The sequence below is a fragment of the Delphinus delphis genome, chromosome 8, assembly GCF_949987515.2.
Source record: "Delphinus delphis chromosome 8, mDelDel1.2, whole genome shotgun sequence".
Classification (NCBI taxonomy): domain Eukaryota; kingdom Metazoa; phylum Chordata; class Mammalia; order Artiodactyla; family Delphinidae; genus Delphinus; species Delphinus delphis.
The window spans coordinates 45,014,477-46,167,909 of NC_082690.1; the positions used below are offsets into that span (position 1 = coordinate 45,014,477).

The 1,153,433-nt window shown below is 38.7% G+C and overlaps 3 protein-coding genes, 2 long non-coding RNA genes, 1 other non-coding gene and 1 pseudogene across 12 annotated transcripts; 4 read left to right on the forward strand and 3 right to left on the reverse strand.

Annotated features, from left to right (window-relative positions):
* Positions 1 to 44,530: 44,530 nt before the first annotated feature.
* GRM5 (glutamate metabotropic receptor 5) lies at positions 44,531 to 580,337 on the forward strand. Of its 5 annotated transcripts, XM_060018126.1 has the most exons (10): positions 44,531 to 45,188; positions 236,389 to 236,638; positions 437,050 to 437,285; positions 488,930 to 489,176; positions 496,694 to 496,862; positions 501,554 to 501,680; positions 523,134 to 524,073; positions 563,741 to 563,836; positions 579,449 to 579,563; positions 580,146 to 580,337. In XM_060018126.1, the coding sequence occupies exons 1-10, from the start codon at positions 44,531 to 44,533 to the stop codon at positions 580,335 to 580,337; spliced, it is 3,030 nt and encodes a 1,009-aa protein (XP_059874109.1). The 5 variants fall into 5 exon arrangements, with proteins under 5 accessions (XP_059874109.1, XP_059874105.1, XP_059874110.1 ...); XM_060018122.1 differs by having other exon boundaries at positions 579,449 to 580,337; XM_060018127.1 differs by lacking the exon at positions 579,449 to 579,563 and having other exon boundaries at positions 563,741 to 563,787; positions 580,186 to 580,337.
* On the reverse strand, positions 80,656 to 80,728 carry TRNAK-UUU (transfer RNA lysine (anticodon UUU)). Its single transcript has one exon. It is a non-coding gene; the product is annotated as a tRNA-Lys (tRNA).
* On the reverse strand, positions 314,667 to 580,065 carry LOC132429612 (uncharacterized). Of its 2 annotated transcripts, XR_009520374.1 has the most exons (9): positions 579,990 to 580,065; positions 572,641 to 572,691; positions 560,581 to 560,688; positions 465,069 to 465,167; positions 433,891 to 433,956; positions 432,784 to 432,845; positions 359,359 to 359,433; positions 335,357 to 335,420; positions 314,667 to 315,250 (listed from the first exon to the last, which is right to left on the reverse strand). It is a non-coding gene; the product is annotated as an uncharacterized lncRNA (long non-coding RNA). The 2 variants fall into 2 exon arrangements; XR_009520375.1 differs by lacking the exon at positions 465,069 to 465,167.
* Positions 580,338 to 714,371: 134,034 nt separating the features above from the next.
* On the reverse strand, positions 714,372 to 751,772 carry LOC138414150 (uncharacterized). The gene is made up of 3 exons (XR_011246570.1): positions 751,597 to 751,772; positions 715,654 to 715,752; positions 714,372 to 714,383 (listed from the first exon to the last, which is right to left on the reverse strand). It is a non-coding gene; the product is annotated as an uncharacterized lncRNA (long non-coding RNA).
* A 177-nt stretch (positions 751,773 to 751,949) lies between these two features.
* CTSC (cathepsin C) lies at positions 751,950 to 793,574 on the forward strand. Of its 2 annotated transcripts, XM_060018128.1 has the most exons (7): positions 751,950 to 752,182; positions 754,627 to 754,772; positions 772,307 to 772,473; positions 775,474 to 775,629; positions 777,855 to 777,970; positions 784,517 to 784,648; positions 791,885 to 793,574. In XM_060018128.1, the coding sequence occupies exons 1-7, from the start codon at positions 752,011 to 752,013 to the stop codon at positions 792,385 to 792,387; spliced, it is 1,392 nt and encodes a 463-aa protein (XP_059874111.1). In that variant the 5' UTR covers positions 751,950 to 752,010; the 3' UTR covers positions 792,388 to 793,574. The 2 variants fall into 2 exon arrangements, with proteins under 2 accessions (XP_059874111.1, XP_059874112.1); XM_060018129.1 differs by lacking the exons at positions 772,307 to 772,473; positions 775,474 to 775,629; positions 777,855 to 777,970; positions 784,517 to 784,648; positions 791,885 to 793,574 and adding exons at positions 759,735 to 759,819; positions 761,481 to 764,272.
* Positions 793,575 to 882,029: 88,455 nt separating this feature from the next.
* Positions 882,030 to 954,317, forward strand: RAB38 (RAB38, member RAS oncogene family). The gene is made up of 3 exons (XM_060017241.1): positions 882,030 to 882,323; positions 905,444 to 905,724; positions 950,918 to 954,317. The coding sequence occupies exons 1-3, from the start codon at positions 882,122 to 882,124 to the stop codon at positions 951,068 to 951,070; spliced, it is 636 nt and encodes a 211-aa protein (XP_059873224.1). The 5' UTR covers positions 882,030 to 882,121; the 3' UTR covers positions 951,071 to 954,317.
* Positions 954,318 to 1,053,605: 99,288 nt separating this feature from the next.
* On the forward strand, positions 1,053,606 to 1,054,200 carry LOC132430238 (protein Wnt-9a pseudogene; annotated as a pseudogene).
* The last annotated feature ends 99,233 nt before the right edge of the window (positions 1,054,201 to 1,153,433 follow it).

Genomic DNA, 1,153,433 nt, shown 5'->3' on the forward strand with positions numbered 1-1,153,433 from the left:
GATGAATCAGAACTTCCCAGCCAAGCTGTAACAGTTTTTACCTGGTCATCAAAGAAACATGCAGTCTTGCGTTATCCTGATGGAAGATTATGCATTTTCTGTTGATTAATTCCAGACGCTTTTCATCAAGTGCTGCTTTCAGTTGGTCTAACTGGGAGCAGTACTTGTTGGAATTAATCATTTGGTTTTCCAGAAGGAACTCATAACAGAGGACTCTCTTCCAATCCTACCATATACACAACATCACCTTCTCTGGACGAAGACTTGCCTTTGGTGTGGTTGGTGGTGGTTCATTTCGCTTGCCCCATGATCTCTTCCGTTCCACATTATTCTACAGTATCCACTTTTCAATGCCCATCACAATTTGTTTTAAAATGGAATATTTTCATTCCATTTAAGTAGAGAATAGCATGAGGAAATAAGGTCAAGAAGTTTTTTTTCGCTAAACTTTTGTGGAACCCAAACATCAAAGCAATGAACGTAACCAAGCTGGTGCAAATGATTTTCAATGCTTGATTTGGATATTTTGAGTATGTCGGCTACCTCCAGCGTGGTGAAATGTTGACTATTCTCAGTTAATGTCTCAATTTGATTGCTATCAACTTCAACTGGTCTACCCGACTGTGGAGCATCACTCAGTGAGAAATCTCCAGCATGAAGCTTCGCAAACCACTTTTGACACGTTCGATCAGTCACAGCACCTTCTCCACACACTGTACAAATCTTTTCTTGCATTTCAGTTGCGTTTTTACCTTTCTTGAAAAAATAAAATAAAATATGCTGAAAATGTTGTTTTTCTTCCATCTCCAATATTAAAATGGCTACATAAAAACTCACCAATTTTGATAAGTTTTTTTTTTAAATGCACGCTGATATGACAGCTGTCACAGTACAATCTAACAAAATTGTTCTGAATGAAGTTAAAGACAACTAAGTGCTACCAGAGCCATTTTACGGAAAAAACTGAAAGAACATTTTGGCCAGCCCAATATATATTTTCTTTATCCATTCATTCATTGATGGATAATGCTGTAATGTACATGGATGTGCCAATATCTCTTTGAGATTTTTTTTATTATTATTCTTTTGGATAAATACCCAGAAGTGGGATTGCTGGATTATATGGTTATTCTATTTTTAAATTTTAAAGAAATCTCCATACTGGTTCCCAAAGCAGCTGCACCATTTTACATTCCCATCAACAAGGGTTCCTTTTTCTCCACATCCTCACCAACACTTATTGTTTTTTTGATAGTGGCCATCCAAACTGGCATGAGGTGATACCTCACTAGGGTTTTGATTTGCATTTCTCTGATGATTAGTGATGTTGAGCATTAAAAAAAAATGTTTTTAATGTCTTTCGTCCCACTGGGGGTCCAGTACTCTTTTGGCACCAAAGGCCAAATCCCTGACTCTGGTGCCACCTCTGTGGCTGCCCCCGCCCCAGCTCCTCCCGGCATCTTTAGTGTATTTAATGGCCATTTTTATATCTTCTTTGGAAAAATATCTACTTAAATCCTTCTTACTTTCTCCTAGGGATGTTCTTATCCAGCTGATCTCTCAAAAAATTCTTAGAGGGGGGACCACAGACACCTAAGGGGACGGGAGGAACCGCCAGCAACCCGGTAGGACGTGGGGCCTGGGGGGAGTTAAGGGGGAGGAGAAGTGGAAGCGGGACGGGACTGACGCCCCTGAGAGGCGGCTGGGGGAGGGGGAGGGATCCCACACCCGAAGGGGGAAATTGGGGGACCATTGAGAGGTCAGAGGATCAAAGGGGAGCGTGGCCAGGTTTCCCCTGCCCCTTTGGGCCCCCGGGAGCCTACTGAGATCCCGGGCCTGATCCTCTGCCCACCGAGGCCCCCTCCAGCCGGGCGGGTCCTGAGGGAGTGGGAGGGAGGGAAGGGGGAGCAAAAATAAAAATAAAGACCAGACCTCCGGGACCGGCACCCCTGAGGGGGCGCTGGGGGAGGGGAGGAGTTCGGGCACCCAGTGGGACCCACGCACCGTTAGGGGTCCAGTGGGGCAAGGGAACACCCTGGGGGAGATGGTGGGGGGGGGGGGAAGGAGGAACAGAAAGGAACGCGGCCAGTGCTTTCCCTGTCCTCTTAGGCACCAGGGAGCCTGCTGGGCTCCCGGGCCTACTCCTCTGCCCTCGGAGCCTCCCTCCCGCTGCACAGAGCCCAAGCCCCGCCCCTACACCCCCACCCAGGGCCCTACCTCTACACTCGGAGACCCCCTCCGAGACCCCCTCCAATGCACTGGGCCTAAACCCCACCCCCACACCCTCACCCACGGCCCTACCTCCAAACTCCGGAACTCCACACTCTGGAGGCGCTCCTTTCCACGTGCTGCCTCTCCCCTTCTGCACAGGTCCTAAGCAGAGGCCCCGTCCCACGCTTGAACGTCGCCCCACCTAGGCCCCGCCCCCAGGGCCTTATCCAGCTATGTGGGTCCTGAGCCTAGGCCCTGCCCCATGCTCAAACGTCACCCCCACTGCCTAGGTCCTGCCCCACCTAAACCCTGCCCCTGCCTAAGTTCCACCCCCACATAAACTCCACCCCCGTAGCCAGAGCTTTGTTTCTTTTTTTTCCCCCTCTTTTACATTAAGGTTCTGTTTTAACTTGTTGATTCATTGCTGCTGATTTTTTTATATGTTTATTTTTCCTAATAAATCTTTTATTTTTCTAATTTTATTTTATTCTTTATACTTTGTTAGTGATTTCTCCTTTTGGCTTGTTCCCCAACCCCTCTATTTTTTTTTTCTATTACTGTTGTGATTTTATTTTACCTTGTTGCTGTTGTTTCAATTATAGTTTTATTTTTCCTAATATATTTTTTATCTTTCTAACTTTACTTTGTCTTCAGTTCTTTGATATTGTACTGCTCCTTTTTCTCTTTCTTTCTTCCTTTTTTTTTTTTTTAACTGCACCACGAAGCTTGCAGGATCTTGGTTCCCAGGCCAGAGGTCGGGCCTGAACTGCTATGGTGGGAACTCCAAATCCAAACTGCTGGACTAACAGAGAACCTCAGACACCAGAGAATATCAATCAGAGTGAGGCCTCCCGGAGGTCCTCATCTCAGCACCAAGACAGCTCTATCCAACTGCCTGAAAACTCCAGTGCTCAGCATCTCAGGCCAAACAACCAGTAAGACAGGGATACAGCACCACCCATCAAAAAAAAAAAAAAAAAAAAAAGAAAGAAATGACAAAAAATATATGTTACAGATGAAGGAGCAAGGTAAAAACCTACCAGACCAAATAAATGAAGATGAAATAGACAACCTGCCTGAAAAAGAATTCAGAGTAATGATAGTAAAGATGATCCAAACTCTTGGAAACAGAATGGAGAAAATACAAGAAACATCTCACAAGGATCTAGAAGAACTAAAGAGCAAACAAACAATGACAAACAACACAATTACTGAAATTAAAAATACTCTAGAAGGAATCAATAACAGAATAACTGAAGCAGAAGAATGGATAAGTGAGCTGGAAGATAAAATGGGGGAAATAACTGCCAGGGAGCAGAATAAAGAAAAAAGAATGAAAAGAATTGAGGACAGTCTCAGAGACCTCTGGGACAACATTAAACGCAACAACATTCGAATTATAGGGGTCCCAGAAGAAGAAGAGAAAAAGAACGGGCCTGAGAAAATATGTGAAGAGATTATAGATGAAAACTTCCCTAACATGGGAAAGGAAATAGTCAATCAAGTCCAGGAAGCTCAGAGAGTCCCAAACAGGATAAACCCAAAGGGAAACACACCGGGACACATATTAATCAAACTGTCAAAAATTAAATACAAAGAAAACATATTAAAAGCAGCAAGGGAAAAACAACAAATAACATACAAGGGAATCCCCATTAAGGTTAACAGCTGCTTTTTCAGCAGAAACTCTGCAAGCCAGAAGGGAGTGGCAGGACATATTTAAAGTGAGGAAATGGAAAAAACCTACAACCAAGATTACTCTACCCAGCAAGGATATCATTCAGAATCGAAGGAGAAATTAAAACCTTTACAGGTAAGCAAGAGTTAAGAGTTCAACACCACAAAACAAGCTTTACAACAAATGCTAAAGGAACTTCTCTAGGTAGGAAACACAAGAGAAGGAAAAGACCTACAAAAACAAACCCAAAACAATTAAGAAAATGGTAATAGGAACATACATATCAATAATTACCTTAAATGTAAATGGATTAAGTGCTCCAACCAAAAGATATAGACTGGCTGAATGGATACAAAAACAAGACTCATACATATGCTGTCTACAAGAGACCCACTTCAGACCTAGGGACGCATACAGACTGAAAGTAAGGGGATGGAAAAAGATATTCCATGCAAATGGAAATCAAAAGAACGCTGGCGTAGCAATTCTCATATCAGACAGAATAAACTTTAAAATAAAGGCAAGAGACAAAGAAGTACACTACATAATGATCAAGGGATCAGTCCAAGAAGAAGATATAACAATTGTAAATATTTATGCATCCAACATAGGAGCACCTCAATACATAAGGCAAATGCTAACAGCCATAAAAGGGGAAATTGACAGTAACACAATCATAGTAGGGGACTTTAACACCCCATTTTCACCAATGGACAGATCATACAAAATGAAAATAAATAAGGAAACAAAAGCTTTAAATGATACATTAAACAAGATGGACTTAATTGATATTTATAGGACATTCCATCCAAAAACAACAGAATACGCTTTCTCCTTAAGTGCTCATGGAACATTCTCCAGGATAGATCATATCTTGGGTCACAACTCAAACCTTGGTAAACTTAAGAAAATTGAAATTTTATCAAGTATCTTTTCTGACCATAATGCTATGAGACTAGATATCAATTACAGGAAAAAAAATTGTTAAAACTACAAACACATGGAGGCTAAACAATACACTACTAAATAACCAAGAGATCACTGAGGAAATCAAAATTGCCCAGAAACAAATGACAATGAAAACACAACTCAAACCTATGGGATGCAGCAAAAGCAGTTCTAGGAGAGAAGTTTATAGCAATACAATCCTACCTCAAGAAACAAGAAACATCTCAAATAAACAACCTAAACTTACACCTAAAGCAATTAGAGGAAGAAGAATAAAAAAACCCCAAAGTTAGCAGAAGGAAAGAAATCATAAAGATCAGATCAGAAATAAATGAAAAAGAAATGAAGGAAACAATAGCAAAGATCAATAAAACTAAAAGCTGGTTCTTTGAGAAGATAAACAAAATTCATAAACCATTAGGCAGACTCATCAAGAAAAAAAGGGAGAAGACTCAAATCAACAGATTTAGAAATGAAAAAGGAGAAGTAACAACTGACATTGCAGAAATACAAAGGATCATGAGAGATTACTACAAGCAACTATATGTCAATAACATGGACAATCTGGAAGAAATGGACAAATTCTTAGAAAAGCACATCCTTCCAAGACTGAACCAGGAAGAAATAGAAAATATAAACAGACCAATCACAAGCACTGAAATTGAAACTCTGATTAAAAATCTTCCAACTAACAAATGCCCAGGACCAGATGAATTCACAGGCGAATTCTACCAAACATTTAGAAAAGAGCTAACACATATCCTTCTCAAACTCTTCCAAAATTTAACAGAGAGAAGAACACTTCCAAACTCATTCTATGAGGCCACCATCACCCTGATACAAAACCAGACAAAGATGTCACAAAAAAAACAATACTACAGGCCAATACCTGTGATGAACATAGATGCAAAAATCCTCAACAAAATACGAGCAAACAGAACCAACAGCACATTAAAAGGATCATACACCATGGCCAAGTGGGGTTTATCCCAGGAATGCAAGGATTCTTCAAGATACACAGATCAATGTGATACACCATATTAACAAATTGAAGGATAAAAACCATTTGATAATCTCGATACATGCAGAAAAAGCTTTAGACAAAATTCAACACCCATTTATGATAAAAATAACTCTCCAGAAAGTAGGCATAGAAGGAACCTACCTCAACATAATAAAGGCCACATATGACAAACCTACTGCCAACATCATTCTCAATGGTGAAAAACTGAAACCATTTCCTCCAAGATCAGGAACAAGACAAGGTTGCCCACTCTCACCAATATTACCGAACATACTTTTGGAAGTTTTAGCCACAGCAATCGAGAAGAAATAGAAATAAAAGGAATCTACATTGGAAAAGAAGAAGTAAAACTGTCACTGTTTATAGATGACATGATACTATACATAGAGAATCCTAAAGATGCTATCAGAAAACTACTAGAGCTAATCAATGAATTTGGTAAAGTAGCAAGATACAAACTTAGTGCACAGAAATCTCTTGCATTCCTATACACTAATGATGAAACATCTGAAAGACAAATTAAGGAAACACTCCCATTTACCACTGCAACAAAAAGAATAAAATACCTAGGAATAAACCTACCTAAGGAGACAAAAGACCTGTATGCAGAAAACTATAAGACACTGATGAAAGAAATTAAAGGTGATACCAACAGATGGAGAGATATACCATGTTCTTGGATTGGAAGAACCAACATTGGAAATATGACCATACTACCCAAAGCAATCTGCAGATTCAGTGCAATCCCTATCGAACTACCAATGGCATTTTTCACAGAACTAGAACAAAAACTTTCACAATTTGTATGGAAATACAAAAGACCCTGAATAGCCAAACAATATTTAGAAAGAAAAACAGAAGTGGAGGAATCAGGTCCCTGGCTTCAGACTATACTACAAGGCTACAGTAATCAAAACAGTATGGTACTGGCACAAAAATAGAAATATAGATCAATGGAACAGGAGAGAAAGCCCAGAGATAAACCCATGCACATATGGTCACCTTATCTTTGATAAAGGAGGCAAGAGTATACAGTGGAGAAAAGACAGCCTCTTCAATAAATGGTGCTGGGAAAACTGGACAGCTACATGTAAAGGAATGAAATTAGAATACTTCCTAATACCACACACAAAAATTAACTCAAAATGGATTAAATATCTAAATGTAAGGCCACTCTAAAACTCTTAGAGGAAAACATAGGCAGAACACTCTGACATAAATTACAGCAAGATCCTATTTGACCCACCTCCTAGAGAAATGAAAATAAAAACAAAAATAAATAAATTGGACCTAATGAAACTTAAAAGCTTTTGCGCAGCAAAGGAAACCATAAACAAGATGAAAAGACAACCCTCAGAATGGGAGAAAATATTTGCAAATGAAGCAACTGACAAAGGATTAATCTCCAAAATTTACAAGTAGTTCATGCAGCTCAATATCAAAAAAACAAACAACCAAATCCATAAATGGGCAGAAGACCTAAATAGACATTTCTCCAAAGACAATATACAGATTGCAACAAACACATGAAAAGATGTTCAACATCACAAATCATTAGAGAAATGCTAATGAAAACTACAATGAGATATCACCTCACACAGGTCCGAATGTCCGTCATCAAAAAATCTACAAACAGTAAATGCTGGAGAGGGTGTGGAGAAAAGGTAACCCTCTTGCACTGTTCGTGGGAATGTAAATTGTTACAGCCACTATGGAGAACAGTATGGAGGTTCCTTAAAAAACTAAAAATAGAACTACCATATGACCCAGCAATCCCACTACTGGGCATATACCCTGAAAAAACCATAATTCAAAAGAGTCATGTACCACAATGTTCACTGCAGCACTATTTACAATATCCAGGACATGGAAGCAATGTAAGTGTTCATCAACAGATGAATGGATAAAGAAGATGTGGCACATATATACAATGGAATATTACTCAGCCATAAAAAGAAACAAAATTGAGTTATTTGTAATGAGGTCTATGGACCTAGAGACTGTCATACAGAGTGAAGTATGTCAGAAAGAGAAAAACACATACAGTATGCTAACACATATATATGGAATCTAAAAAAAAATGGTTCTGATGAACTTAGGGGCAGGACAGGTATAAAGACACAGAGGCACAGAATGTACTTGAGGACACGGGGAGGGGGAAGGGCAAGTTGGGACGAAGTGAGAGAGTGGCATTGAGATATATACACTACCAAATGTAAAATAGCTAGCTAGTGGGAGCAGCCGCATAGCACAGAGAGATCAGCTGGGTGCTTTGTGACCACCTAGACGGGTGGTTTAGAGAGGGTGGGAGGGAGACGAAAGAGGGAGCGGATATTGGGATATAGGTATGCACATAACTGATTCACTTTGTTATACAGCAGAAACTAACACAACATTGTAAAGCAATTACACTTCAATAAAGATTTTTTAAAAAAGGAGTTCTTAGACAAAATTTTCTCTCTGGAGACCACAAGGTAGAAGCGACCTTGCTGTCTTGTTGGCTTCATAAATATCTGCGTTCATGCTGTGTGTGCACTGATTTAGAGCTTTTAGACACCTACAGTTCTATGCCAAAAATAAGATGAAATCATCGTTTCCTAGGCAACAATTTCATGGAAAATACATAGTTTTCCTCTGAAGGTGTCTTAAATGGTAAAATTTACTATTTACTTTTTTAATGTGTTCACTTTTTAAAGGAACACTCTGTAAACCAAATGCTTTAGCATGCATGGATTGTTAAATTAGGCAACTAGACTCTGACCAAGTTCTAACTTGTGCAAAAGGAGGGCTAGATATACTTTTTTGTGTAAACTCTACGTGGAAGATAAAAATGGGGCAGGGTGTTAGGACAGAAGAAAGGATGGAAGAAAAGAAGGAAAGAGACAAGGAGGGAGGGAAGGAGGAAGAATTTACTAATGAATACCCATGGGATTGTTTTGAAATTTAAAACAAAATGCTCTTCATGGTGCTAGTCACTTAGTACATGCTCAGTAAATGGTAACATTATTTTTTTATTTTGTTAAACTAAAAACAATTATTTCTGTGTCAAAAACTTAGGCAAGCACTCAAGCATTAATTGTATCCAGAGACATGTTCTGGAGTGTGCCTGAGATGGTATATTTTGGACTGTGACATCAATGATGGTAAGGCATTGATAAACTGGCACAGACACATCTGTCCTTTGTTGACCTAAATTGATATTAAGATGTAGAAATGTGCAGTCTGGATGAATTTCACCCCAATTCCTCCAACTATGTAGCACCTCCTGTCTAGAAGGCTTTATATGAAGTATTTTGTATGCCTTAACTTTTTAAATTCTGACACCCCTAGAGAAGAAAGATATCATTGTTAATACTTTAAAGGTATGAAACAGATCCTCAAAGGTTTTAAGTGATCAGATCAAGCTTGCAAGAGCTGTTTAAGTCTAGGATCCAGAATTCAAACTCAGGTTAGCTCCTTGATGTCCATCTGCACACTAATCTAGAGGTCCTTTATTTTCTCCTTTCCCCAGGGAAATTGGTGTGGCATTTCCGTAAAAGCAAAAGTAGCTAAATAATATTTGAGAAAAAGGCGCTAGACAAATCAGGTATGGCTTATCTAGTAGACCGAGGAGTCAGTACTACCTAATACTCCAGGCTGTGAGTAGTACACAAATCAAAATTATAAATTATTTTAGTAGTACTTTCCCACCAGAGATATTTCTTTAGAGCTAGGTTAATAATACAATAAGTATATTTCACAGTAATTCATGGTGTTATTATTTCAAACCTGAAACCTCCCTGGGGTCATACAGATGCCTCAGAAACACAATTGCTACAGAACAGGTTCATGGCAAACCCTAGCGCAGAACCATATCCCGTCCCCTTTTTTCTTCCCTCATCTTAAGTCACTTGAAAAATAAAACTCAGAAAAGAATGCGCTGAAATAAGACATGAATGAAGCTATTCAATGAACTGGCACCCAGCCTTCAGCTAGTTTCATAAACTGCAAAATTATTTCATTTAGTTTGCATTAGATTTTCTTACTTTGATACACTTATACTCACATATTTTAGAGGGAATAGCTTACAACAAACTTCAGGGAAGTCTTCTTGATGTATTTTTCAAACTATCAAAACATAAATGTTCTTGTCAGTTAAAAACATATTTTCCTCTATGTTTTCCAGAGATGAGTGCAATCCTGCTATAGGCTGATGAAATTGCACGTGTTATCATTTAAGGACTGGCTTGGACAGAGACATTCAACTGGTTCAACGTTTCCAGCTCTCTCCCTTGGACAATAGATGAAAATGTTTGTTTCCCTTGTCCATTTGGGTCCATCCTATTTGTGCTATATTGCCAAATAAGATGCTCTGAGAGGTGTCAGTGGATTGGGCTCTGAAACTGAATATGCTTTTGCTGAAAATGGATCAAACATTTATATACCCTTTTAACAGTGTTTTAACCATGTTACCTTGGGTGAGGTATGGTGAGGTTAGCCACAGATCAAGAGAGAGAAATCAGAAAGAGTTTTACCATTTTGTTACTCACAGTTCCCTGGGAAGAACACAGCATGACACACAGTGCCATTCAGGGGAAGCCCCAGAGTTGGCCATGAGGCAAAAGGAAAGAGGGGAGTTGTGGATAGTGTCTTTGTTGTGGTTTCCATGGGTAAGCAAGTTTAGGATTAGCTACTTTGAATAATTTCAGCAGGCTTTAGGACACAGGAGCTGCCCCTGGTTGACTGGTATCTGGTCTTGGGACAATTAGGACAAGTGTATAGTGGCCAGGATTATGAGAACTCGATATGGGAGCAGGTTGGGAGTGTGGACTTAGTTGTCTACTGAAGCGGAACTGACTGGCCTCTCCTCAGGACCTGAAAATGGAGTCAAGACAGTGTTTTGAAAAATATATCAAGAACGGACATAGGAAAGAAGTTAAGGTATGTACCTTATTTGTTGTTGTTGTTTGTTTGTTTAGTTATTGCCTCTTAGATCCTTCGCTTCTCTTGTGGGTTAGATGATAAAGTTTCCCTGCCAGGTGTTCTACCACTCATTTCATTTTCCTCCTGGGTATAAAGGAAGATTATGTTCTTCCAACTTCCCTTATAATTAAGTTGGTCCATTTGACTTAACTCTGGTGACCAGAATGTGGGTAGAATTGATACCACTCCACTCCCTAGATAATTGGGAATTATGTATTAAAAATAAGTGTTACAAGATGGAATTTACTTGGGTCCTATATTAATATTCAGCAGAAAAGACACCGTTTCCTGCACCTCAGTCCCCAACTGCTTTGCTGTCCCTGCTAACGTGAGCAACCGGTAAGTCTTTTTGAGGTTTAAGGACTTATCTGTTACAGGAGCTGGGCTTAGTCATGCTAATGATAATTAACTTGTCTATGGGTTCTTGTTTTTTTTTTCAGAGCAATGACATTGTTAGATAGGAAAAGTTACAGTTCAAATCTCATAGGGTAGAAGTTATGATGCTAGTAACATATGACACCAGCACTGTAACATTCCTACGTAGTACAATGAAAACAGTATTTTTCTCAGCAAGTTTAGAGAGCTTCCTTTTTCTCCCTTGTTACTATTCTGTAATTCCTTAGTTTTGCAAAAGTCACTTTGAGATAGGAATTCTTGAGACACAAGAAAGGTTTTCCTAGGCCTTCGATTAGGAGATTCTAGAAGGAAGAAACTTTTCTTTCCTTTTTTTATTTTTCTCTCTCTCTTTTTCTTTATACGCTGTATGCCAACCCAGTCTTTCTCTAACCCACAAACACACTGGTCAGCATGGAGTCATGTATATAGTAGTTTTGTATTATATAGTTGTGGATTTAATTTTCTGGACACTTTGTTATTGTTGTTTGAGCCATTTATAGGTCTGTTTTATATTTTAGCTAGCCTGACAAGCATACTTGTGGAAAACACTACAAAGCATCACCTGCTAGATTTTAAAGCATGAGGCTATAGGAAGCCCCCATTACACATCCTCTGTCATCTGTGGGGCCTATCATTACTCCCCATGGTCACCTTTTAGATTATATTAAAAAAACCCTGTTGGGCTTCCCTGGTGGCACAGTGGTTGAGAATCCGCCTGCCAATGCAGGGGACACAGGTTCGTGCCCCGGTCCGGGAAGATCCCACGTGCCGTGGAGCGGCTGGGCCCGTGAGCCATGGCCACTGAGCCTGCATGTCCAGAGCCTGTACTCCACAACGGGAGAGGCCACAACAGTGAGAGGCCCGCGTACCGAAAAAAACAAAAACAAAAACAAAACAAATCAAAACACCCTGCTTCCAGGAACTATGCTTATAGTTATAATTGATTGATCTGGTAAAGCTAGGCAAAGCCTGAAAACGTTGATGATAGCTTCTCAAGTCTAGGTTTCCCATTACTCAAAGGTTCTGAGAAGCAAAGGAACCCTTGAGAGATTATATAATATGCTCATTCCCCAGATTTTAAGACAGTTTATGTGTGTTTGTGTTATATCTGATATATCTTATGTATATAATAAAATCAGTTTTCTTCGTTTATATTTAAATTCTCTAGAGCTCCTTCTCCATTCTTGTTAGAAATGACACGTATTGTTGAAGGAACAAAGCTGGCTAACCCCATTTCTCATTTTTCCTACTGGGGAGACTGAGCCAGCCAAACCAATACCCTTTCCATCTGCCTCAAAGAACCTGTTATTTCCTCGCTTGCACACATACCATGATCACTCTGTCCTTTCCAAGTCACATTTCCTTGCTCCTTCAGAAGGTAAAAGTATTTTCCAAAAAATATCATATCACTCTGGTATATTAATTGGATCTGTAATTTATATCTTTGTACCATTTGGCTGCTTCTGCATGTTTCACAGTACTGAGGTGGAAGTGTTGTTCAGAGTAAATGTGTAATGAAAGTTTATTGAGTGGTTATTGAATCTACTTCACAGGAATGTCCCCTGCATCCCTGATCACGAATACTACACGGTAAAAACTGTGTCTGTGTGACTTGTCTCTTACCACTGCCTCAGTCCAGGACTTTGTGGATGATCGATACTTCACTTATTTAATTTCCGTACTGGATTCTGGAACATTAATGATATACTAATAATATGTAAAACTAATAGTATACTATATAATAATATATAATATATATCATCATGTATTAACCAGAATCACACTATTTGTATGAGTCGCAAATAAATAAATAACAATACAAAGCTTATTTAGTTTCTATTGTAAAAAGCCTTTTAAAAGTAATGAATAGAGTATACAGGAGTACATAACACGGGGGCCTCGCCTGGCCTGAAGAGTTATGAATGGTTTCCCTGTTGAAGTAGTACTTTAAGCTGAGACCTGAAGGATGAATAGGCCCAAGTCAGTAATTATTTTGCCTGACTTCAATATGATTCACCAAATCCCTAAATGTTATTTTAATTATTTACTGTCATTTACATTGTTTTTATTGGGCAAACATATCTGGGGCATCAGATAGTTTTTAAATTAAAAAGGTGACTCAAGGATGAAAAGTAGAATGCTGTGCAGGAACATAATGTAAGAATTCTAAATTCCTGATTCTTTCCAAAGAACTTTCAACGAAACACTACATGTAATTATATATTTAGTCTATTTCTAGTGAATATAAAGGAATTTTAGGAACATAGCAATGTCCATGTTAGTGCAGCACTTATGGCTGTGCTATGTTTGTCTTCAAGTTAAGTCGATAAATTCAGTTTTTTTAAAGCAACTAGTTAAGAAAAGATTTGTTTTTATTGCACGTTATCCAAATATGACCATATGCACTGCAATCAGTTACATCACATGTACAACAATGAACCACTGTTTATAACAGGCATCCCACATGTACTTCAGGGACTGTTTTGAGATTCAAATAAGAAAATAAATGTGTAAGAGACATGAAAAGGATAAAATTCTAGGCAAAGGACATATGCTATATTTGTGACATTCTTTTCCACTCTTCTGGTTACTTCGATGTACAAATACGAGAATTTAGGAATGATTCATAAGTTTAAAGGATCAAAGTTAATGAAAAGAAAAGAAAGGAAACAAAAAGGAAAGAAGAAAAACATCCACATAAATTTTTTTTAAATTAGCAATAGATAATTTCAAGGACTACATCAAAATTAGGAGTAGTAGGATTAAAGTGATTGTATAGCACAAAAATGGGAATATACTTAATGCCAATGAATTTTAAAGTGGTTAAAATAATACATTTTATGTGCATTTATCACAATATAAAAATGATTATATAGTTGATACTATAATAGTTTAAAGTGTTTGATCAAATACAATATGGTATTGATACAAAAATTTTAAATAAAAGATTAATAAGGGGCTTCCCTGGTGGCACAGTGGTTGAGAGTCTGCCTGCCGATGCAGGGGACAGGGGTTCGTGCCCCGGTCCGGGAAGATCCCACATGCCGTGGAGCGGCTGGGCCCGTGAGCCATGGCCGCTGAGCCTGCGCGTCCGGAGCCTGTGCTCCACAACAGGAGAGGCCACAACAGTGAGAGGTCCGTGTACCGCAAAAAAAAAAAAAAAAAAAAAAAGATTAATAAATAGAATCTAACAGAATAATTAAAGTATAATAAACCATTACCAAATGAAACCTAGTCCAGAAGGAAAGAATGTTTTATTGTTGGGTAACCTGTTACCTAATTTTACCAAGAGTGACAAATCACAAATAATCTCCAAAAATGTTATAAAAATTATCAGAATTAACCATCTGTTTTTGATAAAGTAGCAATAGATAGAGATGTACCATGTTTATTAGAAAACAGTTTTCTCATTAAAACCATAAACAAAATAAGGCTACCCTTTATTGCCACTATTTTGTAGCATCATTTGTGAGTTATTGGACAATGCAGTTGGACAAAGGAAGGAAAAAGAGTCATACAAATTAGAAAGGATATAAATCTCTTATTCTCTATAGATCATATAATTGTTTACTATAAAAACAAATAATTTTTCCAGAAATTTTTAAAGCCAAATAAAGGTATTTACAAAGGATAAGAGAATGTATTAAGCTGAAAGTTAATTTACAATAACCAATTAGTTTAAAACAAAGTACATTAAGAAAATATAATAAAAGTAAGATTCCTATTTCACGTAAAAATTAAAAGAAAGTAAATTTTATATTTTATATATTTATTTATGTCATTGAAGTATATTTGATTTTCAAAATTGTGTTAGTTTCAGGTATGCAGCAAAGTGATTCAGATATATACATATATAATTTTTAATATTCATTTCTATTACAGATTATTACAAGATATTGAATATAGTTCCCTGTGCTATACAGTAAAGCCTTGTTGTTTACCTGATTTATATATGGTAGTGTGTATCTGTTAATCCCATACTCCTAATTTATCCCTCCCCTGCCCGTCCCTTTGATAACCATAAGTTTGTCTTCTATGTCTGTGAGTCTGTTTCTGCTTTGTAAATAAATTCATTTGTACTCTTTTTTAGATTCCACATGTAAATGCTATCATATAATATTTGTCTTTCTCTGTCTGACTTACTGCACTTAGTGTGGTACTCTTTAAGCCATTTTGAGTTTATTTTTGTGTATGGTATGAGGATGTGTTCTAACTTCATTGATTTACATGGATTCTTTTCTCCATTGTATATTCTTGCCTCATTTGCTGAAGATTAATTGACTGTAGGTGTGTGTGTTTATTTCTGGGCTCTCTAGTCTGTTCCATTGATCTATATGTCTGTTTTTATGCCAATACCATGCTGTTTTGATTACTGTAGCTTTGTAGTATAAAATGATTTTATGTTTTATACTTGCTATTTGAAAATAAATATTGAGGCAGACATCATGGGGATAAATAAGAACAATGTAGGACTTTTTGCCCTGTTTTAACAAGTAACAAGGTAGTTACTTGTTTTATTTTGAGTATTATATGAGTGTGTACATTAATCATTTGATTCTTTGGGGGCCTCTTACTTCATCCTGGAATAAACCTGTCCCAGTGTCCAGTATCCCTGGATGGCACTCTTTCCCTCCACCTTTATGTCATATTAACCGTATAGTATCCACACTGAAGTTTCTTCCTAGGGTTGAATCTTCTGAACCTCAGCACACTTGTCTTACAATGAAAATTGTATGACCTTGGCCTGATAATTTCCACTGGAGGCATACAGGATGTTTGCTTCTCTTAGAGCCCTAGCAGATCAACTGGAACTAAAATGTGTCCATCTACCTGACTTCAAGGATCATCAGCCACTTCCACGTCCTTGTGTATATATCAGACTGCTTGCCTCTAGATGGTGATGCACACCCAAACCCAGTACAGCTTTGCCACCCTTCTTTGGTCATTGTGGATAGAGAGTCTAGTTGTATTTACTCCTTGAAGCAAGATCTACAATGTGGTCATTTTCCGTAGTATCCATGAGTTTGCATCTTGGCTGAGAATCCCAGTTAGCATAAGAAAGGAATCAAGAAAGAGACAAAGCAGAGAGGATAAGCAGAATAACTAGAAGAGGTATTCATTCATTTATTCTAAAAATACTTTTTGATTGCTCAGTGTAAGTCACTGTACTATGTTAGAAACATTGAGAGGAATAAAGCCTGGTTGCTGTTCCCAGGCACTCAGATATTATTAAAGCAACTTTCGTCAAAATTGTTTCCAAATTTTCATAGAAAGCGCCAGAGGCTTCATAACTGATGCTTTCATGCATTTTTAAAAATTCCTCAATGGCTATGTTGTATTAGTCTAGGTGTTGCTACTTGGTGTGCCCCTTTGATATCCACTGTAAGTAATTTCTGCAGGATTACTTTGATATCATGAACCAAAGGTCCATGAGGCACTTTAAGGAAGAGAATGTGCTGTTTCAAAACCCCTGAAATGATTTTGTCATGATCCTCTTTTGTGATACTGCTTTTGCTTCCCAGTTTTCTGTATTTAACTTTTAGTATAAGTAATTATGTGTAACAGTAGCTTTCTGACATTTGATCACAACATCTTACATTTGTTCTCCTGGATGCCTTTGGGTAGCAGCTTTACATTGTTCTATCCTGGCGCTCATCTGACCACATTGTCCCTGTTTTCTCCCTCATGTTGCCTACTAGACTGTGAGATTCCCAGAACAAAGGGTAGTTTGAATATATGGCTTAAAATTAAAATTGCCAGATTTATTAAATAAAAATATAGGACACCTGATTAAATTTGAATTTCAGAAAAAAAATGTAGCTTGTGTCCCATGAAATATTTGGGACATACTTAGATGAAAAAAAATGATTTATTAATCTGAAATTCAAATTTAACTCAGCTTCCTGTATTTTGTTTAGCAACTCTACTTTAAAAATGTCTTAAAATCTGAAGAGCCTATAATTCTGTTTTTAAATATTATTTAATAATAAAGGATATAATTTAATCAGTAACGATGGGAATTTTATAAATTACATGAATCTTATTATCGAATACTGTATTCTGGGACATATAAGTATATAAAACATGGGAACAAGTCTTTACAGGCAGACAGATAGGCTTTCACATACATTGGCTTTTAGAACACTGGGCTTAGTGCACCATAAAGTAGCCTGTAGAAACACTAATGTTACGGGTCTGTTAAACAATTCAAGATGTATCACACATTGGGTTTAAGTCCATTCGCTGAAAAAACACTGTGCCAAAATTTTCTTTCATATAGCTATAGATTTTATATTACAGGGTCTGTTTTTTAACCATAGTATTAATAGGTATTAATTTCAGTTTCTTCATGAATTCATCATTTATCAAAGTCAATGAAAATCAATACATGTATTCATTTCAGTAAAGATTTGTTAAGCTGCTAAAATGTGCCAGTCCTAACCTAAGCAAAGTCGTAACCAAACATGGTGGCATAAGAGTGAGAAGAAAATGAGCATTCATAGAACTAAAATTAGCCATATGTTCATAGAAATAACATCAGATGATCCAAACAATAAACAGTTAATACCTATATTGTGGAATTCTGTGATTATAAAAATTTGTGGAACTTTGGGAACAAAATAGGAGGTCCACTAAGTACTTCAGAGTAGGAAAGTGGTCAAGTGATATGATTGAGGTGGGGATACCAAGGTTACATAAGAAAGCCTTTAGTTTTTCCTATTATTCACATCTAAATTCAATGTATTATTTACCAGTTTCCAATTGGTAATTGATTCTTTATAATAAAATATACAGAATTATTAAATTAAAAACATCAGATTAAAATATTGAACTATTATGAATCCAAAAAAAATTGAGATCTTAAATTTAGATAGAACATGTTTATAGTAGAAAATACCAAAGTTTCTAGGGGACTTTCTTAATTGTATTTTGCATATTATTTGATGCAGGAGAGCCATATTCACAATGTTTTAAATTAAAAAGTTGATTATAGGTTATTAACTTTATCCTCCTGAAGCACAGCTTATGCCCTCAATATAGTTTTGTTTCCTCACTGGCTCTTTACTGTACTTCCTATGTTTCTGTGGAAGAAGGACATCTAAGCTTAAATGCACTTCATGAGAGAAAGAAACACAAGGCTACTCTACTCTATCTGTCTACTGTCTATTTAACTAAAAATTTAACTTGTAGAGCTCCTTACCTCTTGTTTACTTCTCTTTCTCACACCTTTTTTTTTTAATGAGATGATAATGTATTACCTAAGTTAAGGGCATTTAAGTTAAAGACAATCTTCTTTGGGATGCCAAGAAGGGAAGAAAGATTTTAATTCTAAGATTCTGAAAATAAGTGATGAGAGAAGATAGATTTTTCTTATTGTTTAAAAGACTCATGAAAATAGTCACCATGGAAACCAGACATGAGTCCATGGAACATCAAGAGATCAGAAGACAGGTCTTGAGCTGAGACTCTGAGTCTTAAATTTGGAATGCTGACATAGATTTTAACCCTTATTTGAGGATAAATTCTTCATAAACTGTGTGATTTATTTTAGATTACACAGTCTTGGAATTTGATTTGTGTGTGTGTGTGTGAAATTCTACTCTGTGCTATTTTCTTTCTCTTTTTATTTCTCCTTCCCTCTCTCTTTCTCCCTTCCTTTTTTCTTCTCTCCCTATATCACTCTTCCTCCCTTCCTCCCTCCCCTTCTTCCTTTCTTCCTCCCTCCTCTTCTTCCTTTCTTCCTTCCTTCCTTTCTTTTCTTTCTTTCTTCATTCATTCTTTTTTCTGTTCTTTCCCCTCCTCCTCCATCTGTTTCTTCTTTTCTTCTTCATCTTCTTCATTTTTTGATTAATGACCTATGGTGGGACATGTGAAAAGAAAGAAGATGAGAGAAAACTGTGGAAAGTAGTACAACATATTAAAATCTAAAATGAGAGCAATACTTGGAAAATATATCACTTAAATATTCTGACCTAGTGAATATTCTAGCTAGCTCAGAGTGAACTCGTAAATTTTTTTAAAATGTTCAACTTTGTTTTTTGAGGATCTTCTTATATAATTACATATGAATAAAAAATAATATGTAGTGAAAAATAATCATCAGTCAGCATATTTATAAATACAGGAAATTGTTTAGAAAACAATCTCAAGTAAAACAATCAAAATACAATTTACATACATGTACAATATAAATGTAACTAGACTTTCAGAATGTTGAGGTTATTGCACTTTGTAACCTCTGTACTTAGTGCAAGAACTGATATGTAACAGCTGCTCAGTTAATATTTGCTTAAGAAGTCTACAGATACATCAAAATACACACACACACACACACACACACACACAAACACACACGTGTATAATTTTAAGAAGTTGAAAATAAAATGCAAAAAAAAATAAAATAAAAGCTACTTTATTTCAAGTTACTGGACAATAAGAATATTTTTCTTCATTTTTTGTTTTTACTTAGGACATTGAATCAATGATCCTGCAATATTTTGAACACTGTTATTCCTGAACATATTTTCATAAAATGTATTGTTAATATGACTTTATTTTGTTTTCTTTCACTTTCCCAGAAATGAAATGATACCTATTTAGTTGAGATTTTATACTAAACCTATTTTATTCTAGAATGCAGGAACTTAGTACGTCAATATTTAAAATATATACAATTTATATGTCAAAAGGTAGTGGTGTTTACAGGGATAAAAGGCAGCATAAGATAATGGAAATAGCATGTTTTGGGTTTCAGGATGTTATTTTACTTTTTAGAGTTGCTATTTTAAACTTGTGTGATAGGGCGAAACTACTTCACCTCTCTGGGTTTTACCATCTACTTCCCACGATTGATATAAGGAATATTTGGAGATGATATGTGTGTTTCTGATTTAAAGTATGCCTTTAAAGTGTTTATAAATGTGAAATGTGGGAGTTCATTTTAAAAGATTCCAATACTCCAAAGAAGCTAAAAGGGCATTGATCTCATAAAAGTCATTTTATTTTCTTGTGGTCAAATTATGCTTTGCTTAATAACATGGCACCTACACTCTTATTTGATATAATTTATGCCAAGTTAGTTTAAAATAAACGCAAAGGGTTTAACTAGACTGGCAGTTGTTCTGAATATTAGCTGCACATTAGAATCATCTGTGAAGCTCTCTAAAAATCTAATTCCCTGGCTCTCCACCTGATACCAATTAAGTCAGTGATTTTTTTTTTTTTTTTTAAAGCTAGAGATGATTCTAATGTTTATCCAAAGTTCAGAACCCCTAAACTAGAAAGTCTACAGATCTGAACTCATTTTAACTTACTTTAGAATCTAGCTTATGAGAATCTGGATTGATTGATAGAATGTATTCATTAATTTATTCATTAACTATATGTCTGGTAACCACTGCATGCCAGGCACAATTCTAGGTATAGGGAATGTTTAAATATATGGTGCCTACCCCCAAAATGTTTGCATTTTCTCAGAGAAGGTGGGGACCTAAGTGAGTAATTATGATTTAATATTATATATGTTATGCTAGGGCTTTAAAGCAAAGTTGTATGGTAGCACAAAGAAATGGTGAGTAGTCCTTCAAGAGGATCAGGCAGTGTTTCATTGGAGCTGATTTTGAAGCATTGGTATGCATTCATTAGGAAAAGAGGAGGATAAAAATTAGAGCCTTTTAAAAGTATTTTTTACAAAGTCATGATAAAAATACATACTGTGCTAGGGAACGACAAGCCAGTTATGAAGAGATTAAAAAAAGAGGATGGGGCCAAACAAGGAGGAGACCCAGGTGCTGTGCTTCAGAATTTGAACTCTATCCCATGGGCATTGTAGAAATGAGCGTACACAGCAGTTTATAAAAAAAAATTGGATTAGTAAGACCTTCTATTCTTTCTGAGTGTCCTGAAGATACCCATTCTAATACAAAATTTAGAAAGCCCAGTGTTTCATAGTTCCTTGGATTACAAATTGCAATATAATTATAGGAAGCTTTTTCAGTTGAATGATGACTGGATCTAAAGTACTTACTAAATTATTATATGCTAATAATAGCTAATATTGCATGATAACTGTGTGCAAAGCCCTGCTCTAAAGACTTAACAGTACTTAACTCCTTTAATACTAACAAAGACCTTATGAAGTAGTTGCCATTGCCCTCTGTTTACTTATAAATAAGGAAACTAAGGCACAGAAAGGTTAACTGGTTCACACACACCTGGTAAGCAATACAAGCGTCAAATCCACGTTGATTGGCTTCAGAGAGCATGCTCTTATGTAGTATACTGCTTCTCATCTATAATAATTATAACTAACAGTGTTTCAAATGCTTACTGTGTACCAAGCTCTGTGCTTTACAAGTGTAACTTATTTAGTCTTCACAATTAACTTATGGAACTAGGATTTTCCCCGTTTTACAGATAATTAGGTTAAGGAACAGAATTGAATGCTGTATTACTTCAACTGTAGCACGTGCTCTTGGTTCATCAGTCAGGATTCTTGATGGATCCATGTGTCTAGCACAGCTCAACATCCCTGCTAAATCATAAAGAAATGTAAAAAATGAATATTTAGTAACATAATTTTAATTTTGTAATATTACGAAACAAATTTTTAGTAACATAATTTACTTTCATTGTAAACATCAATTATCAAGTTTCTGTCATTGCCATGATTACTACCTAACTTTAAATCATTTACTTTAGCTCAATAAGCTACTTCTAAGAAAATGAAACATTGAAAACAACAGAAATCTCCTAAATCACTACAGTGAATGTTAGGTATAGTGTTGGGTTTCAGGTGATTAAGATTCTTTATAATTAAACATATGAATAGATGCAACAGCTGTGTGTATACCATTGCGAGCATAATTGTCTCATGTATACAGTGTGAAGTTTCCAAGGATTCTATTAAGCAATGATTCCAAGGCTCTGTTTTGAAGAATAAAATCCTCTGTATAACCTTACTTGGTCATTTAAATGCAAAACAATGTTGCTGCCATTAAGTTTAATCTATTTTTAATTGTAGATGAAAAAAATCACTGCCTTTGCCAAAAGTATTGACTAAGAATACCACGAGACTTTGCCCTGCAATTTATATGTGTTAACAAAGAGATGAACTCTAGTAGACTGGAAGGTGTTTTTCAAATTCCCAAGTGTCTCAGAGAATAGACCTCAAGTCCCAAGCTACATGTCGAGTGCCTTGTCCAGTCTAATGTATTGATGTAAATAGCTGGAAATTTAAATAAACTAATCCTCATTCGCATCATTATCATCACCAAATATCATGCACCTGCCACATTTCAGGGGCTAGACAATTGCTTCACATCCATTATCGCTTATCTTAGCAGCAAACCCACTACATAGATACTATTCCTTATGTTTTAGAGAAGGAAAATAAGACATTTCTGGCCAATTTGAAAACAAAATTGAGAGGAATTTACTTTTGCTATTTATGACCCTAATAATCCAACACCATTATCAAAATTCTTGCCTCCACGTAGTACGGGAACAACAGAACCAGATTGTGAGGGAATGTAAGAGAAAAGAAACCATGATTCACCTGAGAAAAAAGAACCATGATTCACCTGAGATCTCTATAACACTGCTTTAGCTGACAAAGTGTTTATATATAACCAAGAGAAATAGGCATTTTTAAAATTATACTTTCCATTTTCAGGTAAGGAAATTAGGTTTTGAGACTCAATAGATTGGCCAAGTCCCCTAGTCAAGTAAGAGCCAGAACTAGTTTTCAAATGCCCATCTGTTAGGCTTGAAATCCAGTAAGGCACTATGATACACCCTTCGGGTTGGGGCTCAAAATCTCAGTGGATCTGGCTAGTCATTCTGGGCTATCAGGGAAGTGCTTTGCCTATTGTAATGACAGTTAAGCACGGCCAAGGATCATAGAGTGAAAATGAGGATCTGTGTTTGCCATGCGTATGCACTGGTTGGACAAGGGCTTTATCCTGGAAAACTGACTGAAGTAGTTTCCTAAGTATTAAGAGAAAAAAAGCTCTTTTATTATTGTATTTTAACGCAGTATCAAGACAAACTAAAAAATTCCCAGGGTGATATTCTGAATTTGTCCTGCCTGGAGAATAGAGACATAAGTGACACTGGACTTATGGGTAACAACTTCTTTGAGTTAAATTTCCATGTTATGCCTGGAATTTAGTTTAGATTGAAGTTTTATATAAGATAATGTAACATGAAAAAGGTTTTCATTTTTGCTGTAAAATCTTCACTGAAGGCATTGAGTTTTTAAGGGTCATTTATGTAAGGGTCTATGTAATAATATTAGCATTTAGAGACAGCAAGAACAATACAATTCTTTTTCTAATAATGGACGCTTTTTCTTATATTAGATAATGATAATTAGTTAAGACATTTTCCCTTTTCTTTTTGTTTGCTAGTGAACTCACCACTAAATATTTTCTGTAGACCACAGATACTACATTAGTTAAAACCAATTGGGTGTTCGTCAGCTCCTCTTTCTGCATGGTTTTCATTTTATATTTCTAATGACTTTTCTATATAGTTCTTTCACATTTAGAAAGTAGGCAGATTAAAAGTATTGAATAAACTCAGATAAAATAACAAGCTCCATTTGCAGTTGAGCAAACTGAGATATACTGAAGATTGTCCAAGCTCTACTTCATTGACACCAATGTCTTTTCGGTTTTCAAAACATGGCAAGTGTTCTATTGCCTCAGAAGTTCCAATTGTCGTTCCCTATGCCTGTAAACACCCTTCCTTTCTTCCTTTGCTCTGGTCAACCATACCTCCCCACCACCAACCCACATAAACACAAGCACACACACAACATTCTCTGCATAGTTGCCTCTAATGGATCTTTACCTGTTATTAAGGCCTCAGAGAGAATTTTTTTTTTAATGTTCTATACAGACAAGATACCCAGGCCGCTCATCATGCCATACTATTCTTTATAACTTACCTTGTCCAATTCTTCATTGCCTTCCACCCACAAGTTGCAAGACAAATTAGTTAGTTAGTGTGTTCCTAACTTGACTTTAAGCTCCATGAGGACAGGGACTAATTCTATTTCAATCATCATTGCATCCCCAATATCTAGCTATGACTGGCACATAGTAGTTTAATAAATACCTAATCAATGGCATGAACAAACCAATAAACATATAAATGCTCATATGCACATACCTAATAACTATAGGTTTTCTAAAGTTAAGACAGTATTTACTTATTCGGTTCATCATTCTATTACAGTCCCTTGTATAGTAACTGAAAAGAAAAAGAAAAGAAAAAGTCTTGATAAATATTCATTAAATGAATGAAAATAAAATTCCCTCAAATAAATTATTTTAGGAAGCCACTTATAATCTGTTATTTGGTGGCTGCAGATAAACATAGTTGCAAGATCTTTAGAATTGTAATAACCCCTTTGGAGTCTAGAACATAAGCTGGTTAGGTCTAGGAAGCACAAATGCAAAAACAGAATGCAAAAGGTGGGAAAGTGTGCCCACGCTGGAAAAAAGTGCTGTCACTTAGTAGTATTGCAGACCTCCTACAAACATGATTTACTGTCAGTGATGTCAGCTGGGAAAATGAAGGGCAGCATGTAACACGTATACCTCTATTTTCATAAATATTCATTTAAACATACTTATTGAGTGGCTTCTAGGTGCTAGAATTATCTTCTGAGTGTTTGGAATACATCAGTCAAACAAACAAATAAACAACGATTCCTTCCTTGAGGAGTCTACATTCTAATGGAAGGGAAGGGAAGACACAGACAATAAACAATAATCATAACATTGAGTACATTATATAGTACATTGCACTGTATTAAGAGATAATGGGGGAAAATAGAGCTGGGTAAAAGGGATTAGGGGAGCTGAGGTTGAAGGGAAAGTAGTTTACAGTATTAAATATGCTAGTCTGGGAAGGCTTCATTAGGAAGGTAAGATTTTAGCAAAGATTTGAAGGAGAGGAGTTAGCACAATGATTACTTGAGAAAGACCATTTCATGCAGAAGAAACAGCTAATGCAAAGACCACTATGTTGGAGCGTGTCAGGCTTGTTTTAAGAAATAGCAAGGGAGTCCTGGTGGCTGGAGTGGAATGAGCAAAGAGGATGATAACTAGGAAATGAGGTCAGAAAGGTACTGGAGTGGGGACAGATTCTGTAGGGTAATGGTAAAGACTTGGGCTTTGACTCTGAGAGACATGGAAAGTTACTGGAGGATTTTGAGTTAAGCTAACTTCTTAAAAAGAACACTCTGGCTGCTGTGTTGAATATTAGCCTGTAGAGAAAAAGTGAAGAAGCTGAAAGACCAGTTTGGAAGCTACTGCTGTACCCAGATAAAAGATGATGGTGGCTTGATTCAACGTGGTATCTGTGAAGGTGGTTAGAAGTTGAAGGATTCTGGATATATTTTGAAGGTAGAGCCAACAGGATTTCCTGACAGATTGTCATGTGTGAGAAAATGAAAGGAATCAATGGAGACTCCAAGTTTTGAACTTAATTGTAAGTATAAATAGCTTTTTCACTCTTTTTTACTATTCTACATAAGAATTAAAATATTTTGATTACTAATCGCTCATCCTAAGGCAAAAGTCTTACCCTTGAGCAATTTATAATCAGAATTTGCTTTTGGGACTGAAAACAATGCTCCTTTTAATTTTAATTTTTACCTAATTCAGCACTTTACAATTATGAGGTAAAGCTGTATCGTAAAAGTCATTGAACAATTTAAGATCATATAATATTGTTTTCCTTCTCACCTGAAAATATCATTGTTGTTCAACGTGGGGAATATTCTTTGCATTCTAGCTTTTAGAGCATAGGACATGGATATGTCTTGATAAACTATATAATACATTTATGGAGTGCTTTATCATTTCTGACATGCTTTGAAGTATCTTTTTGCATCTCATCCTCTCCATAACCCTGGGAGACAGCCAGGCCGGAAATATGTGTAGGAAATTGAAGAATTTAAGTGACTTGAGTAGCCACCATGAGAACCCCTTCTTACCTAGGCTCAGCCCACTCTTGTGTGCTTTGAGCTAGTTCCAAATGATGAAAAAAGATGGGGAACTTATTGTGTTCCATGCTCATTCAAAGCTAAGTTGTCCACCCAAGGATCAAATCTATGATCATGTCTTTATCGCCAATGCCTCAGTCAATTGGGCTAACAAATCATTTTACACATCAGACTTAATCACATTTCCAGAATCATCTAGTCATTAGTTCCCCTTTATATTCCTAGCCTTGTATTTTCTCATCTATACCATCTTTCTCATCTTTCTTATTCAGGAAGGTCAACCAGAGCTTTACTGGCCCCTCTACAAAGTACTAAAGCTTGCTTTGCGGATTGCAATCAAAGAATATCAAAAATGAACAATGCCACCATCAGAGTACACATGAAAACGGGGAGAAGAAAGATGCCATTGTAAAGATCAACGAGGTGTGTTAGATGCATGTCTTTTTCTTGTTGAATCCTGAAGCTATCAAAGAACAACTTGCCTTGCTTTCAAGGGTCTTGCGGGAAACCTACATTAGCAATGAATACATTATAACCAACCTCCTAACTTCAATGTCCTCCTCTTTTAACCTTTCACCCAACTGCTGCAAGCACATGGCTAGGGAAATATAATGAGAAAGAATAATAATTATATTGTGCAATGTCTTTTTCTTTAAATTAAGTCATGCGATTAATTTATACCAATCTTTTTTCAGAGGCAGAAAGGAAGTCTGATTTTGGAATTTAAAGATAACCTCAGCATTTTTTTACAATCTTGGTCAGTTACGGGGGTAGTGGGGGAAGAGATGCAAAGTCATTTAAGGAAGTAAAAAGATATTTAATTGCTACGGAGGAAGAAATTTTAATAGACGTAGAAAGACTCGTTTGTAAGAAATGGAGACAAATGCAAAATGGCTTAATTAATAAGTAATGCCATTAAAGAGACCGTTCTTCCTAACCACTCACACCTCTGAATAATCTTGGGGTTCCCTGATTTCCTGGTTCTCTCTACCCTCCAGCAGTGACGCCCCTTCTCCCAATCACTGTCAGGGGTTTAAGTGCCATCGTCAGAGAGAAGCTTATTATCTACCTGCTCCCCCAGCTTCTCTATGAGTGACACGCTACCCACGCCTCTCCGCACAGCTCTTCTCCTTCCGCGGCTCCCGGAGGGAAGCCGAGGAGCTGCAGAGGGAGCCCGAGGCTACCCTCGCTCGAACCCCACGACTACGAGCCTTCAAGACCCTCGTCACCCAGTGTGTGCGCGCTTGGTCGCTCTCCCGCCCCCGCCGCGCGCTGCAGGAGTAGGAGCCGGCCCGGCGCAGCGCTTCCAGCTGCGTCTACCTAAGCGCAGCACGCGCTCCCCGCGCTGGCGCGAGAGCGCGAGCGCCAACGCCGCGGGCCGCGGACGGAGCCGCTCCGCTTGCTGCCGCCGCTGCCTCCATCGTCGCCACTAGCGCCCCAGCTGCAGCCCAGGCCGCTCCGCGAGCGCGGGGAGCCCGAGAGGAGCGGCTGGCTCGGGGCGCCAGGCTCCGGGCGCGCACCTGGTAAGCACCGCGCGTTTTTCTTTCTTTCGGCTCTTGGGTCGCCGCGGCAGTAGGAGCCCTCCGGAGCCCCTCCCCCAGCGCGGGGATGGAGAGCAGTCAGACAAGGGGCGGGAGCTTGGGCGAAGGGACCCCGGTGGGGGGGGGGGGGGGCAGGTGGTGGGCAGGTGGAGAAGTGGTGGAGCCACGGACGCTACGAGGTCCTGCAAGTTTAGGAAAGTCACCCCACAAGGACGTGTGCTGTGTGAATCAGACATGAATCTCTAGTCGGGAGCCCAGGCTACCGCGGCGTCGCTCCAATGAGAGGTTTATGAATATCATTTTGCTTGTATTTGCATAAGTGAGGAATTTAAGTGGGCTCGTTTCCATAGAAAATGAACTAAAAAAAAAAAAATCAGAGGAGAAAAAATAGAGCTCTGAGCCAAAGGGAGCGTTTGGACACCACTCTTCCTCTCTCTCTCTTTTCTTGCATACTGATACATGTGCACAAAGGGGTGCATTTACCAAAGGAGGAGGGCTTCTCTATTTATGAAGCCATTAGGTGTTGGTGGGAGGCTAGTAAGAGCATTTGCTGGTGCTTCACCCTGAAAAGAGACAGCAAAAGAGGGACCTGGTTGGGTGTAAATGCCAGTGTTCCATTTCTAAAATGACACTTCCATGACTACACTACCGAGGAGAGGTTTTTGAGAACAGGGGCCATTTTAAGGGGCTACACCTGCAACTCTGCACCTTTAAGCTCAAGTTTATGTACTCCAGTTGGGGCTAGGAAGATGGCCTTACCCTAGGTTCCTTTATGGGACCTTGGCAAAGGATGGGGTCAGAGAGGGGGATATGGAGGGAGAGGGAAGAGAAGAGAGCTAAATATGACTGAATGGGCTGTGTAAGGTGGTAGAAAGAGCAGGAGCCTGGAAGTCAGGTTTGGCATAATGTGCTCGTTTAGTATCACCCTGGGTAGTCTCTGGGCTGTCTCTAGGAAAGTGTGTGACCTTGAACAAGTCCCTTAACCTCTGTGTACTGTGTTTCTCCATCTGCAAAATGTAGAGGCTCTTCTGTGTTTTGGGTCACTAAGGTCCCATGCAGTAGCAGTGTCTATGATTTTATGGGTTTGAGGATCTGCCTACAAGGAAGGAAGAGTGCCCAGAAAATCTGGATAAAGGAAGCTTCAAGGTATTTTCCCTCAAAATATCAAAGGCATTTGCAAGCTCTTGGCTTTGCTGTTGGTGTAATGTGTGCTAAGAGGTCTGTAGAAATGGGTGAGAAGGACAGTCAGACACCTAGCTTGTAGCCTGGAGTCCTGGAGTCCTGAGTGCTGTCTGGAGAGGTTTGGATGCACAGAGTCTAAAGTCACATGCTTTTCTAAAGGTAGCAATTAAAGAAGGGGGTTTGGTGGCAAGCTGTGATGTTCTTTGAATGAGGGTTTGGTAAAGAATCTGGAATTGATTCTAGCACAAGGAAAATGAATGGCATCGTACTTTAAAGGTTGGGCACTCAGGATGGCAGGACAGCTAAGAGCGATATTTGAGAATACTGTAATCTGGACAGAAGGGTTAGGAGAGAGAAGGAAACATATTCTTCCTGAGACAAGGGTTCCTAGACTCCTAGGAGGCTACTGGCATCTGCCCAGTGTCCTTGACACCTCTGCCACTTGTCTGAAGGAGGCACAGGTACACATTCCCCCTCAATACAAGCTCATTCTTAGAATTTACGGATCTGAATCCCAGCCATTGAGATGAGAAAGTTCACATGGGAAAACTCAAGTCCGAGGGGATGTCCCCCGACCCTCCCACCATGTGAGCATCTGGCTGTGAAGTTGGCTTACCCATCCAGATTCGACCCGAAGTCTGTGTTCCTAAAGGAGCTCACTGTGCCACTTGGTGGCACCAAAAAGTTGCGCTGAGAACTCTGTTCTCTATAAATACAAACTACCACCCCTCCCTCCTCCGCGCTCTCCCCTTCCCCCCTTCTCCCCTTTCTCAGTAGCAGGGAGAATTGCTGCACACGCCGCCCTCAGCTCTGCTGTTCTGCGCTCACGGAGCGCAGGCGATGAGCTTAAGATCATCTCGCGCGGGGGGGAGCCCGGGACTGGAGAGGCCGGCTCTGCCCCGCTGATCCGCGCGGCCCAACTTTATGGGGGGCTAGCTAGACCGCGCCTCACTGCCTGCTGCGCCGCCAACAGGGGGGTAAGCTTGCTAAGTGCCTGTTTACCCAGTGTCCTCGGGCCCGGGAAGAATGTATGAGCTATACGCTTGCTGGGAGCTTACAGTTTGGTTTGGGGGAGGGTGACGAGGGTGGAGCAGCGGGGGTGGCCAGAACCTCAAGGATGAAGTCCGCTCCATTCGCGGATGGCTTCAGTTAAACCTGCTGGGGAGAAAGGGCGAGAGCAATGGGGTAAATGAGGGAATGGCCGCAAGGGTTGAGAAGGGGATTCTGCATGCCTTCGGATGCGAGTTCCCGCTCCCTGAGGGCCAGGTGCGTGCTTTTAGAATTCAGACTGCGCTCCTCCAAACCGCCCGAGGGCTCAGAATTCAGAGAAGCGAAGGTGCAGAGGAAGAGGAAGGAGAATCGCTTCCCAGTAGATCGGTTAGCTGCGGTGACCAGGCGCCTGCTGCGGGAAGAGGGGGGACAGCGGGTGGTGCTGAAAGCACAGCGCTTTCACTCAGGCTAGCGTGCTTCTCTCTGAACCCCAGTCTGCGCCCTCCCGCTCTTTCGTCTCCCGTGGATGTAGCTTTCCCTTCCGACACAAAGCCTGCTAGTTACCCCGGAGTGGCAGCATGAGCGGCATGCCAAGGAGAGAGCCCTGGCTACAGCGACTTGGGGAAAGAAGCCGGGGCAGGCCCACTAGCTAGCCGGGTGACCAGAGTCTACCCTGCACTTGGACTTCGAAGAGGGAAGTGAGGAATCAGCCTGGGGGGCTCTGGAACTGGTGCTGGATTTCCACCTGCCCGCATTTCCCTCCGGAGCGGGCGCTGTGGGGAAGAGAAATTGAGGAGAGGTTAACAAGTGCCTGTGCTTATTCAGGCACTATCTTGATGCGCCTCAGCTGAATCGAAAGCTTGAGTGGCCAAGCAGGTAGATTCTCCCACACTTTACTTTCCGCTAAGAAACTGACACAGGTCAGTGGGAAGGCAGTGGCTTCCTTCCACTTTCTTCATTCTCTACATATTGTTTCATTGTTCTACGTCCCTTGAGACTGATCTAGGGCTCATCTGTATCCTTCATGCTAACTGCTGGCCTTTTGAGGCAGCCAGGGAAGCACTGCTTTGTGCTATGTGCAGCCCCCCACCCTAGCTGCCGTGGGGCGAAGCTTAGGTTTTCTGTAGAATCCTCTTAGTTATACAACATTCTAGACATCCTTTTGAGTTTTGGAGTGTTCAGGTGTGCTACGTCTTGTTAGGTGTGCTTTGTGATCCTTATTCCTCTCATGGAGCACAGGACATTTCCTCCTTTAATTTCTCTCTTATATCCATGCAGTTACACATTTAAGAATCAGTTGTGACTATTTTTGTCCTTTATGGATGTCAGTTTCTGTTTCAAAGGATCTTTGGTTGGGACTTGAAAATACTGCTTTGTGAACTCATCAGGTTAATGCACAACCCAGCCTCCAGCCTTCTCCACTGGAAACCTTTTCAGCACTCCGGACAGATCCTACAAGGTTTGGGGTTTTTTGTTTGTTTTTGAAGAATGTGAATAGAATATAGTACTTTCTACATAATTTCTTTACTGCTTCTTTAAGAGAAAAGCTTTCCCTGGTCATTTAGAATCTGCTTGACAAAATATATAATTTAGGTATTTTCACTGCACCCCCTAGATCTTTGCTATCCCATGGTAATATTTTTGCTGTAGGCTACATTCAAAAACAAACCAAACTCTTGTTTGTTTGTTTTTTTGTCCTTGAACTTTTTATTCAACATTGTACTGGAAGTCTATGATGGACAGATTCTAAGGTAGTTTCCACGGTCACCACCTCCTGATATCCTTGCCCTTGCATTATCCCCTTCCCCTTCAGTGTGCACAGGACCTGTGATTCGCTTTTATGTTTATTATTTTTTTGCATTTTATTTTATTTTTTAATACAGCAGCTTCTTATTAGTTACCTATTTTATACACATTAGTGTATATATGTCAATCCCAATCTCCCAATTCATCCAAGAAACCAAACTCTTTAATGTTCATTTATTAAAGGGCATATTGAGATTATTTGGAGGAGAGGAGTGGTATTTGAATATTCAAGTACTTGCCCAGTTCTTCACTTTACTTTCATAGGTAGACATAAGCCTCTGCCATCACATCATGGTACACATTATGGACATGATGACAAATGCCAAAGTGAAAGCTGAAAAATTCACTCATAGGTAGTATGCCCAACCAGTACAAAGTATACAGACTTTGAGAATATTTAAGCAGCTACATAATATCTTCAGGTTATACTCTGCTTGTTGACATTTTTTTGTTCCCTATTCAATAATTTATCTCATTAAACATGTTTACTTTCATGACTAAAAGATTTTACTAATTCTAAGTTTTTTTACATTTCTTCAAAACATGTTGAAGATTTTATAGGAGTCGTATTACATTGTCTCTTATGGAATTGTCAGAGCATTTTATATAGAAAAACTAAATTAAGTGCCAATGAAACGTAGGTGAAATTACAGGTAGAAAAAATATAAGATAAAGTTAATTGTGAAAAATATTGCACTTATTTGTGTACCATTTTCTCCCAGGATTTCTGTCCTCATGAGATGAAGAGACACATCCAACTATTCCTCCTTATACTTTTTGCTGTTATTTTGGTAGATGGAGTTTAAACTAACTTCATAAAATAGTGAAGACTACCTCCCTTTGATATATGTTGGGATATGCTAAAGCTGATCAGTTTGGCATTTGGATAAACTGAAGGTGTATTACTACAAAGCAGGACCATTCTACAATTGAGAAATATGTGTTACTTTTAATATTCACAGAAATGTTAATCCTAGACCCGAGGCATCATTTAGTCATCACTTTCATTGCGTGGAGTTTGGAGAATATAAGAATATAGGAGCCTCAAAAGAAATATTTTTTAGTTTATGATGTGCTTGTATAACCCAGGAAAATTTAAATTGTGAGTTTGCATTTCAACTATCTGTAACTGAGAAAATATTTTCTTGATATTCCTTTCTCTCAGTTGGTTGAAACGTAGTTCTAAAAAACATTATGCCATAAGCTCGCTCCCATTTTCTTTAAATTCTCAAACAAGAGAAAAAATATCGAGATTTTATCAGTTCTAATCTCATTTGAATTGTATGTACCTTTAGTCGTGTATGTACCTTTGCTTGGGAAACAAGGAAAGGTCTCGGTGCAAGGCTCATCTCTGCTCTAATAACTATCATTTATTGAGCACATCAGGCACCGTGCCAAGCATTATATATCTTATTTAATACTCATAACAATCATACAGGGCAGTGATTTTTCTGTTGTTAAAATTGAGGGTTGTTTCTTTCCACTGTCATGTAACAGGGAAATGGAAAAATAAAATTATATGTATATATAATTTTATACACACACACACATATGTCTGATTTGTTTGGAACTCAGACTTATCCTTTTTCCATTATATTAGATAACTTTTCCATTTTATTAGATAAACACCATGGAATTGTTTCATTGTGGTTTCCAGTGACTTGTGATGTGGTTGGGAGTACAGACCCTTGCACAAGATTGCCTGAGTTTGAATCCCAGCTTTGTGGCTCATTAGCTATGTAACCTTGGGCAAGTTACTTAACATTGCTCTGCCTCTCTTCCTCATTTTTAAAATGGAGAACAGGTTGTAACACTATTAGCCTCATTGAGTGATTATGGTAAATTAGTTACACAAATATAAGTCAAGTGCCAGACCCAGAGTGAAAAGTACAGAACCGGTCGTTATGACTATTAATCCCATCTAGGCCTTTGAATATCAGATGTTTCCTAGGTTTCCTATGTTATTGAGTTTAATCTTCTCAACAACCATATGGTTGATACATAATTGCTGTTTCAAATAGCTTCTTTTATTTTAGTCAAACTATTCAGGAAATTTAAAGGAAAAAGTTAGATGCAAGAAAATGTATTTTATGTTGATGTGATTCTGTTGGTCTTATAAAGGCCTAAGAATAATTCCCTAATGATTATTTTTTACAACTCTAGGTATAGGCCACTGACTTTAAACTTCTGAGCATGAATGTTCTGAGGAAAATTAGAAGTTCATAGTCATAATGGCACTAATGGGCCCTGTAATAATAATGTAGCCTGTTGCATCATAATATTTTGCAGAAGAATAATTTTAAAATATTAAAAATCAATTTGTTTTCATACAAAGTATTACACAATACAGGTAATGTAGTAGAATCCTTTAAAGACCCAGAAGAAAGGTAAATAATATTATATTACTTTTTTAAAAATAAGATATTCAAAAACCAACGTGAAAATTACTATATAAAGTTATTATTCTTTATCTTTAAAAAATTATAATGAACTTTGTATTTCACATAGCCTTTGAAATGGTGACAGGTACCATAGGATACTCTTCTCACATTTATTTTTTGTAATTTGTGAATATTCAGAACTATGCTTAGTTCATGTAAGGCAATGTCTTCTTTGACTCTGACAGTTTAATCTGTATTTCTCAAGTTGAAATTCCAAGCTCCAAAACAAGATGATGGAGCCGGAAACAAGTGGCAATGTAAAGAAGGAGTAAGGCAAATCTACTTGCCTACTACTCTCCAAACTACTCTCCTTAGAATTATTAGGACATTTCAGAAAAATGCTCTGTGGGACGGACACATCCAGATGACTCTTAGTCATCTTCTTTTTTGATGATTACATAGACCTTGACAAGGATGAGTTTTCAGTAAATCAGCAGTTTTCAATTGGGAATGACTTTGACCTGCAAGGAACATTTGACAGTGTCTGGGGACATTTTTATTCATCACAACTAGAGGAGGTGTGTGCTGTTGGCATCTGCAGATCAGGGATACTGCTAAACATCCTGCAATGCACAAGATGGCAGCCCCCCCAAACCAAAAATTTGTTTAGTCCAAAATATCAACAGGTCTAAGCTTGAGAAGCCCTGATCTAAATGATTCCATGAGACAGAGTTACCTATATTTATTTGGTTGGTTTGTACAGCTTCCGAATGAAGCTGATCGACATTACATAAGAATTTAGTGGAAAGCAGTCTCCAGAATGTTTTGCAGCCAGTGCATAAGGTTTAACTAACCCACCCATTTGGTCGGATGGGAAACAGTATCATCTGATTATGTTGAGTGTGAGCTTTGGAGCCGGAGAGAAATTGGATTCATGTCCTGACTCTGCCATTTATTATATGTATGAGACTTCTGGCAAGATTCTTCACCTCTAAACCTCAATTTCGAGAGATATTTAATGTAGGTAGTAATCATACCTACCCCTCAGGGTTGTTGTGAAACTTACATTAAATTATGCTTATATATTATTTAGCACAAAGTAGGCACTCAATAAATATCAGCTATTAATAAGTAACTAGAGATTGAGTTAAAAATGCAAAACCACATTTTCAAGCACCTGATGATAGGCAATATAATATGCACCATAATGCCTTACAGTCTTGGGAGGTATGCCATAAATAAAAAGAAAGCAGCTGAAGGCTGCAAAATGGGAAGAAATTTAGAATCCCTGCATGATAATTAAATTGAGACTAGTTAACGGTGGATTACATCATTTTTATTGCTTTGCTGTGGAAGGCTGTTTTAGGTCTTCATGGACTACTAAACCAATCGTGTAATGATTTACAATGATTTAGTGAGCTTTATTCTACTGCCAGCACCTTTTAATTAACGCACAAAATTACAGATTTCACTTTTGTACAATGTTATTTTATGGCCCCTTTTTGCTTTAAGGGGGTTTCAGTTAAAATATGGCATATTTTTTGTCCTGGGCTAAATGGAGGGGGTGCTGGACTTTCTTGTTTACAGGGTCACAGATGAGTGCTTGAGATAGATACAACAGTGGAGCTCGGACTATAACGCTCTCGGTATCATTATACCTCAGAGTGTCTCTTATCTTTCGGATGCACTGGTTTTCAGGGAAATGTATCAAAGCCATCCATGGTATATTGACACCCCTATATGTGATGAGGCTGTTGCTCAGGCAGAAGGAATCATTTTAGTGTTGATGTCCTGAGCTGTATGATTTGCTTGTGTGGGGATTAAGTTATATAAGAGAAATTTGTGCCAGAAAGATGGTCAGTGTTTGAGAAGATTGTTGAAAATAAGACAATGCAAGCTGTGAATCTGATTACTATGTAAGTTGTCATTTATGGTAAATTCTACCCACCAATACTACTTCTTCTTATTCATTTAGGATCCAGTATGGGACTGTATGATTACCTGAGGCCCAATACTTTCATGCATATTAAATATATATTATTTTTTTATAATGGGGTAGTGATTAATTTTATTATGCTATGAACCCAAAGTATATGATATAGAACATTGTAAAGTAGCCTAGTGCTTCTGAAAATAGGACCCTAAATCAAAATAACATATAAGTTATACTATTTATATAAACTCCTATCACTTACTACTTTTGATTGAATTAAAGTACTCCATATTTTTAGATCATAGATCTATAACATTTTGAAAGCTTTTAAAAGTTATTGTATTAATTTCTTCCCATTATCTATATAAGAATATACGTGTATAGAATATATATATTCACCTATATATGATGAATTAAAAAACATAGCTACCAACCTCTAACACCTACCACATCAGAGTTATAACCTAAAGCAAATAATTTATTATCTTGGAGACTCTATTTTCTGATATATGAAATGGGGATAATCAGACTTTCTTAGTGGTAATTTTGTTTTAGTTTGAAATAGAAGTAAATGGGAAAAGGCTCCGTACACTGAAAATAAAATAATATGGTTTTACTATTCCCCCTTCTTTTTTTATTTCTACCAGACTTTTGTTAAATGAATGAATGAACCTCCTGGTGAGATATCTAAGGAGAAATGGCCTCACTCATGAACTTGTATACAAGCAAGAGAAAGCAGGTTCTTATGGAAAGAACATTGTGTGGTACCCAGAATTGACAAGCTTAAGGAGAAGGGACTGAGAGTGAAGTTAATGCCACCTTTTACAATCTAAATTAATAGATTGTAAAATGTGGGAAGATTCATGCCAGCAATATCATGCATTTGTCCTATAGAAATAGTTTTAAAACTAATTAAAGTGCAACGTTGTTGATGATAGTAGTAAAATCTACAATCTAAATATCCAAAAATAGGGAGTAATTAAATAAATTTTTATGCACTCATATAATTGAATACTATGCAACTGTTAAAAAGAAATAGAAGCTCTAAGTGTGAATCTTGGCTCTGCTACTCACTTGCTTTAGAATCTTAGCCAAACTGTTCTCTCTCTCTGAGTCCCAGATACTTCAAGCATAAAATATACATAACATGATCTATCTTACAGTTTTTTAAAATGATAGTTAAATGATGTTTCGTGTGAAACGCTAAGCACAGTGCCTAGAACATAGTAAGCTCTCTGTGAATTTTAATTATTGTTATCCCCATCATCAAAATGAACTAATCTCAGAAGGTATTTATAATACATTATGTAGAGAATAAAAGTATATTGCAATATAGATTTCATACTAATATTCCATTTAAATAATAAATCTATGTATTAAAGGTTATATGCTTAGAAAATTGTAGAAGAACAGACACCAAGTTGCAGGGTGTGATTAAATCTGGGTTTTGAGACGATATTTTCTCGGTTCTGGTCCTATGCCTGCTAAAAATCATTTATTCTCCGTGGGTCTCAGTTAAACTGAATCATCTATAGGACTCTTTCTAGTTCTATGATGCTATTTTCCTTAATATATCAAAAAGCCATGGGGAACACCAAAGGTTTCTCCCTCCTACTTTGTTAGTCCGTACTTCTCTTTTTGATGTCCCCTGTTGCCTGGACCCATTTGAGTTTCAATATCCATTTTCCAGTTTTCCACAGTGAGGCAGGGGGCACTATCTTTACACCTCAATCAAGTAACTGACCAGAAAGCGAAGTGCAGGCAACTCCCTTTACTTATTTGTTCATTCAGCAGGATTTATTGAATATCTGTTAATACTAGGTGTTGCGTATGGCACAGATTTAATATTTAAAGAGTTTGAAGTCTATTGGAAGACAAAACATGTATAAATAGCTATAATATTAGCTTAATAAATAACATTAAAATGTATGGACAAAAATGCCACTTGCATTTAGAATACAGCGCGTACTGCAAAGTGAGGGACCTGGGAAGCTTTTATAAAGGGCCTATTGAAAAATATTACTTCATTCAATCCTCATTAAAACTCTTTGAGGTAGGTACTAGTCTCATTCCAGTTAGGCTCAGAGAAGCTAGGTGATCAAGGGCACACAGCCAACAGATGGCAGTGCCAGGATTCAAACCCGAGTCTACTTGACTCCAAGCCCATGCTCTTAAAAACTCTGCCTTAAGGCCATGAAACAAGAGCATATCAGGGCTAAGAAGCAGCGTGAACAGAACCACTGGGGCAAAGGGGTTCAAGATACATTCAGAATACCTAAAGGAGACCCAAATTTAACTTGACTAGCAGACTTCCAAGGAGGGGCAGATTGAGAGGAGATGACCATAAGAGAGACTGGGGCAGAAATTTAGAAAGTAGATCCCTCAATCCCACATTTAAAAAAACATCACAAATAACAAATAGCTTTGCTAGTAGAAATTCAGAAACTTAGAAAGCACAGATAAAAGCAAAGAAGAAATTAAAAATTATGCATATTCCCATCACCCAGAGGACATCTCATTAATGTCACTGTGTATGTTTCCCGACCGTGCATACACACACACTCATAATATTTCTTGTGAAAACACAGCCACATCTGTTTTTATTTTTGCTTTAATAGAACTTGAATACTTCACATTTCATCCCCCTCCCCACCACACATACACTTTACAAGATAAGGTTTCTGTTCAAAAATTTTTTCAGTCTCCTTTGCTGGTTTTTCCTTGTCTCTGGGTCTTTGGGAGTTTAAACATTGAAATTCCCCGGGCCTCAGTCTCAGAACTAGTTTTTCTCTTTCCAATTCCTAGGTGATTTCATCCAGTTTTATGTTTTACAAAAAAGAACATCTACATACTGATGCCTCCTCCATTTATATCTCCTATGCAGACCTCTCTCCAGAATTTCCACCTCTTATATCAGATGCTTATTAAATATCTCTTCTTGAATTTCTAACAAGAATTAAAAATTGGTGTATCAAAACTGAATTTCGGTTATCTCCACCCAGATCTGCTCCTCCACAGTTTTCTCCGCCTCAGTCAACATGGTACCATCTTTTATTTGCTCAGACTGAAAACCTTAGTGTCCTCATTGATCCTTCTCTTTCCTTCACAGTCCAAGTCAGATCTGACAGCAAACCCTTTCACTCTATCTTCAAGATATATTCAGAATCCTACTAGTTCTCACTACCTATACTACCATCTTCCTGATCCAGGCCTCTGTCATCTCTCTCACCTGAATTATTGCAGTAGTTTCCTAATTGCTTTTTTGGTTCTGCCTCTGTGCCCTTATTCTTGTTGAAAAGTTGGTCATTGTGTGTCCCTCCCCTATTGAAAACGCTTCCAGAAAATCACTCTCACACAATGTTAAAGCCAAAGTCTTTCAAAGTCCAAAAAGGCTTTGATCATCATACTAGCTCTCAAACCTCCCTTCTTCCTCTCTCCCCACTTTTACTTCACTGCAGTCACCCTGGCCTCCTTGCTGTTTCTCAACACACTAAGCATAAACCTGCCTCAGGGACTTAGCATTTACTTTTTTTTTTAACCTGGAGTGTTCATTCCCTTGTTATTTGCATGAGTCATTCTCTTACTTCTTTTAGTTATTTACCCAATTTTACTTTTACAGTTTAAACTTCTTTGGCTACATTATTAAAATTTTTTTCCATATCCCTGATACTTTCTATCTTCCTTCCCTGGCTTATTGTTTCTCTTTAACACTTATTACTGTATAGCATACAATATTTTATTTCCTTATCTTATTTATAGTCTGACAAACCACCTTGGATTACAGGCTCCATGAGGGCATGAATTTGTGTCTGCCTTGCCCATAATTGAATCCTCAGGGACTAGAAGAGTGCTTAGTACAGCACAGTTACTTAATAAAGACTTACTGAACAAATGAGCGATGCTGATAGAGCTAGGGTATACTCTGTTGGTCTATTTAGAATTTATGCTGTATCGATTTCTTGTATTTTGGGAGCACGTGGGATGACTTGTTGTTTAACCTTATAATAATCTGAGTTGTAGCACAATTCTGTCAAATTTCTAAGTCATAATTTCAGAATATACTTTCCAGGTATCTGAGCTTCATAGCTAGTATCAATAAAATATAGTCACTGTGTGTATTCAAGGCAGATTATGAAATAATCATTGATTTATAATGTGGCAGGTCATAATCTAGTAGGGGATGCCAGGGCAATAAAAATATATTTGTGCCAGATAGTCATACACATTTGTACCTTCTAGGTGTGAATCATCTCTTTTCCTGAAATGTTCATCACTATTTTTTAAGCAAACTCCTGTTAGATTCTAGCTCCCTTGGAAGTTCAAACTGTGTTTGGGTGGCCCCTCTCAGTTTTCATGGACTTTGGAAATACCTCTCTTGGCAGAAGGGGTGGTAAGGTGACAAAAGATGATAATAAGAGTATGTTATGGAGTCACTAGGCATAGACATGAATTCTAGCTCCATCATCCCATGATTGGCTTGTTTTTAAGTTATTAAAACCCGTTACATCATTAGGAAAATAGAATAAAATAATACCTACATCTCAGGGTTGTTATAAGGATTATTGACACACACATACCACACATACAGACATACCCACATACAGACGCAGATACACAATGCACATAGAATATAATATCTTCTGGGGGAACGAGAAGCATGAAAGCCTTGCATATGTCTGCAACTATAAAGTGCCCAGGACATTCTCTTTTGGCATCTCTGATATCACATGTTCTTGCTTTCTCTCCTTACTTTCTGAGCTGCCTCTGTTTCCTTAGCTGGCTTTCCCACAGCCTTACCTCTCTGTGGGGCTTACTTTTCAGCCCCACCTTTTCTTTATTTATACTTGCTCTCTAGGTAATTTTATTCATTTCAAAGGGTTTATATATTGGTGACCCCCGGTTTACATCTTTAAGCCAAAAAACTCCTCTCGGTCCACGCTTACATATCTTCCTTCCTCTTTGACAGCTATACCTGGATGCTTCCAAAGCATCTCAAATTTAACATGTTCAAAAGAAAGTCATTGTTTTCCCTTGAGCCCATCTGTTTCTGTTCCAGTCAGTCCCATCCCTTTTAATGATACCAGAATATACTAGTTTGTTAGACTCAAAACCTAGGAGTAGACACTGATTCCTCTCTACCTTACCCACATCCAGTCCGTCAGCAAGTCCAGTCGATTCTACTTGCAAAAGATATCTGACTGTGTCCACTTCTCTCCATATCCACTGTCACCAATCATAGCCAAGCCACTATCATCTCTTACCTAGAGTATTATAAGAGTCTCAGATTTCTCAAGTCCATTATCCGGAACAATGAGGAGCTAGGAGAATCTTTTCTAAGATTGGATTGTGCCAGTCATTTGTTTACACTTCCTCAGTGGCTTTCTGTTGCACTTAAGTTCCAAATTCCTTAAGAGCCTACAAGATCCTACATGGTCTGGCCGTTCCGTATCTTTCCAACCTCATTTTGTACCATAATTGCGCTTATTATTTATGCTCTAGCCACACTTTTCGCATGACTGACTCCATTCTTCATTTTATTGTCCTTTGCACTCATCAGGTTCCAGTTCAAGTCACCTTTTAGAGCGGGGATCCCCAACCCCTGGGCGTTGGACTGGTACCAGACCGTCCTGTTAGGAACCAGGCCTCACGGCAAGAGGTGAGCGGCGAGCAAGTGCAACTTCATTGCCGCTCCCCATTGCTCTCCGTTGTTTGCGTTACCGCCTGAATCATCATCCTCCCCCATCCCCCTCCCACTTCCGTGGAAAAATTGTCTTCCGGGAAACCGGTCTCTGGTACCAAAAAGGCTGGGGACCGCTGTTTTAGAGTACTGATTTGTAAGCCCCATAAGTATAGGGAGCATGTACACCCTGTTTTCTCTTGAATGTTTGATTCCCAGGAGAGAGTCATAGCATAGGCAGGCCATAAATATATGATTAATGAGTTAGTGAATAAACGCCTGGTGTATGATGGGCGCTCAATGAAAGATAATGATGGTAATTATCGATGTACATCACTGTACTTCTTTGTTATATTAGTCTTTGCCACTCTGTAGTTAATAGGTATTTGTTGAATGAGTTAAGTAATTAATTTAGCCTATCATAGGAAGTTACATATATATATATATGTGTGTGTGTGTGTATCAATATATATTCTCAGTACATGGGGCTTGCTGGAAATAACTCTAACATAAAATGCATGAGATCGATATTTTAGGTTCATCAGTTTGATGGGCCACTTCTAGTCTCTCATGTCGCTTTGATGCTCTTACATAATAAAAATGAGTCCTGTTTTGTTACTGGATTTGCTTACTAACATTCTGGATTTAATGAGAAATTGTGATTCCTTTTACTTCAGATTTTTTTTTGTCTGAAGTAGAATTCACATGACCATGATAATAAGCATTGGTCCCCAAGTCTTTGGTCTAAGTAAAGTGAAGGGAAAGCTTGAGAATATTCAGATAATTTCCCAACGAGAAAATTAATATGTCTTTGTTTCCTTCCCCCTTGTCTACAATGCCAACTTCCATACCAAAGCTGATTTTTCTCCTAAATATTGCTAAAAATCTAGTTACTCTGGAGCGTGTAGCTATTTGATGAGGGGTGTGTGTGTGTGTGTGTGTGTGTGCGCGCGCGCATGTGCGTGTGTGTTTTAGTGTTTGGCACTGTACAGAGGGAGCATTTCTCTGTTGCCATTGGAAACAGTGGAAGGAAATGGTGAAAATGAGGGTGAGAGTGATTAGAAATGTGATTCAGGTTATATTCATTATGTGTCTGGACTAGAATTTTTGCAGATCTGATGAGTCTTGAAAACCATTGGTATTCTTGAAGAAACATCATCATAATTGCATAAACTCCTGAAGCAACATCACCTGTCTTTGAAAGGTGATGCTTAGGGAGTCACTTTAAAACAACTTGAGATCTTTGGCTGGCAGAGCTAATAACTTACAAAATAAGTCTCTTAAACAATCCTTTAAATAACCCAGATCACTAATTTGTCAGTTCTCTTTTATAAATCATGCTAGAATTTGCTGTAGGCAACCTGGGACAAAATTTTCTTCTTCCCCAGGAGTTTAAACTAAAATAGATGACTATATTCATAGCTATACTAAGTTTCTACTTGGAAGTATAGTTCCAAATATGCATCCCTCCAGCCCTTTGAATCTTCATGATGTGGAAATTTTTCCTGGATCGGGGTAAAGGACTGATTACTGTCAATTTTATTACAAGACTCTGTAATTACTTTGAAGACTCTGGAGAACTGAGTGTGTTGCCAGAGAATTTTCTGTCCTCACCACCTAGCCACAGAAGGCCCTTGGAAATTTAATAACAGAAAAAAATCATGTCTTGAATATATATATCCGTTTTCAATATACAAAACATTTGCACAGTTGGTATCTTATATTGATTCCCATAAGGGCAGCCTAGCACATATGATCCCCATTTTTCAGATGACAAAATTCTGGTGCTGAGAGGTTAAATAATTTAGTAGTAGTTCTTTGTAGCAGAACTGGAATTTGAACCTGAATATTCTTTTCTGCAAAAATTGGTACCAGTGCACTATGCCTTTGTATGCCTTTGGGGGCATTTTACTTTGTAATCTTCCAACCCTCTTCTATCCTATAGTTCATTTAACGTGAAAATACTGATCTGACCTCATTTGTCTTTGGTCTATATTGTATGGAAACTAAGCTCAATACTTGTTGGGAATGTTATTCAACTTGCTTTACATTGCATTTGAAGATGGGGTTTGTAGGCTTTTTTTAAAGTAACTTTATTTTTTAATTGCATAATCAGTACATGCTTAATGCTGAAAATTTGGAAGGACACAAAGAGCATTTCTAAAACAAACAAACAAAAATACCGTCGTTATTATTGGGATCACCAATGTCTAATATTTTGGGTTTTTTTGAAGATTTCTGTTCATGGCATACTTCTTTTAGGTGCTTTCCCTCACCTTTGTGTCAGAGTATAGCTGGGCCTCCCACACATGAGATTTGGTTTTGCGTACTCCAGATGAGCAAATGAAAAAAATATTAACCTAAGCCAGGTAGGATCAAGAAGCTGTATCAGCTGCTTTTATCAAATCACAGAATCACAAAGGAGACAGACGAAGAAGAGTCAGAAAGATTTTTGGATTCTTTTTCTCAAGTTACCTACATCAGAAAGACCTCTCTTTCTCTATTAGCATAGACTGTTCGAGCTTCCCAATCCGGTTGCACTTACGTTGCTAAATCCCCATTCTATTTTTTTTCCCCAGGTTTTGAAGATCGTGATCACATATGGATGCATCTAACTAAATGGTCCCTGGGGACATGGTGGTCCTTTAGAGAGCACATCTAAATCACTGGCTGATTTTTTGGTTTGCGGCTCACCATAGGACATCACCGGATTCTCTCTCTCAGAACTCGCCTAAATTTTCCCCACCATGCTGTCTTTATTAGCTTGAACTCCTTTCCTAAAATGGTCCTTCTGTTGATCCTGTCAGTCCTGCTTTTGAAAGATGTCCGTGGGAGCGCACAGTCCAGTGAGAGGAGGGTGGTGGCTCACATGCCTGGTGACATCATTATCGGGGCTCTCTTTTCTGTCCACCACCAGCCCACTGTGGACAAAGTTCATGAGCGGAAGTGTGGGGCAGTTCGTGAACAGTATGGCATTCAGAGGGTGGAGGCCATGCTGCACACCCTGGAAAGGATCAACTCAGACCCCACGCTCTTGCCCAACATCACCCTGGGCTGCGAGATCAGGGACTCCTGCTGGCATTCGGCCGTGGCCCTAGAGCAGAGCATTGAGTTTATAAGGGACTCCCTCATTTCTTCCGAAGAAGAAGAAGGCTTGGTGCGCTGTGTGGATGGCTCTTCCTCTTCCTTCCGCTCCAAGAAGCCCATAGTCGGGGTCATCGGGCCTGGCTCCAGTTCTGTGGCCATTCAGGTCCAGAACTTGCTCCAGCTTTTCAACATACCTCAAATTGCTTACTCGGCAACAAGCATGGATCTGAGCGACAAAACTCTGTTCAAGTACTTCATGAGGGTCGTGCCTTCAGATGCCCAGCAGGCACGGGCCATGGTGGACATAGTGAAGAGGTACAACTGGACCTATGTGTCAGCGGTGCACACAGAAGGTAAGTTTTCTTTACACCGAGTATGTCTTGTGCACCTGATAGCTTCCCAGTTAAACTTGCAAGTTTTGGAGGGCTAAAATTGTCCTAATTATTTGAGATCTTTTGAGTGGCTCAGTTATACCACTTATATAAGAAGGGACGGGATGACAGATGTCTAGAGCAAAATAGATATAAGCTAACATGAGTGATTATGCGACCATCAGTTGGCAAAATGGATACTTTTTTTTGGTTTACGTGTTACATTATTTGTACATCTTCTATAACAATGCTAGGGATTTTTAAGATTTCTAGATCTCCTTTGAACTCCTTACATTTTAACACTGTAAGTTTGCTCTGAGTACCTGAGAGTTTCTGATAGTTAAAGGGAGGTACACATACATACACATAAGGCCTGCAGGCAGCCAATTCTGGCCCAGGTATGTTGTAATAGAAAATTACCAAACGGTTTAGTCTTACAACTATTTTTCAATAGAGTGTATCGTTAAATCTGAAATGGAGATGTGTATGAATTAGTTCTATCCTTGTATAGAACATTCTCAGGAAGTATAAGTTTTAATAATTCAGCATTAGTTTGCTTTGAAATTTATTGCTTCTTTATGTGGAAATCATAGTGAGGAAGGAAAATATGACTGAGGTTCTATACCAGATAATAATAGTATCAGCCCTGATTATTGTTGATGGTGCTTTTCAAATGCGTTTGTATACATTATTTGTTAGTTCTCAACCAACGCTGTTTGGGATAGGTTTGATTTCACCTACAGAAGTTAAGATACCCAAATTGTGAGGCTTACTCATTATGTAGCACTCTTTCTAGGACAGCATACTGCCTATGCTAAACACTACAGTATACCAAAGAAGGTACACAAGACTTTGTATAGCTCATTAGATCATTGTTAAGATTAGTTGAGATTTTTACTTTATCTTTTTAATTAATTAATTTTTTTCTGTTTTTTAAAATTTTTTATTTCTTAAAATAAAATCAAATCATAATATATTCAGATCATTTAATCTCTTGTGTAAGTATATTTCATCCAGTATAGCCAATATGGACACATTGTTACATTATACAAAGTCATTTCTGTTGGATCAATAGACCTGAGAATAACATTGAAAGTTAATTATAGCTATCAACTACTGAGGCACTATGAAAAGGTTTTTTTCATATATATATTCTATAAAGATATTTATTGATAGTACTCAAACAAACCTATGAGATAGATTATGTTTTGATCCCCACTTTACAAATGAGGGAACTGAAGCATAGAAAATGTAAGCCACATGCCTAATGTCAAGAATTAAGTGAAAGAGCTGAGATTCGAATGTTCCTGAGGTTCAAATCTCAGTTGAGATTTTTAAATTCTGCAATAATACTGTCACTGTGTTCCAAACAATCTAATCTTGTAAAAGTGGGATTGAGTTATTGCGAAATTAATGAAATGACCAGAGTAAGACTACTTCAGAGATTGGGAGCCTGTCACCAATTAGATATAGCAAACTTTTCATTATCAAGTGACATAACATGGATTTCACTGTATGGCCACTCTTAACAATATTCAGAGCTGCACAAACATAAAATGGCCTTCTATACTGGATTGATACTTCTATGCCTCTGGAAATTTTCATACATAAGTTTATGGTTTACGTACAAAGATGTTGATATATAGAGATTTTGATCAATGGATAGGTCATTGGACTAGGAGACCTTTGATTTTTTTTCCTAATGCTGAGAGTTTTCTTATAAAACCACTATTTCATTTGATTCTCACAACAAGCAGTGATTTAGATAGTCCAGATATTTTATTCCATTTTTAAAATACGAATGTTTTAAGAGTTTATATACTTCATCCAATAACTACCTGATAGCAACTTCAGAGGTAGGAGGAGGGCTCACAGCTACTAACTGCTAATTCAGTGCCCTATTCTAATTCAGCAGAATCCAATAGAATCACACCCAGAGGATATATATTTATGCAGCACATATTTATTAAGTCAAAATATACAAAAGTCTCTAATAGTCCTGTGAAGGACAGCCCTATGTTTTGTACATTACCACCCTCAATGGGCAAGCAGTCTGGCAAAGGAGATGGAGCACGCACTAATACTTCCATAACCATAATTCAAGATGACACGGAGTTACAAATGTTTCTCAAGTAAATTGAAGGAGAAAAAAATCACATCCTGCTCTATGGTGATGGAGGCCATGGTGGAAGTCTTAGAGAAGGAAATGAATTTGACAGTGGAATTTTAATAGGAAGAATACTGACAACTGGTGAAAATTAAGAAGGCATGGGTTTCCAGTAAAGGGCATGAGGAAATATGAGAAGGTGAGAAAGTAAAAAAACATGTTTGCAAGAGACCAAGGATGAAGCTATGTTTGGTTTACCTCAGATCAATCATAAATTTCATTAGGAACTTCCATCTAGCTTCAGAAGAGTAGGCCTTGATCAGTCTGTAGGAGATGCTAATCCAAGATTGTGTTCAAAGAGAAACTCGTCATCATGCCTTTGACTCTTACTAATTTAATGTTTTTTCCAACCTAATTATATCCCTATACTGAGTGATACAATAAAATAAATTATAATGCATCCGTAAAGTATATTATTAGGTAGCTATTAAAATGAATGAGACACTCTGTAGGTAATGAGATCATAATGATCTCCAAGATCATTTTAAGTGAAAAAAGCAAAGCACAGTTCTATGTAAATGGTATGTTATTTGTATAAAATGGAGTTTGTAAAAATCATTTGATTGAATATTCATAGAATTGTTCTCAGAGAAGAGCAAAACTGATAACAGTTGCTCCTTCTGGGTAGGAATTCTAAGGAGTTAAGGAATAGGGTGGAATGGAAGAGACTTTCTTTTATATAATTTCTACATGCAAACATTTGAAGTTGTATATTAGAAGCATAGACTACCTATTGCAACATAATAATTAATAATTAATTAAATAATTAATAATAATTAAACTGTAGTGTTTAGCATAGGCAACATAATAATTAAGAGAAAATATTCTATTTGTGGGCAAGAAAAGTCAATAAAAACTTATTGCCAAATTCAGGCAAATTTAATTATTTTTTCAAAAATAGGCCAATAGAAATTTTGTTGACAAATTTGGGCAAAATATTTGGAAGATACCACCAGAATTTAGGAGAGAACAAACTTTGAATACAAACATTGAAGACTGGAAGAAATGCTTTTTGGTTTATTGTTTTATGTGGTTTAATCAAGGGGTATTTATATTGCTTGGATCCTCAGCGAGTAAGTGGCTAGTGAGGTTACATGGTATTATGTCTTAAAATTTATCGGCATAGGAGCAGTGGAGTAGGAAGTTTTACAAGGTAAAATTTACCTCCAGGATCAGAAAAGTGCTTGAGTAACAAGGTACAGCTCTGCTGGGTACTGCGGAAGTCCCCAAGGTGATGCCTGGGTTTCTGTTGTCTGGCCCTTCAGGAAGCCCCTGCGGGACTTCCCATGAAATGACAATACCAGTTCTCACCTGAGCCTCTTTCTATGGCTGGATTGGGACAGTTCTCTTTAGCCCTAGATCATCCTACCTGAGTATCTCAAACTTACACCCATGTCTGTATAATTACCTTTTTTCACTCAGTTGATATTCTTCTTTCTTGAAGAGTATGGAAATTTCCAAATGCTTTCACACAGGCATTGAGGTCTATAAAAAGACATTGTCTTATTTTCAAAAAAGCTTTTTGTTCCCCCATGTTGCCCATTTACATTATACCTAAACGTGCAGTACTTTGTCTCTCAGTCCTCTTGGCAGCTAACACAAGATGTTCCTTTGAGAACGTGTGTGGCATCGCAGAATTTCAGAGGAGAGCACAAGCACAAGAAGCCTTGGGTTTCAGCTTCAAGGTTAATCTCCTCCACTTGCATTTCCTTGGTTTATGTTTTTCCGTAGGCTACAGGACTATATATTTATGGTGGCTTGTTATATTATGCACACATATTGTCCAGGCCTTCAAGGCAAGGAGATTAAATGTATGAAAACAAAAAAAGAAAAAAATACAAACCACTCTAGCTCTGCAGCTGTGAGAGGAGCGTGCAGTAACTGAGAAGAAAAAATTGTATTCTTTGTAAAGGAGACAGTCCAGTTGCCACTGTCTCTGCTCTAAGAAAATTTAAGGGGTCCTTTGCCTCCATACATTGGGAAACCTTGGTACATGTGCCCATGATAGTACAGAGTCTATGGTGCTTGCCTGTTTAGGGGTGTGGCAGATCCATTGCTTTGGCTCTGAGGATTTCCATTGATGACCCCTTTGCTTTGTAACTTAATAGTTCCCTTCCACTCTCATGCGGCACTAGCCATGTGACTGCTTTGGTCAATAGAACTTGGTGGAAATGAAGACTTTTTTCCTAGTCTGTCTATCTTAGAACCCTGTCATCACCTTGTGAAGGATGAGTGCTGCCAGGTTTTCCAGATGAGGCCGTCTTAGACCACTTGACCTCAACTATGTGAGAGCACCCAGTGAAGAGCCACACAGTTGCCTTCCTGACCCACAGTCAATTTCAATCATACAATATATCCTAACTGAAACTATAAACGTTACCTACCTAACCATAAATTCATGTGCAATAATAAATACCTTCAAGGTAGAGTCCAGGATAAGCGTTTTCATCCCAATGACTAAACTTGAACTGCCCCTCCCAAATAGGATACTACGACAATGTTTAAACTTCAAAATCAAAACAAGATAAATGTATTAACGTGCATTAATATTATTGAGATTTCAATGGAATAATTGCTGTGGGCAAGAAAGAACATTTAAAATGCTTTACCCATACTTCTGGTTCAAAGCTAGAGGTTTGATAACTTCCTGAAAGTTTGGATGCTTTAAGTAGTCAGACACTTGCATATATTCCATTATTACATGCTTCCTCTTGATACAGCTCAGTTTCATTGAGGAAAGGAATTACCAGTTGGCACAAACCATACATACTGCGCTTTATGGATGACGTACAGGATTTTCACACTTCACAGTTTGTGCTGGCTTTAGTTGAAACTCCACTATACCTGCCCAGGGCCTGTCAGAGTGCCTAGCACATAGTAGGGGCTCAAAGACTATTTGGTGAATGAGTGTATTTGTGTTAAAGTAGTATCCAGCTCACACTTAATGAATATATAGCATGTGGATCAGTAGCAGGCACTTGTAATTTTTCACAGTTTTGCCTCTTTATAAAAATGAGGTGCCAAAATGCCTCCCTTGATTAATTGTAAAATGCTTTTCACACCCAACTCCCTTTTGTGTTTGCACTGGTTCTTGAATTTGTTACTTCCACCTAATGATAAAGGAATGCTAATTTTTTCTAGCCAAAAAAACATCTCAGTGATGCTCTGGGGGAAAAATGTACCAGTAAGTGGTACTAGTAATGTGACATCATTAAAATATCGTCTAACTTTCAGGTTATGATACGGTTTTTCCATCAGTTATTTAAAAAGTTGATAACAAGCTTTGGTTGAAAGACCTTGAATGTGATTCATAGTCTATGTGTTAATTTACCTTCTAAAAAGTGGGAACACACTTTTTCCATCACACCTTTTCTACTAACTGTGATTATATCAAGATAACAATTTAGTTTGGAAAGATGAGAAATGTCAGTATGGGCACTACTGAGTACTTTTTAAGGGGATTTCATTTTGTTTCTTCAGGGGTTGAATAGTGTTGAGAGTTGAGATGACTTTTCAGATGGTCATGATGATAATTCAGACACAAAAACTACTGTTAGCTCTATAGAATGTTAACACTGTGTTAACAGTGTGAAGTATCTTAGGTAAGCATTTAATAACTCCTTTATCTTACATTCGAGGAAACAGTATGGACAAGTAATTTGGCCTTACTTGTACATGATTGTTAACAAAGTTGGGTCTCACAACTCAAGATTCCTGTCCAAAATTTTGTTTCCACATTCAGTGAAAGAATTGCCTCTCTTAGGAGGTAGTGAGTTAAATTCTTGGTAACTCCTGTGCACAAGCCTGGTATACATAACCACGTGGAGGGGATCTGGAAAAATGAACTAAACCTCAGCTGGGAGATGAGGGAGTTGGATTATTTGTCCTTTTGGTAACTCCCTTTCCTGACAACCAAATGTTGTTTAATTGAGATTCTATTATTCTGTGTGTTAAAACATGGTCGTTTATACTATATGTCATTAATTTTCTACTTGATTCATTTATCCCATAACACAGTCTGATAAAGTTACCATTTTTTAAGTTAGAGAACAGGTATGGAAAGAGAAAGTGATTTTTTTTGCATAATACTGTAGCTACTTAGTGACAGAGCAAAAATTGAACCCAAGGCCAGCTCTTTTTAATTAAAAGTCCAAACTCCCTTCCTGTGTACTGGGGTAGTTGTGGCTTCAAGGAGAAGTAGAATGCACATCTATTGATTCTCTTCCCTCCATAGGAAATAAGAAGACACTATTCGTTTCCCTTCTGAGAATATCTTTTGAGCATATTTCATGTGTCTTTTTATCTGGCTTTGAAAGCAACACCATTCCTTGTTCCCATGGAAAGATTTAATTACAGTAAAAAGAAAATAAATTAAGGAGGAGGCATGTGGCAACAAGTTAACCTCATAGAAGACCTTTTTGTGAGCCTGTTGATGAGTACAGACTGTAGGTTGTTTCTATTCTCATCTCCATTGCAGACGCCACAATCCGTCCTTCAGATGCCAATTATGGGAGGAAGCCGTATGGTACCAAGTTTTTAAGAGCAGGAAGACATATTGTTAAATGCTGTAGCCTTATGTATAAAAAACTTCTTTGGAATTCGTCAGAACTAGGAGTTATAAAATCTCATCTTGGCACATTTGCAAATACTCCAGAAAGACTTCTCAATTTAACCAAATGTTGAATTGAGGATACTTTTTGGCAAGAGATATGATAGTCAGATATGTTTATCTTAGAGGACTTTAAAACCAGAGATCGTGCCCCAGGTATGCATTTTATGCATCATTTTTCACACATACACAAAGGATCTTTTAAAATGAGAGAATATCTAGTCAGTGTTGCTTCAAAAATCACATCACAACCCATGAATTAATTGTGAAACCAATTTAGTGGCCTGAGACCAGCAGTTAGTATACAGTAGAATAAAATAGGATAGAGTAGAATATAAATATCAGTATATTACATGATAGTAAGAGTAGATATTGCTCTGTAAATTTTTATTTTAGTTGCATATAGCCATATGTGTACTACGGTTACCATTTACAGTGTTTTTCTTACTATGTCTTACAGCTAAAAAATAAGCTTAAAAGCAACTTACTCTACTTTTCTCTTTAACATTGTTCCTTTTTTTTATTTGCTAGAGAAATGCAAGTCACATACAAAGGTTTATGCTTCTGTGACAATGTCATTTGGTTTGTCTCTCCTAGATGGGTGGATCTTAAGCCTTGTTATTAAGAACAAGCAAGAATTCCAAAGTATCCATGGTGGGAAATGGTAGAGACTTTGAGCAAAATAAAAATAATTCATATATGGTTAATGATAAATGGCCTAAGCATCAATATAGGACAGTGTCGAGGACACTAGTACAGGAGGTTGAAGGCAAGTTCTCAGCCTTAGTTTTTATCAGAGATCAAGACAAGCATAGGGACATTTTATTTTTTGAGTATCCCAATCCAGTATATTAAGAAATAAATGCCGAAAGGTATTATATAATTTTGGTATTAAAAGTTTATATATAACACATTAGCACATCTAACCTCCTCCAACACATGCATACACATAAACACATTAAAATACAATGTGATGTAGTTACGCTATTTATAAGGTGATTCCTTGGTTATATAGAATAAGTCATGATGCACCATGTGATGTGGTGTGTAATAAAGCACAAGCTTAAACATATAAAGTAACAGTCTTATGTCAGTTTTCTGAGTTTCCAATGATTATATGTCTTTTCATTTGATAATATAATCAAGTCTAAATTTAAGGTCTCTTTAGAACGCGCAGATCAGGCCAAATACCATTAGTAAAATAAAGTGAGGTAAGACGTGAGACAGCGCTTTTAGAAGTAAAAGTTGTTTCACAAAATAGGCAAGCTACAGTGGAGTCATGACCTTAAATTCAGTTTGTTGCAAAGACATGGACATCTCAGGAATTTAGTTTCTTAACCCTTTGGAATCACTTTAAGTAGTAGTATGAACACAGGCAGGTTTGAATGAAAATCCTCATTAATATCCTTGCTAGTTAGAGGGACTTTGCACAAGTAAGTTAATATAATTTCATCCTTATTAAACTGAGATAATAATACCTGCCCCATAAGACAGTTGTAAAAAGTAAATACAAAGCAGTTATTGTTAAGTTTGGCACAAAGTGTTCAATAAGTACCTTCTAAATTAGCCTGCCAAGGACGTGCCTTGCCTTATCTTGGACATGAAGAAAAACCCATCGGTAATGTTTCAGTTTGGCTTTGCTTATTTAAAATTGATTATTGAATGAAATGCAAAACTAGCCAGGAAAGTGACCAGTAAACGTAGTGAGTTTTAGATTCTTCCCAATTTTCCTTTTGAAAATTGAGTCTGTGATCATATATTACAACATAGGATGCTTAGTGCTTTGGAACAATTATAACTAGATCCCACCACCTCTCCTCCAGCTGCTGAGATGCATTATGGTGTAGTAAAATGAACAAGGTCTGGAAAGTCCCAGAGCTGCTAGACTGTTAACACCATAATCTTCAGTGTGTGTCAGGAGGGGAAGGGGGTGTGGAAACAGGAGGTTGAAGATGGAAAATTAGTGCTGTACTTTAAGCACTTCTGAATTGTCACTTTTATAAAAAGCATGAATATCTTTTGTAGTAAAAAAATAATTTTGCCCAATGGTTATGTAACTTCTTTGTAAATTTCAAATTGGACATGCTCCAGCCCCTTCACTAGTCAGTAACTGCAACTTTGTTAATGCAAGCAAAGTTGGAGCACATTGAGGCATTCCATAGGCTTGAGTTTAAAGACAAAAGGATATAATATGGACCTTGGAAATAAACCAGTCTATATTTAATAACTATACTAGTTTGAAAACAAAACTGATGCTCTCTTACACATCATTATAGCTCAGATATAACAATGACAGTAATAATAACTTATTCATCAATTATTTAATGTGTTATCAGAAATTATCTGTTTTTTATAATCTATGAAGTGGTATCAAGATATAGATGTTTATGCTATCATTAGTGTATTATTATTAATATTATCTGAAAGTCAGCCCTACCCATAGCTACAATGAAAAGTAGATAGAATATAAATAGAGTAAAAAGGGTATGTCTTTGGTCCTTTTCTCAAGGACTCTAAAAACAAGTATTTGTGTCTTTGACAATTTCTTCATAAACCTTCTTCATATTTCTTTGGTTATATAACTTCTTTTCCAAAGTTCTATATCTGCTTTTCACCAGATGTGGGTTAGGATTTCAAGCCTTGATTCTCCTTTATGAGAGTAGAGAGAGTACAGTTTTTAAGGAAAACTGTATTATTGCGTTGTCATATAGTGGCTTTTTATCCCTTAGAGAAGCTGGAGAAATATATAAGTAAGACATATTGAAGTATCGTGTTAGTTTAATTTCAATTTCATGGAATTTGAAAATTTTTAAATTAAAAATGAAGCTGATAATATGTTTTATTGAAGTAAATTGAGAAAAGAGAGGAAAAACTATATCAAGACACTGAAAAAAATTAAACAAGCTATCTGGCTGTATTATTTGTAAGCAAATTTAATTTGATTGTTTTCAGTTCCCAAGTTAGTACACTCATCCCTTATTACATGAGCATAATTAATTCTCACTTTTTGTTCAGAGTGAGAATATAAACAATAATTAATTTTCCTTACATTTAATGTTGAAACTTTAGGTTTTATTAAAAAATATATGCTGAAGAATCAAGCTGGCAATATTAATTACATAAATTTATATTTATATATAATTGATTACAGTAAACTGTTATTCATAACTAATAAAATGAGAAAATTCCAAATTATTTGGCGGTTTGGAAGTACTTTCATTTGCTGAATTGCATGAAATTATAAAAATAATTGAAAACTGGTAGCAACATTTTTGATGATTTGAGAGAAACTTTTACACAAAATATATTATAGACTTTTGACAAAGTGCAATATGTTTCAATACAACTATGTAGTATATAAAAGCATACCTAATAGGACTTGAGGTCCATATGATGCTACAACAAGTAAATTAATTTACTCATTAGTTTAAACATATTTATTGGGAATATGTTACGTGCTAGACTCTGTTGTACACACTATGAAAAAAGTAAGATGGAAGCACTTGTCAGCACATGGCTTTTCTCAGATGCATACCAAGCCCTGGTCTCGTACTAATATAAAATGTACCTTTATAGAAAGAATAGGGTTATGTGTAAGCAGGAACCCATAAAGTGACACCTGTATGGCAAGGGATGACTGTATTAAGCAACTAGATTGAAAGAAAGAAGTCTTTATTAAGTGTAATTTGGAAAATTATAGAGAGTTTAAAGATTTTTTTCTGAAAACAATCTCCACTTACCAGTCCTTACCAAATAATACAAGTGAGATATGTGCTCCTAGAAGCAGGATGTTTACATAAGGTGAATAGGGATGGATATCTCTGTTGGAAGAAAAAAACGAAAAGAAAGAAGCAGTGTGTCATCCTTTTGTTTAACACAATATGGTTTTATACTTGCTTTGTGCTTAATATTCTGGAATTGAGGGGAGCCGTGTGAAGCATCATAGGTGACCTAGTTATGCTTTTGTTTATACTGTTTAATGCTCCCTGATCTAGTATGAAGTTTCTGTTCCATTCAAGATAGGAAGCCTGGTTTAGGTGCCAATAAAATATTTTTTCTATGAAAAGGAAAGATTTTAATCTCCCTCACTAATGGATATAGCAGGCAACCTCAAACAATAAATTATAAAATACATTGTCACTAGTAATTAAGACATTCTCTGGCTTGTTTAACAAAATTGAGATAATTTCTTTTTTTGAATTTTAGACTTCTGAAAATTACCTAATTATTTATGTGGAACCCTAGGAAAACTTAAAACACTTTTTCTCCCTTTTAATCATACTACATTTTTCTTGGTACAAACTTAACATTCTTTGGTTGAAATTATTTATAATCTCAAACCTATCTCTGGTTTTGATGTTACTTGGTATCTGCTTCTTTCTTGAAATTCTCAAACCTCTCCCTCTTCTCTGAGTCTTTTCTGAGTCTTAAACTCTTCTAAAATGTTTCGAGTTCTTTTGAGGAATCAGTAGAATTAATGATTGTACTGAATTGGTTTCACTTACTTGGAAAACGCCTTCCTTGAAGGAGGCTGTGTTACTTTATGACTATAGGGAATAGTGATTTGGGTTTACTTGTCAGGAAATTTCTCTCCTAGCCTCAAAGTCTCTTACGTGCCTTTGGGCAAATTATTGCATCTGATTAGAAGGTTTCAAGAGGCTGGGGAGAGTGTAACATTTGTTCCATCAGTAGAAAGAAAGAATATCATTTAGAAACATGAAGAAGAAAAATAAGCTCTCAAGTTTTTAATATACAATAAAGTGGCCATGAGTATACTTTCAGAAATTGTACAAATTTCTGATGAAAGGCAACTGAAATAAGACTTACCCATTCCTGAAGAAGAGCAGAAACTCATGCTGAAGTGACTGAATTTGAATATGGAAAACTTGACTTTTGATCCAGGTAGAGCATCGAAGAATTGGTTTTGAGATCAGTGGAAAGAGCATTAATCTTGGAATTAATCCAGAGACCATATTTGATTTCCCACTTTGGGATGACCTTGGACGGTTCATTGAACCTTTCTGAATACACGAATCCTCATTTGCAAGATGTCAGAAGGCTATATCTGCCCTTTCTCTACTCATGTTTTGTTATGATGGTCAATTGAATAATCAGTTAATGCACTTTGTAAATCTAAAGCTGCCTGATATATTAATTAATTAAATATTAATTGAACACTCACCGTGTGCCAAGATCTATATGCTTGAACTATGCTTTTACAAAATATTGAGTACAGTACTGTGAAAATTAGATGCTAATCAAAGACTTCATTAATGATATTTTCACCACGATAAAAACAGTAACATTAACTGTAACAATAACAGTTCAAAAAATCTTGGCTGTTGTTATTTTGCGTTCTTTTTTCAACGTCAGTTTTTGAAAAGAGAAACTCAGGTTTTAGAAATTTAAGTAACTCGTCTAAGGTCTCAGAGCTCCTGGTGCCAGGACACCAATTGGAAAGTAAGCTTAATATTCAGAGAATTTTAATTTTAAAGACACTCAGTTTTACAAGCAGCTGTCTTTTCATTACAATTGAAAGTTTATTTATTTACTGCTTTTATCATTGAGTTTAAGGGCTTAGGCTCTGTGGTTAAAGGGACCAAAATTTGAGAAAGTTACTTAACCTCTGTAAATCTCAGCTTCATCAATTGTTCAATGATTGCCGATATTGACGGTGATGATGATGATAGAGAACAGTTGCAGGGCATTCACCAGGTGTCCAGGCACTTTTCTGAGTATTTGTACGTACATGGATTCATTTAATACATCAATCTTATGAAGTAGTACCATTATTATCTCAGTTTTATAGATGAGGAAACTGAGTCACAGAAAATGAGAATAATGGTTGACCTACATCAACTATCTATTGTGTAAATTATATGAGCCTTTTAAAATATATAAAACACTTATTTATGGTGTGTAGTTCATAGTAGGCAGTCAATAAATATCATCTGTTAATACTAATTTTGTTATTATAATAATTTTTTATTTTGGCCTAGTGATGGGTTCAAATGTAACTCCTTGGGTTACATTTGCACTTTGAAGTATGCCCATCCTCTCATTCTGGTGTCTAAAAACAACCTAAATGACACTAAGTGAAAATAAGGAGGGCACAAATGATATATTTAAAAACATACATTATTTCCAAATACAAAAGTAATACATAGATATTATTTAACATTTGGAAAAGAAAAAAATAATTTGAAAGATCATTAACAATGCAACAGAAATAAAACATTTTTATTTGTTTTTATCTTTCTCATGCACAGTGTTAATAACTAGTTATAACCAATTTTAAAACTAGTTATACATAATTTTGTATTTTTTTGTTTACATTTTTTAACTTAGCATTGTAAAGAGAACATTTTCCCATATTTTCCATGCCCTTTATGAATGTTATTAACCATGGTTATCTAATATCCTTTTTTCCACAAATTACAGATTTGGGGGCCCTTAGACTATTTTTATTTATTTATTTATTTATTTTTGACATGTGGACTTTTATTCTTTTATTTTTATTTTTTCCCGAAATTAATGTTTTTATCACTATTATTTTTAATTTGATATCTTTTATTTTTTTCTTTTTTAATTAATTTAATATATTTTAATTAATTTATTAATAATTTAATAAATTATTTAATTTATTTATTCTTTTATTTGACAGTCTTTTTTTTTTACATCTGGAGTATAATTGCTTTACAATGTTGGAGTATAACAATGTTGGAGTATAATTATTACAATGTTGGAATATAATTATAATTATTGGAGTATAATTGCTTTACAAAGGTGTGTTAGTTTCTGCTTTATAACAAAGTGAATCAGATATACATATACATATGTTCCCATATCTCTTCCCTCTTGCGTCTCCCTTCCTCCCACCCTCCCTATCCCACCCCTCCAGGCGGACACAAAGCACCGAGCTGATCTCCCTGTGCTATGCAGCTGCTTCCCACTAGCTATCTACCTTACGTTTGGTAGTGTATATATGTCCATGCCTCTCTCTCGCTTTGTCACAGCTAACCCTTCCCCCTCCCCATATCCTCAAGTCCATTCTCTAGTAGGTCTGTGTCTTTATTCTTGTCTTACCCCTAGGTTCTTCATGACATTTTTTCCCTTAAATTCCATATATATGTGTTAGCATACGGTATTTGTTTTTCTCTTTCTGACTTACTTCACTCTGTATGACAGACTCTAGGTCTATCCACCTCATTACAAATGGCTCAATTTCGTTTCTTTTTATGGCTGAGTAATATTCCATTGTATATATGTGCCACATCTTCTTTATCCATTCATCTGATGATGGACACTTAGGTTGTTTCCATATCCGGGCTATTGTAAATAGAGCTGCAGTGAACATTTTGGTACATGACTCTTTTTGAATTATGGTTTTCTCAGGGTATATGCCCAGTAGTGGGATTGCTGGGTCATATGGTAGTTCTATTTGTAGTTTTTTAAGGAACCTCCATACTGTTCTCCACAGTGGCTGTATCAATTTACATTCCCACCAGCAGTGCAAGAGGGTTCCCTTTTCTCCACACCCTCTCCAGCATTTATTGTTTCTAGATTTTTTGATGATGGCCATTCTGACTGGTGTGAGATGATATCTCATTGTAGTTTTGATTCGCATTTCTCTAATGATTAATGAAGTTGAGCATTCTTTCATGTGTTTGTTAGCAGTCTGTATATCTTCTTTGGAGAAATGTCTATTTAGGGCTTCTGCCCATTTTTGCATTGGGTTGTTTGTTTTTTTGTTGTTGAGCTGCTTATAAATTTTGGAGATTAATCCTTTGTCAGTTGCTTCATTTGCAAATATTTTCTCCCATTCTGAGGGTTGTCTTTTGGTCATGTTTATGGTTTCCTTTGCTGTGCAAAAGGTTTGAAGTTTCATTAGGTCCCATTTGTTTATTTTTGCTTTTATTTCCATTTCTCTAGGAGGTGGGTCAAAAAGGATCTTGCTGTGATTTATATCATAGAGTGTTCTGCCTATGTTTTCCTCTAAGAGTTTGATAGTGTCTGGCCTTACATTTAGGTCTTTAATCCATTTTGAGCTTATTTTTGTGTATGGTGTTAGGGAGTGATCTAATCTCATACTTTTACATGTACCTGTCCAGTTTTCCCAGCACCACTTATTGAAGAGGCTGTCTTTTCTCTACTGTACATTCCTGCCTCCTTTATCAAAGATTAGGTGACCATATGTGCGTGGGTTTATCTCTGGGCTTTCTATCCTGTTCCATTGATCTATCTTTCTGTTTTTGTGCCAGTACCATACTGTCTTGATTCCTGTAGCTTTGTAGTATAGTCTGAAGTCAGGGAGCCTGATTCCTCCAGCTCTGTTTTTCGTTCTCAAGATTGCTTTGGCTATTCGGGGTCTTTTGTGTTTCCATACAGTTTGTGAAATTTTCTGTTCTAGGTCTGTGAAAAATGCTAGTAGTAGTTTGACAGGGATTGCATTGAATTTGTAGATTGCTTTGGGTAGTAGAGTCATTTTCACATTGTTGATTCTTCCAATCAAAGAACATGGTATATCTCTCCATCTATTTGTATCATCTTTAATTTCAAAATAGGAGCACCTCAATGCATACGGCAAATACTGACAGCCATAAAAGGGAAATCGACAGTAACACATTCATAGTTGGGGATTTTAACACCCCACTTTCTCCAATGGACCGATCATCCAAAATGAAAATAAATAAGGAAACACAAGCTTTAAATGATACATTAAACAAGATGGACTTAATTGATATTTATAGGACATTCCATCCAAAAACAACAGAATACACATTTTTCTCAAGTGCTCATGGAACATTCTCCAGGATAGATCATATCTTGGGTCACAAGTCAAGCCTTGGTAAATTTAAGAAAATTGAAATCATATCAAGTATCTTTTCCGACCACAATGCTATGAGGCTAGATATCAATTACAGGAAAAGATCTGTAAAAAATACAAACACATGGAGGCTAAACAATACACTACTTAATAACGAAGTGATCACTGAAGAAATCAAAGAGGAAATCAAAAACTACCTAGAAACAAATGACGATGGAGACACAACGACCCAAAATCTATGGGATGCAGCAAAAGTGGTTCTAAGAGGGAAGTTTATAGCAATACAATCCTACCTTAAGAAACAGGAAACATCTCAAATAAGCAACCTAACCTTGCACCTAAAGCAATTAGAGAAAGAAGAACAAAAAAAACCCAAAGTTAGCAGAAGGAAAGAAATCATAAAAATCAGATCAGAAATAAATGTTTTTACTTTTTACAATTATAAAAGCATATAAATGAACATTTTATGTGGTGTTTACCTTAGTGTTTAAAAAAATTTTCTTAGCTAAATTAATAAAAACAACTACAAAGACCACAAGTAAGAAGGAAGATTACATTCCTGTATTAACTTGAAAGGATATGAACAATTTTTAAGGTTCAATATTTATGACTCTTTAAATGTATAATACAGCAAGAATATAAATTTTTTAAATAAATAATTGCTGGCATAAAAGTTCAGGTAATATAAGTATATTTAACTAACCACTAGCTTTCTTAGGAAGCAAGGCATTGCATTTCTCCCTGCCCATGTATAATCCTATCAAAGTTGCATTCAAAGTAAAGTTTTTGGTACAGTAAAATAAATTTTGAAGATTTAAATATATAAAGTGTTCATACACCAAGTATGAGCTTGTTATTAAACTATGATAGAGACCTTACCTCTACAGTCAGTCATCCTTTAATCTTCCTTCATAAGTCCCACTCTTAACCATACACATACATATTATTAAAACTCCTAGAAGAAAACATAGGCAAAACACTCTTTGAAATAAATTATAGCAATTTTGTTTGGTTCTGCCTCCTACGGCAAAAGATATAAAAGCAAAAATAAACAAATGGAACCTAATTAAAGTTAAAGCCTTTTGCACAGCAAAGGAAACTATTTACAAAATGAAAAGACAACCTACTGAATGAGAGAAAATATTTGCAAATGATATGATCAGTAAGGGATTAATTTTCAAACTGTATAAACAGTTCGTACAACTCAATATCAAATAGACAAACAACTGGATTACAAAAATGGGCAGAAGACTTGAATAAACATTTTTCCAAAGAAGACATTCAGATGGCCAATAGGCTCATAAAAGTTGCTCAACATTGCTAATCATCAGAAAAATGTGAATTGAAACCACAACTAGTTATCACCTCACACCTGTCAGAGTGCTATCATCAAAATGAACACAAATAATAAATGTTGGTGGGGATATGGAGAAAAGGGAACCCTTGTACTTTGTTGGTGGAAATGTAAACTGGTGCAGCCACTGTGGAAAAAAGTATCGAGGTTCCTCAAAAAACTAAAAGTAGGACTACCATAAGATCCAGCAATTCCACTCCTGGGTATATATGGAAAGGAAAGGAAAACAGTAATTGAGAAAGATACATGCACCCCAGTGTTCATATATGTATATATATGGACCAGGGCTCGAACCCATGGCCCCTGCATTGGCAGGTGGATTCTTAACCACTGCACCACCAGGGAAGTCCTTTAGTAGTGCTTTTACCAAATAATTCTTAGCTCTTTCTTCCTCATTAACTTCTTAGTTTTATTCCTGTCATAAATTCTATAATGTTTTGATCAGAAAAAAACTCCATTAGAGATGTACCAGGGCACTTTTTCTCTTTAACACCTGACATTATGTTGTGCGTTTATTAATGCCACTAAATACTTTGGTCATTGATATATAAGCTAAAAAGTATGGTAGTTCAATTCTGGTATTTGAATTGTTAAAAATTCTATTGGAGTAAAGTGTTATATAGATGTTAATTGTAATTAATGAGAGTGGAATCTTCTTTCGGTAAAGGATGACAAATTTCTTTGATATCTTTCATTGCATTTGTCACAGTTCTGAGTGTATGATGTTGAATGAATACTTGTTGAGTTTCATTTATTCAAAGTTGAATTTAATCACCATATAGTCTAATAAATATGCTAAATAATATAGAATTTTTTTCCTTTTAGGACCTAATTTGGCAACTAATTTATGAAAGCCTGGTCTGTATTGCAACCTCAGGGTTTTGGGTTTCTTACCAGTATGAAAATCTCAAACTTTGTCATAAGCTAATTTTATCTAATAAAGCAACTGTTCTTGGCTTTCTTCGTTGCAGTAGCCTGTTGGGCACTATAACTCGGTTACTAATTGCTACTAGGCTTTGAGATAGTTGAGTGAGTGGCCAGATGTGGTATAGAACAATTAAGTATTTCCAGGCATGGCTAGTGAGCAATCATCCATTATGAAAGAGAAAGTAGAGGTTGAGGGGTGAGAGTAAGCTGGTCCCTGCCCCTTGAAGGAGTATTTTCCTTTTATCCATTGTACAATCATTTGACCATTCTTTACTTCAAGACTTCTACTTTGTCCTGTGGGTTACTTGCAACATATGGCTTCAGTAGTATATGAAATATTGTAAGAATACTTATGACATTTAACTAGTCATAAAAACTCATTTGCCCAGATGACCTTGCATGCTACCTTGTGGATTTCTTTTTTTCTTAAATTGTATTTGATTCACAGGGAAAAAAGAATGATTATTCTACTGTATTCTTCTTCCTTTCTTCCAAAAGGGACTGAGGATATGACAAATAATAATAGATCACACATTGAATGACAATCATGTGTATAGTCTTTCATATGTATGATCTCATTTGATATTCCTATTGACTTGTAATGCACATACAATGATTGTCATTTTAAGGAGCCAAGGAAACTAAAGTATAGAGAAAACAAATAATTTTATAAGGTTACAGTATGGCTGAGGCAAAATTTCATTTTTAGGCATTTCTGATTCCCAAGACTCTTTTCATTACCTCACGCTATATTTAGTGTTCCAAATTAAAAAGCTACAGAAGTGTAAAGTATATCTATGAAACCCTGACCCTCCAATTCCACTCACAGAGGTAACTACGATTGACTGTTTTGTGAGTAATTTTCCAGCTTTTCTTTATAACTTTTCAAAATCAATTTCTTTTTCTCCTTCTCTCTTTTTCTCTAAACTTTGTTAAGTAATATTTAAAAATTCAACTCTGTTTACCTTTTTTTGTAGCTTAATTTTTAAAGCAACAACAATATATTATGGACACATTTTCAAATCATTTGCTGCATCTTTTAAGTGTAAACCACTTCCAGGTCACTGTCCAGGCGCTATTGCATTGCTCCTTTGTAATTTTATTGACTACATTCTTTATGTCTGTATTACCTGTCTCATAGTTTCACTATTTTTTTCTTGGTTTTTTTGTTTGTTTGTGTGTTTTTTAACATCTTTATTGGAGTATAATTGCTTTACAATGGTGTGTTAGTTTCTGCTTTATAACAAAGTGAATCAGCTATACATATGCATATACATATATTCCCATATCCCCTTCCTTTTGCGTCTCCCTCCCTCCTTCCCTATCCCACCCCTCTAGGTGGTCACAAAGCACCGAGCTGATCTCTCTGTGCTATGTGGCTGCTTCCCACTAGCTAGCTATTTGACATTTGGTAGTGTGTATATGTCCATGCCACTCTATCACTTCGTCCCAACTTACCCTTCCCCCTCCCCGTGTCCTCAAGTCCATATATATGGAATCTAAAAAAAAAAAAAAGGTCATGTTTTCACTTTTGATGAAATCCTTAGCATTTTACCTACACTTTCCTTTCCACTATGTTTCTTGTTGCCATCCTCAGCAACTTCTAAACTTATGTTTGTGTCCATCTCAGGTACTGAGCTAACAATTCATCTTTAGCCAACAAAGTATTATCACTTGAGCAGACTACATTTTTTTCCCTGGCAGTCAGGGACACAAACAGAGGTTTACCCTTCAGAACAGGAAAGCATTGTTCATGTTCCTTTTTCCCATAGCCCGCTACTCTACACATCCTCACATCCGAAGATGCAGAAGGATAAATGGAAGCCTATATAACATAAATAAGACTTTCTAGATATATTCTCACTATACTTGAATTTCAGCTTTCAGTGACTCCTGCCAATGTCTTATAGATTTCTGGCTAAAGAAAGACATCAAGAGGAGAGAAATTAATCTTTCTTGGTGGAGGATTTGCCTAATCATGGTGTAGAATTGATTTGATTACTTGTCATTTGAAATAGTCATCCATAGAACAGCCAGTTCTGGTTATTTAGGGGATCTACTATAAAGCAGTGCTGGGCCAAGGTGTAGAAGATAATTTATAAGTGAGTGTTAGGGCCCAATATTAGGTTTTAAGGCTTGATTCATAAATTTCAAGCTTATAGATAGCCCAGGCTATTTGATTTGTTCTTTCCAGTTATACAAACAACAATTGAAAATCTGTCATTAAAAATCTGAACAAAGTAGAACACATTGTTTTTCTAATATTGTTGGCCATAGTATATTAAAATAGAATAGAAATCCTTTGTTATTTTGATTTTCAGATCTTTGAACTAAAACAGCAATATGGTGATGGGAGTGAACATGTCTGCTGGTATTTTGTGTTTAGTAAGTTCTGTATCAATTGAAAAACAAAATACTCTTATTGGAACAGTTAAATCAAATAACTAATTTAATGCTGAAACAGGCTGCATCTTTAATTGGTAGAATATCATAATTATTTGTGATCTATGAATTCTGAAATCAGAGACAGACTGGGGGATATTGTAAAGTAGTGATGGTGCTGTCAGGGGCCCATTCAGCATATCCCTCCCCCAATATCTCTAGCATGGCAGGACTAGCTGCCTGAGTCTTTATTTGTATAATGTTTCAATGAGTATCATCGGTTTAAGAGGAAAGACATTGTGTATGAGAGGGGCAACTTCAAGAGTAAGATGAATATTTAAAAGTTTATTAAGGAACCCACCCTAGGGAAGCATCAGGGAACTGATGGAACATATATGGCTGGTCAAGGAAAGACCCTGATGTGTCTGGGACTGGAGTTCCAAACTAGGCTGTGTCACCTTGAGACTAGAGAGTTTCTAATGACCTCAGTGGCTCTTGATCCCAATATAACAGCAATATTCTATTTCTTTAATGTTATGGTAGGTAGTATGAGTCTGGGAAGTAGACGGAAGAGGGCAGAAGAGGAGTTGATAGGTCCATGTTGTATATAATGGAAAACAGAGAGATAGGAAAGGGGTAACATTTTCCCCTAGTAGTGTAGTATGGACCATTCTCCAACTTTATTCCAATATTCTGCATCTACCCACATAATGAAAACACACACACACATGACCCCACATATCTCTTACATCCCTTTTGTTCATGCCCCATGATAGAACAGGGGGGATGCAATGACATCAGCCTGGGATACCACACATCACTGTTTGGGAGAAATACCTGGAGACTTTCATGAGAATCACCTGGCAACTTGTCAGAAATACACATTCTTGGGCCCTACCCCAGACTTAGTGAATCAGAAACTTTAGGTATGGGGGCCAGGAATCTGTGTTTTAAACATTCCAATGAAGGCTCATGTTTGAGAAGTACTGAATTAAGCTTTTGGGAATTTCATTTTAAACATAATTCTGAGAAGCATTTGCTCCTATATTTTCATTTTTAAATCTTTCCAGACCCAGTTCGAAACTCACTTCTTCCTTCAACCTTCCTGGAACTCCATTACAGGAAGAGCTCTTCTTCCTCTTGATATACTGAGAGCATTTCATACCACACTAAAAGACCTCATAAGGCACTGTCTTGTGTTAGAGTTCTGTTTGCACATATTTCGTATCCCTAGCCAGACTAATGAGTGCAACTTTATCTTACTTACTGTGTTTTTTTTTTAATCTTGTATACCTCCCGGCCTTTGATGGATCATATTAAATAGTTGATGAATGGTGATTATGGAGTCAAGGTTCTGTAATACCAGTATGCTTGAATTTTCAGTTAGCCTGTATAGTGTACATTGAATTTTTTAGGCCATGGAAACCAGCTTTCACAAGTATAGAAAGAAAATTCATGAAGTGAGCTCCTATTGGGAGCCAGGCACAAATTCATTTAAAATTTATACTGAATAACTGCTACAAACCAGGCCTTATGTGACATACTGGGGAAAATTACAATATGGCATCTGCCCTTAAGAAACATACAGCCTGTCTTTACTTATAGCTCTCATGGAGCTTTCTCAATACCACTCCATCCATCCATGCCAGGCCACACCCAATCTAACCAAACCCTCAAGACACTATCTACCACCTAACCTTGTTTTACTTTCTTAAGAACATTTACCATTATCTCAAAATTTCATGTGGTTTTTGTTGTTCTTTTATTTATTGTCTACCCCTCTACCAACTTCATCAGAGTAGAGACTTTGCCCAGTATATTCACAGCTGTATCCCCAATGCCTAAAAGAGGACCTGGTCCATAATAGCCATTCATTAAATTTTTTTTTGTTGTTTTGTTTTTGGGTTTTTTTTTTTGCGGTACGCGGGCCTCTCACTGTTGTGGCCTCTCCCGTTGTGGAGCACAGGCTCCGGATGCACAGGCTCAGGCCCAGCCGCTCCGCGGCATGTGGGATCTTCCTGGACCGGGGCACGAACGCGCGTCCCCTGCAACGACAGGCGGACTCTCAACCACTACGCCACCAGGGAAGCCCCATTAAATATTTTTGAATGGATGAATGGCTTACAGGGTGAACAGAATTGTGAGGAAGACATCATAACTCCCATCACAGGTAAGGAAGCTGAGGCTTCAAGAATTTAAATGATGTCGAGCCTAGAATTCAAGTTAAATTGTTTCTGATTCAAAAGCTTATGTTCCTTACTCGCACCATCTGTCTCCACATGATTTTCTCCTTTAGTGTCTGTCTCTCTGTTTTCAAGGGTGCACAGGAATTGGAGCTGTGGCTCTCATTACTGATTGCCTATGCCTGAGAACTCTCTGCTCAAAGTGTTAGAGAGCTTTGCAAGTAAGCATTTCTATGAATTAAAGTACTACCTAGGAATGCCACGACCTTGCATAGAATCAGTTCTTCCAGTAGTTTTGGTATATCTGCATTCCCAGCTTGTGGAAGCTTCCTTGAACTGAATCAAGGAAGCAGAAAGATGGGATTAAGGAATCAGCTAGCCAGCGTATTGCCAGTCCAGTGAACTGACAGCAGGAGCCTTGGATATGGGGTTGTTTTTAAAGAGGGTTGTGTAGGTGATGGGGTGACCTTCTTGGTGGTGATAATATTTTCCCTTTTTCTGAATAGCTTGCTTTCTGTTCATGATATTGAGAGAAGAAGGCTCATGAAGAGCTTTAGGAATGTTTTTTAATAGGACTTCAAATATCCATTGAATATCATTCATTTTTGTCCTTTTATAGTAGAATAGGCTTTATTTTTTTAATTTAATTAATTTTTTTGGCTGCACTGGATCTTCGTTGCTATGCATGGGCTTTCTCTAGTTGTGGCGAGTGGGGGCTACTCTTCATTGCAGTACGTGGGCTTCTCATTACGGTGGCTTCTCTTGTCGCAGAGGATGGGCTCTAGGCACGCGGGCTTCAGTAGTTGCAGCACGTGGGCCCTAGAGCGCATGGGCTTCAGTAGTTGTGGTGTATGGGCTCTAGAGCGCAGGCTCAGTAGTTGTGGCGCATGGGCTTAGTTGCTCCTCGGCACGTGGGATCTTTCCGGACGAGGGCTCGAACCGTGTCACCTGCATCGGCAGGCGGATTCTTAACCACTGCACCACCAGGGAAGTCCCTATAGTATAGGCTTTCAATCTGACCTTTTTCTTCATACCTTCAAAATATTGAGTATCAGGTTGTTGTAATAACAGATTCACTGATTATAAACTGATGAGGTTGTGTAAAGATAACTACGACAGGGAAGTCAGGTGGTGAAATGAGGCAATTCCTTCTCCACGGAACTCTCACAGTGCTTTGGGCAGGGAATAGGCTTAGTAGGAAAATGTCCTGGATTTGAATCCTAGTTCTGCCACCATCGGAAAGCCGTTATCCTCACTAAGCCTTAGTTTTTCTGTCAACTGAGATTCACCATGATTATATGGCAGGGATATTTGAGAATTAAGTGAAATAATGATTGTGAAGGCCCTTAGGACCATGCTTGACACATAGTAGTTATGGCATAAAGGTGTGTTGGACTTATTATTTTAACATAGGATAGTATGTAATGAATGAGCTCCCAGGTATAACGGATTGGTAATCCTTCAACCTACACTGGGGCCCAGAGCTGGAATTGATGCTATGTGCAGTTCTGTGTCAAGGTCATGTAGACCAAATTACCTTCAGGTCCTTAAAAAGGCTACCTCCTAGTCTAATTGAATGAGGATCATCATGGCCATACTTTGGTTTGCTTTCACTTTTCTAGATAATTGGATTTTTCTGTTAACATCCGCTAATCTTTCGTAATTCCAAGAGTCTATCGCTAAACTGTGCTCTGGTTTGCATTCTCGATATGAACCTCTATTATTTTTCTCCACTCACAGGAAAGGTGAAGGCTTAGCTTAAGAATGTTTTTTACAAGTGAGCATGCTGCACAATTTCTAGGGTGGTAAAAAGAATGGAATAAATATATTATTATTATTAAAGTTAGGTCTTTGCTTAAAATATGTTTTGGTGCTAAAAACGTGGGACTGGGACTCCAAACACCTGGGTTCTGCCACTTGCCATCTGGTATGATCTGAGACTTGCACTACTTTGCTATAAAATAAGTCCAGTAATGCCTACTCCACAAGGTTATTATGTAGGTTAAATTAAATAAGATAATGTATATTCATCATCCTAAAAGTGAGAAATTAACAACTTAATGCTTTTGCTTACCTCCTTCCACAAACCATGGATAGCTGCACACCACCCTCTCTATGCACAGATTTTGCACTGATGAGATTATGAGGCACGTCCTAAGGATGCTGCAGCTGCAGCCCATAAAACAGAGCTCTGTGTCTGTGTGAAGAAAATTGTAATAAGAGGGGCTTCCAGAGTCACGTCACTTCTTTCAGGCAATGCACCATCTTCCATTAAATCATACGAATAGTTAACCAAAGGTTGCCAATTCATCACTCTATTTTATGGCAGAAAAATTTCTGCAGATTCCAGCATCAGTTAATTCTCCCACTTGGAAATTTGGGAAGTATCGGGGAATGTTTTTAAGATGGCATTTTCCTCTGTGCTAAGCCCATATAGTATGAAATGGTGGAAGAGAGTAACTTTACAGTGGGGAAACCTAACAAACACTGCTTCAGCCAGGTGATCAAGTTTAACATAAAAAGTCATAAATCGTGTTGATAATATGTTCCCTTGATATGATGCAGTGAGAATGGCAGTTTCTTCTGTGGTCTTCCCAAAACACATAACCCCAGTGTAATCATTAGAAAAACAGTAGAAGAATCTCAATTGAAAGGCATTCTACAAAATACCTGATTAGTACCCCTCAAAAATGTCACGGTACTAAAACGAAGAAAAATCTGAGAATCAATCAGTCATGAGGAGCCTAAGAAGACATAGCAACTAAAAATAATGTGGTATCCTGGGTGGGATCCTAGAAAACGAAAAGGAAACTAGGTAAAAACTAAGGAAATCTGAGGAAAGTATGGACTTTGGTTAATAATAATGTATCAAATTTGTGACAAATGAACCATACTAAAGATGTTAACAATAGGAGAAACTGGCTGTGGGACATATGGGGCTTCTCTGTACCATCTTCACAATAATTCTATAAATCTAAAACTATTCTAAAAATCATCATTATTCTAACTTATCCTTCAAAGTTCAGGTCACTCCTTTAGGAAACCTTCCTTTTAAGTAATCCTGTAATCTCACATCTTCCCCCTCTCCCTTACCACCATGGTTTTATGAGCCTCTCCTGTCTATTCTGTATTACATTGTATTATAATTGTTTCACAGGACTAAATGCTCCTTAAAGACAGGAATTTGGTCTTTTATCTCCATATTCTAGTGCTTTCCACAGTATTTGGGATACATGAAAGACAAATGCTCAGTAAGTGGTAGAATAGATGAAAAAAATTAAACAAATCAATGTTAAAATAAATAGATGAGTTTTTAAAGTGAACGAAAAACTGAAGGGGCAGGGACGGTAGAGCCAGTAGATGCCATGAACTGTGATGTGCTGAGATGATGCTGGAGAAGGACAGTGACTGACAGTCCTGGTCACAGCACATTTCACATATTATTATATCAATGATATGTCATTACTAACAAGTGGTTCATTTCTGAGGGGCAAGGCTTCAGTCTAGGGATTGGAAATGGTACACAGATGCCTGTGGGTACTAAGCACAGGTGTTTCATCTATAGATACTCTGTGTGTCCTGCCTATGGGTTTCATTCATTAATTTCACACATTCATTCAACGTATGTGTAATGACAAAGACAACACTACTAACTAGCATTTATTGAATACTTACTATGTAAATATGTACAGCCATATACTGTGTTAGTTGCTGTAGTGGAAGAGCTGATTTTATCCACACAACAACTTTGGGATATAGATTAATACTATTAATCCTATTTTATACATGAGGAAATTGAGGCAGAGAAGATAAATAACTTTGTCTCAGGGTACATATGAAGAATCTACTATGTTCCAAGCACTGGATATACAACTGGAAGAGTGGGAGGGAGGCAATGGGGAGAGGGGTGGTAAGAAGCAGAAACAAAGTGCTACTGATAGACATACTGACCTGGACTTCCACCTGAAAATTTGGATCACTTATGCCCTTTCTTCGAAGGAACTGAGAAACCAGACCTTCTGTAGATTTTCTTCTCAAGCTTTTCTTTTCCTTCTTCAATAGAAATTCAGTATTAAGTACTCAACAAATACCAAGTAACAACTATGCATCTGACAGTGCTTGCAGGAGAAAGCTCATTGTTATTTACAGGGTTCAAGCTAGAGTCAGATCATCAGACTAGTAACCAGAGTCTGCAAATAATAGCTTTGTTACCTTGGCCAGTCAGCTTCCGCCTCCTCTTTGTAAGTGGAAATTCTCATTCTTCTCTTGCAAGGTTAGTGGGAGGATTAGAGATACATGTCAAACACTGGGTGTATGGTAGGTATTTAATAAATGGTAAAATGGATTTTTATTATACATAGGGAGATAAGAAAAGCACAGTGGCTGGTGGGAGGAGGAGTTGTGCTGAAAGCCAACTTTCAATTTCCACATGTTTTGCTAGGCCTTGTTTGAATTTTAATTTTATTGAATGAGCCTGCCCCTACATTCTCAGTAGGGTTTATTTTGTAAGGAGAAAGTAGTATTAACAGACATGTCAACTTATCTTTTTTTTTTTTTAATATTTATTTATTTATTTATTTTTGACAGTGTTGGGTCTTCGTTTCTGTGCGAGGGCTTTCTCTAGTTGCGGCAAGAGGGGGCCGCTCTTCATCGCGGGGCGCGGGCCTCTCACCATCGCGGCCTCTCTTGTTGTGGAGCACAGGCTCCAGACGCACAGGCTCAGTAGTTGTGGCTCACGGGCCCAGTCGCTCCGCGGTATGTGGGATCTTCCCAGACCAGGGCTCGAACCCGTGTCCCCTGCATTGAAAGGCAGATTCTCAACCACTGCACCCCCAGGGAAGCCCCTCAACTTATCTTTTATTCACTGTACATTGTTTGCAGATGAGAGCCATGGTCATGTCCAGAAGTCCAGTAGTTCAGCATAGATGATCTGAGGGTCATACTAGAACCAGGATGTACTGATGAATTCTTTATTGTCAATAGAGTCAAACACAGGCTTACTCTTACATATGGTCTATTCTGTAGTGACGGAATATTAAAGGTGGAAGGGATCTGATTGCTCATCAAGTTCATTCTCCTTATATCCACCTCTGTGTAGTCATCCATATGAGAATATGAATGACGTCTTGGTGTTCATTGATAGTGCCAGTCTTGCTACTTATATCTGGTAGTAAAAATATGTAGCTTTGCTCTCTATCAGCAATTTTAAATACCCTAATTTTATAATCTCATCAGAAAGTTTATCTGCAGATGGCTATTATCCAGTTCCTGTTTGCCTGTGAAAAACTGAGTGGAAGCAATACTTACTTTAGGATGGTATGTTCAAGACTATTTTATCCTTCTATCCCTCTAGTAGAACTTGGTACCAAATCTCTATATGTTCCTCACTGGCTTGGCCTCTCAAAAGAAGCATGTTTACTGAATTATGTCCAGATATATGGAAACAGCCACATGATAATGGCTTTATATTCCACCAGCTCATTGACTATAAGCTAAATGCTGGTTTCTTCCTTTCTAGAAGGGGAGAAGACAGTATCTACTTTTCAGAGCTATTTAAATGACTATAGAGTATATGTAAAGGACTACACATTGGCCAGCAAATGTCATGCCCTCAAAGTATTGAAATTTTTGTTAATAATTTCTTCCTATAAGACTATATTTAAAGACAATATAAATCTTGTTGTTCAAAGTTTCATATAAAGGAACATCAGTATGAAAAACTTTTGACTGGAACAAATTTTATGAAAATATGTCTATGTGGAAAAACCAATATTTTTCAAAGCACATAACATATAAATATATGTATAACAAATATATATAATAAATGCAACATATATGTTATCTATTATTATGTTCTATATACATGGTGTATGTTATATATAAGTATATAAATATAGCATACAACTTATAAATAATGGTGATAGAGAGTTAAAGAGAGATTTTTTTTCTTTTTACCTGAACTTGCAGGGAACTCAGTGCTAAAATAAATTTTTAAACACACTATTATTTTTCCCTTAGATGATTGATGCCTTTAATTCTTTTTCCTTCTAGCTGAATTTTGATTGTTCAATTTCAGCAATCTGCTCCTTTTATTATAAATCACATTTGATCACTTTTAGAAGCAGGAAGACCTCAGCTGCAAAAATGTCATACCTTATATTTCAAGGTAAAAAATGAAAGCAGTGAGGTTAAATGACATGCTTCTTAAATCCCATTGTTAGCTAATGGTGGATTCAAGGTGAGAATAGCCAGGTGCTGCCTGGTGTTCTTCCAAACTAGTCTGTGTAGTCACACTCAGAGTTTTACTGAAAGCTCATGAAGCTATTTTCAATCAAATAACTGTTATCCAGTCAGGAAGCTATTCTAATGGAAAGTTCAATGAACATCCTCCAAAGTACTTAATGCATATACTAGGAAATGGCAGTCAGTGCTATCTGTGCTTTTAAAAAATATGCAGAAGAAAGTATTTGCCTATGTTCTATTTAATAGCTTCAGAAACAGAAAAATAAAAGAACTGATAGTTGCCTGATGCAGAATTAGGCTCTGAGATATCCACATGAGGGCAGACTCATATCCAGAAAAATTTCTGTTTGCCCATGAGTAGCTACCTCTAAATATCACCTATAGTATATGCCTCTGAATCCTGCCAGTGGACCCCCATTGATTCCTTTTCAGTCATGAGCACTGAGTGGCAGGAAGAAGCACAATAAAATAAACAGCCAACACATTCCCTCAGAGCTGGCACCAAAGCGCTACATGAGTTATCTCACAGTGAAGGGAAACAAAGGTAATGAGATATCTGTCTATAAATTTCATCTTGTGCTCTTCATTATGAATTATGTCCCCAGGCTTATCATCAGTGCTGTTAGCTGAGTTTTTTCTGAAGTATCTATCCTTTTTTTTAAAAAATTTTATTGAAGTATAGTTGATTTACAATGTTGTGTTAATTTCTGCTGTACAGCAAAGTGACTCAGTTATACATATATATATATTCTTTTTCGTATTCTTTTCCATTATGCTTTGTCACAGGATATTGAATACAGTTCCCTGTGCTATACAGTAAGACGTTGTTGTTTATCCATCCTATATATAATAATTTACATCTGCTAATCCCAAACTCTCATTCCTTCCTTCCACTCCACTGCCCCTTGGCAACCACATATCTGTTCTCTGTATCTGTGAGTCTGGTTTTGTTTCGTAAGTGATATCATATGGTATTTGTCTTTTGTCTATAAATTTTAAATTGTATGATCTGATATCACTGACTTTTATATAATGAAGTTTACAAAATTGTATAATGTAGCAATCTCATGAAGTGGATTTATGGAATTTTAGAATGGTGTTCACTTAACCAGTAAGGAATTTGAGTTTTAGACAAGCTAAGTGGCCAATCCAAGTTCAAATAAATATTAAGTTATGAAATGTTATTAAAACCCAGATCTTATGACACCTAGTTCTGTGCTTTCTTTTCTTTTTTTTTTTTGCTATTAGCTCATTTTTTTAAAAAAAATTATAGTAATCTTTATTTTCTAATTTTATACAATTTTTAAAGGTATACTCCATTTACAGTTATTACAAAATAGTGGTTTATATTCCCCGTGTTGTACAGTAGATCCTTGTAGCCTCTCTTACACCCAATAGTTTCTCCCACTCCCCCACCCCTATATCGCGCCTCCCTCCCTCACTGGTAACCACTAATTTGTTCTCTATATCTGTGAGTCGCCTTTTTTGTTATATTCACTAGTTTGTTGTAATTTTTAGATTCCACTTATAAGTGATATTACATAGCATTTGTGTTTCCCTGTCTAACTTATTTCACTTAGCATAATGCCTTTCAAGTCCATCCATGTTGCTGCAAATGGCAAAGTTCATTCTTTTTTATGGCTGAGTAGCATTCCTTTGTACATACACACACACACACACACACACACACACACACCCCTTCTTTATCCACGCATCTGCCAGTGGACACTTAGGTTGCTTCCATATCTTGGCCATTGTAAATAATGCCGCTATGAACATTGGGGTGCATGTATCTTTTCGAATTAGCATTTTCGTTTTTTTCTGATATATACCCAGGAGTGGAATTGCTGGATCATGTGGTAGTTCTATTTTCAGTTTTTTGAGGAACCTCCATACTGTTTTCCACAGTGGCTGCACCAATTTACAATCCCACCAACAGTGTAGGAGGGTTCCCTTGTCTCCACATCCTCGCTGAACCATGTTATATTATGTTTTGTGTGATTCAGCTGATTGACATGAGCAACAAGCTATGGTTCTTAACAAGGTACTGGCCATGCTGTGAAGCAACCTTGGTGAAAGATGAATGGGTGCAGGTTACCTGAGTGAGCGCCCGCAGTGGCCACTCTGCTCACAAAAAGTTAGCCGCGCCAGGACCAGATATTCAAGAGTAATTGAAGCAAAGAGGAAGAAGCAGCCCCATTTCCAGGAAAAATTAATTCAGGCAACAACTTCTAAGCCACGTTCCTATCAGCTTAGCAAACTTTCTTTGTGCTCTTATGATGCGCCATCATTGCTGGCCAGGGGTACAAATCGTTTTCTATACCAGGTGCTGTGATACTGTATCACAGAAATGGTCCATGACCTTTGCAGTTTTGTTTCCTTAAGCAGGCTAAACTTTTGATTAAAAAATAGAGGTTGAGTTACTAGCAGCTGTTGTGAAATGATACGGAAAGATGTCTGTGGTGCTGTGTGTGGATATATGTGCGTGAGTGTATGCACGTATACATATGCGCTCATGTGCATGTATATGCACGTGGTATGAGTGACTATGCTAGCAATTGTCTCCAGTAGAAAGCCTGATTTATTAACGTTGGCCACTGTATCTTTCCTGAACTAGAATAAAATATATATATAGCCTTACGAATTCAAATCAGTTCATACCTTTCACATATAATGTACTTTGTAAGGACTGAGAGATCCCTCAGATATCTATCACATCACCTCTCCTCACTAGACATACTCATTCTAGTCACTGACCAAAGCACATACTCAGATAATTTCAATGATCATCTGGCAGGTTGTTATAAGTGCTATAAAAGGGTTACAATTGCCGAAGGATCACGGAAGAAGGACATTAGATTTAGACTTGGGTGTAAAAACCATTTCTCAGTAGAAATGACATTTGGCTAAACCTTAATTGTGAGAAAGATGTTGACATGGGATGATGAGCCGCCTTCACAGTTTATAGCTATTGATGCAACCAGAAGCCGGAGGAATCCTGCGTGAAAGTAGCGTGGGGCTAGTTGTGCCCTCATAGAGCAAAGATTCGCCAGCATTTCAAAATATTTTGAGTTGTTGGGGGATTAGGGTGGGGTTTTGGTACCTGATTTTTATTACTCTCTTCTCCACTAGTATCTTGACCAAAATATAATGCCCATAAAGTTCAATGCAGAGATCCAGAAATCAGCTTTATTCAAGCATCACATGGAGGGTTCTACCCTCCCCACTCTGGTGCTATTTTAAAAAATAAAAGATGAATTAGAGACAAATATAGATATTTCCTTCTAATATCCCCCAGAAGACAGAAGTATTCGTGGACGTTTTGTTCCCCTTGGGCCAAGGCAGGAACCTGGGTGAGGAGAGCCTAAATATTTTTGCCTAAAATAGCTATTGACAAATATAGAAAAATAACCCTGTTTTACTTCTTATGTTTTCCATTTATCTTACCGCATTTACAAAACTCTCACATAAGGCAAGTTGACATGTTATCCTAAAGACTAATCTAATCTGAAATGAAAAGGGAAATAAAACTGCACGTATCAACTTGGTCCATAGGCACTTAGAGTCAGTGAAATATGGAAATGGATCATATTACATTTGTAATGATGCAGCTAATGACTAATGAACGTTCTGATGCTATCTTTGGGTAATCATCCGCAAACATATGTTTTTTCTTTTCAGGACTTCAAGAGATGTTGATTTTATGCAAACTAGAAATTCTCCACCATCTGTAGTGGCAAACAAGTGCTCAGTGCTTTGGCTAATAGTAGATAGAGCACCAAGTGAATGTATGAAATTATTCAAACAGTATGGAATGACTTCTTTAAGTTGTTCCTCAGCATTGCTTTCTAGCTCTTCGACCATTTGGGCTGCACTGAAAACTTAAAAAAAAATTTAATGTTTGGTCTATGTAGGGTCTTCAGATTTTGTTCAATATTGTGTATGCTTTGGGTGCATGTCTCCTGCACGTTTCCTTCTTTTTAATATTAAGGTGTGGGTTGTCAGAAGCTTCTGTGCAGCAGTAGCTCTTGTTTCTTTTAGTAGACTTGGCCCTACTGGAGATAGAATTCTATATGCACTCAAGGTAGAATTATAAGGAACTTACATCTTTCCACTTACCATGGATTGTACCAAATAGGCCCCAATTTGCAATGAGCCGGATAACCAGATTCTCTTAGCATGCTAGGTTAAATGGTCCAGACTCTGCTCATGGTAATTTGATGACAGAGCTCATTGGATTGGATCGGAATGCTCTGACCCGGAGAATGTGAGCCAGTTTGTTAAATTCTTGCTACCCCTACAGTTAGTCACTTGCAAATATTATTTGCAGGCATATTTGCCTTCTTTTGCCCAAAACTCCATTGCAACAAAAGTCTGACTCGGCTCTTTATCTGCAATTTCTTCTCCTTTGATCATAGATTTCCCACTTTACTTACTTTAAATTTATGATAATCTATCCCCCTTCCTTCCTTCCTTCCTCCCTTCCTCCCTCCCTCCCTCCCTCCCTCCCTCCCTCCCTTTCTTCCTTCCGTCCATCCATCCATCCATCTTTTTTAATCAATATGGAAAATACATTAGTTAACCTATGCATTATTGCTATCAGGTAAGTAGTGTGGAAGACACAATAACTTGGTGATTAATAGAACTAACTTTGGAATCAAAGTAATTTGGAGTCTAATCCAGACTCTATTCCTTACTAGTTATGTAAGAAGGTTAAAGGATTACTAGTTATGTAATCATTTAACCTCACTAAATGCAAGTTTCTTCATCTATGAAAATATCTATGAAATGGTAGTGCTATTATATACATGTTACTAGGAGTGATAGCATATATGTAATAGCAATGTCATGAATATGATATGGAATAAGGTATGCAATACATTTAGCAGAGTGGCTCACAGTAAAATCTCAGTTAGTGGTTAAGATGCTGTGACTACTATTGCTGCTCTGGTAGTAGTGTTGGTGATAGTGGTGGTGGTAATGATGGCAAAGATGGCAAATTGTGCTATTTCAAGTGTATCATACCTAGTACCCTTTGAAAGTACATTGCAGAGTTCAAGTCATCAGCGTTGGGATGCCATCATGACTGAAAAGATGAGTTAGGATTAATTTTTTACATGTGGACAAGCTGAACCATTCTCCAGCAGCTCCTGCCAGTTTCTTTGCAATTCAGAAATACTCAACTAGACACCACTGAGCTGATAATGGAGATGTCATCTCGTCTTGAAGTTGTTCCTGTAAAATCTATAACTGTGTTAGCCTGAAAACCTTAATGGATATCTCCATTTTAAAAAAATTGCTTTTTCCATCCTCTACCATCAAAAACCAACATCCAACTTAACACTGCACTATAAAATAAGATAAGAAACCTGACTGTGAATTACTGAAAGTAAAGCTAATGAAGGATTACAGGAGCTGTAAAGTGGGAAAAGAAGACTAATCCATTAGGAAAATGAAGCAGAGACACTGTGAATATTAATTACAGCTCACTGAGGTTTTGTTTACTGAGGTTAGCAGGTTCTAAGTCATTGAGTTTTCTTAGAAAATGGCCACAGTTAGCCTTGCACCATAATTTATAAAGCAGAAGATATTGTTTCTCTCTACAAATTGAACCACGTGAAATTGAACACAGATTTTCTTATTAGTCTCTTGAAAAGCAAAGGAAGGAAGGACCAAGAGTCCCTCCATGATCCTTAACACCACTGAGTCTTCTCACTTTCTCATATCTGCGTGCCATCCTATGCAGATACCACCTTAAATTTTGCAAACTCATGTTGTGGGGTATTACATGTGGCCCTATGATATGGGAAAGAGTATTGAAATAGGAAGGAAAAGACCTGTGTTCTAGTACTGTGCTTCCACTGTCCAGCTGTTCAGCCCCCCATAGTCACTTTAGTTCTCTCTGCTTCCAATTTTTCATCTATAAAAAAAGTTGTTTGTTTTTTAATCACTAGTTCTTAAACATTTTCAAAGAAAACCCCCTTTGAGAGTACCATGGAATCTATGAATTTTCATGCCAAAAATGTAGAAATTTTACAAAATATATCTATATAGAGTTTCAATAGTTCTGTGCCACCCTAAAGCTTTTACAACTGCATGGACCTTGGGCTAAGAACCCTTACTCTAGGTGATTGCTGTTGTCCATCATAACTTCATAATTCTGTGATCATTGGGCATTTAAATTTTTTCCCTCAAATAACTTATGCTCTTTAGGGTCTGGTGGAAAAATGTTTGTAAAAGGCTCCAGCGGAGAATTTTGAGACTTGGGTATGTCTATTTTGTACTTCCTCTAGCTTTGGATTTACTGTGAGATTTGGGCAAGTTACGCAGTTTCTCTGGGTTGTCTTCATGGGATGATATAGTTGTGGAAAAATCTTGGACTTCAGAATCAGACAGATCTCAGTCCAAATTCCGGTTCCTTCACATATTCACTCTGCAGCTTTAAGAGAGAGTACTCTGTGGGCATGTTTTCACTGTATATAAATCTGTCTAATAGTTTGTGGTCTTGAGGCTTAAAAAAATTCTCACTTAAAAACTATTTGCCCAATATTTTCTCAATCCCTTGCAACTGATCCCCTCTCAAATCTAAGAAGGTACTTACAATAGTTAGCCCTGCATCTACTTTTCCTCCTCTTTGTTTGTATCTCTAATCCCAGTCCTCTGGCAACTCATCACAAGTCATCCTCAAGTCACCACCTTCTATTTTGTTTTTTTGTTTGCGGGGGGGGGGGTTGGCCTCTCGGCTTGTGAATCTTAGTTCCCTGACCAGGGATTGAACCTGGGCCCTCGGTGGTAAAAGCGCGGAGTCCTAACCACTGGACTGCCAGGGAATTCTCGGATCACTTTCTATTTTGGATCAAGGTGTAGACTGTGATATGGTGTGCTTGCAGTAGCTCTGAAATTTTAGATAGGAGTAATAATATACATCAAAGCCATCTTAAGACATTTGTAAGCCTTGGGCATCCTTACATGTAGAACTGCTTTTCTCAAAATAATATTCATAGTATAATACATTTACAGTCAACATTTTAAAAAGTTTTCTGTTTCTAAAAATGTGGGAGTATTTTTATATTTTATAATTCTGAGGTTTGAGTTTTAAAAATTTATTTTTTTGTTGCCTTAATATGTGCACGCATATAAGTGTATACAGATATATGTAATTTGTGTGTGTTTGTGCAGAGAGAGAGAGAGTTGTAGCTAATTACTTGGTGTATGTTTCAATTTGCAGATATTTCATGAAAATCATAAGCTTTTGCTTTCATATTTTTGTTTTATGGCTTAGAGATGGTAGTTGTTTTTGTTTAGGTCTTATGCACTTTTAGTAGTCTCTACAATTTTGTATGTGTTTTATTGTTACCTAATGGATACAATGGCTATGTTTTTTTTCCGGCTTTATTGAAGTATAATTGACACTTAAAATTATAAGAGATTTGAAGTGTACATCATGATGATTTGATATACATATACGATGTGAAAGGATTCCTTTGATCTAGTTAATTAACAAATACATCACCTCACATACAATGACTATGGTTTGAGTCCTAGTTTTGTTTATCTATTAAGTTAGTTGATCTTGGGTAAATTCTTGCATTTCTCTGAGCTTTAGCTTTCTTAAAGGCTGCTCTTTGTCATTCAAGGAAGCTTAGGTTTATTAGTGATTAAAATGAAGCTGAATATAATGATCTAATTCTTGACTCTTCAGTTTTTTTTTCAAAATTAAAATTAGTTCATTCAACTTGAGAAGTCAAATATCAAAGAAGGAAAAGAGTTAAGAATAAAGCCTGTAATTATTTGATTTACAATTTAGTGTCTTCCATCTGTGTATGCTAACATGTCAGTTTACCTTTCTCTTGATGAATTAATTCATTTTAGAAGCTTGAAGTCAACTTACTAACACTGAGAGTATCCTATAAATTTTAGCTTTGTTCGTATTTTGGTTTTGGTTGGGGAATGCAAAGGAGGAAGAGATACATAAGGGGGATTAGACATAGACAGTGTCTTTTATATGGTGTTTAAAATGATAGGGCTAAAGACAGTTTAGACTCTTCATTACTGATAAGTACAGAGGTATCCTTTGTCAGTTACTTATAAAAAATCATGCCAGTGCCTTTAATTGGGAAACACACTAAAGAAATAACAGAGGCAAATGAAAGTGTAGGGGTTTTAACCTGTGCACATTTATTCCTTCTATCCTGTAAATGTACCTTCTCTTGATTGCTTTTACTGAAACCCTTACTTATGTCTGACCAGTTGGAAATCATAACTTATTGTATAATGTGAAGAAACAAAATTTGTCTTGAGTTTGAATCAGAAAAAAAGTGAGACATCTTTAAACTTAAACCAGGAAATATAAGAGAGTGGAGAACATCAAACTAGTTTTCTCCAGCCTCAGAAGCTACAATGAAATTTTATACTGCCTGAAACTAGAGAACTTAAGTTTAGAATGAAAACAATAACAACAACAAAACTATTGTGTTTTTTGACTTCAGTTACTACTGAAAAGACTAACAATTGGTGAATTATCATGTCTACTCCAGCTGTAGTTTTGAGTATATGCTATTATCAAAAACAAATCTTTAACAACCTTGATGTCTATACAATCATAGCCATGAAGAATAGCATTTAGATGTTTGAATACAGACTGTGTAGTAAAACAGTTTTACAGGAAAACAGTTCTTGTTTATTCACATATAATGGAGAGACATAACGAGATAGAAAATGTGTTACTTATGATAGAAATCCTAGCATAGTCAAATTTAATTTTACTTGAAACATTTGCATAATTATCCAGCTAACCATAGCTCTTATTTTAGTTAGTAAAATCAGCAGTTTAAGTAGTAAATATTTGCTTACTTCTCAGCACTGGATAAGGGTTTTTTGCAACATAGGATCTCAAAGAATAAATTTTGATCCAAAGAGATTTCCTCTTCTCCATGCAGTACTATTTTTCTACAGATTCCTTTTTAATCAAGACTCAACAAAAATATAATTTTATTCCATAGCTAATAGCAAAGATAGGTATTTTCTGAGTATATAGTAATCATACTAAAGTTTGGAATTCTGTTTTCTGAATGTTCCCGGAACTGCTTTTCCTTACTTGAAGTTATACATGCTTTCATATTGTAAGTAATAGCACAATTAATGAATGAAAGATCGTCACTTTAACCATCCAAGTGTAGTTACTAATGACACAGCAGTTAATCCAGGGTGATTGGAGAATTGAAAAACTCAGGACCCACAGCCCTAGTTCAGCACCTTCTTTCACTTCTCACTTTGATTCTGTAGTAGACTTCTAACTGGCCTCCCTTCCTTCCCTTTGTCCTTCCAACCAGCTTTGTACTCTGAAACCAGGAAGTTCTTAAACATTGATCTGCTCACAACACTCTTCTGCTTTAACCCCTTAACTGCTTCCTCTTATACACCTGGATAAAACTCATATTACTTAGCAAGGCATACAAGATGCTGCATTATCTGTTCCCTTCCTACTTCCCCAAGCATTATTTTTCCTCCTTCATTGACTCGCATCTGTGCTTTATTTATAAAAAACCTAAACATGAAATAACAGCAGAAAAATAATAGTAACAGAACCCACACCCATTGATTCATTACCAACAATGTGATCAGTCACTGGATTTGGAGTTTTCATTTATTCATCCAATCAAAAAATACTTCCTGAATGCCTATCATATACTTGGCCTTATACTTAGCACAGATCCATTGACAAGCAAGGAACACTAGTTATACAGGTCAAACAACAGCATGTACATTCCCTGCCCTCCTGGAGTTGCAGTCTGAGGGGGTGGGGTCAGGGAGAGAATGTTATCACAGAAGCAAATGCAAAGTTTCATTTCTGTTGGGTGCAAGTCCTGGGAGATTCAATGATGGGGCATGTGACTAACCAGAAAGGATGGGGAAGATACATTTGATACAAAAGTTGAAGAATGACTAGAAATTATGTAGGCAGAGTGGGAGGTACAGGAGTGCAGTGTAGAGGTAATATGCAAAATACAGAGTAGGAGAGGGAATAGATATGTGTGAACTGAAAGAAGGCCAGAATGGCTAGAACACGGAGAATGGGGAAAGGCGGGACATGAAAGTGATTTTAGGGAGACAGGGGACAAATCATGCAGAGCCAGTAACCCCCTCATTAATAATTTGGTTCGGGGGGCAATGGGAGGTCATTTGGGGCTTTTAAATGGAAGTGCAACTTTATCTGGTATTTATTTTGAAAGACCCCTCTGCCTGTGTGGTTAATAGGTGAGAAGCAGGGGTCTGGTTGGATGCAGGAGAGAGTTAGAGATAATGGCTAGAGTCCAACAGAGAGAATGTCAGCTTATACTTATGCTAGTTTGGAAAAGATGAGTGTAAAAAGAAACAGATGTTTCTGGAGTAAAATATACGATCTCATTTAAGCCTGACAACAATGCTATGAAGTAGATCTTATAAAGCCCATTTTACAGGTCAGTTGAGGCTTAACGGTGTTATATAAATTTACTTTAGTCCCATAGGGATGTGTGGCATAGTCAGGGCACAGAAACCAGGTCTCTTAATTCTAAATCATATTCTTTTTCATCCATGCCGTTCTTTTTCCATATTTTGCCATGCTGGGCTTCTCACATTGCTATAACTCCTAATTTACTGTTTTCTCAAATTGTAATGCCCTTCCTTTTAATGAATTCCTGGAAGTCTTCCCCAACCACTTGCTCCTTCATACTCCCAGTCTCTGTTAATGTCTGTCCTTCATGATTTCATAGCATGTTTTGTTTCCCTGCTGTTTCCTTATTTCTTTCCCTAATAGTTTATAAGCTCCTAAAGACAGGGAGTAGAGCTTTTCTTTTTATAGCCCTAATTCCTAGCAAGATGCCAAGTGTATAGTGGGTGAGCAAAAACATTTAAATGAAAGGAATGCTCATGATAATCATCCTAGATCAAGCACTCAAACACCTGGTGGATCCTCTGTGCAACATTCCTGCCAAATGGGCACTAAAGACATCTGCCGTTACCCTTGATAATACATTATTCAGCACTTTCTAAGTCTCAAGCACAAAACTAGACACTTAGTACATTATATTTAATACTCACAAAGTCTTTATGAAACACTAGCTATGATTACATCCATGTTACAGATAAGGAAACTGAATAACTTATCTAAGGTCACCAGCTCCAGAATTCAAACTTAAATGGCTCTGAATTCAAAGATCCTTGACCTAGATTACAATGCATCCATTCCTATTATACTTGTTTGGTCTTTTTTAGCTATCCAGTGCTAGATGGGATATAACACCTTGACCTCCCTGACCCTAGTTTCACAAATTACATATCTTCTTCATGCCAAACACACCTGATAGAAACACGGGGTTCTTTCTGACCCCTGTCATTTTTGCTCTTTCCAGCTCCTTCCACTTTTGGAATGGATAGCTTGCTTTTGGTATACAATGACATGCGTTCAACTTCTGCTGAAATGATGGGAAATCTTTCAATAAGCTCTGGGCAACAGCTGTTATAAATCTCTGCCTTTTATAAATGCATTTAAAAATATAAGACATAGTAAAATATTTAAGAAACCAATTGTGGAATCTTACTTGTCAGCGTAAATCTAAAGATTGATTTCACCTATGTAAAAGTTTTGCTAAATGTTGGCCCTGCTTCCAGCACATGAAATCCTGCGGTCATAGAAGGAGTACAGTGTCCTAAACCCAGAAGCAGTCTAGTCTGCCAGAGCGTGTTTCAGTTTCAGAGGTGGAATCATTGAGTTCTCAACTGCATGTAACCCACATATTCTGTCTCCAGGATTAAGAGCTTTCTGGTGGGACTGAGGAACCGGGCAGAGCTCTGTTTGAAAGACAGCATCTCTCTACGAAAGGGAACAGGCTTCTAGTCTCAAAACATGAGTTTTGCACCCAGTGTATCAAGGCATTGTAGATTTGGAGTGGATCTTAAAATTCACATAATCAAACTCCTTTTTTCAGCAACCTTATAAATGGCTTCCTTGGCCATGTTTTATAGAGGTGGAAAATGATTCCTAGAAAGATAAGTAACTTGCCCAAGTTGCAAAACTGGATTTCAAAGGTAGGTCTGAATGATTCCAGAACCTAAGCTTTTAAACATTAAGACTTTATCCTATATGTGCTTTTTCCTTCAATATCTTAGGACTATGATGTTTTCCCTTTTGGTTTCAGGTTAAATATTGCCATATCCTATCAGTTTTCCTTACCTGATGTGTCTTTATTCTGTACTCACCAGTGGTCCCCAATCCTGGTTAACTAAGGGGGGAAAAAAACGATAGCCCTCCAACCTGAGTGCAGAGATTTTTAAGAGAAACAATCAAAACTATAAATATAAAATAATGGAGAAATCCAATTTTATTTAAATTGCAGAATGTAAATGTCAATATTAGAGACTTTTTTAGGCTTCTTTGCATTTAATAATCTATCCCTGATAAAATCATATATCAAAATATTGCAAACCATATTTTCTTCCTGAGTGAAGTGAGAAATCTACCTTAGAAATCTCTCTTGCAATTTAGCATAAAGGGTAATAGATCATTTGGTCCAACCTCTGGCCTTTAGGAGAAAATTGTGGTATATTCATTCATAAAAAATAGCATTTATCACCTACTAATTTGTCAGGACGTCTGATACTTTCTGTCTTTCTAGTTGTATTCCTCTAGTACTCCCAACTCCAATAATTCTTTGGTTCCATGAGGACCTACGACTCATGACCTTACTTACCTTTTAACGTCCATTATCCTTCTCAAGTCCTCATTTCCATCTTATTTAACCTATATTTCAAGTTCAACTTTATAACCACTCATTGGCAGATCTTTATTTTCCCTTGTACATTATTCCTAGCACCATACTTGACTGACATGACTCCAGCCTTGGTTAATCCTGATTTCTCCTGTTTAACACCTGCACCCGAAACTCTGAACAGGGCTGCAGAAAACACACAATGATACTGACTGGTTTCACTTTAACTTATGATCATAAACCTTATGTGGCCTCAATTTACTGCCTGTCAATCCTGCAACTACATTTTGTTAGTCAATTCACTCTCCCACTGTCCTAGGTTACCATTTCGCACCTGTTCCTCTCTTCTGGAATCTGTACTATTTCTCTTACTCCTTATTCTCAATAGTGACCTTGATTCTTATTTCACTGAGGAAGTGGGGAAAATCAGGAGAAATCTTAATTCACTCACCAACACATCCATCAGGCCCTCTGGAATTCTACGCATGGATTTTGCTTTCCTTTCTGTTATGATAGATGAACAGTGCATAAGGTCCTAAGGATTATGTTCTTAGAGATAGGAGTCCTCTCCTCATGGAATGTACCAGCTAATGCGGATGGTAGGTATTAAACAGGTGACTGTGCCTGACTTGATGTCAGAGAAGTTGGGCAAAGATTGTACATCTATCATCAACTAGCTGTGTAACTTTGGAAGTAGGTAAAAGTAAATCCTTTAAACCTCGGTTCCTTGTCTTTTAAGAGGCAGCGATATCTATTGCCCATATTATAAGATTTAATGAAATAACAAGTGTGAATGTGTTTCGTAAATCATGGAACATATAGGCATAAAAAGCAGTACTGCTTTGTCAGAACGAGGGCTCCGTGGTCAGCTGCATGGGCTGTGCCCTGCAGGAATCAGGTGGAGAGTGGGGAAAGAGGCTTTCACATAGAGTTCAATATGATGCCGCTGCTTAGACATGTGCTGCCCTGACTAATCCATTCAAATAACAAGTTGTTTAAATGTTCAAGGAGAGCGTCTCAGCAGCTTCCCTTTGCAGCTCATTCTAGCTTTACAGTTTGCAGAGCACTGGTAAAAATGTGTCATTAATCCTTTAAGGCCCAGTTCAAGTGTTACTCTTAGAGCTGCCCATGCCATCTACACAATCCTTCCTCCATACTCCAAGAATCCCCATTTTTTTTGCATTCCTATTAATGCACGCAATGTTGTCTTGTGTTTTTTTCAATTTTCCCTCTCTCTCTCTCTCTCTCTCTCTATCTCCCCCATTACACAGTAGACAGTTTGATCCCTAAGGGTAAGGGTTTTAAGGGCTATGTTGTGTTCTGTTTGTGTTTATATCCCAGGATTTAGCAAGACGAAGAAGTCTTGCACTATAGCACATGTTGGACTGAAGTACTGCAGCTGTCTCTCTGTTTTCAATACCCTCCCCTCACCCAACTCCGGCTACTCTTCCACCATAAGAACCATGAGGGCAAAGGCTGTGTCAAGCACGTAGTTGCTTCTAAGGCTAGTATGATGCCAGGAACATCATAAATACTAAGCAAATATTTGTGGAAATATAATGAGGCAAGAAAAACATAAGTTCTTCCATTTCACACATTTTTTCAAGGACGTGATCTGTTCCTAGTTATGAAAAAACTACTGAAGATAGAGCAGTGAACAAAAACATATAAAAATGCCTGTTTTTTGGAGCTTATATGCTAGTGGTGAAGATGGACAATAAAGGTAATATATGAACGCTGAAGTGTATTAGAGTGGGATAGGTCGGATCAAATGTTAGACAAGGTTCCCAGGGCAGGCCTAGCTGGGAAGAGGGCTTTGGAATTTAGTTCAAGGAGGAGAGGGAGTGAGGTATGTGGCTATCTGGGGAAGAGCATTCTGAAAAGTGGGGATAAGTGCAGAATCCTTGGTAGAGATGGGAAGCCTTTGGAGGGTTTTAAACAGAAGACTGAGATTATCCAATTTATGCTAAAATACATATTTATACATATATACATATGTACATTTATATATATACATATATATAAATGAAAATACAGGAAAGTACATTGATTGTAAAAATGTACAGTGGTTTTTATTAAATACCAATTTCTGTTGCTTCTGTGTATTTTACTGATGCTGTACACATGCAAAACAAGGTTGCTTTTGTTGCAAATAATATATTTGGTGAATACATTCACCAAATACATTCATCATATAATTGATGAATAAAGGAGCTAATGAACTTGAGTGAGAGGCTGTCAAAGGGATGATCTACCAGGATTCATTGCAAAAGAGTTCTGTCTTTATGTAAGGATCAGAGGCAACAAATCTCATTATTAACATTAGCAGCTTCTCATTTTTCAGTATCTTTTAGGAAGTAAGGACTCCAGATCAGGATTTTCTGCATACTTTATGTAATGTTCTTAAATGGCAAGATCAATGCACATCCGATTGGCTAAATATATCCACCAGCTCTCTCCTTGATGCAAATAACTTACACATTTTCATAAAATCCCTCAGCTCCTTGTTATGACTTTATATAAAGTATAATCTTTTGGAATTCTTAATTGTCCCTACTTTGGCATCTTACATTTTTCTTAACCTAAATCCAGTTTTTTAAAAAAACAAGCCCAAAGTAGATACATTTGAAATAGAAGGCAATGCATTGAAGCCAAGAGGTTTAGAAGACTATGCATGCCAGACACTTGCTTTACGTCCACATGCCTTTTAAAATGTTATCACCATATTTCCAGAACTCTCCTGGGGGAGAATATACCTCCAGTTCCAAGAAATATAGGTGCTTCTTGTTTTAATATAAGTAAAAGGCTCACTGAAGTGAGAACATGAAGAACAAATAGATGTGGCATTTTTGTTTTAATAACGACAGTCTTCCTAAAATATATACTGTGTTTTGTTGACATTATTATGATTAATGTGTTGTTATTAATGTGTTGTTATTTAATCTTTGCATGATTTATTTTTAATAAAGCAGATGCTGATGTTAGGGACTTTGTAATATAAACTTTTAACTCTGGGATAATTGCAGACTCTCATGCAGTTGTGAGAAATAAACAGAGAAATCTTCCATACTCTTTACGCGGTTTCCTCCAACGGTGATGTTTTGCAAATATCACCAGAATAGTGATATTAATGCAGTCAAGATATAGTGAAGTTCCACCACCACAAAAATCTCTCATGTTTTTTTTTCTAGCAGCATCTACCTTCCCACTTTCACCTCCTGGCCCCTGGCAACCGCTAGTCCATTCTCCACTTCTGTAATTTTGTCTTTTCAAGAATGTTATATAAATAGAACCATACAGTATGTGATCCTTTGGGTTTGGCTGTTTTTTTTCACTTAGCATAATTCTCTAGGGATTTACATAGGCTGTTGGATGTGTCATAGAGTGTTCCTTTCTATTGATGGCAGGATTCCATGGTATAGGTATATCAAGTTCCTTTAACTGTTCACCCATTGAAGGACATCTGATCTGATTCCAGTTTTGGGCCATGACTAGTAAAACTGCTACAAACATTCCAGTACAGATTTTTGTGTCAACATAAGTTTTCATTTCTCTAGGATAAACGCCCAGAGGTGCAATTGCTGGTTTGTATGATAATGGAAAGTTTAGTTTAGTCTTTTTTTTCCCCCAAGAAACCTCCAAACTGTTTTCCAGAGTGGCTGTACCATTTTACATTCCCGCCAGTAACATATAAATAATTAATGTCACTATTCATTTTTTTCCATTTTAGCCACTCTGTGAAGTGTAGTGTCTTAATGTTTAATAAGCATTTCCCTGATGGCTGTTGATGTTGCATATCTTTTCATATACTTATTATCAGTATACCCTCTTCAGTGAAATGCCTCAGCAGGACTTTTACCCATATTCTAACTGGAATATTTAGTTATTTATTTAGACTGTTGAGTTTAGAGAGTTCTTTATATCTTCTAGATAGTATTCTTTTGTTGGCTGTGTGGTTTACAAATATTTTCTCCAGCCTATAGCTGTCCTTTTTAAAAAACCCTTTTAGGAGGGTCTTGTGAAGAGAAGAGTTTTTAATTTGATGAAGTCCCATTTAGCAATGTTTCCTTTAATGCTTTCCGTTTCAAATTTAAGCACTTTTTGCCTAATACTAGGCATGAAAAATTTTTCCTATTTTTTTTTTCTAAAATGTTTGTAGTTTCAGGTTTTACTTTATTTATTTATTTATTATTATTGTTTTTTGCGGTACACAGGCCTCTCACTGTTGTGGCCTCTCCCGTTGCGGAGCACACGCTCCGGACGGGAGCGGCCATGGCTCACGGGCCCAGCCACTCCGCGGCATGTGGGATCTTCCCGGACCGGGGCACGAACCCGCATCCCCTGCATCGGCAGGCGGACTCTCAACCACTGCGCCACCAGGGAAGCCCTCAGGTTTTACTTTAACTTCATGATCCATCTAGAATTATTTTTGTGCGAGGTGTGGGGTTTAGGTGGAAGTTCTTCCTCTTGCCCCTCCTCCTCCTTCTTTTTGACCTATGGGTGATGACTTACTCCAGCATCATTTGTTGAAAAAGCTCTATTTCCTTCATTTAATTGCTCTACTCCTTTCTCACAAATCAGTTGGCATATTTGTGTTTGTGTGGGTTTATTTCTGAGTTCTCTTTTCTGTTCCATTGATCTATGGGTTTATCCCTCTGCCAGTACCAAACGTTGTTGATTACTGTAACTGTATAAAAGATCTTGAAACCAGGTAGACTGACTTTATTCTTCCTCTCCAAAATTGTTTTAGCTATTCTAGTTCCTTTACTTTTCAATATAAATTTTAGAATTATCTTGCCTGCATCTACAAAAATTTGTACGTTTTGTTAGATATATACCTAAGTACATCATTTTTTGAGCGATTATAAATGATGTAGAATTTTTACTTTTTGTATCCACATGTTCGTTGCTAGTATATAAAAATCCAATTGATTTTTTATGTTTATCTTATATCCTGTAGCCTTGCTAAACGCTCTTAATAGTTTAGGCGTATGCTTTTAGATTCCTTGGGATTTTCTATTTAGACAATCGTCATCTTCAAATAGGAATAATTTTATTTATTCCTTTTCAATCTTTCTACCTTTTATTTACTTTTTATTGCCTATTGCATTGGTTAGAGCATCTAACTCTATGTTGAGTAAGAATGGGAAGATTGGACATTTTACTTTGTGCCCAATCTTAGAAGAAAGCATTCAGTCTTTCACCATTAAGTATAACATTAGCTGTTATATCTTTATCAAGATGAGGAAATTCCCCTGTATTCCAGAGAGTATTTTTTTTTTAATGAATTGATGTTGAATTTTGCCAAATGATCTTTCTGCATTGATTGATATGATCATGTCAAATGGCATATTACATTGATTGATTTTCAAATACTGTACCAGCTTTGCATCCCTGGAATAAACACCATTTGGTCATGATCTTTCATTCTTTTTATATATTGCTGAACTCTATATGCTAATATTTTGTTTAAACATTTTTTTGTGTATATTTATGAGGGATATTAGTCTTTAGTGGTTTTTTTTTCTTTTCTTTTTAATTTCGGCACTGGTTTTGGTATCAGAGGAATACTTTCTCTGGCTTGGGTATCACAGATTCATAGATTACCAGATTCATAAAGCAAATTGGGAAGGGTTTCCTCCTCGTCTCTTTTCTGGAAGAAATTGTGTAGACTGTGGTTTTTTTTGTTTGTTTGTTTGTTTTCCCTTGCGGTACGCGGGCCTCTCACTGTTGTGGCCTCTCCCGTTGCGGAGCACAGGCTCCAGACGCGCAGACTCAGCGGTCATGGCTCACAGGCCTAGCCGCTCTGCGGCATGTGGGATCTTCCCGGACCAGGGCACGAACCCATGTCCCCTGCATCGGCAGGCGGACTCTCAACCACTGCGCCACCAGGGAAGCCCTAGACTGTGTTTTAATTCTTCCTTAAATGTTTGGTAGAATTCTTTAATGAAACCATCTGAACCTGGAGATTTCTTTTTTTGAAATTTTAAATTATGTCTTCAGTGTCTTTAATAGAGTATTCGAATTATCTACCTCCAGTTGGTTGAGTTGTGGTTTTTTTGTGTTTTTTGAGGAATTGATTCATCTAAGTTGTTAAATTTATGTTTAAAAAGTTGTTCATAGTATTCCTTTATGACCCGGACCGGGTGTATAAAATATTATATGTGTATAAAATATTATATATAATATAAATGTATAAAATATTATATACTTTTAAAAGTGTATAAAGTGTATAAAGTGTATAAAATATTATATACTTTTAAGTATTTTTCTATCAATTGTAACTCAAGAAAGCTGTTAAAAGTGTATAAAAGTGTATAAAATATTATATACTTTTAAGTATTTTTCTATCAATTGTAACTCAAGAAAGCTGTTAAAATGGCATATACACTGGATATCTATCATCACCCCTAAATCTGCACATCTTAAGGCTTAACCAAACATTTCTTTTTATTAAAAACATGTTTCTTTTCCTGATTCCAACTTTAATGTCAAAGATACCCCTTTATCCCTGCCATCAAAACTTGAAATATCAGTCAGAACTAATTCTACGCTCTCCCTCAGCTTTTGTACCTCATTACCAACCAAGTTTTGCAGATTCTTTCTTCATGATGCTCTGTCATCATTGTTTTCCCTTACCATCCTACTTCTGTCAATCAGTGTAACCCAGGTCCCTAATCTTTTGTTCCTGCAATACTATAATTGCCTAATGGGTCTTTCTGTCTCATTGCTCTATCAGTCCACCCACATGAAATTGCCACATGTATCTTATAAACACAAAAATTTTCATATGATTTCCCTGAAAATAACTGTTAATGCCTTGTTATTACCCACAAGATTGAGTTCAGCATGCTTTAACGTGGAATTCTGTGGCCTTTTAAATGTAATTCCAATTCATCCTTCCTTGCTTCTCTTTGAAACTTCTTAGACAAACATGCATATATACCTAAAGTGGAAAGAGTCCCAGAAGACAGTCAGTTTGAGTTTTAAATACAGCTCTGCTATACAGTTCTGTCCATGAGAACTTGGACAATAGACTTCATTTGGTAACTTTTTTTTCATCTGTCAAATCAAGGCTGTAATTAGAAAATCCCTAAGGCCAATTTTAAATTTTACATTCTAAAAGAATATACAAATATAATAATATATCCTTCATCTACTGTATTTCTTCTTTTTCCTCTAGAAAACCACGTTTCTTTCCTACATTTGGATATTCAATTTGCTTTTATTTCTTTTAGCCAGTGGATATGCTAGGTGAAGCCCATTAGTGGGTTTGGAAACTATTTTGTGAACAAAACCAGAATTTTTTAATGAACCAAAAAAGTATAGAATAGAACAGCATAGAAATATCAGAGTTCATTAAATGGAGTAAAAATAAATATATTTCATAATTTTTTGTTCTAAATACACACACACACCATGGACACGTGTGCACACACACAAACACACCATGGACATGATGTAAAATATGTTTCTTACATGGGTCAATGAAGTTGCAAGTCACAACTTTAAGCCATACACCACTCATTCATAAATGCAGTGTTTAAACCATAGCAACTCTACTGGACAGTTCCACTAGATTCTAACACTTACCCTTCTTCCCATTGTCCTGTGCTTCCATCTCAATAGCATTTGTTTCCTTCATCCTGGCCCTGACTCTTGGCTTCAGACCCCAGCTTTAATATCTGTCTCTGGCACCCTTTGGTTTGATACCATGTGGATTCTTTCCTGGCTTCTAGCATCGTTACTTTCTTGTGTAGCCTGTGACCACTCTCTCAGTTTTTGACATTCCACATATCCCAGTATAGCCCCTGTCCTGATACAGCTTCTGTTACGTGTCGGACACGCCCCAGATAGCTTGAAATAGACAAATAGAGCAAGTGAGGAGAGATAAGGGGGAAGATTCAGATTTTTGAAAAAGGTTGAGGTTTCCTTTTATTATTTTTGTCTTTAAGTGCAAAGAGAAATAGAGAGTTAGCACCTGTTTATGGCATTTTGAATCCATTACCATTCACATTTGTTCAGTAATTAGTTCCAGTCTCACGAGATGTTTGAGCGTATGTGTCTATGTGTGTTTCTGTGTGTGAAGGGTGTGTCGTTTCAACTTGAGCTATCCTGAATGGTTTCTGAAGCCCAGGTGCACCAAGTACCATCATTTTGTCTCTTCAGAGGCGCTCAAAAGAGTCCTTTGGAAGTTCATCAGCATTTTTCTTTTTGTTTTTGAAGATGAATATTTTTTCCAAATGGAGATAGCTTTTCTCTTGGACTTCAGAGACAAAGACATAGCTGTAATCAAATTTTGTGCATAGAAAATAGGCCATTTTGTAGTAAGACTCTCCCACAGGGTTTTTCATGCTGAATTGAGCTGTGAAGCTAATAAATTGAATGATAATTAAAATTTCCCTGGAAAATGTGAGGCTATAAGTTCTCAACAAGTGTATGTTTACTCTAACAACTACATATGATTGTCCCTCTGATCTGTGAGGTTTGTTTTTGTTTTCTCTGTCTTTGGTTTTAAAGACCATGTCTGAGGTAGATGTCAATTTCTAGAATGTCTCTGGATGAAGAAATTCAGGTGAAGACAGCAATCATATATTTTCTCCCAATTCCATGCCCAAGGCTCCAGTTTATGATAACTCGTGCATTTGTACATGTTTTATCATTTGCAATTTCAAAATCTAGGACTTGCTGGGTACCCTTCCCATATTGGTACAGCTTATAAACTCTTCTTCAATCATATTATTAGAAATGAGAACTGTGTTTAGAAAATGCCAAATGATTTGCACCCTGTTTATCTTGATATTTCAGTAGCCATCATAGTTTTAAACGAAGCCAGTCCTGAGGTTAAATCGTCTCTGTCTGAACTATGTCCTACAATAGTAATGCATTAAACATCTTTTACAACATGTAGCCTACACACCCCTTCCATACTTTGCACTATATACTTCCCTGGCCTTATTTTAAGTCACATGTCCATACATAGCCTTTGCTCTGTCCAACCATTTCTTGGTTCTCCTGTTTTAGGTCCTTTCCCATGTAGGTGTCAGTTGTTTCCTATTCTCTCTGCTTAAAGGCCTGTCATTCCACTCTCACTCTCAAATCTCTCCAAGTTTTGAAAATCTTGATTGTAGTGTCATCATTTTTCTGGGAAATTTTGACTGTCCTCATACCCACAAATCTCAAAGTTTAGGTGCTCTACATCTAGACAGGATTAGTTTTGTTCATTTCTGTATCTCCATAGTCTGGCAAATTATAGATACATAATAAACATCCTTTAAATGATTTAATTTTAATAATGGTTATGGGAATAAATGAAAAACTAGGTCAATGTTCTGAGTATTATTAAGAGGCAAGTTATTGGTGAAGCATTTCCCAGGATAATTAAGATAACTTAAGTCATAACTCATTGCAGCTGGGAAGCTTCATGGCTCTCAGTTGAACACTACCTTGCCAGTCCTTTTATCTTGCTCCTATGGAACCTAATGTACACCTGGAACACTGGAGTAATAAACAAAGCCTTATGACATAACGTAAATTCAAATTCTAATCCTAATCAAATCCTAATCACACCAAGAACACCAGCAGAGTGCTTTCTTGTTTTATATAATTTCCTATTTTATATAATGGTCATGGACACCTGGAGGGGTCCTGACAACCCTTTCAGAGGATGTACAATGTCAAAATTATTTTTCTAGCAACACTTAGACATTATAAAAATATATAATAGTGACAGTAATTTAAAAGTAACAATAGAAATTAATAGTAATATAATTGAATTTTTGTGTCAGGCATCTTACAGGCACTTTAAGTATTTTCTCTCATTTACTTACGCAGCAAATCTATAAAGTAAGGATAATAGTCCTTTTTTCTAATAGAAGAAGAAATGGCGGCTCAGAGACAAGTGTCATACCTCAGGTGACAGAGTTAAAATATGTGTGAAGGAGAAACTCAAACCTAGGTGTATTTTAATCCAGAGCCTATGCTTTTCCCCCTATACTATTTAACTGCTTCATCACAGTTTTGTGGAGAAGTAAACCATGGTAACAAATCATTAGTCATGTAAGAGTATAGTATTGTTTCTGTGTAAGGTAAAGAAGCTAAAGAGTCATCAGCACTGCTGTGAACATGGTCAAGGACTAATTTATGAAAAAGATTTTGTCTGAGCTGGGTGTTTAAAGGTAACTAGGTTTCATCAAGTGTAAAGAACAAGAAGAACAGAAGATCACTCTTGACAGAGTGACTAGTCTGTATAAAGGCATAAAAGGGTTGACCCAGCAAAACACATTTGAGGAACTGCAAGGCATTCTGTACTGATAAAGGTTCAAGGGCAGCAAACCAACTGCTGGAGATGACTTTGGAAGGGAGACAGGTGCTAAATCACAGAGTACCTTGTATGCCTAGATAAAATACTTAGTATTTGACTAGAAACAATGGGTAGGGGACAACTCTTTTTTATTTTTAATTAATTTTTATTGGTGTATAGTTGATTTACAATATTGTGCTAATTTCTGCTGTATAGCAAAGTGAATTGGTTATACATATACATATATCCACTCTTTTTTAGATTCTTTTCCCATATAGGTCATTAGAGAGTTCCCTGTGCTGTACAGTAGGTTCTTACTAGTTATCTATTTTATGTGTAGTAGTTTGTATACATCAATCCCAATCTCCCAATTTATCCCTCCCCCTCTTTCCTCCTTGGTAACCATAAGTTTGTTTTCTAAATCTGTGACTCTATTTCTCTTTTGCAAATAGGTTCATTTGTACCATCTTTTTTAGATCCACATATAAGCGATGTCATATGATATTTGTCTTTCTCTGTCTGACATACTTCACTCGGTATGACAATCTCTAGGTCCATCCATGTCACTGCAAATGGAATTATTTCATTCATTTTTTATGGCTGAGTAATATTCCATTGTATATATGTACCACATCTTCTTTATCCATTCCTCCATTGATGGACTTTACGTTGCTTCCATGTCCTGGCTATTGTAAATAGTGCTGTAGTGAACATTGGGGTACATGTATCGTTTCAAATTATGGTTTTCTCTGAATATTTACCCAGGAGTGGGATTGCTGGATCATATAGTAGCTCTATTTTTAGTTTTTTAAGGACTTTCCGTACTGTTCTTCATAGTGGCTGTACCAATTTACATTCCCACCAACAGTGTAAGAGGGTTCCCTGTCCTCCACACCCTCTCCAGAATTTATTGTTTGTAGATTTTTTGATGATGGCCATTCTGACCAGTGTGAGGTGATACCTCATTGCACTTTTGATTTGCATTTCTCTAATAATTAGTGATGTTGAGCATCTTTTCATGTGTTTCTTGACCATCTGTATGTCTTCTTTGTAGAAATGTTTATTTAGGTCTTCTGCCCATTTTTTGATTGGTTTGTTTGTTTTTTTGATATTGAGCTGCATGAGCTGTTTGTATATTTTAGAGATTAATCCCTTGTTGGTTGCTTCATTTGCAAATATTTTCCCCCATTCTGTGGGTGGTCTTTTCATTTTGTTTATGGTTTCCATTGCTGTGCAAAAGCTTTTAAGTTTAATTAGGTCCCATTTGTTTATGTTTGTTTTTATTGGCATTACTCTAGGAGGTGAATCAAAAAAAGCTTGCTGTGATTTATGTCAAAGAGTTTTCTGCCTATGTTTTCCCCTAAGAGTTTTATAGTATCCAGTCTTACATTTAGGTCTTTAATCCATTTTGAGTTTACTTTTGTGTATGGTGTTAGAGAATGTTCTGATTTCATTCTTTTGCATGTAGCTGTCCAATTTTCCCAGTACCACTTATTGAAGAAACTGTCTTTTCTCCATTGTATATTCTTGCCTCCTTTGTCATAGACTAGGTGACCATAGGTCTGTGGGTTTATCTCTGGACTTTCTATCCTGCTCCATTGATCTATATTTCTGTTTTTGTGCCAGTACCATACTGTTTTCATTACTGTAGCTTTGTAGTATAGTCTGAAGGGCACCTGATTCCTCCAGCTCCATTTTTCTTTCTCAAGATTGCTTTAGATATTTGTGATTAAAAAAAACTCTCCAGAAAATGGGCATAGAGGGAACATACCTCAATATAATAAAGGTTGTATATGACAAACCCACAGCAAACATTGTTCCCAATGGTGAAAATCTGAAAGCATTTTCTCTAAGATCAGGAACAAGACAAAGATGTCTACTCTCTCCACTTTTATTCAACATAGTTTCAGAAGTCCTAGCCATGGTAATCAAAGAAAAATAAATGGAATCCACATTGGAAAAGAAAAAGTAAAACTGTCACTGTTTGCAGATGATATGATATTATATATAGAAAATCCTAAAGATGCTACCAGAAAACTAATAGAGCTCATAATGAATTTGGTAAAGTTGCAGGATACAAAATTAATACACAGAAATCTCTTGCATTCCCATACACTAACAGTGAAATATCAGAAAGAGAAGTTAAGGAAACAATCTCATTTACTATCATGTCAAAAAGAATGAAATATCTAGGAATAAACCTACCTAAGGAGGCAAAAGTCCTGTACTCAGAAAACTATAAGATATTGATGAAAGAAATCAAAGATGACACAAACAGATGGAGAGATATACCATGTTCTTGGATCGGAAGAATCAATATTGTCAAAATGACTCTACTACCCAAGGCAATCTACAGATTCAGTGCAATCCCCATCATATTACCAACGCATTTTTCACAGAATTTGAATAAAAAAATTTACAATTTGTATGGAAACACAGAAGACCCCAAATAGGGGACAACTCTTAACCATAGATTTTTTTTTTTTTTTTTTGCGGTACACGGGCCTCTTACTGTTGTGGCCTCTCCCGTAGCGTAGCACAGGCTCCAGACGCTCAGGCTCAGCGGCCATGGCTCACGGGCCTAGCCGCTCCATGGCATGTGGGATCTTCCCGGACCGGGGCACGAACCCGTGTCCCCTGCATTGGCAGGCGGACTCTCAACCACTGCGCCACCAGGGAATCCCAAACCATAGATTTTTGTTAAAATCTTTTTGGGGGATAATTTTAATTTTGTAGAACTGATGCAAAGATGGTTCCCACATACCCTTTACCCAGCCTCCCCTAATGTTAACATTTTACATATTCCTGATACATTTGTCAAAAGTAAGAAATTTACTTGGGTTTAATATTGTTAACTAAATGACAGTCTTTATTTGGATTGCAACTGTTTTTCCACAAATGCCCTTTCTTTTCCCCATTTGAGGATCCAATTCAGGATATTATGTTGCATTTACTAGGGTTTAGGAGTGTTGATACCTCCTGTGTTTGATGTTTCTCAGTATTTCCTTGTTTTTATGACCTTGCCATATTTTTGAAGAGTATTACTTTCCCATAGATTTTAAAAATTAAACTCTTTATTTTGTGATAAATATTAATTCACATGTCATTGTAAAAAATAATACAAACAAAAATCCTGTATCCTTTCCACCATTTCCACCAATGGTTACATCTTGCAAAGCTATCGTTTCAAATTCCCACTAGCAATGTATGAATGATTGGGGTTGTTATTTTTTATTTTAGACATCCTGATAGTTGTGTAGTGATAACACATTATGGTTTGAATTTACATTTCCCTGTAACTAATGGTACTGAGCACCTTTTCATCTGCATATGCTCTTCAGTGAAATTCCTTTGCCCATTTTCTAATTGCATTAGTATTATTATTTTTTACCATTCAGTTTTGAAAATTCTGTATGTATTATAGATACTAGTGCTTTGTCAGGTATGGTTTGCAAATACTTTCTCCCAGTCTATAGATTTTCTCTTTATTTCCTTCACATGGACTTTTACAAAACCAAAGCTTTTCATTTTGATGAAATCCTATTTATCAATTTTCATTTTATGGATCATTTGTTTGGTGTCAAGTCTAAGAGCTCTTTGTCTAGCCCTAGATAATGAAGGTTTTCTCCTATGTTTGTGGTTTGTTGCCTAAAAGTTTTATAGTTTTGTGTTTCGCATGTAAGCCTCTTATCTATTGAATTAGTTTCTGAATAAGGAATGAGGTTTAGGTTGAGGTTCATTTTTATGCTTATGGATGTCTACTTACTCCAGCATCATTTGTCAAAAAGACCATCCTTCCTCCATTGAATTGCCTTTGCATTTCTGTCAAAAATTTGTTGGACGTATTTGTGTAGCTCTGTTTCTGAGTATTCTGTTTCATTGACCTATGCGTCTATCCCTCCACCAATACCACTCTGTCTTGCTTACTGTAGATAAAGAGAAGATCTTAATATCATTAGCCATAGATTTTTAAAGAGATAAAGCACAAACTATCTTTATATTCTTCATTGTGTATTATGAATTCACACCAAAGGCAAATGATTTTTACTAATTCTATAAATCTAAAATTAGACAACAAGTTTTCTATAATGAAAGGATACAAATGGCAGCTTCTAAAAGGTTAGTTGCAATATAGCATCTGATAGGCACAGCAATGAAAGTTTTGTGCTCTTTGACATGAAATCCATTGGCCAGTTTTGTACTTTGAATGAATATTTATCCTTGAGTGCTTTTGTAACTCCATCCATTCATCATTTGGAAAATATTTGTTTACTGAGTTGTGGAGATTTTCCAAGTGTTGACATATTTTGTTATATATGTTCAAATATCTCATTTGTTAATATCACCATTGATCTCATTAGAATAGTATTTAAGTATTGAGAAATTGTTAAGTTCTTAGCAGTGGATGAAAGTTTTCCAAATTTATTTTTTTCTTTTAATCTCAAGTTTTATTATTGGCATAAAATATGGTCAGTTATTTTCTTTGAAATGATGGAGTCACTTTGTTAAACTTGGAGAAAATACCAGCTAAATATCCAAGTCTGAATAACCATCATTTGTATATTGGTCATTCTTTCAAATAAAGTTGCACTGCCATGAAAAATGTGGCTAGTTTATCTCACAATTCAATCTCACAGGTGCTGTTCCCAGAGATAACTACCCTACTTTGGTATGCAGCAAAGTGCCTTATGAGTACCTGCCATTTCATTATACAGAATATTTAAAAGATGTGTTTTGAAAAGGAGGGTTGATATGAATAAAACTGGAATTTTCTTTAAAATTTTTATTACAAGTATATGGTGGCAGAAAAACCAGACTTTTCCAGTTTCTTCTACTGTCTTGATTCATATTAATGCCCTAGCAGTTTTACCAACCACTGCTTTTGTACCATCAGTGCCAGTGTCCATATAGTGGAAAAACACTTAGTAATATTATGAAAATAATTTCAATATTGTGGATCCTCTGAAAGAGTCTTCAGGACCCCCCAGGGGTCCATGGCCATTCTTTGAAAACTGCTGAATTAAAGCACTATACAAAGCAGGAGAACACTCTGTTGGTGTTCTTAGTATGATTAGAATTTGATTAAGGTTAGAATTTGAATTTACTTTGTATCAGATGGCTTTGTTTATTAAAACCATTGTCCCAAGTGTGCATTTGTTTCCTTGAGATCCGGATCCAAGGGCTGGTGAGGTAGGGTTTGACTGAGAGCTATAAAGCTCCCCTGATAAAATGAGTTACAGCTTTAATTATCTTAGTTATCTTAGAGAACTGCCTTAGTTTATGCTTTGGACATTCACCTATTATTTTACCCACTCCCACAATCATTACTAAAATGAAATAATTTAGAGGATGTTTATTATGTACTTACAATTTGCCAGACCCTGGGGATACACAAATAAATAAAATGAGTCCTGTCTTGCTGTGGTGACATGAGATGGGGCACTTAACCTTTGAAAGCTGTGGGCGTGTGAATAGTCAGAAAGTAATTTCCAGAAAAATGATGACACAGCAACCAGGTCTTAAAAACATGTGAGGCTAAGAGAATTGAGGGTGAGAGCAGAATAGCAGATCTTCCTGGAGGGAAGTGTTTATGACTCTTTGTGTACTTAATCCTAGGGCCTAGTGTCAAAAGCACTCAATAATTAAGTTGAATTGAGTCAAATTGAATACCAGATGTTAAGTTACAAATAATCATGCAATCAGAAAGAAAATGAGTCAAATTGTTAAAATGGCAGTTTGACAGAAAATCTTAGATATAAATAAAAAATTTTCTTTTCATGATAACATCAGGCAGGTGCCTGATTTAAAGAAATAAAATGGAATGTTTCTTTGAGATGTTATGCCCTGAAGCGCCTAGAGGCTGTCTTTAGGTTTTTCCAGTAGTACTGCAATTCAGATCTTAGCCTTCCTTTCCCTTAGTGCTTTCAATAAACAGTCTTGGTATTACATAGATTTTAGACTCTTTACATTAAAAAAAAGTCTTTCTTACAAGTGTAAAGTGAACTTCATTTAGTCGGGTTTTGTGAACTTTGTTTAAGTTTAGGGAAGTAACTCTCTTACGGTTAAGAGAATGAAGATATTGCTAATTTGTTGCATAATATACATATAGTTGCTATGCACCTGGAAACTTTAGATGCTAATTAAGATAAATTGAGGAAACAACCGAGGAGGAAGTAGAGTTTTAATTGTGTGTCAGTTTAAAGCAGGCAGAGAATTGCTTTCAGGAAGAAAAGTTTATAGTTAATCCAAAAGTTATTATGCTCACAGTGCAAGATTCATCTGTTACTATTATAGCATACACTTAAAAATGTAAATGTGAATGCCTTGCAAAAGAATTGAAAAACCAGGCTATACCATGGTTGTGAAGGTTAGCTAAAGTTTTAATTTCTTTGGAAGAAGAAATCAGCAGAGAAAGATGTAGGAGAACTATGTCCTTTGACTAAAGCTAAAACAGTGTGGATTAACTTGGACTCTACTATAAATTGTTCATTCATTCAAGACTTATTTATTGAGTACCTACTATGTGCTAGGCATTATTCAAGGGATATAAAAGCAAGTAAGTTGGATTCAGTTTCTAGCCTCAGGGTCCTTCTCCTATTGGCTCATGAATCTTTACTCTTCCAAATTGCCCCAGAATTTGTTTACTTAAAACCAACATACTGCACCAACCTAACACTATCTCATTTGTCTTCAAACTCTTGGTCACATATACCCTAAAAGAATTACATACACTCACACACACACGATACATACATGCACATCTTTGAACACTTTTATGTTGTTCTCTGAAATATTTAATTATAAGTTTGAATAGTTACAAAGGATGTAATTTCTGTTATATTTTATTTATATTTTAAAATAAACCAGAACATCATTGTTTTAAATGTTAAGCAGTGAAATCTAAAAACTATAGTGATTTGATATACAGCGTTGAGGCATTTAAAAATACAAGTACAAATTTTTATTAATATCCATAAAGTTAACATTGCTCCATTTCTTCTTGAGTTTGTATTTCCATTCTACATCTTTCACAAAATTTTATCTTAATGTAGTATATTTTTATTTTTAATCTATTTTATGTCTCTAAAACAACAAAAAATGCAGATTGTGTTTTTTTCTGTGATTAAAAATTATCCAGGTTTGAGTTATTCTTATAAATATTTTAGTACTAAATTTATCAGAACATCATAAATATATTATAAATTATGAAAGATAATTATTACACATATAAAAGAATAATTTATTGGAAATGTTAATTTTTTGTAAGATGGATGAAGTTTTTTTCCCCTTATTATCATGAGCCCGAGGCTAAATATTACTAAATGTTAGGATTGAGATATACGTTAGCAAAATATTTATGTATCACTTTTTTTCCTATTTTTAAATTTTAGAAATATAAGGACTATGAAATACTGTTTACATAAATAAAGAGATGGGCTAGCAGTTCTGTTATTACAATGACAGTAAATTCTTTGAACTCATTCTGAATTATTTGCCAAAAACCACGTGATGAACATAAGAAAGTAGTTTTAATGGCCCACTGATCTGATAAATCCTTCTTCAGTTTTGATAAAAGCAGAGAATTGTAATCCATTTGAGTTGCAAAAATATTGGTTCCCCGACACCAACGCCATGATTTTGAAATGCCATTTTGCTTTCCCCAAGGTCTTTACACCTTGGGGCAATACATCATGGTAAATTTAGGAAAGAAAATGCTATGTATCTTGCATTGTAGGAATACTAAGGGGAAGAAGAAACCAGCATGACTGATCAATATCAGAATCTAGCTCAGGTGCAAACTTAATTCAGCCTCCCAGATGCCAATTTCTCCCTAAACATTTCACGTGTGTGTTCTCATTTACCCCCCCATATCCATTTAAGATTCAAGATCTTATCCTAATTCTACAAATGAAGAGAGTGAGGCCTACAGAAGGTAACTGTCTGTTACAAATTAAGGGCAGAGCCCAGGTTTGAACTCAGCTCTTTTCACTTAAACATGTTGCCAGTTACCACTTTCAACTCTATAATCTTAAAATAAGAACCTGATGAGTGTATGGTGGCACAGTGACTTGAGAAAGCTTTTAGTTCTACATACTATTTGAGAATAATAAATGTCTAAATCATCCAGAACAAATGACTGTCTTGGTTCATTGTTTGGATAGCAGTCCTTTGATAATTCATTCCAGTGTTATATGCGTAAATGGTAAAAGATCATTATTATCTAGAATAATCTTTCATACAAAATATATGCCATTTAAAAAATTCAACTTTAAGGTGTACTGGTTCATCACCATTTCAAGATGGATAGTTTCGAATCTAGGATTTGAAGTTCACACAGACTTGCACATGTTAATGCTTTATTGAATATATGAGGCACTGAGCAAGTTACCTAATCTCTCTGAGCCTTAGTTTCCTTATCTGTAAAATGTAGCTAATAATAAGGCTCATGTAAATTTTTTAATGAGATGACATATCTAAAATGTCAACAAAGTGAAGGGCATAGAATCCGCACCTGCATGTATTGACGAGGAGACAAGGGCAATCAGGCACTGATGGGAGATGGGGCTGAAAAGGCAGCAGAAGCTGGATCCCAGAGTACCTTGTAGTCCTAAACAAAAGGCTTAATCTTTGAGTACACAATATGGGTAAGGAATAGTTCCTACTCATAGATTAAAAAAAAAATTATTTGGGAATAATTTTAGATTTATAGAAAAGTTGCAAAGATAGTGCATACGGTTCTGGTATACCTTTCACCCATTTTCCCCTAATATTAACATCTTACATTTGTCAAAACAATGAAAGAACATGGTACAATACTATTGACTAAACTACTACTGGTCATATCATTTTTATAATGTAGGAACTACTAGGAAAGGCAAGAATCCTTTACTTTTATCAACATAACTCTTTTGGGATGTGTTTGTTAGACCTTCATTTTTCACCAACATCCGGTGGCCATTTCAGCTGACTATGTCAGGACTCTTCTGCCCTGATCAATGCTCAGAAAGCAAATTCAGTAAGAATCCTCTTCATTATATTAAAAATTGTCTAAATCTAATTTAGGTCTTGTTAGTTAATCAGGCAATATTTATCTAAATTTAAATCCTTGCTTTAAACTATTTCAGTTGAGTGGGCAATTGAGATATTATATTTGTCATTAATGTTTCCAATGTCTTTAGTTTTGTTTTAATATAAAGCTAGGAGGTAATTATCAAAATGTGCACAGAAGATTTAGTCAGTGGATAGAATAGTAAGTGTGCAGGATTCATACTTCTGCACAGGAAAAGCCTCTTGTTTTCACTTCCCACATTCATATCTCCAGAATCTCCCAAATCTCTTTACCCAACATTTAAAATTTCATCGTTCTTTATCAACCAAATAACCTATACAATAGAATGCCTTTGATTTCTGAGCTTTTTGCCATGGTTAGGCCAATGTGGCTCCACACTAAGCGGTTGGATTGGAAAAATACGTTCATGTTTGTTACAGAACTCCATGTGTCTGCTTAGTTACCCATCAATTTCAGCCCAAACCCCTATCAGGAAGTGAGTTTTCCCACAAAAGAAGTTTAAAATGGCTCCTCTATACTGTAGTGCAGGAGAGCAACAGATGGGAATACACAAGAACCATCAGAGTTGAGCCCAAAAATGGCGAAGCAGAGTGTTTAACAGATGAACTAAAAGACAACTTTGAGCAAAGCTGAAGGCCTTTCTGAAAATAGTAGGCAAGTCCCTGAGACAGTAGAAATGGCATGGGGACCTCAAGAGATGACTGGCAATAATCAGACATGTATAAAAATTAATGTCAACCCAAAGAAAACTTTATCCTAGCAAGGATTATTGTTTTTCAGATATCTGTAAGGAAATGATTTGGAAATTTATATCAGACTCACAAAACATTTATGTTTGGTATGTGTATTTATATTTAAGTTAAAGAATAAATATTTAGCTCCTTATTCCAGTACATGGTTGGTCCCTGTGTCTCAAAAAATCATTTGGTTTATTTTTTGAAATCAAGAGTTAGATTCTCCAGGTGCTATGAAAGCATGATGGTGAGTCTAGTTTGACCCTCCATGATGTCAGAGGCTTCTGTTGCTTTAACAGACTGTTTGCTCTCAGGGTGAGAAAAGTAGTCATCACAGAGCTCCAGGGCCCTTATTGTCTTGTCACCTGCCCATGATTCCTGCCACCACGGAAAGTCATTCGTTAGGTTTAGATTGCTTAAGAGTTCCTAGCAGCATCAGGAATGAAATTGCACTGCTGAACAAAAAAATGAATTTCTTTCGGGTCTTTGTGAAATGGATTTTTATTAGAACTGGGACTGTTTTAGAGAAAGTAGGAGGTATTTGAAGGAGCTTGAGACACCCTATTGTGGTGATGCCTTCTCTAACACAATAAAAAGCTTGCAATTTTAAAGGCCTATAAGTTGAAGTTAGGAATCACGCATTGAATCTCAGGTCTTCCACTCACTTGGGTTGGTGTCTTTTCGACAAGTTGCTTACTCTCTCTGAGCCTCAGTTTCCTCATCAGTAAAATGGAGATAATATACTCCTAATAGAGAATGTGAGGATTCTAAGACATAAAAGATCTGCAGCTCCTTGTATGGTAACTGACACATATAATGAACTCAAAGCATTAGCTATCCTCTTCCTCTCTGCACCATCAAGCTTTTCGAGTAGACTAATTGTGAGGAAGATTGATCTGCTACAAGTGAAGGAACTTTACTACAAATGAAAATGTGCAGAATTTTCTATACAGTGGTAAATAAAGCAGATGATCTAAATTATTATAAATCTAAGAATTTATAAACAGAAATAATAAATGTCGGGAAATTACAAACTCTGTGCAAGATTTCTATGAGATTGAATGTCTTGGCAGTGGAGTTATGTTGATGGGCGAAAGAAGGCAAATCTTCTGTCTCTTCCAGGGCATTTTGAAGTCAAATAACACTCCCATCAAATACTGATACAGAGCCTAAGGGTTTTGAGGGAATTCTATGCATATTAAATGTCTTCCTGTGCAAGATTTCCCTCCATAGCAAATGACCGCTCCTTAAACTCTGAAAGTGACACAGTGTGATAGTTTAAATTAAAATCTCAATCTTGTAACTGCAAGAAAGTGTTCTTCTTTCCTGCTGTGGTCATTTACTAGAGCTAGTCTCAACCTAGCATATGACACTACTTCAGATATGCAAGATCTTCATATCTGATAACAAGTAGATAAGACCCTTGAAATGGAAACTTGTGCATTCTGAGTGGAACTTATTTTTTAAAAATGGAGCCCAGTTTTTTAAAGACTTTAGCTCTCAATAATTATCAGATATTTAAAGATGTCTTACTTATATTTAAAGCATCTGGGGTGAATTTCTCCAGTTCATTTAAAACCCTCCTTCATTTAGCAAAGGGACTTTTTAATATTTTCAAAGGTATCTATTGTTTGAAAATACAGTTTTGTTGGACTCTCATTCTAGGCACACCAGAAATAATATTTCATTCAATCTATAAGAAAATTATAAAACAAAGAGTGCTCCAATACTGACTAGTTTACTAGAGGTAAAATTATTCATTTACTCTTTCCAAGCAGGATTATTTAGGGCTAATATGCTAAGCCTAGAGGAAAAAATCAGCATACCTAAGTATTTTTAGTGTATTTATAGGAAAACTTTAGTGGGAGTACGTCTTCACTAGCAGTTCACTAAAAGAACTTCCATTTTTATCTCTGAAAAAAGAGAAGTTTATGTTTGGATTTACTGCTAAATTGCACTGGTACAATATAAAAACTTTCTCTGAATTAAGATTCAGCAAACAATTATTGTGTTGCTTCCATGTATAATAGAGTGGTACTAATAAAGAATGTAGTGTTGAAAAACTTAGCATCATCAATTTCTTCACAGATCTATTGTGGGTGAAATTTACATAATCACAGCTATTATTGATTCCTTTTGTGCCAAGCCCTGTGTTCAGCACTTGGATTTTTAAGTGTATTTCTTATAACAACCCAATTCATTAGATGTTATTATCCCCACTTATTAGATAAAGAAACCAAGTCTTTGGAAAATAAAATTCAGGCTACCAAAGTCCTATTTAAGAAATTAGAGTTTAAAAAAGGAGAGGTAATAGTAGATTCACAAGACTCATAAGACTGAATTACATTTCAGTAAGAATTTAGAGTTTATTTAGGGGTTATTGTGATCATTACAGGTTATATATAAGAAGTATGTGACATATAACTGGGGCTCAACAAATGATATTATACTTTCATTGTTACTGTTATTATGTCTTATATTTTTATCATTGTTATTGTTGTTATTATGTCTAATTTTTTAATGTCTAAGATCTCAAAGATTTGAATCTTTTCAAATTTCATCTGTATTCTATCTCTGCTAATATCCAAATCAATAACGCAAATGTCCAGCAGGACATGGCTGAGATTAGAGTTCATGGTGTACAACTAGATAACTTACAAGTTGTCCTAGATTATTTAATCTAAAGTAGTATCTCACATGTATTGATTCTTAGTAAAATCCAGAACAAATGTGTTACAACTGTTTGGCATAGTAAGGAGGGCAGTTATGATTCTGGATACGGAACCCAACTCCTAACCTCTACAGACTCTCGATGTCTATTACCACTAGCAAACAACTTATGAATTTACCTGATTCTTCCATCTCACATTTTGACATCTTAGATGTGAGAATATTATATCTTGTTAAATGCCCTGCCAAAATCCAGGTATATTTTGCCTACAGATACTCATAACGTTGTATTTCTAAATGTTCTATTAGACATAGAATAACAACAATGAAAGTATAATATCATTTGTTGAATCCCAATTATGTGTCACATACTTCTTATATATTACCTGTAATCATCACAATAACCCAGAAGGGTAAACATTATTGTCCTCCTTTTATATATGAAGGACTTGAGGCACAGAGAGGTCAAGGAACTGACCTCCAATCACACAGCCAGTTCATAGCCGTCCTGGGGAACAAAGGCCCGGGTGTGTTTCACACCAAAGCTCAGATCTTTCTGTTACATTCTGCTGCCCCAATGAGATGACATTTTATAGATATAAATAAAAAAATTTTATTTTAGGTTAAAACATACTATGCTTGAATATGAATAGAATAAGTTATCTGTGGCTTCCTAAAGCTCTCATTAAAAAATCATAAAGACTTTAATTCAGTGTAAATTAAACCTGAATTAATAATATGGTGGTAATTTCCTGATAACCACAGAAGGCTCTAGGGATGATAAAAGATGTACTCTGTAAAGGATCTGTCTACCTTAGGCCTGGGTTCATGGGAGAAAATAAATGGTAGTGATGATGATGCTGATAATGATGATGATGGTTCTTTACACTGAGCAGCCAGTGTAATTGTATTTCGTTTTGAGTTCAGGGGCTCTTATTTAAAAAGGACCCAAACAAATTGGTAATGTCTCAGAGAAGAGTAACTGGACAGGTTTCAATACTATGCCTCTTAAATAAGGTTGAAGAAACTAGGGATATTTGGCTTAAAAAAGAGTTGATTAATGGGTGTCATGATAGAGCTGTGAGAGAGACTGACTCCCAAACATCAGTAGGCTAACTTCAGTTTAAGATTAGAAAGAAAATTTGTGGAATTAGAATATACTGTCTCATTCTGGAAACATTCAAGCAGATATTAGATAGCTATCAAAAATACGAGAAGGTTGAGAGTAAATAAACATTGCAGAGATGGCCCTACTTCATGTTACTTTCTCTCTGAAAATTTATACACATTTATCTACAGTATTTACATTACACACATGTATACTCATATATGTATACACACACATACTAGAAGTATGTATAGAATAAAATTATACTGTTTGACCAGTTTAAGGCCATGGGGGAAAGCAGTGAATTATTAAAATGTAAATTTTGTGCAGCAGTACCTTCTGTATCTTTAAAACTAAAAGATAATTCACTTTGAATTCCTGGTAAACCTCCTATATCATTTCAAACCTTCAGCTGGCTCAATGATAATCTAATACTGTGAAGTTTACACACAATTGATTAAAGAGCATGAATGCATTTATCACTGGAACAAAAGAGACAATGCATACTATAAGCAGTGGCTGCGAATGAACCTTGTAAAACACAGAAATAATTTTAGGAAACCTCCTAGATTTAATTTGATGAGTGTAATATCCTTGAATCGAACAGCATTGACTCAATAAATTGTTCTTCAGAGAGATCATCAGTAATCTTGTAATCTGCCCCTGCCTTAAGCGATGGCAGGCTTCGCCTACAGGCGCTTGAGCATTTTTGTAATATTATCTATATCCACGGTTCCTTCAAGCAATATAAAATTTGAGGGGGGCAAGTGAAGGCAAACAACCACTGAGTTAGGGTCAGCTTTGCTTAACTTTCCTTCTAGTACTTTTGCTAACTCCCTTACCTCATGAGACCCTGAAGCTTGTCAACCCATGAGATCTAGAATGAGCCAGATCTCCCAGGTCTTGGGTGCTTTCTCTGATGTGACCCCCTTGCAGGATTACACTTGGGATTGTCATCAGAACTATATTCCTTAGCTGGCCTCCCATTTTGGCTTCTGCTACACAGTCTTCCAGACTACTAGGGCAAAGCTTGTCCTACCCCTGTCCTTTTACTATCTTTAACTCAGCCTGTGGTCATCTTTTGTGTTTTTTACCCAATTATGGGAACCTTCAGAGAAACAGTATTTAGATATAAACCATCAGGATCTTTGAGCAGGTAAAAATGACAAGACATGGAATAAGATACCTTTAGGGCAATAACACTTGAAGTATTTAAGCAGAATCTGAATGATCATCTGACAAGAATAAAATAGAAAATGAGACAATCTAAAAATTCCCTTTCAATTTTATAAGGCCAAAATAGCATGGTGTTTCCAGCAGTACCATTCCTTCTAAGCCCAGTCCAACTGTATTCCTCTCTGACTGTTCCTTATTAGACAACAGGAAGTCAGGGTAGGTGACTCAAGAGGCAATTCTCTCATCATTGCCTGGTAATGTGCTGATCTATCCTGGTAATGTATTCAGTGCCATAAATGCGTTAATTAATGTAGCAGAGAGTTGTTTAACTTTGGTGGGGTGTTTTGCATAATAAGTTTTGCTTTGATGATAGTAGTAGGCAAAAAGCTTGTAACCATATTTGACTAATTCCTCAGGGATAAGAGGTTCAAAGTACACCTTTAGGGGGCTAACTAGAGCTAAGATTGAGATGTTATTGCAGTTGTTTTTCACTGTGTAAATTAAAGGTTCATTTCTATAGAAACAGATGGTATGTTAGAGATGTGGGGGACTATGGAGTTCATCACAGCCCAGTGCTTTCATTTAGGGTTAGGAAACTGAACACAGAGAAGCTCAAAGTCAGACTGCAGAAGCAGAATTAGAAAGCAATTTTTAAAATTAAATATTAAATTTAAGTCTGTAGTCTTCTGAAATTAATTGAATACTTGTATTTCCTATTTCATGAAATCCATTTTAACTGGTGAAATCCCATCTCTTAAGTCTTGGAAGGACTTGCACATTTATTGAGGAGTGAATGTGCTGTTTGGGGCTTGGATGCCATTTTTTAAAAATAATGATTGATTCAATTACTCTGTGATTTGTGAGCCAACAAGAATTTCCTAACCCCCTACTTTATGTCAAGTGTCATAGTGTTATTTCCAGATATTAAATCGTTCTTAAAATATGGTTGTTTTTTGAGGCAATTGATGTAAAAAGTGAAGGCTAAAAGCATCAGGAGGGGGAAAGTCCTATGGATTGCTTCTTCAAGAAACAGTCAAAATATACAAAGTTTTAAGAGTTATCAATTGTCATGATCACTTCAAAGAAAACCAATTGTTGAGGGTTTGTATTAGTTTTCTATTACTGTGTAACAAATTGCCCCAGATTTTGCAACTTAAAACAAAATTATTTTCTCACAGTTTCTCTAGGTGAGGAGTCTGGGAGCAGCTCAGTTGGCTGATTCTGGCCCAGGGGTCTCTCATGAGTCTCATATGAAGGCTTGGTTGGGGGAGCAGTCACTCTCAAGCTCACCCATGTGTTTCTTGGAAGGTCTCAATTCCTCAGTGACTGATGTCTGGAGATTTCAGTTCCCTACCACATGGGCCTCTCCATAGGCTTCCTTAATACCCTCACAAGTGTCAGCTAGTTTCTGGGAGACATAATGTGCCCAAGATGGAAGCTTCAGTCTTTTTATATCTTAATAATGGAAGTGACAGATCATCACTTCTGCTGCATTCTACTTGTTAGTTATGAGTCAGTCAACATTCAAGCAGAGGGTAACTAAGCTCCATTTATTGAAGGGAGGAGTATCAAAGAATTTGTTGACATATTTTAAACCAGCACATGGACATCTTTGGGGAGAAACATTTGTAGACCAATATGGCTTAGTTAGGGCAGCTAATTCCAGCTTTGGGAGAAACAGCCTGGTATATAGGAAAAAGCACTGCTCAGAACATAGTTTCTTGTTCTGATATTAATTCAGTGTACAATCTAAGTTAATGCTTCTCGAATTTTAGTGTGAACACGAATTACCTTGAAGCATTGGTAGAACGTGCATTTCCAGGTCCCATGCCCAGATATTCTAATTCGGTGGGTCTTAAGTAAGGCCAGAGAGTTTGGATTTCTAAGAAGGTCTCAGATCACACTGATGTTGCCATTCTGGGACCAACTTTATATCTCAAGACTCTAATGAACTAGCTTCCTCAAAATGTGGCCCATGGGCCAGCAACATCAGCATTACCTGATAGCTGGCTGGAAATGTGAAATCTTATACCCTAGCCTAGATCTACTGAATCAGAAACAGCAGTTTAACATTATCCCCAGGTGATTCATATGGGCATTAAAGTTTGACAAGCACTCGGTCGAGAAGGTAGGGCTCAGCATATCAGGACCTCAGTTTTATCATCTGTTGAAGTGGCAGTATTGATCTTATTTTGAATCCAACCTACTGTGGGGTGAAAAATTAGGACTTGAAGCCAGACACACAGGAGTGAATTGATCTTCCACTAGCCTTAGTTTCCGCATGGATAAAATGGAAATTTATAATAGCATCCTCTCTTGGTTATGGTAAATAATGAAGTAACCCTATGACTGTAATGTGCCTAGCTTCCATTTAAACAGTCTGACATTCAGTTTTACATGAATATTCAGGACGCAGCTATCACAGAACTGTTTGTGAAATTGCTTGTTTGTTATGTTGGTTCCACCTACTTGATTAGTTAATCTGGTAAATTTAATGATGCTTTAAGTGAAATGATTCCAGTTAATGATTATTGATTTGAACCTCAAGAAGAGGGAAATAAATTGATTCCTAGGTAATTACAACTTAAAATACATACATTGAGTGTGTGCAGATGCTGGCTGATTAAAGATAATGAATATTTAAAAACTGATATAAAATTGGGGCCAAGTTGGAGGGAGGCAGATTGTGACTCAGAGAGTAATTAAAACAAAAATGCGAGATGACTGACCAAAAATTAAATGGGTTCGCCTGTCAAGTGGGGTGTTCTTCAAGCTGAGATTAGATGCCCTGAGAATGTATACGGTAGAGGGTATCTTACTTTGAGAGAAAGTTTAAAATAGATGATTTCCAAGGTCCCTGAAATTCTAAATTCTAATTTGTAGCCTCTGCACTTCTTTCTCCTGCTTATGCCCTTTCCCCTCATATTCAGGGAAGTGCATATTTTGATCTATAATTATTGTCTTCTGAGAGTTATTAATGAGGTCCCAATACAAATAGCAGGTTGTATTGTTGAGTAATTAAGAGTACATGATCAAGAGCCAGTCAGGCCAGAGTTAGAATCAAAGCTCTGCCACTTAAGCTATGTAACATGGGCAAGTTATTATATACCTGTCAGCATCAATTTCCTCATCTGTTCATAGGTGTGAGAATAGTACTTGAGTCAAAGGATGCTCTGAAGGCCATATAAAATAAGCCATAGGAGGGATTTAACAAAGTGTGACACATGGTCAACTTTTAATAAATTCTAGCTATTCTTATCTGAAATAGTTATCTGGGATATATATCTCTTTTCAACTTTCAGAACCCTCACTTCTCTTACTGATCATGATAAGGAAAACTCATGCGTTAGAAGCTAAGTCTTTTCCTGCATTACATTCTGACCCTGCAGATTTCACCGTGGCATTATTCTGCTGTGTCCTCATTTAATATAGCCAGGTACCCAGAAATAAAAGTTCACATTCAGCGGAACCCACAAATTTATTTCCAGTGATGAATTTTATTTGATTTGGAGATTTTTTAGTTAGTTTGCAAGAGGATATACTTGAGCAAACACGCTAAACTGAATTTTGGCACATACGCCCTTTCTCTTCCCAAGGCATCTCCTCATTTCCGCTCCCACAAAATAGCGCCCGTTCTCTTTTTTTCTCATATCATGCACCATTGTTCCAACTAATGTATTTCATAATCAAATCTGTTACCATATGTTACATCTTATCCTCCCATTCAAACGTAAAATCATGTAAATTCCTTTTTAGAGTTTATATAACTCCTTCACGTATTTTCAGCTGACATTTCATGCGCAAATATCATCAATGGTTTCCAAATTTCAGATCCAAGGCCTCTTTTTGATCCTCAACCTCCAACATCCTTGTACCATTTGAGTGGTTAAGAATCCCTAAGCTCTTTCTTCTTGTGGCATTCATGGCCTCCTTCTGTTTCAGTGTTCCCTCCTTTGTTCAAGTGGCAATGGCTGGTGGACTCTCAACTCTATCTCTAACCAAGGACAAATAACATAGTTTCTGGCTTCTTTTCCCTTACTTGTAAAACTGAGACAGTGACGGTAATCTTGTACAGTATATAAAAGATATGGACCTAAATCTAGCATCACGGTGCTTTTCATATAGTAGTAATGGCGGCTCTTGTTATTATTTCCTTATAATTTCTCCTTCAGTTCTGTACCTGCCGTTAGGGTTTGTGAATCTTCAGGGTTTTATTAAAAATTTTTTTCTTCACACTTTTCATGGTTTCTTTATCTTCTCTGTTCAGAAGCATCAACTATCACTTACCTGCAAAAGAATAGCAAATTTATATCTCATGTTCAAACTTCTCTTAGTTTAAGACCCAAATGTCTAATTCTTAACTATCTGTTTGTAGAAGGATGTCCCACAAGCAAATCAAACTTCTTCTGCCTAAACATCACTCATCAATTTTACATAATCTGTTTCTTATCAATTAATCTCTTTTCCTGTGTTTGGTATTCCCATCCACTTAGTTATCAAGGACAGGATCTTCAGAATATTTACTGAGTACCTTATTAATCACTTCTTATACTTAACTATTTACCAGGATTTGCCTTTCCCATTTTCCCTCTCCTTTAATGGGGTGAGAGACAAGACATTGAAGAAATGAGAGCTAAGACAGTATTTCAACAATTCAGGAAAGAATTTAATATGGTTTCATCTGTACCATAACAGCGGGCACAAAAAGTGAATCCATAGACAAACTGTCGTGATACAATATAGAACTTAACGTAACAAAAGGTAGATGATAGCATAGGTGTAAAAGTATTCTGAAATATCAATGCTTTTAACATGATTCTGCATTGGGAACTATGTTCTAATGAAGCTGATATTTGTTTACATGGTTAACATGATCTCAGATTCATTAATCTATTCATTCACATATTCTTTCATACATGCATGAATTAATTCTGTAAGCATTTACTGAGCACATATTTAAGGCATGTGGCAGGGTCTTTAAATACAGATATAAATATGTTCAAGGAGCTAACAATCTAGAAGGGGAGATAGGCAACTACATGTAAGATACATGGTTTATTAGCCAACTCAACAGACATTTTCAATGTTTTTCTCCATTGTGATATCCACTCAAGAAGCTGGGAAAGTGAATGCTCACCTCCACAGACTCTCTTCAGCTAGATACAGTTCTAGCTACTGAAATTGCAACAGAAGTTTTCTGGGGATAGCTAGAAAACTTCTGCTTTTCTGATCAAAAGAATAGACTCAACTGGGATGATGCCCTTTCCTCTTTCGCCACACTGCTGATCTTGAAGACCAATATGATATCTGTAGGTATTACAGCCACCTTATAAAGAGGAAGTAAAGAGCTTTTGGATAAAGGCCAAGATTCCAAGGATGAAACAGTAGAAATTTAGGAGTCTGAATCTCTCTAGATTTTTTTTATCTTCTTCAATTTTCATATTACTTGAGTAATAGCTCTTAAGCTTCACCAATTTAATCTTCTAATTTTTAAAGTTCTTTATTTTAAAGCCATTTCAAATTTATTAAAAGTTGAAAAGATAAAGAGGTCTTGTGTATCTTTTACCCAGGTATGTTTGTTAATATTTCTCTTACTCTGAAAAAGTTGAGAACAAGTTTCAGATATGATGCCTGTTACCACTTGTGGGGTGGTTGCCTGTGGGTACCATAACAAATCACCGCAAACTTGGTGGCTTAAAACAACAGAAGTTTATTCTTCCACAGTTCTGGAGGCCAGAAGTCCAAAATGAGAAGTACTGTGCTGACATCAAGATGTCAGGAGAATAGCGGCTGCTTTAGAGGCTCTAGGGGAGATCTGTTCCTTGCTTCCTCCAGCTACTGCGGCTGCTAGCTTCCCTTGGCTTGTGTCCACATTGCTCCAGTAAATGTCTCTGTCTTCACATTGTCTTATCCTCTTCTGTCTATGTCAAATTTTTCCCCTTTCCTCTCTGTTATAAGAAAACTTGTAATGTCATTTTAGGGCTCACCTGGATAATCCAAAATAATCTCCCCATCTCAAGATAATTAATTTAGTCACATCGGCAAAGACCCCTTTCTGTTATAAGGTGATACTTACAAGTTGTAGGTATTAGTACCTAACTCCTGTAGAAGATCATAATTCTGTCTACCATACCCTTTGATTCTCTAATATGTTTCCTATGGATAAGAACATTTTCTCATGTAGGCACAAAATATCCATAAAAAGGAGAAAATATACATTGACTCAATATTATTATTTAGTCCAAAGACCCTGTTCAGTTTTTTATATTATTTTTAAAATTTTTATTTTATTTTATTATTTTAACACCTTTATTGGATTATAAATGCTTTACAATGGAGTGTTAGTTTATGCTGTATAACAAAGTGAATCAGCTCTACATATATCCCCATATCCCTTCCCTCTTGCGTCTCCCGCCCACCCTCCCTATCCCACCCCTCTAGGTGGTCACACAGCACTGAGCTGATCTCCCTGTTCTGTGCGGCTGCTTCCCACTAGCTATCTATTTTACATTTGGTAGTGTATATATGTCCATGCCACTCTCTCACTTCATCCCAGTTTACCCTTCCCCCTCCCCGTATCCTCAAGTGCAGTCTCTATATCTGCATGTTTACTCCTGTCGTGCCCCTAGGTTCTTCAGAACCTTTTTTTTTTTTTTTTTAGATTTCATATATATGTGTTAGCATGTGGTATTTTTTTTCTCTTTCTTACTTAACTCTGTATGACAGTCTCTAGGTCCATCTACCTCACTACAAATAACTCAATTTTGTTTCTTTTCTTGGCTGAGTAATATTCCATTGTATATATGTGCCACATCTTCTTTATCCATTCATCTGTCAATGGACACTTAGGTTGCTTCCATGTCCTGGGTATTGTAAATAGAGCTGCAATGAACATTGTGGTACATGACTCATTTTGAATTACGGTTTTCTCAGGGTATATGCCCAGTAGTGGGATTGCTGGGTTGTACGGTAGTTCTGTTTTTAGTTTTTTGAGGAACCTCCATACTGTTCTCGATAGTGGCTGTATCAATTTATATTCCCACCAACAGTGCAAGAGTGTTCCCTTTTCTCCACACTCTCTCCAGCACTTACTGTTTGTAGATTTTGATGATGCACATTCTGACCAGTGTGAGGTGATACTTCATTGTAGTTTTGATTTGCATTTCACTAATGATTAGTGATGTTGAGCATCCTTTCATGTGTTTTTTGGCAATCTGTATATCTTCTTTGGAGAAATGTCTATTTAGGTCTTCTGCCCATTTTTGGATTGGGTTGTTTGTTGTTTTGATATTGAGCTGCATGAGCTGTTTGTATATTTTGGACATTAATCCTTTGTCTGTTGATTCATTTGCAAATATTTCCTCCCATTCTAAGGGTTGTCTTTTTGTCTTGTTTATTGTTTCCTTTGCTGTACAAAGGCTTTTAAGTTTCATTAGGTCCCTTTTGTTTATTTCTCTAGGAGGTGGGTCAGAAAGGATCTTGCTGTGATTTATGTCATAGAGTGTTCTGTCTATGTTTTCCTCTAACAGTTTTATAGTATCTGGCCTTACACTTAGGTCTTTAATCCATTGTGAGTTTATTTTTGTGTATGGTGTTAGGAAGTGTTCTAACTTCATTCTTTTACATGTAGCTGTCCAGTTTTCCCAGCACCACTTATTGAAGAGGCTGTCTTTTCTCCATTGTTAATTGTTGCCTCCTTTATCAAAGACAAGGTGACCATATGTGCATGGGTTTATCTCTGGGCTTTCTATCCTGTTCCATTGATCTATATTTCTGTTTTTGTGCCAGTACCATACTGTCTTGATTGCTGTAGCTTTGCAGTATAGTCTGAAGTCAGGGACCTGATTCCTCCAGCTCTGTTTCCTTTTCTCAAGATCGCTTAGGCTATTCTGGGTCTTTTGTGTTTCTATACAAATTGTGAAATTTCTTATTCTAGTTCTGGGAAAAATGTTTGTATCATCTTTAATTTCTTTCATCAGTGTCAAATTTTTTTCTGCACACAGGTCTTCTGTCTCCTTAGGTAGGTTCATTCCTAGGTATTTTATTCTTTTCATTGCAGTGGTAAATGGGAGAGTTTCCTTAATTTCACTTTCAGATTTTTCATCATTAGTATATAGGAATGCAAGAGATTTATGTGCATTAATTTTGTATCCTGCTACTTTACCAAATTCATTGATTAGCTCTAGTAGTTTTCTGGTAGCATCTTAAGGATTCTCTGTGTGTAGTATCATGTCATCTGCAAACAGTGACAGCTTTACTTCTTTTCCCATTTAGATTCCTTTTATTTTTTTTCTTCTCTGATTGCTGTGGCTAAACAGCTTTTCACATTGAGAACGATGTTGGCTGTGGGTTTGTCATATATGGTCTTTATTACGTTGAGGAAAGTTCCCTCTGTGCCTACTTTCTGGAGGGTTTTTATCATAAATTGGTGTTGAGTTCTGTCGAAAGCTTTTTCTGTGTCTATTGAGATGAACATATGATTTTTCTCCTTCAATTTGTTAATTTGTTAATATGGTTTATCACATTGATTGATTTGCATACATTGAAGAATCCTTGCATTCCTGGAATAAACCCCACTTGATCACGGTGTATGATCCTTCTAATGTGCTGTTTGATTCTGTTTGCTAGTATTTTGTTGAGGATTTTTGCATCTATGTTCATCAGTGATATTGGCCTGTAGTTTTCTTTCTTTGTGACATCTTTTTCTGGTTTTGGTATCAGGGTGATGGTGGCCTCGTAAAATGAGTTTGAGAGTGTTCCTCCCTCTGCTGTATTTTGGAAGACTTTGAGAAGGGTAGGTGTTAGCTCTTCTCTAAATGTTTGATAGAATTCGCCTGTGAACTCACCTGGCCCTGGGCTTTTGTTTGTTGGAAGATTTTTAATCACAGTTTTGATTTCCGTGTTTGTGATTGGTCTGTATATATTTTCCCTTTCTTCCTGGTTCAGTCCCGGAAGGTTGTACATTTCTAAGAATTTGTCCATTTCTTCCAGGTTGTCCATTTTATTGACATATAGTTGCTTGTAGTAATCTCTCATGATCCTTTGTATTTCTGTAGTGTCACTTGTTACTTCTCCTTTTTCATTTCTAATTCTATTGATTTGAGATTTCTCGCTTTTTTCTTGATGAGTCTGGCTAATGTTTTGTCAATTATTTTCATCTTCTCAAAGAACCAGCTTTTAGTTTTATTGATCTTCACTATCGTTTCCTTTATTTCTTTTTCATTTATTTCTGATCTGATCTGATCTTTATGATTTTTTTCCTCCTCTAACTTTGGCGTTTTTTTGTTGTTCCTTTCTAATTTCTTTAGGTGTAAGGTTAGGTTGTTTATTTGAGACGTATCTTGTTTTTGAGGTAGGATTGTATTGCTCTAAACTTCCCTCTTAGAACGCTGTTGCTTCATCCCATAGGTTATGGGTTGTTGTGTTTTCATTGTCATTTGTTTCTAGGTAATTTTTGATTTCCTCTTTGATTCTTCAGTGGTCTCTTGGTTATTTAGTGGCATATTGTTTAGCCTCCATTTGTTTGTATTTTTTACAGATTTTTTTCTGTAATCGATATCTAGTCTCATAGCGTTGTGGTCGGAAAAGTTACTTGGCATGATTTCAATTTTCTAAAATTTACCCAGGCTTGATTTGTGACCCAAGATATGATCTATCCTGGAGAATGTTCCATGAGCACTTGAGAAGAGGGTGTACCTGCTGTTTTGGGGTGGAATGTCCTATAATTATAAATTAAGTTCATCTTGTTTATTGTATCACTTAAAGTTTGTGTTTCCTTATTTATTTTCAATTTGGATGATTTGTCCATTGGTGAAAGTGGTGTGTTAAAGTCCCCACTATGATTGTGTTACTATCAATTTCCCCTTTTATGGCTGTTAGTATTTGCCTATGTATTGAGGTGCTCCTAGGTTGGGTGTGTAAATATTTACAATTGTTATATCTTCTTCTTGGATTGATCCCTTGATCATTATGCAGTGTCCTTCTTTGTCTCTTATAATAATCTTTACTTTAAAGTCTATTTTTTCTGATATGAGAATTGTACTGCAGCTTTCTTTTGATTTCTGTTATGCATGGAATATCTTTTTCCATCCCCTTACTTTAAGTCTGTATGTGTCCCTAGGTCTGAAGTGGGTCTCTTGTAGACAGCATATATATGGGTCTTGTTTTTGTATCCATTCATCCAGTCTGTGTCTTTTGGTTGGAACATTTAATCCATTTACATTTAAGGTAATTATTGATATGTATGTTCCTGTTACCATTTTCTTAGTTGTTTTGGGTCTGTTTTTGGAGGTCTTTTCCTTCTCTTGTGTTTCCTGCCTAGAGAAGTTCCTTTAGCATTTGTTATAAAGCTAGTTTGGTGGTGCCTGGATTCTCTTAAGTTTTGCTTGCCTGTAAAGTTTTTAATTTCTGCATCAAATCTGAGTGAGATCCCAGCTGGATAGAGTAATCTTGGTTGTAGATTTTTGCCTTTCATCACTTTACATATGTCGTTCCACTCCATTCTGGCTTGCAGAGTTTCTGCTGAAAGATCAGCTGTTAATCTTATAGGGATTCTCTTGTATGTTATTTGTTGTTTTACCCTCGCTGCTACTAATATTTTTTCTTTGTATTTAATTTTTGATAGTTTGATTAATATGTGTCTTGGCATGTTTCTCCTTGGATTCATCCTGTATGGGACTCTCCGTGCTTCCTGGACTTGATTTAGTATTTCCTTACCCATATTAGGGAACTTTTCAACTATAATGTCTTCAAATATTTTCTCAGTCCCTTTTTTTTTCTCTTCTTCTTCTGGGACCCCTGTAATTCGGATGTTGGTGCGTTTAATGTTGTCCCAGAGGTTTCTGAGACTGTCCTCAGTTCTTTTCATTCTTTTCTCTTTATTCTGCTCTATAGTAGTTATTTCCACTATTTTATCTTCCTGGTCACTTATCCATTCTTCTGTCTCAGTTATTCTGCTATTGATTCCTTCTAGAGAATCTTTAATTTCATTTATTGTGTTGTTCATCATTGTTTGTTTGCTCTTTAGTTCTTCTAGGTCCTTGTTAAACATTTCTTGTATTTTCTCCATTCTACTTCCAAGATTCTGGATCATCTTTACTGTCAGTACTCTGAATTCTTTTCCGGGTAGACTGCCTATTTCCTCTTCATTTGTTTGGTCTGGTGGGATTTTACCTTGCTCCTTCATCTGCTGTGTATTTCTCTGTCTTCTCATTTTGCTTAATTTACTGTGTTTGGGGTCTCCTTCTCAGAGGCTGCAGGTAGAGAGTTCCTGTTGTTTCTGGTGTGTGCTCCTAGTGGGTAAAGTTGGTTCAGTGGGTTGTGTAGGCTTCCTGGTGGAGGGGAATGGTACCTGTGTTCTGGTGGATGAGGCTGGATCTTGTCTTTCTGGTGAGCAGGACTACGTCCGGTGGTGTGTTTGGGGTGTCTGTGACCTTATTATGATTTTAGGCAGCCTCTCTGCTAATGGGTGGGGGTGTGTTCCTGTCTTGCTGGTTGTTTGGCTTGGGGTGTCCAGCACTGTAGCTTGCTGGTCATTGAGTGGAGCTGGGTGTTAGCGTTGAGATGGAGATCTCTGGCAGATCTTTTGCTGTTTGATATTACGTGGGGCTGGGAGGTCTCTGGTAGACCCATGTCCTGAACTCGGCTCTCCCACCTCAGAGGCTCAGGTCTGACACCCGGCCAGAGCACCAAGACCCTGTCAGCTACACTGCTCAGAAGAAAAGGGAGGAAAACAGAGAAAGAAAGAAGAAAAAAAATAAATAAAATAAAGTTATTAAAATGGAAAAAATTATTAATAATTAAAAAGTCAACCAATAAACAAATCCACCAGTGATAACAAGTGCTAAGAACGATACTAAAATAAAGGAAAAAAAACCACAGACAATCAGAACCCTAGGACAAATGGCAAAAGCAAAGGTATACAGAGAAAAATCACACAAAGAAGCATACACACTGAAAAAAGAGAAAAAGGAAAAAAATATATATATATAAAAAGGAAGAGAGCAACCCAATCAATAAATCTACCAGTGATAATAAGCTCTAAATACTAAACTAAGATAAACATAAAACCAGAAACAAATTAGAGGCAGAAAGCAAACCCCAAGTCTACAGTTGCTCCCGAAGTCCACTGCCTCAATTTTGGGATGATTCGTTGTCTACTCAGGTATTCCACAGATGCAGGGTACATCAAGTTGACTGTGAAGATTTAATCAGCTGCTCCTGAGGCTGCATGGAGAGATTTCCCTTTCTCTTCTTTGTTCACACAGCTCCTGGGTTCAGCTTTCGATTTGGCCCCTCCTCTGAGTGTAGGTCGCCTGAGGGCGTCTGTTCCAGGCCAGACAGAATGGAGTTAAAGGAGCGGCTGATTTGGGGGCTGTGGCTCACTGAGGCCCAGGGGAGGGAGGGGTACAGAATGCGGAGCGAGTCTTTGGCGGCAGAGGGCAGTGTGACGTTGCAACAGCCTGAGGCGCACCGTATGTTTTCCCAGGGAAGTTGTCCCTAGATCACTGGACCCTGGCAATGGCGGGCTGCACAGGCTCCCGGGAAGGGAAGTGTGGCTAGTGACCTGTGCTCGCACACAGGCTTCTTGGTGGCTGCAGCAGCAGCCTTAGCATCTCATGCCCATCTCTGGTGTCCACGCTGATAGCTGTGGCTCGTGCCCATCTCTGGAGCTCGTTTAGGCGGTGCTCTGAATCCCCTCTCCTCACACATCCCGAAACAATGGCCTCTTCCCTCTCTGGCAGCTCCTGACTTTTTCCCAGACTTCCTCCCGGCTAGCTGTGGCACACTAGCCCCGTTCAGGCTGTGTTCACGCAGCCAACCCCAGTCCTCTCTCTGGGATCTGACCTCCGAAGCCCGAGCCTCAGCTCTCAGCCCCAACTCGCCCCAGCGGATGAACAGACAAGCCTCTCGGGCTGGTGAGAGCTGCTCGGCACTGATCCTCTGTGCAGGAATCTCTCCGCTTTGCCCTCTGCACCCCTGTTGCTGCGATCTCCTCCGTGGCTCCAAAGCTTCCCCCCCCACCCCCCATCTGCACCAGTGAAGGGGCTTCCTAGCATGTGGAAACTTTTCCTCCTTCATAGCTCCCTCCCTGAGGTGCATGTCCCTTCCCTATTCTTTTGTCTCTGTTTTTCCTTTTTCTGTTGCCCTACCCAGCTATGTGGGGAGTTTCTTGCATTTTGGGAATTCTGAGATCTTCTGCCAGCATTCAGTAAGTGTTCTGTAGGAGTTGTTCCACATGTAGATGTAGTTTTGATGTATCTGTGGGGAGGAAGGTGATCTCCACATCTTACTCCTCTGCCATCTTGAAGGTGCCCCCTCCAGATTTTTATAATAATACCGAATATATGCTTTTTAAAGTCTATTACCCAATCCAGGATGAAGTATTCCATTTATTGTCATATCTCTTTAATGTCCTTCAATTTGGAATAGTTCCTTGGTCTTTTCTTGTCTTTCATGTTCTTAACATTTTTGAAGCATATAGCCCAGTTACTGTGTAGGATGTCCTCCCATTTGGGTTTGTCTGATGTTTGTTATGATGAAAGAATTTGTATATTCTGGGTGAGATTACCACAAAAGTGATGCTGAGCTCTTCTCAGTGTATCTTATCAGGAGGCACACAATGTTGATATGTGCCATTATTGATCATGTTAACATTTATCACATTATTAATGGTGTCTGTCAAGTTTTCTCACTAGGAAATTCATTAATAAGTTTGTGACATTTATTAATTAATAAATAACCCAAATGTATCATATAAGAGTTACTTTGAAAGCACATGAATGTCCTCTCATATCAATCTTTCACACACCAGATTTAGCATCCATTGATAATATTTGTCCAAATCAGTTATCACTATGATTGTTAAATGGTGATCTTCTAATTCCATAATTCATTTATATTTATTAGTTGGCATAGAAGCATTCCATTCTCTCCCATTTATATGTGTGCCCATTTATGTTTTTATATTAATCTAGTTTCATGGATTCTTATTTTACTCAAAAGATTGCAACCTATCATCATCATTATTTATTTGATGTTCAAATTGTCCCAAACTTGGCCACCGGGAGTTGTGACAAGTTGATCCCTGTGTGCTTTTGACATGCCCCTTGAGTATTTCTGGCACAATAAGATGGTCTCAGATTATCTTGTATTTTTCCTGCTTCAGCCCTGGGGTCAGTTATATATCTTCAGGAAGCTCCTCATCCTTCACATTTAGAAACAAATACTTGGACACTGTGTATGGTCTTTGTGACTGGGATGTCATTGTATTCATGCCTTTTCAACAGAGTGAGATAAGGAAAAATTGTAAGTAAGTTATATGTGTGTATGCATATATCTGTATGTTTCTATACCTTACCTTAATTTTAACTGGGGCTATACCATATTGGATCATATTTCACATTGATACTTCCAGTTGCTTTCCAACATCATCTCTTTTCCATATTCATAAACCCCATTTTCAATAGTGAGAAACTTGTCTTCCATTATCCTTAATGGATTTATTCCTTTGTTCAGTCCTGTCTCTATGTTACCAAACTCCTCACCATGACAGCAGAAAGCTTGGTCTTGGGCTCGCTGCCTTCCCCACAGGGTATGTTGGCTGCCCTAATTTCGGTCCTCATTGTCTCCCACTTGGGCTAACCAACTATCTTGCCTTTCCAATTGTCTTATGCTCTCTACACGGATGCTAGAGTTTTCTTTTTAAAAATCTAATCTGACTGTTCCTACCTCTAAAAACCCCAACAGTGGCTACCCATACCCTATAGAAGAAATTCAGTATTTCTTGGCATAGCATATAAGCCCTTTGATTACATGCCTCTTGCCTACTTATTTTTTAATTTATTTTTTAAGTGTATAATTCAGTGGTTTTTGGTTTATTCACAAAGCTGTGCAACCATTACCACTATCTACTTCCAGAACATTTCCATCACTCCAAAAAGAAACCTTGAACCCATTAGCAGTCAGCCCTCCTGGCCTCTGGAAGCCACTAGTTTATTTTCTTTCTCAATTCTGGACATTGCATAGGATTCCATACCATATGTCCCTGCCTGCTTTTAAACTCCCTTTCTTTTATACCCCATCTCTCATACCCTTCTTTCCATCTATGCAATTCTAATTGTAACACACCATATCAATTTAGGTTAAGTACTGGGTAAGACATTCAAAATTAACAATGGCTTTAACAGGATATATGTATATTTCCTTTGCTCATAAAAGACTGGGCTGAGCTTTTTCACATAAAAGCCTCCATTAAATTGTCAGGGGCCCAGGTTCTTTCTATCCTGTTGCTCTACCATCAAAGGTGGCTTCCCATCACATCCAAATTCCAACTCAAAGGAAAGGCAAGACCCAAATATCCCTTTCATGTATATTTGTTGGTCATTCATTTAATGCTTTAAGCTGCATTCCTTTTTTCCCTGTTCTGCTATGTAATCTGGTAGATGACCTTGGCAGATAGGGTAGTTCTCCCCTCCCTGTCTGCCTTGAGTGGCATTCATACTGCTGCACTTCCTCTCATCCCTGGTCTCATACTGATGGCCCAGACCCCATAACTCAGTACTCACTCCCATTTCTCTTGGTTCTCTCAGTTCCCAAGCAGCCATCAACAGGGAGCTTTAGTTTCTGGACTCCTCCAGTTATCCATTTATCCCTATGAGTTGTTGTGGTGTCCGTTTATTGATAATATTTAATAGAAATAGGACTATTCAGCTTATCTGTATCTCCTTTAGCGAGTTTGGATAGTTTGTGATTTTTAAGGAATCAGTTGTGTTTGGCTTCACAGGTCTTCTGTCGCTGTGTAACAAATTCATTCTACGAAATACTTTCTGATTGAAACATGTAGACTGGTCTCTGTTATAATAGCTGAGCTATCCCTGATAGCATGACATTGAATTCTACACATCAGTTTTGCACTTCTGTTGGCTTAGCTGCATGGCCGCAGCTAGCTTTAAAAGATGGTGGGGAATACAGTTTTTATTTTGGATGGCCATGCACACAACTACAAATCAAGGATCTTATTCTGAGAGAAGAAGACACTGAAAATTTAAGGGCAACCAGCATTACCTGCCATGGTGCGTTCCTTGGTAACCCAAATGTGTTTGTGCACACTTCCTCCCACTTAGAGAACATATCCATCTTACATCCAGGAGAGACAGCCTCAAAGTCTCATCCAGTTATTGCACCTGGCTTAAAGTTTATGATCTCTAGGTTATGTGTGCTCACCTACAACAGGTCTAGCTATGGTTCTTCATGATCCAGTGACCTGTAACATACCAAAAATGCAACACTGGAATAGGAACAGAATAGCCACAAACTCTGATCTAACTTGTCAAATTTATGGATGCTAAGTTGCTCAGTTTTCCCTTATTATACTTTTAATGTCTGAGGGTATATAATAATATCCCTTATTTTATTCCTAATATGTGTCCTTTCTCTTTTTTGGTTACCAGTCTGACTAGATTTTATCAATTTAAATTTTTTTTCAAATATTCTGCTTTTGGTTAAATTGATTTTTTTTCTGTTACTTTTCTGGTTTCAAGTTCAGTGATTTCTGCTTATAACTTTATTATTTCCTTCTTTCTTCTTATCTTGAGTTTAATTGTGTCTTCTTACTCTAGTTTCTCAAGTTGAAACTTAAATTACTGATTTAAGATCTTTATTCTTTTATAAGGTAAGCATTTAATGCTATAACTTTCACTCTAAGAATTTTTTTAGCCTCATCTTGCAAATTGATATGCCTTATTTACATATTCATTCAGTTATTTTTTTCCTTAAGACTTCCTCTTTGGCCTTTGTCAAAGTGTGTTATTTAGAAGTGTGTTGTTTAATTTTCAAATATTTGAAGAGTCCCCATATATCTCTGCTATTTATTTCTAATTAAATTCAATTATGGTCTAAGAACATACTTTATATGACTTTTCCTTTTGTAAATTTAAGGTTTATTGAATTTATAATCTATATTGGTGAAAGCTCTGTGTGTACCTTTGAACAACATGTACTCTCCTGTTTGGTCTTTTTTTAATCCTCTATAAGTCCTGTCCATCCCACTCTCTCTTAAAATAGTACAGCTGTCTTGGACTCATCTGAAATAATGGTTTGGATGGGAAAATAATTCCCTTAATTGGACTTTTACTACTGTAGTGGCTCCAGTGTCACATTTTTTCATTAAAAAGATTTGGTGCCATATTCTTTTCTCCACTAAGGTGTTTTTGAAGCTTCCTAATATGACTTTCAATCTAAGATAAAGAAATCAATTCAGCTTTCCAATCCATAAGGCCACAAATTACCAGATTCTCTATCAAACTAGATTGCAAGCTGCATGAACAGAATGGCTCACTTAGCATATCTGTATAGTCTTCAATCTGTGCAAACTGTTTAGCTCCATCTCAGTGTCATCCACCTCTCCTGGGCCTTTAGTAAAATATTAAAGAAGAAACTGATACCAGTATTCTGAATACTTCCAATCATTTCCTTTTAAGCATGGACTCTCAGAAAGTGGTCTTCTTTTTAGGTACTGGGGCAAATTTCACCAAATATTTTACCACAGCATGCTGAGAGTTACCAGCTTTCCAGAATGTATTATCTGTGCCTTCACAGCCTGTTCGACTACCTCAAAGACAGTGCCACACATTTTATATTCTGTTAGAGAACCATCTCATTATAGGGTACCAAAGGATAAATTATTTAGAATATAGGTTCACATACCTTTAAAAAATCTGCATTACAAGATTTTGTAATGTAAATAATGTCAAGATTTTGTAATGTAAAGATTTTTGTAATTGTAAATTACAAGCGGCATAAGGCAAAAGCCTAAGCTAGAAGATGTTCAAAAGCACAAAGTCATCAGGGGCCCTGGATTTTTCTATCCTATTACTCTGTCATCTCTAGCAGATTGCTTTTATCTGCTTGATCCAGGATGGTTCAATAGTACAATGGTATTCCAGCCAAAAGGAATACAAAAGAGAAGGATATGATTCTCTCCATTTAACACATAATATAGATATTGCATACATCACTTCTGTTCACATTCAATTATCAAAATTTATATAAGTGGCAGTATTTAACTGCAAGAGAGGCTAGAAAATGTAAATTTGCTTTTATGTAACTATTTGCATAGCTTTCATATTTCCCATTGCCTGAAATGATCGTTTCTCTTGTTTTCAAACTTGTCAACTCATATTTCTTTTGAAACTGCATTTGTATATCACTTACTTTGAGAAATTTTTTATTAAACCACCTCTTCTCTCCATACAACATAGTTGTTTTCTCCTCTGCCACCCAGTACATTTTCTAGATTCTTTAAATTAGAGCAGAGACTATGTCTTACTCATTCTGGCATTCTATGTGTCTAGCAAAGATATGCTACAAATAAAGAGCTTAATAAGGGTAATGCATGAATGTATTTTTAATTAATAGATGATTATGTGAGTGTATCATGTGAGTGAATGAATAAACAGATTAGAAATAGGGAAATTAATGCATGAATGGGTGACTGAATAAATGGACAGATTTGCAAGAGGTTCAATATACAGATGAGTGGTCGAATTAATGAGTGAGTTAGGGAATAATTAGAGGGGTGAGCAGTTCAATGAATTAATGGATTGTTTAGTGTGTGCATAAATGGTTAGATGAAAGGATGGGTTAGATGAATGGATGGGTGAGTGAATGGATGACAGGGTGAGTGGATGCATGAATAGATGAATGGATGGATGTCTGGATAGAAGGGAAGGTGGGTGAATGGGTGAATCATTAAATTGATGGATAAATGGACACAAGTGTATTGGTGAGTGAATGGTGAATGGATCATAGCTATAGTTATAGCTACAGCTATACATATATCTAAATTGACACTTCTGCCATGTTGGATCAGTTTGGGAGATAGAAAAATCTGGCTGGATTTTGATCACACCTCTGCCACTTTCTCTCTGATTTTCCCAAGTTACTTAAACTTACACATCTTAATCTGTTCATCTCTGAAATGAAATTATAATGGATACCTTGAAAGTTTTTTGTGAAGGGAAAATAAGGCATTATATAATGTGACTGGTACAAAGCATATGTTCCATAAACAGTAATTGCTATTGCAGTCATCATTATCATCATCAACTACTTTAACTCTTGTTTCCCACGTAGCATTTGACTGATCCCTGGACATATGTGGACATGTGTATGTAATCTTGGCTCGTCCTTCTAGGATCTCCCAGTTACTTTGGGTAGATAGGACATATGCATTAAAGGATAACCACCGTTAAAATGAAGGGAATGCTCAGTGCCAGATGACAGATTTATGAGGAACTGAAAAAAGAGAAAGATCATAACATTCCAAGACTTGCTTGACTTTTTATGTTGGAGTTTGGAAGGTAGAGAGAAGGAGGATTAAATTAGCGGGGAGCAGATGATAATATCTTGCCCATATTTCTCATTATATTGCAACTTATCTCAAGAATCTAAGAGTAAAAATGAATAAGTTGCAGGAGTTTCATTTAACTGTGAAAAGAAAAAATGAGGTCTCAAAACAGTTGAATGAATAGCCCAAGGACAGACAGTGACTTTGACCCTGGCACAGTTGCAAATGGCAGCCTCAATTCTTGGCTGCTGTGTCACTTTGGATTTGCCAGTTTTCTTAAAATAAGCAAAATATTTTTTTAATGCTGTCACATTTCTCAGAGGATAACTTGGCTGAATTGTTTTGACTTAAAAAAAAAGTAAATCACTGAGAACAGCTGAGGTGCTTATACATTGTACCCATTTCTTTACCTACCTGTCTAGATGCTAAGAACAATATTCTAAAACAGTGAATTCAGATATGCTGCCTAGTCTCAGTGTTCTCCTTTTATTCCACCTGGTTCTGGTTAAGCCTCCTAGATTATCTTGACTTAATTTATTTACTTAGGTTATTCCTGAAAAATTTCTCACCCAGAGATCCTGAGGCTCCTGAACAACTATAAATCAAATTGAGCAGTTATTTTAGGCCCTGAAGTCTAACCCAAATGGGTTCAAATCCAAACTCTGTAAGTTGTTACCTGTGTGTCCTTTAGTATATACTGCCTAAGCTCTCTGAGCCTTATTGGTATCCTTATAAGTATCACAGAAATGCCAGTATCTGTTGACTCACTTATTTACTCTGATGGGTCTAGAATATTTTTTTTCATACACTAATGGAATCAGAAGTAAAAGGTAACTACCTGAATCCACTCTGGGTTTATCATTTATACTAACTACAGTCTGTAGGCTCACTTGGTTTTAGATCTGGGCTCTAATTCTCCTGGATTCCTTTACTGCTGTTTTTGTCCTGCACCATCTATCAAATGCAACTAACTCTATTAGGCCACCAGCAATGATAAAGAATCCAGGATAAATAAGTCTCACAGTTCCCCAATTATCCCAAAATTCTTGGATATTGTTTACCAAATTTTCTTCCTGCTTCCACATTTGTTCTGCTATTGTCTAGTCTCAGCATACAGTGTGTTGCTTTTATATTAGAAATTAGTTCTGTTGCATTGAAACATTAATCAGAAATCAACTTTAGTTAGCAGTGGGTGTTCCTTCCTGGAAAACTTCATCTAGCCGTTTAAAGGTGGTTTAGAAAGGCAATCTTGAGAACCCTATAAAGCTCTTTTTAATATTTAACAATATTCTTTTTTAACAAAAATTGTGTATATTTAAGATGTACATGATGATTTTCTGTGTGTATATATATATAAATGATTACTAAAGTCCAGGTAATTAACAAATCTCCTCACATAGTTACCTCTTTTATTGTGATAGGAGCACCTGAACTCTACTCTCTTACCAAACAAAGTTGCAGTTATTTATCAATATTGTTATTGTGTCTACTTCCTAAGGTTGTTGTGAGAATTAGATAAGCTTATATAAAGTACTTGGAATAGTGCCTGACACACAGTAATTGTTATATGTGTTAATTATTGATAATCTCTCTGCTCTGTTTATAATCTTTCAGAATTTGCCAAACTCATTCTGAGTAAATGTAAATCAACCCACATTCTGATCCCTTCTACTTCTCTGACCTCATGCCCTCACTCCACTCATTCACCCATTTAGTCAGATTAGTCTACTTGGTCTTCCTGAAAAACTCCAAGCACAGGTCTGCCTCAGGTCCTTTGCAAATGAAGTTTCCTTTGCCTACAACATGCTTTCTTCCAAATAGTCTGCTTGGCTTCCTCTCTTCCCTCCTTCAGATGTTTACTCACATGTCATCAATGAAAGCCTTGGTTGAACTCTGTTTTTTAAGTTGAGTTGAAGATGTTCTATGGAAAATAAGAGAAGAAAATCTTTCCAAGTTCCAACTGTATTTTTTTTTCTGGTCAGGAAGACTTCATTTGCTTTTATGATTTATTCCACCACATCTCTTCTAGGCATAGAAGTCAGTACTATGATTAATAGCAATCCACTGACCTCTTATCACATTTCCTTCTTCTTGGCTGGGCAATGGTTCTAGCCCAGAGCTCTATGTCTCTGGCTGACTCAACCAAGGTCAATATCTCAACACTCTCCCAAATAAGAGGTAAAACTTTGTGTGTGTGTATGTGTTTTCTGGGTGTGCATGTATGGGAGGAGTGTAGCCTCTTGATCCATTACCAAAATAAGAATATCTCAAAACTGCTGTAAAAGAACTGCAGTTTTGAAATGAGTGTCTGTTTTTCAATTCATACCTGTAAAACTGTGTTTTCTCTGAGACCTAACATTTTAAAATTGAAATTTAAAATGCATGTGAAATTATTTCTAAAAATTACATGTATTCATGTACATTAAAGGTAATTAAAAATTTTATATTGAGTATCTGAACATTAAAAATTATATAAGCTGAATAACTATTATTGGTAAAATTTTATATAATTTTATCAGTCTTAGTCATATCTGTCTTTAATAGAGTCACTGATATTTTTCTGAGTATATTTATTTATTTCAATGTGATGTCACTGTTTTAAATTTTTCTGTAAAATTGCTACAGTCATCTCAAAATTGCATTTTCGGTTACTAACGTTTAAATTGTTGATACCTTCAATTGACTTTTCCATGAAGAGCAACAATTACCAAAATGTGGTCCAAAAACTTCTGGGGAGTCTCAACAATCCTTTCACAGGGTCCATGAGATCAAACCACACACATACACACCCATATATATATCATTACCTTTTTTGTTTTCATTCCCTCATGAATACATGATAGAGTTTTCTACAGGCTTCTTGACATGTTATTACAATAGACTGAATCAGAAGCAAATATGAGAATCCAACTATCTTCTGTAAATCAGATACGTTACAAAAATTGAAAAATGTAAAAAGAAGCCACTCTTCTTACTAAAAAGTCTTCTATAGAAAATGCCAATCTTTATCAAAATATTTATGGTAACATGTAATGGTTTTATTATTATTTTAAGTAAGCTAATAAGTAAATGTTTTGTTTAAATTTCTAATTTGGTAAATATCAATACATATCACCCACATAAACACAAGCCCTTCTTGGTACTCAATAGTGGTCCTGGTAGACATCAGAACAAATTCTGCTAAATGAAGGACGTGTTCAGTTATATTATATTGTAATGTGTACATATTTAAGCCCAAATAGTCTTAGAGGTATGGTCTTTTCCCTTTCTTAAGAATATTTTCTTCAAAAAATATTTTTATAAGACAAACTCATCAAACAAGTTCTTTCTATGATTCTTTTAGCAATTTTAGATTCTGAAAAACTCTGTATCTTCTCAATTTCAATCCTTCGTGTTAATAAGATATAAATTTCTGAAATTAAAATAGGAATCCTTAAAAATATTCTCCCCACAATTTGAGATAGGACAAAACACAATTATATAATTTAAAAATTAGAACACTATTTATAGTTTGAGCTTTCTTTCTCATCTTTTTTGCTTTGGTAGGATAAATTTAAATACTTTTTTTGGTAAGTTCATTGTCATTTGCAGTTCTACTAAAAATTTTAAAAGTCAATATTTTTGGTTTTCCAGTAATTGAATCACAAATTCTAAACTGGTGTTGAACAAAATGTAAAGAAAATTTATATAAGTCATTAATAAAATTCATTCAGTATCAAGGGAGGAAATGGAGATTTATGTAAAATTAGTTCTTTAAAAGTTGAAATATTTCCAAGTCTGATTGACGATGGGCAGCAAAAAGACAAAGGACATTCTGCAATATGTTGAAATGTTTAGAATTCAATATCAGCTACAATTACAAATATTTTGAAGTTCAGTTACCCTTTGAATATGTGGTTGTGCTAGTGACCACTGTAGATTGTATTGAATTGTTTTCATGCTCGTATAATTTATGTGTATATCACAACAACTTGCAAGTATATTACTGATACTTACTTTTCTTTATATAGCATGGTTTTTCCATGGTACTGTGCTCCATCAAAATTTATATTTTCATTAGCATCATAGAAACAAGCCATTTTATCTTCAAATGCTTATCTTTTAAACTGAATTTATATCACTCACAGTACTGCCAGATGTGTCACATTCAGTGGAAAGAACTTTGAAAAGTTTATTCCATGAAGTGGAAAAAAAAAAATAAGAAGCCTCTGATGATTCTTCTGTGAACTGCATCATTTAACTCTTGCAGTTAACCTATTTACCACTTCCATTTTATTTTTCTTATCTACACAACTTGAAATGAAAATGGGCAAAATTAATATTGAACACAGTTATTTGATCTAACTGAAAAGTCATGCACCTTCTGCATCTATATGTAGGTTGCATTATTAGCTCAGGCATAGTGTTCTTAAATTAATGACTAACTTGGGAAGCAGGTGCTGGCTTCTTCAGAAGGTTTGTGTCATCAGGTTTTCATCTGGTCAGTGATAATGACTGACTGTCATGTCAGGTGGTAAACGTTCAAAAAAAGTTTAAGTAAGTTTATATTATACACCAGTTTCTATAGAAATGGAAACCCAGTAACTTTTCAGTAAACATGCCCTTCTATTTTTTTAGGTCATTGCTGCTGGAACAGTTTATTTACAAAATAAAAAAGCATTACAATATAAATAAGTGCATGCATAGTTGTACATTGATCCCATTCACAAATGACCAAACCACTGCAGAAAAAGAGTTCAAATTGCTGTCTTACACTCATCAGCAAGACTGCTTGACCTCTGTTTACTGAACATATTCCACATACACTTATTCATTTTCTACTTTTCCGCGATGCAGCTGACTGGCACAACAGATATCAGACAGCATCAAACATATCCCCTACAGCCACCCCAGACCAGAAAAAGTTATCTATCCCTAGCCACTCATGTCAAAATATGCTGTGTGTTGTCAGCCAGGGTCCTGCATGCTACCCTTGAAAGAAAAGTTAATTAGTTATATTGAGTCTGAAAAGTCAGCAGAGGAGAGACGAACTGTTTTCTTTCCTATTTAACCACCTGTTAAAGTGGAAACTGTTAACTGCATGTTTTTTTAAACACTTTACTAGATGAGATCATGGACAAAGGTAGAAGTACAAAATAGAGATCTGTCAGAACCATCCCAACTCCTTGAATATAGGTTTGTGGGTTTTTTTTTTCAAATGAGAAAGATGTTTTGTTTTTTCTCATGCAGGTAAGAAAGATATTCAAAGGTTGATAGGCAGTTTGGAGCAAGTAGGTGTCTCTGCCTCGTGAGATTCCTGGGGGACATAGGCTGCATCTTTCTGGCTGCCCTCCGGTCTCTGAGGGTGTTGCCTCTATCTCGCGGTTGAAGCTGGCCGATGATCACCATCCGCATTTAAGCCTGCAGGAAGGGAAAAGAAAGAAAGTGCAGGACGAGCAATTTCCTTCTAAGGAGGTAATACCGAAGCTCTGCACCGCTTTTCTGCGTACGTTCCATCTGAAGGAATATGGTCGTGGACCCCTGTAGCTGCAAGTAGGCTTAACAAATATAGGCTGGGAAATGTTACGGGGAAATCAAAAGGAAGGAAGGAGGCTTCCCTGGTGGCGCAGTGGTTGAGAGTACGCTTGCCGATGCAGGGGACACGGGTTCGTGCCCCGGTCCGGGAAGATCCCACATGCCGCGGAGCGGCTGGGCCCGTGAACCATGGCCGCTGAGCCTGCGCGTCCGGAGCCTGTGCTCCGCAACGGGAGAGGCCACAACAGTGAGAGGCCCGCGTACCGCAAAAAAAAAAAAAAAGAAGGAGGAAGGAGAATTCTCACCAGCCAGGCCTCAGAACCATATTAAATTAAATATCTTACTTTATGTATAAATATGCACAAGGGCCTCTATAATATTTTCCTTGAGGTTTAATGCAATCATTAAAATAATACTTTATTAAAAAATGAAAAATCCAAAGGAAATACTAAACCAAGGACACCAGGGTAACAAGTATGTACTGGGACAGTTTTGGGGAAACTGGGATAGCGTTCTCTGTATAATGGATGATGGTAGAAAAGGGACTTAAATTTATATAGCACCTAATACATGGCTGGACTATGCCAGTTACTTTAAATCTGCAGGTTACTTTGGCCCTTTAGCCATCTAAGTGTGTCAATATTATTATCCTCAATTTCTATATGAATGAACAGGAAGGGTAGGTGACCTCCTCAAAGGTCATGTAATCACTAACATATTCAAGTCTCCAAATCATGCACTTTCCACTAGACCAAACTCTCTCAATTCTTTTTTTTTTTTTTTTTTTTTTTTTTTTTTTGTGGTACGCGGGCCTCTCACTGTTGTGGCCTCTCCCGTTGCGGAGCACAGCCTCCGGACGCGCAGGCTCAGCGGCCATGGCTCACGGGCCCAGCCACTCTGCGGCATGTGGGATCTTCCTGGACCGGGGCACGAACCCGTGTCCCCTGCATCGGCAGGCGGACTCTCAACCACTGCGCCACCAGGGAAGGCCTCAATTCTTAAACAGATTCTAAATAAGTGCTTATCAGAAAACTGAAGAGTATTACGGGATTAGATAATGCTTTAAAAGATTTCCCCCATGGGGACGATATTTTTATTTTTTATTTTTATTTTGAGTAATCTTAGTATTTTGTTACTTTCAATATTTAAGTCCTGGTAACCCAGAAAATATGTCTTATTTTTTGTGTATACTACTTGAGAAAATTCTCATGCAGCAGCATAGTAACCTAACCCATCTTATTGCAGTAAGTTCTCCCCACTGTTTCTAATGTGATCTAGTTAGGTCCCAAGCAATGATTGAAATATACTATTTATGATTAGTAATTGCCATTCAAGCATTTGTATGTCCATTTTCATTACAGTAAATGGGTGAAAAATAGCTCATTTGAGGAATATACTTTCTTCCCATGTGTTACTATGGTGATGTCTCAACCGCTGTTACCATGATTCCATCATTTGACTCTTCCTCAACCATGTAATCTATAACTAAATTTGAAGTTTTATCATAAATGGCCTGGCGTCATTGAAGTAACCTCCTAACTTATTTTCGCATTTAAAACTTCAGCTCTCTAAAGTGTATTTTGTAAACTGTAGCCATACTGATCTTTGTGAAATGGAAATCTGTTCACAGCCCTCCTCTTCTGAATGTTTCTTGGATCCCTTTACCATGTTCTACAGTTCCTTCTCCATATGCCTTCTGCTCCAGCTCTCCTGTGCTGTTTACAGATCTCTGAATATATTCTCCTGTGTATGTTTCCTTAATGGAAAACAGCCATCCCTTTTCCAGTGATGTCACCTGGAAAATTCCTACTCATCTTTCAAGTCTTAATTTCAACATTGCTCCCTCTGAGAAGGCTTCTTCCACTCAGTCTGACAGAATGAGGTCCTTGTGCTTTCACTTTTGCATAGCAGACTCTGTATTCCTTGGTCATAGCACTTTTCACCTTGAATTGGAATTATTATTACTAATAATTACAGAGAACTTGTTAAATTCCAAACAATGAACTAAGTATTGTATGTATTTATGTACTTTGGCTTATTTAATCCTCACAGTAACCCAATGAGGGTTATTCTTTTAGTATCCCTCATTCTAATAGATGAAGAAATAGGCTCAAGAAGCAAAGGGAGTTGCCCAAAATTAAATGATTAGTTGATCAAGCCAGGAAAGAAATGGAAGTCAGTGTACTTGAAGTTGTGTTCTGAACTATTATGTGATTCTGCCTCCCTACCAGATTTTGAGTTCTTGAGAACGGGACAATGTAAATATTTTGTTGAGCCGTTTTTTAAAGATTTTTCTCCATCCCTCCTATTCTTCAAAAATTATGATATTGCACCCCTGTGGCTATGTCCCTGAACAAGTTCTCTTATCTCAGCTTTCGTTTACATCTGTAGGAAAACAATACAAAGTTGCTTGTTTGCTGGCTTTTTTTGTTACTATTGTTGTTGTTAATGTACAATTAAAATGTGGGGAAGGCCATAAATCATTAAAAAATTTGTCCACATCATTTTTCAGAAGCTTGGTGAATGGAAGAGGCGTACAATTTTACTTCAAGCGCTCGATAGCCACTGGTATTGGACAGCTCAGATTTATAGAACATTTCCATCATTGTAGAAAGTTCTATTGGACAGTGTTAGACTCTAATAACATTAGGCCTGCCTGCAGTACCAAGAAATAATCATTCATCAATTATCTATTCTCTCTGGGCATCATTTCTCTTTATATAAAATTATGATAAAATAATAACACTGGCTTTCCTTACCTGAGGGAGAATACAAAGACATATTAGCTAAAAACCCTTTTAAACATTATATTAAAAATCACTATAAAGTGTCAGGTATCACTGCATCATTTGGGGGGGACTCATGAGTTTGATGGTGGTTTTTGAGTCCTGCATGGATTTCCTTTCAGCTCTGCATCATTACATCTTAAATGGAACATTTTTGGTACAGGTAATATGAAAGGTACCAACACGATTTGCTATTGTGCTTTTTTCACTCTTCAACTGGGAAGGGAAAGCATTGTAGCTAAACTACGGATTCATATTTAACTTTGAATAAAACTGCTGGAAGATGGCTGACATGTGAGCCTACCCTAACAAAGTGGAACAGCATGTTGATAACCATGCTTTGAATAGTAACTTTGTGTACACCATTCATGACCACAAAGACTGAATTAACATGAAACAGAATGTGTTTCTTGCAGTGGTATTTACAGAAGCCTTTGCTCTATGGCATGTGCATTTAGGTGAAACACTCTTGAAACCTCGCAAGGCAGGATGCCACCTTAAGGTCGTATGCAAATGGTCTCTGAAATACCTTTAGTAGCCTGAAACGTCCAATTTTATAATTTTCTGCCTCGCTGTGAATTCATACCTTTTTCTTTCTCCATCAAATGGCATTTTGTATTTTTTTCCCATAAGTGATATGATTAAGCAGCATAGATTTGGGATCAAATTGCCAAGTTAGGCAACGTTGATACTGTGGATACTGAGGATTCTGTGACTATTGTGCTTGCTTGCTGGAGGCTGGCTGACAGTGTTTATTCAGGGGCTAGAGCATCCCATGGAGCCCCGTAGTAATGCCCACAACAAGGGGGGGATGGGAAGCAAGTGAGGGCGCAGGCTCATATGGCCTTATGGCTTATAAGGGATCAGGATATGTGACTTTAAGGAACCATCAGAATATATAAATTCAGGTTATATTTCTGCTTAGCACACCTTTATTTATTTATTTATTTATTATTATTATTTTTGCGGTACGCGGGCCTCTCACCGTTGTGGCCTCTCCCACTGCGGAGCACAGGCTCCGGACGCGCAGGCTCAGCGGCCATGGCTCACGGGCCCAGCCGCTCCGCGGCATGTGGGATCTTCCCGGACCGGGGCACGAACCCGTGTCCCCTGCATCGGCAGGCGGACTCTCAAGGCCCAGCACACCTTCTTGTAATCCTTTAAAATAGTCTATTAATGAAGAAAATATGATACAATAGGCTTTTGCAATTTAAAAAACAGGTTAGTTCTTCTTAAGTTGTCATTCTGAGAACTTATTTCCTGCCCAGTTTTAAGCTAGGAGCTTTTGATCCACTTGCAGAGATGCGTGAGTGCATGCACACCTGTGTGTGTGTATACATCACAGTGAATGAATAAAATTAGTTTAGAAACTGGAGTGTTGATGGTCATGTCTTGATCCTTCCTCTTTTCTCATAGCCTTCAATCAGTAGACATGGGACTCTTACAAACTGCAAGGTGCTGTAATGGGCTACAGCGAATTTTATCTAAATATAACATCCAGGGGTTTTGTTTCATTTTCTTTGTAGCAGTGGAAATGGTAATTCAGAAACCTGGGTGCTTTCTGTACTTTCTATTCATTTTATCTGTTACTATAAAGACAATATAAGATTATAAGAAGTTAGGAGAACCTAAGGAAAAAAGCTTATCCATAGTCCTGGCACTGAGATACAGTGACCATTACAATTTTACTTTTCTTTCCATCTTCTCTCTATTCACGTTAGGAGATATTTTATAGATAAAAACAGTCATGGGATAACGGATGGAAATAGATATATATTCCTCTGTTTTGTTTTTATTCTCATGTAAGAAATGGAAACAGATGCCCAAGGCTGAAGAGGAATTTTTCTGATTTATTTTTTTTGAAGAGATACCTATTATCTGATTTTCCTCTAGACACATACATTGATAAGATAGAGAAATTCTTACAGCCCCTGAGCCGCTATGACTTTCCAGGTTAGAACTGCTGGTGAAAAGAGCTCTCTTTCCCCAGTGGTCCTTTTCCCACTTACTATGGAATTTAGAGGAGGTAGTTGACTGAGAAGTTGATGATAGAAGTTTTTCTCCGCGTTCTGGAACAGAAATTGTGCATTAGAATGTTAATTTATTTGTTCAGCCATTCAACCAATATTCACTGAGTGCATACCACATACCATTTACCGGAAGAATTCACTGGCAATAAGATGGTGGGAGAGGGAGAAAAATCTCTGCGCTTGTCTAGCCTCCAGGCTTGTGTATGAGACGTACAATTAAACAGGCAATTACAATCCAGTGCAACCAATGCTACTGCAGAGACAATAGAAGTCCAGGAGCTATATGGGCCCCTTAAGGAATTTAGGAGGTCAGAAAAGCCTTCAGCGAAGAAACCTGAAAAATGAACAAGAGATTTTCAGAGAAGGAGCAGAGATTGGTGTTCCAGGAAGAGAAGATAGTGTGAGTGAGCTCAAAGGAAAAGCAGAGAGCATGGTGCATTATACTGGTGTGTGTGTGTGTGTGTGTGTGTGTGTGTGTGTGTGTGTTGGAGAGGTAGACTTTGTTGAGAGCTAACATTGGAGACACTGGCAGGGCATAACCCAAAGGCCCTCCCATGAAGCTCTATCACCTTATTAAAAAAGCATGCAAAGGAAGTTGGGAAAGTTTAGTGAGTTCTAAGGAGGGGAGTGGCAGGAAGAGAATTGCATTTTAGAAAGATCATTTTGCCAGAAGTGTCTTCTGTTATTTCTAGACAGTGATAGGAAAAGTTAATACAGAGCAGTCAAATCTGAATAGACTGAATGAAGCCGCCATGTTTGGAAGATGAGGTAATACATAGTCTGTTTAATGATGCATAAATACATACACACAATGCAGACATAGATCTAGGTCAGAATTAGTCATCATAACGGCACTTAGTTATTGAGCATTTAATATGTGTACCAACAAATACAAATAGAATACCTTTAGCCTCTCCAAATCCCTGCAGTATAGATATCACTGTTTATAATTCAGAGAAAACTGAAGCTCGGAGGGCCTCTTGCCTGGGCCTCTCTATTAAATGAACGATACAAAAACGCATATTGTGTCAACCGTACCATGGTCGTTCTCTATTTAAGTGTTGACCCAAGAGAACCAATATGAACCATTGTTGAGATTTGATAGATTGGAAAAGCAAACACAACATGAGAGTAAAGAGAGAGATCAACCAGCTAAGGGGCAGAGACATGCTGTCCAATCCAGGGAGGCCTGAGCTTCTGAGGAAGGTAAAAGTTCTTTCCCTTTAGCTTCTCAAAATCTGTTTTTTCAATACCCTGATTAGTCCAAAGATAATTTCCTTATATTCCAACCTTAGCTCTTACCTCACAGTTCTTGAAAGCTGAGGCAGTTCTGGAAATGGAATTGAGCCTGGAAATGTTAACCACTCTCTTTCTGGTTTGGATTCAACACAGTTTGCCTGCAAAGGAGAAAAGAAATAGATATAAATCTCTATTCACTGGTTTAAAAAATGAGGCCGGGCTTCCCTGGTGGTGCAGTGGTTGAGAGCCCGCCTGCCGATGCAGGGGACACAGGTTTGTGCCCCGGTCCGGGAAGATCCCACATGCCACGGAGCGGCTGGGCCTGTGACCCATGGCCACTGAGCCTGTGCGTCTGGAGCCTGTGCTCCGCAACGGGAGAGGCCACAACAGTGAGAGGCCTGCGTACCGCAAAAAACAAAAAAAAAAAAACAAAACAAACAAAAAAAAATGAGGCAAACTCATTCTCTGTCTCTCATTCTCTCTCTCTCTCTCTTTCTCTCTCACACACACACACTCACACACACACACACACACACACACACACACACACGCTTGCCATTTGAGGAAGAGAAATTGTGAAGCAAAAATCCCAAGACCAATTTTCTGTAGTAAAGAAATTCATTTTCTGGTTTCAGTCCTGGCCCTTGGTCAACAATGATGATATGAAATAGCTGGAATATCATTCGTGGGTGCATTTGTACACTTAGACATTTCCAACTTCTCTCACAAGTAACATCTCCTTTGATCCTAACAATAAACCTGTGAATTGAATGTGAGTTAGACCTGTGAGGTGAAAATTCTCCTCAGTGATCACAGTAGAACTGGGTTTGCTACAAAATAGCTTTTTAGCTAGTACTCAGAAAAGAATGCCAAAAGAAGAGTTTTCTTGTAATAGGACAGGATGGTATTTTGGACTATATTGTGAAATCTGCAATAGCTTTTCTTAATATTTTTCTAATATCTCAGTCTTGCTCTTCTTTTGGCCATTCTAACAAAAGACTGTCCCATGTCAAAGGATAGCACCTTATAAACAGTAGTGTTGTTTTCAAGGGTTGTAACTCATTATCTGACTCTTTATTTTTTCCTTAAAATTAATGTATTCATTGCAGAAAATTTATAAGGTATTTCTGATTAAAATAATAAAACAAAATAAAATTTCCCCAGGGATAATTTTGCTACTGTGTCTTTCTTTTTGACTTTCTTTCTCTCTCTCTCCCTCTCTCTGTCTGTCTCTGTCTCTCTGTGTCTCCATGCATATTATATACACACACACACACCTCTCATACATACATAGCTCTATATGCACACACATGCATATATCACATACATATGTCTTTTGATAGGCTCTTTTTATCAATTTTTTTATCTATATTTTTTAATCAACAGCACTACATAGATTGAAGTGAGCTACAACTATGTGCCAGGAGTTTTGCTGAACAGTTATAGAATTGTAATTGAGAAAAAGTAGTTGTTCTAAGGGAGTCCAATAGATAACAAACAGAAGACATACTGAATCATAAGTGATACATATATCATTTTAGGCTTCTAAAATATTGCTTCTGATGATTATGTACTATCGTATGGGTATATGCATTGGAGATATATATATATATATATATATATATATATATATATACATTGCTATTTTTTAAATGTTTTAATGAATATCCTTATAGATAACTCTTTAACACATCCACAGTTATTTTAAAAATAATATATTTCAAAGGTTTCCTTAAGGTTAGCCTTAACTTTCTTTAAACTAAAAGTCTGTTATTTTTATATCTGGTATCTTATAATAACTAACTGGTACTTCATGTATTGCCCATGTTACAGGGCCTCAGGCTCAACCATTGATCTGATCAATTGCTTGAAATAGTTCTTCAAATAGAATAATATTTCGTGATTATACTTTCTATGGTAAAATTTGTTCATCTAACAAATGTTTATTCAGTACACCTACTACAGTTCAAAAACTGGGATACACACTGGAGGTGTAATGAAAATCAACTAGAACAAAATATTTCCCTCATAGATTTTATGATAATGGAAGAGACATAGTAAACCAGCAGTGACAACAGTGTGATGATTGTATTGATGGAAGAAATTCAGAGCTGAAGGAGCACACAGGTAGAAAAGGACAACAGTGAAGGGAGAACAATTGGAAGAGTGTGAGCTCATACATGAAAGAAGGCAAGTTCACTCTGAATAGCACTCAGATTTAAATTGGGTTCTGGTGCCTTATCCGTTGTAGTTTTATTCTAAAACCCTAACCATAGTGGCCAGAGATTGCTCATACATCTTAGGAGGGTAGCTTCAAGGGACAGCCAGGAAATCGGGTATCTGCACATCAGATCAAGGGGTGAAGAAAGCTGATTCTGGGCTTGATATTTAGTTGGGCACAACGTGATGTCATTCCAGCTATAAAATGGGAAGGCAGCCATGTTTCATTTCACATCACTTGCCCCAATGGAAAGCAGTCATTCTTTTTCACTCCCTTTTCACTTTATTTGCACTTTGCCTTTATTGCTCTTCTTTCTTTTTTGTATTATATTACTTAGGTTAAATCTTATTTCCCCTTTTATTCTGCTCTTTGAATGATTTACCTGATTAACTCCCATCTTTTTGAGATGTGTTATTTTGCACATAATAGGAGACCAATAAGTATTTCTTGAATTCGTGTTGTCTTTTGGAAATTAGCCTGTTCCTAATGATAATAAAAAAGGGGTGTGTTCATATTAGTGGACAGGGTATAGGGGTGAATAATAGTCTTGAAAAAAAATGTTTGCTTCATGTCATAGAGACTCAAAACTTCTGGGAACTTTGTGAGATCTTTGAGACTTGGATTCTGAGTCCAGCCAGGTTATACCTAAGTTAACCAAGAAAAATAATGCTTTTCTCTGTCAGGTGAATTTCATTAATGTGTAAACGAAGGAAAGAATTACTAAGGTTTCATTTTTTTTTTTACTGTTATGGGTAAAATTTTGTTTCTTGTCATTGGAAAATTGTGTAAACTGGAAGCAGCATGTCATCCTTAACTGAGGCTCTGAAACTGTAGCCATCTGTCTCTTGTGAACCACACTGGGAGCTTAATTAAAGAAACCTGCACCTGACTCAAATTGCTTTGAATACCAATTCCTGATTCATTAATTGGGGAATGAAGTTCCTAATGCTTTGAACCACTCGAGTGGGAAGTCAGAATGTTAATACCGTAATTAAAAAAAAAAAATCAGCAGTTTTTTCCTTTTCTTTCTTTTTAGAAAGGGAATCTTATACAGAATGTCAATATGTAAAACAGATAAAAGTGGGACTTCTCTGCTGAGACAGAATTGGTCTGTCCCAAGGCCCCCTCCTTTGTCCTCTACCCATCCTTTTTGGCCTCCCTCCTCCTTCCAGTCTCCCAGTCACCTCTGAGCATTTCCATGGAATCAGGCTTTTTTCTGATCACATTTGAAAGCCAAGGGCTGCACAATCTAATTTTTTGGTTCTGAGTCCAGAGTTTAGCCCTTAAAATTGTAGTAATTTCCAAGGGACGTCTTCACGCTCACACAAATTATTGATATTATCATTGGTAGTTTTTGGATAGAAGCGGGGTGATTTGTAACAGTAGACTATTTATTTACTGCTTTTTTTTTTTTTTTTTTTTTTTTTTTTTTTTTTTTGCGGTACGTGGGCCTCTCACTGTTGTGTCCTCTCCCGTTGCGGAGCACAGGCTCCGGACGTGCAGCCTCAGCGGCCATGGCTCACGGGCCCAGCCGCTCCACGACATGTGGGATCCTCCCGGACTGGGGCACGAACCCGTGTCCCCTGCATCGGCAGGCGGACTCTCAACCACTGCGCCACCAGGGAAGCCCTACTGCTTTTTCCTTAGCTCTGAACAAGGTTGTTAAGAAAGAAGAGATGAGCCCTGGTGTCCCCACCCCACTCCCCTCACGCAGTAAAAGCAGGTCTTCTCCTGTGTTGCTGATGGATGATATTGATCTGTCAACCCACCAGAACTACACCAACAGCAGAATGGGTAGTCAAATTAAAAACAAGAGATGATGTTTGAAAGTTAAAGCAGAGACTTAAATGATGATTTCACCCAGTGAAGAGTGTGGAAGAGATACTAGGAAAAGGGAGTACCAGTTGCAAGGGCACAAAGGTAAAAATAACATATTATATGTGGCTAAAACTCCATGGTGTGCATGTGCGTTGGTAAGTACAGGAGTTCAGTCAGGAGGTAAGGCCTGTGAGTGACTTTACTGTCCTAATGATAAGTTTGCATTTACCTCTGTATGGGAGGCACTGACATGTGAGTAAATATGATTTTTTGGAGAACATTGCTGAATGTTAACTCAGCAAACATTTTCTACAAAAGGAACAGACATGCTCAAAATAGAGATTTCTATCAACTTTAACTTGCAAGAACATCAAAATGTTAATGTAGGAGGTAGGATGAAATGGAAAAGCTGTATATTCAAGTCACACATGAGGCTTCACAAGTGATACAATCAAAGGGAATCACTTCAGAATTCTAGTTATAATCTCTCATTTAGTCATCCTATTAAAATCTTGTTAATAATGCTTTCTGTTTCTTTGCTTAAAAAATTCAGTATGTTCGATCCATTTTTAAAGCCAAAGAGCATTTTACTGATGGAGTTGTAAGATTTTTCAGTGAGTCTACCTGTGCAGAGACTTTTCCCATAGGTAAACATTCTCTCTCCTATTAAGGCACAAGAAGTAATAAAGCAGTTAGATTAAGAATGCTCCAGGTGATAACATTTCATTGATTGGCATTCCGTCAGCAGCGTGAATGCCATCCTGCTCTCATCTGCTCCCGGAACCCTGTAGAGGAGCCAGATTGAATAACTAACCCAAAACAATGATAATAGTATTTTTTTAAAAGGTCACGACAGATCGGTCCCTAAGATAATTGATTACTTTGTTTGCATGTACAAAACCATAATAGATGACAGAGAAAATTTAAGGAAGCCATTGCACATATATTTGGTGTTTGTATTTAGTTACCTGATAATTTACAAATTCTAAGCATCCTCATGAGTTGCAGTCTTTGTTTTTTGGTTCTTTATAATCCAGTGCATCTTCTATCTGGAATTTGAGTCAAAATGGCTAACAAGAATTATAAAATTGTTAGAATAGAAATGTAGCTACAAGCCACACACAGCTGTCTTCTTTTAGAAAGTAAAGGAATAAACAATTTGTTCTCCCGCTCTGATCCAACACACGTACACATACACAGACACGCACACACACAGATGTACACAATTTGACCATGCTCCTTTCCCGCGTATAAACCTTCAATGGTTCTCTGTCATCCAAAATCCTGAGTTTGTCATAGAAGATCCTTTATAACCTGGCCTCTCCCTGTCTTTCCAGCTTCAAGTTTAGCTTCTGTGTCCCTGCCTCCTTTGCACCTATCAAAGTAAACTCGTTGCTCACCCTGTCACAAGATAAGCCTGTAAGGCTGGAACACTCCCCTCCTAAAGAGCCTTTTCCTGAGGTCACAGCAATGATCAATTTAACCTTCACCTGTATCTTGCTTCAGGTCACACAGCTTTAGGAACATCTGTTCTCTGCCCAACACTCTCAAAGTGCCAAGCGTTTGACACTGATTATTCATAGTTATGATTCACAACAACATCTTGACGTAAGGTTTGTCATGTCCATTTTAGAAAAGAGAAATCTGAGGCCCAAAACAAGTAAGGGTGTGGACTCGGTTCAAGATGCAGCCAGAATTTGAATGCATATCTATTGACATGATTCTAGATCTATCAATACCTACTGTTTTGCTATTTCCGCTACACTAAGCTTCTTCCCATAATGGGTGAGAGAGAAAGAGAGGGCATCAAGAGTTCTCACTTGGAATCCTGGTGAAACATCATTCACCGATAAAGAAATCACAGGACAAAGAGCATTTCTGTGGGAAGAAAATAATCTTTGTGTTTATTTTGAAATGTTTTCAGCGAGTAATAGCAATATTGCATACTATTGTTGAGACGGATACAGACAATAGAAAATTGGCCATATCCAGTCAGACATCAGCTTTCAAATTTCAGAATTAGTAGCCTTTATGCATGTACGTGGTGGAAGAAATGGCTGAGATTATCCGATTGCCGCTAACTCTGAGGGTAATGTGGAGAAGAGAGACCCAGATCCATTTCGTGATGATGTCTAGTTGTCTGGATAAATATTCACCGTATGGAATTTTCACAAATGGAAGTTAGGTTGGATCAAATGACTACTATAAATTTTAAAACTGTACAGAATCAAAGTTATTACCTAATATATGACAGGAGAGATCATATTGGTCATAGAGTTCGAGTTCTTTACTAATGACACCTATGAGAAGCCGTGTCAGACTACTTAATCGCTCTAAACCTCAAAGTAATGACAGTTATTAATAACAACAGATACAGTGTGCTCACATGATACCACTTGCCCCTTCCTAGGAGGTTGTAAGGATTCAAGAAATGGTGCCGTTTAATAGAGCAATTGGAGATGCTTACCTGATGCATCTAAAATTTTTGACTTAGGCCTCTACTTTGCACCCTGCAATTTATTAGAACAAAAAATGAGAGACCTGGGATGACAACGATGTTGAAACCTATTTGTTGAGATCCTAAACAAGCGAGTGGCATATTATGAAAATCAGTTAAACTCAAAACATCAAAGTACTTTCAAAGTTCAGCAGTGTCATGTTATGTTTTTGAATTTCAGTACTGTCATTTTAAAGGAAAAATGAGATATCTAGGTCATCAGATCTTCAAACGGAAGATCTTGTATGCTGTGTTAAGCTTAAAAGTTGTCCAGTGGGGCAACTGAAGTCCTGAAAGTGTTTTAAATAGGTCAGTGACATGTTCAGATTTAATTTATGAATATATAATTCTGAGAGAACCTTTGAGGGACATAAGAAACTGGTGATGGGGGAGACAAGCAACCAGCCCCTAGTGCAGTTCTCTTTCGAGAAGGAAATAGATGACAAACATATACTCTGGGATTTAGGATGGACTGTGATTGCCCAAATATGGTCTCTAACTTGTTTTTTTTTTTTTTCATTTTGAAAATTATCAAACTAAAAAAAGTTGAAAGAGTGGTACAATGTATACTCACATATCTCTCACCAAATTCACCATCTGTTAACCTCTTGCCCTGCGATCCCCTTTTGCCAAATCATTTGAAAATATCTACAGATGTCGTAACATTTCACCCATAAGTACTTCAGTGTGCATATTTCAAGAATGGGTAACTTCAGCTAACCTCAGCACCCTATAACACCTGAGAAAGTCAACATTAATTCAGTAACGTCACCAGTACACAGACCATACATATTTCCCCAACCATCTAAAAAATGTTCTTTATGGCTATATTTGGTTTTGTTTTTATATTCTTGTTGTTTATTTTTGTCTTTATTTATACTACCCCATCAAGTTTCATATATTCACATTATTTCTCATCAGTCTCTCTTGATCAAGCAACAGTCTCCTTCAGTTGCATCATTTCTCCTATCATTGAATTACTGAAAAAGTCCAGGCCAGTGGTCCTGCCGAATATCTTGTAGTCTAGATACGTCTGACTGTCTCCTCATAAGTAAACTTAAGGCAGACGTTTCAGGCAAGAGCACTAATGGTGACGTTGCATGTCTCTCACAGCATGACATCACATGCACAAGATGCACTGCTATTTGGTTAAGATGAAGACCATTAGCTGTCTCCATTGCAAAGGTGGTTTTCCACTTTGTAGAATTAAAATTGATATTGTGTTCCCCAGCAATATTTCAGCCTGTGGTTTAGTGATCTTGTCTAAAGTAATTATTACTACATTGGTTCCACATTTATAGTTGGCATGTTTCTGTAAAGGAACTTCATTCTCTTCCCTTCCCATCTCTTTTCTCTTCTCTCTCTCTGTCTGCCTGTCTCTCAGTCATTGCTATGTACACATGATTTCTTTCTTTTTTCATTCAAATATGTTATATTCCATTATCATCATTATTCTTTTTGACGTTCAGTTTGTTCCAGTTTTATTAGTGGAATCTCCTTTAAACTGGCTTCCATGTCCTCTGTAATGTCCCCATTAGACTTTGAGCAGCTCCTAATTTTCTGGCACAACAAGGTGTTCCAGGCTCATATTGTACTTTTCCTGCCCCAGAGTGGGATCAGCCATTTCTCCAAGAAGCTCTGGTTTTATTATTAGAAAATGCTGATTAGAAACAAAGATCTAAGTTCTGGATGTTTATTTCCTCTGGTGTGTCATTGCTTTTTGGCCCTTGCAAGGGTTTAGTTAGGGAACAAATGTGTGTGCACACGTGTGCGTGTGAGCACACACGTGAATGTGTTTATACTGATAGTTTATGCTGAAATCCAGTACCACAGGGTTCTTTTTCCCCTGCCTCTGTTTTATGTTTGTGTTTCTCCCCTACAGTTAATACTATCGCTCCCCAAAATATCCATATCTAGTTATATTTTTAATCCCACAATGTGCCCAAAATAGATTCAAAATTAGACCACCAAGACCAGTATAATGAATTATCTAAATAAAGTTTAAAAGGTTGTTTTTCAGTCCTTTTTATTCTTCTATTTCACATAGGTTTCACAGTCAAATTACTGTGATCATAAGTTACTTAAATTAATTTTTTCCTGTGTGAATATTTCATCAATTTTGCCTGGAATTAGAATTACCTATTTCTATTTGCTTTTGGAGTTTGTTTGCATTTCATTTTATATTTACTGTATTTTTGAACAATTAAGCCATTTCCATTGTTCAAAAGTTACAACTATGTAAAATGATAAACTCAGGGAACTCTTTTTCCCATCCTTGTTCCAATCAAAAACATCTCCTTTTTCCCAAGGAAATGAAGTAAAAAATAATTCCTGACTCTCCCTGGAGAGAGCCTTGGAAGCTGAAATGCTTTTAAAATTTCTTCCAAAAAGACAGAAACCTGGGATGAGATCACACTATATGGGGTGATTTTAGATCAGGAAAAAAAGGGCCATCCAAATAATGCTGCAGATTGAAGCTAAAGCACAAGAAGAAAGAAAATTACAATCAGTTTATTTTGGAGAATTTTGGAGTGTGTCAGCTAAGGCCTGAGCCACTAACAGGGCCTGTTCTGGTATATCCAGACAGGCTTTTTAAATTTTGTGTTAAGAAGTTCCAAGTTTACAACTAAGGCACCCAGGTCTGAGAGAAATGATTAAACCTCACTGAATGGTATTGGACCAAGTCAACACAAAATATACCACCTTCTACAATCTGGTTCATTCTATTTCTGCATTTCAGCTCATGTTATCTTACTGCTCTTTCCACTAAGCCACTCCAACTTATGTTCTGGTACTTGCACACACTCTTTTATTTCTCATTTCTCTGCTTCTATCCATTGCTTAGAATGCCCCTCCTCTGACTTATATTTTCAACTGGGAGGCTAGTACTTTTAAGTTCAACTATTAATTAGGCATCAGATATTTTGTTTCCTTCCTATCTCTCAATATTTATTTACCCAGTGGCTATTAAATGACAGGTGTGTTCATTTTATTTCAGTGAACACACGCAAACTCACAATTACTGTAATTTGTTTTTTTAATATTTATTATTTATTTATTTATTTATTTATTTTGGCTGTGCTGGGTCTTAGTTGCGGCACGCGGGATCTTTAGTTGCAGCATGCATGCGGGATCTAGTTTCCCGACCAGGGATCAGACCCGGCACCCCTGCTTTAGGAGCACAGAGTCTTACTCACTGGACCACCAGGGAAGTCCCTGTAATTTGGTTTTGTGTTTATTTATCTGTCCTAAACTATGAACTCCTTGAGGGCAGGCCTTAAGGGCCTAGCATAATGCCTAAAACATGGGGGTGTCCAATAAATATTTGTTAAAAGACCAAGTGAAAATTGCCAAAGAGAAATGACCATGATTTCTGCCTTTGGATCCTGCATGTGGAGATAAAGTACACGAATTACAAGTTTCAAAAGTCCTTAGCTTCAATTGTCCTTTGATCATTTTTGGTCTTTCTTTTCTCTAGTGCTATCCCCATGAGCCATGATAGTATAATATTGGTATAGTCTTGTTTGAGCTTCATGAAAATACAATCAATGGGGGCAAACTTGGCTATTTGATGTGAAAATTAATTGTTTGTATTCTAAAGATACTATTTTAAAGTAGGTGCACCTGGCACCAAAGTTCTGATGATTCAACACAAAACAAAATACAATTGTGTAAACACTTCAGACCTTAGCAGTGGCATTGGGGAATGAAGTTGGAATATATGTTGTGGTGATCTCAAGAGAAGAGAAATTATTTCAGATGTGCCAGAATAAAAAGGAATTCTTGAGTCATCCACAGATGAATTAGTCATCAACTAAAAATACAGAATATGCAAGGAAAATTATTGCAGAAGATGAAAACTAGAGCAATTGTGAATTTAAAATATAGTGCAATCAAGCGCTTTTTAGGCAAATATCAGTAGGGTAGCAAACAGTACAAACTCACAGTTATGGGGATAAAAGGGAATATGGACTAGAATCCATGCTGGAAAGTGTTGATGGGGATGGTTTGTTTTCAAGATGCAAAGCTACTATAACTTAGAAATCTAGGGGCTTCCCTGGTGGCGCAGTGGTTGAGAGTCTGCCTGCCGATGCAGGGGATGCAGGTTTGTGCCCCGGTCCGTAAGGATCCCGCGTGCCGCGGAGCGGCTGGGCCCGTGAGCCATGGCCGTCGAGCCTGCGCGTCTGGAGCCTGTGCTCCACAACAGGAGAGGCCACAACAGTGAGAGGCCCGCATATAGAAGAAAAAAAAAAAAGAAATCTAAAACAAATTTAAACTATATATTTGATGCCAACATGCAGATGTAAAAATATAACCAAGTTTAATGTTGGTTAATAAATGCCATTCACATGACCACACTGTTTTGTTGCAGGTGGCATAAGAAACAGTAAATACTGAATGTTTTGTACAGAAGTATTTGAGAATCAGAAAGACCGGATTTGGTTCTACCACTTACTGAATTAGACAAATTACTTCTCTGAGGCATAGTTTTTTCTTTTAAAAAAAAAAGGAATAATAAAAATTCTCTCACAAGATTATTGTATGAATTAAATTAGAAAATTTGTGAAAAGCATTTGTATAAGACTTGTAATACCTAATACATGCCCAGTAATGATCATTTTATTTTCTTGTTGACGATCAGCCTCTTTCTTTTAGGTAAATTTTCTAAATAAAGGATGTTCAAACCTTCAAAGACCAAAAATATTTTTCACCATTAAAATAATAATCTATTTTTTAAAACACAAAATACCTTATTGCAAACTTGCCTGTCTTCCTAAAATGAGTAAAAAAAACAAAGGTTAAAATCTTATTCGTAAGGCTCCTTGCTATGATTATTTGGAATCACTTTTTTTCTTGACATCTTTATTGGAGTCTAATTGCTTTACAATGCTGTCTTATTTCTGCTTTATAACAAAGTGAATCAGCTATACATATACATATATCACCTATCTCCTCCCTCTTGCATCTCCCTCCCACCCTCCCTATCCTACCCCTCTAAGTAGTCACAAAGCACCGAGATGATCTCCCTGTGCTATGTGACTATGTGGCTGCTTCCCACTACCTATCTATTTTACATTTGGTAGTGCATATATGTCCATGCCACTCTCTCACTTCGACCCAGTTTACCCTTCCCCCTCCCCTTGTCTTCAAGTCCGTTCGCTACTTCTGTGTCTTTATTCCTGTCCTGCCCTAGGTTTTTCAGAACCTTTTTTTTTTTTTTTTAGATTCCATATATATATGTTAGCATACAGTATTTGTTTTCTCTTTCTGACTTACTTCACTCTATGACAGACCCTAAGTCCATCCACCTCACTACAAATAACTCAATTTCGTTTCTTTTTATGGCCGAGTAATATTCCATTGTATATATGTGCCAAATCTTCTTTATCAATTCGTCTGTCAATGGACACTTATGTTGCTTCCATGTCCTGGCTACTGTAAATAGTGCTGCAATAAACACTGTGGTACATGACTCTTTTTGAATTATGGTTTTCTCAGCATATATGCCAGGAGTGGGATTGCTGGGGAGTATGGTAGTTCTATTTTTAGTTTTTTAAGGAACCTCCATACTGTTCTCGATAGTGGCTGTATCAATATATATTCCCACCAACAGTGCAAGAGGATTCCCTTCTCTCCACATCCTCTCCAGCATTTATTATTTGTAGATTTTTTGATGATGGCCATTCTGACTGGTGTGAGGTGATACCTCACTGTGGTTTTGATTTGCATTTCTCTAATGATTAGTGATGCTGAGCATCCTTTCACGTGTTTGTTGGCAATCTGTATATCTTCTTTGGAGAAATGTCTATTTAGGACTTCTGCCATATTTGGATTGGGTTGTTTGTTTTTTTGATATTGAGCTGCATGAGCTGCTTGTAAATTTTGGAGATTAATCCTTTGTCAGTTGCTTCATTTGCAAATATTTTCTCCCATTCTGAGGGTTGTCTGTTCATCTTGTTTATAGTTTCCTTCTTTTAAGTTTCATTAGGTGCCATTTGTATATTTTTGTTTTTAATTCCATTTCTCTAGGAGGTGGGTCAAAAAGGATCTTGCTGTGATTTATATCATAGAGCATTCTGCCTATGTTTTCCTCTAAGAGTTTTAGAGTGTCTGGCCTTACATTTAGGTCTAATCCATTTTGGATTTATTTTTGTGTATGGTGTTAGGGAGTGTTCTAATTTCATTCTTTTAAATGTAGCTGTCCAGTTTTCCCAGCACAACTTATTGAAGAGGCTGTCTTTCCTCCATTGTATATTGTTGCCCCCTTTATCAAAGATAAGGTGACCATATGTGTGTGGGTTTATCTCTGGACTTTCTATCCTGTTCCACTGATCTATATTTATGTTTTTGTGCCAAAACCATACTGTCTTGATTCGTGTAGCTTTGTAGTATCGTCTGAAGGCCAGGAGCCTGATTCTTCCAGCTCCATTTTTCTTTCCCAAGATTGCTTTGGCTTTCTATCCTGTTCCATTGATCTATATTTCTGTTTTTGTGCCAGTACCATATTGTCATGATGACTGTAGCTTTGTAGTATAGTCTGAAATCCGGGAGCCTGATTCCTCCAGCTCCGTTTTTCTTTCTCAAGATTACTTTGGCTATTCGGGGTCTTTTGTGTTTCCATACAAATTGTGAAATTTTTTGTTCTAGTTCTGTGAAAAATGCCATTGGTAGTTTGATAGGGATTGCAATATTTCTGTAGATTGCTTTGGGTAGTATAGTCATTTTCCCAATGTTAATTCTTCCAATCCAAAAGCATGGTATATCTCTCCATCTGTTTCTATCATCTTTAATTTCTTTCATCAGTGTCTCATAGTTTTCGCATACAGTTCTTTTGTCTCCTTAGGTAGGTTTATTCCTAGATATTTTATTCTTTTTGTTGCAGTGGTAAATGGGAGTGTTTCCTTAATTTCTCTTTCAGATTTTTCATCATTAGTGTATAAGAATGCAACAGATTTCTGTGCATTAATTTTGTATCCTGCTACTTTACCAAATTTGTTGATTAGCTCTAGTAGTTTTCTGGTAGCATCTTTAGGATCTCTATGTATAGTATCATGTCATCTGTAAACAGTGACAGCTTTACTTCTTCTTTTCCGATTTGGATTCCTTTTATTTCTTTTTCTTTGTTGATTGCTATGGCTAAAACTTCCAAAACTATGTTGAATAATAGTAGTGAGAGTGGCCAACCTTGTCTAGTTCCTGATCTTAGTGGAAATCTTCGTTTTTCACCATTGAGAATGATGTTGGCTGTGGTTTTGTCATATATGGCCTTTATTATGTTGAGGTAAAATCCCTCTATGCCTACTTTCTGCAGGGTTTTTTATCATAAATTGGTGTTGAATTTTGTCAAAAGCTTTTTCTGCATCTATTAAGATGATCATATGGTTTTTATCCTTCAATTTGTTGATATGGTTTATCACATTGATTGATTTGAGTGTATTGAGGAATCCTTGCATTCCTGGGATAAACCCCACTTGATCATGGTGTATGACCTTTTAATGTGCTGTTGGATTCGGTTTGCTAGTATTTTGTTGAGGATTTTTGCCTCTATGCTCATCAGTGATATTGGCCTGTTGTTTTCTTTCTTCATGACATCTTTGTCTGGTTTCAGTATCAGGGTGATGGTGGCCTTGTACAATGAGTTGGGAGTGTCCTATTCCTGCTATATTTTGGAAGACTTTGAGAAGGATAGGTGTTACTTCTTCTCTAAATGTTTGATAGAATTTACCTGTGAAACCATCTGGTCCTGGGCTTTTGTTTGTTGGAAGATTTTTAATCACAGTTTCAATTTCAGTGCTTGTGATCAGTCTGTTCATATTTTGTATTTCTTCCTGGTTCGGCCTCAGCACGTTGTGCATTTCTAAGAATTTGTCCATTTCTTCCAGGTTTTCCCTTTTATTGGCATAGAGTTGCTTGTAGTAATCTCTCTTGATCCATTGTATTTCTGCAGCGTCAGTTGTTACTTCTCCTTTTTCATTTCTAATTCTACTGATTTGAGTCTTCTTCCTTCTTTTCTTGATGAGTCTGGCTAATGGTTTATCAATTTTGTTTATCTTCTCAAAGAACCAGCTTTTAGTTTTATTGATCTTTACTATTGTTTCCTTCATTTCTTTTTCATTTATTTCTGATCTGACCTTTATGATTTCTTTCCTTCTGCTAACTTTGGGGGTTTTTTGTTCTTCTTTCTCTAATTTCTTTAGGTGTAAGTTTAGGGGGTTTTTTTTGAGATGTTTCTTGTTTCTTGAGGTAGGATTGTATTGCTATAAACTTCCCTCTTAGAACTTTTTTAGAACCTATCCCATAGGTTTTGGGTCGTCGTGTTTTCATTGTCATTTGTTTCTAGGTATTTTTTGATTTCCTCTTTGATTTCTTCAGTGATCTCTTGGTTATTAAGTAGTGTATTGTTTAGCCTCCATGTGTTTGTATTTTTTACATTTTTTTTCCTGTAATTGATATCTAGTCTCATAGCATTGTGGTTGGAAAAGATACTTGATACGATTTCAATTTTCTTAAATTTACCAAGGCTTGGTTTGTGACCCAAGATATGTTCTATCCTGGAGAATGTTCCATGAGCACTTGTGAAGAAAGTGTATTCTGTTATTTTTGGATGGAATGCCCTGTAAATATCAATTAATCCATCTTGTTTAATATGTTATTTAAAGCTTGTGTTTCCTTATTTATTTTCATTTTGGATGATCTGTCTATTGGTGAAAGTGGGGTGTTAAAGTCCTCTACTCTGATTGTGTTACTGTTGATTTCCCCTTTTGTGGCTGTTAACATTTGCCTTATGTATTGAGGTGCTCATAAGTTGGGTGCATAAATATTTACAATTGTTATATTTTCTTCTTGGACTGATCCCTTAATCATTATGTAGTGTCCTTCTTTGTCTCTTGTAATAGTCTTTGTTTTAAAGTCTATTTTGTCTGATATGAGAATTGCTACTCCAGCTTTCTTTTGATTTCCATTTGCATGGAATATCTTTTTCCATCCGCTCAGTCTCAGTCTATATGTGTCTGAAGTGGGTCTCTTGTTGACAGCAGATATACAGGTCTTGTTTTTGTATCCATTCAGCCAATCTGTGTCTTTTGGTTGGAGCATTTAATCCATTTACATTTAAGGTAGTTATCAATATGTATGTTCCTATTACCATTCTTAATTATTTGGGGTTTGTTATTGTAGGTCTTTTCCTTCTCTTGTGTTTCCTGCCTAGAGAAGTTCCTTTAGCATTTGTTGTAAAGCTGGTTTGGTGGTGCTGAATTCTCTTAGCTTTTACTTGTCTGTAAATATTTTAGTTTTCCGTCGAATCTGAATGAGATCCTTGCTGTGTAGAGTAATCTTGGTTTTAGGTTTTTCCCTTTCATCGCTTTCATTATATCATGCCACTCCCTTCTGGCTTGTAGAGTTTCTGCTGAAAGATCAGCTGTTAACCTTATGGGGATTCCCTTGTATGTTATTTGTTGTTTTTCCCTTGCTGCTTTTAACGTTTTTTCTTTGTATTTAATTTGTGATAGTTTGATTAACATGTGTCTTGGCGTGTTTCTCCTTGGATTTATCCTGTATGGGACTCTCTGTGCTTCCTGGGCTTGATTGACTATTTCCTTTCCCGTATTAGGGAAGTTTTCAACTATAATGTCTTCAAATATTTTCTCAGTCCCTTTTTTTTCCTCTTCTTCTGGGACCCCTATAATTCAAATGTTGGTTCATTTAATGTTGTCCCTGAGGTGTCTGAGACTGTCCTTCATTCTTTTCATTCTTTTTTCTTTATTCTGCTCTGCCTTAGTGTTTTCCACTATTTTATCTTCCTGGTCACTTATCTGTTCTTCTGCCTCAGTTATTCTGTTATTGATTCCTTCTAGAGAATTTTTAATTTCATTTGTTGTGTTGTTCATCATTGTTTTTTTGCTCTTTTGTTCTTCTAGGTCCTTGTTAAGTGTTTCTTGCATTTTCTCTATTCTATTTCCCAAGATTTTGGATCATCTTTACTATTATTGCTCTGAATTCTTTTTCAGGGAGGTTACCTATTTCCTCTTCATTTATTTGGTCTGGTGTGTTTTGGCCTTGCTCGTTTATCTGCTGTGTGTTTCTCTGTCTTCTCATTTTGCTTAACTTACCGTGTTTGGGGTCTCCTTTTCACAGGCTGCAGGTAAATAGTTCCTCTTGTTTCTGGTGTCTGCTCCTAGTGGGTAAGGTTGGTTCAGTGGGTTGTGTAGGCTTCCTGGTGGAGGGGACTGGTACCTCTGTTCTGGTGGATGAGGCTGGATCTTGTCTTTCTGGTGGGCAGGACCACTCCGGTGGTGTGTTTTGGGGTGTCTGTGACCTTATTATGATTTTAGGCAGCCTCTGTGCTAATGGGTGGGGTTGTGTTCCTGTCTTGGTAGTTGTTTGGCGTAGGGTGTCCAGCACTGTAGCTTGCTGGTCATCGAGTGGAGCTGGGTCTTGGCGTTGAGATGGAGATCTCTATGAGGGCTTTTGCTGTTTGATATTACGTGGACCCAGGTGGTCTTTGGTGGAACAGTGTCCTGAACTCGGCTTTCCCACCTCAGAAGCACAGGCCTGACACCCAGCCAGAGCAACGAGACCGTGTCAGCCACATCGCTCAGAAGAAAAGGGAGAAAGAAAGAAAGTAAGAAACAAAGAGACAGAGAGAGAGAGGGAGGGAGGGAGGGAGGGATGGGAGAGAGAGAGAGAGAGAGAGAGAGAGAGAGAGAGAGAAGGAAAGAAAGAAAAAGTTATTAAAATAAAAAATAAAAGAATATTTAAAATAAAAAACATTGAAAAGTAAAAAAAGAAAGAAGAAAGAAAGAAGGGAGCAACCAAGCCAAAAAACAAATCCACCAATGATAACAAGCACTAAAAATTTATACCTTAAAACAAACAAACAAACAAACAAAAAAAACAAACAGGCAGAACCCTAGGACAGATGGTAAAAGCAAAGCTACACAGACATAATCACACAAAGTCCATCGCCTCAATTTTGGGATGATTCGTTGTCTTTTCAGTTATTCCAGAGATGAAGGGCACATCATGTTGATTGTGGAGATTTACTCTGCTGCTCCTGAGGCTCATGGGAGAGATTTCCTTTTCTCTTCTTTGTTCGCACAGCTCCCGGGACTCAGCTTTGGATTTGGCCCCGCCTCTGCATGTAGGTCGCCAGAGGGTGTCTGTTCTTCGCTCAGACAGGACGGGGTTAAAGGAGCCGCTGATTCGGGGGCTCAGGCTCACTCAGGCCTTGGGGAGGGAGGGGTACGGAATGCGGGTCGAGCCTGCGGCGGCAGAGGCCAGCGTGATGTTGCATCAGCCTGAGCCATGCCATGCGTTCTCCCAGGGAAGTTTTCCCTGGATCATGGAACCCTGGCAGTGGCAGGCTGCACAGGCTGCCAGGAGGGGAGGTGTGGATAGTGACCTGTGCTTGCACACAGGCTCCTTGGTCTGTGCTGATAGCCGTGACTCATTCCCGTCGCTGGAGCTCTGAATACGGCGGTGCTCTGAATCCCCTCTCCTCACGCACCAGGAAACAATGGTCTCTTGCCTCTTCGGCAGCTCCAGACCGTTTCCCGGACTCCCTCCCGGCTAGCTGTGGTGCACTAGCCCCCTTCAGGCTGTGTTCACACAGCTAACTGCAGTCCTCTCCCTGGGATCTGACCTCCGAAGCTGGGGCCTCAGCTCCCAGCCCCCGCCCGCCCCGGCGGTTGAGCAGAGAAGCCTCTCGGGCTGGTGAGTGCCGGTCGGCCCCAATCCTCTGTGCGGGAACCTCTCCACTTTGCCCTCTGCACCCCTGTGGCTGCGCTCTCCTCCGTGGCTCCGAAGCTTCCCCCCTCCGCCACCCGCAGTCTCCACCCACGAAGGGGCTTCCCAGTGTGTGGAAACTTTTCCTCCTTCACAGCTCCCTCCCAGAGGCGCTGGTCCCGTCCGTATGCTTTTGTCTCTGTTTTTCCTTTTTTCTTTTGCCCTACCGAGTTACAAATCATGTTTTTTTTTGTTGCAACTACACTGTGTAAATTTTTCGAGTCATTGCAGCTGTTTGCCCCTTTTGTAAATGACACTGATTGTATGTCATATAGATTTATTCATTACTCCCCATTTGGTCCACATATTCATTTCCTTTGCTTATAAATACAGTGTGTGACTCAAACAACCATCCCTTCTAATTTTCTGCTTCTATCCCACAGTGTGCTTGGGTTGGATTTGCTTTAAAATCTGTTTATAAAATAAGAGGACATGTACTTAATGTGAGTCTGGAAGTACTCTCCAAAGAGATGTGCAGAGTTGAAGGATTTTGTGGCACAGAATTTGTTTAGAAATATTTTTTTCTTTTAGCTACTGAGAGTCTATTTCCTTTGATTTAGTGTTTGAGACATACTGGTGCTAGATAAAAGAAGCATTACTATGAAGATTTTCATTTGGTTCATTTATTATATTCCTGTTCATTTATTATATACTGATAAATGGTGATATACAAATTCATATCAGAAATAAAGAAAGCTCTGTTGTCATTGTTTGTTTTGAACATGATAGATCTATCAATTAGATTTCCAAGTCATTGTAAATGATGAAAGGAGAGAACTGTTAGGAACAGCAAGTGTAAATATTGCTTTATCAGATACTCAGATTACTTTCATGTTGTCTTTGTTCTACTCAGAGAATATTATGATAATGTCACTTACTGTTTGATATTAAGCACCTTAAAGGCAAGCATATATGATAAGTACCATGTTTGGTACAAGAAATTATGAGGACATCTCCATGCATGAAGGTTGAAGCAACTTGGTTCCTCTGTGCTCAAATTAGCTCAGTACTTACCTTCTTTCTTAGAGATTTCGTGTCCAAATAAACATTCTTCTTTTTAGATGACTTTGAGAATTGGGTGTGTGTGTGTGTTTGTGTGTGTTTAACCACTCATACCAATGTCATTTATTTATTATCTTCTATAATAAATTAGAAATTATAGTATGGCCAAGATTGGACCTACTCTTTCCTTCTTTAATAATGTTGCTGATTCGAACTTCTCCAACTCCCCCTACTTGTACTTCAAATTCTAGAAGAGTTAAGTATACCATTAATGCTCAAACTGACTAATATTTAATAAATTGTGTCTGAGCTACCTCCTTCTCTCAATGGTAGGTTTAAATTTTAATAGTCCAGTTGGTTCAAATAAAACGAACTGACTGAATGAAGTGATTGAGCTCTTTAGGTGCCTATGGCTTGTTAATTGTTTGTGAACAAATGGATTAATGATATTTCTATTACCATTCATAAGTATGATTTAAAATTAGTAAGTTAAAATATTACAGGTAGGGATCTTTACTTCTGACTTTAATATCCATAAAAGCTAAAAATATATGTTTTCATCCTTTGTGTAAAGTACTTGTTCTTACCACGTGTCTCGTCTAGTTATGTCAGCTTTCCTTGGTTGTATGTTAAACACCATTTTATTTCACATTGTTTTTCATGTTTTCACAACTTTCGTTTCTTTCTTTGACATGATAGTAAACAGAAGAAAGTGTGAGAGACGATAATGAGAAAGAGCTGGTTGACTCAGATGTGTCTTACTGCTACTGGCCTTGATAGCCAAGCCTCTGTTGCCTTCCACAAGGGCTTTTGTTCATTAAGTTTTGACTTATGCTTAAAATAATGGTCTCCTGACCAATAACAACAGTCATTATATATTGACTTCTTGCCAATCCCAGGCACTTGGTTAAATACTTTACATATGTCATATTTAATTTCTGCACTCACCTTGCAAGGATGGTGCTATCTGGTTGAGGAACTTAGATCTTAGGGAGTTTAAATAACCTAATCAAGTCACAGAGCTCCTAGGTAGCTGAGATGGGATTTGAACACTGGTCTTTCTGACCGTTTCCACAACTGCCTACAGTCTTGCTGCTTGTATCCATTAATAATCAGCAGTTCCTCCTAACTGCCAGTAGTCAGAAAAAGGGAATGTGGGATTTATTTTGAGGAGGAAGATGTAACAAAACCTTAAAATAGATGTAATCATTATGTCATCTAAATATTGCCAAAAGAGATCAGGATTAGTTGGAGTTTATTTTTATTTTTAATTATCCCTATCCCAAATATATGTTATACTAATCAGCCAACCCTGTCTTTCCAGGAATCATAGAATGTATGCATTTTTTTTTGTATGTCAGGCTCTTCACTTTTATTTTTTTCTTAACATTTTTATTGAAGTATAATTGCTTTACAGTGGTGTGTTAGTGTGAATCAGTTATACATATACATATATCCCCATATCTCTTCCCTCTTGTGTCTCCTTCCCTCCCACCCTCCCTATCCCACCCTTCTAGCTGGTCACAAAAAACCGAGCTGATCTCCCTGTGCTATGCGACTGCTTCCCACTAGCTATCTATTTTACATTTGGTAGTGTATATATGTCCATATATACACTACCACTCTCTCACTTTGTCCCAGCTTACCCTTCCCCCTCCCCGTGTCCTCAAGTCCATTCTCTAGTAGGTCTGTGTCTTTATTCCCATCTTGCCCCTAGGTTCTTCATGACCTTTTTTTTTTTTTTAGATTCCACATATATGTGTTAAAATACGGTATTTGTTTTTCTCTTTCTGACTTGCTTCACTCTGTATGACAGACTCTATGTCCATCCACCTCACTACAAATAACTCAGTTTTGTTTCTTTTTATGGCTAAGTAATATTCCATTGTATATATTCCATTGTATATATGTGATCCATTCATCTATCGATGGACACTTAGGTTGTTTCCATGTCCTGGCTATTGTAAATAGAGCTGCAATGAACATTGTGGTACATGACTCTTTTTGAATTATGGTTTTCTCAGGGTATACGCCCAGTAGTGGGAATGCTTGGTCATATGGTAGTTCTATTTTTAGTTTTTTAAGGACCCTCCATAGTGTTCTCCGTAGTGACTGTATCAATTTACAGAATGTATGTTTTTTGGTTTTGGGTTTTTTTTTGCGGTACGCGGGCCTCTCACTGTTGTGACCTCTCCCGTTGTGGAGCACAGGCTCCGGACATGCAGGCTCAGTGGCCATGGCTCACGGGCCTAGCCGCTCCGTGGCATGTGAGATGTTCCCGGACCGGGGTGCGAACCCGTGTCCCCTGCATCAGCAGGTGGACTCTCAACCAGTGTGCCACCAGGGAAGCCCAGAATGTATGTTTTTAAAAAAACTTTTTAGGAAAAGTATAACAGAAAATAGCATATGAGAAACATGAAATATTTAGTTTACATATAAAGGTTATTCATCCTATAAAATTTCTATTTCCTTGAATGTTTTTGATTAGAGCATCTCCCTTTCCATTAATCCAGTGAAAGAGTGAGACTTGAAATGAGAGCCATCTACTTTTTGCTCTTGGGGAGGGGCATCTGCCCATCACACTTTAGTAATGGGAGAACTTAACACCTAAACCCCATTGACAGCTTGCAGGAATCCCTTCCTATTTATTTGGAAGCATGTTTACTCATAATAACTAGAGTACCACTTTAGAGCTAGATCAGCATGATTAATAACTCCTACTTTACGTCTTAGAACCATATAGCTTTTTCAGCCTTGTTTCCTTATTTGCAAAATGGGAAGTCATTACAAGGATTGGATGAGTGATCATTATATATATATATATATATATATTTTTTTTTTTCTTATCATCATCCATGTCATCTTCTCTCTCCACTATTCTATTCACACTTGTCATCTTATACACTTATTTTTGGCACCCTCTAACCTGAAAATTGACAGCCAGAATAGTTCCTTTGGAGTAAAACATGGGCTTGTAGAAAAAAAAAAATCAGAGTTTGAATCTCAGCTCTGTCTTTTCCAAGGTTGGGACCTTGGTGAAGTCACTATACTATACTATCGTATAGTATAGAATTGGAGTTCTATACTCCAATTTCCTCTTTGGTCACATGGGAAGATTAATAGTTGCAGATTTATGGTGTGGATGTGAATGTTAAATGAAGTTGTTAATTACAGTAGAAGTTAGCACAGTGTTTGGCACATAGTAGGCCTATAGTAGGCAATTGACATATGTTAATTTGCCTCTTCCCCTTCCTTCACCAGAGCTTTAAATTGTAGAGTTTGGCAAAACATCTTGCATATTGGTGGTCTGTTTCTGTAGCCCAGTGTTTTTCAGACTTAATGTTCAACTCCTTTAAAAGGAAAAGCATTCACCTGGGACCTTACCACTGACTTAAATTTTTAAAACTTATAATAATATTTAAAATATAAAAGCAGTCTACTATGAATTAAATACTAATGTTTATAATGCCTATTCAATTATAAGTAGAGATTTTCAAATAAAGCTTCAGTGAGATTAACAGCCAATAAAATTTAAATAAAATCATTTATTGTGATTGATGATGCTATTTTTCTGAAATTAAACCATGGTGTGCTACATGAGTATAATACCGGATATAATTTTGCATTTAGCCTGATTCTATCTCATTGTTTTATGTGATAACTTGAGTCTCCTGTTACTTTAATTATCCAAATTCTTTATTTGGGCATTAGGTCCTAGTATGACAAATTTGTAGACTTTATTGTGAACCCTATTAGCATAGAATAGCAGATCACTGTTTGAAAATCCTTCCTTATTCAAAGACCAATGCAAGAATAAAAAATAAAGCCTCTCGTAATTGTTTTGATAAGATAGGAAAAACTAGACAAGCAGCAAGCTGTGGGGCAGTGTAAAGTGAAGGGCTTTTTGTTTGTTTGTTTTCTTTTGGTTTATTTTTTTTAGTCATGCTAAAGGAAACATGACTTTTATTATGTTAAGCCCCTTTTTAACAGAAGAAAAAGAAAATTATCAGTAAGATAAAAACCAATCTTATTACCCTAGACCTGAAAAGCCCTTTCCTTTTTTGCTAGTATCTCAGGGTACATTTTTATTTTAATAGGTCCAGGTCTGGTGCACTTTTATATTCCCTTTAATGCCTAGCACATGTAATAGATGTTCCAAGCCACTTACTGAAAGAAGTAGTGATTTTAATCTCTGAAGAATATTTTAAAAGAGGTTTTATTCTTATCTCCCTGGAGCAGTTTAGGCAGCCTATATATAAGGAAATGAATGAATTAAATAATGTTTTTACACATGTATGATTTCTAGGTTTTGTGATTTGGATCCAATGCAAGAGTGAGTAATGAATAGGATTAGGAAAAATGTCAAGTTTGACTGAGGCCATTGTGTGGTGTTAGACTGATTTTAAAACTCAAACTAAATAGATCCAACAAGTGAAACTGAGTGGAATACATGACATGGGATGATACATGAGAACATTAATGAAAGTATTTAAAATTTTAAAAGTGAGGGGAAATGTCCAAAGAATAGCATGTTCATGGATTTTGAGAAATGAGAAAGTACAAACAGTTGAAAAGGAAGTTTGGCAATGAACAGTGAGACAGGAGAGTCACAGATAAGGTAGCAAAGACATTTGACAAATAGAAAAACATCAGCTTGTGGACTTTCACTTCACCATTCATGGCTGTTATTTAATTTTTTATTCTTGAGCCCCGCATTTAGTTAGATGTTAGTTGAGGGAAAAAAGACACATTTCTTTTCCACTGGCAAATCGAAGCATGTGTTTAGCAAAAAGAATGGCCCACAACATTTGAATTTCAGAGGTGAGGTATTTTCTGAAAACCTCTCAATTTTTCTAGTTTATTAAAAGATAGGAAGTAATAAGTAAAGTTTAAATGTTAATTACCTATGAATGACCTTTCTGAATTGCCCATTTGGGAGGCTTGTATCTGAGACAACTTAAAGGAATCTCAAAGAGTATGTTTTTCCAAATAAAATTGATTTGTAAAAAGGTCATCTACATGATTTAGAGACACATGAGTCAAGGCAAGTAGGTAAGTAATTGCAAATTAAATGTTAACAGTTTAGGCGGTCTTTAAGAAGAGCCTACCTGGCATTTTGGCAACATCAGGTTTTAAAAGACTTTTTATCTAAAGAATCAACAGGGCACTGAAACTTCCATGAAACACTGCTTTTTCTAGAGTGGATTTCAATTTGAAGTGAGCCAACGTGATTTAAAAATATCAGTAACCTTAGAAAATATCTAGAGAGTACCAGCTATTTATAAAACAAAGAATGATTTTTAAATCACTGTAATATCATGACATAAATATAACAACACCTAACATGTTATTTATATGGCTGTTTATCTCTCTATGGTCATCCTGTATATACAGATATAAAACTTGCTTATTATTTATATATTTTACATTTTGCTACTAATAGAATGATAACAATAGCTAAGCAAGATCAAATGGTCACTATGCGAGGAACTCTAATAAGCATCATTTACACATATCATGAACATTTCCATGTCACTAATTATAGGTATATACATTGTAATTTAATATCTGCATAGTAGTGTGTCAGTATGGTACAGATGACCCTAACACAACTATCTCTAGGCATTTATTTTATTTCTAAATATTCTGTGATATATATATATCATATATATGTATATAAGATGATTTTTTGCAGTCAAATCTTCATGCATCTTAAATCATTACTTGGGATAAGTTGTTAGAAGCATAACTGAATCAAAACACATATTCCATTGAAACATCATTTTATTGTTGTGTCAGAAAGGTATAAAAATAGTGAGGTTTTGATATGATTGATGAATTATCATCCAATAATCTCATGCCAGTTTACACTCACCTTAGTAGTTTGTGATAATTCTTTCCCTACATCCTTGCTGACGCTGGTATTATCATGTGTTTCAATCTTTGGTGAGGCTGGTCAGCCTTGAAGCCCATCCAGGTGGATATGTTTTGGAGGCACTGAATTATTACTCTTTCTCCTAATAGATGGGTGTATATATTAGGACATTTTCATAGATGGAATAAGTAGTGGGCTCTCACAACATACACAGTGTTGTGTATCTGGTGACAGAAGGGAAGATTTAAACAGTATTACCAATTTAGTTCAAATGTGAACCATGAAAAAAGGCTCAAGAATTTTTCAGCATACTTTTTGTATAAACACAAATAACAAATGACAATAGAAGTAAGATATAAGGGTATTTATTCCTCAGATGGGGTATGATGTTATACACAATACAATTCTCAGGTTATAATATCGAGCTAGTACAGGGGAAAAAAACAACAGCAATAACAACTGCAACTTATGTCTTCAAGAGCCCAGATGAGGGCTAAGAATGTGCGCCTTTCTGTCTTTGCTCACGCTGTTTCCTCACCTTGGTTTTCCAGGCCTGCTCTAGGTTCCTTCCTTGTCTATTTACATTCTACTTATCAAGGGGACCTAGATTAAATACCAGTGTCTGCTTTGGTGCTTTCTTCATCTTCCTAATTAGCACTGTTTTTTTCCCTTTTGATTTACTGATAATATTTTTCTGTCTGTTTGCTTTAGTTTTAATTTTGTATGGTTCATTGTTAACAAGGTCATTTCTCTTACTTTGATGAAGATTCCTTGACAATAGGATCTATCTCATTCACCTTTGCAGTATAACCAGAACTTTGCCTGCAAAGCACATACTTAAAAATATTTAAGAAACATATATATATATATATAAAATATATTAAAATATATAAGAAACAGAAACAGACTCACAGACAGAGAGAACAGACTTGTGGTTGCCAAGGGAGAGGAGTGATGGGGGAGGAATGATTGGGAGGTTGGGATGAGCAGATGCAAATTATTATATATAGAATGGATAAACAAGACAGGGAACTAGACTCAATATCCTGTGGTAAACCATAATGGAAAAGAATATGAAAAAGAATGTATATATATGTATAACCGGATCACTTTGCTGTACAGTAGAAATTAACACAACATTGTAAATCAACCATACTTCCATAAAATAAATTTTAAATGAGTTATTAAATGAATAAAATATATTCAATCACATTTGTTTATAATGCTTATTTTTACAGTGCCTCTTATATTCTAAAGTTCTTGGATTTTTCTTAACTGAATTATTTTCGGGAAACGTTTTCAATTTGTTCTTTGACTACTTTCAAGAAGGGTCTTCTGTAGCATTATAGCACATCTATACATCTGTTGTATATATAATAGCATTTTTCTCCTTCTTTCATTAGAACAATATCCTAAATGTACTTGGCCTAAATTTTCACAGCTAGAAATAATTAAATCAGAAATCACACTCTTTAACCTTTTTTTCAAAAAAAAAAAATAACCTACCACCATTTCATTTCATCTATAATTGAAATGGCTTTTATGTCTACTTGTCTACTTTCTTTTGTTCTCTACCTTCAAAGAGTTAAGAATATGACATGAAATCATACTTGAGGGCTAAATAATCCAGGCTGTGTTTCTTTTCCTTTGTGTACTGTACCCGATTATAATTTAATCATCATTTCTCTTTCCCTGAGTTAACACAGCCAATCCTTCTTTGGCATGTCTCATTTGGGGAGGTCTTGACAAACATGGACAGCAGTAAAGTTTGGAGAGATGATAGCCTCTTTTTTGTGTCTAACAACTTTACTCAACTATTTATATATAATTTATTTATTTGAAATACAACTCTGACCCAATTATCTTATTTTAAGGAAAACTCATGTAATAAAACAAACTAAGATTCTGGGTGTGTTTAAACATAACAGAAGTGGGTGAGAATAATGCATGTATCACTTATACATATAATGAATCAGTCCAGATGAACTGGGGAAATTTGTTCTCATTTTTTATTCTTTTTTATTCTCTTGATCAGATTATTTATATTTAATTAGAAGACATTTATAGCACTAGCAAATGATAAATATAGTTAATTTGTAATCATTTGTAACCTATTTAAAAATAAGAACTTGTGAAGTCTCGTTGATAAATATAGGCTAACTTTACCAGGTCATAAAATACTTACTGATAAAGAGACAAGATGTCAATGTCACAAAAAGAAACATTTATAAACCCAAATTATGTTGCCAGGCTCTTTAGTAGCTTTAAGTAGACCATTAGCCTGAACAAAAGTTTTTCATGATAAATTAGAATGACTTCAAAATTTTGATCTTGCTTTTGGTATACATAGGAAAATTTGAGTCTGAATAAATGAATTTCCTAATTAAATTTGTGTAATACCAGTATTTTTTTTAACATCTTTAGTGTAGTATAACTGCTTTACAATGTTGTGTTAGTTTCTGCTGTATAACAAAGTGAATGAGCTGTACCTATACATATATCCCCACATCTCCTCCCTCTTGCATCTCCTTCCCACCCTCCCTATCCCACCCCTCTAGGTGGTCACACAGCAGCGAGCTGATCTCCCTGTGTGATGTAGCTGCTTCCCACTAGCTATCTATTTTACATTTGGTGTAATACCAGTATTTAGTTCATGTTTAACAATGGTTAAAGATGAGTGGTAAAGGAAATTGTACATGGTTGTTTGTTTTCTTTAAGTCTTGCTTTAGAAATCATCTTTTTCATTATTGGGTTTTATTAATATGAGTAATTAGCTAGTTACAATTTCATTTTAAAAGGATAATTGAGTATAAGAACTTACTTGTGTCTTAGTTGGGTACGTATATCCATGGAAGTAGAGATTGAACCAATAATCCAGAACAAAGGACCTATTAGAGGTAGGCTGTAGAGTCTAATTTTTGAGCAACTACTATGCCATGATTTGGTTATTATCATCTCAGTTTCACATGATGAAACTGAAATTAGAAATGTTTATTTACTTAGTCATTTTTTTGGCTAGGAAAAGAGCTAGGGTGTAAACTTAGGTTTGTCTGACACTCAATCTTGTATTCAGCAACCAAAGTACCTAAGAAATAAACTCTTGAATGTACATAACATAGTTACACACCTCTAGATAACATTAAGGGAAAAAAAAATTTCCATCTACAACTCCTAATATCCTTTTACTGCAATCAACAAAATCACATGCTAGCAAATGGTCTAAAATTTAGAGTCATATCAATGTATGTTAAACAGAAACTTTAAATTTAAACCCCCAAATTATAGGTCTTACATTTGGAATATTTAGTTAAATGTTTGAACATCATGCTTATTGAGCTGTACATAGCTTAGGGGTTATCTGGGCTAGCTCTTCCAGTATGTTTTGTCGGAGCCCTCACTTAGCTGTCATTTTTTTTTTCAGTATTTGTTGATTCAGAAAACATGTAGTGATCAAAAACTAGACTGAATCGAGGGATGCTTTTAAATGTTTCTGTATTTTGTTAATTGCAGTACAGTCACCATTCATTAGAAACATGTATGTGTGAGATCAATTGTCAATCCATAAATGGAGCTTGGTGCACATGTGGATTCAAACACTCACAACTCCTCTTTTTGGTGCTACAGTTGATTGTAGCCCACAGCATGGAATCACTGTTGCAGCCTGTTATTCTCATTTCAGATGAAGTAACTGTGGCCCAGAAGGGAAGTGATTTTTCACATTTACATCACTTGTGAGCACCCTACTACAATTACAATCCACAATTGCTAAATTTTGGTCTTACATGCTTTTATCCACACTAAAGTGTCTCATCATTTTTGCTCACGGCTCTTTTAAGAGTTTGATGGACTGTTAGCCCAGGAAAATGTACATGTGCCCATCCACGTGACGTGCTGCACGTAATCCTGAGAGAAGTCACAGACCTCTTAGAAGACAGTCGCAAGCCCAGGTAGTAACCCTCATCAAAACTACATCTTCATTTCTGAGTCAAAAACCAAGTAGTCTGGGAGGCAGAGTGAGAGTGGGCTCCTGGAACCTGGGTCTGAAATGAAATCCCAATGACTGAGGGAAGTTTTTAGATCGTATTTTTAAGTATATTTTTCCCTCGATTTTAACAGGAAGCACTTGATATAATGTGCATTTATTAGAGACTTCATTTGAACTATAAGTAGTGTCTTGGAGAATGTTTTTAAGAAATTTAAATCTCACTCTCATTTCATTAAAGTCTATTGAACACACACACGTCAACAAAATCAACAAAGAAAACAAGAGAAAATAAAGAGTGAAAATCCTTCCTGACTATGTTGGTGGCTTAACTTTGTGGTGTTTTCGATAATAATGCCAGCCTTTAGCTGGAGGAAAGATGGAGGAGTTAACACTGTAGCTTGTAAATATTGAGGAGCATGAACTTCCTCCAGAGACAGTGCCTACCAATTCGTGTGGATTCTGGTTGCCAAGAGACAAGGTTTGGCCCATTTAAATTAAGTTCAGTGGCCTGAAAAATGCCAGATTTATGATAAAATGCTAAGTCTTTTGTGGTAGAAAAATTTCTATTTAAAACATTTAGGCCTTTTAAAATATAATCTTTCTAAATGATGACAAGTATGGGCAGCTTTCAAACTGAGCGTTTTTTTTTTTCCTTTTCTGTCTTTTTTTGGGTTAGCATTCACATTGCAAATTCTAAATAATGATGCCTTCTCCCAGATAGTCAAAACAACCTAACACTGAGGTCTTACTTCTAGAATACATTCCTGCTGCCAAAAATTCTGAAAGCTTGACTTTTCAATCCTGGGGTATTTGGCTTTGTGCAAAGAACTAGTAGAACTGGGGGAGGGCCAAGTGGAGGACAGAGCTTCCTGGACCACTATCCTGACTTCCTTCCTTTTGGTACTTCCTCTGTCCTGGTGGACTCAGCTAAGCTCTTCCAAACCACTGAGGGATAAAGAGGGCTTTCTTTATTCAAGACACCATGAGCCTGAAAACGAATTAATATGGTATGCCTTAAGGTTCTAGCCTTCTGAAAAGAAAGGCTAAAAGAAAGGCTACAGGAAATAGGAAAGCGATAGTTCATAGCATTTTAGTGTAAATGGTTTAAATATGTAAACAGTTCCATCATTATATTTAACTGTTAATTAAATATTAAGTAGTTGAAATATAAGTGCTAAATATCTGATTATTTCAAGCAGAGAGGCCAGATTTACTTATTCATTGTACAGTATTTGCTGAGGTGAAGAGCCATTCTAGGCTTGGGATCAACAGCGAACAGACCGTGGAGCTGCCCTCATGGAACTTATGTTTTTGTGGGTTCAAGATTGAGGTCCTGTAAGGAGTGGATTGCTCTACGATGTGTGTGCACACCCACAACCTGAGGTTATTTTAGAGAAATTTACAGGGCACTTTGGAGAATTGCTTCAGAGGATAGCTGTTGATATTTCTTCTCTTCTTCCTCCTTCTCCTCTGCTGCTGCTTCTTTTACATTTCTTTTGCTCTCAACATAATTTGAGATTAAGATCTTTTATTCTATCAAGAGGAGGCGGTGCTAGCCATACCCGATGTTGTAAATATTATAATTATCAATTATTCTATCCTCTGAAAAATGTGGACATTCTCGTTTTCTTAAAAGCTGATTTTTGAAAAGCCATTATAAATCTTATTGAGGAAACTTTGATTATCTGAATATTTTCTTACTCTTACCTGAACACTGAGACCAATTAAAGATGATAATCTTTTTATTTCATTTTCGACAATTTTCAATGACTAATTTAATAAAAGGTTTTTCATTTGCCTTGTATTTTTAATTTTGTCATGGCCCCTAGGCAGCCAGTTATAATTTCACTTTCTTATGTTTGGGAAGAGAACAAGTAATACATATTGCTAAGCAAAAGGAACATTATTTTCCTTGTCCTTCTGAAGTGGGCATTATTGACCTTTAATCAAAGTATTCATACCTTGTTTGAAGTAAACAAGTGAAGTGCAGATGGGGTACAGATCCTACTTTAGGATTGAGTGGAACGAGGCAATAGAGTCGGTAAGATGGGTTCTGAGGCCCAGAACTAGCCTTAGCAACCCTGCTGCCATTACCTTGGTCTGAGCTGCCATGACCTTGGTCTGAGCTGCCATGACCTTTCACCTGGATTTTTCTAACTGTTCTTCCTGCTTCTGCCCCTGGCTTCTGGCAGTCTGTTCTCAATACAGCAGCCCGAATGATTCTTCTGAATTATGTCAGTCATATCATTCAGCTGCTCAGAGGCCTCTGGTTTATTATGTCACTCCTCACAAGAATATAAGCTCCATTAGGATAAGTGAATTTTATGTGCTTCGTCATTACTATATCCCCAGCTTTTGGAAGAATGCTTGGCATATAATAACTGTTTCTTCATATTTGTTTAAATGAATGAATTCTGGAAACAATTTGTCCCAAAGATAGAGATTTGAGTATTATCAGCCTACAGATGGTGATTGAAAACATGGAAGGAGACAGGTCAGCTACTGAGTGAATCAAAGAAAGTCAACTTTAGCCTTCCAGAGAAATTTCCAAAAACATATGTGAACTGGTTACATTAATTGATGCATGGTGTCTTCATGCCATATGGTTTATCATTTTGGGTCTTGGCAGAATTTACCTCATAAGGTTGAAATGAAAATACTTTAATGAGGGGACTACATAGTGATGTGTGATCAGGGTTAAGGGACCAGTAACAACTGCAAACCAGTACCACCCACTAGAGCTGATGGAACAAGGAGAGGACTAGTAATACAAGCCCAGTGAGATATGGAGCTGTGGAAGAGGGACCAACCAGTGGGAAGTCTACTCAAGAAGGGATGCAGCTTCTATTAGAGGTGCAGCTCTGAAATGGGAAAGGAGGAGAAAGAAATATCCTACACTCTCTCTTCTACACCCCCGTCCCCTATTGCCTCCCATTAGCCAAGCCCAACTAGAAGCCAAGCAAGAAGGGATCCCAGTCACTGCCCCCTTCAGGGGTCAGCCTTCTTGGTCACAGAGCAGGGGTATAGAGACTGGAACTGGAGTGGAGGGACAGGGAGACCCAGCGGATATCCACCATGGAACGTAATTCTGCTTCTAATTTTCTCATTGATCAAACCACACCTGGGACACTCTGCTTAATTCTGACTACCACTTTCCTACATGGTCATTGACAAACGAACACAAGCTATTTAGTTCGAGTCATTGTGAATGTAGGAACTGGGGTTATTGAGTTTGAGAATACATAATTTAAGAGAATATACAGAACTAGCTATGTAATTTGCAAGGCCCACTGCCAAATAAAGTTGTGGGATCATTGTTCAGAAATCATTAAGACTATCAGGACAGTGACAGCAGAGAATTAAACCAAGCATATTGCCATTCTAAGTCACACTCCCAGATTGTATGCCCACGTAGGCAGCCCTGGGAACACTTTAGCCTCCATCTAACATTTGAAGGAATGGCATGTGGATGATGGGGTCAGTGGGTAAAGCTTAGTGTGTGTCTTAAGATGGTATGACCCAGATCCAAGGAAGGGCATTTTATCAAATATTCTTTGTTTGCTTGTTGTTGTTGTTGTTTTTCGTTTTTGAAAACAAGTTGATCTGTTTAACAGCAGAATATCCTTCCTATAAGCTGGAATTGTCTGTTCTGAATTTAGCTATGACCTGTGAGGGGTGCTATGGAAAGGATTTTGTGTTAAGCAAGGTGTTGGACATAATGAACAACATGGATGTTTCCAACTCTAAGGATTATAAATCTAACATATTCACGTGATGAAAATATTATCAGGAGATGATGTGTTATCCTACTTAGAGACAGACTAACTTGAGATTGTTATAGACAGATAGATAGATAGATAGATAGATAGATAGATATCAGCAATGAAGTATGCTTTTGTCGTCTTATTCCTATGGAGAGGTCTTGTAGGTCTTTTTCTTATATAGTCATGATGCCAACATTTTAGACATTTGCTGTCACATTATTGTTGTTCTAATTTATTATATTCATATAATTAAGCCATGGCAAAAAGTGACAATGTACAGAAATATAGAATAAATGCTTAGAGGGGGAATGCCAGCCTTTGACTGTAAAGTTAGTTTAGGGACCCAAGACCAGAGTCAGAGGATCTTGATTTCCAGCCTAAAGTTATTTCCACAAAATATAAGGGAGCAAAGAAGTTCCTCAGGATAAGCCAGACCCTTTTTGAAAATAATAAACATGGATTTGTTTGATGACGGTAAATTGTCCATATAGCATTATCATTACTTTAATTATACTAAAGTAAATTTATAATTTAATGTGTTACCTTGATGCAAAAAACAAACAAAGAAAACTATTGAAGAACAGAATTGTGACTTGTACTCCACAATCTCAACTTTTGAGCACTCTGCAACTCTTCGTTTTTGTCCTTTTAGGAAGTTACGTAGACACACGATCCTCTGAATCTCACTTTGCACACTTACAGCACGGCACTTATCACTGCTCATCAGCACCCCCAACTGGTAGATGCTGTCAGTTTAGCTGGTTTATATTAAGTGAATTAGAGAAGTTTATACTTGGATAACAAATAATTTATTATTGCTAAATAGTTCATATTTATAGGTTCTCCTCTACTACCTCCAGTAAGAGAGCTTTTTCTTCTCCTTAAACAAAATTGTGCCCAGACTCCAAAAGCACAGGATAAATAAAAGTAAAACCACTGTGTCTGAAGTAAAGATAAGAAGCCCACAGCCCCCACCAATTTACCAACCCCTCACATCTAATTTTAACTTCTGAGATAACCCAACGTTTAAACCAACAATCTAGTTCAAGCTCCTCAGTTTACAAATAAGGAAACACAGCCCAGAGTGATGTTGGTGGCTCATTCAGCATCACAGAGCTAATTAGAAACATAACCAGGATAAAAACCAAGGCTGTGAACCTCAGTGCATGCCTTCTAATTTGTTTGTGTTAATTTCACTTGGCTTATTTTTTCAGTAGGACATGAGAGGAAACAGAATAGATAAATAAATAAAGGTACAGACATCCACACAAGCTCTGCAGTTACAGTACTTCACCTACAGAGTAGGTGAAGGACTTGTTAAAAATGAATCTTTTTTTATGAGTCGCCAGGGAGTTCATCCACTTATCCCTGTACCTGAAATCGAGTTGTGCCCACAATGGGGACCAGTCCCTTTTCATTGTTATTAGACTCTATATTGTGGATTTTAATCTTTTTCATCTCTTCGGGAGCAGGTGTGTCACATGGAAAAATCAAGTGGCTGGGGAAAAAATGTGTTCCTATTTATAAGGAAACCGTTTTGTTCCAAATATTACATGAGGTGTTTACTTGTTTAGGGTGTGTGCTCATTCTGGTAGAAAATTTAATCCTTAAGAGTCAGGAAGACTTTGAATTTTTCTTTCCCTCACCATCCCCTAGCCATCAAAAAGGACAGAAACCAGGAATTCCAAAGCATTTCTTAGATTTCAGGTTGCATGGGATTTAGGACTTTTATTTGAAACTGAAATAAAATACGTTCTGCCACTTATCTATATCTATATTTATATCTATAACTGTAACTATCTATATCTGTATACACACTTCTGTGCATGGGTATTTCAGCTACTGGGTTCCTGGTTAAAATAGGTCTCGAATACCTCTGCTGGTTTGTCATGTCTTTGCTTATAACTGCCACTGACTCAAATGTCATAGGTGGCAATATTTCACTTTGTCTAACTGCTTGACAATTTTAGACATATATATGAGGAATTGCTTCAAGCTTTCGTTTAATTCATCCCCACCTCACAATCTCAATTAAAGGAAAAGCCAATCTAAATTACACCCACCACAATGTAAAATGGTGCAGCTGCTGTGGAAATCATTTGGTGGTACCTCAAAAAGTTAAACGTAGAGTTTCCATATGACCCAAATATTCCACTTTTAGGTATGTATCCAAAAGTAAAGAAGGGACTCAAAACGATACTTGTACACCAATATTTGTAAAAGCATTATTTTACAACAGCTAAAAGGTGTACATAACTCGAGTGTCTATCAGCAAATGAGTGGAGAAGCAAAATGTGGTATTCCGTTGAATGGAATATTATTCAGCCATAAAAAATGGAGTTTCGATACATGCTATAACATGGCTGAACCTTGAAAACATTATATTAAGAGAAATAGGCTAGACACAAAAAAATCAAATGTGTGATTCTATATGAAATATCTAGAATAGGTATATTGATAGAGACAGAAAGTAGATTAGTGGTTACCAGGGACAGGGGAAGGGGGAATGGGAAATTATTGCTTTATGAGTAAAGAGTATCTGTTTGGGGTAAAAAGATTTTGGAGTTAGTGATGATGGCTGTACAACACTGTGGATGTAATTAATGCCACTGAATTTGACACTTAAAAATACCACAATTTAAAAGAAAGATTGAAGTACACCCACAATCCCTAGAGCGAAAAGAAACAAAAACACCAAGGAAAATCTTATTTGCCCTCAAAATGACTATGATTGAAATATCTGGGGCTGCCCACTGCAGAGCTCTGGGTGCCTGACATCACATGAAAATGTATTTATTTGTGTTCCTTATCTATGTGAGGCATTGCTAATGGGGACTCTAGATGCAGAGGTGAATAAGACACACCTTCTGCCCTCTTGGAACTTATGTACCAGTGGGGAAAGCTGAGAAACATCAAGCAGACAGACACAAAAAGAGAAAAATGTAAGTTGCAGTAATTGCCATGAAGGAAAGAAGTGGGGGACTGAAATAGAGCATGTATGTGCGTACACGTGTGTGCTGGTGAGGCCGGGGGTAGAGGAGAATTCTCTTTCTAAAGAAACATAGGATTCAGAGTGAAACGAAAAATCAGAGAAAACACAAAGTCAGAGGAAATAGGAAAGGCAAGTCGGTATAGCCATTCAGCTACATGGTAGTGGCAGGTAAAATAGAAAGAATAGTAGGAACCGACCTTGGGACCCAGTGTACCTCACACATCAGCCACATTGAGGGAGGAGGTAGGTGAACAAGAGCAAGATGCCAGCTTCAGTAACATGTTAAGTGTAAGAAGAGTTAGATTTCCATTAAATAGTATTTGGCCAGAGGAACCCAGGATCGCTAGAACCAAGTCTTATAAATAATCTATTTCCCTTGAGGCTTCCAAGGCAATTATATACTCCATGAACAATGACAAATGAGAAATCAACGTTCCACTTTAATTTTACTTAAGCTAGTGCATATAACTGCCAATTAAATTTGTTGGAAAAGCTGGATTGGAGTATGGGAGTTGGTCTCAGTATTCCCAAGTTAAGCTTCCTACCTCAAAGTCCAAATCTTACCAAGCCAAATCTGGCTGCCAAGTTCAAAGTGATTAGAGTTCCTGAGCCCCAAGGTAGTGAGAAAAGGCAAAGAAAGCTAAGGTGATGGGCTTCCTTGGGGAGTGGAGAGAAGCAAGAACCACATGCTTTGGGGTGACCTTACTCTTTGTTGATGTGACCCATTTGGTGGGTATCCTGAAATCTAACTTATGAGTTTAGAATCTACTCTTTGATGGTATGTTAGGTTAATCTGAGATACGAAAAGGATTTTCACAGGCAAATAAAAGGAGAAGGATAGTGCATACCAGTCAGAGGGAGAAAATGACCAAAGGTATGGGGATATATATCTAGAAAATAAAATATGGTAGTAAAAGAAAGTATAGTAAGATAAAAAGCTGAAAATGGGATTTAAATCCATATTACTTTTGAAAAATAGGCCAAAAAATTAGCCTCCTTGTCTTTATGCTTTGGGCAATCAATTTCAAGTTCAGAGGAAAATAGTTACCTGACCTGGGGGTTATATGTGAAAGAGGGATTGCAGAGGAACAAGAATACGATAGGAAGGGTAGTAAGGACGTGGTCACTGTTGACCAGACCTGAAAGGATCATTGTTATTCATATTACTAGGAAAGAGTCTAATAATTTGCTTTCTCTTTCATCATGTAAGAAAAGATGGTGAATCACGATCATTATTTTCAAAAACCTATCGTGCAGTCCTAGGCTTTTCAGGAGAAATCCCTCCTGTTGCAGGTGCCAGACAGAAGGCAGGGAGCAGCAAGTTTACTCGACTCTGAATAGCACTGCAAAATGGGCAGTGTTCACATGGGACCCTATTCACAATCATTTGTATTGCATATGCCGTTTGCTCAAATATTGAAGAGACAGCATTTGTAGAAAGATGACAAAACGTGGAAAAGTATAAATAAGAAACATTGCCCCAAGTTTTGTCTCATTTTGATAACCACACTTAGTATTTTAGGGCATATTCTATTTTGTGTGTGTGTGTGTGTGTGTGTGTGTGTGTGTGTGTGTGTGGTATTGTTTTGTGATACAGTTTTACCAGTAGTGGTCTTATTTCGCTTTTACCTCAGATAATATTGTTTCTGGTAGTGATGGGATCATGTGTAAATGGTACCAGTCACAACAGGCAGAGCGTGTGAAATACTTCCGAAGCTGTGAGGACCACCACAGCCAAATTTTCTGCTATCAGATTCCATAAGTATGTATAGGTACCCATACAAGTTTCTTTATATCTTTAACAGTTCCATGAGGAACACTTCATAATTACTACTCTCCAAATGAAGACACGGGGGCATAGAGAAGTTAAGCGAAATTGCCCAGATTACACAGGGAGTAAATGGCAGAACTAGGATTTAATCCATATCTGCTAGATTCCAGAGCTCTAGTAAAACCTAAATGGTAAAACCGAATACAAAGACTCCATGTAATTATAATGATGTCAAATATATGGATGAACGAAAACAGCTGCAGAGAAGTTGTGACATTTTCAAGTCCTACAAACATTTAGTGATAAGATAGAGCACTAGAGGCCAGGTCTTGAGCTGTGGGCTGGCACTCTGCCTTCTATGGTGATGCAATAGCATGTTTTCTATTTCCACCATTGTCTCTCTCTCTCTCTCTCTCAGTCTTCTCTCTCCCGGTCTCTCTCTATGTCCGTGCATGGCATGAGCAGCAGGTCTGGACAGAATTGGAGCCCAGAAGGCCAGAGGAGGTCCCTGTGGGGCTTTTGTGGGAGGCTGCACTGTGATCAACTGTGACCTTCCGGTGGTTAGCAGGGTTTCAGCCTAGTTCTACCATGGCTACTACTAGCTGACATTAATGGGGCTGGCACCGTATGCCGGACAAGCCTCTAAGCACGTTATGTGTAGTTGCTTAATTCTCGTAAACATCCCCATTATACAGATGAGGACACTGTAGTACAGAGAAGCCAAATAACCTGTGCAAGGTCTCACAGCTGGAGAGATGGAACAGCCTGTACGTGAACTCTGGTATTTGCTTCCAAGCCAGCATTCTCCACCCATTAGCCGAACTACCTCAACTCCTCAAAGTAATTCTTAAATTACTAGAACAGCCAGACAAAATAAAGGTTCTAACTGGCAGTTATAAGTGTTCAAAATAGTAACGAGCACCTGGAATTACTTACTGCTTCTTTTTATGAATAATAAGTAACTGATTATCTCCTACCTTAACCTCATCTGGTGCGATTCCTTTCAACTTGCAAATGTGACAGTGTGTTTGAATCAGTCTAACTGTGCCATGCTAATTCACCCAGTTTTGAGCAGAGGAAGACGATGTTTAAGCAGGATTAAGTGATTTGCACAAGGTCACATAGCTAATATGTGACAAAGCTCAAAATTTATGCCACATTTCCTAACTCCAAGTCAGATGTTATAATCATTATACCCTGATTGTGGTCATTTTTTTGTGTGTGTGGTCATTTTTAACAAAGGTAATTTCCAGTATTTGGCATATATTTATTTTTCAAAAATTTACTGACATCTGTTTCTCATTAGGAATGTGGGTTTGCCTCTGCCTAGAAGGTGAAATGAAAACAGACAAAAAGAGCTTTTACAAAGGTTTTTCTCCCAAATGGAAAGCATTGTTTCTATAATGCTACTTATACCCCAGCGAGATATCCAGTGAGATAATCTCTTGATAATAACCCTTGGATTTATGTATAAATATCCTCAAAATTTGGAGATAGCAAATAAAGTAATAAAGTATGTCTCACCTGCTAGAAAAATCACCTGAGAGACACTCAAGTTTCAACTGCCCTATCTGTTGTGTCTTTCATCAAAATGGCCCAGTGTAAATGCTGGAAACTCCAATGTCAGAGGCAAGAGGAGCTGAAATTAACAAGCTAGTAATCTTAAATGTCTTTGATTTGTCAATAAATATCAGTTATTTTATCTGCTTTACAGAGGTGCTTTCAAATTAATTCATGTTTAGCAAACGTGGAGGGCCAATATAATTCAATATCTATTTTTATATATTAAGTAGATTTAAGGGTACTTCAGAATTTTGAATGTATTTTTAAAGTTCCTTAGCAGTCTTTAGATAATGCTCTTTGTTTCTACCTTCCGTTCTTTTTATTTTCTGAGAAAATTATAATATACTAAGATTTGAATGTAATGAATGTGTATGTTTCTCACCGAGACCCCACCACCGCCTTCAGCCCTGCCTACTCCATGCTTTATTATGTTCCCTTGGAGACAAGGACTCTGTTGTGTTCGTTTGTTCATCTCAGTATCTGGCATTTAGTAGGTGTCTAATAAAAGCCTTTTGGAATGAGCTTTTGAGAGACAGTAAAAGAGCCCTGCACTCAAAGACAGATATCACTAAGACAGTCCTCCAGGAGAACCAACCTAAGAGATCCCGACGTCTCTAATACCGATACATTAACTTTGTGGTTCTCTGGCATGTCTTCTGCTCTCTGGCAACCTCTGCTCTCAGGCTCCTTATACATAAATATTGCCCTATCGTTGGGAATATATACCCAGTCATACTTTTTCTACTCTTTCCTACCTTCTAATCTTCCTCCAACTGAGAATCGTTTATCTGCAAGGGTAACATTTTCTTTTCCTCACAGAGTTTTTGTCAGATCAACAGATAAGACATATAAACACAACAGGCCTGAATCTTCTTATTGGATGCAGATGTGTGATACGTTCATTGTCCCAGTGGAACCCGTGTTTCAGCCACATAATCATGTACCAATAAAAGATGACGACATTATTAATATAACAGTCCTAGATGCTTAACAGGTAATGCAGCCTGGTAGCTCTCCTTTGCAATCCACTTTCCTAATATATATATTGGGAGATATATATATATTAGATCTATCTATCTATATCTATATATCTATAAATATATATATATATATCTCTATATATATATATCTGTAGGAGTTGAGTGGTGATACCCAAAAGATATATCCACATCCTAATCCCCAGAACCTGTGAATGTTACCTTATTTGGAAGCATTATATGCACAATATGCACATATGTTCCAGAGATACAATGTATACATACTACATACATGTGATTTAATAAGATATATAATGCATTACACAAGACACAGGTATATATATATTTGCAGGCTTACATGCGTATTGAGTCTCAAACCTATGGTTCGTAGATTCCTAGGATTCCACCGAAGAAGTAAAGGGAGTGTAAAGTTATTTCAATATTTAAAAGAACCCATGAGATAGCATATGATACTTGTGATTAGGTAACACAGGTTGATGACAATCGGAGATTCATTTGCTCTTGTTTGGATTTGCTCTTGGCTAGAATGGTGATTCTGGGAGGGGGTGACATTTGTTTGCTCCCAACAATCAGAAGTTCAGATTGATGGTTACTTACAGCTTTGGTGAATAAAATATGGTAGCATGAATTAATTGTAAATTCTTTTTGGTGAATAAAATGTTTTAAAGTATGGGCTCCAAGAGGAAGATAAAATAAATGGTCAAAGGTTCTCTAGGTGTGCAGGCTTGATATCTAAACCCAGACATGCATACATACACTCACAATCTTGCACTGATCACAGTGACTTTGTCTTAATTTTCCTTTACACAGATTCAGTCTAGTTTTACTGTTTCATTCGTCAATTCATCACCCTTTCCTGAACTTCATCTCTTTCAGTGCATCCTTTTTATCAGCTGGCTACCAGACACTTGATTGTCTATCTGAAGCTGCCCTTCTTCCCAATTATTTATTTTATTCTCAATTGAAGCATCATCAGTTCATGTCATAATCTTATTCCAGACTCCGAGTAGCTCTCCATCTCAGTCAGAATGAAATCCATAGTTCTTACCTGGCCAACAAGCCCGAAAGGTCTGCCACACTATCATGCTTACCCTCTCCTTCTAGCATACCCCACCTAAACTTCCCTCCCGTCACTCTCCTTCTACCAGGTGCAGAATTGTATCAGGTGCAGGAGCTAATCAGGTTAATAAAAACTCTTCTCTGCTTTTAGACAGCCTATAGCTTTAGGAGAGAAAGAGAAAGCAGCATGTAATATAATAGGATGAGGGTTACAACAGAGGTAACATGGGGCCCCTTTGGGAGCTTCTCAGAGGATCATCTGAATCACACAGAATAAAGAGAATTTAGCCATGTAAAAAATGGGCAAAAGGATGGGACCACTCCCAGAAGTGGGCAGAGCCTGTGTAACTCCAGAGTTGTGGGAAAACATGACTCATTTGTAGAATATATTTTGGCTGTCTTCATAGAGGTGGGGTAACAAATTGAAGCATTCAGCTTGTTTAGCCCTAGATTTAAGATGCATTCAGAAGAGGAGGTTTCAAAAATGTTAAGTAATTAAAAATAAATAACCCAGAAGAGATAAAAAGAAAATATCAGAAGCTATGGGAAGATCTCTGATGAGAGCAGTCAAACTGATGATCACTTTTCATAGGCCAAGGAGAAGATGGACCTCCCTCCTAATTAGTATACTGGGGAATATTGCTGAAAAGTTAATGCAAAGACTTGATGGCAAAATTCCCTACCATTTCCAGAGCTCGTTCACAAGGATGCATGTACCTGACAGGGCTCAGCCTGGATCCTTGGTTACCACTGGCTTTGCTGTATTGCCAGTACAGTAATTAAGAGAACATTCCGGGATGGCTCAGAGATCAAAAAACATTAAGGTTAGGAACTACCTCAGGAGATGTCTAAGAGATTTGAGTCAGGAAGAACTAGATTGGAATTCTACTTCTGTCCATTCTGAATTTGGGGATTTTATGTAGCTTACAGTCATCTCAGATTTCTTGAATATAAAAAGAGAAAGAAAGATATCCACTTTATAGGTTTGATGAGAGAAGTGAATTAATGTGTGTGAAGGACTTAACAACATTGAAATTACACAATAAAAATAGCTGTTATTTTGTTATTATCCAGCCCAAACCATTTATTTCACTGATAAGGAAACAGATAAGGGAAAAATGACTTGACTAAAAGCTCACTAAGTTCACACATGGAACTCATTAATTACCTGGTCCACCAACCTCTCCATCTCACCCTCCCCCCAAATGGCTTTAGGTTCATTAAGGATCTTATATATGATCTAAATTTCTATTTGATTTTCAGCCTGTGTTTAGCATCCTCACAATATCATGGACTTGCTTCATCTTCAAGTAAGTCTTCAGACATCACTTCAACTATGAAGGCCGGGTGTGGTTGGCAATACTAGAATGACTCTAAAGTAACAGAATCTGTTTCATAAAGTGGCTCTGGCAGCACTATTTGTCCCAGAAAGCCATCCTGAACCAGACTAAGCTAAATATCCCTTCTCTGTACTGCAGGACAGGTGCTTACCTCCATGTTACTATTTGTCCAGAGAGTAGGTTGTTGTACATTTACCAGAATATCACTGTATATAAGATTCTTAATCCACTATAATTTGTGTAGTTTTCTGTTTAACGTTTTATCTATCTAAGGTAAAAGCTATGTCTAGTTTTCTGGCTCCACCTCATTCTTTATACCACCTAGATGCCCATAAATAATTCCCAGCAGAGTTTTTTGCATATATAGCAGGCACCCATAAAATAAACAATGAATTAATATGGAAACAGTCTCCGTATTACCTTGCTCTTTTCCTAATATATCTTTTAAAGTCTCTTAGGTTTATTAAATAGCAGTCGGGAGGATCAGCTTTGTGAGTGGATCAAATTCAAAGTTCAGTGAACTGGACAAAAAAACTTCGTGGAACTAGAAAACAGTGATATTGCTAAAAGTGCAGATAAATTTAATTAGCTGACCAAACCTTTTCTTGGCCTTGTTTATTTGGACCAGAAAATGTGGAGTTAAGGTGGTTCTTTGGATGTTTTTGGAAAATATAAAACTGAGATTGCTTTACACCCCTTTACATAGGAAAGGGGTGAGGTTTTCCTCCCTTAACTTCAGATTTGTAAGCAGGATAATACAAGATTATTTCAGGCTATTCCAGCATTATGGATAATTGATTCATGTCCCTAAATGAAGCCTGGATTTTGAACTGCAGGTCATTATTATAAAGCAATCTTTATTGAAAAATCAGTCCATTTCCTCTGTCGTTACTACAAGAATATGGGTGTGTTTTAAAATTCTATTACAATGCTGTTCTCAGTCCTTTTACTCATAAATAATCAGTGAACCTAATAGATTTTTCTTCCAAATATAGTAAATGGGAAAGAAATAATTTTTATTGCAAAATGTAAATTGGTTGCGTATCTCCACCATCTCAGAGAGTGTGAGATAGCATTTAACTGTGATTGATAGACGTCTGAATTAAAACCAGCAACACTACTGATGAGATTTCTCCCCATACACCCTCCCACATAGAGTGTTGATGTCTTTGAAGATGAATTAACCTGAGAGAACAATGAATTATTTTGGCAGATATTCTAAAAGGAAACTCCTGGGAAACTGCAGTGGATACTATTAGGATTTTAAATATCCAAGCTCATAGAAGAGTGAAAAGATCTGAAGGTCTCAATCAGTTAACTAGGAAACTAAGTAGTGAAGAGAAAAGAGTATAAACAAAGAAATAACAAAGGAAAACATGTATATTCCTAAGATTACTTTGATACTACCTAAACTTTGACCCACCAAGAGAAATTGAGGTTGAAATGGGATAATTTTGGTAAAGCATAGGCATGTTTCATCTATCCATCCATTTGTTCATTCCTCCTTCTATTTAATCAATAAATCCTTAGTAAGTAGACTAAGTTTTGTATTGGGTATCTAAAAATTACTCTGACAGTCTCTAAGCTCAAAAATAGTAGCACGCTAGACAGACAAATAGATATGCAGTTTCAGTATAATGTAATACATGGAAATAAAATTGCATCATGCTTTATGTGAACATCAAGGAGATATAAATCTGGGAGAAATGTAAATGAAAGGGAAAATTATATATATTTGAGCACCTGTGATACACCAACTGCTATGCTAGTTGGTTTTCTATAGCTTATTTCTTTGACTCTTCTCAGTAATACTGCAGACAGTACTATTTGCATTTTACAGATGAAGAAACTGAAGCTTAGGGAAATTAACTAAGTTCATGTTTGTGGGTTGAATTGTGTCCTTTCCAAAAGATGTGTTGAAGTCCTAACCCCAAGTGTCTCAGACTGTGACCTTATGGAAATAGTCTTTACAGAGGTAATCAAGTTAAACATAGGCTATTAGGGTGGGTCCTAATTCAATATGACTGATGCTCTTATAAATGGGAGAGATTTGGATACAGAGACAAGCATGCACAGAAGGGAGACAATGTGAAGACATACATGTAAGATGGAGGATTGGAGTAATACATTTATAAGAAAAGGAAACGCCAAAGATTGCTGTGAGACCACCAGAAGCTAGAAATAGGCAAGGAAGGATTTCCCTGCAGATTTCAGCAGATCATGGCCCTGACATTTTGGACTTCTAGTCTATTGTGAGACAATAACTTTCTGTTATACTAAGCTGCTCAGTTTGTGATACTTTGTTATGGCAACCTAGGAAACTAATAAAGTTGGGCAAAAAGCATAAGGCTAGTAAGTAATGACTCACAGTCATCCTTTACTGGCTCCAAAGCCCACATGTTTCCTCCTACACAGAGGAAGTGATTTCTACCCAAATCTTTAAGGATGAGTTTAAGGTGGAAAAGTAAAGAAAGTGCTTTCCTCTATTAGAAAATTCTGTGAGTTCAGGCTACTAAAGGCCTTGAAGAATGACCCAACTATGAAATCAGTTCTGTCTTAAGGAGTCTTTGAAGATCTCAGTTTAATTTGAACAAGTTGTTAACATGGCTGTTAGTCCCTAGAGTTGTCATTTTGTTTTGTTTTTAAATTTATGAAGATAGGGGCTCAGTTGACTGGTATGTAGGATGGTAAAGCTTAAAAACAAGATATTTTCTGACCATTCCAGGCAATCATAGATAGCTACCTGACCCTCAGCACTCAAGTACTTACTGTCTAAATGCCACAGTTTTGACAACAGCATCCTACCTTGTAACTGTTCTGAAAATGAATGTATCTGGCTTCCTATCCATGTTTTACTGAGCACCTATCAAATGTTTCCAGACTGTACTTATATATTTCATTTTCCTATTGAGAGTCCAACTAGTGAAATTTAAAACCCAGGTTGATTGCGTGGCAACTAGTCTAGCAAATTTTTATCATCAGTGCACTTGGTGTTCAGTGTCCTGAAATATGTATAGGATTCATTGTTCTGAGGAAGGGAAGAATTTCTTCCCCTTTATTCCTATTGATAATTGATTGATAATTTCTTCCCCTTTATTCCTATTGATAATTGATAATTTCTTCGCCTTTATTCCTATTGATAATTGATAAAGCCAAATGCTTCTATTCAGCTTTATATCCAAAAATAGAAGAAATTTTAAAATCATACATGAATGAAGACTTAAAAAAACTTATGCGAGACCACATGAAGGAAATATACAATAATTATGTATAAAAATATATAGGCACAATTTTAGGATTCCCATTGTACTAATAATATGCTTTACATAGAAAACAAAATACCAAAACACATATGCTTTTGGTATTTTGATTTATTTTTTAAATCTTTCTTTAAAATGCAAATATTTAGCAATATTCATGCTTAATTAACATAGAAATAAATTTATAAATGAGGAAATTATCACAGACTCTACTTTTACTACCCTAGCGGGTATTGTTCTTTTAAGATGGCAAAATATTTCTTAATATCTTAAGCTGCAGAAAAAAAAAGACATCTTAATTATATTTAGTTTTCATCAATATTTGGAAAATACACTCAAGTTTTATCTTTATATTTTCTTTCTCTTCTATAGAAAAAATCACAGTTTTTTAATAATAATCTTTATTATATTTTTGACCATTTAATAAGATGTTTCACAGCTTGTTCTGGTCATTACAATAGCAATATGACCAATTAGAACATACGTTTTTATTTTTTTTCTTTCTGTCATCTCTTTGGTTCTCTGCAACCATTGCAAAGGTTCTCCACTTTTAAGGACTCATGTGATTTGACTGAGATGACCTGAATAGTCCAGGATAATCCCCCATCTAAAGGTCCTTAACCTTAATCACATCTGCAAAGTCTCTTTCCCCAAGTAAGGTAACATATTTCTGAGGATTAGGGCATGGACATATTTGAGGGCCATTATTCTGCGTTTCACAGGCAGAAAACAAGTTTAAATGCCAACTCAAATACAGAGGTGAAAGAAGCATTTTATAATTTCTCAAGATTTGAGTTGTGAAACCTCAAACAACAAACAAAAGTTGAAGTGAAATAATATTTATTTGAAAAGCAAATAAATGAGGACAATAATGTTAACTTGGGAGGAAATTTTCTATGTCTTATGGGAATTAAGTTAATATAAATCTGAAGTCGGTTTTGACGTGTTAAGTTTATATTGTAAGTCTTACAGGAACCACTAAAAAACAAACAAACAAAACTCACAAAAAATAAGGGAAAACTGAGTTGTTTTATTCTTTTTAGATCCCAATGATTTTAGATTGGGGAAATTTATATCACAGAATTACATAACAAACTCTGTGATGTACTTTCATCATCTGTAAAGTGGAGATAATCCTGAAAACCACTTCTCAGCTAGGTTGCAGGGGTGATGAACTTGAATGAGCTTTGGCAATAGGCAGACTGGTATTTTGAATCCCAGTCTGCAGCTTTGTGACCTTGAACATATCATTTAACTTCAGGATGGCTGTTTCTTTCATTGTAAAAGGGGATAAAAACCATACCCATCTCTTACTTATACCATGAAGATTAAATAAAATAATACATTAAAGAATTTTGCACAGATAACAATACACTTTGACTATCATAATTGGGTTGTAAAAATATTTTTGAGCTATAAAGAGTATGAATATTGCTATTCACCATTATTATTTTTCCACAAGCTACTTTGCCTATTATTCAGGCAAAAATGGACAGAGACAAATCTGAGGAACAACGTATAGTTATTACTTGGTTTCTTGGCATCTGTGCTAATCTTTAATTAATAACAATGTCAGCATTCTGAACTATTAGAAATTATCCCTGCTGTGAAAATATTTGCTGCTCAATGGCATGTACTACGCAGTAATATATATCTCACATCTATTATAGAAACCATGTGTAGGAGGTCTGCGTGATCAGATGTAATTCAACAATATTTTTTGCATCTGCTATGTGTCAGGCACTATGCTAGATTCTGAGGATGTAGAAGTAAAAACGGTATGCCCCTATCCATAGCCTTGTGAAGGAAACAGCACTAAAATTGCAAAATATTAGGATAGCATTAGAATTTGACTTGAAGGATGAATTGGAATAAGCAGAGGCATTCTAAAATGTATTACCAGCTGCCTATTGGAGAGTACCTACAATGTACTGGGAGTATTGTACATAATATATCACTTAGACAATGACTACTCCAGTTTTCATAGATGAAGAAATAAGAGTTCCGAGAGTTTAAGGAATTTGGTCAGGTAACTACAGCTAGTAGATGGTGAGCCGAGGTTAAAATCTAAGCTTGCCCGTCTCCAACATGTGTACATTGAACCACTGGCATACCTACAGGAATAAGGCAATTCTCAAAGAAGTATTTTAAACCTCCCCGAATATTCTAAAAGGAAAAGAGCATCACATCACGGAGACTCTGAGTTCCAGTGCACCATGCTGCAGTCAACTGAACTAACCAACTAGTGTTACTGAAATCTAAGATACTGACATCAGTTCAATCATGGTGGCTAAAGCTAAACAGTTCTTCCTTAAGTGATTACCTTCATGTCTGGAAGGAAGCAGCCTTACCAAAATGACAAAGTTAAGGAGCTACAAAAGGAACTTCAAACTTCTCCTAAATACAAGCAAGAAAAAAACATGCAGTTTAACAAATTAACACTTAAAAATGTTTAAAATTTTAAAACAAAGGGTTTTCAGTCCTTTTCTTCCACCTAGAACTTCTAGCTGGAAGTCAGTACTTAACAGGAAAGCCCATGACTTTCCCTCCTGGGCCCATAGCAGATATGATTAACTGATAATAAAATCTTTCCCCACTAGTCTGTAAAAAGTCTAATAATCCTTTTTAGTACCATATGTCAGGCAACTACTACTTATCAGGTAAGATGACAGATGAAATAAATTTTTCTTGCAATACTGTTACCAAGTGAACATCAGCTGTTGCTTTAGGGCAGTGGTTCTCAATGGGGAGTCCTTGCTCTCCTATGGTTATTTGTCAACTGGAGACATTTGTGGTAGCTGAAAGGGGTGCTACTGACATCTATTGCGTTGAAGTCAGGGATGATGTTAAACATGCTACAATGCACAGGAGAGACCCCCATAACAAAAAAAAAATTATCTGGCCCAAAATATCAATAGTGTCAAGGTTGAGAGACTGAATTTATGGACAGTTCATTAAAGAAAAACATCATGCGATCCTATTAAGTTAATTTGTTGAAATACAGAAAGAGGTTTTGTTCTTAAAGGGCTGTGACAAGAATTACAGTGGTAACTGGAATACATAAAAATGAAGACACAGATGAGAGCTGAATTTCACAGCATCATTGTCCTACCAGCTGGGACCAAGACTCTCTTTCCCAGTACTAGTGACCTGACTGATTTTTTTTTTTTTTTTTTTTTTTGCGGTATGCGGGCCTCTCACTGTTGTGGCCTCTCCCGTCGCGGAGCACAGGCTCCGGAAGCACAGGCTCAGCGGCCATGGCTCACGGGCCCAGCCGCTCCGCGGCATGTGGGATCTTCCCGGACCCGGGCACGAATCCGCGTCCCCTGCATCAGCAGGCGGACTCTCAACCACTGCACCACCAGGGAAGCCCCTGACTGATTTTTATAAAAGCAGACACTCCCAGTTCCTGACAGCAGTATATCAAAAACAGCACCCCTTGTCAGCTATTGCAGAGTCAGCCCAGTGATTTTTTGTCCACTCCAGAGCCCACGAAGCAGTTGCCTGGATAAGTGGCTGCCATTCATTTCTTCACCTAGAGAAGCTGACATATAACAAGTGCCTTTTTGTACTCACTTTACAAACTAAATGAGTTTTTGTGTGTCCTGCAGCAGACAGTACATTAGAATTTGCATGTATCATAAATACGATGCATATTCACTGAGTTACACACAGCTTTCTGAATTATTCTGAATCTACAAAAGTTTTCCACAATGTGTTCAAATGCACTCTTTAATTTCTAAGCAAGTAAAAGGGGAACATATAGGTTAGCTCACCAGATAAAATTAGGTTGATTAATAAGTAATTTGATGAACAGTCCTTTGGAGGAGTTTTGTTGGGCCCGGGAAGCTTATGTTTTAAAAAGCGTACAAATCTCAACAGTAGGTGAGCCTGCTTCTGCTTTGACCAGAGCCAAGGCAAGGAAAGAGTTGTATAAACTTCAGTCAATCCACATTCAGTGAAGATCTACCAAGTATCCCAAATCTTTTTCTAAATAAATTTTTTATCAAAATACTGACCCTTAACATACTTCATACCAAGGGAATAACTCCATTTTTTATTATGTTAAATATCTCCAGTAAAACTTGATTATTCATCATTACTGACATCCACAAATTCTAAGATTTTGGTGCATCCATATTTATACTAAATGTTTATTTTAAGGGTCCCATTTTTACCTATATATTAAAATATTGTCTGACATAGGCGTGATAATGTAATCTCAAAATGTAATGAATTTGCTTTTTTCCAAGAAATATTGGAAGAATATCATCTGAATTTTTTTAATATGCAGATTTTGTTTCAGTTACATTGTAATATTTTACCTTTAAATGTCCCAAACCAGTTTTTTAAATGTATAGGTAATAAAGTTTGATAATTTCCTTTCAGTTAAATATAATTCTTTAATGATGAGTTTTCCTCCATGACAAATTTAATCTGACTTAAAAAAAATATGGTACTCTGCTTGGGGTAATTGCCCACTTATAGATACATACATTTACCTCTGCATGTTTGCATTCACATCTTTTATATTCCTGAAAATGCTATGCATTACGTTAATGTACCCCAAATCTTATTATTCAAAAGTGAATAATAAAGCCCAACATTGTTCTCGAAGAACTTAAATTCTCTGACAACACAGAAGTCTTTAATGACCATTTCTCCTTTCTTTTTTTAAAAGCCAAAGTTGTACTTTAAAAAAAAAATACTTTAGCCCCTGTTCAACCATACATTTTTTACTGAACATCATTACATGCAAGGAACTCTGCCAAGTCCTGTGCATACATCTGGGGGAATAAAATTATAAGATTAGATCCTTTCCTTCAGAAAGTGTGTTCTACTTGAGATGACAAGAGATAACAAATGTTGGCAAGGATGTAGAGAAAACTGAACTCTTGTGCACTGTTGGTGGGAATGTAAATTGGTGTAGCCACTATGAAAAACAGTATGGAGGTTTTTCAAAAAAATTAAAATAGAACTACCATGTGATCCAGCAGTTTCACTTCTGGGTATATACCCAAATGAAATGAAAACAGGATATCAAAGAGATATATGTATTCCTATGTTTATTGCAGCATTATTTACAATAGCCAAGATATACAGAGAATCTAAGTGTACTTCAGTGGGTGAATGGATAAAGATGTGATATATATACACCCCCCCCACACACACACAAAATATTATTCAGCCATGAGAAAGAAATCTATTACATGCCTATAAATACAGATAAAGCTAACACTAATTTTTAAAGTGGAATTACTAGTACAAAGATATAAAATATATTAAAAATCTTGAAAAATATTTCCAAATTTATTAAAGAAAAGTCTTGACCAATTTGAAAAGGAAAAACATGTCTCAGTATTGCTTTAATTTTATATTTGTTAGATAGTCAATAAAACTGCATTTTTCTTACATTTACTCATTACTCTCAACTTATCTTTAGTAATTTGTTATTTTCCATTTCCACTTTTCTAGTGCTATGGCCATGTTTTTTCTTATGAATTAATGTATCCATTTCTAAGTTAAAGAATTAAACTCTTTTTGGTATGTCTATTCAAAATTTTTGCCAATTAAAAAAATTGATTTGTTTTCTTATTGTTGCTTTAGAAAATACTTTCTATATCCTGGATACAAGTCTTTTGTCACATTTATAGTTACTCAGATACTTTCTCCAAGTCTGTGTTATTTGTAACATGGGAACTTTTTACATTTTGATCCATTTAAATCTATTCATGATCATTTTTATTGTGCTTATATTTAGAGTCCTTCTCTGTTAAATATTTAGGGGAAAATTCCCTCCCTTTTCATGTTTTTATTTGTATTTTACATTGTACTCCTTATCCCATTACTGGCTTCTAAATTTATACCCAGTAAAATGTATTCATTTTGATAAAATCATTCTTTATAAGTTTTGACAAATGCACAGATTTATCACCAGAATCAAAGCACAGAAAAGTTTCTTCACTCCTTAAAAATTGCCTCCTGTGACTCGTGACCATCTGCTTTCCTTGTCCCTCACAAGCACTGATCTGATTTCTCTCCTCATAGTTTTACCTTTTCCAGAAAGTCATAAATGGAATCACATATGAACAATTTTGAATCTGATTTCTTTCACTTAGCATACTACATTTGAGATTAATCCAAATCATTCCATGTATTCATAGTTTGATCCGTTTATAAATGATTGGTCTTCCACTGTATGGAGGCACCACAGTTTGTGAATGTATTCACATGTTAAAGAATATTTGTGCTACTGGCGATTATATGTACTTGGTGTAAATAAACATTGCATAAATTTTCTATGAACATAAATTAGCAATTATCTTGGACAAATAGAGTGGAATTGCTGGGCTGTACGGTATGTTTCTTTCTTTTTTTTTTTTTTTGCGGTATGTGGGCCTCTCACTGTTGTGGCCTCTCCCGTTGCGGAGCACAGGCTCCAGACGTGCAGGCTCAGTGGCCATGGCTCACGGGCCCAGCCACTCCATGGCATGTGGGATCTTCCCAGACCGGGGCACAAACCTGCGTCCCCTACCTCGGCAGGCAGACTCTCAACCACTGCGCCACCAGGGAGCCCTGTTTCTTAATGATAAACTGACAAACCTCTGTCCAGAGTGGCCATACCATTTTTGTATTCCCACCAGCAATGTATAAGAGTTCTTGTTGCTTCACATTTTTGTCAGCACTTATTATTGTTATTTTGTTTGACTTTAGCTTTTCTAATATTTGCATGAAATTATCTCTGTTCCTAATTGAATTCCTCTAATGACTAATAATGTTGAACACCTTTTCACGTGCTAATTTACCATTCATATATCTTCTTTGATAAATTATAAATTAAATTATTTTGCCTAATTAGAAAATGGAATTATTTGTTTTCTTATTGTTGAGTCTTGAGAGTATTTTCCATATTTCAATACAAGTCCTTTGTCAGACTTATGGTTAGCAAATAATTTATTCCTATCAGTGGCTTGTCTTAAAATTCTGAGAATATCTTTCATAGATCAAAGGTATTTCCTTTTGATGAAATCCAGTATATCAATGTTGCTTTAATTTTATGAATCACATCCTGATATGATATGTAAGAATCACTTACCTACTTGTGGTCACAAAGATACGCTCCTATTTTCTTTAAGAAGATTTATAGTTGGGCTTCCCTGGTGGTGCAGTGGTTGAGAGTCTGCTTGCCAATGCAGGGGACACGGGTTCATGCCGCAGTCCAGGAAGATCCCACATGCCACGGACTGGCTGGGCCCGTGAGCCATCGCCGCTGAGCCTGTGCATCCAGAGCCTGTGCTCCGCAATGGGAGAGGCCACAACAGTGAGAGGCCTGCGTACAGCAAAAAAAAAAATGATTTATAGTTTTAGGTTTTATATTTATGTCTATGACCTGTTTGAGTTAATTTTTAATAAGGTACAAATTTGGGGTAGAGGTCCATTTCTTTACATAAGGATGCCCAATTATTCCAGCACCATTTGTTAAAAAGACTATCCTTTCTCCTTTATGCCTTTGCAGCTAAGTCAAACACCAATTTACCATATATCTTAGGGTCTATTTCTAGACTCTCTTCTCTATTCCATTGATCTGTGTATCTATACTTTTACCAGTACTATTTGATCAGTGTGACTTTATAGTAAGCCTTGATATCAGGCAGTGTGAGTACTCCATTATAAAAAGATGTTTGGGCTATTCCAGGTCCATTGCTTTGCCACATAAATTTAAAAATGAATTTGTCACCATCTACAAAAAAAAATTTCTGCTGGAATTTTGATGGGAATTGTGTTGAATCTATGGATAAAGTTGGGAGAAAATGACATCTTAACAATATTGAGTTTTCCAATTCATAAACATGTATCTCTCTAAGTATATCTCCATTTGTTTAACTCTAGTAATCTTTTCATCCATGTTTTGTAGTTTCAGTTTGCAGATCCTACACTATTTTGTTCAGATATAATTTATATCTAAGTGTTTAATTTATGTGGGGTTCTATTGTAAATGCTATTTTTTGAAACTGTGAATTCTAGTTATTCATTGCTAATACTTAGAAATATGATTTCTTTTGTATACTGATCTCGTATCCTGTGACCCTGCTAAACTCACGTATTAATCTAGGAGCTTCTTTGTAGACTCCCTAGGATGTTTTACCTAGACAATTATGTGAAACAATGTCTGTGAAAGGAGATATTTTTATTTTTTAATTTCCAATCTAAATTTATCTTATTTATTTTCCTGCCTTATTGGACTGGTTAGGACTTTCCAGTATAATGTTGAATCATAATGATAAGAAGGGATATACTTTCACTGTTCTTGATCTAGAGGGAATGTATTCAGTCTTTTACATGAAACATGGTATTATCTGCATGTTTTTGGTAAATGTCCTTTATCATGTTGATGAAGTTCCATTCTATTCCTGATATGCTGAGAGGCTTTTTTATGAGTGGATGTTGAATCTTATCTAAAGTTTTTTTCTGCAAATATTGAGAGGATCATATTACTTTTCTTCTTTATTTTGTTAATATGGTGAATTATATTATTTGATTTTTGAATGTTGAGCTAGTCTTGCATTCCTAGAATAAGCTACAGTCTATTGTGACATATTGTCTCTTTTATATATTGCTGGAGTTTATTCATTAACATTTTATTGAGAATTTTTCTTTTCCATGTTCATTAAGAGGATAGGTCTATAGTTTTCTTGTAATATGTTTTTCAGACTTTGGTTTAGGACAATTCTGGCTTTATAAAATGAATTGGCTATTGCTTTCTCTTATCCTATTTTCTGGAAGATATTGTGTAAAAATTGTATTATATCCCCCTTAAATGTTCAGAAGGTTTCAGTAGTGAAATGGTCTGAGCCTGGAGCTTTCTTTTTGGAAGAATTTTAAATATTTACTTAATATTTTACCAGATATAGAACTATTCCAATTATCCATTTTTTTTCTTGTGAGAGTATTGGTAGGTAGATGTGTCTTTGAAAGAATTGTTCCATTTCCCCGAAGTTGTCAAATTTTTGTTCAGAGTTGTTAGTAGTATCCTTAAGTATACTTGTAATACATGTACACTATGTAGTGATGTCCTGGTTTCATTCCTGATTATTTGCGTCATCTCCCTTTTAATCATGGTCAGTATGGCTAGTGGTTCAGTTTTAGGTTTCATTAATTTTTTCAATTGTTCTTCTGTTTTATTTTATCAATATCAGTTCTTATATATACTATTTCCTTCCATCTGTTTGCGTTTAATTTGCTCTTTCTTATTCTAGTTTATTAAGGTTGAAGCTTAGGTTATTGATTTAAGATTTCTTTTCATTTCAAATTTAAGCATTTAATACTGTCAATTTCCTTCTAAGTGTTGGCTCACTGTGTTCCACAATTTTGGTACGTTCCATATCATTTTTGCCTAACCATATTCATGAATACAATGAATTCTACCTGTAGACCCTTTGAGACCATGGAGACCAGGTGAGAAACCCTGTAAATGTGGAGTAGACCAAGAAATGCAAATAAAACAACTCTTTTTCTCTGAATGGCCCATGTAAGAATAAATGACAATTGGCTATCAGGGCAAAAGTTTCTCAGACCAATTGGCTTTGGGCTAATTTACTCAAAACACACTCAGAATCCTCTATAATTTGCCTTTAAGTTCTGTTTTCAGCCCAGTGAACTTCTCTTATACTATTGGATTATTCCACTTTAAGCCAAACTAGATTATACAATATTAACTAAAAATGATCTTATACACTCTCATCTTGCGTCTCTCTCTCCCTTCATTTGAAATGCCTTCCTTTTAAAAAAATTTTTAAAACTTTTTATTTTGAAATAATTTTAAACTTACAAAAGAGTTGCAAGAACAGTACAAAGAATTCTCATGTACCCTTCACCAGATTCACCAATTCTTAACAGTTAATTATATTTGCTGTCACTCTTCCACATTCTCTTTATTTTTTTAAATGTCTTTATTGGAGTATAATTGCTTTACAATGTTGTGTTAGGTTCTGCTGTACAACAAAGAATCAGCTATACGTATACATATATCCCCATATCCCCTCCCTCATGAACCTCCCTCCCACCTTCCCTAACTCACCCCTCTGGGTCGTCACAAAGTATAGAGCTGATCTCCCTGTGCTATGCAGCAGGTTCCCACTAGCCATCCATTTTACATTTGGTAGTGTATATATGTCAGTGCTACTCTCTCACTTCGTCCCAGCTTCTCCTTCCACCACTGGTCCTCAAGTCCATTCTCTATGTCTGAGTCTATATTCCTTCCCTGCCACTAGGTTCATCAGTACTGTTTTTATAGATTCCTTATATGTGCATTAGCGTATGGTATTTGTTTTTCTCTTTCTGACTTACTTCACTATGTATGACAGACTCTAGGTCCATCCACCTCATTAAAAATAACTCAATTTCGTTCCTTTTATGTCTGAGTAATATTCCATTGTATATATGTGCCACATCTTCTTTATCCATTCATCTGTCAGTGGACATTTAGGTTGGTTCCATGTCCTGGCTATTGTAAATAGTGCTGCAGTGAACATTGTGGTACATGTCTCTTTTTGAATTATGGTTCTCTCAGGGTATATGTCCAGTATGTGGGATTGCTGGGTTATATGGTAGTTCTATTTTTAGTTTTTTAAGGAACCTCCATACTGTTCTCCATAGTGGCTGTATCAATTTACATTCCCACCAACAGTGCAAGAGGGTTCTCTTTTCTCCACACCCCCTCCAGCATTTACTGTTTGTAGATTTTTTGATGATGGTCATTCTGACCAGTGTGAGGTGATATCTCATTGTAGTTTTGATTTGCATTTCTCTAATGATTAGTGATGTTGAGCATCTTTTCATGTGTTTCCATTTTTGGATTGGGTTGTTTCTTTTTTTGATATTGAGCTGCATGAGCTGCTTGTAAATTTTGGAGATTAATCCTTTGTCAGTTGCTTCATTTGCAAATAATTTCTCCCATTCTGAGGGGTGTCTTTTCATCTTGTTTATGGTTTCCTTTGCTGTGCAAAAGCTTTTAGTCCCATTTGTTTATTTTTGACTTTACTTCCATTACTCTAGGAGGTGGGTCAAAAAGGATCTTGCTGTGATTTATGTCATAGAGTGTTCTGCCTATGTTTTCCTCTAAGAGTTTTAGAGTGTCTGGCCTTACATTTAGGTCTTTAATCCATTGTGAGTTTATTTTTGTGTATGGTGTTAGGAAGTGTTCTAACTTCATTCTTTTACATGTAGCTGTCCAGTTTTCCCAGCACCACTTATTGAAGAGACTTTCTTTTCTCCATTGTATATTCTTGCCTCCTTTATCAAAAATAAGGCGACCATATGTGCGTGGGTTTATCTCTGGGCTTTCTATGCTGTTCCATTGATCTATATTTCTGTTTCTGTGCCAGTACCATACTGTCTTGATTGATGTTGCTTTATAGTATAGTCTGAAGTCAGGGTACCTGATTCCTCCAGCTCTGTTTTTCTTTCTCAAGATTGCTTTTGCTATGTCTTTTGTGTTTCCATACAAATTGTAAAGTTTTTTGTTCTAATTCTGTGAAAAATGCCATTGGTAATTTGATAAGGATTGTATTGAATCTGTAGATTGCATTGGGTAGTATAGTCATTTCCACAATGTTGATTCTTCCAATCCAAGATCATAGTATATCTTTCCATCTGTTTACATAGTCTTTGATTACTTTCATCAGTGCCTTATAGTTTTCTGCATACAGGTCTTTTGCCTTCTTAGGTAGGTTTATTTCTAGGTATTTTATTTTTTGTGTTGCAGTGGTAAATGGGAGTGTTCCCTTAACTTCTGTTTCTGATTTTTCGTTGTTAGTGTATAGGAATGCAAGAGGCTTCTGTGCATTAATTTTGTATCCTGCTACTTTACCAAATTCATTGATTAGCTCTAGTAGTTTTCTGGTAGCATCTTTAGGATTTTCTATGTATAGTAATGTGTCATTGGCAAACAATGACAGTTTTACTTCTTTTCCAATTTGGATTCCTTTTATTTCTTTTTCTTCTCTGATGGCTGGTGGCTAAAACTTCCAAAACTATGTTGAATAATAGTGGTGAGAGTGGGCACCCTTGACTTGTCCTGATCTTAGAGGAAATGGTTTCAGTTTTTCATCATTGAGAATGATGTTGGCTGTGGGTTTGTCATATATGGCTTTTATTATGTTGAGGTGGGTTCCCTCTATGCTCACTCTCTGGAGAGTTTTTATCATAAATTGGTATGGAATTATGTCAAAAGCTTTTTCTGCATTTATTGAGATTATCATATTGCTTTTATCCTTCAGTTTGTTTATATGGTGTATCACATTAATTGATTTGTGTATATTGAAGAATCCTTGAATTCCTGGGATAAACTGCACTTGTATGATCCTTTAACGTGCTGTTGGATTCTGTTTGCTAGCATTTTGTTGAGGATTTTTGCGTCTCTGTTCATCAGTGATATTAGCCTATAAGTTTCTTTTTTTGTTACATCTTTTTCTGGTTTTGGTGTCAGCGTGATGATGGCCTCATAAAATGAGTTTGGGAGTGTTCCTCCCTCTGGTATATTTTGGAGGACTTTGAGAAGGATAGATATTAGCTCTGCTCTAAATGTTTGATCGAATTCTCCTGTGAAGCCATCTGACCCTGAGCTTTTGCTTGTTAGAAGATTTTTAATCACAGTTTCAATCTCAGTTCTTGTGATTGGTCTGTTCATATTTTGTATTTCTTCCTGGATCAGTCTTGGAATGTTGTACTTTTCTTAAGTATTTGTCCATTTCTTCCAGGTTGTCCATTTTATTGGCATATAGTTGCTTGTAGTAGTCTCTCATGATCCTTTGTATTTCTGCAGTGTCAGTTGCTACTTCTCCTTTTTCATTTCTAATTCTGTTGATTTGAGTCTTCTCCCTTTTTTCCTGATGAATCTGGCTAATGGTTTATCAATTTTGTTTATCTTCTCAAAGAACCAGCTTTTAGTTTTATTGATCTTTGCTCTTGTTTCCTTCATTTCTTTTTCATTTATTTCTGATCTAATCTTTGTGATTTCTTTCCTTCTGCTAACTTTGGGGTTGTTTTGTTCTCCTTTCTCTAATTGCTTTAGACACAAGGTTAGGTTCTTTATTTGTTTTTCTTGAGATAGCATTGTATTGCTATAAACTTCCCTCTTAGAACTGCTTTTGCTGCATCCCATAGGTTTTGGGTCGTCGTGTTTTCATTGTCATTTGTTTCTAAGTATTTGATTTCTTCAATGATCTCTTGGGTGTTTAGTAGTGTATTGTTTAGCCTCAATGTGTTTGTATTTTTTACATTTTTTTCCCTGTAATTGATATCTAGTCTCATAGTATTGTGGTAGGAAAAAATGCTTGATACGATTTCAATTTACTTAACTTTACAGAAGCTTGATTTGTGACTCAAGGTGTGATCTATCCTGGAGAATGTTCCATGTGCACTTGAGAAGAAAGTGTATTCTATTTTTGGATGGAATGTCCTTTAAATATCAATTAAGTCCATCTGGCCTAATGTGTCATTTAAAGCTTTTGTTTTCTTATTTATTTTTGTTTGGATGATCTGTCAATCAATGTCAATCAGTCTGTGTTAAAGTTGCCTACTATTACTGTGTTACTGTCGATTGCCCCTTTTATGGCTGTTAGCATTTGCCTTATGTATTGAGGTGCTCCTGTGTTGGATGCATAGATATTTATAATTGTTATATCTTCTTCTTGGGTGATCCCTTGATCATTATGTAGTGTCCTTCCTGGTCTCTTATAATAGTCTTTATTTTGATGTCTATTTTGTCTGATATGAGTATTGCTACTCCAGCTTTCTTTTCATTTCCATTTTCATGGAATATCTTTTTCCATCCCCTCATTTTCAGTCTGTATGTGTCCCTAGGTCTGAAGTGGGTCTATTGTAGACAGCATATATAGGGGTCTTGTTTTTGCATCCATTCAGCCAGTCTGTGTCTTTTGGTTGAGGCATTTAATCCGTTTACATTTAAGGTAATTATTCATATGTATGTTCCTATTACCATTTTCTTAACTGTTTTGGGTTTGTTTTTCTAGGTCTTTTCCTTCTCTTGTGTTTCCTGCCTAGAGAAGTTCCTTTAGCATTTGTTGTAAAGCTGGTTTGGTCCTGCTGAATTCTCTTAACTTTTGCTTGTACGTAAAGCTTTTAAATTCTCTCTCGAATCTAAATGAGATCCTTGCTGGGTAGAATAATCTTGGTTGTAGGTTTTTCCCTTGCATCACTTTCATTATGTCGTGCCACTCCCTTCTGGCTTGTAGAGTTTCTGCTGCAAGAACAGCTGTTAACCTTATGGGGATTCCCTTGTATGTTAGTTGTTGCTTTTCCCTAGCTACTTTTAATATTTTTTCTTTGTGTTTAATTTTTTGTTAGTTTGATTAATATGTGTCTTGGTGTGTTTCTCCTTGGGTTTATCCCCTATGGGACTCTCTGTTTTTCCTGAACTTGATGGACTATATCCTTTCCCCTGTTGGGGAGGTTTTCAACTATAATCTCTTCAAATATTTTCTCAGACCCTTTCTTTTTTTTTTTTTCTTCTGGGACACCTATAATTTGAATGTTGGTGTGCTTAATGTTGTCCCAGTGGTCTCTGAGACTGCCTTCCTTTCTCTTCATTCTTTTTTCTGTTCTGCAGCAGTTATTTCCAGCATTCTGTCTTCCAGCTCACTTATCCGTTCTTCTGCTCCATTATTCTGCTATTGATTCCTCCTGAATTTTTATTTCAGTTATTGTGTTGTTCATTACTGTTTGTTTGCTCTTTAGTTCTTCTAGGTTCTTTTTAAACATTCCTTGTATTTTCTCTATTCTATTTCCAAGATTTTGGATCATCTTTACTATCATTACTCTGAATTCTTTTTCAGGTAGTTTGCCTATTTCCTCTTCATTTATTTTGTCTTGTGGGTTTTTATCTTGCTCCTTTACCTGCAAGATATTTCTCTGTCCTCTCATTTTGTCTAGTTTACAGTGTTTGAGTTCTCCTTTCCGCAGGCTGCAGGGTCGTAGTTCCTGTTGTGTCTTTTCTCTGCCTCCAGTGGGGGAGGTTGGTCTAGTGGCTTGTGTAGGCTTACTGATGGGAGGGACTGGTGCCTTCGTTCTGGTGGCTGAAGCTGAGTCTTTTCCCTCTGATGAGCAGGGCCATGTCATGTGGTGTTTTGGGTCGTCTTCGAGCTTAGTATGACTTTAGGGAGTCTGTGTGCTGATGGATGGGTTTGTGTTCCTGTCTTGTTTGCTGTTTGGTGTGAGGCATCCAGCTCTGGAAGCTGCTGGCAGTTGGGTGGAGCCGGGTCTTGGATTCAGATAGAGGCCTCCACGAGCGCTCTCGGCAATTAGCCTTCCCTGGGGCCAGGTATTCTCTCGTGGTCCAGCATCCTGGACTCTGTGTTCCCACCCCAGAGCCTCAGGCCCGACTGCTGGTTGAGGGACCAAGACCCTGCAAGTTGCTTGTGTCAGCAATAAAGGAGATTTAAAGAAAAAAAAAAGACTAAAAAACCCCAGACAAATGGTAAAAAGTAAAATCAAACAAATGGAAACAGTAATAAGGAAACACTCACACAAAAGAAACAAAAACAGGACCAAATAAATCAAAAAGCAAGAGAACAACCAGACAAACAAAAGAACCCAAGAATAATATGTATAACTGATTCACTTAGTCATAAAGCAGAAACTAACACACCATTGTAAAGCAATTATACTCCAATAAAGATGTTAAAAAAAAAGAAGGGCTTCCCTGGTGGCGCAGTGTTTGAGAGTCCGCCTGCCAATGCAGGGGCCATGGGTTCGTGCCCTGGTCCGGGAAGATCCCACATGCTGCGGAGTGGCTAGGCCCATGAGCCATGGCTGCTGAGCCTGTGTGTCCGGAGCCTGTGCTCTGCAACGGGACAGGCCACAACAGTGAGAGGCCCACGTACCGCAAAAAAAAAAAAAAAAAAAGAGCCCAAGAATGAAATCAAACAATTAAAAAGAAAACTGACAAAAACACAAAAACAAAACCAAAGCAAAGTGCCAACCGAAGAATGAAACAAAACAAACTGACAAAAATGATAACAAAGAAAAAGAGAAAGGTGAAAGAAGACAGACAACAGAAAAGCAACATAGAAATAGAAAAAAAATAGAAAATATATTAAAGGAAAAAAAAAAAGAAGACAAAACCCCAGAGAAAGGGTAGAAACAAAATCGAACAAGCAAAAACAGAAACAAGGAAACACACACATGTAAAAGAAACTAAAACAGAGCCAAATAAAACAAAAAGCAAGAGAACAACCAAATAGAAGAACTCAAAAATGAAATCAAACAATTAGGATTAAAACTAACAAAAACAGATGCCCTGAAAACAAAACCAAAGCAGTGTGCCAACTGAAGAATAAAGCAAGGAAACAGAACAAACAAATAAAAATGATTTAAAAAATAATAAAATAAAAAGGGAAAAATACAGGACAACAGAAAAGCAAAGTAGAAATGAAAATATTAAAAGAAAGAAAAATATATTAAAGAGAAAGAAAAAACATAAGGGAAGAGAACAAGAACAACAGAGAAGCAAAGTAAAAATAGAAATATATAAAAAAATAGAAAATATGTTATAAAACACAGAGATCCCAAAAGACTAAAAAAAAAAAAACACTAAAACAACAACAAGCAAACAAAAAAAATGGAAAAAGAAGTCAGAACCAACAACAAAATGAATCAAAACATAATAAAATTCATAGTAATAATTATGTTTCCCTGGAGTCTCCACTATAAGTGTCCTTGCACATGCCGTGAGCCACAGCCCACCTCCGCCACCCCCCCTCGCCCCCCACAAGAAGCTCTTCTCTGCCTCTGGGCTGGTTTCTGGACCTGCTGTGGGCCCTGTTTGGACCACTCAGGCTCTGATCTGGCCCAGTTCCTGCATGTGCTTGTCCCCAAAGTCCACAGCTGCCAGACCTAGACGGTTTTCATTTGTGGGAACACTCATTGTCTGCTTAGATATTCCATAGATGCAGTGTCTACCTAGCTGATTGTGGGAATTTAATCTGCAGCTTGTACAGTTGATGGAAAGATTTTCGATCTTCTTCCTTAGTCACCCCATCCCTGGGGTTCAGCTTTGGTTTTATCCCCACCTTTGCGTGTGGTTCACCCACAGGAGTCTGGTCCTGAGGCTGTCTTGGAGCTCTTGGGTCGCCCCTGTGAGAACTGGGCGCACAGATGGTATGACTGCTTGGATTGCAGGAGCCCCAGCAGCACCAAATGCACAGGGAAGCCAGTGGCACAGGAGCAAGAGATTTGGCCCTAGTGATGGCCTTTTCTGGCACCTGGCATAAGGCACGTGAGGGCCAGCTCTGAGGGGGCTTTTCTTATTGCTCAACAGCCAGTGTGCAAGAGAGCCAGCCCTGAGCAGGCTTCTTTTATTGTCGTTGGCAGACACTGGAGTGTGGGGAAAGAATGGTTACAGTAGTGGCTCCACCCCCTGTGTGTGACTCAGCAGTAGTGCCCTGCTTCCATGGCAGTCCTGTCTTCCTCCATAGGCATTCCCTGCTGCGGATTTCCTCCCTCCCATCCCCTCAGTCCGTCTCCCCACAGCCAGCAGCATTTCTTGCTCTGGGCCCGTTCTCCAATCCCCCTGCACCAGCTCCCAGCCCCCTTGCACACCTGTGAACACATGTCCCGGTCTGGGGCACATAGGGCCACAGTACGGACCGTCGTGTATTTCTCACTCTGTCCTGTCGGCTGCTTCACCCTCTTCTGACAGCGTCAGATGCTTCCCTTCTGTCCCAATCGATTTCCCCATCGCAGAGGGGTTTCCCCAAATTGGGGAATCTCTACTCTGCTCCAGCAACCTGGCCCCAGGGTTCAGGTCCCATCCCACTTCCTATCATCCTCCTCCCTTCTTTTTTCCATCCTACACAGTTATGCAGGGATCTTTGTAGTCCTTTCTGGTGTTCAAGGTCTTCTGGTAGTTTTCAGCCCATGTTCTGTGAGAATTGCTGCATCTATAGATGTATTCCTGATGCATCTCTGTAGAGAGATGAACTCCACATCCACCTACTCCTCTGCCATCTTGAATCCCCCCACCTTCTTTTTTGAACTTCAAGTTTTATGAAATAGTAGCCAAATTCCAGTCTGTTTCTTTTACCATATATTGTATTGAATTATTCTTTCCATTTTTTAAAACATTTTTATTGGAGTACAATTGCTTTACAATGGTGTGTTCGTTACTGCTTTATAACAAAGTGAATCAGTTATACATATACATATGTTCCCATATCTCTTCCCTCCTGCGTCTCCCTCCCTCCCACCCTCCCTATCCCACCCCTCTAGGTGGTCAGAAAGCACCGAGCTGATATCCCTGTGCTGTGCAGCTGCTTCCCACTAGCTATCTACCTTACGTTTGGTAGTGTATATATGTCCATGACACTCTCTCACTTTGGCACAGCTTACCCTTCCCCCTCCCATATCCTCAAGTCATTTCTCTGATAGGTCTGTGTCTTTATTCCCATCATACCCCTAGGTTCTTCATGACCTTTATTTTTTTTCTTAGATTCCATATATATCTTTTAGCATACGGTATTTGTTTTTCTCTTTCTGACTTACATCACTCTGTATGACAGAAACTAGGTTCATCCACCTCACTACAAATAACTCAATTTTGTTTCTTTTTATGGCTGAGTAGTATTCCATTGTATATATGTGCCACATCTTCTTTATCCATTCATCCATCTGTTGATGGACACTTAGGTTGCTTCCATGTCCTGGCTATTGTAAATAGAGCTGCAGTGAACATTTTGGTACATGACTCTTTTTGAATTATGGTTTTCTCAGGGTATGTGCCCAGTAGTGGGATTGCTGGGTCGTGTGGTAATTCTATTTTTAGTTTTTTAAGGAACCTCCATACTGTTTTCCATAGTGGCTGTATCAATTTACATTCCCACCAACAGTGCAAGAGGGTTCCCTTTTCTCCACACCCTCTCCAGCATTTATTGTTTCTAGATTTTTTGATGATGGCCATTCTGACTGGTGTGAGATGATATCTCATTGTAGTTTTGATTCACATTTCTCTAATGATTAATGATGTTGAGCCTTCTTTAATGTGTTTGTTGGCAGTCTGTATATCTTCTTTGGAGAAATGTCTATTTAGGTCTTCTGCCCATTTTTGGATTGGGTTGTTTGTTTTTTTGATATTGAGCTGCATGAGCTGCTTGTAAATTTTGGAGATTAACCTTTGTCAGTTGCTTCATTTGCAAATATTTTCTCCCATTCTGAGAGGTGTCTTTTGGTCTTGTTTATGGTCTTGTTTATGCAAAAGCTTTTAAGTTTCATTAGGTCCCATTTGTTTATTTCTGTTTTTATTTCCATTCCTCTCGGAGGTGGGTGAAAAAGGATCTTGCTGTAATTTATGTCATAGAGTGTTCTGCCTATGTTTGCCTCTAAGAATTGGATAGTGTCTGGCCTTACATTTAGGTCTTTAATCCATTTTGAGTTTATTTTTGTGTATGGTGTTATGGAGTGTTCTAATTTCATACTTTTACATGTCCCTGTCCAGTTTTCCCAGCACCACTTATTGAAGAGGCTATCTTTTTTCAGCTGTATATTCGTGCCCCCTTTATCAAAGATAAGGTAACCATATGTGCGTGGGTTTATCTCTGGGCTTTCTATCCTGTTCCATTGATCTATATTTCTCTTTTTGTGCCAGTACCATACTGTCTTGATTACTGTAGCCTTGTAGTATAGTCTGAAGTCAGGGAGCATGATTCCTCCAGCTCCATTTTTTGTTCTCCTGATTGCTTTGGCTATTCGGGATTTTTTGTGTTTCCATACAAATTGTGAAATTTTTTGTTCTAGTTCTGTAAAAATTGCCAGTGGTAGTTTGATAGGGATTGCATTGAATCTGTAGATTACTTTGGGTCGTAGAGTCTTTTTCATCATGTTGATTTTTCCAATCCAAGAACATGGTATATCTCTCCATCTATTTGTATCATCTTTAATCTCTTTCATCAGTGTCTTATAATTTTCTGCATACAGGTCTTTTGTCTCCTTAGGTATGTTTATTCCTAGGTATTTTATTTGTTTTGTTGCAATGGTAAATGGGAGTGTTTCCTTAATTTCTCTTTCAGATTTTTCATCATTAGTGGATAGGAATGCCAGAGATTTCTGTGCATTAATTTTGTATCCTGCTACTTTACCTAATTCATTGATTAGCTCTAGTAGTTTTCTGGTAGCATCTTTAGGATTCTTTCTGTAGAGTATCATGTCATCTGCAAACAGTGACAGCTTTACTTCTTCTTTTCCAGTTTGGATTCCTTTTATTTCTTTTTCTTCCCTGATTGCTGTGGCTAAAACTTCCAAAACTATGTTGAATAATAGTGGTGAGAGTGGGCAACCTTTTCTTGTTCCTGATCTTAGTGGAAATAGTTTCAGTTTTTCACCATTGAGGATGACGTTGGTTGTCAGTTTGTCATATATGGCCTTCATTATGTTGAGGTAAGTTCCCTCTGTGCCTACTTTCTGCAGGGTGTTTATCATAAATGGGTGTTGAATTTTGTCGAAAGGTTTCCCTGCATCTATTGAGATGATCATATGGTTTTTCTCCTTCAATTTGTTAATATGGTGTATCACATTGATTTATTTGGGTATATTGAAAAATCCTTGCATACCTATAATAAACCCCAATGAATTATGGTGTATGATCCTTTTAATGTGCTGTTGGATTCTGTTTGCTAGTATTTTGTTGAGGATTTTTGCATCTATGTTCATCAGTGATATTGGCCTGTAGTTTTCTTTCTTTGTGACGTCCTTGTCTGGTTCTCGTATCAGGGTGATGGTGGCCTTGTAGAATGAGTTTGGGAGTGTTCCTCCCTCTGCTATATTTTGGAAGGGTTTGAGAAGGATAGGTGTTAGACCTTCTTTAACTGTTTGATGGAATTTGCCTGTGAAGCCATCTGGTCCTTGGATTTTGTTTGTTGGAAGATTTTTAATCACAGTTTCAATTTCAGTGCTTGTTTTAGGTCTCTTCATATTTTCTATTTCTTCCTGGTTCAGTCTCGGCATGTTGTGCGTTTCTAGGAATGTGTCCATTTCTTCCAGGTTGTCCCTTTTATTGGCATAGAGTTGCTTGTAGTAATCTCTCATGATCCTTTGTATTTCTGCAGTGTCAGTTGTTACTTCTCATTTTTCTTTTCTAATTCTATTGATTTGAGTCTTCTCCCTTTTTTTCTTGATGAGTCTGGCTAATGGTTTATCAATTTTGTTTATCTTTCCAAAGAACCAGACTTTAGTTTTATTGATCTTTGCTATCATTTCCTTCATTTCTTTTTCATTTATTTCTGATCTGATCTTTATGATTTTTTGCCTTCTGCTAACTTTGTGTTTTCTCTGTTCTTCTTTCTCTAATTGCTTTAAGTGCAAGGTTAGGTTGTTTATTTGAGACGTTTCCTGTTTCTAAAGGTAGGATTGTATTGCTATAAACTTCCCTCTTAGAACTGCTTTTGCTGCATCCCATAGGTTTTGGGTCATTGTATTTTCATTGTCATTTGTTTCTAGGTATTTTTTGATTTCCTCTTTGATTTCTTCAGTGATCTCTTGGTTATTAAGTAGTGTATTCTTTAGCCGCCATGTGTTTGTATTTTTCACAGATGTTTTCCTATAATTGATATGTAGTTTTATAGCGTTGTGGTCGGAAAAGATACTGGATATGATTTCAGTTTTCTTAAATTTACCAAGGCTTGATTTGTGGCCCAAGATATGATATCCTGGAGAATGTTCCATGAGCAGTTGAGAAAAATGTGTATTCTGTTGTTTTTGGATGGAATTTCCTATAAATATCAATTAAGTCCATCTTGTTTAATGTATCATTTAAAGGTTGTGTTTACTTATTTATTTTCATTTTGGATGATCTGTCCATTGGTGAAAGTGGGGTGTTAAAGTCCCCTCCTATGATTGTGTTACTGTCTATTTCCCCTGTTATGGCTGTTAGTCTTTGCCTTATGTATTGAGGTGCTCCTATGTTGGGTGCATAAACATTTACAATTTTTATATCTTCTTCTTGGATCGATCCCTTGATCATTATGTAGTGTCCTTCTGTGTCTCTTGTAATAGTCTTTATTTTAAAGTCTATTTTGTCTGATATGAGAATTGCTACTCCATCTTTCTTTTGGTTTCCATTTGCATAGAATATCTTTTTCCATCCCCTCACTTTCAGTCTGTATGTGTCCCTACCTCTGAAGTGGGTCTCTTGTAGACAGCATACATACGGGTCTTGTTTTTGTGCCCATTCAGCCAGTCTGTGTCTTTTGGTGGGAGCATTTAATCCATTTACATTTAAGGTAATTATCGATATGTATGTTCCTATTCCCATTTTCTTAATTGTTTTGGGTTTGTTATTGTAGGTCTTTTCCTTCTCTTGTGTTTCTTGCCTAGAGAAGTTCCTTTAGCATTTGTTGTAAAGCTGGTTTGGTGATGCTGAACTCTCTCAGCTTTTGCTTGTCTGCAAAGGTTTTCATTTCTCCATCAAATCTGAATGAGATCCTTTAGGTAGAGTAATCTTGGTTGTTGATTTTTCTCCGTCATCACTTTAAATATGTACTGCCACTCCCTTGTGGCTTGCAGAGTTTCTGCTGAAAGATCAGCCTTTAACCTATGGGGATTCCCTTGTGTATTATTTGTTGTTTTTCCCTTACTGCCTTTAATATGTTTTCTTTGTATTTAATTTTTGATAGTTTGATTAATAATGGTCTTGTCATGTTTCTCCTTGGATTTATCCTGTATGGGACTCTCTGTGCTTTCTGGTCTTGATTAACTATTTCCTTTCCCATATTAGGGAAGTTTTCAACTATAATCTCTTCAAATATTTTCTCAGTCCCTTTCTTTTTCTCTTCTTCTTCTGGGATCCTTATAATTCGAATGTTGGTGCATTTAATATTGTCCCAGAGGTCTCTGAGTCTTTCCTCAGTTCTCTTCATTCTTTTTTCTTTATTCTCTGCAGTAGTTATTTCCACTATTTTATCTTCCAGGTCACTTATCCATTCTTATGCTTCAGTTATTCTGCTATTGATCCCTTCTAGAGTATTTTTAATTTCATTTATTGTTTTGTTCATCATTGCTTGTTTCATCTTTAGTTCTTCTAGGTCCTTGTTAAGTGTTTCTTTCATTTTGTCTATTCTCTTTCCACAATTTTGGATCATCTTTACTATCATTATTGTGAATACTTTTTCAGGTAGACTGCCTATTTCCTCTTCATTTGTTAAGTCTGGTGGGTTTGTACCTTGCTCCTTCATCTGCTGTGTGTTTTTCTGTCTTCTCATTTTGCTTATCTTACTGTATTTGGTCACAGGCTGGAGGTTCGTAGTTCCCATTGTTTTTGTTGTCTATCCCCAGTGGCTAAGGTTGGTTCAGTGGGTTGTGCAGGCTTCCTGGTGGAGGGGACTATTGCCTGTGTTCTGGTGGATGAGGCAGGATCTTGTCTTTCTGGTGGGCAGGACCGCATTTGGTGGTGGGTTTTGGGGTATCTGTGACCTTATTATGATTTTAGGCAGCCTCTCTGCTAATGAATGGGGCTGTGTTCCTGTTTTGCTAGTTGTTTGGCGTAGGGTGTCCAGCACTGTAGCTTGTTGGTCATTGAGTGAAGCTGGGTGCTGGTGTTGAGATGGAGATATCTGGGAGATTTTCACCATTTGATATTACGTGGAGCTGGGAGGTCTCTGGTGTGCCAATGTCCTGAACTTGGCTCTCCCACCTCAGTGGCACAGCCCTGATGCGTGGCCAGAGCACCAAAAGCCTGTCCTCCACATGGCTCAGAATAAAAGGGAGAAGAAATAAGAAAGCAAGCAAGCAAGAAAGAAAGAAAGGATACAATAAAATAAAATAAAGTTATTAAAATAAAAAATAATTATTATGAAAAAAACTGGTGGCGCAGTGGTTGGGAGTCCGCCTGCTGATGCATGGGACATGGGTTCGTGCCCCGGGCCCGGAGGATCCCACATGCTGCGGAGTGGCTGGGCCCATGAGCCGTGGCCGCTGAGCCTGTGCATCCGGAGCCTGTGCTCTGCAATGGGAGACGCCACATCAGTGAGAGGCCAAAAAAAGAAAAAAAGAAAGAAAAGAAACAAAGAACGGGTGGTGGATAGAATCCTAAGACAATGGTGAAAGCAAAGCTATACAGACAAAATCTCACACAGAAGCATACACATACACACTCACAAAAAGAGGAAAAGGGGAAAATATAATAAATCTTGCTCTCAAGTCCACCTCCTTAATTTGGGATGATTCATTGTCTATTCATGTATTCCACAGATGCAGGGTACATCAAGTTGATTGTGGGGCTTTAATCCACTGCTTCTGAGGCTGCTGGGAGAGATTTCCCTTTCTCTTCTTTGTTCGCACAGCTCCCAGGGGCTCAGCTTTGGATTTGGCCCCGCCTCTGCGTGTAGGTCGCCTGAGGGTGTCTGTTCCCGCCCAGACAGGACGGGGTTAAAGGAGCAGCTGCTTCGAGGGCTCTGGCTCGCTCAGGCCGGGTGGAGGGAGGTGTACGGATGCGTGGTGAGCCTGTGGCAGAGGCCAACATGATGTTGTACCAGCCTCACACGCGTCCTGTTTTCTCCCGGGATAGTTGTCCCTGGATCACTGGACCTTGGCAGTGGTGGGCTGCACAGGCTCCCCGGAAGGGGGTGTGGATAGTGACCTGTGCTCGCACACAGGCTTCTTGGTGGCCGCAGCAACAGCCTTAGCGTCTCATGCCCGTCTTTGGGGTCCGCGCTGTTAGCCGCGGCTTGCGCCCGTCTCTGGAGCTCCTTTAAGCAGCACTCTTAATCCCCTCTCCTCGCGCACCAGGAAACAAAGAGGGAAGGAAAAGTCTTTTGCCTCTTCTGCAGGTCCAGACTTTTCCCCGGACTCCCTCCCGGCTAGCCGTGGTGCACTAACCCCTTCAGGCTGTGTTCAGGCTGCCAACCCCAGTCCTCTCCCTGGGATCTGACCGAAGCCCGAGCCTCAGCTTCCAGCCCACACCCGCCCCGGTGGGTGAGCAGACAAGCTGCTCAGGCTGGTGAGTGTTGGTCGGCCCTGATCCTCTGTGCGAGAATCTCTCCACTTTGCCCTCCGCACCCCTGTTGCTGTGCTCTCCTCCGTAGCTCCGAAGCTTCCCCCTTCCGCCTCCCGCAGTCTCCGCCCACGAAGGGCCTTCCTAGTGTGTGGAAACCCTTCCTCCTTCACAGCTTCCTCCCACTGGTGCAGGTCCCATCCCTATTCTTTTGTCTCTGTTTTTTCTTTTGCCCTACCCAGGTACGTGGGGAGTTTCTTGCCTTTTGGGAGGTCTGATGTCTTCTGCCAGCATTCATTAGGTGTTCTGTAGGAGCAGTTCCACATGTAGATGTATTTCTGATGTATCTGTGGAGAGGAAGGTGATCTCCGCATCTTACTCTTCCACCATCTTCTCCTACCTCCCTATTATTTCCATTTTTAAGTGAGCTTTTCTTTCTTTCTTTTTTTACTTTAATGTAGACTTCTCATAGTCATGGGCTGTCTCAACTTTCTGTATATGCATCTCAGTGCCCAGGGCCTCCCAATATAAATGCTCAGTAAATACTTACTGTTTAATTTCTGATCTGTCCATCTTTCAGCTTACTGTCATTTAATGGAAGGTTTTTAGATTAAAGCACTGGGGCTTCCCTGGTGGCGCAGTGGTTGAGAGTCCGCCTGCCGATGCAGGGGACACGGGTTCGTGCCCCGGTCCGGGAAGATCCCCATGCCGCAGAGCGGCTGGGCCCGTGAGCCATGGCCGCTGAGCCTGCGCGTCCGGAGCCTGTGCTCCGCAACAGGAGAGGCCACAACAGTGAGAGGCCCGCGTACTGCAAAAACAACAACAACAACAAAAGATTAAAACACTGTAATAGCATGCCTTGTCCTATAAAGATAGATCTGATTATCTTAAAATATTTTATATGGTCTATTTTGCTTTCATTAATATTCAGAATATAATTAACATATGAAATTATTTTGTTCTATTCTAAAAGATTTCCCATTTAAAATATAGAGGTGCTTTTTTTCTTTCATTTTAAATTGAAGTATAGTTGATATAAAAATATTAGTGTCAGGTGTATAACATAGTGACTTAACATTACATCTTCATCACCACAATAAGTCTAGTAACTATCCGTCACCATAGAAAGTTATTACAAATTACTGACTGTATTCCCTATACTATACCTTATATCCCCATGGCTTATTTATTTTATAACTGGAAGTCTGTACCTCTTAATCTCCTTCACCTATTTTGCCCAACATCCCACTGCCTCCCCTCTGGCAACCACTAGTTTTTCTCTATATCTATTAGTCTGTTTCTCCCTTGTTTTGTTTGTTCATTTGTTTTGCATTTTAGATTCCACATGTACATGAAGTCATGGTATTTGTCTTTCTCTGCCTGATTTATTTCACTTAGACCTCTAGGTCTATCCATGTTGTTGCAAATGGCAATTTTTCTTTCCTTTTTATGGCGAGTAGTATTTCAGCATGTATGCATGCGTGTGTGTGTGTAGGGGTGTGTGTGTGTGTGTGTGTGTGTGTGGGTATATCTTCTTCTTTATCCATTCATCTATAGATGGACACTTAGATTGCTTCTATATCTTGGCTATTGTAAAGAATGCTGCAAAAAATATAGAGATGCATGTATCTTTTTGAATTTTTTTTGTTGTTTTCTTCAGATAAATACTTAGAAGTGGAAGTGGAATTGCTAGATGATCTGGTAGTTCTGTTTTTAATTTTCTGAGGAACCTCCATATGGTTTTCCATAGTGGCTACAGGAATTTACAGTCCCACCAACGGTGTACGAGGGTTCCCTTGTCTCCACACCCTTGCCAACACTTGTTATTTGTTGTCTTTTTGATAGTAGCCATTCTGATGGGTGTGAGGTGATTATCTCATTATGGTTTTGATTTTCATTTCCCTGATGATGAGTGAGGCTGAGCATCTTTTCATGTGTCTGTTGGCCATCTACATATCTTCCTTAGAAAAATGTCTGTTCTGGTCCTTTGCCCATTTTTTAATCTGATTGTTTTTTTTATATTGAATTATGTGAGTTTTTGATATAATTTAGATATTAACCCCTTAATGGATATATCATTTGCAAATAAATTCTCCCATTCAATAGGCAGCCTTTTTGTTTTGTAGATAGTTTCCATCACTGTGCAAAATCTATTTAGTTTGATGAAGTTTCATTTGTTTATTTTTGCTTTTGTTTTCCTTGTGTGAAGAAACAGATCCAAAAAAAATATTGCTAAGACTAATGTCTAAGAGCATACTGCCTGTGTTTTCTTCTAGGAATTTTATGGTTTCTGGTCTTATAAAATACAGAGGTTTGTTTTTTTTTTAATTATTATTATTATTTGGCCACTCTGCATAGCATGTGGGATCTTAGTTCCCCAACCAGGGATTGAACCTGCACCCCTTGCATTGGAAGCACAGAGTCTTATCCACTGGACCACCAGAGAACTCCTAAAATATAGAGGTTTTGAAGGAGAAAAACACTGCAGCTTCACCTAAAGTTATCATGAATTTACCATTTAGAAGACTCAGTTTGATAAAATGCAAATTTTAAATTATCCCTGATTTCTATAATTTCTCTGTATTATAATTCTTGGATGACTGAATTTATCTCATCATATTGTTTGTGCATTGTTTCCCATATCTTGACATACTTTTCTTCCTTGGCTATTAATTTTATTTCTCATTATTCTTTGCATATATGATAATACACTATCTTCTAGAACATGTAGCTCTCATTAGTCTCACAAAGATTTCCAGGAATACCCTGACAATGCTAAATAAAGTTAATTTCTTCCTTTCTGTCCTTCTCATTTTTCTTCTAAGTGATAATGTAGGTATTCCTAATAGCAAAATGGTAATTGGATTTATAAGTTTCTGTGTGGTGAAATGGAAGTAGTGTAGATAGGTTCCAGAATCCTAATTTCGATTCCTAATATTTATTAGTTTTGTGATCTTCAGCAAATTATTGAAGTCTTCTGAACTTCAGTTTATGTGTATATTGGATGTAATCATCCTCATTCTCCCATGGTTATTATGGAGTTACAATATGTTTAACTGCCAGTAAAATGCAGGTGAAGTCATTTAGTTTAAAATTATAACCATTGGTTTAATCTCTGTACATTCTTTTTAGTAAATAGCATTTTATATTACGCTGACGAATGAAAATATCACACGGATGAAAGCTTCCCTAATATGCTAGTGTTGAGTTACCTAATTTAGATTGGTTACCTCCTACTTCAACCCCGTATACTAGAATTTTCAGTCTGTAAAGGCTCTCTGTACCTCCTATTCCTCATCTTAGCTTTGTTTTGTATTGTTTTGTTTTGTTTTTGCGGTACACGGGCCTCTCACTGTTGTGGCCTCTCCCATTGCGGAGCACAGGCTCCGGACGCGCAGGCTCAGTGGCCATGGCTCACGGGCCCAGCCGCTCCGCGGCACGTGGGATCTTCCCGGACCGGGGCACGAACCCGTGTCCCCTGCATTGGCAGGCGGACTCTCAACCACTGCGCCACCAGGGAAGCCCTCACCTTACTTTTGCACTCTGGAGTCTAATCTGTGCTCCACCACCCTCTATGATGCCAAACACTGTTCTCTTCTTAGAAGTGCCTTGTTCTTCTTCATTTCTGCTGCCTGTGTCCTATTTCAGGCCCTTGTCATCTCACAGTTGATTTCTTCAGTAACTTCTTATGAGATCTCTCACTATTCTCACCTCCAATCATCACTACATACCTCTTCCAGGACAAAAAAAAATAATAATTTAATACAATTTTTATTCTGGAACTTTCCTGCTTGATATGTAAAATGGTTTTGCTGTCTGCTGCATTAGCTTGAAACCTTTCTGTATTTTAGGGCTTTATCCCATTGTTAACCCATATAGACCCCTGTGATTCAGAAAAACCTGATGACAACTACAAACATTATTCATCTCCATTATCCCTCCCTTCAACTCCATATAAGGTTCTGTTTCATATGTGGAATTCTCTATAATCTGCTAAACTATTGACTGTCTCTACCCTTCCTTTGTGGCTTAACTAACGTTCTAATAACTCTGTGAAATCATTTATTCCTTTATCTTATACTTGTTCCTTACTTTGATTAGAATACCAGTTAGGACACTATCATTATAAACAGATTGGAATTGAAGTCAAACTAGCTTAACCAATAATGGGAATTTATTTAAGTAATGGTGAAAGCCAGGAATGTAGTAGGAGAAACTAACAAATACAACCAGGAGCCCAATATAGACAGATCCGTTCCCTTCACCTCTTAATTCCTCTCCTTTTCATGGGGGCATTGTTCTTTCTTTTCATTTTTTCATGAGTCTAGAACCATAGGTGCTGACTACTCTTGGCTCACATTTTTGCAGAGAATAAAGAGATTCCCTGTATTAGCTTGAATTAAAAAAAAAATACAACCAAAAAAAAAAAACAGTTTAGGTAACATTTCACCCCTTTAGGCTAATCACCGAGGCCAGGGGGCTGAAGAGCTGTAAGTATAAAGTAGACTGTATACTTATCTCAAATAAACAGAGAGGCAGGGGAATCTATTGCCAGGAAAAGGGACTATGCACAGACATGGCACTAAGGCGCTTCTTGGAAGCTGGACAGATACCATGTTTGTAGCAACAAGATTAGGTTCTTATTAAACTTAAAACATGACCATGGTCATTTCCTTTTCTTCATAGCTGGCCTACAATTCCATGAGTTCATGACCCAACATAGTCATGAATCCTAGGATTATTTCTAAAACTGACTCACTTTTTCAATGAAACATTAGGAATAGAAAGGACTCCCCTATCAGGGATTTTTCTCAGCCAGAAATGCTGCCTGGAGGCCTGGGAAGTTTCAAAGTTATCTTGAGGGACAGAGAGGAAATAAGCCACGCTGGCGGCCTCTATATGCTTCAGAGAGTAATTTGCTATTCCTGTGTGTTAGGTATTCCCAAATGGTTTACTACACTGTAGTATCCCAAAGGTATGATTAAAGGATTAGAGTGTGGGGAAAAGAGCAGACATTAGTGCAACTGAGTGAAAGAAGCCAACACTTTGGTACTATCCTGGGATTTCATTAGCAGCAAAATGAGGACAAGAGAATTGGACCATGAGTGATTTTATTAAAACACTGGGTAAATCCAGTCGAGATGCTTTAGCTATTAAGTTCCCTGTTGACTGTTCTAATTTGCTCTTTGAGGTGCCTACATGGGCAATAGGGATTATGTTCTTAAGAAACATTAAAATGTTACTTTGTAGCAGTACTACTGAACACTCAGTGTACCACCCTATCTAACGAGCAGCTTTAGTTTTACATTTCTTGGAAGAATGCTTGGCAATAGTTGAATGAACATTTTCCAGGTATCTAACTGGGGGTATAAATTGGGAGCCGTAAGTGTTAGCTGAAGAATTGAGAATAGAGGCAACAACACAGGGAGAGTTTCTATTAAGAGGAGCTGGTCATAGACAGTGATGGCAAATACTAGCATGTAAAAAAACAGAACTTATAGAAAAAGAACTTATAAAACTGTGTATGATTAATAATAGCAATACTTGTTGAGGCTTTTTTTTTTTTTTTTTGGTACGCGGGCCTCTCACTGTTGTGGCCTCTCCCGTTGCGGAGCACAGGCTCCGGATGTGCAGGCTCAGCGGCCATGGCTCATGGGCCCAGCCGCTCCGCGGCATGTGGGATCTTCCCGGACTGGGGCACGAACCCGTGTACCCTGCATCGGCAGGCAGATTCTCAACCACTGCGCCACCAGGGGAGCCCTTGTTGAGGTTTTTTTATGTGCCAAACTTTGTTCTTAGAATTTCACATGCAAAATCACATTTAATCCTTATAACCACTGTATAAGAATTTTATAGATAAGTTAACAAAGGCTTAGAAAGACTAAGCAACTTGCCCAAGTACTGAAATAAATGAGAGACGGAGCCAGGATTTGAGCCAGGTTTGATTAATTCAAATGGGACTTAAACTTAATCTAACTTTAGTGCCATTTTCTTAAGGCCTGTTTTGTGACTGCCTATTAGGAACAAAAAACAAACAAACAAAAACAAAAAAACTAAGAAAGAGCTAGGACAGGAAGTAACTTTTGTTGAGTACCTATTTTTGGGCCAGACATTGGGCTGGTGGTTGTCCTACCACATCTGATGTGACTTTAAAAACTGAAGCTCAGAGAAACAGCAAGTCTAAATAGAACAAGGGTCATAGAGGAAATAAAGAAGTTTAAAAGTTCCACTACAGAAAAGTACCAGGCCAGATAATTTCACAGGGGAATGCTAACCAACTTTTAAAGATCAGAAAACCTCAATGTTACTTTAATTATTCCAGAGCATAGAAAAAGAAGGAAATCTTTGCTATGCTCTGGGCTCATATGCTCTGAGTTGTCTGGGCTCATCTATCCAGGAATCTGCAGATGCAAGATTCAAATTCCATCTATATTGCAAAGGCCAGTGTCTTTTCCAGATACTATGATGCTTCTGACAACAAAATTATAGTCATTTTTATCTTGCCTAAGAATTTGGGTACCTTTCATGACTGGAAGTTTTGATAAGCTTCAGAGGGCTGTATTAATTTGCTAGGACAACCACAACAAAGAACCATAAACTGGGTGGCTTAAATAACAGAAATTTATTTCCTCAGAGTTCTGGAGACTAGAAATCTAAGATCAGTGTGTTAGCAGGGTTGGTTCCTTCTTAGGACCTTACTCCTTGGCTTGTGGATGCCTGTCTTCTCCCCATGTCCTCACATGTTCTTCCCTCTGTGCATGTCTATGTCCTGATCTCCTCTTCTTAAAAGAATACTGGTCATAATGGATTTGGGACCATCCATCCACATGACCTCATTTTACCTTAATTGCCTCTTCAAAGGTCCTATCTCCAAATGCAGTAACATTCTGAGGCACTGGGGGTTAGAATTTCAACATATAAACTTTGGGAAGCCACAATTCGACCCATAACAAGGGCAAACAGTGCTCTGGGATCATGACCAAAACTGAACAGTCCGTGTAGGATGTAATGTCCACCGCCACCACTTTCAAGTTACCATCGTTTCTCACCTGGACTGCCTCATTAACCTCCAAACTAAGCTTCCTGCTTTCTCTCTTATCTAATCTCACATGAAGTAATAATGTGTCAGTGTTTTGTCTTAAAGACCACAAGCATAATTCCAAAGACCATCATTCACTTTGTGTTCCATGTGAATGTCAATACTCTCTGAGCAATATTACCGAGTGGCCCTGCATACTATCATGTCTTTGCTTCCATTGTCCCTATCCTAATTCAGTCCCTTATTACTACTAAATTTGTAATTATAAAACTCTGTTGTTTCTCTCTGGCCCATCACGCCACTCTCGTCTCATTATTGCTAGAATACTCTTTCTTAAGTGCAGTTCACGTAATGTCACTACTTTCACAAACCCCTTCTAATGTACCTCTTTATCTGATAAAATAGGGTCTTCCCCATTGCGATCCTAGCCTACTTCTGGTCCTCCCTTCTTATAGCCTCCGCAGTGGGAAGACTGGATCTTCACCACACATTTACCCACCTCAGCCTGCCTGTGTCATTCTGTGTGCTCCATCTGGAATGCCATCTCCTGACTGCCAAAATCCACTCCTTTTGCAAGGCCAAACTTAAAATTCTGCTTTATGCACAGGCATTCTCCTGACATATTCAGTCAGAAGTGATATAATCTTCTTCTCTCCACCATCAGACTTTCACCTTTATTGTACTGGATCTTTTTACAAAGGAAGTCTCTATTATTGCCACTGTAAGCACAGTGGCCCTTTAAAAGCCCTAGAGCAACTGAAAATATGACGGATATTGGCTAGCAGAATCTTAGGAGATTCTATTGGCATAGTCCAGTGTTGGTGCTGGCAATAACTTGTGGAAATATGCACAAGAGAATTGTTAAATTTGCAGTAGCCTTTTGTTAAGCATGGCCATTATTAAACATTAAGTTATATTACATAAATTATTTTAAAGAAGTAAAATATCAGAAAATTCTAATTAAAAACATTATTACTAATGATTTGACCACATTTTACTGTCTTCTGTACTCTTTAAGCTATTTACAGCCATAGTATTTATATGGTCAATAGGCTATATATTGGTAAGCCATTGTGCATCTTTTTCCAGCTCCATGTTCAGTCACCTACCATTGGTAGCTTGAAATTAGTCATAGTGGGAATATTTACACCATGGAAATGGGCACGCTGAAAATCAAGACTTGATTTTTATTGTCTAGACTTAAGAAAGTGATGAAGAAAATGTTAATTCAGATTAAACGTAGAAGTGTGTCATGTCTGTAACCATCTTGGGAATAGCACAATATAAGAATATAAAGGAATATTCTAGTTTTTGAAACTATTTTCCAATTTAGCAAAGGAGTTACTTGTATCATTGATTGGTGAGCCAAGTTCTGACATACAACTTATTTGGTTTCACTTTCATCAAACATCTTAACATATATAAAAATTTCAGTCACCATTCATGTCAGAAATACACTGATTAGTCAATTGTAACCATACATTGGCTACTGACAGAAGATTTTGGCAAAATTCAGTGAAGGCATTTTATAATAAAGAGGATTGTATATTTTGTTATTTCTAAATTGTAAGCTACTTTATTTTATAATCAGTAAAATTTGTAACACACAGACACAGACACACACACACACACACACACACACCCTCTCCAGAGAGGTAGTCGTTAAACATTTACCACCAGATGTCCTTCATATCATGGGAGTCAAGTAAACTCCTTGTCAAAAGCTAAGAAACAGAGGCATTTGCAAATAGTTTAAATAACACCAGTGTTTTCCCTCTCCTGTATCAGATATCACTTAAGATATCACTTCACATCTTGACTTCGCTGATTTCTAGGTCTTTGTTCTTTGTTTTACTCTCGGCCAATGATGCAGTGACCAACTTTACGTGGACTTGAAATAATTGCACATGGGTGCAGCTCAGTAGTGCCTTGCCTCCTGTCTGCTGTACCCACCTCTGACTATCTCCTGAGGAGCTACCTTGCTAAGGCAGCGTGGAGCCAATTCATGATAGGAAAGAATATGGGAAATAATGCCCTGTGGAGGCAGTCTTTAACCATTGGCAAGTAAGAGACTGAGGACATATTCTTCTCCCTTCCTCCTGAACACAGCCTTGAGAATCAGTCTTTATGACCTCTGAAAGATGGTCCCATGAAATGAGCAAACAGCCTCAGTGACCCACTCTTGTATTAGCTTCCTCTCCTTCCCTCTCACTCTTGCGTTATGCAGGACTGAGGCTAAGATACTTCTCATAATCATGTGGGGCAGGTGGAGAAAAGCTTGATAACATCTACTTCACTTGACTAAACTAGCTCTTTGAAATAGGGCATAACTAAGCTATTTGCCATTCAAATATAAAAATTAAAATTACCCAGACATCATTGAAGAGGGAAACAGAAGGTGTAAAAGAATGTGTAGTATGTAGGTCTCATCACCTGTGTCCAATTAGAAGCAATTTTTCCTTCCTTTGAACTCTAACACCTATGTCCAACCAGTACTTTGTACCTTTATTATGTTATATACATATATATGTATACATATGTACGTGTGTGTGTATATCATATATGGATATGAATATCTCATACAGATACAAACATATATAAAAATGCCTATCATTATATATATACAGACATTCTTCTATCAGCCCCCTCTATATGCTTATTAATATTATATTAACTGACATATTTATTTATGTACCTGCCCCCTCCTCCAGCCTTATATAGTTTTTATTTTTTTATTCATTTCAATAAATTCTTGGACATTGAGTGGGATTCCTCTTAAAGGTATTGAATCTGGGATCAATGGAAACTGCCTAAGATTAGGAAACTAGTAAACTGGTCAATCTTCCTCCAAGTACCCCCTTTTTTCGTCAGATTAAGCAAGAGTTTTAGTAGCATTTATCAGTATATAAAACCCTGGAGTCAACATACAAATGCTTGAAATTGGGCTTCTTTCTAGAAGAGAGCTAAAATCACAACCCTTGTGGACCCAGGCCAGGAGATTTTTGCCCTTGCTTTAGAACACATACTCCTTGGGAATTTTTGGTATTTTAAAAAAAAAAAAAAAGCAAACAAACAAAACAAAACAATAATTGGTGACTCTAATTAACAAGGAAGTGTACATTTCTTCCCCACAGGGTTCCAATTATTATCAGTAAAATTTTTCATTCTTTTAGAAATATATTTAGTGAGTTTTGTTCTCTTTGGCTTGATACATATGGTCAAAATGCATGTCTTGTGTCTGGTGGAAAGTTATTGCCATTATTGCAGTCTTTTAACAAATGGACATGAGTAACTGGAGGAGGAAAATAAAATCTTGATCAGAATAAGCAGATCTTACAAAGGGTGGAATATCTCAAAAGACCAGCTGATACTTAATATAATGTCTGAGAAATTAGGTGGAACAGATGACTGAATGAGGAATAGTTACATAAGTAGCAGAATTTCCCACTTTAGTGACGACTAGTTTTCATAATGTTACCTAACACCTTTCCAGTAACTCTGCATTAAGTAGAATTTCTGACTCTTGAAACATATTTAATTTTACAAAGAAAACTTAGCTTGGGAATTATCCACAAGGTTCAGTGATGAAATTTGGAATAGAATGTATATTGAGAAATGGAAAATGGAATTTGAAATGGAGTATATATTGAGAAACAGAAAGTTGAAATTTGAGCAAGCACCTGTAAGAAAAATGAATAAAATGGCTAAAACTCTATAATTATTACAACTTAATAAAACAATGTAGGAGGCAGATCTAAAATCCCACTTTGTGGATCCTGTGTATATTATATTATAGATAAAGAGACAAATTCACAGAGACCATGCAGGTGATAAGTTGAAGAACAAGATTTCAAACACTATCTCCTCACTCTGTCCAAGGCACAGGTTACTAAACTGTGCTGCCCTTCCTCAGGTCTTATCTAAGTCCAGTTCTAGCCCTTTTGGGTCACAATGAATGCAGAGTAGCTTCCATACCAGAGCTTCTTTGCACAGCTATTCATAGTCACTGCTCAATAATAATTTATGAATGACAAGTCAATGAACCTTGAGGGCTATGCTAAGTGAAATAAGTCAAGCAGAAAAACACAAATACATATGATCTCACTTCTTTGTGGAATAAAAAAGCCAAGCTTATAGACACAAAGAGTAAATTGGGGAGTTGCCCAGGGCTGGGAATGTGGGGAAAATGGGGAGTTGTTGGTCAAAACATACAAACTTCATCTTATAAGATTAATAAGTTCTAAGAATATCATATACAACACAATGACTGTAGTTAACAGTACTGTATCGTACACATGAAAGTTGCTACGAGAGTAGATCATAAATATTCTCACCAAAAATAAACAGGTAACTATGTGAAGTGACGGATAGGTTTGCTAACCTCACTGTGGTAATAATTTCACAATAAATATGTATATCAAATCATCACATTTGCACCTTAAATTTACACAATGTTATATGTCAATTATATCTTTATAAAGCTGGTGGAAAAAGTCAGTACTCATCTTCTAAAGTGCATTTATTCAACAAATACTTAGGCCACCAAGGCTCTGGAGAAAAAAGGGTAATTCATTAAGATGTGACCCCTTTTGTTGATTAGCTCACAGCCTCATAGAAAGTCAAACTAATAAATAATTACAATAAAACATGAAAAATCTTGTGACGTTGAAGTGAGGGTTGGCAATGAGAGAACAGTAGAGGATATCTACTTTGAATTAGGGCGCTAGAGAATTCTGTCACTTTTCCTCTGAGTCTCGAAGTATGAGCAGGAATTAAACAGAAGAACATCTCAAGAACAAGGAGTGTTGTGAAATTTAGAGATGTGAAAAAGCATGGTGTATTTGGTGGACTGTATATTCTTTGGTATGGCTGAAGAATGTGCCATGTATTCAATACATAAAGAAAAGACAAGCAGTGAGGCTGGAGAAAGAGCCTAGATGATAGATAATAAAAGTCCTGGATGTCATAGAGTGTCCTAAGAAGTTTACATTCTACCCTGAAATGTATAGGATATATATCTTCTCTTTATATGTATAATTCAGTACTCTCTAATAAAGATATAATTCTAGCCATGTGTGTGATTTTAAGAAAGGGTAAAAAGAAAGAAGTGAAATTAATTTTTAAACCACATTTTATTTACCCCAGTACATCCAAAACTTTGTCATTTCAAAATATAATCAATATTATCAAATATTAATGGGATATTTTACATTGTTTTTTTCATACTGTCTTTGAAATCTATTTTGTTTTTATGCCGACAGTGTCTCAGTTTGAATTAGCTACATGTCAAATGCTTATTTGCCACATATGGCCAGTGGCTGCCATAGTGGACAGCAGAGGTCTTATCTACAGATGACAGTCACTAAGGCCATAATCCTAGAACACAGCATGGATGACCCCCTCCTGAATGGAGCTCAGAATTTGGCAACAGTAACAACAGCACAGCCATTACACTACACTTCAGTTCCTTCTACTCATTTCTGAATCCTCCAGTGAATGATGGTCCAGACAGATATTTCCAAAATGAGTTCCTCCTCTCAGTACTGTGGTAGTCACTGAGTTCTTCCAGAGGGATTCTAGCAACCACAGAACGCACACAGTGCAGATCTCAACTGGAGAAGGTTGTGGCAGAGGCCCCGAGCTGCTGTCAAAGAAGTTACTTCTTTTGAGCAAAGGCTGTCAAGTGTGAGCGGTTTTGGCTGTGCGGCAAAGGATTTTCTGCTTTCAGCTGGTGATGAGTGAATTTCTGTGTTGTCATTAGATCCAGTTAGAATCGAGGATCAGAGGTGACTAGTGAGATAAAACAGAGGCGCAGTGAAAAACTCACCAACCTACCCGACCCGTTGACACACAGTTCCGTACAGAGATTTGTCCTTTCTGTGGAAATGGAATCTCTCTTAATGAGACATGCACTGCAGCAGGTTTCAGCTCTGAAGTTGACAGCTTACAAAGAAAGCAGAGGAAGTTGAATCCTGGAAGGTTAGAGTGGGAATTTGGGTCATAGCTTCTGTCTCAACTTTTTATTTTCCTTTAGGAAGAATAGCCAGAAAGAATCAAGTCAAAAACACCATTTTTTTTAGAAGATTAATAAAGTGATATGTTTTCACTTTGCAGATCTCAATTTAAGCTATAGTAACAAGTATTTTAATAATTAAAATACTGTATAATTTTAAATATAAAAATCAAGTTTTTCCATTCCCGCTGTCCCTCTGAAGTCCTTCCTCCCTCCACAGCGAAGATTTAGGTAATTAGTAACAGGTGTATGGCGTGTCTGTTTCCGAAAGCCTCCTCTCATTTTACAGGTCTTTGTCTATAGATAAACTACAGTTAAGCATTGTATATTTTGTAGGAAGACTCTGATGTTTAAATGTCAGTTCTCAGTAATGATATGGATTGGATCATTTAGTGCTAAACCACACATGTCTATAATATTTCTAGTAATTGGGCAAAAAACTTATTTGTTAAATACTATGTTTGCTTAGATGAATTCAATTTGGTAGTATCTGGCATTGGATTCAAATGAAATACTTAGTGGTGGGTGAGCACCTTTGGAAGAACCACAGAACTAAATTGGGCAATTCTCTCTCAGTGCTTCAAAGGTAATAATCTACTGTAGGAAAAGAGCATGGGCTTTGAAATTTAACAGATGAAAGATGAAATTTCAGCTCTTCTGCTCACTAGCTATCAATTATTTGGCAAATTCTCTCAGCATAAACTCTCTGTTTATAAATGTGGAAAATATTAGCTACCTCATAGGATTGGTTGGTTTAAATAATAATAGTAAGAGTTACTATTATGACTATTTTTATTTGAAGTGACTAGTACAGTACTTGGTACATATTATTAACCTTTTACCAGTTAATTCCACAAGATCTAGATAAATGTTGTTGATGATGATGATGGTGATTAAAACTATCAGGTACTGTGAGTGCTTACTCTGCCCCATGTTCTGGTCTAAGCACTTTCCCTAAGGTACCCCTCTCTAGAAATAAGCAAACAAAATCCCTCCTTTGATTTCCACATTCTCTTCCAATTACCATCATACTTCTTGGCTCTTCTTCACTGCCAAACAACTCTCAAAAAAAGTTGTACAAATCTACTGTCTTCACTCTCTGACTCCTATTACACACAGCCTACTCCTTTATGGCTTTGACTGTGTTGCCAAAATCAGTGGATTTTTTAATAGTCACACTGTTTGTGTCCAAAAGAAAGTAAAAGCACGTTGTTATTTTCGTTCCCATAACAATACGTTCTCTTGGTTTCTTCTTCTCCATTGTCTTTGTCAGCTTTGCCTTCTCAATTAATGCATAAATATTTGAATTCTTTAGGGTATAATCAGAGCTCTCTTCTTTCACATCCTACACTTTGATCTATTACTGTTGCTATCCGTATTCTGATGATCCCAAATAGTTCCAATTTTAACTTCTATTTTCTGAGCCAGAATGTCCTTATTCAATTTCCGATTTGGCATTTCTACTTGGCAGAAATTTAAAAGTAAATTAAAAATAAATTCTAAAACTTGATTTTTTCTCAAAACTTGATTCTCTTTCAGTTTTGTCTATCTCAGTTCAACCCAATTGTATGAACTAGAGTTATTGGAGGGACTAGATATCACAACTTTTGATTCCAAGGTTCAGCAACCTACATTACAGAACCAAAGATGACACTCATACTTGCTGTAATCGACATGGGTGACAGTTATAACTCTCATATATTTTTATTTCATTGATTTGATTTCATGTTATCTGCCATGTATGAATTTGAATGGTCAACTTGTACCTTTGCTCTGAAGATCAGACTTCTTTTTCTAGCTCCATTCCTGGTAGCCAAAAGAAAAATTCAGCAACATAGTATACCACTCAGTAATGCACTTGGCGCTTACTTTTCTGGCAATATCTTATATCCCCGGTTAGTATTCCCATAAATAATATTTTTATATGTAGTCCAAAATCTAAGTTACTAAGTTATGTTCTACTAGCTTTATTTTTCTGAATTCACTATTGGAGTGTTGATTGAATGTTGCTTACATACTCCATGCCTGGTGTAATGCCTAAAGTGAATTCGCTAAATGAAATCCTTCTAGTACTTCCAATAATAAAACACCCCGGATGAGATTCAATAATGTCCTGCCTCACACTGAGTACTCTGCTATGTGGGTCATGTCATAGAAAAACTCAAGGGTAAGATTTGGGGAAAAAAAAAAAAAAAGGAACCAAAACTTGGAAATCTGTTTGTTAGCAAAGATTTTCATGGCAAAGGCATTTGCCATAATTTGTGGAGTCTTGATGAGAGTATATGATATATTTATATATAGTTTTGTTGTGAGGATAGAAACACCTACATTGAAGAACTTTGTTGTCTAGTGCCAGGAAGTAAATGTAAACAAATGAATACAATATAGAGTTTGAAATTGCCATACTCATTGTACATGTGGCTATATTGGGAAAAGACATACATTTTTGAAAAGGGAAACATCTTTGTAAAGAGATAGTAATAAAATAAGAAGAGGTGTTTATCTCTCTGGGTTTTCTCCCTCCTGGCTGTTTAACTAACCACTAGATCGACTAAGACACAGCACACTCAATATGGGCAGTTTTGGCTAAGATCCCTTGATGAACGTTTATGGCCCCATGAAAGGATGGGAAATGGTGATTACACTGACTGATTAATCCTGCCCACACATATTTTAGGGGGATGGTATCATGCCAGGCAGTAACTCCAATGAGAAATGGCAGCATTTTTCTTCACTAGTAGTTGTCAACAAAATACACTGTTTATAATAGCAACAGGATATTAGAAGTAAAAGCCATTTGGAATGTATTTATAAATTATTATTTATATTGAGAATCTTAATCTCCTTTTTGAAAAAAAAAGACAGTTTGGGTCAAATAAAAGGGAAAAAAGCTCTAATATGGAAGGCCAAGCTCAATAGCTTTTTTTTAAGGGAATTAAATTTCCTAAAGTGAATACTTTCTGAAAGAGTAGTTTTTACATTTTTTTAGCATCCACTTGATGATTGTATTTGAACAAATAAATTAACTCTTCCAAAATTTTACTCTTATCTTTCTGTACCATATTTTCTATTCAAGAAATCCCTGAATAACTATTATGTGATGATACATAATTAAATAAGTGCATCTGGTACTCTCAAGGGGCTTACAGTTTTGGAAAATAGCATATACAAATATATCCGAAATATAATAAATAAATATATAAAGCAAGTAACATAAATATATGTACAGAATATAGAATACAGAATTTATATTTCAAATTAAGTCTAATACATTATCATACTTAGCACCATAACTCATTATCTGACTCGGAAATCTCCTTAGAAGTCCCCTAATGAAACACATTATATGAAGTGGATTATGTTTTCCTAAGGAAAAAAAATATTAATATCATGGGTTATAGTTTTAATCAAATTCTCAATATCAAATAAATCATTAGTATGATCAGCCTTGTCATAAAGGTGAAGGAGGGACTTCCCTGGCAGCCCGGTGGTTAAGAGGTTAAGACTCTGCGCTTCCACTGCAGGGGGCGTGGGTTTGATCCCTGGTGGAGGAACTAAGATCCTGCATGGTTAAAAAAAAAAAAAAAAAGTGAAGGAACTACAATTATAAACTTTTCTAGCAATTATAAGTAACAAAAATTATGCTCTTCAGTATTATAAAATAGATCAGTAGGCTAAAATGTGTAAATATCTAGAGTCTACTACGTATCATACCTGTACGTAATTAATTAATGATACTACAGTATCATACCTGTACGTAATTAATTAATCCTTGTAAAGCATGGTGGAGTATGTCAGTTTAGTTCCACAAGCATCGCTAGGTGGCGCTATGGAGAAGATGTGGTCTATATCCTAAGTAAGTTACATACAGTCTGGGCAATTGAGTTGAACCAGGAAGAATGGGTAAGATTTCAACATAAAGAAATGGGAAAAGGGTATTCCAAGTAGAAAGAACATCATGAATAAAAGTAAATAAGTGGGGACATGTGAGCCATCTGAGCTACACATGAAAGAGCATGATAAGAAGTAAGACCCCCCCCCTCAAAATGAGACATAGGAGATGATAAGAGGTATGTTCCCAAGTAAGTTTCTATGAAGGGAATAATGAGGGTCTGATTATGGTGGGAGAAGTAAGAGTACAATGGAAAAAAGGAAACGAATGTCAGAGAAAGGAAAATTATTTGTTATCTTTTTAGTATGATTCTATTAATTTAATTTTTATTCTTACAATCAGTTTCTTCAACACACATATTTATAAATTTGAGCCATATCTCCAATGGATATTTTGCAAGAAAAATACCTCATTTACCAGATGTAGCCTATCTATGTTGCCATTCTTTATTATCTTTATCCAGAAGTATGTTTAAGCCACAGTAGCACAGTATCTACTGAAAGTGAAGTGGTACCACCTGAAATAGCAGTGGTCTGTGGTTATGCATTGCATACTAAAGGATTGTTCCATGCCTGTGCCTTTAAACATAAAGTGCAAAGAATCTCTCTTAGGTTAGAAGAAAGATTTAAAGCTATTCTTTAGCAAGTCTTGTTTGCATTGTGTACTTTGTAGGCACAAATGGAGTCAGATGCTTCCAGATCCCAGCTGACATAATACAGGTCAAATAGTACTAGTGAAAGCAACTAGCTTTAAATAGCATTTGAGGTTAAAATATTAGAATCTCTTATTATCCAGGGGAACACTGAAGCCATTGGGAAAAAATCTAGATGTTCTGACTGTTTTGACTATTGTATAATTCTGTCCTTCAGATTTTAAGTGGAATAATATTACATAATCACTCAATAGAGTGATACATTCTAGACACAAATGTTGCAATTCTGATGAGAGGTAGGATAATTAATTGCACAAATATTTTCATCTGGCAAATTCCCACTTGGTGCTGATTACTTTGTACCACTCATTCATTCACTTATTTTTTTACTCAACTTGTGTTAGTTATCTTCTAGGCCCCTTTGAGGAATTAAGAATACACAAGAGATTATTGTTTTACTCAATTTGTGTTAGTTATCTTCTAGGCCCCTTTGAGGAATTAAGAATACACAAGAGAATAAAATTTATGTCCCAAAGGTATACAGTCTTAAAGGAGCAGACACAAGTAAAGACAATTTTCTATTGTAAGATCAAATGAGGAACATAGGAAGGGATACATAAGTTGGGCAGACTTTGCAGAGGAATTCCTTGAGCTTGATTTTAAAGGAACAGTAAGTAGAAGGTGATTTGACAGGAGGAAGGAAAATTAACTGGACTTTTCTATTTTAATTTAGATGTGACATCTTGTTGAAAACCATCTCAACTGTAAAGTCTTTCTGGCATACTAGAAATGACTAATATGATTTTAAGTAGAGCATCTGCTCTTAGAATAAATGTGAATTAAGCATTCTGCCATGGCTTCAGGTTTGGTATCTTTCATGATATAAGAAAAAAAATAACCTTGATCCTATTTTACATTTTTATCCATTAGGTTCTCATTCTGTGGTTGAAATGGAAAATAAAATGCGTACAATGTAGCCAAATCTAACTGATGTGATAGAAACATAGAACCAAAACAAAGTGATAGCTAAGCAATTGTTTGAGATAAAATTTGATTCTGATCAATTTTGCTCTATAATAATTCTATTTACAAAATTAGCTACCCCCAAGTTCTCAAGTTATTTTCATTATAGAGATTGTATTTTAATAATTGCATGTGAGTATATCCCACCAGAAATATACGAAGGTATCTAAAAGTTATAAATTAATATTTACTCTTACATTTGATTTAAGGAAATTACAGGAAAATTTTATCCTCACTATCAGCATGCTGAATTTCTTTTTTCAGTAATGTTCACTTGGCATTCCATTTTAAATGTTCCATATCTCTCTGCAATTTCAATAAGTTTTAAGTCTGTTATTTAAATTTTTTTCATCAAACTTGTACTTTAATATTTTTCAAAATCATGTCATTCAGAATGGCTTAAAGTAAGAAAGAGCACTTTACGATTTTCTTTTCTGGTTTTCACTTTCATATTTCTAAGTAGTATGAATATATGCTTACTTTTTTTTTTTTTTTTTGCGGTACATAGGCCTCTCACTGTTGTGGCCTCTCCCGTTGCGGAGCACAGGCTCCGGACGCGCAGGCTCAGCGGCCATGGCTCACGGGCCCAGCCGCTCCGCGGCACGTGGGATCTTCCCGGACCGGGGCACGAACCTGTGTCCCCTGCCTCGGCAGGTGGACTCTCAACCACTGTGCCACCAGGGAAGCCCCTACACTTACTTTTTTAATGCCTACTTTTTAATTTATGGAAAGTAGACATCTCTTAATTCACATATATTCTTATTTCTTCTCAATATAATTGTATTATTAGATTAATCTCGTTTTTTTTCAGATTCAAATAATTCTGTTAATCATCTCTCTCTTGCTTTCTGTATATCTTAACTTCCAAATAGTGAGTGGAGTATTTTAATAACCTTCCCTTTCTCATCAACTCTCCCTGCTTCCACATCTCAACCTAAAATCTTCCTCTGTTGTAATTTTCATTGGAAAGGTTGGTAACATATATTTTCTATTGCATAATAAGTTTTCTACCTTGCCTATATGTGGACTTATACAGTTGAAAATTAATAATTGACATTTGCATCATTACAATTATAAATAGTGTGAGCTAATAGTCAAGTCGGACTACGATTACATTTTCTTCTCATAATTCCAAGCCACAGACCCTCTGCTACTTAAAGAAGAATGTCTAATAGAGTCCTTCTTACTTTTGCCAGATGCTTAGTTGAAGCCACAGACTAGTTTCATATTTTACACCATATCTTCCTTTTTCTATCACCTTTGTTTCCTTGTTGGAAAAATAAATCTTTGCTTCCTCACCTTTTTTCTCATTCTATACAGTGCTTGAAATCTATTTCATTTTCTTCAAGAAGCCTATGAAATTTTTATAGTTTCTCCTTTATTTATTTATTTATTTATTTTCCGCTATGTGGGCCTCTCACTGTTGTGGCCTCTCCCGTTGCAGAGCACAGGCTCTGGACGCGCAGGCTCAGCGGCCATGGCTCACGGGCCCAGCCGCTCCGCGGCATGTGGGTTCTTCCTGGACCGGGGCACGAACCCGTGTCCCCTGCATCGGCAGGCGGACTCTCAACCACTGCACCACCAGGGAAGCCCTCTCCTTTATTTTTAAATATACAATTCTAAAATGTAGTCATTATATTAACTACTGAAAATCTAAACACTACAAGCTTCCCAATTTTATTGGAATACATGTTCCCATTTTTAATTCCCAACTTAGAATGGGTTTCTTTTATTAACTCAAAATTAGTATTCTGCAGAAATTTTTATGTTACACATATATTGCAACTGTTTCCTGTTTTAATTTTAAAGAATAATTCTTGGGCTTTGCTCTAACAAAATCATATTTCCCCCACTAGTTTAAGCTTATTTTTTAGTCTATTCAGTATTAATGCCATTTGCTCCATGATTTGTTTTAGTTGCTCCAAGACAGGGCATCTTAACTTTGTCTAGAATATTCTTTATAACCCCAATATGTGCAGTTAATTAGGTTCAGGCTATCTATAAGATATTTTACATACATAAAATATAATATACAAAATACCCATATATTAGGCAGTGTTATCTGTGATTTTCAGGTGATAAAGCTGAGATTTAACATTAGAGCTCAGATCTCTCTAATAACAAAGTTCTCTATTGCAAGGTGCTTCTATATATAACTTACTGTATAAACAAAAAAAAATGTTAAAACAAGGCTGTTGGGGAGGTGCTAAAGATTATAAATCTGTCAGGTATTTCTTGTTGTTTAACTATGAATATACTGAGAATTTTCATTATTGCCATCACAATCACTATGCACCTCATATCAAATTATTTATCCAAATGCCCCAGCGTTAATTAAAGCATCAAGTGCAGGGTAGTCAATTGAAAAATAGAGTTGGCTAAAAGTAATCAGAAAATAATAGATTACTCAGGTTAGTGTAAGACTAATAATTTAGGCCCCTTTGCACATTTTTCAGGAAGAGCCCTTTAACCTTTGTTAATTGCAAAATAACTACATCGCCTACCTGCCATCATCATAGAGGTTTCTTTTTGCTTTAATTCTGGAGAAGAGGGAAAGATGCAGCTGGGCCTACCAGTGTTTTTGGCTGGGACTCAAGCTGGCCTGTTCTGCTTTGCCCTTTACAGTTTGTTCATGAGGATAAACTTACACAAAAACCCACCCTCAAAGTCTGAGGCTCTCATTTGCAACAAGGCACCCCTGCTAAGATGGAGCACACACAGGGCCAGGAGGGAGAGGATAGATTTTCAAATCAAGACTCTGCCATCTGCTTGTTAAATGTGAACTTCAGTTTTATCAGCTGCGAAGGGAAGATAATAGTACCTTTATCACAGAGCTGGTGTAAGTAGCATGAGCTCATATATATGAACTAACTTTCCAAACATCAAAATGTTACATGAGTATAGTTATTTATAAGTTATCTCTATTATCATCGTACAGTGAAATGTATGCAATCGAATGACTTGTACTTGCTTGTTCATTTGAGATTAACTCCTCCTGATGAAATGCCATTTCCTAGGTCTAGTTGATTGCTAGGCCACTTACATCCCACAGCTTGGCTGTCTTGTAATAGTCTCTTGTAATTCTCAAATCAGTCGCCCTTACCCACCTAATCTTTTGAAAACTCAGAAAATGAACTTGTCATAATTCATAGGGCCTCAGAAGGCTCCCAAAATATCTAAACTTGAAGCATCATGACCTTTAAATAGGAAAGAGAAACACAGATATAATTGGGCTTCTGAGTCTCGTAAAAGTCAGCCGTAGAAGAATGGAGGGAGCAGAATCTGCACTCTTAGGCAGATCTGTGAATGGAATGGAACTTTCCACCTACTGGGGATATTAACTCTGGGCCATTGTAAACCTAACTGCCTCATCTGTTTTCTTATCTGTAGAAGGAGGTCATAATATATTTCTCAATATATTCTTCTGAGAGTTAAATGAGGTCACATATATAATAATCTTGACACACTTCCTGGCCTATAAGTGATTGTCAATATTGATCCCCATGTTCCATAATTTTAAAAGACCACCATCAGTCCTTAACCCCAAAACTTTGCAAAATACTTTGGAATTATTCCCCCATATATCGGTAATTTTTCAATGGTTATATATAATAAAACTTTAAATGTTTTAAATGAGCTAATACATTTATCTGTGACAAGACTAAAATCTCAATCAAGGATCTGGAATTTTCACTTGGGTTAAAACCACAAACTCTCATGATTATTTATGAAATATATGGATAATATTCTATAAAATAAAATACTCTAAGACTTGTACATCTATACTATATAAAGTATATGTATTGCATCTGTGTATAATGTCTTTAAACACAAAAATCTGAATCGGTGGGGTAAGAAGATCATATAATGAGAAACAAAATGAAGTGATACAGAATGAAAAGATAGCAGATAAATATTTTCCATCATCTCACATTAGAATATGAGTTTTTTTGAGTCAAAGGGGGAGCCCAATTGCTTGTATTTTTGTAATATTCTCTCTGAGTGAAAAAGTTTTAAAAGATCAATGCATATATGTATCTTGTAGTTTCATTGTAAACTGCCCAGATATGCAAGTCAGTGAAAAAGCAAAACCTCACTCAGATCTTCAGGTTCCAAATCCAACACTACCAGGTGACCTTCATGCTCCCAGCACTTCTGTGTTCCAACTCTACCCAATGAATCCAACATTCTCCCCTCTGCTTATCTGTTTCCACACAGGCAACTATGGAGAAAGTGGGATGGAAGCGTTCAAAGATATGTCAGCCAAGGAAGGGATTTGCATCGCTCACTCTTACAAAATCTATAGCAACGCGGGGGAGCAGAGCTTCGATAAACTGCTGAAGAAGCTCAGGAGTCACCTGCCCAAGGCCCGGGTGGTGGCCTGCTTCTGCGAGGGCATGACGGTGAGAGGTCTGCTGATGGCCATGAGGCGCCTGGGGCTGGCAGGAGAATTTCTGCTTCTGGGCAGGTAAGTGACAAGGAGAAAATTCACATGGAAGTAAAGTCAGGAATTTGGGAAAATCAAAGGGTATCTTTTGGTGCCTAAAGACAGATGCTTTGGAAGCTTAATCTGTGTAGTGGAAGTAGAGCTTAAAAATCATAAAACACCAGAGCCTGAAAATAATCATGGAAAATAAGTAGATATGCCATGTGCTGATTACTGATAATAACAAGAATCAACATATGAAAATGATGAGTCCTTCAGTCCTCAAAAACTAATTGTAAGGAAATGAGAAGGATTTTTAAATTCTTGCATAATTCCCTTGGAGGTAAACACATTTCAAACTTTATGCTGTTGCTTCTGAAATTGATTCTGAGAATGGCTATGTAAGCTTGTTTTATAAGACAGAATCTTAGACTTTGGGGATGGAACGTGAGGAATTGCTTCTAGAACTAATTGTAAAAGCATTCGTAATTTGGCTCATTATTTTCTATTGCAAAAGTGTTATCACGTCGCCTGATCACTCACATTGTTACCAGACCAGTTTCTAAAAGATTAACTTCTGCAGGGACTGACTTTCATTATCTGGATAATGCACTTGATTGGCACAGCTCAGCTCATTTCTTCCTGATCCTGTTGAGTCAGCGTATTAGTTAGGGTTCTGCAAAGAAATAGAAACAGTAATGTATGTCTATGGAGAGAGATACCCGGGAGAGTCAGTGTTACAGCTGTGGTCTGAAAGCTGGCAGGCTTGAGACCCAAGAAAAGCCAATGTTTCAGTTCAAGTCTGAAGGCCAGAAAAGACTAATATCTCAACACAAGCAAGTCATGAAGGAGTTTTCCTCAGCCTTTTTCAGGACTTCAATTGATTGGATGAGCCCACCCAATTTAGGGAGAATAAACGTCATTACTCAGTCTACCCATACTAATGTTAATCTCATCCAGAAACACCCTCATAGACAGAATAATGTTTGGCCAAACGTTTTGTCACCCTGTGGCCCAATCAAGATGTCACATAAAATTAATCATCACAGTCAAGTCAACACCATAGTTTTAACAGGAATGCAGTTCACCATTTCATACCTTTAAAAAGTTACCATGTTATCACATATCTTTTCTCAATAGGTAGCCAACTTAAAGAACAGAGAAAACCTTCAGAACCATTGCATCTTTCTCAGTATTACTGTCCAAAATAAAAGGCCAACTCACTTGTTATTAACTTTTGATGGCTCATTATAGAAAACATGCTTCCTTTATTTGTGAACATGTGTAACTGACCTTCTGTGATCAGACTTCGCTCCTACTCGGCTACATTTTATGACAGCCAGTTTATGTACCTAAGTCTTTTCTGTCTGAGCTTATGGCAATAGATTGATGGGACTGTTTTATATGAGGCCAACCATCCTTCATAAAAATGATACTGAGATTCCTTTCTCATCGATGCCATACATTTTGTCTAAAATCGTCCCTAGTTGGCAAGAGTGATGCATCAGTTCATTTCATGTAATCCAAGAACATTCTCACTGCCAATATTCTGAAAGTCCAAAGTGCAGTGTTACCAGTGGGATAGAAAGAACAAGAAAGGAAGACGCTGGCTTGAAACAGTCCTGTTTTCCCTTGGGGGGTGGGGAATGGGGGATAAGGGATTCTGTAGCTCCTATTTGCCGCTTTGCCAACATTAATAAACAAGTCAGCAGCACTTGTTTTTCAGCCATATGTTATGTCACAAACAAATGCTTTTTGATCGCATGTACCCAAGAAAAATAGGTTGGTATCTACTGTATTTGCCATTTTCCATCTACATTTTTTGCCAGCAGCATCACAAGGCCAAAATTCAGTATTTTGTATATTTAAAATTTTATTCTGTATATGCTGTTTGTAAGAAGTTCTTTTCAAATCATTTCATCCATGAAATAATAGATTTATAACCTTTAATTATATTTCCTAATTCTCTCATTTATTGGCCAATAATAATTCAACATTTGCTTGAGCACCAGTTCATCTTTGAGCAATGTTGTTAGAAAAATCCTCCTTTCTCTGAATTTTAAAAATGTCTCTCTGTAGTTTCCACATCTTGGATCATATTATTTTCTTTGCAGGTGACATGTGATACTCTTTACAGTATTTGGAAACAACATTATGGTCCTTAGTCTCCTTCACCTTCTCATGAAATTCCCACTTCTTCCATTCCTACTTCTTCATAGTGAAAAGGCACTGTGGGTATTAATAAAACCATTTATCAGGACCATTTATAGGATCATTTATTAACTGCTGTGTGCCAATTACTGCACTAACCACTTTACATGCATTGTTTCATTTAATTATTCATTTGACAAATATTGAGTGGCTAGTATCTGTTAAGATGCTTGGAATACATCAGTGAACAAAATAGACAGTAATCACTACCCTTATGGACCTTACAGATGATAAGTTAGATAGAAGGAAATAAGTGCTGTGAAAAAAATCTAAGAACAGCTTGCATGATGAGTACTATTATCATCTCCATTTTATACACAAGGACTCTTAAGACTCAATAAATGCTGAGAAATAATAATATGATATATAGACGTATGCCATGAAGACAAAATTTTAAATGTCTATGTAAGTCTAGAAACTGAGCAGTTAGCACTACGTTCTGCTGCTTCTTAGTAAGTTTAAAATATTCCTGTTAGTAAAAGTGGAGATCTAGGACACTGAGCAGAAAAGCAGAACTTCATAGTTGTAAGAGAATTTAGAACATCTATCCACTCTCATTTTACAAATGAGGAAACTGATACCACAAACATTTGAATGACATGGTCAAGGTCACACAAAAGCCCAATTACCATGATTCAAAATCTTGTGCTTTTCTCTACTAACCTGTCTCCTATAGAATAGAAACAGGGGAGAAGTTATTATCTGACAGCAAATCCCTGGTTCTTCATAGACCCTCAGTGGAGAAAAAAGAAACTATCCTAGATAATTCCAATTGAAGTTAGCATTTTTATATTAATGTTCCCTCCTAAAAACTCTTATTCAACTCACCCTATACTCCTCCTAGAATTTTAGGATAATTTTGTTTGCATACACTCCCCAATCTCTCTTTCTGCTCCTTCCTTCCCCTACCCCCAACTCAAACTTGGGTGGATAGTTCTTATAAACTAGAAGTCAAAGCTAAGAGAAAGACCCTATATTCAGAATGTCCTAGAGGTTTCCACATTTAACAGCTATAGTTACTTAAAAATCTATCCAGCTGCCTTGGGACAGGCATGTTTAATGGAGTCATTCAACTAAAATGTTAGGCAGGTCTAAGAACTCTGCTGCCAAGACAACCTCATCTATCAACATACCTCACCATCTGTGTTGCACATCTGTAGAATGTTAGAGTGACATAGACCTGGCCACTGGGTCTTCTCATTTGAACTCTGGTTAATCTGTTGTCTTACTGACAATAAAAATGTCCTCTCCAGGTCCCGGAAATAGTCTTGCTAAACACTTTAGCCCTGGCGGCAGGATGAGATCAATAATCTGAATGGTAATGACATTTCTAAAGGGGCTTATTTTTCTAGAATGGATACAGTGTTTTAGATCTTGACTTGGGAAAATATTATTTGAGATGTATTATTCACAAGTTGTAAGCCTAAAAATGTGGAAACAAGGACCAATTTTTAGCAAATTAACAATGTAAAGATCGTTTTATCTTATCTGTGATTAACTAAAACTATTTAGCTATTTGAATTAAGAATTTCTGTCCTTCAATGTTATGATAGTTACCAGGACGCAAGAAAAAATGTACTTAAATTTCAAAACGAATTGGGAATTATTACCAGTGTTTCTTTTCTTTATGCACAGGTTACTGATTTCAAGACACATTTTTTTTTTTAGCTTTTAAAATGTTTTCTTAAATTGAAGTATAGTTGATTTACAATGTTGCATTAATTTCTTCTGTACAGCAAAGTTATTCAGTTATACATATATATATATATTTTTTCATATTCTTTTCCTTTATGGTTTAATCTCAGGATATAGAATATAGTTCCCTGTGCTACAGAGTAAGACCTTGTCGTTTATCCATTCTACATATACTAGTTTGCATCTGCTAACCCCAAACTCCCATTCCATCCCTCTCCCATCACCCCCCCTTACCCTTGACAACCATGAGTCTGTTCTCTATGTCTGCGAGTCTGTTTCTGTTTCGTAGATAAGTTGATTTGTGTCATATTTTAGATTCCACATGTAAGAGATATAATATGGTTTTCATCTTTCTTTTTCTGACTTACTTTGCTTAGTATGATAATCTCTAGGTCCATCCATGTTGCTGCAAATGGCATTATTTCATTCTTTCTTATGGCTGAGTAATATTCCATTATATTGATATATATGTACCACATCTTCTTTAACCATTCATCTGTTGATAGACATATAGGTTGTTTCCATGTCTTAGCTATTGTGAATAGTACTGCTGTGAACGTAAGGATGCATGTATCTTTTTGAATTATAGTTTTCTCTGGACATATGCCCAGGAGTGTGATTGCTGGATCATATGGCAACTCTATTTTTAATTTTCTGAGGAACCTCCGTACAGTTTGCCATAGTTGCTGTACTATTTCACCCCTCTAGTTGGTCACAAAGCACCAAACTGAGCTCCCTGTGCTATGCAGCTGCTTCCCATTAGCTATCTGTTTTACATTTCATAGTGTATATATGTCAATGCTACTCTCTCACTTCGTCCCAGCTTCCTCTTATCTCTCCCTGTGTCCTAAAGTCCGTTCTCTATGTCTGTGTCTTTATTCCTGTCCTATCCCTAGGTTCATTAGAACCTTTTTTTTTTTTAGATTCCATATATATATATATGTTAGCATATGGTACTTGTTTTTCCCTTTGTGACTTATTTCACTCTGTATGACAGACTCTATGTCCATCCACCTCACTACAAATAACTCAACTTCGTTTCTTTTTATGGCTGAGTAATATACCATGGTATATATGTGCCACATCTTCTTTATCCATACATCTGTCAATGGACATTTAGGTTGCTTCCACGTCCTGGCTATTGTAAATAGTGCTGCAGTGAACATTGTAGTACATGTCTCTTTTTGAATTACGGTTTTCTTACGGTATATGTCCAGTAGTGGGATTGCTGGGTCCTATGGTAGTTCTACTTTTAGTGTTTTAGAGAACCTCTATACTGTTCTCCGTAATGGCTCTATCAATTTACATTCCCACCAACAGTGCAAGAGGTTCCCTTTTCTCCACACCCCCTCCAGCATTTATTGTTTGTAGATTTTTTGATGATGGCCATACTGACCGGTGTGAGGTGATACCTCACTGTGGTTTTGATTTGCATTTCTCTAATGATTAGTGATGTTGGGCATCCTTTCATGTGTTTTTGGCAATCTGTATGTCTTCTTTGGAGAAATGTCTGTTTAGGTCTTCCGCCCATTTTTGGATTGGGTTGTTTGTTTTTTTTATATTGAGCTGCATGAGCTGCTTGTAAATTTTGGAGATTAATCCTTTGTCAGTTGCTTCATTTGCAAATATTTTCTCCCATTCTGAGGAGTGTCTTTTGGTCTTGTTTAAGGTTTCCTTTGCTCTGCAAAAGCTTTGAAGTTTCATTAGGTCCCATTTCTTTATTTTTTTTTTTATTTCCATTTCTCTAGGAGGTGGGTCAAAAAGGATCTTGCTGTGATTTATGTCAGAGAGTGTTCTGCCTATGTTTTCCTCTAAGAGTTTGATAGTGTCTGGCCTTATATTGAGGTCTTTAATCCATTTTGAGTTTATGCTGGTGTATGGTGTTAGGAAGTGTTCTAATTTCATTTTTTTACATGTAGCTGTCCAGTTTTCCCAGCACCACTTATTGAAGAGTCTGTCTTTTCCCATTGTATATTCTTGCCTGTTTTGTCAATGATAACATGACAGTATGTGCGTGGATTTATCTCTGGGCTTTTGATCCTATTCCATTGATCTATATTTCTGTTGTTGTGCCAGTACAATACTGTCTTCATTCCTGTAGCTTTGTAGTATAGTCTGAAATCAGGGACCTGATTCCTCCAGCTCCATTTTATTTTCTCAAGATTGCTTTGGCTATTCGGGGTCTTTTGTGTTTCCATACAAATTGTAAAATATTTTGTTCTAATTCTGTGAAAAATGCCATTGGTAGTTTGATAGGGATTGCACTGAATCTGTGGATTGCTTTAGGCAGTATAGTCATTTTCACAATGTTGATTTTTCCAATCCGAGAACATAGTATATCTCTCCATCTGTTTGTATCGTCTTTAATTTGTTTCAGCAGTGTCTTATAGTTTTCTGCATACAGGTCTTTTGTCTCCTTAGGTAGGTTTATTCCTAGGTATTTTATTCTTTTTGTTGCAACGGTAAATGTGAGTGTTTCCTTAATTTCTCTTTCAGATATTTCGTTGTTAGTGCATAGGAATGCAAGAGATTTCTGTGCATTAATTTTGTATCCTGCTACTTTACCAAATTCACTGATTAGCTCTAGGAGTTTTCTGTAGCATCTTTAGGATTCCCTATGTATAGTAACCTGTCAACTGCAAACAGTGACAGCTTTATTTCTTCTTTTCCGATTTGGATTCCTTTTATTTCTTTTTCTTCTCTGATGGCCGTGGCTAAAACTTCCAAAACTATGTTGAATAATAGTGGTGAGAGTGGGCAACCTTGTCTTTTTTCTGATCTTAGAGGAAATGGTTTCAGTTTTTCACCATTGAGGACAATGTTGGCTTTGGGTTTGTCATATATGGCCTTTATTATGTTGAGGTAAGTTCCCTCTATTCCTACTTTCTGGAGAGTATTTATCATAAATCGGTGTTGAATTTTCTCAAAAGCTTTTTCTGCATCTATTGAGATTATCATATGGTTTTTCTCCTTCAATTTGTTAATAAGGTGTATCATATTGATTGATTTGCATATACTGAAGAATCCTTGCATTCCTGGGATAAAACCCACTTGATCATGGTGTATGATTCTTTTAATGTGCTCTTGGGTTCTGTTTGCTAGTATTTTGTTGAGGAGTTTTGCATCTATGTTCATCAGTGATATTGGTCTATAATTTTCCTTTTTTGTGACATCTTTTTCTGGTTTTGGTATCAGGGTGATGGTGGCCTTGTAGAATGAGTTTGGGAGTGTTCCTCCCTCTGCTATATTTTGGAGGACTTTGAGAAGAATAGGTGTTAGCTCTGCTCTAAATGTTTGATAGAATTCTCCTGTGAAGCCATCTGGCCCTGGGCTTTTGATTGTTGGAAGATTTTTAATCACAGTTTCAATTTCAGTGCTTGTGATTGGTCTGCTCATATGTTCTGTTTCTTTCTGGTTCAGTCTTGGCAGGTTGTACTTTTCTAAGAATTTGTCCATTTCTTCCAGATTGTCCATTTTATTGGCATATAGTTGCTTGTAGTAATCTCTCATGATCCTTTATATTTCTGCGGTGTCAGTTGTTACTTCTACTTTTTCACTTGTAATTCTGTTGATTTGAGTCTTCTCCCTTTTTTTCTTGATGAGTCTGGCTAATGGTTTATCAATTTTGTTTATCTTCTCAAAGAACCAGCTTATAGTTTTATTGATCTTTGCTCTCATTTCCTTCATTTCTTTTTTATTTATTTCTGATCTGATCTTTATGATTTCTTTCCTTCTGCTAACTTTGGGGTTTTTTGTTCGTCTTTCTCTAATTGCTTAGGTGTAAGGTTAGGTTGTTTATTTGAGATGTTTCTTAAGGTAGGATTGTATTGCTATAAACTTCCTTCTGAGAACTGCTTTTGCTGTATCCCATAGGTTTTGGGTTGTCGTGTTTTCATTGTCATTTGTTTCTAGGTAGTTTTTGATTTCCTCTTTGATTTCTTCAGTGATCTCTTGGATACTGAGTAGTGTATTGTTTAGCATCCATGTGTTTGTATATTTTACAGTTTTTTTCCTGTAATTAATATCTAGTTTCATAGTGTTATGGTTGGAAAAGATACTTGATACGATTTCAATTTTCTGAAATTTACCAAGACTTGTTTTTTTACCCAAGATATGATCTATCCTGGAGAATGTTCCATGAACATTTGAGAAGAAGGTGTATTCTGTTGTTTTGGGGTAGAATGTCCTATAAATATCAATTAAGTGCATCTGGTTTAATGTGTCATTTAAAGCTTGTGTTTCCTTATTTATTTTCATTTTGGATGACCTGTCCATTTGTGAAAGGGGGGTGTTACAGTCCCCTATTATTATTGTGTTACTGTCGATTTCCCCTTTTATGGCTGTTAGCATTTGCTTTATGTATTGAGGTGCTCCTATGTTGGGTGCATGGATATTTACAACTGTTATATCTTCTTGTTGGATTGATCCCTTGATCATTACATAGTGTCCTTCTTTGTCTCTTGTAATAGCCTTTATTTTAAAGTCTATTTTGTCTGATATGAGTATTGCTACTCCAGCTTTCTTTTGATTTCCATTTACATGGAATATCTTTTTCCATCCCCTCATTTTCAGTCTGTATGTGTCCCTAGGTTGGAAGTGGGTCTCTTGTAGACAGCATATATTGGGGTCTTGTTTTTGTATGCATTCAGCCAGTCTGTGTCTTTTGGTTGGGGCATTTAATCCATATACATTTAAGGTAATTATTGATATGTATGTTCCCTATTCCCATTTTCTTAATTGTTTTGGGTTTGTTTTTGTAGGTCTTTTCCTTCTCTTGTGTTTCCTGCCTAGAGAAGTTCCTTTAGCATGTTGTAAAGCTGGTCTGGTTGTGCTGAATTCTCTTAACTTTTGCTTGTCTGTAAAGGTTTTAATTTCTCCATCAAATCTGAATGAGATCCATGCTGTGTAGAGTAATCGTGGTTATAGGCTTTTCCCTTTCATACTTTAAGTATGTCCTGCCACTCCCTTCTGGCTTGTAGAGTTTCTGCTGAAAGGTCAGCTGTTAACCTTATGGGCGATCCCTTGTATGTTATTTGTTGTGTTTCCCTTGCTGCTTTTAATATTTTTTCTTTGTATTTAATTTTTGCTTGTTTGAGTAATATTGTCTTGGATTTATCCTGTGTAGGACTCTCTGCTTCCTGGATATGACTGACTATTGCCTTTCCCATATTAGGGAAGTTTTCAACTATAATCTCTTCAAATATTTTCTCTGACCCTTTCTTTTTCTCTTCTTCCTCTGGGCCCCCTATAATTCAAGTGTTGGTGCATTTAATGTTGTACCAGAGATCTCTGAGACTGTCCTCAATTCTTTTCACTCTTTTTTCTTTATTCTGCTCTGCAGCAGTTATTTCCACTGTTTCATCTTCCAGGTCACTTACCCGTTCTTCTGCCTCAGTTATTCTGCTATTGATTCCTTCTAGAGTATTTTTAATTTCAGTTTTTGTGTTGTTCGTCACTGTTTGTTTGCTCTTTAGTTCTTCTAGGTCCTTTTTAAACCTTTCTTGTTTTTTCTCCATTCTATTTCCAAGATTTTGGATCATCTTTACTACCATTACTCTGAATTCTTTTTCAGGTAGACTGCCTATTTCTTCTTCATTTGTTTGGTTTGGTGGGCCTTTACCTGCTCCTTCATCTGCTGCATATTTCTCTGTCTTCTCATTTTGTTTAACTTACTGTGTTTGGGGTCTCCTTTTCGCAGGTTGCAGGTTCGTAGTTCCCTTTGTTTTTAGTCTGGTCCCAGTGGGTGAGGTTGATTCAGTGGCTTGTGTAAGCTTCCTGGTGGACGTGCCTGTGTTCTAGTTGGTGAGGCTGGATCTTGTCCTTCTGTTGGGCAGGGCCATGTCTGGTGGTGTGTTTTGTGGTGTCTGTGAACTTAGTATGACTTTAGGCAGCCTCTTTGCTAATGGATGTGGTTGTGTTCCTGTCTTGCTAGTTGTTTGGCATGGGGCATCCAGTACTAGAGCTTCTGGCCATTGGGTGGAGCTGGGTCCTAGTGTTGAGGTGGAGATCTCTGGGAGAGCTCTCGCTGATTGATATTATGTGGGGCTGAGAGGTCTATGCTGGTGGTCCAAAGTCCTGGACTTGGCTCTCCCACCTTGGATCGTCAGGCCTGACACCTGGCTGGAGCACCAAGAGCCTGCCAGCCACATGGCTCAGAAGCAAAGAAAGAAAAAAAAAAGGAAATAAAACCAAAAACAGACAGAACCCCAAACCAAATGGTAAAAGCAAATATAAACAGACAAAAGCACACAAAGAAACACACACACACATACTCATAAAAAATATAGAAACAAACAACCAACAACAGCAACAAAAAAACAAACAGTGAGAACCCTAGGACAAATGGTAAAAGCAAACGTAAACAGATAAAATCACACAAAGAAACATCCACATACACACTCACAAAAAGAGAAAAAAGAAAAAATATATATAAATAAAATTTAAAAAATAAAATAAAAAAAGAGACCAACCAAACCAATAAATAAATCCACCAATGATAACAAACACTAAAAACTAAACTAAGATAAAGAGAAAAATCAGAAACAAATAGATGCAGAAGTCAAACTGCAAGTCTACAGTTTCTCCCAACATCCACCGCCTCAATTTTGGGAATATTCATTGTCTGTTCAAGTATTCCATAGATGCAGGGTTCATCAAGTTGACTGTGGGTATTTAATCTGCTGCTCCTGAGGCTGTATGGAGAAATTTCCCTTTCTCTTCTTTTTTTTCAGAGTTCCTGGGGTTCAGCTTTGGTTTTGGCTCCGCCTCTGCATGTAGGTTGCCCTCAGGTGTCTGTTCCCCGCCCAGACAGGAGGGAGTTAAGGCAGCGGCTGACTAGGGCTCTCTTGCTCACTCAGTCTGGGGAGAGGGAAGGTTACAGTAGTCATAACTGGTATGTAGGCCGAGCCTGCGGTGGCAGAGACTGGTGTGATGTTGCAGCAGCCTGAGGCCACTGTGTGTTCTTCCGGGGAAGTTGTCCCTGGATCTCGGGACCCTGGCAGTGGCGGTGTGCACAGGCTCCCTGGGGTGTGTGGGTAGTGACCTGTGCTTGCACATAGGATTCTTGGTGGCAGTGGTGGCAGTGTTAGCGTTACATGCCCATCTCTGGAGTCTGAGCTGATAGCCGAGGCTCACACCCATCTCTGGAGGTCATTTAGGTGGTGCTCTGCCTTCTGTGGGCGCACAGAGCAGGAATCCCCTCTCCTCGTGCACCCAGAAACAATGGTCTCTTGCCTCTTAGGCAGCTCCAGACTTTTTCCTGGTCTCCCTCCCGGCTAGCCGTGGTGCACTAACCCCTTCAGGCTGTGTTCACACAGCTAACTGCAGTCCTCTCCCTGGGATCTGACCGAAGCCCGAGCCTCAGCTTCCAGCCCGCACCCGCCCCAGAGGGTGAGCAGACAAGCTGCTCAGGCTGGTGAGTGTCGGTCGGCCCTGATCCTCTGTGCGGGAATCTCTCCACTTTGCCTTCTGCACCCCTGTTGCTGTGCTCTCCTCTGTGGCTCTGAAGCTTCCCCCCTGCCCACCCCCCACCCCCGCCAGTGAAGGGGCTCCCTAGTGTGTGGAAACTTTTCCTCCTTCAACAGCTCCCTCCCAGAGGTGCAGATCCCATCCCTATTCTTCTTTTGTTTGTTTGTTTTGGGGTTTTTAAAATATTATTTATTTATTTTCGGCTGTGTTGGGTCTTCATTGCTGCGCTCAGGCTTTCTCTAGTTGCAGCGAGTGGGGGCTACTCTTCGTTGCAGTGTGTGGGCTTCTTATTGCAGCGGCTTCTCTTGTGTGGAGCACGGGCTCTAGGTGTGCAGGCTTCAGTAGTTGTGGCACATGGGCTCAGTAGTTGTGGCTTGCAGGCTCTAGAGTGCAGCCTTAGTAGTTGTGGCGTATGGGCTTAGTTGCTTCATGGCATGTGGGATCTTCCCGGACCAGGGCTCAAACCCGTGTCCCCTGCATTGGGAGGTGGATTCTTAACCACTGCGCCACCAGGGAAGCCCCCTGTCCCTATTCTTTTGTCTCTGTTTTTTCTTTTGCCCTACCCAGGCATGTGGGGATTTTCTTGCCTTTTGAGAAGTCTCAGGTCTTCTGCCAGCGTTCAGTAGGTGCTCTGTAGGAGTTGTTCCACATGTAGGTGTATTTTTGACGTATTTGTGGGGAGGAAGGTGAGATCCACATCTTACTCCTCCGCCATCTTGAAGGTCTCCCATTCGGTGTAATTTAATTGTAATGTGAAAAAAAAGTTGTTTTTTGTAAGATATTTATAATTTACTTACAATTCCCCCCAGTCCAATGCAGTGTACCAGTCAGAGGTCATTTTTATCAAAGGCAGTAATGCTGGGAAACAGTTGACATTCTACTTTTATCAAGTTGCCAGGAGTACAGTGCCGAACAGTTAGGCAGAAGTTAAATACTCATGCAGAAGGGTTAAAGGTCTTGGCTAACACTTTACCACAAAATTTGTCACAGTTTATTTAGCCAGCCCCCATCTCCATGGACCTTTTGGTTGTTTCCAGTCTTTTATTACTGTAAATTATGTTGTAATATATAACCACAGGCATGTGCTTTTTCATATTTATAGAGATGAATCTTCATGGTAGATTCTTGGAAGTGGGATCGGCTAGATCAAAAGAGAAATGCAGATGTACTTTTGTCAGATAGTGTCAAATTCCCCACCATAAGGGTTGAACAATTGTGTTTTCCCTTCAGTAATATGTGGAAAGTAGCTCTTTCCCTTCAGCTTTTCTGACAGGATATGTGTCAAGCTTTTCATTTATGAATCTGATATTTGAAAAATGGTATATCAGGGGAATATAATTTGTATTTATTTTGTTATGCACAAGGTTATACCTTGTTTTCTGATGCTAAAGTTTAATGAACCATCTATATACATCTTTTGTCCATCTTTTTTTTTTTTTTTTTTTTTTTGTGGTACGTGGGCCTCTCACTGTTGTGGCCTCTCCCGTTGTGGAGCACAGGCTCTGGACGTGCAGGCTCAGCGGCCATGGCTCACGGGCCCAGCCGCTCCGTGGCATGTGGGATCCTCCCGGACTGGGGCACGAACCCGTGTTCCCTGCATCGGCAGGCAGACTCTCAACCACTGCGCCACCAGGGAAGCCCTGTCCATCTTTTATTAGGTTAAAAAAAAGTAATTTTCATTGAGTTCCCATTATGTGTTAGAGGACAAGTAGAGTGGGAAAGAGAGGAGGGGAGCAGGAGAGGAAAGGAGATGATGAGAGGAAAGAGAGAGAGAGGGGGAAATTTAATGTTTTAAGTAATATGGGATGTGTCAAGTTTTAGATGCCTTTAAGTTTGCTAATAATATCCCCACTTTATAGGGGAGAAAATTGAGACTCAAAGTGGTTAAATGACTGGACAAGATCACACTAGTTTCTTATCCTAGTGGCCATTCTAAGTATCACAAAGAGAGAAGTCTTTTAGCAACATCAATGTTTGTACATTTATGATAGCGTCAATTTAATTTTGATTCAGTTTTGTTTTTGTTGTTTTAGGTTATCCTTTGAAAATTAAATAAACCTAGTAAAATGACTTAAAATTTGTTGGAAGTTTTGTGATAAATTTGTAATGTAAATAAAGCCAGCTAAACTATGTCCCACTTTGCCTGGAGTTGTTTTACTCCTTTTCTTCATTTGAGTTGGGAAGACCAGACTAATTGCATAATGTTCAGTCTATAAACAGCCTGTTCGTTGTTTAGATGCATCTGCCTCAGACCATATGCAAAACTCTCTAAACCATATGGGTTGAGAACAGAGAATAAGGGAAGCATGTGTGAAGAAATTTGGAGAGGAACCTAGGAGACAGTATTTTCAGCCTTGTAGCATTTTAATATTTATTTCATCATTGGAGAAAGCTTTTTTGTGGGTATGAGAATATAACAGGTGTGATTTTCCAAAAGATAATCCTGGGCTATGGCTTATGGATTAGAAGAGGTGAGATGGATATAGGGGAACCAGTGTCCCTAACAAAAATTATACTGTGATAGACTAAGGCAGTGTGGATGATGAAATGGAGGGCAGACCATGATCTACTTAGTAATTAAAATACGATTATTACCTTGTTTGTGATGATGGTATCGGGGTATATATGTATGTCCAAACTCATCAAAATGTATTCATTAAATATGTGCAACTTTTTGTACATTATGTACAACTTAACAAAGTTGAAAAAAATCTGTAGGAGCTGCTGATGTGTTTATATTAAGGAGTGTAGGGAAGATATCAAGGGTGATTACCTAGATTCTTGCATTGTATAACAAAATAGATGATGGTACCTTTATTGAGATGAAGACAATTGGACAAGAACCAGGTATGAGGCAGAGAGCAGATCGTGAGCTTGGTTTTAAGTAAGTTGACCTAAGGTGCATTTTGAACATAAAAATAGCCAAGAAAGCAGGAAAAGATGTAAGTCTGGAGCTCAAAAGAGATACATAGGCTGTAAATAAAAACGAGCAAATCATCTGAATAATTTAGCTTTATTAATGGAAGACATGGCTGTGTATAATTAAAAGAGGAAGTCTAAGAACTTAGCTTTGAGGGACCTCAAAATTGAATGATTAGAAAAAAGATGAACTTGGCAAAGGAGGTAGAGAAAAAGCAAATTCAGAGATCGGGGAGGAAAACCCAGAGAGTGCTGTGACCAATAGAAGAGCATGTATAAAGAAGAGACCACTATCCAGTGGTTAAGACTTGGTGCTTTCACTGCCGTGGCCCCAGGTTCAGTCCCTGGTCTGGGAACTAAGATTCTACAAGCCATGCAGTGAAAGGAAGGAAGGGAGGGAGGGAGGGAGGAAGGAGGAGAGGAAGAAAGGAAGGAATAAGAGACTACCGTGTCAAATGATTCTAGGAAATCAAATGCAAATAATTTTGAGAGGGCCTTTTGGATCTATTGCAGTAGAAGTAATTGATGATTTAGCAAGAGTTGGCTAAATGGAGAAATAAAAACAGAGTCAGAATGAAGTGGCTAAGGAGTAGGAAGTAAGAAAATGAACGCAGGGCATATAATCCCTTTGGGGATTATATTATCACTGCTTTGGGAAGTGAAACTAATAAGGAAAGAAGAATGATAAAACTCTATATTGAGAGAAAATGAGGTAGACAAAGGTTTTTAACATAATATTTTAATTATTTTCCAAAAAGGTAATTTATGATCATGAAAAATAATTTAAACCGTGAACAAAGCTATACAGTAAAAAGCACGTATTTCCACATCTATATCAACACAGGGTACTATTTAATTTTTTGGTGTTTGCTAATGTTATAGGTGAAAATTGGCATCGTAATGTTTAATTTGTAGTTCTTTAATTATGAGTGAGATCGTACATCTTTCATATTTCAATCAATAAGTGATATATATTTATATTTTCTGCAAACTATCTAATCATGCACTTAGTTGATTTGTTTCTGTGTATTTTTCCCTACTGATCTATATAGAAGTGCTTTTATAAATTAAGGAAAACAGATAATTGACAATTTGTAGCAAATATTTTATCTCTTGTCATTTAATTTTACTTTATTTATTGCATTTTGGACAATGCCAAACTTATTTTTTTAGGTATTTTCTTCACATTTTTCTTTTCTGATTCTTGGGATTTGTATATTGCATACAGAGGCCAGTCACAGAGGGTTTTGTTTAATTGGTTGTTTAATTTTAGGATCCAGGTAGAATAGGAGGATTTAATAAATGAAGGGGGGGAACAATTTATAGTATAAATCCCTAAACATGTGAAAATGAGTGACATTTAAAGCGTAGGTGGAGGGAGCAAGTTGAGAAGGTCAACTCCAGAACTGGAACAGAAATAAAAAATTGTGTCAGGGCAAATGTAGGGTTTAAAATTTTGAAAAGAGGAAATACATTTAGTAACTCCCCTTTCTTTGTAAATTTGGAGGCAAGAAGGGAGTGTGTGTGTGTATGTGGGTTTTGCTGAGGGCGGTGCCAGTGGTCTTAAAAGGTATCAGTAGAGATTAGAGAACCAGGAAAACTATACTGTTAATAAGTGGTTTTACATATCATCTTTATTTTATATTACTCCATCTGTTATAAACAATGGGGAGAGGAAGAAGATTTGGCTATACTGTAATAAAGAAATGTTCTTGAAATAACAGCAAATTTAACATTTGTACACGTACTGTCACATCAAGTATTGTAATGAATTCTGTCTGTTAGGGTTTTAAAGTTTGATTAAAACAACAGCCTTGATTCCAAATTAAAAACCAACAGGAATGAGTCATAGAGATTAGTGTATCTTAGCTAATTAGAGACCAAGTCTTAGGTCTGTGACCAAATGGACCTCCTAACACTGCCCTGAAACCTCAGAGTCACAGGCAGTCCTGGACAGTGCAGAACTTTCCTGCTTTAAAATATGGCCTTAAGAATGACAATAGGAAAACTCTTAGGTTCAGAGCAGCAGACGGCTTCAAAAAAGAGGAGGCAGAGTCCCACGTGCTCAACTCTTTCTCCAGTCTCCTCGGACAGATGTCAGTCATTCCCCTGAGCCGAAGAGAGGGCGATGGAGGAGAAAAGCTGTGTGGTTTCCTTCCATGCTTTTTTCTCTCCTAGAGAGTGGGAAAGCCCTCTGAAGTACTGCTTTCTGAAATGTGAAGAGTGAGATATATTCTTCTCCTTCTGAAGCAGATACATAATATTAACTTCACTTTTAGATGAAGACTCTGACGCTCAGAGACATCACTTGTCTCATCAATGTCATCATCTGAAGTTTACATGAAACCAGTTGCTTTATAAGGTGCTGTATGGATCTGACAATGGGAAATGCCCAGAAGGAGAACAGAAGGTCTTGATATTATTGGACAGAGAAGGATTCCTGTGTAAGAGATGAAACTAACTGATATCTTAAAGGCTCTTTCAGTACTTGGGCTTGTGCTTTAGAGGCAGCTGGTAGATTTAAGGCTGATTGCACTTCTAAAATTTTGTTTAGATGAATTTTTTTAATTATTGGATGGTAATAATAGCTCTTTATGGAGTGCTCTTTGTGTCGCAATCGCTGTTTTAAGGGGTTGGTTTTCATGTATTTATTTATTGACTTTTCGTAACAATCCGATTTGAAAGCTGTTGTTATTAACATCATTTTATTGCTGAAGTAACTGAGGCACAGAGAGACAATGAATTTTCTCAAGATCGCACAGGCAGGATGTGGCAGAGAGGGCATTGGACGATAGTCTGTATCCTTAATCACTGTGGTAAACTATCTGGTTCTTTTATAATCTTCAATCTCAGTATAAATTTGATCTGTATGGTATAGAATATTTTATTTTTCTCCATCTTTATTAAAGAAATAATAGTAATTAAAGGTGATTCTGAAAGAAAGATTTCTGTTTTTAAGTAAGATAAAGTCTGGAGCAATCCAACCTTCTGTAAACTGGAAAACTTCAGTGATTAGATGGCCTGTTCAATCTGCATTACTGTTTTTCCATGCACAACTTATTAGGAAAGCACTCTGGTAAAATTTAGCTTACAGGAAAGAGAAAAGTTTAAAGTTGTTTATAAGAATGATCAAACATCTGTGAAGAAACAAAGGCAAACAAAATGTTAGTCTGTGGTGAAACCAGGTGAAATTCATTTGTTCTTCCACTGTTTTCCAGAAGACTAATCTGCTTTGGTAGAGTGTCTTGTGTACATGTTTCTTTTGGTTGGAGGACACTGTGATATATCATTCTAAAGCAGTGGCTCCAAACTAAGGCCCATGGGTCAAATCCAACTCTCCTCATATTTTTGTGAATAAAGTTTTATTGAAAAACTGCCACACTCATTTACACAATGTCTATGGCTGTTTTGGGGCTACAATAGTACAGTTGAGTAATTGTAACAGAGACTGTATGTGTCATAAAGCCTAAAATATTTACTGTCTGGCCCTTTGCAAAAACCGTTTATTGACCCTTGATCTAGAGGGTTTTTTTTCATCTGTGAATCCGGCTCTCCTTACTTACACAACTCATCAGGACTTAGGCTTTGAATATTTATTCAGCAGTACTCATGATGTGCACATAATTTCCACTTTCTTTTCAATTCTTCTTGAGGTTTAAAGGTGCCTACTGGGACTTCTCTGGCGGTCCAGTGGTTAAGACTCTGCGTTTCCACTGCAGGGGGGGTCAGGGGTTGGATCCCTGGTCGGGGAATGAAGACCCCGCAGGCCGCGCAGCGCGGCCATAAATAAATAAATACAGTTTTAAAATTAAAAAAAAATAAAGGCACCTGCTGGGTCATGGGATCAGATAATTCTAGGAGTATTGGTCAAGTCAGGGGTACAGGTCTGAGAACTGTGTTTAACAATGGAGAGGAGACCTCGAACAAAGGAGCTTTTTTTGATTCAGCATCCTGAAATATAATGTCCAAAGCAATTGGAACATACAGTGCATAGGAAATACCTCCTTTGAATACCTATTCAATCCTGAGTGATTTAATTTTATCTAAAATAAAAGAATGTGCTAAATTTAATAAGGAATGTACTGTTTAGGTATAAATGTTAGTCTTTGTAATAAAGTTATTCTTACTCATTTGCTGACATGGACTGATGACATGGATTAAAAATTCATCCTTCTACCTCTATCCATCTTACCCATTTTCCCAAGAGTTATTTTTCTCAAAAACAATTTAATTCTGTAATCCTCCTGCATAATCATCTTAGTTGACTCTCCTTTTCTTTCATATTCAAATCCCTAATCTGGCATCCATGGCCCTTTAAAATATGGCCCAATCTGCCAATTATTACCCATTGTACTCAGAGATGATATTAAAATATTTAACAGTAAGACATGGGTCCAATTAGAACAGGTGAAAATCATGAGCAGTGGGTAAATCCATGCCGATGCATGTCACCTAAGTATCAAAACTGATACAGATCTACATATCCTTCCCACCACTACCAAATCTTCACCTCCCCTACATCAAAAGTCTTATAATTCCCCAAATATACCAGGCTGACAGTATCACCTACACTGTCTTCTCCCTGGAATGACCCCCTTGTCTTTTACCAGTGAAATTCAAGTTTATCATGTAAGATATTCCCCAGCAGTTTTGAAGACTTCCTGAACTCTACTGGGACTTCCACTGACCCCTGAAAATCCCTGTGACTTTTCATTTCTAGTTTTCTGTTTTCCTCCTCCTCTTCTGCACTGGCATGTGAGATCCTTGAAGTGTGAGCAAAAGTTTATTGATCTTTGTTCTTCTAGTACCTAATAAATTATATATATTTGAGGATGGCTGTGGCTGCAAAGGACAACCATGTGTAGCAGTTATGTAGAGGTAGGAAAAGGTTCTCTCCAACTCCAGTCAGCCTAAGTAAAAGGCAGGTTTCTTGGGCTCTAACAGAGTAGGAAGGCAGAATGAACGCATGCCACTCTACAAGGAAGCCAACTGAAAGTGCATGGTAGAGGGCAGAGGTAAATCCCTAGGACACACTCCCTATGATTTTATGAAAGAGTTCTGTTTCAGAGGTTTTAGTACTAGAGTGGTGAGCTTCTGGCCTTCACAAAACACATCAGAGAAAAATGAGGGACTTTCCAAGAGTCTAAAACACCAATAACCAATCAATCACTTGCAGTGGGAAAAGTCAAATTACTAGTAAAATGGTGAGACAAGGAATACCATGAACATGTTTGAACACATGTCTGTACTGTTTCAAAGGAAGGCTTCCAAGGTTTGAGTTCCATTCAAGGGGAAACAAAGTTTTAGTTCCTTCAGTACTGTGAACTTGGTTTAGCCTAGCCAACTAAGCAGGTGAATATTGATTAAAAATGGTTCAATTCTGTGTTCAGAACATTTTAAAACTTTATTGTCTTCTACTGTCTTTCAAGACATAAATGCAAATCTTTATTTTTCAAGATGATTTATAGAGATTCTCTCAGGTTAACATTCTTAGGCCGCTAAATCTGTTTTCTTATTTTTTTTTTAAGTTATTTTAACGGACTGTTTTGAAAGCAGTTTTAGGTTCATAGCAAAATTGAGAGGAAGAGATTTTCCATGTTCTCTCTGCCCACATACATTGGTGAGGGGGCATCATTATCAACATCCCCACCCAAGTGGTACATTTGCTACAGTTGATGAACCTACATTGATACATCATTATCACCCAGAGTCCATAGTTTACAGTAGGGCTCACTGTTTGTGTTGTACATGCTATGGGTGTGGACAAATGTATAATAATCTGTATCACCCATTACAGTGTCATACAGAGTATTTTCATTGCCCTAAAAATCCTATGTGCTCTGCCTATTCATCCCCGTCTCCCCAGTAACCCTTAGCAACCAATGATATTTTTACTGTCTCCATAGTTTTGCCTTTTCCAGAATGTCATATGGTTGGAATCATACAGTAGGCAGCCTTTTCAGATTGTCTTCTTTCACTTAGTAGTATGCATTTGTTTCCTCATGTCATTTTGCAGCTTGAGAGGTCATTTCTTTTTAGTGCTGAATAATGCTCTATTGTCTGGATGTACTACCATTTATTTATCCATTCACCTACTAAAGGACATCTTGCTTGCCTCCAAGTTTCAACAATTATGAATAAAACTGCTATAAACATCCATGTGCACAAGTTTTCAGTTCATTTGAGTAAATACCAGGGAGCATGATTGCTGGTTTGTATGGTACGAGTACGTTTAGTTTTGTAAGAAACTACCAGACAGTCTTCCAAAGTGACTGTACGTTTTGTATTCCTATCAGGAATAAGTGAGAGTTTCTGTTGCTCCACAGTCTTGCATTGGGTCTTGTCAGTTTCTAGATTTTGTATTTGTTTATTTTAATATGTTTTTACAGATACTGTGTAGATGTAACAGAACGTCAAGAAGAATATTTCTAAAATCCAATCTCAAAATCAAATACTTCTTTTCATTTCATTTGCCTTTTCAAATTTAAGGCTTTGAAATGTGCCCATTCATCGTTCTAATGTGTAGTAGTAATATAAGTAGACATTAGGCTAATGCATATTTCCCCATTTTTCCAGTATTTCTTTTTTTTTTTTTCCTTACATCTTCCTTCTCACTCTCTCTCTCTCTCCCTTCCTTTCCTTCTCCCCAAGTAGCCAATATGAATAACTTGGCTCTTTTCTTATCACATTTCTTCTTGGTCTTATAATCATTGACATACATATTTCCTTCCAATTTTGGAGGGTTTTGACTATGATTATGTTAAATTTTGTCATCTTTTTGTGTATGTAATCAAATATGGTTCTTTTATAGCTTCTGGATTTCCTTCTTTGATCAAAAAGATTTCTCTGAAACCAGGAGAGTATTGTTTGTTTTTTACCTTTATTCATTTAATCCAACCAGCAGTTTTAAATTAAATCTATAGAGCGAGAAAGCCAACATTATTTTCTTTAAGATAGATGTGCCGGCATGATTTATTAGATAAATAGTCCTTTCACACTGAAATAATAGTATTTCATATATTAAATTTTACATCTTAAAAAGTATATATTTTCTGTATACTAGTATATAATTTTAGATTCTCTCTTTGGTACCATTGTTTTATTTGTCTTTTCTAATGCTGGTAGCATAGTGTTTTTTTATACTTTCTTTCTAGTATACTTTAATAACTAGTAAGGTATACCACCCTAATTATTCTTATTTCCACAATTTTATTATTTTTATTAAATATTTTTTGTCTATAAACACTTTAAGATTACTTTTCTAATTATAAGAATAGGTTTCTAAATATTAATTTTGGAGAATTGAAATTTGAATGATATAAAATGTTCTAATCCAAAAATAGGGAATGAGTTTTATTCAGATTTTTGCATCTTTCCATAAAGATAGATTGCTTTATAAAGATTTTGTATTTTTTGATTTATTACTGTGCTTTATACCTTTTCTTAGCATGTTTTTTTTTTATTTCAAGCTAGTTATTGCTGGTATAGAGAAAAGCAACTTGATGTTTGTATAATTCAAGTTCCTTTTTTATTATTTGTAGGTTTTCCAGAAGTTTCCAGATTTTCTAGATATGCAATAATTTTATCAAGGCAAACTAACTGAGTCACTTCTTCATTACTTATTATGCCATTTCCTGAACTTATTGCATTCACTAAAATCTCTAAAACGTTGGTGTATAATTATAGTGATAACTATCCTTTTCTGTACTTGATTTTAATGGGATTAGTTTATTATTTTACTATTTAGAATGAAATATTATATTTTTGTCCTTAGCATATTTACTCATTTTTTTCTTCTTACATTGTTGTCTTAGTCATCCTGGATGCTCACATCTTCAGATCCGAATACGCACGTTAAAGAAAATACACACACACACACAAACTCAAACAAGAATAAATAAAACTGGATGGAACTTAGGCGCCTAAGTGGTGAATTTATAATTTGCTGTATCACAAGGAATACTTTTAAAAATTATATTTGATTCTGGTTTAAGATGGCAACCTAAATACACAAGTTTACCCTTGCTCCTGCTTCAAAAATCCATTGAACTGACTTGCCATTTCATTTAAAGTAAAAGCTAGTCTTCACAATATTTTACTAGACTCCCAAATATGTATCTTCCCCCTCCCCACCCATGTCCTATTGCCCTTCTCCTCTTTCACTCCAGTCTAACCACAATGGTCTTCTTGCTGTTGCTCAAAAAATCCTAGTCCCATTTCCACCTCAGGGCCTGTGCATTTACTATTCCCTTTGCCTGAAACAATCTTCCTCCAGATACCTCATCACTGGATTCTTTATCTGAAGTCTTCACTCACATGTGACCTTCTCAGTGAAACTTCCCTGAGCACTGTATTTAAACTTGAATCATACACTCCTACCCACACTTCCCATTTTCTACCCACTTTATATTTGTCAGTGGCACTTACTACCCTCTAATATGCTGTGTAATTTTCTTATTCACTCAGTTTACTGTCACTGTAGTCTGTGCTAAGAAGATAAGCTCCAGGAGGGCGGAGATTTTCATCTGTTTTATTCGTTGCTCTATCCTCTGTCCCTGGAAAAATACCTGGTACATAATAAGCACCTAATAAAATCATCTTAAACAAGCTGGAGAATCCTTAACCCATATTTTGACAGGTAGAATTTTTAACAGAATTTCCTGATTAAAACCCTGAATGAGCTGAGATCAGAGATAGGAGAAGAAGCAAGTTTCACATCACCAGACAAGTGTGTAGTTTTATGATCTCAGAACAGCTGAGCTAGTTCTCTTTTTCTCACCAGCCTCATCTCACCCGAACTCTCTTTGACCAGCTGACTCTTTGTCCCCAGACAAGCTTTGGATAGGAGGAGAGGGCTAATATATTAGGAGAAAATTAAAAGCTAAGAGGCCTAGAGATCTCCATGAAATATGAAGATGTGTGTGGGGATGAGTCGTGTGAGTCCCATAAAGATGAGATGTCCTTGAAGATTAGGGTATGAAAATGCAACAGTGCTGGTGTGGAGCAGTGCCCAGGTCATGGCCCAACAGGTGGCACTAGGAGAGAGTGACTGAATTAATGTAGAGGTGAAAGATATTGCCGTTAGGTCACTGATTAAGTTTTTTGCATTAATGTTGAATTTGCTAGGGGTCTCTGTGTTTGTAGTGTTCAGATGTCCTCATATTTCAAACAAAAAGACGTTTGTCATGTGTACAAATCACTTAGCCTGAGAAGAGAGCATTATTTTTTTAAAAACCCATTACAAACAAACCTTTGTTCCCTACAATAGAATCTTAGTTCAGATGACATGCCCCAAAACTTTTAAAGATGTATTTACGTTTACTATGGTAGTCTCAAGAGATGGTTATAGCTTGACAATGCCATTTTTACATTTTTGCAGCTATAGCAGGCTAGATTATGTGGCAAAACTATTGAAAAAGGCAGTGGTGAAAACTCCTGTGGGGAAATTTCATTTCTAAAAGTGCTACATAATCTTGATTTCTAAGTACACAAGGAGGATATTTTTTTAGCTTAGAATTTACTACTGTGCATTTTGAGGCAATACCATAACCATAGCAGTGCTAATACCTTGTACTTCTGTTGTGCGCTACAGATTACAAATGATTTTATATGTATTATACCATTTAATCCTCCTTGTCCAGTAAATGCATGATAGTCATCAGTAAAAATACGTCCAGATGGCTGAAAATGGACGTCAGCCACCCAAATAAACACTAGACTAGTGGCTACCAAATACAGGCCTAAGGGCCTTAGAAAGCTTTAATGAAAGTTTTAAAGGTCCAAAATGAAATTAAATGAATAGATAAATAAATACATAAACAAACAGTTATATGTACATGCATCCGGGAATGTGTGTATGGTTTCTGTCTGCCCTTATTTTAAAAAAAGGTATTTTTCATTTATTTATTTCTTCAACGAGTATTTATTTGGTACTATATTACAGACATCATACACTGAATATAATATAGCAAAAATGACCAACGTAACACTGTCCTTCTGCAGCTTAAGGTCTAAGTAAACAATAAATAGGAACCAAATATTTAATTTTAATTCTATGGTTTTTAGCTTTATCGAGGTATAACTGATATACGAAAAATTGCACAAATTTAATGTATACATCTTAATGCGTTTGGACATATACCTAACCTGTGATACCATCACCACAGCCACGGTACTAAACATCTATCACCTGCAAGAATTTCTTTTTCTTCTTGTGTGTGTGTTTTGGTAAGAGCACTGCCCTTTTAACATATTTTAAAGTGCACAATATTGTATTGTTAACTGTAGGTACTGTGCTGTACAGCAGATCTCTAGAACTTACTCATCTTGCATAACTGAAACTTTATACCCGTTGAAAAATAATTCCCCATTTCTCTGTACCCTAGGCCCTGGCAACCACCATTTTATCTCTCCATCTACGACTTTGAATGGAATTATGTAGTATCTGTACTTCGGTGACTGGCTTATTTCACTTAGCATAAAGTTCTCTAGGTTCATCCATGTTGTCATAAATGGCAGGGTTTCCTTCTTTTTTTTTTTTTTTTTTTTGCGGTATGCGGCCCTCTCACTCTTGTGGCCTCTCCCGTTGCGGAGCACAGGCTCCGGACGCGCAGGCTCAGCGGCCATGGCTCACGGGCCCAGCCGCTCCGCGGCATGTGGGATCTTCCCGGACCGGGGCACGAACCCGTGTCCCCTGCACCGGCAGGCAGACTCTCAACCACTGCGCCACCAGGGAAGCCCTCCTTCTTTTTTAAGGCTGAATAATATTGCATTGAATGTATATACCACATTTTCTTTATCTATTCATCTGTCAATGCACATTGAGTTTTTTCCATATCTTGATTATTGTGAACAATGCTTCAGTGAACATGCGGGTGCAGATATCTCTTCAAGATCCTGATTTCAATAAGCTTGGACATACACTCAGAAGTGGGGTTGCTGGGTCATATGGTACTTCTATTTTTATTTTTTTGAGAAGCCTCCGTACTGTTTTCCCTTGTGGCTGCATCAATTTACATTCCTACCAACAATGTACAGCGTTCCAGTTCCTCCACATCCTCGCCAATATTTATTATCCTTTATTTTTTATAATAACCATCCTAACAGGTGTGAGGTGATATCTAATTTTGGGTTTGATCTTCATTTCCCTAATGATTAGTGATGTTGAGCACCTTATCATATACCTGTTATCCATTTGTATGTTTTGTTTGGAGAAATGGCTATTCAAGTCCTTTGCCCATGTTTTAATTGGGTAATTTGGATTTTTTGCTACTGAGTTGTATGAGTTCCTTATATACTTTGGATATTAACCCTTTATCAAATAGATGACTTGCAGATATTTTCTCCCATTCCGTATGATGCCTTTTCAATACATTGTTTTTTTTTTTGCTGTGCAGAAACAAAGTTTAATAAGTACAGTGAAGAAATCTTTTTTTTTGGAAATAAAATATCCTTTTTTATATTAAGTAATGATGATAATTAATAGTAATTTGTTTTGCTAAAATTTTTTTCAAAATACAATATTGAATTGCCAATGTTCTCTTGACTCTAAAATAATTTGTAACCATAATGGTATTTGTAAACCACCATTCAAGGCTGCCAGTGATGTGCATGTACCTTTAAAGATACTATTTCAGAGGGAGAATGATGAGTTAAGAACCAGCTCAACACCTACAGTGAGACTTGTCCTTTTGTTTTACATAAATATAATTACTTCTTCCTAAATAATGCAGTAACTATCTAAAAAATATGATATATTTGTGTTCTAAATTAGAATGCAGAGCATGGTTAACATTTATAATAGTGCTTCAGTAATACAGTGTTAAAGGTGAAATAAAGTTAGGATAAATGAAAATATCAAAGAAACCACGTAGTATCACTCACACTAAAACCCAAGCTGCCTTAGTTTCTTTTAGTGTTCCTTCAGATATATATAGATGGTGATAATCTTTCTTATGACTAGAGCTAGTATTTGCCCTAATTAATTTTAATTCCAAAAGCTTTAATCATTCCAGTCCAGCTTGTCTTTTCTCGTTCATATTTTAAGTGATTTATTCATATTTAAAACACATAGCAGCTTTTTCAGATGTCTAGCATTCATTGCATCCTGCTTGTGATGTATGTGGTCAGTCTCATTTTATAAGGATTGTTGAGGTATTATGAGAGAGACCCACAGCTGTATGTCAAATGATATCTAGCCCTTCATCTTGAAAAAAGTCATAGGACAGGTTTATTTGCTGATTTAAGACATAACTTATTTCTAAATTAACATAATTATGATGACAGAGTGGTAAATAAAGCAAGTAAGACTGCCTCTAGTATCCCTTAAGGGATTGGGCTAGTGCTAATGTAATGCCGCTGGACGCTGAAGGCAACTGATAACACAGAGGAAGTGTCGAAAACCTTTTGACCTCATTTGGGTGGCATTCACCTTGTTATCACTGGCACAAACAGTGTAAATCAAGGAAGAAGAAACTCAGCAACAATTAAGAAAAGAACACACCTTAACTCAAACAAAGGATTAAAGATCCAGCTTAGTTGATCTTTATCCTATTAATTGAAGGTATGGATAATCCTCACCTGAAGGTAAATTGAATAACCAACAGAGAGGTAAAAAAATTAAAACCTGCAGATGAAAATATAAGGAAAAAACAAACGAACACATCAGACTAAGGCACTAAGAATTGTGTAGGATACAAAGTTTCAGATTGCACTCATGGTCAGAAGTGGTAGTTTTCACATGAACTCATAAGTATTAACTCATGTGTTTATATATCAAAGATTAAAACATATAAAACATAGGTTTACATATATGGTTCTGCATGCAAGACCTGTAACTGAGACACAAGAAATATATATGACTCCTGAAGGATAATGTTAGTTAAGGATGTTCAGTTCAACGTAATACATACATATATGCAGAAGCTGGTTAATGATTTAGAGCTTTCAAATAAACCATAGTGTTTCTCTATGGGCTGGTGGGAGGAAGGGCAATGCACACAGAGGTTCAAAGAGATGAAAGGATCCCTTCATATAATCTAGCCCTGTAGTTCTTGATGCTTTCATCAAATATTAAATCACTATGCTGTACATCTGAAACTAAAATAATATTGTATGTCAGTTATAATTCAATTTTTTAAAAAACTCTATCATCTGCAGCCCTAGACAGGCTCAGACACAGTGTCTCCAACCTTTTTTTTTAATGTCCCACCACTAAATATGAAAAGACCGTTGTACAACCCTGGATATCTGAGAAAAGCCTCTAACGTGGAAGACAGAGCACAGACCCAAACAACACAAAAGGTTGTTTGGAGGAAATAGGAGGTCTTCAGGGAGATGACAAGTTCAAATAAAGAACTGACCATAGTATCTCAAAGACATGGTAAGATATTGCATCCTTGAAAACAGAGGAAAATACTGCACAAAGGAATAGAATAAGAAAAAGACCTAGAAATAAAAAGCGTATGTACTAATAGAAATAAAACATTTAATAGAAGGGCATGAATAAACAAATTGAGGAACTATATGAAAATGTAAAACAAAAGGGCAAAGGAATGATAATATAAGAGAGAAAATACAAGAAAACTAGATAACTGACCCAGGATGCTCCAACATTTAAATAAGAAGAGTTTGAGAAAGAAAAGACAAAAAGGGAATACACCATTAAAACTATTTTTGAAGAAAATTTCCCAGAACTAAAGAACAGGAATCTCAAGATTGAAATGGCCCTATGAATAGCTCAATGGGTGGAAATCCGTCCCCCCTCTCCTGATATTGAGGTATGTTTTTGTCAAATTTCAGATAACTGGAAAAAATGAGAAGATATATCAAGTTTCCAGAGAAAGAAGGTGAGAGAGTGGAGGGGGTTGGACAGAAGAGAGAGAGAGAGAGAGAGATAAATAATTTAAAGAATTACGAATTAGGAATCACTGAGAAACATTGAAAAATACTTCAAGAAATGAGAAGGTATACCACAATCAGGGATTGGAAGAATCAATATTGTTAGAATGGCAGTTCTACTCCAGCTCTGTCTGCTGCCATACTTTCTCACCATGGACCAGCTGAGCTATAATTGTTTGAGTTCTTAAAATATACCAGGCCTTTCTCTGCCTCAGAGTGTTTGCATATGCTATTCTTTCAATTTGAATGCTCTCTCACAGTTTTTAGCTCAGCTAGTTCCTAATTATCCATCAAATATCAGTGCAGATGTCACTCCGTCAATGAATTTTTACATTTTTACTTACAATAACTTCACTCCTGTTGCATGATCTCATATTATCCTGTAGTTTTTAATCATTGCATTTATATAATTTGTAATTATATATGAATTGGCATTTTTATCTTCAATTTTATTTACAAGATTATAAGCTCCACTAAACCTAAACCATGGCTAGGATCACCTATCAAATTATGGTCCCCTATCAAATTATGAGTCATCCTATGCTGAAATTACCTATTTTTGTAATCCTTTTTCCAAATGAGACACAAATTCCATGAGGCATCGATTATGTCTGTTTTGTTTACTGTTGCATTCTCAGTGTCTGGCATTTAGTAGTTGCTCAGAGAATATATGTTATATGAAGTCACTTAAATATTTGATCCAAACAAAAGTCTGAGAGAAAAACTATCAAAAGATATTTGAGTAACAACTTCCACTGAAATTATTTCCCATGAAAAAGGCATCAAAAAGGCAAGCTTCTCCGTAAAGCATTGGGCACAAGCTGCTTCATAATAAAATTTGTGTATCAAATAAAGGGAATCTATTATTCACTAGTTCATTCAGCACCAAGCATTTCTTTTTTTAAATTATAGTTGACTTAACAATGTTGTGTTAGTTTCAGGTGAACAGCACAGTGAATATATATGTATTCTTTTTCAAAATTTTTTCTCTTATAGGTTATTACAAAATATTGAGTATAGCTCCCTGTGCTATACAGTAACTGGTCCTTATTGGTTATCTATTTTATATATAGTAGTGTATATGTTAATCCCATCTTCCTAATTCATCCCTCCCCCCTCCTCCTTCCCCTTTGGTAACCATAAGTGTGTTTTCTATGTCTGTGGGTCAGTTTCTGTTTTATAAATAAGTTCATTTGTATCTTTTTTTTAAAGATTCTACATATAAGTGATATCATATGATACCTGTCTTTCTCTGGTTTACTTCACTTAGTATGATAATCTCTAGGTCCATCCATGTTGCCATAAATGGCATTATTTCATTCTTTTTTATGGATGAGTAAATATTCCATTGTATATATATAACACATCTTCTTTACCCATTCATCTGTCAGTGGCCATCTATTTCTTATAGACCTACCATGTGTCAGGTCCAAGAGGGACAGATGAGTTCATGGTGGAAAAGAGGTGAGGTATGTGAGTAAACGCTATGGTCATTTCAGGCAGACTGCACCTCTCTGTCTACTGCCTTCAGAGTCATATCTGAACTTCCTTCATGTCCTGGAATTTTCTCACAAGTCATCTTGGTTTATCTAGTCCCTCTCTCCTTCAGAGTCACCCTAAGGGTCTAAATCTTCTCATGTCAAGCTCACTATCTCTCCTGAGACAGGGGGTTTTGTTGCTCATTTTTGCTTCCATTACTGTTTTCACTGGGAACACTAGCACCTTTGCTCCTCTCCATAATACCTACCAGTTTTTAAAGAGACTGCCTCTTCAAGTCCAGATTCCCTATGGCTGGAGAAGATTCTGGAAACATATACTAAGTTCAAAATTAGAGTTCATTTTTTCCCCAGGTGACTTCATCCTGAGGGCAGTGGACTTATGGAACATTTTAAGCAGGGGAAATACAGGAGCAGATTTGGTATCTTAAGGATCATTCCAGCAGTAAAACGGAAGTGGATCAGAAGGAGAGCCAGACTACAGATGGGGACAGTCAGCTGGGATACCATTGCAATAATTCAGGATCTGCTAAGGGTCTGAGGTATAGTAGTAATAAGGGAAGAGCAGAGAAACCAAGGATCGTGGCTGTACAGCATGGAGGAAGGTGGCAGTGAAAACTGAGCTTCTATCCATCTGGGGCTGGTCCGGGAACTGAGGGCTACCTGCTCAGGTGGTAAACATTTTAGACCTATGCCCACCCTCCCCTTGCCTTATTCCTCCCTTTCTTTTTGGCTCCTCAGGAGAATTCCCAAAGATGCAAACAACTCCAAAGTTTTATGAGCATCTTTTTTTCAATAGGAAACGGGAAGCCAGCGAATTTAAGGAGCCCAAACTCTGTGCTTTCACTTCTCTCTTTTTGATGCTTTTTCTCTTTTGTGCTTTCACTTACTCTCAGAAACTTAGAACAGCCCTTTTCAAATGGATTCTCAGGACACATGCTTAATTATCTTGTGATTTATGGCCATTTTAGCATTGATGGAGAGACCTTTCGGGAACTCAGCTGAGGCCATCAGATCATTACCTTTGCTGACAAACTTCCTGACTTCAATGATGCGTGTCTGCAGGCAGTGCCCTCTATTTGTATATATTTCTAAAATGAGATCCTACATGTCTGAATAAAGAGAATTTTGCCTTTCCTGTATGAGGCTAAATTGTCTAGTGCCCCAAGGAAAAGGCCTGTTGACAAAACCAATTTGGGTGCTTTTGTTGGCTTATGCAAATTTTAGAAAAGTCGTTCTCTTAGTATTCACTGTATTTCCTAGTCAGAGCCAGGTTCAAATCATAGTTTTTCAAACTCCAAAGTTCTTTTCCTAATATCTAACTGCAGATGAGTCAATTGACCAGTGAATGTCTCATTTTCAAAAGGTATGTAGTTGAGAGAGAAGGACACAATTAATAGGAACATTAATTTTGCTGATTATATTTATATTGGCTTATTTTCAAAAATTTGACTTTGGGCCCTGGAAAAAGGGATTATATGATATACAGGAGTCACATGGATTCACTAAGAATGACTTAAGCAAAAGTAATGGATTTTTTCTTTACATTTTTAATGGTATTGCCATTAACAACATGTATTCTTTCGATCATTCTTTCAAAAAATGGCAATTGAGATACTGAATTTAGCAAGATATCTGGTAAATATCTGTACAGATATTATTCATGATATAAAAATATGCATTTAGGTGAGTTGATACATAAATGTGAGTTTAGATGAATTCATTACTTAAATAATGTTTATACATTAATATCAACTAAAAGATGTCTTCAGTGATATATCTACTGTATGATATGAACACCATCTGTACATTTATATAGTCATTTGCAGTTGATGAGGTATTTTCATATTTTTCTCACATTATCTCTGTTTCAGAGGAAAAAGCTATGACTCACAATGTTATACATTTTACCCAAGGTCACAAGCTCAGAAATTATGGCATCAAGCCTCAAACCTAGTTATTTTGATTCCAAGATCTATGTTCTTTCCTCCCTACTTAGACAGTCTTTCTTTCCTTGGAAACATTTATATTAGTGATTTGTATGAAGTCATGGAAGTGTTGCTTATCAAATTTGTCCTTCACACAGAGCTGCAAGTTTCAACTAATGTGACTAATGAGAAAATCAAAATCTGAAGGAAGAAAACCTTCCTGACTGAAAAGTTGAACTTAAACTAGAAAGCTGAAACTCAGTAAAGATAAATATAAACTCTAGTAATTAGGTTCAATTAATGGATTCAGCCACCTTGGAGGTCCTGTCCAACTATAAGAATTTTTTGAGTCCACAAAATAGTTAATGCTTTCTTTTTATTTCCTTTCCTACTTTATAGAATTGAAATCTATATTTACCTTTGATATAAACTGTGCTGCTTTTATTTAATATTTATATAAGAAACCATGATTTAGAGAGATATTATATGATTATTAGCTTTGTTCTGCAAATGAACTGATTGATTATAGCTACTTTGAGGAGGACAATGAACTGAATGATTATAGCTACTTAGAGAACTTGATGTAGAATGACTGAGGGTTGAATAATGCCTACTACATACATACAAATTGAATATGTCATTCTGTTACAGTTCGTGAAACAGTAATTCCTATGTAATGAACGTTTAACAGCAATGAGAAAATTGTATGAATATCAAAGCAGTGATACATTTATAAGTCTACTCTTGTTACCAAAAAGGGCATGACTTAACCACATTTGAAAGACACATTCATCATTCATGAACATACTTTAAAAATATAGGTTGACCATACTTATGCACAGAATAGAGGCATTTATAGAATGTCAAAGGCTGATTTTTTTCCCTGTTAATATCTTGAATACAACCTATTACTGAATAAAGCCAGAGATAATGGTGGCAGGTAAACTAAATATGCTATTCCAGTTTAGATGTGCAGGATTCTATCTGTCTTCCAAAGCATCATCAAGATGAGACTACTACAGATCCTTTAGACTATTCATTTTCATTTTTTAAATATTTTATAATGGAGGTGGCTTTGTTGTTTTGTATGTTTATATTTCATAAGCTATCTTACTTTTCTTTTCTTTAAAAAAATTTATTTATCTATCTATCTCTCTCTCTATCTATCTGGCTGTGCTGGGTCTTAGTTGAGGCATGCGGGATCTATTTTTTAGTTGCGGCATGTGAACTCTTAATTGTGGCATGCGTGTGGGATCTAGTTCCCTGACCGGGGACCAAACCCGGGCCCCCTGCATTGGGAGCACAGAGTCTTAGCCACTGGACCACCAGGGAAGTCCCTATCTTACTTTTCAAAGCGAAGAGGAATTGAGGTTTTGATCTATTTAAATAGTGGAAATGTCAGTGTACCACTTGTTCATTATTATAATAAGTATTCTGTGAGTGTTTACTACTTCTAAGTTACCATGAAAGGTGAAACTATAGAAATGAAAGAAATGGACTTAGGGAAGTGCTGTAGCATGATGGCTGAAAACACAGACTTCAAAGTAGAACAATGCTGATTTCAGTTCTTAGCTCGTGGATTACTAGTGAGTTCTCAGGCAAGTTATTTAATTTATCTGAACCTCATTTTTCCCATGTTTAAGTATGATTATCAGTTAATCTTATATTTTTTTGTAATAAATAGAGCCAAAAACACATAAAGAACTTAACACAAGGCCTGCCACAAAATAGACACTCAATAAATTGATAAATAACTGAATATTATTATTTTTCCCTCAAGGAGCTTACAGTTTGTTTCCTCACACATTCAGACTGATTTTTTGCTTTTGTTGGTTGGTCGGTAGGTGGATGATAAAAATATCCTTACTTAACTGATATTATTTTTTAAAGCCATTAGAGAAATTAGAACCCAATGTAAAAATTTAAATATGGTAAAATATTAGTACTTTTTGAGTTGATATAATATAATGACACCAAACTGGAAATTAATTCTTCAGTGTTTGGGAATTGTTTTAAGTACAGCTGAAAACTGGGTAGGTCACAAGTTTAAGGCCATCTAGCAAGAAAGAACATGGATAAAAAAGGAAGAAAGAATTGCTTAATACTGTCCAATATTAAACTTTCTTAAATCAAAGGGATATTTTGTACATTGGTTACACTTCAGTGGCAGAACTAAGAAAACATATCCAAAATTATTTGAATTATTTGTGGGAAATTCCCATCTGTGTTTCTGCTGTAAACTTCCAACCCAATTCGAGGACATTTTAAGACCAATCAACTATATGAACCACAACTGCAGAGCATTACAGAGCCAAATTTTGTCTTGATAATTTGTTGTTTAGCTTGTTGTTATATTTCGTAGGCATCAATTTATTTTTTGTACATACATGTATATGTTTCCTGGTAATATTTTGTTAATGGTTTTATTAAGGTATAATTGGCATAGAATTAACTGTACATTTTAAAATATACAAATGAGCATATCTGTAATCCAGTCTATGTGCCCTTAATTTCTTTTTCTTATCTTATTTTATTGGCTAGAACCTCTACTATAATGTTGAATCGGTATGTGGACAGCAGACATCCTTTTCTTCTTCCTGATCTTAGGAGGAGAGCATTCAGTCTTTCACTAATAAATATATTAGCTTTAATTGTCTTGTAGATGCCCTTTATCAAGATCCCTTCTATTCCTAGTTTACTGAGAGAATTTATCGAGAATGGATCTGGATTCTGTCAAATGCCTTTACTGTGTCTATTTAAACAATTATATTATTTTTATTTTTCAGTGTGTTAATATACACTGTTAAATGGGTTGATTTTTGTATGGTAAACCAATCTCAAGTTACTGTAATAAACTCCAGCCGTGAAGCAATGAGCTGTTTTTTGTTTGTTTACTTAAAAAGTTTTAAATTACAAATTCATTTTTTAAATCACTACATCTACTTGAGTTAATCTATTTCTTCTTGAATGAGTTGTGAAGGAATTTTTCCATTTCATCTATTTTGTTAACATTATTAGAATAAAGTTATTAATAATGCTCCTTTATTATTTTTTAATATCTGTAGAATCCATAAAAATGTCACCTCTCTTATAACTCATATTGGTAATTTGTGTCTTTTCTTGCTCTTGTTTTTCCTTGATTAATCTGGCTAAAGATTTATCAATTTTATTGATCTCTTATAAATAGCTTTTGTTTCATTGATTTTCTCGGGAGTTTTTCTCTGTTCTCTTATTGATTTCTGCTTTGATTTTTATTATTTTCTTTTTTCTTATTTACTTTTAATTTCATTCATTCTTCTAATTTCTTAAGGTGGAAGACAAGGCTTTTGATTTGTGACCTTTCCTCTTTTCTAATACAGGCATATAATGCCCTAAATTTCCCCTTAAGTAGTAGATCTCTATTGATATCTGCAAATTTGATATGCTGTGTTCTTATTTTCATTTATTTCAAAATACCTTCTAATTTCTATTATTTCTTCTCTGATGTGTTATTTTAAGTGTGTTATTTAGTTTACAAATAAAGAGGGATTTTCTCAATATCTTTCTGTATTGATTTCTAATTTAATACAGTTTTAGTCAAAAGTGTATACTTTGCATGACTTAAATTGTTTAAAATTAATTTATCGAGTTTTAAAATTTTTAATTTTTTACACAGTTTTAAAGGTTACACTCCGTTTCCAGTTATTACAGAATACTGGCTATATTCCCCATGTTGTATAATACATCCTTGTAGCCTATCTTTCCATATATATACACATACACACACATATATATTTTTTATTTGTTCTATTTTATTTGTTGTATTTGTTGTTATTTAGGAATAAAGTTCAGTTAGTTGGAAGCAGCTTGGTCCTTACTGGTCTTGTTTTATAAATTTGTTAGGCAGGGCTATAGCTGCGTTTAGTCTGCAGGTAAATATTCACCACTACAGAGGCATGAACTTTCTGAGTATTCTTCTCAATGGCTGTGAATTATGAGTTTTTCCATTTGGCTTATGGGAACAGTCACTATTCCAGGCCCTGTATGTTCACTGGGTACTGTTCAATCTAATACTTTTGGATGGTACATTCCACAGCCTTTACTAGATAGCTAATTTGCATGGACTGATCAATACCCTGCTAAATACTTGAGTCCGACCCTCTGTAGATCTCCAGGGTCCTCTTCTCCAGTCCTCTGTCTTGTAATTCTGAGCAGCCTTTATCTCCCCAGACTCCTTGTGCAATGGCCTGGAAATTCCCTCAAGGCAGTAGGCTGGGGAAATTATAGGGCCTATCTTGCTTCTTTCCCATCTCTCATGGATCACTGTCATTTATTGTTTGATACACAGTTTACTGAAAAATTTTTTTTTTAATATTTTGTCCAGTTTTTTGCTATTTCAGATGGGATTGTATATCTGATCTCTGTTAGATTTTGGTCAGAACCAGAGTCTAATGGCACTGATTTCTGGATAATTTACTAGTTGAAAATACTATTTCATCCTAGAAGCAACTTGAATTTAGAAAACCAAATCTTGCTTTTCTTTATCTTTTGGATTAATGGGTAAATGAGAAAGTAAATGTTATTATAAAGATTCAATGTGAGATACAGAGGTAGAGTCAATTGAAATGGAATACAGCATATTTCTTTACTAAATATTTTTCAGCTACTTTATTGAGCATTGTACATTCTTGCTCAAGCATGGAATTATCTAGATAATCGAACATTTTACATGAGTCGTGTATTGTATATGGAAATATGTATGCACAATTTGTGTATCTGCTTTGCTTAATTTCTAAGGACACTATGAATTAATTCAAAAGGTTCATAGTCTATTTCACTTTATCATGAAGCAGTTGTATTATAAAATCATGACTTGTCAAGATATATTCAGAAAACTTACACTGGAAAGAGATGAGGAAACTAGAAGACATTCTACCAATGTGAGCCTCAAAATGGTTTTAGTGTAAGGCAGACTTTTCTTTGACATTTAAAAAAAATTAGTTGTAGAAAATTAAAGTGAAGTAGATAATAGTAGAAAACAATTAGACTGGAGCTGGTTGTAAAGGGGTACCTGAAGTGCACTGATTAGAAGATAGCAAACTCAGAAAGCCCAGCCTGGGGTGCTGTCCTTCGTGCTGTCTCATTAATCATTCATGCACTTAGCAGGCTGTCTGTAGTAGCCCCTATCTGCAAGTCACAGGAGACACAAACATGAATAAAATGTCAGTGACTTATTGGAGGACTGAAAGACAATGTTTAACACATTATGAGTGATGCAAACCTGCTAAAAATCAATCTCTTGGGCAAGAAATTCAGGATTTTGTAAGATATTAGAATGCTAAAGCAATGTACTGGAAAAAGAAGAAAAGATAATATTAAAGTGAGATAAACATAAAGTCTTATACTGGGGTTAAAACAAAAATCAAATATAAATATATTAAATTGTGGATAAGGATAAGGATGTGGGACAGGAAAGCAGGGCTTTACCAGCATTTAGGTAAGTAAGGATATAATGCATGGACTGAGATTCAGAAACCCTGGATTCAAGTCATTTCTAGATGTGAAAACATGTCCAAACATTTAAAATATTAGTGTTTCCATTTCCCCATATGTAAAACTGGGTGTGTATTGTTCTATTCTAGCTTCAAAAGGAGTATTTTAATTTCTAGAGTTCAAAGCCTTCTGTGTTAAAACCTAGGTTTGAGGGAAAAAATGGAATTTTGACTTTTATTATTGAAAGTGTTTTTTAGGGTTTTTTTTTTTTGCATCTTCTTATAAATATCTTCAAGGTATAGACACAGCATCATCTGTATTTGTATTAATAATAATAGTTTATTGCTGGAAAGAACTTAAGTCAAAAGAGCTGGTTCTGGACCATCTCCTCCACTTATTGGACAACCCTAAAGAAATAATCTCTAGGTATCAGTTGTCTTATCTCTCCCAACAGCGCATTAGAAATGATCCTCTTCAACTAGAGCATTCTAAAATTCTAAGATTCTTATTCATTTATAATTGAGCAGCTCTCACCAATATGCTTTTGGTAGTTGATGTATCACATGTAATTATCTCAAGTTTGTGGGGATTCCTCAGAGCTTCATCACTTAAATGGCTTTTCCTGCTGATCTAACGACAATATATATGAATATTGGGACAATTTCTCGGCTATTTATGGAATTACTATTGAAATATAGTGTTTCTTTTAGCAGAAAAATAGTTAATATTGTATGTAGCTTATCATTATAATATTGCACCATTCAGACTTATAAAACATATAACTTCTGAAGCAAGGGAAATTAACTTAACCTTCCTCTTGTTACCACTTAGCAGTATCACCTAGATATTGCCTAGAAGTGGCTTAGAGTGTGCTCATTTCATGTTGAGTCTTATATAACTGACCTAATTCTCCCTCTACACTCTGGAATAAAAGACTGTCTTCAGAGAAAGAATCATGTCATTCCTGGCCAGTATCTCTGAAAGTGTCGTAAATTTGTACCACCGGGCGCTGGTATTTTGGGTATGTTGTACTCTTGGAAGGGGACAGGCATTGGGCCTGAAAGGGTAGATTTGATGATTTGATTGGAGAAGGGAGGAAATCACCATTTATTGTGTGCCTGTGGTATGCTTTGTGTAAGATAGCTCGCTTAATGATTACACAGTATATATATATATATATATATATATATATATATAGTATTATTACTTCCTCAACTTGTCAAACCTGTATTTTGTTCTATAGGTATTAAATTACAGATGTCAATGTCTCTAATTCTGAAAAATCCATTCTACTTTCACTATTCAAGACAGAGTAGGCCCATTCAATCTGCAGAAGTGCACCAGGGCTGATGTCAGACAAAACCATTTTCTTCTCTGCTTCTCAGGGAGGCCTCCAGGAATCCTGTCTTCCCTCTGTGTCTGGAAGGACCAAGACTCAGAGTTTTTGTATGCATACAGAATACTAGAGAATACAGTGCATTCCATAAAAGGTCTTTTTTTAATAAAATATTCATAACTGAGTTTATGATTCCTTTTTCAGTTTTACCAAAGTCCTTGCTTCTTTATATTTTACATTTCATTTTAAGCCTCTTATTCTCACTATCCTCTTTCTTCAGTCTGTCATAAAGTCTACTACAAGTTATGAATGTTTTTCAGAAAAAATCTTTCATTGCTTGTCCTTAATGAGAGCAGTTTAGTCCATGTCCTGCTGGAGACACATTTGGATGACTGAATTATTGGCCTTCTAAGTGTCTAACTTCTAAATTATCCTTCTAATCTCTCAGAGAATCATAGTATGGAAAGAACGGTAGAGGCATTTCTAGATCCATGGCATTTTCAAGTTAGGAAACCTAGAATATTAGAGCTAAGATAATTTTTGCTCAAACCGTATCCAATTTAGTCTTCATGATCTTTCTCGAAGTAATCTTATTCCCATTTTGCAGGTGAATAAACTCTGTTAACATGTTAGCTGCAGAGTCAGGTTTCCAGACTCTAGTTCTTTTTCTCTCAAATACTGAGATAATTTTGAAAACTCTTCAAGGGCAAGGAGACCATCTACCAGTATTGACTTCCTTCTTGGACATGGCTGGCTGGTTGGTGACAAACAGATTAGGAAAAACTCATATACAACAATCCTGGGTAACACTGATTATCTCTTTATTTTACAGTGAATTTCATCATGAGTATTCTATCTGACAACATAGAAAATTATTGACACACATATAAGCTCTCAATGAAAGTTGTTTCTTTTCTTCCTAATTAGTCTCTTTGTTGGAGAAATAGGGAAGATTCATTTTGTCAGTTGATGCCTGCTGCAGCCTGCTGACTCTAGCAAGCCCCCTAGCTGATCTTCAGAATCTTCTTTCCTGACTCAATCCCTGGTTTCCAAAAGCCTCGCTCTAACTTGCTTATTATTTACGGGCACTTATGCTCACCTTAGCTGTTTCTTCCTACAGTACAGAGCTACAGAGGATATTAGTACAGCACTGATGTTTAAACTCAGTCTCATATTTTGATTTTTGCTAATGCTGCCAGGGAGAGACTGATCCTGCTTTATATCTCTTCAGATTCCTAAATCCTACTCATTGTTCACGTTTCTGCCCAAGTTCTTTTCATCAAAGCCTTTCTCGATACCCGAGCCTCATAATTACTGGCTTTCTTGGATCCTGATGGGACCTACCACAGTACTCTTCCGTTAACTCACGCTTACTGGTCTAGACTTCAGTTCTATCCAAATAGTTTGATCCAACTATTTTGCTCTGAAATCTTGTGCATACTTGGGGCCTCATCCCTAAGACTGAGGGTCATCATTACAGAAATCTAACCCAAACATAGAAATCCTATTATATAAGCTTCTCCGGTGGTTTCTATCCTCAGTAGCAAAGGCCTCTCTAACCTTTATTTCTTGTAGGTGAAGTTCCCTGAATAGGGATGTCAAATAAAATGATACCCACTTAAATTTGAATGTCAGATTTTAAAAAAAGAAATATTTATTTAGTATAAACTATGCCAAAGAGTGCATGGGAAACACTTATGTTAAAAAAAATCATTACTTTAATGATTCAAATTTAACTGGTAATTCTATATTTTTATTTGCTAAATCTGGCAACTCTATCCCTGAGGAATCCTCCCAACTTTTTTTTTTTTTGCGGGCCTCTCACTGTTGTGGCCTCTCCCGTTGCGGAGCACAGGCTCCAGACGCATAGGCCCAGCGGCCATGGCTCATGGGCCCAGCCGCTCCGCGGCATGTGGGATCCTCGCGGACCGGGACACGAACCCGTGTCCCCTGCATCGGCAGGCGGACTCTCAACCACTGCACCACCAAGGAAGCCCCCAACTTTTTTGACATATTAATTGCATGATACCTGGTCTCAATCAATCTTGATTTAGTGACCTTATGTGATGCAGTATCTTACATCTCAGTAATGTTGCATTGTTTTCAAAGCACATTTATTAACTTATTTGTTCCTCAGAGTTGCCCAAGTGTATGGTTACTATCTTTACCACTTATTAACTTGCTTGCTTAATATCTCATGGTTTTAATTTTCTAGGTTATATCACAGAGTTAATTACACCTACTTTGATGAATGGTTACAAAGAATAAATGGGATGAACTACATAAAACAAATTCCATGACAGATAAAAGAAAACAAATGATAAAATGAATCTATATAACCTCCACACTCCTCTGTCATCACCCTAATTAGCTTACTTAAGATCACAGAGCCAAGAAAAAAAAAAAAAAGATCACAGAGCCAATACATGGGGAAGCTGGGGCTTAAACTTGAGTGAGCTGGTTACAGTTAAAGACTTTTTGTAATATGCTCCACAGTGAGTAAGAAAGTCCGACATGAAGGTTAAGAAAATACACATACTCATCACCTTCCTTCTTTCCCTGGGATATTCCCCTATCTTCATGATGAGACTATTTTCCACTTAACTTCTCAATTATAAGAAATATATGAGGGCTTCCCTGGTGGCGCAGTGGTTGGGAGTCCGCCTGCTGATGAAAGGGGCACGGGTTCATGCCTCGGTCCGGGAGGATCCCACGTGCCGCGGAGCAGCTGGTCCCGTGAGCCATGGCCGCTGGGCCTGCATGTCTGGAGCCTGTGCTCCGCAGCAGGAGAGGCCACAACAGTGAGAGGCCCACGTACTGAAAAAAAAAAAAGAAAGAAATATAAGAAATAGTGTTCTTAATTTGAAACAGTGTCTTTTCAATGACTTGAGAAATTTTTTTAAAAATGTTTTTAAGGAGTCTTGGGTTAACTAATTGACAATCTCTACACAGGAACAAACAGGTTATTCAAAGGTAAAGGAAGTGGATTGTAAATCTGTCTGATTCCTGCAGTAATACACAAGAATGTTAATTAGTAAAACACTGATGCCAACAAATGCAAAGAACTGTCTCTCATAAATCTTTGTGAAATGTGAAAAATAAAAATATATCCTGGGGAGCAGAATGAATTCATGTTCAAAGATCATATTTCAAGGTACTTTGTTAGTTCATGAACAGGGCATGAGCAGAATTCAGAAATTTATGCCAGGCCCGCAGTTCATCTAGGAAGATTGAGAGATTGAGAAGAGGAGCTGTCAAAATAGCTAATTTTGATGCCATTACTATTAGTAGTATTCCTGCAGTGATATTTTAGATTCCAACATATCTTGCTGATGCCTAGGAGTGTCATTTTCTACAGTCACTGTGTTGAAATGTGTTTTGAGAAGTTGGTCACTTCTTAATAAAGTCTAGGGAGACTAACTTTCCTACTTCACAAAAGCTATTTTTCACAATGCCAGCCATTTGACTTTAAAGATCCATGCCATTCTCTGCTTTTCTCTCCCTTTTAATGTGGAGAAATTAAAATAATGCAAATACAACTTATACTTTTAGTATGTTTTCTGTTCAGTTCTTTGTGTACCTGCATATTCTTTCCAAAAGCAGTTTGTGCAGTAAATAGACACTCTACGTATTGCATCTAAAATTCTATGACTGTAAAGTATATATATACAGTGTCTAATAGATTTTCTTATATGTTGCTAATTTTTTAGAGTGGTATGATTAGAAATTAGAAAATAATGTCATTCCAAAATTTATTTTCTGGCAGAAAATTCAAATATAAGATATTAGGTAACAAGGCTTTAATACATATATACAAGTGCATTCCATGTTTATATATATACTATGTAAATATGTCTATGCTATACATAATTGCCAGTATATATACCATAATAACCAATATGGTTAAATAATAGATATTATACAGTGTTATTTGTATATATGCATATTATAGAATAAATAACCCTCAACTAGAAATTCATAACTGAATATTTTACTAAATATTTTACCAAAATATATAAAATGTCCAATGTGCTTTTTTTGGATTAAAATTAGCACTCAACAAATGATAACAAATACTAAGAAATAAATGTTCTAAAGTGTTAGAAAAACTGCATGGCAAGTGAGATATGGCTTATAAATTGGATAGTAGATACAATTCAACTTTTTAGCACAGTATACTCAAATAATATAGAAGGTCTTAATTGAAAGTTACATTTCCTAACTTTGGAATTCGTAAAACTTAAGAGAAACTTCCTGCTTACTCTCTAATTATTTTGGGAAACACTAAGTGCAGTTTGCATATCAGATCTCTCTGGGCAACAGACTTGCTTAACAGCCTGATGGCCAATAATGACTTACGGTTTTGTAGGTTTCTCAAAAGATGACAGACATCAATCACTCCTGACTCAGGGGCTCAGCAGTGAGCGCTTACCAGAGTGGTGGCATTCTCTGGTCGCGAGTGATTGATGGTAAATGTCACATTAGCCCTTAGCAGAGCAGGGAGGTGTTTCATATAACAATAGCAGAACAGTATCATCCTAAGTACCTGGGAAATGTAGGTCCTCGTCTTACTGTCCTAGAGCACTAGCCCAGCCTTAATTGCCTCCCATTTGAGCAAAAGTCCCCTAAACAGTCTCCTTTTCCTGTCTCCTCAGATTTCAGAATAGCATCCTCACTGTAAACAGGACAATCTTTCTAAAATAAAATACCGTGACAAGATTTTATTGAGTGAATATTAGGACCTAAGGTCCAAATATTAGGACCTAAAGCAGTGTTCAATGCTTGAAAGGGATCGCTACTTTTTTTTTTTTTTTTTTTTTTGCGGTACGCGGGCCTCTCACTGTTGTGGCCTCTCCCGTTGCGGAGCGCGGGCTCCGGACGCGCAGTCTCAGCGGCCATGGCTCACGGGCCCAGCTGCTCCGCGGCATGTGGGATCTTCCCGCACCCGGGCACGAACCGGTGTCCCCTGCATCGGCAGGCGGAGTCTCAACCGCTGTGCCACCAGGGAAGCCCGGGATCGCTTCTTTAATCCTTACAGTAACTAAAAAAGCAGATTATGAACTGGCTCTCAGAGTGTTTAAGTAACTTGCTTCAGGTGACTCTAATAAGTAGCAGAGCTGCTATTTGAATTTAGGTTTGTCTTATGTGAGAGGCTTTTCTCTTTCTGATAATGTCATTTCCCCTGATGAGAAATCAAGTGGTTTCCCATTGATGCAAGAGGACAGAGTTCAAACAGTTGCACACCCTCAAAGCTGTACATGATCTGCCTCCATCCTATACCTTTTCAAAGTTTTCTCCCACCAGTGGAAATACGTATGAACCCCACACATGTTTTACTCCCCTCCTTGCTTTTGTATATGTATCCTCTCTACTTGGGACACCCTTACCAACTCTCTGCTTATTCAAATACTATATTATTTAAAGATCCAATTCAAAGTTCATTCTTTCTGTGATTCCTTTCTTGATCACTTTCTCCAAATCATTGTAGAACTTTCTTTGTACCTGAATTACAACATTATATTACTATTATTCATTTATGTGTTTTATCCTTCCCGCTAGACCATAAATTACTTGAGGGGAGAAGCTACTTCAGACTCATCTCTGCATCTAACAGTGTCTGTCTTGAATGGGACTGCGGACGCAGTTGGCCTGACTAAATAAAGGCATGAGTGAATGGATGCTATGTCTTTACCTAAACAATCTATCCATTCGATGATACAATTTTTTTCTTTCAGAAAAGGTAGAGTACAAATTTACCAATTTGTTCAATTGTGAGGGGATTTTTAAAGTTCCCTTTTAAAGGGTGCCTGAAGTATTATGAAAGTTTGTAAAAGTTGTCTGAAATTCTCATTTTATCCATTCAGTCATTTGTTCAACCAGCAATTTTTGAATGCTGACTCTATTCAGGAATTATGATTGGCAATGCAGATACAGAGATAAAAAGGCAATGTCTTTACCATGGAGAGATTTATAGTGTAGTGAGAAATCCATGTCAGCAGATAATCAGTGCAACACGTAAAATGCAGAGGCATCTAAGGGGAAATAGAACTTTGATTTGCTTAGCCAAGTCAGGGAAGACTTCACTGAAGTAACATTTGAATAAAGTCTTGAAGGAAGAGGATTGATGTATTGAAGTTCTTTTAAAATTTACAGTTAGGGCACAGTTTAGGGTAGGGAAGGAAGAGGTGGAGAGGGAACAGTATTAGACATTAGTGACCCTGCAGAACAGTTGATTTATTAGGACTATAACATATTAAACCAATACAGGTACAAAAATTTGTGGGTAAGCGTCATAGTATGCCAAAAAGGTAGCCCGAGATACTGCATTTCCTTGTGGAAACTCAGGACAAGGGTGTTGAAGGTAAGAAACGGCACCAAAGTTGATGGATTTGATCCACACCATACGTAGGTATAAATCCAGCTCCATCTAAAGTGACCTGAGGGCTTCCCTGGTGGCGCAGTGGTTGAGAGTCCGCCTGCCAATGCAGGGGGCACGGCTTCGTGCCCCGGTCCGGGAAGATCCCACATGCCGCGGAGCGGCTCGGCCCGTGACCCATGGCCGCTGAGCCTGCGTGTCCGGAGCCTGTGCTCTGCAACGGGAGAGGCCACAACAGTGAGAGGCCTGCGTACCGCAAAAAAAATAAAAAATAAAGTGACCTGAGTAGTACTAGCCACAGAGCTATAGTCTCTCCATCATCAGTCAATTCTCAGAAGCTAATTAGTGTTCACAGTGGAAGCCAACTGCAGTGGAGAGTGTACTTTGTGTATTGCTTCCTTGGCTCCAGAATTTGATTAGCAAGAGGCAGAGACCAAAGGAGTTAGAACTCATGTGTTAATAATTAAATTGACCATTAAAATTTATGATTAATAGGATAATTAAAATTAATGGTTAGATTAATGTTGAAACAGCCAGTGCATTCCCTCCGGAGGATTTAGAATAATACAGAGTACACCATTCCTGTTTAATGAATTCTTGTCAAATACATGATAGAGAATTCTGAAAGTTCAAGGATTTCCAACTTATGTTTGAAAGAAATTTATGGATCATCTTAGAAACACTGATGTTTATCCTGCCTCCCTCTCCTCAGGCCTCCTGAATCAGAATCTCTGTGGAAGGACCTGGGCTTGTGTATGTTAATAGAATCCCACAGGTGATTTCAATGTGCCTTCCTGGTTAAGAACCACCGTTAAAGTTCATTCTCTATATTGCACAGATGAGGAAACTGAGATCCAGAGGGATTAGGTACATTGTTCAAGCCCATACAGTTAGTAAATGACAGAGCTGTGATTTGAATTGTTATTTTCCTTTCCCGTATTCTTGGCAGTACTCCATAGCTGCCTCTGAAGGACTTGACCACTAGAGACATGGGGAAGAACTAGCAAATGAAAGCTAATTACAGAATAGAAACCCTGATCAGAAATTTAAAATGGCAGTGTCAATGAAGCAGGAAAGCAAAGAGAAAAGACTACTCCCAAAAGATCAAAGAACCCTTAACTAGAACAAAAGAAGGTGGAGAGATGGATTCCCTCATTGAACAAACATTATTGAGCATTTATTATGTGCTAATTCCTGAGAACAAGAGAAAGGAGAAGGCAAATGACAAAGCCTAGGCTTTACTCTCTGGGGTTTTAGAGTTCTTTTAAAAATAAAAGTATTTTTGACTACAAGGGTGAAGATTCATAGATCAATAATGTTCGATTTGCCTTGAAGTCTCTTTTGCATGAGTAAAGCTATGCAGATGGTTAACGTGCCCTATTTTTCTGGAAACCAACACTGAGTGTACTAAGCAGCAGCATTTTCTGTTTTCTATCATTATACAGAGAAATGCCAGCACTCATGAGCTGATACATGTGAAAGCTTATGAAATACAGGACAACTTCAGGCTCCGGCTCCTTAATAAGCCACCTACTAATGGGTGCAATGGTCCGCATTAGGTCTCCACTCCATGCATTTATAGGGAAGACACCTGGACAAAAAAAAAAAAAACACTGAATTTATTACATTTGAGCTTTTGGCATCAACTTCTATTTGGAATGTCTGTTTTTTTTTTTTTTTTTTTTTTTGCGGTATGCGGGCCTCTCACTGTTGTGGCCTCTCCCGTTGCGGAGCACAGGCTCCAGACGCGCAGGCTCCGGACGCGCAGGTTCAGCGACCATGGCTCATGGGCCAAGCCGCTCCGCGGCATGTGGGATCCTCCCGGACCGGGGCACGAACCCACGTCCCCTGCATCGGCAGGCGGACTCTCAACCACTGCGCCACCAGGGAAGCCCCTGGAATGTCTGTTTTTTATGAGCTGAGCTGGAAGTCATAGAGCCTTAAAGCCTAGACCAAATGCAGAAGAAACGTTACTCTTGGTCCTTTGTCCTCTATGTCCTTAGTCCTAAATCTCGATCCATGATCTCTTATCACTCTCTTTGCAAGAGCTGAAAAACAAACAAACACATAAATTCAAGGAAACCAGGAAAGGGGTGAGAATTTGTCTCCCTGAAGGTTAGAAGATTTATCGTCAAGCATCCTTCCACTTTTCCTTTCCCCACACTTGTCCTTGCTTGGCCAACCAAGGGAAGAGGTTTTCTGCAGCCTGGGAATATTCCTGGCCCTTACTGAATCACACATATGGAAGCAACCAAGGAAGAGTTTAACCGCTGCTCAGAATACCAAAATCTCTGGCTCCTGTCAGCATGGCCTATATGAGCTTTTCTCCTCATTCAGGTTATGAAATTTAACTGAGACTGTATATCTAGTAAATGGCAGGACCCGTATTTAAATCCAAAGTTAGGAAGGTCTGTCTCCATAGCCAATGTGCCTTCTATTTCACTACACTTACTCTCTGTGTGAAAGAAATCTAATTTTCCTATGATACGGGTTTCTTGCCTATGCTTTACTTTCCCTGCATTGTCCTCTTGCTACATGCCTTTGGTGCTTCAGAGAAAACTAATGAGGCTTTAGAGATCAATTCACAGAATTTAGGTTGGTTGGTATACTTAGAGAGTCCTAATTTTTCTTCTAATAGGACTTGGATGGGTAATTACTTACAATAGATTTATTTGCTCCAAAGAACTACATTGGTCTCTGTAGTTACAGCAGGATGTTGATGTTCTTGAATTTAGCTTTTGCAATGTCGCCTATGAAAAAGAGAACCCAGAAGCCTGTGATATGGAGTAGTTTACTGCTGTACTGAGACACAAACAGGAATGTCCAATCCAGAGTTATATAGGAACAGGTCCTTTGGCGAGTTGCCAAGTACCTGCATGGCAACATCCTTTCTTATCCTCCATTTGCAATTATTTATGCATTTTAGGAAAAAATATTTCTGGAATTTAAAGCCTTTCACGTTTATGGGAATCCCAAAATCTGTGGATGTATCACTCTCAAATGTCAGAGGTTGACTGATATGCCTCTGAACAGTCATTCTCTCAGGACTATATAACCTATGACTTTGGATTTTTCAGCAGGGCACACTTGAGACATAGGTCATATACCAGTAGGAATAGTTCTAAATGTTGCATTTTGTATAATGGCGTGCCCTGTAAAAGCCAGACCACGCTTAAAAGCCCTCTGCCTATACCCACATCCCTTCCATTCATGTAACAGTTTGCTATTAATAAAACTATTTTTAATTTCAGATGTTTCACATTTGCTCCTCATGACCAAACTGGGAGGTAGAATAGCAGGTATCATTTCTTCAGGTTTATTGATGAGGAATATGTTGCTCAGGGCACTTAGGAGTCTTGCCTCTAATCTTGCACTTAGGGAGTGATCCAGATGAGACTTAAATCCAGGGCTCTTAACTATCAGAGCCAACTCTTTCCATCATTTCATGACATCCCTTGGTTAATGCATCAGGAGTTTCTCTCATCACCAGCTATAATAGAAAAAAATCATTTATTCATTTATGAAATATTTACTGAGTGCTTGCTATATTCTGAACAATGTAAGTGGCACTGGGGATTTGAGGTGAATAAAATATGATTCTTATCCTCAAGGAACACATAATTTGCTATGGGAGATAAATAAATAAATAAATAAATAAAGTGATTGTGTTTTGCAAGTAATCTAACAAAGGTTTAAAAAAGAGTACCACATAACCACAAAGTATTACATAACTCTGCCTGGGATGATCCAAAAAGGATTTGATAGGACATAATCTCCTGTTGTCCAGAGAATTACATGGCCCACAGAAAGAGTAGTGTTTCAGCTTAGGAGTCCTAGGTAAGAACTGTACTAATTTGGCGATCAGGAGGTTTGATTTTGTCACAGAGTCACAGAGTGACTTTGGCAATTTTTTCCCCCTTTTGGGCCTCAATTTCTTCATCTGTGAAATGAAAGGATTAAGCTAAATGATAGGTAAGTTCCTTTCCTGCCCCAAGGCTTTATTTTATTTTATTTCTTTTGCTTTTCTCACAGATGTGCATAAATTCCCTGTAGGGCTGTTTTCAGAAATTGCTTCTTAGATTTTTTTCAAGTAGAAACTCATTCATGATGTCAGTGTCTCTTTTCACTGGGAGGTTGGCTCTAATTCCCATTGTCTATCGGCCCACAGAGCCTGTTGTTTGCCAGGAAGTCTGGGACCAAAGCCCAGACTGTTTCAGTTGGAATTACTGATATGTGCTTCACTGCATTATTCAGTATTTGGTTTGAGCTGGGCACTTTCTAAATTGTTCTTGCCATTCTCATTTCTGTAGGTAAAGGATAAGAAAATGTGGATTGAGAGATCTTTTGACTTCTATTATCCTAGAACTGCTGTGACCATAGGTAAACAAAAAAGCCAACATTGCTCCTGAGAAACCCAAGGCAGGTGGCCATGTATGTCCACATGCAAAATTAGACTGAAATCATATCTGCTTTCCATTAAAGGTGCTGAGGGTCGTATTTTATGTTTGGAATGTCTTTATGGTACGCACTTCTAATTACTTATATTATTCATTTCATTGTCTATCCATATTATCTATAACCTCACTCCCTCAAAAGAAATAGGACTAATAATTTGGACCTTATCCTTCAAAACTCTCCATGTACCTACCTATGAATATCACAATTTATCATATATATAATAATGTATAATTCTCTTGAAATACACATTTGCATAGGCTTTTATGAAAATGAGATCACACTACATATACTGCTCTGTAGTCCCTAATTATTGCGGATGAGTTTCTAAATGGTTAGTTTTAAATGTTCACTTTTAATCTTCACAAGCAATTTAGAAAGTCAATAATAAAGATTTAGGTTGGATCAAATGTATACTATTATAAACAGAAATGCAATGAAAATTCTCATATGAAAAGATGCAGACAGTTTTCTTTAAGACCAATTTCTAACAGCAAACTGAATTAAAGGCTACTCACTTTTTAGAACTCATATGCACATTACCAATTTGCCCTCAAATAAAGGACATGAGAGTCTCTGCTTTCATATCTTTGTCAACACTGGATACGAAGTAGCAATTAATTTTAGGAAAACAAAAGCCTACTTTTTTTTCCCAATATATACCTTTCTCACTTAATTTACATGTAGAGCTATCTTAGAACAAGTGTCAAGGTTGCACCTTTGACTCCTCTTGAGTCTTCTCTAGTTTTTCATATAGCCTAGGTTCCACATTGTACTTTTTCATGCTTTTAGAAGATTAATAGAGCACAGCAACACAACTTTGACTGAAAAGCCAGGATTTTAAATCCCAACTCTTTCCCAAACATCCCTATCTATAAAATAATTATGACCATCTTAATAATTTTGTACAGCACCATATACTTTTCAAAAACTTCCCGTATTTATTCTCTCATTTATTTTCTATACCAGTGTTGTTAAAACTGCAGAAAAGATCTGAACTTTTAAAGATTAAAAGTTCACTTTTGTTGAACAGAGAATTATGAATTTAATGATGTGAGATGAAGACTGTTGTTCTCTGTCCTGCCCAATTACCCGACAGTGACCAACTTTCCATTTAAGATTTTTCTTTAAAGTGAGCTACATTTTAAAATGTCTTAGACTTATTGCAAGTTCCCACTCATTCATACCACAGAACTATTTTCTATGTAATATACCAAACTTAGAGTCAAGATTCCTAGCTCCAAATACAGTGCCTCGTACATACTAAATGTTCAATAAAGTCTTTGGAATGAGTGGATGAAAAATAGTAAGGCATAGTACCTACCCTCAAATGATTTTTCTGACAAATGGAGAGGACAGAAGGAAAAAAGTTAATTAAATGATGTTGTCATATTCAATGGTAAGATCGAGAGCAGAGTTGAATGCCACCTAACACTGATTTAGGTGGGAGGAAAGCATTTAGCGTCAGAAAAAATTTCCGTCAGAAATTGATATTGACCTGGGACTTAAGGCCTGAATAGGAGTTTGTTACTTGCTAAGTGAGAGAGGAAAGACCAGGCAAGAAAGGTAATGGGATTTCAGCGAGTGAGAAAAGTACAGGGTAAAAAAGTATTATAAAATGCATAGATGGAAAAAACAGCATGGTATTGTATCCTACACTACAGTATTTTAGATTTATTAATTTGTATGCTTATGTCATATCTCCAATTAAGTTTATTATTTTGTATGCTTATGTCTGAATCAGGCATGTATAATGCAGGACCCATGGCAGATATAGTTGATTCCTCTTTAGTGACCTCTCATGCACAATGGAAATCAGGCATGAAAAACATCCTGGCACTTAAAAAATAATTACATTCCTTACTATTTATTACCTGACTGTTTTTATCATCATGAATTTCTACAGAAGTGACAATATGGAATTGAAGCCATATGTGATTTTCTGATCCAGTTCTCTATCGCATGAAACTGCATTAATTCACTAAATTATGTAGTGAGTGTCATGTATGTCTTTTAAATTGTGTCTTCCATAAAACTTGGAAGAAAATCTTATTTTTTGTAAAATCAAATTCATTTATTCAACATATATTTATTTATTTAGTTTTTGGGTTTTTTTTCGGAACGCGGGCCTCTCACTGTTGTGGTCTCTCGCGTGGCGGAGCACAGGCTCCGGACGCGCAGGCTCAGCGACCATGGCTCACGGGCCCAGCCGCTCCGCGGCATGTGGGATGTTCCCAGGCCAGGGCACGAACCCGTGTCCCCTGCATTGGCAGGCGGACTCTCAACCACTGCACCACCAGGGAAGCCCTCGAGATATACTTATTAAACATCTTTTGTACCAGCAACAAATGATGGTAGCTGCCCTAAACAAAACAAAACAAAACAAAACACCCTTAGAGTTTGATGATTATTTTAAATGGGTGATTCCTAAGAACTAAAATATATAGCAGGAAACCCAAATGCTGGAAACAGCTCAAATACTGACCTTGCTTTGCTTTCATTAGCTGACCACAGGACTGATTCCTTAAACCACATTTTGCTCATGGATCTTGTCTTTCCCACCACTTATTTTTAATTATGCTGGAAATGCAATCAGTCCTGAAGATCAGGAATAGTGTTTATGCTAGCAGTAATAGTACACTAGGCAATTTAATTATATCCTTGAGATGATTTTCTGGACCAATTAGTTGAACCCGTTTTCTCTAAGTAATTCATTGTAGTCCATTTCAAATTACTAATACATGTCATTAACTAAGTAATAATCCAGAAGATTGGCTAATTGTTTTTGCTCTTTTACCAAGAAAGCTTCTGAAATGTCTCTCTAGGGCCCTTCTATGCAGTAGGGACATACGTAACTATGAAATATTTTGTCTTCTCAGGCTAAGAGACCCACCATGGTATGCATGTTGGCAATGTAGCAAAATGGCTAAAAACAGGGACGGAGTTCCAAGTCTCAGTACATGCACTTACTAGAGAAATTATTTGGGGCAAGTTACATAATCTCTTTAAGCCTTCGTTTACTCATTTGTAAAATGAGTAATAATAATAGGATCTAACTGATAAGGTTGCTGTAAAGATAGAGTAATATCCAGGCTAAGAATGTATCACAAAGCCTTGCACGAAATAAGTGTACAATACTGTAGATACCATTATTATTATTACCAATAATTAGTTATTTCGAATGACTTCACAGATGTCTTCAAGCAGTAATGTCATGAAAAATAATTCTTTATTTACCTTTCCCTATTAGATAATCCATCTTAATAGACTATATTCATGGTCAAGTTACTTGCCCTTCTTTTCCAGCTGCATGGTCCGGTTCAAGCCTTACCTCTGTGGTGTCCCTGTGGGAATCACAACACTGCTGCTTGAACTTGAATAGCTCCTGTTATGTAGTATGGAGGGCATTGGGATGTGCATCAGATTGGATCAAATACAGTCAGCAGCTGTCTAACCTTGGTCAAGTCACTTCCTCCTCTCTGGGATGCTGCTTTCTCTTGTGAAATAAAGGCCCCTTCAGTTCCAACCTGCTGTCATCTCTCTCGTGAAATTCTACCAGTGAGAATCTCCATTCCTTTCAACTCATTCTCATATTCCTCTAACAGGGGTCCTACCATCTTTCCACATGTTCCAGCTCTGAGTATTCAAATACTCTTGCTTATCCTAATCTGAAATTTTTGTCAATTCTACTCATTTCAGTTTGGTCTTTGGTCATTATAGCCACATAGCCAAAGTTAGCGCTCATGTAATGCACCTTGGAGGATGGTAATCAGGCCCTATCAGAGTTCTCTGGGTTTTACATCCACAGTTGTCTTAGCTATTTCTCATATCAACTGGGTTCCAGACTCATGGAGGATATGGACCCTTCATGTAGTCCATCCACGAGGCAGATCCATGAGGATAAGAATGTACTTTGGGGCCTATATATTTATGCAACTTGGCAAGGCACAATGACCCTCCAGTGACAGGATGGGACTCCTCACCTTAATACCCTCCCTTAATAGTACCTTCATCCGCTTCATTGTTCAGCCTTGAATCTCCTGGAATATGCATATATTTTATTTTCAAGTTTGGTTGAATTTACCTCCGTGATGTTTCTCACATCCATTCCCACTGATTCCCTTTACTTCAAGTTCTTATCTCAATTGTCATAAATTTTTCACTGGTCACTTTGCTCATAGTGTCTTCACCTTGGTTCATCTTCTAAAGTTCTAGCAGAATATTCCTCTCAAAATATCATTCATACAAATGTCTGTGATCTGACCCCAACCCGATTCTCCAGACTCACCACTCTATCCCAGACCTGCCAGAGAATTTTAAGCCATGGCCAATAATTTTGACTTAATAAAAGCAACAAGTACCTACAGAAGAGTTTTTCAGAAGGGAATGAAATAACATTATTAGAAAGGTTGTTTTACTTTCAGTGCAAAGAATGGATTGAATATGGGTAATAGGTAATATGAGAGTCAGATAAAACATTTGGGAGGTTGTTGCATCAGTCCACGTGAGAGATGCTTGTGCCTTAAAGAAGGGTAACACAGATGGGAATACATAAAAATGGGCATGCTCCAGACATGGTGAGGATTCCAAGACCAATATTAATTATTCCTCCTTGTCTGTCCTTTCCCACCTGTTCCTGTTCCCACCAGTCCCTTCCTTTTTGCCTCAGTGCCTGAAAGTGTCTGTATTCCAATGTAAGCAAATATGATTGGCCCTCCTGGTAGGTTTGTCCTGGCTCTAGTTCTACAATATTAGACAATGACTATATAATAAAATAGAAAGAGATTCTAAGCTTTACTCAGAAATACATTGTAATTTTTTTGTTTTGTTTTGTTTTGCGGTACGCGGGCCTCTCCCTGTTGTGGCCTCTCCCGTTGCGGAGCATAGGCTCTGGACACGCAGGCTCAGCGGCCATGGCTCACGGGCCCAGCCGCTCCGCGGCATGTGGGATCTTCCCGGACTGGGGCACCAACCCGTGTCCCCTGCATCGGCAGGCGGACTCCCAACCACTGCACCACCAGGGAAGCCCAATACATTGTAATTTTTATCTCCATATCATGTTTGGCACTTTGTAATTTTTAAGGAATTTTTAAAATGCATGCGTATATTCTTGAATCTATGAGAATATTTTTAATTCTATGAGAATAGGGAGTGGTATGATTCCTTATAAGACCACTAAGAAACTTTGTTTCAAGACAGTACTATTAGATGGCAGTAGTTTAGGATCAAAGCCATGTCTTATACTTTTCTTACCTTTCCTAAAGTACCAAAATATATCATGTGGAACAGGCTAAATATTGGGTACCAACTAAGTAATGATTGAGTTGTTGATAGAAATTCCTGACTATAAAATTTCCTTCTTAAAACAGAGATGTAAGTTGGAGTTTTAATTAGTCTTATCTCTAAAAATTCCCCTTATTTTCAATGTCACTGTCATCTGTACCAGAAATCAGAGAAGTCCTGTCATAGACATGTTTTGCTTTTTTGAATGCAGTATGTTAACGGCAAGTCATAAAAAGAGCAGTTTCCCTGTTCACCACATTTGTTTAGTTTTCTCCTACTTCGAGATTTGCCACCAATTGTGCTCATTCTGGCCCATAAATTGCTCAAATTAGAATAATGGAACAAATATCTCGAGTTCCCCATGACTGATTTTGCCCAGGTAACATTCATACATGCAGACTCATCTAAGCATGAGATGGACTATTTCTGGAGCATAAATATCTGTGAGATTTGTCAGGTCCCCACTAAGTAAACAGTGCTATTGGTTTGATTGTAGGACTCAACGCTCTAATGCTTCCACAAAAACAAGAGAAAAATCACAGTTTGGGTAATAAAATTGGGTGCTGAGATGAAGCAGCCTAAATGTTGTCTTGTTCCTGGGATTCTACATTCTATCCCACTTGATCTCCCAGCTTTCTTTGATTTCCACAGATGTCCTTCTGCCTAGTTTGCATATGATCAGGTAATGGATGCCTTCAAATCCATTTTACTCTTCTTTCAGCTAAGCTAAAATGGGATGTTACGAATAATTGAATAGGAAATAAGGGACATGAAAGCCCCCGAGAAAAACAAATGAATTTACAGAGCACAAGGTAAACACTAATTAAATGAAGGAATGCAAACTTCTGTCCAAAGATTAAACCTGAATTAGCGTCAGCTCCATTTCTGACTGTGCCACAAAATTGTAAGCTTTTAAAAGATTGATATAATGCCTTAAAATAATTTAAACCTCCTTTATTTAATAGTACTGTGTCCCCATATACTTCAGCATATATTATAATGATGATGATTTATTATGTATCGATATTCCATAATTCTGAGATAATAGGAAAAACCCAGCTGTACAACTTATCTATGGTATGTCCATTTATTGAGCCGCTACTCTGTAACAGGAGATTTACATCTGTTACCTATCTAATCAAGAGAACTTGGAGGTAGCTCAAAATTAATGGAAGCAGCTTAACATTTGTTGAAGAAGGTTCCAGGCTTTAGGTTTTAAATAAAGAATACAGAGAAAATAAGACAAAGTTACTCTTATTAAGCATCTTATTATGTTTCCCCACATTTATGTTTTCAACCCACAATTCTCTCCTGAGATCTTCACCCACATATGCAATTTTCAATTCACTTTTCATAGGCACCTCAAACTTAGCTAGAATGAAGCAAAGTTATTATCTTAATATCTAAAGCTCCACCTGCCTTCTTCTTTGGAAGTTTCAATCTTGAAAAATGAGAGTCATTGTAGAAACTTTTTTAAAAACCTTAACCCTAAAGTCTAATTCATTCCTGTATGTTCATTCCTCTGCATTTACACCACCGCTGCTTTCAGACCTTCATTACCTCTGGCCATTGCTATGGTTTCGTATTTGGTCTTCCTGCATTCCCTCCACCATCCTTGCAATTCATCTTCTTTACTGCTGCCAGAGTGATCTTTCTAAAATTTAATTCTACTGTTCCAATTTCCAGAGGCTCCCCCATTGCCAAAAAGATCAAGTTCAAATTATCTATCACTGCATTTAGAGCTCTTCATAGTCTAGCCCTTGCCATCCTCTCTAAACCTATCTTTTGCTGTGTTCACTCTTGCTGTTACATGCTCCAGCTTCACTTTTTCAAAGTATATCACGTTATTTCCTACATCCAGATCATTAGCTCTGTTGCCTAAAATGACCTTTCCCCTTATCTTTATTCTTCATTTTTACTTCATGATTTTGCTCTATCTTCCATCTTAGGCATCCTGTCCTCTCATACTATCCTAAAAGTCTATTTCCATGTCATAGACATTTAAACCCATATATTTGTTTTTAAAATGACTTGCTACACCTTATCTCCCAGTGATTTTTTATATTTCAAAAGAGAAAGTTTTGTGCTTCATCTAAAGTTATAAATCTGATAGGGTGAGGTTTTTCGCAGAGTGAATATTGCTGATCAATATGGCTGTTACACAATAATAATATATAAAAGTATTTCATGCGTAGGTTTTTTGTTTATTTGCTTATTCAATAAAGATGAGTAAGACAGAATCTAGGTACTCAACAAATTTAGAGTTTGATGGTAAAAACAGTCACATAAATCGGTAAGTACAGTACAGTGTGGTATTGTGTACAAATTATATGAATCATGAGTGAATTAATGGGTAGATAGATGGGAAAATAAAATATAGTGCAAAAACTACATAGAAGGTCTGGAAGAACACCTAGAAGTTGCCTGGCACATAATAAATGATCAATAAATAATTGTGAGATGAATAGGTTTTAGACATTAGTTAGTGATTTTTTTTTTTTTTTTTTTTTTTTTGGCGGTACACGGGCCTCTCACTATTGTGGCCTCTCCCATTGTGGAGCACAGGCTCCGGATGCGCAGGCTCAGCGGCCATGGCTCATGGGCCTAGCCGCTCCGTGGCATGTGGAATCTTCCCGGACTGGGGCACGAACCCGTGTCCGCTAGCATTGGCAGGTGGACTCTCAACCACTGCGCCACCAGGGAAGCCCTAGTTAGTGATTTTAATAGCATCAAGGAAGACTTTATTTGGTATGTAGTACTAACTAAACCTTGAAGAATATGCAAGGTTTGTGTAGAAATACAAGGAAAGGAAGTATGGTGTAGGCCAGAGGAGTGGTATGTGCAAAAACATGAGGGCATAAAAAAGAGCATGGGAAGCAGCAAGTACTTTGACATCATTACAGCACAGAACTTACTGTAGGAAGAAGTGGAATAAAGATCTCTGGAACTGGTGAACTTTTAATTTTGTCTAATAGCTATTCCATCGACTAGGGAATGCCAGAATGTGGTTTGAAGACTTAGAAGTTTTCCCTTGAGTTTTTAATATGGTACCAGAAGGAGGTAGTGAAGAGGTTTCTGTCACTCCAAAAGATAGGCCTCGTGACGAGATTTTTAAAATGTTTACAAGTTCTCTTGTATATTAAAAAATCTTTAAAAGTGGCTAAATATAATAAACTTGAATAATAAATGTTGTTTCAATTTATGACACAAAATGAAAAGTATTCTATATGGCAGATAGCTTTAACTGACAGATAGGCTTTACCTAAATGACTCATTCTTAAATTTTCACTTACAGAAGATTTTGTTTTTTGGCTTCTGTGCTACTTAAACTGAACATTGTCTCTAAACCCTGACAGTTTATCTCACTACCCACAATTTCCTTCTTATTAAGCATATTATCCTTCTTTACTTCCTGGGTTGCCATTCATCTGTCAGTCATAGATTATTACAGCTAGAAGGGACTTTGGCAATTATTTGTCCTATATTCCTCCTTATCCGGATGTTGTAACTGAGGACCAGAGAGGAGAACTAACTTTACTGATTTCACATCTGGGCCTGGTTTGGAGCATGGTTCTAATTCTTGGTCCGGTGATCTTTCCTTTAATGATGTTATTAATCCAAGAAGACCCTGGCTTTTCTTCTAAGTTAATCACCCTCTTTATCAATACACTCCCCGAGAGGCCAATAAGATGGATGCCCACACAAGTACTGATCATTTATGGTAAACGTGCCATAGAATCTCCATCAAAATATCAATTTTGATATTTTTCAACAATAAAGAAAAACAAACAGCCCAATCAAAAAATGGACAGAGGGCTTCCCCGGTGGCGCAGTGGTTGAGAGTCCGCCTGCCGATGTAGGGGACACGGGTTCGTGCCCCGGTCCGGGAGGATCCCACATGCCGCGGAGCGGCTGGGCCCGTGAGCCATGGCCGCTGAGTCTGCGCATCCGGAGCCTGTGCTCCGCAACGGGAGAGGCCACAACAGTGAGAGGCCCACGTACCGCAAAAAAACAAAACAAAACAACAATGAGATACCATCTCACACCCGTTAGAATGGCCGTTATCAAAAAGGCAAGAAATAACAAGTGTTGGAGAGGGTGTGGGGAAAAGGAAACCTTTGTGCACTGTTGGCGGGAATGTAAATTGGTGCAGCCATTATGGAGAACAGTATGGAGGTTCCTCAAAATATTAAGAATAGAACTACCAGATGATGCAGCTATTCGACTTCTGGGTATTTATCCGAATAATACAAAAACACTAATGCAAAAAGATATATGTGCCTCCAAATTCATGGCAGCATTATTTACAATAAGCGAGATAAGGAAGCAACCTAAGTGCCCACCGAAGGATGAATGGATAAAGATGTGGTATATACACCTCCTCCCGCCACAAACACAGACACACTGGAATACACTCAGCCATGAATAAAGAAGGAAATCTTGTCACTTGTGGCAACATGGATGGAACTTGAAGGTATTATGTAAGCGAAATATGTCAAATGGAGAAAGGCAAATACTATATGATTTCACTCATGTGGAATATAAAACAAGACAAAAAACCAAAATAAACAAACAAACCAAACCAAACAAAAACAAACACATAGATACAGAGAGAAGAGTAGGGATTACCAGAGGGTTGGAGGTGTGGGAGGACGAAATGGGTAAAGGGGTCTGACACATGGAAACTAAACTTTTGGTGATGAGCATGCTATAGAGTATACAGAAGTCAAAATACAATGTTGTACACGTGAAACTTACATAATATTATAAGTCAGTGTTACCTCAGTTATATATGAGTTTTCATTCTCCCCTTAGGCTATTATGCATTTTATTGTCTCTGAAAAGTTATATCTAACTGCTTACATCTCCACTTGTATTTTGTAATATAGCTTTCCATATACAATTTAATAACCCCTTTTCCAGTTTCCCTAGCAACTGACCAAACTGGAAAACAACATAGTTGCTTTAAACAGAACTGGAAATTAGGGAAAAAATTATAACCTGTTCCTATCATAGTCACATTTTCTGAAATCTCAGATAATTTAAACATATTTTTAAACATTTGCTCTCACTACTTTTATAGCCAAGGACGACCATGTCTCTCTTTGTTCATAATTAGAAGAGATGTCACGTGAAACACAGATCCTGTGGAACACAATATAAAACCATCATTTCAGTATTTTTGGTAATGGAATTATTAGATAAATATGATTTATTTATTCATAAAAGTCCTTTCCACCACCCCAACGTTTTCATATACTTTACCATCTCACATTGTCCCTGGCCTCTCCCCACTCTATTCTTACTCTTTTCTGTTCTTCCAATTTAAAATTCTTCGTATTTTCTTTCTTTTTGTAAAATATTTATTTATTTATTTTGGCTGCATATTTTCTTAACATACAATTTTACCCCTATGTTTGATCTGCTTTCTTTCTTCTAAAAACTTACCATCAGGTTTATCTGTCATATCCAAAGGGCCCATCAGGTTTATTTTACAAAACAAAGAAAAATCTTTTAAAAAAGTTACTCTGATCTAAGGAGTAAAGAAGAGTAAGGAGATGTTTCTTTCAAACCTAATGTTCAGCAACCTCAGCTACTAAGACAGCAGGATGTAAAGAGAATAGTATTTGCAGCAACATATAAAACACCCACTTTGTCAGAAAGATGAATAAACTGTCTCCCCTTGAGAAATGCACAGCTTAATGGTGAAGGCGGGCATAGTTGGAACCTATATATCCACCTACCTACTTAACTTGGATATTACACAGGCCTTTCAAACTTAAAATGTCAAAAAAAGAAACTAGATTTCCATCCCTTTCCCCCTAATTAGGTCAGACTCCCCATTTCAGCAAATAACATTATTACATTACAAGGCCAGAAAATGGAAAGTTATCTCTTTTCTTCAGCTCTCAAATCCAATCCACCAGCAACATCTGTTAATTTATCTTTAGAGTAGGTCTTAAATATACTTACTTCTCACCATTTTTTCTGTTATCCTTCTAACCCAAACCGTTGGATCGCACCTAGGCTGCTCTAGGAGCCTTCTAACTATTATCCTAGCTCCATCCTTGCAACGGTCCCATTTAGTCACCACATAGAATCCAGAAGACTTATTTTAAAATTAATAAGAGATTATACCATTTCCTTAATCAAAACCAATTAACACCTTCTAAAAAGTCCTCACATAAATCCCAATGCCTTATCATGTCTCCTAAAGCCCTGCCTGATGTAGCCTCTACCAAAGCATTACTCATCCCACTGTCATCCATCCCTATCCTTTTCAGTTGTCCTGGCAAGTAAAAAAAAATTTCCAAGCCTTTCCTCCTTAGACGCTTATACTTGCCCCATCCCTTGTTTTGATTGCTACCGATCCCTGCTCACCAGCTCTATAAATTAGTGTTCCATCTTAGACATTAGATCTCAGGCAAAATATCATCTCCCCCAAGAGAGATGACTGCCCTAAATAAAACACACACATGGCTTCCCTGCTGGCGCAGTGGTTGAGAATCCGCCTGCCAACGCAGGGGCCACGGGTTCGAGCCCTGGTCTGGGAAGATCCCACATGCCGCGGAGCAGTTGGGCCCGTGAGCCACAATTACTGAGCCTGCGTGTCTGGAGCCTGTACTCCGCAACAAGAGAGGCCGTGACAGTGAGAGGCCCGCACACCGCAATGAAGAGTGGTCCCCGCTTGCCACAACTAGAGAAAGCCCTCGCACAGAAACGAAGGCCCAACACAGCCAAAAATAAATAAATAATTAAATATATATATAGTGTGCCAACAATAGAAATATATTTTAAAAAAACACACACACACAATATTTTAATGTAAAGAACTCTTTATTTCCCTTATTGTATTAATTACAATCTGTAATTAATATGTTTTTATTTATTCTTCTGTACGTTGTCAGTCTTTTCCATCTAAAGGTCATCTCTAACGGGCATGTGAAATATTGTAAGGGCTTCATATGTATTTTCAATAAATAACTACATGATTTTAGTTTTAACTTATCCTATAAACATTTATAGAGTACGTCCCAGAAACTCTTCTTGGCCCATGGAGATCCAGCAATGAGCAAAACAAAGAAAAGTCCCTGACTCCATGGAGCTTACATTCTCCTTTATGGTAAATAAAATTATTGGATAAAAATATGATATACTTATCCATAAAAGTCCTCTCCATCACCCCAACTAACAGTAGGGAGGGGAGGTAGACGGTAAACACAAAAAAGTAAAGTATGTAATGTAAGTAAAATGAAACAGGAAAAGAACAGTTGGAAAGTGCATGTGAAGGTGGTATTTTTAACAAGGCGGTCAGGAATGACTTTACTGAGAGGGTGATATTTCAGAAGACTTGATGGATGGGTGGGAGGGAGCTATGCTGGTATCTGTGGGAAGAGCTGTCCAGGCTGAGGGCACGAGAACAAAGGCCCAGAAGTAGAGATGGTCCATATTATTTCAGGAGCAGTGAGAAGCCCAGGGTGGCTGACACGGCATGAATGATCAGAAGAGTTGAAGGAGAAAAGTACAGAACCCCAAAGGGAGTGGACTGAATAATGAAAGAATTGTGACCACTTCGGCTTTTACTTTAATAACATGGGAAGCCCTTAGAGAATTTTGTGGTGGTACCTAATTATACCAAATCATGGCAGTGCAATACATTAAGCATCTGCGAGCTCAAAGGTATCACCTCTGATTCGTTCTGGGTGGTGCAGGGAGGGCAGAGTCAGCAAAGAATTCTTGGAGGAAATGATAGCTGAGATGACTTTCATTTACCTATCAAACTCCTACCCATCATTCAAAACGCATCCCAAGTGTTACCTCCTCATGTTGCCCCTGTATCTTATGCATACTTCCATTTCATTATGCCACATGTTTATAATCTGTTTCTCTCCTAGGCCATGAGCTTCTTGGTGCCAGGGACCAAGTTACATTCCTGTCTGCATATTCAAAACCTGGCGCAGTGCATGGCAAACACTTGATGTCTCACAGACAAATAGGCATAAGAGTGGAGGTTAGAAAATGTGTGCTTCCTATTGGTGCTTCTGAATTAGCAGGATTTCAAAGTAATTGATTGGGCATCTCATCTGATGTTTCAATATATGATTAGATGATACTGCATTATCTTTGAACCTGAGGCAAGCATGAGAGCGCCGACAATAAAAGCACAGGATTAGCCTGTTTCCTTTCCAGTAGTTACTTTTCACCCTGCCTGCAGCCAAATGGTTCGCAGCCGCTATCACTGTTGCTAGCCATGTCAAAAAAGACAAAATATAGATACAGTAAGTCCCCTGCATACGAACCTTCAAGTTGTGAACTTTCAAAAATGCGAACGTGCGTTCACATGTCCAATCACGTAAGTTAGTTCACGTGTCTGGCGTACATTGTCACGTGTGTGCATCCTCTACAAGTGGTTGTGCTTTTGTGTACTTTACAGTACTGCATAGAGTACAGTAGTACAGTATCTTTATTTCAAGCCCAGATGTCCAGAAGCAAGCTTAAAAAGTGTGGTGACGTATCTGGTAGTACTTTACTTTTCAAAGTACTGTACCGTAAGATTAAAAATGTTTTCTTTATTTTTTGTGTGTTTGTTTGTTTTTTATGTATTATTAATGTGAAAAGTATTATAAACCTATTACAGTACAGTACTATATAGCTGATTGTGTTAGTTGGGTACCTAGCCTTGCTTCGTTGGACTTACGAACAAATTGGACCTACAAATGCACTCTTGGAATGGAACTCGTTCATATATATAGGGGACTTACTTTACTCTTTTCTTGCTGATTTCTTTAACGCTAAAATTATCAATAAAAATTTGAGGCTTCGTTTCATCAGTTATAGTAAGCCTTTCCTAGACATTTATTATTTGCAAATATCTTTAGTAAAAGTGACTAATTGGGTCAAGCAACCGGATGCTTTGACTGCATACTATTGTGTATGAGGATTATATATCATTTACCAAAATGTGTTTTTAATAACATAACTACACACACGATATTCTTAGATACGATTGCTCAGCCGCCTTAAGTGCCCAGTGGTTTTTCTTAACATGTAGATGTTTTGAAGTCACAAGGAATATGACAGTACAAATCTTCATTCCATCCTTCTCACTTCATTTCTTAAAAAATTTTTAGTCCATTTCCTTTTGCTCTGTTCATCTCCACACTGAGCTTTAGCATAAGCTAACCTTTCTTCTTCAGAATGTAGAAAAGCATTTGGAGATCATGCTCTCTACATTTAGAAACTGAGTGAAATAACTACCAATACAGAAAGAGTAAAATTCTGGTGAAGTATGTAATTTGTTCACAGAACTATTTATTTGAAGGTCGTTAATTATAAGGGAACATAATTGCAATTTTAATGTTACTAAGTAACCAGATGCTTACCATGGAATCATTTCAGTTGAGATAGAAAGATAATCCCATACACACTACCTCCACTGACAATCCTCTGCATAATATATTTGGAATCTTTTAAGAGCTCTGTCTAATGCTAGTAATCAAAATGTTCTGCTTTTTTAGTGCATTAGTTACCATAGTGTGATAAATTGAATATAGAATTTTACATCTGAAGATCTCTTGAGAATGGTTTCAACATGTTAGCTTCGGTTGGGTCTTGTTAATTATATGTCATAGAGGGAGCTGTAAAAATATTTCAAGATAAAATTGCCAGAAGGGATTATATGATGGAGGTAACAGTTAAATATTTGCAGCATATGACCTTTATCTGCTAATCGGGTTTATGGACTTGCCTTGTATTTTGGATAATTCTGAAAGGAGAAATGCATTCTGCATTTACTGAATCATTTTTTTTTAACTTTCATTTCCTAATGCCTCTGTTATCTTCACTCGTAAGGTGAGTAACATCTGCCCATGTCAACACAGTTTTGATTCAGCAGAATGGGAGAGGATATAATATAGTGATAAAAAGTACAGGCTCTGGAGTCTCACAACCTGTGTTCTAGCCAGTCAACTTCTGTGATATTGGGTTATTCACTTAGTCTCTCTGAACTTCATTTTCCTCCTCTGTATTTAGTGGAGGGCAATATCTACCACACAAAATTACTGTCATAATTAAACGTGATTTGCACTCAAAGCACTCAGCACAAAATCTGGCAACTAAGTAAGAGTGGGCTCAGTGGAAAGAGAGTGATGATCAAGTACTCCTCCACTGGGCACAAGAATGGAGAGGAGAAGTGTGCTCCCATGGGTGGTTGTGAACAAGCAGATTTTTTTTTGTCCTTTTTTTTTTTACATCTTTATTGGAGTATAATTGTTTTATGATGTTGTGTTAGTTTCTGCTGTATAACAAACTGAATCAGCTATATGTATACATATATCCCCATAACCCCTCCGTCTTGAGCCTCCCTTCCACCCTCCCTATCCCACCCCTATAGGTAGACACAAATCATCGAGCTGATCTCCCTGTGCTATGCGGCTGCTTCCCAGTACCTATCTATTTTATATTTGGTAGTGTATATATGTCAGTGCCACTCTCTCACCTCGTCCCAGCTTCCCCCTCCCCCCACCCCATGTCCTCTCAAGTCCATTCTCTACGTCTGTGTCTTTATTCCTGTCCTGCCCCTAGGTTCATCAGAACCTTTTTTTTTTAGATTCCATATATATGTGTTAGCATACGGTATTTGTTTTTCTCTTTCTGACTTACTTCACTCTGTATGACAGTCTTTAGGTCTATCCAGTATCTACAAATGACCCAGTTTCATTCCTTTTCATGGCTGAGTAATATTCCATTGTATGTATGTGCAGCATCTTCTTTATCCATTTGTCTGTTGATGGACACTTAGGTAGCTTCCATGTCCTGGCTATTGTAAATAGTGCTGCAATGAACATTGTGGTACATGACTCTTTTTGAGTTATGGTTTTCTCAGGGTATATGCCCAGTAGTGGGATTGCTGGGTCATATGGTAGTTCTATTTTTAGTTTTTTAAGGAACCTCCATACTGTTCTCCATGGTGGCTGTATCAATTTACATTCCCACCAACAGTGCAGGAGAGTTCCCTTTTCACCACACCCTCTCCAGCATTTATTGTTTGTAGATTTTCTGATAATGGCCATTCTGACTGGTGTGAGGTGATCCCTCATTGTGGTTTTGATTTGCATTTGTCTAATGATTAGTGATGTTGAGCATCCTTTCATGTGTTTGTTGGCAATCTGTATATCTTCTTTGGGGAAATGTCTATTTAGGTCTTCCACCCAGTTTTGGACTGGTGGTTTGTTTTTTGGATATTGAGCTGTATGAGCTGGAACAAGGAGATTTTTATACTAAGTGGCCGGGAATCGTGTCTAATGGATTGGTATATGATTAGGTGACACTGCCTTATCTTTGACACCTAAGCAGGGCATGAGATTGCTGTGGACCCAAACAGGATATCTGCTTATTTGCTTTCCAGTCGTTGCTTTCCACCCTGCCTGCTGCTGTAAGATTTCCTAGACAGAAGAATATGGAAGGTAAAGTGTGTGTTGTACTGGTGCATGTGTAGCAAATGGATCTCTGGCAGAAAAACAGGGAATGGGGAGGTGACATGGAGGGAGCTTGGTTTATAACATTATGAGAACTTGGGAAGAAATGTGCATCAAAGTGGGTTCCTGTAAACTGGCATGAGGCTGGCACAGCACTTCACTGATTATGGGGAATTATTTTTTCTTTTGTGTATAGAAGGATTCACTGCTAGCAGATTTATGGGATCAAAAGATGGAATGTAAAAGTAATCACTAGTGTTTCCTATGTGCCAGCATGTAAGGTGCTTTGCAAGCACTAACCCATCTAATCCTCCCAAAACCCTGTAAAATGGGTGTTTTATACATTTTAGAGATAAGAGAATGAAAGTTAAGGTATTTTCTAAGTGCAAATGAAAAGGACTAGAAATGCTCCTTCGATTCTGTCATAATATGTCAGCTGCTGCCTCAGTCATAAGGATGTTCTAGCATTCAAGATGAATATGGGTAGAGTTGTCCTACTTACCCAGAGAGAGGAAAAGAAAAAATCATTAGTGTCAGAAGTCAGGCTTCCGCAAAGTCACGGTTATTGTATAGTAGACCTAACTCTGGGATACACACACTGCTCAAACTACTGCCTCTGCTTCGTTGCTTCCTTTGTCTTTGCTTTTACTCTGATTTCTGCTCAGACACACCTGCCTACCTGCATTCTTTTCTTTTCCTTCTTATTGCAGTGTTCTAGAGCCTGCAGAATTTTAAATAGTCAACTTGTATTGACAAACAGACAACATCTGGGGTGACAAACTATTATGTAATGGAAGCTCAGTCATAATGTATATGCACAATGAGGAAATGACCCAATACTTAATACTGGATTGTTTACAGGATCCTAAAGACTCAGGGATGATTCTAATGAGCAAATCACTTGAACTAAGTCTATCACGTTGCGTTTAATTTGAAGATAGTTCCAAATTACTGTAAAAGGATGGTTAAACTTCACTAAATCTAAGAGACAGCATCCTCATCTCTAACTATATGTAAAGATGCCTTCACTCTATTTTGGAAAGTGTGGAAACAAACACAATGTTTAGAAAATAATTAATTTGGGCGTGACTCGGCTGGATTTAGAGTCCAGCCTTTGGAGTCAGGAAGATTTTAGTTTCAGTCCTGGCTCTACCACAGTCTAGCATGGTGATCCCAGGCAAATGGCTTAATCTTCAAACCTCAGTTGTCATCTGTAAAATGGAAACAATATTAATTTTTAACTAATGAATTTGTTGCAAAGATAAAAGCCAACAATGTCTGTAAAGGGCTCAGCACTCTGCCTCGCATACTTAATGAGTGGTCCATGAGTGTGTGCTGCCATTATCACTACTGATGTTTCCTCGGAAACCTGTTGGGACCACAGTTGATCAGTCTTGAACCATTTGAATCGACATTTTAACTATTTGGGCATCACGGTAATAAAGACAATTTTTCCCCCATAACACGGTGAAACCTAACATTTTCCAGTACCCAGAGCATACAGAGCTATAGCCTCATTTACAATAAGGACAATCTTAAATGAGCCAATACATGTAAAATTACAGGGTAGTGTCTGGCAAAAAATATGTACTTAGTAAAAGTTAGCCATTGCTATTACTGCTACTACTACTACTACAAGTATAATTGATGTTTTCTTATTAAAAATTCAATTTTTTCTTAGTTTTTGAAAACATTAGACCTAACATATTTTCATAATTATCATGTGATACAAGGAGAAAAATCTGTAAAAACCTAAATAAATACAAATTATAATTTGGTGAATCACAATATTCTGTCAGTGCATAAACGCAAAATTTTTATCCAAGAGGGATAGCATATGAAGAAGCCTTGGAAATGACGTGTGTAAATCCAGTACCGTGTCAGTGAGATTCTCAGGCTCCTGCTGTCTTGCAGCCACGTTGCTGGCAGCTAGAAGTGTCCCTGATTCCTCTGCACAGCATGGGATCTCAGCTCTGTTGGCCTGTCAGTTTCAACAGGTGTCACTGAGCTCAGAGGTGATTAGACCCAGGATGCTAGTTCCCCTGTGAGGCCAGAATGCCATGCCTGGGTTGTTGTATGGTCAGCACCTTGAAGGTTCCTTTCTATGTTCACACTTAGCAGGAATCCAAGGACCCTTCTGAAAGTCACTGGGCAGCAGAACAAGCTCACTATTTGCCTGACAAATGGGCCTGGTTGGAAGCAACCAGGGGACCATCTGTGAGAATCAAACGAAGTTACAATGACTGGAATCACGGCCAGGAAAATCCAACCTGCGTGGAAATTCCAAGCAAAGGGCTGTACACCTTTGCTTCACTTAACTGTATATACAACATTATATGTGTGCAAAAGTGTGGATAGAGCGGTTTGAGTTCTGCATATATCCGTGAACAAATGAAAGACACGTGCCTACACAATAAGGACTCATATATATCTTGTGAGGTCCATCTCTGTTTATGTAGTGTTTTCAGTTTTCGGAGTCAGATGTAAAGAGTGCTGATAATCAGAGAGACAGGTCTTAAAAATGTTGAATCTTCTCTTCCCCTTCATGCTTTCTTTCTTAGCTACTCCTATGCCCCACATACTCTTCAAAATAAGCCTTGCAACGAAAGATTACATCAAAAGAAAATACAGAACACAGTAGCTTGATTGCTTCTCTACTGTCCCATTAATTTGTTTTTCCAGCTCTAAATGCCATATGTACAGCTTCTCAAAAGACTAGGATCAGCCTCAAGTGATTTTCAAGAAGTTTTAAGATTTCCTAGTGAAAAAAATCTCCATGTTTTAATGACTACAGAAATGAGGTGTGTGAGTAGCTCAAAGAACGATGCAAATGTGTCTCACTCTTGAGATCTGCTTCCATTGGTAATGGTAGTTTATTTTTGAGAGGTTGTCATATTTTCTCTGTTTCTAAGAACTCACCTGAGATATATTTATATATCTCCTAAATATATAGATAGTCCGAAAATTCAAACTAATATTTGATAACATTCATGGACATTATGTATGTACCCTCAAATATATTACCTGAATTCACTCTCTTCACTCTAAAATAGATTCAGTGGTATTATTGTCCCCATTTTCCAGATGAGCAAACTGATCCACAAAGAAGTTAAGACACTTTCCCAGTATTATATGACTGGAAAGTAGCTTGGTCAACCCTATCTAGACAGGCTAAGAAAAGGAGTCTAAAACCATAACTAGTCTAAACCATGCTCACAACCATCTGTAGTGGGAGTTAAAAAAATAAAAAAAAAAAACCAACCACTTAGTACTTTTACTAGTATTTTGGAAATTTTCAAAGATGGAAGTAATAGAGGAAACACTTGATTAGAAAAAGCAGCACAGTATAGTGGAGAAACAGCCTGGCATGATATTTAAGAACGTTCCAGCAGGGAAGGCAAGTACTAAAATATCACTGCACAATTAATTGTTATCATTGTAAGTGCTACAGGGAAAACACACAGGATACCATAAGAGCCAATTCAAAGAGGACTTTCCTAATCTCCCTTATTTCTGCAGGAAAGGATTCTGCAGAAGAATTGAAACTTGGAGAATGGGTTAGACTTTGCTAGAGAAAGGAGGTATAGGGAGAACATTCCAGGCATAGGGAGTAGCATCTCATTTTCTAGGGATGAAAAACCCAGAGTGGCTAGAACATGGAGAGCCAGAGGGAGAAGCACCAGTTGCACTAGTCCAGGAAGAGGTGATGAGGGCCACGACGAGGGTGGTCCTCATGCTCAAGAGGGACAGCATGCAAGAGACATCATGGAGTTGGTGTTCATGGGCAGTGTTGACCTGTGTGGCGAAGAGGGTTGAGGTGAAGCTGCAGCTGTTGGTGAGCTGTGGCAGATGAGCTGTGGCTTTTGCTTTTTGGTGACTAAGAACCCAAATAAGGAAAGCTTTTAGTTGCAATATAGAAGTTAGGAGGAAGAGCAGTTTCAAGGGTGAAGAACCCCTTCCAGAGCTGTATGTCTAGGCAGGCATGAATGTGGGTGTGTGAGGATATTAATTTCTTTAATTCTGAAATTAGAAAGCTCTGATGTCATTTCCTCTTTCTCCTGAAAGAGCATAGAACAAAATGCTATTATTGAAACCTTCAGATAATTGGGGGTTTTCTAAATAGCAGGAAAGTTGAACACCAATCCAAACTCAAAACAGTGTTCTGTTTCCTTAGCCTCCGTGGCAGTGTGATCCTTTATCCCCAGCACAACCCAATACATTTAAGACACCGGAGAACAAAACGTGGTACGCTTGTTTTCTTCAGAGCAAATGCCACCCTGGCTAGATTCAGCCAGATGAAGAATTGAAGGGATCTCAACTTGTCTGCTGCTCCCAAATAGCTGTGAAAGGCTAAATTATCCTTTTAGGGCTCCTATTTACAGCTCCAGCAGCTTAGCTAGACACTTCTGCATGTATCTGGGAGGTAGTTGAGAACAGTGGATAGAACACAACTTGAGACTGAACACCCCACCGTTTAAATACCCTGTCCACCATTTTCTCACTAATATGGTTACTTCAGTGGCTCTCTGAGTATCAGATTCTTCACCCATCAAGGATTTTGGTGAGAATTAAACTCCATAAATTCTGCAAGTTATTTATTATACAAAACGCAGCCCTGGTCTAGATAGAGTAAGCACTCAATAAATGGTAGCTTCTTTTATTTAACCCAGAAGAGAAGCAGGCAAGATCCTGCCTCCGTAGGGAGCAGTGAATGTGTTACATAAAATATATTTAAACTCCACGAAACCTAACTGAAACTATCCTAAATGACACATAATTTGAAACAACTCCTCTCCCCATTTTAACAGAGAAACATCTTTGCTTAAAAATACACAGATTAACTAAGAACAGAACCTGGAATTGATCATATAAATTCTGCGGCCACAGTGATACAAAAAAACAAACAAGCTGTCCAACAGAGCCACACGTATAATTTTAAATTTTCTAATGGCAACATTATAAAAGTGAAAGGAGCAGGTGAAAATTTTAATATTATATTTAATTTAATATATCTAAAATATTACCATTTCAACATGTAACTAATATAAAAATTATTGAACTATTTTTCTTTCTCTTTTTTGGTACTAAGTCTTCAAAATCATAAGTGTGTTTTACACCTTCAGCACATCTTAATTCAGACCACCAGTCACATCAAATGGCTAGTGGCTACCATACTGAACAGCTCAGGGCTAGATGATCTCTAAAAATCTCTCATCCTACAGTATTAACTACATATGTAGCCATTTGTTTTTCTTTTCTTATTGAATGTTATTTTTCATGAGCACATGGGTTTACAGTGGAGTGAGGGATGAAATTCTGATTTAACTGAGTTAAAAATGAGAAAAGGACATTTAACTTGCTTAGCAACTGCTGAGTGGCAATATGGTCATATCTGTCCAGGAATCCATTCTGAGGCTAAGTGACAAATGTCCCTCTGTTATTCTTTTTAGAACTGAATAGATTATAAAATAATTATATTTAAATTAACACTCCACCAAATTCTACTAATACATGCGTTGTAAATGATTTAAATCATTAGATGCCCCAGAATTGTAGCCCTTATCAATTTCTGTCAAGAATACATTCTTTGCTGGAAGCATATTCTTGTTACTCCTTTCATGTGATAAAATTCTGTTCAGTTTTAGTGACACACACTATCAATCATAAAGTAATAAAACAAATGTATAACCAAGCCAACACAATTTCTGATTTCCTTGTTAAAACAGAAACTATTTGGAATTTTCATCTATTAGGTTAAAAGCAAGGAGTTTTTTTCAATAGATTTCTTTATGAATAGACTATTTTTTAGAAGTTTTAGATTTATAGAAAAATTGAGCAAATGGTTCCCTATTACCTCTGAAACACACACATAAACAATTCCCCCTATTAACATCTTTAATACACTAATTGTAAAGAAATATGGTACATTTGTTTAATTAAAACGTTGATACATCATTATTAAGTCCATATATTAAGTCCATATATTAAGTCCATATATTAAGATTTATAAAGTCCATATATTAAGATTTCCTTAGTTTTTACTGAATGTCCTTTTCCTGTGCTCAAATCCCATCCAAGATACCACATTGCATTTAATCATCATGTCTCCTTAGGCTCCTCATGGCTGCGATGGTTTCTCATACTTTCCTTGTTTTCTATGACTTTGAGAATTTTAATGAGTACTGGTGAGGTCTTTTGTAAAATATTCCCAAATTGAGATTTGATTGATATTTTTCTCATGGTTAACTGGGGTTATAGATTTTTGGAAGGGAGAGCATAGAGGCAAAGTACCATTTTAATCACATCATATCAAGGATGCAAACTGTCAACATGATTCGATTTATGACTGTTGATGTTGATCTTGATGACCTGGCTGAAGGAGTGTTTATCAGGTTTCCCCACTTGTAAAGTTCCTCTCCCCTCCCGCTTCCACACTTTACTCTTTGGAAGAAAGTCACTACACATACTCTCACTTTAAGATTATAGAGTTTTGCTCCCTCTCCTTTATGGTGGAATACTTACATAATTTATTTGGAATTCTTCCATAGAGGAGATTTGTCGATTCTCTCTCATTTATTAATTTAATCAACTATTTATTTACAATGTATCAGTGTGAACTTGTGTCTATTTATTTTATACTTTACATTATAATCTAATAATACTTTTTTGTTGCCCAAATTGTCCTGCTTTGTCCATTGGGAGTCCTTTCAGTTGGCTCTTGTGCCCCTTCGATATTCCCCCATCAATTTGTATGTGTGTGTGTGTGTCTGTGAGCACTTCCTTACTTCATCATGGTACTACAGTATGTTCCAAGCTCATCTTTAAATATTATCTGCACCTAGAATCAGCCATGTCTCCAAGCAGCCCTTGTTACTTGTGTTGGAGAATGGTAATAGAAATCAAGATCTGGATACTAGGTGTGCTCATTACTACTAGGCTGTTTCGGCCATGAAAGCAAAGAAATGTATGTGTGTATACTACGCTGTGTATATACATATCTATAGACAGTTCTACATGTAATTATCTGTATGTCTATTAAATTAAACATGAGTTCTTATTGATGTCTCCAGTTCTAATCTATTACATATGGATCATTATAGCCTCCTCACCTTGCTGATCTGTAAAATCCCACCCCAACAGTGAGAAACCAGGCTTCCATCATCTGCTATCCATTTACTTAATTCTTCAATTGAGGAATACTTATATATCAGTATCATCATACTTAAGTCATATTCCCACAGTCAACAGCTTCACTGACTTCAGCACAGTATTTCCGTGCAATTCCTTTTGCCTTATAGGCTCCATTTATTTCCAAATATACTTGGGCCAGTACCTCCTTCAGTGAGGTTGTTTCATATGCTTTTAATAAAGTTAGATACTCTTGTTACAGTCTGCATTCTTTCCTCGTATCCCCAAAATCCTAAATGGCTTTTTATTAAATTGTTTGCATTAAGATTCACTTTTGTTTTATCAATTTCTATAGATTTTTGACAAAGGCGTAAAGGCATATATCTACCAATATAGCAGGGGTCCCCAAGCCCTGGGCCACAGACTGTGTCATTCCACACCCTGTTTAGGAACCAGGTTGCACAGCCGGAGGTGAGCACCAGGCAAGTGAGCGAAGATTCATCTGCCGCTCCCGATCGCTCACATTACCGCCTGAACCATCCCCCCGTCGCCCGTGGAAAAATTGTCTTCCACGAAACCGGTCTTTGGTGCCAAAAAGGCTGGGGACCACTGCAATATAGGATCATACAAAACAGTTTCACTGCCCTGATAATCCCTTGTGTTTTATATATTCATTCCTCCTCCCTTCCCAAACCCTTAGCAACCGCTTTACTTTTGGGTGTCTCTATGGTTTTGCCTTTTCCGTAATGTAATATAGTTGAAATAACTTAGTATTTAGCATTTAAGACTGCTCTGTTCATTGGCAAGTCACTTAATGTTTTTCCATGTCTTTTCATGGCTTGATAGCTTATATCTGTTTATCACTGAATAATACTCCATCGTATGGATGTACCACAGTGTATTCATTCTCCTGTTGCAGAATATCACAGTCACTTCTTATTTGGGGCAATTATGAGTAAAGTTGCTGTAAATATTTAGCTGCTGGTTTTTATGTGAATTAAGTTCCCAACTCAATTGGGAATAAACCTAGGAATACAATTGGATCATATGGTAGCTTTGTAAGAAACTGCCAGTCTTCCGAAGTTTACTATTTTACATTCCCATCAGAAATGAATAAGAATTTCTGTTGCTCTGTATCCTCACAAGCAGTTGGTACTGTCAGGTTTTTTTTTGTTTTTTGTTTTTAATTTTAACCATTCTAATAGGTATGTAGGGGTATCTCGTTATAATTTACAATTCCCTGCTGACAAATGACGTTGAATATCTTTTCATATATTTATTTGCCATCTGTGTACCTTCTTTGGTGAAGTGTCTGTTCAGGTCTTTTTCCAGTTTTTAATTTGGATTGTTTATTTTCTTATTGTTGAGTTTTAAGAGTTCTTTGTATATCTTGGATACAAATTCTTTTTCAGGTATGTCTTTCAAATATTTTCTCCCAGTATGTGGTTTGTTTCTTCGTGCTCTTAAGAATGTTGTTCAGAGAGCAGAGTTTTAAATTTAATGAAGTTGAATTTATCTTTTTTTGTCCATGGATTATGTTTTTTTGGCGTTGTAACTAAAAACCCAGTGCAAAGCCCAAGATCACCTAGATTTTCTCCTATACTATCTTCTAGAAGTTTTATATTTTTGCATTTTACATTTATGTTTATGATCCATTGTGAGTTAATTTTTTTGAAAAGTGTTAAGGTCTGTGTCTACATTCATTTTTTAAATGGGTGTCCAGTTGTTGCAGCACCATTTATTGAAAAGATAATCTTCTCTCCATTGAATTTCCTTTGTTCTTTTTCATAGTAAGTTGTCTCTATTTGTGTGGGTCTATTTTGGGTTCTCTGTTTTACTTCATTTATCTGTGTGTCTATTCTTTCACCAATACTATGCTGTTTTTATTACTGTAGCTTTATAAGAAGTCTTGAAGATGGGTAATGTCTGTCCTCCAACTTTTTTCTTATTCTTCACTATTGTGTTGGCTCTTCTGGGTCTTTTGCTTTTCCATACAAAATTTAGTATCAAATTTTTGATATCCACAAATATCTTGCATACAGAGGCTAAAACTGAAGGGACAGAAAAAAATATTCCACGTAAATGGTAACCAAAAGTGAGCAGGATTGGCTACACTTATGTCAGATATAATAGAATTTAAGTGAGAAGCTGTCACAAGAGACAGTGAAAGTTACCATGTAATAATAAAAGGGTCAATTAATCAGGAAGACATAACAATTATACTTTAAAACAACTATATGTGTGTTTTTTCTGCATCAACTGATATGATGATATGGTTTTTCTTCCTTAGCCTGTTGATGTGATGGATTATAGCACTTGATTTTCAAATGTTGAACCAGCCTTGCATACATGAAAATCATCTGGCTGGGTAACTTCTTTTCCAGGGGAAGGTTATTAATTATTGATTCCATTTCCTTAGTAGTCAAAAACCCATTCAGAAATACTTCTCCTTGCATAAGCTTGTGTGAATTTTGGTAGTTTGTATCTTTCAAGTAATTGGTCCAGTTCACCTAAGTTATAAGATTTGTGGGCATAGAGGTGTTCATAATACTCCTTTATTATCTTTTAATATCGAGGGTATCAGCAGTTATCATCCTGTTTCATTTCTGATATTAGCAAGTTGTGTCTTCTCTATTTTTTATTGGTTAGCTTGAATAGATGTTTATAATGTTTAATAGTCTTTTCTAAGAACCAGCTTTTAGTTTCATTTATTTTCTCTATTGAGTCTTGCTTTCAATTTCATTGAGGTGTGCTAAAATTTTATTACCTCTTTTCTTCTGCTTTCTTTAGATTTAAATTCTCTTCTTTCTTTGGTTTTGAAGGTAAAAGTTTAGGCTATTGATTTTAGATACTTTTTCCTTTCTAGTATGTGCATTCAATGCTACTAATTTCACTCTAAGGTCTGCTTTTACTGCCTCCTACAAATTTTGATATTTCATTTTCAAAATATTCTTTTATTTCCCTAAGACTTCTTCTTCGACATATGTATGGGAAACATTTGACACTGTACTCTAGCATGTATCTACACTCTTGGAAAGAGTTGGGGTTTTTTTTGTTTGTTTTTTTGTGTGTGGTATGCGGGCCTCTCACTGTTGTGGCCTCTCCCGTTGAGGAGCACAGGCTCCGGACGTGCAGCCTCAGCGGCCATGGCTCACGGGCCCAGCCGCTCTGCGGCATGTGGGATCCTCCCAGACCGGGGCACGAACCCGTGTCCCCTGCATCGGCAGGCAGACTCTCAACCACTGCGCCACCAGGGAAGCCCTTGGAAAGAGTTTTGATGTCTTAACTTTTCATTATCAAGAAATGGGTTGCCAGTTTAGGGGCCTATGGTTTCAATGAGAAACAGAACGTGAATACAGATGGGATTTTCTCATTAAAAATATTAAAGAGGGTATCTTGCTTATAGAATCACAGTGTTACACTGATGGTACATTTAGTATGTACCATCACTTTAATCTCTAAATTTCAAAAAATGTATAACATTTAAAAAATTTTTGCTTCAATTGGATAATCTCTCTACCTAAAAATTCCAGGGAAAATATAAGTTCTAAAGTGTGTGATTAACAAAGTTTGCATTTTCCTGGCTAGATTTCTTGACTTCATTATCACTTTAAAATTTTTATATTGGCAACAGCAACTGTAATTCTCCTTCATTCTCAAATGCTCACATGCTATATATTTTCTCTGCTTACAATTAGCTTTGATGTGTGAATGTACAGAAAATGGTTATTCTAGCCATATAACAAGAGATCAGGAGTTCTGGAAACTTACTGTAAAGTGCATATAATAAGACTACTTATCTCAAAGAGTTTTTAAGAATTAGAGGAAATAACACCTGAGTTGAGGTGTTTGTTGGGACATGCTAAAGAGGACAAAGAGGAGTGGAGGGAATCTGAGGATTAGGAAACTCACTGCAAAGGCTGGAAGCAAGGAGGGCAATAATGGTCAACATTTATTGAGTGCTTACTGTATACTAGTCTCTCAGCAAAGGGTCATTTCTTCTAATTCTCAAACAACTCTTTGAGATAAGTAGTCTTATTATATTCATTTTACAAATGAAGGAACTGAGACACAGAGAGGCTAGAAAAATTGTCCAAAGTCACATAGGTAGTAAATGGAGAAACCAAAACTTGTTTAACCTAAGCTCATGCCAGAGACTTACCATTTGATTATTTTGTCTCCATAGAAAATGAAGATCAAAGGTTAAATGAAATGCTAGAACCAAGGAAGCAATCTAGAACAAGTGTTCATACAGGAGTGTATGTCAAAAACAGAAAGTCAAATCACAGTGGTTACTTAGAACTTTGGAACATTAATTCAGAAAACAGAGAATAAAGCAAGGTGGGTGATCATAGGTCATCCAGGAAACAAGTCAGGAAGCTGTTTTCTATCCCAGACATAAGTAATCAAAGAAGCTTCTCAGTGAAGTGTCCCTGTCTGGCTAACCCTGGCCACATTAGTGATAATTCCTCATCTTACCGTACCAGAGACATCCTGACTACACTTCACAATGAAAACTGGTTTTACCAACTTTTGAATATCAAATAAGTATTACATAATATTAATAAATGATTCTTAATACTTTACTAGGTGTGATTATGATATTATAAAATATATCTTTTTAAATATCTATTAGAAATAACTAATAATGTATTGCAGGTAAAGTGCCTTGATGTAAAGGATTTGCTTTAAAATACTAGAGCAAGAGAGAGAGAGAGTTTAGGTGAGACAAGATGACTGGCAACATTTTGAAGAGTAATGAAGCCAGTGATGGATAAATGGGGATTCATTATATGATCCTGTCTCTCTTTGTATATGTCTGAAACTTTCTATAAGTAAAAGGTTAAAAAGAAAAGTGGTTTCATTTCAAGATTTTATGCTTATTGGTGATGGAGTTGGGTAATTTTATCTCAAACAGTAGGTGTCTGTTCGACAGATTTCAAATCAGCAAGGTAACTTGAAATGAAGTCTTATTTAACATATATTAAAACCCATTAAGCATATCAAACTTTGTAGCTAAGAATACCCATTTTTGATCAAGGCAAGAAAAATACAATTACTTTTATGATATTTGAATATTTTTAAGATCAAATTATACAGATTTTTATATGCAAGACTAAAAAGAGGAAAAGGAACATTTTTGAAAGATATTATTTCCTCCTAATAGTCTGCTTCTAATCCCAGTGGGAAACCAAAATAAGGAGAACTTAAAATTTCAGATCACTTAATTCAAGGAAGTTTCCCTTCAAGCTTGTTTCTCAAAATGAATTTGATTTTATTCTGATTTTAAATCTGTACCTAAATTTTATTACTCCTTGCCCTTGGACCACTGATTGGTGTCATTAAGTACTTGTCTACTTATAGTTTTCCATTTTGGTCTCATTAGCAGAGGAAGATCTATCTGCTGCTTCTCTATTTTGAAGAGTTTTCTTAATTTCTGTTGCCTTCCCCAGGGACCAAGGCTCACTGTCACCGGCTCTTCCTCTAGACTGGATTCTGGGTTGTGCAGTACCTGCAAAGGAGAAAATCAGTTGAGAGAAATGTGGTATGAGAGAGATGAGGAAATGAGATAAATAAAGGTTACAAAACTTTTTAAACAGAATCATTTGGGAGATCCAGTCAGTTGAAGTCAGTTGGCTCCTGTTTCCATCTATCCTACAAAGGTTGGGATGTTTATAGACAAAGTTGGGTCCCAGGTCAACTGGATATTATCAGACCCTTATGGTTTATCCATGAACCACTTCCTCTAGACCTTGTAAGTGTGCTTCCCTCTTGAAGGCCTCAGGAGGTTCTGAGCATGTGAAGAAACTAACTAAAAAAAAAAGCCAGGGTTGAGGGTGGATGCTGGGAACCCTTTGCCCAGAGCTTGCCTATAGCAGCCCTTTGCCACCAGTATCACTACTGATATGGGCTGTGTCAGCAGTATGTGCAGTACCATCCTTGATGTTGAGGAGAATATGAAGAGGTATCCAAGCTTGCCATCTTCTTGGGGACACAGGGCTGGCACAGAGCAAAAATCATTGGAAAGGTTTATATAACAGGATATATAACAAGGTCAAGGTCCACATGAATTATTCAGACTGAGAATGTTATGGGAATTCAGTGGAGATTTAGGGAATGTCAAGAGATCTGAGCAGTAGAGAAGCAAAAACAGGGCCTTTGGAGCCTATAGACCTGGGTATTAAATCTGGCTTTGCCACTTCTTGAGCATGTAACCTTGTGAAAGTCACTTAACCACTCTGCAATGCATTGATGTTTTTATCTGCAAGGTTGATAATGGTTATACTATCAGGTATTAATAAAAATAAATTGCTATTATTATAGAGCCAAGCATATAGTTGGTGTTCAGTCAGTGGGGGCCAGCATTATTAATCAGTGTACTCTAGTGGACTTGCTTAGTTCTAAATTGGCATGTAGATATATGACTATCCTGGGATATTTTGAACTTACCCTGTCTTAAAACCCAACGGTCATCAAATGCTTGCATATTATTTTGAGATTTTAGAAAGTGTCTCTGATAGAATTGTTATGGGTTGATTTCTGGGTCAAGAATAAACAAATTCCTGAGACTGGAGTCCAGGCTTAGCACTGGCACTGGTTCATCAAATGGACCAGCCATGATTCCATTCCTGCAGGACAGCATGGAGTGACAGGATGAGCTCTGCCACTTTTCTGAAGCCTTAGTTTTCTCTCGTGTCCTGGGACAGTGACACCTGCCTTTCAAGGATTATATGGGGATTGAATGAGTGGGGTCTGGGAAAAGCATAGCAATGTGTATTTTTCCACGATAGATACTTAATAACTGTTAGTTTCTTCCCTCCTCTTCCATTCCCTATTTCTGGGCTTCAGTTGAAGAAGCTGTAAAATGAAGAGGATGGATTTTGTAACTTTTAAGGTCTCCACCAGCCTATAACTCAATGGTTGCTGCGTATCTACTTACAGCAAAGGTGACCTTGTCATAAATAATGGTTTGCTGCACAGAATGTCTGGCTGTTAATGTCTCTCTGTCTGTTTGTAATGCATTGCTATTAAGTCTCAGTATCATTTTTTCTTGTCCTGCCTTTTTTTTTTCCCTCTAGCCTTTCATTAGTATTATTCAGTTGGGAATATTTAATGTAAATCAAATTGCTTTCATTGCACCTTCTACTAGGCTGCGGTGCAAATTTATTTATCTAACTATGGTCCTAGATTTATAAATTCACACCTTAGTAAATGGAGGCTGCATGATTATTCTCCTTTTGTAATTATGATATAGAAGAGAATCTTACTAGCACGTTTCTCATACTAATGTTCATTTGACAGACCTGCAAATAGCTCCGTAGTTCACCAGCTTTCAGTATCATTTCAATCTTTTCTTGAAACAGCTTTGAATTTTGCTCCTCATTTCTGCCTAACTAGTCAATATAAGCTTCATTACCATTGACAATTAACTGCAGTTCCTTCCAGCATGTATAGTCAAATCACTGTGTGTGGTCAGTCATCTAGAACAAATTAGAAGTATCTGCTGCTTTGGGGGCTACAGTCTGCAATTTGTGGTTAGTGATTAACTGTGGAAAATTGTTGTTACATTTCTGATGTGATGCAATGTGATTTTACATGCCTTACATCTCTTCCAGACAGGCTGTTTGGTTTACTGATAATTTGCATCCTGGCAAAATGGCCCAGAGCCTATACTAAGGCTTTACAGTCATATGCCTTTCACTGTCACTAAATCCTGCAAGCCTGCTCAGACTGGGGGAGACCCCAAAATGAAAGAGACAATGTCCTCGAAGAGGTCACCATTGAGGGTCATTTTGGGAAAGGCCCAGGCTTTGTCATTTCCAATCAACCTGAGTGTATCCAGCAGTGGAGAGGCAAACTGTGTGGCATAGGAGGTAAAGTGTGCAGATCCCAGATGTCTGAAAATGAAGGTGGGGTAAAGATCTAACAAACTCAGGTTATCAAATTATCATCTGCCCACTACTCTCCGTTATCCCCCAGAATCCTATGTGCCTCTAAAAAACTCCTGTTGTTTTAATCATGACCTCTAATGTGTACCCAGATTATGTGCCCAAATTCTGTGCCAAACAGTGACAGCTTGGGTGATTATTCTCTGTTGGGGTTCTCCTCAGAGCTTTGCACATTTACTTACCTATCAGAGTCCTTTGGGGAGGGTGAGATGTTTCCTCAACCTCTTCCCAGAAAACCTTGGATCTGATGTCATAGCCCACGTAAGGGCAGATATGGAGTTTATATAAAAGTATGGTGTGATGGGTGGCAATCTCATTAGAAGCAGAGCCAAGGAGAGTTTTCTTTCTTTTCTTTTCTTTTAACATCTTTAATGGAGTATAACTGCTTTAAATGGTGTGTTAGTTTATGCTTTCTAACAAAGTGAATCAGTTATACATACACATATGTCCTCATATCTCTTCCCTCTTGCATCTCCCTCCCTCCCACCCTCCCTATCCCACCCCTCTAGGTGGTCACAAAGCACCGAGCTGATCTCCCTGTGCTATGCGGCTGCCTCCCACTAGCTATCTATTTTACATTTGGTAGTGTATATATGTCCATGCCACTCTCTCACTTTGTCCAAGCTTACCCTTCCCCCTCCCCATATCCTCAAGTCCATTCTCTAGTAGGTCTGCATCTTTATTCCCGTCTCGCCCCTATGTTTTTCATGACCTTTTTTTTTTTTTTTGGATTCCATATATATTTGTTAGCAGACGGTATTTGTATTTCTGACTTACTTCACTCTGTATGAGAGTCTCTAGGTCCATCCACCTCACTACAAATAACTCAGTTTCGTTCCTTTTCATGGCTGAGTAATATTCCATTGTATATATGTGCCACATCTTCTTTATCCCTTCATCTGTCAATGGACATTTAGGTTGCTTCCGTGTCCTGGCTATTGTAAATAGAGCTGCAGTGAACATTGTGGTACATGACTCTTTTTGAGTTATGGTTTTCTCAGGGTATATGCCCAGTAGTGGGATTGCTGGGTCATATGGTAGTTCTATTTTTAGTTTTTTAAGGAACCTCCATACTGTTCTCCGTGGTGGCTGTACCAATTTACATTCCCACCAACAGTGCAAGAGGGTTCCCTTTTCTCCACATCCTCTCCAGCATTTATTGTTTGTAGATTTTTTGATGATGGCCAATCTGACCGGTGTGAGATGATATCTCATTGTAGTTTTGATTTGCATTTCTCTAACAATTAGTGATGCTGAGCATCCTTTCATGTGTTTGTTGGCAATCTGTATATCTTCTTTGGAGAAATGTCTACTTAGGTCTTCTGCCCATTTTTGGATTGGGTTGTTTGCTTTTTTGATATTGAGCTGCATGAGCTGCTTGCAAATTTTGGAGATTAAGCCTCTGTCAGTTGCTTCATTTGCAAATATTTTCTCCCATTCTGAGGGTTATCTTTTCATCTTGTTTATGGTTTCCTTTGCTGTGCAAAAGCTTTTAAGGTTCATTAGGTCCAATTTGTTAATTTTTGTTTTTATTTCCATTTCGCTAGGAGGTGGGTCAAAAAGTATCCTGCTGGGGCTTCCTTGGTGGTGCAGTGGTTGAGAGTCCACCTGCTGATGCAGGGGACACGGGTTCGTGCCCCGGTTCGGGAATATCCCACATGCCGCGGAGCAGCTGGGCCCGTGAGCCATGGCCACTGAGCCTGCGTGTCCAGAGCCTGTGCTCTGCAACAGGAGAGGCCACAACAGTGAGAGGCCCACGTACCACCAAAAAAAAAAAAAAGTATCCTGCTGTGATTTATGTCATAGAGTGTTCTGCCTATGTTTTCCTCTAAGAGTTTGATGGTGTCTGGCCTTACATATAGGTCTTTAATCCATTTTGAGTTTATTTTTGTGTATGGTGTTAGGGAGTGTTCTAATTTCATTCTTTTACATGTAGCTCTCCAGTTTTCCCAGCACTACTTATTGAAGAGGCTGTCTTTTCTCCACTGTATATTCTTGCCTCCTTTATCAAACATAAGTGACCATATGTGTGTGGGTTTATCTCTGGGCTCTATCCTGTTCCATTGATCTATATTTCTGTTTTTGTGCCAGTACCATACTGTCTTGATTACTGTAGCTTTGTAGTATAATCTGAAGTCAGGGAGCCTGATTCCTCCAGCTCCGTTTTTCTTTCTCAACATTGCTTTGGCTATTTGGGGTCTTTTGTGTCTCCATACAAATTGTGAAATTTTTTGTTCTAGTTTTGTGAAAAATGCCAGTGGTAGTGGATAGGGATTGCATTGAATCTGTAGATTGCTTGGGTAGTAGAGTCATTTTCACAATGTTGATTCTTCCAATCCAATTACATAGTATATCTCTCCATCTATTTGTATCATCTTTAATTTCTTTCATCAGTGTCTTATAATTTTCTGCATACAGGTCTTTTGTCTCCTTAGGTAGGTTTATTCCTAGATATTTTATTCTTCTTGTTGCAGTGGTAAATGGAGTGTTTTCTTAATTTCACTTTCAGATTTTTCATCATTAGTGTATAGGAATGCCAGAGATTTCTGTGCATTAATTTTGTATCCTGCCACTTTATCAAATTCACTGATTAGCTCTAGCAGTTTTCTCGTAGCAACTTTAGGATTCTCTATATATAGTATCATGTCATCTGCAAACAGTGACAACTTTACTTCTTTTTTTCCGATTTGGATTGCTTTTATTTCTTTTTCTTCTCTGATTGCTGTGGCTAAAACTTCCAAAACTATGTTGAATAATAGTGGTGAGAGTGGGCAACCTTGTCTTGTTCCTGATCTTAGTGGAAATGGTTTCAGATTTTCACCATTGAGGATGATGTTGGCTGTGGCTTTGTCATACATGGCCTTTATTATGTTGAGGAAAGTTCCCTCTATGCCTACTTTCTGGAGGATTTTTATCATAAATGGGTGTTGAATTTTGTCGAAAGCCTTCTCTGCATCTATTGAGATGATCATATGGTTTTTCTCCTTCAATTTGTTAATACGGTGTATCACGTTGATTGATTTGCATATATTGAAGAATCCTTGCATTTCTGGGATAAACCCCATTTGATCATAGTGTACGATCCTTTTAATGTGCTCTTGGATTCTGTTTGCTAGTATTTTGTTGAGGATTTTTGCATCTATGTTCATCAGTGATATAGGCCTGTAGTTTTCTTTCTTTGTGACATCTTTGTCTGGTTTTGGTATCAGAGTGATGGTGGCCTGGTAGAATGAGTTTGGGAGTGTTCCTCCCTCTGCTATATTTTGGAAGAGTTTGAGAAGGATAGGTGTTACCTCTTCTCTAAATGTTTGATAGATTTCACCTGTGAAGCCATCTGGTCCTGGGCTTTTGTTTGTTGGCAGAATTTTAATCACAGTTTCAATTTCAGTGTTTGTTTTAGGTCTCTTCATATTTTCTGTTTCTTCCTGGTTCAGTCTCAGAAGGTTGTACATTTCTAAGAATTTGTCCATTTCTTCCAGGTTGTCCATTTTATTGGCATATAGTTGCTTGTAGTAATCTGTCATGATCTTTTGTATTTCTACAGTGTCAGTTGTTACTTCCCCTTTTTTCATTTCTAATTCTATTGATTTGAGTCTTCTCCCGTTTTTTCTTGATAAATCTGGTTAATAGTTTATCAATTTTGTTTATCTTCTCAAAGAACCAGCTTTTAGTTTTATTGATCTTTGCTATCATTTCCTTCAATTCTTTTTCATTTATTTCTGATCTCATGTTTATGATTTCTTTCCTTCTGCTAACTTTGGGTTTTTTTTGTTCTTTCTCTAATTGCTTTTGGTGTAAGGTTAGGTTGTTTATTTGAGATGTTTCTTGTTTCTTAATGTAAGATTGTATTGCTATATACTTCCCTCTTAGAACTGCTTTTGCTGCATCCCATAGGTTTTGGGTCGTTGTATTTTCATTGTCATTTGTGTCTAGGTATTTTTTGATTTTCTCTTTGATTTCTTCAGTGATCTCTTGGTTACTAAGTAGTGCGTTGTTTAGCCTCCATGTGTTTGTATTTCTTACAGATTTTGCCTGTAATTGATATCTAGTTTCATAGTGTTGTGGTCAGAAAAGATACTTGATATGATTTCAATTTTCTTAAATTTACCAAGGCTTGATTTGTGATGCAAGATATGATCTATCCTGGAAAATGTTCCATGAGCACTTGAGAAGAAAGTGTATTCTGTTGTTTTTGGATGGAATGTCCTATAAATACCAATTAAGTCTATCTTGTTTAATGTATCATTTAAAGCTTGTGTTTACTTATTTATTTTCATTTTGAATGATCTTTCCATTGGTGAAAGTGGGATGTTAAAGTCCCCTACTATGATTGTGTTACTGTCAATTTCCCCTTTTATGGCTGTTAGCATTTGCCTTATGTACTGAGGTGCTCCCATGTTGGGTGCATAAATATTTACAATTGTTTTATCTTCTTCTTGGATTGCTTCCTTGATCATTATGTACTGTCCTCTTTGTCTCTTGTAATAGTCTTTGTTTTAAAGTCTATTTTGTCTGATACGAGAATTGCTACTTCAGCTTTCTTTTGATTTCCATTTGCATGGAATATCTTTTTCCATCCTCTCACTTTCAGTCTGTATGTGCCCCCAGGTCTGAAGTGGGTCTCTTGTAGACAGCATACATACAGGTCTTGTTTTTGAATCCATTCAGCCAATCTATGTCTTTTGGTTGGAGCATTTAATCCATTTACATTTAAGGTAATTATTGATATGTACGTTCCTGTTACCATTTTCTTAATTGTTTTGGGTTTGTTATTGTAGGTCTTTTCCTTCTCTTGTGTTTCTTGCCTAGAGAAGTTTCTTTAGCATTTGTTGTAAAGCTGGTTTGGTGGTGCTGAATTCTCTTAGCTCTTGCTTGTCTGCAAAGGTTTTAAATTCTCTGTCAAATCTGAATGAGATCCTTGCTGGGTAGAGTAATCTTGGTTGTAGGTTTTTCTCCTTCATCACTTTAAATATGTCCTGCCACTCCCTTCTGGCTTGCAGAGTTTCTGCTGAAAGATCAGCTGTTAAACTTATGGGGATTCTTTTATGTGTTATTTGTTGTTTTTCCCTTGCTGCTTTTAATACTTTTTTCTTTGTATTTAATTTTTGATAGTTTGATTAATATTTGTCTTGGCATGTTTCTCCTTGGATTTATCCTATATGGCACTCTCTGTGCTTCCTGGACTTGAAAAACTATTTCCTTTCCCATATTAGGGAAGTCTTCAACTATAATCTCTTCAAATATTTTCTCAGTCCCTTTCTTTTTCTCTTCTTCTCCTGGGACCCCTATAATTCAAATGTTGGTGCATTTATCGTTGTCCCAGAGGTCTCTGAGACTGTCCTCAAGTCTTTTCATTCTTTTTTTCTTTATTCTGCTCTGCAGTAGTTATTTCCACTATTTTATCTTCCAGGTCACTTATCCATTTTTCTGCCTCAGTTATTCTGCTATTGATCCCTTCTAGAGAATTTTTAATTTCATTTATTGTGTTGTTCATTGTTGCTTGTTTCATCTTTAGTTCTTCTAGGTTCTTGTTAAATGTTTCTTGCATTTTCTCTATTCTATTTCCAAGATTTTGCATCATCTCTACTATCATTATTCTGAATTCTTTTTCAGGTAGACTGCCTATTCCTGTTCATTTGTTAGGTCTGTTGGGTTTTTGCCTTGCTCCTTCATCTGCTGTGTGTTTCTCTGTCTTCTCATTTTGCTTATCTTTCTGTGTTTGGGGTCTCCTTTTCACCGGCTGCAGGTTTGTAGTTCCCATTGTTTTTGGTGTCTGTCCCCAGTGGCTAAGGTTGTTTCAGTGGGTTGTGTAGGCTTCCTGGTAGAGGCGACTAGTGCCTGTGTTCTGGTGGTTGAGGCTGGATCTTGTCTTTCTGTTGGGCAGGTCCACATCTGGTGGTGTGTTTTGGGGTGTCTGTGGCCTTATTATGATTTTAGGCAGCCTCTGTGCTAATGGGTGGGGGTGTGTTCCTGTATTGCTAGTTGTTTGGCATAGGATGTTCAGCACTGTAGCTTGCTGGTCATTGAGTGGAGCTGGGTCTTGGCGCTGAGATGGAGATATCTGGGAGATTTTTGCCATTTGATATTACGTGGAGCTGGGAGGTCTCTTGTGGACCACTGTCCTGAACTTGGCTTTCCCATCAGTGGCACAGCCCTGACACCTGGCTGGAGCAGAAGCCTGTCCAAGGAGAGTTTTCTTGAAGCAACATTTGCATAGCAAGCTTCCTGTTTTTATATGTCTTTTCAAGAGTTGAAAACAGAATATCGAAAAGATACCTGCATTCCCATGTTTATTGCAGCATTATTCACAATAGCCAAGCTATGGAAACAACCTAAGTGTCTATTAACTGATGAATGGATAAAGAAAATGTTATATATATATATATGTATGTATACACACACACACACACAATGGAATATTATTCAGCCACAAGAAGGAAGGAAATCCTGCCATTTGTGACAACATGGATGGAGCATGAGGGAATTATGCTAAATGAGATGTCAGACAGAGAAAGAAAACACTGTATGATGTCACTTACATGTGGAATCAAAAAAAGTTTTACTCTTAGAAATAGAGTAGAATGGTGGTTACTGGGGGCTGGGAGATGAGGGAATTGGGGAGATGTCAGGCAAAGGGTACAGACTTGAAGTTAGAAGATAAATAAGTTCTGGAGATCTAATGTACAGCATTGTGATTACAGTTAACCATCATGAGTTATATACTTTGACATTGCTAAGAAACTAGATATTAAATGTTCTCAGCACAAAAAAATGGTAATTATGTGACTTGATAGAGGTGTTAGCTAATGCTATGATGGTAATCATATTACAGTATATAAATGCATCAAATTACCATGTTATACACCTTAAACTTACACAATGTTATATGCCAGTTACATCTCAAAAATTTTTAAAAGAGGCAAAAGAAAAGGGTTGATGGAATTTGTGGAAGAGCTAAGGCGTCTCCGGTAGAAACTGAGTACTTCCTCCTCACCTTTCTTCTGCTTCATCTATTCTGATTGGGGGGAGGGGTTTTATGATGACAGATCTTCCAAATCTTTGTAGAAGCAGTTCTCAAATTTCAGTGTGCATCAAAATTCCCAGATCGGCTTGTTAAAAATGCATTCCTCACACCTCCAGATTCTCAATTAGAAAGCCTGAAGTAAGGAGAAGAGTGTGTCTTTTTCAAAAATTCTTCAGGAGATGCTCAGAGGGGGGTTCCAGAGGGGTCACACTTTGAAAGCCTTTCTCTGTATGATGCTACTACTCTCTCTCCTCATAAGCTTTCCATAGAGAGGAGAAGGTAGATAGATAGGGAGTTGCTAAAAGAATATCAGAGTCTCCATTTCAAAGTATAAGTGCTCCTTGGTTAAATGGCAAATTGAAGGTTTTGTTATATGGAGAGAATGCTGGATGAGACGTTAAGAAACCTTTATGCCAGACTTGGCTCTACTTCCTAACTTTTTCTTCTCTAACCATTAAGTTTTCTGGCTCCTTTAGTTTCCTCTTCTGGGAAAGAAGGATTTTAATGGTATCGTTTCTGCTTATCTCACAAAATTGTTGTGAAGATCAAAAGAGATAATAATGGTTACGAAAATGCTTTATAAAGTATTATGCAAATGTAAATAATTATTATTATACCTTGTCTAGAATTAGAAATGACCAGAGATTGAACTCCATGACCGCCTAGATCTTTTGCAGCTCTAATCCCTGTTATTAGGGAAGGGGTTACACAAATGTCATTCAGTGCCATGTTTTACAGCTATTAAAGGGTCTGTAAATATCTCTGCACAGCTTAACCTTCCTTCCACTTCACCATAGCTGAACATGCTCATCAGAGATGGCAGTGGGGGTGGCTTGATGATGTTCTTTCACGGAGGTAGTCATCTTGCTTGCTGGGCCACTTCATTTTTTTTAATGTCTTTGCATTTATAACAAGTGTGTGCTTCTGTGGGTGCTTGTCTCAATTTCTCAGGCTCGATTATCCTCACAGATGGATCTGTTTCCTCCATGAAATCTTCTCTTAACCCTCCTACCCAGACACACCACCACAATTTTGAGTCTCTATTCCCTCCTATGTGCACTCTGTGTTTATTACTGGAGCACTGCCTCACTAGAATATGAATTTTTTGAGGGTGTAGATCACGTCTTGATCATGGTCTATTCCCTGCATTTATGCATGGCTCACTGTAGGCACTTGATATAGAGTGAATGCATGAATGTAAGAAAAAATGAATGAAAGAGCCCCATCTATAGGTTCAACTATATCCAGTTCTTGAGTCATTTCCTGGCAGATTCAATAAGAAACTCAGCAGTCTCAGCCCCACCAAAAGAAGTTTAGTGTGAAGTCTGATCACCCCAAGCCAAACTCTGGCTGTGAAATTACTGTGCCATGACACCTACCAGAAACAGGTGCCTTGAAGGTTTTGTGGTTTCCAAGTCACAGTGTTCCTTTTTCTCCTCCTGTGCTGGCCCAGGTGTGGGACTGAAATTTTGTTTTCATTCTCTACTCTCTAGTGTGCCTAATTGCTTGCCTGATATTCCAGACCATTGATCTCACCTAGTCTTGACTAGCCCTATTTCTAGACTTGGATATTAAGTCTTTTCATCATAAATATCATTGAATTACTTATCACTGAACTCCTCTTAAGTGTAAGTGGTTGCTGCCTAGTTTCCCAATTCTCAGTCTGCCTTCTAGATTTAACTCATTAACTGCCACAGGTGTAGCCATTCTCACACTCCGCACCCAGGTACACACTCCTGATCAGTTACAGCAATGAGCCTCGTTAAGACAGCACAGCAGGAAGATACTACCAGTAGAAAATATATGGGACATGATGAGACCATCCCCTGTTGTATCTCTGATTGCTTTACCATTCTTGCTAGGATCTGCCTGTACAGCCAGATTTTCATCCTCCAACTTGCCAAGTCCCTCACCCTGTGAGCAAATTCTGCCTCTTGGTCCCATGATACTGAGATCCTAGCAGGCCTTATGCACTTACTGATCTTGGCTACAGACATGTGAATGACAGGAGAGAGAAAAAGAAAATTCCTCCTGATTCTCACCAAGCCTTATTAGAGGAAATGTAGTATTTTGGTTAAAAGCATGGGCTCTGGAGCCAGACTGCTGAGGTTCTAATCCTAACTCTGAATGACTTGGGCAAGTTATATAAGTTCCCTGTGCCTCAATTTCCTCATCTTTAAATATTACGTACCTCATAGGGTTACTTTGAAGATTAATGAGTTGAAATGTATGGGACATTCAGAAGAGTACCCATCTGAATCCTAACCATATAGTCTCTAAAAATATATGTGTTGCTTCAACATATATTTAATTCTATTAGAAATTTTAAGTGGAAAATATTCATGAATAAATAGTAGAATTAAATAATTGAATATGAGTAAATGAGGGATGAGGGGGAAAGATACTCCTCATGGTAGAATTTGAATTAGTGAGTGTTGAAAGAGTGATGAAAATAGAAAAAAAATCATCATCTGGTAAACATCATAGTAATAATTGTTTCAGGCAAGTATCATCAGTGGATGCTAAAATTTGTGTGTTAAAATAATGAGAAATAGGATATTTTCATATTCTGAAAGCATCTCTCTACAATGTACTTAGCTGTTACCAAGGAGAAAACAGTAACTTGATATCAGAGAGGCCAGACAAAAATCATCTTAACCAAGTGATGAACATCAAAATGAACATCATTAATAACGAGACATATCAATATCATGTGCCTCTTGATATGATTCCCTAGGAGGGCTCAAAATAACTTCTGTGGTATTCTTACCAAAAGTATGCAATCTAAATTTAATCAGGAAGAAATGTAGACAAACCCAAATTGAGCAATATTCTACAAAATAACTGGCCAGTATTCTTCAAAAGTGACAGCCATCAAACATAAAAGAAGACTGAAGATGTCTTAAAGGAAACTTAAGGTGACACGACAACTAAATGCTGTATACGATCCTAGATTGGATCCTTGTCCAGAGAAAGGTCTTTAGTGGGGAATTGAAGAACGTTGAAAAAACTCAGTAGATTAGTTATCAGTTTAGAACTGAAGTCAATTCCCTGGTCTTGAATATTATACTTGCTTATGTAACCTGTTACCACTTGGGGAGTCTGGGGGAAGGTTACATGAGAATTATTTGTACTACTAGGGGGATTTTTATAAGTCAACTTATTTACCATATGCCAAGAAGGGTACTAGTTCTACTTCTGTCATAGTTACATAAAGCAAACATAGGGGTTTATACTCCAGGAATGAATAGTCTAGTAAAAGATATAAAATGACAATGTAAAAGGTGCTAAATGCTATGAAATGTTTAACTCTAGGTGAAGGTTAGAAATCAAGAAATCTTTTCTAACGGGAATAAAAATACTTCATGAACAAGGCAGCATTTTAGCTGCACTTTGAATGATATCTGGAATCAAAACACGTAAATTTAGGGGAAGAAGGGAAGTCTCGGGGTAACAAGGGCATTACCAAAGAGCCCAGAGCAGGTAATTTCAGTGAGAGGTTCATTGTGGCGCATGAGGAATTTGTAGGAGATAAGTGGGAGGTGGGTATTAAAGTTTCATTGAAAAGGGTCTTGAAAACAGTGACAAAATGTAATTTCATCCAGTTGTCAGTAAGGAGCCATGGAAGGATTTTGGACAGGATGATGTCAATATCATTAAGTAGAGAGGTACAAGGTACTGTAAGTAGAGAGGTACATTAAGTAGAGAGGTACTGTATTATGAGGTGGAAGTGAAGGTTGTGGCATAAAACACTGGCTACTTTATGTTATTTATTTATTTATTTTGCATTTAAAAATTTATTTTTTATTGAAATATAGTTGATTTATCAGTACAACTTTGTGTTAGTTTCAGGTGTACAGCAAAGCAAATACACCTTACAAAATATTGAGTATACAAAATATTGAGTATAGTTCCCTGTGCTATACAGTAGGTCCTTGTTGTTTATTTTATATTAATATATAGTAGTATGTATACGTTAGTCCCAAATTCCTAAGTTTTCTCTCGCACCCCCCCCCACCTTTCCCCTTTGGTAACCATAAGTTTGTTTTCTATGTCTATGAGTCTGTTTCTGTTTTGTAAATAAGTTCATTTGTATCATGTTTTTAGATTCCACATATAAGTGATATCATATGATATTTGTCTTTCTCTGTCTGACTTACTTCACTTAGTATGGTATTCTCTAGGTCCATCCATGTTGCTGCAAATGGCATTACTTCATTCCTTTTTATAGCTGAGTAATTTTCCATCGTATATATGTATCAATACCACATCTTCTTTATCTATTCATCTGTCGATGGACATTTAGGTTGCTTCCATGTCCTGGCTCTTATAAGTAGTGCTTCAGTGAACATGGGAGTGCGTGATATATGCCCAGGAGTGGAACTGCAGGATCATATGGTACAACATTCAGAGAAGGAAAAGTAGTCTGCAGGTATGAGCATTGCTTTCTTAACTGTGAAATAGTTGCTCATGTTTAAATTGACCAATCAAGAATAGTGAACTCAGAGATCTTCACATTTGCAGAGGCAGATGGTGGAAGTGAAAAAGAGTCCTCTTATGAGCAGCTCTATCACTAATACATTTGCTACTCATCTATCCCAAACAATATATGGGGCAGTTTTAAGTAAAGGCTTGGAAGTGGATGAATATTTTATTATAATGCAAATTTAGGGAAGGCAGCCCATGAAATGCAATTCAGGAACCAGAGGACACCATATTACTGAGGTTCTGACCATTGATTTCTCTATAACATATCTTAAATACCCATTTATTGCACAAATGTTGAAACATAATACTTAGGTTACCAGCTTTACATGATATAATAAGTCTTTTTATACTCTATTCTTATGTTTTATATTCAGAAGAGATTTTATAATTATGCTAAAATACAAATAATAAAACGATAATACTATAAAAATACAGAAACATGAGTTTAAACATTTCAAAAATGCCCTATGATTTCAAATGTTAGTAATAGCTTACAGTGTTTTGCTTCAAAACTACTCTTTGAATAACTGAATTTTTAAAAATCTATTTTCACTAGATAAAATTTCCAACTTTCTTCATTCTAGTTCATTTTCATATGCATGTTTCAAAAATATTATAATTATGAATTCTGCATACCACTTTTTATCACTTTAACATTTTTAAGATTTTTCTGTGTGTTATGGTTTTTCTTATGTATTGGTTTCAGTGACAGCAAAATATTACTGTAGCTAAACCTATTTACATTAATCATTTTACTGTCACTGGAGATATAGGTTATTTTTACTAACTGTTATAAGCAGTGCTAGAACAAATACCCTTGTGCATGTAAATAGTTTTTTCCTAAATTAAAAAATATTAAGTATTTAGAAGTATCCACTTCTAAAGTGATATATGTTCTAGTTCCTAAAAGTAAAGTGGGTTTATTTAACTGATCAAAAAATATATGGGGGCTTCCCTGGTGGCGCAGTGGTTGAGAGTCCGCCTTCCAATGCAGGGGACACGGGTTCGTGCCCCGGTCCAGGAAGATCCCACATGCCGCGGAGCAGCTGGGCCCATGAGCCATGGCCGCTGAGCCTGCGCATCCAGAGCCTGTGCTCCGCAAAAGGAGAGGCCACAACAGTGAGAGGCCCGCGTACCGCAAAAAAAAAAAAAAAAGAAAGGGCAAGTAAATTGCCAAAGGGCATGTCAATAGTCAAGATTCAAACCTAAGTTCATGATTCCAAATTCTCTTTTATTATTGAAAAACCAGCAGTGTTGTGACTTGTGTAATTTTTTTAAATTGAGGTCTAATTGACATATAACATTATATTAGTTTCACATGTATAACGGAATGATTCAATGTTTGTATACATTGAAAAATGATCACCACAATAATTCTAGTTAACGCCTGTCACCTTACATAGTTAAAATTTTTTTTTCTTATGATGAGAACTTTTAAGGTCTGCTTTCTTAGCAACTTTCAAATGTGCAATACAGTATTGTTAACTAGAGCCATGACACTGTGCAGTATATCCCCATGACTTGCTTCTTTTATAACTGGAAGTTTGTACCTTTTGACCCCCTTCACCCATTTCTCCCAACTCCACCCTCTGCCTGTGGCAACTACCAATCTGTTCTCTGTATCTATGAGCTTGGTTTGAAAACTAGCATTGTTGATTAGAGTATTATAACTCCCCAAATAAACTTTGAAATATAGGTCCCTAATTCCTTAGAGTTTCTCGGGGAAAGTAACAAATCCATTACATTTCTCCTGTGCCCTTTTTTTTTGCAATTGGGCCATAGTTTTTCTTTGCCTAGCCCTGCACTGTCCAGTTGGTGCGTCAACCATATTAATGCCGTAGCACATTGAGAAAAATGGTAATGTTTACCCGGCATAATGCATACACAGATGGCTGGAAGTGTCTGGCTCATGCTCTGCCCAAGGCTGAGAGGATCCGTATCTCAAGATGAGCCAGCCAGCACACCTTAGGGTGACCACTTTCACTTCTGAAAGTGCTATTAGTAATTATGCCAGGACAACAGGCTTAAATTCAGTCATGCTGAGCAAACCAAGACTGTGGAGACACTAATTATGCAACAGCAGTTAGAACTTCTGGTCTGTATTGTTTGTTATTAGTAGAAGGAAAACAAAAGTTTCCAATGAAAATACTCCTGTGTCAAAAGCAAACACTAGAAATTCTCCGTGAATTAAAACCAGTGTCTCTGGTAGTAGCTCATTTGTATAGTTACCTTTGTTTGAAAGGTTCATGGATATAGTAACTAACTGTGCAATTTGGGGATTACATAACTGCTGCTCCCCTTTATAAAGCTCCCAGATATAACTTCATAACATTAAAACTATTTTCAAGCTGAATTTCATTTAGTCTTTTAAAATCTGTTAAAAAGGAACATGTATCCTGTAGTACAGCTTGATGTTAAAGAAGATTAGAGACTAAAATCATGACAAGATGCCCCCCACCTTTTAGTTTCCACAGACCTGGAATAAAATACCACAAGACGTTCTGTACAAGTCTCTCATGTAGCTTTCCTCTTGTTGACATGCCTCGTATGATATGCCTCAATACTCCCATATCAGTATAGAAGACAGATCACTACACGTGGAATTAAAAAACAGTAATTCTTGCTTTACCAGTTATAGGCATTGTGAAATATCTGAGGCTCAGTCTTTTCGTGAAAAAAGAAAAGATGTGAAAGAACTTAACATACATTAAACCTCTTCTATATGTTACATGCCCCTAAATTTCATCAGGTTTCATCAACATTTAAGTATTTGTTAAATACCTCCTGGATGTAAGACACTGGGGCTTCCCGAGAAAGACACCATTCCTTACTTCAACTTAGTTCTGGAGGTTGGACCTGCAGGGTCTATTCAACTCTTAACTCTGCCTGTGACAAGGCTGAGACCTAAATGTGCACCCTAATGGTACTGAACTGTCTGAAGGAGCCATCCATAACGAAATCTGTAACTGAACATAAGAAGCAGCATTTTATAGAACTGACTCTTCTCTTAGCAGACGTGAATTTTTTTCACAACTTGAACTTGAAATTGCAGGCTCATATCCAGACATAATATCTGGGATTCATATTCTCTCCTTCTCTAGTGGCTTTCTCTTTTTAAAATCCTGGATTCCACAATCAATTTGTTTAGGTAGCTTAATGGGCCAGAATTTAGTTTGATCTCTCCGGTGCATTTATTTCCTAGATGAACAGACAGAGTTGGAGGCTACACGACACGACTGCACAGCCTCAACATGCATGGGAGCCTTGGGAAAGGGGCCAGAGGTTTTCCAGTACTCTTGTTAAACTGTGCTGCCTCATTCTCGGTATATTGATGATAAATAATTTTGCATCCCGACGGAATGACTACTGATACCATGAAAACTCCAGTTTTGCCGTGGTGTATTATATTGTTGCCATGCAAGGGGATTTAATGACAGAGGGTCAGAAAATTATACAGTTTCCCCATCCATTGTTATCCTGCAGAGAAACATGCCTGAGTGGGCCAACTGAAGGCACCACAAAAAATGCTGGCAAAGCAGGACCCTGCGTTCTTCACACTCACATATTTGTAAGAAAATTGGAAAGGAAAGCAGGGAACATCAACTCCACTATGTAATAACAGAGGCTTCTTGGTTGAGGAAACAGCCTTGTTGGAAAGGGGACCTTTAGAGTGGAGCTCCAGGAATCAGCTTGTTCTGTCTTTGAGCTGATCAGACCTGTACATCTAGCTTCTTGCAAAGCGATGCCAAGCAAGAGGCAGAGAGCAAATAAGTCTCCAGGGCCATCAGAACTTATCTTTCTTCACCTGTGTAAGGTCAGGTAGACATAAAATCAGTCTGCACGTGAAAACACAAAATCCCTGGAAAAGTTAGTCTATGAATCCAACATTAAAGCCAACTTCATATTATTACTCGGGATGGGCAGATTTCAGGAAAGTTTTGTTTTGGTTTTCAGAATTCCTTGTTTATTTTTCTATATACTTGAGGTGGGCTTTATTTCTTGTAGAATGTTAGAACTGTAAGGATCTTTAGAAATCATAGTGTTCAGTCCCTTTGATTGTGGCTTAAGAGAGGTGAAGAGGTTTTTCTAAGGACATAAATAGAGTGACCACAATTTGTTGTCTAAATCAGTACAACTTTGAGAGTGCTCAAACGTATTATCACTCTGGGAGAACGGGCACGAAGGGAAATATCACAGGAAAACTAGGCCGCATGGTCACTCTAGGCGTAAAAGTAATTAATAGTTGTGTCTTTTGAATTTGGTTATCAAACAGTTTAGCAAGTGTACCCCCCTCTGGACTGTGGGTTAGAGCCTGTGGCTGGCTGTGCGTATCGTGTGTCAGTAGGATGGAGAATGGCATTACCCCAGGCTATATCACCTGCACAGTCTGACATTTTGACATTATGACTTTGCAGATTTGAGAATAGGGTGAAAAAATGATGAACTGTTTTCCAGCTATAAACTAGGGGAAAGACAGAAGCACACACAGATGGGTGTTCGTGGTAGTGTGAAGCTGCAGCTCAGTGTACACCCAGGGGCTGCCTCCATACCCAGGATATTGGGCGTGGGGAGAGCAGACACATTTCAGACCTTGTTTACCTGTCAAAGGCAAGGAGGCCCCAAGCTACTTCCAGATTCTTCTTGACTCAGGGTCCAGAGAACTAAGACAGGACTAAGAATAGCCTCTGGACAGGCTACTATTACGGACTGCTGTGTGGAAATAAAGCTGGCAGGGATGAATAGAGACAGGTAAGAAGTGACAGGGAACAAAATGAAAGTTTTACCCGTGCGAAATCAAACAAGTTAATGGACACGGAAAATGTTTATCCTGAGCACTTGTTTTATTTCATTTTCCGGCAAAATGAAATGCTGGCAAAACTACATTTTCAGGCTAAGTTTACTGCCACTGCCCATAGAGAGCCGGGGAAGCTGAGAGATTTCATTTCACTGTTAAAGTAACAGTTATTTTTAGGCAAATGCAGGAAAAGCCCATGAGACAAGGGTGAGAATGTGGTGAACATCAACATTTTAAAAAAATGTGACTAAATTTAATATATTTCTTAGCGTTATATAATGAGATGATTTCATTAGAGTGAATAACTCGTGTTATAAAAGCAGTGATAGATTAAGATAGGTTTACTTTGAATGTGCACATTGAATGTAGAATCTCAAAAATATGACACCAGTTTATGAGTATATTATAGAATTCATTTATTTTCATATATTGTTATCTTATTAAATGTTAATTTAGGGAACCTAGACTCCACCTACGATGTCACTCTCTGATCATCCAGCACATACATCTGGTTCCCAAACGCTATCAATTACAACTCTGGAATCTGTTTCCAATTTTCTATACACATCATCAGTCACAGGCTCTTTTTTTTTTTTTTTTTTTTTTTTTTTGCGGTACGCGGGCCTCTCACTGCTGTGGCCTCTCCCGTTGCGGAGCACAGGCTCCGGACGCGCAGGCTCAGCGGCCATGGCTCACGGGCCCAGCCGCTCCGCGACACGTGGGATCTTCCCGGACCGGGGCACGAACCCATGTCCCCTGCATCGGCAGGTGGACTCTCAACCAGTGCGTCACCAGGGAAGCCCCACAGGCTCTTTAAAAATGCCTAACTTGCTGCCTTTATTTAGCACCTACTATACCAAGTGTTGTGGGTTTTTTAAGAAAAATAATACAGAAAACTTTCGTTTTATGTTTCTAGCCTTAAAAGAAATGATCCAAATAGTCTCAAATTTAAATCAGGTTCACATGCTGAGGAAATGCAACTGTGGGAGCCTTTTATTTCACAAGGAAGTTGGGAGATAAAGACTACTTTGGTCAACTTATTCTGTAACCTAGTGTTTCTTAAATGTCAGTCACGATTATTTCATTTATCAGAAATAGTTTTTCATATCCATGAAAAACTACCTATACTAGAAGTTTCTTTGTTGTTTCTGAATCAATCACTTCTATACTGAAATAAGCTTTTTAGAAGGAGAATTTGCTTTACTTCTATAAATAGAAGAATGCAGTAATTTTAATAAACATAACAAGCATAAAACAATGCATGGCTGTTGAAATAAAAATATCCATCAGTAAGTACCTAAAATCATCTTGTATATTCCCAGTGGTCTTCACACCACATTTTAGTAAACATTATTCACTCACCGTCTTAGAAATGCAGAGCACACAGGCTTCAGGAGACTTGGCTGATTTAGAATGTGCAGGAAACCTGTAAGGTAGGGGTAGGGTTGGTTATAGGCACTCTTTTTTCTGTACTTTTCTTCACTACTGCATTTTGTTCTTACAGAAGCCACTTGCCTTCTCTAAAACTTATTAATTCCCTTGAGCTTCTACAGAACCATGAACATTTGCAATAGTAAAATCTACTCGGGTTCCTGAGAAGCTTCTCTGCTATTATGTAACACAGACAAGCAGAGAAAACATCTGCAGTCCTTTGGGGTCAACTCCCAGAAATCTTAATATCTAACCATAAAAGCTTTGCTACTTCCAGCTTTTTAATTTTCACTTGTTAATGTGTCTAAAACTACCATAGTATATAGATGTCAGCATAGCTCATTTCTCTGAAGAGAGAAAAATCTCACAGTTAGAAATTTGCTGGGCTCTCCAGGTATGCCATGTATGACAACACCTAGCCTCCAAGATGCTTAAATTGCATACAGAGAGGACCGAGAGTCAGAAAATGTGGGGTCCAGCCCTCACAGTATATGGAATCTCAGTTTCTACACATACACACACATACACACACACACTGTGTGTGTATGTGTGTGTAATGGGAAAAAGTATTCCTTATCTCAAAGTGTATAATTTTATGAGGCTTTCCAGAACCTTCAGGAACAGGTGGGAGACATATATATGTTTTCATTATTCAATGACAGACTTTTATTTATACCTGTTATGTTTAAGATATTGTTCCAGATGCTGGGGATGCACAGCTAAGAAGAATGTGGTTCCTGCTTTCAAAGAGCTTACGATATAATGAGGAAAATAATATATAAATACCCAGAGAAATGACTCACTATAATACAAAGTTTGCTTGATCCTATAGAAACTAAAAATTTTTCATCTGCCATTACATCTATTATTGCTAAGTAGTTTTATTGGGCCATCCCTATGAAATCTATTTGGCAAGATCAGTAAATTGTACTAAAATTAAAATGTTCAGGAAATTCAGAAAAAAAAAAGAGAGAGAGAAAATGCACTTAAGTAATCACAGCTTTGAAAGGATTTTTTGACAAGGATCCTAATCTAAGGCATCTCTGATGTCACCCAGTCCTAGCAAACTATCACCAGGACAGGCCTTCCAGGTTCTCTGGGGTGGAGTGAGTTCTATCTGCTTAGATACAGAGAGATGGTCAGGGACAGTCAAGGCGATAGAATGAGACTTTGTGTTCTGAGGCCAACAAAGTTGTGCATGGGGAGGAACACTTTTGACCCTTAATCGGAAATCCCTTCATCTTTCTCCATGGATTCTCTCCCATTCTGAATATTTTTCTCTTCAAATAATAATCTCTCAATAGCAGGAAAAGGAACTTTGGTGTCAGACATTTCTTAAATGTATCACCCCATTCTCTGAATTCATGTTTCCTCATCTGAAAAATAAGGTGATTGTATCTACTTTGACAGACTATTATAAAGATGAAACAACGTAATACTGACAAAGTGCTTAGAACCCAGCATGGTACATAGTAGACATTCAGTAAATGTCAGTTCTTCCCCAGAGCCAGTGTTGGAGATTACATTGTATTTTGCAAATAGTGTGGATTTCTTTCTTTTTATATATTTGTAACACCTATTCATAACTACACTCTACTTATTCTTATTGTACATATGGTCATTGGTTCATTCATTTGAAAAGTATTGATTGATGTGTGCATGGAATAGATTCTTGGGATTTAGAGATTAATGGAACAGAGCCCTGCCCTCAGCGAGCTTGCAGTCAAACAGGAGAGACGTACGTTTCAACAAGTGGTTTGACTACAACTCGGTAAGTGCTGTTACGGCAGCGTGTACAGTGTGTGGTAGAGCGCAGAGGAAGGAGCGCTCACATTTGGTGGCGGGCGGGGATGTCTCAGAGAGTGAATGGATGAGTACTGATTGTGTCAGTCAGTGAAGGAAGAACTAGGATGCTATCCAAGAGAACCTGGACAAATCTTACTTTTGGTCTCATTTTTGTGAGATGGCTAACAACAGAGGCCTTGATTCAGTGGTCCTAGGTCAGTTTAGACTGAAGCTGGGACATAATGGGACATATCACCCCGTTCACAGTCTAGAAGATATACATGCTGGCAGCTGTTGGGGAAGTCAGCAAAGTCATACACACACACACACATACACACACACACACACACACACACACACACACACACACTTTATTTATTTACATTGAAGTATAGTTAATTTACAGTGTTGTGTTTGTTAGTTTCAGGTGTACAGCAAAGTGATTCAGATATACATATACATATGTTCTTTTTCAGATTCTTTTCCATTATATGTGATTACAGGATATTGAATATAGCTCCCTGTGCTATACAGTAGGCCCTTGTTGTTTATCTCTTTTATATATAGTAGTGTGTATATGTTAATCCCAAACTCCTAATATAAGCCCTTAAATTATCAAGGATGAACAAAAAGGAGGCTGTAATGATTTCAATAGAAAACTCGAGTAAATCTGGCCTTGCTTAATACTGTTTGGCATTGATCATTCAGTTAATCTCAGTAAACTTAGGTCAGGTGGCTATTCCATGCCAGGCACTGAAGACAGAGCAGTGAACAAGACAGTTTCGTCACTGATGTCACTCCCAATCTCAAGGGAAGATAAGAAGATAAATATTCCAGTGATGTTGGTGTAATTTGGTAAAGGATATTCAGTCTCATTTGTTAAATATTTGTCGAACGTTTGCACCATGATATAGGGCTACGCAGAGTGATACGGCAGCACAGAGATACACCTAGCCTCAGCTGGGAGTTCCTAGAAGGCTTCCTGGGGAAGATGACACCCAAGTTGTATCAAGAAGAAGGACAGGTGATTTGCCATGCAGTGAGGCTCTTTCAAGCAGTAAAAGAAGACTGAGCAATGTCACAAGGCTATAAAACCACACAGTGCCTGTGAGGAATAGCAAGCAGTGCAGTCCAGCATTACTGGATCATCACATATAAGGCAGGTGATGAGGCTGGAGAAGTAGCATGAGTGAGGTAACGAAGAACCTTGTACATGTGGCCACGTGTGTCTGATAAAGGACTTTGTCAGCTTTCTGGAGCCATTTAAAAGATGGCAATTTTTCTGGATAACAGAAGTTTCCGTTTTCAGTAGTACACTGATGAAGAAAGATTTTCTTTTTAATTTATAGTTACTATCTGGAAGTGTAATATTTATATCAATAGGTTTGTTATCCATTCATTTACTCAATAGATATTTATTGGTTCCCTGCAATGCCCAATTACTGCGACAGCTTCTGAGAATAAAGCAGTGAGTAAAATACATGCAATCCTACCCTTCTGAGACATACTGTCTAGAGAGGAAGATGAATTCAAATAGATTACTATGAAATAACAGTTATGAGACATACTGTGAAGAGGAAGTATGGGGTATTAGGAAGCCAGTAACTTTAGAGCCTAATGTGAGCAGAGTGCCAGGGAAGGTTCCCTGGGAAAAGGTCAGTTTGGTGGAGACCTGAAGAATGAATATGATTTCAGTAGGTGAAGACGGAGTGAAGGGGCAGAGAGGTGAATGAGTAGAGCACGGAGGATGTTTAGGGCAGTGAAACTATTCTGGTAAGATACTATAATGGTGGATACATGTCATGATACACTTGTCAAAACTCATAGAATATACAATACAAAGCCTGAAGTTTAATGTAAACTTTAGTGGACTTTAGTCAATAATAATATATCAATACTGGTTCATCAATTGTAACAAATACACTACACTCATGCAATATGTTAATAATAAGGGAAACCAGGGGTGCAGGGAGGGGGATATATGGGAACTCTGTACCTTCTGATACATTTTTCCATAAACCTGAAACGGCTCTAAAAAAAAGTCTATTCATTTAAAAATAGAAATAAATAATGGCATAGCCACAAAATTCTAGAAAGCCCAAACTAAACAATTTTGTCGTACGGCAAACAATGGGCAATTTCTGGCTTTTTGCCCAGGGATCTCCCTTGTCTCAGTGCAGAGAGATTCATTGTGCCTGTTCCTCCCAGACAAACGTGAGAGATTTAGGAAGTAGAAGCAGCTGCACTGAGAGTTCTGCATGTTATGGTCTCTGAAAAATTCAAAAGCTACCATGAAGTGATTCCTCACACTTCTGGGTTTTCCTTCTCCTCAACACTTAGAGATGTGACCAAAAGACGGTCACAGCAAGGGCCCGAAGCAGGATGGAGCAGTGTCAGAAAGCTCGGCAGGTTCCCCAGGAAGCTATAAGTGTTGCAGGTAGATGCTACGTCAGGCCATCAGGGCCCTCTGTGGTAGTACCAACTCAAATGATCGCAATTTTACAGGAGCGGCTTATTAATAGCATTCTGCTATTCCATATCTCTCCCTGCCAAAAAAGGCCAAAACCAGAGAAAGGTATAAACTCGATGTCAAATATGGTTACAAGCTAAATGCACAGGTGCTAATTGTTAGGGATTCTCAGGCATGCCACCTAATCTTGACTAAATGTGGACCAAGAGAATAGTCAGTTATTTGATGTTTTCTTCTAATTGCTTTGCTAACTGATTCAGAAATGTGAATTGACCCAATACTCAGTGACAGGCCATGTGTTCAGCTTGTGCTAATTAGGTATCACCAGTCATGCAGTCACACCTTACATCCCCAGTCTGTTTTCCTGGAAAGAAATTAGGAAGCAATGAGGTGTGTCTTCATAAAAGTGAACAGTCTTTCAAATTTGCATCTACTATTGTGAAGAACAAAAGTTGTATTTTCCTATGTCAATTTCTTTTCACATATTTGATAATCTTGGTACAATAGGGCAGTCTCGTCTGCATTAACCTCAAAAGCATAAAATTTTCATTACAGAGAGAGACTTCATAGGCGCTCTGCATTCATTTCCAGCAAACTGTCAGTGGCTGGATGTCAGTCACAAACTGTTCAGTTACTTAGATGGCCCATGATAAAGCTGGGTATGTGCATGTGTAACAGTATGATTCTCGTTTGGAATAATTGCTAATATTTATCTTAAAAGTATAAGTATACATGATTAACGCCAATTACAATGAAAGATAATGCCACAGCTATGTTAAACTATGTTCTTATAGTTGCTGATTTGCACTAAACATGTTTTTCTGAGTTAGGAAGAGAGCTCCCACTTTGGAACAGTTCCTAGTTCTATATTCTTCAGTTAATAAAATCAAGAAAATATGAAACAATGCATTATTATGTTCAGATTCCCAAATGTTGCTGAGGTTGCTGTAATGATCAGAAAGGTCCGTGGACCTGTCTCAACCCCATGTTCACACCAAAAAAAGTTCAATTCCTAGAAAGAAGGCAAGTTAGTTGCTCTTTCCATGATAGAAATACTATTACAGCTAACTGTTGCTGAGTTCGCTTCTGTGTTGCGGGGCATGATGCTGAATGTCTTACATGTATTCTCTCATTTAACCTTCCACAATCCTATATTCAAGTTCTATTATTACCAAATTTATAGCTGAGGAGAAAAAGTTTCTAAAAGGCTAAATAACGTACTTAAGGTCAGGCAGGAAGTAAAATGGCAATGCCAGGATTTGAACCCACATATTAAAATGCTACATCATGGCTATCCTTATATTAACCACTGTGTATTTGTTCTGCCTTATGGAAAAACACATCTGAGGTTTCATAGACATTACTGAAAATTTGTCACTCTTGATAGGGACTGGTTCTGAGCCAAGAATGATTTTAAGCTCAACATGGAACATCCCACCACCAACCACACACACACACACACACACACACACCCTAGTAATAACTGTCCTACAGAAACTGCATGAGCCTGAGTCCATAGAATGGTCTTCAGATAGGCCTTCAAAACAGTTTTTCAGAGAGGTTAAACAGAAAGATGCTCTCCAACATTCTTTTTAACTTTTTCTAAAATGTGTTGACTTCATTTTGGATACACTGGATATGTCTCATTACAGAGAAAAGAATGCCCAGTGGTCTTTTATAGCAGCCAGTCTGGTTTTATGAACTAAAAACGGGAAAGGTCTGAGCAAGCAATAGGTCATGTTAGCTTCGTATTGTCAAAAGGGAAGAAGGGGGTCAGCGAATGTTCTAAAACAAATGTATCTTTTGTTATTGCTCCCAGTCTGTTGCCCAGGCTGTCAAGTCAGTAAGGTACCTCAGCTAGTTACCTCAGGGTCTGTTTCTCATTCCCTTTATCCTGGTGGACTGCAGGGAGGAAGCCTAGTGCTCTAAAAGGGGCTTTGTTGAGATCGTACCCTGTCTAGGATGGGTATCTGGTTATACCTGTGTTAAGTATATTTCAAGCTAAAACTCTTTTGGCCAGGATTCCTGGGGTATGACTTTACAGCCTTCTTCACCCAGCTGATTGTGTGAGAGGCAGGGTCTAAGCAATTTTTTAAGGTGAAGTTTTAAGGCTGTTGGGCAGATGTTCCCTCAGGTACCTTGTATGAGAGGCCTGGGAGTGGCCTCTTAGTAGGTCATCTACATTTTTGTTTGTTTGTTTGTTGTTTTTTGTGGGTTGTTTTGCGGTACGCGGGCCTCTCACTGTTGTGGCCTTTCCCGTTGCGGAGCACAGGCTCCGGACGCTCAGGCTCAGTGGCCGTGGCTCACAGGCCCAGCTGCTCCGCAGCATGTGGGATCTTCCCAGACCGGGGCACGAACAGGCGGACTCTCTACCACTGCGCCACCAGGGAAGCCCCAGGTCATCTACATTTAATGAAAGGATGCTCACCCTTCCCTTTACTTAATTGTCCGCTAGGGACAGCTAAGATTCTGATGAGGTCTGCACTCATCCGTCAATATAAAATACTCCCACTCAGACCTCTTTCCAGGGTAGTATCTTGAGTTCACTGCCACTCATTGGTTGTCAAAACAATATTCAAGAAAAAGGCTTAGATTTGGTACAGCAGAGCCATGCTACTCTTCCCACCTCCTGTGCATCTCTCCATAATTTTGTACATGGCATTCATTTATTCCACAAATATCAACTGGATACCTCCTGTACACCAGGGCCTGTTGTAGGCTCTAGGGATATAGCAGGGAATAAAACAGACTTGTATCTCAGTCTTCGTACAGCTGATATCGTGGTAAGGAGAGACAAGCAATAAAGAGATAAGTAATGCGTATACTAGGTTAGATAGTAATAAGTACTAAGGAGAAGAATATAACAGGGAAGGGACAGAGACTGATGGACAAAAGATGGTATGAGGCCATTTTAAACAGGATGGCCAGGCATGCTTTACTGCCTAGGGGCATTGGAATAACAACTAGAAGCAAATGACTTTAGTCAAATGTCACCTTCTGGGTGAGGTCTTTTCCAGAGTCTGTGAGTTACCTGAGAAAGGAGTCCTGTGCGTGTTCAGTCATTACAGGACGTACACTGTGAGTTAGGTCTTTAGAGTAAAATGTCAAGCAGACCTTGTGCTCTCCGTCACATAAGAGCATGGAAAACAGTCATAAGTAAATAATTGCAATGCACTGAAATATGTAGAGATAGAGGCAAAAAAAAAAAAAAAAAAAAAGCTAAACGGAAAACAGGAAGGTAGAGAAGCAAACTGGGCCCAGGGGAAATACTGATACAAGAAGGCTTTAGGAAAGAGGTGATATTTGAACAGAGGCTTAAAAGATAACACCCAATAATAACAACTAATCTTTTCCTTTCTGTCAGAGAAAATTTCAACAAAACATCTTTTCTCCTCTTTCTATTTCAAATTACCTAGGTAGTATATGAATACACTTCCACTGTCAAACTTCCAAACAGAAACACATAGAGTAAATGTGAAAGCTACACTCCACTCTTCCAGTTCCACTGGCTTTAAAGCCTGGACCTAACCACTTTGTTATGCTGAAAATGGAGGGAGGAGTAGGTAAAAGAAGCCCTTTTATTTACTCAAAAATATGTATTGAAGGCTTACTGCATAGTAAGTACTGTGCTGGGTAATTGAATACCAGTCTTAAGACAACATGACCCTTGCCCTCAAAATGGTTATGCATTAGTGATTCCAGACAAAGGGAACCACAGGTACAGGCATTGACTTAGGAAGAAATGTGGCACCCTCAAGTGGTTTGATAAAACCAGAGAGTAGAATACATCTCAGAGAGAGTTTTAGGGATTAAGTCTTGAAAGATACCCAGGGACTAGATTATAAATCTGGAAAGAAGATAGCCAAGGTCTAGGTTATAAAGGATCTTGTACGGTATCTAAGGCATTTGGATTTTAAAAATACTTTCTGTGAGGAGCCTTTAGAAATTATAAGTAAAAGAGTGATACTACTGCATGTTCATTGTTCTTTTGCCTAAATAAAAGCCTTCTCAATATTTTGATAAATTTCCTTATAATCTTCCTAATACTTTAATAGATTTTATTTTAATTAGTAACATATAATTATCCTTCCAACTATAAATAGTTATTATAGAAATTATGGAAAAACACAGAGAAGTATTGGGCAGAACACAAAATACATCTGTAATTCAACCACACAGACAAAAATGCTAACACATGATGTATTTCCTTCAAACATACGTTTTCCTAAATGTTTACATGTTTTTCTATGTGTCATATGAACTTACTACTGTACCATGGACGTTTTCTCACATCTTTAAATAGTCTTCGAAAACACAATTTAATGACTACAGCAGTGCTCCCCAACCACTTTTTTGGCACCAGGGACCGGTTTCGTGGGAGACAATTTTTCCACATAAGTGGGGGCGGGAATGTTTCAGGTGGTAATGCGAGGAATGAGGAGCGATGGGGAGCGGCAGATGAAGCTTCACTTGCTCACCCGCCGCTCGCCTCCTGCTGTGCAGCCCCGTTCCTGTGTGGACTGCTACCGGTCTGCAGCCCAGGGGTTGGGGACCCTTGGACTAGAGAATAATATTCTGTTGTATGGAAAGATCTATTTTATTTACTTGGAAATAATTTAGGGTGGAGTTTAAAAACATGGGCTGAGGAGTCAAACAGAAGTTAGCTTGAGTCCTTGCCCTGAACTTGCCCACTGGACGTCTCAAGGAACTCAATTTCTATAAACCTCCATTTCCTCATCAATAAAATGGGGATCACAAAGGGATCTAGTTTATAGTCTTCTTATGAAGATTGAATAAATTGTGGAAAAATGTTTCAAAGCATAGTGACTGGAGATAGTAAACATTCAATAAATACATGTTAACTACTATCATGGTTAACAATATTAACAAATGTAATTATTATATGTAATAAAATAGTAACAACTGTTTTCCTGATGTTTCGATAAAGCAATCTTAACATACACAAAGACTAACAGATGTTCTTTATTAGTATATTAAAATACTCAATAGCCATTAATATTGGCTTTCTGTGATAAAGAGAACTGATTCCTATGTAAGTGGCTTAGTCTATGGTACAGAAGGCCGTTTTTGTACTGAGTTCTCTTTCTCTAAAGAAAGGAAGCAGTTGCATTGTGTAGCTTTGCTAGTAAGGCACAGACACACGTGATGATTTACTACTTTTCTAAATAGGAAACATACAAGCAACTGGACGGGCTTAGTTTTCATAATTAGTCTAAGTCACTCCAAGTTAGACTAACCTGAACAAACAGTCTAGGGAATCTACCTCTGGCCTCAGCCACTCAGGATTTGGGCTGGTGCTGGCCCAAGTTGCCCATGACTTTCCAAATCAAACTCTCCTCCTTACCAACAATTCTCATCCTTTTTGCCCTGGTGTTCCTTCTTAGAGCAATGCTCTGCTGGCAGAAACATACATCTTTTCATGACTATTTTTGTAAGACGCTTTTAGAGTAACAGAAAATCACAGACTTCTAAAGCTTGGAAGGGATTTTAATGTGCATCTAATTCAGTGCTTCCTAAATGCGGCTGTGAATCATTATGATCTAGGGCTATGATCAAAACAGAAATTCTCAGACCCAATCCCAGAGAGCCTAATTCTGCATTTTTAATATGCTCCATGGGTTATTCTTATATACAGCCAGGTTTAGAAAACACTGATTTGATCCATCTTCCCACCTAAAATAGAGCTGTAAGCTAATTCAGGCAGGAATGGTATCTTTCCTCCATTATGTCCCTGATCCCTAATACCACATACCCAATGCAGAAATCCAGACTTGGCACCTAAAAAATACCAGTTAAAATGAATATGAAACCACAGCATATCCTCAGAATTACTTATCTGTTTATTGCGTTTACTCATCCTTGTTTCAGAAAGGATTTAAGGCAGCTTACAAATATTCATATAAAATCTCTCTCCATTCTGAATCAAGAAAGGATTCAATTGTAGAAAAATCCAGGAGGGATCAGCAGCTCTGTCTGCTTCCTAGATAAATTCTAATTCTCAATTCGTAACATCTACCTTTCTGAGAATTGTATACATATTTTTTCTTTCATGAAAATTGTCATCATGGAGAGGTATTATGACATAGTTGAAAACTCATGTGTCATGCAGTCGGATAAACCTACATTCACATCTTCCTCTGTGCACCATGTCTAGCCCATGGTAGCTCTGAAATACATTTAACTGTTCTTTACTACTGTTTCTTCAAACATGAGATTTAACTCAAATCATTTTTATCTCACAAATATTTATTGAGCATCTAGTACGTGAGGTACTATATTAAGCACCTGGGGGACAAAACAGACAACGACCAGTACCCTCATGGTGCTTTTATTCTACAAGATATAATTATGCCTATTTCAGAGAAATATTACGAGGGTGAAATGTACATAAAGGTTTTGTATATTCACAAGCATTCCATTAATGTTAATTCTCTTCCCCACCTTTGATTCCCTTCCAGTGATACACACACCTCAAAATACCACTGAGAAAATAATTCTCCCTAATATCCCTTTTCCAAAAAACTTCTAATTCTGAAGAAAAGTCAGACAGAGGCTGGAGTCCAAAAAAAAAGTCCCTTGACCTGTATGTGGGCCCTTTCTTCCATGCAGAACTAGTGGAATTTACAGCCACGTTTGGAATTTTTCAACTTGACCGGTGCCAGGGGAAGAGCAGGCAAGTAGTCACATCTTTACAGAGTTCTAAATGCAGCTGCACTATAGATGCATTCAGTATACATCAACAGAAAACACGCATCCAGACTCACTCTCGTGCTCATGAAGCTGCATTTCACAAGGTAATTTATGAAGTGACCGCAGATGCACCTGCAAGCAGCAGAGGCAAACTGATTACCATCGAGATAATGATCAAGCTGCAACTATTGATACATCTCAAAGACGGGAACATAGCGATTTGTAAAACTGCCTGGCTCTTCAATGTTACATGGCCATATCTGTGAGTTATAAGACATGCTCTAGATTTCCGTCACTGTTTCCCAGAATGTCTCCAACAAAATAACTTTCTTCCATTTTCACCCTGAATGAATACAATGCTTCTAAAGTCAGTGATGTTTACGTCACATTTTGAAGCTGACTTGCTAGCTGACACTCCCACTCCAGCACCTCCATGCATGCCTAACATTAGGCATGCCTTTCCTACTCTTTGAGAAATCTTCGTACCCCTCCCCTCCTACCCACCACTGTTCTAACTGTCCCCAAAGCCTAGTTCATGGCCCACATCCTTTAGAAAACCTTCCACAGCCCCCTGCAACCCATGATAGCTCCTTCACCTTCTAAATGTCTCCAAAATTTATGCTCTGTGCTACTCCTTCACTAGTTAACTGGAGCTATAAAACAAAACCCTTAGATCTATATCAAATTAGGAACCATGACTGAAAGAGGTAAAAACTAAACTCCGTGTTCTTTGCACAAAAAAATGCACCTATTTGAAATCTAAAAAAAAAAATCTTTGATAAGTTAATTATAGCCCTTAAGATTCATAAATCTTAAGATTTCACAGTGTCAATCTTGTTCTTATATTGTCTTTGAAAATGTACTGTTTTCAACGGAAAGAAAAAAATACTGTTTGTTAAAGTTTTATGGAGAACCATCAACAATTTTGGGGATTTTTAGAAATAATTGGGAGTGTTTGTCTCCTATAGCATTTTAAACATTTAGGCCCCCAAATCAGTTTAAGTCTCCAAAGATGGCCCTGAGTGCCTGAGCCAAGTTTCACACGCCTGCAGAGACGAAGCTGCGTACTTCCTACTGGAGAAAAAAACTGCTTCTCTTCCTTCCATGGAACATAATACAGCATCACATTCATGACTCTGACACTGGAAGCTTTGGTACACAGCAAAACGTGTCTGTACCCCAGGATAGAAAAAGAAGATAGGTAAAGATTCTCTAGATGACCACACCACCTCTGTCCTGTCACTATGTAGCACATGTCATGGTAAGATCTGTTTCTGTATGTGCCTTTCCTAATAAAAATTTTAAAAGCCATCATTACCTGAGCACTTATTATGTGACAGACACTGTGCTCGAGCTTTATAATTATCAACCTCTTTCATCTTCACAGCAACCTTAAGGGGTAGATACAATTATTATCCCATGACATGGGATATGGCATGACAAAAACAGATGCTTGGAGAGAAAGGATCTGGTTATTTACCCAAAGGTCTTACTCTTAATTGCTGCACTAGACTGTAATAAACCATGAATTCCCTTGGGAAAGAGGACATTTTTATTAATACTTATTTAGAGCTCAGCTGGCTAACAGCAAGTGGCTCTTAATACATGCTTAGTAAATATTTGTTGGTTTGAGTAAATGTTCAAAGTGAATTAGAGGCACAGTGTGGCACTCTGCTTTCTGGAATGCAATTGCAAACTCTGAGTGTTCCCAAATTTTGCTACTATCTGCTAAGATCTGCCCAAATCTAGGAGGGAATGGAAGGCAGGCATTTCTTTTTCTACACTAGGGACCTTTCTATATCCAAAAACAAACCTAGATGAATAGCAAAGGCACCAAATAGGAAAAACAATGTATAACTGTCAAGTTTTTACAAATAGAAAGATAACAACGTTTGGCTTTTGCATTGGTCTTCATATTACTTACAGCATGCTCACAGATAAAATTGCATCTTATTCTAATGCCGTTACTGAGATGGTGGCAAAGCAAGTTATTATTTTCATTTTATAATTTAGTGAAATTGCCCTGTCCAACCATCAATGATATGGCTAAATTCTTCTAACTCCTCGTCTGTTTTTTCCTTATGGATTTATTGACATCAAACTATGAATAGGATTCATTCTAAGACCATTCTAAGATCTCGGATCACTAAGTAACCTGTTATCATTTAAGATGCCTATCTTACTCCCATGCAAGTAAGACATTAAATCACAACTCTGGTTCTACTCTTGCAGCCTTCAGTTTCCCAGAGAAGCTCCAGGCTGTCTACACACTCAATGCCAGATGAAATGAATAAAACTCCAATGAGACCACTGAAAGATACTTTGAATGATGCATCATTCCTCTACCAAACAATAACAAAAACCCTATAGACTGCAGAGAATGTTGACTCTAGTGAGTTCCCTACAAGCTATAGAGCATCTCTACTTCCTGTATATACATGGGATGGGGAAGGGGAAGGGGAGGGGCTTCAGAAATGGTGACTCAAATATTTCAACCAAAGTAATGGCCCTCAGAGCAGGCATACAATATGTCAGTTGTTTACAATTTATTACTAAATCTCAGTACCTTCTTGAAGAAGCCAAGTTACATTTTGTTATTTATAGCATTATTTATACAGGATAAGAGAAAAGGAATTTAGGCTTTCAAGGGATGCTCTCCTCTCCTCCAGTAATTACTTCTGTACTTTCTGTCACAGTGCTTTATATACTTATCCATCAAACATTTACAGAGCAAACATTGTGTACTATCATGGGTTCTTGAATGCAAAATAATCCTTGCTGTCAGGAAGTGACAATCTTGTGGGAAGGGAGGGTGACAAGCAAACGTGTAGATCACCATTGTTAGAGTTGGCATGCTGTAGTGGAATCTCTACCCCTCAGTTCTGTCATTGACTAGTTGTGTAATTTTTCGAAAAGTCTCTAAACTTCGCTTTTTTTTTTTTTGCGGTACTCGGGCCTCTCACTGTTGGGGCCCCTCCCGTTGCGGAGCACAGGCTCCGGACGCGCAGGCTCGGCGGCCATGGCTCACGGGCCCAGCTGCTCTGCGGCATGTGGGATCCTCCCGGACCGGGGCACGAACCCGTGTCCCCTGCATCGGCGGGCGGACTCTCAACCACTGCGCCACCAGGGAAGCTCTAGAGTTCGCTTCTTCATTCTTTGAAATATCAATAATATGAATCAGGAGAGTCAGCATTTTTGTAATGCCTACTATTTTCCAGACACTGCTCTAAATGTTTTAATGTATTATTGAATTTAATCCTTTCACTAGTCCTAATCAAAAGTTACTATTATTAGTTCTATTTTATAGATGAGGAAACTGAGAGATTAAATAACTTGGCCATGGTCTAACAAGTGGTAGGTCCAGGTTGTGAACCCAAGCAATCAGAATCCAAAGCCTCTGTACTGGAGGACTGCACGCCAACATGAGGACCCTGGGAACTAAAAGGCAAAGGTTTCTAAGCCCAGAAGCTTCCATTGCTGTTAAAAACGTATTCCTTTATCGGGAACACCCCTTCCATTTGTCACTCAGATTCACAGTTGCCTCTTCTCCGCCCCACCCAATGCCCTGAAAGCTGACACACACGACTGCATCATGGGCTTTTTCGCCTTCCGCTGCAGAAGGATTCAGCCAGTGGGAGGGACCAGCAAGAAGTTGGAGGAAAGAAGGAGAAAGAAGTCAGGTTGTTTGAGCCTCTGGTGGACTCTCTTTCTGTGAGGTTATTTTGAACTGGCTGCATCCTTTCCCAACATCTCCTTCCAGGGGCCCTCTTTACTCAGACCTCTCAATCCCTGGGTCTCTGTAAGGTCACAACTCCCTCCCCTCACTCCTTTGCTTTAGAGCTGGTAACGAGGCTCCACTATTACTAGGATCTGGGTATTGCAGTGTCCCTAATGAATTCACCACACCCTGCTTATACCTTCATTAACAGCACCTTTATTAATCTTCCTCAAACTTTCCTAATTATCCAAATCTGAGTGTCCCATCTGTTCCCTTCTGAGATGCAGACAAATACACTGGGTTTATAAGGCACTAAATGATCAGCATCTCTTGCCCCAGCTCACCCTTAACACTGTAATTTTTCTATCTCAATTTTCAGTGCTCCTGTAACATGGGCCTTTTCAAATCCTCAAACTTGCCTGGGCCTTCTTTTTGCAGGGACTTTGCATACCCTGCTCCCTCTACATGGAATGCCCCCTTTTTAATACTACCGCCTCTCCTCCCCCAACCCGCCGCCACACACACTCATACCTAATTACATAAGCCTACCTGTTACATAGAATTTCTTTTTTTCCCCACGAATTGTGGTTAAGAAGTGTCATATCCTTTTTTCAAAAAAATTATTTTATATTTATTTTATATATTTTATATTAAATTTATTTTATATTTTATTTTATAGTTGGTTAACAATGTTGTGTTAGTTTCAGGGGTATAGCAGAGTGGTTCAGTTATACATATACATGTATCTATTCTTTTTCAAGTTCTTTTCCCATTTACGTTATTACAGAATATTGAGCAGAGTTCCCCGTGCTATACAGTAGGTCTTTGTCAGTTATCCATTTAAAATATAGCAGTGTGTACATGTCAATCCCACACTCCCAGTCTATCCTCCCCCCGCCACCCTTCCCCCTGGTGACCATAAGTTCATTCTCTAAGTCTGTGAGTCTGTTTCTGTTTTGTAAATAAGTTCATTTGTATCATTTTTTTAGATTCTGCATATAAGTGATATATGATATTTGTCTTTCTCTGTCTGACTTCCTTCACTTAGTTTGATAATCTCCAGGTCCATCCATGTTGCTGCAAATGACATTATTTCCTTCTTTTTAATCGCTGAGTGATATTCCATTGTATATAGGTACCACATCTTCTTTATCCATTCATCTGTCGATGGACATTTAGGTTGCTTCCATGTTTTGGCTATTATAAACAGCACTGCAATGAATACTGGGGTGCATGTATCCTTTTGAAGCATGTTTTTTTCTCCAGGTGTATGCCCAGGAGTGGGATTGCTGGATCACATGGTAGTTCTATTTTTAGTTTTTTAAGGAACCTCCATACTGTTCTCCATAGTGGCTGTACCAATTTACATTCCCACCAACAGGGCAAGAGGATTCCCTTTTCTGCACACCCTCTTCAGCATTTATTGTTTGTAAACTTTTTGATGATAGTCATTCTGACTGGTGTGAAGTGATATCTCATTGTAGTTTTGATTTGCATTTCTCTAATAATTAGTGATGTTGAGCATCTTTTCATGTGCCTCTTGGTCATCTGTATATCTTCTTTCTAGAAATGTCTATTTAGGTCTTCTGCCCATTTTTTGATTGGGTTTTTTTTTTTAATATTGAGCTGCATGAGCTGTTTGTAAATTTTGGAGATTAATCCCTTGTCAGTGGCATCGTTTGCAAATATTTTCTCCCATTCTGTGGGTTGTCTTTTTGTTTTGTTTATGGTTTCCTCGGCTGTGAGAAAGCTTTTGAGTTTAATTAGGTCCCATTTGTTTATTTTTGTTTTTATTTCCATTATTCTAGGAGACAGATCGAAAAATATATTGCTATGATTTATGACAAAGAGTGTTCTCCCTACATTTTCCTCTAAGAGTTTTATAGTATCCAGTCTTACATTTAGGTCTTTAATCCATTTTAAGTTTGTTTTTGTGTATAGTGTTAAAGAATCTTCTAATTACATTTTTTTACAGTTATCCCAACACCATTTATTGAAGAGACTGTCTTTTCTCCATTGTTTAGTCTTGGCTGCTTTGTCATAGATTAACTGACCATAGGTGTGTGGGTTTATTTCTGGGCTTTCTATCCTGTTATATTGATCTACATTTCTGTTTTTGTGTTGATACCATACTGTTTTGATAACTGTAGCTTTGCAGTGTAGTCTGAAGTCAGGGAGCCTGATTCCTCCAGCTCCGTTTTTTCCTCAAGATTGCTTTGGCTATTCCAGGTCTTTTGTGTCTCCATAAAAATTTAAGTTTTTTTTGTTTTGGTTCTGTGAAAAATTCCATTGGTAACTTCATAGGGAGTTATGAAGGAGTTATGAGTTATGCACTGAATCTGTAGATTGCCTTGGGTAGTATAGTCATTTTGACAATATTGATTCTTTCAATCCAAAAACAGTATATCTCTCAATCTGCTTATGTCATCTTTGATTTCTTTCATCAGTATCTTATAGTTTTCTGAGTACAGGTCTTTTCCCTCCTTAGGTAGGTTTATTCCTAGGTATTTTATTCTTTTTGATACAATGGTAAATGGGATTGTTTCCATAATTTCTCTGATCTTTCCATGTTAGTGTATAGGAATGCAAGCAATTTCTATGTATTAATTTTGTATCCTGCAACTTTACCAAATTCATTGATGAGCGCTATTAGTTTTCTGGTAGCATCTTTAAGATTTTCTATGTATGGTATCATGTCATCTGCAAAAAGTGACAGTTTTACTTCTTCTTTTCCAATTTGAATTCCTTTTATTTCTTTTCTTCTCTGATTGCCAAAGCTAGGAATTCCAAAACTGTGTTGAATAAAATTGGCGAAAGTGAACATCCTGGTCATGTTCCTAATCTTACAGGAGCTTCAGCTTTTCCCCATTGAATGTGATGCTAGCTGTAGGTTGTCATATATGTCCTTAATTTTGTTGAGGTATGTTCCCTCTATGCCTACTTTCTGGAGAGTTTTTATCATAAATGGGTGTTGGATTTTTTCAAAAGATTTTTCTGCATTTATTGAGATGATCATATAGTTTTTATTCTTCAATTTGTTGATGTGGTGTATCACACTGATTAATTTGTGGATATTGAAAAATCCTTCTATCCCTGGGATAAATCCCACTTGATCATGGTATATGATCATTTTAATGTATTGTTGGATTTGGTTTGCTAGCATTTTATTGAGTATTTTTGTGTCTATGTTCATCAGTGATATTGGTGTGTAATTTTTTTTGTGTGGTATCTTTGTCTGGTTTTTGTATCAGGATGATGGTGGCCTCGTAGAAGAGATTGGGAGTGTTCCTTCCTCTGCAACTTTTTGAATAGTTTCACAAGGATAGGTGTTAACTCTTCTCTAAATGTTTGATAGAATGCCTATGAAGCCATCTGGTCCTGGACTTTTGTTTGTTGGAAGATTTTAAATCACAGTTTCAATTTCAGTACTTTGTGATTGGCCTGTTCATATATTCTTTGTGATTGGCCTGTTCTACATTCTATTTCTTCCTCGTTCAGTCTTGGAAGGTTGTACCTTTCTAAGAATTTGTCCATTTCTTCTAGGTTGTCCATTTTATTGGCATATAGTTGCTTGTAGTAGTCTCTTATGATCCTTTGTATTTCTGTGGTGTCATTTGTAACTTCTTATTTCTAGTTTAACTGATTTGAACCCTCTCCCTTTTTTTCTTGACGAGTTTGCCTAAATGTTTATCAATTCTGTTTATCTTTTCAAAGAACCTGCTTTTAGTGTCATTGATATTTTCTATTGTTTTCTTCACCTCTATTTTATTTATTTCTGCTCTGATCTTATGATTTCTTTCCTTCTACTAACTTTGGGTTTTGTTTGTTCTTCTTTCTCTAGTTGCTTTAGGTATAAGGTTAGGTTGTTTCATTTGAGATTTTTCTTGTTTCCTGAGGTAAGACTGTATTGCTATAAATTTCCCTTTTAGAACTGCTTTTGCTGAATCCCATAGGTTTTGAATTGTTGTGCTTTCATTTTCATTTGTCTCTAGGTATTTTTTGATTTCCTCTTTGATTTCTTCAGTGATCCATTGGTTGTTTAGTAGCATACTGTTTAGCCACCACGTGTTTGTTTGTGTTTTTTACATTTTTTTTCTTGTAGTTGATTTCTAATCTCATAGTATTGTGGTCAGAAAAGATGATTGATATGCTTTAAATTCTCTTAAATTTACTGAGGCTTGCTTTGTGGCCCAGCATATGATCAATCCTGGAGAATGTTCCATGTGCACATGAGAAGAATGTGTATTCTACTGCTTTGGGATGGAATGCTCTATAAATATCAATTAAGTTCATCTTATCTAATGTGCCATTTAAAGCCTTTGTTTCCTTATTAATTTTCTGTCTGGATAATCTGTCCCTTGATAAAAGTGGGGTGTTAGAGTCCCTCACTATTATTTCCCTATTATTGTCTATTTCTCCTTTTATGGCTGTTAGCATTTGCCTTATACACTGAGGTGCTCCTATGTTGGGTGCATATATATTCACAATTGTTATATCTTCTTGGTTTGATCACTTGATCATTATTAGTGTCTTTCTTTGTCTCTTGTAACAGTCTTTATTTTAAGTCTATTTTTTTTTCTGATATGAGTATTCCTACTCTAGCTTTCTTTTGATTTCCATTTGCATCAAATATCTTTTTTCATCCCCTCACTTTCAGTCTGTATGCTTCCCTAGATCTGTAGTGGGTCTCCTGTAGACAGCATATAGAGAGGTCTTGTTTTTGTATCCATTCAGCTTGTCTATGTCTTTTGGTTGGAGCATTTAACCCATTTATGTTTAAGGTAATTATCAGTAAGTATATTCTTACTGCCATATTGTTAATTGTTTTGGATTTGTTTTTGTAGGTCTTTTTTCTTCCCTTCCTCTTTTGTTCTCTTGTTATTTGATCACTAACAGTGTTGTGTTTGGATTGCATTTTCTTTTTTGTGTGTGTATCTATTGTAGATTTTTGGTTTGCCATTACCATGAGGTTTTGATAAAGCAGTCTATACATAAACAAGATTATTTTAAGTGGCTGGTGTTTTAATTTCAAGTGCATTTCCAATATCCTGCATTTGTACTCTCCTCTTCTCACAATTGCTGGGTTTGATATCATATTTGTGTATGGATGATTTCCTACCTTTACTGTATGTTTGACTTTACCAGTGAGCTTTTCCATTTTTAACTTTCTTGTTTCTGGTTGTGGCCTGTTCTTTTCCACCTAGAGAAGTTCCTCTAGCATTTGTTGCAAAGTTGGTCTGGTGGTGCTGGATTCTCTTAGCTTTTGCTTGTCTATAAAGCTTTTGATCTGTCGAATCTGAACGAGAGCCTTGCTGGGCAGAGTGTTCTTGGTTGTAGGCTCTTCCCTTTCATCACTTTAAATATATCATGCCACTCCCTTCTGGCCTGGAGAATTTCTGCTGAGAAATCAGCTGATAACCTTATGGGAATTCCATTGTATGTTATTTGTTGCTTTTCTCTTGTTGCTTTTAATACCTTTTCTTTGTCTTTAATTTTTGTCAGTTTTATTACTATGTGTCTTGGCATGTTCCTCCTTGGGTTCATCCTGTATAGGACTCTGCACTTCCTGGACTTGGCTGACTGTTTCCTTTCCCATATTAGGGAAGTTTTCAGCTATTATCTCTCTCAGGTCCTTTCTCTCTCTCTTCTCCTTCTTGGACCCCTATAATGTGAATGTTGGTGTGTTTAATGTTGTCCCAGAGGTCTCTTAGGCTGTCCTCATTTCATTCTTTTTACTTTATTCTGTTCCATGGTAGTTATTCCCACCATTCTTCCAGATCATTTATCCCTTTTACTGCCTCAGTTATTCTGGTATTGATTCCTTCTAGTGTATTTTTTATTTCAATTATTGTATTGTTAATCTCTGTTTGTCCTTTAGTTCTTCTAGGTCTTTGTTAAACATTTCTTGTATCTTCTCAATCTGTGCCTCCATTCTTTGTCTGAGATATTGGATCATCTTTACTATCATTACTCTGAATACTGTTCCATGTAGTTTGCCTATCTCCACTTCACTTAGTTGTTCTTCTGGGGTTTTATCTTGTTCCCTCGTCTAGGACATATTCCTCTGCCATTTCATTTTGTCTGATTTTCTGTGATTTTGGTTTCCATTCCATAAGCTGCAGGGTTGTAGTTCTTCTTGCTTCTGCTATCTGCCCCCTAGTGGATGAGACTATCTAAGAGGCTTATGCAGGCTTCCTGGTGGAAGGGACTGGTTCCTGCCCACTAGTGGGTGGAGCTGAGTCTTGTCCATCTGATGGGCAGGGCCGTGTCAAGGGTTGTGTTTACCCATCAGCTGTGTGCTCAGGAAGACTTTAAGTGGCCTATCTGCTGATGGATGGGGCTGTGTTTCTGCCCTGTTGGTTGTTTGGCCTGGCTTCCAGCATTGGAGCCTATAGGCTGTTGGGTGGGGCTAGGTCTTGGTGAGAAAATGGTGGCCTCCAGGAGGGCTCATGCCAATGATTACTCCCCAGAACTACCACTGCCAGTGTCTTTGTCCCTGCAGTGAGCCACAGCTTCCCCCTGCCTCTGCAGGAGACCCTCCAATACCCTCCAGCAGGCCTAGGCTCTTATGAGATCACTGCTTTTTTTCCTGGGTCCTGGTGTGTACGAGACCTTATGTGCACCCTCCAAGAGTGGAGTTTCTGTTTCTTCCAGTCCTGTGGAATTCCTGTGGTCAAACCCCACTGGCCTTCAAAGCCAGATTCTCTGGGGGTTCCTCCTCCCATTGCCAGACCCCCAGGCTGGGGAAACTGATTTGTGGCTCAGAACTTCAATCCTATGGGAGAATTTCTGTGGTATAAATCTTCTGGTTTGTGGCGCATCCACCCAGCTGGTATGGGATTTGATTTTATTGCAGTTGTGCCCCTCCTACCAAAGTGTTGTGGTTTCTTCTTTATCTTTGGTTGTAGGATATCTCTTTTGGTAGGTTCCAGCGTTTTGTTGTGTTCTGTTTTTTTCTTTTTTTTTTTTTCGATGGTTGTTCAGCAGTTAGTTGTGATTTTGGTGTTTTTGTAAGAAGGGTGTGAGCTCACATCCTTCTACTCTGCCATCTAGTCTCCGTCCAGCAAATATAATTTCAATGATATTTTTGAATTAATTAATGGACTAGGGGCCAAAAAAAGACTGCTTTCTTCAAGTTTTTAGCAAATAACTTTGATCCTTTAGAGTCAAATACCTCATTATACTTTGCAAAGCGATTTATAATAATATGCTGTATTTTCATCCACACTTATTCTGTGAGGGCAGAGAAAATGAATTCTGAGGCTCTTTAGTGACTAGTCTAGGATGCTACAAGTAGTAAGTGACAGAGCCATGATTTGATCCCAGGTTGTTGGGAATTCATGTCCTGCTATTACTGCTTCCCTGGGCTCTTGAGGAATCCAGTCCCAGGCAACATGGTCAGTTGCTCAGCAAAGTTTCTTTCAGGCCCTAAAAATAAAAGGGCTTCAATAAAATTTTCTTAGGGATGTGCTGGAAACTCTTCTTCTCCAGACCTTTCTTTTTTTTTCTATTTTTTTGCCAATATGTTCTTCCCAGCCACCATTTTTATGAAACCAAACAACACTTTCTGTGGTGAACACTTTGCAAGTGCTTTATTTTTGAACAGATGAAGGAACAATGCCTGTCTTTAGGGAATCTTGTTTGAAACCTCTTGACTGAGGAGTGCCACAATGCTGAGAAACATTAGCTGAGGTAATTCAACTCCTGGGGCAGTTTAATTTGAAATGTTTGGAGTTGTGAATGCGAGTATGCAGCACTTTCCCTCTGGTTGGTAGAGGAGAGAGAACCGAAGGGGCCTTTAGCGAGAAGCTGGAAGAGGCAGCTTGGTAGGCAGCAGACTTGTTACTTGCTTTCTTTCGAACTTCGTCCTGCCAACGCCAGTGGCACAGTTGTTTCCTATTTGAGAGCAGATGCCATTTGTACAGTGCATGTTTGAAGAGAGAGATTTTCAGACACTCAGATATAACGGGGCATTCACACATTCAAAGCCCCTTTAAATTTCCCCCCAGGGCATATGGCGATGCTGCCAGGAGCACACACTTGCTTAGAAGTGGTCATGGAAATATAGCCTCTGTTGACTTAGGTTGGTTAGGCAAATAACCCAGCACATGCTGGTTTCTACTCTGACCAGTCAGCATGACACTTAGGTAGCTTCCTTTCCAGAACACTTCCTTGGTAACCTCACCCCAGACAACTGGGTTTGAATTCCATTTCCAAGAACGCCCTTCCTCATTCTGGTCCTTACTGTCACTGCCTACTTTCTTTCAGGCCAGCAGTCCAGGGAAATCTATCAATATTTGCAAATCCAAGCTTGTCAGACCCTGCTTAAAAGATTCCTTATTGCTCATCAGATAAAGTCCAGATCAATTAACCTGACTCTATATGACCTGATCTCCAACTAACCATTAACCTCATGATCAATTCCTTCTTCATTCTCCCCCATGCTACTGCTACACAGAACACTTCACGGGGCCCTGAACATGATTACTAATCTGATTGTGTCTTTGCACATGCCACTCTCTTCCTTGCTTTCTCCTTCCTTAGTCCACTCACTTATCCCTCCCTTCTCCTTTGGGAAGCTTTCTCTGATGTCTAATCTCTCCTACCCTTCCCAGAGCAGCCTAGACTTATTTCCAAAACAGTATTTACCATGTTTATCATGTACAAGGTGCTATCAAATGTAAGTCACATTTCACAAAAATGTAAAAAAAAAAATCATGGAAACTAGAATTGATAAAATATGGTACCATAATTTTCTGTTTACTTGCCTCTCCCATTAGACATTTTGAGGGCAACTATTCTATCATTCATTTGCATAAAGCAGCTCCTACCATTGTATCTGCTTCATATTGGGACCTTGGTAAATGTTTTCTGTTTTTTAATAAGCAAGTGAGATTTTATGCGTGGTTAACCAGGTGATGTCTCTAAAGTGTCCAGGTGTGATACACAGTAGAGCCAGGAAAGCCAGTCTCTATCACTCCTAAAATTTGGGAGCTAAAGTCACTTTTCCCATGAAACTCTTTAAATAACTTTAGAAAGAATAAGTCATTTACTCAGCCCTGAACATCCTCAGTGTACAAGGCTATGTGTGGGAGGATCTTTCACATACATTGTCTAATGTGATGGTCACTAATCCTTGTGGTGGAGGTGGTCTTACACATTTACAGATGAAGACAAGCTCAGAAAAGAAAAACAATTTGAAAGATCACATGTTAAATAGCAGAGACAGAGTTAAAATCCAATACTCACATCTCAAAGTCTTTAGTGTTTACACCATTTCTTTGCCTCCTTCCCCCATCCAACCTTTCCCCAAACGTGAGATGTCTACAAGAGATTGATACAAAGAAAAATCATTAAATAGGTCTGAATCTCATGCTATTCCCTTTCTCATTCAATCTTTTAGATCATATCAAGGAGATGCTCTCACTTTGCTCCACATGTGGGTAAGCAGTTGTGCCCAGTTACGCTACTTCCTTTGCATTGATCCACCATAGCTTAATGCTCTTCGGCCTCCTCTTACCAACTCAGTAAAGGAGTACAGTTTCAAATATATATGGAGGTTGTTTGAAGGCACAAAGAATGTTCAAATCCCCTACTGACAAACGTTCTTCCTCTCCAAAGAATGCTGAAGACTTACACACAAAGAAGAAAAGTACCATGTTATATTAATTGGGTCATGGCCCATAGCATGACTGATGTACAGCTGGAGTTTGAGACCTAAATGTCCTCCTTATTCCTCAGCTTGAATCAAAACCTCATGACTGCATCACCAACCAGAGGCCCCACACTATAGAAATGTGAAGTAATAGCCAGCATTCTCATCCAGATGCAGAGGGAAAGACATGGGTAGGTGTCCTATATGAGGGAAGCCAAGTAGTTGGGGGTGGGCAGGTTGGTTGGCTTAGCCAACTAGTACCCTCTAATATGATAGAGAAATGAACAGGGCCTCACACATGTGCATGGCCTTTATAGTCGCAAGGACACTGCCCATTTATCTACATATACTTATATATAACCTACCAAATGGCAGGCACTGATCTAAGTGTTTTGAGATATTAACATAATAACTATACGAGGTAGGTACTACTAATATTTTATAGATGAGGAAACTCAGGCACATTAAATAATTTTCCCAAGATTACACAGCTAACAGGTAGCAGAACTAGGAGTCAACCCCAGACATTCAAGTACCAGTGACCATATTATGAATGACTAAGCTAGGACCAGTCAGATTATCCACTGGTGTTCCCGTCGAGGGACTCAGAAAAGAGGTACACAGAGAGATGCAGAATTATTCCTTGGATGTCATCTAGCAGGAATAAGAGAGAGAGAGGGTTCAACTTCATTAATCGTCAAACACTGCAATCTGTATACCAAGTCAATCAGCAATTATCTTTACTGTAAGATCACCAATTTCATGAGCTTTCTCTTAACAACACCAATGATTTGTCACCACTAACTAAATAGCATGTCCTTTAATGAGACACCAATTCTATAAATGACTACTAAATTTTGATTTAAACTTAGCTATTAGAAAAAGTATAGGGACTTCCCTGGTAGTCCAGTGGTTAAGACTCCTGGCTTCCATTGTATAGGGAGTGGGTTCAATCCCTGTTTGGGGAAGATCCCGAATGCCTCACAGTGAGGCAAAAAAAAAAGGTAGGTCAGAAAAAATATAGATGTTGTAGAATTAAAAGCATTTGTACCTTCGAGAATTGGTACAACCTTTCTTGCAAAATAAAAGGATTTACTTGAAGGTAGATCAATTTCGGTATTCTGTCTGAGAGAATTTGACATTAAGACATAGGGGAAATTACCTTAGCAGTTTTAAAAATAAGGTAACTATACATCCAGGTTTATACCTGCTAATCCCTGGACAGCTGTTAATAGTGCCCCATTTCACCCTCAAAAATGTCCTGGGTTGGATGATAAATTATATGGCTACTCTACAAAAACACCCCCTGTCAGGACTTTAGTCTCCACTGTGGTGGATGATAGCAATACACAGATGGAAGACACCTCCCCTGCCCTCCAGGATTTCACAAATTGTATTTCACTCCACTTTGAGGGAGATACATAAAAATTACACTATAGTACAATAAATGCCAGGATAGAGATGTTGAGACCGGTGCCTGGATAGCAGCAGAGAGGTACTAAGGCAGAGTGAAGTGTGAGGGCTTAGAGACTGTTTCTAAAAGAGAAAACACTTTAGCTGAATCTTAAAGGTTCAAAGATATTAATCAATATCTGATGATCTTGTGAAAGATGAACTTTCAAAACAGAACAACAAATGAACTTTAATAAAAAATGTGAGAGAGGTAATAACATAGTGGTCACGAAGTGCAGAATTTGGGCTCAAAGCATCAGAGTTTGAATCCCAAGTCCATGAAATTCAAGCTGTTTGACTTTAGGAGGTTACTGAACCTCTCTGAGTCTTGGTTTCTTCGTGGATAAAATGGAGAACAATGGTATCTAACTAACTCAGAGGGTTGTTGTGAGTCTTTAATCAATTAATGTATGTAAAAACCTTTAGTTTAGACATGTAGTAAGTGCTATAAAAGACTGGTTATTACTGGTTTAATACGACTGAAATATGTAGAGTGTATGCATGTGAATGTAAGTTGGGAGACGAAGGCAGTTTCTTGTGTGACATACCCCAGGAGTTTGCACTTCATCCTGAGGAAAACAGCAATTATTGAAGGGGAGTGACATACAGAGGGGTGATATGATCAGATTGGACTGTGAAAGATTAATCTTTCTTGGCAGTGTACAGAGGATGGATTGGAGCTGAGATTAGCAGGAGGAAGAGAGAAAAGCTACTGCAGTAGATGATGAGTGGCAGCAAGGAGGAGAAAAATACCCCTGCTCTCTTTAGGCAGCATCACCTAACTCCACGTCAAAACCTTCACTACACTGGGGGCAAATCCTCACCACAAAAGCTGATTAACCAAATTAGGGGTGTGGAGATGAAATCTGAGCCTGCCACACAGTAATACTTTTAGCATCTTTTTTTATAAAGGTTACATTTAGGGGTGACTGAGTGTTAAAACGATAAAGGACCAAAAGAAATCCTCCAGTCCAGTGGTTGTCTACACTGACTACCATTAAAATCCCCTGGGGAAATTTCACAAACTACCAATCCCCAGGTCCCACACTTGATCAATTAAGGAAGCATCCCTGGGAGTGGGGCTCAAGCTCTGATGTGTCTTCAGACCTTCCCAGGTGATTGTGATGGGCAGCCAGGAGAGACAACAACCATTGATCTCATCCAAACCCTACTCTGGACACATGTGGAAGGTGAGCCCCAGACTTCTTTTAGGATGTGGGTGGCAATCGTGTTATCTGTCTTACCTATAATATATATATATAGTTTCTTAGGTATTTATAACAAGATTCGAGCCTCTTGGACATTGGATATGGAATCATATTTTGTAATAAATGTATGCTGATGCTAGAAATTGGGAGAATAAATAAGGCCTGAAAAGAAAATGTGAAAATAAGAAAACAAAGAGAGGAAGAGATTTATGTAAACAAAAGGAAGTGAGACCACATATGCATTCCACTGACCTAGGGTATACAGGGTTTACTAAATTATAAATAATTGGTTTCTTCCTTTGGTAGGTTGAGAAAAAGTAATTAGGAGAGAATAGAAAAAGCAGAGATAAGAAGAAAAAAAGTCCTACGAAAGCAAGGGGTTGTGTCTGTCTTGTTCACTTTTGCATCCCCAGCTTCAAGAGCAGCACTTTGCAAATACACTAGTTCCATGCCTTTGCTACAGACTAAATAAGGGCAAGAAAGGAAGGAATGGAAGGAGAACAAAAGGGTCAGGCAGAGTCATGCATTCACTTTTTCTCGTAGGCCTATTAAATCTTTCCGAACAGCCTCAGGGATGAGAAAATAATTTTCAAAATGTTCAATTCCTCTTATACTCTGGGCTTCTCTTTCTACCAGAAGCAGCTTTCTTTGGGAGAGGAATATGTGATGGTCCCTGTCCTGGGTCTGATGCTCTATGTAGAGAAGACATTTATTGATGCTCTGTGTATAAAAGTGTAGGCTCGGTAGAGAATAAGTTCTGAATTTAAAATCAGGCCCCTTGCTTATCATGTGACCTGAGGCCAGGTCCTTAAGTGCTTTTACCAACAGTTTCCTTAAAATGGATATTTCTATGGGCTGAATGCTTGTGTGCCCTGCCCCACACACACACCCACAATCCAAATTCATATGCTGAGGTCCCGATATGGTAGTATTTGGAGGTGGGGCCTTTGGGAAGTACTTAAAATGAGATTATGTCATGAAGGTAGATTCCCCATCATGGGATTAGTGCCCTTCTAAAAGAGTGCCCTTCCTCTCCCTCACCCCCATCTCCCTCCCCCCTCCCCCTCCCTCTTTCTGTGCACGCACTACGGAACAGCCATGTAAGGGCATAAGAAGACAGCCGTCTAGACACCAGGAAACAGCCCCTCACCAGATACAGAATCTGCTGGCGACTTGATCTTGGACTTCCCAGGCTCCAGGCCATGAGAAATAAATGTTTGTTGTTTAAGCCACTCAGTCCATGGTATTTTGGAATAGCAGCCCAAAGGGGCTGACTGGTATACTCAGATTATTATAAAGGTTAATGAGGTGATATATAGGAAGTTATTAGGACCTTAGCCAGAACATAGTAAGAGTTCATAAATGTTAGATGTTGTATTACTGGACTCTAATTGTTGTATTGTTATTTTAATGATAATTATTATTAATTATTATCCCATTTCTTACGGGAGAAAGCAAAGAACCAGGATGTGAGAAACTACAGCTATGAAAAGGGGCTCATAGGGGTAGCTGCAACTTTACTGTCCTTTGCCCAGCCTTTTACTTTGGACTCAAAACTCCTAACTGGGCTTGGTTTGGCCTGCCTGTAGTCCCACTGTGACCACAGATTGGGGATCAGGCATTTTAAGGTAATACTAGGTGTTCCTATCCCATTATTCAGGTGTCCAATCCTATACACAAGGTTTCTTGGAAAGAGATTGCAATTCTTATTCTTTAGAATATAATTCAAAAAGTAGGGAATATTAGGACGGAGAAGAGGCTTCTTTCTCTCTCTAAATATTTGCTTTAGGGATCTTGATTATTCCAAGTGAGGTAACAACACATGCCAGGGAATGGTTATCTGGTGGGACCCAGACCCTTCTCCTGGATAGTGACATCTACTAATGATTTAGAGTTTATATACAGCAAGATTTTAGACTGAATTCTCCATTTTGAGTTGGCCATCTTGAGAAAATATTTGCTTATTAAATCAAATAGGATCTGCAATCCTCTCATTTAAAACATCCCTGCATGTATTAGTTTGCTAGAGTGGCCATAACAAAATACCACAAACTGGGCCTTTAAACAACAGAAAGGATTGTTCTGGAGGCTGGAATTCCAAGATCAAGATGCTACAGGGTTGGTTTCCTCTGAGGCCTCTCTCCTTGGCTGGCAGCTGGCCACCCTCTTGTTGCCTCTTCACATGGTCATCCCTCTGTGCATGCAAACCCCAGGTGTCTCTCTGTGTGTCCTAATCTCTTCTTCTTATAAGGCCATGACTCCAATTGGATTAAGCACCCCCCAGGACTTCATTTAACCTTAATTACCTCTTTAAAGACCTTATCTCCAAATATGTTTATATCCTTAGATACTGGCGGTTGAGACATCAACATATAAATTTGGAAGGGACATAATTCAGCCAATAACACCTTAGTAATGAGTCTTAATTCAATGAATCATATAGTTTTGACCCTAAGAAATGGTTCCAAAGCACCTTTTAAGTTACCCTCAAGTACACGTCACCTTCCCATAAAGTCAAGTAAACACCAAATACGTAATTCAGATTAGCTGAATTTCCTTCGGGGATTGTAACACAATGTCATAGGCTGGGTCTCCAGGATACAGACACCAAAAATCTGAGGATTTTGTAGGAGCTTTACTGTAGGGTATTCTTGGTAACAACACCTGTGAAGGATGAGCAAAGGAGAACTGGACAGAAAGAGAAGCTAAACTGTGAGGCAGGTGGAACAGGACACTTTCTCTGATCCTTCAGTACTCTTGAGCTTGGTAACCTTTCCCCTTTTGAAGCAAGTTGTCTCCCTTTGTACCTCTGAATCGCATAACTGTGCCTATGGATGAGGTGTACCTTGGACAAAGCAGCTTCCCTGTATCCACCACAGTCTATTCCCTGTACCGTTTGGATCTAGTTGCTTCATATACTGAGTTGACCAGAAATAGCTGTCCCAAGATTTTGATTGGTCTACTGTCCCGGGGAAACAAACCAAAGGGAGGTTGGTGGAACAAATGATAGGCCCCACCTCTGATGTTGACCTTGAATCCTTAGCTGACTCAATCTTCCTCAATCCTCTGTCCTTCTTCTACTACCCATTTTAGATTTCCCTCTTGGCCAGCACCCTTGGCTATGCTTGTCCTAAAGGCTTACCTACTGATGGTGATCCAGAGCTTCATCCCTGAGGGATCTGAGCTCCGGAGCATCATGTCCTTCATAATCCATGCACTTGATAATTTTCTGTCAAGCTGGAACACGGAGGTACCAGAAGACACTCCAGTGATTCACCCAAGTGGCAGTCATACTGTTCCCTGTCATGATGGCCATTGTGTATTGGCAGCTCTTCCTCTTCTTGGTGATTGGGTCGATTATCCAGGCCAGGATGGTGGTTCCTTTCCTTGCTTGCGGATCTCTTCACCCAAGAAGCCTAAAGTGACTAAGTGGCAGCTAAAGCTAAACGTTTATTAGGATACTTGCTTGTCCCCAGCTGGAAGCATCCCTCTTGGGGAGCCAGGACCTCTAGAGTCACAGAACCTAGATGTCTAGGGTGGCAAAATACAAATACCCCAAGCGAGACACTTGGAGTGATGGTAAGTGGTACCTCTCAGAGTTCCAATGCTTGGTTGATGAACCAATGTATTCTATCTACTAGAGACAGAGCACCACTTCATACATCAAAGATGTCCACTAAATCTTAGAGAATGATATCCCATCCTTGCAGGGCACTGTACCCAAGCTAATACCTCAGTTGTACCTTCAGGATGCTATCCCATTACTCTATAAGGTGGGCAGCTTCTGGGAGGTGCAGTACATGATAGGACCAGTGAATCTAATGGATATTTGACCACTGCCATACCTCTTTGGCTGATCAGTGAATCCCTTGTTCTAGTGCAAAATTATGCAGGATCCCATGTTGGTGGATCAGACATTTTGTGAACTGTCACTTAGTGATGCTGGCTGAGGTCCTGTGGGCAGGAAAGGTAAATCCATAAATGGATTATGTGTTGATATCAGTGAAAATAAATCACTGCCCATTTCAAGATGGAAGACGTACAACACAGACAACATGCCGTCAAGTGGCTGGTGGGTGTCCTTGAGCAATATTGCCACACTGGGGACTTGAACGTGGTCTCTGTTGCTTATAGGTTAAACCTTGGACACTGCCAGTAGCTAGATCAGTCTTAGAGGATGAGAGCCCATGCTGTTAGACACATGCATAATCAGTAGGTACCCTTCTTTTGAGCCCCTTGTGCTCTGTCACAGAGAATGGCTGCTCTCAAGTGGTTGTTTGGTGCCTCCTCTGTGGTGGATGCTCTCTGATTAACATACAACACAAAGCTCTTCACACTCTGGCCACTCTCCTAGGTCCATACACATGTCTTTTACCCACACCTCCTTGCTGCTGATTTCCTTTTTTTGTCCCTTGCAGGTCCCTGATTAACCAGACATTCAACACTGTCCAGTAATCCATATATATTCTACTTTATGCCACTTTTCACATATGTGAATATCCATCAAACTTCTGCCCATTGGGAGGATTTTCTCTCACCACTTTTTCAGGGCCACCCTAAGGAGGTCTGTGGCGTAGCAACAGCCCAGTTTTGCCTTGTACCCATACACCAGTTCATCCATTAAGCAAGCTTAGCTTTTTTTCTCTTCTGTCATTGAGAGAGTCCCCATGCAGACATAGGTATTGGCTTTGGGAGAATTACTGATTTAATAGTAGTGGATGACATGGAATCTGGAGTATCTACTTATCTGGCACACGAGTGCTTGCTGGCCTTGCTCCTGCCTGATCCAAAATGTACCACTTTTTCATCTTACAGTGGATTGCTATTTCACCCCTCAGAGTTGTCCCCAGTTTGAGTAACAGGGTCTGCCTTTGTACCTCCACATCTACCGGTCACTGGAAGCAGGGTGCTCCCATGGTTGTTGAGTGCCTGGTGTGAGGCAGCTTCCTAGCTCCTTAGTTGAGGTAACTGGTGGGAGAGGGGCTCAGTTGGGAGTCGTCAACAGTCAACACTCCTGGCAGCTGAGAAAATGAATCCCTTGGTCCTGGAAAGCGATCTTCATGGCACCCCACCGCAACCACTGCACATATTTTAAAGGATAATACTGACAGAGATAAGGCCTAGAAAATGAGGGAAGTTTGGTAACTCTAAACCTTGCATGGGGTCTGATTCCACAATCAGTTTTTTATTTATATACTTGAAAAAAAGAAGCTTCAGTAAACAGTCAGATCCAGAGCTTCATTTTCTTTTTTTTTTTTTTTGCTTTTAAGCCTTTCATATTTATTTTCAGTGTGCTAATTCCAATTGTGTGCTCAATTTTCTACTTATTCTTGTTTTTTAAAATCTTTATGAGAGTATAATTGCTTTACAATGGTGTGTCAGTTTCTGCTTTATAACAGTGAATCAGTTATACATACACATATGTCCCTATATCTCTTCCCTCTTGCATCTCCCTCCCTCCCACCCTCCCTATCCCACCCCTCTAGGTGGTCACAAAGCACCGAGCTGATCTCCCTGTGCTATGTGGCTGCTTCCCACTAGCTATCTATTTTACATTTGGTAGTGTATATATGTCCATGCTACTCTCTCACTTTGTCACACCTTACCCTTCCCCCTCTCCATGTCCTCAAGTCCATTCTCTAGTAGGTCTGCATTTTTTTTTCACACACACACACTGTATTTTATTTTTATAAGAGATAAATAAACTGACACCAAGCATTGTAAATGCATGACGACAAGAAAAGCAACAATGATTGCAATTACCAAACATGAAACACACTCAAACTATGTCATAATATTGACATTCAGTCCAGTAATCCTCCACTGTAACAGCTCCTTTACTTTGCAGTGAAAATTGATTTGTATATTTTTTGCCTCTGAGTCCTTGTGGGATTTTTTTTTTTTATTCAAACAGAAAGTCACAAACATTATAATCATCCTCATCAGTTCACTCAGTCCCATGTAATTAATTTTTTTTCATCTTGATCTTTTGTTAGCACTTTTATGAATTCATCAGTTTTCCATTAGAGTTCTGAAAATGCTTATTCATTCACTTCAGCAGTATAGTCAGTTACTAGAAACCTGTACTTGTCAGTCTTTTCCATGAATTCCTTGAAGATGAAATGCTTTTATAGGAACATTTTTGCAAAAGCATCAGAGAACACCCGGTACTGTCCGTAAATGACAAAAGACTTAAAAATGACCACGGTTAAAGATTTGATGAAAGTTCATAATAATGCAATTCACAAGGAAATTTAGTTATTTCTGAGATATACATTATAATAACTAGAATCATGACTTATAACATTATACCAGAATATATAAGATTTTTAGAAATTTCATGTAATGTCTGAAACATTTATATTAACATATTTCCATACAAATAATCCAAAGAAAGTTTAGTATTAGTTATTTTTTTTGTTGATTGGTTGGTTTTTTTATACTGCAGGTTCTTATTAGTCATCAATTTTATACACATCAGTGTATACATGTCAATCCCAATCGCCCAATTGAGCACACCACCATACCCATCTCACCGCAGTTTTCCCCACTTGGTGTCCATACATTTCTTCTCTACATCTGTGTCTCAACTCCTGACCTGCGAACCGGTTCATCTGTACCATTTTTCTAGGTTCCACATACATGTGTTAATATACGATATTTGTTTTTCTCTTTCTGACTTACGTCACTCTGTACGACAGTCTCTAGATACATCCACATCTCAACAAGTGACACAATTTCATTCTTTTTTATGGCTGAGTAATATTCCATTGTATATATGTACCACATCTGCTTTATCCATTCGTATGTCAATGGGCATTTAGGTTACTTCACCTGACCTGGCTATTGTAAATAGTGCTGCAATGAACATTGGGGTGCATGTGTCTTTTAGAATTATGGTTTTCTCTGGGTATATGCCCAGTAGTGGGATTGCTGGGTCATATGGTAATTCTATTTTTAGTTTTTTAAGGAACCTCCATACTGTTCTCCATAGTGGCTGTATCAATTTACATTCCCACCAACAGCGCAAGAGGGTACTCTTTTCTCCACATCCTCTCCAGCATTTGTTGTTTGTAGATTTTCTGATGATGCCCATTCTAACTGGTGTGAGGTGATACCTCATTGTAGTTTTGATTTGCATTTCTCTAATAATTAGTGACGTTGAGCAGCTTTTCATGTGCTACTTGGCCATCTGTATGTCTTCTTTGGAGAAATGTCTATTTAGATCTTCTTCCCATTTTTAGATTGGGTTGTTTGTTTCTTTAATATTCAGCTGCATGAGCTGTTTATATATTTTGGACATTAATCCTTTGTCCATTGATTCATTTGCAAATATTTTCTCCCATTCTAAGGGTTGCCTTTTCGTCTTGTTTATGGTTTCCTTTGCTGTGCAAAAGCTTTGAAGTTTCATTAGGTCCCATTTGTTTATTTTTTTTTTATTTCCATGACTCTAGGAGGTGGATCAAAAAAGATCTTGCTGTGATTTACGTCAAAGAGTGTTCTTCCTATGTTTTCCTCTAAGAGTGTCCAGTCTTACATTTAGGTCTCTAATCCATTTTGAGTTTATTTTTGTGAATGCTGTTAGGGAGTGTTCTAATTTCATTCTTTTACATGTAGCTGTCCAGTTTTCCCAGCACCACTTATTGAGGAGACTGTCTTTTCTCCATTGTATACCTTTGCCTCCTCTGTCATAGATTAGTTGACCATAGGTGCGTGGGTTTATCTCTGGGCTTTCTATCTTGTTCCATTGATCTGTTTCTGTTTTTGTGCCAGTACCATATTGTCTTGATTACTGTACCTTTGTAGTAGAGTCTGAAGTCAGGGAGCCTGATTCCTCCAGCTCCGTTTTTTTCCCTCAAGACTGCTTTGGCTATTCGGGGGTTTTTGTGTCTCCATACAAATGTTAAGATGATTTGTTCTAGTTCTGTAAAAACTGCCATTGGTAATTTGATAGGGATTGTATTGGATCTGTAGATTGCTTTGGGTAGTATAGACATTTTCACCATATTGATTCTTCCAATCTAAGAACATGGTATATCTCTCCATCTATTTGTATCATCTTTAATTTCTTTCATCAGTGTCTTAGAGTTTTCTGCATACAGCTCTTTTGTCTCCCTAGGTATGTTTATTCCTAGGTATTTTATTCTTTTTGTTGCAGTGGTAAATGGGGGTGTTTCCATAATTTCTGTTTCAGATTTTTCATCATTAGTGTATAGGAAGGCAAGAGATTTCTGTGCATTAATTTTGTATCCTGAAACTTTACCAAATTCATTGATTAGCTCTAGTAGTTTTCTGGTGGCATTTTTAGTATTCTCTATGTATAGTATCGTGTCATCTGCAAACAGTGACAGTTTTACTTCTTTTCCAATTTGTATTCCTTTTATTTCTTTTTCTTCTCTGATTGCCGTGGCTAGGACTTCCAAAACTATGTTGAATAATAGTGGTGAGACTGGACATCCTTGTCTCATTCCTGATCTTAGAGGAAATGCTTTCAGTTTTTCACCATTGAGAATGATGTTTGCTGTGGGTTTGTCATATATGGCCTTTATTATGTTGAGGTAGGTTCCCTCTATGCCCACTTTCTGGAGCATTTTTATCATAAATGGGTGCTGCATTTTGTCAAAAGCTTTTCCTGTATCTATTGAGATGATCATATGACTTTTATTCTTCAATTTGTTAATATGATGTATCACATTGATTGTTTTGGGTATATTGAAGGATCCTTGATTCCCTCAGATAAATCCCACTTGATTGTGGTGTATGATCCTTTTAATGTGTTGTTGGATTCTATTTGCTAGTATTTTGTTGAGGATTTCTGCATCTATATTCATCAGTGATATCGGTCTGTAATTTTCTTTTTTTGTAGTATCTTTGTCCGGTTTTGGTATCAGGGTGATGGTGGCCTCATAGAATAAGTTTGGGAGTGTTCCTTCCTCTGCAATTTTTTGGAAGAGTTTGAAAAGGATGGGTGTTAGCTCTTCTCTAAATGTTTGATAGAATTCACCCGTGAAGCCATCTGGTCCTGGACTTTTGTTTGTTGGAAGATTTTTAATCACATTTTCAATTTCATTACTTGTGTTTGCTCTGTTCATATTTTCTGTTTCTTCCTGGTTCCGTCTTGGAAGGTTATACCTTTCTAAGAATTTGTCCATTTCTTGCAGGTTGTCCATTTTATCAGAATAGAGTTGCCTGTAGTAGTGTCTTAGGATGCTTTGTATTTCTACTGTGTCTGTTGTAACTTCTTTTTCATTTCTACTTTTATTGGTTTGAGTCCTCTCTCTCTTTTTCTCAATGAGTCTGACTAATGGTTTATCAATTTTGTTTATCTTCTCAAAGAACCAGCTTTTAATTTTATTGATCTTTGCTATTGTTTTCCTTGTTTCTATTTCATTTATTTCTGCTCTGATCTTTATGATTTCTTTCCTTCTGCTAACTCTGGGTTTTCTTTGTTCTTCTTTCTCTAGTTCCTTTAGGTATAAGGTTAGATTGTTTACTTCAGATTTTTCCTGTTTCTTGAGGTAGGCTTGTATAGCTATAAACTTCCCTCTTAGAAATGTTTTTGCTGCATCTTATAGGTTTTGGATCGTCGTGTTTTCATTGTCATTTGTCTCTAGGTATTTTTTGATTTCCACTTTGATTTCTTCAGTGATCTCTTCGCTATTTAGTAATGTATTGTTTAGCCTCCATGTGTTTGTGTTTTTTATGTTTTTTTCCCTGTAATTGATTTCTAATCTCATAGCGTTGTGGTCAGAAAAGATGCTTAATATTATTTCAATTTTCTTAAATTTACTGAGGCTTGATTTGTGACCCAAGATGTGATCTATCCTGGAGAATGTTCCATGTGCACTTGAAAAGAAAGTGTAGTCTGCTGTTTTTGGATGGAATGTCCTATAAATATCAATTAAATCTGTCTGGTCTGTTGTGTCATTTAAAGCTTCTGTTTCCTTATTTATTTTCATTTTGGATGATCTGTCCATTGGTGTAAGTGAGGTGTTAAAGTCCCCCACTATTATTGTGTTACTGTCGATTTCATCTTTTATAGCTATTAGCAGTTGCCTTGTGTATTGAGGTGCTCCTATGTTGGGTGCATATATATTTATAGTTGTTATATCTTCTTCTTGGATTGATCCCTTCAACATTATGTAGTGTCCTTCCTGGTCTCTTGTAACATTCTTTATTTTAAAGTCTATATTATCTGATATGAGTATAGCTACTCCAGCTTTCTTTTGATTTCCATTTGCATGGAATATCTTTTTCCATCCCCTCACTTTCAGTCTGTATGTGTCCCTAGGTCTGAAGTGGGTCTCTTGTAGACAGCATATATGGGTCTTGTTTTTGTATCCATTCAGCAAGCCTGTGTCTTTTGGTTGGAGCATTTAATCCATTCACGTTTAAGGTAATTATCGATATGTATGTTCCTATGACCATTTTCTTCTTTTGGGTTTGCTTTTGTAGGTCCTTTTCTTCTCTTGTGTTTCCCACTTAGAGAAGTTTCTTTAGCATTTCTTGTAGATGCGGTTTGGTGGTGCTGAATTCTCTTAGCTTTTGCTTGTCTGTAAAGCTTTTGATTTCTCCATTGAATCTGAATGAGATCCTTGATGGGTAGAGTAATCTTGTTCGTAGGTTCTTCCCTTTCACCACTTTAAGTATATCATGCCACTCCCTTCTGGCTTGTAGAGTTACTGCTGAGAAATTAGCTGTTAACATTATGGGAGTTCCCTTGTATGTTGTTGTTTTTCCCTTGCTGCTTTCAATAATTTTTCTTTGTCTTTAATTTTTGCCAATTTGATTACTATGTGTCTCAGTGTGTTTCTCCTTGGGTTTATCCTGTATGGGACTCTCTGTGCTTGCTGGACTTGGGTGGCTATTTCCTTTCACATGTTAGGGAAGTTTTCGACTATAATCTCTTCAAATATTTTCTCTGGTCCTTTCTCTCTCTCTTCTCCTTCTGGGACCCCTATAATGTGAATGTTGTTGCGTTTAATGGTGTCCCAGTGGTCTCTTAGGCTGTCTTCATTTCTTTTCATTCTTTTTTCTTTAGTCTGTTCCACAGCAGTGAATTCCACCATTCTGTCTTCCAGGTCACATATCCGTTCTTCTGCCTCAGTTATTCTACTATTGATTCCTTCTAGTGTAGTTTTCATTTCAGTTATTGTATTGTTCATCTCTGTTTGTTTTTTAATTCTTCTAGGTCTTTGTTAAGCATTTCTTGCATCTCTGCCTCCAGTCTTTTTCTGAGGTCCTGGATCATCTTCACTATAATTATTCTGAATTCTTTTTCTGGAAGGTTGCCTATCTCCACTTCATTTAGTTGTTTTTCTGGGGTTTTATCTTGTTCCTTCATCTGGTACGTAGCCCTGTGCCTTTTCATATTGTCTGTCTTTCTGTGAATGTGATTTTTGTTCCACAGGATTGTAGTTCTTCTTGCTTCTGCTGTCTGCTTCTAGTGGATGAGGCTATCTAAGAGGCTTGATGGGAGGGACTGGTGGTGGGTAGAGCTGCCTGTTGCTCTGGTGGGCAGAGCTCAGTAAAACTTTAATCCACTTGACTGTTGATGGGTGGGGCTGGGTTCCCTCCCTGTTGGTTGTTTGGGTGAGGCAACCTGACACTGGAGCCTACCTGGGCTCTTTGGTGGGGCTAATGACAGACTCTGGGAGGGCTCATGCCAAGGAGTACTTCCCAGAACTGCTGCTGCCAGTGTCCTTGTCCCCACGATGAGCCACAGTCCCACCCCCCGCCTCTGCAGGAGACCCTCCGACACTAGTAGGTAGGTCTGGTTCAGTCTCCCCTGGGGTCACTGCTCCTTCCCTGGGTCCCAGTGCACACACTACTCTTTGTGTGCCCTCCAAGAGTGGAGTCTCTGTTTCCCCCAGTCCTGTTGAAGTCCTGCAATCAATTCCCACTAGGCTTCAAAATCTGATTCTCTAGGAATTCCTCCTCCCGTAGCCGGACACCCAGGTTGGGAAGCCTGACGTGGGGCTCAGAACCTTCACTCCAGTGGGTGGACGTCTGTGGTATAAGTGTTCTCCTGTCTGTGAGTCACCCACCCACCAGTTATGGGATTTAATTTTACTGTGATTGCATCCCTCCTACTGTCTCATTGTGGCTTCTCCTTTGTCTTTGGATGTGGGGTATCTTTTCTGGTGAATTCCAGTGTCTTCCTGTCGATGACTGTCCAGCAGCTAGTTGTGATTCTGGTGTTCTCGCAAGAAGGAGAGAGAGCATGCCCTTCTACTCCGCCATCTTGCTTCAGGTCTGCATCTTTATTCCCATCTTGCCACTAGGTTCTTCTGAACATTTTTTTTTCTTATATATTTGTTTTAGATTCCACATATATGTGTTAGCATACGGTATTTGTTTTCCTCTTTCTGACTTACTTGACTCTGTATGACAGTCTCTAGGTCCACCCACCTCACTACAAATAACTCACTTTTGTTCCTTTTTATGGCTAATATTCCATTGTACACATGTGCCACATCTTCTTTGTCCATTCATCTGTTGATGGGCACTTAGGTTGCTTCCATGTCCTGGCTATTGTAAATAGAGCTGCAGTGAAAATTTTGGTACATGACTCTTTTTGAATTATGGTTTTCTCAGGGTACATGTGGGCCCAGTAGTGGGATTGCTGGGTGGTATGGTAGTTCTATTTTTAGTTTTTTAAGAAACCAGCATACTGTTCACCCTAGTGGCTGTATCAATTTACATTCCCACCAACAGTGCAAGAGAGTTCCCTTTTCTCCACACTCTCTCTAACATTTACTGTTTGTAGGTTTTTTTTTTTTTAACATCTTTATTGGGGTATAATTGCTTTACAATGCTGTGTTAGTTTCTGCTTTATAACAAAGTGAATCAGTTATACATATTCATATGTTCCCATATCTCTTGCACCTCCCTCCCTACATCCTCCCTATCCCACCCCCGCAGGCGGTCACAAAGCACTGTGCTGATCTCCCTGTGCTATGCGGCTGCTTCCCACTAGCTCTTTACCTTACGTTTGGTAGTGTATATATGTCCATGCCTCTCTTGCGCTTTGTCACAGCTCACCCTTCCCCCCCCATATCCTCAAGTCCGTTCTCCAGTAGGTCTGTGTCTTTATTCCTGTCTTACCCCTATGTTCTTCATGACATTTTTTTCTTAAATTCCATATATATGTCTTAGCATATGGTATTTTTCTTTCTCTTTCTGACTTATTTCACTCTGTATGACAGACTCTAGGTCTATGCACCTCATTAAAAATAGCTCAGTTTCGTTTCTTTTTATGGCTGAGTAATATTCCATTGTATATATGTGCCACATCTTCTTTATCCATTCATCTGATGATGGGCACTTAGGTTGTTTCCATCTTTGGGCTATTGTAAATAGAGCTGCAATGAACATTTTGGTACATGACTCTTTTTGAATTATGGTTTTCTGAGTATATGCCCAGTAATGGGATTGCTGGGTCATATGGTAGTTCTATTTGTAGTTCTTTAAGAAACCTCCATACTGTTCTCCATAGTGGCTGTACCAATTCACATTCCCACTAGCAGTGCAGGAGTGTTCCCTTTTCACCACACCCTCTCCAGCATTTATTGTTTCTAGATTTTTTGATGATGGCCATTCTGACTGGTGTGAGATGATAGCTCACTGTAGTTTTGATTTGCATTTCCCTAATGATTAATGATGTTGAGCATTCTTTCATGTGTTTGTTGGCAGTCTGTATATCTTCTTTGGAGAAATGTCTATTTAGGTCTTCTGCCCATTTTTGGATTGGGTTGTTTGTTTTTTTGTTATTGAGCTGCATGAGCTGCTTGTAAATTTTGGAAATTAATCCGTTGTCAGTTGCTTCATTTGCACATATTTTCTCCCATTCTGAGGGTGGTCTTTTGGTCTAGTTTATGGTTTCCTTTGCTGTGCAAAAGCTTTTAAGTTTCATTAGGTGCCATTTGTTTATTTTTGTTTTTATTTCCATTTCTCTAGGAGGTGGGTCAAAAAGGATCTTGCTGTGATTTATGTCATAGAGTGTTCTGCCTATGTTTTCCTCTAACAGTTTGATAGTTTCTGGCCTTACATTTAGGTCTTTAATCCATTTTGAGCTTATTTTTGTGTATGGTGTTAGGGAGTGATGTAATCTCATACTTTTAAATGTACCTGTCCAGTTTTCCCAGCACCACTTATTGAAGAGGCTGTCCTTTCTCCACCGTACATTCCTGCCTCCTTTATCAAAGATAAGGTGACCATATGTGCGTGGGTCTATCTCTGGGCTTTCTATCCTGTTCCATTGATCTATCTTTCTGTTTTTGTGCCAGTACTATACTGTCTTGATTACTGTAGCTTTGTAGTATAGTCTGAAGTCAGGGAGCCTGATTCCTCCAGCTCCGTTTTTCGTTCTCAAGATTGCTTTGGCTATTCGGGGTCTTTTGTGTTTCCATACAAATTGTGAAAATTTTTGTTCTAGTTCTGTGAAAAATTCCAGTGGCAGTTTGATAGGGATTGCATTGAATCTGTAGATTGCTTTGGGTAGTAGAGTCATTTTCACAATGTTGATTCTTCCAGTCCAAGAACATGGTATATCTCTCCATCTATTTGTATCATCTTTAATTTCATTCATCAGTGTCTTATAATTTTCTGCATACAGGTCTTTTGTCTCCTTAGGTAGGTTTATTCCTAGATATTTTATTCTTTTTGTTGCAGTGGTAAATGGCAGTGTTTTCTTAATTTCACTTTTAGATTTTTCATCATTAGTGCATAGGAAAGCAAGAGATTTCTGTGCATTAATTTTGTATCCTGTTACTTTACCAAATTCATTGATTAGCTCTAGTAGTTTTCTGGTAGCATATTTAGGATTCTCTATGTATAGTATCATGTCATCTGCAAACAGTGACAACTTTACTTCTTTTCCGATTTGGATTCCTTTTATTTCCTTTTCTTCTCTGATTGCTGTGGCTAAAACTTCCAAAACTATATTGAAGAAGAGTGGTGAGAGTGGGCAACCTTCTCTTGTTCCTGATCTTAGCGGAAATGCTTTCAGTTTTTCACCATTGAGGATGATGTTGCTGTGGGTTTGTCATATATGGCCTTTATCATGTTGAGGAAAGTTCCCTCTATGCCTACTTTCTGCAGGGTTTTCATCATAAATGGGTGTTGAATTTTGTCAAAAGCTTTCTCTGCATCTATTGAGATGATCATATGGTTTTTATCCTTCAATTTGTTAATATGGTGTATCATGTTGATTGATTTCCATATATTGAAGAATCCTTGCATTCCTGTAATAAACCCCACTTGATCATGGTGTATGATCCTTTTAATGTGCTGTTGGATTCTGTTTACTAGTATTTTGTGGAGGATTTTTGCATCTATGTTCATCAGTGATATTGGCCTGTAGTTTTCTTACTTTGTAATATCCTTGTCTGGTTTTGGTATCAGGGTGATGGTGGCCTCGTAGAATGAGTTTGGGAGTATTCCTCCCTCTGCTGTTTTGCAAGAGTTTGAGAAGGATTGGTGTTAGCTCTTCTCTAAATGTTTGATAGAATTTGCCTGTGAAGCCATCTGGTCCTTGGCTTTTGTTTGTTCGAAGATTTTTAATCACAGTTTCAATTTCAGTGCTTGTGATTGGTCTGTTCATACTTTCTATTTCTTCCTGATTCAGTCTTGGCAGGCTGTGCATTTCTAAGAATTTGTCCATTTCTTCCAGGTTGTCCATTTTATTGGCATAGAGTTGCTTGTTGTAATGTCTCATGATCTTCTGTATTTCTGCATTGTCAGTTGTTACTTCTCCTTCTTCATTTCTAATTCTATTGATTTGAGTCTTCTCCCTTTTTTTCTTGATGAGTCTGGCTAATGGTTTATCTATTTTGTTTATCTTCTCAAAGAGCCAGCTTTTAGTTTTATTGATCTTTGCTATTGTTTCCTTCATTTCTTTTTCATTTATTTCTGATCTGATTTTTATCATTTCTTTCCTTCTGCTAACTTTGAGGTTTTTTTGTTCTTCTTTCTCTAATTGCTTTAGGTGCAAGGTTAGGTTGTTTTTTCAAGATGTTTCCTGTTTCTTAAGGTGGGCTTGTATTTCTATAAACTTACCTCTTAGAACTGCTTTTGCTGCATTCCGTAGGTTTTGGGTCATTGTGTTTTCATTGTCATTTGTTTCTAGGTATTTTTTTTATTTCCTCTTTGATTTCTTCAGTGATCACTTCGTTATTAAGTAGTGTATTGTTTAGCCTCCATGTGTTTGTATTTTTTACAGATCTTTTCCTGTAATTGATATCTAGTCTCATGGCGTTGTGGTCGGAAAAGGTACTTGATACAATTTCAATTTTCTTAAATTTACCAAGGCTTGATTTGTGACCCAAGATATGATCTATCCTGGAGAATGTTCCATGAGCACTTGAGAAAAATGTGTATTCTGTTGTTTTTGGATGGATTGTCCTATAAATATCAATTAAGTCCATCTTGTTTAATGTATCATTTAAAGCTTGTGTTTCCTTATTTATTTTCATTTTGGATGCTCTGTCCATTGGTGAAAGTGGGGTGTTAAAGTCCCCTACTATGAATGTGTTACTGTCGATTTCCCCTTTTATGGCTGTTAGTATTTGCCTTATGTATTGATGTGTTCCTATGTTGGGTGCATAAATATTTACAATTGTTATATCTTCTTCTTGGATCGATCCCTTGATCATTATGTAGTGTCCTTCTTTGTCTCTTCTAATAGTCTTTGTTTTAAAGTCTATTTTGTCTGATATGAGAATTGCTACTCCAGCTTTCTTTTGGTTTCCATTTGCATGGAATATCTTTTGCCATCCCCTTACTTTCAGTATGTATGTGTCCCTAGGTCTGAAGTGGGTCTCTTGTAGACAGCATATATATGGGTTTTGATTTTGTATCCATTTAGCCAGTGTGTGTCTTTTGGTGGGAGCATTTAGTCCATTTACATTTAAGGTAATTATCGATATGTATGTTCCTATTCCCATTTTCTAAATTGTTTTGGGTTCGTTATTGTAGGTCTTTTCCTCCTCTTGTGTTTCTTGCCTAGAGAAGTTCCTTTAGCATTTGTTGTAAAGCTGGTTTGGTGGTGCTGAACTCTCAGCTTTTGCTTGTCTGTAAAGGTTTTAATTTCTCCATCAAATCTGAATGAGATCCTTGCTGGGTAGAGTAATCTTGGTTGCAGGTTTTTCTCCTTCATCACTTTCAGTATGTCCTGCCACTCCCTTCTGGCTTGCAGAGTTTCTGCTGAAAGATCAGCTGTTAACCTTATGGGGATTCCCTTTTGTGTTATTTGTTGTTTTTCCCTTGCTGCTTTTAATATGTTTTCTTTGTATTTAATTTTTGACAGTTTGAATAATATGTGTCTTGGTGTATTTCTCCTTGGATTTATCCTGTATGGGACTCTCTGTGCTTCCTGGACTTGATTAACTATTTCCTTTCCCATATTAGGGATGTTTTCAACTATAATCTCTTTAAATATTTTCTCAGTCCCCTTCTTTTTCTCTTCTTCTTCTGGAACCCCTGTAATTCGAATGTTGGTGCGTTTAATGTCCCAGAGGTCTCTGAGACTGTCCTCAGTTCTTTTTATTCTTTATTCTGCTCTGCAGTAGTTATTTCCACTATTTTATCTTCCAGATCACTTATCTGTTCTTCTGCCTCAGTTATTCTGCTATTGATCCCATCTAGAGTATTTTTCATTTCATTTATTGTGTTGTTCATCATTGTTTGTTTCATCTTTAGTTCTTCTAGGTCCTTGTTAAATGTTTCTTGCATTTTGTCTATTCTATTTCCAAGATCTATCATTATTCTGAATTCTTTTTCAGGTAGACTGCCTATTTCCTCTTCATTTGTTAGGTCTGGTGCGTTTTTATCTTGCTCCTGCATCTGCTGTGTGTTTTTCTGTCTTCTCATTTTGCTTATCTTACTGTGTTTGGGGTCTCCTTTTTGCAGGCTGCAGGTTCGTAGTTCCCATTGTTTTTGATGTCTGTCCCCAGTGGCTAAGGTTGGTTCAGTGGGTGTGTAGGCTTCCTGGTGGAGGGGACTAGTGCCTGTGTTCTGGTGGATGAGGCTGGATCTTGTCTTTCTGGTGGGCAGGTCCACGTCTGGTGTTGTGTTTTGGGGTGTCTGTGGACTTATTATGATTTTAGGCAGCCTCTCTGCTAATGGGTGGGGTTGTATTCCTGTTTTGCTAGTTGTTTGGCGTAGGTTGTCCAGCACTGTAGCTTGCTGGTCGTTGAGTGAAGCTGGGTGCTTGTGTTGAGATGGAGATCTCTGGGAGATTTTCGCCATTTGATATTATGTGGAGCTGGGAGGTCTCTTGTTGACCAGTGTTCTGAAGTTGGCTCTCCTACCTCAGAGGCACAGTACTGACTCCTGGCTGCAGCACCAAGAGCCTTTCATCCACACGGCTCAGAATAAAAGGGCGAAAAAGTAGAGAGAAAGAATTAGTAGAAGTAGGAAGAAAGAAAGAAAGAAAGCCAGAAAGAAAGAAAGGAGGGAAGGAAGGAAGGAGGGAAGGAAGGAAGGAAGAAAGAAAGAAAGATAGCCAGAAAGAAAGAAAGGAGGGAAGGAAGGAAGGAGGGAAGGAAGGAAGGAAGAAAGAAAGAAAGGAGGGAGGGAGGGTCGGTGGGAAGAAGGAAGGAAGGACGGAAGGAAGGAAAAAAGAAAGCTAGAAGATAAAGTAAAATAAAATAAAGTAAAATGTAATAAAGTTATTAATTTAAAAAATAATTATTAAGAAACAAAAATTTTAAAAATGGACGGATAGAACCTTAGGAAAAATGGTGGAAGCAAAGCTATACAGACAAAATCTCACACAGAAGCATACACATACACACTCACAAAAAGAGGAAAAGGGGAAAAAATCATAAATCTTGCTCTCAAAGTCCACCTCCTCAATTTGGGATGATTCATTGTCTAAAGGAGAGAAGGAAGGAAAGAAAGAAAGAAAGAAGGAAAGAAAGAAGATAAATTAAAATAAAGTTATTAAAATTAATTATTAAGAAAAAAAAAATTTTAAAAAACCAAAAATGGACAGACAGAACCCTAGGACAAATGGTGGAAGCAAAGCTATACAGACAAAATCTCACACAGAAGCATACACATACACACTCACAAAAAGAGGAAAAGGGGAAAAAATCATAAATCTTGCTCTCAAAGTCCACCTCCTCAATTTGGGATGATTCATTGTCTAAAGGAGGGAAGGAAGGAAAGAAAGAAAGAAAGAAAGAAGGAAAGAAAGAAGATAAATTAAAATAAAGTGAAGTTATTAAAATTAATTATTAAGAAAAAAATTTTTTTAAAAACCAAAAATGGACAGACAGAACCCTAGGACAAATGGTGGAAGCAAAGCTATACAGACAAAATCTCACACAGAAGCATACACATACACACTCACAAAAAGAGGAAACGGGGAAAAAAATCATAAATCTTGCTCTCGAACTCCACCTCCTCAATTTGGGATGATTCGTTGTCTATTCTTGTATTCCACCGATGCAGGGTACATCAGGTTGATTGTGGAGCTTTAATCCGCTGCTTCTGAGGCTGCTGGGAGAGATTTCCCTTTCTCTTCTTTGTTCTCACAGCTCCCAGGGGCTCAGCTTTGGATTTGGCCCCACCTCTCTGTGTAGGTCGCCTGAGGGAGCCTGTTCTTCGCTCAGACAGGACGTGGTTAAAGGAGCCGGTGATTCGGGGGCTCTGGCTCACTCAGGCCGGGGGGAGGGAGGAGTGCGGAATGCGGGGCAAGCCTGCGGCAGCAGAGGCCAGCATGATGTTGCACCAGCCTGAGGCTCGCCGTGCGTTCTCCCGGGGAAGTTGTCCCTGGATCCTGGGAACCTGGCAGTGGCGGGCTGCACAGGCTCCCCGGAAGGGGGTGTGTGGATAGTGACTTGTGCTCGCACACAGGCTTCTTGGTGGTGGCAGCAGCAGCCGTAGCGTCGCCCACCCGTCTCTGGGGTCTGCACTTTTAGCCGCGGCTCGCGCCCATCTCTGTAGATTTTTTGATGATGGCCATTCTGACTGGTGTGAGATGATATGTCATTGTAGGTTTTGGGTTTTTTTTTTTTTTTTTGCGGTACGTGGGCCTCTCCCTGTTGTGGCCTCTCCCATTGCAGAGCACAGGCTCTGGACGCCCAGGCTCAGTGGCCATGGCTCACGGGCCCAGCCACTCTGCGGCATGTGCGATCTTCCCGGACAGGGGCATGAATCTGTATCCCCTGCATCAGCAGGCCGACTCTCAACCACTGCGCCGCCAGGGAAGCCCTCATTGTAGTTTTGATTTGAATTTCTCTAAAGATTAATGATGTTGAGCATTCTTTCGTGCGTTTGTTGGCAATCTGTATATCTTCTTTGGAGAAATGTCTATTTAGGTCTTCTGCCCATTTTTGGATTGGGTTGTTTGTTTTTTTGATATTGAGCTGCATGAGTTGCTTGTATGTTTTAGAGATTAATCCTCTGTCAGTTGCTTCATGAGCAAATATTTTCTCCCATTTTGAGGGTTGTCTTTTGGTCTTGTTTATGGTTTCCTTTGCTGTGCAAAAGCTTTTAAGTTTCATTACGTCTCAGTTGTTTATTTTTGTTTTTATTTCCATTTCTCTAGGAGGTGGGTCAAAAAGGATCTTGCTGTGATTTATGTCATAGAGTGTTCTGCCTTTGTTTTCCTCTAAGAGTTTGATGGTGTCTGGCCTTACATTTAGGTCTTTAATCCATTTTGAGTTTATTTCTGTGTATGGTGTTAGGGAGTGTTCTAAGTTCATTCTTTTACATGTAGATGCTACCAGAAAACTACTAGAGCTAATCAATGAATTTCGTAAAGTAGCAGGATACAAAATTAATGCACAGAAATCTCTTGCATTCCTATACACTAATGATGAAAAATCTGAAAGTGCAATTAAGAAAACACTCCCATTTACCATTGCAACAAAAAGGATAAAGCATCTATGGATAAACCTACCTAAGGAGACAAAAGACCTGTATGCAGAAAATTATGACACTGATGAAAGAAATTAAAGACGATACAAATAGATGGAGAGATATACCACGTTCTTGGATTGGAATAATCAACACTGTGAAAATGACTCTACTACCCAAAGCAATCTACAGATTCAATGCAATCCCTATCAAACTACCACTGGCATTTTTCACAGAACTAGAGCAAAAAATTTCACAATTTGTATGGAAACACAAAAGACCCCGAATAGCCAAAGCAGTCTTGAGAAAGAAAAATGGAGCTGGAGGAATCAGGCTCCCTGACTTCAGACTATACTACAAAGCTACGGTAATCAAGACAGTATGGTACTGGCACAAAAACAGAAAGATAGATCAATGGAACAGGATAGAAAGCCCAGAGCTAAACCCATGCACATATGGTCACCTTATCTTTGATAAAGGAGGCAAGAATATACAGTGGAGAAAAGACAGCCTCTTCAATAAGTGGCGCTGAGATCCAGAGCTTCTATTCTTCTGTTTCTGTCTACAGGTTTAAGTCTCTATCCCAAATGACCTACTGAATGTAGATAACAGACTATCTCAAGCTACAAAAGCTTTCATCCCAAAAGCTTTTAGACAACATAACCAAGAATGATCCTTATAGAGTAACTAATCCAACTCTTTTATTTGTAAGAATAGGATACTAACACATAGGAGGAATGGTTTATCTGTTTGTTGTTACTAAGCCTCAGTTTTGTGTGTCTGTAAACTTGAAATAACAATAGTTCCTACTCATGGGTTGCAACCACTTCTAGAACACAGAGAGTCAGAGGGACCCAAGACCACATAGCTAGAAAGTGAATGGAGAGGGCATTTGATCTTAGGGAAGATGGTTGGAAATCTTTCAGTTTGTTCAATCCACTACATAGCTATAATTTCTACTTCTAAAAACCTTACAGTTCAACAGAAGAGACCACCCATTCATTCACTCAGCAAATACTTATTGATGCCTCCTCTGTACCAGGCAGAATGCCAAGCCATGGAAATTCAACAATAAAGAGTACTTGCGGGGGGAGCTTGGGAGCCGCGGAGGAGAGCACAGCAACGGGTGCGGAGGGCAAAGCGGACAGATTCCAGCGCAGAGGATCGGGCCGACCGGCACTCACCAGCCGAGAGGCTTGTCTGCTCGCCCGCCGGGGCGGGCGGGACTGGGAGCTGAGGCTCCGGCTTTTGTCGGAGCGCCGGGAGAGGACTGAGGTTGGCGGCGTGAACACAGCCTGCAGGGCGTTGGTGCGCCGCGGCTGGCCGGGAGAGAGTCCGGGGTGGGGTCTGGACCTGCCGAAGAGGCAAGAGACTTTTACGTCCCTCTTTGTTTCCTGGTGCACGAGGAGAGGGGATTAAGAACGCTGCTTGAGGGAGCTCCAGGGACGGGCGCGAGCCTCGGCTAAGAGTGCGGAGCCCAGAGACGGACATGGGACGCTAAGGCCGCTGCTGCCGCCGCCAGGAGGCCTGTGTGCGAACACAGGTCACTAGCCACACGCCCTTCCGGGGAGCCTGTGCAGCCCGCCACTGCCAGGGTCCCGGGATCCAGGGACGGCTCCCCGGGAGAGCGCACGGCGCGCCTCAGGCTGCAGCGTCACGCCGGCCTCTGCTGCTGCAGGCCTGCCCCGCACTCCGTGACCCTCCCTACCCCCCGGCCTGGGTGAGCCAGAGCCTCCGAATCAGCGGCTCCTTTAACCTCGTCCTGTCTGAGCAAAGAACAGACGCCCTCCGGCGACCTACACGCACAGGCGGGGCCAAATCCAAAGCTGAACCCCTGGGAACTGTCAGAACAAAGAAGAAAAAGGGAAATCTCTCCCAGCAGCCTCAGAAGCAGCGGATTAAAGCTCCACAATCAACTTGATATACCCTGCATCTGTGGAATACCTGAATAGACAACGAATCATCCCAAATTAAGGAGCCCTGTGGAAGAAAGGCTCTTGGTGCTGCAGCCAGGACTCAGTGCTGTGCCTCTGAGGTGGGAGAGCCAACTTCAGGACACTGGTCCACAAGAGGCCTCCCAGCTGCACATAATATCAAACAGCAAAAATCTCCCAGAGATCTCCATCTCAACGCCAGCACCCAGCTTCACTCAACGACCAGCAAGCTACAGTGCTGGACATCCTATGCCAAACAACTAGCAAGACAGGAACACAACCCCACCCATTAGCAGAGAGGCTGCCCAAAATCATAGTAAGTCTACAGACACCCCAAAACACACCACCAGACGTGGACCTGCCCACCAGAAAGACAAGATCCAGCCTCATACACCAGAACACAGGCACTAGTACCCTCCACCAGGAAGCCTACACAACCCACTGAACCAACCTTAGCCACTGGGGACAGACACAAAAAAACAACAGGAACTACGAACCTTCAGCCTGCAAAAAGGAGACCCCAAACACAGTAAGATAAGCAAAATGAAAAGACAGAAAAACACACAGCAGATGAAGGAGCAAGATAAAAACCCTCCAGACCTAACAAATGAAGAGGAAATAGGCAGTCTACCTGAAAAAGAATTCAGAATAATGATAGTAAGGTTGATCCGAAATCTTGGAGATAGAATGGACAATGGAATGGAAAAATTGCAAGAATCAGTTAACAAGGACCTAGAAGAACTAAAGATGAAGCAAGCAACGATGAACAACACAATAAATGAAATTAAAAGTACTCTAGATGGGATCAATAGCAGAATAACTGAGGCAGAAGAACGGATAAGTGACCTGGAAGATAAAATAGTGGAAATAACTACTGCAGAGCAGAATAAAGAAAAAAGAATGAAAAGAACTGAGGACAGTCTCAGAGGCCTCTGGGACAACATTAAACGCACCAACATTCGAATTATAGGGGTTCCAGAAGAAGAAGAGAAAAAGAAAGGGACTGAGAAAATATTTGAAGAGATTATAGTTGAAAACTTCCCTAATATGGGAAAAGAAATCGTTAATCAAGTCCAGGAAGCACAGAGAGTCCCATACAGGATAAATCCAAGGAGAAATACACCAAGACACATATTAATCAAATTGTCAAAAATTAAATACAAAGAAAACATATTAAAAGCAGCAAGGGAAAAACAACAAATAACACACAAGGGAATCCCCATAAGGTTAACAGCTGATCTTTCAGCAGAAACTCTGCAAGCCAGAAGGGAGTGGCAGGACATATTGAAAGTGTTGAAGGAGAAAAACCTGCAACCAAGATTACGCTACCCAGCAAGGATCTCATTCAGATTTGATGGAGAAATTAAAACCTTTACAGACAAGCAAAAGCTGAGAGAGTTCAGCACCACCAAACCAGCTCTACAACAACTGCTAAAGGAACTTCTCTAGGCAAGAAACACAAAAGAAGGAAAGGACCTACAATAACGAACCCAAAACAATTAAGAAAATGGGAATAGGAACACACATATCGATAATTACCTTAAATGTAAATGGACTAAATGCTCCCACCAAAAGACACAGATTGGCTGAATGGATACAAAAACAAGACCCATATATTTGCTGTCTACAAGAGACCCACTTCAGACCTAGAGACACATACAGACTGAAAGTAAGGGGATGGAAAAGGTATTTCATGCAAATGGAAACCAAAAGAAAGCTGGAGTAGCAATTCTCATATCAGACAAAATAGACTTTAAAACAAAGACTATTAGAAGAGACAAAGAAGGACACTACATAATGATCAAGGGATCGATCCAAGAGGAAGATATAACAATTGTAAATATTTATGCACCCAACATAGGTGCACCTCAATACATAAGGCAAATACTGACAACCATAAAAGGGGAAATCAACAGTAACACATTCATAGTAGAGGACTTTAACACCCCACTTTCACCAATGGACAGATCATCCAAAATGAAAATAAATAAGGAAACACAAGCTTTAAATGATACATTAAACGAGATGGAGTTAATTGATATTTATAGGACATTCCATCCAAAAACAACAGAATACACATTTTTCTCAAGTGCTCATGGAACATTCTCCAGGATAGATCATATCTTGGGTCACAAATCAAGCCTTGGTAAATTTAAGAAAATTGAAATTGTATCAAGTATCTTTTCTGACCACAACGCCATGAGACTAGATATCAATTACAGGAAAAGATCTGTAAAAAATACAAACACATGGAGGCTAAACAATACACTACTTAATAATGAAGTGATCACTGAAGAAATCAAAGAGGAAATCAAAAAATACCTAGAAACAAATGACAATGGAGACACAACGACCCAAAACCTGTGGGATGCAGCAAAAGCAGTTCTAAGGGGGAAGTTTATAGCAATACAAGCCCACCTGAAGAAGCAGGAAACATCTCGAATAAACAACCTAACCTTGCACCTCAAGCAATTAGAGAAAGAAGAACAAAAAAACCCCAAAGCTAGCAGAAGGAAAGAAATCATAAAAATCAGATCAGAAATAAATGAAAAAGAAATGAAGGAAACAATAGCAAAGATCAATAAAACTAAAAGCTGGTTCTTTGAGAAGATAAACAAAATAGATAAACCACTAGCCAGACTCATTAAGAAAAAAAGGGAGAAGACTCAAATCAATAGAATTAGAAATGAAAAAGGAGAGGTAACAACTGACACTGCAGAAATAAAAGAGATCATGAGAGATTACTACAAGCAACTCTATGCTAATAAAATGGACAATCTGGAAGAAATGGACAAATTCTTAGAAATGCACAACCTGCCAAGACTGAATCAGGAAGAAATAGAAAATATGAACAGACCAATCACAAGCACTGAAATTGAAACTGTGATTAAAAATCTTCCAACAAGCAAAAGCCCAGGACCAGATGGCTTCACAGGCGAATTCTATCAAACATTTAGAGAAGAGCTAACACCTATCCTTCTCAAACTCTTCCAAAATATAGCGGAGGGAGGAACACTCCCAAACTCCTTCTACGAGGCCACCATCACCTTGATACCAAAACCAGACAAGGATGTCACAAAGAAAGAAAACTACAGGCCAATATCACTGATGAACATAGATGCAGAAATCCTCAACAAAATACTAGCAAATAGAATCCAACAGCACATTAAAAGGATCATACACCATGATCAAGTGGGGTTTATTCCAGGAATGCAAGGATTCTTCAATATACGCAAATCTATCAATGTGATAAACCATATTAACAAACTGAAGGAGAAAAACCATATGATCATCTCAATAGATGCAGAGAAAGCTTTTGACAAAATTCAACACCCATTTATGATAAAAACCCTGCAGAAAGTAGGCATAGAGGGAACTTTCCTCAACATAATAAAGGCCATATATGACAAGCCCACAGCAAACATCATCCTCAATGGTGAAAAACTGAAAGCATTTCCACTAAGATCAGGAACAAGACAAGGTTGCCCACTCTCACCACTCTTATTCAACATAGTTTTGGAAGTTTTAGCCACAGCAATCAGAGAAGAAAAGGAAATAAAAGGAATCCAAATCGGAAAAGAATTAGTAAAGCTGTCACTGTTTGCAGATGACATGATCCTATACATAGAGAACCCTAAAGATGCTACCAGAAAACTACTAGAGCTAATCAATGAATTTGGTAAAGTGGCAGGATACAAAATTAATGCACAGAAATCTCTGGCATTCCTATACACCAATGATGAAAAATCTGAAAGTGAAATCAAGAAAACACTCCCATTTACCATTGCAACAAAAAGAATAAAATATCTAGGAATAAACCTACCTAAGGAGACAAAAGATCTGTATGCAGAAAATTATAAGACACTGATGAAAGAAATTAAAGATGATACAAATAGATGGAGAGATATACCATGTTCTTGGATTGGAAGAATCAACATTGTGAAAATGACTCTACTACCGAAAGCAATCTATAGATTCAATGCAATCCCTATCAAACTACCACTGGCATTTTTCACAGAACTAGAACAAAAAATTTTGCAATTTGTATGGAAACACAAAAGACCCCGAATAGCCAAAGCAATCTTGAGAACGAAAGAAGGAACTGGAGGAATCAGGCTCCCTGACTTCAGACTATACTACAAAGCTACAGTTATCAAAACGGTATGGTACTGGCACAAAAACAGAAAGATAGATCAATGGAACAGGATAGAAAGCCCAGAGATAAACCCACGCACATATGGTCACCTTATCTTTGACAAAGGAGGCAGAAATGTACTGTGGAGAAAGGACAGCCTATTCAATAAGTGGTGCTGGGAAAACTGGACAGCTACATGTAAAAGTATGAAGTTAGATCACTCCCTAACACCATACACAAAAATAAGCTCAAAATGGATTAAAGACCTAAATGTAAGGCCAGAAACTATCAAACTCTTAGAGGAAAACATAGGCAGAACACTCTATGACATAAATCACAGCAAGATTCTTTCTGACCCACCTCCTAGAGTAATGGAAATAAAAACAAGAGTAAACAAATGGGACCTAATGAAACTTAAAAGCTTTTGCGCAGCAAAGGAAACCATAAAGAAGACCAAAAGACAACCCTCAGAATGGGAGAAAATATTTGCAAAGGAAGCAACTGACAAAGGATTGATCTCCAAAATTTATAAGCAGCTCATGCAGCTCAATAACAAAAAAACAAACAACCCAATCCAAAAATGGGCAGAAGACCTAAATAGACATTTCTTCAAAGAAGATATACAGAGTGCCAACAAACACATGAAAGAATGCTCAACATCACTAATCATGGGAGAAATGCAAATCAAAACTACAATGAGATATCATCTCACACCAGTCAGAATGGCTATCATCAAAAAATCTAGAAACAATAAATGCTGGAGACGGTGTGGAGAAAAGGGAACCCTCTTACACTGCTGGTGGGAATGTAAATTGATACAGCCACTGTGGAGAACAGTATGGAGGTTCCTTAAAAAGCTACAAATAGAACTACCATATGACCCAGCAATCCCACTACTGGGCATATACCCTGAGAAAACCATAATTCAAAAAGAGTCATGTACCAAAATGTTCATTGCAGCTCTATTTACAATAGCCCAGAGATGGAAACAACCTAAGTGTCCATCATCGGATGAATGGATAAAGATGTGGCACATATATACAATGGAATATTACTCAGCCATAAAAAGAGACGAAATTGAGCTATTTGTAATGAGGTGGATAGACCTAGAGTCTGTCATACAGAGTGAAGTAAGTCAGAAAGAGAGAGACAAATACCGTATGCTAACACATATATATGGAATTTAAAAAAAAAAAATGTCATGAAAAACCTAGGGGTGAAACAGGAATAAAGACACAGACTTACTAGAGAATGGACTTGAGGCTATGTGGAGGGGGAAGTGTAAACGGTGACAAAGCGATAAAGAGGCATGGACATATATACACTACCAAACGTAAGGTAGATAGCTAGTGGGAAGCAGCCGCATAGCACAGGGAGATCAGCTCGGTGCTTTGTGACCGCCTGGAGGGGTGGGATAGGGAGGGTGGGAGGGAGGGAGACGCAAGCGGGAAGAGATATGGGAATATATGTATATATATAACTGATTCATTTTGTTGTGAAGCTGAAACTAACACACCATTGTAAAGCAATTATACTCCAATAAAGATGTTAAAAAAAAAAAAAAAGAAAGAAACCAGAGTGGCTAAACTGCCATGATAGGCCTGGCTAACCTAAAAAAAAAAAAAAAAAAAGAAAAAAAAAAAAAGAGTACTTGCTTTCATGAAGCCTAGAGTCTAATTGGAAGGATTCACATTTATCAAAAAATCACAAAGTAAATAAAAACTTACAGTTGTGATAAGTGCTCTGAAATAGAGAAGTGTGGTTCCATGAATGTGTGTATAGTGGAATGGACCTAATCATGGGGGTCATGGAAGATTTTGCTAAGGTAATGTCTACTGCATGTAGAAATGAAGCATTAATAAAATTGACTGGATGAACAAAATAAAAAGGAGTATTCAAGGCAGAGGGAACAATATGTGCTGAGGCCCTTTGGCAAAAGAGGACATGACACATATGAAGGATTAAAAGAAGGTTATTCTGGCTGGAGTATGCAGCATAGCAGGACTGCTGGGGTAAGCAAGGGCCACGCCATACATGGTCATGTTTAGGACTTTCGTCTTTCCCTGAGAGAACTTATTACTAAATCATCTTAATCAGGGAAGGAGGTTATCAAATTTGCACGTTTAAAAGGTCCCCTAACCGCCCTGTGGAGAATGGATTGGCAGAGGACAAGACTGTATGATGACAGAGAGTTATGGGGCTATTGCGGCTGTTCTGATGAAAGATGATGGTAGCATAGACAAGGCTCAGCTGGTAGAGCTGGAGAAAAGTGAATGGGTTTGAAAAGTATTTAATCAGTAAACTCAATGGCACTTGATGCTAGATTACATATGGGAGAGATGATGCCTAGAATGACTTTCTAGGTTTTTGGTTATCATAACTGACTGGAAATGGTACCAAGGTATACACATATAAACATTTTCAGGCAAAATGTGATTAAATATTTAATGAGTTGACTTGCATGCAAAGAGAATTCTATGAATTTAGCACCTTAGTCTTGAATATGGTCCTTAATATTTGAATTGTGGATTCTATAAGAAATTGATGAAAGTTATGAAACCTCTGTCCAGACAAAAGCACTTTCCCATTGACTCACAATTTTGCACTTATGTTGTGGTCAGCTTCATCCATGTAGATTTAAATTCACGTGGCATGGGACTTCCCTGGTGGCGCGGTGGTTAAGAATCTGCCTGCCAATGCAGGGGACACAGGTTCAATCCCTGGTCTGGGAAGATCCCACGTGCCGCGGAGCAACTAAGCCCGTGTGCCACACCTACTGAGCCTGCGTGCCACAACTACTGAAGTCCGCGCTCCTAGAGCCCAGGCTCCACAACAAGAGAAGCCACCTCAATGAGAAGCCCGCGCAACACAATGAAGAGTAGCCCCCGTTCGCCGCAACTAGAGAAAGCCCACGTGCAGCAACAAAGACCCAACGCAGCCAAAAAAATTAATTACTTAATTTAAAAAATAAAATAAAGTAAAATAACTTCACATGCCATTTATGCAGTCCATGAATCTGAGGCCAAGAATACTCTACTAAATCTTTACTCTGTAACATGTGCCCTGTCGTGTCACTTGTACACTGCACCACCCAAAGTTGAAAGATAGGGAACATTGGCTTTGCACGGCTGGGCTGCTACAGTTATCCGTTTATTGTATTTTACTATTGCTTAACAAATGAGTATTGAATGGGCACTTTCAAAGTGCTATTCTAATCCTCCCAGGGAACCACAAAGCATAAATGCTTCTCTGGGAACCCATACACAAGTACATCGATCCTTAATGACAGAACCAAACACAAGGGTCACTCCAGCACCACTGTCAGGAAAAAGCAGCTCTCCCTGAGATAAAAACTGCCTTCTGTCAGCTCCTCTTCATTTGCCTGGCTTCTTGTGGCCTTGGAGGGAAAATAAAATATTTCCTTCCCCAGGGAAAGACTCATTTGGATGCAGCTGCATGTGAAAGAGAATTGCTGACTTAGGATCTGATTCCATGATGAGCATTTTATAAACATACTATATATAACAGTTATATACACTACATACTGAATACACACGAGACGCAAATTATATGCTAAATCAGCTCCTGTGCCAATCTGGAAATAATGGGGAAAAAAATAAGGGCTTCAATTGCAGCTGGCAGGCTTGGAAGGGAAAACATTTTAAAGGAAAATCACACACAAAGGTACACTATCACCTTGTCCAGAAAACCTTTTAAAATTACACAATCGTCTGATGTGAAATTTAACCGTAATCTTCTCTGGAGTTTAGGGATAAGTTTGATGAATTTCAAAGATTTCTTCTACTTCTCTCCTTCAAAGGGATTAACTCCAAATACATATTGAGGGCTTACTGCATGGCAAATACTGTGCCATACATTATCCCATTCAATCCTCACAATCATTCTGTGAGGTAGGTACCATTTTAAAACCCATTGTACCAAGGAAAACACTGAAGCTTAGGAATGTTACATAATTCTCCCAGTGGGACTCCAGTATCAAATATCAAATGCCACAGTCAAATCCAGGTGTGTCTGACTTGGACCCAAGCATGGTCTTCTAAATGACCAGTTCACCTAAACCACACATCCCCCCCAAGGGGAAATAATGATGAGTAGTTTAATATCCAAATCATCTGTCATTCTTAACCATTACTGTAACACAACTACCAAAAACATGTGTTGATTCCTTGATATTTGTAATAAATTACAAATATTCCTTTAGGACCACTGTAATTGAAGGACACACAAAAACCCCACCAGGAAACATTCAAATATTAAAAGCAAGTGTAGTCTAAGTCACTATGTTAGAATCCTATCAATGCTTCTTTGGGAATGGGAAAGGTAGAATTACTTGGGATCTAGAATTCCTCAAAAAAGAAGTCCCCGTTATTTCCTAAAAATACTGACCTGGGGCCTTTCAAAGTAGCAACATGATCACACAAAGTCAAAATAATCTCTTGTTTGAAAAGTTTCTTCTTAGTGAATCTCAGTATTTTGTCTTAGAAAGCAAGTGGGACATCTGCACTCTAGAAGTAATGGAAGTACATCTTTGGAACTAAGAACTGTACATTTTTAAAAGATAAACTCATTCCTACACATTACATAATCATTTCTAAAGGCTGTTAAGTTGCAATCAGACAAGTCCCTTCAGCCTCCTTCTAAAACTATATTTGATGGAAATTAAGAGGCATGCAAACTCTGTTATCTTCTTTCTCCTTATCAGATGTCACACCTCGATGGCTGCAAATAATCCCTCCCGATTATTCTATAGCCATTGATCCAGACACATAACTTACCTCTCTGAACTCAGCCATTAAACTGACACAAAGCCGAGGTTTTACATGGTTAAGTTCAGAGCTCATTTAAGAGCAGGTACTTCATCGGGAAGCGTAAAATCATTTCCATTTGAAGATCTCAGTTTGTCACTTAGTCTTCTAAAAATAATCTGTGTGACAGATGCCCTTTGGCATTCTAACATATTCATATACCAGAGAAATAGTTCATCTTCCCCTAAGAGTCACAGGTAATCAATAGCCTAAGATGATTCTGTAGCTATAAACATTTATATTTATATAATAAAATAAAAATACTCATAACATTGCTTTCTAAAAGACCAAGAAAGTGTACTCCCGACTAACCTTCAGCTGTGAGGTCATAATGGTCTTCTGAACGTTTAATCACGCATTTACAGGCATTTAGGGCCCTGACGCACTGCAGATCCCCTTTGCTGGTTTGGTTTAAAGCTTGTTCAGGCTCGTTAGCCTGGTCCCATCGAAAAAGTTAGAAGGTCTGAGAAGGGTGGAACTGAAAATGAAATTTTGCCCAGTGTTCTTTCCACCCTCATGCCCCTTGGCAGTCTTCATTTACATGCACACCACTTCACCTCAACTGTGTCACATCCTTGCTCTGACCTCGACACTTTTTTGGTGCTATTCATCATACCTGCTGTGCTTGTGGTGTTCTTCTCCCCTGCTCCACAAATTCAAACCAGAGTCTTCCTATACGCTACAGAAATATAGTGGATTAAATGTGTTTAATGGGTCCAGTTCACTTCGAGAAAACCCAATACACGGGAAATTGATCTCACCAAGCTGATATATTAGGAAGAAACAGATATTTAATAAAACTCAAAATCCCAAAGTCACTTTGTGGAGAAAGTTGTCCAGTTACTTAACATAACCCCAGAGTCCAGTCACTATGGCGGTTGACATAATCACAGCTATTTATTGAGTTCAGTGAAATGGGTACTATTATCTCCAACTCGAAGACGAGGAAACCAAGGGTCAGAGAATGTAGGTGACTTCTTTACATCAAGAAAAAAATTAGGATCAGTCATTACATTATTCCACCTGCTCAGAGCTTGCTTACAAAGTTCACGTTCAGCTGTTCCCCTCCCCAGTCTTCCATCACTCAGATCCTATCATATGTTGGGAATGTTTCTTCCCTACTCCTACGATTTTCTTCCTCAGAGGGAGCTTAATGAGTGTGGCTCTGGGCTTCTCTCTGAGGAGGTAGGGTGACTTCTCTGATTGGTAAGTTTGGGAAGAATAACTAGGATCAGCTCCTCTTTACCTTCCTTCATAGGGAGTGATCTTTTTTTTTAGGGCAAGGGCTGTCCTGGGTTCCTAAATCTTACCTGGCACCCTGTCCATGTGGAGAGGTGTGCCCAGTCCAGCACTACCATGGTAGGCAGATAAGTCTGCCTAATTCCAGGGAACAGTTTCACCAACCCCACCTGGCTCTTCACTAGACGAGTCTCCCAACTAGATTCTATACTCCCTGCAAAGCTTTTCTCAAACCCCAAATCAGAAATCACCTTTCCCTTTCTCTTCCCACAATACTTTATATTTCCATATAGCCATTATAACAAGTTCATTTCTATTAGTGACACATTCTACTACTACTTATGTGAACGTGCAGAGGCTTGGACCTATTTCCCATCCATTCATCGATGTTCCTTCCACAGCACTGAATGTAGTGTTCTATATAGAGAGTAGGACCTCAAAAAGAGGTTTGTTGAATTGGCTTGAATTGCTTTTAATGCCATGTCATCTTTGTATGTAGCTTTAAACTGTTTTTTAAAATGTGCACTTTCCTTAATTCCCTAGTTGGTTAAAAACGGTGAGAAATACAAACTCCCTTTTCCCTCCTCTGCATTGGACCACTCATTGCAGTGATTCAGGTCCAGTAAAGAAACTGTAAAACTGCCAGCCTGCTGGACTGTTTCCATTAGGAGAACTGCCTGTTTGCCTCTTTCTCCCATTCACTCTGATTACTCATCCTGCGCCCTAGAGTTAAGAGAAGGGACTTTGTGTCTCAGAAGTGGTAACATTCCCATGTTTGAAGCTGAGGCATCTTCAGGCATAGCTGGGAACCAGCTGCCATTATGTCTATTTCAGGCAACAGGGGACCTAGCATTTTTAATTGAAAATGGAGTATAATTGCCTATCCTATAGTTTTATTCCAAATGAATATGAGCGTGACAGTGTTTCTAAAGCAATGAATTGAACACCTAGCATTTTAAGGGCTTGCACTTACTGCTTAAGCACTAATTAAGGTTTACAGATGAGAGACTAAGTGACTCACTAGAGGTCACAGAGAACTTCAGTAACGGGGCCTTTAGAATGTCATGAGGACCTTGTGTGAAGGTTGGATTCTGTTCATTCAGCATTATTTTTTACTTGAAGTTCGCTCTGCAACTAATCATAATCTAGGTCATTCATTTACTCACTCATTCATCCATTCATGTGTCCATGCCCTAACACAAAGAGCCCTTACTGGGCACTTGTACTATGCAAAACCCAACAGGAGGTGCTAAAGACAGAGAAAAACAAATCATCACTCCTGCCCTTAAGGAGCCCTTAGGGAAGGACAGATGAGAAAAGGAAGTATTAGAGCACACTGGCTATGAGATAAAGGTGCTAAAGGAGGATGAAAGAGAGTCTCTAACCTGTCTGGGGTCTAGGAAAATTTTCTAAAGGAGATCAGGTTTGAGCTAACACTGAGGGTTTTCACAAGAGTTTTCCAGAGACAAGAGAAAATGGTGCAGAGGTTCCAGTGTTTCCAGAGCAGATTATCCCTCTGAGAAGAGCTAGAGCAGATAAGGACTGAGTAAGAGATGGGGCCAGATTAGGAAGAGCAGCATAGGACACGTTAAGCCAGTAATTTAGACTTTGTCCTGCTGCTCCTAGGGAGCTGCCTTAAGCAGGAGGATGATGTCATCAATTACATCATAAAAATTTCATTGTAGAACCATGTGACTAGATCGTAGGGTGTTGTAGTATTCCTGTCTAATCGGAATCAACAGGATGGAGAAGAGCCTTGTCTGAGGGACATATATGATAGAATGACAGGACTTGGTTCTGATTAAATGCCTATTTTATTGGAAGTTCATAGGAAAGGTCATAGGAAAGACAATAGAAGAGGAGGTGGGAACTGTGAATAACTCCTAAAATTCTGGCTTAAATACCTTGGTGGGTGGTAGCATCTGTGAACAGTATTACGAAACACAAGATGACAAGTAAGTTTGGGAAAACAAATGGTAAGTCCAGGTGTTGAGATTGCAGTGTCTGTGAAATAGCCAAGTTGCAGTGGGCAGACATAGTAGACAGCAGCTGAGGAGTGTGGTCAGGAAGTATAAAATAGCCATCTATATAGAGATAGTGGTGACTAGCAGATGGATGTAGGTGGGATCTATTCTATGGGCAACCATATTTCTAATTGCTTTGACTGCATACATAATGCTTCTTACTTTTAAAAGTATAATAAGCAGGTCACTCTTGGGTCTTCCTACATGGCTGAGCAAAGTAACTATTATTCTTTAGAAAAACCAAACACCAGAATTATGACAGATCTACACATTATTCACAGGAATATAGGAAAATGACTACATGGATCAGGACAATAAGTAAAATACGTTAAATGTGATCCTTTCTCTGCTAATAGAGAAAAAAATAAAACCATGGTTATAGTAGAAGAAGTATTTGACTCAACCCCCTATTTGACTTTATTAGAGATATAATATCCTCTCCTACACCACTCTTTCACCGCTCTCCTTATCCCTCTCCAGTCGCATCCTATCACCGTATGAAATTTGCAGAACTGCACTGCAGGTGTAGCCCTCTCTTCAAGTGTTTGTGGCAACTTATTTAAAGAAGAACCAAAAGGGCAGGGGCCTCTTTGCTTTCCACAACCTTCACACATCAGGTTAGGTAAACTTGTCCATATGCTGGTTTTAAATTGGTTCTCTTTTGCACAGCAAAGAAAACCATAAGCGAGACGAAAAGACAACCCTCAGAATGGGAGAAAATATTTGCAAACAAAGCAACTGACAGAGGATTAATCTCCAAAATATACAAACAGCTCATGCAGCTCAACATCAAAAAAAACAAAAAACCCAATCAAAATATGGGCAGAAGACCTCAATAGACATTTCTCCAAAGAAGATATACAGATGGCCAAGAGGCACATGAAATGATGCTCAACATCACTAATTATTAGAGAAATGCAGATCAAAACTACAATGAGGTATCACCTCACACTGGTCACAATGGCCATCATCCAAAAATCTATAAACAATAAACGCTGGAGAGGGGGTGGAGAAAAGGAACGCTCTTCCATTGTTCGTGGGAATGTAAATTGATACAGCCACTATGAAGAACAGTATGGAGGTTCCTTAAAAAACTAAAAAATAGAGCTACCATATATCCAGCAATCCTACTACTGGGCATATACCCTGAGAAAACCATAATTCAAGAAGACACATGCACCCCAATGTTCATTGTTGCACTGTTTACAATAGCCAGGACATGGAAGCAACCTAAATGTCCATCAACAGATGAATGGATAAAGAAGATGTGGTATACACACACACACACACACACACACACACAGACAATGGAATATTACTCAGCCATAAAAAGGAACAAAACTGGGTCATTTGTAGAGACGTGGATGGACCTAGAGTCTGTCATACAGAGTGAACTAAGTCAGAAAGAGAAAAAAAACATTGTATATTAATGCATATATGTGGAATTGAGAAAAATTGTACAGATGAACCTATCTGCACAGCAGGAATAGAGACGCAGACGTAGAGAACGGATTGTGGACACGGCGTAGGGTGGGGAAGGGAGGTGGGATGAACCGGGAGATTGGGATTTACATATATACACTACCATGTGTAAAACAGATAACTAGTGGGAACCTGCTGTATAACACAAGGAGCTCAGCTCAGTGCTCTGTGGTGACCTAGATGGGTGGGATGGGGAGGGAGGAAGGAGGTCCAAGAAGGAGGGGATATATGTATACACATAGCTGATTCACTGCGTTGTGCAGCGGAAACTAACACAACATTGTAAAGCAACTATACCCCAATTAAAAAAATGGTTCTCTTCCAAACTCCACATATGCAAGTTCCATCTATAAAGCTAACCCAAACCACTGAACAAAGAGATGAATAAAGATGTGAGATCAAAACTGAATGTGGGTTCAGTGACTGTAGAATTTGCTTTCAAGGCTCAATTCAGATTAGTCCTCTGGCCCAGAAAACCTGCTATGACTCCTCTCATTCTCAGCCCCAGCATGATTTAGAAGAGCCCTTTACCATACCACACCAGAAAAACTTGTATCTCTGTGACTAGACTGACAGCTCCTTGAGGACAGGGACCATGCCATCCATTTTAGTTCCATCAGCACCTTGTGTGGCATCGAATACAAAATAGGAATTTAGTTATTCGTCTACCAATGCGAAATGGTGACAAGTCATGTGAATTAGGAACTATTTCTTTTACATAAATTGGAATTCATTCCAGAATTCATCTTTTTGTGGGTTTTTTTGTTTGTTTGTTTGTTTTTTGCGGTACGCGGGCCTCTCACTGTTGTGGCCTCTCCCGTTGCGGAGCACAGGCTCCGGACGCTCAGGCTCAGCGGCCATGGCTCACGGGCCCAGCCGCTCCGCGGCATGTGGGATCTTCCTGGACCGGGGCACGAACCCGTGTCCCCTGCATCGGCAGGCGGACTCTAACCACTGTGCCACCAGGGAAGCCCCAGAATTCATCTTTTTAAAAAGATAAATCAATATGAATAAAGCCGTCATTGGCGAATTGCATACAATATCCTATTTTAATGAATGAATGTATTTCATTATGTCAGTTTCCTTGTTCAAGGTTTATAATATGCTTTCTCACAATGACGGAGTTTCTCTTCTCCCCGTGCCCGCCCCCCAGTAAAAGACTGAGTTCTGTTCAAAGAAATAAAATGTAAGCTATTAAGTTAGAATAAAATATTCTGAATCATTTATCTGAAATTCAGGGTCAAGAAAATTGCTTATATTCTAAAATTATTTCTGTAATATAAGAGGGTTGATTTAGCCATAAATAAACAGAAAATAACAATACCGTGATGCCTGATACACACATCTGTGTTACATTTACTCAAAGGACTCTTATTTATCTGCATTAGTAAACTGACTGCTAGATAAGAATCATCTCTGTGTTACTAGACCTTTACATAGATTTTCATCAGAGCCTCTCTTGCTGTGCTATCCATTTGTTTTCATGTCATTTACCCAGCTGGATAACGAGCTCCTGAAGGACAGGTTGTTCTGATTCCCCAGCATCTAGGACGGTGTCTGGTAAAAAGAAGGAACTTCAAACATATCTCCTCAATTAATAAAAAAACAAAAAGACTCCTAGATTAAGGACATCAGGACCACTTTTACCTCCCCAGCTTCGTCTTGGATGGTGTCTGGTGATCAAGTATATCACCAGGCTCCACAGCCGAGCCGCTGTCTTCATGCCAAGAGCACAGGAAGGAAGCCAGAGAAGGGTCATGAACTGATGTCAGACACCAGCAGGAATAGACACAAACTCAAAGCTGAGCAGGTGGAAGACAAACAGAGCTGGGGATCGGAAAGTGATCTGCTAAAGCTCAGTCCAGATGCAAGTGAGAACAGTAGTGCCTGAGGGATCCAGAGAGGTTAGTGGGATAAAAACTGAGGAAAATCAGCAAGTATATCTGCAGTGTATAATTTCCTCACTGTAGCCATAAAGACCCATAATGAGCAGGCTTTCTCTAGTGTTTACATTGTTCCCTCCACCTATAATATGCTTTCATCACCCCAGTTCTTCCACCATTTTTGTACAGGCTCATGCATCTCAGTCATTCTCTGAGAAGTCTTAACGAACTCCTCAAAACTAGGTTGGCTGCTTCCTATAAGTTCATGTTATTCTTTGTGCTACTGAACTCATCACAGTGTGTGGAAATTGCCTATTCAGGCATCTGTTTTACTAACTTGTCTGAAAGTTGCACGTATTCACTATACCCAGAGCCTAACACAATGCCTAATACAGAGCAGGCATTTGATACATATTTGTTGAATGAAATAAGGATGAGTGTTTTGTTTTTACATGTGGAGAACTGTCGAAACACTGGGTTGTCTTTTCAGTATGGCAGTGGGCAGTTTCTAGTATTCATTCATTCAACAAATATTTCCCAAGTGCCTATTAGGGGCCAGGTACTGTTCTAGATACTGTGAACATTATGGTATGAATTTTTATCCTATCTACACAATGACCCTTTCATGTAGTGTCTGTTTTGTATGGTGCTTTTTGTATTTTAACACTAATTAATAACTGTGTAGAGGCAGTGCTTTTGTCTCACATTTTGCAAATGATGAAAGTGAGTTTCATGGAAGTTAACTAACTGCTCAAGATCTAATCTTCTAAAAAGTTGAGGAGGCGGCTGGAATCAAACTCAGCTCTGTCTGATTCAAAGTCAATTCCTTTTCTACTACGCATCTATGAGTATTTATTATAATTAATATAATTCCCTTACTTGGTGAGCAGATAAATTATAGAGATTGTGTCCCTCTTTGATATCTTTGGGACAAGTGAATAAAATATTTGGGTAATCGTTTTTTCCTTTAGAATTTGTCTATATAACAAAGAATAGTCTCAGGATAATTGGAAAGTTTTCTAAGTGGATATTTCTGTGTGCCTTAAAAATGGACTTTCACTAGGCAATATTTCATTATGAAATAAAATAAACTTTGTTAAAATATAAGACATCCCACTCTTGGTCAGTATTTTATGAATGTTCTTGAGGTCCGTACTGAAATTTGGAGAATATAGTTCTGAGTTAGTTCTTTTCCGGGCCTCCTGTAGTCTGAGCATCAGAAAATACCTTGTTCGTTGTCCACCTGCACCTTAATTATAGCGACTGGGAATACAATGATTTAAAATTAAATACAATTAAGGAAAATTGAAAGAGATTATGTAACAATGAGGTGTTAAGATGTAAACTTTATTTTATCCACTATTTAGTGCCTTTGGGACATTCATTTAATTACCCAGTGATCTGATCCTCAGAGTTTAAGTCTTTAGTATTTGAGTCCAGTACTGAAGGTAGATCTTTATAGTGCTTCACTTTACAGGTCTGTAATCATACCTATCATACTGCCCTTCTCACTTCTCATCCAACACTTTTCCAGATGGTCCAGCCTGTTTGACCACTTAATGTAAATGAGTACGTATATACAAATGCCTGTGAATGTGTGTATGTAAATACACCTAGTGAAAGGAAGATTAAAAATTAAGTCAAGGCTAAAATGAAACATTTGGGGCTCCTGAATAAGCTGTTAGAGTGGAAGGAAGATTGCAATCACAGGGACTTATGGATCTGACTCTCAGTACTGTCACTATCTTGCAATTTAGATAGATTTTTTTTTGTTTTTGTGGTACGCGAGCCTCTTACTGCTGTGGCCTCTCCCGTTGCGGAGCACAGGCTCCGGACGCGCAGGCTCAGCGGCCATGGCTCACGGGCCCAGCCGCTCCGCGGCATGTGGGATCTTCCCGGACCGGGGCACGAACCGGTGCCCCCTGCATCGGCAGGCGGACTCTCAACCACTGCGCCACCAGGGAAGCCCTAGATAGAATTTTTAAAGGCTCCTAACGTTTACTTTTCTCATACGTAGTAGTATAATAATACTAATAGTTAATTAGCATGAGAACTCTAATGAGTTAATTAAATAATGTTGGTGAAGGGACTTTTCTAAATTTAAAGCACCATATAGATATACATATTGAATTGAAAATTCCCATTTTTCCTAGTGAAACTATATAGAAATACATTTAGATGCAAAGTATGTATAATTCGTTTTCCACCATCATGTGTAGATAGGTGTGAAATACATATTTTTTAATGATGGACATCTGATTTGGCTTTCGTTTCCTGGGAGAACCTAAGTCTGGAGTTATGTCAGAGCCTCATTTAGATTGGGAGGCTAGGGAAGGTTTGGGGGAGGAAAGACCCTGCCCAATGAACACATGTAGGCTAGATAAAATGCTGGGGGAAGAGCAGGGCTTGGGAAAGGAATTAACATTTCCAGGCAAACTGATCAGAAAGTCCAGAAGCTTCCAGGTGGGACTCTTGTCTGAGGGTCTCATAAAGGAGATAAAGATAAAACATAACTGTAATAGAAAGCAAAATCTAGTCAGTGCTGTGAGAGTGCCCTGAGATGGTAATTTGAAGGGAGTCTGGAGAAGGACCACTTCCAGCTGAGCAATCAGGGAGGAGGGTGTACGGGTCTGGGAGGGTGGGGAGAAGGAGGGGAGGAAGGAAGAAGGAGGGAGGCTTTGTGAAAAGCAGAGTACAGCCGTCCTATGCTCTTTGCTTCATATTCTCATTTTTCCTATGGTTTTGAAGGCCATCTCTCTTGCTGCTGATTCTGAAATTTATCATCTCCAGGCTGGAACTCTCCCTTTGAGCTCCAGACTCGTCTATTCAGCTGCCTTCTCAACAACTTAACTTGAATGTCTAATAGGCATTTTATATTTAGCATATTAATATAGGTAACTTGATCTGTGCCTCTAAGCCTTGCTCCACCCCCAGACATCTCCACTTTAATTCTGTTTCTACCATGCATTGTACAAGCCAAAACCTTTGGGCTCCCCCTTTACTGCTCTCTATTTATCACTCCTCATATTCAATCCAACAACAAATTGTACTATGTTTAAGCTTCAAAGTATATATCCAGTGCAATAATTGGTATCACCAACATTTGTACCTCTCAGTTCCAAGTCTTCATCATTCCTTACCTGGACTACTACAAATGAACTCTAATTACATTCTTGATTCCCTGTAGTACAGTCTCCACAGAGTATCTGGAATAGTCCTTAAACATAAATCAGACATGTAACTCCTCTGCTTAAAACATCCAAAAGGTTTCACATCACATTTAGAATAACAATGGCCTACAGGTTCAATGTGATGGGATCCCTGGCTGCATCTTCAGAGGAATCTCTAACCCACTCTCCCTTTGTTCATTATGCTTTAGCTACATTGTTCTTCATTCTATTCTTAGAAGAGAATGCTTATTTCTGCATCAGAGCCCTTGCATTTTCTCTGCCCAGAATATTCTTTTCCCAGACTTCTGTGTGACTGCTCCCTTTTCATTAGTCAGGTCTGAGTTCAAATATCATAAACTCAGAACACTCTTTCCTGATCACTCTAACGGAAATACCACTATCCCCTCCACGATATTATTTAATCCACTGCACTTTTATTAGAGCAAATATTGCTATCTAAAGTTATTATATACGTGTGTGTCTGTATTTGTTTTTTCTGCCAGTCCCCCTTTAATGCACTTCATAAGAGAAGCCACCCTTCTTATCCCTTTACTCCCCTGATTTGCCAGTGCCTAGGTCAGTGCTTGGCACATAATAGGGCTCATTAAATATTGTTTTAGCTGTTGAATGATTTTTTCCTATGTAATCGGTTTTCATTTATCCAAAGTAGTTAACTGAATCTTGCATGAGAGCACAAAGACTTCTTTTTAAACTACCAATCATAAATTAATTTATATGGAAAACTAATTTACAAATAATAAAACTTATGAAGATATTTTGAGTGGGTATTCAAGAATTTGAGGACAATGCCAACTGACAGACTCCATTCTGATAATTCCATGCATAGCTTATCACATTATAACTAGGAAATCATTAACATGTTTTAGTCTAGCAGAAGAAAAATAAATAAGTAAATAAATAAAATCAACAGGCACAATATACAATGCTTAGGTAATATAAGATGATTGTGTGCATAGCTACATGATCTGCCATTAGTCACTGTTTTTCCTGTTGACAGCTTAGTGGGAAGGACTTCTTGGTAAAGGACTAGAGTGCAAGTCGAGTAATCAGGAAACATCAGAGATTCAGAAACACTCATACCTCATGAGGGTATTGACAATACCATTAATAAACCACAGTGTGAAATTAATGCACTGCCTTGTGGCAACAGTGATCCCCTGAGACCCACCTGTGGTGGCATCGTTGCTATGACTCATTGTCAGAAATTGTTAGGAGGAAAAAAACCTTGAAAATTGGACTAAAACTTTATGAATAACATAATGTTTACATGAGTTGGGAGAGAAGTATTTTGCTTTTGTTTCAGAGTGGAGAAATTAACTACTGAAGTTAGTAATGAAACTGACATCATTGAAAATGCTTGACACAAATGGTTGCCTAATATGTCAGCCGATTAATAAGACTATTCAGTTTAAACACCAGTAAGCTATTGAGCAGCTATAATGAACCAGACATGGGGAAAATACGAAGAAAGAAAGAAGACTGAAGGGAGGGAGAAAGGGAGCAAGGAAGGAGAGGAGAGAAAAAAGGAAAGATTGAAGGAAGGAAGCCTCCTTTAAATCATGGAGATCACAACTTAGCGATAGTATACACAAGTCAACACCTGACTATACCCTGTCCAACTCTAATTAGAAGTAACTGCATTAATAGGCATACAAACGAAACCTCACAAGCAGTTGTATGAAAAACTGATTCATTATTGAGACAGAAGGGAGGACTGGATGAAGTGTCAGGAAGTAATTAATACCAGAATGGGTCCTTGAAGAATAAGTAGGATTTAAAGAGAAAAAAGAGATGGTACACAAACATTTCTTTTTAGTGTCTGAATAACTGATAGATATTATGGTGGTAGTTTCCGTAGAGCTAAATAGAGAGGTAGTCCACAGTCCCATATATTATTGCAACACATGATTATATATAACGCCATACCTGATTATAATCAGTGTTTACTTTTTACTGATTTGAGTTGTAAGCTCAGTATTTTTATTAAAATAATTATCCTCCAAGGAAAGACTGTTGCTAAATTTTTATATTATATTCACAAGAAAGTTGTATGATGTTGCTTGCATCTTTCAGGCTCTGCCTCTTTACTTCAGCCAACTTGCCAGTAGCCCCGTAGACGTGTACCTATACACAGGGAAATAAGTTACCTATTCTGCACCCTGACTCCTAGTTTAAAATCAGTTTGTTGGATTTAAATCATACAGTGACCATAAATTTTAAATTGCACTAAAAATATTGGTAATCTTGTTCTATGTGAACACTAGATTTTTCATGGGTAAATATGTGACAGGCAGTTGGTGGCTACAATTTGGATAATTCAATAAGTAGGACAAGCAATTATCATGAGATTGGTAAGACTTCTCAAGAGAAAGAACATGTGATATGATTAACAAGAAGCGAGATGCTCAACTCTAGAGTGTGTGGACAAGAGGGGAAATATAATCCAGAAATGTAAAGGAAGAAAAGGAGTAGAAAAGTAACTCCAGGTCAAGTAGCACTGGATCGTGAGACGAAAGAGAGGAACGAGTTTCAAGTAGAAAGGGCTCCAGAGAGTCAAAGGGAAAAAGGACAAAAATTGCAAAGAAAAAAGTCAATATTTATGTACTTTGACAAAGCAGTTTTTGGAGGAAGAGTAGAAAGGAAGATGACTTTTAAAAAGTAAGGAATTGGTGAAAAAGTGAAAGTATAAATTGTGCTTCATAATGGATATTTGAAAGTGAATAAAAAGGAATAAATATGATGTAACGGGCAGGGACAGGAGCAAATCAAGACGGTTATATTTTTTAAGATGTTAAAACCTCTGCAAATTTGAAGATCCAGGAAAGAAGGGGATACAAAGAGAAAAACTGAAATGCTGACAAGGATTCTGAGAGCAAGTCCACTCAAGCGTCCTGAAGAGGAGGGTCTAAGATGCAATGAAGGACACTGAATATGAGACTTAGAATTAGTCATGAGGATGTCTTACAAAAGCCACAGAATCTTGCAAAATTCTAGTTGTAATCTCATCTATAATTCTCAACTACCTTCTTCACATAGTATTTGACACCATGATGAATTTCCAATTTCCAACTTTGTTCCAACATACTCTCTTCCTTTAGTTAAGTGATGTAGGCCTCTTCATTAAAGGGGTCTCTCAATCCAGCTGTAGATTAGAAAAAAAAATCTTATGTGGAAAGAAATAGCCTCTTAGGGACTTCCCTGGTGGTCCAGTGGTAAAGAATCCACCTTCCAATACAGGGGATGCAGGTTCGATCCCTGGTCGGGGAACTGAGATCCCACATGTCACGGGGCAACTAAGCCCACGTGCCACAACTACTGAGCCTGGGCACCTCAACTAGAGAGCCCTCGGGCCGCAAACTACAAAGGCCACGTGCTCTGGAGCCCACGCGCCACAACTACAGAGCCCACGTGCTCTGGAGCCCGAGCGCCACAACCAGAGAGAAGCCCGCGCTGCAACGAAGAGGCTGCAACGAAGAGCCCTCATGCCACAGCAAAAGATCCTGCATGCCTCAACGAAGATCCCACCTGCCGCAAATAAGACCTGACACAGCCAAAACAATAAAAATTAATTAATTAATTATTTTAAAAAAGAAGTAGCCTCTTCAAGGACCTCCTAAGAGTTAAGTGGGACATTTATATTATGAGGTACTCCTGATGGAGTGGACCCATATCATCATTCCTCCTTCACCATATTTCTTACACACTTCTTTCTTAGTGCTTTTCACAACATCAGGAAGGCTCAAGAAGGAAAATGAGGGTGATGTGACAGAAGTGAGATGTAAGATGATGAAAGATCAAGAAGGTGTGAAATTTTGGTTTAATGCTGAGAGTGTCACTGAAGTGACTGTTCATAGAACACCGGCACAGCATCTGCAGAAGCCAGGAGAAAGGTAATAGGCTTGGTTTGTGTAAGTAAATCAGTGGTTTAATCATTGAAACTGTAGCAATTCTCAGGACTTTGGGGGTTTTGTTTCTTATTAAATGGATGAATAAAAAGTGTAGAGTAAGGAAGGTGCCATGAAACATAGGGCTGAGGGAGTGAGTTCCAAGTTTAAGAACTCAAAAGCAGAAAACTGCCTTACTTAAAATGCGTTTGTCCAGCCTGTGGTCGAGCTTGTGTGTTACTGAATTTAATTAATACAAATCAAGTATGGTGAAGTCAAGTGGCATCAACAGAGTTGTTCCTCGGCATAATGTCACTTGTTCGACTTACCTTCCACATAGTTTTCAAACCAATTTAATACAACTTCCCTCCCAACTTCTAAATTAAAGGAGTTAATAAAATATTTTGAGCCCTAGGTTATTGTGATAATGTGAAGCCAACTCTATGAGTGGACTTCTCAGTAATGTAAGGCAACAGAATTCAGACAGATGGATAGATACTTAGGCAGGCAGGCAGATAGATAGAATAGTTAGGATACATACATACATACATGTACTTACACAGTTAGATGGTATTTGGTTTCTTTTATAACCTGAAAGTCTAGAATCCTCATTCTCAGATTCATGTCTCCAATGCAAAAATCTCTGGAATCCCATACTAGCATATTTAACATCTCTCCTTGTATATTAGAAAGTCACCATATTTAAAACAGAATTCTTCTCCCCCAAACTGATATTCTCTGTGGACCTTCTCTCAATGAATGCTACAAATAGCCCTCCAGTTGTTTAAGCAGGAGATCTGAAAGTCATATAATCCTGTTTCTCTCCATATAGCCAACAAGTCTGAAAATCCCACGATTCCATGCTTCATTATCTCTCAAATTTCTTCACTGTTTTCCATCTCCACTACTATCATCCAAACTACAGTGACCTGTCTCCTGAATCAGTGCAACTGCATCTTCATTTGCAACTGCATCTTCTACTTTTGCCTCTCATCACTAATTTTTTCATATTTTAACTAGTATATAAAGTGATGCTTCTAAAATGCAAATCTGATTGTGTCATTGCTTACTTGAAACTCTTCGGTGACTTTCCTTGTCTTTAGGACAAAGGCTAAAATCTTTAAAGTGGCCTGTGAGATTCCTATGATATGGCTTTTGGCATGCTGTGCCATTCTCCCTCTCCCTCTCTGCCCTGGCCGTCTTTCATTTCTGTAAATGAGCCATGCTCCTTCCTATCTTAAGGACTTCAAATAATGGCTTCCAATAGGCTACTTCTTCCTAGGATACTGCTTTACCTGTTTAATTATTACTGGCATATTTCATTACTTGGTTAATTATCACTCATCTTTTGAGCTCAGATTAAACACTGGCTTCAGAGAAGTCTTCTTGGTCCCCAGACAAGGTGAAGTCAGCTTCTCATATTTCTTCATTGTACTTCTTTCCCTTGTTGTAATCAATTTGTAAGTAAAAATTATTACGCGATCTTGATGTTAATACTTGTATTTACTGTTATGACCTCAAATATATCTTTTTTGTTATATTGGGTGTTTTGTACATAAGTTCATTGCATAGCATTTAGGAGCTACTAAATAAATATATAGAATGAATGAATTAATAAACAAATGAGAAAATTATAGAGAGGGAGGAATTAGCCAATTGCTGAAATATGTTAAAAGCTTGGAAATGAGTGCTGACGGCCAGCAGACTAAAGAAGCAACAATTTGGATGGTGTGGTTCAGATAATGGACAAGTGAGGAAAGGTTCAGGGTGGGCTAGACTAATTAAAAATCCATCATGTTTGTAACATTAAGTCCACATTCTTCTGTGTGTTGTGATTTTTAATTAGTAAGGATCACAAGTTCATTATCAATACTACATATTAATTCTAATATTTTGAAACATATACAGCATAATTGTCAGTAACTGATTATCTGGAAGTAGTAATAACACTCCATGTATAGTGATAATATGCAACATTAATCTAAAAACTTGCCAACTTTTAGTATTCAATAAAATGAAAGTCTCTTTCTTCCAGTTGAACATTTACTGTAGCAAATCAAGCACAAATACACAGCCTTATGATCAATGATGAATTAACAGCCACATTTCAATTTAACACCGACTTATAACATTTAATGTTTTTGTTTTTGATACAAATAGCACATAATTCAACATAGACTGGTTTCAGCATTCAAGAGGATTGATTATTTTGTGTAATTAAAAAGTCCAAGGTGGTCAGGACAGGGTTTGGTATGGTGTGACCAGGACTCTGACTCCATTTCTTAGTGACCCTTTGTGTTTCAGCTCCACACTCAGGACGGTTTCTCTCTCGTGGTGGAAGAATAACATTCAGCAGCTTTACAATCTCATGTGACATTGTCCAAATGGACAAAGAGAATATATGCATCCCACATTCCCAGCAAAGGTTCTGACTAGGTCAGGATAAATATAAAGTCTACTTACATTGACTAAGGTTATCTAAATCAATAACTGTGGCAACAAGAGAGATTACCCTGATTGACTGAAACCAATCAGCCCACAGCTTTGGAGTTAAAGCATGTGTTTAATACAGGAGAGGACAAGAGTGAATATTGACAGGAAAACACTACCTACTATAAGTCAGGGCTTCTGGATAATGTTGCAAATGTACAATTAAAAAGAGAAAAAACATACACACACACACACACACACACACACACACACACATACACATGCCTTCTAATCACATAAATGCATATAGTAAATTAACATTATTGGACATTATCATAAATAAAAATATGAAATTACAGGTTGTCCACAAATGAAATACTTTTAAAAATTATTCATTAATTTATACAGCAACTTGTTATCATCTCGTTACTCTAACTGCGTTTCCACAGATTTCAAGTATGTTTTAAAGCAGTTAGGTAATCAGATTATTTTCATTTCTCAAATATATATTGCTTTTATATAATTTCAGATGAATAATCACTGAGTTCTTTCAACAAAAATGACCATGTCTTGGTCACCATTTGACCACAAACATTAAGTGCTTTGCCTAGCACACAGTAGGTTCTAAATAAATAAATAGGTGTTGATTAAATTAATGTATTTCCATTTTAAAAATAACCACTTTTATTATCTAGCAGCTTGATGGTGATGGAGTACTTGAGTTGAGGATTTCACTGTGTCTAATTCACTTACTTATTCTAAAATTTATCAACTAAATTGAAAATCTGCTCTCTGAAATACACTATTCTAGGTAATAGGCAATAAAGTAAGTAATATTGATACAAAAGTAATAAAAAGTCATTATTTTTATATTTCTTATAGCATTCTGTGCATATAAATGCAATCACAGCATTTATAATGTTTAATTTGTCATCTATTAATTCAATAAATATTTATACACTGTTTACTATTTGCCAAGTACTGGGATATAAATATAACAAAGATACAATACCTGTCCCCAAGGAACTTAAGTGTGGGTGGGATGGGGATGAAGGTGGATAAAGAATATGTTATTTGTCATTGTAACTCAAATGATAGCATAGATATATAGTAGGTGCCTAATAAACACTTGTTAGGTTTACATTATAATCATTGAAGACTGAATTAATAATGTCCTTTGGAGAATTTTACAACTCACTCACTTCTTCTGGAAGGGATTAGAGTGGAACTCCAGTCAATCACGATTCTAAAGCCAATCAAGTAGGAATTAGGGGGATAAAACACTGAATTAGACAGACTGAAGTTTATGAGAGTGTTAAAAATAAAATTCAGGACATTAAGTTTTATGGAATGCTGGTAAATTCCCTAAAGGATAACATAGTTTGACTTTCCTAACGATCCCGGTTGCCAAGTTCTTTGTTATAATTAACCTCAGGGCTTTAATCAAGGGTTCATGAAAACAGAACTGCAGTTCCCAGAACCTGATGTTTCTCTCTCCAAACACTGTTTGATCCTCTTGCATGTGAGGATGTCCAGACCCTCAGTTATGACCAGCTATTCTTTCTGCATTTCCAAACTCAATCCATCCATCCCTGTGTTTAACCTTCACATGGTCACACTGGACTCCCAATTCTTCTGTTGATTCTACAAACATTTATAGAAAGCCTATTATGTGCCAAAACCATTACCTGACTCTGTGAGGGATGTGTGAGAATAATTCCAAGCTCTGACATCTGGGTGACTTGAAAGAAGTCTAGACAGAGCAACTGACTAGCGAAGAAAGAAGATGAGTTTAAGTCTAGACTTTCAGATGACGATGGGACACCTAGATAGAACTACCAGGAAAATAGTTATAATTGTGGGACAGAATCCTTGGAGAGAATTTGGATCTCCATAAATGCAATAGTTAAGATGGCATTCTTAACCAACATTCACACATGCCATAAAAATCTCCATCCTTATACCTGATGGTCCCTTTGCCTGAAAAATCCTTTTTTTCTCAACCTATACAAAACCTATGGATATATCAAAACTTAGTTCAAGTCCTTTCTTTTCTTTAGAGCCTGCTCTGCCTATCCTTATTCCTGTAAATATTCCCTATTGCTAAACTTCTCTTCTAATGTGTATCATAACACTTGTCATTTGCTTACAGATAGCCTTAGGTTGTTCTAAATTAACTTGTGTACCAAAAGTTTATCAACCAAGAAGACTTTAATTTTCTTGAAGACAGAAAATATTACTTCCCCTCTGAAACCGCCACAGGCCTTAAACCTCAGCCTGTCTTCCAAAATCATTATCCATTTAAATTGCTAGCATATGTCTTTTTTGCTTGTCACAACAAAGTCCTTCTTCTTTAACAGGTGCCACACTCCTTCCTTTTATCCAATACTACGGAGTCCCTGTTTTACTGAAAAACAATGGGTTATGTGCTGGGGCTATAGAACTAAATCACCATCCTTAAGAAGTTCACTATTTCTTGAAGAAAAGAAGCATATAGGGAATTCCCTGGTGAACCACTGGTTAGGACTCTGCGCTTCCACTGCAGGGGGCATGGGTTCGATCCCTGGTAGGGGAACTAAGATCCCACAAGCCACACGACATGGCCAAAATATATATATATATATATATATATATATATATATATATATATATATATATATATACACACACACACACACACACACACACACACACACAATTGAAATGCAATGCAATGTATGCTAAATTGGAATTAAACACTGGGAGTTTTAAGGTACAAAAATGAATATCTCTTTCAGACTGATCAATCACAAAAGGCTTAGAAGAGAAGGCTCTGAAATGAGGTTAGAAAAACAGGTAGAAGTTAATAAAATGAAGGGAAGAAGAGTGTGACTAAGTAATCATGAGTGATTATTAAAACTGGCAGTTGGGAGGATTAATAAGAAACCATGATGTCTTCTAGGAACTTAATCAAGGCACACAAAAAGAACAGGAGAATGATGAGACATAATATTGAGCAAGAGCAATATCATGAAAGATCGTATGTGATGTTAAGGAGTTTGGACTTTATTTAAAGGCAAAGAGAGCCAAAGAAAATGTTTACACAGAGATGTAGTATTATTAAGTTTGTGTTTTATAAATCGCACTGATAATAACAAAGGAAGACCTGCACACCTATTCCAAGTGAGAGAGGATGAATTTCTAAATGAACTCATCATGGGAAAAGGAATAGGTTCCCAAGATAATAACGACAGGGAATCACCATGGCTTTGTTTCTGGAAGGAGAAGATCCCTGGTAAGGAAGAGTGACACTGCCCCTCCCTCCCCTAAGGCTCTGATTTAAACAATTAGTGGAATAATGGTAGACTCCATCTAGGGATGTACAGTAGAAAAGGCAACCATTTTCTGTATGAGGATTGTAGTTTGGGACAAACAGTACTGGAGGTACCCTTGGGTTGAGCTGTCTCGTAGGTGTTGAATACTCTGATTTAGAGCTTGGGAAGAATAACAAGGCTGGATGTAGATATTTAGAAGTCATTAGAAAAAAATAGCAGTTGAAGTTGTAGCATGAAATGTAAATGAGAGAGTATATAAAAGTACAGGTAAAGAATACCAAAACAAAAGAAAATGAGGTGTATATATATGCACAATGGAATATTAGTCAGCTATAAAAAAAGAATGAGATCTTGCCATTTGCAACAACATGGATGAACCTTGAGGGCGTTATGCTAAGTGAAATAAGTTAGACAGAGAAAGATAAATACCATATGACCTCACTTAAATGTGGAATCTAAAAAAAAAATTCATAGATACAAAGAACAGACTGGTGGTTACCAGACTGGGGGATGGGGGGGCAAAATGGGTAAACGGAGTCAAAAGGTACAAACTTCCAGCTATAAAGTAAATAGGTCATGGGGGTATAATGTATAGCATGTTGACCATAGTTATAACACTGTATTGCATATTTGAAAGTTGCTAAGAGAGTAGATCTTGAAAGTTCCCATCACACACACACAAAATTCTGTAACTATGTATAGTGATGGATATGACTAGACTTATTGTGGTGATTTCACAAGGTATATAAATATTGAAGCATTATGTTGTACAGCTGAAACTAATATAATGTTGTATGTCAATTATATCTCAATTAAAAAAATAAAAAAGACAAAACCCCAGTGAACACTTAATACCTAAGGCGCAGGTGTAAGAAGAGAGGCTTGCCCAGAGGATGGAGAAAGCAGGGGGCAGTGAGAAGAGTGCCAGGAAGAGGATGGTACCACAGAAGCCACAGGATAAGAGATTTTCAAGGAGAAAGTGATCAAACATCTAAAATGAAGCAGAGGTCAGTGACCCTCAACACCCCTTCCCCAGCCAAATGTAGCACAGAATGAGTCTCCACTACACTCTAATACTTCCTACATCCACCATGTAAATGATACCCCCCTCATACTTCTCTGAATCTTCTCAATGCTTCCTTATAAGGCTATGTGCCTTGTCTTCACATCTGCTTGTTTCAAATGCTGCAACACAGTCCCACATAGATGCTTGATAATTATTTTTTTTTAATACTGTAGTATTTCCTGGTCTGAAATTACAGATATTAAACTATGAACCATTTGGCCCTGTCTGCCTCTTCTCTGTTCTTCTCTTGTTGTCTGGGTCATATTTTATACTAAAGATAAAATATACTTCCCTTAATACCTTGTTCTCCCTTTCTACTTCTGAAACATGACTTTTGCTCTAACTGGATATTCAGGCACACACAGCTAGTATATTTAAACCATTTAGGGACAGTAGCAAACTAGAAAAATGATTTCATTGGCCTAAAAAACATCTATAATAAATGAATTTGGTAAGATGAGGAAGAAATGAGTCTATTTCTCAGAAATAAATTACTCTTAACTTGCCAGGCTTCTCTAGGGTGACTTTAATAATAGACATGGGTCCAGAGAAGAATGACTGAACTGCCTCAATTCACAGTGTTATTTTGTTGTTGTTGTTGTTGACCCTTCTGTATTGAATTCTGACTAAAATCTTGTACCCCTCATTGCCAGTAATTTTACAACTGCGGATCATCATATTGTCCCAACTCTGTGGAACAAACGATTTTCTGTCTGCCCCTTTCCAAAATATCCTATAAGGAATAATGTCTCAAATGAGGTGAAAATAACAGGTTCTGTTTTTCTTGTGCAAATGTATTTGCATCCGTGTGTGTGTGCATGCATACAAGTGTGTCTGCATGTGTTAGTGTGTATATTGACGTATGTGCATGTGTGTGATTGTTTGTGTAAAATCCCAACTGCTCTACAGGACAGATACTATTCAGTGCTTTTCTGGTTAGCAGAAAAGACAAGAGGGTCATGTAGCAGGTTAGATAAAATAGTCTGTCCATCAGATGAACATTACACTGTGTTAAAACAACTCAACAAATAAACCACAAGTAATGATGATAACAAACAAAATTACCTCATTATTAAAATGTTCACTGATGTCTGTTCAAGTAAAATTTCTTTACTTTAATCTAACATGGTAATCTATGGGTGCTTAAAAATAATTTGTTGAAATGCAATTTAATTGAAAAGAATAGTGCTGCATGATAGATAAGGAAAATAAACATCCAATCTATGCTGTCATGTGCATTACGGCACGTCCTCAATTCTTCCATCACCTAGAAATCGTAAATCCACTATCCTTCCTTCTGAATAAGCACCCTTTTTTCAGCTCTTAATTTCACTTTTACCATCTAGTTTTTGCTTTTACTGTCTCTCATTTTCACTGCTCCTTCATATGCCCTTGCTCTCATAGAATGCCCTTGTTTTATAATTTTTCCATTTCCCCCCAATATCTCAGCTCTTTCCAGGCCAGCCAGACTTTGTTCGTGATCCTACACCATAGTTAATTATTCAAACCACTTCCTCAGCAAAACCCTCAAATCTCTCATAAACCTGATCATTTAGCAAAATCCATTCCATACTCCATCTTCTGCACTCCTATTTCTAAACCATTTACTAGAGTAAAACATACAACACGATTATGTCGTGATCCACATCAGCTCTGTCTTCTTCCTCACTTCTCCTTCAATCCTTCCTCCACTAAAATCTGGCTTCTGTCCTTACCTGTCCACCAAAACTCCCAGTCATGCTGCCGGCTCCTAAAAACTGTTTTAAGTCCTGTGCTCTCTGCTGGATCAGACATTGTCGGCTATATTGTTCCTTTTGAAGCTCTTGCCTTTCTTGGCTTTGTGGTAGCACTCCAATCCCCATCACTACTCCCCATAGGTATTCTCTTCCCTCTATACCTTTTCTTTATCAAGTTCCTAAAAAAATATCTTCTTCTCCATGTATTCCTTAAGTATTGGTATTATCTGGACTTCTACATTTATCCCTTGCTCATATAATGCAAAACAGTGTCATTGGGTGATCATATTTCTTCTAATAGTTCTACCAAGTATTGATTTGTTGACATTTAAATTAAATATCTCAGACCAGATTTCTCTAAGTTTCAGATTACATGTGTAACTATATTCTTGACATAATCCACTTGAGTGTCTCACAAATCTTTCAAAGTCAACATACCTAAAACAGAACTCCCCTAACACACATTTCTCATTAGTACATGGTACTGATCACTCAAGTAAGAAAATTCGGTCATTCTAGACTCCTTTTCCTACCTCACACTCCAAAGAATATTGATCAACAACACTGTCTCTTTGAACCTCTAAAAATAGTGTTTCTTACTTTAGTTCATTACTTTTCATCCTATGATGACTTCTCTTTATCAAACCCTCATCAGTCCTCACCTGAGTTACTGCAGTAACCTACTAGTAAGTATACCTGCCTTTCTTTCTTCAAATTTATTTGTATAGAAGAACCATCTAGCAAAACTGTAAATTGAACGCGTCATGTTCATGTTTAAAATTTCTATAGAAACTAAGCTGCTGGCCAGAGTGTCACCATCAGGATGGAGACACAGGCAGTTCCATACTTCAGTTGTGCTCCAAGAAATCCAACTAGCAACTATCCATAGACAAGACACCAGTGTGAAAATCTCAGAACCTAGGAGAGAGGCTAAAGCCCTCCCTCTTCTCCCAGAGCACAGAGAGTGAGAAGGACCCCAACAGAAGGTTAAGAGGAGCAGCTACACTCTGACTGCACCACCCCTTCCCCAGGCAGGCACCGTACCACAGTGAGGGGGCTTCCCTGAGCCTATAGCTTCTCCAGTGGGAAAAAAAGAGCCGAAGGTGGACATCGTGCTCCCCCAGTGTTACAGGATACTTTCCAGCAGGTACACTTGGGTCCTGCCTCACAGAGATCATTGGGAAATCTGTGGGACTTGACCACTGAGGATCAGACAGAAACAGAGAAGGACAATGGGGAAGCAACTAGTGCTCAGATCTTGGCAGACCACATTCCTCCTTGCATCTGTGCCCCAGTGGAGAACCCAGCCAGTGACTCTGCCCATCTGCAGAGCTGAGCCGGTTGCCCTGTCTGGTCAGGGGTCCAGTGGGCAGTTCTGCCTGGCTTGGGTCCAGGGAGCTGTGCTGCCCTTGGAACTTGTTCTACAGCCCCACTCCAGCAGGAAAACGGATGTGAAGCCCTGCCTTCACAGAGTCCAGTCAGTGGCACCATCTGGTTGAGGATCACAGCCTGAGACTCTACTCGACCAGGAGCAATTGCTGAGCCAAGCCCACAGCACTGCCCAATCTAGAAATCCAACCAGTGGCACTGCACTGCCAGGGATCAGAACCAGCGACCTCACCTGACCAGAGGTGGAAACTGTCAACCAAGAATACTATACTAAGCAAACCTGTCCTGCAGAAATGAAGGAGAGATAAAGACTTTCCAAAACAAACAGAAACTAAGGAAGTTCACCACTAGACTTGCCTTATAAGGAATTCTAAAGCGTGTTCTTCAAGTGGAAGCCAAAGAACGCTAATTAACATTTCAAAACATATGAATGTGTAAAATTCACTGGTAATGTCAATACATAGTCAGATTCTCTAATATTGTAATGATGGTGTATAGTTCACTTACAACTCTAGATTAAAAGCTTTTTTAAAAAACAACATATTAAAAATATGCAGAAATGCAAAGCATCCTAAGAGACTACTACAAGCAACTCTATGCCAATAAAATGGACAACCTGGAAGAAATGGACAAATTCTTAGAAAGGTATAACCTTCCAAGACTGAACCAGGAAGAAACAGAAAATATAAATGGAGCAATCACAAGTAATGAAATTGAAACTGTGATTAAAAATCTTCCAACAAACAAAAGTCCAGGACCAGAGAGCTTCACAGGTGAATTCTATCAAACATTTAGAGAAGAGCTAACACCCATCCTTCTCAAACTCTTCCAAAAAATTGCAGAGGAAGGAACACTCCCAAACTCATTCTATGAGGCCACCATCACCCTGATTTGAAAACCAGACAAAGATACTACAAAAAAAGAAAATTACAGACCAATATCACTGATGAATATAGATGCAAAAATCCTCAACAAAATACTAGCAGAAAGAATCTAACACCACATTAAAAGGATCATACACCACGATCAAGTGGGATTTATCCCAAGGATGCAAGGATTCTTCAATATACACAAATCAATCAATGTGATACACCATATTAACAAATTGAAGAAGAAAAACCATATGATCATCTCAATAGATGCAGAAAAAGCTTTTGACAAAATGCAACACCCATTTATGATAAAAACTCTCCAGAAAGTAGGCATAGAGGGAACCTACCTCAGCACAATAAAGGCCATATACGACAAACGCACATCAAACATCATTCTCAATGGTGAAAAACTGAAAACATTTCCTCTAAGATCAGGAATGAGACAAGGATGTCAGCTCTCACCACTATTATTCAGCATAGTTTTGGAAGTCCTAGCCACGGCAATCAGAGAAGAAAAAGAAATACAAGGAATACAAATTGGAAAAGAAGAAGTAAAACTGTCACTGTTTGCAGATGACATGATACTATACATAGAGAATCCTAAAAACGCTGCCAGAAAACTACTAGAGCTAATCAATGAATTTGGTAAAGTTGCAGGATACAAAATTAATGCACAGAAATCTCTTGCATTCCTATACACTAATGATGAAAAATCTGAAAGAGAAATTATGGAAACACTCCCATTTACCACTGCAACAAAGAGAAGAAAATGCCTAGGAATAAACCTACCTAGGGAGACAAAAGAGCTGTATGCAGAAAACTCTAAGACACTGATGAAAGAAATTAAAGATGATACAAACAGATGGAGAGATATACCATGTTCTTGGATTGGAAGAATCAATATAGTGAAAATGACTATACTACCTAAAGCAATCTACAGATTCAATGCAATCCCTATCAAATTACCAATGGCATTTTTTAAGGAACTAGAAAAAATCATCTTAAAATTTGTATGAAGACACAAAAGACCCCAAATAGCCAAAGCAGTCTTGAAGGAAAAAAACAGAGCTTGAGGAATCAGACTCCCTGACTTCAGACTATACTACAAAGCTACAGTAATCAAGACAATATGGTACTGGCACAAAAACAGAAACACAGATCAATTGAACAAGATAGAAAGCCCAGAGATAAACCCACTCACCTATGGTCAACTAATCTATGACAAAGGAGGCAAAGATATACAATGAAGAAAAGACAGTCTCTTCAATAAGTGGTGCTGGGAAAACTGGACAGCTACATGTAAAAGAATGAAACTAGAACACTCCCTAACACCATACACAAAAATAAACTCAAAATGGATTAGAGACCTAAATGTAAGACTGGACACTATAAAACTCTTAGAAGAAAACATAGGAAGAACACTCTTTGACATAAATCACAGTAAGATCTTTTTTGATTCACCTCCTAGAGTCATGGAAATAAAAAAAAAATAAATAAACAAATGGGACCTAATGAAACTTCAAAGCTTTTGCACAGCAAAGGAAACAATAAACAAGACAAAAAGACAACCCTCAGAATGGAAGAAAATATTTGCAAATGAAGCAACTGACAAAGGATTAATCTCCAAAATATATACACAGCTCATGCAGCTGAATATTAAAGAAACAAACAACCCAATCCAAAAGTGGGCAGAAGACCTAAATAGACATTTCTCCAAAGAAGACATACAGATGGACAAGAAGCACATGAAAAGCTGCTCAACATCACTAATTATTAGAGAAATGCAAATCAAAACTACAATGAGGTATCACCTCACACCAGTTAGAATGGGCGTCATCAGAAAATCTACAAACAACAAATGCTGGAGAGGGTGTGGAGAAAAGGGAACCCTCTTGCACTGTTGGTGGGAATGTAAATTGATACAGCCACTATGGAGAACAGTATGGAGGTTCCTTAAAAAACTAAAAAGAGAATTACTGTATGATCCATCAATCCCACCACTGGGCATATATGCAGAGAAAACCATAATTCAAAAAGACACATGCACCCCAATGTTCACTGCAGCACTATTTACAATAGCCAGGTCATGGAAGCAACCTAAATGCCCATCGACTGATGAATGGATAAAGAAGTTGTGGTACATATATACAATGGAATATTACTCAGGCATAAAAGGAACGAAATTGAGTTATTTGTTGAGACATGGATGGACCTAGAGACTCTCATACAGAGTGACGTAAGTCAGAAAGAGAAAAACAAATATCGTATATTAATGCATGTATGTGGAACCTAGAAAAATGGTACAGATGAACCGGTTTGCAGGGCAGAAGCTGAGACACAGATGTAGAGAACAAACGTATGGACACCAAGGGGGGAAAACCACGGTGGGTTGAGGATGGTGGTGTGCTGAATTGGGCGATTGGGATTGACATGTATACACTGATATATAAAAAATTGATGACTAATAAGAACCTGCAGTATAAAAAAACTAACAAACAAAAAAAACAACTAATACTAAAATTTCTTTGGGTTATTTGTATGGAAATATGTTAATATAAATGTTTCAGACATTACATGAAATTTCTAAAAATCTTATATGTTCTGGTATAATGTTATAAGTCAAAATTCTAGTTATTACTTTAAAATGTATATCTCAGAAATAACTAAATTTCCTTGTCAATTGCATTATTATGAACTTTCATCAAATCTTTATCCGTGGTCATTTTTAAGTCTTTTGTCATTTCCAGACAGTTCTGGGTGTACTGTGACGCTTTTGCAAATATGTTCCTATAAAAGGGTTTCATCTTCAAGGAATTCATGGAAAAGACTCTAACAAGTACAGGTTTCTGGTAACTGACTATACTGCTGAACTGAATGAATAAGCATTTTCAGAACTCTAATGGAAAACTGATGAATTCATAAAAGTGCTAACAAAAGATCAAGATGAAAAAAAAATTAATTACATGGGACTGAGTGAACTGATGAGGATGATTATAATGTTTGTGACTTTCTGTTTGAATAATAATAAAAAAAAAATCCCACAAGGACTCAGAGGCAAAAAATATACAAATCAGTTTTCACTGCAAAGTAAAGGAACTGTTACAGTGGAGGATTACTGGACTGAATGTCAATATTATGACATAGTATGAGTGTGTTTCATGTTTGGTAGTTGCAGTCATTGTTGCTTTTGTTGTGGTCAACCATTTACAGTGCTTGGTGTCAGTTTATCTCTTGTAAAAATAAAATGCAGTATGTGTGTGTGGAAAAATAATAATAAAAAAATAAAGAACTGCTACTTAACAGAAAAAAAAAGCCGTAACTACAATGATTTGACATTGGATACATAATATACGAATATGGAAATTGTAACATCAATAACCTAAAATATGAAGGGAAAGAAGTAAAAGTCTAAAATTTCTGTATGCTGTTGAAGGTAAGTTGTTATCAGCTTAAAATAGGGTGTTACAAATGTAAGATATTTTATGTAAGTCTCATGGTAGCCACCGAGGAAAAACCTGTAGTAGATACACAAAAGATTATGGTAAAGGAGTCAAAGCATATCACTACAAAAGGTGATCAAATGACAAAGGAACATAGCAAGAGAAGAAGCAAGGAACAGAGATCCAATGATACGCTGCCTATAAAGGACTCACTTTTGCTTTAAGAACATGCATAAACTGAGAGTGAAGGAATGGAAAAAGGTATTTCAAGCAAATGGTAACCAAAAGAAAGCGGGCACAGCTGTAGTTATATCAGACAAGATAGACTCTAAGTTAAAAAAGGACAAAGAAGGGCCTTATATAATTTTAAAAAAAAAGATCAATCAATCAGGAAGATATAAAAATTTTAAATATTTATGCACCCAACATGTATTATGCACCTAAATAGATAAAGCAAAGACTAACTGAACTCATAGAAAAAATAAACATCAAAACATTAACAGTTGGGGACTTTAATACCCCACTCTTAACAATGACTAGGTCATCCAGATAGAAAATCAGTCAGGAAACAGAGGATGTGAACAACACTATAGATCAAATGGTCCTACCAGACACATATAGAACATTCCTTCCAACAGCTGCATATTAGACATTTTTCTCTAGTGTACACAGAACATTTTCTAGGATAGGTCATAGGTTAGGGCACAAAAAAGTCTCAACAAATTCAAGAGAGTAGAAGTCATATCAAGTATCTTCACATACGGCAATGAAACGAAACAAGAAATCCATAACAGTAAGAAAGCTGGAACACATTCATCAAAAGGAACCAATATCTTAACTTCTAACACTATAGTTTAGTATTGTCCTCTTTTAACTTTATATAAATGGAATAAGTTTTTCTCCTTTGTTTATATTTTTCACTCAATCTTATGCTTATGTGTTTTACTTCACGTAGCAGTAGTTTGTACATTTTCATTGCTATCTAGTATTGCATTATAAGAATAAATCACAACTTATCCTTTTTGCTGGTGATGAGCATTTCTGTTGTTTATAATATAGGCCTATTGCAGATAGTACTAACATAAACATTCTTCTACATGCCTTTAGTGCAGCGGTTCCCAACCTTTATGGCACCAGGGACCGGTTTCATGGTAGACAATTTTTCCACAGACGGGGGTGGGGGATGGTTCAGGCGATAATGCGAGCGATGGGGAGTGGCAGATGAAGCTCTGCTCGCTCACCCGCCGCTCACCTCCTGCTGTGCGGCCCAGTTCCTAACAGGCCGTGGACCACTACCGGTTAGGGGTTAGGGACCCCTGCTTTACTGTATCTGTGATAGCATTTCTACTGGGGACATATCTAAGGGTGGAATTGCTCCATCATAGTGTCTGCTTATATTCACTTGTCATAGACACTGCCAAATAGTAGGTTACACCAGGCTATACATGTCTATCAATGTTTGAGAATTGCAGTTGCTCCAGCTTTTATTCTATACTGTGTCAGTCTTTTTGACTTTAGCCATTCTTGTTTGTGTGTAATGCTATTCATAGTGGTTTTACTTTGTGTTGCTGTAATGAATAAAGTTGAGCATTCTTTTTTATCTATTGGCCATTTCAATTCTATTTTGCAAAGTGTAAAGTGTTCCAACTTCTTGACCCTTTTTCTCTATAGGGCTTCTTTTTAATATTAATTCATAGAAATTCTTCATATATTCTAGATATGAATCCTTTCCAAATTATCTATCTACCTACCTACCTACCTACCTATCCATCTATCATCTGTATATCCACCTACACACACACACACACACACACACGTGCGCGCACACACACACACCATGTAGAGATCTCCTAAGTAGTGGTGTCTTCTGATAAAAATAAGTTATCGATTTTATTATAAATACATTTAACAATCTTGATTTTTATGATTAGTCCTTCATACGTCCTGTTTGAGAAATCTTTCTTATCCTAAGATAATGAAGATATTCTCCCTTCTGCTATATCTAGAAGCTTTTTGTTATCATCTAAAAGCTTTATTGTATAATCAGCAACATTTAGATCTACAGTCTACCTAGAATTGATTTTTATGAGTGTTGTGGATTAAGTATCAATGTATTTTTCCAAAAAATATAAATTTACCCAGAATCATTTTTTTTCAGAATCATTTATTTAATAGAACTGTTTTCCCTACTTCTTTGCAGTGTCGCTTTTATCAAAAATCAAGTCTCTATATATCCACGTAGGATTCCATTCCATTAGTCTATTTATCTCTACAAATTGTATATCATTGTAACTTCATAATGTCTTACTATCTAATACTGTATTTCCCCAGCTTTGTTCTTTACCAGTATTATCTGGGCTATACTTGGTCCTTTACATTTCCATACAAATTTTATAATTTTGTTTATAAATATCCTCCACACCTCACCCTCCACCCCCCACAAAAAAAACCTGCTGGAATTTTGATTCAGATTACCTTGAATCTATAGATCAATTTCAGGAAAATTAACAACTTTACATTATTGACTCCTCCAGTTTATGAGTGTGGTACTTCCTTTATTAATTTAAGTCTTCCATAATTCCTCTTACATGCATGGAGAAATCTTACATATCTTCCTTAGATTTATTTCTAACTATTAGGGGGTTTTTAAATAGTATATTTAAAATACTGTTTTCTAATTGTTTGTTCCAGATATATAGAAATTAATTTATTTATGTAGGCTGAACTAGTGTCCACCAAACTTACTAAATTCATTTACTACTGATTGTAATAATCTGTATTTTAGATATAATTTCAGATTTGCTATGTAAACAATCAAATTGTCCTTGAATAATGATAATTTACTCCTTCTATTTCCTTATTGAATTGGTTAGAACATTCAGTAAAATACTGAAGAAAAGTGGTCAGAGAAGATATCCTTTGCTTGTGGAAGAAACCTTTCAACATTTCATTGTTGTGTATGATCTTTACTATAAAACTCTTGCACAGATTAAGAAAGTTCTCTTTCTTAGCTAGTTTGCTATGGACTTTTTATCAGAATGATGTTGAGTTTGTCATATTTTCCTCCATTATTCTGATAATGTGGTAAACTGGTTGATTTTAGAATATTAAACTTCGTATTTTCTTTATCCATTCATCTATTGATGGACATTAACGGATGTTGTTTTCACATTGTGGCTTTTGTAAATAATACTATAATGAACATGGGGGTACATATCTCTCTCTGACAACCTGATTTTAATTATTTTGGATAAATACCCAGAAGTGGGATTGCTGGATCATATGGTAATATATTTTAATTATTTTAGGAAACTCCAAGCTATTTTCAATGGTAGTTGCACCATATTGCCATATATGACAACATGGATGAACTTTGAAAACATTATGCTAAGTGAAATAAACCAATCACAGAAGGAAAATGCTGCATGATTCCATTTATATGAAGTGTCTAAAACAGTCAAATTCATAGAAGTGGAAAGAAAGATGGTTAATTGCCAGGGGCTGAGGAAAGGGAAAAATGGGGAGTTACTGCTCAATAGGTACAAAGATTCAGTTATGAAAGAATAAGTTCTTGAGCCTCATGTGCTGCTTTTGATCCAACTTCTTAGCCTTGCATCCTTGACTTTCAGTGAATTTGTCACATACATCAAGGGAAAGTCTTACCTCAGTATATTTTTTTTTTCTCCCCAGGATCTTGGCCACTTGAGTCCCAGCTGCCTAGATAGCATTCTGATAGCTTAAATAGATTTTTTTTAAGTTTATCCAGCCCTTCTAGTTGTCTTCAGAGGAAGGTTTGTCTAATCTATCATAGCTAGAAATGGAAGTAGCTGTTCAGTTTCTAATATGTGATTTACAGTTTCAGTCTATTTGGATTAATTACTGGGCATGTCACAACTAAATTTTTCAGGCTTTCAGGAGTCTTACATAATGACTATTTCTAAAACTTAATCTCACACCCTGAACAATTTTTGATTATTTACTGGTCTTCTACAGCTTGTAAGTGTTCATTTGTAAACCATATCTGATAGATGTGAGAAGTTAACAATAGACTTGGTTTCAGTGGGTGTCATGGGGATAATTTGTCAAGGAAGAACAAGTTGCCTCAAAGTGAAATGTGAAGAGAGTTCATTCTGTGTTTATGTACATATTTCAAGGTCTCTTGAGCATCTTCTAATAGCTCTTTATCTTGTCAGTAGAGAGACTTGTAATAACTTGGCCAGTGTATTCTAACACTACAAAGATGGGCATTTATCAGAAGATGAATGCAATGGTTTAAGACAATTCTTTGTTTATAGTCTCAGAAAGGAAAAAAAAGAAAATAATTTGAAGGGGTGTGTGCATGTGTGTGTGTATGTGTATGTGTGTAACGGAAATTAAAGTAACTCTTCTCTCTGCAGTTTCATGGACAAAGTCAAATAAGTTTGGACACGGATTTGGATCAAAGACCACAATGATAGGTTGCACTGGTTCAGTTTTGGTTTCTAGATTTAGGTAGACTGAGTTTGAGTACTGTTTAACTCAGGGCTATTTCCTACTTTTCAAGCTGAAGATTCCTAAAGTGAAATGTGAAAATGTTAAAAAAATATAGATAGATAGATAGATGTGGATATAAATATATATACACATATATATTGGCAGAGAGTAAGCGTGTGTATGTGTGTGTGTGTGTGTGTGTATATATGTATATACACACACAGTGCCTAGAACAATGCCTGGCAGACAGCAACCCTAAATACATGATCACCGTTATCACTCTAAGTTTTCATTTGCCCGACTCTAATGTGGGTAGAGAATGCCAGTTTTTCTTCTCCTTATTGCTCATATGCAGTACTCTGTAGGGAAATCGGCATGTACAGTGTCAGCCACTAGATTTGGCTAAATGAAAGAAAAGTATCAAATACTGGAGAACATTGAGGAAAGTATAAGAAAAACGTAATAGATCTGAAATTATGAACTCCCTGGTGACCTGTTATAAGGGGTAAGGGAAGAAAACAGATTGGACACTGGGAGTTATATTCACTAACATCATCATAAAGTCTGCCTTACTGCTTGGAATTTAATAGACTAAATAAATTATTGATTGATTATAATAAATAATAAATAATGATTGACTATTTGGCTGAACATTGTGCTCAGTTTAACAGCATAAAAGAAGAAATTAGTGCAATTCAGCGGGAAGGAGTTTGCAGACTGAAAACTAGAAGGTTATCCTAAGTAAGAAAGCTTCCAGAGAAAACATAAAAAAGGTTATGTAAAGCGGTGGATACAATAGCTTACTCATAACACGCTTTCTCTATTTAACTGAATCATTTCGCTCACTATATTGCACATTTTACACAATTGCCACAATTTCTGCATCTCTCCAAATGTCTATAATATGACAAGAGAAACAACAGATTGTGTAATTCTCAAAATAATCTATTTACGGGCTTCCCTGGTGGCGCAGTAGTTGAGAATCTGCCTGCCAACGCAGGGGACACGGGTTCGAGCCCTGGTGTGGGAAGATCCCACATGCCGCGGAGCAACTGGGCCCGTGAGCCACAACTACTGAGCCTGCGCGTCTGGAGCTTATGCTCCGCAACAAGAGAGGTCGCGATAGTGAGAGGCCCGCGCACCGCGATGAAGAGTAGCCCCCGCTTGCCGCAACTAGAGAAAGCCCTCGCACAGAAACGAAGACCCAACACAGCCAAAAATAAATAAATAAATTTATTAAAAAAAATAATCTATTTACCATGATTTTTCTCAGCTTCTTTCTCTGTGAAGGATGTGTTTGGTAAGGAAGCATCCCTGGAGGGACAAGACTTTAAACCAGAGGGGGAAATGACTACCTCAATTTAAAGCCTAAATTGAGACAGGATGGACGTTCCAAGTATTCTAATATGTGTAATACTCTCCGTTATTTTCTGTGATCCCAAAGTCTTTGGAAGTTTGTCTGCTCTGACCAAACCCTGAATTAGGTCAGACCCCCTAAGATTATATCACTTCTCTTCTGATATTAACATGCTTTGGCCTTCCAAGTGAGGAAATGTAGAAAAGAGGTGGCGAGTGAATAATAACTTTCTATTGCTGTGTAACAAATTACCACAAATTTAGCAACTTAAAACAATATTCGTTTCTGGAGGTCAGGAGTCCATGTATATAGCATAACTGGGTTCTCCACTCAGGGTTAAACAGGCTGAAATCAAGGTGTATTCCTTTCTGGAGGCTTTGTGAAAGAATCTGCTTCCAAGCTCATTCAAGTTTTGGTGGCATTCAGTTCCTTTTAGATGTAGGCCTGAGTCCCCATTTCCTTGCTGGTATCACCCAGGGGCACACTCAGCTCCTCCAGGCCACCTGCACTCCTTACTGTACAGCCCCCTCCATCTTCAAAGCCAGCAATGGAGCGTCTCCTCCAGCCCTCTCATGCCAAATCCTTCTCACATTTGAATCTCTTTTGTCAGGAAGAGGTGGTCACTTTTCAGGGACTCACCTGATTAGGTCAGACCCATTACGAATTATCTCCCTATTTCAAGGTCAGTTTCCTTGGGATCTTAATTATAGTTTCAAAATCCCTTCCCAGCAGTCCTGATCTAGATTAGCGTTTGATTTAAAAAGTAGGTAAGGTGAAAATATACCAGAGCAAGAGAATCTTGCCCACATACTCCCGGCCCGACATGCTGCCCCCTGTCCTCCAACACACGCCTCTTAAATAAGATCCCCTTAACAAACATTTCTCACTGCTGTCATCACTGTATGTCATTATTTTGGAGGCTCCATGAAGTATGGAAAGTACTGGAGTGTTGGAGCTGGAAAGATCTGGGTTGAAATCCCCTCTGTGCTAGCTGTGGGATTTTGAGTAGGTTATTTAATTCCTCAGAGCCTCAATTTCCTCAATGGTAGAAACTAGGGCTAATAATAATCATCTCTAAGGCCTGTAGAGAATCAGGAAAGCAATATAATGGAAATCACCTGACTTACACAAGATGGTAAACTTTAGATTCCTGACTTTTCTTCCTTCTTTTCAATGTTCTGATATAGCTCCTCCAATTCACACCTACTTATCCTCAGACATGGGAAAAATTAAGATTTACAAGCCCTGGAGATAAAGTGATTTTCAGTAAATAACCTAACAATGTTCTCAAAAATTCTACATTGTATTTCATTTTGGAATTAATTCATTAGTGTTGACTGGTGTACATTCATAAGAACTTTTATTTAAAAGCTCAATATTCTTCTTTGTTTTCACTATTTTTTTTAGAGATTCTAAGACCTTCTACTCCCCCAGGGGAGGAAAAAAAAGGAATATTATATGAAGACAGCCAAGCAGTCAGTAGACAGACTCCCACTATTAGGAAAAAAAATCCCAAAATACCTGTTAGAATGCTACTGGTAAGAGATTTGGCAGGGTGATGATTATGATTACATGTGAGTAGAACAGCAGTTTCAATAATAATTGTGTGGGCTGTGAACATATTTTGAAAAAAAAAAATGCTGGGATGCAGCCTAATGAATGTATTCATTAACCTTAATAGCATCAGGTAGAGAAGGGAGAGGACCATTTTGGAGGGGGGGAATGAATTCAGCCTTTCAGAGTCATTCTATAAGGCACATCAAACAGTGCTGCTTTCTCAATTAAAAATGAATATATGCAGTTGGGACTTCCCTGGTGGCGCAGTGGTTAAGAATCCGTTTGCCAGTGCAGGGGACATGGGTTCGAGCCCTGGTCCGGGAAGATCCCACAGGCCACGGAGCAACTAAGCCTGTGCACCACAATTACTGAGCCCACGTGCCGCAACAAGAGAAGCCACCGCAGTGAGTAGCCCACGCATGGCAAAGAAGAGTAGCCCCTGCTTGCCGCAATGAGAGAAAACCTGTGTGCAGCAACAAAAACCCAACACAGCCCAAAAATAAATTTTAAAAAAAGAATATATGCAGTTATCGGAAAAGAATTCTCTAAGATTTGAAATTTGCCTTTTAAAGTCTAATTTTCTAATAAGTTATATTAAACATTTAAGTCCTTAGTATGTTCAAGGCATTATAATAAACATAAGGATGAGATGTCCAAAACATAAAATTTACAGACAATTTAGGGAAAATAAATGTACTTAACTTTAATATGATGACAAATGCAAAACTAAAAGCATCAAAATGTTACCTCTATGAGAGCAGAAATCTTGTCTTCTTGTTCACCACTCTACTCCCACATAACTATCAAGTTATTAGTTACCCAATACTTGTTCAGTGAAAAAGAAATAAATGTCATGTATTTGAGGAATGAGAATCAAGTGCAGCGTCTCCAGTACACAACATATGTGTGATAGTCTTAGCAGTACCAATACCATCAGGCTAAGTGGGACTAAAGATTTCAGTGATCAAGAATAATTGTATGTGCCTGGCATACCCACGTCCCCCGCCCGTACCTCCCCAATGCATAAACTCACACCTCCTGACACAAATTTAACGACTACTAACTGCTAGGAATAGTCATTCTGATGTCTACATTTTTGGTCTGGTATTGCTCCTTTTGAAGCAGACTGAGATGATTTATTTATGTTGTTTGCCCCCAGCAGACGCCTCCCCAAGAACTCTGCAGAGTTATGCTAAGTAATCATGTTGCCATTTGAGAATTCAGCTAATGAAACCCGTATCCACTGTATGTGATTAGCGTTCCATGTAAATAAATCAAGGGACTGTAAATGTAAGAACTAAGAGTGTGGAAACACCCAGGATACTAATTGAGGGGATGGGGGAATAATCTCAGGAAGGCAGGACAGGATTGTGATTTTCACAAGTGATGATTCAGTGACTGGGAACCTAATGAATTGTACTATTAAGGGGAAGACTGAATAAAAAGAAAAGAGGATGTTCAGTCTGGAGAATAAATGAGGAAACTTCCAGGGGGCTGGAAGTCAGCAATGCGCATTCAGGCAGGTCATACCTAATGGACTGCTGAGGACATGTGCTGGGACCCACCACAATGCCTGTGCAGTTTGCCTGCACAGAATATGCATTCAAAATGCTTACTGTATTAATGCATTAGAATGAAAAGAACATGGAGACTGTTACAGAGGATCACCCGATGCAACTTTCTGTGCAACATGAATTTTTTCGTTTTCCATAGCAATAACTTAAAACGAGGACAGGAAGGAAAGAGTATATTGTCTGCATTGTACAGATTTAGATTTTGATAACAGAGACAAATTTTTAAATTACTGAGCATCTCTATTCTAACATTTGATAATTACTAAACTTTTTCTTCAGAATTTTCCAAGAATTTTTTATGCCCGTTACCATGTATCTTTAGGGGCTTCTACGTTCCAGAAATATATTCTGACATTAAATCTACTGATTGTAAACCCTACAGTAATCATGTTATAACCATAACAATTGGTCTGCTTCAAATATCTATGTTAATACAAAAATAATAAAAATAATAATTCTAAAGTTAAAATGTTTATAAGGATATAATTGTATAGAGAGCATCAGATCTTTAGAGCTCTATAATTTTCATTATTTCTGTCTTTTTTTTTTTGAGTGCCAACAGCTATTGCTCAGCATACAAAACCCTAAACATAATAGAATAGGGTGGGTTAATATGGTACTGGACCACGTAAGAAAATTGTTCACTTGTATTTTTTTTTAACACTCAAATTAATTTTTTATGTAGAGAACAGACAGAAATCCAGGAGAAACAAAGTGCTAGAGAGCATATAAAGGGAAATCTGATCATTGTAGATCCCTACTTGTATTCATTTTCTTCCTTTTTCACCCCAAACCTATTTTCCTATAGTTTACAACCTAGGACATGGAGCTACAATGTCACTTACAATATCACTTACAATATCACTAATGTCTCCCACAAACCAAAAACATCCTCCTTTACCCACTATTCTCCACGTATCTAGTCCTAGGGACTCTGAGAATTCCTTACAAATAGGCTCTTCATTCCCATTCCTTTAATACAAACATCCATTCGATCCCTTAACCACTGTAACAACTTTTCTAACTTGATCCTCTAACACTCATCCACAACCTTTCTTATCTGTCACTCGCACTGCTACCACAGTTTATCCAGTTCTCATCGTCTCTTCGTAGCACTTCCCACTTTAAAAGCCACCACTGGCTCCCCTTCACCTGAATGATAAAACTCAAAGCGTTTGGAATGGCCCAGAAGACCATTCATAATTGGTCTTCCTCAGCATACTTTTCATTAGTCACTATCCGGTGCACTCCATATAGCTGCAATGCTTAATATTTACTATTCCCTGATTCACAAATACCTACTTGTTGGGCTTCTCTGGTGGCGCAGTGGTTGAGAATCCGCCTGCCAACGCAGGGGACACGGGTTCGAGCCCTGGTCTGGGAAGATCCCACATGCCGCGGAGCAACTAGGCCCGTGTACCACAACTACTGAGCCTGCAGGTCTGGAGCCTGTGCTCCGCAACAAGAGAAGCCGCGATAGTGAGAGGCCCGCGCACGGTGATAGAGAGTGGCCTCCACTTGCCGCAACTAGAGAAAGCCCTCGCAAAGAAATGAAGACCCAACACAGCTAAAAATAAATAAATTAATTAATTAATAAACAAATACCTACTTGTTGTCTAAAAAATAACTCAAAATACAGTTATCACTCCATTACCCATATTTTCCAAACTCAATTCAAATCTTACCTTTCTACGAAGAGTTGGTCAATTATTTACTGATCTTCTCTCTCGTTGTGTTCATTTCATGCCTATAACAATATTCGTTTGTATGTGGTCATTTATTTACATGTCTCTCCTCCTCTCCCATATATATATATATATATATAATTAAGTGGATCCACTTAATTATTGTTATTCACAGTAGGTATGTTCTATAAACAGGCACCAAACACTGAATTAGTGAATACTGACCATTACTCCTAGGGGAAATATAGGTTTAAATTGTCGTGAGCCTCTAGTCACATTTTCATCAACTAGTCGTTACATAACCTTGCTTTATGGTGTTCTGGTCTAAAGACACTTTATTTAATATTTAATATCTAATATTGTTGATGAATTAATATTGAATTCATAGAAAACAGGACTTTACTCATGCCTAAATGCAGCTGCCTTTTTTTTTTTTTTTTTTTTACTTTTTAAGAGTATATGTATTATCAACCTATATTTAAAAAAATCTATTTATTGGGCTCCCCTGGTGGCGCAGTGGTTGAGAGTCCGCCTGCCGATGCAGGGGACACGGGTTCGTGCCCCAGTCCGGGAAGATCCCACATGCCGTGGAGCGGCTGGGCCCGTGAGCCATGGCTGCTGAGCCTGCGCGTCGGGAGCCTGTGCTCCGCAACGGGAGAGGCCACAACAGTGAGAGGCCCACGTACCGCAAAAAAATATTTATTTATTTATTTATCTATCTATCTATCTATCTATCTATTTATTTATTTAGCTGCACCGGGCCTTAGTTGCAGTACGCGGGATCTTCGTTCCCACATGCGGGATCTTAGTCGCGGCACACCGGATCTTGTTCCCTGACCAGGGATCGAACCTGTGCCCCCTGCATTGGGAGCGTGGAGTCCTAACCACTGGACCACCAGGGGCAGCTGGTTTTCTATGTAAGGTATAGCACAGCCTTCTTGCACTTGGGAATTCTAAATAATGTATCAGTACGATACTTGGGGATATTTTAAACAGCAAAACCCATTTAAAAAAAAACACAAAAATGCAAAAACTTGGCACTTAATAGACCATGAAAAGGGCACTTCTTTATAGTATCAAAGCTGAAACAAGAAAGCAGAGTTTCACCTTGTGCAGCCTCAGCCGGGTATATGCACACCAGAAGAATCAACTTTTTCGCCACTCTCTGTATATCTGAAAATGACCATAAAAGTGCCATGAGTATCAGTATGGGGGTTGCAAATAAATTTTAGCAAGCAGGTGAAGTTACAAATACAGATTCTGCAAATAATGGGAAACGACTCTAAATCAAAGCATTGGGAAGGAAATAACGAAATGGATTATAAGGAGAGGGGTAAAATGCCCATCAATGAGAAGAAATTGGATGGATGGATGGATGGATGGATGGATGGATGAAGAGATAGACAGATAGATAGATAGATAGATACTAAATCTAGAAACTTGACTGAAATGTGGTACATTTGCAGTTTCTTTCCTTATCTTCCTTCCCCCTTTTCCCTGATTTGGTAAAATATATGTCACCCAAAAGCATTAAAGTAGTGCCAGACTCTTGACAGTCCACTCTAACAATGCAATGGAAAGCGCTGGATAGTAGAAAGGTAAGCTCAAGTTTTCTTGGCTCTTCACTTATGAATTTATTATTCCTTACTTAGACATACCCTATCATCTTAATGCAAATCTTAGAAGCACATTTTTATGAAAATGTTAATATTTAATAAGCTAAAGTCAATATAGCACCATCTAACTTAGCCAATATGGATTGAACTTTCTTGAGACTTACACAGCAGATATTCCCCTGTAAGCTTAAATAGAATAACCATTTTTTGCCACACAGACACTGGAATTTTCTGTTTATATACGAACTCTTTTATGGTTTTTATTTTGCTGTTGAATGGAAATATCTGGAACAAAACTGTTTTAAAAATCACCACTCTAACCGATAGACTACTAAAAAACACCACCTTTTGCTAAATTAAATGTAGAGATTTATACATGGAAAAAAAAAGCTAAAGAACATGATGAGAGATGAGTAAATTAACACACTATGGTCCTAACATTTTTTTTTTTTTAATGGAAATATCACCTCCAAAAAAGTTTATCAAGACAGGCTTTTTACAATCCCCATTAAATTCAGTGAATGAATTGTGAAGGGTAAATTGGACCCATTATGATCTTACATTTCTTATGTAATAGTCATAATCACAGCGTTACATAAGAGCAAGCGCGCATGAATAAAAGGAGCAATTTAAATTCCCACTTCCTTGGAGAACGGGGCTCTGCTTGACAAACAGGTTTCCGGTCCCATTTGCAGCACGCCCATGCATCTCCTCGAGTGCCAATGAGACCCACACTCTCCTATCAGTGATATAATAAACCCTCCAAAACAGAGCAAGAAAATGAAGCAAACAAGCCCACTTCATTTCAACTTGTCAGCTTTAAATAAAATCTGTGCAGCTGAAATGAGAAACTTCAGGGAAGATAATGTGTGAAGTAACCACATTCAACATTGGGACAAAACGTATTGCATTAGTTTTTTTTTTTTTTTTCCTGATTTGCCACAAAAGTTTTTGAAATTTCAACATAGATCATTTTCAATGAAATCTCTTCTTGTCAAGGAGGACTTGGAGGAAGAAATGCTTTATTTTTTTCGTTTGTTTATTTTATTCTCCTCCTCCACCCACGGATGCCTCAGGAATATCTCAAGCCCCTATGATATCTTACTGAATAATATATGACCTTTGGAACAACTCTCATTATCAATTTTTAAGTCAGAGCATACTGAAGAAAGTACATGCATTTTTTTTACTTATTCTAATTAATTCCTTACATAATACTTTCCCTGGCACAGATTTATGCAAAATATTGGAGGATTCTCTCTGCCTCCCCCCCCCCCAAAAAAGTATAAAGGACAAAAATGCATTGGAAGGAAGATAAAAAGAAATTTAAAAAAAAAGAAATTAACATTCCAATAAATAGAAATATCTGAATATTAATGAAATAAACAATGATTGTTTATGTAAATCCTTTCGCTCACACTTTCCCCAGTACCCACTCCCTTTCACTCAGCTAATCTCCAAAACCTTTCCTGCCTTGTGTTCAGGAGGCTCCATTCTGTTCTTCCCTTCAACTGTCTCCGTATCTTCTCCTCCCTCTTTGTTGTTACTTTTTTTTTCCATTGTTACATTTCCCTTGACTTTCTTTACTTCTCCTGAAAGAGCACTTGCACCTCTTCAAAGGAAGGATAGTACCACTGGGTCCCAGCAGATGCATACCACAAGTTGCATATTCCAAATGACAGAGAGGGTGGGGAAAGTCAGAGACACTTTTTTCCTAAATGCCCTAAGGTGTGTCCAGATTTGATATAAACACCTTTTCTTGTCTTTTATTTCCAATGTTGTGTCTCATGTATTTTCCAAATAAGCTTAGAATATTTTTCCTTATTCTGTTATACTCAGGAACTCTCTGATTTCAAACTCTTTTATTTTAAAATTCCTACATTACTTTGAGTGATCAGTGCATAGAATGATATTGATATTGAGGAGTATGATCCCTGTCACCATCTTTGATGGCCTATTGCTAAGAAGTTCTTTCAATCACTCTAATGTAAAACATGATTTCATATGTGTATTTTAAATGTGTTAGAGAAGTACCATGGGATAGGAAAGAGGAATATGGACTATAAGGACTTCAGTTTGAGGCTCTGATGAATCAATATTTAATAGAATGACCATAATCAGAAAGTTTTTCTTTTTTAACCTCTTTATCATCACTTGTAAACATGGAAACAAGTGAATATCCTGTCATAGGATGGTTAAATTAACATAAGGTATATTTTAGAAATATTTTTCATTTTTACTTTATGATAACTCTAATGATTATTATTAAGTAAAGGAAAAGAATGTATTTAAAGTTAACTTGACCTAGCTATTAAACATTCAGTAAATAGTGTGAATGGTGATATTATGCAGCTTCCATGCATATACTGTATTCTACAACCAGTAAAATTCTGTCAAAAGCATAAGGTTATTCTCTGCAGTTCAAGGTAAGTGAGACAGGTACCTTCCAGCAGTCTTAGACCCAAAGTTTCCATTGTGTTTTGCACTTTTTATCCTAGAAAGTTGCTATCTCAAGAATCACGTAGTATAATATAAGACCAAAGTGTGGCCTGAGTGCCATTTAATGACTAATGTTTTCAAGATGACAGCAAGTAGAATAATTTTCTTAGAAGATATCTGTTCTAAGCTGAGGGTTTTTTTGTTTCCCCAGTGACGGCTGGGCTGACAGATATGATGTGACAGATGGATATCAGCGAGAAGCTGTTGGTGGAATCACAATCAAGCTCCAATCTCCTGATGTCAAGTGGTTTGATGATTATTATCTGAAGCTCCGGCCGGAAACAAACCTCCGAAACCCGTGGTTTCAAGAATTTTGGCAGCATCGTTTTCAGTGCCGGCTGGAAGGGTTTGCACAGGAGAACAGCAAATACAACAAGACTTGCAATAGTAAGCAGATTTATTATTTCATTTAAAGCGGATAGGGCTAAGGCTCCAATGTAAGTAAACTGTGTCATGGGGATAGTGGCTGTAATCTGTTAGAGAGGAGGACTCTTACATAAAGTGGGTATTGCTCCTTAGAGTGGTAAGAACAACATATGAGGGTAAATGTTCACTCTATTAAGATTTCAGACAATTTATTTATATTTATATCATTCAGGAAATTGGTACTGTGCTTAAAGATAATGTGAGCTCCAGAAAGCACTCTTCTTGACATCCTTGAAGGCAAGAACTACATTCTGGTCATTTTGATTAGCAGTTAGCACAGTGTAAGGCACATAGCAAGGGTTGCATGTAATGTGTCTGAAGAATGAATGAGTGAATGTTGAAGGACAGAGCCAATTCCTACTTCCATCAAAATACTATAAAATAGTAGCAAGGATTTGCTATGTATAATTATGATGTTTCAGGAGACATAACCTAAGCAGAGCCATTCACTCAGTTATTCATCAAATACAAGGATTCACAACGTGCCACACATCGCTTTACTTGTAAGGGTATCAAGAAGAGGAAAATAGATCCTGCCCTCGAGGGGTTTAGTGTCTAGTTAGGGAGATCGTCAAGCAAACAAAACTTGTGATTCAGTGTTGTAAGCAACATAATATGGGTTTTAAACAAAGGGTTCGGTTAGTTTTATTTGTAGCACATCCAAAGGGTATCTTGACTCTAAGAACCAGGAAGGGTCAATGCTGATTTGTAAGTCAAAGTGTAAAGGTTAAGGTTTGTTAAAACCAATAAGGGATTTGTTGAGACTGACATCCCACATTGTGTAACAAGCACCTCATATGCATTTGCCAAGGAGTAAAATGTTTTAGTTGGTGGTATAATGTCTTTATCATCATTTTGCTGGCACAGAAGAGTGCACTGGGGCAGTGAGGTTGAAATCCTGGCCCACGAATGAATTCCAGTCCACAGAGAAGTGGACTCACCAAAACGAGGAAAATAGGAACAATGTAGTGAATTGTTTATAATGCATTTCCTCCCTGAGTTCACATCCATACTATGTTTTTTCTATCAGTTCATTCTTTTGTGAAAATGAATGAGGTTGTAAGTGGTGATTTGTAATTATCTTTCAATGTCAGTACAAGTAAAACGAGAACTTGGCAACCTTGTGTCAGTTCCTAATTCGGCAGTGGTGGAGGAGAGAGATGCTGGAGTGTGGCGTGGTACTGCCCAATGAAATCCAGAAATCATAGAAGCCTGGTGTGAGACTTCATTTGCCTCTCTCTTGCTTTAGATACTGCTGACTCTTGTCCAAAATCTTCAAATGCGCATTCATTTCCTTTGTTTATGCTTTCATGAAAATATGTGTGTGAATACACAGGATTGTGACTTGTGTTTCACAATTTCAATGTTTATAGCCAATTTTATATTTTTCACAGGTCTATCCAGTTTCTGAAGGACACAAACTTCTTTCTTCTCTTGAGATTTGGGGAGTATGTGGTCTCTGTGTACCGATTCTATGATTGTGTAGCGATTACTCTATGTAGCTACACTGGAGGAGTTTTAGAGGGTCAGCAGTAGGTCCAGTCTCCTCTCCAGTTTCTCTTTACTAAGGAGTTAGTGACAACCCCTAACCAGTGTGACTAAGTGAATTTTTCCACCCTCTTTTGTACTAATGTTCTTCCTTCCTCACTCCTTTTTGTGTGAAATGTCTTCTCCTTGAAATAATTCTTTGTTTCTCTTACTTTTTTTTTTCTATTGGAGGTCTTATTGAGATATAGTCTTGAAAAAGACTCTTTGACTGATTTCCATAGAAACGTTATTTCTATGGAAATTGTTCTATAAAATTCTCCATTTGAACTTGTTGCTATAGCTCTCTGTCTTTCACATGAGCACCATGATGTGACTTCTCTGCACAGGATCTGTTCCTTACTCTAGTTCTGGAAAGCATTCTTTAGTCCCGCCCCCTTGGAATCTTATCTGTCAACAGATGTCATTTTGTACATAAAAATAAACAGTTATATGTAATATCTCTGTTATTCTTCTCAATGAGGGAAATAATATTATTATCCTTACTTTAAAATAACAAAACTAAGATTTGGAGAGACAAAACAACTTGCTCAGGAAAACATTAGAACTTAGAATTGAGCTCGGATTTGTCTAAAGTTTAACCAATATGCTATTCTAAAGAGAGAGAATATTATAGTTTTAAAAATCACTATCAAATTTGCATTCTATAATAGTTAACATATAGGTCAAAGATACAAAAAAGAAAAATAAATCTTAAAATTATTTGGGTACAACTATGGAATGCGATAATAGATACCTTGATATTCCTACTCTCTACTTTTGACCATATTTCCTTATTTACTCAAATGTCCTTTCAGCATCCCACTCCATATCTTCAAAAAGACCCCAGGTAGTTTATTCTTATCTGTAACACTACTGAATATGAGTAGTGTTTTCCTAAATATAATGTACTTTCATCAAGCAGTGTGCATAAGACAACCACTTTTGAGTTGGAGTGGTTAAGTTGGAGCTTATAATTCATTGATGGCAGGCAAGAAATCTTCACCTTATTCATTGTCTACAGTACCTAAAACCTAATAGATAGTTCAGTAAGTAAAATGGCTTGACACAAAGAGTGGAAATACCCATAGCTGAATTACTGCTTATTTTTCTTAGAAGCTTCTTGAAAGGCAAAGTATAAAAGCTAGGAGAGGTACCTGAATCTGGTAGTCCAGAATTAGCAGTAGCCTTATACAGAATGAGGTATAGAAAAGCTCAGAGTAACCAGAAAGTTAAAGGAAAACTCTTAATATTGAATAAGGAACAGAGCCATTCTGGAAATAGACCAACTCCTAGAAATTAATTCCGAATAGATTAGAGCTAAGTGATTATAGGTGATTCACTTTGTTGTACAGCAGACACTAACAACATTGTAAAGCAACTATACTCCAAAAAAAAAAAAATCCGTAGATTTTTTGATGATGGCCATTCTGACTGGTGTGAGCTAATATCTCATTGTAGTTTTGATTTGCATTTCTCTAATGATTAATGATGTTGAGCATCCTTTCATGTGTTTGTTGGCAATCTGTATACCTTCTTTGTATAAATGTCTATTTAGGTCTTCTGCCCACTTTTGGATTGGGTTGTTTGTTTTTTAAATATTGAGCTGCATGAGCTGCTTGTAAATTTTGGAGATTAATCCTTTTCCAGTTTCTTCATGTGCAAATACTTTCTCCCATTCTGAGGGTTGTCTTTTCGTCCTGTTTATGGTTTCCTTTGCTGTGCAAAAGCTTTTAAGTTTCATTAGGTCCCATTTGTTAATTTTTGTTTTTATTTCCATTTCTCTAGAAGGTGGGTCAAAAAGGATCTTGCTGTGATTTATGTCATAGAGTGTTCTGCCTATGTTTTCCTCTAAGAGTTTGATGGTGTCTGGCCTTACCTTTAGGTCTTTAATCCATTTTGAGTTTATTTTTGTGTATGGTGTTAGGGAGTGTTCTAATTTCATTCTTTTACGTGTAGCTGTCCAGGTTTCCAGCACCATTTATTGAAGAGGCTGTCTTTTCTCCATTGTATATTCTTGCCTCCTTTATCAAAAATAATGTGACCATATGTGGGTGGGTTTATCTCTGGGCATTCTATCCTGTTCCATTGATCTATAGTTCTGTTTTTGTGCCAGTACCATACAGTCTTGATTACTGTGCAATAAATGCTGGAGAGAGTGTGGTGAAAAGGGAACCCCCTTGCACTGTTGGTGCGAATGTAAATTGATACAGCCACTATGGAAAACAGTAATGGAGGTTCCTTAAAAAACTAAAAATAGAACTACCATATGGCCCAGCAATCCCACTACTGGGCATATACACTGAGAAAAAACCATTAATTCAAAAAGAATCATGTACCACAATGTTCACTGCAGCTCTGTTTACAATAGCCAGGACATGGAAGCAACCTAAGTGTTCATTGACAGATGAATGGATAAAGAAGATGTGGCACATATATACAATGGAATATTACTCAGCCATAAAACGAAACAAAATTGAGTTATTTGTAGTGAGGTGGATAGACCTAGAGTCTGTCATACAGAGTGAAGTAAGTCAGAAAGAAAAAAACAAATACCGTATGCTAACACATATATATGGAATCTAAGGGAAAAAAATGGTCATGAAGAACCTAGGGGCAGGATGGGAATAAAGACGCAGACCTACTAGAGAATGGACTTGAGGACACAGGGAGGGGGAAGGGTAAGCTGGGACAAAGTGAGAGTGGCATGGACATATATCTACTACCAAATGTAAAACCGATAGCTAGTGGGAAGCAGCCGCATAGCCCAGGGAGATCAGCTTGGTGCTTTGTGACCACCTAGAGGGGTGGGATAGGGAGGGTGGGAGGGAGGGAGATGCAAGAGGGAAGAGATATGGGGATATTTGTATATGTATAACTGATTCACTTTGTTATAAAGCAGAAACTAACATACCATTGTAAAGCAATTATACTCCAATAAAGATGTTAAAAAAAAATACTACAAACAAAACACTTGGAAGACAAGTGCTTAGGTACAACCTACAAAATAAAATCAGTTATTTGTGAAGTATTGCCATGCATCTACACACGTCTTAAATACAACTATTTTGTATTCTGCAATAAAGTCTTTTTAATTTTGTTAAAAAAAAAATCTGGATGGAAAACCAATGTGACTAATAACAGCACATTGTTAATGGCAAAACCACTAATACTACCTTAGTATAATTTTCCAAGTACAGTTTATTTTTCTTTAGACTAATGATTTATTGTAACACCTGGACAGCAGTCTTTCATATAGCCTCTTCCAATTCCTCACTAAAGTACTGATGAATACATCAGTAACAAAAACAAAACAAAACTAATGTAACAATGATCTTAACTAAGAACGTCAGCCATCAGAATGCCAGTGCCTGGAGAACTTCCACTAAATAGCCATAACGCCTATGAAGTCAGATGTTGGTGCAAATGGCTAACTACTGAGAAAAAATGTTGGTGCAGCCTCATGTCACAACGTGTATACATGTGAATACATACACACTCGTATACATACACATACATCCAGATGAGTAAAATAGTTAAGTGTGAAAAAGAAAACTAGAGACAAAAGAAGCTACGGTAGGGGGATGAGGAAGGTTTTACTCAGAAAACAAATGATAGAGCATATGAGATTGGGAATATTTGGTAGTTTTAATTAAATAAAAATTTTAAAGTCCTTGTGTTAAAAGGGAAAAAAAGGCCAATATGGCAGTCTAAATATTGATTTTCTTACAAGAAAAACTCATCCAACTTTAAAATATAAATATTAAAAAACAGATAAATGTACAATGGATATATTGTACTTCATAGAACAATTAGAAATGAGTAATAAACATAAGAAAACATTCACTCCCATTGTTAATCATAAAAATACAAATGTTCTTCTTTTTTATCTTTCTATATTTTTGAAACATTCTAAAATGAGAAAAAGTTATTTCTTATCCAAAACGCAAAAGAAAAAATAACATTTTCAAATTATCATTTTAGGATGCTTTCTCCACCCCACATACACACATTTTTAAGGAAGGCACCTTCCTTTATATGTGTGTGGTGTGTGTGTGGTATGTTGTAGAATAATGTATATATAATGTACATAAAACACAAAAATCTTATGTGAATTTAAGCTTTATACATTTTTACATATATATATATGTGTATATATATATATATATATATATATATATATATATATATATATATCTGTAACTACCATCCAAAGCAACAATATCAGAAAGTTCTCTCATACCCAATCCCAATCAATATCATGCTCCATTAATATAAATTTTTTCAATGCCCATCAGTTTTGCCTACCCTGTACATCATATAAATGGAATCTTACATTATTTACTTGTTGTGTCTGGTCCTTTCCCCTCAAGAGAGTGTTGTGGGATTCATCCCCATTATGTGTATCAGTAGTTTATTCTTTATTGCTGTGTAGTGTTCCTTTGTATGAATACACCAGAATTTATCTATCAGTTCTCCGATAGATGGAAATTTGGATTATTCACAGTTTTAAGTATTATAAATAAAGCTTCTATGAACACTCTTGTACATATCATCTGGCAAACATATATCCTAATTCCTGTTAGATATATACCTGGTAATGGAATTGTGAGGTCATAAGCTAAGCATATATTTAGCTTTCATAGATATTGCCAAGCAGTTTTCATAAGTAACTGAACTAACAAACTTCCACTGAAATGCATGAGAGTTCAAGTTGCTGTGCACCCTTAACAACAGTTGGCATTATCTTTTTTACTTTAAACATTCTGTCAGTGTTGGGTTATCATATTGTGATTTTGATTGGCTTTTCCATCATACATTATGAAGCTAAGTTCCTTTTCAAATGCTTATTGGAAATTTGGGCATCCTCTTTTGTAAAGTGTCTGTTCCAGTCTTGTGCACATTTGATTACTTTTTAATATCTATTTTAAGAGTTCCTCATATACTATGGATATGAGTTTTTTATTAGATATATGTATCATGAAAATTACCCAATTGGGAGTGTAGCTTATTACTATTTCCTATTTCTCTCATTTGCTACTTGTTTTTTTGCTACTTGTTATTTTTCCAATTTATTCTTTATTTTTAAAATATCTACCCACCTATCTATCTATTTATCTATTGGGCTACACCAGGTCTTTATCTGTGGCATGCAGGATCTTTGCTGCTGCATGCAGAATCTTCACTGCAGCATGCAGCATCTTTTAGTGGCGGCATGCGGAATCTAGTTCCCTGAACAGGGATCAAACCCAGGCCCCGGCCCCCGGCATTGCGACCATGGAGTGTTAACCACTGGACCACCAGGGAAATCCCTATTCTTTAATTTTTTAATTCTTCCTTCCTATTGTCTTCTTCTGGATTAATCAATATTTTTTATTATCCTATGTTGTCACCACTATGAACATTTTTGTTTCATCTCAGTATAATTCATTTAGAGTTTTCAATAAAAATTCCTAAATGAATCCTTAATAATACAAACTACTTTATTTTTTTTTAAATTTTTTTTAAGGATTTATTTTTTTTAATTTTTTTTTACATCTTTATTGGAGTATAATTGCTTCACAATGGTGTGTTAGTTTCTGGTTTATAACAAAGTGAATCAGTTACACATATACATGTGTTCCCATATCTCTTCCCACTTGTGTCTCCCTCCCTCCCACCCTCCCCATCCCACCCCTCCAGGCGGTCACAAAGCACCGAGCTGATCTCCCTGTGCTATGCGGCTGCTTCCCACTAGCTATCTACCTTATGTTTGGTAGTGTATATATGTCCATGCCTCTCTCTCACTTTGTCACAGCTTCCCCTTCCCCTTCCCCATATCCTCAAGTCCAAGTAGGTCTGTGTCTTTATTCCCGTCTTACCCCTAGGTTTTTCATGACATTCTTTTTTTCTTAAATTCCATATATATGTGTTAGGATACGGTATTTGTCTTTCTCTTTCTGACTTAATTCGCTCTGTATGACAGATAGGTCTATCCACCTCATTACAAATAGTTCAATTTCGTTTCTTTTTATGGCTGAGTAATATTCCATTGTATATATGTGCCACATCTTCTTTATCCATTGATCCGATGATGGACACTTAGGTTGTTTCCATCTCTGGGCTACTGTCAATAGAGCTGCAATGAACATTGTGGTACATGACTCTTTTTGAATTAATGGTTTTTTCTCAGTGTATATGCCCAGTAGTGGGATAGCTGGGCCATATGTTAGTTCTATTTGTAGTTTTTTAAGGAACCTCCATACTGTTTTTCCATAGTGGCTGTACCAATTCACATTCCCACCAGCAGTGCAAGAGGGTTCCCTTTTCACCACACCCTCTCCAGCATTTATTGTTTCTAGATTTTTTGATGATGGCCATTCTGACTGGTGTGAGATGATATCTCATTGTAGTTTTGATTTGCATTTCTCTAATGATTAATGAACTTGAGCATTGTTTCATGTGTTTGTTGGCAGTCTGTATATCTTCTTTTCAGAAATGTCTATTTAGGTCTTCTGCCCACTTTTGGATTGGGTTGTTTGTTTTTTGTTATTGAGCTGCATAAGCTGCTTATAAATTTTGGAGATTAATCCTTTGTCAGTTGCTTCATTTGCAAATATTTTCTCCCATTCTGAGGGGTGTCTTTTCGCCCTCTTTATGGTTTCCTTTGCTGTGCAAAAGCTTTGAAGTTTCATTAGGTCCCATTTGTTTATTTTTGTTTTTATTTCCATTTCTCTAGGAGGTGGGTCAAAAAGGATCTTACTGTGATTTATGTCACAGAGTGTTCTGCCTATGTTTTCCTCTAAGAGTTTGATAGTGTCTGGCCTTACAGTTAGGTCTTTAATCCATTTTGAGCTTATTTTTGTGTATGGTGTTAGGGAGTGATCTAATCTAATACTTTTACATGTACCTGTCCAGTTTTCCCAGCACCACTTATTGAAGAGGCTGTCCTTTCTCCACTGTACATTCCTGCTTCCTTTATCAAAGATAAGGTGACCATATGTGCATGGGTTTAGCTCTGGGCTTTCTATCCTGTTCCATTGATCTATATTTCTGTTTTTGTGCCAGTACCATACTGTCTTGATTACTGTAGCTTTGTAGTATAGTCTGAAGTCAGGGAGCCTGATTCCTCCAGCTCCGTTTTTCGTTCTCAAGATTGCTTTGGCTATTCGGGGTCTTTTGTGTTTCCATACAAATTGTGAAATTTTTTGTTCTAGTTCTGTGAAAAATACCAGTGGTGGTTTGATAGGGATTGCACTGAATCTGTAGATTGCTTTGGGTAGTAGAGTCATTTTTACAATGTTGATTCTTCCAATCCAAGAATGTGGTATATCTCTCCTTCTATTTGTATCATCTTTAATTTCTTTCATCAGTGTCTTATAATTTTCTGCATACAGGTCTTTTGTCTTCTTAGGTAGGTTTATTCCTAGATATTTTATTCTTTTTGTTGCAATGGTAAATGGGAGTGTTTTCTTGATTTCAATTTCAGATTTTTCATCATTAGTGTATAGGAATGCCAGAGATTTCTGTGCATTAATTTTGTATCCTGCTACTTTACCAAATTCATTGATTAGCTCTAGTAGTTTTCTGGTAGCAACTTTAGGATTCTCTATGTATAGTATCATGTCATCTGCAAAACAGTGACAGCTTTACTTCTTCTTTTCCGATTTGGATTCCTTTTATTTCCTTTTCTTCTCTGATTGCTGTGGCTAAAACTTCCAAAACTATGTTGAGTAAGAGTGGTGAGAGTAGGCAACCTTGTCTTGTTCCTGATCTTAGTGGAAATGCTTTCAGTTTTTCACCATTGAGGATGATGTTGGCTGTGGGTTTGTCATATATGGCCTTTATTATGTTGAGGAAAGTTCCCTCTATGCCTACTTTCTGCAGGGTTTTTATCAAAAATGGGTGTTGAATTTTGTCAAAAGCTTTCTCTGCATCTATTGAGATGATCTTATGGTTTTTCTCCTTCTATTTGTTAATATGGTGTATCACATTGATTGTCTTGCATATATTGAAGAATCCTTGCATTCCTGGAATAAACCCCATGTGATCATGGTGTATGATCTTTTTAATGTGCTGTTGGATTCTGTTTGCTAGTATTTTGTTGAGGATTTCTGCATCTATGTTCATCAGTGATATTGGCCTGTAGTTTTCTTTCTTTGTGACGTCCTTGTCTGGTTTTGGTATCAAGGTGATGGTGGCCTCCTAGAATGAGTTTGGGAGTGTTCCTCCCTCTGCTATATTTTGGAAGAGTTAATACAAACTACTTTAAGTTGGCTCTTGTTTATATTCAAGAATCTTACAAATATTTAAGTCTATTTATCCCCTTTCACTGTTTTCTGCTATTGCCATATAATTTGCTTTTATATGTATTATATACACTACTTTGTTTTGATTTGATTTGTTATAATTGTTGCTCTGAATGGTCAATAGTCTTATATTTACCCATGCTAGTGTTCTTCATTCCTTCTGCTACTTCCTTGCTTTCATCTCTGATTCTTTCAAGCTGAAGAATTTCCTTTAGTGTTTCTTATAATGTAGGCTACTGCCAACAAATTATATCAGCTTTTTTTCTCAGAATGTTTTTATTTTCCCTTTATTTTTTCAGTTTCATTGAGATATCATTGACATACAGCACTGCATACGTTTAAGGTGTACAACATAATGATTTGAATAACATATATCATGAAATGGTTACTGCAATAGCTTAGCAAGCGTCCATCAGGTCACACAGATACAACATTAAAGAAATAGAAAAAAAAGTTTTTTCTTTGTGATGAGAACTCTTAGGATTTACTCTCCCAGCAACTTTCATTTATAATGTACACCAGTGCTAATTATATTTATCATGTTGTACATTACATCCCTAGTACTTATTTATCTTACAACTGGAAGTTTGTACCTTTTGACCATGTTCATCTTAACCCCTGTCCTCCCTCCTCCCACCTCTGGTAGCCACAAATATGATCTCTTTTTCTATGAGTGAGTTTGTTTTGAAGCATAATTGACCTATAACACTATGTTAGTTCCTGGCACATAACATAGTGATTTGATATTTCTATACATTTTGAAATATATTGTTTTTGAAGTATATATTTACTGAGTATAGTATTCTATATTGGCAGGTTTTCTTTTGTTTTGTTTTGTTTTTTAAGTTATGTAGAGTTTATTGTGATGAACTTTATAATTTATTTATTTATTTTTTGGCTGTGTCGGGTCTTAGTTGTGGCACGCAGGATCTTTCGTTGCGGCACGCAGGCCGTTTGTTGCCGTGTGTGGGCTTCTCTCTAGTTGTGGCACACATGCTCCAGAGCACGCGGGCTCCAGAGCACATGGTTGTGGTGTGCAGGCTTAGTTGCCCTGCGGCATGTGGGATCTTAGTTCCCTGACCAGAGATCAAACCGGTGTCCCCTGCATTGCAAGATGGATTCTCAACCACTGGACCACCAGGGAAGTCCCTGGAAGGTTTTCTTTTGTTTAGTATTTTTCTCAGTTTTTTTTCCCCTTTAAAAACAACATTCTATTTGTTTTCCTGAAATCCATGATTTCATTGAGAAGTCAATCGTAATTCTTAATGTTGTCCCACTGTTGGCAATATGTCTTTTTTTTCTAGGCTTTTAAGATAGCTTTTTTTTTTAAGTTTTTGTTGACTATGATGCAAGTAGGTGTGATTTCCACTGCATATTTCTTTTATAGGGTTTCCAGAGCTTCTTAAAACCATGGATTAAAGACTTGGATCTGTGTAGAAAAAATTCCATACGTTATTTCTCAATACAGCCCTTCTGCCACATTTCTCTCTCTGCTCCTTCCAGTACCCAGTTACACCTGTGTTACATCATTTGACTATGTCTCACATGTGATATTTTCTCTAGGCTCACTTTCTTCCTTTCTTTCTTTTCTTTTCTTTCTCTCTTTTTCTTTCTTTCTTTTCTTTCTTTCCTTCTTTCATATCTCTCTTTCTCTCTGTGCTTCAGTTTGACTTTTTTCTACTATTCTTTCTTCAATCTCACTAATTGTGTCTTCTCCTATGTCCAGTCTGCTGTTAACCATAATAAAAAGTTCTTAATTTCAGATATGGCATTTTACAATCCTAGAATGCCCATTTAATTCTTTTTATAGTTTCCAATTTTCTGTTGAAGTTCTCCTTCTCATCCATTTTTTCAACACTTCATTTGCTTGAAAATATTGATTATAGTTATTTTAAGGTCCTTTTTTTCAAATTCTAACACCCAAGATCTTCCATCAGTCTACTTCTATTGACTTATTTTTCTTAGTTACTAGTCACATTTTATGCTTCTTGATACATATGAAATATGTTTTCTTTTATGCCAGACATTGAGTATAAAGTAACCATAAGGACTGAATTTTACATTTTTTCCCCCAGTGGTTTGGCTTTTCGAGATTCAAAGCAAATGAGATGGGGTAGGTTGCAGCAGAAGGTAGAAGCATTCAATCTCTGGTTAAGAATATCTTTACAGGACAGTTGGCATGGAATTTTAATTGAGAGTCTTGGCTAGTGTATCCCCTGCCCTGGATTACTGACTCAATCAGATTTTTACATTTTTGAGTTTTGCCCTCTAGCCTCTTGCACCATACTGTTTCTAAATTGGGCATGAGAAAAAAACTAATTGACTAATCGAAGTTTGAGCAGTTTTCATTCCTCAAGTGGTGCTTTTCTGCCAAATATTATGAAACAGTGGGAGATTTCAGTCTTCTTCAAAATCATGAGCCTCTCATGAAGCTTCCAGAATCAGGAAGTGAAGCATGAGGTCAAATGGCTATCATACATTTAGGGTTCCTGGAGTTTACAAACTGACATGCCAGATCATTTCAATATCCAAACGTTTTTCCGGTTTCTCTTTTCTCCAGCAGTGTCATATACTAGGTGGAATTACATCTCCCCCTCCCGAAGTCCCAATTCATATCCTTTCCCAGAACCTCAGAATGTGACTTCATTTAGAAATAGTGTCATTGCAGATGTAATTAGTTAGAATGAGGACATACTGAAGTTGGATGGGTTCATAATCCAATATGACAGGTGTCTTTATAAAAAGAAGAGAAGGGACACAAAGATAGAGAGACACACAGGGAAAATGGCATGGGAAGACACAGCAGGAGCCTGAGTGATGCAGCAGAAAGCCAAGGAATGCCAATGATTAACAGCCACCACCAGAAACTAGAAGAGGAAAGGAAGATTCTACCCAGCGTCTCAGGTGGAGTATGGCCGTGCTGACAACTTGATTTCGAACTTTTAGCATCCAGAACCAGGAGAGAATAAATTTCTGTTGTTTTCAGCCACCTAGTTTGTGGTACTTTGTTATGGCAGCCCTAGGAAACTAATGTCCCTTCATCTAGACCAAGCTGGATCATCAGCCTGTGTCCCTAATCTGCAGATACTCTCAGACAATAAAGCAACTGGTGATACCTGTCCACTTTTGCAAGTTTCCTCTCTGTTAGTTGATTTTGTCTTTGTTGCTTCCACACATCTTCACTGCCTTTAAATTTTTTGGTTTTTGCATTTCTTTGACGTTTTAAAGTTATACAGTAAAAGAATTTTCATTTGCTTTCTTCTCCATTCTAACACCAGAAGTTCCTCCTTTACCCTTTATTCTTAATTGCCACAACCGTGCAATGCCAATTTTGATGTATAGATAAAGCCTGCAATTTATAATGTCTAAAATGTTGAGACTTTTGTTAATTTTTGTTTTATTTTTAAGCATTTAAAAACTTAAATCAAAATATAGCTATATCCCTTAAGTGTTTTAACTATGTGGTACTGTTACAACACACATTTTATCTAGTATTAATAGTGAGCCTGATTTCAGTAAATTTTACTTGAAATGCACAATTATTTTAGACTTACATTATAAATTAATGAATAATAATAGAAGTATTAAGAATATAATTTAATTATTCTAATTGTTCATTTAAATAACCCAGTAATAAAAGCTACAGAGAATTAAAATAAAACTATCTTCTAGTAACTGTATGCTATTCTATTTTGGAACCAATTTAAGGACCCATTTGCTTTACAGTTATACTCTGTCACCCACTGACATTCATTTACCATCTCTTTTCTAAGATTTCTCTCTGTCATCTCCAGTAACTTCTAGAGGTGTCATTTATGACACTAACACAATTATTCTCACCTCCATGTCCTGAGGGCACCTCAAACTTATATATCTAAAACTAACCTCATTATAACTGCTCCAACCACAGCCCCAAACTTTGAGTTCCTTCTTTTTTGCATCTTCAGTTTAAGTAAATGATACACTCATCCACCCTGTCTCCCAAGATGTGGGACTAAGGGATCCTCTTGTGTCCCCTTCTCTCATCCTCACAGCCAACTGGTGACCAAATACTGTTAATTCTAGTGTTTGAACATCTTCCACATCTGTTCCCTCCTTTACATGGCTGCCTGAATTCAAACCTTTATACTACTGCTGTGGTTTAGATCATCATCTCTTACCTCAGGTATTAAAATAATCTCCATATTGAATCTTCTTTTTGACACCGGTTTCTTCCTGCTCCATTTTATGCTGAAAACTAGTCCCTAAACTGTCCATCTAAAGAACAGGTCTCATCATGTTACTCACATTCTTAAAGATCTTTGGTTCTCCAGTGTCTACAGAAAGGAATCCCAACTCCTTTGCTCCAGTCAAAAATCTTCAAATTCATCATTTACATTTTTCAAATCTCATCTTTCATTTCTTAAACCCATGGAATCTATGCTCCAGCCACTTCCTGATTGTGTTCCTCCATTTTTAAGTGGCATGCCCCCCTTAAGACCCTGTGCTTTTGCACATGCTCAGTCTTGCTCTGTGAAAAGCCTACCTCAAGCTATTTGTCAATTCCACTGAGCTCACATTCTCCTGGTTTCTAATAACGCCAGCTGCCCATCCTCAAAGAAACTCTGTCTCCCTCACATTGCACTTCCTGTGCCTTTTGTCTTCTTTTTGTCACATGCAATCCAGATACTGAACATAGATCTTCCACTTCCTTTAGCTTTATGCCACCAAGTAACCACTCACACAGGCATCTATGTGTGTGGCAAACTACTATCAACAAAATGAGGATGAGATAAATGGTTTCAGAGCAACATAAAAGTACTTTGGCCCCGAGGGCATTTCTGGGGCTCTAATAATGTTCTATTGCTTGAGCCAGGATGTATTTGTTTTAAGAAAAATTAATGTATGGTTATGATTTTTACCCTTTTCTGTGTGAATGTTTTAATTTAATAAGAGTTTACCTTAACCAACCCCCATCCAGATAAAAGTCCTCAGGCCACTATATCCAGTCTAACATTTCTTCCAGTCCACATTCTACCACAGTACTCTCCCACACACACTCCCACTCCCTCACCAGCTTTCTGCCACCATGTTGATTGATTCTTACCCCTTCCTTTCTCTGTAATCCTTACTTCCTTTCTTAATATTTCTACACACCAAAATAAATAAGTTACTTTGCCCCACAGAAGGCCAATTTACTCCAGAGAAAAAAACAATGCCATCCCCATAGGGGATAAAGCAGCTACAGCAATGTAATTTTTTCCACTGTATTACACCAACATACAAACAGAAATTTCACATTGTTACACCAGCATGTAAACATGTTATGTTCCTCTTTCTCCATCAAATTATAAAGTTCTAGAGAAGAGAAAATGTCTTACTCATCTCTGCTTTCCAAATTCCTAGCACAATGCCTTGTATATGGCAAGCATTTGATAAATATTGCTAAATAAATGTGACTTTATTTCTCTTAGACCTAGGTAGGGTTACAATGGCTATAGAACCTAGAAGAATGGTTCCCAATCTGTGGGCTGCAAGTCCCAGGGGTCACTGTTGATTTGTTAACTGGGTCTAGAATTCTTAGGTGGTTGAGCACTGTCAGTAGACCGAACTTTGTCTTGCGTATCCTTGTGTGAACATATGTGTGTTTATACATGCATGCACCTTATTTTTATGCACAAGCTGTTGCAGTTAACAAATTATAAATTAGTTTTTAAATTACTGAAATCATAGTAATTTCTTTCTACTATGTGTTTTCTACAACACATACCTTTCTATACTAAAGGTACAAATAACATTTATGGAGTGTCTGTAATATTTTGACATTAAAACAATTTCCTTTATTTAAAAAGGCTGGTTCAGGGCTTCCCTGGTGGCTCAGTGGTTGAGAGTCCGCCTGCCGATACAGGGGACACGGGTTCCTGCCCCGGTCCGGGAAGATCCCACATGCCGCGGAGCGGCTGGGCCCGTGAGCCATGGCCGCTGAGCCTGCGCGTCCGGAACCTGTGCTCCGCAACGGGAGAGGCCACGACAGTGAGAGGCCCGCGTACCGCAAAAAAAAAAAAAAAAAAAAAAAAGGCTGGTTCCACTAGCGTGGCAGTGTTTCTTTTCCCTTTCTGTTGCAGTAAATTTCCAGATGGAGGTGTCCACATTTTCTCTAATAAAAATGTCTCATGAGGGACTTAAGGTGGGTTAGTTACAGGTTACCTCCTTATCAGAATTTTTTTCCTGCCATCTTGTGTGCTTTTAAAATGCTTTTTAGTAGTTTAGACATTACTCAAAACACTTCAGCATCTCTCCGTATTGAAAACATGGCTGGAAAAGCCAAAACAGTGCATTGAGAGGAAAGAATTGTCTGGTAAGAGTAGCTGGACTATAGGAGAACTTTCACAAGGGCTAAACAAAATTAACTGAGTGTCACAGCTACCCCCAAATTAGAGGTTTCTTGTCATAATGTACACCAACCTGTTGAAAAAGGACAAATTTTGTGTAAAAAAAAAATTAAGTATCTTTCTTTAATCTAGCATCTCCTTTTCTGTTTGTTTTACTATGTATGAACTCATCTTTTTATGTAATGCTGATTATTAGCACATACTTCAGGAAAAGACTACACTAGAACAATATTAATAACCATATATTTAAGAAGAAATTTCATCACATTATATTAGTGTATATGGTGAAAACTGCTGAACAGAAGCCCCTGTCTTTCTATTGGCCAAAGAATTAAGTTAGAATTTGACATGACAGTTTTGGCTTAATATAATTCTTGGATTTTTTACACTTTGATACTTCTCATTGCCAGGGGAATAAAAATTTCTCTATCTTGGAGTCTACTTTAAGGAAATGGAACATAGAGCCAGATCAAGGCCTCAGATACTAACGTATCAAAGCTTTGAGAAACATAAGTTGTAACATTTCTTGTTTCAATTCCAGAATTTAAGAAATGAGGGTAATTATCCATCCAAGTAAGTGTTAGTGCATGTAATTTTCCATGATGAAACTCCACCATCAAAATTACTCAAAGAGGGCTTCCCTGGTGGTACAGTAGTAAAGAATCCACCTGCCAATGCAGAGGACACGGGTTTGAGCCCTGGTCCAGGAATATCCCACATGCCATGGAGCAACTAAGCCCATGTGCCACAACCACTGACCCTGCGCTCTAGAGCCCATGAGCCACAACTACTGAGCCCATGTGCCACAACTACTGAAACCCACATGCCTAGATCCTACGCTCCACAACAAGATAAGCCACCACAATGAGAAGTCTGCACACCGCAAAGAAGAGTAGCCTCCGGTTTCCGCAACTAGAGAAAAAAGTCCCGTGCACAACAACAAAGATCCAATGCAGCCAAAAACAACAACAAAAAAATGTACTCAAAGAAATCCCCAGAAGAAAGCCACTTGAATTAGAAACTGCAAAGGCTTCCAAACTCTTAATACACTGGAACTGAAACCCAAGATGTATTAAAAATATTTAAAAGAAACCAAAGAGAGACCTGAGAAGCTTGCTGAATCAGTCACTTGAGGCACTGGATTTAGACCCAGAAGATCTATATAAAAAAACTTAACCTGTAGCTGATACTAGGTCTCCGTGAGTCTCAGTCTTCTCCTGTGTGAGATGGGGATGATTATTAAAAACAACACCTAACTCACAGGACTCTAGAGAGGCTTAAATAGGATGATGTATGGGAAGAAAATGCCTGCTTCCAACAAAGATGAAATAATAGATACTGGATTTATTCTCCTGCTTGAAATAACAACAACAAAATAAGACAAAGTATATAAAACAATAGTTTTCAAGACACTGGACATCAAGCAGTGAAGGAAAGTTATTCTTAAGAGACAGAAAATAAATGAGGTGAGCGCTCTGAGCTGAGAAGATGGAACTGTGAGTTCAGAGAGACCAAGGAAGCTAGAGTTTGCAGAGCACAGGAACAAAGAGGAGAGAAGCGGCATGAAAAGAGAACTCTGGGGATCTGCAGAGGCTCCTTCCTGAGTATTCAACTGAGTGTTGATCACTACATGCATGGGAGGATAATACTTGAGACCCGGGAAAGAACCACCCCAAAGGATTAGAGAGAACAGTGCTCCTGGCACCCACATGGGACAATGAACAGTGTCTGTCCCCAGCAGTTAGACTGGAAAAATTTACAATTCTTTGGGCTAAAACAATACTTAGGGGAAACTGTATAGCATTAACTAGATATATTAGAAAAGAAGAATATTTCAACTCAATGACCACAGATCCACCTTAAGAAATTTGGAAAAGAAGAACAAATTAAACTCAGAGTAGAAGAATGAAAGTAATAGATCAGAGTGAAAAATCAATGAAATCTAAAACAGAAATACAATAGAGCAAATCAATGGAACTAAAGCTTGGTTCTTTGAAAAGATCAATAAAATTGAAAAAATAGACTGATCAGGAAAAGAGAGAAAACACAAATTACTAATGTCAGAGATGAGAGAGGTAACACCACTACAGAGTCTACAGATACGAAAAGGAAAATAAGGAAATATTTTTTAAAACACCTTTACCCAATAAACATCAACTTAGATAAAGCAGAGAAATCCCTTGAAATTCACAAACTATGTATGAGAGTTCACAGAAGACAGCCAGAATAGTCTTATATACAGTAAAGAAATTAAATTTGTAGCTAAAAACTTTACCACACACAAAACAACCATCTAGGCTATACTGTTTCACTGGTGAATTGCCACCAAATATTTAAGGAGGAACTGCTACAAATTCTACATAAACTCTACCAGAAAATTAAAGAGGCAAGAATACTTCCCAATTCAATTAATGAGGTCAGTGTTACCTTGATACCCAAATCAGACCAAGATGATCACAAGAAAAAAAAACTACAAACCAATATACTTCATAAATATTGGTATAAATATTCCAAACAAAACTTTAGCAAATTATACCCAACAAATGTAAAAAGTATACTATATCATGACCAAGTAGGATTTATCCCCAAATGTAAGGTTGATTAAATATGCAATTATTGATAAATGTAATTTATTTTATTAAAAACCTAAAAAATTGTAAAATGTGTGAAAACCTAATATTGATTTCTGATAAAATTCTCAGCAAACCAGGACTAGACAGAAACTTCCTCAAGCTAATAAGTTTTTCCCCTATGATCAGGCAAAGAGATTAGCTCTGACCACCAGAGATGACAGTCAGTGAAATATACATCAACTAAAGAAATTAAAGGCAGCCAGATTTGAAAAATAAAACTGTCTTTATTAACAAATTGCATGATTTCTTGCCTAGAAAATCCAATGGTGTCTGCAAAAAGTTCTAGTGAGTTTATTAAGTTTGCATTTTGCAAGATTAATACACAGAAGTTCTATACAATAACAGTAAACAGAAAGTGAAATTAAAAATTAGTACTACTTAGGGAGATTGGTTCAAGATGGTGAAGTAGACGGACATGCTCTCACTCCCTCTTGCGAGAGGACCAGAATCACAACTAACTGCTGAGCAATCATTAACAGGTAGACACTGGAACTCACCAGAAAAGATACCCCACGTCCAAAGACAAAGGAGAAGCCACAATGAGAGGGTAGGAGGGGCACAATCACAATAAAATCAAATCCCATAAATGCTGGATGGGTGACTCACAAACTGGAGAACACTAATACCACAGAAGTCCACCCACTGCAGTGAAGGTTTTGAGCCCCATGTCAGGCTTCCCAACATGGGGGTCCAGCAATGGGAGGAGAAATTCCTAGAGAATCAGACTTTGAAGGCTAGCAGGATTTGACTGCAGGACTTCGACAGGACTGAGGGACATAGAGACTCCACTCTTGGAGGGCACACACAAAGTAGTGTGTGCATCGGAACCCAGGAGAAGGAGCAGTGACCCGGCAGAATATTGAACCAGACCTATATGCTAGTGTTGGAGGGTCTCCTGAGAGGCGGGGGTGGCTGTGTCTCACTGTGAGGACAAGGACACTGGCAGCAGCAGTTCTGGGAAGTACTCCTTGGCGTGAGCCCTCTCAGAGTCTGCCATTAGCCCCAACAAAGTGCCTGGGAAGGCTCCAGTGTTGGGTTGCCTCAGGCCAAACAACCAACAGGGAGGGAACCCAGACCACACATCAGCAGCCAAGTGGATTAAAGTTTTACTGAGATCTGCCCACTAGAGCTACAGCCAGCTCTACCCACAACCAGTCCTTCCAATCAGGAAACTTGCACAAGCCTCTTACATAGCCTCATCCACCAGAGGGCAGACAGCAGAAGCAAGAAGAACTACAATCCTGCAGCCTGTGAAACAAAAACCACATTCACAGAAAGATAGGCAATATGGAAAGGCAGAGGGCTATGTACCAGATGAAGGAACAAGATAAAACCCCAGAAAAACAACTAAATGAAGTGGAGATAGGCAACCTTCCATAAAAAGAATTCAGAATAATGATAGTGAAGATGATCCAGGACCTCAGAAAAAGACTGGAGGCAGAGATTGAGAAGATGCAAGAAATGTTTAACAAAGACCTAGAAGAATTAAAGAACAAACAAACAGAGATGAACAATACAATAACTGAAATGAAAACTACACTAGAAGGAATCAATAGCATAATAACTGAGGCAGAAGAATGGATATGTGACCTGGAAGACAGAATGGTGGAATTCACTGCTGCGGAACAGGCTAAAGAAAAAAGAATGAAAAGAAATGAAGACAGCCTAAGAGACCTCTGGGACAACATTAAATGCAACAACATTCGCATTATAGGGGTCCCAGAAGAAGAGAGAGAGAAAGGACCAGAGAAAATATTTGAAGAGATTATAGTCGAAAACTTCCCTAACATGGGAAAGAAAATAGCCACCCAAGTCCAGGAAGCACACAGAGTCACATACAGGATAAACCCAAGGAGAAACATGCCGAGACACACAGGAAAGCAAGTTGGCAAAAATTAAAGACAAAGAAAAATTATTGAAAGCAGCAAAGGAAAAACGACAAAAAACATACAAGGGAACTCCCATAAGGTCAACAGCTGATTTCTCAGCAGAAACTCTACAAGCCAGAAGGGAGTGCCATGATATATTTAAAGTGATGAAAGAGAAGAAACTACAAGGAGGACTACTCTACCCGGCAAGGATCTCATTCAGATTCGATGGAGAAATCAAAAGCTTTACAGACAAGCAAAAGCTAAGTGAATTCAGCACCACCAAACCAGCTTTACAACAAATGCTAAAGGAACTTCTCTAAGTGGGAAACACAAAAGAAAAGGACCTACAAAAACAAACCCATAACAATTAAGAAAATGGTAACAGGAACATATATATCGATAATTACCTTAAACGTGAATGTATTAAATGCTCCAACCAAAAGACACAGGCTCTCTGAATGGATACAAAAAGAAGACCCATATATATGCTGTCTACAAGAGACCCAATTCAGACCTAGGGACACATACTGACTGAAAGAGAGGGGATGGAAAAAGATATTCCATGCAAATGGAAATCAAAAGAAAGCTGGAGTAGCAATACTCAGATAAAATAGACTTTAAAATAAAGAATGTTACAAGAGACCAGGAAGGACACTACATAATGTTCAAGGGATCAATCCAAGAAGAAGATATAACAATTATGAATATATATGCACCCAACATAGGAGCACCTCAATACATAAGGCAACTGCTAACATCTATAAAAGAGGAAATTGACAGTAACACAATAATAGTGGGGGACTTTAACACCTCACTTACACCAATGGACAGATCATCCAAACAGAAAATTAATAATGAAACAGAAGCTTTAAATGACACAGTAGACCAGATAGATTTAATTGATATTTATAGGACATTCCATCCAAAAACAGCAGATTACACTTTCTTCTCAAGTGCACATGGAACATTCTCCAGGATAGATCACATCTTGGGTCACAAATCAAGCCTCAGTAAATTTAAGAAAATTGAAATAATATTAAGCATCTTTTCTGACCACAACGCTATGAGATTAGAAATCAATTACAGGGAAAAAAACATAAAAAACACAAACACATGGAGGCTAAACAATACATTACTAAATAACGAAGAGATCACTGAAAAAATCAAAGAGGAAATCAAAAAATACCTAGAGAAAAACAACAATGAAAACTCGACGATCCGAAACCTATGGGATGCAGCAAAAGCAGTTCTAAGAGGGAAGTGTATAGCTATACAAGCCTACCTCAAGAAACAAGAAAAATCTCAAATAAACAATCTAACCCTACACCTAAAGGAACTAGAGAAAGAAGAAAAAACAAAACCCAGAGTTAGCAGAAGGAAAGAAATCATAAAGATCAGAGCAGAAATAAGTGAAATAGAAACAAAGAAATAATAGCAAAGGTCAATAAAACTAAAAGCTGGCTCTTTGAGAAGATAAACAATATTGATAAACCATTAGCCAAACTCATCAAGAAGAAGAGGGAGAGGACTCAAACCAATAAAATTAGAAATGAAAAAGAAGAAGTTACAACAAACACCGCAGTAATACAAAGCACCCTAAGAGACTGCAAATCTATGCCAATAAAATGGACAACCCAGAAGAAATGAACAAATTCTTACAAAGGTATAACATTCCAAGACTGAAACAAGAAAAAACAGAAAATATGAACAGACCAATCCCAAGTAATGAAATTGAAACTGTGATTAAAAATATTCCAACAAACAGAAGTCCAGGACCAGATGGCTTCACAGGTGAATTCTATCAAACATTTAGAGAAGAGCTAACACCCATCCTACTCAAACTCTTCCAAACACTTGCAGAGGAAGGAACACTCCCAAACTCACTCTGTGAGGACACCATCAACCTGATACCAAAACCAGACAAAGATATCACAAAAGAGGAAAGTTACAGACCAATATCACTGATGAATATAGATGTAAAAATCCTCAACAAAATACTAGCAAACAGAATCCAACACCACATTAAAAGGATCATACACCACGATCAAGTGGGATTTATCTGAGGGATGCAAGGATTCTTCAATATATGCAAATCAATCAATGTGATACACCATGTTAACACATTGAAGGACAAAAACCATATGATCATCTCAATAGATGCAGAAAAAGCTTTTGACAAAATTTAACAGCCATTTATGATCAATACTCTCCAGAAAGTGGGTATAGAGAGAACCTACCTCAACATAATAAAGGCTATATATGGCAAACCCACAGCAAACATCATTCTCAGTTGTGAAAAACTGAAAGCATTTCCTCTAAGATCAGGAATGAGACAAGGATGTCCACTCTCACCACTATTATTCAACACAGTTTTGGAAGTCCTAGCCACAGCAATCAGAGAAGAAAAAGAAATAAAAGGAATACAAATTGGAAAAGAAGAAGTAAAACTGTCACTGTTTGCAGATGACATGATACTATACATACAGAATCCTAAAGATGCCAACAGAAAACCACTAGAGCTAATCAATGAGTTTGGTAAAGTTGAAGGATACAAAATTAATTAACAGCAATCTCCTGTATTCCTATACACTAATGATGAAAAATCTGAAGAGAAATTAAGGAAACGCTCCCATTTGCTATTGCAACAAAAAGCATAAAATACCCAGGAATAAACCTACCTAGGGAGACAAAAGACCTGTATGCAGAAAGCTATAAGACACTGATGAAAGAAATTAAAGATGATACAAACAGATGGCGAGATATACCATGTTCTTGGATTGGAAAAATCAACATTGTGAAAATGACTATATTACCCAAAGCAATCTACAGATTCAATGCAATCCCTATCAAATTACCAATGGCATTTTTTACAGAACTAGAATAAAAATATCTTAAAATTTGTATGGAGACACAAGAACCCCGGATAGCCAAAGCAGTCTTGAAGGAAAATAATGGAGCTGGAGGAATCAGACTCCCTGACTTCAGACTATACTACAAAGCTACAGTAATCAGGACAATATGGTACTGGCACAAAAACAGAAATATAGATCAATGGAAGAGGATAGAAAGCCCAGAGAGAAACCCACGCACCTGTGGTCACCTGTCTACGACAAAGGAGGCAAGGATATACAATGCAGAAAAGACAGTATCTTCATTAAGTGGTGCTGGGAAAACTGGACAGCTACATGTAAAAGAATGAAACTAGAACACTCCCTAACACCATACACAAAAATAAACTCAAAATGGATTAGAGAACTAAATGTAAGACTGGACACTATAAAACTCTTAGAGGAAAACATAGGAAGAACACTCTTTGACATAAATCACAGCAAGATCTTTTTTGATCCACCTCCTAGAGTCATGGAAATAAAAACAAAAATAAAAAATTGGGATCTAATGAAACTTAAATGCTTTTGCAAAGCAAAGGAAACTACAAACAAGACAAAAAAGACAACCCTCAGAATGGGAGAAAATATTTGCCAACGAATCAATAGACAAAGGTTAACCTCCAAAATATATAAACAGCTCACGCAGCTCAATATTAAAAGAACAAACAACCCAATCCAAAAATGGGCAGAAGACCTAAATAGACATTTCTCCTAAGAAGACATACAAATGGCCAAGAAGCACATGAAAAACTGCTCAACATCACTAATTATTAGAGAAATGCAAATCAAAACTACAATGTGGTATCACCTCACACCAGTTAGAATGGGCATCATCAGAAAATCTACAAACAACAAATGCTGGAAAGGGTGTGGAGAAAAGGGAACCCTCTTGCACTGTTGGTGGGAATGTAAATTGATACAGCCACTATGGAGAACAGTATGGAGGTTCCTTAAAAAACTAAAAATAGCATTACCATATGACCCAGCAATCCCACTACAGGGCATATACCCAGAGAAAATCATAATTCAGAAAGACACATGCACCCCAACCTTCATTGCAACACTATTTACAATAGCCAGGTCATGGAAGCAACCTAAATGCCCATTGACAGACGAATGGATAAAGCAGATGTGGTACATATATACAATGGAATATTACTCAGCCATAAAAAGGAATGAAATTGGGTCATTTGTAGAGATGTGGATGAATCTAGAGACTGTCATACAGAGTGAAGTAAGTCTGAAAGAGAAAACCAAATATCGTATATTAACACATATATGTGGAACCTAGAAAAATGGTACAGATGAACCAATTTCAGGGCAGAAATTGAGACACAGATCTAGAGAACAAACTTATGGACACCAATGGGGGAAAGCGGTGGCAGGGTTGGTGGTGGTGTGATGAATTGGGAGACTGGGATTGACAGGTATACACTAATATGTATAAAATAGATAACTAATAAGAACCTGCTGTATAAAAAATTTTTTTTAAGTTAGTACTATTTAAAATAATATTAAAAATGTGAAATACTGAGGGGTATATCTGGCAATAGACATGCAAGTCTTTATGCTGAAAACTACAAAGCATCACTCAGAAAACTGATGATGATTTAAATAAATTTTTTTAAAAAGAGATACACTGTGTGTACATATCAGGAAACTCAATAACGTTAAGATGTCAATTCTCCCAAATTTATCTATGGATTTGAAGAATTCCAATTAAACTCTTAGTAGTCTTTTTTAAACAGAAACTGACAAACCAATTAAATATATTTTATGGAAATGCAAAGGAACTAGAATACTGAAAACAACTCTCAAAAAAAAAAAGAAGAAAGTTGGTGGATTAACACTACCTGACTTCAAGACTCAGTCTAAAAATAGAGTAATCAAAACGGTGTGGTAACAGCATAAAGATAGAAAAATAGATCAACAGAACAGAATAGGGAATTCAGAAAAAGACTCACATGTATATGGAAAACTGGTTTGACAAAGGTATACAAGCAATTCAGAGAAATGATGGCACTGGAAAATTTGGATGGCCATTAGTCCAATGGAATATTACTCAAATCAACAGAAAGCAGTAAACCATGGATACACCTAGAAATGTAGCAAATCTCAAAATAATTATGCTGAATGAAAGAAACCAGGAAAAGGAAGATAAACACTGGATGAGTCAACTTCTATGAAACTTTATAAAAATACAAAGTAATCTATGGTGACAGAACACAGATCAGTGGTTGCCTGGGGATGGGAGGCATTAAGAAGTCCATGAGGAAAATCTTGGAGGTGACGGATACATTCATTATCTTGTTTGCCGTAATGATTTCACAAAAGGACACATAAATGAAAACTTACCAAGTTGCTCACTTTCAATATGTGCAGTTCACTGTATGTCAATTTTATTTTAATAAAGCTTTTAAGAGGTATTTAAGTATATATATAGTATATAAATTATATAATAGTATATATTTTATACAAATTATATAATAATATATAATATTAGAATATGTATAACATATGTATTATATAATTTTTTTTTTTACAGATTTAGTCTCAGGCTTCAGAGAATTCCAGCAAATAACTGAATTCTTCCTCTCTTATATCTTTTGTAATTTTGATGCCCATAGTGAAATAGACATTTATTTTATAGAAGGAATTTTTCCTCTTGCTTTTAATACCTAAGCTCATCCCTTTTGAGATGCCCAGTGCAGCATTCTCTCCTGGAGCTGACTCAGGAAGCGATACTGAGTGACAGAAGAGCTTCGGAGTGAGGACCTGTGCTAAATTCAGTTCCACCACTCACTCACTCTGTAACCTTGGGCTAGTTACTTAGCCTTGCCTTCTTTATTTATACAATTTAGATAATACTTATACTTTAGATTCATTATGAAGATAAAACAAGATGGTATATGTAAAGATTCTATAAAAGGATCTCTAGAAATGTTCTATTGTACCTTATGCTTATAAAGTTATCACAATAGAGTGTGCTTTAGAAAATACTGGCATTTACATTACTGTGAAAAAGAACTGCACCATGTGGTATTAGTAAATATATTTTCCAATAATCTCATGGCTAGAAGTGATGATTAACAGCATATTATTAGCATACAACATAAAAAAAAACCCACAAATGTTTCCTCTGCCTCTTGGTGGCCCTAGTCTTCATATTAATATAGGTGTTTTAGTCTAGTATACCTGTCTTATAACCAATGCCATTCCCTGAGGCACTGTATAGAGCTAATCTTAACTCTAATCTTATGGCTCAGTGTCAGATGCTATATAGAGTTTACCCACATCACCACAGCAACTGTGTGGGATGGTTGTCGCCACAACCCACATGGTTGGCCTGGAGTTTTGACATTTCAGTAATTGCCAATGTCACAACCTTTAAAAATTGTAGGCAACTGCCACCCAGGCCATATGGCTACTAAATAAAGAAGCTATTGTCCCCTAAAGCTGTGACGGGCATTGAGGTGACAAGAGAGCTTCTGTCAAAGACATGGTCACTGAGAAAATGATGTGAAGAGCTTGACTATTAAAAGATGATGTGTATTAGCAAGTTATCGTTGAACCCTTACAACATGCTGGGGTGGAAACCAGAGGAAGCATATGATCTGGTACTTGACTTCAAGGTATCAATATAAAAGAATAAAGGATGTACTATTAAAACTAGATAACTTATTTATCTCTTCAGCAAATACTTACTAAATGCCTATTATGTGCCCCTCATTATTTTTTTTAGGTGCTGGAGCTATAGCTGTAAACAAAACAGACAAAAATACCTGCCTTAATGGAGCTTACATTCCTGTTAGAGGAAGATATAGTAAAACAAAATAAGTAAGTTACACTATATTAGATGATGATAATTGCTAAGAGGAAGATAAATTAGGGAAGCAGGATTTAGAACATTAGAAAGAGCACAATTTAAATAGGGTAGTCAGGGACTTCCCTGGTGGTCCAGTGGTAAAGAATCTACCTTCCAACGTGGGCGAGGCAGGTTCGATCACTGGTCAGGGGACTAAGATCCCACACGCCACAGGGCAACTAAGCCCGCGCACCACAACTACTGAGCTCGCGCGCCTCAACGAGAGAGCCCGCATGCCGTAAATTACAGAGCCCATGCGCCCTGGAGCCTGCGCACCACGACTAGAGAGAGGAAACACACTTACCACAACTAGAGAGAAGCCCACATGCCACAACGAAGAGACCATGCTGCAGTGAAAGATCCGGAATGCCTCAACGAAGACCCCACATGCCACAACTAAGACCTGACGCAGGCCAAAAAAAAAAAAAGAAAAAGAAAAAGAAAATAAATAAATAAATATTTTAAAAATAAATAAATAGGGTAGTCAGGGACAATCTTACTGAGAAAGTGACTTGTATAAATCTCAGGAGGAGATGAGGGAGTAACATAGGGGCAACAGGTAGACACAAGGGAAGATGATTCCAGGAGTAGGAAACCACAGGTACAAAGTCCAGAGAGGGTCATGAGCTGCCATATTTTAGAAAGTAGTTGGAAGGCCAGTATGGCTGGAGCAAAGTAAGTTCAGGAAAAATAGTAGATGATGGCAGAGGTAACAGAGGGTGAGATCTTGTAGAGTCTTATTGGCATTGCATTGACCGTGGCTTTTACTCGAGAAACATGAAACCATTAGAGGATTTGGGCAAAGGAAGGACTTGTACTGGCTTTTTTTAAAGATCACTTTGGCTATCGTGAATAAATGGTAGGCGTGGGCAAAAAAGCAATCAAGGAGACAATTAGAAGGCTATCATGGGACTTCCCTGGTGGCACAGTCGTTAAGAATCCGCCTGCCAATGCAGGGGAACACGGGTTCGATCCCTGGTCTGGGAAGATCCCACATGCCACAGAGCAACTAAGCCCATGCACCACAACTACTGAGCCTGCACTCTAGAGCCCGCAAGCCACAACTACTGAGCCCACGTGCCACAACTACTGAAGCCCGTGCACCTAGAGCCCGTGCTCTGCAACAAGAGAAGTCACCGCGATGAGACACCCGCACACCGCAAAGAAGAGTAGCCCCCACTCACCGCAACTAGAGAAAGCCCGCACGCAGCAATGAAGACCCAATGCAGCCAAAAATAAATAAATTAAAAAAGAAAAAAAAAGAAGGTCATCGCAGCAATAAGATGACAGATGACGCCTTGGATCCACACAGTAGCAGTGGAAGCAGTGGGTATTTTTAATTAGTGAAAGTCAAGGAAAGGGAACCTCCATTTACTGAGTGCTTCTCTATGCCAGGCCCTTGAATTGCAGGGCAATTCAAGTACAGTTCTATCATTTATTCTTCGTATACTTCTTTGGGAAGTAGTAGCGTATTTTGTTGAGTAGGAAACTAAGGCTTGGGGAGGTTCACTAGTTTTTCCAAGACAGGTTGCACCACAAGTACTGAATTCAGTCTGACTCCAGAGTCCACACTCTGCTCACTCTGCCACAAGGCCTCTTAGGTTTAAAGCATTGGGGGAAAGTGTGACTCAATTAGTAAGAGTCATGGTAGTCTATGGATAGGAGAAATCAGTGCAGATCAGGGTATCCAAGGATAACTGGAAGGGACAGCTTGGATGTGATACGGGTAAGTGGAGAGGAGGGGTCTAGCCAAAAGAATAGCCTGAGCAAATGAGAAAGCAGTGCTGGAGTAGAAAAGTCCATTATGAAGAGGGCTTCTGCTTGTTTAGGGACAATAATGAGTCCTTAGAGGATGCATCTGTTTCCATGGTGACTCCCACTAAGCTGTTGCTTCCAAAATATTTACTGATTAATTCAAGGCTTCATGACTCTCAGAGCAGTTATTACATATGACCTAAGTGGCACATGATTTCTTTTCAAGAAATAAAGTATTGATACAAATTCAGGGCATTTGTTAAACTCCTATTACAGCTTCTTTATTAAATTATCATTTTTTTGAACCTCCATCAAGCAAGATCATGAGCTAGTTCAAGGGTTGTAAGAGAGGATGCAAAGATTAGCTAGTGGTTGATCTCTTCCTTCAGGTATATTATAATTTATCTGGGGATACCTTTAAAATAAGGTTATATATGTTAAGTAGAAAATGATGAAATGGGTCTTAAGAGCTCTAGGCATTAGAGAAGGTAGAGAATACTTGTGTCTGGGGACATTAGGGCTTAATGATATGGTTAGCATTTGAGTTGAGTCCTGAAGTTTGGTTGGGCTGTGAGAGGGAGAGTTTGAGGCAGAGTATTCCAAGCTTAGAAGACTAGAAAAATTGCAGAATGGAGTTAAGAAAATACAAGGCCTGTTCAGGCGATGGAGGGTATACTTTTCAACCAGGGTGGAAGTGTCATAATGTCACAACAGATAAGCCTGGAAATGAAAGTGGGGAAAGATTTCTTAAGGATCGCATATGCTAGGCAATGTCATGGGGAATTTTCTTCTACATATTAAGTAATTTACGAAAAATTTTGAGGCAGAAAATTATATAATCAAAAATCACGTTTAGAAAGGTTAATCTGACAGTATCATTTGTAGTTTATTGGATGAAATAGAGGTTAGTACTGGATGTGAGCAAGGAATAAACTTTTATTGCATTAAGCTACTGGGAATCTGAGGGTGTAACAGCATCTACTGTCGGATGACAGAAGAGTGGCATAACCTTGGTGATCCTCTGCAGGGTTAAGGCAGGGAGAGGAGTCAAGGGTGACTTCAAGATTTCAATTATAGGTTATTGAGAAATTTCGTTAATAGGGAAAATAGAAAAGGGGGACAGAGTGGGTAAAGAAGATGAGTTTCACGCAAAATATTTCAAGTTTGAAGTTACACAGGTAGAAATATGTAAAGACAAATAAGAGAAGTGGAACTGGTACCTTAGTGACGTGCAGTGCTAATGAAGAACACCTGGGGCAAAATTACTAAGTCAATAGAAGACTAGAAACCTGGATGAAAGCACGAGGAACTCAAAGCTAGAAGCCAATGACAACTGTCCTTAATATCTATGTTTCAGACAGTAACTACAGGAAGAGCAGGGACCATGAGAGACCTAAAAAAGTTTCACAAAGAAATATGAGGTAAATTTATATATTGATGACTGTGACAAATGTGCTTAAAATGATTCTTGAGTGGTGGATTTACATAAATGGAAAGTTAAGACAGCACAGTAGGGGGGCAAGCTTTGGCATTTGACAGGCTAGATTTATATCCTGCCTCTGCCACTTAATAGCTTTGCTACACAAGTTGCTGAAACTCTCCTTCCACACTTTCTTCGGATGTAAGTTTGGGGTGATATTAAATGCCTACTTGATAGAGGCCTTATGAGAAGAACATCGACTAGTACCTAGGAAGCACTTAACAGTGTCTTGGTCAGTTCAGGCTACCGTAACAAAATAGAGTAGACTGGGATATTTAAGCCCAACCAAGATCAGGGTGCCAGTATGGTTGGGTTGTGGTGAGGACCTCTTCCTGGCTTGCAGAGAGCCACCTCCTCACATGGCAGAGAGAAGGAGAGCAAGCTCTCTGGTATCTCTTCTTATAAGGACTCTAATCCCATGATGAGGGCCCCACCCTCGCATCTCATAGGCCCCATCCCAAATACGCCCCAAAGGCCCTATCCTAAATATCAATACACTGGCAGCTGGGACTTCAACATGTGAATTTTGAGGGACACAATTCAGTCCATAGCACTTAGTCTCCAGCATTCAGTAAAATTCAATAAACCATATCATTATTAGCATTTTTCTTCTGCACAATATTTTTCTCTAGCAATTTCGTAGAGCTAAGAATCTCAACACTTCAGAATAAATAAAAGAATGTGATTCTAAAAAAGAATTCAGCCAAAATTCACACTGTATGAAAAATGCAACTCAAACAATTCTAAGTCACAAACCTCTACAGGGCACAGTAGAGAGAAACACAAGAGGTTTGTGCATTTATAAACCATGTGCAAACTCGTGCTTCCACAAATGTTAAAATGTTTTCCACATTCTGCTTGAATTGGCATATGTTCTATCTGGGAAATTCTAGCAAAATATAAAAACAATATTCAAGGGTGCTTTATGGTTAGGACATTTTAACTAACATATAGTAAATTGCTTCAAAGTGGGGGGGGGGATGTTTTTTAAACCCTGGATAACTAGCTGTAATTGGACACCATGTGGGAGATTTGGACAACAAAATTGGTGTTTGAACTGACCGTCTCAGAAGCACATGGCAAATTTTCTTTCCTAGGAGTTCCCTTGATGCCTGAAATTTTCAGTTTCCAATTGCACTTTCTCTGTTGTTATTTTTCCTTCCTTCCAAGTCTCTCAGTTTCTTTGGATAAGGTAAAGAAGTAGGCATGGACCAGGGTTTCCTTTTATGCTCTAAGGCCGTATTTAATTAAACCTCAACTAGTGATGAGAGAGAAGAAAATTCATCTGGTGATTCTTTCTCTAAACTGAATTAGCTGGTTCAAATGGTCACAGGTAACTGGAGAACGTTCTCCATTGTGAAATCAGCTTCCACAGTGCAAGGCATCTGCTATCCTGGTGAGGAATTGTGAATTAAATTTGATGTCTGCATTCTCTTTGTCAAATAATTCAGCTCTGGAAGTCTTTTGGTCCATGGTTCTACTTCAAAATAAAATTAAATAATTTGCCTCTGTTGGACTGTAGGCACCCATATAAACCCATAGAATACTGGATAAAGTTAAACCAGTAATTATCATAAAAATTAACAGTAGAATTGGAATTCAAATAATTAGTAAGTAGTTGCCCAGCTGGTAACAGGTTGCTTTTCCAAACAAGCATTTGACTCATGTCAGGATCTGGGTTGTAATCACTGGAAACCAATGTTAGCTTGGCTCTCTTAAGTAAAATAAATAAATATAATTATAAATAAATACTATTACTTGGAAGAATATTGTGGCCTCCCAGGATCTACTGGTAGCTGGAGGACTAAGTTTGGAAACTTGGACCAGCTCCCAAGGGCCATGAAACAAGAAGCTCAGCTTTTAGCAATTTGGCCAGAGTATAACTGCACTTGGACCCACTCCGCTCACTTCATTGTAAATAAATACTGGCCATCCTTTGATTTACTTCACTTTCTCCAGATTCCTGGGAGGGCGCTTCCAATTCACTGAGCCTGGGTCGCATTCCTTTTACCTGGCAACCAGGGCACGGAGAATGCAAGAGGATAAGGCTACTTTAATTTCCCTAATGAAAGGAATATACAGCCTTCTAGAATCTAAGTACAATGAGGAGTTCATCAATATTAGGAAGGGATTTGGATTCTAGGCAGCCAAATAGTGAAGATTACTATAGCTTAATTCAATAACAGGAAATGATATAAGTGGTCTCATTACCATCATCATAATTAGCATTTAATAAGCAGTTATTTGCTTATTAAATTTGCTAGGTTCTATCTCATTTTATGCTCCCAATAATCTTATGAGACAGCTTAGTGTCCTTTTATTGAAAATGGAAGAAAAAATACTTAGTGAGGTTAAATCACTTGCCCAAGATTACACACCTAGTAAGTAGCAAAGCAGTCTCAAACTTGAGGCTGTGTAACTCCAAATAAACGAAACCATGTGCACACACATGGAATTGACTTCCCTGCTGTCACTAGGCAATTTTATAGATCATTAAATACACTAAGTGCTTAACAAATACTTGCTGAAAAGTCGGCTAGAACAACTCTGATATATAGCTGGTGCTCAGTAAATACCTGCTGAATGAATAAAGGAATGTACTTTACATGTTTACTAAAAGACCAGGTGTCAAGAGACAGGTGTCCCCTCCCTTCCATAGTTCCCCGCCAGCATGCAGCTCTGAGCCTTGTGCTGACTTGGCGATCCCGTGAACCAAAGGGACTGAAGTCCAGGTTATAATGAAATCAAGGCATATTCATAATGGTAAGGTAAACTGTATTTAAGCAGTTGCTTATCTTTATTACTTCTAATACATGATAATATTTTAGAAAATGGCTTTTTTAGATAAGAGATTGTATACAGTTGAAATGTCTTTGTGAATCCTTTAATGTTTTAACTCCATGGTTTTCCACTCTGCTTTTAAAAAAAATGGATCAATCCTGGAGACTAAGCAGAGAAGAATATTTCAGACACTGTGCAGAGACATCTATGGATGGGCCGCAGTTAACATATCCAAGGACAGGTCCCACCTTGACCTCCAGCAATAATTAGACTTAAGAAGCAGGATTTCTTTTCAAAGGACAATAAAGTCTCAGTTCTGAATTGCTTCACTGGAGATAGTTATCAGGCCAGAATGAGCCAGCTCAGAGATTTCTTTGGAGAACTGGTATAACTTGTTCTCAGATCTGTAGATTATAAAATAATAACACTAACTTATTAGAATTGTAAAACAGTTCAAGGTTTCCTCTTGCTCTTTCGTTCACTTGCTCTCTCTTGATCCTCAGATATTATTATTGTTGTTGTTATTTTACAGATGAGCAAACTGAGGCTCAAAGAGATTTCCTGGCTTGCCCAGGCAAGGACATATAACTGACAAATAAAGAGCTAAAATTTGAATCTATGTTCTTTTAATTATATTGTGCTGCCTTCTGTAAATGCAAAACAAACCCATGGGACATGGGTTTAGAGTCTAGAAGATAAGAAAGTTAATACTTCAAAGAATGGTTTCTTATATTATACCCCTCCATGATTCTCTATGTTAATACAGTGCTAAAGTGTTTGAAAAATGTTCAATCCAGATACTAGCAGTGCTCTACAATTTGATGTGTTTTCAATCTATTAGTCCTTAGAAAAATTGTTTCATGTCTGCGAACCTCAGTTTCCTTAAAAAAAAAAAAAAAAGAGAGACTAGTTAACTAACGTTAACATATCCAAGTACTAGCTACTTACAGAGCTTTTGTAATGGCTAAATTAGAACAACAGTAATTTCTCACTAAATATTGCCCATTACTATTAATCAGAATCTTTTACCTATAACTTCTCATTTATTTGCTCAAGTGCTATCCTCAGAAGTTAGTAAGGATGATTACTCTCATTTTCAAGGGAAGGAAACTGACATTTACAAAAGTAACCTTGTTGTGTTTACAAAAATGGGAGATACTGGTGCAGAAAGGTCAGTCTGTAGAGACAGATCAAACTGAGTTTGAAATCCTGCTTTACTCAGTTTTAGCTTTCTGTTACTGGGCATTTTATTTTAACTCTCTGAGCCCAAATTTTCTCATCTAAACAAAGGCAGAAATTAATGCTTGGCTTTTAGGTTTGCTGCAAGGGTTAAATAAGGTAATGAATGTCAAGCACATAGCATCTAGCATGTGTGGGATACCTTCTTCTCCCATCTCTTCTCCTCTAATGACTGCCTTTGAATAATTCAAAATAAAGTGGTTTATAGAAAATAATCATTGTCATGGTCGAAAGCGATATTATTGTGATTCTAAAGTAACATCTATAATAAAGAAGCTAGTACAAGTGGCACAGTAACTAGCACAGTCTGAAGAAGGTGCTTCATGAATACCTTTTGATAAAAATGATCCAATGTCTCATTTTATACAAATCCTTCTACCCTAATCAAGTCTCTTGTATTAGACATGATAATTAATCTTCCATGTGTACAATTTGCAAACCCTGCATTTTGTAGCTGAATTATTTGCAGGTTTCTACACTGCAATGTAATTCTGTTTTTTCAATTTTCTACTTCACTTCAATTATAGTGCTTACTATATGAGATAGGGTTTTCATTTAGCATGCTTGTTAGTTTTAATTAGAAGTAAAAGTTTTAATGGAACTTAAATTTTTAGCATCACTTATTTTCAGAAGCATAAACTCTGGAACATTTTGTGAATAAAGCATACAGTAATTCTCAAATTTTCAAAGGTACGAAGTGCTAATTTTACAAATATCTTAGACTAATCTAGTGACTTCTTGTATTAAATTGTACTAGGTGTACAACAACGGCAATAGTGTCCTGTGTAGCACCGTCATGGAGTCTTGACTTCTACATGTATCGTCTCTAATTGTCACAACTCTAAAAGAAGGTATTATTTTCTTTATTTCCCAAATGAGGAAGCCCTGGAAAAAGAATTATCAGATTCTACCTGAGAAACTCTAGCAAGGCTTCACAGTAAAGTGACCATTAAACCATGTTTTAAAATACGATAGGAAGCTCATCATATAGAGATGGGAAAGCCAAGTCTCCAGGAAATATTATGAAACACGATTAAAAGGAAAAAGAATAGCGGTGAAGATGGACCAATGGGTAGAGCCAAATAAGAAAGGTCTGGCCTAGGAGTTTGGTCTTAGTATAGTAAGGAGAGTGGAATGCTATGGCTTTTTGCCACATACCCTTTTTTAATAATATCATTACCACCAACCTTCATATCCCTGTGGCATTCTTCCTTCATTTACATACCATATGGAAGTTCCTCAAAATACTGTAATGTGAATGAAAGAGATATGCTATCTGAAATAACATATCCATCAGAGGGGCTGCCAACCGGCTGTTCATGGTGAATCATTTAAATTTAAAATTTGGTGTTCTGCACATAGAAGTGTACAATCTCTGTTGAGTTTCTGTAACTCCCTGAAGACACGTCTTCTTTCTGCAGATGCTGCCTTCATTTGCATTTCAATATGAGCATTTAGGGGTCAACTGCCTCTATTTCAGGCGCAGTTTCAAGTGGAGTAGCTACGGATATTACAAACTGGTGTCTCTCTAGGCTTATGGCTACAGCTCTGGGTTCCCGGTGTTGACATGCTTCCTGACACAGAAAAGCCCACATACAGTGTTGGGGAAAAGGCTGAATGATTTATATGATGTCATCAGTTTCTTTAATCCTTTTGTAGGCTGTTCCTTCCAGCTTGACATCACTAGTCTCTGTCCAAGCCCTACGTCACCTAACCAGTTTTTTATTTTACTAATCTTAACCTATGCTCCCAAGAAGCTACCTGCAACTGCATCTTCATTATAACATGCATTTCTCTGTCTGGATCACTATACAGTAAGTCTATTCGTATTTATCCATAATTCACATGACCCACCAATGTATTAGTGACAATATGGACCACTGTTCTGGGTGCTGGAAATACAATATATGCAAGATCAATGTGGGCCCAATCTGCATGAAGCTGATGGTCTATTCTGAAGTAATCCCTGAATCTCATGATATGTTTAGAGGCTTTTGCAGAAAAGAGGTGCTTAGTAAATGTTAAATGAAGGAATGGATTGCTCCCTCGATGCCACTGTGTTAGCAACTGTGGAGGATACAGTATAAACAAGACAGTTTTGGTCTTCAGGATGCTTTTACTCTGCGGTGGGCACAGATAAGCACATAGATAATTCTACTGCATGGCAGAAAGCATTACATGTCAGAGGTATAAGCACATTTCTGCATAAGCCACGTAATGGCAGAAAATTAATTCTGGCTTGGGGGATACTCTGCCCTTCTGTCACAGCAGGAAACAAATTATTGTCTTATCCACTGAGCATACATGGAATCCGTCTTTCAGATGCATGAGGAATGAGTAGATATGAAAAATAAATGAGTGGGGAGAATTTGTTTCACGGCAGTTTTTTTCATTGCCGTGTTACAATATGTTATCCAATGGACTCTTGTAGATTTATAATCTCCTTCCCTTGAATCTCTTCCCTTACATCCTCCTTCCCTTTACTATCTTTCCCCTACTGGTGGGTAGAAAGGAAGTAATGAAGACAATCCCAAAGTATTTCAGTATCTAGTATAAGGGCTAACACAGAGAACTAACTTGGGATTTTTTTTTTTAATAAATTGTTGCTGCTTTCATTGCTCTGTGGTCATAAGTTCATTTGCTGAAAACAATGTTAAATCATGGTTTCCTTTGCCTCCCGTATGAAAACAGCACTAGTCCAAGAGTTTGGACGCCAAGGGTCTGGGGCCGGCTGCCACTAACCAAACGTACGACTTCAGGGAAGTACTTTTCCCTCTCTTGGCCTTATTTTCCTCCATTGAGTTTATTGGACCAGATTATGAGGTCCCAATCTCCAATGAGTACAGAGCCAAAGAAATGATGTAAAAGACAGAAGTAGTTCAGCATTTGCCATGTGAGAGTCTGAAGCCAGTACTGTGATATCTTCTGATCTTTCCAAGAGAGCCTAAAAAGCTAGATTTTTATGTGAAATTTCCATAAAATGGCACTTAGGCCAAACAAAACATAACTAAAGGCCAAATTCAGCCCAAGAGATTGCTTTCTGCAGCTTCTAGAACTAGATGCTTTCTAAAGTCCCTTGTATCTCAGACATTCTCTGATTCTGCATTAAGACAGTCTGATTTCCCTTTGTTTAACAGCTACTTCAAAGTTCTGGCTCCCCAGATGAATTAAAGAACATGTTTTGAGTGCTGTAAAATTAAATTGTAATCACATATTGAAGGATTTCAGTTTCTGCTTATCCCTTTGGAGCCCTCTGATATGATTAAACAATAGTAAAATTAGGATTGAATGTTAAGTGTTCTAAATCAGGGAATCCAGTTTTGAGGAAAGAAACAAAGAGGGAACAGCCATCCTTCCCTGCTTCCATTTCCTCTCTCCAGGCTGCTGTGGGGCAGATCCAGCCTCAGAGCAGCTGGCAAGTTTGGCCTGGCGCAAATCCCCGTGCCTACAGTGGGCCTGGCCTTTAGTAGACGCTAAAAAATAATCCTTGAACACAGTAAATAACTGCTAAATGAAGTCTAGTTCTTTTGTGCATTAACATGCCAAAGAATTAACATGTCCTCTCTTTCCTACGACTTAGTAGCTGAGAAAAGAGGAATGGATAAAATGATCCGTTTCAATATGTGCACTCAGGACTTCAAAACTTGCCTAAAAGGTGAAACTCCTTGGGCCCATCACAGACTTCTATCACTGAGCCAGTCCCTTATAGGCTGAGTGTTTCTGAGGATAGAGATACCATGTTACTCATGTTGGTATTACCAACATCCAGCAGAATGTCTGACATACAGTAAGGACTCAATAAATATCTGTTTAATCAGTAACTTAATTCATCTCTGAATGAGTCAACAAATAAATTACCTAATGAGCCAGAATTTCTCTCTAGGGCCTAAGCAGCAAGAACAAAGGAACTGAATGTAATTCTGAGTTCTATTAAGACAGCTAAAGAAAGGCTGTGGCAACCAAAGGAGAGCAGACAGATTGGAAATGTAGGCAGAAGATCGGTAAAAGGTGGTGGAACTCTTACAGCACCCCCAAGTAATCAAAGACAGTCCCTTTACTCCAGGTGTCCTCTTATGATTATAGATATTTCAAATATAATGTTACCTTATAGAGAACATTGATCCTTAAAAAACGGGAAATCAGCCTGGTTCGCTTTAGGCTACAAGTTCATACCTGCCTTCTGTGGGCTGTGGTTCCATTGTCAGTGCAGTTCTCAAAGCCTCTGCGGTTCTATCAGAGTTTACTGCACGTGTGCCCCCCACTGAGTGGTAAGTCCTGGACTTAGGCAGTGTTCTATCCTGTAGTTCACTTCTGAAAACTCTGGTGTGCTAAGTAGGGTCAAATCCATGGCTGCACAATTCAATGGGGAGCCCAGGAGTTCATACTCAATTTTATGTGATCATTTTCTTGAGCTCCCCCCTCTCCATGGTCTCCCTGACACTTTTCAGCTCCTAGCCTCTCCCATCCCCTTCTTGGTCCTCTGGGCAAAAATCTAGGCTTTAGTTTCTACCTCTGCCTCACACATCCTATTCCCCAACTAGACTGCCGTGGGGGCCAAGTGGGGGGAGGCTAGAAAGAGGAAAAAAGCAATAGGGAGTTTCCCCATACTTTTGGGACAGTTCCTTTGGTCATAGACAAGGGTTTCCACCCTGAATTATAGGTGCTTGCACAGCCACCATGGTCTTTGCCACACCATCTCTGCAGGGCTGCCCGGGGGCTTGCATAAGAAAACGAACAAATAAAAAACACAAATGGAATTTCCCTCACTCTCTCTGACTTGTAGGGTGCCCCTTTCCAGTCTTCAGACCAGAAAGGAGAGCATCTCATAGAGCTCTTTCTGTCTGGTGCACAGTTCCAAGTTTTGGGCTGCCTTCGAGTCTAGGCCTGGAGACTCTGGCGGAAAAGATCCAAGAATCTCACGCATGGCTCGGTGGTATTTTCAATTCTGGTTTCCTTCCCCAGTCCACTTGGTACCACTTTTCAGAATCCTCAGAAGGCTGTTCCAATCATTCCACTCGGGGTTTTCAGCTGCATTCCGCGGGAGAAACACGGTGGAGAGTGCTTACTTCATCTTGATTAGACCAGAATTTTTCACATGAAGTTTGATTAGATGGTGGAAGCATAGAGGATTGCTTAATGGGATTGTATGGGCCACCTGGCAGATTCTGTTGTAAACTGGTATTGCTGTTTAGTTTTATTTAGTGCCATTCTACAAAGCAATGATTGCTCTAATAAACTGATTTGACAATCTGAAGACCAGACCTGGTATTTGGTGACACCCTTTGAGACATCCTGTCATGCATCAGGCCTCATTCATATTCTTGGTATATATTAAGAGTGCCAATTATGTGTCAGATGCCCTGGAAGGCACAAGGGCTACCTCTGTGAATGGCACAGAATCTTTGTCCTCAGGGAGCCCACAGTATACTAGAAATCAGCCATGGGTCGCCATCAGTGCTACAAGAGGACAAAGCAGAACCTGAAGTCTAGATTAGGGACAGAGGTGTAAACAGGCAATGTCTTTATAGGGTGCTTAGTATATGATAAACATCAGCACCAGTGCTATAGGAGAACAGAGAAAAACCTTAATTCTGAACTGGAGGAGGGTCATGAACGACTTCTGAGTGGAGGTGAGTCCTAGACACACACAAATTAATAAGTAGAAAATCTAAAAGAAAGTATGGTCCAGATATATGGCGGGAAATGCACAGATGCCCAGATACAGGAGAGAAGAGTGTATTACGTGGCTGCCAGAAGTTCCAAATAGCTGGTGCATAGAGTATGATGGATCAGAACAGAGAGGCAAATAGAGGGCAAGACAGGAAAAGGTCTTGAAGGTCAGGACAAGGTATTTAGGGTATAATTTGGTTATCAATTGAATGGTTTTAATAGAAGACTAACAAAATCAGTATTGTGCTTAAGAAAGACCGCTCACTGTATATCTACACTGGAAATACAAAGATTTGAGCAGGGCAAGATTGGAGGCAGTCAGATCTGTTAGGAGACTGTTGTAGTAACCCAAGCAAGAAATTGCAAGACATTCTGAAACCAGTAAAAATATATCCATACAAGGGAACACTATACAGCCAGTAAAATTAGTCTAGCATCTCTACATATTTTGAAAGAGTGATCAGGAGCTCAAAAAGAAGTCTGATATCTGCAACACATCCAATCAGTCAGCGGGTCATGTCAGTTCTATTTTCCAAGCATGTCCTGAATCTGAACACTTCTCACTGTCTTGACTGCTATCACCCTAATCTAAGCCACGAATATCTCTTGCCTGGTCAATTGCTTTGGACGCTGACTGATCTCCCCGTTTAACATGTCAAACAGCACTTCTGATTCCACACCCACACCAACCGATTTCTCACACTCAATGTCATTCTAATCCATCTAGTTGCTTAAAAATGAAAACTTGAACTAATCCTTGATTCTTCTTTTTCCTTAACACCTCACATCCAATCCACTAACATATCCTACTCTCCCTGCTTTCTATATATAATTAGACTCCTACCCTGGACTAAGCCACCATCAGCTCTTAGCATCCTATTTCATTATTCCTTAGGTTTTCCCACTCTCATTCTATTTTCCATCCTCAATGTAAAATTTTTTAAATGAAAACATGATCTTTCTCTGATAAAAACACTCCAAAGCCCTATATCATACAGCCCTGTCTAGTTGTCTTACCTCGCATCCTGCTTCTGTCCCCCTTACTCACTGTTTCACCCTTTCTTTTATTCTCAAAGAAACAGTAGTTAATGTCTCTGCTTGGCAACATACTTCTTCCAGATCTTTATATTTTGAACCGAAAGAAACAAACCAGATCATTAGTAACAGAACTTGGGTCAGGGACCAAGTAACACAGATCAATTTATTTAATCAAATGCTTAATAAGTATAAACTCATTTAATCCTTGTATAAATCTATTAGTAAGTTACTATTATTAAACCCATTTTTTCAGGCACAGAGAGGCTAACGACCTTGGCCAAAGTCACACAGCTGGTAAGTAGCAGAGCTGTGACTCTAACCTGCTGCCTTGTTTCAGAATCTGTACTCTTATCCTCTTTGCTCTGCTGCTCTTAGTAGTTGACGTGCACCCTCTAACACAAAGTAAGACAGCATCTTGCAGATTCACCCCCTTCAGATGTGTGATTTAGGGAGGGGGTGGAGACAGACAGAGATCTAAGTCTAAAGAGATAGGAGGCACAAGAATTCCCTAAGTAGCCAGTATCTCCCCCATAGCTACAAATATTGAGTCTATTGCATAAATTGCTTTCAAGTGTGGGTACCAGACCCTGCATCCACAAAAAGATAAGCTTGTCAGTTACTGACAGTCATCTTGATTTCCTTAGTTTCTTCATCGTTAGTGGAAATAGCTCCTAGCTCATTGAGTTTTATGATATTTAAGTGTTTTGTAAAGTATTTATTTTGTTAGCACACATTTTAACAGAGCTCTCTTAGCTACCTGAAGGTCACAGCCCATCCATGAGCTGCTTCTTCTAATGGAGGAAAAAGACTGAAAAGTAGATGAAATGGTGTAAGCAGAATTCAAACTTGAATTTCACTGAATTGACCCCTGTTGCATCCTGAATGCTACATCAGATTAAGATACCTTTCTTTAAAAACACATGCAAAAATACTGAATCACTATGTTGCACACCTGAAACTAACATAATATTATAAATTAACTATACTTCATAAAAATAGATAGATGATAGATAGATAGATAGATAAAATCAGTGAAGGGGGGAAAAACCACCTGCATCAAAATGACTTAAGGAGAAATTACAAAGGTTAAACTTCCATCACTTTTCTTCTGGCAGATTTTTTTCTTTTTTTTGTTTTTGAATTTGCAATCATTTGGAATGTTTGGGTGACAAGGGAAAATAGTCACCAGGAACTTCCTCAAGACCCTAATGCTGCCCAAAGAGGCCAATTGTTCCCAGATGCCCAAACAACACCAAAGGACTCGGCAGGTTGTGCACAAACGCGTGTGTCCTTTGGTTTTCAAGCTCTTGCTCTCAGTCAGCTTCTGGGCCCAGGTCTTAAGCAGAGCTAGTGGGCATTATTTAAGGAAACAAAAACAGCACTTTCCAGGAAAGATCTAATCTTGTTACTGGTTTGTTTTCCCTAACTTTACGTCTTAATCAGAGTATTTTTAAAACGTGATACAGTAATATTGTGCATATTTCTAGTGAAAAGCAATATAGTAGCAAAAAGGACATTGATCTTGGTGTTAGAAATTCTTGTCTACTTCTGATTTTTATTATCTCTGTGACCTTGGAAAACATACTTGACCTGTCTACAACTCCACTTCTTTATCTCTACAGTGTGGATAGGGTATTGATGCACATAACTGATATATGCAGAAGTTATTTTTTAAAGTGTCATACAAATGCAAATTTTCATACTTGCCCCCATCCAATTCAACAAGCAGTACAGTAACCAGGCCCCAAGCCCTGTGATTTGATTTACAAATGAATAAGGCTCAGTTGGCCTTTGTGCCAATCGCTGTCTGTTGTCCACAAGGCATAAAGAAAAGTCAGGAAGGGAGCCTGAAAGATGATGGCCAGAGAGCTCTCCTGGGCATCACATGAGGAGAGACCTCTGGCTTGCTTTCATTCTCCAAAGTCTTAACCACAAAACACAGTGGCTAAAGGTTATTATGATTTACATTTTGGTTCAGTTACTATTTATGAAGCATCTACCTTGTGCCAGGCTCTGTGCAAGGTATGGATGGCTTTTCTGTAACATTTCATTCTCACATCCCCTTTGCAAGATAAAGGTCACCATTTAAAGGTGATTAAACTGGAATTTTAGAGATTTAAGTAACTTGTCCAAGTCCCAAAGCTAGGAAGACATCAAGCAGGAATTTAAACCTAGATCTCTCTCTTCTGCTCATTAGAGGAAAAACAAAAGAATGAGAATCAAACTACCTACTATCTTTTAATAGCCACGAAAGCACCTACTGCTGAACCTTGATAGTTGGTTGGGAGGCTGAGTTGCAGTACCTGGCTTAGGCTCAAGGTCAAACCTCTAAGCATGGCCTCAAAGGCTACTGCTGCCCAGTGAGTTTTCTGGAAATAGAATCATTCAGGTAGAGTAAGTCTGCCTCCATTTAGGGAGTTACATGGAGGAAGGTAGAGATGGACTGACTTGGGAACAGGATGTTTCAAATTCTCCTTCCCCTAAGTATGCCCACATTTCTATAATAGAGTGTGTAGGGTACCTGACAGAGGTACAGGCATACCTATGAGATACTGCAAAGTTGGTTCCAGACAAACACAATAAAGCAAATACTGCAGTAAAGCAAGTCACACAAACTTTTAGGTTTCCCAGTGCATATAAAAGTTATGTTTATACACAATACTGTAGTCTATTAAGTGTACAATAGCATTATGTCTTAAAAAAGGTGTACATACCATAATTTAAAAATTCTGTATTGCTAAAACATGGTAACCATCATCTGATCTTTCAGTGAGTCACAGTAGTAGCAGCAAAGAACACTGATCACAGATCACCATACCAAATATAATAATAATGAAAAAAGTGTGAAATTAGGATTACCTAATTAGGATTACCAAATGTGACAGAGACATGAAGTGAGCGAATGCTATTGGGAAACTGGTGTCTATAGACTTGCTCAACACAGGGTTGTGAAAGACTTACAATGTGTGAAAAACACGATATTCACAAAGAGCAATAAAACAAGGTATGCTTGTATAGAGAAAGTGATAGAGAGTTTGGAAGAGAAAGCTTAATTTTAGTATCGCAACCATGGTGGACTTCATGAAGGAAGTGCTCCTGGGGCCCTGAAACATGGATAGGATTAGTGTTAGTAGGGTTGGGGAGGAAAAGAAAACAGAAGGGATAGTCTAAATTAGAGGGGACAGTTCTTTAATTCATTCAACAAATATTTGTTGAGGACCTACTATGTGCCAGGCATTGTTCTAGGAACTGTTCTAGATGGTGGTAAGGAAAAAATGTCGGGAAAGGAAATAGGGAGTGCGTTGGGGGAGTGGAATGGAGATGAGATTTAGACAGGATATCAGAGAAATCTCACAGAGAGGATGATATTAGAGGAAAGACCTGAATTGGGGAGGGAATAGCTCTACACATCTCTGAGGCAGATATTCCAGGTAGAAGGAACAGCAAGTACAAGGGCCCAGAGGCAGGAGCATGCCTGGAATGCTTGAGGATCAGGGAGGGGGTCGGTGTAGCTAGAGAGGAATTATTTATTTATTTATTTAACGATCCATTTTTATTAAAATACAGCTGAATACAATATTATGTTAGTTTCAGGTGTACTACCTAGTGATTCAACATTTATGTACATCAGGAAATGATCACCACAATAAGTTTAGTAACATCTATCCCTATACAAAGTTATTACAATATTACTGGCCATATCCCTTATACTGTATATTATATCCTCGTGGCTTATTTATCTTATATAACTGGAGGTCTGTACCTCTTAATCCCCTCTACCTATTTTGCCCAATGCCCCCACCTCTACCCTTCCCTCTGGCAACCACCCATTTGTTCTCTGTATGTATTTTGTTTTGTTTTGTTCATTTGTTTGTTTGTTTTTAGATTCTACATATAAGTGAGATCATACGGCATTTGTCTTTCTAACTTATTTCACTTAGCATGATACCCTCTACATCCGTCCGTGTTGTCGCAAATAGTAAGATTTCTTTTTTTTATGATTCAGTAATATTTCACTGTGTATACATACATCTTCTTTATCCATTTATCTATTGATGGACATTTAGGCTGCTTCCATGTCTTGGCTATTATAAATAATGCTGTAATGAACACTGGGGTGCATATATCTTTTCAAGTTAGTGTTTTTGTTTTCTTTGGGTAAGTACCCAGAAGTGAAATCGCTGAATGCATGATAGTTCTATTTTTACTTTTTTGAAGACCCTCCATACTGCTTTCCACAGTGACTGCACCAATTTACAAGCCTGCCAACAATGCACAAGAGTTCCCTTTTCTCTACATCCTTGCCACCACTTGTTATTTGATACTAGCCATTCTGACAGGTGTGAGGTGGTATCTCGTGGTTTTGATTTGCATCTCCTTGATGATTAGTGATGTTGATTATTTTTTCATGTGTCTGTTGACACTCTATCTGTATTCTTTGGGAAAATGTCCATTGAGGTCCTCCACTGACTTTTAAATTTCACTGTTTGTTTTCTTGATGTTAAGTTGTATCAGTTCTTTATACATTTTGGATAGTAACCACTCATCAGATATATTGCTTGAAAGTATCTTCTCCCATTCATTTTTTCATTTTGTTACTGTTTTCCTTTTCTGTGCAAAAGCTTTTTAGTTTGATGTAGTCCCATTTATTTATTTTTGCTTTTGTTTCCCTTGCCTGAGGTGACAGATCCAATAAACATTGCTAAGACTGATGTCAAAGAGCATACTGCCTATGTTTTCTTCTAGGGGTTTTATATTTTCAGGTCTTACATTTAAGTCTTTAATCCATTTTGAGTTTATGTTTGCATACTGTATATGAAAGTGATCCAGTTTCAATTTTTTGCAAGTAGCTGCCCAGTTTTCTCAACACCATTTATTGAAGAGAGTATCTTTCTCCATTGTATATCCCTGCCTCCTTTGTCATAGATTTTCCATGTAAGTGTAGGTTTATTTCTGAGCTCTCTTTTCTGTTTCATTGATCCATGTGTCTGTTTTTGTGCCAATAGCATACTGTTTTGATTACTGTAGGTTTGTATGATCATTTGAAATCAGAGAGTGGGATACCTCCAGCTTTGTTCTTCTTTCTCAAGATTGCCTTAGCTATTCAGGATCTTTTGTGGTTCCATACAAATTTTAGGATTATTTGTTCTAGTTTTGTGAAAAATACTATTGGTATTTTGATAGAGATTACATTGAATTTGTAGATTTCCTTCAGTAGTATGGTCATTTTAACAATATTAATTCTTCCAATCCCTGAGGAGGGTATATCTTTCCTTTGGTTTGTGTCATCTTCAGTTTCTTTCATCAATGTCTTATAGTTTTCTGAGTACAAATCTTTTACCACTTTGGTTAGATTTCTTCCTAGTATTTTATTCTTTATGATGTGATTTTAAATGGGCTTGTTTTCTTAATTTCTTTTTCTGATAATTTGTTGTTAATATATACAAATGCAACAGATTTCTGAATACTAATTTTGTATCCTACAACTTTAATGAATTCATTGAATACTTCTAATAGATTTTTTTTTTTTGGTGGAGTCTTTGGGGTTTTCTTTGTATAGTATTATGTCATCTGCAAACAGTGAAAGTTTTACTTTTCCCTTTCCAGTTTGGATTCCTTTTATTTCTTTTTCTTATCTGATTGCTGTGGCTAGGATTTGCAACTTGATATGGAATTAAAGTGGCAAGAGTGGGCATCCTTGTCCTTTTCCTGATCTTAGAAGAAATGCTTTCAGCTTTTCACTGTTGAGTATGATGTTGGCTATGGGTTTGTCATATGTGGCCTTTATTATGTTGAGATACATTCCCTCTACATCACTTTGTGGAGGGTTTAATGGACGTTGCCTTTTGTCAAAAGCTTTTTCTGCATCTATGGAGACAATCATATGACTTTTATTCTTCAATTTGTTAATGTGGTGTAGCACATTCATTGCTTTGTGAGTACTGAACCATCTTTGCATCTGTAGGATAAACCCCACTGGATCATGGTGTATGATCCCTTTAATGTACTATTGAATTCAACTTACTAATGTTCTGTTGAGGATTTTTGCATCTATGTTCATGAGTGATATTGGTCTGCAATTTTTTGTGTGCGATGTCTTTATTTTTGTTATCAGGGTGATGCTGCCCTCGTAGAATGAGTTCAGAAGTGTTCCTTCTTCTTAAATTTTTTGGAATACTCTGAGAAGAATAGGTTAACTCTCCTTTAAATGTTTTGTAGAATTCACCTGTGAAGTCATCTGATCCTGGACTTTTGTTTGTTGGGAGGTTTTGTTTGTTTGTTTGTTTTTTTAACAACTGACTTAATTTCATTTCTAGTAATTGATCTGTTCATATTTTCTACTTAGTCCTGATTTGGTCTTGGGAGACTGTATGTTTCTAGGAATTTATCCATTTCTTCTAGTTTGTCCGTTTTATTGCCATATAATTGTTCATAGTAATCTCTTATGGTCCTTTGTATTTCTGTGGTGTCAGTCGTAACTTCTACTCATTCATATTTTATTTTATTTATTTGGGCCATTTCTCTTTTGTTTTGATAAGTCTGGCTAAAGGTTTACCAATTTTGTTTATTTTTTTCAAAAACCAGCTCTTAGTTTCATTGATCTTTCTTATTTTTTTTTAGTCTCTATTTAACTTATTTTCATTCTGATCTTCAATATCTTCAACTAATTTTGGGTTTCATTTGTTCTTTTTATTTTCTAGTTCCTTTAGGTGTGAGCTTAGGTTGTTTGATATTTTTCCTATTTCCTGTTGTAGGCCCATATCACTATAAAGTTTCTTCTTAGAACTGCTTTCGCTGTGTTCCTTAGATTTTGGATCATTGTGTTAACATTTTCACTTATTTCCAGGTATTTTTTTGACTTCTTCAGTGACCCATTGGTTGTTTAGTACCATAATCTTTAGTCTCCAAGTGTTTGTATTTTTTGTAGTTTTTTTCTTGTAGTCAGTTTCTAGTCTCATACTGATATAGTCAGAATTTTATTTATTTAATAAATATTAAATTTATTATGGCTTGTTTTATGGCCTAGCCTGTGTTCTATCCTGGAGAATGTTCTATGTGCACTTGAAAAGAATGCATATTCTGTTGCTTTTGGGTGGAATATTCCATATATATCTATCTATTAAATCCGTTTGGTCTAATATGTCATCTAAGGCCAGTAATTCCTTATAGATTTTCTGTCTGGGTGATCTGTCCATTGATTTAAGTGTTAAAGCCCTCTTCTACTATTTATTGTATTACTGTCAATTTCTCCTTTTATGTTTGTTAGTACTTGCTTCATATATTTAGGTCCTCCTACTTTGTGTGCATATATATTTACAATTGTTATATCTTCCTCTTGGATTGATCCCTTTATCATTAGGTAATGTCCTTCTTTGTCCCTTTTTACAGACTTTGTTTTAAAGTCTATTTTGTCTGATATAAGTATTGCTACCCCAGCTTTCTTTTTGTTTTCATTTTCATGGAATATCTTTTTCCATCCCCTCACTTTCACTCCATGTGTGTCTTTAGATATAAAGTGAGTATCTTATAGGCAGTGTATAGATAGGTCTTGTATTTCTGTCCATTCAGTCACTCTATGTCTTTTGACTGGAGCATTTAGTCCATTTACATTTAAAGTAATTGATAGGTATTCACTTATTGCCTTTTTGTTCTTTGTCTTGGAGTTGTTTTGTAGTTCTTTTTTGTTCCTTTTTACTTTTTTTCTCTCTTGTCTTATAATTTTATGACTGTTGTTAGTGGTATGTTTGGATTCCTTTCTCTTTTTTGGTGTGTATCTATTATAGGTTTTTGGTTTGTGGTTACCATGAGATTCATATATAACAACCTATATTTATAGATGACTATTTTAAGTTGGTGATCTCATAAGTTTGAATGCATTCTAACAACCTTATGCTTTTACTACCACTACCCCCCAACTACTTTATGTTTCTGATGTCACATTTTACATCTTTTAATTTTGTGTATCCCTTAACTACATGGCAGGGAATTTGGGTTTTACTTTCGGTAACAACGGAGCCACTAGAAAGTTTGATCAGAGGAGTATCATAATCTAACTCTTTTTTAAAGAGAATTTTTATGGCTATTGAATTAAAAATTGGCTGGAGTGGGTGGAGAATAGTTTAAGGCAGAAAGAAAGAGTCCAGTTAAAAGACTATCACTGTAATCCAGACAGATGATATATCTTAAACCTAGTAGAAGTAGATTTGTGTGAAACAGTTTAATTCTGGATATTCTGAAGACAGACCAAATAAGAGTAAACAGGGAATGAAGGAAAGAAAAAAGTCAAAAGTGACTCCCAAGTATTTGACATAACACCCGGAAGAATGGAGTTTCTAGTGGTATGAGGTGAAATGTAGAAGTGTGAATAGAGTCTGTGTAGAAAAGGAAATTGTAAGATTTGGTTGGAAAGTGGCCTAGGGCCAGTGTCTAGTCCTGAGATGGAAACAAAATTTCCCATGTTATACTTATGCTGGTTTCCCCAGGAGCCTCTATGCCTCTACAATTTGAAACTCATAAAAATCCTGTCATCTTTGAAGAGTTCCTATTTCTCTCTCTTTAAAAAACTTCTCCCCAAATGGCATGCTCTTTCCTTAGCTCAGCTGTTACCCTTACCTTATACCCATGCTCTTCCTGTATGTTTCAGTCCTCTCCATTCCTCAATCACCAGGCCTAGCAGTAGATTCCATCTCCTAAACACTTCTGTCCATAATCTTGGCCTCTACCCTCAGCAAAGCCATTTTCACCTATCGCTGGGATCACTGCATTACCACTTGATGGGTCTTCATAATTCTACTCCTATAGCCCTTTAAATCTTTCTCCAGTGTACCCAGATTGATCTTTCTAAAACAGAAATCTGATCATGTTCCTTCCTATTTTAAGCACTATAAAGGATCCCAGTGCTTATGATAAAGTACAGTGATCTTAATCTGGGCAATGCAATCCTGCCTTCCTCTACTACTTCAGTTCTCCCCATTCTCCTGCCTCCTACCCCATCTTGCAAACATTCCAACCTTCTTAAAGTTTCCCAAACATAGTTTGCTCTACCTCATCTATGAACCTTCAAACATGCTTTCCTCCACTCTTCATCCAGCTGATACTCAACTAAAATGCTCAGCTTCAGTGAGTTTCTTGGTCTAGTGCCCCTCCCTATTCAGTCCTGCCCTAGCACTTAGCCTGCTTAAATGCCCTTCTGCCCTCTAGACTCTAAGTAAACAAGAGCAATAATCATGTCTATCTTATTCTACATTATGTTCCACACTTCCAGCAAGTTCTGAGCAGTCAGAACTAACAGGCACTCATTCCATATTTGTTTAATCAGTAACTCATACCAAATGTTAGTTCTTTAATGAAACATTCCCAAGAGCCCTTCACTGGAAGAGATGGCTTCCTCTCTGGGCCTCCACTGATAGGGATCACTCCGTCTTTGGGCCTCTATAGATTTTAACTCCACATCTATTACAGATTTATCACCTTCTACCTTTAATGTAGCTACATAATTTCTCTCTATTACTGAACATGTTTCCTCTTAAGTGCAGAATCCATGTCCAGTTCACGTTTGTATTTTCCCTAGATCATCATACACAGAGCTTTATGTATACTCAGACTCCAATAAATTTTATTTAATTAATGAATGAATGAATAGGGCTTAAATATTATATTTCAGAATTTCCAAATAGGTCAGTTTATAGGGCACATATGCTTTGAGGTAGGAAATGATGGGTGATAAATCCCAATAGGTAAGTTGAGGCAAGATGGTAGGGGATATACTTTGCTCAACTAAGACTTAATAATTTGGAAACTGGAGTTTTTTATTTTTTTTTGGAAACTGGAGATTTTTGGAGGATATCTAAACCAAGGAGGTATATTATCACAGCTGAATACTTGGGAGATTAATCTGTCCTTAAGATAAATCTTGTGGTACAGAAATGGAGTGCTATCCTGCATTTATCCCTAGAGTGTGGTAATAGAGGAAGTGAATCTTGGTACTAGTGAGGATTCAGCTCTGTCTTTTAGTCTTGGGGAAAAAAATTGGGTATAGAAGACAATTATTAGGCATACTATTTTTGCACCTGTTCTTAGTATTTCCTCTGGTTTTAACTCTGATAAATTGTTCCAGTGCACTCTCAAATTATTCAGAATCCATAGAGATAGCTATAGTAGAAATAAATTTCAAAGTTAATCCCTAATTTGTTTTCCAACAGGTTCTCTGACTCTGAGAACACATCATGTTCAAGACTCCAAAATGGGATTTGTGATCAATGCGATCTATTCCATGGCCTATGGGCTCCACAACATGCAGATGTCCCTCTGTCCAGGATATGCGGGCCTCTGTGATGCCATGAAGCCAATCGATGGACGGAAACTTTTGGACTCCCTGATGAAAACCAATTTTACTGGGGTTTCTGGAGACATGATCCTATTTGATGAGAATGGAGACTCTCCAGGAAGGTATTGTTACAATTCACCCCTAGACAATAGAGCCTGGTCGAGCTATCTCTTGATCCTCAGAAACCTGTTTCTCTCCCTTGTGGTTATCTAGGCTTCCTGGCCATGTCTGGCTAGTTCTGATATCACAAAGTGAGTAAAGACAGAGAGGGGAAGCCCCATTTCCTGTGGCCAGGAAAAAATATTAATGCGGATGTCTAAAACGTGCTCTTGGAATCATCACCACATTTCAGAGACTGAAACTTAGAGGCAGGAGCCTCACATTATCATAGATAATTAAAAGCCGGCTCTATGGTTTCCCTGTACATGTTTGCTATGTTATTCCATGTATTCTGATCTCTTCTTAGGCCACAGAACTATTCTGAAACAGGAACAATTCCATTTCTGGTAATCCAGAAATAGGGCTGAGGTGTTATTATATTGTTTGCTGTACCTACAGTAAGTTACAAGTCATTTTATTTTAGTATCCTCCAGCTGGAACACTTTCTCCCTTCTTGAGGACTAAATTGCCTTTCTCTCTGAAATTTTACCTTTCATTATTTATAGAGAGGAACCTGAGAAACATGAACTTACTCATAATTATAGGTCAGCCTCCAGGGAAGTCATTAAGTACCTAGAACTTACCAGTATTCACATCTATCTCAGACTCTAAATTCTTTTTTTTTTTTTTTGCCTTCTTTGTGTGTTTATCGGCACGTGTTTCCTATCACAGTCCTTTCGAATAATAAGAGCTAATGTTTGTCTGACACTGCTTATGTGATAGACCCTATTCCAGCTAGTCTAAAAGTATTAACTCATATCATCCTCACAACAAATCCTTGAGGCAGGCGCTTCCCTGGTCCCCATTTGATGGCCAAGGAGACAGATGCTTTGGAGAGGAAGGATCTTGACTGAGGAAGTCACTGCATCTTTGGCAACAGCTGTGATGTGTTCAACACCAAAGTCCAGACTCTAAATTCTTAAGTGACTCTTCACATGAGACTTTTAATCCATGAGGGATAATGTCATTGAAATGATATTCTGACTTGTAGCAGGGCTGGGTCTTTAATCCGCCCTGCATTAGGACAATCAGGGTCCTTTGGTCGCCTGCTGTAAAATCCCTGGTATTTTTCCAGCAACAGCTTTTGCTTGACAGGTGAGCTTGGAGAGGGTGTGTTTACACTCTTTTTGCAGCTGATCCTGCCAAGAGAAGGTCCCATGAGTCCCTCCCATGACTCACATACCATGTGCCCACACATTGTACCAGCCACCTTGGTCTAGCTTGTTTCCATATTCCTGATGTGAACTGGAGCTTGTCCCTGATGCAGCTGTTACTGTCTCACGAGCCAAACTTTTTAAGTGACAGCAGTTCCAAGTCATGCAGCCAAGAGGAAAGGTGGATATTTTCTCTATTTTAGAGAGTTGAAGAGTATTGCTCCAAGCAAGCTGTTTGTCAAGATAAGATGTTTCAAATATTGTTTTCTACTTTTTGGCTATTCAGTACATTCATGGGAGTGGGGGCAGGAATGCAAGCATTTTTCCAGGGCCATAGGGCACTTCACATTTGTTGTAAGGCTTCTTAGGGCAGGTCAATGAATGAGCTCAGTCTTTAGGCTCAGGTCAAAGCCTAGGCTCTGATATCTTCACATGGATTTATTCTTCCTGTGTGCACCCCTAGATCACTGACATCACCTTGGGATTTTTTCATAGACTCTGTTGACTGCAGTTCCATCGGTTCAAACAGTTTTCATGTCATGTACCCAAGCCAGTTCCACAAACCAGACAGTGAAGAAATGGCTCAGCTCTATTCCTCTATTAAGGGAAACCTTAATAGATCAGAACGTCACTATCTCATTCACAATCCTCCATATATGCTGGAATGGGGTACATTTAAGACACTGGTTCTCAACCATTGGGGGAACATGAATCTCTTTAAGTTAAATGAAATTTATATATATTCCCTCAAGGACAATATCCATAAAATTCTGCAAACAATTTCTGGAAACTCATAGTTGTTTAGAGACTTTTCATGCATAACTAAGGTTGGGTATTACATTAACCCACTAATAAATGATCAGAATCTGCCTCTGAGGGCATAAGCCAAACTCAGGAAAAGGTGCTTTGCAACTTTTCTGTTTTTCCAATTAAGCCAGTTATAGGTACAAAATAATTATAACTAATATTTGCCATGTGTTTTCTTAGCCAAGTACTTAGCTAAATCCTCTATATTTTAATCCTATGAGGTAAGTAATATTATCATGTTCTTTTCTAGCCGAAGGCTCATAACTGAGGATTACAAAGATTAAATGACATGCCCAAAGACAGTCTAATACATGAAAGAGTCAAGATGCTAACTCAATCTTGTGGGCTTCAATTCCTGACCCTGTACAACAGCCTGCCAATTACAGTATCAAAATCAAAACAGCACTATTCTCCTAGAAATGTATTTGTAGACACTATGTTGTTATTTCTCTGGAGTAGAAGTTGCTGCTCAGATGGATCAAAGACATTCCAACCTGGGCAATGAACCAGAGGAGACGAGGGTGATTAGGGGTTCCCCTAAAATGCCAGAGTCACAAGAGGAAGATCCTAAAGAGAGGAAGCTGGGAGAGGTGACAACTCACTCTGGCACACATACCTATGGATAGTTAGAGAGTCAAATTTAATCACTGTTTTTAAGCCTCACATAATCAGACTACTATCAGTACATACATCTTTAACGAAACCCTTGGGTCAAGTGTATTACAGAATTCTGAATTTTTTTTTTTTTTTTTTTTTTTTACTGTAATGAGCTTTTTGTTTTTTAACATCTTTATTGGAGTATAATTGCTTTACAATGGTGTGTTAGTTTCTGCTTTATAACAAAGTGAATCAGCTATATGCATACATATATATCGATATCCCCTCCCTCTTGCATCTCCCTCCCACCCTCCCTATCCCACCCCTCTAGGTGGTCACAAAGCACCAAGCTGATCTCCCTGTGCTATGCGGCTGCTTCCCACTAGCTATCTATTATACATTTGGTAGTGTATATATGTCCATGCCACTCTCTCACTTCGTCCCAGCTTACCCTTCCCCCTCCCCGTGTCCTCAAGTCCATTCTCTACGTCTGCATCTTTATTCCTGTCCTGCCCCTAGGTTCTTCAGAACCTTTTTTTTTTTTTTTTTAGATTCCATATATATAGTGTTAGCATACGGTATTTGTTTTTCTCTTTCTGACTTACTTCACTGTGTATGACAGACTCTAGGTCCATCCACCTCACTACAAATAACTCAATTTCGTTTCTTTTTATGGCGAATAATATTCCATTGTATGTATGTGCCACATCTTCTTTATCCATTCATCTGTCGATGGACACTTAGGTGGCTTCCGTGTCCTGGCTATTGTAAATAGAGCTGCAATTCTGAATTTTTGATTTTACAGAAGTCACATAATGCCTCCTGCATACCGTGGAGCACACTTTTTAAACAACGCATTAATATTTCTACAGCAAAACATGTGAATATTCATAGGAAGTGTGATAAATAAAGTATAAATAGTCTCATGACAGTGTGGATCAAGTTCTGTCACTAGATAAGGTGAGAATGGGTCATGTTTTGCTGCCAAGTGAGTTATGAAAAAACTTATGGTTTTCAGAGCTCCAAGGATTTCAGGAATTATAGATAAGAAATATGGACCTTTACTGTTTGCCATCAAGGGGACAGACCACAGGTTGGCAAGCTATGGTCTCCAGGCCAAATCGGGTCTGCTATCTGTTTTGGTAAATAAGGTTTTATGGAACACAGTCTCTCTCATTTATTTAGAGACTATCTGTAGCTATTTCATGCTACACTAACAGTGTTGAGTAGTTTCAACAGAGGCCTAAAATATTTACTGTCTGTCCCTTTATAGCAAAAGTTTTCTGACCCCCAACAGATATACAGAGAGTCCACTGACGACTAAGGTTTAACAAGCCTAGCTGTTGCCTAGGACTGACCATAAATGGGCAGAGGAAACATGGAGAGTCAACGTCAGCCTAAGTACAACTGACTATTTAAGGCAAAAATGTTAACATTATATTGTGGGGTTTTTAACTATGGGGATGTAAAACATTTGACAATGTGGCATAAAGGAATGGGGTATAAAAGTGTACAGGGGCACGTTTCTTATATTTTACATTAAGTGACACAACATTACTTTAAGTAGAATAAGTTAAAGTAAGAATGCCTATTAAATCCCTTGGGCAGTTAAAATTTTAATACAAGAGAAATAACTAAAAAACCAAGAGAAAAATGCTTTAAAAAAATTGGTTAATACAAAATAAGGCAGGAAAAGAAGAAAAGATGGACAAAAACAGATATGACAAGTAGAAAATAAGGCTGGAACACTAGAAATTTGCAGATACTGACCTGGTTTGCACACAGATTCTTAATATGTGGCTCTGTCCACGGAAGGACTTAAAAAAGCACCTTAGCCTCAGAACTGTAGACTGAGAGGACCTTAAGGGTCATATAAATCTAGTATTCTCCATAGTCCCTTCCCCCAACTGATGTTTCAGTTTCCCTGACAACAACCTTACTTCAGCCCCTTGGGTAAAGAGAACCTCACTATCTTCTGAAGAAGCCTGCTCTAATTTTCAGAGTTATAACCACTTAGAAAGTTCTTTATTTCTGTTCAACTGAACCCTGCCTTCCTCTAGTTTCTATTTTGTGCTTTTTTTTTTTTAAACATCTTTACTGGAGTATAATTGCTTTACAATGGTGTGTTAGTTTCTGCTTTATAACAAAGTGAATCAGCTATACATATACATATATCCCCATATCTCCTCCCTCTTGCATCTCCCTCCCACCCTCTCTATCCCACCCCTCTAGGTGGTCACCTAAATAGACATTTCTCCAAAGAAGATATACAGATAGCCAACAAATACATGAAAGAATGCTCAACATCACTAATCATTATTTTGTGCTTTTAACTGAACTTTTTTCTTTTTGGTTGCAATACATTTTATCTGTTTCTTTGTTTGGTTTTTTTTTTTTGAACACTTGAGGAAATTCATTTGGACAAATTTTTAGTGTATTTCAACTCTAAACTGTGGCCGGTTAAGGAAGAGACAGACGTGGGGAACCAGAGAGAAAGGGGAAAGAAGGAAGAAGTATTAAAGAAGACAGATTACACAAACCCACACTCAGTGATGAGACAGAAGGTTCAGGAGCAGAGATGGAGAAACCAGGGGGCCCAGTGAGAGAGGGCGAGACAACAAGAGTGAGAATGAGAGAGAATTAAACAATGGGTTACAATGGCAGAAAGCCATTATGTACTTTAATTCTTATCTAAAATTTAAGTAAGAGTATTTTTCAAACACTCACTCTCACTTTTGATGAAGAATAAAATCTATATCCTATCTCTGAAAACCAAAAGAATTCATATTAATTGACAAGAGAAGGGAGGAGGGGTCTTCTTTTACAGAGAATTATTCTTAGCTATTTCTTTTTTTCATGCACTGCTACCAAAGATTTTTACAATCATGTTGTATTTTCACAGCTATAACCACTAGTGATAATATCTCTGTGGTTGTCTGATAAGAAATAATTACCACAAATCTAAGGGCTAATTCCAAAGGGAGGATTCAGTATCTGTAATAAATTTAAAGTAGGTTGATTGGTTTGAACCAAAATTACGGTTTAACTTTTCTCAAAATCACTTCCCTGTCAAATATGACATTTTCCATTCTATAGAGTTATCGTGTTTATTTTTCAAAAATTGGATCCCTTGACTTTTTACCATTTCTCCAATATAAAACAGATTTCTACAACAGTTAAGCAATGGAAGTTGATCTTTTAGCTCTATTGAGTTTATTTGCAGTAGTCTAATGGAAAAGAACCAACAGCAGACTTGAAGTATTAAGAGTGAGTATAGACTTGCATTCTCTCCAATCTGGTATCACTCATTACCTCACCAAGTTTCAGGTCCATTATCTGTACAATTGACAGTTTGGACTAGACCTCGTCAAAGTTAAGTTAACAACTGATAGAAATGGGTTGATGGCTCATTTGGGGGTGAGCAATGAAACTCTCTTCGTATCTCTTCAAATCAGTAGCAGCAAAGAAAAAAAATCTTCCTGACACTAACATTTCTTTCTTTCTCCCAGCCTAGAACGTTCAAAGGTCATTTGCTCACAGGCAGTCAGTCACCTTTTGAAGCCTTAGAGGCCCATGTGGCCAATTCGAAGCAGCCAATGCCATAATGTATGAGTTCTTTTTACCTCAGTGCTCTGTGTTCGAATATCTCAACTCACTGCATGCTTAGTAGCCACTGCATAACTGTGACAGAGTGGAAATGTGTAAGACTCAGCTCTGTATCCTACAGATTGGTACTTTTAGAGGTGGAAATTAGACAGTTGCTCAAAATTGTTACTGACTGCAAATAAAACACTGTAGGATAACACTGAACAGCTAATCAAACTTAAGAATAAGTTAACATTCTGAAAAAAACACTACAGTAAAAAATGTGATTGGGAGTGAAAACAGAATAGTATCATTTTCAACATAGGTCCAAACAGATTGATGTCAGCTTTGTTCTTAGCATTTCTGTACTGAGCATTGGTAATCTGGTCACTTGAACCCAAAAGCTAGAAAGTTTTCCATACGTATCAATTTTCAGATAGCTCAATATGCTAAGCATGGAGGTTGAAGGAAGCATTTAGAAGAACCTGTCTACCAATCCTAAAAGTCCTGGAAAATAAAAGCACAGAGTACTATGTGAAGACACTGTACACCTAAGACATACCTACAGATATGTCTACAGGAACTGACAGTGGTGGTATTGCTCATCCAGTGTCCTCAGATTGGAAAATTATTTCAGAAAGCTTCTCTGGAAATGTGTGTGTGTGTGTGTGTGTGTGTGTGTGTGTGTAAAATCTTATAAATAATCACATTAACTTTCCCTCTTTACATCTCTATCCCCATATAAAGTCTGAGAATTCACGAGGTTCTAGTATCTTCCAGCATTTTTACATTGCATGAGGTGCTTTAGAAGCTATCGATTTTCCGAATTATTTTAAACATCATTCCTGAAAGTATCTTTATACAATGAGTTTAGCCATTGATAAAGGGTAAAATGAGAAAGGTAAAATCAGGTCGTATCCAAATTACCTCCTCATTCCCTAAAGCTGAAGACAAGATTAAAGATTTACCAAAATTCTCCCTTGGTTATTAGCAAAGGAGTGGAGATGAAAACCTTGTTATCTTTTTAAGAAGCCTAAAAGTAGTACTTGTTTAAACTTCTTGAAGTTATTCCTTTCATCATGCTGAGGTCAAGTCACCTTCTCACATGGGATTATTTTCTATTTCAGGTATAAGCTTGAAAGTTTTTTTTAAAAAAAGGTCTCTGAAGAGAAAGTGAAACAGACAGGCTTTTTGTTATTCTAAAGTGTACTGTCATGGAAAATTCCAGTGTCACCATTATGACAATAGGTACATTTTGGAGGACAGAAATCTATTGCTTCTTCATAGCTGAATATTTATATTTTTAGCTGAATAATTATTATATTCTTGTTCCTAAGGTATGAAATAATGAATTTCAAGGAAATGGGAAAAGATTATTTTGATTATATCAATGTTGGAAGCTGGGACAACGGAGAATTAAAAATGGATGATGATGAAGTATGGTCCAAGAAAAGCCACATCATCAGATCCGTGTGCAGTGAACCATGTGAGAAAGGCCAGATAAAGGTAAAATGGAGTCTGTGTTTCTTTAATTTTTGTTGTAAATTCAAAAGTATTCATTAGCATTGACTTTAACAAGTTTAGATATTTGTTTTGCCTTTTCCACTGTAAGCTTCTAATTTTTAGAAGAAATTTGTTTTTAATTCTTTTCCCATTAATTCCTTATGATATCTAGTAAACCCCACAATAATCTTAGTAGTTGGACTGGCTGAACCAATTGAAGAGTCATGCCCACACCCTTTCTACTCATGTAAGCCTTTAAAGACATGCTTCCTGGGAATAAATAGTTCACAGCTGGAAACTACATCAATTTCTAATTAACTTAAATATTTACCCAACTCCTACTAATGTAATAGTTTACATTACAAAACTATTTGTTTACATGACAAAACTATTTGTTACTTAGTTTACAAAAATAAGTCAGACACATTTACTCTTAGAAGATTTATAGCGTAGATGAGGAAAAATATGGGCACAGATAAGTAATGTCATGTAAAATGTGATGACTTCATTAAGAAAGAAAGAAAAGGGAGCTAAATAATTTCATACAAAAGAAAGGGACAGGGACTTCCCTGGTGGTGCAGTGGTTAATAAGATGCCACACTCTCAATACAGGGGCCCTGAGTTTGATCCCTAGTCAGGGAACTAGATCTCACATGCATGCCGCAACTAAGTGTTTGCATGCCATATCTAAGGAACCTGCATGCCACAACTAAGGAGCCTACCTGCCACAACTAAGACCCAGCACAACCAAATAAATAAATATATATTTTTAAAAATGAGTTACTATATGTCAAACAGTACAGTGCTGTGTACATGGTGCAGTAAAGGTGCGATAAAATTTTTTTTTAAAAAGGGACAGATTTCTTCTGAATAAAATGTGTGACATTGAACCATGAAAAATGGATATGACTTCAGAGAGAGATGTAGGGAAATGATCGTTTATGTAGAGGGAATAATAACAGGAAAGGTACAGAAGTAGTCAGACTGTTCTGGAATAACACTGAATAACCTAGGGGGCGTTGCTCTAAACGGTTATTGTAAAAGAGACAGTTGCGATGATAGATTGAAGCCACATTTGCAGAGAGTTTTGGATGCCGTACTAAACAGGCTGAACTTAATTTTTTATTAACCAGGAGTCTGAGAATAATTTTGACCAAGATGCTGACATATAATAGGTGAAGATACATGGGTGGAGTTATGAAACATAAATAAAGAAAGAAGAGACAAGTTAGAAGGACACTGTGATAGTGGTGACAAGCTCCCTGAATTATGGAAGAAACAGTGAGAATAGAAAGGGGGTAGGGGAGGTATTTGAAAGAAACATTATAGAGGTAGCCTCAATCAGCTCTGGCTATCAACCACAAAGCCTAAAATATTTACTGTCCGGTCCTCTGCAGAAAAAGGTTGCCGACTCTTAACATTCAGTGATGGTCTGCATCTTGGCCAATCATCTTGCAGTTAAATACTTCATGTGAAATTCTTTTTAGACTCACTTAGAATCAATTGCTCATAATTTCCAGTTCTTCCCAGAGAAAGATTAGTCTGTATAAATTACTACATGGAAGTTGTCTCTGTTTTGACCCTTCTCAGCAATATAGTTTGAACCTGTAACTTCAAAATATTGAATGTTGGGCTTCCCTGGTGGCGCAGTGGTTGAGAGTCCGCCTGCCGATGCAGGGGACACGGGTTCGTGCCCCGGTCCGGGAAGATCCCACATGCCGCGGAGCGGCTAGGCCCATGAGCCATGGCCACTGAGCCTGCGCGTCCAGAGCCTGTGCTCCGCAATGGGAGAGGTCACAATAGTGAGAGGCCCACGTACCACAAAAAAAAAAAAAATATATATATATATATATATATATATATATATATAGAATGTCTGTTTCAAGAGATTTCTTTATATATACTTTTCTACTCCCTTCTCCTGGGAATAACTTACCCAGTGGAAGAATCTGACTCCCTATTATCATATTTTCAATACTAGTTAGTTTGTTATAATAGTTATAGAGTCTTTTTTTAATCCCAAATTCTATTCTCCTAACCAGATCTCATTTTCACTCCATTAAATATACAATTGACTACATTTTCTTGATATGGTTTAATAAGGTCACTGAACAACTTCACTAATGATATCAACACATCACAGAATTGTTCAGATTTGTTAACACAATGCCCACGAAAGGACACTTAGTCTAGCAAAGGTTCAAATATATAACATACTGTTATTCCTAAAGAAAGCATCACTACTTCCAGGGTGCTTTTTTACACTTTTTTTTAAAATTTTTATTTATTTATTTTTGGCTGCTTTGGGTCTTCATTGCTGCGCGCAGGCTTTCTCTGGCTGCAGCAAACATGGGCTGCTCTTTGTTGCAGTGCGCAGGCTTCACGTTGTGGTGGCTTCTCTTGTTGCAGAGCACAGGCTCTAGGCGTGTGGGCTTCAGTAATTGTGGCTCGTGGGCTCTAGAGCACAGGCTCAGTAGTTGTGGCGCATGGGCTTACCTGCTCCATGGCATGTGGGATCTTCCCAGACCAGGGCTCAAACCCGTGTCCCCTGCACTGGCAGGCGGATTCTTAACCAGTGCGCCACCAGTGGAAAAAAATGGAAATTAGTCTGAAAGAGAACTGTCACCACCTCCCGTATTCAAAATGAGTGTGAAACAGAACATAAATAACAAACGAAAAAAAAGGAAAACAAATCAGTTCTGAAGGATCAGAAGAAGACAGTAAGTTGTCACTATTTATTCAAAAAAAGATTGTAATATTGGAATTAATCTTGGAAAAGGGCATGAGCTTACTCTGGTAAAAAAACTGAAATTTACAAAGCAATGCAAATTGAATCACAGAAAGTTAGCAGATTTCTAAGAGGAAAAACGTAACTGCTTTTGTTTGCCAGGCTACTAAGAAAGAATCCTTCAAGCATTTGAAGAATTTGAAATGTGCCTCCTTGCATTACAAAATCTAGTAACTGTCCAATGATAGTTTTACCAAGTGTGGCTGAAGTAACCCTGAAAATGAAATTCATGTCTCTATATGGATACTTATATGTGTATTACTAATAAAACAGTTAATATTTTTAAAGTGTTCTACAGTTTCCAAATCATTGTGATATTCTATTTAATCCTCAGGAAACTCTATAAAGGCAGGTATTATTTTAAAAGCATTAGTCTCGGTTGGATGAAACAGGATCAGCTGGGAGACTGCTCAAGGCTGTACATTATTTAGTGGCTATGAGTAAGACTAGAACCTTGGTGCCCCTTGATTCTCAAGCCAGTATTCTTTCCTCTGCATATTTCAAAATATCACGAACTCTATCTTTATACAGACCAATAAGGCTCAATATTTATAAGCATGACCACAAAGTCCAACAGGCATTATTTGATCCCTCATTCACCCACAAGTTGTGTGAAATCACCACGCCTTAGTTTTCGCCCCTAAAAAAATGAATAAAATAAAACCAACCACCTTATACAGAGCTGTTCCAATGTTTCAATGAGATGACATGACATGGCATGCATTAAATCACCAGCAAACAGTCAACATTCTTATGAAGAATGCTTTCAATAGATTAAGCAGGTCTAATTAGTAATTTTACCTAATTGATCTGGTTATTTTAGGGAAAGGATGTTTCAGGCCCTTTTGTCATCATTTCCTACTTGTATTGTTGCGATATCAAGAGTCAGCACAAGGGACAGTACAAAACAGAAGAAAGGCGTGCCAGCCTACAACTGTATTTGGCTATAGATATCTAGACATTATTATCAAAGGTCATTAATAGAGTCAGCATCTAAGACAAGGATATGAAGTGTAACCACTCCTGCGTCTGGTTATTAATCAGAGTTTTAATTATTTATAGGAATGTTTAATGAATGCTGTCTCTATTCCACAGAGGCTATTCATGCACCAGTGGTGGAAAAAAAATAAAAGACATCCATTTCTAAAGAATAATATCTAGGACTCTTTCAACTGCTCAATTATTTCAATTATTTTCCATTGCCTTAAAAAAATTAAACACATGAAGAGGTATATAATAGTCTCAGTGACCTTAACCATCGTTATCCCAAGCAAATCAAAACTACTAGAATAGGAAGGAATGGGCTGAATTATTGAACCAGATTTTTAGTAGAAACAGTCTAAGAGGTGATCTCCAGAAAAAAACTTCATCGTCTGCCTCTTAATACAAAATAAATTCCTAATTGTTTTTTATCAATATGGATATATTTTTGAACTTTAGCAGGTATACAATGTGGGTTTTTTGGCTAACAATTATTCAACTAGTGGAGGGAAGCCAAGGTAAATCCAGAGAGCAAGAGTTCTTAATTTGAAGCAAAGAAAGGGCACGAACTCTGGGAAAAATGCAGTTACATACACACATACAGAAATGTGTATATATTTACGTGTGAGCACAAACACAGACGCTTAATACAGGTATCTAAAGCTAGTTACCAAAGATTTGCAGTTAATTTCATTCTTGAGCCTGTCACCAACAAATTTAATGATGTGGGACTGGTTGCCTAAACTCACCCTGTTTCTTTAATTACAAAACGAGAATATTAATACTTACACTGCCCATCCGAAAACATTTGAAATAACTTACGTGAAAGCCCCCTTCTGCTTTGTAAAGCAGTACATTTGAATAAAGGATTGCTGGATTTTTATCTATGTGAAAAACTCATCAAAATTTTAAATATCTGCCTTAGGTGATCCGGAAGGGAGAAGTCAGCTGCTGTTGGACCTGCACACCTTGTAAAGAGAACGAGTATGTCTTTGATGAGTACACCTGCAAGGCATGCCAGCTGGGGTCCTGGCCCACGGATGACCTTACAGGTACATGTAGCACAATGTCGGCACAGGTACATCCCCCAAAATCAACTCAAAAAGGACACAGACGTGGGAGGAGGGGGGTGACGTCTCCAAGCGTTTCTCATCTTGGTGGAATTGTTTATGCAACAAAGAATTTCCTTAGGAACAGATGCCTTCCCAACACCTGGGCTCATCATGAAAATCTTTAGATCGTTCGGAGAAATCGGCCTATATTCCTGCCCTCGCCCCCAAACTGGATCAGAATCCTTAGGTGTTCTACTGGGCATTTTTAGTCCATCTTCAGGATATTCCCAGAAGTTCCCAAGCAGGGCCCCAGTTAACTGCGATTTGAGGTGTAGAGAGCCGGAAGAGACTAAAATATGCTATGACATATCCAAGACAAAAAGGTAGCACAGAATTAGGTAGAATTTGGTCTAAAACTCTTTGTTTCTCTTATTGCTTTTCCTTAATCTAAACCAGAAACTTCCAACTAATGAGTTTTCAAATAATGTCAACACAGGGTAAGGCTCATCTCTGCCTGGTTTGGGGGGAGTTTGGGGAGGGGGGTTACTTTTTGTTTTTGTTTGTGTGATGTTTTGGTTTAGGAGTTTTTTCCTCCAAAAATGTGAAGGAATTATTGTCATTGTGTTCTCAATATGGTATTTCATAGCTATTTCTAATCTTTACATTATGAAAACAGGATACCTTCCATCTTTCCTTCCAATTCCTTCAATAAACATTTAGCAAATGCTTATTAGATGCCTATTTGCCTACCACCGATATAAAGATGTAAAAATGAAGATATGCCCTCTATCGTCAAGAAGTTAATGAGGGAGGTAAACAGTCAAAATGTGATTACAATAAATGACACAGGTGTGTGGACATGGAGTATGAGGAGGGGACCTGTGAAACTAAGTTTTCCAGGGAAATAAGAGAAAAAGACATTCCAGGCAGAGGGCCCACCACGTGGTATGTCAGGTCACCTAGTGGTTTTACAGTTGAGGTGGATTAAGCACAAACTCCTAGAGGTTAGAGAATTATAACATCGTCAGTGTTAGAATCGACCCCTCATAGGACAAGAGATTATCCATGGTAGTTGTATTAGCTTATTCCAAAAACCTGGTTCTAAAAATCCTGTGATTCTGGGCCTTTTGAGGCCAGCTCACATTAAGACTTGTTTTCAGTGATTGGTATTTATGCAGAAGATATTCCTTTTCTTAAAAAAAAAATTTAAAAATTCTGATTTAATAAAACACCCAAGTACCTTGTGATAGCATTTGTGTCCTGTTTTCACCGTCAGATGATAAGCTTTCTGATACTCATACATCCTGCTATCCCCAGAGCCAAGTCAGTGCTGAACACAAAGTCTTTAATAAATTTAGTTTACAGATAAACTAAAGCACACACACGCACACACGCATGCACACACACACACATACAGTAAAAATGTAAGACAGAAAAAAATATGATTGGTTCTCTTGTGAGGGAAATGAAGAGCAGTTTTGGTGATCTTTTCCTTTATACTATTTGTTTACTTTTTTCTAATTTCTGATTTCAATATGGATTATCATTAAACTGAAAAACTATTTCACAGATTCAACTATCCACGTGGCTAAGCACCTTGAACGTGAACATGCAGATGTAATTTTTTGTCCTATGTTTTGTAAGACTATCACAATGAACATGGTCTGCTTTTTCATTCATTCAACAGAAAAGTATTTTATTATTACTATTTGCACTATAATAATAGGTGCTGGAGAAATTGGGGTTAAAAATAGACATGGTTCTTATATCACTTACCATCTTGTTGGGAGAGAGACATTTCTTTCTCTCTCTCTCTCTCTCTCACACACACACACACACACACACACTCAGACACATACAGACAGGCATGGACAAATTGTGTTAAGTAGTATGAAGTAAAAGAACAAGAGTAAAAAAAAAAAGAAAATATTAGGGGAGACATAATTTAAATTTGTGGTCATAAAAGATCTCTGAAGAAGTGAAGATTAGCTGAGACCTAAATGATAAATACAGAAATAGCTATCAAAACATGATGAGAAGGGCATTTCTTACTGAGGCAAAAGCACATGTGAAAGTCTGTTTATGGATAAGCCAATGGAAAAGCAATGTCAGAAGAGATCAGAAAGGTAGCAGGGGCTAGATCATATACTGTATAGCCTTGTAGAACAGGTTCAGGATTTGAGTGTTTAATACCAAGTACAATGAGAAACCTTTGCAGGGACTGTAGTAGAAGAAGAATACATGATTGGATGTATAATTTTAAAACATTACTCTGGTTGCTGTGAGGGAGAATAATTTGGATAGGGATGGAAAGTGGAACCAGGGAGATAGGCAGGATGGTCACTGCAGGTTGCCATTGCAGGCACCAAGAGCTCTTGGTATCTTGGGCTAAACAGTGCATTGGAAGATTTCAGGTATACTGTGGAGTAGAACCAACAGGATATACAGATGAATTGGTTGCAACAGATATTACGTAAGGCTACCAAATGTTCTGCCTTGAGGAAAATTTGCACTCTTTGATAAGGATCAATAGTTTGGTTTTAGACAAGATCAGCTTGAGATGTCTGAGATTTTCAAGTACGAATTAATTAATTTAACAAATTAAGGCCTTAGTTTGTGCCAGAAATGTAATAGAAACTGGAAATGTAAAATTTAGTCTGAGTTTCCAAGAAACTTATAATCTAGTGGGAGAAAAGCATATAAATAAGTAACCATGCAGTAGACCAAGTGCTGTAGGTGAGAAATGAGCAAAGTATTACGGAAAAATGGAGAAGGGCACACCTAACCCTGGAGAAATTAGATAAGGTTTAGTCTTGAGGCATAATCTTTAAGCTCATTTTAAAAAAAGGTAAGAAGATCCTACTGGGAAAAGTGTGCAGCGCTGGGGCTACGAATGGCACCATCATCCTCCTAATTTCTCCAAACAAAAAGAAGTGAGTCATCCGAACTCTTCTCTCTTCTTGGCAACCCGTATCCAGTCACTTAGCAAGTCTGCCTATTTGCATTGCTAAATATTCTTCTCCCTCCTTCCTCTCCATCTATTGGTACAACTCTTCCCTTGACTAAGTTATCATCTCACATTTGACTATTGCAGTAATTTCCCAGTTTATTTCCCTACTCCCAAATTTATGCCACATGCCTCCAAGTTTGTTTTTCATCTTGCTACAAAAGACAGATGTGTCCCTTTCATTTCACTGCTCAACACTGACCAGTGTTTTCATATCTCTATGGGATATGTCCAAGTTTTTCAACATGGCATACAAAATTCCCTCTCTCCCTCACCCTCCTATGATCTTTCTAATTTCAATCACCTTGACACTCTAGTATCAAGGGCTGCATATAATTCTCATCCACACACAATGCTATTCGACTCCTCTATGTCCGTACAGGTGTTACCTTCCTTGCCTGGAATGCACTTACTCCACTTTGTTCACCTTCACCTTACTCCACTCCTGCTCACCTTCCTTCCTCAGCCCAGATGTCACCTTCTCTATGATACCTTCTTTGTGGTACTTAGACTAGTAAGTCCTCTATTCTGTATTTCTTAAGCAAATTCTGCTTCCCTCGTTACATCATTTTCAAACTGGATTTTAATGGCCTATATCCTTGTCTGCATTCCCTACTGAATCCTTAGTTTCTCAAGGACATAACCATATCTCAATCACCTTTGCATTCCTAGCATCTAACACAATGCCTGACACAGAGTAGGCGCTCAGCAAATGAGTGTCGATCTGCAGTAAATGATGGGGAGTGTTACAAATGAAGATGGAAGTAAGTATTAGGGCCATGCTCTGAAGACAGCCTTGAACTAAGGAGTCTGGACTTTATCCCATAGACAAGTGTGAGGCCAGTGAAGATTTTCAAACAGAAGAATGAAATGATTTTCCTCTGGCTACATGCATACATGTGAGTGTGTGTGTATATGTGGGAGGGGAAAGAAAGTGGGAGGGGAGAAGGGAGAATAAGTACCAAACCTGAAAAGGTCTCCACATTGATAGTATGTGAGATTTAACCTTTCATTAAGATCTCCAGCACTTTTCCAAAGAGCCTATAGCTGTTTGCTGCCCATCTCATTGACTCTGATTCAAAGTAACTTGGCACTTGGCACTGCTAGCTAAGCCAGAAGACTGCTCTGATGGCTTCAGCTATTCCAAAGCCTGCCACAGAGATGCTTGGGGCTGGCTTCAGAGGATACTGTAAGTCTTTCTTCTACCCAACTGGCTTACAGTTACCCCACTTCAGCCTATAACGTGACAGCTCGGGTCACTTTGGGTCAGTGCCCCCATTGTGATAATGGCAACTAACACATACATGTTTCCTGTGTGCCAGGAACTCGTTGAAGCATCTTACAAATGTTAATTCACTTAATCCCAGCACAGCTCTATAAGATTGTTAGCACAGTTAGAAATCTTAGAATTGAATAATTGTTTAGAAAAACAACTAGGAGTGGCAATCAACTGACATTAATATCTATATTATATTTAGCCATTTACTCATATATTCATAGGAAGATGTCTGAAATGAACATTACCTTAAGAAAAAATGTTTATGAGTGGTGAGATTGCGAGTTACTTTTTTGCACACACACATACACACACACATATGTGCGTATAATATTGAGTTACATTAAGAGTATGTATTTTCATCAATATATCCATTAAAATAAATTTTAAGCTAGCCATATTTTTAATAGCCATCATAAATTGGCAGGAACCAGGAATTAAGAAGAGAAAGAAAGAAAACCAGGCATGAAAACCAGGAAGAAAATAAAGAAAGATTTTAAATGGAGGATGAGGGCAGAACCTAACAATATTCCTAATTCAAATTATTTTCATTAAGTACAACAAGTAGTTATTCTTTCCCTAACAATCTTCAGGTATCCATGTTAGCAGTGAATAGGATAAACAGGACCCCTGCCCTCAAAGTGATTATCATCCTAAATATTGACAAGTAATAATAAGATGCTGAGCGTTAACAGAGAAGACCAGAATGGTGTAGGAGCGTGTATCAGTGGAAGCTACTTAGATGAGGTTTCAAGTTGCCTCTTCAAGGAACTGTGTACATGCAAGAATTAAAGTAAAGTTGGAAGTAGGCCAGATTCAAATGAAAGAGAAGAGTGTTTTGGACACAGAATACAGAAACTGAGGAGGAACTGGGAGCACGGGGGCATGGGGGAGGGAGGCAAGCCAAGCAAAGGCCAACTCTTGCAGGCCTTCGTAAGCCATGGTAACTATTTTAAAGTTTATTCTAAGGGAAATTAAAAGACATTATTTATTCATTCAGCTATCTATCTAGTCATTCACTCAACAAATATATAACTAGCACTTCCTCTGTTCCCGACAATGTTCTAAGTGCTGAAAATATTTCTCTGACCAAATCATAAAATTCTCTGCCCTTATGATGTTTACATTCCCGAGAACAGTTTTAAACAGGGCAATTATTAACTCCAGGAATATCCAACAATTGAAATAAGAAAGGAAATGCAATCATGATGGACTGCTTTATAAATATTATGCACACAGTCAAAATGCAAAGTGTAAATATTGTTTAAAAACATGAGTAGAAAGGATACTGATTTCAGAATGATGGTTTCATCTGGAGAGAGATGGGAGGGAGTCGGGTAGGATTTACAAGAGAGGTTTCAGTTATATCTGTAAGCTGTGTGTATATGCAATTTGAAACAAATATGACAAAATATCAACATTTGTTAAATCTGGATTTTTACGTTTGTTCTGCACTTCCCTGCATATTTAAAATTTTTGTAATTTAAAATACTTCATATGATTTGAGCTATTTAAATACTGAATACTAGAAGATAAAATTTTTAAATAAAGACTAAATTGGGGACTTTAAAAGAAGGAAGAGAGAAAACCACAGTAAGGAAATTTTGCAAGTCACAATGTGAATCTGTTGGTGGTTTGGACTGTGATGATGTAGTGGGAATAAAGGGCAATGAAGAGATCAGAAATTTAAATTAACAGGAGGAGGTCACTGTTTCGCTGAGAGAAGAAGATAACTGCAATGGGGTCTGGTTTGAAAGAGGAAGGAGGAAAAAATAGTGGAAGGCGACAATTTGGCTAGGCACTCAGAGCATTCCCTACAAGCTTCTGCCAAGCAGATCTTGCTGCCCACCAGATGCGTGCAGAAAGTGTCCTAGAAAGAATCTTTAATTTGTTTTCTCTCAAAGAATTTGGGATGGTATATAAGTAGCAGATCTTTAGCTGCCCAGTCCAAAGCTACAGCCATGGAAACCCTTTCAGGTGGGTTTGCCAACTCTGGCAACCTTCCAACAAACCCAAGTAAAAGGAAAAAAGCAAAAACAACACGGCTTTCAAAAAGTAACTCAGTGGGAAGCTTTATGACAGAAAGTTAGAATGATTTCCTGCTTCTCACACGCAAAGAAATGTATCTTATTTATTTTAAGTGCAAAGCTGTAAACTGGAAGGAGGGCAGTGCCTATCAACCTTTTAACGTCAATAGGAACATTCTCTAGGAAGTTCCTTTCGTTCCCTAAGTTACCTAATTGCTTTGGAGGTTGGAACCTTTGTATCTTCACTTCAGGGTCAAAAACAGAACAGAGTCAAACAAAAGGGAGTTGGTGGGAAGCTGGGAGGGAGTGGAGGATGAGCTCCAAGGAGGCAGAACCACTGACAAGTTTTACAACTCCAGCATTTGAGTTACTCTCTTCCTATAAATACTTCCTTCATTTGTGTTCCTCAGTTTGTCCTGCTTTTCTTGGGACATTTTTTTTTACCTTTTAATAAATAAGTAAATAAAAACGTGGGGAGAAGTGCTTTTCATCACCAATATTTTTTTAACATCTTTACTGGAGTATAATTGTTTACAATGGTGTGTTAGTTTCTGCTGTATAACAAAGTGAATCAGCTATACATATACATATATCTCCCATCCCCTCCCTCTTGCATCTCCATCCCACCCTCCCTACCCCACCCCTCTAGGTGGTCACAAAGCACCGAGCTGATCTCCCTGTGTTGTGTCGTCACCAGTATTTTTAACTATCTTATGCATTATCCTTTTGAATCCTATGAGGTAGACTTTACTGTTTTACAGCTGAATTAATTAAGACCCAGGAGGATTCTATAAGTTGCTCAAGGTCACAAAACTAGTGGAAAATCAAGCCCAGGCACTGTGATTCCCCCATTTGCTGCTACACCACATGCCTTTCTTCATAATCACTTTTTGGAGCCCCACATTTCCAGGAAATTACAGAAAGAGAAAAAATTCAGCTTTCAAGCTGGTCACATGTTAATTATCTCCAGGTTGCTATGATATTTTTCATTTCAAATGTGTGTAAAAAGTGCTGCCCATTTGATTACTACAATTCAATTTGGATGAGGAAAGGGTAAAAAAACCCTTTCCGTTTATTATGTGTTTCTGATTCTTTAGGGGAAATCTGTTATGAATTTAGATGAGAAATATGTGGTTTTTATTATTATAATTTTAATAAATAGTTCCTGTTAATATTTTGAAAGGAACAGGTTTTCATAATGGCAACCTCTAATTTCTTGGCTTATCTAGGTTACATAATAATCTTAATAGGAACACATGCTCTACAAGCTGGTTATCCTATCATTCATTCAGCAGAAGTCATTTTTTAATCAAGTTTCTACACTGTTTTCAACACTGTGCTAGGTTCTGTTGATAAAGATACAAATGGAAGGTGTCTGACCTTCCATTTCCAGGCCATCAAATGTCCACAGTAGAAGAAGACTGACTTACATAATTGCATTAAGAGTATAACATATGATACATACGATAACTGAATTGTGCATCGGTGGCATGAGAGATAGAAGTACTCATTAGCAAATAGCTCCAACTTGGTTCAAACAAAGCACTGGGCACTGGACACATAGTGATCATGGAGCCACAATTCCTACCCTCGAGTATCCCAGAGGCTGGCAGACACACACACAAATAAAGAGCAATTTCAATAAATTAAGTATGCCAGGCATATAGGAGAAACTGATTTAATGTTTGTCCAATAAATAATAAGAGAGAGAGGAGGAATAAGGGAAAGAATGAATGAATGAACAGACCAAGAAAGGAACGAAGGTGGAAGAAAATAAAGTGCTAGCCTGAGAGTAAAAACTAATTACACTGAGGAGAGAAAATTAACCAGGTCTTGGAAGTTCAGTGGTACCTTCTGGGAGGAGATGGAAATAATGCATGTGAAAATGAGAAGTTAACCAGGTAAAAGGGAGAAGAATTTTCAAGGAGAAAGAAAAACCCTAACGAATATATCTAAGGAATGTGTATTCAAAAATATTTTTTCCAACATAACCAAGCTATTTTGAGGCAAGTGAATCACTATTTCACATTCACTTTTCCTATCAAAGCCTATTTATGGAAACCATGCTTTTCTAAAGACCAAGCATCATAACAGTGACCAGCTGCTGTAAAAGGAAGTGACTACTTTGCTTAACAATAGAATCCCCCCCAGGTCCCTAAGCACTTTCTAGATTTTCCTTACATTCGTTACATAGACTCACCAATACTATCTAAGGAAGGTGAAATTTATAACAAACGTTGTATTAAAAACTACAGCTGAAATTTTTGGCTGCGTGTGAGACATGTCCGGAACAATTCTTCTTTATTATCTTCCAGTAACATAGAGGTTTAAATCTCAAAAGGGTTGGAATTAGACACATCCATGTTGAAATCCACACTCCACCAATGACTCACTGTGTGACTTGAAGCAAAAATAAATTTCCTTCTCTGAGCTCCTCTTACATAAAAATGGAGGTAACAGTAGTAACTAGTTCACAGAAGTATTGGAGAGATTAAATAGCACACAAATAGTTTGGTACCTGTTAACAGTTCAGTTATATTAACGATTATCACTCTACTGTTAATTAAGTTTAAAAGATATAGTGATGAGAAATGAATATAGAGATTGATTGATTTAAAGATAAATGAGAAAATTTGGAGAAAGTTCCAACCTCTACTGAAAGTCTTCCCCATTTGAAAGTAAGATCCTCTAAGTCAATGATTGTCTAGCCCAGTAAATGGCACAGAACAGGCAATGAATTTGCATTTGTTGAACTAGCTTACTATTATAACTATCTCTTTTAATGTCACTTACTTTACCTTCTTAGCTTTCTGATTCCAAATGAATGGGTTACACAAGGTTAACGTTATTTGGAAACTCCAGAAAGATAGTCATGAGCCACAACAATACTAAAAGGCATCTGGCATGTTTCTTTTTTTTTTTTGTCTTCTTGTTTCCCATTTATTTCTTTTAGGTTCTAGAGTGCTGATAAATTCAACTACAGTGCCCACTCTTTACTGTTTTTCTTTAGATTAATATATTTTGCTATTTTGTTATCAATGCATGCATGACAAGAAGTACATTAATCACTGCTTGTACATTAACAACTGGAAGCATAAACTAACCACATTTGTTATTTTCTGTTAATGTTGGTTGTTTCCAGTTTGCCGAAGTACATTAAGAACATATTATGTGAACACTAAAGTAAACACAGTTTAATACAGTCACCTGTTTTTGTCTTCCATTCTAAACTGAAATCTATTACTAAGACCGATGTTTTATTCCTCTTATGCTTGAAATTGAATTCTTTTTCTTTTCCTGCCATCTTTTTTTTAATCACTCTCCCTGATCAAAAGTTTTTCTGGTTTCAGTGGATAATAATGGCATCATTATCCACTTTTCCTGTTTTCCTCAATGACAAGAAAAAAAATTAACCTTCTCGGATGAATCTAGCATCTATTGCCTTTAGTGTTTTTACATTTATATCTAACTCTGTGTTTGAAATAAAAGTAAGAATAGAGTTTTGGAGTGTCCCAGGGCTCAGTCTTCATCCTCTTTTCTATCTACATTTGTTTCACCGGTGATCCTACCCAGTCTCTTGTTCTCAGTTATACACTGAAGATTTCTGAATTTAAATATGTAGCCCAGACTTCTCATCCGATCTCCAGACTTGAATATTCAACCGCCTACTTGACATATTTATTTTAATGTGCGATAGATATATCAAATTCTACATTTCCAAAACTGAAATCCAGGTCTTTACCTTCCTGATCCCCAAGGCTGCTCTATCCTTAGCATTCTGTATTTCACCTGATGGCAAACCCATTCTTTCAGTAGCTCAGGCCAACAACTTTGGAATCATCTTTTGCGTTTTCTCATATCCTTTGGTCAATTGGTCAGGAAATTCCACTGACTCTTCCTTCAAATACAGAAGTCTACCACTTCCCATTACCTCCACTGTAAGATCCTGGTCCTGGTAATAACTGTTAATCATCTTTACTAGTGAAATAACCTCCTAATTTATCTTCCTGATTCTCCCCCTGCCTCTACCTACAGCCACTTCTCAATAGCCCGGGCAGAGATACCTTTTTAAAAAGTAAGCCAGATCATGTTATTCCATTGTCTAAGAACCTACAATAGTTTGCTCTCATTCAAAGTCAAATTTATGTTCTATATGACCTAGACCTTTGTTATGTATCTGGACTGTTTTCCTCTTTATTACATCTCCCTCTATCCCCCAACACATTGGTCCTTTTGTTCTTCTGTTAAGATATCTGGAAGCTTGTTCTCCTAGGGTCACTGCCCAGCTGTTCTCTCTGCCTGGAATGCTCCACCCCAGATACACATACTGCTGTTATCCTTGCCTCCTTCAAGTCCTTGCTCAAATGTCTACCTTGACCAACGTGTTTAGTACTACAAACTGTCCCCCTTTCCCCTCTCTTCTACCCCTTACTTTCCCCACTTCATAGATAACCTTTTATTCCATTATATTGTTAATGTATTAACTTATTTTTGCTGATCATATATTGTCAGTCTCCCCAGTTGGAACACAAGCTAAAGGGTAGGGGGTTTCTGCTTGTTTTGGACACTTGGGAATAACAAGCTCCTAGAACACAGTAGACACTCAATAAATATCTGAGTCACAAAATCAGAAAGGACATTTGGATGGAAGACCAGCCACAGGAGGAAAATGCTTTTTACTATGCAGATTATTTGCAAAAAAAAAAAAAAAAAAAATGACTGACTAAAACCAGAGGAAAGGGAGCCTGAAAAGAGTCTAGGAAACCAGGAAATTAATGTAAAACACTCATTATAGCTCAAATCATGTGTGTAAAATTTCCTTGATCCTCTCTTGGTTTTAAAGTGATGACTTTAATGTTTTATTCTAGTAAAGTACAAAAATGGTTTTAAGCATTTTATTTTCTCAGTCCTGAGAAATTGCTTCACTGCTCTTTTTCAGGTAATCGGTCTTTAATTTCTCATATGCAATTTCTTCTACAAGGGTTTCTCCAGATTAAAACCCTCATTATAGGGAAGGGAGTTCTGTATTTCCATTTTATGTATAGAAAAATGGATGGAGACACAACTAAAACATGCAAAGGACAGACAGTTCAAATATAAAGAGATCCTTGGTAATCCAGTCATCCACGGGCAGAAAGCAGGCTGAAGAAGCTACCTGGTTGTAAAATGTGCCCTCTCTCATAAAAATGGAAAAAGACTCAGATGGAAGGACCCCCATCCAATGAAAATATCTCTGAATGCTCATTGTTACTAAATAAATTCCAAAAAAGTAAAAACAAATGGAGACACAAATAAATAGAGAAAGCGTCTCGTATTCACCAGAAATATTTGTGTGCAAGCTGAAAATGAAATGCGTGTCTCCTGATTCAACTGTTCTCTCCTCCATTAACATAATCATTCATTCATTCAACCTGTTTAAGTGCGTGTTGTGTACTGGCTACTGGCTTGGCACAGCAGAGCAAAAGGCAAACAGTCCCCTGCTCTCAATTTGCTCTCTGTCTACTACATGAAACAGACAAGCAAGTTCACTATGAGCATAAGAGTTGTGCTATTATGTGCAAAAAAATATTGTGCAAGCGCTGTGATAGACACCGGCACAGGGAACTGCTTGACCACATGGGAGGAACCTGTCACTCCAGGAATCAGAAAAGCCATCCTCAAAGAAGAGCTGGAAAATGAAAGAGGAATGAGTTAGATAGTGAGGGGAGAGGGGAAAGGTAAAAGTGGAGCAAAGTATTCCAGTCAGCACATTTTATTATTTAAATTCATATGCTGTGTTTTTCCTCTCTTATTCATCCGCAGTATGACCGGAAGTCATATTTTTCCAAAGCTGGTCCCTACAAACGTGCATCTGTGATAATCCGTCCCCTCAGCACTCTGCAGAACTATTAAATCATTCTTTATGCCTAATTCTGAAATTAATCTTTGCATACAATTTCAAATTCCCCTATAAAATGTAACAAATAAAAAAATATAAAAGCTAAATAAAAACTATAGCCCTGAGTTGTCAGCTCTCTGAGGGAATTTTATTAAGGGAATCTAAAACAAAAAATATGCAATAAACCTTGAAGGGCGTGAAATAGGCTGGGTCCGATGATAAATGGGTGGCTGTGAGTCCTCTATGTGGCAATGTTAGGAATGGCCTACAATCAATCCTTGTTCTCGTGTGCTGTGGGTACTTGGTGCTCATTCCACACTAGAAAACTTTAGGGACACAAAAGTAAAAATTTACCAATCAGTGTCTGGCTAGCAACCCTCAGGACATATAAGCCAGGATGAGAACCTCGCTGAAGAATTTGAACCAATGAGATTTCTCAGGAGGGAGAATGGATCTACGTCAAATATCAAATACTTATGCCACCACTAGCCCCTCCTTGCACATGGCAGACATTGCCAATTATTCACGATTCTGCTTCCTACTAAGTAACCTCAGGGCCCCTTTGAAAGGAACACTGATCAGTTTGTCTCTCCTGATGTAACATAAGTCAGTCAGTTAATCAATCCATCAAAATGTTCACAGGGTTTTAATCTCAGCCCCAATGCATCAGATTAAACCTCATATCCTTCCTCTGTAAAACAGAGTTAATAATACCTACCTCACTTGTTTATTGTGAAGATTACCTAAAATATCTAGGATAACACCTGACATTTAGTAGGCATTCAATACATGTTAGTTTCTGCCCTTTTTTTTAATGCTGGCATAAACAGGAATAAAGTGGCTTCCCATTGAGGCAGCTTCCATAAAACCTACCAAACATTTTGGATAGAGACTAAATTTTCATTTGAGGGAGGAATCATGGTTATGTTTTATTTCATGCTAAGGTAATGGTAAAATCAATCAACTCTAGAAAATGCCTTTTTGGGAATGCCTTTTTTTTTTTTTTTTTTGAGAGAGAACAACTCCAAATTATCTTTTATTTATACAAAAAGGGCATCTTTAGCAAAAGACACACTGAGAAAAGAGTCGCCATGGTCTAGGAGACAGAGCAGGGAGGCGACAGGCCTTCTGAGGCCCTGCTGGGGAGAAAGGGTCCAGGAAAAGTGGTGAGAAGTCTTGGGTAAGTGCTGAGTGGTGGGGGCCACAGAAAGGAGAGAGCTCCAGTTGGATCAACACTGTTGGCAGGTCATGGGTGGGATTCACAGTGACCTTGCTGCTAACTCTTCTGGGGGTTTCCAGTTAGTGCTGCCGACTGGAGTGAGAGCCGCCCACTGGTTCCTAGAGGGCACCCACCAAAGGACACCAAAGGACAGAGGCTTCCCTGGTGGTGCATTGGTTAAGAATCCACCTGCCAATGCAAGGGACACGGGTTCGAGGCCTGGTCCGGGAAGATCCCACATGCTGCGGAGCAACTGAGCCCGCGTGCCACAACTACTGAAGCCTTTTTGGGAACGGTGTATCTGAACTTTATACTAAACGACACTTGTTAAAGAATGACTTAGGTCACTGCCTCCCTCTTTCTTCTATTCATAATTCCCAGATCCAATGAATTACTCAAAATTAGATTAATCACAAACACTGATCACTGCCAAGTTAGTACCAGGAATATTTCTAATGTGAGACTTGTCACACCCCTAGGCAGAAGGAAGCCTTTGAGGTGCTTCCTTAGTTTTATCCTCTCTGATTCAGAACCCTGACTCTAAAATTCAGGTGTAATGCACTGAATTTAGATTTCTATCTATAACAGTACATAACAGTTCTGCAACTTGGACTTCCTAAAGGCCACAAAAAGGTTTGCTGAGAATGATTTGGTCCATACACCAGAATGAGAATTTGATTATACTTTGATTATATAGTAGATATATTAATTTGTAAATTGCTGTGCTAACCATACGAGTGAGGCACCATGCTCAGTACCATGGTTCCATTCATGAGCAAAAGACGCAAAGTCTCTGACATCAGGGTGCTTTTAGTGAAGTAGGGAGGACAGACTTAAACAATATGACGTCTCTCTCAACCTCTCTCTCTCTCTCTCTCTCTCTCTCTCTCTAACACGTGCACATATACACACACAAAATAGATTAAAATTATAGTAAGTGCTACAAAGAAAAATAAGGTACCTAAATATAACACGCACACACACACATCACTTCCAGTTCTTCTGAAATATGGAAGTAATGAAAAACTTTAGCTTAGGCTAAGTGAAGAGAAAATATTAAATGAGCAGGGCTATGAACAAGGCAGAAAGAATTCTGAGTCTGCATCACTCTGCTGTCTCAAACCAACACCCTAGAGATCCAGATCCAGACAGGTAGAGAAGGGAGGAAAGGCAGACAAATGGTCTATCGATGGAGCAGACTGCCAGCAGGCGTGATGTTGTTAGTCCCCAGTCAACACCCTGTACTCTGGGCAGATCTATTGTTCACGTATGAGAGGAGAGCTCCACAACAGCCCCGAATGAGTTTCGTATACCTGAAATGGCCTGACCAGCAGCGGACAACACGTACATCTGATGCTCAAAGATTCTCAGCAGCAACTTCCTTTCCTCCAAAATTATACAGGAAATAAGGAGCTTGTTAAGGAGTTCCTGCCTAGTCAACTTACAGAACATCAGGCACCTGTCCCAGGATCTTTGACTCCTCTTTCCTTCTGCCTGAACAGACACCTGGAAGAGGGTTTGAGAATGCAACAGTCTAGGAACTATTAACCACAGGAATATTACTCCTGCAAGACTAATACCCAAACAGTAAGCATGAGTACCAGTTATTGCTAAGCAGTCATATCATTTTTAGGTGTCCAGGAAATCAGTGAGCCGTCCATCTCCCGTTAGATGTATGGGAAGCACAGTAGTGGAATCATAGGATAATGTGGATAATACAGTTTTGGCAGCTCTCCTTCCCTTTAAAAAATATTGTTGTATTTTCTGCTGGAGAGGGTGTGGAGAAAAGGAAACCCTCCTACACTGTTGGTGAGAATGTAAACTGGTGCAGCCACTATGGAGAACAATATGGAGGTTCCTTAAAAAACTAAACATAGAGCTACCATATGATGCAGCAGTCCCACTCCTGGGCGTACATCCAGAGAAAACTCTAATTCAAAAAGGTACATACACCCCAGTGTTCACAGCAGCACTATTTACAATAGCCAAGACATGGAAGTAACCTAGATGTCCATCGACAGATGAATAGATAAAAGAAGCTGTGATATATATATACACACATATGTGTGTGTGTGTGTGTGATGGAATATTACTCAGCCATTAAAATGAATAAAATAATGCCATTTGCAGCAACACTGATGGACCTAGAGATTATCATACTAAGTGAAGTAAGTCAAACAGAGAAAAACATATATCATAGGACATCACTTATATGGAATCTAAAAAACGATACAAATGAACTTATTTACAAAACAGAAAGACTCGCAGACCAACTTATAGCTACCAAAGGGGGAAGGGGGTGGGGGAGGGATAAATTAGGAGTTTGGGATTAGCAGATACAAACTACTATGTATGAAATAGATAAACAAGAAAGTCCTACATATAGCACAGGGAACTATATTCAATACCTTGTAATAAACTATAATGGAAAAGAAAAAAACTGTTGTTTTCAATATATGTCACCTCAAGCTATGAAAGGATGAATTATACTGGAGAATCACAGAATACGGATCAAGCATGAAAGGGGAGGAAAGTGAGAAGTGGATAGCCACCTAAAGAGATGTCATCAGAAAACAGGTCGTGATTTTATAATTTATGCCTCACATGCATTTCTAGAAAGGAATGTAATAATATCGTGCATCTTCTAAGAAACTCTAATATGCTTGTTAGGAGGGAACTTCACCAATATGATCAAGATCCTTTCATCTAAAATATAAAAAGCATACGCTAAACTGATTATAGTAAAACTATAAAATATATAGTCTACAGATTCTTAGTTAACTTCTACATACCCTTCCAGTGATAACTTACCAGTACACTGAGTACTTCCAATACTGAGTACTTACCATTACACTAAGAATGAAACTGGGATAAAAAAGAAAACCATTAATGCAGAAAAGGCCCTAATTCACAGAAGAAAATAAGGAAGAGATTTAGGAAGAATAACAGTGTATTCAGATGTTTGTAAACCAATGCAAAGTAGGCATAGCGATTAATGAGAATCTAAACTTATATCATAATAAGGTTAGCAGTATCTCAATATTCTGAGATTTGATAGAACTTCTTCATGATACCACCCCCTGTTCAGAGGAAACAGAACTAAAAGTAGTAAAGGGGGGAAATATAAGAGAGTGATATGCCACAAGGAGAGATATCTGGAAAACTGAAGCTCAAAGCTTTGTGAAAGCTCTTTGGGTAAGGATTTTTAAAAAGAAAGAAAGAAAGAAAGAAAAACTGAAGTGACATTGTTAGAGGAGGATACGGTGCACCAACCACTTAACCACTTTCCTTTGGCTTCTGACACCCTTCCTTCCTTCTAGATGATCTAGCTTATATCTTCCCTGACATATCCTCTTCCTCTGCCCTTCCTTAAGTTCGGTGTCATACCAGGCTTCCAGACTCTGCTCTCATCTATATATATCCATGAATTTCCTTATTGATTACATTTACTTCCATGTCTCTTATTTCCACCTATACACAGATGATTCCTAAAGCTGTAACTTCTACCCTGATAGCTCTTCTAAGCTTCTGCTCCCATCTGCTCTGCTTGTCATAAACATTTCAAACACAACATGTCCAAACTGGAACTAGATATCATTCCTATAAAATGTGATGCTTTTCTTCCAACAGCCTGCATCTTGGTTAACAGCACTGCCATCAGCTTGGTCAGAAGCCTCTCTCCTGACTCTGCTGTCTGTCTACCTCATCATTTCTTTCAGTCCTAGTTCTGAAATGTCTTTACCAGCTGAATGTTCTCAGGACAGTGGCTTTTAATTATTGCCCTAACATCCCTTGCCTGTCCTATTGTGATAGCCTTCTAACCATTTCATTCACCTCCCGTCTCTACCTGCCATCCAGACCTCCTGTCTTTCCAGTCTATCTTCCCCCACTATTAATCCTGGCCTTGAGACAACATAGCTCATGGAAAGCCTTAGGTAGGGTTAGGGTGATTGCATCCTATCCCTACTTCTCATCCCTGGATGAGAAGTCAGCCTGATAATCTCTAAGGCTGGGCTGCCAACCAAGGACCAGTTGTATAGTCACTGAGCTTGCTGATTCAAAACAAAATTCTTTTGTCCCACCCCAAATGTACTGATTCGAAATCTCCTGAGTTTAGACTCCTGAATTGTATTTTTGTAGACTCTCCAAGTGATTGTGATGCACATCCATTCTTGGAAACTCTAAGATCTTATCCAATTTATAACATTCAATGATTATAACACTATCATCAGAATCCAATATCTTCTATTCCAAGAGAATAGTTTCAAAAGTATTTTGTGCAATGGCGGCATCATTAAAGCCTTTGCAGTGGTTCACGTTAAATGAAAAAAACATTCATTTGAATATATAAATTCTGACAACTTTGAGAAAATAACCACAACACATTAGAGGCATCCCTTATACACATTTCTTCCAACACATATATCTAATGGAGATTTCTAAGTTTCACACATGATGTTAACAGGTTGCACATGAAGAGTTCAAGAATATATTTGACATAAAAACAGTGATGAATGTTATCCCAGAGAAACCATTCAGTAATTAGGGTGCTAATGACGTTTAGATAAAAGCAGTTAAGATTTAGCAGAACAACAGGGGGAAAAAAAGGAGTAAAGTGAAAGCCCTTAAATATTTATATATTTTTTCAGGTGATTCTCTTTAGCTATTGAAAGGATTCCTGCTTCATGTACCACATAACATCTCTCCTGTATCAGTAAATTACTATGGACATGTAGTAGCTCATGACCTAGCAGGGGAAACAGACCCCTATAGAATTAACTACAGTAGATAATGAATTTCATTGTCATATCAGTGTTATAAATAAGCTGTTATGGAAGAATAAAGATAGGAATGATGAGTCTCTATTTTCTTGTTGTAAAACAGTCTCTATGAAGAACAAATTTGTAAATATGAACCTAAACCCTATGGTATCCTAAAGTCTCAGAAGTTGATATCCTACATAATAAGTCACACACGTGAACACAAGTGCCTAAAAATACAGATACAGGTATATTCATTAGCAATGAGATATGCATTTATTTATATCCTATACACCATATAAAATAACTGTCATATTTAGTCTGGGCTATCCACATACACATTTTTTAAAGTTAAAAGCACAGGTTTTTAAACTAAGCATACATTTTCCCACAGAAACTATTTTGTAAAGTGTGCTGAGGACCCTAGGCTAACTCACACATCCTATTAAACCCGTATTGCATCTTACTATAAACTGATAGTTTGAAACCTAAGATCTTGAAGCAAAAGACTGGCAAGGCAGAAATAAGAGAGAGAAGAAAGAATGTTTTCGTTTCTTTCTACAACAGAGCTGCCTCAGACATGTTTTGAAAGAACCCCACGCTTCTTTGTCATTGTCAGGGAGGAAGAAATTTCCCTCTACCCTTCTAGGTGCTTCTGGCTGACATCAAGAGAATGAAATTGACATGAGACATTAAGAAGAGAAATCAAAGAGTTTTACAACCTGTAGACATGGGAGAGACTCAGGAAAAATGAGTAACTCACCAAAATGGCCAAAGCCCTCATCTTAAGTACTGTCCTCAGCTAAAGACAATAGAGACATTGAGGGTGGGGACAGTCAGCTAGGGGAGGAAAAGCACAGTAAGGGTAAAGGTTTTTATGCAGATTCAAGTCTTTGCCTTCTCCACTGATAAGAATTTCTAGAGATTTGGACATCCTCCTCTACTGTACAGTGAGGGTGCCACCCTTCCAAATGGAAATTTCCCTCATGAATGCAAATGTTTCTTACAAAAGTGTGTCTCTCCTAGTGGAGTTTTCAGTTTTCTTCCCCCGTCTGCCGTTTCTTAGAAAATAACCAGCTGAAAGTAATTAATATCGCAAAGAGACATACTTGGGGATGGCAAATTCTGCTCCCCTACGCCATCATTACATACTGTGACTGTTGTCTCCCTTACCTCCTAGTAGCCATTGATATTCAAAGCCACTTACTACAATACCCTTGACCAGGAGATACAGGAAGTTACAGCTATATCAGTTAGGATTTGGTGTGGCTGCATATATAAGGGAAATAAAAGTTGTTTAAACAAGGTAAATATGATATACACAGTCCAGAGCTAGTCAGTGATTCCACGGTTAACAGGGACTCAGGCTCCCTGCATTTTTCTCTTCCAAATCCCAAAACATGTTTTCTGACCTTAATGTTACCTTATAGCCCAAGATAACTGCTGGAGCTCTAGCCATCATGTGTATAGTCCAGTCGACAGAAGGAGAAAGCCAGGAAGGGCAAAAAAGGTACTTTCCAAGATGAGTCATTTTCCTTGAAGGAGTTCTCTGCTTACATCTTTCTGGCTAAAACCTATCACATGGCACACCTGACTGCAAAGGTTGCTGGCAAATGTAGCGTTTTAGCTGCATCCTTTACCACCCCAAAGGAAACGGAGATCTGTTGCTGAGGATAAAGGGGAGGATGGCTATTTGCAGGCAGTGAATGATCTCTGCCACATTGCTGAAGTGTCCAGTGCTCCAGATTACTGACTCCTCTCCTACTCACTCAGTAAAGCTATCTCAATTCCATTTTAAAAATCTAATTGACAAGAATGATCCTTTGAGAGCAGTGGTTCTCAACTCTGGCTGCAAGTTTAGAAGCACTTAGAGTGCCTTTTAAAAATCCTGATACCCAGGCCAATGAAATCAGAAACTCTGGCACTGAAACCCAGGCTGCAGTACTTTTTTAAAATATCTAAGTGATTCCAGTGTGTAGCCAAGTTTGAGAATCACTGCCCTAAAGAAATTTAAAAGGAAGGCACATAACCCAAACGACGCCAAATTGTCATGTTTTTTCTTTTTGTTTTTTTTTTCTAATTTTTTTTAAATTATGCTTTATTATTTGACCTACATGCTATTTATGATTGCATTGATTAATTTTAAATTCTTTTTTTTTTTTAACCCCACATTTGTTTATTTATTTATTTTTCTGGCTGTGTTGGGTCTTCGTTTCTGTGCGAGGGCTGTCTCTAGTTGTGGCAAGCGGGGGCCACTCTTCATCGCGGTGCGCGGGCCTCTCACTATCACGGCCTCTCTTGTTGCAGAACACAGGATCCAGACGCGCAGGCTCAGTAGTTGTGGCTCACGGGCACAGTTGCTCCGCGGCATGTGGGATCTTCCCAGCCCAGGGCTCGAACCCATGTCCCCTGCATTAGCAGGCAGATTCTCAACCACTGCGCCACCAGGGAAGCCCTGTCATGTTTTTTTGCAGTGGATTCAAGCACCAGTGTTGGTCATCCTTGATGCCTTTGTCTTTCACATATCCCCACATGCATTTAAACAGCCTATATTGCTTCCAATATTTCTCAAACCCCTCTACACCTTTACCTCATCCAAAATCCACACGGCAACCAAAATAATGTTTACAACACACGCACACAAACCTGACCATGTGATTCCTCTTACTCTACATAGATCCCTCCAATGACTTCCCATTGATCTAAGACCCTCTGCCCTGCAAGATCCCCTCCTGCCTACGTTCCAGACTTATCTTCGGCTGCTCATCACATTACTGTATGGAACCTCCTTTCATGCCTCCAATGCCCCCTAGCTCTTTCCTTACAATTAATTTCTATTTGCTAAACCTACCAAATCCACAAATTCAGCCAAACCACGACACTTGCATTTGCTAATTCCTGTTGAAGGAGATTTTACTGTTCCCACAGACTGAGTCAGGGTTCATGCTCTACTTCTTCATGGTCCTTATCCCACCTGTAGGTAATTCTATAAAAGTCCCCCTAACCCCCACCAATTTTTTTTTTTTGGAGGGCGGGGAATTTGTTCTTCATGATTTTGCTTTCAGAACCTAGAACAGCTCCTGTCACAGAGTATGTATTTGATAATCTAAAGATAAATATTTTATGACTGAATATATGAAGAAAGGAGTCGTATGGGATACTGAGCTTAGAAGGGTAGACTGGAGACAAGCTCTAAGGATCATAGGCACCTGCTTACAACTTAGGCACAAGTGACCCAAGTCAATATTTCTTCCTTCTTTTTCAATATGTGTCTGTGTCTCTGCAGGTTGTGATTTGATCCCAGTACAGTATCTTCGCTGGGGTGACCCTGAGCCCATTGCAGCTGTGGTGTTTGCCTGCCTCGGCCTGCTAGCCACCCTGTTCGTCACCGCAGTCTTCATCATTTACCGTGATACACCAGTAGTCAAGTCCTCCAGCAGGGAACTCTGCTACATTATCCTTGCTGGCATCTGCCTGGGCTACTTATGTACCTTCTGCCTCATTGCAAAGCCCAAACAGATTTACTGCTACCTTCAGAGAATAGGCATCGGTCTCTCCCCAGCCATGAGCTATTCAGCCCTTGTAACCAAGACCAATCGTATTGCAAGGATCCTGGCTGGCAGCAAGAAGAAGATCTGTACCAAAAAGCCCAGATTCATGAGTGCCTGTGCCCAGCTAGTGATTGCTTTCATTCTCATATGCATCCAGCTGGGCATCATCATCGCCCTCTTTATAATGGAGCCTCCCGACATAATGCACGACTACCCAAGCATTCGAGAAGTCTACCTGATTTGTAACACCACCAACCTAGGAGTTGTCACTCCTCTTGGATACAATGGATTGCTGATTTTGAGCTGTACCTTCTATGCTTTCAAGACCAGAAATGTTCCAGCCAACTTCAACGAGGCCAAGTATATCGCCTTCACAATGTACACCACCTGCATTATATGGCTGGCCTTTGTGCCCATCTACTTCGGCAGCAACTACAAAATCATCACCATGTGTTTCTCAGTCAGCCTCAGCGCCACAGTGGCTCTCGGCTGCATGTTTGTGCCGAAGGTATACATCATCCTGGCCAAACCAGAGAGGAACGTGCGCAGCGCCTTCACCACGTCCACGGTGGTGCGCATGCACGTGGGGGATGGCAAGTCCTCCTCGGCAGCCAGCAGATCCAGCAGCCTGGTCAACCTGTGGAAGAGGAGGGGCTCCTCTGGGGAAACCCTAAGGTAAAAGTTTTGCAGGTGCCTTAGAGCACTGGCCCCTAGGGCGGAATCAGTGGCATTTGTTTCCCAGGCCTTTGAGATGCGAAATACCTGAGTAACTGAAACTAGGGGAGGCAGGGTGCTGGGAAAGGGCTTTGGACGTTTGCACTGAATGGTTTTTATGGAGTTAATTGGGTATGGGCCTGGTGACTTAACCTAAGGCCAGAAACATAAAAGTTGAGATAGAGAAAAAAAAGCAAAGACTTACAACAAAAGGGAAGTGAGGTCAGAAGAACAGGGAGAGCACAGCTAAATCACTGAGGCAAGGCAAGGACCTCGGGGTCCTGAGGGGACAGAGATACACCGTGGACTAAATTCTAATTCACCCGCATAGAACAGAGAAAATTAGTGTTAACAAAGATTATGCTGAGAGCAGAGCACCAAGAGCCTTACACATCTGACTGCACTTACATGTGCCTGAACCTCTCTCAAGCCCAGAAGGACCCTTGACTGCCCATCCCCACAGAGGCACAAGAAATATATAATTTATACTTTCATTCTTTTTTTTTTTTTTGTGGTACAAGGGCCTCTCACTGCTGTGGCCTCTCCCGTTGCGGAGCACAGGCTCCGGACGCGTAGGCTCAGTGGCCATGGCTCACGGGCCCAGCTGCTCCACGGCATGTGGGATCTTCCCGGACCGGGGCACGAACCTGTGTCCCCTGCATCGGCAGGCGGACTCTCAACCACTGCGCCACCAGGGAAGTCCTATACTTTCATTCTTAATGGGCAACTTGAACTCTTTGGGACATGTCTAAGTAGCTGAAAGGGGCAAAACAACAAAGGGGCTTTGCATATAACCTTGCTAAACAACCAGCCAGTTTCCCACTTTCTCTGTTGTCCATAGTCTCATCCCATCCAGCAGGGCCAGCGTCCCAGGTAGTAGTTATCGGCCAATTGCCATCTGAAAAGAATTTGAAGCCAACAGCCAATGATATCCCTCCATGTGGAGGACCTTCTTATGTGATAAATGCCCCCTAAGGCACTTCAAAAGGCAATGAGATCATCTTATCAGTGGCTTGAGAACAAATTTGGAGGTATTAAAAAGGCTACATAGATTGTTACTGGGAATAATATTTAAGAAAACACATCAAAAGAGCTAGTCAGAGCATCAGTCTGCAAACTCTATAGAGATTTGAGAATTTTCCTAAAATCTAGACAAATAAGTGGAAGATAAGCGTTTTTCAAATGGAAGATAAATAGCTAAATACTAATCCTTGAACAATTCTCTTATACCATCATTTAGCCTTCCTGAAAAATCCTACTTTCCTATCAGCCCTGATTCTTCAAAGCCTGAATTATGGGTGATGGTAAAGGTACTGTGTCTGCTGAGGACTAAAAAGGACTCATAGGATACTTGGGAGTTTATCCGCATGACCCAATTCATTTGCATTATTAACATGTATCCTTGCCTCTCTCAATTCTTTTCTGATTCCTATATGCCTCTCATCTCTTTCCACGTACACTGTGCAAGGTATTCAACTAAACTGTAAACCCTGGGAAAAATAACCCCTTCTACTTCCTCAATAAATCCTGGGTATGTCATGGCCTATACATAGAAGACCTTCCATATATCTAACTGCTGGCATATTTTCCATCTGCCTTCGTGACTTCTAAAACATTCTTTTTCTGCAACTTCTGCAAGATAAGCCTTTTATTTTATCCAAGAAAATTTATTTTTTCCAAACTTTTATTTTATCAGCCTCTCTTTAAACTCTCTCTTCAAATAAAATCTTCCAGGGAATCCTGATAGAGAAAACAAACCGGTTGCTGGAGGGACGGAATTGTGAGACTGTGCCTAAACACCCCAAAAACTCACCAGGGCAGGCTCCATGGAGAGAACATGCAGCAATGGTGAAGAGCACTGGCCTTGTAGCCAGCTTGTCCTGAGTTTGAGCACCGGCACTACCATTTCTTGTCTCTGAGCCTTGCTTCCTTCATCTGCCAAATTGAGATCATATCGCCTACCGCATAGGATTGTCAAGAGTGAAAGAAATAGTGTGTGCAAAGGCCAAGCACACAATAGACACTTTATTGGAGGTAGCAGAGTGCAGAGCTGGGCAGCACTGGGATTAAACATCCCAGTTAGCTGGACAGCATCACTTACTAGCTGTATAACCACAGGCAAATCACTTAACGTCTCTATGCCTCCATTTCCTCCTCTGATGAATGGAGTTAATGAAATACATATTACATACAGTGGTTGTAAGACTAAATAAGTAAATACATGTAAGCGTATGCCACACAATAAGTACTTCTTAAGTGTTTGCTGTTATTATTAACTAAGTTAACAGCTGTCAGTCTTTGTCCATACCTGAATGTCTCTGTGTCAGGTGTGCAATGAGGAGGATCTTCATAACAAAGAGAGCATCATATAAGGCAGAACAAACCTATACATACATTGATTGTATAGCCTGGGCTTTCTAGAGCATCTCCATTTTTACATTGTCTAGCTTCTAGCCAGACTGTAGAACATACCCTTTGTCCCAATCTAAGCAGGATAAGCTTGGGAGTGGAGGCCTTGTCTACCTTGTTCATCACTGTGCCTCCAGGGCCTAGAAGTACTGAGAAGGGTGCTTGACACACAGAAGACACTCAATAATCATTCATCGGTATGTCTGTTGAATGAATGGACTGGAGAATGTAGTAATGTGGTAGCTACTTTTTGCTTGTCTTCAAGTGTGCACACTACTTCCCCCTAGTGGTTCTACTAACTTCCATAAGATTAAGCCTACAATGATCAGTTGTTTTTGTTTTAATTCATTTTTAGTGGAGTATAGTTGCTTTACAATGTTGTGTTATTTTCTGCTGTACAGCAAAGTGAATCAGTTATACGTATACATATATCCACTCTTTTTTACATTTCCTTCCCATTTAGGTCACCACAGAGCACTGAGTAGAGTTCCCTGTGCTATACAGTTGGTTCTCATTAGTTATTTTTTTTATACATAGTAGTGTATATATGTCAGTCCCAATCTCCCAATTCATCCCACCTCCCCTTTCCCCCTTGGTAACCATAAATTTGTTCTCTACATCTGTAACTCTATTTCTGCTTTGCAAATAAGTTCACCATTTTTTCTAGATTCCACATATAAGCGATATTACACGATATTTGTTTTTCTCTTTCTGACTTACGTCACTCTGTATGACAATCTCTAGGTCCACCTTCGTCTCTGCAAATGGCACTATTTTGTTCCTTTTTATGGCTGAGTAATATTCCCTTGTATATATATGTACCACATCTACTTTATCCATTCCTCTGCTGATGGACATTGAGGTTGCTTCCATGTTCTTAGCTATCATAAATAGTGCTGCAATGAACATCAGCATGCATGCATGAATCCTTTCAAATTATGGTTTTCTCAGGGTATATGCCTAGGAGTGGGATTGCTGGGTCATATGGTAGCTCTGTTTTTAGTTTTTTAAGGAACCTCCATACTGTTCTCCACTGTGGCTGTAACAATTTACATTCCCACCAACAGTGTAGGAGGGTTCCCTCTTCTCCACACCCTCCCCAGCATTTATTGTTTGTAGATCTTTTGATAATGGCCATTCTGACCGGTGTGAGGTGATACCTCATTGTAGTTTTGATTTGCATTTCTCTAATAGTTAGTGACGTTGAGCATCTTTTCATGTGTTTGTCGGCCATACGTACGTCTTCTTTGGTGAAGTGTGTATTTAGGTCTTCTGCCCATTTTTTGATTGGGTTGTTTGTTTTTATGATATTGAGCTGCATGAGCTGTTTGTATATCTGGGAGATTAATCCCTTGTCAGTTGCTTCGTCTGCAAATATTTTTTCTGATTCTGAGGGTTGTCTTTTGTATGGCAACACAAAAGACCCCGAATAGCCAAAGCAATCTTGAGAAAGTAGAGCTGGAGGAATCAGGCTCCCTGACTTCAGACTATGCTACAAAGCTACAGTAATCAAAACAGTATGGCACTGGCACAAAAACAGAAATAGAGATCAATTGAACCGTATAGAAAGTCTAGAGATAAACCCACCACCTATCGCCACCTAATCTATGACAAAGGAGGCAAGAATATACAATGGAGAAAAGACAGTCTCTTCAGTAAGTTGTGATGGGAAAACTGAACAGCTACATGTAAAAGAATGAAATTAGAACACTCCCTAACACCATACACAAAAATAAACTCAAAATGGATTAGAGACCTAAATGTAAGACTGGACACTATAAAACTCTTAGAGGAAAATATAGGCAGAACACTCTTTGACATAAATCACAGCAAGATCTTTTTCAATCCACCACCTAGAGTAATGAAAATAAAAACAAAAATAAACACATGGGACCTAATTAAACTTACAAGCTTTTGCACAGCAAAGGAAACCATAAACAAAGCCTGCTGTGATCTGTATTACAAATATCCCTTGCACTCCTGTGGTCATCAGTTTCTGCTCAAGATTCCCACCCACTGATCTCATGTTTTGCTATAATTCTAACATTCCTCTAATAACATTAGATTACTATTTTTAACTACTTCATTTCTAATTTAGTAAATAAAAGGGCAGCATAAGCAACAAAATTCACTGGTAATGCCAATAGAAACAGGAGTTCTTAGGATTTGGGGTCCTATTTTAACTTGTTTTCCCTACAGGGTCATGTAGTTGTTTTTTTTGTTTGTTTTTTAGGGGTTTTTTTGGAAGTTCTTAAACAGAGGGCTTTATTTTTATTTTTTTTTAATACAGCAGGTTCTTATTAGTTATCTATTTTATACATATCAGTGTATACATGTCAATCCCAATCTCCCAATTCATCACACACACCCCGCCGCCACTTTCCCCCCTTGGTGTCCATACGTTTGTTCTCTACATCTGTGTCTCTATTTCTGCCCTGCAAACCAGTTCAACTGTACCATTTTTCTAGGTTCCACATACATGAGTTAATATATGATATTTGTTTTTCTCTTTCTGACTTACTTCACTCTGTATGACAGTCTCTAGACCCATCCATGTCTCTAGGGTCATGTAGTTCTTAATGATTGGATTCTGTAGTCAGCACATCTGGGTATTAGAATATGAAAGAAGGTACAGAGGCACCTTTGGCAATTGTTGGCTTTTCTGTATGAGGTCTTGGCAAATGCTGGTCTGTCTATATGATTATGGCTGAGACAGGCTATCCTCTGATTATACAGAGACTTCTTTTTGCCATTAACCAGGATATTCACGCTGGGACCTGCTTCTGATATAGAGAAGAAGAAAGGCTCGAGAAAGCTATAATACCCTTTCATCACATACATCCCATAGCTGCTCCCTGCTTTGAAGCTATAATTCTAAGAAATAAAGTTAGATCCAAACTAAAATTCCTCTATACCTCCCATGAGCTCTCAAACTAGGTATTCCTTCTCTGTGATCCAAAATCAAGATGTTCGGAACATTGTAGATATAACTGCTTATGTATGGATTTATCTCACCTTTTAGTTTATAGTTTTATAAAGGCCAGTAGGTATCACATTGCCTTTCACACTGGGGCTTAATTAATGGGGAACAAGTGAACTTGAGTGCTCCTAATATTTTCACATTTTAGTCTAAATCACTTTCATTAGTTGTGCTTCTCAGGCTTGAATTCTGTAATATGCCAATAAGCCTATCTGTTGGGATCTAGAGTGACATTAAATATGTAACCTAGATCTTCGGATGTAGGTCTTTGGGGAGAAGCAGCTGCTCTGCTCAGCCCAGCCTGGTTCTGCTTCCATCTAGTGTATGGTGAAGTAGGCTGCTATAAATTCAGATTGGGTTTGGGTCCTGTTTCCGAAAAGGCTTATATATGTCCCTTCCACGTCTCCTGGCAGACGGTGAGGGCTCCATTTTAGAGAGGACACTAATTGCCTAATTTAGAGTGAAAAAGATAATAATAACTTCTGAGGTTATAGTAACTATATTTCCAAAAGTTAGTGCACACTCTGCGTGAATTTGAACAAGGTGCTTCAGTCTGTTTCCTCACCTGTGAAATGGTACATAATAACCCCTGTGGTAAGGAGTAAGTGAATTGATATGTATTAAATGCTTTCTATCAGCACATAGAAAGCACTCAATAAATGGTAGGTAAATCTTTAGAAGTGTGTTCAGCTGCAAGTCAACCTGCTTGTCAGAGATTTACATGACTTGTTTGCCTTTCATTTTCCTCGTGTTACAAGAAATATGCAGATAGCCTGCTCCTGGCGTTCCTCCAGGGCTCAGTGATGCCAGAGCCAACATCTCCGCTATTCTCTAGGCCTTTTACTGATGAATGCACAAGAGCTCCATGCATTGTACCCCTTTATGAGGGAAAACAATAATCTTCTCAGAGTCCCCTATGAATTTGCCTTTATGTCTTATTGGCCCAAACTGTCTCAATATAGCTACCCCTAGCTGCAAGAGAGTATTGGAAAGCATGCATTTAGCTTTTACATCTTCTGAAATGGAGACTGAAAGGAAGCTGTCAAGTGCTTGTTGGATACACCAGTGAATAGTGTCTACCATGGAAAGTGAAGTACCTAGTAGCATTAGTGGCAGTAGTAATATTAACAGAATTGTCTAGTGGTCACAAAATACTGAAAGTAGAAGCAATAATCATTCCCATTTTTCAAATGAGGGGTCTGTCGTCCAGTATGGTTAGAACACCTGTCCATGGTCTCATGACTAGTTAAGTTATGCAGCAGTTTTTAACTCAGGCCTTAGCTTTTTGGCATCAGAGTGGAGCATCTCCCAGAATGTTTTCTTTGGAAAGTGAGTCTGACAAAATTGCTCCTTGAAAAAAAGTGTATTTGGTCAAACAAGCTTGAAGAGACTCTGACTATTCTTTTACTGGAGATAAAAACTGAAAAGTCTTGCAGTGTATAAACCAATCACTCATGTGTTAATCCTTTTCCATCTTCCCCCAAGCTTACTGAACACAACACTACTTTTTCAAGTAACTCCCTTAACCTGCTGGAGAATTGATACTACAAGGGTGATTCTCTTTGGAAACCATCATCATAGCCAAAAGAGAAGAAAGGTTTCTGGGGGCCTGAAGAATAGTTCATATCTTCAGTGAGAAGGGGGCTAGAAAGAGCCAGTTCCACCTCCGATCTTGGAGAGAGAATCACTTCTGTTCTCTGAGCACCTAACGGAAGAATAGAGCTAATTCGAACAGGTCTGAGCAGTTTTCTGAGAAGTTAAATAGGCTCACCCTAGAGCACAAAAAAGGAAAGTGCCCGGAGTCAGTCACTCAATTCACTGAAATAGCAAGGGGAGATTTTTATTTAAGAGGGAGTGAGTCACTATAGATTTTTTTATAGAGAAACATACTATTTATGCCATCAATGTATAGAGGTCCCTGTGATTCACATTTTGGTTTTAGACACTAATCTTCCAGCACGACATCGTGCAGCATCAAATCACTGTCAGGCAGATAGCCATGCTTCCGTTTAGGGCCTTCACTTCAGCTGCAAATTGACAAATGAACACAAAACCAGTTCTGACCTAAATAAAGCATTGAATTTGATGAGTCTAAAGTTCTGGCTCTACAACATTCAGAGTTTCCAGGGTCATGGAGCTGAGGTTCTGAGAAGCAGTGGACCTTTTTTTTTTTTTTTTTTTTTTTTGCGGTATGCAGGCCTCTCACTGTTGTGGCCTCTCCCGTTGCGGAGCACAGGCTCCGGATGCGCAGGCTCAGCAGCCATGGCTCACGGGCCCAGCAGCTCCGCGGCATGTGGGATCTTCCCAGACCGGGGCACGAACCCGTGTCCCCTGCATCGGCAGGCGGACTCTCAACCACTGCGCCACCAGGGAAGCCCAGCAGTGGACCTTTCATGGCTAAATTAATGACAGAGGCCTATAGCCCTAAATTATAAATTTTATCAGAAGGTAAAACCCTCCCCAGGGTTTCTAGGCAGGTGGCAGAAACATTAGCATTGTCTCCACCGTAATTTTAGAAACTATCATTTGCTACTTTTGTTTTAATTAACTAATTAACTTGGCTTTAATTAACATTGTCGTGAAGGCCCACTTAGGCTATTTGCTAAAGCAACTGCTAGTCCTTTCACATACACCGTCCAAATTACAATTTGCCTGGAATTGGCTCTCTTATGTGAATTCCAACATACCCAACTATTATCAGAGCTTTCATGATTTCCAGTTGCTTAGATTTCATTAAGTGGTGATTAGTCTCTATGAAGTGATGTTCATGCTATTTCTCCCTCTTTAGAATCCTCTGCCTCTTTCTTCTGTCTCTCCAGATCTTTTTTCTCTTCCAAGGCCCAGGTTCCTCAATGAAACCCTATGAGATTAAACTATCTCACAGACTTTCCCTCAACTGGACTCAGAACATTTAGCAGACATTCCTCACACCTTCTTCCATGATTATTTATTCACAAACATTTACTGAGAACTGAGCATTCCCAGACACATCCTGGGGATGTGAGGGTTGTTCTGTGGATGTATGCAGTAGTTTCACAACTATCTAATGAGATCTTAAAAGTATTTGGATTAACAAATACACACGACCATATATAAAACAGATAACCAACAAGGACCTACTGTATAGCACAGGTAACTCTACTCAATATTTCATAATAACCTATAAGGGAAAAGGATATGAAAAGGAACACACACACACACATATAACTGGATCACTGTGCTGTACACCTGAAACTAACACGATATTGTAAATCAACTATACTTCAATTTAAATAACATCTCCCTCAATGCCGAGCACAGTGCGGACCCACAGCAGTGCTCGTGGATGGATTAGGAATCTGGTGGGCATCAGCTCTTAGGGACCACACGGCCCCCGTGAAAAAGACCACTCAGTTCACTGACTTGAATGCCTAGATTTCAGCTGATAACGCTTTGCTCTAGACATATAAGAAGAAATACATTTTCCTAAAATCAAACCCTGTTTTTGAATCAAGCCTCCGTGAAGAGCCTGCTCTGTGCCAAGCACTGTTATAGGTTCTGTGGATACAGAGATAAATAAAACATAGTCTTTGAGGTGCTTTCGGTCTCCTGAGACAGAATTAAAAACAGGTAAGTTTAATAAAGGGCTATAATAGGAGTTCAATAATAGGAGTCTACAGGGAAACAGCGGGGCCTAAAAGTAGCAGCAGTAAATTCCACATGCTGGGAATTAGCAAAACTTTCCAAGGGACCCCGTTCAAATGATAGAAACTATCTAAACATTTTCATCTCTGCTAAGATGTCCTCAGGGCTTCTCTACTGGCTAACACAGGATACAGCCAAGCTCTCATTACCTGGCAGGAAAGGCCCCTGGTGGTATAACAACTCCTTTCCTGGCCAGACTTGCATCTAGTCACTCCCTGCTTGACTTTCCATACTGACCCACTCACAATTTTCTTGCTTTCAGGCCTCTATCAAGGTGGCTACTTTGGTATAAAATATACCTGCCCCACTCACCTGCAACTCTCACTTGGCCAACTCCTACCCAACTTCAGTATCACTTCTACTGGAAAGCTTGTCCTGACCAGCTGGAACTGCATTAGGTCCCTCTCTTCATGGGACCTAATGAGCATGTGCTTCTCCGTGTAGAGCACTTATCAAGTTTGTTAAAATTACCTGCTTAACTGTAAGTCTCCCTTACCCACGCACGTAAGCGCACGTGTGTACACACACACACACACACAATACCGTGAATTTACTAGGCACAGGGCCATGTCTTACTCATTTTCTGTGCCATTGGCACCCAACACAGTACCAGACACATAGTCAGCACTCAAAAATACTTGTTAAATTAATGCATGGACAGATGGATAGATATACAAATAATGACGTGTGAGCAATTGATACCCTCGCATTTGACAATGAACAAAGAAGGACTAAAGACAGTGAATAATTATATTTACTGAGCATTTGCTATGGGCCAGGCACTGCTTAAACCCCTTACAAGTATTAACTCTTTTAATCCTCATTTTATAGATGAGGAAACGGAGGCAAGCAGTGGAGAATTTACTTGCTCGAGTCCATACAGAGTAAGTAAAAGACACAGGATTAGAAGAAAGGCAGGCTGGTTTCAGAGCCCGAGCCGGTAACCATTAAACGGATGTTCCCCATTCCAGTTCTTATACATTGTGGCCTGAACTGAGAAAAACTGAGATTGAATGAGTGTGGAGACCGACTCTCCTCCAAGGAGTTTCCCTGAAAACGTCTCCCTGGTTCTTTACTGTACTGTACTTTCTCGACATGGTCTTACCTTCAGCTGAGCCTGATATGACTTATTTTTATGCTGTATATGAATAATGTACACAGAAGCCTCTGAGATAAAACTTGAACTTTACGGGCTGCCTGAAATCTTTTCTTTGAGTGGCGATATTTAAGTATCTGTATAGATGTTGCTTGTAAGGGGAAAAAAAAAAATCTGACTGACCCACTTTTACTACTTATTATAACTGGGAATTATAAAGATTTACACTACTTTCCTGTATAATAATAATTCTTCTCCTCCCACCCCCCTCCCCCCTCCTTTGTTCTTCTTCCTGTCTAATCTCATATACAACCTCATGAAACAGGCAAGGAATTCTGATGCTTCCCACCTTGGTCCAGTCCAGTTTAATTCCAACCAGAGGTTCTAAAGTAATCCCTTTACACTGGGAGCACTGCTGAATTCTAGGAATATAAAGATAAATAAGACAAAAACCCTGCCCTTAGGAGCAGCTCACAGAAGAGTGGGGAAGACCGACCCATACACAAATCATTAATTTTTATACTGTATGAAGTAATAAAGGAAAGAATGCACAGAGGAGGCAGAGGTCACTAAAAAGGGCCCTCTGTCCAATCCGGAAGTTTCAGGAAGGCTTCCTGGAAGGATGACACCAGGGTTGAATCCCAAAGGCTGGAAGATAAGTGAACGACATGAAAACCGAGGGGTACACTGTTCTGGGGAAGAATATGAATGACAGCCCAGAGGTATGATCCAACTGCTGTGTGCAGGGAATTAGAGTGTGTAAAATGTGGGTCAACAGACGACAGGAAATGGGCTGGAGAGGCTGATAGGCAAGAGGTTTAGCCTGAGGACTGTCTGCTGACTCCCTCCCGCTCTCTCGATTCCCTTTCAGTAACCTCTTTGTTTAACACCCACTTTAGATGTCTAATTTCCTCACACTCACAGCCACCGCCCAACAGCAACTTGATGCCTCCCCACCCATCCCCAAGCAAAACTTAGGTGTCCTCAACCCTTTCTCCCTGCTAGAGAACAGATTCATCTGCGCTTTTAACAATAACAATTATTAGTGACCTGCTCCATCCTTTATGTAGTAAACACTTATTGTGCAACTACCTTGTTACAGAGACTGTGCCAGGTACTCTGATATACATCATCTCATTGGATCACCACACAATATTGTATAATGAAAAGCGTTACCCACATCCACAGGTAAGAAACAATAATAAGTGAGACGTGTAGAGGTTAAGCCACTTTAATTTAGTGCATACTTAATGAGTAGTAAGTTTCAGATTCAAACCCACGTCCACAGGTTCTCATAGCTTTTTTTCACTCTAATATTGCCTTCCCGCAGATTCATTTTCTCAACCATGTATCTCATTTTATAGTTGTTGTTCATAAATAAGGTCACTGTGAATGTACTTCTGCCGCATAAAATATTCATATTTTGATTCTGATTTTACACTCAGGGAAATGATCCCAAAGGTGACCTTTTTTTTTGGTACACAGACAGACCAGTCGAGGTGACATCACAGAACAAGGTAGCCTGTCAGCGCCGATTACGTTCCACGTCAGCAGAAGTAGCGCGGTATGGGGAAGTGAGCCCGGTCGGCAAGGACGTGGATTCCAGTCCTGGCTGTGCCCCGTCCAAGCTGGGGTCTTAGACAAAGCACGTAACTCTCAGAGCCTCTGGCCGGTGAGGACAATAATACACAGCACGCTCTGCCTTATGCTCACAGGGTCACCGTGAGTAGAACACAGAGTCTGTCCCACAGTGCAGGTTCATGAGCTGTGATCCGTAATCATGGGGTCATCTCAGCTCCTGCTGACCCCATACACAGCTCTGGGGGCATAATATGAGGAGGTTCCATAACGTCATTCTTCAGGAAAATTACTGAAATAAAAATATTTGACCTTGGAAATCTGGCCTGAATTACTAGTAAATTACTAGTAAATCACCGCTCTATCCTGGGACCACTTGCCTTCCAAATTTCCATCGTATTCTTAGGTGGTGGGTTAAGAAGTTCCCCTTAAACTAGTTTTCTACAGGGTAGGCTTTCCTCAGAGTTGAAAGGTGATTTGTGGTTTAGCCATTTTTCTCATTCCCCTCGTGGTTTTGGTAGTGCATTTATATTTCTTCACGAAAAAACTTTTTGACTTTTAACTTGACCTAGAATATACGGCTCCATTTCACCTGATGTGTAGAAAGGAGATGGCGAATCACTGTGGTAATATTTATACAGAATGTAACACGAAGCTCTCTTTGGTGAGGCAAGTGTGTGCTCACGTTGTTCACTTACGTTTAACCAAAAAAAAAAAAAGGAATAGATGGAAAGAATCACACCATCCCTCACGTGCACAAGCTTGCTGCCCCGCCTGGCTCTGAGGCAACACAACGGATACCCAGCATGGTGGGAGCTGCCAGAGAACCGTGACTCTCTCTGTTGAGTTAAAATGGCACAGCCAAAAATGCAAACGAATAACACTGTTTTCTCTAATTTGTTATTCATGTGGCTTTTTTAGTTGGAGAGGAAAAGAGAGACCATGACTTGGTAAACAAACAGATCTGTCACTGACCTTGCTCTTCCGCGAAACAAACAATAACTGAAAACAAAGCGTGGTAAACCTAATGAGGCTCTCAGGGAGGATAAGGAAAATTACAACCCACATTTGTTAAGCAGGTCCCAACTACCTGTGACAGGTAATATTCATATTGATGTATGTGCTGCCGACACGGGCCTCACACTTTGAGAACCGCAAATTTCCATATTCTAAGCTCACAACAACCATGTGAATTAGATATTCTTCTTCTTCTCTGCTTCAAAAGTGAGACAACTGAAGAACAGAGAGGTTAACTGATCTGTCCAAGACTGCACAGCTGTTAAGGGAAACAGGTGGGGTTCAAACCCAAGGTCCTCTGAGTCTAAACACCGTGTTTTTTCCATAACAGCATGACTGATAAGCTCTAAAGGGGATATATCAAGTGGCTGATGGTCCCTCCTTCCTGTTTGCCCCATATTAGGACTTCGGCTCCGTGGGCTCATTAAACTCTAGGGCATGGCCTGCCCATTATCTTACCTAGGGATAAGATAATAACACTGCTATTACAGGAGGCTTGCTGTTGGTTGGATTATTAAGCATACTTTCCACTCTCTGCGCACCTAGTGTCGGAGATGACTCTAAAATGTTCTTCCACCCTCTTCCCTTTCGGCTGTGGGGCATACACATCTGCCTCCCTGAAGCCAACATCCAATCAGATCAGCCACCATTCCTCTGCACTCAGGTCCAAATACACAACTGCATCAGTGCCAAATGGGAGGGCGTGGTTAACTCACAGGAGATGTGAAAAGGCCTTGGGATATGAATTGGCCAGAATTTCAGAATGTGGTCCTCACATAAAATTGCCATAAGAACAAAAGCAAGAGCAACCAAGCAAAGACACTTTCTTTAGTCTTAGACGGCATGGGTAGAACAAAGGAGGTAATGGAGTGGTACAGTATCAGCATGGATGTCCCCTGTGGTGCGCAGAATAATGACTCCCCAGCATGGTAACATCCCACTTGCTGGAACCTATGAGGATGTTCCCTTCCATGACAAAGGGACTTTGAGGATGTGCCTATGTTAGGGATCTTGAGAAGAGATTATCCTGGATTATTTAAGTCGGCCCAGCGGAATCACAAGGGCCCTTATAAGAAGGAGGCAGGGATATCAGTCAGAGAGATCTGAGGATGCTGTTCTGCTGACTTAGAAGATAGAGGGAAGGTCTAGAGGTCCAGGCAGCCGCTGGGAGTTAGAAAAGGCAAGGAAATGGACTGTCCCCTAGAGCTTCAGAAGGTATGAGGCCCTGCTAACACCATGATCTTAGCCCAGGGAAAGCCATGTTGGACTCCTGATCTACAGAACTGTGAAATGATAAATTTGTATTGTTTTAAGTCACTGAGTTTGTGGTCACTCATTACAGGAGCAGTGGAAAACAAACACCCTCGGTAAGATCTGGAGAACAAATACTGACCACAGCACTCCCAAAAAGATATCTTGCCTCAGGCAGAAAGAGAGGAGACTTTGGCTTTCTCCACACAAAACTCCTGTGAGGTTCCATGACATTCTCAGAGGTTTTACTCTGGTCAAATGTGACTCACTCTCTCTCTCTCTCTCTCACTCACATACACACACACACACGCACGCTCGCACGCACGCACTCTACCAGAGATCACTGAGGCAAGAACATTTCTTTATTCATCCCGAGGCTGCATCCGAGCAGGAACTCAGGAAACTGTTCTTGTGGTCGCACAGGAGAGAAAAAGGAGATCAAGCCCTACTGAGGCCCTACTTTCGCTCCTCAAAGTATAAAAGGGCCCCACTGTGCTACACCATCCAACTCAGCTTCTCCCTAGGTTACGTCCTGTCCACTTCACTCTGGATCCCACCAGAGTCCTGGTCAGAAACTGAGGGAAGCTGGGCCCACTTGACTCACTGGCGAGAGTCTGGCACACCGGAGAGCGTGTTCTGACTCAGACAGACACATTGGGACATTGTGGGAGTTGGGGGACGGGGGTGGGGAGGAAGGAGCATCTGAGGGAAATGAGAGAGAACCTGAGTTCAAAGTGAACTGCGGACACGTCTCTCAGGGGCCATCCAGCCACTGGGCACAGCCAAGTGTGAGGCCAATCGCTGAAGAATGGTCCAGGGCAAGAGGAGGCTTTTCTCCTCCAGGCACAGAGCTAGTGGCTGCCAGCACAGCACAACGAGAACCAAATGCTCCGGTCCAAATGGACTGGCAAGCACTGTTCTCTTTCGATAGTTAACTAATGAAAATATAAGAAAAAATCGATTTCAACCTCCACTCACAACAGGAGTCTAACTTTAGGACTTGCTTTAACCTAAAGGATGTTGGAAATATCTGATGATACTTGAGAAAAACTGAGCAAACTGACTTCAGTGAAGAACTTGCAAAGACACATCAGCAGAATGTTAATGTGCCGAATGGGAGCTCAGCAGATGCAGACTTCTGATGTCTTGCCTGTCTCTTTCACTTGCAAACTCCAAATCCCTGCATCAAAGCACATGTTATCTAATTTCCCCTTGGATATTTCCAGAGGCTTTCATTTAATTGTAGTCACTGTGCAGATACTGCATTGTGACTGCTTCTCTGGGGAGGATGGTGCCAGACAGAGAGCGACCTGTGGGCTGAAAGGACCAGACAGCCTTTCAACTCCAGGGCATTTCTAACCATCCTCAGTGATGCTAGTGAAGGCCCAGACTCTCCCCTTCTTTCCTCCTTTCCTTGTCCCACAACCCTCGTCCCCACCCCCCAGCAGTCAGCGGACTAGGTCCCTCTCCTGCCACCAGGTGGCAGGCGGGGGTCTCTAGGCATCTCCGGTGGTAGATAGACAGCGTTTCGGTTCTAGATGCCCTCAGCTTGTGTAGCAGTGAGAGAGAACTGCCACTGTGGGCCTGTACAGAACTTGATGCGCGCAGCCGGAGGCAAACTTCTGCAGAAGCAGCGCTAACAGTAGATGCACTGATTCCCAGCTGTACCAACTGAATGAGACTCCTAATACAAACTTGTTGGTTTTCTCAAGGTTGTTGAGCTCACATTTGCACTCCTATAAAAATGGTACGGCATATAAAAGCTGAGAAAAAGCAGTATTATTCCCTAGAGTGTGGATGCTAGATTTTTGTAACATACATCTTATTCTCATACATCATAGAGGAGCCTTGCCTAAATATTCTCCCACCACTCACTTTTGCCACCAGAAATGCCTTTCAAATCCAATAGGTCATGTTCCCAGTGTTCAGTCTTCAGGAATCAAACTGACTACTATCAAGATCTTCCATTTCCTGAGGATACACCAAGTGTCCATGAGTGCTATTTATTTAAGCCAATTCCTTTCTTCCAACAACCCTGTTCAAAAGTGTCATTGTGCCCCTTATACTGATGAGGATTAGAGAGATGAAGACACTTGCCCAAAGTGGTGAGTGGCTAACCGAGGGTTTGAACTCAACTGTTGCAGTTAAGAACTTTAGCCTTAAAACGCACTAAAACTTAAGGCTTTCTCTAAAGCTTGACCTTCGGAATCAGAAGCCAGTCTTCCCTGTCACATGCTTAGTCACATCATTTCTGGAGAGGAACAAAGCATGATAACGGGGCAGGTAGCCTTTCACTTCAGTGAAAATTAATGAGTTAGATTCCGCAGCATTTTATATCTGGGGCTCAGTGCAAGTGAGGTGGGGCTGGGGTCTGCTGGTGGGAGGGGGATGAGAAAGGACACCGAGGATGGGGTCAGGCAGTCACTGCTTCTGGATTTAAAATCAAGCTTGTAGGCACTCCCGCCAAAAGTTTAAACAGGCAGAACCTAAAAAAGAGAAGGTGAAATACAGGGTGTAGGAAAAGGATAACCCCAGGGATGATGCTGCTGACGACAGCTTACTTTTATTGAACATTTACAGTGTTTCAGGCACTATTATCAGCGCCTCATAAACATTCACTGAATCCTTAAGACAACCCTGTGAAGTAGGTAACATTAGCAGCGTCATGTCATAAATGAGGGAATTGAGAGACAGCGCGGTAAAGCCAATTGCCCAAGGACAGATACCTGGAAAGGATCTGGACCTTGAATCCTAATCCAAGCAGTCCACGGCCTTCACTGTCAGAAATTATAAGCACTATGACTGTATTTGAAAGGGTAGTAAAGAGTTTGTATGTAGGAATCAACAAAAGGTCAGGACTGAGAAAGACTTGAGAAAGTGTCATCATCACTGTAATTTGATTTAGGCTGGATGTCTTCCTGTTTAACTTCCTCGACAAACGAAATGATTATTCGTTGCCCCATTTTCTTTTGTTAACCGCTTCCCTTACTACTTTCTCTTTCTGTGAGCCTTAGAGCCACTGTCTGCCACACCCCACTGAGTTATAATCCAGTTACGGCCCAAAGCCAATCTGGCTTGGTCATCAGAACAAGAAAACATAAGAAGGACATTTCAGTTTCTTGGCTAAAACGTCTGCATAAGGCAGACAGCACTGACTTGAACTAAACTGCTCCAGGAATGGGATATGTCTCGTAAAGGCAGATTCAGATTGAATATATGGTTTCATTTTTCTCAGTTATGATTTATTTTTTATGATTTCTTTTTATTCCCTTTCTTCAAATGCAGACTATTTCTAAAGTCGCCAATTTAAAACTGCTTGAGATGGCGAAGGTTTCTTTTAAAAGTGATTAGATACAGTTAAAATTCACCAGACATTTCTTAAGCACCTACTTTACGCAAATATTCAAGTCAAATTTTTAGAATTAAATGTATTTGACATCCTGGATAATTACAACATCTAAGAGACAGAAGTCATCAGAGGAAAGTATTATTTTGACCAAGAAATTAAATAATGATTTCATCATCACTTGTGAAAGTGCTAAGTGAAAGAACTTGTCAGAAACTATGTACAATTCTCATTGCCTTAAAAATGGGTCTGTTGTACTATCTCAGAGTATATATTTCTGCAACTTAAGACTTGGTCCTAGTTTTAATACTTCATACTTATTGCCCCAACAGCAAGTTTGGAATTACCTTGCATATAAAACAAAAAAATCAACGTTGAATATAATGAAAACTTCTCAAAAAAAAAAAAAGAAGTTATCATTGAAGGCTCTTCTTCCTCTGATATTTCCTCTCTGGATAAAAGCTACACCTTCAACCTACTTGCCCAACCCTGTGTCATTCCTGACTCTTCACTTTCCTCAACCATTTTCTCTACTTATTTTACCTTATCTTTTGCATTCTCAATGATAGTACCCTGGATCAGGACCCCATCACCTATTGTCTGAACTACTGACAAAATGTCCTAAATCTCTATTATTGATGTACACCCTGTCCCAACAGCTGCCAGAGTGATCTTCCTAAAGTTCAAATTTGATCGCGCTACCCAGCCTTCAACTTAGTAGGTATACATGCCTTAAAATATAAAAATCATAAACTCTTTCACATGGCTCACAAAGCCCTTTAAGACCTGGCTCTTGAAGACTTGACCTTCTCAACCTGAGGCCTGGCCACCAATCCGCTCCACCAATCCGCCAACGTTCCCCCCTGACATATTACGTACGCTAGCGATGCCAGCCTGCACATAGTTCCCCAAATATTCCACGCCTCAGCCATTTCCTTGTTTGTCATACTCCTGCTGTATATATTCTATTCTTTCTGCCTCTACTAATATCTGCATTTATCTGTCATCCTTTTACCTAGAAAACACCTTCTTACCCTCCAATTCCTAACCCAAATATAACACCTCTTTTATAAACTGTATTTCCCCTGGACTTTCTGGATCTCCTGACAGAACTCCATATAGAACTGTTCAAGTTGTATGACAGTGTCAGTTTGTGTCTTTCTCCCTGGTAGACCGTAAGTTTCTTGTAGGCATTACCTTCTATGTCTCCATCACCAGCAACTAACACAGTGCCTTTTTAAAGAAGCTCTCCAGTAAATATGTGTTGCGTGAGCAGCAAAAATTCACTTCTCTAGTCTCTGGTGAAGACCTAGTCCCTTCCCTAATGGTGAATCAGCACTCAATGGTAGTTCATTCTCCAAGAGAATAAGTCAACTTTTCAAGTCTTGCTCTACCACTGCCTAACAATATACCATTTAAATGTATTTCTGAAAAGAAAAAATGTATTTCTGTCTCTCACTGGGCATGTAGAAAGCAAATGCTAAGAAGATTTAGATCTGGTGGGTTATAGTATTACGAATGGTATGTTTCAGGTGTTTAATTTTGGGGAAGAGAAATGCTTTGAAATGATTAATTAGTTTGGCTCTGCAATAATTGAAGTATATTTGTGGAACTATAAAAGGCTATGTCTGGATGATTTTGATGAATTGAATCTAAAACACTCCCTTTGTATAATGAACTGATATTCTTGAATGCTGCGATTACAGTGAATTTTAATTTGCATGTGATGTTAGTGGTCTCATTTGTCACTACTTGAATTTAAATGTTTTTGATTAACTGATATAAATTGTTGGAGGGTGGGGTAAACTAAGCATTTTTTTTCAAAGTTCTGTTTCCAGAAATGTTCCTTTTATTTGCATTAGCCCTGCTTGGCCTAGCTACACCATATCTGGGGCATGCGAGTCATATCTCTTGCAGAACATACCAGAAAAGAGTATGGCTCAGGCATAATTCTGTGAGTTAACTATTCCTTCTCCTCCCTCAAATCTAGTAATCTAGTTTCCCTTAGTAAAGATGGAATATCCTTTTCTCTAATTTCTTGGCTAAAATAAGTTCTCTACCTTTCCTGAGTCATTTGCCCTGCCCCCATTTGTCTGGCATTCCTCCCAAAAACTCCTAACACATACCACATCCAAGAAGAGAACAAGCTCCTTCAATGTGCTCTTTGATCTTACGTGTAATGTGTTATTTAATTTGTACAGATTCTGAGAGATGAAATAATTTTTCTAAGATTGTATACTTCGCTTGGGACTGAGCTGATCTGAGCCCATGACTCCGGGCGACTCCTCATGCCCGCTGCACTCTGCCCTGTTATATCCTCCATTACTCCTTGGCTGGAAAAAAATTCCTGTCGGTCTGCAAAGGGAGAATCAGTTATAGAATTTCAACTCTCAGTGATATACTAAAGAAACTCACAAAGGAGGTAACATTGAAAAGAAAGATAAGTAGGAGTGTTTGAGTTGCTTAGGTGGGGGAAGAGGTTCCAGCAAGAGATAACAGACACAGAGGTTCAGAGTTCAGGGCCACTTCCTGTCTCCTAGCTGTCTGCGTTCACTAAGGTCAATCCATGGTCTCTGGCTCCTTTCTCCTTGTGTTCTCTTCTTTGGAGAACTCAGCCGTCATTGTACTTTCAAGTCTCAAATATTCTTCCTTGAGTTCTAGTTTTGACTATCCAAATGACAATCCGATAGTTCCACCTTCACACCTGGCATCCTCTCAATATCAACACATCCAAAAATCACTCTTTTATAGATTCTTCTATAATGGTTTGTTTTCTCTGTGTTTCTGTTAAATGTAACAAGTGCTACTTCCCACCGTCAAAAAGTTAGCCGTGCTTAATTTGTCCTTGTCCTTAACTTGGACGTATTGAATTAGAGATTAGATGCTATTGAGACATTACATGCTATTTTAAATGTTTTTTAAAACATTTTTATCCTCATTTTTATTTCCACGACTGCTATACAATCCAATACCTTATCTCTGTACGCCTGAATTATTGCAATAGTGATAAACCCAATACATTTGACCAGCTCACAACCAGTCGGCACCTCCTCAGTTCCCACACGTTGAAAAATACACTCCTGACGATTCAAAGCTCTTCAGAATGTCTTCAGGTTATCTTTCTTACCTTTTCAACCTTACTTCGTTCTCCTGAGCTTTAATTTTCTGCATAGATCAAGCTGCTTCACACATGGACCCCAAACACTCCTTGTACACTGCTGCTTCTACAGATTATTTACTGACCATGAAATTAATTCGTCCTCACTCTTCTTACCTGATCCACCTTATGCCATTTAGAAAGCCATTATTCACCATCTAGTCCACAGAAGCTCTAAACATATATAGCCCATTATTAATGACTTCACCATTCACTTAGATGGAGATATGTATGTGTTTGAGTGTGTGTGTCTGTGTGTGTATATGTGTATATATATATGAGATAGAGACCCTTTAAGTTATTATAATGTGTGTGATTTCTTAGCTCTGTAATAAAAATTTTTAATTTCTTCCATACCTCAATCTTTATGAATTCCCCACAGTACACAGAAAAATTCTGTCTAGTTTTGAATGCTATCGTTTTTATACAGACATCTTTCTAAAAGGAAGAAAGTTTTATTTAGACAAATTACCACCAAACTGCATTACGTTAACTATGCTACTGCAATAAAAAAGTACTAATACATAATACATTATATATATTTCATATATACATATATATATATGTATGGTCCCATTGAAAATAAAGCAAAAGTTATGTGACAGACGACTTGGAATACATTTCAATACCCTAACTTTGTTCACCACTACACCCAGCAATTATTCACTGAGAATGTGCTGTGTACCAGGATCTGTTCTCTCTCTGAGGATAAAGTGGTAATGAAAACAAAATCTCAACCCTCACAGAACTTCAACTGCAGTCAGAAAGAATGACAATAAAAAGTAAACAAATGCATAATACAACTCCATATAGGTATAACTGCTATTAAAATAACGAAGAAAGGTGAAGAACTAGAGTGGGCTGGATAGGGAGTGATTTTAGACATTTTTAGTTACGGTCTCATGACAGCCTCCCTGAAGAAGTTGAACAGAGAGCAGAATGAAGAGAGAAAATAAGATACGTAAAGATCGGAGAGGTGGAGGGTAAGTGTTCCAGGCAGAGGGAACAGCAAGCGAAAAGATTTTGAGGAGGGAATCAGATTGTCATTTTAGGGGACAAGCAAAGTCCACTGTGCATGGAATAAAATAAGGTGAGAGGATGGTAAGAGAACATTGTAGATGGGCACTTGGAGATCCGATGAGGTGAGGTACAGATTTTGTACTTTGTCCTGAATATGATGGGAAGCTTTGGCAGCTTCGAGAAGTTACATGATGAGATTAATATGTTAAAGAGATCCCTCTGGTTTACACAGATAGAATAGAACATGGAGTGGAAAGAAGAGAAGGGAGAAATCAGCTAGAAGACCACGGGGATGGGTTAGGTAAGAGATTATGATGGTTTCAAGTAGAAAGTTTAATGATAGGACTTAATCATTGTTATGTTGTATGTGAAGGAAAGAGAAAAACTAAAGATAAAGATGAACCCTAGGTTTTTGGCCCGTATAAATGGGAGAATTGGGACCTGTGTAATTCAGACTCAGGGAGGAGAAGCTTGAAGGATAAAATCAAGTGTGAAGTTTTGGAGATGTTAATACTATGCCCCATGAAATCAGCGAAGAAGTCCAGGAGAGACATTAAAATAAAAGGGCTGCGGGAGCCATTCGCATTTGACGATAATCAGACTAAATGAGCAGAAATTTGGGACCAAAGATGGTAAGGGAAAGGAGAGAAAGTCTGAAGAAAAATGAGCTCCGTTTTGGAATTGTTAAACATGAAAATCCTAAGAGACATCTAAGTGAACAAATCCAAGAAGCTGCTAGAAAAACTGGCCTGCAAATCCAAAGAGTTTGGTGGTTGAAGTACAGTTTGGAAAAGCAAAGGGCAGAGGCCACGGACTAGAGAAAGGAAAGTCTGATTAATAGACAAAGAATTCCTGAATATTAGTATTAAGTACATCTGAGACCTAGATACAAGTGATAACACAAAAGAAAAAAGAATGACCCATACGTGAAGGAGTGATCAATAGTTCCGATGTTAGAGAGAAGTCAAATTAGATAAAGTTAAGAGTCATCACCACTGGACATGGTAACCAGATATTGGTTTGGGCTTTAACAAAAAAAAAAAAAAAAAAAAAAACCAGTGAGGCCCCAACTCTTCTTTTTTATAAAAAAAAAATTTATTTATTTGTTTATTTGGCTTCATTAGGTCTTCGTTGCTGCGCACAGGCTTTCTCTAGTTGCAGCGAGCGGGGGCTATGCTTTGGTGTGGTGCACGGGCTTCTCATTGCAGTTCCTTCACTTGTTGCGGAGCACAGGCTCTAGGCATGCAGGCTTCAGTAGTTGTGGCACGCAGGCTCAGTAGTTGTGGTGTATGGGCTTAGTTGCTTCACGGCATGTGGGATCTTCCCAGACCAGGGCTCGAACCCGTGTCCCCTGCACTGGCAGGCAGATTCTTAACCACTGCGCCACCAGAGAAGTCCGAGGCCCCAACTCTTTGAGGAAGTTCGTTATATCACAGAGGCCCAAGCAAAGATGGAAATCATCCTTCATTTATCAGGTAGAACACTCTCATTAGTCGGATGCTGGATTCCATAGAATAAACTTTGACATAATATGCAAACTAGCAAAATGCAGGTGGGATACTCACAACTGAGGATCCTCTCGGTACCAAAAGCACTGATATCCCATGGCAACCTCCTCAAAACCTCCACTTGTGGTGGGTTTCAGTTCTTGCCAGCCTCCTTGCTTGCTTATGCCCCAGGTTCATATTCCTAAACCCATTATACTAGACAGCCACAAGTTTATAAACTGGGGGCTGCACGAGCAGGCATAGGAGCCTTGGGGGTTGGCAGCCCTGCCATAAGCCCAGCAATCCCAACCAAAGTCTGTGCTGCCAAGCGCCGATCAAACTGGGTCCCGAGAAGTATGTGATGAACAAGGCCCCCTAGAGGGCAGCAGAGACCCGCAGGAGGGGGCAGAAATGCCAAAAAGGGGTTCCGGGGCAGTTTCACTAAAGGAGACACAAGGGAGCAATACACACTTTTATGGAGAATAGAATCAAAATTAAACGTAGTGAATGAAAGGGAGTCGGTAATACAAGAGGTAGAAAGATGTAAGCTGTATACAGACAAGATAAACAAGCTAGAAAGAGCAAAGTTGGGCAGACGTGAGTCATAGGAAAGCAAGGTTCTCTACTCAGTGATGTTTATTATCCAAACAACAATAATAATTAGGTACTCTTTGCTGAGAATCTATTATTCATCATGTTGTCTGCTAAGCTAGTTGATATTTTAGGCACTAGAGATATAAAGATGAATACAATACCTTCCTTCCCCTAGATAACTCCCCTCCTCTTAGTAGAGCCAGAGATGTAAGGAAATAATGTCAGTAGAGAGTTGCAGGAGGTTTAAGTCTTTGTAGGGGGGTCTGCAGGGGCACAGAAAAGGAAATAGTTACATAAGAGGGGAAGGGAAAGGCCTCAAAGAAAGGATAACATGATGGTGTGGATCCTGGCTGTCATGTTTCTTTCTGTAGGTCTTCCCGGAAATAATCCATCTTTTTTTCTCATTCATTTATTCTTTCATTCAGCACATTTCTTCATTGAGCCCCACCAGGCTCCAGTCACTGTTGTGGGCATTGAGACACAGATGTAGTCTCTGCCCTGGCATTAAGTGGCAAGGCAGTAAGCTTGCCCCTCTTGGTTTCGCCCTCCTCCCCTCTCTGCACCCTGCCCTCTCTCTAGGGATGAAAGAGAAAGCTAAGCCCTTCAGTTCTAATAGGTCCTGTGTGAGGAGGAAAGGTAACAGAAAAAGAACTATGTCTTTTCACTTAACTAACTCTGCTCATCCCTTATGCATTCAACAAATAGCGACTGTGCACAAGGTACCAAGCTTCAGTCTCGCAGGCCAGGTGAGGTTCAAGGTCCGCCACGACACCTGCCATTGTAGTCCTAGGATCTTTCCATTCTAGCCACCCACACAATAGGTGGTGTTGCCTTCACCATGAATGTAGCGTTCTCTTCTTGTTTACAGCACCCATGTTTGTCATCCCCATTAGATTCTAAGCTCCTTGAGCTCAGAGGCTGTGAAATGTATTTTTCTTAAAGCCAACTACAGAACCAAGCACTATGCTACAAATCTGGATGCACAATATGTGCCTGAGTATATGATTTATAATCAGAAGGACCTAGATTGCATTGCAACATCAACATGCATCAGCTATGTGAACTACAGTTCTCGTTTTAAAAACGTCATCTCTACCCCTTCCCAGGGCTGTAAGGATGTTTTGAGACAATGTATAAAAACTCCTAACAGTGCCTGGCACATATGCTTCCTCTTTCTCCTTTTCCTATTCTTTGGCTTCTCCTTGATTTTTTTAAATTGTTTTATTTTCTCTTTTAGTCATCCCTTTGGCAATTTCGGTTATTTTCTTTAATCTAACGTTCTAGAGTACAAGTGTCAGAGTTCAATAGCCCAGGTATGTGTCTGACTTTGCCCCCTCTGACCATGTGAGTTTGAGCAAGTCATTTAACCACTCTGTGAGTCAGTTTCTTTATCTGTAAAATGGGGATGATAACAGTACCGACCTCATAATGTCTTTGTGAAAATAAATGCTAAAATCCATGTAACACATCAGTGTTGTGAGTTAAGTAGCACTGCTCTCATTATCCAGAGATGAAATTTAAGAAAAGTTATATAAGTTACCCAAAATCACACAGTGAGTAAGCGGTATTGCTAGGAATCAAACCCATGTTGCTTCACGCCAAAGCCAGTACACTCAATTACCATGATGTACTGCCTATCTCAAGCAAACTAAAGCCCAATGCATTTAGAAAAACTTGGAGAATTACTGTATATCTATCTATATGTGTGTATTTGTATATGATTATATAGAGATAGGTGTGGTATTTTGTGTGTGTATATGTGTAGTATGTATATACATGCAATATATATGATGCTGTATAACTGTATACATTATTTTATTACATTCTATTATTATCAACTCCTGAATTTCTATATCACCATGCAACTACTAGTTCAGTATCTGGTACATAATAAGTACTTAAGAAACACAAGAGACTAAACACTGAAGATAAGAACTTATAGCATCATTTTTATGTAATGTTTCTTTGGTTATCTACCATTATGAAATTAAATCTCACTTCAGATTTATTGTGATAGACACTGAACGATGAGGAATCTGCTTAGAAATGGCAAAATTAGTAAATACATCTGTTGTAATTATATGTGATTATAATAAACCATAGGACATTATCCTAAGACCAGGAAGAATATAATTTCCTCTATTAAAATGATACTATTAAAACAATGGGATGAAGAATAGAAGGAAAGTGGACAGGCGGTCCCTAGCCATAGACCTGTGATTAATACCTTGTGTCCAGTATAATGGAGTGGAGATGGTTCTCCTGAAGCTCATGTAAGAGCACAATCTGGCAGACCCAGGACTTGCTGAGACTGCTTCCCTCTCTTTGGGTGCCATTCCCACTCTTAGGCAACTGTTAACCGTCCCAGTAAGCATGCCCTCGCCCAGCCCTCACCCCTCACATACATACAGGGACCAGGAACTCCCCAACCTCCCTCGACTACCACTACCTCATCTTGGTCTTATCAAAGTCAAGTGATTTTAAAAGCTGAGAGAAATGGGAACTAAGATTTTTTGCAATATTTGGAAACACTTTGTGCGTTCCTCAGTAGCCTAAGAGACAGAGGAATAGAAAAAAGAAGGAAAAGTTTTGTGTGTGGATGTGAGATGGGAACAACCAAGGTGAAGGAAGAGGACTAGAAGAAGAAAGGAGGGTGACAAACAAAACAATTATGTTGAGAAAAGAAGAACTGGTGAATGACCATCTGTGTACAACAGAAGGGGAGAGCCGGTTTAGTTGGAGTCAGGTTTGCATAAATATTACTGCCTCACCTTTGATAAATGTTCTTGCTTTTACCATCTTCGTGGCTGCACGCATGCAGAAAAGCATTTGTTGAGTTGCTGCTATATGCCAGGCCCCATGCTAGGTGTTTGTGAAAAGAACAGACGTGACCCTGCTCCCATGAAGTTTACAGGCTAATGAGCAGGACAGATCATAAACTAGTAAGCCAGCTAATATCTAGTTATAATTTGAAATGAGGGTATGAAGGAAGAGAATAGGGTTCTATTTGAGATTAACAGGGGCGACAGGCTGAGATAAAATGAAAAGAACATCACCTGTCTCCAGATCATTTTCAAATCCAGTCTAATTCACAGCAGCCTAAGTTAGGGCATGTGGGAGCATGTAAGCCAGGTCTGGACGGTGCTAAAAATCCAAGATTCATTAACCCACAGGATTTAACGGAGAAGATACAGGTCATATCCCGTAGGAGGACTCACAGTTTCATAAGTATTAGGGGACATGGAGAGAAAACAGGACAAAAAATTTTGTATCAGAACTGTTTGGGGAAAACCTTGCCGGGACATAGAAGTTATTAGAATGACAGGTAGGAAAATAACAGTAATAGGCACCTACTAAGATCAAGCATTTTTCATAAATTACCTCACCGATCCCCAGCATTTCCACTTTGCAGATAGGGGGATTGTAACTCAGAAAGCGTCAGCAAGTCTCCTAATGTAACACAGCTAGTTTATGATATCCTTATGAGATGGAGGCAAACTCTGGGAAGCAGGGGTAGATTCAAGTTTTGTGAGACTTAAAGTTCATGCAGTTGGGGTCGGCAGGGGGGCTCTATTTAAGGGAAAGGTTGAAAAATGTGAATACGAAACTGGGAACAGGGCCTTGCAAGGGACTACTGTGAATGAGGGGCCCTGATTCCCCATTAGCTACAGAGCAAATCTGCTTCCATAGAGAAGCACGGAGGTGTGGGCTCCAATGTCTCTCAGATGGAGAAAACCAAGTTGCTAAGGGCAAACCGTAATCGAGGTCAACACTGAAGAGGGATCAGGTTTCCAATCTTCTAGGGTAGTAAGGGTCAAAAAAAAGCAAAGGCAGCGGCTCAAGCCAGGAGATCAGGAAAAAGATGAAAAGATTTGAAAAACAGCACACTTGCCTGTGTCCCTTAAGCCATTTAAAATTTAAAGACAGAATAGCCCAACAAATGGCCCAGTTAGTGTTTATAACCAGCATTTTAGTGATAATATGCATCATAGTTAACCAATCCAGTAACCTTGGGCAAGTTCCTTAACCTCCCCGTGTCCTAGTTCTTCCTCATTTGTAAAATAGGGATAATAGAAGTACCTAGTTCAAAGGGCTGTTGCAATGATTAAATCAGTACACTTTGGTATAGAATGTGTCTGGTCTATTCCAAGGGTTCAGTAAATATTGGCTCTCACTGTCATTATTACCCAGCTTGGTCTGACTCCAAAGCTTTTCCAGTTTCCATGCACAAGGAAATTTAGGAAAAATTCCTGCTGGAAAACTACTCATCAGTCTTTAGGAAGAATAAATTATTTTGTCTGAAAACTCCTCAACCCTAAGATAGCAACCAGCAATGTTAAATTAATGCTACTGCAATGTTTCTTTCGGCTGGTCCTGTTCTCATATGGAGACCCTCCTTCTGGTCAACATTCTGCTCCTCCCTGAAAAGTTTTCCCTATTGAGGATGTTGTGTAAGCTTGTAAAGCACCTTGGAATTAGTTTTCAAATCTGTATCTTCCTGAGTTTCTACTGATTGTGAAACAAATAGCAATGTCAAAGGAAAGTACACAATGAAAAGGCAATGACTTAAAGATGATTCATATCTGAAAACAAGTTCTTATCCTAAGTGAGATTAAAATACAACCTTTGGGAGTTCTCTGGAAGCTAAATGAAAGGGTTTACTCAATACAAAATTTAACACTTTTCCATAATATTGCTATGCTGTAATTTATTAAACTATTCTCCAGTGGTTTGTTTTTTCTTGTTTTGTATAGTTTTTGCCATTTTATATATCACTGAAGGGAAAAATCTTTGCAAAGAAGCCTTCAAGCTTCTGTTGAATTATTTCTTTAGGATAAACTCCTCTGAATAGAATTACTGGGTCAGTATAGCTGATTCTTTACATTTGAATTGGTTATTTGCATCACTTCTTCAACTGTCAACTTCTACCTTCCTTTTATTTTATAAAGGACAGAGTACTATGTTCCCTGGCAGCTTCTCAAATACTTTTGCAACTTATATTCATTTCTGACATGATTTTCTGGGCCTATTGATCGTGCTCAGTTTTTGTTTTTAATATGAAATCTCTGAATGAATCAAATTGACATTTCAAGTCTGGGCAAATGCTGTTTTTCTGTACATGGAGACCACAAGATCTGCCAGAACATGTAGTAAACCACTCTAATATGTTTACTTATGTATGGGCACAGAGAGGGCAGAAGGATGAGACTGAAGTGGGGAATTCCTTTGCAATATTTTTTTTTTTCTTTTTTGGCGGAACGCGGGCCTCTCACCGCTGTGGCCTCTCCCGTTGCGGAGCACAGGCTCCGGACACGCAGGCTCAGCGGCCATGGCTCACGGGCCCAGCCGCTCCGCGGCATGCGGGATCTTCCCAGACCGGGGCACGAACCCGTGTCCCCTGCATCGGCAGGTGGACTCTCAACCACTGCGCCACCAGGGAAGCCCCCTCTGGGAAGCTTTCTGAGCCATAGATTCCGTATCTGAATAATAATTACATTACTTAGTTTGTTGAGAAAATTAAATGATATAAGAAAAGCTTTCTGCAATATTTTAAATGCTATTCAAATATATTTCATAGTTTCTCTCCTTACTTTATCACTGTCAGGATCAAAAAGTAGGATGATCCTAAGGGTAATGTGTCAATAAATCTGAAAAATAAAATGTAGTGTGTGCACTCTGCCTCATACATCTTAAAATTAGAAACTGTGTTTCTGGGTGATCGCTAAAGATATCACCTAGGGTAGGTGTTCGATGCGAACTTTGCCTGGAGACCAAAGGTCTAGCCTGGTGTTTGAGTAAACCAACACGGGAACGAGGTTGAATGTGCCCAGAGCTGTTATAAAGGTTGTACTGGTACAGAAGGAAAGTGGGGGCAATGACTGGACCGAAGTGAAGATTGAAAACTAAAGGCAGAAACATCCTGTCCAAAGCCAGGGAGGCAAAGGGAAAGGGAGAACTGAGAAACAAAAACTGTCTCCTAAATTTGCTATAATCGGCTCAAATAGGATGGCGCCTGGAAGAGAATTCCAAAATCGTCACTGAGTAAAGCCAGGACCACTTTTATGTGGATATATAACTGACTAGGTAACGGATAAGTACATAGAGACACTAAGCTTTGTTTTCTTCATTTGTCTCTTCTTTGTTTTTCCTGATGTTTTCCTAGTCTAGTGACATGAAAGGTAATTGAGGGAAATATGTAGCAAATCTATGCCGGCCAATACCAATTCTGCAAACACATGCAACCAAAAACTTTATCTAAGTCCTTGTAAGTGCTTGGACTTGTGATAGTTCCCGCTAGTTAATCAGTCTGAGAACGCAACACTGAACAGATAATAACTGGTTATTTTGGGTTCCTGGACTCAGCTCCAATTATGGGAGGGTTCTCCCCACACCAACAAGCAATTCTTTGAACACCAACTAGGTGTCTTGACAATTCAACTCAATTGTGACACTACCTACCCAAAGACAACATCAGATTCCACAGGTTAAGGGTTCAGTCCCACAAGTCTGCCCTCCCCTACAGCTGTCACCAACCAGCTACAGATTGGAGGTTCCCACGACCCCTACCTTGGAAGTCAGAGCCAGTCCCAAGTCCAAGTTGTATTTCTGATTTACTGGCGATAAATCAGAGGTTCCCATAATCCCCTCCTCAGCTTGGATAAACTTGCTATAGTGGCTCACAGAACTCAGAGAAACACCGTACTTACTAGATCACCGATTTATTGTAAAAGGATAGAACTCAGAACAAGATGGAAGAGATGAACAGGGCAAAGTATGTAGGAAGAGACACAGAGCTTCCAGGCCCTCTCCAGGCACTGCACTCTGAACATCTCTACAAGTCACCAACCTGGAAGTTTTCAAACCTGTCCTTCGGGTTTTTATGGAGGCTTCCTTACATAGGTATGATTGATTAAATCACTGATCATTGGCAACTGAAATCAATCTCCAGCCCCTTCCCCTTCCCTGGAGGTCAAAAGGGTGGGATTGAAAGTTCTAACCCTCTAATCACATGGTTCGGTCCACTGGCAACCAGGCCCCATCCTTAGCTGAGTTCCAAAAGTCACCTCATTAATATCACAGAAGACACTTTTATCACTCTCAATACTTAGGAAATTTCAAGAGTTTTTAGAGCTGTGAGCCGGGAACGGTGGAGAAAGACCAAATGTATATGAAAAATATATTTTGGTCATCTGAAATCTTATAAATCACAATACTGCACTAGTTGTGACTACAGTTACCATAGCTTTTGAGAAGTGAACAGTAGTGTTTGTACCATGGTTATAAGGGCCAACTGTTTAGGCATTCTCTAAATGTGGATTATTGAGAACATAATACTGTGCTTTACCCCGTCTATCTCCCTCCTTTTTTTCCTATACAAATCTAACTCTATGAAGACTCTCACACTTTTTATATTCAATAATATGTATAAAAAAGGAACACTATTTAAAAGAATACAAATGGTTAGGTAAGATAAAGTATTTGGTAGTAACTTGCTTCTTTAGGGTTTTCATAAACACACACACACACACACACACACACACACACACACACTTATAAATACCTAAGCATAAGTAAATGTTATAAACAACTTAGAAATTCTTGGACTCAGCCTTGGTAGAGAAAGTAATGAAGCAAGGTAAGAGGTAGGAGGATGCTGGCATTAGAGAATCTAAAATCTAATTCACAGTGGCTTACATTATAAAGAAACCAATCTCACATAAAAAAGAAGTTCTGGGCTTCCCTGGTGGCACAGTGGTTGAGAGTCCGCCTGCCGATGCAGGCGACACGGGTTCGTGCCCCAGTCTGGGAAGATCCCACATGCCGCGGAGCGGCTGGGCCCGTGAGCCATGGCTGCTGAGCCTGCGCGTCCGGAGCCTGTGCTCCGCAATGGGAGAGGCCACAACAGTGAGAGGCCCGCGTACCGCTAAAAAAAAAAAAAAAAAAAAAAAGAGGCTAATTCAGTGGCTCAGAGACATTGCCTAGGACCTATGTTCTTTTAATCTTCCATGCCACCATTTTTTGCAATGTTGCCTTAACTTCTCTCATGCCTGCTGCATGGTTGTAACATTGTCAGGTATCACATCCAAACAACTGTCCACAGCAAAAAGGGACCATGTTTTCCAGTGCTTTCTTGATAAGACTAAAAAAATCATTAGAAATGTCCAGAATACCCTCTCCCATGATCATTGGCTGAAACGGAGAGTAAAATGGGTCACCATCATCATCTTAGTCTAATCAGCATCTAACTCCTCAATGTCAGAATGGGATAGCTTGGTATGAAGAATGGGGCTATATGAAAGAGAGGCAAATACTTTTTTTAAAATGAGGATCTTTTGTACAACCTACTGTGTTTTACCTGCCAATCATTTTCCTTATATTTTTTGCTTATTCCATAAGCTTCCTGCCCATAGTGGCTATTTCACTTTTCTACCCATACTTTCACAAACCTCAAATTCCACCCCTTCTCCTCTCACTGATTATCATTCCAACTTTGAGAGATCTCACGTCGTTTCTCATGAGCTTGCTCATCTTTCCTCCTCCCCACCTGAATATTTTCCCATAACATGGTTCTCCTTTTATTCATTCATTTATGCATATATTCATTCAACAAATATCATCACCCGTAATAAGCTTGGCAATGTCATAGGCACTGGAAAGATGGCAGTGAAGAAAACAGTCTAATATGCTTCATAGAGCTCACATTTTTTTTGAAGGTTCTACTGGGAAAAAAGACAGTAAATAAAACAAATAAGTAGAATATAAATTATGGTGGATAAGATAAAAGCAGGAAATGGTAGGAAGAGTGAGGTCACAGTTGCATTTTTAAACAGGGTGGTCATGGCAGGCTATATTGAGAAAGGAACATTTGAGAAAAGATTTAAAGGAGGTAATCTCTCAAGATATTTTGTGGGGAAGCACTGAAGGCAGAGGAAATGACCAAAGCAAATGGCACTTTGGTGGGAGGATGCCTGGTGTCTTCAAGCAGAACAAAGTGGGGAAGGGGGAAAAAAGTAAGTTATGGGATCAGAGAAACAGTAGAGGGAGAAGATTATACAGGACTTTGTAAACCGTTATAAGAAATTTAGATTTACTCAGGGAGATGGGTTGAGCAGAGAAGCGATAAAAAAGATGTTTGTATTGACGGGATTATCCTGGTTGCTGTCTGAAGACTGCATATGGTTAGGCGGGGTTGGGTGGTGGGGAGGGTTTTCGTAAGGACAGAAGCAGGGCCAGTTTGGGAAGCCAGTGTAATTTTCATAGTAAAAGATGATCAGTGGCTTGGACCAGGTAGTAAATAGAGGGGGTGGTAAGAAATGGTCAGATTCCGGGTATGGTGTGAAGATGAAGCCTGCAGTATACGCCAACTGGTTAATTATGAAGTATAAGTGAAAAAAGTGTGTTCTTTCCTTTTATTCTGTAATTGTTTTATCTCAAAACTCTACACTAGGTATTCCCTTTCCCCAAACATTTTTAATTTTTTTCCTCTCTTCCTTGGTCTCTTGACCTAAGTCTACAAAGTTGCTTCAGTTTCCACTTCATAAAAACAAAACAAAACCAAGCAAAACAAACAACAATAATAACAACAAAGCCCTTTGGAGATTTGATAACCCCCCCAAGTTACCTTTCCATTTTATTCATTTATTCATCCACATATTCATTCACAAGTTTTATTCACTCATCATCTTTTTGTAATTCTCTAGTTTTCTAGGTTTATGCTTAATCTTAGCCTCAAAACTCTGCCTTCTTGACAGAAATTTTGGTGTGAAAATCACTTACTGGGTTTTCTGTGACGAAGTGATTTGTTCTATAACTCCTTCAATAATTTTTATTTTTGAGGAAAAGACTCTTTCCTTCCATATCATTTATCTCTGCTCATACCATACTTCTATTCTGAATAACAGAATGCAGTTGAAGAAAAGAGGATTTAAGTTTACTTCGTAAATGGGATGCATTCATAATGGTTTAAATGAGAAATTTCCTTTAAAAACACCCTCCTACACACTAACTCCCCAATCCTCCTCTCCTGCCCTATTGGTGACCATTCCATATTGAATTTACACAGAAAACATACATGAAATTTCCAACATTTTCCATCTTCCTTTCATTGACCTCTAATAGAGACCACTGTTGGGGTTTTTTTTTTCCCTCTAAATATTTTAAAGGAGGATGGAATAAAGTAAAATGTGTGTACGGTGGTTTCTACACATAGGAGAAAATGTCTCCCTGTGGTTTGCACTAAACTGAATGATACTTAGTGTGGGAGCAGAAAATGAGCTGGGCATCGTTCAGAGTTCAGAAGAATTAGCTCAACGCTCCTTCAAAGAGTGGAGTATGCGGCATAGTGGGAGTCAGTGTGGGAGAGAAGATGGGAAAGAGAAAACTATTTCTCAAGATAATTTTAGCCACTGGAAGGAACAACACTTTGGGCAGGACAAGGCCTTGACTAAATTATGGAGTCAGAGAAATGTGCCTCTGGCACCTTCAGCTTTCTCCTCTTCTGTCCCTTTTTTCCCTCTACTCCTGAGACCTCCAGGATCTCAATGCCGTTTTCCCCCTCTCATCTCAACCACATACTCAGAGAGTCTGCAATATGTATCAGAAAACATGGGATAGCTACTCACAACAGCACTTGCTTCATGGGCCTCCTCACTCGTGGATGATGGAAAATCTTTGCACTTGACATTAAGGGAAGGTGAGAGAATTTACCATGGAATCTTCCTAGCATCTCAGAAACAGTATCGTGTTGGGAAATTCCAATTACACATATTGGTCTTTGTTTCACCCACTGGACTTTTCCCTTCTAAACCATTTGAAGGCTCTGTCTGTAATCCCTATTTCTTGATAAAGACCCTCCTTCAATTTCAACCTCTTCATTAAACACTCCATTTACTGTATTTTCTTTACCTTAAAACCTGGTTCTCTCCTAAGGACATTCCTTCCCCTGTAGGCCTTTCATAGGTTACTTATCCTTCCACATCACATATTCCTCAGGGCACAGAGCTGGGGGTCAGCAACTCCATGCTACTTCCAGACATATGTCACACAGAAATGTAAAAGTGAAAAACCGCCTTCACTGAGACTCTTGACATCTAGTTATCCCTCTATCTTGCAACTTTCTTTAAAATTACTATTTACTACCAACTTCTAGGTAAAGAATTTCTGTCCACCCCAAGCTCTGCTATCGTTCTGGGTTACTTTAGTGTCTATATAATAAAGAGGAAACCATCACCATGGGCTCATTTCTCAATTGTAATGATTAAATTCTAATGCAATTAGAATTATCGTTTTAGCCATCCTACCTCTAGTAAACATATTACCTGAATCTCCCTCCCATAAGGAGTCCTTATGTCTTAATATCAAACTCTCCCTTTTCTTTCTAGCTTCAGGCATCATCCCCACAATACCTGCTATTTCACCTAATACACACATTCTTCTTTGAATTTATTCATTTTATTCTGGTCTTTCACCTCATTCTGGACTCATTTATCCATTCTGGACCACATAGCCTATATAGAAATTTCAGTAATCCAGTGTCTAGTAGATATTGGGAGAGACAGGGGAAAGGGAGTAAAGAAATGGAATTTTTTATTCAAATCATTATGGAGAAATTACATTTACTATCCAATCCTTAGTGATTACCCCCATATCTTTTAAATTCACCAGATGAACATGGGCTCTTGTAGAATTGAGTAAAGAGGAACTAGAGCTTCCTGGACAAAGGAGGTACAAAAGGAATCAAAAAAAAAAAAAAAAAACTTCATAGACGGCAACTAAAGCTAATTTCAGAACAAATCATTCTTAAATCTCTTAAACCTATTGTGACAGATTTTCACGCTAAGATTATGGCCCAGAAACCAAAGTGTCAAAGCTATATTGAGCACAGATCTACAAGTCTGGAGACTGTAAAGGGAAAAAAATAGCAGATTGAAGAACCCTGAATTCAGTATCTAGCATATAGCAGGTACTCAGAAAACATTTAGAGGGAATGCTTCCACTAACAGTGTTAGAGGAGTTTCTGAACAGGTAGAATGAGCAAGTCTGTAAACCTTCCCTCCACCACCCCATAGTTTACCTGCTCTCTGTGGGCACTTTCAACCGTTCTCGCGGTATTTGCAGTCATCTGTATGCTAATGGCTCCCAAGTACATAATAGTCCCCTAACTTCTGGATTCTTAAACCCATGTGCCTACTGAATTTGTCCAATTGTATGTTCCACCAGCATCTCAAACCCAATATTCCAAAATGAAGCTTTTTATTTCTTCCTCCAAATATACTCCTTCTCCTATATTTTCTTAACTTAGTTAAGTGCACCACCCAAGGCAATAACCGAGGTAGCATTCTGCACTTCTCTCTCTTAAACTCATCGATGATCCTACTCATTCTACCTCCTAAATATTTTTGAAACTGTTCTCTCATTTTCCTCCTATTATCACTACCCCAAGGAATTATCTCAACATCTCTCACATGAACTATTACAATAGAATGAGTCGCTCTATCTCTAGTTCCATTCCCTCAAGTCCGTAGTACTTTATCTAAATGTCAACTCTGACCACATTTTTTTCTTAGCCTCTCCATCCACACCATGCATTTTACCTTGTGTTATTTACCCTAGGTTACAGTAAAAAACACCAAGCACTGTTTCCCCGTGCACACCATGCTGTTTGCTCTTGATGTCTCTTCTGCCTGCGTACCCATCTTTTCATACTGCATTCCTACTCATCTTTCAAGATTTACCCTGGGATCATATCTCACTGAAGTTTTTCCTGACATTCTAGTATGGGTTAGGAGTCCTTCTTGCATCCGTTTCTATAATAAAACTTCTCACGTTGTTTGAAAATTATCTGCTTACCTTTCATCCTCCCACTCCAGGCTATGAACTTATCAATGGCATAGAGTTATCCACGTGCTCCTTATCACAGTGCCTTGCACATGGGGTATTCAGTAAATGGTTTGAATGCTGTAAATTAAACATATGTAGTGAGTGCATCTATAGGAACCCAAATGAGGGAACACGATGTAAAGTCCTACACTAGCTCCTCCACTAGCCATCCTTATTAACTCTGCTACTTATTTGCAAAATGGGGCCTAGAAAAGGTAAATAATAAGTCTTCATAGTTTTGTTTCGAAAATTACTGACATTGTTACTTATACGGAAGATGAATGGAAATAAGATGAGCGTTGGAGTCATTTTCTAATACTGGGTTCCCCATTCATAAACCTTGTAAGCTTGGGCTTACGGACCCTGATCCTCAAGGCCTGCCTCTTTGGAGTAAGGAAAATAGCACCTACTCTGTAGGGTAGTTTTAAGAATTGAAGATAATATACCAAAAAGAACCTGGAACATTCAATATTCTGTTAGCATTATTATTTCTATTATGACCTTGAATATAATCACAAAGCATTTTATTTGAAAACTGAGTTAATATTTGTAAAGCACGTAAAACAGTACCTCAAAAGTATGTGTGCACATGTGTGTGTAACTGTGTGTATATCTCTGCTTTAGTAAGTGCCTAAAAGATATATGAATTTATTATATAAGAGAAGTAATTTTCACTGATATTTTATTAGCTATAAACTCTGAAAAGCTTTAACTATTTTAATTGACAGTTCTAGAGTTCTGCAATAAGCCCAAATGGAAAGAATTATACACCTGCAGCAGAGACTATAGAAGCATTATTAGCTACTTTAAACAGTACATTATGGTGAATGGAATAATAAGTGAATGAATGAAAATGTGGTTTATTTAAGTATCTGGTAAACATAGTTAAGCTGTAATTATAGTTATAGACAGGAAGAAGTGTCCCATCCAAAAGCAAAGATAAGCTTCCCAATCTGTAAATGACATTTTCACCTTGGATACAAGAACTATTTGAAACTTCTAAATAAGTCTAATGTATCTCTTGCTTTATTGGAATAAGTTGGGATTTGTATTTTTTATTCTGTTTTGTAAAATCTTTTACCAAAAGAGAGTGGGTTATGAGAGAATAAGATGTTTCACAAGCAGGGGCACCTGGCAGAGTGTGTGCATATGTGTGTGTGTACATGAGAGAGAGAGACAGACAGAGCGACATAGATAGAGACAGAAAGAAGAGCTTTGGGGCATGAAGAGTGTAGATGTCCTAAATTAGCTATGAAAAAATTTAAATTAACTGGAAATTAGCCTAACAGAAGATATTCAAAAATACTTTAAGGAACCATGAATACTTCTATTATTCTATTAATATTCTTTTAATTTAAGCTCTAGAGCAGCATTCTGGCTATGCAACCCAATTCACAAATAAACACAAAATATTTTCTATTGAAATGTGGAATGTCCTTCGATGATTGGTACTTCACGAGGGATCCTCTTCCAAGGTGTTTTCTTTGGTGAAATAAAAGCTGCTCAATCTGGTTTGGTCTGATGCTTTACCTTCTCAAAGAAAGTCTTTTAAGTTCTTTTCCTCTCTTCTTTATGGCTTAGACCTAGGGTTACTGTGTACATACTGTCTTCTCCCCTTCCTTCTCCCATGAGACTGTGAGCTCTATGAGGCAGGACCTGAAGATTATTTATCTCTCTATCCCTAGGACAAAGCCCATTGCCTAGAATTTAATAGATGCTCAACTAATGTTCACTGAAGAAGGTAATCCATTTTGCTTGACTTAACGAGCCATTTCACTTTCACTCAAATACTAAATACTTTTCACATCTAAGAAGAGAAAAAAGTTATGAGCAAGCCCTTTATCCCAGGACAAATAATGATTTTAATTTTGTTGCCTTTTGTTTTATTTAACATGAATTCTGAGACAGCAGAAAAAGAAAACTTTTTTTAAAAGTGACTATATCAAGAGTAAACAGGTCTTCTGATAGCCACTTTATCACTACCTGCTGAATAACAGGAACGTGGACGAAGTGGCACCAGATCAGGCTCCAGATTTAGAAGGGAAAATGTAATAAAGATAATAATAAACCTTAAGAGCCTTGGACGCTTGCAAGCTCTACTGACTATTACTCTCTCCTCACTAGGCTTGTGATTTTGGTCAAGTCAGTTAAGTAAGTCTCAGTTTCCTCATTTGGCAAATGGGGATAACAATGCCTCTTTAATTATCCCACGGGCTTAAACTGATGAATTAAAAAAAGAGATTATTTCTGTGAAAGCATGTTGGCTCTGAAAACTGTCATACAAGTATAAGGGTTCATCCTGATGCACCATGTAGCAGACAAATGTTGGAAATCTCTTAACTTATTTTAGATGAAATTTCTAGTACCTTCCAGATGTGGTGAATTGTTAACTCTGATATAAAAGCTGTTTAAGCCACTCACCACAATGCAAGCAGCCCAATACTGACTGTCACACTTCAGCTTAATGGTTATGTAAACCTCTCACATCCAAGGAACGTCTCTTTTCTCTTTTGGCATCACCAGTCTCTAGTATCACGCTCAGACACAGTACCACTCATGGAAGGTTCATTAATGATAAGAATGACTTTTTAAACTAGAAGGCAAACACATTATAATGGCTAAAAGTGTAGGTTCTGAACTTAGATTCCTGTGTCCAAAATCCTGGATCAATCTACTTAATCCTTATAATCTTAAGTTTCTGCTTCAGTAAAATGGATACAATAATAGCAGAGGCTCTGCCACAAGTTGTTGCCAGGACTACATTTGGGTCAAGTTCCAGCACCAGGTCTGGCATATGGTAAACACTAAATTCTAATGTACTGATATTCATCTTTTTCTTAGAGGCTATGAATTACATCCTTTTTACCACTGACTATTAAATATGATCAACAGGCAATGTAAAAGGGTAGATCACATGTGGTTCAACCAAGGAGTAACAAAATTACCCACCAGTGTTATCGATATACCATCACAACCATCTATAGCATCACAGGTCAGCCACCGCAGTGAAAGCAGGAGCCCTGTTCGGGCGAGGGGCCACCCTCTGCAGCCCCAGCTCTTCCTCAGCCCGGCCAGGGAAGCACACAATCACATCTCTCTGTTTGCTCCTGTCCCTGTTCGTGCTCACCAGGTACAAAGACAGGAGACTGGCCCAGCACAAGTCGGAAATAGAGTGTTTCACCCCCAAAGGGAGTATGGGGAATGGTGGGAGAGCAACAATGAGCAGGTAAGCAAAGTGTGAGTGGCCTGAGGTGGTGTGAACTAAATGTACGCAAGCTACAGGAACAGGTGGCTCCCTGGTCTGGGTCCTCACTCCACCGTGCCTCCCGTGCAGTGTGTCCAACCTGGGCCACCACTGGGTTTCTACGTGCGTTTGATTTGCAAAAACCCACGCCACCCACGTGTGAAGTGATGGGAGCCTCCTGTCCCGGACGCTGCTGTTCCCCAGGGTTGTGCGCTTTGCATGTCTGAAGCCTTAGCTCACAGTCAGTGTCCCTGTGGGTTTTAAATTACTGGTTACATGCTTCTGTGGAGTTTGCAAAGTGGAAGAGATTGGAGGAAATACACATTTCAGGACGATCCAATTGCTTAACAAAAACAAATGCAAAAGCCTAGGACTGGTTTTGAGGGAAGGACTGCAATGGAGGGGAGACTCCAGCCCTGATCCCACAAGCCTGGGAATTCATCTGACTTACTTTGAATGAAATGTCATCTCACAGCCAAGGGCAAATGCCAGGCCAAATGAGTGAACTGTAGAGGCCAGAGGCTTTTCGTGAACTGAAATCAGGAAAGCTAGTCCTCCTCTAGCTACCGTAGCTTTGCAGCTCCCTTCCTTCTCTGTGTTTGGTGGTGAACACACCCTGTCGCTGCGCTGTGCATGTTCCGTCATACCAGGCCCTCCCAACCAAGCTGTGCCCAGGAAACTGGGGTAGCTGGAACTATAAGCATCGACTAAGCTTTGTCTGCATGAAATAAACGTGCTTTATTGCATGGGACTGGGTTTCAAGAAAAAGGCTCTGGAGATAAAGAAGGCTGGAGGAGCCCTGAGTTGGGAAATTGTCCCCCATGAACTAACTCCCCACCCCTAATTTGTTGTGGCTTTTCCCAATCCATCTGTGGTACTGAAGTGTGGGAGGGAAGCTCTCGCAAATCAGCCTGGATTAAAGGAAAGGGGAAGTGCAGAAGATACAGTGTGTACATATGTGTGCCCATGTGCTGAGAGCAGAGCTTGAGATCCCGCTGCAGAGCAAGAAGAGAATCTAATCCCGTGAACTTTCACCTCCAAACGTTGTTCGATTCCACAGTAGTGGGTGCCTTCTGGTTTTCAAAATAATGTCTAACTTTCTACAAGGACACTGCACAACTTCTGGGGGCCGTTCACATCACAGTCTGTGAAAATGATGCCCTGAACTGTGCAGTGTACAGCCTGAGCCATCATTCACAGCAGCCCTGGTCAAGAGCTTGGCTGACTTCGTTCACGGCTCCCAGAAACAAGGCAGTGAGAGCACGTGTACACGTGCAGGCACATATGTGTGCACACTGGTGTATCTGATAGTCTTATACCCACAATCCCTTTATACAGCTTTCTTTGGATCTCAGTGTGTCTGGAAGATAAGCCTCAGTGGATCATTTTGTGGCGGGTAACTCAACAGACTGCTACCGGGGCTCCTAGTTTCCTTCTATTCAGATATAACTAAGTGGCACAATTCCTCTACTTGAAAATCATTCAGACAGCATCAGAGTTGACAGGACACGGTGAAAATGACTGCATCAAATGAGCGCAGGGGCTCTGTCCAAAGTGACTTGTAATTTGAGGCACTGTCTCGGACTGGAGTTCCCAAGCGTAGCAAACTTGGCTGCCTATCAAACATCCTAAGGCAAAGTCTTGGTCAGCACAACCTAGGAATCTGTAGTGTAACAAGTTTCCAAGGTCATTCAGATTTAGTCAGTCCATAAACCGATATTCTGAAATAATCCACTTGTGTAGGAGATGAAGCTATTCATGGTAAACATAAGGTCTCAATTCCGTCAAGCGGTATTCTTGAGAGAGTTTAGTCAGTGCTTGGAACTCAGATCTGATCAGCCTAGCGATTAGATTTGCTCAAGGCTGTCTTGTTTGAGAATGGGGGTGGGGGGGGAGGAGGGAGACGGAAGACAGCAAGGGGATCCCAGCTTCCTTGGGTCAGGTCCAGATCTACAAAGGTAGCCACTCAATGTGTTACACTGTAATGGTCTAAATTTCCCTACAACAGTAAGATACCATTCAGCATTTGTTTGAATATAGCCAAGGCAATGGCAAGGCTTATTACACTGATATGTTCTGCTAGGCAGAGGGGAGCAGTGTATGCTGCAGTTAAGAGAGTTCTGATGGAGCAAACACCTCAGCCTCACAGATAAGCATAGTTTAGTAGAAACAAATGATCTTCCCCTCCTACTTTTTCTTTCCATTTCTTTAACATCAAGTAAAAACTGACAGAGAGAAAGCATATATGGGAGGAGTCCTATTTGTTTATATGAATACACACAAAAAATATTTATCCAAAAGAGATAAGTTTAAAATGAATATTAAGAGAAAGATATTAAGATATCAGAGAGGAGACAACTGCAATGTATACTATTTCTAAATAAGGGGTTAGAGTAGTTAATCCCAATTTGCTTGTTCTGGAATAGAATGGAAGGGCTGGAAAAAGCATAACTGTATGAAACTTTCATAGATACTTTTAGTACCAGCTGATAAGGTCCTCTTTCTTATCCATTCCCACTCCTCCCCCCAGTTGCTTCCCAGAGTCACAGTCAAGCATCCTATTTACTCTGCAAACATCTGGGCTGATTCTGCAGCCATTACCAAACAACCAGTCCCAGGGAGGGACCGAGGGAAGCTCCAACAACCACAGAAAACCAGGAGTGTCGCCCGGCATCTCATTTGCCTATGTTTTCTATGATGACACTACAGAATGGACCGGACCCTATGAAGTCATGCCTGGGGAGATCCTTGCAGAGCCATGTTGCCGGGCAGGAGAGAAGGAGTTTTACAAGGCGTGCAGTCATAGCACTGCACAACAGCATGACCTTATCTGCAACACTGGCAGGGCCTTAGAGACACCCCCTCACATCTCCCCCCTCGCCCCCCCCACTTGGAAAGGAAAAGGAACACTGTATGTATCCCTAACACTCTAGCTTCCTGAAATACTATGTCGCCGTTTTCCCTTTATGTGAACATTCTTTTTCTTTCTGACTATAGCATAACTTGTCACCTTTTCATATTTTCACAGTGGACAGTCTAAGTGTGTTTCAGAGCAGTCTTCCTGATTGCAGGAGAAGTGAAAGAGAGTCCTAAACAGGGAGGTGCTCTAAGAACCAGAAATTCTCTAAGCACTGTTACGTGGGAGTTCATACGGAGATGGTCCGCTCTCGGGATTGGCTAAATCCTCAACAATGAATGTTACTATTGCCTGTCTCAGCAGGGGGATTCCACCTCAGTGCTCCCTGGAATCTGCATTCTGATGTGCTCGTGTTATACCCCATGAAGGAGAGGCACAGATATTGAGTCTCCCAGTCTCTCTTTGAGAAAGGGACCCCTTAATCAAATGATACAGATCTAAAGCCCTCATTCAGTGCCTGAAGGAAGGAGGGTGGTAGGGGGTTCTTTTTACTGTTGCTACGTCATGATATCAGTTATGTGAAAGATCAACCCCTAGTCAGCTGAGTAACTGCTTTTCACCTAGTAGATGCGGCATCTAATTTTAGTGGGTATAATTGTTCAATAACACCTTAGGGAATCTAGTAACAGCAATGTAATAATAGTCATTATTAAATGAGTAAGGAACTCAGATTTGAAAGTAAGCCCAAAATGTGATACCTGTGTTAGGATTTTTTTGCCTCTCATCCCTTCAATTATTTCTTCCTCCATGTAATGATCATTTACTAAGCATCTACTATAAGCCAAGCACTGACAAGACTCTGGAGATAAATGGATGACCAAGTCAAGACTAATGCCCTTGAAAATCAATTGTCTATCGGGAAACAGAGTCAGAAAAAGAGATCACTGCAGTGCAAATATGGAACCCCTCTCCCATAGAACAATTGTTTATCATATTAACTCCTCATTTAATATCATAAACAATAACCAATGCCAGTGCAAATAGAATTAAGAGTAATAGAAACTAAATAATAATAAAATAAACCTGAATCGAGTGTTCAGAAACAGCTAGGCACACAGTTATATACAATTCAGAGTCCATAAAATGCTCAATCTAAAGACAGAGTGGCAGATCGGATAAAAATACAAGAGCCTACAATATGCTGCCTACAAGAGACCCACTTCAGGGCAAAGGACACACACAGACTGAAAGCAAAGGGATGGGAAAAAGACATGTCATGCAAACAGAAATGACAAAAAAGCAGGGTCCCAACACTCGTATCAGACAAAATAGACCTTAAAACAAAGGCCATAAAGAAAGATAAAGAAGGACACTGTATAATGATAAAAATTCAGAGTCCACAGAAGAGAAAGAGGCTGCCTTTGCAGAGGCCAGCTGGGTGCTGAGCCATAGGCTAGGATGGCTACAGTAGTCTTCTCTTCACTCCTCCCCAAAGTCAACTTCAAATTAATGCTATAACTTATATTTAGAGATGTTCTAAAACGAGTAAGACTAATAATAACAATTGCTTCCATTACTGTAATTACTATGCATCAGATACTGGGGTAGTCCCTTCACAAATGTTATACATTAAGTTCTCACAAGAACATTATAAGCAAGATATTTTTCCTTTCCATGGCATATATGAGATCATACAGTATTTGTCTTTATCTGCCTTATTTAACTTAATATAATGCCCTCAAGTTTCATTCACGTTGTCACAAATAGCAGGATTTCCTTCTATTTCAAGGCTGAATAATATTTTCTTTATGCACATTTTCTTTATCCATTTGTCCATCAATGGACTCAAGTTGCTTCCGTATCTTGGCTATTGTAAATAATGCTGCAACGAACATTAGGGTACAGATATCTTTTCAAGATATTGATTTCATTTCTTTGGATAAACACCCAGCGTTGGAATTGCTGGGTTCACATGGCAGTGTGATTTTTAACTTTTTGAGGAACCTCCAAACTGTCTTCCACAGTGGCTGCACCAATTTATATTCCCACCAAAGTGTGCAAGGGTCCCCTTTTCTCCACATCCTTGCAAACGCTTGTTATTTCTTCTCTTTTGGATAAGAGCCATTCTAACAGGTCTGATGTGATATCTCATTGGGGTTTGGATGCGCATTTCCCTGATGATTAGTGATGTTGAGCAGCTTTCCATGTACCCGATGGCCATCTGTATGGCTTCTTTGGAAAAACGTCTCTTCAGAAGCGACACATTTTCTTTATCCATTTATCCACCAATGGACATTTAGGTTGTTAGGCTACTATGAATAATGCAACAATGAACATGGGGGTGCTAATACCTCTTTTGAGATCCTGATTTCAATTTTTTGGATATATACCCAGCAGTGGGATTGCTGGATCAGGTGGCAGTCTGTTTTCAATTTTTTAAGGAACTTCCATACTGTTTTCCCCAGATGTTGCAACATTTTGCATTTTGCACAAAGGTTCCAATTTCTCCACATCCTCACCAACACTTGTTATCCTTTGTGAGTTTTTTTGATTAAGTTATCCTAACAGGTGTGAAGTGATAATACCGTAATGTACACTAAAAAATTTAAGAGGGTAGGTCTCATTTTAAGTGTCTTACCATAATACAAGGAAGGAAGGAAGGAGGGAGGGAGGAAAGGAATGAAAAGATACATCATGAAGCACGTGAAGCAACCCAAAGGGAATGGAACTGGAATCGACTTAGTGCCTCACATCTGTGGCATGGCCCATTTTATGCAATAAGCAAAAATAATCCAAAAAATTGCTTTCTTAAATGAGGAGCTTTTTATACATAATAAGCATGTTAGTGGTAGATGTCCAACCAGGATTCAAAGCCTCGAAATCAGAGTACTCTTCATACATCAGATTTCAGTTACATGCATTAGCTGAGGTGCTTTAACTAAGGTCAAAAGGAATATTTTGTCTAAACAGAAATCATGTTTTCAGCAACCACTGTAGAATTCCGGGGACATTCTCTTATCCTACAGTCCCTCCGGAGTCATCTCTGCAATGTTCAGGTGAATGTTGACACAGAGCTTTGGAATTTATTATCAGGTCATTTTATGGACACAAACTTGGGTGTTGGCATTTCCCTTGCTGCTCCACAAAGGTATGTCTTGTCAGCCCTTTGGTTCAGTGTGTATCTTGGCCCTCAGCACAGAGACAATATTGCGTGGTGGCAGTGATCTGGATTTAGGGTCATATTTGAGGCACTGTTCTGCCTTTTGAGTTAGACAACTTAGTTAAGTTCTATAAACCGCAGTTTTTGCATCTATAATACAGGTTAATAATACCTGTCTATACCAAGCACTCAAGGTGAAAGAATTTACTTCATTTGCTTGACACTCCCAGCCTACCTACTCTGCATCAGGTACCATATTAAACACAGGAGATGCATGTAGTGGCTGCCCTTGGAGTGTTCCAAGTTTTGTGCAGGAACAGACCTATAAATACATCATTAGAAGCGCTATGTCAAACAGCTGTTGTGAAAGGCAAATATAATAACACAGGTGAAAACACCTTGTGAAGTAGAAAGTTCTATTCAAACGGGAGTTACTATCATTCCAAGACTCTCCTTTGCCATCAATCCCAATCCCATGTTTTATTCAAGGTTTAAATCAAGCTGGATTCTTCCACAAAGTCTTCCTGGAAGCTTCAGCCCACAGGCACGAAACAGCTGTGTCTTCTTTTTTTTTTTTTTTTTAATTTATGTATATTTTTATTTTTTTGGCTGTGTTGGGTCTTCGTTTCTGTGCAAGGGCTTTCTCTAGTTGTGGCAAGCGGGGGCCACTCTTCATCGTGGTGTGCGGGCCTCTCACTATCGTGGCCTCTTGTTGCGGAGCACAGGCTCCAGAAGCGCAGGCTCAGTAGTTGTGGCTCACGGGCCCAGTTGCTCCGCGGCATGTGGGATCTTCCCAGACCAGGGCTCGAACCCGTGTTCCCTGCATTGGCAGGCAGATTCTCAACCACTGCACCACCAGGGAAGCCCAGCTGTGTCTTCTTTTGTTCTTTCTTACTCACTTGCAATCTGGGCATTATAGTGATGGCTGAGGGAAAAAAATCATTTCCTGTTTTGGAGAAAAAAAATCATTTCCTATTTTGGAAAAAAAAAATCTTCTAATCTTAGTTGAAGCACCTCAACTAAACCTAGAACTTATATCTCAGTATGAGGAGTTTAGTTTTGAGTCTTACTGAATTATGGATCGAAAGAAATAGCTTAATTTGAGAAAGAAAACTCGGTGATGATCCAACAAACTGCCTCTGCTTGGCACACGCTCCTGCATGCCCTGCGTTAGATGCTTCCTCTTTATAAGAACTTGGGGGAAGTAGCAGCAATCCTAGACCACCAGGCACTTTAATAACCCACCCTGATTGGCCATGGAACATTCTGAAAAGGGCTCCGCTGCTGTTAGACCAGAGGTAAGTTAAAATAGGGCTGAATGGTTCTCCTCCCGCTAGGATTTTATTAGGGACTAAATGCCTACTAAGAGATGTCCTCTGAGGGAATTATCTTAGAAGCATGCAGCCACTACTCCCGCTCCAGCTACTTAAAAGAGAGGTGAAAGTCCACCACCGGGTTGTTGGAAGGGTTTCACAGGGTTAAACACATGGCATTAGTTTCTTGGCCGTATATGCGAGATGTATATTAACTGGATCTTGTTTATCCATGTTATGTTAACATTCCCCAGGCTTTAAGGCCTCGGTAAGCTCCACTTTATTTGCAAATCCTTCCCTGAAACTTCTTTCCCCCATGAGCAATCCTTGCTCTGAATTCCTCTAATACCAACAAGAAAAACCCAAAGCGCAAGGACAAATGTCTTTTTTTCACAATGGTTTTCATAGCAATATGTTCCTTTCCATCCTCATTTTGGCCACAACTGTTAGCATCTTACACTGTATCCCTGCACTATTAAAACAAGCTCTTAAATCTACTCTGGGTACCACTATTGCTTGTGTCAAATCTTCTTGGTTCCTCATTGCCTGAAGGACTAATTAACGTAAATATTAATTAGGCTTGAACGTCTTCCTGAAGTAGGACCAGGACTGGGGCCAGACAAGGAATAAGGTCAATGGATGAAGCTGTGGTGAAGGTTTAAAGAAGATTATGGCATATATGGTTCCTGAGTTCAACTGTTTTTGTTGGGCTCGAGAAAGATGATCAAATACATAAAATATTAAATAGCAACAGAGAATTCTTACAGTTGAAGAACAACAGAGAAAAATGATGGGTACTTCTTGATATATTCATTTATTGATTGATCAAGCATGTAGATGACATATGTATCTAATAATCAGAGCATCTTTCTGGTCTAACATATTAGACCACCCATTTATTCCAGACACTAATAAGAAGTCCAAGGCTGATTACTAATGAGTTATTAAAATAGCAAAAGAAAGTATTGGGTTGGCCAAAAAGTTCGTCCGGGTTTTCCTGTGCGATGTTTCAGAAAACCTGAACGAACTTTTTGGCCAATCCAATAGAAGAAAGAAGACTCTTGTAGGTCAGGGGTGGCCAGGAAGAATTTTTACAGCAGACAAAAAAGTCTAAACTCTACCTTCTGATGCTTTAACTTCTTACTCTATACCTACACAGTCAAACTGGACTACTGGTTATTTCCTGGAAAATTCTTTGTGGATTCCTGGACTTCTGTCACTGCTATCCTTCCTGGAGAGCAATTCTTAGCACTCTCTTTTTGGATTTTGCCATAACCTACTAATTATTCAAGGCCTAGGTGCAATCTGCTCCTGTAGGCAGGCAACATTCCCTGGCCAACCCCCTCCCACTAGAAATGATTTCTTCTTGTGAAGGTTTGAATTCCTTGTGATCCGTCCCCTCTAAGAACTCAATGAACTGACTGCTTGTTCCCATGCTCCACCATCCCTCACTCACCTCATGTTTAGCATCCTTCCTCCTGGCCATCTGCTTCCTCATTTCAAGGTCCTAGGTAAAAGGAAAACAACCTCTATCAGAATACTGTAATTCATATTGCTAGCCTTCTTCTGTATGTTCTCTTGAAATCAATTATACCCTCTTTGAGGGAAGTCTCTTACATCAGTAAATCTCAGCCGCAATATCAAAAAGCACCGATGAATCAAAATCATTGGCAAAGGTACCACAAATCACTTACTACCAATATTAGATGAAATACCAAAATTTTCAAAATAGTGCAGATTTAAGATTATCCCTGAAATTACACCACTCTCATTTACTGGTATTCCAAAATAAGTCAGAGAGAAAATAAGTGTGCTATACACAGGACAACTGTCTTCTGTTGAATCACAACATGAAAAAAAAAGGCTGAAACTGCCTTATCATATTAATGTATATGGCTGTAAGCTTCAAGGGCCTTCATCATAAAGGCATCCAGTCATCATCCTTGACAAATATAGGTGCTCAATCAACTTGTGCTATTTGAATTAGCAACCAAAGAGAGATGCAGGGTGTTTTCTTGAGACTGCAAAATATATTGCAGTGTCAAGATTAAGAAGTAAAGCAGGGCTTCCCTGGTGGCGCAGTGGTTGGGAGTCCGCCTGCCGATGCAGGGGACACGGGTTCGTGCCCCGGTCCGGGAGGATCCCACGTGCCACGGAGCGGCTGGGCCCGTGAGCCACGGCCGCTGAGCCTGCGCGTCCGGAGCCTGCGCTCCGCACCGCAGCGGGAGAGGCCACAACAGTGAGAGGCCCGCGTACCGCAAAAAAAAAAAAAAAAAAAAAAGAAGTAAAGCAATACAGGGTAAGAGAGAATATAAATCAAATTACTACTAACTTATCTACTTAAACACACATAGCATCACAGGTTACATCTGAGGCTCTCTGCCATGGAATAAGGAGAGCTCACTTCAAAAAACAAATATGAACAGGGTACTGTCATGGAAAATGGAATTGAAAATCATGACATGGTATTAGTCCCCGCTTTGTCATTTTCTGTGTAACCCTGGGTAAATCACCTATTCTGAGTCTCGGTTTTCTCATTTTTGGAAGGAGGATAAACACTTTGATCCTATCAACCTCTGATAATCAGTGTTCCTAAAAGTGCTTTATAAAGCACTATGAAAACAGGTGGTATTGCTTTGATTATTATGCCTCTATCAGGTAATTTAGTCCTTGACTTCATTTCCATTTACCCAAGTGTTTTTCTCTATATGTGCATCTCTAATGCATATATCATCCTGGCCATTTAAATTGTTTTTGACAGCAGAATAGCTATTTACATCCATTTATGCTATAAGTGGGTAAATTTATATAGATGATTCTGCCATTTTCTTATATATTACGGTGTGTTTTTCAGTGTAATTGTCAAAATCAAGATGTCAGGTTTTAGGCAAGGCTCAGAAAGAAATTCTCCCACATAATTTAGAATGCCTGAATATAAACAATATCAGATTCCTCAGTATTTTTTAAAACTATATTTCTATATTTTGTAGTTCAAAACAAATTACTGAAAGTAAAATAGACTGATTTATAAAAGTTTAAGATAAAGCAGAAACTAACACACCCCTGTAAAACAATTATACTCCAATAAAGATGTTAAAAAATTTTTAAAAATTAAAAATAAAAGTTTAAGAAAATGTGCAGAAAATGGAACTGCAATTGCAAATTTTCTGCTTATAATATTCTTACTTCATAAAATTATTTTATTGACCTAATATTGTCTGATGTCATTCCAAAGACATATTTGCTAATGATGTTACAAGGTTTTTGTATTTTTTAAATACATTTTTGTATTAGCAAGCTCATAACCTTACTATACCTCTCTCCTGGCTACCCCTTAACTCAAAAATCACAAAAAAAGAGAGGTTTAGTAATGAAGATAATTTTTTCATAAAAATAATTTTTTGATTTTCAGAGGATACATTTGATTTTTCTTATGCCCTGAAACTATGCAACTTAGGAAAGTATTAATAAACAATGTAATGTAACAAAAGGAGGATAAGGGCCTAGTTTTTTTTTTAATTCAGTGAAATATTCTGAGAATCTTAATTGCTTATATGCCATTAATAAAACCCTAAATGAGTTCTGAGGGGAAAAAATCACACAGATCATTCAACAGCCATTTAAAATGAACACAAAAATTCTAAATCCCTGGAGTTTTTTGACAGTCAAACTCTCTCTTTACTAACATTTGCTTCCTAACGACGGTGCGCCATGGCAGTATGCTCTAATGCCTGCAGGTTTGGGGGATGAGTAGAGAAATTGGGAGAGGTCATTGAGCTGACATTTGGAGCCTGCTTGAAATGAATAAGTTAGTTAAGTGTCCCACATGGAAGAGAAGAGGGGGAACAAACTTCTGAGAATAAAGGGAGAAGGTGTCATTTTGGCAAACCCAAAATCTAAACAAAAAGCAAACAAACAAAAAAGCCTAACCTTCTAATAACCCTCTTTCTTACTGAAAGGCTGAATTTTGTGGGTTTTGTTTTTCCAGAAATAAAGAGCAAATCATCATAAAAATGAGAACACTAGACTACATAGTATTATATATGGCAAAAGGGCTGATTGGTGCCTGCAAAGACCAAGGTTTTTGTGTTGTTTTCTTCTCTTTTGTTTGGCCAGTTTGTCCTCCTTCCCAGATGTAGCAGACCATTGGTTCTGTCTCTCCCTGCAATCTTCTTTCCTCTTCCTCCTTTTCTAATGCCCAAAATATTAGCTGGGGAAGATGAAGTGCTGTAGACAGGTAAGGAAAAGTTTGTTCCTTTTTCTTACCTCAGGCCCTAGGACAAATGTATAATCCTGATGTTTAAAAAAAAAAAAAAATTATCAGCCTAAATACTAATAAACAACATTTTACCTCCATTGAATGGCAAGTTTGATGGCGATAACCCCTTGCAGAGGTGCTATGCTTTATAAAACACCCTAATGTATATTACTCTTTTGGTTCCTCCCAGAAATCACGTGAGGTCAGAAAGGGTGGTTCACTTCTATTTTTTACCAATAAGCAAAGAGGTTCAAAGGTATTAAGTGACTTGCCCAACATCAGTCATGGCCAGATCTTGGAGCCACATTCTGGGTCCCCTGCTGGTAACTGCCTCAAAAAACTGTCACCACTGAGACGTTTCACTAAAACAGATATATATGAACTACAAAAAAGAAATCAACACTTCCTTTGTGATTTTCATGATAGATATCAAGATCTGTCTTGTTGTACTTAGTTTATGAAATACCTTTTCATACATCCTTTTCAGTACACACTGAGTACTAATGATTAATTGAGTTATATAAGAAGTAGATGGATCCTCAAGACAAAAGAATTTCATTAATATTGAATGATTTTTAAAACTTAATTCTAACAAAAGTAATTAGTATGAATTTTTAAAAATGGAATGCATTTATCCACTCAATTATTAGCCAAAAAATATTATTGAGCAGGCAATGCACTGGGTATTGTGGATATAACAGGAAATGAAGAACCTTCTGTCTCTGCCTTCAAAACACTCCATCCAGCAGATGAGATGGACATACAACAAAGAGTTATTCAGTGCCTACGGCAGGGACAATGGGAATCTAACCCAGTCAGGAGTGGGGTCAGGAAAGCTTCCTTCAAGAAAAAGCAATTAAGGAAAAGTCAAAAAAAAAAAAAAAAGATAGGAAGTACTTAGGTAAAAAAGAAGGAAAAGGCAGAGGAGGCAACTCAATGAAAGATCAGGAAGAAGTAAACTTTGGAAGTGGAATAATGTTAAATTTAGTGGAGGAGAGGTGGTCACCCAAGGTGACAGCATAGGGTGAGAAAAGACACGCCGCAGATAAAACCCCCTGTAACTCCAAAGCTGGGTACAATCCACAGAATGCAAAAAATAACATCTTAGATACCTTCTCCTTACCAGAACCTTTCACTTTCATTGTCTCATTTCATCTCCTCACAACAATCTTCACCAAATGATATACTATCTGCTTTTTTTTTTACTGAGGCTTAAGGAGATTATTATTTTCCAAGCGTCCAGAATGGCAGATCCAGAATTAGAATACAGATTTTAGGATCCTTCGTCCATTGCACTTTCCATATACCACACAACAGCCCTGTTGCCTTAAGAATCCTATTCATCCATCAAACGCTCATTAAGATCTCGCTGTGTGCCAGTGAACAAGGTAGATAAGGTCCCTGTCTTCATAGAAACTACATTCTATTGATAAACAGATTAACATCTCGTGTAGGTCAGTTTTCTCTTAAGAATCTCCATTTGCTTTGGAGAAAAAAATATTCCATGACCCAAGAAATGAAATGAAGTGCTCAGATTTGGACTCCATATCTCTGGTGTGTCCTCTGTCCATTTCCATTGTTATCCAGATTGTCCGGTGCACTCTCTCCCAAGTGGCCACAGACCCTGTGACACTGTGAGCAAAGACATGGCCAGGAAAGATGGCAGTACTTTGTACAGATTGCTTGGTTAGGACAGTTTCCTTATCCCACATTGAAAACCCAAAGGTTTTTTAATCTGCTCTCATGTTTTGGAGCCCGGCTACATGTGATTCCAATGACTGTCACTGTTAAAGTTATGTTCCATCAAAACCTCTCTGTGCTGGGAGCAAAAACTTTCCTAGAGCTTGGTAGAATGAATCCAGTTATACTTCTAGTTTCTAGCCCATGCTTTGTGTCAAAAGTGGCCTCAGCTACCTGAAAAACTAATTGTCCCTCCGTACATGTCTGTTTCTTATCTTGCCAGTAGGAGAGAAATGGGGTTGTTGGCAACCATCCTCCCAATCAAATCCCATAAATCATCTGGCCCATTTCTTCTGTGCCATGTTCCAGAAGTTAGTGGACACTTGGGAAAAAGAAAAGTAATGCACTGAAAACATAAAGGGTGGCAGGTCAGGTTAATGCAAAAACATAAAAACAAACCCTGAAACTCTCTGGGAAGGAAGTTAACAGGTTGGCAGGGTCCCTTCTGCTGTGCTGAGAATGCACAGCAACCTCCAAACCTGGAAATAATTTGTTCATTATTTGCAGGAAAAGGGGTGAGGGTGGAGGACATTTCACATTCAAGAATTCTGAAGGACACCAGGTTGCAATACACTGGGTATATTAAATGGAATGAGATTTCAGTGCAAGGAGCAAAGAAAGGAAGACCACAAAGTGGAAAGGGACAGATGAAGACATGGGGAGCAGTGTGGGAAAGAGGCAGGAAGCATGTTGTTATAGGGGCTGCAGAAACAGTGGTCCTTTATCAAGGGAGTGGACATCTCAAGCAAAAGAGAATCTCGAAGTTGCAGTTGGCAGTCCCAAGGCAGGTGGGCTCCAAACACAATTCAGTCCCTTGTCTGATAAAGGCGGGTCAGCCCTCCAGCAAGGAGGCCAAGGGAGCAATGGGAAGCCAGGGAGAAAGGATAACTTCTTGTTAGAACTTCTCAGTTTGTGAAACACCTGCTGCAGAATCACTTTAGGGAGCAGGGGGCTGAGTGCCTGTAAAATGCATAGATCCGTGGAACCCAATCTGGACAATCAGAATCTCCTGGGGTTCACCAGGGTATTTGACAAATACCCCAGGTGAGTCCTATGCACAATTAAGTTTAATAGCCACCAGCTGAGATGATAAAATTGGGTGGTCAAAGCCTTTGTTCAGAGACTGCCCAAGGCTATCTCTTGGTCACAGCACCTGGAACAGAGCTGTCTGGATGTAGCAGAGCCCCTAGTTACAGAGATCTTGTATTCCTTTGTGGGAAATCACCCCAGGATCTCTCCATATAAGATCCCTGAAGGTCAGAGCACATCACCTGACCATAGGTGAGGCTCTCGATAGTTTGTGGTTCCAGGTAAGGAAGGCACAGTCAGGCTCTGAGGCTGAGGTATCAGCCGCATTAGATTCTTTCTTCACCAGAGCAGATTTCAGTTCCCAGAGTAGAGACGAAAAAGGACTACTTGGGGAAAAGAAGAGGGAGAAAGGTCCTAAGAAACCAAGTCAGTCAGACAACACTCATCGAGACCCTAATTCGAAACTATAAGCTAGGTGCCAAAGGCAATAACACTGCACGCTCCCTCACAGAATTGTTATTCAAGTTTGAGGCCTTAAAATAAATGCGTGAGGAAATTTCTACCAAGTAGAAGAGTTCTAATTAATTACAAATTAGTGTATGTGTTCACTGAATTTGTATCTTCCACCAGATAAGCCAGACTAAGTACAAAAATGTTCAAAGTCAGGAGTTCTTACAGAAATCCCTAGTTAAATGCACCAACCATGGGCGTGCAGAATAAAAACTGAATTGGAAACACTATCTACTTCCTGGTAACCCCTGACTCCTACCCCTTCCCTGCCCTCTGATCACTGGGTTGAGCTGAGGTCCTAGTTCTGTTTCCTTTCAGAGGCTGCCCACTTTGGGAAGCCCGTGCCCTGTCCCCGGAACGTCTGCACACAACCACAATACTGCAAGCCCTAGCTTCTAGGTCTGCAGCCTAACCAGCTGTTGCACTCACGAGTGGTCTCAGAACTACTGCAGAATCCCCATACACAGCCCTTTATCCACACTAATATCCCCTTTGACACACTTCCGTGGTCATGATGAACGGAAGACCAGATACAAGAAAGCAGCCTTTCACTCAAGCAAGCAAAAGCCACGTCCAAGATCTCTTTCCCTGGTGTCCTTTGATGCCCTATTTCCTGAGAAAACAAGAAAAGCCCTCCCCAGTCCGAGTCCCACGGCCGCCCACCACCGGGGAAGCCCTCCCGTCCGGGGCCTCGCGGAGTCACCTCTTGTCTCTCTTCTCTCCGCAGCTCCAATGGAAAATCTGTCACGTGGGCGCAGAACGAGAAGAGTAGCCGGGGGCAGCACCTGTGGCAGCGGCTGTCCATCCACATCAACAAGAAAGAGAACCCCAACCAAACTGCCGTCATCAAGCCCTTCCCCAAGAGCACGGAGAGCCGCGGCCTGTGCGCGGGCGGCGCGGGCAGCGGCGCGGGCGCGGGCGGCGCAGGCGCGGGCGGAGGCGGGCCCGAGCCCCCGGACGCCGGCCCCAAGGCTTTGTACGACGTGGTGGAGGCCGAGGAGCACTTCCCCGCGCCCGCGCGCCCGCGCTCGCCGTCGCCCATCAGCACGCTGAGCCAGCGCGCGGGCTCGGCCGGCCGCACGGACGACGACTTGCCGTCGCTGCACTCGGAGCCCGCGGCGCGCAGCAGCTCGTCTCAGGGCTCGCTCATGGAGCAGATCAGCAGCGTGGTGACCCGCTTCACTGCCAACATCAGCGAGCTCAACTCCATGATGCTGTCCACCGCCGCTCCCGGCCCCGGCGCGGGCGCCCCGCTCTGTTCGTCCTACCTGATCCCCAAAGAGATCCAGCTGCCCACCACCATGACCACGTTCGCCGAGATCCAGCCGCTGCCCGCCATTGAGATCACCGGTGGCGCGCAGCCCGCGGCCGCGGCCCCGCCGGCTGGGGGCGCTGCCCGGGAGCCCCCGGCGGCCGGGCCCGAGGCTGCGGCCGGCAAGCCGGACCTGGAGGAGTTGGTGGCTCTCACCCCGCCGTCCCCCTTCAGAGACTCGGTGGACTCGGGGAGTACCACTCCCAACTCGCCAGTGTCCGAGTCGGCCCTCTGTATCCCATCGTCTCCCAAATACGACACACTTATCATAAGAGATTACACTCAGAGCTCCTCGTCCTTGTGAATGTCCTTGGAAACCACGCTGGGTTCCCAAACGGAGCCGAGACCTCCGGTGTTCCCACAGACACAGTCGCCTGATTAAAACCCGAGGTGGAAGACGCCAAGTACACCTGTAATGGAAACAAGAGATTAATAGTGCTATTCAACATCAACCGACGAAGACACCAACTACAAATCTTTTGGCAGATCTTCTTCTAGTGGCCTTAGAAAACATGGGCTTTTAAGAAACACTGCTTCTGTTTTTGAGGGCTGACAAGGAGTCTGTTGAAACAGTTACATACTAAGTGCTTTGCTCTAGGGAAGCAATGAGTGTGAAACAGCGTAATGGAGGGGAAAAGGCATAGTTAATAAGCAACTGTAAAAAAATATGTTTTGTTTGTTTACGTTAATTCTTTTCCCAGAAGATTCTTTGATTCACCAAACATGAATGTACATTTTCTAACAAACTCAAAATCTGGGACCAAAACGTCAACTTTTCTCTTCCTTTTTTTTTTTTTTTTTTCCGTTTTTTCTTTCCTTTAAAGACCTTGGAAAGCAGTACTTGGGCCCAGTATTTACTGAGGCCTTGACGTGAGTGTGTCCCATACACAACACACAACTGTATGAAGAGGGCTGCGCTGATGTATGTAGGGCTTTTACCAGACTTTCCTCTCCAATTTGGTTGTGACATCCTCTTCCAAAAGCCTGCATCTTGGATTCCACCTAGTTATTTCCATTCACCTCCATTAACTAAGAAAACCAGTGGAAGATTTCTTGACTATTTCACCATGTTGCCAATCAATACTGGAGTAGCAAAAAATATTTTCTGGAATACTGTTTTGTAATTCCCTCACTGGGGTGCGTTGTGTAGCTGGAAATTCTCTTTATAATAATAATAATTCTTGAGCTCCAGCTTGGCTATCTCTTTCATGAAATGTGGCCACTCCTCATTATGAATGCATTGCCAGCTAAAATATTTAAAGTACGCATTTGGGCTTCTTCATTCCTTTCTTTTGAAAACCTGATGCACAAAGAGCTCCTCTGTTCTTTTCAAGTCCCACCACTGGAAGAACGGTCCATAGACCCAATGAAGACATTGTCATGATTGGAGGGACTGTTCAAAAAATTAACACAATCTTAATACACTGGAAATTTTAAACTGTGTCAAGTCGGCGTAGCAGAGATTTAGCTATGCCAGTGAGCAGTGATTTTAACTTTTCTTGGCTGCTTAAACAGGGCAGCTATGAACTATGACAAATGTAGATTTTTCAAAGCAATACAGAAAACTTAAACAGAGGAACCTTAAAGAATATAAACCACACAATCTTTCTTAGCCATTCCAAAAAGAGGCAAAGCAATTATCAATATTTTCCTTTTTAAAATAATTATTAATATAATTTTGTGCACTTCATACTGTCACTTTTTAAAAACTGCAGAAAAGAGATTTAAAGTTATAATAGAAATACCTGTGCTTTGCTAGGCTCATACAGGTAGAATTCATAGCTCAAGACCTGCATCCACTGTCATCTCTTTCTTCCTCCCATTACAGCTATCCTCAGGTGCCAAATGTTTTTGATTTTTAAATAAGGATAGTAATAAAAGGAGGAGGTGTCCTATAAATTTAAAGTTCAGTTGACCCAGCCTTATACTAAAGATAGCCTTATGAAAAAGATTTGCTATGAGGCAGAAGTATATTTTTAGCAGAGAGAAAGATAAATAAAAACCTTTTTCCTTTAGCTCAATATCCTTATTTTGGTAAGTATTTTTTATCTCACATCTACTTAAAAAAAGGAATTGAGAAATGGAAATATATCCATTAACGTAATTTATCATTCCCCACTTTTACAAGTTATAATAAATATACTGCTCCACTTTACTTTCCTGATAACTGTTCTTATATTAAATTATATTAAATCAAATCTCCCAATAGAAAACATTAAAAGCTAACATTAATTTACTAAAATATAAAGTTTTTTAAATCAGACCTCCAATGACAATTTAAAAATAGCATCATCAGAGCCCCTCGATCCCAAATATTATAATGACTCTTGAAACAGTGAATCTAGCTAAGTTTTATGGTTTCATTGAAAGCGAATGTCTGCCTCTACTTTAAAAACAAATGTAAATATTTTGAGTATTAATATCCCTGGATTCTCATCAAAAGGGTGGCATTCACCTGGGGATTACTGTCTTGATTTAAGTATCAAAACCTTTCTAAGTATGCTCTATCTGAGTTTTAAAATTTTGTTTCATAAAACACTTACGTTGGTTTCCATTGTATTCTTAAGTACAAGTTTCACTGTGTTGACCAATAGAAGAACATTTTTAAAACTTTCTCCATGATCAAATTCCTTTCTAATTTTTTAGTAACATATTTCTTTTAAAAGTACACTACCTTGTGAGAAAATCCGTTAGAAATTAAAATTTAATGCGAATAAATTGCCATCTGATAATTCCATATGAGCTAATAGTCAATTGTAATAAGAAAAATAATTTATTCAATTAGAGGAGAACAAGATGTATTTTTCAGTGTATTTATATAACCCTTTGCCACTTCATTCAATACATTGTATAATATATAATATTATTAGTAATGCATTCTTGGGATCTTTTATTTTGGAATGATGCTAACTCTGTCTCTTTGCCAATTCTAATACCAGGTTCCAAGTAATAAGTCTACAATACAAAGAGAACTGAATATTCATTCTAGGGCTAGGATATGAACTTCACAATTCATTTGAGTACCTATTTTCATTGAATTTCCTTGAAAACAGTCTGTTCCTGGTGCCCAGTGATAATTCAGTCAGGACCAGCATGACTAAAAGGAAGGGGAAAGTACAGTGGAATGCTAAGTTTCAGAAAAGTGACCCTAAAGGACAGTTTGGTCCCAGAATGAATAAAAGAAGATCTGGTTTGATCAAATTATACGGACTATCTAAGAAGTCCACCCTTCTTCTATTGTGGGAAAGAGTGGTGGCAGCCTGAGAAGACTGTATCTGCATTGGAAAGAACCAGAACCAACTCTCTGGGGTAGGGGTGGGGAGCAGAAGGGGAGTGTGGAAAGGAAAACGGTATGAGATTTGATTGAAGCAAAGAAAAAAAAGAAACCCCCCCAATGTGCCAATCCTTGTTGGTAACAGTCTTTCCCAAGTTTCTGCTGTTACCAGCATGTGATCAGGTAGACTAGGCACTATTTCTGACTGTCCATGAATTGTATAATGGCTCTGCTGCAGTTCTGTGACTTCCAAACCAGGAATTAAACACTTTTTAAGGAAAAAACATTTCCTGTGCTAGTCTCCCGGCAAAATGTACATGTTTTGGAGACTTCAAAGATATTACCTGAGTTCACATTTAGCCACAGCTTATTAATAACCCTCAAGCTGTCAGAATCTCTATAGTTACCATTTACAATTTTATACTGTGAAAAAATACAGATCAGTGAAAAGCATAAAGATAAGTCGGAATTCACTTTAAAGAGGGTCTGAGGCCTGGCAGATGCTCTACTATCTGTTGAAGAACGAAGCATGTATAAAATAGTTGGCTGAATTTCACTGATCTTCCCAATGTGAACAAATATACTATGTATATTGTGTGTATTTCTAGAATTCAATGGCAGCTGCTGGTGGTGTTGTAATTAGAAATCTATATAGAATATAGATGTTTTAGAGAGATGGTGCCAATCCTAAAAGATTTGTGTGGGCTACAAGTGCTTGTACTTACTTTTTTCTGCACTTTAACTGATTTGGTTTTAAAATGATGTGCACATATCTGTCTTTTTTTCTGTTGTTGCAGCTTGTGCTATTAAAACGATAGAGAATGTTAAATTATTTTGATGTGAATTGCAAATGATTTTTTTTCATAAAGTTTAACATTTTTATCAGCATTGTTTTGCTTTGTACTTGTATAAATGTATTTTATTTTAGTATTTTAAAATACACTTGCCTGTTTCTCAGTTGTCTAAATCATGTTAGAGCTGGTGTTTGTGAAGTCAGTTACTTTTTGAAATATATTAAAAAAAGAAACTATGATATGACTTTAAGATTCTTCCCCTTAAATGTTTAGATTGTTGTCTTAATAGTGTTTTCTATGACCCAAAGAGCCATACTATTAATTCATCTTAAACTCTGAATGATCTACACATTCGAGTTATGGGGTTTACAAAGCAGCATGTGGACAATAGATTAAAATGAAAATATAAACCAACCACAAACCAACCAGAGATGCTGTCCCCAGAGGCACCTATAAATACCTTTTAAGACATAAATAAATAGTTATATTAAAACAAGGAAGCATTAAAACAAGGAATATAAGTTCTTTTTGTGTCTGGAAATACCAATACAAATTATAGGTATAGTTCCACAATTATCTGTGTTGATAGATGTAACATCACAAAAATAATATAGATTATGCACATGTGTGTATATATATGTATGTATGTGTGTGTATATATATACATATGTGTCTGTATATGTATATAAACACACACATCAATATAGATATTTTACTTTGAGTCCATCTGTATATGTTTATATGCGTATGTATGTATGTATGTTTGTGTGTGTATGTGTGGGCATGTCTATATAATTTTGCCAGAAAAGAAAATTACTTGTCAAATCACTTTTTACTTTCATAGATTCTTAAGCAAATTTACACCCCCTGAAAACAACTTGGCTAAAACCTAAAAGCATAATGTAGACTATATGAATGATGTATGGAAGAGAAAATGTAAATTTTAAAATATAGCCTCTCTCTGCTTCCCTACATTGTATTATTTGTACACATTTAATATATATATACATATATTCTTATATAAGTTGATACAAACTATGTTTGAACTTTAAAAAGAAAGCCATTTTTTGGTCAAACTCTCTAATTCAGTGTCTTCTATTCTGAAGTAATCCAAATGGGCATATGTTTATATAAACTTGAGATTGAGGTAAGATATCTAGACTACATACATTATCTCCTAAAGATCAAAAGAGTTGTGTAAGACTCCATAGAACCAATGGAGGCCAGATAAAACCAGCTGATGCAATAGAAATTTAATTTAAAATTTAATTTAATTTAAAATTAAATATTTTAAATTAACTTTTACTCCAGACCCAACACATTTGGTCTTGTCATGACATCTAAGTCTTTTTGTATGAACATTTATACAAATAGGCTAGTTATGTGGTATATATATCAGGCACATTTGGCTTTTTTATATATAACTTGTATTTTTACTCATTGACATAAAACAAGGCCTTACATAACTAGCATGTTTCTATAACAGGATAAATGTTATATAATAAATTATATGACTGATATGTTCATGAAAATTGCAATTTAATATAGTAAATTGTCTTTTCTGAACTGCTGAACAGTAATAAGTGTTTCACAAAATAGAAGTTTTAGATTTTTAAAAGTTTGGAAATCATAGTAACTCCAGGTTGGATGGCTGCCTTCATCTCAGAACTTGCTACTCTTCTTTAAATATGCTAATATGCATTAACCCTGGAAGTTGTTTTGTTTTTTTTCTTATAAGTAGTCTCCTCAGAGTAGAACTTCATAGTATGAGTTTTAGAAATGCTATGATATAAAATTTATAATTTGTAGACACTTTTTCCTTTAGTCTTGAAAATTAATTGCTATTTCCATGATGATCTCCTAAGGATTTTGGAGAAGAAAACATGGATTGATATCATCAATCATTTTCAGAGCCATTCTACTGAATCATGGAAAGCCTTGCTACATTTTATTATCCATTTTCCTCCTATTTTCTGATTTCTCAGAGCTCTACCAGCACATTAACTTTACTCCCGGGGGTCAAGCTGAGGATTTTCTTTTTCTTTTTCTTTTTCTCAATCGACATGTTGGATGCTTTCCTTAACTCCCAACAGCCTCAAATGAAGCAATATGTGAGATAGTAGCATTAGTTGATGTTAAGTAGCCAGTGAACTATATTCCAAGGGCAGTAGAAAGCTATTGGAGTATCATGCAGAAGTTATTTTAGAAACTTTTTTCACGTGTTTTCTAATTTACCTAAGTAATCAAAATTACACGGCCGCATCTAACACATGTACCATACTAATGCATTTCTACTCCTGCATGTTCAAAATAATGATTTCTACCTTTTACCTCCCTGTATGTTGTGGTACTCTCTGTCATATGCTTTCTGTCTCTAAAGAGCTCAAATCACATCATTAGCCCTAGTGCATTAGCCCATTCTTCAAGGAGGCATGAAACACTCTAAATGTATGCAGAGAGAAAAGGTCTTATTCCGGGAATACAAATACCCACTCTAATAATACAGGACAAATCAGCAACAAAATCAGGGGAATATCCTGACTAGTTCTATCCTGTCCGTATGAGAGCAAGAAGGCTTTCTTCTTCTTGGCATGGTAACAAAAAGCCCCAAATTCAATTTTTTAAATATAAGAGAAGCCTGAGATACAACCATTTCGAACTGACTAAGTTGGGGTCAGGAACCCAAGAAAAATGCAAGTAATAGTGACTAGGCTAATAAACAGATAAAAAGCCTGAATAAATTAAAGAAAGCTGAGAGGCCCTAAAAAAGAATAATGCAATTGTGTTACTGAGTGATGTTATTTGCTGAACCAGCACCATCAGTTAACCCAGCAAAACACTGAGAGAGGAAAAGGCAAAATAAACAAAGGTGGGTATAGGAATATTAATGTCTGGCAAGAAGTAATTCAAAATTAAATTTATTAAAAGGGCCAAAAGGGATATTTTAAATTGATAAACATCTACTCAGAAGATAGAACAGTCGTGAACCAATATGTGCTTTAAAATATGGTTTTAAAGCATACAGAGTAAAGATTAATAGAAACACACACACACACACACACACACACACACACACACACAAATTCCACAATCACAACAGACCTCTTTAATATATTTAAATCACAAATACATCAAAAAGCCAAAAAAATAATAGAGGAAACGAGTAACAAAACCATGAATAATCAAATTTATTTAGAACTTTGTTGGTATTAAACAGAGAATAGACATTATTTTCATCATCCATGAAACATTTATAAACATTAACCTTGAATTTGACCACGAAAGAGACCTTAACACATTTCAAAAGGCAAAAATCATACAGGCTACATTCACTGTCTAAAAGTCATAAAATTTTGAAATTAAAAAAAAAAAGATATCCAAAAGAAATCCTGGAGATATCTCATCTAAGAGCATTTTTGGACTGAAGAGGAAAACTTAACTAAAATTATATCCTACATAGAAATGAACTTAGAGAAAACCCTGCATACAGTACTCTAAAGAAAATGTTTTACTCTAAATGTATACATCAAAAAATAGACTAAAAGGGCTTCCCTGGTGACTCAGTAGTTGAGAGTCCGCCTGCCGATGCAGGGGACACGGGTTCGTGCCCCGGTCCAGGAAGATCCCACATGCCGCGGAGCTGCTGGGCCCGTGAGCCATGGCCGCTGAGCCTGCGCGTCCGGAGCCTGTGCTCCGCAACGGCAGAGGCCGCAACAGTGAGAGGCCTGCGTACCGAAAAAAAAAAAAAAAAAAAAAAAAGACTAAAATTAAATTAACTAAAATTTCAGTTGAAGATGTTGAAAAATAAACAATAAAAAAAGAAAATATAAATAACATTGATTAAATCGAAATTAATACAAGAAAAAAAATCTACTGAAAAATTTAAAGTGATCATTAAAACAAAAGTCTTTTAATTTGAAAAGACCAACACATTGACAAACGTTTGTCACGCTTAATCAAGTAAAAGAGAAACCACAATTAATACTGTGAGAAAAGAGTCATAGCTACATATATACAAGATATATAAAAGAAAGCACTAGGTAAAACTTTGAACTAATAAATTTGAAAATATAGGTGACATGATATTCTAGGAAAATATAAATCATCAAATTGAAACAAATACAACTTGAAAACACAGATAAACCAATAATGATAGAATATCATGAAAGGGAATTTAAAAATATTTAACTCTAAGTGGCATATGCCTAATCATTTTAGGAGAATTTCATCATGGTATAGAACACAGAAGTACATGGAAATATCTATAGCTCATTTTATGAGGATTTTATAACTTTGGTACACAGATCAGATAAGGAGGGACATAAATAGAGTTATAAGCTATTCCCATAAACATCGATTTTAAAATCCCAGATAAACTATTCACACATCAAATTGTGAAATGTAATAAACTAATAGTACTTCATGACTAAATATAGTCTACCATAGGATTTTAAGTATTGTTCAATATTAGGAAATAAAAAATGTAGTTTACTACATTAACATATTAAAAGAAAAATGTAATCTATATAATAGATAAGAGAAACATTTGATAAAAGTAAACACCAATTCCTGATTAAAATAAAATAAAACAAATTAACAACTAAAAATAAAAGGAAAATTTCTTAAGGTGAAAAACTTCTATTAAAAACCTATTGCCAACATACTAATAGAAAAATATCAGAAGAGTTCCCGTTACATCAGGAATGAAAGATGTATTCCATACATGCACAATTCTAAAGTGACAATGAAATTTTGTCTCAAACAACACATTTTCTGAGAGTTAAATAAAGTGCAAGCATCAGTTGTATTGAGACAGTGGATTTACTTGGAACAACTGCTTATACCTTCACTGTCCTGAGCAAACCAGGACACAGCCCCACTCTAAATCACTACTATTTAATATGGTATTTGATGTCCTAGAGAAAACTCTAAGTCAAGAAAAAGAAAGTAGATATTAATATTTTGAAGAAACAAATCTACTATCAGCAGATTCATCAGCCTATAAAATCTAAAGCAATCAAAAAATAAAATATTAAGATTAAAAATAAAATGTTAAATGTAATGATATGAACAGGCAAAAATAACTAGATGAGCTACATGACTTTGGGCAAGCAATTTCTTGTCATGGCTTGTTCAAGAGCATCATAAAATCTGCTAAACTAGTAGGAAAAGTTAAAGTTATAAAGAATAATTTTTTAATTGTGAAAAATACTGTAAAGTGTGCTTGACAAAGAGGAAGTAAAGAGGAAGAACGTAGGTGAGAACAATATCTTGGAACACTTCCCTAAAAGATTTCCAAAGAACAGAATTTTAAAGGATCAGTAGATGCTGACCAGATGGACACAAGAGAGGAAAACATTCAGGCACAGGGAACAGCCCATCCACTGACACAAGATAGTGCATGGAGTGTTCAGGGAAGTAGCATTAGTTTAATAACTAGAGCTCTTCGGGAGGCTTAAACAAGATAATGTACATTACGTGCACAGTGTTGTGCACATGGAGTATGTTCCTTCGAGGCTATAGCTGCTTTAGTAGCAGTACTGACAGTGCTAGATATTTAGATGTAATAGAATACTATATAAAATACATGTAATCACGCATCTATGTAAAATTGGTTATTCTACTTTTATTCCTGAGCATATATGCATCATTCTCTAACAACACAAATAAATTCAACCATTCAGAACTCAGAAGGATCCTAATCTCTCATGATCACACACATGCATGCAATTGTTTGCTGTAGCAAATATCAGAACTAAATGTAAGAAAGAACTTGATATCAACATTTACAATCAAATTAGATGAAATGAAAAAGTGAATTAGTAAATCACCTATGCTTCATAATTCATAAAAGTAAAAAAGTAATATTCGATAACAACAAAAAATACAGAGAATGTAACAAAGACAAGGCATTTGAATCAAGATATTTAAAACTGTGAAGGAAAAAAAAGAAAGGACTTTAGAAATAGATAAACTACATTGTGTATGACTTTAGTCAAGCGCCTCCTTCAGTTCTGCAGCCTCCTCCACTCAGATAAACGCCCTTCTTTAGATCTTCTTTTTTCTTCTATAAGCTGAAACAGTTGTCTTAGATCAAGCTTTCCAAGGTTTTCAAAGTTATTCTAGGGCCTTCATGCAGTATAATCATCCATTTTAATCTCTCTGTCTCTTTTTTTTTTTTTTTTACTGTGGTGATAACACTTATCATCAGATCCACCCTCTTAAAAAAATTTTAAGTCTACAATACAAGATTGTTAACTGTAGGCAGCAACTTTGTACAGCAGATCTCTAGAACTTACTCATGTTGTATAACTGAAACTTTATAACCATTGAATAGCAACTCCCCATTCCCCCCTAACTCCTGTCCCTGGCAATCACCATCCTACTCTCTGCTTCTATGAGTTAGACTATTTGAGATACCTCATATGAGTGGAATCATGCAGTATTTGTCCTTCTGTGACTGGCGTATTTCACTAAGCATAATGTCTTCAAGGTTTATCCAGTCTGTTGCATATGGCAGGATTTCCTTATTTTTTAGGCTGAATAATGTTCCACCATATTTATCCACCACATTTTCCTTTTCCATTCATCCACTGATGGACATGTAGGTTGTCCATGTAGGACATCTTGGCCTTTGTGAATAACTAAAAAAGAACGGAATATTCAAAACCATGTTGCCCAAGACCCTCCTAGAGAGTACCTTTTTTATTGTTTGTTTTTAGGGAAGTCTGTGACTTTACTTGAAGGGGATGAAAGGAAAGGAGTGGGTGACCCTGATGTCAAGCCAACCTGTGGTCCATGGGCCTGTAGGTGATGGAGTACTCGCTCAGGTAGCAGTGGAACATCTCAGGCTTGATTTCCAACTGGTTGAATGTCTCACGCTATGGACACCTACCGTGCCACCCACTGCCTCGCACAGAATGATCACGCCCTGCAGGTGCACCTTCACCACCTCTGGCTTCTCCGCGGGGGCCTTGTGCAGGCCCGTAGACAGGAAGTGCTACCTCCCCTGCAGGTTCCATGCAGCAGGCACCATTGGCTGCTGATAGGACATGTCCAGCAGCTGGTCAAGATCCCTACCACGTAGGTCAACCTGAGGAAGGTCCACTCCTTCTTCTGCTCCACTTCCACCATCCCGTCAGTTGTACAGAAAGATTGTTTTGTTTTCACTGCATTTATTAGTAACATAAAGAAGATATTGAAACCAAAAAAAGAAAAAAATTCATTCTCAGTTCTCCAAATGGCTCTCCTCCCTCCTTCTTGCCCATACAAACTCTGAACCCATTTCCTCAGGGCCAGTTCAAAACTGGACCTGTTTACTGTCATTTTCACAGAAAACAACCAATGCAGAGAGCAGCAGTACTGTCTAGATTCCACCCAAATGTAGGCTGGGGGAGAGTTACAGAATTCAGATGAAAGGGCTGGTGACCCCACAGTGATGTAGTCTAACTAAAATGGGCTGGACAGGAGATAGAGTAAGCCTATCAGGGGCCTTACAGAACATCTCATGGGCCTGAGCCAAACCCAGATTAACAGACACCAGGAGAAGGATGTGAGGACCAGGGGTGCAATTTTCTTGTGGAAAGTTTCACAACTCTCCACTGTTGGGAGGTGGGGAAAGTCCAGAGGGCACCAAGAGCCTCATTTGTTTTGGCAGAAAAACTTACTCTAGTAAGTCTAGTAAGTTGGGAAGTCACAAAAATGCCACAGATTCTGAGAAAGGCTAGGAGGGGATTCACAGCTAAGAATGAGATGTGTGGCTTCATTACACCTTCATTCAGGCTACTAAACACTATTAGGTATTGAGTTGCTTTTGACTATTTTTCAGCTTAACATTGGTTTAAACATAAACGTGTCTGGCTTAATTTAGAAACAAATCATGAACATTAGAAATATAAGCAATTTGATTTTTTAAACTCCAAATATACTTCCTAACATCAAATCATGAAAGCAAGTTGTTTTTGCCATAATATGTAGTGTCATTTCAACCTACCTCTAAATTACATTCAATATCTAAACTACACATGGAATAACCCAAGTCTTATTTTATCACCAAAACATGATTTTTCTTGCAAATATAATTTACAGTAAATTTTAAGAAGCTTTTTGATAAATGAAACAATTTGAAATTTGCCTTTATATACAATTTATTCAAACAACAAATACTTAATGGGTGTCTGCTATGTGCCAGGGCACTTTTCTAGATTCTGGGGATCCAGCAATGAACAAAACAAAAATTATGTTTACATGGATCTTACTTTTTATTATGTGCATGAATATGTGTGTGTTGGTGGAAGAGACAAAAACCACAAAAGTTAAAAAGGAAACTCTAGTATATATTATAAAATGATAAGTGCTATGGAGAAAAATATGGTGGATAAAGGAGACATAAATTCAGGAAAGGGGAGTAATTTTAAATATGTTTATCAGGAAAGATTTTACTTCTAATCTGAACAAAGACTTGAAGAAGGTGCAGAAGCAAATCATGAACATATCATGAAAGAATATGCCAGCCAGAGGAAAGAGTAAATGCAAAGATCCTGAAGAAAGAGTAAGTCTAGAAGTGTTAGGAACTGCAACAAGTATAGTATGGCTGAAAGAGAATGAGCCTTGAGTAGGATAGTAGGAGCTGATTTCAGTAAGCGCAGAGTCAACTCATAAAGAGCCTTGGAAGATAATATAAGGAATCTGGCTTTTATGCTGAAGGTTTTGAGTGAAGGAAAAACATCTGGTTTATTTTCAGAGGAGCAGTCTGGAAGCCCTGGAATAAATTGTTAGGAGGCAAAGTTAGAGGCAGGGAGGCTGGTAAGAAGCTCTTGCAATAAACAGACAAAATGATAGTGACTTATAGACCATGGTGGTGGCAGTGGAGGTCATGAGAAGTGGTCATAATTGTCTATGTGTATAAGATAGACTCATCAAGATTTGCTGATGGACTGGATGTGGGACTTTAAAGAAAGAAGAGTAGAGAATGGTGAAGGTTTTTTGGCCAGGATGGAGTTGCCTTTAACTGAGTTAGAAAAGGCTGCATGCACTTAGAGCAGATTTTGGAGGAAGGATGAAGACATGTTGAGTCTGAGATGTCTTTTAAGGAAGATAGTTGGGTATCAGAGTTTAGAACTCAAGGAAGAAGTCTAGACTGGAGCTGTAAAACATATATTAATTACTGAAGATAATAAGAAAATTGAAGATAAGAGCAAATCCTACTATTTATATAAAATTATTGTATAATACATAAAGATCAAGATTAAATTATCTAACTTAAAGCTACTTCTTAATCATTTACCACCTAAAAATTATGATTTTTTAATTCTAAGGGATATTGTGAGATTCCATATCACTGTGAAAGTGATGGTACTTCATCCAACAGAACAGTGCACCTTGCCCTAGGATATGCCATCACCTGAAGCATAGGGGCCACTGGAACCCTTAAGACACTCCCAAACAAGTTGCAGAGGTTGTGGTTATCTGGGAAATTTCCCTGGAGAAGGTAATGCTGGAGGTAGGACTTGAAAGACTGTTATGCAAAGGATATTCTTGGCAAAGGAAACAGCACGTACAAGTGCATGAGTGTGAAGTTCAACCATCTATGATAAACATGAAGGGACTTGGTAGTACTCAATATAGAGTGCATGAGAAAGGATCAGGAAAATGGCTAAGAAGGTAAAAAAAAAAAAAGAGAGAGAAAGAAAGGAAGAAATAAAGAAAGGAAGGGAAGGAGGGAAGGAGGGAGGAAGGACAGAAGGGAGGGAGGGAGGGAGGGAGACAAAGAAAGATGGGCTTACATGCTTTGTTAAGGAGTTTAAACTTTAAGGTGATAAGCCATTGAAGGTTTTATAGAGTAGTTGGTATGGACAATTTTTTTTTTTTGTAATATATGATTCTGAGAAGAGAAAACAATGGAAAATAAATGGGGAAGGAGAGCTAGAGACAGATGGATCCATAGGGAGGCAATCTACTTGACAAATAATGAGAACAGGAACTGTGCAGATGGTGAAGAAGTGGTAAATTTAGGAAATCTTATGAAGGAGAATTGATATAAATTAGTGACTGGCTGGATGAAGTGAGATGGAGAGGACAAGAATGACACCTGAGTGTCTGGGGTGGTAATTAATAGAAAGCGGCATCTATTACTGAGCCAGGCAACACATCAGGAAGAGCAGGTTTGTGATGAGTGCTGTTTGGGAGTTGAGATGACTGTGAAACTACAGTCAACATGTCCAGTAAGTAGTGTACAATACAGGTAGAGCTCAGGAAAGAGAAAAAGTTAGGATCTCAGCCAATAACAGGTGACCAATGCAAAAAGGTAATTGAAAAGGTGTTACTAAAGGAAATATTTACAAAGGTATGAGCAGGGCTAGGCAACTAACTAGGGATTTGCAGGGACTGGTAACAGTAGGAAGTGGCCATGACCCCTAGGACTGAGGGGGTAAGAAGGGAAAGGGTTTATTGAATGGGTAAGACCTGCAGCTGTAGGAGAGGGTCACCTGAAAGGCGCTGTGGTCTTTGGGATCTGGGTGATGCCACATTCCCCCTATTTAAAACTGCCCACGCATCTCAGATGGGCTGCCTAGAACTATGGCAGTTGACTGTATGAGATACACTTACTCAGGAGAGGGTAGTCAGTCAACTCTAGTAGCTGGTCCTTTGCAACAGCCTAGGTAGACTGCCCATTAACAACACTTGAACCAATTGTCCTTGCATTAAGATGGCATTACATTTCCAAGTAACACTGGATAACTGTTCATCTATATAATCCTAACTGCCTGATAACCAGTGCAAATAGCTAAACCTCTAAATCATTAAAATTAGAAGGGACAATAGAGACCACCTGCTGAAGTTTATTATTACCACATCTCCGGATGTGCATGCTGTCTAGGAACTAACACGTAAAGGGAATACATAGAACCAGAAAATAAACACAACTACAAGGCATTCATTTTATAATAAAACAATTACACATACACTGTAGGACAGAATGCAACTAAATCCACATGAATTTTAAAGATAAAACAGAAGACCTGAAACAATTCCAAGTGTTCATGTTCTTCTTCCACGAGGAAGAATTTGAGAAGCATTATTTCCACTTTTCTCATTGGCCTTGATATTGGAGAGCCCACAGACCCAACTTTGTCAATTTAAAGTTTCCATGACTTTGGGCAAATTATTAAAATTCTCAGAGCCTTGGATGTCTCATTTGTCTCATGATGATAACCTAAACACAAGTGTTGGTATAAGGATGAAATGAAATAATTTATGTTAAACACCCAGCATAGTGCTCGGCAACATAGTGTCTAAATGTGCACTCTTTCCATGGTCAGCAATTCTTCCACTAGAAATGTGGTTGCAGAGTGTTGCTGATGTGTCCAACACCACAATTAATTCATGAACGAAGACCAAGAAAGGGAAAGATGGAGCATCTGCTATGTGACTGTAACTGGACATGGAACACACTTAATGGCATTTAATCCATACAAATGCCCTTGTGAATTAGACTGGGACCCACTCCCTAGCTCCCTTTCCAGAGGCTTTCTGCTCCAGCATGCTGATTCCCTTTGGTTTGGATCCTCTACTGATTCAGTATGTAATTGCATTAACTTCCAATGACAGAGAAGCCCACAAAGACATTCACATCTAATTTGCCCTCTCACTGCAGCCTCTCTCCTGCTTACCATGGTGACAGGTGGCTTGAAAATCATAAGTGGATGGGATTCTGGAGAAGCAGAACAGAGCAGCTGGCAGGCCAAGGTCATAAAGGCACTCCGATTCAAATGATTTTAGAATATTGGAATCGGATTTGAAAATCTTTCTTCTTCCAGCTTCTTCCCTAGAGCGAATAATTTAGGATGGTCCCAGATGACTTCTCACTTTTCTCAACTAGAGAATATCATATGCTTACGCAATTGCTAACTTGGAAAACACTCACATCAAAGGGGTGTATATACATGGTATATAGCAGTATTTCCCTCAGCATACTCCAGAGATGCATCTGACACACTTCTGGCTCAGATGCCCTGGCCAAGGGATTGTAGCCCCTGCTAACATCATCCATTTGTGGACAATAGGCTAAAAATTTGTTCTGCCAACAGATGGCAAGGCTGCATGGGATAGCATCTGTACACTAAGGGAAAATGGTCCTCTTTCAAGATTATTCAGTTATACCCCATCTTGCCCTCCCAAGACTACTGTGATTAATTTAAGTCAGTTTTGCCAACACTGCTGCTCAGGAAGGACATGCAGAGCATCAAGAGGGACATTCAGAGTGCTGAGGAACATGCAACTATCTGAACCAGGCAAAGACCTCAATATAAACTCACCTCGCCAGGTGTCTGGCCCTGACTGAAGTGACAAATTGTGTCTGGACAAAGAATGGGAAGAAAGGAAGAAAAGGGAACGGATAAAGCTTAGCAAGTTTTTAGCTAACATTTTTATTTTAGAGTTTTCAATAGATCAAGAGTTCATGAACTGTAGCCAAAATTCTTGCAAATGAAAGAAATAGAAGGTTGGCCTAAATTTTTCAGAGGACTAAGTATGACAAGCTTTCTACAAAGAGCAATGTCTCAACATGTCCTCAGCTCTGTTTACTAACATTGTTTACTAACAGTCTCATAATTCTCATCAGTGAGATATCCTCCTTTGAAGGATTAGTGGCAGCTAAAGCAAAATAATGTTTGCGATCAAGGTCATTCATGAGTTGTTAGTTATTATTATTAATTTTAATAATATACAATCCCATTCTAAATAAGACTTGTATCAGCTTTTTGACAGGAACGTGATCAGACAGCTAATATGCTAAAATGCTAAAACCTGAACTAGGTCTTCTAATTTCAATCTGGATGTAAGGGCTACCTCTGTGACACCCATTCCCTCCTCTTTCTAACTGAACTCTTGCTATATCACAGCAATTTGCAAAAGAAGTTGCACTTTCAGGTCACAGATGTACATAGCTAACTGTGTCAATTTCTTAGAGAAGCAGAGTCACGCAGTTAAGCCTTTCTCTCTCTCACCTTTCCCCTTATGTCTGCATCTCCCCAGAATGGCATTAGCTGTCACCTGCTTTGGTTCCGTAGGTTGGAGTATGAGAAAACAGTGTGCAAGCAGAAGTACTTTTAGTCTGAGTAAACACTGGATACACAGCAAATTGAAAGGCAAACAGACAGACTGTGACCTGGATTGGGGTCCAACAGACCTGGGTTAAATTTCGACTCTCATCACCAACTAGCTGTAAGATCTTAGGCCAAGTAATTTAATTTCCCTGAGCCATGTTTTATTTTCTGTAAAATAGGAAAAATAATAGCGCCAGGCCTATCTCAAGGTTGCTTGGATGATAAAATAATATAATAATATATACAAATGCCCTTGTCATTATAAAGAACTATAAAATGATTAGCCGTTAGCTGTTATAGTAGGCATTAAAATGCTAAAATGTTTCTGCTCAATCTGCTATCAACTCCATTCTTCTAATTGCTCAGCCAAAAACTGCACCCTTGACTCCTCTCTTCCCTTCCTTCCTTCCTTCTTAACTTTTTCATACCGTCATAACTGTCATTTGATCTACATTCAAAATACATACAGAATCAGAACACTTCACACCAATCTACTTCCATAACCTCTTGTCTGAATTTCAGCAGTAGCATTCCGACAGGTCTCTGCTTCCACCTTTGCCTCTCTTCCTCCCCTTCCTTCCCTCCCCCCACCCCAATTTTTTCAGCACACTAGCCAGAGCTATTCCTTTCAATACAAGTCATGACACTCTATTGCTCAAAACCTTCTGGGATCTTCCCACATTACTGGGAATAGAACCTGAAATACCTACAATAGGCTTCAAGGTCTTTTTATTCCTTTAAGGCTATCTTGCTAATGAATCAGAACATATATGTCAACACAATTTGTGGTCTCTGAAGACTAACTAAGAGGCAATGAAACCATTCACCTCCAGCTTTAACCTTCCATGGGGCTGGGACAGGTCTCAAGCCAGTTTCCTATCTGTTATTATTTCTTTGCTAGTTGACAAGATGCGGCTTTGCACGAGGCTCTCAAAGTCCTAGAAACCAACCTTTCAACATAGGCGACATCTGGCACCCACATGGAATCCTCCAAAGCTCAGGGGAATCACTTTACAGTCAAGTCAAGAGAAGGGAGAGTTGACCTCTGGTCCAAGCCCCAAAGAGACCATGCTACACTGTCAGGCCTCTGTGTCTAGGTGTGTGGTGTTCTCTTGGCCTGGACTGCTATTTCTCGTTCGTCACTTGTCAAAATCCCACCCACTAGCCAAGGCTGACCTTATATAACACTGCCTTCCTGGGTCCTTACCTAATCTGTCCAGGCAAGAGCGGTTGTTCCTTCCTCTGCCCCAACCAAAATTTCTCCTTCTCAGTTAGTTTATAAATAATTTTCCCCATCTTAAACTACTGAGTAAGTCTGCTAAGTACTGATAGATTGTCACTTCCTTGAAGACAAAATTAGTAACAGTAGCTCATTATAACATTAATTCTCAAGGCGAGTAGGGAAAAGCTCCTTCAGAATTTCATAGTGGGGATTAAAGGATGATAAGAGAAGACCACACTTTCCTGCAGGGTACAATATCCTCTCAAAAAGACCTTTGCTCTCCTCTCCCCCACAAAAGTCTCTCTTCAATTTATTGACTCAATTAGGATGTTGAAGGCTGTAAACTAGACCAGCAATTCCCAAAAGCAGGTCAGGGATAACTGTACAGCAGAATCATCTGGGGTAAATTTTAAATACCTGGATTCCTGAGCTACTTCTCTAGAAGTCCCTAGAAATTCAGATTAAGTATAAATTAAGATTAAGATTAGTTAAGATTAAGGTCCTGAGCCAGGACCTAGGTATAATATTCAGCATCAAATGATCAGCAAAGTTTGGCAATAACTAATATAGGGGTGAATTTTAATAGATTTTTAAGGGAAAGGGAAGACTATAAATGATAGAAGAAAAATAAATAAAAGGAAAAAGTAGATGTAGAAAGTCATCAGTGTGACCCAGCATGGCACGAGAGAGAAGGTGACCTAGGTAGAGGATGCAATTTTCCAACTGAAGCTGATTTTTTCTTTGTCTTGCAGGTGGGGATAAATTTGGTTTAGGCTTAGGTCACCACAGGGAATAAACATGTGGACACAAGATTATGGTGTTCTTTCCTTTGGAGGTTATATTTCTCAGTGTACATTAATAAATTGACAACTTAGTAACTATACGTTAGTCTATGCGGGATTGTTTACTGTCTGTTCTAAGAGACAAAATTAGGTTTCTGAATCTGCAAACCTCCAGGCCTTGAAAAAGAGGACCAGGCAGAGATTCACCCCATTAAAAACCCATACATTGGCACATGAAAAGCTGCTCGACATCGCTAATTATTAGAGAAATGCAAATCAAAACTACAATGAGGTATCAACTCACACGGGTTAGAATAGGTATCATCAGAAAATCTACAAACAACAAATGCTGGAGAGGGTGTGGAGAAAAGGGAGCCCTCTTGCACTGCTGGTGGGAATGTGAACTGGTACAGCCACTATGGAGAACAGTATGGGGGTTCCTTAAAAAACTAAAAATAGAATTACCGTATGACCCAGTAATCCCACTGCTGGGCATATACCCAGAGAAAACCGTAATTCAAAAAGACACACGCATCCCAATGTTCATTGCAGCACTATTTACAATAGCCTGGTAACAGAAGTAACCTAAATGTCCATCAACAGACGAATGGATAAAGAAGATGTGGTACATATATACAATGGAATATTACTCAGCCATAAAAAGAAATGAAATTGAGCTATTTGTAATGAGGTGGATAGACCTAGAGTCTGTCATACAGAGTGAAGTAAGTCAGAAAGAGAAAGCCAAATACCGTATGCTAACACATATATATGGAATTTAAGAAAAAAAAATTTCATGAAGAACCTAGGGGTAAGACAGGAATAAAGACACAGACCTACTAGAGAACGGACTTAAGGATATGGGGAGGGGGAAGGGTGAGCTGTGACAAAGTGAGAGAGAGACATGGACATATATACACTACCAAACGTAAGGTAGATAGCTAGTGGGAAGCAGCAGCATAGCACAGGGAGATCAGCTGGGTGCTTTGTGACCACCTGGAGGGGTGGGATAGGGAGGGTGGGAGGGAGGGAGATGCAAGAGGGAAGAGATATGGGAACATATGTATATGTATAACTGATTCACTTTGTTATAAATCAGAAACTAACACACCATTGTAAAGCAATTATACCCCAATAAAGATGTTAAAAAAAAAAAAGATGTGGTACATATATACAGTGGAATATTACTCAACCATAAAAAGGAATGAAATTGGGTCATTTGTAGAGATGTGGATGGACCTAGAGACTGTCATACAGAGTGAAGTAAGTCAGAAAGAGAAAAACAAATATTGTACATTAACGCATATATGTGGAATCTAGAAAAACAGTATAGATGAACTGGTTTGCAAGGCAGAAATAGAGACACAGATGTAGAGAACAAACGTATGGACACCAAGAGGGGAAAGTGGGGTGGGTGGGGGAGGGTGGGATGAATTGGGAGATTGGGATTGACATATATACGGTAATTTGTATAAAATAGATAACTAATAAGAACCTGCTGTATATAAAAGAAGTACATTAGTAACTGGTGGAAACCCCTAAGTACCCTAACATGTTTTACTCATTAATGTATAATTAATACATGAGAAATGAATAATAGGAAAGATCTGGAAATCTAAATACAGGTCTTGACTCTGTGACCAACTTGCTTTGTAATATTGGTCACTAGTAAGTACCACTTATATACTCAACTCCTATGTCCCAGATATTTAATTATCCCACCAACCCTACAAAAGAGTTATGTGGCATATACCACCAGATTCCTACACCTTAGCAATTCTCTCCTTTGTACTTTGTACTAGAGAGTCCCAATTTGATTTCAGGTTCTTGATGCATAGAATGTACACAAAATGACTGGAACTCTAGCAGCTGTCTTGCACTATAAGATGACTTTAAGGATGGAAGCCACTTGCTAAGGATTCAGAACAGAAATAACCTGAGTTGCTGATACTAGAAGACACTATACATTCCCTGGATGATCTCCCTCTGTAACTCTTTTACAAAAGAAAGAAATAAACCACTGTAATTTTAGATTTTCTTTTTATGCTGCCAAACATAATCCAAAGTGCTACAGAATTGGATTCTCAGTTTAGATTTAGGAAACCAGATACAGAGAGGTGATGTAATTTACCTGACATTACACAGCTAGTGAGTATTGAATAGAAATTATTCACCTGGCAATATGTTTCTAAGGCCAATTTTCTTGAATCTATGCTATAGGATCTCCAAAAAAAAAAAAAAGATATTTTGTCTTTTGTTTAGTATAGAAGAAGCAAACTAATATCTATTGACACTGTTTATGTGCCAGGCATTATGCTAGTATTGTCAGATATATTATCTTGTTTGCCTTTAAGCTTGGCTTTCTCTATATCTAAAAATTAAGTGATTTAGTTAAATTATCTCTTCATTTCATCTCTATAAACCAAAACCAAAGACCTTTCCTACAGTCTAGCAGGGAACACTTGCCAATCTATAACCAATGTTTTCTCCAAGTCAGGCAGCTCCACAGGAGAAAATGATCTCTTCATCTTTGATAAACACTCATACATGAGAAGCAAACAAGCCAAACTTGTTCTTTTCCTCGCTTTCCTTTCAAAGTCACTCTCACACTGGAGAAGTGGTATTAGAACCTTAAGACCCATTGGAAAGAGGATGAAAGATAATAGAAATAAACAGCTCTCCTGCCAGAGGAAAGAGATGAAAAACGAAAGGGAAAGGCTCTTTCTCCAAAGCAGCAACTTCACATTACAAGGTTAAATAAAGAAGAAATGCACACACACACACGCACACGCACACGCACACACACACGTGTACATACCACATAAAAATAGAGCAAGTAAAAATTGAAACTAGAGAATTATGAAACCACCAAACACCATTCTATATTTAAGTACAATTAAAGTGTTAAATGTAAATATAATTAATTAATTGAAATTTTACAAAAGAAAAAAATGATTAAGCTTGAGATAAAAACGGACTTGCTAAGCTTAGAAGCAAGGAAGAGATCACAAAGGTGGGAAAATCAATATATTTGATTATTTTTAAAAATTAAAGGAAATACAAATGACAAATGGGAAAGAGTTGAATTTTATGTGAAATAAAAGAATTGCCCATTACAATGATAAATAATAATTTGTAACACATTAAGCAAACATATTTAAATGATAAATCTTAATGTTAGGCAAAAGATAATTAAACAGGTCTCACTGAGGATGGGGAAATAAAATATATAGCATCTGTAAAAAGAATTTTGGCAATCACTGACTATTTACCCAAGAAATCAGACCAAATTTTCTATTATAAATATTTTCATTTTTTCAAATATTTTATCAAGTATGAACTTGGACTCTTTCTTTAAATAAAAAGCACTCTTAAATTATAAATATTTACTTCCACTGAAGATATTTATCTAACAAAATGCACAACAAGCTCTATAGACTTCCAGAAATGATGGTAATGCTAGATTTATAATAAGAAGCATGAAGTCTCCCAAGGGGGCTACCTGGAAGTGTTCCAGGTAGCCCCCTTGGGAAAGGATTTATCTACAGGATAAATCCTTTAGAATGTGACTGTTTTAGTATGATGGCTAGCACAAGAGTCTTACCCATTCATTCACCATCCATTCAACTAATTGTTTTTGATTATCTACTATGTATGAAGTATGGTGCTAGGCACTATGGATGTGATGGTGAACAGAAAACATGTCAGTTGCCACCCTTGTGTATCATCTAGTGCAGTGATACAGATAAATTAATCAAATTATTACACAAACTAATGGGAAAACTGCAACTGTAGAGATGTCCATGTCTTCAACAAAACTGCATGGTACTCAGAGAACAGATACTAGAGAAATGAGGCAATGACAAACTCTTATTTTGTTGTAAGTGTAATAGAAACTTTACATTCACAAATTTGACGGTCTTGATTTCAGCTATTCCCTGACACACTTGAAGGTCTCTGTTATTTAGCTAATGAATAAGCCTTCCTCACTGTGGCTTTGCTGTTCTCTCTTCAAGGCTTTGGAAATTTGTGAAAATATCTGAATTCATCCCTTATGAATCACAGGGTCTATCCTACAGCTAGTATTTCTCCCAGGATTGGAGCTATCTTGAAATTAAGGCATTAAAGGACCTACTGACTTTAATGAAATCAGGATCTGTCTTATTCACAGCTGTATCCTCCCTCTACGCCTAGTGCCTACCATATACATAATACATGATTCTTTGTTGATGAGCTATTGGGATGGCTGATTTAAAAGAGCCATAAGAAGGTTCTGAAAAAGTGACTTGCAACACTGTCTATTAGTCAGAATTAGCTGGTGGACTTAAAAAAGAAAGAAAAAAGAAACCATGTCCACGTGTACTAACTCCTACAAATATGGAACCAGGATCTCGAGGCATGGAACTCAAAAGTCTGTATTTGTTACAGAACCCAGGTGATTCTGATGCAGTCCATTGGAAAACTGTATAAAGGAACATTTTGGGGGGTTTAAGGATTACTGAGTATTACTCTCCTTTTATTTTATTTTATTTTTTTTACTGACCTTAGCACTGTGACAAAATTGATGGGATACCATTAAATATGACACTAATGATGTAACAAGGTAGAAGAGTGCCCCATGTGAATGGCCAGAAATGTATAGAAAAAGAAATAGAAAGGAATCTATTTGTCTACAAGAAAGGCTAGATATAATTCATTTTTCAAAAATAGAAAGGTAGTTATTGTCAAACTCCACATGCCATTTATTTCCCCAATAATCAAGTCATAAAGTATATATTGAGTGCCAATGAGGTTTCCTGAACCTGCCTGTGCTGGGAGTGGGAAATCTGATTTTATAATATTTGTACCTCACATCCTGAGGGCATTTAAATAGGGATATGGATACTTATGTAAATCCACGACTGAGAAAATAATATATGATGGGAAAGGGGGACAGTAGAAAAGGTCTTAGATTCTTTGAGCATTAGGTATAATGCTGGGGTTTGATGATATTGAGTAATCTACAAATATCTCATTTAAGGATTTGATAATAATCACTTTAGAGATGAGGAATCTGAGCTCTTAAAGTGAACTGAGATCGAGATGGTGGAGGAGTAGGACATGGAGCTCACCTTCTCCCCACAGATACATCAAAAATACATCTACATGTGGAACAGTTCTCACAGAACATTTACTGAATGTTAGCAGAAGACCTCTGACTTCCAAAAGGGCAAAAAAAAAGTCTCCACATAACTGCGTAGGGCAAAAGAAAAAAGAAAAAGAGAGAGAGAGAGAAACTGGGATGGGACCTGCACCTCTGGGAGGGAGCTGTGAAGGAGGAAACTTTCTGCACACAGGGAAGTCCCCTCACTGGTGGGGACAGGGTGAGGGTGAGATTTGGAGCCTCGGAGGAGAAGGTAGTGGCAGGTGTGTGGAGGGCAAAGCAGAGAGTAACCAACACAGAGGGTTGGTGCTGACCAGCACTCCCCAGCCTGAGACGCTTGCCCGCTTGCCCTCTAGGGTGGATGGGGGCTGGGTGCTGAGGCTCAGACTTTGGAGGTCAGACCCTTGTGAGAGGACTGGGGTTGGCTGTGTGAAGACAGCCTAAGGAGGCTAGGGTGTAGTGCACCAGAACTGAGGGAGTCCGGGAAGAGCCTGAGCCCACAAGAGAGGAGAGGGACCATTGTTGGGGGCTACACAAGGAGAGAGGCGAGCTCACCATAGGAGCTTCTTTGTTCAGTCACAGGCAGCAGGGCACTGCCTACATGAGCTCCAGGGGTGGGTGTGAGCTGTGGCTGCTATCTCGGACCCCAGAGCTGGGCGTGGACCACTATTGCTGCCACCGCTGCCACAGAAGGCCCTGTGAGCAAGCTCGGGTCACTGCCCACACCTTCCCAGGAGCCTGCACAGCCCACCACTGCTGAGGGTCCCGAGACCCAAGGATCCCACGATCCGGGGCTAACTTCCCTGGGAGAATACATGACGCATCCCAGTCTGTTGCAACTTCCTGCTTGCCTCTGCAGCCACAGACACTTTGTGCACGTCCCAGTTGTGCCCATCTTATCCCTACCTGGCCTGAACGAGTACGTGTACCCCAATCAGCCTCTGCTTTTGCCCCCTCTCGCCTGGGCGGGGAACAGACACCTGAGGATGGCCCACATGTAGGGGTGGGGAAAAAACAAAGCTGAGCCCAAGGGAAGGTGCAACTAAGGAAGAGGAATGGAAATCTCTCCTTGCAGCTGCTAAAGGCACAAATTAAATCCCTGCAATCAGACTGGTAAACACTGCACCTGTGGAATATCTGAATGGACCATGAGTGTTCCCACAACTGAGACCAGTCTAGCCTTAAAAGCTGTGGACTTTGGGGGCAAGTACACATGGGAGTTGGGCCAGGTCAGAGTCTGATCTGCTCCCACAGTGCCCACAGCAGGTCCAGAGACCTACCCAGAGGTATTGGAGGGCCTCCTGGGGAGGTGGGGGTTGGCTATGGCTCACTGGGGGGACAAGGACACTGACAACTGAGGCCCCAGGAATATATTATTATTACTCTTATCTTTTTGTTTCATTTTGTTCTGTTGTTGTTTTTTATTATTTTTTAATTTTTTATTTTTTCTTTTACTTCTTAATTTTTAATATACTTTCTATTTTTACTTTACTTTTTCACTGTTTTGTGTTTTTTCCCTGTTTTTCTTCTTCATTTTTTATCTTTTAAAATATATTGTTAATTTTTCTATTTTTACTTTACTTTTTCATTGTGTTGGGTTTTTTCCTGGCTTTAGTTTTTTTTTCACTTGTTTTGTTTGTATCTTTTTTCTTTTTGGTCATTTTTGTGTGTTCATTTTATGTTTTCTTTCCTTTTTTTATTTTCTTATTTTTATTTTTACATTTTTTAATACTAAATTTTGAAACTCGGTATGTATTTTATTTTATTTTTCAAATTTATTTTTGGCTGCATTGGGTCTACATTCGCTGCTGCACGTGGGCTTTCTCTAGTTGTGGCAAGTGGTGGCTACTCTTCGTTGTGGTGCACAGGCTTCTCATTGCAGTGGCTTCTCTTGTTGTGGAGCACAGGCTCTAGAGCACAGGCTCAGTAGTTGTGGTGCAAGGGGCCTAGTTGCTCTGTGGCATGTGCAATCTTCCCAGACCAGGGGTCGAACCCATGTCTCCTGTATTGGCAGGCAGATTCCAAACCACTGTGCCATGAGGGTAGTTTCTGCTTCTTTAAAATTACTTTCTGCTTTGGTTTTTGTTTTTGTTAGTTTTGTTTTTATTGTTTGCTTTTGTTTCTCTGTTCTTGTGTTGCTTTGGTTCTGTTGTTTTTTGTTTTCTCTGGTTTTTTTTTCTTTTCTTTTTCTGTGTGTGTTCGTTTTGGTTTTGGTTTTTTGGTTTTGCTTTTACTATTTGTCTTGGGTTTTGCTTGTTTGCTTGTTTTCTTTTCCTTTTTTAAATTGTGTTGTTGCTGTTTGTTTGCTTTTGTCTTTGCTCTTTGTCTTGGGTTTTCTTTGTCTGTTTGTTTAATTCTCCCCATTTTTTTCCCATGCTGTGTGGGTTGTGGGGTTTTGGTTCCCCAGCCAAGGGTTGGACCTGAGCCTCCAGGATGGGAGCACCATGTCCAGGATGCTGTACCACCAGAGAATCCCTGGCCCCAGGAAATATTAATTGGCGAGAGCTCTCCCAGAACTCTCCATCTTGACACCAAGACCCAGCTCCACCCAACTGCCTGCAGGATCCAGTGCTGGAAGCCTCACTCCAAACAACTAGCAACACAGGAACAAAACCCCACCCATCAGCAGACAGGCTGCCTAAAGTTTTACTAAGTTCACAGACACCCAAAAACACACCACCTGATGCAACCCTGCCCATCAGAGGGACAAGACTCAGCTCCACATACAAGAGCACAGACACAAGTCCCTCCCACCAGGAAGCCTACACAAGCCCGGACCAACCTCACCCACCAGGGGCCAGACACCAGAAGCAAGAGGAACAACAAACCTGCAGCCTGCAGAAAGGAACCTCAAGCACAATAAGTTAAGCAAAACGAGATGACAGAGAAATATGTTGCACATGAGGGAGCAAGGTAAAAACCCACCAGATCAAATAAGTGAAGAGGAAATAGGCAATCTACGTGAAAAACAACTCAGATTAATGATAGTAAAGATGAACCAAGATCTCAGAAATAGAATGGAGGCATAGATCGAGAAAATACAAGAAATGTTTAACAAGGACCTAGAACTAAAGAACAAATAGTGATGAACAACACAATAGCTGAAATGAAAAATACACTAGAAGGAATCAATAGCAGAATAACTGAGGTAGAAGAACAGATAAGTGAGCTGGAAGATAGAATGGTGGAAGTAACTGTCATGGAGCAGAATAAAGAAAAAAGAATGAAAAGAAATGAGGACAGCCTCAGAGACCTCTGGAGCAATATTAAATGCACCAACATTCAAATTATAGCAGTCCCAGAAGAAGAAGAGAAAGAAAGTTTCTGAGAAAATACTGGAAGAGATTATAGTCAAAAATTTCCCTAACATGGGAAAGGAAACAGCCACACAAGTCCAGGAGCACAGAGAGTCCCATACAGGAAAACTCCAAGGAGAAACATGCCAAGACACATATTAAACAAACTAACAAAAATTAAATACAAAGACAAAATATTAAAAGCAGAAGGAAAAAGCAACAAATAACATACAAGGGAATTCCCATAAGGTAATCAGCTGATTTTTCAGCAGAAACTCTGCAGGTCCGAAGGGAGTGGCAGGATATATTTAAAGTGATGAAAGGGAAAAACCTAAAACCAAGATAGTTCTACCGAGCAAGGATATCATTATTCATCATCAAGATTCAACAGAGAAATCAAAAGCTTTACAGACTAGCAGAAGCTAAGAGAATTCAGCACCACAAAACTGGCTTTACAACAAATGCTAAAGGAACTTCTCTAGGTGGGAAACACAAGAGAAAAAAAAGACCTAAGAAAAAGAAATGCTAAACAATTAAGGAAATGGTAATAGGAACATACATATTGATAATCACTTTAATGTAAATGGATTAAATGCTCCAACCAAAGGACACAGACTGGCTGAATGGATACAAAAGCAAGACCCATACATATGCTGTCTACAAGAGACCCACTTCAGACCTAGGATACATACATACTGGAAGTGAGGGGATGGAAAAAGATATTCCATGCAAATGGAAATCAAAAGAAAATTGGAGTAGCAATACTCATATCAGACAAAATAGACTTTAAAATAAAGACTGTTACAAGAGACAAGGAAGGACACTACATAATGATCAAGGAATCAATCCAAGAAGAAGATATAATGATTGTAAATGTTTATGCACCCAACATAGGAACATCCCAATACATAAGGCAAATGCTAACAGCAATAAAACGAGAAATCAATAGTAACACAATAGTAGTGGGGACTTACACCCCGCTTACACCAATGGACAGATCATCCAGACAGAAAGTTAATAAGAAAACAAAAACCTTAAATGACACATTAGACCAGAAAAACTTAACTGATATTTATAGAACATTCCATCTGAAAGCAACAGAGTACGTTTTTTTCTCAAGTGTACACAGAACATTCTTCAATAGATCACATCTTGGGCCAAAAATCAAGCCTCAGTAATTTTAAGAAAATTGAAATTCTATCAAACATCTTTTCTGACCACAACGCTATGAGGTTAGAAATCAATTACAGGAAAAAAAAAAAAACTGTAAAAAGCACAAACACATGGAGGCTAAAATATATGCCACTATGAGACTGATGTGCTACCTACTGCGCTAACAAGGCACGTTAGAAGAATAAAATACCTAGGAATAAACCTAAGGAGGCAAAAGACCTGTATGCAGAAAACTATAAGACACTGATGAAAGAAACCAAAGACGACACAAACAGATGGAGAGATATACCATGTTCTTGGACTGGAAGAATCAATATTGTGAAAATGACTATACTACCCAAAGCAATCTACAGGTTCAATGCAATCTCTATCAAATTACCAATGGCATTTTTCACAGAACTACAACAAAAAATTTCACAGTTTGTATGGACACATAAAAGACCCCAAATAGCCAAAGCAATTTTGAGAAAGAAAAATGGAGCTGGAGGAATCAGGCTCCTGGACTTCAGACTATACTACAAAGCTACAGTAATCAAGATAGTATGGTACTGGCACAAAAACAGAAATATAGATCAATGGAACAGGATAGAAAACCCAGCAATAAACCCACACACCTATGGTCACCTAATCTATGACAAAGGAAGCCAGAACATACAATGGAGCAAAGATAGCCTCTTCAATAAGTAGTGCTGGGAAAACTGGACAACTACATGTAAAAGAATGAAATTAGAACACTCCCTAACACCATACACAAAAATAAACTCAAAATGGATTAAAGACCTAAATGTAAGGCCAGACACTATAAAACTCTTAGAGGAAAACATAGGCAGAACACTCTAAGACATAAATCACAGCAAGATCCTTTTTGACCCACCCCCTAGAGAAATGGAAATAAAAATAAACAAATGGGACCTAATGAAACTTAAAAGCTTTTGCACAGCAAAGGAAACCATAAACAAGACAAAAAGACAACCCTCAGAATGGGAGAAAATATTTGCAAATGAAGCAACCGACAAAGGATCAATCTCCAAAATATACAAGCAGTTCATGCAGCTCAATATCAAAAAAACAAACAACCCAATCCAAAACTGGGCAGAAGACCTGAATAGACATTTCTCTACAGAAGATATACAGATAGCCAACAAACACCTGAAAGAATGCTCAACATCATTAACCTTTAGAGAAATGCAAATCAAAACTACAATGAGGTATCACCTCACACCAGTCAGAATGGCCATCATCAAAAATTTTTCAAGCAATAAATGCTGGAGAGGATGCGGAGAAAAGGGTACCCTCCTGTACTATTGGTGGGAATGTAAACTGATACAGCCACTGTGGAGAACAGTATGGAGGCTCCTTAGAAAACTGAAAATAGAACTACCATATGACCCAGCAATCCCACTACTGGGCATATACAGTGAGAAAACCATAATTCAAAAGGCACATGTACTCCAATGTTCATTGCAGCACTATTTACAATAGCCAGGACATGGAAGCAACCTAAGTGTCCATTGACAGATGAATGAGTAAAGATGTGGTACATATATACAATGGAATATTACTCAGCCATATAAAGGAACAAAATTGGGTCATTTGTAGAGATGTAGATGGGCCTAGAAACTGTCATACAGAGTGAAGTAAGTCAGAAAGAGAAAAACAAATATTATATATTAACGCGTATATGCGGAATGTAGAAAAATGGTACAGATGAACCTATTTGCAAAGCAGAAATATAAACACAGATGTAGAGAACAAATGTGTGGACACTAGGGGGTGCGGAAGAAGGGGGGTGAGATGAACTGGGAGATTGGGATTAACATACATGCACCACAATTTATCTATTGTAAAATAGATAACTAATGAGGACCTGCTCTATAGCATAGGGAACTCTACTCGGTGTTCTGTGGCGACCTAAATGGGAAGGAAATCCAAAAAGAAAGGGATATGTGTATACATATGGCTGGTTCACTTCACCGTGCAGCAGGAGCTAGCACAACATTGTAATGCAGCTATACCCCAATTATCAATCAATCAATCAATCAAATACCAAAAAAAGAGAAAAGAATTGAATCACAAGACTATTTCATTCCTGAGTCTATGCTGTTTCCTCAAGGAGACACAAAACTAAGATGACACTTCCTGTTTTTCCTTGGGACAGTCCCATTTTATGCCTATTGTCTCAACATATCTTTGACAGCATCCACTTTCACTCTCAAAAATATCCCAATTTAGTTGATAATTATGTGGTCTCTACATATGCTTAAATATTAGATATAATAGACTACAGATGTCAAAAATGGGCAAGATTTGGTGGACCTCTATGAGACATACTTGGAGTCAGACAAATCTACATTCTAATCCTTGCTCTTCCACTTAGTGGTAGTACCATGTGTTAGACAGTTAGTTGAAGTGGAATCTTGGGCCGGTGACTTCACCTCCCTAATACTCAGTTTCATCAACTACAAAACGGAAATAATAATGCCCCCTTCCTCATAGGACTGTGGTGAGAATTGAAATTTTAGGAATAACGTTTACATGACACAAACTAAAGGGTAGATAAAGAAAATAGTTCCTCTCCAAGACATAACAAGGACAGTTTCCCAACTGTCTGTTGACTTTAAGTAATGGAATGAGACCCATACTCTTGAAAAGGGGCAGGGATAATCATTCAAACATGACATGCTTAATGCCTTGTGGGAAAGCATTTTCACTTCAAATCACTATTTTGTTCAACATGTCTGGAATGTGGCTTCTTTCCAGAGAACTAACATTTGACCTGAAAATGACACATGCACAAGGCCTTCTCTTTTTATCTGGTAGAAAATAACATGGTTTAAACTGTCCAGTGTTTATCTCTTTTCAACCTTCTTCTGTGATTTGTTTTGGGATTAAAAAAATATCAAGTTCCTCAGTTGTAGCCTTTCAGCAGCATGTTGGTTCATATTACCTGAGAGATGAAGTCTACCCATCTAATGTCTGCAAGTTTTCTTGCCTACCAGTGCTCATATAGAAGCCAGCAAAAGAATGACAAGTGTTAGGGACTGTTTTTCTCTCTCTGAATGATTGCCACTTTAGATATTACTGAATCCGGCATATGAGAAATGTCACCTTAGGTCTCAGCCTTCCATACTTTTTACCTCTCCCAACTGGCCTTTTTGTTGATCTGAGTTTAACCCCATTCTACCCTAAATGCTTGGTCTTGAGGCAATCATTGAAATGACTGTAATCCCATTCCCAGTCCAGTCAAGGCTTGAGGAATGGGTGTGAGACACTAATCAAGCCTATGAGATCCTTAAACATCTTTCCGTACAATGTCGTCATCCCCCTGCCATAGTTCTCTATCCCTTTGTCCATTAGGATACTGCCGGATGCAAATATTAGCACATGTCAACTCCACATGGCTTACACTAGAAAGAAACACGTGATCTTAACTAACAAAGTATCCAGAGTGAACCTTGGTACCAGGATTGTGACTCTGGTTCTCTGAGATGCCATCTTCCTCTCTGAGAATTTTATCCTTGGATAAGTAGTAAGATGGCTTCAGCAGTGCTAGGTGTGACATCCAAATATGCCAATGCCCAAAGAAAGAAAGAGAATGTGTCCTCCTAGATCACCCTCTTACCAGCAGATAAGCCTTTCCCGGAGCCCGTAGCTGACTTCCTTTATAGCTCATGGGTTTGAATTTTTCTGATATCAGTTCCTCAGACCTTGACTGTCATGGGAATGGAATTATATAGTTATTTTCTTATTGCCTCAAGACAAAGCACTTAGAGTAGAATGGAGTTAAAAATCTACCGCATGACCACTACTATCCTCTTACTTTCATTCTATAACACTGTCAAAGTTTGTTGTTTGTGTGTTGATTTGTCTGTCATTTTATCACTGAAATTTTAGACTCTCCCACATAGTTGGCACACAATAAATATTTGTTGAATGATTATTTTGATATTATCTGCAATAAAGGTCACTTCCTAATTGAAAGAACTTTTATAACATTTTACATTCAGATGAGTACCATTACACTTAGCTTGCAGCAAGTTAAGAAAATGAGGCCATAAATGCATAAAAAAATAGGAAACAGTAGGATGACACATGATCAACCCCATGCTGAGGAATGTAATGCAGACTTCCCACAGTCTAGCCTTCCGAGAAAGTAGCTCTCTCTAAGGACAAGGACGCTCTTTTTTCTGGAGGTCGTTCAATTTGAGTCCAAACTTATTTATTGGCAAATGAGAGGCAGTGAGCAGAGAGAAAAGAATCTGTGTCTTACAGTGAGACTTGGCCTATAGGTCTGCTTAACACTCTCTCTCAGTGATTTTGGTCCTTCCTCTAGCATTCACTCTGAACCTCAGTTTCATTATCTATAAAGTAGGAAAACCATACAAAGTTTGCACACCTCATGGGTCTACCCACAGTCAGTTGTGATCAACTAGGGTCACTATAAAATGAATTTTTCCTGCGAGTTATGTAGATTCTAGGTAATTGACTTTACTTACCCGCACCTTTTCCTCAGTTTTTTCCCCTGTGTTTGCTTCTGAGTCTTCTGATTTTGCGTCCATCTAATTTTTTTAAATTCACTGATTAATTTTTCCTAGCCTTTGACCTAAGGTGTACTTGTGAATTCTACTTTGACTCTCCCCTCTTTGGTTTGTGATGATATAGACTGGCTTCTGGAAACCACTACCTGTATCAAAATAACCCCTGACACTTACTTTCTGTCCTCTGCCCTCCCAGGTAAGTTAGCTTAACCTGATATTGGGGCTAGGCTCAGGCAAAGTCATATATGGAAATAGTGTTTGTGGCAGCTGTTATAACACTATATAGCAGTAGCTGTCAAACTTGAGTGGGCATCAGACTCTCCTGGAGGACTTGTCAAAACATTAATTGTTATATCTTGTCCCCAGAGTTCCTGTTTCAGTAGGTCTGGCATAAGGCTTGAGAATTTACAACTCTAATCAGTAATGTATCAGGTGACACTGATACTGCTTACTGGGAGACTTCGGGAACCACTACTCTAAGGACCTTACAAATGTTCATCGTAGCTGGAGAGGGAGCAGCAAAGTAGACCTAGAGAGGATCTTTCCCCTCAAGTTCAGTTACATCAGCAAACAGAGAGAGGTAACTATGTGCCAGGTATTAAGCTAAGTATAGGTTTACTAAGGTGAAAATACAGTTCCTGCCCTTAGGGAGCTTATAATTTAGAGAAGTGAACATGTGAACAGATGTTGTCCAGAACACACAAAAAAGCCTGTGCTATAACTATGCACAGGGTACTATGGGAGAGTGAATGAGGGAGATAACATAGAAGGGGTGTCAAGGAAGGCTTCCTGAAGGAGAGGATGGCTTAGCTGTCTCATTAAGCTTACAGTATAGCTTAATGGTGGAGAGAGGTGTATGGAAGTAACCACTGTGCCAACAGAATTAAAAAAGGACATGATGAGGGTTTATGAGAGGTGGATGCACAGCGGAAGGATCATCTGTCAGCCTGGGACATTCTGAAAGGCTTCTTGGAAAATAAAGTTTGTGATTCAGCCTTAGGGAATGAATAGGATTATTACAGGCAGAAGAGATTCCAGAGGGAACAAGTTATCAAGATACAGAAGGTCTATCAAGACACAGATTTAAGGAAAGTAAATAATCAGTCCAGTGAAGGTAGAGTGTAAGTGATGTCAAGTATGCATTGGAAAATGAGAACTGAATGCTGCACAGGGGCCTGATCATAAAGGACTTCAGACTCTAGATTAATAAGTTTGGACACTCTTCTCTACCTGGAGATTCTGGGGAATAGGAGAGTGCAATCATCACCTGTTACTCAGATATGGCAGATCAGCCCCATTCTACAATGCTGTTCTGTGCCTACAGTTACCTGCTCTGGAACCAGTGTAAAAGACAGATAGACACAGATCTGCAGTCTAACAAGCCTTGTGATGAAATGAGCCTATGTGGAGGAGGACAGTAGCAAAGCATCACAATGCTAGAATCAGTAGGACTTAGTGACTGATTAGATTTGGAAAATTAAAGAAAAAGAGAAGGCAGATGATTCTGATTTTCAAGTTGGATTGTTTGGAAGGTGATGATGTTCGAAGCCACTTCAGTGGCTGGCCATTTTGACCTGGCATAAGCTCCAAAGGGGAATTTATTATAAGAGAGTAACACCTATCAGTCATTGAGCATTTACAGTGCCAGGCACTACTCTCAAAGCATTTTAGTCATCTCATTTCCTTCCCAAAATAGTATTGATGAGCTAGGACGATCTTCATCCCCATTTTACAGATGAGGAAAGTGACACCAGAGCTTTTAACCAAGGTCATATAGCCAGTGAGTTGTAGAGGTAAGATCTGAATCCAAACAGCCCAGGCCAGAGTCTGTGCTCTTAATCACTAGTCAACGTTTCTTTGCCACAGCTAATCTTTGTCTCTCAGAATACTCCCCTTCCCCAAAGGAATAGTGCCAGCTCTCAGGAAGGGCTGAAAATAGAGATGGGAAACTACTGGCAAAAACGTGGTACTCATCTTTTATAGCCACCGGGTGTAGTATGGTGATACTGCAGGAACATGGCTGCCCGTAGTTCCCAAGTTTACACGGCCGAGTTTTAGCCACAGTGGGTCTCTGGCTCTTTCTCTCTCAATTTTATTCGTATTTTTACTCTCTCTTTCTAGACTCCAAACTCCTAGCAAAAGAATTCTGACTGAACTATGATTACATGCCCAACTGTGGTTTAGTCATTGGGGGCTGGGAGGGCTACTAACACAGCTGCTTGAGGGACCATCTCTATGTGAAAGAGGTATTTTATTCCTTGACAATCACTGTAAATTGTATAGAGAGTTCCAAAATTTTCTATTATCAAGCATCCTTGGACTTGAAATTTAAAAGGCCTGATTTTAGATCTGTTTCATACAAAAGCCATTAACAACAAGTTGTTTACTCTCTCTGGGTCTTCATTTCCTCAAAATTAAGTATCCATAATCATCCTTGCCCAGCCTACCGCACAGGGTGATTGTGAGGACCAAATAGAATAACTCCTCCTCCTAGTACAGCCAAGGCGAGTAAAGTACTTATCATACAGAAGCACTATTTTAAGTCCTTTACATATTATTGACTTAACTCTCTCATTAATCCTATGAGATAGGGGCTGATTTATTCTCATTTCAAAAATGGAGAAACTGAGAAACAGAGAAAAGAAAAACCTGCTCAGGTATACAGCTACAAGCAATGGAATATAGCTTTTGAGGCCATGTTTCAACAACTCCTATCATGGATGTGAAAACACTTAGTAATCTATAAAGCACGACTCAGACATGAGAGACTGTTACTACTCTTAAGCACCACATTTTAATACCAGAAAACAGTGTTATGGTCAGAGGATCAAACAAATGAAATGTGACTGAGCATTTGGATCTTTGTTTATACAAGTTTTTCACACGCTGGTGTTGTCCTATTTTGGTAGTAGTAGGAAAGAAATGTTTTCAATTTTGGCTCAAATTATTCCATGGAAGTCTTTCGGGAAACATTGTGTTTGGCTTTTGTGACAAATATTTTGATGCCTCCATCAGAAATTTTGGGTTCATTCAGTTTCATGGCTTATAAAATTTGCATAATTTATTGCTGTTTGGGGACCTCTGTCTCACTCAGTTCTAGTTACAGAGTAAGGTCCCATGGCAAAAGAAAAGGAAAGTGTGAGAAAAATACTAACAGTGACTGAGTCAAGGAGCAAAGAGCCACAGGACCATGGCAGGGAGCCAGGGAGGTGTGGAGAATCTCTACCACTTCCCAAAGGAACATGCTCTCTTGAAAAAGATTAATCAAGATGCTTTTTATTTATAGGAGAGTTACCAAATTAAGAGAAAAGGGCGAGGGTGTTGTCAGGATACAGTGGGGCTCAAAGAATGATGTATAGGCCGTGTGGGACCACTGGGCACCTGGAAGCTGGGCTGGAGTTCCGAGGAAAGGGCAGGAGTGTTGACCAGAACGCCCACCGCTGATGTGATTGTGGGCACAATTTGCCTTTCTTTTCTGTGTTTAACTAATTTAGTTCATCAATAAGGATGAACCAAATTTAAACTACAGCTTATCTTTTTGCAGCAGTTTGGATGGCCAAACTTTGATCCAGGCTTTCACCCGGGACTAATCAGCTGTTTCCCAAGTGGATATTCAAGGTGTGCCCAGTGTTCGCTCAGCCAGAACTGTGGGCAAAGGATATTCTAGTAGGAAAGGTTGTGGCTCGGTAAACACACTAAACTATCCAACACCATTCCCTAGCCCTGACTAATTGTACCTTTATGTAAAGGTGGAAAGATAGCACAAGGCAGATCATTTTTCTTCACAAAACTTGAGCTTTCTTTTGAAAGATCAGAGTATCTAAAACAATAAAACAGAATTAAAAGAGAAATTGATGACTATGAAACACTTTATGGTGCAGTAAAGACAGCAGATGCCATAAAAATTTGGAGAAAATGAATCCAAAAGAGAGGGCTTCCTAGGAGAGCTTGGACATGCCCTAGGCCTGGAAGGACTGCTGTGTTTGGAAAGAGATATGAAAAGGCCATTCCATGTAGGAAAGAGTGGGAAAGGGGAGGTTTCTTTGATTCGTAGATTCATTTATGCAACAGGTATTCACTGAACTTCTCTTATGAGGCAGATCCTGTGCTGGAATGTGCAGATGTGAAAGGGTGCTCCATACATTCTTTATGAATGGATCGATGGAGAATCTGCATAAATTGGAGAGATATGTTAGAGAAAGTAGAAGATGCAAATTTGAGATGAGGCCAAGTAATATAGAGAGGCTTGAAAGCCAAGCAATGGACTTTTAGGAAACAGAAACCTATTAAAGATGCCTAACTTAAGAAATGTCAGGATGCAACCGGCATTTAAAGAAGATGAATTGAGCTGAGATGTACATGCAGGAGGTAGAGAAACCAGCCAGAAGAATACGGCCACAGACTAGGTATGAATTATTGAGAACCTGGTCCAGAGCACAGAGAGAGGAAAAGACTGACATGAATGATATTCTAATGGAAGAAGACAGGAGAAGATAAATCAGTGATCTTCTGAGGTCTTCCTGCCATAACTGGAGGTGGTAGACAGGTTACAGACTGAGGAATTGGGAGGAAGGGTGTGTTTGGGCATCTTCCTAAATGTGATGTAATACTAACAGAAAATAGTAAACACTTAAAGCCCCGATTATAACTCTGTTAATGACATGGTCAGGGTGTTTCTTTTCTTGTTCCTTTCTATTTTTTCCTAACTCATTTCTGGCACCTGATTTCCAGTGGATGCAGAGAAAAGAAACAGGTCTAACATCAGGCCTCTTCACATCTTTCGTGAATGATAAGACTGCACTTAGAAGTCCTTGTGAAGAGGATGGCTGTCCCCAAGTTGCAAAGTGTTCCTATGTGGTGTGGAACAGCTGGCTGTTTCCTCTAGAATACACAGTTCTTTCATTGGCTCGTTTCAGCAGAGGCCATCACACTGAGTTAAGGTCTTTGAGCAGGTGAGAGGGTGGGGGACAATGCCCAGTTACCTAGGATGAATGCCAGCCTTATGTCACCCCACCTCAAAGGAAACATTTGTTTGTTACTCACCCACAGAGAAAGGTGTGCTCCAAGAATACAGCACCAAGGACGTATATCCAGATTAGAGCAGAAAAGTTCATTTGAGCCAACTTACTAGAAAAAAATAAAATTAAAAGTGTATTACTAACTACCAGAATACTACCTTTCTTGCCCCTAAATGTTTCCAATTCTTAAGCCTCTTTCTTTGGCCAAAGTAGAAGACTGCCATGCCATGTTCCTTCTGATCTCTATTGCAAAACTCTTGTTTTCCAACAGAAAGTAAGTCAAGCATCTTCATAGAGAGCCTAACCCAGAAACTCTGTCTCAGAGGCAGTGTCTGGGGACAACAAGTGCTGTGTGTTGGGATCCCCCAAAGTCCACCGTCAGTAGAATTTCAGTTTTTGAACAGAATAATTTTAACCCAAACAGAACTGGGAAACCATGACAGCTAGGCTGTGGATGGCACCAAAGAAATCTGGTTGAAATAAAGACAATTCAATCCCGCTGATGTCAAATTTTTGGAACATGTCTCTCAAGTGAGCTTTTGAGTCCATATGGTCAGGGCAGCTTGGGGAATGATTATATGTTTCACTTTACAGTAAATCCTTACTCAACCTCATTCTTAGAGTGAGATAAGTATCTCTATCCATTGCGGTCTCTCCATCTTCAGGTGTTTCCCAATCTTAATCCATCTTGAGTGCGTCCATTAACTGTAACTCTGCTAGCAGCTCATCAAGGCCAAAAACACAAAGTCTGAACTTTACAGCTTGATGCCCTTCACAGCCCAACCCAAATCTTTACTCTTCATCTGTCTTCCCAACACAGGCTGTGTCTCACCACTTCTCTCCACTTCCTCATCACGTTCTTCCTGCTGCCTGGAAAATACTCGCGTCTGATTCCAAATATTTACATGAAATCTTTATTTCAAAATTCAAAGTGTGGAGATGGGGGAAAGGGGGAGAATCGTCATTAACTACCTGCCAGACACTATGCTGTGTACTTTATATAATGATCTCATGTAATCCCCCCAACACCACCATGCTAGTATTCCCATTTTAGAAAAGATATAAATGAGGCTCGTTGAGCTAGAGTTATTTTTCCTGATATCACAGTTAAGATTCTAAATCAATTTGTCCAAAGCTTGAGCCCTCATTCTCTTTGATGCTGTTTCTTTGACTTTTATTAGCCTGTGCCTGGGATCAGCCCAATTCACTCTCTAACCTGGCCCTGCTGGTAGTCACTGACCGCATCCTCACTATCCCCTTCAGCACTGAATTGTCTTGCCCACTGACAGCTCCTTGAACAAAGAGCCTCTGAAGAAGGCGCCTTTATGCTCATACTCCCTATAGGTGTTTCAGAATCCTCTCTTTTTGACCAGTACCCACAAGGACCCAAATGAGTCCATCCTTACTTGATTCTTAAGGTTGTGCTGTTTCGAAGGTCAACCCAAGGGAGGCCCCAAACTAAAACACATCTGACCATATTTAAACAAATTAATAGCCAATGAGTGTCAGCTTTGTGGTTTCAAGAACAAGGATTTCTAGAATTTTTTTTATTATTTATGTACTGATATATTTAGGTATTTATAATAAATACATAAGACAGTACATATCAGAAGTGTAGGCTGAACACACAGATGTGTAACCATCACGCTAGAAGCCCACCTCATGCTTCCTTTTAGTCTCTGCCTCCCCTAAATATTAACACTCTCTTGACTTCTCATATTCTAGATTTCCTCTTTCTGTAACTTACATACATTGAATAATACACTTTGTACTATTTGTGTCTGACTTCTGTCAATTAACAATGTATCTGTGATATTCATTCATGTGGTTGGAACATTTGTAGGTCATTCTTATTGCTCTTTGGTTTAGCACTCTCTTGATTTGCTTAGTTTTCTACTCTTAGAAGTGATGATAATGCTTTACTTCCAAAGGTTAGAAGAATCCCATATATCAAATGTGCAATATTTAATACATAATTATATTTTCTAATTTTTTAATTATACTGCTTTTTGATCCAGCTTTATTGAGGTATACTTGACACATAAGAACTGTATATATTTAAGGTATACAATGTGGTGTTTTGATATATGTAAAACATTGTGAAATGATTGCCAAAATCAAGCTAGTTAACATATCCACCACCTCACATAGTTATGACTTTGTGTGTGTGTGGTGAGAACACTTGAGATCAAATCTCTCGGCATATTTCAAGTATGCAAGATGGTATTAACTATAGTCATCATGCTGTACGTTAGATATCCAGAACTCTCTCTCTTATTCCTCTCTAATACATCTCTTATTCAAACTAAACCTTTGTGCCCTTGGATCAACATCACCTGATATCTCTCACACCCCTACCCCTGGCAACCATCATTATACTTTCTCCTTTTAGGAGTTCAACTCTTTTAGATTCCACATATAAGTGAGATCATGCAGTATTTAATTTTCTGTGTCTGCTTATTTCACTTAGCATATTGTCCTCCAGGTTCATCCATTTTGCTGCAAATGTTGTTGCAGGGTTTCTTTCTTTTATAAGGTTGAATGTTTCATTGTATATACACACACACACACACACACCACACACATTTTTGGTTAGTGGACTATATAGTTAGAAATTGATTAATAAAATCATAACATCTAAATATTCATTTGCTTGTTCAAATATCGTTAATCAAAAGCTTCCTCTGTGCTGGAGAAATAGTAAATATTTTTGTCCCACTATTATAATCTTGTTACTTTGCCCTCCCTATTATGTCCCTCAGAGTACTTCAATTCTGTTAATGAGTACAAACATTTAAATGAGAATTATACAAGTACCAATAAATTCTTGATAAGAAATTACTTTAATAATTCCATTAACCCAAATTAATTTCTTTTTCTTAATTGGAGTATAATTGCTTTACAAGGTTGTGTTAGTGTCTGCTGTACAACGAAGTGAATCAGCTATATGTATACATATATACTCTCCCCCTTGGACCTCTCTCCCATCCTCCTCCATCCTGCCATTCTAGGTCATCACAGAGCACCGAGTTGAGCTCCCTGTGCTATACCACATGTTCCCATTAGCTACCTATTTTACACATGGTAGTGTATTTACATCAGACCTAATCTCCCAGTTCATCCCACCCTCCCCATTACCCCCTGTGTTCACACATCCATTCTCTACATCTGCGTCTCTATTCCTACCCTGGAAATAGGTTCATCTGTACTATTTTTCTAGATTTCACATATATGCGTTAATATATGATATTTGTTTTTGACTTACTTCACTCTGTATGATAGACTCTAGGTCCACCCACATCTCTACAAATGACCCAATTTCATTCCTTTTTATGGCTGATTAATATTCCATTGTATATATGTACCACATCTTCTTTACCCATTCATCTGTCAATGGACATTTAGGTTGTTTCCATGACCTGGCTATTGTAAATAGTGCTGCAATGAACATTGGAGTACATGTGCCTTTTGAATTATGGTTTTCTCACTGTATATGCCCAGTAGTGGGATTGCTGGGTCATATGGTAGTTCTATTTTTAGTTTTTTAAGGAACCTCCATACTGTGCTCCACAGTGGCTGTATCAGTTTACATTCCCACCAATAGTGCAGGAGGCTTCCCTTTTCTCCACATCCTCTCCAGCATTTATTGTTTGTAGATTTTTTGATGATGGCCATTCTGACCAGTGTGAGGTGATAACTCATTGTACTTTTGATTTGCATTTCTCTAATAATTAGTGGTGTTGAGCATCTTTTCATGTGTTTGTTGGCAATCTGCATGTCTTCTTTGGAGAAATGTCTGTTTAGGTCTTCTGCCCATTTTCTGATTGGGTTGCTTGTATTTTTGATATTGAGCTGCATGTGCTATCTGTATATTTCAGAGATTAATCCTTTGTCCATTGCTTTGTTTGCAAATATTTTCTCTCATTCTGCACATTGTGTTTTTGTTTTATTTATGGTTTCCTTTGCTGTGCAAAAGCTTTTAAGTTTCATTACGTCCCATTTGTTTATTTTTGCTTTAATTTTCATTACTCTAGGAGGTGGCTCAAAAAAGATCTTGCTGTGATTTATGTCATAGAGTGTTCTGCCTATGTTTTCCTCTAAGAGTTTTATAGTGTCCAGTCTTACATTTAGGTCTTTAATCGATTTTGAGTTTATTTTTGTGTATGGTGTTAGGGAGTGTTCTAATTTCATTCTTTCACATGTAGCTGTCCAGTTTTCATAGCACCACTTATTGAGGAGGGTTTCTTTTCTCCATTGTATATTCTTGCCTCCTTTGTCATAGATTAGGTGACCAAAAGGTGTGTGGGTTTATCTCTGGGCTTTCTATCCTGTTCCATTGATCTATATTTCTGTTTTTGTGCCAGTACCATACTGTCTTGATTACTGTAGCTCTGTAGTATAGTCTGAAGTCAGGGAACCTGATGCCTCCAGCTCCATTTTTTTTTTTCTCAAGATTGTTTTGGCTATTTGGGGTCTTTTGTATTTCCATACAAATTGTAAAATTTTTTGTAGTTCTGTGAAAAATGCCATTGGTAATTTTATAGGGATTGCACTGAATCTGTAGATTGCTTTCGGTAGTATAGTCATTTTCACCAGGAAGAATTAGAAAATATAAACAGACCAATCACAAGAAATGAAATTGAAACTGATTAAAAATCTTCCAGCAAACAAAAGTCCAGGACCAGATGGCTTCACAGGCAAATTCTATCAAACATTTAGAGAAGAGCTAATGCCTATCCTTCTTAAACTCTTCCAAAAAATTTGAGAGAGGAACACCCCCAAACTCATTCTACTAAGCCACCACTACTGTGACACCAACACCAGACAAAGATGTCACAAAACAACAAAATTACATACCAATATCACTGATGAACATAGATGCAAAAATCCTCAACAAAATACTAGCATACAGAATCCAACAACACATTAAAAGGATCATACACCACGATCAAGTGGGATTTATCCCAGGGATGCAAGGATTCTTCAATATATGCAAATCAACCAATGTGATACACCATATTAACAAATTAAAGAATAAGAACCATATGATCATCTCAGTAGATGCAGAAAAAGGTTTTGACAAAATTCAACACCCACTTATGATAAAAACTCTCCAGAAAGTGGACATAGAGGGAACCTACCTCAACATAATAAAGGCTATCTACACCAAACCCACAGCAAACATCATTCTTAATGGTGAAAAACTGAAAACATTTCCTCTAAGGTCAGGAACAAGACAAAGATGTCCACTCTCACCACTATTATACAACATAGTTTTGGAATTCCTAGCCATGGCAATCAGAGAAGAAAAAGAAACAAAAGGAATCCAAAACTTAAAAAAGAAGAAGTAAAACTGTCAGTGTTTGCAGATGACATGATACTATACATAGAAAATACTAAAGGTGCCACCAGAAAATGACTAGAGTTAATCAATGATTCTGGTAAAGTGGCAGGCTACAAAATTAATACACAGAAATCTCTTGCATTCCTATACACTAACAATGAAAGATCGAAGGAGAGATTAAGGAAACAATCCCATTTACCACTGCAACAAAATTAATTTCTTGATCAGTTTTCTATATAGTACACTTACAATATTTCCAATTTTTTCATGTGAATAAAAATATTGAAATTAAAAGAAAAAAGTTAGAAGAATCTCACATGAACATTATCTTAAGGGAAAAGAAGCCTAAAAGTTTAGAGATTGTGAGGATGTATGGACCATTGGACCCAATATTTTTCAAACATTTTTGCATCCAACTAACACTTAGTGATGGTGTGCCCATGGGCAAGTCAACTGACCTTATCTATAAAGTGGAGATGATTTCTATCTCAGAGAGTTGCAAACCAGATTACAAATTATGATGTTTGTGCAAATTCCAAGTAGTATGCTTGACATATAGTAGAGACTCAAGTTTAAATATATTGAGTTAGCCAAAATGTTCATTCGTTTTTTTCCATAAGATGGCTCTAGTAGCACTTAGTTGCCTTTAACTTTATTCAAAACAATTTTGTTAGATTGTATATGACAGCTGTCATATCAGTGTGTATTAAAAAAAAGACATCAAAATTAGTGAATTTTTGTGTAGCCATTTTAATATTGAAGATGGAAGGAAAAAAGCAACATATTTCAAGAAAGGTAAAAACACAACTGAAACGCAAAAATAGATTTGTGCAGTGTATGGAGAAGGTGCTGTGACTGATCAAACGTGTCAAAAGCGGTTTGCAAAGTTTCATGCTGGAGATTTCTCGCTGGACGATGCTCCACAGTCAGGTAGACCGTTGAAGTTGATAGCAATCAAATCGAGACATTAACTGAGAACAATCAATGTTATACCATGTGGGAGATAGCCGACATATTCAAAATATCCAAATCAACCATTGAAAATCATTTGCACCAGCTTGGTTATGTTCATCGCTTTGATGTTTGGGTTCCACATAAGTTCAGCGAAAAAAGCCTTCTTGCCCGTATTTCTACATGCAATTCTCTACTTAAAGGTAATGAAAAACTTCCATTTTTAAACAAATTGTGATAGGCGATGAAAAGTGGATACTTTAGAATGGAAAAGATCGTGAGGCAAGTGAAATGAACCACCACCAACCACACCAAAGGCCGGTCTTCATCCAAAGAAGGTGGTTATGTATATGGTGGGATTGGAAGGGAGTCCTCTATTATGAATTCCTCTGGGAAAACCAAACGATTAATTCCAACAAGTACTGCTCCCAATTAGACCAAATGTAAGCAGCACTAGACGAAAATCGTCCAGAACTGGTCAACAGACAACTCATAATCCTCCATCAGGATAATGCAAGACCACATGTTTCTTTGATGACCAGGTAAAAACTGTTACAGCATGGCTGGGAAGTTCTGATTCATCCACTGTATTCACCAGACATTGCACCTTCAGATTTCCATTTATTTCAGTCTTTACAAAATGCTCTTAATGGGAAAATTTTCAATTCCCTTGAAGGCTGTAAAGGGCACCTGGAACAGTTCTTTGCTCAAAAAGATAAAATGTTTTGGGAAGATGGAATTATGAAGTTGCCTGAAAAATGGCAGAAGGTAGTGGAACAGAAGAGTGAACATGTTCAATAAAGTTCTTGGTGAAAATGAAAAATGTGTCTTTTATTTTTGCTTAAAAACCGAAGGCACTTTTTGGCCAACCCAATATTTCAAATATAACTGGGTAATTGTGCTTGTCTGGTCAACCTCACTTAACACTTGTGGCCATCAGTATAAATTACCAGTTGAAAGCAGGGAGGCAGTATGGATGTGCTATAAAGAAAATTTGTCTTCATTTCTGAACACCTGAATTTTATTACTAACTTCCCCTCTTCCTACCTAAGGCTTAACATTTTGAGCCTCTATATTATTATCTGTTAAATGGGGATACCTTGCATATATACCTCACAGATTTATTGTAGTAACATTTGCATGCAGAGGTCCTCTGTAAAATAAAATGCTTTTAAAATCCAAATGATTCACTTACTATAGAAAGGACTACAGAGAAATACTGTGGCATCAACACTTAGGGGAGAAGCCACAGTGGTTTTAATTAGATTCTTAATAGCTACACCTTCTAGAGAATCTACAGTATGCCAGTCACTGTTAAGAACTTTATAAAAACATTCACTGATTCACTTAATCCTCACAGCAATCAGGATTTAGCATTTCTCCCATTTTCACATGAAGAAATTGAGGCTCAAAGAAGTTAAGCATCTTATCCAAGGCCACTTGGCAATGAGTAGGACCAAGGCACAAGTCCAGGTCTGTCTGGCTCCAAGGTCCATGCTCTCTGTACCACGTGGCGCGACTACAGCAATGTGAAATAACAGATGCTGCCCAAATTAAAATTACGTAGAGTTATGGTAAGAAGATTGGCATGGGCTATGCAAGGTGAGTGGGACAGATGCTAAGACTGCGCAGAAGTATGTGTACTGTCTGAGGGAACCAGGACAAACAATCAAAGAACGTGCTTATGAAAAAAATATCTGGTGCTCTCAAAATGTTAAAACATTTGGTTTGAATAGAATCCTCATTTCCCTGTAATGAGGAGCAGTCAGAGATTCAGTGAAATACAGTGAGGCAATCAGGAATGCTGTTGAAAGTTACAGTGTGCCTGGTCTCAGATAAACCCCCTAAGTAGAGAGTGACCTTTAAATGAGCCTCATTTACATGTGACCCTGCCATCCATTAATGTCTCCTTTGCTAGCATTTTTAAATTGCTTGGAAAAATGTCACACAACTATTTAAAAGAAACATGGAGGAGATTTTCAACCCTCTGGCTAATACAGTCACAGAATACCTCAGGAATAAAAGATGTTTTATTGGAAATAGCACTCTTTTTTAAAAAATTAATTAATTAATTTTGGCTGCTTTGGGTCTTCGTTGCTGCGGGTGGGCTTTCTCTAGTTGTGGCGAGTGGGGGCTACTCTTCATTATGGTGCACCAGCTTCTCATTGCTCCTCTTGTTGCAGAGCACAGGCTCTAGGCATTCGGGCTTCAGTAGTTGTGGCTTGCAGGCTCTACAGCACAGAGCTTTGTTGCTCTGTGGCATGTGGGATCTTCCTGGACCAGGGCTCAAACCCGTGTCCCTTGCATTGGCAGGCGGATTCTTAACCACTGTGCCACCAGGGAAGCCCACTCTTTCTTTTTTAATTGTGAGTAAAGGTACTAAAGTAAATTCATTAATTTAGCTAAAGTTGAATTTTAAAGGAGCAAAGAAACTACTCAATTCTGTCTATACTACCTGGTTGAACAGTTCTTCCTGAAAATATCATAAAATGGAAACTTTAAAAAGGAAACAAAATGATAGGGATTCTCTAGGAAAATCTTTGTTGTATCTTCCAAGCAAACTTTTAGAGGAAGTCATTTCTTTTTCTTTTCTAAATATCGTTTTGCCCCTTTTGTGTTTTTACTGACCATAAACAATAATGCATTCTTGCTGTAAATATTGTAAGTGATACCAAGATTATACAGAAAAATGTCATCATCTAAACATAAACATTGTTAGCATTTTGATGAACATTCCTCTGTACACACGTATCTTCTCTGTCTCTCTCAGCACGTGCTCTCACACACACGCACATATATACACATAATCCTATATAAATGGAATTAAACACATGTAACACATTTTATTGACCTTCTTTGCAAGTGTCCATGGATATCTTTCCAAGTTTTTATTATCATGTTTATTGTATGCTTAGCATTTCATTATATGTAGATGAGGCTTATGAATAGTACTGATTAAATATGCTGAAATCAGAGTCCACAGTTTCTATCAATTCATAACAAGTCCCTTTCTCTCATACCATTTTAAGGTCTTTACCCATAAAATAAGGAATTTGAAGTAAGTGACGTACCTAATGCTGATATTCCACACTTCTGGCACATAATGCCTTGAATTTCTCTTTCCACTTTTATGTGCCCCATCTTCCCTCACCTCCCAGAATGAGACAGAGAGCAAGAGACAGAAAGAGAAGATGGGGAGATAACTTCATTTGGGAATCAAGAGCTTCCCATAGAGAGCTTTAAAAAATACCATGACTTTGGAGAACTGGTAGGACTGAGCATGTGGCAGGATGCGGATAAAGGCATTTGAAAAGCAGGCAACAGCACAAATATGGGCACTGAGGCAGGATAGAGCATACTGGTAAAACTGACATAAAGGCTACTTAGAGGAAAGTAACAATGAGGAGGCTGGGATCATCTTATGGAGAAAATTTGTAAATTGGGGGAATTGTGAGAGTGGGAAAGAGAGGGATAGGTGATGAAAGTTTTGAGGATTTTAAGTGGAAGGAAGATAAAATAACAAGGTCAAAAGAATTTCTATTGCCCCCGTTCCCTCATCTTTTTCAAGTGGTTCAGGAGAAGAGAGTTACTAGATTCAGAAAGACCAGTTGGGAGATTGCAGAACCTGATGGTATTAGCAGTGCTGGGATGGGCAGGCAGCGGAGGTGCCCCATAGCGCAGTCAGTCTTTAAGAGCATGGCTTCTTTTGAAAAACAAGGATAATACTATCGTCTACCTTCATGAGAGTCTCATGAGGATTAAATGTGGTAATGTTTGTGGGTAGCAAGCACTATATGTGTTTGGCAGAAATCATATAAAGAAGTGAAGAATGAAAGAGACATTTCAGAAATAGAGTAGGTTGGGCATTTAGGGGAAATTTTTGATGCAATGAGATAAGGAAAGTAAAGATGACTCCAACATTTCTAGTTACGGTTACTGAGAAAGAAAGAAAGCTAGGAACAAGGGAAACCAGGTTTGTAGAGGGAGGCCATGAATGATGTCTGATTCATGGTAGGTGAATTATAAGGTATGCAAAAGATATTCACATGAAATATGCAGCTAGAGACTTAAAACAGATTATGGGACTCAGAAAACCAAGGAGAGGTGCAGATTTTGGAGTCATAAGCTTCATGTATCATTAGGAGTGATTTTCAGCTTGGGATGTGATCGGTAGAAAATTATATGTGTAAAGAGATAGAATGCATGCATCCATCCAATAAATAAATATTACAGGTATCTAAGATGTGCATGGTAGGAATATAATTTTAACACTGGTCCTGAATAACAAGGATCCATTTGACACACAACTTAAAATAGTCTGTTATACCCTCCAAGAAACATGAATGATACTGTGTTTATGACACTCGACTAGCCTGTAATTTCCAAATGATGATTTTCTGACTGGACTGCATAAAACAACAGCAAATTCTCTACTTAATGGGCCTCAATGCAATCAAACCATAGACACATCAGAAAATTCTATTGCACTATCATCAGAGAAAAAATAAACAAAACTGCACTGTGATGATTAAATGAACTTGATAAATCAATTAAAAGTTAATTTCCAGGAAATTCCCTGGTGGTGCAGTGGATAAGAATCTGCCTGCCAAGATTGGTACAAGATGGTGGAGTAGAAGGACGTGTTCTCACTCCCTCTTGCAAGAGCACTGGAATCACAGATACCTGCTGAACAATCATCGACAGAAAGACACTGGAACTCACCAAAAAAAGATACTCCACATCCAAAGACAAAGGAGAAGCCACAGAGAGATGGTAGGAGGGGTGCAATCACAATAAAATCAAATCCCATAACTGCTGGGTGGGTGACTCACAGACAGGAGAACACTTATACCACAGAAGTCCACCCACTGGAGTGAAGGTTCTGAGCCCCACGTCAGGCTTCCCAACGTGGGGGTCTGCCAATGTGAGGAGGAATTCCTAGAGAATCAGACATTGAAGGCTAGTGGGATTTGATTACAGGATGTCAACAGGACTAGGGGAAACAGAGACTCCACTCTTGGAGGGCACATACAAAGTAGTGTGTGCATCAGGACCAGGGGCAGGAGCAGTGACCCCATAGGAGACTGAAAAGACTTACCTGCTAGTGTTGGAGGCTCTCCTGCAAAGACAGGGTGTGGCTGTGGCTCACCGTGGGGACAAGAACACTGGCAGCAACAGTTCTGGGAAGTATTCAATGGCATGAGCCCTCCAGGAGTCCACCATTAGCCCCACCAAAGAGCACAGGCAGGCTCCACTGTTAGGTCACTTCAGGCCAAACAACCAACAAGGAGGGAAGACAGCCCCACCCATCAGCAGCCAAGATGATTAAAGTTTTACTGAGCTCTGCCCACCAAAGCAACAGCCAGCTCTACCCACCACCAGTCCCTCCCATCAGGAAGCTTGCACAAGCCTCTTAGATAGCCTCATCCACTAGAGGGCAGACAGCAGAAGCAAGAAGTACTACAATCCTGCAGCCTGCAGAATGAAAACCACAATCACAGCAAGTAGATAAAATGAAAAGGCAAAGGAATATGTCCCATATGAAGGAACAAGATAAAACCCCAGAAAAACAACTAAATGAAGTGGAGCTATGCAACCTTCCAGAAAAAGAATTCAGAATAATGATACTGAAGATGATCCAAGACCTCAGAAAAGGAATGGCAACAAAGATCGAGAAGATGCAAGAAACGTTTAACAAAGACCTAGAAGAATTAAAGAACAAACAAACAGAGATGAACAATACAATAACTGAAATGAAAAATACACTATAAGGAATCAATAGTAGAATAACTGAGGCAGAAAAACGGAGAAGTGACCTGGAAGACAGAATGGTGGAATTCACTGCTGCAGAATGGGAACAGAATAAAGAATGAAGACAAAAGAATGAAAAGAAATGAAGACAGACTAAGAGCCCTCTGGGACAACATTAAGCGCAACAAAATTCACATTAGAGGGGTCCCAGATGGAGAAGAGAGAGAGAAAGGACCCGAGAAAATATTTGAAGAGATAATAGTCAAAAACTCCCCTAACATGGGAAAGGAAACAGCTACCCAAGTCCAGGGAGCGCAGAGAGTCCCAGGCAGGATAAACCCAAGAAGAAACATGCCAAGACACATAGTAATCAAATTGGCAAAAATTAAAGACATAGAAAAATTACTGAAAGCAGCAGGGAAAAACAACAAATAACATACAAGGGAATTTCCATAAGGTTAACAGCTGATTTCTCAGCAGGAACTCTACAAACCAGAAGGGAGTGGCATGACATATTTAAAGTGATGAAAGGGAAGAACCTACAACCAGGATTACTCTACCCGGCAAGGATCTCATTCAGACTCAATGGAGAAATCAAAAGCTTTACAGATAAGCAAAAGCTAAGAGAATTCAGCACCACCAAACCAGCTCTACAACAAATGCTAAAGGAATTTCTTGAAGTGGGAAACACAAGAGAAGAAAAGGACCTACCAAAACAAGTGCAAAACAATTAAGAAAATGGTCATAGGAACATACATACCAATAATTACTTTAAACATGAATGGATTAAATGCTCCAAACAAAAGACACAGGCTCACTGAATGGATACAAAAACAAGACCCATATATATGCTATCTAAAAGAGACCCACTTCAGACCTAGGGACACACTCAGACTGAAAGTGAGGGGATGGAAAAAGGTATTCCATGCAAATAGAAACCAAAAGAAAGCTGGAGTAGCAATACTCATATCAGATTAAATAGACTTTAAAATAAAGAAGTCACAAGAGACAAGGAAGGACACTACATAATGATCCAGGGATCAATCCAAGAAGAAGACATAACAATTATGAATATATATGCACCCAACATAGGAGCACCTCAATACATAAGGCAACTGCTAACAGCTATAAAAGAGGAAATTGACAGTAACACAATAATAGTGGGGACTTTAACACCTCTCTGACATCAATGGACAGATCATCCAAACAGAAAATTAATAAGGAAACAGAGGCTTTAAATAACACAATAGACCAGATAGATTTAATTTATATTTATAGGACAATCCAACCAAAAACAGCAGATTGCACTTTCTTCTCAAGTGCGCACAGAAAATTCTCCAGGATAGATCACATCTTCGGTCACAAATCAAGCCTCGATAAATTTGAGAAAACTGAAATCATATCAAGCATGTTTTATGACCACAATGTTACGAGATTAGGAATTAATTACAGAGGAAAAAACGTAAAAAACACAAACACATGGAGGCTAAACAATACGGTACAAAGTAACCAAGAGATCACTGAAGAAATCAAAGAGGAAATGAAAAATACCTAGAGACAAACGACAATGAAAACATGACGATCCAAAATCTATGGGATACAGCAAAAGCAGTTCTAAGAGATAAGTTTATAGCTATACAAACCTACCTCAAGAAACAAGAAAAATCTCAAAAAATCTAAACTTACACCTAAAGGAACTAGAGAAAGAAGAACAGACAAAACCCAAAGTTAGCAGAAGGAAAGAAATCATAAAGATGAAAGCAGAGATAAATGAAATACAAACAAAGAAAACAATAGCAAAGATCAATAAAACTAAAAGCTGGTTATTTGAGAAGATAAACAAAATTGATAAACCATTAGCCAAACTCATCAAGAAAAAGAGGGAGAGGACTGAAATCAATAAAATTAGAAATGAAAAGGGAGAAGTTACAACAGACACTGCAGAAATACAAAGCATCCTAAGAGACTAATACTACAAGCAACTCTGTGCCAATAAAATAGACAAAATGTAAGAAATGGACAAATTCTTAGAAAGGTATAACCTTCCAAGACTGAACCGGGAAGAAATAGAAAATATGAACAGACCAATCACAAGCAATGAAATTGAAACTGTGATTAAAAACTTCCAACAAGCAGCCGCATAGCACAGGGAGATCAGCTCGGTGCTTTGTGACTGCCAGGAGGGGTGGGATAGGGAGGGTGGGAGGGAGGGAGACACAAGAAGGAAGAGATATGGGAACATATGTATATGTATAACTGATTCACTTTGCTATAAAGGAGAAACTAACACACCATTGTAAAGCAATTATACCTCAATAAAGATGTTAAAAAAAAAAAAACCTTCCAACAAACAAAAGTCCAGGACCAGATGGCTTCACAGGTGAATTCTATCAAACATTTCGAGAAGAGCTAACACCTATCCTTCTCAAACTCTTCCAAAATGTAGCAGAGGGAGGAACACTCCCAAATTCATTCTATGAGGCCACCATCACCCTGATACCAGAACCAGACAAATATATTACAAGAAAAGAAAATTATAGACCAATATCACTGATGAATATACATGCAAAAATCCTCAACAAAATACTAGTAAACAGAATCCAACAACACATTAAAAGGATCATACACCATGATCAGGTGGTATTTATCACAGTGATGCAAGGATTCTTCAATATACAAAAATCAATCAATGTGATACACCATACTAACATATTGAAGAATAAAAACCATATGACCATCTCAATAGATGCAGAAAAATCTTTTGACAAAATTCAACACCGATTTATGATCAAAACTCTCCAGAAAGTGGGCATAGAGGGAACCTACCACAACATAATAAAGGCTATATATGACAAACCCACAGCAAACATCATTCTCAATGGTGAAAAACTGAAAGCATTTCCTCTAAGGTCAGGAACAAGACAAGGATGTCCACTCTCACCACTATTATTCAACATAGTTTTGGAAGTCCTAGCCACGGCAGTCGGAGAAGAAAAAGAAATAAAAGGAATACAAATTGGAAAAGAAGAAGTAAAACTGTCAGTGTTTGCAGATGACATGATACTATACATAGAGAGTCCTAAAAGTGCCACCAGAAAATTACTAGAGCTCAAGAATGAAGTTGGTAAACCAGCAGGATACAGAATTAATGCACAGAAAACTCTTGCATTCCTAAACACTAATGATGAAAAGTCTGAAAGAGAAATTAAGGAAACACTCCCATTTACCAATGCAAAAAATAAATAAATAAAATACCTAGGAATAAACCTACCAAGGGAGACAAAAGACCTGTATGCAGAAAACTATAAATAGACACTGCTGAAAGAAATTAAAGATGATACAAACAGATGGAGAGACATACCATGTTCTTGGATTGGAAGAATCAATATTGTGAGAATGACTATACTTCCCCAAGCAATCTACAGATTCGATGCAATCCTTTTCAAATTACCAATGACATTTTTTACAGAACTATAACAAAAACTCTAAAAATTGGTATGGAGACACAAAAGACCCCAAATAGCCAAAGAAGTCTTGAGGGAAAAAACGGAGCTGGAGGATTCAGGCTGCCTGACTTCAGACTATACTACAAAGCTACAGTAATCAAGACAATATGGTATTGTCACAAAAACAGAAATACAGATCAATGGAACAGGATACAAAGCCCAGAGATAAACCCACACACCACCGGTTCATCTGTAACATTTTTCTAGGTTCCATATATATGTGTTAGCATACGGTATTTGTTTTACACTTTCTGACTTACTTCACTCTGTATGACAGATTGTAGGTCCATCCACCTCATTACAAGTACCTCAATTTCATTTCTTTTTATGGCTGAGTAATATTCCATTTTATATATGTGCCACATCTTCTTTATCCATTCGTCTGTCCATGGACACTTAGGTTGCTTCCATGTTCTGTCTATTGTAAACAGAGCTGCAATGAACATTATGCTACATGACTCTCTTTTGCATTATGGTTTTCTCAGAGTATATGCCCAGTAGTGGGATTGCTGGGTCATATTGTAGTTCTATTTTTAGTTTTTTAAGGAACCTCCATACTGTTCTCTACAGTGGCTGTATCAATTTACATTCCCACCAATAGTGTAAGAGAGTTCCCTTTTCTCCACACCCTCTCCAGCATTTATTGATTTTTTGATGATGGCCATCCTATCTGGTGTGAGGTGATCCCTCATTATAATTTTGATTTTCACTTCTCTAATGATTAATGATGTCGAGCATTCTTTCATGTGTTTGTTGGCAATCTGTATATCTTCATTGGAGAAATGTCTACTTAGGTTTTCTGCCCTTTTTTTTTTTTTTTTTTTTTTGCGGTATGCGGGCCTCTCTCTGTTGTAACCTCTCCCATTGAGGAGCACAGGTTCTGGACGTGCAGGCTCAGCGGCCATGGCTCACGGGCCTAGCTGTCCGCGGCATGTGGGATCTTCTTGGACCGGGACATGAACCCATGCCCCTGCATTGATAGGCGGACTCTCAACCACTGCACCACCAGGGAAGCCCTCTGCCCATTTTTAGATTGGGTTGTTTGTTTTTTTAATATTGAGCTGCATGAGCTGCTTATAAATTTTGGAGATTAATCCTTTGTCAGTTGCTTCACTGAAAAAATTTTCTCCCATTCTGAGGGCTGTCTTTTTGTCTTGTTCATGGTTTCCTTTGCTGTGCAAAAGCTTTTAAGTTTAATTATGTCCAATTTGTTTATTTTTGTTTTTATTTCCATTTCTCTAGGAGGTGGGTCAAAAAAGATCTTGCTGTGATTTATGTCATAGAGTGTTCTGCCTATGTTTTCCTCTAAGAGTTTTATAGTGTCTTGCCTTACATTTAGGTCTTTAATGCACTTTAAGTTTATTTTTGTGTATGGTGTTATGGAGCATTCTAATTTCATTCTTTTACATGTAGCTGTCCAGTTTTCCCAGCACCACTTATTGAAGAGGCTGTCTTTCCTCCACTGTATATTCTTGCCGCCTTTATCAAAAATAAGGTGACCATATGTGCGTGGGTTTATCTCTGGGTTTTCTATCCTGTTCTGTCGATCTATATTTCTGTTTTTGTGCCAGTACCATACTGTCTTGATTACTGTAGCTTTGTAGTATAGTCTGAAGTCATGGAGCCTGATTCCTCCAACTCCATTTTTCTTTCTCAAGATTTCTTTGGCTATGCAGGGTCTTTTCTGTTTCCATACAAATTGTGAAATTTTTTGTTCTAGTTCTGTGAAAAATGCCATTTGTTGTTTGATAGGGATTTCATGGAATCTGTAGACTGCTTTGGGTAGTAGAGTCATTGTCACAATGTTGATTCTTCCAATCCAAGAACATGGTATATCTTTCCTTCTGTTTGTATCATCTTTCATTTCTTTCATCAGTGTCTTACAGTTTTGTGCATACTCCTTAGGTCGTTTTATTCCTAGGTTTTTTATTCTTTTTGTTGCAATGGTAAATGGGAGTGTTCCTTAATTTCTCATTCAGATTTTTCATCATTAGTGTATAGGAATACAAGAGATTTCTGTGCATTAATTTTGTATCCTGATAGTTTACCAAATTCAATGATTAGCTCTAGTAGTTTTCCAGTAGCATCTTTAGGCTTCTCTATGTATAGTATCATGTCATCTAAAAACAGTGACAGCTTAACTTCTTCTTTTCCAATTTGGATTCCTTTTATTTCTTTTTCTTCTCTTATTGCTGTAGCTAAAACTTCCCAAACTTTTTGTAATAAGAGTGGTGAGAGTGGGCAACCTTGCCTTGTTGCTGATCTTAGTGGAAATGGTTTCAATTTTTCACCATTGAGAATGATGTTGACTGTGGGTTTCTCATATATGGCCTTTATTATGTTGAGGTAAGTTCCCTCTATGCCTACTTTCTGGAGGGTTTTTATCATAAATATGTGTTGAATTTTCTCGAAAGCATCATCTGTATCTACTGAGATGATCATATGGATTTTATCCATCAATTTATTAATATGGTGTGTCACATTGATTGATTTTCATATATAGAAGAATCCTTGCATTCCTGGGATAAACCACACTTGATCACAGTATAAGATCTTTTTAGTGTGCTGTTGGATTCTCTTTGCTAGTATTTTGTTGAGGATTTTTGCATCTATGTCCATCAGTGATATTGGCCTGTAGTTTTCTTTCTTTGTGACATCTTTGTCTGGTTTTGGTATCAGGGTGATGGTGGCCTCATAGAAGGAGTTTGGGAGTGTTCTTCCCTCTGCTATATTTTGGAAGAGTTCAAGAAGGATAGGTGTTAGCTTTCTCTAAATGTTTGATAGAATTCGCCTGTGAAGCCATCTGGTCCTGGGCCTTTGTTTTTTGGAAGATTTTAAATCACAGTCTCAATTTCAGTGCTTCTGATTGGTCTATTTATATTTTCTATTTCTTCCTGGTTTAGTCTCAGTAGGTTGTGCTTTTCTAAGAATATGTCCATTTCTTCAAGGTTGTCCATTTTATTGGAACAGAGTTGCTTGTAATAATCTCTCATGATCCTTTGTATTTCTGCAGTGTCAGTTGCTACTTCTCCTTTTTCATTTCTAATTCTATTGATTTGAGTCTTCTCCCTTTTTTTCTTGATGAGTTTGGCTAATGGTTTATCAATTTGTTTATCGTATCAAAGAACCAACTTTTAGTTTTATTGTTCTTTGCTATTGTTTCCTTCATTTCTTTTTCATTTATATCTGATCTGATCTTCATGATTTCTTTCCTTCTGCTAACTTTGGGGCTTTTTTGTTCTTCTTTCTCTAATTGCTTCAGTTGTAAGGTTAGGTTTTTTATTTGAGATGTTTCTTGTTTCTTGAGGTAGGATTGTATTGCTATAAACTTCCCTCTTAGAACTGCTTTTACTGCAGCCCATAGGTTTTGGGTCATCGTGTTTTCAATATCATTTGTTTCTACGTATTTTTTTATTTCCTCTTTGATTTCTTCAGCTATCTCATGGCTATTAATTAGTGTATTGTTTAGCCACCATGTGTTTGTAATTTTTACAGATTTTTCCCTGTAATTGGCATCTAGTCTCAGAGCATTGTAGTAGGAAAAGATATTTGATACAATTTCAATTTTCTTAAATTTACCAATTCTTGATTTGTGACCCAAGATATGATGTAACCTGGAGAATATTCCATGAGCACTTGAGAAGAAAGTGTATTCTGTTGTTTTTGGATGGAATGTCTTATAAATATCAATGAAGTCCATCTTGTTTAATGTATCACGTAAAGCTTGTGTTTCCTTGTTTATTTTCATTTGGATGATCTGTGCATTGGTGAAAATGGGGTGTTAAAGTCCCTACTATGATTATGTTACTGTTGAGTTCCCCTTTTATGGCTGTTAGAATTTGCCTTATGTACTGAGGTGCTCCTATGTTGGGTGCATAAATATTTACAATTGTTATATTTTCTTGGATTGATCCCTTGATCATTATGTAGAGTCCATCTTTCACTCTTGCAATAGTCTTTATTTTAAAGTCTATTTTGTTTGATATGAGAATTGCTACTCCAGCTTTCTTTTCATTTCCATTATGCATGCAATATCCTTTTCAATCCCCCTACTTTCAATCTTAATGTGTCCCTAGGTCTGAAGTAGGTGTGTTGTAGACAGCATATAAACGGGTCTTGTTTTTGTATCCATTCAGCCAGTCTATGTCTTTTGGTAGGAGCATTTAATCCATTTACATTTAAGGTAATTATTGATATGTACGTTCCTATTACCATTTTCTTAATTGTTTTGGGTTTGTTACTTTAGGTCTTTTCCTTCCCTTGTGTTTCCTGCCTAGAGAAGTTCCTTCAGCATTTGTTGTAAAGCTGGTTTGGTGGTGCTGAATTCCATTAGCTTTTGCTTGTCTGTAAAGGTTTTAATTTCTCCCTCAAATCTGAATGAGATCCTTGCTGAGTAGAGCAATCTTGGTTGTAGATTTTTCATCCCTTTAAATATGTCCTGCCACTGCCTTCTGGCTTGCAGCGTTTCGGCTGAAAGATCAGCTGTTAACCTTATGGGGATTACCTTGTATGTTATTTGTTGTTTTTCCCTTGCTGCTTTTACTATGTTTTCTTTGTATTTAATTTTTGATAGTTTGATTAATATGTGTCTTGGCATGTTTCTCCTTGGATTTATCCTGTATGGGATTCTCTGTCCTTCCTGGATATGATTAACTATTTCCTTTCCCATAACAGGGAAATTTTCAACTGTAATGTCTTCAAATATTTTCTCAGTCCCTTTCTTTTTCTCTTCTTCTTCTGAGACCCCTATAATTCGAATGTCGGTGTGTTTAATGTTGCCTGAGTGGTCTCTGAGACTGTCCTAATTTCTTTCCATTCTTTTTTTCTTTATTCTGCTCTGCAGTAGTTATTCCACTATTTTATCTTCCAGGTCACTTATCCATTCTTCTGCCTCATTTATTCTGCTATTGATTCCTTCTAGAGAATCTTTAATTTCATTTATTGTGTTGTTCATATTGTTTGTTTGCTCTTTAGTTCTTCTAGGTCCTTGCTAAAGCTTTCTTTATTTTCTCCATTCTATTTCCAAGGTTTTGGATCATCTTTACTGTCATTACTCTGAATTCTTCTTCAGGTACACTGCCTATTTACTCTTCTTTTGTTTGTTCTGCTGGGTTTTTACCTTGCTCCTGCATCTGCTCTGTGTTTCTCTGTCTTCTCATTTTTCTTAACTTACTGTGTATGGGGTCTCCTTTTCACAGGCTGCAGGTTCATAGTTCCCATTGTTTTTGGTGTCTGCCCCCAGTGGCTAAGGTTGGTTCAGTGGGTTGTGTAGGCCTCCTGGTGGAGGGGACTGGTGCCTGTCTTCTGGTGGATGAGGCTGCATCTTGTCTTTCTGGTGGGCTGGACCATGTCCGTTGGTGTGTTTTGGGGTGTCTGTGTCTTATTATGATTTTAGGCAGCCTCTCTGCTAATTGGTGGGTTTGTGTTCATGTCTTGCTAGTTGTTTGGCATATGGTGTCCAGCACTGTAGCTTGCTGGTCATTGAGTGGAGCTGTGTCTTAGTGTTGAGATGGAAATCTCTGGGATAGCTTTTGCCATTTGATATTATGTGGAATCAGGAGTTCTCTGGTGGACCAAGGTCCTGAACTCAGCTCTCCCACCTCAGAGGCACAGGCTTGACACCTGGCCGGAGAACCAAAACCCTGTCAGCCACATTGCTCAGAAGAAAAGGGAGAAAAAAAGAAAGAAAGAAAGAAAAAATAAAATAAAGTTATTAAGATAAAAAATAATTATTAAAAATTAAAAACATTAAAAATAATAAAAAAGAGAAAAATAAAGAAGAGAGCAACCAAGCCAAAAAAGAAATCCACCAATGATAACAAGCCCTAAAAACCATACTAAAAATAATAAAATAAAATAAAATAAAAGCAGACAGACAGATCCATAGGACAAATGGTAAAAGCAAGCTATACAGACAAAACCACACAAAGAAGCATACACATTCACACTCACAAAAAGAGAATAAGTTAAAAGATATATATATTGTTGCTCCCAAAGTCCATCGTCTCAATTTTGGGATGATTCTTGTCTATTCAGGTATTCCACAGATGCAGGGTACATCAAGTTGATTGTGGAGATTTAATCAACTGCTACTGAGGCTGCTCGGAGAAATTTCCCTTTCTCTTCTTTGTTCGCACAGCTCCAAATGTTCAGCTTTGTATTTGGCCCCAGCTCTGTGTGTAGGTCACCTGAGGGCGTCTGTTCTTCTCTCAGACAGGTTGGGGTTAAAGGAGCAACTGATTATGGGGCTCTGGCTTACTCAGGCTGAGGGGAAGGAGTGGTACAGAATGCAGGGCGAGCCTGCGGCGGCAGAGGCTGGCGTGACGTTGCACCAGTCTGAGGCACCCCGTGTGTTCTCCTGGGGAAGTTGTCCCTGGATCACGGGACCTTGGCAGTGGCGGGCTGCACAGGCTCCTGGGAGGGGAGCTGTAGATAGTGACCTGTGCTTGCACACAGGCTTCTTGGTGGCTGCAGCAGCAGCTTTAGCATTTCATGCCCATCTCTGGGGTCCACGCTGATAGCCATGGCTCGTGCCCAACTCTGGAGCTTGTTTAGGTGGTTCTCTGAACTCCCTCTCCTCGCGCACCCAGAAACAATGGCCTCTTGCCTCTTAGGCAGGTCCAGACTTTTTCCCAGACTCCCTCCTGGCTAGCTGTGGTGCACTAACCCCCTTCAGTCTTTGTTCACGCAGCCAACCCCAGTTCTCTACCTGGGATCTGACCTCCAACGCCCAAGCCTCAGCTCCCAGCCCCCACTCTCCCCGGTGGGTGAGCAGACAAGCCTCTCGGGCTGGTGAGTGCTGGTCAGCAGCGATCCTCTGTTCAGGAATCTCTTCACTTTGCCCTCTGCACCCCTGTTGCTGCACTCTCCTCCATGGCTCCTAAGCTTCCCCCCCCGCCACCCCCCCATCTCTGCCAGTGAAGCGACTTCCTAGTGTGTGCAAACTTTTCCTCCTTCACAGCTCCCTCCCAGAGGTGCAGGTCCGATGCCTATTTTTTTGTCTCTGTTTTTTCTTTTTTCTTTTGCCCTACCCAGGTATGTGGGGAATTTCTGGCCTTTTGGGAAGTCTTCTGCCAGCGTTCAGTAGGTGTTCTGTAGGAGTTGTTCCACAGGTAGATGTGTTTCTGATGTATTTGTGGGGAGGAAGGTAATCTCCACATCTTACTCTTCTGCCATCTTGAAGGTCTCCGGAATTATGTATATTTTAAAGTTAGATCTTAGCTACGAATCCATCTAGTCCTATCGTTTGTTAAAATGATGCATCTTAGTTACATCTCTTCTTGGAAACTAGTTGATTCAAGTGACATAGGAGGCGGTCATTTTTGTAGCATATATTGTTTGGAAATTATGTATTTCTTCTAGATTTGAAAGTTTGAGTTTTGGGCCAAAGAGTTCCACGTAATATTTTTATATATGGTTTCCTCATTTTCAAAAAAAAAATTTTTTACTACCTTTCAGACTACCTGAGATTTTAATACATTCAATCTCTTTACTTTTTACTAAGTGAAAAAAATCATTTATTAGATTATGTTAAGGGATGCAGATTATTAGAATATCATATTTAAATTAGTTGCCTCAATTTTATTAAAATTATATTTTACTACTAATTCAGAGTTTTACAGATATCATTGAGCCAACTTCCAGAACTCAATAAATTAAATAAATTAAAAGAAATACAAAATGTTGTTATGCCTTTCATGTTTCATCTTATAAACACATTTTCATATTAAGCAACATAAGCCTCTAGGAATTGTTACTTTGTTTTGTTTCAAATGGTATGTAATGTTTCTTCATTTCTAGAGTTTCACTTCTCCTTCATGGATTCTTTGTGTTGATTTATACATTCAATCACTTTAACTGTTTATTGAATTAATCTTTGAGGTTTATTACTGATATGTCTCTTTTTGGTAAAGAGAAAAAAATGAGCACATTTGTGAAAATAGCATTTAGAAAAGCCAAATTTAGCTTAAAATTTATTTTTCAAATTTTTAATGACTTCCATTTCATAATTTTCAGCAAATTGAATATCCAAGGGCTGATACCATTTCTAAACCACTTCTCCAGCTACAGCAAAAGGAGCTGTCAATTTGGCTTACATATATATTCTTCCAATTTCCGATTTCTAGACCCTCAGACATATTATTTAATCCTCCTTGATGTTTATGTTTTGACTAGGAATAAATATAAAGTTTATTGAAAAAGATGATTGAAATGATTTACCTAATTATTGTGTGATCTAGAGATACTTTTATTTGGAGATAGTGCCAACTAAAACATCTGGAAAATTTCAGAATCTTGGCTGAAACTCCCATCTCTCTCTTTAGCATATACTGCACAAAGATTTAATACTGTTTTCAAAGTTCTAAATAATCTCATTTTTCTGTCATAAATAATTAGATATATTATTTCAGATAATGTCCTTTCCAGTCCACAGCACTAACATAAACCATAAAAATCACTTCAAAGTTATGAATTTTATGTTTTAAGTAAATTTTTAAAACAAGTGAAACATGAAATATTGTTGATGGTGACTAACTTTTTAAAAGCATTTCTGAAGTATAACAAACACACGTAAGGAAGTGCATGCATTATGAGTTCACAGCTCTGTAAATTATCACAAAAGAATGATGGTTACTGACTGTTTTTTGGAAGCCTTCCCTGATTATCCCGTATGAAAAAGAAACTACAAACTCAATGTCTCCCAGAACCCCTGCTTCCTTTTCTCTCTATAACACTTACTGCCATCTCACGTAGAATGTATTTCCTATTTTATTTGCCTGGACTCTTAAAATAGCCGCCTATTATACTTCCACCCTTATACTGTCTTGGTTTTTAAGTTCTCAAAAATTCATTTTACTATTTCAGTACTGAAATGGCCACACTGTTTAGTTTTGTTTTTGATTGAAATTTGTTCATATCACTTGGTAACTAATGTAATAGTACTTGTGGTACACAGCAAGGTTAATTAATAATAAACATTATGACTTCATGGGTTTACGCTGATCATCTTAGGATGCCAGAGACTGCTTGCGGATTGGATTCCCATCATGGTGGCATCTGTGAAATACTCAACACTGCCTTCCATTTGGCCTAAATCATGATTAGTTGCAAGGCTGCTCCAAAGATTGTTTATGAAACACTTTGTGTGTTAAGTAAAGCACCAATTCATCATTATCCTTGAATTATGCTGTGAATAATACTTCTGAGTTTAGATGAATCCTCTGAATGTATAGGAGAAAAAAAAAGACATTAATAATGAAACTAGTCTAGACATTTATCTGATATTGTGCAAAACTTAGAAAAGCCTTGAATATCTTTTGATGATGTGGAAGTTAGTAAAAAATAAAGACAAATTAATTTGTATTTGGGGGAAGAAAAACTAATTTATTATTTTAACCAAAAATATGAGTGACTTATAATTGCTAGTAACATAAAGGTTGGATACAAATGACACTCAAAAGTTTTATCATTAATAATTGAAAGTGCTAAGCATTTATTATTTCTCTCAGGATGCCACTCATGTTCTGTTTAAAATTTATGGTTCAGATAAGGAATATGTACAATTATCAATGAGGAAATTTTCTTTAAAAGAACATGAATCAGGGCTTCCCTGGCGGCGCAGTGGTTGAGAGTCTGCCTGCCAATGCAGGGGACGCGGGTTCGTGCCCCGGTCCAGGAGGATCCCATGTGCCGCGGAGCGGCTGGCTCCATGAGCCATGGCCACTGAGCCTGTGCGTCTGGAGCCTGTGCTCCGCAACGGGAGAGGCCACAACAGTGAGAGGCCCGCATACCGCAAAAAAAAAAAAGAACATGAATCAGTTTCACATAATAAAGCAGTCAAAAAACAAAAACTTGGGAAAAATTCTTAACCACAGGTGGTCTACAAACCCTATTGGAGACGATCTTCAAAGCACCTTCTTTCAGATGAATTTTTGTCTGTCTGAAAGGCTCTATAAAACATCACCTTACATATTTTTGGTGTCTTAACAAAGGACCTCACAGCCCTACCCTAATTTTGATCTTTGACTGGAACCCATTTCTTAAATTCAGAATTTTTCAACATCTGGAGAAGTTGGGAATGAGATGCAGTTATATTTTTGAACCCAGCAAGTCCTGATTCCTTTAGATTTAACTTTTTTTCCCCCCTTTAACTCAACTGTTTCCCCTCACATTTATTATGGCAGTGAGAGAAAAACAGGTGGCACTTTCAATACGCTTCTTGGAAACCTCTGTGACTACATCATAGAGTTCATTAGGTATGTATCTTATTTTCCACATTGATGCAGGTGACAGTGTTGCCAAACTCTCCACTACTAAGTAACAAGGGTCACCTTTCCTCCAACTACCAATAAATGTTACTCACTTTCCTTCAAGCCGTCACTGATGGCCTCCTCAAAACTCTTGACTTCACTAAAACTCTTTTTTTGAGTCCCTCTGACTCTCACTCACTGCATAGTTCCGAAGTTAATGATCTCTGTTTTAGGTTTGTTATAGTAGTATTCAACTTCTGGTACCCAAATCTCTTCTAGTTACTCTTTTGCTGCACAACAACCCCAAATCTAATGACATAAAGCAACTACCATCTTATTATAGTCATTGATGCTGTGGGTCAGGAATTCAGAATTGCTACTGCAGGAACAGGTTGTTTCTATTCTATATGTCTAGGGCCTCAGATGGGAAGGCTCAATGATTAGGACTGACTCAGCAAGTGAGATCTGGAGTCATCTGAATGATTACTCACACGGGTAGTGGATTTTGCTATCAGCTGGGACCTCATACCTATGTATAAACACCTGAAGTGACCACTCTGTATGGCTGATTAGGCTTTCTCATGACTGGTGACTGAGTTCCAGGACGGAAAGTCCCAAGAGAATAAGGAAAAAGCTGTGTCACATTTTCTGACCTAGCTTCAGAGGTCATACACATCACTCAGCTGTCACAAACCCAGCCAGTGTCAAGAGGAGAGAACATAAGTCTCACCTACCTATGGGAGGAATGTCACATTGTAGGAAGAGCATGTATGATGGGAAGATTTTTGTGGCTGATTTTGGAAAATACAGTCAGCAACAAGAGTATTTCAAACCAAATACACCATAATTTCAAGAGCTGAATCAGAGAGGAATCCAGCAGAGATGGCATATATAAATTATAAATTTTGAGAAGAGTTTACAAGGGACTATTTGCAAATGTGCAAGTAGGGTATACTAAAATTTCAAGGAATAGTGTACTCTCCAAGGCAGGGCACTGTTACCACCCTTAAGTTGGAAACGGCATACCTAGTTTTGAATTATGCTATCTGCATTATTTCATGTATTGCTCCTTTTTATTTTTCAGCAGTATATTTGTAAGATTCATTCACGTTCTTGCATGTAGCTCAAGTTTATTTTTCTAACTGTATAGAATTTTCTTTTATGAATACAGTACAACTTGTCCATCCTCCTGTTGATGGCCTTTTATTTTTCTAGTTTTGGCCATTGTGAACCAGGCTGCTCTAAATATTCTTAAACATGTATCCTGGTGCACATATGCATGGATTTTTTTAGGATATATACCATGAGTGGAATGACTGCATCATAGATCATGTGCATCTTCACCTTTACTATTAAAATGCCAAACCATTTTCTTGTGCAATTGGGTCAATTTACAATACAAATAAGACGTTATCGTGAATAAGTGAATAAGATTATCTTTTGGTTGACATCCTTGATAACACTTAGTATTCTCAGAATTTTCTATTTTTGTTTACCACTCCGGTGTAGTGGTGTGGTTTAATTTTTCTTTCCTGAGTACTGATACAATTGTGTTCTTTTTTAATGTGTATTGACCATTTGGATTTCCTACTTATAGAAGGAAATAACAGTTCAAGTCTTCAGCTTAATATTCTGTTGAGTTTCCTGTCTTACTCATACTGTTTTTTCAGATGATTTAAATACTCTCAGACAAGCCCTTTACCAGGTATATGTGTTGCACATAACTTTTTTCTTTTTCACTTTCCTTAATATGATAATCTTTCATCATATGTTTTTTTTTTTCTCTTTTGTTTTGCTTAAGCAAATTTTCCTTAATACTAGGTGGTGATATTTTCTCATGTGATCTTCAGAAAGCATTATAGTTTTTCCATTTTTATTTAGGTCTACAAACTATCTGAAGGAAACACTTTTGTTTCATGTGTGGGAAGCATCCAATTTTATTTATTTCCCTATGAATACTCAATTGTCCAAAGCACTTATTGAAAAAGATGTCTTTTCCCCATTGCTCTATATTTCAATAAGAGAAGAGTCATCTCACATTTGCTTACATTTGCTTACATCTTACATTTGTAACAAGTGATACACTTGGTTTTATTCCCTGCATTTTACTCTGTGTTCATTACATAAGTTTTTCTTTTTATTCATTAAAAACAAATTTAGTTTGGTTTTGTTAAATATTCCTAACAGCGAATCTTCTAGTTATTGCATCGGTTGCAATCTGGATAGGCTGAGAATGTTCCAAATCATGAAGTCCTTGTTCCTTTTTTGCTTAACAGTTCTTCCCTCAATCTCTCTTCCTTCTCTTATTTTACTAAGCAACAAGAAGGAACCAGGTCATGCCATCAATCCTTGGCTTGAAAAGGTACCTGGGTAAATATCCAATTTCATTGTTTACAGGTTCTGCTTTCTGCATAGCTGTAGGATACAATTCAGCTAAGCTTTCTGCCACTATATAACAAGACGCTTCTTTCCTCCAGTTTCCAATAACATGATCCCCAGTTTCTCCCGATCCTTCCTCAGCAATATCTTTAATGCTCCTATTTCCACCAACAGTCCCTTTATAATTATTTAAGTGTTCACTAAGACAATATAGGTTTCCTTTTCCATGATTTTCAGTTTATTCTGAGTGCTCACTAGAAGAGTCGTAATGTCCACATTTATACTAACAGTCTGTTCAAGGCAATGTAGGCTTTTTTCTATCATGTGTCTCAAAAGTCTTTCATCTGCTGCCTACTGCCCAATTCCAAAACTACTTCCACATTTTTAGGTATTTACCTAGCAGCACCCCACTTCCAGGTACCAAAACCTGTGTTAGCTTCCTATTGCTGCTATAACAAAATGTCACAAACAATGACCTAAAACAATACAAATTTATTATCTTATAGTTCTGGATGTCAGAAATCTGAAATAGATTTCATTTGATTAAAATCATGGTGTTGGCAGGGCTGAATCCCCCTGGAGACTAGGGGAGAATCTGTCTCTTCGCCTTTCACAGATTCTAGGGGCCTCCTGAATACCCTGGCTGATTACCCCTTCCTCCATCTTCAAAGTCAGCCAGGTAGCATCTTCAACTTCTAACTCTGCCACTCCTTCCCCCCTTGTGATTATACTGGACATACTAGATGATCCAGGGTAATCTTTCCATCACAAGATCCTTAACTTAATCACCAAGTTCCTTTTGCTTTCTCAGCTCAGGTAACATAGTGTATTATTGAGGATTCTCCAGAGAGGGAGAGAACCAGTAAGATACACACACAGAGAGACACGCACACACACACACACGTGTGTGTATATATATACACACACACATATATGTGTGTATGTGTGTGTGTATATATATAATTTTTTTCTTCACTGGTGAACATCAGTTTTGTTTTCTATTAAGGCCTACTCACATTATAGAGAATAATCAAAGTCTACTGATTTAAATGCCAATCTCATGTAAAAAAATACCCTTATGTATGTAAAATAATATTTGACCAAATAGCTGGCCTAGTTGACGCATAAAATTAACCATCACACATACAGTCTAACTTCATTTTATTGCACTTTGCTTTATTGTACTTCGCAGACACTGTGTTTCTTACAAAATGAAGGCTGGCAACCCTGCGTTTCTCAGGTGATGGTTAGCATTTCTTAGCAATAAAGAATTTTTAAACTAAGGTATGTACCTTTATTAGACGTAATGCTGTAAGACACAATAGACTACAGTATAGTGTAAACATAACTTTTATATGCACTGGGAAACCAAAAAATTTGTATGACTCACTTTATTAGGATATTCACTTTACTGCGGTGGTTTGGAATGGAATCCACAGTATCTCCAGGGTATGCCTGTAGTAATAGGTTTCAGGGATTAGTAGTTGAAAATCTTTGGAGGGCCATTATTCTGCCTACCACAGTGATGATTTTAAAATGTGAAGAATGAAAGAAGTGAAATAAGAAGACAAAAGTGACAGGGAGGTGAGCACAGGTATAAATAGAGTTGTAAAAGAGCATTTCAGACAGATAAAATGTGATTTGAAACAGTGTGGAGGTGTGGGGGGATAGATGGGAATGTGGATGTCAGAAAAAGTGACAAGAAACAAAGCTGTCTGTAGAGGTGGCCATGGGCCAGCTTATAGACATAAAGGGTTTGTCTTCATACAGGGTTTTGATTTTTACCCTGAAGTGAATGAATCACTGGGTGTGGAGAGTGGGACTATCCATTTTGAATCACTAAAGAGTTTGAAGTAGGGAATGATGAGATCATAACTGTGTTTAAGGAAGACCACTCTGGTACCAGTGTGAAGGCCTGCCTTCCAGGGAGAACCATTGGGGGTAAAGGAAAAATGAACAGTGACTGAAAAAACACTTTAACAATGGCACCGAAGGGGAAGGATCACAAGGCATGATCAGTAAGACTTGGTGATGGATGAGTTCGAGATGATCAATCAGGAAAAATATGCCTGCCAAGCATTTTAAATATTATGTTCCTATCTGAGACAGAAATGTGATTATAAAGACAATTGATTACATTATTAGAAGACAATGTAGGCAAATGGCAATGTTTTGTTAGAGTGATGATATTTGATTACATTCTAGGAAAATGTCATGGTCGATTGGTAGGAAATGATGGGGGCTTATCATTACCAGAGACTCTCAAGGGAATTTCAAAGAGTCTGCAGTTAAGATTGCTTTTTTGGTAGTCCCAAGGTGAGAGGAGAAAAGGAGGGTTTGTTGAGGATCCTAAGAATGAAGTGGAAGCAATGGAAGTCTTCCACCTTGTAAGACAGATAAAATGAGGAAAAGACTCACAGACATTTAGTACCTATTTGTGATGCACTGTCACAGGCAAATTATATATACTATTTTAAATCTTACTAATAATGACTCATCTTTTATTGAGCATGGTGTCAGGCTTCAGCAAAAAAGTTTGCATGCACTTATCATTTAATATTTACGTATACCTGGTATGGTGTATATGTACTGTTAGTATTACCATTGAAGCTTAGAAAGCTACAGCATATTACCCGGAGTCACATAGTGGAGAAACAAGAATTCAAACCGAGACCTCTCAGACTCTAATAGCTGTTTGTTTGGTTTTTGTTTAAGGAAAGAAAGGCAGGTTCCATCTTTCTTTACTGACAAGGTCTCACTTGATCTAAACAATGGGCCAAATAGCAGCTATGGTGTAATGTACAAAAAGCATAACCAATAGCCTCAGGGTTGCATCTACAAATAGACAGTGGCTAGCTGTGCAACCTTGAGCAAGTCTTTACTCTCTGTGTCCCATTTTCCTCATCTGAAAATTAAGTCTGTTTTCCAGCCCACTGATCCACTGACCAGTACAGCAAATTGTTTACTCTTTTGGGACTATTCCTCTCACCATTCTTCTCTGTGCGAATGAAGCTCAGATTTCCCTTCTTCCTGACACATACTCTATATTCCACTTAGTGGATGGTGACCATCGAGTCTGCAGTATGATTTGGTTTGCCAAATATCGGACAATGGATCCTTGAAAGTCCCTTCCAGATCATAAAGCCTAGTAAGGTGATGTAGCTGACAATGTTTGCTTTTTTGTAAAAACTGTAAATGTATTCAGCTGTGAAAGAGAAATACTATTTACTGAGACTCTTCTGAAGGTGCATTTCATTTTGTGCAAAGGAGAAAGCCCACCAGAAGAAAAAAATAAGGCTGGGGGAATTTTTTTCTCTATGGGAGAGATTATAGAAATGCTAAAGTGCATCAAGGACAATGGAATGTAGACAATATAGATTCGCTCCAGAACTTTGAGATGTCTTCATACTCTGGAATTAATTACAGAGAGTGGATAAAAAGAAATGAAGGCTTCCTGGAGTGAACCCAGAAAAAGTAATTTGACATTTGCAAAACTCTTTGGGCCTGGATCCCCCAAAGATGAACTGTTTATTTTACTTAGAAATTTAATTTAATTTAACCAAAGCTGCCAGTGACATGGAAGTAGCAGGTGGGCTTTTAAAGGTAAACACTGAAGTACAGAAAGCTATTATACCAAGGGAATCACAATCTGTGACAAGCTGAAAAGCAGTATCTTCCTTCAGTAGAAGTGTGTGACAGGGTTTGGGGCTGTTAAACCATTGAAGTTCCTTGTAATTGGGAAATTGCCTCTTTCACACTGTCTCTCAGACACTCACTTGGCTGTTTTTAATGGAATATGCCAATGGAAAGCCACAAAGGTGGCAGTGGGGTGATGTTCCCTTTAATGCCATCCCCAAACAGACAAAAGTTTGAGCTTTCCAAGGGGTGGCATCACTGGGCTGGAAACAGGCAGGATTATAGGGCAGAACCTGACAGTGCAGGAGAGAGTTCTACAGCCCAGTGACTTAGGGATGGGGCTCAGTGGGTAAGTTGTGTCATTGCTGCTTGTAGATGGATTTTGTGTCCCTCTTCCAATACATCTCCAACTCTACCTACTCCCTGGAGAAAGAATGCAGAATATTGAAGCAACGTGTACTTCTGTTTGAGAACTTACGTAAATGAAATTAAGGAGTGGAAAGAAAAACACAAGTCCACGTGTACCGGCATGAAAAGTGGATTAGAGCACAGAGGAACAACTCTTTTTGTGGCCTCTCACAACGTGACCTCCATTTTGTTATTAATGAGAGAATTGCCTTAGATGATGTCAAAGTCAGCCCTAAAAGTTTATTTCTGTGGATTAATAATTGCTTGTTTATTTTAGTTGGGGAGAGGAATTTGAGGGATAAAACAAGAGTAAGTATGTAGGAATTGGGAGGTCCTTTTAAGAAATGAAAGAGAAAATTGACCTAAGTTGATTATGGTGGCTGGTGATAACATAACATTGTACCTACTGACTGACTCTTGAATCCGCTTCCCTGTCTCCTTTGATCAGCTACCCACCACTATTCATCATCTCAACCATTACAAACTTCCCCATGGATTTTCCTGCCTCTCTCTATTCTCAACATCTTCCAATTTGTTTCTATACTGCAACTGCTACCGAGTCCAAGCTCATACTGCTCGCTGCACAACAGGCCAATAAACTGAGAGATGAGGTATTGGGGCAAGGAATAGTGACTTTATTGGGAAAGCCGGCAGACCAAGAAGATGGCGGACTAGTGTTCCAAAGAACCATCTTACTTGAGTTAGAATTCAGGCTTCTTTTATACTAAAGGGGGAGGAAAGGGGTGGCTGTTTGTTTAAAACTTCTTGGTGCAGGAATCCTTTGTTCTTATAGCTAGCCACCAGTGGTCTGGTCACAATGTTACTGTAAATCTCCAACAAGACAAATGTTACTCTCTGTCCTGCAACTTTTTATGTCTATATGAAAGGAAAAGTGTTATACCTTTAAAGGTCAGAGTCTGGAGAATGGACTACCATGTACCTTTCAGGCTACAGGCAACATTCTTTCAGTCATTCTTAGCCAGTATGACTAAACACAGGCAACAGAGAACAAGGGTTAGAGCTAAAGGAATAGGTCCAGTATGGAGTCAGGTTTGTTCTTTGCTGTTACATAACCAGAGAGATACTTCCCAAAATGCAAATCTCCCCATGTCACTCTTTGGCTTACAAATCTTAAAATGTTCACCATTAGCTTCAAAATAAAATCCAAACTCCTTAGCATGTTGCACAAAGCCTTTTGTGATATGGCCTCTAGGAAGGGCCACCAGTGGCAGGGCTAAGGACAAAAGCCTGCAAGGACTGTGAGTTGTACTTATCTGAAGTACTCTCAGAAATGTTCTGGGGAGAGGGAACAGGAGTCATGTACAAAAGGAAGTGCATAGAAGCTAGCAAAAATGCCTAGCATCAAATTTGAAGGGTTGAGGGGAAAACGCATGAGCCCAAATTAGAAAGAACTGAAGCAGAACATACAGAACTGGTACAAAGAATGGGTAGCAAGGAAGCTGCTGGACAGTTCTGTAAGGTGAAGGTGGAGCTCTTCACTTACATGCTATCACCTGTCTGTTGTGGGACAGAGTGAGAATGTAAGGGGGGGCAGGAAGGTCTCCACACAGCATCCCTTTCCAGCCTTAATTCCTGCTGCTTGCCTCATCTATGCTCTCCTCCTTCAGTGAAAGAGGATGCTGAAAAATACTCTGCTCTCTCGCACGACTTTGCTCATGCCGTCCTCACTCTGGAATAGACTTTGTTTTGTTTTGTTTTCTTCTGCCTAACAAACTATTTTTCAACCTTCAAGACATAGCATAGATTTCAAAAACGGAGTGAACCCTTCTACAGGCCCTGACACAGTTAATTGTTCCTTCTCTGTGCCTCAATAGGACTTGTACATACCTAAGAGATATCACTCATCACATACTATTATTATTTGTTAATGTAGCTGTGTCCACACTAGAATGTAAGTTTCTAGTAAGGATATGACTTATTCAATATACTAAATGTAGAAGAGAGTATTCAATATACTAAGTGTAGGAGAGGAGAGAGAAAGGCATTCTCCTTTCTCATTGATTGAACCCAAAGGACTAAAATCGAGTTCTATATTAAATATTTTAATTTTTCTGACTTCAAATAACCTCAGGGAATGTTTTCTTCTGATTTAAAAACAGCTATACCAAAAATGTTCTTTTCCTCTACCCATTAGAGGGAGACCTGCATACAAGAAAAGGTTAAGGAAGCTAAAGGGCTTTAGATAAAAATTCTAAAGATATGGGGTAGATTCCAACTTGAATCTGGTACCGCATTGAATTAAAGAAATGGTTTTAAACTACCTCCCAGAGAAAGATGACTTAGACTGCCTTGGGTGGGTGGTGAGTACATAGTAAAGGGAGCTGGAGTTGGATCTAGTACTGCTCATATCTCAATAATACCTCCCTTGGGATAAGAGGCTACATATCTAGAAAGCTGGATTTGGGGAGAGAAGGCACCTCAAAAGACATGAATATCAAAAATCTTAGATTGATAGTTTTTTCATTGCTCTATTATCTTTCTGGGTTGCGGAGAATATTCACTGTGAAGAAGGATTCATTAAAAATTTTTTTTAATTATTTTTAAAATATTTATTTATTTTTGGCTGTGTTGGGTCTTTGTTGCTGCACCCAGGCTTTCTCTAGTTGTGGCTAGTGGGGGCCACTCCTCATTGTGGTACACAGTCTTCTCACTGCAGTGGCTTCTCTTGTCGCGGAGCATGGGCTGTAGGCGTGCAGGTTTCAGTAGCTGTGGCCCGTGGGCTCAGTTGCTCCGCGGCAAAAGGGATCTTTCCAGACGAGGGCTCGAACCCGTGTCTCCTGCATTGGCAGGTGGATTCTTAACCACTGAGCCACCAGGGAAGCCCCAAGAAGGATTCATTTTAAGTAAATTCAATTCTGCATCTATTTATTAGGTTTCTACTGGGATAAAAATTACTGTACTAAGTTGGAATTATAAAGGATAGATGGAGTCATGTTTGAATGAATGAATGAGGCAGTACAGAAGAATGAGTAAATGCTTTCACTTTGGAGCCAGATAGATGTGGGCTCACAAGTCAAGTCTTCCATTACTCTGTATAATATATTTTGGTGTTATAAGCAAAATTAAAAGACTAAGCTATGTGGATTGGTTAAGGTGATTCCAGCGGAAAGTAACAGACTACCTATCTAAAAGTGGCTTAGGGCTTCCCTGGTGGCGCAGTGGTTGAGAGTCCGCCTGCCGATGCAGGGGACACGGGGTTCGTGCCCTGGTCCGGGAGGATCCCACATGCCGCGGAGCGGCTGGGCCCGTGAGCCATGGCCGCTGAGCCTGCGTGTCCGGAGCCTCTGTTCCACAACAGGAGAGGCCACAACAGTGAGAGGCCCGCGTACTGAAAAAAAAAAAAAAAAAAAAAAAAGGTGGCTTAAACCATACGGTAACAAAATGTCTCACACAACAGAGAAATCAAGAGAAAAGGTGGTGCTAAGATTAGTGCTATGACCTATTGACATTAACAAGGACCATATCATCCCACTGCGTTGTGGGTTAAGTTGTGTTTCTGAAAAATGGTATGCTGAAGACCTCTCCTCCAGTGCCCAAGAATGTGACCTTATTTGGAAACAGGGTCTTAATAGAGGTAGTCGAGATAAAGTGGGCCCCAATAAAATATGACTAGTGTCCTCATAAAAAGGGGAAATTTGGACACAGAGATGGACATTCACAGAGGGAAAAGGTGGTTAACAAACACAGGGAGAACACCATGTCAAGACAAAGGACTGGAGTGATGTATCTACAAGGCAGGGAAAGCCAAAGGTTGCCAACAAATCATCAGAAGTTAGGAGCAAGCTAGGAAGGATTCCTGTACAGGTTTCAGAGGAAGCATGGCTCTGCTGATACCTTGATTTCAGACTTCTAGCCTCTAGAATTGGCTAGAAGTAAAGAAGTCTGGATTATTTTGCCCAAGATGGATGGGCAGGATAAAAGAAAAGGCACATTGATTTTTTTCTTTTATTCCACTTTTTAAAATTTATGATTGTATCCCAAATCTTCTTGATGCAAAAAAAAGTATTCACCTTGTAGAAATACTTTTTTCTTACATGATAAAATGTTAGAGATGCTTGCATAATTTAGAGATATGAGACATATCTAATATTTAAATAGATATTATTTACTATTCTATAAATAGTAAATTTATTCCCACTTAGATAACTTAATACTCTTTTAAAAAGTTTATATAATGGGACTATAAATCCCACGTTTTATAAACTCTTTGAGATATTCAGTGGCTCAGTAGTCTTTTGTTATTGACTCTCAGTTTTACGTTAAAATAAATTATCTCAACAAATACTAATGATCATTTTTTAAGCATAAACCCTATGCTTAGCATTAGGAAAGAAAGACAGCAAAGTTCCTGCTTTCAAAGAACTCATAATCTAGGATGGGATACACATATAAATAAAATTAATCATAATATACTGAGTTAAGTACAGTAATAGGACAGGACTGCAGAGGTGTGATTATTTTATTGATGTTTCTTTTTTAATGAATTTTTATCCCTATGTCTTAGTTTTCTTTCCTGCCATAAAAAAATATAAGAAACTTAGTGACTTAACACAATACCCATTTGTTATATCAGAGTTCTGTAGATCAAAAGTCTGGGTGAATTTGAATGACTCCTCCATTTAGGGTCACATGAGACAGAATTGAGGTGTCTGTAAGAGGCTATTTATCTGGAGGCCCTGGCGAAGAATCCACTTCCAAGATCATTCAGATTGTTGGCAGATGCAGTTCCTTGAGGCCATAGGACTAAGGTCCCTGCTTCTTTCCTGACTATCAGCTAGAGATCACTCTTGGCTGCTAAAGACTAGTCCTCTACACTGGCAATTCACAACATGGTCGTTTGCTTTCTTCCATACAAGCAGAGCCTGTCTCTCTGACTTTGCCTTCTGACCTTGCTCCATTTTTAAGGGTTCATGTGGTTATGCTGGATCCACCTGGATAATCCAGGATAAACTCTCTATTTTAAGTTCAATTGATTCTATTTTTAATCTCTTTGCCTTTCCTGTGGGTGATTTTATTAACTTTATCTTCCAAACATTTTTCTTTTACTTTGAATACTATATTTTAATTTCTGGGAACTCCTTCTTACTTTCCGATTGTTCAGTTTTAAAGTTGCCTGATCACTTCTCATGGATACAATGTCTTTCCTTATCTCTGCAAGTATTAATTTTAATCTCTTACAAATTTTCTTCTACTCCTTTCATAGTCTCTGTTTCTTCTAAGTATCCATCACCTTTCTTGTTTATTTTTTGTTTTGATTTCTCTCTTTTATTTTGGAAGTACTGTGTACATATTCAGGGCTTCCTGACTGATATATATCACTCTAAACTAACTGGAAAGTATTCTAGACTTTATGTTTGGCTTCCCCAAATTTCAATATATGTTGGTCTTTTTTCTGTGTCAGTTAATATTTTTTTCCTCTAGAGAAGAATCTTCCAGTCTTCCATCAGGGATATATAAGCTTAGCTACTTTTTTTGTTTGTTTGTTTTGTTTCGTTGGTTTTTTCTTTTGCGGTACACAGGCCTCTCACTGTTGTGGCCTCTCCCGTTGTGGAGCACAGGCTCCGGACGCGCAGGCTCAGCGGCCATGGCTCATGGGCCCAGCTGCTCCGCGGCATGTGGGATCTTCCCGGACCGGGGCATGAACCCGTGTCCCCTGCATCGGCAGGCGGACTCTCAACCACTGCGCCACCAGGGAAGCCCTTAGCTACTTTTGAAGCTAGATGGACAAAGGGGACTAGGATGGGAAAGCTTACCTTCTGTATGTAGACTTTAATTTAATCACTCTGTTTTAAGTTCAGAGCCTCACCTCTTTGCTGAGTGTCCCCAAATCCATAGCTTCTCTATTTTAATTTTTCAAGAAAATATACCTCCAATGTGCTTCACTGGTGGAGAAAGGGACCTAGGTGGACTAAGTTCTTTTTCGCAGGCTTCCAAACAGTCCTCTTGTTGTTAGCCCAGCCATAAATCTCAATATTTTTTTTAACTTGGGAAAGAAAAAGAATACAATTATTAACCCAGTCCCTATTACATCTCTGACAGTGTTGCCACTATATTTACATTGTCTCATTTAATCCTCTCTACTACCTTATGAGATACATTATCCTTATTTTACAGAAGAAGAAGCTGAACACAAAGAGGCTGATTAAGTTTCCCAGTGTCATACAGCTAGTACATGTTGGGAAATCAATTTAACTTCTTATTGGAGTTCTTTATTCTTCTATCAAAGTTTGTGCAAAGATTCCCACATAGGGCGCCACAGTATTAGGAATGTCCCTCTTGTTTTTCTTTATCAGCCCATACTGATGACTTCTGAGATGCTCCTTGACCTAAAACTCATGATCCCACCCGCCTGATTCCCTGGGGCATAGACATCTTTTCTAATTTGGGTAATGACAATGGTTGCTATCCATGCTCTTCAGGTGCACTACACAGGCATTCCCTCTGTGATCTGGGGAACTTCCTGGAGGGTGGTCATTAGTTGGACATGAGACAATGGACCATGAGAACAAAGAAGAACCATAGCTTCTGTTTCCCAATTTAGAAAAAAATTTATGAGGAAATGAACTAGCTTGAACATTTTTTTTGAAATGGGAAATGCAGAAATAAGAAGTGAACAAATTAATAGTTTGATAAATTATTCTGCCACACACTACTACTTTAGAAAAATCTGGTCACTTCAGCACTCTAAACAATGCCACTGATTTTTAAAATTATGTCCTGTTGTTCTTCACTGAGGCGACTTGCAACTGTACAATGTGAATTGCTTCTTTGGAGAGCTTTGCAATCTTTCTAGTAGACTTCCCTTCCAGATGTTTCATGATGCTGTGTCATGACTTTTTTTTCTCTGAACCTCTTGAAATCTACTTCTTGAAGCAAACTTCAGACTGCTGTCTTCCTTTCTCTGGCTATGAGATCAACTAACAAACCTGGCATCTTCTACCCAAAGGCCAATCTCTTTCTTTTCCCTATATGTTGAGGCCCCAAATATCAGTTCCCCGAGACACTTTATCTTCTTCTCCAGAATGAAATTATCTAAAAGTCAGTAAAGAATTTGTCAGAAATTCTTCTTTGAGCCAACGGAGTGTTTTGACAAATGTTACACATTGGCTTTGTGTCCTTTCTTGGCCAAGATGTGTTGTTCATTTCTGTAGCTGGTTCCTCATGCTTATAATGGGCACCCACTGTGATACACCTCTGTTTCTCTCCTGCCATCCTCATGAAAATGGACTCTAAAATCTAATGGGCAGATTTCCACAGTGTATACACTCTTGATACACAGAACTCCAAATCCCAGCATTAAAAAAAAATAATAATAAGGCTCACACTTAAGTCACCATATTCCAATCTTGAGTTTCAACCCAGCAAGTCTCAGTAATCCTTATAAGATTAATATTTATTATCCAAGGTAATAATCTCCATTTCATAATTTAATATATAGGTTTTATCCTGTTTATTACTTTTTTTTTTAATGAGCAGATACTTGATATATTTTCCTTTCTTCACTTTATCTCAATGTATTTTCACTCACTCTCTCCCTGGTTTGGTGCTGTTTAATTGACAGATAAACTATCTAGTAGACCATAAATTCTCAAAGCTCACAGTACATAACGAGCGCCTGTAGAATGAATTTAGAGTTGCAAATTCAATGACTTCCAATCCCCTTTTCCCAATGGGCTCAGTAGGTCTATGGTAGGACCCAGGAATTGGTATTCTAGGCAATAATTCTGATGCAGACTACCCTTTGAGAAGCACTATTCCAGACAAACAAATGTTCCCCCTTTAGTGAGACAAGCTACATTATCCAAGAGGCCATTATTCCAGTAACTTAAGCTACTGTCCAGAAATCCAAATGATTGCCAATACCATCTGTGTAGCCAAATGTTCAACTTCAAGACAGTTTTTCTCTTCTAAAATCTTATGGATAGAAAAATACGTTGAAAATACCTCCTAGGATCTGTAGTCCCTTTACTTCCTTTAACTTCTTACTCAACACTTCCGAAAGAATTCTATTTTCAGATGTCTTTAATCCCAATATAAGTCAGCAAGAGTGAGAAATGGTTAGCCATCTTGCTAAAGCTATCCTTCATATCCTTCCCTTATACGATACATGCTTTGGAAAAAACAAGACATCTCCTAAATGATAAAGATGTTTACATTCACCTGCATCTAAATGAGTCAGCAGAAAGTTACCAACAGCCATGCCAACTTATCCATGCCTCCTGTGATCAACGTCAAGCTTTCCTTTTCCCAACAGTGATTGAAAATCATACTTATTGGATCATGTCTTTTCCAAAAGATCTGAAATCTCTAAGTCAGTGGTTCTAAACCAAGTGCAATTTTGGACCAGGGGACATTTGGCAATGTCTAGAGACATCTGTGATCGTCACGAATGCAGCTAGGAGTGCTACTGGCATCTAATGAGTAGAGTCCCTGAGTAAACATCTTACAATGCACAGATAATAAATATAAATTGTACTGATACTGAGAAACTCTGCTCTATATAAAAGAAGCCTCACACCTGCCATGAATACACAATAACTATCATATGCTCTTTAACAATTTTTGTTGCTTATTAAGTATATACAGCCCATTAGATCAGTATTATAGCTTCTCAAATTTCATTCTCATGTCAACTGAAGCAAAATGCACAACCTGATTATGTTTTATTCAGCGAACTTGCTGAGGACTTAAGCCCAGAGGACAGCCTCTCAGATAGCATTGAGGGACTGCTCCAAAGAGGTAAGGGAGGAGCCAGGATACACAGGAGTTCAAACAAACAAAAAAAACCAGGTAGTTGAACATCAAAAGATTACTGCTAATTAAAGAAAACCAGACATCTCAAGTAAATGAATTTAGTGCTTTTCTGTGTATGGGAAGATGCAAGAGTCTGGGCTCCTTGAAATCATTCCTTTGATATGCACCCTAACCATCTGGGGCCAGTATCCTGGTTTTCTTCATCCTGAATCCCCTCAAGGTGCACAATTGGGGGTGGCTGCACGGCTGATGGCTTGATGGCCTCAACATCCTTTGTTTACTGATGTGGCAGGTGGCATTTTTTTGGTCCACACTTGTAACTCAGCTTTTGGCTTCCTTATACAATCTTTTAATTCCATACATGCCTCTTTTTCTTCACCTGTCTATATTAGAAACATGATTGTGGACATCTGTGTTTTTGTATGTCCAGCAACTCTTCCTTTGGAAGAACAATATCTCGCCTGCTTCATCTATGTGATTTTTACAAGTCTGACATTCATGTAGTTCCCTGCTCTCTTGAACACATGGGTGATCATGGGGCCCAAAGCTAGGGCAATCTCTCTTTTTCTACTGGGAATGACACACTTACACACTTGTGTGAAGACACACAAGAGCACAAGATAGTTGTAACTGATTTATCCAGTAGCAGCACTAAAAAGAGGAGGGTCATACATTGCTGCTGTTACAAGCTGAACTGATTCCTCTATCTGTGAACTATTCAGAATCCTTCCACTAAATACCCTTTCCTAATTTAAAATCGTTAGAGACCCACACTGCTGCTAAAAGCCAAAGAACCTACAGTGAAACACTATATGGTCCTCCCCACCCCCTACCACGTCCTCAGCCTGCCTTTTGTCTGTAGAAAAACTTGAGCCAAAAAATAAGTTTAATCAGAGAGGTGAGAAAATGCAAAAAACAAAGGAAACCAGTCAAACAAGACAAAATAATAATAGTTTGGTCGTTAAGCAAAGTCAAGGACCTTTAGTTCCTCCTCAGAGGTTATAGATGATATTCTGAGCTGTATCCTTGAGCTGTTTTGTAGATACTGAAACCCGCACCAGGTGGAAGAAGTTAACTACGTGATGCCCAGACTGCAGCCATGACATAAGCTGCCACAATTCCGAGAACTGGCCTCAAAAAATGGAAATAAACTGACCCTGGAACTGAAGATTAACTGTACTTAAAACAATCAAGATGAAGCTGATCAGACCACCGAATGAACAATTCCAAGATGACTGTCAGAGCTGACCATGCTATTTCTGCATGTAGCCCCCTCCCTCCACCTATACACCTCTAAACTCCCCTTTAAAAGCTGTTGCCCACTGGTCGTCAGGGGAGGAGTTGGCCTTCGGACGTGAATCCGCCCTCCCCGCCCCCTGCCTCTTCACTGGCTTTAGAGCAGCAAGCAACCCCGACCCCACTTTCGGTAACAATAGGATACACTTTTCTTTATCACCGATCTGCTGATACAAAGAAGAAATATTCTCCCAACTGCCTGCTTCACCTCTTCTTTTGGAAAGAAACCAGCTTGAATTAGTTGACAGTTAGAACTTACCTCTGATGAGGAGAAAAGCTTCATAGGCATCCCTCAGAGCTCTGAAGTGTTTGTCTCAATGTCCACTCAGGGAACAGAGTATTTCAGAGGTGCTACTCAAAAGCTGGTCTGCCTTCCAAGGCCATCAGCTACACCTGTGGCTTGTTAGAAATGCAAATAAGGAGCTGACTGCAGTGGTTCTCAAATTTCAACATGCTGAAAAGTCACCTGGGAAGCTTGTTGAGGATCCCCGGGTGCACCCCAGAGATTTAGTAGGTCTGGGATGAAGCCCAAGAATTTGCTTTTTCTAACAAGTTCCAGGGTGGTGCTACTATTGCCCTTATTCTTTAGACCACATTAGAGCAGAACAGGGAGACTTCGTCACTTCTTCTGCTTCTAACCTGTATCTTATCTGACATAAAGCTCAGCTGCTTTCAGTGGCAAATAACAAAGGGAATTTATTTCCTCATACAAATTGTAGTTTAGAGGTTTAAGGGCTTCAGCTGTAGCCCAATTATGTTGCCAGCTACCTGGTTCTTTCCAAGTAAATGACCTCTTTTTGAATGTAACTGAAAACTGTGAAGCTGCCAGGTGTGGACGTACTTACCAACTAACCACCATTCCTCAAATTTACCTTCAATTCTACTCACAGAGCATTTTTTGCACATTTTAGGGCCTCAAAAAAAGTAAATGTTAATCTGTCCTTCCTCCTCCTTTAAGGATGTCTATCTATTATTTCTGCTCCAAACAATTTATTTTTTCCACTTCCACATCCTTTTGCTGTACCAGAAAAATTCCTATGCACAGAGAGTGGAGAACAAACGGACATGGTCCTTCTTTATATATTTATTTATTTGCGGTACCCGGGCCTCTCACTGCTGTGGCCTCTCCCGCCGCGAAGCACAGGCTCCGGACACGCAGGCTCAGCGGCCATGGCTCACGGGCCCAGCCACTCTGCGGCATGTGGGATCTTCCCGGATCGGGGCACGAACCTGTGTCCCCTGCATCGGCAGGCGGACTCCCAACCACTGCGCCACCAGGGAAGTCTGGTCCTTCTTTAAAAAGCTTTAAAGTCCAGCTCAGATGACTTCCTAAGCTTTCTTCACCCTCTCCCCAAACCAGCTTAGGAATCCTTGCTACTCAAATCTTTCCTCTTATACAATGTATCACATTTTACTATGTATATATAATAAATGCTGTGTATATAGAAAAATATGAATAAGTATAAATTAGGCTCAATTATGTAGAAATGTTACCTGAAAACTGGGTTAGCCTCTTGGTGGTGTCGCCAAAAGACACAACCAAGCCAGATTGCTGGAGAAGGACTTATTACTTGCTGCAAGTAAGGAGAATACCAGGGATTTTTCCCAAAGAAGTGGCTCTCTGAACAGCGAAACTGGGGAAGTTTAAGCTATCGGTACATGCATATTCATGAAGGGGTTTGGATGATAGAGTCCAAGCTCAAGTTGATTGAAGTCATGAGGGTCAGAAAAGGTCACTGTCATCATCCCTTAGATTCCAATTGATCCGGTTGTTGAGATTTAAATTCTGCAAAACAGCCAAGACAGAGCTTTAGGTTAGTCTTTACCATTGAAAGAGAACTGGGAGTCTTTACAACTGACATATTAGCTTTGCTCTTGTTATTTCTCTCGCCTGATAACAGTCCTTTGTTTCTGAATTCTTTTGTCCCCTTAAGATCATTTATTACTGAGACCTGTTCAAAGTCAAGCATTATGGCCAGGCTTAGATCACCAAATGGCTTAGGCCTAAAATGGCTTCTCTTATGTCAAGAAAGCCATGCTTGGTTCTCTTTCTCCAAGAACCCCCCTACGCTATCTGCCTACAGAAAGAGATAACTGGGGGAAAATGACAATGTGGCTATAAAGGCCATGGGTTTTTGTAACTTGGATCAGGATCCGTCCAGTTGATCTTAGTGGGATACTCTCACTTTGAAATATGAAACGCACAAGGGTGATAAAGATTGGTAAAACATAAAAATCCCATAAAAGAAATCATATTATGTTTTATTAAATCCAAATCTTAAAATATCTGATGGTGTCTTGAGAAATCAATAACATTGTATTCTTTTTTAACAATACTCTTCTGCCTTGGGATACTTAACTATATTAACTGTTATTTCTCCATGTAAGCAAAAAGGAAAGAAAAAGCTATAAGGTCCTTAATTGGATATGTCCTCAGTTGAATAAATGCTCTGAAGAGTACAGAGTCGATTTATAACTCCACTTGAGCCATTTGCTTTACTGATGGTCTTTTCTTCTTCCATCCAGCCTGGTAAAGCCCTGTCAAAGAAAACAAACGACTTAGACTCAGTGTGTCCTGTCAGTGTCTACTTTATCTGGAGGCCTTCATGTTCTACTCTTGTGCATGTCTAACAGTCACCTCTCAAGGTAAAGGAGAGAGTGAGCACACATGGCTGAGCAAATGAGAAATAAAACGACCCAAGTTTTCGAAGAAAGTGCTGAAAAGGAGAAGCTGTCTCACCCCCCAACTCACATTGCCTTTAGGTTTCTCCTTTTTGACCTTTTCTTCTCTCAGCTCATTAACTCAGGCATTGGCATAGCAAAGGTGACTTTTTTCTTTTAACATCTTTATTGGAGTATAATTGCTTTACAATGGTGTGTTAGTTTCTGCTTTATAACAAAGTGAATCAGCTATATGCATGCATATATACCTATATCCCCTCCCTCTAGCGTCTCCCTCCCACCCTCCCTATCCCACCCCTCTAATGGTCACAAAGCACCAAACTAATCTCCCTGCGCTATGCGGCTGCTTCCCACTAGCTATCTATTTTACATTTGGTAGTGTATATATGTCCACGCCACTCCCTCACTTTGTCCCAGCTTACCCTCCCCCCACTCGTGTCCTTAAGTCTATTCTCTATGTCTGTGTCTTTTTTTTTTTCAAAGAACTGCTTTATTATAATTATTTATTTATTTATTTTTGGCTGTGTTGGGTCTTCGTTTCTGTACGAGGGCTTTCTCTAGTTGCGGCAAGCGGGGGCCACTCTTCATCGTGGTGCGTGGGCCTCTCACTAACGCGGCCTCTCTTGTTGTGGAGCACAAGCTCCAGACGCGCAGGTTCAGTAGTTGTGGTTCACGGGCCTAGTTGCTCCGCGGCATGTGGGATCTTCCCAGACCAGGGCTTGAACCCGTGTCCCCTGCACTGGCAGGCGGATTCTCAACCACTGCGCCACCAGGGAAGCCCCGTCTGTGTCTTTATTACTGTCCTGCCCCTAGTTTCTTCAAGACCTTTTTTTTTTTTAGGTTCCATATATATGTGTTAGCATACGGTATTTGTTTTTCTATTTCTGATTTACATCACTCTGTATGACAGACTCAAGGTCCATCCACGTCACTAAAAATAACTCAATTTCATTTCCTTTTATGGCTGAGTAATATTCCATTGTATATATATATACCATATCTTCTTTATCCATTCATCTCTCGATGGAAACTTAGGTTGCGTCCATGTCCTGGCTATTGTAAATAGTGCTGCAATGAACATTGTGGTTGATGACTTTTTTTTTTTTTTTGTGGTACACGGCCCTCTCACTGTTGTGGCCTCTCCCGTTGTGGAACACAGGCTCCAGACGTGCAGGCTCAGTGGCCATGGCTCACGCACCCAGCCACTCCACGGCATGTGGGATCTTCCCAGGCTGGGGCACAAATCCGTGTCCCCTGCATCAGCAGGTGGACTCTCAACCACTGCGCCACCAGGGAAGCCCCATGACTCTTTTTGAATTATGCTTTTCTCAGGGTATATGCCCAGGAGTGGGATTGCTGGGTCATATGGTAGTTCTATTTTTAGTTTCTTAAGGAACCTCCATACTGTTCTCCACAGTGGCTGTATCAATTTCATTCCCACCATCAGTGAAAGAGGTTCCCTTTTCTCCACACTTTGACCAGCATTTATTGTTTGTAGATTTTTAGATGACGGCCATTCTGAGCAGTGTGAGATGATACCTCTTTGTAGTTTTGATTTGCATTCCTCTAATGATTAGTGATGTTGAGCATTCTTTCATGTGTTTGTTGGCTGTCTGTATATCTTCTTTGGAGAAATGTCTTTTTAGGTCTCCTGCCCATTTTTGGATTGGGTTGTTTGTATTTTTGATATTGAGCTGCATGAGCTGCTTGTAAATTTTGGAGACTAATCTTTTGTCAGTTGCTTCATTTGCAAATATTTTCTCCCATTCTGAGGGTTGTCTTTTCGTCTTGTTTATGGTTTCCTTTGCTGTGCAAAAGCTTTGAAGTTTCATTAGGTCCCATTTGCTTATTTTTGTTTTTATTTCCATTTCTCTAGGAGGTGGGTCAAAAAGGATCTTGCTGTGATTTATGTCATAGAGTGTTCTGCCTATGTTTTCCTCTAAGAGTTTTATACTGTCTGGCCTTACATTTAGGTCTTTAATCCATTTTGAGTTTATTTTTGTGTATGGTGTTAGGGAGTGTTCTGATTTCGTTCTTTTCCATGTAGCTGTCCCGATTTCCCAGCACCACTTATTGAAGAGGCTGTCTTTTCTCCATTGTATATTCTTGCCTCCTTTATCAAAAATTAAGTGACCATATGTACATGGGTTTATCTCTGGACTTTCTATCCTGATCTATTGATCTATATTTCTGTTTTTGTCCCTGTACCATAATGTCTTGATTACAGTAGCTTTGTAGTATAGTCTGAAGTCAGGGAGCCTGATTCCTCCAGCTCCGTTTTTTTGTTCTCAAGATTGCTTTGGCTATTTGGGGTCTTTTGTGTTTCCATACAAATTGTGAAAGTTTTTGTTCTAGTTCTGTGAAAAATGCCATTGGTAGATTGATAGGGATTGCATTGAATCTGTAGATTGCTTTGGGTAGTATAGTCATTTTCACAATGTTGATTACTCCATTCCAACAACATTTTATATCTCTCCATCTGTTTGTATCATCTTTAATATCTTTCATCAGTGTCTTACAGTTTTGTGCATAGAGGTCTTTTGTCTCATTAGGTAGGTTTATTCCTAGGTATTTCATTCTTTTCATTGCAATGGTAAATGGGAGTGCTTCCTTAATATCTCTTTCAGATTTTTCATCATTAGTGTATAGCAATGCAAGAGATTTCTGTGCATTAATTTTGTATCCTGCAACTTTACCATATTCATTGATTAGCTCTAGTAGTTTTCTGATAGCATCTTTAGGAATCTCTTGTATAGTTTCATGTCATATGCAAACAGTGACAGCTTTATTTCTTCTTTTCTGATTTGGATTCCTTTTATTTCTTCTTCTTCTCTGATTGCTGTGGCTAAAACTTCCAAAACTCTGTTGAATAATAGTGGTGAGAGTCGACAACCTTGCCTTGTTCCTGACCTTAGAGAAAATGGTTTCAATTTTTCACCATTGAGAATGATGTTGGCTGTGGGTTTGTCATATATGGCCTTTATTATGTAGAGGTAAGTTCCCTCTATGCCTACTTTCTGGAGGGTTTTTTTATCATAAATGCATGTTGAATTTTGTCAAAAGCTTTTTCTGCATCGATTGAGATGATCATAAGATTTTTCTCCTTCAGTTTGTTAATATGGTTTATCACATTGATTGATTTGCATATACTGAAGAATCCTTGCATTCCTGGGATAGACCCCACTTGATCATGGTGTATGATCCTTTTAATGCGCTGTTGGATTCTTTTTGCTACTATTATGTTGAGGATTTTTTTTTTTTTTTTTTTTTGTGGTACACGGGCCTCTCACTCTTGTGGCCTCTCCTGTTGCAGAGCACAGGCTCCGTATGCGCAGGCTCAGTGGCCATGGCTCATGGGCCCAGCTGCTCCACGGCATGTGGGAACTTCCCGGACCGGGGCACGAACCCGTGTCCCCTGCATCGGCAGGGGGACTCTCAACCACTGTGCCACCAGGGAAGCCCTGATTTCCCCTTTTATGGCTGCTAGCATCTGCCTTATGTATTGAGGTGCTCCTATGTTGGGTGCATAAATATTTACAATTGTTATATCTTGTTCTTGGATAGATCCCTTGATCATTATGTAGTGTCCTTCTTTGTCTCTTGTAATAGTCTTTCTTTTAAAGTCTATTTTGTCTGATATGAGAATTGCTACTCCAGCTTTCTTTTGATTTCCATTTTCATGGAATATCTTTTTCGTTCCCCTTACTTTCAGTCTATATGTGTCCCTAGGTCTGAAGTTGGTCTCTTGTAGACAGCATATATACAGGTCTTGTTTTTGTATCCATTCAGCCAGTCTATGTCTTTTGGTAGGAGCATTTTATCCATTTACATTTAAGGTAATTATTGATATGTATGTTCCTATTATCATTTTCTTAATTGTTTTGGGTTTGTTATTGTAGGTCTTTTCCTCCTCTTGTGTTTCCTGCTTAGAGAAGTTCCTTCAGCATTTGTTGTAAAGTTGGTTTGGTGGTGCTGAATTCTCTTAGCTTTTGCTTGTCTGCAAAGTTTTATGTTTTCTGTGAATCTGAATGAGGTCCTTACTGGGTAGAGTAATCTTGGTTGTAGGTTGTTCCCTTTCATCACTTTAAATATGTCCTGCCGCTCCATTCTGTCTTGCAGATTTTCTGCAAAAAGACCAGCTGTTAAACTTATGGGGATTCCCTTGTGTGTTATTTGTTGTTTTCCCCTTGCTGCTATTCATATTTTTTCTTTGTATTTAATTTTTGCTACTTTGATTATATGTGTATTGGCACGTTTCTCCTTGGATTTATTCTACATGGGACTGTCTGCTCTTCCTTAACTTGATTGACAATTTACTTTCCCACATTAGGGAAGTTTTCAAGTATAAGCTCTTCAAATATTTTCTCATTCCCTTTCTTTTCCTCTTTTCTGGGAACCCTTTAATTTGAATGTTGGTGCATTTAATATTTTCCCAGAAGTCTCTGAGTCTGTCCTCATATTCTTTCCATTCTTTATTCTGCTCTGCGGTAGTTATTTCCACTATTTTATCTTCCAGGTCACTTATCCATTCTTCTGCCTCAGTTATTCTGCTATTGACCCTTCAAGAGAATTTTTAATTTCATTTATTGTGTTGTTCCTCATCGTTTCTTTGCTCTTTAGTTCTTCTAGGTCCTTGTTAAACATTTCTTGTATTTTCTCCATTCTATTTCCAAGATTTTGCATCATCTTTACTATCATTTTTATCAGCTTTACTTTACTTTACATTTTTATCATCTTTACTATCATTACTCTGAATTCTTTTTCAGGTAGACTGCCTATTTCCTCTTTATTTGTTTGGTCTGCTGGGTTTTTACCTTGCTCCTTTATCTGTTGTGTGTTCCTCTGTCTTCTCATTTTGTTTAAATTACTGTGTTTGGGGTCTCCTTTTCACAGGGTGCAGGTTCATAGTTCCAATTGTTTTTGGTGTCTGCCCCTGGTGGGTGAGATTGGTTCGGTGGGTTGTGTAGGTTTCCTGGTGGAGGGGATTGGTGCCTGTGTTCTGGTGGTTGAGGCTGGATCTTGTCTTTCTGGTGGGCAGGACCACATCCGGTGCTGTGTTTTGGTTTGTCTGTGACCTTATTATGATTCCTGGCAGCCTCTCTGCTAATGGGTGGGGGTGTGTTCCTGTCTTGCTAGTTGTTTGGCATAGGTTGTCCAGCACTGTAGCTTGCTGGTCTTTGAGTGGAGTTGGATCTTAGCGCTGAGATGGAGATCTCCAGGAAAGCTTTCGCCATTTAATATTACATGGAGCTGGGAGGTCTCTTGTGGACCAATGTCCTGAACTGTGCTCTCCCACCTCAGAGGCACAGGCCTGACACCTGGCCGGAGCACCAAGACACTGTCAGCCACAGGACTCAGAAGAAAAGGGAGAAGAAAAGAAAGAAAGAGAGAAAAAAATTTTAAAAAGTAAAATAGTTATTAAAACAAAAAAATTAAAAAATTATTAAACATTAAAAAAATTAAAAGTAGTAAAAAAGAAAGAAAGAGGGCAACAAAACTGAAAAAGAAATCCAACAGCGATAACAAGTGCTAAAAACTATCCAAAAAAAAAAAAATAAAAGACAGGTGGAAACCTAGGACAAATGGTAAAAGCCAAGCTATACAGACAAAATCACACAAAGAAGCATAAACATACACACTCTCAAAAAGATAAAAAGGAAAAAAATATGTATATCTATATATAAAAAAAAAGGAAGAGAGCAACCAAATCAATAAACAAATCTACCAATGATAATAAACTCTAAATACTAAACTAGGATAAATATAAAACCAGAAACAAATTAGATGCAGAAAGCAAACCCCAAGTCTACAGTTGCTCCCAAAGTCCAGCGCCTCAATTTTGGGTTGATTCGTTGTCTATTCAGGTATTCCACAGATGCAGGTACATCAAGTTGATTGTGGAGATTTAATCCACTGCTCCTGAGGCTGCTGGGAGAGACTTCCCTTTCTCTTCTTTGTTCTCACAGCTCCTGGGGTTCAGCTTTGGATTTGGTCCCACCTCTGCATGTAGGTTGCCTGAGGGTGTCTGTTCTTTGCTCAGAAAGGACGGGGTTAATGTAGCAGCTGATTAGGGGGCTCTGGCTCACTCAGGCCAGGGGGAGGGAGGGATATGGGATGCGGGGCAAGCCTAAAGCTGCAGAGGCCAGCATGACATTGCAACAGCCTGAGGCACGCTGTGTGTTGTCCTGGGGAAGCTGTCCCTGGATCACGGGATGCTGGCAGTGGTGGGCTGCACAGGCTCCTGGGAGGGGATGTGTGGTTAATGACCTGTGCTTGCACATAGGCTTCTTGGTGGCTGCAGCAACACCCTTAGCATTTCATGCCTGTCTCTTGTGTCCACGTTGATAGCCATGGCTCACGCCCGTCTCTGGAGCTCATTTAGGTGGTGCTCTGAATCCCCTGTCCTCGCACACCCTGAAACACTTGTCTCTTGCCTCTTAGGCAGGTCCAGACTTTTTCCCGGACTCCCTCCCGGCTAGCTGTGGTGCACTAGCCCCCTTCAGGCTGTGTTCACACAGCCAACCCCAGTCCTCTCCCTGGGGTCTGACCTCCGAAGCCCGAGCCTCAGTTCCCAGCCCCCGCCTGCCCCGTCGGGTGAGCAGACAAGCCTCTCGGGCTGGTAAGCGCTGGTCAGCAGCGATCCTCTGTGCTGGAATCTCTCCCCTTTGCCCTCTGCACCCATCTTGCTGTGCTCTTCTCTGTGTGTCCGAAGCTTCTCCCCCACGACCCCTCGTCTCTGCCAGTGAAAGGTCTTCCTAGTGTGTGGAAACTTTTCCTCCTTCACAGCTCCCTCCCAGAGGTGCAGGTTCTGTCCCTATTCTTTTGTCTTTGTTTTTTCTTTTTTCTTTTGCCCTACCCAGGTACATAGGAAGTTTCTTGCCTTTTGGGAGGTCTGAGGTCTTCTGCCAGCGTTCAGTAGGTGTTCTGTTGAAGTTGTTCCACATGTAGATGTATTTCTGATGTATCTGTGGGGAGGAAGGTGATCTCCACGTCTTAGTCCTCCGCCATCTTGAAGGTCTCTCCAAGATGACGTTTAATGGTTGCATTTTAATCTGTTGCTGTTAACAGTAATGACGGAGATTGTGGTCTGGTGAATTGGACAAGAGCCAAGAAAGTGCCAAGACTTTACAGTGAGAAACAAAGACTGTCCTTCTATTGTTTGGGTCATTCACCCTGGACAGATGGGCAAACCACAACTAAAGCAAAGTAGTGAGACACCTGCCTGCTATTTATATAGGAGAGGATCAATATTTTGTGGGATCAAAAGCTCTTATAATTTGGGGAACCTAAGAAAAAAGGACACAAAATAACAAATTAAAAAGTGGGTAACAAAGGGTTTAGAAAATGGCAAAATATGGAAAATTACAAACGTAAAAGGGCTGACAGACACTATAACCATCACAAAATCCAGAAAAATAACACAATATTCTTATTAACAGGCTGTCTCTTCCACCAGTATAATGGTTCCCCGCTCCATATGTATGTTCAATTCCTTGTGCCATATATGGAGCACTTTTACATTGCAATAACTCTGGCCCAGCAGGTTCTAGAGTTAAAAGACACAATCGACTTAACTGATGTGGTTAAAATGTATTATGACTGCAACTTTTACAAGGCATATCAACATATTAATAGTGCTCCTAGAAGATGACCTGGAATGGGCCTGCTATAGACTGAATGTTTATGTCTCCCCAAAATTCATATGTTAAATCCTAACTCCCAATATAATTGTGTTAAGAGGTGGTGCTTTTGGAAGGTAGTTAGGTCATTAAGGAGCCTGCATGAATGGGACTAGTGTCTTTATAAAAGAGACCCCAGAGAGTTCTCTTCTCCCTGCCACATGTGAGGACACAGTGAAAAGACAGCTGTGAACCAGGAGGCAGGATCTTAGCAGACATCAAACCTGCTGGCACCTTAATCTCAGACTTTTTAGCGTCCAGAACTATGAGACATTTCTGTTGTTTATAAGTCACCCAGTCTAGGGTAGTTTGTTATAGCAACCTGAACAGGCTAAGACAGGGTTCAAGCAAGAGAGGGGCCCTGATATTTTAGGTTCATTATCTTTCATCCCATGTGCTAAGTGTACTTTGCTAGGAACTTGACTGTTAAAATTCAGTGACTATTTTGAGATCCTGTAGTAGAAAAACTGGAGAGATTTATGAGGCACATGACAATGTGGAAGGTATCCTAATGATTTCTTTACTTTCATCTTAGAATTCTGATCTATGTGAATGCATTGCATATTCAAAAATTAAGTAAATCATTTTTAAGTAAAAATTTTAAAAGAAACCTATAAGACATGGTTCTACTCTCACCCTTGATAAGCTTCTTCAAATTTTGCTGGGGTGGTAGAAGAGAAGAAAAAAACTGAGAAGTTTGAGAACTCTCAGGAATCTAACAGGGATACAGACTCTAGTTCCTGTGAGCTAACAGGAGAGAAAGGTAGTCAAGAGGGGCCACTGTGGCCTCAGGAGATCAGTCCATTCACAAAAGTCCATTCATAAAATCTGGTTTAGAGTGAGAATAAAGGCCCAGACAAGACACTTGGTGCTAAACAGGGGTTCTGTAACTGGAAGGTCATGCAAGGCCCAGTTGAACGGGCTAGACCAAGGTAACCAGAGGAGGAAGTTTGCCTCCAAGAAGACTCTTGCCGCTGGCTTGCCCCATGCACACTACACAGATCAAGTGGTCCACCACAAGACAGATTCTACACTCAACAGGAGATAGCCTTAGGCCACAGATGTGTGACAGGGTTCCTCATCACTCCTGTATGAGCTCTTGACCTACACAATCTGTAAACAAAATAAAATAATTGTCATTTTAAGCCACTACCTTTGGGGCAGTTTCTTATATAGCATAGTAACCAGAACACTTTTCTCCATCCATTTATTTCTGAAGCAAGGTACTTGGTAGGCATTTTGAACATAAATTATTTTTAACATGTTGTTAGGTGAGTACGCTGAGAAGCAGTGTAAGACCAGCAGTTGCCCTAATTCCAGAGGCAGAATGCATTTCGGTGCTGCTGTACAAGCGCATTCCAGGAGTGCTGAACTCCCACCCACTACCTCTCCAACCCCGCTGTGTTCTTGTTTCTCTCTGTCCTATGTGCACGCCATTACTTTCACCAGGAATACTCTCCCCTGTATTTCATTCCTTCCATTTTGTTCCTCCCTTCCATCACCACCTTCTTTATCCAACTCCCTACAGTATGTGATCCTCTTCTGATTGCACAGACCCCTGCTTTCGTCATTGTGAGTGACCAGCACACTGCATAATAACTGCCTTTTTGCATATCTCTCATATGATTATGAAATTGTGAAAGAATTTCAATCCAAAATGGAACCAGATGATATGAAATGGAGAATCTCATACATCTACCCTCAGAAGACTGGAACTTAAGAACTGAGACTGATTTCTGTATATGTCTGATTTACTGAAAACCAAGACATCTCCTGACCAATGATCATTTGCTAAGAATCTGTCCCACCCTCAAGCCAGTGAACTTACTGCCTGAACTCTGGCTGGACTTCTCCCTCTTCACACTGTTGCCCATAAATGTAGCCTGCCCCAAATCCTCATGGACTCACCTGTAAGTTGCTGCAGCGCACGTTTCCTGAATTGCAGTTCCTCTGCTATTTTCAAATAAACTCAATTTCTGGTAACTTGAGCTTGCTCCAGTTTACCTCTTTATTTATGGTTGACAAAATCCTTAAAAGGTGTGGAAAAATTCCTGTTCATTGTCATACTTCTAAAGCTCTAACATGCACATAAAATTTGGTATATAGTAAGTCCTTATTATTTACTCGCTAAAAGGATTAATGAACTATAATATGTCCATTACTGCAGGGATTCAGTTAGATGACTCCTTACCCCAATATAGTTTTTCTTAGCATGTGTTGTCCAAGTGGAACTGAACCTTCATTCAATTCTCAGAGAAGAGCAGGAACCATTCTGTGAACCAATATGAAGACGTGGGCTGGTAAAAGCCACTGGATCAAGAATAAAATACCTAGGAATAAATCTACCTAAGGAGACAAAAGACCTGTATGCAGAAAATTATAAGACACTGATGAAACAAATTAAAGATGATACAAATAGATGGAGAGATATACCATGTTCTTGGATTGGAAGAATCAACATTGTGAAAATGACTCTACTACCCAAAGCACTCTACAGATTCAATGCAATCCTGATTAAACTACCAATGGCATTTTTCACAGAACTAGAACAAAAAATTTCACAATTTGTATGGAAACACAAAAGACCCCGAATAGCCAAAGCAATCTTGAGAACAAAAAACGGAGCTGGAGGAATCAAGCTCCCGGACTTCAGACTATACTACAAAGCTACAGTAATCAAGACAGTAGGGTACTGGCACAAAAACATAAATATAGATCAATGGAACAGGATAGAAAGCCCAGAGATAAACCCACGCACATATGGTCACCTTATCTTTGATAAAGGAGGCAGGAATGTACAGTGGAGAAAGGACAGCCTCTTCAATAAGTGGTGCTGGGAAAACTGAACAGGTACATGTAAAAGTATGAAATTAGAACACTCCCTAACACCATACACAAAAATAAGCTCAAAATGGATTAAAGACCTAAATGTAAGGCCAGAAACTATCAAACTCTTAGAGGGAAACATAGGCAGAACACTCTATGACATAACTCACAGCAAGATCCTTTTTGACCCACCTCCTAGAGAAATGGAAATAAAAACAAAAATAAACAAATGGGACCTAATGAAACTTCAAAGCTTTTGCACAGCAAACGAAACCATAAACAAGACGAAAAGACAACCCTCAGAATGGTAGAAAATATTTGTAAATGAAGCAACTGACAAAGGACTAATTTCCAAAATTTACAAGCAGCTCATGCAGCTCAATAACAAAAAAACAAACAACCCAACGCAAAAATGGGCAGAAGACCTAAATAGACATTTCTCCAAAGAAAATGTACAGACTGCCAACAAACACATGAAAGAATGCTCAACATCATTAATCACTAGAGAAATGCAAATCAAAACTACAATGAGATATCATATCACACCAGTCAGAAAGGCCATCATCAAAAAATCTAGAAACAATAAATGCTGGAGAGAGTGTGGAGAAAAGGGAACACTCTTGCACTGCTGGTGGGAATGTGAATTGGTTCAGCCACTATGGAGAACAGTACGGAGGTTCCTTAAAAAACTACAAATAGAACTACCATAGGACCCAGCAATCCCACTACTGGGCATATGCCCTGAGAAAACCAAAATTCAAAAAGAGTCATATACCAAAATGTTCATTGCAGCTCTATTTACAATAGCCCGGAGATGGAAACAACCTAAGTGCCCATCATCAGATGAATGGATAAAGAAGATGTGGCACGTATATACAATGGAATATTACTCAGCCATAAAAAGACACGAAATTGAGCTATCTGTAATGAGGTGGATAGACCTAGAGTCTGTCATACAGAGTGAAGTAAGTCAGAAAGAGAAAGACAAATACCGTATGCTAACACATATATATGGAATTTAAGAACAAAAATGTCATGAAGAACATAGGGCTAAGACAGGAATAAAGACACAGACCTACTGGAGAACGGACTTGACGATATGAGGAGGGGGAAGGGTGAGCTGTGACAAAGCGAGAGAGGCATGGACATATATATACTAACAAATATAAGGTAGATAGCTAGTGGGAAGCAGCCGCATAGCACAGGGATATCAGCTCGGTGCTTTGTGACTGCCTGGAGGGGTGGGATAGGGAGGGTGGGAGGGAGGGAGACGCACGAGGGAAGAGATATGGGAACATATGTTTATGTATAACTGACTCACTTTGTTATAAAGCAGAAACTAACACACCATTGTAAAGCAATTATACTCCAATAAAGATGTTAAAAAAAAAAGAATATATTGACTAATATATTGAATTTTTGTAATACATAAAAATATTTTGGTAGTTGGAAAAATCAGTGTAGAAAGTTGTACATGATAATTTAGAAGAATGTAAAACAAGTAGCCAGGTTTTAAAAGGAGTAATTAGTAGAAGAATGTATGTAAGGGATATTCACCAAATGTAACAATGATGTGAGGGGTATTTACTTAAAGTAATCCTTGCTTATTGATTTAATCTGTAATCACCCTTGTATTTTGTGGTTCAAGTTAAAGTTTAAAAGGTGAAAAAAAAAAAGCCACTAGATCGATTGATCTGGTTATATAAAGCCACTGGTCAAATTGACCTGGCTCCTTACATTCTGTGACCTCCCTATAATGGCCCAATATGAAGGGAAACCCAGCAATCCTGTTGGAAATAATGAGGGCACCCCTCATTAGCCCTAGGAAGGATTGGTTCCAGGACCCCCACTGATACCAAAATTCACGGACGCTCCAGTCCCTTATATAAAATACCATACAGAGACCCTCAAGATGGCAGAAGTGAGACATCAAGATCGCCTTCCTCCCCACAAATACATCAGAAATACACCCACGTGTGGAACAACTCCTACAGAACACCTACTGAACGCTGACAGAAGACCTCAGACCTCCCAAAAGGCAAGAAACTCCCCACATACCTGGGTAGGGCAAAAGATAAAAGAAAAAACAGAGACAAAAGTATAGGGACAGGACCTGCACCACTGGGAGGGAGCAATGAAGGAGGAAAGGTTTCCACACACTAGGAAGCCCCTTCACTGTGGACTGGCGGAGACTGCAGGTGGCGGAGGGGGGGATGTTTCAGAGCCACGGAGGAAAGCACAGCAAGAGGGGTGCAGAGGGTAAAGTGGAGAGATTCCTGCACAGAGGATCAGTGCCGACCAGCACTCACCAGTCTGAGAGGCTTGTCTGCTCACCCGCCGGGACGGGCGGGGGCTGGGGGCTGAGGCTTGGGCTTCGGAGATCAGATCCCAGGGAGAGGACTGGGGTTGGCTGCGTGAACACAGCCTGAAGGGGGCTAGTGTGCTACAGGCAAACAGGAGGGAGTCCAGGAAAAAGTATGGACCTGCCTAAGAGGCAAGATACAAGTGTTTCAGGGCGCGCAAGGAGAGGGGATTCAGAGCGCTGCCTAAACGAGTTCCAGAGACGGGCGCAAGCCACGGCTATCAGCGCAGACACCAGAGACGGGCATGAGATGCTAAAGGCTGCTGCTGCAGCCACGAAGAAGGCTGTGTGCAAGCACAGGTCACTATCCATACCTCCCCTCCTGGGAAACTGTGCAGCCCCCCACTGCCAAGGTCCCGAGATCCGGCGACAGCTTCCCCAAGAGAACACACGGCACAACTCAGGCTGGTGCAATGTCATGCCAGCCTCTGCTGCCACAGGCTCGCCCCACATCCGCACCCCTCCCTCCCCACTCCCACCCCCGCCTGAGTGAGGCAGAGCCCCCTAATCAGTTGATACTTTAACCCCATCCTGTATGAGCGGAAAAACTCAGGCAACCTACACGCAGAGGCGGGGCCAAATCCAAAGCCAAACCCCAGGAGCTGTGCGAACAAATAAGAGAAAGGGAAATCTCTCCCAGCAGCCTCAGGAGCAGCGGATTAAATCTCCACAATCAACTTGATGTACCTGCATCCATGGAATACCTGAATTGACGATGGATCATCACAGAATTGAGGTGGTAGACTTTGGCAGCAATGATATATATATTATTTTCTTTTTCTCTTTTTGTGAGTGTGTATGTTTAAGCTTCTTTGTGTGATTTTGTCTGTATAACTTTGCTTTTACCTTTTGTCATAGGGTTCTGTCTGCCCGTTTTTTTGTTTTTTTCTTTTATTAAGTACACTTTTTAGTGCTTGTTTTCATTGGAGGATTTGTTCTTTGGTTTGGTTGCTCTCTTCTTTCTTTTTTTTTTTAATAAATATATTTTATTTTAATAACTTTATTTCCTTCCTTCCTTCCTTTCTTCCTTCCTTTCTTTCTTTCTTTCTTTTTCTTTTTATTTTCTTTCTCTTTCTCTCCCTTTTCTTCTGGGCTGTGTGGTTGACAGGGTCTTGGTCCTCCAGCAGGTATCAGGCCTGTGCATTTGAGGTGGGAGAGGCGAGTTCAGGAAACTGGTCCACTAGAGACCACCAGGCCACATGTAATATTAAACAGCAAAAACTCTCCCAGAGGTCTCCATCTCAAAGCTAAGACCCAGCTCTACTCAACAACCAGCAAGCTACAGTGCTGGACACCCTATGCCAAACAACTAGCAAGACAGGAAAACAACCCCACCCATTAGCAGAGAGGCTGCCTAAAATCATAATAAGATCCCAGACACCCCAAAACACACCACCAAATGCGGTCCTGCCCACCAGAAAGACAAGATCCAGCTTCATTCACCAGAACACAGACACCAGTCCCCTCCACCAGGAAGCCTACACACCCACTGAACCAACTTTAGTCACTGGGGACAGACACCAAAAACAACAGGACCTACGAACCTGCAGCCGGTGAAAAGGAGACCCCATACACAGTAAGTTAAGCAAAATGAGAAGACAGAGAAACAGCAGATGAAGGAGCAAGGTCAAACCCCACCAGACCAAACAAATGAAGAGGAAATAGGCAATCTACCTGAAAAAGAATTCAGAGTAATGATAGTAAATATGTTCAAAATCTTGGAAATTCAATGGAGACAATACAAGAAACGTTTAAAAAGGACCTAGAAGAACTAAAGAGTAAACAAACAATATGAACAACACATTAAATGAAATTAAAAATTCTCTAGAAGGAATCAGTAGCAGAATAACTGAAGTGGAAGAATGGATAAGTGACCTGGAAGATAAAATAGTGGAAATAACTACCACAGAGTAGATAAAGAAAAAAGAATGGAAAGAATTGAGGACAGTCTCAGAAACCTCAGGGACAACATTAAACGCACCAACATATAGGGGTCCCAGAAGAAGAGAAAAAGAAAGGGACTGAGGAAATATTTGAAGAGATTATAGTTGAAAACTTCCCTAATGTGGTAAAGGAAATAGTTAATCAAGTCCAGGAAGCACAGAGAGTCCCATACAGGAAATATCCAAGGAGAAACACACCAAGACACATATTAATCAAACTATCAAAAATTAAATACAAAGAAAAAATATTAAAAGCAGCAAGAGAAAAACAACCAGTAACATACAAGGGAATTCCCATAAGGTTAACAGCTGATCTTTCAGCAGAAACTCTGCAAGCCAGAAGGGGGTGGCAGGACATATTTAAAGTGATGAAAGGGAACAACCTACAACCAACATTGCTCTACCAAGCAAGGATATCATTCAGATTACACAGAGAAATTAAAACCTTTACAGACAATCGAAAGCTAAGAGAATCCAGCACCACCAAACCAGCTTTACAAAAAATGCTAAAGGAACTTGTCTAAGCAGGAAACACAAGAGAAGGAAAAGACCTACAATAACAAACCCAAAACAATTAAGGAAATGGTAATAGGAACATACATATCAATAATTAACTTAAATGTAAATGGTTTAAATGCTCCAACCAAAAGACATAGACTGGCTGAATGGATACAAAAAGAAGACCCATATATATGCTGTCTACAAGAGACCCACTTCAGACCTAGGGACACATTAAGATTGAAAGTAAGGGGCTTGAAAAGGATATTGCATCCATAATGGAAATCAAAAGAAAGCTGGAGGAGTAATTCTCATATCAGACAAAACAGACTTTAAAATAAAGACTGTTACAAGAGAGAACGATGGACTCTACATAATGATCAAGGGATAAATCCAGGAAGAAGATACAACAATTGTAAATATTTATGAACCCAACATGGGAGCACCTCAGTACATAAGGCAAATGCTAGCAGCCATAAAAGGGGAAATCGACAGGAACATAATCATAGTAGGGGACTTTACACCCCACTTTCACCAATGCACAGATCATCTAAAATGAAAATAAACAAGGAAACACAAGCTTTAAATGATACATTAAACAAGACGGACTTAATTCATATTTATAGAACATTCCATCCAAAAACAACAGAATACACTTTCTTCTCAAGAGCTCATGGAACATTCTCCAGGATACATCATATCTTGGGTCACAAATCAAGCCTTGGTAAATTTAAGAAAATTGATATCGTATCAAATATCTTTTCCAACCACAACGCTATGAGACTAGATATCAATTACAGGGGAAAATCTGTAAAATACAAACATATGGAGGCTAAACAATAGAGTACTTAATAAGCAAGAGATCACTGAAGAAATCAAAGAGGAAATCAACAAATACCTAGAAACAAATGACAATGAAAACACGATGACCCAAAACATATGGGGTGCAGCAAAAGCAGTTCTAAGAGGGAAGTTTATAGCAACACAATCCTACCTCAAGAAACAAGAAACACCTCAAATAAACAACCTAAACTTACATCTAAAGCAATTAGAGGAATAAGAACAAAAAACCCCAAAGTTAGCAGAAGGAAAGAAATCATAAAGATCAGATCAGAAATAAATGAAAAAGAAATGAAGGAAACGATAGCAAAGATCAATAAAACTAAAAGCTGGTTCTTTGAGAAGAAAAACAAAATTGATAAACCATTAGGCAGACTCATTGAGAAAAAAATGGAGAAGACTAAAATCAATAGAATTAGAAATGAAAAAGGAGAAGTAACAACTGACACTGCAGAAATACAAAGGCTCATGAGAGATTACTACAAGCAACTCTATGCCAATAAAATGGACAACCTAGAAGAAATGGACAAATTCTTGGAAATGCACAACCTTCCAAGACTGAACCAGGAAGAAACAGAAAATATAAACAGGCCAATAACAAGCACTGAAATTGAGACTGTGATTAAAAATCTTCCAACAAACAAAAGCTCAGGACCAGACGGCTTCCCAGGTGAATTCTATCAAACATTTAGAAAGAGCTAACACCCATCCTTCTCACAGTCTTCCAAAATACAGCAGAGGGAGGAACACTCCCAAACTCATTCTACCAGGCCACCATCACCCTGATACCAAAACCAGACAAAGAGGTCACAAAGAAAGAAAACTACAGGCCAATATCACTGATGAACATAGATGTAAAAATCCTCAACAAAATACTAGCAAACAGAATCCAATGGCACATTAAAAGGACCATACACCATGATCAACTGGGGTTTATCCCAGGAATGCAAGGATTCTTCAATATACGCAAATCAATCAATGTTATACACCATATTAACAAATGGAAGGAAAAAAACCATATGATCGCCTCAATGGATTCAGAAAAAGTTTTTGACAAAATTCAACACCCATTTATGATAAAAACCCTCCAGAAAGTAGGCATAGAGGGAACTTACCTCAACATAATAAAGGCCATATATGACAAACCCACAGCCAACATCATTCTCAATGGTGAAAAACTGAAACCATTTCCACTAAGATCAGGAACAATACAAGGTTGCCCACTCTCAGTACTATTACTCAACATAGATTTGGAAGTTTTAGCCACAGCAATCAGAGAAGAAAAAGAAATAAAAGGAATCCAGATCGGAAAAGAAGAAGTAAAGCTGTCATTATTTGCAGATGACATGGTACTATACATAGAGAATCCTAAAGATGCTAGCAGAAAAGTACTAGAGCTAATCAATTAATTTGCTAAAGTAGCAGGATACAAAATTAATGCACAGAAATCTCTTGCATTCCTATACACTAATGATGAAAATCTGAAAGAGAAATTAAGGAAACACTCCCATTTACCGTTGCAGCAAAAAGAATAAAATACCTAGGAATAAACCTACCTAAGGAGACAAAAGACCTGTATGCACAAAACTATAAGACACTGATGAAAGAAATTAAAGAAGATATAAACAGATGGTGAGATATACAATGTTGTTGGATTGGAAAGATCAACATTGTGAAAATAACTATAGTACCCAAAGCAATCTACAGATTCAGTGCAATCCCTATCAAACTACCAGTGGCATTTTTCACAGAACCAGAACAAAAAATTTCACAATTTGTATGGAAACACAAAAGGCCTCAAGTAGCCAAAGCACTCTTGTGGAAGAAAAACAGAGCTGGAGGAATCAGGCTCCCATACTTCAGACTATACTACAAAGATACATTAAGCAAGACATTATGGTACTGACATAAAAACAGAAATACAGATCAATGGAACAGGATAGAAAGCCCAGAGATAAACCCATGCACATATGGTCACCTTATTTTTGATAAATTAGGCAAGAATATACAATGGCGAAAAGACAGCCTCTTCAAGAAGTGGTGCTTGGAAATTGGGACAGCTACATGTTAAAGAATTAAATCAGAACACTCCCTAACACCATACACAAAAATAAACTCAAAATGGATTAAAGACCTAAATGTAAGGCCAGACACTATAAAACTCTTAAAGGAAAACATAGGCAGAACACTCTATGATATAAATCACAGCAAGATCCTTTTTGACCCACCTACTAGAAAAATGGAAGTAACACCAAAAATAAACAAATGAGACCTAATTAAACTTAAAAGCTTTTGCACAGCAAAGGAAAGCATAAACAAAACAAAAAGACAGCCCTCAGAATGGGAGAAAATATTTGCAAATGTAGCAACTGACAAAGGGTTAATCGCCATAATTTATAAGCAGCTCAGGCAGCTCAATATCAAAAAAACAAACAACCCAATCCAAAAATCGGCAGAAGTCCTAAATAGACATTTCTCCAAAGAAGGTATATAGACTGCCAACAAACACATGATAGAATGCTTAACATCACTAATCATTAGAGGAATGCAAATCAAAACTACAGTGAGGTATCCCCTCACACTGGTCAGAATGGCCATCATCAAAAATCTACAAACAATAAATGCTGGAGAGGGTGTGGAGAAAAGGGAACCCTCTTGCACTGTTGGTGGGAATGTAAATTGATGCAGCCACTGTGGAGAACAGTATGAAGGTTCCTTAAAAATCTCAAAATAGAACTACCATATGACCCAGCAATCCCACTCCTGGGCATATACCCTGAGCAAACCATAATTCAAAAAGAGTCATGTACCACAATGTTCATTGCAGCACTATTTACAATAGCCAGGACATGGAAGCAGCCTAAATGTCCATCGACAAATGAATGGATAAAGAAGATGTGGCACATATATACAATGGAATATTACTCAGCCATAAAAGGAAACGAAATTGAGTTATTTGTAGTGAGGTGGATAGACCTAGAGTCTGTCATACAGTGTGAAGTAAATCAGAAATGGAAAAATAAATACCGTATGCTAACCCATATATATGGAATCTAAAAACCAAAAATTGGTTTTGAAGAACCTAGGGGCAGGACAGGAATAAAGACGCAGATGCAGAGCATGGACTTAAGGACACAAGGAGCGGGGAGGGTAAGCTGGGATGAAGTGAGAAAGTGGCATGGACATATATACACTACCAAATGTAAAATAGATAGCTAGCGGGAAGCAGCTGCATAGCACAGGGAGATCAGCTCGGTCCTTTGTGACCACCTAGAGGGGTGGAATAGGGAAGGTGGGAGGGAGACACAAGAGTGAGGAGATATGGGGATATATGGATATGCATAGCTGATTCACTTTGTTATAAAGCAGAAACTAACACACAATTGTAAAGCAGTTATACTCCAATAAAGATGTAAAAAAAAAAAATAATAGCGTATTACCATGAAGACAGTCAGCTCTCCATATCTGTGGATGTAAAACCCGCAGAAACAGATGGCCGCCTGTACAACTTGAGAAAGATCTGTGCACTCTCTCCTTTAGGCAGCTCTTATATTAAGCCTGGGCCAGTATGGGCCATGCCCCTGCCCTGGTGCCATAACTTAGACCTTTTGGTAGCCGAGGTGAAGGGAAAGGTCTGGCTCTACAAAGGCCCTGAAAACCCCAAGCTGACCTTGAATGAGATTGGGCAAGGGCGTTCAGTGGCCTCAGGTAGAGAGAAATCTATAATCAAATCACCTGACCCAACACTGGCTCTGCCACATACCTCCTATGGAATGTGGGGAGTCAAACTCATTGATAAAATGAGGTAAATAGTAATAGCAACATCACAAAAGTCTTTTTGACATTAATGAGCTGATGAATGGGTAAAATGTTAATCCTTTTACAAATGTTAATTATTGTTGCAAGCAAAATGGTAGGTAAAACATAGTAAAAACATCAGCAAAAGATGGATTACTATCTCTGTCTATACAGCAAATAAATGGCTCTAAGATTTACCGAAGGCCTTGGGCAGGTCCCTTAATTTCTGCTCAGATACAAAATGAGGATAAAAGTTGCATTTACCTACAATGTTAATACATGTAAAATGTTTAACCTAGCACCTGACATACACTAAATTCTTATCATAGATTCATGAAACATGACTATGTACTCTTAAATCCTCTTTGGAAGTTTAGGAGTGGGAAATATATATATATAAATATATATATATATACACACACAAATATATATATATTTTTTAAATTTATTTTTTGGTTTGTTAGAATTAGAGGAGGCTTCATGATGAAGGAAGTATGTTGACTGTGTTTTGAAACATAGGTATCTTTTGACATAGAGAAAGCTCCGAGAATTTGCTTCTAACCCAGAGATGTAAAGAGGTACATTTTGCCAGCTAGCTGTCTTTCTCAAAAAGGTAGTATGATATTCTAACCTTTCACTATAAAATATGACAGGAAAGAAGCAATGGGGGGAGGAGGGGAGGGGAGGGGAGGTAATCTGAGGATTTCTAGTCTGTCCAGCCCTTAGCATTTCACAAACTGGGACCGTGAGAGGCAATGTAGGAAATGGACCCAAAGACTTTGTTCCAGGGAAATTTCAAATAGAGGATCAAAATTTAATTTCAAAATTGTTCAGTGAATCGCCAACTCTGCTTTGAACAATTGGAAATATGATAATTAACTTTTCCTACATCAGGGTTAGACAGACAGACAGACACACACACACATACAGTTTTACCTGCTCATCAGTGCAGGAATCCATCTCTGACTGGCTTTCTTACTCTACCACCCACCCTCCCTTAGGCAATTTCAGCCACTCCCAGAAAAAGATCTAGCTAACAGAAGTGTAGCCCAAACAAATACTTTACAAAAAAAATGAAAGAAAAGGCAAGAGAAATGTTATTGTATATCCCTGTGGACCTAACCAAAATTAAAACTCTAAAGTAAGCTTTATTCTATTTCATAGGCAACAATTCTATTTTTAAAAGGAAATCTGTTAAGGGTAAGGGATTAGGAAAATGGTAATAAACCGAAAGAAAAAATAAAAGTCCTCGAGGGAGTGTTTCACAAAAGAGAGAGTTGCCTGCTGAGGAGTAAAGGAAATTGCTGGCTTCTCCGAGCCACTTTGGAGGATGGGGCAAGGGAGATCAAGGTAGATACTCGTGCCTGGCTAACAGTGAACTCCTTTAGGACTTGCTGGCAAGAGGAAGCTGTGGGCGAGGTGTTTGCTAGGCAAGTCTTCTCAGTAAAGTGACTCCTTAAGTCTTCAGGTTCCTTCCTGGAGGTCATGTGACAGGTTATTTCCTGGTGTCCAATCTGAAGACTCTGGGGCCAAAAACAGCTGTCACCCCACCTCCACCCCCCACTGCCACCTTGTTATATTTCCTGTGCTTGGGGCTTTTTTTTTTTTTGAATTTTTTTTTTTTTTTTTTTTTTGGCTGCACTGGGTCTTTGTTGCTGCGTGCAGGCTTTCTCTAGTTGCGGCGAGCGGGGGCTACTCTTCATTGTGGTGCGCGGGCTTCTCATTGCAGTGGCTTCTCTTGTTGCGGAGCATGGGCTCTAGGCGCGCCGGCTTCAGTAGTTGTGGCACAGGGGCTTCAGTAGTTGTGGCCCTCGGGCTCTAGAGCGCAAGTTCAGTAGTTGTGGCACACGGGCTTATTTGCTCCGCAGCATGTGGGATCTTCCCTGACCAGGGCTTGAACCCGTGTCCCGTGCATTGGCAGGCGGATTCTTAACCCCTGCACCACGAGGGAAGTCCCACTTTGGGGCTTTTTGACTAAGAAAGAATTTTCACTTGAGTTAAAAGAAATAAACACATGAAGACACCACCCTCCCAAATCCCAAATATACTTTAATGTAGGGCTACAGCGTGGCAATCCTTTTGAAATTCAGAGGAGGCCTCACTGAAAAAAAAAAAAAAAGCATTCCTCTGATTTTTACCTATGGCTTTCTCTGCTGGTTCAGTTTAAATCCTCTGTTACCCTATTGCACAAAACTCGCTCTTCTAGGTTTCTCTAACTTTCTGCAAAAGTTCCAAATAATTGTTATTTTCAGACCTCCTGGTCCATGAAATCTAAATGTACAAGTGGCAAGAACCTTAGGGATTACCTGAGGTTGTCCAACCCCTTCAGACCTAACCAGAGGTTTGATTTTCCCAAGCAGCAGAGCTCAGAAAGCCCTTCAGAGAAAAGATGCTGTGACCCTCTCTGGGCATGATTTCAGGGGGCAGATGTCAGTGCTTCAGATCTCTGTTCCCAGGCTCTTTGCATTCTACCTCAAAGCCTCCCTGTGTTCCTGACTCCTTGTATTAGGGCTTCTCTTGACCCTGCCCACATCCAGCCCACTAGCAGGAAGGCTGAGATCACTTACCACTTGGTTTGGATTTCAATACCAATATTCACTCTGTTTATGGAAGAAGATTTGTCCCTTACTTGGAGGATTTTTAGGCATTTCCCATGAATATGATCAGAAAGAGGGGTTTAAGAGAAAGCCTCAAAATCACACAAGGAAAGCATTTACTCACTTGCTGCAAACATAAAGCAGAACTTGGATGAGGTAAAACATGGGCCAAACTGAGTTTGGGAATTTATTCCTCCCTGTACCCACGTGCCTCCTTAGCATGGACAGTCAAGCTGTTTCTAACTGCCAACAAACTTGTCCTGACATCCTGTTCTCACACACTCAGGTTCTTTGCTTTCTCTTTTAATTCCTGTCTTTATGCCAGCTGGAAATTCTGCTGTTACAAAAAGTAAACATGACTCAAAAAGAAACCCACAGAAAAGCAAAACAAAAAAACCCAACTCCTTCTCTCCCTTCCCAAGTCACATCTCTGCAAAGCCTGTTCTTTGACTACCCATGTGACCACAGTTGCTCATCTGGTCTTGTCTGCCATTAAGGCTGAGGTGGTCTTCCCCTGGAGTCTCCCACAGGCTCATTGCTGTTTTCCATCTCTCCACAGCTTCATTCTGGGCCAGAGGGCAACATTTTCTAACCCCGACTGGGCTTGCAGGAGTGAGGCCTAAGCCAAATTATAAAATCTTCCAAGGTCTTTGGGTCTTGGCCTTCCCATGCTCTTTTTTTTTTTTTTTTTTTTTTGCGGTACGCGGGCCTCTCACTGCTGTGGCCTCTCCCGTTGCGGAGCACAGGCTCCGGACGCGCAGGCTCAGCGGCCATGGCTCACGGGCCCAGCCGCTCCGCGGCATGTGGGATCCTCCCGGACCGGGGCACGAACCCGTGTCCCCTGCATCGGCAGGTGGACTCTCAACCACTGTGCCACCAGGGAAGCCCACCCCATGCTCTTTGATACTCTTTTTCCAGTTGGAAAATCAGGCAGGTGTATTATGTAAACACCTAAGTATACTCTCTTATATGAGTTGTAGTGTTACTAAGTTAGCAATACAGTATGACATAGGCAGAATGGGAAATAAGCCTTAAACATTTCTTAATTATCTCTAAAATATTTCTCTCCATTCTCACTATGTTGTTCTGGTCCAGACCTTTATCATCTTTTACTTGGACACTAGCATCCTGAGAAATCTGCATGTTTCCTGTCTGTCTCTAGCCTCTTTATTCTATGCATTTCACACTGCCACCACTGTAATCTATAGAAAATGAAGGTCTGCCTATATTGAATCCTCTGCTTAAATACCTCTGTACTTAAAAGATAAAAGGTAAGTTCCAAAAGATAAAAGCTAAGACCCATAGCATGGCATTCAATTCCCATCTCCTGGTCCAACCCAAGGCACACTTCAGGTGACAGGAACTGCACACATAATATTGTTTCTTGACCACTCCATGCTCTACACACCCTGGGTCTTTCTCCTGGAATGTCATTCCCTAAGTTCTTTCCTAAAGAACTTTTTATCCCTCTAAGCTAAGCACAGAGATCCTACCCAGGCATCATTTAATTCAGAAACATCCACTCGCATAACATCCTGTGAATAACTTATTCATAGCACTTGACACTTTATATTTTTCTTAAAATGTGTTGGGCTACTTTACTATCAATATTTATAAAATGTATTTATTGCAGATGATTTGGAAAATACAGGAAAATATGAAAAGAAAGCCAAATGAAAGCATCTAGAGATAGTCTACTAACGGTTTGAGGTATATTTTCCAATCTTTGGCTCTATGCATAGATTCATATTTTCTTCTCTCTTGTTCCTTCTCACACAGCACACACATATACACAAAAACACCCACTCGCCTATCTAACATATTTTGTAATCACTTTTATTTTCCACTTAAAAATACATTATGAGCTTTGTTACAAATCCTTAAGTGTCCAGAGAGTAAGCTCCATGAGGGATTGGAATGTGTGTGTACAAAACAAATACGGAGAGACATTTAGATGAGTGAATAGCATAGGCTCTCAAGGATTATTTGTTGAACTAATTTAATAAAGAAAATGATGAAAGGAGAGAGCAAAAAGAATATGAGAAGAACTAGAGCACATGGAAGGTAGAGAGACAAAGAGAAGAAAGTCAGAAATCATTTGAGCAGGGTGTTTACGACTTTTAAAGTTTTTATATACTTTATAGTTGATTACCACTATAGCCTTCTGAAGTAGCTATAATAGTTATTTACAAATCAGGAAAAGGAAACTCAGAAAGGTTAAGTGACTTGCCCTAGCTTGTGCACTTAATAAGTGGCAGAGCTGGTTGCGGGAATCCATAAACTGTATTTATCTTACTCCACATGACTTCTGAAAAAGAAAAAGCAGCAACAAGATCCCTGCTGAGGTCTGGGAGCTCAGAGCGGTGTTCCTGCCACCTGTTGTGGCGCCTGGCACGTAGCTGGTGCTAAGTAAGTGACTTGTGAACTGACTGAGGAGAAGGGGTGAAAAAGAACAAACAAGCAGATGATGGTCAGTATCTGGGTTTAGGCATCCTCAGTCCACTTTTCTCCCTCTTCACCATGCTTGCCTGATCTGACAAAGCAGGAGATGCTAAATGCCTGCTTCCAGTCTACACCAGCTTCATAGTTCTCCATAAACGCAAACTGATTATGTTAAATATCCTGGTTTCCTTTGCTCTTGGAAAATGTTCAAAATATTCTCCCAGCTTAAAAGGCTCCTCATAATAGGACCCGCAGCGCCCCTGTCTTTATGTCTCATTTCTGTTCTCTTCTTCATTCCAAACACCTCTATATCCCTGAAAGTACTGGCACATTCTTCCCCTGCTCTTCTTTAGTAACTATTACTTTGATCCTTTCTTTACTGACTCTATTAGTTTTCTATTGATGTGTAGCAAATTACCACACAGGGAGCAGCTTTATACAAACCTCACTGCTTCTCTGGGTCAGATGCCTGGCATGGTGTGGCTGAGTTCTTTTCTTAAGGTCTCACTGGTCTAAAATCAAGGTATTGGCCAGGGCTGGGGTTCTCCTCTGCAACTGAGGTTGCTCTTCCAAACTTCCTGGTTATTGGCAGAGTTCATTTCCTGGTAGTTACAGAACAGGGGTTGACATCTCCTTGTTACATTGTTCCCTTCCTCTTCAAACCAACAACAGTGCAGCAGATCTTTCTGGTGCTTTGAACCTCTCTGGTTTCTGCATCTGCCTCTCTCTTCTGTTTTAAGGGTTCATGTGATTACATTACACACACTTGGATAATCAAGGCTAACCTCACTATCTTAAGGTCGTCTAATTCATTTTTATTTATTTATTTTGGCTGCTCCATGAGGCTTGAGGGATCTTAGTTCCCCCAACCAGGGACTGAACCTGGGCCCCCGACAGTGAAGGTGTCGAGTCCTAACAACTAGACCTCCAGGGAATTCCTGGTCGTCTAGTTTATAAACCCAGTTAGATCTGCAAAGTCCCTTTACCATGTAACATAACGTATTCACGGGCATAACACCAGAGGGTGAAGGTCATGGTGGTCAAATTTCTGCCTACCCCACTGATCACTCCAAAGTTGGCTTAGTGTCCTTAGAGGACCCATGCCCATTCATTTCTGGACTGTAAGCTTCATGAGGGCAGCGACTGAATCTATTTCACAAGTCAGTGATGTGTTGGAGCCAGCTTGTACCAACTAACAAGTGCCTATCAGTAAATATTCAGACATTTTGCAATCCAGCTGTTAAACATAGATATTATCAAGAAACAAAAGTTTGTAATCAAATAAATTTTATTTTCTAAAGGGAATAAATAATCAGACTTATCACTTCTTATTTATTGTACTCCTGTTTACTCTTATCTTTTCTCTTGAGGTTATCTTCATTGATTGTGTCTCTGTGGTGGAAACACTATTTATTGATGTGCACATCTCTTCCTAACGCCCTGTTCAGTGATGTCGCATTGGTAGCTTGAAATTGGCCATAGTGGTTGTATTTATACCGTGGAAGTCAGAAAACACTAGCTGACGGCTTGATTTATTGTTTACTTCTCTATTTTTTTTTTTTTTTTGGCCGCATCGAGCAGCTTGCGGCAACTTAGCTCCCCGACCAGGGATTGAACCTGGGCCCTCGGCAGTGAGATTGCAGAGTCCTAACCACTGGATCACCAGGGAGTTCCCTAGTGTTTATTTCTTTTGTCATAGGTGAAGAAACTAGGTAGGAAGGGTAATAAGTTTGTCCAGATTCAATCAGCTAATATAAGGTAGAAGCCAACGTGGTCCGAACCCACAGCCTGGACTCTGAACAACTACACTGAAATTGAAGCAAGAACAAGGCTGTGAGTAGGTAGAGTTTAAAGCCTTGCCCCTGGCAGTGTGTTCAAAGGGCCGGAAGAGGCAGCACCTGGGAACTTGTTAGAACGTTGACGTTCGAGTCCCACCCCAGATTTACAAAGACAAAATGTGTCTTTTTAAAATGCTTTTACAATATACCCTAGAAATTCCAATGCACCTTAAATTAGAAAACCACTGTTTTGGGAGGCAGATGTACCAACAGGTGACTACACTACGGATTGTCATTAGAGCTAAAGAGGTAGAGAAACACTGTCGGGGTTTTTGCAAAATTGAGGTGGGTGCTTCCTCTATCCTGTGGCACATTACAATCACCTACAGAGCTTTATATAATACCAGGGCCTTGGCCATTTAAAAGTAATTCCAATATATAGCCAGGATGGAGAACTTGTCAGAAGTGCCTTGTTACTTACACCAGGCTTAGATGGATACAGTCGTCCCCAGTTATCAAAACAAACAACCAAACCAATGTCTGTGGCTCTGACCCTGGATCTTAGAGGCGCCAACCATCTCCTGCCCAGGGCTGTAATTGCCCCTCTCCCCCAGAGTGGTTTCCTGGCCTTGCTCTCCACGCAAACAGCCTTGCCTTCCCACCCCAAACAGACCCTCTGGCTCCTAGGATTTCACGTCATATGCCCCTCACCTAACACATCCTCTTTTCTCCTTGCCGCTAAGCCATGTCCTTTCCTTTTTTTTTCTTTTAGCTCACATGACATCACCTCTGTCACCAGGATCAAATTTTACCACAGATCCTTGAAAACAAACCGTACAAAATAAACAGAAGGATTTAAGGGAGGCTACATAATTGTTTGTTCAAATCAAGCATTCTCCTTTTTTAAAAAAGCTAGATTCCTTTTGTCTGGGTCCTCTGTTGTGTGGTAACAATCCAAGGCCCACAAAAGAGCTCCGAGCTCCCTCCCACACGTACTGCTTTTTCTCCAGTACCAGGCCGTGCTCTGGTCAACCGCAAGGCAACAGTACTCGACTCCTGCTGGGCAGCTTTCAAAACAGGTCTCAGAAGAAGCCAGGAACAAACTGATGCTTCTCGTTTTCTCCCAACAATCCCTCCCCAGGGTTCAGATTTACACAGCGACTCCTGTTATCAACTTTGATCTCTTTAAAGAGGTCCCTTGTCTCTGTCTGAGCGATACAGAACCTCCGTGAGAACAGCAGTAAGAAAGCTTATGATCTTCCTCTCACATGATCAACAGACTGATTGCGTCTTCTGGTTTAGTAACTTCCTCTTTATTCACGCCAGCTGCTGAACAAGTTGCCAGTAACCCTGATTGGGGATGTAATTGGTTCTTTGGATTCTGTTCCATTCCTAACCATGTTTCAAGCTTGTAATTAGGTAGTGGGTTATGTAGACTGAAAAAAATGGTTCAGCTGAGTGCAAGAGAAAGTCTTTCCGGGTTACTCTTTCATCCTAAAAATTCATGAAGACATGCAAACCAACTTCACTTATTTCCTCTTTTGTTTCTCAGAGAAAAGGTTTTTTTTTGTTATTGGCGTTTTTTTTTGGGGGGGATGGGTGTTAGAGGTGATGGGTGGTGGCTTACAGAAATTCTAGTAAAAAGACATGGAAATGAATTATATTTAAAACAAGCAAACTGAAACAGTCTCTAAGAAGTCCAGCAAAACTCCTTTGACAATTGAAAAGTTTCAGCTTGATATGAGCCCTCACTTGAACTTTGTTATTTAAAATTTCCTATATTTAAATTATAAATTCTAGGAACATAGATATTTATTTATTTATGCATACATACATTTAAGCATGAATTCATTCATTTGTACAATAGATATTTACTGAATGTTTGATACAAACAATAGGTTCAGAGTAAACAGAAATAAGTAAGACACATTCTCTGCCCTCAAGCAGCTCATAATCTAAAGGGACAGAAAAGTGTAAAGGTATAAATTCTCTAATATCTTACGTGTGCTAAAGTGGACATTTCTAGAGAGTACAATGGGATCCCAAGAATCAACTCTATAATGGTGGCAGTAGCTGGGTGGGAAATTTTCTTAATAAAGCAAAAGAAATAAAGAGGAGGAAATTTCTAGAAAAAAAAAACCTTTAAGATCACCTTTCTATAATAAAAACTGAGGTGCTCAGATATTACGTCTAGCTTGCCTCATTTTTTCTGCAGATGACAGCACAGTCCTGACCAGGATCAAACTGTACCACAAATCCTCAGAAACAAATTTGTACAAAATAAACAGAAGAATTAAAGGGATGGTATATAGTTCTGTTTGTTCAAATCAAGTATTCTCCTTTTCTTTTAAAAAAAAAAAGCCTGTCTAGTGCTGTCTTTTACATGATACCCATACATCAACTGGGGTAACCCTACTCCCTGAACTAAGAATACTCAGAAGTCCCATGCCACAGTCAAAGCCGTTTCTAAGAGTTATCCCCGGAGGACTTAGGTTTCCATTGTCACTTCTAGCTCTGAGTTCCTGCTCCCACAAATCAGCGCTATTTAAGCATTATTTCACCTTCCTTGCAAAATGCCCCCGATTTACATCACTTTGGCTCAAGTATAGAATTTCAAATCTCTTCCTTGATCTTAAAAAGCACCACCAACAAAATCATGTTGGTAGGGTTCTCATACTTGTAACAACAGTGTAAGGAGCAAAGAACCAAATCCCTGTGAGAACCCATGACCCATTTGAACCAGTCCACCTTTGTCTTTTGGCCACCAGGACACAGTGGTGTCACCTGCTTATTCTTCATCTTGGTGGTGTCCATCCGCCTTTCCCACTCTCTTCTCCTTCCAGGTGGGCCTCCTGGCTTGCTCCTAGGAACTGCAAATTCTTTTTACACTGTTCAGTATAATATGGTACTCTCCAGTCCCACTCCCAAAATTCAGCTCGAGATTACTTTTGCTTATTCAAAATCCTACAGGGTCTGAGTAACCCTGGGATGGTGCTTTTGTTCTCAGGAGAAATTACACCTCTAATACAATCTGCTTTTCTTAGAAGGTACTTACAGTTTTATATAGCAATCTCCTCCTACATTACACCCGGCACTCTTCACATTTGAGGATGACATTACCATTCATCAAACTCTGCCTTCTTTTCTTCTTCTTTTTGTTCTGGTTTTCTTTGGAACTGGTTTGCAAGAAATCCAGTTCTGTTACCGTACAGCCATGCCTCACTATGAACTCCAAACATAGTCAGATCATGATTTTGTTGAATTTGGATGCCTTAACTCTCTAGACACCCAAAACACTCAGGAGCAAGTATTATCCACCAGTCGTGATATTTAAAATGTGCCTCTATCTCTGGATTCATTTACTTGTTCTATAAACTTGAATCATGCACCATACTTTAAATTAATCTTTGTTCTGTTCTAGACGAGTTCACAGTCTGACCAAATATAAATCCCAAAATGCTTTAATGAAAGGGACCATCTTTGGAATTAGTGCAAAGCCTCTCAAGGGGGTGGCTTTAAAGGGACAATCTTCTTTTGTAGCCTATTTTCCAGTTCATTAGTTAGAACATTAATTCCACGCTTTGCAGTTGTGCCTCGTACTACACACTCTACCTCCTGGGATAGCACGGTGGAATACCCTTTGAAAAGAAAAGAAGAGTTGTAGAAATGGGAGTTTAAGATTCTTCCCCCACCCCCAGTTGTGACTTAGAAAATCCTCTGCAATGTTTTTATAGCGCCTGAAGCATTATAAATATTACTCTATATTATAATCATGCAATTACTTGTCTGTCTCCTCTCCTAGACATGAATCTCTGCAGGGCAGGGTTAGGGTTCACTAAAACTCAGTTCCTAGCATAGGAGACTGAAACTGGCAGTGTACTCACAGGAGCTTTATGGAAGAAAAGGGAGGGGAGAGAAGAGAGGGAGGAAAGAAGCTATTATGACTATGCTTTGCGGGAGGGAGATTATTCTACACAATTGCTTCGATTTGGCATCTGGGAAAATCTCCCTTCAGGGGTGTGGTCAATCTTATAGTTTGTGGATGGCTTAGTACCAGGATGTCAGTTCTCAGCTACCCCAAGCTGGGTAGAGTCTAGGCACTGGGATTAAGTATCTTTTGTAAGATGGGCAAATAATATTAAAGTCTTGTAGATATTTAAAAACAATTTTTTTGGCCATGTGACATGTGGGATCTTAGTTTCCCGACCAGGGCTCCAACATGCACCCCATGACGTGGAAGCTCGGAGTCTTAACCAGTGGACCGCCAGGGAAGTCCCAAAGTCTTATAGATATTTTATGCCAAACTCTACTACATCATACTCCATGAACATCACTGCTGCTGGTGACCAAAATGGGATTCTAACCCTAAGTTTTATTTTGTTAAAATGCTTTCAATTTGTCATATCTTAGTCTTATCGGCTGAACTTTGTCCCACTCCCCAACTGATATGTTGAAGCTGTTACCCCCAGTACCTCAAAATGTGACTGTATGTGGAGATAGGACCTTTAAAGAACTGATTAAGGTAAAGAGAGGCTTTCAGGGTGGGTCATAATCCAGCTGACTGTTGTCCTTATAAGAAAAGAAACCAGGACACACAAAGAGACATCAGGGGCACACATGCACAGAGGAAAGACCATGTGAGGACACACACACAAACAACCATCTGCACGCCAAGGAGAGGGGCTTCAGAAGAAACCAATCCTGCCAACAGCTTGAGGACTTCCAACCTCCACAACTATCAGAGAATGAATTTCTGCTTAAGTCACCCAGTCTGTGTGGTATTTTGTTATAGCAGCTCCAGAAAAGTAACACACTTAGAAATATCACTGATCTCTAGCAAAAATCATTAAGGTTAATCTTGATTCTTCCATTAACCAGAAAATATTCACTTTTTAAAATTTAACTTTAAAAATTGAATGAATGGAGTGAGTTACAAAGTACAAGGATCTAGAAAAATATTTCCAAGTTAAAATTAAAAAGAAACCTACCTGGATGCTCCCAGATAAATCTCTTATCTTTGGAAAATCTCAGTTTTCTCATTTCTGAAATAAGACTGTTGGAAAGATAACATTTTATCCCTTAACTTTAAGAGTCTGTAATTTACTGCTAAGTATATCATTGGTAATGCTGGTTCTGATGGTGGTGGTAAATAGTAAAGGGATTCAAGCCAGGATTTCACCAGCCACAAGTATAAGAAGATTTTATAATCAACATATGGCATGTGTTTGCATTGACTTGAAGACTATCATTAGAAACTAACTTTTTCAGAAGACTAGGAATCTATCATGTGATTATATTTTATTACAATCGGCTAGATTATGCTTCAGTAACAACCAAACTCTGAATCTCCATGGCTTAACAGCTGACTTATTTCTCTTTTCACTGTACATTTCCAGTGCCTGTCAGCACTGTTCATACCAGTCACTCAGGGGCCCACACTGATGAGGGTTTAATCTTCAACAATTACTCTGGCAGGGAATAAGATGGGGCAAATTGAGCATGGCTCTTAAAATTTCTGCTCAGAAGTGGCCATATGCCACTTTCATTCAGATTTCATTGGGAAAAGTAAATCACATGGCTATGCCCAATATTAAAGTAGGTTAGGAGTATAATTTTTCTATATGACAGAAAGAACAAGAAATGAAATATTTGTGAATAGCTTGGAGATGATGATAACCAAAATGCTAAAGGATACTCCCCAAATCTGATTGTATTCATGGGTAAACATGATTCAGAAATTTTAAGCTATCAGCTCTAGGAAATGCTGCTTTAAGCTTGAGAGTTAGTTTTACTACAAGAAGTAGAAAAAGAGGGAGGGGGAAGAGGGGGAAGAGGAAGAAGAGGAGGAAGAAGAAGAGAAGACGTATTCCACATACTAGGAAGCAAGCTTCTGAAAGTCATTACTTCAAGAGGTGGTATAGACTGAAAAATGGCTTCAGAAAAAGTCTAAATTAGTACATGGAGTTGAATCCATGCCAACCAGTAATGAGAAAAAAATTTATGATATCCCAATGTCCCCCGTCATTGAATCACTCAGTTTTGTTTTGTTTTGTTTTAAGCTGGGAGTTAACACATTAATATCCAATGTACTAATAATAATTCAGTAGTAACAGCACTTCTGGGTGCTCATAGAAACAAATATAATGTCTTGAAATTTGAATTTTCTGTCAGCTCATGTTTTATTTATTCAGTCAGTGAAGGGGGACAATCAATTTCATAGCATAAAATACAGCAGTGCCCAAAAATCTAGGACAGCAGCTCTCAAAATTGTTTATTATGTAAATTGTTCTGAATACACAGTGGATGTAGTCTCTCTGCTAGGCACTTCACACATAGTATAATGTTCACTCTTCTCCTCAACCTGGAGCTGCAACGTGCATGACCCTGAGCTGTTCCTAGAGGCCTGTAGGGCCAAGACTGATGGACACTTGACATGAAACCATCCTCCTTTTTTGGGAAAACTTTGGGTTTGATCAATTGTCATGAGTGGGAATAATCTAGGGTACAGTATCAAAAAAGCCATCGCCCCAAAATTACTTAGATAATTAACAAGGAAAGAAAATTATGTCCATGAATTATCAACTGGGCAGACTTTAGTCCCCAGTCCCTAACTTAAGATAAGAAGAATATCATTTCAATACACCTTTGAAAAAAAATAAAGAATTCTCACCAGAGGAGGGCCAAGAAACAAACATAAGAGGTATCTGAAAAGATTCCTTTGATGATATACATCTCTTGAAATTCCAGATTTTACACTGTTTTGTAAAAAGAAGAAATTAGTTAGCTAATTAGCCTGGCAAAAGAAAGAGTCTGTTCTGATCATTGACCAAGACTCTCCGAAAAATGTTATTGGTTCTATTTTACAGATGAAGAAACTGAGGCTCAAAAAGGTCAAATCATCAGTTCAAAATCCAAAGTTGACCTTCTTTATTTACCTCCTTCACTTTCTGAGCCCTTTTTACTTCTTCCTTTCTACCTCAAATGCCTTTCTTTTTCTGCTCGCTGCTAGAATTTCAAAATCTGGGATCAGAGAAGACCCCAGTGGGCTGCATTCTCAAGAAACAATGACACACATCACTCCAGCTTTTCCCCAGGCCCTTTATTTGCTTCCTAAGAGATTCAGACAGAATTTTACTTTTTAATCCTTATACCGGGATTTGCATTTCAAAACCAAGTTTGAGATATTGATTGATTTTTGATGAAAGAAGGAATCCTTCATGGTGAGATTATGAACTTCAGGGAGAGAGAAATGTCAGTGACGGCTTTCCTGGTATCCTTGAAATCACACCACCACAGCATCAGCCTACATAGAGGGATGGCCTTGCTCTGATTCTTCCAATCCAGGCACCAGAAATCTGCTAGGCAAAGATGGTCATTCTTGAGTAGGGCCCATGAATCAAGAAATTTAATCCCTCCCGCAAAAAAAAGCTTTCAAAAAATATAGGGCATGAGGGAGATGATTTCAGACACCTAATCCAACCACAATGTTTAAAAAGTGGGAAAATCCACAAGCATCCGTGTTCTCATCTGCTCAGAGGTGAGTCATCCACTCTTTTAGCCTTTTCAGTCATTCACTCAGCCTCTGATTCTCCTCTTATTAAAACATCTGGTTACTCCTACAGATGTTTCCAGACTGACTAGTGCACCCTGTCTTCACAGCTGGCTGGATCCCCATCTTGTAAAAGACTCTGATCTCTTTCAGTTGGGGCTCAGGAGCATTTCAACACAGGACTAGCATAAGGATAATTTGAACTAATCAGAGGTCTGCAAAGGAAACAGCTATGTACCAAAATTTGTGCTATAATCCAGTCAAAGAAAGACAGGGACATGAATAGAGGGGCTACTTGCCAGAAACCTCTGATCCTGCCCTGCTTTTCCCAGAGCTATTTGGCAAACCAGCAAGCACTTGAGTGTAATTTCTTCTTTGGTACTTGTCTCCTTTTTTTCCCCAGTGATGCAACTTGCTTACTCACCAAAGTCTCAACAACCTACTTAAGCAAGCAGAAATGGGAATTTCCATGGAACATATTTCTAGAGAACTTCTGGTGTTGGCCATTGAACTGGAAGCAGCTGTGTTATCTAATGTACACAAAATGCTAACTAACCCCTTTTGCTACCGTCACTCCTCCACTCCAATATTTTAATGTTCAACCAGAGAGACTAAATTTAGAATATGCCTCTTTTCTGGGAGCTCTAAGTACATCTAAAGAGCTAAATCTGAGAAATAAAATCAGAAACTGAGAAGTGACCTGGAAACAGGATTTTTCTGGGGCTCCTCATTAGATGTCTCAGCTCAGGGTACTTTCAGTTGACTCACAGCTCAGCAAACTCCTATGGAAATCTACTATGAGCTGCTAAAATAGTAACATGGATACAAAGAGAAAAAGACCAGTCCCGGACTAATGTTTTTCACAGTCTGATGGAGAAGATAAGTAAAATAATTCGTATCTAAAAACTAGATGATTCTAGAAGGCGGACACTGCCAACTGGTGTTAAAAATCATCTTCAGAGAAGAGCTCTAAGCTCCTCAGTCCATGATGCTGGTGACGTTGTGTTTCTTGATGTCAGCATGCTCAGTTTGTGTAGCTACATGCATTTTTCTGTATGAATTTTTTATGTATATCTTTATTCTATATGTACTATTTTAATTCAAAAATCTTTAAAAACCCGTTCGACTAATTACATAAATTTGGCTCTAAATCCCCAGCATTGTTTCTAATAATCATCCTAATAATATTTAACATTTGACCAACTTAAATACCTTTGTCCAACAAGGAGGGATAAACACAAGTAAGCAAAAACAACAATGACAACAAAAATGGCTTCTTTGATTAAATATGACAGTGTGCCAGGCACCGGACCAGGCACAGGAGATCAAAAGTCACAGTGCAGGGGAGAAGTCTCTTAGCGATCAGAGGTCTCAAACGGAGACTTAGACTGCCTGTGCTGTTTTCAAGCATACAGTTCAAAGGGGGGAGGTGGGAAGACAAAGAAGTATTTGAAGATTTTGGGGTAAAGCACACTCTTTCTGGTTAATTGCTAACCACATGACTAGCTAGTGGCATGTGCCCACCTGCTTCATACACTTATGCCCACTTGCAGGGCCCCAACCTGTTCTAGGCTCTTCTATTCTCAGGGTTGCCATCTGCAATTCTAATTCTCATGTCAGCATCAAGCTCTATGAGGAATCACTGAGCAACCTGTAAGATCTTCAAGCAGCAATTGTGCAGTTAACACAGATCTATAGGCCGGGCTTGGTAGTGACCACACCAATAAAACAAAAATCAACCATCCCCTTCATAGGTGGTGTGGAAAGTCCAGTGAATCTCTCATTAACCTTCTAAGTAGCTACGGTCATACAGTCAGCACTAACCATCCTCATAAAATGAAGGAGTAAAAGTAAAAATCATAACCGATCTTTACTGTTGTTTTTTTTTTTTTAAGTGGTGGACTTATTTGTATCTCAGGATATTGTAAAATGTTTTCTCTTGCCCTTGTCTTTTTCATTTTGTCTCCATCCTGGCTTCCCTCCCCGAGCCATTGCTTCTGCTCCAGTTGCCTTGTTGCTGTTTATAAAGCTGTGGCCACCCAGCCTGTGAGGTGGAAGATGGCAGTAATTTTATCTTCCCCATTTTGTATGCCCACTGCCTAAAACACTGTTCAAATATCAAGCAGCCACTCAATAAATGTGGATTAAATGAGGAAGAAAATACAAAGAGCAATCAAATTATGTGAGACTAAATAGGCATGGGGACTTAAAACATAAGAATCCATTTAATCTGCTAGAAAATTCTAGCCCTCAATAAAATGTTAGAATTGGAAAGGATCTGATATATCATTTGGTCCAATATCCTTATTTAAAAAATGAGGGTCATGTGCACATAAGTCACAGAGCCAGCCAGGGCGCAGCAGGCACAGACCTCCCTCCAGGAGGGAGGTAAATTTCTTGTAAATTTCTTCACCTCAAGAGTAGTCTTTTCTGATTAACCTCCTATTCTCATCACTTGTATCTCTGGTATTGTCTCAGTCAGCCATCCAAAATGGTCTCATGATTTTTCTCCCGATTTGTTTCATTGTCAGTTAATGCGGCTTTGTTTTTTAATGAGTCACACTCTTCTCACTAACTATAGTGACCTTTTCTCAACCTTCCACTACTTCTCTTTTGTTTTAAATATTCTCTAAGTTGCCTAAATTTTCACCATCCTTTTCAAGTTTAAGGGGAAAAGAAAATCATGCATAGTGGAAGGGGGTTTGGAAATTCTATTGTCAAAAACGATGTGAATTGATTGGGGGTGGGGTTGGCAGTGGGGGGAGGTACAGCGTCCCAGACTGGTGAGGAAATACCAGAGCCTAGAAAACGCCAAGCCAGACGGGATAGGGCACACCTTCGAGATCTGGCGAAGAGGTCCCAAAGGACACTTTTTGCAAAGGAATAAAAATAAGTGGATGAGAAAGCTCACCTGGGATATCTTTCCAAAAAAGTAAGCAATGTAAAAATAAAACAAAGTCCACAGTTGGTAGATTCATTCAAATATTCATTTATTCAACTGACATTTAGACGGCACGTTCTTTTGTACTTAACCTCATACCAGATGACTGGGCTATAGTGGAAAGAAACAAACCCTTCCTCAAGGAGTCCAGGTTCAAGAGACAAAGGAATGTTAAAGGAAAGTTCTCAGATGCATTGATTTTGAGCAAAGGTCTAGGTTTATTTGAAACTTGCCACATGGGTACTAACTTCAAAGAAAGCCTGTTCAAATCTTGCTTCCACAAAGAGAATCTTTATATTGATAGAAATAAAACAAAACAAAAACACTGTCTTGATGAGATTGTTAGTCTAGATGCTAGAAAGGAATTCTAAAAAAAGTTTATTGATCTAGTCCCAAGATTGTTTAAAGGGTTTAAATTTGTAAAACTATCATACGTATATCCATTTTTGTAGGCTAAACTCTAATTTCACTGACCTGGGAATTAATCAGATATACTACCAATTAGTAATGAAAGATTGCTCAAGTATGTTAATCAAAAAGTAATTATGCTTTTCCTCAGGTTTGAGGCACTTCATTTCTTTTTCAATTCCTAAAATTTATCCTCAGAAAAAGGTGAGACAATATAAAATGAACATAATAATGTTTACTCTATCATGAATAAGGATAGTGACAGAAGTTTTTTGTGACTAATAAGAATTATTAACAAAAACAAAAAAATAATAGTATTAAATATTCAATGTCTATTGCTACAAGTTATGAAGACACATGATCAGTCCCTACTAGGAGAACTTCAGTGGTTTTCTATCCTCTACCACACCCTAGATGGAATGTTCTATCAAGTAACAAATTCTCTTCAATCTGACTCTCATTCACCAAATAGTCTTACCAGTATTTGACTGTCAGTAAAAAGTACTTTGTGGGCAGGGAGACCTGGTTTGAATATCTGCCCCACCAATTAACCAGGTTTGAAGGTTAGAAAAGTTATTTAAACCTTTGAACATTAGTTTCCTCATTGCTAAAATGGAAATAGTTTCTCACTTAATAGAGTAGTTATGGTTACATAAAATAATGCATGTGAAAGTATTCGGCACAAAGTAAACATCCAATAAATTATAATCATTTTAGTTAAATCGCCATCATCATCACCACTTTTTTTTCCAGGCAGTGTGGGTACACCCTGCCCATTGCATGGGGTAGAAATCAAAGCATTAGATTTGAAACTAAGCTCCAAAACTTGTTAGCTATGAGATCAAGGTAGATCGTTTAAAGTTTCTCATTTAAATTCTTCATTTATAAAACTGGGATGAAGTAAGAACTACATCACAGAGTTGTGGTGACAAGTAATTGAAGTAATACAAGGAAGTGCCCATTAATGGGTGGTTCTTCACTAAATGATATTCCCTTTACTCAGCATGTCCAGATCTGGCATTCTGGCTAATGGAGAGGCATTCCTATGCTATAAATGAATAAATTACCATTTAATTTGTCGGTTCAGTAGTTAAGTATTTTTACTTTTTTTTTTTTTTGCAGTACGCGGGCCTCTCACCGCTGTGGCCTCTCCCGTTGCGGAGCACAGGCTCCGGACGCACAGGCTCAGCGGCCACGGGTCACGGGGCCCAGCCGCTCCTCGGCATGTGGGATCCTCCCGGACCGGGGCGTGAACCTGCGTCCCCTGCATCAGCAAGCGGACTCTCAACCACTGCGCCACCAGGGAAGCCCAGTAGTTAAGTATTTTTAGTGTGAGGTTTGTCCTCTAGAGCCTCTAGGGCCTGCTCATCCCTGGAGAAGGTGATCAAATCACATTAAAGAACCTGCAGAATTGTGGACAAAATCAGTTATATTACCAATCCTTGTCCACATAAGTCCTGCCCCATGAAATCATCTGTCCTCTGGTTTAAAAGGAGTATAAGCATATTAAAAAGAAATGAAAAACAGAGTACTGAGTTCCATATTGTATATCTTAGAGGGAAAAAAATGGTTGGAAAATTCCTGTGGGTAAAGTCCAGGAGACTGAGTGCAATTTGGGGTTCAGTTGGTTGCTAGGCATGAGAGTAGTTTCTCAGGAAGTCGCACCGTCTGTTGTTACACCCCACGCTCATCCCTGGGCCCCAGGCATTGACCTCTGCTGCATGCTCCAGCCATTCTGAGCTACCTGCTATTCTCTGATGATTTTGTGATTCCTCATTTCAATGCCTTTGTACCATCTAGTCCCTCTAGTAGAAATGGCTCGGTGCCCCTTTCCCTTACCTTTCTTCTGCATCTGCATATCTTTATGACTCAGCTCAAGTGTCACTTCCTCTGGAAAGACTTGCTTCTATCACACCGTCAATACCCTTTGTCTGTGTTTCTTTGGACTCTGTCTTGACTCTCACTACAGTCACCCAGGGAATATCTTTTTAGTCCCTGTCTTCTTTAAAGCACTGAATGTAGGTACCATGTCTATTCCCCACCCCACCCCCACCCCTTTTTTTTACCTCAAGCCTAGCCCACAGTAAGTTCTCACTAATACTTAACTGGAGACTGACTGGTCAAAAATAGAAATAAAAATATGGTCAAAGTTCCAAGCAGAGGTAAAAATAAGCAGCTTTATCTTTAATTGGAGGGTGGAGGGCAAGTGTTGGGATCTTCCAGTATGTTATTCTTAGCAAGTTTTCTGTTATCTGTTTCATTTTGGTTTTACTATGGGGCACATGTTTTTTAATCACTAGAAGGGGAATAATAATTACCGTTCAAGATGACTGTAAGATTTGAAAAAGATAACATATGTGAATGTGCATAGTGTGGTACCTGAACCAAGGTAAGGGGTCAAGAGATGTTGTTATTCTAACCAAATTATCAGCAGTCTTTTTTTAAAAAAAAAAAAAAAACTTACACACAATAACTAGTAACTGACACAGACCTTACTGAAGGTTTCAAGGGAAAAATAGAGAAAAATGTTTACGTGTCACTCCACACCACAAACCACAGAAAATCCACAGTGGAAGACCTCTTTTTGGCTATAATACTATTGGAGATTTCCTCTTGGACCTCTGAGTAACTACCCAGGAGTAGAATTTCTGGATTATATGATAGATGAACTTTTAAAAACATTGCCAAACAGCTTTACAAAGTGATTGTACCATTCTACATTCCCACGAAGAGTATATGAGAGTTCCAGTTTTTCCACATCTTTGTCAACTTTTGGTTTAGTTGGTCTTTTAAAATCTTAGCCATTTTATACCTAATATCCATAATGGTCTTATATCTCTAATACATAAAGAACTGCTTAAGTTAACATGAAAAAACAAAAATGGTTATGAGTCTTGAATAAGCACTTAACTAAAGATGAGACAGCTAATTCATCTGCTGAGAGTAGGAGCAGGAAAATCCTAAGGAGAAAGATGAAACTTTAAATTAAGCCATGAAAGGAATGAGAACAGTTCATGACCAGTAGAACACAGAAGGATTCCATGGCAACACTGGGAGCCCTGTTGAGGCATTATTCAACAAGGCTGTGCAATTTCTCCAACACTGTTCAGTCTGTTGGGAATAGCAGTGGACAATCAGGGTCCAAGTCAGAGATAATGATCATCACAAATTATTCAGCCCGGCATATCAGGGTGGGATAACTGCTGAAAGAAACAATCCCCAAATTCCAGTGACTTACCTCAAAATAGAGTTTGTTTCTCACTAGACATTGAAGTGCAGGTCAATGGATGGTCTCTGCTCCACACAGTCACGAAGGTACCCAAGATCCTTTTATCTTGTCTCTCCTGCAGGCCTTTGAAGTTCTCTTCATTCATCCAATGGATGCAGTAAAAATGCTAGGATTAGACATGGAAGGATTTAATGAGCCAGGCCTGGAAGTACTGCTCATCGCTTCCACTCAAACTTCACTGGCCAGAACTTTATCATTGGTTTTAATCTAATTGCCAGGGGAAGCGAATAAAGAAGTTGTATGTCCTGGAGATGAGGATAATAAAGCTACTGGTGACCATTTTCAGTCTCTGACACACAAGGCAAAAGTCAGGTACCAGAATATTTTTGAATATAAGATAAAAAGAGAGATATGGGAATTTTTCAAGATCAGTTCATATAATGACATCTCTCATTTCTCCTCCTGAAAGTCGGTTCATGCCCCCACCTTCTTAATTTCCTTCACACTTAGTGCCCAGTCTTCCTTTTTGTCTTATTCTTGGCATAATTCTCAGTTGTACACTAGCGTTCATGTTCCCCCATCAACTCTCAGCTCTGTGCCAAGAACTCCCCTTTATGCTTGAGTTCACTCCCTCTGCTGAGATCCATTCCAGCTGCCTGTGGTCTTATTTACACTTGTGCTCAGGTAGTTGGTTTCCTCTGACATTTTCTTTGCCTATTCAAAATCCTATTCACTCTTCAAGGCTCAGCTTGGTTCAAAGGACACTTCTCTGGGAAGCTTTTCCATAATAACCAAATACCTGGGCCGTAGACATGCTTTTTGATTCTAGATCTTCCATTTATTGATTTTAATCTTAGATTGTGAACTCAAGAACTTTGAGGACCTTTTTCATTCATTGTCAAAATGGAAATAAGAGTTGTTTTACATAATAATGGTAACTATTCAAACTTAGTATATAAAAGTGCAAAGTATCTAATGTATAATAGATACTCAAGAATCCTAAATGATAACATCTATTCTGCTCAGAACTTCTTTGGCATTTTTATTTTATCAATCCTTTCACATATTACCACATTTCCCTTTTATTGTGGGTGTCTATGCACTTGTCCTCTCTTTGTATTGAATTCTGGATCAGGAGCAGATGTTTTTTCTTAAGAGAGAGAGAGTGTGTGTGTGTGTGTGTGTGTGTGTGCGCGCGAATTCTTAATTGTACTGAGCACATGTATTCATGGCACAGATCCAATAAATGTGTTCTTATCAGAAAAGTTCTGAGATTCTCATCCCAAAAGGAGATGGTGAAAAGACTTCAGCTAATGTGTAGAAACACACAGAAATTCTTTTTTAACGAGAAAGAATCCTGTATAAGCAAGCACAAAATACATCTCAGTAAATATGGAAGTACTATATGAACTCCATCATGTTACACAAATACAAAGGATTATTATTACAAAGTAGAATAAAATTGAAGTTAAAATTTTGTGTGTTTTCCAGTTACCATTAAGAGCCCAGTTCATAACTCCTTTTTTGTTTTATAGCTTTCCTTCCCAGGAAGTGAGGCAGAATGATTCCCAGTTGAGAGAAATTAAACTTGTTGGTCATTTTCCACCAAAACATTGCTTGATAGAGCCAAATACAATTCTGTAAGCATTCCTCTTTCCTAAATACTGCAGGAAAGCCCCATGGACATCTGGTTTAAGCAAATAGAGAGAAACATGTGGCCAATTATGCACGTAAGCAGGAGGGAAACTTGACCAAAGATTCAGAAATTGAGGGTCCACAGCAAATTAAGTGGTCTTTACCATGTTTTGTGTATTTCAGATACATAGATTTTTTTTCATCATACATGAAGCTGAAAAAAATAAATATACCAAACTCTTGCATTGTATGTAATGTTCATCTTTGTATAGATCTTGTTTCCAAATTTGCTTTTCAGGAAGTGGATTTACAGCTTTGAAGTTTCTGCTCCTTACATGTTTCTAAGAAGCTAAAAGTTACCAAGTTAGCACATGGAATTAAAATCTGGAGCTCAAATAAAGAATAAAGACAACTAAAAATATTTCATGCCCTCATTTTTTTGAAGCTTTGAAGCGCTTTTTTTTTTTTTACGAGTTAATGTTATGGCCCTAGTTGAAAGTACTTCTATCATTGTCATTTTATTCTGTACAGCGTTACACTAACATGGAATCTAGGTTGCTTCTGATTAAATAAAGATTGGAGGAGACAGAGCCTTTTCAGGTTTCAAGGTCTCCTGCCTACTCTAGGGACTTTTGTAGTTAAACAAAATGCAAGGGTATCAAAAATGTTTATATAACTTAATTAAATTAAAATAGATTCTGATAATTAACAGTAACACCTATAGGGCAAAATGCGTCTGCAGAGTGCTCAGTCTTTTACATGTATGCACTGGCATTCCTTCCATAACAACGATATATTAAGCACCTACTATATGTGAGGCATGGTAAGAGTTGCCTTGCAGATTACACATATTGGCCAGAGTGCAATCCCTCACCCTCTCCACCACTCACCAGAGCACAGACACTTCCATAAAAGAAATTCTAGAACCAGTCATCTTGGGAAAAGATATGGCCAGCTAAATCTATCACCCTGTTTTTCTTAGTCATGTCCCAAGATTTAAGGCTCTCTGCTCATCTGCCCTTTTAGGTACTCAGTCACTCTTATCCATCCAGCCATCCTTCCACCCATTCAAAATGATTCAAACGTATGCATTGACTTAGTGTGAGTTAGGCATTTCTTTAAGGGATGCAAAACAGATATGGTTCCTATTCCCACAGTACTTTAGTAGAAGAGATAGTAATTAAATACCTAAGTAGTTATGTACTAAAATAAGAGCTATGGTAGAAAGATATAATATGCTATGAGAGAGAATAACAGTGAGGTCTAATTTAGTTTGGGGACTTAGAAAAAAACAAAACTTTAAGAAAGGAGCATTTAAACACATATATATGGAATCTAAAAAAAATTAAAAATTGGTTCTGAAGAACCTAGGGGCAGGACAGGAATAAAGACGCGCAGACGTAGAGAATGGACTTGAGGACACAGGGAGGGGGAAGGGTAAGTTGGGACGAAGTGAGAGAGTGGCATGGACATATATACACTACCAAATGTAAAATAGATAGCTAGTGGGAAGCAGCCGCATAGCACAGGGAAATCAGCTCGGTGCTCTGTGACCACCTAGAGGGGTGGGATGGGAGGGTGGGAGGGAGCCACAAGAGGAAGGGGATATGGGGATATATGTATACGTATAGCGGATTCACTTTGTTATACAGCAGCAACTAACACAATTGTAAAGCAATTATACTCCAATAAAGATGTTAAAAAAATAAAAAATAAATTGGGTTAATATAATAAAGGCCAGGTGTGAGGGATTTGTTCTGCTGATGTGACTCACAGCAGAGCAGAGAGGTTACAGAATTGGCTGTAGCAGCATCTTCTTGATTCAACAGGAAGATTCCTGATCATGATGGCAGCAGCAGCATGTAGAGGTACAGTTTTGGGGGTTTTTTTTTGCATGTGGGATATTAGTTCCCCAACCAGCGATCGAACCCATGCCCCCTGCAGTGGAAGCGTGGAGCCCTAACCACTGGACTACCAGGGAAGTCCTGAGGCACAGTTCTATGCTGAAGCTTTGGGAGTCATTGTTAAAAGTTCAGCCTAAAGTCTGTTACATAATTTATTCCCAGATTTCTGTAAGTCATTTAACACACATTAGTAAATTTCTTTCTCTTTGCATTAGCTACAGTGGATTCAGTACTATGCAACCAAAAAGACACAGTATTGATTTATAAAAGGAAAACATGCCCTAGGAAGAGTTGTGAAAATAGTCGAAGTCAAAAGTTCCCAAACTGATCTGAAAATGTTAGTGATCTGAGAGATGTTTAAATAGGTATTTAAGAATAATGGATTTCTTTTCCATAGGACTTCTCAAGAACTTTGAAATTGTTAATTTGTGCTGTAAATCACACTGTGCATCATTTCCCCAATGCATTTTACCAAGAAATTATTCATTTCAGGGGAAACCTATTATCAGCTTGACAAACACAGACAGAGTTTGTGAAACATTGGTCTAAATAAAATACCCAGCAGTCTGAGCCAACAACCTTTGCTTTTGTTCCAAACAATCTGTTTTCAGACTATTTGTTTCCATATATCTTGTTGTCATGCTATAGTAGGCAGTTTTCTGGATAGGGATATCAATATCCAAACAGTATAAAAAGTATATACTCATTTTGTAAGTTGGCAGCATTATTTATTTGGACAAAGTAATTTCATTTCAGCTTGCCTAGAGTAGTGAAAACCAGATACAAAAGGAAGCCCAGCTTATTTTATGATCCCAAAGAAATCAAAGTGAAACACTAACATAAATATATTTTGTCTTTATTTCTCAGCTTACTTGTGGTTCCAGAAGAGTTCGATGGGGATAAGAATTTTACAAGAGGCAGAAGGTACTGAGTGTTTTTGTGGTGAGATAGTATTTGAATACTACATTTGAATACTAGAGCTTGTAAATGTATAGGCTTGGGATCAGCCTTAGCTTTGCAAAATTAAGGTCATTCTAGTGCAATGTCATAAACACTATCATTTTCTAGAATAAAGGGAAAAATTAATTCAGCCTAGAGTGATAAGGAAAGACCTCCTCACAGAAGGTGTGATGTTTAATACCTAGAAGGCTTGTTAGAGCTTGTGTTGTATAGGGTAGAGTGGAATGTAAATAAGATGACTGAGGGTGGGTCAGTGTGATTATGGACTCTGAATGTAATTTCTGCATGTCTAATGGATTCTGAAAATCACAATCAAGGCTTACACCTTGGCCATATAGCATCATGTGAATTAAGTGATTAGAAAAGGATCATAACGTAGAATGTCATTACTATGATTAATTATTGTGAATAAACTTCATGCCTCTGTCTTAGGCAGGCCCTATATGCCTGGCCTTGGAGCCACAATTTTTCAGCATTCCTGCTCCCCTCCATGTTTTTTTTTTTTTTTCTATCAGTGTCAACTCTTGGACAGGAAAGAGTTTCCTACCCATCTCCCAGTAGTAGCTGAACTCTGCTTTGTATCAGTCCAGGAGCCAGGGTCCAGGAGTTTTTCTTTCACCTTTCTCAGAGGCAGATCCCCTTCTCCCAGAAGGAGAGGATATTTTTTCCTGGGTTCCAGGGATAGGAGAATTTCCTAATTTTCCTCGGGAAAAAGAGCTTTTACATCATCACTTTCACGTAAGTAGAGGACATTTCCCTGGGCCCTATGCGTCGGAAGGGGTACTGCCCCTCCCCCGGTGGGTTAGAACTGTGTTTTATGTGAGACATGTTTCCAAGGAAATGAGTGCAAAATTTGCAACTTTGCCCCAATGACAACCAATCACTAACTGAACACCTGCACACTAGTTTCACCAAGGGGTCTCTTGTGCTGCCTTCAGCCCTGCAACCAGTCTTACAGAGGAACACCTCTGGAGACCTGTGGAATAGAACTTGTGAGTCAGCGTGAACTCTCCTTGTGTCTAGGTTCTCGCACTCATTCTAAACTGATAAGCTCTCCTACACATTGATTTTAAGTATTTGGTAGCTGATTTCCTCTTTACCTGCTGTGATGACAGCAATACCTTCCTCTAATGTTCTGTTAGAAATGAAATCTTTCTTTAGATTCATCTCTTCTCAGAGCCGTATGCCATGCATTGGAATTCAGCTGGTTTACCTTGCAGTCTCAGCTCTCCTATGGTTTCAAGAAAATTTATGATTTTATCAATTACCTAACATTTTCTCATTGTTAAGACAGTAGTGACATTTACTTGCCACTTTCTACATCCTAAGCTGACTTGGAAATCCTCATCCACTAGTTTTAGCATCAATTGACAATTCTTGCCTGAAATTGTTACTACTATTGTGTTCATAAATTTTTCTAATTTCATCATCCCTTTCTCATTTATTAATTGACATTTGAGAGCTTGTGTTTTGGGAAAAAAACAAGTGGGAAAGGGTTGTCGAGTGTCAATGAGTAACAAGGAGGGCACCCACATTATGTTTCCACATTATATGAACTATGAAGAAAAAATAATGACTGCTGTCAGTAAGATCTAGGAATCCTGGAAACACCACTGACTACTGGTCAGTTTCTGTTAACCTCTCTTTATTTATTTAATTAATTAATTAATAACATTTTTATTGGAGTATAATTGCTTTACAATGGTGTGTTAGTTTCTGCTTTATAACAAAGTGAATCAGCTATACGTACACATATATCCCTATATCTCTTCTGTCTTGCATCTCCCTCCCTCCCACCCTTCCTATCCCACCCCTCTAGGTGGTCAAAAAGCACCAAGCTGATCTCCCTTTGCTATGCGGCTGCTTCCCACTAGCTATCTATTTTACATTTGGTAGTGTATATATGTCCATGCCACTCTCTCACTTCATCCCAGCTTACCCTTCCCCCTCCCTGTGTTCTCAAGTCCATTCCCTACGTCGGCATCTTTATTCCTGTCCTGCCCCTAGGTCATTCAGAACTTCTTTTTTTTAATTTAGATTCCATATATATGTGTTAGCATACGGTATTTGTTTTTCTCTTTCTGACTTACTTCACTCTGTATGACAGACTTTAAGTCTATCCACATCACTACAAATAACTCAATTTCGTTTCTTTTACTGGCTAATATTCCATTGTATATATGTGCAACATCTTCTTTACCCATTCATCTGCTGATGGACACTTAGGTTGCTTCCATGTCCTGGCTATTGTAAATAGAGCTGCAATGAACATTGTCGTACATGACTCTTTTTGAATTACGGTTTTCTCAGGGTATATGCCCAGTACTGGGATTGCTGGGTTGTATGGTAGTTCTATTTTTAGTATTTTAAGGAACCTCCATACTGTTCTCCATAGTGGCTATATCAATTTACATTCCCACCATCAGTGCAAGAGGGTTCCCTTTTCTCCACACCCTCTCCAGCATTTATTGTTTGTAGATTTTTTTGATGATGGCTATTCTGACTGGTGTGAGGTGATACCTCATTGTGGTTTTGATTTGCATTTCTCTAATGATTAGTGATGTTGAACATTCTTTCATGTGTTTGCTGGCCATCTGTATATCTTCTTTGGAGAAATGTCTATTTAGGTCTTCTGCCCATTTTTGGATTGGGTTGTTTTTTTGATATTGAGCTGCATGAGCTGCTTGTAAATTTTAGGGATTAATGCTTTGTCAGTTGCTTCATTTGCAAATATTTTCTCCCATTCTGAGGGTTGTCTTTTGGTCTTGTTTATGGTTTCCTTTGCTGTGCAAAAGCTTTTAAGTTTCAGTAGGTCCCATTTGTTTATTTTTGTTTTTATTTCCATTTCTCTAGGAGGTGGGTCAAAAAGGATCTTGCTGTGATTTATGTCATAGAGTGTTCTGCCTATGTTTTCCTCTAAGAGTTTTATACTGTCTGGCCTTACATTTAGGTCTTTAATCTATTTTGAGTTTATTTTTGTGTATGGTGTCAGGGAGTATTCTAATTTCATTCTTTTACATGTAGCTGTCCAGTTTTCCCAGCACTACTTATTGAAGAGGCTGTCTTTTCTCCATTGTATATTCTTGCCTCCTTTATCAAAGATAAGGTGACCATTTGTGCGTGGTTTATCTCTGGGCTTTCTATCCTGTTCCATTGATCTATATTTCTGTTTTTTGTGCCAGTACCATACTGTCTTGATTACTGTAGCTTTGTAGTATAGTCAGAAATCTGGGAGCCTGATTCCTCCAGCTCCGTTTGTCTTTCTCAAGATTGCTTTGACTATTTGGGGTCTTTTGTGTTTCCATACAAATTGTGAAATTTTTGTTCTAGTTCTGTGAAAAATGCCACTGGTAGTTTGAAAGGGATTGCATTGAATCTGTAGATTGCTTTGGGTAGTATCGTCATTTTTACAATGTTTATTCTTCCAATCCAAGAACATGGTATATCTATCTCCCCATTGTTAACCTCTAGTTTTTCATCTGAAAAATGGGGAAATAGTACCTATATAATTAAGTGATTAAAACAAAATACAGAGTATTTTAAAAAATCTAGTATTATGTCTGACAGAATAATAACTCAATTAACCCTTAGTTTCCTTTCCATTTCTCCTTCCATCAAGGATCTTGATTTAGGGCAAGTGAAATACGTATAAGTGTAGCAGTGCTATGACAAGAGATGTACAAAGGGCTATCCTAACACAGGGGAATTATTTCTTCCCAACCGGGGAGAAGGTTAGAGAAAGATACACAGGGCAAATGAGCCTGCAGTGCTGGAAAATGCATGGCCTAATCTGTCTACTTGAAATGAATGATAATAATCACATTCTAACGCTGACTTCCTCTCAATCTTCTCAAAATACTTCACTCACATTAGGAGATGGAGCTGCTCTATAAGCCTTGATGACAGTTTTAGAAAGCATTAGACCCTCGAAACAAAACTTTTTTCATGAACAAACTCTTGTTGGTCCTGACTCTGGACTCCGCTGTCTATGGTTAATACAGAGAAGACCACTCTTAAGTCCACTCCAATTGTCCACTCTTAAGAAACTAATAGATGGGATCCCTGTCCCCTTTAGGTCTTCTATGCCCTGCAAAACATCTCAAAGTCTATTGCCTATCTTCCTCTTCTGTACAGTTTATTTTTTCTAGCAGCATTCACTGTTGTATCAGATGCTAAAAAAGGCGTTGGGAATACAGGAGCAAGTGCAAGTGTATATCCTACTCTGGAGGAGTGTACAGATTAGAGAGAAGTCAGACAAATGAACAGACAGTCTTTCATAGTGCTATAGATTCCAGGACCTTCTTTCTCCATGTTTCCATCTCTAAACAAACACCACCAGTAAAACATGAGCAAACTTCGTTTCAGTCACATTTGATAATGTGTATAAAATTCTTGGAACTTTAAAAAAAAATAGGACATTACAGTGAAATTATGTCTCTCTTATCTGGCACTAAGATCTCCATAGCTCTGGTTCAGGAAAAAGCTACAGAACCGGAAAAGCAAATGTGACTAATCCTGCAGAAAAAGAGACAGAACTTGGAGGCAGGAGAGAGCAAAGCTGACTGGTTCAGAATCACTTTAGATGACAAGATAAACCATTTGATATAATCTGAACCTAAGGCCAACAATATTTCCTGTTGTCATGATTATATGAAGTATCTTCCCTAGTGGAGATGAGATTATTGTTTTTGTTTTTGTTTTTGTTTTTTCGGTACGCGGGCCTCTCACTGTTGTGGCCTCTCCCGTTGCGGAGCACAGGCTCCGGATGTGCAGGCTCAGCGGCCATGGCTCACGGGCCCAGCCACTCCGCGGCATGTGGGATCTTCCCGGACCGGGGCACAAACTCGTGTCCCCTGCACCGGCAGGCGGACTCTCAACCACTGTGCCACCAGGGAAGCCCTGTTTTGTTTTTTTAGGCACTCCTATGACTCTGCTGACTGAATCCCTAAAGAAGTGACATCAATCAGCTGGATTCCTTAAGCAGTGGCTGTTAGTGTAATTTCAATGAATTCAGTGGAATTACTTCAATAATGCTTGACCCAGTCACACTCTTTTCATTCCCAGTTTGTTGACTGCACTGTACTCAAAGAGAGATGGAAATATCTTGGCACATAATTTCCTACTGGTGAGAGAGAAAGTCAGGAAGGAAGGCTCTTCCTCACTTTGAATATTCTACGTCTCTCCCTCATGAAGATTAGACAACTGATCCACTATCAATGGTTTTCCTATTTTGCACGCTTGTGACCAAATACTCACATTTATTAGATGGCCAGCCAAGGTTAGCAGTTCATTGTGACCACAGATTTGTTTTTCTCTCTATGCATAACAAAGGAACTTCTGAAAACACCAAACCTTGAAAACATCATGTCTTTACTGAACAAGATCATAATTAACTAGCCCAGACCCCTGAACTACATAGTTATTTTATCACTACAGGTTTGAAATCAGGAATGATGTAAGTCCCCCAATTTTCCCAAAATTTTCCCAATTTTCCCCCAATTTTCCTAAAGTTTTGTGTCAGAGGGAAGGTACTGACACTTTAAGGGGAAGACCATGATTGAATCAGCTTTTTCAAGACTTCTTTTCAAGTCGTCTCAGAAGAAATAGGTAGGCTTCGTAACCCATGCCTCCTTGGACCTAAGAGCCAAAGGGAGAAGATCATACTTATTACTTAGAATTATGCGAAGCTTGTACAAGAAGGAGAGACCAGAGTTATAGCTTCAACAAAACAGACTTCTGAAGACACCAACTGGAGAAAAACTTAAAAGCTAATTTTAGGATTTTAATTTAAAAATGAATGGAAATAAATGTCTTTGTCATGATGTATGTATGTACAGTGTTAGGCAAATACTGAAGTACTAGGCTATAAGGTTTATTCTCTTCATCTCCAAGAGTGGTTATAGGAAATAATACGCATTGATTTCTTCACAATTCCTTGTTTGGAGAGATTGCAAGTAAACATGATAAACATGATAAATGTACACCCAACCCCTGACTAAACTAAAGTTTTACTAAATAGTTTCACTTTGGAACTCTGTGGACCTTTGAAGCCCCATCCCAATTATTTCATCAGTCTCATGCATGGCTCATTAAAAGTCACATTAAGTCATTTTATTCAAGAAAAATATATGAAATAAGTACCTTGTAAAAGGCATTATACAAGACCTCATTTGGGAGAGAAATACAGAGATAAATTACATATATATGTATATATATACATGTGTGTATATATATGTACCAGGTACAGATACAGATAAAGGAAATGATGGAGAGGAAGAAATCATTGCTGCTAGTGGAGCTAGATAAGGAAGAACCTTAGGATTTGAATTGGCTCTTGAAGGATAGGAGGATTTGAACATGGAGAGAGAGAATAGGACATTCTGAATAGAGAAAAGAATATGAGTGGCTCATGCATGGCTCTTGGGGGCTGAGACATATATTAGAAAGAAAATATTTAGCGACATGTTTGGAAAGGAAGATTGGGGTCCAAGAATACTGAGCAAAGGCCAGGAATTTCACCAACAGTGAGAATTGGGGTTATGCTCATATAAAACAACTTGACTCTATAAAACATACTGTCTCCTTTTCATTCAGGATCTACTTTTTTGAGTTTATTCCCTTTGTCTGAAATTCTCCCCCATCTTCTTGATGAAATAAAAATTCATATTTTAAGGTAAGACAAGAAAAATTTAAACATGAAGTTTTCTCTGCCTATCTGGACCTCCTCCCTCTCCTCTAGAGTACATTGCGCATCTGCATGAAGCATTAACCAGACCTCCTCTATGGCAGAAATACCTGCTTAACCATAAAGATCAGTTTTCCTTCTTCTGGCACCAGCCATGTAACTCCTTAGAAGGTAACATTTCTTTCTCAATCCTGTAAGTAGTCACAATGATCCATCATTTACCTTGTATGTGCAAACATCTTTGGTGAACTTTCTGTACAGTGCCAATAGATCGTTTCCCTTGAAGACAGCAACTGGTGCAGGACAGACTGGTCAGACAACCTGGGAAAACACCGGGCTGCACCTAATGAAAGTTCTTAGCTTAAATACTTACTCATGACCTTATTTATGTTACTAGCTATATTACTTGTATTCTGCCTATTTTATAAGATTATTGTTTCTTGCATTACCAAATATGTGACTGACCCTCAGATAAAATTAATGATGACTGGGTACTTCAAACGATTGATCAAATATATAATTCTATAACATCAATAATTGTAATAGTGTAACTCTAAGATACAGGAAGAAGCAACAAGAGGGAGCCATTTCCTGGACCATAACAGACTAGTTAGACAGGCGGTCCAGAGGCTTTTGATTACTGTTCAGGGCCTAGTCCAATAATAGCACATCGAGTGGCCTATCAATGAAATCCTCTCCTGACCTAGGGATGAGCATTCTTAGCACTGGGGAAAAACTGGTCATGAAATGCTTCCCAAATCTTGGTCAAAATTAAGACTGAAAGGGAGAGGATTATAAAATAAAGAATGTTGCCACCATCCAGTTCTACAAGAATCAAGTCATTAGCCACTGCAGTCGCTGGAATTCAGTGCGAAATCAGGATGAGACACTTTGTGCTCTGGGAAACTGACAGAGCTGGACCTCAGACAGTTGGATGTTTTCAGGAGAAAATTTATGAACCCAGTTTCTTGTATCTTCCCATATTTAGAAAAAGCACTAAAACCATTAATTAAGATATCTGTTCCATGTGAATAGCGGTAACCTTCTACCAAGATGAGTGCTTGACTGCACGTACCCCTTTGCCAAAATCACATATATACTGGCCTCCCACTTCACCTCTTTGGTGTAACAGTCCTCAGAGCTTTATGAAAGACTGCCTCTCAAGTTATAATCCTCAGGTTGGTGCAAATAAAATTGTCCGTTTCTTTCTTAGGTGCTATTGATTAAATTTTCATCAACATTTTCATTCTCCCACCTCTCTCAATATCCCTGACCGTTTTTTTCTACCTAATTCATATCCATTCTTTGGGTGTCAGTCTAAATATCACTTCCTCAAGGAAATGTTCCTTAGCTCATCTGATAAAGTTAGAGTCCCTTTTTGTAAGCAGTCATAACACCCTGCTTCTACATAGCAGATATCAAATTTTAATTACATAATCTTTACTTAATGTTTATTTGTTCTGCTATATTCTAAAGCTTCATGAGGGCAGGAATAATATTTGTTTTATTTCTGTATATCTAGGACCTAGTAAACTGTCTTGTTCATAATGGAGGTTCAATAAACAGTTCTGTAACAAATGAACAAATTAAATGAAGATATAAAGACAAGCAATGTGATAAGCTAAAAGCAGAGAAGATAAAAACTTTTAGGATTCATAAAAGCATAGATATATATATATATAGAGATATATATATATATATATATATATATACACACACATACATATATAATGTGATAGTACAGTTTTCAGCCAGGGCTTAGGTGATAGATAGGTCTTTAAACTATGTGCTATAAGGAATTCACTAATTTGAGCAAAATCAATTAAACACCAAATCTATAATATACATTTGAGAAGGTACTAAGAGTATAAGAAACAAAATAATAGTTTCATATATCAAGAGCTTACTGCTTATCAGGTTATCCATGCATTACCTTATACAGAGATGAATAAGACGTGATACCAGCCTGAGGAACACATCATTGAGAGGAGAAATGGTAATGGGTAATGCAAATAATTACCTCTAAATTAATGTGTAAACATTATCTCTAATTTAGGATAGAAGTAATTACAGTGAGTTTTAGAAAACAGAGAGCATGGGAGAGATTAGTTCTGTCTGGTAGGAACAAGGAGAGATTCAAAGAGGTGGTATTAAGCTAGGCCTTGAGTTCAGAGGGTAGATAAGACAGAGAGTATATAGTTAAGGGTATTTTTGAGAAAAGTTGCCTGAAAAAAGGCACGAAGGTTTGAGAGTGGTTGGCATATTTCAGGAACAAATGAGTAGTCTGTTGCAAAAGGGACGAGAATGGGGAAATATTACAAGATAAAGGAGGAAAAATAAAATTGGGGTCAGATTATGGAAGTCTTAGCATATGCTGCTAAAGAGTATGGACTTAGGGCTTCCCTGGTGGCACAGTGGTTAAGAATCCGCCTGCCAATGCAGGGGACATGGCTTCAAGCCCTGGTCCTGGAAGAGCCCACATGCCACAGAGCAACTAAGCCCATGAGCCACAACTACTGAGCCCACGCGCCTAGAGCCCAGCTCTGCAACAAGAGAAGCCACTGCAATGAGAAGCCCGTGCACCACAATGAAAAGTAGCCCCCGCTCGCCGCAACTAGAGAAAGCCCACGCACAGCAAGGAAGACCCAACACAGCCAAAAATAAATAAATAAATAATAAAAATAAATTAAAAAAAAAAAGAGTACGGACTTGACAATATTCCATAAACTGTGTGGAGACTTCTAAAGTTTCTTTAAGTGAAAGACAGAGTGAGATCAAATTTATGTTTTAGAAAGAGCTTCCCCTTTGATCCAAGTCCTTGTGATAACCAAAAGCTTAAGAGGAGATCCCAATCAGAAAAAGGCTGGAATTGGTTAGGAACCACCATGGGTTTATATGCAGGATAAATATCACATGATTTTGGCATTCGAAGACAGCTGATTCCACACTAATCTTTCACTCACATATCTGCACAAAGATCACAACTACCCTCAACAATACTATCTCCACAAATCAAGAGTAAATATACTGTCATATATCCTCTCCCTTTCTCATATTGAAGAAGTCAGTATTCCAAGGTTTACAACTGTTAATAAATGTATTATTTTTCATGTCTATATTCCCTATAGAATTATAAAATCTTAAAAGATAGAATACAAATTTTGCATAATTTGAGCACATAAAATGAAATTAATATTTTCTCCTTAGATTTTTTTCTTTTTAAAGAAGAAAACATGTTTTTAAAATATTCAAGCAACCCGTTAGTTGCTTACCCCACTCGCCATTGAAAAGTAACAATGACACTTGCTTTAATGTATTATCATAATTTTTATGCATAGACAAACATACCCACATATTTTCTTTGAGAAGTAAGTTTGCCAGACCATGCATATTTTTAGCAATCTAACTATTTTTTAATTCAACAGACTATCATGGATAGTCAAGTTAATATTTGCAAATCTGACACATACTTTTATAAATAACTATAAAATTATACAGTTTGAACATATAAATATACTATATAAATATAAACAAACTATTTTTAAATTAATGGATATTGAACTCGGTTTCTAACTATTAACTCAAAAATTACACTGCAATAAATATTATTTGACTATATTTGCACACTTTCAAGTATTCATTCACATGCTTATAATCACTACTCTTAGCATTGTGTCTGCCTTTTAAATTTTGATTTTTCCAAATCACTCTTCAAAACAGGTATATGGGGCTTCCCTGGTGGCGCAGTGGTTGAGAGTCTGCCTGCCGATGCAGGGGACATGGGTTCGTGCCCCGGTCCGGGAAGATCCCACATGCCGCGGAACGGCTGGGCCCGTGGGCCGTGGCCGCTGAGCCTGCGCGTCTGGAGCCTGTGCTCCGCAATGGGAGCGGCCACAGCAGTGAGAGGCCCACATACCACAAAACAACAACAACAACAACAAAAAAAACAGGTATATGAATTTATACTACCACAAAAGGTTTAATGGACTGCCCATGTTGCTACCTGTGCTGTCCCACATGGGAGCCACTAGCCACATGTAGTTGCTTAAATTTAAATTAAATAGAATTAAAACTTCAATTCTAAGTCACACTAGCCATTTTAAGTGATCAATAACCACTTGTGGTAATTGGCTGCCATATCGGACTTCACAGATATAGACCATTTCAATCATCACAGAAGGTTCGACAGTGCCACTCAAAACAGCTAACACTGGATATTATAGATCTTTATATTTTGGGCAATATAATAAATTTAATAAGGTCTCATTTTAAATTTTATGTTTTTATTCAAATTATAAGCATTTAAAATGTGTTAATGATTATATTTCTTTTAGTGAGTGGCTGTTCATAGTCTTTCTCCATTTTTCTATAGGATTGTTTGACTTTTATTATTAATATTCAAGACAGTTATTAAATGACAATATATCAGAGCAAGAATAATTTAAATAATATTACAGTGACATTATTTGACCCATCAAAAGGTTTTTGCTTCATAATAAGTGATAAATTATATATCTATTCATCAAAATAATTTTCTAAAGATCTTACATCGACTTGATTAATAAACTTGTGATTATAAATAGAAACAAAACTGCTTTTCTTAAAGGATTAAATACATCTTAAATAAGCTTAACTTTATTTCCAGTTTTCCATAACTAAGAAGGCTTTATTGAATTGAAAGACAAAGAGGCTATATAAGTCCTCAAATACCTGGAAAAGGACCCTACAATAAAGATGATGTTGTACAACCCTCTCCCTCAAAATATAAGTAAATGTGTACCTCTGTCTGGTGTAGATGTAGAAGTGTAGAAAAAAATCAAAACATGAATAGGATTTTAATGCTTTAGTTTTGTTTTTGTTTGTTTGTTTTTTTGGCTGTGCCATGAGGCATGTGGGATCTTAGTTCCCCGACCAGGGATCAAATCCGCGCCCCCTGTGTTGGAAGCGCAGAGTCAACCACTGGACCGCCAGGGAAGTCCCAATGCTTTAGTTTTTTTCTTTTTTTAAATTTTCCTCTTACTATATTTATTTTTTTATTAAAAAATTTTATTTATATTTTTATTGCATATATATAATATACAACATTTATGTTATATATTTATAGTGTATATATATATAACACAAAATTTACTGTTTTAACCAGTTTTAAGTGTACAGTTTTGTGGCATTAGGTACCAATGCTTTAGTTTTAATAATCAGAATTTTGTGCTAAGAGTTACTAACAGCTGGGTGGAAAACAAACAATAACAATTTCAACATTTCTACAGTACTTTATAATTTTCAAAGAATTTCGCATAAATCACTCGAGCCAGAATAGACTAAAGACAACAATTAAAGTTTTGGGAAAGCTTGAAAGTGCAGAGTTAGAAGGTTGAAAATTTAAGTTACAGAAAACAGAAGAGACTTTCTTGGAATCTTATCCTGGCCAACATGCAAGAAACAGAGGCTTGTTCTGATTGGTCCTGATAGCACTCAACAGAGGCACTGCCATCCAGGATGTCAAAGAGCAACTGAGTCTTCTAGTTCTGAAGCCTAGAAAAGCACCAGAAGCACTGGGGGCACTCCCAAGGAAGTCAGGGGAGATGAGAAACGAGTCACAGTTTAAAAGAAAAGTTCAAGCCTGGGATCAGAAAGAATGGACCGTATAACCCAACATGGAAGCTATAAAAGTTTTTAGACCTGTAAAATAATAATGATGGTGATGATGATAATGATGATGATGACAGCCCCCTATGCTAGGTAGCCACACTTAATATTCACAACAATTTTATGAAAAATATAATAGCTTTGTCATTTTACAGAACTAGCTCAGAGGTGTAACACATCGCCAAAATCTAATCAGGAGCAGACCAGTGATTGTAATTAAGATCTTTTAACTTGAAGTTCTATGCCCATCACCACCACTCTCCTGCCTCTGGAGGAGTAAAGTAGGTTGGCATAACTTAATATTAACTTAATATCCTTAGGCACAACTGAAATGAGTGACAAGCCTGTCCTTTAATAAGTGAATATGCACAGTTTGAGCTCCAACATTCCAGACGCTGTTGGGAAGCAGTTTGAACCCTCTTCGGTGGACGTAAAAAAAACCTCATAGGTGCTGCAGGAGAGAAGGAGAAAGACCACACAGTCTAGGCTGTGGCCTCTGGTGGGGAGAAACCTGTTCTTCATTTAGGTGTTTTTCAGAGGCAGAATGTGTGGCGCTTTGTGTAAGGAATGGAAGCTTCTATTTAGGGGTGATCTCAGCCTCTCCATTAAGCTCATGCCTCCTCTTTGCCTTTGCTCCCCTCACATCAAGCACCTCATCAGTGTCTGGTCCTGTGTTCTTTTCATCCTTCTTGTTTCCACCAAAATGTAAAGGGAAACCTGGGGACATATGAGGGAAGAAGAATAACTTGATCCTACCTAAGGAGAACCAACTGAGGATGTCCAGGGTTGCGGTAACAACCATCAAGGAAAACTTGTAACACAGGGTTCATCCCCACTTGACTTCCGCACTTGGGTGGGGATGCATCTACTATCACAGTGAGACGGCATCACTCACTAGTGTTGCTTGACACCCTTGCTAACAGCCTGTCAACTGAGTCCCGGATGCGAACCTAAGGCTTTATTCTCTCTGAATTTCCTCAACTATAAATTTGAGATATGTATCTAGCTGGAGCTTTTGGAGGATTAAACATAATGATTATGTAATCATTAATCAAGTTCCTGAATTGAAAGAGGCAATTTAGAGTTGTTGTTTTTTTTTAAAGTAGTAGTGAATCATATCCTCCTTACAAAATCTCTCTGAACTTACCTTTCTCGTTGGTAATATAAGGATACTAATACTGTAGTGTTATTGTGAGAATGAAAGTAGGTGTATATGCACAGTGCTTGGTTAGTAGGAGATACACAGGAAGTAAAAGGTATCCATGTAACTGATTCCCTTCTAGAGTAGACCATTCACTGAGAAAGGGTACATATACCCTAAATGCTCACCTATAGGGCAATAATTATGTCCATTTTGGGACTTCTTTTTGATGGAATATTCAAAATAATAATTATTAACTTAGGTAATAAAATATGTTGGGAAAAATAATAGCAGGTATGAGCTCTATGGAAGAGTGAAGAAAAACATGTGTGCACACAGTCTGTTAGCTCCCTGAGAGCAGAGATGTGTGTGTGTGTGTGTGTGTGTGTGTGTAAGCAGAGATGTGTGTATTTGCATATATACTGTAGTTGTTTGGCAAAGTTCATGGCATAGATAAAGTATTCAAATAATATATGTGGGGGGAATAAAGAAACATAGAGAAATTTTAAAAATTACTTTAAATGCATTAAGGTTGAAATTTTGCTTTAAACGTTTTCTTTGAGCTTACCATATAAAAATTCGGGTGATAAAACCCATCGCCTCATAGAATATTAGAGATAGTCCTTACTTAGAAGATTCCGGTGCATGCATCTCAGCTTCCCCTACCCTCCACCTCAAAGCAACGATTGTTAAGAGCTTTCTGGTTATCTCAGACAGACAACTTATTTCTTTGTATATACAAACCTGAAATTACACATATTATTTTATCAGGTAACTTTTCACATCATGCATTATATCCACCTTTCCATGTCTATATGTAAAGCTCTATCTTATTCTTTTTTGAACAGCTCCACAAATGTCCGTAGTACCCATTTTCCTTAATTTACTTAACCACTCTTCTATTACTCACCATTTCACTATTATAAGCAATGCTCTAATGAACCCACAACCCATGGAAGTGCAGTGTCAAAGCACTACATGTACTTAAAATTTTTATGAGTATCGTCAATTGCTCTTAAGAAAGGCTATATCTATTGCTGTGCCCATCAATAATGCAGCAAGGTACCTATTTTCCAACATCTTAACCCAAAGTGGATATGATCAGTCTCTTTATTACAATTTTATCACCTTTATAAGCAAAAATTGATATCTCATTTTAATATGCATTTTGAATTAATTGGTAAAAATTTAACTATTTTGATTTCACTTAAACTGCTTATTCATATCCGTGGTTCATTTTTCTATTGGATTTTCTTTCATTATTAATGAAGAATATATATCTGTTCAAAAGGAAGATTGAAATGAAATCACTAAAGAGCCCTGTTAAATGTAAGTCTTTTCCCGGGAGAAATAAATCATTTACAGCTGGGGAGTAAAGAAAAGTCCAAACGGGAGCAGAAAAGATTCAATTTGACAATTATAGCAAGAGCTAGCTTTGCGCTTATTCCTTCCCTAAAAGCACAGAAACCCTCCTGTGCTTGAAAACAAGCAGAAAGTTGAGGATTGGACTGGGCTCTCAGTTTTCTACTGGGTAAGGAAGCTTCTACCAATGTTTCAGGTACTTCAGGTTGAAGAGATGTCAGTTCATCCACTCATTAGGTAATTGCTAGTTAATAGGGATACTACAGGACAAAACAGCTGTGACAGTCCTCAAAAGCTGGGGAGAAAGATAATTAGAATTCTTCTTTCCGTTTTTCCTTTTCTTCAGTAGAGGCTGGGGCATAAGGGCAGGTGGATGAATGAAGAGCAAAGGTGGACAGGGCTAAACATACAGACTGATAAATTTTGGGAAACTTGTCAGAGTGGCGAGAGACAAGATGCAGAGCTGGTGAACATGTTTGGGTTATTAGCAAACATATCAATGGTAAAATAGTTCCTAAACTATAATTCTTATATCTAGTTTTTTGTTGTTGGTGGTGGTTTTTTGTTTGTTTGTTTGTTTGTTTGCGGTACGCGGGCCTCTCACTGTTGTGGCCTCTCCCATTGCGGAGCACAGGCTCCAGACGCGCAGGCTCAGCGGCCATGCCTCACGGGCCCAGCCACTCCGCGGCATGTGGGATCTTCCCGGACCGGGGCACGAACCCGTGTGCCCTGCATCGGCAGGCGGACTCTCAACCACTGTGCCACCAGGGAAGCCCGGCATGTATATTTTGATTGGGCATGTGAGAGTTTTGTCAGCATCTAGAGAAACCATTTCCTCTTTTCTTAAAGCCACTCCAGTGTCAGTTTACTCTTCCCCTGGATCGCTACCCCACCTTCCAGAGCTACTCAGCCCCTCTCACAGCCTCAGTTCACCCCTGTGAGCTTATGGGATCTACTGGGGTGGTATTTGCTCTCATTTCACAACAAAGAAAGTTAAAAAGGACTCCACTCACCAAAAGGTGAGAGATCTTGCAGTGTTGGGAGCACTGCAAGACTGATTTTGAAGTTTTCCCTATGAAAGTGGTACTTGTTAAATAACAGAAATATTTCTTAAACTGTTACAGATTCTCAAGGGATAATATGCAGAGAAATAGAAGCTCACAATAATGTTAGATAATGTTCGATTTTTCAGGTCTTGGAGGATAGGAAAGTTTAATTTCATTTTTATACAATAAAAATTTGCGTGCATAAGGCATGTGGTATAATGAAAGAGCAGGAGAATTGGACACTGACCTGGATTGAATGCTTACCACTACCTACAAGCTGCGGGCTGTCTGCAAGGTGGTAATGTGTACATTGTTACACTTATTTGAGGGTTTTATGAGGACTGCATCTTTCAAAAATTAATACAAAACATCTGAATTAGCAGGTACTATCCTATTTGTGCTAAGACTCAAATAACAAAATTTTAAATGGCTGGAATTTTGTTAAGTCTTTATACAGGGAATTATCATTGCTAAATCTAATTCAGAGACTTTCATGATTACAAAATACTCTTTCCTGATTATCCTAAGCCACATTTGACTCACACAGAACAGTTAAGTCAAGGCAGACCCAGTGAGGCAGGGTGACTTAGCCAAGATCGCCAGCTAGATAGTAGTTAAGTTGGGCCTGAAATCTGGTGTTCCTCACTCCTGAGCAGAGAATACCAAAAGCTGCTTCTCAAAGATGGTACGTAATAGTCCTTTCCACCTTTTCAAATATAAAATAACCACTTTAAATACTTTTTAAAATGTCACTGACAACCTCCATTTCACCTCTATCTTATTAGCCGTACCTTTAGAGTTAGTTGCTAAAGAACATACATTTTGGGACTTCCCTGGTGGTGCAGTGGTTAAGAATCCACCTTCCAGTGCAGGGGACGTGGGTTTGAGCCCTGGTCCAGGAAGATCCCACATGCCACGGAGCAACTAAGCCTGTGCGCCACAACTACTGAGCCTGCGCTCTAGAGCCCGCAAGCCACAACTACTGAAGCCCGTGCGCCCTAGAACCCGTGTGCCGCAACTACTGAGCCCACGTACCTAGAGCCTGTGTTCCGCAACAAGAGAAGCCACCACAATGAGAAGCCCGCGCACCGCAACAAAGAGTAGCCCCCGCTTGCCGCAACTAGAGAAAGCCCACAGCAATGAAGACCCAACGCAGCCAAAAAAAAAAAAAAAAATTTTTTTGACTAAACATTTCTATAAATTGCCTCACAAATTTGTATCTTATTAATCACAACAGGATCTATTAATACACACATATGAAAAAGAGCCATGCATATGAATGTGACATATTACCTATTCACATACATATTGACGCATTTTTCTCCCTACATCCCATCAAATAACTTCATATGATTTGTATTTGGAAATTACGGTAATACAGTTCTTCTTCTTTTATTTTTTTTTTAAAGAACATGAGTTTGTTGAAGGCATGGAGGGCAGATTCTTGGAATAAATATGAGGAAGGTCGATTTTGTTTATTTTGCTCCATTTCCCCTTTCCTTCTGTCTAGCTCTCAGGAAACCTCCCACACTTGAGGGCTCTCCTGCTATGATGCTCTCTCTGCACTTTACCCAACTCTGAATCCCCATTTCATCCCTTTTCCTAGTATCACTAAGGGGTTGTATAGGAAAAATAATCTTAGTCAACAGTGAAATTAGAAGTGATTTAAAAATTTTTTTTGGTGGAGAGATTATGATTTAGGCATGTTTTGTTGTAGTTTTCAGAAATGTTTGCATATTAACCAGGGGCAGTTCAATTCAATAACCCTTTATTAAAACCTAGTCCAAGCCTGTATAGTACTAGTTATGGGTGTCCCTCCCCACATATGGAATAATAACATGACAGAATTTAAAGTAGACTAGAGATTAGATAGTTGACTAGTCTTGAACTGTCATTTAATAGAAACCGGAGCCCAGAGAAGTTGTTACAACTAATTAGTGGCAGAAACTTCCCTAGATTGGCTAACACTTATGGGTCTCTATGTAGCCAACTTTCCATTTTTCACACTACTATGAGTATTATGTGCTTGTTATAATAATCTTTGCTGAAACAACACTAAGAGTTATTATCAGTTAAAACGATAAAAATAATGAAAATAACGGCTTTGAGGAGACAATTCTCCATGGTATTTCTATACCTCTTGTGATAGATTACCTTTTCAAGATTATTCTCTTGGCAAAAAGCCTTGGAAGCTAGAAATACTGTCTCCCTAGAGGCCGAAGAACAGACTTGTTTGCTGGCCAGGACAGTCAAGATGAGACGATTTCCTCTTCTTCCTGGAGACATTCCAGGCAATAAAGACAATATCTTTCTTTGGAGGAGAGGTGAAGCTGATTTGCCAGTAACCCTACAAAAGATCAGGATATTCTCCTCATCTGAGAGTTCCTCAGCTGTGATCCAGATCCACGGCGTGAGCAGTATTTACCTGGACCCACCCCTGCCCTGCCCCTGCTTTAGTACTATAAAATAAATTATAACAATTTTTAAAATATTATTACAAACTCTTCATAAACAGACTTTTATTAGCTGTATGTATTTCCTAATAGCACACACAATATTTCTGCTCATCCTGTATAGGCATTTTTCCCCTGATTTTCCTGTTACAGATGCACTTTAGTATCTTTGTTCTTAAATTTTTTCTGTATTTTCTAAGATTTTCGGCAGGATAGATATCCAGATATGAAACTGTTGAATCAAAGGCTAGAAATATTTTTTGAGATTCTTATTTCATGTTACCAAAACACTTTCCAAAATGTTTGAATCAATTTACATTCTTACTAGCCATGTCACACTGTGTTTTCATAACTACGTATCTTTCACTTCTTCCCCATCACTCATCATGATAGCTATTCTGAACTTTTCATACTTCCTCAAATTCTTCCTGCCTTTCTATATGATTTCCCTACGACACAGAAAGTTGCTGACATATAGAACTCTTACCCTGGAGATCTCAGCTCATGTGTCATTTTCTCAGAGAATTCTTTCCTGACTCCCAAACTACCATGTTACTACCGTTACATCTGATACTTCCCTTTGTGATATGTATCCACATGTAGCTGTTTAATTTTTTTTTTCTTGGCTTGAATTTAAGCTCCAGGAAAGCAGCAATCTCATTTGTCATGTTCTCTACTGAAGCCCTGGTGTTAGAACAGAGCTTGACACACAGTAAACACATAATAAATATTTCCTGAATCAATCTACTCAAATTTCATAACAATCCAGTGAAGTTTCAAGGGAAGAATCACAGGGATAGTTTGAATTGATCTCCTCAAGATCACCACGTGAGGGGCTTCCTTGGTGGCGCAGCGGTTAAGAATCTGCCTGCCAATGCAGCAGATATGGGTTCAAGCCCTGGTCCAGGAAGATCAAACATGCCACGGAGCAACTAAGCCTGTGTGCCACAACTACTGGGCCTGTGCTCTAGAGCCCGTGTGCCACAACTACTGAGCCCATGTGCCACAACTACTGAAGCCCACGTGCTTAGAGCCTGTGTCCGCAAGAGAAGCCACCACAATGAGAAGCCTGAGCACCACAACGAAGAGTAGCCCCCACTCGCCACAACTAGAGAAAGCCCGCACGCAGCAACAAAGACCCAATACAGCCAAAAATAAAATAAATAAATTTATTTTTTAAAAAAAAGATCACCACGTGAGTTAGTGACACAGATATAATTATAACCCAGCTTTCCTGGCTTCTGGCAGACACAGGAAATACGATCAATGCTTCAGGAAATTTTTGAATATTTTTATCATTAAAAATAACAATATCTCATGCAAATTGAGATCTTAATTAGAGATAATCATAGAGATTCTCTAAATATATTACTGTCTCTGTAGAGAGGTATCATACTACCTCTGAATCAATTATTTCCCTATTAATGGATTCAGCTGAACCAAAGCAGGAATTACATATAGAGGGAAAAATTGTTTTCCTGGTCTTCTAGGGAACCAGAATGTTGAACTTAACATTGTATAGGAAATGAAATTATACTTTCTTTTTGACTTTGAGACATGTCATGTGAATGATGTGCAAATAACCTTTTTTTTATTAGCTCTTGCAATTATGCAACAGGTCTGCTGTCTACAGCCTAAGTTTTTCAAAGAAAAATCAATAAAGAAATTCAAACATGGCACAAGAATTCCTGTTTATTCCTACTTATTCAGGTTCTAAGCAACTAGAAAGTTCAAGCTGTGCTAATGCATCTACTTCCTTTTATAAGGATATGCAAATGATAGCTTGACATGAGAAATTTATTTATATTTTATTTTTTTTCACATCTTTATTGGAGTATAATTGCTTGACAATGGTGTGTTAGTTTCTGCTTTATAACAAAGTGAATCACTTATACATATATATATGTTCCCATATCTCTTCCCTCTTGCATCTCCCTCCCTCCCACCCTCCCTATCCCACCCCTCTAGGTGGTCACAAAGCACCGAGCTGATCTCCCTGTGCTATGCAGCTGCTTCCCACTACCTACTTTACGTTTGGTAGTGTATATATGTCCATGCCACTCTCTCACTTTGTCACAGCTTACCCCTCCCCCTCCCCATATTCTCAAGTCCATTCTCTAGTAGGTCTGTGTCTTTATTCCTGTTTTACCCCTAGGTTCTTCATAACATTTTTTTTCTTAGATTCCATATATATGTGTTAGCATACGGTATTTGTCTTTCTCTTTCTAATTTGCTTCACTCTGTATGACAGACTCTAGGTCCATCCATCTCACTACAAATAACTCAATTTCGTTCCTTTTAATGGCTGAGTAATATTCCACTGTATATATGTGCCACATCTTCTTTATCCATTCATCCGATGATGGACACTTAGGTTGTCTCCATCTCCTGGCTATTGTAAATAGAGCTGCAATGAACATTTTGGTACATGACTCTTTTTGAATTATGGTTTTCGCAGGGTATATGCCCAGTAGTGGGATTGCTGGTCATATGGTAGTTTTATTTGTAGTTTTTTTAAGGAACCTCCATACTGTTCTCCATAGTGGTTGTACCAATTCACATTCCCACCAGCAGTGCAAGAGTGTTCCCTTTTCTCCACACCCTCTCCAGCATTTATTGTTTCTAGATTTTTTGATGATGGCCATTCTGACCAGTGTGAGATGATATCTCATTGTAATTTTGATTTGCATTTCTCTAATGATTAATGATGTTGAGCATTCTTTCATGTGTTTGTTGGCAATCTGTATATCTTCTTTAGAGAAATGTCTATTTAGGTCTTCTGCCCATTTTTGGATTGGGTTGTTTGTTTTTTTGTTATTGAGCTGCATGAGCTGCTTGTAAATTTTGGAGATTAATCCTTTGTCAGTTGGTTCATTTGCAAATATTTTCTCCCATTCTGAAGGGTGCCTTTTGGTCTTGTTTATGGTTTCCTTTGCTGTGCAAAAGCTTTTAAGTTTCATTAGGTCCCATTTGTTTTTGTTTTTATTTCCATTTCTCTAGGAGGTGGGTCAAAAAGGATCTTGCTGTAATTTATGTCATAGAGTGTTTTGCCTATGTTTTCCTCTAAGAGTCTGAGAGTTTCTGGCCTTACAGTTAGGTCTTTAATCCATTTTGAGCTTATTTTTGTGTATGGTGTTAGGGAGTGTTCTAATCATGAACATGTATCTGTCCACTTATCCCAGCACCACTTATTGAAGAGGCTGTCCTTTCTCCACTGTACATTCCTGCCTCCTTTATCAAAGATAAGGTGACCATATGTGCGTGGGTTTATCTCTGGGCTTTCTATCCTGTTCCATTGATATATTTCTGTTTTTGTGCCAGTACCATACTGTCTTAATTACTGTAGCTTTGTAGTATAGTCTGAAGTCAGGGAGCCTGATTCCTCCAGCTCCATTTTTCCTTCTCAAGACTGCTTTGGCTATTCGGGGTCTTTTGTGTTTCCATACAAATTGTGAAATTTTTTGTTCTAGTTCTGTGAAAAATGCCATTGGTAGTTTAATCAGGATTGCATTGAATCTGTAGAGTGCTTTGGGTAGTAGAGTCATTTTGACAATGTTGATTCTTCCAATCCAAGAACATGGTATATCTCTCCATCTATTTGTATCATCTTTAATTTGTTTCATCAGTGTCTTATAATTTTCTGCATACAGGTCTTTTGTCTCCTTAGGTAGGTTTATTCAGTTTATTCAGTTTTTCAACATTGAGGACGATGTTGGCTGTGGGTTTGTCATATATGGCCTTTATTATGTTGAGGAAAGTTCCCTCTATGCCTACTTTCTGGAGGGTTTTTATCATAAATGGGTGTTGAATTTTGTCAAAAGCTTTCTCTGCATCTATTGAGATGACCATATGATTTTTCTCCTTCAATCTGTTATTATGGTGTATCACGTCAATTGATTTCTGTATATTGAAGAATCCTTGCATTCCTGGTATAAACCCCACTTGATCATGGTGTATGATCCTTTTAATGCGCTGTTGGATTCTGTTTCCTAGTATTTTGTTGAGGAGTTTTGCATCTATGTTCATCAGTGATATTAGCCTGTAGTTTTCTTTCTTTGTGACATCCTTGTCTGGTTTTGGTATCAGGGTGATGGTGGCCTGGTAGAATGAGTTTGGGAGTGTTCCTCCCTCTGCTATATTTTGGAGGAGTCTGAGAAGGATAGGTGTTAGCTCTTCTCTAAATGTTTGATAGAATTCACCTGTGAAGCCATCTGGTCCTGGGCTTTTGTTTGTTGGAAGATTTTTAATCACAGTTTCAATTTCAGTGCTTGTGAGTGGTCTGTTCATATTTTCTATTTCTTCCTGATTCAGTCTTGGCAGGTTGTGCATTTCTAAGAATTTGTCCATTTCTTCCAGGTTGTCCATTTTATTGGCATAGAGTTGCCTGTAGTAATCTCTCATGATCTTTTGTATTTCTGCAGTGTCAGTTGTTACTTCTCCTTTTTCATTTCTAATTCTATTGAGTCTTCTCCCTTTTTTTCTTGATGAGTCTCGCTAATGGTTTATCAATTTGTTTATCTTCTAAAAGAAACAGCTTTTAGTTTTTTTGATCTTTGCTATCGTTTCCTTCATTTCTTATCTGATCTTTATGATTTCTTTTCTTTTGCTAATTTTGGGGTTATTTTTGTTATTCTTTCTCTAATTGCTTTAGGTGCAAGGTTAGGTTGTTTATTCGAGATGTTTCCTGTTTCTTAAGGTAGAATTGTATTGCTATAAACTTCCCTCTTAGAACTGCTTTTGCTGCATCCCATAGGTTTTGGGTCGTCGTGTCTCCATTGTCATTTGTTTCTAGGTATTTGTTGATTTCCTCTTTGATTTCTTCAGTGATCACTTTGTTATTAAGTAGTGTATTGTTTACCCTCCATGTGTTTGTATTTTTTACAGGTCTTCTCCTGTAATTGATATCTAGTCTCATGGTGTTGTGGTCGGAAAAGATACTTGATACGATATCAATTTTCTTAAATTTACCAAGGCTTGATTTGTGACCCAAGATATGATCTATCCTGGAGAATGTTCCATGAGCACTTGAGAAAAATGTGTATTCTGTTGTTTTTGGATGGAATGTCCTATAAATATCAATTATGTCCATCTTGTTTAATGTATCATTTAAAGCTTGTGTTTCCTTATTTATTTTCATTTTGGATGATCTTTCCATTGGTGAAAGTGGTGTGTTAAAGTCCCCTACTATGACTGTGTTACTGTTGATTTCCCCTTTTATGGCTGTTAGTATTTGCCTTATGTATTGAGGTGCTCCTATGTTGGGTGCATAAATATTTACAATTGTTATATCTTCTTCTTGGATAGATCCCTTGATCATTATGTAGTGTCCTTCTTTGTCTCTTCTAATAGTCTTTATTTTATCTTTCTTTCTTTCTTTCTTTCTTTTTTTTTTTGCAGTACGTGGGCCTCTCACTGCTGCAGCCCCTCACGCTGCAGAGCACAGGCTCCAGACACGCAGGCCCAGCGGCCATGGCCCACGCACCCAGCCGCTCCGCAGCACGTGGGATCCTCCCAGACCAGGGCACGAACCCATGCCCCCTGCATCGGCAGTCGGACTCCCAACTGCTGCGTCACCACGGAAGCCCTAATAGTCTTTATTTTAAAGTCTATTTTGTCTGATATGAGAATTGCTACTCCAGCTTTCTTTTGGTTTCCATTTGCATGAAATATCTTTTTCCATGCCCTCACTTTGTCTGTATGTGACTCTAGGTCTGAAGTGGGTCTCTTGTAGACAGCATATATATGGGTCTTGTTTTTATATCCATTCAGCCAGTCTGTATCTTTTGGTGGGAGAATTTAATCCATTTACATTTAAGGTAATTATAGATATGTATGTTCCTATTCCCATTTTCTTAATTGTTTTGGGTTTGTTATTGTAGCTCTTTTCCTTCTCTAGTGTTCCTTGCCTAGAGAAGATCCTTTAGCATTTGTTGTAAAGCTGGTTTGGTGGTGCTGAACTCTCTCAGCATTTGCTTGTCTGTAAAGGTTTTAATTTCTCCATCAAATCTGAATGAGGGCTTCCCTGGTGGCGCAGTGGTTGAGAGTCCGCCTGCTGAGGCACGGGACACGGGGTTCGTACCCCGGACCAGGAAGATCCCACTTGCCACGGAGTGGCTAGGTCTGTGAGCCATGGCTGCTGAGCCTGCACATCCGGAGCCTGTGCCCCGCAACGGGAGAGGCCACAACAGTGAGAGGCCTGCGTACCACAAAAATAAAAACGAAAAAAAATCTAAATGAGATCCTTACTGGGTAGCGTAATCTTGGTTGTAGGTTTTTCTCCTTCATCAATCTAAATATGTCCTGCCAGTCCCTTCTGGCTTGCAGAGTTTCTGCTGAAAGATCAGCTGTTAACCTTACGGGGATTCGCTTGTGTGTTATTTGTTTTTTTTTTCCCTTGCTGCTTTTAATATGTTTTCTTTGTATGTAATTTTTGACAGTTTGATTAATATGTGTCTTGTCATGTTTCTCCTTGGATTTATCCTGTATGGGACTCTCTGTGCTTCCTGGACTTGATTAACTATTTCCTTTCCCATATTAGGGAAGTTTTCAACTATAATCTCTTCAAATATTTTCTCAGTCCCTTTCTTTTTCTCTTCTTCTTCTGGAACCCCTATAATTCAAATGTTGGTGCATTTAATGTTGTCGCAGAGGTCTCTGAGACTGTCCTCAGTTCTTTTCATTCTTTTTCCTTTATTCTGCTCTGCAGTAGTTATTTCCACTATTTTATCTTCCAGGTCACTTATCCGTTCTTCTGCCTCAGTTATTCTGCTACTGATCCCTTCTAGAGTATTTTTAACTTCATTTATTTTGTTGTTCATTGTTGCTTGTTTCATCTTTAGTTCTTCTAGGTCCTTGTTAAATATTTCTTGCATTTTCTCTATTGTTTCCAAGATTTTGGATCATCTTTACTATCATTATTCTGAAGTCTTCTTCAGGTAGACTGCCTATTTCCTCTTCATTTGTTAGGTCTGGTGGGTTTTTATCTTGCTTCTTCATCTGCTGTGTGTTTTTCTGTCTTCTCATTTTGCTTATCTTACTGTGTTTGGGGTCTCCTTTTCGCAGGCTCCAGGTTCATCGTTCCCGTTGTTTTTGGTGTCTGTCACCAGTGGCTAAGGTTGGTTCAGTGGGTTGTGTAGGCTTCCTGGTGGAGGGGACTAGTGCCTGTGTTCTGGTGGATGAGGCTGGATCTTGTCTTTCTGGTGGGCAGGTCCAGGTCTGGTGGTGTGTTTTGGGGTGTCTGTGGACTTATGATTCTATGCAGCCTATCTGTTAATGGGTGGGGTTGTGTTCCTGTCCTGCTAGTTGTTTGGCATAGGGTGTCCAGCACTGTAGCTTGCTGGTCATTGAGTGAAGCTGGGTGTTGGTGTTGAGATGGAGATCTCTGGGAGATTTTCACTGTTTGATATTATGTGGAGCTGGGAGGTGTCTTGTGGACCAGTGTCCTTAAGTTGGCTCTCCCAACTCAGAGGCACAGCTCTGACTCCTGGCTGCAGCACCAAGAGCCTTTCATCCACACGGCTCAGAATAAAAGGGAGAAAAAATAGAAAGAAAGAGGATAAAATAAAATAAATAAAGATAAAATAAAGTTATGAAAATCAAAAATAATTATTAAGAAAAAAAATTTTTTTACAAGTACAAAAATAAAAAACGGATGGATAGAACCCTAGGGCAAACGGTGAAAGCAAAGCTATGTAGACAAAATCTCACACAGAAACATACACATACACACTCACAAAAAAGAGGAAAAGGGGAAAAAATAATGAATCTTGCTCTCAAAGTCCACCTCCTCAATTTGGGATGATTCGTTGTCTGTTCAGGTATTCCACAGATGCAGGGTACATCAAGTTGATTGTGGAGCTTTAATCCGCTGCTCTTGAGGCTGCTGGGAGAGATTTCCCTTTCTCTTCTTTGTTCACACAGCTCCCGGGGCTCAGCTTTGGATTTGGACCCGCCTCTGCATGTAGGTCGCCAGAGGGCGTCTGTTCTTCATTCAGACAGGACGGGGTTAACGGAGCCGCTGATTCTGGGGCTCTGGCTCACTCAGGCCCGGGGGGGAGAGAGGGGTACAGAGTGCAGGCGAGCCTGTGGCGGCAGAGGCCGGCGTAACATTGCACCAGCCTGAGGTGTGCCATGCGTTCTTCCGGGGTAGTTGTCGCTGGATCCTGGGACCCTGGCAGTGGCAGGCTGCACAGGCTCCCCGGAAGCGGGGTGTGGATAGTGACCTGTGCTTGCACACAGGCTTCTTGGTGGCGGCAGCAGCAGCCTTAGCGTCTCATGCCCGGCTCTGTGGTCCGCGCTTTTAGCTGCGGCTCGCGGCCTGTCTCTGGAGCTCCTTTAAGCAGCTTTCTTAATCCCCTCTCCTCATGCAGCAGGAAACAAAGAGGGAAGAAAAAGTCTCTTGCCTCTTCGGCAGGTTCCGACCTTTCCCCGGACTCCCTCCTGGGTAGCCGTGGTGCACTAACCCCCTGCAGGCTGTGTTCACGCCAACCCCAGTCCGCTCGAGAAATTTATTTTTTAAGGCAACTCTCAGCATGTGCCACATTGTGGTATACTGGTGTAATGGAATAGGACAGGTTCAAGATGCTATTCAATCTATATCTTAGAACCACAAAATATGAGCCAATTTTTGTAGTAATATCCATCAGGAATGGCCATGCTGCAGTCTCAGGTAGCTCTCAGTTCTCTAGAGGATTTCAGGACTGTCAACTCCAGGTTTCTGATCAGTTTTGCAAAGAGCTGGGGTCTCTGCCCTGAACCCAAGAAACAGAACACCAATTTGGCATGTGGTCCTGGAAGTAGAAGCTAAAATTGGTTCTGACTTGGGGATGGTTGAAACAAAAACTCATTCTTCAAATTTTAGACACTCAAAATTTCCTCTTCCTTGCTTTCAACATAGTATTAACTTCTTCGTCCTCCTTCTGATTCTCTTAACTTTTCCTTCATGAACTCCTGTTCTTTAGCTTAGCCGTTACATTTTTGCTGATTGTTAAGCTGTCTTCAACCTCTTTCCTCCACTTTCCCCTGTGTTTTATGGGCTTGCTTTGGGTGACCTCTACTCCCAGGTCAACTCTCATTTATTTGGTGAGGACTAATAAACATTGTATTCACCCAATACCTGAAGTAGTCTGAATACCCTTGCAGCTATTCTCAATGCCTGTCTATGCCCTGAATAGAGTAGATGCTCAATAAATATCTGTTTTATTGATCTGAATGACTGAATGACCCCTTCCCAGAGTAAGCAATATTTCCAGCTTATTACTAGATATCTCCATTCTGACATCCCACAGCTACTTGAAATACATGTCTCCATGTGTCTTTACTTTCTTCCCAAAACACCTACTCTACCATCATTTCCTCTTACTTTGTGGCTGCAACATTAGTACCATGTTGAATATATATTTATTAAATAAATACAGTTTCTATAGTTAAGGAAATATTATGGTTTTTATTTATGGACAACTATTTATTCAGAATATCCCCTTAAGTCTGCATATAAGTAAGGTAGTGTGGTACAGTGGGAAGAACTGGGCACTGGGACTCAGACAGACTTTGGGAATCAGCCAAGCTTTCTAGCTCAGCCACTTAAGAAGTATGATATTTACCACGATACTTAATCTCTCTTTTCTAAATACTTTTTCATTTCTAAATTGAAGTGAATAATACCTACCTTATGTGCAGCTGTAGGGAAAAGTGTGCACATGTACATAGTGCCTACACATAGCAGACATTCAATAAATGGTAACTGTTATCGTAACAAGTAATTACATCTGCACATTTTGCCTCTCTCCATGTCCTCACTTTTCATTTAATATATCTGTTCTTCTTAGTTCACTACTAATACTCGTCAGTATTCTGTATTCTACACTGTTGAGAAGGCCTGTTAAAATCATAAAAATCAGGGAGGAAAAAATATATTAAATGAAAAGCCTGAAACACCTAATAGCAGTGTGAATTTGCATTTCAAACATTCTCTCCCTCTAAACTTAATCTTAACTAGGTCTTGAAACAAGACAACACCCAGAGAGGCAAGTAGGAAAAGGTACTTTTGAGGTTGCAGGCCTAAGTAGAATTTCTAAGAGGAGAGGGCTATTGTGGGACGCCTATGAATAGGCAAAAAGCATAGGTTTCAAAGTAGATAAAATACGCTTACATGGAAATGTACCAAATAACAATGCAATTAAAATACTAAGAACAAAAGAGATAAATGAGAAGTTTATTAGAATAAATTTACCTTGAGATATTTCAATTGATCTTTTAGAATTGAAACATGTAATAGACAAAAAATTAAGCATGGTCATAGAGTGACTTAATCACTTTGAGTGTATATCAAAGTTCTTTTGAGTAGAGAAAATGTAATTTTTAAATGTTTCTTTAACTCAGCCATACATTAAGCCAGAAAGACATTATTAATAAAATTTTAAATGCTGATATTATACATGCCATATTCTTCAAACATAATCTAATAAAAAGAAGAAAACAAACTAATATAACTAGGTAAAATAAGAAATGAACTCCTAAATAACCTATGTAATCGACTGGAAATCAAACCTAAATTATAAACTCTTTAAATTACAAGGATAAAAAAAGTATGTCAAGTAATAACTTGTGGGATACAGTTAAAACTTGCCTCAGAAGAAAACTGTGAGGCTAATACACCTTTATTATTAAAGGAAAAGACTGAAAATTAGGTGCTAAGGACTCATACTAACAAAATTAAGAAAAGAAAAATACAATGAACCAGATAAAGTAGGAACAAAAAAGTTTTCCAAATAAAAGATGAAATCGGTTAAACAATAAACAAAGATGTTCAGATGGATGAATATATCCAAAACTGGTTACTTGAAAGTAATATCCCAAATTTAATTTCAATGAATGTTCCATTCAGTTAAAAAAACAGTAGAGAGGCGATTGGTTCAAGATGTCAGAGTAGAAGGACGTGCACTCACTCCTTCTTGCAAGAGAACTGGAATCACAAATAACTGCTGAACAATCATCAACAGGAAGACACTGAAACTCACCAAAAAAAGATACCCCACATCCAAAGCCAAAGGAGAAGCTGCAATGTGATGGCGGAAGGGGCAAAATCACGATAAAATCAAATCCTATAACTTCTGGGTGGGTGACTCACAACCTGGAGAAAACTTACACCACAGAAGTCTACCCACTGGAGTGAAGGTATTGAGCCCCACGTCAGGCTTCCCAACTAGGGGGTCTGGCAATGGGAGGAGGAATCCCCAGAGAATCAGACTTTGAAGGCCAGCAGGATTTGATTGTGAACTTCGACAGGACTGGGGGAAACTGAGATTCTACTCTTGGAGGGCACACACAAAATCTTGTGTGCACCAGGACCCAGAGGGAAGAAACAGTGCTGCATAGGAGAGTGAACCAGACCTACCTGCCAGTGTTGGAGGGTCTCCTGCAGAGGCGGGGGGGTGGCTGTGGCTCACCGCGGGGACAAGGACACGGGCAGCAGCAGTTCTGGGAAGTATTCCTTGGCGTGAGCCCTCTTAGAGTCTGGCATTAGCCCCACCAAAGAGCCTGTAGGCTGCAGTGCTGGGTCACGTCAGGCTAAACAACCAACAAGGAGGGAAGACAGCCCCATCCATCAGCAGACAAGACGATTAAAGTTTTACTGAGCTCTGCCCACCAGAGAAATACCCACCAATCCCTCCCATCAGGAAGCTTGTACAACCCTCTTAGATAGCCTCAACCACCAGAGGGCAGACAGCAGAAGCAAGAAGTACTACAATCCTGCAGCCTGCAGCATAAAAACCACAATCACAGAAAGATAGACAAAATGAAAAGGCAGACGATTATGTCCCACATGAAGGAACAAGATAAAACCCCAGAAAAACAACTAAATGAAGTGGAGATAGGCAACTTTCCAGAAAAAGATTTCAGAATAATGACAGTGAAGATGATCCAGGACCTTGGAAAAAGAATGGAGGAAAAGATCAAGAAGATGCAAGAAATGTTTAACAAAGACCTAGAAGAATTAAAGAACAAACAAACAGAGATGAACAATACAATAACTGAAATGAAAACTACACTAGAAGGAATCAATAGCAGAATAACTGAGGCAGAAGAACGGATAAGTGACCTGGAAGACAGAATGGTGGAAATCGCTGCCGCAGAACAGAATAAAGAAAAAAGAATGAAAAGAAATGAAGACAGTCTCAGAGACCTCTGGGACAAAACTAAACGCAACAACATTCGCATTCTAGGAGTCCCAGAAGGAGAAGAGAGAGAGAAAGGACCCAAGAAAATATATGAAGAGATTATAGTCAAAAACTTCCCTAACATGGGAAACGAAACAGCCACCCAAGTCCAGGAAGCACAGAGAGTCCCAAGCAGGTTAAACCCAAGGAGAAACACACCAAGACACATAGTAATCAAATTGACAAACATTAAAGACAAAGAAAAATTATTGAAAGCAACAAGGGAAAAATGACAAATAACATACAAGGGAACCCCCATAAGGTTAACAGCTGATCTTTCAGCAGAAACTCTGCAAGCCAGAAGGGCGTGGCATGATATATTTAAAGTGATGAAAGGGAAGAACCTGCAACCAAGAATACTCTACTCTACCCAGCAAGGCTCTCATTCAGATTTAACAGAGAAATGAAAAGTTTTACAGACAAGCAAAAGCTAAGCGAATTCAGCACTAGCAGACCAGCTTTGCAACAAATGCTAAAGGAACTCCTCTAGGAAGGAAAGAGACTTAGCAACTGAAAACAACCCTGTACATATATAGATTGCTATATTGAAACCACATGGGAACAGCAAACCCCAAAACTACAATAGATACAAACACAAAAAAGAAAAAGCAACCCAAACACAACACTAAAGATGGTCATCAAACCACAAGAGAAGAGAACAAAAGAGGAAGGAAAGAAAAAAGATCTACCAAAAAACCCCAAAACAATTAAGAAAATTGCAATAGGAACACACATATTGATAATTACCTTAAATGTAAGTGGATTAAATGAGCCAACCAAAAGACACAGACTGGCTGAACGGATATGAAGACAAGACCCGTATATATGCTGTCTATAAGAAACCCACCTCAGACCTAGGGACACATACAAACTGAAAGTGAGGGGATGGAAGAAGGTATTCCATGCAAATGGAAATCAAAAGAAAGCTGGAGTAGCAACAGTCATATCAGAAAAAACAGACTTAAAAATAAAGATTGTTACAAGAGACAAAGAAGGACACTACATAATAATCAAGGGACCAATCCAAGCAGAAGATATAACAATTGTAAACATAATATGCACCCAACATAGGAGCACCTCAATACATAAGGCAAACACTAACAGGCATAAAGGGAGAAATCTACAGTAACACAATGATAGTGGGGGACTTTAACACCCCACTTTCATCAATGGACAGATCATCCAGACAGAAAATCAATAAGGAAACACAGGTCTTAGATGACACATTAGACCAGATGGATTTAATTGATATTTATAGAGCACTCCATCCAAAAGCAGAACACACATTCTTCTCAAGTACACATGGAATGTTCTCCATGACTGACCACATCCTGGGCCACAAAGCGAGCCTCAGTAAATTTAAGAAAATTGAAATAGTATCAAGCATCTTTTCCAACCACAATGCTATGAGATGAGAAATAAACTACAAGGAAAAAAATGTAAAAAACACAAACAAGCGAAGGGTAAACAATATGCTACTAAATAACCAATGGATCACTGAAGAAATCAAAGAGGAAGTCAAAAAATACCTGGAGACAAATGAAAATGAAAGCACAACAATCCAAAACCTATGTAATACAGCAAAAGCAGTTCTAAGAGGAAAGTTTATAGCAATACAATCTTACCTCAGGAAACAAGAAAAACCTCAAATAAACAACCTAACCTTACACCTAAAGCAACTAGAGAACAAAGAACAAACAAAAACTAAAGTTAGTAGAAGGAAAGAAATCATAAAGATCAGAGCAGAAATAAATGAAACAGAGACAAAGAAGACAATAGCAAAGATCAATGAAACTAAAAGCTGGTTCTTTGAAAAGATAAATAAAATTGATAAACCTTTAACCAGAATCATCAAAAAAAAAAGGGAGAGGACTCAAATCAATAAAATTAGAAATGAAAAAGGAGAAGTTACAACTGACATCACAGAAATACAAAGGATCATAAGAGACTACTATATGCAACTGTATGCCAATAAAATGGACAACCTGAAAGAAAAGGACATGTTCTTAGAAAGGTACAGTCTCCTAAGACTGAACCAGGAAGAATTAGAAAATATGAAGAGACCAATCACAAGCACTGAAATTGAAACTTAAATTTAAAAACTCCCAACAAACAGAAGTCCAGGTCATGATGGCTTCACAGGTGAATTCTATCAAACATTTAGAGAAGAGCTAACACCCATCCTTCTGAAACTGTTCCAAATTTCCAGAGGAAGGAAAACTCCCAAACTCATTCTATGAGGCCACCATCATCCTGATACAAAAACCAGACAATACCATAAAAAAAAATTACGGACCAGTATCACTGATGAACACAGACACAAAAATCCTCAACAAAATACTAGCAACTCAAATCCAATAATTCATTAAAAGGATCATACACCATGATCAACTGGGATTTATCCCAGAGATGCAGGGATTTTTCAATATCTGCAAATCAATCAGTGCGATATATCACATCAACAACTTGAAGAATAAAAACCATATGCTCATCTCAATAGATGCAGAAAAAGCTTTTGACAAAATTCAACACCCATTTACGATAAAAACTCTCCAGAAAGTGGGCACAGATGGAACCTACCTCAACATAATAAAGTTCATATATGACAAACCTACAGCTAGCATCATACTCAACAGCGAAAAGTTGAAGGCATTTCCTCCAAGATCAGGAACAGGACAAGGATGCCCACTCCCACCACTTTTATTCAACATACTTTTGGAAGTCCTAGCTATGGCAATCAGAGAAGAAAAAGAAATAAAATGAATCCAAATTGGAAAAGAAGTAAAACTGTCACTGTTTGCAGATGACATGATACTATACATCGAAAATTGTAAAGACACTACCAGAAAACTACTAGAGCTCATCAATGGATTTCGTAAAGTTGTAGGCTACAAAACTAATACACAGAAATCTGTTGCATTACTATACACTAACAATGAAAGATCAGAAAGAGAAATTCAAGAAACAATCCCATTTACCACTGCATCAAAAAGAATAAAATACCTAGGAATAAACCTACCTAAGGAGACAAAAGACCTGTACTCCGAAAAGTATAAGACACTGATGAAAGAAACTGAAGACACAAACAGATGGAAATATATACCATGTTCTTGAATTGGAAGAATAAATATTGTCAAAATGACTATACTACCCAAGGCAATCTACAGATTCAATGCAATTCCTATCAAATTACTAATGGTATTTTTCACAGAAGTAGAACAAAAAATCTTAAATTTGTATGGAGACACAAAAGACCCCGAATATCCAAAGCAATCTGGTGAAAGAAAAATGGACCTAGAGGAATCAGGCTCCCTGACTTCAGACTATAGTACAAAGCTATAGTCATCAAAAGAGTATGGTACTGGCACAAAAACAGAACTATAGGTCAATGGAACAGGATAGAAAGCCCAGAAATAAACCCACATACCAATGGTCAATTAATCTACGACAAAGTATGCAAGACTATACAATGGTGGAAAGATAGTCTCTTCAACAAATGGTGCTAGGAAAACTAGACAGCTACATGTAAAAAAATGAAATTAGATCATTCTTTAACACCACACACAAAAATAAGCTCAAAATGGATTAAAGACCTTAAATGTGAGACCAGACACTAAAAAACTCCTAGAGGAAAACACAGGTAGAACACTCTCTGACATAAATTGCAGCAATATCTTTTCCAATCTGTCTCTCAGAGTAATGGAAATAAAAACAAAAATAAACAAATGGAACCTAATTAAACTCAAAAGCTTTTGCACAGCAAAGGAAACTATAAACAAAATGAAAAGACAACCCACAAACTGGGAGAAAATATTTGCAAATGATGTGACCGATAAGGGATTAGTCTCCAAATTTTACAAACAGCTCAGGAGGGTTAATATCATCAAAAGAAACAACCCAATCAAGCAATGAGTAGAAGACCTAAACAGACATTTTTCCAAGGAAGACATAAGAATGGCCAAGAGGCACATGAAGAGATATTCAACATTGCTAATGATTAGAGAAATGCAAATCAAAACTACAATGAGATATCACCTCACACCAGTCAAAATGGCTATCATCAAAAAATCCACAAACAATAAATGCTGGAGAGGGTGTGGAGAGAAGGGAACCCTCCTACACTGTTGGTGGGAATGTAAATTGGTACAGTCACTATGGAGAACAGTATGGAGGTTCCTTAAAAAACTAAAAATAGAGCTATCACATGACGCTGCAATCCCACTCCTGGGCATATGTCTGGAGAAAAACATGGTCTGAAAAGATACATGCACCCCAATATTCATTGCAGCACTGTTTACAATAGGCAAGACATGGAAGCAACCTAAATGTCTGTCAACAGAGGAATGGATAAAGAAGATGTGGTACAGATATACAATGGTATATTACTCAGCCATAACAAAAGAATGAAATAATGCCATTTGCAGCAACATGGGTGGACCTAGAGACTGTCATACTGAGTGAAGTAAGTCAGACAGAGAAAGAGAAATATATGATATCGCTTATATGTGGAATCTTTAATGATACAAATGAACGTATTTACAAAACAGAAATGGACTCACATACTTAGAGAATGGACTTATGATTACCAGGGGGGCAAGAGTAGAGAAAAGGGATAGTTAGGGAGTTTAGGACTGACATGTATACCCTGCTATATTTAAAAAGGATAACCAACAAGGACCTACTGTATAGCACAGGGAACTCTCCTCAATGTTATGTGGCAGCCTGGATAGGAGGGGAGTCTAGGGGAGAATGGACACATGTATATGTATGGTTGAGTTACTTTGCTGTGCACCTGAAACTATCAAAACATTGTTAATCGGCTATACTCCAATATAAAATAAAAAGTTAAAAGAAATAGTAGAGGGGTAGCCAAAACATACAATTCTAAATTGATACAGAGTGGGAGCTGAGAAAAATATGTAAAAGAGAACAGGAAGTGAACTTACTTTAAAATCAATCAGTAAAACAAAACAAAATATTCCAGTACTTACAGGAACTGAATATATTCAAATTTGGTGTTTAAATTTAGAGGGAAAATAAGGTTTATTTTATAAACGGCACTGCTACGACTGCCTAAATAAAAAGACCTGTATGATACCATATACAAAAGCAGACCTTAGGTGCTTCCAAGATACAAATTTAAAATTAAATGACAGTTATTTAAAACATTTCAACCAATTTAAAACAACTTAAAATATCAAAATTTACAACAATTTAAAAGATTTAAAACAACTCAGGAAAGAAAGTAAGCTTATAAGGAAGGGACATGGTTGTCACTTTCCTATGGAAAGAAAAGCAGCTGTAGAAAGGATGTATACTCAAAAATTCTTACTGCAATATTGTTTGCAATGGCAAAAAATAATAATGCTAAAATACCTGGAAACAACCCAAATGCCCATTTAATAATACTTAGATTTGTTACATGCCTTAAGTATTGCTTAAAAACAAAATTCAACCTGTTAGGGAACTGTTAACAGAAACCACCTGCCTTGGCCAGGTCTGCTTGCCTGAGTTGTCTCAGGATAGGAGGTCCGGATAAGGAACACAGTGCTGCCGCTGAAAACTAATGGGAGAATTTGGGAGGGGCCAAAAGAGGGAGGAGATGAGCAACCTCCCAGAGTCCTTCTCACTGGAATCCGTCTTGGCTGAAAGATGCACATGCCACCAGGCAGGACCCTGAGTCAAGCCAAATATAGGCAAAGCAAGATGACTGGCCAGAGACAACCCGGAAACTAACCCCATTACCATAACATCTGAGTTCGAGTCATGTAGCAGAGCAGTTCTCCTGGGTTTCCTTATCCTGCTGCTGTGCAACAAGCCCCTTTCCAATGAAGTCTCTTGCTTTGTCAGCACGTCTGTATCTTTGGACAATTCATTTCCCAGTGTTAGACAAGAGCCCACTCTTGAGCTCTGGAAGCAGTCCCCCTTCCTGCAACAAACTGAGTAGATTTGAAGACCCGATTGGCTTTATTTAAGGATTCATGAATCTGGCAGCATCACATCTAGTAAACAGAAGAGAGCTCTGGGAAGTGGCACAAAATGGAAGGCTTTTATAGAAAGGAGGGTGGGGCAAGAAAGTCACTAGCAAAAAAACACACAAAAAAAGGTTCTTTTGGGCCAGGACATCTTCTTTGAAGGGCAGGGACTGGCAAGGGTTTTATCATGCAGATTGCCTGTTCTTCCTCTGAGGAGTAGGCTAGAGATGGCTGAGATTACCTCATTGGTTCTAACCAGAAAATTCCAAACTGGTTGATTAAGATTACATTTGGGGGAAAATCAAAACCGCAATTAAGTTAGGTATTAAATCTATGTTTTGGTATCATGGGCTTTTAGCACATGTGATGCCATTTTGGACCTGTGGTGTTTTTTTTAGCAGTGCCATGCAGCTATTTTCCTTAAAATGAATTCAATTTCTTGATGTGAAGAAACCTCTGTTATGTGTTTTTAAGAACGAATTTCATTAAGAATGAAATAAGGTTGACAAGAATGAAAGAATGGAAACTAAGTGACAGCACTGTTCTAAGTATTTCATATTTTAACTCAGTCAAAACTTCACTACAACCCTATGAGGTAGGTACTATTATTATCCCAGTTTTGCTAACATGGAAACTTGAGTCAGAGAAAATAAATAGCTTTTCTAAAGTCACACAGGCGGTAAGAAGTGGTATCAGGATTCAAACCATGGCATTCTGGATCTAGACATTATGTGTCCTGCTCCTTATGCATATTTTAAGTGGCTGGGGAATTTTAGTAAAAAATTTGTAAGTATACACACCAAGGAGGGAACATAGGTTGCCTTGCCTGGCAGGGTATAGATGGAAAGAAAAAGGGGGGGCAGGGGGAAAAATCTGTAGCACAATGGCAAAATATATTTAATGTAATTTATTGAATATTATTATCTCATCATATAATAAAAACATAAATACGTCCTTTTAGAAAAAGGACTAGGAACAAATGAAAATGATGATAAATTTGAAGGCTCTTTTACTCAATTCGTTACCTTAATTGTATATGAACTAAAGTTATTCATTTATATATTGAACTATTTTTAAATTCTAAGAGTTGTTTAAAAAATGAGAGAAATGCATAAATCAGTGTGATCTTGTCAATTAAATAAGTAAAAAGTAATAATAAATAGTAAGTCAGCTTATGTTCAACTTATTAAAATGAAATATTTTAAATATTCCCATACCATTACCTGGGTAAGTAATGTGATTCTTGGAAAAGGAATGCCCTTTCTCACCTTGGAGAAACTGATAGTCTTGACCTTTAAATAGGTCACCCTGTTCTGGTTTTGTTCTCTTCATGCCAAGACTCTCTACAGTTTGCTATTCTAGACTTTACCTCGTTTGACTTCATATTTCCCTTTCAGCAATAACCTAGAGAAAGAAGGGAAGTCAAATTGAACCGCAAAACTTTGAAACTAAAATGCTAAGATACGGTTTAGCTTTCCTTTGTCCAACATGTGTTTATAACTTGACTTCCTGATAGCATACGAAGTAGTTTTAGGTCAACTTCGACAACTTACAAACTAATCCACACAGGCATATAAACTTAAAATTCCAGATGTTGCTGGGGCTGAAAAGTTGGTCCCTATACTAGTTGAATATCTCTGCAAGTGAACAGTATGAGATGAGAAATATAAAATTTATCTAGTGACTTAACATTTGCCCCATGAAAATTTGCTTCCAATAAATCTGATTCCTAAAGTTGGAGAGTAAGGAGTTTCAATCAACATTTAATAAATATTTATTGAGCATCTACTATGTCCTGGTAATACAGTGGTGAACAAGACAGACAAGGCCCAAACCTCATGGAGCTTCTGTTCCAGTGTGGCAGATACATAATAAACAAGAAAGTGCAATAATTACAGGTATTTATAATTTTTACATAGAAATAAACAGAGTACTAATAAAATGAATAGCTAGAGAGGGCCACTTCAGATAGCATGGCTAGAGGAGATAAAATCTTTTTCAGTGAGAATGTCATACAGTGAGAATGAGCAGTCATGGGAAAAACAGCAAATGATTTCAGGCAAAGAGACTAGCGAAGTGCAAAGGTAATGGAGACAGAAGGAATCTAGCGGGTTTGAGGACCAACAGAAGGCAAGGGTTTCTGGGACAACTGGGAGGATGAAGGGATAAGTTGGGCATATTGTACAGGGTCTTGCAGAATTTTACTCAAAGATGATACAACCTATTGGGAAGTATTCCACTTGTCAATATTGGGAGTATCATGATATGGTTTACATTTAAATAAAAAATAACAATGGTGAGAGTAGACTCAGTATGATACATTGGCTGATCAACTTGGGGTGGGGGGGGCCGGGGGAAGGAAGAGTCAAGGATGACACTTAGGTTCCTGGCTTTTACATTGAATTCAACAAAAAGTGGATGAAATTAGAAGGTAATTTTGGTTGACTAGCAAGAAATGATAGCTTATTGGACCAGAGTGGTGGTGGTGAAAAAAGAGCAAAATAGAGACATTCATTAAGTTCACTGGCTCTTTAGGGTTGCTCTTACTCTGTGTGACCTATAGGATAATCCTGGTGTATCAGTAAAAAGTAATGCTTCTCAAAATTTTCATTTCAAAAACATGGTTTATTTATTTTTTATTTTTTAAATACACATTTCTTCTTTTATTTTTTTATTTATTTAATTTTATTTTTGGCTGCACTGGGTCTTCATCGCTGCGTGCAGGCTTTCTCTAGTTGTGGAGAGTGGGGGCTACTCTTTGTTGCAGTGTGTGGGCTTCTGTTGTTGTGGAGCACAGGCTCTAGGTGCGTGGGCTTCAGTAGTTGCAGCACACGGGCTCAGTAGTTGCGGCACGTGGGCCCTAGAGCATGTGGGCTTCGGTAGTTGTGGCACGTGGGCTCAGTAGTTGCAGTGCGCGGGCTCTATGGCATGCAGGCTTCAGTAGTTGTGGCACGTGGGCTCAGTAGCTGTGGCGTGCAGGCTCCAGAGCACAGGCTCAGTAGTTGTGGTGCGAGGGCTTAGTTGCTCCGTGGCATGTGGGATCTTCCCGGACCAGGGATCAAACCCATGTCCCCTGCATTGGCAGGCAGATTCTTAACCACTGTGCCACCAGAGAAGTCCTCATGGTTCATTTAACAGAAGGAAATAATGAAATGAGAAAGGGATCAAATAGTAGAGATTATCTCAGTAATTCCTAGTTTCACAGCTGCCTCAACATGTATCTTCTGTAGAACTTTTCTTTCTCTTAATTTTATATCTGACTCTATCAAGAAGCAGATAAAGCTTCACTTGCTTAATTCCGTTCTAACAATCTAACTTAAAAACAGAAGCCTTTTTTGGTTATCCGATCTATACTTACTAGCAGTTTGACCATGGAAGAATCACTTATCCTTTCTGAGCTCCAGTTTTCTTATCTGTAAAATGGGAGTAATACTATCTGGGAGATTACTATCAAATGGACATAATATGTGAATGTACTGTGCAAATGACGATGAGCTTCCTTCCCACTCATCTTCCCGCCTTCCTTCCTTTCTTTCATAAATTTTATTGAGAGGATGAATGAGTAAATATTGGCTATTGTCCAACTCTGACAAAAACCTTGAGGTACAAAAATAATATAGTCCTGCTGTCAAGAAGCATGGACTCTAGTGGAAAAGGCAGTCAATCAAATAATTACTGTGAATTGTGAACTCAGGAACATGAGGTCACAGAAGAGAGAGTTTTGACATGTGCCTAGGAGATCAGAAGGACAGAAACAAAGTACAGTACTTACGGCATCACAAGACCTGAACAAGTGGTGCTCTCTTTCTCACACAATTGTGTAATAATTAAATGAGATGATATATGTGAATTACCTTGGTAAAATGTAAAGTCCTAAATAAATGACATTATTATGGTTGTTATTCTGACTACCAATGACAGAGGTGTATACAATACCAAATGGCATTCTACATTGATATGTCAAATTTTTTTTCTATTTCTTTGATCCTTCTTTGTTTTGATATACGTTCCTGAACAGTGGCTTTCAAACTTATTCACAAGGCAGGGGATATGGGAATCATGATGCTCTTTGCCAAACACCATGAAATACAGAAGTATTTATGTCCATGATACTATTCGTTCATTCAACGGATATATGAGAACTTACTGTGTGCCAGAAATTATTCAGGGTGCTAGGATTACAAAGGAGAACAGGATTTGGAATCTACTGTCTAACTAATAAGGATAGTTTTCTAGTAGAAAGATACACTATAATAAATGTAGTCAGTTCTCTGTAGAATCTGTATGAACTCATTTAGTCTTCTCAAAACTGGAGGTAGCCATAGGTCTATAACAATTATGCGCATGTTATAGATGAGAAAACCAAGGCACAAAAAGAAGTAAAATAACTTCCTCCAAATCAAATAGCTGGTGAGTAGCAAAGCCATGCTTCAAACTTAGGCAGTGTGATGCAAGTCCTTGCTGTTCATCTCCAAGCCAGTGATACTCAAGCTGTATCTGTGTCAGGATCCTCTGAAAGGGGATTGTTAAAACATAGATTGCAGGGACCTGATTCAGTAGGTATGGGGTGGGGGTCAGGAATTTGCATTTCTAGCAAATTCCAAGGAGATGCATATGCTGCTGGTCATTTTGGTCCTGGGACCACAGTTTGAGAACGACTGCTAAGCAATGCTCCTTCTCTATAAACCTGCTTATAATGATCTGAGACTAGTACCAAAATCTGGTTTGTATATAAACTGACTTTTATATCATTTTAAATATATCAAATTTTTAGGAATGCAACTTCTAGATAAATCAACAGGAAGGTACTTTGTTCTGCTGGGAACTTGACCAAGAGTTTTCTAGCATGAATAATGGAGGTATGATATTTGAATGACCATCTGATAAGGCAACTGTGACATTCATCAAGTTATTATTATCTCTGGATCTTCATTTCCCAATAGTAAAAGGAATCTATTAGATTAAGAGGCCTCCAAAATCCTTTTCGCTTATATTTATTAACTGAATAGAGATGTTTTCAACTTTCTTCACAATTGTTTGTGCTACTTTGATCATGCCATCAAAGAAATTTCCAACTTGACTGTTCAGCTCTTCAAAATTGATGATCTAGTGAAAGTTTTAACGTTTTAACAACCAATGACGCATTTTCCCAGAGATGAGGAAGGCAATGTTACTCTGTCAGTTTATCTCTAAACAGTAAGTGTGCTAGTTTAATTATATGCTTCAGCTTTTCATCCTAAGTAACGGGGAATAAAACCTAGAAGCAGGGTGTTGGCTCCACCCTTGCCTTTGCAGTTTGTGACTACATTAGAGAGTATTTTCATTTATGAGCTTTCAAGGGAAACTCCTTTTGCCAAATCAAAATTGGCTTTCCGGCCTGGAAACCAAGATAAGGCTATTAAGTACATTTATTTTAACACCCCAGGACACTTCCTAAGTATTTTCAAGCCAGAATTTGGAAGACAAAGGTGAATAATGTCGACTTGCTCCCTTTGAATGCTTACAATCTGGTGGAGAAGGTGGACATCCAAGTATTTATTTGTAACCAGTGCTTTGAGGGCAAAATGCACGTGCCCTAGAGGGCAGGGGCACAGAAAAGTCTGTCTTGTTCATCACTTGTCCTTGATGTTGCACAGGGCCTGACACCTAAAAGGCTCTGTGCACAAAAGGAGCCCCAACTTCCAACAACAGCCAGGAAAGGCAGAGGAGCTCTCACAGAAAAGGATGATAATTAAACTGAACGAGGAGGCACCTGGAAATAGTGCTACCTTATAATTACTGGCGATGAGACTGACACCCTGGAACCTGCTCCTAAGACCAGCATTCTCCCACCAGCTCCCTTCCTCACCCTGGGCGACTTGCTTCCCCTCTGGGCCACCCGCTTTTCAGCTGCAAAACAAGGGCGTTAGTGCCTGTGCGTGTTTGCGTGCGCGCAACTAAATCCTATAACGTTAGCGGGCGGAAGAAAATCCTAATACACAAAACTGCAAGTTTGCACCACAACTGAATTCCCCAGTGGATAATAGGCAAACAACATTAACAGGAAACCGACAAAACCCAGCAAACAAAAGGAAGTGAAAGTTTTGGAAAACGGAAGGAAGAGCAGTTCTCAAACAGCTGGGCTGGCTTGGGGTCGCACGTAAAATAGTTCTGAGGATAAAAGTTAACTGAATGAGGACGAAGTGGGAAAGACAAGCGAGTAAAAGAAAGCTCCACTAGTTAGGTCGCTCTTTCTCTGGGCCTTTTTCCTACCTTCGGTACCCCCGCCGCCTCCCTCACCGCGCTTCTCTCAGTCTCTGACATTTAGCCTCCCCTCCCCCTCACCTCTCTGTCTCTCCGTCTCTCTCTCTCTTCCTCTCTTTTTCTCTTAGTCTCTCTCTCTCTCTGTTACTTCTCAAGGAGCGAAAGAGCGCAGTCTGGGGCGCGCACAGACCAGCTGTGGCTCTGCAGTCCTCTTTGGAGGTGTCCCTTGGCAACTGAACCTGGTGCTGGGCTCTCTGGGCCTGAGGTCCGACGGCCGCCAGGTGACGGGCGCGCTCTCCAGAAGCCCCTACCTAAGGGGCGGTGCCACTGGCAGGCGCCCAGCCCCCGCGGCCCCGAGACCCCGCCCCCCTCCGGGTTGCCGGTTTCCAGCACCTCTATTTTAAGGCACTATAGCACAGCAGCTGTGGCCTCAGTCCCCGCCTTCAGTGCTGTGGCTCGCGTGCCTTCCTCACTTCTCCTAAGGGCCTTGCCAGCATGGGTCCCTGGCCCGGCTCGCCGCTCGCCGCCCTCCTGCTGCTCCTCTTCAGCGCTAGCAACGTGCACTGCGACACTCCTGCCAACTGCACCTACCCTGACCTGCTGGGCACCTGGGTCTTCCACGTGGGCCGCAGCGGTTCTCAGCGCGAGGTCAACTGCTCGGTTATGGGTAAGCCGCCGGCGCCCTTGCACCCGCTTCCTTCCTGTCCCTACCCGGGGCTCCTTCCCTTTGGTCCCTGAGCCCTTCCCTGCAGCGCCCCCGCTAGGGGGAGGCCAGGAGGTCCTGGCTGGACTTGGGGTCCATGGGGGGCGTGCCCTCTACCGCTCCAGGGCAGCGACGTCAACGTGGAGCTGCTGAGAACGTCTCACTTCGCTCGGTCTTGGTTATTCCCGGGCCCCCAACACTTTTTGCAAGAACTTCCCCCCCCCCCCATGGTTTCCGTTTCTTGTTTTTGGGTTTGTTTGGTTTGTTAAAGAGTTGAGACCGTGCAATCTTATCTCCTCATCCCATCTGCAGTATTTTATTGTGCCAGTGAAAAATGAGCTCAAAGACTCTTGAGAATATAGCTTTTAGTTTCCTTTTATTAGGTTGTGGGAAAGAGCCCTTAAGCCCAGAGATTTTTTTTTTTTTTTTGCGGTACGCGGGCCTCTCACTGTTGTGGCCTCTCCCATTGCGGAGCACAGGCTCCGGACGCGTAGGCTCAGCGGCCGTGGCTCACTGGCCCAGCCGCTCCGCGGCATGTGGGATCTTCCCGGACCAGGGCACGAACCCTTGTCCCCTGCATCGGCAGGCGGACTCTCAACCACTGCGCCACCAGGGAAGCCCAAGCCCAGAGATATTGATGTGGACCTGAGAAAGCTTCTGGTACCACTACAGTTTCATGTATTGCAGGGGGGGTAGTGATACCCACCAGGGTTCTTGGCCTTCGCCAATCAGAAATTGACTACAGGCCAGACAAGAAATTCAGGCAAGGCTTTATTGGGCCCCTGCTGCAGCAGGGCTAGTGAGAACAAGTAACAAGCTTGTTCCTTATATGGGGAGAGGGTATGGGCTGTGTCCAGTGGGGGGGGCGGGGGGGGGAGGGATGGCTTGGGTGGTTTGCCCACCCCTCTGGGGGTGTTGAGTGCAGGGGGCATGCGCAATACCCAGTGTTTGCTCCGGACACCCAGTTTTTGCACAGGGCTCTTCAGAAGTGGCAGTTAAGTTTTTTGCTTTTTTGTATCTCTTTGTCCATAATGGGGCCCAATCGTGCATGCACGCAGTTATTTTTAGTCCCGTATAGTTTCTTTGTATTTTATTGCTGGAGGAGGTTTGTCCAGGTGCAAGCATTGCAGCACTTCAGCAAAGGGTCCCAGGTCCCAGCCTGTCCCAGTAGTATATAAAAGTTTTGTGTTTTTTTATACCTCTTTGGCAAATAATTATATTTTGAAATGCCCAGAGCCAAGCACAGTGCCAGGGATCATGGAAGGCTCTCAATAAATATCTAGTGTTTGAACACCCTGGAACATTCCATATGCCCTCAGATAACATGGCTATCCCAAGGACAAAGAACTTAGTGAAGGGAGAAGAAAAAACACACAGTCTTGGGTCAGGAAAGGCACTCTCGTTCTGCCCAAACCTTTACCACACTGTGGCTTGTGCAGAATGAGTGAAGCTCTCAACTGCAGTTTCCTTGTTAACGGAACAGAGATTGCCAGGTCATCTGTCACTAAACAGACTTACTCAACTGTCCAACTCCAAATGACTGTGTGGCATTTCATAGTACTGGGCATTATAAGCATTTTCTCTTTTAAAAGTTGAACTTGGAGATCCAAAGCAGAAAGGAGATCAGGATTTGCAGTGTTCTGTCACATGGAATCCCCTATTTCTGAGCATTAATCTGAAACATGGAAAAATTGTCCAAAGTGTGGAAACCTCCAGATTGGACACAGCAGAACCCTTTTCAGGCAGCCTCTCTGCCTATATTCCATACCTTTGACCTTAATCTAATCAATTAAAGACACCCACAGATCTGAGTCCCCATTTTCTGAAGGTTAAAAGTTTAGTTCCATTCGGCACAAATTAGCTGTATAGGATAAAAACCTTGAGTTTGCTGAATACTTTGAAAGGATTCAGATTCTGAGGTTCTGAACTGTACAGCCATTTAGAAGAAAGATATCCATCCCATTTCTTCTCTGAAGAGATCATTTCCTTTGTTCTTATGATCTGGTAGCAAGTCTTTTTATATTTCCACTTTTTGATTACCATTTTGTCTTCTCATTTCTGCTGGTCATTTTCAACATACCCCATTTCTCCTTTTCCTCAGTGGAAAAATTTCTTCAGTGTTTGGATGCTCTGGGAAGGTAGTGGCTGTACTTTTTGGGGTCTCTCTGCCTGCTGGGCTACTTGACGTACTTTTGAGCCTTTGCTTCACATTCTTGCCTGAGACCCCTCTGGGATTATACAGAGGGAGGCAACAAAACGGGGACTCTGATACATTCACAAGCCAGATCCACCCACATTCAGTAGCATGAAAGGAAAGCAGCTTAAAAATAATGGAAATTATAGAGGAGCTTTGACCTCCCATTGAAGTCCACATAATTTTCCTTTGTTGTGCATTTTCTTTTCTTTAGGACCACCAGAAAAAGAAGTAGTGGTGCACCTTAAGAAGTTGGATACGGCATATGATAACTTTGGCAATTCTGGCCATTTCACCATCATTTACAATCAAGGCTTTGAGATTGTGTTGAATGACTACAAGTGGTTTGCCTTTTTTAAGGTTAGTTTTGTTGGAATATACATTCATATTTTCAATGATTTGATAACTGAAGCTTCTTCTAATGAGGAGACCCTCAGTATTTTAATTTTAGATTAAGAAGATAACCAGAATGGATACCAATTTTCTGAAGAGAAATTAGATGGTGTCATTTTGCCACTTTATTTAAAATTATAACTTCAGTAGGTTTAAAAAAAATACATGATCTATATTTGAGTATGTATGATCCATCTCTATTTAAATTTACATTTTGGTAAGTATGACTAAATTCTTTATTTTCTTTATAACTACATCTTTATTTCTAATTGTTGCCTTAGTCACTTGGCTTTGTACTGAATCTGTTGGAAAGATAGGGTTTTTTTTATTATCTTGAGGTTATTATACTGTCCCTCTTATCATCGTTTGTTAGCTTTGAGAAATTGACCTAAACGACTCATTGAACTAGTATAATGTACTAAATATATTAATGTGAATAATTTATTTGACTAAAGTGGGACAGAGATGGAGAGCCTTGGAGTTACTCCTTGGGCTAATGAAAGCAGAAGGTAGCCTGGCCAGCCCAGCTTGTTTTCTTCTCTCACTAGGGAAGAACTGTTGTCCATTCTTATGGTCTTACACATTGCTTCTAATTGCAGACACACTCTAAGGTAAAATACTTGAGCACAAATTGCAGTCCATCCCAGATATCCTTCTGAAGTTGGAACGTTTCCTATTAGCAGGGTATTAAATGGTTTAACTAAATTGAATATGCAAACCTGAGACTAGCTGTTTCTTATTCTAAATAAAGTATAAGTAAAGACAGTTTTTCATGGGTTAGTGTCGGTAGCCTTTAAAACATCTAGTAAGAGTTGGCCAATTACAGGAATTTGTGGGAAGGTGAGGGAATGATTCTGTTAAAGATGATGAAAGACAAAGCACCAGGAAAAGACTAATTTCTAAATTTATTGTGATCGTTCATGTGGGTTGTGGCTTAATCACTAACTAGGATATGTTGTTAACATCTGAGCCAACCAAATTTCTAAGAATAGTAATGCCCAATTTTTTTTTTTTTTTTTTTTTTTAACTACGAGGACCCCTTCTTAATTGAAAAAAGAAAAGAGAGATGGGAAAAGTTGTCTCCCTCACCTGGATTGGCTGTCTGATATTCAGCTGGTGGGAACCAGTCCATCCATGCTGGCCATTGAGGGCCAGCAGTCTGTTTTATTAGTTGAAGCCCATGCTTGACCAGTTATTAAATATTTTTAAATATCACCCCTAGATACTATGTATTTTTAAAAATCATAGCAGTATCTGTATGAGTTTTAAAAATTGTAGTGTGTATGCAATAAATGTGATTCCATCTGAATATAATTCTTGGTCTGCATATTGACGAGGCTAGGGCTTTGTAGACCTTTGTAGGTACTCTGTTACAGTCCTTCAAAAGTTCTTTGCCTTCAGGTGGGGAGTGAATTGCCTATGGAATTGAGGCACAAGGAAAGAAATATTCAAGACAGTTGTTACCATGTACCTTCCTCCTTCCTCCACTTCTTCCTCTTGCCCCTCCTTTTTCCCACCTCTCCCTCCTCTTCTCCTTTTGTTGATACAAAATAGGTAATCGATATTTATTTAACACATGAAAATGAAGTAGAATTCAGTTGAGAAATACGTTGCATAAATTACTTAAGTACAAGATAGGGTGTAGTATATAAATAGATGTGTGAATAGTTTTACCCATTTGGCTTAGAAGACTTTTCATTCTTCAGTTCTGTAGAATTGGAGAAACTGGTGGTGGAACTTCTAATGACACCATTACTTACCTGAGACATAATCAGAAACAGGCAAGGGCAGTTTCCCTCCGGTAATATTTTCCCATCAGTCTGTCTGCTCTCAGCTTGAATAGGAGTCCGGAGATGGTGGGGACAGAGGGAATGGCTGGTAGCTGAATGAGGAATCGGAACACTTCTTTGTACAGTTGACCCTTGAACAACACAGGTTTGAACTGCGTAGGTCCACTTATACAGAGATTTTCTTTTCAATAATAAATACTATAGTAAATATATATACAATCCGAGGTTAGTTGAATCTGCAAATGGTGATCCAGGGTTGGTTGATTCCTTAGTTGTGGAAACCCGTATATTGAGGGCTGGCTATAAGTTATAGGTGGGTTTTCAACTACTTGGAGGGTTGGTGCCCCAAACCCTGCATTGTTCCTTTGTTCAAGGGTCAACTCTATTTCTCTTTAAGTCACAGTATAAGCAAATTTGGTATTTTTCTGTAGCCTCAGAACATTAGTTGCAGATCAATAAAGGCTTTTTAAAGCCAAATGAAGTTGTAAGTGTTCTCAACCATATGTGGGAAGAGTCAGTGTATACACTGTTGTAGGGTAGAACCCTACCTGATCATATGCTTCTGGACAGCATTCTCTTATTAGGAATAAAAGTAGAAGAGTGTTCTTCTGCTACTGATTTCAGTGTATTTTTTAAAGTGTTCATTTGACCAGAACCATTATCAGGACCATGTTTTCTTTTCCTCCTAACAAATCAGCCACTCTGGTCCGTAGTTAGATCATGTGATAAGGATCATAATTTCAATAAGCAGAGCAGAACGTACACAAGATACTTGATTTTAAACTTTCTCTTAACACAATCAAGTAGTTCCAGATAAACATATTTTGCAGAGTGATAAAGTGCCACGTTCTTTTAGCAAATCCAACTGAAAAAGTAATGGGGAGTAGCAGAATTTAACAAATTTAAGAAAAATGATACAGTGGAGTTGACTTTACATAATAGGGCGGTCAAACACTTTTGGAATGATACTTGTTAACATAAAAGGCTTGCTGGATTTTACCGTAAGCCTCGGGGTATTTCCTACAGTGGTGCTGGGGAATCCACGCTGGGTGTGTAACTCAAGAAAGCTCACCTATTTAATGAATAAAGCATGTGAGATTTTTTTCCTACAGATTTTAGAAGTATCTTTTAAATGAAAAATAATTTATTTTTAAAAAAGAACAATTATCAAGATATAAGCAGTGTTTACTATTCAAGTTTAGGTGCCTTATGTAAACTACACCATAATCCACTCAACCTACTGCTATTGCAGAAATATCTGACAAATTTTTGCCATTTAGACCCTCCACTGTTATTCTACAAATCAGTTGGATTTCCAGGAGTCTTCCTTAACTCATAGCAGACCCCACCACTTGTTTCCTTTTGCCCTCTTCAGATATGCTTTCATGAGGTTGTTTCTTAGAGTTGTTCCTGCTAGTTTGCTGAGCGGGTGTTACATGCAAGGTATTCTATTAGGTTCCCGCTCCGCCTTCTGTCCCTCTGTTCCCCCAGATCAGCCTGCAGCTCAACAGAACAGACAGCTTCCGCATCATTCTCCCTGCATGCCAACTTTGGAGCGGTTGTGACACCACTTTTATTGCTAGGAACTTGCTTTTATTAAGTTCTACTTATTCAGGCCTCACCTGGAAAATAAGCAGAATTTTTCATGAATTGAGGTTCTTCGACCTTTTTTCCCTTGGTTTTAACTGCTTAAGAAATTGGGAGTGGAGTGGGGATGATTTTTTTTTTTTTTTTTTTTTTTTTACATAGGACTTCAAGCTAGATAAAAGCTTGGAAGGAAATCTTGACACTGGAAATTTATACATAGTTTGAGTTAGGCAGGAAGCACTAGGTGTATATTTTTGAAAGACACTTTTTTTCTACTCAACTTCTAGCATAGATTCAGTTATCAGAAACCTTTGGCGGGGTTACAAACTCACATGAATTTAGGGCTCACCCAGGCAAATACCTAAGCATTTAAAACAACTTTTGTAAAACAGTAAGGAGTTATTCAACCTATGGCAAAATGGAAACTTTCCTAGAGACATTCAGATTCAGTTTTCCTTTAAAATAATGCGCTGGCCAAAATAAAAGACCATCTGCACAAGCCAGTTTCTAAGACTGTCAAATTTTAATAGCATTACCATTTGATTATAATTGGCACACTCCAATAAATTTGCACCCTTTAAAAGTACCTGCAGATGAAAAACAACCAACCTCTTATATAGAAACACGCAATGTAACAAAACAATGTAAAGGATGTTTGATTACGGCTGACTTTGTGATGGGTGGGTAAGCAATTGTTTTTTTCTTCTTTACACTTCTGTGGAATTTGTTCATTTTTTACCATGAGCATGTATAAAGCTCCTCTACACCGTCCTCTACCGAATTGCCAAGGAAGGAAGTGGTATGAAACAAACACAGCTTCAAAGAATACCCTCAAGTTGCATAAGCTTTCTAACCTTTTACTGTTTCTCACTTTACTTTCTCTGAGGCTGTAAAAGGGGGCAGTAGCGAATGAACTCAGATTTTATTTTGAACATTAAGCTACTCAAGGGCTGAAGAAGATGCATAGAAGGGAAACTAGACTCATTAGGCTGAAAACTGAATTTGGGGATAGTTAAGCAGACTTCACTGATTTCTAATTGAGTTTTTGTTTGGGACCTACCAGTCTTTGTAGAACTATAAGCTAAAAACACGACCGTGAGTATTTCTAAAGCAGGTTGGTACTCAAAACAAGAACAGTATGTTGGGAAATCCATACCAGAGGATTTATTTACCCATTTTGTGTGCTAGTGACTTACAAATTTCAAGCCTGTCACAACAGTTAGAAATGTGAATCATGTGTTCCTACAGTAAAGGATTTGGGAGTCTCTCGCAATTTTTCTGTTGTGCCTTCTGGGTTCATTTTTAAGATATAACAAACTTTCAGAATATTTGTTATTGGGATAGATTTACCTGTTTTGATACAGATTCAACACACCAAGATGAGTTTGTCTTTTTTAAAAAAAATAACTTGATGTTTACTTTTAAAGGTGTTTAAATTGAGGAAAAGAATCAGAAGTTAAGCACTTAACACATGTCTGGGTATTTGTTTTCTTTCATGATGTTGCTTAATCTCAACGTAATGACTCAGTTTTCCATTGTAAACCCTTCGTAGGATGTCACTGATTTTATCAGTCAGTTTTTCATGCAACTGGGAACTGTGGGGATATATGATATGCCACACCTGAGGAACAAACTGGGTGAGCTCCATTGAAATATTTTTAACTTTCTTACTAAAAGCAAGCTTCCCTCCTCCTTGGTGGCTTATAAAAATTAATGCTTCTTTACTCATCAGGGAGAGGAAGATGGAGAACAGAGAGATTATGGTTTTCTTATAGATTTCTTGCTTGAGCCTGCTTATTTGCTACTTCTTATGTGCCTTCACTATGTATTTTCATGTTAGTATGTTCTGTTTGCACACATCAGATTAGCTTTCTCAAGCATGATGCTTATAACGTAAGTGGACATGAAACCAAAAAGATAAAGACCCAGTTGAGGAAAGGTTGGTTCAAATTCAGTTCACATCCTTGAAGTAGCTATGCTGCCTGAGGTTGCTCATTCTTTTCTAAAAAGACTCGAGAGAGACCCATGTGAACCATGGCATTTTAGTTGTCTTCCAGTAGAGAAGGTGGCTCTGCCAGAGAAATTGACGTACCTGTTAGTCATCCCTTTGAGACATCACCTATCATTTTTTAAACTGGTTCCTTCTCAGAACAGACTGTTGACTAGGGAGAAGAGGATCTTTTTCACTCTGTACATTCTCCTCACACTTCCAGAATAGATGTTTTAATCATTGCTGTCTCTGGATCCATAAATTGAGATGTCTAAAATTTTGATGGAAAAATGGGTGGTTAGAGAGAAAAAGTTAATAGGGACTTACCCTCCCTTACATTTCATATAACAGATTTTCCCCTTTCCCTTCCTCTTTTACTTAGCTCTTAAGTAAGGAAGTGAGATATGAAAAAGGGAACTGGGGCAAGTGTTGAAAGCACCAGAGCCTTATCCTGTATCAGCGTTTTTCAAACTGTTTAATGGGCCAGCGGTGGCCCACACATGTGCCAGGAAGGGATTACTCATAAGTTGTATCGCTTCATCTTGTTAAGCTTTAAAGGTTGTTCTAGGCAGCCACTAATAAAACATCAAAGTGAAAATTAGAGCTGAAACCAATAAGCTCTTCCTTCTGAATTTATTTCTGGTAATTGAGTAAGTGTAGACTGCCTTAAATAGTTTTCTTTCAGAACTTCTCACAATCTTTAATATACTGTATGGTGATAGCTGAGAAGGGAGATATGATAGGAAGGTTTTCTAAAGTAAGTTTACCATTATTTCCTCACAAAAATTTAAGGTATTCTCAGAATGCAGTTTACAAAATTCTGTCTTAAAACTTTCATTCTTTCTCCTTATTAGGGAGATGCTTCTACCAGCAGAAAAGGTTGACCCTAGTATTTGATCCGTAAATGGGATAAATAGCCTTGTACCTAGAAACATTGATCCAAGTAGCATTAAGCCTGCATTTAGAATTTGTAAGGCGTATATGTTATTATGTCTCGGTTGCTAGATTAGCCTCTTTCTTAACTACATTTCAAAACTATATTAGGCTTATTTGGTAGCATTTAACTTAAAATGCATCTGCATGTGCTTCTTGAGCATGTTGGCTGCGTGCACGATATGTATTGCTTAAGCATTCAGCTGTTGAGAATGGCGGCTTTTTGTGAATGTCTTAAATAGCATGAAAAAATACCTGCATCTGAAATACTAAATACTAGTATTTTTTTTCACTTAAAGAAATTAATATGTTTAAATTTTTAAGAGACAGTATGATCCTTGTTGGCTTGTAACTCTAGTTTTTATTGTCTTTTAGTTATTAAATAGAGCATCCGTTGAGGGGCTTTTTTAAAACCACAGCCAAAAACAGACTTTGGGGCTAAGAGGCAAGAGGCAGAGCAGCATGCGGCAGTGGACCTACCTACCTCTAACAGCTAGCAGAGGCCTCTAGCAGCTACAGTCCCTTCTGGAGTCTTTATGTGCATGTAACATACAAAGGAGTCCTGGTAACCTACCTCCAAGGCAGCTGCCCTCCTGAACACTTCCTTGGAAAGCAGCAACTGCCATTCTGGAATGTGAACAACCAAAGAACAAGCAGGAAAAAGAAAAAAAATCTGGAAGTCTTAGGTGGCTTCGCCCTTCAGCCTTTGAATAAAAGGAACAATATGCAACATACATTTCTTTCTTATTTTCTCTTTTGAAAACTCTTCTGTTGAAATGATTTTTTCAGACTGCTTTTAGGACTTGACTTATTTGTTTGATTTTGTTAACAGTGCAAATTTTACTCACAGTTAAATGAACTTCCCAAGTGCCTTCTCTTTCTCTAATTACCTTGAGGAGCCCCGACACCTATTATAAGAATAAAATTAGGCTTCAGAATATCTTGAGATGTACAGATACATCATGGGTGGGAAGATGGTCCCAGGGGGACATGTTTGGGGGAGGAGGCTTTCTGAGATAAACCAAACGGCTGAAGGGTCTCTTTTTATAGATCATAGATCTGCAGTACCCCTGCCCAGAAAGATGATATGATTAATACATATTTTTGGTGTTTTTTAAAATTAGGTGCCAGCCTTGTGCTAAGAACTTGACATGCTTTATGTTACAAAAATCCCATGAAGTAGCTATTACTAGCTTCAATTTTCAGATAGGGAAAATTAGTCTCATACAGTGCTTAAACTCACACAGCTTCTAACTGTAGAATGATATGGGCTATTTGTCAAGTTTGTTTCACAAACAAGTATTGGTACTTGAAGTCACATTTTGGGCAGGTTTTCTGGTGAATCATAGTCTGTAAGCATCACAAATGTTAGTTCAGTGCACTGTATTGGCTCTTGTTGAAATTTTAGGAGAAGAATTGGCTTGAACCTTAGATTTCCTTACCAAATGAGGCTACTGACTTTCTTTCCTAAGCCCAGGTCCCTTATTCAAGACAAAAATTTACTTTTTCCTTCTCTTTATGGTTCTCCAAATTGAAGGAGAGTTTTGTAACCTTCAAGTTAAGTACCCTTGCTAAGTTTACTTTTCTTTTTTTTTTTTGCGGTACGCGGGCCTGTCACTGTTGTGGCCTCTCCCGTTGCGGAGCACAGGCTCCGGACACGCAGGCTCAGAGGTCATGGCTCACGGGCCCAGCCGCTCTGCGGCATGTGGGATCCTCCCGGACCAGGGCACGAACCCGTGTCCCCTGCATCGGCAGGGGGACTCTCAACCACTGCGCCACCAGGGAAGCCCAAGTTTTCTTTTCTTAATTACACTATTGTTCAAACTGATTGCTGTCTTTTAGGTCTTTCCTGTTAATAAACAATGGACTAGTTTCCTCCTCATTTGTTTAGAGCTGATTAAACATCAGCCTTGGCAAACCAAAAATGTGGGGCTACACCTAATTCTTATTGTCTGGGAGGACTTTTCTGCATCCCTTGAATTGCTTCTTGAGTGGAAGAGTCTTTCTCTAGATAGTAGGTTGTCATTACTTTATTGGTTCAGATAATTATTTATATCATTTGAGAGGCACTGGTCTGCTGTTCTGGGAAGGTTATATCTTATAAAAACTAAATAAGAGTACATCCAACTGCCACCTGGATACTTTCTTCTCTCCTGATGATTCTTTTTTTTTTTGCGGTACGCGGGCCTCTCACTGTTGTGGCCTCTCCTGTTGCGGAGCACAGGCTCCGGATGCGCAGGCTCGACGGCCATGGCTCGTGGGCCCAGCCGGTGAGCGGCATGTGGGATCTTCCCGGCCCGGGGCACGAGCCCGCGTCCCCTGTATCGGCAGGCGGACTCTCAACCACTGCGCCACCAGGGAAGCCCTATCCTGATGATTCTTTGTCACTCAGGATCTTGATGCCACCTCTGTGAAATTCCCCAGCTTTCTCCCTTACTGGGAGGAATGCTCTTATTTTGGTTCCAATTGTACTTCGCAGGTATCTCTGCCCTGGTAGTACTAACTCTGCTGTAAAAGGAATGACTTGATAGCGTGTCATCTTCTTCCAGACTGAAGATCTGTGTATCTTCAGCACCTAATGCATGTAGAACTTTATCTTGGAACTTTAGTTTGGAAAATTATCCACATTTCTCTCGTCTTTTCAAAGACTTCAAAAGTAATACCAGCTTACAAAGAATTAATTCTATAGGGTTCTAGAAGCCCAAATCAGGAACGGTGCTATGTTTATATTTTTGGTCCTCTGTTCTAAAAAAAATATGAGGTTACATACTTACAGCGTTCTGTAAGAGTTGTGTATTTTCAAACTGATTGTCCGGATGTAAATACTGACAAAGCAACCAATGTGTATAAGAATATATTTAGCAAGGCATCTAAAATCACCCCTACTAAAGTGTTTTTTTTTTCCCGTTTCTTTGAGTATCTTTGCATCTAAATGTTTGGTTTGATTATGAAAGAGAAAACTTGGGTACAAAATTGCAGGTATTTGTGTTAGTAGGCCCCATAATAGATTACTGTTTAGCATTCTCTGTTGTAATTGCCTGTTTGTCCTTTCCTCTGGCCTTTAAACTCCTTGAGGGCAATGATCAACGTTGTATTAATGACCATTTTATTCCTTATGTATAGTTCAATATGTGATAAATAATAGGGCTTCAATAAATATTTGTAAGAGAAAGAAAATTGAATAATATACCATTGTGTTGTTCTGTTGTTTTATTGTTGTGTTTCTGAAAGTATTTTTACTTTGTCTCCTTAGAGGCTATGGTAGACCCTCAGGCCATAGTTTTTGAATGACTTTGTAGAAAACAGATGAGACTTTAACATTTTATTCTGCTTATATATTATATTTTAATTTTTTGTGTGAGACTGTAGGGGCTAAGATAAACCTCAGAGTTAAAAATAGTAAAGTTCTAACTTTCAGAATTACTAAAAAGTAAATTAGCTGTCATGGGGAAATAGTGAGCTTTATCTGTGACTGCAGTGGTTCCCCAAAGCCTGGATAACCAAGGACTCAAACTAGCCTAGGGTGCTGTGGGCTGTGCCCCCACCCCCTCCTTAAGAAGCACCAGCTAAAGGTTAGAGTCGATGAACTCTAAAATTTCTAACAACCTTACAGTTTAAGAGATTATGAGCAAATAAGTGAGGAATGAGCCAAGGGACTTTGTCTACCTTGCTGGGTTTCAAATTGCTGTTTTCTGAACTAGTTCTGGAACATATGTTTTGGTTTAAATGGAACATCTTTTCAGCCCTGGAAATAAATTTATGGTCCGCCATTTTCATATGTAAATCTGATTGCCAGTTCCTTCAGTAAAATGCTGGAGGTTATTTGGTTGCGACCACCGCAGCAATTTCCTGGCAGTCTCACAATTCATTAAAATTCAACTTTTTAAATAAATGGTTAAGTCCGGTTAGTGGGCAGAAAACGGAAGCTAATCCTTGAAACTGCCAGGGAAGTTTGTTTCTGAGGTAAGATGTGACACTCTTGGTTGGGTTGGAAAAATATCAATTTAGCAAAAGATGCCTTCTTCTCCTTTGTTGCCATCTAATGGCTTCATTCACACTCCAGACCTGACAGCAGATAGAAGCAGTTAATCTGCGCTTACGTAGACATGTACGGTAAACAAATGGCAAAAAATTGAATAAACACTCTTTGTTCTTCAGTATTGCTGGAATGTAATCTCTCTATATGTGTGGTGTATCATCAAACCATTTAACTTCATGCAAGGTGTTCTTTTCTGAAATGGTGAATGATATTGATGGATTAGACCTAGATGTCCAAATTTTTAATAGGTATTCCATAGTATGTATACATACATTTAAAAAATTATATACATGCACTACTATACTAACATGTTTGCTATCAAACATGAAATAATATTAAATGATTAAATATTTGATTTATTTATTGTCACAAAAACATGTCCTGCCAAAATATATCTCATTATGATATTCTTTGGAAACAATGTAAAACTATGTTTCATTATCATGATTTTGTTGCCAAAAGCAATGTAAGGATTTCTGTTACCCGTCATTTTTATTACTGCCAATTTTCAACATTTGGAAACAATTTTCTAGTTAAAATGTTTCAAGTAAAGAATTTTAATTTTGACACATTTTGTTAAAAGTATGAAAGTGTCACTGGTAGAGTTTAGAAGAATTACTGTTTGGTATTTAAATGATGTTTGGTGTTAAATGATGATAATTTAATGGGCAAATTTTAAAACGGAGACATTTGCTTTATTGATAAAACAGATTAAAAAGTGAATACCGCAACGCTGGAACCATTTCAAAACATGTTTTCAAAAACTCATACCAGGAATAGGGCAAATGTAAGCTTTGTTGTTTTCTTATATTTACATCATTAGTGTTTGCAAATCCTGGTTTCTTTGCAAGTATTATTTTAAGCCACATGTTCATTTTGTGCGAGTTAGCTTAATTACATCAGATGTACGTGAGTTTAAGCACGCACATGTAAAAGGGAATGTGCTGTGTCCTGACCATCTTTAGGCAGCATACTGCACATAACAGGTGAACATCTGACATTGGAACTGAGTGGGGTTATCAGTGTTGCTTTGTATATTAAATAATAGTGGAGGTTGGTTTTCAATTTTATTTCTATGCTACAAATAGAAATCGAAATTATAAGATTTTTCTTTCTGATATTTTAATGGATTGTCTTCTCATTTTGGAAAATCACTGGTTGACGGGATAAAACCCGTATCACCTGCTCAGTTGACAGTTTGGGCTAGAGTATCAGTTCTTTGACAGCATGAGTAAAGTCTTAAATGGCTTTGTATCCCATGTGGTAACAGTTGGTAGTGTTTATATTGTTACTTGTTCGGTGTTTTAGAACTTTTTAAACTCTTCAAACTTCAGTGTCATCCTTATTCTCAATAGGAATCCAGTGAAGTAGAGATCATTCCCATTATCAGCTGAAGAAACTGAGGCTCCTTAGTTGCGACTTGCTCAAGGTTACATAAATAAGTGGCAGAACAGGGATTTAAAGGGCAGAGTCCTTTTTCATTAAAGTACATTTTTCTCATAGCTAATGCATTACATAAAGGAAGTATTCAAATATTTGCTAATTGTAATCAGGAAAACAGTGGAACAAAAGGTATAAGTCATTTCCCCCCCCCCCCCCAGTGTCAAAAAGCAGTTGAGAAAGAGAGCTGGGATAAATAACTTAAGTTCTAAAATATCCCAACCTTTTCTTTTTCAGTTGGTTAACATTAGTAGGTAATTGGATGGAATTGGAGAATTGATAAAGTGAATGGGAAATTGAAGACAGGTGGTTTCAAGAATGTTTGGCAACCCAACGTTAACCTTGAAGAAGCAAATGGAGAGTTACTGAATCCTAGTAGTTTTCTAAACCCAAGTGCTAGGGTTTGGAATTCCTTCAGATTTTATGCAATTATCTATTTGTTGCAATAGAAATTGGCATAAATGAATAGAAACTTAAACTATGCCATCTGTGCAAGGCAGTATTCAGAGACTGATGTTTATATAAATAAAGTAAATGAAAACCCTTAGAAAAAAAATTAAGCTACATTTCAAGCTGGATAGTGTGGCCAAAACTTCAACTTCTTAATTAGTAATAATGTCAGAAATCACAAAAGATGTATTTTACAATAGCAGGAAAAATGACAAACATTGAGAACATTCAAATCAAGAAAATAACGGGGGCACAGTGTGTGGTCCTCTCAAATTAAGGTACTGAGTACTTGGCTTCTTGGGGGGTTAAATATCTCTTTTCTACTAAGTTGTAGCTGTCCTGCACAGTGGCATCACAGTCCTGTCCTACCTTTCATAAGGTAATTTCAGGTTCTAAAAGAAGACCAAATTATTTTCGACTGGGAAAACTACAGAATAAAATAAAATAAAAATTTTAAATGGAAAATAATTCCATCAATTTAATGTATAAGAAGTGGTACATAAATGGATAGCATCTCTTGGTAATTTGCTAAGTAAAAACAGTTGTAGTGTTTTAGGATTATTTAGGGTTACTTAGAATGTATAAATATTCTATGTAAGTAAGGAGTATGTCTAAATTATTTACCTGGCTTTGTGAATAATAAATAAGAAATCCACAGATGTAAGGACTGTGTAGTTAGGAAACTTGAAGGGATATTTTGGAACTTTCAGGTCAACTTAAATTTACAAGTAGGGAAGCTGAGGTTTGGGGAGGAAAACTGACATTTCTGAAGTAATAGGCAAAGTCAGAAGTTGGGTCTCTGTGACCCACTTCTTTTAATTATAAATTTCTTTTAATTATAAAAGTGTCACTCTTCTTTTAATTATAAATTTTTCTAAGTTTCTTGTGTTATTGTTTAAATAGGACCTGGCATTTGTTGTTCTTTCTGTTATTCATTTTTTTATTCACTCATTCAGTAACTAATTGCTTTCTAGTGCCAGTGTCCTAGTTAATGAATAAACAAAAAAATCCTCTTCTCACAGTGGTTACGTGGAAAGAACAACCCTCACAGGCTGTTAGGAAAATTAAATGGGTTAGTATATATAAAATGCAACCTATGAGGTTGAGTCTGTTATCATCATCCTGATTTTATAGATGAGGACATTGAAAGTACAGAGAGGGTAAGTAACTTGTTCAGAATCACACAGCCAGTAAGTGGCAGAGCTGGATCCAGTCCAGGTAGTCGAGCCTGCAGACCAAGTCCTTTACCTCTGCCCTGTATCAAAAACCCTTGACAGAAAGGGTAAAAAGACTGGACTAGCCAGGACAACATAGACACCTGAATAGTGGGAAATCACCATTAGGGCTACTGGAGAATTTAAGTGACCCCTAAAAAGGGTCTTGGGCAACAGTTTGGATCTGACTCATGAGAGCCAATTAATTTCCAGCTTTGTTTTTTAAAGGAAATAATGAATAAAGCAATGATTCTTGTAACCTTTAAACTCATATTTTAATTCTCTCTTCTCTAACTTTGCAAAGTCACTTTTTTTTTTCCCATGAAAAACATAATGCCTATTATCCCAAAAGATCATTGTGAGGCTCACATGATAATAGATGAAAACCCTTTGCAAATTGCTTAAGCATTTCCTGCATGGTTTCTAGGTATCTCCTCTCCGTGTTTTTGGCAATTGACCTGTATGTTTATTTCTCTAGCACTTTGTGAGAAGACAAAGTGTATGAAGAAATGTTGCATGGTATTTGGGAAGAATGCTTGGTTATAAATTCTAGTTCAACCATCTCTTTTAGGTCTCTTCTTTTGTCCCCCGAGACTGTATTATCTTTATGTTCTCTTGAACCTCTAAGATTTCTGAGTAATCTGTAAAATGTTTATAAAGTATGATGTGATAGGTAAATGTTAAGGTCCTGTAGTTCTGTAACATTGATGGTGAAGGGTATAGAGTTGTTGAACAAATATGAACGGTAAGGATCTTTAGCACAATCGGTCATGCTTCAGTGATATTTTTCCCCCTCCAATCAAAATAACAAATCAGCCTTTTCCTCACAGGGGAAGTTCATTTGGTGTTAGCCATCATGCTTGTAAGTTGTGCCAACTAGGTGAACAAAAAGCACACTGATGAGAAACATGGGGCCCATTTCTTCTAACTTGAATGCCCCTGACTCTTTTGGTACATTGAGAAAGTCATTTCAGCTGTGATCTAAATTTTCTGCTTAGGTGGGGAAATTTCCCAGGCTTTTTCAAGCATGGTTAACTTGCTGGACCACATGATCTGGGTTCAAATAAATAACCACGTTATTTACATGTCTGTTTATTTCGTTGAATACCCAGCGTCTTAAGGTCTGGGGCTGCATCAATACATACGTGCATGTGTGCCTAGCGTCTAGCACCTAACATGATGCCTGGGAAATATTATGTGACCAATAAGCATTTGATAAATAAGTGAAAGAACTTAGCAAAATACAAAATAGGTTATACAAATCATGTTTTTTTTCAGGAAGTGTAATCATAATCCTAGACAGGTCAGAGTTAGTCTCTAGCAACATCTGAACCATCCTTCGTAGGTGTCCTCTTCTAGGGCTTTGTAGGCTATGTTTCTTATCCTTAGGAAATTCATCACCTTTTTAAAGTGATGAATTTCACGAAATGTATATAACTATCTTCGTTTTGTAAATAACCAAGAAAATCCCACCCAAAGATCATTTTCACCTTTCATTTTCTAAAAATAGTATTTCATAAAAATTTTACTTATTTGCACTCCACTTAAGTACTATCTTGTAGTTTTTTCCTCTTAATACATCATAGGTTATTTTTCTTTCTTTTTTTTGGCTGCACCGCACAGCTTGTGGGATTTTAGTTCTCCAAACAGGGATCGAACCTGGGCCCTTAGCTGTGAGAGCGTGGAGTCCTAACCACTGGACCACCAGGGAATTCCCAGGTTTTCTTTTTTTTTTTTATGGTTCTATACAGAGAGGTCAGCAAACTTTTTCTTAACGGGGTCAGATAGTAAATGTTTTAGGCTTTGTGAACCTTATGGTCTCTGTGGGAGCTCCCCAGTCCTGCTGCTGTAGCACCAAAGCAGCCAGAGATAAGATATTCAATACTATAAACAAGTGGGTCTGGCTGTGTTCCAATAACACTATTTATAAAAGCAAGCAGCCTTCCCTAGCCTCTTCTACTGTAATGAACATCTTCCTGTGTTTAGCCTTTTTTTTTCATTTATGTGTATTTGACAATTTCTACAAGGTAGCTCTGAAAAACTCTTAAAGCCTTGTCAGACTGCTTTCTAATAACAGCACTGGTGGGGGTGAGCAGTGGCCTACCCCCGGCTGGCCTGTCTGCATCATAGGAGGTTGCCAATATCGAACAGTTTTTGATTATAAAAATAGTAGTTGCAGATAGTTCAGCATAATAAATATAAACTTTATTAACCTTTTCACGCAACATACCCTCCAGTGTTGCAGCCTGGTCGTGTCCTAGGCCTTTATTTCAGTGTTCCTGTATCCCGAGTTGGGGCTTTAGCAGGGAAATGAGGAGTGGTGAGCCAAACTCATGCTAGTGGAGATATTCTTAGCCAGAGGTAGGGAGACTGGCTTCACAGTGTTAGGAACCACCAAGGAAGAAGCAAAATGTACATATGAATAGCCCGAAGTAACTTATCTTGTGTGGCAAGAATCCCAGGATTCAGACCTAGCTCTTTTGAATTCTAAGGCCATACGTTTTTAACTCTATGCCTCAATATGATTTGAATTCAGAGTCAGATGCAGTAAGGTAGTTTTACCTTTAAGAGTAGTTTAGCCTACACATTCCTTTAAACTTGGGGTTTGCAAACTATAAGTCTGTTTTTGTAAATGAAGTTTTATTGGAACACCATGTAGTTCATTCACTTATGCATTTCCTGTGTACCTTTCACACTGCAGTGGTAGAGTTGAGTGATGATGACAGAGGACTGATAACCTGCATTTATTGTTTGGCCCTTAAAAAGAAGTTTGCCACCCCCTCAGCATAGGTAAAGTAGCATCCATTATATTAGATTCAGTCCACAAACTACATCCTGAGGGCCAAAATCAACCGTGTACTTTTGTAAAGAAAAGCATTGAAACACAGCTGCTTGCCGTGCTGATTTGTTTGTGTTGCCTTTGAACTGCTTTTGTGCTTCTGTTCCATTCAATTAAGTCAGTGCCTGAAATTGTCTATATCCAAGTCCCTTCAGAAAGAAATTTAGCGTGCATTATTTTCCTTTCTTCCTCCCATGCTCTCCGCTCTCATTCTGGATTATATGTCCTTTCCTCCATGAGGAGGTGTGATAACACAGGGTTTTCAGGCTGTGGAGCCAAAGCATCTGAGTTCAGATCCTAGATCTATCACTATATACAGCTGACCCTAGAACAACATGGGTTTGAACTACGTGGGTCCACTTATATGCAGATTTTTTTCCCATAAAGACGTACTTCAGTACTACATGAGCCGAGGCTGGTTGATTCCTTGGAAGCAGGGCCCAGGATAGGAATGGCTGACTATAAAGTAATATGTGGATTTTTGACTGCGGAGAGTCAGTGCCCCTGTGTTGTTCAAGGGTCAACTGCAGTTATTTTTCAGCGTTAACATCGACATAAGACAACGGGCCATATTAGTGGGCCAAATAAAGTGGAGAGAATATTTAATAATCAGGTTACTTTAACTCCCTCATGATTAGAATATGCTAATAAATTGGGAGGTTAACAGGAGAAAAAATTTTAATATTTTGGAACATTTTCACCATATGTTCTTGTATTTTTCTGGAATATATCTTCTCTGAGTGGAAAAGTAGTCTGACAAACTGAGCAGAATTTTGTTTCTGCCACTTTACAGCTCTGTTACCTTAGGTAGGGGCTGCTTACCCTCTCTGCGCTGAACCTCCACTTACTCACTGGTAAAATGGGATTATTGGTGTCTGTCTCCTCATAGGCTTAATGAGGTAACTTTTGTAAAATGCCTGGAATGGGGCAGATGCTCTAAAAATGTTAGTTTCTTTCCGTGCCTTTCGTTCCCCAGAAGTGTTTGTTGTGTAAATTTTGCTTGGTAATCAGTGATGCTAATCGTAGAAAAGTTTATTTCTCTTCCTTTTCTAGAATAGGTCGCAAACTGAAACCTCCCAGTTTTTGTTTTGGTTGGCAGTGGCTGGTCCCTAAGATGAAACGAAAAAGGGGCATCTTTACTGTGAATGGGAGACAAGGAAACAGACCTGAGAGAGGAACACAGATTCACTTGGCTTTTCCTTTTCTTATTTGATTGCAGTATAAAGAAGAGGGCGGCAAGGTAACTAGTTACTGCCATGAAACCATGACTGGCTGGGTGCATGACGTGCTGGGCAGGAACTGGGCTTGTTTCACAGGAAAGAAGGAGGGAAATACCTTTGAGAATGTGAACGTGAACATAGCACACCTTGAGAATCTCCAGGAAAAGTGAGTTGTCGTAAATGAAAGTTACATATAGTTTTTTATAATATGTATGTCTGTCTTAATTCTTGGAAAATTTAATTTGATTATATAAAATGTATTTGACTTAGAAACATAAGCCATGTTATGTACAACTTTCCTGGAAAAATACATTGAGTGATAGAGAAGAAAGTAGTTTTTCAAAGTACTTCAAAAGTAATGGACCAATGATAGCTTTAAAGAATAGTTATATAAAGGACCACAGAATTGCAGTGACTTATACAGAAAAGTCATTTTATTATTGCCATGTAATAATATGTTGCATAATACTTGTAGATACGTATGTTTGTGTTGCAACAAATATAGGTGATGCTAATTGAACGTAAGTTTTAAACAAGGAAATAAATAACTGCAATTAAAGTTCTTAGTATTTATGTAGCGTATTAGTTTCCTGGGGCTGCCATAACAGAGTACCACCGACTGAACGGTTTAAGCAACAGAAACTTATTTTCTCACAATTCTGGAGGCTATAAGTCCAAGATAAGGTGTCAGCAGGTTTAGTTTCTTCTGAGGCCTCTGTCCCTGGCTTGCAGATGGCTGCTCACTGTTGTTCTACATGGTCATCCTGTCTGTGTCCTAATCTCCATTTCTCAAAAGTACACCAGTCATATTGGATTAGGGCCCACCCATATGGCCTCATTTAACCTTAATGTCCTCTTTAAAGGCCCTGTCTCTGAATACAGTCACATTCTGATGTACTGGAGGTTGGAACTTGAACACATGAATTTGAGGAGGACACAATTCAGTGTATAACTTTCAGTTAAAGTTTTTGTTGAGTTAGGTCCAGTTTAAGTAACTATGAACCACACAAGAGATTTCAGACTTTTATTAGTTTGGAAGGAAAAGATAAATATTAGCAGTAGCAAATTTTCTGTTTTGTTTGGTTGTGAAATCCACTGAAAGTGTACATGAACAAATCATCCAGAGCCAGACCACACTGGCAGTGAATAACTCTGCAGCAGAGAAGGTGGGGGGACATGAGTTCAAAGAGGACAAATCGCACTTGTCTGGGGAAGTACTCCCCAAGATTTAGACTAATTCATCACCTCCATTTTGAACTTAGCTTTTAAATTGCTTTGTTTGGAGTGATCCTTGAGCAACACCTTTCCTATGAAGCTGTTCACTTTTCACCCTACTACTTTGTACTTTTCTGACATTTCAAACATTGCCTCATTTAGTGAAGAAGCTACTAACCGGAGTGCTCAGAATCTATGTTGCCTCACTTGTAAAGTAAGCATTTAGGACTAAATTACCATCAAGGTCTCTTTCAGCTCTTAATGATCTGATTTCAAGATAGACATTTACAACTTAAAATATATTCCTGTGTCTTAAGAAACAACAACTGTAACTGGCTTTTGTTGTGTGTTAGTGTTGTCAGAAATAGAATACAGGCAGTTTTATAATCTATTTAATAAAGGTACCTCTCTGGTTTCACATTTTGCAACAAATGGGAAAGGATTTTGATAAAAACATTAACACATTATCAATGTGGTTGCACATTTTTCTTATTATTTTCAGTGCTCCCAGGATTTTTGACTATATCAAAATACTCTCTCTGCGAACATCTAAATTAAAAGAGAAAGAAAAGTTCAAAATATGCCTAACATGTTACTCAGGTTACGTATATCTTGCTTTGCATAATTGAATGTTAATGAAAGTCTTGGGTAGTGAGTCACACTTAAGTTACAGAATGTTATGTATGTATGTGTTTATGTATGTATGTATGTACGGCTGCATTGGGTCTTTGTTACTGTGCGTGGGCTTTCTCTAGTTGTGGTGAGCGGGGGCTACTCTTCGTTGCGGTGCGTGGGCTTCTCATTGTGGGGGCTTCTCTTGCTGCGGAGCACGGGCTCTAGGCGCACGGGCTTCAGTAGTTGTGGCTCATGGGCTCTAGAGCACAGGCTCAGTAGTTGTGGCTCATGGGCTTAGCTGCTCCGGGGCCAGAATCTTTTTTAGTAGAAATAACATGGTGAATTCTGTTCATTCCTAGCACCTGGCACATACGTGAGATCCATGTTTAAGTTAAATGAATAATCAACTCCCTCAGTTCTCTTGCTTTGTAAACATGCTCTTTGTGTGTTAGACTTGTTTACATCTATATCCAAGCATTTGGCATCAGGTAAACCAGTGCCTTTCAGATTTTAATGTTGCTGTGAATCATCTGGGGATCTTGTTAAAAATGTAGATTCTGATTCAGGTGGCCTGGGTTGGATACTCAGAGTCTGCATTTCTAGCAAGCTTCCAGGTGCTTCTGCTGATACTGGCTCAAGAACCAAATTTGAGTAACAAGGATATAAACCACATGGAACCATTTTTTTTTCCATCATGTGGTTATAATGCTTGCCATGCTATATATATATTGTATACAGTTTTGCTGTCCTCCCCCCACCGCCTTTATTTTTTATTATTACAAAGTTTAAAAGGTACATTGTAGAAATTGTAGAGGGTGGGGGAAAGGTGATGATCCTACGTCACCACTCAGAGATAACCATGGTTGTATGTACTTAGAGTATAAATATAAATGTTCACTTTCACAAAAATTGATTAATTCTATATAAACTTCTTTGATATTCTGCTTTTTTGTTTAATATAGTGTGAAGTCTTCCATATCACTAAATAATCTTCCAGATATTTTTACTGAATAAACTATATAGCAAATGAAGTACCATTGTTTATTTAATCCATCCTTTACCTTAGAATATTTATGTTTATAATCTATCACTGGTATAAAAATGTTTCACTGAACATCCTTATACATACATCTTAGTTCACTTGAACTTTTATTTTCATAGGACACATTCCAATTCTAGGCTATTGATAGAGATATAGAGATTGACATATCCAGTTGCCTTCCTGAAAGATTATACCACTTTCCACTCAGGCCCACAGTGTAAGAGTGCCTATTTTAACGGGATCTATTTACATCAGTAAAGAGTGTATCTGAAGCTGTCTTACTTTTGCTGGCAGGTATTCTAATAGGCTCTACAAATATAACCACAACTTTGTGAAAGCTATCAATGCCATTCAGAAGTCTTGGACTGCGACTGCATACATGGAATATGAGACTCTTACACTGAAAGAGATGATTAGGAGAGGTGGTGGCCACAGCCGGAGAATTCCAAGGTAATAAAGCACATCTCTTTATCACTAGTAAAGATATTTGTATCAATTGATCTCCTCCTCCCTGGGCTGTTCATCATTTTATTGGTCATCGTAACTTAGACTTTTTATGTTATCTTTTCCCTGACCATCTCCCTTTCCTATTCATACAGACTCGGATGTTCTCCAAGCCCTATTTATGGGTTTTGCTTTCACAGCATCTGCCATTTCCTTTACTCTCTTTCCAATTTCTACACTTTGGCTTAGGGCTTTGTCACCTCTATCCTGTATAATGGATCAGCTTCCTGCCTTCTCTCTCTTTGGTTTCTACCCCTCCCTGTCCCCACTCTTAGCCATTCTATGAAATACTGCCTGTTACATCTTACACCCAGCTATGGTTGAGTCACTACCTATTGTCTAATGAATAAATTTAGCCTGGTAATCAAAGCCACCTAAATTTGCCCATAACTGTATTGACTACCTTGACCTGCTTTCAAATAATATGACAGAAAATTCCTGAAAACTTTCACCTACCTCCATTCATGACACTCCCTTTGCCTCAGATACCCCTGAACTTACCTATAGAAACTGTCAAATTTGCCACCTGTAAAAATCTCAAAATCCTTTCTCTGTTTTTAGGTCCAGCAAAAAATATTCCATATTTATCAATATACCTCTGCTACCTTCAGCCAGAGTGGCATTTCCCTCCCATCTTTAGTTTATATACCCCATGGTGTATTTCTTATGGAAAATTATACCGTTCTTTGAATTTATACAGTCAGGAATTTGGTAGATTTATTCCCTCAAAACTGTAGCTGGATTTAGCAGACTATGTAGTTTCTCTCACAGTTCTACCCATATCTGAAAAGAATCTTACACAGTGTTTCTCAAAGTGTATTCTGAGGAATGACTAGTGTGTGAGATGCTCTGGTTAGTCGAAATTGGGAATGGGAGCATACCGTATTCCTTCTCAGATTCACTAAAGTGAAAGAGCCATCCTGTATCTGTGTGAGACGAGAAGTTGAGACCTGTTCAGTAACAAGCCAAAGGAGAACCCAGAGGAGGTGGGGTCAGCACTGGAGCCCAGGGAGACTGGGACTCCTGTCTGGAAGATTGAGCCTCAGCCCCAGCTGCTTTGCCATGTGTCAGGTGCCATGTTTCTGAAGAACTCTTGTTGAAAAACGTATTGTTTATGGACATCTGAGTCCAGAGCTCTCTGCAGATTCTTAAAAGAATCTGGACCCAAATGATTGAAAGCCAATAATGTATAGTGTGCCTGTGATGTTTGTAATTCTCACTTCTCCATCTCCCTGATTTCTCTTTCACTGTCTTCATTTTCACACCACTGAGCTTTGTTGTCACATTGCTTTTGTTTTATCTGTGTGTGCATTGATGGGCAAACACTCTGCCTTTATAGGATGTTAGGAAGAAGGAAGTTAACAATTGCCTGTTTTGTGCTAGATAGTCACCTAAATGTATCAGCAGCAATTTAGTCTTAATGACATGGAGGACGATGATGGTGGTGGTGATCATCCTAATAGCTTAATAATTTAGTAAGGACTTATCAGAGACAAGGCCATGTTTTAAGCACTTGTTAATCATTATTACATTGAATTTTCATAACAATCCTTTGCGGTAGGCATGATTGTACCCATCTTAATAGGAGGTGATCATAGTTTTGTGATGTTAAGGTCTTTGACGAATGTTACACAGCTAGTAAGTGGTAAAGCCATTTGTGGCCATCTTTGTGTCTTACTTTCATCTGTTTATGGAGCTAGACTGCCTGCTTCTACTTAGATCTCTTATATACAGGCCTTCACTTCTTTTACAGCTACCATCACCACCATCTCCAGAGTCAAACATCAGTCATTCCTCTATTTTCTCTAAACCCTTTGTAGGCCATCTTCAATTTCTCACATCTGCTTTCTTGGTCAAAATCTATTAAAAGTAAGAGAATGCAGCTATTTAGGCATACTAGAATTAGCAATGGCAATATACGAAACCAACATGATTTCACCGGGGAAAATTACTAGATCCTGAAAAAGAAATGGGTAATTTATACAACTTAGTTGTATAATTGACACATTGTATAGTAGACACATGTTTGTATAATAGACACATTGAAACACTGCTAGACAAGTGCTCTTTGGATCTGAATCTACATTCTAGCCAGCCAGGTGGTTGAAATCATGGAATCATCCTCAAAGGAAAGAATATATATTGACATCAAATGTCTATTTCCATCCTAGGCCCAAACCTGCACCAATAACTGCTGAAATACAGAAAAAGATTTTGCATTTGCCAGCATCCTGGGACTGGAGAAATGTTCATGGTACCAATTTTGTTACTCCTGTTCGAAACCAAGGTAAAAAAAAAGTCTGATTTTTTTTTCATTAATTCATTCTGAAATATTTATTAAACATTTACTATGTGCCAGGCTCTCAGATTTTGGGGATACAGAGGTGAATAGGTTATGATCCACTTTAGTAAAGAAATGGAAAATATATAACTAATGAATACTCACTTCTTTTTGTGTCCATGACAGACTTTGGTAGTAGATAATCTCTCCAGCAGAGCTCAGCATTTCTTCAGTATCCTTCTCAGTGTGTTCCAGGTAGCTAATGAAATTAGAGTGATACGTAAGCCAACCTCATTTGCCCTCCTAGTCACAGAGACTTGTGTAGAAACAAAGAATTGCATGCAGCCAAAATTGGTCTTCCTTCTGCAAGTGGTTTGCTGGAATCTTTTTTTTTTTTTAATTGAAGTATAATAGATTTACAATGTTGTTTTAGTTTCAGGTGTACAGCAAAGTGACTCAGTTTATATATATGTATTCCTTTTCAGATTCTTTTCCATTATAGTTTATTAAAAGACATTGAATATAGTTCCCTGTGCTATACAGTAAGTCCTTGTTGTTTATCTATTTTATATATAGTAGTGTGTATCTGTTAATCCCAAACTCCTGATTTATCCCTCCCCTTTCCCCTTTGGTAACCAGTTTTTTTCTATGTCTGTGAGTCTGTTTCTGTTTTGTAAATAAGTTCATCTGTATTACTTTTTAGATTCTACATGTAAGTGATATATGATATTTGTCTTTGATTTACTTAGTATGATAATCTCTAGGATCATCATGTTGCTGAAAATGGCAATATTTCATTCTTTTTTATGGCTGAGTAATATTCCATTGTGTATATATACCACATCTTCTTTATGCTGGAATCCTTCTTTACTACCTGTCTGCCCACTCTACCCCTTTTTCCTCCCCCCATCATTTAGTCTTTAATTACTTTAGGAGCCCAGAAAATGAATCCTTAAATTTTTTTCTGGTAAAGTAGATTTTTTGAGCTGTGTAAAGACCTTTCAATTAACTTTACCCCAGGATAAGACATATAATGGTAAGTATTAACTCAGCTTCCTGAATGGTGGGCTGGAGGCAGAGCCCAGGTTTATCAGAATTATCACTGTAATTGCATTTTATGTTATTTTTGGAAATTGGATACAGGATGAGTAGATTTAATAACGTTTCCTCTCATAGCACTTGAGAGCAAATTATTTTATCCTAAATTTTAGCCAACAATGATTGGAGAATCATTTATATAATACTCAGGTTTATTACTTCTAAGCTCATTTTGAAGATAATTACAGTACACATGACTGCTTTGTTACTATAAAATGGGCGTAGTGTTTACTGTCTGGAAACATTCTGATTAGTGTCTCCTGAGAGAGGATTATAAATTTATGACACCCAAAGATAAATTGTCCTTCCCCTTTCCTAAAATTCAATGCTAATCAGCCTCTCCCACTTCTCAACATTCACCACCAACCCTTCAGTTCATCCTGACTGAATTCTTGCAAAGTGTTCTGAATATATGGAGCTTTGAGCAGGTCTTACAGCAGCAGTGTTCCTGTCCTTCATCTGACACCAGAGATCTCATCTCTTTGTCTTTCCTTTGTATCAGTTATTCTGAGACTCTTTGGCTCTAGAGAAAGTGTGGGTCCTGAAATCCATCCCTACCTTTTCTGGGGATAGCTTCCTTGGAAAGGAGGGATTGGAAATGAGAGAAATTTGAAGGTAATTGAGAAATGAATGGGAAGTCGATTAAAGGTTTGATATTAAGAGAGGATTAAAATTTATTCTGTCATCAAACAGGTTTCCTATCCTTATTGGAGAGGATTAAGTAAATACTGCATGTCAAGTGTTGGTTACTGAGGGCTTGGCACATGGTTGTTTCCACTGTGTTGCAGTGTTTATAGAGTATCTAATATGTTAGGAGGTTTTTTTTTGGCTGCGTTGGGTCTTTGCTGCTGTGCGTGGACTTTCTTTAGTTGTGATGAGCGGGGCTACTCTTCGTTGCAGTGTGCAGGCTTTTCATTGCGGTGGCTCGTCTTGTTGTGAAGCACCAGCTCTAGGCACGTGGGCTTCAGTAGTTGCAGCACACAGGCTCAGTAGTTACGGCACGCAGGCTCAGTAGTTACGGCACGCAGGCCCTAGAGCGTGCGGGCTCAGTAGTTGTGGCGCACGGGCTTAGTTGCTCTGCACATGTGGGATCTTCCCGGACCAGGGATTGAACCCCTATCCCCTGCTTCTTAACCACTGCGCCACCAGGGAAGTCCAGTAATTTTTGTTTAATGGCTGAGGATATAAAGACCAATATGACATGGTCCTCATCCTAGAAACTACAGTTTAGCAAGACCTGCAAGCAAAACATTAAAATACAGTATAATAACTGCTTTAATAGGGCGTTCTTAAAATTCTTTAGGGAAAGGTTGAAAGAAATATTTAGTTCCACTCACTTCACAAAATATATGATTGACTACTGATGAGATAATTATTCAGGGGAAGGAAATTAGACTTTCTAAAGCTATATCCTTTGACAATGATTTTCTTGTGGCTTGGTAAAAGGTATTGTCATCTCTAATATTCCATATTCTTTGAGTGTTATAAATATGGTTTGTACAGACATGGGCAATTTAAAAACAGAGGGCTTTGACAGATTAATTGCTTTTAAACTGATCCCTCATCTGTAGTATCTTGTTAGGTGTCTGAGAAAATAATGTACTTAGTTGTTCCTCTTTTGATTTCTTTTTGGTTTTCTGTACTTTAGGTTGGGAAAAAGTTATTTTCTATTCCTACTAACCGGGCTACTTGGAAATTTCCACTAACTTAAATACACCAGTGTTCTATATAACCTAGAATTCAAAATTACCCACAGTTAAGGGAATTCACAACTTTTCTCTATTTGGAGAGCAAATCAAGATTAATGAAAAAAAAATATGGCGGGGATGGGGGCAAATTCTTACCTTTACACGTGTTAACATCTCTAAGCACTAGCCATGTAGCCAGGATTTACTTTGATGTGTGAGAGGGAAGAGAGCTAGGAAGTTGCAAGAGGTGGGACTTTCTTTGTTCTTCTCCCAGCTGTGCTGCCTTTTTTTATTATTGCATCTTCAAGAGAGAAGGGGAGTGTCTTTCAGGTCACATTAATTAGGAAATGCAGAGGGTTTTCCTAACTTTAAAATCTAGTTTGTTTAAGTCTTGTTCTAACTACTGTTTATATTAAAACTGGAAGGCAGGGGCCTTAAACTGCTCCACCCTATTCCTTTTACACACAAGATAAACAGAAATGCCAGAAAGGTCAAGTGACTTGCCCAGAGTCACACAGCTGAGTGACGGGGTGGGAGGGAAGGGAAAAAGAATCCTGGCTCCTTACTCCCAGTTCAGTGTTCTCTCCACTGTTAGAAGTTACAGCTGAATATAGTTAAACCATCTGACAATCACATACCCGTTTGAGATTGTGGAAATATGATTACCATAGAGCTCTGTCTGGATCGTCTCCCCATCTTCTTCTTTATTGCCCTGTAGTCTTCTTAAGAGAAAATGGTCCTTTTATTTATTTTTGTTATTTATTTATTTACTATTTGTTTATTGAAGTATAGTTGATTTACAGAATCTAGACTCTGGCCTGACTTCTGAAGAGGCATTACTTACATTGGCAGCTGACCTTCTGGGAACATCAAGGGCTTGAGGAAGGTTATCTCCATTCCTCATTCCTGTGATCTCTCTGTTAACAGAGCACATTCTGAGCCCTTGAATGTACATGTGGCCTGTCCCTCCCACAATGCTGGATGGTCAGATGATGAGGATTTAATAGTTAATACCAAGAGAGATTATTTCTGTGGCTGCCCTGGGCCAAGAATGCTAAATGGCCAAATTGGGGCCATTTCTAGACTCTTGTGATGTTATTTATTGAAAGATCCTGATGTCTCAAGAAAGGAACACTGGCCTTGGCCATTTACTGTCACTCATCTAGTTCTTTGACATTCTGTCATTTGAAAGAGGAGTCCTAAGGATAGTATTATTTGGATGGTTTTGAAAACAAAATGTGCACGTTAATTTCATTCTATCTAGTAACTAGAAGACAGGGAAAGGAAATTTGAAAATTCTTTAAAGTAGATACTGATCTATAAATGGAAAAAGACAGTACTCTGCATTAGGAGACATGTAGATGCTAGCACCTGCCACCCTTTAGTTTTGTGACTTTGGACAGGTCAGTGCTTCTTTTTGAATCTCAGTGTATGTATTGTTGAGTAGGTTGCACACTAGATGAATCCCAAGGCCCCTTTCCAAATGTTTCTCTTCTAATCTTCATAATTTAGGTGATCCCTCAGTGGCAAAAGCAGTATGGATAAATCTGAGATGTTTACGGGGAGAATTTTGGGGACCATCAGAATGGTAGCAGTTACAGGGTGATAGGGCTCTAATGGACTAAAAGTAAATATTAACTGTTTCCATTGAAATAACCTTCTTTCCTGGATATAAATATGTATCCACTTATTCATAATTTGACTTTTCTTTCTACAAAGATGCACTGAGTTCCTTCATTGCCTCAGGCATCAAGGTGAAGAAACAGATTTCCTGTAAATACTCAAAGAAATTCACAATTTAGTTTGAGGAAAACGGTATTAAGTAGTTCAAGTAGGCTTAAGAATGTTAGAGGCTGAGCATAGAGTATCCTGGCTTTCCTTTGTACTCAGGGAGGGACATGAATGAACAGTTACCAGGAGAAGAGAAAAACAGTGCCCCTCATATTTTTAATGGACAGTGTTCTTCTTAATACTTTTTGGAGGAAGACATTCACTAACTAAATTCAGACTTATTAAAGAGAACAAAGGCAGCATTCTCTTTATGTAGAATGAGTGTTTTGAATTGTAATATTGTCTGTTCGTTCATCTTACTTTACGTGCACAAGGGAGTGCTTACCATTCAAGTAATTTGGTAACTAATTAATATTAGTAACTTGAGTAACATGTCAACTTCATTTAATACCAGTGTCTCAGGTTTGGTACAAGCATATCTCCATGTAGAATTTGTATCAGTGGCAGATGTGAAAGAGGCTGTATCATAATGGGGATATTAAGTTATGCTCATTTCTTTCTAGAATTGTAACAAGTGGAAATCCCAGTTTTGTTACATACATTCCATATTTTATTCTGTGTATTTCTTCTACTCACACATATTGAAGAAACAGATAAAAATATTTTTATATAAATTACCTCATAATACAATATTTTTCTTCTCTTGAAGCAGCAACTATATTCCTAGCATATGCTTCTTAAGTAAATTTATTTTGTCTTGCCAGAACATTTACATATTAAATAAAGCTGTTTTCCTTTCCCTTCTCCCCTACCTCCATACAGCTACATTTCAACTCATTTTCCATTTCACTACCTCCATCTGCTTTATATCTTTACTTCCTTACTGGCCACCTTAAATACCATATCTATCATTGTAATTACTCTCTTACCTCCTTGGACTTTGTTGTATTTTGCCTCCTTGACCCTGGTTGAATCCCACTCTCTACTATAATACACCCATACCTGAGCCATTATTAGGGTTAATTCCACCCAACAAGGGCTTTAGAAAATGCCTCTCTGGAGATATTTAAAAGCTTAGCTTATATGTATCCCTCCATTATTTTCTCTCAATTTGATGGCTCAGAATGTTGCAAATGTAAATCATTTCTGCATTAAGAATACTGCCAAATGGAAGCAACCTAAGTGTCCATCAACAGATGAATGGATAAAGAAGATGTGGCACATATATACAGTGGAATATTACTTGGCCATAAAAAGAAACGAAATTGAGTTATTTGTAGTGAGGTGGATGGACCTAGAGACTGTCATACAAAGTGAAGTAAGTCAGAAAGAGAAAAATAAATACTGTATGGTAATACATATATATATGGAATATAAAAAAAAGGATCTGAAGAACCTAGGGGCAGGACAGGAATAAAGACGCGCAGACGTAGAGAATGGACTTGAGGACACAGAGAGGGGGAAGGGTAAGCTGGGACGAAGTGAGAGAGTGGCATGGACACATATACACTACCAAATGTAAAATAGATAGCCGGTGGGAAGCAGCCGCATAGCACAGGGAGATCAGCTGGGTGCTTTGTGACCACCTAGAGGGGTGGGATAGGGAGGGTGGGAGGGAGACACAAGAGGGAGGAGATATGGGGATATATGTATATGTATAGCTGATTCACTTTGTTATAAAGCAGAAACTAACACACCATTGTAAAGCAATTATATGCCAATAAAGATGTTAAAAAAAAAAAGAATATTGTCAAATGCTTTGCAGAAGTTAGGTTTTTTTCTCCCAAAATATTTTCAAGGAAAGCCCCATATAGTAATGATTGCCTTTTGGTGAAAAACTAAAATCTTAATGTTTGCCTATAAGGTCAGTAGCATTCTTTGATTGAATCTTCTTTATTATGCTGATCCTTATGAACAAAAAACGCAACACTCAATATAAATATATTAATGTATGTCATGCACTTAAGGTTTCTATGATTCTTTTTGAGTGCGTCAAAGGTCTCTTGGGTTATATATCCTTCTTTTCTATCACCAGGGTCTTGTGGAAGCTGCTACTCATTTGCTTCTATGGGGATGATGGAAGCAAGAATCCGTATACTAACCAACAATACCCAGACCCCAATCTTGAGTCCTCAGGAGGTTGTGTCTTGCAGCCAGTATGCTCAAGGTATGTGTTGTATTTCAGGCACTGTTTACCTGTGTGTAGTTTGCCATTGTTGGCAAAGGCAAAAGGATGGGATAGTAGAGAGATCATAATGTCTTCTGTCAGAAAACCTGGGTGCGATTCACAGAAAGATAGACAACATGAAAAGGCAGAGGGCTATCTATGTACCAGATGAAGGAACAAGATAAAACCCCAGAAAAACAACTAAATGAAGTGGAGATAGGCAACCTTCCAGAAAAGGATTCAGAATAATGAGGGCGAAGATGATCCAGGACCTTGGAAAAAGAGTGGAGACAAAGATCGAGAAGATGCAAGAAATGTTTATAAAACACCTAGAAGGATTAAAGAACAAACAAACAGAGATGAACAATACAATAACTGAAATGAAAACTACGCTAGAAGGAATCAATAGCAGAATAACTGAAGCAGAAGAACGGATAAGTGACCTGGAAAACAGAATGGTGGAATTCACCGCTGCAGAACAGAATAAAGAAAAAAGAATGAAAAGAAGACAGCCTAAGAGACCGTGGGGACAACATTAAATGCAACAACATTCGCATTACAGGGGTCCCAGAAGGAGAAGGGAGAGAGGACCCGAGAAAATATTTGAAGAGTCAAAAACTTCCCTAACATGGGAAAGGAAACAGCCACCCAAGTCCAGGAAGCACAGAGAGTCCAATACAGGATAAACCCAAGGAGAAACACACTGAGACACATAGTAATCAAACTGGCAAAAATTAAAGACAAAGAAAAATTATTGAAAGCAGCAAGGGAAGAATGACAAATAACACACAAGGGAACTCCCATAAGGTTAACAGATGATTTCTCAGCAGAAACTCTACAAGCCAGAAGGGAGTGGCATGATATACTTAAAGTGATGAAAGGGAAGAACCTTACAACCAAGATTACTCTACCTGGCAAGGATCTCATTCAGACTCGATGGAGAAATCAAAAGCTTTCCAGACAAGCAAAAGCTAAGAGATATCAGCACCACCAAACCAGCTCTACAAGAAATGCTAAAGGAACTTCTCTAAGTGGGAAATGCAAGCGAAGATAAGGACCTACAAAAACAAACCCAAAACAATTAAGAAAATGGTCATAGTAACATACATATCGATAATTACCTTAAACGTGAATGGATTAAATGCTCCAACCAAAAGACACAGGCTTGCTGAATGGATACAAAAACAAGACCCGTATATATGCTGTCTACAAGAGACCCACTTTAGACCTAGGGACACATACAGACTGAAAGTGAGGAGATGGAAAAAGATATTCCATACAAATGGAAATCAAAAGAAAAGTGCAGTAGCAATACCCATATCAGATAAAATAGACTTTAAAATAAAGAATGTTACAAGAGACAAGGAAGGACACTACATAATGACCAAGGGATCAATCCAAGAAGAAGATATAACAATTATAAATATATATGCACCCAACATAGAAGCACCTCAATACATAAGGCAACTGCTAACAACTATAAAAGAGGAAATCGACAGTAACACAATAATAGTGGGGGACTTTAACACCTCACTTACACCAATGGATGGATCATCAAAACAGAAAATTAATAAGGAAACAGAAGCTTTAAATGACACAATAGACCAGATAGATTTAATTGATATTTATAGGACATTCCATCCAAAAACAGCAGGTTACACTTTCTTCTCAAGTGTGCATGGAACATTCTCCAGGATAGATCACATCTTGGGTCACAAATCAAGCCTAAGTGAATTTAAGAAAATTGAAATCGTATCAAGCATCTTTTCTGACCACAATGCTATGAGATTAGAAATGAATTACAGGGAAAAAAACGTAAAAAACACAAACACATGGAGGCAAAACAATGAGTTTAGACAAAGAGATCACTGAAGAAATCAAAGAGGAAATCAAAAAATACCTAGAGACAAATGAAAATGAAACGACTATCCAAAACTGCAGCAAAAGCAGTTCTAAGAGGGAAGTTTATAGCTATACAAGCCTACCTCAAGAAACAGGAAAAATCTCAAATAAACAATCTTACCTTACACCTAAAGGAGCTAGAGAAAGAAGAACAAACAAAACCCAAAGTTAGCAGAAGGAAAGAAATCATAAAGATCAGAGCAGAAATAAATGAAATAGAAACAAAGAAAACAATAGCAAAGATCAATAAAACTAAAAGCTGGTTCTTTGAGAAGATAAACCATATTGATAAACCATTAGCCAGACTCATCAAGAAAAAGAGGGAGAGGACTCAAATCAATAAAATTAGAAATGAAAAAGGAGAAGTTGCAACAGACACCGCAGAAATACAGAGCATCCTAAGAGACTACTACAAGCAACTCTATGCCAATAAAATGGACAATCTGGAAGAAATGGACAAATTCTTAGAAAGGTATGACCTTCCAAGACTGAACCAGGAAGAAATAGAAAATATGAACAGACCAATCACAAGTAATGAAACTGTGATTAAAAATCTTCCAACAAACAAAAGTCCAGGACCAGATGGCTTCACAGGTGAATTCTATCAAACATTTAGAGAAGAGCAAACACCTATCCTTCTCAAACTCTTCCAAAATGTTGCAAAGGAAGGAACACCCCCAAACTCATTCTATGAGGCCACCAGCACCCTGATACCAAAACTGGACAAAGATGCTACAACAAAAGAAAATTACAGTGCTTCCCTGGTGGCGCAGTGGTTGAGAGTCCGCCTGCTGATGCAGGGGACACGGTTTTGTGCCCCAGTCTGGGAAGATCCCATATGCCACGGAGCAGCTAGGCCCGTGAACCATGGCCACTGAGCCTGCGTATCCAGAGCCTGTGCTCCGCAATGGGAGAGGCCACAACAGTGCGAGGCCGCATACTGCAAAAAAAAAAAAAAGAAAGAAAATTACAGACCAATATCACTGATGAATATAGATGCAAAAATCCTCAACAAAATACTAGCAAACAGAATCCAACAACACATTAAAAGGATCATACACCATGATCAACTGGGATTTATCCCAGGGATGCAAGGATTCTTCAATATATGCAAATCAATCAATGTGATACACTATATTAACAAATTGAAGAATAAAAAACATATGATCATCTCAATAGATTCAGAAAAAGCTTTTGAAAAAATTCAATACCCATTTATGATCAAAATTCTCCAGAAAGCGGGCATAGAGGGAACCTACCTCAACATAATAAAGGCTATATATGACAGACCCACAGCAAACATCATTCTCAATGGTGAAAAGCTGAAAGCATTTCCTCTAAGATCATGAAGAAGACAAGGTTGCCCACTCTCACCACTATTATTCAACATAGTTTTCGAAGTTTTAGCCACAGCAATCAGAGAAGAAAAAGAAATAAAAGGAATCCTGATCTGGAAAGAAGAAGTAAAACTGTCAGTGTTTGCAGATGACATGATACGATACATAGAGAATCCTAAAGATGCTACCAGAAAACTACCAGAGCTAATCAATGAATTTGGTAAAGTTGCAGGATACAAAATTAATGCACAGAAATCTCTTGCATTCCTATATACTAATGATGAAAAATCTGAAAGAGAAATTAAGGAAACACTCCCTTTTACCATTGCAACAAAAAGAGTAAAATACCTAGGAATAAACCTACTTAGGGAGAGAAAAGACCTGTAAGCAGAAAACTCTAAGACACTGATGAAAGAAATTAAAGATGATACCAACAGATGGAGAGAGATACCATGTTCTGGGATTGGAAGAATCAATATTGTAAAAATGACTATACTACCCAAAGCAATCTACAGACTCAATGCAATCCCTATCAAATTACCAATGGCATTTTTCACAGAACTAGAACAAAATACCTTAAAATTTGTATGGAGACACAAAAGACCCTGAATACCCAAAGCAGTCTTGAGGGAAAAAAGCAGAGCTGGAGGAATCAGACTCCCTGACTTCAGACTATACAAAAAGCTACAGTAATCAAGACAATATGGTACTGCCACAAAATAGAAATATAGATCAATGGAACAAGATAGAAAGCCCAGAGATAAACCCACGCACTTATGGTCAATTAAGCTATGACAAAGGAGGCAAGGATATACAATGGAGAAAAGACAGTCTCTTCAATAAGTGGTGCTGGGAAAAGTGGACAGCTACGTGTAAAAGAATGAAATTAGAACACTCCCTAACACCATACACAAAAGTAAAGTCAAAATGGATTAGAGACCTAAATGTAAGACTGGACACTATAAAACTCTTAGAGGAAAACATAGGAAGAACACTCTTTGACATACATCACAGCAAGATCTGTTTTGATCCACCTCCTAGAGTAATAGAAATAAAAACAAACATCAACAAATGGGACCTAATGAAACTTAAAAGCTTTTGCACAGCAAAGGAAACCATAAACAAGACGAAAAGATAATCCTCAGAATGGGCGAAAATATTTGCAAATGAATCAATGGACAAAGGATTAATCTCTAAAATATATAGATTATAAAAAAATAATCTCTAAAATATATATTAATCTCTAAAATTAATCTCTAAAATATGCAGCTGAATGTTAAAAAACTAAATAACCCAGTCAAAAAATGGGCAGAAGACCTAAATAGACATTTCTCCGAAGAAGACATACAGATGGCCAAGAGGCACATGAAAAGCTGCTCAACATCACTAATTATTAGAGAAATGCAAATCAAAACCACAATGATGTATCACCTCACACCAGTTAGAATGGGCATCATCAGAAAATCTACAAACAACAAATGCTGGAGAGGGTGTGGAGAAAAGGGAACCCTCTTGCACTGTTGGTGGGAATGTAAATTGATACAGCCACTATGGAGAACAGTATGAAGGTTCCTTAAAAAACTAAAAATAGAACTACCATATGACCCAGCAATCCCACTACCGGGCATATACCCAGAGAAAGCCATAATTCAAAAAGATACATGCACCCCAATGTTCTTTGCAGCACTATTTACAATAGCCAGGTCATGGAAGCAACCTAAATGCCCATTGACAGACGAATGGATAAAGAAGATGTGGTACATATATACAATGGAATATTACTCAGCCATAAAAAGGAACGAAATTGGGTCATTTGTTGAGACGTGGGTGGATCTAGAGACTGTCATACAGAGTGAAGTCAGAAAGAGAAAAATTAATGTGTATTAATGCATATATTTGGAACCTAGAAAAATGGTACAGATGAACTGGTTTGCAGGGCAGAAATTGAGACACAGATGTAGAGAACAAACTTATGGACACCAAGGTGGGAAAGTGGTGGGGGAGGTGGGGGTGGTGGTGTGATGAATTGGGCGATTGGGATTGGCATGTATACACTGATGTGTATAAAACTGATGACTAATAAGAACCTGCTGTATACAAAAATAAATAAAATAAAATTCAAAAATTCAGAAAAAAAAACAATCCTGGGTGCAACTTCTGGCCGTATCACTTATTATTGAGTGGTTTCTCATGGAATTCACTGTACCATCCAGCAACATGTCAATAATTGCTATATTTTGAGTAAGCACTGGCTCTTAGGAGCCTCTTACATGCATTACCCAACAGTGCTCAAACCCTGAAAGAGTAGCTGTTATCCTATTTATAGACAAGGAACAGACATGAAGTTGTTCTATAGTATTTTGAAGGCCACTCAGCTTCTAAGCATGAATCTCAGTCCCAAATAAGGTCTCATTCTGAAACCTAATTCTTATTGAAATCATACAAAACTGGTTTCTCTCCAGAAGGATTTAAAAATTGTGTACGTAGGCTTCTAGAACAGGCTATACGTAAGGTGTGTAGAAAGCCCGGCTGCCGTTGATTCAGGGAGAAACATGCTCATTTTAAAGTTTTCTGCTGTCAACCCCAGGTTTGGCTACTAGAGACTTTCTCAGTCCACCAGTGAAACTGCTGGTGAATGATTGTCAGTGAGCCTTTCCTTCTTTCTGAAATACTTATTAAACTCTGACATTGTGACTTTTGGGCCCTGGGGACTCTGAAGTATCAAGAGAGTCCTTACCCTCATGAAGACAGTTACATGAGGAAAATAGAAATTAAATAATTATAAGAACAATGAAGAAAAAGGGTTCTGGGTGTGTATACAGGCATACCTCATTTTATTGTGCTTCTCAGATACAGCATGGTTTTTTGTTTTTTACAAATTGAAGGTTCGTGGCAACCCTGCATCGAGCAGGTCTGTCAGTGCCATTTTTGCAACAGGGTTTGCTCACTTCATGTCTCTTCATCACATTTTGGTAATTCTTTTTTTTTTTTTTATTTTGCGGTACGCGGGCCTCTCACTGTTGGGGCCTCTCACTGTTGTGGCCTCTCCCGTTGCGGAGCACAGGCTCCGGACGCGCAGGCTCAGCGGCCATAGCTCACGGGCCCAGCGGCTCCGCGGCATGTGGGATCTTCCCGGACCGGGGCACGAACCCGTGTCCCCTGCATCGTCAGGCGGACTCTCAACCACTGCGCCACCAGGGAAGCCCTTTGGTAATTCTTGAAATATTTCCAACCCTCTGCCAGCAAAACGATTATAACTCATTGAATGCTCTGGTGATGGTTAGCGGTTTTTTTTTTTAGCAATAAAGCATTTTAAAATTAAGGTGTGTGTACTGTTTTTTAGACAAAATGCACACTTAATAGACTACAGTAGACTGTAAACATAACTTTTATATGCACTAGGAAACCAAAACGTTTGTGTGACTTTATTGTGATATTTGCTTTATTGTGGTAGTCTGGAACTGAACCTGCAGTGTCTCTGAGATATGCTTGTAATAGGGCCAGGACTGGAGGAAGGATATGGGGACCTAATTTAGACTTTTCTGCAAGAGGCGGTCAGAGAAGCCTTCCTTGAGGAAGTGTCTGGCTATTTAATAATGACAATAATAGCGAACTTTTATTGCTTTTACATGAAGTAATTCATTTAATCCTACAAGGAAGGTGCTATTGCTATCTATATTTTACAGATAAGTAAACAGAGGTACAGAGAAACTATCAATTCTTAACCCAGTTTTGGATTGAGCCTCTATAGTCAGGCTTCAGAGCCTCCCACTTAACCACGAAGCTACCTTCCATAGGAGGTGCCGAATAAATGTCTGTCAAATAGATGGCTGATGGATGGATGCATGAAGTGGTATTTAAGCTAAGAAACAACTTCTAGGGGCGACATAAAGAAAAATTAATGGCGTAGAAAAGAAAAAATATGAAATGGGACAGTTTGTTTTGTACCCCTTTCTAATAGAGGGTAATAATAACTCTGTGTGTTCTTCATCCTCAGGCTGTGAAGGTGGCTTCCCATACCTCATCGCAGGAAAGTATGCCCAAGATTTTGGGCTGGTGGAAGAGGCCTGCTTCCCCTACACAGGCACAGATTCTCCATGCAAACTGAAAGAGGACTGCTTCCGTTACTACTCCTCCGAGTACCACTATGTGGGAGGTTTCTATGGGGGCTGCAACGAAGCCCTGATGAAGCTTGAGCTGGTCCATCATGGGCCCATGGCAGTTGCGTTTGAAGTCTACGATGACTTCTTCCACTACCACAAGGGGATCTACCACCACACTGGTCTGAGAGACCCTTTCAACCCTTTTGAGCTGACCAATCACGCTGTCCTGCTGGTGGGCTATGGCACCGACTTGGCCTCTGGACTGGATTACTGGATTGTTAAAAACAGCTGGGGCCCTGGCTGGGGTGAGGGTGGTTACTTCCGGATCCGCAGAGGAACCGATGAGTGTGCAATTGAAAGTATAGCACTGGCGGCCACACCAATTCCTAAATTGTAGGGTGTACCTCCCAGCGTTTCAGACTGATCACCACCAGTCATGAAAGGAAACTGACTTATTCACAGACTAGAGACTTTTACCGTATTGCTACTGCAATGTCAAAAGGTTACAAATAGATCCCTATGAAGATTTGTGCCTTTAAAATTAAAACTGCCCTTGACCGTAATATACTTTCCCATTGAACACCAGCCTGCTTTTTCCTAAATATTCAGTGAAATGAGGTTTTTATGGATGATGGTAAACTATGAAGTAATGGATTTTGCTAATCATTTGTGATTCAAACAGATGCTGTATTTTTAAAAGTCTGTGTGAATGCACAGGCTTATTTTTTAATTGTACAAATCATGAGAAAATATGGCAATGATTATTAAATTTAAAAAGTTTTTGTAAATATTCAGGTGATATGTATTATGAAATTTATGTATGTGCTTAAGAGAATTTTTAATCTTGACTCCTTCAGTCGTATTTACTTCTCTCACTTATGTAAATACTTTAAAAAGGAAAATCAGGGTATTTCAACTAAAAACAACAAAATTATGAACGTTTACAATAGGGGGTATACTCGGTTAATGTCTAGTGAACCCTGAAGTTATCTTCTGGAGATTTGATGAGACAGAGATTATAAAGAAAAGATACAGGAGTTTTGATAAGAATCTGGTTATTGGTTAAACCTTCTTATGGTGTATCTTGCATTTGGAAGTATTGGTTAGCCTTCATTGGCTGAGCAGTAATAGCCTAATTCGTGGAATATTAGCAGTTTATATTTGGTCAGATCTTTGGGATCTCCAAGGGATATTTCACAGTGCTATGAAATCTCCACACTGAGTAAACAGATAGGATCCATTAGAAATAATAGATTAGGCAAAATTAGGCAAATTAGAGCTCTAAACCATAAACAAGAACGACAAGGCTTTTAGAGCTGAAAGGGACCTTGAAGATGGTTCAGTGTAACTTCCTCTTAACCAGAAAAAGGCACTGAGGCTTATACAGAGGGCAAGTGACTCATCCAAGGTCACACAGCTGGTAAATGATGAGTCTAGATTAGAACCTAGATTTTCTAAGTCTGGTTCTCCTTGAGTGACGTAGACACTGAATCTCTGTGCTTTCCACCAGAGTATCCAAAATCACCAGGGATACTAGATGCATAGTTAGAAATTTCACATTGACATGTTAAGTCTCAGTTTTGTCTTAAACCTCATGTACTTTTTGTATTGCAATTCACTACAATGACTTTTTTCTTTTTTTTTTTTCTTTTTTTTTTTGTGGTACGCGGGCCTCTCAACTGTTGTGGCCTCTCCCATTGCAGAGCACAGGCTCCGGACGCGCAGGCTCAGCGGCCATGGCTCACGGGCCCAGCCGCTCCGCGGCATGTGGGATCTACCTGGACTGGGGCACGAACCCGTGTACCCTGCATCAGCAGGCGGACTCTCAACCACTGTGCCACCAGGGAAGCCCTACAATGACATTTTTACTCTTCTTAAACTGAAGGGTTATTCGAGGAGTTTGCCTCGTATTTAAAGTGTGGCTTCTTGGGCCTCCTGGTACATGGCCGCATACCTTTGACCTTTTTACCACATGGTGACAAAGAAGCAGACACTCTGAATGGCAGGCATAGCCAGAGTTCTTATTATCTGGAAGGCCTCCAAGGAGGTATATTTTCCTTGTTACTGTTACTGGTGGAATGTAATAATTATAATCCTAATTTATGCCTAGCCTTGTTGCTACATGAAAGTGTAAATAGACTTTGAAATCAAGCAGGAATTTATTTTTCACTAAAATTTATAAAGATATACTACCTGTCAGCTTAATAGCTAAGATTTTCTTTAACCCATTAAGTGTGAGCTCATCCTCTGGTGTTTACTTGGACAGCAGTCAGTTGACACATGTGAGAGCACGTCCTGAAGGTGAAGAGCACCCATGCTTTTGCACAATTTCACGGGGGCCCTGGCTGAGCTCTGAAGGAAAATCGTTGCTCGTATCATTCTTTAAATAATCTAGGAAATATTGAAGGACTAAGGACTATAGTTGTGAACTTAACTGGCAATGGGAAGCAGGTCTCATAAGCATGATTAGTTGAGGACAAGCAATGGTTTGAAAAGGGCCTAAGTTTTCAGAGGTGCACGCAGGATTGCCCAGAGAGCTCAAGTTACACTGCCCTTCAACTTGCATTTTCTGCTGTGGAAGGTCTGCTTTTCCTATTGCTCTACAAGAGAAAGATCACCATTTCATCCACAGTGGTGGAATTCATTCAAGACGTTGACTAAATCATGGTTCCTTAAGCCATGTAATTAAACTGTTAAGCTATACAAAAAGCAAGTTTCATTGTCTGAAACTTGTTTGTATTGGTGCTAACAGAACATATCATCAAAGTCTGTTGAGCAAATGAGCTCTGGAAAAAAATGGGTTGGGAACTCTGGCTAACCTCCCCAAACACATGCCCAGAAAAGCTACAGTAGTGATGTGCGTGGATGACACCATTGGCCACAAAGCAAAAAATAAGTTTAGCTGGGCCATCTAGCACAAGCCTGGTCCTGACCCTCGTGCCTTAGTGCCTGGGTAAGATTGCTTGCTCTGCCACACGAGCCATGAGAACTTGGACAGTTTACTTAACCTACCAGTGCTTCTGTTTCCTCATCTGTAAACTGGGGATAATGGGATAAATATCTATCACTGTCTGAACTCTCCCTAACCTCTTGCTATTATAATAAAGGAACCAAAAGGGTTTACACTTTTGAATGACATTTATTTGATTTAAGGTCAGGACTTACCCCATCCCAAGTGGGTAAACTAATGTAAATTCAGATAATGAAGTTTCCCTGGCCATTCAAACTTGCTCACTGAACTCTGACTTCTAAACACTGACCTCAGGAACCAAATAGATTTGCATAGTAAGGGATATGTGTATCCACTTCACAGGGCTCTGAAGGGTTAAACGCCTTCATATATGGAAAGTCGGTACACCAGTGCTTGGGACGTAGTAAGGGTATATAAATATTAGTTACTGTTCAAGTCATCTTTTTCCCAATTCAAATTGTAATCTTTTGCTATGAGGAAGCAGCTCACATGTATTCTATTAATAAACAAGCTCTACTCTGAGAGGGTACAGGAGGGGCTTCGGATATTTTTTTTAAAGGGAGAAAAAAACAACAGAGGAACATGGCACAAAGAAACCCACGGAGAAAAATCTTCGAAAACGTTATGAATTAGGGAGTTGATTTTGATTTTCTGGTACAGAAGTTTTTACAACCCGCACCACATCATTGCCTCTGCTGCTGCCTGTGTGGAAAGAATAAGTGTGAGAGGCGATCAGGTTTAGATTGCTACAGCAGAGATGAAAATCAAGACCCAGCTGACAGCAAGTAACTTTGAAGCAAAAAAAACCCCAAAAACTAAAGGTTAAGCTAACGTTGTAACAATTTGATTTTCCTAATCAGGATTTTCCTATCAGGATAAGCATAGCAGATTCACATAACAATAGAGCTGGAAGGTCATCTAGTCCATCTCTGTCATTAAAATAAAAATGGGTTCAGTGAGGTGAAATAACATGCCTGGGGTTCCAGCTAATAAAGATAAATCTAGACCCCAGTGCGTCAAGAACTTTCTACTGTACCTGCTGCCTCCCAATTAAGAAAAATGGAGAAAGAAATATAAATGTTATGAGACAACCTGACCTTATACTGTAAAATCATTTCTAAGATCCTTTCCAGTTCTCAGAAATCCTATTCTGAACTCTTGATGGCAAGTGCTCTCGTTTCAGAGGTTTAATCTAACAGTTTTCCTCTAAATATAGTGATGTTAATATTTATATTTCTTAACTGTAATAAAGATTTATTTTTGGCCTAAAGTTAAGTAGAGACTTCCTGACCAAGACAGGAGAGCTTTAGACATAACAAATTCTTCAGCTCTGATGGGAAGTGCATGGACTGGAAATTGTACGTTGGTTGTGCATTAGTTAGCCATTAGGTCTTAATTTCATTAGCTGTAAAATACTGACTTCATTGAATTGTAGTTCTGATTCAAAGTGGATTTGCCTAAAATCGCCTGGACTGTAAAATAATTGAATCCTCAGCAGACATTAGGGCTGCCCTGCACAATGTCCTCTTGATGACAGCAAACCAAAATTGCAGGAGATAAACTAGCCCTTGGACAGAACATGCAACACGTGCCTTTGTTGGTGTCTTCATTTCTCCTTTCAGAAGTCCATTTATCAAGATCCCTTTTCCCCACATGCCTTTGAGGAGCTAGCAGAAGTAAGAAACTTAACCTATCCTTCTCCGATTTTGAGGATGTGACGCTGATACAATTTGATTTTGAACTTTTGGTCCTAAAAGGCAATTTATAGAATTCAAATTCAATTCTATAGGTAGTTAAATAAGGAAAGACTGTGATAAACTCCAAACCCCCCAAGTTGAGGGGAAAGAAAGCAGACTTGTTTCTTCCTCTAATACAAAAGGTCTAAAGAGATTGAAATCCTAGCAAATCAATTGAATAGAAATAACTTGGAGAAATAGCCTTCCCCTGGGGAAATGAGGGGAATGCCAGGAAGCTAGGGCTGTGCATTAAAGTAATCATTGAGATGATTTGTTTTTTTCTTGTAATGTATTTTCTGCAGCTTCAAAAGTATTGAATAGTTTCAAGTGAAGTATAAGATAAATGATAGAAAATGAATACTTTTAGTATCAGATTTTTATACCCCCCATTCTCTCATTTTTGGGGTTTCTGGAGAGCTAACAGAAAAGCCTGTTTTCCCTGTAGATAACTATTCCTATGCCACCATAAGAAATGCACAGTATTCCCAAGAGACACAATCCCAGTTCTGTAGACTAAAATTCAGTGGAGTAACAAGATGGGTCTATGGAGAGAAAGTAAACAAAACAGCGCTGAAGATATCATGAACTCAGATAGTTTTGATCCTCCAGGGTTTGTCATTTAGACCTTAGTCTAAACATAGTCTGAACATAGATCTCTAGTCTTCAGTGTTCACTTGTTAAAAGGTGATGCCAAGGGCAGCGTGGCCAAAGCCAGGGCTGGAGACACGGACACGGCCAGAGCGGGGTGCCCGTGTTGGGAGGCGAGTGGTGGCCGACGTCTGTCTACGGATTTTGAGCATCTGAGGGTGACCTCTGAATTTAAGCATTCCTTGCTGCTCCCTCACCCTTAAGAAAACAAAAAAGTTTCAAAGAAGCCGTGAGTGATTATATATTACCTGCCTTGTAAAAAAAAGGTTTACAATGGTAAAGGTGCAGTACAAAATAAGTTAGAAATAAGTGAGCAAACTGAAGCAAAAAGAAGAAAAAGGTAAAAAAATAGGATGTGGCCATGAATAGAGTCTGCACAGAGCCTAGCACATTACCTGATACATGAGGATCATGCTTCAACAGCGGGTCTGAACCAGAAGTGATTTTTGTCCCTCATGGGACATCCGGCGATGTTTGTAGACATTTGGGTTGTCACACTGGGGGAGGAGACGCACTCCACAATGAAGAATTATCCAGCACCAAATGTCAACAGTGCCAAGGTGGAGAAAGTCTGCACTACGACATGCCAACTCCTTTATGCTTTCTTCCCCACCACCAAATGAATGTGATGGGCTTTGGAGGAGGGAGAGAATTCTGAGGGTATCTCAGAAGCTTCCAGAACTTGAGCTGAACTTTGAAGAATCAAAAGGAGTAGTAAAAGGCAGGGAAGGCCCAGGGAGTGGGGGCACATTGAAGTTGTGAGACAAGGTAAGAGCACTGACCCTCAGTTTCAAGACAATAGGCTGAGCCCATTGTGTACTAGCCCCACCCAACAGGAACCCAGTGATAAGTTCCAATAGGAACTTGTTAAATATATAGTCTTAACTTACAATAAGAATGGGGCTCATTGATGGATCAGAAATTGGATGAATTCTTGTTTCAAAAAAGGAGGAGGGCAGCAAATGGGAAGGTAGGATCCTAATTGGAGGCCCATGTGAGTGAGAAAATTCTGCCATAGAAGATGAACACACCATCTCAACCCACCAAACATTTGATCGAGATAAGGATAAAAAGAAGAGAGGTTGTAGTATTTTTGCTTACAAAGAGCATTTACTTGGGATTTGAACCCAGGTCTCTACGTTGTAGAACCACAGCTCTTAACTGCTCTATACTTCCTCCCTCAAGATGTCCTTCCTGTGTTTCTCCTTGTGGTGTGTTCATTTTTCAGGCCCTGGTCCATTTTATTCTTCTTTGTCATTTTGTAGGTAAATATTATACTTGCTCAAGCCCTGAGAGATGCCTTCCTCTTAAATCAGGATGAATAAATGAAGGGTGGTCTCAGAGATAGAGGTTAAGTCAAGAGAGGAATGGTGAGAAAGGAATGACACACTCTATCTTAAACATGTTGCATTTCAGCTGACCACTGCAAAAGCAGGGAAAACTTTTCTTTCAACAAGTGTCTCACCAGAAATGTGATAGCTATTCTCAGGAAGGATCTGGCAAACCTAATATTTAGCAGATTTGCAACAATAACTCTAAGCTCAAATGGAAGGTATCTTCTGGCAGTGCATCCAGCCCTCCAAGGGAGGGTGGATTATTTTACTTGGAGTCATATGGCAAGGAAGGTATTAAGGACAGTAACTTCTTTCCAGTATAAAATTAATTAATTAATTAAAGAAGAAAGATGACTGAGGCCTTCTCTGCTGTATTCCACGTGTACCTCAGGGTGTTGGTAGAAAAGGTATCAATGCAGGATGGGTTCACAGAACACATCTTGGTTCACAGAAAGTTTAAAGTCCATCTGGGCACTCAAGGATTTCTTTCTATATATTTGAACTGCCTGCCTGTTGGGATTTTAAAGTTTGGGATAATAAAAAATAAATTAAAAAAGAAATGGCTCCTGCAATTTTTGCATACATTTTTACTGAATTCAGCTCAGAGTCCTTCAGCATGAAGAGTGCTGGCTTTGGCAATCATCCAGAAAACACCTCTTAGGAGGAGCCTCTCTGTTTTTGTTTTGTAGCAACTTTGCACAATTAATGACAGCATTATTTACAGTTATAAGAAGTTGGAAACAACCTAGTGGTCCAAGAAATAGGAAATATGTCATTTATAGTACACAAGCTTGACAATATATTATACAGTAGTAAAAATAACTGTGCCTCCAATGTAACAACATTAAGAAATGTTTATGTTATAATACATAGAAAAATGATACCGTGTTTTGTTACATAAAAAGCAAATGGACGTGTAAGCATCTTCAAAAGGGCAGGAAGTTTATGAATGGATAAAGTTATTTCCTTTATTGGTTTTGTTATAACAGCTATGTTACATATAACAGAAAATGTAATCAAAATTTGCACAGCCAAGAAGCCCTCATCACATAAATATGCTCAGGTCTCTCTCCCCTCATAAAAAGCCACCAACTTTTCATCCTACAGCAAATATCACATTACTTTTTCCTTCTTTCAACAGCTAAGCTTCTTCAAGGAAGCTTTTTTTTTTTACCTTCTCTCTTTGTGTTTTCTCCTTAATGTCATGAAATCTGCCTTCCACCAGGTCACTTCATTGAAGTTGTTCACATCAAGGTAAGCAAAAAAACACCTTGTTACTTAAAGCAGTTTTCAGTCTTTTTCTCAGCATTTGATATTTGGTCATGCCTTCCTTAACCTTGCACCTCCCAGCTTTCAGATCTCTATTTCTTTGCAGTTCCCTTTTCAGACTCCTGGTCCCCCACCTATTCCCTAATTTTACTATTCCTCCAGCTTCTATACAATCCTCTTTCCCCATCACTGTATATTATCTCAAGTTGAGCTTTTTCACAGTCAGTATATATTATCTATGTGCTGGTGAATCCCACATCTAGCCTCCATCTCCAGAGCTCATGTATTAGTTATCTAATTGTGGCATAACCCAATACCCAAAGACCCAGTGGTTTAAACTAACACAAATTTGTTATCTTATCATTGATGTGGGTCTGGAATCCAGGTGCAGTTTCACTGGATTCTGCGCTTCATGGGCCTCTCACAAGGCTGCAATCAGCCTATGGTCTTCAGTCTCATCTGAAGGTTCACCTGGGGAAGGCTCACCCAGAAATTGTAGGCAGTATTCAGTTCCTTGCAGATTCTTAGATTAAAGGCCTCAGTTTCTTGCTGGCTGCTGACCAGAGGCTACCCTCAGTGCCTTGGGCCTCTCCAATATGAGAGCTTGTTCACCTAAGTGTGCAAGCTATGATAGCAATAGAGGGAGTGTACTAACAAGGTAGGATTCAAAATCTTTGTAACCTAATCATGGAAGAGATATTCCGTGAGACATCCTCAATGTTCCCACATTCTATTGGTCAGAAGCAAATTACTCAAGGACAGAGTATTACAGAAAGCCTGAATACCAAGAGATGGAGATCATTGGGGCCAAGATAATGGTACTTACCATAACTTTAAACCAGATATCTCCCTTCCTACTTGTACCTAGATTTACGAGTCCCATTAGCCAGTGCAAAATGCACAAATCTGAGTACATCATCTTTGTCCCATCCCTGAAGCAAGCTCCTTTCCATTCTTTTAGTTATTGGCACCCTCATTCACCCAGTTTCCAAAATCAGAAACCTAGGTATTTCATTGATTTATTCCTCTTCCTCACCCACGCGATGTTCAATTGGTCGTGACCTCCTACCAATTCTAATTTCTAAATACCTGTTAAATCTGCCTCTCCACACATCTGCCTTAAACTATTCTGCCTTAGACTATCATGATCTGTAAATTGTGTCACTGGTATACCCTCCTAACATACCTTTCTACTTCCAGCCTTGCTCTCTCCAAACCTCACCACAGCAAAGTTGACGATGTCACATCTCTGTTTAAAATCTTTAATGGCTTCCCATAGCTCAGGAATATTTCAAGGTGGACAGGCCAGTAACCTAAAAATGGACATTCAATAAACCTGTGGTTTTCATAATGCGGACTTCAGAAATTTAAACTCAGCAAAATCTTCTTGGCTGGTAGGGATACACAGAAGTTGAGTGACAAATATTATGAGGAAAATAGTTTTCTATTTGAAACTCCTAAGTAGGATGCAAGTGGTTTAGTGTGGTATATCAAATATGGGAGATGTAAGGTCAAAACAGTTGTATCTGTCTGTAGTAACTGCCATCAGATTTTCTTTAAAATGTTATCTTTTTGGAAGCCAGAATTCCTTGAAGATATTTTCTATCAAATAACAAAAGTTCAATCATATAACTTTCCAGGTATTTTCATTTATTAAAAGTTTCATAACAGTTCTCAGAAACTCAGACCTATTTATTCCAACATTTTAATCTCTCAGAGTCTTTGCTAGCTCACAGGATGACAATATAAGAACAGGAAAATGTTCCTGTACAGTCTTGGCAAAGGCAAGGACCTGCACATACAAGATCAGAAGTCTAATTCCTCCCCAGACCATATTCGATTACAGTTGCTTGGAATTCAGCAATATTGTTGTCTGCTTTTAGTAAACCTCCCTCTTTTTCTACTCTGGCCATGCGGCTGGGATGACTAAGAGTGAAAATGGCATTTCCTAATCAGTTATAACATGACTGGTTGTTAAATATTTTCCTAATTGTTGTCCCCAGGAGGCACTGATGCCAGTTCTGGAATGTTTGTCTCGGAGTTGTCTATGCAGAAGCAGACCTGATGTGCCAGCTATAAACTGGAGGCCAAACACCTGCGCTTATTTTAATCTGTGCTGTCCCTATCCCCGAGACATAACTCACGGGGTTCCCTAAAAGACTCCTCAACCTTAAATTCAGTTGAACTGCATCAATTTCCCAGGCCTGGAAAACAGCTGATACTTGTATTCCTGACAGCCCCATTCAAAAATGAGATAAGAAAAATAACATTTTCATAGAGACACATAGGAAAGAACTTGGTTTGGCAGAAATATTTTCCCATGCAAAAATGAGTAGTGTTTCGGGCACTTGCTGTAGTACTTTGTAGCTGGCAGCTGAATTATCTTGGTCTCTGCTCAAAACTCTGGTCTCAAAAGCTGATCTTCAACTCTCCTGTGTTAAAAAGGATTTAGAACACTTAATGACCATTTACATGTCAAAACTGAAACATTACGTTGACCTGATTATGAGTCACTGTGCCTGTCCAAGTGGCCATAATAACAGACAAAATAATTACCTTTTGAATGGAAGTATACTGTTTATATTGTTCTTCAAATAATCTCTGAGATAGACAGGAAACGTTTTAACAGTCCATTTTACAGATATAAAACTGAGGTTCTGTGAGACCAAAAGTCTGGCTCACAGTATTTGTAAGAACCAGTACTTGAGCCCATAGCTTCAGACTTAAGCCTACTCTCTATCTTGCCCCATTCTTTTCAATGTTTATTTTCTGAAATGCAATGTATCAGGCATTAAGTTAGTAATTCTTCCTTTAACTGTACCTGACAGAAAATTATACACCACTCTTAGTCAATAATGACTTGGAGAATTATTTATGCTTTCCTTAGCATTAGTACTTTTACGCTATTTTTGAAGGTAATTATCCTACCTGTGACTGGTGTATTATTATAAAACAAGTGTGGGCTTAGTTGTCTACAAATGTACCCATAAATAAGTATGTCCTGTTGCCAAAATTAGGATCACCCATGTTCTTTTTTCCTAGAAAATTTATTTTAACCAGGATTCCCTGCCTCTGTAAATTAACCATCCTCTAACCCATATCCTCGTATCATTTAATGCTTTGGGACCTCCAAATGGGGTGTTTGTTACGAGACAAGGACATAGCCTATCTCCCCTACAGTAAAAGCCAACAGAAGAGAAAGAGATACATCACATGATATCGCTTACATGCGGAATCTAAAAAGAAATGATACAAATGAACGTATTTACAAAACAGAAACAGACTCACAGACTTAGAGAATGAGCTATGGTTACCAGAGGGGGAAGGGTGGAGGGAAGGGATAGTTACGGAGTTTGGGAAAAGGAAAAAAAAAAGCATTAATTCACTGTCTTCCAATTTGATAATTGAAATTCTGGCTTATTTCTATCTTGTGCCTATTGCTTCTTATCACCCTCTGTTCTTTTTCTTGGGGAAGGAAGATTAGAAGTTGATGAGGGAAGAGTCAAAGGGAACAGTGTGATAAACCTATGCTTGTAAAGCAATCTAGGACCTCAGAGGTGGGTTGGTGTGAAATAAAGGGAAACAAGAGTCCAATATATAAATTCCAATGAAACACGGTGATGTGATCTAGGCAGCATTGATATTTAAGGGGACATCCTAAACAGTTGATGGAACATGGTGGCAGGAGCCTCCTGGGCACAAATGGGAGCAGTAACATGGTTTAAATTTTGGCAAAAGATTCCCAGTTAGTGCCTGGATGCAGTAGATAGGCATAGTGTCAGGACCCAATAAAATAATAGATAAGCAGGATATCTGGACCCAGGAAAATGAGCCAGAGCTCCAGGAGGGAGGTGGGGGGGAGGGGAGGGCTGGAGTACAATCTAGGAGAGTGTTCAAAGGATCTGGAGAGGAAGAAAGCCTGCAGCTTTGGGCCTGGGTTTCATTCCACATACGCTGGGTCTTAATACTAAATAGACCCACCTGCTGGTGAGGATAGGGTCAGTGGGGAAAAACATTTTGAGCAGGGAAAGAATATAATTAGATCTTTACTTTGATAATATTTTTACCTGTTGTTAAGGAAAGGTGGAGAGGAAGGAAAAACTAGAAACAAGGAGACCAATTAGAGGGCCGTGGATATCTTCAAATAATGATCTGCCTCACCTTCATCTTTGCCAGACTTCTTTTTCCAAATATCTGTACCTTACCAAATCATCTAACACTTATTATCTATTTCTGTATTATGAGGTTGTGAACTTTGAGGTATTTGATGAATTTAGATGTTTCATAGCGTTACGTTTATAACAAACAATCAGAAAAATACATGGGTACTGTTCAGTGAAAAATAGAAAGTGTGGCAAATAAAGCATGGTATGAGCAGAGAAAAGGAGGTTTAAGATGTTTTATTCAGGGATACAGATATGTCAAAAGGGAAAGGTTGATTGATTCTTACAGCAACATGTTATCAGGTGGGCAAACATTTTGCAACACAATTCAACTTCATTATGTTTGAAGAATATATTATTTTATATATTTTTCATTTAACTTGTTTGTGTTTTTATGTGTTACTTGTAAACAATATATAGTTGGGTCATTTTATTACTTTTCTTAAAAATCTTTATCAGAGTATAACTGCTTTACAATGGTGTGTTAGTTTCTGTTCTATAACAAAGGGAATCAGCTATACATATACATATATCCCTATATCTCCTCCCTCCTGTGCCTCCCTCCCACCCTCCCTATCCCACCCCTCTAGGTGGTCACAAAGCACCCAGCTGATCTCCCTGTGCTCTGTGGCTGCTTCCCACTAGCTATCTATTTCACATTTGGTAGTATATATCAGTCCATGACACTCTCTCACTTCGTTCCAGCTTACCATTCCCCCTCCCCATGTCCTCAGGTCCATTCTCTACACCTGCGTCTTTATTCCTGTCCTGCCCCTAGGTTCTTCATACATTTTTTTTTTTTTTTTAGATTCCAGATATAGGTGTTAGCATACGGTATTTGCTTTTCTCTTTCTGACTTAATTCACTCTGCGTGACAGACTCCAAGTCCATCCACCTCACCACAAATAACTCAATTTTGTATATTTTAATGGCTGAGTAATATTCCACTGCATATATGTGCCACATCTTCTTTATCCATACATCTGTTAATGGACATTTAGGTTGCTTCCATGTCCTGGGTATTGTAAAGAGAGCTGCAATGAACATTGTGGTACATGACTTTTTGAATTATGGTTTCTCAGGGTATATGCCCAGTAGTGGGATTGCTGGGTCATATAGTAGTTCTATTCTTAGATTTTAAGGAACCTCCATACTGTTCTCCATAGTGGCTGTATCAATTTACATTCCCACCATCAGTGCAAGAGGGTTCCCTTTTCTCCACACCCTCTCCAGCATTTTTTGTTTATAGATTTTCTGATGATGCCCATTCTAACTGGTGTGAGGTGATACCTCAATGTAGTTTTATTTGCATTTCTCTAATAATTAGTGATGTTGAGGAGCTTTTCATGTGCTTCTTGGCCATCTGTATGTCCTCTTTGGAAAAGTGTCTATTCAGGTCTTCTGCCCATTTTGGGATTGAGTTGTTTGTTTTTTTGATATTGAGCTGCATGAACTGCTTGTATATTTTGGAGATTGATCCTTTGTTGGTTGCTTCATTTGCAAATATTTTCTCCCGTTCTGAGGGTTGTCTTTTCATCTTGTTTATGGTTTCCTTTGCAGTACAAAAGCTTTTAAGTTTCATTAGACCCATTTGTTTATTTTTGTTTTTATTTCTATTTCTCTAGTAGGTGGGTCAAAAAGGATCTTGCTGTGATTTATGTCATAGAGTGTTCTGTCTATCATTTCCTCTAAGAGTTTTATAGTGTCTTTTAATTAGGTCTTTAATCCATTTTGAGTTTACTTTTGTGCATGGTGATAAGGAGTGTTCTAATTTCATTCTTTTAGGTCTTTAATCCATTTTGAGTTTACTTTTGTGCATGGTGATAAGGAGTGTTCTAATTTCATTCTTTTACATGTAGCTGTCCAGTTTTCCCAGCACCACTTATTGAAGAGGCTGTCTTTTCTCCATTGTATATTCTTGCCTCCTTTATCAAAAATAAGGTGACCATATGTGTGTGGGTTTATCTCTGGGCTTTCTATCCTGTTCCATTGATCCATATTTCTCTTTTTGTGCCAGTACCATACTGTCTTGATTACTGTAGCTTTGTAGTATAGTGTGAAGTCAGGGAGCCTGATTCCTCCAGCTCCGTTTTTCTTTCTCAAGATTGCTTTGGCTACTCGGGGTCTGTGTTTCCACACAAATTGAGAAATTTTTTGCTCTAGGCCTCTGAAAAATGCCATTGGTATTTAGATAGGGAATTGGATTGAATCTGTAGATAGCTTTGGGTAGTATAGTTATTTTCACAATGTTGAGCTTTCCAATCCAAGAACATTGTATATCTCTCCATCTGTTTATATCTTCTTTAATTTCTTTCATCAGTGTCTTATAGTTTTGTGCATACAGGTCTTTTCTCTCCTTAGGTATGTTTATTCCTAGGTATTTTATTTGTTTTGTTGCAATGGTAAATGGGAGTGTTTCCTTAATTTCTCTTTCAGATTTTTCATCATTAGTGGATAGGAATGCCAGAGATTTCTGTGCATTAATTTTGTATCCTGGTACTTTACCAAATTCATTGATTAGCTCTAGTAGTTTTCTGATAGCATCTTCAGGATTCTCTATGTATAGTATCATGTCATCTGCAAACAGTGACAGCTTTACTTCTTCTTTTCCAATTTGGATTCCTTCTATTTCTTTTTCTTCTCTGTTTGCTGTGGCTAAAACTTCCAAAATTATGTTGAATAAGAGTGGTGAGAGTGGGCAACCTTGTCTTGTTCCTGATCTTAGAGGAAATGGTTTCAGTTTTACACCATTGAGAATGATGTTGGCTGTGGGTTTGTCATAAATGGCCTTTATTATGTTGAGGTAAGTTCCCTCTATGACTACTTTCTGGAGGGTTTCTATCATAAATGGGTGTTGAATTTTGTCAAAAGCTCTTTCTGCATCTAGTGAGATGATCATATGGTTTTTATCCTTCAATTTTTTATTATGGTGTATCACATTGATTGATTTGCATGTATTGAAGAATCCTTGCATTCCTGGGATAAACCCCACTTGATCATGGTGTATGATCCTTTTAATGTGCTGTTGGATTCTGTTTGCTAGTATTTTGTTGAGGATTTTTGCATCTATGCTCATCAGTGATACTGGGCTGTAGTTTTCTTTCTTTGTGACATCTTTGTCTGGTTTTGGTATCAGGGTGATGGTGGCCTGGTAGAATGAGATGGGGAGTGTCCCTCCCTCTGCTATATTTTGGAAGAGTTTGAGAAGAATAGGTGTTAGCTCTTCTCTAAATGTTTGATAGAATTCGCCTGTGAAGCCATCTGATCCTGGACTTTTGTTTGTTGGAAGTTTTTTTTTTTTTTTTTGGCGGTATGCGGCCTGTCACTCTTGTGGCCTCTCCTGTTGCGGAGCACAGGCTCAGGATGCGCAGGCTCAGCGGCCATGGCTCACGGGCCTAGCAGCTCCATGGCATGTGGGATCTTCCCGGACCGGGGCACGAACCCGTGGTCCCCTGAATCGGCAAGCGGACTCTCAACCACTGTGCCACCAGGGAAGCCCTGTTGGAAGATTTTTAATCACAGTCTCAATTTCAGTGCTTCTGATTCATCTGTTAATATTTTCTATTTCTTCCTGGTTCAGTCTCAGAGGGTTGTGCTTTTCTAAGAATTTGTCCATTTCTTCCAGGTTGCCCATTTTATTGGCATTTCGTTGCTTGTAGTAATCTCTCATGATCCTTTGTATTTCTGCAGTGTCAGTTGTTACTTCTCCTTTTTCATTTCTAATTCTATTGAGCTGAGTCTTCTCCCTTTTTTTCTTGATGAGTATGGCTAATGGTTTATCAATTTTGTTTATCTTCTCAAAGAACCAGCTTTTAGTTTTATTGGTCTTTGCTATTGTTTCCTTCATTTCTTTTTCATTTATTTCTGATCTGATATTTATGATTTCTTTCCTTCTGCTGACTTAGGGGTTTTTTTGTTCTTCGTTCTCTAATTGCCTTAGGTGTAAGGTTAGGTTGTTTATTTGAGATGGTTCTTGTTTCTTGAGGTAGGATTGTATTGCTATACACCTCCCTCTTAGAACTGCTTTTGTTGCATCCCATAGGTTTTGGATCATTGTGTTTTCATTGTCATTTGTTTCTAGGTATTTTTTGATTACCTCTTTGATTTCTTCAGTGACCTCTTGGGTATTAAGTAGTGTAGTGTTTAGCATCCATGTATTTGTATTTTTTACTGATTTTTTTCCTGGAATTGATATCTAGTCTCATAGCAGTGTGGTTGGAAAAGATACTTGATACGATTTCAATTTTCTTAAATTTCCCGAGGCTTGATATGTGACCCAAGATATGATGTATCCTGCAGAATGTTCCATGAGCACTTGAGAAGAAAGTGTATTCTGTTCTTTTTGGATGAAATGTCCTATAAATATCAATTAAGTCCATCTTGTTTAATGTATCATTTAAAGCTTCTGTTTCCTTACTTATTTTCATTTTGGAGGATCTGTCTATTGGTGGAAGTGAGGTTTTAAAGTCCCCTACTGTGATTGTGTTACTTTCAATTTCCCCTTTTAAGGCTGCTAGCATTTGCCTTATGTATTGAGGTGTTCCTGTGTTGGGTGCATAACTATTTACAATTATATCTTGTTCTTGGATTGATCCTTTGATCATTACGTAGTGTCCTTCTTTGTCTCTATAATAATCTTTATTTTAAAGTCTATTTTGTCTGATGTGAGAATTGCTACTCCAGCTTTCTTTTGATTTCCATTTTGCATGGAATATCTTCTTCCATCCCCTCACATTCAGTCTGGTGTGTCCCTAGGTCTGAAGTGGGTTTCTTGTAGACAGCATATATATGAGTCTTGTTTTTGTATCCATTCAGCCAGTCTGTGTCTTTTGGTTGGAGCATTTAATCCATTTACATTCAAGGTAGTTTTCGATATGTATGTTCCTATTACCATTTTCTTAATTGTTTTGAGTTTGTTATTTTAGGTCTTTTCCTTCTCTTGTGTTTCCTGCCTAGAGAAGTTCCTTTAGCATTTGTTGTAAAGCTGGTTGGGTGGTGCTGAATTCTCTTAGCTTTTGCTTGTCTGTAAGGGTTTTAATTTCTCCGTTGAATCTGAGTGAGATCCTTGCTGGGTAGAGTAATCTTCATTGTAGGTTCTTCCCTTTCATCACTTTAAATATGTCCTGCAACTCCATTCTGGCTTGCAGAGTTTCTGCTGAAAGATCAGCCGTTAACCTTATGGGGATTCCCTTGTGTGTTGTTTGTTGTTTTTCCCTTGCTGACTTTAATATATTTTCTTTGTATTTAATTTTTGATAGTTTGATTAAGATGTGTCTTGGCCTGTTTCTCCTTCGATTTATCCTGTATAGGACTCTCTGTGCTTCCTGGACTTGATTAACTATTTCCTTTCCCATATTAGGGATGTTTTCAACTATAATCTCTTCAAATATTTTTCAGTCCCTTTCTTCTTCTCTTCTTCTTCTGGTACCCCTATAATTCGAATGTTGGTGTGTTTTATGTTGTGCCAGAGGTCTCTGAGACTGTCCTCTGTTCTTTTCAGTCTTTTTTCTTTACTCTGCTCTGCAGTAGTTATTTCCACTTTTTTATCTTCCTGGTCACTTATCCATTCTTCTGCCTCAGTTATTCTGCTATTGATCCCTTCTAGAGTATTTTTAATTTCATTTATTGTGTAGTTCATTGTTGCTTGTTTCCTCTTTAGTTCTTCTAGGTCCTTGTTAAATGTTTCTTGCATTTTCTCTGTTCTATTTCCAAGATTTTGGATCATGTTTACTATCATTATTCTGAATTCTTTTTCAGGTAGACTGCCTATTTCCTCTTCATTTGTTTGGTCTGCTGGGTTTTTACCTTGCTCCTTCATCTGCTATGTGTTTTTCTGTCTTCTCATTTTGCTTATCTTACTGTGTTTGGTGTCTCCTTTTTGCAGGCTGCGGGTTCATAGTTCCCGTTGTTTTTGGTGTCTGTCCCCTGTGGCTAAAGTTGGTTCAGTGGGTTGTGTAGGCTTCCTGATGGAGGGGACTAGTGCCTGTGTTCTGGTGGATGAGGCTGGATCTTGTCTTTCTGGTGGGCAGGACCACATCTGGTGGTGTGTGTTGGAGTGTCTGTAACCTTATTATGATTTTAGGCGGCCTTTCTGCTAATGGGTGGGGTTGTGTTCCTGTCTTTCTAGTTGTTTGGCATAGGGTATCCAGCACTGTAGCTTGCTGGTCGTTGAGTGGAGCTGGGTCTTAGCGTTGAGATGGAGATCTCTGGGAGAGCTTTTGCCATTTAATATTATGTGGAGCCAGGAGGTCTCTGTTGGACCAATGTCCTGAACTTGGCTCTCCCACCTCAGAGAAACAGGCCTGACACCCAGCCGGAGCAACAAGACTCTGTCAGCCACATGGCTCAGAAGAAAAGGGAGAAAAAAAGAAAGGAAGAAACAAAAGAAGGAAAGATAGAAAGGAAGGAAGGAAGGATAAAAAAATAAAGTTATTAAAATAAAAACTGAAAAATAATTATTAAAAATTATAAAAATTAAAAAGTAATTAAAAATACAAAAGAAAACAAACAGAAAAAAATGGACAGACAAAACCCTAGAACAAATGGTAAAAGCAAAACTATACAGACAAAATCACACAAAGAAGTATACATATAGACACTCACAAAAAGAGAAAAAGGAAAAGATATATATATATCTTTGCTCCCAAAGTCCACCATCTCAATTTTGGGATGATTTGTTGTCTATCCAGGTATTCCATGGATGCAGGGTACATCAAGTTGATTGTGGGGATTTAATCTGCTGCTCCTGAGGCTGCTGGGAGAAATTTCCCTTTCTCTTCTCTGTTCACACAGCTCCTAGGGTTCAGCTTTGGATTTCGCCCCGCCTCTGCGTGTAGGTCACCTGAGGGCGTCTGTTCTTCGCTCAGACAGGATGGGGTTAAAGGAGCAGCTGATTAGGGGGCTCTGGCTCACTCAGGCCAGGGAGAGGGAGGGGTATGGAACGCAGGGCGAGCCTGCGTCGGTAGAGGCCAGCGTGATGTTTCAACAGCGTGAGGTGCACCATGTGTTGTCCTGGAGAAGTTGTCCCTGGATCACGGGACCCTGGCAGTGGCAGGCTGAACAGGCTCCCGGGAGGGGAGGTGTGGAGAGTGACCTGTGTTTGCACACAGGCTTCTTGTTGGCTGTAGCAGCAGCCTCAGCGTCTCATGCCCGTCTCTGGGGTCGGTGCTGATAGCCACGGCTCGCGCCCACCTCTGGAACTCGTTTCGGCAGTGCTCTGAATCCCCTCTCCTCCCGCACCCTGAAACAATGGTTTCTTGCCTCTTAGGCAGTTCCAGTCTCTTTCCCGGACTCCCTCCCAGCTAGCTGTGACGCACTAGCTCCCCTCAGGCTGTGTTCATGCAGCCAACCGCAGTCCTCTCCCTGGGATGTGACCTCCAAAGCCCATGCCTCAGCTCCCAGCCCCCATCCGCCCCGGCCGGCCGGTGTGCAGACAACCCTCTCAGGCTGGTGAGTGCTGGTCATTACCAATCCTCTATGCGTGAATCTCTCTGCTTTGCCCTCTGCACCCCTGTTGCTGCTCTCTCCTCCGTAGCTCCGAAGCTTCCCCCGCACCCGCCACTCCTGTCTCCACTATTGAAGGAGCTTCCTACTGTGTGGAAACTTTTCCTCCTTCCCAGCTCCCTCCCAGAGGTGCAGGTCCCGTCCCTATTCTTTTGTCTCTGTTTTTTCTTTTGCCCTACCCAGGTATGTGGGGAGTTTCTTGCCTTTTGGGAAGTCTGAGGTCTTCTGTCAGCATTCAGTAGGTGTCCTGTAGGAGTGGTTCCACATGTAGATGTATTTTTGATGTATTTGTGGATTTGTGGGGAGAAAGGTGATCTCCATGTCTCACTCCTCCGCCATCTTGAAGGTCTCTCTCAGTTGGGTCATTTTAAAATCCAGACTGACAGTCCTTGCATTTTTGTTAGTGTGTTGAATCCATTTACACGTAATATAGTTATTGAAATGGTTGGATTTAAGTCTCCCAAGTCTACTATCTTGTTTAGTTTCTGTTTGTCCCATCTGCTGTATATCCCCCTGTTCCTTCTTAGCTGCCTCCTTTGGGTGATCTAGGTTTTATTATTGCTTTAGTTATATTATAAGCACTACAGTCTTCAAATTCCACAGGAGTAGAGTAATGTTCCCTCATAATTACTGTAAAGCCTGGCATGCTGGACAGTTTCTGGCTCTTCTCCTGTAAACTTAGGTATACCCTATGTACCTCACTCTTAGGAGGGGTGAACTCTTGCAGAATTCTTGCAGTCCTTCCTCCAGTGATAGAATGTCACATCCCAGATCTCAGTGCCTGGGATGCAGAAGGCTTCCCTCAAGTGTCTTTCTTCACCCTCAGACCTATGTAGCCATGCACACTTGCACCACAGAGAGTCTCTTTTATATCCTCTTCTCTGTCCCCAGTGTTTCTTGTGAGCTCTCAGTGAAGTCCTGAGAGAAAGAGCCGGTGGGTGGATGTAGAGATCTTTGTGCCTCTGCATTTAAAAAATAATTAAAATTCCATCTACCTTCTTCTTACCCCTACCTATGGCAGCTTCCTCTCCCTCTCACTGCCCTGCCAAAGGCTACTGCTTTCTCTCATCAGAGAGGCTTGTCACCTTTTGCATTTCAGTTCAAGGCTAACTTGTCCCCTCAGTTCTCTAATAGACTAAAAAACTTTTATGGTTTTGTATGTTATCCAGCTAGGTTTCATTATTAGAGTGGAAGCAACATTCTCCCCAACTTTCTACATCCTAAGAAAATGTAGAAGTCAGATGATACATTTTCCATACTTAACGCAATGGTTGGCACATAATTGGTGCTCAAAAATATTTGTTGGTTGAATAATATGAATAGTTTCATCTACTAATTATATGTCTTCAAATTATTGTTTAATTTCACCTGTGCTTAAATCCAAATATTGTTTTGGAGAGAAACAGTGAAAGAAACTAAAAAATCACTCTGTCATATCATGTCCTTGAATATGAAGGGGAAACAGAATTCTTTTGCTGTGCCGGCTATTAGTAGATAAGGGCAAAGAAGGAGCACCTTCTACATGGCAGGTCTTTATGATAATCAAAGATACTCTGGGATGATTTGTTCCAAATATGACTATGAAATCTAATAAAGAGCAAAAATGCTAGTATCTCCATAGTTCCTTTGTTGTGGGTAATACATCTCTCCACCTTGCCTCATGTACACACACATAAAGTGCCTTAGTCATGCTTTATTTCTGGGTCTTAGTAGTGAATCTGTGGGGAATAATTGCTGTGTTACCTTATGTTGAGCTCTGATAACTACACAGACATTCCAAAGTATGAAGGTTTGGGATATATTTAGAGGTCATCTAGAGGTTATGTAATATTCTACATAATAACATCTGGAAGTGTAGTCAGGGGAAGTGATCAGATCACAGCCCTACCTCTGAAAAATAGGCTGGTTGCCAAGAGGGAGAAGATGGACTTCTTTTGTCTTGTGACCAGAACAACAATGCCTTCATGTCCTATAAAAGCAAAGACAGCCTGAAACATTATGAAATACACCTGGATTACTAGAAATAAAAAGGCTATTATTTCTTATTGTTCTGAATCTACTACTTAATAGAGGTAGATCCTGAGCGGACTTACACAGTATATCAAAGGAAAATCACTAAAGTATGCATGTATGTGTTTAGATATATGCACATGTGTATATGTACATGTATGTATATACACATGTGTGTATGTGTGTGTGTGAGAAAGAGAGAGAAGAGAAATTGAGAAGTAAAGGTCAATTGCCAAGAGAAATTTGAAGTTTTTATCATCCACTTACAAACGGAAACTGGGGCTGTGCCTGATAGGAAGATGAAACGTTTCGAGTTGATGAGGTTTTCCTCCAGTTACCATTGTTAGGGTGTTAGAATTTGCAGCACGTGGATCCTTCCTTTGCATGCCTATGCTTTGGAGATATTTACATCAGTCCTCATGCATCCTGCTGGAGCTCCCTCACAATCTGATCCTGGAAATGCCGGACACCTGACCGATCTTTTCGTGAGTCTGAAGCTGTTTTATCTCAAGGCTTGAAATGCCGTCTGTAACTCAAAACTTCTTAGTCCTGCCATTTGAAAAATCGACATGTAGGCTGACATTGATCTGAACTCTTTAAAATCATCAAATGGTTTCAGGGCTGTTGTATATTCATCTGGGTTATTTTGAGCCTCATCTATTTCTATTATTTATTTATTTTGCACAGTAAAGTTTATTCTTTACTAGCAATACGAAGAGCTAAACTTTGTATCATGAAGTATTTATTTTACCGAGTGACCCTTATAAAAACCAAATCTGTCTCAAATTGTTTCTAAAATTGCATTGGTTAAAACCATCACAAGATGACCACTATCTTTGGGTTAAAATTCAAGCTGAGAGTTAGCGTAATAGAGGTTAAGAGCCCAAACCCTCACGTCAGACTGGCTAGCTTCAATTCTAGGTTCTACATACTTACTCACCTGTCTGTATTTCAGTTTCCTCATCTGGAAAATGAGGATAATGATAGCATCCACCTCATACATTTGTCAAGAGTATTAAAGAAGCTAATTTACCTAAATCTGTTCAAAAAGTGCCTGGCACACAAGACGTGTTTAATGAATGGTAACTAATTTTAACACTGACACAGAACAAAATGTGGTTGGATCCTTACTTGACTTTTACTTTAGTATGTGTCAGGGACTGTTCCGGATTTCCCCATACATAATTTTGTCCAATATTCATAAACAATGATGAAGTAGGTACTTCATCATCATAAACATCATCATTATCATCATAATCCTATTCTTCTTAATCATGTATTATCCCAATTCTATAGAGCAAGTAATCCCTTCACATGAACTTGATAATGTAAACACAGGACATCAAGCTGGAGAGAGAAAGAAAGAGAGAGAGAATGAGAATGAGGATATCTGTTAATAGGAGTTGAGATAAGAGACAGGCCATTTAGTTTTCTAATCTTGGTTTCAATATCTTCTAGAGACACAGCAGTACTAAAATTTCTCTTAATTTACCCTGTGTCCTTGTAATGTATTCCCTCTTTGTTTAAAGTAACTTTTTCCACGTACATTACAAAGTCCTAACTGCTACTGCAGTTAGAATGGGCCAATTCAGAGGAGTAAAGTCTCAGAGTTGGTGTGACAGATGGTCTTTGAACAAGGAATTAGTTTTGTTGTGGGGAAGACGAGACAGATGCCAGCTCTGCATACCAAAGGGTACTTAAAGGGACAGCCTATTTGAACCTCAAGAGATGCTATTCATCTTTCATCACTTAATTCAACGGATGATAGAGGTCTGATCACTTTATATTTACACATCTAGCAGTTGCTACTGAAAAAAATTCTACCCATAATAGTGAAAACTTACTCCAAGTGGACTTGCAGCCTCCACTTCTAGACATGAAGTTTTATTTCTATCTCCCCGGAATATTTTGCTGCATGACTAATTCACATGCCTATTAGGTGGGCCACATGCTGTTGAGATAGATAAATGCTGAGATGAATACACAGAATTGATAAGGTCTCAGAGAGAATCATACTAATGCTTGAAGAAGCCCAGGGTACCCAGGGCACTGAGGCCATTCTCCAGGTTGGCTGGGATAATGAGTGTTGTAACTGTAAATGTTCTGTCCGTATTTACCAAACTCACATTCCTCACCCAGTAATTCCCATTATAAACCCTTGTTCTGCTTGGTCCTGTACAAAGTATTCTCAAATTTTATGTCAGGGAAAGAATCAAGATCTACACTTCTGTATGGAAAGTCATACTCTAAACTGGATACTAGTTTCTTCAATAATTTTTGGTGGCTCAAAACGAAGTCATACTCTTTTGACCTTTCCCTTTTCTCTCATGCCACCCGTTTTATCTCTTCCCTTTTTCTAGTTTTCTTTTCTTTGCATATATATGTAAAACTCCAAATGAACAAAATTGATTCAATGTGAGTTTTGAATTCTGAATGTAAAAAGTCTTACTCTTAAACTCTGTGATACGGAAAAATGTGAGGTTATTTAGTCATATAGATACAAATAGGCTAACAGAGTCAGTTAAGAAAACAATGTAAGCTTATTTTTTAATGCAGCACACACATATATAGTTTGCATTAAAAATACATAGATAAAAACATAGATAAAAAGTGCAACACAACGGCTTCATCCCCAGCTATAATCCCTTCATACATAAAACTATGCATAGATACTATCAAGCATCTCAGATCTCAGGAAATATAAAATCTATGAGTTATTATTGTAAAAAAAAAAGAATCTACTTGATAATGAGATCTAGAGTATCTACAGCTGTTTTTTAAATAAAACTCTCAGAAATGAAAAAAATGGGGTAAAAAGGCTAGCACTGAATTATTTAAATACAGAACTAAAGTTAAACATCTGTAGCAGCTATTGTTATAGGACAGAATTTATATACTATAAACATAACATATTTTAAACATAATGATATAGGTATCAAATGGGGCAGAAGAAAGAAAGAAGGAATAATATATAATTGTACTAATTTCTCACCTATCACAGATGGTAATTAATAGAAATTCTGAAGTTGAAAAAATACTTCAAAAACCATGACTCTAACATCTCAACTTTAAGGGTACATGTAATAAATAGAAATATATTTTAGGAAATATCTCTCATGATATAAAAAGACTTTTAAAGTACAATAATTCCCTTGGTGCACTTCATTTTTAAAAATAACCTTTTCCCTTTAGAATAGCTATAGATTTACAGAAAAATAGTGAAGAGAAGGCAGAGAGTTCTCATCTACCCACACAGCCAATTTCCCCTATTATTATCATCTTATATTGGTATGGTTCATTTGTCAATATTGATAACTGTTATTAACTAAAGTTCATACTTTGATTCCTGAGTTAAAATTCCTTAACTTTCACCCAATGTCTTATTTTACTACAGGATATCACGTTACATTTAGTGAGCATGTCTCCTTAGGCCCGCCTTGGTTCTGACAGTTTCTCAGGCTTCCCTCGTTTTTGATGACCTTGACAGTTTTGATGAGTACAGGTCAGGTATTTCATAGAATGTCCCTCAGCTGGGATCTATTTAATGTATTTTCATGGCTGGACTGGGGTTATGGGTTTTGGGGTGGAAGATCACAAGGGTAAAGTGTCATTTTCATCACATTGTATCAAGGGTCCATATTGTCAACATGATTTATCACTGTTAACTTTAATCACCTGGCTGAGGTCATGGTTGTCAGGTTTCTCCACTGTAAAGTTATTATTTTTACCACTTCTCATACTTTACTCTTCAAAGGGGAGAGCAAACATAAGAGTTGGGAGTTATGTTTCACCTTTTTGAGGGTGAAGTATCTACGTCAATTATTTAGAATTCTTCTGCAGAGATTTCTTTGTTCTCCTTATCTATCTATCTAGCTGTCATCTATTTCTCTATGTAAATCAGCATGGTGAATGGTATTTATTTTACAGTTTGGGTTATAATCCAATACAACTTTACTTATTTTGTTGCTTAAATCATTTCAGCTTTGGCCACTGGAACTCCTTCAGTTGGCTAATGTATCCCTTGGATATACCCCCATCATTGTGGGGGTTTTGGGGGGGGGAACACTTTCTTACTTTCTGGCACTACAAAATGCTCCTGGATCATCTTGGATATTTCCTGCCCTGGACCTAAAATCGGTCATTTCTCTAAAGAGCTGTGGTTCCTTTTATTAGAGAATGGCTTTAGAAACCAAGATCTGGACATGAGCTTGTTGCAACTGTAACATCTTTGCTTCTAGGCCTTCTCAGCTGACCAGCACAAGGAAATACTTGTGTGTATACTAAGCATTTTGCCTTATTTCATTTTTTCTGTTAAAGTAAAAATAAATTTAATATATTAAATTAAGGAAAATATGCATAACTCAACCCACATACCTTAGCATTTTAAATTTATCTTTATTGATCCCTTTATCTGTACATATGTATACAGATAATTCTGGAATGGTATACTCCTAATATTACTGATCATTATTTTTGAGTGATAAGATGTTGTGTTTTATTTTACTTTCTTCTTTATAATTTTATATATGCATTAAATTTTTAATGATGTGATGATATTAAAAATAAAGTCACTTTTTAAAAAAGGAAGAAGGAAGGAAGGAGAGAGGGAGGCAAGGAAGGAGGGAAAGAAAAGAAAGGAAGGAAAAAGAAAAGAAAGTTTAGAAAGATTTCTGACACTGAAGTCACAGTCATTCACACATGTGACCTGATCAGACCTATCTCTCCAAGCTTTCACTATTTCATTACCTGCCCTGAAAGAGTTGAAAAATCTACTACTTTTTATTTATTGACCTGCATATGACAGGAAAGTGTTAACATTCATAATAACTGTTTTTTTCAATACTGATTCCTACTGGAATATTTTTGAAGACGTATTTAGTAACAATTAGGGTTCCAAATTTTAAAGTTGAAATTTAACCCATGGTATAGTGCAAGTGACTAAACTTAAATAAGTGTCAGATAAAAAGTTACCTCCTGTCACACACACTTCAACTCAGAAGTCACAATTTCAACTCAGATCTTTTTTCTCCAAGAGAGTTCAATCTGTGTACCTATAGACATGGACAGCTATGTTACAAATTAGGCAAGCCCTTTGGCTTTCATTTTGAGAAGTGTCTTGATCTCAGAAACATTAAAATGTGGAGAAGGAATAAGGTGAATCTTAGAATCAAGACACTGTGGTATTTATTGTTTTCAGCCAAACATAGAACTAAATTATAAACTAGGGACAGCTGTATAGATTGGAGACTTCTGCCTATGCAGCAAAGACAAACAGACAAAACACTTTTTTCCCCTTAGCATAGTGTTCTAATAGCCGATACTTTCTATTTATTCATTCCCTGTATCTATAATTCATTGATCATCTAAATTCTTCATAGTGAATTAAAAGCAACCTAATAAAAACCCTATGGGATGTATCTTGAGAGAAAAATTTATCAATTTACTGTTAATATAAGCTTTTGTATTTTAGTTACTTAAAAATTGACAATTTATATGAACCACATTTGGAAAAATCCCCTCAAAAAAAGAGTAATCAAAGAAATTGAAGAAAGAAAGTCTTGAAATCAAATAAGTTAGAGTTCTGCCTAAATATTCATACTTCCATTTCTCAAGATAAAGCAACTAAGACTTCAAGAATAATTTTCTACATTCATGGTAAAGTCAGACCTGAAATCCACATTTCCTGTCTCTCCTAATGTCTTAATCTCACACTTCCTATGTCATCCTAACACAGTGCATCTTATTCCTTGACCTATAACAGATGACTAAAACTCCACAGTAAATAACTCAGCCTGTTATTGAGAGCAGACATTCATACAGTTGGTCAAGAACAGCTTATCATCCGTAGGATAACACATGAGACATCCAATTTGCCAATAGGCCCCATGATCCCTGCCCCATCCTTCCTGGCTTGTCTCTGAACCTGTTCCCCCCTTAGAGCTACTTCTATGTATACGTGTGGACTGGGAAATAGAATAAATTTTCTGGTTTAATTAAAACAACAACATTGTACGTATTATCAAGAAAAAATATTATTTTGACCTAAAAGTTTCCTTCTGGGAGCCCGGGAGAGACGATTATGGAATGTTCTGCATTCTAAAGGCTATGTTTGTTTTCAGTACATTTTAAGTGGAATATTTTTCACCCTTCTGAGTAGGGCAGACAAAGGCTTTAACTAAACAAATGTCACATGGGAACTCTTGCCCCCAAAGCCTTTATTGGCCCTAATTAGCAGATACAGCTGTAGACTCTATCAATATTAGATGGTCTGTTTATTGTGTCCATTTATATCACACTCATCAGGGAGCATGTGGAAAGCACCCAGGAATTATCAGCTTTAATTAAAACTAGTTCAGTTGGTGGAGAAAATATGCCATGCAAAAATGGGTCAGGTAAAAGAGGAAGATTTTTAAAAAAAAAGGAAGAAACAGTCGTAGCATACAGGGACTATTATTACCAAGGCTTCTTTAAAAAAACTAGAGGAGGATATTTGATGAGCTGAGTCTCAGCAACTGCCTGAGAGAAGCATAGTCATTTCAGGCCAGGCTGAATTACACAGACAGGGGACCCTGAGTCAGGATGTTTCCTTCCCCTGCCCAGGGTCCCTGAGTAACTGCCAAGGCTCCACTAGGTTTCTTTCTAAGAAACCTAGAAAGAAAGGAAGGAAGGAGGAGTGGCACATTCATTTAGCCGTATTCACTGAATTCATCATTGAAGGAATTATATAACGCTAGATCTAGAATCTCCTCGAAGGTTATTTGATGTATCTCAAATACAATATTTAACAAAATTACTATTACTTATTCAATTTCTGCTGTGCATTTATATTTTATTCTTATCCTAACAACTCAGCACTGGTATTTTGAATTTTCCAGATAAAATATCTGAGGTGCAATAATATTAAGTCCTTTCCAAATGTCATAGAGTTAGTACGCAATAGAACCAGGATCTAAACATCCGTCTGATCCCAAAGCTGAGGTACCTTTCTCTATATTATAGGACTTCTATATCAGTCAAAAGAATTTAATATTTTGGCCAATAGCTTATTTACATGGGTAAATGAGCTGTAGCTTTGAAGACCAGCAAAGTTGAGTTTAAACTCTTTCCCATTTTCTTAACTTCTCTAAGCCTCAGTTTCTTCATTCATCAGATCAGGATAGTAAATACTTCTTGAAAACTGGATTACAGGGTATAAACTTTGTGAAAAGATTTTTGGCTTGTGGAAAATGCTTGATAAATACTTTTTCCCATCTTATTCTCACTTACATTCCACCATGATCCTATTTTGGAAGACACTTTGAGACAGAGGGTTCTTCCTATCATTTTGGAGTGTCACTGGGCTTGCTAACATGCAGCCCCTTTGAAGAATAAGATATATTGTCATTCACTTTTAGTGCTCTACAGAAATAATAAGCCTTCTTTATTCGCTCTATTTCCCAAGGAAACAATAGGTAGAGGTGTGTCTCTTCAGTATAAAAATTGTGAAATTTGAAAGAATGATCGGCCAATAATGGGAAAACTGTAAAGGTTTAGAGTAGGCTTCTCAAACTTCCAGTGAAGCCCCCTTAAAAGCGTGGCAGAATGACCTTGTATCTCTATGTGGATTGAATGCTCTAATATAGATTTAAATGCTTCTTTACATCTTATTTAAAGGATATTGTTTTATCTTTAAAATAGTACAGTTTTGTCATCCTTAATATATATGCTTTTTTTTTTTTTTCGGTACGCGGGCCTCTCACTGTTGTGGCCTCTCCCGCTGCGGAGCACAGGCTCTGGACGCGCAGGCTCAGCGGCCATGGCTCACGGGCCCAGCCGCTCTGTGGCATGTGGGATCTTCCCGGACCGGGGCACGAACCCGTGTCACCTGCATCGGCAGGCGGACTCCCAACCACTGCGCCACCAGGGAAGCCCAATATATATGCTTTTTTAATTGAAAAAAATCATAAAATTAGTAAGTCTGCTCCCCTCCCTGTCACCTTTTCAAGTCATCCAATCACATCCATGCTCCATAAGATGTGTCACCTTTATCTTGTGCCTCTTCATGCTTCATGGAAACATCCCTAAGAAGTTCAGGGGAAATTTGATATTCAGTCTAAGAAGTTCAAGTTTAGAAATTATTTCAACCAAGGTAGAAATAAACAAAATAAGAATTTTTGCCTTCTAGGAACTATTTCTGAGGTGATTGTCATGAGAATAAGTTCCTTTTTGGCATTAGACCTAACAGTCTGATAGTAGTCCCTGAGGGGCCAATTATTCCTGGATGAGGACAGCAGAGAAGCAAGAGAAAAATAATTCAGGTTCTACACCAATGATGTATTTTTCTATGAAGTTCATTGTTTATATACAAGAATACTAAACATTAACTGCCTCACCTAACTTACTTTTCAAGTGGAAGCAAGATTTAATGAGCAATAATGACAAGTCATAGTTTGGGATCTTCCAGTGTTATAGCCTGTTCCATTTCCAGGTTTACTTTTAAAGGTGGATCCTGTGGTCTGTTACTTAGATCCCTTGATTCAGGCCTGAAGCCCTCAGTCCCCCAGTTTCCCCAGCTGCAGTGAGTGTTGCCTGGTTAGGGTGATCATTTAAGTTCCTCTCCAGAAATTCCCCTCTAAGGGTACCACCTGGCCCAAAGTCAGGCCTGATTCCCTTGCCTCTATCCAGAATATCCCTGAAGGGCCATCTCAACTCCCCAGCTCCCAGGCAGACGTTCTATTACTGATGCAACACAAGTCAACTTTTCTTCTTATCCAGTCCAACTTCCCTCATCCCTTTGCTGGTGTCATTCTTACAAACAAGTCTTTACGCTAGAGTCTGTGTACAGAGGAACCCAGCCTACGACAGCCTCTCACACTAGCAAGTTAACTGCCTTCAATTCTCCGTACACGGTGATTTCCCAAGTTTCATTAGACACCATCTCTGAATTTAAATGTGCAAGTAAAATAACTCCGTGAATCTGAAACATCTCTGGCATGCGGATATGTAACTGTAGTCAACAATGTGATTATCTCTAATTCTACTAGTTTTAGTGAGAGCAACTATCATGCTTCAGGCACTAAATTGTTCGAATGTACGTATTTGGTTTCATTTGATTTTCACAACCACCATAGGGTGTAAGTATTATTCTATCTATTTAGGAAATGAAGAACTGAAATTTATCCCCTTGGTTAAAGTCATAGTGTTAGTACATCTTGAAGTCACAATTTCAACTCAGGTCTTCTTTCTCCAAGTCTACCTGCAACCAGTCTACCTGCGACCCTTTGTGCTGTTCACAAATATTTCCAGCTCTCTATCTTCTGAACACGAGGCAGAATAGACTTCCCTGCCCTCCTGACGTTAGGCTTGCCCATGCCACTTGCTTTGGCTAATGAAATGGGAGCAGAAGAGCTGGTGGCTTTTTGCTTTACTTCCCTCTCCTGCCACAGGGAGCAGTGACATTCCAGATGGTAGTGGCTCTGCCACTTTGTGTCCCTGAGTGAAGACACCACGGAACAGAACCCCCAGCACAACTCGAGATGAGCACGGAACATAAGTGAACAGGAATCTGCGTTGTCACGTCTCCCCAGGGGCTGTTCGCTATCATGGCATAACCTACCTTATGTGATTAATTCATAAATGATGACTAAGGAACAGATTAAATTTTAACTTAAGAAGTATTAGTAGTAGGGAATCGCCATTTTTGCTAGAACTGAAATATCCTCGACACTAGAATTTATTTTATAATGTAATATAATTGGAAGAGTTTGGGTTTTGCAACCACATAGATGTATAATTTAATTTGAATCTCTGATCTAACCCATACTTGTTTAGTGACCTTGAGTTTTCATTTCTTTTTCAGGCCCCATTTACTCATCTATAAAATGAGGCTAGTAATATTTTCTGTTACGGCATTGACGTGATGGTTTGATAAAATAAGTCCTATAAAGCCTTTAGCAAATTGTCTGACACATAGATGATATCAAATAAGTGTTTTACAGGAAGTGTACCTTTTTGTAACTCCCTGCACCTGAAAGTCATTATTATACATACAGATTCCTGAGGCCCATACCAGACCTATTGAATTAGAATCTCAGGTGTGATCTACATTTTTAACAAACCCCTTTAGCAATTCTCTCCTGAGATTTGAAAACAATCATACTAAAAAAATGTTAAATATTTCTGCCCTATGTATTTATCTCAGAGAGCCAAAAAGCCTCCAGTGAGAATCCTGAAATGATCTTAGAACCATCGACAGAAGTATCACCCACTGCACTGCAGATGAATCAAAGCGAGCTCAACAGAGGATTTGGGGGAATGCGATATACACTTCAAAGTAGTAACATCTAAAAGAAAACCCTTTGTGAACTCTTTGTGTCTCTAAGTATCATATGAATGGTAAAGTCTGACTAAAGTAATCTTCGCTGATGAGGAGCAGGGTTAGGGGGCCAGGCTGGGACTGAAAGACTGGCTGAAATCAGATACCTGTGAAATGAGAGTGACAGCCAGTGAAATCAGTGCAAGGACTATTTTATCAGAAACCCAAATGAGTAAACAGTTATAACTCCTGAAACTTTCTGGTGGAATTCTAGGATGGAAATTTTACTTCTGTTGCTTTTAACCCACTGGATGCCTTTGATACCTGCTGGTGCTGTTTAGTAGTGGTGAGTAACTTTGGAGCTGTGTGTTATCCTTCCGACCCCCTTGTCACCAATTCACTTTCCCTACTTCTCCTCTCTTCCTGAGTTTATGTTGATATATATGCTTACTGATAGGCAAAACAAAAAGGGAAGTTGAAAATAACCAAGGAAGAAGAGGCTGCTCTAGTTCCAGTGAAGCAATTAGGCTTTCTTGTCCAAAAACAGGAGAGTAAAGAGGACTTCTGACTTTGAGTCTGTGGACTGGGGGTGGGGATGGGAAACTCATAGCCAGTAGGATCTTGGAGAAAAGGGCAGGAGGGATGCAGGTCAGTTCTGGGCATTGTGACCTAAGACCGCTGTGTGAAGAAGCACTGGGGCTCAGTTTAGCTTTGAGGTCCTGGAGTCCCCAAAGAGCGGCCCTCCTGGGCAGAGAGCTGGACAAGGACACTCGGCTACTGCTGCATCAGAAGAGGAAGGGGGTCCAGTACTCCTTCAAGGCATCACACAGCTGCAAGGGGCAAGAACAGCAGAGACAGGCATACAGCGATCTTGCTTTTCCCTGCTCAAGATTGTGATGCCTGGGAGACACCATTTCAGATCCGTATAAGCCCTCCCTCCCACCTGCCCTGCTGGTGTTCTTATATCATACAAGGGAAGAGAGAAAGGGACCCACACCAACAGCCCTCCAAATAACTGATATTGGATTTCCTATGAATCTGGGTAGGTGGGGAAGTCTTTAGTAGACCTTAAATAAAACAGAAACATTTAAACAAATGTGATGTTACTTCCACTTTGAATACTGAGAAGTTGGGACTTCTAAACTTCTAGACCCATCACGCTTGCCTGAATGATACTGGGGTCAGCTGGCAGACCCCCATGCTTTGATTTCTGCCAGACATTGAACTGGAATGTTATATAAAGCAAGGTTGTAGCCTGGTGATTTAGCATTGCTTGGGGGAATAAGTTGCTACAGTCATCATTTCACTCTTCAGGTGAGATGTGCTTAAGGCCAGAGCTCTTCCTATGTTTGAGTTTTCCTATCTTTGTTTTGTTTTGTTTTTCACAGATAGGTGTTGCATTTATATCTGCTGGTTTAAATTCTGTCATATTTCACTTTTAGGCTTTTAGTGTGGCAAATTATGCTTTACTTTCAATTAGGCATTGGTAATGGAGTATCTGGTAAGAACTAGGAAATAATTCCGTAATTGAGTTTCGTACTCACTACATACGGATCATTCCTCATGTGTAACGTGCCCCAAATGCAGCTTCATTTTCTAGATACCCTGATACAGAATAAAGTTTTTCATCATTCGGTGTGGGAAAAAAAAATCGCAATGCGGAGAAGTGGAAATCAGTAGCAGATTTGCTTTTACTTCCTTCTTTCTGGTGTCTTTTGGAGAGACAGATCCAGAACCACAGAGAAGAGTCTAGCATGGCTTCTACCATTCTGGGTGAACTGGATTATCCTTTAGAATGATGTCTAGTCATTATAAGCATGTGAGAGTATCAGTTGTGCTTTACTTTTTCATGACCCACCTCCTATACCAAATGGAGTTGGTTGCCCCATTCATCACCCTCACCCCTCTCTGGCACTCCCCTATCAAATACATGCCTACACAGTTCTACTGAAAACCCTTGTGATTCCCACCTGAAAGCATTCTCTAGGTTCCAGACCCTAATAGCCGGAAGCGCCATGAGATGATGACCAGGGAATAGCCGTCAGCCAAAGAGAGATGGGAATGAGAGGATAAATGTACCTCTTCTTTGCCCATGGGGACGGGAGGTGAATAACTCTGTGCCATGCCCTTCATTGTCTCCCTGAGTTCCCACTGGGATTAAGCCCTCGTTGCCCTCAACATTTACTTGCTTGATATTGTAAACTTTACTGGCTTTCTTCCACTTCCTGGCTCCCGTCCCCACTTTTCTACTGGTGCTTCCTGGGACCACCTCCCCAATATATTATTTGTCCCAGAGACTACTTCAGGGGGTATCCAACCAAAGACAACTCCTTGGGATAGAAACGGGAGGTAATGAATAGTTCATGAGTGACTAATATGGAAACTAAAACTAAAAAATATTCAATATCTAACCTAGCCATAAAGTGATGTTGGGTTGTTCTATCAAAGAAGGCTGTCAGCTAGCCTCTAAAAACCTCTCTCACTAGGGGACACTTATTGCCTTGGTGAATTTTCCCCAATCTGAGGCCTTGCTGACCTTGTCAGCGCAAAGAGCAGATTCATCTCTTGGGTAGGGTCGTATCGAGTAAGCTCATAGAACAGAGGGATAAAACTTAAATACCAACTGATGAATTTACTACAAGAAATAATGGCCACAGGGACTGGAATACTCAACCTCCAAGTGAACACTGCATACTGTTGTCAGAGGCTGACCTATATGGGATTCCAAATAAGCATCAGAGGTTGCATGAAGGCATGGAATCAGGACAAAGTGAGCCAGGGGCACCCAAGGTCTAAAGGCATTAGTCTCAGATACCCTGATACCCACATCTGCAAGTAAGGATGACAGTGCCTGTGAAAACAGGAATCTCAGACTCCTTGGCAGAAAATCCCTCCAACCTTTCCACATTGGGGATCCCCTCATGAACAGGACATGGAGATTACTGGCTAAATGCAAAATTCCTCTGGAAAATGTTTACAAGTGGAATGCCTCTGAGATTCTCAACTCCCCCTTCTGAGCCTCACATTCTTTCTTTAAATGTTAATAAATTCAATCAGACACGACCAGTTCTGCTGGACTGTAAATTATTCAGACTTGTTCAATGATGTTGCATATGTCAGCCCCAATGTTAATTTCCAAGGGGCAATCTCGCTTCTGTCGTATTTGGTTTTGAGAGGACTAACAAAGTCCCCGCTTACTAATACCACCTGCCATATCCAGGCTGTATTTCATTTGTTCTCACGTCCAGCCTTTGAAGTCACTGTTCATTATCCTTATTTTATTCACAAGCAAGTGGAAGTTCAGGTCAAGTTCCTTGGCCCAGGGATGGAACTGGAATTCAAGCCCCGGTTTAAGTTTCGAACTCCTGCTCTTTCTGCATCCCACCCAGAAGTTACAGTATCAAGCTTCTATTTAAGAGTTGATTTTAAAAAAGGCTTTCAATGCTAGAACAAAGTTTGACAACTCCTAAGGGTCCATTGAGCTCTAAGAGTGTATGATTCTTTACTGCACCTGGCTTTGTTACACCTCAGAATTGAGACATCTTTCTAAATAATTCTGACAAAAATTATTGCTCCTGGTTATTCAGGGACAAGAAACTGTGACTGAATTGTCTTTCTAGATGTCTCAGTTTTTCACTCCACTGACCTTGGGGTCATGTTATTCATCCACGTTACTCACCACAGCTCCTTCCTAATGCACATTGCATCTGATATTGATGATTCACAAGGAATGAGAGTAACTTTCTAAAGATTGTAAAAGATCTAATTACCCATATTGACCCTGCCCAGAAGCGACCACAAACAATGCTGTAATTAACTGAGTTTGTCTATAAATGGGAGACATATGGGTGATTTTTTATTACACAAGAAAAAAGGCAAGCTCATTTAGCATGCTGAAACATGTGCAACGCTTCTATATCTACCTTTATATCCTTCTTCATTCCTTGCTTCCACTCTCTCTTCCACTTTTCCTTATTTAAAAAAATGTTTATTTTTCCCATTAAGAAATTAAATCATCAAAGAACATTTTTGAAATTACAGGAATATGGAAAGATTAAAAAATTAGCCATTGTTACTATTTAGAAATGACTAAAGATAACCTTGTAATGTGTCTTTCCTTTTTGGGGTGGGTGTGTGTGTGTGTGTGTGTGTGTGTGTGTGTGTGTGTGTGTACACACGTAATACAAATGACTTTTTGTTTGTTTGTATGTTTTAAAGAATATCAGTGTAGATGCTGTTACCCATATCAGCCTCTATGAGCTAAAGGATCTTTGCCTTGATTTATCTTTGTGTTTGTTTCAAAACCACCTGGTATTTGACAGAGATGTTTCGCAGCTGTTCTTTAAGAGATATGCAGTGGTCATCCGCCCTGACCTGGCTCTGGCTTGACCATAGGAATGCACCTGCTCAGATGAGGCCTGGAGGTGTCTGCAAGTTACCTTTGCCTGACTACCATGCTAAGATCTCCGCTCAAGGCGGGTTTTTGTATTCTGTTAGGCACAATTCGTGCTGTGTGCAAAGAAGACTGGAAGACTGCGCTTGCCCCAGCTGCCCCAGGCTGCTCCTGAAAATCTCCGCCCCTTTCCTAGAGCCCTGATGACAAGGCTATGTCCTACCCCTTTAAAATTCCCTTTCTCCCCTCCCTTTGGGAACAAAGTGTTTTTAGAGCAGAGCTCTCCGTTCTCCATTCCCTGTTCAATGAGTAAAGTTTCTGCTCTGCCATAAGGAGCCCAGTTTTGTTTGGCTGGCATTTGCAACTTCGGGCAAAGGACCCATTGAGGGGTCACCTACCCCTTGGGGATCAGTAAGAATGCCCTTTGGAGATTCCAACTATCCCACAGTCTCCTTTTCCCTGAAGAGGTGAGTTTAGAACTGGCCAAGAGGAGACAACCAGGCCAAGAAAGATAAGCATTCAATCAAAGGCTATGAGGAGTGTGAACACAGGGCACCCAGGAGAAAGCAAGCAGTGCAGTAGGGCTGGGGTACCAGATGCTGGAAAAGGACTGGTCAGGAGATGAGCATGGCCCAGATAAACATGAACCCTGAGAGCCATACTAAGGGATGTAAACTCCAACAGGAAGGCCATGGGTAGGAGTTTAGTAACATGATCAGAGGTCTAGAACAGTGCCTGGCATGTAGCCAGAGCTCAGTACACATCCATCCAATGAATAGATGGAGGACTACATGGCAGTTGTATAGAGGTTGGGAGGCAATAAACTAAGCTAGAGGTAGGGAAGCCAGTTAGGAAACTGATTTCCTTAACTACTAAGGGTCTGAACAGAGGTTCTGGAAATGGAGATAACAAAGATAAAATGGATTACAGGGAAATTAAATAAGGTTCTTCCCTCTCACCAAGGGTCCCCCCTTGTCAGATGGGTAGAATACCTTGGCTTGGCGCCCCAGGCTAACTCTTCACAGGCCTCTATTATCCCACTTCTCACATTGAATTGAAACTTTCGGTTTAATTAACTAGTAGAAGAATTAGTGATTAAATTAACATGCAGAGGGGCGTCCCTGGTGGCGCAGTGGTTGGGAGTCCGCCTGCTCAGGCAGGGGACACGGCTTCGTGCCCCGGTCCGGGAGGATCCCACATGCCACAGAGCGGCTGGGCCCGTGAGCCATGGCCGCTGAGCCTGAGCATCCGGAGCCTGTGCTCCGCAACAGGAGAGGCCACAACAGTGAGAGGCCCACGTACCGCAAAAAAGAAAAAAAAAGAAAAAAGAAAAAAATTAACATGCAGAGCATGTTGGTGGCTTTAAATGCACGTGCACATGAGATAAACTTTTACGCCCCAGGCATCTACTCTATTAAATTCCTATAGATGTGAGTTATCTGCCAAATCCTTGTTTGAACTAGAAACATTCCTATACAGAAGAATTTTGAAATTCTCAGGGCGCAAAAACTTACTCCTTGTGTAATAGAGATTTTAAATTGATATTATACACTCCAGGACGTAAGGTTATGTTACTTCCTGTGATTGTTTTAAATGCAGTTAATGAGAGAATTGAGAACAAGGCGTCAGGCTACAAGCATTTGCAGGAAGAAGCTTGCAAGGCAAAAATGCTTTAAGCCATTAGGTGGTACACACCTTTTTTGGGGGGTGGGGCGTTCTCTATTATTATGTTTAAGACAAAATATTTATACTCATATGTATTAGAGAAAATTTAACCAGCATGACAAACTTGTGATTTCATGGATGATAAGGCTAAGTAACAACCAACTTAATCAATTAAGAAAATAATAGTACAGACAATACTGAGATATGGCAAAGATTACCAACGTGATTCATGAATGTTAGGAAACGATCAGCTCTCAAATGCAAGGAGTAGGACTGACCCTTCCTATATTTTTTAGTAAATTCCAGTTAATTTTCTGCAGTGAGTCAAGGTTAATTTGTTACTACTATTATTATTATTACTTTTTAACTCAGGCAATTGGAGTTTTCACCACTAGGATTTAGGTGTGTGCAACCTTCCCAGTCTCCTCCCCCTTCAGGGCTCCACTCTACCAAGTACCTCCTATAAAGGAGGTAAGGGTAACGGAGTCATGGGGGGCAGGGCAGGACGCTCTGAGAAGGAGGCATTTGAGCAGACACCTCACGAAGTTAAGGTCAGAACCATCATGATATCTGGGGGAAGAGGGTTCTAAGCAAAGGTAACAGCAAATGCAAAGGTCCTGAAGTAGAAGTGTGCTTGGCATGTTTAAGGAACAGCAAGGAGACCAGTGTGGCTAAACTGAGGGAACTAGTGGTAGAAAATGATTCTGGAGAGGAGGCCAGATCATGTAGACGTTGTAGGATATGACGCAAGTTTTGGACTTTACTCCAAGTGGCATTAAAAGCCAGTCAGAGTTCTAAGCAGAAAAATTCCATGATAAGATTTACATTTAAAAGATCACACTAATGTGATGCACTGTTTGAATATACCTGCCAAAATCAGGGGTCTGCAGACTTCTCCAGTAAAGGATAAATCAGTAAATATTTTAGGCCTTGCAGGCCACACAGTCTCTGTCACAACTCTTCAACTCTGCCACAGTAGGGCAAAAGCAGCCAGACAATTTGTAAACAAATGGGCGTGGCTGTGTTCCAATAAAAATTTATTTATAAAAACAGGAGATCAGGTCAGAGTTTACCAACTTGGCTCCAGACCTAATTTCGGGTTTACGGGAAATACAGGCACATGGGAACAAAGTAAAAAGCACCTAATAGGAGTGTGCGACTTTCTCTAAGAGAGCTAACCTGGCTCATAAAAAAAAAAAAAAAAAAAATCAATGTCCTGGAAGGAAAAAAAAGACAAAAGGGCTGAGTTGGATTAAAATAGGCCAAAGAGACAACACATATCTTGAATGAATCCTGGTTTGAAACATAGCATTTTGAGGACAACTGGGTACATTCAAGTATGGCGTGGATACGGAGAGGATATTAGTCAATCTGGAGTGTAAACGATCATCTCAGGTGTGATAATGACGCCATGATTCTGTAGGCGAGAATCCTTATCTTAGGAAACGGCTGCTGAAGTGTTAGTGAGGAAAGTGTAGAAAGTATGAACAGAAATTCAAGAGTCAGCATAAAATACAGCCAGATGAGGCAAACACGGCAGATGCTGAGTTGCTGTACAGGGGATCTGGACGTCATTCATTATGCTATTATTTCAAGTTTTCTGTAGTCTGAAACAAGGTGGTGGGAGTAGAGGAATCTCTCTAGCTGCCCTGGGGAGCACCATCGGTGGAAGGCAGGAGAGGCTACTGGGAGCCCAGTGAGCAGGCCGCTGCATCATCTAGGCAAGGACCTGTCACCAGCGTGGCCTCTGGACCACCAGCGTGGTCCTCCATCCCCACCCCAACTCCCTACCTCTCCCCAGGCTCAGAAGCAGCCTACTGCGTCAGGCCTATGTGGGGCAGGGCAGAGAGGACAGCCAAGAGAGCAGAATGGCCTCTCTCTTGCTGGATTTCTGGCTCACACCTCCCCTTGGGTAAAGGTCAGAAATCTGGAGTTTGGTCTCAGATCAGACCCAGGGGTAGATTTCTCTCCAGTGGCAGAGGAGTTGCCCTACCCCCCCTACCCCCCCCCCCCCCCCCGCAAGTCTTAGGAAAGGGATTCTTCTCCACACTGAAGGGCATGGTATCTTACTATAATGGAAACCAGAGCAGGTCTCGTCCCTATTAAAAAGCTTTGCCGGCTCCCCACTGCTCCTTTTCCAGGCTTGCAAGCTGTGTGCCAGGTACTGCTGAATCCAGGATTTCCTGTTGATTACCTCCCTGAATCTTTTAGCAATCCTGTGACAAACCCCAGTTGATTCATGGTTTGCCAAGCCCCGTGGAGATCTCCATCTAGAATCCAGGCCCTGGCTGAGCTCTCCAGTTTCAAGGCTTCCACTTCCCCTCTTCCAAGATTCCTGGCCCTTTCATTCATTGGTGATGCAGAACCCTCTGTGGTCCTGGGAAGATGAGCTCTCTCAATTCTTGGGCTTTGAATATGCTGGTCCCTTTTCCCGGAGTCACTTTCTCTTTCCTATCTCTGTGGTCAACTCCCACCCACTCTTCAAAACTCAGCCCAACGCCCAGGTCCTATGCACTTACAGGTCTCAGTTTGCTTTCACTGGCAGTCCACGTTTTGGCCCCCAGTTTTCAGCTGAGTAACACCTAGCTAGCTTGAGATGGTAATTCTGTTTCCCTTGGTGGGGCAAGTATATTTTCAACCTTAGGAAGGTAGGTAACCATAATTACAGTATAGATTGTGGCAACACATTTTGTGATATTGTTTTGTATATGGTCTAGAAATGTATTGTTCAAGAGGGCAGCCACTAGCCTTATGTGGCTGTTTAAATGTAAATTAATAAAATAAAATAAAAATTCCATTTCTCAGTCATACTAGCCACATTTCAAATGCTCCACAAGCACATGTGACTAGTGGATACCCTTTTAGACACCACGGATATTAAACATTACTATAATGGTAGAAAGTTCTCTTGGATGGCACTGTTTTAGGGTTCTCCAGCAGGTCAGATGAATCCTCATCTCACAGACAAGCTAAAGGAGTGTTTCTCAAAGTCAGGTCCAAAGGGACAAAGTGGGGAAAAAATATTCACCACTCATTACAAAGGGTTAAGCTCCTTAATATATAAAGAGCTTTCAAAAATAAATAAGAAAAAGACCAACTACCTAATAGAAAAATAGACAAAGGATATGAACAGACAGTATAGAAACTGATATGGCCTTTGAACATATGAAAAGACACTCAAACTCAGCCACAGAAAGAAAAGCCAAAACTACCCTGAGGTGCCATTTCCCACTGATCAGATTGGTAAAAAAATCCAACATTTGAAAACAAGGCTGTGAGAACGCTCTTAGACATGGCCTAATAGAGCCATTGCTCAAAATTACAAATGCATATTCCCTGTGACCCAGAAATCCTACATCTAAGAATTCATCTTACAGATTTACTTGCACATATGTCAAATGAAATAAGCACAAGGTATTGGGTTGGGCAAAAAGCTCATTTGGTTTTTCCATAAGATGGCTCTAGTAGTGCTTAGTTGTCTTTAATGTCATTTGAAACAATTTTGTTAGATTGTATTGTGACAGCTGTCACATCAGCATGCATTTTTAAAAATACTTATCAAAATTGGTGAATTTTTGTGTGGCCATTTTAATATTGAAGATGGAAGGAAAAAAGCAACATTTTTGGCATATCATGCTTTATTATTTCAAGAAAGGTAAAAACGCAACTGAAACACAAAAAAAGATTTTTGCAGCATATGGAGAACGTGCTGTGACTGACAGAACATGTCAAAAGTGGTTTGCAAAGTTTCGTGCTGGAGATTTCTTGCTGGACGACGCTCCACGCAAGGTCGGGTACACAAGTTGAAGTTGATAGCAATCAAATCGAGACATTAATTGAAAACAATCAAAGTTATACCAGGCGGGAGATAGCCGACAAACTCAAAATATCCATATCAAGAGCTGAAAATCATTTGCACCAGCTTGGTTATGTTAATCACTTTGATGTTTGGGTTCCACATAAGTTAAGCGGAAAAAAAACCTTCTCGACCGTATTTCCACACGCTATTCTCTACTGAAATGTAATGAAAACATTCTGTTTTTAGAACAAGCTGTGAGAACGGAAGAGATCATGGGGCAAGCGAAATGAACCACCACCAACCACACCAAAGGCCAGTCTTCATCCAAAGAAGGTGGTTATGTATATGGTGGGATTGGAAGGGAGTCCTCTATTATGAGCTTCTTCTGGAAAACCAAACGATTAATTACAACAAGTACTGCTCCCAATTAGACCAACTGAAAGCAGCACTTGAAGAAAAGCATCTGGAACGAGTCAACAGAAAACGCATAATCTTTCATCAGGATACCACAAGACCACATGTTTCTTTGATGATCAGGCAAAAACTGTTACAGCTTGGCTGGGAAGTTCTGATTCATCCGCCATATTCACCAGACATAACAACACCTTCGGATTTCTGTTTATTTTGGTCTTTATAAAATTCTCTTAATGTAAAAAATTTCAATTCCCTGGAAGACTGTAAAAGGCACCTGCAATAGTTCTTTGCTCAAAAAGATAAATTTGGGGAAGATGGAATTATGAAGTTGACTGAAAAATGGCAGAAGGCAGTGGAACAAAATAGTGAATATGTTGTTCAGTAAAATAATTGGTGAAAATGAAAAATGTGTCTTTAATTTTTACTTAAAAACCAAAGGTACTTTTTGGCCAACCCAATACTTCACTGTGGCATTGTTTGGAAACAACTCCAGTCACCATTAATAAAGAACTGCTAAACAAACTTAGGGGCATACATGTGCAGCTATTAAAAAAAAAAAATGTAGCAGCAGTTCTCTATATATGGAAACAGAAAGATTCCTCTAGATAACTTAAGTGAAAAAAGCAAGCTCAGAACAGTTTGCATACAATGCCACCTTTTGTGTAAAAAGATAAAACAAGGAGAGTAGAACCCAAAAGGATCTGAATGGATCTGTCCATGTGTGAAGAAGCTCTTCCCAGACACAGAAGAACAGCAGTTAACTCGGGGGTGAGAGCATACGAGGCAGAAAGGAGAGCAAAGCTTTCACCAGACACTGCCTCTTACAATTTGTTTTGACCTAAGTGATTCAACATCATCTCTTCTAATTATTAAATAATCTTTTAAAAACTGATTCTCTGGGCAACCTGTCTCAAAAATCAATGAAGATGCTCATTAAAAATGCAGCCCCCTGACCCTCCGCAGATCTCCAGACAGGCAGAGGCCCAGCCCCAGTACTGTCAACAAGCTCCGCCCAGGATTCCCACGAACCCGCCCGTCTGAGGACGCAGAACCGGGTCAGTGGACTGAGAAGCCCTGCTCTTCCCAGCTCGCGGAAGGGCTGAGACGGTAAACTCCTAATCTGTCCGTCTGCGCCCCTTCTCACACTGGGCTTGGAAGCTCTCAAAGGGCGTCCTCGAGGAGGCCCAGACTCACCTCCCTCTGGCGAGTCCACGTGGATGGTCCTCTTGCTGACTGTGGTCCACTGCAGGCAGCGTATGACAAAAGGGTTGGGCACCGTCTCCTGGTCTTCATCAGGGACTTTCTGCGACAAAGAAGTTGTTGAGAGGGGGCAGGGCCTGGTCGGGGGCTCCGGCGCTCCTTCCATCCAGCGAGGAGCCGTCACTCCAGGTCTTTATGGATTCACTGCGCTCGTGGAAACAACCTTCTTTCACGACAGACACCTAGTCCACGGTGGCAGTGGGACATGTTGTCACCTAGCTTGGGGCAGCTCAGGGCCGCCGGACCTGCAGAAGGCTTGGTGGAGAGAGCACAGTCTGTCGCCCGAGGCTGCCCAGAATACACGGCTGGGATCTACTCCCGCCGGCACCGCTACCGTCACCCTGCGCTCGCTCCAGCTCTTCGTGTTTCCAGACGCACTGCCCCCTCCTGTCCAGGCCCCGGGCTCCAGCACCTTCTTAACACCATAACGTAGAAATAAGTAGACTGGACTTCCTATTCTCATTGTGGATGAAGAAACAGAATTTTCTCAGGAAAATTACAGAGACTTGCCCAAGATCACAGGCTAATTTAAAGCAGAATTTTGCTTGAGAATTTAAGGCAGGATTCTTCTGAGAAGCAGAATCCAGGATTGCTAGTTTCTGACGCTGTGAGGCTTTCCTGTGCACTAAGCAACCTGCAGTCTTCCCGTACTTCAGTTAGGGCGGGGCTGCAGACTCCGCTGGAGCAGCCAACCCAGATGTATCCACAGCGAAGAACAGGACAGAGGGTTTGCGCATGCGCCACCCCAGGCTCCAGAGTAGATTTCTGGTTGGCGGGATTTCAAACATCTTACCTACCGTTGATGTATACCCTTTCATTTATTCATCCGTTCATCCATTCATCATCATCATCATCATCATCATCATCCTCGCTACTAATATTGAACATCTATGTTGTGCTGGGATATGAAGTTATAAAGTCAGCCAAGAGTTTCTGCTTTTAAGGATCTCAGAGTACAAAGGAAGAGATATATAAACAAATATTTGTATTATAAAATGGGGGATCTACTGGGATTCTGAAAGTACTGGGCCTTAAAGATGGACACCGTGCAGAGTTTGTATTGCCCCCCACCCCAACCCTCCCTGCCCCCAGCCAGCGATGCCAGACACGGAGACAACAGTCTTTTGCAGGGAGAAAAAGTCTTCATTGCAGGGCGGCCACGCAAGGAGACAGGAAGCAGAACTCTGAAATCTGTCTCCCAGATGGCAAGGTGAGGTGGATATTTAAAGATTGGGCTCTGGGGCCGTGAAGAAAAAGGGAGGGTGCTGTGCTTACAAAGGCCAAGGAAGTGCCAAGTTCCTATGCACAGGCCCAAGCAGGCTTCCTGCCTCTGCATGTGCAGACGCCAGGGAGTTGGTATGAAGCAAGAGGTGGCAATTTGGGCTGTGATATTGTTACTGATCAGGGTTCTTGGCCTCCTTAATCAATAGAAATTGATCAGACGCCAGACAAGAAATTCAGGCAAGACTTTATTGGGGCCCCTGCGGCAGCAGGGGGGAGGGAGAGCAAACAACAGGTTCCCGCACTTGCTTACCTGCTTGTGGTGGGGGGAGGGGAGGGCCGAGAGCTGGTTCCTTATATGGGGTTAGGGTAGGGGTGTGTTCAGGGGTCGGGCTGGAGGGGTGGCGTAGGTGTTTTGCCCACCTCTTAGGTGGTATTTTGTGCTTCGGGCACTCTCAGTACCCTGCTTTTGCTCCCGACCCCCTGCTTTTGCTCCCTGCTCTTCAGAAGTGGCTGTTGGTGTTTTTTGGTCTTTTTGTATCTTGTTGTCCATAATTTGGCCCAGCTGCACATGCACAAAGGATATAATTATTATTGTCTCACATGCTTGGTGAGACAAAGCTTAGTAATACTAGGAACTAAAACATTCTCATAATTAGAACTTGCTCATCAAGTTTAGTCCCTTATAGTTTCTTTGTATTTTGTTGCTTGAGGAGACGCTTGTCCAGGTGCAAGCACAGCTGCACAGTGTCCCACGTCCCAGGCCCTAGGTCCCAGCCTGTCTCAATATCAAAGGGTCACCAATCGGACAAGCAGGTTTATTCTGCCCAAAGTTTGATCAGCCATCTTGGCTCCAGCTGGTTTCAGCCAGTCTTGTTGTGTTAGACGCAGAGGGGATTTCAACAAGTTGTTTCTTTATCTGCTGTTCTGTAAGACAAGCTCAAGAATTTGTGTTCGTTACCAATTTTTTTCTTTTAAGCCTATGGGGCAGGCTCTCACTTGTGGGGAGGGTGAGTGTGATGTAGGGAAGGCTTTAAGGGGGAGAGGTCACCTGAAGAATATGTAATTTGGGATGAGGAAGAAGAAAGGATTTTTCAGAGGGGAGGCATGTAGGAAGGCACAGAGTTACTGAACATGCTGGTGTATTTGGAAAAATGCATGTGCATCCAAATGGCTGGAATATAAAGTGTGAGGAAAGAAGTGTAGATGTCGAATTATATATAGGATAAACAACAAGGTCCTACTGTATAGCACAGGGAACAATATTCAATATATTGTGATAAACCATAATGGAAAAGAATATGAAAAAGTGTCTGTATGTGTATAACTGAGTCATTTTGCTGCACAGAGGTTGGCACAGCATTGTAAATCAACTATAACTCAATTTAAAAAAAAAAAAGAAGTGTAGAAGTCGAGGTGGAGAAGGGTAGGGGAGAGATAGTTCACTGCCAGAACAGATCTCATAGCAAGAGGGAACCCAGGAGGAGGAGAGCTGATTTTAGAAAGTAGGAAATATGGCAATATTTCTGTGTGTGCGTGTGTGTGTGTGTGTGTGTGTGTGTGAGATGTTAGAGCACTAGATTCTGAGAACGGAAATAGAGGGAAGAAAAAAGGGTCTCAGACTTACCTGGAGTAGAAAGATAAGTTGCTGGGTTTTTCAAGATTCTTAGATCCTTTTACACTAACTGCTCTCCTGTCTCTTTAATGCTCTTCCTTTAAAGAAAGTTTTAAAGCAATGTCACTCCATAGGGAAAACGAAACAAGGGAAAGAAGTATATATGTCACTGCCACTGATCAGTACACGTCACTGATGATCTTGTTCTATGATTACTTTTCAGGTAACAAGTTTGTGTATTTTTTTTCCTTTCTTGTTTTTATATCTGTTGCTAGAAAATTCAAAGCGAGAGAAAAGAATCCTCAATAATCTACCACTATGAGAGCAACTAATCACTTGCTTCCAAAAAAAAAAAAAAAAACAGGGAAAGAGGTAGGGTACAGAGGACCTAGAAGAAATCAGTGGGATCAACCGCTCACCCTTCTGTTTGTCCACTCTCTGTCTCATTGTGGGTCTTCTCAAGGTCCTTTAGAGTGGATATAACTCATAATGGGTGTGATATTACTATTAATTTTTAGGCAATGATTTTACCATATGGAACTCCCTTCTCTACTTGACGTTCTTAAAGGAGAAGCTAACTGGTCAGATTTCAGTGAATCCTTTAAATAAGCAGGGGGTGCACTGCAGCAGTGCTGCCTCTCCAGGGTTCACCTTCCACCTTGTCATCACAGGTAGGGGGGCCTGCTCTTCACCGGCTTAGGTCCCCATGTAGGGACATCAGAAACCCAGGCTTTATTCTTATAAGCTTCATTACTTCTAAAACCTACTTATCAAAACAAGGCTATAATTATTATTGTCTCACATGCTTGGTGAGACAAAGCTTAGTAATACTAGGAACTAAAACATTCTTATAATTAGAACTTGCTGATCAGAATGAGTTTATTATGTTTACCTTCTTATTCTAGTATATGCCATGCATCAAAAACTTGACATTAGGGCTTCCCTGGTGGCGCAGTGGTTGAGAGTCCGCCTGCCAATGCAGGGGACACGGGTTCGTGCCCCGGTCCGGGAAGATCCCACATGCTGCGGAGTGGCTGGGCCCGTGAGCCATGGCCGCTGAGCCTGCGCGTCCAGAGCCTGTTCTCCGCAATGGGAGAGGCCACAACAGTGAGAGGCCTGCGTACCGCAAAAAAAAAAAAAACCCAGAAAACAAAAAAGAAACTTGACTTCGTTCTCTTTTCTTTATCTCTGAAATGGAAATATATACAAGAAATTTTCAAAAGGAATTAGTATAGATTTATATCATACTTAAAGAAGTTATTATACAATAAGCATTTTTCATGCTTTTATCTATAAAGAAATAGGGGATTATATATATATATATATATATTTGTTTATTTATATATATATCCCTTCATAATTTACTCTATTTACTATTGTTTTCCACTATATGTACTTTATTTGGCTTTTAACTTTTCACTATTATAAATAAACCTTTATATGCAAGTAGCTTTTTCCATAGTTAATTTTCTTAGCTTTGAGTCCAAGGAAACAAATAATGAACCTAAGTATGTAGTAGTTAGGAGCACAGGTTTTGGAGCCAAACAGACCAAATGCCAAATTCCAACTCTGACATTTACCTGTGACACAATTTATTTTTATTGTTGCCTTGGCATTTTCTTCTGAAATATTGGGGTAATGCTACTTAACTCACAAATTTGGTTGTGATAAGCAAAATAATGCTTCTCTATAGCAGTTGAAACAGTGCCTGGAATAAGTAAGTGCTTTGTTATTGTCTACATTTTAATTATTGTCTACTAGATTACAAAAATGTTTCTCAAATGTTTTTAGTAATATGGAGTGACACTAACGAAGTGTGAGAGCACCAACCTGCTTTGCATATTTTTCTCTCTGTAAATGTTATAGGAAGTTTCTAATTTACTTTTTACTTTCAATTTACAAATCTAAGAAATGAAGATACCAGAGCCTAATTAATCCTTACATTTGGAGGTATGAAGCATCTCTAATTAGAGTAACTATTACACATTATGTGTAACTATTTAACTGACACAAAAGCTTTCTGTCGGAAGACCTGATCTCTTCCGTTATAGAGATAAAAAGATATTCTCACTTTCGTTTTTCTTTAATTGTAAACATATCAGAGAGGAATGAAGCAGCATAGAAATAGCAACCTTTTTTTTAACACTGCTGTGTATATGCCAGAATTTTTGCTAGACATTTGAATCATATTTTTCCTAATGTCATGATGATCCCTATTGTATTATTTACATTTCTCAGATCACTGTATGTAATTGTGATTTATTTGCCACGTTCCCTTCTAGGACAAAGGCATGATAGAATGAGAACAACTGTGGAAAAAGGGATAGGACTGAAGGGGCAGAGAAGCTACCAGTGATAACCTGTGATGATCAGTTCTGTCCTGTAATCATCTTATCCCAAAGCCCCATAACTTCTTGTTCTGATTGTGCCCATTAGGCAAAGCAGCCATTTTCCCCCATGGAAACAGTGGGCAGGAAACTTGCCTCTGAGACCACACAGTCTGTCATTGGAAAAGCTACAGGCAGTCCTTTCCACTCACTCTGCCCAAACTCCTTCCCAGAGTTGAGGCAGAACAGTGACATAAGGTCCCTTAAATTATCCAGTAGGAAGAAGCCTAGATACCTTTGTTCTAATGCACACTGTTGCAGGCACTGACTATGAAGCTCACTTCCTTTGGCTAAAAGTATGTGACTCTGGAGCACAAGCTAATTAGTGTTATGCCAATATTGCTTTTCTTTGCCACTGAGGAGATTGATTAGGTATGTATCCTGTTTTTATTTAAGCTGTACAGCTTTTCCATTCATAACTCTAGGGGAAAACCATTGCTGTAGCAAATGCAAAGACCCAAGGCAATGCAGACTCTGGGTGCTGATTTGGGGTTTCTACTGCTGTTACCAGCCAGAGCCAGAACCGAGCTCAAGGTCAGCTGCTCATCGCTCAAAAGTCAATGTTTGAGAGACAAGGGTTGGTGGAAAAAGAAAGATGCTTTCTTCAGGAAGCCGCCAACCTGGGATGATGGCAGACTGTTGTCGCCCAAAGCATCTCCCTCTTGTTGGTTAGAGGGAAAGGGTTGTATAGGGAAAAGCCAGGAAGTTTCAGGGGTGTGCAGGCAGGGGCCATGTGCAGAACAGCACAGTCAGCTCCGACAGTCATTTTGAAACTGGTCATGTGGTGGTCTGGTCAGCGTCATCTTGATTGTTTAAAGCACAGTTAGTCTTCAACTCCAGGGTCTCCTTGTTCCCATTTCCTTGAGGCCAGTTCCTGGAATTGTGCAAGTCATAGATTCAGTACTGCTCAAGATGCAGCAGCTTACATTATGGCTATAGTCTGGTCATCTGGCCAGCTTTTTCCCTCTGGTGGTGGTTATAGTATCTGCAGAACAACTCAGGAATGTGTATTGGACACTGTTATCTATGTCCTTCAGGGAGGAACTACAGATTCTGTGACTCCTAACCATTAATTGCTTGAGCCTTTTGTGACTCGGGATGCCTGGGAGGCTGCAGCTTTTCTACAAACGAGAGGCAGGGAACACAGAAGGGCTTTCGTAACTGGGAGGACCTCACAGGGTTCTGCTCGCTTTCACTAATGTGAATGTGTGACCTAGGTTGGTTCTTTCCCTGATTGGCTCCCAGATTCCTCCTCTGTGAAAATGAAGGGGTTGGTTCCTTGCTTTCCTTGGTCCATTCCAGTATAAGCATCCTATGGACTAAAGTGTTTAGTAATGGGCAGGAGATGACCATAGATTTTATGGGGCTCCACCTAGTGGCTTTGCCCCATATTGCAGCTCTAAGTTCTACCCGGTTTTCTTAGGCCTTCAGTGAAGTGCCTCAGATAGTTCTGCTTTGCCCATCACACAGTATGTTCGTAATTAGTAGAACAGGGGAGAATGGAGCAGAGTGGTAAGAAGGGGAGAAGGAAAAATACTTATTTTGACTCTCACATTTAGTAAAACCTCAAATTTAGATCAAATTTAGACTTTGTTATTATCTGTAATTGAGATAATATAGACAGCTATTGAGTCTGTGAATGCATATGTTTAAGCATTCATTAATTAAATGTAAACATTAAAATGTGATTCAATTTTTGAAGCCATGTATCAGTATCATCATTTAAAATAATTAGAACTGCAGCCTCAAATAATGGAAGAAGTTTAAACTATTCTTACTTCCAAGAAATTTCATATGTAGAGAACACAGTCACTGCATGCCAAGCAAAGTTCTGCTGTGGTAGATTCCTTGAGAGAAAAGTTCTTAGGGGAGGTAAGAAATGCATGTAAAAATAATTAGTCCTATAAAATAATGAAGATGTTTTCACTGAGCACCTCCTCTGTCATTATGTTGAACACGGGGCCTAGAAAAATGCAGGAGACATGGTTCCTAATACCCTCAAGAGATTGATAGTTCATTAGGAGAGGCAGATGTTTATAAACATATTCACAATATTATATATAAGTATATAAGCTATAATAGAGAGTTTTTTTGTTTTTTTTTTTTAGTAACTACGGTGGTAATACAACAGAGACATCTATTTTGTTGGGAGAGTTAAGGAATGCTTCATGGAATCAGAGGCACAGAATATTGTAGAAGAATAGAATAGAAAAAATCCTTCACAGAATAGAAGCTGCTGCTTAAAGGATAATTCAGTATTTTCAAATAGGATGGGAGGAGCTCTTCAGAGAAATTGAAGAGCATATAATGGTGCATGTTAAGTGGAAAATGATTCACAGCACTGATGTCAAATGTGTAAGTGTTTAGAGACTGAGGAAAGCAAATTTATCTTTTTCCTGTTCTATTTGCTTGGACAGAAGCCCTGCCCCTACATGCATTTTTTTTTTTTTTTTCTTCTGAAAGGACTGAAATCAGCATAGTCATGACTACAATGTATGTTTGAAATGAGTGTTGACATGGTTGTAAAGAACATAGGCTTCTGAGGCTACAGACCTTGCTTTGAGTCCTAGCTCTGTGCCTTCTAGCTAATTAAACACGGGCAGCTGCTTAGCTCTTTGAGATTTCTTTACTCCTTAGAAAACGTGAGAAATAATAATAATCACCACATAGAATTGTTATGAAGATTAAATGTGAGTAAAAATAATATCAGGAACGAAAGTGAGACATTATTATCAGAGATGAGAGAAATTAAAATGACAGAATAATGAAAGACATTTGCTAACAAATAGTGAAATTTTGATAAAATGAGTAAGTTATTTTATTTATTTTTTAAAGTTTTATTTATTTATTTATTATTTATTTGGTTGCCCCAGGTCTTAGTTTGTGGCAGGCTGGCTCCTTAGTCACAGCTTGCCAGCTCCTTAGTTGTGGCACATGAACTCTTAGTTGCAGCATGCACATGGGATCTAGTTCCCTGACCAGGGCTGAAACCCGGGCCCCCTGCACTGGAAGCTTGGAGTCTTAACTGCTGTGCCACCAGGGAAGTCCCAAGAGTAAGTTACTTTAAAATGCAATTTATTGTAACATACACAGATGTATTATAAAAATTGAATAGTCCTATATCTAGTAAAGAAATGTGTCTCAAAATAAAAACCATCCCACAAAGGAAACTCCAGGCACAGATAAGTTTAGTGGTGAATTATTCCAAACATTTAAGCAAAAAAATAACACCAACCTCTGCTAAATTTTATTAGAGAATAGAAAAAAAGGGAACACTTCCAATTTTACTAGGCCAGTATAATCTTGATAACAAAACCTGATACAGACATTATAAGAAAGAAATATTACAGGTTAATATCGCTCATAAACATAGATGCAAAAATCCTAAATTGTATTAGCTGATAACTGAATCAAGTGAGATTAAGGTGGGTTTATTTCAGATTGTTTCAATATTCAAAAATCAATATAATTCACTATATTTAGAAAATAAAGGAGAAAATTATATGATAATCTCAATAGTTGCAGAAAAAAGCATGGATACCTCTCAACAACCATTCATGTTATAAACTTGTAGCATACTAGAAATAGAAAGAAACTTCTTTAATATGTTAAAGAACATCTACCAAACCTTCACTGTATACTTCACAATTAATGGTAAAATCTTTGAAGTTTGCACCATGAGATCAGGAACAAGATTAAGATGCCCACTATCACCTTTTTTAACAATATACTGGAGATCCAGTTAGAACAAATGGTGTGACTATTGGAAAGGAAGAAATAACTGTCATTATTTGTGGATAGCACGATTATAGATGTGGAAAATCCGAAAGGATCTCCAGATAATCTATAAGAATTAGCAAGTGAATTTAGTAAATTCAGCATACAAATATCAATTTGCATTTTATATACCAGCAAAAGTGATTAGAAAAAAATTTTTTAACTACATAGCTAATGAATGATGTACAAAGTCTCCCTCTACACAGAACACTATGAAACATTATTGAGAGATTTTAAACATACTCGGCTGGATCCAGATGAAAAACAAAAACATTCAAAATTGCCCATAAAATGTTAGCACTAATTGCACACAAGCCCCCATTAGGAGACAACCTATTAATTGCTCATCATAGGATGGTTTTAAAAAAAGTTCTGTGAAAACTGTCATTGATTTCAAAGCTTTGTTCATGTCTGGCAGGAAAGGTTGTGGTATGTCTTATGAGTGTCTGGAACATCAGAGGAGCTAAAGAAGGTAATGTTACTAGTGATCTTCAAACTGCAGCTGAGTGAGGGTGAAGAAAATGGAGTGGGCTGGTGGAATAAATTAATTTTTATGCATGTAAAGCTACCATGAGGATCCAAAGGCAAGCAGCAAGTCACCTGACTTAGTTTTTCAGCTGCAACCAAGGCGTTGTAAATATTAACAATAATTTCTGTCTTTTGATTCAAGATTAATGTGTACCCCAATCTAGCTTTTTTTGTAAAAGTCATTTATAGTCTCTCCTCTAACTGGTGACACTAAGGCCACATGGTGAGAAATATTAGGACAATGGTATTCAAAGCATGGATAAATTTTTTGTACCTACTGTTAGGCTTGTAGATTTATTGAGCACATACTATGTTCAAGTGCTTTAGAAGAGTTTTACACATATAATAGCTGTTACATATTTTGGTACCTTTCTTAAAGATAAGGGAATGAGACTAAGGGAATGAGACTCAAAGAGGATATGCAACTTGTTCAAGGCACCCAGATAGTTAAGAGTCAAAAGTCAGTTTTGAACTCAAACTTACCTGACCCTAAAAACATGAGCTCTTTTCTTTATACCATGATGCCTGCAAACTTGATGTGTGATAAATTGTTTAGCCCAGTATCTGATACATCATTAGTATTCAATAAGTTCTATTATTATTATTATTGTTATTAAAATATGACTAAGTCTCATAAGGAGCCCCTCTTTTTTTTTTTTAATGAATCGCTATCCAATCAATGATTGCTTCTTCTTGGCGGCACACATTATGAAAAACTATAGGAATGATAATGCAAAACATGGTAGAGATAGATCTCTCTAAGCTTTTCTCTCAGGAAGTGACAGTTATGATAGTAAGTGAAGGAAGCTAGGATTTAACAAAATCTGTACGGTGGGCTATTTTCCCTCTACTATATTCCCTTGGTAACAAACCCTTAAAAGTCTGTGACACTCTTCAAAGAGAAAAAAGGTTTGATCCAGAGCTCTGAGGACTGGTCTATCCCTGCGGTGTATTAGTCAGCGGATAAAACCTTAATTTATTTCATAGATAGCAATCCTGAAAGCACCATAAATAAACTGCTAGTACATAAATTAGTTCTTCCATCTTGAATGGGTTAGATTCTTGTGGCCAATGGCTTTGCAATAAAGGAATCTCTTTCTGCCTTTTGAGTGGGTGACAGATTAGAAAAATCCAAGATAAAATTCCCCGTACACACTAGTGTGAACTTCAGAATTACACCTGAGTAGGTGTATTTCAAACAGTAGGATGATTATGGAAAGTTACAACTACTTGTCTTAAAATTTTTATATAAGCTAGACTGCTTAATATGGTTAAATAAAAAATCAAAAGGAAGAGGGACCATCTACGTTCTTTGATATTTAGTTAATGCAACATATCAAAATTATACATTAGCTTTGTGCAAACAAGAACAATAAAATCTTGAAATTTAACTCTTTATAATTACTCAGATTTTCAGGCAATGTTTCCTCCTCCTCACTTCTCAGTTCTACCTGTACGGATCTTAAATATCTGCATGGCTTAGTGCTGCGCCCTTAGCCCACTTGAAGATTTTTTTCCCATAAGGCCTGTTATGTGGTCACTTGTACGCACAGTTTCTGTATAAATATCTTTCTTCCTCACTGAGATACACAGGCTTTAAAGACAGTGATTGTTTTTAAATTTAGTTTTGTAATCCCGAGAGCCTACCAGAAGGCCTTCCATCTAGTAGGTGCTTGACAAATGTTTGGTTGTTGAATAAATAGCAGAAAGATTACTTTGACAAAAATGCAATAGAAATTAGAAACTGAAAAGAGAAGGTAGGCTTAAACTCTCCATGGGAAAGGACTATTTTTCTTTTTGCTATTCTGAAAAAAAAAAAAAGTCCAATAGAAACGCAAGAAGCTGTTTAAAGTGTTTGCATGATAACAAGTAGGAATGAATAACAACATTTCTAATTCACCAGTTATTTTCAAGGAGAGAGAAAGGTAACTTTTTATTTAAAAATACAATTAAAAAATATTACCCACATGTGAACCCACATTGTGGATTGTCTGTGACAAATACTTCATCTTCAGCAATCTTTTTATTCATGACAATAGGTATTCCAGGTAAGAGACAATGCCTATCAGAGCCCATTTCTCTCTAGGAAGTGCAAACTCTTTTTTTATTTGAAGGTAACAGTTACTATTTCTCTGATCATTCCTTCCTGGATTCATTTCATGCCCCACAACATAACAGCCACTAGTGTTGCCACTTTACATCTCTTTCTCACAAATCTCATCCACTGTTACGAACTCAATTAGCACATTATATAGGTGGCTGTTGTTTCAATGCTCACTTTTATCCCAAGCTCCAGTCATACATCTGTAAATTCATCAGGCAGTGCCATTTGAATGCCCCATGACAACCCCAAAATCAGATTCAGATTAAATAGACTCTATTTTTTAAATTTTATTGAAGTATAGTTCATTTACAGGGTTGTGTTAATTTCTGCTGTACAGCAAAGTGACTCAGTTATACATGTATATAATATATTCTTTTCCATTATGGTTAGTCACAGGCTATTGAATATAGTCCCCTGTGCTATGCAGTAGGACCTTGTTGTTTATTAAACTGACTTTAAATACCAAGTATTTGCTAGGCACTGTCTAGACATGCTTATCTCTGTCATCTAACTGCAAAATAAAAAAGATCTTAAATTTATATGCATAGTCTTCTTTCACCCCATACAATGTTGCACTATTATAAGAGCTACTGTGTATTGAGCCACCTAGTGTGCTCTATGTACTGTATACGTTACCCCTTATACCAGAGATCTTTTGAATTAAAAAATAAATAAAGGTAGGTGGTATTATTTTCATTAAAAAATATTTAGACTCAGAAAGTTTCATATGCCCAAGACTTCATATAGCAGAGAAAGGATTCAAGCAACAATTATTATGATTTCAAAGGTAAAACTCTTTCCACTACCTCACCACCTCCAGCATTCACTGTCTTATTCTTAAAGCACAGTATAGTGGTTAAGAGCATTTACTAGGGTCACCTACTTGAGTCTGAATTCTGGATGCTAAACTTGCTATGCTTATGACTTGAAGTCAAGTTACTTTACTTTCCTCCGCCTCAATTTTCTCATCTATAAAATGGAACTAATAAAAGTCCATACCTCACTGAATTATAAGAATTAAATGAAATATAAACAACCTAGTACAGTAACTGGCACATGGTAAGCTCTCAATATATTTTCCCTGGGAATCATCTAAAAGTCAGTTATGCTATCTTATTAATCCTTTATTCAAAATTCTCCTGTATCCCTTTTCATCTTTTTTCCCCTTAATGTCCATGGTCCAAATATAGGAAGCTATCATGTTGAATGGCTCGTCCATTTTCTATCCTAGCAACACACTCATCCTGTATCTGCAACCATTCTGGTGCTGCACTTCCCTCCAGAATACCCGCTCTGTTCTTCTTTGTCTAATCAGATCCTACCCACCTCTCCAGGCCAAGCTCAAATTGGTGCTTAACCAAATTCTTCTCTGGTTAATCCAACCAGAAGTCTTAATTTCTTCTTCCCACTGAGAAACCAGGAGTTAACCTTGTTTTAGGATTGAGGCAGGGGATAGATGGGCCCCTGGGGAAAATGGTTCGAGTTCCTTCCTTGTGGACCGATACTCCGAGATGGGAATAACAGGATAATTGAGAGAGGAGGCTGGGCCCTGCCCAGATAGAAGATAAGACACCACATATTTCTCACTCTCGAAGTCAGGAGGCCTCCCCGACTACACATGTGCAGAAAGGCTCCTTGGATGTCAAAAGGGGAGGGATGCTAACTGATGCCAACTGATGCTCACTACCCATAGGCCTCTTCGGTAGAATCCATCTTGGCTAAGAGATGCGCACGCACACATGGGAAAATCCCGAGATATACCAAATATGGACTTTGAGCCAGGCAAATTAAAATGATTGGCCAAAGGAAACCAGGAAGAAATGCCCCGTATAAGTGATTTAAACTGTCACGAGGGCATGACTCTCTGAGCCACCCCGTGTGTCTATCCACACATACTGTACTCTTTTTTCCCTAATAAATACTTTACTTGTTTCACTACTTTCCGTCTTTGTGGGAATTCTCTTTCTGCAAAGCCATAGGGCCAGGGCCTTGTCACTGACCACTGGTGTAGTGGCTAGGATTCAGTGTGCTCACCGCCGCGACACGACCTCAATCACTGGCCAGGAACTGAAACCCTGCTTCAAGCCGCTACAGGCCAAGGCCACCAGAGATCAGGATTGGATAGGGTTTAGAATTCTCAGGTGGTCTTAACCATTCCTGTGGACCTCAGATTCACAAGTACTACTCCTCTCTTCACACAACAGCCTTATGACATAGTTAAAACCCCGTCCACTAAAGGACAGATTTCTGTGAGTCGCATCTGGCTTTAGGGAGAGAGCCTCTTGGATACTTGGTTCTCTACAGAAATCATTCTCTACTTACTGTTACCATTCACTTATTAATCACAATCAGTTGTGAATACGATGCATATAATTGCTGATATTATCAAAATTTTGTGGCAAGAGAATTAGGCTGTGTATTCATCAGGGTAATTCATTCTAGCTGCTGAGGAAAACAAACTCAAATCAGTGGATTAAACAAAAATTAAAGTTTATTTTTTGCTCATATTACAGTCTGCCTAGGGTCAGGTGGTTTGCTGGAGATCTTGGGGTAGTGCTGGCTTCCAAGCAGTGACTCAGGGACATTGATTTCCCATCACACAGCATGATTTCCCTCATGTATGGTCTCCCTCATTTCTAGGCATAGGTCAGGAGAAAATTAGACTGGGAATCACTGGAGTGGTTTATAGCTAGGGCTATATAATAGTGTACCTCCATTCACATTTTACTGGCGAGATCCCAGTCCCATGACCCCAACCCAGCTACAACAGAAGCTGAGAATTACTTTTCTTGTGTTCCCTGGAAGAGGAAATGGAATTGATCAGCAACCGGCTTGTCTGTGACAAGTCAACAGTCTCCCCTTGACTGATAGCAATTCGTACAACTCCTCTGAAGCTGTTTCTTACCTGCTCCACCTGAAAACCAGATCATGTCTTAAGACTATTCCAGTCACTCCCAGATAATAAAGTATCACTTTAGTTCCCAGAACAATCTCAGTCTAGTAATTGAAATGTCCAGTCTGAAAAAATAAAACTATGAAATGCGTTTGAAACTAAAGTTTCCTCTTTCCATCCTGCATCTCCATCGTGGTGAGAAGCCAGTTATGGGATAGGAAGCATGATGGGCTTCTTTTCACTAGCTGCGATTCTCGAGACTAAGATAGGCATAGGGAAAGAACAAAGAGATCACATTCAGAAAATATCAGGCTTTAATTGTAAGGTTGTAATCTGGAGCTAGTGCTCTCTGGGCATGGTAGATATTCAGTGATTTTTTTTTCCCCCTCATGAAGCACATTTGTGAGTTCTTTGGAGATTTCCCAATCAGGGACATCTGATTTCCACACCCTGGATGTCTGCAATGTCTTCACCTTGGTTGTCTACTAATGATCCCTACCCTTTTCTTTATGAATCTAATAAACACTTGCATAATGAAGCTGACTCTTGGACCGTTTATGCTTCAGACTGGCTCCCTACTATGCAATCTTTGTTGGATCCTTGACAAATATACATCTCTCCCTGACATCAGTGGAAACTAAGCTGTTGCCCAATGTAGATACTGCTTTTCATTCTGGCACTAGGACAATAGTCACAGCCTATTCATTTTAGATTTCTCAAATGGTGATTTCTTGAAACCTTTCTCAGTGTGTCTGAAGTAAGGAGAAGCACACCTTTTCCTTTATCAAAGAGCAAGTGGTGAGGAAAAAAATATTATAACATTCTCAACTACTTTCCTTCAGTATTTCTCTCAGTATTGAACCTCAACTCAGGAGGTGGCTTTCTGGTCACATTGTTTGAGAAAATCTGCATAGGTAGTTTGAATCCCTTTGAAATTTTGGGGGAGTGAGTATTGTCATATATTGCTTTGTTTCTCTGTCCTCAACCAATAGTGAGAAAATTACCAATTTAACATACTATTAGCTTAATAATAAGTAAAATTTACAAGGAATCATTTGCTTTTAAAAAATAAATCAGAATGGATTTATGACATGTCTCATTCATTTGCATTCTGATTGGGAAAGAAAGAGGAACAATTAGAACAGTGCACTGGGCATCATATTGAGATTTTTTTCCCCAGCACTATATATTAATAAACCTTATGTTTCCCTTAGTTTTTTTTATTGATTTATAATTAACATACAATATTATATTAGTTCCCAGTGTATAGAATAGTGTTTCAACATTTTTATATGTTATGAAATGATCACCGCAATAAGACCAGTTACCATCTGTCACCATACAAAATTCTTCCAATATTATTGACTGTATTCCCTATGTGTACATTACATCCCCATGACTACTTATTTTATAGCTATAAGTTTGTACCTCTTAATCCCCTTCACCTATTTCTTCCAACTCCCCAACTCCCTCCCCTCTGGCAACCACCAGTTTGTTCTCTAGGAGTCTGTTCCTATTTTGTTTTATGTGTTTGTATTTTTTTTTAAATTCCACATATAAGTGAAATCATACTCTATTAGTTTTTCTCTGTCTGATTTAGTTCACTTAAGCACAATACCCTCCAGATCCATCCATGTTGTTGCAAATGGCAATATTTCATTCTTTTTAATGTCTGAGTAATATTCTGTTGTGTGTGTGTGTATATATATATATATATATATATATATATATATATATATATATATATATACCACATCTTCATTACCCATTCCTCTATGGATAGACAATTTAGGTTGCTTCCATATCTTGGCTATTGTAAATAGTGCTGCAATGAATAGGGGTATATACATCCTTTTAGAATAGTGTTTCATTTTCTTCAGATAAATACCCAGAAGTAGAATTGCTGGATCATATGGTAGTTCTATTTTTAGTTTATTTGAGGAAACTCCATACTGTTTTCCATAGTGGCTGCACCTATTTACATTCCTACCAACAGTGTATGAGGGTTCTCTTTTCTCCAAATCATCAACAACACTTGTTATTTCTTGTCTTTTTGGTAATAGCCATTCTGATAGGTATGAGATGGTATCTCATTGTGATTTTGATTTGCATGTCCCTGATGATTAGTGATGGTAAGCACTTTTTCATGTGCCTATTGGCTATCTGTATGTCTTCTTTGGAAAATGTCTTTTCAGGTCCTCTAACCGTTTTTAGTTGGGTTGTTTGTTTGTTTGATGTTAAGGTGGTCAGGGGACTGAGCGCTTAACCTGTGGAATCTGATGCTATCTCCTGGTAGATAGAGTCAGAATTGAGTTGAATTGTAGGACACCCAGCTGGTGTCAGAGAATTGTTGATGATGTGGGAAACCTTCCCCAAACCCTGGGAATTGGGAGCAGGATCACTGCAGCCTTTGAGGTCCCTCAAGTTTCCAATTTGTTTTACACCAGCCCTGCGTGATTGCTGAAAGCTTTGTGATTTCTCTTTACCCAGAAAAGGCCATAGGCTTGGGCCAAACCCAGTCCTCAGCCTGCTGTTGGAATGGGCAAATGTCCTTAGTGGGGAAAATGACTGGAGATCATCAGCTCACTTACCCAGGGCAATCCCTTCTCTGAAATTTTAACCTGGTTCCTGTTGTTCCCACAGAATCTTGCTACCATTCTGAAGTTAATCTTTCTGTCTTCTGAATAATTTCCTGATATATATATATATATATATATATATATATATATATATATATACACACACACACACACGTATATGGCACATATATGTATATATACATATTTTACAATTTTTGTCATACTGTTCTACAATTTATTTATGTCTATTTCTCTTAGTGATTATTCATGGGGATATATTATATCATTTCATTTTCACAACACCTAGCATAGTGACTGCTCTCAGTACATAATTAATAAATTTTGTTGAATTGAAATATGTTTGGTTTATGGACTAATCTGCCACTTCCTTAATCCTGACTAATTTTGGAATGTATTTTCTTAAGTTAACACATATTTTTAAAATAAGATAGAATATAAGACAGTGATGAATCAGATATGAAAACTTCCTTAAGACACTTAAAGTCTAGGGTAGAACAAAAGGCGTAATGACACCTCTGAAGTGTCTCCATTCACAGAGGGTTTTTTATTAATTGTCTGAGAGGTGAGGAGTTTCTGGGTGGTACATTTCCATTTCATAACTCTCTTCTACCTCTTTCTCCTGGATTCCATTTCTTCTGGTATTTTTCCCATCAGGCTTGAGAATTTCAGAAATGTAGAGCAAGCCCTCTAGCTACACGTTTACTTAAGAAAAAGTTCTATATAAGATTGTTTCTCAAACTTGACTAAAATATAAACCTCCCTTAAAAGGAAAATATTTTCATGGATTTCTAGTGTTGTCTTAACTTGTTTTTATTATAACGTTAATAAAATATGTTTAAGAATAAAAGTAGGTATAAACTCACTAGCTCTTTTAGAACTAAAACACCAAAACACATTTATAGATTATATACATAAATGTAGGACTTATTTTATTAGAATTAAAATATTAATTAAATGTGATAGATGATGTCATTTTTGAAATTTAAATGCCAATTTTGAATTTAATAGCACAAATATGCATTTGCTCGTTTTACATTTTACTTTTTTTCTTTTCTATTTATTTTATTATTGAAGTATAGTTGATTTACAATGTCATGTTAGTTTCAGGTGTACAGCACATTGATTCAGTTTATATATATATATATATATATATATATTATTTTTCAGACTCTTTTCCCTTATAGGTTATGACAAAATATTGAGTATAGTTCCCTGTGCTGTGCTATACAGTAGGTCCTTATTGGTTATCTATATGTTTTACTTTCTGTTTACTTGATTTTATTCTTTTGAACGGCTCAGACTAATTTTTGGATATTTTCCCTATCCCTATCATTTTAATTTCATTTTTAATAGGAACATGTTTGTAACTACCAAAACATTATTTTAGTGGGCCAATTAAATTAATGTTGCATTGTAAAGTGTAATACTGGAAAAATCAAAGGACCATTTAAAAAATTCTCTGCATTTTATATTTACTACTATACATAGTGCCAATGAATTTGTATAAGTTGGTATGTAGAAACAAATGATCTGCCCAATATATTTGCTTGCAACTTGGTTTGACTGTTTGGGCACAGATCACAACAGGATCTATTAACGTGATGCTATGACAATTTTCAGTTGTCACAGCACCAAACTGATTATAAATCCAAAAGAAAACCAGGGCACAGAATTAATTTTTAATTTGGTTCTCTAGATGATCAGTTTTCTCCTGTGTTTGGTTTCCCAGATTTAATGAGACTTCACTGCTGCATCTTAGAAGTGTCTAGGAAACCTGCTTGAGTACTATATCCATCAAGACATTTTCTCACTCTTGGTCATTGCTGGAATTAACACACTACATGCTGAAGAAATCACTTTATTTCTTGTCTTGAGAAAAGGAAAGATGGTATAGTAGCATTTGTCACCTAAGTACTTTCCACTCAAAATATAACGCTTGCTGGAACTCTTTCTCCTTTTACCAGCTTTTCCTGTGTTGGCCAAAAGAATTCCCTGTCTCCATTTAGTCCCACAAGAGTCTCGACACACAGTCCTCCAATCCTTGGCTCTCTCTGTGTTGCATCCCTGACTTGTTACATGCATGCAATTAATTATAATTAAAGCTAATTCTCTCTCTAAGAGATTTTTATAAGATATAATTGTATAAGATTTCAGATAAGTGAGATTCCTTTCATTTAGGATATCTGAAAAGATATATTGAAATATAACGAATGATAGCCGTACTAACAATCACATCATTGAGGTTGTCGTAGTAGTCATTTTCTTGTTCCCCTGATCCCTAGCTAGCATTCGGTTCTATTCCCGTTTCCTACTAGAGTCTCTCTGCTTGATCACAAAGATCAGGGTCTACACAAGGCCGTGTGGCAGCTTTGTGCAAATAAAAGAAAGGTGCCCCCTTCTCCAGGTGAATGCAGCCCAGCACCAAATTGCACCGTTTGATAAACAGGGCACATGCTGGCTTTGAGCCCCCATTTCTTCCCTTGGTTGAGTGCCCCTGTTCAAGGTGTAACACGCACAATTGTCTATGGTGGCCTCGACCATCATTCACTTAGATATTGTAACATGAATCAGTTTAGACTAATAAAATACTAGGATACATTAATGGAGGCTTTGGGAAATACAATTATTTTTCTTCTATGGAAGCTATTAAAAAAGACACTGGGTCCCACTGGACATGAATAAGAAAGATATAGCCTTAGTTAATGCAGGTTACTGTCATATGACCATAAGATCTTGGGACCAGCCCCAATAGGAAGCTATATTGGTATGCAACATACAAACACACAGAAATGTCTCAAATACAATACAGTTGGTTCCTAAGTTATATCAAGTCTAAGTTTGTTTGTTTGTTTGTTTGTTTGTTTGCAGTACGCGGGCCTCTCACTGTTGTGGCCTCTCCCGTTGCGGAGCACAGGCTCCGGACACGCAGGCTCACGGGCCCAGCCGCTCCGCGGCACGTGGGATCCTCCCGGACCGGGGCATGAACCCGTGTCCCCTGCATCGGCAGGCAGACTCTCAACCACTGCGCCCCCAGGGAAGCCCAAGTCTAAGTTTTTTATTGCTGACATCCAGTCAAAAGTTGCCAGCACCCAACATGTTCTCTGTGTCCCTATAAACATTGTTGAGCTTTGCTCTGGGATGATGTTATGTTAGAAACAGTTTTATCCTTTTGGGATTTACTTTTGATATTTGTTTGGAAGAACTAGAGAGCATTTAGTTTTGAGCTAATTTAGTCCTACTGCTGAGACAAGAACCTTCTGAAAACTCTACCTAATACCCCATGAATTATGAGATTTTTCAGCCTAGCTGGTGAGAAGACACACTAATTTCAGCCCTGTGTGAGCTCCAGGTACTGTGCCTTCTAGAACATTCTTTTTCCAGGCCCAAATAGTTTCCTTACACTTGCTGATCAGTACTTTGCTGAACACTCAAGGGGTTCCCTCTGCATATCTCCCAAGGTCTTTCTCTTTGGGCAGCTCTGCCCTTTATAGTACTTTATCCTGTGAACTCTAGCTGCCTTGGTCCCCCCAGACTTCCATCCTCCTCTAGACAGTGTGCTGGGCCCTGCCTGAAGTCTCACTGCCTGAGCCATGTCCCAGAACCTCTCTCTCAATGGTTGTAGGGGCTTGCCTTACTTACAGTTTCTCAGTGATCACTGTTCTTCACTGCCTGATGTCTATGACCAATGCCTTGAAAACCATTGTTTCAAATATTTTGTCCAATTTATTGATTGTTTCAGGAAGGAGGGTAAATCTAGTCTCTTAACTTCATCCCAGTTAGAAGCGGAAGTGCCCAAGCTCCTTACATCTCGTGGCTCCTCCATTCTCAGTATAAAGCTTGCAAGATCTCTGTGCTCTTTTCCATCAAGCCATGGAAAGAGAAAGAGCATGGAGGATCACATGCAAGTAATTTTTATGAGTCACGTCTGAAAGGGGTTGCTCATGTCTGTGCCATCCCCCTGGCCAGACGTGGATCACATGGCCAAACTGAAAAAGGAAATGGTTTTCGGTGAACGGCAAGCCAGTTTCTGCCACATTGCACTTTTATGGGCACCACATACCTATTTTACTCTTCCTTCCACATAATAGAAGACACTTATTCTGTGTCAAGGGAGATAGCCATCCAGGTATTTATGATCTTTAGATAATGCTCTTTATTCTCCATTGAGTCTGAATATACCTCTAATTATCTTGCAGCATATGAAACAACAAATTAAATTATTTGCTCCCCCATGCCCACCCAATATAAAATATTGGAGCAGAGATGGGTTAGCTACAGCTCAAACTTCCGTTCAGACCAAGAGAAGAGTGGGATTCTACTGAAGTCAGTGGCCCATAGCAATGGTGAACATTCTGTCAGGCAGGCTTGAGGAGGCCCCTTTCCCCTAACAAATGGGGGAGGTTCCTTGGCTAGATTTTATTCTTCTTTCTGAAAAGAACTTTTTCAGCTATTGTTTCCTGCAGGCGCTGAGTCCTCCTTCTGGGAGGTAGTTCCCTAGTAATTGTCCTCCCTGACCTTTTATGGTGACAGCTGAAATTAGTCTGGGAGCAGTCCTTGCTCAGGGGTTGCATAGATTTCATACTTCTTTTCTGTTCTTGAGATTTTGGAGCCTGTTTGTGTTGGAGGCACGTGTGGTCAAGATATCTTTAGTATTAGTTCATGACTTCTTCTGTGTGTAGACCATGCATGATTCTGCATGCTTTCTCCTTCCACAAGCTATTATATTTTTGCTACTTCTTCTTGGCCAGAACTCAGTCCCATGGCCAAACCTAACTGTGAGGAAGGCTAGGAAATCATACAGTCCACTTGCATCATCGGGAGAAAGAGCTAAAAACTTTGGTGAACAGCTAACCAGTTTCTGCACAGACATCAATGCTGTGGAAGGTAGAGTAGGAAGATTGGAAGAATGGAATCCTTGATCTCCTTGAGCTACTCAATCAAGTGTCACTGTATCACCAGATTTTTCAGTGATGTTAGCTAACATTCTTTTTATTGCTGAAGAGTTTTAGTTGTATTTTCTACTACTTGCCATGCCAAATATTGTAAATAATACAGACACCAGTTGAATTTTCCATTAACATCATCTAACAAACATCCCCTGATGACTTCCTGTTATCTATTTGTGTAAAGCACAGTCAGAATGTTTAATGCTTGGGTTTCCAATAAAGTATCTGATGTATCAGGCTTGCATCCTGGGAGATTCAGTTTGGTCCAAGGGATGCGGCTTCAAAATACATAAGACAGGAGTTTGGGGGCAGGCTAATTCCAGGTTTGAGAGTTAATCTTGTAGTAGAAATGTGGTATAGGATGTTCCACTAGGGTCTCAGAATCTATAACCACATCTTTGAACTTCCCTAGAGCAGAAGAAAATCTACAGATTAGTCTCTGGTGCAAACTTGACTTCAGTTTTTTGTCTGTTTGCTTTTTCCAGCTGAGAGATCAGCTGAGTCCTAATCACACTTCTTGGTGATACCCAATCTGAACTCATGTCTTAAACTAATTTCAGACAACCTTACTTTCCAAGGCCAAAATAGAGCTAAGCATAGTTTCACTTTCTGGTGTCTGCCTCCCTTTGTTTCCTTTATAAGAAGAGAAGCTCATTTTCCCATTTCCTTTTTCTGCTTTTGGGAATCATTCATTCATTCGACAAATGTTTACTGAATGTCTACTGTGTATCAGACTCAGCAACGTAGAGAAAAGCCAGATTGAGCAACTTCCATAAATCAGGAAGCAGAAAAGCTCATAGAGCATTCGGGCAATATCTAGAATGGTACAGTGATATTAAGGGAAAAACAATATAGGCTTTGAAGTCAGATACTATTGAGTTTAATCTCCAATTTGATTACTTACAAACTGTGTTAATTATGAAATTAAGCTATCCTTTTCTGTGCTTCAATTTCTTCATTGTAAAAATGTGGATAATACCGTTATTTCAAGGTTAGATTAACAGCTAAATGGTACAGATTTAGTGAAAATGCTTGGCACAGAGTAGGAGTATAATGAACCCTCCCTTTTTTCCTCTTTCTTTTCTTTCTTCTCTCTCACCTTCCCTCTATTTTCTTTTACCTTCTCTTCCTAATTTTCTGTTTTCCTTCCTTCTTTTCCAACACCCTAATTTCCTAACTACCTTTTGCAGGTAAACATGCTAATGGCAAAATTTCCACTCTCCAAGATTAAACTGAAATCCCAACAGATACTCCTCAGCACAAATACTCTGGATTATATGCCCTTTAAATATCTAATCAAGACTATAAATAAAAATATCCCTTATGAAATCTGTACTTCCTTTCCTTCCTAGACTACTGCATGGATAGTTTTTTCTTTTGACTCTAAAAGTAACACACCACTGGCCAAATGGGATGATGTCTATTGCTACTTCCCAGACATATCATGGGAGGGTTACTGTAGAGAGCAAACAGACATCCAAAATAATAATCACAAAGGGCTAAAAACTAAAAAAAATGGCAATGCAAAACATTTTATTGGAAGACAGAAAAGCATGAGGATTTAGCAAAGTTTCTAAAGCTGTTTATTTATCTAATTGACCACACTTGATAAAAAAATTACTATTTGGATCTATTTCGTTTTAACAAATAATTATAATAGGTGAATAATGAAAATAAATAGCTTTGATTCTATTTGCTGTATCTTCATCTTGAAATACAGTATTCATTTTAGTGCTCTAGAAATTGAGTATATCATATATTATCATATATTACATGTAGCATTTTATAAAGGATATTTTTGTGTAATTTATTTGTTGAATATCACCCCAAATTCAATCTTTAACTAAAAAAAACTTTTAGTCTTTATTAAAATGTGTGAAATGCTTTGATGCATTCAAGATAAAGAGTGCTAAGTACTAAGTATAATTAGATGTAGAAAATTTGCATGTGCTAAAAATTATGTTCAAACACCACATTGATTTTTTGTAAAATTCACATTTTGGATGAACTCCGAAAATATATGAAAGATAATTTATATAGCTCAAGAAGACTATTTTTATGACTCCCTATTTAATTTTGAAAAAAAAAGCAGAGGTTTTATTATCTTTTGAAAACAAAATGATATTTCCTTAACATGTCATTTCCTGTGATACATCACTTCCTACGTAATATGTTAAAAATAAGAAAAAACCTCATTAAGACTGTAGTGATGTTATATTTAACAAGCTCTATTTTGGTTGAAAAGTGATAATTTGCTAAGCTTCAACTTAGATACACTTTTAAGGGACAGTGATCTGATTGTTTGGAAAAAATGTATTTCATAAAGTTTGAAATGAAGGAAATCACCATTATGTAAACAAGTAGAATTAAGAAATCAAGGTATATATATAGTATTGTTATAACTGTATTTATATATCTACATATTACATATACATTCCAAAAATAGAAATTAATAATAAAATAACATGCAATATAATGTTGGCAGTGATTGTGTTAGATGATGAAATTATGGCTGATTTATTTTTTCTACTTTCTATATTTGCCAAACTTCCTAAAAAATGCACCTATATGAATGTATAATAGAAAAAGAAAAATAGCTACTATTTGTCTCAGAGAGTGGTGAATGAAAATTCAACGTTTAATATATGTATTAGCAGAAGCATTTATGATTTGCTAGTAACTCTCCAAAAATAAATTTTCTTTTTGGTAATTATATTTTGTTCCTTCAAAAGGTGGACAGTAGTATGTTACAGATTTGTAAAGAGAAGTTCAGAAAATTATTACTATTAAGCAATAATAGTTCATATTTTTTGAGCACCTACTACTTTAATGCATTAAAGTAGTACTCAGAACAACCATATAAACTAGCACTATTTTTATCTCCATTTTACAGGGTAAGAAACTGAGGCACAGAGAAGTTAAGTGTCTTGCCCATGGTCACACAGCTAATAAACGGCAGCAGCAGAATGAACCCAGGTGGTTTGGCTCCCGGGTCAAACTGAACCAGTATCCTCTGCCTGCACGTACCAAATGTCTGCTCTGTGCTCTGAAGTTTTGATTTTGCATCATTGCTTGATGGAAAGGATGAATACTTCAGATCTAGACGGTTCTGGGTTTAAATCCCAGTTCAAGTATTTACATGTACTATATTTTTGGAAAAGGGATCTAGCCTCTCAAACTGGGTTTCTTCATAAATAAATGGCAATAATGGTACTAGTCAGCCATAAAAAAGAATGGGCTTGAATTACATACTGGATACAGACATGAAAAAATCTCCAAGACACATTGTTAAGTGACTTCCCCACGATTATACAGGTAGCGAGTGGTAGAGCCACAGTTCAAACTTAGGTCTGCTTGAGGCAAAAGCAGCATGTGTTTTAGACTTACAGAGGGGCTGGGGAATCAATTCTAGTTGGCAGAGTTCAGTGATGCTTTCTTAGAGGAAGTTGAATTCTTTTTGTCCTTTAGGTTTACAGTGTGAGCTATAGAGTTCTTTTAGCCCTATGGCGTAAGCGTTATATTTAGTTTTACAGTAGAGTATTGGTATGCAGTCTTATAACAGAGTTCTTTTCCTCTTATAGTATGGGCAATAGGAGTACCAAGAAGTTATATCTTACTTTTGTATAGAGATCTCTTCAATTTCCTAAACGATTGCTTAGTCATTTATCTGATTTGATTTTTACAGCCAGGGAGGATGATAATATTCATCACATTGTACTGCTAAAGAATCTGAGGCTCGGAGAGATCCAATGATAGCTCAAGGTCACACTTCAAGTGAGTTATAGAGCTGAGACTAGACCCAGTAATTTGTCTTTTTCAGTGGAATTTGAAGAAACATGAATGCAAAGTTGAGTTACCACTGGCCTCCCAACTTAGTATGCCCCAGGGATCTGTTATGTATGTTTCTTCTTTCAGCCAAAATGACCATTACTTTCCTTGCTGGGACCCATAAATATAACCTTTTTAATAATGCTTGTCAGCCCAGTGTTCCAAATCTTGTTTTCCCTAGTTCTGCTAACTTGTCTGTATAATAAATGCCAGGCAGCGCTAGCTAATTAGCAGACAATGCACATTGATACATAACTCTTATTCTTCCAAGGCCCCTATTTACTGCCAGTGACTTGTGACCTCACTGTGAACCCAGATGCCATAAAGCTACCACTGTGACTGGGGTTAGAATACATGTAATCTTCTTAGCCTTAGTTGAAACTGTGAAAATCCCTTTCATCTTCAATTATTATTTATTTGGCCCATTACTCTAGAGGGCAAGGGGCTGTCTAATCCCCCAGGCTAAGCCTTAGGAGTCGGTTTTAGTAGGAAAGAATGCCAGCCTTGCATACCAGGAGCTTGGAAGACTGGGCCATGGAGCAGAGAGGCCACGACTCCCATGGGGCAGGAGATGGGGAAGCTTCAGGGCTTTGCTTGTCTGATGGATATTTTCCAAGGGAGCTCCTTTAAAAATGACTCAAGAAAAGCTCCTAGCAATGTAAAATTTTCCTAAGTGGAAGAGAATTAACAAAATGTAAAACCTTTTATTAAAATAACAAATAATAAACTGAGGTGCTAAGAGTGACCAAGGAGGCACTGGTTCAGGGGATTCAGCTGATTGAAATACTGCCTTCCCAAAAGATCTCAAGCCGGCAAAGCCAAGGTGTGCTCGTTGAAGATGCACAGACTCTATCCCAGAACAGCTGAGAATGTTGGAAGATGTGTTTAGCAAGACCATATGCCCAGATTGAATTACCTCAGAGGAACTCAGCTTTAATGAGTCAGTGGTAAAGGCTTGGCTGAAGTACTGTTTCATCAAATGGAGGAAGCCGCAGCTTCCTCGCAGCTCGACCTCGCAGCCGCAGGGGCCTGGAGTTTTAGATGTATATGGCCCTGATCTTCCTGAGACTTCTGGAGGTCCTCGTGCCATTTTATTTTTGGAATTTATCATGGAATTATCAGCTTCAAGAAATCTAACAGGCAAGTCTGGGGGGCCTCTGATCTTCCTTGTGTCTCTGTTCCCTATAGCATAAGCCAATTTGTGCAACAGTATGCCTTACCTGGCGAAGATAATCCCAGCTGTCTAGATAAGCATCTCGTCTCCGAGGCTCACTGGCTGAAGGAGGCTGCCACCAGTCCGTATGACTTCTGACTCAGGAAAACTGCTGCTGACAAAGATCTGGAATTCAGACGCTGATCAACAGAAAGATATTTCCAAACAACTCTACTGGTTAGACTTAGTCTAAACAGACCAAAGCTAAGAGTTTTTTGTTGTTGTTGTTTTTTTTGGTAAGAACAACAAAAACAAACTCCCACCTTTCCTCATTGTCACATTTTCTGTATTTCCTTTGAGTTCTTCCTAACCCGACTTTCTGAAATAAAGATGGTCATTTGATGTGGAGTGGGGGAGCAAGGGATTATTGGGGAGCAGCAGAAACAAGTCACTTTTTCCTGCCTCCCAGCTTTCCCCAAGTTAAGTTTACCTCAACGAAAGGGTCTTCCCACAATAATACAATTTAAGAATTCCTGCTCCCCACAGGCCATCTATTACCTGTTTCACAAAACACCTAGGTTACTGCTGAGGCCTGGGCATGTTAGGGCTTGCACGTCTATATGCAACCTACAATTCCAGTGCTGTTTAAACACTTCCAATGTGGTGCACTGGTGGGTGGGAAGTGCTGGGTAGTAAATTTTCCAATAATTCTCAGGAAGCTGCCATGAGATTGTTACGAGAAATCAACTTAATTGGTCAAGCTGTATATTTATGTTTTAGGAAGCTGTCACATTTCTTAAAAAAGTAGATAAATAGATCTAAACATCTCCTGGAAATCGACTAATAAAATACTCTCAATGGAAGACTTGGAAAAACAAGCTGAGGAAATCTTCCAGAAAGCAGAATAATGAGACAAAAAGAACAAAACAGTAATTGTAAAAAGTCTTAATAATAGTAACAATGCTTCTGGAAAATCACATGCATGAGTATCTAGGTGTCAGAAATTACTTAGTGACTTAAACAAATATATTATGTAAAATTTCAAAATGCCAAAAGTAAATAAAAATAAATAGTAAATCCTAAAATATTTCCAAAATAATTATACATTAATTTTCACCAATTTTTAAGTCAGTATATGTATATTGTAGAGAATTTAGAAAAGCATAAAGAACAAAAATCACCAATAAGTCTATCATTCATATTCCCTTAAGTTTCCTTCCAGCTATATGTATACTCATGCACATATGTTAGCAAAATAGGGATGAATATATATATATATGTATATATACATATTTGTTTCATACGTAATTTTATACTTTGCTTTTTCCAAAATAATGTTATATTCTAAACGTTACATGGCTCTAAATATTCTTTATAAACATGATGTTTAATGGCTGTAAATATTAAATTTTATGGATATGACATTGTCTTTTAACCAATTTTCTATTCATGGGTACTCAGATTGCTGCTAAAAATAGTGCCGCTTTAAATAGCTAGTGCATAAACCTTTGAAAGACTGTCTGATTATTTCTTTAGGATGGATTCTTACAAGCAGAGTAACTGTTTAAATGGCATTAACTATGCGTTGGATAATTATGTCTATATTTAGGACTCAATGCATATGGCCAGGTTATCTTGGAGAAGGTCTAAACAATTTAGAGAAGATATTCAAAGGGGGTTGCAGGGGTGTGAGGTGAAGTGACCAGGTTGACTTGGGAGTTAGTAGCAGAATCACAAATGGAACACAGTCCTTAAAACTTCCAGTCCAGCAGACTTTAGACCCCCCCACCCCCTTCCCATTGCTTTCTGTAGAAGCTGGCAGCAATGCTCAAGTTCCTTGTAGAAAAAGACAGGCAGCATATAGCACCCAGGACTCAGAGTGTTTGGCAGTAATATAAGACATGGTTTCACATCATTCGTATTTTCCATTCTCATTAAAACATTTACTGACAGTCTGTGCCAGTCAGGTTGTAAATGAAAGTGGGGTCCGGCTGCTCGCCGCTCAAAAGCCAATGAAGAGGACAGGTTGGTTGACTCCTGAGGAGGACCTTCAAGATGGTGGAGGAGTAAGACATGGAGATCACCTTCCTCCCCACAAATACATTAGAAATACATCTACATGTGGAAAAACTCCTACAGACACCTACTGAATGCTGGCAGAAGACCTCAGACCTCCCAAAAGGCAAGAAACTCCCCCACGTACATGGGTAGGCAAAAGAAAAAAGAAGAAACAGAGACAAAAGAATAATGATGGGAACTGCACCTCTGGGAGGGAGCTGTGAAGGAGGAAAAGTTTCCACACACTAAGAAGCCCCTTCACTGGCAGAGACGGGGTGTGTGTGGGGGGGGAAGATTCAAGCCACGGAGAAGAGTGCAGCAACAGGGGTGCAGAGGGCAAAGCAGAGAGATGCCCACACAGAGGATCAGTGCCGACCAGCACTCACCAGCCCAAGAGGCTTGTCTGCTCACCCGCCAGGGCACGTGGAGCTGGGAGCTGAGGCTGGGGCTTTGGAGGTCAGATCCCAGGGAAAGGACTGGGGTTGGCTGTGTGAACACAGCCTGAAGGGGGCTAATGCACCACAGCTAGCTGGGAGGGAGTCCAGGAAAAACTCTGGAACTGCCTAAGAGGCAAGAGACAAGTGTTTCGGGGTGCCTGAGGAGAGGAGATTCAGAACACTGCCTAAATGAGCTTCAGAGATGGGGCGCGAGCCATGGCTATCAGCGCGGACACCAGAAACGGGCATGAAATGCTAAGGATGGTCCTGCAGCCACCAAGAGTCCTGTGTGCAAGCACTGGTCACTATCCACACCTGCTGTCCCAGGAGCCTGTGCAGTCCGCCACTGCCAGAGTCCCGTGATCCAGGGATGACTTCCCCAGGAGAACACACGGTGCGCCTCAGGCTGTTGCAATGTCATGCCAGCCTCTGCTGCCACAGGCTCACCCTGCATTCCGTACCCCTCCCTCCCACCAGCCTGAGTGAGCCAGAGCCCCTTAATCAGCTGCTTTTTTAACCCCCTTCTGTCTGGGCTAAGAACAGACACCATAGGGCGACCTACATGCAGAGGCGGGGTCAAATCCAAAGCTGAACCCCGGGAGCTGTGCGAACAAAGAAGAGAGAAAGGGAAATTTCTCCGTGCAGCCTAAGGAGCAACTGATTAAATCTCCACAATCACCTAGAGGTACCCTGCATCAGTGGAATATGTGAATACACAACGGATCATCCCAAAATTGAGGCTGTGGACTTTCGAAGCAACTGTAGACTTGGGGTTTGCTGAATGCGACAGACTAGTTTCTGATTTTTATGTTTATCTTAGTATAGTTTTTAGCACTTGTTATCATAGGTGGATTTGTTTATTGGTTTGGTTGCTCTCTTCTTTTTTTTTTTAAATTACTTTAGTTTTTTATTTTAATAACTTTTATTTTATTCCTTTTTTTCCCTCCCTTTTCTTCTGAGCCGTGTGGCTGACAGGCTCTTCCTCCTCTGGCCAGGTGTCGGGCCTGAGCTTCTGAGGTGGGAGGGCTGAGTTAAGGACATTGCACCACCAGAGACCTCCCAGCTACACGTAATATCAATCGATGAGAGCTCTTCCAGAGATCTCCATCTCAATGGTAAGACCGAGCTCCACTTAACGACCAGCAAGCTCCAGTGCTGGACAGCCTATGCCAAACAACTAGCAGGACAGGAACACAACCCCACGCATTAGCAGAGAGGCTGCCTAAAATCATAATAAGTTCACAGACACGCCAAAACACACCACCAGACGTGGTCCTGCCCACCAAAATGACAAGATCCAGCCTCATCCACCAGAACACAGGCACCAGTCCACTCCTCCAGGAGGCCTACACAACCCACTGAACCAACCTTACCCACTTGGGGCAGACACCAAACACAAAGGGAACTATGAACCTGCAGCCCAAGGAAAGGAGACTGCAAACAGAAAGTTAAGCAAAATGAGAAGATAGAGAAATACACAGCAGATGAAGGAGCAAAGTAAAAAACCCACCAGATGAAACAAATGAAGTGGAAATAAGCAGTTTACCTGATAAATAATTCAGAGTAATGATAGTAAAGATCATCCAAAATCTTGGAAATAGAATAGAGAAAATACAAGAAACGTTTAACAAAGACCTAGAAGAACTAAAGAGCAAATGAACAATGATGAACGACACAATAAATGAAATTTAAAATTCTCTAGAAGGAATCAATAGCAGAATAACTGAGGCAGAAGAAAAGATAAGTGACCTCAAAGATAAAATAGTGGAAATAACTACTGCAGAGCAGGATAAAGAGAAAAGAATGAAAACAATTGAGAACAGTCTCAGAGACCTGTGGGACAACATTAAATGCACCAATATTTGACTTATAGGGGTCCCAGAAGAAGAAGAGAGAAAGAAAGGGACTGAGAAAATATTTAAAGACATTACAGTTGAAAACTTCCCTTATATGGGAAAGGAAATAGTTAATCAAGTCCAAGAAGCACAGAGAGTCCCATACAGGATAAATCCAAGGAGAAATACACCAAGACACATATTAATCAAACTATCAAAAAGTAAATACAAAGAAAAAATATTAAAAGCAGCAAGGGAAAAGCAACAAATAGCATACAAGGGAATCCCCATAAGGTTAACAGCTGATCTTTCAGCAGAAACTCTACAAGCCAGAAGGGAGTGGCAGGACATATTTAAAGTGATGAAAGGGAAAAACCTACAACCAAGATTACTCTACCCAGCAAGGATCTCATTCAGATTGATGGAGAAATTAAAACCTTTACAGATAAGCAAAAGCTAAGAGAATTCAGCAGAACCAAACCAGCTTTACAACAAATGCTAAAGGAACTTACTAAGACAGGAAACACAAAGAAGGAAAAGACCTACAATAACAAACCCAAAACAATTAAGAAAATGGTAATAGGAACATACATATCGATAATTACCTTAACTGTAAATGGATTAAATGCTCCAACCAAAAGACATAGACTGGTTGAATGGATACAAAAATAGCACCCATACATATGCTGTCTACAAGAGACCCACTTCAGACCTACAGACACATGCAGAGTGAAAGTGAGGGGATGGAAAAAGATATTCCATGCAAATGGAAATCAAAAGAAAGTTGGAGTAGCAATTCTCATATCAGACCAAATGGACTTTAAAAGAAAGACCATTACAAGAGACAAAGAGGGACACTACAAGGGATCAATCCAAGAAGAAGATATAACAATTGTAAATATTTATGCGCCCAACATAGGAGCACCCCAATACATAAGGCAAATGCTAACAGCCATAAAAGGGGAAATTGACAGTAACACAATAATAGTAGGGTGCTACTATTAACACCCCAATTTCACCAATGGACAGGTCATCCAAAATGAAAATAAATAAGGAAACACAAGCTTTAAATGACACATTAGACCAGATGGACTTAATTGACATTTATAGGACACTCTATCCAAAAACAACAGAATACACTTTCTTCTCAAGTGGTCATGGAACATTCTCCAGGATAGATCATATCATGGATCACAAATCAACCCTTGGTAAATTTAAGAAAATTGAAATCATATCAAGTATCTTTTCTGAGCACAATGCTATGAGACTAGATATCAATTACAGGAAAAATCTGTTAAAAATTAAAAACACATGGAGGCTAAACAATACACTACTAAATAACCAAGAGATCACTGAAGAAATCAGAGGTAATCAAAAAAATACCTAGAAACAAATGAAAACACGATAACCCAAAACCTATGGGATGCAGCAAAAGCAGTTCTAAGAGGGAAGATTACAGCAATACAATCCTACCTCAAGAAACAAGAAACATCTCAAATAAACAACCTAACCTTACACCTAAAGCAATTAGAGAAAGAAGAACAAAAGAACCCCAAAGTTAGCAGAAATCATAAAAATCTGTTCATAAATAAATGAAAAAGAAATGAAGGACACAATATCAAAGATCAATAAAACTGAAAGTGGTTCTTTGAGAAGATAAACAAAATTGATAAACCATTTGCTAGAATAATCATGAGAAAAACGGAAAGGATTCAAATCAACAGAATTAGAAATGAAAAAGGAGAAGTAACAACTGACACTGCAGAAATACAAAGGCTCATGAGAGATTACTACAAGCAACTCTATGCCAATAAAATGGACAACCTGGAGGAAATGGACACATTTCTTAGAAAAGCACAACCTTCTGAGACTGAACCAGGAAGAAATAGAAAATATAAACAGACCAATCACAAGCACTGAAATTGAGACTGTGATTAAAAATCTTCCAACAAACAAAAGCCCAAGACCAGATGGCTTCACAGGTGAATTCTATTAAACATTTAGAGAAGAGCTAACACCTATCCTCCTCAAACTCTTCCAAAATATAGCAGAGGGAGGAACACTCCCCAAGTCATTCTATGAGGCCACCATCACCCTGATACCAAAACCAGACAAAGATGTCACAAAGAAAGAAAACTACAGGCCAATATCACTGATGAACATAGATGCAAAAATCCTCAACCAAATACTAGCAAACAGAATCCAACAGCACATTAAAAGGATCGTACACCATGATCAAGTGGGTTTTATACCAGGAATGCAAGAATTCATCAATACATGCAAATCAATCAATGTGATACACCATATTAACAAACTGAAGGAGAAAAACCATATGATCATCTCAATAGATGCAGAGAACGCTTTTGACAAAATTCAACACCATTTATGATAAAAACCCTCCAGAAAGTAGGCATAGAGGGAACTTACCTCAACATAATAAAGGCCATATATGACAAACACACAGCCAACATTGTTCTCAATGGTGAAAAACTGAAACCATTTCCTCTAAGATCAGGAACAAGACAAGGTTGCCCACTCTCACCACTATTATTCAACATAGTTTTGGAAGTTTTAGCTACAGCAGTCAGAGAAGAAAAAGAAATAAAAGGAATCCAAATCAGAAAAGAAGACGTAAAACAGTCACTGTTTGCAGATGACATGATACTATACATGGAGAATCCTAAAGATGCTATCAGAAAACTACTAGAGCTAATCAATGAATTTGGTAAAGTAGCAGGATACAAAATTAATGCATAGAAATCTCTGGCATTCCTATACACTAATGATGAAAAATCTGAAAGAGAAATTAAGGAAACATTCCCATTTACCATTTCAACAAAAAGAATAAAATACCTAGTAATAAACCTACCTAATGAGAAAAAAGACCTCTATGCACAAAACTCTAAGACACTGATGAAAGAAATTAAAGATGATACGAACAGATGGAGAGATATACCATGTTCTTGGATTGGAAGAGTCAACATTGTGAAAATGACTCTACTACCCAAAGCAATCTACAGATTCAATGCAATCCCTATCAAACTACCAATTGCATCTTTCACAGAACTAGAACAAAAAATTTGACAGTTTGTATGGAAACACAAACTACCCTGAATTGCCAAAGCAATCTTGAGAAAGAAAAATGGAGCTGGAGGTATCAGGCTTCCTGACTTCACACTATACTACAAAGCTACAGTAATCAAGACAGTAGGGTACTGGCACAAAAAGAGAACTATAGATCAATGGAACAGGATAGAAAGCCCAGAGATAAACCCACGCACATATGGTCACCTTATTTTTGATAAAGGAGGCAAGAATGTACAATGGAAAAAGACAGTCTCTTCAATAAGTGGTGCTGGGAAAACTGGACAGCTACATGTAAAAGAATGAAATTAGAACACTCCCTACCACCATACACAAAAATAAACTCAAAATGGATTAGAGACCTAAATATAAGGCCAGACACTATAAAACTCTTAGAGGAAAACATAGGCAGAACACTCTATGACATAAATCTCAGCAAGATCCTTTTTGACCCACCTCCTAGAGAAATGGATATATTAAAAAATAAGGAAAGAAAGAAATGGGACCTAATGAAACTTAAAGCTTTTGCACAGCAAAGGAAACCATAATGGGATGAAAATGCAACCCTCAGAATGGGAGAAAATATTTGCAAATGAAGCAACTGACACAGGATTAATCTCCAAAATTTATTAGCAGGTCATGCAGCTCAATATCAAAAAACAAACAACCCAATCCAAAAATGGTCAGAAGACCTAAATAAACATTTCTCCAAAGAAGATATTACAGATTGCCAACAAACACATGAATGGATGCTTAATATCACTAACCATTTGAGCAATGCAAATTAAAACTACAGTGAGGTATCACCTGACACTGGTCATCATCAAAAAATATACAAACAATAAATGCTGGCGAGGGTGTGGAGAAAAGGGAACCGTCTTGCACTGTTGGTGGGGATGTAAATTGATACAGCCACTATGGAGAACACTGTGGAATTTCCTTAAAAAACTAAAAATAGAACTACCATATGACCCAGCAATCCCACTACTGGGCATATACCCTGACAAAACCATAATTCAAAAAGAGTCATGTACCACACTGTTCATTGCAGCACTATTTACAATAGTCAGGACATGGAAGCAACCTAAGTGTCCATTGACAGATGAATGGATAAAGATGTGGCACATATATACAATGGAATATTACTCAGCCATTAAAAGAAACGAAACTGAGTTTTTTGTAGTGAGGTCTACGGACCTAGAGTCTGTCATACGGAGTGAAGTAAGTCAGAAAGAGAAAAACAAATACCGTATGCTAACACATATATATGGACCCCCCCCCCCAAAAAAAATGGTACTGACGAACCTAGGGGCAGGACAGGAATAAAGACACAGATGTCGAGAATGGACTTGAGGACACGGGGAGGGGGAAGTGTAAGCTGGGACGAAGTGAGAGAGTGGCATGGACATATATACACTACCAAACGTAAAATAGACAGCTAGTGGGAAGCAGCCGCATAGCACAGGGAGATCAGCTCGGTGCTTTGTGACCACCTAGTTTGCTTTATTTTGGATGCCAGCAACCGTCGGAGAGGGTGGACGCCTGTCCAAAGGCCAATTCCACCCCCCCCCCCCCGTTGACAATCAGGGGGCAAGAGCTTTTATAGACAGAGGGAGGAGGCTACATGCAGAAACAACACAGTCAGCTCAGATGGTCATCTTGAAACTGGTCGTCAGTGGTCTGACCAGCGTCATCTTGATTGTTTTAGGTACAGTTAATATTCAGTTCCAGGGTCGGTATGTTTCCATTTTTCTGAGGGCAGTTCTCGGAATTGTGGCAGCTTATGTCATGGCTACAGCCTGGTCATCACGTAATTAACTTCTTCCACTTGCTGGGGGTTTCCGTGTCTGTAAGACAGCTCACAGGATATGGCTCAGAATATTACCTATAGCACTTAAGGAGGAACTAAAGGTCCTTGACTTTGCTTAATGACTGAACTATTTTTATTTGGTCTCCTTTGGCTGTTTTCCTTCGTTTCTGCATTTTCTCACTTCTCTGATTAAACTTATTCTTTGGTTAAAGTTTTTCCACAAAAGCAGGCTGAGGACTTGGGGTGGGGGGGAAGGACCATAGGGTCCTGCTCTGTTTCAAGGACATTCAATGCAGCCTAGCCTGAATGACAGAATATGTCTTGAGCCCACAGGTGGGGCATGGCAGGGGCTGTGCCAGGTGCTGGTAAGGAATCGCATTGGAAGGATATAGACTGGGAAGAAATCTACAAAAAGAGTGCATACAGGACATAGACAGTGAGAGGGCATATATATAAACTGCTATTACATAGGTGTACTTGGGAGGGAGATGACGTCTTCCTGTCTGACTCAAGGAGATTTATCATTTAGCATTTGCTTTGGCTGCATAGAACAGAAAATGCAACTCACCGAAGGGTTATACCTCATTGTAGTTTTGATTTGCATTTCTCTAATAATTAGTGATGTAGAGCATTTTTTCATGTGCTTTTTGTCCATCTGTCTGTCTTCTTTGGAGAAATGTCTATTTAGGTCTTCTGCCCATTTTTTGATTAGGTTGTTTGTTTTTTGGATATTGAGCTGCATGGGCTGTTTGTATATTTTGGAGATTAATCCCTTGTCGGTCACTTTGTTTGTAAATATTTTCTCCCATTTTGTTGGTTGTCTTTTCGTTTGTTTGTGGTTTCCTATTCTGTGCAAAAGCTTTTGAGTTTGATTAGGTCCCATTTGTTTATTTTTGTTTTTATTTTCATTACTCTAGGAGGTGGGTCGAAAAAGATATTACTGTGATTTATGTCAGAGAGTGTTCTGCCTATGTTTTCCTCTAGGAGTTTTATATCCAGGCTTACGTTTAGGTCTTTAATCCACTTTGAGTTTATTTTGGGGTATGGTGTTAGGGAGTTTTCTAATTTCACTCTTTTACATGTAGCTGTCCAGTTTTCCCAGTACCACTTATTGAAGAGACTGTCTTTTCTCCATTGCATATTCTTGCCTCCTTTGTCATAGACTAGTTGACCATAGGTGTGTGGGTTTATCTCTGGGCGTTCTATCCTGTTCCATTGATCTATTTCTGCTTTTGTGCCAGTACCGTATTCAGAATGGCCATCATCAAAAAATCTGCAAACAACAAATGCTGAAGAGGGTACGGAAAAAAGGGAACCCTCCTACAGTGTTGGTGGGAATGTAAATTGATACAGCAACTATGCAGAACATTATGGAAGTTCCTTAAAAAACTAAAAATAGAACTATCATGTGATCCAGGAATCCCACTCCTGGGCATATACCCTGAGTAAATCATAATTCGAAAATATACATGCACCCCAATGTTCATTGCAGCACTATTTACAATAGCCAAGACAAGGAAGCAACTTAAGTGTCCATCGACAGAGGAATGGATAAAGACGTGGTACGTATATATGATGTAATATTACTCGCCATGAAAAAGAATGAAATAATGCCATTTGCAGCAACATGGATGGACCTAGAGATTATCATACTAAGTGAAGTAAGTCTGACAAAAAAGGACAAATATCATATGATATCGCTTATATGTGGAATCTAAAAAAAGGTACAAGTGAACTTATTTACAAAAAGAAATAGAGTTACAGATGTAGAAAACAATCTTATGGTTACTGGGGGGAAAAGGGGGAGTGGGATGAATTGGGAGATTGGGATTGACATATACACACTACTATATATAAAATAGATAACTAAGAAGGACCTACTGTATAGCACAGGGAACTCTACTCAATACTCTGTAATGGCCTGTATAAGAAAAGAATCTAAAAAAGAGTGGATATATGTATATGTGTAACTGATTCACTTTGCTGTACAGCAGAAAGTAACATAACAGTGTAAATCAAGTATACTCCAATAAAAATTTTAAAAGAAAGAAACAAGGGGTTAAATAAGATAGAATGTATTCCTCTCACACATAAAATAAGTTCAGAGGTTGTGAGTGGAGGAGTGCCCCACTGAAGTACTTTAGTTTTAATGACGATTGAGCTGGGAATGGTGACAGGTCCAAATAGGGAAGATAGAGTGAGGGAGATATCCTTAGGAAACAGCTACTTGATGAGATGTCAAGAAGGACTGAAATGAACAGGACAGGATGAATGCAAGAGATTCTGGAGAGAAGAATCAGATAATTGGTGTCTGAGTGGAAAAGTAGGGCACAAGCAGGAAGGGGAAAAAATGACATCAAGGTTTGGGAGGGCTGCATCTTTGGGGGAAGATAAGTTTCCTTTCAGGCATATGGACCTTGTGGGGAAGGCTTCGATCAGTTTCTTGAGAGCTAAGCCTGGGCTGCTGTGGCAGTCACTCCAGGACAGTGTAGGGACCTTGTGTGAGGTTCTGAAGTGTCAGCCTGATTATGCCGTCCGTGAAGTGGCGCTTTGGTTCTTTCGGGAAGGCACACCTCTCAGCACTGATAAGATAAGTGGAATCAGGATGAGAAAAGTTTGGCTGGAAAATTACTGAAACCTAAAACACACTCTGTATCAACTGGAGAGACCTAGAAAAAAATCGTTATGATGATTGCTGGGAATCCTCCTCTAAGAACCCTTCAGTGCACATTCTTTTTTTTTTTTTTTTAGTTTTGTTTTCTTCTTTTGAAAACAATAATGTTACCTGTAAAAATAAAATGTGAAATATAGAAAGGTAGGAAAATATATAATAAAACAAAGCAGTAACTTTATCATCCAGAGATCATCTCTGATAACATATTTCTATATCTTTATGTGTGTGTGTGTATGTTTGTATAATGGAAATTATGTATTTTATGCCATAATGGGTATATATTTTGTAATTTTTTTTCCAATTTTAAAATGCTGTGAAAAAACATTATGAATATCTTTCCAGGTAACTCAATATTTTTCTTAAACATCATTTATATAGGTTGTATAATATGCCATCACATATTTAAAACATTATAATATTTAACCTGATACATATTTAGAAAGTGCCTGTTGTTTTCCAATGATAAGCAACGTTCATGAAGTTAAAGTTTTATAAATCTCTCTCTCTGTAATGATTGATTATCATAAATTCCTACAGATAGAATTTTTAGGTCAAGGGGCACATACATTTTTAAGGTTTTTCATACATATAACCAAATTTCTCTCTAACAGCTTTTTCTTAAATTATAATCCCACCAGGATCATGATAGTGTCCATTTCTTCGCACCCTCATCGATATTGGATATTTTTAGTATTAAAACATATTTGTCAGTTTGAAAAGTGAAAAATGTCTCATTATTGTTTAACTCTTCTACTTCTGTTACTGTGAAAAATATTGTTTAAATAATAAAATATTATTATTGGCTTTTTGTGTGGTCATTTATTTGTATCCCTGTTCCTTTATCTATTTGGATATTTTAAAATATTTTACAAGAGCTTTTTTTATATATATATATAGTGTATTCTATTTCTGCCTGTCTTAAATGTCAGACATTTAAGCAGACAAAAATCTTCCCCATTTTGCATTTGCTATTTGTCTTGCTTCTGGTGATTTTATATATATATGAGTGTGTGTGTGTGTGTGTGTGTGTGTGTGTGTGTGTGTGTGTATCTAAAATTCTTTTCCTTTTTATGATTTCTTCCTTTTGCATAATGCTTAAAAATCCTTTGCCCACAATAATATTGAATGGATATTCACCTCTATCTTCTAATAGTACTTTTAGGGAGTAGAAGAAATGCACTAAGGGATCTGAGATAGAATCAGAAGACTCAGGCTGCTGGGATGTGTGGCAATAAGGAGGCAGGAGTCAAGTATGACTGAGTTTCCAGGCTTGGTAGACTTTGGGGAGGGTGGGACCAATGACTAAAACCAGGAATACAGGAAAAGGAACAAGTCTGTTAGGGTAGATAATGACTTCAGCTTTGCACATGTTACATTTGAGATGTCCTCCAGAAAGCCTGGTAGAAATGCCCAAAAGGCAGCTGGAACAAGGGTGTGAAATGCATGAGCGAGGCTGGGGTCTTAAGTACAAATATAGAAATCATCAGCAGACACTTGATAGTAGAATAGCATTTTCTTTTCAGTGCATATCCTGGGCCAAACACTATGCCGAGCACTTCACTGCATTACTTCCTTTAGGCTTCTGACAACTTTAGGAGGTAGAAATTACTATCCTCATTTTATACACGAGGGGACAGGCTTACAGAAGTTAGATTACTTTACTAAGGTATTACGCCTGGTTAGTGGTGGGCCTCAAATGTGAAATCAAATAAGATGGTCTGATTGCTGAGTTTAATCTCTAGCCCGGTTTTCTCTCCTGTCACGGGAGTGGATGAACTCAAGCAGGCAAAGTCGGAGTCCCAACGGTGGAGAATTGCCCTCTGGAGTGGTGGGCAGCAAGGAAGGGGAGAAGCCAATGAAGGAATCTGAGAGGGAGATGGAGAGATGGAGGGCCAGGTGTGCACGTGCTGACTGACAGTCTAAGCAGAATGCCCACAGTTTGATGACAGGGGCTTATATTTTATGTATTCCTGTAGATAAATCAGACCCCAGTCCTGACCCTGACCCTCAAAAAAATCTGTCACAGTGCTTTATGCCGAAAATATTTCTTGATTGGACCCTGATGGTGTGTCAGTAACTTTCCTGAGTTATCCTCCGAGCGAGAGACCGTACCAGTCGCTGTGTCCCCACTTGTTATGAATGAGGGGCTCATTCCCAGGAGAATCTCAGTATTATTAAGCGATTGACTTCTCTGAGAGTAACAGCGGTAGACTCCTAGGTTTATACCCTCTGCACAGGCTGGGTAAGATCACTCCCACGAACGAATAGCATGCCACTTTTTACTGGTGCTGCCCTTTTGCCTGAGTTGTTGAATGACTGTGAGATATATCCTTGTAACTTTGAATCATACATTTTTCTTTTCCTCCTTTATTAGATATTTCCCTACATACTTAGGACTTTGTAAAATATACAGTCAACCCCTTTTCCTTACAGCCTGAATATTTTTAGCAGTTTAGCAGAAACAAAGCTGGAGTAGAAGTCTGGGCCTGGAATTTATCACATGCAAAAGGAATGTGTTAGAGTAGGAAAAGCATAGATTTAGGAATTAGGAGTTATAATTTTCATTCTGTCACTTTTGGGCAAATTATTTAAACTCGTTGAGCCCCATTTCCTTTATTATAAAGCGGGGATTTATACTAACAGAGTGATTGTGAGGTTTAAATAAATTAGCCAAGATAAGTGGCTTGGCACCCAATACAAGGAAACTGAAATTCTGAGTTCATACAGAATCATTTTGCTCCATGTTCTTCTCAAATGCTTGCCTTTTGCCCATTCCATAGCTCATTTCCACTCATTCGTGTTAGGTGGGTTAGAAGGAAAATGAGTCCTAACTCACCATGTCTGTCCAATGCAAATCTAATGTGTGCAGCTACGGTACATAATTTTAGTCGTTGATAAATCCATTGCTGGCAATGATTTAGGGCATAGTCTGGTTTTCTTGGTTCAGACTAATGGAGGGTTCAGAAACTCCCTTGCAACCATTTTCTGATGAGAATCAATAAATATCCTATTACAGCTTTTCTTTCTGGTGAAAAAGTCCAACATCAAAATTCTTGTAGACTGAAATGTACTCATTTCAAGCACTTCCCATACAGAATCCATCTTGGCCTCTTTCCAAATAATCTAAAAAGTGTTGTGTACTTCCAGACAACAGCTGCACCTCTGAATCAATACTGGATGTAACGCCCATGGCAAGTTAGCACGGGTTTTAGACAAGCCTACTAGATGAAAGGGGAACTCTTTGAAGATAAGAGAGAAATGAGCGTCCGCCTTAACTTGGCAGGAACTATTTATTAAAATAGTGATTTAGGAGAGTTTTCAAATGCCACTCTTAGTTGTAGATCTCACTTGAGAACTCTCACCCTCTGCTTCAGGTATGAACATTCTTTAGGACAGCCCTGGCTTGTTCCTGTGGTTTGGTGTAATTATTAATAGTGCCCCCATTCACTTTAAAGAATCTTGGTTTTGATGATAAAAATTTACGGTCTCCTCTCACAGGCCTTTTCAGAGTAAAGTCCATCTTTTTGAAGACTGCATTCATCTAAAAAAAATTACCTTACCTGTCCTACAACAGAGTATTTGGCACTCTGTCTTACAGTCATGTAAGTATTTCTTCAGAACAATAATTAAGAACTACAAAAGCTAATGAATAACTCCTTATGGCTCTCATTGCTGAAAGCAAATAAGGGAACTTCCTAGGGGCTCACCTTACACAGCTGGTCTGGGAGGGAAGCATGAGGATTTCAAGTTTATGTTTGCAAAGCCATTTCCAATGATTTAAGTTAGTTTTTCCACTTCATATGTGTGAGTATGTGTCCCCACACTGGACAAAAAGGAAACGGAGTCTTAGAGAAATCCGACTCTGTGCTGTCTGGAATACCATTCATCCTTGAATTCTGAGCCTTTGTGGTCTCATTCCCCCTTTAGAGACTCGGATCACCTGCCTTCCTGTTCTTCAGGAGAGCGTGTGCTGTGGTTTAGCAATCTGAGGGTAGTAAGATTGTCAAAACATCCCCGGAAATGCTTTTAGAGTTACTGCGGAAAGCAGGTTTCCACGGTGCAGGGCGGCTGCTGGGAGGAGTAGCCACATGGCACAAGCCCAGGTCCTTTCTCTCTGGAGAGAAGGAGGGCCGGCTTGTCAGGATAAAGCCGGGCATCCTTGCGGACAGTCTGAGGCAGATGGAGTCGCAGGCTGAGACAAATGGGTTATGAAGCCTCATAATCTGGGAGTACACGGAGGATAGAAAGACGAGGATGGTCTACCTGTTAGCTAATGCCCTTTTCATCTAAAGAAGCTCTAGCCTGAACCTAGTTTATATTCTATTCCCACCTACCTGCCTTCCTGTTTGCAACCTAGTTCTGAGTAAAGGAAATAAGTTCAAAGCAAAGCAAGGGAGCACAGAAAGGTTTGCCCTCCAAAAACATGAGCTTGGAGAGCCCTTATCTTGGGGGGAAAATATACAGCAGCTGAGGAGAGAAGAGAGCCATGAAAACAGAAAGGAACTATGGCATGATGTTTGCTTTGCAATGGCCCTTCCACAGCCTTTCTCCCAAATCTCCTTAAGTGGGGCTGGTGGGGGGATGGAGTGCAGGATAGAAAACTCCACCTCTCGGGTAATGGTGCCATGGTGGAGGTAGTTAGAAGGCTGGGGTATCACTCTTGCCGGAAGATGTCTAGAAGACCCAGAATTCTGAAATTTTTTTTTTTTTTTTTTTTTTTTTTTTTTGCGGTACGCGGGCCTCTCACTGTTGCGGCCTCTCCCGTTGCAGAGCACAGGCTCCGGATGCGCAGGCTCAGCGGCCATGGCTCACGGGCCCAGCCGCTCCGCGGCATGTGGGATCTTCTCGGACCGGGGCACGAACCTGCGTCCCCTGCATCGGCAGGCGGACTCTCAACCACTGCGCCACCAGGGAAACCCTGAAATTTTAAAGTCAGAAGTACTCCCCAGAGATCTTGCAACCCAACTCCCTCATTTTACTTAGGGTCTTTCAGGATTTTACTGAACTGCTAGCCTGTGGTACTCACCAAGCTGCTTCAGTCTATAACATTTAAGAATTATAAACCGAGAGTCATTTCTTCCCACTGTGAAGCATGGTCATGAGACCTAAATGAGTGACTCTGGAAACGAACTGCAGTACTTCCTGCCTAGCCAGGGAGCTCACTCACCATGCTTGGCGACTGTCCCCTGAGAGGCAGTGAAGGAAAGCTGAAACTTTAGGACCCGGTCCTTAATTTTGCATTCTTTTGCTTAAAGAGTCCCCTCCCCTCAAGTGTATAAGCTTCAGGTCCCAGAAAATCTGAATTTTGGTCTGCCTGCCCCACACAGTAAATCTAAACATCTGATGCTCCAACAGGCTCCTGATCAGAAGACGAGACCAGGTGAGTGAGGATGACTCAGCTGGATTGGCTGGGAAAACATGCTGGGGCCTGTGAAGAGGTTGGATCAGGCATAGCATTGAGAGCTGGCTCACATGATGTCTCAAACTTCCACCCCCTCCTTGCTTCGACCACCATTAGCTTCTTTGCTTTCCTTTCTTTGTTTCTTTTTTTTTGTTAACTTGTGAAAGCTTTACTGTTTTAAATTAATTTTTAAAAACAGACCCAATCTCTAATCAACGTACAATGAATGATCTAGTTTTCCCATTTTGGGGGGGTCAATTTTGTTCATTGTGTTTTTCAAGGAATTTGCCCCATGTTGCTTAAATTTCCAAATTTATTCACAGAAAGCTGTTCATAATATATTTTCATTATTTTTTTTATGTCTATAAGAACTGATACTGACAATTTGTGTTTTCTCAAATTCTTGATCAGTAGTACTAGGTGTTTGTCAATTTGTTTTTTTTTTTTACAAGGAACCACCTTTTGGCTTTGATGATTTTCTTTTTTATATTTGCTTTTAATGCCATTGTTTTGTACTCTCATCTTTATTTTTTTATTTTATTCTACTGTTAAAAATATTAGCTTCTTGCCCAGACCAAACTTGTCTTTCAGATCTACAGAACCAGAATTTTGGATCTGGTGGGGTCTTATTTTGCCATCACCCCTAATTTTTTGCAGGCTCTCAAAATGGCTTAGGCACCTCAGGTTTCCTGATCCACCCACCTGCTCCCACTCATGAAGCCTCAGTGTTGGCCAATGCTCTAAGTAGACAGACTACGTGGTCCGCTTATTAGATATAACCTGCCTGGTGTGTCCCTGTGTGGGTAGAAATCAACTAATATATTACAAATTGTGTTTATTTTTCAGTTGTCTTGTCTGTCTCTACTCACGAGAAGGTAAAGCTTTTGAGACTAGGAATCTCTGTCTGTGTTATTCCTTATCATCCCAAGCACGAATATATATCTGTTAAAAGAATAAATGGGAAAAAAAAAAAAAACAAAACTCTTTCATACTGAAAGATTTAAGTCTGAATCTGGCTTTCTCCTCACTGGCTGTTTGACCCTAGGTACATTACTTAAAATGTCTAGGCCTTGGTTTCCTCGTTTGTAAAATGGGAAGAATAATGGTATCTGTGTTTTTTGTTTTTTGTTTTTTTTTGCGGTACGCGCGCCTCTCACTGTTGTGGTTTCTCCCGTTGCGCAGCACAGGCTCCGGACGCGCAGGCTCAGCGGCCATGGCGCGCAGGCCCAGCCGCTCCGCGGCACGTGGGAGCCTCCCGGACCGGGGCACGAACCCGCGTTTCCCGCATCAGCAGGCAGACTCTCAACCACTGCGCCACCAGGGAAGCCCACAATGGTATCTATTTTTAAGACTGCTGGGTCGATTAGGTGACATATGTATAAAACCTGGCACATAGCAAGTGCTGGATAGATGCTTGCTAGTATTATTACCACGTAAAATAATCTGACTAGTTGTTTAAATTGTCTTTCAATGCTGCTCAGAGCTTTTAGGATAGGAGAGGTGGAGGCTAAAAGCATGGATGCCCTCAGCATTTACAGCCCAATTATCCTCCTGGTTAGACGATTACTAGTTGAATAGGTGTGAACGTGCTCAGTGTTCACACCCGCAGGCTGCTGACAGGTCAGGATTACCACTACCGGATCGCCAAGGAAGAAAGGAGGCAGGGGCAGGTGAAATGACTTGCACAAGGTCACTCACCTCGAAAACCAGGGCGTGCCGGACCCAAATCCAGCTCTTATGCCTCTTGAAATTGTATTACCTGCTGCCTTGCCTCCACGCTCTCTCTGCCATATGGGATGGTGGCGGGGCCCGTGACCTCAAGAGCCCTGTGTTCAGCCTGGCTTTTTACTACCGTCTCGGCAATTCACTTAATTTTTTTGACGCTCTCGCTTGCAAAACTTGGAAAATAAAAACCACACCTCCAAGCTTTGTGGCCAAGATCACAGGCGAGAAAAGCACTTCGGAAAGATCACAGGCGAGAAAAGCACTTCGTAAACTGTAAAGTGCTGTACGAATAACCTCTGCAAAAGGCATTTGCCTTGAGGCCCCCTAACTTATCGGCCCGGGAGTCGCTCGGGTCTCCACCCCTCTCCAAGGCCGCGCGGCGCGGGGTAGGAAGGAGGATTAACCCCTGGGCTCCTGTCTGGGCGTTTCTCCAGGCGGCCGCGGAGGAGTTCCGCCCCTCGCCCCGTCCAGTCCCGCCCCGCCGCCTCCGCTCTCTCTCGCCCGCACTCGCGCTCCGCTAGTCTCTCCCGCCCAAGGCCCGGCTGCGCTTCCCCGGCCCGCACTGCAAAGCAAGGCGCGGCTGGCGGGCCGCCAGGATGCAGGTCCCGCACAAGGAGCACCTGTACAAGCTGTTGGTGATCGGCGACCTGGGCGTGGGCAAGACCAGCATCATCAAGCGCTACGTGCACCAGAACTTCTCCTCACACTACCGGGCCACCATCGGCGTGGACTTTGCGCTCAAGGTGCTCCACTGGGACCCGGAGACCGTGGTTCGCCTGCAGCTCTGGGACATCGCAGGTGAGCAGCGGGGGAGGGGATCGGGGGCGGGAGCGCTTCGCAGCGGTCTCCAGTCGCTGGGCAGCGGCTTGCGGCCAAGTGGGAGACCCAGATCTCCTGGGCGCTGCGCCGCAAGAGACTTTTCCCGGTGGGCTGGAAACTTGGTGTCAAAGAAAACAGTTTCTCTCTCGCGCGCAGAAATTTCAAGTGCATTCACTGGAGCTTTGGGGCTGTTGCTTTATCTCCCTCCCACAGCCTCCCCTGGGATCTCTCGCCCCAGCACGGGCCTCCCGGGGGACCCAGAGGGAGAATACCCGGAGTTGCATTCAATTCTTGGTCTCCAGCTCATTTTCCGGGCACGGGCAGTCCCGCCGGTGGCGCGGCCCTGAGTGCCCTGCCCGCCCTTCTGTGCTTGGGCCATCGACGGGAAGCCCCTAGACCGGTTCACAGCGGGAACCAGGAGAGTTCCAGGCTAGAGGAGTTTCCCAATTCCAGTTTCCAATCTCTCACTGCATTCCAACTTTTGCTACCCCCCTTTTCTACCCTTCAATCAAGCAAGTTGGACGTTCTCTGCTTTGAGAAAGCCGAGGAACTTTCTGTGTATGTATTGGGGGTAAAGTATTATTTCTCTCTCTCTTTCTTTCTGTCTCTCACTGTCTTTTTGTCTGTCTGTCTGTCCCTCTCTCTCTCTCTGGCTCTCTGTCATCTATGAAAAGGAGACTGAGTATTATTTTAGGGCCATTTTTGTCTAAGGGTCTATGACATTAGCCACAGATTTCTTGATTTGTCCCTAAAGTTTTCACTGAGAGGTCTGGAAAATGAGAAGCATCTTTACAATGTTTGAAATCAGAATTTGATTCCTAGGGTTTGTACCAGAAGTTAGGCCTTCAGTCTAAGCTTGGGGTATAAAGAGTGAGTCCTTGGACGGAGGCTGTTGGCAACTTGGGCACGTCTAACCCCTCATTACAGTTACTGGCCCTGCCACTCACTTAACCTGCTCAGTGGCTCCAGAGAAGTCCCTTCAGCTCAGCTGCATCCCTGTTAAGTTGGAGAGTGGTTGGACAATGACATCTTAGGACCCTTCCTGCTCAGAAGTTTTAAGGTCCTCTGGGATTCCCTGTGAACCCCTTCAAATAGTCCGCTTCACTTCTGCCTATTTCATAGTCTGTGGCACTAGGAACCTTTATAAGTGCTGGACCCAAACTGGCCGCTTCTCTTGCAGAAAACAGGTTCATTTTAGCTGGTGCGTTTGACTGGAAACTCTTTATCATGGCCTGAAGCGAGAACAAATGTGGAAAATTTTCAAAAAGGCGTTTCTGGTTCTGGGGACTCCAGTGCCTCTTTAATCATGAGCTTCCAGGTCTTATGATAAAACTCTTGGCATCTGAACAGATTCATGCCTTTGGTGTCATTTTTAGCAGCTCTAGTAGCACAGGGGTTATCAGAGACCAGAAGGTGTCATTGGCCACTATTTGATTGGGCTTTATACCTAGAAAATCCTCTATGAGTCTGTGCACTTCGTTGCTGCTTGTTTCAGTGTCTGACAACTCTTCCGGCTGCATCAAAGTCTCTAGGACCGAAGTTTAGAATTAGCTTACTGTTTGAAGGGGATGTAGCTGTAATTTAGATTTTTATGTGAAAAGCAAATAATGATGTGACCTCAGACGTGTTACATAATGTCTGTGGGTCTCAGTGTCATCACCTAACAGGGACAATAGTAGGGTATAAAGATGAAGAGCCTAAATTCCAGAGTCGAACTGCTCCTGTCTGGATCCCTGTTTTACCCCATATGTCCTGGGTGATTTTAGGCAAGTTCCCTAATTTCCTGGTCTCAGTTCCCTTGTCTGTAAATAGATAGAATGCTTTCTCACAACAAAGGAGCAAACGAGAGATGAACAACCAGCAAATGCTAGCTAAACCCATTAGTACTTACTACCTAGGAGAGCTGCATGGACTGTTGTTACCCTAGCTACCAATTTTTTTGAACATGCATAAACGCTAGGCAAGAAGGACATGATGTAAATGTGCTAATTAAACCTTGTTAAATGATAATTCCTGGTAAACAATGGGCACATATAATGTATTCCAAACATCCAGCACTATTTTCCAGCTTTGTCCATATTACCACATGCTGTCTTGAGCAATTTCATTCCCAAGCTTCGAAATACCTCCTGAGCCATGAGTCAGTTCTGAAGTTGCCGTGGAGGCTATAGTCGCAGAAGTCTGTATAAGTAAGAAATCTGAGGAGCCGTGGAAAGTTAGTCCTATAGATACAGTGGTGTGCACCATCTCTGTAGGGAAGCTTCCTTTTCCCGGAGCTCTGATGTTTAGTGCTAACCTGTCTTTGGCAGCCTCCAGCCCAAAGGCCCTGTGGGCTGAGTTAGAAGTTGGGCAGCAGGCAAAGCTGGTTGGGGGGAAGTTGGGCCATTGCGGGAAAGGGTGACTGGAGCGCAGTACTGACATGTTTCAAGCTGCATAGCTGGTCCTGTGAGGAGTGAGTTCATATGGAATCCAGCCTCAACTTCCCAGCCAGACTTCAGTCAGCTAAGTGTATCTTATAGCATCTTCAGGTCAGCATGTCTGTCCACCCTTGAGGAATGCTCCTCTGTCTCCTTTGTGCTCACTTCTGGTGTGTGTCTGAAAAGAACAGGTCATGAAAGCTGGGGGACTTGCGTTGAGATTGCTGGGGGTGTGGATGAGGTAGAGGGGACATGCCCTGTCTGGATAGGGTATCACATCCATCTGCTAGAGAGGGAATTTTTGCTCAATTAGACTTTTAATATCCGTTTGGTTAAATGCCAAGTAGGGTCCTATTTGTTCAGCTAATTCCCATGATGTGTGTCTTGTGGTCACTTAGACGGGCCAGTCTGCTCCTGAAAAGAACTCCAAGAAGTACATTTCAGGGCTTGTGAAGACCTTTTTTTTTTTTTTTTAACATCTTTATTGAAGTATAATTGCTTTACAATGGTGTTTAGTTTCTGCTTTATAACAAAGTAAATCAGCTATACATATACATATATCCCCATATCTCTTCCCTCTTGCGTCTCCCTCCCACCCTCCCTATCCCACCCCTCTACTTGGGCATAAGTACCGAGCTGATCTCCCTGTGCTATGCGGCTGCTTCCCACTAGCTATCTGTTTTACATTTGGTAGTATATATAAGCCCATGCCACTCTCTCACTTCATCCAAGCTTACCCTTCCCCCTCCCCAAGGACTTGTGAAGTAGACCTTTAAACCAGCGTGATGAATCCCACAGACCCCATAGGGGACAGCAGCTGCCCTGTATCCCAGTGATTCTGCCGTAGAGGAGCAGCTGAGTTAGCTCTGGGTTCAGAAACTCTTGATAGAGTCAGAGAAGTTAAGTCACTTTGCCCAAGGCCACCCAGCTAATAAGTGGAAGAGCTGGCTTTGAAGCAGGTCTGTCTGATTTGGAATCAAGCCATGCTCTTTATAACCAAAGGCCTGTGAGCGCCTGGTGCAGAGGTGGCCCACTGGGGTGAGGCTTCCTTCCTTTTTAATGGCACTGCTTCTTTAGTAGATAGATTATTCTTGCCTTCTCTCTCCTATTTCTAACATGTTTTTGGATGTTAATCAGTACCGCTGTGCAGAGAGTGGAAGGAACTGGTATGAAAATCTATTTCTGAAAATTTGATTCTTGGTTATAGGGTTTTTTCACTTTATAGAATTATCAAAAAAAAAGAAAAAAAGAAAGAAAGAAAAGTTCACACTTGAGACTCTCCTTTCCTACTCCTCTCCAAATCCTGATGCTGTGATGACTCCATTATCACTTTCAAAGAGAACTATACAATTTTGTCTAGAACTCTTGATGTGATTTGGGAACTGGCAACAGGAATTAGGACAGTGATAGTAATAGTTGCTAACATCTTTTAAGCATTTATTCTTACAATTGTCTGTGCATATTTAATTTTTAATTTTCCAGTAAAATAGTTGGTTAAATGATAGTGCTGGAATTTAAAACGTGGCCATTGAATCCCGCACCCAGGTTCCTAACAGCTTTGCTCTACTTCCCACAATTTAAAAATAGAATATTTTAGAATACTAATTAGAATACTAATAAACATACTATTACTTATTCTATCCATAAATTGTGGATATTCTAAAACTGTAATACTTGACATTGGGCAAGTCATGAAACCCTGCTGGATCTGAGTTGCTCCATCTTTAAAATGGCAACTGTTTCATTTTCCTGTGATATCACATATTCATGCTGTGTTATCTCTTGCAGTCTCTGTCAGCTTTAATATAGTCTTACTGTGCCCAGTTAGTACGTGGCAGCTTATTCCAACTTCTTTACTTACTAGCTTTGTGACTTGTGCAGGTTACTTAACTTCTATTCCTTGGTTTCCTGTCAAAAAACTGGGGACAACAGCAGAATCTGTATCTTAGCGTTACAAGAATGAAATGAGTTAATTCATATAAAGCTGTACCCGACACATTCGGAACGTTAGCTATTACTCTTGTTGTTTTAATCGCTATTACAAACTACTTTCACATACATTTTCCTGCTTGATCTTCCCAACGTTGCTGAGGATATTGACAGAGCGGATAGTGTTAGGCCTATTTTATATGAGATCAAGAATCAGAGACCCAAGGTCACAAGAGCTCACACGTGGCGGAGGAGAATAGGAACAGCAGGTCTGTTTAACTTCATCTTTTATGCATATATATGAGAGAAATGACCAGGTCTGTTGGTCATCAGAAAACCTGATGCTAGACTTAACAAATACAGTAGAAGATAAATTAAGTTGGCAGGTAATTTAGAGAATGCTTCTTCCCCATGTGAAAGTTTCACTGCAAGACTCTCCTAAATAATAAATTCCCCTATGTAGCTAAAACAAGATCCAGAAAAACATTTCCCTGCAGGGCACATCTATACTAACTTTCCCCACCTAAGCTGTGTGCCAAAGAAGCATTGGAGGACATTAATTATCCAACAGGCAGAGTGACAGCGGCGGGTAGCCCCGGTCTAGAGTCAGGAGCCTGGAAACGCTGACTGCCCACACCAGTGGCCGTGAGATTCATCTGGCTCACACTGGTGTGTTGTTTTAGTGTCTGTAAAGTGCTTCCACGTTGTGAAATTCAACTGAGGGAAGGGATTGGACTTGAGCATCTCTTCAATATCTGTGTCTAAAAGACTAATTCTCCAGGAAGTTTTAGAAGAAGGGTTTTAAATATCCACGTAATTAGATCTAAAAATGTAGAAAGAGCTAAATTTGGCAACCACTGTGTCAGACCAAAAAGTAAAAATGCATGGCAAGTCTGGGCCACTTTCTGGTGGGCACTTTATTGCCTTGTTTCTAGCCTGGCTAATTATAGATTTTCTAAATACCGTGTGGATTAACATGCTATGTGCTTACAAGTAAATAGTATGTACACTGAACAAAACAGTGAACTTTCAAAGTGAGGTGAATGATGGGTGGGCAACACACCTCAGGGCTTCTCGCAGGGAGGTCATTAGAATCTCCATGTGTCACAGACACATGGGCATTAGGCCTGTGGGACAAGTCCCCTCATCTAGGCTTTAGAGGACTAGTTCCTCTAGACAAGAGGGCACATAGCAGCCTGACCAAGGAACGCTAAGTCATTTGAGAGAAGGAGGGAGTGCAGGGAACACCTCCTATGTGTGTGGTTGGTTTCTTGAGCAGATGTGTATATTAAATGCCTGGTATGTGTTAGGCACTGTGCTAGGTGAGGGGAAAACAGAGAAGGCTAAAGAACTGAACAAGACTTGATTCCTGACCTCAAAAAGTTCATGGTTTAGTGGGCACGACAGCACAGAAGCAAATCATTGTAACGGTGAGTAAAGTGTACTGATATAGGTAACTCCAAAATACTCTGGAGATGCAGACAGGGTCCTGTCCACACCACATCCATCCATTCTCTGAGCAGGCTGAACAAAACCTCTAGCTAGTGTGATATTTCCTGTGTTCTTACCTAGCACCAGTTACTCCCTGTAAGGGACTTCAGGGCCACACGACGTGAGACAGAAGTTCATCCTCCGGCCCTTTTTAATTCCGTCTCCTTCTTCTGGGGAGCTCATGCATTCCCGAGGCTTTAAACTCTATGCTTATAACTACAAAACTGTGCCTATAACCTTGCCTTCTCACAAGCTTCAGGCCTACAATTTCGTCTTCCTGCTGGACATTGTCTTTATGATATCTCATATATATTGCAAGATCAATATGTCATAGCCAAGTTGCATAAAAAAAACAAGATGGTTGGTTTTTTCTCTTAATAAAGTAATATATGCTCAATGTAGCAAAAATGCAAAGTGCAAAACAAAACAACAGTACAACAACAAAGGAACACAAGCAGAGAATATCTACCATCACACCATCACCCCCTTTTTGTTTTATTTTTGCGGTACGCGGGCCTCTCACTGTTGTGGCCTCTCCCGTTGTGGAACACAGGCTCCGGACACGCAGGCTCAGTGGCCATGGCTCACGGGCCCAGCCGCTCTGCGGCACGTGGGATCCTCCCGGACCAGGGCATGAACCCGTGTCCCCTGCATCGGCAGGCGGACTCTCAACCACTGCGCCACCAGGAAAGCCCCCATCACCCCTTTTAATGAAAGTAGTAAAGGATGCTATTTGTAAACCTCAACTAGACATATCTCTCCACATACTGGTCTTCCTAGTTTATGTGAACTATACTACTTTTTACCCAGTCACTAAGACTTGAAACCTCTGCCATCTTTTCTCCTTCTCTTTTGAGCCACACATGCTATCAATCTCCATGTCAGTTAGTGATTATGCCTCTCCTGTCACGGCCTTAGACCAGGGACAGCACTATTATTATGTACCTGTCTTGCTGTCATAGCCACCTGGCTAGCTCTAGTCTCTTCCTCCAACAGTTCTTATGTGTGTTAAGGTCAAGTTTATCTTCCCAGAACATCACTTTGGTGGTTCCCCATTGCCAATAGATTATAAACATCATGGTGGAAAGAATTAAAGTGGTTGGGATGAGGTGATTGGAGGGATGGTGACTAGAAGGAAGACAGATTCTAAGTTGTAGAGCTATAGAGGGAGGAGTTCATGGGCTCCTAGAAAGAAGGAGTAAGTGGAGCCCTTGAGGCCCACCCAGGTCAAAAGGAAACCCAGGATCTGTTTCATTCTGGCTTTGTCAGAACACAGGTACTCTCACTGAGGGTCAAAATGGTACTTAAATATTTTGTTCTATTTTACTGCATTTCATTTAAAAGTCTTTTTATTTTTAATTTATTTTAATTTTTTAATTTTTATAACATCTTTATTGGAGTATAATTGCTTTACAATGGTATGCTAGTTTCTGCTGTATAACAAAGTGAATCAGCTATATGTATACATATATCCCTATATCCCCTCCCTCTTGTGTCTCCCTCCCACCCTCCCTATCCCACCCCTCTAGGTGGCCACAAAGCACCGAACTGACCTCCCTGTGAGATGCAGCTGCTTCCCACTAGCTATCTATTTTACATTTGGTAGTGTATATATGTCCATGCCACTCTCTCACTTTGTCCCAGCTTACCCTTCCCCCTCCCCGTGTCCTCAAGTCCATTCTCTATGTCTTGCGTCTTTATTCCTGTCCTGGCCCTAGGTTCTTCAGAACCTTTTTTTTTAGATTCCATATATATGTGTTAGCATACGGTATTTGTTTTTCTCTTTCTGACTTACTTCACTCTGTATGACAGACTCTAAGTCCATCCACCTCACTATAAATAACTCAGTTTCGTTTATTTTATGGCTGAGTAATATTCCGTTGTATATATGTGCCACATCTTCTTTATCCATTCATCTGTTGATGGACACTTAGGTTGCTTCCATGTCCTGGCTATTGTAAATAGAGCTGCAATGAACACTGTGGTACATGACTCTTTTGAATTATGCTTTTCTCAGGGTATATGCCCAGTAGTGGGATTGCTGGGTCATATGGTAATTCTATTTTTAGTTTTTTAAGGAACCTCCATACTGGTTTCCAAAGTGGCTGTATCCATTTGCATTCCCACCAACAGTGCAAGAGGGTTCCCTTTTCGCCACACCCTCTCCAGCATTTATTGTTTCTAGATTTTTTGATGATGGCCATTCTGACTGGTGTGAGGTGATACTTCATTGTAGTTTTGATTTGCATTTCTCTAATGATTAGTGATGTTGAGCATTCTTTCATGTGTTTGTTGGCAATCTGTAATATCTTCTTTGGAGAAATGTTTATTTAGGTCTTCTGCCCATTTTTGGATTGGGTTGTTTGTTTTTTTGATATTGAACTGCATGAGCTGCTTGTGTAGTTTGGAGATTAATCCTTTGTCAGTTGGTTCGTTTGCAAATATTTTCTCCCCTTCTTAGGGTTGTCTGAAAGTCATTTTAAAACCTCAGGTTTGAGAGTTGTAAGATCTTGCCTGGGAAAATTTATTCATTCACTTGATAAGCATCGGGTTTCAGGGGGGAATGAAATGGACATTGGTATGGAATCTGATATTCTGGTGGAGCATAAAGATATTTAAAGATAATCATGGAGATAATTATTGACTGTTTTAATAAGTGCCCTGAGGGAGAAATGTCAGGTGCTAAAGAAGGTCAAAACGTGGCATCTGCCATAACCATGGTGTGGAGGTGAGGGGACGTGGTGAGGGCTGTGGGTCGTCCGGCACTGCCGGAGATTACAATGTAAGGAGGGAGGTGGTGAGAGGGACCGGCAGTCAAATTAGGAGAGGATGTATTTGCTAAGCCAATGGTTAAGAGTGATAGTTCCTTACATTAATCAATTTATCAAAGTGAACTTTGCAGTTTAAACAGCACAATGATCCTGCCAAATGGGTCATATTATTTCCAGTTTTATAGGTGAGGAAACTGGGCCAAGGGTAAGTAGAACATGGTGCCTGGCACATTATAGTTGCTCAGTAAAAGTGGTTTGGTGTTAAATAGCCAGTGGGGTTGGACCTTAGAGTCATTGCTCACCTGAAAGCATTTTGAAGAGAGTTGTCTTGTGGTAGGTTTAGAGCCTGATTGCTCCCTCTTCTGAGAATTCGCTTTGGGAAGCCCTGCTTTCAAACCATTGAGAACGCTTTTTATTATTTTACTCTCTTTGATTCTGGGAGGGATATTCCCAGATGGCTATGGTGGCTCCTGGGGTGGAATTCGGGTTTATTCTATCAAGGAAAGATCCTCACCTTCTAGGTGGGTGTACTAGAGTAGTCTCCATCAACTTGGCAAAGTCAAGTCTGAGACTCTAGCCTGGGGTTCCAAATTATTGAGTTCCACTATTTTTTTTCAGCTGTTCAAGAGCTTCGTTGAGAAGTTATGTTATCTTAAACTATTCATTGAAAATAACTCAGTTTTTTTTTTTTTTTTTTTCGGTACGCGGGCCTCTCACTGTTGTGGCCTCTCCCGTTGCAGAGCACAGGCTCTGGACGCGCAGGCTCAGCGGCCATGGCTCATGGGCCCAGCCGCTCCGCGGCATGTGGGATCTTCCCGGACCGGGGCACGAACCCGTGTCCCCTGCATCGGCAGGCGAACTCTCAACCACTGCGCCACCAGGGAAGCCCTAACTCAGGTTTTAAATTTCACCATTCCCCACTCCCTTTAGTTTTCCATTCTCACATATTAATCAAATCCTGTCTTTTCTACCTTGACAAATAACTCTATCTTATCCCTCCTTTCAGTAGCCATGTCTTCTTCACAACTTATCTGAACTACTGTAGCATCATCCTGATGCCCATCCCTTCCTCAGGCTTTCCCACCCATCAGCTTGTCATCTACAGAGGTAGATGGCATCATTAGCATGGCATCATTCTCTAGTTAGGTGTTCTCCAGTTTGGCATCCTTCAGTGGATCCTCATCACTTTCGGAATGAAAGACTAAACATTTCAGCATGAAATTCACGGCCTTTCATGATCCTGCCTGTCACCCATTCCAGTCTCATCTCTCATATGTATGATTCTTGACCATTCTGGATATCCTATAATGCCCTCAGTTCAACCACCTTTCCCTTTATACTGTGGCTCATACAATTGCCTCTGGCTAACTACACTTTCCCTCTTCTTTACTTAGATAGCTTCTATGGGTCCTCTGTCACTTACCCATCTCATCTCCTTCAGGAAGTCTCTTTTGAGTCCCTGTGACTGAGGGAGATACTGTTTATCTCCTCTCATAATATACCATGCTTACTTCAGATTAGAAGTCTTCTACTACTGCATTGGAATGCTTTTTCCTTCCAGCTGTAACCCTAGTACTTGGTACTAGTGGGTGCTTAATGAGTATTTGTTCAATAAAAATTTTCAGTCAACTATTTCATCATTGCTCTAAAAATTTCTTTAATAAACAAAATAAACTTTTTGTTTATGAACAAAATACAAGTTTTTTCATGCTTGAAAGACTTCGTAATTTTATGAACATTGACATGAAAAATGCATACATTTTAGAATCGATAAATATGGTGATCACTTTTCTTAAGTTGGCATTCATTTTATTTTTCACCATAAAAACTGGAGAGTGACCTTAAAGACCATTCTTAAAAACTGTGCTTCTTCATTTAACAAAATCTTCATAATTCGGAGGAAAATGTCATTCATTTGGAGGTCAAATGACAAAACTGTTTTTATTTATGTTTTTGGATAGATTAGATGAAGCAATATAGGTAATTTTCACAGAGTTAAAACCTTGAGGGTTCATCAAACCAAATCCTTCATTTTACAGATGAGGAAGCTATGCTCTGAAAGGGGGTTCGTATTAGTTTCTCAGGCTCAGAGAGCTAGTTAGTGGTAGAACTAGAACCAGAATACAGGCTTCTCTGGTTTATTAATGATGGGATTTGAAGAATTAAAAACTTCTTTTTAACACCAGATGTCTTGCTGTTGTCTCAAGTACTGGTGCACAAAAAAAATGAACTTAGCATTCATCCAGCTATGGGAGTTCATGCCATAAAGAAGAGAGGATGGAGCTTCCCTGGTGGCGCAGTGGTTGAGAGTCCGCCTGCCGATGCAGGAGACACGGGTTCGTGCCCCGGTCTGGGAAGATCCCGCATGCTGCGGAGCGGCTGGGCCCATGAGCCATGGCCGCTGAGCCTGCACATCCGGAGCCTGTGCTCCGCAAAGGGAGAGGCCACAACAGTGAGAGGCCCACATACCGCAAAAGAAGAGAGGATGGTGGTATGGAATTGGGGTGAACCAAAGTCACCCACAGTTTGGCTTCAAATGACATGCCTAATATAGTTTCCCCCAGTGCTCCCTTATGAGGCTTCCAATGTGGCCATTTGGACTCCTTGCTCTTCCTTACTCACACCCCGTGTTTGTTGCTTCTGTGCCTTTGCTCCTGCCCTTCTTGCTAGTTCACATGCCCTTCCATTTATTTCAACGTATCCAAAACCTACTTGATGTTTAAGACCCACCTGAAAGGACAACTCCTCTACAAAGATTTCCTGAATTCTCTCCTTCCAGTGGTAACCTCTTCCTCCCTTGAATCCGACACGACTCTACTCCCTTCTGGCACGTCTCCCTTTAGCAATTCATTAGAGTTATGTTGTACTTCTCCAGATATCCTTTCCGATTTTTAGCAGAGCTTGACACAATTACTTGTTACATAATTTAATGAAATGACTGTGGAGTTAGCAAAGAAGTAGAAAAGGAGAAAGTACTATGGAGGAGGAGAACGAAGCAAAAGCAGGTTTTGGATGCAAAGGGAAGAGAGTTCAGGAAGAGGATAGTCAATCATTTCAAATGTCTGGGAGAAATCGGAATTATTACTCTTTGCCCCAAGTCGCTATTTTTTGTAGTCTGTGTTATCCTGATACATGATTTAACCTTTCTTCCTCATCTGCCTTACATACATCTGCTCTCTCAGGAAGAACAATGGAAAACTTAGCTTCTTGTGAACTCCTCAGCCTATTGGAGACCAAGAAATTATCTACAGTGTGAGGGATTCAAACACATTTCAATCTAATTTGTAGGGTGAAGTTGAAAACAAATTGATTTAAATTACTTGTTGGGAGGACTGTTTTCCCCCTGCATTTATTGGGTGTTAGGCATGGTGCCGTGCATTTTTATGTGTCATTTTATTTACTGCTCACAAGGAACTGATCTGTAGGTACTGTTACTAACCCTATCATAAAGAGGAGAGAGCTATGCTTATACAGGCTAGAAAACAGATAAACGCTCAGAATTTTTCAAAAGTCACACAGAAGGTAAGAGATGATGCTAGGATATGCACTGAGATTTGTCTAGTTACAAATTCTATTTTGTAACCGCTCCACTCTACTATTTCCTATCGTGTAATATAACAATGCAATTGGTTTCACATATCATGGATTAAGTTGCATTTTGAAGATGTACATTATTTATTTTAAAGGAATATTTATTATTGTTTTTAGCCTTTCTACTTTGGACAGGGCTAAGAGTTGGATGAGCTGAGTTCTTTGCACACGTCATTGCTTAGACTATGTCGTTGGTTTGGCTTAATAAGAACCATACTAACATACTACTTGAGACAGGAAAACCACAGTGCCTAAGGGACACAGTCTCTTGTTTGAGAATTAAAGATAAGAATGGCTATGATGCTTGATGTTATTGGAATAAAAATTAAGTCTTGTACGGTGTGTGTGTGTGTGTGTGTGTGTGTGTGTGTGTGTGTGTCTGTGTGTTTTAAACTTAAAGAAAACAATCCTCCAGGCTAGGCTTGGGAGAGGTTCTCAAAGTTCCACAGTTCACAGAACCTTTGGCGTCAAAGTAATTTTTTCATGGTACCTCTAAGACAATAGAAATACCTAAAAGCTCTGTTTGTTAAATAGTTAGCACCGAACAATTTAATAAGTATTATAGTTTAATAATTAATAGGCCTTTGGAAAAAATGGAAGACATAAATTAAAAGAAAATGATTTTTATTTCACTTTTAATAACTATATTTATTATTGGCATATGTATTGCTTTGGGCCATAGAATAGTATCTCAAAACTTTGAGTCAGAGTGGACACCACCACCCTCATTTCCTGTTTCTCATTGATTTTCACATGACTCTTGCTTTTTATCCCACAAACTGCAAAAACTCCAGCTTCAAAAAGATATGATCACATCAAAGGGAATGTAGTACAACCTAATGTTAAAATTGTGAACTGCCTCTAGCTAGTAGCTCCTGAGGTGTCTAATTGATCTTGAGCACCACTGTGCTTGCCTTAAAATTATCTTGTTGCAACCCTGTGAGTTCACTGAGGCACCCCCAAAGCACCGGGGCACACATTTGGGGAATTTTACCTGTGAAGGAATCAGGAAATTCTTTAAGAGTGAAACCCTTAGAGTCCAGGGTCCCTTTTGAGTTATTTATAAAAGTATCTTTAAAGGTTACTTAGAGGTGATGTCTCAAATGGTAAGTAATTCAAAGATAGCTTTTTATTTAATACATTTGAGCTTGTAATTCAGTGGACGTATTTTTAGGTTGTTTGCTAGCTGTTTGTTTAGGTTGTAATTGGTTTAATTAAAAACATGAGATGCTGATCCTTCTATCTTGATTCTTGCCAACCTCTCTTCTGTGACATGGTTTCATTGCCTTCCTCCATCCAATATTGCAAACTGCATTACTATATGATCTTGTTTCTTCTCTATCCAATTATGAGTTATTTCATTTAAACTGAGTAGTGTCAGACCCCAGTCAAAAATAATTCTGAAAAAAAATCTCCTGAGGTACTGGGATACTCATTTTCACACACACACACACACGCACACACACACACACACACACAGCTTTAAATTTAAATTTAGAATTTAATGAGAATATTTTCAAAGTTTAATTTAAAAATAGATCACTATAACCCAGCCACCCTTGCTGTCTATAATGCTATTGCTTATGGACCCTAAGAAACCAATCGTTACTTTTTATGCCATCCTATTCTCTTGCACAATCTAGCTAAATTCAGTACACTGCATCTGGCTTTACCTTCTTGTTAAGTAGAGACAAGACTTGCCTATAAGACGTGACAACCAGTAGTAAGATGAAATGAGAGCCACTGTTTATAGGGGAACTAAAGAAATTGTGGAGAGGCGCTTCTGAACTGGGGACAGATATTTTTCAGAGTGGATTTTAAGAATGAGCAGGAGTTTAGTAGGCATGGAAAGTAAATGAGTTGGATTAGCGATCTTGCTTTATTCATTCCACTCCTCTCTCTGCTGGGGCTCCCTTTCACAAATAAGAAATCAATATTAATTGCTACTTTATTATGTAGAGTACTTGTATTACCAGTTCCATTTTATTTCGCAAGACCATTGTGAGCACCGACAGAGAGGCTCTCAGAGTGCATGTGCTAGGGAGAGATAGGGGACAGTTTTGGAGGAATTCAACAGTGGGCTCAAGGAGTCTACAGCGTAACCGGGGACATGGTCTGCGGAGGTTTGCAGCACATAAAAAGCAGTATGAGGCAGGGCCTGACTGAATGGGCGAGGAAGTGATACATTCAGTCAGCGCTGTGTGAGTATAGGGGAGGAAAGAATTGAGCCCGGGGCCAAGTAGTCAGAAAACGCTACAAGAAGGTGGGGTTTGGTACAACCTCGAAGTATAGGTAGGATTTAGTTAGGCAGAGAATCAGAGGTAGGGTGTGTTCCAGTGAGGATAGGAGTGCCGTGGAAGGAGTGTGAATGAAAGCAAGAGGCAGAATTTAGCAGAGCCTAGCAAGGCATAGTTTGGGGCAGGACGCTGACCTCGGTCTGAGGATTAGCCTTTAACTTGTAGATCGAGGTGTGCAACCTTAAAAATCCCATAGGAGCCCAGAGGGTAAAATAAATGAACTCTTTTCTCTACCGGGCCAACATTTGTTTATCTTTCGAGATCCTCTCTGAAAAACTCTGTTCTCATTCTGGACCACGCAAGCTACTGCTCCCTGTTTCCCTAGGAAATGGGCACAAAACTTCCCCTCAATCCTGGCTCCCATTTTGTTTTTCCACAAAACGTCACATCCAGCTAGAGGGATGTATTAAGAGTGAGGCCAAGTGTGTTAAAGAGTATTTTGATGCGAAGAAACAATCATGGGATCCTACGTAACCATCTATAAGAGACTTAGCGTAAGAAAAATGGATCAATAGCAATGATTTATTTTAAAATAAAACTATATACATTTCATTGAATTCTAAATATTTTGTTAGAATTATTTTAATAAAATGGATATAGAGACATAAATTTAAATTTAGAGCAGTTTTTTGTGGTATCTAGCAATGTCAAAGGAATAGTATCTCAGCCAGCTTTTTCTCTTTAACACTGAGTGTTTGGTACTGATCAGCGCAAATGAACTTGACAACATTATTCATATAATGCAGACCCTGGATTTCTGAATCTTCTGAGTTTTTAAGACATTCCAATATTTGTATTTATTTTCCAATTTATAACTGTTGGGAAATAGCTCAAATTGCTTTAAATCTTGTGTGGGTCCCATAACATGTTCGCCGCCTAACCTCCAAATTTTGGCATCTGTTTTAGGCAGTAGTGAGTTTAAGTAGGCAAATGATAGGGCGAAAAGAGGGCTTTGGGTGGTGAATCTGGCAGAGGTGTACAGAAGTTAAAATACAAAGTAAATCTCCAGTCCTGACCCCCCGCCCTGGAACTTCAGACCCCTCTATCCAGCTGCCTATTCGACGTATCTATGTAACAGACATCTCAAACCTAACATGTCAAAGTCCCAGTCTACTTCCACAAAACCTGTGTCTCCAAAAGCCTACTCCATCTCAGCTAATGGCAACTCCATACTTTCAAAAATTCAGGTCAAAAGCTTGTGGGTCATGCTTGAATCATCTCATAATTTATAGCCCACCTATCTTCTCTATCTCCAAATATATCTGGAAAACAACCAATCTGGACCATCTTCACCACTACCACTTTGGTCCACATCATTATCTCTTGCCTGGATTATGGTTTCTCTACTTCCGACCTTGACTAAGTCATTCCTCAATGCAGCAGCCACAGTTATCCACTTGCTTCTGTCAGTTCATGTTTCTCATCTGCTCACAATCGTTCAGTGCTTTCTTCTTTCATCCAGAATAAAAGGCAGCATCAGTATAATAGCCTGAAACCGTCTACAGTCTGGATCCTGTGATCTGCCTGCCTCATCACAGGCTACTCCTCCCCTTGCTCCGCCCTCTCCAGCCAACAGTCTCCTTGCTGTTCTCCACATGCTGGCCAGACACGTCTGTGCCTCTGCATCTCTGTACTTGCCATTCCCTCTATCTAAAGCCTTCTTCTCCTAAACATCCATATATGACTTGTTCCTTTACCTCTTTTTAATCTTTACTCAAATGATACCTTCTTAGTGAGCCATCCATCCATCCTGCTTAACTGTACCCTTGCCTCCAGCATACCTGTTTCTCCTTTGCTGCTTTATTTTTCTCCGTAGTACTTTTTACCAGATAATGTAGTGTCATACGTATCTTACTTTTTTGTTTACTGTTGATCTCTTTTTACTAGAATGTAAGCTTCATGAGGGCAACGATTTTTGTTTTTTCTTAGTTGCTGATTTTTTCTAGTTGCATGTTTCTAGTGTCTGGAAATTAATTGGAGTTCAAAATATTTTGTTAGATGAATGAAAGAAATGACGTGAGAAGAGACAAACTTAAAGTGATTTCACTGGGAGTGGAAAGAAAGTGATGATTGCTAGTGACATGGCAGAGGATGATTCTTAAAGACTTGTTAAGCCTGCCAGTAATCATTGGGAGGGAGTAAAGAATTAGGGGTTATTTCTTCACTCAGCAAAGAGGTCTTACTGAACACTTACTGGGCACACAGGGCAGTGTTTGTCAGGGGGCTGCAGAAACTTGGTCTGGCTAGGGAGAGAGGTTGGCAGTTTTGTAGGGGAAGATTACACAAGGTTAATTCTAGAATAGAAGCCTAGATGACTTGGAAAAATGGTAATCGATTGACACTTTTCTGTCACTTGTTTGGTGGAGCAAAGAAGTGAGGAGAGAAGATGAAAAAGTTTCAGAACTACTGCCAGAGGGTCAGATGGGCTCTTAAAAAATGGAGAAAACTTTTCTTACCAGGTTGTTGGCCTGACTCTGATCCTAGTCTGATGGGTTTCCCTGAGCCTTCAAAACCAGCTTACGCCACTATAAGTTCAGTGGCCATTTGATCATCATAGCAATTGGATAGTTTTTTTTTCCTTCAGATCCTTGTTCAAAACTCATATTTACTTTTGGTTTTATTTTCCTGCTTTTCAGACCATTACTGTCTAGAAATAAAGAGCATGCCTTGGTGGTACTTTTAGCTCTACTGATTGTGCCATGACCCCAAAAATATATGTTTAGAATAGAGTAAACTGATTCCAAGAGATTATTTCTTAAGAGGATGAGAATGATTACAAAAACATAACATTCCAGTCTGAAACTCGTTGCAACAGATATGCACATAACCTTGTTAGAATAATGTTAATTTTCTCCATCAGTGAACATCTATTGATTATTTGCTGAAAACAAGAGCAGAATATAAAGTGCATCAGTATGCGGCATTGGCTCGTGAATACAAGACAACGCTGTATTTTAGAGGAAGGAGGAATCTTAATTTCAGTTTATTTCTACTGTAGTGTCGTGAGCTATACCATATCCAAAACGTGGAGAAATAGGCCGCGGATTTACAACCTTAAAATGTGACCAACCTGTTTTCCAGGTTTTTCCAATGCCAAGGTGGAGAGAGAAGCATGAAGACACAGCATGATAAGAGTGAATGGAATAGGATAAAGGAAATGCTATGGGGTCGTGAAGAAGGGAGCCATGGTTCCAGCTGGCAGGATGTGTGAGGTTTCAGGGCACAATGATAGGCTGCATAGGATTTGATTGAAGGAGAGAGGGGAGATGGGGAGGCAATTCAGGCTTTGGGAACAGAGCTGCAAAAAGGCAAGAAAAGCCAGGGAGTAATGCAGGATGTGTTTCAGGAAGGACAAGTAGTCCAGTGCGGCTTGCCTGTGGAACACTCTGAAGGAAGGGACAGGAGAGGAGTTTGAAAGGGTGGTTGGGCCAAAGGCTCCAACTGTGTAGTCTTCATAGAAGTGTAATGTAGGAGTCATTGAAGGGCTGAAAGGGCAGAGCATCATGGTAATATTTATATATTATATTATATATAATATATTATATATACAATATATATATTATATTTATATAATATTTATATTTTGAAAGTGGATTCTGATAAGACTTCACCTAGGGAGGGCTTTAAAAAACAGTTTCCTGCGTCCCACACAAAACCAGTACAATAAGAATCTCTGAGGAGGATGCCCTGGGAATGGGTGGTCTGTAAATAGCTCAGATGATTTCTTTTCCCCCCTAGCTCTATTGAGATATGATTGACATATAACTTTGTGTAAGTTTAAGGTGTACAACATGATGACTTGCTATATTGTGAAACCATTACCACAGTGAGGTTAGTTAACATCTTTATCACGTCACCTAATTACCTTTTTGTATGTGTGTTTGGTAAGAACATATAAGACTTAGTCTTTCAGCAACTTTCTATTATGTAATACAGTATTGTTGACTATAGTCACCATGCTGTACATCAGATCCCCAGAATTTATTCATCTTACAGCTGGAAGTTTATACCCTTTGACCAACATCTCCCCATTTCTCCCATCCCCTAGCCTCTGGCAACCACTGTTCTACTCTCTGTTTTAATGAATTTTGACTGTTTATGGCGTTTTTAGATTCCTCACATAAGTGAGATTGTACAGTATTTTTCTTCCTCTGACTTATTTCCTCAACATAATGCTCTCATAACATTTGCCCGTGTTGTTGCAAAAGGCAGGATTTCCTTCTTTTTTTATGACTGAATAACATTCTGTTGTACATGTATATAGTCAGTCCTCTGTATCTGCAGATTCCACATCTGCAGATACAGAGGGTGGGTGTGCTAGGTCATTTTATCAGGAACTTGAGCACCCTAAGAGTTTTGTATCTTTAGTGGGTCCTGGAACCAATCCCCTGTGGATACTGAGAGACGACCACAGCACATTTTCTTTACGCATTCATCTGTCGATGGACATTTACGTTGTTTCTATGTCTTGGCTATTGTCACTAATGCTGCAAAGAACATAGGTGTGCAGATATCTCTTCAAGGCAGTGATTTCATTTCCTTTATATATACCCAGCAGGTGATTTTTTATGCTGCCTGAATGGCAACTGTCTAAAAACCTGTGTTATATTTACATTTATTTTAAGGGAAAGAGGGAGTGACAAAAATTGAGATGCTGAGAGCCCCAATTAGGAGCTTTCAGTGGTCCAAATGAGGAGCAATGAGGGCCTGAAGTGGATCAGTGGCAGTGCTGCTGGAGAGGAGGGGGCAAAGTCAAGAGCCCCCTTTGAAATGGAAGTGTTGATAGGATGTTGGAGACCCTTTGGATATGGGGATGAGGAAGGAGTTGGAAGATGACTTGAAGGTACCACTCTGGGTGGCATTGTGGATGGTGATGCTGTGAACCAGTGTGGGGAACACAGGAGGAATGGGAGGTAGAGAGCTGGATGCCTGCATACTGGGGAGGTTGATCAAAAGGGGTTGTCAGAGGTAATAATGAATTTAGTTTACGTATCCATTCCAGTTCCTTATTTTTACCAATGAGCAAACGGAGGCTCAGAATGGTGAAGTGGCTGATCTGAGGTCACAGAGTTAGCTGGTTAATAGAAAACCCTCTTGTTCTTTTTATGTTGTCTAGAAGGTACACTGCTTGGTTATGCCCGCTGAGAGCATCCGGATAGTACTAATTATCAAGTGAAAAATATTAAATACACGCTATGGCTATGTTGCTGGTGTATGTTTTTAGCTGAGTCCATGACACCAAATGGACCACTTCATGCAGTTGGAATAGAGGACCAGATGTTGATTTAATGGTGGAATCATAGGGGTAGAAGGCATGAAAACAGAAAGGGGCTGTAGGGATCGGCCAGAATAACTTCATTTTACAGATGAGAAAACTGAGTCTCAGGGAGAGAAATACAGTTGTCTAAGACTGCACTGGTAGCGAGGGATTAAAATGAAGATGCCCTGTCTTCTGACCCATCAGTTTAGTGCCTCCTGTGGGAGGTTATCCAAATTATTACCACAAGCTTTGTACTAACGTTTGTGAGGCAGTTGATTGCTCTGTCCTTTAATATCCCTTGAGGCTGAGAGCTGAATCATGAGCCGCATCTACATGGCTATGGAGTGTGTGCTTAGAGACTACAAGAAATGGGGACTTACATGGTGACCTGGATCATTTTTGGTCCATGCATCCAGTGTAACACTTCTTAGTTTAGAAGTTCCTCAAGGACAAAAATTCTGTATCTGCAGCACAAAGCACAGAACCTGGATCGTATTATTCAGTAAATGTGTGTCGAATCAGTGATTTAACTCCAATGGCATTTTTTTGAACTACAGTCTTTTTTTTTTTTTAACGTAAATCACCTATGATAGTTTCATCAGGTCTGTACTTTGTCCATATGTAGGCACTCACGAAGAGTCACATGGTTGTCATTCTTTTCTTAAGAAACAGCAGACAGCGCTGTCAGCTGACAAAGGCAGGATAAAATGAGTGCTGGAAAGGCCCTGGGCTGAATGTGACCTCTTGCTGGAATGCCAAAAATACAAACTTTCCAAGTCTCCTGGCCCAGTGACCTCAATATACAAAGGTCTTTTCTTTCTAGAAACAAACTTTTTTCTTCCTGTTTCTGATCTGACACACATACCCTCACAAACTCAAACACAACGCACACAATCCCTATGAAGGTATAAGCCTATAGTGTGCTTTTTTGCATAGTCTTAAAAATGACCTTTTGCCGTATATTTGAAATGTAAAATCTTTCTTCTTGAGGGCTGCCTTACTCTACTATGAAAACCCCTGGACAAGCAGATTATTGAATAACCCATGACTTTGCCCTTCATCTGATTAGTTCCCTGAAAGGGATCATAAGACATCCTTAAAAAGCCTAGAGGCCTTCAGAGTTCTGAATGATAACAGAGGGCCTTTTTCCCCTATCTTCCTGAAATGTCATGGCCACCCTGATCAGTATCAAAGGAAATCACTGTATGCATAAGGAACTAAAAAAAAAAAAAAAGGAAAACAATGAAATTAAGAACTCATTGGAAAAAATGAAAGTTCATCTGTGGGTTTTGTGTCATATGAGGAGTATTATACCACTTTCTTTCATTGACTAGATGACTGGGGGAAATTTTTTTAAATGCTAGTATAACCCATGTAAGAAATATTTTCGGATGGACATGAGCTGGCCCTGACAAAGTGTTCTTCTTTCAAGTGATACGTGCTTGAGCACACAGGCTCGCACACTAGGATAGGAAGCCTTGACCTTCATGCATTTTCATTAAGTGCTTACGGATCAGTTTCTCTTACAATCCACAATGCTAATGCCAGTGTGAACATGACCTATGAAAGAATTTGATAACTTGAATTAAAACTCACCGTCACAAAACCTTGAACACAAACTTAAGTGTAAAGTGTTCTTAAAGGTTTGTTGACCTGTATGTTCTTAGATACATGCCAGTTTCAGCATTTTATTTTTTAAGATAAGTTGACTTATTCAATACATACTTAACTTTGTTTTAATTTCTAAAACTTCCTAAGACTCTGAACACAAAGAAATTCCCAAATCAGAATTTAAAAACTTTGGTCATGCACTTCGGGAGTTTTGGGTTCAGAAAATATAAACCCAGTCTTCGACAGCTCCTGTCTTCAGCAACTATTAGTGGATAGACTTATAAGCAATAGGATTTCGTTCATTTTGGTTGACCAGCTCATATTCCTGTAATTTTCTTTCATAAACTCTGATCTAGAACTCTGATTTCACTACCTTTGTCATATTGTCTTTCATAATTTTTAACATGCTGAAGAAAGGGAGGGAAAACTCAAGTACCAACGAGTTGTAAGGGACTGTGCTGGATGTTTCCCATGTGTTAATTTAGTTCATCCACGTAAGAACCCTGTGACGTGCATATTATTACGGCCATTTTGCAGACGAGGAAAGCTAAACTTAGTGTGTTTAAAATTTGCCAATATTCATTTAGAAAATTAAGAATCAGAGCAAAACTGATTCTAGCTGATTGGTCTAAGACTAATCCATTTATTTATTTCTTTGTTTGTTTATTTCTATGTCAGAGTGCTTTCCTTATCCCATAGACTGTAGACTAGTTAAGGGTATAGGCCCTCAAGTTCACTGTTGTAATCCTAGCATGTAGCTCAGAGACTGGCATTGATGCGTAAATATCTGTTATCTGTTCAGTTGAGTTGAATGGGACACTCCTGCTATATACACTTGGGGGAGAGATAGTATTATAAGACTGTGGCTCAGTGGTTAAGAGTATTCAATGTTGGTAAATGACTATGGGCTCTGGATTCAAAAAGCTCAGATTTGAATTGTAACTTCTTAAGCTTACCATCTGTATAAATTGAACAAGTTACTTAGCCATATCGGTCTCAATTTTGTCACTTTAAAATGGGCCTAATAATTGTACCTTAATGATTATTTATGGGAATCACATCACTGATGGTTAGTGAACATACAATAAATAACAATATTTATTTATTTATATATTTATTTATTTATATATTTATTTAATACAATAAATAACAATATTACTGTTATCCTTGATTAACGTTGACTGTGGATGCCTTTGTAACATACTAATCTATCGTCCCACTAAAATGTAAGCTCCATCATGGTAGGGATTTTCATGTTTTAATCACTGTATCCCAAGTATTTAGAACAACGTTGTCCAATAGAACATTCTATGATAATGGAAACGTTCTCTCTTGGGGTGTCTGATACTGTAGGCACTAACCACATGTGGTTATTGAACACTTGAAATGTAGCTAGCTAGTGTGACTGAGGAACTGAATTTTAAATTTTATTTATTTTTAATTAATTTAAACTGAAGTAGCCACATGTGGCTAGTGGGATACTGTATTAGCAGAGTTTTGGACTGTTCCATGGTACACAGACATTTCAATAAATACTTATTAAGTGAATGAATCCCCTCAGGACTCAAAGATCAACAGAGCTGCCTGACTTCATATTTAATGCATTCTTTAGAGATAAGCAATGAAGCACTTTACTGAGTGGTCTGCTCATATGAGGTCTTATTAGGTTCCCATGTATGATTCAGTTTACAACTGTAATGTGTTTTTGATTTCTATTTCTTTTTGGTGATAGGTCAAGAAAGATTTGGAAACATGACGAGGGTCTATTACCGAGAAGCTATGGGTGCATTTGTTGTCTTCGATGTCACCAGACCAGCTACATTTGAAGCAGTGACAAAGTGGAAAAATGATTTGGACTCAAAGTTAAGCCTCCCTAATGGCAAACCAGTATCCGTGGTTTTGTTGGCCAACAAATGTGACCAGGGGAAAGATGTGCTCATGAACAATGGCCTCAAGATGGACCAGTTCTGCAAGGAGCATGGTTTCGTAGGATGGTTTGAAACATCAGCAAAGGTAATGTGACCTTAAAGGATAAACTTACTGTAGGCAAGATTCACAAAGAAAATGGCATATAATCATCGTCATGATCATCATGTTAATAGTGTGTGTTCGTTTAGCGATTTATAGTTCCCAAACTGCTTTCAGCGCTTTCTCATTTCAAGGGGATGAGTGGAGCTATGATCCACCATTTAAGATGACTGTGGCTAAGGCAGCAAAGCAACTTGGGCGTGATCACACCGATAATGTTTAGTAACCGTGTTCCTTTATTGAGGGCTTATTTTGTGTCAGGCATGCTTTTTGCGCATTTTCTCATTTAGTCCTCACAGCAGCCCTCTTAGGTGAGTGTGGTTCTAGAGTCAGTGAAAGAAATGGTCCTCACATTCAGTGTCACTGCTTCATTCAAGTACGAATTAGTTTACCCCAGCAGCACTTACGTTATTCTATCTGCTGGGGATTGGGCTTGGCCCTAGAAATGAAAAGATGGCGAGAACACAGAACTAGCACGCTGGCAATACTGGAAGAGTGGGGTGAGAGAGTAAATGGCAAATACCAACGTGAAGAGCGTAGCGTGGCTTGGTACTGTTCACTCTCCCGGGTGGCAGAGGAGTAGCAGGAAGTGGGGCAGCGTCAGGGCTGGAAGATGCAGCATCCAGTGCGGCATGGTGAGGGGTTTTACGCTTCCCATTAGGCCCCATGCTGTTATCTGACGTGTCGGGGGCACAATTTTTGCTCTACTCCCTTTTGTCTCTGTTTATATTTTTGTATCTCAGTATCAGAGAGAAAAATAGTATCATCCTACATTTTGAAAACTTTTTTAAAAAGCATGAATTAAAAGTAAATGGTTTACTACGTTTTTCTGAGATTTTCTTGCGCATATAAATATATATGCACATTTTACATTATTAAGATTGCATTCTGCATAGCTTTATATCACGATTTTTCCATTTTTATTTATTTGTGGAACACACATATTGAATACTTGTGGAGCACAGGCACTGCGCTAGTTGTCTGGGATTCAGCGGTGAATAAGATAGGCATTGTCTCTGCACTTACGGAAATTCACACTTAGGACTTGTGAATATTTGTGCGCATCACCAGAGAATGGTTGGAAAATATAGCTTGAATGGACATCATTCAAATAGGCTGGGGAGGAGCCTCTGGCTGGTTTTACAGAGGGTAGAATGGTCAGATTTGCCCTGGGGACTATGGAAAGGTAGATTGGAGGCAATTAAACCTGGAGACAGAGCCACATGGTAGTTATTGTATTCTTACGGGAAAATGACAAAGCCTTGAATTAAGGTAATGGCTTTAGAGATTACAAAGAAAAACCTGATATGAGGACGTCACTAAAGTGTAAACACCAGCAGGAGTAAGCAGCCACTTGGGGTGGGAGGTGATGGAGAAGGAGGAAAAGGTGGTGGCGCCTCTTTATTTTGTCATAGTTGGGATGTTCCTTTGTTTCAGCTGTTTCCTGGAGAGTCTCAGTGCCTGCCTTCTCTCAGTGCTGTCTCTAAATTGGCCTTATGTTTAGAAATTTTTACTTCTCCCTTCCTTGTTTTCCTTCTTGAGGCCCCAGTGTGCTTGTATGTTTTTCCCCTTCTTTCCTTTTAAAATCCTTTGTTTCCCCTGTTTTTTTAGGATTTTTTCCCCTTTGGTTCAGGCCACAGTATCTGTCATTTTCTACTTCTTGGCTCTCGTTGAACCTTTCTGGTTTGTTTGTTTGAAGAATTTATTGTTGTAAAGAGAGATTGGTCAAGCAACATTCGCAGATATGATTAAGTTATAGAAATTTAAGAAATATTATATTTTTAATAGACTGATTCTTGGATGTTAGTCCGGCTTTTTAAAATATTCCAAAATGTGGGTGAATTCATCCATTCACCTATTCCTTAGCCCCATACTTTGGAGCCTCCAGGCACAGGGGTAAAAGAGTAGAATTTTGGAGAACTCCTTTTCTTAATTGGTTATCTTACATCTGGAGGGCAGTCGATATTGAATGACTCATTTATTTTTTATTTTTTAATTTTTCTTGGAGTTTAGTTGATTTACAATGTTGTATTAGTTTCTGCTGTACCACAAAGTGAATCAGTTATACATATACATATATCCACTCTTTGTTAGGTTCTATTCCTATATAGGTCATTACTGAGTACTGAGTAGAATTCTCTGTGCTATATAGTAGGTTCTTATTAGTTATCTATTTTATATATAGTATATAAATAGTATATATAGTATATAAATAGTATATATAGTGTGTATATGTCAATCCCAATCTCCCAATTTATCCCCTCCCTTCCCCCTTGGTAACCATAAGTTTGTTTTCTACATCTGTGATTCTATTTCGGCTTTGTAAATAGGTTCATTTGTACCATTTTTTTTAGATTCCGCATATAACCAATATTGTATGACATTTGTCTTTCTCTGTCTGACTTACTTCACTCGGTATGACAATCTCTAGGTCCATCCATTGAATGACTCATATTTATATGAGGAGGGGAGTCTTCCATCATTCATTCATTCGACAAACATTATGGAACACCTGTTATGTACCAGGCACTGGGAATAGAGAAACTTACAAAACAGACAGAATCCTGACTTCATGTATAACAGTAACAACAAAACATAAGTAAAATCTGGGGGGGGGGGGGGGGGGGGGCGGATGTATAGCCAGTAAGTGCTAACAGGAAAATAAAAGGAAGGAAGACACCTATAAATTTGTGGGGAGGGTTGAAATTGCTTGTGGGACAAAGGACGTTCTGGACATTTTCTTTCACCTCACTCTGACATTCCTTGCACAACAATTACAGTGTCAAACTCTGCTTAAGGGCATGATGTTCATTAACTTAAGGCCTGGCTGACCCGCCATGTACTTAAATACTGGATTTCTAATCCTCTAAATCCCTGCAAGTGTAAACTTTGAAGAGAAGCTTTGTATGGAGAGAGGGTGGAGGGAATTTCACAAGGCACTGAACTGCTAATATGACCAAGAGGGTACAAGGCCTCATTGTGAAAGGTAGAACCCACATTTCTCTTTCCTCCAAACATACTGCTGTTGAAATTGTCCTTCTGAATGTCTTAATAGTGAAAATGGCTTCCCAGTGCCAAGTTAGTATTCAGAGTTGACACCTAGACATGCAGGAACAATACTGCAGCGTTGACAAGCTGGTGTGTCAAATGGTTCAAAAAGTCTTTTTTGAAAAAAGATCTCTGATAAAGCTCTACTTACTTTCCGAGGATAGGATTTCAGCACGTACAAAACAGAGGCCCAGATCAAACCGTCTGCCTGAAGCTAAGATGGCAGCATTCGGAGACAGCTACCAATTCATTTGTTGGTTACCTTTGGGATCAGGGAACATTTCCCATAAGATCTTTCTCTTAGAAAGTGAATCTCCTAACAACGAAAGTCCTCTGGAGTGACATCATAGTCAGTCTGGTGATAAACATCTGATTTCCTTTTTTTTACGTTTCCAAAACTTCTAATGAGCCAAAGTCCACAACGTCTGGCTTTGTCCTCATGGCCACATCCTGGAGAAATCCTGTGGATATATCAGCTCAGCCATACCTGAAGCTGAAACTAGCAGGGTGTTGAAGGAGTTTGTCACTGAGACCAGCCTCCTTCTTGCTGCTGACCCCACTGCCAAGGGAAATTCACCCTCTTGCTCTTCAATCTTCTAAAGAAACTTTCCACAAGAATTTTCCTGCCTGTGCTGTTGCTGGAATAATTGTGGTAGCCTCTGGCTGTGAATTAAGAGAGAAAAAATAAAAAATAAATGTATGTTAGCATCTCTGATTTTTCACATCATCTCTTCAAATATTAAAAACCAAAGGAAAGAAAAGAAAAAGAGTCTCTCTTAAGTCAGATTTTCTTTAGTTTTCAACCTTTGCATTCTTTCCTTTTCTTAGCCGTGTTTAGCTGAATTCTGCCTGGGGATTCACTAGGGCCAGGAAATATATAACTGAGGTGATCATATGTCCCATTTTATGGAACATTCCTTGTTTATGCCTGTGGTCCTAGCATACTTATTAATAACCCCCCCATTTCTGGTCTGTAATTTAATTTACATGGTCAGCCTATAGATCAGGAGCTCTGATACGTCTATCTCACTGTCCACATCATATTTAACTCTAATAATGGCTCTTTTATGCATTCCTGTGCCCAAGCTCAGTCTTTATAATATGTTTTGGCAGATTAGTCTATTTAGAATGAGGGCCCTGGTCTGCTCTTGTTGGTGCATTCCCAAGATTGAGAATCCTGTCTTTCGGGTCCATCTCAATGGCTGATGGGGCCCCGAGACATTCTGACCCATTTACCTGGTGCTCTCCTGGTGCCCATTGCCTGAATCTCCACCAGCTACTTCCTTTGGATTCACTCTATGGCCACATCCAACTACCTTTTAGAGTTGTTGTGAGATTAAGTGACAGAATGTACGTGGGGTCCCTGATGTGTTACGTCTGATCCCACCACACACACATACCACGTTATCTCTGTCACCTGTCCCCACAGCCCATCTGCCGGTCCGGGTATCCCCATCTGTACCTGGCTCTGGTGCACACAATACATGCACTCAGACGAAGGGTCTGTTTCTATATCTCAGCCCTTCCCAGGCTGCTCCATCCTGTTCTTATGCTGTAGGGTTCCCATGTGGTTGTGTTCAGAAACAGGACACCAGGAAAATGCCAGTGTAGATGGGAAGTAATGGGGCAAATAGGATCTACCCAAGTGGTGATGAGAACAGCAGTCACAGAGAGAACTGCAGTGCCCTCTAGTCATGCAGCCTCCACCTCATGCCCTACTCCAGGCAGATTTCCTTGTCTGTTTCTACCCTATTTATAGTGACTTTTAGGCCCACCCGCTATCTCAGAATGTTCTAAGATCAATGGGTGCCTAGAAGACACTTTCTAACATTAAACTCTATTGAAGTTTAGTCTCTTCCCTGGAGCTAAAAAGAAAGATGTTGATGTGTGTCCTGCTAAGGGAAGGAATATACCCACTAGTGTTCTCTGTAAGAAGTTATAGTTTTTAGACGGAGGAGTAGGTGTTTCACAGTGTAGTGGACATTTGTCATGTGTTTTGGGTTTCCAGTAACTGTTAAACACATTTGCTACCTTTGGGGAACTTCTAGTCATGGGAGGCTCCCCTCCCCAGGAAGAGTCCATAAAACTTTCTTCCTCTGCTTTATTTGCAGCTAGGGCACAGGCATATGACCTAGATTCCACAGATCATACTGATTCAGAAGTGAGCAACTAGAGGAAGAGGGTGCAATGCAGAACCCATTTTTTTCTGGGGAGGTTGGTGGCAGAAAAGACCTCCATCCTTGAGAGATAGTGGAGTTTGCTGAGTCCTATGCTTGACACAGAAACAGGATCACTGCTGGCCCCAGGAACAGTTGCATTCAAGTTGAATTCCTTGGAGCTTTGCAGATTACAGGACCTAGTGCTCAGTGGTAGCTGGCAGCAGTGTCCTTATCACGCCTGTTCTATGTAGGATCTGAGTTTCTGGAAGCTTAGGCTCGATCCGGTTTCTCTAGACTACTGTTTCTGTGGCCTACTGAGTAATTCTGCAAGCTACCCAACATCCCTTGAATAAATGATTTCATGTTTAGCCAGCATCGGCTTCTGAATCTTGCGACTGAGAATCTGGATTAATATACATGGTCAAATGCATTTAAGAAATCCAGCTTCGGGCTTCCCTGGTGGCGCAGTGGTTGGGAGTCTGCCTGCCGATGCAGGGGACAAGGGTTCGTGCCCCGGTCCGGGAAGATCCCACATGCCGCAGAGAGGCTGGGCCCATGAGCCATGGCCGCTGAGCCTGCGCGTCCGGAGCCTGTGCTCCGCAACGGGAGAGGCCACAACAGTGAGAGTCCCACGTACCGCAAAAAAAACAAACAAACAAACAAAAGAAATCCAGCTTCACTGTCCCCCTTGCTGTAGGACTTCTCAGGCCTTTGATATCCTATGTACATTCTGAATCTCCAATAATAAAAATGAATATGTTTCTTGCTGTTTGCTGTACATTAACTTTGTGTACAGATTTTTACATGTATGAACTCATTCAGTCCTTAGCATGATCCTATAGAATAGGTTATTATTATTGTTACCATTTAAAAAAAAGTTGAGACTTAGGTGATTTCCCTAAAACCATAGAGTTACTACCTTATTTCTTTAATTCTAACTTATACTTTTTGTTCCTTCCTACGTTAACATTTCAGAATCAAGGTATGTCCTCTAGTCAGTGTGTATCTCTAAAATGATGGTGTGTCATACATATAATAGTTTTTTTCACCATCTCCTCCAAAAGGGGACTATACCATGCAGCAGTTTGTAAATGTTTCTGGCCACATAGAACACTTAACAAACTAATAGAACATGCTTAGGAAATACTGGCCTAGAATTATCTTTTAAAGGGAAAGTTTTCTGTCTTCCATTGTTTAGTGAGCTTTTTCCATTATTATTTTTAAATTGCTATGAAAGCTAAAATATGCAGCAGTTAATTAGCTAGTTTTCTAGAAGCTGCTTGAAGGGTAGGATCACACATCATATCTTCTTATAGGCTTTTAGAAGACATACATAATGCATTTATACAAACTGGAAATGCATAGATAATTGCACTTGAGTATGGGTAGACAGTTATTCTAAGTCCTTTTTAAATCATTTTTTAAAAATCTTTTTATTTTTAAGTTGGGTAGCAGGCCATTTCTGGTTACTCCCAATTTTTAAATGTCAATCCATGAAAAAATTCTTGATATCACTGGTGCATTCATTGATTCAACACAATTTGTATTGAATGACTATTCAGGTCTGTGCTGTGAACAATGTGTATTAAGCCTTTTCTGGATTCAGAGCATACTGTTAGGTGCCTGTTCCTCTTAAAATGCCAGAATTCCCTAAGGGAAGTAGATAGGCCACGTTTTAGGCATCCATCTCCAAAGACGTTAGATGGGGTTGTAGGATGTGCCTCCCCTGATTTAACTGGGACACAGCACATTTAACCTTATTTTTTTAGCCGATCTGCTTAGAGCTAGTTGTACTTAGGAACATAAAAGGAAGGGCCCAACCTAAAAATGCAAAACCAGAGCAAAGTTAGAAGGTATCATTAAAGGAAATGATGGCAATGGTTAATAGTCATGATCATTTCATATAATGACCACTAGTGTGTAGTACAACTGTTTGAATCATCGTTTTTGACAGATTCTTAATGCCCTGCATGAAAAATGGAATCATTTCTTGAAATTGAGAGTAGCTTAAGTACAAGAGTCTCAAATTCAAGCAACTCACCTGCTTAGGAATCAGTATAAATAAGAATAACATTTTAATTTTTATCTTTAGCTAATTGGTTCTCCAGAGGTTTTCTAGGGCTGTGCTAATAATTTGCTAAATAATATGAGATCCAATTATAACTAAGACATTGTAGGAAAATAGAAACAGACCCTCAGAGGCTATAACCACAGCTTGGTGTGCAGGAGGCAGGAGTTGCATTTGTCATCCTCGCCTGCGTGGTTCACATTTTCATTACCTACAGCGCAGGTCCTTCCTGTTTCGTGCTTAGACAACTTTAAATAGTCTCCAGACCTCGCTCATGGTAGTCTGTACAGCATGGTGCTAAAAACTCAACCTACCCAAGGAATCACTTTGATTTCATTACAGTCTAGTTCAAGAATCTTCTGTAAGCTCTACTTCTTGATTCAGATTTAGACACATAAGAATGTAAATTGATACAGTCACTATGGAGAACAGTATGGAGGTTCCTTAAAAAACTAAAAATAGAACTACCATATGACCCAGCAATCCCACTACTGGGCATATACCCAGAGAAAACCATAATTCAAAAGGAGACATGTACCACAATGTTCATCGCAACACTATTTACAGTAGCCAGGACATGGAAGCTACCTAAGTGTCCATCGACAGATGAATGGATAAAGAAAATGTGGCACATATATACAGTGGAATATTACTCAGCCACAGAAAGAAACGAAATTGAACTATTTGTAGTGAGGTAGATGGACCTAGAATCTGTCATACAGAATGAAGCAAATCAGAAAGAGAAAAACAAATACCATATGGTGACACATATGGAATCTAAAAAAGAAAACGGTACTGATGAACCTAGGGGTAGGACAGGAATAAAGGCGCAGATGTAGAGAATGGACTTGAGGACACGGGGAGGGGGAAGGGTAAGCTGGGACAAAGTGAGAGAGTAGCATTGACATATATACACTATGAATTGTAAAATAGATACCTAGTGGGAAGCAGCCGCATAGCACGGGGAGATCAGCTTGGTGCTTTGTGACCACCTAGAGGGGTGGGATGGGAGGGTGGGAGGGAGACGTAAGAGGGAGGAGATATGGGGACATATGTATATGTATAATTGATTCAGTTTGTTATACAGCAGAAACTAACACACCATTGTAAAGCAATTATACTCCAATAGAGATGTTAAAACAAAACAAAACAAAACAAATTTAGGCACCTGAAAAAAGGAGTTAGCAAGCTATTACCTGTGGGCCAAATGTGGCCTGCCCTTATTTCATAAAGTGTTATTAGAACACAGCCATGCTCATTGGTGCACATGTTATCAATGGGTGCTTTTCCATTACATCTGCAGAGTTGAGTAGTTGCAACAGAGGCCCAATGGCTTTCAAAGCCTGAACTCTTTACCATCCAATCTGGCCATCTACTCATTAAAGTTTGCCACTGATGTCTTACAATAGCATTAGCTTCTCTTTTGTGCTTGTGGCTTTACATGCAATAGCTCATCCTTGAAACAGTCTTGTAAGTACTTTTATTAGTCCTGTTTTACAGATGAGGGGATTAAAGTTTAAATTGGAGAACATAAATGACTAGCTAAAGATCTCATAGTTGGTAGGTAGTAAAGTTGGGATTTCAAGGCAGATGTGCTCAGAGTACACCCAATCACCACACTGCACTATCGTATAGCCTTTTCGAATCTGGCCTAATTATACAATAACTATTTATGATAAACGGTTGACCAGGGATTGAGATAGACTGATAGATAGATAAGGTAAAATGTAGCCCGGTCTCAAAGTTTAAAGTCTAATGACACGTACAGAGACATGTAAATAGGTCTTCCAGGAAATGTAACAAAGTAAAGCAATTCACCTGGAATTATTGAAGGGACTGAATAACGAAGGGGCCTTTTCTCGCATGTACATTGCCAGCCACTTGCCTTTCCCTCGTCTCTGTGCTTTTGTCCTGATATTCCCTTTGTATGGACTGTACAAGGCAGAGGCAGTTGCCATTCTTTGTTCATATTGTTCTGTCCAAACACATCCAGCTCTGGGTGTGAGACAGGAAAGGGAGAAACACCCCTGGATTTAGCAGTAGGGAGTCTTTAGGAATTAATCATCGGTGGGCTCAAAGATAAGACACCTTACTTTCCAAATATCTTCTACCTCACAGAGATTCACGAGAACAAGTCTACAAGGAATCTTTGTTTTCAGACAGGATCAAGACAGAGCTCATCCCTCCTCCAGAAAAGACCAGGCCCAATAAGGCACAGGCATATTTTTGTTAAATGATTGTTTTTAGTATTATTTAATTGTGCTTCTTAACAGGGGTGATCTTGTCAATGTCTAGAACTATTTTTGGTTGTCATAACTGATCGGGGAGAGGAGGGTGCTACTCACATCAAGTGGGTAGAGGCCAGGGATGTTGCTAAACATCCTACAGTGCACAGCACACAGCCTCCCAACTCCCACCCCTCCAAAGAATGATTTGGCCCAAGATGTCAATGGTACTGAGACTGCGAAACCTCAGATGTCATGCTTTATGTTAGAATTTTCTAAATCCTCTAAAAGTTCCTGTTAGTTAGTTGGCAGTTTTAAGAAAAATCAAGTAGGGTGGTCTTTTGAGTTTTGTATGTTTACCAAATATGCAATTGTATGAAAAAAGTTAGGAGTTAATTCTTGCCAAATGATGACTGTTGTTAGATTGTGGGATGATTTTATTTTCATGTTTCTGGTTTCATGTAGGTGATTTTATTTTCATGTTTCTGGTTTCCATTTTTTAAAAAATGTGACTATATTGCTTTTACAATGACAGAGATAAAATTATAAATAAAGATATAAACAAATAATAAAAAAGAAACTGTTGAGTCTTTGGGTTCAGGCTTCTCTAGTCTATTAAGGATTCTCTGCCCGAGGGTTTGATGCTAAGGGACATGGTTTGACACAAGGCAGAGTTTTGCCTTCTCTGTTCCCCACCCACCTAATACTTTAATCTCTGAATTTTAGCATTTCCAGTACTCATCTCCATGCCTTTTCACATGCAGTTCCTTCTGCCTCCATCCTTCTGTGGTCTTCGCCTTAGGAAATTCCAGATTTGCCACATCTTTGTTCTCTTCCTACCCACACCATATAGCCCCTACAGATTTCCTTAAGGGACTTCCTCTCTCCCACCTACATGTCTGGGGCACCAGTTAGATAGCTAACTGTTGGGCCGGCTTACATGATGTGGCTCAGGTCTCTCTTCTAATGGATGGGCATTGCTTAGAGAGATGAGGCAGGGTGTGAGTCGCTCTGAGTGATTGTATCTTTCTGGTCCCAGAAAAACAACCCTGTCCTCAGCTGGACCCAGGCTCTAGGATCACCGTGGATTTCTGAACCTGAGAAAGGGCCCTGAGAAGCACGGAGGGGCACTTTGGCAGAGTATGGCGAGTGTGGGCTTGGATGCCATGTAGATAGGGGTCAGGCTCTTGCCTCAGACCCAAAGCTATGTGGCTTTGGGCCAAACCCTTAATCATGCTGAGCTTCCATTTCTCATACGAAAAATGGAGATAATACTTTATGGGGTAGTTATAAGAATCAGTGCTAATAAGCGTGAAATGCCTGGAAGATTAGTATGCAAGAAATGACTGGTCTTTCTAAAGAAAATATACATGCATGCAAAAATTGCTCTCAGTTTCAGGGGCTTCCCAGACAATCCTGCCCACTGAAGCATGGACCCTGTTCTAAAGCCAGCCCATGTGCCTTCAATTGCTTAATTCCTCTCTAATGGTATCTTTAGAAAAATGTGTTAGAATTAGGGGATTCCTGGAGAAAAAGTTCTATTCAGCTAGAGCAGGAATCCTTTGTTGGGGTAGAGTGTCAGAACCAGGATGAAGGGACCAGGGAGCCTTTTCTCCTCAGATTTTTGCAAAATGCCTCTGTCGATGATACACTGCTGTCCACCGATCCCCTTTGAGGATCACTGTGTGTGATGAGAGATGTTGCCCCTGGGAGTGTGTTGCTCTTCTGCATGGTCTGGAAACAGGAACCAAAAGCAGGAAAAATGATGAGCTTAGTTAGAGGAAATTGGAGACTGAAGGGAGGGCGGTATAAGCTCTATTCTAAAGGACAGAAGAAGAGTTCAGAAGGACTTGATGAGTTTCCTGGTGCGTCTAAGAAAGGGAGCCAAAATTAGAGGTAGGGAGAGTCTGAAATCTTTGTAAGATTTCCATGTTTGCACTTTTTTTAAAATTTTATTTTATTTTTGGCTGTGTTGGGTCTTCATTTCTGTGCGAGGGCTTTCTCTAGTTGCGGCAAGCAGGGGCCACTCTTCATCGCGGTGCACGGGCCTCTCACTATCGCGGCCTCTCTTGTTGCGGAGCACAGGCTCCAGACGCGCAGGCTCAGTACTTGTGGCTCACGGGCCTAGTTGCTCCGCGGCATGTGGGATCTTCCCAGACCAGGGCTCGAACCCGTGTCCCCTGCATTGGCAGGCAGACTCTCAACCACTGCGCCACCAGGGAAGCCCCCATGTTTGCACTTTTAAAAAATCCTGTTCTAGCTCCCCATCATAATTATTTCTGTAAAAACCTTTTAAGGAAAAAAGGCCTATCTTTCAGAATTTCAAAGACGAGAGGATGCTTCTGAGGTCCTATCCTATCTTGAGCTTAATCTGCAGCAGAGGTGAGCTGTATGGAAAAGTGTAGGATGAAGGAGGATGGAAAAAGTAAGTAGAATCCTGGTGCCTTTGGGAATGAAAATATTGCCTGGGTGCAGTGGAGTTCAGATCATGACGGAATATGGTCTCTGGTCTTCACTAGTAGACCACAGTTCCCATTCCCAGACTCAGGGAATGATTAAATACAATCAGACTCTGCTTCTGGAGTCAGATTTCTTCCTGGATCTCTACCTGCAGCCGTGTCTTCTTTCCCAAACTTCAGACTTCCATGTCCCTCTGGATCTCTCCCTGGATCTCACCTAGATAACTCTTCAAATCCAATATGTTGGAAACTGAATTTATTAGCTCTTCTGCAAATCAGATCATCTGGTTAGGAGAACTTACATCCACCCAGACATCCAAGCCATATACCCATAGAAACAGGTTACTCATCCTTCAGAAACCCCAAGTTCCTGAGCAGAGAAACCCCCATAGTGAGGCTCTTCTCTGCCTCTCCAGGTCTATCCCTGGCTACTTCGTCCCTCCGTTCATCCCCTAGTGATACCAAACTGCATCAAGTTCACATCTCGGAATTCCCCCTTCCTGGAACATGCTTCCTACACTTATTCACCTGTCTGTCTTTCACTCTTCCTTCAGAACTAGGCTCAAGCATCATCTGTTACTGGCTCTCAGGTAGTCTCTCCTATCTCTTGCCACATATGTTAAACTTCTTTCTTTATGGACCTGGTCCCTGCGCTGCACTGTGAAATCCTCCTGGTTACCCACCAGCACGTTGGCTTGTACATGGTGGGTGACCACATGGTCAGTGTTTATTGGATGGAACAGAATGGTTTGCAGCACTGCTTTTCAAGCACTTATTCAGAGGATTCCTTTACCATATTATACTTTTCCCTGCCCCTTGTGGAGTATTTCTGTCCTTAGAGAACTGTGAAGAAGGAGAAAACTTAATTTACTGCTGTATTTCCCAGGAGGACTCCACATTATGTAACTCCTTTTATCCAGAAAGCTCTCTAGACACTTTGCACAGCAGGGATATTACAGTGCCCCACGGTGTGAAGCGGGAAGTAGAGAAGAAAAATGAACATGAGGGAAGCAGTCCCCCTTAGTGCTTTGGGCCCAAACTGGGAACTGCAGGATTCTTTGCGTGGTGATTGCATATAGCATGCTGCCAGAAATCTGCCATCAGCTTGTAGATTTCATTAGCCAGCATATTCCTCCTTCACACCCGAGAACCAGAATTTAGCGGTTTCCTTCTCATTGAAATTCTCATAATCTTGTTTTACATGCACCTCTTGTTTCAGCTACTGTCATTTGAGCTGCACACAATATCATATTTGTCCTTTTTTTAAACTAATAAACAGAGTCCCAGAGAGGCTTTTCAATGATTTTCATTGCAGAAATGAGGCCTAGACTTCAGATCTAGTCTAGAACTCTATGCAATGACGTGATTCTTGAACAGAGCTGTACATCAGGAACACCTGAGGAGCTTGTTAAAATGCACTGCAGATGCCTCGGCCCTACTCTCGGAGATGTCTGGAGGGGCATAGATCGTATGTTTTTGCAAAACAGTCCTTTGGTGATTTTGATGTGCACACGGGTTAAGATGCATCGTGTTAGACTTTGTTCACTCACTCACTCATTCATTCATTTATTCATTCCTGGTGTATTCCTTGAATACCTACTGTGTATTCAGGTAGGCACTTTGCTAAGCACTGAGGCACTGGCGATAAAGGGCACAGTTTCTTCTCATTAAGAAGTTCTCAGTCTCCTGGAAGAAAACCCATAAAAATGAATAATTACAATACAGTAGGAAGTTCCATTAAAACTGGTGGATTCGCCATATGACCCAGCAATCCCACTACTGGGCATATACCCTGAGAAAACCATAATTCAAAAAGAGTCATGTACCACAGTGTTCATTGCAGCACTATTTACAATAGCCAGGACATGGAAGCAACCTAAGTGTCCGTCGACAGATGAATGGATAAAGAAGATGTGGCACGTATATACAATGGAATATTACTCAGCCATAAAAAGAAACAAAATTGAGTTATTTGTAGTGAGGTGGATGGACTTAGAGTCTGTCATACAGAGTGAAGTAAGTCAGAAAGAGAAAAACAAATACCGTATGCTAACACATGTATATGGAATCTAAAAAAAAAAAAATGGTACTGAAGAACCTAGGGGCAGGACAGAAATAAAGTCGCAGACGTAGAGAATGGACCTAAGGATACGGGGAGGGGGAAGGGTAAGCTCGGATGAAGTGAGAGAGTGGCACGGACGTATATACACTACCAAATGTAAAATAGCTAGTTAGTGGGAAGCAGCCTCATAGCACAGGGAGATCAGCTGGGTGCTTTGTGACCACCTAGAGGGGTGGGATAGGGAGGGTGGGAGGGAGACGCAAGAGGGAGGGGATATGGGGATATATGTATATGTACAGCTGATTCACTTTGTTATACAACAGCAACTAACACAGCAATGTAAAGCAATTATACTCCAATAGAGATGTTAAAAAAAAAAAACTGGTGGATTCTATAAGAGCTGTGAGAGCACTTGAAGGAGAAGGTGTTACCTCTACTTGAGAATGAGGCAACTTCCTTGATATTTGATCTGAGTCACCCAGGCTAAGAGAGTCCCCAAAGGAAGATCCAAGGGGACCACTGGGAGGAGCTCCTTTTTAACAGGTTTGTGCAGAGGTGCATACGGAAGCCACCTTCAGGAATCTGTGGGTGTCTTAAAAAGCAAGGACAAGGCTTTTCATCTTTTTAAAACTTTTTCTTTTTAAGGTAGAGTTTATTAATTAATTAATTTATTTTTGCTGTGTTGGGTCTTCGTTTCTGTGCGAGGGCTTTCTCTAGTTGCGGCGAGTGGGGGCCACTCTTCATCACGGTGCGCGGGCCGCTCACTATTGCGGCCTCTCTTGTTGCAGAGCACAGGCTCCAGACGCGCAGGCTCAGTAGTTGTGGCTCACAGGCCCAGTTGCTCCAGGGCATGTGGGATCCTCCCAGACCAGGGCTTGAACACGTGTCCCCTGCATTAGCAGGCAGATTCTCAACCACTGCGCCACCAGGGAAGCCCGATGAGCTGAGTGGTTGCAACTACTCAGAGTTGAGTAGTTGCAACAGAGGCCCGTTGGCTTTCAAAGCCTGAACTCTTTACTTTTACCTTTTTTATTGAAATAGAGTTGATTTACAGTGTTGTACTATTTACAATAGCCAAGGCATGGAAGCAACCTAAGTGTCCATCAACGGATGAATGGATAAAGAATATGTGGCACATATATACAATGGAATATCACTCAGCCATAAAAAGAAATGAAATAATGCCATTTGCAGCAACATGGATGGACCTAAAGATGATCATACTAAGTGAAGTGAGCCAGAGAAAAACAAATATCTTTATCCTAAGATATCTAAGTAAGAACATGTCACTATTGCAGTTACCTAGCTTTATTAGTCATCAGAAAATTGTCAATACAAGACCACAGAGACTTGCTATTAAGAATAATAGTAAAAATGTATATTTATGAAATACATTCTTACTCTTCTTACCAGGCCTTGTTTTAAGTGCTTTATTGAAGCATTTCACTTACTTCCCCCAAACCATTGTGAACTAGGTGCTGTTATTATGTCCATTTTACGAATTAAGGAGCTGAAGCTTAGAGAAGTTAAATGATTTATGCAAGACCGTATGGTTAGCAAATGGCAGAGCCAGAATTAGAACCCAGATCCCTCTGTTCCTGTTATTTTTTCACTTCCATATGTCTACATAATAGTCTAATATTGCTATTCCTTGATGTGATACATTTAGACATACCCACTGATAACCCACTATACTAAATGAGGATTTACCTTTCTTACTTGACTGCTAACTCCCATCCCATTTCACCAGTAGATTTCTATCACTGCCTGTAGCTGAATTATAACAAAAATCATAGTACATATCATGAGATAGGAAAACATTATTCACTCACATAATTTGCCATCTTTTTTCCTTAGGGTTTTTGGAAAAATGTCCACCATATTATTTATTCTATCAAGACTACTTTTGTCCTGGTGGCCTCCATTCCAGAGTCCTCTATTTTCTTCATCCAATTTGACTGCCCTGGAGCCCCAACCCAGCTGTAATCCTGGGACTTTTCTTTGTCATTCTCCTGAGTAGGATAGCTTGCTGCCTGGGTCCCAGTTTTATATTCTTGTTTTACTGGAACATAACTTCCTGCAGCTGCTTAGGAAGAGCTGAATGGGCATTTCTGAGTCCTTGATATCTTCAAGAATGTGTATTTAACCCTCACACAATTTTAACTGTTTATATGGGTATAGAATTCTAGGTTGAAAATGATTTCCCCTATGCCTTGAAGGCATTGCTCCATTGTAGTATAGCATTTAGCATTGTGCTTTAGACATTTCAGACCATTCTGGTTCTTAAAGCTTTGTATGTATGCTGTTTTATTTTTTAAGGCAGTTTTGGGGATTATCTCTTTACTCCTGGTTATTTCTTTGGTAGTTTTCCCCCCTTCCTATTTGTTGCTGTTGTTGTTGTTTCTTTATGGAACTCCTAGTTTGATGTAACTTTTTGAATTGAGTCTGTGAACCTACTACACTTTTTTTCTCATATTTTCGGCAGTTTTTAATTTTTATTTTATTCTTTATATATTTTGACTTAATTCCTATTCTTTTATTATAATTTTTTATTTCAGCAATCATAGTTTTAATTTGGAAGAGATTTCCTATTTGCTGATTGTTCTTTTTTGTAGCATCCTATTCTTAGTTAAGAATGTAATAGCTTCCTGTATTTGTGAAGATACCAATTAGTTTCTTAACTTTTTTTTGGTTTGTTTCTCACATTACCTATTTCAGTAGTTATTTTTCAGCCCATTTTGTTCTTTTCTTTTATATTGATTGTTCCCCTTAAACATCTGATGATTTTTGGAAGAACATTCATGTTTAGAAACAAGACCATCAAAAGCAGATACCAAGCTCTGTGTGTATAAGTAGGCTTGTTGATTAGAGGCTACGTTGATTACTGACTAGTGGGTTTCACTTTAGGTTAGTAGTCACTGGGGACTCCTAGATGTCAGCTCTCAGAGGTCTTTTCTCAAAAGAACTCTTTTCTCTGCTAAGGGTGAAGATGCAAGAGTTCTGTGAGGGGAAAAGTAATAGCCCAGCTGCCATATTGACAGACTTTTAATTAATTCCTTTTTCAATCCCATACCACCCACATGGGGAAATTAGTTGGTATGTCTTTAGTCTCAAGTCTTCTCTTTGGCTTATTCAGAAGTTAAACCAGTATTTGAATTGGGGTGTCGATGACTAGCTGCTGGTATTCTACATGGAAGTATGGGGAAGGGATGTGGTTGACATTTCCCATTCTGACCTTCAACTAGTCCTCCTGATTTCAACCACTCCCAATATTTGAGTCTTGGGACTCTTTTGGATTCTGTGGGAATTACTGAGCTCTCTGATTGTTCATATCTCCCTCTACAAACCCTATAGACCATGCTATGTACATCCTAGTAAATCTACTACTCTGCGTTACTTTCAGATTTCTAAAAATGTGTTGAAATCTCTTGAATGCTTGTGCACATTTCCTCATTCTTTTAATTCCTGAGATTCTATTTGAAATATTTTGCTTCTTTGAAATCATTTTTTCAGAATTTTGGTAAAGAAAATAAATATATTCCCTCAGTCTGCTGTCTTTAACTGGAAGGTGCCCATGATCTTTGACCTTTTGCTAATTGCTTATTTCTGACTCAATCTTAGTCATTATATAATTTAATTCATGACAGTTTCTTTTAAAATTAAGGTTATTTTATCTTCATTTTAAATGTGGAAACTGAAGTACAGCACGATTAAATAACTTACCCAAAGGAGTACCAGAGCTAGGATTTAAACTCAGGTCTGATTGATTCTGGATCTAGCTGGTGCTTTCTATCCCAGCTTTCTCCTTCTAAAAGAAAAATCATGGCAAAGCCTCTGTCTCCTCTCTCAAAACCATTGTCAGAACCTTCTGGAAGGGGTTGCTTCCTTGTTTCAGGAGGGGTTTTGTTAATGAGACATGTTTGCTTTCTCCCTTCTTGTGCTTCTTCATTTTCTTCAGTGTTGATTTTGCTTGTCCCTGTTCAGTGGTCCTTCCCCTTCTTTGATGTCTCTTGTGTGCCATCTCTGAAGCACCCTTAGATTTGTGGGCAGCAGCCCTGCCTTTCCAAGCCCTTGTTTCACCTCTGTCTGCTTCACTGACTAGTGAGATATTGATTTCTCGGGAGAACTTGCTGGGATTGGCGGGTGGGAATCAATAGCCCATTAGACATAAGTGGAAAGTAGCAGCAGCCACTCCTCAGCACTCTGCTCACTGACCTAACGTGCTGGGGTGCTGGTCAAAGATGAGGTTAGCCTGACGTGTCCAGGGGTATTCTGAAGTGATTAGATTGTTCTAGGAACAATGTAGCAAAGCCACTGACAGAAAAATCAAGAGCTTTAAATCCATGTCCTTGAACTAAATGAAGTGGAATCATTTTTGAGAATAAATTTGCCTGTCACAGGTTGCTACAGGGGAAGGAAGTTCTGTTGAGAACTTTTCTAATTCTTGGGTCACTTTGAATTTCCTAGTGTAGGCACAATCTTGTGAATCATAAGGCAAGTCATTTAGCTTTCATGTTCTTCAGGGTTTCCAAAATGAAAGAGAAGGTGGGTGTCAGCAGTGGGTGCCTAGCATTACCTATACAGTGTGTTTCTGAAACATTGTGTGTAAATTCCATTTTTAAATGCAACCTCAAGGGGCTCATTATGGCAGCTCTCCCTGGGTGAGTCCCTTTGAAGAGGAAGAGTTCCTTTGGAAAGAGAATTACCACTGTCTGTTTTATCTGGTTATAAGTGTAGTTCTTATGTTTCAGATTTTTGTAAAGAAGGACATACACAAGCAGTAAATTCAAATTAGCAAAATCTGAAGAGGTCTTGTGTTACCACTGTCATAGAAACCCATACTCAATTCCCCAATTATCATGTCATTATGTCTTCTACATTGCATGGAAACACAGGAAAATTAGATTTGGAGAGTACTTCCAAATCATCTTGTCTAACTCCATATTTTATTGTTTCATTTATTCATTCTTTAAAGAATCACTGAGTGACTCTCCTCCATGTGACAGACACTGTGTTAGGCAGAAGGGCTCTACCTGGACAAAAAAGATAAAATCCCTGCCTTCTTGGAGCCTGCATTGTAGTGGTGGACACAAGTAATAGAAAGATAAGTAAGTGCGATGTATAGTTTGTCTGGTGGAGCTAAGTGCTAGGGAGATCATTAATGCAGGGAAGGAGTCTAGAGCTTAAGTGGCATAAATGCATCGGATCGTAGGGAGGAATTCACAGAGAGGAGAGCAATTTTAGACAGGTGACCAGGGAAGGTTTCACTCAGGTATTTTTAAAATTAAAGATTAGAAAGAGGGACAGTATCGAGTCATATAGATTCCTGGGAGGGGAATGGTCCAGGAAGAGGGTAGAGCACAGGTAGAGGCACTGTGGCTGTGCTCTACTAGGATGACAGAGATGAGGTAAGAGGTGATGGGGTCCTGTTCAATCTTTAGAACATTGTAACAACTTTGGGTTTTGCTCTGAATGAGAAGGGAAGACGTTGGGTGTGATCAGAGATATGATTTGATTTAAACAGTCATTCTGGTGGCTATATTGAGCTTGGATTATAGTGGGAAAGGTTGGAAGCAGGAGATTAGCTAGGACTCTATTGCATATCTAGAGAAGAAAAATCATGGGAAGTAGTCAAACCCTACATGTATTTTTGAACATACAGCAGACAGGGTTAACTGACAATTTGGATGAAGGTTATGAAAGAAAGAGAAGATTTCGGGATGGCTCCACAGTTTTTGTCCTGAGCAACTGGAAAAGTTGAGTTGCCACTTTCTGAGCTAGGGGTCCTGAGATGTGGTTGGGTCCATGGGGAGAATGATCAAGACTCAGTTTTGTGTATGTTAAAATCTGGAAGACATCTAAAAGCAGATGTCGAGTAGGTGGTTGTATATGATTCTGGAGTATAATAGAAAAGTCCAGGCTGCAGGTAAGAGGACCAAGGACTGATCTCTGGGCACTCCCAACATTTAGACAAGAAAATAAGGCCACAGAGAGAGGAAGGTGTAGAAGGAATACATACTTCAAAAAAGAGAGTGGACTCTTCTCAGTGTAGTGTAATCCTAATAAGATTACATTGAACTAGCCTGAGTTTTCATCTTCTTTTCCTCTGCTACTCTCCTGAGTTAGTACAGTGGGAAGATGTTGGACAAGGAAAAAAAAAACCAAAAACCAAAAAACAGATTGCACAGCATTGGTGCTCTCTCTATACATATATCATCAAAAATTAGATTTATTCACTGTGTTTCTGCTAGTTAGTGGGTCTGAAAATCAAAGTAAGCAAGTAAGATGACTAAGCGATTGTCTCCCTCTATGCTGTCAACCGTGCACTTCCTTTTAGGTATCTAAGGTATGATTGGAGCATGGCTTTCACTAGGTTTTAGACTGGCTGGAGTTATTCAAATCTAACTAAATCTAAATTCAAGTTTCAGGTCTATGAAAGGGCCATAATATTTAGAAACCTCGTAAATGAAATTCATCATGTAGATTGAAAGTCTGCTGTTATTTGCCAAGAATGTTCAAAATGATAATATTTAACATTTGTAGAGCACTTTCAAATTTAGAATGTTTCCAGCATCTACTTACTTGGCTTTCGCAAATGCCCAGCACAGAATGCTTTTTCACTCTTTTGTAAGCCTTCTCTTTGTTAAGAGCTCCTGCCTGTTCATGTGAAATGGCTTTAAGAACACTTACCATCTGGTTCTCCTACCTGGATAGTCTGTAATCTGTCCATATGCATTTTTTGAATGTAGTGTCCAGATCTGTTGACAACATACCAGACGTAGAAGCATGGTATAATAAGGCTTTAACTTACCTTGCCTAAGTCACATTTCTATTTTAGATAGTATTGTACTGTACTAATTTCTTTGAACAGCTGGATCAAACTGTTGACACATGATGCACTCATGGACATCTAAAAGTCCCCCCTTTTTTTTGCAAATAATAGACTGTCAGGTAAGGTCTTATGCATTTAAGCTATTGATAATTTGAACCCAAGTGTAGGATTTTATATGAATGTCTATTAAATTTTATTCTGAGGCTTCAATCTATGATTCCAGTTTCGCTTTTAATCTCTTATTTTGCTTACCAAAGTAAAGTATGAATTTCAGGAAGGGTTATGTCCATCTAAATTTGAAAGAGACTCTAAGAACAATGACAGCTGGCTGTTGGCTGGGGGTTGCTTTTAGGTTCTAGAGGCTGACCTCAGTTCCTAGCCACGTGGCCTTTTCACAACATGGCAGGAGAATCTCTTTACAGTTGGCTATGGTGGAGTCTTATATAAGGTAACGTAATCAAGGGAGTGACGATTCCATCATGTTTACAGGTCCCATCTACACTCAGTGGTCATGTACCCCAGGAGGTAGAAATCTCGGGGATAGCTTAGACTTCTGCCTGCAGTAATGGTTTCTAGGCAGTAATAAGTTTTCTGGAAAGACTGAGAGCACAAGGCACGTAACAACTGTGTCTGCACTCCCCCTCTTTTTTGAAGTTCAGAAAATAAATTTTACTAGAAGCCCCACCCAGTTGACTTCCGCTTATATTTCATTAGCCACAACTACCCTTAGCACAAGGAAGACAGGAAAATCAAATTTTGGTTACCTACAATCAGGATTCCGTCAGAAAAGAAGAGGAAATGTTGCATATTATGTAAATAGAATAGCCAGGGCAGGAATGGAAATGCCAAATGGAGAAAACAAATCTTGTCTAGTTTAGGAGAAATGGAAGTTAATGAAAAAAATCACAAAAAAGCTCCCACACAGGATTAATCACTGTTAACATTATCATATTTTTTAACTGCATCATATTATATGCAACTTTTAAATTTATCATGAGAACTTTTTCATGGTAAGCTCTTTGTAAATATAATTTAATAACTGAATAATGTTCCATCTTAAGAATACACCATAATAACTCTTATAATTAATCCCCAGTAATTAACCCTATCTTTGGGTAGCTTTAAACTTTCACTATTATAAATAATGTCATGATGCATACTTTTTACATAAAATAGTTTATACATTTAAGATTATTTTATTAGGCTTTATTCTTAGTAGAATTACTGGATCAAAGGGAATGGACATTTTTATGGTTCTTATTACATAACTTCATATCTTCTTTCCAAAACGATGAGCTAACTTATACTTGCCAACAATGAATAGAAGTGTTTGTATGAAAACACTCTAAAATCCCAATTTCATCACCGTGTCAGTCTGTTTCTTATCTTTAAATCAAAGAAAAATTTGCTAAGTATGCCTTTTTTGACTTCCTCCAAACTTCTGATAAAAAAATGAGGTTAATTCTTCATGAGGTCAGAGGTTTGAGCTATGTGCCACTACCTTAGAAACTATTCTTGTTTAATGTAATTAAATAATTAGTAGTCCTCAGGCACCATTTGAGACAATTAAATTTACCCATTTTACTTTGGGGTCAACATATAGCCACCTTGTCCACAGGACATTATGGGGGCATTATACTAAACCTAAGATGCGAAAGGCAGTGTTCTGATCATTCAATCTGAAATCTTTCTTACAGGAGAAAACGAAGTTAGTTGGCTGTGTTAGCTCTGCCTTCTCTAGGTCACCTGTTTGCCTCACACCACATCCTTCAAGCATTCGTCTTTCCCTTTGTGATAATACTTTGCTCTGAATAAACCCCAATACCGTCTTCTTCTGCCTTTAGCACCTTCTGCAGGCATGTCCTTAGACTTGGTTTGAGCTTCCTGACCCAATTTGGGTGAGTTCAGACCACCCTTGAATCTGTTCTGAGTTCACTTCCCTTCTCCTTCTAGCTTTTAGACCTGTTATTTTTAAACCTGATCTTACCTGAGATATTCCTGTAGTCAAACTGTTTTCTTAAGATCTCTTTCCTGTTTCTTTTTCATTGGGTTCCTCATGATTGTATAGTTAGAATTTCTGTTTTTGAGCTTCCTGTCGTTTTTTTCTAGATTCAATCTTATGGATAGTTTTTCATCTGTGAGGAAAACCTACATAATTTTCCATTCCTTTTTATATATTTCTATTTTACAGTTCATGAAATATTTATAGATGTTCTCTTTCCTTCCTGTTGTATGGGTAAAATAAAGATATTAGGACTTCCTACACTATTCATGGTTCAAAATTAATCACTCTCATTTTCTTTGTTCTGCACCTTTGAATGTGAATATTAAAAAATACATACTCCTTATGAAGAACTTTAACCAGAATTATAAAATAGAAGATTAAAATGATCTGTAATCAAACCACCAATTGATTTCACTTTTTAGCATTTTGTCTGTTTCTTTTCTAACCAGAAATGTGTATATATTAAACAGAATTCCATCCTATCTCTTTTAAGCCATATTTATCCTTAAAGTGTCAACCCATAGAATTGGCTTATTAGCTACAGACCTATAGCTACATATACATAATGCCAGCGGGAGGAGGAAAAAAAAAAGTAAAAGGTACCCAGGTCAGCAAAAAGAGCTAAATTGTCTTCGGAATAATATTTTATGATGCAAGAAAGCATGTAATACATCTTAAGTAGTTCTCAGGAACAAAGTCAATATTTTTAAAGTTTACATTTGAACCAGAAACATCCTTTATCTGGAAAAGTTATTGTCCTTTTGAATCTATTTAATTCAGTAGAATTCTATGAAAAAAATAGAAAATCAGAACTGAGGTTAAGTTTTAAGCTCCGAGAAGCCTCTTTTGTTCCCTTTTTTTTCCAGAAAAAAATTATTAAGCAACTACTTTATGCCTTTCTGAAGAGCTACTTCTTGTCAGGTCATATATGGTTCAACTTTGCATTTCTCTTTTTGTATGTCCAATATAAGAGCCTCAATTGTCCACTTATTCTGTATGTGTTGAAGTTATCAGACGCCACTAGATATATATATCTGTTTGATAATGCACAACTTTGTGGAAAAATATTTTTCTATTCCTTTTATAAATCATTGCTTGTATCTGTCTAAAATGTTAATGCATATATCTGCATTGTTGTAGTTGGTTGCAAACGTCCATAAAACGATAATAGTAAATACCCCTGAGGGTTTCCTGATTTTTGCAATGATTCCTCCCTGGCCAGTTTTCTTCTCTTACTCCCACCATTCCCCTTCAGCTCTTCCTAAAGGTTGTCTGAATGTAAGTTTCCATCTCCTACGTATTCTGTCTCTGAAATCACAGAAATTGACCAATAGTGTCTACATGACCTAAATGGGGTCCCTTCTAGTACCGCTTCTCTCCGGGACTCAGAGTTGCTTTAGTCTCAAGCATGAACACGTGACTGAAGCCAAACTTATTAGCGTTCTTCCCCAGGATTCCTCCAACTGAGTTTGAGGGTAGGAGGCCTTTTCTCTTGGGTGGCAAAGGTGTGAGGATGTAAGCCCAGAGGCTGCTGGCAGCTATCTCCCTTTTTATATGCAAAAAGCTGCTGGGCAGATAGAGAAAATGAAGCTGACCTGATGGAGTTTCAGAGTCTAATTTCATTTCCTAGGTTCTTGGTGTGGCCTTAATCTTTTAGCAATTCTGTTACTTCTGGGAGCTACCCTTCAGAGGACCTAGGCAATGCAATGAGTTTCTGATTTTTGCAACCAAACACTTATGGCTAATCATGTAGATGGAGCGTACTCGTTCTAGTAAATGACTGGTTAAATAAATGCCTCATACTTAAACTTTCAATGTGAGAAACCTTTCTCATTAAAAGAGTGTTATTCTCAGGACTCTCACGAGTTTAACTATATTAGTCAAGAGCTGGAGGTAGTCTCAAGGGTCACCTTCAGTCCTGTTTGGAAAAAGGCAGAGTATAAATTCTATTCTTCTGCTCCTGATGAAACTGAGTCAGAGAGAAGACTTGATCTGTTTATAATGACTGAGCTAATTTGTAGCAACATCAAGGCTAGGACTCAGGTCCCTTAATTCTCTGTCTAAAGCTGTCCTGAGTTTAAGGGAACTTCCCTATAATAGATTTCCCTATAATAGAGCAGCTTACAATGTGTGTTTTGTGATTTTTAATTGGTATTAGTCCATTTTTCTTTCCCTTTTACCAGCCAGTTCATTCATAAGTTACTTGTTGAGCACATTCATGCCAACAGGCCCTGTATCGACTGCTGGTAATATTCCAAGTGCATAAAAGTGCCCAACCAGCCCTGTGAGACAGAGCGTGAGATCAGTGTTCTGTGATCAGATAAGTTTACGAAACACTGCACACTCATTCTCTGCTTGGAGATGGGAGGGGGAAAGGGGAACAGCTTGCTTCTCGCCAAGCCTCCCCACCCAACCTGAACCTGCCTTTTCTTGACTCACGTGTTACTGTTGCAGGTCTTTCTCTTCTGCTCCCAGTTCTGCCCTGTTGCTTTGGTTTCCCTCACATCCAACCCCCATGATGCTAAAGTTCCTCTCCATTTAATGCAAGAAGTTCCATCACGTACCGCATTCTGTGACTGTCTAGGATTCTGAGATAAAGAAACATTTTGATAAAGAACCATCTTGAATTATTTTTAATTCAAGAAACATCTTGAATTATTTTTAATTGTGATAAAGAAACATTTTGAATTATTTTTAACTGAACATTTCTAAAATTATTTAACCATAGATGCTTTTCTTTTTTTTCCTGTACTATCTTATGAAACTTCGGAACCTGCTTTGAGATACCGTACTCTAACAAAGAAGGATGTTTGTCCCTCCGAACAGTCCCATATAAAACTTTAATAGTATGCAATGTTGTTTTATTTCCTGAGTGTTGCATTTTCTTTTCAGGGCCTATTGTATGCCTACACTATTGCTGAGTGCTTTTAAATATCTCATCTCGTTTTATACACATTCACAACAACCTTGTGAAGTTGGCATTATTTTTATCACAGATTATAGGTAAAGAAACTGAGGCTCAGGGAGAGGTTATGGTGACTTCCCTGAGGTTACCCAGTTAGGACTGGCAGAGGTAGGATAGTTCTGAGTCTTTCTATTGCACCTTTCCTCTTCCATAAAGAAATATACAAACAGTAAAATTTCAAATTGACTAACAGATTCTAAAACTTGGGAATGTACCTGAGTTTCATCCAAAAATTCAAAGCAGGATTCAAATGAAATCCCAGTGAATCAGGTAGATGTCAGCAGCTGAATACCTCCAAGTGAGATGTGTTTGCTCTGGATGGGCAGAAGACCTGAGATAGAGATGGAGTAAGAATAACCCAAGCAAGGCACATTGAGGGGATGGCCTGAGGCTTAGTTCGGCTGGAACCTAGCCAAGTAAGGACAGCCAATGGAGATGAGGGAGGAGAGTTAAGTTGTGGCCGTGCTTGTTGGCCCTCAGTGTAGTGGTCTGCATTGATTCTGAGTAGGCAAGGTGAGGCAGCAAAGTTTTCTGAGCTGGGAGTGGGGATGAGGTATGGCCATCACTACACTTTAATGAGAGTAGTCAGGAGACAGTTTGGCAGGAATATGGAGGACAATTGCCATGGGAAGAAAATGGTTGCATGTGATCAGAGAAGAGATTACACAGGGCCTGACTCAGGGTGAAATGTCAGAGTGATTGTGAGAAAGGAGGATATCACCATCATCATCTTGAAGCAGAGGTGGAAAAGGCCTGGGCTAATAAGATAATCACGGCATGGCTGACTCCACAGTGTATGAAAACTCAGAGTGTAAAGACTTTGATGAATAGTGCCTGGTCCAGGGAAAGTGCTCAATGATTATTTGCTGAATAATGAATTATTTCATTTAATTACATATTTCAATATTACACGATAGGAACTTCAGATTGATGTATCTCCTCTTTTTTTTCCTATTACAAGTTTGTAGAATGAAGAAAAGTTATTGCATCAGGAAGAAGTGTTATTCCACATCAGGAAGAAGAAAATTATTTAGCACATGCTAACTACTGCTTCAGGGAGGTTGCTCAGGCTAAGAATGACTTGATATGTGACTGAGGAATTTAGGAGTTAGACAACAGCGGTTAGTAGGGAGGAGTAGACATAGATTCTAGGGTTGGGGCCAGAGTTCTGGTAGTTAGCTAGCATCATGACATTCTAAATACAAAAAGGTGATTAAAAGATGAATTTGTTTAGTTTTATCAACACATTCACTTTTACTCATAGTTCTTGTTTCTTTATGTTTTCACCCAAGATAACATTATTCTAACAACGGTGGCAGAATGTTGCCTACCACATCAGTAAACAAAGAATGTTGCAGCCCTCAAACCATCACATTACAGCTGCCCGGACAGTGAGCCCTGAGGGACTTCAGGATAGAAAAAGGACACCCCCCATCTAGCAGTCAGACACTGCAGCCGCCCCAGACTGTCCACCCTGAGGAGTCTCAGGATGAGAAAGCACAGGATACTGGCCCCAGACAGCTGAGGTGCATATCAAAGGAATGATTTCAGTGAGTCCAGACCCTTGCATCTTCCCACACATAGAAAAACGCTAAATTCCTTAACTTGAGATGTCTGGTTTTCTTTAACTAACAGTAATCTTTTGATGTTCTGACTACTTGATCTTTGTTGCAAAAATTCCTATGTATCCAGGCTGCACCTTTACCTCTTCAGAACAGTCCCTCGGAGCTATCCAAGAGGCTGTGTCCCAGGCTTAAGTTTTGTCCACAAATACAACATAATTCTCAACTTTTAGGTCAACAGTACTATCTGGAAAAGCAATGATTTCAAACTCTCTACTAAAAAGTTAGTTGAGGGCTGGGCAAAAGGATCATATATAAAGAAAAAACTAATGAAGTCGTTAAGCTAGAATTGACCTTTCATTCAGTTTCATAAAGTTCTTAAGAGGAAAGGATGATATTAAAATAATTATGTATAATATAGTCATAAAAATACATAATGTTACTCAGCTTCTACTTTTGCCCAAAATAAGATATTTCTAATCTTGGTAATTCTGTCAAGTGGGTGTTATTCTCTCTAAATTGTAGGTGAGGTGCAGAAAAATTAAGCATTTGTCTAAGTTCATCTAGTTATTAAAAAGCACAGGTCACATGAAATCTTTTTCTTTCTTCATTTTTTACAACTTTATTGGAGTATAATTGCTTTACAATGGTATCTTAGTTTCTGCTTTATAACGAAGTGAATCAGTTATACATATGTTCCCATATCTCCTCCCTCTTGCTTCTTCCTCCCTCCTACCCTCCCTATCCCACCCCTCTAGGTGGTCACAAAGCACCGAGCTGATCTCCCTGTGCTATGCGGCTGCTTCCCACTAGCTATCTATTTTACGTTTGGTAGTGTATATATGTCCATGCCACTCTCTCACTTTGTCACAGCTTACCCTTCCCCCGCCCCATATCCTCAAGTCCATTCTCTAGTAGGTATGTGTCTTTATTCCTGTCTTACACCTAGGTTCTTCTTGACATTGTTTTTTTTCTTAGATTCCATATATATGTGTTAGCATACGGTATTTGTCTTTCTCTTTCTGACTTACTTCACTCTGTATGACAGACACTAGGTCCATCCACCTCACTACAAATAATTCAATTTCGTTTCTTTTTATGGCTGAGTAATATTCCATCGTATATATGTGCCACATTTTCTTTATCCATTCATCCAATGATGGACACTTAGGTTGTTTCCATCTCCTGGCTATTGTAAATAGTGCTGCAATGAACATTGTGGTAAAAGACTCTTTTTGAATTATGGTTTTCTCAGGGTATATGCCCAGTAGTGGGATTGCTGGGTCATGTGGTAGTTATATTTGTAGTTTTTTAAGGAACCTCCATACTGTTCTCCATAGTGGCTGTACCAATTCACATTCTGACCAACAGTGCAAGAGTGTTCCTTTTCTCCACACCCTCTCCAGCGTTTATTGTTTCTAGATTTTTTGATGATGACCATTCTGACTGGTGTGAGATGATATCTCATTCTAGTTTTGATTTGCATTTCTCTAATGATTAATGATGTTGAGCATTCTTTCATGTGTTTGTTGGCAATCTGTATACCTTCTTTGGAGAAATGTGTATTTAGGTCTTCTGCCCATTTTTGGATTGGGTTCTCTGTTTTTTTGTTATTGAGCTGCATGAGCTGCTTGTAAATTTTAGGGATTAATCCTTTGTCAGTTGCTTCATTTGCAAATATTTTCTCCCATTCTGAGGGTTGTCTTTTGGTCTTGTTCATGGTTTCCTTTGCTGTGCAAAAGCTTTGAAGTTTCATTAGGTCCCATTTGGTTATTTTTGTTTTTATTTCCATTTCTCTAGGAGGTGGGTTAAAAAGGATCTTGCTGTGACTTATGTCATAGAGTGTTCTGCCTATGTTTTCCTCTAAGAGTTTGATAGTTTCTGGCCTTACATTTAGGTCTTTAATCCATTTTGAGCTTATTTTTGTGTATGGTGTTAGGGAGTGATCTAATCTCATACTTTTACGTGTAGCTGTCCAGTTTTCCCAGCACCGCTTATTGAAGAGGCTGTCCCTTCTCCACTGTACATTCCTGCCTCCTTTATCAAAGATAAGCTGACCATATATGCATGGTTTTATTTCTGGGTTTTCTATCCTGTTCCACTGATCAATATTTCTGTTTTTGTGCCAGTACCATACTGTCTTGATTACTGTAGCTTTGTAGTATAGTCTGAAGTCAGGGAGCCTGATTCCTCCAACTCCGTTTTTCATTCTCAAGATTGCTTTGGCTATTTGGGGTCTTTTGTGTCTCCATACAAATTGTGAAATTTTTTGTTCTAGTTCTGTGAAAAATGCCAGTGGTAGTTTGACAGGGATTGCATTGAATCTGTAGATTGCTTTTGGTAGTAGAGTCATTTTCACAATGTTGACTCTTCCAATCCAAGAACATGGTATATCTCTCCATCTATTTGTATCATCTTTAATTTCTTTCATCAGTGTCTTATAATTTTCTGCATACAGGTCTTTTGTCTCCTTGGGTAGGTTTATTCCTAGATATTTTATTCTTTTTGTTGAAATGGTAAATGGGACTGTTTTCTTGATTTCACTTTCAGATTTTTCAACATTAGTGTACAGGAATGCCAGAGATTTCTGTGCATTAATTTTGTATCCTGATACTTTACCAAATTCATTGATTAGCTCTAATAGTTTTCTGGTAGCATCTTTAGGATTCTCTATGTATAGTATCATGTCATCTTCAAAACAGTGACAGCTTTACTTCTTCTTTTCCGATTTGGATTCCTCTTATTTCCTTTTCTTCTCTGATTGCTGTGGCTAAAACTTCCAAAACTATGTTGAATAAGAGTGGTGAGAGTGGGCAACCTTGTGTTGTTCCTGATCTTAGTGGAAATGCTTTCAGTTTTTCACCATTGAGGACGATGTTAGCTGTGGGTTTGTCATATATGGCCATTATTATGTTGAGGAAAGTTCCCTCTATGCCTACTTTCTGCAGAGTTTTTATCATAAATGGGTGTTGAATTTTGTCGAAAGCTTTCTCTGCATCTACTGAGATGATCATATGGTTTTTATCCTTCAATTTGTTAATATGGTGTATCACGTTGATTGATTTGCGTATATTGAAGAATCCTTGCATTCCTGGTATAAACCCCATGTGATCACGGTGTATGATCCTTTTAATGTGCTGTTGGATTCTGTTTGCTAGTATTTTGTTGAGGATTTTTGCATCTATGTTCATCAGTGATATTGGCCTGTAGTTTTCTTTCTTTGTGACATCCTTGTCTGGATTTGGTATCAGGGTGATGGTGGCCTCGTAGAATGAGTTTGGGAGTGTTCCTCCCTCTGCTATATTTTGGAAGAGTTTGAGAAGGATAGGTGTTAGCTCTTCTCTAAATGTTTGATAGAATTCACCTATGAAGCCATGTGGTCCTGGGCTTTTGTTTGATGGAAGATTTTAAATCACAGTTTCAATTTCAGTGCTTGTGATTGGTCTGTTCATATTTTTTATTTCTTCCTGGTTCAGTCTCAGAAGGTTGTGCTTTTCTAAGAATTTGTCCATTTCTTCCAGGTTGTCCATTTTATTGGCGTAGAGTTGTTTTAGTAATCTCTCATGATATTTTGTATTTCTGCAGTGTCAGTTGTTACTTCTCCTTTTTCATTTCTAATTCTATTGATTTGAGTCTTCTCCCTTTTTTTCTTGATGAGTCTCACTAATGGTTTATCAATTTTGTTTATCTTCTCAAAGAACCAGCTTTTAGTTTTTTTGATCTTTGCTATCGTTTCCTTCATTTCTTTTTCATTTATTTCTGATCTGATGTTTATGATTTCTTTCCTTCTGCTAACTTTGGGGTTTTTTTGGTCTTCTTTCTCTGATTGCTTGAGGTGCAAGGTTAGGTTGTTTATTCGAGATGTTTCCTGTTTCTTAAGGTAGGATTATATTGCTATAAACTTCCCTCTTAGAACTGCTTTTGCTGCATCCCATAGGTTTTGGGTCGTCATGTCTCCATTGTCATTTGTTTCTAGGTATTTTTTAATTTCCTCTTTGATTTCTTCAGTGATCACTTCGTTATTAAGTAGTGTATTGTTTAACCTCCATGTGTTTGTAGTTTTTACAGATATTTTCCTGTAATTGATATCTAGTCTCATAGCATTGTGGTTGGAAAAGATTCGTGATACAATTTCAATTTTCTTAAATTTACCAAGGCTTGATTTGTGACCCAAGATATGATCTGTCCTGGAGAATGTTCCATGAGCACTTGAGAAAAATGTGTATTCTCTTGTTTTTCGATGGTATGTCCTATAAATATCAATTAAGTCCATCTTCTTTAATGTATCATTTAAAGCTTGTGTTTCCTTATTTATTTTCATTTTGGATGATCTGTCCATTGGTGAAAGTGGAGTGTTAAAGTCCCCTACTATGAATGTGTTACTGTCGATTTCCCCTTTTATGGCTGTTAGTATTTGCCTTATGTATTGAGGTGCTCCTATGTTGGGTGCATAAATATTTACCATTTTTATATCTTCTTCTTGGATCAATCCCTTGATCATTATGTAGTGTCCTTCTTTGTCTCTTCTAATTGTCTTTATTTTAAAGTCTATTTTGTCTGATATGAGAATTGCTGCTCCAGCTTTCTTTTGGTTTCCATTTGCATAGAATATCTTTTTCTATCCCCTTACATTCAGTCTGTATGTGTCTCTAGGTCTGCAGTGGGTCTCTTGTAGACAGCATATATATGGGTCTTGTTTTTGTATCCATTCAGCCAGTCTGTGTCTTTTGGTGGGAGCAGTGAATCCATTTATATTTAAGGTAATTATCGATATGTATGTTCCTATTCCCATTTTCTTAATTGTTTTGGGTTTGTTATTGTAGGTCTTTTCCTTCTCTTGTGTTTCTTGCCTAGAGAAGTTCCTTTAGCATTTGTTGTAAAGCTGGTTTGTTGGTGCTGAACTCTCTCAGCATTTGCTTGTCTGTAAAGGTTTTAATTTCTCCGTCAAATCTGAATGAGATCCATGCTGGGTAGAGTAATCTTGGTTGTAGGTTTTTCTCCTTCATCACTTTAAATATGTCCTGCCAGTCCCTTCTGGCTTGCAGAGTTTCTGCTGCAAGATCAGCTGTTAACCTTATGGGGATTCTCTTGTGTGTTATTTGTTGTTTTTCCCTTGCTGCTTTTAATATGTTTTCTTTGTATTTAATTTTTCAGTTTGATTAATATGTGTCTTGGCGTGTTTCTCCTAGGATTTATCCTGTATGGGACTCTCTGTGCTTCCTGGACTTGAGTAACTATTTCCTTTCCGATATTAGGGAAATTTTCAACTATAATCTCTTCAAATATTTCTCAGTCCCTTTCTTTTTCTCTTCTTCTTCTGGAACCCCTATAATTCGAATGTTGGTGCATTTAATGTTGTCCCAGAGGTCTCTGAGACTGTCCTCAGTTCTTTTCATTCTTTATTCTGCTCTGCAGTAGTTATTTCCACTATTTTATCTTCCAGGTCACTTATCCGTTTTTCTGCCTCAGTTATTCTGCTATTGATCCCTTCTAGAGTATTTTTAATTTCATTATTTTGTTGTTCATCATTGCTTGTTTCCTCTTTAGTTCTTCTAGGTCCTTGTTAAATGTTTCTTGCATTTTGTCTATTCTATTTCCAAGATTTTGGATCATCTTTACTATCATTATTCTGAGTTCTTTTTCAGGTAGACTGCCTATTTCCTCTTCATTTGTTATGTCTGGTGGGTTTTTATCTTGCTCCTTCATCTGCTGTGTGTTTTTCTGTCTTCTCATTTTGCTTATCTTACTGTGTTTAGGGTCTCCTTTTTGCAGGCTGCAGGTTCGTAGTTCCCGTTGTTTTTGGTGTCTGTCCCCAGTGGCTAAAGTTGGTCAATGGGTTATGTAGGCTTCGTGGTGGAGGGGACTAGTGCCTGTGTTCTGATGGGTGAGGCTGGATCTTGTCTTTATGGTGGGCAGGTCCACGTGTGGTGGTATGTTTTGGGGTGTTTGTGGCCTTATTATGATTTTAGGCAGCCTTTCTGCTAATGGGTGGGGTTGTGTTCCTGTCTTGCTAGTTGTTTGGCATAGGGTGTCCAGCACTGTAGCTTGCTGGTTGTTGAGTGAAGCTGGGTGCTGGTGTTGAGATGGAGATCTCTGGGAGATTTTCGCCATTTGATATTATGTGGAGCTGGGAGGTCTCTTGTGAACCAGTGTCCTGAAGTTGGCTCTCCCACCTCAGAGGCGCAGCACTGACTCCTGGCTGGAGCACCAAGAGCCTTTCATCCACACAGCTCAGAATAAAAGGGAGAAAAAGTAGAAAGACAGAAAAAAAGAAAGAGGGTAAAATAAAATAAAGTAAGATAAAATAAAGTTATTAAAATAAAAAATAAGAAAAAAAATTTTTAAAAAGTAAAAACAAAACAAAACAAAAAAAATGGACAGATAGAACCCTAGGACAAATGGTGAAAGCAAAGCTATGCAGACAATATCTCACACAGAAGCATACCCATACACACTCACTCACAAAAAGAGTAAAAGGGGAAAAAATAATAAATCTTGGTCTCAAAGTCCACCTCCTCAATTTGGGATGATTCATTGTCTATTCAGGTATTCCACAGATGCAGGTACATCAAGTTGATTGTGGAGATTTAATCCGCCGCTCCTGAGGCTGCTGGGACAGATTTCCCTTTCTCTTCTTTGTTCACACAGCTCCCGGGGCTCAGCTTTGGATTTGGCCCCGCCTTTGCGTGTAGGTCGCTGGAGGGCGTCTGTTTTACACTCAGACAGGACGGGGTTAAAGGAGCCGCTGACTCGGGGGCTCTGGCTCACTCAGGCCGGGGGGTGGGGGCAGGGGCACGATGCGGGGCGAGCCTGCAGCGGCAGAGGCCGTCGGGACGTTGCACCAGTCTGAGGCGCGCTGTGCGTTCTCCCGGGGTAGTTGTTGCTGGATCCTGGGACCCTGGCAGTGGCTGGCTGCACAGGCTCCCCGGAAGAGGGGTGTGGATAGTGACCTGTGCTCGCACACAGGCTTCTTGGTGGCGGCAGCAGCAGCCTTAGCGTCTCATGCCCATCTCTGGGGTCCGCGCTGTTAGCCGCGGCTCGCACCTGTCTCTAGAGCTCCTTTAAGCAGCGCTCTTAATCCCCTCTCCATTTGGGAGGTCTGAGGTCTTCTACCAGCGTTCAGTAGGTGTTCTGTAGGAGTTGTTCCACGTGTAGATGTATTTCTGGTGTATCTGTGGGGAGGAAGGTGATCTCCACATCTTACTCTTCCGCCATATTCCCAGGACCTGAAATCATTTTTGAAGCAACAAGATATGAAGAATTATTTTTAAAAGAGTGAAATCAGTACTCCAGCATAGGTCCAGTCAATTGCAAAGCCTTTAGCAGTTCAGCTCAATTTTTATAAACTGGTTCAGTCAGTCTTCCTTCGTTTTACCTAAAAAGAATGGTGTCAGGGCTTCCCTGGTGGCGCAGTGGTTGGGAGTCCGCCTGCCGATGCAGGGGACACGGGTTCGTGCCCCGGTCCGGGAAGATCCCACATGCCGTGGAGCAGCTGGGCCTGTGAGCCATGGCCGCTGAGCCTGCGCGTCCGGAGTCTGTGCTCTGCAACGGGAGAGGCCACAGCAGTGAGAGGCCCGCGTACCGCAAAAAAATAAAAAATAAAAAAAAGAATGGTGTCAAATCATAGCTGGGAAACAAGATAAGAACAGGCAGTTTGACTTGTTAAGTAAATTCTGTTGTGAATATGTTTTCCTTTTCACTCCCTACAGAAATCACCCACATCTGAAATTATTTTTAGGTTGAAACCTGAACTTGTTACACTTCTGAGGACCTCATTGATTGGTTCATCCATCCATCCATTCATTTATTCATTTGTTCATTCATTTACCCAGTATATTCCAGGTGCCTACTTCCTGCAGGCACTGCCCTAGACACTAGGCCACAGCAATAAGGCCCCCAGTAGCCCCCTGTGCTGTGAAGATACAGACAAACGAGCTGTTACATATTGACCAGTGATAGATTCCCGAATAGAGTGGTTCTTGTCGCAGTCTGGGGGAGTTAGAGGCAACTTCTTATGAGAGGTGATCACTGAAGAATGACTTAAAGGGAGAAGGTGAAGAGAAGCAGACACAAGAAGGGAGCATGTATTCATCTGAGGATGTATATGTAATATCTAGGTGCTTCATCTGTGTGTAACATTTAATTCCAACACGTACCCTGTGAAGTGTAGTTGTCATTAACCTCATTTTACAGATTAAGCAGGGAAGTCTCAGGATTTGGTCTTGCCCTTGGTCCTGCAGTAAGTGGCAACCAAGTTTCAAAGCTTGACTCCAAAGCTTATTCTCTTCCCGTCACTTCCTGGGACAGCAATGTTCTAGTCTTAGTTCTGGGATTTGGCACATAGAGGTGTCAGAATGAAAACATTTAATCACAGTAAAAATGAATTGTAAAGCGTACTTTCTTCTCGTAGTTAGCATTCCATAAATATGACTTTGGATTAAGTCCAGCCATTACTGTGGCTAAGTAGCTTATCCTATATGTGTTTCAGTTTTCTAATCTGTAAAACAGGTTAATAGTATGCCCACCTCCCATGGTGTACTAAGGTTAATGAGATTATTTATATATGAAGTGTACATGCATAGGACCTGAGTGAAGGTTCCATGGTAAGTGTACAATAAATGTCAGCAGTTATTACTATTAACATTTTGTGTCTAGTGGGCCATTTATCTTCTCAAACTGATGAATGAGAAAGTATTTTGACTGAAGGCTTTTGTCTTTATTAATAGGGTTTATTAAATCAGGCTAAATGATAGTTTTTACACTTATGTTTATTCTTTATTCTCTTTTTGAGATGAGACTTCAGTCTTCATTCCTTCAGCAAACATTTATAGAGAGGAGTATGACACAGTAGGATAAGACCAGGGGCTCTGGGTTTGAGTCTTGCTTTGCCATTTAAGAGCTCTGGAACTTTCTGGGGTCATAGTAGTGGCTGAGCATGGGCTAGAGAATCAGGTGCCAAAAGTTTGACTTGCTGGCTGTGTAGCCCTGGGAAAAAATTTTAACCTCTCTGTACCTCAGTTTCTTCACCTGAGTTTTCATGAGGATTGACTTAGTTAATACAGTTAAAGCACTTAAAAGGTACCTGGCCTATAAAAAGTTATCAACAGGTATCAGCTAATTTTGGTAACATTGTTTAGAGTTCTCTTATTACACTAGGCTCTGTACTGGGAACCGGGAACACAAACAGAATGACAACGGGCAGTTATGAGTCATTGGTAAGTGCCAGGTGGGTAGAAAGTGCCAAGCATTTCAGATACATTTCAGATACATTTCAGAGTGCTGAGAGATGGCTACTCAGAAGAGATAATGTTTCTAGAAGCAAAGCGTTGTGCAAGCAGCAAGAACTAAGAGGTAGCCTGTGTGATGCTAGGCAAGTCACTTTCCTTCTCTGTTGCCTTAATTTCCTGATGCATCAAATATAGCAGGTTAGGGCTTCCCTGGTGGCACAGTGGTTGAGAGTCCGCCTGCCGATGCAGGGGACACGGGTGGGTGCCCCGGTCCGGGAAGATCCCACATGCCGCGGAGCGGCTGGGCCCATGAGCCATGGCTGCTGAACCTGCGCGTCCGGAGCCTGTGCTCCGCAACGGGAGAGGCCACAACAGTGAGAGGCCCGCATACCGCAAAAAAAAAAAAAAATAGCAGGTTGAATTAGTGATGTCTAATTTCCCTCCCTCTTTAATATTGGGTGGTTCTCTCTAAGTCTGGAGATGCTCTACGGCTGAAGTGGAGTTCCAGATGCTACTAGAGTGGTGAGAAGGAGATAAGGGAAGAGAGTTTTAATGTAGGTGGCCCTGGGACTGTAGAGAAGAGGGGGAAAAGGGGGTGTGAGATGGACTTTGACATCTAGTGTGTAAAGGACAGGGACTGAGCTAGGGCGATGGTGGGGATGGGGGAGGCATTGTCAGAGGGACACAGTCTTTGGAGTTGATTTTGTGAACTCTCCTCTTCCTTCCCATATCTCCATGCTGACAATGGGACTCTATCCTGCGTCAAAATCAGAGACAACATGGCTCCATCTGTCCTTCCCAGTGCCCATTAGATACACTGAAGTCTGGTAGCTTTCAGATAATAGGACATGATTAGGACCTGGTTTGTCTGAATCACACTCTCCACGTCTGTCTTCCTTTCATGAAGAAGTGTGACAAAGTGCAAAACCACGGGCTCTGGATTTAGGTAGACCTTCGCTTGGGCACTTACCAACTGTTGGCCAGAGACTTTAAGACATCAGCAAGGAGAAGAAGAAGAGAAAATATAGAACCTTTGAGGATTGGATTGGGAGCCCGATTTCGCCCCTTACTCTCGCTGAGACCTTGAGTCTGTCATTAGCTTCTCTGAACCTCACTTTCCTGTTCTGTCAAATAAGGGCAGTACCTCCCACCTTGGCTTTATTTTGAAGAGTAAATGAAGTGCCAGCTTCTGAGAACGATGTCTGAGATATAGGACTCAGTGTGGAGGAGGCCCAGCAGAAGCTCATGATTGCCAATGGGAGGAAGCAGTTACCCAAAGGAAAGGAGGAGTGATATGGGAGATAAGGGAGGAAAAGAGTGCCGTACAGACAAAACTAAAGGTGTCCACTGTGCTTGCCCCACATTAGACTTGAACTACGGTAAATGAGAGCTAGCAAAAGGCTTGGCACTTACGTGCTCCGTAAACGAGTGCTGAATCTTCTTAGAGAAAGTATTTTCAGAACACCTGTTCTGTGTGAGACTTCTTACACTGGTGTTATTATCTAGTGGGCCACCTTCTCTAATTAAAATTTCACAGGGCTGAGGAATTTAGTGCCCTAACCTCAGAGCTTCTGGTACACTTGGTGTTATGTTGGAGGTTGCTGTATTTGGAAAGATTACGGGAGGGTGAATTCTCTGCCAGCTTCTAACTAGGCAGATGTGAAGGTTTTCTGCTGGGATGTTTTTGCTGTCTGGCACCGGGGGTCAGAGATTAAATAATTTGCCACCAGACAGATGTTCTGAAGAGCTAATTAAAAAACTGACACGTACACAAGACCTCAGATAGTTTTATATGCCTTCTTCTCTGGGAAGATCCGAGTCACCACAGCTTAAAATCACTGTATTAAATGTTATTTCCGGAGAGTTCACAATTGAAATAAAAAGGAGCATCTTTCAAGGCCTTCTTAATTATATGAGTGTGTCTCAAATCTGGATGCACATTTTAAAAAATTTTTATTGGATTATAGTTGATTTAAAATGCTGTGTTAGTTTCTGCTCTACAGCACGGTGAATCAGTTATACATATACCTATACTCACTCTTTTTTAGACATTTTCCATATAGGTCATAGTCTTGAGTAGAGCTCCCTGTGCTATACAGTAGGTCCTTAATAGTTATCTATGTTATATATAGTAGTGTGTATATGTCAGTCCCAATCTCCTAATTTATCCCTCCCCACCCCTTTCCCCCCTGGTAACCGTAAGATTGTTTTCTACATCTGTGACTCTATTCCTGTTTTGTAAATAAGTTCATTTGTATCATTTTTTTAGATTCCACATATAGGTGATATCATATGATATTTGTCTTTCTCTGTCTGACTTGCTTCACTCAGTATGACAATCTCTAGGTCCATCCATGTTGCTGCAAATGGCATTATTTCGTTCTTTTTATTGGATGCACATTTTAAAGAAGTGGAAGATCTTTAAAAAAATGCTTATGCTGGGCCTCATCCCAGACCAATGTCTGGGAGGAGGGTCCTGGTAATAGATTTTTTTGAACTCTCCAAGTGACTTGAATATGCAGCCAGGACTGAGAACTACTGATTTAGAAATAAAACTATTTTAATATCTGTTTTTTTTTAAAAAATTATTTATTTGTTTTATTTTTGCTGTGTTGGGTCTTCGTTTCTGTGCGAGGGCTTTCTCTAGTTGTGGCAAGCGGGGGCCACTCTTCATCGCGGTGCGCGGGCCTCTCACTATCGTGGCCTCTCCTATTGCGGAGCACAGGCTCCAGACACGCAGGCTCAGTCATTGTGGCTCACGGGCCTAGTTGCTCCGCGGCATGTGGGATCCTCCCAGACCAGGGCTCGAACCCGTGTCCCCTGCATTAGCAGGCAGATTCTCAACCACTGCGCCACCAGGGAAGCCCCTTAATATCTGTTTTAATCCTTGGAGGTATGGCCATGTAATGGGAGCAGAGTAGAAAGTGCAGTTAGGGTGCTCTTGGTTGGAATGACAGATTGACTGAGATCTTGTTCCGCTCTGGTTAAGTTACTCAACCTTGTTAAAGGTTAAAGTTTCCTTACCTTTAAAATATGGCTATTAGTTCTTAAATAGATTTTCGTGAGGATTGGATGAGAACAATGTCTCATAAGTAAAGCACCTGCTATATGCCCAGCTGGGAGTAGACACAATAATACTCCGGTAGTTACTACCATTTGTTTTTACTAAAAGGCTTTGTTAGGCATTTTAAGCTTATTTCTCAGGCATGCTTATTGATATAAATTAAAAGATTCTGAGCAGAGACATAAACATGAGCACACATCAACCTAAAGTAGTCAGCACAATAGACCATCTTGTCATATTGCAAATATGTGAATAAATCACAGTCAGATTCAGTCTAAGTGTGCGTGTCTTGAAAGCCAGAGGATGTATAATTTACCTTTACAGCAAAAGATGCTCCTGGAGGTGTTATTACAGCTCTCTAGAATAAACATCAATAAAAATTCCCAGGTAGTATTTTGCACTTGTACCAGCAGCTCTGCTTCTTAACAGTCACCTAGAAAATGTGGGCTTGTCTGCTTGGCTGCCACGTAGCACAATCAATTATATTGGAATCTAATTGCCCAAAAGGTCCAAACCTATGGTTTTTTCAGGCAGGGTTTGATTATTCATGCTCACTTTGCACAGAAGGGGAGAGGGAAGTTAGTTCTGTATTGCTATTCCTTCTCCTAGCCGAAGTCTTGGCTGTGATTTCAGCAGTGGTGTACAGAAAGACAGAAGGACCAGCAATGCAAAGTAGCCTTGCCTGAGGCCCTGACTGCAACTTCTTACCCTTTTTTTTTTTTTTTTTTTTGCGGTACGCGGGCCTCTCACTGTTGTGGCCTCTCCCGTTGCGGAGCACAGGCTCCGGACGCGCAGGCTCCGGATGCGCAGGCTCAGCGGCCATGGCTCACGGGCCCAGCCGCTCCGCGGCATGTGGGATCTTCCCGGACCGGGGCACAACCCCGTGTCCCCTGCATCGGCAGGCGGACTCTCAACCACTGCGCCACCAGGGAAGCCCTTTCTTACCCTTTTAATGCTGGAAACACACACCCTGCCCATGCTGTGTTCCTTTATTTATTTGGGGGAAATATTTAGGGGGACTTGAGATAAGGGGCTCCAAGCATGTGCTGTAAACACTATACATCTTGCCTTTTTGTAGTGAGTATATAGTAAAGATCACAGCAAATATTAGTGTTTACTGTTCTCCCTGGACTCACACCTGGCCCTACCACTTACCAGTGTGTGTCTTGGGACCAGCCACTTATGCCTACTCAATCTCAGTTTCTTCAGCTGCAAAGTGAAGGAATAGAATACACACATTATCATGTTCTCCTGATAATTAAGTGAGGAGAATATGTAGATAACATTTATTGAATGTAGGCCCTATCCCCTTCACTGTTCTAAGTGTCTCACATGTTCTAAGTATTAACATGTATTAACTTTAAATTGCCTGTAAAGCAGATCTCTTGATTCCCTTTTTACAGAGGAGGAAACTAAGGTGTGGAGTGGAGTGGTTGAAACAGTTTTCCCAAGGTCACACAAGCAGAAAGTGGGAGCTGAGATTAGAGTTTGGCTTCAGACCTGTCCTCTAGACACTATACATTGTACCCTTTTGTAGAAAGCATGTGATCAATATAAGTACTTGCTCCTCTTCCTGGCTTCCTCTCGAAGGTTCCAATCTGAAATAGGCATGCCATGGCAACCAGCACCACGGTACACATGATAGGTATTTCCTAAGTGCTCACTGAAAGATTAAGTAATTAAAAAGAGTGCTAAGGGTCCATATAGTTTTGTCTAGTATCGGATTGTGTTTATTGACACTTCAGTTGCAAAAAAACCTCAGTGACTCTATCTGGCCAACTTAGCATTCAAGGCTCTACAGTAACCCGGCTCCAGATGCCCTTTCCAACCATATACCTCTGCTGTTTACCTTGCTAGTATAAGCTCAGTCAAGGACAGAGCTTATTTTAACCTCTTTATCTTTGTATGCCTCATACTTAGTGGGGCTCTAAATAATATTAATTGAATGACTGTGACTCAGTCATCATGGACTGCTACCCTGTTCCTATATAAAATCTAAAAGCAGGTACAGCCGCTCCTTGGTTCTGATGGCTTCCTTGGTCCAGAACACCATCCTGCGTAATCTCCTGCCTTAGTCCTAACACCAGCCAGCCTTTACTCAGTGGGTTAAAGGTCACAATTTCACCAGCATCATCTTATCTTTTACTAAAATGATTCTGCTATGCTGCCACTAATTGGGCTTAGGTTTTAGTTGTCCTTCTCATAATGATGATGGATGTTCATTCATTTGTCCACACTTCACCCTCTTCGTTAGTAGATTTTGCCAATTTGTACATTAATGAAAGAAAACCCTATTTAACTATGATGTTAATATTTGAGTGGAGGTATTAAATATACTACTGTCAAATCTAACTTGTATGTGAAGGAAGGCCCTTTTTGATGCTTAAAACTTGCTTTATGAAAGAGAAGGGGACTAAGATTTATTTTGCATCCACTGGGCCTAACCCTGTAGTAAGAACTTTTATTTGTTATTGCACTTGATTTTCAAAAGTCTTGAAAAGGAATATAGCTTGGTAAGAGCCAGGCTTTGATGTCAGAAACACCTGGGTGTGAGTTTTGGCCCTCAAACCCATCTGCTGCATGCTTTTGTGGGGGAGGTCTCTTAATCTCTCTAAACTTAAGTTTTCTTACCTGTAAACAGATATGATGATATCCTGTGTTTGGTATTTGGGGCTCGTTTCCCAACACACAAGCAATAGGCAAAAGAGAATCAAAGTATATGTTCATTAAACGCTAGGAAAACATCTTCAGACCACCCAAATTTAGAGCTTCTTTAGTGAGATGTGCTGGCCCTAGAGGCCAAGGCCTGGGAGGCTAAGTGAGGCTACACTTCCCCACTTTCCTTGAATAAGAGGCAGTGGAAGACCATGGGCCAGGCTTCTAACTGATCACGTAAACAAGTGGCTGGACCCGAGAGCAAAGCATTGACCTGGGTCTGTCCCAAAGATCCAGACTCTGCCTACGTCAGATTACTTCCTGGGAGCAGGTAGTTTCAACGTGATCCCTGGGCCTGATACTAGGAAGAAGAGTGACAGAAGGCATGGTGAGCATGGGCGATGGGAAGAGGGCAGAAGTATGGCTACTCTCTATGGACTGGTTTCCATGGTGTAAGGCAGATACTTCAGCTGAAGGGAGAAAGGTCACTCTCACCTCTACCCCAACAATAACAACGGAATAAATAAGAACAAAAAACTAATCCTTGTCTTATAGGGCTTTAAATGGGTTTAAATAGGATTATGTATATGAAGTGCCCAGCACTGTGAAAGCACCAATAACCCCTGCATCCCATAAAGAAAAGCAATTTTTTATTAGATAAGTATTCTCATCGAGAACGTCATACAGATGAGGAAAGGGAAGCTCAGAGACGTGAATTCTGGTCAGGTATAAAAACGAGTAACAGCAACATCACAAACAAACAAAAAAGCAACCAGAGCTTCACCTTGTTTTAGATTTAGAAACCCTCAGAGGAATTTTTATTAAGGCTCTGTAAATGGGAGAGGTTTGTTATTTCTGGAACTTGAAAAGTTACCTTAAGCTTTCATAGCAAGTGAGCTCAGGGTTGGGCTTGAATGATCGGAAATGTGCTAATGAATATTTACACCTAATTGCATTAGCCATAGATACCATTTGGAAAACATCACTACCTCTTACATTTTCCATGTAATATGATTTCATGCAATACATCTTCCATGTAATATGATTTCACGCAATGATCTCAAAATATATCAGCAACGCTGACATACATACAAAAATTAGGTATAAGTAGTTATACTTCAGATTGGGCAACAAGGCCTTGGGGCAAAACAATTTGACAAAAATGTCCTTCTCTCTTTCCATTGAATATAAGGAGACACATCAGAGAAGTTCTACAAATTGTGATAAAGACAGTCAAATCTGACTTTACAAGAGATCAAGGTTTTTTGTTTAGTATATTAGTAGTAAATATTCTGTATTTCTCAGTTTTCTGACTAACAGAGAAAAGGCAACTTAATCTATAGTTACTGAATAAACTATATATATATATTTGACCCAGTAATCTCATTCTTTTCCTCTAACTCTATTGAGATGTAATTCATATGCCGTACAATTCACCCCTTTAAGGTGTACAATCCAATGGTTTTTAGTATGTCCAGAGTTGTGCGGGCATCACCACAACCAATTTTAGAACATTTTCATCACTCCAATAGGAAACGCCACCCACCCTGCATCCACTAGCAATCACTCCAATTCCCTACAACCCCTCTCCCCACCCGGTCCTAGCCAACCACCAACAATCTGTTTTCTGTCTCCTTCGATTTGCCTGTTTTGGACATTTCATGTAAATGAATCGTACAATATGTGGTCCTTCGTGACTGGCTTCTTTCACTTAGCATGATGTTTTCAAGGTTCATCCATGTTCTGCGATTGCATAATATTCCACGTTGTGTGTATTGCATTCCTGTTCATGAGCGTCCTCAGCTTTTCCAGTTTTTCTGTTTTCTTTCTTTATTGGTTATGAAAATTTCTACACTAAACATTCTTGTACATCTTTCCCGAGGCACAAATGCTTTTATTGCCATGGAATGGATTCCCAAGAATGAAACAATATATTTTAGATTCAAAGGTTTGCTCCATATTTTCTCCAAGTTGAAGCTTAGTTCATTCTTGAAACTAGATTCATATTTCTGATTTCATATTTTTCTTTGAAGAGTTATGTCCACCTGGATTGTCTAAGTAATGTCACAGTAAAAAAAAAAACCCAAATCTCAGTGGCTTAAAGTCATAATTCTCATTCATCCTACATGAATCATCATAGGATACTTGGTTCTTTTTGAACCTCATTCATAGACTTAGGCCAAGAGAATTTCCATCTCTGTGCTTTCCATGTTTGCAGAAGCAGGGAGAAAAGAACATGGTGAATTGAGCATTGTCTCTTATTGCTTCTACACGAAAGTGAAAATGAGACACATCATTTATCCTCCCATTTCATTGTCCCATGAGAGTCACGTGTCCATGCCTAACTTCAAAGAGGTCAGAGCAGGGCACTCCTACCATTTGACTGGAAGGCAGAAAGCCAGAAGTACTTGTGAAACCACTAATGACTGCTGCAAGAGGTGTCTTATTATTCCTGTTTCATATCAAGTTCACAAAAGTAGTATGTGGCAGAGTGCAATTATGAACCTAATTTACATTGAAGACTTACTGTGTCTTCTACAATATTATTCTATAATGTAAGAGTATGTCAAAATAAGAAAATTGCCCTCTAACTTAAATTCAGTCTACTAAGTGAGCCCACCAAACACTATTCCTCCTAAGTGACAAAACAAATACATACTTCACTTTTGTGAAGGACTAAAGAGTAAAGTTCTTAGAGGTAATAAATGAGAGTGAAGGGAATAAAAAGAGGATGCACGGATAGGGTGTAGGAAGAGATATTTAAATACTGCCCTTTTGTCTCATATAAATCTCTGCCATAGCATCGTTGTAGAATACTGAATAATAAGAGCTGTTTTCTCCCCTTAGGAAAATATCAACATTGATGAAGCTTCCAGATGCCTGGTGAAACATATACTTGCGAACGAGTGTGACCTGATGGAATCCATTCAGCCTGACATCGTGAAGCCCCATCTCACATCTCCCAGGGTTGTCAGCTGCTCCAGCTGTGCTAAATCCTAGTAGGCTCCTATGCTGGCGTATGATGGAAGTGATCCAATCATCTCATGAATTGTGTCTCAGTTCCTACCGTTTTGGGCAAATATCAGGATAGGGATACATCTGGGGCAAAGCCAAAGATCTGTGCCTGTATCTTTCCTCTAAGAGAAATAGCAAATGTTCTTTTTATGTTTTTCTCAGCATCAGCACAGTGTTTACAAGCTTTTAAAATATTTAGTCTGTTACAAAATTCTGTCTTGTAGCTGACCATAATTGTGCAGGGCCAGAGTCGGCCCGGTGATTTGCTTCTTTGAGTCAGCCAAGGCCTCAGGTCTGAAAGAGAAGGGGGAGAGGAACAGGCTAGCTGTCAAGTTAAGCATCGGTTTTCACTTTGCCCCTGGTGTCTTTGTTCAGATTTCAGTACATCCTCTGCTGGTCTGACAGGCCTACTAAGTAGAAACAGTATTTTCTCCAGAGATGACCTCAATTCTCAACAGACCTAAAGTTGTCTCTGATTTAGCTCTTCAGAGCCATGTACACAGGCTTCCTGTGCTTTTGTTGCTTTTACTGTCCCTTGCCATGCCCTGAATGTTGGTTTAACTGAAAACTTTATGAAAAGACTGCCCCTGGTATGTGCCTTTCTTTTAGCTTTCTCTTTTAGTCCCACTCAAGCTGTGGGACTCTTCTGTGCGTGTCATACATATTATATATATTTTCACAAGTGAAAATAAAACATTAAAAGATGCTGTTTCCTTATTTCTGCAAGTGCTTTAAGTTTCTTAGTATTCTAAACTTTTTTGTTGACTGTGTGTCCATAGTTCTCAAGACCCATTTCTAAAATTTAATTTCCAAAAAGATGCAAAATATGCACTTAAAGGAGTGGTACTATTAAAACGGAGATGAATTCAAAGCATCTATGTCTACAGTTCACATTGGCATTTAGGTCAGGAAAGCAAGCAGTACATATACACATTTTTGGTTAAGCAGAGGAATATATCCTCATATATTCTGGTCAGGAAAGGTGCCAAGCTAATCAACATACAGAGAAACAACTAAACTATGCATGGTGATATCTTGCTTTACACAATGGCTGTGGTGCAGGTATGCTGCAGGTAGCTACTACTGTTTAAAGGCACTATTTTTTCATTAATATTCATAATGCACTCACAGGAGCTTTGGAACAGATGTTTTGGGGTATCCTTTCCTTATTATCTTGGCAGTCATTGTTTCCATAAGTACCAACCACACAGCTTCCTATTATTTGTCTTTGTGACCCTTTCCCTAAGGGCATTCTCCGGCCTCTGGAGCTCTCGACGCATGAGGCAGGCAGGCCAGTGAGTTAATGTCTCCAGACAGCCCAAAACCAATGGTAGCAGGGACTGGGGGGTGAATACCTTAGGGTCTTTGTCTCTTGGGAAGACCAGTTCTGAGGCATGCTCTATGCAGCCTCTTAGACAGCCCCAGTGGTACTAATGGTCCTTGGTTCCCACAGGGGAAACCTTCCCACCTGCTGCAACCTTTACTGGCTTCATTTCCTTCTTTCCTCACTTCCCCACTCCTCTACTGGTGCTTCCTAGGTCACTTTCCAAATAAACTACTTTCACTCAAATCCTGTTTCAGGGTCTTCTATGGGAACCCAAACCTCGCCTAAGTTAGTTGGGACAGAGGTGGTTTAGGAAGCAGATCCTCAATACCAGCGTTTGAACTGAGTGATTCACTACCAGGTGGTAGCAGGGACCCCCTTGCTGGTGGATAATGTAGGGGAGCTAATCCCTGGCAGGCTATAGCACCATAATTACTAAGACTCTCATGAGGTGGATTGGGATGGAATACAGACAGATGTAAAATCCTATTGCTCTTGTATTTGAAAGACATGAGATTGCAGAGCTAACTTCCATAAAACTCCACAGGGAAAAAAATTACAGACTTGGGTCAGCCAACACTCAACTCAAGATCTGGTGTAAAAATTTAAAGACCTCCAAGCAACAATCAAAATGACCTTCGTTTCCTTCAGCTACAGGATAGACCATGTTGAAAATCAGGTCTAAGATTTAATTTTAGGAAAAGTGGAATTATAAAGGAGGCCAAATTCACAGAGCTAGCAAGTCTTCTCCACTATAATCAGGATCTTTATAGCGAAAGAGTCAGACACCGAAACATTGGAGGAGATATTTGGGTAGATGCTCTTAAGAGTCTTGAACCCAGAGAATCTTCTGAAACTCTGCTCCAGAAAAAGAGGCCCTTACCCTTTCCAGTTGGAGAACAGTCAATTACCATGTTAAAGCCTCAGCTCAGTAGGATGTTTTATATAGTGATGTTTCCCTTCTCAAGCTCTGCTCCCATCTCCCCTCATTGCTTCTAGACCAATAATTAGGATCAAGTCTCAGTATGACCTGAGTGGAAAAGTATGATCTATGTTGTAGCATGAAATGGATGATTAATCAAGTGAACTACAGAACCTGGCTAATAAATGCTACTAGTATCTGGAAAACATTCCGAGGAATTGGTCTTGAGATGCTAGATCAGGGAGGACAGAATGTAAGACCAGATCATTATTTCTGTGAGAGCACTCTTTCATGAGTTAATTTTTAACATTCTGGCAAGTATACTTGGAGCTGATCCCAATGTGCTACTGGAATAGCTCCTTGAAGCTTGGAAAGGATGTTAGCCTAAAATAAATGATGTGAAGTTGCCAGAACTACCTTGGCAAAGCACTGGAGAAGAGTAACAAGGTCTCAGAGAGGTGGGCATGTTATAATGTATTTATTCTGTAACGTCAGAGAAACGACAGGTTGATTTCGTTTCCCAGGAGAGTCCAGAAGACACTCCCTTCACTAAAGCAATAAGGAATGTCCCCAGAGAGGTATGGCAGCTTCAGTGAGAAGCTCAGTGGTGACTGTTCTCTGTAGACCAGGTCTGAGATTGTAAATATGTTGTTGTGTTTTGCTGGGAATGACACCCTACATGGTTAAGGTTCAAGACGTGGTTGTACTATTGAATGATGTTAGTATATGTAGTGCTGAGTCCTGAATAGCTGTCATCGAAAGGTGGAAGTAGGAATGAAGCCTCCCACTAGCTCTTTAAATAATCCACTTAAGCAAATGGGCTTCCTGTCCTACTGTAGAGCCCAGGGAACTATATTCAATATCCTATGATAAACCATAATGGAAAAGAATTTGAAAAAGAATGTGTATGTATTATATATGTATAATGGAATCACTTTGCTATACAGCAGAAATCAACACAACATTATAAATCAACTATACTTCAATAAAATAAATTTAAAAGAAAAAGAAAGTGGCCTTCCCCTTTTTACAACTTCCAGTTCTGCAGAGTTAGAAGTCTTGATATGTCTACCAGGGCACACAGTAAATCTGCAGCTTCAGCTGCTGCCTGATTCTTCTTGGCTCTTATGCCCACAGGCCAGCAGTCAGAGAAGGCAGTTACTACACAGACAGGGGTAATTCATCCTGATTATGAGGAGGACATAAGGTTGCTGCTAAATAATGGAGCAGGGAGGAATATGTCTGGAAATCATGCAACTCACTGGCCTGTCTGTTGATGCGTCCCTGGTGAGAAACAAAAGGGCAATGGCAGCAACAATATCTTAATGAGGACAAGTAACCAGGGACTCATTCTCTCAGGGATAAAAGGCAGAGTTATTGCACCACACGATGAACCTAGACGAGAAGCCGTTTGGTTGAGGGCATGGAGGTAATAAAGGAGGGAAACGACAAATATCAATTATGGTTTCAAGATTAACTACAACAGTTGAGACTATAGGCCTCCTCTTGTGGAATTGTGACAAGTGACCTCCTAAAATAATCAGTGAAAGGACAGAATGAACTTAACCTGCAGCATGAGTGAATCTGGGTAGTGCAAAGTATGGGCTATTGTAGGCCATAGCAAAGGAAGTGTCCGTACGCCCTCAGCGTATGGCCTCCATTGCAATCCCCTGAAATCCCCGCAACTCTGCCTTAAAATGTTCTCTGGGTGCATGAAGCATATTTGTCTTGCATGCTGGACAGGTGGGAGTGCTACAGAGTTAAGACCTCCAGGAGCAGCCTCATCTGAGATAGACATAAACTGGTAGATAAATACTCCAGGTTCCTCACCCCTCAAGTAGGGTGGATCTGAGCCTTGCTCTATTCACTTAGAGATCCCCAGCAGGCGGGATTGGGGCAAAATTCCACACAGTGGTAACCTGCATTATCACACCCTTTCTGGTTTCCTTTCCTTCCCCGTCTCACTTCTCTACTCCTCTACCAGTGCTTCCAAAGATTAGGTAGGAGACTCAAACATGTAAACAGTTGACCATGTGTCAAGAGAGAAGTCAAATGTTCAAACCAAGATATCTCTTCTGAAAACATGATTTGTTTCTAGATGTGGGGACTGCAGCTCCAATTGTATTTAAGGAAATAGAATATATGTTCCTACCATCTTCTTCCTGGAACACTGGGATCTAGCCACTTTGGACTACTTTGTTCAGCTGCCTCTTCCTATTATTTGTGATATTCTTTTCTTTTCTTTGCCTGGAAACCCACCCATTCTTTAAGGATCAGCATCATGGCACAACCTTGCAGCCTTGTTGATCTTTGTAGGTAATACCAATTTTTTCCAATTTGCACAGCTCTTGATTGATTTAATCATCAAACACATGCTACATTATAGTGATATATCAACCGTTATTTATTGAACACATACTGTGGGACAATCACTGATCTATAACTTTACCTTTATTATGTCATTCAATTCCTTCAATGACCCTCCACGAAAATACTCATCTCCTCAATTTATATATGAAGAAACTGAAGTACAGAGATATTGAGCAACTTGGCAAAACTCGTGCAGAAACCAACCGGCAAAGCAAGGATTCCAACCCAGCAGCCTAATTCTTTAATTAGGGTGACATGTCTAGTGTGCAAATAAATAGGAATAAAGCTATGACAAGGAAAAAGTAAGGCCATAGGAGAAAGCAGTATGAGGTTCTTGTTTCCCCCATTGCAATATGTTAACCCCACTATGGAGTACAGTCCTGGTTTTATTCCAGAGGAGGAATCCTAGGAGGTACCTTTATACCACTATTTTCAGCTACCTATTAAGTCATCACTTCTCCATTCATGACTTGCACTCAGATGTTGGAATTAGCATTATACATGTGTTTAGATTCAGCTGCATCTCAGCTTTTTCTGTCTGAAAATATTCTTGTCTTTCTGGGATCTCCAAGCACCACAAACTCCCCAATATTATAAGAGAAAAAAGCATGAGAAATCCCAATAAACAGGTCAGAAGTGCTGATAGACTAAGCCACAGCAACTCTCAAAGATGAGGGCAAATAACTCTGAGAAGCATACGTACATTATTTCACTGCATTGATGAGTCTGAAATTTCCCATTTCAACAAATCAACTTATCTTGTTCGATTTGATTGCTTTTTCAGAATAATAATCCCCGGGCAGAAGCCTTAGTATAGTCCTAAATGCAGTGTCCTCAGTGAAACTGTAATGGTAGACATAAGACTCTGGAATTCAAATTTCCAGCTGGCCCAGATTACGCTTTCTATTAGGACAAAATTTGCTTTCAAAAGAATTTACAGAAACCTGATGAAAGTTCTTTTTTTAATGTGAAATGTCAAAGAGTTGCTACTACTTGTAATACAATACAATGTGTTCTGCTTCGTCTTGAACTTTTAAGAAGTTACCTTATGCCAGATGTATAACATCAATCAATTTACATTTATTGAACAAATAGCTATCAAATGACTGCTCTGAGCAAGTTGCTGTGTTTGGTGCATTTAAGTAGATCACATGTCAGGGTCTCTACTAAAATGCATAGTGCTTAATATATGTTAGTTTCTTTCCTTTCTCTGTGTTAGTTGTCATGGAAACATGAGGAATAAAAGTCATGGGTCTCTGCTCTTTAAATTTGCTCTTTCCTCGGGGAGAGGGAGGTGGGTTAACAAGACAAGCAAAAGATATCTGTCTAGATCAAGAAAAGAAGGTTGTTTCTGTTTCTACTACACAGCAGTCTTCATTTTTATTTTACTGTTATAACTGTTAATAGTTATCATTTATTGCTCAGTTCTACAGTATATCTTTTCCAAACATAATGTCATTTCATCATCACTACCACCCTATTGAGGGGAGAGTGATTTCCCATTTTATGGATAAGAAAACAGTGATAAAAAACAATATCCACACGTATTATGTGTTTCTGGCAGGATTCCTAGTCCATGTATCTGCCTTTTTGGTCTCCTAATCAAAGGACCTCATTCCTCCCAGCTAAAGTGACAGATCTAGAGATGAGCTTGTGATCCAACTGAACCATGCAGAGTCCTCTCCTGTGCCTTCCCCCGTCCCCCACCAACACTTTAGGAAAGGGGTCATAGGAAATGACCATTATTTTCTTACCCCATGTGACATGCGACAGTTAGATGAGCACACACCAATACACAGAGAGATGAAGAGGCAAGCTTGAGAGAGAGAAGGGCAGGGAGAAGTGAAAAAAAAAACAACCCATGTGACTTAAATGGGACTTGGTCCAGCTCTATGTGATTCCTGATTTAACTTTAACTTGCTAGTTTACATGAAGCAATAAATTCCTCTTTGGTTTCTTTGTTCATCGGTTTAAGGCATATTGAGTTGCTTTTCTGCCACTTGAAATTCAGACTCTACTGACTAATACAGCCACACAATTAAAAGTGGAGTTAGATTTGTGCCCATGTATCTCTGTACGTGGTCCTCAAGGTCCATGTTTTTTTTAACCATTTTTTAATTGGGTTATAACATATAAGTTTTATGTATACAGTATTATATTTTTATTTCTGTATACACTACAGTGTGCTCATCACCAAAAGTTTAGTTTCCATTTATTATCATACAGTTGACCCTCATTACCCATGCCCTCCCCCCACCCCCTTCTTCTCTGATAACTACTATTCTGTTCTCTGTATATGTGTGTTTGTTTTGTCCATTTATTTTTAATTATTTTTAGATTTCACATATGAGTGAAATCATGCTGTATTTGTACTTCCCCATCTCCTGATTTATTTCACTTAGCATAATGCCCTCAAGGTCCATCCATGCTGTTGCAAATGGCAAGATTTCATCTTTTTTAAATGGCTGATTAGTATTACATTGTGTACATAGTATTATATTGTGTCTGACACATCTTTATTGATTCATCCATTGATGGGCACTTAGGTTGTTTCTATATCTTGGCTGTAGTAAATACTGCTATGATGAACATAGGGGTACAGATATCTTTTCAAATTAGTGTTTTCATATTCTTTGAGTAAATACCCAGAAGTGGAATAGCTGAATCATATGGTAGTCTTATTCTTAATTTTTTAAAAAAATATTTATTTATTTGGCTGCATCGGGTCTTAATTGCGGCACGCGGGATCTTTCATTGCAGCGCGTGGGCTCTTTGTTGTGGCGTGAGGGCTTCTCTAGTCGTGGCATGTGGGCTCTAGAGCGTGCAGGCTCAGTAGTTGCGGTGTGCGGACCTAGTTGACCTGCAGCATATGGGATCTTAATTCCCCGACCAGTGATTGAACCTGCATTCCCTGCATTGGAGGGTGGATTCTTAACCACTGGACCACCAAGGAAGTCCCTATTCTTAATTTTTTGAGGCAAAACCATAGTGTTTTCATAGTAACTGCACCAATTTACATTCCCACCGAGAGTATATGAGAGCTCCTCCAGGTCTGTAAAGTGTATTTACAATAATAACTCCCACTTAAACAGGAGATTTTTATAAGCATTGGAGGCTTTACTTCAAATATTCTCAAATATTCTATTAGTAGGGAAATATGTAAAGACATGACTGATAGAAGAACGATGTTTTATGCTAATAGTAACTAAATAGTCAGTAACTCCAAAATAAATAGGTAAATAGTGACAAGAGGTTTAGAGAATCAAAATAAAGCTTACAAATGCTTTTTGGTAATCGATGACATTGTGAAGTTACTGTAGAGGAAGTTCTAATAGGCATATCATACCACATGTAGTATTTAAATTAATGTTTAAAAATTAATACTAAAATGCTCTTTGTTAAAAGTTTCTAATTTAAATTAGGAATTTGGAATTAACAGATACACACTACTATATGTAAAATAGATAAACAACAAGGACCTACTGTATAGCACAGGGAACTCTATTCAATACCTTATAATAACCTATAATGGAAAAGAATCTAAAAAAGAATATATATACATATATATATACATATATATATACACACATGCATATATATAACTGAATCACTTTGCTGTACACCTGAAACATTGTAAATCAACTATACTTCAATAAAAAATTAAGTTTTAGGGCTTCCCTGGTGGTGCAGTGGTTGAGAGTCCGCCTGCCGATGCAGGGGACACGGGTTCGTGCCCCGGTCCGGGAAGATCCCACATGCCGTGGAGCAGCTGGGCCCGTGAGCCATGGCCGCTGAGCCTGCGCGTCTGGAGCCTGTGCTCCGCAACGGGAGAGGCCACAGCAGTGAGAGGCCCGCGTACCGCAAAAAAAGAAAAAAAAATTAAATTAAATTTTAAAAAGTGCTTTAACCAGATGGTGTTTTCAATCAAGAATCAGGAGATAGTTATTCCTAAAATTCCATAAAGTTGTGGTAATCTCTACTTTAGTGAGAGAGAGAGAGAGAGAGAACACTGAGAGGGATCCAAAAAAGATGGAAAATAAAAATTTTCCTCCAGCTCCGTTTTTCTTTCTTAAGATTATTTTGGCTCTTCAGGGTCTTTCATGTTACCATACAAGTTGTAAAATTTTTTGTTCTAATTCTGTGAAAAAATGCCATTGGTAATTTGATAGGGATTGCATTGAATCTGTAGATTGCTTTGGGTAGTATAGTCATTGTCACAATATTAATTCTTCTAATCCAAGAACATGGTACATCTCTCCATCTGATTCTTTCATCTTTGATTTCTTTCATCAGTGCCTTATAGTTTTCTGAGTACAGGTCTTTTGCCACCTTAGGTAGGTTTATTCCTAAGTGTTTTATTCTTTTTGTTGTGATGGTAAATGGGAGTGTTTCCTTAATTTCTCTTTCTGATTTTTCATTGTTAGTGTATAAGAATGCAAGAGATTTCTGTGTATTAATTGTGTATCCTGCAACTTTACCAAATTCACTGATGAGCTCTAGGAGTTTTCTGGTGGCATCTTTAGAATTCTCTATGTACTGTATCATGTCATCTGCAAACAGTGACAGTTTTACCTCTTCTTTTCCAATTTGTATGCCTTTTATTTCTTTTTCTTCTCTGAGTGCCATGGCCAGGACTTCCAAAACTATGTTGAATAACAGTGGTGAGAGTGGACATCCTTGTCTTGTTCCTGCTCTTAGAGGAAATGCTTTCAGTTTTTCACCATTGAGAATGATGTTTGCTGTGGGTTTGTCATATATGACCTTTATTATGTTGAGGGAGGTAGGTTCCCTCTATTCCTGCTTTCTGGAGAGTTTTTATCATAAATGGGTTTTGAATTTTGTCAGAAGCTTTTTCTGCCTCTAGTGAGATGATCATATGGTTTTTATTCTTCATTTTGTTAACACGGTGTATACAATCAACCCAATTTTAGAGGTCAGAGACATTTAGAGACTCTTCCCAGGACCCACAGCTGGCAAGTGAGAGAGCCAGCCCTCAAACTCAAGACTGGCTGACTTAAAGGACTTTGTTTCACCATGATTCTGTATGACCATAGTTTAGATGGCATCAATTTTTAAGATTGTATATTTATTTTGTGTATGTATCAGTTAAGGTTCAGTAGAGAGATAGTCATCATACAGTAAGCAAGTAACATTTACTACAAAGAATTATTAGCTAGCAAAAAGGGATTAATTAAAGTTAAAAATAACCTTAAAGAATACAGGACTAGCAGGTGCAGGGTAAAGCCACCACTTCTGTGGCAGAGGAAGAGCATCCGAAGAAGGAAAACATTTGTCAGAGCCTCCCTACTTCGCCCTTGCCCTTTCTGCCTTGTGAAGTTGCAGTGAGAAGTGGACCATCAGTGAGGAAGTGGGCTCTCACCAGATGCCGTTTTGGATGACACCATGACCTTGGACTTCCTAATCTCCAAAACTGGGAGAAATAAATGTTTCTTGTTTACAAGCTACCCATTTTACGATATTTTTGTTATAGCAGTGCAAATGCCTAATAACTTTCTCTCCTTCTTCCATGAGAGTATATATTTTTGCTGGACATTTGGACACTCAGATAAATACATTTTCCAGCCATCCTTGTAGGTGGGCACGGCCACGTGATAAAAATTTGGCCCATATAAAATCAACAGAAATTATGTAGGTAACTTCTGAGTGTTGTCTTTCAAAGAAAAGAATGTGTTTTCCCCTTCATCTCTGGAATGTAGACATGAAGTGGGGAGCTGGAGCAGTCACCTTGAGCTCCAAAATGGAAGCCTCATATGGAGAAGAGAAGAGTAAAAAGATAGAAGGATTCTGGGTCCCAGGTAATGTTGACTTGCCCTAAGAATCGTGAACCACCTACCTGAGTATTGTTAGAACAGGGAAAAATTCTGTTCTGTTGAGACTATTCAAGGTGTCTGGTAAACGCTACCATGTGTTCTTATAATCCTCTGCTTTTTCTAATCTTTAAAATTGAGATGATGATAATAGTACCATACTTGAATGTTCTTTCTTGTAAAGATTCAACGACAGCAACAATAGCTGTGTCAGATGTTTACATGACACTTACTCTGTGCCAGGTACAGTTCTGAGTGCTCTACTTGTAGAAAAACGTCTGGCACATAGTAAGTGCAGATGTTTGCTATTGTTATTTTCTTACTTTCTCCATGATCCCCAGGTTAACCACTGCAATTTATATTTCATTCTATTTTCTCTGAATCTCATGGGGAATTATAATTGTCAGTGTCCAATTATTTCTATATGGGCAGAAATAGAAATAGTTATATAAATAAATAACATAATTAAAAATATGACTATAAATCATATAATTTAAAGAACAGAATTATATATATTCTTAAATTTCTTTATTGGTCACCTGATAACCAGCTGTTGAAAACATTAGCAAGCTTGTGTCCATGAGAGTCAAAACATTTTTTGCTGTATGAAAGATAGCAATCTCTTTATAACATATTGTGTCTCACAATGAAATTAAACATATCTATTATAGAAAATAAGTAAAACTAATATAAAAGTCATGAATGATTCCACTACCCACTACATGGGATTGTTTTGAATATGATGTTTTGTGTCCTAAATTTCTTCTCTTAATAATTGGTAGTAAATACTTTTAAGTTCATTAAATATTTTATACAGCATACATTTTGAGGATGAATAAATATTCTGTTGTATTACTATATATCATGTGTTTTTTTAACCAAACCATTAATGATGGACATTTAAGTTATTTCAGTAGCTTTGCCTTTAAATAGTGCTACAAAGATAAATTTTTATGCACACCCATGATCAGTTCCTTAGAATAAATTCCTAGGAGTGAAATTGCTGAATCAAAAGTTAAGCAAAATTTTAAAGCAATCTTAAAATTACTTTTGGAAAGCGTGTACCAATTTCTTCTCTCATCAGTGATGTTTTGAAATATCCAAAGGGCACAATAAGATATGATCATATCTCCTGTTTAAACTCACAAGCATAGCAGATCCCCTGCAGAAGGTCTTCCAACATATTTGGGGGAAGGGTGGTAAATATATGAAAAGAAGAGAAAGCTTTGCAGACACGAAACACATGATGTCAGATTACAGCAATGTCACTTTCAGTTGGAGGAGATCAGATTAAATTCAAATGTGAGTCTCTTCTCTTCCCCTCTTCTGCAATACCCTTGAGAAAAATCAGTTTGCTCTATAATAGTTGAAGAAAAGTGTTAGGGCAGCAAATAAAAATAAATTTAAGAGAAAACAGGGTTTCCTAAGAACTGTTTTGTCTACTTGAAAGATAAAACCTGGGGACTCTTGCAAAACCTGCTTGCCCATAATATCAGTATTACTAAAACGAATAAGTCATCTTTGTGATTTATAGTTAGTGTTATAGTACATCTATGCTACCAAAAGTGCCATTACAATTTTGACTACTGAATTATCTTAGTTTGTTTTAAATCCATGGCCATAAAAGGTACTTCCCAAAACTACTGAGGTTGTTCATACCTTAACTTTGCAAAAACTAGAATTCTAATAACAGAATAAATAGGACAGTTTCCTCCCCCGAAATGCTCAGTCTTCTATTTTAATTAAAAAGGGAACCAAGGGGCTTCCCTGGTGGCGCAGTGGTTGAGAGTCCGCCTGCCGATGCAGGGGACACGGGTCGTGCGCCGGTCCGGAAAGATCCCACATGCCGCGGAGCGGCTGGGCCCGTGAGCCGTGGCCGCTGAGCCTGCGCGTCCGGAGCCTGTGCTCCGCAACGGGAGAGGCCACAACAGTGAGAGGTCCGCGTACCGCAAAAAAAAAAAAAAAAAAGGGAACCAGGTTCTTTGATATATTGCATTCGTGGAACATAAAATATGAAATATCAAGGACTATTGTGCTATGGATTATAATTTTAACATGCCATTTTAAAGTACTTTCTCATACTATTTTCTTATTTTTTTAAGGTTACATGCCATCTCATTCCCTTCTTTCATTTCTTTTGTTCCCTCTGAAGAACGCTAGACTCCCATAAAAGAGGCATTCTATAACTGCTTTTTAATTTACTTTGACCTCAAATCAGAGTTTAGGACATTTGTCAATACCGTGCTATCCTCATTCTTGGCGATTTGGGTTAGAGGATGGGGTGGGTTTTTTTACCTTAAATACTTTCTAATAAAACAGTAAGAATAAAATTCTTAATCATGGAGTTGCTGAATGTATTGAATGAGAGAATCTATTTGAAGTAGAGTCCCTGAAATCTTGAACTAAGGGAATGTTAACTATTATTATTCTGATATGAATTCAAATTCAAATGATCACAAGGCAAAAGTAATACCTTGACCCTATGTGTCAAGGGTCTGTTCTGTGGCAACCATATATTTAGATTTAGAGAGATCAGACCCCATCATTCTCGTTCTAAGAGAATGGCAAGCACTACAAGTGTTGGAGGAGGCTCATCTGGCATATCTTAATGTATGCCTCCATTCATTAAGCTCCCTAGATGGGAGCTCTGTGTTTGTGAGGTGTATGGGTGTGTATGGGTACGTGTACCTGCACGTGTGCCGCTGTATTGTGTTTTAATTCAGCTGTGCTTACATTTTGGATTAGTTTGCTCGCCTTAGGAGATTCTAACTGACAGCAATGGAATGTTAATGTGATTTAAACAGAATTTCCACCTGTGTCCATTTGAAGGTCTCTTTCTCCCTCCCTTCATGTGATTTCTGGGATGTCACACACACACAAAACTTGAGAGACTCAAGAGGAGGTAATGAATTCTGTGAAAATTGAAAAACAAAATAATATAGCAAGGAACAGGATTTCCTTGAACTCTAGAGCATAAAAGTCACTGAATATTTAATAATAAACCAGCCTTCATTTTAATCCCAGATTCTATTTTTCATCATGCTATTGCACTTTTATATATTACACATTATCAGTTTGCATAAGAGAAAATTACATGGACACATTTCTTATTCTGTTGATATTGCATTTGATTTTTTTAGATCTATTTGGTTTTTAATAATCATTAAAACAAATAGAAATTATTAAAGAGCTTTATTTGAAACAAAACAAACACTTAGGGAAGCATTTTCATTTCTATTGTTCCACTCTATGCTCAATTAAAAACAACCACCACAAAAAGATGTAGGAGAGAGTTAGCTTCTCTACAAAGAATCTATTTTCTTACAAAGAAAATTTTTTTTAGTATCATGCCTGTTAAGAAGACGCAAATTGAAGATGGACTATTTTTAAACAATGTAGGGGTCTGTTCTGTTCTCTAGGACATGATGGAGATGCTAGGAAAAAATACAATGCATAGGATGCCCTGAGTCATTAACTGCTAAGTCAGAATTCTAATAGGAACAGCCTACTGAGGTCAGCTAAAAAGTACACTAACGGCCCTGGCCTCGGGTTTGATTCTCTTGTTGCATCCCAGAGGTGCTTTTGTAAGACATTAGTAAAAATAGAAAATCCAACCTTCTTTACACATCGTCCCCCCAAACGAGGCTGCTTTAAAAACTTTGAGTGAAAATGTCTTTAGGTTTTTATCCAAGCCACTCATTTTACAGATGAAATTGAAGTTCAAGGAGGTTCAGTGACATATGTGAGGTCACGCAACTAGCTAAGATATAGAATGATGGCTAAAAGCTACATCTCCACTGTTCCACTAATAATATCTCTTGCCATTGAGAGTCTGTTGGGTACCAGCCATTCTACTAACATTAGTTTACTTAATTGGCATTGCAAACTTGCAATGTAGATTTAAATTCACGTTTGACAAGTATAGGAACATAGGCTTAGAGAGGTTACTCACTTGCGTGAGGTCACACAAAAGTAAAAATGGGTTCAAATCCAGTTCTGACCCTTAGCATAGAGTCTTTCTGGTACTCTGCCCTAGCTCCTTCATAACAGCCCCTTGATTCCATCCTGCTCTCTCTAGTATTGAAATAATCTTTCATTGTGCTCCTGGCTGGTTTGCTGTGTACCAAATTTCTGATAAGAAGTCAGGCAGGCACTATCAAATATGAATGTATATATGATACCTATATATAAAAAACATACGTACATATAAAACATATGTATTATACAGTAATGTGTATTATATATAATATCCATATCTGCATCTCTAACATAGCTGGTCTATACAGGCTCAGAAGTGGCTCAAGGTAAATTCTAAATGCACTTAGCCATTCTCCTTGACAAGTCAAATCGAAAGGAAAGTTGATGGCTGCGTAGAGGGGCTGACTTCGCAAAAGAGGGTCCTGAGCAATAGGGTACTGATAAAGTGACAATATTTTGTTAAATGCTTTTGCATCTTTACTCTATTCAATTTTCACAAGCAATTATTTCTTTTTCTTATATAAATAAATAACTTATTATTCATCTCTAATAACAGTAGAATCAATTTCAGCATAACAGTATTCCAAATATCTACATCTTGACATCTTAAAGTTAACAATCCTACGTATCATCATTTAGAAGACTTAATATGCGCTAACATATTTAAAATATTTTTGCTTGTTTCTTTTTTTTTCAGGTTTATTGAGAAATAATTGACATACCTCACTGTATGTGTTAAGGGGTACAGCAAAATTGTTTGATTTACATATGTTGTGAAATGATTACCACAACTGTTTTAGTTAGCATTCATCATCTCATATAGATACAATAACAGGGAAAAAAATTTTCCTTGTGATGAGAACTGATAGGATCTATTCTCTTAACAACTTTCCTATATATCACACAGCAGTGTTAAGTACAGTCATCTACGTTGTACATTACATTTCTAGTACTTACTTATCTTATAACTGGAAGTTTGTACTTTTGACCACCTTCCTCCAATTTCCCCTCCCCTCCCACCTCTGGTAGCCATAAATCTGATCTCTTTTTCTATGAGTGTGCTGGGAATTTTTTTGTTTTTTTAGATTCCACCTATAAGTGAGATCATATAGTATTTGTCTTTGTCTGATGTATTTCACCTAGCAAAATGCCTTCAAGGCCCATTCACGTTGTTGTAAATGGTAGGATTTCCTCATTTTTTTAATGGCTGAATAATATTCTGTTGTATATGTATATCAAAACTTCTTTATCCATTCATCCATTGACAGACACTTACGTTGTTTCCATGTCTTGGTTATTGTGAATAATGCCACTATGAAATGGGTGTGCAGATATCATTTCAAGTTAGTGTTTTCATTTTCTCAGGTTATATTCTGGGAAGTAAAATTGTTGGATCACATGACAACCACTTATTTCACTGATAAGAAAATTGAGGCCCTGAGATTCAAATGTAATTAAGGTATCGGTTATTCAGAAGCATAATCAGAACTTCTCCTCCTTCAGAAGCCCATCATTCCTTTTCTAATTATTCAGGCCTTCTATTAGTGTACGAATTTCTTTAAAATTGGACGTGGTATAGGTTGGCTATGAAAATGTAGAGCCAACAGAGGAAATGAAAGGATGAAGGAACTCAAATCCTAAATGCCCATCGACAGACGAATGGATAAAGAAGTTGTGGTACCTATTTACAATGGAATATTACTCAGCCATAAAAAGAAACGAAATTGAGTTATTTGTAGTGAGGTGGAGGGACCTAGAGTCTGTCATACAGAGTGAAGTAAGTCAGAGAAAAACAAATACCATATGCTAACACATATATATGGAATCTAAAAAAAAAAAAAAAGAAAAAGAAAAGAAAATGAATTTTTAAAATATGGGGATCCAGGTCTTATTCTTTTAAAAAAAATTTTCTGTTTAAAATTTTCACAGGTAGAATTCTGTTTTTTATTTTAAAAATACAAAATAACAGACAAAAAGAACAGACAGCCCCCACCAAAAAAACCCACCTTCATCATATTCACACTACTGAAAGATATACTCTGTTGATATTTTGATACATATATATATATTTCTAGACTATTTTCTATGTATACACATTTTTCTTTTCTTTTAAAAAAATTTAAAAACTTAGTATCAAATTATATATACACTGTCACCCTAAATAATAGGATAATTTCTTCTATGTACAGAACCTTTTTTTAAAAAACAGTGCTCACTCCCTTTCTTCCTTCCTTCGCCCCTTCCTTCCTTCTTCACTTTCTTCCTTTCTTTATTATTTTTGTTGTAATAGAACTCTTTCTTCAAAAGCAATTTTTTTATTCAACAAGTTGTCAGCAGTATGGAGTTGCTGTGGATAAAGCAGTGAGTAAAGCAAAGTCCCTGTTCTCATGGCGGTTGCATTCTAATGGTTAATAGTGAACAATATGCAAATAAATATATATGTTAGATGTTAATGAGTTTCAAGGAAAAAAAATAAAGACACGTAAGAGGGAGAATGAATGTTCGTTGGGGTCCCATTTGTATAAATTAGTCAAAGAAGTCTTCTATAATGGGGCAACAATTGAGCAGAGATCTAAGCAGAGTTTCTAAGAGAAACTAAGCCATGAAAATGCCTGAGAGAAGAAAATTCCAGAAGGAAAGAATGAGAAATGCAAAGACACTGAAGATTTGCACATACTTGGAGTGTCTAAAGAAACCTCAAAGAGGCCAGTGTGACTTGAAGACACTGAGCAAAGGGAGGACAGTAGCATATGAGGTAAGAAAGGAACTGCGGAGACAGAAGAAGTTGTAGTACTTTTTACCTTGACTTTTAATTGGAATAAAATAGGGAGTGATTAGATGGTATTGAGAAGAAGAGTGACATGATCTAATTACATTTTAAGAAAACCCCTCTGGGTGCTGAATGGACAAGAGTTTATAGGGTCAGAGATAAGCAGAGAGACCAGGTAGGAGATCACTGTGATGATTCAAGGGAGCGACGATGTTGGCTTCAGAGCGGCAGTGGAGGAAGATTTGAGAAGAAATGAAAAGATGTGAAATAATCAAAGAAGGAAGGAAGATGACTTGATGAAAAAAATATAAATTGCCTGCCAGCACAAAGAACTCATTTGAAGTTGGTGGTTATGAATTTAAAATGAGATCAGCAAGTATAGTTGCTTCTTTTTCTCAGTCACATTCTGCTGTGCAGGTTCAGGTTCAAGTAGGAAGAGATTTAGATTCAACCTAAATTGGTGATTTAATGAGAAAGTACAACCAAGGAAAAGAGGCAAAATGGGAATGGGAGTGCATGTAAGAGAGTTAATATAGTAACTGACAATGGAGTTTAAGTGGGTAAGGTGGAAAGTGAAGATGTGAGGAGATGAGGGACAGTAAGGAGGTGGTACTATAGGTATAGATGGGGTCAAAGGATTGTTTATGGAAAGTGAAACTCGTTACTAGTAACAGCAGGGCTAGGGGAGACCTCAGAGGTGAGTGGCTGAGGTAAGTAGAAGGACAAGATCATTAAAGAAGATGAGGTCCATGATATTAGAAAATTTATCCATGTGCCTACTGAAGTCACACACAAAAAAGATAACAGCACAGGTGTAATTAGAAAATGGCGGCGAGCCGCAGGACAAAATCTTTAAACAAAGAGGAAGGGCATTGTTTTGGAAGTTTTGTGTCTCTCCAGGAAGGGGAGAGAATAGTGGTGTGTTGGAAAAACACTCAAGCTGGCTTTATTCATTGACTCACTCACTTGGTCTTTATTGAGTCCTCCAATGTGTCAGGGAGTGGTGATATCAAAGAGTATAAAAGAAAGATTCGGCTTCCCCGGGCTTCTGACTAGTGAAAGAGACAGGAAACAGATCATTAAAGCTGTGTTCTATGTGATCATGAACATGTAATCACTAGTCATGAAAACAATAACGAAAGAGTCGGGGGAGTTGGAGTTGGAAAAACCTTCTCAGGTGAGGTAGCAAGGAGCCCTTTGAAAGATAAGTGTATCTTTCAAGACAGATAAAGAGGTTAGGACATCTGGCAGAGACAGAAAATGTATGAAAATGAAGTGAAATGTGAGGGGACAGTTAATTGGCAGGTCACTTACTGTGTAAGTAGTATAGAAGCTGTCAAGCTGGGTCTGAAACACGAGTCCAAACCATGGTAAGGACGTCTTATGTTGTAAGCAGTTGGAGTCACCATCGGTTTTAAACAAAGGAGTGACCACCAGGTCTAGATTTTAGAAAGCTCTGCCTGTCGTATGGAAGATGGATTGAAAGCAGCACTGGGGGTGGAAGATAAATTAGGATGTTATTATAATAATCCAAGTAAGAATTGGTAAGGGCCTCAGTCAGCAGGAATAATGGCTGTGAGTGTATAAAGTTGCAGCAGATATTTTTTTAAAGTGTATCATTAAATGTTTTTCAGTATATCCACAAAGTTGTCTGACGATGACTACAATCAGCTTTAGAACTCTGTCATTACCCCTGAGAGAAACCCCATAACCATTAGCAGTCACCCCCAATTGTGAACCCCCTCCCCATTCCCTAGCAATCACTAATCTACTTTCTATCTCTGTGGATTTGTCTATTCTGCACATTTTTTATAAATTGAAACATACAATATGTGGTCTTTTGTGACTGCCTTCTTCACTTAGCATTCATGTGCAAGTTTTTTTGTGCACATATGTTTTCAGTTCTCTTGGATATATACCCTAGGAGTGGAATTTTTGGCTCATACAGTAACTTTATGTTTAACTTTTTGAGGTACTGCCAAATTCTTTTCCAACATGGCTGTACCATTTCACATTCCCACCAGCAATGTACGAGGCTTCCAATTTCTCAACATGCTCATCAACAATTCTTAGTCTCTCTTTTTGACTATAGCTCCCCTAGTGGTAACTCATTGTGGTTTTGGTTTGCATTTAACTGACTTCTAAGGATATTAAGTACCTTTTCATGTGTTTATTGGCCATTTGTATATCTTCCTTGAAGAAATATCTATTCAGATCATTTGGCCATTTTAAATTGGGCCCCTTGTCTCTTTATTATTTAATTGTAAAAGAGTTATTTATATAATTCTGTATAAAAATCCCTTATTGGGTATATGATTTGTAAACATTTTCTCCTATTCTATGGGTTGTCCATTTACTTTCTTGATGGCATCCTCTGAAGCGTAAAAGTTTTTTATTTTGATGACATCTGATTTGTTTATAGTTTCTTTTCTCTCTTGTGTGGTTGATCTCATATCTAAGAAGGTCTTGCCTAACTCAGGGTCCTGAAGATTTATTCCTATTCTTTATTTCCTAAGAGTGTTTATACTTTTAGCTCTTGTGTCTAGATCTATCATATATTTTCAGTTAATTTTTGAGTATGATATGAGGAAGGCATCCGGCTTCATTCTTCTGCATATGGATGTCCAGGTGTCCAAGCATCTATTGTTGAAAAGACTATGCCAGCACTTGATTTTTGCTTGAGAGACTAAGCCTCCACGGAGGGTGACCCCTAGAGCTGGGACTCATTGCATAACCAGCCTCCATGCCCTCAGAGGCCTCCCGCCTCTGGTGGCTTAAGGGGATGCTGTTGCAAGGAAATGTTGGAAGAAAGAAGAAAGGGGTTAACGCAGAGGTCCCTGACCCCTGGGCCATGGACCGGTACCAGTCTGTGGCCTGTTAGGAACTGGGCCACACAGCAGGAGGTGAGTGGTGGGCGAGTGAGCAAAGCTTCATCTGTATTTACAGCCGCTCCCCATCGCTCACGTTACCACCTGAGCTCCGCCTTCTGTCAGCATTATGGTAAGTTGTATAATTATTTCATTACATATTACAAGGTAATAATAATAGAAATAAAGTGCACAATAAATGTAATGTGCTTGAATCGTCCCTAAACCATCCCCCCTGCCAGTCCGTGGAAAAATTGTCTTCCATGAAACTGGTCCCTGGTGCCAAAAAGGTTGGAGACCACTGGGTTAATGGAACAGAAAGGAAGCACTTCAGAAGTAACCCTCTCCCTATTTCCCTCCTCCCTCTGGGTTAGGGGGTTGCAGAGAGCACTGGCCCAGGAGATAGATGAATATGGGAGAAAATGGACACCAAGGTGACCATATAACACTTGGACACATCAGTGGAGCTAGTGGAGCAAACTCAAGCTCCAATGATCTTCTATCCCTTCTGAGATGGAGAAGTTTTCTCTAAGTAGGAGAGGATAGTCTTGGGCCAATGGGGTAAAAGAGATTTCCTGGACTGGGTCCTTGCTGTTACTGTTTCTTTTTCTTGTTTCTCTTTCTGACCCTTATTGTTTGTATTCTGACTTCGGAGCTGTAAGAGTGCTTGAAATACCCTGAACACAAGTCCTTTATCAATTTTATGAATTGCAAATATTTTCTCCTAATATATGGCTTGCCTTTTCACATTATTTTTAGTGTTTTTGGAAGAGTAAAAGTTTCCAATTTACTTGAAGATCAATTTATATTTTTTTCTTTTATGTTTCATAAGTTTTATAACCAAAGAAATGTTTGCATAGCCCAATTTCATAAAAATTTGTTTTTCTATGTTTACTAAGAGTTTTAGCTTATATTTTTAGACCATGATCTTTTTCAAGATAATTTTTGCCAAGGGTGTGAGGCAAGAGTGGAGAGGAAGAAAAGCAAGTTTGTGACAAAAAAGTCTTTGCTACAATAGACAATCAAAAGAAAACATTCTATAAGATGTAGTGCTGTACATAGATGATAGAAACCCTGCTGTTTTTGTCTGAGGAGGTGGAAGGGGTTTCATCAGGCCAGGTCAGCTGGTGTCTCTTGGTGGGAAAGTGATGCAGTGGAGTTCCTCTACCAGTGCCCCTAATATACACGGATGTTCATAGCAGCCTTATATGTAATAGCAAAAATCTGGAATCAACCCGGATGTCCTTTAGGTGAGTGTTTAACCAATCTGTGGTTTAGCCATACCATAGAATACTATTCAGCAATAAAAAGGAAACAACTACTGAAACAGAACAACTTGGATGAATCTTCAGGGAACATGCTGAGTGAAAAAGTCAATCACAAAAGGTTACATAGGGTATGATTCCAATTATATAACTTTTATATCTTTTATTTTATTTATTTTATTTTTGGCTTGTGGGATCTTTGTTCCCTGACCAGGGATTGAACCCGGGCCCTTGGCAGTTAAAGTGCAGTGTCCTAACCACTGGACCGCCAGGGAATTCCCCAACTATATAACTTTTAGAAAGTTATTTTAGAAATGAAGGACAGATTAGTGGTTGCCAAGGGCTAGGGTCAGACATGGGAGAGGTGGAGGTGGGAGAGGCAGGAGTGATTATAAAAGGGCAAAGGAATGATGGATACACGAACCTACACCAGTGATATAACTGTACAGAATTTCACACACACACGAACAGGGGAAATCTGAATAAGATTGGTGGATATATCAATGTCAATATGCTGGTTGTGATATTAACTATAACTTTGCAAGCTGCTACTGTTATCAGAAACTGAGCAAATTTTACAAGAGATCACTATATATTATTTCTTACAACTGTATGTGAATCTATAATTATCTCAGTACAAATTTCAATTAAAAATGAGAAAATTGAGCTAGGAATTTTAACAACCATTATCTCACCAAAGATATACATATGACATATAAGTACATGAAAAGATAGTTAACATCACTAGTTATTAAGAACATGCTAATTAAAACCACATGAATGTGTTGGAGAGAACATGGAGCAACAGGAATTCTCATGTATTGCTGTTTGAGATGCAAAATGGTACAGCCACTTTGGAAGACAGTTTGCTAGGTTTTTCATAAAGTTAAACATACAGCTGTTATATGAACCAGATATCTCATATCAGGGTATTTACCCCAACTGAATAAAACATGTCTAGGCAAAACATTGTACGCTAATGGTCATAGCAGCTTTATGCATGATAGCCCCATCAGGAATTGGGAACTCAATTATCCACCTACTGATGAATCGATAGACAAAGCATAGCTTATCTATAGGATGAAATACTACTCAGCAGTATACAAAACGAATGAACTGTTGATAAATGCATCAACGTGAATAGATTTGAAAATCATTATGTTAAATGAAGAGAGCCAGATGCAAAAGACCTCATGCTGTAATGATTCCATTTATACAGCATTTTAGAAAATGCCAAACCATATTGACATGAATCAGATCAGTGGTTACTAGAGGCTGAGATTGACTACAAAGAGACATGGGGACTTCTGGGGCTGTTGAAGATGTTCTATATGTTGATTGCAGTAGCAGTTACATAGCTATATGTGTATTTGTCAAGACGTATGAAACTGTACACTTAAAATGGATGAAATGTGTTTTATGTAAGTTATCCCTCAAGAAACCTGATTTTATAACATCTTTCGGAAAACCATGAATAGATTCTCCTACAATTAAATTGGAGATTTCTGAATGTTGTCTTATTGGCTTAGTTTGCTTTAAATCTCAGAATTGGAAGGGATCTTAGACATAGATATTTGGGTCACTCTCTTGCTTTACATAAAATGAAATTGAAATCTAGAGAAAAAAGTCTTTCTTAAGGTCTCACAGCTAGTTAATAAGAAGCTTGGACTAGAAACCACTCTCCTGAATTTCTAATGTGTATTCTGAGGTTTTTCATTATGTAGCGGTTTCCTCTGAGGGTACAAACTACGCCTTATCAATCTTTTCTCTTGAACTCTATTTCCACCTGCAGTCACCCAGCCTGGACCTTTTGTATATGGCACAGAGTGTTGTATTTACTTTTGAATTAATATCAAAGCCTGAGACACAGAGGCTGAGAGGAAGGACACTAAAAGGGGGGAAGGTTAGTGCATCATCATTCATTATACGTCCAGTACCACAATTTCACTGCATACAAATGACAAGGAAGGTGTCTTATCAGTTCTATTTTTTTAAATTTTGATTTAATCCAATCAATTTAATTTCAGATATTATATGGGTCAATTCTAGAATTTTCATTTGATTGCCTTTTATAAGATCAAATTTTAGCTAATTTTTAAAATCTTTTTGTCATTCCTTTTCTCTTCCTTATTCGTGTTAATCAGAGTGAAGTTCCCATTACCTCACTCCAGCAGCTGAATGACTTGTGGGTCTGGTTCTGCTCTCTGATTTAATTACTCTATTGTTTTTAGTCATGCAGACTGTACTTTGTTGGTCTTATTAATTTTTAAAGAATTCTGATTGCCTATTAAAAAATACAGAGACTCCGGATGGTGTTATCTTTCACCTTTTTCTTTCTAGGCAGTTGGCGGTGTGTGTGGGGGGTGGTTTAATCCAATCACGGGCAGTTCTAAGGAAAGGCTAGGTTGCAGCGCTATTAGGGGTTAATAATTTATCCCAGTTCTCCCTATTCCCCTAGGATCTTCAGCTGGGCACCAGATATATTTTTTACTCCTCCTTCTTGTGAGTACAGAAATCTCATTTCTGTTTTTGAGACTACCGAAATCCCCTGCTCAGCTTTTCAGACACTTTCCACGTGGGTCTTAGCCCCTGCCCCATGTAGCCTGGTATTCAGCACAAGTCTCAGGGGGAAAGCTGGAAGTGAGTTTGAAGCCCTTCAAGTCTCCTCCAAATACTTTGCCAGTTTTTCTGCGCCCTCCACAGTTTCAAAGCCTGAATTGTGAGCCTCCTGTCTGTGCCCAGAATCAACAAATGTCCCCCAGGGTAAAGGAAGTAAAAGAGGGTGAGTCCATGTGAATGAGGCTTTTTCATTCTACAATTTCAGTCCCTTTAGTTCTAGTTGCATCAGAAGCTTTCTAACAGACCTTTGCTATATTTTACTGTGTGTTTTATTTTTTTTAGTGTGTCTTGTCAAGAGCCCTGCCCCACCATTAGCTAGTTCACTGCACCTCAAAATGCAAGTCTAACGCATTGAAGTAAAATTCAACAGGTAAAATGTCTATAATTAAAGCACTTTAAAGAAATTTGCAGAAAACTGACTCTGGGATTCAGGATTTAGAAGATTAACATAGTGACTTTTCATTTTTTACAAATCAACATTTTGTTTACATCTGTATTAGCAATAATATTTACCATTTTTGTTGACATTTATTGCACACCTGGAAGCACTCCAAGAACTTTATATACATAATCTCTAATCCTCTATCAATACCATGATGTGGGATAACTATTCCCATTTTACAAATACTGTTATTGAGACATGGAAAGGTCACGCAGCTATTGAGAGAAAAAGCAGAGATTTGAGACTGAAACTTCTCCCAACCACTAAGTCAAACTACCTCACATGTGAACCATTTTGACAATGAACTGCCTGTTGTGTGATTCACAATTACTTTCCTAATGACATCGTAAACTTCCCAAGACTCATTAATTTGTGGTTTGTCTGAGGTGCAGAGGGTTTCCTGCTACTCCTGCAGGGGTAGCAGAAATCTTTGTATTGGTGCAGGATCCTAAACCCTAGAGAATCCCCTGCCCCCTTCCCAAGGTTAGATGTTGTTTTCTTCTGCCTCTGTTCCAGAAGCAGCAAGTCTTGCCAGGCCTTGTTCACCTGAGGGTCTTCCATCCCTCCACCACGGGCAGATGGATTTTGCTTCTATCCCTCTCTACGGAGTAGCATATCTCTGCCTGAGCCCAGGTGGGCTGTGTGTATATGTATGTGCATATGTATGAAGAGTTTTTTTCTACCCCTCTCTCAATGATTTAAAGCTTTTGCCTTCTATGGAGGACGTGTCCTGGAAGAGAGGAAAGATTTTGTGCTTATCCTTCAGGGGCAGCGATCGTGACTCGCATGCCTGCACCACCTAGCAGGGCTGTTTCCACTCTCCTGCCCTACTTCCTTCTTTCTTTTGAGCATCTAGTCAAGGCCCATGAGAAAGAGCTTTTAAGTGTGTACTTGTGAATTCTTCTTGAGTCTTTTGGGCTCCGAGGTATTTTAAACTTTCATGCTAGCCCACGTTTGGCGTTGAAAAATTCATTTAAAATTTAGCTGAAGTTTTCTTACCCGTTTTATGGCAGCCACTTCTTCCTCCCGTATTCTATAAACAGTGACATAGTTCCTGTGTCCTGTCTCTCCCTGAAGGAGCTTCTCACTCTTCGAAATTCAATCCAGGTCTTACGGTCTAGGAACCCCAGCTATCTGATGGGCTTGAGAGGAGTTATAATTTTGTATATTGCTTGTTTTTTTCTGGTTGTTTTGGGGGGGGGGGTAACATTCTTTTTCAGCTTTCTCCACCCAGAGTGAAAGAGGAATTTTTGTCCATTGTACTCATCTTGATATCCCAATGTCTGGTAACCAGAGATGACTACTATGTTGTTTTTTATCTTAATCTTCAGTGTTTTTTTTAAAATTCTCTCCCTCTTTCTATCTCTTTTTCTCAGGTGATATTAAAACTTAGGAAAACATTGCCTGTCATATAGAGGACATTCATACTTTTAATTTCTGGAGAAGTTTTTTAAATGGGTCAGGTCCATGTTGCTTCCTAGTACCCTACTCAAGAGATCCTTATATGAACTGAACTGAGTTGTCTCAATATATATATTTTCATCAAATTTAGAATGAATTTGTGCCAGAGTTAAAGGTATTTGATTTTAATTGGTCCCCCAATTTATTGATTTTATAATTCCTTGATACAGACAGCAATATTTTGTTTAGCCAGCCTGATTAAAAATGTTGAGTTGCCATTTTAGGGGAAGCTTATAGTAATATAAAGGGCTGATTTGGGTCAATGTACTTCTGTGATAGCTTTACAAAATTTTTTGACTTTTCATATAAAAAGTGTCACTCTGTTTGGTTTTGTTCATATATTAGTTGAATGAAAAGGAAGAAACTTAAAGCTTAAATATAATGACATCTCATAGGGTCTGGAAATCCCTAATTTTCTGTTTCAATCCTAGTTTGCATCCTAGCCTTAAAATTTACTGTTTTAAGATGAGGTTCCTTAAGGTTATAAAAGTTGTTAAGTTATTGATTGCTTTATTTCTAGGTCACAATATCAGACAATATCAGACAATGCCTTTATATATTAAAGAAATAACAGAATTTTTAAAACAGTTACAAAACACTCAGAGTATATTATATTACACTCAGATGATATATTATCCGAAGTAAATATGACTCAGTTAGCAACACCTAGATATTTTATGCAGACCCACGCATGGCTTAAAATGTGTATACAGTAAGTAAGGGTATATCTGTCTAGATCTGGCATCATACCATAGTTGACATCATACCATATTTTTCAACTTTAATCTTGGATCACATTCTTTAACCTCCAATCTAAATACTGAGATTTCAGTGGGCCCTTTGACTGAGTGTTTTGGGAGATTTGGGACCTGTTTTAGCCCAAGTCTTCTTTCTTTTGATACACAGTGGGAAGATACTGCCATTTGAAGTTAGACTAAAATTTTAACTCTGATTCTTCAAAAGTAAAGTTGGGAAGGGGGTGGAAATAACCTCTCTGAGGATTAGATGAGATAACATGTGAAAAGCATGGAGGTTAATATGTGGCCATTTTAAGACTCAATGTTATTTTCCTTTCCACTTACCTGTCTTTAGTATAGGGACCACAGTGGTCTATGAGAACAAGTATAGCTCTAGAGTTGGACAGAGGCTCAAATTCTAGCCCTATTACTTAGTAGTGCTTTGTGTTATTAGGAAGCTACCTAACTTCCCTGAGCCTCTATTTCCCCATTTATTAAGGGGGTGTAAGGAGGAATACTGTCTATCTTAGAGTACTGTGAAGATTAAATGACAAAGTCTTGGCACAGTATATAGAAGGCATTCAATGAATGTTAAAGAATACCCTGCTCTTAGATATTTATTCCAAATTTTCTCCTTCCCTTTTCTTAATTTTTAGATACAATTCCTCCCCTGTCAATTTGGACCTTTCTCTTCTAGCATCTTCTGTGATATCAGCCCAACCATAACTTTGTGTAGAAATATTAATAATAATAATTGGTTCAACTTTTTGAATACTTATTAGATACCCAAAAATATTTTAAGCACTTTATATACATTATTTTATTTCAAAGTTAGCCCTCCTAAAGGAAAACTTAACTTATAATAAAAGAAATCAGTATGGTGTTTGCCTCTGGGATGGGGAAGGCAAGAATTAACTGAAAAGGAACTTCCTTCTTTTTTTTTAATGAACTTTCTGAGGTAATAAAAATGTGCTATATCTTGATGGAAGATTATATGCATTTGAAAAACTCATCAACTGTACACGTTAAATATGGCTATTTCATAGAAGACGAATTACACTGCAATGAAAAATTGAGAGGAAAAATTAATCTTCTTAAAAACATCCTAAGGAATAGAAAATTTTATATCTACTTTTTCAGATGCAAAAACTGAGGACCTGAATGTTCAGGTAATTTCTTTAAGTTCACAGTTACCGGTAGCTGTACTGAGGTCAAATCCGGGTATGTTTAAGTGCACAGCTCAGAAACTTAACCAACAGACTCCACTTCCTCCAGGGAGACTGGCACATCCTGCCATGTTTTGCAATTCAAACTGTATTATTTTATCCTTAGTAACCGTATCACACAGACTAAGACAGAGCAAGATTCTTAAAAATATCCTGACTTCTTATAGGGCTATGTGTTACACAACACTCTAGAAAGAAAACATACCTGTTCCAAAATGATTATGTAGGATGATGAGACCCAGGACACATATAGTGGAATCAGTTTCTCTCCCTCATCAGCATGCATTTCCAAGCATTTTGAGAGTACTAGTTTGGCTGCGATAACCTCAGGCAGCATATTCTGCCCAGGTCTGCTGTGCAGTGAGCCAGCAAGGAGTCAGGAGTATCTCAAAGACGGGGCTTTGGCAATCAAGTAAACCTGTTATCTCACTGTCTGTTAGAAAGCATATGTTTAAATTTCCAAGTCAGAAATGTCAGCAAAAGTCCCTGGCTGCTTCGGTGATTACAAAACAAAGCAGGCTCCGTGACTGTGCAGGGCTTAGGTCACTTCAGGGTTATTTTCTTCCTTAAATGAGGCAGCAACTTCTAAATTTACAATCACCTTGCTTGATACTTCTCCTACCGACTTCCCTTTAAAATGCCTATAAAAAGATACAGAAAACTGAACCTGAAATGTACATTTTCAAAAGGACAATTGATCAAATCAAAGGGACATGTGATTCAGTTATACATACATATATATTATTTTTCAGATTCTTTTCCTTTATTAAAAGATATTAAATATCGTTCCCTGTGTTATACAGTAGGACCATGTTGTTTATCTACTTTGCATATAGTAGTTTGTATCTGCTAATCCCAAACTCCTAATTTATCCCCACCTCCCCATTCAGGCCTTTTTAGCTACTCATTTTCTCCCACTACCAAATATTCTATCTTGTCCTCACTTAAATTAGAAAAACTTGTTTATCTATTGTCTATACCTGTTTCTGAGGCTGCATTGACCCAGGTCAACTAGTTTGCAAACTATCCAATAAGACTGAGAAAATAAATGTATTCAGATTCTCTAGGGGCATAAAGTATGTGATATTCAAGATTAACTAGATAAAAATACTAGATTGAAATATTCTTAGCTGCAAATGTACATATTATAGTAGAAAATTTTTCAGAATTTTTCCAAAACATTTTAGAACATCATTTAATATAACTTTTTAATTTTCTTCAATTTTATGAGATCTTTCTAAAGCTACAATTCACAAAACATGTGCACAAGTCACTTGTTCTACTAAAGATGATTTATGAAAACATGATTCTGTAGTTAAGTAAGATTAGAAGTCAGTGCACCCTATAGTTTTCCTATGAAAACTAACATTGTACGTCAGTAAATAATAGCTCTGGTAAGTACTGCAGTAAAAGGATCTGTTTAATGCTTAACCACAATTTCTCTAACTTGCTTGAATACAAAATTTTCTTTTTCAGACAACACCTGTCAAAATTCTATAGACACATAGAACATAGAATTCTATGTTCTAAATGTTTAAAATGCATAGTATTTTGAACATAATGGATTATCACCAAACGGACTTATCATTTCAGTGGGTCCTCCTTGAGCTCTATATTTCAGACCTTTTTTCTCTTCATGGCAAAACAGTTATAATTCCATTATTTATTTTTGTTTTCTCTCTCCTCAATACTTGCAACATAGGTCAGAAACCACATCTCTCTGTTTTCATCATCATGTCTCAGGGCCTAGAACAGTGGTAAATATATAGTAGGTGTTTCATAAATGTATACTTAATTATTTTCTTGCTGGACCCAAATATCTGAAAGCAAAAAAGTATTTGGAGTCCTCTTCATAAGAAAGTTATCTGATACAAAGATGCTGCTGGAGTGCCAGTATTGGCACTTTTCCACACATTTGTCAGGAATAATATACATGGAAATGGCAATTCCTCCTTACTTTTGCACTGAAATCATCTTTCCTAATATGATCCCATAATTAGGGAGGAGGGAAAATGTTAAAAAGTGATAGAGGTCAAGGGTGCCACTTATATTAAAATCTTTTTAATAGCACTATCACTATTACCGATGCTACTAGCTGACATTTATTGAGCATGTTGTATGTGACAGTCTTTAAGTCACATGGCAACCCTATGAGTCAGGTACTATTATTCTTGGCATGTAACTGCTGAAGAAATTGGAGTTAAATAAGTTTAAATAAAGTCTAACAGCTAGGATTTGACCAACTTCTGTGACTCCATAGTCCTTCTGTTACTGTTGACTTAGGGGAAATTGATTATGTGTGGAATTGTAGAATTTTAACTTTAATTTGTCTAACACTCATTTAACAGGTGAGGCAAATGCAATCCAGAAGAGCTCAGTGACTTGCTGAAGATCATCAAACTATTTAGTGTGAAACTTTGCCCTAGAAGCCAAAGTTTCTGAATTCTTAGTCCAGTTCTTTTTCTGCACAGCACTTTTTATCTTGCTCAGGTTAATTAAGAGCAATTAAATTAAACAGCTACTTTTTAGGGAAAATATCCTTATCTTCCATATGGAGCTTAAAGATGCTTCTCGAGAGATGAGATTTACAGAACAGATATAATTACAAAATAGATTCGATTGAAGCACTGCAAAGTTAGTATATAATTGCAAAATCTATTTCTTTGAATATTTTTACTATACTTTTCTTTGTTTATTGAACTTTTTCCCTCTTTAAAATTATATTTAGTAATGGAAATATATGAGGATATATTTATCTGACAATTCCAAGGAGGTGGGAATTTGAAATGAAAAAAAATTCTAGAACAGCAAGATTGATGAGGGCATTTAAACAGAACAAAGACCCTGTTTTGTCTCATATATATATATATATATATATATATATATATATGCATGTATATGCATGTATATATGCATGTAAGTATGTAAATATATATAATTATAGCAAGGTAATAAGTAGAAAATGTATCTCATTTTAATTTTTAAAATTTGTGATGGTGAACATGTTTTTCTTATATTTATTGGCCAATTGCAGTTCTTTACATGAAATGCCTTCTTGTATATTTTGTCTAGTTTCTGTTGAGTTAATCATCTTTGTCTTCTTGACTTATGAAAGCTCTTTATATTTTAAATACCTTAGGTCCTTTTCTGTCATAAGTATTAGAAATATTTCTCAAATATTTTATATACTTTCATGTCATTTTCCCCAGTACATTAAACACTTTTTATGACATCTATCTAAATGATAAAAAAGATCTTCCCCTCACTGGAACTATAAGAATTTTTCAAAAAGAAAAAAAAGACTGTTGCAGAGTGGACTGAATCAAGTCATCCCGCAGTCACTGAAATGAAGACTTGCAGCCATAGGAAGGTGGCAACAGAGTGAGCCTGATCGTTTGCTCTCACTGTGACAGCTCTGCGTGACGCCAGATGGGCTCCCAGTGTAGTGACTTGGCAGGTCTTCCTCATGTGCTGCTAGTAATCACAGGAGAGGAAATCAGGCCTCACACCTGTGCTGAACCATTCAGAGGAGTTCTCTAGAGCCTACAGAAATGTCTCATAGACACAAAGGGCAGAAAAATCTCCAGAGTGGGTTCAGTCTACGAATAAGCTAGGATAAAATATCATATCATTTGAGTTTCTTTTCCTGTGGGCAATTAGGGTTATGTTTAAAAAAAAAAAAAAGTGTCTTTCCATTGTCCCAATGTTCCCAATTTGCCATAGTTAAATATGTTACCAGTTAGAAGCAGCTCTCTTTTTAAGGCAAACACATATTGCAATTTGATTCTTAAATTATTATTAAACAAAGCAATGACTTCATTTATGATACACAAACAGGCTAATGTCTCTAGACATCTGGAATGTCTTTTCCAAGTGTGCATGATTAATATTCTCATTTTACTCAGCACTGCAACTCATGCTTAATTTGCTATTTTCACATTACTTCCGAAGCTTCTGCCGACTGCTTGCACTTGGGTCTTTCGCAGCATCTGTGACTGTCCGCCCTTGGTGATCCTGTGAATGCCAGTCTGAACCAGACAGAAATGAATGCCCATCCTGGCATTTCCTCTTCACAGCTGCCTGATCTGAGGCAGGCTACTTTATTTCTCTGTTTCAGTTTCCTTGTTTGCAATATCAATATCGCAAGTTTGTTGTTATAACTGTGATTATTACTATCCACGTTATCATCACCTCATTATAGGGTATTGATAATGTTGGACAGATCAGTGAATAAACAACAATTCTTTAATAGCTCCCTCCCCCGATAAAGCAAATTATTGTCCCCACAAGCAATCCCAACTTCTTTTCCTTGATTCTACAGGCTTTTTATTAAGCTCCTTACAGGTAAATTCTTCATGCTTCTTTGCAGTACTGTAGTCCCTAACGTAGTGCCTTATGTAATTTGATCTTTCAATAATTTGTCAGGAGGAAGGACCACTTACGTTGGGTAAATGGTTTCCCTTAGTCTATTACAAGGCAGTGGCTTTTAATGCAGGGACATTTGGCAATGTCTAGAGAAGTTTTTGGCAGCCACAAATGGGAAGTGCTACCAGCAGCTGGTTGGTATAGGTCCAGGTTGCTGCTAAACATCCTAAAATATGTAAGACACGCAAACGACAAAGAACTATCTGGCCCCCAAGGGTTAATAGTGCCAAGGTTGAAAAACCCTGATATAACAGAAAATATGGCTTTGGAGTCAGAGTTAAGTTCCAGTCCCAACTCAGTTGTTCTCTTGCTTTGTGGACTTGGACAAGTTGCTTGACTTCTCTGCACTCCCAAAGTTCTGTCTGATGTAAAATGTTACAAGAATCTAGATCCAGAAAGTTAGATGGGAGCAGAAATTCTTATTTTAGTAAGACCCAGAGATCTTTGTGTTTTTTAAAATTTTTGTTAGCGTATATTTGATTTACAATGTGGTGTTAGTTTCAGGTGTACACAAAGTGAATCAGTTGTACATAGACATATATCCACTCTTTTTTAGATTCTTTTCCCATATAGGCCATTACAGTGTATGAGTAGAGCTCCCTGTGCTCCCTTATTAGTTATCTATTTTATATATAGTAGTGTGTATGTGTCAGTCCCAATCTCCCAATTTATCCCTCCCTCTTTACCCCCTGTTAACAATGAGTGTGTTTTCTACATCTGTAACTCTATTTCTGTTTTGTAGGTAAGTTCATTTGTACCCTATTTTTAGATTCCACATATAAGTGATATCATATGACATTTGTCGTTCTCTGTCAGACCCAGAGATCTTTGGATCTTAGTAAGACGCAGGGATCTGGCTATCCTTTGGAGACAGAAAGTAGGGCGGTCCTGATCAAAGTGTGTTTACAGAAAGAGAAGGAAAATGAATATTGTGCTTTCTCCCTTTTGTAGCCCCTCTGAATAACCGTTGCTTTTGCCTTTCAAAGGCAGACCACTTTAATAGAAGCTGAAGCATGCCATAGCACTAACAGAGAGGATGTCGATTCTGTTCATCTGCTGAGCTCAGTGAGTAACCACACAGTTCAATGTTTGCCTAATTGACTGCATAGAATCACAAAGGCTTACTTTTACCAAGATTATTATAGTGAGGCTAGAGCCTCCAAGGAGAACGTGAGCATCCAGAGAATCAGGGCACAGCCTTGGGGGGAGGGACGGGTAGCACATGTGCACCCACTGTAATTCACTGGCCAGTCTTCAAGCTCAGGCCCAATGCTGGCTGGCAGTGAGCCAGGCCAGGCTCTTGGAGATACATCAACCATGTGTCCAGTCTGTGTGTCCAGTTTGTGTCCAGTTGTGTCCAGACTTGCTGACAAAAACGACATGACTTCAGGGATGCATTGACACCCGGGGCACCTGGGCAAGCCGCGGGGCAGTTCTGCGGGTGGAACCCATTTTCTACACAGAAGGGCCCTGAGGAAGAGTCTGCAGTGGAATGAGACCAACCCAGGCAGATGAGATGTTGGAGGGACCACCGGACCACTTACCATTCGTTTGAAGTTTCAAACAGGAAGGAGGGTTTCCATTTTTAAGGTAAGATCAAAAAGCTCTTTTAAAATAGATTGTATTTTAGAAAACTTTGAAGTATGTGGGGAATAGAAGCCAAGGAGCCTATCCAGGGGCTGTGTGAGCAAGGATGCCATCTGTTCACTATAATAAACTCAGGAGCAAACATGGCACATAGTAGGTGCTTAATAAACGATTACTGAATGGCCCCACAGAAGCCCTGAAACAGAACACTCTTGAGTGAGTCTAGTAACATTTGACTCTGAACTCTGAGGGGAACACTCTGGGCAGAGACGAAGGCAGCCTCCTCCCTTGAGGGTATGTGGCCTGTGTGGAGGCCTTTGAGCTGCGTGATTCATAACCATTTTAGGAACATTCCTGAAAGATAATACCTCTTTCAAAGAAGAGAGGCTTAAGTTTTCACATAAAAGAGGTAACTGCAAAATCCAGTGGATTCCTTTCCTCACGTTAGCAGAGGCACTGCAAGGAAACCCCTATTGGAAATGAATAGAAATTATAAGCCAGAGTGAAATGTAACCAGACTCAACTGAAGGAAGTGACGAGTTAGGAGAGTTAATGATTTTTCCCTTCATAGCATGTGTTAATAACTAACATTTATTAAATGCCTACCATGTCCCACACATTGAGCTAAGTGCTTCTCCCGCATTTTATTTTGTGCTCACAACAACCCTATGACATGGATGCTATTGTTATCCCCATTCTATAGATGAGAAAATCGAGGCTCAGGGAAGGTAAGCGATTTGCCCAAGGTCGCAGAATTAATAGTAAGCAGTTGGGTAAGTATGAGTCTAGAACCTGGATTCTTAACCGCCATGCAATGGCAGCGCTGCAGCGGTACTGTTCAGTGAGCTCGTTCTCAAAGTCACAGATGCTCTGTGCTTATCAAATTGGCTCTGAGAAAACAATGTTTATGCAGGACTATCTAAAGATTATACTGTCCATTTGTTCCTCTAGGTACTGTAAAATCTATTTCTAGATTGCAAATGACCAACGGGAATGTCCCTAGATTTCATGGTTATTGCCCTTTTGTAGCGTGCTGTATTTACAGCAAGGATGCTCTTGTGGGCATTGTTAATTACACAGTGTCCTCTGAGGCCCCAGAGAAATGATTCACTGGTTTTAATATCAGAGATGATTGTGCTTTTCCTAATGCCTCCAGTTTGCCTTCCTCTTTTGCACATTGAATCATGTAAATATTCTCATTTCCTTCTTTGTTTTGGCTGCAAAAATGTATGGCCACTCACCTGGAAATTCATAGGACATTGCACTGTAGGTAAAAACATCTGGCTGAGGCAGAGATTTGCCAAGTAATATTTTCCATTTGAGAGGATGCTCCAAGGTATTCCCTGACCTCCTATTGTTTCCATCTCCTGTTAATGGGAAGAGTCATGGTAAACGTCATGCAGAGGGTGAAGGCGGAGAGCCGTTGAAGGGTTCCAAGCACTGAACTAGGATAGGGGGCTATGCAGAAGACATATTCCCTATCCTCAAGCAGTTTGTAGCTTAAGGGGAAAACATGCAAATTTAATTGTTATAAAATTGCATTCAAGTTATAGAAATTCTATAGAGAATTTCTATATAGAAATTCTACATATATTCTATATACCAAGATATTTCTCATCATAGTCACTAATCATTTTGAAAGTGATTCAAAAATGTCTTTTCATACCTATCTCAATTCCTAGAACATTTTAGTGGTAATCATATCCTATATATTAATATTATTTGGAGCACTGTGTATTTGTTGCTTTATAAATATAGCTATTTTCAATTATTATAATATGGGTGATTTATAAATGATCACATCTAAAGTAATATCCATAGTAATAAACATCTATAGAGATTTACAGTTTAAAGAATGCTTTCATGTTAGCAAATCATCACAGTCATATGAAGTAGCAGTGATCTTTAACCCATTTCATAGATGAAGAAACCAGTTTTTAGAGTCGTTTGTCCAAGATCAAACGGCCAGCCTAGGTCTTTTGCTACATATTATTCCTTGCATTATATCACTTGGGTGAAATTTAGAATCAGACAATCCTGATTCAGGGAAAAAGTTTCTCATTCCAACTGTTTTGTTCCAAGGGCATGATAAACCTGATAACTCCCTGAAATCACTTGGTTCTGTGCTTTTGTACAAGCTGTTCCTCCTGCCTGGAAAGTCTGTTCCCAGGTCCAACCTGAAAATCCTACAGACTGGGAGAAAATACTTGCAAACAATGCTACTGACCAGGGATTAATTAAACAACTCATATAACTTAATATAAAAAAAAAAACAAGCAACCCAATCAAAAAGTGGGCAGAAGACCTAAATAGACATTTCTCCAAAGAAGACATAAAGATAGCCAACAGGCACATGAAAAGATGCTCAATATTGCTAATTATTAGAGAAATGCAAATCAAAACTACAATGAGGTATCACATCACACCAGTCAGAAGGGCCATTATTAAAAAGTCTACAAATAATAAATTCTGGAGAGGGTGTGGAGAAAAGGGAACCCTCTTGCACTGTTCGTGGGAATGTAAACTGGTGCAGCTACTATGGAGAACAGTATGGAGGTTCCTTAAAAAACTAAAAATAAAGTTACCATATGATCCTGCAATCCCACTCCTGGGCATATATCTGAAGAAAACTCTAATTTGAAGAGATACCTGTACCCCAATGTTCATAGCAGCACTGTTTATAATAGCCAGGACATGGAAGCCACCTAAATGTTCATCGACAGATGAATGAATAAAGAAGATGTGGTACATATATACAGTGGAATATTACCCAGCCATAAAAAAGAGTGAAATAATGCCTTTTGCAGTAACGTGGATGGACCTAGAGATTATCATACTAAGTGAAGTAAGTCAGACAAAGACGAATATCATATGATATCACTTACATGTGGAATCTAAAAAAATGATACAAATGAACTTATTTGCAAAACAGAAATAGACTCACAGACATAGAAAACAAACTTATGGTTACCAAAGGGGATAGTGACGGGGGGGGGGGGCGGGGAGATAAATTAGGAGTTCGGGGTTAATATATACACACTACTGTATATAAAATAAGCATATGAAAGGACCTCCTGTATAGCACAAGCAACTATACTCAACTATACGCAGTATCTTGCAATAATCTATAATGGAAACAATCTGAAAAAGAATATATATATATATATACATACATATATGTATATATGTATGTATGTATAACTGAATCACTTTACTGTACACTTGAAACTAGCACAACATTGTAAATTCACTACATTTCTTTTTTTTTTTTTAACATCTTTATTGGGGTATAATTGCTTTACAATGGTGTGTTAGTTTCTGCTTTATAACAAAGTGAATCAGTCATACATAAACATATGTTCCCATATGTCTTCCCTCTTGCATCTCCCTCCCTCCCACCCTCCCTATCCCACCCCTCCAGGCTGTCACAAAGCACCGAGCCAATATCCCTGTGCCATGCGGCTGCTTCCCACTAGCTATCTACCTTACTACGTTTGTTAGTGTGTATATGCCCATGACTCTCTCTCGCCCTGTCACAGCTCACCCTTCCCCCTCCCCATAACCTCAAGTCCGTTCTATACAGAGTGAAGTAAGTCAGAAAGAAAAAGACAAATACTGTATGCTAACACATATATATGGAATTTAAGAAAAAAATGTCATGAAGAACTTAGGGGTAAAGCAGGAATAAAGACGCAGACCTCCTAGAGAATTCACTATATTTCAATTTAAAAAAGCCCTATCTATCTTTGCGTTCAGGTACCACATTCTCTGTGAAGCATACCTGTCTTCCTTAACAAAGTGAGCGGCCTCCTTCATGTTCATTCTGTTCCTTGTATATCTTTCCATTACCAGATTTATCACACGAGGATGTCCAGTGAGATTTCTGTCCACCCAGGTATGCTTTAGCAGCTAGAGGGCAGAGAACATGTCATATCCAGTAGGTGCTCGGTGAATCCTATTTGAGCTGAACTATCAATAGGGTTCTTAGCTTTCAAACTGTGTTTGAGGCATTCTCAGATGATATTTATTACACTTTTGCTTTTTTCTAAAATTCATACTGATATTCCAGGTGACCTACTTGCTTCACCGAGGTGTTTCAAAGCCAGGAAGTTGAAGTATTATGTATTTTATTTCTCCATCTAATATATAAAGCTTGGAGGCTGTTGGAATGCAGAAAATTATCCAGTGATAGAGTTAACTCAGAGATCTGGTTTTATCCTGGCCTGGTTCTTCAAGCCTTACAGAACATGATGAAGTTGGAAGGCCTTTCAAATGAATGTTACTGCCACTACAAATGCAAGGAAAGTGCTTCCTTCCAAATACCCAAGCTCTCAGAGATGTGGCCTGGCATGTGCAAGACACTTTACATGCAGTAATTCTTCCAACAGTCATGTGAGGCCCTATTATATCTTCATTCTCCACAGTTTATGAAAGCAAGGTCAAGAAAGAGGTATAATGACCTGCCCACATACATTGGGAGATGTGAGATTTATGAAAAGTTGTGATTTCAAAATGGGTGCACTTTATACTATACCACATGGTATAGGATACTTGCCCTATGAGATATGGTACTTGCTCTATGAGAAGCAATGGCATAAATAAGAATGCTTTTCTCATTTAGTCGTTCATTCAGATTTGTTTTTCCTAACCAGTGGCTTTGTTAAGCATTCTCTAACAGTGCACCTGGTTGAAAACTAAATTGGCTATTTGTCCTTGGCAAACCTCTGTGTAATTAAAGCTTTTGATAAAACTCATTTAAATTCTCAGGCTTGGTCTCATGGCCCCAACCTCTTGATCTCATTTGGTTTTAACTTTTCTTTACCATTGTGAGTGAAACTCCACTTTTCTCACTGGACATCACTGTCTGGTGACTTTCATGTTTGTTTGTGTGATGGATTTCTCAGAGGTAGTGGTGGGAAGCATATAATATTCACATTAACCTCCCCCTCCCTTTTTCTTTTGTCAGCTAAAGGCCCAGCAAGTAAGGAGACCCCACACACTGAAGGCATGCCACGCTGACTTTCAGAGGGGTGGCCTCAATTTCTTTTAGGCCACTGGATATTTTCATCTATCAAAAAAACTGGCTTTGAGGGAAATTGCCTGAGCATAGTTGTTAATGCAGTATTGATAGATCAGTGTCAGGAACTTCTGAGAATGGAGGAAATGGCGAGGGCCAAATACTAATACCCTTCCCTGGATATTTTTTAAAAGAGCATATCTGTTTGGAAAGTTCAAATGCAGACCTCACGAAGCACATGAATGGATCCGAATAAGCTTTTGAGTAAAGAAGACCTAGGTTTGAAATCCAGTTTGCAGCAGTGGTTATATGATTCATTAAAATCTGTTAAAATTTGTCATTTTATATGATTTTAAATATATTTTAAATATATGATTTTTAAATCATATAAATTTATCAATTTATATGATTCATTAAAATCTATTAAAATTTATCAAACTGTGTAGCAAAAACCTGCAAGTTTTTAGCTATTATTTCATCAACTATTTTTTTCAGCACCAAACTTTTCTCATCACTGGGACTCTGATGACACAAATATTAGACTTTTTTATTGTCCTGCTTGTTTTTTCTTTTTTTCCCCAATATTTGTTGTTCAAACTGGGTTATTTCCATTTATCTATCTTCAAGTTTTCTGGCTCTTCTCTCTATTCTCCTCAATTCATTTCCATTTCACTGTTGAGTCCAACTAGTGAATTTTGTATTTCTTATTTTTTCAAGCTTTATTGAAATATAATTGACACATAACATTGTGTAAATTTAAGGTATAGTGAATTCTTTATTTCTGTTATTGTATTTTTTAGCTTAAAGATGTCTATTTGGTTCATCGTTACATCTTTTAATTCTTTGCTGAGACTTTCTATATTGCCATTTGTTTCAAGAGTATTCATGATAGTTTGCTGGATTGTTTTACAATAGCTGCTTGAAAGAGCTTGGAAGAGTGTCAGATAACTCCAACATCTCTGTCATTTTGGCCTTGACGTCTGTTGATTTTCTTTTCCAATGTAAGTTAAGATTTTCCTTATTCTTCATATACTGCCTAATGAATAGTGTTGATATTTTGTTTCAGGTAGGTTCAGGCTGCAAGTCAATCCCGCCTTCTGTGGGATGGTCCATCTGTGGTTCTAATGTCAGTTAAGTTTTCAAAGCCTTTGCTTCTGTCTGTCCTGTGTACTACACCTAGTGGCCAGTCTGTGTCCTGGGCAGTGGTGTATCTTGGTTCAATACTAAAGATTTTGGTTTGCTGGTTAGCATCAGAGCTATGCCTGCACAACTTGGGGTTTAGCCCAGGAGTTTATATACAATTTTCATAGGGTCACTTTCCTGAGCTCTTCTCTATTCATCTCCTTGGCAGATTCCAGTTTCCTGGGGCTCACTTTTCTGGTCCTCCAGCCAGAAAGCTGGGGTTTTAGTTACCCCACCTTACTACAGGGCCGGGACTAGGGTGAAACAAGTGAGGTGCATGCCACAAGTGCAAAATTTAAGGGGGCACCAAAAATCAATAATAAAGTCAAAGAAAAATTTAATGTATCATTTAAAAACTCAAAACGAATGCACAAATTCATAATGGACAAAAGATTACAATTTTAAATAAAGACAGGCTCTGGCTCTGCACTTTATAACCCTGCATCCCTCATCTCACCTTAATTCCAGCCCTGCTCTGCTGTGTGTTTCCACACCTGGGCCTCCACCTGACACCAAGTGGCAGGAAGAGCGGTGGGAAAAAATGGTAAATACAACAGTTGGGTGGCACTTTGAATTCCAGTCTTCTTCCTCAGCCTGTCTGCTCTCATTTATTTCTCAGGGTCCTAAAGCATCTGCTCTATGCATTTTGTCCAAGTTTCACAGCTCTACTCAGTGGGAGAGACAAGGTGGAGGGTGCTTACCCCATCTTAACTAGAACCAGAACCAGAGAAGATTCTTCTTAAATTGCTATAATGAGTGAGATAAGAGTCAAGAGATAGACAAAAGAAGCAAGTTCTAGGTAAGAAAACAGTAAAGTTTTAAAAAACAAGTCTGTCACGTTATTCTTCCTAGTAAATCTTTGAGTGCTTGAAAATAAAGTTAACTTTGCAGACTTTCCAGGAATTACCCAATGTGCTCCTTTCCCTTCTTTCATCACTCAGGGGAAAGTACATACATGTGTGTGTGCTTGTGTGTGTGCACATAGACAGACATGTATACATTCAAGTTACAGAGAGAGAAAGAAAGAGAGAGAGATGGGGGGAGGGAGACAGATAAGGATGCTATAGATTTAGATACATAGAGGTTCCCCATGTTTCCCTCAAAATTAATGAAAGAGAAAGTATTAGGATTGAGAACCTCTGAGTTCCTGTCTTGGCTTCCTCTTTCCTTATAGTTTTGGGGAAATTATCAGGGGGTAAACCTCTCTCATGGGTACAGTATTTGCTAGCACTGACCATGTTGCAATCTGTCCTATTTATAAGAAAAAAGGACACTTACCTAAAGGGTAGATCACTGGTTTTAAGCAGGTGGATCAAGTTCAGTGCTGTCATTCCTTTAGCTGTTTGCACATCTACCTTGAAAAGAGCTGAAAAACATATTCATATGCCCTGTTTGAAGTCCTTTGTTCAGGATTTCTGCTTATTTGCTCCTGGACTTAGGAGTTTTATTTATTGAATCTGGGCAGCTTCAGGCAAAAGAATGTAAAAAGCAGTGCAGAATGTATCCAAATATTGTTTGATCATGAATTTGATTGGAAAATAAGAGCTGTGTACAAACACTGTTGAATGCTTTTTAACTTTATGGCCGCTGGACATTTTGCGTCCATTGCAATGAAAAAAACAGTTTTTAACCTATATTTTGGCCCAGACAGTGGATTCTTCTATAATTCTGGAAACCCCTGAGACATCCCTCATATACTTTCACCCTTGTCTCCTTTCCTGCATCCATCATGTCAGTGCTGCCTTCTCTCCCTTTCTCCTTCCTTTCCGGAAACACTGATTTAGCACTTTCTTTATGCCTGTCACTTTACTAGGCACCATAGGCTATACAAAAATGGATGAGTTAAACACTGATCTGTCTAGGAACATCATCATCTATTTGAGGAAACAAGCAGGATCACGTGAAAGAGTTGAAACAATCCTGGAACGATATACCTTCAGGAGTAGAAATATCTCAGAGAGATGGTACTTCTAGATGATTTCTGATCTCTTTAGGGTCAGTCAGTGTCTTTCAGATTTGTCACTTTTGCACAGGCCTCCTCTTTTCCAAATAAAACAAGAAATTCTCTTATTGCTCATTGTGTGTGTGTGTGTGTGTGTGTGTGCGCACGTGCGTGTGTGTAGTGAGAGAGCTTTTATTTAAAAACGCATGTTACGTGTGTTTCAAGTGCTTGTTGCTACCCCAGAGTTAGCTCTTGCTTTATTAAGTTGAATTTTCTTATATTACCTTCCGTAGAAACATTTCTGTCCATAGCTTCTGAGCCGAGGCAGGTGATAATTACTCATCATGGAATTAGTCCTGAGTCCTTGGTCAGGCATTCTGAGGGCTGCAAAAGAAGACCACCTGACTGTCCTATTACCCTGAGCTCTTTCTTCCTTCCAGGCAAAGCTGCCCCATGAGGTCTCAGCTCTCTCCTCTGACTTGTTCTCTAGTGATGACGCTATAGGCAGCCCGTATTCTCTCAGGTCTGCCAACCTACATGGTTTCTGTCTCCTCCCACTAATTAGTGTGAGGAGCAGACAGGGACCTGCCTGGGATTTAGCAGTCTCCTGTGTATATTACCTGGCTTCCCCAGGCATTGTGCCGGGGAATTAACCTCCAGCTAAATCATTCAGGAGGGAGGGTTTCCCATGGTGACATCCCCTGGCAGGACCGACGTGGGGTGCTCCAAGGAAACCTAGAGGCTGCTAGTGTCAACGAGGGATAATGAGTGCAGGAAGGGAGCCCTCAGAAATCTCCTCGGGTTACTGCCAGCCATCTCCTGCCCCAGCTTCTCAACACATCCCAAGGAAGCAATTAACACTGGTGGTGGAGCAAGGCTGTGTGCTGAAAGTGGCTGCTCTGTTTAGCAAGGAGAGGGTCCAGGGCTGTTTCCCAGGCAGAGAGAGCTATAGCTGGGAGACTTTGTTACCTGGGAAGAAGCTGACTTTTGCCTTCTCCTGGGAAGCCTATGACCTAGGATTTGACAGAAAACAATTTTTTTTCTTGAGAAGAGACAGATATTGAACATAGATGTGATAAAAAGACTTTAAAATTTTAGAACCTGGACTAGCTTTTCAATTTGTTTGAAGGGTCTATTATATGTCTCCCTAAAACCTCACTCCCTTCCCTGAGTTATGGGTTTTAGTGGATTTTGTTTCCAGGATTGGGTTCTCCATCTTTATAAGAGGGGATGACAAGTCCCTGCCGCCTGCTGGCTTGTAACAGCTCCCAGCAGAATCAGGGAGGGAAAGAGCTGTCAGGTGTCAAGTGAAGGCTGTACTCGGGGATCCTGGAACCTGTCATACACACACACCACAGCCACAGAAGGAAGGCAGCAGTATCATGAAAGTCTCAGTAGGAGAAACAATTTTTGCAAAGTACATTTATCTCTTTTCCTTATCTAGGTGCTGCTTCTGTTGTTGGAACGGGGACTTGGAAACACATTACTTTCAGATTTATTAGTCTGTCATACAGAGTGAAGTCAGAAAGAGATAAACAAATATTGTATATTAACACATATACGTGGAATCTAGAATAATGGTACAGATGAACCAATTTGCAGGACAGGAATAGAGATGCAGATGTAGAGAATGGATGTGTGGACACCGGGGGAAGGGGAGGGTGGGATGAACTGGGAGATTAGGTTTAACATAAATACACTACCATGTGTAAAATAGCTAGTGGGAACTTGCTGCTTAGCACAGGGAGCTCAGCTCAGTGCTCTGTGATGACCTAGATGGGTGGCATGGTGGGGGAAGGGAGGTCCAAGAGGGAGGGGATATACGTATACATATAGCTGATTCACTTCACTGTACAGCAGAAACTAACACAACATCGTAAAGCAATTATACTCCAATAAAAAATAAAACTAAATTTTTTCTCAATTTCATGGTGCAAGCGTGGGTCACCAAGGAGTATTACAATCAAAATCATCAACAACTAAATAATTCATTTAATTCATCATTCATTTAACAAATCTTAGTTGAGCTAATAATATTCCATGTGCCAAGTCCTAAACATTAAATTGTGAAAGGTTCACTCCTTATATTCAAGGCACTCCAAATCCTTTGGGTAAAACATGCAAGAAAACTTACAATTTTAATCTGATATAACGTGTATTGATTGTGGGCAAAGGCATTATTCAATGATACGAGAGTATAAATGAGGGACACGAAACCAGATGGCAAGAGGTAAGGTCAACTTAGGCAAAGAGAAGAGCACGTGCAAGGGAAGAAAACATATGAGTGCAAATGACTTGCTCAGCTCACCATTGAGTAGGGGAGCGGCTGTGAGTGGGACTGGAAAGGCAGGTAAGGACCAGTCTCTAAGAACTATGCCATGCTAGGGAATATGGAATTTAGTCTGAAGTTGACATTTATATAAGAATATTAAGCAGATCTAATGGTATTTTCTACTTCACCAGTTTAGAGTACAGGTAAGTTTACAACATAAGAATAAAAACATCCATAGAAATGTTTTGAGGATAAATTTTGATGACTTCTGTGGAGGGACAGATGTGAATGGGAATGAAGAAGGACTTACAGGGAACCCCAGTGGTGTCTTCTATATTTATCTTTTTAACAAAGAGTTCTGAAACAAGTTGGCCTAGCATTAGATGTGATAAAAATTGATGGGTGATGGGTGTTGATTTAACAATAACTTTTAAAAATACTAAAAGTTGTATCTTTTTAGCATTCAAATTCACTCAAGTCTCCATTTGTACTACTTGGCAAACGTTATAGACTGAATTGTGTCCCCACAAAATTTACATGTCGAAGCCCCAATCCCAAGTCTTTCAGAATATGACTGTATTTGGAGATAGAGTCTTTAAACAGGTGGTAAAGTTAAAAATGAGGTCCTATGGGTGGTTCAGAATCCAATATGACAGGCATCCTTATAAGAAGAGGAGATTAGGACACAGACATACACAGAGGGAAGACCATATGAAGACACAGGGAAAAGACGGCCATCCACAAGCCAAGGAGAGAGGCCTCAGAAGAAACCAGCTCTGCTGACATCCCAATCTTGGACTTATAGCCTTTAGATCTGTGAGGAAATATTTAGTTGTTTAAGCCATCCAGTCTGTGAGATTTTGTTATGACAATCCAACAAACTAATCCAACAAGGATTTTAGAGTATCTCTTTTAGGGCTGCCTCAATACCCAGTACTTGTCTAAGAACCCTCTGGGGAACTTTTCAACCTAGAGTGGCCAGTCCCGCTTCTAGACTAAAAGGGAACTCAAGAATTAGACGTGGCTGCCGGCAGATGCTAGCTTTTTGAGTGCTTTCGTTTGCCGCCAAATGGTACAATTGATAACTAGTGCTGCGCTACTGAGTGTTTCCAGATCAGCTTCAGCAAAGACATCTTTGCTGTTCCAGGTCATGCTCTCCTGAGCATTCCCTTCATCCAGAGGTGCTCAAGGTTGGATTTAGAAGGTCAGAGTTCTTTAACTTATTTTGAAGTCCCAGCCATTGTCCCTAAAGTTTTCCTCTGGGATAACTTTCCTCTGGGATAGAAATAGGTTGGGATCTTAATATCTTCCTTTCTGGAGGTTCCTAAGTCCCTGTGCACATCTTCCCCATATCAGAGTTCTGCCTATTTAGGATATTAGGTGCCTATTTGATTAATATTTGCCCAAGGGACCTGTTAAGTCAGTCTCTGCCAAATAAATAGATCTGGTTTATGATGCTTTGCTGCTCCACCATGAAAAAGAAGCTGAATTTTTTTAAATGGTGAGTTTTCTTGCTTAAGTCTCAGATAATCTCTAGAGTCATACAAAAGAAAAAATGAAGTGATCAAAGTGCTCTAGTTCCAATATGTCTCAAACTGTCACTAACACTATCTTCTACTAAATATACAAATAATAGATAGGGGTTATGGCCAAAATGGTGGAGTAGTAAGACTCTGACCTCACCTCCTCCCACAAGCACACCAAAATTACAACTATTTACACAGCAACTGTCTATGAGAACAGCCTGAAGACACGCAAAAGAGATTTTCCACAACTAAAGATATAAAGAAAGAACCACAACAAAATGGATAGGAGGGGCAGAGATCCCGTATAGTTAAGACACACATCCCTGGGTAGGCAACCCCCAAACAGGAGAATAATCATAATTGCAGAGATTCTTCCCAAGGAGTGAGGGGGTCTGAGTCTCACATCAGGCTGCCCAGCTTGGGGGTCCTGCACTAGGAAGATGAGCCCCCAGAACAAAATGCTGGCAAGCACCACTTTGGAGTCCTCCCTCTAGCTTATTAGGGCCAGGGGCTTACCCACCCACCAGCAGGCTGGCACCAGCTCTTGGACCCCACCCACCAAGCAGCCAGCCATACCTGGACACAGCTACACCCACCAGTGGGCCAGCAGCCTCTGCCCTAGGTAGGACCTGGCAGCCAACCAGGACAGGGGCTGGGGAGTGGGCAGCTCTACCTATCAATGAGTCCACAGTAGTGAGCCCAGCCACAACCGAAGGGCCCATGCACGTGCATATGGGGGCACTCGTGGAGGATATAATTTGTTCCAACTAAAAAACAAAGGAATACACAAAGAATAAACAAATTTCTTCTCTTCCTTTAAGGTTCAGCTCAAAAACTCACTCTTATTTATGTGCTCCTAAATAAAGTGATTCATGGTTTTTTTTTTTTAATTCTTTATGTTTTTTTTTAAGTTTATCTATCCTACTTGTAAAAGTAAAGCCAGGGCCTCTTCCTTTTTCATCATAACGACCGGAAAGCATAGCAGAGCACCTGCATATAGAAAATAAATAAATGAATGAAATAGATTTGTGGAAAGGACTGCTGATTGCAATGTAGAGGATGTCTTGGATGTGACTTTAATGTTTCACCCACTAAAATCCAGAAAACAAAGTGAAAATGATAAATTATTTAAGCAAAAAATGGTGCGTCTGGACTAAATAAATAATAGTGGGGATGGAGAATAACAGATCTTAGAGATAAACAATTGGCAGGGCTTGGTGTTTAATTGAATAAAATGTATAAGGGGAAGGAAATGATTCCCAAACTGCTGACAGGGAAAAATGAGTAAAAGTCACTGAATAAGCAGTCTTATCCTGAGATTTTTGGTTTTGTCAGCATTGTATAGAAGAAAAAGAATCACAGAGTAATTGAGAGACCCCCCCCCCCAGCTCAAAACCTGTTTTTGTCACTTACTAGTTCTGTGATATCTCTTGCTCTTTTATTCTTCACCTGTCAAATGGAGAACTTAAGAGTACCTTGCTCATGGTAATGTTGTGAGGATTACCTAAGGTCATACCTATAGAGCACTTAAAATAGCATGTAACATATAATAAATACTCAGGAGAAATTAGTGTTACCATTATTAATAGTATTTCTAGACACTCATACCAAGGTGTCTGCTTTTATTGAAAATTATTGCTTTCTCCAGGTTTAAAGGCTAATTTCTGCCCAACACATTATTTCATCTAGGTAAAGTTTACTTACCTATGAAAATTTCACATACTCTGCATACAGATTAGCTGGTCCTTGTCAGTAGCTTTAGTTAGCGAGTTCCTTTTTGGACTAGACCTGTGTGCAGGTTGTCACAAAGACTCATTTACCTCTGCTCTCTCACATCTGTTGCATATATACGTACTAAATGATAATCAGGTACTGGTCAGTGTTCTGAGAGTAAGTATACGGTGGTGAGTCAGAGAGAAGTCCCAGCTCTAAAAAGCTATGCGTGTGGAGCGGACAGATTACAGACATACAAATACATTTATTTTCATATCAGGTATGGATAATTCTAGGAAGAAAACAAGAGAAAATTGGGGTACTATTTTAATAGGTCACAGAAGACGCTCAGAGTTACATTTGGACAAAGAATAAGTGAAGTGAAAGACAGTGTCATAACTATTTGGTGAAAACATTGTTCATACAGAAGGCTGTAACATAAAGAAACTGAGGCAGGATCACATTTGGGGCATTCGGGGAATAGGAGGGAGAGTGGGGATGTGGTAGAAAATGAGTGCAGAGAAGAATGTAAGGGCTAGATTTCTCTTTGTAGCTCATTATAAGGACTTTAGATGGGAAGCCTTCTGAGTGTTACTAGCAGGGAATGACATCATATAATTTACATTTTAAACGTTTTACACTGGTTGCTGTGGATTAGGGAGGAACGAATGGAAACAGAATGGTTAGAAGTCTATGACAGGGGACCTGGTGAGAGATGCCATGCCTTACGTCAGGGTGGTGGTAGTAGAGATGGAGAAAAGAGGTTGGATTCTGGGTATATTTCAAAGGGGAAGCTGGGAGGATGTGCTGACAGATTGGATGTGTATTTCCATGAATGAAAAAAGAGAAGCTGTAGACGACTCTAACTTATTTGGTCTGTGCAACGTGGGGAATAGTGGTACCATTTACAAAGTTGGAAAAAACTGGGCATGGAGCAGGTTTGTGGGTGGTGGTGCAGGTGGGGAATTAAAAATAACTGTTAGTCATCCAAGCAAAGGTGTCAAGAGCCAGTTGGACACATGATTCTGAAATTCAAGGCAAAGTCTAAGCTACTCATATAAATTTGGAAATATTACTGAATAGAAATTGTTCCAAATCGTTTATGGAAACTATTCAGGGCGTGAGTATAATGTGGTTAGAGAAAAGAGAGGAGGAACAAGGCGTGAACTGGAGAGCACTCCATCATTTAGAGATGGAGAAGATAAAAGTAATCCAGCAAAGGAAATAGAAAGAGTGGACAGTGAGGTAGGAAGGAAAACGGGAAAATGCACTGTCCTCTTAAAGTGAAGCAAGTGCTTCCGTAAATGGTAATGATTGAGTGTGACAATGTTGCTGTTGAGTGAAAAAATATGAAGGCTGAGAATGTGTGACTGTATCTCGTTTCTGCTAGGAACTGAGATCTGTCTGGAGCAGGTTCAGATGAGAAACAGAGGTGAAGCAAAGGAGACAATTCATATATATAGACAACTCTTTTAAGGAATATTGTTCTAAAGGAAAACAGAAATAGGGTGATCATAGAAGAGGGATGTGAACTACCAAATGTAAAATTGATAGCTAGTGGGAAGCAGCCGCATAGCACAGGGAGATCAGCTCGGTGCTTTGTGACCACCTAGAGGGGTGGGATAGGGAGGGTGGGAGGGAGACGCAAGAGGGAGGTGATATGGGGATATATGTATGCATATAGCTGATTCACTTTGTTATACAGCAGAAACTAATATAACATTGTAAAGCAATTATACTCCAATAAAGATGTTTTTAAAAAAAGAAGAAGAGGGATGTGAGCTTAAAGTGGGGACTTTCTTTTAAGATCAGAGATATTTCACTGTTTGAATGGTAGTGGAAGAAATCCAGTAGAGAGAAAAAAATGATGAAACAGGAAAAAGAACGGACAATGCTAGAGAAACATCTTTATATGAGAAGGAGGGTATTTGGTGTTAAGTGAAGGGGTTGACTTTACATACTAACAGGAGAGCCAGCAGAGTAAACATGTGCAGGTGCAGGTGGACGGCGGCATGGGAAAGTCCTCTTCTCTGTGCTTCCGTTTTTCTCCCTGAAGGAGATAACAGGGTTATTGGTTAAGAGAAAGGAGGTGATAGAAAATGTAAAGATTTGAGAAAAGAGGAAACCATGTGGAATTGCTGTCACCTTCCCCTCTGCTGGTTAGCCATATTTTTAAAACTCATTGGCCAATTTAGTTTTAATATACAAAAAGAAAGAAAAAAAAGGTCTGGGTAAAATGTAGAGGTAGACTTGAAATTGCCCAAGACTGTTGAAAGCAGGAATCCTGGAATAAATGCAGATTTCAAGGGAGGCTGGAAAGGAACCAAGATAAGACGTGAGTATGTCATAGTAGCTTAAGAATTGTTGCATTATAAGGAAGGAATTGCTTATAGATAGATGCCCTTGAGACACAGGTATAGTTTTATATGCACGATTTCTTTATTATAAATAAATACCATAGAATGACAGAGCTGGTTATACAAACTGAGAGATTATATAACTCCCCAGTTTTCTACATAAGTATGTATGTCTTTATATATACATGTATATTATATATTCTCCTATTACCAACCAACTTGGGAATCTGATGAGATCAACAACTGGATTTCCTTCACAGAGAATGGAAAGAAGCACATATGTACAATATCACACAGAAAGAAATATTCATGGACCAAAGGGTAAGAATCCCGATTCTATCCCAAATGTGTCCTGAGTTAACCGACCTTCCTTCTCTCATGTCCGTGCTTGTGTATTTTATCCTCTCTGCCTGCAGTACCTATCCTTGTTTTCTCACCTACCAAACTGCTGCTTCTCCTTCAAATTTGAAGTTAAGGTTTGCCTTGTCTGTGAAGTTTTTTGTTTTTTTTTCTGATTCTTAACAAACCCTAGTTGCTTCCTCCTCCAAGCTTATTCCATAGTAGCATTTATTACTTTGTAACTGTTGGTTTGCAAGTCTGTTTAACTATTGATACTGTGGATTCTTTGAAGGCAAGGACTAAATCTTTTCACTTCTGAATCGTCATTACCTAGATTAGTGCTTTGCAAGTTTTCAATGAATTTTACAAATAAGGAAAAAGGAGATCTGGAAGAGTGTAGGTGACTTAAGTAAGATAGTGGCTGCACAAGGCAAGCCCATGGTGTTTTTCTTGCCCAGTTTAGGTCTCTCTTTATTCTTCCTGTGTCTATCGGCTTTTAGGGAAGACAACATTTTACACCAGGAAATGGTGGTAGTGTAGCCATGGAGCCAAGGGCACATCCAGAAGGATAAGTGCTCCTCCTTGTGGCATCTCTGGGAGGTGAAGGTGAAAGTGACCATGGACTCACAAAGCCCTGTTAGGAAGCAGGATGAATCTTTAGTGGGAGGGAAAAATTTTATCCCTCACCCTGTTCCCCAGGAAGGAGTTAAGATGAAGATGTTTCCTTTCACTATGAGCAAAAAATATCTTCATATCAATTATCACTAAAATTTTCATTGGATTCCACAGGCATCTGAGTAGGTTCTTAGGGCAGGTACTCTCATCTCTATTATCTAACATAAGTCCTCACTACCCTATTGAAACAGATTTTCTCATTCTAATATTACAGATGAGAAAGCTGAGGTTCAGAAAGTTAAAACAATTATCCTAAGGGTGTGCAGCCTAGAGCACTGGTCTTTGAACTCTTCCATATAGTGTACTTGCCACCACAGTCTGCTGCCCACTGGGGCAGTAAAAGTGTGGGCAGCTACAAAATGAGTCAGCCTTCCTTGGTACCAGAATCATATTGGCTACTGAATAGGCAAAAGAAGTTGACTCTTGGCTGGCAGTTCAGGTACAGAAATCAAAGCTCCTTGTTCCTATACCAGGACTCCAAGTGGTCAAAATATTAGGTGAAGACAAGGGCTCCTGTTAGGGGTGGAGGGATGATGCTGAGAGGCAGCTGGATTTCTCTCTCTGATCCACAAGCTCAGAACTCACAAGTAGCCAGCAATGGTTCCAATACTTGACCTGCAACAGAGGTGAGTGACGAAGGGAACCAATCTTCAGATGCCTCAGACAAAGGCCCCAATGTTTCCAGCCAGAAACATTTTTCTTGTTTAAGACTCAAGACATTCTTTTAACCAAACCAACAGCTTGGGGATAAGCAACAGCCCACAAGGGACCCTTTAGAAGGACTGGATACTGTCTTTATTGGAAGAAGCAATATTAGCTTTTATTTGATGGATGTTTTCATAAGCTACTCTCCCCTGCTTCTTGAGACTCTTCCCTCTTAATAGATCTAATAAACACCCAAATCACCACAATGGCATGATTAACACATTTTCATATCACAAACCCCTGCAAGGCAACGATCATAATAATAGCTAACACCTATTGATCACTCATTATGTGCTAAGTGCTTTACCGGCATGATTACCTCATTTTATCCTCACAGAAAACCATATTGTATTGACCAAGAGAGGCTGGGAGTTTAATTGACTTGCCCAAGGTCACAGTGAGTAGTTGGTAGAGTTGGGATTGAAAGCAAACAACCTGACCCTATGATATATTGCCCGAAGGACTAACATACATGATGATTATCCTGAGTATCTGGGGAACTGAGTCTCCCCCTGTAGGGCTGCTTCCCTAGTTTACTCAGCACACTGGAGATGGCATGAGACAGCGAACGTCTGAAACTTCCTCTTTCCCACTCTATATATCTGGTCAGATGGCTGATGAATGGCCCATGATCTAGCCAGCCATGTGTTTCTTAAGAAAAACAATAGCAATTAAAATTCTTAGCTTAAGAAAAACAATAACAATTAAAATTCTTACCAAGGGTTAACACTGCAGGGAGAATTTATAACTGACAAAATGTGTAAAGAAATATAGGAAACTGGGTGCAACTTGGTACTTTGATTTTAAAGTTGACCTATTACTGATTACTAGTTTGCTTCAATTGTCATTTTTACTTTCAGAAATCCCTGGATGCTGGCTCCTTACAACTTTCTAGAGATTGCCATATCTCTCTGTCTTCTTTCCCACAGAAACCCTGCGGTCCTGCTGGCCCTGACAGTTGCGCCTCTTGTTACCCTGGTCACTGCCCCCTGGCTCATTGCTGAGCATCAGAGGCTCCAAATTGTCCCCTCCCACCATCACACCAGTCGCCATGCCTGTAATAATATCCAGCAGGAAGCCAAAGAATTGAGGAAAAATCCTCCCCAGACCACATATTTGTCAGGGTATAGAGGCAGATTTGTCTGCAGGGTAGGTAAGGGGGCTGGGGAGGCAGACGTGGGATGACCACCGCCACCCACAGGACTTGCTACAACCAAAGCGTGGATGCTGTGAGGATAACGGAGCATTGAAGTCAGAACCTCAATGGTGGATCTCAAGTGGGGACGGTAATACCTAACTAATAGCAATGCTGTGTGGCAAAGTGAGTAGCAGACGGGCTATTTCCACTCCTGTAACTTGAGGATATAGATGAGGGGGCACTGGGAAGCAGATGGTGGAGCCAGGCGTATCTGGGTTTTCATCCTATTTAGCAACTGTATGAATTTGTAGAATGTTTATTTCAACTTTCTGACCCTCAGCTTCCTCATCTGTAACACAGAGTTGAAACTACCTACCACAGCAGTATAGAAATAGGACAGTGTAGGTCAGCAGCTACTGTGAGACCTGACATCCATACTCCGACCCCCTTCCTTTCTTCTAGTGGAGTGCCCGTTCTCCTTGACCGCTGAAAGGACAAGGAGAGGAGATTGCCCCCAGATGCGCACTTACCTTCCTCCTCTTACTTAATAGCGTAACGACAGCAACGACTGCTCCAATCACCACTTCTAATATGACTGCTTTTACTACGGCCACTGCTGCTGCTGCAATTCTGGTATTATTTATGGTGCATAACTATGTAGCATCTGAAAAGGATACCGTATTATGCACTTCACCCATGTTATTGATTTTAATCTCAACGTGTCTGCTTCCTATCAAGTCTTCATTACGTGGTCTTGAAAAATAAGTATTCCATTATATAGCCCAGGGTGTTAGCAGAGCAGGCTTAACACAAGAGGCCCTCATTAGAAAACCGTAAGCTCCAGAGATTCTTGGAGACTAGGACGTGGCTGTGCATCATTTCTTTTCACCATCTCACCCCAACACCTCGGCTGAATCCCTCTTTGACTGATTTCACAACTCACCATGCTAACTGTTCTGTGCTCCTTTCCCGGTGTTTCACTGCAGCATTTTGTAGGCAAGCATCAATCTCCAAATCCTTAGGTTCTGAGTCAGGTAGAACAAAACCTCAGCATTGCTTTTCACGCTGTTAGTCATTCTCAAGCAGTTCCTTTCCTTTTGTTCCAGTCATTCTAAATGCTGGAAAACAACAGGAACAAAAAAGCGATCAGGAAGCCACATCCTTGGATGTTATTACTAGAAAATAAAACAACATCCATTTTTATACTGTTGAACATGCACTCGCTCTAAACAAAAGAAATTGATGAACTAATGTGAACAAAGTACGCTTTCCCCAGCCCTGCCTTAGACTGATAAGCAAAGACAATTAATATCAGGGCTGTTGTTTCTTGGTTCCAATTTTCTATCCCTGTTCCTAATTGACATTCTCCAAGGTACCTGAGATTAGATAACTATTTAAGATTTCCTTCTGAATTATTTTTGGTACTCCGTGAAAGTTTATCACCTACAGGCCTTCTGAGGTAAATGAATTCCAACACGTGAATAGACCCACAGAATGTCCAAACTAGAAAGAGCCTTAGACACAAGGTTTGTCTAGAGCACCTCACTTCGCAAGAAAGGCAACAGAGGCTTTGCGATGTGTGTGCTTTGGGAGTTCACAGGGGATCTTCCTTGTGATACGATATTCACCTCTCTGTGTATTTGGTCCTTTGAAATTATTTTAAAATTGTACATATTGAAAAAGAGGTTCCCCTCTGAGTTTTAAAAAATCAGATGCTTCCAATACCCTAGTGGAGCAACATGGCTTTGATCAGATTCAACTTGCTTCTTCCAACACCCACTGGGCACAGAGGAAGTGTGGAAAGTAGAGTGGGGGAACGATACTAAATCAAAAAATAAATTAACTAAAAATAAAAGAAAATAAAATACTACCATGTGTAAAATAGAGAGCTAGTGGGAAGCTGCTGTATACCACAGGGAGATCAACTTGGTGCTTTGTGACGACCTAGAGGGGTGGGATGGGGAGAGAGGGAGGGAGGCTCATGAGGGAGGGGATATAGGTATACATATAGCTGATTCACTTTGTTGTACAGCAGAAACTAACACAACATGGTAAAGCAATTATAATCCAATAAAGTTGTTAAAAATAAATAAGATAAAATAAGAAATAATCTACTTTCTTCAACACAAAGGAGCTTTCAGAACGTTATTGCTTCCTACCTGGCTGGTCAGTATTTGCCATGTGTGTCGTTCCTGTCTTAGGGCCTGGGTCCATGTGATAAAGGACACAGATTACTTTGGGGAACCTGTTAATTCTTCTTCCCTCAAGTTCCCAGCCTGAAAAATACACTGCCAGATATGCTAGCAGTCCAGGCTTCAAAACAGTTTATTTTATTTATTTTTTTTTAAATTGTATATTACTATGTTTAGTTTTTTTAGATGAACAATGTTGTATTAGTTTCAGGTGTACAGCAAAGCGAATCAGTTGTACATATACAAGTACCTATTCTTCTTCAAATTCTTTTCCCATTTAGGTTATTACAGAATATTGAGCAGAGTTGTCTGTGCTATACAGTATGTCCTTGTTGGATATCTATTTTAAATATAGCAGTGTGCACATGTCAATCCCAAACTCCCAATCTATCCCTCCCCCTCCCCATTCCCCCCTGGTAACCATAAGTTCATTCTCTAAGTCTGTGAGTCTGTTTCTGTTTCGTAAATAAGTTCATTTGTATCATTGTTTTAGATTGCACATGTAAGTGATATCATATGATATTTGTCTTTCTCTGTCTGACTTACTTCACTTAGTATGATAATCTCCAGGTCCATCCATGTTGCTGCAAATGACAGTGTTTCATTCTTTTTACGGCTGAGTAATATTCCATTGTGTATATGTACCACATCTTCTTTATCCATTCTTCTGTCGATGGACATTTAGGTTGCTTCCATGTCTTAGCTATTGTAAACAGTGCTGCAATGAATATTGGGGTGCATGTATCTTTTCAAACCATGTTTTTCTCTGGATATATGCCCAGGAGTGGGATTGTTGAATCATATGGTAGCTCTATTCTTAGTTTCTTAAGGAACCTCCATACCGTTCTCCATAGTGGCTGTACCAATTTACATTTCCACCAACAGTGCAGGAGGGTTCCTTTTTCTCCACACCCTCTCCAGCATTTATTGTTTGTAGACTTTTTTTTTTTTTTTTTTTTTGCAGTACGCAGGCCTCTCACCGTTGTGGCCTCTCCCATTGTGGAGCACAGGCTCCGGACACGCAGGCTCAGGGGCCATGGCTCACAGGCCCAGCTGCTCCACGGCATGTGGGATCTTCCCGGACCGGGACACGAACCCGTGTCCCCTGCATCGGCAGGCGGACTCTCATCCACCGTGCCACCAGGGAAGCCCTGTTTGTAGACTTTTTGATGATGGCCATTCTGATTGGTGTGAGGTGATATCTCATTGTAGTTTTGATTTGCATTTCTCTAATAATTAGCAATGTTGAGCATATTTTCACGTGCCTCTTGGCCATCTGTATGTCTTCTGTGGAGAAATGTCTATTTAGAAAAACATTTTTAACAGAAACCTTAGCAGGATAAATCCAGTAAGACCCAAGGCTCCTTACCATGCTTGGTTCCCACCTGTTAGTTACCCGCAGGGCTGGTCCCAGTTTCTTCCCTACAGAAGTGGCTGCTTCTCTTGCTGCTGGTCCCATCTCTTGACAGATGCTAAAATGTGCCCCCCCTCGGTGCCCTTCCGAGGATCTGAACAACATGGTAACTCTTTCTGTTCCTGCCCCAGCTGAGGAGTGAGACGCTCCTGGCTGATCACTGACTTCGTAAATCAGTAGGTCACAGTCTAAGTGTTTCTCCATGCCTGCTCCGTACCTCTTGGTGCCCAGATTTCTGGATTGGAAAACTGATGAGGCCCAGGAAGGGAAAGCTACAAGACCTAAGTAGTGGCAAGACGAGGATTAGGGTGCGAATCTCTGATTTCAAAGCCAGTGCTGTCTCGTCTCTCTCAGGTGAATTTCTCACTATTGAGACACCTTAAAGAAGGGAAGCGTGGATAAGCAGTGGAGGAAGAGAGTGTGCCCTGTGGCATTTGTGACCTAGACAAGCGGGACTAAGCATGAACAGGGCAAAGTTTTCAAAACAAAGTCTCATTCAAGAGACAGTGTGTCTTAGTAAAGGACAAAAGGTTTGGAGTTGGACAGGCCCGTGCTTGAATCCCAGCTGTGCTAGTCATCTACTAGCTGACTTTGAGAAAAATTGCTGAACCCCCCTGAACTGTGGTTTTCCAATCTATAGCCAAGAATTGTAATATCTACACCATGAATTTATTCTGAAGGGCTATATGAAACAATGTATATAAAAGACCTAGAAGAGCACCCAGTAGGCAGTGGCCAAGGTGATAACTATTATTAAGACTAGCCCGGCTTCATTCCCATCCTGATTTATACTTTAAAAATTTCTGGCTATTCTGCCATTTTCGTCACCTTTTTGAGATCATTAACAAGGCGAGTTCTTAAGAGCACCTGATTTTGAATCAGATGCAGCTGAGTTTGCTTTGGGGCTATAACATTCATTTACTATCTATATTACTTGAAGTAGGTCAAGCCTCTGCAAGGCTCAGCTTTTGAATCTGTAAAATGGGAATAATAATACCTCCCTGATAGAGATGAGCCTATTTTGAAGATTAATTTAGGTTGAATGAGACTATACGTTTTAGTGAAAGCCGGGGCCTTTTTTCTTTTGCGGTACGCGGGCCTCTCACTGTTGTGGCCTCTCCCGTCGCAGAGCACAGGCTCCGGACGCGCAGGCTCAGCGGTCATGGCTCACGGGCCCAGCCGCTCCGCGGCATGTGGGATCTTCCCGGACCGGGGCACAAACCCGCGTCCCCTGCATCGGCAGGCGGACTCTCAACCACTGCGCCACCAGGGAAACCCCGGGGCCTTATCTTATACACTGTGGTGTTCCTTGCATCTGGCAATGTGCCTACCATATAATGAATGCTAAAATGAAAAATTAATAATGTATGCAGGATAAGCTTTTAATACAGTGTCTTATTAAGTGGAAGCTACAACTGTCTTACCCTAGTTAAGTTATATGAAGGTGAAACAGAATCGCAAGACAATTTAATACCTTTTCACGGTAGAAATCTGTCTGTAATAGGCTGTCAGATTACCAAGATGTCTCCTTAATTGGCTCTGACAACTTTATTCTCAATAAATAAGTGCTAAGGAGATAAATTTCAGGGAAGGTGGAGGTAGATAGGATTAAGAGTTGATGCTGGGCTCTGTTGTGGAGACCCGCAGTTGAGAAGAGTACGTTCTGATATTTGGGAGCAATAGGTATGCAGACAGAGGATAGAAGATCCTAAAGAATGGAGATCTGGCAGCTAAGAAGAAACCATGAGGAAAGTGAAAAAGATGAGGTTCTGAACACCCGGACTTAAATCCTGCCTTGGAACTTGGGTAAGTCATAATTTTTGGTCTCAATTTTCCCATTTACAAAATAGAACGAATGGTACTTACAGAGTTACTGTGAGGATTAAATGGGACAGTGGATATAGAAGTGAAACACTGAACCAAAATAATGAGTTATCCCTTGAAGATGGAACATTGCTTTCTCTACTAAAGTTTTGTTCATTTTTTGGTCTTTGTTTTCCTTTTGTTCTAAAGGGTGGAGAATTTCTACTAATCTGTTTTTAAGTTCCTGAACCGTTATTTTGCCGTATCAAACCTGCTGTTGAGCCCAATCTATGAATTTCTCCTTCTAGATTTACGGGTTTCAGTTCTAAAGTTTCTATTTGATTTTTTCTTTTTTGGTTTGTTTCCATTTTTTCCACTCAGGGACTTCCCTGGTGGTCCAGTGGTTAAGACTCCGTGCTTCCACTGCAGGGGGCAGGTGTTCGATCCCTGGTCGGGGCACTAAGATCCTACATGCTGTGTGGTGTAGCCAAAAAAAAAACAAAATTACTATTTTTTCTGCTCAGCTTCTCCATATGTTCTCTCATTATAATTATCTTGACGTCCATGAACATAATAATATTTACAGTAGCTTGTTTGAAGGTTTCTTTCCTGCTGATTCTAATAACTGGATCATCTTGGTATCTGTGTCTATCAACTTATTTTCTTGCTTGATTGTGGATTAATTTTCCTGCTTCTTTGAATATCTAGCAAATTTTTATATTATGTTTGACATTGTTGATAATACATTGTAGGGATACTGAATGACATTGTCTGCTTTTCAAAAAGGGTTTCCCTTTACAGTTACATAATGATGGGTTTTATTGATCACATCAGACTTGGGTTTACTCTTCCTTGGGGGGGGTCTATTTTAATTTTGTTATTAGTTCTAGGATATACCCCTTAAAATAGGGTGTGGTCCTCACTCCTAAGGTAGAACATTTCTAAGGTCTCATGAATGAGCAAGGTGCTCACCAAGGCTCCTTCACTTTAGCCTAAATTAGTCCGCCAGAATATTCCAGCAGTGCGTGACCTCTGGGAGTTTCATTTAGGTCTCAGTCCTGCAATGGTTCCTCGCTTCTGGGACCCACAGGGTCTCACTTTTCACACGGTCAGCCAGTCTTTGACAGGTCCACGGGGAAGAACCACACAGAAAATCTGGTTACCTACCCTCTGCTCTATGGCTTCCTCGCCTCTGGTAGCCTGCTCCCAAATTCCAACCTCTTCAGGAGGCCTCTTCTCCAATCTCTGGTTGTTCAGTTTAACAAGACGGCCGCACTCTGCTTGGTCGCCACATTCCGGCACCATGGACAGGAGTGCGCCTCCAGACTCAAAGCCCGGGCAAACATGGCCTCTCCTTCTGCTCTTCTCTTATTTCAAAGATCACAGTACTGAGCTGCCGATAGTCCACTTCCTGCGAACAGCTGCTCCGTGTGTTTTTCTAGTTTCATAGATGTTTCCAGCAGGAGAACAAATCTTATACAGTTACTCTTTCATGGAAAGAAGTTGGAAAACTAAAGTTCTTTCTTTTTCTCTGATAATTACGATAGTATCCTGTTCTTTAATGGGTGAAATATCTCTTCTCATTTTTCGAGGGGTAATAAGGATTGTTTGCTTGCTTGTCTATTCAGCTCCCTACATTTTCTTTTTTTGGTATTTCTTTTTGCGGTACGCGGGCCTCTCACTGCTGTGGTCCCTCCCGTTGCGGAGCACAGGCTCCAGACGCGCAGGGTCAGCGGCCATGGCTCACGGGCCTAGCGGCTCCGCAGCATGTGGGATCTTCCTGGACCGGGGCACGAACCCGTGTCCACTGCATCGGCAGGCAGACTCTCAACCACTGCACCACCAGGGGAGCCCTGGTATTTTTTTTTTTTTTCATGTTTATTTTGACTTCTGACTCATTTTAGAGGCCACCTGAAATGTATAGGTAAGAATCATTCAAAAAGCTGTTTGGAAAGTCTGCAGCAAGGGTGGAAGCTGTTGAATGATGTAACTCACCAGAAAGGTATTGATGGGAGGAATTGGCTGTTTTATTGAGGGATCTCCAGATGCCAGTAGGTGTAGGTCTATTTCTGTAAGCTGGCTAGTCGCCTCAAAGAGGAGTTAAATCTGTTAATGTGAAAAGAAACACAAGCTTCTGTCTTATTGAAGCTAACATAGAAGAGGTATAGTCACCTGGCTATGTGGGTTAAGGAAGGAGGCCTGGAGTCAGGGGTATCATGAATATTTTCAACCAAACCTTTTACTTTCGGCTCTATACTATTCCCTAGTTGTCAGAGATAACTAGGGATTTCCCTCTGATCTCCAATACACTCTCTAGTGCTGAGATGTGAACATCTTTCTCACTGCATTTCCTCTGCAGTGAAGTTTCAGTCTTCTGTGTATTGCTACGTCAATAACTATTCATGCATCTACTTTCCATCTTCCAAAATTGTGTGGCCAACTGAGGTGTGCTGTTGCCTCCTTTTAAAATATATTTTTAAATACCTTTTACAGATATTTTAGTGGGATTTCAAGATGGAGTGGCAATAAATGTTGATGTTCAATCTACCGCATTCTACAAGAATAATATTGTTTTTAGAAGAGCAAAAGTAAGACTGTGAGGCATAGGCAAAGAGGGTATAATTAAAGAGCAGCCCTTTAAAAGTTTTATTCAAGCTCACTCCTCCAATAGTACAGGTGCAATTCCCACACTCACTCCTCCACACATTAGAACCTGGTTATGCCTTGATTTCGCTCAAATGTCTCTTGCTTTTCATTCTATGTCTATAGACCTGAAACAAGTAGAAGCCATTAGCTTCCAATTACCTTACTTAAACAAACACATTATGTTCATGTTACCTCGCCATACAGGCAAGAGTGGAAACAGCAGGAGAGAAAAACTGAACAGGTGTGATGGGGACAGGGGTCACTTTCCCGCACACTCTGGGTTGCACATTAGTCCAGGTTCCCTCCTATTCACAGACACATATTAGTGGTGGCCGTTATCATTTCTAAGCATGAAAACACAATTTGCCGGGCTCTCTCCTGCCTTTCCTGACTTTATTTCAACAAAATAAACCCATTTGGAAGCTCCCTTGAAGCAATGTTCTTCCTGCCTCATTACAGCTACATCAACACATCAGCATTCTGGAGTTGCCCTGCCAGGCTCCCTTCTCAGCTGGGGCATCTCATAGCCAATTAAATTCACTCCAGCTCAGCTCTGAGACCTAGTCCTTGCTCCCTGATTGCTTTTCAATGGCTTGAAATCTAGTCAACTGAAAAACCAAACCAATAACCAGGCAGGAATCATCACTGGACTGAGAAATGACTGAAGAACTTTGTGCCAGGCTGAGGGCTGCCCCGTTGGAATGTGGCCCTAGATGTAAAATGAGCCTTTTTAGCACCCACTCAAGAGCAGTTGTGACTTCCAACACTTGGGTACTCTGTTTGTGTTTCAAATACCAGGGCTCGAGAGTGACATTTAGGTGCTGCTCAGGGAGTCATTCTGTCCTTTGCCATCTCACACCAGCGTTGTTTAAATGTTTGTCACAGCATCTAGGAAGCACAGGAAAATCAAAGCCCTAAATGTAGGGAACTCAGTGGTGGCATCTGGAGTCAGCTCTCTCCCTCCTCACCCATCAGCTCTGCTTCTCCTCCATGTCTCAGCTTGATTATACCTGCTTATACATTAATGCCCCAGCTCCCTATGGCTCCGTCTCTGAGTGCCCTCCCAGACCACCTGGAGAATGTCAGAGCTAGAAGGGATGTTGGAAATCATCAAGTCTAAATCTATTTTACAGAATTCAACAAATAACAAGAAATGACTTTTCTACAATAACAAAGCAAGTTTATGTTCTGGCTACGGCAGGAATTTAGTGCAGGGGCGGGACCTGGGTGGGGTAAATGAGGCACTTACCTCAGGTGTAAAATGCAAGAGGGCGCCAGTAAATTCAGTAATCAGGATAACTAATGTTTTAATGCAATCTTTTTAAGAATCAAAATTAATGCAAAAAAATCTATGATAAACAAACAAAAAAAATAAGGATTTTTAATAAAGATAAAATCCAACAGGACCAGGGTTAGGATGAGGCAGGTGAGGGCTGGACCCTGTTTTTTATTTAAAACTTTGGTATTTTGTTCATCATGGATTTTTTTTTTTTTTTTTTTTTTTTTGCATTTTGATTTTTAAAGCATTGCATTGAAATGTTACTTATCTAGATTATTGAGATTTTTGGAGTCCCTTTAAGCTTTGCTCCCAAGGAGCATCCTTGCTTTCCTCCAGTCCAGCTCTGTTCAGCTGTTCTCTGTGTGAGCCTACTTTCCCTACCACTTCCCCGTCAGTCTTCTCACTTTGTGTCTCTTTTTTGTTCCAGCCTTACTGAGATATGATTGATATAAAACGTTGCATAAGTTTAAGATGTACATTGTGATGATTTGATACACTTCTCTATTGCGAAATGGTTACCGCAATGGGGTTTACACCTCCATAATTACGTGTGCGTGTGTGTGTGTGTGTGTGTGTGTGCGTGTGTGTGATAAGAACATTGAAGATCTACTCCCTTAGCAACTTTCAACTATTTAACACAGTAGTGGTAACTACAGTCACTGTGCTTTACATTAGATCCCCAGAACTTATCTTTACACTGAAAGTTAGTACCCTTGACAAACATCTCCCCATTTCTCTCACTCCCAGCCTCTGGCAACCACCATTCTACTCTCTGTTTCTATGCATTTGGCTTTTAAAAATTCCACATATAAAGGATATCATACAGCATTTGTCTTTCTCTGCCTGACTTATTTCACATGGCATAAAGTGACTTATTTCACTAAGCAACATGCTGTCGCAAAACATGCATGTCCTTCTTTCTATGGCTGAGTACTCCGTTGTATAAGCATATGTATATATATTTATATATAATATACATACGCCACATCTTCCTTATCCATTCATTCATAAGCACTTAGGTTGTTTCCATATCTTGCCTATTATGAGTCATGCTGCAATGAACCTCAGAGTAAAGATATCTCTTTGAGGTCCTGATTTTATTTCCTTTGGATATATACCCAGAAGCGGGATTACTGTATCATCTGGTAGTTCTATTTTTAATTTTTTGAGGAACTGCCACACTGTTTTCCATAGTGGCAGCACCAATTTACATTCCCACCAACACTGTAGAAGCGTCCCCTTTTCTCCACACCCTCACCAGCACTTGTTATCTCTTGTGTTTTTGATAATAGCTATTCTAAAAAGTGTGAGGTGATATCTCATTGTGGTTTGGTTTTGGTTTTGTTTTTTTCGGTACGCGGGCCTCTCACTGTTGTGGCCTCTCCCGCTGCGGAGCACAGGCTCCGGACGCGCAGGCTCGGCGGCCATGGCTCACGGGCCCAGCCGCTCCGCGGCATGTGGGATCTTCCCGGACCGGGGCACGAACCCGTGTCCCCTGCGTCGGCAGGCAGACTCTCAACCACTGCGCCACCAGGGAAGCCGCTCATTGTGGTTTTGATTTGCATTTCCCTGATGATTAGTGGTGTTGAGCATCTTTTCGTGGATCTATTTCATGCCTTCTCTCGATCCTGCCACACAGCAGGCTGCGTGCTGACAGCCTCCATTTTGCTTTCCCGAGGATGTTGCTAAATGCTTATTGAGGTCTCTCCCAGGCACACATATCCCGGCAGGCTTTCTGCACAAGCTCACTATCCACTTGCCCAAGCTTGCTCTCCCCACCATTGGGAGTACAGGGAGCCAGCCTCAGGTAGAGGGCATATGGGTGAAGCTCATAGAACGCTGGGGGTGCTTATAGGCCATTTGGGGGGTCCATGGGCAAGGCATCCCTCTGGCTCCTTGACAGGCCTCTCAATGGAGTCTGTGAGGCAGCTAGTAGGATCTGCATCCTTTATATGTTTGGAGCCCTGGCTGTTAATCTCCCAGTCATGCACTGCCCCCCAGTCATGCAGCTCAGGACTCTGGATGGGGCTAGAGAGAAATGAGCCTCTTTGGCAGCATCCTGCACAGCTGGGGAGGCCAGGTGCTCACTTATTGCTCTCACCACCCACCCCCGCTTTTTCCCCGAGAAATCAGGCGAAAAAGGGCTCCCTTGGCACTGAGCTGTGCCACTTTGGGGAGTGATGACGTAGGTAGAGTTAAACTGTTCCTCTTACTTTCTCCAGTGTGCTCAATATCAGATTTTGTTTTTTCACTCCAATGCTGTGCTGGAGCTTCCCACTGGAGTCCTCGACTGCCACAAAGGCTCTCTCATCTGTGGTGATTGTCTAAGTTAGTGTTCTCCAGGGGCTCCTGGATCACAGCTGAGAGAGGATGGACCCTGACCCGTTCAGGGTCCGCAGCTGGGACCAAGGTCTGTCTGCCCATTACCTGTCACATGGGAGAGTGAGGCTCCTCGCAGGTCCTTGGAATATGGTTCTGGATCCCATAGCTCCCACAAAGGCACTTTTGTCCATGGATGTATGCCAAATATTGTTGTTGAGAAAAGGCATACAGTGATAGCCATCTTATTTGGCCATTTTGTGGAAATCACTCCTCCTTTAATCTGTTGACTCTGCCTTCATTGGTCTGGCAACTCTCACTCTACCCACTGCACACTGAGCTGCTTGCTTATTTGGACTTTGCTTATGAAGGTCTCTATGTGGATTATTACTTCTTTATTGAATCCCAGCCCTCTTCAGATTCGCAGAATGGATCTTCTCTTTCTGCATTTCTGGTCATGGCTGCACATGACTTTGCAGTCTCCAGATTCCATTGTAGTGTCACTACAGAAAGGAACATAAAGTTGCCAATTCTAAAAGCAGTCACCTTTGTGTTGGACTATACTAACTTATGGTATGAGGTAAAGAAATAGAAAACTAAATGTGGAAAATACAATGTGTTAGAAATTCATCTGCTCTATATGAAGGTTCTGGTCTACTTTGGTTAAATGCAATTTTCCAGCACAGATATGTTGCTCTGAGGCTCTAAGGCTACTTGATCTGTAAGTTGAATCATTCTGACTTGCCTTTTTGGCTGTCCAAAATTTTGATGATTTAGTAATAATAATAGTTAATTTATAAATCAAGAACCTCATGAAATCACTTGTGCTCAAGGCCCTAGATGTCCTCCTCCATGCCTAGCATTGCTTTAGATGATATTGGAGCTGAATACCATGCAGCATTTGAAGAATCAGTTTTTTAAACAGTTAACCTACTGCTGACTTCGTTGTGATAATTCCTATTTTAACAAATGCTTACCTTAGGAATTTAGGATACATTTTGTATATGATACAACATGTGTGTGTGTATGTGTGTGTGTGTGTATTTGTCTTAGAGAGGGAGTGACCAATTACACCAAAGAATGATGATGGTCATGTAAGATGAGGACCTTCTGTTGCAATTGAGTAACGGCAAGTAGGAAAAGGCCTTTGCATCATAATTTTTGTGCTGTTAATGTGGTTTGGATCAACTTTTATTCTTCTCCCTCTTTACCCAAGGACTCATGTCAAAGCTGATAGGAAAAACATAAGGAGGGAGTCAAACAACCTGTTCCACACATTTCCTTAAGATATTAATGAAACAGGGCCAGGTTTGGGGGTCTGTCTAGAGACAAAGTGCAAAGTACAAGACTAATTGGAGAAGAACAGTTGCCAGGATTGTTGGTTAGGATATTAGTTCAGCTGTTTTGATGGAGACTAAACAACATAAGCTTAAATAAAAGGGAAGTTTTTTTGCTCTCCCATGAAAAAGTCCCAGCTGCCTGTATTCCCCGGGAATAGGGCGGCTCTGCTCTGCATGTTCTTCCAAGGAGCCATCTTCCTGGGAAACTCTACTCCAACATGGTCCATCCACTCTTTGGTCTGCAGTGAGACAAGGAGCTTGTACCTTTACGCAAAACAACTATAGGACTAAACACACTGCTTTGTCCAGCTAATTTTTCTTTTATTAGCCAGATTTTCTCAGTGAAGAAAGCAGTGTTTTGAATTGCATTATGATGCAAAGTCCTTATCTCCTTGTGCACTGCAACTTCGAGTCACACTGCTGGAATGAGTTGTGGTCTATGTCTTCATGGTTGAAGGTGGCCAACCACCACTATTTCAATGTCCAAGTCTCTGAAAAAGATGTTTATTACAAACAGCTTCCTTTTCAGGACATGCCTCAGAAATGTCCCTGTTACCTCTGCTCACGTCTCTTTGACTGTATTACCATATCTTAGTCACGGTGCAACAGCTAGAAGGACAAAAGACTGGAAAATGTAGCTGTTAGCGAGACACCATGTGCCCAGCCAAAACTTAACGGTTCTCGTACTAAAAAGAAGGAAGGGATATGGATATCGGGGACAATTAACAGTCTCTGACACACCATAGTTTACACCCTGAATGGCGGGGAATGGAAAGGCTAAAACCAGTAAGGATCTGGGAACCAAATTAATAACATAAAAAAGACAAGCTATAAAGCACAACAAGAAAAAACCAATATCAGTTTCTGGGAAATTGAGAAGTTACAATAAATAGCACTTCTCATTATTCTTCTGAGTTCTGAACTATTCAAAAAAGAATGCAAATTAAGGCAAATGAGTGACCAAAATACCAACTTTATTACCGAGAAAGAATATATTGGGAAATGTGGCTTATATTTATAAGCAAATGTGTTTCCAATAAAGAACCTCAGCGTTAGAAGAGATACCCATCCTGTGAGAGGTACTGCTGGACCACTAAAGGTGGTACCCCATCCATATACCTCCCCACCGACACTGGCAGGGCTTTTCCTGTTATGCCTATTTATTTTTTTGTTTTTGTTTTTGCGGTACGCGGGCCTCTCACTGCTGTGGCCTCTCCTGTTGTGGAGCACAGGCTCCGGATATGCAGGCTCAGTGGCCATGGCTCACGGGCCCAGCCGCTCCGCGGCATGTGGGATCTTCCCGGACCGGGGCATGAACCCGTGTCCCCTGCATCGGCAGGCGGACTCTCAACCACTGCGCCACCAGGGAAGCCCTGTTATGCCTATTTCGAGACTAAGAGCAATCAAGAGTGCATCATCTCTGCAGACAAGATCATCCCCCAAAAGAAAGGTAGAAACTGAGCTGAGCTCACCCATTTTACTCTTCCCAAGGTTTCCAATAAAATGAATCACCTCCTCTTCTCTGGGGAGGGAGGAAGGGTGTCAGTAGTATTACACTAACAGAGCTTCCTCCTCCAGAACTGGAGAAGATGCATTCTTCCCCTCCCACACTCCCCAGCTTTTGTTCTCTTAACATCCTGGACTTTACAATGAAAATGATGACTGATCTGTGGTATAACTATCTCCCTAACGCATGCAGACCTGCCATCTCTCAGGATAGTCTTATTCTCAATATCATGAGGATATTTTCAAATTATCAACCACTAATTCTTTGGATATCATCCTGAAACCACAGTGGACGGTGCATATTTGATCCTAGAAGTTTCTGAAACAACACATTAATTTCATTTCAAGGCCATTATTTCCCACTCCAAATTATCCAGCCATTTTGTCCAGCATGGTCAATCATAGGTTCTTCAAAGAGATCGAATAGCCATATTACAATACTCTAACAATAAAATGCCAAGAAAGTAAATGCCACAAGTTTGGATACAGGTATTTTTCAATACAGAGTAGAAAATAAATTTTGAAGCTCCAACCTCTTAGCAGGTTAAAGCTCAATGACTTTAAAGTTCAAAAGAATTAAATTTGGAAATAAAATTCTCTGGCCTTCACCATTTCCTCTCCAAGTTGATATTCAGCTTAATCTCAGACAGAGGAATGACCCATGCCTGGCTGGAGTTAAGATTCCTTCAAGAGTGAAGCCTAGATGGTTTTTCACTGGGACAGCTGTGGGTCCTTCACCTGAATTTGTTCAATATCAAATATCTTAAGAGCATCCCTTTTGAGAAATTCAGAGATAATAAGACATGTATGATCATCACAGCACTGACCGAACCCCAAGAAAATTTGAGAATGATACAATTCTAGCCTCTAGAGGAGTTATCTCAGACAAAATTATGAATGTAATGTTGCCAAGGGTGATAGCATGGACTTTGTAGGATCTATATGGTGGAGGAAAGATGATGGAGAAAAACATTTTTTTGTTTCAGTCTAGAGACAATGTCAGTCTCTGGTGTCTTGTCCAAAATCCACAACCAATTTCTTATAAACTTAACTGGGAGGTTACTCTTGAATTTTTTTTTTTTTTTTTTTTTTTTTGTGGTACGCGGCCCTCTCACAGTGGTGGCCTTTCCTGTTGTGGAGCACAGGCTCCGGACGCACAAGCTCAGCAGCCACGGCTCACGGGTCCAGCTGCTCCGTGGCATGTGGGATCTTCCTGGACCGGGGCACGAACCCATGCAGGTGGACTCTCAACCACTGCGCCACCAGGGAAGCCCCTTGATATTTTTAGTTTACTATATGATGGGGCAAAAAGCACTGAGTCAAACCATCTCCTGTCTTATATGTGGAACTTGAGGCATTGCAGCTCTTTTGCAAATTTAGAAAAATATATTCGTGGGAGCCCCTGTCACTTAGGAGGTGCCTTTGTTTTCTATCTGACGCTTTGGAAAACTCTTCATTGCCATTTCCCCTCTGAGCCCTGTGTTTCTGTCTCTGTGGTTCTGAGAAGAGTATGGGGTGCATCTAGTGACAAAGCATCAATACACTCCTATAGGCAGATATTTTCAGACTTGGACTATTGTGGCCTCATGGTATGAAACCACTTAGGCCTAAAGACCCTCCTTCTAGAGACGAGAGGGGTTTGCTTTCATATGAAATTGACCAACCCTGACCCATACAGATCCCTGTAGACTGTATCTTTGCTAATTGTGGTGTGGTGACTGGTGCCTTCGTGGCACCCTCAGGGCTACCTCCTGTCTTTGCTGAACCTGAGGCCCAGAACCTTTCTTGAGGACCTTTGCCTGTACCTTTCCTGGGCCCAAAGTCTATACATTTCTTAAGAGGTATGATCTCTTTGCTGAGGCCCACAACTCGCATTTGTGCTGAGCACTGACTTTTGCTTAAAATAAGCAGACCAATGCATATTTCCTTCAGATGTAGCACATTCAGTTGTTTCTATTAAAAAAAACAAAAGCCACTTGTCTGGGGATTAAGCTGCCTTAAGCTGTAATATCCCATAATGGACAAAATCCTACATGCAATTGCTTAAGGCCTAATGCCATCTTCCCTGGTGAAAACAGGTAAAAGTTAACCAAACAACTACGAAAGCCAGCTGCATTGTTTCCTGTAGGCCACCAAAATCATGTGCCTTGACTGTATTGAAATGCTTAGTCACCCTACAAGTATTTTACCCCAAACCACATTTCACTATCTATTTACCAATTATCCCGACCAATGCACTACATTACGACACTTCTTGTATTAACATTCACTCCTCCATCCTACTCCCTGGGGGGGTAAAGCCTGCTGCTCTAAACCCTAATCCCTGGAAGAGTAGAGCAAAACAGGTGAGCAGTCTGCTCTCAAGGGTAAAGAAGATGGACAGGAACTGGGAACACATGATGAATCTGTCTTCCAAACTCAGTCATCATTTAAGAGTAAGAGTATGGAGAAAGGCCAGAGGTGTGAGTAGTGTTCCCTCTTTATGTAAGGTAATATCCAGAGAGGAGATTCTCCTCAAAAAACAGTCTTTTCTCACACACAGCGATCCTCAATGTTTCATTATTGTGACCCATTAATGGATGATATTTGCCTGAGCACACACTTCCGGAAACTGATGCATAGTTGTGACGTAGTTACAAAAGGCTGGGGGTTATGTACATTTCCTGATACTGTTAGTCCAGTGGTGCTCAATGGGGGGGTGATTGTGGCCCCTCCCCAACCCACCCCAGGGGACATTTGGCAGTGCCTGGAGACATTTTTGGTTTTCATAAGCTGGGAAGCATGCTAGTGGGTAGAGGTCAAGGATGTTGCTAAACATCCTACAACACACAGAACAGTCCCGCACATCAAAAAGTTATCTGGCTCTGGGCTTCCCTGGTGGCGCAGTGGTTGAGAGTCCGCCTGCCGATGCAGGGGACACGGGTTCATGCCCCGGTCCGGGAAGATTCCACATGTGGCAGAGCGGCTGGGCCCGTGAGCCATGGCCGCTGAGCCTGCGCGTCTGGAGCCTGTGCTCCACAACGGGAGAGGCCACAGCAGTGAGAGGCCCGTGTACCGCAAAAAAAAAAAAAGTTATCTGGCCCAAAACATCAACAGAGGTTGGGAAACTCTGCTGTAGATGTAACTTCACACGTTTGTTCCCAAGTCAAGGAAACGTATTGGAATAAATGAGAGAGATGGCTCTTAATATGTGGATAACCTTGAAACTTCCCTGAGATGTGTTTTAATAAAATAAATCATTTACAAATTTTGGTGGTCTGCTCTGCTACATCATGTTTTTGTAATCTGAATTAGTCCATATGTGATTATAAATAAAGGAATAGTGCCAACAAAATGTAGAAGTAACATTTTTTCCTATGTGACACTTTTTTTCTAGCTCATTAGTGTTTTATACCACCTAGTGGGCACAGCAGAATCCAGATAAAGGAATATAACATTGTACCCAGGTCTGTTCACTTCTTGATTTACTGGTTGCAAAAAATGAAACCAGTTCTCCCTCACCTCCCATCTTGTATCCATACCTTTGCAATGTCATTTTGTATTTTGTAGCTCCTACGAGCATAAACAGAAGTCTATTTCCACACCTCTTGAATTGGAATGGCTTTATGTCTTGCTTCAGCCGATCAATGGTGGCAGAAGAAACAATGGCCAGTTCTAAGCCTAGGCCTCGAGAGGTCTTGCACAATTCCATTTGTTCTCTTAAAACAATGCGACTATTATGTGAACAAGCCTAGACAAATCTACTGGAGAATGAAAAATCACTTGAAGCTGAGAAGAGCTATCATCTCATCTGAGGTCTTCTTAAATCAGCCAGGCTATTGCTGACCTGCTAATTGATCAAGAGGCACGAGTGAGTCCAGCTGAGGTCAGCCAAGCCTGGCCCAGGTCCATAAAACCACTCAGCTGACCTGTAGACGCACTAGAAATAATAAATTGTTGTGTCTTAAGCTACTACATTTGGAGTTTATTTTATAACAATAGATAATGGGTATGTAAACCTGAGCTTCATCTTGGCTTGTTCTGTCTCAGAAGTTCTTATTATACAGTTATCTCTGATTTTTGTACGTTTGGTCCTTAACTCCAAACCTAGCAGCCTCCACCTTTACTTAAACTTTTTTCTATCAAGTTACCTTCATTTTGGGGGTCTTATATTTAACAATAATATTTCTTTATATATTAGGAATTTAACATGCTGGTTTTGCTCATACTTTTGATAAAATTTTCATTATTTTTCTGTTAGTGCTCTAGTTAAAATATTACATAGATATTGAGTGGTCTACTTCACTCCTATGTTTTCCGTTGTCTTACTATTTTAGTACATAATTTTGAAGAACATTAGGTTTCCCAGTACTGCATATGTTGTGTTACAGGTAACAGAAATCCTCACAAATATTTTGAGTGTCAAATTACTTGTGTCCTATCCTGCAACGGATCATGAAAAAGTAGTGTGTCAAGATTTCAGGTTAGGAGCTGTTGTGTCCATATGTTTTTGTATGCATGTGTGTATGCCTGTGTGTGAGTGGGTGGAAATTCAAATGATTAATATTTTGTACAGTTATCATCACACTAATATGTTCCCACACTATTCTGTGCTGTTTATATCAAATTATTCTAAATAGGTATAATAATAAACATTGTCATTCATAAATAGCTCTACATTACATCAAGCGCTTTTTTTTTTTTTTTTTTTTTTTTTTTTTTTTGCGGTGTGTGGGCCTCTCACTGTTGCGGCCTCTCCCGTTGCGGAGCACAGGCTCCGGACGCGCAGGCTCAGCGGCCATGGCTCACGGGCCCAGCCGCTCCGCAGCACGTGGGATCTTCCCGGACCGGGGCACGAACCCGTGTACCCTGCATCGGCAGGCGGACTCTCAACCACTGCGCCATCAGGGAAGCCCAAGTGCTTTTTTATCAGTTGCCTCATCTTAATCTTCATGGCAGCCCTGAAAGATAGCTACTTTTTTGAGTCCCATTTTACAGATGAAGGAAAGGAACTGTGGATGGGTTTATAACTCCAGGTAGTACATGACAAAGCAAGGGTTTAAAAAACAGGTTCCATTTCCACTACTCCTTCATTCCAAGATGAAAGAGTCATCCTTCTTGTTTGTACTTGCTTAAGGAAAGGGCAGACAGGTTGTTCTTAGGTATTTTATTTCATTGCTGGAAATAGGGGACTGATGACCAGTGAGAAACTGTTCAGTTCTGGCAAAAGTTGAGTGAGGATGACAATGGAAACCTCTGCGTGGTTTCTCTGTGTTACTTCCAAAAGATATCCTCCCCCCAAATTACATTCCTCTGATTATTTAATCAAACACTAATCTAGTCGTTGACGTCAAGGAATTTGGAAGATATAATTAAAGCTAAAGCCTTAAAATAAAGAGATTATCCTGGTTTATTGGATGTGCCCAACCTAATCACCTGAGCCCTGAAAGTTACAGAAATTTCTTCTGCTGGAATCAGAGAGGTGTGGCGGAAAAGGAAGGCAAAGAGGAGATGAGGTAGAGACATCTGAAGAGTGAGAAGGATTCAACCCAGCTTTGCTGGCTTTGAAGGAAGCCACATACCAAGCAGATGACAGTCTGCAAAGAAATGGGGACCACAGCCTACAACCACATGAAACTGAATTTTTCCAACAACCTGCATGAGGTTGAAAACAGATTCTCCTCTAGAGACTGCATAAAGAAACACACCTTGATTTTGGCCTTGTAGGACTGGAACAGAGAAACCAGCTGAGCTCATCGAGACTTTTGACCTACAAAACTATAGTAAATGGGCTTTGTTTCAAGCTATTATGTTTATAGTAATTTGTTACAGCAGCTAGATAAAGGTAACACATTTTGTGAGAGGTATAGATATGCTGAGCAACTTTTCAGTGGGTGCTAAAGGACAGCAGAGATGAGTTCAGCTGAGTCTATAATAGTTCCTTTTGCAGAAATAATGTGGATGCAGAGAGCTCATCCCAAGGAGTGGTCTTATGACACCATGGCAAACAAGAAGTTGAGATGGGAAAGTAGGAAGATACGTGGGGTGAGTCTCTGCAAAGGTTCACACTTAACTAAGCTTCTCAAGTTGAGGTTTCACCAACCTCAGGGTAAAGGATATTGGTTGACATCTTAAGGCTTTCTTCGTGGACTCTAGGTTCAGAGAGAAGAGGATTGGGAGAAATAACTCAACTTACAAAGATTTTCATCTTCACTTTGTAATTTAATCCTACTAACAACCTTGTAAAATGGGTACTTGTTTAACTCCTTTTTACAAATTAAGGATACAGACACTCAGATAGATAACATTCTTGGCTAAGATCAAACAACCAGGACTAATATGAAAGTTTTCTGAATTGAAATTTCTTCTTTCTTATTGAGGTCTTATTTTCCTTTTACCCTCAGTGTCTCATTTTACACCATAGTTTTACTAAACCTAATGTCTTCTTGGAAAAAATCAAGGTTTAAATCTGAAATAAATAATGTAACCCTACTGCTTATTTTATTTTATTTTTATTGAGGTATAGTTGCTGTACAATATTATATGTTACAAGTGTACAATAGTGATTCACAATTTTAAATGTTATACTCCATTTATAGGTATTATAAAATATTGGCTATATTCCTCATGTTACACAACCCATCCTTGTAGCTTATTTTATACCTAATAGTTTGTACTTTTACTCTCCTACCCCTATATTGCCCCTCCCCCTTCCCTTTCCCTACTTGTAACCACTAGTTTGTTCTCTGTATCTATGAGTCTTTCTTTTCTGTTATATTCACTAGTTTTTTTATTTTTTAGATTCCACATATAAGTGATATCACACAGTATTTATCTTTCTCTGCCTGACTTATTTCACTTAGCATAATGCCCTCCAAGTCCATCCATGATATTGCAAATGGCAAAATTTCATTCTTTTTTATGGTTGAGTAATATTCCATTGTGTATATATATATCATGTCTTCTTTATCCATTCCTCTGTTGATGGACACTTAGATTGCTTCCATATCTTGGCAATTGTAGACAATGCTGCTATAAACATTGGGGTGCACATATCTTTTCAAGTTAGTGTTTTGGGTTTTTTAGGATATATACCCAGGTGTGGAATTGCTGGGTCATATGGTAGCTTTGTTTTTAGTTTTTTGAGAAACCTCCATACTGTTTTCCACAGAGGCTGCCCCAATTTACATTCCTACCAATAGTGTATGAAGGTTCCCTTTTCTCCACACCCTCACCAACATTTGCAACACTACTGTTTAGACAGCCAATGCCATGTTTTCTCTTAAAGAGGTGAAGACAACTCCAAAGAGTGTAGTGTTTGGTCTGTTTTTACCTGGTGGTGATTCTTCACCCCTTGGCAGCAATATTCCTGCTCCTCTTGACCCTAAGGCCTGGTTCCCAGTGTCTCTGAGGTCACAGGACCATCATTCTCTTAAGAACATACAGAGTTATGTATAAGAAGGAAGGATTGGATGTTTAGGAGAAAATCATATCCGTTTGGACTTGTCTTTGGTTCCAGATTTGGGCCACAGAAGGGTCCACTCGGTCCTGATATTGAAGGGTAAATGCCATCAGCCACTGGCGTTGGTTCCAACATGCCACATGCAAGCCTGGCCAAGTAAGCAGCTGGGACACTTCTTAGGAAATACTCTTACACATCCACATGTCCTCCAACCATCAGCGGCTCAGAACGCCTCTTAATCACTTTATCTCAACTCTGTGCAGGTTACACCTCTCTCTTTAAACTTGTTATTTTTAAGGGTCATTCATCCGGGTCCTGAGGTGCTGAAGTTAGTCCTCAGGAAACTTCAGATTGTCAGACAAGACAAATCTCCACGAAGTCTCCACAGCTCTGACTCTGTCTGGGATTAGAGTGCTCTCCACATGATTGCTTCAGCTATTCTGCCCGAAAGGGGGACCAGGACCACAAGTGCCATGAGGTTTTGGAGGAGGCAAAAGGGGCTCAGATGTGCTTGGAAATGTGATTTTTAAAAAATATTTTAATTTTTCTGGTTTTTGGCATTCAAACATCTGGAAATGTTTATTTTTATTTTTGACTTCACTGCACGGCACGTGGGCTCTTAGATCCCCGACCAGGGATCGAACACTTGCCCCTGCACTGGAAGCACAGAGTCCTAACCACTAGGCAATTCCCTGGAAATGTGATCTTATTCTGATAGGCCACAGCATAGAAAGAGACATTGACCTTGAAGTGTTGGGAGATTGAGGTTAAGATCGTCTTCTACCTCCCCTCAGTATAAAGTGATTTCTACCTCTGTTTAGGAATGGATGTGTCTTCGTTCACTTCCTTGGGACTTTGCTTCTTAACACTAGTAATTCTCCCATTAACTGCACCCATATCCACACACCAGCTTTAGTGCTTACAACGTATCTGCAAGGGACCACCATGTGACAAATGGACAAAACTAAAGCACGGAGAGATCCAGGGTGTACTTTGGCTGGTCTGGATCAATACAGTATTAGAATTCAGCTTCTCCAGAGAAATGACTTAGTGCATATACCTCAGGTGCCCCTTCATGAGTAATGTCTACTTTATAATAAGCACTAAAGAGCTGTGATGCTGAAATCGGGTACCACAACAAATACGGAAGTAGTAAAATTCAGAGATTAAGTGGAATCCCAGTTCAGAAGTCAGACAAACATATGTTCACGTTCCCAATTTGGACACATAATAACTGAGTGACCACAGGAACTAATCTTTAATCCTCAGTTTTCTAGTATATGAGAGGCAATTTTTAAGTTACCTCATAGAGTATATGTGGAGATTGAATCTAATATGCACGTAATACTTAAAACAGTGCCTGGCACACAGTAAATGCTGGCTTTTATCGTGATTGTTTTCACTGTCATCATTATACAGCTCTTTCTCCCTTTGCTTTCAGTCATGTTGCCCAAGGCTTCTGCCTTTTGAACTTAAATACCATAATATCCTAATTAAAATCCAATTTCTCTAATTCTTTTGTCTACCATCCCTGTTTAAGGAGTGGGCTGTCAGTGCTACAGAAACCATGGTCCCTGGCCAGGCAATCTCAGCATCATGGGAGCTTGTTAGAATTGCACATTCTTAGGCTGGGTCAAGACCTCCTGATCCAAATGTCTGGGGAAGGACTCTGTACCGTAATAAGTTTTCCAGGAGGTTCCAATGCCTGCTAAACTTTGAGAAGCACTTTTCTAAGTCAGTTACACAGTTTGATGAAAAAGCTCTGAAAGTGGAGAAAAGATTTTGGTTTAAATCCTAGATCTACCTCTTCCAGCTATGTGAAATTTGACAAATTATTGAATCTCCTTGACTCCAGTTTTTCTTTTATAAGTGTACCAAGTTCCTTGGAGGTTTATTATTCAGGTTATAGGCTAAGCCATATCAATGAAGAGATCTGTAAATACAGTGGTTTGTACAAGAGATTCATTTATTTCTGCGTACACAGTAGCCCAGAGGCAGGAGGGTGGTCCAAAGTGAGTTGGCGGTTCTGTTCCATGAGGTCATCTAAAGACTCAGGATCCATCTATATCGACCCTCTGCCCTCTCCTGGGATGTTGTTTTGTCTGTGTGGTTGACTTGGGCTCCATGACACTGTGTCAGGCTTCTGCCTGCGGGAAAAGGGAAAGAGAGAGAGTAGAGAGGACAGCATTTTCTTCTAAGAAAGTGATGCAAAATTTGCACAGTTTACCACTGGCTGCTTCAGCAGCTGTGGCACATTTTACTATTGCTCATAGTGCCTTACTGAGAACCTAGACATTGGACCACACCTAGTGGGAAGTGTAGAAATGAACCTCTGAGCTGGGTGACCAGGTGCCCTGTACAAATTCAGGAGCTGTGGGTGTTCTGACCTAAAACAGTGGGTACTCATGGAAACATACAGTAGAAGACCCCGCACGAGTAAGCACTCTACAAATACTAATGTGAAGTGAGATAGGTAGCACGGTGTTGAAGAGTCAGGCAGTTACGAGCACGAATGCAAGTTCTGCTACCTGTATAGAATGTGACCTTGGGAGGGTTATTTTTACTTTGAGATTCACTTTGGCCAGTTTCTCAAATAGAAATGACAATCCCTTACCTCACTGTGTTTTTTAGGACGATGGAGGGCTGCCCAATTTAGGCTACCTCCATTCCCAAGTCAGAAAGCATTTTGATTCTTTTAATCAGAATGAAACAGGAGATATTCAGAATTAGTTAGAGTGTTTCACATGTCATTAATTCCTTATCAAATTTGACTGCAAGCGACATGCTGCAATTATCATGCAGCTTTTGGCCCTCAGCCTGGAGATAGGAATCTTAATCCTAGGGCCCATTTGATGGTTGGTGGGGTGTGCATCACAGACATCTTGCCAACAGCCTAAAACACAGCTCTCAGTTCCAAAGGAGGAGGAGGGGGGTGTTTCCATCCTTTTGTTGCATTCTTCAGGGCAGAAACTGTGGGCCAGCAGTGAAATATAATTACAATTCTCTATTGTCTTATTTGTAGTATAAACAAGCAAGTTCCTGGCTAATCAATTTATAGAAACAAACATAAAAGCAAATAAGCAGCTTCCTCAAGAAGGGGTATTAAACAGGATTTGCAAATGCCGTTTACTCTGGCAGAGCAGAAATGCAGGGTTCTCGTTACGAAGAGCAAACACGGAGCCTTTTGAAGACTAATGCTCTTTATGGCAGCTAGTTCCATCTGTCTTGACATCAAAAATCCTTTTGTGGCACTATTTTTCTGCTCGCAGTTTTCCATCTCTTGGAAGAAGAATGTTTTCTGTATTCTTCAAGTTAACAAAGTCAAGGAGATCTCTACTTTCTGGTCTCTACTCCTTTCCTTCACAAACCACATCAGAGGTGAGAAATAGGAGAATACAGTATTCTAGGTGTATTGCTACATTGCAGAGAGCCTGGCTATGCAGGTTCTCATTGGGGGTTCACTTTCTCTGGTTACCAAGGAAAGACTGTAGTAGTGGAAAGAGGGGCACAGAGACCAAAGAAGAAGGTTGGAGGCCTTCTTAGCTTGGATATTCACAAAAGCTCATGCCTGAGACAGAGATTTGTATGCAGAGACTTTATTTTAGAAGTGATTCCAGGGAAGAGGAATGAAGGTCATGGAGAGAGAAATAGGAAAGGGGGAAAGCCAATACAAAGATGTGTTATCAAGCTGTCCACTGCAGCAGGCAAATGAATTAAAAATAAGAAATGAAAATTGCTAAGAAAAGTGTTCAATCTAATAAATAAGATAAATAAAATACTAAAGCAAAGAAACTCTATTTGAGGCCTAAACAATTGGCAAAGATTTTAAAAGAAATATGTAGTGTTGTTCAGGAAGGCGTAATACATGTATTTTCATTTACTATTGGTAGGAGTAGATGGTCTACATCCAGATATTTATTTTACAGCAATAAATAATAGAGGTACATAAAAATACATGTATAAAAATAGAGGCTGCAGCATTTCTGAATTCCTGAAATACTGAAAAATTGTAAAGATTCTATCTCCCAACACTCTCTAATCTCTACCCTGCTTTACTTTCCTTCATACATTTATCACTACACCTCACACACACACATGTCCACACATGCATACATGTGTGCATGTACATCTTTGCTTGCTTCCTATTTTCCTCCCCAGAGTGTTACTGAACTTGGGTCTGGCCGCTCACTGCTTGAAAGTCAATACTCAAGAGGGAAGTGCTGGTAGAAACAGAAAGGTTGTTTTCATCAGAACGCTGGCATCCTGGGGAGAAGGCAGACCTGTGTCCAAAAATCAACACCAAAGATTCTTCTCATCCATGAAAGTTTTTAAAGGGAAAAGGGGAAATAACCTCAGTTAATCATTGAGATGGGGGTCAGATTCATTGCCATCTCCCATTGTGTGCAGGCTTGTCGATTTCTTGTGATCTTTCTTCAGATGCTATCTTGTTCACACAGTTTGTTTGCATGATGACTGAAGGGGAAGTTGGGGAAAAGGTCTGGTCATCTGTTAATTAGTTATTCTTCATTTCTATTTCTTTGACCTAAGGAAAGAACCAACAGGTTAGGCAAGGCTTTGTGTGAGCAAAAGATCTGAAAAGTGTCCTTGGGCTGGAGGTTAGTTAAAATATAGCTTTGCTAAAGTGACAAGATGAAAGTGGCCTCCTGCAGAGAGCTCTTTACTGCAAAAAACTGCTTACAAAATCCCTACTGTTAGACATTGTTCCACATCTGTGAGATTATGGGTCAAGGTCTGTCCTCTGTAACTTCTTCATGATGATATAAGGTGCCGTATTCTCAGAGTGGAAGGTGTCAACTTGGTTTGAAACGTCTCTTCGCTGACGGTTTTAGTTGCCTGCTTACATATATGGGCAGAAAAAGCTACAGTTATTCTGATGGTCACAAATATAGATTATTACTAGCAATGGTGTTAATCCCCTTCTCTTAGGGCCAGTTCTTGGAATAGTGCAAGCCATAGATTCAATACTGCTCAAGATAGAGCAAGCTTATGTCATGGCTGAAGTCTGGTCATCATGCAGTTAGCTTTTCCCCTCTGGTGGCAGTTATAGTATCTGTAAAACGACTCAGGAATATGTATCAGATGCTGAAAGATTCCGTGACTCTATTGTCCTAATAATTAACGCTTGAGCCTGCTCTTTTGTGACTCAGGGAGGCCTGAGAGATCTCAGCTTTTCTACAAATAAGAGGCAGAGGACATGGAGGGGCCTTTGTATACTTCAGGGGGCCCTGCAGGGTTCTGCTCAGTTTCAAGAGGATGTAAGTTCCACAAGGACTGTGACTTTATCTGTCTTGTTCACTGTTATATCTCCAGCCTCTAGAACAACGTCTGACACATAGTGGCCACACAGTAAATGTTCGATGAATAAATGAGTTAATCATTAGGAAGTCTGTTGAAATTAAGAATGATATATCTATATAATGAACAACTTTGTTGATATTAAAATAATACTTTAGAAAAATACTTAACACATGAGAAAATATTTATTGTGTATAATGAGGACACAGAAACACAATGGTTATCTCAGACCAGTGAGTTTATGATAGTTTTGGTTTCCTATTTGTATATTCATCTGTATTTTCCAAGTGTTTATCAATGAGCATGGGCTTTTGCAATAATCAGACAAACATTATAAAAGAGGAAAAAAATCCTAGAGGTCCAGTTCGAATGCAACTTCTTCCATTCCCTGAACTCTCCGATATTGGTGAGCTTGGTCTCCACAATGCCCAGGACACAGTGACTATGCCACTCACCTGTGATTTCTGATGTGCATGCACGATCCATTTGTCTCATTTGTGTGTCTACCTCTTGGACTAACACGTTCTGCCCCTAGTGTCCTGCGTAGGGTGGGTGGAAGAATACAATGTTCTAAATAAGGCAGAGGGATAAGAAGATGAACAGAGAGGAAGAGAGTAGGATAATGTGGAGAGACCAAGATAGAGAGACCAGCAGAAAATCAGAAACAAAGCCCTGCTTGGTCTCTAAACATGACTGTAAGGTTTTTGCACCGTAAAACAGCACAACATTTAGCTTCAATGAAATCCCCTAGAATTTTCTGTTGGCTGCACTTGATGCCCACTGTAAATGGGTACACGAATTCCCAGAATGGATAGTTCAAGAGTTTGAGAGGTAATAAAGAGGCGTATTGTATGCTGCAGGAACGGGTAGATAGATAAAGGAGTAAGAGATGAATAACCACGTTAGAAACATGGAATTAAGACTTCAGTTACCCGGTGGGCCAGTTACTCTCTTACCTGCTTTCACCATATCCTTCCACCAACCTCTATGAAATGCAACTTCAGCAGGGACTGAAGAGGAGCCTGCAAGAAGGTACCTTGACTGATTTTTCCATAAATGTGCCAGAATCAATCATCCAAATGGGAACTGGACTTCATTATAGATCCCTAGACAGGCTGCACACAGATTTCAAAAGACGATGTTATTGCACTGTGCAATTTCGGAACTATTCTCTGGGGTCTGCCTCGTAGCCAAAAGTCACTGTCTTCTTTTGTGTGTGTATTTAATTCTTTAGAACAGGTAAAAAAAAATCATTCATAACCATATTTGGGGAATATAATTGAGCTTTGTCACTTCTGACATAAAAAAGGGAAATTAAGATGACTGGATATTTTATTAAGTGTACAAAGAAGGAAGAGAGCTAAAATTCACTTTTCATGATGTCAGATGATTTTATAGAAGTCCTTCTAGTCAACCTCAAAGAACCTTATAAGGAAGACATCATTTTCTCTATTTTTATTTATTTTTATTTTTTTATTTTTTAAAGAAGATGTTGGGGGTAGTTTATTAATTAATTAATTTATTTTTGCTGTGTTGGGTCTTCGTTTCTGTGTGAGGGCTTTCTCTAGTTGTGGCAAGTGGGGGCCACTCTTCATCGCGGTGTGCGGGCCTCTCACTGTCGTGGCCTCTCCCGTTGCGGAGCACAGGCTCCAGACGCGCAGGCTCAGCAGTTGTGGCTCACGGGCCTAGTTGCTCCGCGGCATGTGGGATCCACCCAGACCAGGGCTCGAACCCGTGTCCCCTGCATTAGCAGGCAGATTCTCAACCACTGCGCCACCAGGGAAGCCCCCTTTTCTCTATTTTTAGATGTAAAAGCTAAGGCTCAGAAAATTGAGTAACTTGCTAAAGGCCCCACTGGTAAGTGTCAGAGCAAGACTCCGAAGTCCATTATCTTTTTGTTGAAGCTCAATGCTTGAAGATAAGTCCGAAAGAGGGACTCTATAATAGTTCTAATTAAGGGCAACAAAGTCATCTTTCCAAGAAGAAAGTCTATACTATAGGCAAGGGGAGAAAAACACCTGGAAGCTTGGGCATATTCCTAATATATAAAGGGTTATTAAGCATAACAAGAATAAATGAGAAAACATGGTGCCAGTTAATTCAGGTTCCTAGCATTGTGTAACTGGACAAATAACTACTGGTTTTGCTTTTATCAAATTAAATAATATCCTTGAATGGAGAGAATGTTCTTACTGTTGAGTCCATATAAAAGAAAATATTTTATTGCATCCTTATATATAAATGTCTTATTTTTAATGTAAAAAGAGATATGAATGGTTTATTAATTGCAAATCTTTTTCTCCCTATCACCACTAAATAGATGAGAAGCATGTTTTTAAAGGGACACCACATTACCACTTGCCCTGGGTGCTCACCAGACTTAGCCCAGCTCTGACTTGTGTTCTATCCAATTAGTTGGAGTTTCCACAATATGCTGTCCTCACCTCTGCATTTGTCCACCCTACCGCATTTGCTGGGAATGCCTCCCCCGTTATAACCGACTCTTACTGTTTAGTGTTTAGGTTAGCTGTTACCTTCCCCAAGGCAACTTCCCCAACTCCAAATTAGATCAGTTGTCCTTTATTTGGGCTCCCAAATAACATAATAGCATAATCTCTCAATTTGATTTACCCTAAGTTTTTTGAATAAGTAACTCAATGAGTGAATATTTGATTGTATAAATTCCCTTGCATTTAGTATTATTAGAGCTACCCTACATCTTTTAGGAGACCTACCCTTTTCCCTTTGCAGTATGCGAAATAAATCTTACTCATAATGCCACAATTCTCTTTTTAGCAACACAGCACTATGCAAATGCAGTTATTTCATTAAATGAGAGTTAATGTCAAAGACACAGATCTCCTAACCTAGATTTAAGGATTCTAAATGCTTAGAGTTCTCATCCTCTGGAGGTCTCTAAACTGTGATTATGAACAATTAGAATGAAATTTATTTGTGACATTTAATACCTAGAAATATACCATGTCCCTGTACATTCTAATTGGTGATATTTTGCTCTGAAATATTCCCTTTAATTGACTCTGGCAGTGGTGAAGACAGATCCAATTAAAGACTCATTCCTTGGAGTTAAAAAAACAACTAACAACACTGGTGTCAAAAAAGCAAGGTAAATTATAGTTGATGGGATTGTCAAAGCTGTTTGATGTCCTCGGTCCAGAGTGATTCCAATTATAAATAAGTAAGAGTTTCTCAAAGGGGTTATATCATAGTGTTCTTGTCACATACGGTAGCAATGCATGAACACTGTGGCATGTTGTTCAGCCAGAATTGTTGAAACTTAATGGACTGTAGTTGTGTCACAATCTTTAGGAGAGAAAAATCAAGACCTTGGGGACTTTCCTGGTGGTGCAGTGGTTAAGAATCCACCTGCCAATGCAGGGGACACGAGTTCGATCCCTGGTCCAGGAAGATCCCACATGCCGTGGACCAACTAAACCCGTGCGCCACAACTACTGAGCCCATGCTTTGCAACTACTGAAGCCCATGCACCTAGAGCCCATGCTCCACAACAAGAGAAGCCACCACAATGAGAAGCCCACGCACCGCAAGGAAGAGTAGCCCCCGCTTGCCACAACTAGAGAAAGCCTGCGCATAGCAATGAAGACCCAGCACAGCCCCAAAATAAATTAATTAATTTTTTAAAAATTTAAAAATTAAAAACAATCAAGACCTTGGACTTGGGTACAAGTCATGGCTTGTACCCTATCAGTTGTGTCACCTTAGTCAACTCGTTTTAACTTTTTTTTTTTTTTTTGCGGTCCGCGGGCCTCTCACCGCTGTGGCCTCTCCCGCTGCGGAGCAACAGACTCCGGATGCGCAGGCCCAGCGGCCATGGCCCACGGGCACAGCCGCCGCGCGGCATGTGGGATTTTCCCAGACCAGGTCACGAACCCGCGTCCCCTGTATCGGCAGGCAGACTCTCAACCACTGCGCCACCAGGGAAGCCCCGTTTTAACTTTTGAATGTTAGTTTACTTCTCTGTAAAACAGAGATACTACTACCTTCCTTACAAGTTTCTGGAAAAATGAGCTGAGATAATGAATGAGGTGCTAACACAGCACTGAGGACTTAGTGTGTTCTCAATCAATGTCATGCCCTTCCTTCTCCAGGCTCCTCTGAAGTATTTTGACAGACCTAGCCCTGCTAAACTAATGCAAGGTCTCTAAGGCCTCCTCTTCTTCCTTCTTCTCCTCCTCATGGGTAGGTGAGATGCTGGTTCTCAGATTTTTGTATTTCATGGGCTATTATTTTAATGGGGAACTGAGAGAGGGTTAGCTATTTCCCTTGCAATGAAAGGATATTTTGTAAAACAAACGCTGTCTACTGTCACCATCTTTTCACAAAGATAAAGACCTTTTAACAACAAAAAATAAAAAGGATGTAATCCCAGGAGGAAAAAATAGCCCTTTAAGTTGAATATACATTTATTTTTTAAAATAAATTTATATATTTTATTTATTTATTTTTGGCTGTGTTGGGTCTTCATTGCTGTGCTTGGGCTTTCTCTAGTTGTGGCGAGCGGGGGCTATTCTTCGTTGCAGTGTGAGGGCTTCTCATTGCGGTAGCTTCTCTTGTTGCAGATCATGGGCTCTAGGCACACGGGTTTCAGTAGCTGTGGCACGCAGGCTCAGTAATTGTGGCTCACGGGCTCAGTAGTTGTGGCTCACGGGCTCTGGAGAGCAGGTTCTGTAGTTGTGGCACACAAGCTTAGTTGCTCCGCGGCGTATGGGATCTTCCCGGACCAGGGCTCGAACCCGTGTCCCCTGCATTGGCAGGCAGATTCTTTACCAGTGCGCCACCAGGGAAGTCCCTGAATATATTGTAAATTATGAAAAATTAACTACTTCTGTTTACTCTGTTTTTCTTGTGTAGCCAGGGACTAGTGAGAGTTATGTTAGGGGCCAGCACTGGTCTGCACCCTGGCATATGGAGCGATGGACCCAAGAAGTCCCATCTTCAGAAGGACAAACCCTAGGCTTGGCTATAGGCAGGGTTTCTTAGAAGCTAGGTGCCCAGGTGACGGAAACACATTTTCCAGAGACTAAAGAAGCCAAGTGGGTGAGAGTTGGATGGCTTTACCTGCCTCAGGTATGTCAGGGGCAATACCTTGTGGAAGGGATGCCCCCTGCTCTTCAAGAAGAAGCGCTAAATTAATATTTTATTTGGAAGAGAGAGAGAGAGAGATTTCTCAGTAGCATCTGAGGACTTTGCTGCCTCCTCTACAGCTCAGGCTCAGGCTGAACTCTGATGTAGGTGCATGTGTATATGTTACTGTGTGTGTATGTGTGCATGTGTGTGTATGTGTGTGTGTACATGTGCAGATGTGAGTACACACATATATGGGTGTGTGTGTGTGTGTGTGTGTGTGTGTGTGTGTGTGTATGTACAGGGTTGTGGAGCAGTTATTAGTCAAATCTGATTTTGCCAATACCATTAGGTGTTAACCTTCCTTAAAAAAAATGCTGTCTTTAATGCACACATCAATATGGGGGTTGGAAGCTCTGTAGGGACAGCTGTGGTTTAAAGAAAAAGAAAGACTGAACTCCAGGTGCCCTCATACATCGAGGAAGAACTCAGGCTGGCCCACACAGCTTGGAGGGGATAGTCTATCATCAAAGAACTGAATAACTGACTGTGGTATTGAAACATTCTCCGCCTGCCCCAACCTTCACCTGGTAGGGCACTGCTGAAGTCTTGGAGGGAGAGATTCAACCCTCTAAGCCATTTGGTCAGTTTGTATGCATCTCCCTGCTATCCAGCTGTGAATGCTCATGAAATCTGACCAATCAGCATTCAAATACTGGCTCTACCATATACTACCTGCGTGAATTTGGGCAAGTTATTTAATCTCTCTGTGCCTCAGCTTCCCCATCTGTGAAGTGGAGATTATCCTACCTACAATGCAGGGTAGTTCTGAGCATAAGAAATAATAAATATAAAGAGTCTGGAGTAGTGTCTGCCACATCAGAGGTTTTCAATAAGAATTAACCTAATATCTTATTCAGTTGCATTTTTTATGTCAGAGAGGATGCTAAGTGGAGGAGAGCAGCTTCTACATTTAGAGGCAGAAAACTTGGTTTAACTTCATCTGTGCTGTTACAACCTTAGGCCAACGACTGTTCCTTTCTGCCTCCTTTGTTTCATCTGGAACATGAGCAGCTTGAGCTGGCTGATTTCTAAGACCTTTCCAGTTCTAATATCTATACTCTTCTTGGTGGGCTGCGAATGAAATCATCTGAACGGGTGTTCACAGGGGTGGTCCTTGCCTCTTCTCTCCTTCTTCCCTTGTCTCCAAGCCTCCTGCTACTTCCTTAGTCAATGGATCTCACTGTTTCTCAACGCAGCCTCTGCACTCACTTCATCACTATTCTCCCTCTCTCTGTTTTCTACGTCTCTCAACCATTGACCACCCTGTTGTCAAAGTGAACGTTTGGAAGCTCCAATTTTTCAATGTTACTGACTTGCTTTAGAACTTTAATTTTTTCTTTCATTTACAGACTAAATTCCATATTTGTCAGAGTGCCATTCAAAGTTCAGCCCTCTTGGCCTCTGCCCACCTTTCTAAATATACTTTATTAGAACTAATATTTTAATGTTTATGACTTTAAAAATAGACTCAAATAAAGACATTCTAATTATAAAAAAGGTAGGGGACTTCTCTGGTGGCGCAGTGGTTAAGAATCTGCCTGCCAATGCAGGGGACACGGGTTCGAGCCCTGGTCCGGGAAGATCCCACATGCCGTGGAGCAACTAAGCCTGTGTGCCACAACTACTGAGCCTGCACTCTAGAGCCCATGAGCCACAACTACGGCAGCCCGTGTGCCTAGATCCTATTCTCTGCAACAAAGAGAAGCCACCGCAATGAGAAGCCGGTGCACCGCAATAAAGAGTAGCCCCCGCTCGCCGCAACTAGAGAAAGCACACACACAGCAACGAAGACCCAACTCAGCCAAAAAATAAATAAGTAAATAAATTTATTTTAAAAAAGGTTAAAAATACAGATAAGAATCACATACAATACAAAAATCAGAAAATTAAAAATCATTTTTAATTCTATTTTCCAGAGAAAACCAGCAAAGTGGTTTTCCTGTATAAATGTATTCCTGTTTTTTCCCAATACATTTAAACTTAAAAATGTTGTACATTATAGCTTTGTATCCATCTTTTTTTCATCAATGAAATATCATGAATACATTTTTATTTAAAAATGTACATTTTAAGACCACATATCATATAGAAACATAGTAATTCATAGTGTGTATCAAGTTTTTTGGAACTGTTAGTAATTTATAACTGTGTCAGATAAGATTCTTAAAGTTTACCCATGTGTATTCCTGATACCCTGTGATCATCCTGTATTTGGATAGCTGGATCAGAGGCAGGCATTGTTTCAAAAGGAGAGGGCCATTATAGCAGAATTCAGAAGGAAAGAGAAAAAAAGTTGCATATAATTCAGGGGTATGAAAAAAGTGATTAGAAGAAGTGAGTGATTTAGCAGATCTATTTTTTACCCCTCTGTTCTGTTCCAATACCTTTTCCTCCAAAACAAAACACGCAAAGAAACCAAACCAAAAAACAAACCAAAAAACCACCCACCAAGGTAGCAGTTCTCAGACACAGGAGATAAGAGGATGCTCAAATGGGTTTGGGCATCTAAGTGTGAGAAGACTGGCGTCTATAACTCCTAGGGCAGAGTCTGGGGACCCAGGAAGACCCTGCATTTTTATCACCTTCTACTACATGGGAGGGGTAGAGTAGAACAGGCTGTGTAAGTAATCCAGATAGAGGCCATTATAGAATCCCCCCGTGACTCCTCAGGCCCCAGAGTGGCCTGGTAGAGGGCAGGGGGACCACACATTTTCTGTGTACTGGAGATGAGAACAGAAGCAACAGAGAGAAAAGGAGGCCAGGAGTAGCCTTCAGGAAAGAAGAGGACCCAGCAGTGAGCTGCAGGGACCAAAAATGGAAGAGTTCATAGGAACAGACCAGTGCCTCTCCCCACCGTGGGTTAGTTAGCATTGTGTAAATCTCACAGAACTTATATCCAAGCCAAGTGTATGAGGGGAAGACTAAGTTGAGTGAGATTTCATTTCTACCTGCCTGAATGGGAAATCAAATCAGACAATGAATTCATGCATAGAAAATGTTACAGTTTTGCCTACTTGAGTTTGTGGACTGATTTATATCCTCCACATAACCCTGTTGAACTTCCTTCTTGTCCTTAAACCTATTGCTCCTCAAAACGCTTACGCCTTTAATGTAGGGTACATTCAATGGCCTCTGTCTGAAATGCCTGTCTCATCCTCCATTCTCTCCAATTAAAAAAATTTACTCGCTATCTTGATTTGTAAAATTACTTTTCTAGTTGATGATAAAAATATCCATTGTCATTTTAAATAAATATGATGTGTACCTATTTAAAAAAAAATTTACTCATTCTTCAGGACCTAAATTAAATGACCTAACCTCTCTCAGACCTCTCCCAAATCCCCTAGGCATGGCGATTCCTCTTACATTGTACAAACACTTAATATGGCACTTGTTTCTGTAACCATGATTATTTACATGCATATCTCACTAGACAGAGAGCTTGTGAAGAGACTAGACTTTGCCTCCTATCTTTTGTTTCTCAGAGCTTAGTTCAAAGCCTTTGCACAGTGAGAGCCTTGATGTATGTTTGCTGAATAAATGGATAAGGTGGTGGTGACCTGAGATGATATCAAAGGAGGAAAACGTAAGCATCAAGCATGGGCAGGAAGATGTTTTGAGTGCAAATCCTCTTGCTTTTTAAAAGACAAATAATCTAGCCACATGTGATCAGTCCATAAATCCAGCTATAACACCAGTAACTCTCATAGGTTATTAGTTAGAACCTGTGTCTCACCCATATTTCCATTTGTTTCTACCACGCTGAACTTATTTTTCATCTGCATGGCGGTGGATTCCCGTTTTAATAAACATGGTTTTAATATCTGCTCGATCCATCAGAGTGCATTCAGTTGCAAGCCACAGAGATGGACTCTGACTTTTTAAGTACCCCAGAATTTATTCAAAGCATATTGGGGGCTTACAGATGAGCTAAGAGGCTGAAGGACCAGACTAGTAAACCAAAGAAGAATCAAAGCAGCTCTATAGACTCCAGAAACAGGAAGATCATCTTGATGGAGAACAGTCTGGCCAGGGCGCTGATTTTGCCACTTCAGCTCCTACCACCGCAATAAAAATCCTTCTAATCAGCCATTTGCCTTTGCCTCACTTATTTGAGATTTGATATCTTAGGCAGGAGCATCTGATTTGTTCAATATAGACCATGGCCTGCACCTTAGCTCCCAGGGGGAAGGTAGTATCTGGCTGTTCAGTTTCCATAGTTTGAGTCAGAGACACTTCCAAAGTGAGAAAGATATTGTATGTGGACACATGTCCACTATCTCTGATTTTGTCCCTGTTTGGTAAGTTCAATCTTTCTTTTTCTGATTTTTTAGATCTTGGCTGCTGTGAATAGACCTGGCTTTGTTTATTACACTAATCTGGGGACTTTCTTCTGTCCTAGATGAGAATTCCCCATTCCAGCTTTCTGGTTTCTTAGAGCCCCACTCTCGAACTAGTCCCCAGAGTCCCTGTCTTGAGGGAACAGGAGAAAGGTACCGCCTGCTCAGCAGGTCTTGGTCCTTCCATTTGCAAAATGACAGAGTCAGAGCTCAATGAATGTAAGATTTGAGTATGAGAATGACTGCATCAGAATCATCTGGAAGATACACTTGACACAAATTTGTGGACATTTCTCTAATTTAGATTTGTGGGTGGTTCCAGGATTGGTCTTTGTATTTTCAGCAGTCCTCAGATGATTCTGACCTTCAGCTAGTTTTGAAATCCACTCCTGTAGACACTCCTTAATGTTCCTTCAAGTCTGAATATTCTATTATAAATCATAATACTGTTGAGAATTTTAAGAACCAATGCCAGTACGGAAGTTTATTTTGAGTCAGTGGATCTTTCATTCATTGCCCTTCAAGTCTTAACATTTAAATTTCCACTTGGGATTGACTCTTTTATATATATATATATACATTTTATTTATTTTATTTTTGGCTGCGTTGGGTCTTTGCTGCCGCGTGCGGGCTTTTCTCTAGTTGCGGCAAGTGGGGGCTACTCTTCGTTGCGGTGCGCGGACTTCTCATTGTGGTGGCTTCTCTTGTTGCAGAGCATGGGCTCTAGGCCTGCGGGCTTCAGTAGCTGTGGCGCATGCTGCTCCGTGGCATGTGGGATCTTCCTGGACCAGGGCTTGAACCTGTGTTCCCTGCATTGGCAGGTGGATTCTTAACCACTGCGCCACCAGGGAAGTCCAGGATTGACTCTTGATGTTGAGAATGATTGAGCTAAGATGATCACAGGGGCATAAACTTTAGATTTATATAGTGAGTTGTAGGTCCTTAAAACCTTTTATTTACATTATATGTCTCAATTCTTATAACCCTGGGAAGTCATTAGAAGAGATGTTGATTATCCCAGGTTTACAATTAAGAATATTAAGGCATGTCTTTCCTACTCAAAGTTATGTGGGTAAGGCAGCCACATCAGCTGGGAACTTGTTAGAAATGTAGTATTTCAGGCCCTACCCCAGACCTACTAGAAAATATTTGGAATTTAATTTAATAAGATCCATGGGTAATTCTGCTTAAAGTTTGAGAAGCTGTTGATTATATGATTTTCCCCAAGCTCTTATATCAGGCACAGCTCATGGTAAGCAAAACTATCAGGAAGTGAAGAGATCATTTACAAGGAGAAATATCACTGTAGCCAGTAACTTAACAAAATCAGGTTGTGCACCATTTTCTTGGTGAGGAAGGTACATCTCACAAGGAAGAGAGTCAGGGCTGTCAGTAGCCGTTAGACACCCAGATAAGGAGGAGGAGAGGGACAGAGTTAAAAACAGCATTCCCTTTGGAGATGATTCTGAGGGCAGGACTTCTTTCTGCTGACAGGTAAGGGGAACTGTGTGTCTCTCAGGGTCTGACCTTGAGCTTTACTCCCACAGTGAAACAGAAGGGAAGAAGAGCAGAGCAAAACTGGGAACATGACAGCACTCGAACAGTAATTAATCACGCTCTTTAGTTGGAGTCAATAATCCTCAGTAATTAAAAAATAGAGAACTTTGAAGTCTTTTTTGTTTTCCTCATGCCATTTTCTGATAGCATTGACTTACAGGCAATACTTAGAAGTGTTCATTCCTTTATTCATTCCCTTGTTCTACACCTGCTAAGTGCTAACCAGTGCTCAGTGCTTGGGATATGAAAATGAAGAACACAGATGCTTGTCTTACGACGCATTGGGAAAATGAATTGAACAGAGGGATGATTTCAATAAAATAGTACCCTCTTATTTGATTTTGCCTCGTGTGGGGATTTGCCTACTTATTTTTCAATTTTTATATCTCCTGACCAGAGAGAAAAGAAAATGGCCCATCTAGCCCCATCCAGATAAAACCCAGACAAAACTGTGATGAATTTAAGTTGCACTCCTCTCTATGAACCAACTGCTGTGGCCAGAGGACTAGAAACTCTGGGACAGTTGGAGCCATTAGGCCATTTCTGTGATTGGGCTGGGGACAGAGAAGTTACCAAAAAGACACAGGAGAAAGAGTGTTGGAAGGTGCTATTTCCAGTAAATAATTAATTTGTGTCCACCAAATAATTAATCCCCACATCTGAACTCAGAGTCCCCTAAGGACAAGAATCTGTCTAGGTTCACCATGACAACTCATTCAAAGATAATTCATATTTTAATTTGGGTTTGACTGGAAACTGTGTGACCATAAACCCACTCAATCACAAACAACAATGCTATATTCTCTATAAAGGATAGTATTTAGTATCTGGTAGGTACCAAAAATTAACCTATAAAGTAAAATAAAATGCAATTTTAAAAAATAACAAAGGACTTCCACCTCGGGGAAGATGCAATAAGTGTACTTTTTCCTATTCCTCTCACTAAGTGCAACTAAAACTCCGATAATTACACCTAAAAGAAATGTAAGAATACTCAGAAAGAGAGCACTTAGGACCTGAGGAGCTACAGAGTGGTGAGTTCCTGAGTTTTCTTTTTGCCTCATCTATACCTGACATGGAGTTGAGGAAGACAGCAGTTGGACATATACAGGCAAACAAATAAATATCTAAACCTTGCCCTAAGTCTCATACCATCTGCAAAAATTAAGTCAAAATGGATCATGGCCATAAATGTGAATCATAAAACTTTTAGAATGAAAACATAGGAGAAAACCTCTAGGGTCTAGAGCTAGACAAATAGTTCTTAGACTTGAAACCAAAAGCATGATCTATAAAAAGAAAAACTGATAAACTGGACTTTATCAAAAGTTAAAAATTTTATTCCACAACAGGCCCTGTTGAGAAGATAAAAAGACAAACTAGAGAGAAGAAGAATATATTTGCAATTCACATATTCAACAAAGTACTAGTATCTAGATTATATAAAGAATTCTGAAAACTCAACAGCCAATAAAGCAAAACATCCAATTAGAACATGAGCAAAAGATGTGAAGATATTTTACCAAATAAGATACACAAATAGCAAATAAACACATGGCAAGGTGTTCAACATCATTAGCCATAAAAGAAATGCAAATAAAACCACTCTGAGTGAAAAAAGCCAATTCTGAATGGTTACATACTGTCTGATTCCACTTATATATGATTATAAAAATGAAGAACAGGTTAGTGATTGTCAGGAGTATAGAGGAAGTCAGGGTGGGAGGAAAGGGGGTGTGGTTATGAAAGGGCAACATTAAGGATCCTTGCGGTGAAGAAAATGTTCTGCATCATGTCAATATCCTGGTTATGATATTGTACTATAGTTTTTCAAGAGGTTAGCATGGAGAAAACTAGGTAAAGGGTACTAGGATCTATCTACACTAGTTCTTACAACTACATGTGAATTTATAATTATTTCATAACAAAAAGATTAATAATAGGAGAGAGTAAGAAAGAAAGAAAGAAGGAAGGAAGGAGAGAAAGAAAGAAAGAAAAAGAAAGAAAGAAAGAAAAAGAAAGAAAGAAAGAAAGGAAAAGGAAGGAAGGAAGAAAGAAAGGAAAGAGAAACTGCGGTTGGTTCTTCCTTCTAAGAAATAACAATATTAATCTATTAATCATCTCAGGGCAGAATAACAAACCTCCATAGAGGTTGAGTATAAAAAGTGAAGTCTTCCCAAGAGCATGGTCTAGAAGGAGAAATGGCAGTGAGGGTAAAGAGCTGACTTATTGAAAATAATAAAGAATTTTGAATTTTCAGGGGAATCCCAGGAGGGAAGCAGTAAAAAGATAAGGAAATAAAGAAAACGGGAAGAGGCAGAGGGCCAGAAGCTTACTGGGAGAGCCCCTCAAAAGGAAATAAGGCCAGAGAGGAATTCCATATGGATGAAATTACTGAGGAGCTGTTGTAAAAAATGACATCTAATATATAATTTTTAGTTTTTTATCATATAACAACCCCTCATTTCTTGTAAACATTTGATAATAACTGGTTTTTGTTAGTGTTCCTTTGGGGGTTTAAAGGAATAATGGTCCCATTCCTTTTGGGGATGATGCAAGGCAGAGAAAAAAACTCCCTAAAGTGAGACTTCAGTGAGAAGAAGGGTTCAGTGAAAATAGAAATTTGGAATTAGAGGTGATCAGGAAAATAGAGTCCCTTAGTTTTACAGAAAATCTGAAGTCCCTGGATATCAGACTCATGGTATGTAAGATAGGTGTTAAAGCTCCAACTTCCATCCCTACCATTTTACAAAAATTGTTAGAGAAAAAAATATCCCCAGAAGACTGAAGGGTCAGTGGAAACCCAGTGGAAACCCAGTGACATACTCATACTCATATGAGTGACATACTCATATTCTTAGTTTAATATGAGTAATAGCATTGGTCAACTCATTTAGAGTTATAAGGATGATCATGTGCCTAATATTAAGCTATGGCCTCTCAGCTCCAAGACCTCTGTTCTATAATCTTTGTGATGCAGAAACTGGAATTCTGCATACCACATTCATCCTTTACCAGCTGGCTCCCTGCTGGGTTCCTTCAATAGGGGACCTTAGGAGACCAGGAAAGATAAGGAAGAGAGAGAGGACTTGCTCTTTCTCATGTGCTTGTGCTTCCTGCTGGCATTGCCCCAGCAAGGGCTCTTCACCTGGGCAGTGGAAGACTTCCCAATCTCCAGCTTTTTTTTTCCCCTCAGCAACCTCAGAACCAACTTCATCATGTCAAAGACAATAGAACTAGCTAGGTTGTAGCCCTTCTCAGATGTCTAGTCCCAATTCCTCTTGGTTTCTTCAAGAATCTAAGGTGTGTTAACTCCAATCTCTTCCCTTTGTTGCTCCATCCTAAGAGGTGGTAGGTGTTTCCTGCAAAAACCTTCTCAGTGTTACCGCAATATTACTTTTTCACCTTTTCTGTTCCATGTTTTTAACCAAACTCTTACATTATTTTTTTTCAGTTGAAATACCTTGTATGGTTTCCTTTTTTCTTGACCAGACCCTGATGCTATACTCATATAAATTATGTTCATAAATGGAATATTTTTATGAGAAAACATGGAACAAGTAGTAGACTTGGAAGATTTACAGACTAAATGCCTCACTTCTTTTGAGACTGAGATGGACGACAGGCAGAACTCAGAAAGCAATTTAGCATTGTTTGGGAGAACCACTTCAAATTAGTCATCTTTTACGCTACTATGGAATTTATATTTTCTCAAAGAATGGATTTAATTGGGACAGTTTTTTGCCTCTAGTTATAACTAACACTATTGGGTAGTTTTCCCACCAGGCTACATATGAGGTTAGCATCTAACTCACTTATTTGTCTTCTAATCCAGTCTATTATGATAACATGGAAGAAATGACTTCACTAACAAATTTACAATGGTCATAGCAAATGGAATGAGGGTTGAAAAGACCAAAGTTGAGGCTTCAAGTTTTTCTTAAAAGTTGCTTGTGTAGGTAATAAATAGGCACCTAGCGTTTCATGGATTTCCCCCTCAGTTACTGCAGTGTTTGCTCTAAGCACACAGGCATGCTAGATGTAATTGAGACACACATCCAGATTTCACTTTAATTTGAGAGACCTCTACACACACACTGAATATATTCAAGTGTCTCATTGGTTGGCCTAGGAGAGTCACAGATTAATTCATGGAGTTGTTAAAATGTTATTGGCTATTTAAGAATGAATTCAAAGGAGAAGCAGAGAAGCTTGGGTAAGGAAGGTCTTTCAGGTAATACTTCCTGAATTGAAAAATGCCAATCTTGATAGGACTTCCTCTCCTGCCATTGTGTATTAGCTTATGCTAAATGGAAATGTATTGCTTTATGTAAACTGAAAATTCCAGGGTTAGTCCTTCTCTAGGTATAGCTTGATTCAGGGCTCAAATAATATTAGCTGGATCCATCTCTTGACTCTGCTTCCTCAGAACTGGTTTGGTTCTCAGTTCTGCACAGAACACAAGGATGCTTCACATTTACATCATCTCAGCCCTATTCAGCAGTTGGGAGAGTCTGCTTTTCTGAGAGCTCAAATAGAAGTCCTTGGGTTGTGCCTTCTTGGCTCTGGGGGACGTGCCTTGGGACATGAGCCCATTTCAAAACCATATGATGGCAAGCAGGATGGAATAAGGTGACAAAGCTTGTCTGGACCACATGTTCCATTCTTGTGTCCTGAGCGTGAAATCAGCTTTATCTCAAAAATGACATGGAAGCGGGTAAGAAGTGGCTTTCCCAAAGGAAAACAGAGGTACCGGTACCAATGCCACAAAAAGATAGAGTGGATTTAGAGCAACAAATCCCACTATGTTTTATTTCTATTACAAAGTCGTGCTGAAGCATCTCTTCTGAGTACTAATTTTTTTTTTACCACATCTCTGCTTCTGCTTCGCTGCTTTGAAAATGCCCAGTAATTGCCTGGCAAATCTGGATCTTGAGTCAGCTTCTTTCTTCTTGTAGTCATGGAGGATTCATCTTTGTTCTGTGGTGAACTTCTGTATGTAATATTTTGAGTGGTGTGTAGCAGGCTGTACCGTTGCCTTTTTAAGGGCATTGATGAGGCTCTTGAGGAAACATAATTTAGCTGACCATAGAGTCTGTGTCCTCATAATTGCAACCTCGATGGCTTGACTCCAAATTAAGAAAACAAAAATACAGTAAGATGGCCTGTACCTACCTCCCCTAGCTGCTGATTGCAGAATTAGAAATGTCCAATTTAGGAGATGTGAGCAACCAGGACAGTTTGAAGCCTGAGCTTCAGCTATCCAAAAAGTGCAATGAGATGAGTCAGGCAGCTTTTGCCTATGCACTGGACAACTAGCTATAGCTCTGCTTACACAGAAGGAAGGGGAGAGGAGGATACCTGAAGATGGGATCTAAATGCTTATTTAACACATGGGAAAGCAAGCTTTGGGGAAATCAGTCAGCTGGACTTATCACAGTAGGCTAATAATACCAGGATCCAAGAAAGATGAATCTTATTTTTCTGGACCAAAGCCCATTAGAGAAACTAAAGGAAGCCAAGGCTAGTTTGGATGAGATGGTAGGAAGGGACCCATAGAGACAGTAGAAGGGGTCCACTGTCAAGCAGCTCAGTGGGCCTGGCCACCCAACCCAGACAGGGTAGAAATTCCTTGCACAAACCTATTTCCAAGATACCTTGGAAAGGACACATTCCAAGTCTGTCCCTTTCTTCTGATGGCATCAAACTCTGTCCCCAAGAGGGTTCAATCATTGCCATCCAGCCTGAATCTCTTTCTTAGCAAATGTTCCCTGTTTATGGCCATGGATGATAGGGCGGACATTGGATCTAAACTTAGGAACCTGGAATCGGGACCTGGGAATGGGGAAAGTGAACAATTTGGCCTTGACGAGCAGAGTGAAAAGGTCCTGTAGACACAGGGCTTCTTGTTCAGATTTTCTTGATGGTCCAGTTGTGTAATAAGCACGAGGCTGACATTCTCCCCTGCATCACTCCCTCTCCAACCACCTCTGCCCATTGTCCAAATGCCCCTCCTTCCTTCTTCACTTCCCTGCCCCTTTTGCTTACAGCAAATGGAGGTGCTGCTTCTTTAACCTGAGAACACATATACGCTTCATCTTTGCTCTTGCTCAAGTGTTAAAAACACAACGCAGCAAGATTTATAGAGGTGTGTTATGTACTAACCAACGAAAAGTTTACAGACATCCAAAGTTCTTAATATACTTGTTAATTTAACACATGCATTCCCTCTGAATCATCAAAGCTAGCAGAAGAGACATACTATGGGTAATCCAAATAGAATTCCTATTTGGCTTTGAAAATTGTTCTCTTCTGACATTTGAATACTGGTGTGCCTGGAGTTCAGGGAATTCACAACAGGGAAGCAGCCATATGGCACATGGTGGCCAGCTGGCCTCTGAAAGAACAAGTGATTTCTCAATCCTACCTCCTGCTAAATGCCTTGCTGCTCTGGATCCCCTCCCAGGGATAAGCAGACATGCCTCCCACCCCAGTGCACAGCACCAGCCTGCACGGAGCTCTCTACACCCTCTCATCTTATGTGATGCTCTTTCTTGTCATACTTACAAGAAGGACAGCAGATATAACAGAAAGAGAAAACCCAAACCACCTTTCATTTTTCCTCCTTCCTTCCCTTTCTTCCCTAGTGTAATACATTAAATTCACTTTGGGAGTATGGGGTTCAAGGATGTTTAGAATATTATTCCTGTCTTTAAAGATTTTGTTCAGCTTATTATCCATTGGATGATTTAAGAATAAAAATTAATTAAAACTATACGTAAAATAATTTTCTGAATGATTGTTTAAAATGATTATTCAAATGATTATTTGAAAACATTAAGTAACTTGCCCAAGGCTACACAGCACAGTGAAGGAGTAGCAGAAAGTGGTTTAAGGACAGAGGAGATCACCTAGAATTCAACTCCCATTCAGGCTGTTTTAAATAATTCTGGTGTATACACACCAGGGAAGAGTGCAGGGCCTTTAATAAGATTGAGATGCACTTATGTATGTGAAAATATGCCCAGGCTATATAGTTACAAGAAAAGAGCAGGTTATAATATAGGGTATATGGCATTGTCTTTAATTAACTTACTAACTGCGAAATATTTGTACCAGTGTAGGAAAAATGTCTGGGAGGAAGCCTACCATGCTGTTAACAGCGGTTACCTCTGCAGGAGGAACTGGATAAGTAGGGATGGGGGGCTTTTACTCCTTATCTTACACCATTCAAAAATAGTAAAGAAATGAGTGATTTTTTTGTTACTCTATTTGATTTTTATTTTCATATTAAGAAATTGAGTGGGGCTTTCCTAGTGGCGCAGTGGTTGAGAGTCCACCTGCCGATGCAGGGGACACGGGCTCGTGCCCCGGTCCGGGAAGATCCCACATGCTGCGGAGCGGCTGGGCCCGTGAGCCATGGCCGCTGAGCCTGCGCGTCCGGAGCCTGTGCTCCGCAACGGGAGAGGCCACAACAGTGAGAGGCCCGAGTACCGAAAAAAAAAAAAAAAAAAGAAAGAAAGAAGGAAAGAAATTGAGTGTTTTTGCAACTCCTTGTGGTCCTATTCTTTGAAAAAATTTTAAGGCAGATTCACCTAGAACAGCTCCTCCTCCTCACTTTTAAGTTTCTAATAACTATCACATTGATAGTGTTTTAATGAAGTGGAAAATTTTTTTGTATTCTTTTGTGTTTTGCTTCTTTGATCTATTGTTTTACTCACTTAAAAAAATTTGAGACAGTTTGTCTTGATGACATTTACTTTGTGTTTATTTTAAATCATGTTAATTTATATTAGATTTAAATACATTTTAAGATACCTTTAATAGTTACAAAAGTCATGAATGATAAAGCTGCAGTTAATGTCATCAGGTTATAAGAACTGTGTATCACTAGAAAGACTGGATTCAGAAGAACTTTCAAATTCGTAACTTATCTGATCAGATGAAATGACCCTCTACAACGGTTTTCATTTCATAAACTAGTCTTCAAAGGCACTGATTTAAAAAAAAATTTTAAATTAAGACAATTTTTAGAGCAGTTTTAGATTCACAGCAAAACTGAGGGGAAGGTTCAGAGATATTCTGTATACTCCTTGTGGAATTGATTTTTTTTACATAAACTAGATTCATCAAAATGGCTTTACCAAAAAGTATAACATTTAAAAGTGAAAAAAGGTGGTACAACTACCACTAGTTAAAACTTATTGAAAACTTATAATTTGCCAGGTACAGTTTTGAGTACATTACATGTATTACCTCATTTAAACCCCATTACAAAACTACAATAGTTCCTCTTCTTATCCCAATATTGCAGATCAAAAAGGAGTCACAGAAAAGTTAAATAACTTGCCCAAGGATATACAACACAACCAGAGAGCAGCAGAAAGAGAGAAGAGAAAGGATAAATGAGATTTGTTCATAGACTTATGAACCAGCAACTACTAGAAACTAAGGAAGGTAGAGGCTGACTACCCCAGGAAAAGTGGGAAGCCATCTCAGATTTGATGCTGTGCTGTATCATGTATCCTATACTGTTAAGAGATGAGCAAACGAGTTAGCTATTTAGGCAGAGGAAGAGATTCCATTTAGAGAACTCTAGCAGAAGAAGACAGGTCATACTGCAAGCAACTCACTTCCAGATAAAAACTAAAATACAATATTATGGGTACTTTAAAAAAAATTTTATTGGAGTACGATTGCTTTACAATGTTGTGTTAGCCTCCACTGCACAACAAAATGAAACAACCATACGCATACGGATACCCCCTTCCTTTTGGACTTCCCTCCCATTTAGGTTACTACTGGGTACTTTTGAAAAGAAAAAAATTATTTATAATCTGACAACCTTAAAACAAAAATGATTCTCCACTTAACGTTTCTCAAGCCTATATTGGAACACCGGCTCTGTTAGTGCTCTCTTCTGGGTGCTGGCATGTGGAGGTATATTCCATATAATCTCCACTTGCACGTAGCTCACAGTCTAGGGATGGAGAGTTGAGAATATTACATCAATATTACATAGTCATAAGTATATCATCTATTCACATCCAAGTTGTGTTTTTAGGGGGAAGCCTCTTTCTGGGCCATAACCACCTGTAGTTGTTCTTTATAACCCTCCTGGTATAGATAGAAAATATGCAGAATAACAGCTGAGACAGTATAGCTGAGATCTGTTTGTACTTTGTCATTCAGATGCAAGTGCACATGTCATAATGTTAGTTATCTCCTTTCTTCTGAGCAAACTCTTTGCACTGTCAGATCCACCTCCTCCGCTGCTGATATTCTAGAATGGATCAAACTAGGCCAGACAGGGCTCCCAGGGGAAACAGATGAGGCTGTGTAAATGAAGCCTGCATGTTAGACAGAGTTGTAGGTCAGCACTGCAATCAGCCCTGGCATTGAAGGATGACTGCTTTGTTCCAGACTGGCTGGTCGGGCCCTGTGAGGAAGTCCACCCTTTGCTTATCACCATGTAATAAAGCCCCATTCCTCAGCGGCACCAGCCGGGACTGTCACCTGTCAGCTCAGTTTGCTTCTCCTAATCCTCATTTAGACAGATCTACAATAACTCAGCAAGTGTCTTGTGTACTCAGGTTTCATTATATTATTTCAGTGGGTAAACTCGCTATTCTTTGGGACTGAGAATGCAGGAAAAATAATACGGTTTAATCTATCTAGAATTAAAGTTGGAAGATTCTTCAGAGATTGTTTAGGCTAGTCTTCTCATTTTACAGATGAGGCCCAGAAAGGTGAGCTGACTTTCCTAAAATCACACAGCTTGTTGTGAGCTGAGCTGAGCTGGCACTAGTCAGATGATCTCTTAGCTTCAAGGCGAGCAATTTTCCACTACATTTTAATTGATAATAATTTAGTAACATTTTGTTATTTTCTTTTTAATTTTAGGGAATACAATAACTTTTTTGAAATTTCAATCAGGCACATGGGTTTGGGACATTTGAAACAGGTGTGAGAGAAATTAGGCTGAGAAGGATTTGAGGATGGAAACATGAGGTTGGCATCATGACAGCAAGAGGGGCTAGTGGAGATTCTTTCAGTGTTTGGACCTCTCTGCTCATATCCATGGACAGAGAACTCTGTATTAGGAGTCAAGTGTAGGCCATAGGTCAACAGAGTGGCCCCTTCTCAGTGCTGCATTATGCATACATGAGTAGGGTCTGAATAGGAGAGGTGTGGGGCATTCTGACATGAACTCTTCTCTCCTGCTTCATGTAAGGCCTATTCTGTCCATAAAATCTTCCTGATCATAGGATGGCAAATATCAATATTAAAAAGATAAGTCCATGTCAAATAAATGTGGAAAATCCTTCCAGATCACTCTGGACAGATGAAATGCATTAAACTTTTCTTGAACACTAGTGATAGGAAGTGATTACTTGTAGAGATAGGCCATCCTGCAATGGAATAACTTAATAGGAAGAACTATGACCTTCCTTAATACAGTCATCTGCTACCAGTAACATTTACCCACTGGTTCCCTCCATGGAATGTAAGACTACCCCTTGGGACTCATAGACTGATCAACTCCGCCTCTGATTCACTAGCCAAGATGATCTCTACTTGGTCCCTTCTCTGGATGCCTTTGTAAACAAATATTTACTATACACTTATTCTATGCCTAGACTGTGCTAAAAGATGAGAATACCAAGTAGATCAGAGTCTGTCCTTGTCAGTTCATAATACAGATATTTAGAAAAATAATCATAGAGCAACACAACAGTGATGAATGTCACAAAATGGAAACACAGAGGAATGAACAACTACATCTAGTGTCTGGTGCATGGTAGCCACTTAGTAAGTATAAAAATAAGTTCCTGTATAAAAAATAAGTTCCGGGCTTCCCTGGTGGCGCAGTGGTTGAGAGTCCGCCTGCCGATGCAGGGGACACAGGTTCGTGCCCCGGTCTGGAAAGATCCCACATGCCGCGGAGAGGCTGGGCCCGTGAGCCATGGCCGCTGAGCCTGCGCGTCCGGAGCCTGTGCTCCGCAACGGGAGAGGCCGCAACAGTGAGAGGCCCGCGAACCGCAAAAAAAAAAAAAAAAAAGTTCCTGGTGTTACCAGTGAGGTGAGAGTAACTAGAGATGAGTTGGTATTTAAATTAAGCCTTTGAAAGCTAGGCTTCAAGTTAAGAGGTACCAGTTAAGAGGTACAATCTGAACTCAATATTACCTTTTCAGTGCACTGGGATCTTGGATATATAGGGAAGCCAGGTATTGTGACTTGTCAAGGCAGGAGTTGCATCTCCTTTTTCTGGTTTTCCAGTGTTCCCTGTGGGAGAGATGAGTTGTCACCAACAGCAGGCCCTCTCGACTTTCCTTTGCTCAGGACGTCACCACCCCTACCTCCTTAGCACATCTCTCCTCAGTCCATCTTATCCACCACCCAGGGTGCCCATGCTTGTGCGTAAATGAAAAGCAGCACCTTCCCTCCCTTGAGCTGTGCCTTGGGGCCAGGAGCATGATGCGCTGCTGCCAGTGCGCAGCAAGTTGCTGAATGGGCCCCGCTGGTGCCCTGGCTGGCTGTGGCCTTCGTGCTGACACCTGCGCTCACTGCGCCGCGCCTCCCGGTCGCCTAGGGCTGATAAACACCGAGGCCCTGAACATCTTCCAGCTGACCCTGGAGCTGGAGGCGGCCGCCCAGGCGCACTACAAAGCCTGTGATTGGCTGAAGCTGGAGCGGAAGCGGTGGTGCTTGTGCCGCCGGGGGGCGTGGCGGCGATACTGGTGCTCAGACTACGTGAGCTCACTTGAGTGCTGGAACCCGTTCCGGTTCTTGCGTTGTAACTGCACCTTGGAGGGCCGCCCCAGGGCCAGCCTCCCCAAGTGAGGCTTCAAGGAGACTGCCTTCCTGTACACCGCCTCCCCGGGTCTGCCTGAGGCACATACTGGCCAAGGCATGCAGCGCAGGCCTCAGGGAGAGCTGGCGCGCCGGAGGCCCGGACCTGCAGAAAACCGGGAGGCCTGGCAGTGGGGCGGTTGGAGGGACAACCTCAAATGAAGCAGCAAATTCATCAGAGAGTTCCTGGGCTGGCGGTGGAGCAAGGCTCTGCGAACCCCCGTGGACTTCCACCGCAACCTCCTGGTTGTGAAGGCAAGTGGGGCGGCGCGGCGGCAGGGGAAGAGAAGGTGGAGTGAGGCTCCGGTAGTGCACGGGGCGGGGCCGGGCGCTCGGCGGGAGAGAGGGCCTTCGGTGGCAGAAAGGGGAAGTGGGGAGGGGGAGGGGGGTCTGGGAGGAGGGGGGAGCCTCTGTCTCTGTGCCTCACTTCTAGCCATGCGGTGCCAGCCAGGGCCCTCGAGTCCTGCTTTTTTTTTTTTTTTTTGGAGGCGGGGGAGGAAAAAAAAAAACAAAACCAAAAGGTGAGCGTCTCTGAATTAACCCACAGTACTGATCCATAGGTCGTTATAAAACATTTGCCCCCTTTCCTCTCCACGTTTTCTATAACCATAACTACAGGTTAAAAATAAGATCCTGGGGAGACCACCAGGAGACAAGAAAGACAAATGTAAAACCTTGGTATAGTTAACAACACTGTTATCACATAATTGCAATTTGCTGAGAGAGTAGAACTTAAATTTTCTCACCAAAAAAAAGAAAAAAAGGTAAATATGTGAGGTTGATGGATGTGTTAATTAACTAAATGGGGAAATCCTTTCAGGATGTACATGTATATCAAATCATTATGTTATACACTTTAAATAACATAATTTTGTAATTATACCTCAATAAAGTTGGAAGATACTTTTTAATCAGCCTTCAGGATCAAAAGATGTTCATTTGTCATACATGCACACGCATATACATATGTATACATGTACATACACTTATGCATACATGCACATGTGTTTATATATACATTTGTATGCATAAGGAGGGCAGCGTGGTGCATCGGAAAAATCAGTTCTTTGGAGTAAGGTAGACATTGGTTTGAACCCTGCCTGGACCACTTACTACCCATTTGACACAAGGTGATCCCTTGACCTTTATAAAGCTTTGTTGCCTCAGTGGTAAGAGGGAATAAATTTTCCTTCCACAGAGCTATGATAAGCATTATCTGAGAGCATATAGGTAAAATCTTTTTTCCCTCCAAGATAGAGGAAGGGCTTGCCTTCATCTCTCCAAAATCTGTTGCCTGGTGAAGTAGAGGGAATGGCCCTTGGCTGTGGACACACCGTGTTAATAAGCTCATCTCCCAGCACAGTGCTGTCAAGGCCCACTTTCTGTGAGAGATTTGCCCAACAGGAAAAGGGCCACCAGTTAATGTTCCAATTTATGACTTCAGAAGACTATTTTGCAAACCATTTCACATTTCCTCGTAAATGTTATTCCAGCTGAGATATTTTCTATGTGATTGGAGTTTGCTCTTTGAGTTCAAGTCTATGTCTTTTTTATCTTTGTATGGCTTTAAGTGCCCTGCACTTGCAAAGTGTTTTCACTCAGCAGGTGTTCTGCATGTGTTTGTGGAGCAGTGAGGGTCAATGTGACAAGAAAAAAGGGCACAGCCATGTGTATTTTGAATTCAGATACATATTCTGTCACTTGCCAGGGAACTGGGCAATTTAACCTCCCAAGCTTTCCTTTTCTCATCAGTCAAATAAGTAAAGCAGTATCCTCCTCACAAGTGTATCGGTGTCAGAGGATTAATTAAAATACATTACCAAAGAATTTACAGCAATGTCAGGCATCTCATTTAGAATGAAAGTGTGTGTATATTTACCCTTAGCTCTTTTTGTTTTGTCCACTGGGATGAAAGAAGGCCTTGAGGTGTTTTGTTTTTTCTTTTGCATATCTCTGATCTTCAGTCACTCTCTGACCTGGGGAGGTGGATGTAATGAGAAGCGGCACCAACTAGGGTCTTCGTAAAAGTTTACTGTTTCCTCTGAGGCTATGATTCCTCAACTCCAAAACTGTGATACAAATGCTAACTTCACAGTGTCACCAGGAGAATTAAATGAGATGGCAGCTGTGCAGCGATTTCCTCAAAGCAGAAGCTTTATTAATGGTAGAATGATTATTAATGCTATCATCAAATGCATCTGTGCCACCAAATCACCTCTTTCCTGTTACAACAGCAGAATTATTGGTTTGCATGAGAAATATTATTGCCATCTTTTAAAAACTTACCTTCTTTAGGCTGCCAAAAAGCCACCACCACCACAAACCACATGCACACACACACACACACACACACACACACACAGAGAGAGAGAATTAATTGATTTTTGTTGACTGGAGCAAGATCCAAATACCTTATATTCTCTTTCCTTGTTAATGTGCCTCCGCTAATGAGTTAAGCTTATCCTTAAGGGCAAAATAAATGAAGACATTATTTCTAACTCAAGAATCAGAATCTGAGAAGATTTTTAAAGTACCCTGCTGTTTCCTGAATAAATACTCTGGAAAGTAGAGAAAGGACAATCCCCTTGATGAGTGAATCTCTTTCTCTAGGGTTTCAACTTAGCTACAGCATTTGGGAATGTCAGCCTCTCCTTCAGTTTCATCATCAAAGGCAATAATATTAATGCTAATTTACATAGTAAATATTAGCAAATATTATTACTTCCATCTTCCTAGCATAAGGCTACCATGTCTAAATTTCATGTAAGATTAGTCACTTTTTTTGTTATTTATTTACGTTGTCTAGGAGGGAAACAGTTATAGCAGTGATCAGTTGTTTTAATATACAGGTCAAAGTCAAAATTAGTCAACCAATCACATAGTATTCATGATTTTTCCTCTCTTCCCTTTTTCTCCCATCCCTCCTTTCATCCCCCCCTTCCTCTGTTTATTTCTCTCTCTCCAGTCTCCCTTATTTTTCCCTCCCTCCCTCCCTTCCTTTCTTCTCATTTTCTCTCCTGCTCCCTCTCTTTTCCCTCCCTCCCTTCATTTTCTCCTTCTGTCCCATCCATCATCCTTCCTTCCTGCTTTTCTCTGTTCCTTTAAACTATGTACTGAACATGACCATGATTCAGCCACTATATAAGGTTATTGGGCTAAAAAGATGAATAACCACCACATTTTCATATACCTCAAATCTTATATTGAAAATTTGCTCAGTGGCTTGTAGTGTACAAAGAATTTTTGCTCCTTCCTTCTAAGAGTGAAAGAAATCTCTGTAAGGTAGACACAATTATCTTGAGACTCAGAAAACTTGAATGATTTGTCTAATAAGAATATGACAAGGCAATTAAGACTTGCTTTTTATCAAAAGGGTGAAAAGGTATAAGTAGGGGGATTATATATTTAAAAACACTCCACGAAAGAGTGAAAAAGTGGGAAAAGCAAGAAATCTCTATGATTAAGGCAAGTACTTGCCCCCTAGGAGTTTCCTGTACCTAAATATTTAAAATAGGTAGCTTTTCAAAAAAGAATAATAAATGTGAAATGAAGATGATCCCAGAAATAATAGAATTCTCCTTTTTAGAGGGTATGTGCTGTGGCGGTGGATGACAGATTTACCAGTATATTCTTTCCACTTTTGAGGCTTCACAATCTGTCTCCCTAATGCACTATAATTACCATCTAAAGTGACACACTGCCTGAAGCATCTTGGCATGGAAGTGAAGTTTATTGTGTTCTGGAAATATTTACAGTCATGTAAGTTAGATACTGTCATGATGCTAGTCTAAAACATTGTTTAAAATGTTTAAGACATTCTCTTCAGAGCAGAGGATACAGGTGCTTTTGAGAATGCGTGTCTGAAGTAGCAGATACCCTTGGTTGTCTTGGTCCTTCCTCATGGCTGGCAGCATCCTGACTTCCCTCAGGTTCAGCCCTGTGCTCATGTGCTTCAGTGGCCTCAGGACTAGGTTATCTCTTCAGTAGTTTTTATTGGAAGTGCTGCTTCAAAAATGGAATTTATAGTGAGGTAGTAAGCTCTCTGCCATCTGAGAAAAAGAAACATCTGCTAACCAATATTTTTATTCAATCATTCATACAAATATTTACTGAGGGCTTACTATGTGTAGGCATGTACTACGGCCCGAGGATGTAGGAAAAAAGGCAAAAGGCATGCATAGTACAGAAAGAGTATATATGTATATATATAAAATATGTTATACCACTACTCTGTTACACAGCATTTTATATATATATGTGTGTGTGTGTGTGTGTGTGTGTGTGTATGTGTTATAACACTGTGTTAAAGCAGAACCTGAGAAGCATGCTTAACCTTGCCTTGGCTTTGGGAACAAGATGATTTTTAAGATGAGAAATGAGAGGCCATTTTGGGATAGCAAATAGATATCATCCTCTCTGGAAACTTTTATCAATCAGTAGTACTGGAAATATGATGTTAAAAAGGATTAAGAGATTTATAGATTACTCTTCCAAACAAGGTAGAGTAACAAGAACTAGATTTAGCCTCAAATAAAAAAACTAAAAAAAAAAAAAAAAAAAGGAAAAGAAAAAAAGACAAAATATAGGAAACAACAGTTCTGAGGGGGAGGTATCTGGAAATGAAGGGGAGTGAGCCATGAAAGCCAGGGAACAAATGAGATTAGCCCTATCATTGCTCTAGCTTTCTATCTTGAGAGAGTATTCAGGTAATGATACAGGGGAGGGGGAAAGCCAGGCAACAATTTCCCTGATGTGTGAAGGTGGAGCTAGGAGTCTGGGAAAGCAAGGCTGACAAGAATTTGCAGAGCAGACTACTAGAGAGGATTGAGCTGCATGGAATGGAAACTGCAGAGATCTGCAGAAGGATCCACAGGAGTATTCAGCTGATTACTAATCAGTGCACACAGATGAGAAACTATCCAGGCCAGAGCACTAAGATAATACCTAAAAAGATAATAGGAATTAGTGCCTAAACCTCACATAGGGCTGTGAAGAGTGACATCATCCAGAGTGGAAAAGCCTCATAATTCAAAGGATATTAGTTAAAGAACAATGAATGGTCTTAGCTTGATAACAGTAAAAAATTAGCCCAAGATTAAACACTTCTTGGACTCCATCTAACAAACCCTAAAAGCAAGATCTGAAAGGATCCAGCTATTTGAAGTGACTTTAACCATGACCCAGAAAAAACTCAAGATTCTGTTTAGGAAGAGAAAAATATCTAGCTCCTGACAAGGTAAAATCCACAATATCTAGCATCCTATAAATAATTATCAGCATGCAAAAAAACCAGGGAAATAAAACATAATGAGAAGAAATATCAATTGAAACCAACACAGAAGTGGTACGGATAATAGATTAGTAGACAAGGACATTAAAACAGGTAATATAATTTCATTCCACAAGTTCAAGTAGCTAAAAGAAGGATTGAACATCTTAAACATCAAAAGCAAACCTCTACTGCTGAAATCTGCAATGCCTCAGTGTTTGAGATGTAAACACCCTGGATGGAGTTAATGGCCAGTGTATATTGCATAAGAAAAGATCATTAGTGAATTTTTTTTTTTCATTAGTGAATTTGATTACATAGCAATTGAAACTATCCAGATTGAAACACACAGAGGAAAAGGTTGAGAAAAAGAAAATAGAATGGTGCATTAGCTAATGGGGGCAGGGGAGACAGTTGCATAAAATTAGTGTCCCTGGAGGGAAGAAAACATTTGAAGAAATAATGACTATAAATTTTCCAACTTTATAAAAATTGTTACCCACATATCCAAGAAGCTCAACAAACCTCAGGCACAAAAAAACATGAGGAAACTTTCACCAGGGAACGTGATAATCAAATTGTTTAAAATGAATGATACAGAGGAAATCTGAGAAGTAGACACTGAATAAAAGATAAATTGTACACAAGGAAATAAAGAGAAGGATCCCACTAAATTTCTTGACAGGAAAACAAACAAACAAAAACTCCATAAGCTTCAAGAAATGTAATTGAATTGTTAAAGTATGGAAAGAAAAGAAAAACTGTGAACCCACAATTTTCTACCCAGTGAAAATATCTTTCAAAAACAAAGACAAAATGAACACATTTTCAGATGAGGAAAAGCAGAAAGATCCTGTTATCAGAAGACCTACACAATAAGGAATCTTAAAGGAGATCCTTCAAGCAGAAGGACAATGATATCAGATAGATAGCTGTATCTATACAAAGGATTGCCAGTCACCAGAAATGACAACTAATAAGTAAATATAATGGTAATTTACATATTATTTAAGTATATTTAAGAAATCATAAAACATTTAAAGCAAAAATGATAATATACTGTGGAGCTATAGCATATGCAAAAGTAAAATGTGTGGCAACAATATAACTGGTTGGGAAGGAAAAATGGAAACATGCTGTTATAAGTTTCTTTTATTATAGGTGAAGTAGTTTATCACTTAAGCATAGACTATGAAGTGAAAGATGTATACTATGTACCCTAAAGCAACCACTGAAAGGACTCAACGGAATTATAGCTAATAAGCCAACAAGAAGAAAAACCTGGAATCATAAAAAAATAAAAACCCCAATTAACCCCAGAGAAGGCAGGAACAAAGGAAAAAGGACAATTGGGGTAAATGAAAAAAACAAACAGCAAGGTGGTAAATTTAAACTCAGCCACATCAATAATCACATGAAACGTAAGTGTGTTAACCCCAAAATTAAAAGTCAGCAATTGACAGACTGGATTTTAAAAACAAAAGAAAACAAGATTCAGTTATACATTGCCTCAAGCAACCCACTTTAATTGTAAAGACAAAAAAAGTTTAAAAGTGAAACAGAGGGACAGATATACTAGACCACCACTAATCAGAGAAAGCTAGAGTGACTATATTAATATCAAATAATTCATAGCAAAGAATATTACCAGGGATATAGGGATTCATTTTATAATGGGAGTCAATCAATCTAATGGTATATAGCAGTCCTAAATGCTTGTGCACTTAATAACAGAACTTCAGAATTCTTGGCAAAAAATCAAACTTGTGCACTTAATAACAAACTTGTGCACTTAATAACAGAACTTCAGAATTCTTGGCAAAAAATCAAACTGATAAAATTGCAAGGAGAAATAAAAAATGCACAGTTAAAGTTGGACATTTCCACACTTCTCCATGAATAATTGGTAGAACAACTAGACAAAATCAGTAGGGATATAACAGACTTGAAAAACACTATAAACCAACTTGAACTACTTGACACTTATAGAACACTCCACCCAACAACAGCAGAATATGTATTATTTTCAAGTAGAGATGAAACATTTACCTAGATAGAATATATTCTGGCCATAAAGCAAGTGCTAATATACTTAAAAGATTTATGTCTTTCAAAATATTTAACCTTGATGGAACTAAATTAGAAATCAATAATAAAAAGATAGCTGGAAAATCCACAGATATTTGAAAACTAAAAAATATACACTTCTAATTAAACAGTAAGTCAAAGAAAAAAACCTAAAGGGAAATGCCAAAGTGTTTTGAACTGAATGAAAATGAAAACACAACATTTCAAAATTTGGGGATGCCCCAAAGGAGTACTTATGGGAAATGTTATAGTACTGAATGCCCACGGTAGAGTAGAGGAAAAGTCTCAAATCACTGACCTCACCTTCCAACTTAAAGAATTGGAAAAATGATAGAAAATTAAACCCAAAATAAGTAGAAGAAAGAAAATAATAACTGTCAAAACTAATATCAGTTAAATGGAGAACAGAAAAACAATAGAGAAAATTAATGAAACCGAAAGCTGTTTCTTTAGGATCAGTAAGTCCAGCGTTGTTGTGGTATCCAAACCAGCAAAGACATTAAATGAAAAGAAGAATTCTTTAAGTATTCTTGATGGAGTCTTTATCAAATATGTGACTTGCAAAGTAAGGAGTAATGGACAGTCCACCAGCAGAGGAACAACTCATTAAGCACCATGAAAAACAGTGGTAACATGGTATCACAAAAAGAAAATGACAATTCTCCAGAAACCAAACTTAAAGTCAGGGAAGTTTGTGATCTGGTAGAGAATTAAAAAATAGTTGTCATGAAAAAAAACCTCAACAAGTTATAAGAAAACTCAGAAAGGTAGTTTAATGAGCTCAGCAATGAAATTAGTGAACAAAAGGAATACTTTATGAAAGAGATTGAAGCTGTAAAAAAACCAAACAGAAAATTTGGAGCTGAAGAACTCAAATCAGATGAAGAATGCAATAGAAAGCATTGGAAATAGAGCAGACCATATGGAAGAGAGAATTAGCAAACTCAAAATAGAAATCTAGAAATGATTCAGGTAGAAGAGGAGAGAAGATTTTTCAAAATGAAGAAATTCTAAGAACTATCTGACTCCATCAGGAAAAGCAAAATAAGGGTAATGGGTATCCCAGAAGTAAAAGAGAGGGAGAAGGGAGCAGTGATTTTATTTTATTTATTTATTTTATTATTATTATTATTTTTTGAGGTATGCGGGCCTCTCACTGTTGTGGCCTCTCCTGTTGTGGAGCACAGGCTCCGGATGCGCAGGCTCAGCGGCCATGGCTCACGGGCCTAGCCGCTCCGCGGCATGTGGGATCTTCCCAGACTGGGGCACGAACCCATGTCCCCTGCATCGGCAGGTGGACTCTCAACCACTGCGCCACCAGGGAAGCCCAGTGATTTTATTTTAAAAAGTAATAGCTGCGAACTTCCCAAACATGGGGAAAGAACTGGACATACAAGTCCACAAAGCTAAGAGAACACCTAATTGTCTCAATGCAAAAAGACCTTCTCCAAAACACATTATTATGAACTGTCAAAAGTCAATGATAAAGAAAAAATTTTGAAGGTAGCCAGGGGAAAAAATGATAGTAACCTACAAAGGAACCCCCAGCAGACTATGAGCAGATTTCAGGGGAGAGTGGAATGACATACTCAAAATATTGAAAGATAAAAACTGTCAGCCAAGAATACTCTATCCAGAAAAATTATAGATATGAAGTATAAATAAAGGCTTACTCAGACAAACAGAAGATGAAGGAATTCATCACAACTAGACCTGCCTTACAAGAAATGTTGAAGAGAGCTCTTCTACCTGAAAAGAAAAGGTAAAAGTACAGAAAACTTTGAATAAGGTGGTAAATAGACTCAGAAAGTTTCAACTCTCAGAATAGGTTGTTAAATACCTAATTATAGCATAAAAGTTATGAAGGGGGAAAAAAAACAGCAAAAATAACCATAGCTACTTCAATATGATAATGAACTCACAACATAAAAACGGATAAGTTGAGACAACAAAAGTATAAAAGGGGAGGAGGAAAAGGACGAACCCATATAGGCAAATAAAGATAAGATGCTATCAGCAGAAAAAAAGGACTGTATTATGTGTGAGATGCTTTATACAAACCTAAAGGTAACATACATAAACCACAAAATGTAAATGTAGAGCAGAGACATGAAATATTAAAAAGAGAGAAAACTTAGAAGAATATCATAGAAAATCACAAAACTAAAATGACAGAAACACAAAGAAAGAGAAACAATGGAGATAGAGCAATCGAAAAACAAAAGATAAAATAGCAGTACTGAGTACTTATCTGTCAATAACAACCCTAAGCAAATGGATTGATTTCATCAATCGAGACACAGAATGGCTGGATGGATTAAAAAATGATACCCACCTATATGCAGCCTTCAGGAGACTCATCTAGCTCTAAACACAAACGTAGCCTCAAAGTGAAGGGATGGAAAATGATACTCCAAGAAAATGGCAGACAAAAGAAAGCAGGGGTAGCCCTACACATATCAGACAAAATAGACTTAAAGCCAAAAAAGGTAACAAGATAAAGGTGGACTTCATATAATGATAAAGGAGACAATTCACCAAGAAGATGTAATACTTAGATATGTACCTAACATAGGAGTACCAAAATACATAAAGTAATTATTAACAGACCCAAGGGAGAAATTGACAGCAACACAATAATAGGGGACTTTAACACCCCACTTACATCAATGGGTAGATCATCAAGACAGAAAGTCAACAAGAAATATTGACTTAAATGAAACATATCAGATGTAGCTAATTGATATATAGAGAATATTCCATTCAAATGCAGCAAAATACACATTCTTCTCAAGTGTACATGGAACATTCTCAAGGATAAACCATATTTTGGGACACAAAACAAGTCTCAATAAATTTAAAATTGAAATCATATCAAGCATCTTCTTTGACCGCAGTGGTATGAAACTAGAAATCAACTACAAGAAGAAAGCTGGAAAAATCACAAATATATGGAGACAAAACAATATGCTATTGAACAACTATTAGGTCAATGACGAAATCAAAAGAGAATTTAAAAATACCTGAAGACAAAGAAAAATGAAAATACAATGTTGCAGAATCTCTGGGATGCAGCAAAAGCAGTACTAAGAAGGAAGTTTATAGTAATACAGGTCTACCTCAAGAAACAAGAAAAATCTCAAGCAATCTAACCTTACACTGAAAGGAATTAGAACAAGAAAAGCCCAAAGTCAGTAGAAGGAAAAAATAAAAATCAGAGTGGAAATAGAGACTAAAAGATAATAGAAAAGATCAGTGAAGGTAAGAGCTGCTTCTTTGAAAAGATAAAATTGACAAACCTTTCACTAGAGTCAATAAGAAAAAAGAGAGAAGGCTCTGATAAATCAGAAATGAAAGAAGAGAAATTACAATGTATACCACAGAAATACAAAGGATAAGAGAATACTCTGAACAGCTATACAACAATAAATTGGACAACCTAGAAGAAATGGACAAATTCTTAGAATCATACAACCGTCCAAGACTGAATCATGAAGACATAGAAAAATCTGAATAGACTGATCACTATTAAGGATATTGAAGTAGAAATCAAAATCTCCCCAGAAAAACAAAGTCCAGGACCAGATGTCTTCACAGGTGAATTCTGCCAAACATTCAAAGATCTAATACCTATCTTTCTCAAACTCTCCCAAAAAATTGAAGAGGAGGGAATGCTTCTTAACTCATTTTATGAGGCTAGCATCACCCTGATACCAAAACCAGATAAAGACAACACAAAAAATTGCAGACCAAAATTTCTGATGAACATAGATGCAAAAATCCTCAACAAGATATTAGCAAGCCAAATACATTGAAAGAATCATACTGCATGATCAAATGGGATATATTCTAGGGATGCAAAGATGGTTCAATGTCTGTAAATCAATCAGTGTGATGCACCACATTAAGTTGAAGAATAAAAATCATATAGCCATCTCAGAAGATGTGGGAAAAGCATTTAACATGATTCTCACCTATTTATGATAAAACTCAATAAAATGAGTGTAGATAAAAGCCATATGTGACAAGCCCACAGCTAACCTGATACTCAATGGGAAAAAGTGAAAACTTTTCCTTTAAGATCAGGAATAAGACAAGGATGCCCACTCTCACCACTTTTATTCAGCATAGTATTGGGAGTCCTAGATAGAGCAGTTAGGCAAGAACAAGAAATAAAAGGTATGCAAATTGGAAAGGAAAAAGGAAAACTCTCACTATTTGCAGATGATGTGATTTTGTATATAGAGAACCCTAAAAACTCTACCAAAAACTATGAGAAATAATAAATGAATACAGTAAGATGCAGGGTACAAAATCAGTATACAAAAATCGGTTCCATTTCTATGAACTAACAATGAACTATCAGAGAAATTTGAAAAATTATCCCATTTACTGTTGCAGCAAAAAGAATAAAATACCTAGGAATAAATTTAAGGATGTGAAAGACCTGTACACTCAAAACTATAAGATATTCTTTAAAAAAATTGAAGAATAAACAAAGAAATGGAAAGATATTCTGTGTTCATGGATTGGAAGAATTAGCGTTGCAAAAAAGTCCATGTTACCTAAAGCAATCTACAGATTTAATGCAGTCCCTATCAAAATCCCAATGACATTTTTCACAGAAAAAAAAAATCCTAAAATTTGTATGGAACAACAAAAGACTATGAATAGCCAAAGCAATCCTGAGAAAAAAGAACAAAGCTGGAGGCATCACACTTCCTGACTTCAAATTAAAGTACAAAGCTATAGCAATCAAAACAGCATAGTATTGGCAGAAAAAACTGACATGCAGATCAATGGAACAGAATCAAAGAGCCCAGAAATAAACCCACACATATACAGACAGTTTATGACAAAGGAGCAAAGAAATACAATGGAGAAAAGACATTCTCTTTAATAAATGATGTTGGGAAAACTGGACAGCCACATGCAAAGGAATGAAACTAGACCACTATCTTACACAGAAACAAAAATTAACTCAAAATGGATTAAAGACTTTAATGTAAGACCTGAAGCCATAAAACTCCTAGAAGAAAACATAGGCAGTATGCTGTTCGACTTTGGTCTTACCAGTATTTTTTTGAATCTGTCTCCTCAGGCAAGGGAAACAAAAGCAAAAATAAACAAATGGGACTACCTCAAACTCAAAAGCTTCTACGCAGCAAAGGAAACCATCAACAAAATTAAAAGGCAACTTACTGAATGTTAGAAAATATTTGCAAATCATATATCCAATAGGGGATTAATATCCAAAATACATGAAAAACTTAACACAACTCAACAACACCAAAAAAAAAACGATTAAAAAATGGTTAAAGGATCTTAATAGACATTTTTCCAAAGAATACATACATATGGCCAACAGGCACATGAATAAATGCTCAACACTAATTTATTAAGGAAATGCAAATCAAAACCATGAGATATCACCTCACACTCATTAGAATGGCTGTTATCAAAAAAGACAAGAAATAACAAGTGGTGGAAAGGGTTTGGTGAAAGGGCACCCTCATACACTGATGGTGGGAATGTAAATTGGTGCTGCCACTGTGGAAAACAGTATGAAAATTCCTCAATTAAGAATAGAACTACCATATGGTCCAGCTGTTCCACTTCTGGGTATTTATCCAGAGAATACGAAAACACTAATTCATAGAGATATATGCACCTCTGTATTCATGGCAGCATTATTTACAATAGCCAAGATATGGAAAGAATCAAAGTATCCATTAATATGTACATACAATGGAAAAATATTCTGCCATAAAAAGATGAAATCTTGCCATTTGTGGTAACATGCACGGACCTTGAGGTTGTTAAGTGAAATAAGTCAGATGGAGAAAGACAAATGCCATATGATTTCACTCATATGTGGAATATGATTAAATAGTTTTCATTAGTTTTAATTGTGAGAATTTTGATGCATTCCGATTTTTTCCAAGATGGCAACCCATATGTGATGCATTTGCTAATAAAATGAGCATTTCAAAATGCTCTAGTCTTCTTAACATTTAAGATAAGAAAGAGCGCACCATGTTAATTACAGCATTGTTGTTCCTAAATAAGAGGTCAGTAAGGTGAGATACTCGTTGTCTGCCTACACATGGTCAATTTCAGACTTCCCAAATATTCTTCTCAGTTGTGAATCAACATAGGTTTATGGTTTAGCATTTAAAAAACAAACTACAAATTTTTGTTTGAATCTGGAGAAATATTTATCCTGAAAATTGTTGTGTGACAGGCACAGTGCTAGACACTGAAGTCATAAATATGAGAATATAAAAGTCCATACTATTTGGGAAGAAAAGAGACTATGATTAATTAAGAGTAAGTATGTGTGCCTGGTTTTCTCTTTAGTAACCACAAAACTCAGTGTGCTCTGCTGAACATCCATTTAATGGAATTAGAAATTCTGTTTGAAGCCAGAAATTTCCATACAGTTGCCAGTATAGTCACTGAGGGTGTGTTCACCCATGTTAAGAGAAAGTAGAATGTGGCCTGAGATTGAATTTTGCATTCTTGATGACACTGTCTTAAGTACAAAACCCGACTGTGAGGTCAAGATTAGAAAGATTAGGGGCACAGAACAATTTTTCTTACAAGAGCAAGCTCTAGGCTTGTAGGTCTGCTTGATAACAGGGCTTTGATCTTTCTTATTTTGTTAATCTGTAAATTCAATCATACTTGCAGTTGAGCACACAGATCTCATTCCCTCTCATGAGCAAGGCATCCCTCTGAGCTGCTATATGGCCTGGCAGAAACTCCCCCTGAGAGAATTCACGTTAAATCTCATGACTCAGAATTATGGTTACAAAATACATTTTGGTCTTAAAAGGAGAGAGGAACAACGTGATAACTATTGTAAATATTGTGTACAATTATTAAGATAGAGTGCTAGAATCAGTAAATCAGACATCATTTTCTAACACAGCATGTTTATATATTTACATGTGCATAAATATATTAGAATTTGCACCAGAACACAAGTGTTAGCATACTTAACCCACTATGTTAGATTTATAAAGGCTTCTAGAATTATAGTAGAACAGAAACATAGCATTCAAAATGGGAAACAGAAACATATCATTGAATTGGCTTTCTAATCAGTTGCTAAGGTAATGGAATTATTCAATGAACAACATTGGGACAACTGATGAACTTAAAATCATGACTTCAGTCCTTATACAAAAATCTGTTTTCTATGAATAAAAAATTTAAATGTTGGAAATTTGAAAAGTAGTTTTGTCAAAAAAAATGCCTGTAAGACAGCTTTTGAATAATCATGGAGTAGGGAAAAAGGTTACAAAAACTGAAAACTGAAATGGAAATTATTCCAAATATTGTCTATGTAAAAATTTTAAACCTCTGGGGGGAAGAAACTGTCCAAAAGAAAGTCAAATGAAACAACAAAATGTACAAAGACAAATTAAACCTCTGTATGAAAAAGTTAATAATATTTGCAACATGTGTTAATAGAACTAATCTCCTGATTCTACTTTAAAATCTTACAAATCAATAAGAAAAACACAAACCAATTTAAAAGAAATAGAAAGGAGACAGTGGTTAAGAAGAGGAAGTTTATCTACTTACTTATTATTTTTTTAACATCTCTATTGGAGTATAATTGCTTTACAATGTTGTGTTAGTTTCTGCTGTATAACAAAGTGAATCAACTGTATGTATACATATATCCCCATATCCCCTCCCTCTTGCATCTCCCTCCCACCCTCCCTATCCCATCCCTCTACATGGTCACAAAGCAGCGAGCTGATATCCCTGTGCTATGCAGCTGCTTCCCAGTAGCTATCTCTTTTACATTTGGTAGTGTATATATGTCCATGCTATGCTCTCACTTCATCCCAGCTTACCCTTCCTCCTCCACATGTCCTCAAGTCCATTCTCTACATCTGCATCTTTATTCCTGTCCTGCCCGTACGTTCAGCAGAACCAATTTTTTGTTTTAGATTCCATATACATGTGTTAGCATATGGTATTTGTTTTTTTTTTTTTTTTTTTGCGGTACGTGGGTCTCTCACTCTTGTGGCCTCTCCCGTTGCGGAGTACAGGCTCCGGATGCACAGGCTCAGCAGCCATGGCTCGTGGGCCCAGCCACTCCGTGGCATGTGGGATCTGCCCGGACTGGGGCACGAACCCGCGTCCCCTGCATCAGCAGGCGGACTCTCAACCACTGCGTCACCAGGGAAACCCAGCATATGGTATTTGTTATTCTTTTTCTGACTTACTTCACTCTGTATGACAGTCTCTAGGTCCATCCACCTCACTACAAATAATTCAGTTTCATTTCTTTTTATGGCTGAGTACTATTCCATTGGATATATGTGCCATATATTCTTTATCCGTTCATCTGTTGATGGAAACTTAGATTGCTTCCATGTCCTGGCTATTGTAACTAGTGTGGCAATGAAATTGTGGTACATGACTTTTTTTTTTTTTTTTTGTGCTATGCGGGCCTCTCACTGTTGTGGCCTCTCCCATTGTGGAGCACAGGCTCCAGACACGCAGGCTCAGTGGCCATGGCTCATGGGCCTAGCTGCTCTGCGGCATGTGGGATCTTCCCAGACCTGGGCACGCACCCGTGTCCCCTGCATCGGCAGGCGGACTCTCAACCACTGCGCCACCAGAGAAGCTCCATGCCTCATTTTATATTATGGTTTTCTCGGTATACGCCCAATTGTGGGATTGCTGGGTCGTATGGTAGTTCTTAGTTTTTAGTTTTTAGTTTTAATTTTTAGTTTTTTAAGGAACCTCCATGCTGTTCTCCATAGTGGCTGTATCAATTTACATTCCCACCAACAGTGCAAGAGTGTTCCCTTTTCTCCACACCCTTTCCAGCATTTATTGTTTGTAGATTTTTGATGATGGCCATTCTGACCGGTATGAGGTGATACCTCTTTGTAGTTTTGATTTGCATTTCTCTAATGATTACTGATGTTAAGCATCCATTCATGTGTTTGTGGTCAATCTGTATATCTTCTTTGGAGGAATGGCTATTTAGACCTTCTGCCCATTTTTGGATTGGGTTGTTTGTTTTTTTGATATTGAGCTGCATGAGTTGTTTGTATATTTTGGAGATTAATCCTTTGTCAGTTGCTTCATTTGCAAATATTTTCTCCCATTCTGAGGGTTGTTTTCTCGTCTTGTTTATGGTTTCCTTTGCTGTGCAAAAGCTTTTAAGTTTCATTAGGTCCCATTTGTTTATTTTTGTTTTTATTTCCATTTCTCTAGGAGGTAGGTCAAAAAGGATCTTGCTGTGATTTATGTCACAGAGTGTTCTGCCTATGTTTTCCTCTAAGAGTTTTATAGTGTCTGGCCTTATATTTAGATCTTCAATCCATTTTGAGTTTATTTTTGTATATGGTGTTATGGAGTGTTCTAATTTCATTCTTTTACATGTAGCTGTCCAGTTTTCCTAGCACCACGTATCGAAGAGGCCTGTCTTTTCTCCATTTTATATTGTTGCCTCATTTATCAAAGATAAGGTGACCATATGTGCGTGGGTTTATCTCTGGGCTTTCTATCCTGTACCATTGATCTATCCTTCTGTTTTTTGCCAGTGCCATACTGTCTTGATTACTGTAGCTTTGTAGTATAGTCTGAAGTACAGGAGCCTGATTCCTCCGCTCCGTTTTTCTTTCTAAAGATTGCTTCAGCTATTCGGGGTGTTTTGTGTTTCTGTACAAACTGTGAAATTTTTTGTTCTAGTTCTGTGAAAAACACCACTGGTAGTTTGATACAGATTGCATTGAATCTGTAGATCCTTTGGGTAGTAAAGTCATTTTCACAATGTTGATTCTTCCAAACCAAAACATGGTATATCTCTCGATCTGTTTATATCGTCTTTAATTTCTTTCATCAGTGTCTTACAGTTTTCTGCACACAGGTCTTTTGTCTCCTTAGGTAGGTTCTTTCTGAGGTATTTTATTCTTTTTGTTGTAATGGTAAATGGGTGTGTTTCCTTAATTTCTCTTTCAGATTTTCCATCATTAGTGTATAGGAATGCAAGAGATTTCTGTGCATTAATTTTGTATCCTGGTACTTCACCAAATTCATTGATTAGCTCTAGTACTTTTCTGATAGCATCTTTAGTATTCTGTATGTATAGTATCGTATCATCTGCAAATAGTGACAGCTTTACTTCTTCTTTTCTGATTTGGATTCCTCTTATTTCTTTTTCTCCTCTGATTGCTGTGGCTAAAACTTCCAAAACTATGTTGAATAATAGTGGTGCGAGTGGGCAACCTTGTATTTTTCTTGATCTTAGTGGAAATGGTTTCAGTTTTTAGCCATTGAGAATGATGTTGGCTGCAGGTTTGTCATATATTGCCTTTATTATGTTGAGGAAAGTTCCCTCTATGCCTACTTCTGGAGTTTTTATCATAAATGGATGTTGAATTTTGTCAAAAGCTTTTTCTCCATCTATTGAGATGATCATATGGTGTTTATCCTTCAATTTGTTAATATGGTGTATCACATTGATTGATTTGCATATATTGAAGAATCTTGCATTCCTGGGACAAACCCCAATTGATTATGGTGTATGATCCTTTTAATGTGCTGTTGGATTCTGTTCGCTAGTATTTTGTTGAGGATTTTTGCATCTATGTTCATCAGTGATATTGGCCTGTAGTTTTCTTTCTTTGTGATATCCTGGTCTGGTTTTGGTATCAGGGTGATGGTGGCCTCGTAGAATGAGTTTGGGAGTGTTCCTCCCTCTGCTATATTTTGGAACAGCTTGAGAAGGATAGGTGTTAGCTCTTCTCTAAATGTTTGATAGGATTCACCTGTGAAGCCGTCTGGTCCTGGGCTTTTCTTTGTTGGAAGATTTTTAATCACAGTTTCAATTTCAGTGCTTGTGATTGGTCTGTTCATATTTTGTATTTCTTCCTCATTCAGTCTCGGAATGTTGTGCTTTCTAAGAATTTGTCCATTACTTCCAGGTTGTCCATTTTTTTGGCATGTAGTTGGCTGTAGTAATCTCTCATGATCCTTTGTATTTCTGCAGTGTCAGTTGTTACTTCTCCTTTTTCATTTTTATTTCTGTTGATTTGAGTCTTCTCCCTTTTTTTCCTGCTGTGTCTGGGTAATGGTTTCTCAATTTTCTTTATCTTCTCAAAGAACCAGCTTTTAGTGTTGTTGATCTTTGCTGTTGTTTCCTTCATTTCTTTTTCATTTATTTCTGATCTGATCTTTATGATTTCTTTCCTTCTGCTAACTTTGGGGTTTTTTTTGTTCTTCTTTCTCTAAATGCTTTATGTGTAAAGTTAGGTTTTTTATTTGAGATGTTTCCTGTTTCTTGAGGTAGGATTATATTGCTGTAATCTCCCCTCTTAGAACTGCTTTTGCTGCATCCCACAGGTTTTGGGTCATCATGTTTTCATTGTCATTTGTTTCTAGGTATTTTTGGATTTCTTCTTTGATTTCTTCAGTGATCTCTTGGTTATTTAGTAGCATATTGTTTAGCCTCCATGTGTTTGTATTTTTTCAGTTTTTTTCCTGTAATTGATATCTAGTCTCATAACATCGTGGTTGGAAAGATACTTGATATTATTTCAACTTTCTTGAATTTACCAAGGCTTGAATTGTGACCCAAGATATGATCTATCCTGGAGAATGTTCCATGAGCACTTGAGAAGAAAGTGTATTCTGTTGTTTTTGGATGGAATGTCCTATAAATGTCAGTTAAGTCCATGTGGTCTAATGTGTCATTTAAAGCTTGTGTTTCCTTATTTATTTTCATTTTGGATGATCTGTCCATTGGTGAAAGTGGGGTGTTAGAGTCCCCTACTATGATTGTGTTACTGTCGATTTTCCCTTTTATGGCTATTAGCATTTGCCTTATGTATTGAGGTGCTCCTATGTTGGGCGCATAAATATTTACAATTGTTATATCTTCTTCTTAGGTTGTTCCCTTGATCATTATGTAGTGTCCTTCTTTGTCTCTTGTAATAGTCTTTCTTTTAAAGTCTATTTTGTCTGATATGAGAATTGCTACTCCCGCTTTCTTTTGATTTCCATTTGCATGGAATATCTTTTCCCATCCCCTCAGTTTCAGTCTGGTGTTTCCCGAAGTCTGAAGTGGGTCTCTTGTAGACAGCATATATATGGGTCTTGCTTTTGTATCCATTCAGCCAGTCTGTGTCTTTTGGTTGGAACATTTAATCCATTTACATTTAAGGTAATTATCAATATCTGTGTTCCTATTACCACTTTTTTATTGTTTTGGGTTTGTTATTGTAGGTCTTTTCCTTCTCTTGTGTTTCCTGCGTAGAGATGTTCCTTTAGCATTTGTTGTAAAGCTGGTTTGGTGGTGCTGAATTCTCTTAGCTTTTGCTTGTCTGGAAAGATTTTAATTTCTCCATCAAATCTGAAAGAGATACTTGCTGGGTAGAGTAATACTGGTTGTAGGTTTTTCCTTTCATCACTTTAAATATGTCTTGCCACTCCCTTCTGGCTTGCAGAGTTTCTGCTGAAAGATCAGTTGTTAACCTTATGGGGGTTCCCTTGTATGTTGTTTGTTGCTTTTCCCTTGTTGCTTTTAATATGTTTTCTTTGTATTTAATATTTGGTACTTTGATTAATATGTGTCTTGGTGTGTTTCTCCTTGGATTTATCCTGTATGGGGCTCTCTGCGCTTCCTGGACTTGATTGACTATTTCCTTTCCCATGTTAGGGAAGTTTTCAACTATAATCTCTTCAGATATTTTTCAGTCCCTTTCTTTTTCTCTTCTTCTGGGACCCCTATAATTTGAATGTTGGTACGTTTATGTCCCAGAGGTCTCTGAGACTATCCTTAATTCTTTTCATTCTGTTTTCTTTATTCTGCTCTATAGTAGTTATTTCCAGTATTTTATCTTCCAGGTCACTTATCTGTTCTTCTGCCTCAGTTATTCTGCTATTGATTCCTTCTAGAGAATTTTAAATTTTATTTATTGTGTTGTTCATCATTGTTTGTTTGCTCTTTAGTTCTTCTACGTCCTTGTTAGACACTGCTTGTATTTTCTCCATTCTATTTCCAGGATTTTGGATCATCTTTACTATTACTACTCTGAATTCTTTTTCAGGTAGACTGCCTATTTCCCCCTCATTAGTTTGATCTCGTGGGTTTTTACCTTGCTCCTACATCTACTTCATGTTTCTCTGTTTTCTCATTTTTTTAACTTACTGTGTTTGGTGTATCCTTTTCACAGGCTGCAGGTTCGTAGTTCCCGTTGTTTTTGATGTCTGCCCCCAGTGGGCGAGGTTGGTTCAGTGGCTTGTGTAGGCTTCCTGGTGGAGGGAACTGGTGCCTGTGTTCTGGTGCATGGGGCTGGATCTTTTCTTTCTTGTGGGCAGGGTCGTGTCCGGTGTTGTCTTTTGGGGTTTCTTTGAACTTAGTATGATTTTAAGCAGCCTGTCTGCTAATGGGTGGGGTTGTTTTCCTGTCTAGCTAGTTGTTCGGCATGGTGTGTCCAGCACTGGAGTTTGCTGGCCGGTGGCTGCAGCTGAGTCTTAGCAGTGAGATGGAGATCTCTGGGAGAGCGCTCGCTGATTGGTATTATGTGGGACTGGGAGGTCTCTGGTGGTCCAGTGTTTTGAACTCAGCTGTCCCACCTCAGAGGCTCAGTCCTGACACCAGGCTGGAGCACCAAGACCCTGTCAGCCACACGGCTGCCAAATCAACTACCCCTGAAAATGGATGGTGCTGGAGCATGGGGCCCACACCTGCCATTGCTGGCAATCAGAGAGCATGAGAGGAATGGGCAGTTTAGACAGAAAGAAATGTAAGTAACTTATAAACAAATGAAAATGTTCTGTTTTATTCATACCAAGAAATGCAAATTAAAATATTAAGATTCTGTGGTTCACATATCAAATCAGACAGATATGAAAGTTTGATAATACATAGTGTTGGAAAGAGTGTGGGGAAATAAGCACTGTTTGTGGGTGTGTGAATTGAGAAACTCTTTGGGAAAAAAACAGCTGTATTGACCAAAAGGTAAAACTGTACATAACTTTTTAATCTAGCAATCTTAGTTTTAGAAATTTACCTAGTAATGTTCTAACATACACAAAGATATATGTACAATAATGATTATTAGAGCTTTATTTAAAAAAGCAGATATCTGAAAATAACCTTGATCCTGTCAATAGGGAATGTTTACATAAATTATGTTATATCTATGCAAAGGAACATGATGCAGCTATTAAAGAATGAGGTCTATTTGTATATGTCAAAAAGAACAGAATGGAATATATTGGTTGGCCAAGGAGTTCCTTAGGGTTTTTCCGTAAGATGTTATGGGAAAACGGGAACAAAGTTTTTGACCAACCTAAAACAGCAAGTCCCCTACATACGAACCTTCATGTTGCAAACTTTCAAAGGTGCGAACACGGTTTGCATGTCCAATCACATAAGTTAGTTCACATGTCTGGCATACATTGTCACGTGCATGCATCCTCTACAAGTTGTTGTGCTTTTGTGTACTTTACTGTACAGTACTGTATAGAGTACAATAGTACAGTATCTTTATTTCAAGCCCAGGATGTCTGGAAGCAAGTGTAAAAGCAGTGGTGATATAGCTGATACTGTTAAGAAGCACCAAGTGATAATGATGGAACTTGCTTGCAACACAAGGAGCTTACTAATGAAGACCTGATGGAATTGGAGGCCCAGAGAAAGGACGAAGAGAGGCAAGAGGAAGAAGAAGTAACTGAAGAACTGAAGAGATTCTCAGCACAGGAAATGGCAAGGGGATTTTCTTTATTTGAGGAGGCACTGTTAGTTTTTGAGGCATAGGGCCCGAACATAGAATGGTATATGAAGGTTGCAGCAGCTGTTCAGAATGCAGTCCAGTGTTACCATGTCATCTGTGACAAGAAAAAAAGAGCTACAACCCAGACATCACTGGATCATTTTTTCAAGAGGGTAGATAGAATTGAATCCAGCAAGGAACCAGAACCTGTGCCATCATTGTCAGGTGTGAGTGAAAGTGCAGCCTGGCCTCCATCTCCTCCTGCTGACGATCCTTCAGCTCTACCATCTCCCACCTCCTCTCCCTCCTCCAGTCAATATCTCTTCTTGCCTGTTCACTGGGTGCCAGCCCCTGTATGCCAGCTGTTGTACTGCACTACTGTACTTTTCAAGGTACTGTACTGTAAGATTAAAAAAGTTTTCTTTATTTTTTGTGTTTGTTTTTTATGTATTATTTTTGTGAAAAGTATTATAAACCTATTATAGTATAGTACTATATAGCCGATTCTGTTAACTGGGTACCTAGGCTAACTTGTTGGACTTATGAGGAAATTGGACTTACAGACACACTCTTGGAATGAAGCTCGTTCGTATGTAGGGGACTTACTGTATATCACTGAATGAATAAAGGCAAAGTAGAGAAACATGGCAAATTGTTGGAAGAACACATGTGAAACTGCTAATAATTTTACCCCTCAGAAGTAAGATTGGAGCTCTGGGGTGGCCAGCAGATATGTCTTTTTACATTAGTTTGATTCTTTTTACTGTATATATATCCCATTTTTATGATAATGAAATATTTTTAAAATATCCCTGCACTGAAGATTTTAATGTGTGACTTCAGAATAATGATATCCATTGGATGAGTGCTTATCATGTGTCAAACACTGTGCTATAAATATTATTTCTAAACCTCACAAGAACTATGAGGTAGTAGTTATTTCTGTCTTCATTTTAAAGGGAGTGAATGAAAGTTTGGATATGTTAAACGACTTGTAAAAATTCACATAACTGTTAAGTGCTAACATTTACTCCATCCAAGAGTCTCATTAACCAAATAAGTTGGAAGTTTGGGTTCTTAACTACCAATGCCAGGATCTAGCACATTTATGAAAATGGGAACAATTTGCTATCTTCTTAAAGCTTTATTGGTTCATTTGATTTATAAAATGTTCATGGGAGGGAGAGGACTTCTAATTGTGGCGTGACACAGTAGTTTCAAATGGTCTAGCCCTACTGTCATAAACAACTATAAAACTAGATTAAATATATGAAAAAAGTACTTGCAGATATTGTACAATAGAACAGAACCATGATCCCCAAATAAGGGAAACAAGTGAGGTGAGCCTCATGGCTGTTTCAGCATTCTGCTCAGAGGCACATTCTTGTCATAGCGCTTGGAGCTAGAGACCAAGAAGAGCAGAGGTATCTGGCTGAGCTAAGGAAAGTTTGGAGATACTGTGGGGGACTGGAATTTGCAGGCAGAGTATTAGAGAAGAGACAACTGTGCAGAAAAAACAACTCCAGATTATTGCATAAGATTGCTATTTAAGTCTTTAGCTGAATACTAAAATATGCATGCACGGGGTAAGACTCTGAAAGTCCATACAAAAAGCAATTACCAGGCAGCTGCAAGATTCTAGAGTTTACATATGATTTGGAGACACTTGAGTTCTACCCAGCATAGACTTTATTGATTACCTCAGATAATTGACACTTCAGAAAGGCCACATCTAAGGATTAGGGCTATACTTTAGTCCAACCCTAACAAAACTTATAAATAAGTCTCAAAATGATCAAGCTGATACACAATTAAATGAACAGTTTGCAGGTAAAAAACTCCCTCTTTAAGACAAAGAAAATACAGCATCTAAAATATCTAGGATTAAATAAAACATTTCTAGACATGCAATGAAACAGGGAAGATCTGACCCATAGGCAAGAGAAAAATCAGTCAAGTATAAGAACATGCAGAGATGACAAAGATGGTAGAATTAGCTGACCGGGCCATAAAACAACTCTTATAAATATATTCAAGGACTTAAAGGTATAAGTGAGCATGAGGAAGGAACAGAAAGCATTGCAATGGAAAAATTGGAAACTATAAGAGAGAAAAAAATGAAAATTTTAGATTAAAAACAATCTGAAAAAATTCATCAGATAAACTTATAAGTAAATTATAAACTGCAGAAAAAACATATCAATGATCTTGAAGAGAAGGGAATAGAAACTACTTAAACTGAAATAGGAAAAAAAAAAAGAGAGACTCTCTGTGAACTATCGGACAATATCAAGTAGTAAAACATATGTATAATTGGAGTCCTAGAAGAAGCCCAGAAAGAGCGTGGGGGTGGAGGGAGGGAATATGTGGAAAAATTAAAGAAATAATGGTTAAAAATTTTCAGTCTTCATGAAAAATATAAACGCACAGATCCAAGATCCAACAAGGCCTAAGCGATATAAACACAAAGAAAATCACACCAGTGCCCATTTTAATCAAAATGTTGCAAACTATTGATAAAGTCTTAAAAGTAACCAAAAAGAAGAAAGGAAATACTACAGATGACAGCAGAAATGCATAATAGAAAACAATAGAGAAAATTAACACAACCTCTTTGAAAATATTATTGAAATAATAAACCCTTAGAAAGACAAAGGAAGACAAAACGTATTACCAATATAAAGAATAGACAAAGGTACATCGTTATACATATATGCTACAGACACTAAAAGGAATGAAACAAAATTCATGAACAACTTAATGCCAATAAATTTGATAATTTAGTTGTTTGTACTTTCCTCTGTTGATGGCTTTGTTGAGCCCTGTCCTCCCTTTGCATGAAATTTCTCACATGCCTTGAGGTAAAAAAGGAAAAATCAGCAAAACATAGTACCATATTCAATGTAGCAAATGATTCTAGATGCTTACATAAGCCATGCCAAATTCTATAACATTAAGACATTTTTGGTTGGACCATGAGTTGAAGGACTTTCCTGCCTGATTATGATTATTAGTGTCCCAAACCCTTTTCTGTAACAGGATGATACTTTTAAGATTTTCTAGAGTAAGTACAGTTCAGGTGATTACTTTATTCTGGGATAATTAACTGTTCAGTTTGAATATGTGGAATTTGTTCCTCTCTTAGAATCCCTAACCTTATGTGGCCTGTTTATTAACTTTATTGCAGGTCAGCATATCCGTTGTTCTGCTGGGGTGAAGGAGAAGGAATGGCTTAGTAGCCTTGGGAAATATGATTCCATGTGCTTTCAGGCTGATGTTTATAGAACTGTTGTTGATAAAAGTTGAATGAGGCTAGTGGAAGGATAAAGTTCATTAGGGAAAAGAATTTACACTTTCTTGATGGGATGTTGTGCTCCATATTCTCCAAAACAATTCTGGAAAAGGAAATGAGAGCCCCATGAAATGTGGAATCAGGGAACAAAATAGGCTGGACTTTTGTTTAATTCAGTGAGCGTTTATTGAGACCATATTACGTACAAGGATCAGAAAAACACAGATACATGTGATAAAAACCTTGCTCTGGAATCACTCAGTCTGCAGTGGTTTTTAGCTCTTAGTGCACGTGAATCACTTGGGAAGTTTTTAATAAATATTTACGAAGGGAACACACCCCAGGCCCATTAAATCCTCATCTCTGGAAGTAAGGCGCAAGCATCTGGAATTTTTACAGCATCTCTGTTTATTCTAATGTGCAGACATGATTTACTGAGGGTGAAAGCACAAATACGCTAGAGGAAGCAAAAGTGGAAGGCTATGATTTAGTTGATGTTGGACGTAAAGAAAAATGTTGCATAAATTTTGAGGATTCAGAGGAGGTAGTTAAAAAGGAAATGAGAGTTGTAGAGAGAATAACAGAAAGGATTTGGATGAGAATTAATAAAGGAAGGAAATAAGGGTAAAACATTCATGAGAGAAGAAGATGAAGGGATGAAGAAGGGGAAAATACCGGAGAATCTTTACTTTTTAACCCCTTTTCTCCTTCTTTTTCCTTCTCCTCCTGTTCTTCTACCCTCCTCCTCCTCCTCTTTCTTTTTCTTTGTAACAGAGTGTCAGCAAACATAGGCGAGATTACACGTAGATGAATATTGGGAATAGTGAATTTTACCTGACTTGTCTGACAAAAGGTAACCTTTGGAGCAAGTTTCTAAGCCAGTGAAGATGAGTATTCAAGAAGGGAACGATACCATCTTTAGACACTTGCTTAAATGTTATTTGTTGTCGTTTTCTTAGCAAGCTTATAGGTTTCATGCATCATGGCCTGACCAAGACAATACATATTCTTATACATTCTTCTCTTTCCAGATGGAGAGGTCTTGGAAAACCTGTGGGGTTTCAGCTCATCTCTTTCAGTAACACTAGAGTGTTAGTGGAGAACGAGGGTAGGTTTTGGGACCTTAGCATATGCTGGTTTCTTACACTATTTAGTTCACTCCCACCCTACTCTAGCTTAGTTTGTCTTTCATAACTCATCTCAATGTTCTTGTCTTCAGGCACACCATCCTTGGATGATTCAATCCTGTTTCTGCTTTTTAGGACACTGGGATAGAGAGGAATAACGGTGTCCTTTCCCTGATGCTACTTGTCCTGAAATTTTCCTTTCAACACATGGAAATCATATAACAATGAAGATGTAGGAGTTTTTCTTGATAGAACAGTAGCAAAAAAAAAAAAACCCCAAAACCCTTGTGCATAGTGCTACATAGTTTATGTAGAATTTTACAGCTTCTGTTCTCTTTGATTATTTCAAAATCTTTCAAAAACCATCATTAAGAAATGGAGGCAGGCTTAGAAAAGTTAAGTTTTTACCAAAGTCATTTAGCTAGCACATGTCATTTTCCAGACTTGTATCAGACAGTGCCTTACCCCCTGCACCTTTCATCTGCAGTTGAAAGACATTCCTTTTCAATTTATCAGAAACAGGGTGCCAGAAGCTCACAGCATCTTAGAGTCAGAAGAAATCTTAGGGCCGCCCCTCCATTTTTGCACACAGTGCGGTAATCCCCTTCACTGCATTCTTCACAAGTAGACAGCCAGCTTTATTGGAATATCCACAGCAATGGGCACCTTATTCTTTCCTCAAGCAGCCCATTCCACTGTTGAAGGGCCCTAGTTGTCATCTGCCTCCATACAGATATCTAGTATCAGCAAATGTGCGCTGATAACTTAATTCTTGCCTAAGTGTTAGTGGCACCATTCCTGAGAGTATTTGCATTAAAAATAAAAGCCTTCAGACAAAATACCTTAACAGGAAGCAATAAATCTAAAAGTGGGCATCAATGGGGGTTATATCTGGGTCAAGCTGTCCTATGTGGAGCCTCTTAATCCTTACCACATGAGGAACTTCTGGTTTGTCTTGTGACCACATCGTTGGTACCTTCTCCTGCCATACTGTCTTGTGGAAAATAGTAACAGAAATTATTATGATAATTATGCAGGTAAGGACCTCTTAAAAATACAAGGGGCACAGTTGGGAACTAGTGAAAAACTTACGTTTTCCCACCTTACTAAATTAAAAAAAAAAAAAAAAAGAACAGTAAGACTATAACAATATGCCTTGCTAGAACCCTGGAAACAATGTGTTGAAAAATATGTATGACATTTTATTCATTGATGTAGTTCTTCCACAAATATTTATTTAGCACCCAAGTGCCAAGTGTTATGCGTGGTGCTGAAGATATGATGATGAGCAAAACCAGATGTGCCTCTGCTGTTGTAGGGTCCAGAGTTTAGAAGGGAGGCAGGTGTTCATTTTCAAAATCAAAAGCAAATGTTAAATTGCACCTAGATTTGCACTCTCACAAGTGATTTTGTATCTTGAGGAGATTCAGGGAAAGTGACTCTATGTAGTTCACTGGTCTGAGATCTGACGATGACCAGCAGTTATTAGGGAAATTAGTAGAAGGCAGGGGGTGAGGAAGAGATTTCCCTGCTAAAGGTAGCAGCATGTGCAAAGGCCCTGCGGTTGGTGGCAGCATGGTACAGTTGGGAAATGAAAGAGTAGTACATTTGAAGAACAGAAACTCAGTGGAATCATAGTGCCTGATGAGGCCTTTCCCTGGTGAAGGTCAGATGCTCATTTCAACTAGTCACAAGTTTTACTATCTCTACTGAGTTGGTAGCTCTTAGCAGTTATTCATCTATCTAGTTGAATACTTGGAATATTTCTCTCTTTTTCCCTCTGGGAAGTATAACCTAGATCCATAGACAAAATAATTAAAGATCATTCAATCCTGGGATGGCAAATAGATAATATTTCTAGTGCCAGTCCTTCCAGACTCTTGGTGGCTGCCTGTAGTCATATCCTGACAGGGATTCTGAGTCATGTCCATCTCAGGTCCCACCTTCTTTTTCTCTTATGGTCAGTCTCTAACTCGATTCTAGTGCTCTGGTCACTCTACTTTCCTTGCCTTCGTCTTAGAAAGGAGGAAAGGCCATTTTCCACTGGTGCTGAGAAGTACTTGGAGATGTCTTTCCCTCTGTGCATTAAAAATGGAAGGGGACGCCATTCATGGCATGTACTCTGGCAGGGTAGTTTTGCCTTTGAATGAATTACAGAGCTACTTCTTCGTTCTCAGCTCTTAAAAGCAATTCTAAATGGATTGGTGCTTTACAATTCTATGCAAAATTTAGGCAGATGTCTACATTTGGAAATTTGGGGGTAAATCCTTCCATTGATCAACATTTCTGCTGTTTTTCAGTTTCATTAAAAGAGAACAATGATAACAAATCTACAGAGGAAAGATTTTTTTTGAATTTTATTTTATTTTTTTATACAGCAGGTTCTTATTAGTCATCAGTTTTACACACATCAGTGTATACATGTCAATCCCAATCTCCCAATTCATCACACCACCACTGTCCCCCCACCCCACCCCCGCCACTTTCCCCCTTGGTGTCCGTATGTTTGTTCTCTACGTCTGTGTCTACAGAGGAAATTTTAAAATACCTATTGTAACACTATTCGGTATTAACTTCAAGACCTTTAGGTTTTTAAGATTTGGAAATTTGGCAACAGAACCTCACTTCAGATATTGCATGCTACCCAAGAAGATGAAATATTTAGAAGCTAGAGAGATTGCTGGAGACATAAAATATCAGTGTTCGCAAAAACCTACGATGATGAAATATTTACAGCCTTCCCAAATGGAATATTAATAAGTGCCAGCAGCGGGTAGAGCTTTGGGATCAGGTCTGTAGGCATGTTGGCTGCTCCATGATTTTAGACATGTGGGAGAGGTTACCAAGAAGGAGGCAGATTTTAATTTATGGTTCGCATTAGTTTTGGGGCAAGTATGAAGAATTATTTTAAATGCATATATTCATTCTATGTACTTTAAAAGTATCAAATTTCCCAATTGGTAATAAAAATATCCTCTTCTAAGGTATAGAGTTCCTCAGATGTCTGGTTTTAAAAGGCAGAAGGAAGATCAGTAAGACTGGCTTCAGGTAAAAGATATATATGGAGTCTTTTTTGCAAGCAAGTAAACTATTAATGAATCACTCTTGTGCCTGAAGCAATTGGAGTAGGATGAAACCAGCCTGAATACAGAGCGGAGGAATACGCTAGCTCTTTTGGGAGCCTAATATGTGCCAGGCTCTTTGCTGCATACTTTATACATATTAGGCTCTTTAATATTCACAAAGATACTTAACACAGGTAATACCTGCCCTGGATTGCAAAGGAGGGAATTGAGGGTCGATAGGATAAGTCACTTGCACAACATGCACGTCTGGGTTCAAACGTTTAGAGATGTCCCCTCTCATTTCCACTGCCTAGAAATATTGGTTGAGAGGACAACTAATTCTCTCTCCTTTTTCTGTTCCCTGGTTCAACACCCACAGGAGGCTTTTGCTTTGGATAGTTTTCAGTAGCTGTGTTTTGAGATTAATGGATGGTTGGAGGCTCTGAGTCTTCTTTGTCATAACTCTCAGGAGAGAGCAGTATGTTTGATGTAATGTGTCTGCACCCAATTTGAAATGGTTTTCTTCCTCCTAGATGTGTTGACCCAGATTCCAGCAAACACTGTCTCTCCTGATTTCAAACTAGATTTTCGCCTCCTCATAATGCACCGCTTCTGATATAGGCATTTGTGGTCTAGAATTTGAGAGACTCTTTCAAAAGGTTTCTGGAGAAGGATTTAATGGCTCCTTTACATCATCTCCTTCTCAATGTCAGTGGAAATGGAAGGTCAGAGGGCATGTGACTCAGCAGTGGTCACGCAGCTGGTGAGCGGCTGAACTAGAGTTTTAATTCAGGTCTGTCTGACTTTAATCTCTCATTCCCTTTTACCAATTCCTAGTGAGTAGGATTCAGTCTTACACTTTGCTGTATCTTCCTCAGTATCTGGCACAGGCTTGATTACATGGTTTTTATCTAAATAAATAATATTTTTAAAAGGCATCTGAATTATTAACTGACTCTCAAAATCACTTGGATTTTAACATGTACGAAGGCACAAATACCTATGAGGGAATAGTGTGTACAGGGAATGTTCCTTTCAAAGTCTTGGTTTGTACCCTCATCTATAGCACTCATCACAATCTGCTTTACATTTAGAATCATGAGTCTGTCTTCTCAACTACGTTATCCATATGCTCTGTGTTTCCTTTTTACGTAGCCCAGTGGCCAGCACAAAGTAGGCCTTCAAATTGTGATTACTGTATGGATTGGAAGTATTAACACATGCCAAAGCAGGGGCAGGGCACCTTCTCCTGTCCTGAGGCTGGGTGAAGCAATGGAAGGAGTATGAATATTAGAATCAGAGAGATTCTCCATTGTCTAGCTGTGTGCCTTAGTTGCTCATCTGAGAAATGGGGCCAATAATACTTTGCTTTCTGAGAGGTTGGGAGAAATAAATGAAAAAACTTACTAAGTTGCCTGTCACATACTTGAAACAAGTTTTATGGGTCCCTGCCATCCCCTCCTCTCTTGCTCCTCAAAGCAAAGGTCTAAGGAGGCAAACTGTCCTCCCTGGGCACCTCCTGGAAGGACCACAAGCCTGTATTCCCTACAATTCCCTACAACCCCTTTTCCTTCCCCAATCTGTGTACTGTATTTGACACCAAGAAAAGAGTTATTTTAAAGTTTTATTCCCCCCATCATTTACGTTGTGTTTGTCTCTCATCTGATATGTCAAGGATGTTTCATGCCTTCAACGTAGCAACCACCCTTGCAAGTCAAACAAGCTGCTTTCTTTTGCCTGAGTCCCTCACTAGAGCAGTTCACCCCCAGTTCACACCCGAGGGTGCTTTTATTATTCTTCTCTTTAAACGAACTCAGTCTGTTCTCTAACCGTTTCTGTTGAACTCCATCAACCCTACAAAATTAGGCCAGAGGGTACTGGCAAAACAGCACATTTTTTTTTACGGAAGTTGAGGTGACTTAATACCTGGATGATCGGTGGCCGCTTCCAGGAGGATCATTTGTAAACAGGGCTACTTAATCCCTTCTTTCCAAAGAAAGGAAACTTAATATATGTATGGTTCTAGCTCCTCCACAATACTAAACATTTTATCTTTATTATCTTTTAACCTCATAGAAATGTTTTGGTGAGCAAATGAAAACATATTTGTGTATATAGTGTGTGTTTCATATACATATATGCAAAAGTTTGTTTCATATATAAGCCATCCCGCATACTTCTCACATAATAGTAGATATTTGATGTTGTTTTAATACTGTTGCCCCAGATTTGAATATGAAATGCATATCATCACTACCAGGCAAAACAATAAAGTGGCAAGGGTGTTTCTTTAACAAACACAGCAGAATTTATGTGTTCGGATGATTGAGTTACATCTATCTCAAAGTGATCCCTTTAAGAGGCAGCACATGTAATGCAATAGTTTAATTATAGACCATTGGTCTATAATATGTTAGAACTACTCGTAGGGAATCTGTGGCGTATAATATAATACATTATTAAGATCATCATTATTATTATTATTATTAATAATGTTAATAATAAATGTTAATGTTAATATTATTATTAATACATTATTAAGATCATCATCATCATCGTTATTAAAATGGCTGGTATAAAAATATGTATTGTTTTTGACTGTCTAACAGTACTCCTTTACTCTGGGACTAGTATGTCCTTTCTCTGCAGAGCTGTTTCTTCTTCCCTCACGCCCCATCCCTGCACTCCTGATTGGCTCTCTTGCGTGAGTCCTGTGCTGTCATGTTGTCAGCACTCTGCTTCCTGATCACAGTTGACTGGGCCAGCGGTGGTTCCGGACCTTAGCTAGGCCAATCAAGCTCCTTCCCAGCATATTTTTAAATGAGAACTGGAAAAGGATCCAGGCACCTTTAGTAACTAAAACTCTTAAGAGTTATGAAGTTTGGAAGCTGCCAGTGTGATATTTCCTGACGTATGAAAGAACTGGTCTTCAGTAAGAGAGAAGCACCAAGGAAAGATGGAAAATGCACTGGCACCTAAGAGCTAGCTGCGTCTCTGCCACCATCAGCATCACAGAGTTAACACGTTATATACGGAGGAGCATGCTAAATGTTTTATGCTCATTATCTCATTATGTAAGATTACAAATCTTACACCATAACTTCCATATGTTTATAATCTGCCAGGATGATTGAACACACAAATTATAATTTCAGCAACCTGAATAAGTTCTATGAGAGTTATGTAATACTGAGCAAAATGAGAAATATTGGGCTTAGTGGAGAGAACAACCAGGACCTTCTTGTAAGAACGGGATAGTACCCAAGCTGAGTTCTTAAAGGAAGGGTGGAACTGAGCTAAACAAAGAAATAGGGATACAGGATGTCATTAGATAATGCATAAAGTCAGGAAAGAGTGCCAGGAGTGTTCAGGATTGCCAGAGTCTTCAGTAGGAAGTGAGGGTCATAGGATCTTAGGTGGAGAAGGGTTGGGTCAAGTAGAGCCTGACTATTTTCTGCCTACATCCTGCTAATAATCAGTAATCCCTAAAAGGCAGGGGAATGACATGTTAGATTTGCAGTTTAAATTGATTACTAGCATTGTTGTGGAGGATGGGTTTAAGGGAGACAGAGGTTAAGAAAAACCAGTTGGACAGCTATTACAGTAGTCTAGGAGAAATATTAGCAGCGCTATACATGACATGGTGATAGTGGAGATGGAGAGGATCTATATCAAATGAAATTTTAAGACCCAGTAATTAGTTAGGTGTGGGGGTAAATAGGAAGGAAAAAAGTGAGGTTTCAAGATGTTACAGAGGTTTGTTCAAGATCCTGCTCCCTCCTCGGTGGGTGAGCTGGGACCCGAACTTCGGTTTTCTTATTCACATGTCAAAGGTTCTCAGGGGTCTCACACTGCTCATGGCAATTCAAGCATCTCTTGTGTGTCCATTTCTATTGTTTTTCCTTCACTCAAAACATTTCTTATTAATTAGACATTGACAATCTGTTGTTCTAGGTACCAGGGATAAACGATGTGTAAATTATTGCTCTTGTCTGTAGGGAGCTCAAGTAGGGTATGCAGGTAGGCAAACAATGACAATATCATATGACAGAGTATTATTCAGATATGTACAAAGGGCTGTAGGAGAAGGAAAAAAAAAGAGGAATTAAATGTATTACTGTATTACAAAGGCTTTGTAGATGAAAGGGATATTCGATCACCTAGATTCTAAGCTCTAGAAGGGCAAGAAACTGTATTCTTTGCTTATAATATACAGACTCAAAAATTTTGGTATTGTTTGAACTCTTGGGTAGCACAGTCATGGGGCTAATAAGACCTTTGTAACCAGAAAAATGGTTCCAATTCAGTTTAAATATATTATGGAAATGTTCAGCAAAGGATAAGGAACAGGGCCATTCTGATCTATAGAAAACTTCTGTTCTTTAGATGGTGCTTAAATCTCACTTAACTTTCAGCCAGTAAGTGGAGCAAAGAGTAAGATCCAGTTCAGCCTCCTCACCATTGCAGGAACAATCCAGTCACAGAATCTCACTGATTAAGTAACAAGTGGTGAGCAACCACACTGAGTGGTATTCGTTCTTCCTGGAATCAAGGTCAGGAACCATAAGTCTGTATTTTTCCTTGATAACAAAGCACCAAACTCTTAATTTCCTTTTTTGGCTTACATTCTTGGGGAGGCCTGTTAGATGTCTGGTGCCGTAGCAATGGTAAAAAGCAAGAAGAGAGTGGAACCAGGGGAAGTGCAGATGTGCTGGTGTTAACCTGAAGACTAGGTTCACTTCCTGGTGGGTGCCAGCCAAATGGCACAACCAAGCCAAAGAGTGGGAGAAGGAAGGATGTATTACTTGCAGCAAGTAAGGAGAGTACTGGGGATCTTTCCCACAGCAGTGTCTCCCTGGATAGCAAAATGGGGGAAGTTTTAAGCTAAGGGTACATACATATTCATGAAGGGGCTTGGGCTGAGCAGAATTTAGCATAGAATTGGGGCAAAGGTCAACAGCCCAAGCTTTAGTTGACTGAAGTCAGGAGGGTCAACATGATCATTCAGTGGGATCCTTAGTTGCTGCAGGATTCAAAGACATATCAGATTGTTATGTATATCCCTTAAGGAGAACTAGGACTGTTTTTCACAGAACTATTGTTTCTTGGCTGCCTTTCCTTTGTTTCTGCATTCCCCAACTTCCCTTAAGATCATTAATTACCAAGGCCTGTTCAAGAACAAGCATAATGGCAAGGGATAGATTACAAAATGGCTTAGGCAGAAATGGCTTCCCTTATGTCAAGAAAGCCATGCCAGGTTCTTTCTATGGGGACCCCCCCCCCATCTGCTTATACTAAGATGACTTCAAGCTAAGACTTATCTTTACTAATACTCTTAACATTCCTGTGTAATGGTTTTTCCTTAAATAATATAAAGGTTTAGGATTTACTTTTTCCTTTTAGACACATAGTGAACCAGCATAGTGTAAAATGAGAGAGAGAGGAGATCAGGTCTGGCTTCATAAGCGTGTGACCTGTGCAAAACGTAGAAGGGCCTCTCTCTGGCTTTAATGTTCTGCCGTTGCTGTGTTGACAACATGGGGCCTAATATTTTGAACAGTAGGCCCCATGCTTTCATTTTGCATTGGACCAGTCCTAGAATGGATATACTAGTAAAACACCAGGCACACAGTGACTACTCAATAAGTGAATGAATTCACCCCAGATCTGCTCCATTGACAGTCTTCCCCATCTCAATTGATGGCAACTCCCTCCTTGCAGTGACTCCAGCCAAAACTCTCGGAGACAGCCTTGACTTCTCCCTTTCTTCACATTCCACATCCTAGAAGCAGATCCTGGTGGCTCTACCTGCTAAAATATATCCAGACTATGATTCAACTTTTATAATTGACCTACGCAGAGCTTAAAATATTTATCTGTGGTTACAGAAGTAAATATAAGAGCTGTCAGCTTTGACAGTCAGAAATCCGCCTATAGCTTTACAGTTGGCCCTCCGTATCCACAGCTCCACATCTGTGGATTCAACCGCAGTTCATGTAGTACTGTAGTATGTACTTATTGGAGAAAATCTGTGTGTAAGTAGACCTGTACAGTTCAAACCCATGTTGCTCAAGGGTCAACTGTACATGATCTCTGAAGTCTTTTCTAGCCCTAAGATTCCATGATTGTATAGTTCTTCATATTATGTAGTTAATTAAAAAGGTATGGAGGTGATTCTCCATAATTCCACTAGATTGTGAGCTCCTAGAAGGCAGGTACTTTTACTTCTTCACCTCTGCAAATCTAATACCTAGAGTAGTGTTCTGTACATAGAATGTCTTTAGCAAATATCTGTTAAATGAATAAAAATGATATTCTGTCATTTATAATTTCTGTAATTTTTATACAGTTAATAGAACCAACAAACCACTCATTATGCCTCTAATATTATGAAATTCTCTCCATTAGATACTGGCAATATAGAGGAAAAAGGTATGATATCTAGCAGTGAAAATAACACATTCTAGCAGCAAAAATAACAGAAAAACAAATATGCACACACACACACACACACACATGTAGTGTGGAACAGTACGTGTCACGTATGAGGGAAAATATGATGTAGTAGAAAGAGTATGAGCTTTGGGGTCAGAAAAACCTGGGTTCAACTCTATACCTTGCTACTTAGCTTCTCTGTCAGCTTGGAAAGATTTCCTGGTTTCTGTGTGCTTTTATAAAACTGGAGATGATCCTTTTGTTTCAGAAATGTTATGAGGATTATAATACATAATATATGCAAAAAACCTCACACATTGAAGGTGCTCAAAAATCGTGGCTATTGTTATTAATATTATTGTTGTACACACAGATGGGAAAAAGTAGTCTAGCTTGAAAGAGTTAGGAATAGGATTTTAGTGAGTTCATCTTGAGCCAATTCTTGAAAGATGAGAAGAAATAAATTAGGCAGGAGAAAGCAGATAATTTATCCTGGGCAAAGGGAAGAGCATGTGTGGTTTGGGATGTCATTTCTTTTCCTTGCAAGCAGTTCTGTTTGGCTCCAGCAAAGTAAAAGCTACCTGGCTGGACTTTGTCAGAGGGCAGGCAGGTGGAAGAGGGAGCAAGCTAAGGGCTCTTCTGCCTGTGCCTTCTTTCTTCCTTCTGTACTTACCGGGCAGAGGGCACATCAGTGGTTTCCTGACCTAATAGCCAAGAGTTCCTTCATTTGGAGGAAAACGTAAGGTCATATCCTTTTTTTTCTTTTATAAATTTATTTATTTATTATTTATTTTTGGCTGTGTTGGGTCTTCGTTGCTGCACAGAGGCTTTCTCTAGTTGGGGCGAGTGGGGGCTGCTCTTCATTGCAGTGTGCGGGCTTCTCATTGCGGTGGCTTTTCTTGTTGTGGAGCATGAGCTCTAGGCCCTCAGGCTTCAGTAGTTGTGGCACGTGGGCTCAGTAGTTATGGCATGTGGGCTCAGTAGTTGTGGATCGTGGGCTCTAGAGCTCAGGAGCAGTAGTTGTGCTGCATGGGCTTAGTTGCACCGCGACATGTGGGATCTTCCCAGACCAGGGCTTGAACCCATGTCCCCTGCATTGGCAGGCAGATTCTCAACCACTGTGCCACCAGGGAAATCCCAAGGTCATATCCTTTTGACTCCTGTATTTTCAAACTTTGAAAACTATTGCTGATAAGAGGAAAAGAAAGCTATTAGTGAGTGTTCTGTGGTGTGTTTTCTCTTTAGAGTTATGAGAGAGCTGATTAGGGAGAAATCTTTTCCTTGAAGTAGTGTTTTCTGCTTTGTATGAGCACTGCAACCCTCTACATGCAGACAATGCTAACTGCTAGTGGCGTTTCCTTGGAAGTAGCCCATGCCTCCATTGTCCTTTTGTTTTTCATTTCTGTCTGATAGTACGGTACTTAATTCCACCTTCCAGGTAACCAGTACATTGGACTAAGTATACAAGAAATTGGTTCTAATATATTACATCAGGGATAAAACAATCCTGAACTAATCCAAGACTCACTCTTCCGCCTTCCCCCATAGCAGTGCTAAGCCTAGTTCCTTGCATGATGCCAGGAGTGAGGAAGGAATAGGTGGAGAGGTCTCTTCTTCTAATCACCTTGCTCTTGAAGGTTTACCTGAAAGGCAGTTGAGAGAGAAGGAAGGGTGAAGCATAGTGTATAAATGCTGCTCTTACATATACAATCTAATTCACTTCTGTCAACTTTCCTTCGAGGTATACATTATTATCCTAACTCTACAGTGAGGGGACTAAGCCTCACAGAGATCAAGTAATATGCCCAAGGTCACACAGACAACGGTGGGATCGGGATTTAAAACCAAGTTTGTCTAACTCCAAAACTGTGTTCTTTTCATTGTCAAAGTGTTCTTCCCTTTTCCTGGCTGTTCGCAACTTTCTGTATGTCAGAAAGTTTTTTCTGTATGTCATCAATTCCAAGACACTTTTTTTTTTCACATTCTGAGCTTATCTGAAAGGGGAATACATCGTGTGTTACAATTGCTATTAGCAAGAGAGAACTGTAACTGTTTGTCATTGCCTGTGTGTCCACAAACTTGGGTGTTATTCTTAATAGGCATGACTTGATAACTGCAGTCACTTGATGTTTTCACCAACAAACCAGTAAAGAACATTTGAAGGAGGAATATGAGTCCTAGTTTTCTGAAAACCTTCCTTTGATATGTGGTAAAATCAAGAAATCACCGCCACTAAAACATGCACAATGAGAGTCTGGGCTTGGGAGGAGATCTCAAGGAAGATAGAACACTTTTCAGAAATGCTGCAATGCTGTTGCCCGTGATGGCACAAGGGAGAATATTGTATAGAAAACAACTGTAAGGTTCTTAGACCAAAATTACACAGAAGTCAAACTGGTTTTGCTTATATTGTTTTATTTTTGCTTGTATTATTATTATGCTCATATTTTCTCATTATGTAAGATTGGCACGTGATAAAAATCTTTGTTCAAATTGGCCCACGTAATCCTGGAATCCATTCATGAATTTGCTCTCTCCCTTCAGCCACGTGCCCGTTTCAAAGAGCAAGGTCTGGGCTTGAGAAGACTAGCCACCATGTTTTTGAGATTTTATTGTCTTTCAAGTATTGTGTTACAGCATATATTATATCCTTTAATCCCCCAAACAATCTTGCTGAATAGTTATTATTTTCCCGATTTTACAGAAGAGGAAATGAGGCTTAGAGAGATTACATAATTTGTTCAAGTTCATACCACTAAAAGGAGCAGGATTTTAACCCAGGTTTTCAGACTAAACAATCTTACTGTTAAACGTCATGTCCTATTACTTTTCACATATTTTCTGCACATCACACCAGAGGTACAGAGCTCTGCATGACAAGCGCTAGTCAGTTTCTGGCAAATTAAATAATAAATTCCTGTTTTGGCCCCTGAAGAAAGGAGAAGGTAAGAGTGGCCAGGGCAACAGTGAGTGACTAATGTCAATGAAAAATGTTGCCTGCCATATCAGTAAACAAAGGATGTTGTAGCCATCAAGCCATCACATTACAGTGGCCCAACGATGAGCCTTGAGGGACCTCAGGATAGAAACAGGACACCCCCCCATCTAGCAGTCAACTGTTGCAGCCACCCCAGACGGTGTACCCTGAGGAGACTCAGGCTGAGAAAGCACAGGATACTGTGCTGATACAGATAGCTGAGGTGCTTATCAAAGGTATGATTTCAGTGAGCCCAGACTCTTGTATCTCTTCATACATAGAGAAGCACTAAATTCCTTGACTTGAGATGTCTGGTTTTCTTTAATTAACATTAATCTTTTGAAATTCTGACTACCTGGTCTTTGTTGCAAAAACTCCTATATGTCCTGGCTCCCCACTTACCTTTTCGGAGCAGTTCCTTAACACTATCTGAGAGGCTGTGTCCCAGACTTAAGTCCTCAGTTTTGTCCGCCAAATAAAATGTAATTCTCAGCTTTTAAGTTGTGCATTTTTTTTCAGTCAACACTAAAGACTCGCAGCTTTCTCTTGGTATAGCACAGAGGATCAGGTGGACTTTGGAGTCAGACATACTTGGGTTCGAATCTCAAATAAGTCACTCGCTGACTGCAAGAACTTGGAAAGTTGTTTAGCTTCTCAGAGTTTCATTTTTATGTAAAGGAAGATGGTAATTGTAAACCTGCTGGGTTTTTGTTTGCCTTAAAGGAGGCAATGAATATGATGTTGTCACACTTAGCACACAAAGGCACTCCTGGGAAGACAGTTCTCTTTTCCCATTTCACAGGGTTAGTTTCGGGCTGAGTATCTCATTCCCATTTTACAATTAGGACTTTTCTTCAAGAAAGTTAAATTGGCTAAGGAAAACTGTTTTCTATTTCCTCTGCTCCAAAACTGGGTGGCACATGTAATCCTTTATTTATTCAGTACATCCGTTCATCACAGTGATATGCCACGCAATGTGCCGGGCATCAGTGTAAAAAGAAATAAAGCAAGAGCTTCTGCATCAGGATATCTGCAAGAGCCCTGGCTCCATGAGGTGGTGTAATCTTGGACAATTAGCTCATCTTTCTGAACCTCACCTTGTTTATATAAAGTGAACAAAATACCGTCTCTTTTATTATAGGTCAGCTGTAAGGGTCAGAAGAATTAATTAAAATATAATTGCTTTGCACCTAAGAAGGAGTTAGTGGAATAGCTGTTTCCCCTGACCTTGATATCCTTGGGTAGAATCAGGCTGCTTGATAAGTTGCAAACCAAGTGATGGTATATTGGAAACGCTTAACAACAGGCTTTCTGGGGAAAAAAGAAATCTCTGGTTGTACCATTTGATGATTTCCATGGTATAAATCCTTCCAGGGAGCTCCAGCCCACCACTGACAACTGTTTCTCTTGCTCTGTCTTAATAGCACGCAAGCCCATCTGGTGATTTCTTATGTTAGATAATGTATTCGGAAGTTCCAGAGATTTGGGCGTGGACATCTTTGGAGGACCACTTTTCTGCCTACCACAAATGGCTACCATTTATTTTGCTCTCTGTGCACTACTGTGTCCCCTCAACAACACCATTAAGTAGAGATTCTTATTCCTACTTTGCAGATGAGAAAAACGTGACTCAGAGAGAGGAACTTGCCAAAATTAACCTAGGCAGCAAGTGTCAAACTGAGGTTTGAACTGGAGTCATCCAGTTCCCAAGACTATTTCTCACCTACCTCCTTTTGTTGTCTCCCCTGTCAAGGATTCTGTAAACTGATTCCCTGGTTTAGGAGAGAATTTCCATGACAACAATTGGGTTGCTGTGGTGGTGGTAGAGGGGGATTTATTTTCAGAGTGGTGTGGAGTGGTCTAGAGTTGATCTGAAAATAGAAGTTGCTCTGGATGGCATGTCCAGTCAGTGGTGACCGCCTGCAGTAACCAGAGAAAAAACCACCAAGAGTGTTTCTAGACTTTAGCTAGACTGATTTCACAAAGCTTTGTCCATCATGGTCACCCAGGGGATTTTATTTAATGGAAAAAATAAATCAGTGAAAATGAAATGAATCCTCTCCAAATAACTGTGTTAGAGCTCAAAGCTGTCTCACAGAGCAATAAAAACAGGGAAAATAGAGTAAATTCCATTTTAATTTCAGCCAGATTTATTGTCATCTTGGGGAGAGAGGGAAGGCTCACAAAAGCCATGCTGCATAAAGCCATTTTCTGAAAAATAACCCAAATACTTCTTAAGAAAATAGGTTAACTCAGTTTCCATGGGAATTGTCCCTAATGCTAAAATTTTATAGCTGACAGGAGAAAGTGACAGTGACAGAGAAACCAAAATGAATGTAGCTATAGAGATTTTTTGTTCATTATCACACCCCATTCTCATTGTTCCTTTACGTTTCAGACCTCACCCCCTATTATATTTTGAGGATAGGAACTAACCTATTCAGTTTGCATCCATATCATTTAGCATCGTGGCTAACAGGAACTAAGTGCTTCATACACGTTGGTAGAATGCAGTTTAATATTGCATTACCCTCGTAGAGTGGTTCCCCAATGCAAGCCTCAGATTGGTAGCCCGAGATGACCTGAGGAGATTTGAAAAATACAGTTTCCTTATATTTATCTTAGAGATTTTAAGAACAACACCTGTGAAGTATCTGAACACCAGATGCCTGCATTTTTATAAAACCATGTAGGGGATTCTGAAATACACCCACGTTTTAGAACCATATCTACCCTTGTTCACAAATGTATGGGCAACATGCTAGACTCACATTTGCCAAAAGCCAAGGTTGAGTTAACATTTTACCCTAATGAAAAAGCATAGGAAGGACTTTTATCACTCATTGTGGGTTTATTATGTGCCCCAAACTGGGTCAGGGGCAGTGAGGGATACCAGAACGATGAGCCTTATCCCCAAGAAACAAATTGTATTAGAAAACGGAGGACATCTTTAAGCTTCAGGCCTGTCTGGGATAGTCTCGGAGGGCTGGTGTGGAACTATGGGAACTTCCAATAATAACATGTGTCAAAAGGGGAGACTGGAGGGGCACTGATTTGGTTCAAGGACTGCAGAAACTTATGGCAGGAAAAGAAGATCAGAGCCGGTTACTATTGCATGTGGTGCTGCCCAGACATGGGCCAGCTGCCTGCACATGGGACAGCAGTGCTCTTGCTGTGAACAGAGGCTGAGCAGCAGCCCGAGCTCCATCCGCAGGCTTTGGCTGTTAGGTTTTTAGCAGCAGCAAGAACATGGCTCTGGCTTTTGGTATTGAAGTGGCAGGAATGTGACCACAAAGCCAGAGCAGAAAATGAGGGAAGTCAGAGAAAAAAACACTTCATAGACAAGAGAGCTAATTTACGGATCTCTGAGAGACAACCCCTTAATAATTAAGTACCTGGAACCAGAGAAAGATTGTGTTGTTGTAATTATAGTCCTCTTCTTACCCATAGTATTGCCGAGGAAACGTTAGTTACAGGCATACCTCGGAGATAGTGCGGGTTTGGTTCCAGACCATTGCAAAAAAGTGAGTATCGAGTAAAGCAGGTCACACAGTTTTTTTGGTTTCCCTGTGCATATAAAAGTTACGTTTACACTATACTGTAGTCTGTTAAGTGTACAATAGCATTATGTCTAAAAAACAATGTGCATACCTTAATTTAAAAATACTTTATTGTTAAAAAAATGCTGACTATCGTCTAAGCCTTCAGTGAGTTGAAATCTTTTTGCTAGTAGAGGGTCTCGCCTCAATGCCGATGGCTGCTGAGTGATTGGGGTGGTGGCTGTCGATGCTTGGGGTGGCTGTAACAGTTTCTTAACATAGGACAACAATGAATGAAGTGTGCTACATCAGTTGACTCTTCCTTTTACAAATGATTTCTCCATAGCATGCAATGCTGTTTGATAGCATTTTACCCACAGTAGAACTTCTTTCAAAACTGGAGTTAATCTTCTCAAACCCTGCTGCTGCTTTGTCAACTAAGTTTATGTGAAATTCTAAATCCTTTGTTGTCATTTCAACAATCTTCACAGCATCTTCACCGGGAGTAGATCCTTTCTTAAGAAACCACTTGCTTTGCTCATCCATTAGAAGCAACTCCTCATCAGTTAAAGTTTGATCATGAGATTGCAGCAATTTAGTCACATCTTCAGGCTCCACTTCTAATTCTAGTTCTCTTGCTGTTCTCACCACATCTGCAGTTACTTCCTCCACCGAAGTCTTGAACCCCTCAAAGTCATCCATGAAGGTTGGAATAATTTTCTTCCAAACTCCTGTTAATGTTGATATTTTGACCTCTTCCCATGAATCATGAATGTTCTTAATGGCATCTAGAATGGTGAATCCTTTCCAGAAGGTTTTCAATTGACTTGCCCAGATCCATCAGCAGAATCACCATCGATGGCAGCTATAGCCTCATGAAATTTCTTAAAAAGACGTGAAAGTTGAAATTACTCCTTGATCCATGGACTGCAGAATGGATGTTGTGTTAGCAGGCACGAAAACAACATTAATCTCATTGTCCATCTCCATCAGGCTCTTGGGTGACCAGGTGCTTTACCAATGAGCAGTAATATTTTGAAAGAAATCTTTTCTTTTCTGAGCAGTAGGTCTCCACAGTGGGCTTAAAATATTCAAGAAAACCATATTGTAAACAGATGTGCTGTCATCCAGGCTTTGTTGTTCCATTTATAGAGCACAGGCAGAATAGATTTAACATAATTCTTAAGGGCCCAAAGATTTTTGGAATGGTAAATGAGCATTGGCTTCAAATTCAAGTCACCAGTGCATTAACGCCTAACAAGAAAATCAGCCTGTCCTTTGAAGCTTTGAAGCCAGACATTGACTTCTCTCTAGCTATGAAAGTCCTAGATGCCATCTTCTTCCAATATGAGGCTGTTTCATCTACGTTGAAAATCTGTTGTTTAGTGGAGCCGCCTTCTGATCTTAGATCTTCTGGATAAGTTGCTGCAGCTTCTACGTCAGCACTTACGGCTTCACATTGCACTTTTAGGTATTGAAGATGGCTTCTTTCCTTAAACCTAATGAATCAACCTCTGCTAGCTTCACACTTTTCTTCTGCAGCTTCCTCATCTCTCCCAGCCTTTATAGAATCTTAGAGAGTTAGGGCCTTCCTATGGATTAGGCTTTGGCTTAAGGGAATGTCACGTCTGGTTTGATCTTCTATCCAGACCACTAAAAGTTCCTGCATATCAGCAGTAAAGCTGTTTCACTTTCTTACCATTTGTGTGTTCACTGGAGGAGCACTTTTAATTTCTTTCAGTAACTCTTCCTTTGCAGTCACCACTTGACTAATTGTTTGGCACAAGTGGCCTGGCCTTTGACCTATCTCAGCTTTCGACATACCTTTCTCACTAAGCTTCATCGTATCTAGCTTTTGATTTAAAGTGAGAAATGTGTGACTCTTCCTTTCACTTGAACACTTAGAGGCCATTGTAGGGTTATTCATTGACCTAATTTCAATATTTTTGTGTCCCAGGGAATAGGAGGGCCCAAGGAGAGGGAAAAGGACAGGAGATTGGCTGGTCAGTAGAGCACTGAGAACACATACAACATTTATCAGTTAAGTTCACCATCTTATATGAGTGCAGTCTGTCGTGCCCCAAAACAATTACATAGTAACATCAAAGATCACTAGTCACCGATCAACATAACAAATATAGTAATAATGAAAAAGTTTGAAATATTGTGAGAATTACCAAAGTGTGACACAGAGACGCAAAGTGAGCAAATATTGTTGGAAAAATGGCGCCGATACACTGGCTCCCTGCAAGGTTGCCAGAAACCTTCAGTTTGTGGAAAACACAATATCTGTGAAGTACAATAAAGTGAAGTGCAATAAAATGAGGTATGCTTGTGTAATGAAACAATGAGAGTAACAAGTGAGTATAAAGGAAAGAATAATAGAATCACAAAATATTATGTAGTATTACACAGTAGACTATATAATACAATAGTCATGACATGACATAGTCTCTAAATTCAGCATGAGTTTATGCCCAGAAAATATGGATAAAAATAAAAATGTGAAACAGGTAAGAAATAAGAAAGAGAAAGAGAAGGCAAAAGAAGTACCAGAATTGCTTTATTAACGACTGGACAAGCACCCAGGACCTTAGTGCCTAGGCTGGAGTGTGTCCTTTAAGTCAACACTCCACCCATAAAATGTGGCTCAACAAATGTCCTGAGCTCTGAACACAGGGATAGCATTTTCCCCGAATAGCCTGCATTATTCCATTTCTGTCAGCATCTTCTACGTGCCAGGTGTTCTCATATATTGGAGACACCATTAAAATAAAACAAAGTCCCTACCTTGTTTTTCATCAGAGTACTCAACACTAGTTGATATTTTATTATAAATTATTTTAAATTGTCTGTAGCATGTGTCCCACCTAAAAGTGTGCTCCAGGAGGGAAATGACCTATCTTTCCTGTTCACCATTCTATTCCCAATGCCTTTTTTAGACCCTACTCGTCAGTTACTAGTTGAATAGATGAATAAATGCATGCGTGAGAGAATGAGTGAATAATCTTGGGAATGAAGTGATTAAACAGGAAATTATGAGTTTCTTCTGAACCACTATCTTGAGGGATAGTTTATTGAGCATAAAACATAGAAAGAATAGGGTTGCTGGTCATATATAATGTGTACTTTCTGTTCTGGTTATATAGGATGTATACTTTCTGTTCCCACACCAAACAGGAAATGACTCTTCTCACCAAAAAGGGATATAAAATTCCCCAACTTAAAGCAGTAATCAATGTAGTCTAGGCTAAATGTGGTAAAAATAAATCCCACAATTTCAGTCACTTAACACAGTAAAATGTTACTTCATTTTTCCATCACAGCCCCTTGAGTGGTTCTGATATAACCACTGACTTGGGGAGCTCAGCTCTTTCCATCTTGTGGCTTACCATTTTGAACTCTTTCTTTTCAGAGCTTTAACATGGGGGTAGAGACAGCGGGCAATGTGTGTGGCATGTTATGGCCAGGACGTGAAGTGATGTATATTACTTCCATCCATATTCTATTAGCATAATATCATCGACTTGTAAGAGGGCTGGAAAATGTGGTCATCCTGTGTGCCAAGGGGGAAATTATGGTTTAGTGAACACATGGCATTGTCTTATGTTACATTTTCAACACTGAGTTTAAAAATAAGAAGAGCCATGCTGTTTCTAGCCGTAGCCGACAGGTATAGGAAGTACAGATGGGAAACAAAATAGTCTGTACAAATCCTTTAATAAAGATTCAGTAATAAGATATTACTTAATTTATTCACTAGATATATATGAAGTTACTACTGTATACCACTCTTTGTACCATCTTATAGCCTACAGTCTAGAAGGAAAGATACGTGAGCTGTTATAATGAAGTAAGATGAGCATCTTGATAAAGTACAGCATGTTGTGGGAAAACCATAATAATATTTTAAAATAATAATAATTACTAAGATTTTGAGCATTTGCTGTGTATCAGGCACTTTAAAGATACTATTGCCTTTGTTTTTTGCAATGGTAAGAGATAGACACTATTATTGTTGTTGTTTTGTGGCTGGGTAAACCAAGGCTTAGAGCAAATCAGCAGCTTACTCAAGGTCACACAATAATGAATATACTTCAAGTAACTGAATAAGCAATGATTAGCCTTGGTAATGAAAGTTTCTAAAACAAGAATGGGATGGTTTTACCCCAGATTATGTCATATAGAATGAAATAATGTAAAACTCCCAGAGGAAAACCCACATGAGGTGAGCACTGAAACTATTCCATGACCACATAGAGATTCTTACCAGCTCCTTTGTGAGCAAGAACCAAAGGTGACAGCAGGATCGACTGTGCATTCCCTTCATCTGCTGTACAGAGAACTGAAAATAAAGCCCACAGAGTTTCCATACGAAGTGTGAGCCCTACTTTTTTAAGCAAATTTTTTGTCGTTTTTAGGCCCAACTTAAAAAATCTCAGTCACTGCAAAACACTCTATCTCCTTACCTCTCTGTCTTATCTTCTTATCTATCTATCTATCTGTCTCTACTTATCTGTCTGTCTATTTATCTAATCTTATCTATTTAATCTATTTTACCTGCCTACATAAAAACCTAGAGAGAGAAGCTAAGTGTAGCGAAGTAGGTGCTTCCTTTGAAATTTGTCTCTTATGCTGGGGTGTGCTATGCCCTGGCAATGTGGTTATGTATCTACATAATCAAATAAGAAAATATTTGTGAGTGCACACAGTCCCATTCCAAGTAAATGAGAAATTTTATGCTCAGCTAAAGTAATTTATTGATTTAGTGATTGATGTAGGAATTAATAAAAACACAATTTATATTTATGATTCTTTTTTTTAACACCTTTACTGGAGTATAATTGCTGTACAATGGTGAGTTAGTTTCCACTTCACAACAAAGTGAATCAGCTATACACACAAAAACATACCCATATCTCCGCCCTCCTGTGTCTCCCTCTCACCCTCCCTATCCCACCCCTCTAGGTGGTCACAAAGCACAGAGCTGCTCTCCCTGTACTATGCGGCTGCTTCCCACCAGCCATCTAGTTTACATTTGGTAGTGTATATATGTCCATGCCACTCTCTCACTTCGTCCCAGCTTACCCTTCCCCCTCCCCGTGTCCTCAAGTCCATTCTCTATGTCTGTGTCTTTATTCCTGTTCTGCCTCTAGGTTCTTCAGAAACTTTTTTTTTGATTCCATATATATGTGTTAGTATATGGTATTTGTTTTTCTCTTTCTGACTTACTTCACTCTGTATGACAGACTCTAGGTCCATCCACCTCACTACAAATAACTCACTTTCATTTCTTTCTATGGCTGAGTAATATTCCATTGGATATATGTGCCACATCTTCTTTATCCATTCATCTGTCGATGGACACTTAGGTTAGGTTGCATACATGTCCTGGCTAATGTAAATAGAGCTGCAGTGAACATTGTGGTACATGACTCTTTTTAAATTATGTTTTTCTCAGGGTATCTGCCCAGTAGTGGGATTGCTGGGTCCTATGGTAGTTCTATTTTTAGTTTTTTAAGGAACCTCCATACTGTTCTCCATAGTGGCTGTATCAATTTACATTCCCACCAGCAGTGCAAGAGGGTTCTCTTTTCTCCACACCCTCTCCAGCATTTATCGTTTGTAGATTTTTTGATGATGGCCATTCTGATTGGCGTGGGGTGATTCCTCATTGTACTTTTGATCTGCATTTCTCTAATGATTAATGATGTAGAGCTTTCTTTCATGTGTTTGTTGGCAATCTGTATATGTTCTTTGTAGAAATGTCTATTTAGGTCTTCTGCCCATTTTTGGATTGGGTTGTTTGTTTTTTTGATATTGACCTGTATGAGCTGCTTGTAAATTTTGGAGATTAATCCTTTGTCAGTTGCTTCATTTGCAAATATTTTCTCCCATTCTGAGGGTTGCCTTTTCATCTAGTTTATGATTTTCTTTGCTGTGCAAACACTTTTAAGTTTCATTAGGTCCCATTTGTTTATTTTTGTTTTTATTTCCATTTCTCTAGGAAGTGGGTCAAAAAGGATCTTGCTGTGATTTATGTCATAGTGTTCTGCCTGTGTTTCCCTCTAAGAGTTTTATAGTGTCTGGGCTTATATTTAGATCTTTAATCCATTTTGAGTTTATTTTTGTGCATGGTGTTAGGGAGTGTTCTAATTCCATTCTTTTACACATAGCTGTCCAGTTTTCCCAGCACGACTTATTGAAGAGGCTCTCTTTTCTCCATTGTATATTCTTGCTTTCTTTATCAAAAATAAGGTGACCATGTGTGCGTGGGTTTATCTCTGGGCTTTTTATCCTGTTCCATTGATCTGTATTTCTGGTTTTTTTCCAGTACAATACTGTCTTGATTACTGTACCTTTGTAGTATAGTCTGAAGTCCAGGAGCCTGATTCCTCTAGCTCCATTTTTCTGTCTCAAAATTGCTTTGTCTAATCAGGGTCGTTTGTGTTTCCATACAAATTGTGAAATTTTTAGTTCTAGTTCTGTGAAAAATGCCATTGGTAGTTTGATAGGGATTGCGTTGAATCTGTAGATTGCTTTGGGTAGGATAGTCATTTTCACAATGTTGATTCTTCCAATCCAAGAACATGATATATCTCTCCATCTATTTGTATCATCTTTAATTTCTTTCATCACTGTCTTCTAGTTTTCTGCATACAGGTGTTTTGTCTCCTAAGGTAAGTTTATTCCTAGGTATTTTATTCTTTTTGTTGCAATGGTCAGTGGGAGTGTTTCCTTAATTTCTCTTTCAAATTTTTCATTATTAGTGTCTAGGAATGCAAGAGATTTCTGTGCATTAATTTTGTATCCTGCTACTTTACCAAATCCATTGATTAGCTCTGGTAGTTTTCTGGTAGCATCTTTAGGATTCTCTATGTATAGTATCATGTCATCTGCAAACAGTGACAGCTTTATTTCTTCTTTTCCTTCCTATTTGGATTCTTTAATTTCTTTTTCTTCTCTGATTGCTGTGGCTAAAACTTCTAAAACTATGTTGAATAATAGCAGTGAGAGTGGGCAACCCTGTCTTGTTCCTGATCTTAGTGGTAATGGTTTCAGTTTTTCACCATTGAGAACAATGTTGGCTATGGGTTTGTCATATATGGCCTTTATTATGTTGAGGTAAGTTCCCTCTCTGCCGACTTTCTGGAGGGTTTTCATCATAAATGGGTGTTGAATTTTTTCCGAAGGTTTTTCTCCATTATTGAGATGATCATATGGTTTTTCTCCTTCAATTTGTTAATATGGTTTATCACATTGATTTGCATATATTGCAGAATCCTTGCATTCCTGGAATAAACCCCACTTGATCATGGTGTATGATCCTTTTAATGTGCTGCTGCATTCTATTTGCTAGTATTTTGTTAAGGATTTTTGTATCTATGTTCTTCAGTGATAATTGGTCTGTAATTTTCTTTTTTTGTAGTATCTTTGTCTGGTTTTGGTATCAGGGTGATGGTGGCCTTGTAGAATGAGTTGGGGAGTGTTTCTCCCTCTGCTATGTTTTGGAAGAATTTGAGAAGGATGGGTGTTAGCTTTTCTCTAAATGTTTGATAGAATTCGCCTGTGAAGCCATCTGGTCCCGGGCTTTTGTTTGTTGGAAGATTTTTAATCACAGTCAATTTCAGTGCTTGTGATTGGGCTGTATATGTTTACTATTTCTTCCTGATTCAGTCTCGGAAGGTTGTGCTTTTCTAAGAATCTGTCCATTTTTTCCAGGATGTCCATTTTATTGGCATACAGTTACTTGTAATAATCTGTCATGATCCTTTGTATTTCTGTGGTGTCAGTTGTTACTTCTCCTTTTTCATTTCTAATTCTATTTGACTCTAATTTCTAATTCTATTGATTCTTTTTTTCTTGAGGAGTCTGGCTAATGCTTTATCAATTATGTTTATCTTCTCAGTGAACCAGCTTTTAGTTTTATTGATCTTTGCTATCCTTTTCTTCATTTGTTTTTCATTTATTTCTGATCTGATCTTTATGATTTCTTTCCTTCTGTTAACTTTTGGGTATTTTTGTTCTGCTTTCTCTGCTTGCATTAGGTGTAACGTTACATTGTTTATTAGGGATGTTTCTTGTTTTGTGAGTTAGGATCGTATTGCTATAAACTTCCCTCTTAGACCTGCTTTTGCTGCATCCCATAGGTTTTGGGTCATCGTGTTTTCATTGTCATTTGTTTCTAGGTACTTTTTGATTTCCTCTTTGATTTCTTCAGTGATCTCTTGGTTATTTAGTAGTGTGTTGTTTATCCTCCATGTGTTTGTATTTTTTACAGTTTTTTTTCCTGTAATTGATATCTAGTCTTGCAGCGTTGTGGTTGGAAAAGTTACTGATATGATTTCAATTTTCTTAAATTTACCAAGGCTTGATTTGTGACCCAAGATATGATCAATCTGGAGAATATTCCATGGGCACTTGAGAAGAAAGTGTATTCTGTTGTTTTTGGATGGAATGTCCTATAAATATCAAGTAAGTCCATCTTGTTTAATGTATCATTTAAAGCTTGTGTTTCCTTATTTATTTTCATTTTGGATGATCTGTGCATTGCTGAAAGTGGTGTGTTAAAGTCCCCTACTATGAATGTTACTGTTAATTTCCCCTTTTATGGCTGTTAGCATTTGCCTTATGTACTGTTGTTCTCCTATGTTGGGTGCATAAATACTTACAATTGTTATATCTTCTTCTTGGATTGATCCCTTGATCATTATGTAGTGTCCTTCTGTGTCTCTTGTAACAGTCTTTATTTTAAAGTCTATTTTGTCTGATATGAGAATTGCTACTCCAGCTTTCTTTTGATTTCCATTTGCATGGAATATCTTTTCCCATCCCCTCAGTTTCAGTCTGGTGTGTCCCTAGATCTGAAGTAGGTCTCTTGTAGACAGCATATATACGGGTCTTGTTTTTGTATCCATTCAGCCAGTCTATGTCTTTTGGTTGGAGTATTTAATCCATTTACATTTAAGGTAGTTATCGATAATGTGTGTTCTTATTACCATTTTCTTAATTGTTTTGGGCTTTTTATTATAGGTCTTTTCCTTCTCTTATGTTTCCTGCCTAGAGAAGTTTCTTTAGCATTTGTTGTAAAGCTGGTTTGGTGGTGCTGAATTCTCTTGGCTTTTGCTTATCTGTAAAGGTTTTGATTTCTCTGTTGAATCTGAATGAGATCCTTGCTGGGTAGAGTAATCTTGGTTGTAGGTTTTTCTCTTTCATTACTTTAAATATGTCCTGCCACAACCTTCTGGCTTGCAGAGTTTGTGCTGAGAAATCAGCTGTTAACCTTATGGGGATTCCCTTGTATGCTTGTTGCTTTTCCCTTGCTGCTTTTAATGTTTTCTTTGTATTTAATTTTTGATAGTTTGAGTAATATGTGTCTTGGTGTGTTTCTCCTTGGATTTATCCTGTATGGAACTCTCTGCACTTCCTGGACTTGATTCACTATTTCTGTTCCCACATTAGGGAAGTTTTCAACTATAATCTCTTCAAATATTTTCTCAGTCCCTTCATTTTTCTCTTCTTGTTCTGGGACCGCTATACTTGAATGTTTTTGCATTTATTGTTGTCCCATATGTCTCTGAGACTGTCCTCAATTCTTTTCATTGTTTTATCTTTATTCTGCTCTGCAGTAGTTATTTCCACTATTTTATCTTCCAGGTCACTTATCCGTCTTCCTCAGTTATTCTGCTATTGATTCCTTCTAGAGAATTTAAAATTTCATTTCTTGTGTTGTTCGTTATTGTTTGTTTGTGCTTTGGTTTTTCTAGGTCCTTGTTAAACGTTTCTTGTATTTTCTCCCTTCTATTTCCAAGATTTGGGATCATCTTTACTATGAATTCTCTGAATTCTTTTTCAGTTAGACTGCCTATTTCCTCTTCATTTGTTAGGTCTGGTGGGTTTTTACCTTGCTCCTTCATCTGCTGTGTGTTTCTCTGTCTTCTCATTTTGCTTAACTTATTGTGTTTGGGGTCTCTTTTCGCAGGCTGCAGGTCTGTAGTTCCTTTGTTTTTGGTGTCTGTCCCCTGTGGGTAATGTTGGTTCAGTGGGTTGTGTAGGCTTCCTGGTGGAGGTGACTAGTGCCTGAATTCTGGTGGATGAGGCCAGATCTTGTCTTTCTGGTGGGCAGGTCCGCATCCAGTGGTGTGTTTTGGGGTGTCTGTGACCTTATTATGATTTTAGGCAGCCTCTCTGGTAGTGGATGGGGTTGTGTTCCTGTCTTGCTAGTTGTTTGGCATAGGTTGTCCTGCTCTGTAGCTTGCTGGTCGTTGAGTGGAGCTGGGTCCTAATGTTGAGATGGAGATCTCTGGCAGACCTTTCACCTTTTGATATTAGGTGGAACCGGGAGGTCTCTGGTAGACCAATGTCTTGAACTCAGCTCTCCCACCTCAGAGGCAAAGACCCAACACCTGGCCAGGGCACCACAACCCTGTCAGCCACACGGCTCAGAAGAAAAGGGAGAACAAATGAATGAAAGAAAGAAAATAATAAAATAAAATAAATTTATTAAAGTAAAATGTGATTTTTAAAGATAAAAAAATTAAAAAGTAATAAAAAAGAGAAAAAAAAAGAAGAAAGAAAGAAGAGAGTAACCAAACCAAAAAAGAAATCTACCACTGAGAACAATTGCTGAAAACTATACTAAAAAAAAAAAATGGACACACAGAACCCTAGGAGAAGTGGTAAAGCAAAGCTATACAGACAAAATCACACACAGAAGCATACACATACATACTCACAAAAAGAGAAAAAGGACCAAAAAAAATTTATCATTTCTCCCTTCTCAGCTGAGTCCACCATCTCAGTTTTGGGATGATTCTTTGTCTATTCAGGTATTCCACAGATGCAGGTACATCAACTTAATTGTGGAGATTTAATCCTCCGCTCCTGAGGCTGCTGGGAGAAATTTCCCTTTCTTTGTTCGCACAGATCCTGGGGTTCACCTTTGGGTTTGACCCTGCCTCTGCGTGTAGGTCACCGTAGGCCATCTATTCTTCGCTCAGACAGGACAGGATTAAAGGAGCAGCTGATTAAGGGGCTCTGGCTCACTCAGGCTTGGGGGAGGGAGGGATACGGAATGCAGGGCGAGCCTGTGGTGGCAGAGGCCAGCGAGACGTTGCAACAGCCTGAGGCGCGCTGTGTGTTCTCCCAGGGAAGTCGTCCCTGGATCACGGGACCCTGCAGTGGTGGGCTGCACATGCTCCCCGGAGGGGATGTGTGGATAGTGATCTGTGCTTGCACACAGGCTTCTTGTTGGCTACAGCAGCAGCCTTAGCGTCTCATGCCCGTCTCTGGGGTCCACGCTGGTAGCCGCGGCTCGCACTCATGTCTGGAGCTTGTTTAGGCGGTGCTCTGTATCCCCTCTCCTCACACACCCTGAAACAATGGTCTCTTGCCTCTTAGGCAGGTCCAGACATTTTCCCGGACTCCCTCCCGGCTAGCTGTGGTGCACTAGGCCCCTTCAGGCTGTGTTCACGCAGCCAACCCCAGTCCTCTCCCTGCGATCCGACCGAAGCCCGAGCCTCAGCTCTCAGCAGCCCCCTGCCCCAGCGGGTGAGCAGACAAGCCTCTCAGGCTGGTGAGTGCTGGTCGGCACTGATCCTCTGTGTGGGAATCTCTCCGCTTTGCCCTCTGCACCCCTGTGGCTGCGCTCTCCTCTGCGGCTCCGAAACCCTCCCCCTCCACCACCCGTAGTCTCCGCCCGCAAAGGGGCTTCTACTGTGCGTTCCTCCTTCACAGCTCCCTCCCACTGGTGCAGGTCCCGTCCCTATCCTTTTGTCTCTGTTTATTCTTTTTTCTTTTGCCCTACCCAGGTACGTGGGGAGTTTCTTGCCCTTTGGGAGGTCTGAGGTCTTCTGCCAGAGTTCAGTAGGTGTTCTGTAGGAGCTGTTCCACGTGTAGATGTATTTCTGATGTATTTGTGGGGAGGAGGGTGGTCTCCATGTCTTACTCTTCCACCATCTTAAAGTTCTCTCCTATGATATCCTTAATATGAAAACCATTATCTTTCCATAGTTAAAAAGCAAACCGAAAATAACCAAGGTTCTGCTTAGCTTTTTAATATGACCTGTGTCCCCCTCATCCCACTCCAACTTCTCTACCAAAATTTAAATTCCTAGGCAATACAGATTTCTCACAGAGGCAAAAGAAAGATTCAATAATTGTTCTGAAAAGCAAAGAAGCCAACTAGAATAGGATGTTTTCCATTGCAATAATGTGGAGATACCAGATTTCATGAAAATTGTATAATGAGGCAGGGAAACAATTTTATCCTTGAGCCAAAGTCACATTTTTCTCTCTTTACAAGATGGAGTAAAGAGGTGGATTGAGCAAACAGCTCACCTGGTGAACCCACTGTTTTTGCAGATATAAGTGGCTTGCAGCTCGATTTAACTGCTGTGATTTGCTTACCCGTATGTGGTATTACATAAAATAAAGAGGAGATGAAACCCGGGAATGGGAAATGCAATTTTTAGCACAGTCTTACTGTCAGCAATGGGAATTGCTTTTCTAAAACTGAAAATATCCTTGGTGAAAACGTTCTTCGACATCTTCAACATTGCCTTTGGATAAATTTTTCCAGAAAGCATGGAACATATCTTCTTCATTTTGGAGTTTTATAGCATCTTATTGTCTACTTTATGAAATGTTGGGAAGCTCTTGCACTGCCCTCTGCTGTTTTCTGAGCTGCATAAGCAGGGTGTTCACAAGTAAGACACTGAGATCATTTAATTCAAATGAAATACTCTGAGCACCTGTTAAGCACTAGGGATGCAAGAACAATTAAAAAAGAGTATATTGAGGGGCTTCCCTGGTGGCGCAGTGGTTGAGAGTCCAGTTGCCAATGCAAAGGACACGGGTTCATGCCCTGGTCCGGGAATATCCCACATGCCGTGGAGCGACTGGGCCCATGAGCCATGGCTGCTGAGCCTGTGCGTCCGGAGCCTGTGCTCTGCAACGGGAGAGGCCACAACAGTGAGAGGCCCGCATATTGCAAAAACAAAAACAAAAACAAGAAACAAAAACAAAACAAAACAAAAAAGAATATATTGAGTAAAGCCCAGGTTTTAAAGTCAGGAAAAAATGAGTCCTGATTCCAGCGCCACCTCATGCCAGCTATGGGATTGTTGGGGATTTATTTACATTTTATCAGGCTTAAGGCTGTTTCCTTATATGCAAAATTGGAATATAACACTTATTTGCATCATGTTGTAAGAATAAGTAATGCATGCCAAGTATCTGAAACAGAGTAGACACCACGCTATGGAACTATTACAACAGAGATTAGTCATGCAGTCAAGAAGAGGATAGGACAAGTAGGGACCTGGCAGTATAGGATTATGTAGCAGGAGGAGTCCCTGACTGGATGGCTCTTATAGTGACCCAGATAGTGAAATGAAGTGAGATCCTCACCGAGCATATCAGCGGTGAGAATGAAACTGCTTTAGGAAGTCCACACTGCTAGCCAAGTGGAGACCATTCAGCAAGGGAGGTGGGGAGAGACTGGAAGAAGATGGATTGAGCTAGATACTTACGGTTTGCCCATTTTTCTGTATGTGTATTTCTATGAAAGTATATTTTAAAATGTGCAAGATTTCTTGTGGATAATTTATGCTTTTCATTGGAAGACACTAAAAAAGATTTAAAATGTATACGTGTGTGTGTGTGTGTGTGTGTGCGTGTGCGTGTAGACCACAAATTTCTGGATCAGGTTCAAAATACTAGTACATACCATATATTTGGGGATTTGTTTTGTAGATGTAGTCTTTTTTCACATGAAGACTGACATCTTACCTAAGCCGAGCTGGTGGCAGAAGGTGGGGAGGAATTGTTGAGAATAGATCGCAGTCTGCTTCTCTGGAATCTAGACATTTCACAGCTTGTCCTGGTAGCAGTCAGAATACACAATGACATGCTTTGACAAACAGACTAACAACAAACTTGAATCATATTTGGGCCCTCAGGTGAAATCAACTAAACATCAAAATGATTTTCTCAAAATTGTTTGGTTCAATTTTTACACATTACATATTAAAGCTGGTGTTTGGATCCAGATTAAAGTTTGGAACAAATGGGATTGTTTGTACATAAAATATAGTTATGAAATCATTTTAACATTTTGAATAATGTAGTAAAACACAACATAATGCTATGAATGGTAAAAAAAAAATTAAATTGCATAAAATACAGGATTGAACAATTGCATTGTAAATAAAAAACCATAGTTTTTATTTGGTGTGAACAAAAAGCACAAACATAAAGATGATGATAGTTATTCCACACACAAACAGCAGACTGGGAAAAATTCCACATGATTATGAGGCTGTCACTTTCAACCCCTTAGTTTCCTTTCCAAACCCCAGCTTCAGAATTTGAGTCTAAGAACTGGCTTGGGCAGAGTACAATAGCAATTGTGTTGTATCTTTGCTTGATTGTCATTTTTCCTGCTGCAATTTACGTGGACATCTTTTGTAATGTTGAATGTTATTAGAAAATACAAATAGAATTCTAATTTAGCTCAAAATCACCAAAAGAAAAACAAGAATAAAGAAACATGTAGAGCCCCCAAAACCAGAGGAGCCAGTGGCTGTAGTAAAGAAAAATGATGGAGCCCTGGTGACAATAGGTGTGTAGGCCCTGCATTGATTTTTATTTTAATTTGACAATAGATGTTTTAAAAAATTGAATTAAGAATAAAAGTGGGGCTTCCCTGGTGGCGCAGTGGTTGAGAGTCCGCCTGCTGATGCAGGGGACACGGGTTCGTGCCCCGGTCCGGAAAGATCCCACATGCCGTGGAGCGGCTGGGCCCGTGAGCCATGGCTGCTGAGCCTGCGCATCCGGAGCCTGTGCTCTGCAACGGGAGAGGCCACAACAGTGAGAGGCCCGCGTACTGCCAAAAAAAAAAAAAAAAAAAAAAAAAAAAAGAATAAAAGTGAGCACGACTAGCTGCATCATAAAAAGAAGACCTATTTCAGCTTTGGTACACATCTGTTTTGTACACCCGTGTATGGCAATATTTCTGAGCCATTTTCACGGTGACTCATGGTAGGTGATGTTCATATATCTGACATTCTGGGCATATACAGATTTTTTTGCACAACTATAAAAGCTTTTGTGAGAATGTACAGTAAATAGCCCCACAAAAATCTTTTTTTTTTTGGTGAGGAATTCATGCAAAATATTTCTTGAGAGTATGTGAATAATAAAATCGGTCCCAAATAAGTATTTACTTTAAAAGCCTAAAGAGTATCATGGCTAATCTAAAGTTATTACTTTAGAAAGGTCTGATTTTTTTTTCCAGACTTCTATTCCACCGGTATTATTAAGATGAACAATTTAATATCATTTCAGGCTAAGCACAAACATAATTAATTTTATTGTTAAAGTTGTAATAGAATTTTCTGACTTTCATCACATATTTTATGGTACTAATTTTTTTCCAGTATTAGCTTAATCTGCTTGCCTTTGATTTGGTAACAGGCACAAGCTTTTGTGAATTTAGTGCTAGAAGTATTCTGCACATCTCCCTCACTGATATATATCGAAGAGATAGGTATGCACAGGAACACAGCCAATTGGTAGGGCTGTGTTGCACAGATAGGGAGGTTGTACGTTATGGGCTGTTTCTTACTCAAAAAGGCATAACAGAATACAAATGAACAGTGATGGTGTTGTTAAAGATAACCTTGAATGTACCCCAATTTTTTTCTGTAAATCCTTCACAAATACTTGAACTTCACAGAAATCAATGAAAACAACAAGAAATAAATACCTGATCTATACCTTAGAATGATAGCACTATAACATTTCCACTGTGATACATCCGATTACTATAAAATTATTGCATTTTTCAAGGAGAGTTGATACTTCTGTTAATGCAGACCTGTTCACAGAAGCTGTGTAGTGGAGTGAGCAGGGCACTGCTCAGGGTTCACATTCAGGCCCTAAAGCTATACTTGCCAAGTGACTGTGAGTGGTCATTTAATTTCTCAGAATCCCATATTTAAGTTTAGGATAATAATATTCACCACATGATTATAAGGAAGATTAAATGAGATAACAGGTGTTAAGTGCTTATCCCTGTTCCTGGAACATAATAAATAATCTAAAAAATAGTAGCTGATCAATATTAAAAAAACAGACAACCCAATCCAAAAATGGGCAGAAGACCTAAATAGACATTTCTCCAAAGAAGACATACAGATGCCCAAGAAGCACATGAAAAGCTGCTCAACATCACTAATTATTAGAGAAATGCAAATCAAAACTGCAATGAGGTATCGCCGCACACTGGTTAGAATGGGCATCATCAGAAAATCTACAAACAACAAATGCTGGAGAGGGTGTGGAGAAAAGGGAACCCTCTTGCACCGTTGGTGGGAATGTAAATTGATACAGCCACTATGGAGAACAGTATGGAGGTTCCTTAAAAAACTAAAAATAGAATTGCCATATGATCCAGTAATCCCACTACTGGGCATATACCCAGAGAAAACCATAATTCAAAGAGACACATGCATCCCAATGTTCATTGCAGCACTGTTTACAATAGCCAGGTCATGGAAGCAACATAAATGCCCATCGACAGATGAATGGGTAAAGAAGATGTGGTACATATATACAATGGAATATTACTCAGCCATAAAAAGGAACGAAATTGGGTCATTTGTAGAGATGTGGCTAGATCTAGAGACTGTCATACAGAGTGAAGTAAGTCAGAGAAAAACAAATATCATATATTAACGCATATATGTGGAACCTAGAAAAATGGTACAGATGAACTGGTTTGCAGGGCAGAAATTGAGACACAGATGTAGAGAACAAATGTATAGACACCAAGGGGGGAAAGCGGCGGGGGATGGTGGTGGTGGTGTGATGAATTGGGCGATTGGGATTGACATGTATACACTGATGTGTATAAAATTGATGACTAATAAGGACCTGCTATATAAGAAAAATAAATAAAATTCAAAAAATAAATAAAAAATAAATAAAAATGAAAAAAAATAGTAGCTGACCTTGATGAAAGCAAATGATTGTGCAGCAGAGAACATTAAAGGGCAGTTTGCCACAAAAATGTAAGTTTTTATAATAGTGATATTTTAAGTTGTTAGCTTTATGCTTTTACTTTCCTGGATGTTGATAAGAGTAAGAATAGGATAGGGCAGTAGGAAAAGTGAATCAAGAATGAGGCCTCAGCTGCAAACTCACTTCAGTCTTTTCTCAGTAGGAAGCTCTGAAGCATGAACAGTCTGACAGTCTTGGTCTCATCCTGGGGCAGTAGAGGCAGCCTTTGCTACACCCTCCCACCAGGGAAGTCAGTCATTGGCCACAATATATGGATCTGAAGAAGGTGGGACTGGGATGGGGATCTTTCTTACCTAATAGGGAGCAATTCTCCTGAGAAGGAGGCAGCACTTGAAGCAGCTGGGGTGATACACCAGCCAATAAAGGGGATATGGGCAGAGCATCACAATAGTGTCCCTGTGACTACCATCCATCCTCAGTAGGGGCTACTCAGTAGCAGAGAAGCCCTCTGCTAGGAGTATATGGCCTAATTGTGTGCCTACCCTCTGACTTATCCTTCCTTTTCTTCTCTCTCTTTCTTTCTCCGTCTCCCTGATCTGGATCACTCTTTAATTTCTGTTGTCCAGTTCTTCCATTTCTTCCATAATGTCCTATAATTCAAGATACTCCATGTCATACTTGTCATTTCCATATATCAGTCTTGATATACCCCCTGCAGAGGGTTTCAGCATCTTTGTCCATAACTCTGAAGTGTCTTGTCCTTAAAGTGTGAAATACTGCAGAGTGATGTGGGTAAGGTCCACGGTACAGTGATGTAACTTGGGTGTGAAACTTATCTCCACCATTCACTGGCTTAGTGAGCTGAGCTCTGGGTCTTAGTCTCTTTATCTGTGAAATAGAAGTAATACCTACCTCTAATAGAAGTGTTACCTACCTCTTAATATTCCTTGGTAATTCAATGAGCTAGTACATTTAAAGCACTCAGAACACTCGCTGACACAGGGGAAGCAATAGCTAATTATGAACCATTCGTGGTCGTAAAACACAGAGGATGCCTTTTTCAACCTCATGATATATCAATTATGTTTTTAATTCTCTGGTTATTATTATCTCTCTTAATAGCTATTGCCCACATTTGTGCAATTTTGGGGCATCCATAAAGTCTAATTCTTCCTGAATGTCAGCCAGCTCCACCAATGTCTTCTGCCTACAAACAATTTCCAGAAAAGCCTTATGAATACCCTCTGTGACTATACTAATGAGGTGTGGTTTTTAGTGAAACTATGACTGATTTTTAGACCAAGTGTTGTGTGGAAGACTCTTCCGCATTACCATGAAGCCCTTTTTTTATGGCATATATTTTCTGTCTCATATCTACTGTTTCCCAAGCTCCAAAGACTGAGAATAAAATTGCTTCTGGAGACAAAATTTTAGTCTTTAAAAATAACAATACATACCACTGTTTGGCCACTGTGGTGCTCATTTAATACCAAATATTACCCCAAGAGATATTATCCCCATTGATTTAGAAACTAAAGCAGTAAGAAAGCCCTAGATGTAAGACTGGAAACCATAAAACTCCTAGAAGAAAACATAGGCAGAATACTCTTTGACATAAATCTTAGCAATATTTTTTGGATCTGTCTCTTCAGGCAAGAGAAACAAAAGCAAAAATAAACAGATGGGACCTAATTAAACTTAAAAGCTTTGCACATCAAGGAAAACCAACAAAACTAAAAGACAATCTACTGAAGGGGAGAAGATATTTGCAAATGATTTATCTGATAAGGGGTTAGTATCCAAAATATATAAAGAGCTCATACAACTCAATAAAAAAAACCTTACTTAAAAAATGGGCAGAAAACCTGATAGACATCTTTTTCCAAAGAAGACATACAGATGACCAAAAGGCACATGAAAAGATGCTCAATATCACTAATCATCAGGGAAATGAAAATCAGAAACACAGTGAGATATCACCTCACACTTGTCAAAATGGCTATTTCCAAAAAGACAACAAATAATAAATGTGGGCGAGGATGTGGAGAAAAGGGAACCCTAGCTCACTGTTGGTGGGAATGTAAGTTGGTGCAGCCACTATGGAAAACAGTATGGAGGTTTCTCAAAAAATTAAAAATAGAACTACTATATGATCCAGCTATTCTACTTCCGGTTATATATCCAAAGAAAATGAAAACACTAATTTAAAAAGATATATGTACCCCAGTGTTCATAGCAGTGTTATTTACAATAGCCAAGATATGGAAACAATGTAAATGTCTATCAACAGAAGAATGGATAAAGAAGATGTGGTGTATATATAAATGAATTATTACTCAGCCATAAAAAAGAATGAAATCTTGCCATTAACTACAACATGGATGGACCTGGAGGGTATTATGCTTAGTGAAATAAGTCAGACAGAGAAAGACATATGCTGTATGTTTTCACTTATACATGGAATCTAAAAAATAAAACAAGTGAATGAATATAACAGAACAGAAACAGACTGATAGATACAGAGAAACTAGTAGTTACAAGAGAGGAGAGGGATGGGGGAGGGGCAGTACAAGGGACAGGAATTAAAAGGTACAAACTACTAGGTATAAAATGAGATACTGGGAATATAACCACTATTTTATAGTAACTTTAAATGGAGTATAATCTATAAAAGTATTGACTATGTTGTACACCTGAGACCAACATTGTAAACCAACCATACTTCAATAAAAAAAAGAAAGAAAGAAAAAAAGAAGCAGGGAGAAAGATTCAGTTCACATACAAGGTCACAAAGCAGGTTCTCTGTTTAACTGTTTCATGCTCACTACTTGTGGGCTACCTCAGGTGCCACAGGGCCTACTGCACCAAGGTTCTACATAGGCGAGGCACCAGAAACACACACACACACACACACACACACACACACACAGAGAAGATCTGCCTAGGCCAGGTTCTAAAGCATCTATTGTGTCTAGTTCTTCACCAAAGTTTACATTCTGGTAAAAGCTGATATTGGTTAATTTCTGTTATTTAAGCAATTAGTTATTGTCATTTATTTATTGACAGTTGTTTTTAATTGTACTTTTAGTGGGTAAAGATAGGGTAAATGTCACTTTGTAACTGAAATGTATTGGCATTTTAGTGATCTCCAGATTCCTGATTCCATCTCCATTTACAGTTTGTACTTTTGGGGGTTTTCAAATAATACACTGGGGAAAGCTCTGTGCTGTAATGGTTACTCAGACCACTTAGTGATGGTGACTCTAGGTGGTTTTCAGACATCACCATGCTGCTCTTTCCTCTTCTTTTAAAGTAGGGCTAATAATACTGGCTATTTATAGAGTTACAGAGAGCAAATAAAATAATATATAAAAGTGTATATTTAAATGTCAACCACTATTATACATGGTTATGAGAAGATGGAAGCATGGTTTGTGAATAAGTATTGGGTAAAGGCTTGGGGTATCCTTGGATAAATAGAGGACTCATGAATTTAATAGTAAGAAAATGATTAGACAAATCCTTTGTGAGGCATTCTGTAGGACAGTCAGACTGGATTCTTCAAAAATGTCAATGTCATTAGTGAGAATAAAAAAGTCAGGAACTTCAGATTAAAGGATACTAAAGAGATAAGACACCTAAATTCTATGTGTGATTCTCTCCGTTGGATCCTAGATTTGAAAGGAAAAAAACACAATAAAGCACTGGGATCTTGTTAGATGAGTAGAATCTGGGGTTCTGCATTTCTAGTAAGCTCCCAGGTAATGCTCTTTCTGCCCAGTCTGCAGACTGCACTTTAGAGAGTAAGGGATTGGAACAATGGGGACATTTAAATATGGGCCACAAATATATCCATGTCAAAGTTCTTGAGTGTTAAAAAGGTAGTATGGGGCTTCCCTGGTGGCGCAGTGGTTGAGAGTCTGCCTGCCAATGCAGGGGACACGGGTTCGAGCCCTGGTCTGGGAAGATCCCACATGCCACGGAGCAACTAGGCCCGTGAGCCACAGCTGCTGAGCCTGCGCATCTGGAGCTTGTGCTCCACAACAAGAGAGGCTGAGACAGTGAGAGGCCCGTGCACCGCGATGAAGTGACCCTCGCTCGCCACAACTAGGGAAAGCCCACGCACAGAAACGAAGACCCAACACAGCCAAAAATAAATAAATAAATAGATAGATAAATAAATAAAATAAAGGCAGTTTGCTTATATAGGAGAATAATTATTTTTAAGAAATACTGTTGAAATAGTGTTTAGATAGTGCGAAACTTATTTTCAAATAGTTTGAGCAAACAAAGTATGTGTGCGCCCATAGGTGTGTGAAAGAGGAACAAATGTAGCAAAATGCTAACAATTTGTCAACCTCAGTTGTGGATATTGGAATGTTCAGTATATTAGTCTTTCACTTTTTTTTACAGGTTTGAAATTTCTCAAAATGAAAATTTTTGAGAGAAATACGGCTCATCGGTGTAGTAATTTTCACAGTAGTTTCCAAGATACTTATTGTCTCATCCCATCTCCAGTAGAACTTTAAGTTTCTTTACCTCCAGCATTCCTTCCCTGCTCAATTAGGAATCTATTCCCAGAAGTTTTTCCTAAGGGTAGGCGGTCTGTCTTCTGGATTGGTTGGTTTGTAAGGTATTGCTGAGACCCTCTAGTGCTTAGGCCACCACAGCACCCTCTGACCATCCTACCCAGCCTAGAGCCTTCGAAGCCTCTTCTAAAGATTTTGTATATTTCTAATATCTGGTTGTGGAGTTTCTTCCAAAGTGAGAGCCTTCCCTCTTAGGGGTGTCTGAGGTGATTTCTGGATTTCCCTGTTCTTACAACCACCAAGAGTCATCTTACTCTTTCTTTTACTGCCTCCTACACAATTGGTGATCCCTCACAGGCTTATTGATGTAGGGGTTTTATCCTCATCTGCTTGTATGTTGGATACTGGAGAATAAAATATACCCAGTTTTGTTAAAGATGTTGTCTGTTGATCTTTTTCTATTGTTATGTATCCCAGTCAGGATTAGTCAGGGAAACAGCACCACGATGAGTATTACGGGATAAAGAATTTATGATAGAAATGAGATCTTACATAATTGGGGGAAAAGCTAGGGCAGTGAAGATCTGGTAGGGGGAGTCAGAGTATCAGAGAAGGTGTCGCAGATGGGCAAGTCGGAGCTTGCAGGGAAATTGGAGGAGCCAAACTTGGCCACACAGCAAGGTGGGATCATAAAGTAGGAACTTGTGGGAGGGTCCATAGAAAACTGTTGTCTCTGTGTAGCAACCGTTTCTGCTGGCCTGCTGCCAAGCATATAGGTAGGGGGCCTGTTGGTATTCACAACCAGCATTCAGGAAAATGAGCTGGATGCAAACCAGAGAAGAACAAGGGTAGATTGGCTCCATCCAGTCATTTCTGCATCTACCTGTCACCACAACTGACCTCCAGTACCTTAACAAGGGCAGTCACCAGTGATTCACCTCTGCCTTCCAGATCTTGTCCAGGTTTCTTTTTGACCAACTCTAAGCTAGAAGGATACAGGGAAAGGGATTCTGGAAGACATGGTTCCCGGCTTAACTAAGTCCCCTCAGCACAATCCAACTCACTCTAGAAACTCCCCTGACTCCCCATTTTCAGTTGAATATTCATCCCTGTACCCCTGTTCCATACTGGGTATTTCAGTCATTGACCTGCAGACATTTTTTTCATAAGATTGCAGAAGTGCCTGTTTCTTCTATTAGTGTAGGGGTCACGTCTTACTCCAGCACCTTGCCCATTATCTGGCACGTGGTAGGCGTTCAGTACACGCTTACTGAGATAGAATGAACAGAGAGAGGAAAAATAAAAAAAGAGGTTTAGTGAAGGGAGTTTTCTCCATGAGTATATATCATAAGGGAAGTGCCAAGATGCTTTAGAAAGCAGCTAAAATCAATAATAGAATCCAGATCATTTCAGTTATGATAGAAATGTAAAAATAGTGCCTAAGTAGGGTTGGATTATTACTTTTTACCTGATAAACATGTTTATAAAGAGAAACTTGTCAAGAAATCATAGAAAGCAATGGTATTGGAAGTGACTCAGTTGGAAACATTGCCCGTGGAGTAGCATCAGTGCTTGCCAGAGGGCTTGCCCCAAATTAAAGCTAATGTACACTCAGGAACTCAGAAATCCTGATACTTGTTTCTTGTTTAACTCTTTTCTCAATATTCTGGCAATGTTCAGTAGCTCTCAGCCTCTCCCCCCTGCCCCCACTCCCTTCCTGCTCTGGATATCCTTGTTCTTTTTCTTAATTTTCTCCTTTTCAAGTAGTTTACTTCCTCATCCTGGAAGGAGACCAACCAGGCTTTGAATCCTGGCTCCATTTTTTATTCATGCCTTCTGTGCCTCAGATTTCTCTTCTCTAAAATTGAGAATAATATTTTTTCTATTGCAAACGCTAGCAACTAACCCATTGTAGGTACTTAATAAATGTAAGTTTCCCTCTGTTTCCTTCTTTCCAAGACTAAGAAGAAAGATGAGAAGCCATCTGTTGTTGCTCCAACGTGCTCCCTGGGATCTAACCTTTGCCACCCAATGCCCTGCCCCTCAATTCTTTCAACCATATGTAATACTCTTCTGGGAGAAATTCTAGTAAATACAAATCCCCCTTTGTTATATTTACCCTGATTGGCTTTCCGAGTCTGCTGACTCTCACAGTTTCTTAGTCTTGGCTTTTTCTCCTTCCTTCTCTTGTCTGTCTTCCTCTTCCTTCCCTTCCCTTCATTTCCTCTTTTCTTGACTTCCTCTGTGTATTAGTTTCCTATTGCTGCTGTAACAAATTACCACAAATTTAGTGACTTAAGACAACACATATTTATTATCTTACAGTTTTCAATTTAGAAGTCCAAAATCAGTTTCAGTGGTCTAAAATCAAGGTGTCAGCAGACCTGTGTTCCCTTGGGAAGTTCTAGGGGAGAATCTGCTTCCTTGCCTTCTCCAGATTTTAGAGTTGTCTGCATCCCTTGGCTTGTGGCCCCTTCCTCCATCTTCAAAGCCAGCTGCATAGCATCTTCTCTCCTCTCTGACCTTTGCTTCTTTCTTTATACCTTCTCTCCCTGACTCTGATTCACCTGCATCCTTCTTATAAGGACCCTTGTGATTGGGCTCACCTCGATAATCCAGCATAATTGCCACATCTCAAGATGTAAGGTAACATATTTATGTAAGGTAACATATTTACAAATGCTGGGAATGAGGACATGGACATTTGGAGGGGGGTCCATTATTCAGCCTTCCACACCCCATTTCTTCCCTTCTTCTTCTACTTCTCCTTCTACCCTTCCTTGTGCCTGTTTTCCTTTCTGGTGATCTTCTTATAGGAGCACATCTGTACCTCCTCTATCACACATGGTCAAAATAAATGACTATCATTTTCTCAAACACTTTGCAAAGGGCAGATGACAGGAGAATAGTCATATTTACTCAATTAGATTATGAGGTAGAAAAACTGATTCTACAAATACATAAGTTGGATGGAGGATCTGCTGCTCAGTCTTCTCTGGGAGTTTATGTTGGTGATGATCAACCAGACTGAGAACTGCACATCTGTGAGTTACCCAAACTCTATTTTCTCTTGCCCCCATCAAAGTTTTCTTCGACTAATAAATTTTTTTCACACTTTACCTTTCTTGTTTCTTTCAATATTTGTAAGCATTCCATTATTCTCTTAGCAGTTGGTGTGGAGGAAAGAACTTAGATTAGGATTCCAAATAACTGACATTAGATCCTAGCCTGACGTTCACTAGCTGCATGGCTTTGGACAAATCATTTAGCTCCTTTGAGACTGAATTTCTTTATACGATTAAAGAACAGGTTAAAAATTCTCACCCCCTAAATGTGCTGTCAGAATTAAATAAGATCACTCATATAATGCCTGAAAACTGTGATGTTCTAAGAAAATGGGAAGTAAGAATATTGTGAGGCCTTCTGACAAGGTTGTTGCAAGGTTAAATGAAATGACATATGAGAAGCATGAAGTAAACTGCTGCTGCCACTGCAACTACTCCTACTAGTAATAATAGTAATAATTTACATGTATTGAGTGAATTCTATGGGCCAATCACTGTGCTAAATGCTTTACAAGAAAGCAATTCATTTTCTCAAGCTTGAGGTAGACACTACAAAATTATGTTTATTTTTGATGAATCTCTTTAACTTCATACTATTTTGATTCCCAAATAATGTAAATGCCATAATGTAATAAGGTGGCTCAAATGTACTATTAAACCCTACATGTTTTACATAATCAAGAAAATCAGCAATTAGACTTACTGGGCAGGGTGTCCTATAAGAGGTGTTACAACAAATTGTCCACGAGGGGAGTATCTGAATAGATCTAATAGAAGGAGAATTACATCAGTCTAGTAGAATAGCCATGTGATCCTCACCAGGCCCAAGAGGGAAACGATGAGGGGACCAACACAAGTAGGAGGAAGGTCCTGGCATTGCTTTCCAGGCAGAGCATGGTTTCCAAAATTTCCACGTTAACTATCTGTGAGGGGCAAGAGATTCCATTGTCAAAATAGTTTGGGAAATACTGAATATAATATTACTTTCTTGGAGATTCTCATTGTACTTCATCATATTCAAGGCTTTGCCTAACTTAGCAATAGAGAAATCTACATAAAATTTCCCTAGTTAATTTGACCATGAATCCTCTTTCTTTTAAGGAACATATAATGATATCCTATTGTATTGGAGTTCCCATGAACACTTGTATAAATTCTGAGGTAGGGAATAGTGGGAAACAATGTATTGGGTTGGCCAAAAAGTTCATTCGGGTTTTCCATAAGATCTTACAAAAACCTGAGCAAACTTTTTGGCCAACCCAATAGATAAGGAAGGTGGAACCTAATTAGAAAGGACCTTGAACTATACAAATGCAGAGGAGGATTTTACTGTTGTACTGAGACACGAGAGAGAAAATGAAATAACTAACAGTTGTTGAAACTTTCTCTGTAATTAGTTAATACTGATTAGCTACTTCAGGATATTCCAGGAAAAGAATCAAATAGCAGCAAAAGCAGGCATAATCCCTGCCAAAAAATACCTTAAAAACTCATATGTGTAAATACAAATTTATATTTAATAAGCATTTTCCAGCCAGTACAAAAAGTTGAAAATAACATGTTGATTATTTTAATTTTTCTAAATTTTATTTCATAGTTTTTAAGATCCAGCTACATGCTAGGCACACTTCTAATTATGTTCACATGCATCACTTATTTGATTTTTTTGGCAAACTTGTTAAATATTTATTATTCCCATTGTAAAACCCAAGATCAAGGCTCAGGGAGAGAAAATCGCCCAAGGTCACAGCAAGAGACAGTCATAGAACTGGAATTCCAGCCAAGGACTTCTGACTGCAAAATGAGTTCTTTTCACCACTTTCTCTCATTGACTTAAAATAAAAATATATGAGTAAGACTTTGGATGAATGCATGAGCTAAATGACCAGAGATATGAGTAGGAGAAGAAATAAACAATTTTGAAAGTGCAGATTTTCAGTGAGTAATTGCATTGGTCACTAAATGATGCAGGAGTCATATGTCTTAGTACCTACCACCGTCCTCTGCCAAAGGATTACAAACATAGCCACCAGAGGGTTGTTCTATCAAGCAGTGAATTATGACTTTTGAGGGGGCCCAAAATCGAACTTTCGCCCTCCAGATTTTTATTTAGAGTACTGTGGTTACACTATCATGCAACAAATAGAGTTGTGTCTTATGTTTCACAGTTTACTTGCAGGTTTTCATGTATTTCTGCAAATTCTGACCCAGTTCTGTGCCAGAAAGTTAGGACACTTTTTCCCCTTGGGAATTTAGGTTGTACATACACCACCATGGCTGTAGTCTCGCCCTTCAGCTCACTCCCACTTCATGCTTGCTGTGAAGAGTGAGACACATTGCTCTGTGGTTGTCTTACAAAACGAATGCAGAAGGAAGGAAGGAAACCAAACTATTTGGGCATATAACATATACTGTGGGCATGTAACACATACTGAGCATTTTGGGGTACTCAATACTTTAAGTATGTTATTTCCTTTAATCCTTCTTTCCCCCTTCTAAAGGCAAGATTATTGTTCTGTTTTACGGATGAGGAAATAAGAATTAGAGAAATTAAATAACCTACTTAAAGTCATATAGCTTCTACTCTTGCAGAACCGGTATTAGAACCCAGACTTCTATAACTTTGGAAGACCATGCTCACCATTCCTCCACTATTTATTCTTTCCTCACTCTTCTCTATCCACCCACTAATGTTAAACATCTTCTATATATCCGGCCGTGTTCAAGACACTGAAGGTGTACATGCAATAACACTGGTGAAGCTCAATGATTCGTGCAGAAGGAATGCATAATAAATGAATTACTGTATTAAAGTGAGCCTTAGGTTAAAATATGCACCTCACAGATAAGTTTATTCATTGATCAAGATAAGGGCTTCATAGCTATAAAACATATATAATATTCAAAGTGGGATTCTTACTTTAAAACATACAGCTCCTTTCTTCAAAAAGCTCTGGCCGGTTATATAAACAGCTCTGACTTTGAAGATAAAAACAAACAGAAAAACCCAAATTCCTATCTTTCACATTTGACTTTCTCAGAAGATACAAGTTTCAGATGTTATTTTCTATCAAGTAAGCTGGAATTTTGGTTTCATTGTTATTATTTCCCTAGCATTAGTTTTTAATCAGCTTAGCCTAACAATCAAGTAAATCAGTCACTTGGCAGATAACTCCATATTCTATTTTAAAAGGTTGAATCCATTTTAATATTTTATGAAAACTATTATACATTTTCTTTTTAAATTATATACAATACAGAATTATGTACAATGAAAAGGAAGTGTCTCACTTTATCTCACCCCCTCAAATTCTCTACTCTCTTCTCTAAAAGTAATCACTGTTAACAGTTTGATATATGTTCTTTTATAAACTTCATGTACATTGCATGTACATTTAACTTAACAAGTTATAATTTATTTTTACATAAACGGGTCACACTGTTTTTGTTGTTTTGTAATATGCCTTCTTAATGATATGTCTCAGTGCTATTTCTAAGTCCATACAATTAGATTTATTTAGTTGAAGTCATGTAATTCATTTAACTACTCCTTTATTGATGAATAAATATTTTTCTATGTTATCACTACTACAGTGCTGTCTTTGTATCTTTATGATATCTTTATGATATCTTTCTTTAATATAGTATAGTGAAACTTTTAGGCATCCAGCATCCATTATCTATTTTTTTTTATAATGAAATCCAAGTGACTAAATGACTTTTGTTGGAATCTCCTCCACTGCCCTTCCATGTGATTCAGAAAGGACCCTCCCTATCCCAGTCAACCAAGTGTGGCCCAGGCCTCAGCCAGTCAGAATATCCCACACCACAGACCTGTAGTTTGCTTTAGTGATGGGCACTTGATAGATGTAAATCGGTGAGCATCATGACTTGCACTTAATTTGGAAAGAAGAGAAACATTTTCTACTGACTGCAGGTCTGATACAATACAATGTTGAAACTGCTGCAACTTTTCTGCCTCTACCATGAATGAACCTGTCTGGGAATGGATCCAAAATAAAGGAAACAGAGCCAAAAAGCAGCGGGAGAAGTAAGTCCTGTTGACCTAATGCCATTCCCTCAAACAAGATGTTTCTACTGCCAGCAAGAACTAGCCCTGGGACTTTACAGTTATGTGAGCCAATAAATTCTGTTTTTCTGACTAAGCCATTTTAAGTTAGCTTTTCTGTTCATGACAACCAAAAGATATCTTGCTGATGCTGATAGATACCTAGAAATATAATTATCAGGCTACTTTAGGGTATATACAGTTGAAATTATGATAGATGCTAACCAATTGCCCTTCCATAGATTCTACCAACCAAAATACAAAAAAAAAACCCCAGCTATCATAAATTTTATCTTTTGACAAAATATTAAAAAAAATTACTTTAAAATTGCATTATCTGTTAACTAGGTGGTTGCTGATCTTTTCATATATGTTTTGGCCATTTATAATTTTTCTTCTTTGATTTAACTGTACATGCTTTTGTCCTATTTTTCTTGTTTTTAACACCTTTATTGGAGTATAATTGCTTTACAGTGGTATGTTAGTTTCTGCTTTATAACAAAGTGAATCAGTTATACATATACATATGTTCCGATATCTCTTCCCTCTTGTATCTCCCTCCCTCCCACCATTCCTATCCCACCCCTCTAGGTGGTCACAAAGCACCGAGCTGATCTCCCTGTGCTATGCAGCTGCTTCCCACTAGCTATCTATTTTACGTTTGGTAGTATATATATGTCCACGCCACTCTCTCACTTTGTCACAGCTTCCCCCTCCCCATATCCTCAAGTCCATTCCCTAGTAGGTCTGTGTCTTTATTCCCATCTTACCCCTAGGTTCTGCATGACCTTTTTTTTTTTTTTCATAGATTCCATATATATGTGTTAGCATACGGTATTTGTTTTTCTCTTTCTGACTTACTTCACTCTGTATGACAGACTCTAGGTCCATCCACCTCACTACAAATAACTCAATTTCGTTTCTTTTTATGGCTGAGTAATATTCCATTGTATATATATGCCACATCTTCTTTATCCATTCATCCGATGATAGACACTTAGGTTGTTTCCATCTCCTGTCTATTGTAAATAGAGCTGCAGTGAACATTGTGGTACATGACTCTTTCTGAATTATGGTTTTCTCAGGGTATATGCCCAGTAGTGTGATTGCTGGGTCGTATGGTAGTTCTATTTGGAGTTTTTTAAGGAACCTCCATACTGTTCTCCATAGTGGCTGTATCAATTTACATTCCCACCAGCAGTGCAAGAGTGTACCCTTTTCTACACACCCTCTCCAGCATTCATTGTTTCTAGATGTTTTTTTGTGGTACATGGGCCTGTCACTGTTGTGGCCTCTCCCGTTGCAGAGCACAGGCTCCGGACCGTAGCATGTGGGATCTTTCCGGACTGGGGCAAGAACCCGTGTCCCCTGAATCAGCAGGTGGACTCTCAACCACTGCACCACCAGGGAAGCCCTGTTTCTAGATTTTTTTGATGATGGCCATTCTGACCGGTGTGAGATGATATCTCATTGTAGTTTTGATTAGCATTTCTCTAATGATTAATGATGTTGAGCATTCTTTCATGTGTTTGTTGGCAATCTGTATATGTTCTTTGGAGAAATATCTATTTAGGTCTTCTGCCCATTTTTGGATTGGGTTGTTTGTTTTTTTATTATTGAGCTGCATGAGCTGCTTGTATATTTTGGAGATAAATCCTTTGTCAGTTGCTTCATTTGCAAATATTTTCTCCCATTCTGAGGGTTGTCTTTTGGTCTTGTTCATGGTTTCCTTTGCTGTGCAAAAGCTTTGAAGTTTCACTAGGTCCCATTTGGGTTTTTTTGTTTTTATTTCCATTTCTCTAGAAGGTGGGTCAAAAAGGATCTTGCTGAGATTTATGTCATAGAGTGTTCTGCCTATGTTTTCCTATAAGAGTTTGATAGTTTCTGGCCTTACATTTAGGTCTTTAATCCATTTTGAGCTTATTTTTGTGTATGGTGTTAGGGAGTGTTCTAATCTCATACTTTTACATGTAGCTGTCCAGTTTGCCCAACACCACTTATTGAAGAGGCTGTCTTTTCTCCACTGTATATTCTTGCCTCCTTTACCAAAGATAAGGTGACCATATGTGCGTGGGTTTATCTCTGGGCTTTCTATCCTGCTCCATTGAGCTATATTTCTGTTTTTGTGCCAGTACCATACTGTCTTGATTACTGTAGCTTTGTAGTATAGCCTGAAGTCAGGGCCTGATTCCTCCAGCTCCATTTTCCGTTCTCAAGATTGCTTTGGCTATTCGCGGTCTTTTGTGTTTCCATACAAATTGTGAGATTTTTTGTTCCACTTCTGTGTGCGAAAAATGCCAGTGGCAGTTTGATAGGGATTGCATTGAATCTGTAGATTGCTTTGGGTAGTAGAGTCATTTTCACAATGTTGACTCTTCCAATCCCAAAACATGGTATATATCTTCATCTATTTGTATCATCTTTAATTTCTTTCATCAGTGTCTTATAATTTTCTGCATACAGGTCTTTTGTCTCCTTAGGTAGGTTTATTCCTAGATATTTTATTCTTTTTGTTGCAAAGGTAAATGAGAGTGTTTTCTTAATTTCACCTTCAGATTTTTCATCATTAGTGTATAGGAATGCCAGAGATTTCTGTGCATTAATTTTGTATCCTGCTACCTTGCCAAATTCATTGATTAGCTCTGGTAGTTTTCTGGTAGCAACTTCAGGATTCTCTATGTATAGTATCATGTCGTCTGCAAACAGTGACAGCTTTACTTCTTCCTTTCCAATTTGGTTTCCTTTTATTTCTTTTTTTTCCTGATTGCTGTGGCTAAAACTTCCAAAACTATGTTGCATAATAGTGGTGAGAGTGAGCAACCTTGTCTTGTTCCTGATCTTAGTGGAAATGGTTTCAGTTTTTCACCATTGAGGACGATGTTGGCTGTGGGTTTATCATATATGGCCTTTATAATGTTGAGGAAAGTTCGCTCTATGCCTACATTCTGCAGGGTTTTTATCATAAATGGGTGTTGAATTTTGTCGAAAGCTTTCTCTGCATCTATTGAGACGATCATATGGTTTTTCTCCTTCAATTTGTTAATATGGTGTATCATGTTGATTGATTTGCATATATTGAAGAATCCTTGCATTCCTGGGATAAACTCCACTTGATCATGGTTTATGATCTTTTTAATGTGCTGTTGGATTCTGTTTGCTAGTATTTTGTTGAGGATTTTTGCATGTATGTTCATCAGTGATATTGGCCTGTAGTTTTCTTTCTTTGTGACATCTTTGTCTGGTTTGGTGTCAAGGTGATGGTGGCCTCGTAGAATGAGTTTGGGAGAGTTCCTCCCTCTGCTATATTTTGGAAGATTTTGAGAAGGATGGGTGTTAGCTCTTCTCTAAATGTTTGATAGACTTCGCCTGTGAAGCCATCTGGTCCTGGGCCTTTGTTTGTTGGAAGATTTTTAATCACAGTTTCAATTTCAGTGCTTATGATTGGTCTGTTCATATTTTCCATTTCTTCCTGGTTCAGTCTTGGCAGGTTGTGCATTTCTAAGAATTTGTCCATTTCTTCCAGGTTGTCCATTTTATTGGCATAGAGTTGCTTGTAATAATCTCTCATGATCCTTTGTATTTCTGCAGTGTCAGTTGTTACTTCTCCTTTTTCATTTCTAATTTTATTGATTTGAGTCTTCTCCCTTTATTTCCTGATGAGTCTGGCTAATGGTTTATCAATTTTGTTTATCTTCTCAAAGAACCAGCTTTTAGTTTTATTGATCTTTGCTATCGTTTCCTTCATTTCTTTTTCATTCATTTCTGATCTGATCTTTATGATTTCTTTTCTTCTGCTAACTTTGGGGTTTTTTTGTTCTTTCTCTGATTGCCTTAGGTGCAAGTTTAGGTTGTTTATTTGAGATGTTTCTTGTTTCTTAAGGTAGGAATGTATTGCTATAAATTTCCCTCTCAGAATTGCTGTTGCTACACCCATAGGTTTTGGGTCGTCGTGTCTCCATTGTCATTTGTTTCTAGGTATTTTTTGATTTCCTCTTTGATTTCTTCAGTGATCACTTCGTTATTAAGTAGTATATTGTTTAGCCTCCATGTGTTTGTATTCTTTATAGATCTTTTCCTGTAATTGATATCTAGTCTTGCAGCGTTGTGGTCAGAAAACATACTTGATACAATTTCAATTTTCTTAAATTTACCAAGGCTTGATTTGTGACCCAAGATATGATCTATCCTGGAGAATGTTCCATGAGCACTTGAGATAAATGTGTGTTCTCTTGTTTTTGGATGGAATGTCCTATAAATATCAATTAAGTCCATCTTCTTTAATGTATCATTTAAAGCTTGTGTTTCCTTATTTATTTTCATTTTGGATGAACTGTCCATTGCTGAAAGTGGGGTGTTAAAGTCCCCTACTATGAATATTGCTGTCAATTTCCCCTTTTATGGCTGTTAGTGTTTGCCTTATGTATTGAGGTGCTCCTATGTTGGGTGCATAAATATTTACAATTTTTATATCTTCTTGGATCAATCCCTTGATCATTATGTAGTCTCCTTCTTTGTCTCTTGTAGTAGTCTTTATTTTAAAGTCTATTTTGTCTGATATGAGAATTGCTACTCTCGCTTTCTTTTGATTTCCATTTGCATGGAATATCTTTTTGCATCCCCTCACTTTCAGTCTGTATATGTCCGTAGGTCTGAAGTGGGTCTCTTGCAGACAGCATATATATGGGTCTTGTTCAGCCAGTCTGTGTCTTTTGGTGGGAACATTTAATCTATTTACATTTAAGGTAATTATCAATATGTATGTTCCTATTCCCATTTTCTTAATTGTTTTGGGTTTGTTATTGTAGGTCTTTTCCTTCTCTTGTGTTTCTTGCCTAGAGAAGTTCCTTTAGTATTTGTTGTGAAGCTGGTTTGGTGGTGCTGAAGTCTCTCAGCTTTTGCTTGTCTGTAAAGGTTTTCATTTCTCCATCAAATCTGAATGAGATCCTTGCTGGGTAGAGTAATCTTGGTTGTAGGTTTTTCTCCTTCATCACTTTAAATATGTCCTGCTAGTCCCTTCTGGCTTGCAGAGTTTCTGCTGAAAGATCAGCTGTTAACCTTATGGGGATTCCCTTGTGTGTTGTTTATTGTTTTTCCCTTGCTGCTTTTAATACGTTTTCTTTGTATTTAATTTTTGATAGTTTGATTAAGATGTGTCTTGGCCTGTTTCTCCTTCGATTTATCCTGTATGGGACTCTCTATGCTTCCTGTACTTGATTAACTATTTCATTTCCCATATTAGGGAAGTTTTCAACTATAATCTCTTCAAATATTTTTCAGTCCCTTTCTTCTTCTCTTCTTCTGGGACCCCTATAATTCGAATGTTGGTGTGTTTTATGTTGTGCCAGAGGTCTCTGAGACTGTCCTCAGTTCTTTTCAGTTTTTTTTCTTTACTCTGCTCTGCAGTAGTTATTTCCACTATTTTATCTTCCAGGTCACTTATCCGTTCTTCTGCCTCAGTTATTCTGCTATTGATCCCTTCTAGAGTATTTTTAATTTCATTTATTGTGTTGTTCATTTATTGTGTTGTTCATCGTTCAACGTTGCATCGTTGTTTCCTCTTTAGTTCTTCTAGGTCCTTGTTAAATGTTTCTTGCATTTTCTCTATTCTATTTCCAAGATTTTGGATCATCTTTACTATCATTATTCTGAATTCTTTTTCAGGTAGACTGCCTATTTCCTCTTCATTTGTTACGTCTGGTGGGTTTTTATCTTGCTCCTTCATCTGCTATGTGTTTTTCTGTCTTCTCATTTTGCTTATCTTACTGTGTTTGGGGTCTCCTTTTTGCAGGCTGCAGGTTCATAGTTCCCGTTGTTTTTGGTGTCTGTCCCCTGTGGCTAAAGTTGGTTCAGTGGGTTGTGTAGGCTTCCTGATGGAGGGGACTAGAGCCTGTGTTCTGGTGGATGAGGCTGGATCTTGTCTTTCTGGTGGGCAGGACCACATCTGGTGGTGTGTGTTGGAGTGTCTGTGACCTTATTATGATTTTAGGCAGCCTCTCTGCTAATGGCGAGGGGTGTGTTCCTGTCTTGCTAGTTGTTTGGCATAGGGTGTACAGCACTGTAGCTTGCTGGTCGTTGAGTGAAGCTGGGTCTTGGTGTTGAGATGGAGATCTCTGGGAGATTTTCGCTGTTTGATATTATGTGGAGCTGGGAGGACTCTTGTGGCCTAGTGTCCTGAAGTTGGCTCTCCCACCTCAGAGGCACAGCACTGACTCCTGGGTGGAGCACAAAGAGCCTTTCATCCACATGGCTCAGAATAAAAGGGAGAAAAAGTAGAAAGAAAGAAAGAAAGAAAGAAAGAAAGAAAGAAAGAAAGAAAGAAAGGGGATAAAATAAACTAAAATAAAGTGAGATAAAATAAAGTAAAGTTATTAAAGTAAAAAATAATTATTAAGAAAAAAAATTTTTTAAAGTGAAAAGAAAGCAAAAAACAGACGGATTGAGCCCTAGGACAAATGATGAAAACAAAGCTATACAGACAAAATCTCACACAGAAGTATGCACATACACACTCACAAAAAGAGGAAAAGAGGAAAAAATAATATATCTTGCTCTCAAAGTCACCTCCTCATTTTGGGATGATTCATTGTTTATTCAGGTATTCCACAGTTGCAGGCACATCAAGTTGATTGTGGAGATTTAATAGCTGCTCCTGAGGCTGCTGGGAGAGATTTCCTTTTCTCTTCTTTGTTGGCACAGCTCCCGGGGTTCTGCTTTGGATTTGGCCCCGCCTCTGCGTATAGGTCCACTGCGGGCGTCTGTTGTTGGCTCAGACAGGCCGAGGTTAAAGGAGCAGCTGATTCGGGAGCTCTGGCTCACTCAGGCCGGAGGGAGGGGTACGGGGCGATCCTGGGGCTGCAGAGTCCAGTGTTACGTTGCAGCAGCCTGAGGCACACCCTGCATTCTCCCGGGGAAGTTGTCCCTGGATCACGGGACCCTGGCAGTGGCGGGCTGCACAGTCTCCAGGGAGGGGGGGTGTGGATAGTGACCTGTGCTCGCACACAGGCTTCTTGGTGGCGGCAGCAGCGGCCTTAGCGTCTCATGCCCGCCTCTGGGGTCCACGCATTTAGCCGCGGCTCGCGCCCGTCTCTGGAGCTCCTTTAAGCAACGTTCTTAATCCCCTCTCCTCACGCACCAGGAAACAAAGAGGGAAGAAAAAGTTCTCTTGCCTCTTCTGCAGGTCCAGACTTTTCCCCGGACTCCCTCCCGGCTAGCCGTGGTGCATTAACCCCCTGCAGGCTGTGTTCATGCAGCCAACCTCAGTCCTCTCCCTGCGCTCCGACCGAAGCCCGAGCCTCAGCTCCCAGCCCCTGCCCACCCCGGCGGGTGAGCAGACAAGCCTCTCGGGCTGGTGAGTGCTGGTCAGCACTGATCCTCTGTGTGGGAATCTCTCCGCTTTGCCCTCCGCACCCCTGTTGCTGTGCTCTCCTCCGTGGCTATGAAGCTTACCCCCCTCCGCCACCCGCAGTCTCCACCTGCGAAGGGGCTTCCTAGTGTGTGGAAACCTTTCCTCCTTCACATCTCCCTCCCACTGGTGCAGGCCCCGTCCCTATTCTTTGTCTCTGTTTATTCTTTTTTCTTTTGCCCTACCCAGTTACGTGGGGAGTTTCTTGCCTTTTGGGAGGTCTGAGGTCTTCTGCCAGCATTCAGTAGGTGTTCTGTAGGAGTTGTTCCATGTGTAGATGTATTTCTGATGTATCTGTGGTGAGGAGGGTGATCTCCGCGTCTTACTCTTCCGCCATCTTCCTCAACTCCCCTGTCCTGTTTTTTTTATTAGATCATTCATACGCTTTTTAGAGAGTCTTCATATATCCTTTAAATTAATGCATTATTGTATAAGGTATGTGTATTTTTTCTCAAACTGCCCCTTTTCTTGAAACATTATTTATGGTATTCTCATATAGATGTTTTAAAATTTTACCTGTGACATGACATCTGTCAGTTATTTTCTTTGTAGTTGATTTTTTTGGTCTTGTTTAGAGGGCCTTCCTGGAACATATTAACCTCCTTAAATTTTTATTTTTTTATACTTAATTTAAAAATTTTATTTTACTATGTGCTTTTAAAAATATTTAGAATTCATTTGGTTGCATACTGCGAGGTAATATATAATAGTCAATTGTGCCAAATACTGTTCGTTAAGTAGTTCATTCCCTCCCAATGATTCGAAATGCCATTTTTACCATTTGTTATATTCTTCTTACACCTAAGTCTGTTGGTTAACTTTATTCTGCTTCACTGATCCATTTTACTTTTTATTTTTTGGACTCAGGTACACATAATTGTATTAATCATACTCTTTATTTTATTGTATACTGTCACCATTGGCTTCTAAATTACCTGATTTCATTTATTTGGTTGGTTTGACAATTTAATAAACACCTGCAAATCCATCACTGAGAGCAAAATCTATGACCTTGACAATGGACCTACATGTAACTTTTTGGTTCCCTTCTCTCTATTCCATTTCCTGCTAACCCATTGTTCTCTTGCTTCCTTTGTAAATACTATTATGTACTTTATTAGTTCTATATATATTTCTAGAATGAAACATTTATTTTAATTTGTTAACTTAAACAACAAGACTAGAGATGCCCTTAGGATTTGCAGGGCTTTGGAGAAATATTTTTTTGTGAGACCTCTGTCTATAAATAATTTGAATCACCCCAAATAAGCATGCCAGAACCTTTCTAGCTGCCTGATCTCATGTGATTCTGTGAATGAAATAGGCCTGTGGGAGCAATCCACTTGTCAGGTTGCCCTGCTGGAACCGGGACCCTGCCACTGAGCCCTAGGAGGATGATATAGGCATGAGTCCAAAGTTCCTCAGAGCATTTGGTCAACCCCACAACAGAGTAGAGAGTCAGAGAGTGTCCCAAAGGGGAGAAACAATGACTAAGGACCACAGGTTCTGGTCTGGGATCAGGGTTCCCACCTGGATGGCACTGTAGACCAAGACTAACCCCAGGCATTGGAGTGGAACTTAGGAAAATTTGAGGAAGTTACTCCAAAGCAAGGAGGTTAGAGTTAGGGTCCAGGGCAAGGGCCTCCTCTTGCCCTGGTCTAAGGGCAGTACTGACATGTGTAAAGTTTTCCCTTGGATATATAGCCAGGAATAGAGTTGGTTATATAAATATTTAGCATTAGGAGATAATGCCAAATATTTTTACAATATGGTTGCACTAATCTGTGTTCTCACCAGCAATATTTTCTCTGGCTCTACAGTTTTTCTAACACTTGGCAGTGTTAGAGTTTAAAATTTTTGAATCAGGCATAAAATATATTTCAGTGTAATTTTGACTAGCATTTACCTGAATAGTGACATGTTAAATGTATCTTCCTATGTTTGCTTAATGTGTTGCCTCACCTGTGAAAATGTCTGTTCATGTCTCTGGGATTCTTTGTGCATTTTCGTATTGAAAAAAATATATATATTTAAAATTTATATATTCTTTATGAATCATTGATACTGATACTAATTCTTTGTCAGTGGTGTATAATGCAAATATCCCCATTTATAACTTGTCCTTTCATGTTTTTTGAGGTGTTTATTTATGAGCCATAGTTCTTTATTTTAATACAGACAGGATTATAATTTTTTATTTTGTAATCAATAATCTTATTATTTTGCTTAAAAATATTTCCCCCAAAGAGATCTAAAAGATATTTACTTATATATTGTACTGAGAGTTTTAAAGTGTATTATATTTATTAATTCATCTAGGGCAGGGGTCAAAAAACTTGAGCCAGAGAGTTAATATTTTGGCTTTGCAGGTCACATGATTTCTGTTGAAACTGTTCAACTCAGATGGTGTAGCATGAAAGAAGTTATAAGCAATTCATGAATTAATGTGTATGGCTGTGTTCCAAAAAAACTTTATTTATAAAAGTAGGCAGCAGTTTGGACTTGGCCCATGGACCATTGTTTGCTGGCCTTTGATCTAGGGTTTTTGTTTTTATAAATTATATGAAGTAGAGAGCTAATAACTTTTTTCATATGGATTTGGCAGTTCATTCCATTTCTAGTTATTTAACATTTCTTCTTTTCCTCATTAAGCTAATATGCAACCTCAACCATATGCCAGAGTTCATATATATGTATATGTGTCTGACCTTTCTATCATATATGGTTAATAAATTTATTCCTGTACCAATACCACATTTTCTCAATTAATATAGCTTCATAGAAATCCTGATATCTTACAGGGGAAGTGTTACTCCCCGTTTTTATTCCTCATAAGTGTATCCTTGACCCTTAGTTTTCTTCATACTCTTCACCTGAAAGTGGATTGTATACTTTCTCTGTCAAGTGAAATATTTGCCTGCTGGACTGAAATATAGCTTAAAACTTGCCTCAATCAAGTACAGATAAACCTTGATGAACTAGATTTTGTGACATAAAGCAATCCTTGTTTTATTTCGAAGCAGTTGTTCTCAAGCTATGCTTTAGTGCGAACAAGGCGTTCTAATGTTAAATTCAAATTATTTCTAGATTTGATGAAAAAATATTTTTCAATAATAAATTTATCTAAAACCATTGGTGTTTGTTATTCCTTTCGCATACTAAAAATCTATATAAAATGTTGTATTAGGATAAGTATGTCTAGTTGCTGCAATAAACAACCTTCAAATCTTAGTGGTTTAAAATAATAAAGATTCATCTTTTGCTCATATTATAGTCCAGTGTGAGTTAGTGAGAGTTGTATCCAGGCAGACATTCACAGACCCAGAATCTTTTCATGTCGTGTCACCTCCATCTTTAACACAGAGCTCAAATAGGACAAGAGGAGTATGTGGAGAATCATCCAGATGGTTTTTGTATGTCAGTCATAGAAGTGGAGCACATCACTTCCACTCAGTTCTAATGGCCAGAATGCAGTTTATGACTCCAAATTTACTTCTAAGAGTTAGGATATTTAATCTCCATGTATGTCCAGTAATAAAATGAAATAAATTTGGTGAATTTATAGCACTGTCTCTTTCACATATATCACAATATATCTCTTTAATTGTTTTTACTTTGTATTTAAGTACATCATGTTTTTTACAAAATTATGATGACTTTTAGAAAGCCATTAGTTTAAAAGCTTTGAGGAACACTTAACTAAATGTTGGAACGTTCTGTGCTTTATTATCAGATTGAATATTTATCTGTAGGAAACATATAGAAAGTATAGACAGAAAATATGAAGACGTAACTGCTGAACAACTATGCTGAGGCTATCCTAATCACCAGAATTATTTAGGTTTGCTTAAAAGATGAATGTAAAAAAAGAAATATAAATATGTATTACAACTAGAATGTATAGTGTATTTTCTATGTAGAAAAAGACTAAATTCTAACACCTGCATCCCTATTTTTATTCCATAGGTTAGCTGTTTATTCTGTGAAACAGTTTTATGTTATTTCTCTTCTCTGATAATCTTTGAAAATAGTTGTAAACCATTATTTGTAAAGTGATATATTAAAACTTCCACTTCATTCCACCTTCTGTATTCTCCACATTAACTTTAATACCTTAGAATGGATCAACTTGAAGCCATGGTTTACAATAAATAATGCCTCCAGCATAATGACCAAAATATTATTTGTTACTCTCTGATGACTGTGCATGATGTTGACAAGGCCACTGTTCTGAGTTGACGTATGACCTCAGTAGACCAGTAGAGTTCTACAGGGATACTGTTGAAATGGAAGAACAGGAGATTATTGAAGAAAAGGAGACCACCAAGGAAACTATGCTTCTCCCTGACATTCCATCCAAGACTTTATGGAAACATTCATATGCACTGAATAAACCATGAAAAATTTGAGAACTGACAATTCTAATTTTGAAGAAATCTGAGTGTCTTCAGAGCAATGGAATAAAACAAATTCCCTCTGCTTGCTAACAGGAAAATTTTTCATGAAAAATAGATGGACTCTTCAGTACAAACTTCAATAGGCTGAGAAATCTCAGCCAGTCCGACAGATGTATAAAATACACACAGAAAAAATATTACCCTATAATTTTCTGTATCTACTGTTTGATTTTTACATAATTAAGAAATGTTTGTTTAAAAAGTGTTTTAATTCCCTATTTTTTGGATTAATTTTGGTATTTTCATGGCATAAAATTAATTTTTGTGAACAGAAGTTCAATTATAAAGTTTTGCTTCTAGGAAGAATATATTTCATCTATCATGGCTTTACATGTGGTTGCTACCATGGACTAATAAGTCAAAAGACCAAGAGAACAATTGGCTTCCTACTGGATGAATACTCAGTTCTCTCCAAATCCATGTTCCAATAGCAAGTTTATGTGCCAAGAGTGGATCATTTCCCTATTCACCCCATCCATTATATTTGTCCCATAGAAAGGAGAATTATAAGAAAAGAACCTGAGACAAGTGAAAGAAGATTCTTTCAATTGCCCATAGAGTCTCACAGCAAGCACTCTTCTATGAGCACAAAGGACAATTTAAGCTTGAATACTAATGAGACACCACATTTTCAGATAAGTCGTATAGAATATCAACTGATTTATCCGCTATTGCATCAACTGAAATATTTCATTTACCGACTGTGGTCCGCAGATTAATGGTCACCCAAAGATGTCCACAAGCTGATCCCTAGAACCTGTGAATATGTTACCTCACATGGCAAAAAAGACTTTGCAGATGTGATTAAAGTTTAGGACCTCGAGACGGAGAGAGTATCCTGGATCATCCAGATGGGTCCAACCTAACACGTGAGCCATTAAAAGCAGAGAACCTGTCATGGCTGTGGGGAGAGAGGTAATGTGAGCAGGGGTCTACCTGTTATTGCTGGCTTTGAAGATGGAGTAAGAGGACATAAGCCTGGGCAACCTCTAGAAACTGAAGAGGCCCTCAGCTGACAGCCAGGAAGAAACAAAGAGGAAAAGGGGTGGAGGGTCATCATTAATTCTGCCAACAACCTGAATAATCAGCACTGGATCCACCGCTGGAGCCTCTAGAAAGGAATGCAGTAGCTATACTGACACCTTGGTTTTAGGCTGGTGAGACCATGTCAGACCCCTGGCATACAGAATTGTAAGATAATAAAGTTGTGCTGTTTTAAGCCACTAAGTTTATGGTGACTTGTTACAACAGCAATAGGAAACTAATACACCAGCAGTTCAGTCACATTCCAGACTTTCCTGATTCGAAAATTCAAATATTTTGTAGCTCCATCTTCCACTGCTCCCAAATCACAGATGTCTGGTCCAATCAAACTTCCTTCTCCTAGACCATAGCATTTATTGTATCCTTCCATCCCTTGGCTCTTGTTATCACTTCTGCCTTGAATGAAATGTCATGTCCTTTGCAGAGCCTTCACAGACCTTCCCAGATGTACCTGACCAATCCTTTTCTTAACCCAAAAGGATGTTCTGCTTCACCTGTGATATGACAACGATGGCACGTTAGTTTATAATAAGGTGCAGACTTTAAAATTTACCTCAGTTATTACAAGTATTCCAGTTAGTTAGGAAGCATTTCATTTTGTTGTGAAATATACCTTGGTAAGTCAATTTCAGGTAGATGTGTAACTACCAAGGATCTGGATTTTGGCTAGTGTCAAGGCTTCAGAGACACGAAAAGACTTATTTGCAGAGTAGAAGAAGCACTGCTGAGAGATCCAGGGGAATTTGAAAAGGCAGTAAAAACGAGAGCAGGCAAAGATGCTGAGGGGTCACTGAGAGGACGTGACTCCCAGATGACCTGTGAGCTGGACCCCAGCAATTGGAAGCTCCTAATCCCCTCCCCAGTCCTTGGAATGTACGTTCTGCCCACCCTTCCCATGGCTGGAGTCAGTTCAAGGGCGCAGCCTTGAGAAAACAATGTTGTGAACATCTGGACAGTATGCATGGCTGAGCCCCATTAAAGCCTCTCTGTAAACTTGTAAGATTCTGGCAGGCTGGTGCAGAAATCTCCTCATCTTGTAGCCACCCAAGACAAGCCTCATATGTAAGTTCCCTTGCTTGTTAACCTGCCGCCTACCCATCTGGAGTGGTCTGCCTCTTTCTTCAGTCTCTCCTTTCCCTCTGTGTATGGGGGCCAGTTTGCAGACCAACAGAAAGGGAGAGGACAGCAGCAAAACAAGATTGTATGCTGTGCTATTATATACCACTCCTCCTAACCCTCCGTTGTTACTATCCGGATATGGAAACCATCCTATCTAATTCCAGCATTGTTTGATTTTAGCCCTGTGAAAAACATATAAAGGATATTTAATTCAGGAATGAGGAAGGAACATCTTATTTTCATGTTGAAACTTGCTGTTACAATTGTAACTTGTTGCCTAGGATTGAACCATGGCATACCATTGATATCTCAATTCAGGGTCTTTTTTAAGATCAGTATTAAGAAAGATATTATTGTGAGGAACAAACACCATTTTCTGAAGAATATTTTTCTCAGGATCTTTTCAAACGAAATTTCTTCTCAGCAGAAAATTTGCCTTTGATATTGTCGTTTTCAACAGCTGTGAAGTGGGGGGGAAAAGTAAAATGATTAGGAGGGCATGTCTGTGAGTTTCAGAATTCCACCAACCATTTCCAGGTGGTAGGATTCCCCACGATGACCCAGGCTCTGTGTGGAGAGTGAGTTCTCAGAAGGGTCCAGGCTCTGTGCAGAGCTGCAAATGGCACAGTTTAATCTTGGGATTTAAGAGGTTTGACAGCATCAGCCCCACATGAGTTTTTAGAATTTGGTTAATGGAAACTACCCTCCCTTCCCAGTGTAGGGGAGCAAAATATGCCACTTCAAAATATATCTTTTTGGCATGAGGATTATTTTAGGCTGATTTTTTTTTTTTTTCCAGTACGTGGGCCTCTCACTGTTGTGGCCTCGCTCGTTGCTGAGCACAGGCTCCGGACGCACAGGCTCAGCAGCCATGGCTCACGGGCCCAGCCGCTCCACGGCATGTGGGATCTTCCCGGACCGGGGCACGAACCCGTGTCCCCTGCATCGGCAGGCGGACTCTCAACCACTGCGCCACCAAGGAAGCCCTAGGCTGATTCTTTTTAAGAAACAGAAGACTAAGGAAGTTTTTCTTCTTACCTTCCCCTTAACTTCCTAAAAAGAATTTAGATAGAGGTTCTATTCCAGGAAGAGAGCTATCACCAGAAGATAACTACAAAGGACATGAGCTAGCTATGGTAGACTGGGAGAAAATTAGGGAAGCCTGTTTTTACACATACCGTTCTGTGTCCTCTTGTCTCTGCTTGGCATGACAAATGTTTCTTTACCAAACATTTGCTTTTCCCATCTTCCTGTAAATTGTCTTCCTTCCCTTTGAAGTCCCAGACCCCTACCGCCATTAATTTGTTTTTAAAATTTGATTATTAGATCAGCCAAAGAACCTAGAAAGATAAAAGGAAAATTTTTTTCTCCCTGGCAGCAGCTATGTCGCATCAGCTTTTCTTATCGGTTCTTTTAATGACAAGTTCAACTTGTGTTTATATGCAGGTAATAACAGAAAAAGTGAGGTAAGCAAGTTTCACAGATAATTCATACTAAACAAAGATACAACTAAAAACAGTTTATCTTTAAGCGTTTACTCATTTAGGCATGAAGTACCATTCCAAACATTGCCTTGAGGTAGTCTAAATAAAGGCTCTGTGAATAGTGGGGAAAAAAAAATTGTGATTCACTTTCATTTTAAATGTATGATTTCTATGATGTGGACATCACTTCAATCCATTTTTCTTAACTCCTAATGTGCCAGGCAGTATGTGCCATGCTAAATGCTGAAGACACAGAAGTCAGTGAAACACAACCTCTGCATTGAAGGGGTTTATAGTTTAGCTGTGGGAGGCATGGGTGGGAAGAGAGGCAAACAGGTAAATGGCCCTCGGGGTAACAGATGCGAAAGTCGGTCTCAGTAAAAGGTTATTATTATTCTCATTTGAAGGAAGTGTAGGAAATTCCTGTAAGAGACGTCTATGCCTTTTCCAGAGGAAAAGCCAGGGATGCTTGCTGCATTAGGTGCCGGCGCAGCCCTCTCCTTGAGAGGAGGGGACACCACCTCCAACCTGAAGTTACTGAAACAACCATGAAATGTACATTGTCAAAACTTGATTGGTTTTAATGCATGTGTTTGAATTTTACCAACACTGGTGAGCTGCCACACAGCTCAATGAAAAGGACAAGCCCTTTGATGCTCCAGGTTGCAAGCAGATCTGTTTTGGAAATGAGCTGAAGCATTCAGCTAAAATTCCTTAGATTAAATATCAGGTACTTCTAACGCTTTGATGGTGGGATGCAGACACTGCTGGTGTTTCTTCTGGTGTGTGCGTGTTAGTTCTGGGTTAGATTCTCCATAGCTAATTCTTCAATCAGTCTTTGGTGCTGTATTTTGGGAGCGGGGGAAGGAGATTAAGAAAATGCACATGTTGTCCCTAAAATATTTGGACTAGTGACCCAAAGACTGCAAAACTGAATGAGACTATGAGCCATCACAAAGGAACAGTTCCCAGGAGGGCTTTGTACACTCCTTACTAAGCCTCCCCACCTTCAACACACACACACACACACACACACACACACTCTCTCTCTCTCTCTCTCTCTCTCTCTCTCTCTCCCTCTCCCTCTCTCTGCTTTAGGAGGAAGATTATTTGTAGAGGTAGCAAGTATGGTAAAAAGCAACACTGTCAGTGTTATGGGGATGGGGTGAGGGAATTGTAACCTTTAAGTTTGTAAACGAGGCATGTTTGTGTGTTAAAGGGAGAAGAGAGAAGTGAGACTTTTTCTATTTCTAGGAAAAATCAATTATTATAAGCTGATGTCCTTAGGGAAAGATGCTGCAGCAGAACTGATAATATTTTGCTGAATCAGTGTGTTGGTACTTTAGTTATGGTTTATTTTATGAAGACCTTTGCAGACAAAAAATTAAATTGTTTGACTAGTTGAGTGAGTTCTTGTGCTAAGTTTGAAATATTTTTATGTAGAAAAAGTGTTACCAAATGTAAGGTTCACGTGCCTGATGCACAGTGAGGCCAAACAAACCGAAACATTAGAGTTTGGAGCAGAGAAAGGTTTATTGCAGAGCCATGCAAAGAGATGGGTGGCTCGTGCCTCAAAAGCCCCAGACTCCTCTAAGGGTTTCAGCAAAGCGTTTTTAAAAGTAGAGAGAGGGGAGGAGGACAGTGATTAGTTGTTGCAAACTTCTTGGTGTTGGAATCCTTTGTTCTTGTAGCTGTCCACATAGGTCAGGCTGCCATGTTCCTATAAACCTCCAACAAAACAAATGTTATTCTCTGTTCTGCAACTTTTTATCTCTATATGAATGGATTCTTAAAGGTCAGAGCCCTGAGAATAGGCTATCCTATATATTTTAGGCCATAGACAACGTTCTTTTACAAAAGGTGCAGGCCAAAAAGCACAATGGTTAAAGTAAAAGGAACAGATCTAATATGGAGTCAGGTTTGTTCTTCCCTATTACAAAAGTGTGTGTGTGTGTGTGTGTGTGTGTGGTGTGTAAATGTGTATACTTACAAGGAGGTACCCAGTGAGGCAGAACTTTTTTCTTTTGTTCAAGAGAACAGCCATTCAAAACTGCTTGCTGTTTCTGTTGCTGATGGTGGTGTGGTCAAGGCACCTTGGACCACAATGTTACTGGTTTGAGAAGGCCCTCATAAGGACCCTTTGATTATAGAAAGCAAAGCAATGCCCACACATTGTCAGGGGGGAGGGGATGGACAAGATCCTTTTTCGCCTCTGAGAGATTCTAGGGTTTAAATTCTGTTTGAAGGTGAAGTTCTAGGATACTTACCTAATACTTGTTTGACCCATCGTATTTCCTCAGGGAACTTTCTGGATGGCAAGATGGCAGGACAGAGATTATTTCTCTTGAAGACTAAAATTATCCGGCACTCCGGTTGGCTGGCAGAAGACAACAAAACCTCCCAAGCGATATTCGCAATAAGGAAGAGGTAAGAGAGCTGGACTCAACACCAAAGCCTGTGATATTGTAGGGAGGTGAAGGGTGTATGGCTCATGCTGAAACCCTTTCTGAGGCATCACACTGACACCCTAAAGCAACCATATAATTCAAGGGCCCAAACCAAGAGCCCTTGGAAAGTGGTAACATGAGGGAAGGTGACTATTGATAATGAAACCAAGAAAAGAGGCATCAGTCGGGGATTCCCTGGGTAAACTGGAGTGCAAATCTCAAGAAATTTGAGCCCGGTAGGTGGGGCAGTGTGTCCCTGTTGCTATAGCACTTTCTGCGGTGCACAAAACTGTTCCAGTGTATGGACTTTGTGATTTCAGAGCAATTGTCTGTAGTGGCAAAAGTCATGAGTATCAGGACCCTATGATTTGCTGTAAGGAATGCAAAGTACTGTTCGGACTTGAGTAGGCCCTTGTGAGAAACAGGAACTTATTCCTGAGCCCAGAGTGAAAAATGTGTGTTGTATCACCAGGCTAGAGACACAGGGCGATTTTTATTAGCATAAAACAGGGCCTAAATGTTACCAATGCGGCTACATCAGTGTTGGAATTAATGCTTGACTAAGTGAATACAGGGTTCAATCAATGATATAAGTGCATGTTATCATGCGATAGATTAATAACTCCTTCTCTTCTTAAGGTATGCACTGATTTTCTGGTAATTTGCTTTTGAACAATCCAAAGCTTGTTCAGTTTCAGGTGTAGATCTGATGGGTCCACGCATTGGTTAAGCTTTGCTGTTTTCCTGGCAGCCCAGAGAGAGAAACAACTTCAAAGCTATATGGACACAAAATGTTATTATGTATTGAGCATTCATTAGAATGTGGAAGGAAAACCTTTCTAAATTTGGTGTTTATTATTTTAAGTCTTTTTGTTGACTAGATCTTGATGTGGACAACACAGTTCTGTGAACGTATTTTGCTGTTTTGAATGGGAGATAAATAGAATGATAAATTATAAATATAATAATATACAAAAGGGATGATTTTGAGATAGTCAATTAGTTAGGCTTACTTAATTAAGTTTAATTGCCACTCCTTTCTTTCTCAAAATCAGAAAGAATACTAACTTCTGTTAACTGAGAATTCCAACAACGGAGACCTCGTTGAGGTGACACAAAATGCTTTTATTTGGGGTTTGGTAGGACTGCAGCCCAGAAAGCACAAATCCAAGAAAGCATTTGATCTGTGTTCCGCCAGGAATACAAAATGGGGGAAGCTTACAAAGTCAAAAAAACAGACAAACCCACAATGTTACCTAATTTTTCTTTTGTCAAGAATTAGGACTGGAGCTGGCAAGAGGTAAGGGTGCTTGCTAAGCAAGGATTTGTTGGTGTTCCAAATGATTGTATAGTTGCAAAAAGGGGGAAGGGACTTTAAGACTACAAGGGAGCAGCTAGCAGCTGCTAGCAGGTATTGTTTTGAAAACAGCTGGTGGTGTCCTTATGTTTGATACAGTTCAGAAATGTCAAGTTCTCAGTGATGCGGGAGTATGTCTGAGACCGGATCCTCAGGGGCTGCCCGGCTCCATTTTTGTATGGGTGAACTAGGATTATTCCATTATAATGTCAATTTTTCATCACTTCCAACGGTTTAGGAGGAGGAAGAACCTGTTTGTTCTTTCGTTGTAAATAATCAGACCTGGGAGTTGGGGAGAGGGTCAAAGGCTGCAGACCAGCATTAAGGATACGCTTAATTGAGTAGCAAGAAGACTCTGGAGAGGAAATTAGATTCGGGCTGTTCTTTGTAAGCTTCTCTACCCGTTACTCTGAACTTGCTAAGTAGATGGTGATTTATTCCCCTGGATGGTAAAAATATTTCCTGAAAACTGCAAATTGGGAATGGGGTAGGAAAGCGATACATCAAAGTTAGATTAAAATTATAAGTAGGTATAAGAAATTGAAGATTAATTGGTTACCCTTTTTGAAAAGAGTGGGAAAATGTAGCAGAATTAGAGAATCATTATAATAGAATAAAGCTCTACTAGATTTAATTGTATACTTTGACATTTGGAGATTTAATTAATTGGAAATTTTTGGCCTCTGGTTAAGGATCTCAAGGCTTCATTTTCTCTTAGCTCTTTTATTCTGCCCTTCATTCTGTTCTTTAGGGGAAGTGATGGAGATGTGTTTGCCTCAAAACACTGACATTATCGGTGCTCAGTGAAAGGACTTGTCTTTCCCTCCTTGAGTCTCCATTTCTCCCACTTGATTTCTGGTGGCTCAGGTTAAATTGATAGTTGTAACAAGATAGAGACTTTTTTTTAAACCAAGGATCCAAGGATCCTATACATGAGCCTTGTCCTGCTTGCAGCCCTCTGTGTACCTGCTTCATTCTTCCATCATCCCACCCCCTACTTACCTCCTATGGGAAACATGCAGTAATGTGCCCAAGAGAAGTATATTCACAGAAGACATGCTGGTCCCGGGTGAAACCCCTGGCCTCATAACAGACTCAGTTTCTTTACCTGACATAGACAATTATTCAGCTGTTGTGTTTCTTTTTGTGTCAGTTTTTATAAGTTGTATCTTTCAAGAAAGCCGTCCATTTCATGTAAATTGTCAAACTTGTTAGCCCAAAGTTGTTCATAGTGTTTTCTTATTTTTTAATGTGTACAGTCTGTGGTGACAAATCCTACACATTAAACATTTATTACTGATACTTTTGGTTTAAGTTCTCTCTCCTTCTCTCGTGAAAAATCTAGCTGGAGGTTTGTCAATTTTCTTGATTTTTTTCAAAGAACCAGATTTTTACTTAGTTTTCTCTCTCTGTCTCTTTTTAATATTATTGATTTCTATTCTTATCTTTATTAATTACTTTCTTTTATTACTTGGTTCTTGCCTTTTGTTTCTTAGGATGGAATCCTATTGATTTTAGATCTTCTTTCCTAATATGTACATTTAATGTTATAAGTTTTCCACTTACCAGTGCTTTAGCTGCATCCTACGAATTTTATGTTCTATTTTAATTATCATATCAGTTCAAAATATTTTGTAAATCTTCTTGTAATTTTGTCTGTGACCCATGAATTAAACGGTGTTGTTTAATCTCCAGATCAATAGGGTTTGACTTAATGTTTATTGTTATTTAGTTCTAATTTAATTCCATTGATGTGAGGAATACACTTTATATAACTTAGATTTTTAAGTTAACAGCCTTGTTTTATACTCCAAAATATGGTCTATCTCAGTGAATCTACCACGTGTACTTGAGAAGAATGTGTATTCTTCACTTACCTGATGGAGTGCTCTATAAATATAATTAGATTAAAATGTTGAGATTGCTACTCAGTCCAAACTCATTCTGCCCACCACACAACAGGCCAATAAATCGGGAGATGAGGTGTTGGGGCAAGGAACAACGACTCTATTCGGAAAGCCAGCAGACCGAGAAAACAGCAGACTAGTGTCTCAAAGAAACATTTTACCCTAGTCAGAATTCAGGCTTCTTTTATACCAGAAAGTGGGGGTGGGGTAGTTGTTTGTTACAAACTTCTTGGTACAGGAATCCTTTGTTCTTGCAGGTGTCTGTGTAGGTCAGGTCACAATGTTCTTGTAAACCTCTGACAAGACAAATGTTATTCTCTGTTCTGAAACTTTTTATCCCTATATATATGGACTCTTAAAGGTCAGAGCCCTGAGAATAGGCTATCCTGTATATTTCAGACCGTAGGCAACATTCTTTTACAAAAGGTGCAGAGACAGCATGACTAAGCACAGGCAACGGAACACAAAGGTTAAAGAAAAAGAAACATCTAATGTGGAGTCAGATTTGTTCTTCCCTACTACAAGATCTCCTAGGTCCTTACTGAGTTTTCGTCTACCTGTTCTATCAATTGATCAAAGAGAGTTGTTAAAACCTTCTACGATGATCAAAAAATTATCTCCCTGCAATTCTCTCAGTATTTCATTTATGTATACTGAGGTTTTGTAATTAAGTACATAGATATTGATAATTATTTCTTCCTGATTAATTTCTCTTATTGTTGTTAATAAAATGTAATCTGTGGTAATACTCATTTTATTAAAGTCTTTTTTTTTAAAATTTTATTTTACTTTTATATAGCAGGTTCTTATTAGTTATCTATTTTATACATATTAGTGTATATATGTCAATCCCAATCACCCAATTCATCCCACCACCCCTGCCCCTTTCCCCCCTTGGTGTCCATAAGTTTGTTCTGTACGTCTACATCTCTATTTCTGCCTTGCAAACGAGTTCATCTGTACCATTTTTCTAGATTCCACGTATATGCATTAATGTATGATATTTGTTTTTCTCTTTCTGACTTACTTCACTCTGTATGACAGTCTCTAGGTCCATACACGTCTCTACAAATGACCCAATTTAGTTCCTTTTTATGGCTGAGTAATATTCCATTGTATATATGTACCACATCTTCTTTATCCATTCGTTGGTCGATGGGCATTTGGGTTACTTCTATTACCTGACTACTGTAAATACTGCTGCAATGAACATAGGGGTGCATGTGTCTTTCTGAATTATGGTTTTCTCCGGATATATGCGTAGTAGTGGGATTGCTGGGTCATATGATAGTTCTATTTTTAGTTTTTTAAGGAACCTCCATACTATTCTCCATAGTGGCTGTATCAATTTACATTCCCACCAACAGTGCAGGAGGGTTCCCTTTTCTCCACACACTCTCCAGCATTTATTGTTTGTAGATTTTCTGATGATGCCCATTCTAACTGGTGTGAGGTGATACCTCACTGTAGTTTTGATTTGCATTTCTCTAATGATTAGTGATGTTGAGCAGCTTTTCATGTGCTTCTTGGGCATCTGTATGTCTTCTTTGGAGAAATGTCTATTTAGGTCTTCTGCCCATTTTTGGATTGGGTTGTTTGTTTTTTGAATATTGAGCTGCATGAGCTGTTTATATATTTTGGAGATTAATCCTTTGTTGATTCATTTGCAAATATTTTTTTTTGCAAATGATAGGAGGGAAAATATTTTTATATGAGGGAAAATATTTTTCCCTCCTATTCTGAGGGTTGTCTTTTAGTTTTGTTTATAGTTTCCTTTGCTGTGCAAAAGCTTTTAAGTTTCATTAGGTCCCATTTGTTTATTTTTGTTTTTATTTCCATTACTCTAGGAGGTGGGTCAAAAAAGATCTTGCTGTGATCTTCCTATGTTTTCCTCTAAGAGTTTTATAGAGTCCAGTCTTACATTTAGGTCTTTAATCCATTTTGAGTTTATTTTTGTATATGGTGTTATGGGGTGTTCTAATTTCATTCTTTTACATGTATCTGTCCAGTTTTCCCAGCACCACTTATTGAAGAAGCTGTCTTTTCTCCATTGTATATCCTTGCCTCCTTTGTCATAGATTAGTTGGCCATAGGTGCGTGGGTTTATCTCTGGGCTTTCTATCCTGCTCCATTGATCTATATTTCTGTTTCTGTGCCAGTACCATATTGTCTTGACTACTGTAGCTTTGTAGTGTAGTGTGAAGTCAGGGAGTCTGATTCCTTCAGCTCCATTTTTTTCCCTCAAGACTGCTTTGGCTCTTCGGTGTCTTTTGTGTCTCCATACAAGTTTTAAGATTTTTTGTTATAGTTCCATAAAAAAAATGCCACTGGTAATTTGTTAGTGATTGCATTGAATCTGTAGATTGCCTTGGGTAGTATAGTCATTTTCACAATACTGATTCTTCCAGTCCAAGAATGTGGTATATCTCTCCATCTGTTTGTGTCATCTTTGATTTCTTTCATCAGTGTCTTACAGTTTTCTGAGTACAGGTCTTTTGCTTCCTTAGGTAGGTTTATTCCTAGGTATTTTATCTTTTTGTTGCAATGGTGAATGGGATTGTTTCCTTAATTTCTCTTTCTGATCTTTTGTTGTTAGTGTATAGAAATGCAAGAGATTTCTGTGCATTAATTTTGTATCCTGAAACTTTACCAGATTCATTGATTAGCTCTGGTAGTTTTCTGGTAGCATCTTTAGGATTCTCTATGTATCGTATCATGTCATCTGCAAACAGTGACAGTTTTACTTCTTCTTTACTAATTTGTATTCATTCTCTGATTGCCATGGCTAGGACTTCCAAAAATATGTTGAATAATAGTGATGAGAGTGGACATCCTTACTTTGTTCTTGATCTTAGAGTAAATGCTTTCAGTTTTTCCCCATTGAGAATGATGTTTGCTATGGGTTTGTTGTATATGGCCTTTATTATGTTGAGGTAGGTTCCCTCTATGCCCACTTCCGGAAGAGTTTTTATCATAAATGGGTGTTGAATTTTGTCAAAAGCTTTTTCTGCATCTATTGAGATGATCATATGGTTTTTATTCTTCAATTTGTTAATATGGTGTATCACATTGATTGATGTGCGTATGTTGAAGAATCCTTGCATCCCTGGGATAAATCCCACTTGATCATGGTGTATGATCCTTTTAATGTGTTGTTGGAGTCTGTTTGCTAATATTTTGTTGAGGATTTTTGCTTCTATGTTCATCAGTGATACTGGTCTGTAACTTTCTTTTTTTGTAGTATCTCTGTCTGGTTTTGGTATCAGGATGATGGCCTTGTAGAATGAGTTTGGGGGTGTTCCTTTGTCTGCAATTTTTTGGAAGAGTTTGAGAAGGAGCGGTGTTAGCTCTTCTCTAAATGTTTGATAGAATTCACCTGTGAAGCTATCTAGTCCTGGGCTTTTGTTTGTTGGAAGATTTTTAATCACAGTTTCAATTTCATTACTTGTGATTGGTCTGTTCATATTTTCTATTGCTTCCTGGTTCAGTCTTGGGAGGTTTTACCTGTCCATTTCTTCCAGGTTGTCCATTTTATTTGCATGCAGTTGCTTGTAGTAGTCTCTTATGATGGTTTGTATTTCTGTGTTGTCCATTTTAACTTCTCCTTTTTCAATTCTAATTTTATAGATTTTAGTCCTCTCCCTCTTTTTATTGATGAGTCTGGCTGAAGGTTTATCCATTTTGTTTATCTTCTCAAAAAATCAGCTTTTAGTTTTATTGATCTTTGCTATTGTTTTCTTTGATTCTATTTTATTTATTTCTGCTCTGATATTTATGATTTCTTTCCTTCTACTAACTTTGGGATTTGTTTGTTCTTCTTTCTGTAGTTCCATTAGGTGTAAGGTTAGATTATTTATTTGAGATTTTTCTTGTTTCTTGAGGTAGGATTGTATTGCTATAAATTTCCCTGTTAGAATTGCTTTTTCCACATCCCATAGGTTTTCAATCGTCATATTTTCCTTGTCATTTGTCTCTAGATATTTTTTGATTTCCTCTTTGATTTCTTCAGTGGTCTCTTGGATATTTAGAAAGGTATTGTTTAGCCTCCATGTGTTTGTGTTTTTTACGGTTTTTCCCCCCTGTAATTGATTTCTAAGCTCATACCTTCGTGTTCAGAAAAGATGTTTGATATGATTTCAATTTTCTTACATTTATGAAGGCTTAATTTGTGACCCAAGATGTGATCTATCCTGGAAAGTGTTCCTTGTGCACTAGAGAAGGAAGTGTAATCTGCTGTTTTCAGATGGACTCTCCTATAAATGTCAATTAAATCTATCTGGTCTTTGTGTCATTTAAAGCTTGTGTTTCCTTATTAATTTTCTGTCTGGATGATCTGTCCATTGGTTTAAGTGAGGTGTTAAAGTCCCCCGCTATTATTGTGTTACTGTAGATTTTCTCTTTTATAGCTGTTAGCATTTGCCTTGTGTATTGAGGTGCTCCTATGTTGGGTGCGTATATATTTATAATTGTTATATATTCTTCTTGTATTGATCCCTTGATCATTATGTAGTGTCCTTCCTTGTCTCATTCTTTATTTTAAAATCTTTTTTATCTGATATGAGTATTGCTACTCCACCTTTCTTTTGATTTCCATTTGCATGGAATATCTTCTTCCATCCCCTCACTTTCAGTCTGTGTGTGAAGTGGGTCTCTTGTAGGCAGCATATACATGGGTCTTGTTTTTGTGTCCATTCAACGAGCCTGTGTCTTTTGGTTGGAGCATTTAATCCATTCTCATTTAAGGTAGTTATTGATATGTATGTTCCTATTACCATTTTCTTAATTGTTTTGGGTTTGTTTTTGTAGGTTCTTTTCTTCCCTTGTGTTTCCCACTTAGAGAAGTTCCTTTAGCATTTATGTAGATCTGGTTTAGGTGGTGCTGAATTCTCTTAGCTTTTGCCTGTCTGTAAAGATTTTGATTTCTCTGTCGAATCTGAATGAGATCCTTGCCCGGTAGAGTAATCATGGTTGTAGGTTCTTCCCTTTCATCACTTTAAAATATCAGGTGAGTCCCTTCTGGCTTGTAGAGTTTCTGCTGAAAGATCAGCTGTTAACCTCATGAGAGTTCCCTTGCATGTTATTTGTCGTTTTTGTCTGTTGCTTTTAATAATTTTTCTTTGTCCTTAATTTTTGGCAATTTGATTACTGTGTGTCTCGGCATGTTACTCCTTGGGTTTATCCTGCCTGGGACTCTCTGTGCTCCCTGGGTTTGGGTGGCTATTTCCTTTTCCATGTTAGGGAAGTTTTTGACTATAATCTCTTCAGATATTTTCTCGGGCCCTTTCTCTCTCTCTTCTCCTTCTGGGACCCTATAATGTGAATATTGCTGCATTTAATGTTGTCCCAGAGGTCTCTTAGGCTGTCTTCATTTCTTTTCATTCTTTTTTCTTTATTCTGTTCTGCGGCAGTGAATTCCACCATTCTGTCTTCCAGGTCACTTATCTGTTCTTCTGCCTCAGTTATTCTGCTGTTGCTTCCTTCTAGTATATTTTTCATTTCAGTTATTGTATTGTTCATCTATGTTTGTTTGTTCTTTAATTCTTCTAGGTGTTTGTTCTTTAATTCTTCTAGGTGTTTGTTAAACATTTCTTGCATCTTCTCGATCTTTGCCTCCATTCTTTTTCCAAGCTCCTGGCTCATCTTCACTATCATTATTCTGAATTCTCTTTCTCGAAGGTTGCTTATCTCCACTTCATTTAATTGTTTTTCTGGGGTTTTATTTTGTTCCTTCATCTGGTAGCCTTCTGCCTTTTCATTTTGTATGTCTTTCTGTGAATGTGGTTTTTGTTCCACTGGCTGCAGGATTGTAGTTCTTCTTGCTTCTGCTGTCTGCCCTCTGGTGGATGAGCCTATCTAAGAGGTTTGTGCAAGCTTCCTGATGGGAGGGACTGGTGGTGGGTAGAGCTGGGTGTTGTTCTGGTAGGCAGAGCTCAGTAGAACTTTAATCCGCTTGTCTCCTGATTTTTGGGGCAGAGTTCCCTTTCTGTGGGTTGTTTGACTGGAGGTGACCCAGCACTGGAGGCTACAGGCTCTTTGGTGGGGCTGATGGCAGACTCTGGGAGGGCTCACACCAAGGAGTACATTCCAGAACTTCTGCTGCCAGTGTCCTTGTCCCCGTGGTGAGGCACAACCACACCCGCCTCTGCAGGAGACCCTCTAACACTAGCAGGTAGGTCTGGTTCTGTCTTCTATGGGGTCACTGCTCCTTCTCCCTGGGTCCTGATGCACACACTACTTTGTATGTGCCCTCCAAGAGTGGAGTCTCTGTTTCCCCCAGTCCTGTCAAAGTCCTGCAATCAAATCCTACCAGCCTTCAGAGTGTGATTCTCTGGGATTTCTTCCTCCCTTTGCCAGATCCCCAGGTTGGGAAGCCTGATGTGGGGCTCAGAACCTTCGCTCCAGTGGGTGGACTTCTGTGTTATAATTGTTCTCCAGTTTGTGAGTCACCCACCCAGTGGTTATGAGATTTGGTTTTAATGTGATTACATCCCTCCTACCATCTCACTGTGGATTCTGCTTTGTCTTTGGACGTGGGGTATCTTTTTTGGTGAGTTCCAGTGTCTTCCTGTCGTTGATTGTTCAGCAGTTAATTGTGATTCTGGCGCTCTCGCAAGAGGGTGTCAAGTCTATTTTACCTGATATTAGCAAAGCCCCTTCAGCTGTCTTATGCTTACTATTAGTATTTCATGTTTTCTCCATTCACTTACTTTAAACCTATCTGTGTCTTTATATTTTAAGTGTGGTTCTTATAGCAGCATATAGTTGTTCAGTCTCGCCTTTACCCATTTGTCTATCTCTGTTAATTGGAGTAGTAAAACCAATAATGGTTTATGAATTATTGATATAGTTGGATTTAGTTCCACCAGTTTCTTATTTATTTATCCTCTCTGTTTTGTTTGTTTGTTCCTATATCCTCTCTTTCTTGATTTTTGGGGGAATAGTTTTAGTATTTTATTTTAATTTATTACTTGGCTTTTTGGATATATATCTCTGTGCCTGTGTATGTGTGTTTTATTTGATGGTTGCTTTATTT

What these genes read in the sequence shown, in the direction of transcription:
- GRM5 (XM_060018122.1), top strand. Translation starts at nt 44,531, where the DNA reads ATGGTCCTTCTGTTGATCCTGTCAGTCCTGCTTTTGAAAGATGTCCGT. An exon ending in AATGGAGACTCTCCAGGAAG is followed by an intron (nt 489,177 to 496,693) that starts GTATTGTTACAA and finishes CTTGTTCCTAAG; the next exon opens with GTATGAAATAATGAATTTCA. An exon ending in GTGAGAAAGGCCAGATAAAG is followed by an intron (nt 496,863 to 501,553) that starts GTAAAATGGAGT and finishes TATCTGCCTTAG; the next exon opens with GTGATCCGGAAGGGAGAAGT.
- CTSC (XM_060018128.1), top strand. Translation starts at nt 752,011, where the DNA reads ATGGGTCCCTGGCCCGGCTCGCCGCTCGCCGCCCTCCTGCTGCTCCTC. An exon ending in GGTCAACTGCTCGGTTATGG is followed by an intron (nt 752,183 to 754,626) that starts GTAAGCCGCCGG and finishes TCTTTTCTTTAG; the next exon opens with GACCACCAGAAAAAGAAGTA. An exon ending in CACAGCCGGAGAATTCCAAG is followed by an intron (nt 775,630 to 777,854) that starts GTAATAAAGCAC and finishes TTTCCATCCTAG; the next exon opens with GCCCAAACCTGCACCAATAA.
- RAB38 (XM_060017241.1), top strand. Translation starts at nt 882,122, where the DNA reads ATGCAGGTCCCGCACAAGGAGCACCTGTACAAGCTGTTGGTGATCGGC. An exon ending in GCAGCTCTGGGACATCGCAG is followed by an intron (nt 882,324 to 905,443) that starts GTGAGCAGCGGG and finishes TTTTGGTGATAG; the next exon opens with GTCAAGAAAGATTTGGAAAC. An exon ending in GGTTTGAAACATCAGCAAAG is followed by an intron (nt 905,725 to 950,917) that starts GTAATGTGACCT and finishes TTCTCCCCTTAG; the next exon opens with GAAAATATCAACATTGATGA.